The sequence below is a fragment of the Rhyacophila brunnea genome, unplaced genomic scaffold (assembly GCF_057557595.1).
Source record: "Rhyacophila brunnea isolate RB1 unplaced genomic scaffold, BYU_Rbru_1.0 scaffold_109, whole genome shotgun sequence".
NCBI lineage: Eukaryota > Metazoa > Arthropoda > Insecta > Trichoptera > Rhyacophilidae > Rhyacophila > Rhyacophila brunnea.
Genome location: NW_028232762.1, coordinates 61,194 through 1,214,626, shown reverse-complemented (window position 1 = coordinate 1,214,626; position 1,153,433 = coordinate 61,194). Strand labels below are relative to the sequence as shown.

Sequence of the window (1,153,433 nt, the reverse complement as noted above, 5' to 3'; positions counted from 1 at the left end):
TCCATAATAATTATATACTTGGCATTCATAGAATATATATTGTAAATAAAAAGCTTTATATGATATTTATTAATAGCTAGAAATCAAAATTCGCTAATTGATTATCAAATTAATTGTTTTTTATTTAACTATAAAAAAAAAATTCAAAATATTAATTTGCTTACTATATATTTAATTCGTATCGTAATCTATAAAAGATCTTAAACTTCTATAAGGCGTTTTATCTTATATTGTCAATATATATCTAGCTTTTATTTTGCATACAATAATCTTAGTTTTTGTTTTTTTTCTTTCTAATAAGAATGTATAATCATGTTTGAAATTGTTACTTTATATGAAATTGGATTTAATATTAGTTTTATCATCAAATAATACTAGAATAACTCGTAGATGTACTTCTTATTGCAAAGAATAGAATTATACAAAGCAAATACATTTAAAAAACTTAAAAGAAAAGAAAAATATACGAAAGTTTATTTTTATGGTTTTATAAACCTGTGTTATATTCTCAACATGTTTCTTTTGAATATACAGAAACACAACTGATTATAAATGATGATTGATCAAAATTACCCCTTTTTCTAGATAAGAAAATAAAATAATACGATTTCTATGATAAAATTATACACTATTTACCGAAATTATTTCTATATAACTGAAATTACATTCATTGAGTATATGATTATGCGTTTTTTCCTGAAAATAGGGCATATATTCGAAAAAAAAGCTAGCTCTGTAAATCAGTTATCATATTTTCTATTTTAGTTTATCTTCTAAATTCTTACTATGATAACATATAATCTGAAAGTTGGTATTTTTATCCTTAAATGCCAACAATAATATCCTTAAAGAATTTAAATTCAAAAAATATTACATATTGGTAACAGTGGCGTTATATTATTTGTTTTTTTTTTCAATTCTTACTTTTTTACGATATTTAATTATCTAAAGTCTTAAAAAGCTTTTATTTTTATTAATTTTTCTTGGTTTTTGTTTACATTTACAATGTCTTTTTTCTCTTCTCTTTAATGCCTAATACTTCGAAATTCTAGATTATGCATGTTTATTTCAATTTAATAGACCAATTTTTATATCTTTTTTACAATTTATATTACTATAGAATATATTATTTTTAGATTGAGAAATTCGAATATTATTTGATGCATAAAAAATGTACCTTTTCAAAAAATATATACACTAGAAAACTGCGTCGGTAATAATTTATTGTACTCGTCTTAATAAAAAGTAAGTAAAGTCAAATAATTTGATGTATTCTTTCAAATAAATTGACGAAAAAGAATTACAAAGAAGATTTAATTTCCGAGTATAAATAATATCTCAAAAAAACTCTACTTTATTTTATATACTATTTTGATCTTTATCTTTATATTGCAAGTAATTTTTTATAAGAAAATGTTCTTCTGATTTTATTTCCATCTCTATTAGATGATGCTCAATCGAAAAAATTATTTTTGTTTTGCATAATGATTAATTACAAATAAATATAGTCTATGTTATACATTTATTCATATTTTATAGTGTTTTTTCGTAGTTCATATTGTTTTTTTAATAAAATCTTTATAACGATAAATAATTATATTCATTTTATGGAATTCTTTGAAGATCATTATTATGAAAGGATTTATGCGTTTAATAGTGTAAATTTATGTATCTTATACTTCTTCCTTTAAGATTCTCTTCTTAAAAAATTTTTATTTTTTTAAGTTTTTTTAACTATCTTATATGTATATAATTATAGTATATAAGATTTTACCGTTTAGTTACTCTTCTAAAATAAAAATATAGTTGACTGTATGAATAATAGATTGAAAATACATATAAAACCATTATCTATTGTCATTACTAAATCTGTGGTTTTTTATGATATTAAAGAGTATTTAACATTGATATTATCATTCGAATATAAATTTCTATCTTTATTGTTATATGTTCTGTTATTTTGATATTTAAAAGACGTAGTTTTATTTATTTTTTGTTACTAAATTCTCATGTTTTTTAGAAATATTTTTATAATATATGAATAACAGGCTTTATCATAAATAATATACGCTAAAATATATAGCTTCTTATATATGTTTCATATTTAATGTTTCTATATACATTAATCTTCTGTTGAGAATTATAATATAAAAGCTAGCCAAACATGTATAAAACCATTTGAGTGTTACTTTCGTGAAAAAGAAAAGCAAACCAAAATCTTTTGTACGTTTTTTTTTACTTTTTGCTAGAGTTTGTTGCATAAATAGCCGAATACTATATATAAAATCTGTTTTTTTGTGGCAAAAAAATATTATTTAACAAACTTGAACACACCAAGAACTATTTTTAAAGGGATATTATACCATTTTCATGGATTTTCCTATTTCAAGTCAACAAATAATCATATTTATAGTTTTTTTTGCATAATAACGGATAATTATACCGCCATATTACAGTGTAAAATATAATATAAGTGGCTTTTGTGATATGTTTGTACATTGAATGTCGTATATAACGTGATAATGATGTATATGATGTTTTACTTATTGTGTTAATTCTTCTTTCACCAATAAAAACCAAAAAATACCACAATTAAATGAATTACCAGCCGTTATCCGTTTTTTATAACTATTTTAAACTCGAATTGTATCTTTTTTTATCACCTCTTACTCATTTACTTGCATTTTGGTTTACATATCAATGCTAAAAACCGCAAAAACAGTGATTTTTTTCTCTTAGAATACAAAAATAGATGCAAATTACTTGTTATATTATGTCAAAATACATAGTTTTATATGTTTTTGCCTTTTTTGTAAATTTGAAACTTTTATATGTTGATTTAGATCACTATTTTTTTTCATTATTTTAGCGGCTTTATTATATATAATTATGTTTTATATCGTAAAATGAGAAAACATATGTTTTGGCATTTTGTTATATACATTCTGAACTTATTATATTTCGATTTAAGAAATTAAAAAATACTTTAAGGGTCCTATTAGTGTTTTTCTTTTTTTTTTGATAAATCAATAATATATAATAAAGCATATAAGGTTTTATGTCAATTTATATTAGTCTAAATATGAAAAAAAGGACTTATTTTATTTTTATTTATTGAATCTTACAAGAAAAATTATTTTTGGAATGCTTCTTATATACGAAAAGATAGCTATACAATAGTTTGGCTATATATTTTTTGAGTGTTTATGTCGAGTATTATACGTTTTTTAACGTTATTTTTTCTTTTTTATGGGTATATTATCTTTTTTTTCTAATTCTATGCGTTTTTTTTTGTAATTTTTATTGTCTAAAATACAACTTAATAAACATCTTTTACAACCATGTTATCCATTTAACTTTTATTAAGTATTTTATGGCAAAATAAAACTCTTTTTGTTCATTAATTTCTGCGGAAAAAAATATAATAGTAGAGGTAAGTTTAAAACAAAGATCCAAGAAATCCAATATTTTTAGTAAATTGATTATAATACTTTTTAATAAAAGATAACATATAAAATTTGCATTTTGAGGCGCGTATAGTTGCATAAATAGCCGTATAGGTGGTAATTAATAAGTCCTTTAGTTAAAGAAAAAAGATTGATATGAAATATTGAATATTCAAAAACAACCTTTTGTCCTTTATTATACTTATATAAAGATTTTTTGCTGCATATAAATACTCAGATTGGCATAAAAATGATGTTCAATTTGTCTGATAGCTATAGAAAAAGGATCAATTTCAATTAACTGTATCTATGATTATTTCTTATTTATGTCTTTTTAAAGTATTTTATTTTTTAGGATAGATATAGTTACAGGAGTATATAAATTTACTGTTTTTTGCTTAATAACGTCTGTTCTGAAGACCTATACTATACCATTATATATATTAGCGATTTTTTGGATTATTTTAGTAGTTATTAGTGTATATATCAAGTTTGATAACAATTTCTAAATACATTTTTTTGTTTCTATTTGCCATTATATTTTTTTCTCCTTCAAAACTTTACCTACGTCCCGTTTAACAAACTCGTGCTTTTGAAAAAAAAATATATAAAATTGAGAATCTGTAAGAAATATTGCATAGTTTTATATTTTATATTTGCCTTTGTATTCTTTTATTCTGTAAATATGTATAAATATTCATAATAAGTTTAGTTTCTTTAAATTTATACATAGAAACAATAAGAGAACAGCTGATTGTTGTTTATAACTTAGCTGCTTTTTATTTTAACAAAAGTTATAGCTAATCCATACTTTATATTTAATTTAACGCCAAATTTTTATTTTATTTATGGATAAAGCTTTTTTAAAACAAAATAATACATATACCATAATAAATTTAAAAATCATACTGCTTTGAACATCCTATCTAAAGAATATATGATTTCGTTCATTTTTCTTACTTTTTTTAATTTGGTATATGTTTATTTAAATCCTGCCCAGACATGAATCTTCTCGGGATGTATGTATTTATCCCGAGAAGAAATCGGACAATCATTCCGCTGATTGTTATCGATGGGGTTAATACGCCCATAACAACTTTTCTGCTGCTTGGAGGATGGCATTGGCGGGAGATTTGTGTCCTCTCGCCAGGAAAATTTAAAAAATGAATGAGAAGCTTTGGTGGAGGGAATGAAGTTCGGCTGCGGCCAAGATGAGAAAAAGAATTTTGGTTTTTCTAAAGTTACGCCGAAGGCCTTGCATTTTTTTTTCTGAACTTTTTTTTGGAAATATTTAATAATAAATTGAAATTTAAACTATATATTTTTTTTCTCCTAATAATTTTATCATAATATATTCTATGTTTCTTGTAAATTTACTTCTTACTATATTTATTCTCTGATCATTCCATTGTCATATATATCTAAATCACTTCCTAATAACTTGATAAATATTTGTTGGTATATTTTTTTTTGTATTTTATTTGTTTCTAAATTATTATTAAATGCATATATAGCATTTCTAAACTATTTATTAAGAATTTTTGCTAAAATTCACAATTCCTAAAAGATTTAATTCATAGATAATAAATTTGGCTTCTAAAAAACAGTAATTGAATATTTTATTTTTGTTTGTTACAAATATTACTTTTAACTGATTGTTTTCTAATTGTAAATATTATATAAAGTTTGTAGATTTTAATAAAAGTTTTCTAATTGTAAATAGTATATAAAGTTTGTAGATTTTAATAAAAGTTTTCATACGAAATATCTTCATTTTAATAGATTCAGAAAACTGTTTATTTTTTTATAAAATATTAAATAAAAAATTGATTATAAGTTTTTCTGTAGGAATTAATAGATGTTAGTTTTATGAAATTAAAAAAAATATATTTATAAATTTAATTCGCCATTAATTGAATATATTTATCCATAATAACAGAAAATTAATAATATGTTAGATTTCCATCTATTATATCTTTTACGTATGTTTCGAAACACAAACATGTACATATTTAAATTTTTATTATTATGTGTATTAAGACATACATTTGTGACTAAAAATTAAAAAAAAAGATAATTCAAAAATATTTTGATTCCGTATTGAAGAAAGTGTCTAAGCATATGTATATAAACTAAAAATTATAGATTAAAGTGTTTTTGATGTTTATGAATATAATAAATAGGCAGAAAAAATAAGTAAATTAAATGCAAGATCTGTAATTTATTGGGATAAAATGATAAAAATAAAATAAAATCATTATATTTTATTAGATTTGAATTGATTCTAATGGAAATATTTAGAGGATAATTCACGCCAGTTTATATATTATATAATATTGCTGTGTCTTTTCTGGCTATAATTTTTATATTCAATGGGGAAATAGGTGAATTAAATGAATGTTTAAATATTTTAGTTATCAATTTCTATTAAAATATAAATTACAGATTTTAAATATTTATTATTGACCATAAAATAAATAGTATTTAGAATAGTAATCTTGAAAAACAATTTTTATATATGATAATCATAAACATTATATATTCGATGTATTTTTATTTTCTTGTATTTTATCGCATATTTTTCCACCTTTTATATATTAATCGTGTGAATTTATTTAAAGCTATTAAATTTTTAAAGATCTGAAATTTTAATAATGAGCTAGGTTCTTGTCTTGTTTATAATATAAATAAATGAATGTTTCTAGAGCAATTTTTTTATTCATATTTTTAGCTCTATAGTCTACTTATACATAAAAAAGCGATTTTTATTAAAAGCAAATGTTAGATTCTCATTATCACTCTTTAAGATAATTTTTTTCAACCAAATAAACTTAAATTCTAATCATTTTATCTATGTTAAATCGATATATATTTTTTTTTAATATACTAATTTCACTAGAGTCAAGAGAGGCATTAATTTTAAGATAGTCAAAAATAAAAAAAAAGTGTGATCGAGCACTAGAGTCAAAAGGTACAAAGTAGCATAATACATCAGAAATACAAAGTTAAGTAGTAAAAAGAAACTTTATAAGAATAGAGATAGCAAATTTATTTAGTCGAAAATAGAAAATATGTGTCATCGATTACTAGAGTCACAAGTTACGACGGTAACTAGTTTCTTATAAATTACAATAAAACTTGAGTGAAAGATCTATAAATTTGCTTCAGACGCTTATTTTACGATATTTAGAGAGTCACTAGAGTCACTTTTTATCTCCAAAAGTGATTTCAAAACTACGACTTACGGATGAAAACCTAACAAATACCTTTTTAGTCTAAAAGTCCCCCTTTTTTTATCGTATATTCAGGTATAGGATTAATTATAAGAATTGCTAATTTTTATGGTGATTATATTTCGCTGGCCAGTATGACTGTTCGTGCATGCGATAAAAAAAGCCCGTATGACAATTGCCAGTATGACTGTTCGTGCATGCGATAAAAAAAGCCTGTATGACATTTGCCAGTATGACTGTTCGTGCATGCGATAAAAAAAGCCCGTATGACAATTGCAGTATGACCGTTCGTGCATGCGATAAAAAAAGCCCGTATGACATTTGCCAGTATGACCGTTCGTGCATGCGATAAAAAAAGCCCGTATGACATTTGCCAGTATGACAATTGCCAGTATGACCGTTAGTGCATGCGATAAAAATTGCCATTATGAAAATTGCCATTATTACAATTGCCATTATGATCATTGCCATTATGACAAAAGTGCATGCGATAAAAATTGCCATTATGAGAATTGCCATTATGACAAAAGTGCATGCGAGAAAAATTGCCATTATGAGAATTGCCATTATGACAAAAGTGCATGCGAGAAAAATTGCCATTATGAAAATTGCCATTATGACAAAAGTGCATGCGAGAAAAATTGCCATTATGAGAATTGCCATTATGAGAATTGCCATTATGACAAAAGTGCATGCGAGAAAAATTGCCATTATGAGAATTGCCATTATGACAAAAGTGCATGCGAGAAAAATTGCCATTATGAAAATTGCCATTATGACAATTGCCATTATGACAATTGCCATTATGACAATTGCCATTATGACAAAAGTGCATGCGAGAAAAATTGCCATTATGAGAATTGCCATTATGAGAATTGCCATTATGACAAAAGTGCATGCGAGAAAAATTGCCATTATGAGAATTGCCATTATGACAAAAGTGCATGCGAGAAAAATTGCCATTATGAAAATTGCCATTATGACAATTGCCATTATGACAAAAGTGCATGCGAGAAAAATTGCCATTATGAGAATTGCCATTATGACATTTGCCATTATGAGAATTGCCATTATGACAATTGCCATTATGAGAATTGCCATTATGACAAAAGTGCATGCTAAAAAAATTGCCAGTATGAAAGTTGCCAGTATGAAAATTGCCATTATGACGAAAGTGCATGCGAGAAAAACTGCCATTATGACAATTGCCATTATGACAAAAGTGCATGCGAGAAAAATTGCCATTATGAAAATTGCCATTATGACATTTGCCATTATGACATTTGCCATTATGAGAATTGCCATTATGACAATTGTATTATGAGAATTGCCATTATGACAAAAGTGCATGCGATAAAAATTGCCATTATGAAAATTGCCATTATTACAATTGCCATTATGAGAATTGCCATTATGACAAAAGTGCATGCGAGAAAAATTGCCATTATGAAAATTGCCATTATTACAAAAGTGCATGCGATAAAAATTGCCATTATGACATTTGCCATTATGAAAATTGCCATTATGACTTTTACCCTAAACCCTAAACCCTAAGCCCTCACCCAACCCTAATTTGTCTTTTTTTGTCCCTTTATACCTGATATTAGTATAAAATATTTCTTATTATGGAAATACCAGGTAAAATCATAATGTCAATAGTGTATAATATTCTAGAAATATTCTAGAAGGGGTACAATTGTGCATGCGACTATTAGTGTCCCTTAGGAATGTCCATAATGAATCCTAAGCCCTAGGTCATATTTTTTTCCCTCCTTATTTTTTAAACCCTTACCCGTTCCCTTCCCTTACCCGTTCAGATTTTTTTTTCCCCCTTTATGTTAACTCCTGTAGAAAATATAGTACTAAAAAACAATTATCTTCATTTTTCCCTTTAAGGAATATAGAAATATAAAAAAATAAAAAATAAAAATAAAAAATGTATACTGGTACTCATAAAAAAATCTAGAAAAAATATATTTTGTATATAATTACTGGGAAATGAAAATATTTTAGTCTGATGGTAATATATACCTGATATTAGTATAAAATATTTCTTATTATGGAAATACCAGGTAAAATCATAATGTCAATAGTGTATAATATTCTAGAAATATTCTAGAAGGGGTACAATTGTGCATGCGACTATTAGTGTCCCTTAGGAATGTCCATAATGAATCCTAAGCCCTAGGTCATATTTTTTTCCCTCCTTATTTTTTAAACCCTTACCCGTTCCCTTCCCTTACCCGTTCAGATTTTTTTTTCCCCCTTTATCAGCTATATTTTTGAGTAAGATCACACATAAATACAAATAAAGCGTAAAAAAATCTTTTATCTAATCCAAAAATAAAAATTGGAGCTTATTTATTTAAATATAAACTATTTTTGACAATTCGCACATATTATTTAGGCAACTTATCTCACCTTAAAGTAGATTTATACAAGAATATATGTAAATTAAATGATCACATATTACTTTTCTATAATGTTATAATACAAAATTACGATTTATATACATTTTTAGGCATAAAAAATTATATTTTTTTTCTATAACAAGGTTCCTGCATAAATTTATATATAAATTCATAATATGCTAGTCAATAAAATCTAGAAAATGATCTCAAAAGGTGAGATTTGAAAGCTGTATTATATAAATACATGTGAAATACTGTTCATACATTTTTTTTATGTATAGATGTATTAATTCGCCTTATTAAATCTTTTGATCATTTTTTTTTTATGGATCATGCAAAAAATGTCTTTCTTTATGGAAAATCGTATTTGTAATTTGTAAAGTAGTACTCAATGAAAGCCACTTAAAAATATTCCGAGTCTAAATTAAAAGTTTTTATACAGTTCAAAATAATTATTATGTTGCAAACTATTCAAACCTTTTAATTATATTTACGATATATATTCAGCATCATACGCTGTGCGCATTTCGAATAACAAATTTTCAAAGACCATGAATTTATCGGATTATATTTTTTAATGAATAGAAATTTATATGATCAATACCCTAATTCAGCTATCGATCCTAGGAATTACAAAATCTACATTTGTTTACATACTTAAATTTATTACCCAAAAAATACCAATTAAATAATAAAAAAAAGTAAAAGGTGTAATTATTCTTTGCTAAACATTGCATATAAATTTGAATAAATTTTTATTAAAGTATAAAAAACTAATGAGATAGATATTTTAAAAAACTTGTTTTTTTGATAAATTATATTGTGATATTGATATACTTTACAATATTTTTTTTTCTTATTTTTATGATACTTTAATTTTATAATTACTCGATATTAAATAAATTCGTTATAAAAAAAATATTTAGCGCATAAACAAATATTTCACCAAATCAAAAATTATGTATATATCGTAGATTCAACCTAATATATTGTTTTAGTTAAAGGTATCCGTGTATTCTAAAAATTATTTTACAATAGTTATATATCATCTATGTATTTATTAAACGTATTTATGAATGCCTTTTTATTTAACAACGCTTATTTTGCATATTTTTGTAAAGACCCTCTACTTTTTTTTTGCATGTAGATTTATTTAATTTATGAACATAAAGTCTGTAATTCACATTTTAAATAACTGATTCTTCATAAAAACAAAATTTTTAAACAATAATTTTTGTGCAGAGAAATGATAATATTTTTATAAAGTCTCTGTAATAGTAGAATTTCTAGTTTTTTTAGTATTATACACATTTAAGTCTTTTCAGAGCTAAATAATATACTTTTGTATAATGAGATCTAATAAATTGTACAAAATTTTCGTCCTAATCTGGTTTATAAACTTATTATAGAAGAAAAATATATAACAAATTTGATACAAAATGTAAAACAGGTTTAAACTGCAAGAAACATAAAATAAAGCCATTTAATTAGTCTATAAAATCTTTTTGCTTATATTGTCGCTAGATGAATTTAATATTCACATTTAATATTATGAAGAATATATTTCTTATCAATTTTACTATACAAATATAACGAAAACAATAAAAATATTTATATCGAGTCACCTAAAAAAACTTAATTATTATGATAGAAGAAATACATATTATACAATAATTAAACTAATTCAAAGTTTTCTAGTTTTCATTGCGTGTAATTTATCGTATTCTGCATTTATAGTTTTTGAATTCTTTATGTAGATAGGATTATATATAACAGTAATGCAACACGTATATACCAACTTAGAAATCCGAAAATTTATATAGGATACAGAAAAAATATGTGAAATATGGTGGTTTTTCTTATATTCCATTAAAAAAAGTAAATACAAATTTTCTATAAATTCAATTATCTTCAAATATAAAACTGTAGTGAAACGATAAATAACTATTTTTTACATTCATTAATTCATGAGAAATCAATAAAAAGATTGTTACTTTGAGAATCGGGATTTTGCGATTGGAAATGGTTTTTTTCATATTATGAACCTTTATAATCTTATATTTTTCCGATATAATTTTTAGCTTGATTGCGATAAAAATCTTATATTTTAAAAGTCGTGATCTAAATTGACTTAGTCTATATGCAAACAATTTTTTGAATATAATTCATAGAGCAATGCATTATCTAGTATCTGAAACTACTTTTAAAATTATGTAAAAAAAATTCAAAGATGAGGATCTATGATTTTAAAAATAAGAGCCCTATAGTATTATAAAAAATCTTAGTATGGTGTAATAAGATATATAAGATCGAAATTACATCATGATATGCAGAACCTTTCAATTTTTTTACTATCTAGTTATTATCCACATATAAAATTATGCTATACACAAAAATTTGTTTTTATATAAAGTAATATCATTTCATGTTGATAACATATTATGAACGATGTTTTTATTCATAAATCATATTCATATGAAGATTTATGTTTGTAGTTATATCTTGTGATGCTACATTCGGACTAAAAACACTGCGCTTTCAGATAATCTAGATATTTCCAAAATCTGATGCGATCCTGTTAAAAGAAAAACTTTATATTAGGCAACGGTCTATTTTCACCTTTTTTAGTTACAAAGCATTCTTTATGTAAGTAAGTGTTTCAATGCAGTGATTCTGCTCACTTATTTTTAATAATCGTTTTAAAATTTAAGTAAAGGAACAGATAAATTGGCAAGAAAAATATCAACAACGATTTAGATACTGCCATATGTCTGTGATTATCACAAATTTTTTATGTTTCATATATTATTGTAAATTCAACGTTTTTAGATATCAAAGATCATTAATAATGCAAAGAATCTTTTTTTAACATGTAAGAATAATCGAAAACTCGAACCACATATAAGACTAATATTTTATAGGAAAATTTTATTTCTACAAAAATTATAATCGCACTTTGTGTAAATATATGGTATTTAAGGGAATCTACATATAATAGACGTGTAAAACAAAATACACGTTTAATTTGGATTGTAAAAAAGAATGATTACTAGATATAAAATGTATTCTTCTCAAAAAATGATATTTATAATATAAGATTTTATTTTATGTTTAAAATAATCTTTTGTGACTGTAATAAGGATAGGTTTGCGGGATAAATGCTTAAAATATAAATTAATTTTTTTTAAATACAAATAGATAAAAGAATATAATTTAAAAATTACAATCTAGAAAAATTGTAAATAACTTTTTGTCGATCTAAACATGTTCTAAATTCTCGAATAATATTAGCATGATAGTGAAAAACCGATTATTAGTTTGTTAAAGTTTAATAGATATTATTTTATCTTGTTCAAATATTATTTTAAAAAAACTTTATTCTAATTTAATTTAAATCATTCAAATGTTATTACATACAAGTTATAATCTTAGCTAAAAAAAATTATATATGACTAAAGAACTTATAAAACATCATGTTGTACCCTATATGTATTAAAATTCGTAAACAAAATCTAGGTGCAGACTCATACAAATATCTTTTATTGTTTTCTAATCAGGAAAATATTATAATGAATAAATTTATATTATAAAACAATTTTTTTATGCTTTAAAGCTCTATAATATCTGTATATCTTTTTTTGATAATGTTTTTATTATTAAACATAATAAAAATTTATCTGATAAAAAAATTAATTCTGTTTTGGTTTTTATCATAGTTAACTATACTTAGAATGATATTATGCAATTATTATATTGCGGGTTTATCAGACTTTAATATTGAATTGTGGAAATATTTGTTACGAATATGTATTTTTATTTTTTAAAAACATTATTTACCTACATAAAACAAATGTAAATATGATCATATTTAATTTTAACTATTATATATAAATGAAAACATCTGAATAAGATTTTGAGGATTTTCTACAATAGAATTTCATTACTATATTGCAAAATATCCTGAATACACATTTGATCATACACATTTTTAAAATTCTTTCAAATGAATATTGAAATGCGTAATATAGACATTATGTGTCTATCGAGTGGTATCTAGCTGAAAATTAAACGTATCGGTTTTTTTTTAATTTAATATATAGAATATCTATGGCAATAGGGCCAAAGAAAAGAGAAAATTTAAGATTTAATTAACAGAACATGTAAGAAATTTTCAAATACTAGATTTATCCAAAGATTATTGATTAGCATTGTGTTTACTTCGTCACTGAAAATTCCATAAAATTCTTAATAAAGATTAGAAACCAATCACCAGATTTGATATTTATTATATGTTACTATATACAATCGATGGGGCGAAGAAGGAATGTTAATAGATTCTATAACGATAGGTATTTCAATGTAAGCTTTCAAAAGATAATAAGCAATTTAAATAAAAATTAATAAGTTTTAACACTTTATCATGTTTATGTGTAAGTTTTTAAGATGTAAAATATGCCAACTTTTATCAAGAAATAAAAGCTTTGATTGAAAACTATTACTTTGCGATATAAATATAAGCACGCTTAATTGCGATAGATTCGGCAATTATAATTACTTGTAGTATCGCAAACACATTCTTTTATAGTGATAATCACTTTGTCTATGAATTTGAAAAGCATTAAAATGTTTGTATATTATAGTATAAAATATTGTTTCCGTTAGGGGTATTCAATAGTATTATCCACTTTAAATTTAAGTGTGCAAGTTGCGCATAAAAAATAAAAGTTTATGATTTAATATATTATATACAAATTTAATGCTTTAAACTGTATTAACGTGTAATTTTAGAATGAATATAATAGAAAACAACAAGTAAAGGAACATAGACAATCAAGAAGATTATATGGTTATATGTTGAATCTTTAAAGCATAATCAAACAAATATAAAGTAAAATGCAAAAAAATTCCAGCTGAAACTAATGCCAAATAAAAACAATAGGATTGAGAGAAAAACTAAATAATAATATCTTTCCTGGACATATAGATTGAAAAGGATACAAATATGATGTGTCTGATAGAATTGATCAAATCGTACGGTATAAATTAAATCTTAAGATTACATTGGGCGCTTTTTTAAATTAAAGTGAGAAATAAAAGAATACATATAATACATCTTATAGATATAATTTTAAAAATATACATTTTATCATTTTGGCTAATAAAACATTATTTTTGCTTAAACATGAAATTCTGAAATTTATAATATTTTTATCATAAATTTAAATTAATTTTTATTTAATATATTTCTATTGCAGTTCTGTAGCGCTCAAAGAGATAAAATATTAGATTAGCTTAGAGCTCTTGATATATTTGCAATTCAATATAAAGAGATTTTGAATGATATCTTAAAAGCAAAAGAAGAATAGTATATTATGATTTATCATTAAATAAAGTACATAATTGTTTCTTTTGTTAGTTATAATATTCAGAATTTTTATATAGTTGTAATCTTATATATTAACTAAATAAATATAAAGTACATAATTATCTGAAAGTATTTGGAATTTTCATTATAAGAATTACACGTGTTCTTTTACACTTTGTAATTTTATGCTTTATAGTTTATAATATTGTTTTTTTATAAAACAATTTCCGTTAATATAAAGGCAAATCTTAGATAATCAATACATGAATATTATATTGTAGAACCTGGTTTTTTATAGGCTCTGCTTAGGCCTAATGCTCAATTAATCAATAGAAAAACAATATTTGAAAATTTTTTCCAGTATTTATATGCATTCAATCAAAATAGTTGAAATTCAAAAATTACAGCGCCAAATATTATAAATAAAATGAATATTACACGAGAAAGTTTATAATTTATAAATTTGTCTAACCAAAATATGTTTATTATTTTAATTCTGAAAACAAACGCTTTAATGCCACATTATCATTTTGTTGCATTATTATTTCTAGCCCGAAATAAATCAACTTATTTTCAACCATAAAAATAAATTTATCCAATAAATAAAAAAATTCATAATTTTGTCTATTTATGAAACGCGAAATAAATTGAGGCACGGATTCAGTCTGAATGCTTTATTTATAATGCTAAGCAAATCTAAGGTTTAAATTAATAAAAAATATGATTTTATAGTGATTTATTTTGAATACATATTAATTGTATTTTAGCTTATGGTATATCTTATTTTTAAAATATCATCAGACAATCATACATTTATCTCTTTTATAAATAACCACGAAAGCTCCTAAATTTTGTGATTATAAATAGTATTCTAATTATATTAGATCTTCAAAAAACGTAATTTGTGGCTTTAAATTTATTTTTTGTTGATATGCGAGTAATACTATATAGTTGTTTACTATATTTGCCATATGTGAATCGCATTTTCAATCTACAATGAAGCATAGAATACTTTGGGTTCATATTTATTTCTTAAATGTTTTTACCTAATATTCCTTACTTTAATATAAATAATATAGTATTTATCTTTGAACAGATCGTTTTTTGTATTTTTATAAATAGTCGAACTTCTTTCGTAGAAAGATTTTTATATGGAATAAACATCATAGTTCAGGCACTAAAATAAATTAGATTATGTTATATTTTCTCGAGTTAAAAACATAGAAAAAAATCTAAAAATATTTACATGCTTTGGTTTCTTTTCAATATTTTTTAAATGCTAGCAAGGTAAGCAGCATATAATTATTTAATTATAAGGACGAAAAAATTGAAAATCATAGATCAGCTTTAATGCTTATCCTTCTTATATTCTTAGAAATTCATTAAATTATATTTATAAAAAACTATCAGGGTGGATAAAAAAAATATTCATAAAAAGGTGTCTAAATCCTGTTAAAAACTTAAAAAGCGTTTATATTATACTGATAAGGTTTTCTATATACAAACACCTATATTATCACATCAAAAACTTTATTGCATGCAAAAAAACGTTATATTTAATTACAATTTATATTAAATAAGCTTGATTTGCTTACGTTATATACATTTCGCACTAGTTTAATCGTTTTTAGTTAATAAATTTTATCCACTGGAATTTATAGTAGCCATTCTATGATTAAAAGAGGGTGCTTTTGCATTTAAATAGCAAATTTCAGTTTTTCATTATTTTTGATGTTTGTGATATCTATTTGGTATTATGAAATAAGATAAGATATATTTGAATCTGCAATGTCGGCCTGAAAATCGCATTTAAGTTGTAAATGATTTTATAATATTCTTTTACGTGATAAATCTCTTAGAAACATATCTGGAGATGGGTATTATTTATATGCCGCAAAACGTATTATTTTTGTTTTTTTTGTATTTTTTTATGTTTTTATAGAAAAAAGTCAGTTCATCAGTATTTAAAAATACTTGTACTCTTTATTTGTCATATTATGTTTATAAAAAAACGAGATATGTGTATTTTATTTGATTTTAAATTAAGTTTTGACATGTGCAAAAATACAAAGGCAGAATTGTTTCATAAATATTAAATTAATCACAAAAATATACATTTTTCAATTCATAAAAATTAATAAGTGCTATTTTTTGCTTTCTGTATTTAAAAAAAATAATTAAACTTATATAGTAAACGTTCTAAGCATTAATATATTTAAGTTGCTCATAACATAATTTATGCTAGAATATGAGAGAGTGAAATATTATAACTTTTTTATTTGAAAACGGAGAGAATATTATTTTAAGATTCTCATTATATTTCCGGTCAAAAAATTTAAATCGTAATGATTTATTGAACATGGTCTGAGCACGTTTCCTGCTATCTAATATTTTTTTCTCATTTTGTCTTTTACTAAAAATAATTGGCAAAACGTTGAAGAAACTTATTTGAAAAAATTTGGATTTTTTCTATTGTGCGCTTTTCACTTATTGAATTGATTTTATTTTATTTATATCTGATCATTCTTTTTATATAATATAAAACTTCTATTTTCATAACTATCTTAATTTAGACATTCATCTTTCGACTGAGACCTTAACTATATTGCAGATAACAAAATAACGCAATCATTTGATTCAGTTTATTCCCGATTATATTAATAAACCAGTTAAGCTGATTCTTATGCTATTAAAATAAAGAATTACAGTCAATATTTAAAAACAAAAAGCACAGTTAACTCTCATAAAAACAATTTTATACGTAAAAAAATATTTGAATCATAAAAGTAGAAGAATATATAATTATTATGCTTAAGTATATTTTATATGTTGCATATTTATATTTAAACCGGTTTTTTTTAGCAAACTCATTTTAAATAACCCATAACAGTAACAGGTCAAGGTTTTTTCTATTTTTTGTGCTTTCAATGACAGTTATGAGATGCTTTAAAATATTATTAATAACATGAAGAACATTATACAAGATATAAAATAAAATAAAAATTTTTTGCAATATATACCTAGAGTTTTTAATAAATATAGCTAAAAAAAGTGAACAGTTTAGGAAATCTTAAAATTAATTTATATAAAAATATATATTATTAGACACTTATTTTAACGGTCAAACTAAGTCTCTTATCTGCAGAAAACAGTATAAAATTTTATAGTTATACTGCAAAAATAACACTTTAAAACGTTATTCACAAATTTAATAAAAGATTTAGAAGTACTCGGCTACCTTGATGATAATAAAAATAAATTTATGCAAAATTTATGTGAGCACGAACCTATCTAATAGTACGAAATATTAGTAAGAACCCCTGGTATAAAATGTTGTACGAATTAACATCATTAAATGCTGTTTGTTGTATTTTCTAAGTGATAAAAAACAGAACTTTAAGGATAAATATAAGCTGCAAATTAAGAAAACCTTGTTTGGATGGAAAAGATACTGGTTTTATAAGGTTTTTGTTAAATTATCTCCAAAATGTAATATTAGATAAATTTTATATGTATAATATACAGCTAAAATACACTTCAAAAATGATAAACTATAGCATGGTGCAAATTTTGAATATAAGAAAGACAAGAGTTAAAAAACAACAATATGTCATAAAAATATGCAACAATTGTTTTTTAAGATTTATTAAAGCAATTCCGTAATGGATACTTATTTTTCATATAAATAGAGTTTTACTTGAATATTAGAATCTATATATCAAATTGCAAAAACGCTTTAAAATTGACATATCATAAAAATACAAAAATTTATATTGAAATACATGTTTTTACATATAAAAAACATTAGTATTCATAGAAAAAAATATACTATATTATGTTTTTTCTTGTATTTTATATGCCCATTCTATACAAATTGTGATTAGAATAAAATAACCTCATAAAAGTTACATGATATCATGGCACGTTTATGAGATTTACATATGAATAAAATCACTTTATTTTTATTTTTACAACATAGAAAGTATTTCGAGACAGGTGGAATATTTTTTTACACATTCAGAATTTCAAACTCTAGGACAAATATATATTTTTTTAGATGAACAAGCTTAGTATTACGTTTGATCTATAATTTTTGTATAATATAGCATATAAATTTTATGTAAAGTATATAAATGAATTAATCTTCTATGTTTAATTAAATTTTTTAAAATCTTGGTTATCCACTAAAATGATAACTCTCTATTGTGCTGCTCTTTGTATAATATTTAGTATCGATAAATACTTGGAAAATTTAAATTTTTGTGAATTTTTTTTTTGTTGTAGAAAAAATATAATATCAAATGTTTATTCTTTTTCTGTGTCTAAGCGATACTTTGTAAACTTTGATCAGTTAAATCCCTGAAATTATGATTCGTGCGTTAATAGTATAGGAAACTGCAATAAGGGCAAATTAAAAATAATTTGAGGGATTGAAATACAAAAAGTACATATGTTCCCATTTTAAGATCTAGAATAGACCAATACCATGCCCCGCAGGAACATATAGAATTAACATATTTGCGCTGTTCTTAGCACTTAAAACCCAATTAGCGATTCTCTCTACACAAAAAAGAGTAATATTTTTTTGGAAATAAATTTATGCAATTCTCGTATAGTTATCAGTTTTTATTTTTGGGCAATGTTAGATCAACTTGCAAAAAGAAATTACTTTCTCTTTTTATAATAAATTTTGCTTCACAAAATCCGATAAAAAAATTAGATATAAATTTCTATTGAAAGAACATAAGTTTCTGTTATTATAGTCATATGAAATTTCGTTCTAATGCAAATTTATGTGCATCAATATCCTAAAAGCGACTATGGTTCATTTAATTTCGTTAAGAATGAAGAAATTTATTGATAGAAAATAATGTACATATATATCGTAACTTTTTACAGCTGTAAAAAAATAATTTTTAGCATTTAAAAACTAAAATTACGTTCATGTTATTTTAATAAAATATTTTTCTTTTATTATGATAAATTGATTATTGAAAATAATTTTTTTTTCGAACTATTACATTCATCAGAGTCTTGTTTCCATAACCAGTACACTACATATATCTCATATTCTCTATTGTAAAAAAAAACTTGATAAAACAAAAAAAGGTATTTATTTTAGGTTAGTACAGCTTTTTTTTGGGTGTTTTGAAATCCTTCCTATTTATTAAAGTCTTATTAATCATGAAAATGTTGTTCAACATATTACAAAACATTAATTTTAATATTTGATTTGTTTCGAATTTAAAAATAATTATATATCAAAACCTTAATAAATTCCAATTAAAAATTTAATCATTCCAGAAACAAATTAAAAGATAACAGCAATCATTAAATAAATAAAAAAAAACATATTTCATTCATGTTGGCTTTTTTGAGGATCTGAATTTTTATAGAGAAAGATTAGATAAAACAAAAACAACGTAACTTATCTAATATTGCAATAACTTTTTTATAGCATTTTTTGTAATCAGACAGATTAAGTGTAATATTTGCAATAAAAACAATAATGAAATTTGCGATTTTAATTTAAAACGAAGAGCCTATGCAACTTAGACAAACATGATGTGATTGTAGTTGTATAAATATCTTTGACTACGTTAGTATCTTGGTATATTTTATTTTTCTATTTTTAAAACTCAGCGAACATGCTAGTTTTTTTAAATTATTGCTTCATATTTTACTATAATTGCGTCTGTTAACTTTGTAATTAAGTAGCCTTTTATAATAAAAAATATTTCTTTTTACTATTAATGCTTATGCGCTGGAAACAGTAAAATTTACATCATATCTTTACGATATGAATCTGAAAAAGATAGACACAGATGTTTTATATATATTCAACTTTTCATATCAATTTAGGGATTATTAATGGTTCTACAGTGCATTTTTTTGTTAGTGAATCCAATAAATATTTTACTTTTTCCTTCAATATGTAGAATATTTTCTTAAATTGGAACAATGATAATATCATCTCTTTTTTTTATACAAATTCATGATATCTCAGCCCACATCAATTAAAATTTGTTTTTTAATATAATTATAAATCATGCGATCATATTAATATGTTCCAGACATTTTTTCTGAATAAATTTATTCTAATAAAAGAATACATATTCTACTATAATTACTTTTCTTAAGTTAGTAAACAAATAGATTAGATTCAGTAAATTTTTTTTATATTTATATTTTAGATTTGAATTCGATTTTAGCGATATAATAAAACTTTATATGTCTAAAATCTGAAGAAAAGTATAAAATAAAATTTATGCAATTTGTAGTATTAACTTATTGGCTACGAAATTCCTGCTTTAATATATAAATATTATTGCATAAGTAATTTTGAATAAAGCGATTTGCTACAATTTAATCTTTATCTTGACGAAAATAAAAGTACAGTATATGTAATTAAAATTCGAAATGTTGTGGTTACAAATCTGATATGATTTCTCAATAAACATGTCATTTTTTTGTTGTTAGATCTAGCTGTTAATGATTTATGATTTTTCTATATAAATGCTTAATGAGTAAATTAAATATATAAAAAGACAAATATAATATAAAAAAACGCATATCTTATAAGGTATTTTGTGTATTTCTACGTTTTTTATATAAATAGACTGCTAGAACGAATCTTATTTATAAAATTTATTATTATCTTAAATGTATGCAAAAAAAGTTCTATGTATATTCAAATGTAAAACAAATGACATAATTTGGTCTCTATTTTAAAGAGTTTTTAGGTAATTTTTTTGTAAAAAACTATACATTCATACAGATAAAAGCTAAAAACGCCATATATTACGTTATGTATAGCAAGTGTTCATGATAGACATAATATGTAGCATTTTCAAATTGTATATAGCACAAAAGAAAACCAATTATAATTTTAAAAGATAAATTAAAAAACCGAATACATGTAATTCTATCTAAAACATAATTTTTTTCTCTAAACATATATGAAAATAAAATATTATCTAAGAAATATCTAGAAATTATGCGATTTTAATATATTAGTGTAAAATTAAATCAAAAGTTTCACACTGCATTCATCTTATAAAATCCGTCTTTTTATGATTTTGAATGGTTTTTAAACTTAATTTTATGATATATAGGTAGAACACTGTCAAATACACAAATTTTAATCCATAAAAATACTTCTAATAACCACATTTGACACAGATTTACTGCTTGTTTTGTATAAAATAATTGGCGGCATAATATCAGCAGTATATTTTCTAATACGTTTGCGCAAACAAATTTTGGAAAAAGGTTTTTATAAATAAGTTATAAACTGTTTTGTGCTTTATATTATTCTACACTGTTACAGAAGTGTAGTTTTTATCTATAACGAAAAAAATTATGCTAGACATGCAGTAAATTTTAATTTTTTAACAGGTTTTGCCTGTATTAATATTTTTTTTTTGCTTACTTGAGTTTCGAAAACCATTTAGATATCTTATATCATTATAATAAGACTTATGTATAAGATCTAATGAAACAGCCTAAATTACAATAGAAAACTATATTTACTATAAATGTATATAAAAAAGGGTAAATTTATTTACATCAAAATTAAAAATCCGGAATACTAGTTTATGTTTCATACATCCAAAAAATTGAATTATTCAGCAAATAAATATTTACTTGAAGCGTAATGCATTAATCGTATAGAATTTAGTTATTTCATGTATATTATTTTTTTATAACCATATTATGTGATATCTAGTTGATACCGAGCATATAATATTTTTGTTTTAGGAATTAATTCAATCCAAATAACTTTATCTGACGAATAAGAATTGATGGCATAAGGTAAAAATAAAAAGAATAGATTGCAGTTTACGTTTTACAAGGATAATTTATTTCTTCTGTGTTGCAGTTGTATTGCTTTAATGAAATATTAGGGTTTCGAGCTGTATATATCAAACCATATAATTCTTGTATGAAATGGACAAAAATATGCTACCACTGTTGTAAAAAAGTATGCAACCTATCATATTTGTAAAACTCTTGTGATAGAGTAATATTTTAGATACAAAATAAGCTAATTTGTTTTTTTTATTAATTTATAATTTATTGTTGATAGAGCATACAGATTAAAATGAAAAATTCGTATAAATCCTCAATTAATACTGTTTATATGCCAATGAAATGTCTATAATCAAATAATGAAATTATCTAGCATAAATTAATATGTTCATTGGTGGAAATAAATAAAGACTCCTGGCTGAAAGATCGTAATATTTCGTTATAAATTTACATTTATGACGAACAAAAATTGCGTCGAAATTTCGAAGATAAATAATATAAAATAAATTTCTATTTATTTGTTAGTTAGTCAGTGATTTTTTGTTTTAATAATGATGTTTCTGTTAAAATTTTAGATTACACCTAAGAATCGCTTGGCAGATACGTTCTAGATATGCAAAATCATCTTGTTTTTTTTTATGAGTCTTCTTATTTCATATTTAATATTTCGAGTGTCTTCCTAAATCTTATAGCTTGGCCATTTGCTACTACTTCAGTAGTATTCGTAATCCCTAAATATGAGAATTTTAAATTGCGATTCTAGAAAAATTGAATCCATTTAGATTTACTTCTATATATCTTCTTTTTAGGAAGTTCGCTATTTACTATATAGAACTTTTGATTATCTAGAGCACCTCCGCATGTGGTCATATTGTTATACTGTATCTATGCAATATTTGGTATATTTGGGTAATTTACTAGCCGATTTGCGTTGGGAAATTTTGGTTTTCTATATACTTTTCCTCGCTAGTTATTATGGTAAAATTACTACTTTACACTTACACGTATCTTACTAAACGTAGTAGATATCATCAATGTAATTGCTAGTTTCGGCGTCTTATACAGCATAATTCTAATTGTTATACAGCATATCAGTCATTTTAGGGGTATATTTTCTAGTTTTGACGGATCGCCCCCTTTGCGATCATAAATCGTTTTTAGTAAAATATTATGTATCCAAAGGGCTTTTCTACTGAAATCTGAGTAATTATATAAGCTTTTTTAAACCAACTGCACCATTGAATCTTGATGTTTGATATATAAATAAAAAAAATTATCATATCATATATTCATGCTGTTTGAATAGCGAAAGACTGCAACTTTTGGGGGGTCTCATATGTGACTTGGACAATAAAGGTTAAAGTCCGTGATGTTAATAAATTAATAAAGTATTTAAAATCCGACTATAGTGTTTTCCAATGCCATTAAGAATCTTTTTGTGAATTATAATATATAAAAATATATGGTAAATCTGCAAGAACAATATAATATCAGATTTAGATGAAAACGAACGATTTCACGGTTGATTTTATATAAACACTGGGTTTTTTTAGATCTTTTACAACTTGGAAGATTTGTATTACCAGATACTTACGCAAATAAATTGTATTAATAATATAGATACTTGTTCGAATAGGAATGAACTAAATAGATATGATATAGAAATTTAAAAATTTTAGATATTCTCAAATCTATATATATCACTGTGAGTAAATTATCTCAAATTTACTATGCTTTAAACAACAGAATATTTTTATGTTATCTTTAGGCTAAATATTAGCTCTTAAACATGCAATTGTAACGTAAGTTTGATATCACTTAGGATTGTTAAATAATTATCTAAACGGATTCATATAAATGTGGATGGTGATTATAAGATAAATTACTATTATTACATTTTGTTTTTTTATTGCTTTGTTTCAAGATTAAGATTAAATTTGTCATTATGAATGAATAGAAAATAAATTTATTTTAATTTGTATTTTGAACTAATATATAGCCCGATATTTATTTAATTAGAGTTTTTGATTTGGTTTTCATTTTTCTGTATTTTTAATGAATATAATTTTGTTACGAAAATTACTCATGTGTGTAGTTTATGGAATACAGTATAACTGTTTTTTAGAAAAATCCCAATTACTATGACAATCTAACGTAGATTTCTAAAGTCGTACCCGAGACTTGTTATATAGATTATGAATATGAAAACTTATTTTGAACGCCCATGAGTTAATGGATATAGAATATGAGTCAGATTCTAGCAATGATAATTTAAGTATAAATAAAAGTGAGAATTATGATCTTGAACTAGCTCTAGCAGTTTCTCGCTCTTTAACTAAAGATGATACCATACTTAGTCCATAGGAGGTTCACAAGTTAGTTATAGAGAAAATGAAGATATTTGTAGAGGAATGTAATAAAATGAAAGAACCGAAATAGCATTTTACATTTTAGAAAAAAATGACAAAAGTATTTCTAATGATACTTCCATGGATACAGGATCAAAATATACATTCTACTAAAAATTTAAACATAAACTAAAACTGGATTTGAGTTGTAAATCTAAGAACTTTTTTTGCAAGAAAATATCATCTCCTTGATTTTAGATAAATAAAATTAGCTTTAAAAAATATTTTTTAAATATATAATGCCAAATCCGTAACTTTATTATTTAAAAATTACATAAATAGATAAATATTCTTTCTTTCATATATTTTTATATTATTATAAGAAAAATTCATAATAAATATCTTTGTAAAATAGTTTACTATTTATATCATAGATTTACATTTTTTTAGCTCATTCTTTAACGCACTTTTATTTATTTTAAATTATACCTTCTACAGACCATTCGTCAAAGCTAAAATTTTATTTCATTGTGAAGAACTTGTTAATTTATTGTGAAAGGCTTCGTTGATAGTAAGTTTTCAACTTTTATGCCACCCAGGTAGCCTTAAGATATAAAGGGCAATTAGAAATAAAAAACAAATCACCATTTTTGGAATTTCAATAAAACCCTAAAATAATGAGAAATCATCCCATGATATTTGCAATTTTTTTTATTCTAAGAAAAAATAAATTATCTTGATTAAGGATAGATAATTTTTAGCATATAATTTAAAAACAGTGACATCATGTTAATATGGCCTAAATATTGGAATTCGATATATATCATTATCTTATATGGCTTAATTTACAAATATGATCATTCACATTTTATGCTAAATCTAATATTAAATAAGATATACTGTGCCTGTGTTTATGATGTTTATATTAAATTTTTGGTATTTTACTTTGTTTCGCAAAACTTTTGATTGATATATAATTACTGATATAACTGAATGATTCCCGATGGTTCATCATCGTTACAATCATCTCAATGGATTTTCTCTAAGACTAATTGTTTAAAGCCTTGCATTCAATGTTGATCTTATTGTCCACCTTTCATTCATTCCTAGATTCTTAATATACGACCTATATCATATCTCAACCAAAAAAATCTTATTTTATGGAGTCCCGTTAATTATATTGCTTCGAATTCGTGTATAAATATTTCAAATTATTTTAGTTGATGATGATATTTATAGTGAATATTTTATGATTCGTTTTAATCAGATTTTATTTTCTATTTGTTTATATCCTTCTAAGATACATATCAATAAAATATAATTTTGAAAACAAGCTTTTCCTATCCCAAGTTTTGGGATAGGGTATAAAAACATTTATATATTTTTCTACTCTATACTTATTTTTATATCCACCAGAAAAATTTCATAGATAGACTAATATAAATTTTATATACATTATAAATCTTCAAAAAAAAGTTAGAAACCAGTACAAATGTATAATATTAGATGGTACCTATATCGTTAAACTATTTTATTGCAGTGGAATTTATTTCCCCTCTCGAATTATAATTTTTTATAAATCAATATACATTTAGTGGTTTTAGATGTATGATACGTAAGGTTTTGAGTCCTTTTAAGACCTAGAAACGTTTTTAATATGTTTAACCCTTATTAAATATGATAAAGCATAAAATAGATAGATATACTATAAGAATTATATGTTAGGATAAATATTGACACACAATTAAAATATTTTTTTAGCATTGATTCTCCATTATGTCACGGCTTGGTGTCTAATCTAATATATTTTTTTTCTGTATTATAAATATGAATAAAATTGCATGTAAAAAGATAGCTCCTGCAATGCAAATCGAGTAATTCTCTTTTTTGATGTCAAAAACTGATAAGTATTTATCTAAAACTTCTAATAGCAGTAATTTTTTTTTATGTGATTTCAAAGCGTTTGGACTATTATAAATATGTACATGCAAACTATGTTCATTTTTAGTAGAAAATTGTTTAAGATTTTATTGATTTAAAGTAGCATATATTTTTAATACAAATTTTTTAAATTTCGATTATTTTAATGTGTTGATTGCGCTACATTCTATCCAAGTTAAGTAATTTAATAAAGAGAATACTTGTCCGTTATTGATTAGACGATTTATTTATGCTTAATAAACAAAAAGGCTATTTATTAAAAAATTTTCAGCACATAATTTTAATTATATTATATGATTTCAACTATACTTCATTGATTATAATGAATAGATTACTCATTCTAAACATCTTATAGGTGGAATAATAGTTTCTTTTGGGATTTTTAACATTGCTTTTTTTTAAATTATATATAATATTTCCATATTTATGAATACCTCAGTGTATTTTTAAATATATAAACATAAGAATAATGTCTTGAAGGTCAACATTACCTTTTTTCGAAGATTAATATATAATATCACCCGAGGTTTTATGATTTTTTTTAATGTTTAGTGATTCTTTAAGTATATATAAACAGAAGAATAATTTCCTGAAAGTTTTCTACAACTAATTTTATATAATATCACCCGAGGTTTTATGATTGTTTTTAATGTTTAGTGATTCTTTAAGTATTATATAAACAGAAGAATAATTTCCTGAAAGTTTTCTACAACTAATTTCTCATAATGTTGTCTTGGTTTTTTGTGATTAAATTAAATCAGTCTGTTTTATAATATATATTATTTGCCAACTCTTATTAATGTAACTTCTGATAGCAGCCAAAATTTAAATGTACGTTCCATGCTTGATATTTAAGCATGCGTTTCTTTGAAATTAAGTACACAACATTTGTATCTGGTCGTTCAATCTCTAAAATTTTAAATAATTTCTTTTAATATTCAAATCGAGCCTTTCGATTTTTTGTGCCCTTATCCAAATGTCAAATAATTTTTATAAATAAAATCGAGTATTTAGAAAACACAGTTACCGAGGAATCGATCTTGAAGAACTTCAAAAACTCACAATAATTAATTTGCTGATCTTCTTCCATCAAAAAGACGACGATGCATTAAGCGCTGTCTTTCACCAAGAAAAGTTATAGTAATAAAGAAATGCTTATTGAGTAAACAGAATGTGTGAATCCAGAAGGTAAACCAAGAATTGTTGAGGTTTGCACATTCTATGATCAGTTTACCTTATATGTTGCCAATCTTATTGGTGTCTATAATGGAAAGATATTTGTTCCTCTTGACATTAAGCCAGAGATTATTGGTTATGGTTTAGTGACTTTCTGACTACTAGAAATACTGTAGGAGATGGAAAGCCTGGTTATGGGACAACTAGAAGATCTGAATTTACTTCTTTAAAATAAACGTTTTTAAATATTATTATCATTTAAAAATCAATCAAATTGTGCTTCTAATAAAGCATAGTGCCCATATAATATAAATAAACAATTTCAGGTCAAACGTTTGATATACTAATATCAGTAAATGTTTCTTATTGAACATTAAATGGCGTAAATATTCCTATCATAAGTCTAAATATATTAAAATTTGATATCTAATCAGTATAAGTTGAATTTTATAATTTGTATTCTATATATTTACACTTCATTTTGGCATTTAATATTTAAAGAGAGCTAAATATTTTTATATTATAATCGTTATAATTAACTATTTATTGGCACATAAAACCAGAAGAATCATAAAATGTAAAAATATGAACAATTGAATGTATAAGTTTGATGAATGAAAAAAAGTGAAGATTTTATGTTCCTTTATTATATATAGCTTAACAAAATTAAACTAAAATTTCGTGTTAAGAAAAACAAGCCAATTATTTAAAATATTTTTTCAGTGCTCGAAGTAATACACTAAATATTTTTTATTGAATATATAAACTAATTTTAATATGTAATTCAAATAACTACGTAAATAAAGGACCATAAAGTCTTTAGTTTTTTTCATTATCGAACTTATATATTAAATTGTTCGTATTTGAAAATTTTAGGTTCATAAACATAATTATCTTATTCTAGCTTACAATCAATATAAAGTTTATAGATCCATTAGACATTAATCTTGGCAAAAATTTTACCAATATATTTACATTCGAATTGTAGTATTTAAAGTTTTTGCTATTTATAATAAATCTATCACATCATTATCATATAATATATAAAATTTTCTTGATTTTGGCAGTAAAAAATTAATTCAAAATATATTCATAATAGCAGTGACAATTCATATTTAAAAATATGTAGAGCTTTGGTTTGTACAATTTTAAGAATTTTAGGTTTGAAAAAACCGAAATAAAAATTAAATCTTTAGATATAGAAAATTTTTGTTAGTTTATAGATTATGCCTACAATAAATAGAATTGAATCATAGTTTGGAAATTCAAACAGTCTTTTAAAATTCGGACGGTCAATTCTTTTTTTATAAAAAGTGATTAATACGAGATATGTCATTTATCAAAAGATACTTTTAATCGTCAGCATTCGATTATAAACTATAATACACTCAAGTTTTATTTTACAGCACGCGTTTTGCATATTGTTCTAAATATAACTTGATCTGATTATCGTAAATTGGATTTATAATTCCATATCAAATATGTTTATACTTATTTTGTTGAATTGTTTTCGAAATCTTTCCCAAATACAGCTTATTAAATAATTTTCGTATTTTATTATTATTGACCTTGCCATCCATTCACTCAATTAGTGGTTTTCTTGTTAAAGCATAATATTTTTATATATATTTATTATGAAAAAAGCACAATCATATTCATTTTTCTTTTTGGAATATAATTTAATATTTCTGATAATGAAAATTATTAAAGATTAGACAAAGCATCGTTTTAGCAATAAAAAAACCACTGAAAAAATGAATATACATAGCTCTGTTAACCTAAAATAATATCAAAATCAATAATAGTTCGGGATTATTTAATATGAAAAATATAAACTTTTAAAGCATATAAAACCATGATATAAAATTTATTGTATTCTCTAATGTTGTAACCTTAGGGGACAAAATTGCTTATTATGATTATTTTTTATTTTGGTTTAACAAGGCGACTATCTATTATACGTTTTTAAAAAAAAAATTGCCCAAATATTTTTATCTTTAAATACTCTTGTTTATTTTTAAGTCATTATAGTTAAATGTTTATATTTAGGGTAAATTTCAATAAACTTACAAAAAAATTTACATACTGATTTATATATAAATTAAATTAGAATGCGAAATTGATGTCTATTTTGCGTCCCAGAATAAGCAAAAAAATCTTAAACAAAAAATCTAAAATATAATTTCTAATATTTAATATAACCAAAATATTGTATTTTCATTATATCAAATCTTTCTTATTGATAAAGGCCTGAAAATATATATTCATATAAACGTTTATAAGTTATACCAAATTTTTTAAAGCTTAGTAAAATAATTTGAAACACAGCTATTAAATAATAATTTATTTTCAAATCCTAACATTATAGAACAAGTTCAATATTCAGACAAAAAAATAGTTTAAGTGTCATAAAAATCAGTGCAAAATTATTAAGTTCTAAATCATAATAAATGCAATTAAATGTGAATAGAAAACGGCACTCTTCTAAGACTACGGATTATGATCATATAATCTCTCGATTTTGTAGATTTCATATAAATGCATCTCAAAATAATGGACGTGACTAACAATCGAGTACTAGAAAAAAATAGAAAATCGAACGATAAATACGCATAATTGCGTAAATCTAATATTTATAATAAATTATAAAAGGTTCATTTTCAAATACAATAAGATGGGTTTTGCACATAAGTACTACTGTAAAGTGAATATACTCACGATCCTATATGACACAAATACATCTTGGTAAATGATCATACAGGAATTAGAAAACAAACTATTTAATCGTTTAACATGAGATTTAGCTCGAGATCATAAGAAAAAAAGGTATAAGAATTCTTTAGAAGAAAAAATCCTTGATTGATTTGTTTTCATTTCAATAATCGTCATGACTACTTATCTACCATATCTAATTTTACTAAATAATGTACTTAATTAATTTTTAAAAGATATATCTGTAATTATTATTCATTAGAATGAAAATTCTCTTTTATAATTGTTTTTGGGAGAAAAGTTCTATAATCTGCAAGTATATATTTGACTTGATCCGACATTTCAAAATTAAATAAATAAGAATGCTAAAAATGGTATTTTTCTAACAATTAATGCAATAAAGCTAATCTACAAACACGCACATTTTTTTTATATAAAAAATATAAGAAAAATCATTAAATTACAATTATCTTTTAATTAATATATAGCTATACTTTAGATTACAAAAAATTTGTATTATTACAAAACTCGTTAAATAGTTAAGTATTACAGTGTATTTATATTTATAAAAAGCGTAAACAAGGTATTATTGTTTACTGAATATATTTTGCACTGCACTGCATTTCAGCTGATATTTGATAAATAAAAATTATATTACAAAGAAACACAAATTCTGACCGCAATAAAGGTGATTAGATGGTTTAAATTTATCAGAAATATTATGAAATAATTTATCCATAAAAATCAAGACTTTTATTGGGGCGTAAATATATTAAGAATTAAGTTTTACCCATTTTAATTTATTTTTCCAAACTATAACTCTGCATTGTTCCGAATGCAGAATAAGCAATAATATTATATTTTTAAATTACATTTTATGTTTTTAGTTGTTTTATGAATTTTAAGCTAGATTGTTTAATATAAGATAATTATAATCAGAATTATTCATAAATGCTTAGAAATTACTTATATTTGTATAAGTTATTCATTTGAACTATTCGATTACAACAAAGTTTTTTATTATAAACCATCACAATAAATAATCGGTCGAGTTTTCTATCTTGATTTTTTCTGTATTTTAAATGTAATTTATCAAATATAGGTATGTTCTATGATTAAACAAAAATTCATACAAATAATTGTTAGCTTAATAATTATTCAGGTCCCCCCCCTATTTCTATATTTACGTTCTAATATTCATTTATGATTAAAAATTACTTATGCGTATTTAGCAAAATTATTTTTATTTTCGACTAACACTGAAAATTTATTTTACATGTTTTTTCGGCGCTTTTAATATTTACATTGTGAAAAATATGATAGTTCGCATTGAAAGACTTAAAAAAACTATTAATTCATATAACTTTATGCCGAAACGTTTGGTCGTTTCAGATTTGGAAACAAAAACATGTTTTAAAGTCAATAGAATTTTCGGATGCTACACATAAAAAACTTTTGACATCATAAGCATATCTAGAAAAAAATTTGTTTATCATTGCATAATTATTTTAAATTCTCTACGGATTGTGATAGAAAATAAAATATACATAAAAAGTCATCTTGGGAAATACGACAACCCATATAATTATAAAATTATAAAATGTTTTATAAATAGCAGTTTGAATTTTATTATTATTAGTCTTCCAAATATTTTTAATAAAACTTAAGCCTACACAAAAATATAATTTTAAATTGATATGAAAGAAATATTGTTGTTTGTGAATATATACTATTGTATAAATACTTATAAAAATTAAATTATTTCCGTAAGAACTATTGTTCATTTTTTTTAGAGAAACGAAAGGAGGAGATTTCGAATGCAAATATCACGATGTTTATACAAATCATGATTCTTTGGTGTTTTAAACTATAGTTATATATATCTTACCTTGATATTCTACTTCAACACTAACCTTTTTTGAATTTTCTTTGCTATAATTTGATTTTTAAGACTTTAAGCACTTCAGCAAAAACCATATATTTTACTATCATTGATAATGTCAGAATAAAACTTTGAATTCAGTAAGAAAAATAAAGATGTTCACGGAATATATGAACTCATGATTTTATCGATATTAGAAAGATATAATGAAAAAAAGTGCATAAAGTACTTCTATATGCTTTTATATTGTCTTTTAGCAAGCATAAAAACCGATTAAATATAATATTCTTATTTTTTAACATTTGTATATATAAAAACAATCTTAATAAACTATTTTTTATCAATACACAAGCAATAATTTTATCATAATTCGTTATCATATATCATATATACTAAATACATATCATGCTGTTATAATTTGTAAAATAAAACTTTTGGTATCTTATCGGATTTTTACAAGTTGCTATAAAAAATGACACGTCAAACCAAAAAAAACTGATAATTTTTTTGTATTTTATGACCTAATAAAATACAAAAAAATGAGTCGGTATATACATAACATAATAAAATTTCTTCAAAATATTTCTTGATCTTAGTAATCATACCTATAAAATACTTGTTTATTTAAATGTCAAGTAGATTTTGAAAACATATAAAGTGTATATATGATACCTATGATGTATTTCAATCTGTGCTCAAAAAAACAATCTTTTGATAAAAAAAACCGACGAGAATCGTAAATATTGTAAGTAGAGATCATTTTTTGTGTTGGTGGATGCTGTAACGCTTCTCTTCAAAAATTATAAATTTTATTTTTGTGCGCTACAGTCTCATTATTTCTTGCATCTTAGATTATCAAAAAAAAATATTTTGCTTACATTTATAATTCGCATAAACAAATGTTCTTGGATCAGCAAGATATATATTCGACATGTTGGTATTTTTTAAATATTAAAGTTTTCAATTTAAGTTTAAAGGCAAGTTAAATTTATTTAATTCGTACACAAAACATATTCAATAAAATTTGTTTAAATTTTAAACTTAAACTATTGGTCATAATTTAACAATAGTAAACTTTAGTTTTCGTATATTATGCAATTATATCAAATATAGAATGATTATATGCAACCTATAACTCTTTTGTATATTAGAATTAGTGCTAAAAATTTAAGAGAAAATAATGTTCATTGTTAATTAGTTTTAAATTTTTGATTGTATAAATCACAATTTATCGTATTTTATAAAACTTATAAAAAACCGTTATAATTGTAAAACAATTTACATGCGTTCAAATATGAGACAGTGCGTATTTTATAAACCCATTTCTTTGGAATTTTATGTTTATGCTATGTGTCTCAATACAGCGAGCCTTAAAGTGAAAAATTTGAATTATTTTGTTCAACGCAATTATATTTCAACAATTTAATGGTTTATGCGTACAAATATTAAATTGAATTTATTTATTGATAAATAAGCGTAACTAATTTGGTTATAACTAAAAACGTCAAAAAAGCTTTTCTCTAATTTCCCGTTTAAAATTTTCATGATTCTATATTTTAAATATTTTTATCCTCTTAATAAAGCTCACAAAACTAGTATCCACACAAGTCAAAAATTGTAGAAAATCACATTACGATACCTCTCAAAAGAACAGACACACACATATGCCATCCATGCCTTAAAAGTCCTAAGAAATAAATACATGCCTAGATATTATGACATTTACACTATGTGACTCTGTTCGTGCATAACACGGGATCCAAGGAACGCTATAGAAAGGTGTCAAATGTTCCTGCAGAAATTATCCTGTTGGTTTATAAAATTGTGAAAAGCTTAAATATAATCAAAGAGTTGCAGATTCCATATATGGGATATCTTGGTATTAAGGCTTACAATGTGGAACTGGGATTTCGGGTTCAAGCTATTAACAAAAAAAAATGATGCACATTATAAACGAAAAGATGGATTTATTTCAAGAAACTACAAGGCTGAAAGTATTGAAGCATAATAAATAATTTTTAACAAGATTAATTTATTTGTATATAGAAATATAATAATCTATTCCTCTAAAATATTCTATTAATTACTGTATAGTTTATACGAATCTAAATTTATATAAATCGCATTTATAATATTTTATGATGCACAATAGAAACATCTGCATATACAAATTATTACGAAAAATACCGAACAGTTTAAGTTGAATAAAAAATATATTATCATTATACATTTAGTCAATTGTTTTAACGAGACCTTAAAATCATGAATTTGTTTAAATAAATTTAAATTGGAATCTTATCTTAATTTATACTAAAATCGACTATTTTTTGGGCATAGATCATAGGTGAATAAATTTCGTTGGGAAAATTGTGTTATGTCACTTACATAAAAAATAATATTGAGAAAGCCTTTGCTGCAAAATTTCTGTTAAAAAACTTTATTTAAGATTATAAAATGCAGAAAAATATGAAGTATAAATCTTATTTACTCAAGTAAAAAACACATAATAGCATCATTTATATCATAAAATTCAATGATATATATTATTTACGGCACAAAATATGCAACATGTATATTAATTCTAAAAAATATATAAAGTAAACAACAAATTAATATACTTTATCATTACATTTAATGATGCATCATGCCAAAGATATTTAAATTTAGGTAAATTTCGCCTAAAAACCATATGGTGATCTAAATTGGTAGTTTAACATAATATTTTGCTAAAAAATTTTATAGATGTAAATTTCACAATAATCTCATTTATTTTTGTCTTGTTATTTTTTTATTATTAAAGATCGAATCATTTCATTTCTCCTATTTTTGCGCTCAATATTGAAAAAAGATTTCTGAATCAGTCCTTCAAGTTTTTAGTTGAAGCATATATTTATCAAACAAGTCTTTGCATTTTACTTCTGAAAAGATTCGATTGTAAATTCTACAACTCACATTCTTTTTTCGCCACCTCTGCAAATTAGTCTTTTCAAGTTCCATTAATTTGAGTGTCTCTTTAATGAAATTTTTGTTGCTTATAATTAAAAGACGCTATTTTTACATAATTTATTAGATTTGTATTTCATTAAAATTATTGAACATAATTTTTTTTACAGATATCGAATTTCAATCTTTGCAAATACATATTTAATGTTCATTTTCATGATTGAGCTTCGTTTTAGTAAAATTCTATTAAAAAAGTAGAAATCTTGATTAAATGATACGAGAATGTTTGTGGGCACGGTTGTCTAGATTATATTTGTTCATGAACAATATTAAAAAATAAAATGTTGTTTTAGCAAAGTTTGAATATATAAATATGATATTATATTGTTTATTCGATATTTTTATGAGAAAATAAATAAATTTCATGAAATTTGATGAAAAAACAACAGTAACGAATATTTTAGGGACAAAAATTAATCTTTTTCTGGGTTTTCGGCGCGCTTCAATTACAATTTTCACCTTTTAATCGAACATGACACCATCTGATGAACTCTCAATATGCGCACAATCAGGTAATACTCTTGAGTAATTCTACTTTACATTTCTGAATATTCATTATGTGTGTTTTTATTTGCATCTTAGTTTCCACGTTTATTTAGCGACATACGTGAAAGATTAAAGACCATTCAACACAATCGAAATCAAAATTTGCTTCTTCTGCTTGTACCATAAATTTATCGTTTTTTCTATTATCATTTCTTTACTATACTCTACTCACAATAGATCACACAATTCAGGTAATCCATTTTAACAAATAAATGGCCGATAAATCCTGCGGAAATAGGGTATATTGGTTTTTTTGTGATAGTATACAGTGAATAAAAAAAAATTTAATCTGAATCAAAAAAAATTGTATTTTTTTACACTAGAAATTTAATAACTGGTCATAAGTAATATCCCTATAAGCTTTGAGTAATAAAAGATATTTTTTATTTTTCTGTATTTGTGAATTTATAACGACTGCAAAATGTGCACAACGCAATGATATTTATAACCTCAATAGAGTGTATATTTATATATTTTTTGTACTATATTTATTTTCATAGTTGCAATATTAAAATTAAGATCTTTGCTAAATAAAATTTCATGTATCAACTTATTTTGAAAGATCAAAACAAACCGAAATCTGTGTAAACAGCTACCCCTGCACAAAAATTTTGCACAATAATTAGCCCTGCTTTTAAATAAAAAATTTAAGACCATAATTCAATATAAATATTGTCTGGTAGTATCAGTATCTGTTCTTTTCCCTAAAAAGATCAAATTCTAAGAGAACAATAGTTCATTACAGATTTGCTGACTATAAAGGTTTTTTAAAGACTGTCTTCGATCTTTTTACTGACTTTACAATTAGAATAAATATAAAGTTCATCTGGTTTTAAGATAAAGCTATGAATTATTTCTTCGATTTACTGCAACTTGTTTTTTGAAACTTTTATTTCCTCGAATATACTATGCATAATATTTTCAGCAATTTTATGCGTGTGTATTGTTTTTTTCGCAAAAGAAACAAGAAATTACCTGAATCCACATGTTTCTGTATATTAAGGCTTATTGAAAATTTGATCTCAAAAAATCTATTGGTTTTGTACATATTTTTTATATAGACACATCATCATTCATCCACTACTTTCTAAAGAGTCCTGTTGCTTTTTGGCCTTTTTTCTCCTACCATATGCTCTTTTTGAATCATTAGATCGTGATACAACCATTTTTATCATAATAATAATGTCAAATCAACAATGATCGGAGTAATCGGTAATAACAAAATCACATAATTTTCTTTTACTTCTTGGTTTTTTGATGGGTATATTTAAATAATAAAATAAACCTTTAATTTTTTTGTGTAAAAAGATATTTCGTTCTGGCTAACAGAATCTACATTACTGATTAACTTGAATTTGTGGGTAAATATGATTAATATGCGATAGTTGATAATTTTATTTAGCTGGAAAGTTTTTACCATCGCATTTTTTTTAAATGTTTGACATTTGATTTCTATATTTTCATAATTGTAAGTCGTTATAATTACTTGTTCATATCATTATATTTGATTGATTGATCCTGTTGATAAAAATGTTATCGATAAATAATTTTTCTTGTTCCAATAAAAAATGTTTAAAGAATGAATATTTATTACAAGTAGATTCTGGAAAATGCCTAAAGTGGAATTCAATATCTTATGTTTATATATTAAAGAAATCGATACTGATGTATGGTTGCTAGTTTTATCTGTAATTTTGGAAATGAATTCTTATTTCAACAATGAAGTTTCTAAATTTTCATCGGATTATTTTTAGATAATAATTTTGCTTTAAATCCTTCATGTGCAATGATTGTTTTTACAGAAACTTTTGCCACGTTATGGTAAAATTACTTCTAAGTCTTCCCCCCTCTCTACATCAGAATTGCTCGTGACGAATATTTTTATTGTAGAGAAATACTCAAATTTGTTCGATGGAATAGTAGATTTGCCAATAAAATATTGATTTGTGGCTTAACATATAGGAGTTTGCATGTATAAAATATTGTTTATGAACAAGAAGTATATTATTTTAAATTCACGGAATTAAAAAAACAGTTATTGCATGCCAAACATGTTCAAGCTCAATCCATCTGTCCCGCGGGCAGTGAATTTCCAAATCAAATTCTTTTTTTAATGGGAATCTTAATAAAATATTCAGTTAACTTTTGCGAAATAAAAATGAATTTAGATTTAATCACAAATTTTGCGGAACATTATAAATTTTTCAACTAATGTATTACAATATTTTGCGCACAATTCGAATATTTTGGTCGTCAAAGTAACGTTTCGATTTACATACCAAGACAGACTTTGTTAAATTTTGTAAAACAAATTTTAACGTGTTATAGGATAAAAAAAAATGTAATTCGCGTATATTTTAGCACCAGATGATATATATCTTTACAAAAAAAAGCAGAATTACAATCTATAACTGCCTCATAAGTACTTTTAAGTGGTAAAATGTGATAAATCATCCTAGAAACGTTTAGGTGTATTAATTATTAATATAAGTTCAATTAAAAGTCTCTTAAATAATATTGCATAATGAACATTATAATTTGCATAAAATATATCCATTGAATACTGTAAGAATCCAAGATAAAACATCGTAAGTGATGAAAATCTAAAATATTTCTTATCACTAAATTTATGTTTTTTTGATTTGCTAAGTTTATTCATACAGTGCTACAGGCATCATCTTTTTACTAGAATATAAATATCCGCTGTATATTATAATAAATAAACACTAAAATCAGTAAGCAGCAAGCGAAAATATATAAAAGATTAAAATAAATGATGTCGTTTGTATATTAAAATTAAGTTAAAAAGTAAATTTAATATTGATACTTCGAATTTATAGACGTTTTTATTTTATGTATTTAGACGTAGTCAGCCCATTGGGAATATTGCACAACATCTTGAAGCTTCTTTTTGACACATTCACCTGATATATCTTCATTTCTCAATTGTGATGGGTTCAAGTGGATTTTTGTTTGTGAGAGCTTGCATGTATGCTTCTACTTCGTCCGGGATATTTGAATCCTTTACATTAATTTTTGTTTATATAAATAAAATCACAAATATTGATTTAAATGGATATCTATCAATAAAGAAAAGCATTAAAAAAAAATTTATTGTTAGGAGATGTTCTATGGGAAAAGCGTGGTGTCTGGAACTACAAATTTTATCTATAAGTAGAAGTAAAATTTTGATACATTGAACAATGAGTTCATAATTATTGAAATTAACCTTTTTTGCAACAAATACAAAACTTATATAATCAACAGTATTTCTATTTCTGCTAACTATCATGGTTTTTTTATGCATAATCAATCATTTTTTGATTTTACTTATAATAAAATACAATATACATTTAATATTTAAATATCATAAAAAATATGTTAAGGAGTTATACCGGACGAAGTAGAAGCATACATGCACGCTCTCACACTCCGCAAGACACTTGAACTCATCTCATTCAAATGAAGAAGAGCAGTTGATGAAGATAGATCAGAGGAAGGTGTTAAAAGATGCATCAAAGAGTTGTGCAATATTCTCAACACATTGAACACGTCTAAATAGATAAAATCGATAAAAAGAAAATTAACCATAAATAAATAAGAATTTTATTTACTATTTTAAAATTTAAATTTAAGTTGTATTGAGGAAATAATAATAGTTGTGAGAGCAAGAGCAACACGAGTATTAATAGTATTATCAATGAAAAAATTAAAAATACAGGGTAAATGGATAAATTTTCAAAAAATTATAGCGGTTATTTATAATTGGATTTTATAAGCACAAATATTATAAGTGAGCAAAATACAAACAAAGAAAGCTGCTATATATGAATAAAAAAATCAAAACTGTATTAATTATTACATGAGACAAAATTTTACAATAAAAATCTTTGCACAATTCTATTGAGAAATTTAGATGACCTAAGATTAACAAAAAATATGTATCTGTAACTAATGATACACAATTGAAATCATCCAAATTAAACATGCTCTTTCTAAAAAAAAGAATTCATATTTTTCTTTTTCCAGTGCTAATAAACCTAATTGCATTTGTGTATATGACAAATTCTAGAGTTTATACTGTATATATGTTTCTCTCTATAAACAAAATGTAAATTATCCCAGTTCACAATTCGTGTTTTGTAATTTTTATAAATTCCAATTGAAGTAATTAAATTTTTTTATGTTTTTATTTATATTACTTATAGGACATATACTTAATATATAAGAACCATTGCTTAACTGCTGCATCTCTCTGTGCGACTTCTCTAGACTTTCTTGTTACCCTTAATAACAGTGAATTGGGTTCTTTCTCATAGAAGGCAGTCATTATAAGGAGGGTGTGATTATTTATACTTTTAATAGCTTTTGTATACAAGTTACAACCACACTCTACACTTACCTATATTTTGGCTGATTGTTGTGAGTTTGTTTTCCAACTGGAGGCACAGTTTTACGGCTAACACAGCAACCTCTATATCTCAAAGCTATTCAAAGCTTCATGGTCGATCTTATATTTTTCACTTATCGCGATTCGAAATTTTTCTTCAGAGTAAGTTTGATAGAAATTAGTAGGGTGGGTGGAAGTGGAACCCGCGACTCCTCACAGGGGATCGACTTGTAAACCACTAAACTATACCACCCTTGTAATTATTATTTTTGCATAATATAAAAATTAGGTTCGGACGGTATGGTAACACAATATCATAAAATATACGGACAGAATTAGGATTAGCTAACCAGATAGAGTCATATTATTAGACCTTTGGATATATAAAATTTCTTTAAGTAATAGGTCTTGAACGGAGAAGAGTCATTGAAGAAGCTTCAGTGAGGAGAAAATAGCCAACGTAATAACTCGTAATACACACGAGAGATCAAGCAAGTCATCCTTGTGAAAAAAAAGCAATCTTAACAAAAAATAGCGCTTGCAGGTAAACAAATTAAAGCTGTTTTAAACAGTATGGATATTTTTATGTGCAAGTTATAGATAAAAAACCTTTCGCATTAATTTTTATATACATTGGATGTGATTTATTTTTTAATTCTAATTAAGAACTTTACAAAATAATATTAATCCGATATCTTGATCAATAGAATAAGTACACTAATCTCTTTTTGGTAAAAATCTTTATATTTGGATATAATAATAAAATCATTATCAATGATTGATTTAATGCATTTAAAAACATATTTGGGGCCTATATACATAAATTTAGTATAGTTTTTTATAGTTTTATGCATCGAACGATATAAATTATTGAATTTAAGATTTCAGGCTAAAAATAGTATATTTAATATTCAATAAAATTGTTTTAATATTATAAAAGAATAAGTTTTGCGTATCTCTTTAATTTCCTTATAAACTTTCTAATATATTTATTTTTATGTACCATAAAAATTTTTTTTTGCGATTTTTACACTTTTAGTCAATGTATCATATAGTGTTTTTGTGTTATATAATCTGTGACTGTTTTAACATCTATTTGTAGCTGATTTTCTTTAATATAGAATAATAGTTGTTGGTTTCATTTTTTTCAAAACATCTAAGACAAAGATATCTACAACGTCACAAATAATATGCTCTTTTAAATTTTTAATATATATGATGATATATAAAAATTTTATACTTCGTATACCGTCTTTTCATAGCATTTAATAATCTTAATTAAATCAATATCTCTGTTTTTGACTGATAATACATAAAAAAAACAATTTCATATCTTCTAATTCTAGTGTTATATAACAAGCCATTAAAAAGATAAAAGCATTTTTAAACACCAAAACATATATTACCTTGATAGAAAAATTATGTAAAAATCTTAATATTGCAAAAAAATATTTGAACTGCATTTTTTTCGATTTTTTTTATTAATTCTTATTTCACTCTCGCCTAACTATAATTTTATGTTTTTTATATCAAGTCATCAAATTCGTTATATAAATTACACTGATCAACATCACAATAACTTATTACACAATTTTTAATGTGTTTAGAAGAAATCAGTTATATATAGGTATGTCAATTAATACGAATAATACTTTATTTTATTTTATATTTGCTGTTACGGGTTATATATTTTTTTTTATATTATAAGACGAATCTTAATTTTAGAATAAGATTATATATACAATTAGAAATTTAAAAGCAAGTTAGGTTTTATTTTTAATTATATTTTTCCGCTTTTTAAAAATATTTTATATAACAATATGAAATTTTTTGTGATATGAAACGTAAAATTACAAATTATAAAGATTTATTGCTATCAAAATATTTACAATTTCTTATAAAAATTTCGCTTTCTTGCCTATCATAGCTAATATAAATTATAACGTTTTATAATATTTATCTACAAATTTATCAGTAAAATGCTAAATTCAACCGAGAATACAATAGCTTAATAAAAATTTCATATGCATATTTTATTAACTTATTTTCATGAAAGATGTATATTTAATGTAAAAATATATCATATAAAGATCATAAACTGCCACTAAAATTTTCTAAAATGAAAAGCCCAGACACTAATACCATAATTACTAATATATGCTAGCTGATTTTGTTATAGAAACAATTAAATTGAATTTCGGCACTAAATAGTATTTAAATGTTTATCAAGACTATAAATTATCTATATAGCAAATCCAAAACAATTTGAAATTCTAACACGCTAGATTAATGTATCGATACTAAATATTTTATTTAATTTTTAAAAAAGCAATTTTATATCATCTGATCAATGGAAACAATCAATTAATTTTTTACTATTCACTCAAATGAAAACTTTAGATTTAAGTACTATAGATGGTCTTTATAAGTAAAAATTTGATTTTTCGATTAATGTAAATGCTTACTTATTACTAAAGCATATCTGATACGTATTTATATTTTCTATAATATTTCAACTAATCGTAGAAAACGAATTATTGTTACCTACCCTAAGATTCTATTATTAAGTCAGAATATATTATTAAATTTATATATTCGCCGGGTATTTATTCCCTATTTTTGTATAAAATGAAATAAACTAGACGGCCAAGATATTTATTTTTCATATTTTCTGCCTATAAACTTATCATTTCTTGCTGCTCTGATTCTCGACCCATCTTTAGTATATCTATCGGCTATAATCAGCCAATATAACAATATTTTTAATTGAATAATACACAAATTTAACCTTAATATTTTTTTAAGAAAATACCATCTATACATCAGAAATATTTGTTAAAAAATCAAATGTAAATTCTAAATAAATATTATCGAATGGTTTGCATAAAATACAGCATATGTTACGGCATTCCGTATAATTTTAGGCGTTATTAATGTACAGTATGCAACTTTTTAAGGTATAAACTAAGTATAAAATTTTTAGATAAAACTTGTTGCACAGTCAGATCTTTTAAATATTCTTTACGATTTATTGGAATTTATGTTGTTTTGTGTTCAAAAAGAATATTTTTTTTATATCAGTAAAGTTTTTATTTTAAGAAACGTTATTTATGATTAGATAATGAAAACAGAATGCATTTGAAAGTACAAATTCTTTGGTATAAAAAAGCTAGATTTTAATATTATTATTTACTATTTTGTTATATAGGCATTTTTTCTAATGAGCACATTCAGTATCTCGGTATAAAAACTTCTATATAGATTCGATTTATTTTCCTTGATAAATTTTTTATCGTAAATGCTCTAAACTGTATAACTTTTTGTGATAGATATATAAATCCATAAGTTTCAACTTTTCTAATATTTTAATTGAATTTACATTAATTCGCTTCAATCAAATTTTAATCCTTTGTATTTAAATATTTACCCAGTTAAAAAGCATGCAAAGAAAGTATCTTTATACCTATAAAATATAAAAAAGTTCATCTTAAAAGAATAAACACATGTGGTTGTCATCTCAGCTAGCAGAAAATATACGTAAAGACATGTTTTCTTGTTTTCACTTCTATTAGAGTAAATCTGTATGTGTCATAACTGGAAAAATGAAGTCATAAAAGAAAGATGTTTAATATTTCACATATAAATTATGTTGCTTCTAAATAAGGCATTAAGAGCATATTAATATTAAATTTGTTGCTGATAATATCTTATCAAGTAATCATTGTACAATGGGTTTAAATTATAAAATTGAATGTCAGTTTTAATTTATTCTAATACATCAAAGCTCTTAAAAAACGAAATAAAGATGCTATAAAGTATCAAGGAGTTGAATTGCTAAATCTTAAATAACAAAAATAAATAAATTTAATATGGTGACAGATTAATATTGAATGTTAAATTTTTTTAAAAAGTATCATGTTCTATTCAATAGACTTTAGATGTTACAGATATCTACAAATTAAAACTATTTGCAGAATAAATAATGTAACCATAATTTTTGAGCATAAACAACAGATTCACGGTAACACTGGAACAGTTAAGGCCTAAAAAGAAAGTATAATTCATAATTTTACTAATATTTATCCAAAAGGCCTTAAAACTTCATGTGAATTTGTCTTAATGTATGAAGGAGGAATCATAATGCAAATTTTATTAGTAGTTATTTCTTTACTATAGATTCCAAATGAAAAAAAACCATGGTAGAAAAAATATTTGCAGCAATTGGTTAAAGAATAACATGAAAAAGCCTTTCTTATAATGTCGATTTAAAAATATCCTCTTATAACAGATATTTATATTCCGAAAGAGATCTGTTGATGAATATAGACCAGGTAAAGTTCACAAAAGTTGCATAAAGAGTTGTGCAATATTATTCATGTGCTGTCATCATATCAGTAAATGAAACTTAAATCATAATTAAAAATGATATTAGACTTTAAATAAAATAACATTCAGTTTTTATTATATTTAATTAATTATAAAAACTAAAAAACCGCATTAGAAATTATTAAAATATAATTTACAGCCTTTACTATTGAGATTAAAAAGATTGTAGAAACTCCAAATGTACGATCGAAATACAACAATATTTATAATTCATCACAATAAAAAAAGGTCTAAAATTTATTTTTATAGAACTAGCTAGTAAAAATTAAAAATATACACTCAAATCAACTTATTCTTGTATATAGGTTTAAAATTTATATTGAAAATTATATAATAAATATATTCCAACTTTTTGAGGTTTTCCTCATAATAAAATGTTACTGTTTTTTTTTTGTTACTTTCAACCATTAGTACTAAAATAGACTTTTTATGAACAATATTCTTATTTTATAGAGTATATTTTGCTTACCTTTTCATAATTATGAAAGTATTTTTTTTCCATCATAAATTATATTTGATGAACGGTTACAAAATCAGGAATTTTCAGTTTATTTTGTTGATTTTCCTTTTTTCAGGTCTTATTATATGTATTATTCTTCTAATTAATTTATTTTTTCGCAATATAATCAGTATTTTATATGCATTATATTTATATAAATATTTATCACAAAGATTGAATAATATAGACATATAATCAATAATAATTCCAAAAATATAAAATCTATAATTTTAAATAACATGAAGATTCTATGTTCATTTCACATTTAAATCTTTTATAAAATCCGATGAAATAAATGATAGATTTTGTTTATAAAGGCTATATTCTAATAAAATTCCTGCAAAAAAATATATTTTTAATATACATGGTTGATTTATTGGTAAACTTTTTTAAAAATAAATTCATAAAATTTATTGAATCGATGTCTTATATGTAATCCCCAAACATAAATTTCATAAAATAACGACCAAATTTTTTAGCGACTGAATTGAATTCTTTTTCTAGTTGTTTCTTTATTTTGATTATATTACCAGTGATGCAGATCGGTTTAATTTTTTGTAATTAAAATTAGTGATTTTTTATGTTAACCAATCTACATATACCCCTTTGAAACCTTGTGATCATGTTTCTGAGCTATATACACTATTTTGAAAATATATAGCAACTAATTTCGCATATTTTTTGTTACTTAATTTTTCATCTGCGTATTCTATCCCTTTCACTTACTTAAATAATCCTTCTAAATTGGTCATACTCATTAGGCATATTTTATTTATCTCATTAATGTTCGAGTTATCATACGCCACAATTTATGCTGGTTTTTCTTATAATAATTGAAGTGTATATGTAACCATGTATTCAGATGCATAATTTCGTTTTTTTGTATAAATACCCAAAAGCACATTCACGTTCTCCTTATTTAAATAGCATAATTGTCCTAGGTTATAGATCTTCTGCAGAAAGCTTCGATTTGAATTTTATTTTCAAGCTGTGAGCTACTTAATACCACAAAAAAATATAAAAAAATTTACTGCACAGATATTATATTATTTTGACTGTTTTTCAATATTTTAATAATAAGGAAATAATTTTTTACATATATTGTTAATTTAAAAAACTCGTGCTTGACCAAGAATATATGAAGATAACAGCCAATAAGAATAAATTAACTTTATATCCTATTATTTTTTTAACTAAAACTCGTCTCTGTATATTTTAAATATAGTTATGACAAGCAAAATCACTATTTGTATATTTTTTTATCACCTATATATTACTAGATATACATCGGTATGTGTCGACTTAAGTCATGTGCTAACATATGTCTTATCATAAGCTAGTTTATTGAGATGCAAATAGTGAGCAAATTATTTTTCTAATTTATGTGTGTTTTTTTGATTATAAAGTATATAATATTCTATTGATTAATGTAAAAAAAACCGCTTTCAACCTTGACTTTTTTTTTCACGCTGCACTATTTTTGCTTTTGTAACAATATATATATTTTTGCACATAAGAAAATTCATAAATTTTCGATAAAACGGTCTAATCTAAAAAACCAATATTTAATATTAAATAAAAACGATAGCATTCAACATGAAACATTTGCATGTAAAGGAAAAACTAGAATAATTTCTTTTACCGCATATATTTTGGTTTTTATGCCTATCACCAATTATAATTTTTGATTCTAATTTTACCTTTTGATTCTGATAAATTTAGCCAGCACATTATGATTCTTGCAAATGAAATTCATTTATTTCTACATATTTATCTGTTAATTTCGGAATGAATTTTTTAAGGCTTTAAATATTAAAACCACTTTAGTTTTTTTTTTATTTTAATGGTTTTAATTTACTGGTATCAGATTCTACACAAATAATTAGAATGAAAAAGATATAAAAAAACAGTACGCTTATATTTTTTTTAAATAAATCATCATTCAAAGGTTTCGAAATATCGCTGTTTATTTTTAGTAGAAATGAATCATTTAATCTAATATTATCATGAGAAATATATCATGATATTAACTTCAAACCATCATTTGACAATAAAATTGTGATAAAAATTATAGTTATATTGATATTCGTTTAAAAACTATTTTCAAAAAAGATATATTACACCTTTATAAATATGTAGATGTAGCGCTAATATATATCCAACTAAATTTATTTTTAAATGGTAGTATATAACAAAAATGGTCGTAATTATTGAATTAAGAATCAGGAATGAACCAGATATATATGCTCATACGAAAGTATTATGGGAGTTACCAAAATTCTTTATGCATGTATAAAAAATTTTAAAAACCTAGAATGATTAAAATTTTCTTATAAATCTATTAAGATAAAATTCTACTGTTCTACTGTGATGACATTAAAAAACATTAAATTCAGTAAACCTAAAAAAAATTTAGAATAAATAAAATAAAATGCCTATAAAACGAGAATTGTGTAATAATTCTCTAGTAATATATGCAAATAGACTTTTTACATACTTAAGTAATTAAAAATTAAATTTGTAATAGAATTGTAATAAACTAAATTTAAAGGTCCATTAATCTTTTGAAATATAAACATTAAGAGACATTAAACATATAATTAAACATAAAAAATCATTTGAAATTATAAAAAAAAATTAAAAAAATCGATATTGATACTTTCTTTTATATTAAATATTGTAAAAATCACATGTTTAATTTTGGAAATATCCAAATAATCCCGAACTATACGGAAATAAAAAGCCAATAAAATTAAAATAAGTTTCTAAACAATCAAACTTATATTTTTAGTTTATGATCATAAGACTTAAGACTCTGCTGTTTTGGGTTTTATATTAGTCATAAAATCGAATTTCACCGGTGTCTTTTTCCCTTTTTGATAAATTACATCAGCAAAGATAATGATATATGAGTACAAAACACATATATTGTTAACCAATTCCAATAATTTACTGATTAGGTGGATTTTAATTGCAAAATTTTTCTAAGTATCAATCGCAACACATCAGAAATATATTTGAACTTGCACAAGATGATAAATATGCATAAGAAGTTTATGCTGTCTAAAGAGAAAGTAAAAACCAATAAATACTTATTGTCTATGATTTATTAAAGAGGCACTTAATAAGACATCTAAAACGTGCCAGAACATCTTAAAACCGGCACCATTGAATATATGTGGTTGAGTATAGATTGATGAAGAGAGCATTTTTTACCAGGAGAATATTGCATAAAAAATCAAATTTCACGCCACATTGACTGGTATTCTAAAAAAACGGATCTTATTCACGGAAATCAAACTGGTTGCAGGAAAGTGAAGAACACAGGAAGGGGTGCATTATAAATTCGTTGTTCAACAATATTCATTGCTCGACATTCTAAAAAATGATGTATACGATATAACAAAAAAAAGATATTTAACTCAAATTTATATTATAAAGGCACATCGTTTATAAATATAGACGCGCGAAAGTAAATTATCCTAGGTTGTAAAAAGTTTGGTACCAGATCTGATTGTAGTAAGCAAAAATGTTGTATATAGTATTTTATTAAATCAATGCTCTTTTAACTTTGTTATTTAGACACAAAAGTGAACTTTGCTATATGATTATGTAACGATAATTTAACATATAAAACAATGCATATTTTAGAATTTAGTTTGTTTAATTATATTCGCTTATAGTTTTAGTTGGATTTCATCTCCATTAATATCACTATGTTATAAGGAACTCTTTTATACATTTTTATAAAAAACCAATAGATGTATGTTAATCAAGCTATAAAAGCCATTATTGCTATAGTTAAACGTATATTTCTCTGTTTTACTATAATATAATATTATATTAATATGCAAAATATATATAAAGTAATTCGTTTTAAAAATATTTTTTATATTTACAAAAAAATAGCTATTATGTATATTCTTTTGCATATGTTTAAATCTGTTTTTATCTGATTTATTATAATTTATAATTGCTAATCTATACTCAAACATATGATATATGCGGCATTTTAAACTTTGCAAATGCTATGTGCTATATTTTTTAAACTTCTAAATTCATTAGATAAAAAATTAGTGTCAATTTTTATATTTTTATACCCACACTATATATATTAAATATTTTTTTCGCCATGAAATTACAGGAAATAGAACTATTACTATCCTTGACTTTTTAATATTGCAAAATCTATATATTAGATACAATAACCGTATTAAATGAATATAAAATAATAATTCCCATGAAAAATTGAATTACAGAAACTTAAGTTTACTAACACAGATAGAAATAAATATAAAGTTATTATTTATAGAATACTTTAATATTAATGCTTAATTGTTATAGTAAAGCTCGAAAATATTGGTTTTTAATGCATTTTTTAATTATAAAACCACTTATCTATGTGCATTTAGTTATATGCATGTTCGCGAAGGCTTTATTGATTCGCAAAAAAATCAAAAATCCAATACAAAAAACTGAATAAAACTAGGATTACTCAAGGAAGTATTTGTTTCATTTTTTATGCTTTTTATATAAGAATAGCAAATTTTAGTTACTAAACAGTTCGAAGATTAAATAAATGAGTTATAGGATTTTAACTGCTTATAATAAGCAATTTATCAAAAATTTATTTTATTTATATAAAAGTTTCAAATTTTTTTTTTGATTCAAAATGGTATTTTAGAATAATAAATTCCATATCGACAAAGGATAATCTATATTGCATTTTTCTACATAATCAAATGAAATAATATTATCTATTTTCTCGAAAAGACATAAATACTTAAATATAAAAATAAGGCATATAATTTTATAAAAATATTTGTATCCCTATATTATAAATAAACAATTCGTGCAAATCATATGTTATTATGCAGAAGATAGACCCAGAAAGTCATAAATTGCTATTTAAATCTATTGGACTGTATTTTCTTTTTTTCAAGTTCTGCAATATATTTTCGTCTAAAATAAATCTATAGATTTGCTGTCACATGCCATTGTTTTTATAATAAAGAAAACATTTTAACATCATATAAAGACCTTGAAAATTAGAAACGTACTTATAAACGTTTAAATAATTCAATAGAATGTTTAAGCAAATTTTAAACATTTAAACTTACAAATTTAGATTTCCTAAAACTTATTTTTTATATTTTTCATAAAAACAAATGACATCTTTTAAATTTTTTTGTCTGCTAATTTTACATATTTTTGATAGTTTTTCGATAGTTTTGTAGTTCATAGAGTTTGAGAGGCTATACAGATACAAGTGATTTATGAATATGATTGTATAAAAAAATCGAATACATCTAATATAGATGCGTTTTTTACAATTTTTTTTGCACTTTACTTTACAAGAAACTCAAAGCGTAAAATTCAATTTAAAAAAGCCTGGTTTCCATCTGTAAACTAGTGATAAGTAGTAAAAGGGTGCTTCTATATAGTAAAAATATAATTTTTTTTACTTACTATTTGGAATGATGAATATTTAACTTCAAAAAATTATATAAAACATTGGAGTATTTTGCAGTAGGACCTTGTCTTTGAAAATTTTTATACCAAAATTGTGTATTCACATTAAAATAGATAAATTCATAAAATGTTTTAGGTTTTTTATACAAATATATTTGCCTTCTTATAGTAGAATATGATCTGTAGAAATGTGTCGATATGACATCTCTATTTACATCTATACTATAGAATCATAGTAAAGTATGCACAGCTACCTTTGATAATTCACATATACTTTTTTTTTATCTTGTTCTTCACTTGCGTGAAAAACATGACAAATACATATATTATTAACAATCTGAGCATTTAATTTATGATTAAAAAATGTTTAGTGCATGCAAATAGAAAAACTGCGTATGTAGTTGTCAAAATTTTATAAAACAGTTTGAGAAGCGATATTTTTTCTATATCTCTAGAAGAATTCGATTTAAGAACTGCATATTATGATTGAAATGATATGAAAATTCCTGCTCGAAAGAACATAACTATGATAAATAGTTAATATTTTGTTTGCTTAATTTTAAACATAAAATATGTTTATTATATGTTTATTATGACTGATATATAGAACCAATCAACTCAAATTATTTTGTATGTTTTTATGCGTAATATAATACATGAATTTGATGGTTAAAATATATATGTTTACACAATTTGATTGTAAACAACAATGAAAAGTATCTATATATTCTCATATAAAAAAGACAGCAAAATCTTCTTTTATTTTTGCACATATTACATCAGAGTTGTAATAACTTGTAATATACATCAAACTTTTGTGGCATTTACGAATCTGAATTTAGTGATTTATGTAGTTTATGTGTTTAATTTGTTTTTATAGAACTATATGGAAGATATATTCCTAGTTTTGGCCTTTTTTATATATATTTACGCATTATTATATATAATTGTTTTTAAGTTATTTTTTGAGGACATTTATATGCGAAATTATATATTTTATTCGTTATACAAATGCTTTTCACATAAAATTTTGTTCAATATGTTTATAAATTACTTTTTAATTTTTTTTATGTCCTTTCCTGATTTATCTTAAAAATTTTACGGTTGTTTATGCGCCCAATGGTATTTTTGCGAAAATTTAAAATATTTTAGGATATAAGTTTCTATTTTTTATTTGATTTTATATAATATATTGTAAAAATATGTCCATATAAAGGTATTAAAACTAATTACATTTTATGATTATTTATAAAATTTAACAAAGTTTCTCTATATGGTATGTATGATTTTATTATAAAATTTCTAATTGTTTTCTATATGTATACATTAAATAAATACATCTCAAATTTAATTTTGAGAAATCGCGAAACTTCTCAGCTTTTAAAAACAATTTTAAAATTTTATAGTCAGCAGGCGATCTTGTGATTTAAAAATGAAATTAAGCACAACTGAAAATCTTATAACCATTATTATAACGGAATTTATATTTTTAGACAACGATCCGGTTTATTAATATTCTATTTCTGGAGATATTTTATATGAAATATAAATAAATAGTCAAATTTATATTGCCTTTATAAGCTTGTAAATATCTGTTAATTAAGTTTTATTATTTGGAACAATGCAAAGTATGCGGTATTTAGTCAAATCGTGCATAATTTTAAATTAAAAAACATATTTTTACATCAATCAAAAAATTAGCTTCAAGAATATTTATGAACATCTTTTTTTTTATATTTTACCTTGTGCTCACCATCTAAAAAAATTCATTTTAATAAAAGATCTAAATAACTTTAATGTTTTATATTTTTTTTAAGCGACGATTTAGCATGAAAAAAATAACTAGCTAGACTGATAAATTGTCAATATTTTTTATTCTGCATAAACTAATACCTTTTTTATATAATTATAATATGTAAATATCGGCAATCGTGTCGAAAATCAGTTTTATAGATTCATTTTCTTTTTATCATGGGTTTGATTTAAGAAAAAATTTATCATCCGCTTTAAAGAATATTTAAATAAAATCTTTGATGTAATTTCAAATATTATAGATTTGTGAAATAATTAAATGAAAATTACGACTCTAAAACTAAAACGAAACAAGTTCAGTACATATCAATATATGTAGTTACTTTTTGCGTGTATATTCCTAAAATAAAATGCATAGAAAGTTCCTCTTGATTATTCCATAATATGCATTTCTAAATTTAGTTTGTTTCTTGTAAGGATGGGTTGTAAATGAAAAAAAGTAATAAAACTAACATATAGATTATAATTAGATGTGAATTAAATTATATTTAATGGCAAATGAATGCTAGATCTATTTATAAATGCTCGGTTAATTTGATAATAGAATTAATGAATTTTATATACTATGATGGACATAAAATACCAGTAAGAATATGTTACAAGTTTATTTCGGAAAATAACTGTGTGAGTGAAGCAATATGAATATAGGGCCGCATAAAATAAATATGTAAATTTTAAATAATAAGATACCAAATCATCAACTGAAATTTTATATATAATATATGAGGAATTCAATACTTCAGTTTTTATAAATTTCTTTTTTAATGCATTTAGAAGCGGAATGAACGTATACATAAGTTATTTTGCATTTTGTTATAATTTGAATAACAATTCAAACTATTTTCAAATTTTATAGAGTAAACTAAAAATGAATTCATCAAAAAGATAGAGTAAAATTATATCTCAGATTTTAAATATTTATTTAGACTGTTTAATCACAATTCGTTCTATATAGCCAGATGAATTTGCGGCTAAAGAAATAAATATAAAAAAATTACTGATTTCTTATTACATTCTATTTATCACGTTTAAAATTTGTTCATTAGGATTTTTTTTTCGTAAACTGTAATTTTTTGTACTCGTTGAGAATAAAAACAAATAAAAATTAACGATAAAACTCGTAATATATATATATACAATATATCTTGATATTCGATATAACAACTATAAAAATCCATAAAACAAAATAATTTTTCTATACACCATTAGTTGCCATAAACCCAAAACAAATAAAAAGTACGGATGATAAAATATGATATGATTGCCTTGCATGACATTTAAAAAAAAAATATCTAATAAGGGATCTTCATACATGTAGACACTTATTCTTACCATTTTTTAAAGTTTTAATAACTACATTGATACAAAATCATTGGTGATGCATCAAAAACTTTTAATTTTCATATAAAATTGTATATAAGCAGACATGGCGTTTAAGAAAAACAGAGTACCTTCTATGTCTAAAACTCTCAATGTGAATGAAGTTTATTATATATTAAAAATATGTGACAAAAATAAGGACACGTACAGTAAACCATAAATACCCAGAAATTACTTTTCGGTATTTTTTTCGGTTTGTGATGTAAATATATTTTTTTGTTTTAGTTTCTGTTAAATTAAAAGTCTATTTCCAATAAAATCTATTACCATAAAGTATGTTTTGCTAAAGTTATGAAGTACAAAATATTTTTTAATGGATATATGTATGGATTTCATTAGATATAAGTGTATTATTTAAACGTGTTTTCTGCGTCATGCATCATAGTCTTGGTTGCACATTCTATATATGCAAGACAATAATTTTTTTTTAATTTTTTATACGGATTCAATCTAAAAAAATATCCTAGTGTTTTAATTGGTTATAAAAGAACACGTTTTAATGATTTAGTGATGTATATAAATACTACACTTTGATTTTTGCTATCAACCATAATTTTAGATTTATATTGACGATTTTTTTGGCAAAAAAATGCACAGTCTGTTCAAGGAGAAAATGATAAAACTATATAACATATATATCGTATGCTTTAAAAAGCTCACTCATATGTAATTTACAAAATTATTTTTATAAAACCCTTTTTATGAGATCTTTTAACAATATGAAACAATCTAATAAATAAAAATTTGCTTCAACATATTTTTTTTTATCGCATAAAAATAAAATCATGGTTGTGGTACTTTCGTTAACATAAAATCTTTTTTTATCCATATTATTTTAAGAAGATCATCATTTGTTTAGTTTGTTAATCTTATAAATAATAATAATAACATTTTATAGCTATCTTAATAAAAATCTCATATCGAAAAAAGCTTCAAAAGGCTTTGTTTTGCTTTTTTTTTAGATATATCAAAATTCGATCTTTGCATCTAAACTGTATTATAAAATGATAATATTTACCCATCTTTTGGTAAAAGATTTAATGTATGAAGATTTAATATAAAAAGATGTTAAAATCACATTAATTTTCATTTAATACGTTTAGAACATATAAAAATTTGTTTTATGTAATCAAGATTAGAATTAGTGCTGTATTTTTGCAGTGAAATTGTTCTGTCTATTTATTTAATCTTGATTTATGAAAGAGGGGATTATATTAAACAATTTGAAGATGTTTATGAAATAAATCATTTGCTGAAAATTTATTTTTTATATATTGTGTCACATTAAGCATACAAAAGTTTATACAAAATACAAGCATCATTACATCTAAATTTTGTATTGACAAAATAAAGTTAGTTTTGTGGGTAATTAGTAGGAAAAAATTATTTCGATTTTTAATTTTTATAAATTCGGTTGAATAATTATATACATGATATTATATGTATTTTGTATGCACGAGTGTGTTTATTCTTGTTTAATAGCATCACTTCAAATTTCTTGCAAATTAAAAGTCATAATAAATGATAAAATATAATTATAGTTTTTGCGAAATCGATTTTCTTATATCGCAGAAATAAATTTAAAATGATCGATAAAAATATTTCAAAAGCTAATTTATATTGATTTTTCTCCGAAAATGATGAAAAAAATATATAGTCTATAGCAATAAAAAATTTATTATACATACTACTCATAGTAATTCGAACAATAATTTTGTACTAAAAATTGTATAAGATCAATATAATATTATTCTTTTTCTCTGTAGCTTTACAAATGTTATGGATATTCTCTATTTATTTTTTATCTTTACTTATGATATTCTATTCAGAAACTTATAATAAGACATAAATACAAAAAAAAAAATTTTGAGCTTAAATATTATTAAAACGTACATTGATAATGAATTTTATTCTTTATTTCACAATTATAAATATTATTTTCAACGCAAAAAAAGTGAATACGTCATTTTTAACGTATTTTTTATAATTATATCCTTAATGATGTACTTTAATATATAATTTAGCAACATAAAAAAACAAAATCAATGTTAACTTTGCCAAATAAAAAAAAATTGGATTTCGAACATAACAAATTTATCACGCTAATCATAATCTGAAAGCAAAAAAAAACATTATAATTATATTTAGCATTATGTTGCATGCTTTTTTTTATTATAAATTTTGCTTTTTAACTATACAAAGATTAGAATTTTCGTTAGATTATTATATGTTACCCTTGATATTTATACAAAAAGTTGTTTTAAAGTGAATATATTAAGGATAAGGATCAAATATAATTTGAATATTTAAAAAATATATGCGTATATATATCAATAGTAAGGTTTATATTTCATATAAAAGGACATTCATATAAACTTATATAAACAAAATCGAAAAAAGCTTGCGGAAAGCTAAAAAAAAAAATGTCTTCTGACAAATAATTTTGCAGACTAGAAATAAACAATTTTGTAAAATATGTATACTTAGAAACAGGGTGATATTGTCTGACTGAAAAAGCCATATTCAAATATCTGTATACAATATGGATGCAGTTTCTCATCTAATTTTATATTTTAAACATGCAATATTGTATCTCTTAGCTAAATATAGTCAAAAGATGCTTCAACTACTCTTCAAATTGCGTTATATACTTACATATTGTGTTTTTATCCATAAAAGTAGAAAAGGTTTTTTAGTGTTTTAAAAAATTAATTTTGCAAAAAAAATGTATACGCATGAATTTCTGTCTTTAAGACCTAAGCTTTGCTTGTTAAGCAATTCTTTTATATAATGTTTTTCAAGTTTTTTCTTTATGAATACTAATAATAAAAAGTATTCATCAATATATCAATGTTTAAACATATCTTTACTAAAATGAGCTTAGTTTAATAGAAATAAATAATAAAAACGAAGAAAATCCAATATAAATGGTATGTGATACGATAAAAATGTCGCTTTAAGCTAAGCTGACAGTATTTTATCTTGTAAAAACAATAAAAAAATAGCTTCTTATAAATATCTTTGATCTAAACACGCTAAACCATGTAAAAATTTGCGATCTAACATACATCTCTGTGAATACAAAGAATGCGTGCTGCTATTTTACTTGTAAAAGTAAAGTGTTTTAATTTATGTGTGATTTATAATATAGAAAATCTTTTGTTATGCTGTAATGAAGAAGCAGACAAAATGTCAATCGAGTACCTTATAATACACTGGATTTTATAAATATTCAAGTATGTTTTATTACTTTACGTGCTGTCAAGGCTACAAAGAAAAGACCTAAGCTTTTGCAAATAATATTTTATGATTATGGTTAAAGTTAATGATAATTTTATGACAGCTAGTAAATCATAAGTTTCTATAGTATGTGGAAAAATCTTTGGTTGAATAATTTAGCTTTTAAATATAATTTTGCATATATAAATGCCTTCCGAATCCAACAAAATTCATGAAAAATCAACGGTCATTGATACAGTATAAACACAGAGCTATATGCTTCTAAAATTTTTTTTCTTTCCGCTATAAATCAAAATCTTTTTCAATTTATATCTAGCCTTAATCTTTTTAGACGCATATAATGCAGCGATTCTAAAAATGATACATTTTTTAGTATTTTTGATTTTAAAATTTTGACTTGCACCTTATATCATATAAATGTAATCTATGTCTCATCAAAGGAGCAATGAGGGTTACGAACTACTAAATTTACACATTTATTAAGTTTTAGTTGCCACTTATGCAATAATTTCTGACATATTTCGGTAGTTTATACAGTGTTTTTAAAACTGTAATTATATATATATTTTAAATGATTTTTTAAAGATTGTAAAAAACGATTACAAGGTTTTGATTAAAATACAAAATCGTTTGACTAATAATTATGTGTGTATGTACTAAAAAAACACATGCGTCATGAATTCTTATATAACAGATTCAAACATATAATTGTATATCTGGAATCCTTTGATAGAGATAGCAACAAAAAAGAAGGCATGTAAACGTTTTTTTTGAAACTTTAATGCAAAAAATAAAGTATTTAAGCTAAGATCACTAGAAATAAATAGTCTTTTAGCATAAATATATTTCTTTTCAGATATATTTGATAGAATCTATTTTCTTTTTTTAATATTATTTTCGGCACTATTGTTTTAAAGGCTTTATTTTTCACCAAGTTTTTTTAATTCAATATTACAAATTTATTTCAAACGGGACCTGCCCCATAAATTACAATATTAACTGCGATTTACGTGCATAAAAAACAATATTGGATATTTTTTGTATTTTCATTTGCATATATTTTTTGCTCTTCTATCTATATACAAAGCTGTAATTCTTATCTTTGAGATAAATCTATCATTTTAAAATATAAAAAATATGATCCAATAAGTTGAAATAATTTACACAGATTCTAATTCTTTTTATTTTATTATGAACTTGATTGCTTGCAATAAACATATTTCTATGTCTTTAAATTTTGTTGTTGGGTAAAAAGGAAAGAAATTTTTCTATATGCAAAAATATTTTGGAAACCTTTTAAAAGATACTTCAAATGAATGATATAAAAACAAACGCCTTTTTAAAGATAATAAAATTGAAATTACAAGATTTATAAAAAGCATTAAGCATTAGAAGTTTATATTTTTCTTGGAAATATTTATTAATAGAACATCCAGTTTATTTTATTTTTTAATACAAAAATTGCAAATAAAACTGCTTGATTAAGTCTTAAGTTTTAAGTTTATTCTCTTTTTTATATCTTTTATAACTCACTTAATAATTATTTCATATTTAGCCATATAAATCTACCAAAAAGTATCTTAAAGGTATCAATAAATTCCTAAATAGACACGTTTGTAAAAGCATCTTAGAATGAGCAATGAGACACTTTAAAATTTGATTTTAATAGAATTCAAAATAATATATACATATTATTTTGTCTGTAACAATTTTTAATGAATCAAAATGCTTGAATATAATCACTAAGTATATAAATGGATTGTAATATAATAGCGGCAAATAACTATTATCAACATATAATTTTACTGACCTAGATAGATTTGTTTGTTTTATAGTCAGATAAACATAATAGTAAAATAAAAAATACAATTCTTACACTGCTTGATATTTATTTATTAAGTTAAACATGTAAATATTGATATATTGGATTTTATAAAAACAAAATGATATATTTTAATTTTCAACTTTGCAATTTTGCTAATTAAAATTTACATTTTTTTGTTTTAACATAAGTTCTCCATAACTATTTGATATAACAAAATCATAGAGTATAATATATATCGTTGCAATATATTTGAAAAAAATATAAAAATAAAATAATTCTAACAAAAAAATTGCACAGGCAATACTGATTTTATGTACTAAAAGCTATATCCAAATCTAGATCAATCAATAAATTTAATTTTTTTAAAGAAGTTTAGTTATAATTATAATACCAAGATGTGAAAATCTTAGTCAAAAATTCGTCGTTGGCACATAAATTGGAGAAAATTATATAAAAGCATATAAGATACGCTTAAATATTGCAAAGAAAATTTAAATTTATAAACAAGCAATTTGTTCTTAAAAGTATAATTTTTTAAAAAAAGAATCGACAAAGACTTTCAAAAGAACACAATAAAATTTACGTTAAATGCATAAAATATGATTATAAATGTAATATATGCTTGAAGATAAATGAAAAAATAAAACGATTTCTTTATAGTAATGTCATTATTCATTGCATTGTATCTGATAAAATTTCAGAGTTTTATATTATCTAACCATAATATAAGCTAAAATAAAATGGCTTTCATTTAATTATTTTAAGATTCAAGGCGAAACTTATTAAAAATCAAATGAAAACAAGAAAAAAAAAATTTTTTATGGAGTTTACTTAAAATTTTAGTAAAAAGGTTTGCAAAGCATATAATTATCAATCAAATATTATAAATAAAACATAAGTAAAGTTTCTATATAATCAAAAAATATTAGATCAAATAAATAAACTTGTTCGTATTGACCATCATTGACTGCTTTCTTACGTATAATGTATTTTTAATAGTTTTTAGAATTAGAAAATCAAAAACTAATGAATTATCTGCAATACGCGACATTTTTTGTTATCTGAGCTTGCAATATAAATTTCTTACGGTAAATAAACCTTTTAAGTGTAATTTATTTTTCATATGCAGTTTCGCATTTACACTCTCCTGAAATTGAGCATTTACCATTTAGAATTTTTTATGTGTTTTATAGACTCAAATCATTATATTTAATAATTATCATATCCAAATTATATATTTGTAATGTTATTTGGACAGAAAAAACAAAAAAATACATTTTTTATATGATCAATTGCAAAAAAATTCTATTATCGCTTTTTATCTGTTTTAAAATACCATTAAAATATAAAAAATTCGATTCTTAGCATCTGAATATATTTTGGATTTTTTTATAAATATATGATATCAAACTTTTCTGTATAAACTCTAAATATATGATTCATATATAAACTTAAAATAAAAAAGACATTTTATCATAATCTATAAATGCTTTTTTATTTTTTGGGGGCTTTTGCATATAAAAGCGTTTTTTATTTTTTAAATAATGTACGGGGTATTTTTCCCACATACAGAGTTCAATAGAACATTAAAGATTAATAACGGCGTATTTTATCCTTTTAATTTTAATCCATTTCTATTGGTTAAATGTTTATAACGGTTATTCCAATTCTATAGGTTATATTTGAATTTTTTTGGCGTTGATAGTCTAAAAAAACCAAAAAGTTTTTATCCAAAATAAGGCTTAACTTTTTTGTATCATATAATTATATTTTTTCCGCACATATACTATGTGGCGGGAAAAGAATCATTATCTATAGGTGACAAAACATAATAGAATATAAGTATATACTGCAATAATTTCGTTTATTAAATTTAATGCCTTTGAAATAGTATTTAAGGCAATTAAATTTGTATAAACATCTTAAAAACACTAAAATTTGCATAATACAGTTTAAATTAGATATACCATTGTTATGTGAAATGATTAAGCATGACTTCTATTCACATAGAATTCTCTATGAAATAAAGATCATCTAGCAAATATAAAGATACATATTTAATAGATAATCAAGTGCAGTGAATTCATTGTATATTTGTATTTTATTAAAAATATTTATACACAAAAGCATTATTTTACAATACAAATGAATTCATGTGATATACGATTAAATCTTAAAACTGTAAAAATATAAAACATTCTTTAAAATTTGCAAAATCACTAATGAGAAATTTTTTTGTAGCATTAAAAGTTTAAAAAAATAATTTTAACAACTGTTTGTATGTTTTAGAGCTGATCTATACAATATGTATTTTTTTCATAAAAAAACTAGGTGCTTATTGTATCAGTTCTATTTTTTATTAACCATTCTAGAATTGTTCGAAGTTTTTTGCATGATTTAAATGTATGAAGTTTTTTTTAGATAATCAAAAAAGCCTTTTGTAAAAATTTAAAAAGTCAGTTTGTTTTATAGATTGCAAATTTGTTATCTATTAACAAAAAAAAATAAATATACTTTGTAAAAGAATTTTTTTTAGAATTTCTATATGTTATCTAAATTTTAAGCGTTTTTATCAAAATGTCATATATATAAGAAGAATTATTATATTTTGAAATCATAAATTACAGTTCGCTGATTTAAATATGTCTGTATTGTTCGAAATGTAATTGTAATATATTCATATTTCGGATTTTATGGCATAATTCAATTTTTATGATAAAGAATACTAGTTTCATCTAAATTAGGATAATCGATGTATTTTGCTCACATATTTATTATTTCTACAGATTCCTCAAGGATACTAAAATACTAAGAAATGCGATATAACGGTCGTATGTTTCTAATTAGACAATAAACAAACCAAAATTAATACTTGAAACAAACTTAAAAAATAATAATTTTATGCTCTAAGGATAAATTTTACAATTTATATAGCATAAATGAGCAAGATAAAAGCTTTGTTCACTGTCTGTCGAATTCTTGAGAAGTAAACCACCAAAGTTATAACATTCATTGAACATATTATACTGCATAATTGTGCACCAAAATAACAAAAAATATATGTTATCATATAATTTTATATGTTTAAGGGAAAATAAATATACTATTTGTTATCTAAAGCATAATTTTATCCTAGCAAAAATTTAGGTATTAAGGGACCTTTTTAGATATCAACACCTGTGTATATGCTATAGATTTTGTTACTTATAATATTAAGAAAATATTTTTCAATAAAATATCAAATAAAATTTGTAATATCCCCGAATATTTTCTTGTACATATATTCTTCGATAATATAATACAAGATTGGAATAATCTAGCCTTACTAAGTAAGGTAATAACAGTATAAGCTTTCTTTTCGCTTGTACTTTTTAATCGATATACTAGAAAATATTATTTATTCTAATTAAGTCGTCGATATCACGTTTGTTTATATTGTGGTTCATTTATGGTGATAGATTGTGCAAGTTAAATTTATGTTTATGAAAAGTATGTAAAACTTTTTTCAATGAGAAAATAACAACAGTAGTTTTAAAAAAGTGAAACATGCTACTTTGATAATCTTGAAATCATAATCAAATTTTTTTAAATAGAGGAATCGACTATATACCATAAAGTTGCTCTTCATAATTTCTATATATTTTATGATCTATGTGCTCCAAAATACACTACTAAATCGTACTGTGGATGTTTGGGAAAGTCTTAATAGAACAAAAACAAAATTGAAATACATATAGAATGAAAATATATTCAATTTGCGCAATAAGAGTATTCAATATATACACACAACATTTTAAAGAAACTATAAAACTTTCTATTAATTCAAATAATCAAATCTAAAAGTTGCGTGCAAAATATGTATAAGTATATTAAATTACAAGCTTACATGATATTTGCAGTTTCTTTATCTATTTAAGTATAAGTAAAACAATTTCAAATCATTTATATGTTGATATGAAATTGTTTTTTGAAATTACAAGTTTTTGAGTTACATAGTAAATAATATTTTATAAAACTTTTTCATATTAGATAATAAAAAATATACAAATATATTCGGGCTATACAATAAAATAAAAAATAATAGTCGATATAAGAATGCTAGAAAGTGTGTTTGTAATGTATAATGCATAGATTATGCCATTCTATATGAGTGTCATCGATATCTAAAGATTGTATGTTACAGATAAACAAGTGTATCTATTGTTCATTTTTATCATGCTTATATGTCTTTTATTCCATAATCTTCATATATGATAACATATTGCATGGGAACAAAAATTATGAACCTTAGACATGATCATAATTAGCTAAATAAGAACTTCATAAAACAAATAACTTGCAAAGGATTTTTTATAATATGCTAGCGAATTTTTTCTTTCTGATTGTAAAAATAATATAATAAACATTACGTAAATACTTTATTTTACAGTCCAAAAACCTTATAAAAAAGTTTACAAGTTTTCGACGATTTATATTAGAACATATGTCATATAAAACATTAGGTATTAAAATAAATAGATTGCTTTTCGGATAAATATATTATTTCCTGTGAAAATATTCATTTCTATATAAATTTGTACGTCAATTTTTCTTAGAAAAAAATTATCTCAATTTCATCATTATAAAGTCACTGATATACCGGATATATCTTTATCTTATATCTTCTATGCAGATTAGCAGTATATTCAACTAACCTGTTAACCTACTCTATGAAACAATTGCATATAGGTGGCAGTTATAATATGGTAAGAATGTGATTTTTTTGTCGCTGAAAAACATTCTACAATTCACCTTAAAAATAAATTTGGTTTTTCTACATGTGTATTTATATTTCTAATAAAAGCTATTTTTGACAAAAAAAACAGAAACTTCGTATTGTCTGCATTGGTTGATAAAATAGTATATAGATTATCCTTTTATATTTAAAGGCTGCCACTGTGTGCATGTATATCTCTTTTCTGTATAACAAAATGATGAATGTGCAAGAGTGCAAACCATTATTGCATATCAAATCCACACTCCCTAAAGACCTTTTATTTTATAAAATTGGGATTTTCAACCATAAATATCACTATATTATATAAGAACTTATCCATTATGCAACTAATTTATTTTTTTAATATATTTAATCATTGTATATATTTCTAAGAACATATGCATAAAATCTTGTCTGATATTCATATAGGGTCCTTTTTGCTAAACTTGAAAACATAAAGATTTTTGCATTCTTATTTAGTAAATATACGATTTAATCATCGTTTATGAAAATTGTATGCCTTTCTTACAAATTCGGATAATTATAAATTATATTTTTAATCGGATAATTATGCTTTTTTTTTTAGCGATTGTTCACTTTACTAAATTTTATAAGAATATACTTTGCACTTTTTTCTATATATTTACACTTAAATTTATAAGCTATGATTGAAAAAAGCGATTGCAAATTATAATATAAATTTCTTCTTATGTTATTTATTCGTTGTCATATTACACTTGCAATAAACTCAAATCATATGTTTAATCTTTATCTAAACTTTTTAAATCATAATTCGTTCTTTCATTGCGTATTTTTCAAAATTCACAATTTTATTTTTATTTTATGTGGTTAAAAAAAGTACACATAATTTATAAATGAATATAAAATTGCAATATATATTTAAGTTCATTGTACTGTATTTAATATAGTGAAAGTGGGCTTTGATACGATTAGACACGATATGTTTATATTACTCGTTTATTTTTTAACGCGAACTTACTTTTAATATCACATTCACCAAACTAATAAACCTTAAAAAACGAAGGCTTAATAAAATGATTTTGATTTTTACTATCTGATTTTCCTACTTTCAAACCATCAATAATGAATATTCAATAATGATCTAAATATTAATGGGTTATCAAATATATATTATATATTATAGGTTTAGATTACCTTTTTGACAACAATCAAGATTTATAATCTAAATAAAATCTTAAATATCACGATTATTTTATATAAGGGCATCGTATGACAGATCAAGCAAGAATCTAGATTATATTTAATTTTACTGTGTTATGAACGGGAATATACATATATTATTGATCTAAAGATTTTATAACATTTGTCTTTTTTCTTATATTGTATTATATAGTTCGACGTTTAAATTTTCTGTGGTACTCGGGTTCTAATGTTCTTAATTATTTTAAATACGAAAAAACTTTACGATTGATAAAGCTTGAAATTTATTTTGTCAATATAATATATAATTATAAGATCCCTCTAGAAAGAAAAGCAATCTAAAAAAAGTAATAACATATACATAAAATAATAAATTTTGGCTTTTGTAAGTTTATTGATGTATATTTTTATAATTATCTCCCATGGTTAGGTAACTTTGAGCTTATATTTTTTCGAAAGCAAGTTTACAATCGTATATTACAATTAAAAAAATATTAGGCTTTAGGTTTTTTGATACCAAACAAAAATTATAAATATAGTTCTTTAGGTTTTAGAATTACTGCACATAAATTTCTCTAGTATCTAAAAAAAACTATATTTAGAGTAAAAAAATATTTTAACGATTACATCTTAAGAAGTATCACACATGCAATATCATTTTTTTCTATTTTTAGATCAAATAAATGCTTGGTTTAAAAATTTTCCTGTTTGTAGTTCAATGTATAGTAAGTCAAAATAATTGTATTTTTAAAAATTTAATGCCTAAAATGGATGAGGAGTTGTGTCACCCCATTCAAAGATCGCATATGAAGCTGCTCTAAATCTCGTATTACTTTCAGCATTTAAGGTAATTATTTATTACTACATATATTATATTTTATTATCATATTAGTTAAAATTATTTAATTCTTAATTAGGTCACTGGACGCTTAAAACAAAATACATCAACTTCGAACTATTGAACTATATTTTATCATGTAAATTTTATTAGAATTGGAGTAAAATTTATTTAAAAGTGATTTTATAAAATCTTTAATAGCCAAAGTAAGCTTAAATTTAACATAAATGCCGATGATGTACCAGAATGACTTTATACTATTTTCCTTATGAAATTGATACAATTTGAGAAGTTTTTAAAAAAATACTAGCATGTTTTCGAAGTCGTAAACTTACTACTTAAATTTTGATTTTTATCGATATTGACATACTTTATCTATTTTGGGATTTATTTTGTTGATTGTTTTGTGATAGGTGAAATATACATTCAAATTCACATATTATGTTCCAAGTACAATATAAACATCATTTATTGTTTCTTAATTATATTATCTGGTTTTGGTGAATCAATTATAATTTTTACCATACACGTTACTAGGAATCTAAAAATTTAAAAAACATGCTTAATACAATATAAAATAATATGAGATTATACTCTAAGGCCAATAAGAATCATTTTTAGCCATAAATTTACGAGTGAACATATGATATTTCATGTATGTGGCAATAATGAATGTGTGTGATGGTTATTTTTTATTTTAGATAATAATATACGTGTGATTTTTATTTTGAATAATTTCTATTCGTTCGTTTTCGTATTATTCATAAAAAAGGCAATTTAGAGGATTTTTTTATTGGATTATATAAAGAGGAGTGATAAAAAACAAGCTAAAAATCCGCATAATTTTACAAGTAAAGTTCTTACTGAAATTTTCATACATTTTATATAAACTAAATTTGTTTATTTTGTCCATTAATTATATTAAACTGGAACAAGTAGGCGGATTTTGTTATTAAATTAATATTTAATCTAGAAAGACATAAATAAAACAATCAAAAATTAATCTAAAAAGCTTGTTTGTACAAATTTTAACTTTTTAAGTATTTCTATCTAGACTCGTCTGTTCTCAACTTCGCATATAAATAAATTTTCATAATATTATTCAAAAAATAAATTAAGCATACGACATTTTATACATTAAGTTCAATAATAGTCGAATATGAGATGAATTTAAAAATGCATTTATAGTCTTTTAGATTCAATAGTACGTTATTTTGCCAAAATGCACTATCTAATCAATAAATTAATGTGTTTTTATTTATTTATATAAAAAATATCAAACAATCGTGTTATAAAATGATAATCTATGTATTTAGAAATATAATGGGTAAAACTTTACTGAATCGCCTTTTTTTTTGTTTTACTCCTATTGGTTTAGTAAGTTTGCTTTACATTAATAGGAATCACTGCTTAACTGCTGCGTTTCTATGTAGTTTTTTTTCACTTCTTGCCACCCGTAATCAGTGGATTGGGTTCTTTCATATAGACGTCAGTCATTATATGAAGAGAATGTGATTTTGTCAACTGTATACCTCTAAGTTATACAAGCAACAACCACACTCTATGCTTACCTATATTCTTGCTATATGGTGTGTAAAAATTTTCCATATCGGAGGCACAGTTCAACGGCCATCACAGCAATGTCTAGTTTATATGGTTTGTTATTGTTTTATTGTTTATCTTTTATATATCACTGGCTTCCTTTTTGGGTATTCATTTACAAGTAAATATATTTGGAATGTAGTGGGGTTGGTGGAAGTGCAACCCGCGATCTCTCACCGGGATTGACTTGTAAACCATTTAACAATATCACCCTTTCAATCAATTAAAACTAATATTTAATATCTGTTTTGTCTCCACTATTTTATAAAAAGATTTTTTGTGTACCTATATTTAAAATATCTAAATTTATTAATATAGTGACGAGGTTATTCTATTTAACTTTTTTGGCTAAGATTTTATAAAATTGTCATTTAATGATGGTTTAAACACCCATGTTAAAGTGAAATTAGATGTATTTGTACAAATTTATGTAAAAAATTATTGTATAGATGATGCATTTTTTTATTTTAAAAATCTAGATTTTTGATTTTTGTACTTCTCACGATTGTAAAATACAAAAATATGTTTTGTTATATCCAAATAAAGACCAGAATGAAAAACTTACTTATAAAATTTATATAAATTTATAACTAAAGCTCTTTATTTAGCATGTTATACTACTTTTTAAGACATTTTAGTATAGGTATTATATATTTTTATATAAGTTCGGATATTTAATAATAAATTATTTCTTATTTTTTATATTAATTAGAAACAAATGCTATGAGTTTAAACAAAATATCTGAATCAGTTCTATTACGACGGTTTTTTTCGGAAATCCAACAAAAAATATGATTGTAGGTATTATTATATAAATAAAATAAAAAATTGTTTGTGATTTGCTTGTAACGGCATATAAATATCTCAAGTGAGCTTATGGATTTTTTTCATAAACTACTAGGATAAAACATTTTATTTATTTTGATAATGGTATAAATATGCATTTTTACAGGTTAGTTCATTTGTAGTTTATTTCATGCTTATATAAAATATAAAATACCACAGTAAAGTGCTATTAAAAATGAATAAAAATCTACAAGGCATTTATTATTCCATCTTATTATAACTAACAACACAATATGTGCATGAAATAATTTAGCTTCTTGCAAAATAAAGAAAGATCAAGATGTTCTATTTGTTTACTGACAGTTGCAATCAGCACTTGTTTTGTAAGCTATTTATCTGTATATATAATCATCGATTATAGTATTCATTATATTTTGCAACGTGTTTTTATATCTTTTCTTACCAAATTTTTTCAAATATCTTTACAGCCTATCTGCTACATTTCACAATATGAAAAATTTTTCTTAATAGGTTGTTAATATAGTTTTATTTTTTTTGTATTTGCATGAAAAAAGCTTTAAATATGGGTATTTTGCATACAGAATTGTCCATGGGGCAATATTTGAATGCACTTGATCAGTACTAATACAAATAATATTGGAATATTTGCAAACGCAAGAATTCTAAATAATTTTGAAAGTAAAAATAGTAATTTTTACATATAACAACAGTATAAAACCTATTATCTCATATATATAATAGTAGATCATATATAATGTGCGTGATAAATATATGGTATTTTATAAATAGTTTATCTCTATTATATTTAATCACAGTCTAAAAAAATTTAAACATGCTAAAAATATGACTATATGTATGATTTATATACCAAATTATGAATTTTAATAGATTATTATAGAATATTTGAGTATTTGTTTTTCCATTAAGCAATAATATGCGAATTCTCAAAGTTAGATGCTATTAGAAAAAAATGCTTTGTAAAAATATATTTTTTATATATTTTTAAGAGTTAGGAGATTTAAACAGGTGTATTTATTTATTTACGGTTTCTATATTCGTTTTTTTCATATTTGGCTGCTATACCACTTTATGTTTACTAAATTTTTTTAAAAAAAATCGGCTATTGCAATAGTAACGATGTTATAAAAAAACAAAAAACAGCTTTAACGATTTTTTATTCTATAAATATTATTAATTACTATATTTGTATTTTTAAACGGTGATTTCAAAAGAAGCGCGTTCTATTTATAGATAATAAAAAAATTGAATGTAGAAAAAATTTGTCTATTAATTTTCTAGTATAGCATAAACTTTTTTGGCATGAATATCAAAAATGTAAGAAATAGCTCTTTAAACTATAAAAAACTTATTGATCACATTAAATTGTATATATCTTGATATAAAGATATAAAGTATATTTAAAAACACATTTGTATAACTATAACATGTTAAGATTTTTTATGAAACGAATTTTATTACAATTATAAGCTTAAATTGTGTTGATATTGGCTGAAAATAATAAATCATATTCTACAATATATACGCAAGGCTTATATTTACTTTTTCGGTTTTATGTCTCATGGATTACTGGTTATTACTCTTAAAATTTCTTATCATAACTTTTTAGATTGCGTTAAGTTTAGAAAATGTATATTTCAAAATGTATAGATAGAGTCTTTTTAGATTATTTTATATATTTTAAAGAAACCAAATCGATTTTTTTCAAATTATTTCGTTATATAGGCACATAAAATTGATGATTTTTATATATTCCAAAAAAAATATCAAAATATTATAATGTGTAACATTTAAAACTCAATTAAATAAGTTTAGCATGAATGTCTTGCGTAAAAAATGAATCATGTAATATTTCAGAGCATACAGCTAAAATTGCATCTTAAGTCTTTATAAACTGTAAATTTTTGTTTTATTTTGTTTTTTATCTAATATTCGATTATGCGCAACTTTTTCTGAAAGAAATTTATTTTATAATACTTTTTCTTATTTAAAATAATGCACATTAAAAGTTTAAAAATGTGCGGATTAATTTCATTATTTTAAAAATAAAAATTTTTTTATATAAAGGCATTCTAGGCGAAGATTACATTGAAATAATATTTGATATAAATTTAAAACATAATCTTGTTTGTGCAAACGTAAAAAGGAAAAAAAATATGCTTTTTTGAGTAAATTTTTTTATAAAAATTCATGAAACGACTGATTAAATTTATCAATGTGTGTATTCTTATTCTGTGTGAGCATGTAGGCTATGATTTTTCGTGTATTCTAGCCTTCGGAGTTAAGTGTATAGAAGGTTTACAAATAATAATAATAAAGAAATCAAAAGCATAATTTATGGGTTAGAAAACCAGTTTCAAGTAACTCAATATACCACCGGCATGTTTAGAGCTATGAATATAACATTTCAGGTGTAATAAAAAAAGCAGAATTAAGCATGCGTTTTTTTTTACTTTTTTTAGAATTTTTAAAGTTTGAATACCCATTTTATCTATCTCTTGTACGAATAACATGTCTATTAAACCTATATGCTAATGTTTTGAATTAAATCAGATGCGTTAAAAATTTAGCATTCAATATATATCACATTAAAAAATCATGTGTTTTTTTTCTAGGATTTTGCTAGATTTTTAGAAATGTTTACTTTCATTTTGCATCCGATTACCTTATAAAACTTACTCTAGCCTACCAACATGGAATAATTTACTTGAAAACGTCAATTATATAGTGCAACTATGCATGATACTATAAATATAATTCATCAACGAAAATAAGGTTTTTAAAGGTTTAAAGAAATCCATAGGAGAATGTGTAACAATCTTTGTTGTGCCCTACTATAGAACAGCGTAATCATTATTCATTATTATCACAAAAGCTGCAACACGTTCAAAATATTGTTATATATTTTATCTAAGTTATATATTATTATAAATATCTGTTTTTCTGTGTTTATATCTGCAAATACATTAAAAAATTCCAAAATTCGTATTTGAACTATAAATTTCTTAAATGTAGTAAATATACAAAGTTTGTCTATATCTTACAAAAAAAGTATTGTTTGTCAATTTATGCTCAAAGTTGACTTCGTATTTTTAATTTATCAAACCTAATAAATAGTTTATATACTTTAATTGTCAAGATCTTTAAAATGTTATGCGTGTATGCAAATTTCAAGGTTATTACGGTACTTGCATGAGTTTTTAATTGCTGGTTTTTTTATTTTTAATACAAATAAAATTACTTTTGTTGAATATTTTATTTTATTTTGCTTCTAATATTATTTTTACTCTCTTGTTTTTGGTATTATCTGCTTTTTTTGTTTATTATAGTGCGATATATTCTTATATTGAGTGTTACTTTGGTATTTAAGATTAAAATATGTAGAATTTTTTATTAAGCAATAAAAAATCAATATGAAGGCTAGGTATTATATAGTTTTCATAGAAATCGCTTGAAAGAAATCAATTTAATCATTTTGTGCTGCTCGAACATTTAATATTGATTCTGATATTTAAAAACAGATCTTCAATTCATGCTTATTGTATTAACCTGGCAGACGTTTATTATTCAAGAAAAATATTAATTTTAAATGCATCAAATTTTTATTTATTTTTTTCAATAACAAAATATATTGGAACCTAATCATTGTTTAATAGAATTTCTTCAGAATACAAATGCAAAAAACCTAGTGATTCAGAAAATTCTTTAATAAGGGTCTCGAATGTGGAGAGGTAATGGTCAAATTTTTAGAGAGAGAAATAAAACCAAAATTATCAATACACTGTACGCGGAAGGAGTCAAGGAAGTTGCTCTTCAAACAAAAACAAAAATGTCTAAAATAAATCAAGTCAATAATAGAAAAATTTTCTGAATTTTGTTTACTTTATAATTTTTATCTTAAAAGCTTTCCAAATTCTACTATATTTATATACTTGATTTAAATATCTTATATTTTCAACAATGAAGTAGTCTCGAATTTCTGCAGACTAACGGGTGGAAAAAGAAATGCGTTTTTTTATTCTGCTATATTATTTAAATATTTAAATATGTATTTTTTCTCTCTGCAATTTATATAAATATTTATAATATCGAGTTCTTAAAACTTTCGTTATAATATGACGACCTGCTTTTCTAAATTTGAAATGTTCAATTTTTGTATTTTTGAATATTTTCTTTTGATTTTTATAAATTTCTATTGTGTACTTTCTTCAAGATGTTAAAGTTGTATTTTTTTTCTTCAATCATGCACAAATCACCAGATAAAAGTATATGTCGAAAAATAACTATATATCAGAATTCTAATAATATATGACTTATATAATAAAAAAAGACAAATTAATTTTGTTGAACATAATTAATATGCTTTGATTTACTTTTAAAATAGTTAAAGGGAAAAAATGTTTTACTTTAAGCATTCAAATATATATTTTACTAACATATGCAAATATATGAAAGTATATTTTGTCATTTTTGGATACTTTTTTAAGGAACTTCTTGTTTTAATGGTGCCTTCACCTCTATATATCACCAAAAACCTTCTAATTATAATACATACACAGGAGAATATGATTTGATGTATATAAAAAAATTACGCCTTATTGATAAATGATATCAAGGAATGTTTTAATATTTCGATTTCTGTGCATAAATCAAATTATTAAATATCATATTCGCAATCAATAATTTAAACTTTTGAGTTGTAATTCTGACTCGAAACAACTAAAAAAGCATCATATCACCTTTTAGAGACGGAATTGTAATATAAAATTAAAACTAAGTAAAATAAATAAACACCCAAAAAACTGTAGCATTAGAAATATTCAAATCGTATCAATACTATAATTTATGCATAATTTTTATAAAAAGAAAAAAAAATATATAGATTCATATTAGTACATATTTTTTTCTCAACATATTTACAACTAATTATTTATTATAAATTTTAATCCTATATATACATTTCTAATGAACATTTTAGTCCTAAAAATATGAAAACAAATCTACCTTAAAATTTATAATTTTTTAATTCCTTCTTGCTGTATATTTTTTGCATTCATATTATTGATGAGTTTTAAGATATTTTTTTTATATATTAAATACCATTTTAGTGTTTTTTAGAATGTTCAAATTATTTTTTATGCCTCGAATGGTAATTTTATTTCTACATTATTTGTATAATAATTTTATAAAGAATGTGATTTGCTTAGATGTATTTTATTTTCCAAAATTTTACGTAATTATAAATAAGTAATTTAAATATAAAACTTCAGTAATCGAATGCTGCTATCACAAGAGACATTGAGTAATAAACGCAATTTTAGAGTAAAAATAAATTTAAAATAAAAAAATATAATTAAACAATAAAAGTTGCAAATTTTTGCCTGTATATATTTTACAAATTTAATTTATAAAAAAATAATTATTAAAATTTCATAATTACCCTATTTAATGATATTTTATCTCAAATATATTCTTACGAAATTTACTTTTAGATTTAAAACTTAAAGATGTATATAACATACAAAATTGGATTTACCAATCGTTTATTAATTTTTAATTACTACAATTTTGACTTTTATCTATATATACACATTTTCCTAGAATTGAATAGGTAATTAAAAAATTTTTATGATTTTAATGCTATTTTTTAATTTTTTTTGAGTTCAATTCAGCGAATAATAAAAATAGAAAATTTAGTTTTTATCATCCAAGAACCTAATCCTTTATAACCCGGCGTAAAATAAGAAATTTACATATAAAAACGTAAATAAATAATCAAAAATTTGTTATATTTTTTATGTGGTTTTCAAAAAAAAACATGTGCTGAAATATATATTAACTCAGCACGTAATTTTACCTATTTGTGATCACAAAACAAAAATTTGCCGATAAATATCCGGATTTACTTCTAATAATGAAAAATCATTATTATATAATGCTGGTTTTAAACAAAAAAAAATAACTAAGTAATAGAAACATAATTATAGAGATTATTAATTAAAAATTAGGCTAAAATTCAAAAGTCGAAGACCTACAAATAAGATAAATCTTTTTAAAACTAGTATTATGTGTTTATCGTTAACTTTAAAATTATTTAGGATTATGAATTATCCATAAATAAAATATATTTCGTATTTTAAAAATCTGAAAATATATATATGATACGTATCCGCTCACCTGGGTCAATATTGCGGTATAGCACGTAGATATAACTAAATTTTGCTAGCAAAGATTTAGCAAAACTATTTATATATTTTAGTTTATAATTATAATAAAAATTTCATTTGCTGCGTTTTAAGTGTTTTTCATACTAATTTAACTTAGTATCATGAAAAAGCGATCTATTAAAACTTGTTTTGCAATGCGAATGTGTGCACTAAAATTTTTTTTGCGCATTTGGTATACTTATACGCACACGATATGAGATATTTTATTTTCTGATATATGTTAAGATTAAAATTTTAAGGGTTAGTATAAAAAAACTATGTAAGGTTTTTAGCTTATATCTCAAAACATTTTCTCTTGAAAGTGGCAATTTATAAAGATGTTAGCATATTGATGGTTTTATTCCTACATAATAAAATCAGAAAAAATCAATTTATATAATTACATATGAGCAAATTTAAATGTATTTCATACGTATGTTTGAATTCCTATAAGTAAATTTTTCAGTATAGACAGCCCACCAAAACAAAACGGCTCTATTTTTTTTACAATTAGTTCTTATTACACATTCATAGAACAAATATTATTTGATATATTTTATTGAGAAATTTATAAACACTCTATTATGTTTATTTAAGTTACTGTTTTATTATTATATTTACAGTTTTAAGCATGTTAAGTGAAAATACCATTACAAAAATCCGAATGAATTTTTCAAATACTTGCGCCATCTATGTAGATAAAAAGCATCTATTTGCATCTGTATTATAGTATGGATATTCAAAACTATGGTAAAACATAAACGTCGCTAATTCCATTGTTAATAAGAAAAATAGTTGTGTATTTCAAATTTTATATTTTCAGAAGTGTTAGGCGCGAATGTGTTTCTATTCAAAATTATATTCTTACATTTATCTTTAATGTTGAATTAAACGAAAACTACTATCTCTTAAAAACTACCTTGAATAATTATTGCGTAGCATTAGAAATCATTTTTTTTGGGTTAGAAATTGCCTGTGTATATAAATATTAAGCGGAGTATCTTATTTTTTTTATTTATTTACATGTATATCAACAGTTTAAAAAAATAATTAAAATCAGATTTTTTTTCACCGAATGTAACACCACATTCAGGCTTATACGTATATTTGTTCATGGTTTTATTTCTATGGATATTACTTATTTCTCCTAATCTTTATCATATGAAGGGGGATCTTTTCTACGTCTAGTCGTTGGTATTTATGCTTCACCTGTAGCTAAAATTATCCAAATCTATACTAAACGAAAAATGGATTCATTATATGTTAGAAGCGCTTTTTTATCATACACTGCAACCTATAAATTTATTCTCGGCATGTCAGTTCTATTATGGTTTTACTTTCTAGTTTTGATAGACTGCTCCAAGTGAAAATTAATATTTTAAGTAAATGGATATAAATTCGGTTTACATTGTGGTTGGAAAGCAGCCTCTCTAATTAAAGCATTTTAAATCAAATGCACATCGCTCCCTATAAACATTATACTTGATGTGGGCTTATAGCATATATAGAAGAAATTTTTCATATAAATAAATTAATTCGACATATATTTAGACAATGAAAAAAAAATTTATTGTTTCTAAGACATTCTCTATGTGTTTGTCATATAAAATTTATACGAACCGTTCCGAGACAATTATATCTAAAATTTTATAGGTATTAAATGCCTTTAAAATTACATTTTAAAAATCACAGTTTGTAATAACAGAGAATGTTGCTTTTTTATAAATATGAAATTTTCAGGATTTTAATTTTCACTGTTTAAATTTATTATGCGCACATAGTTGTTAATTTTCAATGTAAAACATTATATTTTATTTCTTGTACACATAAATCAAAGCATATATATCCGATACAAAATTATACAAATTATTTATGAATTAAATTTCTTAGTATGTATTAAATCTATTTAGACGTAGTCAGCCCTTCGGGAATATGCCATAGTTCAAATATATCCATAGAAAATTTACCCTTTGAAATTTTAATTCTACAGTAAGCCATAAAAAATTGAGACATATTTCACACCAAAATATAGAACTAGAAAAATATCAATACATGCATTATAATGAACAAGTTTTTTGAATAAAGCACACATTCCCATAAACTTATAATGGTGTATATTTAGCCATTTTAAATATGTGAAGTGATGCTATTTTAACAATTAAAAATTTTAGTATTAAACACTGATTTGTTGCGAGCTATGCTTTGGCTAAAATATACAAATAACAAAAGCTACCAATTAATAATAATTCTTATTTATAATATACAAATGAAATGGTCTGTAAAGGTGGAGAAGTATTTTAGAAGGCATCAGAAGAAGAAGAAAGCCGAATTTAGTGCGTTAGGGACAGCAAGCAAGATGTGCTCGAAAACAAATACCAAATTATACATACCTTTAGCCTTATTAAAACAATAACGAATTTCAATAGTATTATATCAAATACAATCTGCATATTAACAATTTCAATTAAAAGTAAATAGATATTGATTGATGTTTAACAGCAAAATAAATCCAATAAGAGAAAAAATAAAACCAAGTATAAAATACTATATAATTGTAACAAAGAAGTCAAATAATCTAATCTGCAAAGAGAAACCCATTCATTGTTATATTAGCAACCAAATACCAGCTTTAAAGCCCATACACTCAAATTTTACCTATGTCGTAATACTACATCCGAAGTATCACCTAAATGAAATAAAAAAGTATATATTCTTGATCTAAGAAATATATTTATCGGTTACTTGTAATGGTACTGGAATTTGTGATTAATGGATTTACAAATAACCTTTCTTGTTTACATAGTCAATTATGTCTACATAAATGTTGTTATTTTGAATTTTTTTGTTTATAAAATTGAATTCTTAGATCATGCGTAGTATACATGTATAAATTGAAGAAATAGAAAGTTGACATTTCATAGATTATTCATTCATGTAAGCTGCTAAAAAAAATTATAAAAATGCTATGAATCTGAATATATATTTATATAGAAATAAAAAGAAGTAACTTTTTAGAAAAGAATCAATCAGCTTAGATGTATTTATCAAGGTTTTATGCTGTATGAATGTAGTATTTTGAATGTATTTCTTTAGAACGTCATTACAAAAATCACACAAAATTTTCATATGTAGAAATTTAGAGTGATTATATGCATTAAAATATAAAATCGGTGCATTTCATCGACTTTAAAAATATTCTTTCAATTATAATTTTTTTTTATGTTATTTTTTCGTTTTTTTTTAATTTTTATAAATGAATAACTATCATATCGTTTAGCCATTGTTCGATTTTTCTTAATCTTCAGTCCTAATATTTTTATGCTTATAATATACTGTAGAATCAGTTAATATTTAAAATATGAGTAATATGATATTATAATATCCAAATCGTATAAACAAAGATTATATATTATTTTTACATAAAAGATATCTGCTATACACCACCTTTTTATATAAAAAGACTTATATTTTACGAAAGTTTGTATTTCTGCCACCTAAAAAGTTATACGTAAGAATAAAAATAGCCAGATCTTAAATTTAAGTGCATAGGCTAAATTCAATTTGGAATTATATGCATGAATATGCACAGAAAATTTTTTTTTTATGATTTATGTCAATCAATATGAAAATAGGTGAATAAATTCAGAAATAAATGCCTACATAAGATTTTCTATGTTCTGTAATATAAATTATATCATATACAAATTACATTTTTCCTATTAAAAATACAAGATATATTCATACTGTCGCAATGATCTTTTAAAACCTTTAATTGAACGTTTATTACATATTTTCAAGCAAAATTATAACGATTTAGTTTGAAAAAGCTTTTGCAAACATAATTTTAAATTGTTTTTTGCATTTTAATTACAAAAATAAAAGAAAAAAAAATAATCCTCATAAATAGAACTAAGACTATGAGCTATACTTTAGTATTTTCTATATATACACACTAATAAATATTTATTCACGCGCTTTTTATTTGGATTTACAAGTAATGAATGTGTACTAGATCTCTCTAATTTATTGTATTTTCAATGTATTTAAAAGTGAAATTACATTTTATATGTAATTTTATACATTTTGTAAAATTATAGAAATATTTGAAAGTACAAAGGTATTCATTTATAATGATATAAGTTAAAAAAGAATAGAATACAAACAATATAATTATATACCAAGCCATTTTATGCCACTGCTATATTTATTAACTATGGGTTAATTAATAAATTTTTTCTATATAGTACATTTGTATCTGTGATGTCAATTTATCTTTTACAGCCATATAATCCAACCATCAAGTGATGTATTTGCATTATGTAAATCATATACATATCATATATAGTTCTTTCTACGAACTTTATTTTTTATTTTTTTCTAAAAAAACTGTTTAAAAAAGATGCAATGGAATATTAAAAACTACTTTCGGACTATTTTATATGCAAGATTGTTTTTTTTAATATGAAAAAAATCATTTTTAACAATAAGTATTATAATTTTCAGCCAAAAATTTTTTTTAACATGCATAACTTATAGAGACTCTAATGTAAAGCTTAAATGTATATATGAAATTCAAGATTTATAGGAAAATAAGATTTACATACATTAAAAGTTTTATATAATAATTTTGTTGATTTTTTGAATGCGCTATCTTTAGTCACATATATAGACATATTTCTTGTCTAGTGTTTGATGAACGCCTATATATAGCATAAAATTTTCGAATGGCATTTTATGATAAAATTTTGACCACTAAAAGGGTGATGTTTGTACAAAAAGCATTTTTTTGCGTTTGTTGTATAGTTCTGACCTTTAAACTGATTTTATTAATATAATTAAAACCAAATATAAAAATAGGTCAAAGAAGAGTTTATGAAAACATAAATGTGCAGAATTTCTTATAACCTTATTACTAATACTTCTTGATTTTTGATCTTTAACAATTTTAATATATTACATTATTGAGTTCTACCTTAACAATTATTTAGATATCAGTTAAAAAAATATCATATATTAAATTTTTTTTTTGCCATTCCTGTTGCAAAAAATCATTTTTACACATAAATAAAAATATGAATTAATGCACCGAGCATAAGCCTAACCCCCATAACAAATATCTAGAAAACTATGATCGTTTTAAATCAACTGACTATAATTTAAAGAAGCGGGCCGATCATAAAATTGACTTCTGGATGTAAGCGCCAATTTAAAAGCTAGTAAATTATTTCGGTTTTTTTTATGAAAAAATATCAAGCATCATAATAAAAAAATCATCTTGTTGAATAACATCTTTTTGTATATTATTAGCTTAGGAATAAGAGATTTTTGACACAAAAACAATGAAATGATAGAGTAGAAGTTATTATTCAAAATAAGCCGACTTTGTTACATAAAAGAATATGGCTGGTATGTTCTTTATATGTAATTAATTGAGTTTTTTATACGGCTTAAGGATAAAACTTCTATCTTGTAGAAAGTTATATTTGTTTTTTCAAAAAAAAAACATTACAAACTAAAATCAAAAACTTTAATACTTAGAAACTTTAATTTTTATCTAATATATTAAAATAAAATTATGATAGAACTAAATGGATTGTTCTAACGTAAAAACCAGACTATATATGTGCTTCGTAAATTAATTGCTTAGTAAATTTTCTTGTTTAGTACACATTAAAAATTATAATATACAAAGTTTTTTTTTAAAGAGAATTGAAAACAATTTTTTTGGGAAAAAAAATATGTTGCTCGTTGTGATACAAGCATCTTATTAATGCAAAATAACAAATATATTTGTATTCAGGTTAATAGCCAATAAAAAACATTCCCTTTCTCTTTAGGTAATTTTTTAGTGTTTTAGCAAATATCGACATGTAAAATAATTTTTTTGCTTTTACATTGATGATAAAAGCAAAAAAAAATAACAAATATACAATAATATGCACAAATATACGCCAGTAAAATATATACAAATCATTACATAATAGAAAATATAAAAGTTTCATTCTAAAATTTTAAAAGTATAATTACTGTGTTTTCTATAGCTGTTACTTCAATCTTTTATTAAGACATATTCGTGCATTTATAACACATCTGTTATGTTCAAAATGCAACTTTGAATGTTTGAGATAATAAAGCATTATATGTATGAACTATAATTCTTTACTTCTAGGCCAAAAATAAAAACTAGAAACTAGAAAAATGTATGCATAATAACAATATTTTATCTAACTCATATATCATATTCTTTTAGTATAATTTTCAGCAAGAAGTTATGTATCTTTACATTTTAAATATAGATATGATGCAAAGAGCATATTTAATTATATGACTATCATATTTAGAAATTTTATTTCTGATTAAAGAGTATATATAACTTTTTCGAAATTTAAAAAACACATTATATGTACATCTAAAATGCAAAAAAACTTATAAAAGAGGATTATGTTGTCATTAGACTAGACATATAAAATTTTTACTAGGTTTTTTATTGCATCCTACAGAAGTAAATGCGCAAACACAGAATTTTAACAGAGTAGAACAATTTATTTTGATTCAAATGCATAAAAAACCCATTTAAGGTCTTTATTCTTTTCTGTTAATTTTAAAAGCTCAGGATGCTGGTTACAAACTAAATTAAAATGCTGAACACCTAACCAAACATTTTTTTTGGACGTCTTGTAGCGAAGGTATGGTTTTTTGTTTTACTTATTTAGCGAGAAACACTATTTTTAAATGTTTGTCTAACTTTAAATGCAAATTATTCACATTTTTATGAGAGTTCTCTTTATATTGTGATTTCCAGACTATTTGGTAGTAAATTTTATTATAGAATAAATTTATTTGTGATAAAATATATGTTTTTAAACCTATATATTTATGAAAGTGTGTTAAAATAGTAAAACGTTCTAATATTTAGTAGTATAATTTGTCTTCAAAAATTTTGCAAAACAAACAGCTGCCAAAGATGGTTTGAGTGGGTCTATTATTCTCAAGTATATATTTATGTGCTTTTACATAGCAAGTGATTAGTATATAAGTAAAAATTTTAGTTACAAAACATTATTAAAATTACATAAAACGAGGGCAATTACGTTATTTTGTATAAGACAAGGTTGATTTTATATAGCATGAAACTGCAACAGATTTTGTAAAAATTAATACTGATAGAACATTGAATCTGTATTTAGTTCGCATTTTTACCTTTTGTATATGAAGTAATGGTTCCAAGACCACTCTATCCAAATTTTACTGTCTAACATTGGTTTTTGTATATATCCAGGTTTATGGTTAAAAGTTATGCGAGTATGACTTTCTTTAAGCTGTCTCGAAGATAACATTCACTTTAAAAATGTGTTATACGTGTTTTCACATTACAAATTTACCTAAAATGGGGCGGCTAACGATATTCTAAAAGATAAAAATTATAAATTTACAACTCATGAGATACATGAGGCTCCTGTGTAAGCAGTTGTAATATATCTGTTTGTTAGGAAAAGATCCTACACCTTCAGCAAGCTGCGATTGTAAGTGCAGATTGTTGTGGTTGTAGCTTGTTTTTCTTGAAGATAAATATTTAAGTGAATCTACATCCTGCATACATTAATTGTTTTATATGTAAAGGGTTTCTTCTAAAAAGAAAAATATTTGTAAAGAAATGCTAGAGAATTTCCACAGAATATGCTGCAGTTAAGCAATAGTTCTTTATTAGTAATAAAAACAGAATTAATAGATTTAACAAAATTCGTTTAGAAAAAAAATCATAGTTGTTCGTTTTGTGTAAGAGAATTAAGAGTCATTAAAAGTGATTAAGTTTTATTTTTTTAAAATAATAGACTTAAATCTAATTTAAGTAAAAAGACATTTTAATACATGGTGTTCTTTTTTGTGCAATCTGTATGTAAAAAACCAATATATTATATCAATACTCTGCAATAACTCAAAATAACTCGCAAATAGTGATTTATATTTATTTATGTTTACATTTCCTTTCAATCGGTTTTTTCTTTTTAGATGTGTTCAGTGTGTTGGGAAAAAAAACAACCTTGATGCATCTTTTGACACCGCCCTCTGATCCTTCTTAAGTAACTACTTTCTTCTTTAGATAAGATGAGTTCTGGTTTTTTTGCAGAGTGTGAGAGCTTGCATGTATGCTTCTACACATCTGGGATTTTTAAATTTTAACATATTTTTTATTGTCTATTTTGTGACCACCTCATCCAAAGATATCATATATAGTATTATTCTTATTTATCATTTGTGAATTAAACCAAGTTCATTTGCCAAGATGTCAAACTTCCAATATTTTTGATTCTCAACTTCTAACTCGCATATAAATTATCAATTATATATATTTTGTCTCCTAATCTTTTAAAAAAAATTCTATATTTATTAGTATAAAGCATAAATAATAATTTATTTTTATATTAAGATCTCAATAGTTTTTACAACAGTATTAAACTAGCAAATTTATACAATTTAAAAAAAATTGCACTTTAAACATATGAATATTTTCGTAAATATCATAATAAATAATAAAAAGAGCATCTTGTGCGATTTGTTTATTTTTAGCGTTCGAATTTTAATACTTTGGTTTTAAATTTTTTTCTTTCTTCTGAATAAATGTTTAAAACAAAACATCTTCATATACTATAAAGATATGTGAAATTATTTAAAATATGTGGAATGCTATTTTTTGTTCGATCATCCACGATTTTCGTAAGATGTTGATAAATATATTTATAAATACAAAATCGATATAATAATAGCCATTTCATTGCACAAAGTTTTAGTTTTTGAACACATAAATAAAAAATTTGTTTTTTTCCTACTACATTTTAGCATAAAATTTTAAAATTAGTAATCTTCGAAGCGGCATCTTTTTGAATGTATTCATATATAATACCTCTAAATTTTATGATAAGTTAGATTAAACTTAAGATTATGTTTTTTGAAATTTTCAAATGCTTTTTAAGCAGGATTCGTCTAAAAAATTGCCAATATTTTCTAAATATACTTTTTTTGACAAATCTAAATTCCTGTAATATCTTTACTTTTTTTTGCATTTTTTATTGCTGCAAAATATTTAAATTGTAAGGTTAGTATAATTATGATTGGTAAAAACTAGATTATTACAAATTCTAAATGCTGCTTATAAGCAAAATAAAAAATCAATTTTTATTGTTAGAGCTTTTTCATCTTCTGTTAGCAAAAGAAAAGATGTTTATTGTATATGCAGTGAAAAAAAATCTTAGCTGCAACTGGATCTGTTTTTTTACATGATATTAATGACCTCTTACTCCCAAATACATAATTAAAAACGCAAAGAATATATATTTTTTTAATTTATACACGTAAAAATGATATTACATAATTAAAATAAAATCTGCTTTTGAAGGTAACTAAAAAGTTTATAAAAACATTATTTTATATATATAAAATAATATTGTTTGTGATATATTATAATATAGTACTTTAAAATACATATGCTGTTTTTTTTTGCTATTTTAAAAAGTTATAGTTTATATTATAAAGATAAGTGTTTATATACAATTAAATATTTTATTACACAGAAAAATATATTTACTCATATTTTTGGCTTAAGATTATACTATACTATAATGTTTCAAAGATACCTTTTATGAATTTTCTGTATCTTAAAAACACCAAATCATATTTTTTAATGCATCTTATCTACAAAATTTTCTTTTGGATATTGTATCTATATAATACATGCTGAAAATTGCGTTTCTGAAAGATTCAATACCTTTTCAATAGAAAATATATAAAAGTTTAAGTTATTTGATTGCAGATATTAATCTCATATTAATCGCATAAAAAATTTCGTCAGATCCAAAATATGCTAGAAAAAACTTTATTTTTTTCTTATGATACTATATAATCTAATGCCATTTTGTATGGATTAGAATACACATTTTTTACCAAAATATCATGTTTTTTTATGTTTATAGATAGGCGATCAACGTATTTATTTATACATTTTAAAATATTAATACATGGAGAAAATGTCGAAAATATCAAAAAATGTTGATCTAAAGCATTTTAAAGTTGAATTACAAGTTATTTGACTAATAAATATATTAAAAAAAAGTCTTATATTACCTATTGTTTTTATAGTATATGTGATGTGTTTGATATCAACATTTATCGTATCTACACATAGAACAGGCTTAATTTTCTACATTTTTAATAAACGGCAATAGTGATTTATTTTGCCCTTTATTCGCTATAAATACCGGTTTTGTAAAATTGCGGATTGGAGGTTAATATTGTTATCTTGACCTTTAAATTACATCAACAACATAAAAAATAAATTTCGTTGATGGCTCAAAAATATTTTATTTATAAACCCAAAACACTATGCGCATTTAGGTTCTACATTCATGTACCTTATATATTGAAAATCATTGAATTTACTTGAATTTATGCTCTAAAATGTACATTAAAAATAAGAATTATCTTTATGATATATTTTTTAATAATTCAAGAATTTTACTGACCAACTTTTAATAGCGTATTTTTTTTTGTTTACATGGTTGTTTATTGTTATTAGATTCATATCATCTTTCAACCACATCAATATCTAAATGTCTAAAACTCTTTATAATATATTATCTTATATTGCTGCTTATTTTTCTGATAGCCTGTCACCGACTGAATTTCACGTTTTTCATAATTTATAGATTTTAGGCGATCCATCTTAAGTTTTAAATGATCATAGAATCAAATATAGAACAAATATAATATATAAATTTTATGTTTGTAGCATATATAACAGCATACAAAAAGCACAAACGATAGAATAGAGGAGTATGCATGAACCTATAAATATGATAAGAATCAGTTGCTTAGATGGGTTAAAAAAACTACGATTGCAAAAAAAGCATCGGTAATCTGACTTAGCTTTTATTTTGAAGTTATCTTAGACAATATATAATTACTAGAGTTAAAAATTAATCTATAACTTTGTAAAATTAATATGAACAGATGCCCAACGGAAAATTTATTAGACAAGGAATTTAGATAAAAAGCCAAAAAACAATTTGTTTTTTTTTATATAAAAATATAATATTTTTTTCATTAAAGAATTAAGAATATAAAATAAGCATTTAAGTATAACATAAAATAGAATAATTATGGGGATATATAAGTTTAATTATAATTTAATATATTTTAGAACCTTTTAAATTTATTTAAAAAATAACCAATAATTACTATTGTAATATTCTAGCTAAATGGAATAAATATTCGCATGAATTTCAGCAAATATAATGAGTACATACATTTTAAAAAAATATGCATATAAGCAAGAAGATTATAGTATTTAAGCGCAATGGTTTTTCTTTTTTTTTCTTTTAGAAGCATCCTGTTTATTTATATCGTGTGATTTACTAACCATCAGATATTAAACAAAAAAAGGTTATCAAATGTAAAATGTGCAAGAAAAACCAAATATATATATGTGTATACGCGTCCATATATATAACCTACAGTTTATATGATAGTATACATAAAGTAAGATCAATTTAAACACACTTTGGGTAACTTTTTATGAATACTTGTTAATAAATTAACGAGAAGCAGCACTAACTTAAATTTTAAAAATAATATTGAGTATTCTATAAAAATATTTTTGGCTAAATATTATTGAACAGTTGCTTCAAAAAATATTATGAGCCCATAAATTGCAAATATATCTAAATTTTTGTAACATAAACCGAGAAAAAATATGTTCTATACTATAAATCAAACAATAAAACAGTCTATTTTAATCCTTTATTCCCAGAGATTTAAATAAGATCTTATATCATTAATTTTGTACGATTTGCAAAAAAAATGAAGATAATGACAAGAGAAAGTTTTTAAGGACAACAAATAAATTAAAAAATAAATAAGTCGAATTTTCATATGAGAAGAAGATTGAATTTGTAGATGAGAGATATACCATACAAATAAGCTTAAAATAGAATATAAACATCTTAATTTCTGTTTTCATTCAGTTTAAATAAAACATATACACTTTATTAATACAGGTTTTATTTGAAATATTTTAGAAAGAAATCTAACAAAATTACCATCTTGAGAACAGTCAGAAAGAATGTTGCATAATATTTAGCTGATCGTCTAGGTACATTTCGTAAAATTAATAAAAAGCAGGTTAACTTAGACCATTATTTCCAAATAATAAATATTTTTTTGGTTTTTTATGAAAACTTTTACTCATTTAATATTTATATGATTTTGATTGTCTATGCAAACTGTAAAAGATTGCGTACCACTTATTAACCCAAAACTATAGATTAACTTTTAAGTGATTATATATATCGTGCTTTCGTTGTAATTTTCAGTTATTTTTTTGAAAACATTTAAATATATAAATACGATACATGTGATCAAATAGCGGAATCATTCATCTGTCGGATTAACAATAAATTTTTTTATTAGGGGTCGCTCAATTTGATACGGAAATTAATTTCTAGCGATGTAACTGTAAAATTGTATTTGATGCATAAAACGAAAGCTTTTATATTCATGAGCAGATTTAGATGGCAATTTCAAATTTTCATTCACGGATTAGGGATTAATTTTCCGTGAACAGACCATATCTATACTTTTGCTAAAACCACATATACTGCCTTTCTTCTTCTCTAAAATATTTATTTAGAGGGTTCCTTCAATTCTGTATATTGTATAAATGCCTAATTTCGTTTGAGACTATAAGTTATTGAATGTACCTTATGTGATTTTGTGTCACTTTACTACGACATATATCAAATTCTTTGTCTTGCATCAATAATAAATGATAATCAATGTTTTTGATAATATACATTCATAAATAAAAGAGTCTTCTCTTTTCTTCATGTAATTATTTTAGATAATAAGATGAAGCTTATTAAAAACAAAAAAATATATTTCATATGAGAAATAATATGATTCAGAACCTTAAAAATACATATCAATACAGGATAAAAAATTTATAATATTTAAAACAAACTATCACACATTTTAAAGATTTGCAGCGATTCATTACCTTTTACATATACCAATGATATAAGAATAACTAATTTAATATAGAAGTAGAGTCTGTCTATAAATTACTATGTGACATGTAAAAAGCGTCTGTTCGACGGAACAATAAAATTTATCAAAAATAGGTAAAATATATTATATAACCTTTGTTAAAATATTATTTTGTCAACTTTATAAAATTATTGTGAGGCTTATGGAAATATTAGATGATACAAGTTTGAATAAAATAATCAAGCTTAGTATTTTTAAAAATATTTTTGACGAATCATTATATCTAGGTTAAAAGCATGATTTTTATCGTAATTTCTTCTTATTACTATTTTTAGAACATAATTAATCACAATTTATTATTTCTATTTTTGAATGCTTTTGTCGACATCTTAATGTATATGTATTACTAGAAAGAAGATGAAAAAATCGAATTCTATAAATTTATAAGATTTCTGTGGTATTCTAATACAAAGGACCATCTCAAAATATTTGAATGCTCAAAAAGATTTTTTTGAAAAAATCTGCAATGCGTTGATTTAATCATGCGTGTATCAGGGATCACTAGAATAAATAAAATTCGCTTATGAATTTGTTTCCTTCCTTTTGTATTAAAGATTAAAATTGTTGAGAAATAGCAACGATTGATTTCATTTTACATGAATTTTTTTAAAAGAATAGTGACTTAGCTATTTATGAACATGAAACTTCTTAATAATTTTAAAGGTTGAAATTTTTATAAATAAGTATAATCCTTTTTAAAAGTTCCTAAATTATACTTAAGATTTTTTATACAGGAATGTAAAAATTTGTTGATACCGTTATTAATGCTTTTTTAGTATAATTATGCTGGAATGCTATATTTTTGAATTTTTTACTGCGATTAACCAGATGGTCTTGTCCTAATCAATCGATTTAAAGATTATTGTGGACACATATAATTATATCTGTTCATTAATCCGGAAATAAAATTGCAAACTAATATATTTTTACAGTTTTCATATTGCGTCGATTACATATAAACGTGATTTGGGCTGATAGTAACCATTGAATTTTTTAAGTATATTAAATTCAAACCAAATGTAGTTCGTATCGCCAGTGAAGTTAGTAGTTACTAAATTCTTAGAAATTATTCTAGATTACGATTATTATTGATTATACGTATCATTGTTTGTGCGGTCAATAAAATTTTATCTTGGGTCTTAGGTGGATATAAATATGCATAGAATTAGATCAGATATATCATAAAAAATAGCTATAGAATATCTGTTATATTCTCAGGCTTTTTTTTGAGAATAAGCAAAGTAATTGTAATATCGATGACTTACTATATTTATTGCTTGTAATACTTTTATATGGCATCGAAAGTTACTAATATATGTCTTTTATCATTATTTAATATTACGTTTTAGTTAAATATTTCTTGATTTTTATATATAAGCCAACAGTATTTGTGTTTTTTTTTCGATTTGAGGATTTTACAATAGTATATCGCATCCGAACTTTTTTTGGCAATCAAATTTTATTTTATGAATTTTTGTTCTTTTCTCTTAATACATTTTAGATTATTTTAAGTTAAACTATCTTTTATAAAAATCTTTGATTATAATTAAAGAAAGTTTGATTTTTTGTTTTTGAAAATTTACATTGTATTTTATACTAACATTTCTAAAGTCCACGCATTCTTATTTAAATTTAATTCATGATCACGTACTCAAATCGATTTTCTTGATTAATTAGATATACTTATAAGCTTACTATGATCTGCAAATATTGCTGTTATTATGTTTTAAATATATAGGTTGCAATTACTATCATCTTTCATTTGTTTTTAATAATCTCAGTGTCTGTTTTCTGTTAAGAAATCTTTATCATATATTTTTGTAAATATTAAATCCTTCCCAAAAGAATAAACGACGAGGGTGAGAAAGGCTTTCGTTCAGAATAAACAACTATAAATATAATCGAAATTAAAGAACGGTACAATCCTCAAAATATTTTGTTGTAGCTTCAAAGATTGCATTCGCCAGAGATTAAGGACCTTTCAGCAAAATAAAATTGATAAAATGGTCGAGAAGCTTTGAAAGAAAATGGCGAAGCGCAAAATGCTAAAATCAAAATAAAAATTTAGTTTTTGATGGAACTAAGGCAATACAAAACTTTTGTCAGAACATGTTGACCATTTGCTTGAATATTTAAAAAATTTGAAATTTTTTCAACGTTTTTTTTACTGCTTATTTGTATAAATTTAACTATAAATCTCTGCGTATTCTATTTCAAAACAAGGTCAACTATGATAATAAATGATTATATGCTGTTGGAAATTTGATTTATAATTTTATTTTGAAAAACACACAAAAAGTTGTTGAATAAATATAAATATATACTGTTTAAAAGCAGCAAATTACGATTAGTTTTTAATACTAAGTTCTATGCTAAAAAAAAAATTTGTTTTTTGCCACTGAAAGTATTTTTACGAAAATATGAAATATATTTATTGAAGAATTTATTTTTTAAATTCATATGACTAAATGGAAATCGGTTTAAATATAGTTTTCTTACGATTTGAATTTTTATAATATAAAACCTTTATCCGTACTTTATAAGATTCCAACATCCGTTATATTTTATAAAAAAATATCACAAAAAAAAATCGGTCAAATACAATTTTATTGTCTTAAGAATTATATAAAATCTTTTGCGTATATAAATTACATTAAATTATTAAATAAATAAGAATTCTCTTGAATATCATAACTTTGCTGAAATTCATTCAAAAAAAATCAAATTTATAGTATATAAATTAATTTTCTGTTTTAGTGATGAATTCTACTTGTAGGTGAAAAACCTGCTAAAAATCCAGATAAAATATATAATTCTTAATTCTTTTGACAATCACAAAAAAATTCATCACTAGAATAGAAAAATAAACTTTTATAATATTGAAATAAATATAAAATTCAAAAATACATTTTGTTTATGTTTAACAACGGCTGGAAAATTGTAAAGGTTTTATCATTATGGATATATAGTTCTTAGCATATAAAATAATTCAGGATATCTGGTTTCAATTTTAAGCTGATAAAAAGAAGTAAATAGAATGTTTGTTTTATTATTAGCTAATTTGAGTTTTATCTATAACTTTACAATGTAAGTACAGTATTTATTGTCATAATTGTAGTTTTTATTCGAAATATCAACTTTTGAAAAAGTCTCTAAGGCTACAATTAGAGTATAGTTGCTAGTTTTATTTTTTAACAGATCATGCTTTTATTCTAATTATTTTTTAGTAGATAATAAAAACTTGGTGTATAATTAAAATATATTCTGGCTATAAATAAATCTCATGTATAACTTTTATCAAAATTATCATAGAAAGAATTTATCAAAGAAAAACACCAAAAATAAACCAATTTTATATGCAAAGAAAAAAAATTTATCTATAACTTTCTGTGACTCGACATGATCATAAAAGAAAATAAAACTACTTGATAAATATAAAGTATATATGCAAAAAAATTGGTTTCAGTCAATCTATGGATATTAAAAACTGAATTTATCAGTTGTATATTTTTTAAAATAAACCAACTATCATTAATTTTCTATAATTCACTTTGATTTTAACACATTGTTAGTTTATATGATTGTTTTTCTTGTTTTAATTGCTTCATTAAATAAAAGCCAATAAATTTAATAAAAATTGTAAAAAATAAATTGAATTTGTCTGAATTCTTTTTTATAGAAAATTCAAATTTACAGTTTTACTCAACCATATTTTAGAATTTTTAATTGGTTTAGAAGATAAAAATATATCTGTAAATATTTTTAGTAAAAATAGGTGTCTTGAAAGTTATATATATATATGTAAAAACGACTAAAGAACATATTGTAGTTAATTAAGAAGTTTTAAAAATAGTTTTTGTTGAGTAAAAAAGACTAAATCTTTAGAATACCACTTATTTTGAAAGATAGATATTATTATCAATAATATAAGATTATTTTTTTGAATATTCATATTTTTATAAAACATAATTCGCATTTTTACAATATATGAATTAGTACATAAAAGATTCTACCATTATAAATATTTTGAAAAAAAGATAATTTTATGAAATTCGCGATAATTTATCTACCAATAGACCCTTTTTTATATGCGCTGGATTTTTTTTTATTTTTAATTATTTAAATTTTATCACAACAATCTTTGTGCGTGTTACAGATCAAATAAGGGGCATTATTAAATTTATAAATGATTTTTTTTAATATAATTTAAAATGGATTCTAAATCTTAATACGCGATTATTTGACAAAAAAGCATTAATATTTTATGATAGCGTTATAAAATAAGCTCAAAAACAACTTTTTAAATTTACAATTGAAAAATAATAAACCTAAAAAATAATAATATCTTGTATTATAATCATAACTAACAACCAGGCCTGTCAGATTTATAATTTTGTATATTTTTTTGATATTAATTTAAACATGGGTATTTTATATTTTTTAATACCGTAAAAATATAGAATACAATGACCCGTAGTTTTTTGTGTTCCTTGACACACAAATATGCAACAAAAAGATTACATATATCTTTGGAAGCAAAATTTTCAATATTTTTCTTCCGGATTCATTTTTTAATAGCTTAAATTGTATTATTGTCATTCAAATAATTTTTTCCTTAAATCTACTGATTATATGTACCATTCTTCCAAAACAAGTGGAACTATTAAATGATAAATACACATAAAATAATAAATTCTTCGGTATTTTCGGGTACTAAAAAACACCCATCTGCGCAATTAACTCATACAATTATCGAAATTGAATATCGTTTATCTATTATCCATTTATGTAAGATATTCTTTTGTTTTGCTATTTTCAAACTTTATAGATTCATTATCATCTATTTAAGTTATCGATGATGAGTTGCCTTAGCTATATAGGTACCAATCTTTGCGTGTATCTTCAGTTATTAGATATTTTTCTATTTTCTAGATATTTAGGTTCAAAATCGATATAAATCTCACTGTTTCTGTTCTTCGTCATGTTCAAATTATATGTATTCGTTTGGAGTAGCTTCAAATTACAGAGTAAAATCTCTTTGGTTTTAAGTATGTCATTGGGATCCAAAATATGAGTATCCGTGTTTTCTGTGGTCTTAAATAAGAGTGTCCCTATCTTCAATATTATATATTATGTTAGCGAATATAATTCATCATAATATGTGTTTCATTTCTGTTTTATCCATGGCCTTTGATATAAGTCTTCTAAAATCCTCATTGTATTTAAGTTATCCAAAAAACCAATATTTATTTTTTTCAGCACATATAATAATTCTTAATTTTTTTGGAGTTTTATTTGTTATCATTTTTCTTTGTTAATCTTGTTTTATATACTTAAAAGAGTAAGTTTTTGTTGCTTCATCAAATAATTTACATATTAAAATACTACAGCATCTGATCTGATTTTTTTATATTTTCACATTCTTTGTCTTTGTATTTTCTTTATTTGTGGAATAATTTTCTCTGTCGTATTCTGCCTTTGTATTAACTTGCAATTATAATTCTTGATTCGAAATTTCTTGGGGTTTCCTTAATAAACATCAATATTTTGAATAAAGAACAATACCATATGTAATGACTTGGCATGGAGTGGTTACAAAATTCCATAAAAAATATTAAGAGTTATAAATCCTGTACGAACTAGAAGCATGCATGTAAGACACTTGAAATCGTCTCATTTTAGAGAAGAAGAGCAGTTGATGAAGATAGATTAGGGTAAGGCGTCAAAAGATGCATTAAGAGTTTTGCAATATTTTCTTGGCTTGCTACGTCTAAATCAATAAAATTGATAAAAAGAAACTACAACCCTGAATAAATAAATTGATCAAAAAAGATTAATAATTTCTTAAAAAATGATGTGAAATAAATTTACTTATTATTTATACTATCCGTCGTGTTTCTTCTCTTCGAATCTGTAGCACATTAAATTCCTATATAGCCTTCGCATACATTGAGATTCTATCATAATTAAACAAAGTTATTGTGCTCAGGTTAGGTTCATGATTTACAATTAAATTATCTTTGGTAAAAATCTAGTTTTCGTGTATTATAAGATGTTTTCTCAGTAAATTGTTGTGACAAATTATCCTCATTTGATAAATCTATAACCAATGCCAGAAATCTAATTTCGATGCATAAAACACATTTATGACTTTTAATTATCACTAAAAGAATTTTATTAAGCGCAAAGAATAAATGTGTAAACCCTTGTGACCCGAAAAGTCTTATAAAACCATTAATATATGACATATTTACTATTGATGTTTTACCAAAACTGCGCAAGATAAACATCCTTTTTATAAAGTTTTTTAATATTGATAATAATTTTGATTCTTTATATTTAAAAAATTAGCCATAAAAAACTTAGATTATGTATATTCTGTCAAAAGAAGCGATATATATCCATTTCTTGAAATTTAATCTATTTTTAAATATATTATAAAAGAAATCTATATGGATTACAAGTATATTTTTGGATTATATATAGAAGCATCTGAGTACGCTAAAACTTATTATAAGATCTAATTCTTTTTGCATGGAAGAGAAACAATTTTTTTAATTTGGAAAACTTTAGAGATAAATAATAATTTTCAAATGTGCAAAAACAATCACAAACTTTCTCAGATTTGGATGAAAGTTATCTATATATTATAGTCAAGATAATGATACCAGACATTTTCTAGGGCATAAAAGATATAAAATTAAAACTGCAATTTGCATGTTTTTTTTCTTGATTAAGTATAAAAATTGATTTATAATGTTAACTTCATCCTTTGTAGCCTATATATGCTATTTTTAAAATTGTATAAACTATATTAATAAATAAAATTATTTTACTAAAGCTAGAAATAAGATTTCTTGGCTTTAAAAAGTAAAAAAATATTAATATTTTATGACCTATTAATATGAAAGAAATATAACGACGTACATACATCAATATCAATCGATTATTTTTTTTTCAATAACAATCTATATTTCTATACAATTGAATAAACAAAAAAGCATATAAGTTGATTGAAGACTTTAGATACGTAATTATTTTACATATAATATGCTTTAAGCTCTAGATATAGGCTTTTTACAAATCATAACACAAAGTACATGCAAAATCCTGATTGTTATCTTTAGCACTGGAATAGACAAAAAAACTATATAATATCGTTTTAAAATTTCATAAGATTCTTGATTTTTTTAAAATTTGTGGTTTCCGGAAGTATTCAATTTTTAATAATATTATGCCAGGATTCTTTTTATTTATGCAGCATCAGTATTGCGCTAAGCTTTTTTATTACAATTAGAGCTTTTTTTGTAATGTTTATAGTTTGAAAAATACGGAAAATGTAGTTTTCTCATTATATTTCAGGTCAATATTACACTTAACAAAAATAAAAAATCTATTTATTTATTAAATGGTTGTTAATCTCTGTATTTTGAAGTAATGGGTTTTATATTAAGTAATATTTTCCGGAAAATATAATAATATAATATAAGTGAATTACTACTGATATCTAAATAAGTAATAGCAGGATAAATTTTTTTTTGTATATTATTCGCTTCAACTAGAAATAATATATACGTTAGTCTGAAAATCTATAAATGCGTGTTAATACGCGAAGTTTAATATGATATTAGCAAAATTAATATCTTTATACAATTTTATTCATAAAATTGCTTTTTGATGGCAAACATGCAATTTTCTACTTTTTACATCCTTTAAAATTTCATTTTTGTAAAATAAAATAATTAAATCTGTCAATAATATTTATTTCATAAATAATTGTTTAAAAAAACGTAATTTAAAATATTATAAATTAGCAAAGCTTATCGTATTTCTTTTACAGTTTTTGCTTCTTTATATAAACTTCTAGTTCTCGATATATATTAATATAAAAACCCCACTGTATTGATCGCAATCAGGCTATAACAGTTGTCAAGCCAATTTTATAGCTTTGTTTGTATTATTTTAATTACTTTTCTCTATATAGGTACTTTATGAAAGATAAAAAAATGTAAGTAGCAAATAATAAAAGGCACAAAATTAGCTGTATAATATAAAAATTGATATGAAAAAAATTGCGATTTTTTTTAAATATATTCTATATAATTAAAAATTGCTTTTTTACAATATCTTGTCGTTTCTTCATTATATAGAAATAGAATTGTTTTAAATTTTACTTGGATTCTTTAAATTTAGCTTATGTTGATTATAAAGCAATATTTTTATTATTATTATTTTTACTATATAAAATATTTTGTGTCGTTAAATGTATATAAAAATATATGCTAATTTTTCTTAGGCAGTATAATTTATATTGTGTTACATAAATGAGTCGTGAAAATATAGCACAGACGTAAAATTAGAATATATTTTCACACAACCATCTATAAATATAATTCTTAAATAAGAAAAAATATTTCATAAACCTTCATGTACAATAGATTATATTCTCTTTAGTAATATATACGCGGCATGATTAATATTTTATATTATCGTCGTATTAGGCATTTAAAAGACATTTTTTAATTTTAAAACAAAAATAAGAAAAAAAATTTTCTTTATTTTTATGTAAATTTTGCTGTTAAGAAGCCTAAAAAAGCAGGATTTTTATCAACGCCGTAAATTACATGTCGACAAATAAAAATAAAAATTAATTTGATCAGACATTTGATGTATTTTTCATGCTAATTATGTTATGATAAAATAACATAAGTCATAAAAAATGAATTGAAACATGTACTGATAAAACGATGCCATAATATTATTATATTTTAAAAAACTAAAAATGTGATATGATTATATACTCGAGTTATTTTTAGCTATTTTTATGTAGGTAAGTGCATTTTTGGCATGTTTCTAGCACATTTTGTATGTAATATTTCGCTCTTTTTCGCCTATAGAAGTAGATGTGGTAAAAAACAATTATAGCATACGTACGGATGGCTTTTAATGCCCTAATATAAATAATTGAATTATTTTCTATAATTTTCACGTAAAGCTAAATTAGAAAGGTATATAATATTATAATATAATAAATAATTCATACAATTAAGGTTTCATTTAATAAACTTTTTTAAAACATTCATAAAAACATGAAATGAACAAAAGACGTTTTCTAATTTATAATTGAAAATGATAAAAATATTCGCGCAATGAAATATCATAATTACATACATTAAATATATTTAAGAATATAATTTTAATAAATCAAAAACCGAAATGAAATAATGGAAAATAGTTTACCATCTTGGAATAAAAAATATCAGTATAAATTTTATAATTCATATCATATGAAAATAAGAATTATATATAAATTTTAAAATATAGTAAAATTCACATATATTGGCTATATAGGTAAATCCCATATAATCTAAGACAAATGGGTGGGCCACATTGGTTCGATTAAAAAATAATTTATCCTGTTTTTTCGTGAATATAGGTGTATAAAAAATTTTTTTCTAATGTTTATCGTGATGGGAACCATAAAAAAATTTTAAATCTTGTTAATCAGCTGATTTTTCACAAAGACTTTAAAAAAATTTTCTTGAGGTGGTTTTTTATAAAGTGTCAATATGTAGAAAAATTATTAAATATGAGCCGTATTAAATACATAATGCATTTGTTGTTAAAAAAAAGACTATAGAAGAAATAATATGACTTCTATACGCTGAAACATTATAAAAGAACTAAATGTGAGACTATTGTTTCCATGCTTCATAATATTAAAAAATACGAAATTTGGATTATAAATAGCATTAAAATTACTAAAGAAGCCAAATATTACAAATTGTCCGCACAAAATATATTTTTTTTTGTAAAAATAAATATAATTGTATTATTATTTAAACACAAACTAAAAAAGTACATACAATATACAACGAAGTGTTTTATTTACGACAAAATACTAATAAAAACAAGAAAATATCAGATTTACATAGAAATAAGATCTAGACAGCCTTCTTAGCAGAATATCAAGCAAATTATATATGAAGATATTATATAATAGTAAATAATTTAAGGGATTTCAGTAAAAAAAAAATTAATTTCGTAAATCAAACGAAAATAGAAGGCTCAAAATAATAATACTGATTCTAACCTTTAATAAATCGAAAAAAAAAATTTGAATCGATGTGCCAATATATAAAGTTTTAATATATATTTATTTGCCTTCTTATGTTTTTAGTTATTATAACCTACATAATGAATTTTATACTTATATTTTATACACCAAGGGTTTAAGAGATATATGTCTTTTTCAAACCTTCAGCATAATATTTAGACAGCAAAAAAATAAATCATTCGATCTATATCATCGATGTATTTATAGTGATTTCTTGTGTAAAATCAAGCGGGATCGTTTAACTTAATATATCGCTGTTGCCAATCACAAAGGTCGGTAAAACATTTCTCAAAGCTTAAGTAACAGAAAAATCGCAAAGATGAAAAAATACAAACTTTTTAATGTTGCAAAAATATGTTTTCGTGCATGTTATTACTTAAAATATGGATTTTCAAAACAAAAAAATAGAACGGATTTAAAACAATCTAGCATATTATTTACGATATAAAAATTGAAAAATTCATTTTGAGGTAAAATAATACATAAAGATACAGAAAAATAACTTTGAATATAAATCAATTTAAAATATTTAAAAAAGATATAAAAAATGAATAAAGATAAATTATAAGAAGTAAACTACATAAGTTTCAAATTTACATATTATTATATAAAAAAACATAATTTTAACACAAAAATATATTTTTCTATATAAGTATATAGGAAAATATTTTTTCCTCCACCCATAGGGTTTGTAGTATTTCTATTCGACGGTTTTTTATGTTTTTAAATGTAAATTATGACTATATAAGATTTTTTCTTATGGACTAATTTATTAAGTATACATATAGGAACTGACCTATTAACATTTAATAACATTGACACGTAAATTTTTTTTCTGACCATGTATTGACAAAAAAAATTGGAATTTAGATAGATATCCTGGCATAAAAAAGGTATTTGCGCATACTTCAAAACATATTTTATTTTAAAATTTGAATATCATTTTCAGGTTCATTTACCTCTAAAAACTACGTAATATATTGCATCGGATTTTTAGTTTTAGACGGATCTTATAAAATTGTTTTAAACCTATTTATTATAATTATTACATATATCATATTAAATATGCATAAGTATATCTTTTAGTAAGTAATTTGTTCTACGATTATCATAAAAATTCCCGTTTAAAAATCATTTTATGCCATTTTTAATCTAGAACTAATGATATATCATTTATAAAGAAGGCAGCTATCGTAAAAAAATTCACTTAAACCCATTTTCTATTTTCTGTATTTTTTGTCATGATGAAATATCATTGTCTATAATTATATATTGGTTTACTCTTAAACGAATTATTAAAAAAACTTGCAGGTAATTTTATTTTGGACCATAAAATTATGACAGTAGAAATCCTAGTGATATCAGCATTTTTTTTATTTAATGATCAATAAAAATTTGCTCTGTGTGAACAACAAATCATTATATACTTAGAAAAAGTTCCACCGTATAATTATAAAATATTATTTTTACAAAAAAGTCATCCAGAAAGAAATTAATATATTATTATCCTATTTTTGCATTTTAATACTAGACAAATTAGCCTAATTTTCGGCTGTTCACTTACAACTTATATGATCTACTTATTTTTTATAATCTATTAGTAATTCCGACTAGAAATATTAATATACACTTTTTATGTTCTGATACTATAATTATGCGGACAGATGACAATTTTTTGCCGCTAATATAGTAAAAATTTACTATATAAGAAGAATTAGAGGCGTATTATAAGATTTAACTTGTTTTAAACCAATTTTCAATCTTTTACAACAAGAACTCAGTTTTTAGGCCCTGCATATACGTTATACTTTCTTGTAAAATTATTTATTTCCATTAAAACAATATTGGAAATAAAAAAAATTACATAGACAACCATTTTCAGTGTAATTAAGGTTTTAAAAAAATAAATATACATGTAATATTATCAAAATGTGAATAATATATGAAATATTAAAAGAAATGATTTCTTAGGCTTGTTATATCAATATATAATGGTCTAATATGTCTGCAATAGAATATCAAAAAATTTAACAGAAAATAAATCCATCGAAACATATGCGCAATAAAAAAATAATAGTTAGTACATATGCTATATAATTAAACTGATGATCTAATGAAAAATACTAGTATTTATTTTAAAGTACACAGGTGCATGTATAGAAGAATTTAACATACTCTAACATGAATATATATAAAATATATTGTATGAATGTTTTTTTTGAAAAGTCTATAAAATTATTTTTTTATCGAAGTTTTTGTTTTATAAAAGAGTTACTAACATCTGTTTCTTTATTTGAAAAGGAGTTTTCGAATAAAAAATATAAAGGATTACTAAGAATCTACTAAAAGGCATAAATTTTTTAAATATTTTCTAATATAAATTTTTACACATTTTAATATAATGGATACAAGATTATTCTTTTAGATTTAATAAAAAAAAAGTTAATAAAAGCATATTTTAATGCAATAATTTTGCGTTGAGAAATGTATTTTATGTGTGACTTTATATTTTATATGTGTATTTTATTTTTTGTGTATATTATAGTCAGTGTGGCGATTATTTTATATAATTTCACTTTCTAACTATTTTTATTTGACTATTGTAATTAGCTAGTTATTTTAAGAAAATATTATTAGATATTAACCATATGGTCATTCTATTTTAATTCAATAATAATCACTTAAAAAATTCAAACGTGATACATCCAAAAAATTAAATACATTTATGTATATACATGCTATATCATTAAAATTTATAATGCATGAGATACAAAGTAAGGACCTTCTATTACTAAAAAAGTAATGCTCCTTATTTGTTTAAATAGTCTAATCATCAAGAATGGTATATAATATGTTAGTAGATCAAGCTAGATTCCGCTTCATGTGCATTGTATTTTTTTGGGAATCGTAGTATCAACAGTGACTACAGGCTTACAGAGCTGTAGCTCACATTAAGATAATATGATGAACTTCTTTCAGACAATACACCTTGTATTTTCTAACAATTTAATACGAATACACTTCTTCACTCATGATAATTGTACTTAAATAGAAAGAAAATAGGAAGTAAAAATTCTAAGACTGTATATAAAACGAACCAGCCATAGTAAAAAAGGCAATAGACTCTCAAATGCAAACATATATTTTTAATTTTTTACAGTACATTTTTTTTTAGCCCAGTATGAAAATATAAACTTATTAAATATATAGAAAAAGAAATAAAAAACCGAAAAACAGACTTATATTATAAAAAAATTGATAAACTAATTGATAACATCAATTTTTTTAATTACAAAACCACGAGAAGCCACACTCAATAAATAGGATAGTTTATATACTAAATAAAATAAGTTAGATGTATAAAAAAATAATATTGTTAGCTTAAGCAAACAATATACTTTATTATTATAATGAAAAAACTAGAGAAAAAAAATTTTAAGAAGAAATTAATTATAGAGTTAAATAAAAATTAAATGATATCATGAAATAAAACAATTTTAATTTAAAATCTACTCTAGGGATTTGATTTAAGAACTTATATAGCGCAACCTTATATAACCCTATATATTGTATTTATAATTCATAGATTATTAATAAAGTTTGATAAAGTAATTTTTTCGAGTTTATAGAAAGAAATTTCTGTTTGCAATAGAATTTACAATTCTTTTCAACATATTATTTAACCCAATGATAAATTTAGAAACGTTTAGCCACTAATGCAAAAGTCATATAATCACGTTAAAAAATCCGAAATTAGCGCAAAATACGAGTAATGTAATAAGATAATTATATTCTATAGTTCACATCAATCTTTTACTACTATAATATCATAGAGACGTGTATTTGTGTAAATTTGATTTGTTATTTCTATAATTAGATATTATTTTGAGCCCTATATGTATAATACTGCATTGCAAAAATAAATATAGCATTTTAGTACCAATTTTTATAAAAATTGGTTTTTTATATATAATCAATATGATATATATGGACTGTAACTTCATATAAATTTATTCACGTTACGAAACTTATATTTTTATAGATAAAAAATTTATGTTATTTGATAAGCCTATTGATAACAGAATTTCTGTTATATATCTACATTTTTACAACAGTGAATCATATTTTATGAATTTTTTTTTATAAATGATATTTTATAAATTATAACATTACGTCTTGTACTATATCTAATTTAAAATGAAGTAAATGCCATTAATATATAATTTTGTTATGATTACGGGCAATAAATTGACTAAAAACAATAAACAAAAATAAATAAAAACAGGGCTATTTTGTTACAATTATATAAAGAAAATATGCAGGCATAAAAATCTGTATAGAAACGTCAGGCCTGATATATGAATACGCATGTTTAATTTGGTAAAAAATATATTTTGAGCAAAAATTCGGAGCAATAAAAATTGAATTACCAGTATTCTTATGCATTTATCATATGCATATAAGCGAATGCTGTTTATATGCACCAATTTATGTTTTTTTTTGTTTTATAGACTTTTTCTTCTATATTTTTAGGTATATAATGATAAAAAAATTAAGATTAGTTTTCACATAAAAAGCAGTAAAATTTATAAAAAATCTTTTTATATAGTAAAATTATTTTTTTTGTTTAAAAAACTTCTAGCGTAGTACATTTGTCGCTTATTTTGTAAATATAGCATTGCTTTTTTAAATTGTGCATTAAATACAAATATGACACTATAAAGAACTAATCTAGATAATGTGAAAAACATCAACTTGTTATTCATGAAATATACAAACAAATAAACACATCCGCTAGCGAATTTATAGTATCTAAATATGCCGTCAAGTGTAAAATTCAAACAAAGCGTATTATCATGTTTAAACCACATAAATGAAAAATAAAACGCTATAACTATCTAAAAATGTAAAAATAGTTTATTTAGAATTGCAATTATTACGCAATTATATGTTCATTCAGGACAAAAATCAGAATTTTTTTCCTTAAGTAAATTTAATATTTATTTAAAACTGCAGAAGATTTATTTTATACTGTATGAGCCTTCTATGTTATATGAAAACTAAAAAATTCTATTAGATGTATTTTGCCAAGTACTTCACGGGCGTAAGAATCTTAAAATTAAAAAATCCACATTTTAGGGGTTTTTTATAAGGCTAGCGCATTTTTATATATTTTTTCTTTATAAAAAAATCCTTCTATATATTAAAAGCCTTTTTAGAATTATTTAGAAATTACATTTTTACAAATCGCTAAACATAATAATGCGCAGTTAGCTCGTAATAAGTGCCACCCATAACGAAACATAGCGCTTTTTCTACTTTAAATTAAAATAATACCCCAGAACAAATATATAACGCTATTTTTACGTGCAATCTTACTTTTTTTTATATGACAACTTGTTTAACTTTTATTGCACAATAAACAGAAATTTACTCTGTATATCTAAGGTTGAACAGAAAGCAATTTTATTAGTTACTAGATTGGTTATATGCTTTATTGCATTAACACATAGCTATGATTTAACTGTGGTTATTTTAAATGCTTTGATGTTGATTTGGTTGTAACATAGTCGAAAAATAAGCTTGATTGTACCTAGCGGGCAAATTAATGTTGCATAACAAAGACTTTCAAATGAAAGGTTGGATCCATTACACACTAATAAACATCGTTAAATTTTATACGTTGTAAAAAAAGTAACCTAAAATTCTTAAATAGATTTTTTCAATAGTATTTAAACGACTGATCTTAATTTCAGAATTATTTGTTAGAATTAAAGGTCGAAGTGAAGACAAAACTATAATATTTTAACACAAAATACAGGCACATTGATGAATTATAAAATTAAAAAAATTTATGTTTTTATATGGGCAAAAAAAAACAGATATCAAAATATCTACTATATAACAAATTTTTGAACTATTACAATATGGCATTCAATTTGAAATCCATTCTTTATTTCAGCATTTTGAAAAAGTTACACTAAGCCAAAAAAAAATGTTATAAAGATTTTAGCTGTAGAAATCTATTCGAAGGCATTTTCTAGCTTATAATTATTATTTCTTCATAATTCAATTTTAAAATACTCATGTTCATGTTTTGTAAAATTCTATTGACATCCTTATCATAATAAAATGTACTTGAGTCAAATACGGAAAATTGACGATAAAAATTATGAACATCTTAAACTTTTTCGTCATGAATATCAATTTATTTTTTAAGATCGTCCTGGAGGTGTAATATTTCGTAATAAAGAATCGTGGTTATTTCTTCTAATCTTTCTTTTGGAATGTCACAAAAATTACCTTTATGTCGTATTTCTTTGTTTTTATAAGTTAATATAGATTTATTTTTTTTACCATTCATTTTATTTGCAATTTCCGTTTCTTTCTTCAACATTTCTATCGAAGCATGCATGGATGCATCGAGTTCTATAATATGATCCAGACAGTTTCTTAAAGACTGTATGTATTCCAAGATTTTGTTCTTAAGGATTTATGTGATAATCTATTAGACATTACGTGAAAGCAGATAGAAACGTTTCGTTCAAATATATGTATACAATTTATTACCGAATAACTAATCAGCATTTAAATTATGAATTCTTCGTGAAATTTAGGCGCCGAAAATTTAATTATGAGAGTATCTATTATTTTATTTATGCCAACAAAATGTGGTCCAATTTTTATAAATACTGTAACACAATTATTTTTTGGATTGTCGATTAAAATTCCATTGTCAGCTTGTTTGTCTTTTATTTTTTTTAAATTTTTGCTTTATTTAGGTTATATATATAGACTTGAACTTATCAGATTCTTTTCTTTGATTGAAATCTTTCTTTTTTTTTGCCTATATTTGTTTCAGATGCAAGTAAAGGAACTAAGTAAGTGGTTAACACGTCAATATCATTTCCTTGTTTTTCAATGGATAAAATTTCTTTATTGTTTTTTTTTTGCGTGCAGTTTGATCTTATGATTATGTTGGATCGATGAATTGAGTTTAATAGCCAAAAATTGAACAAAGCTTTCGAATTCGAGTTTATCTGTGTGTTTGTAGTTAATATGCGCAAATAATATTTTTCATGTATTTTTATGTCTTTCAGCTCTAGTTTGTCTATAAATGCATGATCAAACACAACGATTTATGTATAATAACTGTATAAAAGAGAGCTTTCATCACCCATACTATTAAGATATTCGTACATAACTGAGGATTTAATTGTGATTGCCTTAGCGTATCTATATATAAATAAGAGATTATCTGAAGGGTTTTCTTTACATATTAAAACCTTTAAAATAAAGAAATATAAATTTCAAAAATTTCATTGTATCCACATTTTGGGCAATGAAATTCAGTTCAATGCCAGATCTTGATATTTTTTTTATCTATATGATAACCTTGCGATACTAAAAGGCTATTATGAACATTTATCATAAGTTTTACCATCTTCAAATATACTTTGTATATGTAATATTCATTATTGGTGACTCGACTGTTCAAAAAATGAATACGCAAGTATATAGAAGCGATAACTGTAGGATTTATTATAATAATCGCGTAGTTTTCCAGATTATTATTTTGACGCCTTGTTATACCCTTAAAATCTTCGCTTACATCTAAAAATGATATTTTTCTTTAAATAGATTTTTTGATTTATATATTTCAGGCATATAAATATCCTTACCACTTTGTAACTGTAGATTTTAGGCATATTTTCATTGTAATTGTAATTTTCTGGGATTCCTTCATTCCATGACAGTTTATATTCTAATAAACGTTTCATTGTGTATTTTTAAAAATTTAAAATAAAATCATTAGAAATAATATATTCAAAGTCTATATATTGATGTTTTGCATTGGTATAATGCTCGCCATCTTCTTGATTTGCTGTTATGTACATAACATCCCAACATTTTCTTTGTTTTAAAATATCGATAAGCTTTCAGAAAGTCTTGGCAATCGAAATCATTTTTTATAAAATTATGGCAAAAGGTATTTTTGACTGAATAATAATGCATAAAGCCTCTAATGCTCTCTGATATACATTTTGTGCAATGGTATTGTCGATTTTTTCGTTATTAAAATCTTTAAATTATTTATGGAGTGTCGATAACTTTTTTTTTGTTTTCATCAACAATGCTTCCGATGAATAGAGAACATTCACCATAATACAAAAAATAATTTCTTTGTATTTGCAACCCCAAGGTGTACACTCTATTGAAATTAGAAAAAATGACCAATAAATGGTTTCATTGATATCTATATCTAAGTTTATAATTAGATTATTCATCTTAAGAATCCAAATCAAAGAATTTATAGCTTCGTAAGACGTCAAAAAATCAATAAAATGTATTGAATGTTTACTGTTTATACCTAAGGGCATTGGAATCTCGATTGATACAATTATTGTACTTATTTTATTTATGGGCTTAATTTTAATCCATTTATTTAGGTAATGTTCATCAATAATACCCAATAAAAATTCATTGTGGGAATGTATTTCGTGTAATTGCGAAATTTTAACATCATATTTTTCTTTGCAATCATAAATACGACCTTTTCCTCTGTTCCAGAAATATAAACCTCTTACACATTCGAATGTATGAAAGAATATCTTTTATTATAATAATCACATTTCTATTTTTACAATAAACAACAAGTTTTGTTTTTCTCAACATACAATTACTATCCAAAATTCACAGATAGTCTCTTTCAAATTGATAGCTGATAGTGTATTATTATTATCACATGTAAAGATCTTAGATCCATCCATTAAAAATCAAAGAATAACTATTCAGTGGCAAAGTAATCATATTTATTAAGTTTATTTTTTAATTGAAAATCTACGGTATCGATTTCTTTATCAAGAAAATCTTTTTCAATGTCAAGATTTTTAAAAATTTTGCAAAAATCACAAGTGATTATACAAATGCACTACCACATACACCTTTGCTTAGGTAGTTCATTCCACACTAGTTAATGCATTTTTTAGGCCATTTTTTAATGATAGAAATTTTTTTAATTCTTTACCACAAAGTCTACCTCCTCCATTTCTTATATGATGCTCAAGCAAATAGGTTCCCCTTTTATTTCGCTTTAAAAGATTCAACTGCAATAGACAATGAGCAGGACCTATAAGAGCATTGATCATAATATCCAATTAAAACATCAATTCCGTTTGCAAGACGAAAATTTTCATAAGTAAATTTATTGTCTTCTATTTTATTAATTCTGCTTGCTTCAAAGAGTAACGTTTAAGAGGTTATTATTTGTAAATATTTTGTTCTTCTAAACATTCTTTTCAACCACTTTTATTTTGTAAATTTGATGTCTTTAAAATTAATTTAGCTACAAAATCGATAGTTCAAGATGACTTGGAGATCTCCATTTTACACAACAACTTGCTATGTTCGATACAGGCTTGTAATTCTCCAGAAATATATTTACTAAGAAAAATTTACCATTCCTATCTATAGATGAAATATTGAAATTTACTTCACTCAACTAAGTATGAAAGTACCTATTTCAATTTCAATATCCATAAAAATTGACATTGATATATATTTAGATATGATTTTGTTTTTATAAGGTTTAATTTCTGTGTATTAATATTAAAATTATATACTTCGCTTTATACGCAGTATTTATTCATGAATATAATCTAATGGATTTATTTGTTTATAATTATATTTTTAAGTTGTATATCAGACTTTTTACCGATTTAAGGCTGCAAGTAAGATAAGATTATTTATTTTAAATTAGAAGTATAATATCAACTTTACCATAGGTAAATTCACATGTTCTAGATTTCATTTGACATCTGTAACAGTATTTTTAGTAGCCTAATATACGAAATGTATACATTGTACATAATAGTTCTAGACAGCTGTCTTGCAATTTTTAATTACTTTTATAAAAAAAATACAGGCAAAATATTTTTGTTACTTTCCTAGAATTCTTTCTAGGATAACAAAAGCTTGCTTTGCTTTTTTTTTATCTAAAAATAATTTTAGATCCGTGCAGTTGTGGCCTATAATAAAAAATCTTTATAAACGTAAAAGAAGTACATTTTGCAATATTCTATTCTATTTTATTTCATTAAGTGATGAAATATTTTATGCTGATTCGTCAACTGGATGTTTATTTTTAATATTGCGCGTCTTGAAATAAAAATACATCTTATTGGTAGAATAGTCTATAAAAGGACACAGTAAACCGAAATTTTTCTTTTAATTAATATATTTTTTTATAAAAAAAAACAGATCTCACAAATATCAAAAAATTACATTTATCATAAATATGTAGTTTGCACTTATGGATTTTTAATTAATAACAATTTAAACTTTCTACACTTCAATAAAAAAAAATACAGCAAAAAAAAGATAAAATTGGACAATAATACAATTAAAATCTTACACAATAAATTTAATTTTTTTGAAATATATTTATTTATAGCAAAAATAGATTCACGCTTGATTATACTTTAAATTTACCCTTATTTTTTTGAATTTGTTTCTATTTAATTGTTGCTAGAAAGTTTCTACCTTTAAATATAAAATTTATTTAAAATCACTATAGCACATAATAATATGCAAAATTGTTACAATTGTAGCATTATTACCAAAATTAATCTAGATAAAGTTATATTCTATATAGAGAAACATGAATTATTTTGTTTTGTATTATATATGCAGTGCTCCAAAAATTTATTTATTAGGTATATTAGTTAAGCTTTTTTTGGTCTTTTCAATAAAAAAAAAAGCATACAATTTGTAATATTTATAAAAAAAACTCATGCAATACATATGTGAATATGAAAAAATAATTGAATAAGGTGTAACATGGATTTATGAAAAGGTTTTAATTTTGGCAAAAAATAAAAACTGATGATTTTGAAAGCTGCCTTCTAATATATTTTACGCGATAGATACTTGTATTTTAGGTTTCAGCTATCTAAATAATACAAATTTATTGTATAAAATTCTTTATTTATCTAATTTCCGTATGAAGATAATAAAAGAAATACTTTCTTTATCACGGTAAATAATATCTATTAAAGCCTTTTTTATATATATATTGCGATACAATTATTTTTTTAGTACATTTTTTTGTAAAAAAAAGTTAAACACTATTTTGAGTATCTGTAACCTTCTAAATTTTTTTAATATTTCACATATATTTTATAAAATTGCAAAACAACAATTTTAAAGCAGACCATATGACATATAAATACAGTTGGTCATTTAATCTGAAATCGGCAAAAAAATTCAATTGTTCTTGTCTAGTTAGCAAAATTCCTTCATATTATATATAATATTCAATATCATAGTCAATTCAAACTGAATTCATAAAGATTACATTTATTTGCCTAAAGAAGCAATATGGGAGCATTCTAGATGCGCACAACACATAATAAAGCATCAAAAATCAACTTACATCGTTTTATAACATTAGTTTCATGATCATTTAAACATATTGGGATTATGTTTTAAAAAGTATAATAAAAATCGGACCAAAATATAATTAATATCATTTTGATTAAAAATATATATTTGGCTTGTAAATGTTTATAGATTTTGATTTTTTGATTTAATTTGTTTATGAATTTCTTAAAGAATCTATAACCCTTGATAAAAAAAAATATAAAACTCTATCTTCTTTGTATTTAAAGAATGCAGTCACGTGTACAAATTTTTTTAGAAAGTCATCCATTTTAAAAATTGGATTTTTCTCGCGTATAATTTCTTATGCGTTTTTTATAATCTAGAAAATGTATATTTTACTATAAATCCAAAATTATTCGATTGCTTTTGTAGATTACAGATTTACTATCTAAAAGCTAATACATCACCTAAGTATTTAAATATAAATTACATCTTATTCTGATGTACCCATAAGATATGACTTTCTGAACGTTTTATTGAGTTATTAGACTTTTAGTCAACTAATCCCTGCAACATATGATCATTTTCTAAAATAAAAGAAAGTAGTTTTAAAATAACACGATTGTTTAAAAGTTTGACTAATGTGCGTAAAACATCCTAAATAAACATACAAAAACATCTCAGGGGTAATATTATACTCGATAATCAGTTTGCAGCTTGCACTTACCCCATAAAGTAAAAAAGTGGTAATGGTACTATTAAAATAAACGGTCGCATTTTTTATTTAATAATTCTGTATATGCATATTCCCATAATAGGAACTTCTAAGACTGATAATTCACATTCTTTTGTATTTATCACTGGTTCTATTCTTTAAAATTTTTTATTGATCGAAATTTCATGAGTTTTAAAAATATATTTTCATTATGTTTTATTGTAGAAATATTCATTAATGCTAGTATCATATTAATTTTTGCATTTTACTGTATTGTTTTATAAGTTTAATAATTCATTTTTGGTTAATGTAATTTTTAGCTATTTTAAATATAAAGCCAAAAATATAGGAATTTCACAGAAAAAAAATTTGTTTAATGGTACATGAATTTATCTAATCTTTACAAAATTGTACAATTCGTTTTATTTCAGGGGGTAAATGTATGGCTGTCTGATTTTTTTCTGTTTAAAAAAACTCTACTAAGCATATTTGACCTAATTCAAACTTAAGAATTCTTTTAAATCTTGTATATTAAAATCCGGCTAATATAACATAGCATTTATTTCTGCTGTTAATAAATAACATTTTATACAAAATTATTTTATAATGGGCCCGCATTAAAACAATTTTATTCTTATAGTGAATGTTAAAAAAAAACTGATGATAATAAATGTATAGCTCACTTTTATGTATCTTATCTTATCACATAATTTTTCTAGTATCACGAATGATAAACAAAATACAAAATTTTACTTGCAAATTATATCTTTGAATAATTAAATTTGTTGTTTAAAGACCTCTAATATTTTATAAAATAAAACTTAGTCGCATAATTTCTTCTAAAATGATTACATAGAAAAAGCATGCAGAAAACATCACGAAATTATATTTTAAAATAAAAATAAACGATTTAAAATGTTAATAAATATCTAAAGACTCTACAAAATTAAATATTTAAAGAAAAATATATCCATATTGCGAGAGCATCGTAAATCAGATTTTCAAAAAAAAAAAAACAAAAATCGATTTTCGAAGATAGATATATATCAACTATATGATTCATTTATTTTTATAATAACAGACTTTTGCAAACTATAAAAAAATTAGTCTTTTTAGAAGAATAAAATGCAAAATTTTGAATAATATGAAAAAGCTCCCAAAAAAAAAGATTTTATACTCGGTAATGTCTAAATAATGCAAAAAAATAACCAACCTCGTATCAACTATGCTTGAATTTCTATTTCATTGTTTTTCCTGCATAAAACGAGCATGATAAAATCTCTATTCATCGGTATCTAATATGCAGTTTCTTATAAATTTATGCTTTATATGTGCGCAACATCGTCTAAAATCAAGAATAGTTGCCAATTTATTTTATGTTGTGATACAACTTTTTGCTTGAACGTTTTTGTGCACTACTAATAAAATTTCCTAATTAATAATGGTTGTAAATTTCATGCAAGATTAACATATCTAAAAACTACAAATTCATATGCAAGTTCTGTGCTTGCGTTTAATTAAGATTTACCTGTAATACCAATACCCCGGAAACGCTTATTTTCATATATTAATATTATATTTAATATGTTATCTCTAATATATTAAGAATTCAAGAAAAAATGATATAAAAAAATTATAAATCAATTAAATATAACAATGTTGCACTGATTATAATATATTTTTATCTTTAGAACTGACATTTTATTATGAACTCATTTTTAGAAAATTATGTGAGATCTACAGGCAATGATCCAGGTAAAACTATAGTTTTCTATGCTAGTTCTGCAGATATCCAATAAAGATTTTGATACAAATTCATATATATATATTCTACACTTGATCTTGAAATTTATTCTCATGCGTTTAATAAAAAGAAAGCGAATATAGCAATTTCTTTGATTTTTATAATAACTTTTATTACAGCTTCTAAACTATATAAAAATAAAATTTAAAAAAAATAATATAAAAAAGAAAAGTATTGTATTGTATTTGCGCCAATATTTTAATTTTGGAAGCCTAATTTCAAATAATTTACCCTATACCTTTAAAATAGTTTGTTTTTTTTAATATCATAGAAGATATAAGAAAACAATTATTAAAAATTCTAAGTCTTAAGAAAATTTGATTTCTTATCTTATCATTAAGATTAATTTTAATTTACATTTAAAAATAAAATGAAAGAGTAATTATAAGATTCATCATATAAAGAAAATAAATTATTGGTGCATGAGCATATGAATTTTAAAATAATCTTTTAAGCATTATCATTTTTTTTTCTCTGGTATGTAATTGAAATATAATGTATTATACAACACAATGCACAAATAAACAATTTACTTTTATTGGTGCAAACCCTTTCTTTTGATTTTGAAGTAAACATGCACAAAAGATCTAATGGTTTTTTTCATGATAGCATTTATACATTATATGATATTCAATAAATCAACATGCCTGGTATACAAATTCAAAGATATGATTGAATATTCAATATAAAATATTAAAGAACAAATCTTTGTATTTACAATATACATCCTTTCGTTTTCAATTTTTTGTTTTATAAGTTTTAAAGTACAGTTATAATATAAATAAACCTTCCTTTACCTTCAGAACAGCATTCTAGTTGTAGATATTGTAAATGAATAATAATATACGTGCGAAATCTTCCAAAACTTATAAAAACGTATTTAGTCTATATTTAACGGTATATTAGAATATTGAATAAAGAATAGCTTTAATCTAGTGCTAAAAAAGAATAATTTTGCATTTAATACATTTATATTCCTGCACATGTAAAAGCTTACTTTTTTGAAATGGATTATTTTTTCATGCACTATATGTTTGATATATTACCGTATGTATTTTTAAGCATAAATAAATAGTAATTAATATATAATAAAGGCAAAAATAATAACAAAAGATAAGAATCTTCGTGTCGTGATACAAAATTTGTTCGATAATTGATAAAGTTGGTCGAGACATAAAGGGTATTTTTTCGACTGGAAAACATATAATACTCAAACGACCAATAAAAAAACCATTATCATCTTAAATAAAACTTTTATAAAGAATTCACAAAAGTTGGGTTTATATGTTTATATAATCGTATAGAAAAAATATTTACACTAATGTCGGTTTTATATTGATGGTAATTATAGAAAAAAAAATCAAAACCATATTATTTGTATTTAAAGCTTTTAAAATCCATTTTATCTGTGTATAATTGCGATCTTTCACATAATATATATAATACTTTGGTTTAACATAAACAAAAATGCACAGATTAAACTTTAAATATTGTATGTAATGACATTTTTAATTTCTGTTAAATGATTATGATAAAAATTAATTTCAAAAGTAAATGTCCCTTCATATACATGTAAAAACATCACATGTTACATGGCACTACAAATATTCTCTATACAAGATCATCAAAAGAGAAAATGATTTGCATACATTGGTTTTTTTTTATTACCACAGGTCTGAATTAAAAAAAATCCACAATATCTTATCACTAAAAGTATTAAACACTGCAATTGCAGCAGACATATAGAACTACGAAATTGATATACAAATGCGTCTACAATAAAAACATTAAAAACACCATCCACTCTTTGAAAACTTTAAAGTGAAATAGATTTGATTTTAAAATTATCAAAAAATGAGGCGGAAATCGATTTAGAAGAATTATAGAAAATTACAAGCCAATCTAATTTCATCAAAGAAACTGATAAAAATCATATATTTTGTTCTTAAAGTCATGGAAAGATCCTAATCTAAATTACGCATTAATTTTTTTAAGATAGTTTGTCAAAATTGAAACTGTTATAATACTTATTTGCGTTCTGAAGAAGTGATCTGGATATCTTTCACAAAAAAAAAGTCGTAAAATAACGCAAAAGACACACTCGAAGTTATTATTTATGCCCGGGTAAATAAAAACATGCCAAAAAGATTGATAAAATATATTAAAGATTATTTTAAAGGGCAATACGTAATTATGTGAAGTGTGTTTTTATTAACAAACAAATTGTCGAAAATAGCAGTAAGGAATGAAAAGAAAATAATTTCTGGCTTATGTTGCTTTTAAAAATACTGAAAAAATAATAAACATAAACAGAGTTTTGCTTAAATTATCAATGTTACAGACGTAAAATAAATAGATTAGGAAATTTTCTCAGAAATAAGTCAACTTTTCAAAAAGAAACAAATTACTATAATAAAGTTTAAAAAAAATATGTTTTCTAGATAATATTGGACAAGTAAAGAACATGAAAATTTATAGAAAATCAAAAAAAATTCATATTATTGTACATGTAGCCTCTAAGAAACATGAATTAGAAATATAATTTATAGTCCTACTTTATTTGATATTGATGTGATAAAATCTTTCAATTGAAAAAAAAGCATTTCAGAAGACAATCTCTAAAGAAATACCAAATTAAAGAAGTAGAAAGCTAGGGAAAAAAAATAAAAAAATAATTTCTATTTTTAGCCGAGATCAATATGAAACGGATATGGTTAGAGCTCAACACATAGGATAAAAAAATGTGAAAAACACATTAAACAAAAATTGTATATAATTATATTCCCTAGGCAAAGAAATACAAAATTTGATACAAAGAATTAGATTAGTATCATATATTACCACAAAAAGGTCTATATAACAAAAATTATGCAATTTTTAAACCAACCGAAGCTTGAGCCTCTGCATCGACTTCTGAGTGATTAATAAATTGTCCACAAAAATTACAGTCCTAACTCAGGATAGACCAAGTAACAGACACTCTATCTAAAAATGTGTCTTATGGATTTTTAACTCCATATACAGCTATTATAAAATTGCAAAAAGCAAACTAAAAAACAGTTTCTATTTTTTTTAAATTATCTTTTTAAATTTTTGTGAATAAAATTATTTTGCCGAAAAACGCCTATATTTTTACAAGACATATATGTGAGATATTTAAAAATAAGTAAATAAGATCTTCAATGGATTTATTTGGGGAAAGAATTGTGTATATAGTCTGCAACGAACATTATTAAGCTACCTCGAAAACGTCTTCTCAACTTATAACCTAATATAGGATTTTTTCAAACATGAAAGTCGAATCTTTACGCAGACATACGAAGTTTGTAAATATTAATACAAGTGGCCTTCTTAAACCAGGTCATATAATATAACAGCAGACAAATAAATTATACCCATGTGAATATACCAGAAAGATCATTCATTAAGGTGCGTGCTATACACCAAAACTAATGCAAAATTTAAATATGACAACGAAACTTTTACCTAATATACAAGATAAAACCTACAAAGGTACGCATAGAATTTACTAAATATAGAAAAAGAGCCACAATTAAAATACTAATTATTTTTGTTCTAAAACATAAATAAACCTCCAAAAACCGATAAAATTTTTATACGACTACTGATGTCACGAAATACGCAATTTGTATGGTATTATCACAAATGAACAATGATGTATTATGAAAATCTTCTCTTGGTCTAAATAAACCTAAAAAAAACTTAGGTTTTACAGATAACTTATTGCGTAATATAGTAAAGATAGAACGTCTTTGCATATTCACAAATAAAATTCACTTTCTAGCTGACCAAAGCTCATGGAATACCTGGGTAAAATAAATATTCAGCCTCCAAAGTTTACCGTTGAGCTAGAGGATACAATTAGTAAATTATGCAGCCATAGAAATACGCGTTTAATCATCAATGCGACGGTTAGACCGCCAGTTTGAACAGAATCTATAAATTCAAAATTCAATATCAAATATAAAAGGAAACTCAAAGAATTGTATCAAAATAAATCAATACTGCAAAAAACTAGCTGAACTTTTATTTATAAAAGATTATAAATGATTTAATATAGTAAAATAAGTATTTGATTTTTATGACAGTATTAATATATGTACCGAAATAGGACATTATATTCATGAAAAAAAAGGTTTTTTTTATAAAAAGATATTTAAAGGCCATGCTATGTGATATCTAGCAATATCTAACTGCTAGGGATAGAACCAGTAAATTCTATTCTGTGGCTATAAATCAATACTTTAATTAATTAAAAAGTGTTTTATATCTAATATGGGCAATAAAAACTGCAAAATCCAAAAAACTGATTTATGAAAATATATTTACCTTTATCCCAAGCTATCTGATTGGAACTCTATGCCTTAAAAAAAATTGGCTGTGCTAAAATAATATAACATTACCCAATTTATAATACACTCGAAAAATAGAAATATAATCTAAATAGTTGAAACATTTTACTGATAAAGCACACAATACGAAGGAAAATTTCTTTCATACTCTATAAACATTGAAGAAAGGTGATAGAAGCAACATGTACGATTCTTTTTCATTCCAGTGAGTACCCGGATAAAATGTATTAAATCTGATAAACAATTTACCAAAATTTCTTCATCGAAAATTTATGATTTCTGTAAATACGTGAAAAAGACACCTGAAAAATATGATAAATTCTGTTAAAGAGGCTGCATAATATAAAAAATATATATGCAACTTAAAAATTGATTTTTTCTAAATTTAAAACAAAAAAAATAAAATGTCTATGGTAAAATTAAGTATTCAATATATGCATGTATTACAAATTAACGAAAAATACTCTAGAGTGACGCTTTTATGTATAAAACGGAAGAAAATATGCGAATAACCAGCAAAACATATTTCATAATTGGATGGAAGATTTTTTAAAAAGATGGAGTCTCGTAATAATACTTAGCAATATTATTTCATACCCTGGGACTATATAAATGTCAGACAATAAAGACACAACATATATTATCTTTAATAACATCTGATACTGCAAAGAAATAAAAGTTTTTGCAACCAAATGTTTAGAACCTAGTTAAATTAGTAACATGAATACCATTTTAAACCTTCGGTATTGTATAAAAAACAAAATGGCTTAAAAATCATTTAAAAAGTAAATTAACTTGACTAATATGGATTATATATTATATAAAACTCAATGTTCGTATGGTCAGACAATCCGCATGGATTTAACTAGAAAGCGATATAAAAAATATTAATCGACGATTTATTTTTATTATATCAGTAAAAATTACTTTATATGGATTATTACCTAAATTTTTTACTGTTTAATTATATTAGCTTTTGTAAATTTATATCAGATGTATCTTAGACACATAAATTATACTTTTGAAGTAAAAGCGAAAAATTACTTAAATTAATTTGTATGTTTTTTATCGAATTATCTAACAAAAAATAAGCAGGTCTTATGTAGCTTACTTTATTTTTCTAATTTAAAATAGAAAATATTTTTTTATTACATAGCAATTAATAATCATAAAATATACTTTTTACATAAATATTAATTGTCAGGTAAAATTATAACTCACATTTTATTTCTTTTTTAACTTGCATCACTTCTTATGCAGTTTTTCATTATTATCTTCTTTATTTTCTGAAACTATATAAAAGATATGTCTAATTTATATTTTGTGTGTTTTTCAATATAACATAAACTACCAGCCAGTTTTTTTCTTTTTATATTATTAAATACAGTTTGAATATATTGATTCAATATAGAAAGTGTATAAATTTTTTTTGTGATATCGTATCATTATGCATTCTTATAACGAACGTGTATTTAAATTCTAGCTCAATTTTATTGTATATAGAGGAAAAAACTTATTTCCTTTAAAAAAATAAGATGAATTTATGTGAAAGATATTTTCATACCAAAATATAATTTGCATGGTTAAGTAAAATTAAAGTAAGATGCCTGTAATATAGTAAATTTATCTTTTGCATTGCTATTAAGAAAGTTTAACTTTATTTAAAAATAAAAGCACGAATCCTAATCTATTTTAATATGAGCATTTAAATTCTTACAAATACAAGAATGAAGATTTATACTTTAAATTTGATCAATTGGCTAGGCTGTTTCTTAGGATAAACACACTCATTACAATAATGGCTTTGAGTGATAACACTTGAGTTCTAAAAACCAGGATAAGTATTTCCGTGATAATTATATGGTTTTATTTTCACTGTGTTTCAGTACATTATGTTTAGTGTATTGCTTGCAGCTGGGCAATATTAATTACCTGTTTGGTAATAGAGGAACGCATCTAGGTGAAGAGTATTCAAAACAAAACCATCAATTACGCGTTTATAAAATCACATCCTAAACGATTAGCATAAATTTCGTGTTTTTAGAAAGATTATCTAATATTGAGTGATAGAAGGACCGAAATATAATTTCCGAAAGTAATAAATGTATTCCTTTATTCAAATTCATTTTTAAACCATGAATTTAAAATTCGACGACAAAAAAGCTTATATTGATACATTGTTACGATTCTGTAAACAAATTTACAATTTCGGATGTGGCTGTAAAGTCATAGAAAAATTTGTGTTTGGTCTGTAGAACAATACAAATATTTAGGAACGAGCTTTCAACTATATAGTGGATCATAGTGTTAGTACCATTCTACCATTGAAATAACAAGGGTGAGAAAATATACAAATATGAAAGAACGTCGAGATTATATGTTTAATGGTTAAAATTATTATATGTATCCGAGCATACAACTTAAATACTATGAAACTCATGGGTTCCATATATTAATATTGCTTATATGATAATATAATTGCAAATATTATATATTATAAACTGAACAAGCGGAATTGCATATGTTTATTGGAAAAAAATGATTAAATGAAGCTCCTAAATTTAAATTGCGGTATGTAGGTTATGCTAATTTTATATACGCGTCGAAACTAATTAGCAATATATTAACATTAGGATCTTGTAACTATATGCATGGAAACATATTTTTATTATAAAAATATTGTTCGTGGTTAACATTCAACATTATGGGTTGTGATAAATTTAAAAGGGATTTAATGCGCACTATAAATAAATTTATGATGTTTTTCATATTTATTTGTCGTAACTATAATAATTGTATATTAACATGAAGGGATAGATGAAATTATTGTTAAAATAACCTATTCAATAAATAGGATTTATTAAAAGAAAATATGGATAAATAATATCCGACTTAAATATCATAATACAAACATCAAAATACATATGTTATCTTTTTTTTGTGCTACAGCAATAAACAAAGAAAAAATAAGATAACGTAATGCAATAAAAATAATTCGCAAATCAATATAAAAATATAATTGCTATATAAAAATCATGAAACATTCTTTATTCTTAACAGCTGATAATTATCGGCTTTAAAACATCTATAAACTTAAATATAATTTAAATTTAAACCAAAATAATAAATCACAAAATAACAATTTTGAAATTGCAAATTCACTGCAAATAGAATATAGAATATCATGATACTCTTTTGATATAAGTATATATAAATTTAATTCAATTACAAAAAAAAATATAATATTAGAAAATCTATATTTATAGTTCTATAGCATTCGAATTTTTATTGTACGCTAGATAAATATTCTTTCTGGTTATATAAAAGCAATAGCTATATAATTTTTTTATTCATGGGAAAAGTTTATACTTTTTACGAATTGCATATTCTAAAATGTAGACAGCACAGCAAGAACATTACACAAAACCTTACTAAAAGCTTTTGACACCTTAATTTTATCAATTTCAGTCAACTGATCTTTTTTATATAATTAATATATGTCAAATTATCTTGTTAATTGTGAGATTTTCAGTTAAGCTTCCAATCATCTGGTATTTTTATTTCCGTAACAAAGGTTTTTGTAAATTTTTAAATTTGCCGTTTCTAAGTCAAATTTATGATGGTATTTTTCTTTAAAATTGTATTATATTTGAAGTTCATTCGCAAAGATGTCATTTTTACATTATTTCTTCACTTAAGTTATCAAGGCAGTGATTCCTATTCTAATTAACGATATAAAAAAAATTTTTATATATTAAATAAAATACGAGGTCTCTTGTGTTTAATTAGAGAATCCAATTTAGACATGGTATCTGATTTTATTCGTTCATGTTCATTTTTGACAATTTATTGTACGTTTATCTCCTAGATTTTATGTTTCTTAAAGTTTTAGCGCCTTTGCAAGAGAAAATTTAGATATCTTACCATTTCATTCTGCCTTCGCATCTGATCAGGCACCAACATTACTATAATATCGTTGTTTTTATGGCTTTGTCACAATATAAACACTTGATTCTGTCGATGAAGAACATATTTCTGTCTTTTACAAATGTATCATTTATCATTTTCTTTTAGTTATATTTCCGTTTTTAACCATCTTATAAATCCAACTAAAATAAGCTACAAGATGATTCTTATTTTATTAAGTTTTTTGGATATAAATTCATTTTTTGTTGTACAAAAAAATCTTTCTTGTTTCTTATTTTAAAGTGCCACTTAGTCTATGATGACGATATAAAATTTATTTTTACAATAGTCTTATATTTGTAGTAATGCTTTGCGGAAACCGGTTTTTTATATATAAAAATACATCTTTGCAGACTGTTTTTTAGCAGACTGTATATTTTTGGTGATTTTAATTCCATATTGAAACGATAAATTCTAAATTATTTCGATTTAAAAATTATATTTTCTTAAAACCAGGGTAGTGTTAAATAGAAAAATACGTTTATAAAATTACTATCACTCAAATTGTGTTAGAGCTTTCTCCGGTAGAAATTTTTATATTGCTTATATGGTAGTTTATGTTGTTTCTATTGTACACAAATAGCTTCAACTAGATTTCTTGACCTTAGTTAAATCGTAATATATTTTTTTCTTTCTATAAGAATCTGTTTTTAATATGTAAATACTAATCTTGCTTTACACCCATTTGATATTCCCAAGTGCACCAACATATATACACGGTCGGGTCCACGACAAAAATTGCTAGATTTGCTATACTCATAGTTATTGGCTGACTTATTTTTGTAGAAGTGAGTCCTACTAAATACAAAGAAAGTTGTAAAATCCGTAAAAAGGCTTATGTGCTTTAGTAGGTTTCGATATCATTTTTCATAATTTACTGCGCAAACCAACGGTAATCTGTATTTAATTATCTACATAGTGTATCCATATATAAAGCGAATAATATATTCGAATGACATTTTAAATAGTATTACACTGTTGAAGATAAAATTTATGATTTCTTTACTTTAGATCTTAAAAAGCTTCAGTATTTACAATTTTATTTAGAATAAAAAACGATATTAATCTAGATATGTTCAAGTTGACCGTACTATTATGCTAGCAACTAAGTTCTTATTCGTCGAAGACGATTTTTATATATCTATGTTGAATACGAATTATATATTTTTTATATAAATTTTAATTTTTAAGTGAGTCTGCTATTTATTCCCTAGACTGATATTATTGTTCTGTTTTGATTTTTCCATAATAAATACTCATAATAAAAATATATATACAACGATTTTAGATAAGTTTTTGCAAAACAATATACACATTAAACATAGATGTAATTGATCTAAATTAATATCTTGTTATGTCAATTTCTTTCGGTATAAGATATTTTTACCTTAATTAAACTCTAAATTTTAGTTTAAATTATTCGAATATGTGTCTGATATCTTTTTTATAAGGTTTTTTGAAAACTAACCATTTTTTAATAAATAAATTAAGATTTAGTCCGGTTCAATATATTCCTATTTTGGCTATAGTCTTATTGTCCCATCAAACACGAAATCTGTTAACAAGCTTTTTTTTCTTTTATGGGTCGGTGTGAATTGACATGCATAATCGTATAAATATATTTTTTCACATTTCATATTCCTTTCATAAAATTATCTATATGTCATTTATTTGCTATTTAAGACGAAGATTGTATATTTATTGTTTTCAGTCGAATTTTATGAAAAAGCCTGTTATTAAGCTCAAAGCAATTATCTTCTGTCTAAAGTTACAATTTTTTTGTACTGATTAAACTTGCAATCATTTATTTTTTTCTTTTCATTTGCCTGTTAAAATATTTTTTAAATAATAATTATATAATACTGGTCAGAATAAACAATACAATTTCTGGGGGTTATAATTTTATACTTATACAGCCTAATTAGGCAAGAAGTTTGTATAAATATATCAAGTTACTCTTTATAAACCCTTGTATTGGGTTTTTATGTTGTACTATCATCAAATACGATATGATACATTTAAACAGCCAAGATTAAATTTAAAAATGGGTACATTTCTGTGAAATTTATATTTTGTCAAACATATTTTGTGCACAATCTTTAAGCAAACTTGATCAATACTTTAATTATTTATATCTCTGCTAAATCTTCATCAATACCCCTTCTTCATATAAAATTAATAAGTAAAAGGGTATATTTAAATCCTCGAGTTGCGAATATATGCTTCGACACTGCTAGGATTTAGATATTTATTGATTAATTTTCTTTACATCAATTTTATCTATTTAGACATGGTCTGCGTGTTTGGAATATCGCACATATCCTTGATGAATTTTTTGACACTTTGCCCTGATCCATCTTCATCAACTGTTCTTTCTCATCTTAAATGAGATAGTTTCAAGTGTATTGCGGTGTGTGTGAGCTTGCATGTATGCTATTACTTCGTCCGGGATTTTTAACTCCTTAACAGATACTGCTAGGATAATATACTTATATAAAAAAAACATGATAAAAACAATATTTTTATTTTGATATGTTAATAGAAATATAAATAAAAATAAAGGCAAATAGATTTCTATTCTTATGTGAGATAAAAAAATTATTGCTATTGAAGCTAATTCATACTTATTTATTTAAAAAAAATTTAATTTTTTCAAAGAATACTTGGATACAATTAAAACCTTCACCTACAATTCTTTAAGCAGCTAATAATTCTAAAAACATTTTTATTTTGCTTGTAAAATAAACAATTTTGATTTTTAATGGAGCATAAAGTGTCAGAATGCATATTAAAATGTAAAAAATTATAAGATTTTCTACTAGATTAAGCCTACACTGATTAAACATTCCGTATAAATTATAAGATTTTCAGTCCTCACTCTACCATAAAATTTTATCTTTCAATACAATCTATTGTATTGATCGTGAAATCTTTACGAGCTATTAAAATGCAGCCAATATATCGATCAATAATAAAAATGAAGACAACATATGAAACTAAGTAATCTATAAAAATAGAACTTAAATTTCATTCATATCATTATGTATAAATAAAAAAAATGATTTGATTGTAATTTTAAATAAAAAATCATAATTTCTTATGAAAATTACATATGCACATAGAAATAAATTGTCCTATACAATACTCCAAAATATTGTGAAAAAACAATTTTTTCTTTAGATTCAAAAAAAAAATGCCTGTAAGGTATTTAGCCCAAGTTGAGTTAAATTTATAATAAAGATATTTCTAACATGCGATAGATAGAATACTTCGCATCATGAAAAAATTAAAACGATAAAGAATCCAGTAAATAGAGAATTAAATGAAATACTAAATTTTTATAATATACAAAGAACTTTGTTACCTCAACGACTAGTGGGGATTATATTTATATGACATGCATAAATATAATATTTAAAATGTTATAATGGCATAATATTGTTTCAAATGTAATCACGAAATAAATAAAAACAGTTGATCTGGATTCCCACGAAAAAAGAATAATAATCGAATAATCTTCATATTGTTCCGCAAACTAAAGAAGTTTATTTTTCAACGAGGTTATATATATTTTGTAACAAAATAAGTATATTTGTATTTTATACAACATCTATTTTTTGTTCTATAAGAGGTAGATGTTGACACGTTCAATATAAATACGAGATTTCTTTATCATAAAACTAACTAAAACGATAAAACTAAAACTTACCATAGCCTTCCATACACAAATGGTATTAAGTTTATAGCAAAAAAAACCTTTTTTATTTATTAAATCAATATCAAATAGATAGAATAAAATACTTATATTATGTCAAATAATACATAATAAGCACACCATACAAAAAAAACTTGATTTGTTTAAATATAGAAAAAGTCAACTATTGACAAATTTAAACGCATGAGACGATCTAGAAATATCTTTAGAAAAGCCATAAACTTTGGAACTTAGTAAACAATACGTGCAAAAAAATTAATCGAATTTATAAAATACAGACACTGTATAATCGTTTCTATTGATTCTTACGTATATTTGTTAAGCATAATAAAACAGCTGGTAGAAATGCATAGAAAGCTGTTAGTGTTCGTTATAAATTACACTGAACTATATAAAATTATCTGCTGTTTTCTAACACCATAGAATTTACTTGTTTATTATTTCACATTTTTTACGGTTTTAAAAGGCTTTTCTAGGTACAATAAATTAGTCTGTTTGATATTTATAGTAACTTCACTTTAAATTTTGCAACATAGTATATGTAAATTTTTAAATGCGCGATAAATACTGATATTACAGTTTAATTTATTTGTGCTCTTTCTGTATTACATTTATTGCTTTTTTATTTTTGAAATGCAACATAAACCATTGTAGTTGTGTGTAAAATATATCATTTCTGTGCGTAGTATGAATGTATATAATCATTATTTACTCTGTAAATACATTATATTTCGAACGTGCCTTTTTAACAATCGATGTTTCCTTTAAATTATCAGAGAAATTCGATAAGACTATATGTCTTCGCAATATGATAGTTTTATATTTTCACTTATTTTCTATTACTTTTTATCTTGTTTTAAACTTTCCTTATTTGATATAATTCAATTTATTATATACAGAAGTGGTAATATTAATTAATAAAAACTTAATGTTTGAAATAAAAAATGGAAGCATGAATTTCTACCCAACATGAATAAATGATATTTTTCTACATAATTTTTGATATTTTCATAATTTGAAGAATTTTATTAATTGATGAAAATATTTATCTTTTATGGTGATTTATAATTATTAAAAAAATTTAATGGTTGTAAATTTTATCCAAAAACATAATCTAAATCTGCTAGATCTAATTTGATTGATCACCGTAAATTTTAATGTAAGTATACCAACTATTTTTGATTGGAATATACTTATTCATCATTGGTATCTTTATTGTTATATTATTATCTTTTTATAAGTTATTAATTAAATTTAAACGTATATAAATTATGAATCTTATTTGTAATTTATTTTTCTGCGGCTTTAAATAGTTTTAAATTTTCACTTGGAATTTATTTATGTCATTTTTTTCATTCATGAATTTATATTTTTAAATTAATGATGTACGTGATATATATATATTATTTAAGATATTTTCGAAGTCAAACAATCGCTTAATAGCATTTCATTTATTTACTTAGTAGATATTGGATATTTTCCTATTTTTTTAATTGAGGCAGAAGCATTTAATTTACATAAACCAGCTCTACAGGAAACATTTATCCACCTATTCATTTGTTTAACTCTATGATCCTGTTTATATAATTCACATGTCTTTATTCTCATATCATTAAAAAATGTATTTTTTTAGCTCTAAATATTTTAAAGAATCCAGCATTTCCTTAAACTCAAAAGTTCTAGATAACCCAAATTTAATTTTTAGCATTATATATTTCAAAATAGTAAACCTAATTCGTTACGAAAGTTAATCATTTACAAAAACATTCATCTTAACATTCTTTTTTCTGCTGTGGGAAGTAAATAAGGCTTCAGTTGGTTATAATCGTAAAGTATGATACAGTTGAAAAAATATTATATTCAAAACGATGTTTTAGCCACACTTAAATTTATCTAACGAAATCTTGAGGTTTGAACGTTTTTGTGAAATTCACACATTGAACGAAATATGATGCAAAAAATTATTAACTGACGACCATTCTGCTGGATTAAAGCAAGTTTAAATAAAATACAGATCGATTCTTGTTTATGACGTTGATGTTAATCGACCTTATCTGCCTTTGAACTGATATATATAACATGCAATTTACATAATTACTTTATAGTTTTAAAGTTACAAGCTTGTTTTTTAAAAATACCATCAATTTATCTAATACGATCTTAATCTAAATATGTTCAAGTTTTAACTGAAAAAATATCATTTTTATTGATACACAATTCATTCTAACAATTGAAATGCAATTTTTAGAAAACATATTTTTGTGATGATCTCTTTCATATGTTAACGAATTGAGCTTTGGGGATTGAAAATTGAACAGATTTTGTGGAATATTCAAATATTATAGCTGTTAAAAAAATGGAGCGAGTATATTCTATGAAGTGTTAAAATTATATAAATAATGGTAGATTATATCTAGTAATACACATAAACCTACAAAAATTTGTATATATAATTTGTAATATAAATGAATTGGTTTCGGGCCATATTTAAATGTATGCTGAGCTTAACAATAGCTAAATTTTACTAAAGAATAATACTACACATATAGCTTATAAGAACACCAATATGATCAATAATTAAGTGAATTTATATTTGAGGTGTTGGGCATGTCATTATAGGGACATAAAATTAATAAAATATAGTAATAACTACATTAATATTATGATTTTACTATATAAAAATCGATAAAGAGATTCTTTGACTCCAAGAGTTGAGTCTTAAATTTTCTTAAACCATTTTCACATGAATTATATGTCTCAATTACCATTATGAAGATATGGATGAACGCCTTTTTTTATGTATAAACAGCCAGTGGGTGTGTATTTAAATTAATATACATCTTTACATATTATTTTTGGGCTAATATGAACATAGGGCGACATATAAACTAAACTAAAATTAAAATTCGTTCTTCGTATGTCTTTTGTACACTAATACAACTATAAGATAAAGTTTATTTATAAGGAAACGTTTTTCATGTACCTTTTTTATATAATAAAAAAAAATATGAAAAGTTGAAAAACAACTTTTAGGAACAAAATCCAAATATAATATAATTTATCGAAATTGTAAAAAAAATCTGATTTTAGCTTTAATTTTTTTTGTGTATAGTAATTCGGATTGCTTTTGCGTTGTTCTTTCTAAAATAATTTAAATAATTTAATTTGTAAAAGTTATTTAAATTATTGATCATATTGTGTTGATTAATTATAAGAAAAAATATATGTATTAAATGGCAACAACACAATATATTAATATATACTCTGAACTTTAATTTTAATGCAGCTAATTTGTATATTTAAAATAAGAAAGATCACATGGTTCTTATCATAAAATTTGAAACATCTGTTAATTTATTTTGAAAAATATTATACGATAGAAATGAATTTAACAAGTTTGATAAATTTTTTACTTAGTTTACCTTGATGTTTAGTAATTATTAACTTTAACGATATTCGATGCAAAAAAATGTATTTTCTGTGTGAATTTGTATCAAAATACTAATTATAATTATTCTTTAGATCAAAATACTAGGTAAATACTACCGCCACTCTAATATTAGATTGCATATTAAACAGCAAAATAATATTGCTTAGTATACAAAAAATAACAGTTATATAGGTTATGCACTAATCTAGGTATTTGAAACTTTATTGTATTATATTGAATGCTTTAAATATAAAGAAAATTCAGCTGGATTTAGATAGATACACAACCTATTTGTTTTACGCTTAATTATATTCATTTATAGTGTTTTGTTTAATACAGTCTAAATACTCAAAGTATAGTAGTCTCGACATGCTATTAATTTTTGTTTTCAAAAACAAATTTTGCTTCAAAACAAGATTAACTGATTGCAAAAATGCTTTAAATTGTACTTAAAGGATATAAATATATAGAAATTTGTGCCATTTTTCATTTTCTTTTTGTAATTGAACTGATGCAAATTTTTTAAATTGAATTGTGGAAACTTTACTATATTAACTGATTTAAGAATAAAGCTTATTCGCAATGGGTTTGATCTGATTTTTTCTTGCTCATAAAACAATTTGGTATCCCATGCATGCGTGAATAAAATATATAAAAACCGAATATGTTATTTTTGTATTTTCTTGGTCTTAAAATTTTTTCTTGATAGGAAACTAGATGTTAAAATATCAAGACATGTGTGCTTTATTAATAGTGTTAGACTGTACTATTCAGAAAATAAAAAGTTCGTATAAAATGATATTATAATACAAATTCGAAATCTATAATTTATGATTTTGCTATGATTATTTATTAACAACTTATAATAAAATTGCAAACCAGCCGCAAAATTATATATTAAATGCTATTTTTGCGAATAATAAAAATTATATTTGAGCAAATTTAGAACTTTTCTGCGTTAAATTTAATACGACGAAAGCAATATCAATATTACCTTTCGAGAATATCTTGTTGGAATTTCAAATATTGATTAGACTGCTTCACCTTTTATTTACAAAAAAAAGACATAATAATTGTAATTGTGATTGAGAATACATAAACGTAAGATCATATTATGTACTATATAAAATAAAATTTCATCCCTACTGATTTATAAATAATGCATTTCGGTTCTATTTTACAAGCAGATAAACGTATGCTACAGAAATGTGTTAGCAGATGATATACTTTGTTAAAAACAACTTTCAAAAAAAAGTCAGTCATATAAATTTTAAATCATCTGCTGAGTTAAGACATTTTACAAAGACCTATATGCTTCTAAAATAATTATTTAGTTAGTAAAATAAATTTTTTAACTTATAAAAGGTGATATAGTATTCTTAATTGAAAAATATTTTTAGCAATCAGTTTATTCATAGTATCAAAATTAGTATTATTATCTGGCAGTTGAATCATAAAGAAGTGTTGCTTTCTACACAATTTTAACATTTTATATTCTAAATTACAACAGTTGCCAAATCGATTTTTACAATGTTTTGCTTATATTTTGCTTTTGTTTGAATTATATGCTACCATATCTCTATAAATAAATAATATACTTTTAAGTATTTTTCGGGGATTATAATAAAATTTACAGACATTCAATTTTTTCTTAAATGCATTTGAATTTCAAATGCTTACTATCAATTCATATAGATTGTAATGTTAAATAATTTTAAATCAAGACAGATATCTTTTAGAAAATATTAGTATTAATAAAACACAGTTGAATATTACTAGAACAATATAAATTGCAAGGAAGGGTATTTAAAAAGGTACTAAAAGATTCCTAGAGAGAATACTGTGAAGAATATTTGATATTCGCTACAAAAGTATTAAATATAATGAAATCGATAATATCATCAACAAGATTATTTCATTAATTGATGCTGTACTCATTCACATTTAATTTCCAATTGCACTATTTGGTCAGTCTACGATGCATATAAAAATTGGATCGACAAAATATATATTTTGTACAAATAATTACTGTATCTACTAGATTTTATATTCTGATTTACCAAACTGTTAGATTTATTTCCAAATTCATACTCTTTCCTTTTAAACCATTAAATTTTCAGCCAAGTAATATCATATAATGACTTTTTATTGCAATTTTTTTGTTTATAATGAGAGGAAAAAATTTTATTTAGTATTTTATGCAAATTTAAATAGCGTCTAGTAGTATATATAATCTAACATGCTATATTCTATATTTTTGCAATAGAGTCGTTTTATATTTCCTATAAAATTTGTTTTGTTTTGTTTTTGTTTCTCCTTACAATTAGAAATATTTTATCTCTAAAATATCAACGAATTATTTAATTTTCATAATTCAAATTTTATTTTGCAACAAATGGACAAAAATTCTTGATTATTTAGTTTACTTATTTCCTTTTTTTCTTCTGTAAAATATATTAATGCCTTCCACACAGTTATTTAACTTTAATTCAAGCTAATTTATCATTCAACGTAACTTTATATAGTTATGCAAAAAATATAGATGAACTCAATATTCTTAATCTAATGTATTCAAAGAAATTTCAAATCTAATAAATAAAGTTTCCCAGTGCAGTTTTAAACATAAGCTATCTAAATGTCCCTGCGCACCTCTTTATATATTTTTTGCGTAATATAGTTGAATTTGATCCGTTTCAAAATACATATAAAATCTCAAATATATGTTCGATATATTAAATGGATAATTTTTTTTATATTAAAATGAAAAATTTATTTGTCCAAAAATAACAAATTGTAGCTAATGAAAAGATTAAAATGTTTATTTAGTTTTTTAAACCTTTTTTTTAATCACGTGTTATTCTTCCCTATTAATATATGCATATTCGTGTCAGAAATACGCCTTTTTTGTGCCTATGCTCACTTTGGTATCTCAACTATGTTTGGCACAGACTGCCTTTATTATTTATGCACAAAGTATTTTTTTTGTAAGTACAAACTTTATTTAGCAAGATTTTTCATATTTGTCTACTATTATGAATTTTACACATTCATCTTTCACAGTTTTTCGTAAAATAAAAACTATTAATTAGAATGATCTAAAACGCTTTTCAGTTTATTTAATTGCTACTATATTTTTGATGTTCAAGATTATTAATTTTCTCGTATTTAGATGTAGAATATACGGCTAAAACATTGCAAATAAAGTGAAGTGCTAGGTTTATTTTATAAACCGCAACCAAATTTTCCAGATATTATAAAAGACAATATATTAAGCATTTTTGCATATGTAAATCGTTTATAAATTTTTTTATATTTTTATAGATATAAAGGTCGGTTTTTGCGTGTTAGATTCTAAATATTAAAGCCAAAGTAAAAATAAGAATTTTTATTAGTTTTAAAGATACTACTTTTCTTAAGTAATTTTTTAGCAATTTGCTTTTTTTAGTTTATGTATATTAAAGTATGAAAGACCGTAAGATTTTATTGAAATTGTTTATAAATCATTGCTTTTATGTTTAGTTGAGTAAATACTACACCTATAACAATCAAAATCAAAGCTATTGGTTTTTTTTCTAGGAAGTATGTTAGAAGCTAATTATATTTTACATAAAAATTTTGCTTATACAATTTATGGAAATCAAGTGAAACTAGAAGAAGCCGTAAAATAAAAGGAACAATGCAAAGCAATTATGAAATGTTAATAAGATTACGGATTGCATCGGTTACAGAAATTCGGATATATAATTTATTTATTGCATATATCGGTATCATTTTTTTTACAATGAACTAGCCATCGGGGTGTTTTTTTTTCAAAAGAAAAAAAATATATAAAGTGGGTATTTAAGATGGAATATGAAAAATGATTACACTGTAATTTTGTTAAAATATTTTATTTAAAAATCATATTATTAATATAAAAATTCAAAAGGAATAAATTTATCGATTTATAGATAAAATATGCTGTGAAAAACAGTCGATAAAAATCTTTACAGTTGTTTCTTATATGTGGAACGGTAAAATATATCTAAAGAAATTAAAAATGCTGGAATAGATATAGCGTATTAACATTAGTTATAAGTATTATTTATTTTTTTTTGTTTCTTAGTTTAACTAATATAATAAACAAATAAGCAAAATGATAATCGAAACGATTAACTGTACGAATTTATCTCTGTATCTCCACGAAATATTTTATTTGATATTGTTCCAATATAAATTTTTGATATGTTCATTATTCGCTAAAAAAAGTTGATGCCATTACCATTACAAGAAAAGAGATAGTTTAAGAAAAAATCGATATCTGAAGAATACATGAAAACTTGGGTATTCGATGATTTTTATTTTTGCGTATGTTATTGAGAAAAACCCTAGGGAACCCAAATATTTTTCTTTAAATCATTTTCGTCGTTTCAATTTATTTTTCTTTTCAATAAAAATTATTAATACGTTTGATATTTTCTGGTCAAATATATATTCTAAGTATTTACAAGGTGCATTTTACACTGTCAAAATTGTAAAAATATTTTTTTTAGATTATGTACATTGATTGTAAAAATTTTAGAGTGGATATCATTGATGCTATGGTAAACTAATATTTTTATAAAAATCAAGCTCTGTATAACCAAATTTTGGTAATGGGCAAATTTTTTATTAACAAATTTTTTAGCAAAAATATATTGTTGTTAAAAAACGATGTCAATTTGTTCTATAATATATTCTTTACTTGTTTCATTTTATTTCTTAAATTTACTTATTTTTTCTTTAATTGTTTAAAATTAGTACATATTATACATAATTCAAACACTTGATCTTATCATCTTCACAATGAATTATATAATCGGATAACTTCATGTGTTTTATTGGATTCACAATAAGAATTGTTTTCTTTCTCAATTTTTTTTTTGTGAATTATTTACCGAACTAATTGAATAACTCTAATACCTCTCGAATCTGTTGGTATTTAATATGCGTTTTTTCTTTAATTGATGGTTTTATAGATTTTGTGGATTTCATGATTTTTTAAAACTATATATAAATTTTGATTTGATATACGTCTTATTCACTGAAGATGTTCCTGTATCTTTTAGAATATTTTTTTATATAATATTATGATTAAATATATACTATGAATGTGTTTATAATTCCCACAAACATAGATATTTCATTCAATGCGTCACCGTATATTTTTAAAACAAACATTTTTTAATTACAATAAATTTTTTCTTTCATATATATAATATTGATAGTACATCTATGCTGTAAATATATCAAGCACACATCGAATCTTATTTGACATATTCTTGCATTAGTTATAACATAAAAACAATTATTTAGCCTATAAAAATGAATTGGGTCACAAGATAGTATATATAAATTGTATTTTGTATTTGCATTTTTTGTTCAACCAAATCAGATATCTTTTTACGTTAGATAAATATGCTATAGCTAATCGGATAATTTAGTAAAATTTAATTTACTGTCAGATGTATTATTAATGCAAGATTTCTTTTCTCTCATATTTTACAGGACAAAAAAATACACATGTAGTTCGTAAAGACAGCCCTAGAAACAATTCTTGTGTGATTCAGCGTGTAAATAGATTTTTACTTAGCCTAAATTAATAAATAAGTAAATCTAATTTATTTTTTTTATCATACGCGTTTAAGATTTAATTCAATTTAATAAAAATGACTATATATTTGTTAATACGTTCATTCATTTTGATGATTCTTTGAGAAAATTTACTTTTCTACGATTGAGCAAAATAAGTGAATTTTTTATGTACATTCGATTTAACGCTATCTAATATTTTCTACTTTTTTCTACTGAATTTATCTGGTTTTTTTGTTTTACAATTGTATATTTCGATGTGTCTAAATGCGAATTTAAATATTCGATATATATATAATTTGATACTTTATTTTATCAATTTCTAGTTCCCTGGGGTATTAGAAAAAATCATAAACGTTTTTTTAAAAAAACGGATGAAAGCCTGCAATAAATATATTGAAGAAAATTTTTTATACCGTTCATTAGAAAATGATATTTTAGATCCTTTTAGTAAGCAGAGATTAATAATTCATTTTTCTAAATCATAGAAGATGTTTATTGCCTTGATATGTTTATATAAAAACTATTAAACACACTTATGTTTTACTTCTTAAAACCAACATCTCATACTATGTGTTCTTAGATTATATCTTGTATATTTAAGTTTTATACTTAGAAAGATAATTTAGTGCAGTTGAGCGGTTTTATGCCTTATAGATACATATAAATTTCTCGTTATTAAGTATTGTAAATTATAAATATAAATCACATGTAATTTGTGAAATTATTTTATCTTTATGTTTTATATAAATATACATAATAGGCTATCATTTACAATCTAAAAACGAGAAGACTGTATTTTTATAAATTTTACATACCTAGAGTATGAACAGCATAAATTTATATTTTAAAGTAGTTTTAAAATAGATTGACAGTGTTTCCTTAAATATCGATGTAATTATGTAGCATAGTATTTTGTCGTATCATTATCGAATTATGTGTGTGCATAAATTTTTATTCAATGTTCGAATTATGTGTTATAAATAAGTTAATACTACTGTAAACTATAACGGCTAATGTTTTTATATTTGCTTAAACAAGTCCATTATCTTTTCTATAAATATTTTTTTCACAAAAATAAATCAAGTTAATCAAAGATTTTTGTGTATGTTATATGTATTTATAATTTTAAAGAAAGATGCCTTTGAAGTTTTATGAAATACATAATTTCATATTTTTTTACCACAAAGTATACATTTACAAGACTTTCATTTGTGATCCATAATTTAGTTTGTAATCTATATAGTCTGAATATGATAACAACAGCAAACACCCAAAAAATGGTTGATTTATACGAATATATACTATATATAACATTATATCATCTTGGGCACATAAATGTTGTTATACATATATTTTGCATTTGAATGATTATTTTTGATGGAAAAACCATTCACACATAATAGTATACCCACGCATTACATGATATATAATATTGAGAACTATTGCAACAAAAATACGCATTTTAAATCATACAAAGTCTTTATGACATGTGAATAGTGTGCGGGAAAAGATTTATAAATTAATTATATAAAAAGAAGGTTTTTAGATATGTTAAAAAGAATAATATAGCGTTAAATATTGTCTGTAAGTTAGAGAAATAGATAGATCATACTTTCATAAAGTTAGCAGAATTAACAAGTCAAATTTGGACACATAAATAAAAAAAGAGATCATTTTCATTAAAACCTTCATCATTGTATTTTATATAATAATTACAGTTCCACTTAAAAAATTGTTGAATTTAAAATAAAATCAATGTAGATTAGTTAGAAAAGATATCAGAAGATGTTAAGAGCAGACTTAAACGTTATAGTTTTCCCTTGATGCCTTTATAAAAATTAAATTACTAACTAGATAAATATAATATTTGGTGCTTATTACAGGTATAGTTCTAATGGATTGCATATATAGTTGAAGAAAATTACGGTAAGATTAAAATATAACGATGAGAACCACAGAGCTTGTACGGTACAATAGATATCATAGATCATTAGATGTAAAATATATTGTTTTACTCGAAATTATCATTTTTTTTGCAGATTAACACCATATATTATATTCGTTCTAAGTTCCTGATTCTGATAAAGATGTCTTTACTAAAGAGTATTACAGATTATTTTAACTGCGCAAAGGAAATTTCATATTATTTTTTTATTAATCCGGTTTTGTGTTTTTCTGAGATACGGATAAATTTATTTATATCAATGTTATCACAATAAATTATATTATATATTATCTTATAAGTAAATTTATATCTAAAAGGGTTTTCAAATATTATTTAAGTTCGTTATATCAAGTTCAGCACCGCTTTAGGAATTTTTATCGTTTTTATATGATTTACATGATATAAAAGGAATTTAATCATACGTGTACAAATTACTTTTTCTCCGGATTTGTATGTCTCATTCATAAAATCAACTTAAATTATACACCAATTCATTGATATCTATAGATTTCTGTCCGATAAACAAACAATTTCTGGATTTTCTCAAATTGTTTAAATCAAAAAGAATCATCTTTATTTTATTTCATTTGATCGGATCGAAATTATTTTTTTAATTAATTTTTCATTTTTTATATTATATTTTGTTATAAATAATAATCAAATTGAAAAAAATATTGAATCTTTTTTGAGAATTTCCTTATTTAATATAAGTTTAGATATATGATATAAAAGATATTGATATATGTTTTAAAGTGATATTTCTCAATATTAAACAGGGGCCATATTACAAAGTAATGTGTTTAAAAAAAATATATAAAACGATTTTCTTATCACTGTTATAAACCTTATTAATTTTTCTGTAAATTAATCAACATAATAGTATTTTATGTGTTCAAGAAAGAGATATTTTTAGCTCATATAAAAATCACCTTTCATACTAATAACACCTTTTGATTTTGGTTTCTTTTATAAATTTAACATAATCTATAATCTACATTAAAATATATTAAATCAATTATAAGTAGATTATTTTATTGGATTCCATGAGGTACTTATATTTTAATAGAGAATTTGAAAATTTTTCCACGAAAGTAAACCTTGTTACGTTTAAAACGTACAAATAGATGCATTTTCGACAAAAAAAACGAAATTACAGATGCATTTGCTTGACAATTTTTTAAGAAGGGTAGTAGCAATTATTTTGACCCTATGTATTTTAGTTAGACCAAAAATACAATTTAGACTGTCTTTATGGGTTTATTAAAATAAATTCAATGGGAAATGTTTAAAGCTTATTAACAAAGAACAAACCAAATTCGAATCTATAAATTGAAGATAAATAATAATAGGAATTTTAATGCATTTAAATACACAGTATGACTATAAATCGATAAGTAATTCTTATTTATTTGTTTATTGGAAAAATTTCGTGGTTCAATATGTCTTTATCCCGACATATCTTTTATAGCAAAATTTACATTTTTTACTAATAAAAACCATTAAAAATTTATATAAATAATTTTGCTAGATCTGCCGTTTTCTAGGTCAAAATTGTATTATAATATTGTAATTTATAATAAGAAAGTTAATTAAAATGTATAGCATATTGAAAATCAAGATAAAAAGTGGATATAGAGCTTATTTAAACCTCAAAGAAAACGGGGAAAAAATATTTTTTTTAAATATATATAAAAAATTTTAAACTATGAAATCATACATACATATTATCCATTAATGTGTTCTTTTTTTTCTAGGTATAATTATCTTTTTAGAATATTGCTATAGCAAAAACGGCTGATAATGAACGTAAAAATATTTTAGAAAATGAAAAAAGCAGAAAGAAATATTAAAAGTTATAATTTATCTACACATAAATTTCGAAAACGGTATGAATCTTTGTTTTAAGGGCGCTCTGTTGTTCGATTATAAACGTTTAAAATTACAAACATTGTAATAGTTTTTCAAATTCAATCAGGAGTCATATTGAAACTGAAGAAACGCACAGTGTCATATGATAATCGTAATTTTGCGGTGTAATATGGACATCGAATTACTATGATTTTTTTGCCAGTTGATGGTCATTTTCATAATTCGTATCAATAGGATGTTGCTAACTAAACGTAAAAAAAAGAAGGCTGATAATATATAATACTTGTAAAAACAATAGGATTCTTACCTACAATAGACCTAATGCCCGATTGCCACGAGCGGAATATTTTATAAGATAGCTTTCTATAATGGGATATTATATCACAAAATTACAATTTAAATCTATCTATACTAAAAAAAAGTAAAATTATTAATCGTAATAAATGAAGCTTTACTGCTCATAATGTAGAGAAACTACCGTATTACGAAAAATTATGTATTTTGCCTTGCAAATATGCTGCTTTATGTTTATTATATAAATAAATTGCAGGATTTGATGAAATATGTTTGAGCACAAAACTTATGTACGAATATAAATCCCATAGAGCCAATGATTTTGACTTCAATAACTACTAAAATGCGTGAGAGAAAAATTTAATTATATGTGTATAAAAAATAGAAAATAAAATTTCGATACAAAATTCGCACTTTTTATATTTGGTTCAAGATCAAAATTACATATCTTTTATTATATATTAATGAAAAAAGTAGGAAAATTCAATATATATTATATAATGTAATCTTATTGAAAATATTGACGTTTCTAACAATATTTTTACAAAGTACATCTATCAAATTCAACATTGTCTACAGTGATTATTAAAATCAAATAAAATATATATTTACAAAAATATAGTATATCATTTATGCAAAATCATGATAAAATATATAAAAAATAAACACACCACTATAAATATAATTAATGTAATGTGTTAAATATAATATTCAAGTTATATTTTATAGATACCAAACAAATAAGAAGGATATAAGATGTTATAATATTTGAATTTTTATTCGACAATTTACTTGATTTTAATAAAAAGAACCTATTAGAAGATGTATATAATGCTTATCTTTCAAAAAATATTAAATTTTTTGATTAATCTTTTAGTTATCTTGAATGCTATCAATGTTTTCTTTTTTAATTTTAATGTAAGCATCATAATTCGCCTTTTAATAATCTTATTTTATTTGTATGAAAATTATGAAATTAGCTATTTACAATAATTCCAAGGAAAAATTCGGTCAAAGGGCAAAAATTAAAAAATTATTTATCAATTATTTTTTATATAGACATATCTGTATAGAACTAAAAAAATATCACTCGATTGATCTTCCGATAAAATATTCTTTTCATAATAGAAACACATAACTTGTTTAATCTTAACATAAATTTATTCTATGAATCTTATAATTATTTATTTATAAGCTTTAACATATTTGAACTAATTTAATATTTTAAAAGCCGAAAATCTTAGCACAATCCTAAAATGGGTATTCTAAATTATTTTATAAGGATGTTATATATGTTCTAAAATACTTTTAAAAAGATTTCTGCAAAAAAAAATGCATAAATTCGGTTATTTTAATAAAAACTGGATTGATATTCTTGCCAAAGGACCAAGAATTTTTTGTATATTATAAAAACAATAGGTTTTCTCGTATTATTTCTATATATGATTGATAAAATAAAAATTTATATTTCTTATTTTATATAGTAGCTGTAAGATTATAAAATTTCCCTATATTAAATATTATATACTTATATATTATATCGCATTATTATATCGTGAATTCAAAATGTTTTCTTTTTAATGTGTAGGATATAAACTTTTATATATAATTTTATATCCGTTTTCTTTGTTTTTATATCAGTTTATAATTCAAAATATATGAACAATATTTTAGCAGAAATATTAAAGGGCTAGAAATCATCGCACGCAAAACATTATTAAATTTCGAACTCGTCTTATTGTCGTGACTACAAGTGAACAGAAAACAATATATAGTATATAATTAGTAAAAAGATTTTGGCATTATTAATTTTATTTATAATGGCTCTTAAACAACTTTACACATTGTCAGTAAGCAAGGAAAGGTATGCAAGCCAACATTATAATAATAACGATGTTTCCATAAAGCATATAACCAATTAAATCCTCACTAGCATCAGATACGTTTATAAATGAATAAAAAGAAAGAATTTCGTCAGACATTAAATATCTAAATTTTTTTTTAATCTGATAGCTTTATGTTCTATACGAAGAGTTACTTTGTATAATTGACACATAATAGATATTTATATACTTTTCCACGGCTCATTTTCAGTAGTGATCAACCGGAATAAAGTATCCAATAAATTAAGAAGATAAGTAGCATTTCAGTCTTCGCACTAGATTTGTTTATTTTATGGGTAAAATTTACTTGTAATGCGAGAAAATAAGACTTTGAACATTTTAGATATAATTTGCGCATTTTTAAGAGCTTTTTACAGTTTTTTTATTTGAAAATAGAAGCCTAGCTTTAAACGAAAATTTCGATTTTCTTCAAAACACAGTTTTTGTAGCGCCGTCAACCGAATATAATTCGCAAACAACTACGATTTTTTACAGAAACGTATTTCATTTTTAAACAAATAAAAATATTTTGTTAAACTTATTCTATCGAAGATTTTACCAGACTTTGCATTTAGTTTAAGAATCGAGAGCAAAAATTAACTATTCAAAATTGAAAATATATCACATGTTGTTTTTATACTAAAAAAATAATTGAAAAAAATCATTAAATACTTGTCTAAAACAAAATTTTTGACTTGAATTTTTCAGCAAGAAAAATATAGAATATTTAGAATTAAGGATGGTGAAATTTGCAAATGATAAATTTGGATTTCCTAGAATTTGAAATTGCAATCTATAAGATAAAAGAATTTTATGCCACTTTTTTGACAAGTATTTATTTAAATTATAATGTTGTTGAATTTTTACTATTTTCTATACCTTTTATTATAAAATATTCTTGAAAGCATATTATATCTTCGTTATAATATATAAATAATTATCTGCTATACTGATATTATTACAGAGTGATATATTTACATCAATGTTTAAAAAATATTCATATATACAAATATTCTCGCTGTATATTCTTAAAATTTTTTATTATAATAATATTTGAACATTTTCTTAATATTATATCATGTTGTTTTAAGACTAAATTTAAAAAAATACAGTTATCTAGGAGACAAACATCCACCAATTTGTATTATTTCAAATTATTCACGAAAAATGGAGGAATAAAAGAAAATGCAATTAAATAAACATAATTGAATAAAGTAATTGATTTGAATATTTATTGATGCACTTGTTTCAATCAAAGTATCATGTATCACAAGCAAAAAATCACGCCTCCAAACCTTTCAATATACGTCTTAAACGCATATGACAATAAATTCAAGAGTTTTTTTCTAGATAAAAAGTTTGAATGCGCTACTGCTTATGTTGAAACGATAAATTCCATTATATATAGCATATGATATATCGTAGCAGCAAAAAATATTTTATGCCATATGATTTTATATAACGTAGAAAATTTTAATTATCTTAGATGCATTAGATTCAAATTGATATATTATATTTAAATTCTTAAACACAATATAAAAAATTTTCCTGGTAGATTTTAAGTTAATGTAAAATATTTTTCCATTTATAATATTGAAAAAATCACAAAGTATATAATTTAGCACATTAAACATGCAAATTTTACATCTGTTACCTAAAAGGAATGATTAAAAGCTTCTAAATTGTAAAAATATAAAATATTGTTTTTTCGTTTAGATAATCAAATAATTTGTTTATTCTCCTTCGAAGTCAGTATATTTGAGATTTTTCAAATGAGAATAGGCTTTGTTCTGAGATTACAATATAAAAGATATAAATTTCATTTTTTGATAAAATGATGTCATATTTTTATATAAAACAAGCCTATAGAAACTTTTTTTTTATAATTTACATGTATTATATATCATAATAGAAAAATATTATACTAATAAGGTTCAATTTTAATTATAAAAAGCAGCAAAATCGCGATATATTTGACATTTGAGTCATAGTAATTATAATATTTTAAAGAAAACTTTGTTTTGAATTAAAATTTTTATGTTTGTACCATTAAGAGAGTGACAATCTATTTCTAAATAATATATACATCTAATTTATTCATTTTTAGCGTAGAGTCGCATTATTCATAGTGTATGCTGTCTATATTGTCACAAATTTTTGTAATATGATGGTAAAAAATTCATAATATCAGATTTTATATATAAAGAACGCAAAAAATTATATTTTATCGGATTTTATGTGGTCTTTCCTAAATATACTCTATGTTAAAAATGATTTTTAATGTATGCATTTCTATCATATTAAGTTTTTTGATGCAAAAAAATATCAATCATGCAATATATTGTTAGTTTGATCATAAAAATGCATTTTTTTCTTGGTGTTTTGCACTCTGTTCATGCAAAAACACATTCAAACAAGGTCTGAAGTTACTAGTATGGTAAATCTATATTACGGATGTTGTGATAATCTAGATATAAATATATCATGTTAAAAAATATAGGTAATTCAAATCACCCAAAAAAAATATCACATATAAAGACAACAATTCAGTTTTGCCCAAGAATGTGTAAATTTACGTTTGTTAAATTGTATAAATACCCAAGGTGTATGAGAAAAAATAACAAAAAGGTAAAAGAGGTAAATATGTAAAATATTCTGACAAAATGTCAAAAATAAATTTAAAGTTCTTAAAATATGATTAGATAAAAATATATTTTTTTGCATTATTAGTATAAACTATATGTGATATACATCTTAAATCAATACGTAAAAGCCTATTCTTGCATTGACTTTCTTACAGTCATATTTTTAGTACAAAAAATCGCAAACAAAACGAGCTTGAGAATTATCATATATTATAAACTTTTAAATTGATTATACATCAATCTAATTCTTTATTCAAGAACATAACTCGTTTTTTTTGACTGTAATGATTTTGCGAGGTTTTATATTTAAAAGGTAAGTAAAAGGCACTAAAACATATATAACTCCAATATATATATAATTTCTATATTTGATTTTTATACTTGCAATTATTATTAATACTGCACTAAAATTGCTCAAAAATAAAGAAATAAAACAATTGAGAAAACATATTTATACTGCATATTTACACTTGAATATACAGTTTCTTTGACAACTTTTTATATTTCTAATGAATTTTTTGCTATTTAAGTATGATGCAGAATATGTAATGTTTTGATGGATATAAGATCTGAATAATTCCGTAATACTGGTTTACAATAGTAAAGCTAATAAAAAATTTACGTTTTGCATACTATACTTTTATGAACTAGAAAATTTTCTTTACATATATTTTATAGCTAAAAACACTATTTTTGTCTTTAGAAACCTTTTGTTTGTCAGTTTCTCCACTTCTTGTAAATCTCGTACGTAAGATCTTCTAATATATAGATTTGGAGTTATGTATTGTACTAATCTATGTTTTTCTATTCTTGCCTCTTCTTAAGCTGGTATTTATACTTTAAAGTGGTTGATTTATATTATTTTACTATGTGAAAACCTTTTCATTTAGAATATTATGCTATTTATATCTTATATGAATTTTTTACCTCTATTCAAGACTATTATTATATTTCGTAATAATATTATCACAAAGATTGCAAACTTACGATAATCGGACATAAAACTACATCAAAATTTGTTTACTATATTTTAATCTACATTTTGATACATCATTGTTGTGTAACTACAAATATATATATAAAGTGTGACTATATAATCTTATATGAAAATCATACATTATTCTATGAAATTTATTCTTATCGAAAAGGAGTGTATTTTATGCACCTGAAATGCACATGTAGATTTATTTGTGCTTTTTGTTATCTCTGTAACAAAATTATATCCATAACACAAGCTTTATTTTGAGCTGACAAGCTTTTTAATATAAAAATTATAAATTTAATGCTTATTCAATTCATATATTTGTATTCTTAATTCAACATAGTTACTAAAAAATATTCAGGGTTTTTTTTATTTTGATTGTTCACTATTAGTACCGCCAATAGTTCTGACGTTAATTTTTATTATAGTCAATTGGAATGGTAAAATAAAGTTTGTGCATATTTTATAATCTGAAGATTTTGCCTTATTAATACAAAAAATAGAATGTTTAGATTCTCTGCAAACTTTTGTGCCATTTTTGTGTTGAAAAGGTATTATAAACCTATCTCTATAGATAGGATCTATACTTATAAACAAATTCAACGGGTAATTAAAATTTTAAAACACAAACTACAAAAAATTTCGATGAAAAAAGATCCACATAGTTCCTCGATCCTGCGTATTGTCTTAAGATCTTTCAAAATGTTCATTATGCTATTCTTTATAATAATTGATAATTTTATTGTTTAAATACACGGTTTAGGTTCAATTTTTACAATATGTTAGAGAAAAATATCGACTTATATGACAAAAAAATGTTCTGCAGTAAAATTTGTATAAATTTATTTCATATGCACTTCGTTATACAAACTTTTTACCCTTAGATGATACTTTCTTGCAATAAATATTATATATGTTAATAAAAAAATACCATTTAACTTGTAATAGGCTACATAAAACTATAAAGAAGCTTAAATACGTACACATATTAATAGCCGATCTATGGATATTATAACTATTTGTAAATTTTAAACTAGAACTTAATTTGGATTTTTTTATACCGATAATCGTAATTTTCATTTTATTTTTTCTCAAAATTTCGAATTTTTACTTTTAAATCCAAGCAAAATCTAATATATTCTGTGCCTACACGCACAAAAACATGTTTTACATATTTTTTCTCTATATTTTATTCCTAGCATATAGAAAATTACTAAAACAGTATTTTGTATAACTAAACATGTTTCATTATATTTAAAATACTTTAAAATTCGCAATATCATATAGAAATACATTTTGCTGTCAATCTATACACCAAGATTACAATATTCTTTATAAAAATATACTTATATTTTTTCATAAATTAGATTAGAAATATATGCTATTTATAAATTTTTTGATTATATTTTTAATCCTACTATTAAAAAAATAAGTAAAATTAATTTTTAGTTATAATTTACAGATTATGAAAATTCTATTTTTAACAAGATAAAGTTTTTTTTTCGTGATATTACGACGAATATTATATTATTGTAAATCATTAATTTTATTTTGCAATTTTATTCTTTTTATGTATATATGGATGGTACAAAAATCAATAAATTAACTACTACTGTATTGACTTCAGACTTCTTTAAAATAAAACATAGAATGTAGCACCCAATTATACCTATAAAAAATTATAAATTGTACATTATACTGCCCATGATACGCGCAAATCTATATTTTTTCAGTTATCCATGAAGTTTTTTTTATTTTTTTTATGCTGCAAAAACATTAATATTGCCACAAACAAATTATCTATACCATACAAAAAAATTCGATACATTTTATCTTTTAAGTTATTTGGCCCTTTTTACAATAGATTACAAGAAATATTAATTGAAAGGTTTTTTTTACGTTTTAAACTTACAATAAAGAAATTTTTCTAATGATAATTAACCATTGCCTTTATATATATCCCATTTGATTATTCACTCAATCATCTTTGTAATATCTCTCATATTTTCACAGAAAACAAAAAATAGTATTTATCATGTAGTTTAGAATACAACAATAATACACTGGATGCTTTTAGATGACACTATAATAACCAATATAAAAGATAGTTTATTTACATTCTGCATTTTATTGTAATCATAATATTTTTTGACTTACTTTTTTTACGTGATTTACTGTACCATCAAAATATATTTATATATCATTAGAAATTTTTATAAGGTATCTAATTTTTTAAAGTGCTTTTAGATTCTCATTTGTTTGGATTTCATGATAAATATAATGTCAGAAACTAATGTATTTGGCACTTTATAACTTTTTTTATAGCTCTATCATATTTAAAATTATTATTTATGTAGCATAAACACACAACATATGATTATTAAATCTGCTATTTGAAAAGATTGTTTGGAAATAAATTTTGCATATCTTACATATAAAAAATCATATAAATATACGTATTTCTGCTAATTTATGTTTCATATGCTTCACATTTTATTTTGAAATTACAAAAATAAAAAACTTAAGTCTTCATGCTTTTACCATTAAATCGTTTTTTTAAAAATAAGAACTCAAAATTAACATCTATTAATGATAGCTTAAGTCTTAATAGTCAAAATGATGTATAAACTTCTTAATACAATAACACTTAACTCAAATTTTCAATACTCTTATTCCTTTACATTTTTACAGTCATAGAATTTTTATGATTATTTTGTCCCAAGTCTTAGTTTTTTATAATTTAAAATCAAAAAATTATGTTTTATATGAAACCCTCAAATATTTTTATAAAAGTAAACTACAGAATATAATACCCTTGAACTCATTTTAAAAGATCGATCTATAATTATTTAGCAAAAAAGTGGCAACGGTAGTATTATAATATAGTTTATACACATAAAATCAAGATTTTTATCATGATTTCTGTAACTATGATATAATGCAATTTCTTAAAATTCAAACCTGAGATATTGTTTAGTTTTGAAGTTTTCACAACAAAAAATTTATATTTTGCTATTTTTATGCAATGAAACTTTGAAATTTATTTCTTTTTATTTTTCATATAATGCATTCCATTTTTTTCGCCTAAATTGATATATTAAAAGCGTCTTGAAAATAATAAGAGTATTTCATTTATATTATAGCATTTAAGAATTTAAAAACTGTATTGTGGAAAAAATTTAGTTATAAAATTTAAATATAATAATACACTGCAATTAACATACGGTTATATTGGAATTCTAATATCACAGAATTCGGTGTATGTTTTAATTTGTGCCGTTAATTTACACTTTGCATATATAAACAAAGATTAAAACGTTAATTTTTAGCAGCTTGTCGATAAAATGTTATCATGTTTATATACAGCCTTTCATTATAACTTGTAGCCGATAATATATGTAAGGTTATATGATATTTTTTTTTCATAGATAAACCAGAAATTTCTATACAGAATGTAAAAAAAAATCGAGTTTTTAAGATATCTTTGACAAATAAACTTTTAAATACATATTTTATACAATAAATACACATATTCTCGAAACTTATAACTAGAATAATATCTTCTGAATGTCGAATGCTATTTAATAACTCAATAGAATTTTTCATTGACAATTTTGCGTGCTTTATATAGTTTTATATTTCTTATAATCTATTACAATTTGTTCACATTTAATGAAACTTTATGGTCTAAATTTATTAAAATTATTCGAAGATTAGAAATCTTAAAAAATGATTGTTTTAAATATAGTTTTATCAATTTTATAACATATAAAAGTTTTATATTTTGTATATTATTTCAAATTTTTTATCTTTTCATTTATGTATCTACAATTATACAAAACACAATTTTATATATAGCCATCTTATAGAAAAATTTTGAATTTTTTAATTCATGCAAGTATGCCACATCCAGCAAATATAATGTTGTTCTAGAATTTAGAATATAAGAATTTCACAAGAAAAAACAAAAGAATGTAGAATTATCTTGCATCAAGAATATCACTAATATGTTTATATAGTTTGAATATATATTTTCTATATATATTAGCATTCAACCTAAAAATTTTATATTATTTATGTTTTTCCAGATATGAACAATTTATTTTAACCATAATTTGTAAAATCATTCTAATTTCTCGTATTTCACGCAAACTAATATAAAATAAAAGAAGAGTCTAAAATTTGTGTATAATAGTTGAAAATTTCATGAAAAAAATTTGGAATATATTATATGTCTCTGCATGACATCTAAACTTTGAAAATCTATAATATTTTCATTATGATTTTTATAACCGGCGTATGCGGAAAAGGCCTTGAAGCAAAGTATTGAAAACAGAAGAGTTGCCGAAAATTATGCATTATGACAGAATATAGTAAATAGTAAGATTTTCTTAGGAACGAAGCAATATTCAGTGAAAAATTTCCGAAAATAAATAAAATACAATTCCGAAATATTTTATTTTAACACATTTCAAATCATAAAATGTAGCGTTCGTATGCCCCTATCAACGTCATAATATACATTTTATTAATTTTAGATTTATATCATGGAGCATGTGATAAAGTTTGTATTTTATAACGCTTTAATTAAGGTCACAGCAAGATATTTTTGAAGGATATAAGATAAAATAAATCTACTGATGTTTCATTTATATAATAAAACAATAAATAGACATTAATATTATACATAAGCCGCAAATCTGTCAGCTCGGGTTGAATTTTAAAGAAGTATTATATTTTGAAATTAATTATCTGTAAAATATATGTAAACCTGTTCCAATCCGGTAGATGTATTTCGGATTTTCTAGGCAATCGAGCATATTTCCCACGATTTATGCATCTCTTTTGCCGCAACCAATGTACAATCTTCTCATAATCTTGAAGCTATAAGATTGAAGGTGGTTGTAGAAAAAGCCTTAGTCATAAAATCTTGTTTCTAAGAAAGATTCACTAATAAAAAGAATTCTTAACTATAAAAATTTCTCTTATTAAAATAAAAAATTGCTTAAGTTTACATTTAGCATATAAATTAACACGAAACATATTATGTAAAAAGAGAATAAATAACTAAAATGTTAATGAAAAATATGAATTTTATTCCATAGATCTAAATATAAGAAAACCACGGATAAATATACAAATATAATACTCAATGTGCAATATTTTCACATTTGTTGCATAATTATGACAGCGGCAAAATTTCAATATAAGAAATATTAAATCGATTCTTATAAAAAAACTTAAAAATAGAATAATAAAAAAATAGAATCAAATTTGAAAACATAAAAATATGTATACATGAATAGAAAAAAAATTTGGTGATAATAGGTCTGTTCAAGATTCTTATATAACACATATTCAATAGGAATAACGCTGTCAAAGCCCTTCGATTGCAAATGATAAATCAACTCTATCTTTTTTAGAGTCATTTGTTATATAGACATGATATATTATTATACTAAAAAAATAATCCTTTTATAAATTTATAAGCAAAATATGTTCATATTGATTATCTAAAATCTATTAAAACAATATAAATTCTTAAATTTAGCAAAAACTTCGTTTTTTTTTCTATTTTAAACAAGTTTTATCTTAACAACGATTTTAAGATGTAAAATAAATATTTTGGAAATTTAGTTTATATAACTTTTAATCTGAACGTAAAATATACACTATTTCATTGTTTATTTCTGGTTTAATTTGTGTTATTTAAAATAAAGCATTATTTTGGCACCCATATTATATTTTTCAGAACAATTCGAGCCTTCTATTATAATTTAATTTTTATACAAATGAGACTCATAATTATCTTATTTGCTAAAAATCTGAATTTAACACAGAAAGCAAAATGTTTATTTTATTGCATTTCTGACTGCACTTTTACCACCAAAAAATTTAATATAATTAATGATAACTCCAAATTATTGCTTATTAACTTTTAGAAAAGATCTATGAAGCCATTTATTAGCATCATTTTCTGCACCTTTTTTTGAAATAACAGTAAAAAATACAACTCTCATAATAAATTAAAGAGAATAATATAAAATAATGAAAAAAAATATATTATGACAAGATTTGCATTTTAAAATATATCTAAATGATTATGTTTCTGCATTGTATTATTGTGCAACGAATAACGTTATTGTCTGATTTGATTATGCTTTCCAAATTTATTTATGGCTATAAAGACTTTTCTAAATTGAATTTTTCAGTAATAGTCTAAATTTATGCCCATTTCATGTACACTTACTATTATGTTTATGCACGTTAAATACAATAAAAATTGCAGATTTGATTTATCAAAATTTTATTTAGATTAAAATTGAAATTTCAAACGATATTTATATTTTTAGGCCTGTAAAATTTATAAATTGATTTATTGGGTTTTAACAGTTTATTACGACATCAATTACCAGTTGTTAGTTTAGTTTCTCTCTTAAATTGTACTCTGATTCGCCAATAAACTAGCGAAATCGACTATGGTATGTATTATACATGACATCCCTTATGATAAAAAAAAGAAAAAAACGAATAATAGATAAGTCCGTCAAAAAAAATAAAATAACATTTGTACTAATATAAGAATTCTTGTTCACTGATTTTAGAACAATAAGATGTATTAGATATAATCTGTTTATCATAGTGGAATATTAATACTAAAAATATGTTGAATTATTAGGTATCAGAACAAAAAAATACAATTCTTACAGATAACATTTATAATGTTACAAAATAGTTATAGAAATACCACGCCGTGCTGTTTTAGCATAACAGTGACATATAAATTTTTTTTGTGCACAAATTATTCTATTTTTAGTGCATTAAGTTCGATCGAATATTCAATTTGAAAATATAACCATATATAATATCTAATATAAATGTTTATCAAAGATAAATCGACATCATTTAAAAATATACACAACGTTGTTCATTGTTTTTTTTAAAAGAAGCGCATAAACAAAATATACAATTCGAACTTTATAATATTGCAAATATTATATAGTTAAAACTTACTTCAATAAAAATAAGGTTTTTTAACGTATTATAAACTTTATTAGCCTTTTTTTGGTGTATTGAAGAATTCGTCTGAATGCAAATAAAAATTATTAATATTTAGTTTATTTGCCTAATTTCATATTTCAAAAATATGTTTTATATTTGTGCTTTTATACGAGATGTGTAAGTCAAACAAAAAAATGCATTTCCATCTCAAGACAATATTTATGCATCAAAAAATATATAAAGAGCTGAAGAATAGTAATATTTTTTTACTTTTTACAAAGAGTTTATAATCTTTTCTATTTATACAATGCATTTTTGTGGTTTGCATCTAAATAACTGAGATATAACAATAAATTTTTATATAAATTCCTATGTGAAATATGATCTTTATATTTTTTTCAAGGCCCTACAAAAGTCCTTTATACAAAAATTATTGTTTTATACTGACATAGTCATCGAAAAAAATAATTTGACTATTTTTAAATATTTATAAAAAATCTAGTATTGTTTCAACACATTTGATTCGAAGTAAAAAATAATAAAGAAATACTAATATTAATCTTTGACATTATTATAATAGATCATATTTTTGTCGAATTGAATCAATATATTTAACTTTTTCGTATTATTCTAGTAGTAAGTATAGCTGAATATAAAAAAAATACATTGACATTATTTGCGATATAATTATACAGTAACATCAAATTTGTCCAGTTATAAATTTCCTATTTTTATATCTAATTTGTACGCTTAAAACAATATTTAAATGTGACAAGAGCTTCGCGTGTATTTTTTTCTCATGGACAATCTCATATATGAATTTTATATCGGTAGTACTAAAATAAGCAAAATAAAACATATAAAAATTATTTATCCTAAAAACTTCACTAATTTATTTATTAGATGTATTTTGCGTATTGAAATACAGCAATGATGCAAAACAAGATTTTTATGATTTAAAGGCATAGAAAATGCTCAAAAATGAACTAGATAATTGTATACTATATTAATGTAATATTTGATAACAAAAAGAAAGTCATTATGTTCCTAATTTCAAACAAAATGTGTAAATAAAAATTGTTTATATTTTTACACAAAATAGAATACATATTTTAGATAAAAAAATAATAATATAATACAAATTTAATTTTTCCGATATATATAAATTATAACCTATACTCGAATGAAATTGGAAAGAATTTTATTGAAAATAACTAACATTCATTACTAATTTTTATAATCCATGTTTTTTTTCTTTTTATAAAAATACGGAGAAATTAAAAATCGAAGATATTAGAAAGACAAAAGAATGAAATATAAGTTTTTTTGCTTCTATATATATTGTTTCCATTGGATTTTTTCTAGTGTATTAGGTCGAAAATTATCGTAAGAAGGGGGCTTGCAAAAACATAAAAATTTTCTTTATTCGTTAAACTATTATTAGTTTAAAAATAAAAAATACAGTTATATTGTAAAATATTTGTAATATAATTATATTATTTAATGTGACTTTTAATTGATGCAGGTGTCTATACATAAATATTGTACTATTTTCTGCTTATTAGAACATCTTTCAAAAAGTTTAAATGTATAAGGATTTGCAAATTTAGATTTTTGTATCAAAAGCATGAAGTGTATTCATATTTTGACACATCTTCAAGCCGAATTTAATTTCATTTCGCAGTTTCTTATTATAGAAGACATTAAAATACCAAAAAAAAAATTGGCGTAGCATTAGATTAACTTTTTTAGTGTAAGGCATAAATTAAATCTATATATATAAACACACATATAATCTATGATATTACGCGATTCTTACATCAAAAATGCATCTTAGAGGAATAATATTTAAAGTTTTGTAAATATTGATCTAAAAATATAGATTAGGAATATATATCTATATATTTGTAGCTTCATTGAATATTACCAAATAACGGATACAACCTGTTCTCTATTTTAAAGATAACTTTGTGCTTTCTGATTATAACCGGGTTATCTTATTTTCTCTAGAAATGTATGCAATACTACATTATGACTGCTCTTTGAAGTATCGATGGCAAGAGAAATAAATTGAAGTATAAAATCAGTAAACAGCAACTGTGATGTGCTTATTTTAATATCAATAAAATATAGCCGTAGAATAAAATATATGTTGTTTTAATACAATAAATATATTTCGACCAAGATTATCAATCTATTATACCGTAGAAAGTATAGAAAGACAAAGAAAGCCCATATTATATATTTTATGATTTAAAGAAAGAATCTCTTACTAAAATCTAAAGACTAAATTTATACAAGTATCTTTACTAACTCAACTGAAAATATTGGAATCATGTGCATAGTTATAGCACAAAGCAATATGGTTACTTCTGACTAGAGTAAAAATATATCCAAATACAAATATCAAAATATAATACTATGGTTATTTGATTCGATTACAAGCTATAAAAACGAATTCGCTCATATTTTTAATGTGTATTAAGGAAATATATACATATCTAAATGATCATCTAAAAAACTAACTCTGTTGAAACGAAATCAAAGTGTGCATTTTGTGTTATTAAACTTACATGGGGTGATTTACGCATTATAAGTAGAAAAGTCGTTTTTGATATTTATTATAGAAATTATAACGAAAACTCAAAAGAAATAAATATTTTAGCATGATTTAACGTATGTAAGAAATCTTTCCAATATAAAAAGTCATAGAGGAAAGACGATGATTATATGTTATATGCAAATAATTATCTTCAAAATATCGAAAATAAATAAGGTAATATATTTTCATGGAACATGTCACAAACTACCTTCTAATATGTAAAAAACAATAAAAAAAGTTGAACATAAAATACCAAAATTAAATGTCTACTTAGTTTGAAAGAGATCTATAAATACATTTTTATTATGTAATGTGGCTGAAAGCTTGCTTTAAAGCACCATGAAATTTAGATCAGTCTATAATAATCGTCTAATATATCTATATATATACGAGATGATCTCTAAGCATTGCAAACCTTTTAAAAGAAATTAATGCTCATTGTTCTTATTTTTATCTTGTCCAAACAGATGATAATATAAGAATAAAGCGTATTTTATGGTTTATGTAGTCATGAATTTTTTCTATGTATTCACATAATTCTAGTAACAACATTAGATGTTCATTAAAATTAAATTATTCAAGCTATCTATAAGTATCAATGAATGTAAATAATATCAATTATATACTTAAAAAAGTTCATGGATTCTCTAATTTATAGGATTGAAAAAAAATACAATTTATAAAAGTGTTTAGAAAATATATAAACGAATTAACAAGTAATTCGTGCTAAATACTGCGATTAGCCGAACTTTTTGAAAAAACAGTTAATGTTTAAAAATAATTAGAGAAAATGTGTAAATTGCATTGACAAAATTTTTATGATAAATCAATATGTAAATTATGAATAAATTATTGAAAAAAAAGATTCAGAACGATTTATAGCAAGATAATTTCAGATTTTATAATTTTTTATGATGTGTTTATATTTGTTGGTTATAAGATTGTTATCTTTTTTGGTAAAAGTTTTACACTGTGTTTATCTAACACAACTTAAAGAAAACAAAAAAGTTCAGAACTCACTCGTACAAGAGATCAGCATAAACGAAAATAAAGAAATAAAAGTTGATACGTGAATAAAAACGGATATTTAAATCAAACAAAATAGAACTGACGTTTTTCTATACAATAAAAAAGCGAGCATATTTACGCTAATTGAAATAGGTATAACTAGCCTTGATAACTTGACTGAAGTTAGAAATGAAAAATATAGGAAATATGACATCTTGGCGAATGAACTTGGTTAAATTTACAAATGTAAAACAAGAATAGTACCATATGTGATGACTTGGGATGGAGTGGTCACGTAATTCCATAAAAAATATGTTAAGATTTTTTAAATCTTGGACGACGATATTAAGAACATGCAAACCAACATACTTCGAAAGAAACTTGAACTCATCACATTTGAGAGAAGAAGTGCAGTTGATAAAGATAGATCATAGAAAGGTTTCAAAATACATCAAAAGAGTTGTGCAATATTTCCAATGAGCTGACTTCGCTTAATTAGATGCAATTGATAAATATAAACTTAACCCATAAATAATAAATATTATATTTGGAGTTTTTAACATATTTTGCAGAACTATAATATAATATTTTTCCGATATCATAGTAAGAGTAAATATATAATTATGGGAATAGATTATAAAAACCTCGTAACGTTTATAAAAAAATTATAAATTTATTTTTTGTGATTTATTTAGAAGGATAAATATACTTTCCATGTTTTTATATTATAAAGACTATACTATTTTATAATCTGAAATTAGATAAAATATATGTTTTTGTACTTTAAATCATAAATTTAGTAAGTATATATACATTTATCTTTGTAACCAGCAAGATTAACGGAAAAATATAGCTGTTTCTAAATGCGGTGAAAAAAATAAAAAAAAATGTGATTATTACATGACTTGTATCACAGATAATTAGCGTACACATTAAACTTTTTCTGTTTAAAATAAAAGGAAAAAATCATTGGTGCCTTATGAATTACTATATGATTTTAATGATGAAAATAATCATGAGATTGTTTCTGAATGTTATTTTCTATTTAGGGAGTAAGCAGATTCCGATATATGAAAACATACTTGATAAATTGGCCAATTTATATCACATATTTTCATTCAAATTAAAATTCCGGCATCTAAATGTCTATTATCTTGTATATGTCATAATATGTAGGTATTTAATATTTTTTTTAGATCTACTGTACTACTTTTAGACTTTGTAAATACTGAATGTTTCGATGTGATATTGATTTTACTAATTGTGAAACCCCAAAAATAACAAGATAATATTATTAACAGACTTTAAGTTATTTAGAATTTTAAAAATTTCTCAATACATTTTTAAAACAAAAAATTTAATTTTGGTACCCACTAATATATAAAATATTTAGTAACATGGTGCTTTAAATATATACTCGTCTATTAAAGTGTATTTTTATGAAGAAGAAAATATCTTTAAAATATAAATTACAAGTTGCACTATCTTTTTATGATCATATAATTTTTTTTTAAATAAGAAAACCAAAAAGATCACATTTTTATTTAATATTTATGTTTTCAAGAAGATAGAAATGATTTATATATGAGCCTATATATCACAGTAGCTGACTTTACATATATTTTAAAATAAAAACCTTTCGAATGTCACTTAAAGCCAAAATATAAGCATATTTATCAGAAATACACTAAACCATTTTTTGTAATTTCATTTTATTTTATGTTTTATGATGATATAACAAAATACTAAATCTTCAGATGACTTAGAGTTTTACAAACTAAATCAATCATCTGAATGATAGCTTTTGAAAAACAAAACAAAATAAAAAAATTAGTTTAGAAAAAATGTGAAGCTATATAATAGCCTAAATTAAATATATACAAAAAATATTTTAAACTGGGAAAACTATTTATTCAAAGATATGCAAAAAACACATCATTCATGATTTAAGTTAGTATAAGAGTGTTTTAGAATCATATTTTTAATTATTAGACGTTTAAAATTTTTACCATAACTTTTTTTGCCCTAAAATAGTTTTTTAATAAAATTGCTTGTGTATTCATCCTGATCTGTATGTCTTCTTACAACTTTTTTTAAATATGTTTATTCTGTCATTTGTATTTTGTCTTAAATTATAACTATATTATTAAACATTATTTTGTTTTCTGCTAATTTAGTAATCGTTTTAATAATATAATAAATAATCCCAAATTTTGTAGTTAAATATTGCTTATACACATGATTTATTTCCCGTTTTATTCTTCTAAAACATTTTTTTAATGGAATTCCATTGCAAAAATTATCATGGCTATACGCGGGAAACTAATTGGGATCTTTTGTTTGAGCCTGAAACAATTATTGATGATTCTTAATATTTATACTCATTGAAGATAATAGATTTAGATGAATTTAGTGAAATTTTTATTTATAAATTTAAATTAATCCAACCTTTAAATTCTTATTGGTATATATGTTTAATAAAAAAATCCTACTATTTTTGTTCTGTACGAATAAATTTCGTAAATAAGAACATAAAAAAAAATTAGAACAGATGAAACATAAGAATATAGATCTAGAATTCTGCATAGGTTAATTTGCTTTGTAAGATAGTTCTTTAGCTGACTAAGGACTATTACCAAGCAACAGTATAAAACATGTTTAAAGAACTTAAAAATTATTATAGTAATATCATAAAGCCCATGTCTTATCCTACATATATTCTTATTGTTGGGTGGCTTTTGGTTCTTTTTTTGATCCAAAAACATATGCTATTTTGCTTTTTTGATACAGGCATATAAAAAATCCATTGTAGGATTAGATACGAGAAAATTTTAAAAGTTTGTGCAAATATAATTAAAATGATGTTAAATTGAACATATTTTGGGCAAAAAAACTTACAAAATGTAATTGTTCTTTATGTAACAAAGAAGATGAAATTAATGATGAGTTATTTATTTTAATTGCATATTTTAGAAAAATAAAATTGCATATGTATAAAAAATCTACAAGATATGCGTAAAACAACTAAATCGCACTGATTTGTATATTTGAATTTGCCCAAACCGCCACATTTGCAACCTACTCTCGCAAAGCTAAATAAATAGAAAATTCTTTATTTTTAGAATGTTCTAAAATACGTAATATTCTCGTAAAAATAGTACAAATACATATTAAAAAAAGAAGAAAAAGATTATACATGATTTCAGATGTCGATCACATTGCGATTGATATTTTTATCTGTATATGATATTTCTAAAGATTCACGTTTTACGTGTAAACGACAAATGCGATATAATAAACTGCTGAAATCCAATTTTTATATTTATTTTATCATCTTTTATACAAAACATAGCTAAAAAATGTGGAAAGATATCATTTGTATAATATAACATACTTTTGAATAATTAAAAATTGATTCGGATTCGCAAATAAATTACGTTGCATATGCATTCGTTAAATTTTTTTCTATACTTATATCATAATCTCTTGTTTTTTTTAAACTCAGCAGATTTTCATATAAGTAAGTCTTTAATCCAACCAAAAAAAATAGACTTTTTATTTAGATGCCTTCTAATAATTATTAATTCTCGTTTTATTTAGAATACGTTTTTCTATTATACTAAAAGTAAGAAAATAAATTTATATTTATACGATTTTAGAAACATAAAATTCAATATCAGTAAAATTTGAACGCACGAAAAAAATACGACTTAATTGTTATATTAATAAAGGGGTGATTATTAATTATATATAAAATTTTAAAGTACCTATATATCTCATTTAAATGCCAATTTAAAAGATTATTTACATTCTAGAATAATTTTATTACTTTTTTTTGTTTTCAGAAAGCGACAGTTTACTATTTGTTGCAAATCTCCAATCAAATTCGAGAATAAAATACAGACAAAGAGTAAATTATTTTGTGGATATCTAGTGTTAATAAAGGGCAATATGTTTATTGTCAGAAATAATGTAGCACAAAACTATACTCCTATCTAAAAAATACAAAATATATAAGAAAATTATGAGACTTTGTCATTATTGCTTGTATTTCGAAAACATTTTATTTTAGTAAGCGGTTTAAGAATATTTTATGTCTCAATTTAAAATATTTATTGTTTATCTCGCGTTCTCATGCAACTGATTTATTTTCTTATAAAAAATACATTTCTAGTATTCGGATATTTTATGCTTATAATTTGATTATATAACTTGGCTAAATATATTCATAATATACTAAATGTGAAAAGTTATGAAGAATATGAAGCATTTACTGTTCTCATTGTTTCATCTTAATAGAAAAAAATCGGATTTAATATATCATTATATCTTCATGTTAAAATATGAGCAAGAAATAATAATAGAAATTTCTTTATCATCGTAATCATTCTAAAAATAAAAGTTCGTTATATCAAAACCAAATTTATTTTTATGTATGATTGTAAAATATTTTCTATTTAAAAAAACTTATAAACTACGTTGAATTCAATAATTGATGATACGGATTCTTTTTAACTTTATACATGCAACAATAAATTTTATCGGAATTTTGTAATATTAAATATGTTTTTCGTATCTAATATAGAGAAAAAACTATATTTTGTTGATATTTTTAAGCGCAAAAGCGTTATAATACTTGTTTTGTATACATAAAATTGTTATTTCTTCCTAACCAATATATATTTTGTTTTGTATCATATTCCTATCATTTCTTCTTCAAAAAACCATAAGTGAAATTTTAAATAAATAAACATTAAAAAATAATGTGTCATGCTTTTTCAATATGGTGTAGATGGCATTCTTACCTTTAGCCTTTTAATTGACAATACAAACTATACCGGTAACATAAGAAAGAATCAACAAATTGCACTATCGATCTTTATAATTTAATTACAAAAATAAATATTTTTTAACTAAAATATTATAGAAGCAAACATCGTTTGAAATATATTGCATATATGCCATAAAAACGATAAAAAATTATATTACACTATATTATGAACGAATGTTTGCTCAAAAGAAGTTTAACTATGAATTCTTTGCATCTTTAAATTGTATATAGCTTTATTAACTGATACGTCATATGATTCATGGTCATTCTACGGGTGTCTAATATATTCTATTCTCTTTTATAGATATATAAGTTGAATTATATGCAGCATCTATATCTATTTATCTCCAATTCGGAGTATATTACATAATGGATAGCTTATATTTGCTTCGAAATGTATTATAATTAGCTGACTTATTAAAACAATAAAATGTTTGTTCAAAAATATTCATAAATGATTATTTACAAGTAAAGTTTAACTTTGGATCTATATAATACCATAAAATTTAAGAATATAAATTGATTCTTCTATATAATGAGAAGTAAATATCAAACAATAATAGTTAAAAAATTACGTCTTATGTTTAAACGTTAAATTGACTATATACTAGCCTATTTACCAACAGAATCAATGAAACAAAGCATTCAAGTAGAATCCATGATGGTTCGATGGTAACTTTTGCCTGTAAACAGAAAGCCAGTATTTAGATGTTAAAATTCAACACGCCTGGCTAGATTTAACTATATATCGTCTGTCATGTTTCGAAATATTGGCTAACGCAAATTTTAGTTATATTTGTATAATATTTCGTATTTATCTATATATCTTTACTTTCTAAATACAATTCAAAATATTATAATTATATAGTGCCATTAAACTTTGAAATCTTCTTTAAAATAGAATCCGGGCATCAACACAAAAAAACATCATAATTCATTGATACTGTGACGTATGGTATATTTTCACATCTTTTTAAAGTATATAGGGATGAATTATAGTATAAAAGGGCGACTTTTATTGGATTGATCAGTTCAAATATAGGGACTTCTCAATCTAGATAATACTAAGAAAAAAAAAGGTTTTTACTCAATATTTGAGCCAGTAGTAAAAAAACAACAGATAGTAATTTTGTCCGTAAAAAAATTAGTACGATCAATGCAGCATTTTATATGCAAAAATAGATTTAACATCTATTAGGTGTTAATATATATTTCCATATTTCTTTGAAATTAATTACTTGCCTAAAAATTATCCCACCCTAAAAATATCCCTACATATTTGAATAGAAACTACTGAAAAGCCTCTTATTATCATGTGATTTTGTTTAATGATCACAGTGTATCACGTAGATGAATAAATTAAAATAAAAGACTTTGATATAAGATAATTAAGAATAAGAATTTATTTGTCACTATTTCGTGATTTTTAAATTCAATAAGAGCATATAAAATTGATATTTTTATATTCATTTTACTAATTGGGTTTTGTAGTATGGCATGATGCAGATTTTTTAGAAATCAGTTCAACGCAAAATCTTTTTTTTTAAGTCTTGGGAAAAACACCTTAAACCTTCGTTGTTTTTCATACTCTTAATTTGCTTCTTTAATTTTCCAAAATAAATATCACTTAAAATTTATTGATCATAGCATCATAAATTTTTGTTGACTTTTTCACACCATTGCTTATAAATTACGTTAAAAAAGTACAATTATAATTTAATAATACATATATTCAAATTATAAAATAAATATGCACAGAATAGATGTAAAAATCACAAAATAATCAAAAATATCTTGCTTTTAATGAAAAATTAAATCCAAAAACATAAAATGTAGGGGTTATATAATTTAAATCATATCCTCACTTATGAGCAATTGAATTTCAGTAAACAATGTAAAAAAAATAGAGATCAATAAAATATCTATTAAAAACATATGTCAGCTTATACAATTGCAAGCCGCGCGAACTATTTCAGATGATTTAAAATTTAATTGCAAAATTTTTAAAAAATGATATGAGCACAATTTATATTTCTAAGTTATAAAAGGCATAGCATATTATTAAACTAATTAAAGGATTGTTTTTTTCACACCATGAACGATTATAGAAAATGAATGTTTAATTTGTACTTATCATGCTTGTTGTTAATTATTGTATATAATGTAATAGATTTTTTATGCTATCTAAGCATAAAAATTAAGATTTCGAATGCAAAATTATACAGTTGAAAATTTATAAAGAAAGAAACACAAATTATTTTGCAGTAAAAAAATAAAATTTTTATAAATTTTATTGGCCTTAAGCAGCATCAAAGAGAAACTTGTGATCCTAAATAGAGGCGAATTTTGCTATTAATATCACGCCAATAAAGTATTTGTATAAAAATGAATTAAATTCTGATGTATTTTATGAAGAAACGACAAGGATAAAATAAATAGAACTATATCTAAAAAAATTTATTTCGATTTTTTGTGTTTGAACAAGCTATGATTTATGTAAAGACAAAAATTTGCGTCATTATATGATTAAAATAATAGAATAACCTAATTTTTTATAATATGCTTTTCAATTAATTATGGATGTATTATAATTCAAATTCCAAGATTTTTAGCATACTTTGAAATCAATTCAATAACCAAAGATGCATAATTTAATCTCTAATCATTTCATGTTCAATAATTACAGGTTTAAAGTATTTTTATAATTATGTACACCAAATTTTTACCATTTAAATTATTTCAATCTAAAGAAGACTTAGCAGAAATTAAATAAAATAAATAAAAATTATTAATTAGAATACAAATTAATTTGGATGGCAAATTATATACAAATAATAATATTTTTCTGGCGATTTATATCTATGTTTTTAAATTGCTTGTTTTTAATGATATATATTGACCAACACGAGCTAAAAAAATAATGTAATAATAGTTGATTTGATAAAATATTAATTATATCATCTAATATTTAAATATCATATTTTTTTAAAGAAAAAATATTTAAACTATACTCTCTGGAGGTTTTAAATTAAGATATACACCATTATAATTTTATGTTAGATATTTTTGAAAATAATTTTTTATTTTTGAACAAATTGATTATTTTTTTTAAATTTGGATTTTAAAAATAAGTTTGAACTAATTCGAAGTGAATTTAGTTAAATAAAAAGTTTGTCTATTTATTAAAATACCCATAAAAATCAGTGTAAAAAATAAAGTTCAAATTTTAATTGTTAGTTTGTCAAATTACTATCATCCTGATCTTTTTATTTAATCTAATTATCTTATAATGTTTTATAAAACAAATTATAAACGCGTCAATTCTCATTATTTTTTTTGTGTTTTGCATTTTAAATTCGCTTTATTTATTAATATCCTCGGATATCCTTTGTACATCATTAACATGCATCGAACAAAGGCGCTACTTGGAAAGATATGAAGTTGACGAATATGTGTCTTTAGATTTCACTGTTTAAGATATGAGTATTAACGTGATTTACGATCTTACTTCCGTTATAATATATTTTACAGATTACCACTTGAATGTTTTTACATAGGCCTCAAGCTTATTCAAAGTAAAACAATTCTAAAATATGATGAATTTTTTTGTATCTAAGATGAATTATATAAGTTGTACGAAAGTTTTATAGTAGAAAATCGATTTTAAATCGCTTTGGCTCGAAAAGTGCATACTTTCATTTACTTTGATTTAATTTCATTTTAGCTGTTCTTTATACATTTACGACCAAATGAAACCAGTAACGTATAAATAAACTTCTTGGGATTTTATAAAAGAGCAAAAATTAATTATTTACGGATTTTATTATATAATGGCATAAAACAGTGGCCAAGCGTCCAGCGAAAATAATTATTTTAAAATGAGATCATTTATGCAACTACTGTAGAAAATGTATTTCACGATTATCTTTTTAATGTAATTCTAGGCCTAGTTTTATGTTTTAAAATCAATTAATGTACCATTTACTTACAAATAGCAAATCGGTCAGCTAGTTTTTACAATATTACAGTAGACCTGGTTTCGAATTGTGATGTGTTCATAAACTATACATAAATAAAACAGGATTATTGTTTTTAATTCAATCTATTCAATTAAATTATAAGAAATATAATACAGAAAATATAATTGTAAAGATGCGTTTATTATATTCAAAAAAATATTTTCGCAAATGTCAGTAAACCGAAACCCACGTGAATCTAAAAAAAGCACAAACTAGTGGCTCAAAATTTAAAAACCCATAAAAATGCCTATACGTTAACATATTCGGATAAAATATCATCATTTGATTCCAGATATATAATGTTGAATTTTGTCTTCACCCATGAATTAGACGTTATATAATTAAATCTGACCGTCATGTTTATACCAGAATTATGGGAAAGTGAATTATCAACATGCTACACCGTAAAAATGATCGCATTATATATTAACATGATTTATGGTTGCGGAAAAGTTATAATTATAGGTAGATTGATCTGATTTTACATCATAAATTAGTAATCCACCATATAACCTACTTGTTTATAAAAATTTGTGGTGTAAGCTGTAATTAGAAGCTTGTTAATAAGGCGATATGTCTTTTATTGCGGATAAATCATCTAATCTTGAAAATACACACCACATATAAATATAAGATTTTATATATGGATTCTGATAAATAAAACAAATGTCTAACATAATTGTATAATAAGAACTATCGAAATAATTAAAGATAATATAGAACATAAAAAATATTTGTTGGTTACGCGAAACCATTGTTTAAAAAATCTGCTCGCAAATCAATGTTTCTAAAAACCACATTTTTTTATTTCAATAACTTACATGATAGCTAAATTTGTGAATCATAATTTGGTATATATTTTTTAGTGGCCTTCTGAATTATACAATGTTGATTTTAGACTCCTATATCAAATCAATGATTTTTCAAATTATTGATCTAAACTTTAATTATATATTTCTTTTTTTAAATTAGTATCTATCGTTTCGTCAAGTGGTTATATACATACCAAAATATGTAAAAACTAGAAGTATTTTTTTTTGTGTGGCAATTATTTGGATTTTTGAAAATCATCACGACGTGAAAATAAACCTTGGAAAATACAGAATGATTTTGTTTTTTATAATGATTTAATGTTAAAACAAATGGTGTTTTATTGTGGATAAAAAAAGAATATCTTGTGAAAAATAAATATGATAATGGAAATATGTATAGATGCGGTTTATGACTCCGTTTTTAGAAAAATACACACACAATTACGTATGTAAAGGAAAAATTCCTTTGATATTTGCATCAAAACATATTTAGGCTATACCTAATAACAGTTAAATCTAACTTTCGTATTTTTTCATAATAGCACAAATATACTCATTCTATACATATAAATCGCACATATATATTTCTTTCGATACTGTAATATTTATGTGCATAAAATTTGTTATAAAAAACTGTATAAGTAATAAGCTTAACCATATCCATATATTTAATCAATATTGAAGACGTATATATATTTATCGATACCGTTATTTAGCTAAATATTCTAATATCCAGGAGCAATATAACAAACTGGATCATTTGTGATAGCGCATGTTTACAAAGCTTTATCTTAATTTTGAGCCGTAGCTTACTCTAGAAAATACATATTCTGTAAAAAGTGGATAGATTATTAACGTCTAAGGATCCCGCATTGCACATTGATCTCACTAATTTAAATATTTTTGTGCTACGGACCGGCATAATGCAGAAATTCATATTTAATGTGAAAATCTGGCGTTTACTATCTTCATAGTAAATTATATTTTTATTTTTATCTTTAATGCTTGTGTCAAATATTTTGAGAACGAAGAAATATAAAACTGCATAAGAAAACGAGCACACAATAATAAATTATAAACCATATCAAATAATTTTTTTAGAAGAAAAACTTGATAAATGATGCAAAAAAAGCTTTCTCGTATTTCACGCTTGTAAATAATAATAACTTATAGAGACCCGACGGATATAAAAGAAAAAATGATTTTATATTAAGGTTTGATATGGTTATTTAAAATTATAAAAAAATAAGATCATACCGAAAAGTGTAAATATTCGGATAAAAAACACGAGTATAATGTGATATATTTTTAATATGTAAAATATCATTAAGTATACTGTATTCCTTTCGTAAACGGTAGATAAAATTATTTTTTAATGAAATTTCTAGGGTTCTCTAAATGGTGTTTTCAATGTTCGCAAATTAAAGAACTTCAAATTAAAAAATTATGATTTTATAAATTAAAGATTTACAAACCGAAAAAAGGAAAATAAAAACGAAAGACCTAAAACAGATGAAAAATTTCTGATGTTTTAAAACATTGTTTTTTGGCAAAATTATTTTTATATGATCGTCAAACACTCTAATATCTTAGATACAATAGAAACGAAATATAACTAAAAAATATATATAATAATTTAAAAGATAATATAAATGCTTTTAGAGAATAAATATAACTTAATTTATTTAAATTAACACCATAAAATAAGGATTAACCATAAATCAATTTCTTTTGATTTTAATTTCCTTTTCAAAGAATTAATTGATGGTTTTGAAAACTTTCTCACATTTTGCCTTTCTATGAGAGTGTAAATATAACAATTGAATTTTATATTAGCTAAATTAATAGTTAATAAACGTGTTTGTGTGACTTTAAACTTGAAATTTCATAAATTCATATACTCTGAACATATTTTTTGTTATCATTTTTTGCTCACGTTAAACTTTGTTTATGGTGCCAAATATATTCAGTTTGTTATTTTTCAATTCTAAGAAAAAATCTTGCATTAACACTAAAAATTGTTTGCAGACATGCTTTTAATAATTTATACTCATGAATATATATAAGTAATGTATATCAAACTGTCATTAATATACAAATGCAAGACATAAATTATCCCATATATTATAGCATGGGACGGTGTGGTGACACGATATCATAATTGGTACCTAAAGAAACTAGATGTCACGAACAGGTTGAGGCATATATTCAAACTTGGGGATAGAGAAAACTTATTGAATTAATAGGTTTTAAAAGAAGGTGGGTATTGAAGAAGGCTTTGGAGAGGAGAAGATAGCCGGAAGTATAAATATGCTGTGCGTACGGAGAATCAAGCAAGCTGTGCCTGAGAATAAAAACTAAAATTACGACTATAAATAAGGCCCATAAAAAAAATATTAGTAATGTATATCATATTATATTTTTATAACTAAAAGTAAACAAAAAATTTAATCCTTTTCTTTATTGAATCTTCACAGAAAATTGTATAGTTTCTTGCTTTTCTATAGTAAGATATGCAAATTTTATAGAAATATAAATATTACTGTCGTTTTGCATATTTTTTTTTGATATATAATCATAAAACATTTTAAACTATGTTAAGGCGTTGTTTTATATTAATTTTTTTCTGTTTTTTTCTATAATGTGAATAACACCAAAATCAAACTTAATTGACATCAATTAAGCATACTAAAAACTGGAACAGAAAAGCAAAAACGTTAAATTTGTCAACCCAAAACCGCAAAAATTTTTCAATCGAATAAATGCTTTTAAGAGATTTTATTGTTTGAATATAAAACCTAGTTTTACAATATTAATACAATTTTTGCAATATCAGTTTATCTGTTTAATTATTGCATAGCAAAAAAAATTATGAAATTAATATTGAACCTACAATTTAAAATTAATATTCCTAGTTTTCATGTTCTCGTAATAATAGATCCATACTAATTTATAATTTTATCAAAAAAAACCGGGTGTGGGCAATCAGGGGTCTTTTGGGTACAAATGGCCCCAGAGGCAATTTTTGGTGTCTCATGAGCTTTTTATATTTACATTATTTCTTTTAAGTTATTTTCATAGACATTAAAAAAAATATATAATCATAACGTTATTTGGGAATTGTTTATTTTTCGTTGCTGCAAAATATAAGATGATCACTTGAACTCGGTACTATTTAACTATGTTATAGAAGCAAAATGCAAATATATTGTGCTTCTGCCAGAGAACAATAGTACTTTGCGTTGGTAAGAAAATCTCGTAAAAAGAAGCTGTTTAATAAAAAGGAAGACAAACAATAAAAATAATCAAGCTACTTATGTACTTTGTTTAATATATTTAAAGGTCTACAGAAGCAATTATCTGACTAGCTTGTCTATAACTAAGACTAATAATTCTATATAGCGATTTCGAGCTAATCTGGGAATGCTTAATTAAAAAGGTATATTGCAACGATCCCGATTGAGTTTCAAAACTAGTTTCAAAAATTATCAAGAAAAACCATCACCAAAAGACAAAATGAAATGTCAGTTAATCTATAAGAAGCTTTTGTTTTTATTATAATATGTTTATACCTTTTTTACATTACTGTCGATGATCTGGCAGATAAAACGATTAAACTCTGGTTCTTATTTTATTCGCATTGATTGATCAAGACTTACACTGTTATGAATATTTATCGGCATTAGAACCATTAGCATGTAGAAAAAGTTAATATATTTATTCAAAAGCTAGCAGAATAACGTAGAATATTGCATGTAAGCTTATAATATTTAGTATGTAATTGTACTGATGGAGCACGTGCAATATAAGGCAAACTAGGAGGATTTATGAATCGGTCAAAAAAAAGAATCCTAATCTATTGAATAACAATGGATATAGCATCTACAATATTTTGGTGCTAGGACTACGTATTTTAAGGATACTATATATAACGCTTATAAATTCGTAATTTTTTTTATAACAAGCGCGACTTGGCATCATCAAGTCAAAAATATGCTGGAATCAGAGTAATTTACCTGCTTTATTATTATATATTATCATTCCAAAGTTTTTGGCTCTCGGAAGAGCGTATTTTTACAAAGGTCTTTGTGCTTAAAGAACAAATTTTATCTTTTTAAAAGTAAAATGGATCAGCCCATTCGATCGAAAGTTTAATCATTCTGTCAAAACCTTGATTTTTTTATAATATTGCACAATAACAGAATGAGCACGAACTGTAGATACAAGGAAAGAATAAAAATGTGTTTTCCATAAAAAAAGAAATAGTCTTTAAAAAAAATGTGATTTATTTTTAAAATATAAAATTCATTACGCAAGATGGCATTCTTGGGCTGTGCTTGTAAACTAACTTTATAAATATGCTCATAAAATAGTCTCGATGGTAATTCTTTTGACATTTGTGGCGTTTTAATCACTGCTATTTTGATTTAAAAATTATGATAAGCTTTTTCATGTTATTATTCATAGAAATATCATGCCATTTATGTGATAATTACATATTATACTTTACGAAATAAACCATATACCTCCAGGTTTCTTCTATTATTTCATGTATAATGTTTTCTAATTATCTTTGAATTTTGACATTATATTCACCAGAGATCATATGTAAAATAGACTGGAACTTGAAAATTCTATAGTTTGTAATCATTTACCTATTTTAATATATCTTATAGATCATAATTCAAATTTGATATGGCTTATATAAATTAAATTTGCAATAAGTGCAATGCTATTCACAAACAAAAGAACAAATAATGCTCTTTTTATGCGTTTTTTTCTAAATTATATATTTTTTATGTGCTGACCTCGGTTTACACACATTGTTTCATGGTTTTATACGTAGGATTTTTACACTTTATTTATTATGATGTGTAAAGACTAAAAACGACTCAAAAAGTCTTCGATAAATTGCTAGATGATAGTAACCGCTTTGACTTTTTTTTCAAGTAGTTGGCACACATGAATAGACTAAATTTATAATTATATTAAAACAGAAAAAATATACCAGAATAGAACCGGTAAAATTCCACATCATCTTTATGTCAATAGATATAGCTACATGGGTATCATCATAGAGGTATACAATTGTCTATTTAAAATATTTATATATATCTTTTCAAAGGCGAATTAAAGCTTTATAAATTGTTTAAATATTTCGAAAGAATTTGTTTTGTGATGCAGCTATTTGTAAACATATTAATTGCAGAGCAATTTTGCCATGATATATTTTTTTGCCTAGTTTTTTGTTTTATTAGACAATTCAGGTCAAATTTCGACTTTATATTTACTTTTGCTTTTGCTCTAGTTGAGTTTCATCTGTGGAGTTATAGAATATTCAGATGTTAAGATGAAATTGATAAAAATATAAATGAATAAAGATAAAATGTTTAATTTACCTTTTGAGTATTCTCCTCTCTGCATTTTTAGCATGTATTCACTTTTTTTTTATCTTGGATATGGTAGTCAGCGTTATAATTTTTCTTTAAATTCATTCTTCATTTATTTTCTTAAAATCTTTACAAACGATATTTTTAATTTTGAATATATTTTCTTCATGCTTTTTTATCTTTAAATTGCAATATTTTTAATTTTTATCCGTATTTGCTAACCGAAAAAGTAGCTTGGCTGAAGAACTTGTGATACTCTAACAATAACACACAAGTATATAAAACTATAATTGAATACATAAATTTTATATAATTCATATAAGCTATTAGATTTTTTTATGGTTAAATATTTTCTCGGGATATTTTTTTATGGATTTCTTAGGATCACTAAATACGTTTGTCACATTTTTATATATATTTCGAGCTTATCTTGCTTCTATTTCTTATTTAAATATGTGACTATTCTCTATGTACCAATCATTGTCTTCAAAATTTGATGCTAATGATTTAAATGGATAATGCTTGTTTTGCACATCTAAATAACATTTTTACCTCCAAAGAAATTACGTCAGTAAATTTACGGCCTTTTTAGGAACATTTTTGGGATTTAGATGTGCATCACATGAATCTATTGATCACTCCTATCTTCTGTTAAACATGACGTAATACATTTCTCGTTTGATAATATGACCAAACGACGTATTGAGGTTTTATATCACACTTATAATGATAGTCGTATGAAACTCGGCTATTGTTTCATCTATACTCTCTCCTCTTCTGTCATCTTTATTCCTCCTTATTTGAAGTACGCTCGTAAAATATATCTATATGGTCAGTTTTTATTTAATTTAAAATAAGCATAGGATTCGATTTATGGTAGTTTAGTAGCAAATCAAACATAAATATCGGATCCAATAATAAAAAAAATAAAAGTGAGTAGTATTGAAAATAAACGGAACAAAATTATAATAGATACACATCTTAAAACAGATGCGACATAAAAATAAATCACATAAAATATATAATAGACTATCAATATTTTCATTATATTATAAGCCCTTGTATATTTAAACACGTAATTGTTCTTTTAAGCAAACTTTTGATGCGCGAAAATATTGATAATAAGTAGTGCGTAACATGAAAACGTATTTATATCTCTACACGAGTTGGATTTATAGAGCACACAAATTAAATACATAAATATATTTTATTATAGTAATAATATGAAACTATATAAAAAATAAATATACATTATAGTAATAATATGAAACTTCATATTAAATAAAAATACATTATAGTGAAGAAGACTATAAACAAAATATAAAAATTTATGATAAGAAAGGCAACAAAATGAATCTTTTGCGCTTATAATATAACAGTAAGGCATAGAAAACCTATTTTTATTCTGATATTCATATAATGAAATGGTCATAATGATTCGTTTGGTTGACTGCTTTATCTTAATAGTCGATACATAATGTAAATTACATTTAACTTGTTTCTATATGTTATAAATCATAATTAAATCCATCATATCTATAAAAATTCGCATTTTTCAAGACACTTGAATCCGTATATTTTGACAGAAGAAAAGAATTTTGTATAAAAAGATCAGGGGAAGGTATCATTTGATGCATTAAGGAGCTGTGCAATATTTTTAATGGGCTCCCTACGTCTCAGTAGATGGGATTCATAAAAAGAAGGAAATTTACCTTTAGATAAAAACTGCAAATATATAAAAATTTTACTGAAATGTACGCTTCAACAATATAAATCCAATTATTTTGTTATTCAAAAGATCAAGATATGTAATATTTTATGATATTTCTGGTCTATTCAACTTGTATTCTAATATTTTATTTTCCACTTTTAGAGGTATAAATCTATAATAAAAAAGCAAACATCATTCATATTTTTGGCATATATGCTATATTGCAGTCATATTATATACTAATACAAACAGATAAAAATTAAAATAAAAACTCCAAGTCGTAGAGAATTTTTACAGCGTTTCTTGTGAAATGATTTACATCGATATACTATATTTATGAAGCTTAGCACATCTTATTTTTTTACTTTATATTTTTTTTGTAATTTTTACGAGCATTTTTGCATTGAATTTTTTATATGTGTCATAATATCATTTTCTCTGTTCTATATAAGAACATAAAAAGTTATTTTTTGTTAATTCTTTTGCCGGGATTGACGATTCTAATAGTTTAATTTTCTTTGAGCTAATACACATAAATAATCAAACTATATAAAATTATTCTTATATGGATAAATATTTCGATCAATGACTAATAATAAGATCAATATAAATTTGTTGGTTTATTTTATCACGATTCGGGTATAAATATAGAGATTAGATGATTTTTTTACAGTTAAGTATTCAATTAAACATGAAAAATATATTTAAAACCAAAAAAAGATTACATGTCTATAAAATCAGAAAATTATGATCAAATTAAAATAGACCCGAATCCATTATATATCTTTTTAGGTAATTAGAATCAATCACAAAGAAAAAAAATCATTGAAACATATTATATATATTTTTTATAGTTTAGAAAGAAAATCCACAAAAATTATAAGTGTATCTCTATAATTCTTGGTTATTTTATTTATCTCTTAGCGTTTAGATAAAGATTTATAAAATTATTTCATTGATAATGATTTAAAATATAAAGAAAATTTGTTCAAAAGAAATTAAATATATTTAAATATTGATGTTTATGTTTAAATATTTAGATACAATTTTTTTTTCTTGAATGAAAAAATCTTTATTGCTTGGATAGCCATTTTTTGTTAATAAGACAAATATTTTATATCTCTGAGTTTATAGTCATTGAAAGATTCTATTATCTATGTTTTTGAATATTCTCATATAAATAATGTCAAACTTAATTAATATTAATGATGGAATTCGAATTTCAAAATTTTATTCACATAGAAAGTCTTTATCTTTAATTGACACACAATAAAGCAATATTATTATAGAAAAATGCGAATTATTACCATTTGATTTTATTTTAGTATCTTGATATTTATTCCCCAATTTTCGGAAATATTTTATTTATCATTTTGTTTATAAGCTTTTCTATGATTCATTATTTTTTGTCCTAGAAAATATTTTCCTTTTGCTGCATACTGTCTATATCAATTTCTAAGCATCATATTACTTATATTAATGTATATTGGCGACTGTTAATACTCTTAAAATATAATAAAACCTCTGATTTTTTTCTAAAAAAACAAACTAATGAAATTTATCGAATTTATTCATAAATAAACAGTCTATAATTGATTTTTATTATTTTAAATATTTATTCATTTTATTTATATCATATTTGTTTTTGTAGAAAAAAATACCTAGGCTTTTTGTTATTATTCTAGATTGATATATAATGGCAATATTATTCGTTCTTCTATGGTTAATATCTGTGTATATGGAACGTTTTTATTAATTCATATGTTTATTTCAGATTTAAACTTAAGTCATTGATAATACTTGGTTGGATATTAGAAAACCAACCAACGATCTAATAAGATTTCAATTTATTTTGTAATTATATATCTTCTATCCATAGTTTCTGGTTCAAATATGTAATAATCTATTTATAAAACCACTATAAAAAGCTATAGGCATCATAATATTCTGGTTTAATTGTTTTTGTAATACCTTTTTTTTACGTACAAAAGTTTGCGTGTAAGCATTTTTTTAATTCAAAATTTCTATGTAATAAAACATCTAACTATTATCAGTAAAACAACAATATTAAATTATATAATGATATTCTTTTATAAAATATCTTATATATTTATTTCTTATAAGCCAAAGAAGATTTCGAAATTAAATCCTGAACTTGCGGGTGAAATTTTTGTAAGAAGTTCAAACGTGCATTTTGGTATCCCTATGGTAAAGAGTTCAATCTCCACAACTTAAAAGCAGGAAAACCTTATAATCTTTTACAAAAAAAAGACCATCCAGATTTTTATGCAGAGCCATTAATTTTATAGAACATGAAATAATATATATATTTCTAATCTTTCTTCAATGAATCAATTAGATTCTTTCCTTTTATTTTTCTCTTATAAAAATCAAAATAACCAACACGGATCAGATTTAATTTAGGACCGATCAAATGGAATATTTCACATCACGAGATGCAATTTTTTGTGTTTTTGATCTTGTAAAATATAAAGAGTATTTATAATATCTCTAATATGCAACTATTTTATAAATAAGAAATGATTTTTTTTTATTTCTCAAATGTCACTTAAAATCTTCTGAATAATTTTAATACAAGAAAATTTAATTTTTAAAAAACGATTGAAATTTTATCTCAAAAACTACTTTTATTATTTTAAATCCTAAATTTATAAAAAATCCATCTTTTGAAATGACATTTTGTAAATAAATTTCATTGAAAAGTACTGTTTTTATAAGTTTTTTAAAAATATAATTTATTAGCTTTAATTTATATTAAATATGCAAAACAAAAATTTAGCGTTAAATTCTACTAAATATTAATATTTCTGAACTATTTATAGATTTATATGCAAAAAAATCAGTTTTATGGTTTTATCTATCTCATTCTGTATTTTTGGTGTAATTTATTAATAGTGTTTCATTTTATCTATTATGGTAATTTATATATTAAAATTATGCTAATTTGCGCATTATCCTGTGAAATTGGTATGTTTTCTTCTTTAAATACATTAGTCACATTATAAATATTTTATAACGCATTCATCGGTTGCCATGGGTGGATCTTTGGTTCTATGTTCATGAAGTGGTGGGAAATAAAAAAAGCATGAACATTTTCATATTATCAGTTAATTTAAAGAAACAAAGATCTTGATGAAGATAAACGGCCAGCATGGTTTCTATAATTTAATACTATATATGAAAAAATGCGCCAGAAAGCCAGTTTTCCTTTTGTTTGGTAAAAAAAAGAATAAATATTTATTTTTTATATACTGTGCATAACTTTAATAATATAGAGCTCTAATTCATATTATAATCAGGTAAAATGTTCACCTTTTTATAATAAATCACTTAGTATTTATTTGAAAATCGGTAATCTGTTTTTTTGTCATTGGTATATTGGCTAGGAAAGTGCAATAGATCAAATACCCTATAAAGTCCGATTTTAGTTGAATGAATTTACGCAAAGAAAATTACAAAAATGCATGTTATATATCATAAAACTTTGTAATTTTATGTACAAATTCAATTTGAATATAGATGTGAGTTAAAATTTGAGTTTATAGGGCCTTTTTTTAGATAAAGCGGAGTAAAACCTAAAAACCGAGTAATTTAATGCCATCTAAGCATATTTTAATGGTTATTATGCATAGGAAATCAGTAAAATTATAGCGTTTGTACTGAAGAGTATAATATATTGCATTGTGAAATAAAGATATATTTTAGAAATATATGATGCAAATCTTGAATATATAATTTATAAAAGAGTAATCTTTTAATAATATGTAGTTATATTCAAACTATAAAAATTTAAAATGAAGATGCGTGAAGCAAGTTAATTGTATCTAAAATGGCATAAAATAAGGGGTGTATTTTTTAGAGAAGCTATAATAAAAAAAGATTTAAACCTGTTGCATATTTTTCTTGTATTAAAAAGCTATACCAACTGTTAAAATCGTATTTTTGAAGTTATGTAAAACTAAAATGCATAAATTCACGATGTTTAAGATTTTTAATTATTAATAATATAATAAAAGCATGCCAATAGATTCTTACAATATATAGACATTTTAGAATGAACAGCGTGAATATAAAAATTAAACTATACGAATTTTTAAATTTTTTTTACCATTTAAAACCCATAGGATTATATAAATTAGATTGATGCATGAAATTAAATATCAAAACAGTAATATAAAAGAAATTTAAGTCATAAAATTTTGTGATAGTATATAAAATTCTATTAAAAAATATATTTTACCATATTTGTAGATCAATAATTCATTATAAAGTTTTATAAGCCAATTTGTTGAGTAAAATCACACATGTATTCAAATAAAGGGACAAAAAAATCTTTTTATTCAATGTATAAGAAAAATTGATGCTTTATAAATAGACAATTGACTATATGTGACAAGACGCAAAATAATTTATATTAACTATTATCGCCATTTCTTAGATTTATACAAGAAGATTGCTATTTTGATGATCCCATATTTTATTTGAAAAATATTTTAAAACTGGATTAAGGTTTATATACATAAAGCTTATACATTTTCATACATATAGAAAAACATGATTTTTACCTTTAATGAGGTTTCTGCATGAATTAATATATAAATTCTATAATTTATTGCTCAGATATAAGATTATCACAAAAATATGGATATTGGGCTATATATAAAAATACATAACAAATACTTTCTATAAGAGTTTTAAAAAGTATAGATAGATTAATTTATCTTACTTAACTTTTGACCATTTATATAAATTTTAATTATAGATCCATACAATTAAAAATAAATAAAAATATTTTGAATCATTTATAAATTTTATTTGCGTTTACATGGTTTCAATACAATTATTATGTTTAGTTTACAAACTATGCGAACCTTTTAATCATATTACGATATATATTCAGAATCATTGACTGTTTATTTTCTAATTATAGAATTTTTATATATCAAAAAATGATTAATTTTTTATTATTATAAAATATGAATTTATATGTTTAATAATCTATTTAGCTCATCGAATTCTTAGAATCAAAATTACACATTTAATCAAAAAAAATAACATATCTTCAAAAAATACCAATAGAAATAAAATGTAGAAAGTGTAAAAATATTCTTTACCTGATCTTACATATAAATTTATACAAATTTCCTAATCGTGCAAAGCAGAAAAAATCGTCGAAACATAGAAAAACTTTTAAGAATAATATTTTCCTTTAAACTATAAAAAAATTTTTATTGAATTCATCATGTTTTTATATTGATATACTTATAACTCTTTTTATCTTGTATTTTTTTGATTTAATGATTATCGAAATTATTCTTGGAAAAAAAATAATATAAATCGCAGAAAAATAGAGTTTCCGAAACCAAAAATTTAGCATTCAAAAATTATGTCTTTACTGATTAATTTAACTAATATATTATTTTCTTTAATGGTATGCTTGTTATACAAAAAAACATATTTCAATGGTTATATCTGTCTATCTATTTCTTTTAGAAAATATTTAAAAATATCTTTTTATTTAGAAACGCTTATTTTGCATTTTTTAAAGCTTTTTTATATTTTTTGTGTGTAGATTTGTCATAAAAATCAACTTTTTTAAAGAAGAATTTTATGCAGTGTAATATTATTTTTTTTTATAAAGCCGCTTTAATAGATGAATTTCTAGTTTTTTAGTATAATAAATTTTGTAAATCTTTTCAGTGGCAAATAATATACTTTTGTACAATCAGACTGAATAAATCAAGAAAAATTTTTCTTTATCGAGTGCATAAACTTATTATAGAAGAAAATAAAATAATACATTTGATACAACAAGTAAAACTGTTTTAAACAATAAGAAATATAAAATATTATGTGTTTAATTATTATTATGAACAATATATTTCTTATCCATTTTAAAATACACATATGACATGAAAAAATCATAATTTCTATTGAGTCACCTAAACAAATTTAATTTTAAAGGCTTAAAAATTAATACAATAAATAAATAAAGTATTATTTTAAATACGTACAATTTTTCTAATTCAGCATTTCTAGTTTTTGCAATCTAAACACAAGATAGGATTTTATATTACAGTAGTGCAACACAAATATACTAACTTTGAAAATCAGAAAATTTTCATATGATACAAAAAAAATATATGATATATGGCTATTTTTTTGTTATAAAATTATAATTAACTACAATTTTGTAATTGAACATAAAATAAATAAATTTTACATTCCATAATTCACAAGCAATCAATAAAAAAATGCTACTTTCAGAATTGGGATTTTGCGTTTGTAAATGTTTATTCTCGTTTTAAGAACCCTTATTTTTGTATATGTAGATTGTGTTTAAAACTTAGTTGTGATCTAAACCTTATATTTTATTTAATCGTGTCCTAAAATGACTTACTTAATATTAAAAACCATTTTTGTATAAAATTCATATAGCAATGTATTATCTGATATCCGAATCCTTATAAAATTTATGTAATTATAAATTCAAAGATTGACTAATATTATTTTGTAAAATGTAGTAAAATTAATAGGTCAAAAATCTTAGTATGATATAATAAGATTTATAGTTCAGAATTACCTGCATAATGTGCGAAATTTTCTCAATTTAGTTTCTTTCTATTTAGTATTTAGTCACATATCAATATATACTATGTCCAAAGATTTGCTTTTATACAAACTAATATCATTAAATGTTGATATATGTTTTGAACGATTTATTTATCCATAGATCATAATCATGAGTATGTATAATGATCTTTTAAAGGAATATCTTACGATACTACATTCAGACTAAAAACACTGTGATTGGCTGATAATTTGATGTAATCCTGCTTAAAACAAAACTTTATTATGGAAACGGTCCTTTGGAACTTTTTTTGGTTACAAAGCATTATTAGATAAGGCAAGTGTTTCTGTGCAGCGAATCTGCTCACTTATAACTATAATTGTTATTGATATCTATAAGAATTTATAGTAAAAGAACAGAAAAATTGACAAGAAAAATATCAACATCGATATTAATACTGTCATATTTTTGTAATTATCACAAATTTTTATTACTTTTAACAAATAACTGTAAAATCAATTGTTTTTAGATATCAAAGACCATTAAAAATGCGAAAGAATCTTGATTTTATATCTATGAAAAATTCAAAGCTCGAACAATAGTTAAGACAAATAATATAAAAAAACACATTTTTACAAAAATTAATATCTTATAATGTGTAAATATATAATATTCAAGGGAATTAACATATTAAAGACAGAGAAAAACAAAGATTCGCTTTTAATTTGGATTGTAAAAAATTATGATGGCTAAATATAAAATGTATCTTCAAAAACGAATGATATTAATATGATACAAATTATGTTTTATGACACAAAAAAATATATTGTGGCTGAAATAAGGATAGGTTTTGCAGAATAAATTTTTTTAAATGAAAATTGATACAAAGATTATAATATAAATATTAAATGCTAGAAAAACTATAAAATTCTTCCTTTAGTTTAAAATATTTTCTATATCCGAGCATAAAATATGGATGATATTGCAAAAACAAATATATGTTATGTCAAGTTTTAAAGATATTATTATATCCAGTTCAAGATTTTTTTGTTCTTTTTATTATAATTTATAAAAAAAATTAAATCTAACTTAATGTAGATCAATTAAATGTTATTCCATGTAAACTATGATTCTAACTAAAAAAATACATATATTACTAAATCACATCATAAAACATCATGTTGTTCTCTATCTGTATAAAAATTCTTAAACACAACCAAAGGTCCTTAACTCTGAAATATTTTATGTATTCATACCAAAAAAATGATATAATGAATAAAAATTGATGATAAAAAAAAACTATATGTTTAAGTTATATATTATAAGTATATCTTATTATAGTCAAGTTTTTATTGTTAAACATAACAAAAAGCTATCAGATAATTGAATTAGCTGTATTTTGGTTTTTTTAATGGTTAAGAATAATCAGAATCATATTATTCAAATATTTTATTTACGCGTTTATCAGACTTTAATATTTATTCGAGGAAAATTTAAACCGAATATGTATTTTCGTTTTTTTAAAACATTAGTTTTTTTAAAACATTAAATAACTAAATAAAATAAATCGATAAAATGTGTAAATTTAATTTCAATTATTATATAAAAAATAAAAATGAAAACATTAGAATAAGATTTTGTCCTTTTTTATCAAGAGAATTTAATTTTATATTGCAAAAGGTTGCTTGAAGACTGGTTTGATCATATCAATTATGAAAGAATTTAAAAATGAATATTGAAATATGTATTAAAGATATTATGTGGCTATCGTATGGTATCTGGTTGAAAATATTTTGGCTGCAAATTAAGCGTACCACTTATCCTAAATTTAACATGTAAAATATCTATGGCAATGGAGTGAAGAGAAATTCCAACATATAATAAACAGAACATGTACAGGCATTTTCAAATACTAGATTTAGCCTTAAATTATAGAATAGAATTGTGTTTACTACGTCACTATTATGCCATAAAAATTATTATATAAGATTAGAAACCAATCACCAACTTTTGATATTTATTATATGTTACTATGCACAATCAATGGGGCCAAGAAGGAATGTAAATAGAGACTATAACTATAATGATGGGTATTTCAATGTATGCACAACAGTAAATAATCAATTTAAAAGAAAATAAATATGTTATAAAGCTTTATCGTGCTTACGTGTAAGTTTTTTAAGATATGTGAAACATGTCAACGTTTATCAATTAAATAATTGTTTTCTGAAAACAATTTAATTAAGATATCCATATAAACAAAATAAAATTGCAATAGGATCTGAAATCTTAATTAATTGTTTAATTGCAAACATATTATTTTTTTAATAATTCACACTATGCCTATGAATTAGAAAAAAATGAAAATGTGTTTATAGAAAAAATATTGTTTATGATAAGGGTAATCAAAATTCATGAAATTTTTCAAATTTACATGTGCTGGTTGCGCATAATAGATAACAATTTCTGTTTTATATACAAATTAAAGGCTTAAAACTGTATGAAAGTTTGATTATAGCATGAATTAATAAGATAACAACAAGTAAGGGAATATAGTAAGACAAGAAGATTAGATTGTGGTATTTTGAATGTTTAAAGCATAATCAATACAAATATAAAGCATCAATGCAAAAAATCAAAATTGAAGCTAATGCCAAACTACAAACAATAGGATCGAGAAAAAAATTAAATGAAAATATCTTGACTGAACATATGGATTGAAAAGAACACAAATACAATGTGCCTGATAGAAATGATGAACTAGTATTGTAAAAATCTTTTCTTAGGATTACATTGGACGCTTTTGTATAACTAAGGGGCAAATAAAACAACAAATACAATCTAACCAATTGATATAATTTTTAAAATATAAATTTTATCATTTTGGCTAATGGAACCTTATTTTTGCTTAAACATAAAATTCAAAAATTTTATAAAATTTTTATCATAAAGTAGAATCATAACTAAATTTAATAAATTTTAATTTAAGTTTTGCGGAGCAAAAAAGAGATGTAATATTAGATTAGCTTAGAGCTCTTGATTATTTGCAATCCAATATTGAGAAATTTCGATTTTTATCTCATTGGTAATTGCATTATAATATATTAAACATTTATTATTAAATAAATTTTTAAAATTATTTCTTTTGTTAGTTTTATAATCCAGAATTTCAACTAGTTTCAATTTTACAGATCAACCAAAACAAATATAATATGATTAATTATCTGAAGGTGTTTGGGTGTTCCATTCTAAGAATTACACTATTTCTTGAGCATTTTTGAACTTTTGCTTGTATTTTCATTTATTGCTTTTCTATAAAGCAATCATCCATTACTTCAAAAGACTCTTTCCGACAATAAATATAATTTAGTAAGTGTCGAGTTTTTTTTTAATAGGCTCTGCTTAAGCCTAATGGATAATTATTCAATAAAAAAAAACAAATTTTAAAAATGCTTTCTGGTATATATATCAATGCAATCATGAAAGTTTCATATCAAAATTTCCTTGTTAAATATTATTTATTAAGTAGAATTTAAGACTTGAAAAACTTAAAATCGTGAAATTTGTATAACCAGAAAGTATTCAACTTTTTTAATAATAAAAAAAACACAGGTTTCTATGCCTCATTATTATTTCTAGCCCTACATATTAACTTATTTATGACAATAAAAATATTCATAAATTAATATATTCATAGCTTTTTCTATATTGATCAAATGAGAAATTCATTGGGGCTCGGTTTTCATCAGAATGCTTTATTTTTTTGCAAATCAATCCTATGGTTTAAATATATAATAAAAAATTTATACTTACTGTAATAATTTTTATTTTCATTTTAAAATTCATTTTTACTTCTAGAATTTCTTATTTTTTTATAATCATCAGACAGTCATAAGTTTTTTTCTTATCGAAATAAACACGAAAGTTCCTAAATGTAAAGAAAATAAATAGTAACTATATTTATTAGATCTTCTAGAAATCTTTCGAGGCTTTAAATTTATATTTTTTTATTAATATGTGAGTAGTACCTTTGAGTTGTTTATATTTTTTTTAATTTAAAAATCGCATACATCAAGATAAAAAGAAACATAAGATACTTTATATTCATATTATTTTTACCAAATATTCAACGCTGATATAGCAATTATAAAGTATTCATCTTTTAACTGATCATTTTTTGTATAGTTATATATAGTCGAACTTCTATCTTTAAAGAATTTCATATGAAATAAAAACCTAAGTTCAATTACCACTGTATGTTTATTATTTTTATATTTTCACATTTTGTAAATAATAAATTTTTTTTGAAAAGATTTTTATGCTCTGGTTTCACTTCAATAATGTTTTGTTGGAAAGATAAGCGCGGAATTCATTATATTGTGCTGAAAAAAAATATATAAACTATAAAACTATTCCTATGTTAAAGCCTTCTGATACTCTTAGAAACTAGTTAAATTATTTTTCGAAAAAAATTATATGAGTAAATAAAAAAGAATCTTTATAAATTATTCATAAATAGGTGTCTATATGCGATTAAAAACGCAAAAAGCTTTTATATAAAAATGATATGGTTTTCTATCAGCACAAATATCCAAAAATTCCGTCAAACACTTTCTTCCAAAAAAAAAAGTAAGTTACTGACAATAAAAATAAAAGAAGCTTTATCTGCTTAGATTTCATACATTTCACAGTGGTTCAATCTTTTTTAGTGTATATAGTTTACCCACTGAAATTTATTATATTCATTTTATCTACAAAGCTTACAAATTAGAAATAAAATTTTAGATGTTTATTAGTGACGCCAATGCCATTCTATCATTGTAAGAAGTAATTTCGAATTTGAAGATTTATTTCTTGTTTTTCCAGAATTTTTCTGGGTGAATAAATTTTTTTTTGCATTAAGATATTTCGAAATCATATATTTTATCTGTATTGTCGGGCTAAAAACCGCATTGAATTTAAATGATTTTCTATTAATATTTATTGATAAATCTCTTAGAAACCTATTTGGAGATTTTTAGACAATACAGCCCATATACGTATAAAATTTGTTAAATTTTTATTTTTAAGGTTTTAACAATAAAACAAATATATCTGTGTATTATAAAACTTTTAATCTTTTTGCGTCACATTTATATTTAAATTTATGTGTAACTCATGTATTTTGATTGGAATGTCGCGAACTTTTTGTCATGTGCAATAATACAACTTTTAAAATGTTTTATACATTTTATATTCGATAAATTATATGCATGCCAGACTAAAACATAAAATAGAAATTCTATTTTGGCACTTTTGCATGAAAAAAATATCGTTAAAATTTATATTTTAATTATTCATATATTATTATATTTATGTTGCAAATAAAATAATTCTGGCTAGATTACAGAGTAAGTGGAAAAATACTTATATAAAATTAAAATGGCATGAATAAATTATGTTTAGATTCTCATTACATCCCCGGTCTATTAAAATTCTAACGGAATTGTTTATTGAAGCTAAATCTGTATATTTTTTTATAATCTACTATGGGTTCACAATACTAAGCAAAAATTTAAATTAAAAAAATATATAGAAAAATATAATGTAATTATTTTGCAAATTCCGGGTTTTTGAATCTTGTATTCTTTGCACCTTAGGAATTACTTTTATTTGCATATTGCGTCTAAATCATTTATTTTCATAAATATTGTACTTTAAAGTTATGATCATCTTAATTTTAGATTCTTAATCTTTGACTATTTTTTTAAAACTATTTTGAAGATAATAAAATAACGTAATCTGATACATTCAGAGTGATTATGACTATGTTTTTAAATCAGTTATAATAAATTCAAGTGCGCATTTGCATTTACACATTTAAAATACTTTAAATTTTTTTAAAACACAAAAAGCACAATTAATTCTTATGGAATAATTTTATCGCTAACAAATATGTATCATAAATTAATAGAAGTAAGAAAAATCTTTTGATTAGTTTTGATATATGGAATTCATATGTATATTATATTGTCTTTTTTAAGCTAATGTACTAGAAAAAATTATATTCAATAACAGTAAAAGATAAAGATTTTTTATCTTTATTGTTGTTTCAATAATAATTATGTAATTCCCAAAAAATAGAATAGTACACATTTTAAATATTTTATAAGATAAAAAAAAATTTAGTATCTTTCTACATGTATTTATTTAATTCTGTTATAAAACATTTATCGGTTTATAAAATCTGGGTTTGGCAATCATATTAAAAATACGCATTTCATTTAGACCATCGTCTAGACAGACAATAAAGGTAAATATACATCTGGAAACAGTTTTAAAATTGGATTTTAAGGATGAAAAATAACACTTAAAACACAAATCACCAATTATATATATATATAAATGTAATTTTTTAGATGTAAATGGGGCACTTTAGATCCAAATAAAATTCAATTTGTCCAAAAATCGTGTAATAATTATTATATCTTGAAAATAGCAATACTAGAACAAAATAAAAAAAATAAAGGTTTATGAATGAATATAAATAATTTCAGGTTTTTTTTTGTATTTTTTGATCAAAATAATATTATAAACAGTGAAGATATAGCCTAGCTGAAAATAAAAAAAAGCAGTGATTTAGATGAAAATGTTTCGCCCTTTAAAGATTTTTTTGAAAAAATTTTATCTCTAATATATAATATAAGATTAATTCTTGCTATTTATATAGCTATAATGCACACAAAGTATATAAAATGTTACTATTGAGTCAAACTCATGCATATAAAAGTAAATTTACGCTTTAAAGATATATAAAAATATATAACATGATTTATTAAAGTATTTCTTAGAATTGCAACTTGTTTTATTATTTAAATATAGATAATACGTTAATATACCAATCGATATATTTTAAACTCGAAAATGACTTTTGAGATTGATTTATTTTTGATGAATCAAATATTAAAAGTGAGAAATACAATTTTCGAATATTACAAGAATATTTTTTAGACCACGAAAAAATCCATTTTATATGTTTATTAATGTATGCTTATATGCCTTTGCCAATTGTGATTATCATATAATAAATTTATTCAATTTACATTCTTTTATCTCACTCACATTGTATTTACATATAAATACAATTACTTTTAATTTTTGTTGCAAAAAAAGGGATCATTTCAGAACAGACGCATTATCCACTTTATGAATTGAACACCCTGTGACAAGAATGATACTTCGAAAATTCAATAAGCTTCTTTTACTTATGTTTTAAAATGTTTATACATCATAAATATGAAATTTTCTTTGAAATATATTTTTTAAATTTCATTTATATTAAAAATTATTTAAAATGATCTTTTTGATCCTCCAAATTTTCATTTCTTCACCGTGCCAACCTTAATATGATTTAAAGTACGTATAGAATAAGTGGATTGTATTAAAATTGATGTCTATGTATACTTTGGGAAATCTAATCCTAAAATCTAGATTCATGTGATTATAGTATCATGAGACTGCACTAAAGATACTTCAAAAAATATATTATGTGATAGAAATCTAAAATATAATTTTCTTGCCCATTTTTATTTGCGAATATAAAAATACGCCATCTTCAGAAAAATATTAAAACCGACCTTATTCGCTAGAATATACTCATAAACCTTTTTATCAATTACATATTAAAGAAAAGATAGGCAGTTTAGCAGATTTACATTTATGCAATTCACAAAGAAAAATCCGGGTTTGTTTTCTAGCAATGGTAAGATTGAAAAACAAGAAAAAAACTTAAGATTGTTAAGATTTTAATTTTTACACAAAATCAGATATATTAGTATGATTGAAATTTTCATAATAGAAATCCTTCGCTACCTTTTTTTAAAGATTTATTTTATTATTTAAAATGCAAATTTATATATATATATATTCAAAATCACTTTTGATCTATCAATTGTATAATATATTCAATTAATTAATTATCTTAATAATGAGTGTTCTTACTTTGGTGCAATTTACGCCTGAACAATAAATTTATTGTACCGCTATAAAAACAAAAATATTATTAATTGTCTTGTATATAATATTTATAAATGATGATATATAAAATTTTTAAGCTTTAAATTTAGCAATAACTATTTAATTTTAGAAAAATCTTCTTTGAACCATCACTTGACACAAATCTAAAATTCTCTATTTGCTAAAATACATAAAGAAACAAAAATAAGACGACAATATTAGTTTAGGTGTGATACCTTTATCTAATTTAGTCGTAGTAATGACGGTAAAGGTAATTTTACATACAAAAAAACATCAAATTTAGTATTTTGCTTTTCTAAGAATCTATAAAATTATTATTTTTTCTATAACCTTTCGTATTTTTTTTAACAACTTTAAAATAAAAGTAACTAAAAAACTTTGAACAAACTTAGTTCAATCATTTTGGCTTGTTTAAGGGGCTAATTTTGAAACAGAACATATTTAGCATAACCAAATAAAAAAAGACTTTATTAGTATTTTAATTACATAGTTTAATAGAATTTTGTAATTATGCAGCTTAATTTAAGATTTTAAATATAGAATATGATGATATATAGTTTGAAATAAAATCCAACTGTCAGTGACTCTTTTTTATTTTATTAGTCATGTTTTATTTATAGTTGAATCTAATATATTTGATTACTTTTCCTTCTTGGGACATTTTCGTTGGTTAATAAAAACAAATAACAGGCTAGTTTTGTGTTTTCAATAAAAATTTTTTTATTTTCACTAAGATTGCATAAAATGGTATCGTAATTAAGTTGAACATTTAAATAAAAAAAGCAAACTATTGCTATTTCTATTATTAAATGCGCCAACATAAAGAAAATATAAATTATGTCTTTACATCAAAAACTTGACGCTGATGATATAATAATTGCATTTTTTATGGACCGATTAACGGATTTAAATTTGGTTTTACGGTAAATATTTCTTCGTAGTAGATCCTGTAATTATATGAACGAATTCACTACAATCTTGGTGAATTTTTAAAAAAAATATAAGCGTTTTTCTTTAATTTTTTATTGTAAAGTCATATAGCTCCGAATTAGATTTATTTTAATTTCTTATGTATCATGGTTTTCCTTCATGTTGATTATTATAATGTAGTCCAGCATCTGTTTCGAGATAAAATCTATTCACGTAAATACATGAACTATCTAAATAATTGCTTTTCTTAATTCATAAAATGAAATGATTACATTCGAAAAAGTGTTTCTATACATATCTTACTGTAAATTTGATTTTAGCGATATTAGAAAGCTTTAGTGTCTGAAATTCGAATAAAATATGAAGTATTTTATGAAATTTGAACTATTATTTTTATCCATATATTACTTTATGCTTAAAAAGTCGATAATATTCTATGGTAAATTCCGAAAGAAGCGATTTGCTACAATTAAATCCTTGAATTAACGAAAATTAAAGAACAGGTTAAAAAAATAAATACAAAATAAAATTATGTAAATCTGCTCTATTTTCTTTATTTAATACATGTCATTTTTTATGCTGTTTAATTTTGCTGATATTTATTAATTATTTTTATTTAAAAAAGCAAATTTAGAATATAATGAATCAAATTAGATAAAAAAAACTTATATTTTGTAGGAAAATTTTTTGTTTTTCAGTGTTTCGCGAAATAAAATAGCTGAAATATATAATAGATTGTTATTAATTTAAATGTTTTTGTTCTAGAGAAACTGCATATGATCAAATGTAAAAAAAAATAATTTTATTTGCCTTAATTTTAAAAAAAATCACGAAATTTTTTTTTGTAAACGAATATGCACCAATAAAAATAAAAATTTTTGAATAGATAAACACCATATCAAGAAAATAAGTATTCACAAATGACATAATATTTCAGCATTTTCAAATTTTATAGAGCACAAGCAATTACTATATTAAATTTATGAAAGTGTTGTATATAATACAGAATCAATTAAATACTATCTAATTATAAATTCAATTTTTTTCTTAAAATATATAAAAATTTGCTATTATGGGAAAACTATAAGGAAGTTATATAATTTATATAAAATAGTGTATAATATAATCAATTGACTCAAACTACATTCATCTTTGTACTATCCTTATTTTAATGATTTAGAAATCGTTTTAAACTTGAATATATATTCTATAGGTCAAAACAATTTTCAAATACACTAATGTTGATTTTAAACAATACACTGAAAAAAATATACCACACATGAAGCAATAAGCCTTTTATTTTTTTCTTAAATGCATGGTTTCTTTATTATTTCTAAATCTTATTTTAGGGATTTAATTCGTTATATAAAGTGTTGGTCAGTTTTTTTGATACATTTTTATATACACTGCTATAGATAATTTAAAGTACTATCTATGATTACAGTAAATATTTTTTTTATATGTTGTATTTTTTGATGATTAAACATTTTTTATAGTTTTTTTCTGTTATATTTTGCTTATTTGACAATTTTATATATTATCATATAACTTACGTTAATTCTCTCCTTTAAAACATAAATCATAATTGAAAACTATAATTACCGATAATATGTGAAAAATAAAGGTTTTCTATTTGCATCAATATAAAAAAAAGAGGAATCAGATTATGTGTTTTGCATAACTAAAACATTTCTTTTAAGCGTGTCGCTTTAAGTTTTTGGATTAAGTTTTCCGATAAATATAATTATTTTAAAAAAATATTTATGTGATATCTGATGGTAACCATGTGTAAATATCCTTTTTATAGGATAGAATCGCTTCGCTTTACTTTTAATTTATGCATAAATAATTGATTTTAATAAGGTAAAACAGAAAGAAACAATTTAATCTGCTGTTCAGGTTTAAATATGGTAATTTATGGATGTTGTGATAAATAGTAAATTCTTAAATGAAATATACATTTTTTAAGTAGTTTATATCAGACCATGCAAATTTATAATTGATATAGACAAAAAATACAAACCTATTTTGTACTCAAGATTAATAAACCTATAATTTTTTATAATTTATGTGATCAGAATATTATTATAAATCCAAATAAAAGCGAATTTTATTTTTTAATTGATCTATAAATTGGGAAAGAATGAACATATAGATTCATAAAAAAAAACTTTATGCGTCCCAGCATTTAAGCTGTTTATATGCCAATGAAAAGAAAAAAAAAGTGGTATTTAAAAGCACAAATTAATATGTTACCAGGAGATAATAAATAAAGACACCCGACTGAAATATTTTGACATGTCGCTATAAAAATTTTATTTGTGAATCGGAGAAAAATCATGAAGTATTTCTGATATGGATGTTATAAAACAAATTATTATTTATTAGTTAATTTGATTTTAAGCTTTTTAAGCGTGCTCGTAGAAAACTTTAGAATGTCATTGGAATAGACTTGGCAGATAGTTAATTCTATTATATCATCTTCACCTTCTTTTTCAATTCATCTTCTTATCTCAATATTTATTATTTCAATTGGCTGACCAGATCTTATTGTTTGTGCGTAATCCATTACTTAGAAGTATTCCAAAATCATATATATATTTTATAATTTCAGGCGAATTGCTTTATTTAGTATTCACACGTACAAATATTATTTTCTAGAATTTCATTTATGATTTTTTATAAATTTTTGATTACCTAATTCCCCTCCACATGTAGTTCGTCACATTTCCAGTCACCATTTAATTTTCCGTATATTAGATCTATTTACATAGTGTTTTATTTTAAAAGGGAACGGGTGTTCTACTTACTTTCCGTTATAGTTTGAATAAATATTACTACCACTCTCCACTTATCCATGTTCTTTGCTGAAAGTAGTGGTTTTCATTTAAATAATTGCTAGTTTTCGGTGTCTTGCACAACAATCTTCAATTTATTATCGGTTATCAGTCTTTTTAAGGGTGTACTTTCTAGTTTTGATAGACCGGATTCTCGCGGCTGTTTCTCGTTTTGAGTAAATTTATATGAATCCATGATTCTTTGCCGTTAGATCACAAGTTTTGATATAAGCGTTTCTAAACCAACTGCGTCACTATATTGCATATATGAATATATATCTATCCAAACGTTACTAAAAGATTAATTCTTTCTGTTTAAAAATCAAAAGACTGCATATTTTTACCGGGTAATTTGTGTAGAAAAGGATGGAAAAGTCAAATTTTGTGATATTATATAAAAATCAGATTCCTATAATTCGACTATGGTGATTTGTAATAGCAATAAGCATTTTGAGGGATAGAAATAAAAAAATATATTTAAAAGGATAGAAATCAAATCCAATAAAAATATATTTGATTCTAAAGCAGATTTTCAATGTGCACACTTTTATTTTCCACTTTTTCATCTTAATAAATTTTTTATAATTTTAAAATATACAATCGAAGTGTTGTTAGCAATTAAATGATTTGTTTTAAAATAAGATAAGTTAATAGGCATCTTAAAACTTATTGAATTTTTTTCTGATATTCTTAAATCTTTTATCATCACTATTTAGAATATATACAAGTTCACTATGTTTTAAGCATTATTATTTTTTAGTTTATGTTTAAATACTATTTTATTTGTCTAGAAATATACAATTATAAGCAAGTTTCTTATCTCCAGGATTGTTTCAAAACATAAGTTAACACGAATTAGAGAATGTGATTGGCGATTTGAAGATAAATATATTATTTTATTGTTTTACTATTCTTGATGGTTTTTATGGATAATTTGTGAGTAAGAATGCATTTATGTTGCTACGAATAAATCGTATTTCAAAGTCTTTTTTGACATTTTTAAACCATAAATACGCCAAGAATCATTTAAGGTAAGTTTTCGACTTTATTTTTATTAATAAAGTAGTTTAGATACTAATATAATTTTCTTTAAAAGATTTTCTAAGCTTTTATTTTATTTTGTATTTTTTATTTATTTTATGAAGAAATTCGAAACTTCTATGATGATTTCTAAAATTGTGCTAGAAGCTTCAGATATAAATTATGGCAATAAAATAATATATATGGTTACCCATCTACTAATGGATGTTTATATATGTCGGATTTGAGTAATACTAATTTACCAATAAATATTTAATTTTAACTAGCCTAGAATTTTCTACACTTCAACAAAAGATATTGGCATACTTAGTCCACAAGAGGTTCACGGATGGTCTTACAAAATATTAAGATAAATGTAGAGGAGCATAGTGCACACAAAGAGTCATAATAGTTTTATGTCTTAATAAATTGACTGTTAAAGGTGTTTTAATTATACTTGGTTTGGTGGTTTGATTAAAACTTAAATTCTACTGAAATATTTAAAAAAACTAAATATCGTTTTAAGTGGTAAATTAAAACCTTTTTTGTGTGAAAAGAATATTTAAAACTTGATTATAGCTCTATTAATAGTGATTTTACGAATTTGGATAATGAATATTTTAAAAGCTAAAAGGTCAACTTTATGCTCAAATATCACTTCAGATATATGAAATATTCTTGTTCTTATGCCTTTATATAAAGTTAAAAAAAACATAAAAAATATTTTTGTTATATAAATTACTGTTTATACCATAGATTTACAAGTTTCAATTTTATAGTTAATTCTTTAACCCTCCTTTTTTTTGTAAATATAACTAATCTACAGCTCAGTTATAAAGGAAAACTTCATGACAGGTGCGGCACATCTTGGTACTAGATTAAGAAAGGCTTCCCTGATTGTAAGTTTTCAACTTTTCTGCCCTTCCTGGGAGCCTTAAGACGTAAAAACGCTCCTAAATTTCTATAAATCACTTTTTTATATAATTTTATTATAATTTTATGATATGGTAAATTTTCTCTAGATATTTATAAACTTAACTTTTTATGCTTTGAAAAAATAAATTATCTTTATTATGGCCAGATGATTTTTATGATATAATTCATATATTTAAAAACAGTGAAACAATGTTAATATTGGCTTAAAAATGAACATTCGTATATATATCATTATTTGATATGGCTTAATTTATGTGCATTAAATATCCACATTTTCTGCTAAATCTATTATTAAATATGGCATGCAATGCTAATTTTTATTCCTATGTCAATGTTATTTTGTGATATTTTATTTTGTTCTGCAAAACTATTGATTTATATATAATCACAGAAATAGCTTAATACTTCCCAATGTACATTATAGTTAAGATCACTCCAATGCATCTTCTTTCAATACTTATCGATTCAAGTCCTTTATTTGATTTTATTCTCACTGTGTACTTTTTATTGCTTCTTAGATTCCTAATATGCGACCTATAGCAAATCACGACAAAAAAATCACATTTTATAGTGTTTTGTCCATTATATGGCTTCGTGTATAAATATTTTGAATTATTTTTTATTGTGAATCTTGATTTCAGTGAATACTTTGTGATTCGTTTTACGGTGATTGTTTTTCTATTTGTTTAAATCGATAAAGATAAATATCTATAAAATATATATGTAAAAATATGAGATATTGTTATTCCAAATTTTAAAATAGGCTATAGAAATTGCTTTTTTTCTACTCTATAGCTAATTTTCAAAACTATGAGAAAACTTTTGTGGCTAGAAAAATACAAATTTAATATGGCTATAAATTTATAATGAAATTTAAGCACAAGTAAAAATGTATATGGTTAGGTGGAACCTGGAGAAACAAAATGAATAATAAATAGAGGATAAATTACAACACTTGAATAATCATTTTATATAAATCAAGATGCATGTAAATGTTTTGTGGATTTGAATGTATAGTAACAACAGTATAGGCCTCTTTTAATGTTATAAACGTTTTTAATATGTCTAGCCTTTGTTAAATATAACCTAGCTTAAAATCGATTTATATATTTTGCAAATTTATGATTATAATATATCTCGGCTATCAATTCAAATACTTCTAAAGTATAAATTCTCAATTATGTCACAACTTGGTGTCTAATATAATGTTTTCTCTTTTCTGGATTATAAATATGTCGAAAATTACATGTAAATAGATGGCTTCTTGCAAGTAAAATACGGTTATTCTCTTTTTTTGGTGTTATCACTTTCTGTCATAAACAGTTATATCTTCTGATGGCAGTAATATTTTTTTATGTGATTTTAAAGCATTCGGATTCTAATAATAATAGTACTTGCCAACCAATTTTATTTTTAGTAGAGCATTGTTTCGGATTTTATTATTTTAAGTAGCATATATTTGAAATACAACAATTTTTGATCTTTAGCTATTTTAATATGTAAATTGCGATAGATTATGAAATCTAATTCATGTAATTTCCACTAGGCAAATACTTGACTTATAATGGTTCGAAGAATATATTTATATCCAATAAATAGAAAACTTAGCATAAAATTTTTTTCCACTATATTTATCTTATATTATATGATTCTAACTATATTTCCTGTGGTTTTATTAGATAGATTTTGCATATAATACATCGTATAGGTACGAAAATAGTTTGTTTTGGGTTTTTTACTACGTTTTTTGTAAAAACTATATTTATATTTACATCATTATGTTCTAATACATCTCTTCTATCTTTATTTTATATGAATATAAGAATAATGCCTTGAATGTTTTCATTACTTTTTTTCGAAGAATAATATTTAATATAGCCCATGTTTCTATGATATATTTAATGTTTTGACGATTCATTGTGTATTATATAATCAGAAAAATAATTTTTTGAATGTTTTTTACAGCGAATTTTCAATGAGTATTAAACAACTTTTTATTGCTTTCTTGTGATTACATTAAATACCACAGTGTTCTAAATATAAATTATATCTAAACTCTTATTGATAATAATACTTCAGATAATACGAAAAATGAAAATCGGTTATCCCTGCTTAACAGTTAACCATTTATTCATATGGAAATGAGATGCATCGCCTGCAATATCTGCTCGTTAAATCTATAAAAAATTAAGTCAATTTCTTTTGATATTAAAATCTAGACTTTCTATTTTCATTGCCCTTACCAAAATGTCAAATAATTTGAATGAACAACGCCGAGTATTTAGAAATTACAGTTACCGAGTATTTGATCCCGAAAAGATTCAATTACTTACAATAATATAATTGGTAGATCATCTGCCATCAATATTGAGACAACATATTAAACGTTGTTTTCACCAATAGAAGTTACATTTATCAAGAAATGCCCATTGAGTAAACAAATATGTGTGAATCCACAAGACTACCCCAATAATTGTTATGATATATGCACGTTTTTGATCATTTTACCTTCTATAGTTGGCAATTGTATTATTGTTTATAATGGAAAAGTATTTGTTCCTCTTGTGATTAAGCCAGAACAAATTAGTTAAAGTTTACGTAATTTGTGTTTACTGTAAATACTGGTGGGCATGGAAAGCTTGTTATTGGGGCTAATATAGTTTTAAGTTTACTCCTTCTAAATAAACTCTATATAAATATAATATTACCATTTAAAATTCAATCAAATGTGCACCTAATTTTATCTAATTATTATTCATATATAAATAAAAAACATTTTCAGCCGAAGCGCTTGATATATTATATAAGCAAATATTTTTTATTAAATTTTTGAAGACATAAATATTCTTCATTAAAATAGAACATTTTTAAACATAAATGCACTTATCGAATATTTGGATTTAAAAAAGTAATCAAATTCGATGTTTTACAAGCAATTATATCAATTGGAGTTATCGGAAGTTCATGATGCTTGAATAAAAAATATCGAATTGAAACGAAATTCATTCTTAGGTTTTATAGACAATGCTTACGAGTTTATATATTCCGTAGTGGAATCCTGCAATTTCTTTATTATACCGTCATCAGTAAGTAAAATTTTCTGATATTTTTTTTGGTATCAACATTAAAAAAAGAAGCTTTATATTAGTCGATCATTCTTCAACTATGCAAATAAGTAATATACAATAAAATATTACTTTTAAATAAGTGACATTTTTTCAACCTTTTCAATCTAGAAAAAAACCTTGTACAATAATATATCATAAATATATTCGTGCGAGGGAAATATTGGCATAAAATAAGGAAATATTTATCTTCTTCACGTTTATAAAAGTACTGTTATATGAGAAATCGTATAACTATCTTTTTCCGCATGTTTTACTTTGTAAATAAGCAATTAATTTTCTACTTGCATAGTTTATATATACATTTAACCTATAACTATATTTATTTTTTGCACAATTTTTATTTTATTATATATATGGTGGTTAAAAAAGAATGGAACTAAATTAAAGAATTAAATAATGCAAAAAGAATGTATTTTCATTACTTTTGGTCTATATCTAGATAAAATTTTGTTTTTTAAATCTAATTATAAGATCTTTAAGCATTATATAAGCACTTGTATCAATATGGAATTAAAATGCATTCAAGAACATTAATTAAAAAAAAGGCAAAGTTGTACATAAATCTTATGAATAAATTTTAGATGTAAAAAAATGAAAGAATATTTTTTGAGTCTTTTTATTCATATTTTTATGCATTTTAACCTGTGTAATTAAAAAAATGTATTACATTAGGCAAAAAAAATTAATGACGTTACATTATATATTTTATAATTTTTGTTTAGACCTATCAAATCAAATAATCTTATTTATTAAATCGTTTCATATATATTTTTTAGTGCAATTTTGTATTTGTAGATCAAAAAATTTTAGAAATATAAAAATTCTGGACATTCTACGCATATTAAAATAAGATGAAACTACTAGAAGCCGAAAAAGTGTTTTTATGGTTAATATGTAAATCTATATTCTTTCCTGCATTTTGTAAAATTATTATACGGCTAAAATAACACTGAAATTATTCTAATACTATAGAAAGTTTGTAACTTATCAATCCGATGTTAAAAGAAATTATTTTTTATATTGCAAAACATGCTATCATTCAAGTTATGATTTATTTATAGTTCTATAGCAAATAAATGAACAAAATCTATATATAAGAACCCGAAGTCACAAACTAAACTGAAGCATATATAAGAATTAGCATCAAGATATAATCCTAAGTTAATTAGCCCTAATAGGTAAATGATTTTTGAATAATAATTAAAAAAGAAGACATCTTAGATAGTAACCATGTTATGTGCCCGCGGGACGTTAATCAAGTTAAACTTGGAGAAAAATTTTTAAATTTTCTTTTCAAAATGTAGCCATAATTAAACTTACAGAGCAGATATCTCCTATTAAAATGTATTTAGATTTATTTTATTATCATAAAAATAATATTTTACTAGTATAATATAAAAATCAGTTTATTTAATTCTAGCTTAAGTGAGGTATTCTTGGTGTTTATAAAAGTTTATATGTATTTGTATTTATGTACTATGTTTCTTCTTTATTTAAATATGTCTATCGTGATACAAACAGCCCGATAAATTTGCTAAAACTCTTTAATGCATCTTTTTACACCTTCCCCTGATATTATTCGTACACATCCCCCTTTCTCTAATATGTTTTGTGTATTGTTTCGTGTGAAGTGTGAGAGCTTAAATGTATTCTTCTGCAATATCTGAAATTAATTACTACTTTACATATTTTTTAACATTCTATAACTAGTCATTAGATATGGTATTGGTATTTTTTGAATAGTATATAGAACCATGTGTATTTTTTAAGATTTTATACTTCGAATATTCTTGGTTTTAAGTACATTAGAAGTTGTAAGGCTTATCTTAACTATTTTAAATGACATAATAATATTTTTTTTATCGTATTAAAAACTATCTTTTCGATATTGTTTAATTATGTTTCCTATAAAATTCTAGTAAAAAACTTCTTTTCCTCATGTTAATTTTAGCCAATGAAAGTAAAGTATTTATTTATTGATTTAAATTTATGTGTAAAGTTTTATCTATGATGTTTTTCTAAAAGATAAATAAACTGGTTAAAATTTTTTAAAAATACAATATCTATAAACGTCTGAATAAATAATATATTGTTATGGGTTATTTGGTGGTGATTTGAATTAAAAGATCCTTCTACTCGGTAAATAATATATATTTCATCTTACTCTAGATAATAATTATGCATGAACTTAGAGAATAAAATTTATTTTTGTGTCATCAAAATAAATCATATATTGGAAAAAAAAAGACAATATGAAGTACTGAATTTCAACCATAAAGTTTATAAATATTTTTTTTCAATATACGTTAGTAATAGAATAATCTAAAGAAGTTAATTGATGTAATTGCAGAAAGCATACATCCACCATATTTAAAAATCTGTAATGGTAAAAATTAGTTTGTAACATATCAAATAAAAAAAGCAGAAGCCACTCAAGTATTAGTTTTATTCATTAATGTTTTATACAAAAAAATGTTGATGTGCCGATTTCAATATTTTTCTATACGGTTTTGTTCAAACATCAAGAACTATTGTATATCATGAAAAAAAAAGAAAATAAACATTCTTCGCTGTTTATTATACGATGAAAAACATCACAAAACTTTTTTTAGGATTTTTTTTTTAAGAATGGTTTAGGTTCCAAAATATATAAAAATCTTTACATAATTACAAATTTCTTATTTTATACACAGAAAAATAAAATACGATTCTCATTTATCACTTATATTTTCTGGTCTGATTGTTAAATTAAGTAGTAATACATACATATCTTATACATGTAAACAAAAATAGACATTGGAATCTATCATTTTAAATGATTTATATGTTTCTTTTACATATAAGAATATCAGAAACCATCACACTTTGACTATCGCGCATCTACTTTTTAAGTTTTAAAAATATATATTGTATTCAATATATATATCGATAAAAGTAACATAGAAATCATATTGAGTTGATAATTTGAAAATATTTATCTTTGCGATATTCTCTTTTATGCTTGCATATAGGGATTTGACCAATGTTCGTAATAATATATTAAATATTGTCTGATAAATAATATTGGATACTGATTGCAATATTTTATAGATTTCAAACCAAAATAGCATATCTTTGTGTTCAAATTATAAACTATTTTGTTAATAAATATATAAAGATGAATTTGCGCTTCGCTTGTGCTTATAACTTTATTCATCACCCTTTTTACCAAGTACCATACAATGCGATCCCATGGATCATAATAAGTGTAATCTGTATACCGAAGTCATGAAATGAACAAATAAATTTAAACTTAGAACTTGCTATATACAAATCTATAGATTAAATTGGAGATTCATTCAATTGTAAATAAGTATTTAAAGAAAATAAATAAAAATTTTACATGTCATTTCATCATACAATATCTAGGTTTTAATATCTATGAATGATCATAAAATTATTTTTTCTGCCCGATTTTGAATATATGTTAAAAAATGGCAAATTAACTCTAAATCCATTTACAGATTTTATTTGCCTAAGCTCGTCTTATTTTTTTCAAAAAATATTGTATAACTAGAAACGAAATAAAACCACAAGCTTAATCTGAGATCTGGATATATTTATTACGGATCTACTATCTTTAAATATAAAGCTTATGAAAGTAAAATTTTTAAAAAATGGAAAGAATCCAGAAAATAGAAAAATTATACTTATGCTTATGTTATTCTGGGGATAATGATCATGGTAACATCGTAAATATGCTACTTTATTTTATTTAAAGATAAATTATACATTAATTGATCTTTTATAAGAAAAACTTAATAAAAAAATTATAGTAGAATATTATAGAAATTATTAGAGCGAAAATTAGTAAATAGATATCAAAATAATAATTGCCAAAATTTTATTGAATCCACTTATATTTTGTTCTTTTTATACATTTCCGATGTAGTCATATATTGCTATAATAACTTGTTTTTTTATTTTTCTGGATCATCTCATGATTTTTTTTTTACAATCTAATTTATAATATATAATATTTAATTTTCTTTAAACCCTTAAGTACATAAAATTCACTTGTTTAACAGTTCAAAAAATTATTGTATGAAAATAAAGATAGGTATATACACAGCTAGCATCAATATAAATATTAAAATATGTTATCTAAAGCTTTTATCTTATATTTAAACACTTGAATTTATTTTAAATACAGAATATTTTTTATGTTCAAAGAAAATAATGCATTCTTATATTTTCATTTACAGGTATCTATATATGTTCTATGTCTAAAATTTCGTAAAAAAATTTTTTGTGATATTATGTAATTTATTTGTACTAATATTATCTTTAACATTAATTCACCTGGCTTAAAATATGTGTCGAGTTTTTTTAATGCCCAGCCATGAATATTGGATGTAATTATACTCATAAAAACCAGCAAAATTTCCCATTGCAAAGAATTTTTATGCTCCTTATGATAAGAAGATGTTTGTATATCAGTGTAAAAATATTATTTTTTTTATTTGATTTCTACAGATTTATTTTTTTTATTGAAATTAATAACGTTTATATTAATACGCACATATTTTTTGGTGATATAAACTATATCAATCTAAATATAGAGTGTTATATTAATTGCTTTTTATTATTAATAATAAAACCCTTGATTTCTTACTTTGATTAGATTCGTTTTTCTTGCACGTAAATAAACTATATATAATCTTTTTCTTTAATGTATCTTCTTTAGGTTAATATCTTTTGGAATCAGAATGTAGTCGTTTATTAGTGTCAGTATTTACATTTTTATCCATTAATGGTTAGATTTAGCTCGTGATTTCCTAACATAGAAAACATTATTTTGGCAAATCCTAAAATTTTATGCATTTTTAAATGTAAAATTTATAAAAAATATCAAATTTCTAGATAATATAAGATTTTGGGGTTTTCTATCTGTTATTACAGATTCTAGTCTTTTTAAAAATGCTTACCATTACAATATGGGATGTTTCAGTCTTATAGTTTAGAATGCAAAAAGAAAATGTTTTTTTGTGTTAAAAATCTTGAATATATCAAGAATCTAGTCTATTTATAATATTCAACGTCTATTACAATTATAAAATTTAATTTCCAATACTATTTGTTTTCTCATATGCTTTTCCTCAAAATTTTAAGAAATAAACTATCCGTAATATTTTATATCGGCAATATGAAAAACAGCCAAAAATAAATACACCATAAAGTTTTTTTTCTTGATTTATTTAACGGGCTTAATGTACGGTCAAATAGTTTTACGGTAATTATTTAATGCATAGTTCGCGGATTAACTTCCATAAATACAGTCAAATTTCATGGGCAATATGCAACAACTAGAATAATTTTAACGAGATGGGTAATGTGCAGTAAATTATTTCTTTATACATAAATTTAAAGGTAAATTTATATAAGCAGTGGAAATTTATTCTTGAATTCGTCAATTGTATGCAAATTATTTCTGGGATTTTATCAAGGGTATTTTCAGATGTAAAGTAACATAAAACTTTATATATATATTGACGATATACTAATAATATGATTTTTTATATATATACAAACAAATTTGAGGAGTCCTTAAAGAATTGTTTGTACGTATATTAAGAAGTAATGATATGATGAAACAGCAGAGAATAAGTTATATTGTTAATATACGAATTTCTTGTGGAATAATATTCTCATATAAATATATTAAATTATACAGAGTTTCATAATAAAAATATAAAATATAAAATAAAGAAATAAAACAAATAAAAAGGTTTAAATGACAAGAAACCCACATTAGGCTAAATATATTAATTATATAAAATATATGAATATAGCTATTAAGATCATAAATTATAATTTAAAATCGGCAGTAATTAATTTATTCAAAAAAATTAATAATCTATAAAAATTATATGAATGAATAGAGTATTATTTGAATTCTTCCAATTTTAATTTTGGTATTAAAATTTACATTATACCACCAACAGGATATATTACAAATGAAACTTATTCGTATTTTATTTTTAAAAAATAATTATTAAAGGCCATATAATTTTTATAAACATATGAGTAATTGGATGTTTGCGTTTATCACATACAAATTGAAAAAAAATAAATCATCTCTATTATTTATGTAATCCTGGCGGAGCTAATTTTGTTTAGTAGCTATTTCGTTAAAACATAGTTGCAGCATTCGAAATATGAAAAATAAATAATAGTGTATTTTTTGGCTTTGATCATATTTAATATATTGCATTTTTATTCTTTAAGATTCATACCATCTATCTATGCTGTTTACTTCAAATATTTTTTTTTAAAAATCGTTGGCTTATGAGTTTGAACAAAATGAACCATATTTGCCTTTTTCATATGCAAATATTCAATAAATAGGAAATTATTTTTTATAATTGTTATGAATATCTGGCATTGAATAGCATTAGTATACAGTAAAAAAAACTTATATTTTTCGAGATGTAAAATATATTTCATCATATTGATATGTTGGGACATATTATTGAATACATTGCAAACATAATTATAAAAATGTAATACAATCTAAAAATCCAATCAAATTCGTATATCGAAAATTTTAATGTTTAAAAAGCATAAATACTCTTTTAAATAAGTAATTAGTACGTAAACTTTTTTTTAGGGTGGTTTATCATATGTCTTTATCGTTTCTATTCAACATAATTCTTTTATAAATTTTAATAGAACTTTCATAAAATGAATATTTGTATAATAGGATATTTTTTGAAAATGTCATTGAATTTTGACAAAAATCGAAGATATTCTATATTTAGAAATCATTCATTATCGGAATTTAAAAGATTATATTAATTTTTGTATATATGCTATTTATTATCGGAAAAATAGTTAGGTAAGCTTAAAAGTTGTTTTCGATACATTTAATCTTCCTGTCCATAGAATCCATTGATACAGAATAAAACGCGTATTTTACGATCTCGTGTGCTTAAATATTTTTGAAAATTTATTAGATTACCTAAGAGTAAATAATATCTGCTGCATAATGAATTTGTTGCAAAAAAAGTGTGATTTATTCGATTTTTTTTACGTATATTTTCTTATTCGAAATCATTCTGTGTTGTAAATTCATAATTTAAGATATTTATTACAATATTAATTTCATAAACATTGCGATGAAATCAATATAATACGCATTATTATTGTTTATTTCCAATTCATCGGCATTTTTATTGCCTAAAAAACGCATCTTTGTATTATTTGATCTGGTTGAGCTCGTAATGTATGCGCAATCAATTTATTCTGGTTTCATATACTGATTTGATATTCACAACATTAATCAGATAGATATATCTTTATTCAAAATCTGGATGGTTTATATTATTTTTAAACGGATAATTTATATCAGAGATATTTTTATTATATTAAGGTAAGCATTTATTAAAAAAATCCTTTATTCCGTAGAGCTAATGTAGTAGTTTTTTTTTAAATTCTATTTGATAAAAAAAGAATAAAAAAATGGAAGTCGCAACCATATAATTTTGATATATTGTAAACATATTGTTTTGGAAATAAGAAAAATCTATCTAAAAATGCTTTCGGTAATTATATTGACCATCGCAGCATATCCAAATCCATCACCTAATATACTTTTTGTATTAATTACGCACAATATGTAAGTGTATGGTATTTATGTAATTGATATTATTACACTTTTGTGGTTATTGCTTAATTTGCTATTTTGGATATTTATTTATAATTAATAGTTTGTAAAACACTCCAATTGAAAGAAAAAAAAACCAACTGTATACATAAAAGCTAATGATGATTTAAGTGAATTTTCATTTTCTAAATGTATGCAAAACACGCTTATTGGATTCTTTATAAAAAGAAATGAAATCTAAGCACGAATTTATAAACGAATATTTGTCAAACATAGATTTATTAAATAAAATTACAATTATATGGAGCTTTACTTTTTAACTTTGAAACTAGAGTTCGATCTATCATATATTTAACTATATTAAATTTATATCTTGGGATTGAGAAAAACCCTTGAATTAATAGGTCTCATAAGAAGGAGGGTATTGAAGAAGACTTTGGAGAGGAGAAGATAGCCGAAAGTATAAATATGTTGTGTGTACAGAGAATCAAGCAGGCTTTACCAGTGAAAAAAAACTAAAATTACGACTATAAATTTAGTCCATAAATAAAAAATACTGATAATCGTCACTAATTTATTTATTTAATCAAATATTCGGATCATGGATTGTTATATAATACGAGTAAAACCCCCAATAGTGACATATACTTCTGTCATATTTAAATGTGATTTATAATTATCACTGCGATAATAGCAAAGAAGATTTACGATATAAAATACAGTACTGATATAAATAATTTTCATTAAAGGAGATATATTCCATTTTAACTATTCGATACACGAAATTTTTAGAAAAAGGATAGTCAGGGATAATGTTTTTTCTTAAATATTTATAATGTGATATTTGGTGAAAATGTCTGATCGAATATTGATTTTATATTCATCAATTTAGGAAACTAAATTTTTTTATAATTTGTGATCAGAGTTTGAAACAGAACGGACCAATACACCATAAACATCTTGAATTTCTAATTGTTGTTTAATCAGATTCTTTAAATTATTGTTAAAGGTTTTATAAATTAAAGTATAAATATTTTTAAAATAATATTGTATTAATGTAACACAAATGCGTAAAAACAAGCTTGATTCTTAAAATTAAAAAAACAGACATGAACATATCTTCTTTGTCAGAAGAAAACCAAATAAAAATCTATTTATATTTTGAAGAAATTATCTAAATAAAAAGAGAAGCTGTCTTTGTGCAAATTTGGAGATTATAGCGTCGATTGATTATAATTTAATTAAAAGTTATTTTATGGTAAATGATAGACAAACAGGATTTACTCTATTTATGATTATAAGACAAATGTTAGTATTCATGATATGAATTAGTTCATGCTTTTAAAATTTAGTGAAAATATACTTCTTCATATAATTGGGCTACCTAAATCTTAATATTTATTCATGGGTAGGAAAGATCGCATATCAAAAAATAAGAATGATGAAAGAACACAAAAATAGACAAGAGACATCATAGACTGTAAAAAATATAAAAATATATATTCAATAAAATTTATACCCTTAACAGGACGTTATCTTATGAAATAGAGCACTATAGACTTGTGTTCTACACAAATAACCCCGTACATAATTGGTATAAACTATTAATATCACTAATAGTAGTAGCTAAATATAACAACCGGCGACATTAAATATCATTTATATGTATTTTTCATGATATTTAAAGATGAATTTTTTTATTTTTGCAGGAATTACAATACACTGGGTTTATAATTTTACGAGATGCATAAAAATAAAAGTTATAAACTATAGTTATCTACCTACGAGCAATATGTTTTCGTTCGAGCTTTATTTAATTGGCATTAATTTTTGACGTATTATCACAAAACATAAAATTAGACTTTAGAAATTATAATTTTAGTGATGTAGAATAAATAAATTGCATAATATTTTTCTAATTCCTTTTTTTTTTAATTCTTATACTTATTTTTTCTAAATTATGCGTAAATATTCTTGTTTTAATATTTATTGCTTTAAATGAATATATATGTTTCTTTTTTTTTAAAATACTTTAATTTTTTTGGTGTCAATGATGCATATTTTTTCTAATCCGTAAGTGCCTCAAATGCTTCCCTTGTATTTTAATTAATATTCCTTTTAAATAGTTTTTTTATGTGAAAAGACGTTGCGATATATCGTGGTGAAAATAACAGAATTAGAACTTCAATTTAAATAATTTTTGGTCCAAATTCACCTCATGCTCAAAAATTGTTAGATTACCAAGTAGAAAAAATCCCTTCCAGCAACAATAAATCCAACAAACACCGAAACTAGGCTCACCTATATTCATTGAATGTTTTTGGCTTGAACACTACATTACTGTGCGGTGAAACAACTTGACTAGATCCAAAGACACAAGTGCACGTATTCAAACACATTATGTGTACAATATATTGCATACCCTAAAACATGGAACGATTGGCATCTATAAATGTAAATTGTAAGCTTTTTTAAATATATACACGTGTTTTCTTGGATATTGTGTATTGATGCACATAATTCAAATAAAACAAATTATAAATTGAGATAATAACAAAGTCGCCACAATTTTACGGTATATTTTACAAGAATGAGTAACTGAATTCTATTCATCGCCGATATATAATAAAAGAATTTTTCGCAAGAGAATCTAATATATGAGATACATATATATAAAACAACTCCGATAATTTTATGATTGTAAATTTACATTTAAAATAATTATTCTGTTCATTTCTGAATAAAATTTTAAAAAACTTCGAGTGATAGCACTATAAGTTTTTTGACAGCACAATTTTATTGGAAGATTCTAGCCGTTAATTTTTTTATTTACACGCATTTGGATATCATTCGCAAGGTATAGTTAATCATTCCAAGTTCTTTTCTTCTGTATGATTTCTAGTGTCCCGATATAACAATTAGACATTTAATGGGCAAGAAAGTGTAATTTCATATATTTAAAAGAAAATTATAAAATTAATTACTATTTTTTCGAATGAAGTTAATATACATTAGCGCAATAATTTGAAAATATTTTTTTTGATAGAAAATATATACAACTGTTTAAAATAAAATGATATCTTATCATAAAAAATTCGGCAAACACCTCTTAATATTATATGGATTTATTTAGAAATAAAAAGAAACGTTTTTAATATTATATTATCAGTATCCTGTGCTGAAATAGGTTGCTGTTTTGAATATCATATCGATTTATTAGTAAAAGGCGAATAAACAGAAATTGCGCTATTATAATATAAGATTACATATGACTACTAAAAGATGTGCTTTAATAAAGCCTCTTTTTTATATATTCGAAATTATAAGTAAAGTAGTTTATTATAGTAAGTATAAAGCAAATTTAAGATTTGTAAAAGCATCCTTTGCTGACGCTATGATTATAACATATATAGTAGGCCTTTGCCGTTATATTTTAACAATTGAAATAATTCAAATATATAATATTTAAGAACAAATGTAGAAATTATATAAATAAGACAATCATCTGATCTAGTAGTCTCGAAAATAGCCGCAATTGTAAGCTTCATATGAAAAATATTTTAATAGTTTTATAATCACCATATATACCATACCAAATAAAGCAAAGAACATAACACGATAATCAGTCTATTATTTTATAATAATAATAAAATTTTATTTTAGCATAAATATGGTAATATACAGCTCACAACTTTTGTAGACTACCGAATCATCCTTATTATACAAAATTAACTGTAAATCCGCTATGTTGCACCATTTTTTAAACATAAAAATAAATACATAATGTTTTTAAATCTTTATGTTTGAGTCTATTATAAAAATTCATATCAAATCTAACACACCGACATATCATGTTACAATAAATTTAAAGGGTATTTTCTATAATTAGAGAAAATAAACAGAAAAACTAGCCTGCATGAAGTGAATCTAGATGCACAAAATATTAGTTTATGTGTGTTATCTTAACTTACGATCATTATTTTTTAAAGTTATGTTATAAACCTATATATTTCATTTTATGCTCAAGTTTTTAGCGATCGATTTTTATAGCACAATTGAATATCTAATTATCACATATAAGCAATTCAGATAAAACTTCATTATTTTTTCAAGGTTTTTATTTTAACAAAGTAACTCGCCTTTAATTTATTTTTTAAAATTTTCATGGTATAATATACTTTTTTGACTTTTGCTCATTATTTTACGAAATATATGTCCTTTGGGTTATCAAGGAATGATCACTCATCATTTTTAAGAAATGTGGTTTCCACCAATCTCTTTTGCAGTGTTTTTATTTCTTTGTACGGTTAATATATTTAAATTATATTTATGCAAGGCTTCATGTTCTATAATGATGTCTAAGCATCTTTCTAGACAATTTTTATGTTTCATTAGTCACTCTTTTTTTAATTAGAGATAAGATTTCATTACTTTTTTCTGGAAGCAAGTAAAAATGATCTTTTCAAAATTCTTTATGTGCTGATATTGGAATTAGAATCCATGAACCTTTTTTCTATAATTTTGTGAAATTGGAAAACTGTTATTCTAATATGATATGGCTTATTACTATGTTTTTATTGATATTGATAACCCTGTTTGTAAAAACTCACTAAAACAATTTTTTATATCTTATTAGCAAAATCCGAATTAAATTGTACAGCTCTGTTTATATCTTCATATGAATTCTTATCGTTTAAAGCATTGCATATCTGGCATTTTTTTATTCACATATATTAAGATTCAACTAATGTATTTTCAAAAATACTTATATATACCTTTTTTAATTATAATTATTTCTTGTGGAAGATTGGATGTCAAATAAGAAAAAAATATTTTGATTGAGCTTCTATGAATCTCGTTATATTATTATTAATAAATAATAATATTCGGGAATTCGTTATGTTTTAATTAATATAATATAGAGTCAAAGCATTATGATTTGTATTTGTATAATAAATATTTCAAGCAGAATTCAAGGATCACCCGCATTATACCATTTAACTCTTCAGCTATTAATTATCGGATCCTTGTTATTTATCATAATATAAACAAGGCTGTTTTGATATTTATTTTACTTTATCATAGTTCTTGATCAAACAAGACGTAAAAGTACTTAATTATAACATAAATTATATTTTTTTGAGAGTATTCAAAAGTTATGCGTATACAATATTATTAGTGCAGTATAAACACGCTGAAACACAAGAGATGAATTAAAATATGATTTAATGATATGTAGATAAATATAATAACTACACTATTTTAATTCAATATTTCCATTCCAAAATCAATAGACACCAGTAAATTGTATTTCGATGCTTTCCTTAAGTTTTCAGATAAACATGATTTTATAATTAAAATTATTGCTACTGATTTTGTTCACGTCTACAATATCGTTTTCTGTTGTATAAAAATATCTTAAAATATACAGGTTTAAATATATAGAGAACTTTATCGTAGGCTTTATAATATCTGTTATGATGATATAAATAATTTTTGGGCCTGTATTTTTCCTGGAAATTATTTTCACTTGTATTTTTATAGCACAAAAATATTGTGTTTTTTTCTGCACAACTGTGTATAATTAAAGATGATATGATGCCCTAAAGCTATTTTTATATTAAAAATCATTGAATTTTTTTTTAAAACCATATATTCCAATTGCGAAAATTAGCTTTCTTCTTATAATCCCCGTCCCGACAAATCACATTGCTTGATAAATACATAAAAATCCATCGTTCACGATTTATAATAATCCCAGAATCCTTATAATGCCATTGTGCCAAATTTGTTAAAATTGAGCACATAAATCTCCATATATTGCAATGGTGTAACATAAAATCTCAAAAGTCCTGCATCACGAGGGTTTTTTAATGGCCGAAGATAGTACAGCAGGATATTAGCGAAATTTACGAATTATATAACCATTTCGGATACGTTTGCTTTATTATTTACGATCTATATACATGGTATAAAATTTACGCATCAGAAAAACATTTTAAATTCTTTCTGACTTGATCCACATATTTTGAGCTTATAATGATGTGTAAAATAAAAATGCGCTGCAAAATAATGACAATAGTAAGCGATTCAGGTGTTATATATCTTTTACACTCCAAATTAGCTATTTCTTTGTTTTTTTCCTATATTAGATGTATTCTAATGATCCTATCATGTATATTGTATAGCAATTGAGTACTTCTATGCTTATGGTAATTTTCTTATGTCTTGGATAGATTACATGTACATCCATTTATGCATACATTTTTTTTATAGATATCAAATGTTTATTTCACATCCTATTTTATATATTCAGGATCCAATTTTTCTTTTGTTTTGGTTAATATAGTTTTTTTATAGAGATTTCTTGGTGTGATTATTATTTCTATAAATATTAAATTTTTCCTTTTTGCACATGATTTTATTAATTCGCCTGCTTTTGATGTATTTCTTACAATGTAGTACATCCATAAAAAAACGCATATCCTGATATTAAGATTAATTTAACGCATAAAAGATAAGACAAATTTTTCTTGATCAGTAATTCCTCTTCTAAATCATTAAAAAAGTCTTAATTGAAAATTCCAAGTTACCCACATTAATATCTAAATATTTCAAAGCCTTCAATTCATCTTGAAATAGAGTTTTCAAAAGTTTCTTTTATAAATTTATCTTTTTGTGGTGGAAACAAAGATGTTTTATGGTTGCTGCAAATGCTATGTTAATTGTTTTGTTATATAGACTTGATGGTAGCTGCATGACATATTTTGTGTGGTTCTATAAAAAAATTTACTTGATTACTGAAGTTTACATTCAGTAATTCTATTTTTAGTTGTACTGAGTGTAAAATGTTCGTTGTTTAGTTCTTAAATCCTTGCGAGACCTGTATTAGACCAGAAATCTTCTATTATATACAATATGCCATGATTCCTAGGATATATTCTCACACTTCAGAATTATTCATCGAATATCGATTTATAGATCTAGTATAGAGGCACAATAGCGCATGTTTTTCATATGTAATTATCATTTCATACGCTAAATATTACGTTATAAGCATAAAACTACCGGTTATGCTTGTATTAATAAGTAAATAGGCAAAAACAAATTGTATGGTTTCGACCGTGGTCTATTATTATCCTCTTGCGAATATTTTCAAGGATGCCGATGAAAAAGCCCTTTTTATTCTACACCATATAAAAAATTATTTATTTGATATCATTATAACCATTTAAATTATCTGTAAGATTTATTGCTTAATTATAACTAAGAACAATAAAATAAAAATTCCAAAATTTTTACATTTAAAAACCACAATTATCATTTTATAATTTCATCAATGATTTTTATAAAATTATTACATCACATTAATTCACCAATTATTACAATATAGCATTTTTATATTTTTTTGCCGTATATGTTATATTTTATAAATATAATAAAACAAAGTGATTTTAGATTCCTATCTAGTAACGACCTTTCCATAACAATCTGACAGAATGTCATTAGTTTTCGACAAAAAGACTTTGACACGATTTGATTGTTTTATAGAGTTTGTAGAAATAATCGGGATATTTACAGACATATCTATATTTTCATGATGAAATAGTTAAAAATGATTTGGTATTAGTATAGACTCTTTTGTATAATTTTCTATCTAGTTTTTCTTAATATAGATAAAATAGTCAAGGTAAAGTTTGGTTTGTTCTTGTTTTCAGATGGGATATAAATTGTTAATAATAAATTGATTTCTTTGAAAACTTAGTTAAAAAATCTTTCTAAAATATTATAAAGAAAGATTATGGAGGTCATCTAAAATATAAATTGTTTTCGATAATTATAATATCATCTACAAAACTCTACGTTTAAATAACCATCTTGAGCCTCTCATTATATAACTGCCGTTGAAACTTATTATTGCATAAAAATGATCTTTTTTATGTTAATTATAAGGTTGTGAATTATTTATATAAAATAATGTATTTGTTGTGCTATGGTTAAATAGTCATACTTAAAATTGAAATTTACGCATATTTAGAGAAAGAAAAGAATTTTTTAGATCACGAAATGGATCATCAAAAATACCGCGTTCATATTTTTCCTAAAAACATGTACATATAACGAATATAGATGCATACATCCATATTAAATGTATTAGGATTATTCAGCTTATTTTTTTATGTTTTTTATAGTTTAAAAATCACGATCAAATGATAATTATTCTTTATAACATTACGAAGTTTTCCTTTTACGAATTCTTCGTACATAAAAACGACAAATTATGGGTAAAATTTGCAATTTGAAATAGGTGTTCTTGTTTTTATAATGAAATATATATGATTAATTTTACCAAAAAATCTATGCGATATAATTATCTTAAAATTTAGCCTGTAAAAAATCATTTTATTTTGCTTCAACGAGATGAAGTTTACATTTTTCTTTATGAATTATTGAATTGTTATATTGTTTTATCTCAATGTTGTTCACTAAAAAATATTTTAGAAAAATTGTGCTATTATATCTAATTTACTTTTTTTTTATTCTGTAATTTAATATTTTTTATTCATTATGTCGTTCTTATATATATTTTGTAATGTATTTGTTTGATATGTATTTTGATTTATGGATCAAGTTTCTTCTTTAAGTAAAAAATATTATATAAATATTATGAGCTCCCTAGAAATTTTGCAACACTCTTTAGTGCAGCTTTTTATAATCAACCAGATATATATATTCGTCAAGAGCTTTTTACTGTGAAAAGAATTAAAGTTTTATTTTTTTGTGCAGTTAAGAGCTTGCACCTGTGGTTCTACTTCTATATTTTTTAAAACTTAACATAATTTTTATAGACTTCCAAAACCAACCCAAGTAATAAAATATGACATTGTTTTTGATTTACATTTGTAAATTAAACCAAATAGATTGATAAGATTTAATACGTCTTATATTTTACATTTCACATTTTCAATTTCTCAACTTCAGTTAAGTTATCAAAACTAATAATTACATTTTCCAATCATTTATAATATTTTCTTTATTTATATATGCAAACTCCGGCTTATTTGTTTATTTAATTTAATTCCAATTCTAGTGTTTACCTTTATTCCGCATGTTCATGCATGCCTTGTTATTATACTGAGCGCATAGAGTCTTTTTTTTTTGATTTATAAAGTTGTAAAATCTTAATAAATAAAAGTAAAGGCATTTTACGATTTATTGTTGCTTTATATATAATAGTGTGATCAAATTCTGTTGAATGTCTTTGCCTAATTATCGATTGTTTACATGGCTCCGTTAAAATCTAGATACTTTAAAATCTCCCCCAAAAAACGGATTGCTGATTCTATATGATAGAAATTACCACCTTCACTTGGTAAAATATTGTTGACTTTTAACCACCTTGTAAATCATTGACATCAAAAAAATGAAGATTCAAGCTTTTAAACGTTTTTGGCTAAAATACTGTTCATTTATTCTACCCAATAAACTTTATTTATTATTTATACACTTTCTACTTCTATCGATAGTATCGACATGTATTCTTTAGTGATAATCTAATTTATTAAGAGAAGTGTTGTAATTTTTTTCTACTTTTTTAATTGTGTCCATTAACAACAACCTGTTTTTACTATTCTAAGGCTAGTTTTCATGCTGTTGGATTATTTTCGCTTATAAATTCAAATATAAATGTAAAGTTAATATTCATATATTATTATGATTTCTTTGTAAATTACTAGGCTTATGGTTATAGAAATATGTTTAAAACATCACATATCATCACATGAATTTAAAAGTTACGGTTTTTATATCTACGCCTTTATTGTAATAAATGAAGATATTGTATAGCAATAAAAAGCTATAAATAGATTTAAAAAATTTAGTATACTCTTACATAGAGTTATTATTTCTTTTTAAATATTTGCGCGATCTAAAAGTGAGCTTTCAGCTTAAAATTGGATTTTCTATTTATAATTACTTCAAGATATTGTTGGACAGGTCGGCATCAGCAAATTTTTAACATCAGCGCATTTAGTATGGCTAGTGAATGACACATTTTATTATTATTATCGGGCCTACTGCATATGAAAAGTTTATCATTTCAAAATTCATTTACATAAATGTTCCTATAGTCTTTTATATTATTTTGAGATCATCTATGAATATAAGATTATTTTTTAAGCAAAAATTTAAATCATAACTATGCTGAACCTTGGGTGTGTGTATATTTAACTTTCTACGCCTAGAATCATATATAAAACGAAATAAAAATAAGTACAGGCCGTCTCGTAGAAGGAATCCCTAAGTTTACATAGATTTATGATTTCTAAATCTTTAAATCTTTACGAGAATCTTCTTCTATCTGTAATACATAGTAATAACGTGAGTAGTTCATCTTGGTAGGGGGAAATTTATATTACTTATATATAGTTAAATATATTCTTTAAAGTCATAATATTTTTTTACGTCAATAAATGCTTTATAAAGTTTATTTTTGTTCTTTTTTTTTATCGCAATATTACTAAGGGCCTGTTATTGTGCTCTTTGAGCCCGTCTTATTGTTCCTAATTCTTCCTCGTATAATTTTATCCGGTCCACACCTCATATTGAATTATTAGAGCAACATAATTTGCATATAACTTGTATAAATTAGAAATTCGCGTGATCGATCTAAATTCATTTCCTATTTTGGCCTTTTCTTTACGGGATGGGATATCTTGTACCAGAATATAGAACATTTGTATCATGTAATTTGATATATGGGTTCGTTCATTATCGTTATCTTTTAATAGAGAAAATAAGTATCTTATCTGATAAAGCGGCTTTTTAAATAAGCAAGAGGATTTATTATGTTTTGAAATTCGAACTCTATTATATTAGGCATTATTTCTACACTTAAAAATGTACAATCAGACATTGATAATAAAAAAAAAATTAACTAATTAATCTTATTCAAAAATTAATTTTTTATTATGTTTTTGTTTCAACTTTTTTTAGTGTATGACAACTAATCCCATATTTTATTTTTTAAAAAATAATACTAGAATTTTCTTTTTTCTCCGGATTAATATACATTGCAATATTCTAATATTACGTTTATACTTTTCGTGAAGATTGGACTCTATATTTTTCATAAGTTGATTTCAGATTAAAACTTAATCACCGATATAACTAGAATAAATATTTATAAACACACACAAGGTTTAATCAGATTTCAATTGATTCTTGTAATCTAATATCGTATATTTATAACATTTTCAGTACATAGATGTTATCTAGACTTTTAATAAGCACAATTTATATATTATAATCATCATCATATTCCTTTTAATTTATTTTTGTTAAACATTCTATATTTATATACAAAAGTTCACGGGCAAGCATATTGTTGAATTGAAACATTTATATCGAATAAAAAAATAAGAATTTTTTTACCAAACAATAATATAAAATTAGAAAATGACATTCCATCTATAATTTCCTTTGATAATTTGTCCTTTTACGTTAAGGAAGTATTTCGCATTTAATTACTGATTCTTCCAAGTTAGATGGTTGTAAAGAATATCAAATTGCGCATATTAGCACTTATATGGTCAAAGTAAAATCCCGTCAAATTTAAAACTGATGAATTCAATAATCTTTGATAAATAAAGCATTTACATTTTGATTTTTTTGTTCATAATATTTTTTACTGATTTAACAATCTAAAAACATGGAAGGTCAAATTATAATTTTTGAGTTTCATCTTCATCGAGTTGATTGGATTCTTTTGATTTCATATCTCACGTAAAAAATGATGCAGTCAAAGTATATCAGATAAAGTTTATTATTGTTCAAATACCACCATTCAATATCAATGATGCCAATATCTTTAAAGATTTTACTTGTATAGGGAGAGGGTTTATAATAACTTTTTATACAACGATTCGATAATTAAAAATTTTATTTCGAAAATTTCACTAAATTAAGAGTGTGAATACTTCTAGTAATGGATATCGTAATTTTACTAACAATCATATTTTTTAGTTCTAACACCATAACCAATTTTATTACACGTGGAATTTCTTGTTATTTTATCTTCTAAAGTGATATATTGGTCACTCTAAAAATCATAAATCATTTAAGAGCTCAATATAGCTAAAATGGGATTTCTAATGATATTTAAATATCATACGTATTTATCTTTAAGTTTTTTCGTAATACTTTTAATGAAATTCAGATAATTCAATGATGAAATATATAAAATATAAAAAAAAATGCTAATATTTCTACCTCGTTCTAAAACCTTTTAGATATTCATCACTTCATATGCTTTTGAAATCGGATTTATTTTCTATGACATTGTAAGAGAATTTCATGGAGTAAAAGAATGATGTTCTATGAATTTAACTATGCATTTATATAATTTTAAAGTTTGTCAAAAATATGTGCTGCATATAAAATCTCAATTGGTAATTCATGGCTTGGATTTTAGATTTTTTAACTATTTTCTATGATCGTTTGGCATGTTCTACATGTTTGATTGTTTTTTACGAATTTAAAAAAATTCAAATGCCCTTTTATAGAGATCTTGTAATTAATGGTCCCTAAGTTTTTGATAAAGGCAAGCGACCGCATGTTTTCCATATATAATATATCTTTTCATGTAAAAAAGATAGAATTCATGGTTTTTCTTTTTTATTATTTTACATCTATTAGATTTCGTTGTTCTTATATTTAATATATACGTGGGTTTAAAAAAATATCTTTTTCAGATGCTGTATGTTTTGTTATAATAAGTTTTATAATGCATTCAGATTATGTATAAACAGTATTTTTTTATAAAAACGGTCTTTATATCACTGGAAATTTTTTTTTAGTTTTTATCCACTTGTATATAAGCTAAATTCGACGTATAAGAATATAAAACTGGCTTTTAATTCATAAATTACGCAAATATTTTTCAAATAACGCATATTTAGATAATAATTAACCTCATAGGATAGATGTATATATTATACATTATATGATGATAATATGTTAAAATGTCACTTCTGAAAGTGCGTTATTTTTCATTTACTGTGCATTGAGCGTAGAAATGGCTGTTTTGAAAATGATGGGTTTTTTATATAGCACCATGATTTAAAAAAATTCAATTCTATTTTAGTATATCTATAAATTCTTATCTAGATATCTTAATAAAAACATGATTAAATTAAAAAATCATGGCTGATAATTTTATGAGAATCGAAAAGCATAAGGTTAATATAAAAATGGTTATCAAAGATAATACGGCTTATCTATTAAACTGTCAAAAAGATTATACGAAACATATATTATCATCTTGTTTAAAAAAATTAGAAAAATCTGTTTTTATATCCATTTGTGCTTATACATAAATACAACATTTTTTGTAATTTTAACCATAAGAAAATAGATCAAACCTAGGCCTAACAGTCTAAAAATAAAATTATATTTCAGTTCACTATATATAGCGAATTAAAGGCAAAAACAATACTATAACTACATCAAACTACGAATATCTATATGATAATCGCGTGTAAAAACAAAATCTCATTCAAAGATAATATGTGGTCATATTTTAAAATTAATGATTCATTATGTGTTTTACCAGCCAAATTATATTATTAACGTAAAAATCAAACTAAACATATCTAAAATACATGTTGATTATTAAAAGAATGTTTTTTACGCTATGACCGGCCTATATAAACAATAATTTTTAATTTACATAATATTTTGCAACCATACAATCTCACCATTTGATTTTATTATTCTAGAGATTGCTAAATTGTTATTATGATTTATATGTTATAAAAGAACAACAGATCGATTTAAAAAAAATTAAAGAATATATTTTCATATACATAAGTACTTTTTTGCCTTAATCAAAATTTTAAAGCACAAGATAATATTTTAATGAGCAATCAATACCAAAACATCATACGGATGATTAATTTTCAACTTTTTCGGTAAGTAAAATATAACAGATCTAAATGTATTTGTCAAAAATTACAGTATTTTAAATGTAAATATTCAAAAAGAGCCTTATTTCAAAAACAATTTTCTTAAAAGTATTATTTAATCAATTAATTGTAAATAAAATTCTACGCGTGGATATAAAATCTATTTTATTCGCAATATTTACGAATTTTATGCTTATCTTAGAGGCTATGAGATTATTAAATCATATTTACATCATCATTAGCTATATTTATTTTTACATTACAGAATAGATAAAGCCTATTCCAGCTTTCAGCAATAAAATCATTAGATATGCAAAAATTACATCGTATTACAATTATTTACACATTTTTAAAAAATTTTTATTCTAATATCCGACATCTAAGAAGAAATGAAATATTTTTTTTAAGATCCTATATGTAATTTTAAAATTAATTAACGTTAAAAGGCTCATTCATCTACATTGGTAGCAGAATTTGCCAAAAAAAACTATAATACAATTACAAAAATTATATAAATATAAAAAAAGCTAATCTGCAAAGAATTTATTTTAATTTACAATTAAATTTTGCAAAAAAGGTTTTTTTTTGATTTTAAATATAATTGATAGAGTTTAATATTTTATATTATATCGGTTTTAAAACCGAAAATCTAGTATTAAAAGACCTTTCTTGAATTTTTTTCGTATACTGATATATCGTTTATATTATTATGTGCATATATATTTATATCTCAAAATGTTTTATCTATAATTTATATAATTTTTTTATTCTTTTCAAACTAATCAAAAATAAATTTTTATTGGTCAACGGTCTATTTTGTAAGTTTTTTGCAAAGTCTTTGCATTATATGTTATTATATAGATCTGTGCCGATAAAAAACAAGTATTTCTAGATTTTATATTCAAATTCAAGATTTGCCCTATAAATGGATATTTTTACTTTTTATAAGCATTTTACATAGAAAAAATATTTTTTATATAGCTTCCGAAATCGAAATCTTATCTAGTTTTATATTTTTTTTATTTTCATAGATTTTTCTGTGTTATTTTTACATACTTAAACTTATAATAAAATTGTTAAATGATCAGAAATTTGCGTTTTTTCCTATTTTAAACTTCAAACCTAAAAATTCAAACTATAATAGAAAAATATTAGATATAACAAGCAAAACAGCATGTATTTGTGCAAGTTTCACAATTTAACCATATAGATGAATCATTCTGGCTGCTATCTGTATGATTGAGTAGTTTAGTGAGAAATCTTTTTATATATGAATTCAATGCAAAAAGGCTGTTATTTTATAGATTATATAAGATTTAAAGTAATAATTTTACCAAATTAATCTTTCAAGTCATTCCAGAAATTTTTCTTATTCTAATAATATAAAAATTAAATATAATTCAGCGATTAATATAGTATTTACTGTTTTTTAATATCATTAATTTTCATATCTTATTCTGCTTTTATAGTTTTTGAAATAAAACAGACAGAAAAGGGTTATTTTAAGCAGTACACATCAATTAAACCGTTTTTAAAAGCTGAAAATTTTCAATAGATTTGGAAAAAATGCAGAGATTATTTCTTGAACTTCGTTATTAAAACAATAGAAAATTTTTATCTTCTATGTTTAAAGGGTAAATATTTTGATTTTTTGTTTAATTCATGTTCACTGGTAAACTTGTCTATATTAGATAAAAATATAAAGTTTTTATACACTTTTTCACGGGCAAAGTTTTAAATACATATAATATGCGTGTATTTATTTTTCGTGTAAATTCTTTCTTATTAAATTTATTACTAGTATATTTTGTTATATCTTGATAGAATATGTTGCTTGTTATTTTCGAAAATGTTGAAAAAATTCTAAAAACCTGCATCTGCTTAAACCATATTTAATTTCAATTTTTAAGAAAATGAATTGTGCAGCAAAATATTTTACAGCAAAAAAATATTTAGAAAAATCGCATTTTTTTGTTGCTAATTATAGCAATTAAACTTACCAGTATGATAAAGAATATAAATCAAATGTAATTTTATCCAACTAGTGCTTGATTTAAGATCAATATATGTGCTTATATACTTCTTTTATATAGTGGCTTCATTTATATTGAAATGAATTTTTGTCGAAATTTATTTTAAATAGATCATAACATGGGTAAAAAAATCTTTTAGAACTTCAATACAATATTTCTACGATCGTACACCTATTTTTGAAAATTTTTTTTGTAATATTATTCTTGTTCTACTTTTTTCGAATATAAAACACCGTGGCGTTAATACGATATTGATGCTACCCGGTTTTTAGAATACTTTTATAAGAAAAAACATCTTGCTATATCACACATGTATCCTTCGTTAAAAGGTTTTTCTTCCGTAAATAGAAGTTTTTTTTTGCTGTTTCTTCTTTCAGTGATGTAAAATAATTGATATTAATATAGACATAAAATTTATGGCAAAAAAAATGACAATAAATATATTAGAGTGTATTTTAGAAACCGTCTTACATCAATAAAATTTTTATCATTAACATTTTATACGTATCTTTATCAAATTTACCGTTTTACGCATTTAAGACAATTAATAGATCCATAGAATCTTGATGCTTTATAGATGCACAATTTTATTCAAATTAATGTTATAGACTTATCATATATAATAGATTAGGTTTGAAGTAATTTTAGTTTTCATATCGTTTAAATATATAAGATTCAAGAAAAACTACATATAATTGACATGTAAATTAAAGATTAGTTCTCGATTTCGGGTTTATTGAACAAAATATTACAAGGCATAGAATGTACTATTGAACACGAAATCAATGTATCTCCACGCTATTCTTTTTATTACGGACAAAAATCATATGCGACTGAACTTTTAATACGTTATGAATGAATTAAATGAATAATGTAAATTAAAATTCTAATCGAATTTATTATATTTGTTTGTGTTTTACTTCTATTACTTTTGTAAGTTTGCTTTATATTAATAGGAACCGTTGCTTTACTTCTACATTTATCTGTGAGATCACCAGCACTTATTGTCACCCGTATTCACCGTAAATGGGATCCTTTAACATAGACGGTAATCAAAATATTGAGAGAATATGATTCTGTCTACTGTTCATGACTAAGGTATACGCTAAAACCACTGTTTACATAACCTATATCTATGCTGAATGTTATGTATCCTTTTTCCATGCTGGAAGTACAGTTCAACGGCTTACACAGCAACCCCTCATTTCTCATGGATTGTCAGTGCTTTTTGGTTTATCTTTTATTTATCACTGACCGCCTCCTGTGGTATTTTTTCTTAAAGTAAATTCGTCTGTAAATTAGTGATGTGGGTGGAAAGGGAACCCGCGGCCCTATTATATGGGTCCGACTTGTAAACCACACAACCAATCTACCCCATAAAATTATAATAATAGGTATTTAAATTCATATACATCCTGAGATTTCAGATGATTATATGTAAATATACGTTTCAATCCTTTATAACGCATATCAATATTTTGAATTTATATAATCAAACAAAATAAACATTTATGAAATATTGTACAAGTTTCTATTGAAAAATATGTCACTTGGATATCCAATTAAAAAAAAAATTGCAATATCATCGGAAATTCAAATATATTTCGTTTTAAGTATACAGATTATATAAAAAAAATCCACTCTATGTACATGAATAAAAAAAAGTATAGTGTTTTTTAAAACGATATTGTTGATTAGGGTAAACAATTGCCTTGCATAAGCTAAATTTTGATAGGTGATATACGCGCATAAATAAATAAATAAATAATTATATACTTTATATGCAAAAAATACAAGTTTTATACGGAAAACTGTATGTTATTTTGATTTTGGATGATACTTGTAAGATAGAAAAAAAAGAGCGAATATACACAATCAAGACATTTTTATAGTAATATGTATAATTTGTAAAATATTCTCAATGTTAATATAAAGAATCAATTAGGAAATATCAGCTATGGCTAAACCTTCATAAAAAGAATACAATTATATGAAAAATTAAATTGATATGTCTTGAAAGAACATGTGAGTCGGAAATAGAAATAAGAATGATGATGTTGAAAAAAAAAATACTAAGTCAAAAAAAAGCTTATAATAGATTTTTTAGGACGTTTTTGTATAGCTTATGAATCATAAACCGGTAAATAAATGTAAGTACAGTTTTTGATAGAATATATATGGTGCAAATATTATCATCGCATCTAATCATACATATTCTTTGCTTATATAAGAGATGTCGAAATTTTGCATGTTTTTATATATACATATTTTAAATTTTATAAGTAGAATCGCCTAGAAAAGTTACTATATTACTATTTTTAAATACAAATATATCACGTATCCCTAAATAAAAGATATAAAATATATATGGATTATAAAACCTATATCTTCAAAGGGCTTAAAAAGATACAAAACAAGAGTCTTTGTGTAAAATGAATTATACAACATAACGAAAAAACTCCACAGCGTGCTAAGACTCTATCGCTTAAATATGTAAATCCAATAAGTGGCATTATATACCCATTCAAGACTTTCAAAGATTCTAAGTTCTGTCTATTTAGTCTAAAACAAGTTATAGGGGGGAAATAAGATCTCGCGCTGTAAATACCACTTATAAATGCTGATAAATTTGGAAGAAAATGTATAAAAATGATATTTCACATTTATATAAGTCAAAATGTAAATACATATATAGGCAATAAAATACTTTAAAAAAAATAAGATACATGGAAACTCCGTACAAGAAATAACGTGAAAAGAATTCGTTGTGATAAAAGTAGATACAAAAACTAAAAACATACTGAAAATTAATAAATTTTTAATGAAATAACATATTTCATGAAAGGAAGTATTTGGTCACTCTGATCGAAAAAAATTTATAAAGATGCCCTTCTATCTTTTGATGGGGCATTAATATAAGAGTCAAGAAAAATTATCTCCATATGTTTGAAATAAGGACTTAATGTGACTATAAATCATATAAGGTATGTAAAAGAACAACAAGTCACGAAAAAGATATAGGCATATATAAAAAACTTGATTGAGAAACCCATGTAGATTACATGTTTATTATAATACATTAGATTACAAATAATAATGTAATTACGCGCAATTGTTGATAGTAAAAATTCTTTGTGCGCACATGAAATAAAGCAAGTTAAGCCTGAAAGGAAAAACTCAAGATACAACCAAAATTCGGCACACAAATCTAAATAAGGGTTTTAATAAAAGTTATACGTTTTAAAAAATGTAAAATATGCAGATTGGTTCAATTTCTTAATATTTAAAATCGAATAAAAACATAAATGGCTCGAGTTTTCACGCATATAAAATAGTTTGTTGATTTTGGAATCATAAATAAGGAATATATTTGCATTAAATTAATAGCTACGAAATCCAATATTAATTTCAATTGTATATATGACCAAACTAAGTAAAATAAAATACTCTAATGTAGGTAAATGAAAAACAGTGATTTGTAATCTATTATTTGCAAAATAAATTCACGAATATTTGACTTACTTGTATTATGCAAGATATTTAATTAGGTCTAAACAATCATTCTAGCATTTATATTCAGTTTCTCAAAAATAAATATGTCATTTTTTACGTATTTATTTTGCTGCATCTTGCTTATCCCAAACGATATTTCCTATATTTAAAAAACAATTTTTTACAATATTTTCTTTTTTTGTGTATAATTCTGTCATTATAGAGATAATTTTACAATCTATGAATAATATTTACCTATAAATAATAAAAGTTCGCGCTATAAAGTTTGAATCAATATAAATAATTCTTCCTAAAAATATTTTTTTACATTTTTTGAGTTTTAAACTTTGCTTTTTATACGAAATTTCTTTATAGTTGTATTATTTTTTATTGTCTCATATAAAGCAGATTTTTCATGAATAAAAATAAATTAATTCATAATATTTCCGCATTCGTAGTTTTTCTATAATATTTCCCTGATAAAAATTAGATGCTACTTTTCCATTATAATATTTAACATATAATTTAAGCAAATATATCGTTATAATTATAATTATATTTTTTCAATGGTAAAAAATTATCTAAACATTTGAGTAAGTAATCACTCTTTTGTCATGCTGCTTCTAGCGCCTCAAAAGGCCGTGCGTTTATAAACAGTCAATTTAATGCCAAAAGATGCTATGATTTAGAAATTTGATGACATTCTAATTTATGAAGTCTTCGAGCAGCATAAAATATGCTATAAAAATTTGTAATTTACAGTTTATATTTGTATTTTGCTTGTGATCCTTTTAGTACCATTTTTCAATAAATTAAAATGCACAGATCCTTCTAAAAGATTAAATATAGTTCTTAGGTTGAGTATTATCATTCATATATATTTTCTGCTAATATCCGACACAAAGATATAAATAAAAAGTATGTATTTTGAGTATTTTGTTATTGATATTTTATATAATCAATGTTTCCAATATGATTCTTATCCTATTTTAGTCAATTAAAAGCCAAGTTTTGTTTACCACCGTAAATTATATTTGATGACAGTATTATAACCAACCACGATATAAGTTCTTTTGAAAATAATTAATTGCTAAGGTTTTTCTCAATTTTTTTTCTTTTCGTGGAAGACATCTATCTTGCAAAAATGTATAATAATTCCTAAAAAAAGAATTAGCGGAAAATGTGGAAGAATAGAAATACAAAAACGATACCCTTGGAAATTTTTACTGGATTTAAGAAAAAAAAGATGATAAAAGAGTAAATACACAATCAAATGAAAATTATATGGTTTTTTTATAAAACCACTTAGAAGCAAAAATATTACATAAGTTCCCATATATGCAAGATTTTGTTTGCCGCTTATATAAATATATGTAAAATCACGTAAAACTCTTTAAACCAAAAAAATGCATTTACTTATACATAATACATTTTAATTCCCGAAGTACACACTTTGCACTTCTTCTAATGTTTAATCGTTGATTTTCGATATAATTTGTAATTTTATGAAGTTTTAAATCAATTTTTTCGGCAAAAGTTACAATAATTGTACAGAACTTATAGCATGTTTTAGTGTATCATGTTACTATGCCAAATGATTTATCTTTGTTGTATAAATATTGAAAAGTACATTTTCTGTTTTCTAAGGCGTTTCAGTCCGAAATAATTGATCTGATATGTGATAGATTAGATGTTTATCTTAAAATAATTGTTACTTACTTCAAAATTATATTTTTATATAGCTGTATATCTTATCATATTAATAAAACCAGCAGAATACTTTGTGTAAAACCATTATAACTAGTTCAAGTTAAAATGATCTAACTACCTTTTAAACATGATATTCGACAAAAAAAATCAACAAAAATTGCACAAAATACAGTCTTATTCTTTTTTTGCTTATTTTATTTTATAAATACTTAATCAATGCATCTACGATTTAAAGTTTACGATAACCACTTCTATGTCGAAAAACAGTTATGATAGTTTTAAAAAAAAATTGAAACACATTTGACATATATTTGAGATTATAAATTCAAAATTCATTGTTATGCGTAATAAACACGCATCCACGGAAGTTAAAATTATGCAACAGCATCTTATATTAATTAAAGTAACTCTTTTTCAAACAATAAATGTTCATACTACATTTATTAATTTAAACTATTATATGAAATATTACAAAAGATAGCAATGGATCATAAAATTTGTATATTCTCTCTTTATTTTTTCTCAAATGTAATTTTCGATTGAGGCTGATTTTTTTTTTATTTTGTGTATTTTTTTTTAAGATCTACTTAGATTCATAAAATTTATCAAATCTTGTACTAGTATAAATATATTGACCAGAAATACATTATAATTATGTGTAAAAACAATGGTTTTTTTACCCTAATTTTTTTACGCCAATATATTTAAATTTTTATATATCCAAATGAAAAAAAAATATTCTTGTATAAAAATATTCACTTTATGCTGAATAATATATAATTTCTATAGGTAATTTACTTGTTTTTTGTAAAGAGTATAAATATTTAAAAGACTTACGATAACAGAAAATACATCAGCTTTCCATATATTTTTATAAAAATTTGAATATTTTTTTCTTTGTCACATAGTAAGAAAAAAAGCATAAATTCGACTTTCAGAATAGCGTAAAATAGTTTAATAAATTAGATTTATTTGTTATTGAATATTTCACATGTGTAGTATATAAAACTGCAGAGTAATACGGGGTTTTCTTTATGATAAATTATTACTGGTAAAAACCACAAATATTGCATCAATTAAGGGTTTTTGGTTGTTAGTGCAGTTTCATTATGAACTGAGTGTACCCAAAAATATTTAAAATTAAGATATATATTGAACAACTTATAGAAAAATAAACATTTCATGTTATTAAAAGCTGTTTAAAACCATACATAGATAATTATTACATCGTTTGTCAAAAAAAAATACGAAGCACATTTAGACCATGCCTAAAGATATACACAAAAGTAAATAATCTTCCTATAACAGTAAAAAACATATAATTGTGATCATAAAAATATTTTAAGTTACTTCAATTGCCCTTCATATACATTAAATTTACGCTATACTGTAAGTAATTTTACTTTAATAGCTCAAAAATCAAAATATTTATAATTTAAGCAATGACAAAAAAACATTAAAATTATTAAACATATACATATCTTAAATAAAAAGTTTCCGGCAAATAGTAAGCACAGAATGCCTTTTTTATTATTAGAATAGAGAATAAGCATTGTATCACAATTAATAGTACCAACTTTATAATATAAATTATACGTTCAATGAATAACAAATTTTAGCATAAAATGTTCGTATCTTATACTATACTATATTATATATGTATGTATGTATCTGTGTATATTTAATAGATAATATATAGTTATGGTTGTTTAAACTATATTTCGGTGTCAAATATCAAAAATAGCAATTTTTTTATAATTCATGATCTATAAAAAATATGATTAAAAATAAAATTTATAATATCATCCACAAAAATAACAATTTTTTTATACTTTGATACATTAATCGATTTTAATTTAAAAATAGCTTTTTATTTTGACAATTATTAAAAATATAATATTAGCACTGAAACCATATAGTTTTTACGTATGTTAGATGAATTATTATTTTATTTAGCCCTGCTAATTGTTTTTACGACAATGTAAAAAGAACAGTATCTCTTAACATAAAGAAAGACAGCTATTTATGTTTTATTGCGATAAAAAAAAAGCATGAATCTGACATATAGTAGATTTGTAAAAGAATACATACACAATACAACTATTATATATAAGTCAGGAAGGTTTTATATTGCCCCGTATTTCGGATAAATCATTCAAAATACAAAATATTTTTTTAACCCATTTCCAAAATATTTATGAATCATATATTAGAATATAACAAGCTGAATAATTCTTTGTATTTCCTAATGCGTATGCTGTCCTTTTGTAATCTTGATATCGTAAATAATATTTATTTACTAGTGAACCCACATATTGTAAAAAGTGCAGATAAATTTAATTTTTAGCAGAAAATACCTAATAAAAATTTAAAAAATTTAAGACTGCATAATATCTATTTTGAATAATTCTTTGTGTATTTTAGTACTTTTATGAATCGAATCCATAAATTCGAGAACAGCAGAAGTTATACCAATATGAAAGCAAAAAAATAGATGCGCAAAATAAAAATATATGTTTGACTAATGTTAACAGTTTTTCTGGTTTCTTTACAACAAAGAAAATCTAAATGCGGTGCCATGCAACTATGCATTTATCAAACTTATATTTATAATTTGGTGTCTAATAAATCGAGACTATCATAACGTATAAAAAATGTAAAATTTATCTAAACAGCAAAGCTATTTGTGATCTTCAAAGATAAAAATAAATATCTTTTTCCACTAATGAAAATATTTATCACAAAAAAAATCACTTTTTTTCACTTTTTATTGTATTTAAAAGTCGGATAATTACAATGTTTTTGTTGAATGAATATAAACATCCGACATTCTTATTTTTCAATCTTTTAGAAATACAATATAAATGTAAGTTTATTTACGTTATTATATAACTTTATATTTTACCCTTTAACCTTCGAAGCAGATTTACATTGTTTCATTATATGGATCATGTTTTTTCTACATAAAAAAAAATCAATTATGTGCTTTAAAAGCATTTAAAACATGTGCATATGTTGGTTTAAATTTAATATTTAGATTAAGCTTTTAAAAAATGTCAAAACTTAATTATAACTGATTCGTTTTATCTATCGATCACAAATGTTTCTTTTAACATAAGACCCGTAATTATTTGCAAGAATTTCGAATCAAAAAATAAATAAAAAATTTTGCTTTGCTATCCATCTAACTGCAAGCTAAAAAAATTTTATATAGGCGATAAAGTTTTGGGGAAAAAAATAGTTTTATATTATAAAAGTGATGATATAACATTTTTTATTTTAAATTTATTTACTGATTTAATTAAAAAAATTCATGCTTATTTAAATTTTTTAAAGATAAAAACAAGGTTTAGGTAATAAAAACGAATGAAAACGCCAATCATTTTAGATTTATATCAATTTTTTATATGATATCGAAAATCTCACACAGAAAAAACGGATATTTTGAAACAAAATTATGAGAACCCGGAGAGCTATATTTTTATTATATATCCATGGTTTTTTTTTGCTTTAATTAAACTTAAAAATTGTTTAGTTTGTTATAAAATATAAAATAATTTATGCATACTGGCTGTTTATTGTTTATTCAGGTATGCAAATAAAGACAGATTTGGTTTTTTGTACCGATAAAAGAATGACTTCGTATGAACATAAATATCATATGTCCTTGTAACACACAACATTTTATACCTAAAAAAACCAATAACAATACTATTTTTATAATTTCGTCAGCAAAAGTAAAACTATAATTTTTTATTTGACAATGCCTAATATTTTATGTGACTTTGTAAAAATCACATTATAATGAATGAATAAAATATTAGAACTTTTTGACGCTTTTTAATGATCGACTACACTTTAACATTATGTCTCGCCTTTTTTATCCGCTTTTCATGATTCAAATCAGATTGATTTAATAATTGCACTTTTCAATTTGAAGATTTAAATGATACATACTTTTTCATGCTTCTCTACATTTAAAAGTAAAATAAAAACTCTGGTTTTGCTTATTCCAAAAATTATGTGTATTTATTGTAAAAAAAAGATTTATTAGGATAAAATCTCTTTCCTTATATAAAATACTATAAATTTGATTGTGGTATTCAGTAAAAAAAATTTTTATGTACATTAATTAAAGATAGTAAATCCGATAATTGTCGTATTTCAACTATATATTTATATTTTTAAATATTTTTTTTTGCTGGAAAAAGTTGATTTTATGCAAAATTAAAAACGATGTACGATTTAGTATAAAAAATCATTAACACACCGAGAACTCCAGAAATTTATTAAGATAAAGAATAAAAAAATATTAGTATGAGTATATGTTCTATTTTCTATTATATATATGCGACATTTTTTTAGATGTAGATTTTGCGTTATAGATTAATTATTTATATAAAAAAAATGTACAAAAAGCAAAATACAATAAAAAATGGCAATTATATATTTTGAGTCATATAACATAAGCTAGATATTGTTGTTTCACTAGTTTTTTCTAAAAAAATGGCTAATCAAATATGTATGAAATTAGTATATAATAAAATGTATTACAATGGAACCTGTATGCATTCAAATCTATAAAAAGTGATTTGTCTAAATATAAAAGATTTCATTGTATGTTTTTTTTTGCATACGATTATACATCAATAAATAAAAGAAATCTAAATATTCTTCATACTATGTCATGCAAAAGTATTATTTATGAGACACATAATTGTTCAGCATGTTGAAATTGCCTTGAGCAAAAGCTTTTGCTGACTATAATTTATAAAAGAGTTTATAAAAAATACAGAATAGATAAATGACTTTTAAAGCTAAATTTCAAGCAATCTTCTTAATCTTTAGGCATATTCTAGAATTTGAAATTATGTAAAAACTAAAAAAAAATATATAATAATAAACGGTGAAAACATAAAAAATCGACAGAAGCTAATTTAACTCATACTTATCGTTTTTAAAATGATATAGTAATTTTTTTTACTTCATTCATAATAATTAGTCATAATTTTTTATATGTTCAAATTTTCGTTTATGGCAATGCTCCTTAAAAAAATTTTCACATTTATAAAATAGAAAGTTTTTTATTTAAACACCAAAAAATAATTATCCAAGAAGTAATTATTATATAATTTTGAATCATATATTAAGGATAAAAGTCTATTAGATAGGTAATGGATTTTTTTTATTTATATTTATCTACACAGCTTTATAAAGTTTTGATTTATATGTATAAAGACACAAATTAACATATATGACATATTTTAAAACATGATTTTTAACTTATTATTTGTTTTTTGATTTTATTTGGCTTATTCGAGTTTCTAAAATTATTTTACAATATTATTTCATTATCAACTTGACAACTAACAATTCTCTTTTATGTAAAGCACAAATTATAAAGAAAACTAAGATCACCGCTAATATTAACCAAAGGAAAGCTTTGTATTTACATAAATTTTGAAAGAAACGAATTAATATTTTGCCACGAAATTAATAAATATGAATTCTTTATCAAAAAATTTTATTAGTTGGACCGTCGCTTTGTGTTTTCAACTAAATATTTATATTTTATATATTTTTGTGTTTAATCTAGTAGTAAGCGAAATAAAAAAACCATTTTAATGGCGAATCACTTTGTTTTCTGCGGATTGAAACATAAGAATTTATGGCAATAAGGAAAAAAAATAACTATTTTATATGATTTAAAGGTTTTACATCGATAATTTATAAGTATTGAGAAAACCTCGTAAAATTCTTTTATGCGATATGATGTTTTTGTGCAGTAAAAATATCAAACAGTTTCATTATTAATGATGTAAACAAAAAATACAACCTGTTTTGGAATCAAGTTTATAACTTTAATTGTAATACTTAAGAAATCTATCCGTTCGGAATATTTTTTTTATCAAGATATAGGCAGATTACATTTTTTATATATCTATAAATTTGGTATGAATATGATATACATTTATATAAAGTAATGTTTATGCTTTCAGCAATTTATTTTGTTAGTAGGTCAATTAAAATAAAACAATGAAAAAGTATGGATATTAAAATTGCAAATTAATGTGTCCATTGCAGACAAAAATTATAGGCACTCGATGATTTATTTTGATATTAGCATTAAAATTTTTATTTGTGTATTGAAGGAAAATTTTGGAAATATTTGTGATATGCTGAAATAAAAAAAATTATCGCTGAGTTAAGTTGTTTTATTTTAAATGTTGTCTAAGCAAAACTTAAGATTGATCTATAGAACAGACTATGCTTATGCGTCTTTGGACCACATCATCCTTACAAAATTCTTCATGCTTATTCTTCTCTTAATATCTTTTAGCTGAGTGTCTTCCTAAATGCTATTCTCTGTGCGTATGCTTATACTTCAGTTGGTATTTCTTACGCACAAATACTTGGTCGATTTTAAATATTTATTTATTAAAATAAAATGTCTTTCTGAACATAGGCATACAGACATTTTGAGAACACTTTCTAATTTAGAGGCAATTAATTGCGCATATTAAACTAAAAAAAGTAATTTCATAAATCAATATTCTATATAATTATTATGAAATTTATGAAGTTGTATTACTGTACAAATTAATGAAAATAATACTAAATACGTTAAATTAAAAACCCATGTGTATTTTAAGTTGTTAAATGAATAAGGGGATCGCGATATATCTAAAACAATTAAGATTTATAAATTAATGTTTCTTTCAAGTAATATCTTATAGAAAATGAAAATATGATCAAAATGCGTGTAATTCGAGCACAATATGCAAAATCCATCACAATGGCCATATAAATACATTGAGATATACTCTGTCATCAATCACTAGCCTAGATATGAGTGGAATTTCAAAAAAAACATAATTATTATCAATTTACAAACGAATTTCTAATATCAACGCTTTTAGTTAGAAAATGTTCCAATATGATGCTAATTCTGTGTAGGTCTATAACAAATAAGTCATATGAAAATAGCTGGTTTAAGATTTAAAAAGATTTGAGTCATTTCTTTAATCCATCATAATTTGGTTAATTTTGATGTTAATTACATTATTAAGGCTATTCAAAATTTTAAAAACATTGATGGAAATTTAAATAAAGAATTAGTTTTTATAATATTAAAATTACGAAAAACTTGAGAAAATAAAGATAGTTGAAGTTTTTATTAGTAATTTACAAATGATAATTTCCGGAATCGTGCTATGTTGTAGAATTGAATTGATTCCTTTTCAGAAATCGAATAAATCTATGGAAAAAGGTATGATGAACCTTTCATACTTTATCTACTAAAATTATTCACTGTTTTATTTGAATAAGTAGATAATATGAAGAAAGATTATAAAGAACAAATTTCTGCAAGAAGTCTATTGGATATTGATCTTCTGCCTATAACTAAATTTTCGATCTTCAAAAAATTTATATTGATCGTATACCTTATATATTTTTTTGCATTGTATTATATTTTTAATTAAATCCGTAGCAATTGATATTATTTTGTTCACGTAATCGTTATTCCCAGGTTTTTTGATTCTTTAATCTCCTTATTTATGTATTCAAATCAATCAATAATTTTGCTTTCAATCGAGACCTAATCCTCTTTTTACAATGAAAACAGAACCAAATCACATTTTTAAAAATTTTATATTATCTAAATGATATCACGTCAATCTAAGAAAATACACCGATTTACTATGGATTGATTATAAGACAAATATTAATATTTAAAAAAAAATATAACAATAATAGAAATTGTGATATAGATGAGTTGTTTACAAGGCCGCTCTTTATGAGAGGTCTCGTGTTACACTTCTACCCACCACTAATTTATCATACAAATTTCACAAAATAAATACCTAAAGAAGGCGGTCAGTGACAAACTAAAAGCATACCATAAAACATTATAAATCCATAAAAAATAAGAGGTTGTTGTGATAGCCGTTGAACGTACCTCAGGTATAGGAAAGACTTTAAATCGTTAACAAGGATATAGCCAAGTGTGGTTTTAGCTTGTATAATATAGAAATGTGCAGTAGACATAATTATTCCTCCTCATAATGACTGCCGCCTATGAGAAAAGGCCCAATCCACGGTGATTATGGGTGACAAGAAGTGCTGGGGGGGGGGTCCCGCTGGGTGATGCAGCAGTTAAACAAAAGTTCCTATTAATATATACCGAACTTCCTAAAAAGTAATAGAATCAAAACATAAATAAATGAAGTAGATTTGATTAGAATTTTTTTTTTATTTTAAAAGGGCTTTAAAAAATTACAATAGAGAGCATAAATTATCAAAATGTACGTAATGATTTTTGTGATAACAATTTACAATATATGTTGAACTTATCCTGTTGATTTAAGATATCTAAATCAATAATACTTGCAAAGTACAAAGTAGTCCCCGAAGGTGTAATATCTACTAAATATAATAGATTAAAGTGGTTAAAAGTCAATAATGACATAATTAAAAATAGCACTGGAATTGTTTTGAAATAATTCAATGCGAATTTTTAACATCTTAGCTTTAAAACATAGTGTAATGCATTAAAAATTTACCATGTGTCTTACAGGGAATGATCGTACACGAAAACAATTAGAAAGGTTCATAATGTATAAAAGGAAAAAAAATGAAAATTAAAGTAACGATAATAAAATATGTAAAACATCATTAAAACGTATATACTATAACTTATATCAATTTTTTGTATAAAAATGTGTATAAAAAATATAAGGAAGCTTAAAAATTAAAACAAATTGATTTTATACCATTTAGTTTTCGTATGACTAAAAATTTTGTCTTATTAAATTGGCTAGTACTATATATCCAATATCATAGCACATCATATGCTTTTTACCTAGTAAATTAGCAACTGCACAGAAAAGGTTAGATAAACCAATAAAACTACCAATAGCGAATAGAAAACATCAAATATTAAAATATTTTAGATAAAGGAGCATGTTTAATCATAGAGTAAAAATGTTTTAATATATTTAAAAGGTCAATAAAAATTAAGTTTGAACACAATTTGAGCTGTATGTCCTGCATTCAAAGAAAATTTTGCATAATATACAAAATATCTATAATTAAAAATTCAAAATTTTAAAGATTTGAATAGCTTGTGCACATATTATAAGATCTGTTAAAAAAATATATCTTGGAGATTTTTAGTAGATGTTCAGCTCAATATACTGTTATATTTATAGCACAAAAAAGCGAAATGTTGCAATGTTGCAATGAATCTTATAGAAGAAACATTGAAATTATTGGTTGAAAACGTGAACACCAAATATTACTAAAAACTGCTATTTATCTCTGAATAAAATATAGAAAAGCGTTGCTAAGCTGCACAGATGCACTTTTTTGTAAAGAAAAATCACTTTATTTAGAAATCTTTTGTTTTTTAAAGTATATAATAATCATTTATAAATGAAATAAACAAATTTCCGTAAATATTTTGAATGTCTAGTCACATATGCAATAAAATTTCTTATTGAAATGCAGCTTTTATATTCTATCATAAACAACTATTGCAAGAAAAAAGAAGAAATAGTGAATAATATTTTATGTTCATATCAACTAACTCTATTCTATTAAAATAAACAGCAGTGAAAGCAATGTTAATGGTTAATGATGTATTCTAATCAAGAACTTTATTGTGAAATTTTTTTAAACATGTAAATATCACATGAAACTAATTATATTATGATAAAGTTTAGGCAAACAGCAAGCAGAAAATATCTTGATACGTAACGAACTTTGATTAAAACCTACCTTTCTATTATACTTGAAATAAATTGATTTTTACAAATATATATACTGATGGATGAATGATTTACTCTATCCGAAACAAATAAATATTTTTTTGTTTATTGTTAGGATATTGTTATCGCAAACATTATAAAAAATTTATATATAATTTTTTATTGCGGTTTCTAATTTCATTTCATTTGGTTTTTATTTTTTTGAGGATCAACCAGGCGAAATACTTAATAATACATTTTATTACATATCTAGCTATAAAAGTTAATTTACTTTTAGTTTTGTTATAATATATTAGGATCTCGATATATTGCGAGTATTAGCAAGGTAAAACATCGCTATCTAAATACCTGCAAGTACTATATAAATATACATTTAGAAAAAATATTCAATTAACTTTCAATCTAATCCAATGTTTTGGCAAAATATATCATCATAAGGTACAAGATACAGTTGTCTGCTTAACGTTATTAAAAAAAAATGTAAACGTGATAAAAGCCGTAAAAAAATAACAATTTTAATATCTGATAGATATAGAGACTAATTTATGAATGCATAAACATAATCTAATGACTAAATAAAAATAATAAATGGCTTTTATCTATAATAAATATTTTTATATATTATTGTAAGGCTTGAACCCAAGGATTAAAAAATATAATACTGAATAAAGAAGTATCTTCTGATGAAGTGGCTTGCAATATAATTATCGAATACAAAGAAAATTCAACCAACGGATCAATAAACTGAATTTTATATAAATAAGTCTCTTAAATTTGTTTAAAAATAATATTTTAATATACAATTAGCGCAGAAGTAAAAATACCAATAATACATTAAATGAAAACACACTATTTCTCGGAAAATAAAATAGTAAAAATAATTCATCATTTTCCACATCGAAATTGTTTATTTCTGCAAATTATAATATAATATGCTAAAAGATGATTCTTAATTGTACCACTCTACATGTTTCGATATGGTTCAAAATTTATGTCTACCATAAGGCGATATACCAAAATATTATGTCTGGTAAAAAATATTCATGAATTATTTTTTCTTAAAATAAATCGCAACATGCATGTACACCAATCAAACATTTAGAATCTGGTTTTTATATAGAATATGTTTTATCTTTAAAAATGATGTTTCGTCTGTCTATTTTATACTATATAATGAACCCTTATACGCTCATAAATTAATTCATATATTCTTACATTGAATAGGCAATATATAGGCATTTTTAGCACTTTATATATCAAACAAAACTACAAAGGAACTCAACTGATTACATCAATCTATTTTCAGGTGTATTTTTAATAAACTTTCGTATGATCTAATGCATATTTTCTATTTTATGTAGAAATTAAGTTTTGGTGTTTGTCTGTTGTTTTTGATATCATACTCTGATTCAAAGATGATTCGACCAAGGTTTAGAGCTCTCTGCGAGATCAAGAGATAGAATCGGCTGAAACTATAATACAAACACTGAACGCTAAACATCGTTATTCGTTGATAATGTCGTGTATAGCATATTTTCTTATCTTTTAGAATGTGTATTGGGCTAAAATATGGGATAAAAACTAATTTTATTTCTGTGAAATAAATACAAACACATTATACTATGTTTGTCTATTAGATACTAAAAAAAGGCGATTAATAATTATAAACAATATTTATTTAATATTTGTGCAAAAAAATGGATGTGACTATTATCCGTATAACTTAATTCGATCACTAGAGCGATCAGGAAAAAAGCCTAACAATGTCTATTAAGTTATTATGGTAATCTTATTTTTTTTTGCTACATATCGCTCTACAAATCACACCTCTGTGTAAATAAGGCTATTTCGTTTAAAAAGTATCACTTGAGAAGAATTATATTAAATGATGCTGCTTTTGTTCATACATATCAATGTGGAACCGTAAATATAAATCAAAATAGAACATGTATCTTTAAGATGATTACAAAATTATAATTACTTGATATATATTTTGTAATTTATTTGCTCAGAATATGTGAATTTAATTTTATGTAGGCATTTACATATTTTTGGGTTTGTAAAGTTTTGCAATGCTTTTAGAAAAATATAAATTTATGATAATTATTTTTTTATTCGAAACGAAACTCTCATTTGTTTCTCGGATTTCACCATTTGTATTTCTGCTCTTTCTTCAATTCACCATCAAAGCATGTCAAATTTTTAATCATGCATGTTAATTAATTACTTTTATAACTCACCATATGAAATTATACTTATAGATTTAGACTACGCCGAAAAAGTGCAAAAAATAATATTATATATTTATAAAATCAACTCTACACCATGTTTACATCTATAAGAAACATAAATATATATAAAAATTACATTAATAATGTTTTTAATTAAATGTATTTACGTCCACAACGTAGATTCAACTCATATAAAGATTAAAAACAAAAATAGTACGATTTTTTTTTAAAATCCTATAGCTTTGTCACAAAATATCATTTGTCGTTTATTAAGGAAATAGGAATACCAACTCATCAGAAAGATACGCACAAATAATTTTATAAGGTAAATTTTTCATTTAAGTTGTTGTGGATCAGAGGCGTTAAACAATGTTTGGTTATATAATGAAACATGAGGAATTAAAAACAATAAACTCTATAGATAAATCTATATTGTCTTTAAACTACACATTGAAATCGCTTTAAATACAACCTATTTATATTTTTTGCATTTTAAAATTTTTTTTATATTATTATTATCTATTACACGCATAAATTTATGGGCTTTTATGTGCAGTGCTCTGATTGGTGGTCGTGGGTTCCACTCTAATGAATTCGAAATTTCTCAAATGGTGATTAATGTTGTTATATTATAATTGAATTCAGAAAAAGTTTTCAAAAAAGATTATATTTGAGGTTGCTATTTAGTCTACCATTCCTTTTTGGATTATGAAAAGAAAACAAACCTTCCAATAAGGATATATTAGCATATAATATGATAAAGGTATATTAATTGTGCGAATGCAAAGTATAAATGTATACATTCTTCTTCAAATATCGACAGTCTCTTTCGAGAAAAGGTCTAATCTACAATAATTATGGGCGACAAAAATTAAGGTTGGTTCCTAGAGGCGATACTACACATAAGTAATGGTTTGAAAGGTAATAAGCAAACGATCTCAAAACTTAGTTATGAAAATAGAAAAAAAATCACAAGTATTATAATATTCATTCAATTTAATTATATATAAAAATAGAAAGAATATATTTAAAAACCAGCATTATATCTATAATTATATGAAAAAAGTATATATTACTTCTATTGAATACCACATTCAATGTAAGTAATATATATTTTTTTGAATTTAATCTTGTAAATTTGTCTCTAATTCATAAGAAATTTACGAAATGGTTATGGTGAATAGATGTGAACAAATTAAATATGCAAAAGTTAACGATCTAGAAATAAAAACTAAAAATTCATGCGTACAGGCATTTAGAAATATTTTTAGGTTTTATAGCATCTGTAGAATTGAAACTAAAAAATAATATGATGGTAAATATATTAATTTTTATTCTAAACAGAGTTTAGAAAAAATATAATATTTATTATATCTTATATTTATGTATCCATATAATTAACCTTTGGGCATACACTGATTATATATTATGGCTATTGTGACATTACATGCAGTAATTAAACTTTTCTGTTGGTTATAGTTTTGTATTTAGCGGTATAACAAGATCAGATAATGCTTATAAAAACTGAAAAAGCTGGATTGTTTTTTAAAAAGATTATATTTGCAATTATTAATGCAGTTGACATGAATAATTGCAAAGGAAGTCAAAAGATGATAGATTTAAGCATTTTTGCGCAGATAGCTTCTGGTTTTTTGTGATAATACGTTCTTATGTGAATCTAAATCAAAAAGCGGGTTTTAATGGAAATCTATGTCTTCGTAAGTCATAAATATGTAAAAATATTTTTTATAAATTATTACTCTTTAGCATTACTAAAAGAAGCTTCAGTCAGACTAAAAGCATATTATAAATCATTTTATTAATAAAATTAAAAAAAAAATAAACTTGATCTAGGGATGGATATTTTATTTACCGGTGATGATTATTGATAAAAATTTTATGATAAATATTTATTAATTATTGTTAACTTTCTACGATATTGAGTACATAATTATGTTTTTCTTGGGATAAAAATCCTGTTATACCAATACTGGCTTTAATTAATTTCTTTGAAATTTTATAAACAACTAATGATATTGTAGCTGCTAAATCACTCTATTTAAAATCTGACAGCTTTTTTTTGCTTTAGTATTACAGATATTTTCTATTTAGCTTAGAAAAGGCGATAATATATATCCGATTTATAATAGGACTACATAACTTGCTTAAAGTGTATTCAACCATTAATAACAATTATATATCGAGTTTTTAAACATAATTTACATCTCTATGCCATTTTTTATAAGATATCAAGGATTTACCGTGTATAAGTATCATGTGAAAAAAAGAAAAATATTGTTTTATTTTCTATATATTTTTCATGAAAAGATGGCAAAAAGGTAAAAATAAAAATAGATTTATTGGTTCTACCATGGTAATAAATTTTTAATCATGGACATTGCTGTGATAAAGTCATGAAATAATTGATTTTTATCAGTAAAAATAATAAATTATTTATCCCGTATTTATATAGCTCCAATATTATGAGTACATACATATCATATTTTAGAAGCTAATATTTTAACTGATAAGTGGTCAGAATAATATTGAAAACCAAAATAAAAATCGAGATTATATTTTTAGTGGTCTAAAGAAGGATTATACAGCAGTTTTTATAAATTAGATATAACAAACATTCATGTGTTCAATATATTTACATCGTTTTTATACAATTAAAATAAATATTATCATGTAAACGATACAAACATCAAAGAATTTGATTATTGAAAAAAATCATTAAAAGACCCTCTAAATAAAAATTCTGATATATGGATGCTAAAAACATTATCTTATGCTTTAAGAAAAATCGGGCATAATCCAGATTATGATTATAAAACGATAGACGTAGAAATATAGAAACATTTAAAAAAATTGTCTGAAGTGAAACAGACAATCCCATTGTGTGTTCAAATTTATCAGTTATATGGGTTACGCATAATAAATACAAATTTGATGCTTTTATTTATAAATATAAATTTTATACTGCAAGCAAGATATTTGAACTCATCACATTTGAGAGAAGAAGAGCAATTAATTGAGAAAGATTAGGAGAAGATGTCAAAAGATGCATCTAGGTGTGGTGCAATATTACCAATATGTAGACTACATCTCAATAGATGGAATTGATACTTATAAACACAACCCATGAATAAAAATACTTATATTTTAAACTGTAATAAGTACAATCGAATAAGAAAAATAAAGATAATTTAAATTGTAGGGAATAAGAAATCATGAAAATTAAAAAAATTATAAAATTATGAAACAAGATTGAAATATGCTCTAAATGTTAAAAGTAGATAATTTAATATATTTTCGTTCAAAGCTTTAAAAAACGAGAATAAGAAGGAAATAGCATGTAATGACAATAAATAATATTAAAAGCAAAATATATCTAGTCTCACTCAGGAGTCTAAACACCGGTTCAAAACTAGTTTTAACAAGCTTAAACTCTAAAATACAGGCCCAATTTACATGAACAAAACTTTATATAGGAGTTTGACAAAATACATATATCATTTTACACGATATAAGTTTACTATTGTGTTGCTATTTTGTTATAGTTCTTATTAGATCAATGTATGTATCAAAAAGCGTATTTTCAGCTCAAAATTTTGAATTTATAGCCCTATATCATTTGAATTTAAATTTGCACTCTTTGAACTATATTTTAATTATCTATAAAGTACCAATATATGTTGTTGTGCTTGTAAAAAAATAAAATACGCAGTGAGAAATAATGGTAGCAACAAAAATTTTAAAATATATAGAAAATGTTATAGAACCTAATTTTTACTAGACTCTAGATTTTAATCAATATCTTTTTGCATATTTATATGATGTATATGATATATTTTCGTTAAATTAACATTCCAAGGCTGAAATTATATATAAATTTTTATAAAATGTTTATATGAAATTTAATGGCGAAAAAAGAAAAATATATAATTCACGACTAGATGCCGTTTTTTATTGGGTTAAGAATATATTAATATTGCTTGTAAAATTTCGATTTTATAATTTGATTTTACATTAAGAAAATATGCATAATATATATTTTTTTTCCCATCGATACACTTTAAAAATGCCTTTATTAACTACTTTCTCTTGATTTTTATTTTGTAAAATTTATTATAATTTTATCATATATCGAGGCCGAATCTTTTTTAAATAAATAACATAATTTTTAAATAATTTATTAAATTTAGATATAATGGTAAATTTCATTTTAAAAAAATCGTCAAAAATTATAAAAAATGATTTATATAAGTATAAAAAATTGAAACCTTTTAAACCATTCTATTTTTATATTAAGTTTAAATTGTTCTAATAACTTATCGATAACCTGAAAAGATAAACTTACCATATGGATCATATGCATAAATATATTGCTTATGTTAAGTTTATGCTTTTTGAAATATATATTTTTAAGGGGCTTACATAAAACTGTTGACAACAGATATAAGCATATATATCGGAATATAAATAAGAAAATATAATTTTTTTTATTTTAAAAAAAATACCATTTTCCATATATAATGATTCCTTTTGGCTTTCATTGACAAATATATATTCTTTTTATCATAAAAACATTTAATTAAATCTTCGTAATCACAACTATTTGTTGTAAATTTACTTATTCAATCTTATGATATAAAAAACGAAATTAAACTATAAACATTTGATCACTATTTATTTAAATTCATACTATTTTTAATGGTCCTTGAAAGTTAACTATAAAAATTTTTAATTAGTGCCCAAGATCTAACTTCTTTTTTATAGATTTATGTATACAATTTGTCGTATACCATAATTTTTTATTTACTTAACTCTTAAAATCTTATATTTATGCAAATATTTTCCATTAATACTGTGATTGTATTATAAAAAAAGTAATAAGAACGAATAAGAAATTTTTATTTCTTAGTTTTTTTAATAAAAATAGATTGCGATAATTTATAAGGTCAAAATGGTGAAAGATAAAATTCAAAAGTATCTACATATTTTTTACGGATTTTTATTTCTTTTAAGGCTCGATAGCTATCATATTTAGGCATGAAACTATTAGAGGCGATTGTAAGCGGTACAATAACAAAAAAAACTGTACTATTATAATAAGATTTGCTTTGTCTTATAACACCTAAAACTAAAATATATCATACAATGTTAAAATAAAATTATATTAAAAGAATTTTTGTCATAAATTTCAAAGACATCTATATTTTAATGAAAATTGAATTTTTACCCGTAAATTTAATTAAGGATTAGTTATAACAGCCAATAAAAAATTTTGATGATCTTTTCCTGCAAAAAAATCATATTACTATATTTAAACTAGTATTAGGACCACGAAAAAGCTTAAATATCCTTTTTATTGTTTTTATGTAAAAATTAAGATATTAAATATTAAGCTTATAAATTTTGTAAACCAATGTGCCTATGATATGATTAAAACTAAGATTTTGGATCAATTTGTTTTTCTAAACGCCCTAAATAAATCAAGAAACTATAAAATAAACAGGGAAAGTTCCATGAAGATCGAATAAAAACGAAATTACAGTAGAAAAATTTTTTGTAGTTTTATGTAATAGTAAATGGACATTTATAGTACACCTTGATTAGATGTATATCATAATCCCCAGAATCCATTTTAATTTAACACATGAAAAGCACCATATATTCAATATATAAACAACTTCTAGTCAAATAAACTTTATGATTTTTTGTTTTTCACCAATGAAATTTCTAAGATGAATATTGTATAGTGAGCAATAATTTTATTTACTAAAATACTAATAATATAGGGGTTATGGACGTAATAATTCAAATCTCAAATATTATAATGTATATTTATTTGTCATTAAGGGTGCGGTGGGCTTTTGGTCAAGAAACACAAGATTTTATACGCCTTATTTTCAACCGCAAAGCACCCCCAAATTCGAGTGATTTATTCAAAAGATAAATAATCCATAGTGGCGATTTGTCGAACTTAAAATTAAAACCATAAAAATATTTGATAACCGAGAATAAATTGGGTGTTTGGTGTAAGACGCCGAAAACGAGACCCTAACATTTAATGAAGCCTGTTCCGTGAGGGCAAGTAATAAGTTAATGTAGAGTGGTGGATGTATCATAATTTAACCGCGAAAAAGTAGATAGAATCACACCAATTTCCAGATCGACTACCACCTGGTAAAATAGTCTAATACATGGAGATAAACTGGTCACGAAAATGTGAAGGATAATAAGCACGGCATCAGACATGCCAAAGTTACTAGAATTCAAACGAACTTCCTTAAATCAATTATTTACGAATAACAAACCAAAAATAAGTAAATTAAATTTGAAATTAATTTGCTCTATATAAATGTTATATAAAGATTTATATATTTCATTCTATCGGTATAAAATATTTAATAAATTATGAAATATTGTATTATTTAATAAAGCAGATAACCTTAACGAAATTTTGTTGAAGTTTGTTATTTTTTAGTGAATATTTATGCTCTTTATTCATGACTAATTTCTAATCCCATTTACAATTATGGTATAAATTATTAATAATAAAAGAGTTTATATTTTTCTTAATTTTTATTGCACAAAGTCTGTCGTCTAATAAATACAAGACTAAAAATAGACCAATGATCCGTTTCTATTTATATTTTAAATCAAATTTTATAAAATCCCGGACGAAGTAGAAGCATAAATGCAAGCTCTCATACTCCGCAAGACACTTGAACTCATCTCATTCGAGAGAATAAGAGCAGTTGTTGAAGATAGATCGGGGTAAGTTGTCAAAAGATGCATCAATGAGTTGTGCAATATTCCCAACACGCTGACTACGTCTAAATAGACAAAATCGATAAAAATAAAATTAACCCATAAATATCTCAATTACGCTTTCCAGCAATTATATTGCTTACAGGTCTATATAAAGAAAATGATGGAAGAGTATAGATATTAAACAGTACTAATTAATATGTATATTGCAAATAATAATTATAGGCACCCGACAGAAATTATGTGATGTGTAGCAATACAAATTTTATTTGTAAAACGAAGGAAAATCATAGAAATACTTAAGATATGGATGATATCAAAAAAAATTATAGATGGATTGTTTTGATTTTTAGCTTTATAATACTGTCCAAGTAAAACTTTAGATAGATCTATAAGACGGACTTGGCCTATACTTCTTTAAACCACATCATCTTTGAAAAATTGTTCAATGCTTATATTTCTCTCAATATTTATTAGCTAAGTGTCTTCCTAAATCTTATTGTCTGAGCGTATACTTCTACTTCAGTTGGCATTCCTAACTCTTAGTATTTGTCAGTTTTAAATATTTATTTATTAGAATAAAACATCTGTCTGTTCATAGGGCATGTAGACACCCGAAATTTTAAACTATAAAATTTGAATTTTCGATTGTGCATAATAAATTAAAAATTGATATTTTATAAATCATAATTGAATATAATTACTACGAAATTTAAGAATTTATAATTTGAATAAAAATTAATATAAATACTTCTAAAAATGATAACTTAAGAAACCATGAGTATCTTAAGTTGTTAAATGAATAACGGGATCACGATATATCTATAACAATGAAAGTTTGTAAATTAATATATTATTTCACGTAATATCTGCGTGTAATTGAAAAAATAGGATTAAAATGTTTGAAATAAGTGCATAATATGTATAATACAATCACTATAACCATATAAATACATTGAGACACACCAAGTCATCAGTCACTAGCTTAGGAATCAGTGGAAACTTAAAAAGGCACAATAAGTATTAATTTAAAATATTTATAAAACATCAGCAACCTTTATTTAGATAGAGTTCCAATATGATGCTAATTCTGTGTAGATCTATATCAAATGTGTCAGATGAAAATAGCTGGTTTAAGATTTATAAAGCCTCGAGTAATTTCTCTAATCCATCAGAATTTAAATCAGTTTATTTTTAATTTGATTATTCAGGCTATTTTAAATTTGAAAAACATCGATGAATATTTAAATGGATTAATAAGTTTCAAAATATAAAAATTATAGAAACCTTGATAAAATAAAGAATGAAGATTTGTTTTTGAGACTTTACCAATATTTAATAAGCCAGACTCATGCTATTTAGTAGAATTTAATTGATTCCTTTTTATAAATCGAATAGATCTATGGAATAAGATTGTATCAAACTTTTATATTTTATCAGCTTCAATGATTCACTGTTTTATTAAAACATATACATATAATAAGGAAATTTAATAAAGAACATATTATGAAAGAAATATCTTGGATATTAAGCTTCTGCCCATAACTAATATTCCGATATTCAAAAAAATTATGTTGATTGTACTATATATTTGTTTTTGCTTTGTATTTTATTTTCAAATAAAATGCGTGTTAATTTCTAATATTTCCTGTTCCATTACCTAGATTCTAATATTCTTTTTGATTTTTTAATCATTTAATTTTATGTTTTAAAATCTGTGAATAATTTTACTTTCAATAGAGACCGAATCCTCTTTTTACATAGAAAACATGACCAAATCATATTTTTGGATATTTAATAGTATCTAAATGAAATCGCAATAATCTAAAAAGATTATACCCATATTATTTACGAAGTACATTATAAGACGAAATAAATTTTTAAATAAAAAAATTATAACAATAAAAGAAGCGGATTATATGGTCGAGTGGTTTACAAGGCTGCTTCTTATATATAGTCGCGGTTTTCACTTCCACCCACCCCCAATTCATCATATATTTTCACAAAATTGATACCTTAAGTCAGCGCCTCGTGATAAACATTAAGCAAACCATAGAGCATTGAAAATCCAAAAGAAATAGGTGGTTGCTGTGCTAGCCGTTGAACTGTTCCTCCTGTATAGGAAAAGATCCTACACCGTTCAGTAAGAATATAGGAAGTGATTAGTACGGTTGTCGCTTGTATACCAAAGCGATGAATATTAGCGTGGATCACTTTACTATCCATAATTGGACTGCCGCCTATAGGAAAGGGCATAATCTACGGTGATTACGGGTGACGGGAAGTGCTGGTGAAATTCCACAAGAGATGCAGCAGTTAAGAAAGGTTTTTATAGTATGAAGTGAACCTTATAAAAATTAAAAGAAGTTAACACTGATGAAATAATAAAAGAAAGAAAATTTGATTGGAATTTAACACCAATAAAAAAGGCATTGTTAACAATACATATTTCCATATTAAAATGCAATGCATTTCAATATTATATGTTTTTAGGTCTAAAAGATGAAATCTACCATAAAACTATAATTAGCTTTAAAGAAGCGGCAAGTTAAAGGTAAATATTTAAAATGTGTAAGTATAATAGCCTTTAGCAATATTCTGTTTTAATAATATATTTATTTTTAACAATATGTAACAACATTTAATGGTTCATAAAATTTAAAATAAATACGTAGACTAAATTTTATTGTTTAATATAGTAAAGCTTTTTTTTGTGAAATCACTGAATCTAGAAAAAAAATTGAATCCTATTATGTAGCATAATATATTCATATGATTTGTAAATATAGCTACTACGTATCAGATCTTATAATATCCTCTTTATAATTTAGATGTTTATTCAAAAATTAAGTAGAAAAAATTTATACATATATAAAGCTCGAACTTAATGTATTATTGTACTTATTTTTATTTTATGCTATAATTTTTGAATCATACAGGTAAAATAGTAAAAATTTGATAAATATTCTTAAATGATTTTTTTATATTCCGTGATTTGGTTTCTTATAATTTACATGTCAAAAATATCCAAATTTACTTTTTAAAAAAAACACCTATAGGTATATTTTATTTCATATGTTTGAATGTGCTTATGAAACTCACTATTTTATTGCAATATCATTTGCTTCACAAATTGTATTGAGCATACCAATTTTTAGATTGATTTACTAATTCAAATTATATCATATAGCGAATTAAAATTTTATTTAAAATGAGTCAACTGAAAGTGTTTTTTTGTATATTTTCAACTATACCATTATAAAATTTTTTGAAAATATAATTTCAATCATATAAAAAGAATATGGTAGATGTTTTTTTTTTGCTTAGACATTCTTTTTATTTGTCTATCACACAAAAAATGGCATAAAATAACGAAACTTTTATCAATACATTTACCATAACTAAATACTTCGTATGTGTTTTTCTTGTAATTTTCAAGATTAAAATGTGAACTAAAAACCGATGTCTGAATTTAAATTTTATGCGTTCGGTATTAACAAGGTCTATAAAACAATATGGAAATTTTGATTAAAGGGTGAATGATCACATACGGTATCGTAAGAATTGGAATGTTTTCTGATGTTTTATTTTTATATTTAAGAATTAATTTTCAATTCTTAAGAGAACTTCTTCATTGCATCGAGTCGATTTTTTCTTAGGTCAAGAACCAAACATACATATTTATTAGCAATTTATATAAATATATAATATTTTTTGAATATAATTTTGTCATTTTCGGATATGCACTTATCGAAATTTGTAGGTGAAGATTAATTATAATCACGATTTCTGGGCCCTTGAATATTTAATAATAGAAAGATTAATATTTTGGATTATAAGTAGAAAATACTCGTTTAAACAATTCAATCGAGAAATTCACATATCTTGACCTTAAATTATATGTTCAAGAATATTTTAGGTGTTATAATTGTTATAGGTCATAAGTATTCCATGGATTCTGATTTTATATGTAGATATTAGAATAAGAACATTCTATAACTTATATAGACAACTAGATTTTTATATGCATATCATTGAGAAATTACAATTATCGAAATCGAATGTTCTAGTTTCGATAATTTTTTAAATGTTGATAGCGAAAAACTTTAAGGCTATTCTTTACTTTGGATTTTATGTTTTAATAGTAGCAAAGCTAATACTACTAAATTATATCTTTTTAAAGTATTATTTATGAGCAAAAATCCGAAAACTTAAGTAGGAATAAGTAAAGTCGACTAAAATGGATGTAAATGCAGAAACAGAGGAATATGTAAAAATTACTCTATGTACCTTGCGAGAGAAAATAGATGTTAGAAAATTTAAAGTTAATGTTAATTAAAACAATAAATTACATTTATTAACAATAAAACTATCTTGTAGTTTTACTTTTCCAAAGGCTAAAAGTACAAAGAAGACTGAACTAAATTTTATAAAAATTGATTTTTAGTTTGAATATACACATATAGATTTTTTGAATAATTATATACCGAATTGAATTTTATTATTTTAAGCAACTTTGAGATAAAAACAAAAATTAAAATGAAGCAAAAAAATGGTATATCCGATTAGAACTTGGAAAACTTAATAGTAAAATTTCGTAAAAATTAAAATTCGCTTTTTAAATTTTTTTTATTATCTATAGTATGTTTTACGCAATTATTATTGTGATTTTTATTAGAAAAGATGATATGTAATTAAATTTCAAAATGTGCCTAAAATGTTACTAATAAGTGATTCTAGATATATCAGTTCTAATATACTATATTTTACATAAATCTGCTGTTGAAATAACCACATTCGAAATAATGCTAATATAAATAAAAAATAAGATATTTATTAATGGGAAAATTTTGTTTTTATCGATTATATCTGTTTGGACGTGGTCAGCGTGTTGGGAATATTGCACAACTCCTTGATGCATCTCTTGACACCTTTCCCTGATATATCTTCATCAACTGCTCTTCTTCTCTCAAATATAATGAATTCAAGTGTCTTGCGGACTGTAAGAGCTTGCATGTATGCTTCTACTTCGTCCTGGGATTTTTAACTTCTTAACATATTTTTTATGATATTTTGTGACAACCCCATCCAAAGTCATCACATATGGTATTATTCATGTTTTACATTTGTAAAATAAACTAAGTTCATTTGCCAAGATGTCATATTTCCTATATTTTTCATTCTCAACTTCAGTCAAGTTATCAAGGCTCGTTATACTTATTTCAGTCAGTGTAATCATATTTTCTTTTTTATCGTATAGAAAAATATCAGGTCTATTTTGTTTGATTAAAATATCTGTTTTAATTCGGGTATAAACTTTTAATTCTGCATTTTCGTTTTCGCTGATCTCTTGTACTGAGTGAGTTCTGATCTTTTTGGTTTCCTTGAAGTTGTATCTTCTTGATAGGAGGAAATAAAGACATCTTACAATTTGATTCTTTCTTCGCGTGTAATCATGCCCTAACATTTTCTTGCATCTTGTTGCATGGTTAAAAATTGTTTTCATAGCTTCATTACAGTGTGGGCATTTTATCCTCTCACCGAAAAACACATTTCTGTCTTGAATAAAACAGAATTTTCCTTCTTCACTTGGTTTGATTTTGCCATCTTTTATCCATCTTGATGATCCAACAATATCAACCATATCATTATTAATAGCTTCAAAATGTTTTTGGTGTAATGGTTTTCTTTTATTTTACATGATTGACTTTCTTGCTGCTTTTTTTCCAATGTCTCGAAGTCGGTGATATTAAGATGATATTCATTTTTAGGATATCTTAAATTAGTGATTTATGTGTCTTGTTATCTTTTTCTACTTTTAAAATTGCAGCCCTCTTTGGTGAACTACTTATACTGTTTTCAAGCAAATTTTTTAGCTGATAGATCATCTTATCTGCTTTAAATCTAACATCTTATAGCCCACGTCCTAGTTCATTTATCTTTATAAATAATTTTTGTTGATTACTAGGCTGAAGGTTATAAAATATTCGTTTAAAATATCTCTTATCTTATCATAAAGTTTAATCAATCCTTCGGGTTCTAATTTTAATACGCCTATTTGGTAATATATGTGTGATGCTCCATGTTCATCTATGGCTTTAAATAAATTCCCTGCATTAAGTTTAGTCTCACATAAATTTCTTATTCGATTTAGTATTTGTTCTGCAATTATATCAATAGTTTCTTACTTTAGCTCCGATTTGCTATTCTTAATCACTCCAAGATATTTATAGGCTGCCGGGCATTCTATAAATGTTGCTAATTCTGCGCATATTTCATGGTTAGTGGCAGACTTGTTTTTGTTTATTTCAGGCCTATAACATTAAAGAAGTTAAATGTATGTCCGTCATGAGTTAAAGTGTTTCTGGAGTTTTTGATAGTTAATTGAGGTCATCTATGAAGAGTAGATGATTTGTTGTACAGGAGTTTTCATCGTATTTTACACTTGACCCTATAAAGCGTTCATTTATTTCTGCTTAGGGATCGATACATAGAACGAATAAAAAAGGTGACAGACTGTCTACCAGTAGTATTCAGTTATGTATTCTTTTATACGTGATTTCTTCTCCATTTAACCATAAGGACATACTCCATTTACTTCTAATATTTTATTACTGTAGACGTTATCCATGCAGGTAGATTCAAATTTATAGTACATGTATGTATGTATTTAATATTAAAGCAAATTCATTTTTATGACAATCAATTTCAATAAAAATTGTTATCATATTCTTTATTTATCGCAAATATATAAATCTTGTTCTTTTGCTTCTTGAACGCACCTTATCGTCCTTAACAGATTTTCTGCAATCAATTCTCTTGTCTCCACTTCATACTGAATGATTTATGTAACCGCTTATGTCGTTTACTTAAATAAAATGGACATACAGGTGATTGGTTGAATATATTTCCTATATTGCAATCTTATTTTGGTATACCATGTCGTATTCGAGTAAAACCATTCTTCCTGATTTTTATTTTCCTAATATTCAGTTGATATAATCTGATATATGAAGACATTATTTTTTTAATGAGAAACTAAAGATTACAATTGGTCCAGCAGCTTTCAAGTGCTACCGTGATTTTTTTATGTCTTCAAATCAAACTTTTTTAAAGCTTATTTTTTCCAGTTTTATAACTGATAGAAATCGGCATCGGAAACTGTCTTAATTGTTCTTATTGTGATTTTTCTTACCCTTTTCTTTCATTTTCATCCAAAAATTTGTAATTTGCTTATATGATGCATTGGGTGTATAAACTTGTTTTCAGTCTATCCTCTATAAAAATTAGCTTTCTATGAAGCTTAAAGCAATTATTTTCTCTAATATGAACATCTTTTTTGTACTAATTTATCATTTTCTTTAATATTCTGATTTTTTCTATATACTATTCAATATTTTTTTGTATTGATCATCTATGTCTAGGATCATTTTTCTTAATTTTTTGACTTCTTTTTCTTAAACGTAATGCGTTAATTTAGATATAATACTATTCTATCTCTTATTCTTTCCAAAAGCTCAATTTCATCAATATATATATATGTTGTCTTTTTTCTGTTTTGTCGTAGGGCCTTTGTAGGTCTGTTTTGCGGCATGTAGCAAGACTGCAACATCGAACATTCTTGTGATTTTTTGTTATTGTATTTGTCCCTATTATCTTATTAATTATTGAAAATATAAGAAGAAACTTTATAATATTAAATTCTTTTGTCCTAGAGCATGCATCAATCTTTGGCTTTTTTAAGCTCATATAGATTTCATCAAATTTCCTTCTACATAAGCAAAACATCTATACTCTTTAATTTCAAAATGGGATGATATACTTGATTTTGTTCTTTAGACTTTTTTGAGGTTTTCGACATTGTATCATTTGAAAACAATATCCTTTCTTTTTAGTCGATAAATTTGTTGGTGTTTCTCCAAGACGAAGCGTATTAGTATGCCGCGTAGGATTCATGAACAAATTCTAAAGAATATTCTATTGACATATAGATTGATTTTTACGTCGTTCTTGTTGATTTTTATAAGGTTATTTGCACATATTCCATTGCCACCACATCTTTTTGCTCGGTTACAGCCGCAGTTTTTTGCGCTACTTATCTTTATAATGCTCTGCTATATATTTTCATCTTAAACCATTTTTTGTGATCATATAATTTTTTATAGATATTCTAAATTATAATATATTTTTAGAGAAGGAAATAAACATGATCTAAAATTCGCACATCGCTAAAAAATATATGATGTATACTTTTTTTATTCTTATAAGTTGTTCATTGAGTTCATCTGTTTTTTATTCATTATTTTTTTGCTTTTTATTGCGTATTTCTAAGACCCCGATAAATTTAATGCTTTTTGGTTTATAATTTCTATCCAGCACATAAAAAATTATATTTATTTCTGCTAAAATAGAATTCCAATAAGGGGGGGGGGGCATTTAAAAATTTTCTGTTCTAGTTCTTGTTTTAGGAATATTGTAAATTTTTAAATATATTAATTTTTCACATTTGTTCAATGGTAAGCGCTAAATTTTTAAAAAATTTAGCATAAGTTTAACTGTTATGATTTTTAAAAAACACGGATCATATGGAGAATGCGTTTCTTGAAATGACCAATGAAAGCTTGGATAGCTCTGTTGGTGGCGAAGCGACTCATGATGAAGTTACTGTAATCATGGACAAAGATGGGGAAAGTAAATCCACAATCGTATATGCGTTATATGGAAAAATACATTCGTCATTAAATAGCAAAGGAGCAATAAACTATGATGAAGAGAATAGGGATTCTAAAAATCTGGGTTACACAGCAGTATTTGTTATAATGCATCTTATCTGTTTGTGCTTTTAACTATCAAGAAAAATTTTTTTATGATGCTATTTTTCGGTTACAAATCGAGATATATGACAGTGCTTTTTATAAAAAAGATGATGATGAAACGCTAAAAAAAATTTGATCACAAAAGAACTCATTATAGAATCAATGATTGTAGAATATATGAATATCAATAATGTTTGCTTGAAGGTGTCTCGAAGGTGTTATAAATCCTTTAATGATTGCAATCGTGCTAATAATAAAACTAAAAATCCTGTTTCTTGATAAGCCTAAAAAACAGACGATGTTTCTTAAAACATTAAAATATTAAATTAAGAAACAATTGAAGGAGAAAAAAGCAGAATAGTAATATATACAGCTTGTAGAACAATTTCATAAATACTCAAAATTATTGAAAAAATCCAATGTTTTTAAGAATAGTTTTGTATTTTTTGATATATCTATCAGAAAAATACGAGAAACGTTATCACAACGGTAGATTTTGATGAATATGAAGGGTATTCTCAATTCCTTGCAACTTTTCACACAAACTAAATATGCTTAAGTGATTTAATATATACTGATCGTATCTGAAAATTTATCGAGAAATATCATCTGAAAATGAAGATGGTTTAGAAATGGACGTTCTTAATTCCGATTTAAGGGATAATTGAGCAGACAACCTGACCATGATTCAGCGCCAGAGAATTCAAATTCTTTGGATAAAAATACAGCGGATACACACAATAAAAATCAATTAAGTGTTCTGGAAATATATTAATTCTATATAATACAATGATTTAAATGCTAAGATATATAGAATCATTACATAGTGCAAAAATTTATATTTCCAATAAGCTTAGCCCAGCTAATCTATTACGTTTTTTTGTAATAAACCTTTTGTTTCTGTTTGTTAAAAATACCATTGATATATGAAATAAGAATATAATTTGATTTGGGATGTGCAAAACTAGCAAAAATTAGATACATAGATGCCTAAAATGTCATTTTAGGCTTTAAATATGATTGTGTGAGTATAAGTGTAGCATTTTTTTTTAGTTGTCACTTTATACACAGCGTATTCACGTTTGTGAACAAATATGGTTTCTATATATGAGAGTTGACGGTGGGATAGTATTCCTTTCTAGTTTAATTGTAACCCACTGGTCCTTTGATTTTTTTACCATGTCTGATTTACATTGGTATTTGTGGTACGTAGTTCAGTCAGTTAAAAAAGTTTTCAGCTTGCTTACTGACAGTTAAAAGGTTTTTTTCTGATATTGCATTCTTTTCTATGGGCTTCTTTTACGATAAAATAAGTTTAAGTGACTTACGCTTTATAGATCGGTCCTTTTGGCGGCATAGTAATGCCTCTGTTCATGGCCTTAATACTAATTGTTTTTTTCTTTGTATACCTCGTTGAATATCCGTTTTTAGAAGCTGCATTTTTTTATAGATTATATAGTGACAACATACGATATATAATGTATGAAATAATACTCCTTTTTCCGTCATATCATCTTAAAATAATATTAGATAATGAGTATTTACGGATTTTTTTTTACGATGATGAATTAGGAAAAAAGGTATGAATAGAAAAATTGGACAATCTTGGAATCAAGGTTGACCACTTAATTAACTATATAAGACGTTATTTCAAGGAAAGGGATAATGTGATGGATAAAATATGCATTGTTAGATTCTTTGACAATTTTTTTCGTTATTTATTTTATTATATTTTGTAAAAGAAGATTTAACCCGAAAATGTGGTTAAGCTAGAAAATTAAACTTCGATAATGCATTTATAATTTCATGGAATGTTTTTTTGTGTTTTTGAAATGAAATTTTAATCAAAAAACTAAAATCCAAAAAGTGTTATAATAACTCAAAGATTTATCTCAATAAAATTCGTTAGATTTAAAATTATCATTTAATTTTTTGTATCATAAACGGCCTTGTATATTGCTTTAAAAATATCCTTAGATAGAATAAATTAGCTTCGTAATACCCCTTTAATGTGATTCGTATTAATAAAAACATGATTTTTTTACAATCATATAATTTTCGGTTTTTTAAATTTCGAATATACCCACAAGCCTATAGATTTGAATGGTTTTCCAGCGATCATAAATTTTAAATATAGGAAACCACAAACCTACCCTCTAAATTGTACATGGAAATGAGATTTGAGACGAATTTACCAATTTTTTATTTGTTATCTAATAGATCTTCTTTATAAGAAGTTCGCTTATGACTAGCAGGAACTTTTGCTTATCTGCTACAGCGATACATATATTTTCCTTTACATTTTCTATAGCCAGCTTGGTTGCTTTGAATAAGACCTGTTTGACATTGTGTTAGATGATATGATGTGGATGTAATTCTATGTACCTTTGGTCGCTAGTTAAATATGTTATCACCGCCACTCTACATTTACTCATATTTTTGCTAAACAAAGCAGGCTTCATGTAATATTCGATGTATTTAGGCGTCTTACACTGCAATCTCCTAATTTAGTCTTGTTATACTTCTACTATCTAGCTTCTACAGACCGCTTCCTTTCGGGCATTTCTTTTTTTTTGCACAAAAACATATGAATTCTAGGGTAGAATTGCGTTGGAACTCTGAACACGTTTTAACAGTATTTTAAACCAACTGCGCTACCGAACCCCTATTTAAAGATAAATATCTTTTAAATTTACTAAACAATGTCCAGACACGTTTTTGAAGATCGGCTAGCATAAAATATTAAAATAATTTGATTTTTGTTCTTCAACACAATGATATAGGCATGTTTTATCCTTTCCTTGTTCCTTCGGCAAAATTTGTATATACTTAGGTTTCGGAATATTTTAAATGTTTAAATTTCCATGCGGGTTGATTTTCAATAATCTAACTTTTTTATATGATTTTTAAACACCAACGATCAATATGAAAAATTGTCCATTTATTCACATTTTCCCGTCAATCTTGTTTTAGTCAGGTAATAAACCACAGCTAACCTCACCTTTCTCTCATCAACACGTTCAATCATATCAGAAACTCATACATATACAATTGAATTTCATTTATAATATTTTCTCTTTCTATATTAAATCTCAACTAACCATATTATCGTGGAAGTAAGACCATCCAAGCAATTTTTTCTAATGAATTTTGATACCTAAATTATGCATAAGTTATTCTTACGTCTATTACAAACTCTTTCTACTATTTATAATATACAATTTATATAATTAAAGGACTATTTCCCATCAATAGCACCATATCTAAAGAATCCTTATTATATTATGTCTTAAATTAGAAAAAGGTATTTGTCCATACTGAACATTTAAGACCACATAATATTCGGAATACATTTTTCTCAATCCATAATTATTTATTATAATTTTTTTGTACATATTTTGCTATTCTTTTACTCTTTCTTTGTATAAACAATCAATAATCGATTTAAGTTTACTTTTCTAAGATTTTTTATGGTGGGTTTTTAATAGTAAGAAAAAATTATTTTTGACATAGTTGAATATATAACAGCAACACCCTATGACATAGTGTTGATGGCATTCTAATGTGGTGTGATATGACAAATATAATCAAAAATATTAATTATAATTACTAAAAATAGCAATGAAAATCAAATTACTGATTCATCTATTAAATGAATATAATGAAAACCATTCTTCACAAAAAAAATTAAATGCATCGAATGAAAATTCTCACCAGTAAACTTTTTTAAGCAAAAATTAGAAATAGAAGACGCAAACTTGCCATATTTATCATCTAAAAAATATAAGAATTTTCTGTTTCTTTTGCTATATTCAATCCGACGTTTTTTTGTAAAATATCGTTTTTAGGTGTAACTAAAATACATATATTTGCAATGTAAAAAGTTTATTAAACTGCTAAAATAACATATAAATGACTTATTTTACATATAATAGAAGTTTAAACATTTACAACAACCAAAAATATCTATTACGACTAAAAAAAAATCGGAAAAATCTTTTCAAATAAAAATTGTTGCGTTAGACATGCGAAAAAGCTTCTATAAATGAATTGCGCTATTTAAATTATAAAAAATTTGAGCGCTCGAAATTTAGCCTTTGAATAATTCTATCTTGGAAAGTTTATGATGCACAGAGCCTTGATTGCTCAATGAAACCAATGTATTTAAGTCTGTTATTATGTTAAATAGACATTTTAGGCTATTTATAAGGCTCTTAATATTCGTTTCAAATCATCGCGCAATCACATATACAAATCTTGACGATTTTTACATTGTGTATTAGAATTTTTATCATTTTTTAAATTTAGTTGTAAAATAAATATTTATTTATTTTTAAATCTAAGCAAGTTGGCTACACAATTTCTTTTTAGATACGCTTTTAATTATGTAGAAATATTATTCACATAGACATTGCTTATCTACACATTTTTTACGTTTAATTAGAAAAATTTATATAACATGTAGATTTATATGCGCAGTTTCGCAATTAGATAAAAAAATAAAAAAAGTTATGATTCTAAGAGATACATTTTCATAAGTCCTACTCTTGTCGATCATATTGACAAAAAAAGTTTTACTGTTATAAATCATATATACACAAATGTTTTATATCAGTTATACCGAAAAATACAAAAACTATTGGACTTTCGAGTTTTGGGAAAAATCATAAAACAAGATGTTTAATTTCAAATCGACTTTGATTACTTATTTAAAATGAATTTTACATTATCATAATGTTGTTTTCATACTTAATATAATTAAAAATTTTTATTTAAGCTGCTCAATTTTTTCTTGCATATCATAAAAGATTTTCGAAATATACCTAAAAAAATAAATTTATGTAAAAATTTACACAAAAAAAACAAATCAAAAACCTCAAAAAAGATCCAGCGAAAAGCGTAAAAAATTTATTTTATGCAGAAAAATCAATTATACATGTTAATAAAGGTTTTCCTTGTTTGGTTGTTATAAACCTATAAGATTCACAAAACTGTTGATATAACTGAAGTGAAGCGCTAACACCACCATTATGATCTATTCTATGCGACCGCCTAATTAAATTAGAATCATGAGCATAATGCAACGTTTGATTTTTTTATATACTGGCAGCTGAAATATTTTATACTAAAAAATTTTATCTTAATTTCTAATATTGTTTTATGATTAAAAGCTCTTTATACTATATATAAGATAATGATTTTTAAATTTTTTAAAACGATACAGCACATTTATTAAATGTATTTATGCTGTCTTTTTACTTTCTTTCAATAAAATAAACATAATGTTTATTGAAATATGTATGCATGCATTAAGTTTTTGTCAATATTTTTTTGATTTATTGCATTTCTATATGTATATATTTTTTTATATTGATATTTTACTTTTTTCCAGTAGGAAAGTTGAATTTCATAATTAGTTTCTCAAATCTTCGATCCAGAAGCTAATTATACAAAAATTAACTTAATCGATTATAATACTTTTTATTTTATGACTAAGTTATATCTTATAAATATTATTTCCATAAATTTTCTATAATTCTACAATTTATTCAATATAAAATGAACCTTGAACGTATTTTTCATAAATGCTGGATGATATACAAATATAAATACTATATTAATGCTTTTTTATATATATAATTGTGTTATGTCTCATATTAATAATTTTATTTTAAGTAAAACACATTATTTTTTAGAATCACCAATAATTTAAATGTTGGATAATCATAAGTAAGTATCAGCAAAAAAAATCCTAAGTGGCAATTATATGTTACACCATTGATATAATATTGTGCGCGATTTTCAATCGTTTTTTATAAAGAACCATGGCTGTGAATTGTTATATTTTTTCGTTTGCTTATAAAATTTACTTGTTAATTCCGACTAAAGCCTAGGTTTTACATAATGGATATTTAATTTGATATCTGGATTCAAATTTGCGCCTTATTGAATTTTAAAAAACTGCCTTGACATGGAAAAAATTTCAAAAAATAAGTTTAAATATTAGAAAAAGTTATAGTATCAAGGTATTCATACCGAATAAATATATGGTATATAGAAGTTTTTTATGGTAATTAGAACAGAAAAACGCGAATTTTGCGTAAAACTACAAAGTATGGTTTTAGGGGATTATATATATATAAACTTTAGATGGTCAAAAAAAGCCTATTAAAAAATTTAAAACACATTTTTTTGTGGAAGTTCTATTAAATCTTTTTTAGCATATATAGATCATAGTAGTTACAAGAGTTTCATACAAATATCTATATATAATATGATTGGTAAAATAGGAAATAATAAAACAAGCAAATTACGACAGTGATCTGCCATCACAAGGTTTACCCTAAAATAGATAATTTGTAGAAAGATACTTCCATTTGATTTTTCGTTTTTAAATCGACTAAAGATTTTTTTATCATATTTCACAATATTGAAATCTATTATATTTATATTAATCTACAAATGCATTAAAATTGAGATTTAAATAAAAGGAAGAACTTATTTTTTGACGTATCGCGCGCAAAATATAAAAATGTGTAAAAGTATTTGGAAACTGTTTTGTGTGTATATACTACAATCCGGTCTTGGTACAAGAATATCCACGACTTTTAATGTTTTATCATTTTTTTTAACGCGAAATATTACAGCAAAATTTAACAAGATTTAAATCTTTCTGCAAATACTTTAACTTCAAATTGACTAATGAGCTATCAATAAGTCACACGTCGATCTATATATCGAAATGAAAATTCTTATATGCTTAGACACCCCGTAAAAAATTATAGCATGTTTTTGCTTAGAATTTGTATATGCTAATAAAAATTCTCAAAATAAATGATTAATAAATTTTTAATATGTTTCAGTATTTTTGTTTTTTCTAATCTAATTCAATTGTCCTTATACTTACGTAAGCTTAGAAAATATATGCAATATTTTCATCGTTATATTTTCATATATATTTATTAGTTCAGAAAATAGAAACTTCAATTTTGTGCTGATGTTTTCACGTTTATGCTCCAAAGAATCACACACCAGTTGTTTTCTTGTATGCATCCATATCTGGTTTCAATTGCTAAAGATAAAAAATAAAATCCTCTGTATTATTCTTTATAATCAGCGCTTTTTTACGTTTATCACTGATAATCTATAAACAAATTTAAGTAAAAATAAAGTTTTAGAGGGTCTGTGGAATAGCAAAAAATATGATGCATAATAATTAACTCGTTTTAATCGATATAAAATCATAAAAAATATAATAAATCAAGAAAAACATCTGGTGCTTTTTTTAAGGTGAGCTGAACAAAAAATAATTTTAAAAAGGCTTATATTTACGTTCAAGAAGCACGAAAAACAAGAAAAAAATGACTTGATTAGAAAAAATATGTTTTCGTTTAAAACGCATTTAAATCTCTAATAATCTTGGTTTTTATTTTATTCCCAAACAACATGAAATAATGGGCTAGTTTTTATCTATGTTTTGAGGCAGGACTAATAAATGGTTTAAAATTACTTTAATGAATATTTAATCATACTTAATGGTTATGCAGTCAAAATTATCGCTTTTCTGTTGAATGTAAGTATGAAACTTAATGAATGACGTTTTTTTAATAAATAACGATGTTTAATCAAACTTGTACGAGAAAAGTAAAGTTACTCATAAAATAATAATGTATTTAGATAATTTTCGTTATAAAATTTGTTCTGTATGGATTTTTATAGCCTTAAATTGTAGTGTTAGATCTATATATTTTTATATGTGGGATCCATAAAGTTTTTTTTCAAATAAATGTTAATTTGAATTCTAAACAGATCAAAAATGCATTCATCCAATTTTGTTGCATTTAATTTTTTGAAGAATGCTAAGAAACGTTTAATTTATTAATTTCTAATATTTCCCGACATTTAAAGTATGATTATAATATTTCGTAAAGAAAGAAATTAGATATAAATCATTTTAATTGTTGATTATTTTTTCATGGATTGGTTGTCTGGAATAAGTCTACTGCTCTTTACATAAAAAAAAAATTGGCTAAATAATCAAACCGTAATAATGTTTATAATTTAATTGCATAATTTCATAATAATGTTAACGGTTATTCATAAATAAAACCTTTTTTTCGATAAAATTTATTATATTGCCTAAGTTTACAGTTTCTTTGTTATATTTTTTGAAAAAAATTTCTTTAACATCCCATGAGAGAAACTTTTACGAAAAAAATGATTATTTAAATCTCAGTGTAGCTTAATGTTTATACTTACTATTTTTGACCTTATAAACGTTTATCTTTCTACTTTTATGTACAATTGGCTAATATATTTAATAAAAATAATCATTCATTATATTATAATGGACTTATTTAAAATTTTCAAAAATATTTTTAATTTCATATATAGTATTGAATGGAAATCTGCTCAGAAGATGGAATTTATATTATTCAAACTGCTATTTATTGCTTACCGATGTAACAATCATAAAACACAATGAAAATTACTGTATTATTGTAATTTTGCGAGATTAAAGTGAGTACAAATAGCTATCTCTGAATCCCAGAAAGTATATCCGTAAATTTGTACACTTTTGAAAAATGTGGTACAATATATTAAAAGAAAAAATATACATAAGATATCAATATAACATTTCATTGTTTCTTAAGATTTTCTTTGGGCTAAACAAAACACACACAGATGTCGCAAACTATTTAAGCATATTTAAAAATTCAATTTACTTAAGTAAGATAATATAATATCTGTAAGGTTTTCATAATTAAATTTTTATAATTAAGGACCATCATCACATTGAGTTAAGATAATGAGCTACAATTTTACAAAAAAAAATTAGAAGATTCTAATTATAACTAATATTTTTGCATTTATAGAATTATTAATGTACTTATTACTATATTTTCTTTTTTATTGTAATATATCGACTTTATATGACAAGAGATCTTCCCCGTAATAAAATCTCTTAATATTAAAGTTGTATTTAGTACGAATATTATAAATATTACCATGTGATTAATTTTACTAAAGATCCTTCTTATTTTTTTTTAAACATACATAAACTGTATTAAAACTATTTTGAATAATAATTTCTGAAAAATTGATTTTATATTGTAATTTCTAGAAAAGTAGTGTAAAAATATAAATAAACAGTGCAATATAGAGAAATCAAATTTTATATAATTTACTATCGTTTTTTATTGACGTTTGTAAAATAAAAAAATTTAAACCCATAGAAGTATAAGCTTTAGTTATATTATAGTTTTAAAGAACCTTAAAAAGCCTTTTAAGCAATTAATTCACGTGTGTTTTTCTTTCAATAATAAACACACATTACAGTACTTTTTTTTCATAGTATTTACTATTATAGGCAAATCTATGTTCTTTACAATTATATATTTTATTTTATGTTATTTTAATGGACAAAAAATGATTAATGTCGCCTTTTAAATGGGTATTTATGGATATAGGCTGTTATTATAAAAATTTATTGCGGCATGAACCAGAAAAAATATATATATAATGGTTACTGTTGCGTATAATTTTTGAATCACAGATTTGTCTTGTATATTATTTTTTTTGGGAAAACGATAATTAAATTACAAAAAATAATAAAAGCTGGCTAAGTGATAAAAAACGCATTTTTGTACTTTTGAATTGATTCTATAACTTTTCCGAATTCCTTTATGAATTTGAAGTTCTTATCCTAAAAATAAAAAATTTCGGATTTTCAATTTTTTTACAGTTTTTAAATATACTGACATATGCCCATAAAAGCTTTTAAATAATATTATAACATTGTTTAAGAATCCTTTTTCTTAAACCTTTTCATATAAGAGTTTTTTTAGGCTGTTTTTTGATAATTTAAGATCTGATGTATAAGAATTGAATGTTATTTATATTTAACTAATGTATAAACTAATGCTTATAAATATTTTTTTAGCATACAAGAATCATTTATTGTTACTATTTGATTTTTTAAAAGGATTTATGCTGTTTTTTATTTTTATTGTAGATTAAATTTTTTACTTAATTTATATGAGATGCTCAAAAATGTCTCTTTTTCAGAAACTAATTTCATTATGTATTTTTAGCATGTTCTTTAAATTTTTTTGCATTTATTTTCAAATGGTGTTTATATTTTTTTAATAAATATAAAATACTTTAGAAAAACACCTTTCTTATATAACTTACAATTCTGATTTATTTGTTTTTTTAAAATATCTAAAAAAAATATGAAAATTATTAGAATTACAGAGTACTGGAATTTATTCTTCTTTTTAATCATTTAAAAGAAGAAAAAATTATCGAAAGAAGTCAATACCTTAAATACCTGATAATCCGATGTATCAGTTATTTTTTTAATGTTTTAAAATTAACAGGCAAATACTTTTTTTTTTATTTTTAAATGCATCAACTGTGTTTTTTTGTGTTTGATTAGTTGAGATCAAATATCTATTATTTGGACAGGGAAGGAATTATTTATTTTACACCCTGCATAGCAATATGTTGTTATTACTTGATTTTTATTAATAGGAGTATCTATTTACAACATCAGACATACTATGATATTCGCAGATATTTCGACTTAAAGGATTTTTTTTGTCGATTTTCGGGCAAAAATAAAGTAGATATTTGTCGTTAAGTTAACTTCTAACACTCTTATATTGATTCAAAAAAAGCCCGTAGTTTTTTACAGAAACAATTCCATCAATTAAGGTCAATAAATTACGATATAGATATGCGAAAAAAAGCTCTATATTGTATATATTAAAACTTAGAACAAAAATAAATCAATTTCAATATATAGAACTTGATAGAAATCCAAATTATTATGTTCATTTACATGATTGATCAGCTTTGTGCAGAAACATTCCGGAGAAATATAAAATATAGTTTAGATTTTATATATAATACCTTTTTATTTTTATTAGTTAGTAAAAACCGGGCTAAAAATCTTGAATATAATGTGCATCCAATAAAAAAATATTATTTTCCGCAAAATAATGGATTACATAAAGAATAAATGAACCATCATAACATCAATAAAAATAAAATACAATTAGTCAATATAAATCAGAAATTAACAAAGAAATGTATATCATATCGGAGAAAAAAAGAGGATTAAGGCATAATTAGATCGTTAAAAATCTTTAAATTGTTTGTATATTATTTTTATTGGCATGAAATATTTTATATTGACTTTTCTATATAATATAATATTGCCCATTCTTTTGTAAATAAACATAAAATATTTTCGAGAAAAAAGTCGGCCTACAAGCATATCGCCCAATAAAAAATAATCAAACAAAGCTACCAATTAGATGAAAAACTCTACTCTGTTAATGCAAAGATAAAAGCGAGAAATCCAACAGAGAAATCAAGCCTTGGTAAATGGTTTATACATAATTGCTGCAAAGGTAAGACTACATTTTCTTGACTTCTCATCATTCACAAATTCAAAATAATAAGAAACAATCAAAACTAGCCGAACATTTTGTACTATATATGATTATACTTTAATATAGCCAAAGAATATTAAAAATAAAATATAATATGTAAACTTTTGGGCATTCCAGAAGCCATATTTCTTTATAAAATTTTAGCCACAATATTTCATTTTTTTATAATCCCTAGAGGATCAATCAATCGTTATATCTGTAGAAAATAATTTAAAATATTTTTGCGGCTCGAATATAAATATTGTTGGCATGACCTTGAAATAAATAAAATGCAACAATATTTCAAAAGAAGGAGTTTTGTATGTAAAATTTTAATCCTTTAATTTTTAATATGTTTGGCCAAAAACTTTAAACTATAATATAATGGAAAAGAATGTCATTTTACCCCGGCGAAACAGTGGATGAATATTAAAATAAATTTCAAAGATTGGGCCTACCATTTTAAAAAACATATCACGTTTTCTCTCGAAATGTTTAATCGCAATATCACAATAAAACTTTTCTTCACCTTCTTTTTCGGTTGTAAATTTTTTTTGAACTTCTGGTGATAATTTACCACATGCAATGTCAGTTTCTAGACTATCTTTGTCTTCAAAGCATTGAACTTTAGGAGGTGTGTATAATATAACGGGTGTTTTTATAATAAAATTTTTAGATGGATCTAGCATAAATTCCGGCAAACAAATGTTTTGGGATCTTAGAATTTTATCAATTTGCGATTGTCTAGTACTACAACATACTAGTTCGAGTTTTTTTAATAATGATATCATAAATATGAATTCCTTATGTTCCTCATTTTTCATTTTTTCAGTAGTTATTTTCAACTTTTGAAATTCGGATTGAATTATGGTGTGATCAATGGTTGTGTCTCTGAAATCAAGTATTACAAAGTCCTCTTGGAGATCAAAATCCGTATAATAATCTTTCTTTCCCTTTACTAGATCCTTGAGCTTGGTTTTATCATCCTCACTCAATTCAACACAGCCATCAAGTGTGATCTCTTTGACTTTTTCAAATAATTTGAGAGATAATTTTTTTTTAATTATCTCTAAAGTTCCTGGATTGGCAATCATACCAATTATTTTTTCTGGGTTTACGAAATATTTGGTGCATAAATATATTTCAGCTTCTAAACTTTCTTTATCTTGAATAAATTCCTCTATGATTTTATTGACTTCTGATATCAACAGTTCTTCTTCATTTTGTTCTTTTAAAATATCTTCTGTGTTTCGAAACTCACCAGTAGGATTACTTTTCTTGAAATTCTGATAAGCGATAAATTTTAGAAGAATCGGTCTCCAAAAACTCTGTAAAACGGTAAGTAAAATCATTGTTGTCTTTTTGTCTCGACACAGCTCGTTGAATTCTATTTCTTTAGATTCTGTCGGCTTTTTTATTATTTTAAACAATATTTTCTCGAGTTCTATCGTCGAATCATCATAACCATATTTTTCTTGTATAGATAATTTCATGCTGTCTATTGAAGTTGATTTCGGTTTTTTGGCCTCTGTTTGTGCCTGTGGTTGGTTTTTGTAATATTTTAGTGCAAAATAAATGCATGGTAGTACAATTATAAGTCCGATTAAAGATCTAAAAATATAGATTGAATGCTTTTTCTCGCTCATTTAAAGGGGATTAATATTTTTTTAAAGTTTTGATTATCACAGATAAGGCAACTTAATAGAATTTATTTAAAAAAGGATTATTAGTTCAAAAAACAATATAAAAATCATTCTCAAATTTTATATATTGATTTTCTAAAAACAAAAAATTACTATAACATAAACAAACGTCCATAAATTAACATATTACAAAAAAATTAAGTTCTTTGAAATTTATATTATTAGAGCTGTATGCATGTAAAAGAGATTTTTAATACAGATTAAGCTTAGAAAATAAAATTTATTTTAATCGAAATCATATTGATTAATAGAATCAATTGAAAAAAAATACAAACTAGAGCCGTAAAATATCTTTTTTTTTATCGAGAATTATAAGTTACGTCTTCTAAAACACTGAAATAAGGTTTTTCCCAAAAAACACCATGATAAAAAAATCAAGAATATACTTTTATAAAATCTTATCTTATATGTTCAATAAATTAAAGGTGTTTTATCTTTTTTACAGGTTTATTTCTTTTAAAAACAAAAAAGGGATTCTATAAATTAATTCCGAAATAAAAGCATCGCCTCTATGCAAAAATACATTTAAGATAACTAAAATATATTTTAAGTTTATAATTTGTCTTATAAGTCTAAAATATACAGATAAAAATTAAAAAATGCCACAAATTATATATCAAATGTTTTTATGTACATCTAAACATTATAGTACATTGATGTTATGGAGTATAAGTTCGAAAACACAAAAAAGTGATTATTTTAAAATATCTTCGGGATATAAAATTATTTAGAAATAACCTATCAAAATAAGATGCATTTCTTAATTTTAAATTTTGTGTATAAGCGCACCGATTTTTTTTTTATGTGTAATATTCTTCGAAAGATGCGAATTTACACAAAAATGTGCTTATAGGTAATTTAATACGTAATAAAAAGTTTTATGTGTAATCAAATCTTGTAAATGCATACAAATTATCTGGATTTAAGCATTTATATCATAGAAAAATACAAATTTAGTAAATATTTTTTTTTCTAAAATATGTGAAATTTAATTTATACATCAGCGAATAATGACAAAAAAATATTTTTTAAATATAGATAAGGTAAAATTTTGAAATCATAAATATGAAAGACTCTTGAACTGATTTTTTTTGTGTGAATAAAAAGTATTTTTAAAGATTTAACATTACAAACGGCAGTAAAAAGTATTTATAACTCCGAAACAAAAATTTTTCATAATCTCCAATTCAAAATTTTAATAATAAAATTAAAAATTGCGCTATAAAGAAAATATTAAAACTATTTGTATATTAATTGTTTAATTGTCCATCAAAAAATGATATAAATAAAGATTATTATTGGTTTGAAAAGTTCATACCTGTTCACAGCGTTAACTTTGGCATCTAAGATTCTGCTTTATGCTTCTCGTGTTTTGTATTTAGGAAAGCAACTACCAACTAGACCGCTTTATGGATAAGCAACTAATGATAAAATTTGACACGATAATATTATTCTGATTTTATAAACTACTTTTTAGTTTTCAAATTATATGAATCCATAATCCAAATATTTCTTTAATAGCAAGGATCATTTTTTGAACTCATATAATGAATAATTCGCAAGATTTACACATTAAAGAACGCAAAAAAATTTCAAAAAATCTCAATGCTTTAAGAAGTACATTTTAAAACCAATAACATTTTTTTAAAAAAACAAATAATCCTATATAACCAACAACCAAAATCCTTCCGTTAAAAGATGGTTATTTTGAAGCAATATATCTATTTACCTTTGGTATTTTAGCTGTGCGAGACTATAAAAGGTAAAAAAAAATTTACAAGGAAGTATACATTACTAAAATTACTTAAAGAAATCTTAAATAAAAAATAAAACTCTAATTTTCACAATGATTATCTAATGAATAGCAATAAAACATTTTGTACTCGAATTTAGTTTAAGAAAGAGAACGCACCTTGAAATAACATTCATATGGGAATAACAGTATAAGAATTATATAAGGGTTAATGAAAAGTCTTATCTGTAATATATGATTTTTTTAGTCAGTTATAATTCTACACATGTATTAAACATCTTAAATAAGTAAATTATATTTGTGAAATCCCTTTATTTAACAACATGGTATAATGAGAGCAAATACTTATGTGTACTATAGTGTTAATATATATTTTTAAACTAGAAAATATAAATTTTCGCAATAGGAATAGGCATTTCTATGATTTCTTAGCGGTAACTATGATATATAATATGAGACCTTTGTTTTTATATAGGTTTGAAGCAATCGACAGGTCAATAAAGTTGTAAGTCGATTATCATAAAATTTAAAGACTATAGAAAAAATTTCTAGAATTCGCTTGCAGATTTAAATTTTCTAATGGTTTTTCTCATTATATATTTTTCCGGAAAATTCATTTGATTCAATGTAATTTTATGCTGCCAATATTGAATAATAACCTAAGATTGCTGAATTTACTACTTTTATACACATATATATATATCTACATCTAGCATGTAACTTATGGGAGCAACAAATATATTTTTTTCCTTTGAGATCAAAATTATAATGTAAGCAAAAATTGATTCAAGCCTTATATTATATTTTCTTTAAATTATTTATCTTGCGTCTTACTTTTACTTTATTTTAGTATCGGACAACTAAACCCATCGTTTTTTTTTAATAATATCATGCTTCAAAAGTCGTTCTTCAGAGCATACTATGCTTTTTTATAAACTCACGGAAAAGTAGTATCATTGAACCTCTAAACATATTTTTGTGTTACACGCAACTCTTTATTATAAATTTCAAAATATAATGTAATTCAAATATTTAACCATCTTCTTTGTCCAAAACGAAAAAAAAACATTTCCATCTGTTAAAAATAGATCTTTATAATTAAAAAATATAAATAAGTATCAAATAACTGCAAAAGATATTATATGGATTGAGCCATGGTAAAATAATACTTTAACGATCAAAAACACTTGATTAAAGGGCTTATATAACCAGACTCGACTATAGACATCTAGTCAAAATAGCACCAATTACATGTTTTTTAGAAGCAATATTCCATAATTAATATGATATATTTCCGTAAAAATAAATTTATATTTTTTTTCTGTATATCTGATTATAAAAATGATACGATCATTATATAACAAAAAAATACCATCTGTAAAATTTGTTTTCATAATGGTCTAAAATATAATTGTATAACATTAAAATTTACAATTAAAACAGTAAACTAGAATTTGTGTATTAAAAAATTATGTCTGTGTATTCTAAGTTGTATAGATTCTTGGTTCTTAATTTGCTTAACATAAATCTATTTACCTAGTTGCCTTAATTAATCTCGAACACGTTTATGGCTCCGATGATAGAATCATTTATACAGCATTAATCTTATCTTTTTATAAGTTTAATTTATAGCTCAACTGATTTAAAATAAAAATTAAATAACACATTTTTTTTATAAAAATGTTGTAAATCTTACCTATATTTTCCTTATCTATCGAACAATCCGAAATATGCGATTTATAGACTATTTATCATTTTTAAAAAAACTATAATGGGACATATAGAAAAAACAGGTGAGAAGAACTACAAAGACAAACATTCAAAAACCGATCCTACAACGATTATCTCATAAGAAAACTTGCCGAACCTCGTACGGCCTCACGCATTCATACCACGGCTCTCCTTACTCTCATAGTCATCTCCAAGAATACACCCGCTGAGATAGAGCACTGGATTTAAGAGGCTTTTAGCTTAATCCCAAAACGATTCGAAGAATGGCGAGATCTAGCTGGCAAGAATTCCATTAAAGTCACAATTTTATCTTAATTTGTGATATTTGCATGTCTGAAATAAAAACCAAATCATCGAACTTTCTAAAGATAATGATGGTAAAAAATAGACAAGTCCAGAAATTCAAGATATAGAAAAGAAAAGAAGAATACAAAGTAAATTTAGGTTATACTATTATACACTACGACACTTCATTAACCTCGATAGATGCAAAAACATTTTATAGAGTGCTGAAGATTACAGAAAATATGGGCATTAAAATCTACAAAAAACAATAAAAATACTATATACTGAAGTTAAAATTGAAATCAAAAAGGGTTTGAATAAAGCGTTTAATGTGCATATCATAAATATTCGCCCCTGAAAGCAATCTAGATAAAGCAAAGATCTCACAAGCTGACCGCTAAATTTACGAAGAAATAACCTCGAAACCTGCCCATGAAGAATTAAACTAACTATTTAAAAGGTGGAAAAAATAAAAATTACTATAAAAATAAACATAAAGCTCAAATCCTACGTAAAAAATGGAGAAAAACTTTCAGAAAGTGAGACAAGGTTTCTAAGAAAAGTCATGAGACAACAAAACAACATACTGAACACGAAAATGATGTCCTTGTAATGATTAGTAATTAATAAAGATTTTAAAAAAGTAAAAAACAATTAGATATACCAACTATAAAAAGGATGGAATTTACAAAAATAAACCGCCAGTTCAAAGTCCACAGAAGCCAATTTTATAAGGTTTTGACAGATATAGCAAAACAGAAATCAATGTAGGTGAGAAAATATTTTAAATTTCTGGTCAAAATTGTGGATTAAAAGGAGTGAAAATATAAACTTCGCGTTTTCTGCGCAAAAATGCAATAGAAAACACAACCGAAATGGTTTTTATCTCAGAAACAGAATTCCAACAATATATTATGAAAAGTTTAATCAGTATGCCCCGAAAACAAATGGATAAAAAGTTGGTTCTACTCTGGGATCTCATAGCCGAACAAAAAGTTTTGTATGGATCGGAATATAGAACTGTAACAAGCATGTCAAACACATACAAATTTACAACTAAAGCTGTCACAATGCTATCACAGAAAGACGTTGAATCCCGAAATCTATATCGGAAAACCAACTTGAAACAGACAGAAGATTACAGAAAGCTAAAGAGCAGGAAACGATTAACTTTTTTTACACAGTAGACACAAAAATGAATACACATAACATGATTCAATATGAAAAAGCGTTTGACGCAAAAATCACGAATATCTTCTGTCCTGCTTAAATAATCTCTACATACAAGAATGGAGTATTGCCTTCATATATTAACGAACAAAAAAACTGGAAATTATCTCTAAGATTTAACAAGAAAGAAATTCTTTAAAGGTTTAAAAGGGGGTTATACAAGGCTATAGTTTATCTCTTTGATATTTTTTTCTATGTATAGATCCGCTAAGACGCCAATTAAATAAACATTTCCCATCAATATATATTAACCCTGTTCTGAAAGAATTTACAAATAATAATTTATTTTTCATTGACGATTTAAGATTTTTCGAAAGAAGAAAGTAACTAAAAACTAATTTTTAATGAAGCAACACAATTCTTTAGATTTATCGGAATGGAAAAAGACGTGGTCAAATTAGCTAATCACAAAATAAATTTTAAAGATATTGCAACAGTATTAGAACGAAAGGATGGATATAAATATTTCGGGATACTGGAAGATTCCAAATCAAGTGCTAAACCCGAAACAATAGATAAAATTAAAAAAGAAATGCTGGAAAGAGTTGATTGCATATGCGTAACAAAATTAAATGGCCAAAATATATTATTAGCCTAGAATAAATACGCAATAACACTTATAAACTACTATGTGGGTTTATATTGAGCTAGAACCAGAATACTTTAGAAAGCGAACGATGGAATTGGGTGGATTTATATGGAAAAAGGAATCACTTACAACTATCTAAAAAAGATAGATTATATCACAAAAGAAATGAATTATGACTCGGATTATAAAATATTGTGTTTAAAAACACAAGAATACTCTGCCAACTTTATAAAACTCTGAGCCAAGAAAAGGGACAATCACCCAGAAAAGCTGCAATATTATAATGTGAAACGAAACTGCAACACTACTATTCCTAAAAAAAGAATTTAGAAACAAAAAAAAAACATCCTTGACATAGATCTTTCAGCATCTGAATTAAAACAAAATGAGAGTTTATTGTGTAAAATATACATATAAACGACATCAAAAACTCTTCCATATGCATATAAATTTTACGCTCGAAATATTAGGATCCTCAAAGTGTGTATTATATAGGAATATCAAAAAATCTGAAAAAACTAAATTATATTTTCATCTGAATAGAAACAAGTTCAATGGCAAATATCATGATATCCGCACTGTAACGACCCGTAAAAAACTGTCGACCACTTAGCAAGCAGATGTAAAAAAATGCTTGCCATGACTTTACAAGAAGACAAAACGAGATAGTAAGACATCTTAAATTTATTTTGGCGAGAAAATAAAATTTCTAAAAGCCAAGAAAATCTGCAGATACTCTGTACAAGAAATAATGAAAAACGAATTTGTGGAGATTCAAGTATATAGATATATTAAAACAGAAATCATGTTACGAATGACAGACCAAATATTTTCTTATATGATTAAAAGAAAACTGAAACACTCTGATCGTATAGGTGTGACAATTATTGTCCATATAAACAATGTTAAAACATGAAATTGTGAAAATTAGATCTGCTAGCATCTGATCTGTCAATATTATACAATTGCTGCACAATTTTTTTTCCTATATGTTATAACATGAGATGGTGTGGTATCACGATAATATAAAAGTTATAAGAGGGAAATAGATTTCGCGAACCATGATGAGACATATATAAAAACCTTGGGATTAAAGAAAATCCATGAATTATAGGTCTCGAAAGAAGGTGGGGTAATGAAGAAGACTTTGGAAATGAGAAGATAGACGAAAGTATAAATATCTGTGTGCACAGATTATCAAGCAAGTTATGTCGAGAACAAAAAACAATATACGATTTTACTTTTGCTCATAAATAAAAAATATTTCTATGATATAACATAATCGATTAGTATTATAATTCGAAGTTTCTTTTGAATTTTACTTCTTAAATCATGATAAAACAATAGATAATGTAACTGAATTGTTACTAAAAAAATATCCTTTAATAAGTTTGTGGTGTAAAACTAATCAATTTTTAATATTGTGATTTTAATCTGATACATATTGAAGATAAAAAAAACTTACTTTGCATTTTAAATCAATTAATTTGGTCTGATAATCAATATCAAAAATACTAATTGTATTTATGACAATTAAACATATTTAGATTAAATTATTTTATTTTAAATGGTATTTTTGATTTGTTCCCGAATAAATCTATGGAAAGCCAGATAGAGATAAAAAATAAAGCTTTGCTATAAACAATAGTAAATTCATTGTAGAATGTTTTATCGTGCGTAATGACTAGGAGAAAATAGATTTTCTATGTCCAGTGTAAATAAAATATTTAAACATGGTTTTAAAGCTCTAAGTATCGAAATCATGTAAATATTGTTTTTATCGTATTAACATTATCTTTAATATTGGTTTTTATGAAAAATTTCTTTAGTAAATATAATTGTAACTTAATATGCTAGTAATGTAATAATTGGCTACTCTAGACTCTTATTTATGCGTTCAATAGCATCAAAAGTGTATTTTTTTACTCGTTACAAATATCTTTTATGTTTTAAATCTGAACCAAGTGCGGGTAATTGCATTACATACAAAATATTAATAACAAATGGGTTTTTTACATTATTGGTGGATAAATGCTACGCAATCGCTATAGAACTAAAATATTTCTTTTATGGCAAATATATAAAATTTATTTATCTACCAATTTAGATTTATATAAATTCACTGCGTTGGAGAGGAAGACCAAATACTTTAATCGCATTTACGCAAAATAAGTATAAAATCATAAAAAGTATATAAATATACAACGAATTAGATTTTTTATTTTCCTAGTAAACAGGGAATACTTTTTGTTTATCAATTTAATTTTACTTGTGCACGATATTTTTGCAATCCACTATAGTACTTTTCTAAATTGTTAATATTATAGAATATTTTTTACTTTTATAACATAAATGAAATTAAGAAGAAAATCATAAACACACATCAATTTGTTATACTCTTTTCTGTTGATTTCGTGCTTTAAAAATTGGATCTATTTTTTTATTATGAGCTATATCTGAATTTTTACTTATCATATAATAATATAAAATAATGTATCTTTCATGTACTCTTATAATTATATAATCAACTGTCGATAATTCAAAAGATTTTGCTTATCTAACACAACACTTGTAACTTACTTTATATATTTGCAAGATAATATTGATTGAGCCACAGTTTTATTGATATTCTTCTTATGTGATTTTATAAACCATTTAAAAAATATATTGCTTGTGTTTATTAAGAAATATATAGAACTATATATAAAATTAAACCTTTTAAAATGTTTCAGAATATTTCTAGCCAAAATATGGCATAAACTTATAAAATATAGATGACAGAACATAGCTAAATCAATTCAAGGATTTCTTGATTGTATTGTTTTAAATAATTCCCTGTTTTCTAATTCTATTGTTCTGTTGTTATATTTATTTCTATTTTTATTGTATCTTTTCAAGAAATGTCTTCGATTTTTCATTAATGCTGATTTAAATAATAAATCATTAATTCTGTTATCTTTACAACCTTTCTCGAAAAATTCATCCCTTCAATGACTCGTTCTTTTCATGTCTTTTATTTTATGTTTTGAGTATATTAACCGATTCAGTTGGCATTCAAATTCCTACTTCTCTCTATATATATTTTTCTATAACAGAATGTATTGGTATTGATGCACAAAATAGAAAAAGAATACATACATTTTTTTAAATATTATACAAATAATAAACTTAAAAAATATAGTAAATTTATGAAAAACAAAATAAGCTATTTAGATCGCACAAATATAATTTCTTTAACAAATTCATAATCATTCGAACCAAAAATGGTGAAACAATATAGTTAAAATATATTATATTCATTCAGTTATAGCCAATCTAGGATTTAAGAAGATTAAAAATATATTTTAGGCATTAAGTTGTTATATATAATGTATTTTATGTATAATTTTTCACGTAAGCTTTATAATTCGATTCTATAATGAATTTCCTAAAATTAAGAACAATAAATACATATTACAAGCTGAAAAATATTTTTTCACGTTTTCTAACTATAATTTGTTAAATTACCACTATTTGGTACTATAGAGTTGTAAATTTATATGTTTAAAATTTGAAAAGCGTACGCAAAAGTCCATTTATTTTTTTAACGGGGGTTTTAACATTAATGATTGTTTATATATCTAATTTACGCAATAGTCTATATTTTCATAAATTTCATATGGTTTTTATATCTGTATGTTAAGAACTACAAGTGATTTTATGTTTTTTGAATAACTTTAAATGCGTATTAACATTATCGGCGCATTTTGTAATTATAATCATGTAATATATTTATTTAAAATTTTTTTTTTATAGACTGAACTATATGATTTGCTAATTCATTACATTTATCGATGATATCAAACATAATCAAATCACATCCGAAAGATTTAATAGTCGGAAGAAGAAAGATTGCAACAAAAAAAAAATGTATTTATGTTTGCTTATGCTATATAATTTTCGTTTTAGTTATATTTTCTATTCATATATTAAACTTTAACCATTTTAAATTCTGATTTATGGATAAGAAACAAATATTGAAGGTAATATTTATAATTTTAAATAGGTTCAATTTATAAATCTTATGTATATGCCTATATTTTTTTCCATTTTTACTTCATATACATTTGCCCTTGGTTCCTTTTTAACTTTATCTAAGATTTTTTTAAACAGATTCAATTTTGCAATGTTTTTGACTAACATAACTGAATTTTAAAATAAGAATAAATGCAATAATGCAAAGATATGGGGGTTTTTCATGTCTTCTTTTAGCATTTTATGCATAAAAAAAAAATATATTCATTTATAAAACCTTTTTAAAATGTAAATTTTTTACATTTTTATTATCTACATTCGTTGTTAATATTCTAGTTTGCAAAGAACAAAAATAGTATAAAAAAAATATTTCGATATAATAATACTTGGGAACAAACAAAAAGCTAGTATATAGTTATAATTCTTTAAGTTATCAGTAAACATCACTTTTTGTGTGTATCAAAGTATATTTATAAGGGTTTTTATTCATTAAACTATACAAAAACTTTTACGTATGGTTTATAAGATGGATGGATTTCTTTTTTTTTCAGAATTGTGATTTTCGTATATAAAAAAAAATATTTATAATCATCTTAAATGTACCTAGACTTTTATAGTTAGAAATATTGAATGTTCCGACAACAGATGTAAATATTTATTGTTTTTTCTATAATATTTAAAAACCGTCTTTACTGATTATCATCGTTTGTGTAAATTTTCCTGTCTAAATTTAGATTGAAAAGATAGCAGAGCTGTTGAAAAAATAAAATACATTGAAATTTTGAATGTTAGTTTATATAAAATTACTTACGATTCCTTTATATTTATCTTAGAAACACAGTTATGTTGCCTTAACGTTCTTAATTGTTCTAAATAACAGGTGCTAATTTTGTACTTGGCTTTTTATCAAACGTTTTGCAATAATTATATTATACTTTGAAAATAAATTTGCTTCATATATTGAAATTTTTTTTTTGTGATAAAGGAAAACCACTATTTTTAAATTCTAAAATGCATTTTTGTATTACAATGGTATAATTAAATATCGCTTTCATAAATAACATTACTATTTGCAAAATAAACATCGAACTTACATATTTGCGCATAAAAGGTCAATAAAAAATATCTGTGAACAATAAAATTAAAAGGAAAATGCATTAGGTAATTGCATTTTATATAATTTAATATTTTAACTGTTTTTTTAATAGATAAAATTATACTAACTTAATTTATTATTTCCATATGATGTAAAATGTTACAAGTGGTACAAAAAATAGTTGGTACAACTTATTCAACTGCCAATCGTGTTGTGTAATTTTAATTTAAATTTTAAAATCTTAATTCGCAATTATATGTATAATATATCCATCTTAAGGATATGATCGACATATATAATGTGAAGATGAACTTCGAAATTTTTCAAATCCTATTTATGTAAATTTTAAACTAGAGTATGAGAATAGAAATTAATAATTAATATAATATATCAAGTTGTGTATATATAAACATCTAATATATATGTCTGAATATCTCTTACACATTCTAAAAATAAACAAATATGTGTAAATATTCATCAATAGTTATTATTTCTATAAATTACGCTGTAATATGAATTTAAGAATGCTTGTGAAGAACGCTAGAAGTCACTATTTCAAAATTAACAATATTGTTTTATATCTGTAAAATTGTTGAGTAAAACTCGTAATCAGTTTTTAGATTAGTAAAATGTCACAATTCAAAATTTAAATTTTTTTTTATTTTTTCTCTCTTGTACAACTGCCTTTATTTCCCACCCACATCGCGTATTTTTACTTTGGGATATTATATCCGATGACGTATTATTTCAAGCTTATTATCCACTATGAAATTTACTAATTTATATGTTTTTTCTAATACCAACGATTTTATATATGTCATAATATATGTTTTATGTTTAAGTTCTTTAGGAACCAAAATTATACCGCGTATAAATACCTATTTTTATGTAATATTGTAAAGATGTTGAATTATATAGTAAATTAGTATATTATTTTTTCATTCGACCCCAGAAGTTTACTAAAATTGTTCTATCACGATAAGAGGGCTCAATTTTCATGAAAACCAATCTTTACTTTGTTATAGCGTTAAAAGACACTCTATAGTTTAATTTAAGAAATCTAATACATGTCACTGCTTCAATTAATCAAGTATCATCGTAAGATATATTTAAAATATATAGTGCCAGCTATTGTCACTTCTGTGTGAAATAATACATAAATTATGAATTTATTTATATTTTATCTCTCGGTATGAGATAAGTAGAACTGTTCATATAGATGCAATAAATAAGATGAATAAACGCTTGCAATTTTTCAATTTTGAATATTTCAGTTTAAAGATGCTTTCTTGTTTAAACGCAAAAAATTAAATTTAAATATTGATAGACATAGTTATCTATTCTTTTCTATGCAAGGTTGAATTTTACGATATTGGCCGAAAAAATGTATATTTCAAACAATTTCTACTGGCTATCTATTTATAGATGTATTATAGGCAAAGATACCCTTTTCTTATATTTTTTTATCATAAACAAGGATTTAAGATCTTTGATTAAGAATTCTAGAACATTAAATTTAAAAAATAGATACAGTTTGTTGTAGAATTTTAATAAAAGTATTATTTTGTTAATGATCTGTCTTTATCTAATCGCCAATTATATCAATATGTATGGGCTTTATGAAATTATCTATTAATAAGGTTCAAAAAATTATTACGAAAATGTTTGCGCTTACAATTAAATTGGAAATTTTTATTTTCTGCCCTAAAAAATAACAATATATTATTAGCATTCTCTCAACATTTTATTTTTTATATATATGAAGCTATATTAATTGAAGTTCATATTTTTTTAAAATGTAAAACGTAAAGTTTATACTTATCTTTTGACGATAAAAAATCATGAAAAAAATGGTGTGATTTTTTTATATGGTTATTTAATGATTTTTATACTATGCTGTGAAATATATTTATCAAAAAGGTTTTTTTTTAAACTATAAAGTCATAATGTGCATTGAAAATTTTTAGATAATAAAAGTTACATCAAATTATCTGAAAAGAAGTTTATTAATGCGAATTAAAAAAGAAATTTCTAATGTGGTAACAAGGTTTTTATTTTTCTGCAGAGTTTTACATTTTTAATATATATTTGTGCGGTCAAGATGTAATATCGGTATTTTTTCAGAACTATTATTCGTAATATTGCTATTATGAATTTTTATCAATATTTTTTTTCTCTGATGCTATTACAATGCACTGTGTTTCACAATCTAAAAAATTCCAGTTTAATTGCGAGCCAGTTTTTACACTTCCAATGAATTTCAAATAAATAATATTATACAATTTTTTACGCATATAAGCGTCATATATCAAGGTTATTCGAAGAAAAAAAACTAAACCACTATATCGAGCAAAAAATTGAAAAATTCTTAGATTTTGTGGTAATATAATTATAAATTTGGCTGATATGGGGTGGTTATATGTTTTTTTGTTACCATTTTGCTATAAATTATGTTAACATTGTTTTTATATTATATAATGCATCAATTTGAACTAAAAAACAGTTTATATATTCGATGTAGTATGGAATACTTTTAAATCAACATTTCTGGCGTATATGTGTATAGTTTATAGCAAATTTTACTGGATTTTTATTTTAATTTTTGTGTTTTTAGAATTTAATCGATATTAATTATCTAGAGCACAATAAAAATATTTATTTATATTTAAGCATTTTTTTAACCGTCATATTTAAGTATAAATCGAGATCATTTTAAATTTACATTGTAATCAACATAAAAATTTATCTTCTTATTTAATATTGTCACTTATTTCTAATAAAATTACCGTCTGCCTATCTGGTATCAATAAGGAATAATATAATATGTTCTAATACAGTGATATTTACTATCCTTAATTTATATCTTACGCACACACATTTTGTGTGTGAATAGATCTTGTAGGGTAAACGAAAAGCTTTGCGCTGCGAAATTTATTTCTTACGGGTGTTTGTTTTGTAATAAACAAAGATAAATAGATTTTTTTTAGTGCACAAGTTATCTATTTTTAAGTCTTTATATACTTCCGAATTCAATCTTATTCACTATGATTTGATATTTGAATTTTTTATATTTGCAATGACATGAAATAAAACATAGAAAAAATATTGGAAGTGTATTTAGAGTTTGTATATGCAATAAATCATTTTTTATACAGCAAGCAGCTAATCTATTATGTTTATTACGAACGCATAATTGTAATTTTTATGCTATACAAACTCTAGAAGTATCCTGATCTATACCATTGAAAATTTTAGAATATAACATAATTCACTATTTAATATTAATTAAATTGTTAATAAGACTTTTATCCGTAATCACATCAGTTCATAAATCCATAGCTTTCTTTAATTATACCCATGAACATATAGAAATAACTATAATATATAACAATTTTGTCACGAAAAAAAATATAAAACTAAGAATACAACTTTATAAGATCAGCTGTAACTATGTAATTTTTGTGATCGTTTAAAATTTTTTACGTGTCTAATATATTCAAAATATATTCTTTCTATGTGTTTATTAAATTATTTTTAATCCTGAAAATATACGGTCATTCTTACAATATCCCACATGTTATATGATTATTTGATTTTTATAATATAAATTATTAAACAAACTTGTTTGATAAAGTGATTGAACACTAAAAATTGAAATTAATAAAATTATATTTTGTATGATAGGAACATAAATATATTATATAAAATTCATGGGCTAGACTAGTAAAAAAAATTGGAACGTTTTATTTATATTGTATTCACGAAAAAAAAACGTAAAAACCTATTGTATCGTTGCAAAAATAATCCTCTTTAGTATCTAATCATAGCATTCGTAATTTTAGAATTTCAAAAATAAAAAGACAACATTGAGTGTATTCTCCGTTTAAATCTTATATATGTGCAACAAATTTCTTTGTTTATATTATATAAATTGTGTGCGAATTCATCTTAAACATTATAATCACTATTTTTTAGATTGTTATATTAAAATTTCAAACAAAAAATCCATATATTGAGATAAACGGAAAAATTATATATAAATATGCTGCAAATTCTATGATTTTTAGTTTTGTTTTAAAGTTAGGCTTAGTATGCAAAAAAATGTAAAATACGCACACCTTAACTTATTTACAATATTATCTTAGCATTTTATGGTTTTAGAGCTATATCTAGGCTTGATACTATATATGACCAACGAATACAGCGGTTTTCTGTGTACTTTATCTATGATTAACCTTAAAGTGAATTTTCGCTATGTGAATATTAATAAGTTTATTTAGATAGCGTTTCAAGATTATAGTTATAATTTATTAAATAATGAAAGTAAAAAATGAAATCTATTAAAAGATATCAAAAGAAAAATAGCCATAACGCTAAGTTTATTGAAATTGGAAATATTTAGGAAATGTTTATTAACTGAAAAGCATGATGTGTATACACACAACCACTTCTGTTAGAAGAAAAGATGGTTCTTTAGAAATACAAGAATTTTTGTGAAAATTTCTTTTGCATTTACAGCAATAAATACTTACAGAAAAATCGTATTTAAACTTTTCATAGTAACAGAAGCTTAATATATGAATTAACGATCTAAAATTCTACAGTTATGTATGTTCTTTTGGTTTTTTTGAATGTCTATAAAAACAATTTTTGCCGTATTTTCGTACAATGACAATTGAAGGTATGCAATATTATTAAAAATTTGAATAAAAACAATGTACAACCCGGAATTTTTTTATAAGGGCTTTTATATAATTTTAACTAAAAAATAGATAAATTGATCTTTAGAGTAATATCATAAATAAGAAAATAAAATATATTGACTATACATAAAGGACATAATTCAAACGTTTGAAATTATGAAATTTTTTTGCATTAGGTTCTAGACTCTTGTGATTATTTTTATATATGATTCTAGAAATATGTTTGGTTTATATAAAGAGATCGCCGAAAATACGTATCTTACAAATGCTTGATTCTAAGAAAAACTTCATAATTTATATTTTTGCAAAAATCGATTTTTAAGCGTAAACTTTATTATACTGGATAAAACTTGGATGTATTTGAAGAAATTAACCATTTCTGTATAAAAGTTTTCGTTAAAAATAGATTCTATCAATGTAAATGTAAATGTACATTACGTACAATGTAATATAAACCTAGTATATTTTTAGTAAAATATACGAAAGATGTAAATAAAGCGGTTTAAAAAATAATTTCTTAGCAATTAATATGAGTAATTTTAAGCAACAAATGTCCAAATATCATAAAAATAGACATGAAAAACGTAATTAAGAATGTTCTTTTTACATAGTGATTTATACAATAAATAAAAATTTGTGAATATTACCATAGAATTGCTTTTAAAGTAGTTTCTATTGATATTTAACTTGAAAATGTAATAAAAATCAAATCTTTATAATATAAAAACAATAAAATATATTTCTAATTGCGTTTTATCATTATGAATAAATATTTAGCATGTTAATATTGGTAAAATTTAAACAGTATAAAATAAAATTTCAACTGTGATTTAGATATTTAATATGTTTTTTTCTAGTTTATACTCATTTAGTTAAAGATTTTATAGCTTTGATTGCTAACTTTCTTTAATTTTCTTCTATTCATAGCGACATAAATTAGAATCATTTCATTCTGTATATCAAGAATCATGATTATAAAAATGAATTTATTATTTTCATAATTATAAGATTCTGTATGATTTTTATTATATGTTTACATCTGTTGTACACTTGTGCCAACTTTTTCAATGTTATAATTCGTATTTCATGTAAAAAATAAAAAAGAAACATATTTTATTGATGATTTCGTGATTATTTGATCAACATGAACTATAAATTTACGATTAATTATTTAAAGGAATTCAAATCTTAAAGAAACAAAAAAAATATTAAAAATATAATGGTTTGTTATATATGTATTAATCAATGCAAAAAATTTTAGAAATACCAGCCTCTTTATAGCACAAAAAAAGCGCAGTATACCAATGAAAACAGAAAAATATTTTTTAAATATTGGTAGTTGAATTTTTGTTTGTAGTAAAACAGAACAAATATTCTGACATAAACACAACTATAATATAAATAATAAAAAGACAAGAAAAACGATAAAATTAGTAAAAAATAAGATCAAGTCAATAAAATAAAGAAAAATTGTCGTTATATTAATGAACTAAATATTATTCAAGCTAAATAACGGTACTGTATTATGGTAAAACTATCTTTAATATATATTATGCTTATTGCGCATATTTATTGTAAGTTAATCAATTTTAGGACGATTTTTTGCTTATTGCCTTATATTAAGATCAATATACATATAAATCGCGCTTCCAGACCCAGATCGTAAACATATGCTATGATATTGTTAAATCGTTATTTTTGTCATACTGAATATTTGATAACAGATTAACTTCTTTTTATCAATAAAACTACAATCATAGTGCATCATAAACTCAAAAAAAAAATTGAGTGGTGTTTATTTGCACGATCTGCTTGGCTGCTTATGATCTAATGTTTGGTTATTCCATCCACTTATATTATGATTTTATAAATTTTCAATTTCCACAGGCTTATATTGCAAAACCCTTTTATGTTTTTTGTACTTCAAATTTTCAACAATTAATATTATATCGCGATCATTATTACCTACATATAAATTTAAAGTTTGTATAAAAAAATTTTCTTCGCGAAATTTACTCATCATATGTAAATGATATGAAACTTTGAAAATTCGCACAGATTCTAAAAAATATTATAAATTTATATTAGGCATCAATCTGTTTTATTTTGGTAGATTTAGCTAGTGTATTTCTATTTGATCTAAAATTACAAATAGGAAAATATATCTATTTTAAATATAAAAATTATTTTTATGCTCTTTAGTGAACATATAATTGGCATTTTTGTATAGATAAACTACGATTTGAATATTAAAATGTTATACTTATTGGCCTTATGCAAATATATTGATAATTGAATCAACATATAAAGGCGTCTCTCGTTTCTTCTGAAACATTATATTTATCTAGACTTCTAATTCTGAAATTTATATTTATAAATTTAATCTTTATAACTCTATTAAAAAAACTAGGCGAAGTTAATACAAATACAATCAATAGAATCCGATTCCGTTATCGAAAAGCAGATTAAACTCTTTGAAGAACCAAACAAGAATTCATCAACACTTAGACATATAGCTATCCTTAAAAAAACCACAGTATCTAAAAACATAAAGATTTTGAAGTTATTATGATTCTTTATTCGTTTCAAACTAATGCACTGATATATTTCCTTGAAAGTTCTTATAACATTAAAACGGGATTTGAGTTATAATGTTAGCCTCAAACATTTTAAAACAGCCTTTTCAAAAATTTTGCTAGTTATATACATAATAAAAAAAAAACCGAAATTTCGAATGAAAATAACGTTTTAATGCTGTATAAAATCACAAAAAATTAATAAAGGTGTATCTCGATGTTAGTATGTCTTGAAAAAGTTGAGAATTGGAATTCTAGAAAACGAAAAAGACACTTTTTCATGTAAAAATCATAGATTTAAATAGGATTGTTGTAAACTATGAAATAAAAAAACTGACTTAAAAAAAAGTGAACTAGCAAAACTTGTAAAAACATTTTCAGGCAAAATATAAAGCGTTAAATTTCAAGAAATAGCTAATACACGCAAAAATTCAATTATACATCAAAAAAATATGAAAATAATGATAACTAAATATTAAAAACAAATTTTGCTTATATAATCGCCCCTAAAGATTTAGCTAAACAGGATGTTTGTTTCTAAAACAATAATTGTGTCAAAATCAGTAAATATATGCAAAAATGATAATATAAAAGTAGTCAAGTCATCAAATAATAATAAAGGAAATGTAAGCATACAAAAAAAACATTTTATATACATCGTGTAGTATCATGGGACGTTGTGGTGACACGATATCAAAAAAAGAAACTAAAGGAACTAGGTGTCACGAAATAAGTTGAGGCATATATAAAAACCTTGGGATTGACAAAAACCATTGAATAAATAGGTCTCAAGTGCGGGAAAGTTATTGAAGAAGACTTAGGAAATGTGAAGAAAGCCAGAAGTATTAATACGTTGTGCGCACAGAGATCATGCAAGCTGTCCCTGGAAACTAAAACTAAAATAATAGCTATAAATTTAGCCCATGAATATAAAAAATGCATCGTGAATTTACAAAAATTCATATCCTACAAATTACAAAATGATTCTATCGAACTAAATCAAAGCATGAAAATTTAGTATAAAAAAAAATATAGAACAGATCATATAGTTTTGTCAAGAATCTAGATTATTATTTCAAAAACTTCTAATTGTAATATCTTTTTATTTGAAAAATACCGCAAAATCTGGGAAATAACTGTTTTACCCAGAAAAAAAACATAATATATTTTTTGTTTTTTTTACTAAATAAGCTACTGGACAGTTCAGAACTTATAACTAGTTCATGTAAAGTTATACGACACCACCATAGTCTATGCTGAATTATCAATGTCATTCCTTGGATAACAATGATAAATATTTATGATATAATAGCTGGGAAACATATCCTATTCCAAAGAAATACGTTAATGATGAGACGGAAAATCGTTTCATTCCATATTGTATGCCAAATTAAAATAAGAAAAATATGTAGAATGTTATGCTTTCGGGTAAAATGAGATAAAAACAAAAAATTAACGGAGATTACCTTACACAGATTAATAAAAAGACTAATATGTGCAAAAAACTAAGATATTGTAAATGTAGCTGGGAAAATGTCTCATAAACATTCATCCTACAATTTGGTTCGATTCTAAAAAGGCATTCGAAAATTTAAAACGGATATTAAATAATTAGCTACAAAACTTAATTTTCAAGGCTGAAAGATAAATTGTATTTATAAACTCATAAAAAACAAAAAAAAAATCCGAAAAAGATAAATAGCAAGGAGATCGCGAATAGGAAATTTATAAGGTATCGATACCGGTCTATAGTTTTCCCCCAATATCATTTGCAATATACATCGCCAAATTTGGTCAAACACCAATTTTAAATACCCGTCTATCAATTACAGTTTAAATGATCTAGCTTAGAAAAATCTTTTTTGATTCAATTGATGATTAAAAAATAAGAGCAAAAGACCACAAATACTATAAAAATGTGCCACAAGGAGCCTATAAATTTTTCCAAATTAAGATAAGTTAAATAACAAAATTCAATGCTAATAGTCACATAAATTGTAATCATTTAGCAATATTTGTATAAAAAAACGTTTTCTTTAATCTCGGATACTAGAAGAGTCAAAATTAATTTAGACCAGAAACCATGCATATGACAAGAAAATGAGCAGAATAAAAGGTAAAAGACTCAGTTGTAACAACATAAGACGTATAATAAAAATTCAAAATTTATTTTTTTCTTTCTTTTTTACTCACTGCAAAGATAAAAAAATAATAAAAATAAAATAGAAGACTAATAAAAACTAAATGATGGCATAAGATAAATTTTTGGCAAAAGCAAAATATATCTGTAAAAAGATATTAAAATTAGAGTTTTAATTTATAAGAGTGGACTCGACTGAGAGTTTCATAAAATTTATTTCAAATTGAAAATGATGTTTTTTCTAACCTACAAATCAGTTTTATTAGAAAGTCAACTACCCAATCAAAAATCAGCTATCTTTATGCTTGAAAGGAAATCTTAATCATACTTGGCGTCTTTAAAAACTAATTAAGATTCCAAATTATATCACAAGGTTTATTGTGAAATTGTATTCGCTCATTAGCATGTGAGTTTATTTTGTAAAAAAAATTACATATAAAAATATTTTACACAGGCTATATTTTTACGCTGTAAATTCATTTTGACTTAAAATTGTTTCAATATAATAATTTTAAACAGAGCAAGTGGCTAGATTCTGTTACAGTCAAGATATAAATATGTTTTTTTGGTAATGGATCAAAATGTTCGCTCTGCAACAAATTTTATTAACTTTATAAACATATAGCATGTAGATGTAAATGTAAAGCCGCGATTATACAAAAATACACAAACAAATAATCTGAATTCTTTATTTCATGCTTCAAAAAAATATGACTTTCAAAAACAAAGAAAATATATGAATATACGGTTTAAGTAAAAATTGAATATGAACTTGGTAATAAAAGTCAAATCGAGAAGTAAAATTAGATAAAGCTATAAATGATCGTGCTAAAATATTTGTTTATGACAAAAAAGAATTACATTTTAATTTTAGAAGTGGATGTTACTAGAATATCTAAGATAAACTAATCATAAAATGTGATTCTAGAAAAAAATTAATGCGATAAATTGAATTTGTTTATGTCCTTTAAATGCTAAGAAAATTATTCGACGTATTGTACATATAAGTGGGCAGTTACAAATTCGCAAAACTAAAATTTTATAGCACGAGATTTACAAAGAATATGGGCATATTTGTAAATGATAGTATTAAAAAGAATATTTAACTAATCTGTCTATTTAAAAAAAGGCGTATTGTTGAGAATTTAGTAGACATTGAATTCTAAAAGTGTTATTTGCGTTTGCTCAAAGGATTTCATAATACAATAAGTTTAACATAAAATAATTTGAAAAAAATTACAACTATGATGATTTTCGTCTGCAGGAAAAAATTTATTGTGTTAAATATTAATAAAAAATAAGTATTATTTTTATAATTTAATTCGTAAAATCAGTTTATATATCGATAAATAATTTTGATAAAGATTCAAAAGTGTAATAAGATTAAGTTTCATAATAATTCAGTTTTCTATCTATTTTGCTCTATATTGCATTGATTTTTCCATTCATGCAAATTTTGACTCTTTTCGCTAACCAGATTGTGTACGCTTATTCATTAAAAATAAAGAAATCATATTTGTATGTAATTTTTGTTTTCTTCACTATTATCTATTTTAAAAATTGTTTACTATTCGTATAGTTTATAAATTCAATGCGAACTACAATACATAGAAGGAAGCTGGTCGTTTAATATTGCGTGATTTCACTGTTTATAAGCTACTATTGAAAAATGGCAAGTTATTTTTTTATAAAAATCATTGCGTAAAATTGATCAAAATTTGAATTTATAACTTTAAATCGGAATTTTTTCTTTATAATTAGATTTAAAAGGCAAATTTTATGTAGTGACGTTTTGCAAAACCATATTTATTGTATTATAAAAAAAAAATTTATATGAATGGATTCTAAATATACAAGAAGATACCACCCGGATTTAACTAAAATCATCTAAAATATACATAAAAAAAAAATCCCGAAAATAAAGACTGATTTATCTTTTCCTTACATTTTGCATAATTTTTATATCTTACGAATTTAATATTATTTATGGTGTACGATAATTTGTTCAATTCGACTTACACCTTAAAATTTTATTTATGCAAAAAGGAAAATCTAGAGAATTTATGAAATTTAAGATTCATATAAAATAAAAGTAAAAATAATCGTAGATAATGCATAACCAATTTCTTTTTATTATTTTACAAATTTCAAACTTTTATGAATTATCTTTTGTGTTTAAAAAGTAAAAATGATTAAATATGCAATAAAAAATTGAAATTACATCAGTTAAGAGGAATTTATAAATTTTATTTAGTAAGTCATAAAGATTTACATGATTTGATAATTATATATTAAAAAAATGGAAAAAAGTTTAAATTAATCACACAATGTAATATTTTTTTGATAAGATCTAAATTGATAACTAAAACTACGAATTCATATAAAAAATATTTATTTTGTCGCTATTTTGTAAAATAATCAGGTCATGGAAACTCAATTTCTATATGATTTTTTATTTATAGATATGCATGCAAATCCTTCCTTTTATATGAAATTATGTGGTAATCTTTTGATTCGAATGTGCTTGAAATCTTGCAAAGAGATCTGAATTTGGTTTCATGCATATGAGTTCAGGCGAGACCAGACAAAGATATAAATTCAGTAAATTATTTTATTTAAGTTTATGAATAGTAGAATACATCTTTTCCTGTTCGTTTTTTTGCATACAGGTAGCCAAAAGGACATGCATATATATATTGTGATTATATCCTAGCCATATCAAAACGCCACCCACAGCAAAATAACAGCTTATTTTTAGATAATGCCCATTTACACTGCTTAATTCATTCAATAAATACAAAAATCATAAATAATGATATTTTATTACATTTTACAAATTTTTTAAAAAAATGTAATACGGCCATACATGTACTCATTTCTAATATTTATTGCAGGATCAGGTGTTTTAGCTTGAGCAGTATTTTAGCGTCAAAGATATCAGCTTTTAATCTAAATCTCGTAATTTACTGGATTTTAATTTTGTTCGTGGGCAATTTAAATTCGAATGTTCATTTAGTGTACATATAATGGCTTAAAAATATCAAAATGAAACAAAATTATTTAAAATTTATGGAAATGTACTTTTAATGCTTTAAAAAAAATAGAATACTGTTTTTTTTATCAACCCTAACTCCATTTTAAAAAGGCTCTTTACACTTTAGAAATGATAGATAGAGAACATAAATATGATTAGATCGTTTCGCGTGAAAAAAATGTTTATAATGTAGAAATTTTACGCCATAAATGCGTGTATTTTTCTGCTATGTTAAAAAATCAATAAATCCCTTTTTTTCTGTGTTCTAATGGATTTGATGTCCATGTAAAAGTTCTTACAGTATCTGATTTAAAAACGAACTAGATCGCTTTGACAAAAAAAATGGCAGAATAACCTAACATAAATATAAATTTTTTATTTACAGTATTGTATCAGGTGAAAAACAACATATCTATAAGGCACACATAAGAAATTTCCTGGTAATAATTTTTACTAATAGGATGAAGAATATGTGACGAATTCCAGTATTTAGATATAAAACAGATTTAAAGACTTAACCATGTTCATTCTTTGCATAAATCATCGCTTTCTGCGTAAATTGCAATATAAAATTTTTAAAATTCACCCATATTTACTTCTTCAAAACAACTTAATCAAATTTGTAGTTTTGATTGCGAAGAAAATATAATACAAACATTTAATCGTCAAATAAAAGTCTTCTGTTGCAAATAAAGGACTAATGGAAGTTTTTGATCGTTTTTATCGATAGAAAACAAAAGGGATTTAATAAAACCTGTATAATGTATAGTTTCTATAAATCTGTATTGTATACAAATAAAAATATAAGTCTGGATCTTTTTTAAGTAACTAGATAAAAATGTGATACCTTTGTTTATTTGTCAAATCTACGACAAAAAATTTATATATATGGGGCGGTAAAATATTTTTTGGGGGTTTTATTCATATATTTACAAATTTTATTTTTAGAATGCTCAATAAGTCTTATGTGAATTTTAACTTATTATATTTATCTGTAATTTATAAAATTTCTTGCTAAAACCTTAATAACAGTTGTTCATAGAGGGAAGAACCACACAATAATTTTTATAATCTGAACCTAGTGATTGAAAAGATGACATTTTAGGATTAGTAACTTTCGTTATAAATTTTATGTGTCTCTTTACATGATCTTTTAATTATTATTTATAAAAATACCATATGATACAAAAATATTTTATGTAATGTGATCAATTTTTTCTGTCATACTTTCCCAATATGCATTAAAAATACAAATAAATGCGTTTCAATTCTTTTTATTGTGTAAAAAACAAAAAAAAATTTTTTTATTAATAAATTAATAAAGAGAAATAAAATAAAAATACATAGACTGTGTAAGATTTATTGCAAAATGAAGGTTCTTCTTTTAGTAGTTTTTTATTAAAATATATAGAATATTTATTAACATAATTATAATAATATTTCTGATTTACAGCAAACAATTTTTTTGCGAGTATTGAAACACCTGCATATAATTTTTTGCTATTTTCTATTGTTTAATCTGTGATTGAATTCTTATATATATTCAAAAAAGTATGTTTTATAAATGCACATTTTTTGTGTAGTGTCTTATGATGATGTCCTTTATGCTTTTTATTGCCATAATATGCATTTCTTTTATATTATACGAAGAGTATGCACCTAGCAGCGCAAAAATGATAGTAAGAATTTAATTATAATGCATGGTGCTTTTAAATGCTTATATTAGTGCGCTTTCTGTATACTTAGATTTTTCCGCATAAAAAACACATAATAAAACATATCCGTGTTATCAATTATACTAAATGTTGCTTAGATCGATATTATGAGCATAAAAAAACACAATTTTAAATAATTGTCTTTATGAAATTTGTTTCGATTTTCTTTAATCTATTTTGTATGTTCTTAGATCTATTATTTATATACTAAGATTCTTTTTGTACAAAATTCACCAATTAAAGAACATTAAAAAATCCTATTGAAACATGTTTGTCGCAAAATTTCTATTTTAATTATTTAATATATGTCTTATAAAAAAAATTTTTAATTGCGTTTTTATGTTTTGAACGGTGTTCAACTTTTTACAAATGTATCTTCCTCTGGTTTTCTGAAACAGACTTACCACCTTGATCAAATTGTAAAATAGTTTATTGGTTTGTAAGTAATATTTTCTTTTGACTAAGTAGAATATTTCATTGTAAATCTATGCCTGTATTCATTGTGTGAATTTCACCTTGCAATTTTTAGATGATAAATATGCTTTACGGCAGGATTTCACGAAATCTACAATTATATTAATGCAAACCTTTTGCATAAGATTGTCTTATAATATTTTTTTCTACTTTTAAAATATACACAAAAGATATTCTATGTGCTAATACCTTAAAATAATTTGCTACGCAGCTTTCTGTCTTTGATGACTTTTTCTAAAAAAAAATGACCGCAGTAGCTTAATAAGATTTCGAGCTTTTTATATGCATTTTTCGTTAAGATGCCTTACAAAAAAATTCTGACGGCAAGCTAATAAAACACAAATTTTTTATTGAACAATATTTTATTAGAATCTTTGCAAAATAATTCAAAATTATAAAGATTTAAATATATATTAATGCATGAATATATACGATTTTGAAAATAAATAGGAATACAGTTTTTATATAAATGAGGAAACCAAACGAATACTATTCCACCCTCACGGAAAAAAAATATATTTGAGGATATATAATTACTAAAAATCAGATCTAAATTATATATTCATCCATAGGAAAGTTATAATTTAATAAAATATATAATTTATACATTCAATAATATTTTAAAAAAATAAAAAATTACCGCTTTATATGCAAATTTCAATATAATACATCTTATTTTCCGCTTTAAAAATTAGTTTTGGGTGAAACAAACTGCAAAGAATATAAAAAGCTAAAAATATTGTTAAATTTACTGAAAAATTTTATACATTTAATAAAATCACTGAGAGGACTCAATAATTTATAAATGATGCTTTTTTTATTAAAACAAATTAATGTATTATTTATGAAAAAATATTTTTTAAAATATAAAAACAACATTTAAATATCAAAATAATTGTCTTAAGTGGTCATGATGATTTTTTTTTATTTTATGGATTTTCTTTTTTTTTCTTCTTGATTAATTACATCCATTCTACATATAACTATGTTTAAAGTATATTTTGCCCCTATTGGTATTTAAATTTAGATGGATTATATAGATATTCTATTTCTAATTGTGTTTTTCTTTTTTATAATTAATATTTTTAACAATTTGCAGATAATATAAGATTTTTTATATAAATTTTTATATCATTTTTTTCTGTTTTCTATTTCACGTATTTGAGCATACATTTTTTTTTAACACAAAATTTCTCGGAATTAATTCCATATCGACATAAAATGGTCCCAATAGCCATCAATTGATCTTTTATAAAATTTAACTATATAAGGCTATAATAAAAGATGATTTCAACACAGTGTCTATATGAACTTTGCAAAAGAAATTGTATCTAAGAATTTTATGTCGATGACGGTCACATTATTTTGCAAAAACGTAATATTCGATACTGAAAATAATGATAATTTCAAACATAGATTTATTTAGAATAAGAAACTCATTTGATTCATGGTTATATGCTTATTTAAGCATAAAGATATAGTTTTATATTTTTTTCGACTGACAAATTTTAAATGTGGTCTCTTTTTTTAAATTTAATAAATCTAGTAATACCATTTTTACTTGTTTTGTGAAAAAGAAGTAGAATTTGATACTTCACCTGAAGCTATCGTACTCTTTTCGTAAAATACATCTGTGCATAATTTTTTCTAAAACTGCATTCTAATATATTCGAAATCAATTTGGAATTTTTGCAATATTTTAATTTTGATATCTTTTATTCATCCACTTATTTATGTTATTATGCCATATAAAAATGCTGTTTTAAAATCTATTACTTAATTATACGACTATAAAAAATTGAGAAATGTTTTTACCAGTGCTATGACCTATAGGAGACCATAAATAATTTTTTACTAGTGAATATAAAATCGCATATCAGAATCTATCCAGAAAATAAAAATATAATACATGGTAAATTTTCTATAACTAAATTTTTGAAACATAACATATCTTTGTAATGCAGATTACAAAAAGTTTATCTGCATATTTTGAAAGAAAATACTTGTATAAAAGCATTTTTTGCATTCATATTGATGAAATAAAGCAAAGCTATAATTTTTTGCTTTAATAGAAACTCTATTGAATTAAATTATTATATATTATGTTTTGTAATAATTGATGTTTTGAATATTTATTCTTTAGTACCGCAATAATCGATGAGAAAATTGTAAAAAGATAAAAAATTAATTTTGTTTTCGATGTTTTTATGCTAATTTCAGATATAAAAATGGGTAGTTTCTGTAGCTCAGACTCTTTTATTCGAAATAAATAGATTTTGCTTTTATACTTATCCACATTTGATTTTCTATCTTATATACTTTAAAAAAAATATTTGTTTATATGTATTTTATTGATGTTCTGATCTTTGTGGCGGGTTCTTAACCATGTAAACATTTCCAAAGGGATCTTTTTCATAATGATAGTTTTTATTTCTTTTTGCTACTAATAAGGCTATGATCAAAAATAAAACAATGAATAAAATAAAGAAAAAAGATTCCTGCACTTTTTCGTTTTCCATAAAATTCACCATCGAATCATAGAATTCAGATTCCATTTTTCTTTTTTGAATTCATATAAATTTGTTTTAAATACTCTACTTTAAAATACAAATATTATTTGTAGATGTGTAATGAATAGAACCAAGTATTAAAGTATATAAAGGGTAGATCAAATACAATAAATCAATTTTTCCCTTTTATATCATGATGATTCCTTTGCATAAATTTGCGGTCCTATAGTAAATTTGAATTAAGTAATTAGATAACGTATAAGTACGGAAATATCTACAAATAAAAAAAGGTAATAAATTTTATGAACGAATGGCGTTTTAATATAATCTAAAATATATAATTTCAAAAGATTTAAGACGATCTTAATAGTTAATGAACTTAATTTTCTGTGAATATCAATTTTAGTCATCTAAATTTTATTAAAGAAAATATATATTAGTCCACTTTTTATATGATATCATAGTTTCAAGACTTTTTTTATTTTTTGAAAGGCTACACATAAAAAATAAGAAATGTTTTTTTTTCTTATTTACTATAAATGAAAAAAGATTTTTATTTGTATTTATAGAGATTCTACATGATTTCTATTAATCATCTACATTTAAATTTCATATAATAATTACAATCATCATGAATCAAATAAAAAGAATATTTTTCATTTCAATCTTAGAAGGATATATTACATAAAAAAAATACATATTATGCATATACTATTATTTAATTTTCCAATAATTATCTTGAAGGATTTTTAAAACACCAATTTATCTTAAAAATTAACAAGATTATATGTTCAAGTAAAAAATGATTAATATTTTTCTAGAAAAGTATATTTATCATTAAACCATATCGTGCATTTTATTTTTGTTTAATTAAATAACTGATATTTTAATCAATTCCGAAATATATATGAATAAAGTGACTAAATGCAAAAAAAAATTAAAAATATGCTTCTTTTTTCATACACAAGTGGTTATCTGTTTTACGCTTTAAAATAAATCATACATTAAAAAATTTATTTTTGGCTTTTGAATATCGTTTTTATTCGTCTTGAAAGATTAATAAAATATCCTTTGAAATTTTTAGGCAATAAAAAAGCTTTTCTATTAAGAATCATAGGTAAGTATATTTATAGTATGCATATGATATTTAAAGGGCGCTTTTTTTTACGATCAAATTTTGGTATGAATTCTGTTATATACATCGAATTAGTTTATTAACATATATTTAAGATTATAATTCTTTTTGGTGTTATTTTGTATTTTCGATTGTAATTTATGTATAAGCCTAGTATCTATTCGATTTAAGTCGTATAAATATTATCATTGGTTGAGTTATTATATGATTCTGTCATTTTAGTTTTATAATAAAAAAAAATGTTTTTTTTTAAATTATAATCCAAAGAATTAAATGTCTAGGCATATCATAAATCAAAGAATCGCATTTATTTTGCAAAAAAGGTGTAATATGTGCGATATAAATGCTGAAACAATAGTATTTATAAAAGAAGATCATACTAAATATGCTTTTATGCAATATTATAATTTAAATTCTTTACTAGGTAAAATACTTGAGGAAATAAAATTTACAATTTTTTAAGTGCTTTTACTTTAATTCTGTTAATCATTTGTATCCACAAATATAGTATTAGATTATATCAGATAAATGTATAATTTTTTTTTAAAAGGAGTTAAATACTTTAAAGATCTGCTTCTGATATATTTTTTCAGACATACAATCTTAATGAAATTGCATGAATATAAGATGCTCAAAATTTTTATTATAGAAGAAGATAAATCTTTTTTGGAGGTTTCATAAAAGACTAAATATCGATTTTCTATTGGTTAGACATTCGATACATCGTATTGTATTTGATAGTATCTTTCGAAATTTTATTTTTAATTCTATTGGTGATCTGTATATTTTTTAGATGTATTCATACATAGATTGAAAAGATATAAAGAAATATCCATTAATAAACACAAATCTTGCTTTTGACGTAATGGTAAAATTATTTTTTTTATTCAAAGCATTAATAATAATTAACAAGATCTTTTTATAATCTAGGAAATATGGCAATAAAAGGTGAATCATTTGTAATAAATATTATTTTTAAGACAAGATACGAAACCGCATAAAATAAATAAGCCTATTTGTATGTTTAAATATAAATAACTTTATTTATTACCATTTTATTACAGTTGAAAGGAATGCCTTCTGTATGGTTTGTGTGGGGGAGTGAAAAAGAAAAAAAACGCTATCAAACAATGCAAGCAAATACATTGTTGCATATTTACAGATAAAATCATAGAAGCTACATAAGCAGAGCACATTAATTTAAAATAAACAAAACGTAGGAAAAACTAATACAATTTGTTCGTGACAGTAAAAAATTGTAAGTTCAAATAGACTCATTCTCTTCAATTATATCTTGTGCTAATTTTTATGTAAGAAAATGTAAAAATTTTATACTAAACTTAATGGAATCCTACTAATGAATATTTTGTAAGATATTTATTTAGAAGTATTAATGAAAAATGGAAACTCAATTGTAGGATAATAGAAATGTATCTAATCCTACTATTTTTTTGGTGAAAAAAAGGGCTATCTAGCATTAAAATCACATTATTAAACATTTATGTATTTTTTGGCCTTCGTTTACTACATAGAACATCTTTTCGCATAATGACCAAAAAACTCAAAAATTATACAAGGCTTACAATAATGAATATATTTTGTGATATCTGCATTATATATCCAATAATTGATAAAAAATATTTTTGTGTGCTTCGAGAAATATATAAAAGATAAATTCACAAGCAAATTGTGGGATTGGTCCAGCATAAAATGATAATTTATTTCAAAAATGCTTAATTAAATAGTTATCTGTTTTTTTTATATAATTATTATAAAATATTTTCTCTATTTTTAAATATTTTTACTACTATTACTCTTTTCGCCTCTTTTTGTTTTCTTATTATATTGTAAACCCTCGGTTTGCATTTAGTATCTCTAATTTATGTAAAATGTATGCAAAATGCAAAGAATATTCACAAATTGTTCTTGATAATGAATAGATACGAATTCAAAACTTATGGTCTTGTGTGGTTTTTCTACTATTTTGTATATTGGTTTTCGTGATTCGATCCTATAATTTTTCTTTTCACTATTTTCGATCTAAATTACCATTTTCTAATTGTGCATGTTCGTTCATTCAAAAAAAAATATATGAAACATGTGATTAAATTGTAATTTTTTTTATTTTCCATCAAATATTTTATTTTTGTGATTTATGAATCATGTTGTATTTTTATATCGGCATCTTCATAATGTTTTGAAATCTAAAAATCGATGCATTCATCGGATTTTGAGATCAATACTTACAATAATAGCGAAATTACTAGCAATTAGGGAGGAAAATTTTTTAGATATGTTTTCGTAGCATAATCTGACTCGAGAAAATATAAAGAACTAAAGCAGGAAATTTGTATTTTTAATATTTAAACTTGGCTTTTTATTTATCAATGTCTAGTTTTTTTATAAAAACTGTTTTAGTTGTATTTTAATGCGCATTTCTAACTCGACGGAATATAAGTGTAACTATATAATTTATACAATAAAAAAAATAGCAGAATAAAGTATTTGATAATGAACGATGCTTACTAGGAAGCTAGTGCAAATTTTTTTGTTTGATTTTTTGTTATTTTTGTAATAATTTACGAAAAGACTACGTTAAGCGTGGGCTCTAATAATGCACTTCTTTATGAGTAAAACAGTCAAATTTTTATTAATAATTTTTGAAAAAAGCAAAAAGGTTTTTTATACAATATTGTAGAAATCTTTTCTTGATTTTATTACATGTACATACGCATGTTGAAAAATATTATATCCTAAACAATTTTTTGATTTTGTAGCATAATAAATGAAGTTCTTGGTATTTTAACCTTAAGTTTTTTGATGCTGCCAAATTTAAAAAATAAATTTCTTTCACTTTTATTATGATTTTCGTTCGATTCAATTCGTCTTTATTTTCTGCTTTATTTTAATAATAAATATTCATAAAATGTATAAATAATTTGCGTGTTAAATGTCTTTAAAACCATGAAATATAGGCATTTAAAATAAATAAAGAATGTGTTCGTGGTTTTGAGTGAAACTTTAAATTTTAGATCAATATTAATTAAATAATATACAATCCTCAAAGTTCCTAAAAAAATGAGAAATTTATTTATCAATTAGTTACATATGAAAAACATGAAACATAATATCATATATATTATAATCAGAAGTCATGAAAGCTATAAGCGCAATACCATCATAATAAATTACGATATATAATTTTATCAGCGTCTCGGATTTTTTGATTTAAAATTATGTTTTTTTCAAATTTAGATTGTTTGTATTCTCTTGTACCTGTTTCTCTTTTACATCACCAAATTTCATATATTTTTTTTTTATCTAGAGGAAAAAAAATTGGATGCAAGAGGTATAATGGTAAAAAAATTAACAATTTTGCTAATTTTTTGCTTTTCTAAGCTCAAATGTTGAATTGAAATAGAAATATATCTAGAAATCAAGTTTAAAAATGCCGGATATGATTTACTTTACTCTGGGTGAGTTACAGAGACAGTGGTATTACCAATAAATCATGCTAAACATCATTAAAAGCATAAAAAAGCAAAAAACTAAAAATTTAGCATCGAAAATTGCATATTCGTACGATTATACTCTATAATTTTTTTTTAATTCATCAAATAGTGTATTTTGTGCAAAAATCATATAAGGCTAAATATTATTCATAGATATTTTTTTTTGAGAGTAAGTTTTATTGGAAATGGCGATTGCCTATCGAATTTTCTAAATATTTTTTTTCTTTTATATTAAAATTTATAAATATAAGGATCATAAAAACTCAAAAGTTTGAAATAAAGGTTTTTATTGTATTTCAAATTTAAATGGTATGCTACAATCATTGAAACTGGCTTTTTGTACGCCTATATTTAGGCTAATTTATATATTTAGTTTGTAATTAGTATAGAACAATAAAAAATAAATTAAAAACAGCGAAGCGATTATAATTCTAGGTGAAACTAGATTTACATGTGCAGTTTCAATGCTTTAGGGTTCAAAAACAAATGTGTGTAATCAAAAAAATGACGATTTCTAGATATTTTTAATATTTCAATGCTTTTTATGCTGCATTTTTTTACCTTAAATCTATAAAACTTTTAAATAATAAATTTTTAAATAGATTTTACTGTTGTAGATACGACTTTTTATTCATAAAAAGCATAGGGCTGGTAGTATAATGTGATTAAAAGATATTGTTATCCTGTTATAAGGCTATATCGTGATTTATAAGTATAATTTAATGCATCTAATTTATGTTACCGGCATTATCTTTCAGAGCACATCATATTGACGAATAATTTCTTTAACAGTTTTACGATAAATTTTGTTAGATATGATATCCAAAAAAAATTAATTTTTTATATTAAATTATTTTAAAAATGTTATAGTTTATATAAATAGAAGTAAATGAACAAGTTGCACTGTTACGCTTTCTATAATAGGCGCAAAATTCAAGAAAATAAATACACTTCATAGATTTTTTAATTTTAACTTACTTGAACTATACTAGTGAAACATTAAAATCCCTTTCAAAAAATACGACTTAAATATAATTTTCCCGCTTGAAATCTTTGTAAAAATGGTAAATTATACGGGGAATTGTAATTATTGGATTTTTATAGGATTTCTCACATATTTTTTTAAATTGGAAAAACTCTATTTGTGGGTTTTTCTATTTATTTTTATTTTGGCTAGATTATAATATTAAGCAGTTTATACTCGGTTTTTTGGGTTTTTCGAATCTATTTATTTTATTTGTTGCAATCTAATATCTCTAAAATATTATTTATTTAATATATTATGCAAAATTTTAATTGGTTTTATTTTATGAATTTCAAGATATCGATCCATTAATAAGTTGCATTTCTTCTTTTTCTTCAATCTCATCTTGTGTAAATAACTTTATTCTTTTGTTATTGTTTTATTAAGCAAGATGAATTTATTTTAAATATAAACACTATATAAAATGATATTTTATTTTTTCTGTTCTTCTTCTTTCTTTTTTTCTGTCTCGGGTTGTTTCTGGGGAGGGGGTGGCTGTGTTTGTGGCATATTGTTTACAACAACGACGTTTCCTGATGCATCCCTTTGATATTGCCGGTTATCATCATTATTTCCCATCATCTTGAGTAATGTCACAACAAACATAAGAAAAACAATAAATATAATAGCTGTAGCCCAAAAATACCATGCTGAAAAGAAACTATTTACCATATCATAAAATTCAGATGCCATAACGATTTACTCAGATTTCGTCTTTTCTTTCAAACGGCACAATTTGTTTCAGATTTATCTTATCTTCGAAACAAATCAGTATTTGAACAAATAATTATAGATCAAAGATAATTGAGCTGTTACATTTTTTTAATGGGTATTTTTATTGGTTTATTATTTTATTAATCATAAAGAACAGTTATTAATTGATTTAAACAATGATTTAATCTATGTGTTAATTTAATTTTCATAATTTTAATTTATGTCAATAAAAACATATGGAACTCTATATAAAAATTTTGGATTCTGCTTCTTTTCTCATCATCATATTTTCAATTTTATTCTCTTAAGAACTATTAGCTAAGGTGGAATCATCAGTATTGTTTTTTTGCGCATGCTTCTGCTTCTCCCGGAATTCAATTCCGTTTATATATCTATCTTTAATTTTATTTTATGTTTCTACAGGCAATGATATATTTTTATTTATGGGTTAGTTAAATTTCTTCTTTTTATGAATTCAATCTCGTGAGACAAAGATAATTCATTAGAAATTTCGCCAAACTACGATATACATTTTTGACACATTCCACTGTTCTATCTTCGTCAACTGCCCTTATAAAGTCAAATGGTATTTATAAAGTGCATTTTGAAGTGTGAGAGCTTGGATGAATGCTTCTACTTTATCTGGTATTTTTAACTCTTTAACATATTTTTTATGGAATTATGTAACCGCCCATCCCTGTTATTAGACATGGTACTACTCATGCTTTACATTTGTATGGTAAATCAAGTACATTCTACAAGATTTCATACTCATAGATCTATCATTCTCAACTTCAGATAAGTTTTCAAGGCTAGTTAGACCTGTTTCAATCAATGCAATAATATTTTCTTTTATATCTTATAAGAAAATATCAGGTCTATTATGTTTGATTGTTATATGCAGTCTAATTCTGGTGTCTGACTTTAGTTTCGGATATTCATTAAAGCTGATCTCGTGTACTTGTAGACAATAAGGGCATGTTTACATATAATAAAGTAATAGTATATATTAGCGAAAACGAAAATGCAGAAATAAAAGTTGATACCCGAATAAAAACAGATATTTTAATCAAACAAAATAGACCCGATATTTTTCTATACGATAAAAAAGAAAATATGATTACGCTGATCGAAATAGGTATAACGAGCATTGATAACTTGACTGAAGTTGAGAATTAAAAATATAGGAAATATGACATCTTGGCAAATGAACTTGGTTTAATTTACAAATTTAAAACAAGAATAATGCCATATGTGATGACTTGGGATGGGGTGGTCACAAAATATCATAAAAAATATGTTAAGGAGTTAAAAATACCGGACGAAGTAGAAGCATACATGCAAGCTCTCACACTCCGCAAGACACTTGAACTCATCTCATTTGAGAGAAGAAGAGCAGTTGATGAAGATAGATCAGAGGAAGGTGTCAAAAGATGCATCAAGGAGTTGTGCAATAGCAACACGCTGAACACGTCTAAATCGATAAAAAGAAAATTAACCCATAAATAAATAAGAATACGTATATATTAGAATAGAATATATTATCCAGCATTCTAATTTCAAAATGTTCACCATCATCTATTTTATATACTTAATAATTAAAACCCTATAAAATGGCCATATTCGGTTGTAAAATCAATCAAGTAAAGCTCAATATTTAACATATGCTAAAATACAACTGCTCAATTTAACTTTACAGGAGAAGCAGCATCATACCCCGAACAATTGATTGTGGATAAAATGAATTCATAAATCTTTAAAGAGAGGGATGCACTTATGAAGACTGTAAAAATGGTATAGCTATAATAAATATTGAGCAATCCTGAATATGTCAAAAAATGATTTTTTTAAGGAATTAAGATGTCAAAAACAAATTATCCAAATTTGTGTTATTTACTTAGATTGATCTGCATTCATTGATTAAAATAATAATATAATATCGACACCCAACAAATCTGCAATAATTTGTTAAAACTTAATAAATCATTCTCATGTTATTTAGATATTATCATATAATATTAAAACTTATAATAAACAAAAATTGTAGATATCTCGCTTTTAGTTTCAAAATTATATATCTGAAGTATAAAACATTTGTTATAGTATCACCATGAATTTTATTTTATTTTCTACGCATTTATTTGGTCTAAAAAAAGAAAAAATATATTAATTGCGTTTATCGCGAAAAAAAAATGTTCAAAATATAAATACACATCTTACATACTGCAATAATTGGATACGATCCGTTCACTATATTTTCTTACCCAACTATAAGAGGATATATATAAATCCATAAATATAAATGTTTTATGCCACAAAAGTTGGTGGAATTTGCTTGATTTATTTTTTTGTGTTTAGTATGAAGCACTAAATGAAAATTTAGAAGTTTTAAAAATATAAAATTTGATTTATTGTGCATTTTACAATAAAATCTACAATTATTTGTACTGTTGCAAATTTATCTATAATTTTAATTAGTTAATCTTTAAATTCTAGTGATTATGTTGGAATGTGAGTTATCGTATTTCTTAAACGTTATTTGTTTTATTAATTCTAATTTTATGATTCTTATCAATGACAATGTGATTTTAGGCATTTTTAAAAAACGTGTTCATGATAGCAATAGAAATTAAGTGTATTTTTGAAGAGTATAACCTTGACATTATTTACAAAATATTAGGGGATGATATGATAACTCTGTTAAAGAATATATATGTCAAACGAATATATGCCATATATATTTATTTAATATATAGGCTACCATTTGATATAATTTTTATGCACGTTTTATGGCTTTGTAAAAAAAATTAATGCTCAAAGTTTAAAATTTGTAAAGGGATTCATTATATCAATATTTTTTTTGAAGAACGATTTAAATAGTTTATTTATAAAAATTAATACATGACATCTAATAATAAACCGCTTAAAATCATTATTTTTAACCCTTCATGCTGCAATTTTTTAAAATAAAATTAAATAAAAAGTTTATGGGATTTATGTTAACACAAAATGAAGCATAAAGTTTTGTATGAAGCTTTTTTTGATCTTCACAGAATTAAAAAATTTAAAACTATATATCCCATTATTTTTCTGACATTATCAAACTTTTTGAAGTCGTAAAGTGCCATTTTAGAGAACTATGAATATTTTATCATATTTGCTACTTGCTATGAATAACTACGAAAATATTAATCATCAATAAATTTATCGTATTTCAAAACCATATTTTATCATATTCTTTTTATAATTATGTTATACTTCAAATCCTTGGGGAATATACCGCTGTAGTATAAATTATATATATTTTTTATTACTTTATGTTAATCTGTTCTTCAACACTTATATTTATATAGGAAAATTTTGTTTTTATAGTGCAAACATTTATTTTACGCTTCTTTAATTTATTATCTTTTTTTTCTGAAACTTATTTGTTTGAATATTTTTTGTGTCAATAATGTATTACATGATTATTTTTTTATTAACCTAGGATCTTTTTATGTTCATTTGCGATTAAAAATTTTGAAAAATGAATGTCTATACAGCATAAAGAATATTAACGTATCAATACTATGTTTTAGTACAATATATTGTACTCGAGGAATTTATAAATGGACAAATGTAACCTATCAGTCATGTCACTGCTTCAAAAAGAATACAAAATAACAATAACATCTGGTATAAATTGTACTCGCATAGGAAACAGGTCAAAGTACTGTGCTACAATCAAGTATATCTAAAAATTATTTTTTTTAATGTGGATCGACATGCGTGTTTTATATGCTGTTAGCAGCTTTATCGATCAGTTTTGTACTCTAAAATTTCTTATGTTTAAATTTAGAAACTTTAAATTGTTTAAATTAAAGATTATAGAGAAATTTAAACGCTATAATAATAGCTATTTTTTAGTTTTTAGAGTTAAATTGACCACTTTAATCTGGTTCTTGTGACTTTATAATTACACCATAAAAAAGTAACTTTGTGACTTAAATTGCGTTTTAGATGATTGTCATTAGGCAATGCGTAAAATACTAAGTTTTAAGGGTAAATAAATTTTTTTTCTTGTAGCTATTGGCGCCAATGTTTGCCGTATCACTTGTAAATAGCAGAATTAATCTAAACTTTGGTGTTAAACCATGCCCTAATTAGAAAAGTTTTAAAAACTAAAAAATTTTTTATTGAATATTATATGTCATATATGTACATTACTAAACAATCTTCACGGGAGTAATTATTCTATATATGAAAGTTCTTGTTTGAATACCACAAAAATTCGTATTTCGCGTATAACTTATACTTAGATTTCTTAAAATAATTATAATTTAAAAACTTTCTTCAAAACATGAAATTTTATTACATTGTATTTTTTTATAAAATATAAATTTCCACTTGTCCACGTATAGAATTATAGCAGGGTTCAGTTTCTACTTTCAATGTATTTCTAATTGAATTTATATTGAAAAAATTTGTGATTTATATTTTTTATTTTTGCAATTTAAGATTTTATCAAGTTTTCGCAAATGATCTCCTTTAAAAGATCAATTTATACTGAGCTCATGTGCCCTGATTAATTCCGAAGGAATAACAGTTACCGAGCATATATTTTTCATTTTTTATTTCATTCACCATCGCAATTACATAGCACAATATTTTTTTATGATAAATGATAGGGTTTGTATGCATAGCTACCGCAAAATAGCCGTTTTAAAGCATTATTTTAACAGTAATATCATAGAAAAATTTATAATTAAAGTTCTTTGTTTAGAAACATATGATTTCTATAACGATTCTAATTTGTTCGCTCATATGTTTATGGTGTTTATATGTCGTAATTTATTAAATTTTACATTTTTATATTTAATTTGTTACTATTGTGTAAACAAAATCTAGCTTATCTCACAAAATGCTTTTTTTATAACATAATATTATTTATATTTCTTTTATTGGCTCTAGAGTATATTCTTTTTTTATTTATAATTTATTATTATTTTTTAATGGATTTATTATTTTCTGAAGAAATCTTTTGCATGAAGAACATTAGGACACTTTATGTGTTCCTTATACGTTTTTATATGAAACTTTATAAAAATTTCTGTTCTTTTTTATGTTTTTGGAATAAAGTGCAATCTATATATATTCATAGAAAATATCAAAAAATTACTCCATTATTTATAAATGTAAGTATTAAAATTTTGAAAAAAAATAGTATGAGCTCATTGCAATATGCTCTTAAAATATTTTTATATAAATTTTAGTTTTTATTTTTAAAAAATTTATTTTTATAGCGGAATTTATGGCAAATAAATATCAATATAAAAATATATTCGGAAAACAATAGTGAAAAGGTTTTTTGAATATTATAGATATATAATCCAATTTATCGATGGCTTAGTACGTGGCTACACTATTTCTATACGAAGTTGTAATTTTGTATAGAACAGGATAGAAAGTCACAATCGAGAATAAAAAGTTGTATCGAAATTGCCTAATATATGGAGAGAACATTTTAACTGGTATTTAATTTTTTGAAATAATTTCTATTCATAAGAAGCATTGATTCGATAAGCTCTATTTCAAAGCAACTATACTGATTGTTTTAGGCCATATTTTATCTTTATATGAATCCTCGTTCTTTTTTCGATTAAATACATTTTTTCTATTTATAAGAATCTTTAAAGATATTTTTTGATCCTTGAAGAGACATTTTGCACTCTTAAATTAGCTCATTTATATAATAAAAGCAGTTCCGCTAAAATAATTTTGATTATATAGAAATAGATTATTTATTCATAAATGCATAAAGGGTATTAAATGTATAGATTGCTTTGCTAATAAATGGAATATTTTAGCATAATTATTTTTTTTTAAAATAAAATTTATCGGAAAGTTAAGTTTGTTTGATATGATGATCGCATATACCAAAACATTATTTAATGTCTTTATAAATGATTCGGCCACCGAAAACCAATAAAAACTATATAGATATAATATATTCTGTTATATTATAAGTTCCATATTTATATTTAATATTTAATGTGTATATTTAACGCCAAGGTGTAAAAAAATTCAATATTTATTTTTTGAAATTTTGATAATTTTTTGTGCGATTCGATGATCTATATTAGAAGATATAATATTAAGACTAATGAATATAAAAATGGTTAAGGTGCATTGTATTAATGCTATGAATTAAATGATGTCATTACTTTTTAATATTTATTTTCTTTATTTAATACATTATTACTTTATTTTAGTTTATTGACGTTACTATTTTAAGATCACGATGTGTATTTAATAATCAGCAGCTTACAAGACAAAATGAACAAATTATTTATTTTCCAGTTTCATTTGGATCTATTTATTACCTAATTATACTATTTTTAAGAAATCACTATTGTTTTTGATAACAACTACAATTTACAGGGTTTATTTTTGTTATATGTTTAATACCTCTCTACGAAAACGGTTTTTGAATTTCGTGATTTTATAATTTTTTGCATAATTAGCTTTTTAAATATAAAATATGAAAGTCAACAAAGAATTTAGTGCTTTACCATTTTTAAAAGAATTATATTTTTATTCTGTAGATATAGTAAGGCCGGACTTTGGTCAGTAAAATAAGTTCCGCAAAAAATCTGTAAAATTCCAAGATATTCTAAAATTAGTTTTCAATGGATAAAAAGTGTAATTTATATATAAAATTTGGTTTTTCAAAAAAAATTGAGATTTTGTCGTTTTTTTCAGTTTTATCCTAACGTGTCTTTATTGGGCGTGAAAGCGCAGATATGTATATACCTTCATATTTAAATAATGTGTAACTGTATTAATTCTAGATTTTGTATCGCATATTTTATATGCACATAGCTTATTTATTTTATATAGCGTGATATTCGCGAATGTATTAGAAATGATACTTACACTAAGAAAGACCCAAATCGGATAAAAGTGTCTAATGTAATAAATACTCATAATATAGAATAAAAATTTCGATCATTTAGACATTATTCTTAACATACGTAGCTGATAGTCTACTTTCAAAAGACAATTAAAAAAACTTATAATTTAAAGTATATCTCTTTGCAAATTAATAAAAATATGTGCGATGTAATCATTCACCTGATATTTTTATGGTTATTTGATTGATTTTATATTTTTTAAACGGGTATTGAAAAACTCTAATCACATATGTTTTTTTGGCTTAAAAGGTGAATTGGATCTTTAAATAAGAAAAAATATTTTATCTAAAACTTTAATACATCATACAAACATTTTTATAATCTAAAAGGCAAATTTTTCAAACAAAGACGTATATATTTAAATTCCCTCGTTTTATATTAGATATATTGGCAAAATCACAAGTTTATTCTTGCGCATTATATAATATTGGTTTTAAAACAATATCTGTATTTATATATTTTATCTTTTTCTATATATTACTGACTAAGGGTTCGGTATTAATCCTTTTTAAAAAGCTCTCGAATTAATTTTACTGTAAAATAACCCCCCAAAATTATCAAAACAATTATAAAAACAGATTGAAATGCTTTTTTTGTTCTGTGGAAGGTTTGAAAGGTAATCAAAATATTATATTTGGGCAAATGCCTAAAGTCGAATTAGGCTTTGTTTAATGAAAATTTTGCTAGATAATTTATCTATCGCGCAAAAATATACAAATCATTTTATATTTCATGTTTATAACTATATGATCAAATTTGTGATATATTTGCTTGAAAATACTGGTAGTTTTCTCCCTTATGGACATACTCTAGAAGAAGGAATGGTGCTAACGTTTTATGAATGGTGAAAATTACTATTTTATGATATAAAATTACTATATTTAGCAGTATAAAACAAAAATATTTAGTTTATCATGTGATTTTAAAGTATCTTAACTTATAATCATAATTCTAAGTTTATAAATTCAGTAAAGATGCAAAAATCCTTCGTTTTTACTATAATTTTTGCTTTACGCACGCCTATCGTGCTTTAATTCTTTTATTTTTGAGTGCAAATACTAACCCATACTTATAATACATTATCTTTAAAATCTATTTGTGTTTTTTTTGTGTCGAAAGCTGTTGTTATGTTTTTATGAAGTATCAATTTTAAGTTGCCCTACATTATATCTAACTTTATGCATTTTAGCATTTTTTATTAGAAGTAAAAACTTGAAGCAAATTTTTTGGGGTAAAAAATCACAATAGTCACTTTTAAATTCATGCAGTTCGTATCTTGCTTCATAATTTCAAACTATAAATTTTATAACAATAATTAACTGTAGATAAACTCAAAATAGATAAATATATATCTGACTTAAATTACTGTGTTTATAACAAATATACAGTTTTCAATTTTTATTTTTTTATATTTAAGATTGCATATGCTCTATAATTTTGTGCTAACGTATCGACAAACATCAAAAAAAATACACATATATGATAGAAATATATTTAAGCTCTGCCTTTACGCACGAAAGCGGCTCATTATTGTGTTTAACTACCGATTCTAATTATATTTAAGCAAATTAAGCTTTTATGATGGTTTTTTTTCATATTAATCATATTTACTATAGTAATGAGTTTTTTTTAATTTCGTGGTTTTTAACATATATGGATACGAAAATGGTTTGCAAAAATTTTATTGCACAAATACTTGTAAAATTTACAGATATATAACACTTTCTACGCGTATGTGATTTAGTTTATAGCCATTTAAAAACTTTTTGTTATGATTTTATTTCCGTCTATAATTTTATAACTTCGATTATATGGCTCTTTTTTGTTTTATGGACATATTTAATTAATACTGCTTATAGTAATTCACTTTCTATTTACATATTTCTAAAAGTTATTAAATAAATTTTATATTTTTTTACTTTGTTCTTAGAAGAAAAATGCTTTTTTATTCCTTGTTTTTGCTAATGTTATCAATTAGAAAGGAATTTTTATGAATACATAATTTTTGAGCAGTTTACAATTCTTTAACTTGCTAAAATATGTAAGAACATATATTTAGGCTAGTTTTATAATAAAAAAAGAAGAAAAACTGCTATTAGATTATATTGATATAATTAAATATCGAATGTAGATTATTTAGCTTGATTTAATTTGATATAATATAGATCACATAGTATATATTAAATATTATAACGAAATCATCTCAATATAGTTGTCTTCGACTGATATAAATTATAAAAACTGCATCTATCATGAAAGTTAATATTTTTGTAGATCTAATTTTATATATGTAAATACCTTTTTGTGCATATAATGATGTTAGTTATTTTTTTTTCTACCTCTTTTAACTTTCATTTCGGGGTCTAGGGTTGTTCTCGTTGATTTGCAACCTACCGAAAGCGCTATTGATATCACCATTATCGATTTCATTTGTTCTACGTTGCATCTCTTGCACTTGATTGGTATTTCTTGGTCTAGTTGGATTGATTGGATTGTTATTTTCAATGTTTGTATTATTGTTGTTATTTGGCCTCTGGTAAGGGGTTCGACTTCTTTGTTGTTTCAATGGTACACGATTTGATATTATACTAAAGTAAAACGCGAGAAGAATGTAGATCATTTGATTCATATTTAGTTTCTAATCGTATTTATATTTAATTTTCAACTTTTATTATAATAATTTATTTTTTTGATATATGATATCAACATCACCATATTTTTGATAATCACACATAAATTAATAATTTGCGGAGATTAATCAGAACTTATCATATATTAGCACTGTTATTTATGCCATCAATAACTATTATGTGTGAAATCACGAAAAAATATTTGATAATCTAAAAGTAGGTCAACATTATTGGGTTTTTTATTGGTAAATAAATGGGTTTTGATATATGTAAGGGGTAAATTTGCATTGAATATCTTTGAAATTTTTCTTACTATACTAATGAAAAATAGTAATTACAGAAAATCGTGGCGTTATTAAATTATTTCTATTTTAAATTGAACCTTTGAATTCCCAATATTTTACTTGTACATAAAATATGCCCTAAAAAAATACATATTTATAGTAGCATCTATATGTGTAGTATACAATTATACCCTCAGGTTTATTTCATTATATATTATTTGTAAAATTCTCATGATTTTTGATATTTATTAAATTAATAATAAAGTAAAATTACTAAGGATTTTATAATGAAATGCTTATGTAATATATCTTTTTCAGTTGTATTATATAATAATGAAAAGTAAAAAGCTTTATAAATCTTGAAGTCTAATGATGCTCTAAAAAGGCAAATATAATGAAAATAAAGCGGTTTATACAAAATAATGTAGTGTAACTTCGATATTATTATTGCTTTTTAGAAAATAAATTTTTTATTATTACTTTTATAATATCATTTGTGTACAGTTAATGATACTTTCTGTAAATCAATCAATATTTTATCTAAAAATTAGATGTGCACGCCCTCTAGAAAGGTTTTTCACATAAATATAAATTATATATATTGTTTGTGTGATCAAATATTTTGATTTTCTACATTTTTTTATTTGATTTTATGATTATATAACGTTTTAGTTTTTATTCATTATGCTGAATTTTTTTAAGATTCAAAAAGGTCTTATTGATACCTCTCAATTTGTGCAACATGTATGTGTTAAAAAATAAAAATTAAATTAAAAACTAGCACATACATGTAAATACCACAACTTAAATTTTATTTACAAATCATTCATACATTATGGTTTTTTATCTTTTATCGAATACAAATTACAAAAAAAACCTTCAGCGTAAACTTATGTTTTAGAATCTTTTGCTAATTTTATAAATGGAAACCTCTACATCTTTATACTATCAACAAGCTTAATTTAGCATAATAACAAATATTGACCAAAAATCTGCAGAGAAAAAATGATATATTGGAATTTAATAGAATAGAAAAAAATAAAGAATAACAAGAATTAAAATATATTTTTAAAACGTAAATCTAAAAATTTGATTTTATCATGAGCAGAAAAATGATTTAATAACAAATATTTTTTTTAAAATGTCTTTATTCTGAATATTACAATGGGGATTCTGTTTTGATTTGTTCTTATTATATTTGTCAAAATAATTGAATTTTAATTGGGTGATGTAAAAAAAAATTTAATCTTGTACATCGACTATTATAGTAATATGGTTTATTATATTGTATAAAAATAGCTTTATCATTTCTACACTGCTTTAGAATCTTAGATAATTTGGTTTTACATCTTATATACTGACAGATCGATTTTTTAAATTGCGTGATTGATATATAACTATAAGATGCACCAAATCTTTATCTGATTATGAATCAAGCATTGAACAAATTGTTTTTTCTCTGCTAATTATATATCATATAAACTTTAAATATAATCTTTTATACTGAATTTGGGCTAACAAAAACGCAAAAACGTTTTTACTTGAAATTTTTTATAATACAATATGAATCAATATCGGATTTATGACTTGAAATTTTATCACGGGTTGTGAGAAAATAAAATAAAAAATTAAGAATGAGATTTAAATATTTTTATGCATAATTTTAGCCTTGAAACTTCTTTATAGCTAGAGAATTTTATGTTGTTTTTAGATTTTTTTTTCTTATTATATCTATTTTCTGTGAAAAATATTTAATTTGACAAAATTAACTAAATATTCTTAAATTATTGTTTTTTCGAGCATAAAAAGTTCTGATTTTTTTAATATTTGTTTGATTTCATGATAGGTATTATTTAATACCTTTTTTCATGAAAATAATATTGGTGAAATAGATTTTCTTTCTTTGATAAATTTAGAAATTGTATTTCATAATGTGTATTAACGAATATTACATGCTATTTTTTATCATATATCTATTTTTATATGAAAAATTCTGCAGAAATAATATCTTTTTGAATTTTCTAAGATCAAAAAAAAATCCACGGGCGATCAAATCCCATATTAAATGATAGTATATTCCCGTATTTTTTCTGGGTTTTATGTAAGTATCTTAAAATATATGCCTAAGTGATACACAGCATAAAGTACATTTTGGCTATTAAGTTCTCGCGTTTATCATCAATATCATGCTGTAAAATACATATAAATGCAGGTATTATGCAAAAAGAAACTTTTTTGCAATAAAAAGGCCTTTTGATATTCTAAATTATTAAACTTAGTATTTTCATCTATTTTTGTCATCATCATTTTCCGAGACCTCAAAATAACCGTACTATTATAAATTAATACAGATATATAGATAATAAAATTGACAACATAAACATAGTTGAAAACGAAAAATTGAGAAAATATGACCTGCTAGCATCTGAACTATCATTAATATACAAATGCAAGACAAAAATTATTCCATATGTTATAACATGGGACGGTGTGGTTACACGATATCATAGAAGGTACCTGAAGGAACTAGATGTCACAAACCAGGTTGAGGCATATATTCAAACATTGGGATTGAGAAAAACCCTTGAATTAATAGGTCTCGAAAGAAGTAGGGGTATTGAAGAAGACTGTGGAGAGGAAAAGATAGCCGAAAGTATAAATACACTGTGTGTACAGAGTATCAAGCAAGCTGTGCCTGAGAACAAAAACTAAAATTACGACTATAAATATAGCCCATAAATAAAAATTAATTTATAGATAATAAAGCTAGATGATGAAATTAGGCGAATATTAATAGAAAATGGAATACACTTACAACCAGCGAATAAAGAAAGATTATATCTTAAAAGAAATGAACTAGGACGTGGATTGGAAAATATTGAGTTTAAATCCGAAAGAATACTTTACCAACTATATAAAACTCTAAACCAAGAAAAAGGACAATCACCCAGAAAAGCCGCGATATTTAAATTTGAAAATGAAAATGCAACCCACTTATCCGTAATAAATGAATTCCTCAAAACAAAATATGGCCTTGTTGACATAGATCTTTCTACGCTTGAATTTAAACAAAAAGAGAGTTTATGTGTAAAATAAAACAAAAAACACTACATCAAAAACTCTTCGATGTTCATAAAAATACAACGCTAGAAATATTAGGATCCTCAAAGTGGCTACAATATGGAAATATCAGACCATTAGAAGAAGCTAGATTCTGCTTTATTCAGGATAGGAACATATTCTATGGAGATAGATCAAGGTGCCCGCACTGTAACGACTCAATAAAAACTGTCGACCACTAAGCAAGCAGATGTAAAAAAATGCTTGGTCACGACTATACAAGAAGACACAATGAGATTGTAAGATGTCTTCACTTTATGCTGGCAAGAAAATACAACTTCAAAAAAACAAAAAAAATACGCAGACACTCTGTACAAGAAATAATGGAAAACGAATTCGCAGAGATCAAAGTAGATACAAGAATTAAAACAGACATCAAGTTATCGAACGACAGACCTGATATTTTTGTATATGACAAAAAGAAGAACTGCATCACACTGATCGAAATTGGCGTGACAAGTATTGACAGCATAAACATAGTTGAAAACGAAAAATTGAGAAAATATGACCTGCTAGCATCTGAACTATCATTAATATACAAGAGCAAGACAAAAATTATTCCATATGTTATAACATGGGACGGTGTGGTTACACGATATCATAGAAGGTACCTGAAGGAACTAGATGTCACAAACCAGGTTTAGGCATATATTCAAACATTGGGATTGAGAAAAACCCTTGAATTAATAGGTCTCGAAAGAAGGAGGGGTATTGAAGAAGACTGTGGAGAGGAAAAGATAGCCGAAAGTATAAATACACTGTGTGTACAGAGTATCAAGCAAGCTGTGTCTGAGAACAAAAACTAAAATTACGACATTAAATGTTGCCCATAAATAAAAATTAATTTATAGATAATAAAAAATATTAGCAACTATTTAGTATTAGTATTTTCTATTTTTTTCTATTATAAAAATGATTTCCTAAGTTGTATTTGTTATTTTATTTATGTGAATTTTTGCAAGATGATATATAGAATATATGGTGTTTTCCAAATTTTTGTTAAACTAAACTCTATAAAGCATTATGCATATTATTTTGTATTTTATAATTGTATGCTTTGTTAAATATACATTTTATGCCTGTGTTGCATATTTTATATCTATTCCCTATTTATGATATATTATTTTATGGAATTGCATACATTCTTAGTATGTATGAAAACAAATGCTACAAAAATCATATGCTACTCATATGGCTCTAATGGTATATAATGTTTTCTTTGGAAACATTTTTCATGCAGCAATTAATATAATAAAATATTATAATTTTGCTCTTTTTTATGCTGAAAGAGTGGTTTATATATCTACTAATTGTAGGCGTCGGAAAAACATTTTTTACCTAACATTACAAATTTTAAATCAGCTATATATTAGTTTTTGTATCTTTTATAAAATTTGTAAAGAAATTTTTATAATATTGCATGTGTATTATAGGCTTATAATATTGCATGTGCATTATAGGCTTATAATATCGCTTTTTTACGGCTGATACATTTAGGTACACTATGCATGTTTTGTTGATAACTTTTATAGAAATTTTTTGCAATTTCGTGTCACCTTCTTATAATTTGCTGTGTAAGTAGCATATTACATAGTTTACAAATATGACATTTTTTGATTTTTTGAAATTTATAATGTCTATTTTTGTATTATTGTTTTTACAATTTTGGCTTTCAAATCTTGTTTTTGCCTATTCTTACTAGGTTATGATGATCATTAAATAACAAATCAAAGGTATTTTGGTCATTGCATTTATTTTCGCTTCTGCTATTATCAAATATTCTTATAGATCCGTATTCACAAGATATAAAGGCAATGCCCAAGATATAAAATTATTCACATGAAAAAAATTGTTATTATACCGTAATTATTCTTAAACTTTGCTGATGTGGTTTAAAATTTCTCAGTTCTCAGAAATTTGGCGAGCAGTGTTAAATCTTTTTTTTGAAATTATGGTGGAAATCATTTTTTGTGTTTGTTACATCTGAAGTCAATATTTAAAATTATAGCTTTTTTTTGTATGTAAATAATTTTTAAAAATTATATTTACAAAGTTTCTGTCTGAGAATATTTACAGAATCTTCTTTAAATAAATATAACTTCATAAAAATGAAAATAATCGCGTATGTTAGATAAGCAACAAAATGGGTGTCTTTATTGGCTTTTGAATTGTAATTCGATATTTATTTTACAATTTTTACGAGAATTTTATATATTCATATAGACAAGATAAGCCTTTAAGGTCTTATTAAGACTGCTTCTAGGTGGAATATTTTTAGCACGACATACAAGGACTAAATTATTTGAATTGTAGAGTTTAAATTTATTATAAATCGTAAACGGCTATTACGAACTTCTAAAATATTTTTTTATGCACATAAAAATAGAAACTCTTAAATTTTGTTTATGCTCGTTTGTTATTTTAATATATGCGAACATATAGACACAATTATAAAACCTGACTCTTATATATAAGCAAAATTTACTTCGATTAAGATCTTTTTGATATCAGGGCGAGAAACTCTGTTATTGATAAAATATCTTGGATAATAAAAATCACAGTTGTCATTATAAATATATTTCTTATTGGTTGATTTTATATTAAATATGTAAAATATTGCTGTTTAAAAGTTGTATATAGGCAAATATTCAAAATTGAAAAAGGTTTTTATTACGAATTATGACAATTTGTTTTTGCACCTGCTCATATATCATATAAAAATTGTGTTATGTATAAAATCAGATGACCGCAAATAATTATTTGAATTTCCGAGACCCTGAATTTTTATTCAATTTTTTAAATGCCAGTTGTGTTTTTATATATTTTTATTTGCGCTTATTCATGTAAAAAACATTGATCTGTATCTACAATAAAAAAATATCAAGAGTTATTCTTCAATTGTATTTATTAGTTCTGCCTAAACTTATGTTTATTATTTTTACACTGTTTAGTAAACAATAAATTGCAAAAATATCACGAATTAAAATTAAAGTTTCGTATTTATTTTCATAGTGCTACTTGAAGTATAATAGTTGATTTGTTGCGTTATTTTTCGTATAATAATGCTAAAATTAAGGAATCAATTTACAAAACTTTATATATTAACTATAGTGTTTATAAATTAGGTTTTTCAAAAGCATTAAATTTAAAAAGATGCAATCTTTGCGTGGTTTTTCTTCCATTCGATTAAATTATAAGATTTTTTGATCTATACAATTAAAACTTAGAATGATAAAATTCATATTGAGAAATTCTTTGTACTGTTATAATAGAATTTTTTTTTTCCGACCGCTATAAATTTATAATAATATCAAATTTAAGGTTTTACAAGTGAGGATTTCTATGTTTATCTGATTGGTTATATATCTTATTATAAAACCTATTTCATATTCGAATGGTAAATTTTTTTACTTTTTCGGCCTAACTAAAAATAAAGTTCAATTTTTATTTTCTTTTTTATGTGCATAAATTTAAAAATAAATACATGGCTCAATATTTTGATTACTTACTAGGTAAAAATTTTAACTGTATCAATTATCAAACTGGTGAACTAAATATTGCAAATAATTATTGTAGAAAAGCATAATTAGCATCTAACTTTTCGATGTGGTTATTACATCAATCATATATTTTTTTAATTTTTATTAGTTGTAAACGGTCCAGAGTTAAAAATTAATATGAAGCCAATATATTAGTTCAAATTTTAAACGATTGCACAAAGTTTTATCCTGGATAAAAATATTCAAATTATATTTTTATATATTAAAACTTTTTATGTATGGTATAAATAAAACAATGGCTAAAATAATTATATCGTGATGTAAATTATTTCAAGCTAAGATCGCTGATCTGTGAATTTTTGCTAAGACTTGGGCAATAAAGATTATAAAAATTACATAATATAATTTAGAAAATATGGGCGATGATATAATTTTATACTTTAAGTATAAAACATAGAACATATTTCAAATTATATAATGGCAATTAGACACAAATGTGACCCGAACTTAAAAATTGTATCTAAATACAGTAAGAATATTCAAAAAAAAGCTAATATAATGACGCCATTAAGAAACCAAATTGGTTTTGTCTGTCCAGTTTGTGTTTGTATTTAGAGAGAGAATGACATCGTAATCCTATAAATAAGGGATCTTGAATATATATTTTCAAACCGTAATGGAAATTCAAATGTGATTTGTGTTTGTGAACAAAATACAGCTTTAAGTTTATTTCTAATCCTTTAGGAAAATACTTGTTTGAGTATCAATTTATTATAGGGAAATGAATAATATATTCGTATTTTAAAAAAAAAATTACAAATTATTTTACTGATGACAATGATTGTTGAGTTCCTACTCATATATTTTTTTGATTTGTTATTGATCTAATCCTGTTTACTATAAATTTTTGGCAACTAGAATTTAAATATGATATTAGTCGCCAATTAAAAAACTTCATATGGTTACTTGTTAACAATTATTAAATACATCTAATTTTTTATTGCTAAAATATATGTGCAATCTAATACTACTCCAAAAAGAAGAATAAGATATATTTTTATGCTACTTAAAATGAGTAAAACATGAAACTTTGAAATACCGAACATCTTTTTTTCTTTTGTTCTGACAATATATATTTTGAATATATTTGTCTTTGTAAAAATTCATGCATAATTTTTTCGTTACATCTACTATATTCTATATTCTGAATTTCTATTCATTGATCATATCTTTTCCATCATGTTAAAATATAGCAATTAGACAAAAATAGTAGATTTTGTTAAAAATATAATCCCAAAGGATATGATTTTATTTACTCGAATCTAAATGTGTTGCATTATCGATGGTATGTATTCAAAACTTATCAATGTTTTTTGGTTTTTATTCAATAAGTATACAGTCTATAAATAACGTTGAAGCGTATATAAATACAAAAAGAGCATATCGGCACCTAAATACTGAGGTTTACATTGCTTCGATTACAACAAAATTATTTTTGAACACTGTTCATGCTATTTTTATATGGTGGAATTGGTGTATCTTTTGCTTTATTTCATTATTTGATAGTTTAGCATATTTTTTGTGAAATATTTACCGCGCAAATTTTTTAATAAAAATCGGGAACTGATTTTGCAGTTTGGAGCTTGAAAAAATTAATTCGATGCCTTTTTGGGGTTTTTTTTTAATAACATACTATTTTCGGTTTATTATTTGCCTCTTGTTTTTTTATTCTCTGATGACTCATTATCTACTAATAAAGCTTGTTAATGGTGTAACTTTTCCTAAAAAGATAAATACGAAAAATAAAATTTAATTAAATATCTGAGAAATTACTTTCGCTGTATGGACTCTAAATTTTCTAAGTATAAATCTATGGGTAATTTGATTTTGAATAGTTAAAATTTTCATTATGAAACTATTAAATTTTGATGTTTTCATATAGGTTTATTTAATAAAATCTAAATATATACAGTCAATCGGTTAAATGAATTAATTCTTTTTTATATTAAGTTTTGCATTAAAATGCTTTCTTCTAAACGAACTAGATCTAGATAAGAAATTGTAAGTTTTTCAATATAAATTTGTGTTCTATTTGAGACTATCGTCAATAATGATTATTAAATCAGAGTGAAATTATATTTAATTACATTACAAATATATTGGCAAGAAATATTGAATTTTAAAAAAACGAAATATTTTTCAGATATTGTTTATTCGCTTACTCGTGCTGCACTTTGATCTTGTTCAGTGTCAACAGCCATCGGTGTTTCTTCGGTACCTGTTACACTTTCAGACCCCCCCGTATCATCCACATTTTGCTCCTCAATATTCCCAAATCCTGGTCTAGGTGCCCTTTCCATCCTATCAATCTCTTCTAAGAAATCTGCTATATAGGGCGTATTGTCAATATCTTCAGTTGCGTGTGTTACATTCTGCTCATCGGTGATTATTTGTGGTTGGTCTGTGGGGACGTTAGCTGGTAAATTAGTTCCTATTATCTCACCTGGATTTTTTTTCGGAACTCCTGATGCATCGTTTTGTGCAGGCCTTTTATTCGCAATAATGTTGAAAAATAAGAAAAAATTGGCTAAAATCATATTATTTCAATATATTTGCTATAAATACTTTTTTGATCATGAAAACTAAAGGAGTCCATTTATGGATCATCTGTAAATATATCAATTAATTAATCAATACATGACTTGTAGATGTTTTATGATAAAAGAAAAAACATCGATGTTTTTAATTGGTGTTTATTTTGTTTGTGATTTAGAGATATATGATTACAATATATTCATCACATTATTTTCGAACTCTCAGTGGTTTAAGAATCTGTTAAATCTTTATTGTATACAAACCATGAAATAATATCATACCAAAAAAACGGAATTTTACCCCAAAAATCAAACAGAATAAAAATTTTATTGAAATAAAGCACATTTCTAATATTTATAGACCTCAATAAAATCGTCTATTAAACCGATATTTATGAATTCTTTGTGACTTTTTAAATTTTTATTTTTAAAATCTCAATTCCTCGTTCTTTAATGTCGATCAAAGTCATACAATTAAGCCAATTTAAATATTAAATTTCTTTTCCTTTTTTTTAAAGGTGATAGATAAACACAAAAGGACAGCAACATGATATTTATCAGATAAGATCTGTTTAACACACACCCAGGCATCCAATTTGAGTCTGCACGTCATTTAAAAACATTAGATCATTTCATTCATTGAAATGATATTTTTCGATAAAATCAATAAAAAAAATTTTAGTATTTTTCTCGTAAATTTACATCTGAATATTCCTCGCTGTCTAATTATTCTACCAGGTAAATCCTATCAAAGAAATCTAGCGCTCAAGAAGAAATCAGATTGATTCGTGCGCTTAAAATCATTTAATCAAAAACTAAAGTCGAATCATGAAATAAAAGATTCATGAATATGGACCACAATTTAAATTTATTTAAAGAAAATTTAAATTCTGATAAATCAAATGATAAAAACATATGAATTGAAATGACACTTGAAATAAATTTTCGCATCTTTCTAAAAAATATTAAAATGAATCATGGAATGACTGAAAATAATAATGATGACTCTGGTCAGAATTTAACTGAGTAAGCTTAAACATACTTATATCTATTTAAATATTCAAAGCTGTGAACATTGAATTTAAAAATTGCATCAATCAATTGTTGAAATATTTTTAGTTTATAAATCATAATTTTGTTCTCGCGTCTGCTTATTTTATGCTTTAATTTAAAAAAGCATAGAACAAGCTGTTTATAAACAAAAAATAGTCTCATTATTCAAACACGTTTTGATCAATAAATATTTATTGAAATATTTCAGCCCTACAAATTTCTATTCGACTATTGTTTATAAATTATGAACACAATGTAGGATTTTCTCAATACGATTTATATGGTCAATAATGAGTTGTAATATATAAAAGTAAAAAAATATGCTTACAACATTTCTTAGGTGCTTACCAAAACTTTGAAAAATAATTTTAATGGTGTAATTATAGATGCGATATAAGCATGATGGAATATTTTAAACATAAAATAATCAAATAATCTTAGACAAAAAATAAATATGGCTTTTTACTTTTATCTGGATATATTTTTGAGTCATATTCATATATGTGTTGTATTCGATTAACTTCGGTGTTGTAATTTTGGATAATAAAAAAATAGTGTGATTTATTTCCCATGGGCACATCAATCTGTTCTCTTGGCCATATATTTTTTTCACATCAATTTGCTACCACACTTCTCATAAAAGTTTGTTATTTAAGGGTTTCTTCATTCTTATGGTTTTGATATATATCTCCATTTGTTTTGTGGCTTGGATTTCTTTCTGGTTCCTATTATGATTGAAAAGATATATCAAGATCCTACTTTTTTGGCATAGCTAATTATATGGGTATTACGCTCATGCATATGAATATTGGACTGTAATTTGACTTGCGTAATTATACAAAGTCGCATGTGGTCATAGAAACAAGCCTATTTATTACAATATTTGATCATAAAGGATTATTTCTTACACATGAATAAACCTAAAACTAGATTTAGAAATATGAGTTGTAAATCTCATGGAGATTATTAAATTATGTAAATATATGACAGGCTATAAAAATTATAAATAATTGTCTCGTAAATTTTCATAGAAAACATTTAAAATAATGGATCTAAAATTTAAAGGGAATTTAACAAACAAACAGACACACAGTATCATTTCGTTTTTCTCAACTACTAAAATATACAAAAATTGTATGCTAGTCGATCTTGGGGGTTTTCTATATGCAATTAAAATGTGTTGTTTTAGAAAGTTTTTTTCCTGAACTTTCCAAAATTTTCAACTAATAACATTAAAAACAAAAAGTTTTTTACTTATACAAGCCGTGTTTATATATTATTCAATTTATTTTACTTTTGCCAATATTTGTCGGGAAATTATTTGAAAAATCGCTTTTATGTTAAGTCGGGCTTTGCGTTATCACTTTTTTGTATGATTTTATGTACAATTTTTGATCATTGTCTGTGAAAAGACGGCCGAAACTAAGAAAGAAAAAATATAATTTCAAATAAATATATTTTGTTTGAATTTTCGAAATATTTAGCATAAAAAACACAAATATCCTGGAAATTGTAATTTTGTATTCTAGTATTAGGTTTCTACCAAACGGCTAAGTTTGTTTAGTTTGTTTGGTTTGTTACGTTTGTTTGTTTAGTTTACTAATTACATGTAAATTAAAACGTAGTTTAATTTATACCTATTTAAAAAAAAGCATATGCTATTCTTAGCTGGTGGTATTCTTTGTTGAAAAAAAAAACATTTTAAAACAAAAAAGACTTTCTATGCGTTAAAATTTTATATAAAAAATTGATGCCTTGTATTCGTATATAACGATCATTTAAATCTCTCCACGAACTTTTTATTTTTTTGTAAATTAAAATATAAAATTGAATGCATTTGTATCTATTCATAATTGATTTTTTAAGATTTATGCACTATATTTACTTTTTTTGTAACTTTATCTGAAATAACTCAGATTTATGCTCTTCATTCACATAATGTATAAATTAATTTTACGCAATCATTTATTGGGGTTCATTCGATAAACGAAATTTAGTAGTTTTGAATTGATACTTTATATTTTTAAAATATAAATATTCTTATAATTCGATTATTTAGAAAGTTGAAAAATATCGATTTGAAAATGCTTGGGATCTTTTTTATACTGTAAGAGGATAATTTATGCGCCTACAAAGAGTTATAAATATTAAATTAAACTCTAATAATTATACCTATTTTTTATGATTTGCATTCATATTGCATCTCTTACTTGATATTTTTTTATTTGTCGCTTCTGGGTATTTCACTTTTTCCTTATGTGTTTCGCTTTATGTAAGTTGGAATATAAAGAACTATCTTTTGTTATTTAAAATAACTCTAAATACGTATCTGATTTTCAATAAAATTTTGTGGATTCTATCTGTCAATTTTTTGCATTATTTTTCATTTTTTGATTAAAAAAATGAAGCTTTATCTTTTTTGTAAAATTTGACTTAAAATTATCAGCCAGTTCTACTGATTTTATCATGACTTCTTTATGAAATTTATAATTATAAATTGGGCGATATTTCATAAAGATTGTACATTAAGATTTCAAAAATTTTATTAAAATTGATTTTCGCTTTCGTATCTCGTATATCATTGAATCTATTTTTTGATTTATACTATAAAATAGTTTTTACTTTGCTTTTTAATTTTTGATAAAGACACATTTATTTATCATTGGAATCTATCTGTAAAAGAATAATTATAGCGTAGAAACAGTTTCATTGGATTTCAATTCATTTTATTAATTTTAATTAATGCATATAATGAAATTCACCATTGCATATTCATGCTTTAAACATTTTTTCTAATTAATACGACTTATAACTATAGCAGACCTAAAGATTTTTTTATTTTTATTTACTTTAGAAAAAAATAGTATGACATCTTTCGTGCCATTTATATAAAAAAAATTACCCATAAAAATAATAGTAAAAAAAACTATAGTAAATCCAATTATAATCATCATACACTTTATACTGTGAAATTGTCCTCTTTCTTATCAGTAATACAAATAATATCATATAATGTATCAAGGATCCAATGACACAATAAAAATAGACTAATACTTAACCCCTACTTCTATAAAAAAACAACCGTAACAGCCTCTTTATAATTATAGTTTCTATATTATTTATATAAGATAATTCGGAAGCGATGCTATACAACTTATGTGTTTTTTCTCATCCGCTCGTTTTCCAAGGTTTTTTCAAGCCCCTTTAGCCATGTAAAATTGCATACTTTTTTTTACTTCCTCAATTTTGATACAGAAGATAGTTATATATATTTTTTTATTATGTTAGAATGTTTTTACTTACTATTTTTAAAGCCTTATAATGAAAGGTCGAATATAAAATTTTGATTCCTATTTTCTTGAAGTTTGCGCAAATTTGTAACTTTACAATCACAGCAAATCAAGATAACTTTAGAAAAAACAATGATTTTTAATTTAAAATTCAGCTTATGAATTAATAATGCTTTCTTTTGTGCTAATTTTAATGATACTATTTTATTACTATTATGAATTATCTTTATACATAATATAAAAAAGTGAATTTATAAGCAATAAATCTAGATTTTTTTTGATTTAATCTTTACAATAAACGGTTGCATTTTTTGACGCCCGAATTCATCGGATTGATTTATCGATTTTTGACTTTCTAATTCGGTTGAAATAAAACTGCTTTGATAGAAGAAAACATAAAATTTACATTTTTATAATGACATTTAAGTATTATTATTTATAAATTCGACAATAACACTTTAAGTTTTATAATTTTTATTTGTTTGTTTTGAATTTATAAATTTTTACAAAATTTCGTGCAAAAAGACATGGATACAATTTCTATGCTTTTTCTGTTCACGAAATCAGGCAATCGCATACCACTGTGGTCTGGTTTTTACAGTGATTGTACCTGCATTAATAAATTGCATATTTAAAAATATATTATATTGTTTTTATCATCTTTGATTGTGTTCTTAATTTACTCTATGCCTCTTATATACTAGAACTTTATGGGTATTTAATACGAAACATTATATCATAGAATATTCAATATAAATTATTATTAATTTTTTTTAAAGACGAAAAATCATCAAAAATTTCATTTTCTTTAATCTAAACAAATTTTACAGTTTCTAACGTATATTTTCAATAAAAAGTAAATCTGAAAGTACCATGTAATTGACCTAAAAAATTTGGCCATCAATAAAATTAGAAAATGATTTGAATTTTATGAGGTTCAGAAGCTAAGTTTACTGCAAAAAAAAATGTTTATTTGGAAAAATGAAACACATATTTCGATAAAAATATAAAGCTTAGGTGATATTTAGTAGCGAAAAAACTGGTAAGCAGTATTTATATCCATACAAATGTTTAACGAATGTTGATAGACCTTTGATTTTTAATTGGAAAATAGATTTTATTTTATCTATTTTTTCAAAAAAAACTAGAACTCTTAGGTATTTTATCACCGGAATATTCATATTTCGGTATTGATATTGGATTCGTTTGCATTATATGGGAATCGCAAAAGTTCAATTTTTTCATGAATAAGTTTCACTTATGCATGTTTTTTATTTTTTTTTATTTAAATACAAAAAAAAAATTCGTTTTTATATTTAGAAATTAAAGATATCATAAATTTTCTTTCTGATTTTTATTGTTCATATTATTAAATAGATATGAATGAATTATAATATAAGAACATAAGATCTACAATATTGAGACTTATTTCATCAAGTTAAAGAAGATAGATAAAACCTTTTTTGCAAAGTAGCTCAAATTTATCTTTTATATTACAAATACACACTATATAAAAAATGCATTAAATATATGGTTTTATTGGTTTTTATATAATTTAAACTTTAAAAAACCATACTATTATATATTTTTGGTATTTAATTCTGATCCCTAGCTTATTTACACTGAAAAAGTGTCAAAAATTTTGACATTCAGAAAATAATTTTAAGAATTATTCAATATTTATACCTTCTCTTTTTTTGTTGACATATGCATTTTTATTATCAACACTATGCCAAGTATATTTTTATTTAATTCAATCTTGAGCTAAAAAAATTGTTTGTTTGATGTGAGATCTGAAGAAAAAAATCGATTTTTGTACCTCTATGTATAAAAATATTGTCTATATACAAGATTTTATAATCATTGATATTTAAATCGTTGACTTTAGGACTGAAAATTTGCGCGTAGTATAATTTTACAGCTAAATTATGTTAAATATTGACTGACGAAAAATCAAAAAGGGGTTTTTTGCGGCTGATGTATATGTATAAAAATTATATTTTATAGAGTTTTTTCTTATTATTTTACTACGTAAAAGGAATGCATTCAATTATTTGAATATTTTATCCATTTTTCTATTAGATTAATTCTGATTTTTGCAGGCATCAGATTTTAAAGTACAGGAATTTTTTTGAATAATTGTATATTTTAATACCTTAGAGCATCATGAAAATGCTAAAATAATATTACTATGAATTTTGGTATAAGTATGTAAGGTAAAGTAAAGTTACCTATCAAAAAAATTGTATTTTTATAATTTAAAAAAATCTTTTGGTGCAATAATTTTGTTTAGAGTTATTTATAATTTTACTTTATTTAGGTTGACGGTTTATACGATAAATTTATAAATCTTTAATGTCTATGAAACATACATCAATAAATTTTTTGGATAGGCGGATAGCATTATTATGATATATTATGATTTATGAAAAAAAGTGGCATTTTCTATTTACCCATAACATAAAAAATGCCTAACGCATATTAAAGCACTTAAATAAAACATAATTACAAAAAACACGTAAATCATAGATCAGCTGAAATTTTTAATTTACACTGGATAAATATGTTCAATTATTTTAGTTATATATAAAGATCAGCGAAACTTTCAGATTTTTTTTGTGAAAATTATATTATCGCTGCATGTTTATAGTTTTTGTTAATTTTTGCGCCGCTAGTTGTCTGAAAGTCTTTTAATAAACTGATAATTCAAATTTTGCAATTACAACACAATGATAAGAAAGAAAGTTGTGATACATTTGTGACTTTCGCACAAATATAATAAAACACTATTTTTTTCATAGCTAAAATTAATTTTTTTTCTGGTTTTCTATAGAATAACTAGAAATGACTTTAATTTTATTTTGTTTCTTATACTTTTTGTCTGATTTGCGTATGTTTTTAACTTTAAAATAGTAAAAAAAACAGCAAAAAATAGAAATTCTGCATAGAGTATAAAACAAAAAATTACCGAAAAAATTTAAAAATATTGCTTCGTGTGTAAATCAACGGAAAAAAACACATAATTAAGTTTTTACAAAATAAAAAAAAAATTACATTTTTTAAGCGTTTAATTGACCTAAAAAAAAAGTAATAGATGATAAAAAATTAAAAATGAAATGTAAATTGCTAATTACTACATCTAGGCTTATTTTTTTCTCATATAAATAAAAAATGTTATCTTAAAAAGACAAAACTTATTCCACAATAAATTTTAGAAATTATCATATATGTAAATGAATATAAAGATGACACATAAAAAAATTGATCTGATATGCGGTTTTATCAAAAAAAAATTCCCTCACGATTTTTTTTCAACATAGAAAACTGTATTGATATTTATTAAATTATATCTTTAAATTTTCATGTAATTTTTTTTTTTATGTTTTAATAAATGTTATCAGAAACATATATTAAATATTCTAAAAATAAACACAAATCTACTTAAACCTTCTAATATAAAATTCATGATTTCATATTTTAATATTTATTGTCATTTTATACACTTAAAGGTTACATAAGCTATTTTACTATTTAAATGCTGATTTTTTTTCAGATAGCCATCAAATCATCATATTATACATTTAATGGTATCTTATATCATGTATACTTATGTATTTTTATGCAAAATTTTAAAATATAAAAGCTTATGCAGATATTTTGTGACACTATTTTTAATGACTCGATCTTAGAATATGTGATTATTGCTATTTAATGTGCAACAATTCAAAATTAGAGATAACCCATACTCACTCTTAAATGCCAAAAAAAACCCCAATTTTGTAAAAGAGTACGGTTTAAAAACAAACTATTGTGTTGGTTTCTGAATATCGCGGTATTCTTGAACAAGTTAAAACTCTGCTTCAAGTATGACGCGTTGCTCATCTTGCTCATAAATTTTAAACTTGAAGACAGTAAAAATATATGAAAATTTATTGTTACTATATATGTGTTTTGCATATTGCATTTTTTATATATATTGTTTATATCATAAGATATCACTATATTATGTTGATTTTGTGTGATTATAATTTCAATAACTGGTTCTGAATCTTGAATAAAAAGATTACATAATTGTTATTTCATCTGCGAGTTTTGCAATAAAGAATTTAATATAAATAATCATCAAAATTTGATATCACTTGATATACAACGCATTCTTATATTATATAATCGAAATAAAAAATTACAATCAAGGTAAGATAAAATTTAGTAATGTTTAGGTCGTAAAAAAATTTGTCTTATTTCAAAAATTTTTATTTTTTAAAAGATATATGTTTATCATTACGGCAAAAAAAAAATCGGTATATACTTTCTATCAATTAATTTAGCTATAGAAAATAAAATTTCATAATTTCTAAAAATTTGTTTTTTTCCATTTATCTTAAATTTTATTAGAGCATAAAACATCAAATGGTTTTTTTGATAATATAAATATTATAAAAATGTAGTTAGAAAACTAAAAAATACCATCTTTATATTTTTTATGCATTTGGCTTTTTAACATCAAAACTATTTGTTTAATCAGCTATATTCCTTTTATACTGAATTTAATATGATTTATGCAACTGTTTAGATTTTGAATTTTATTTGGCATGTAGATTTCTTCATTTAAACTCGTTAATATTAATGTGTGAAATGATTATTTTTTCCCTCTTTAACCGACCTTTCTATTAGAATAATTTAGTTTAACAAGAAAAATACCTTTTTATTGATAATGTATTTTATCTTTAATCATAAAAACCGAATTAAATTTTTGCATATTAGTTTGTATACCATGCGATAAATTATGTTTGAAGCTTCCCTGTATAAAACCTTTACAAATTAAATGAAATTAAAAAAATATCTTGAAAAAACAACTAGAGTTTTCTAAATAATTCAAAGAAGTGTATCGATAAGAAAAAATTAATACAATGTTTGCGAATTGATACTGAAAACATCTTACTTAATAGATCTGTAACGTATTCTCTTCCTTTTAACCTTCGAACCTATTGCTCACATACCATACGGTATTATGAATTAAATTTTGTTCTAGGAGTCTTAAAATACATATATTGATTTAGAAAACAGAATTTTACATTTATGGTCTTAAAAAATGTGATTAATCACAAAAATTTTTTTTTGATTATCTTCAACATAATAGTTATAAAAACGCTTTTTGTGGTTTTTTATAATATATTTATATGAAGTTATCGTAAAACTCCCTCTTACTTTACTTTTTACGGGTTTAGCATACAACATTCGGCATAAAAATATTTGTAATTGTAGCTTATGTCTAGAAAATAAATTGAAAGAGTATATACAAGTATTTTTCGTGATTTATTTATGAATTCAAAATTTTTACAATTTAATTTTTAATGTCGCATAAGACTTTTATATATTTATCATTTGGTATTTATTTTATTGATTTTTTCTTTTAAATTTTTTCTATAATGAATTTGGAGCTGTATATTATTTATACAACAAATATTATATACACGCTGTTGCATTTGCCCGCTTTTGCCAAAAAAAATCTTATGGTTTTGGTTTTTTTAATAAAAATGATAATCTTTAAGATAAAAATAACGTGAACTAATAGCTTATAAGTTTTGAATCGCAAACTAAATTGATAAAACAAGTGACTAAAAATATTACTATTGATTAACTAGATGAGCTTTTTATGTTTGAAAGATCAGAAGCATGTGGTTTAAAAAAAAAATTACTCTTTTGTGCAGGAAATCAAATACATTCAAATTGCATGGGATCTGATTTAAAATATAATTTATTGAATTATTCTACATTATTCAGATAATAATTTGTATTTTTGCATTATGCCTATTTTTTTGATAAGAATCATTTTCTTTTGTTGTGCTTTTAGCATTCTTTTAGTTGGGATTTTTCATTTCTTCTGTTATTTTTTTTATAACGTATATAATATTTTTCATGACAAAGGATATCAAAGAATTCCTATGTAGCATGTGATTTTATAGTTATTACCTTAAGAAACTGATAGTGTAGTTTTAGTATTAATTTGTAAAATACATATGAGATGGATTTTTATTGTAAATTTCACTATAGGGCGGCGACTGGTGTTTATGGGAATAGTAAATTTTATTTTAGATTTTTATAATATCTGCGAACTGAATTTTGTCAGTTTATCTGGGTTACGTTTTGTTCCATATAAATTGATAAAAAAACTCTGATGTGTTTATATCATTTTATATTTCCCATGTTGAAAAACTTAAATTCCAACATGAATTGGTATTTTTGCATTCTATTTATATGGTTTGAGGAAATACTTATTTTGTCTTCCTGTTTTCATATGTGATGATAATAAAAATTTAGGAAAATGCGAAATAAACCTAGTAACAGGCATACATAATTTCTAAAATAAAAATAAATTTTTTAAGTCTATTGACTTTTTATTGATTTTTTGTAATTATTTATAGTGGTACAAGAATTTGATTTTTTTTTCTATTCGCACGTAGATCAAATACGAAAATAGTGAAGACAATATGAATAAATTTCGTCCAAGGAAACCAATAATTTAAAGAAAAAAATCATGATTTGACTAAAATCCAAAATAGAAACACAATAGTTTTATTTTTGTTAAACATACAAACAAAAAAAAAATGTCTGAAGCCTTAAATAAAAAAATAAAGTGATTTTAGTTTGTTTTAAGTCGAAAATATATAAGTTTTGAATAAAAAAATGCGTCTATAGTTTGCAAATACAAAAGATGGTATGGTATAAATATGAATTTCACAAAAAAAAAATCGCTGAATCATAAGTAAAAATACAATTCTAAAATTCTCTTAAACTCTTTCATCTAGTATTACACATATTATGAACCAATTCACTATTAAATTTTTCTATATATTATGCCAGTAGGAATCTATTAATATAAAAAAATCGTATTTTTTTTAGATGATAATTTTTATGGATAGACCAAAAATATAATAGTTTGTGCTCATTTTTTTTTATGGCTGCTTCAATACAATAAAAATATATCGCAAAGATGCTAGTGTAAAATTTATTGTTAAAATACGCTAATATGAACACTTGCGCAAAATTGTAACTTGCAGATATATTCTGTATGCTAAAAATAGTAATGAAGAAGGATATTTATACCAAAATGATGTATGAAAAAAAACTTGCTTTATAATGCATTTTTATTTTATAAATTAGATTAAAATTTAGAAAAACAGTATAATTTTAAGAATTGGATTTATAAAAAATGCAATAAAAGAAATTATAAAGTTAAAGTGCGAATTTTTTTAATAAAGACATCTAAAAATTTATGCATAAAAGCATTAATAACATGCAAGTAATTTTTTTTGTTTGCCGCAAAGTGCATAAATTCAATAATTAAGGCTATTTTGAGAAATACTAGCTACACAGATAACGGAACATCTGCTCTTACCATAATATAAAATGTATCATACAATATATAACAAAAAGAATGGCTTAATTATCGCCTGTTCTATAAATAGTATATTTATATTAAACATTTTTTATAGAATAAAATTGTTGTTAAGCTTTTAAAAATCTCAAAATAAGCAATGGCATATACGCAAGCTCATACACTTCGCAAGTCACTTGACATATGCCATCGATTAGAAGAGGCAATTGACGAAGATAGATCAGGGGAAGGTATCAAAAAGTACATTAAGAAGTTGTGAAAAATTCCTAATAGGCTGTCATCATCTCAGTAATGAAATTTATTATAAAAAAACACTTAAATACAAAATACTGAATGGATAAAACTGTAATAGATGAAAAGAAAAATATTTATATCTTTTGTTGCTAAAAAAGGCTCGATAAAAACCTTTATGTTATTTTTAACATAAAAAATAAAATTTTGCCAAAAATAGTATGTAAAAGGTTTTTTCAAATCTCAATTTATTTATGTGTAATTTTCATGTTTGCGCGCGCAAAACTTATGATTGCTCTATATTACAGATTTTCTGTTTACTCTTTTTAAGTACATTTTCCTTAAAATCTTCGTCAATGAGTCTTCTGCATTCAAGTATTTTTCTATATACCATTGCTTGTAAATATGCTTCTACTTCTGTTGACATCTTTGATAAAGATTCTTTTGATTAGTCATTTATATTTTGTTTTAGTTACGCTTTTAATATTAATAAATTATTGGAATATGTTGGCCTCTGTAATCAGACGAAATGATGTTTTTTTTTGTGTCATACATCAATTTATAACATTTTAATATATAATAAAGGTTGTTTGAAGAGAGCTTTATGTGATTTTATCATTTCTGATTTACCTGCGTATAATAAAAATAAAATATCGTATTGTGCGTTGCCTTAAGTTAGTTGAAACAATTTTTATAATTTAGTAAGAAAACCTAGACAGACATATTCTAGAGAGGCAAGGTTTTCAATATGTAATCATAATTAAAAAAATAATATACATATATAAAAAATAATAATATGCTTTGAAAGAAATAATTTGTGCATGGGGGGCTGTGAATAAAATGACATTTAAAGGGTCGTTAAACATGTTCTAAAAAAACAATATTTAGGGTTTCGATGAAAATATTAAAAAGATAAACAACAAATTATCGTGAAATTGCATACTGTATCGTATCTTAAAAAATTCCTTTTAAAGTCATAATGTTTCGAAATTATTTTTAATAGATCTGCATACTTTTATGATAAAACATATATTATATTTTATAAAAATATCAATTTTTATTTAAATTATCCAAAATACGTAAATTTTGATTCATAATGAATATTTTAATATTCTAGCTTCAAGCACGTAATATTAGGGTGTGACATTAGCAGTATTAGTATTATTGGAGAAAAAATGTTGGTTATACATTATGGTATTAAATGCACTTTTATTTCTCTATTCATAATTTATATGGCTCGTGTCATTCATTATGTCGATATTTGCCTCATGATACTGATTAGTGATGATTTTATTATTTTTCGGACTTTTGTAATTCATTTTGTCGATATATGCCTCATGATACTGATTGTTGATGATTTTATTATTTTTCGGACTTGTGTAATTCATTTTGTCGATATCTGCCTCATGATACTGATTGTTGATGATTTTATTATTTTTAGGACTTGTGTAATTCATTTTGTCGATATCTGCCTCATGATACTGATTGTTGATGATTTTATTATTTTTAGGACTTGTGTAATTCATTTTGTCGATATCTGCCTCATGATACTGATTGTTGATGATTTTATTATTTTTAGGACTTGTGTAATTCATTTTGTCGATATCTGCCTCATGATACTGATTGTTGATGATTTTATTATTTTTCGGACTTGTGTAATTCATTTTGTCGATATCTGCCTCATGATACTGATTGTTGATGATTTTATTATTTTTAGGACTTGTGTAATTCATTTTGTCGATATCTGCCTCATGATACTGATTGTTGATGATTTTATTATTTTTAGGACTTGTGTAATTCATTTTGTCGATATCTGCCTCATGATACTGATTGTTGATGATTTTATTATTTTTAGGACTTGTGTAATTCATTTTGTCGATATCTGCCTCATGATACTGATTGTTGATGATTTTATTATTTTTCGGACTTTTGTAATTCATTTTGTCGATATCTGCCTCATGATACTGATTGTTGATGATTTTATTATTTTTCGGACTTTTGTAATTCATTTTGTCGATATCTGCCTCATGATACTGATTTCTGATGATTCCTGAATTTATTAGGCTCGCGCCATTCATTGCATTGATGTCTGTATTTTCATTACGGTTGTTAATGATTTCTGGATTTATTAGGCTCGTGTCATTCATTATGTCGATATCTGCCTCATGATACTGATTGTTGATGATTTTATTATTTTTAGGACTTGTGTAATTCATTTTGTCGATATATGCCTCATGATACTGATTGTTGATGATTTTATTATTTTTCGGACTTTTGTAATTCATTTTGTCGATATCTGCCTCATGATACTGATTTCTGATGATTCCTGAATTTATTAGGCTCGCGCCATTCATTGCATTGATGTCTGTATTTTCATTACGGTTGTTAATGATTTCTGGATTTATTAGGCTCGTGTCATTCATTATGTCGATATCTGCCTCATGATATTGATTGTTGATGATTCCTGAATTTCTCAGACTCGTGTCATTCATTGTGTCGATATCAACCTCATAATGCTGATGGTTGGTCTGTTTCTTCTCCATATAATTCATTCGCTTCAACTGTAGTCCTGGGCTGAGCTAAATCCTGTCTAACCATATTAATAACCATTCTTCTGATATCTTCTCTGGTCATTCTGTTTTTTTCCGACTGAATTATTTCTTGTTTATTTTTGAAGTTTAAAGCTAATGATAAAAACAATAAAATACGATTACACTTCATTTTTTCTTTAATATGAATTTAATTTATATTTATAAATTCATTAATTGTTTTTGTGTAAATCCAAAATAAGAAAATTTACTTTCTATTTTATGATTAAGATTAATTTCTATTTTTATAATATTCTAGAAATGATGATGTATTTTAATATTTTTTATCATTAAGCATAACCGCTTTTTTAAATAAAACTATATGTTTAAAAAACATTTATTTACCAATTTTCTTAATAAAATACATTAGAAAACAGCAAAAATAGAAAATTAGTTTTACTTATTAAAAAGCTAATTAGAACTTCTTTATTAGAATATGTACAAACACACAATTTGCACTTCACTGATTCAACTTAAATATAGAAGAGTAAGCAAAATGATGCTATAAATTTTGCCTTAATAATTATTTGTGTAAATTATTGGGTTTTCAGATTTTTAATTTTAAATACTTTTTGCTTCCACTTACTATCTACGCGAATCACAAGTAAATAAGAATTTCTTATGCTTGTCATTTTTACAATCAGTAGTAAAATACATTATATCGAAATAAGACTAGTATTTTAGATGCTTCTTTCAATTCCAGAAAACAAAAATGCCTGTAAAATATAATCAATGTAAAATCTATCCTATTTTTTAGATTGATTTTTTCAAAATTTATTTTACAATAAAAATCTTTTATTAAAATATTGAATTATAAAAGTTTGATATTTCAGTCCATTGATTTTATATTCTTTGTAATGAAATAAAATTGCCTAGCATTCAATTTTTTACAAATAATTGCAATTTCTTTAATTTCATGGTAAAATATAAAAAGCGATTACTTTATTTTTTATTTATGGGCTAAATTTACAGTTGTAATTTTAGTTTTTGTTCTCGGACACAGGTTGCTTGATCCTCTGCTCGCACAGCGTATTTATACTTTGGGCTATCTTCTCCCTCCAAAGTCTTCTTCAATACCTCTCCTTCTTTCGAGACCTATTAAATTCAAGAGTTTTTCTCAATCCCAAGGTTTCATGGACCAAAAAATATAAAATGTTGCTGTGTTTTTTATTTATGGATGCTTAAAATACAATAAAAATATATCTCAAAGATGCATATGTTAAATTTATTGTTGAAAAACGCTAATATATACGATGGCCCAAATTTTTTATTCCAGAGATATTCTATGTTTTTAAAATGGTGATATAGAAGGTTTCTTATGCTGAAATAATATGGTTAAATATTACTTGCTTTATAATACGGCAATATATATATTTGAAAGAACAAATTACAGAAAAAAAATTATAATTTTAGGTATTGATTTATAAAAAAATGCAAAAAGTAATTAGAAAGAAAATTTCGAATATAATTGAATAACGACATCTAAAAAAATTTGCATAAAAGCATAAATGCGTATACACTATTTTTTGTCCGCATAATGCTTAAATTTAATAATAAAGGCTAGTCTGAAAAATACTAGCTACACAGAAAATAAACTTTTGTTCTTATATAATATGTAATGTATCACTATAATCTAAATTTTGTAAACTTGCTTAATCTATTAGGCTTATCTTTTGTTCTGCGTATTTATATTTAACATTTTTTATAGAAAAAATCGTTGTTTAGATGTCAAATGTAGAAGCATGCATGCAAGCTCATACACTTCGCAAGACACTTGAACATATTCCGTCTATAGAGAGGCTGTTGATACTGATATATCAGGGGAGGGTGTCAAAATATGCATTAAGAAGTTGTGCAATGTTCCTAATGAGATACTTACATTACCGTAATGGAATTTGCAAAAAGTAAAAACTTAACACATAAATAAAAAATACAGTGATGAATAAAATTAAGATTTATGAAAAGAAAATATATCATAATTTTTTATTTTAAGAAAAGCTAGATAAAAAAATTTATGTCCGTTTTTGACTTATAACAAATAAAATATCATTAAAAGAAGTATTTGAAAATAATTTTTGATTTGTTTCTAATTTTACATTATAAAATTAGAATATAGCGATTTTTACTTAATATTTTGATGTATTTATTTGATCAATATTTTTAATTTTCATGTTTTCGCGCACAAAACTTATATTTCCTCTTTTTGCTATTTTTCTGTTTACTCTTTGCAAGCATATCTACCTTAAAATCTTCATAAATTTATCTTCTGCGCTAAAGGCTTGTAAAATCGGTATTTTTCTACATACTATTGTTTGTGAATATGTTTCACCGCCCGTGAAATCTTTGCACAATGAAAAATTTCTTTTATAAAAAAAACTTTGATCATTTTTCGTAATTTTGTAATAATTAAAATTTTAATTATAAAAAATTGTGAAATTCCGACCTCATAACCACGAAAAAATGATATTTATGCGTAATTTAGCAATACGTAAAATTGGAATACATAATTAAGGCTTTATGTGATTTTTCTTTTCTAATTCGCCAGTGTATAATAGCAAAAAATATTTTGTGTTGTGCGTTTTTGCAAATAAATGAGAAGATTATTTATAATTTAGTAAGAAAGCCTGGACTGTAATATTTTAGAGAGGCAAGATTTTTACATTTTGTGATCAGAATTAAAACAATAATGTATAAAAATAAATAATATGCTTTGAAAGAACTTATTGGTATATAGGATGAGTTGTGAATAGAATGGCATTTATAATGGTCGTATACATGTTCTAATGAATATAAAATTTAGAGTTTTGTTTAGATGAAAATATTAAAAGGACAAAAAACGAATAATCTCGAAATTACATTCTGTTTTGTATCTCATAAACCATATATTATATTTTAAAAAAATATCAATTTTTATTCAGATTATCAAAATACTAAATTTTGATTCAATGCATAATGAATATTTTAGTATTATAGCTTCAAGCACGTAATATTAGGGTGTGATAATAGCTGTATTTGTATTTTTTGCGAAAAAATGTTGGTTATACATTATGTTATTAAAAGAATTTTTATTTATCTATTCAGAATTTTTTAGACTCATGTCATTCGTTGTTTCTATATCAGTCCCATAATACTGATTGTTGACACTTTCTGAATTTATTGGGCACGTGTCATTCATTACATCGATGCATGCTTCTTCATTGTAATTGTTGATAATTTCTGGATTTATTATGTTAGTAGTATCATTCATTACATCGATGCCTGCTTCTTCATTGTAATCGTTGATAATTTCAGGATTTATTTTGTTAGTAGTATCATTCATTACATTGATGCATGCTTCTTCATTGTAATTGTTGATAATTTCAGGATCTACTATGCTAATAGTATCATTCATTGTGTCGATATCTGTCTCATAATACCGATTGTTGACTATTATAGGATTTAATATGCTAGTATGATTTATTGTGTCGATATCTGTTCTAATATAGTAATGGTTCGTTCTTATATCTACTGTTTCTTCTCCATAGAATTCGTTCGTTTCAACTATAGTCCCGAACATTGTAAAACCGTCTTCAACTAAGAAAGAAATGAGTCTTTCGGCAATATCTCTGATCGATCCAATTTTTTCCACCTCATTTATTTCTGGTTGACTTTTGTAGTTGAAAGCTAATGATAAAAATAATAATATACGATTTAACTTCATTTTTTCTTTGGTATGAATTTAATTTATATTTATAGGTTCATTAATTGTTTTTGTGTAAATCCAAAATAAGAAAATTTACTTTGCATTTTCACGTCATTAATTCTTTTATGATCAAGATTAATTTCCATTTTTAATATAATCGCAAAATAAAAATGCATTTTATAATTTTCTATACTAATTTTTTTATGATTAAGCATAACCGCTTTTTTAAATAAACACTATATCTTTAAAAAAATTAGAAAACAGCAAAAATAGAAAATTAGCTTTACTTATAAACAATTTAATTATAACTTCTTTATCAGTACATGAGCAAAACACACAATTTTTCCCTTCACAATTCGACTTATTTACATATAGAAGAAAAAGCAAAATGATACTATAACTTTTTATTTGATAATTATATGTGTAAATTATTGGGTTTTCAGATTTTTAATTTTAAATACTTTTTGCTTCCACTTACTATCTACGCGAATCACAAGTAAATAAGAATTTCTTATGCTTGTCATTTTACAATCAGCAGTTAAATACATTATATCGAAATAAGACTAGTATTTTAGATACTTCTTTCAATTCCAGAAAACAAAAATGCCTGTAAAATATAATCAATGTAAAATCTATCCTATTTTTTAGATTTATTTTTTCTGAAATTTATTTTACAATAAAAATCTTTTATTTGAAATATTGGATTATAAAAGTTTGATATTTCAGTCCATTGATTTTATATTCTTTGTAATGAAATAAAATTGCCTAGCATTCAATTTTTTACAAATAATTACAATTTCTTTAATTTCATCGTAAAAATTAAAAAAGAACATTTTCTTGAAATAAATTGGAGGTAAATCTTCTATATATAGCTATCCAAAAAATTAAATTATTTATGGTTATATTTGATTTTTGACAGTTTAAATTCGTTTGGGCAAAAATATGTTTGCTTTATATTGTATACTTTGGTAATAATTACGGAACGCCACATATTTACAACTTCCTGTATTTATACTCCTCTGTGAATATCTATTCATTCAAGTAATTTATCAATCCTATTGTTTGTGAGTATGAGTTGGTTTTAGTCGACATTTCTAACCCTGTATGTATGACTTGTGGTATTTCCTGGCCACAAAAACCCATGTTATGTCGTATGGTAGTATTTTTATATGTGACACGATAGGTTTTTTGTTAAATTATATAGTGTATGTGCTTATATAATGTATATGTTTATATAATGTATATGTTTATATAGTTTATATAGTGTATATGTTTATATAGTGTATATGTTTATATAGTGTATATGTTTATATAGTGTATATGTTTATATAGTGTATATGTTTATATAGTGTATATGTTTATATAGTGTATATGTTTAAATAGTGTATATGTTTATATAGTTTATATAGTGTATATGCTTATATAGTGTATATGCTTATATAGTGTATATGTTTATATAGTGTATGTGCTTATATAGTGTATATGCTTATATAATGTATATGTTTATATAATGTATATGTTTATATAATGTATATGTTTATATAGTTTATATAGTTTATATAGTTTATATAGTGTATATGCTTATATAGTGTATATGTTTATATAGTTTATATAGTTTATATAGTTTATATAGTTTATATAGTTTACATAGTTTATATAGTGTATATGTTTATATAGTGTATATGTTTATATAGTGTATATGTTTATATAGTGTATATGTTTACATAGTTTATATAGTGTGTATAGTTTATATAGTGTATATGCTTATATAGTGTATATGTTTATATAGTTTATATAGTTTATATAGTTTATATAGTTTATATAGTTTATATAGTTTATATAGTGTATATGCTTATATAGTGTATATGCTTATATAGTGTATATGCTTATATAGTTTATATAGTGTATATGCTTATATAGTTTATATAGTTTATATAGTTTATATAGTTTATATAGTTTATATAGTGTATATGCTTATATAGTGTATATGTTTATATATTTTATATAGTTTATATAGTTTATATAGTTTATATAGTTTACATAGTTTATATAGTGTGTATAGTTTATATAGTGTATATGCTTATATAGTGTATATGTTTATATAGTTTATATAGTTTATATAGTTTATATAGTTTATATAGTTTATATAGTTTACATAGTTTATATAGTGTGTATAGTTTATATAGTGTGTATGCTTATATAGTGTATATGTTTATATAGTTTATATAGTTTATATAGTTTATATAGTTTATATAGTTTATATAGTTTATATAGTTTACATAGTTTATATAGTGTGTATAGTTTATATAGTGTGTATGCTTATATAGTGTATATGTTTATATAGTTTATATAGTTTATATAGTTTATATAGTTTATATAGTTTATATAGTTTACATAGTTTATATAGTGTGTATAGTTTATATAGTGTATATGCTTATATAGTGTATATGTTTATATAGTTTATATAGTTTATATAGTTTATATAGTTTATATAGTTTATATAGTTTATATAGTTTATATAGTTTATATAGTTTACATAGTTTATATAGTGTGTATGTTTATATAGTTTATATAGTTTATATAGTTTATATAGTTTATATAGTTTATATAGTTTATATAGTTTATATAGTTTATATAGTTTATATAGTTTATATAGTTTACATAGTTTATATAGTGTGTATAGTTTATATAGTGTATATGCTTATATAGTGTATATGTTTATATAGTTTATATAGTTTATATAGTTTATATAGTTTATATAGTTTATATAGTGTATATGCTTATATAGTGTATATGTTTATATAGTTTATATAGTTTATATAGTTTATATAGTTTATATAGTTTACATAGTTTATATAGTTTATATAGTGTGTATAGTTTATATAGTGTATATGCTTATATAGTGTATATGTTTATATAGTTTATATAGTTTATATAGTTTATATAGTTTATATAGTTTATATAGTGTATATGCTTATATAGTGTATATGTTTATATAGTTTATATAGTTTATATAGTTTATATAGTTTATATAGTTTACATAGTTTATATAGTGTGTATGTTTAAATAGTGTATATGTTTATATAGTGTATATGTTTATATAGTGTATATGTTTATATAGTGTATATGCTTATATAGTGTATATGTTTATATAGTTTATATAGTTTATATAGTTTATATAGTTTATATAGTTTACATAGTTTATATAGTGTGTATGTTTAAATAGTGTATATGTTTATATAGTGTATATGTTTATATAGTGTATATGTTTATATAGTGTATATGCTTATATAGTTTATATGTTTAAATAGTGTATATGTTTATATAGTTTATATAGTGTGTATGTTTATATATCTTTAGAAGTGTTGGCAAAGTATATACATATGTGCAACATGGGATGGGTGTTAACAAAATATGATGATGTTTACAAGAAAGAACTCGAAGTTTGAAACTAAATCGTCATAAATATTCAAGTATAGTATTGAGGAAACCCTTGAACTAATGAGTTTTGAAAAGAGGTGTGATATTAAAGGAGGGGGTATAGAGTTGAATGTATTCACAAGTATGATAAGGTGTGCTCACGGGAAATCAATTACTTTTTGCTTGAAGGTAATATATAAATTCCACATGTATAAAAAGCGTTTCACCTGATGGTCTATAAATAATTTACTGCTATTTATAATAATTTTTACTGCTGTTCATTATATTTTTCATGCTTTTATTAATAATAATGGTTAATTATAAAATAATATTGAGGATTCAATAATTTACGGCTGTTCGTAATATTTTTCATACCTTTATTAATATTAATGGTTCAATTATAAAATAATATCAAAATTTCAATAATTTACTGCTGTTCATTATATTTTTAATACCTTTATGAATAGTAATGGGGCAATTAAAAAATAATACCAAAAATTCAATAATTTATTGCTTTTCATTTTATTTGTTTCACAATTTTGTTCGTTTGTTAATACGAAGACAGGGCAATTATAAAATTCTAATCGCTATATTTTTAATGCATATTTTTAAGTACCCCAAAATGGTTCGTGAGTATATGTTTGAGAAAAAGACAAATGAGACTCGTAGAAAGGAGCGAGAAAGTGAGCAAGTTGAGTTAAGGCAGCAAAGACGTGACGAGCTAATAAATAAGCGACGGATGCAGAACGCTGTAGGGACATCAACCGATTTTGAATCGATTATTCCAAATTTCAAGCACAACCGAGAAATGTTAGTGTCATCGAATATTGATGATGTTTTCAAGGCAATATTCGAAGTACGCAAGCTTCTTTCGATGGAAAGCAATCCACCTATTCAGGAAATACTCGATAGTGGCCTTTTACCACGAATAGTTGAGCTTTTAAGTTCAAGTTGTTCGATATACCTTAATCAAAATACCACGACTGTTTATAGTACGAGAATAGAAGCAGCTTGGATAATAACGAATTTGGCTAGTGGTAATTCACAGCAAACAGAAAAGATTGTAGGTTTGGGTGCTACTAAATTATTATTGGATGTTTTGGATGGTGATTTTGAAAATAATTATGAATTGATTGATCAGAGTATCTGGGCTATAGGAAATATTTCTGGGGATAATGAACAGTATAGGGATATAGTTATTGATGGTCGTGGTGTTTCGAAGATTATTTCTTTAATTGATATTATTTTCGACAAGAATAATCTTTCATTGAGGGAAGGAATGGAAACCAATGTGAAGCTATTGAGAAATTGTGCATGGGTACTTTCTAATTTATGTAGGGGAAAAAATCCAATACCTGATCTTAATAATTTAATGTTTTGTTTCGATACTTTTAAGGTCCTTATATTTTTTGAAGATCATGAGGTTGTTAATGATTCTATGTGGGCTTTAAGTTATATAATCGACATAAATTCTAGAATCACCGACTTTATTATTAATTCTGAAGGTGTTCTTGAACGTGTCTTCTTTTTATTACATAGTCTAGTTATGAAGCTTGAAAGAGAAGATAATTACAATAAAAAAGGTGCTGAAATCGGAACATTCGCCGTAAGTCCACTTCTAAGAATAATTGGTAATATAGCAACAGGAACAGACGAACAAGTCAATACAATTTTGGAATTCGGAAATTATAATTTGTTGTCCATGCTCAGCTCAATATTTTATAACTTTACCGATACTAAAAAAATGGCAAGAGTACGAAAAGAAATTTGTTGGATACTAAGCAACATTTGTGCTGGATCTGTAAATCAAATAAGTAAAATAATAGAAATGGGCATAATTAAGTTGCTGGCTGATGCCCTAAAATATTCCGAAATATTCATTAAAATAGAAGCGTGTTGGGCAATTTCAAACGCGATGAGCTGTATCGATTCAAATCCAGATCATTTTAAATCTCTCGTTAACGAGGAAATCGTTCTTTTGTTGTGCGAATTCGTCGAACTTGTATCGAATATGCCAGAAATGTGTATACTTGTTCTAAAAACTTTCCAGAAAATGTTGTGCACTGCTGAAAATATAAGCAAAGAAACAGGCGAAGACAATATTGTTGTACAAATCATGGATAAAACTAACACAATAAAAACTGTTGAGGATATGCAAGAATCTGAAGATAACGCTGTTGGTGACCTGGCTTACCAAATCATTATTAAATATTTCGGAGGAGTAGAGGCTGAATGAACCTATATACTGCATTAAAATAAAATACCTTTTAAAACCCAAAAATTATCATATTGAATCTGTTTTTAACGACATTTCTTCAAAATCATGTTATTATCATTTGACTTCATTTAGGCGCGTAGGGTTAAATTATTACTCCCCATATGTATTTTATTATGAACCCTTGTGGAAAAACATTATAATTATTCTAGGCCGACAATTTTATTGTGGTCCCGTAAAGTTTTAATCTAAGATATTATCTTTATTGTAGTCTATAAGCTATAATACACCCTTCTTTTCTATTATAAGCCCGTAAATTATTATGTTAATTTATTTTTACGGCCCATAATAACATACATTTACCTATTTGTTTTATTATAGACCCGTAAAGTTGTAATATTATCAAATTAATTTGTACCGTATTCCATAAAGCTATAATACTCCCCTGTTTTTTATACTAAGCCCATGCAGTAATAATATTATCATATTACTTGTAAAACTATAGAATTGATAAACCCTTAAACTAATAGCAATTTAAAAGAGGATATTATAAAAGTGATAATGCCAGGAATATAGATATGATGTTCTAACAAGAAGTCAAGCGAGTTAATCTTAAAGAGAAAATATAAAAATTACGAACCTGAAAATAACCTTATATAATAGAAATTTACTATACACTGTTGTATTTTATGTTATAAATTTTTATTGCATAACATTATAATCTAACATAATTGTTTTTGCTCATGACACATAAATATATGATGTTATATGTTGATTTTTATCAGAAATCCGTGATTTTATGATATTAAATTATGATTTTTATTTTAACCATGATTTTATAATATTACATATAGATATTTATTATAGACACATAATCTTAGAATATTACACATGGATTTTTATTTAAACTCATAATCTTATAATATTACACATTAATTTTTATTATATTACCCTTTTATTTATAACATAAATTGACCCATATTTTTTTGAAATTTGATTGCTTATTAATAAATAAAATACTATTAAATTATATCATTTTCCTATTAATATCTGTCTATGCATCATAAAATTGTGATATTATATTATATTTCTATAATATTTAATAGATTTACCATCAAATGCAAATCGCTAAACCTGTATAAGATAAAAAATATATATATTAACATTAAAATACTATTTTTTATTTATGGGTTAAGTTTCTTCTTTTTATATATTGAGACGTAGCCAGCCCATTGGGAAGTTTGCACAATTCCTTGATGCATCTTTTGACACCTCACCCTGGTCTATACATATCAACTGCGCTTATTCTGGCAAATGGGATGAGTTCAAGTGTCTTGCGAAGTGTGAGAGCTTGCATATATGCTTCTACTCAATCTAAGTAACACCTTATTATATTTTTTATGGAATTTTGTAACCCTCCCCTATCCCAAGTCATTTCATATGGTGTTATTTTTGCTTGGCATTTGTATTTTAAACCAAGTTCATTGTCCAGGATATCATACTTTGCATATTTCACATTTCTAACTTCAGGTAAGTTTTCAAGGCTAGTCATACCTATTTATATCGGTGTAATAATATTTTATTTTTTATCGTTTAGAAAAATATCAGGTCTATTTTGTTTGATTAATATATCTGTTTTTATTCTGGTATCAACCTTAATTTCCGCATTTTCATTTTCGCTGATCTCTTGCACTGTGTGGATTCCGATCTTTTTAGTCATCTCGAAGTGTTGGGGTTTGATATAAGAAAATGAAGGCATATTAAGATTTTATTGTTGAAAAGATACTTTTGCATCTCATTGTGGAAAAATCTATTATTTTAATGGCTTCGTAAGAATGTGGACACATTATTTTCTAAAATATAATATTAAGTATGACTATTTAATTATTAGCTAGTTTATTTCTGGCTAATAGAGTTAATTTACATTTATCCTAAATCGACTTGATTTTTATTCTATATTTCTTTTTTTAATGTAAACAATCATATAATTGTTATTCATGGTTCGATCATCATAATTTCTTTTTCATAATACATTTTTGCATATATGCATAAAGGTTCCGATTGAGGTGAAACTCCCTTTAACGAAAAATAGGGGTTTATATTAAAAAAATCATGTATGAATTTATAAAGTGGTTGGCCATATAATTATCATCTATATGCTTTATAAAGATGATACTAAAAAATACTTCTTTATTTTTCTTAAAAAATCTTATATTAATCAAATTTCTCGCTTCAACTATTTAAAAATTTTTTCTAAACATGAAGTATTTGTGATAATTCACCTTACGCAAAATAAGGATGGGTTTTAAAGGCTAAATCATGCCGTAAAATCCTATAAATGGTAAACATATTATTTTTTTATGGAAATTATCTTTAAAAACACCATCTAGACCCTTTTATTTTATTATAAAATATTTATTAATAAATTTCTATACTCATATAAATTTTAAAATTAATCTTTAATTATATGTTTTTATGTTGTGTGGTGTGTTTTAAAGTAAAGAAATTTGAAGCATTTATGAGTATTTTGATCCATATTGTAAGTTTATATACATAAATCTTGCTTTATTTCTGGACATTAAATCGAAAACATACTATTATTTTCATATTTATTTTTATATGTCAGCACTCTTGACCCCAGAAATTCTAAGTATTTATATTATAATCTTCAAGTATATGTGTCAAAATTAAAAAAAAAGGCGATTTTGATTTATTATATATATGTTTTGATTTAAAAATAATTAGAGAGGGGGTTCAAGATCATCTTAAACTATTGAAATATGTTATAAATTGTATCATCCGATCAGGAAATTCGATAATGAATAAATATAAAGTTGTTATGCTATATTAAGAATGACATAACCAAATCTTAGCTTCTACATTAAAGTTATTTCGTTTAATTTGTTAGCATACCAAGGAAAAATGATATATGCTCTCTTTTCGAAATTTTTTACGCATATGACTCAATTCTCTATAATGCATATAAATTTATATAGAAAAAATGAACAATATCATCTGCCTAGTTATTTGTGTAGAAAGCATTATTTTCATCCGTTAAAAATTTATAAAGTCTTGGATTTAAATACATCGAATAAAATTTAGTATTTTTTTTGAAGCTAAAAATACTCGCATGATCAAAATATATTTTTTAAAACTGAATGTGAATTAATACTAAAAAATTTCAATTCCCTCATAGTAATGATTTGTACATAAAATAGCAAACTGCAAAATCACGAATTACTGAGTAAGGAGAATCATTTTTATAGAATATCTTCGTTATATGAGTATCTAATCCTCAATTATAAATAGTATTGTTTGCATACGGCTCGTTTTTTCAGATCAAAACTTAAAGAACCAATCTAATAATATAATTACTAAAAAAAAATTAACCGTTCAATCGAAGTTATCTGTCATAAATAATTTGAAGGAATTTTAGAATACGCTCTATTATAGATACAATGCTACTAGAAAATATGTGTTTTTATAACAGGAAATTCATTTATAATCTTAATTGCGCAAAAAAATCAAAATAATTTATTTAAAACAATTCATCGATGTCTCTAGGCCTCTATGCTCACCATGATTTGTTTGAATGCTAAAAAAGCTTGCCTGAAAATCTATTGTCATACTAGTACACTATTTATATATTCCAGCCATACATCGTCGCTAGATTACACAACATTGGTTTTGACAACGATCGTAGGAAATTGAAAATTGTCTCCAAAAGTATAGCATAAAAATTTCTCAGTAACTTTTTTACTTATAAAGGAATCATCTTCAAAATAGAACTACATATATATATTTCTCAATAAAAACATTGACTTTACTAACCCCATATATATTAATTAGAGTTCTATTTTCATGTATAGCAAAATATTAAACATGTTACTTCATACAACATTTTTTTTCTGGTTTTGATTATTTTTTTGTAAAATACATATAATTACTTGATTACTGTAATAAATACTCATTATATTACTAAAATCTAAAAGTTCATGCCTTTTAAAAATGTCTTGCACTTTATGTTCTCGTATTTAATTTGAGTTCCATATAGATGATAATTTCACCCGTATTTCTATTCATTTTTGGTATATAAATGTCAAATCAATTTAGATATGCCATAATCCCAAAATAGCACCACCCACAATAAAAAACAAGAAGATAAAGATGAATTTAACAAATTATATACTTTTGTGCTTTTCATTAATCATTACAGAAATACAAGCTCGTCGATTTATATATGAACCAGACATATTCAAAAAGAAAAAGGGATTTGATTTTGAAAATGAATTTTACGAATTTCCTTCCAGCATTTCTGAAAACAATACAGAGCTCTTGAGTCTGTTAAATGAATTCGGGGGAAACGAAACATCTAGCACAAATACATCAGCCAATCCGATTGTTTAAACTTTTCGTATAAATAAAATCAAATACTTTTTAATGTTAATTTTGCTGCCATAACACGACTTCTTATTTTTTTTATTGATTAGAACACATTAATTTGGTGATTAAACATAAATTAAGCAATTATATATTTTAACAATATTTCGTTTTGGGCAAAAATCTAAGAAAATAACAATTTAAAACTAATTTGAAATAATCTTTATCTAAAAACATAAATTAAAAAAAAAAGTCCTAAAATATTTCTTGTGCAATTACATCGTTTTTGTGTTTTTTTATATTCATATCTTATATTAGCTTAAAAAATTCTTTATACAGTCTATGAAATGGCGTCTTTCGAATCGATGCAGAGTATACGAGTGAATTTAAAATTATTCATAAAATATTATACAGAGATGATTCAAATAAAAAAAATTTAAATAGATTATTGAACGATTATTTGTACTATACTGATATATTTACTGAATGCTAGCAACAATTATTTAACCTGCGAATCGGTTTTTATATTTATAAATTACATCAAACAAAAAATTTAAGCAATATTAATACGTTCTCTTCAGTAATTTTAAAATCAATCATTTAAAGACATCGTTCTTATTACGTGTGTGTCTATAAAAAAAATACGGAATTTTTAGTATAATAAAGACGCTTTGTAATGTTTCCACTCGGCTTTATGGTTAAATAGAAATTAAATATGATGCATACGCAAAGAAAATATCTAAATTCATATAAAAAACATATCAGGTTACTCATATATTTTAAAACAACATCTTTCTAATAACAGGTTATTTTCTGAATTGTAATTTTATATTTTCTCCTTGATCATAACTCGATTGACTTCTCTTATAAATAGCATATACATGCTCTTCGATACATGCTCTTCTATTATATCCTCTTTGATACCTTTAATCTTTTCAAAGCCTATTAGTTTACGGTTTTACAAAATTCTATAATTTGATTACTTTATCCTATTTTTTGCGACTTCTACCTCTTTCACATCTTCTTATTATATTGTTGTGTTATTACGCTATCTCATATTACGATATATGATATAATATTGTCTTGTACTTGTAGATTAATGACAATAGTAATGCATATATTCTTGGTTTTCGTTATTGACTATTTTTTTTTATATCTATAATAGTTACAACGATTTCTATTGAATTTGTAATTTTTCCTTTATTATAAAGAATAAATATATCATTTTGTAAATATAAAATTAGATATATGTCTATAAATTATTTTACTTTAATTACTGTATATTTATTTTCCATAATCATCGTACTGAATTTCTCCAGATTTTCTTTTTTTTCTTAAAACTATATTTCCTATCTAGCATAGTTGATGGATTTTTAATTTCTCCTGCTATTCTTTGTGTGATTGTAACCTAGAATATATTTGTATATTTTTGTCTGGTTCAACCATTTCAAAAAATAAAATACGTTGAGCGCATAATTATTTACCCTTAAAACATGTTCATGTCTTAATCAAGTATATTCAGGTGTCTTCATGTGGTCTTATGTTTAAGTAATGTTGCTGCTTTCTCTAAAATTAAATTACAAGCGTTGAGTTCTCGTGAGAATTCAAGATTTTTTGATGCTGTGTTTTTGATTTTAGATTGCACAATCTACCTCTTTTTATTTTTGACACGTTCTTAAATGTTCACTTTTTAAAGATTTAGTTTTACCGAAAATATTCTTTGAAAAAAGTAAAGTATTTAGAGTTTATGTTATCTATTTAAAATATAGCAGCTTTTCTGGTTGATATTGTTTTCCCCATGGATTAATAATATTTTCAACTTCTAAATTTTCTTTCGTATTTTAATATGATATTTTTTCAGATCAACATTCTGGTTAATTTCTTTTGAAATATTATATGTCTATATAGAAGATTGTAGATGCATTTTTATTTTAAATAAAAGCTTCCTGTGTCATTTTCAATTTTTTAAATCCTTGGCGCGTATTAAAATATTTTACATGATAATTAATTAGCAATATTGCATAATCATAGATAAAAAAGATTTTTTTTACCGTTTGTTTGGTTTTACCTAAAAGTTTTTCTTATTCTAGTTTTTACTTTTTAAAAATTTTGGGTTTAATTCCCATTTAAACGTGAAATAATAATTTAGTTTATTTTTATATGTCCTTAACTAATGGTAACGTTGCCGTTTCTGTGCTATTTTTACTATTTGTTGTTGAATTTTCTATGTTTTTCACCATTCCTTTATTATCAGAAAACTGTGCGGCATCTTGCCATATTAATTGTAAATTTCGATTGTCTTTTGCTTCCGAAATAAACGAATAGTTCAAAGAAAGTAGTTAATTATTCAAATGTTTCCTTTCTCTTTTAGGTAGTGCTGTCAATTTTAGTTTAATATGTGAATTATCAGACTTATATGTAGCACAGAAAGTGCGGAGATAGATAATCGCCTTGTATCATTCTTCTCGAAAGCTTTTTCCTTCATATCTTTGCTGTTGTTTTGTTGTTTTTTTTTTAGGATCTCATCTGCTTATATAGATTTAATCTTTGCTTCTTGTATGTTGTGCTACAATAACGTGGTAAGTTTTTTTTTTTAGAATAATATTTTTTCATATCATCACATCATTTTAACCGTAACTGTCTTTATACAAATTTTTTTGTACATCAACGTTCAACATTACTTTTTCCTCTATGAATGTCTCACTCAACTGTATCGAGTTGTGTCGTAAATTATAAAATTTTATATGCAATGTATTTTTATTTTAAAATTTTAACTGTCTTAGTTGAGAGTTTGTAAAGGTTCGACTTCCATTTTATGATTCTGAAACGCGATTCATTTACAAATTATTTTTTTGGTATCTAATATGTAGTTCCCGAGTATATATATGTTTTTTTTTTAATTTTTAGACATTATTCATATTATCTCGTCTAATTTTGTGTGTAGATTGGATTATTTCATAATAAAAAATTATAGATTTCGACTCATCCAGCAGCCTTCGAGTTCGGTAGAAAATAATGCAAAGTTATAATTTGGTCTGTGTATTAAGCGTATCTCGGTCGTTTTATAAGGACGTCTATGCGCAGTTTTTCGTAAATGTTCCATATTTTTGGTTAAAATTATGTTATACTGTTTTTCATGATTTTATTGCCGATTGTGCTTTTTCTATGAGTAAGTGATGCTATAATCAGCAGTTAATTTTAAACTATATTTTCTTTGTGCATTATTTGATCTTGGCAAATTGTTACATTTAATTTTTTATTATTTCTATCTTAATTTATTGTATTTATATCATCAGGTGATTCTATTATTTTATCATGCAGCTTTCCAATATATTTTTCATATTTTTCTTCTACTTTTCTATTCTCTTTACGTATTTTTGTAGCTTTTTGTACATTAGTTGCTGTTACAACTTTTTTTTTCTTGACCTGAAATGTTATTTTATATGAAAATACAATGCTTTGCTGTAGGTTATTCATAGATTTTCCCTACTGGTTGCTGTATTTTTGGGGTGATGGCTGGTGGTCATTAGCACTGTCCACAGTTTTTGGTCATCTTTAATTTATTTTATAACCTTAGTGTAATGTGCTCTCCCATATTTTGATTATAATATCATTTTTATTTTTTATCACCATTATTGTTTTCGCAAAGGTTTTTTTACATTTATTTGGATTTATTCGCCCTTATGATGCATTACAACTTTGTCCCTCATAATTTTTCTTCGATCTCTTTGTAACTATTTCTTCGTATTTCGCACGTAATCGTTTTTTCAATCGTTTTCTTTTAGAACCCTCAATACTGTGATCTTTAGAAAGACATGCGCATATTACATTCATTTATATTCAAAGTAGCGTTTTATCAATTTTTATAACCCTTATCTGTTCATTTTTTTAAGGTTTTAGGCATATGGTTATAATCTTCAAAACCCGTTAATCGTTGTTCAAGGCAGAATTCTTGTAGATGGCTTCGAGTAAGTGGGGAGCTACGTTATATTTTTAATGGTTTTTTGAGTGTTTTAATGATGTAAGATGCTTGTATCTATCCATGAATTGATCAGTTTTTATTGGTATATATTTTTAGTTCTATTCTGAAGCTTTTTTGTTTATCCTTCATCAACGATCAATATTATATTTTTATTTTGTTGAAAATATTTGTGTTTCAACAATTTCTAAAATTTTAAATTTAATCAAAACTAATCTTAAGGGTACAATAAGATCAAGTCATTTCGAGAGCATGTTTTCCTACTATATAACTACTGTATAGGTGTTTGGGAACAGGAACCGAAAAAATTTGTCTGATAGATGATAGAATAGGGTTTTGTGTGTGGATAAACCAATGTTCTTACAACCAGCAAAACAGAAATACTAGTTTTAAGAGAGAAAAGCTAGGAAAAGACTATCTAATATTTTATTTAAGCTTAAAAAAAACCAGATTATAAAGATATTGTTTTCTGCATAAGAAATTTCGAAAGAATTACGGCAATATATGGAAAGAGAAATAGAAAATCTATCTATGATTTGATAAACGAGTATCAGAGGATAGTTAAAACCTATAAAACACATTAATAGAATCTATTGAGCCAGAAAAAAAAAATTGATATAAAAGGCAAAAAAGTACAACAAAAACCTTTAGAATCCATAGCAGCTCGAACTTAAGCAAAGATATCGTAAAAATAAATAGCAAAAGCAATATTTAAACAAATAAAGATGCTGATTTGAGGTCATGCAATATTAAAATATGTTTTTTGTGAAAAATTCAAATTTCCAACACTGTAGAGTGGGATATAATCCAGTAATACGCATTAAAAAAATGATGTTTAAAGACTTCTTGACCACGATCGCAGCCAAATAATTGTGGAAATGTGAATATATATACCTTGTGCAATCTATAAAATCAAATTTTGTAAAATAAAGGGAAACCGTCACAAAAAAATTTAAGAATAGATCAAACGAGCTAGAAAGAATGAACATGGACCCTATAATTTTAACATTCGCTAATTTTAGCATGACCTATCAGCTATTATTGGGCATTATAAAATAAAAAAATACATAACATTACAAGAATCAGGTAATATTATGATTCAAAACCAGAAAAATTTTATGTACGTAAAGTCTTGAAAAATATTTTTTCATAGTTATACTTGTAAAAATTTATAATTACAGAACAAGAACAGTCTCATATGAATAAAATAAAATGGAAAGAGAAGAAATAAATGAATTCTTATTTTATAAGGCTGAAAATTCTAACAGAAGCAAAAATTTACGCACTAAAATATGAATTGAGAGATACACTTGGATTAATAAGTCCAAAATGGAGAAAATAATTGTCGAAGATTTTAAAGATTTTTCGACTAAAAGAAGTATCAAGAATATTTTTTTCAACAAAAAATTTGAAGTTTTAAGTTAATAAATTTAAATAGCTAAATAAAATAAATTCAAACTTAAATTTTCATAGTTATGGCAGTAAAACCGTAATAAAAATGTTTATATTTATAATAAATTTACGATCTGTTATTGACAATTCATTGGTAAAGAATATATTGAATGCAATTTTAAACTTTATTATCAAGAAATAGTTATGTGTTTATTTGTTTTAAAGCATATATTTAAAGAACAGATAACTTTATAATATGCTAAAAAAATTGTTAATGACCAGATCTATGCTAAAAAATATTATTTATATCTTCTTAATATATTCTTCGAGCAAAAAGCATGCATACATATTATAATTTCTTATATAAATTTGTAAAGCCATATTTCGCTTATATAATATACATAATGAAAAAATAAATCTGTTAAATCATATAATAATTTTACCTCGACAAATTCTGCAATAAAATAAAAAAAATTAAGATATAGAATATTAAAAAATGCAAAACCATAAGAACTTTGAACAATTAAAAATGCAAAAAGGCAATATTCCCGTTTAGATTATTAGCAAAAACCATTTATAATTTTTAATTTAAAGACATTAAATTATGAATCATTATTAAGAACTGATTTTTTTCTGGTTGCAATGTGTCTAATGTCTTCATTTGTGGTTTTATTTGGCGTATTGGATCTACAACTTATGGAAATATGTAGAATAAATCTTTGTTTATTATATGTAAAAAAAATAGCAGGAATACACTTTAGAGCACAATCGCTTAAATTTTGATATATTTTTGTATAATATACAGATTAAAAACTAAATAATAAAAAAAGGTATTTTTGATGGGAATTTAATGAGAAATAATGTATATTTAAGGCATCAAATTTTAAACTAAAAATTCATTTAATGGTGCCCTTATATTTTCTCATTCGCAATTTTTTATATAATCCATTCTATTAGAAATACATGGGCTTTAGTGCATTTGAATCGGGATTCTTTGGGGTGAATATATTTTCAGAAATCAAGATGATAATTAAAATCGTTTGCATAAAAATTACATTTTTTCTAAATGGTATCAAGAGAATAGTTCTGAAATACGAAGTTATATTTTTTTTTAACACCCATTACTTGGCGCTGTTGCAGAAAAAAATTTAATAGGATTTCCATTTTTTTAATCCTCGGGGTATATTTTCCGTTATTAAGCCTTTCTTTATATTGTCTTGCGGCAGTAAACAGTTTTATAACAAGATCATATTTTTTGTCTTTATAACATATTCATTGTAAAAAGGATCTTTCGCATATTTCCATTGTTTATTTTAAGATAATTTTGCTTAGTTTTCTTGTGTTTTTGAGTATATTCGGAGAAATAACCATATTTATCATTTTCTTAATATTAAGTGAAATCAGTTTTATAATGAGACCTCTTTTTTATGTAAATGCTGTGTAAAAATAAAACCTTTCATTTTAATGGTGCTTATTCATAATGAGTCTAACAATCAGCTTTTATGTTATTTTATCCGTATATGCTGTGTAAAAAAACCCGCTTATTTTCCGATTCTAGGAGCTTAATTACCCTAATAAATAACCTACAAGTTCTTATTTGTTGTGCCAGTTCTGCATAAAACGCTTCGGTTGTGTAAGATTTTTCCACTATTTATAAATAATTACGCAAAAAAACAGAAATTTGCATATTGGAAATTTTTTGTTATATTTTGTGAAGCATGAAATAATATTCACTTAAACAATTTTTTTTTGAAAGGATTATACGTCTCTATTATTTTGTTGAAAAAACTTGATTTCTAACTTGTAAACTTATCTGACTGGATTCAATTTTTATATGATCTTGGGATATACTTTAAAAAATTTTCGTCTGTGATTCTAGCTTATTAAATCCGAAATACTATTAAATGACCTAATATACTTACAATTTTTTTTGTTGAATAAATAATCAGAAGAAATAAACACATTTATTTATCAAACTATTTATGTTATTACTTTGTAAAAAAAACATCGAATTCATTTAATTTCAGTTGGTATATGAGTTTTTGAATAGGTTATTGCTATACGTATGCCCTTTTATGATTCGTTCGTAAGGCATATTATTAGTTTACTATTTGATGGAATTTATTTTAATTTAAAAAGGGGTTATGATAAAATAAGAACCGGTATTGTTCTAAGTTTAAGATGTTCAATATTTTTTGTGTGAGTTTTCCCTTGGATCTAAAATTAAATAAAAAATGCTATTTAGGTGCTATTGTTGAAAATAATTTCGCATTAGAATTATTAAATTATAGTTATGTATGAAAATAGGTATGAAATTAAATTAAGAATACTCTTCTTAAGATAAAAATAATAGATTTTTTAGTATTTTTTTACTGATATTAATAACTTCTTCCAAAAAGAGCAATACACTTACCCTTTTCTCCACATTTGATACAATCGGTTATTTCTTCTTGATATTCGAATGGGATACAAAGGCTTTTAGCACCCATTGTCACAATATCGTTGTTTTCCTTGTATACAGCGCTTTCTTTCTTAATTTTTTCTTCGCATTCGACTGTATTACACCAGGAAACCAGAGCCATATTCTTATCATTGATTTCTTTAATGAATTCTTCCCATGATTTGACTTTCTTGGTACTGTTCTTAAATTGTGTCTCAGCTTTTTCATACATTTCTTGATGAATCTTTGCAAGAATAGCCTTAATTTGATTTGCGGTATCAATATTTTTTATGGAATCTTTTTTTAGTGTATTTCTTTGAACCACTACCATTTTATTTTCTTTAAAATCTTTGGGGCCGATTTCTATTCTCAAAGGCACGCCTCTCAGTTCCCAATAATTAAATTTATATCCAGCATTAACATGGTCTCTCGAATCTACAATAGCCCTTATACCCGAATCCAGAAGTGAGTCTTTAATACTTTTCATGTAATTTTCAACATCATCTGTTAATTTTCCACAGCCTACAATAACAACTTGAGTGATGGCAACTTTTGGAGGTAATACAAGTCCAATATCATCACTGTGAACCATAACACACACCCCGATAGTTCTGGTCGTTAAACCCCAACTCGATTGATAAACAAGATTATCTGCTTTGATATCGAACATTAAAGAAAAATTTGTGCCCAAAGAATGACTTGTTGCTGCTTGAACAGCTCTTCCACTTCCTTTAATAAAGGTTTCTATTGTGAGTGTATAATCAGCGCCTCCAAATTTTTCATTTTCACTTTTCTTTCCTTTAATTACAGGAACAGCTAATAAATCCGAATATATGTTTTCATAAAGATCTAGAACTTTTCGAACTTCTTCATCACACTCATTTTTAGTTGAATAAGCACAATGGCCTTCTTGCCATAGAAATTCACGACCTCTAATAAAAGGAACTGTTGATTTTGTCTCCCATCGAAGAATATTACACCATTGATTTACTTTTAAAGGTAAATCTCGATGACTACGAATCCACTTAGAAAAGTATGGATAAATTATTGTTTCACTCGTTGGTCGAATTGCGAGAGGAGCAATTTCTGTATCACCAGATTTTGTCACCCACGCTACTTCTGGATGGAAATTTTCAATATGGTTCTTTTCTGTTTCTAAATTTTCTTTGGTTATGAGCATAGGGAAATATACCTCGTTAACTCCCATTCTTGTTATTGATTGCGTGAGACTTTCTTGGATCTGCCGCCATATAAAACAAGAAGATGGCTTCATAATATAGCATCCGCGAATGTTGTACAAATCTATGAGATCTGATTTGGTGCATACTTGTGTGTACCAATCTGAAAAATCTTCGGTTCTTTTTGTGGTCAGTCCGAATTTTTGTTCGGGTAATTTACTATTCTGTTTCTTGTCACTCATATTATAAACTATTGGGTAATGTTAACATTTTTGGGGTCTGAAAAATATTAGACACTACTAAATAATTTGATTAAAATTACAAGTTCTGTAATAAAAATATTAATCAAATAAACTATTTGCAAGACGCTTGAACAAATATCATCTGAGAGAATAAGTGCAGTTGATGAATATATATCAGGGAAAGGTGTTAAAAGATGTATCAACGAGTTTTGCAATATATACAATGAACTAGCTACGTCTAAATTGATGGAATTGATAAAAAAAAACTTAACACATCAATAAAAAATTATAAAATTGAACTGTATCTATATTTTAATATCTAAGAATATTAATGTATTTCTATACTTAAAAATAGATCATATTTCTTTTTATACAAAATCAAATAATGTATTCATAACTTTAAAATAAAAATAATTTACTGAAATCATGGATCTATATAATATTAAAAATTAAGAAATAGGCATTTATATTTTATTTTGAATGTTTAAGGGTATTAATTTTAAATTTTAGAGTTTTCCAGCTTATTCTTTTCAAACCCTTCAAAAAATATTTGTTAACAAACATTATATTGATGTAAGATATGATTAAACTCTAGTTATCGGGTATTTAATTTGTAGGCATTTAACTTTTTCCTGCAGAATCTTTAGATTTTATAACTCTTTCTGTCATCATCTCTACAATCTTCCTCGATACATCACCTTCTATCAAGCCTTAATAGTTAAAGTGTTTTTTTTCATCTTATTGTTCTTTCCGTATACTTTAGTTGGCATTCTTAACTTCTATTATGGTATTTATAATCTATCTATGTTTAAAATTAATTTAATGTACGGAAGTTTAAGCAAAGTTTTTAGGTATAGTCTACATTATATTTAAAAAGCCCTTGTAAATACCCATAAATTATCAATCTTTACGCATGTTGGTTAAACTGTTTTTATATAGTTCTACTTTAAATTTCACATAAATAAAAAGGTATAACGGAGCGGGTGATTATAACAGAAGCATGTGGTAAAATAATAGTATTCGGGAAAACACTTGGATATATAAGCCTTATACATTGAAGTAATTGTAAACATGCTTAGATGGAAATAAGTGCTAGAAAATATATTTTTATAGTGCAATCTACCTTTCTGCTAGAAAAAATATAAATGCATAAAAATCGTATTTATCCATACATAAATATAAAATTTTCTTGTTTTAGATTGAAGTCTGCTGTATTAACTAAAAAATAAATGCTTTTTCCTAAAAATCTAAATTAAATAGATTCAATTAAAGAAAAATATTTTTTAAGATCGCATGTAAAATATCTCAAAAATAGGGTATTTTTGTTTATGGGTAATTTTATTTTTAGCTTTATTTAGTTGTATTAGCAAAACTTCAGATTGCTCTATAGAAATATTCGGCTGATACTCCTCTCCACCTCATCATATTTAAAATCTTCTTCTATTGTGACTATTAGTTCAAGTGTCTTCTTCAATTCTAATGTTTGTGCGCATGCTTTGGTTGGCATTACTAAGATCTCAAAAATATATAGATGTTTATCAATGTTTTGTTTTGTCCCCCTCTTTAACACAACCGTCTGTTCTTTCATGATAATTTTCTAGATAATAAGAATGATTGAATTATATAGAGCTGGTGTGGTTGCTTCTTTATTTTATAAATTATTATTTCATACATTTACTGAACTATCACATAAAAAAATAGATATTTTTTAACATTACTATCAAATCTACTTAAATTTTGACCCCGTTTCTATTTCGTGGGATTTTTATTGGATCTAAAAAATACAAAATAGATTTGAAACTTTTTTAAAATTATTTAAATCGACACTGACATACATTTTTAAAATCTAGTTATTTTCTGACAATCGGATCTCCACCTACAGAATTAATGATTAAATTTTGAGAATTCCGGCCATATGGTTTTATTAAGTTTTTCTTACCATTCTTTAAAATTTATTTTCATTTTTAGATTTTTTTTGAAACAGCTGAAAATATTAATAAGGCAGTAACAGTATTTGCCCATTTATCTTGAATAAAATAAACATGTTTCCTTTATTAATGTAATTTGTTGTGTTTTCTCGTAAGAATTTATAAAATTGGACTTAATCTATATGAGGTGCATGTAGTAGTATTTTTCAATAATTTGTCCCTTTGATTTTTTTCAATGATATAAGTTAACGAAAATTTCTGCGATTCTTTTTTTATCTTTATAGTTTGATATCTTATGGTTTTTTTCGACAAACATAAAAAGACATCCTCTTTGGTGTTTAAAATAAATTGTTATTGCTAGTTTAAATTATAAAGTTTGCATTTTTTTGATTTTTTCAGTATAAATTAAGCCTTTATACCATGTTCATATCGTCTAATATGAATTTTAATGTCATATTTATAAGAATTTTTAGATTTTTCATAGATTTAAATTCAATTTTTTGTAGATACCTGTTTTTAGTGCTATATATTTAGGCCTGAAACTCCAATCATATATTTTATTGGGGAATAAAAATAAAATGGTTTTTGAAAAATTGCAACTATAAAAATAAGAAAATTGATACTTGTTAAATAATTTATTTCAAAGTTTTCGTGAAAAAAGATCATGCTTAAAGATATTATTTCTGGATCTAAAGGATTAATTTTGTTAATTGAACATAATATAAATGTTAATATTGATCACAATAAGGAAAACACAATTAAATGAAAATTATGGGAAAATCAGATGTATAATGGCATTAAAAACGGATTTCAGTTTGATTAAAGGATGTGTGAAGAACAAGTAAGAAAATTTGTAAAAATTATAATGGACTAAAGTAAAATGGGAATTTTTTAATTTGATAGATAATATTATATTTATGGCTACATTATGTCACAAGTATAGCTCGATGATCAGTTTCTTGTGGCGAAAATAAAGCTAAAAATTATTGACTAAACCTTACAAATAAATAAAAAATAATAGAAGGTAATTACATATTCAAAGAAACAATCCATATATTTTTTTTATATATTAGAAGATAAAGTTAAAGCAAAATATATTTTCAAGTAAGAAATTATTAAAATAAAAGTAATATTTAATACTAGAAATCTGTAGATTTTATCTGGTTTTTTTATTATTGTTTATAAGTACCTTAAACGTAAATTTTACCATAAACTAGAAATTTATGGTTTAATTTAAATTGATTATAAATCATCATTTCGCAAAAGCATGTAAAGAAAATTGGAGAAAATTATGACGATATGCTTTTTTAATTGTTTACACAATAGATATTTAAACAAACGATATATCATAAAAAAGAAAAATGCACAATAAATTGGAATTTTAAATTAACACTTTATATACATTATGGTTATTTAATACTAATGTGGCTTATCGATTCCCATAGATCTATGTATTTAGTAACACTGGTTTGTGTTTTTATAACGATGTTTTAACCCTATTGTTTTTGATAATGTTGTTAGAAACCGATCATTTTTTGGCCAAGCTAAGTTCTTTATTTACAAAATGGTTTTTGAACAGCAATAGCTAAAATAGCCAAATTTTGTTCAATCCGAGCAAAAAAAAAGATATTACATAGTTTTGTAATATAGTATATGTATTTAAAAATATATTAAATTTTTTTGTGTGATATTTACATTTATAAGCGAAATATATAGATAAAACATCAATGTTAATTATAAATCCGAGAAATAGATATCATTTACACATATTACGATGATCATAATCGAAAAATACGTTTTATTTGTTTGATAGAAGAAAATATTTGAAATCCATTGATAATTTCTTCAGTTTATTAGACTTTTTAATTTTCTAATCTGTAATTCACAAATAGGTTAAATATAGGTTTTAGGGATGAAATACATATTTACCTGATCTAATACCTAACTTAGATAAAACTAAACAATGAAAAAGAGTAAAAAAAATAGAAGATACTTGAAGCATTTTGTGCGTAAATTTATTGTTTTTAAAAGACAATTTGCTGCATATGTCAGTAATTTTATGCTAGTTTAAAAAAGCCATCAAATATATAATTATAAATAAAAGTTGATGCATTTTTCACAACATAAAAAAATTTCATAAACACAAGTTTTATTAAACTATATAGTCAAATTCTAGTTCTCTTTTTCATTTTTTTTTCTTATAATAAAATTAAGGTTGTATGGACGATGTTTACGGCCTTAGAAAGATTTTTTTTCTTTTTATATTACAATCAAAAAATTAACAAAAAAATTTGATAATTTAAATTATACTAAAGAAAATGGATGCGCCTTTAATCGTATATTACAAACAATGTTTTTTTCGTTGTAATTACGATATAATACTTTTAAACATCCGTGACGGCTTCTACATTAATAATTAAACAATTTATGCGCTTTTTTTACAAAACATTTTAAATTGACTTACATTTCGCTCTTTTAATCCACATTTTATTGCCCTTTACTAGATTTTTAGTTTATGTGATCTGTTTTAAAAATATTTCTAGACAGATGATACTTATTCTTTCTTGACTGCAAATTTTTCTCTGATTTATTCTTAATTTTTAGTTTTACTTTTTTGTCACTCAAAATTGTAAACTTTTCTTAGATTAATTCTGTCTTTACACAATTAAACTAATTTTTAGCTGAATACAGCGCATTTTCACGTTACTTTATTTTAAGTGGTATTAATTTTTGCACTGTAAATAACTTGTATTATCCATATTCATATAATAGAATTGGCATTATTTATTTTTTTGTTATTATTCTAAAATACTTTGGGATAAAAATTTTGTAAGGACATATAATTTGAATGGGGTCAAGCACAATAATGATAAATAAGATTTTTTTAAGATCTAGAATATCGTATAGTTTATTTACATTTCTGCACCATTATGTTTCTTAAATTATAAAACAAATATGTTGCGAACATTTTACAGATCTTTTTTTTTTCACTTTCTCTCGTTTTCAATTGTTTGGTATTTATATATTGACAAAAGATTATGGTTAAAAACATGGAAGATTTTATTATATAAATATTGAATCGATAAGTTAAACTATATTCTTGTAACCGTGGGATATATATAATGCTTATAAATGCTTAAAAAATTATAAGATAATTATTTTAGCCTAAATCAGTCAATTGAATTTTTTTGAGGATATATATTTAGATTTTAGTAAATGAAGCATACTTTATGTATATGTTTGACGTTAAAAAAACGTTACGAATAATTAGAAGTGAAACTTTATAAAGCTTTCTAAATAAAAACATCATCATCCTATTTATCCTTATAACATCTTTGTATATCAGATCTACAAAAGCTATTTATCTTAAATTTGCTAATAATTTACAAACCATAAAAGTAAATTTGCTCAATTTTTTTTTGCATTTTATTTTGTTTGTTTTTTTGGCTCTTTAATAAATATTATATGATTTTTAAAATTTACATTGTTTAGCTCAATTATTTATGAAAGAGAAAAATTTAGACTACACATGGGGAAAGCCCTAAAGCTTCGCCTTCAAGCGAAAATATAACTTATTAATATGTGTAGAATATCTTCTATATTCTCGTTCATCTATAATTATATAAATGATTGAACACCCAAAAAAAATTATATCTTTTGACTATTCCAAAAAAAAACTTTAATGTGAAATTATGATCATTTATGAGTGTATTTGGTCTTTCTGATTAATACATTAGATTCTTATATTGTTTAAAAGACTTTAATTTCAGTTATAAATAATTTTGCTTTAAGGAAGTTTCTAATATTGTCCAATCCTTCTTTTTTTGTTGTTAGATAAATTGTATTGATTTAAAGTCGACAAATATACATTATAATTTTTAGATCTATGGATTGTGAAATCTATTCCTGTATTTTTATTGCGATATTAATAATCCAATCTTCGCGATATATAGTTCATATCAGACTAATAGATTAAAAATACATAGTTATAATATTTTTTATTTATGGGCTAAATTTATAGTTATAATTTTTTTTTTTGTTCTCGAGGACAACTTGCTTGATTCCCTGCGCGCACAGCGTATTTATACTTTCGGTTATCTTCTCCTCTCCAAAGTTTTCTTCAATACCTCTGCTTCTTTCGAAACCTATTAATTCAAGGGTTTTTCTCAATTGCAAGGGTATATTATTAGAATTATTAAAATATTTTGATTAAACCACATCAATAGATATACTATGATTCTGAGATGATCGAAAAATCACTTAAGTGTTTTTTATTTTATAATTATACAGTATTATTTATTTGTGGGCTAATTTTTCTTTTAACTTTTCATGCTACTACGAACAAAACTTTAGATTGCTCTATATTACAGATTGGCTATGAACGCTTTTCACACACATCATCCTTATACTACTAATCAATACATATTCTGCACTCAATACTTATACATTCATATCTTTTTCTCAATACCATTGTTTTTGCATATGCTTTCGTTTCCGTTCGCATTCCCAATTCCTTAATATACGACTTACGGTATTTTGTATCTAAACCATGACATAATTCAGCTGTATTAATTTATTTAGATTGATAGTATTAGCCTAAGCTGACATTTCTGAAAAGACAGTGCAAATTTTATTGTACAACTGTGGGTCAGTAGAGTTTTTCTATTCTCGTTATTTATGTTGTTTTCATTGGAATCTGAAATTTGGAAATAAAAAAATAACTTTAACATAGAAATTGAGGGTCCATTATTTATCTATGAAGTTTATTTTAATACCTGTTTAATTAATATTAAAAAAAGTAATGGTCTATTATAATAGCCGGAAAAAGTTTGTTATACAATCACTTAAAAGTATTGCGAATAATAACATGCTTTAAATGAAAATAAAAATGGACAGTTATCTGACGCTATTTCGACAGAAATATTTCTTTCTAGCGTATATGATTTTAAAATCAAGTGTCTCAAAGTTTATTTCTATATTTAATAGAGTTCTCATCTATTAATTCAACATCCTTCGAAAACATGTTTAATGAGTAGAGAGACTTAAAAATGTATAAATCTTTTGAATAATAAATATATTTAATTCACGTATATAAAATCGACATTTAGCATTAAATATTGTTGTTTATGAATTGATTATAATATTATTGAAATAAAAGAAAATTAGCTGGGTATTCTTTTGAAATATCATATATGATTGTTCTATATGTATTAAAATTGACATATTCTATTGCTGGTAGCGTTCGCGCGTTTATAACAAAATCTGTAATATTTATATGCGATTATGTAGTTATTTCTATAATCCTATTTCGTCGGACAAAAGGTGCTTTGCTTTCTATACTAATTTTTGATTCATTTTTCAGATGAAGTTTTTATTGTGATATCCAAAACATCTTAAAAGTACATGCCCAAGTTCGTTAAAAATTAGTTGACTATTACATTGAAATATCATTTGAAGATGCAATCTTTTGTCAATAAGTGTTTCTATACAAATAATTATAAAAAGATGTGGTGTGTCATATAGATCTCATTGCATCACTTTCAGAAGCAGGGCAGAGTAATTAATCATTCACACAAGGGTATAAAATTCAAGAATATTTATATTCATTTTTTTTCCGGAAAAATCACTAGTCTAAATTTCCAAATTAAAAAATATACTTCTATGCCTTTAAAATTTCAGATTAAATTTTTGATATTCGTCTGATATGGCTGAAATTTTTGGAAAAGGATTTCAAGCTTTAATATGTGAGCTTCTAAATGATTCAATCTAATGATTTAAAGGTTCTTGATATTGTATTATGCTTAAGGTTTTTTTTGTGGATCTTACTACTTCTATTGAATACAAAGAGCCGGGTAAACCTTCAGTGGAGATATAGTATGGGCGGAACAAATTTTTTCGATTTTCTATAAATAAGTAAACGAAACACAAAATAACGTTTTTGATGATTTCATTTGGTGTTGGGTTTATATTTAAAGTCATTATATAACTTTAATTATAAAATATAAATCAATAAATTGATAGTGAATAAAAAAATGTCAGAATAAATTTAAAAGCAATTACATTAATGTACATGGAAACCTATTTTTATATGATATCATAGCAAAGTGGGGGCAATCAGCACAATATGAAGTTTTCTAAATGAGAAAAGCATTCCATTATTTTGGAGTTTTAGTGCTTATGGAATGGTTAAATTCATCAAGAATATGTGGAATCTGATCGAAATATTTTATAAGAAAAATTAACAGTCAAAACTTTGCATATTTTTATGGTATTGAAAACGAAATTTTGTGTTCTATTATGTAAATTATCAATTTTGATATCTTTACTATATTTATTTTTTAAAAATTAAATTATAAGATCGGGAAGTACCACAAAATTCATAGAACAGTAAAAAACAGCTATTTTATTTTAAAAACAACATATAAATTTAAAATAACTGATTATAATTTTTGATTACATCTACGCTATGATTTCACTGAATAAATTTTAGATGTAAATGTGATTATATTTGAAATATCCGAAAGTATAGTTTAATTTTTATTTTCTTGGCGATAGTGCACAATATTATTCAATAACAGTAATAAAAAGATTATGTGATGGTTGAAAATTAAATACATTCGGCCCAACATTAATTTTACAAAAAATTTTTTTGTCCATTATCAGATTAAAACGATATGTGGAGTGAATTAATTCTTTCTTATATATTTTTTATGATATTAATACATCATGGCACAAATATACTTTATTAATTCACACGTGCATGCAGTTATAAAGTCTTTAAGCACATTTATATATCTTTAGAACAAGAAATAATTATAAAAAAACACAAGCAATGGTATCATGCGCCATAGCTTAGGCTATGTGGTTGCATAATAAATTAAGGATTGTATAAAGGTGTTTTAAATTCAAGTGAAGCATGCGCAAAAACAATAGGATGAGAAAGACATTTGAATTGATAAGGATGTATAAGGGGAGGAGCATCGGATAATATGGAAAGAGGTATGATCAGAATCGATTCTAAAGTGTATTTTGAAATTCTAATACTAAAAAATTTAATAGTTAAAAATCAAAGTGGCCCATAAATAATATAAATATGTGATAAATAATAGCTAAAATTAGCAAGATTACCTTTTACTATAAATTACAAAACATCAAATATCGTAAATTATGTATATACTTCAAATATAGTTCATCTTGCAGATCATAAAAAGTTCTTATATCTCAAATACTTATAAAATATGCTGTTGAGACTAATAAAATAATAATTAAAATTTAAAGTTAGCGCTGTTTCATTTTTCGATTGTATATAAACACCGAAATGAGCATTTAATTTCCTAGGATCGATATAATGGCAGCTTTTTTTTTAAATTTTCTAACACAAGAAATTGTAAATTCTTCTTGAAACATAAAAATAAGCTGATGTAGAACTTATTTGTGTTTTAAACTTAATTCTTTTGATCATTTTAAAGCACAGATAGTCTAAAATAGCCTCTAATATAATGTATATACAAAAATACAGCGTTTTTTTTGCTTAAAAATTTATCAAGCTATGATAAAGATCATGTGACGTAAAATAGCAATTTTACATGCCAAATTCGAAGATATCATACCCTGTTGTCTTTAAAAATAAATTTAATAAAACAAAAAACCACATTTAAAAATCTTGAACTCTAGATATATAAATAAATATTGTCTAGAATGTATTTTCAGGTGAGAAAGAATAATTTCTTGCTAGATATGTGGTGTTAAAATAATATATGAAAATGAATTTTGTTGAATATGAACACTAAGTTATATAGATAATCCGAAAAAGTGAATAAATTCGAAATTATGATAATATTATTTATCTTGTCTTAACCAAAAACTACTACTAGAATAAATCACATGATTAAAACATTTTTATAAATTAAATTTTTGTTGGAATGATATAGATAGAGGGAAAATATTATCTTTTATGATTTCGATTTGTTTATAGTGCATAATAGATTCCCCGAAGAATGTATTTCTAAAAAATAAGAGTCGGAATAAAATAATCACGATCTAATAAGACACAATTATCATTTCAGCATAGAAATATTAATTTAATGATACATTATCCACATTTAATGCAAAAAAGATCAAAAAACAGGTTATTTATCTAATCTATTCAAGTAAAAAATATATCATGCAATTAATTTAAAATAAAATCGGTATCCAGTGTAAAATTAACAGAAAATGTTATAATATCATCGTAAATTAAAAAAAAATCCCGTAAAATATCGGATTATAAATACAATTGCCGATATTAAAGGCCAATAAAAAATATTTCTAAAGTGTTGATCGAGATAAAATTTAATAATCCCACTAATATCCTCTTAACATGGCAATAATTAATTGAAAAAGCTATTTGAATTGAAGTATAGAGACTATACTTACAATATATGATCACAGAAATTACTACTTTTAATGTTAAATATCAAATATAAATATTTTATAGCATGGTTATAGAAGCCTGGCAAAGTTACACAGTTTAATATGATTTGATCTATACTTTATATATTTTATCTTATTATTCAAGCATCGCTTGAGTGATTCAATTTAAATGTCTCTCTTCTGGACTTACAGGATTCCTATATACCACCAAATATTTTTGTTTGACTATCCTTTTCTTTAGACCTTCAAGTTTTGCGATTTCTCAATAATTTAAAGTTTATTGGTTATCTTGATTCTGTTTTTTAGAGCTACTAGTATGCTTTTAAACAAATTAAAAGCTTACCCACAAAGAAATCTTTATTAATATTTCTAAAATGACCCAAAAAATATGACAAAAGGCGTTGATATTTTTTTATGACTAAAAATTTATCAATTAAATAACATTTATGGCAAATTCATTGATATTAAATAAAAGCACAATTTAACAAATATTTTGTGACTGTTTAATAAATATTTGTATTATGCATCATTTAAATTTTCTAAACAAAATATGTATCATGAATGAATTTTATTATATTATTTCTGCCAATATTAAATCTTCATTGCATCCTACATATTAAACACATGTCAATGTTTGTTTATAAAAAAGATCCAATATGAAATAGTTTTGTTCAGCGGTAAACTTGACTATAAAATATCTAAATTAGTTACTTTATTTGCAGCGTGATTTTATTGCATGGTCTTTTAGGATGTTTTCTGTATGGCTCTACACAATTTTGCGGATCGATGATCTATCTAATTTTGTGCTGAATTTATAAACATTTCAGTTTTTAGTGACCTTCAAAAAAAAAACAAAAATAAATTTATAATTGTTTATTAGTTCAGATAAGAATTTATAATTTTTTTTATATGTCTACAGCCATTTCAATTATTTATATGCTCACCTTTAATTTCCAGATTATATAATAAAATTTTGATGATAAAAAATCATTCATATTTTTCAACGAATCAACACAATGTAGTATTAATACATGCGCAAATTTTAAATATTCTTCTACGTTTTATTCTGATTTATAAGTTATTATTTTTCTGACGTTTTTTTACTTGATTCAAGAGAATATAAAATCAAGAAAAATCAGTATTTTTGAATAAAGGTCTTTTCCTAGATAATGCAACGATCTATTTTTTACCTTCCTTCCATTTATGTCAATAGTTTAACTCTCATATATATTTTTTATATATCCTAATCAAATGTATCTGATAAATGATAGTTTATTTTGAAATTTTACGATTAAAAATGATATATTTATGAACGAAATGTTCAGACAGCTTTAAAGGAATCTTATAAAATAAAACTTATTTTAATAATATGGTTATTCATATAATACGAAAAATTTTAAGTTGAAGCTGCCTTGTTTTGAATTATATATATATATCCATACTTTAAAAAAAGGTTTATACACTAAAAATATATCTATAAAGGCATTAAAAAAAATTTACATTGTGTGCGATTTACTTTCTATATACACATTTACAAATAGAATCATTTTTCTATATTGATGTGCAACAAAAAATTTGATTTTAAAATTGCAAATCTTCTTAACGTTTATTATAATTATGATGTGCTTTGCCATATATGATAATTATCTTTTTATTGAAGTACAAAAAATTTAATTTGAATCGAAAGTAGTCATTATAGATATTTGTGTCGCTTAAAGCATTTTTCTGTGTCGTTCGCTTACTAAAAAACCAATTAATTAGTGTGTACATCATTTTAGATGAAATATTTATTTAAATTTTCTCAAAAATGCAACTCGAAGATATAACCTTTATATTTAATACCATTTATGTATCTAAAAAAGGGTTAAATATGTCAAATAAACATGCTGAAAGTAATTATTACAATGAAAAATATATAGTCTGACGTTTTCTAAATTTTTAAGTCCTCAATTATATTTTTTACATCTATTAATCTTGATCTACATACATTTATAAATGTTTTCTATCTTTTTTTATACTTTAAAAACCCATATAGAATGTATAATTTTTAGTATAAATTTGGACAATAAAAAACTATCTTTTAAAAAGTAGAATTATATTTAAAATGCAGTCAAGCGATGATATATTGATATTTATTGCCTAAAACTATCTTTTAAAAAGTAGAATTATATTTAAAATGCAGTCAAGCGATGGTATATTGATATTTAATGCCCAAAACTACCTGGGTGATATTTTTTTACTTTTATATACCCAATATTATTGATCTCATCTTTAAGATAATCTTAACTTATCTTAAGAGATTAATCACGACCAATTAAATTCTTATTATATCTATAAAAATTTTCTTGAATTTCTATTTGTGTGATAAAGAAGGATAATCCATTATCGTGTATCATCAACTTTGCTTCCACGTGTTATTTTTCATGATATGATATTTTTTTTATCGGATATGATGATATAACCGCTTAAATAGAATGCGAAATAATACTTTATATGAGATTTTTAGTTGTTTTTAGTGTTTTATGCAGTCAATTAGCAGTTGTACTTGCCAAAAAAGCTAAGAAGGGAGCACAAGCACCTGCGGAAGGAGATGGGGGAGACGAAGCTCAATAAAAACATAGACAATTATTTATAAGTATGCCTTTTAAATAAAATTTAGTACTAATGTAATTATTGTGTAAAATTATTAAAAAAAAAATAAAATGTATAAATTAAAAGACAAAACTACTTAATTTTCTATATTTATAAAACAATATAATTTTATTAAATTTTGAATTTAGGAAGAAACTGCAAATTTTTATGCTTACTATAATTAAAAGTAAAATAATTTCCTGTATTTCAAAAGTTTTGTTTATCACATTATTAAAAAATTGGATTTAAGTTGTGATATTTTGTAAAATTATTTTTAAAAAAAATATAGACTCTAATAGTATTAATCCATCTCTTTTGCGTATTTCCGGGCATTTGTTTTTTACATATTAAATAGTCTGCCCATGACAAAAATTTAAATTCTAATAAATAAAAAAGAATTAACATTTAATTTGCTTGTTTCAATTTATGGCGCATGTCTTTTTATATGAATCTGATATATCTTAAACCATGCAAAAATATTTTTGCATTGACGGATATTTTTGCTTAAAAAAAATTATGTTTTCTGTGTATGATTAAAATATAAAAATGCTTTAGAGATAATTGGACTTACTAAATAAAAAAAGATGACTTTAATTCCCTATATTAAATCACAAAATGCTTATTTTTTATTAAATTTTAGAACAAACGCTAAATAATTTTGTAACGAAGCGTTTTCAATCAAGGCTTTTAACAATTATGAGGTTTTGTCTCACAATGTATAGAAATATCTTTCTTATATCGATATATTGATAAACGCGGATAAAAGTTGGAAAAATTTAATCTAATAAAAAAAATATGGATCTTTAAGAAATGTACCCGTAAAATTTTAACTGCCCACTTAGCATTATTTGTATTTATTTATAAAATTTTTGTCAAGATTGCTCATATAGAATGAAAATAAGAAAAGCCTAACTAGCCTTTTTGATTTGTTTAAATGATCTTTTGAATCTTTCTTAAGTTATTAATTTTGAAATTGTTCAATATATAATTACATAAAATAAGAACTCGTATTATAATTATCAAGTTCTAATAAGACAGAAAATTATTTATATTAATATCTGTGCTTTTTTTAGTTTTGAAAGAAAAGCTTAAATTTAACACCTCTTATTATTGATCAAGTTATGAATTATGTGCTGTAAAGGCTATAATTAAATCATGAAATGGCAAAAATATACAAAAAACCTTTATTTTACTTTCGTATAATTTAAAAAATTATCATGTATAATATTTGACTTCGATCATGTTATAGAGAAAACCTTTCTTAAATTATTGGATGTTAAAATTACTTTTAGCTAAAAATAATTTTGAATCAAAATATTTTTATTGGATTAATAGATCAAACTATTTATAAAAAATAAAGTGATTAAAAAAAAATAACGCTTGGTTAAACCAAAATAAACCTTATGTTTAAGACTTAAAACATAAATTCACTTATTAATATATAAAGGAAATTCGATATGCCTATTTTTTTATAGCAATGTTTTCTAAACCTTAAAAAAACATATTTTCCGTGCGAAACCAAAAAATTTAGATTTTACTTAATAGGAATATAATGAGAAGGGCTCAAAAATCTAAATAGCAAGGCAAAAATTGGTTTTCAATATTTTTCATAATATTAATGTTTGAATACCTTCGTGATGTTACTTATAAATTTCTGACTTACAAATTCCAAACTTAAAACATGGGTTTTGATTTTAAATAATCAACGAAAATATTAGATTATATCAGAGAATTTTACGGTAAATTTTAGCAGTAATTAATGGTTTAGCTTTGGATGAAAATTGCAACTTGTTTTCCAGCTCAAACTTACATCCAAAGATATTATGCCAGTTAGGTAAGAAATAATTAAATAATATAATATTGACTTTTTAGCAAGATTTTAAAAAACGTAATTTTTAGATGCAATTCAATGCTATGCGAGGCTTGAAAATATATTACAGATAGTACGCATCAAAAATTATACAAAATAAATATAAATTTAAATACTTTTTTATATATTTTATTATAATTATCTTAAATAGAAAAATAGGAAATACTTTTCTTACACCAAATTTACCAAATAATTGATTTCACATTAAAGAAAATAAAAAGATGAAAAACTCCGATACCTATGATATTCCATTTTTTTTATCGGAATATTTGATTCTATTTATATATGAGAAATAAAATTACATATTGAAAACTTGATACACCCATTACTTTATTATTTTAAATCGAAATAAAACAATGAAAAACTATTTTAAAATAAACATATAGAGGCATAGAACATAAATTTATACCATTAAAATTAAAATTATATATAAAATTATATTGATAAAAAAGATCCTGATTATTGGAACATTTACAAGCCGGAAAACTGGCGGTCTATATGGTATTTACGCAAACGATTTTCTTCTTATACAAAATATTAAAGCGTGATCAGATATTATAAGACGAATAAAGAGCAAACTATTAATAATGTTTGAAGTAAAAAGTCTAAATTAATTGACATACATTTTTTTTCCCAAGAGGGAAAGAACAGAGGTTGAAAGCGATGGCTTTGAATAAAGATACATTATTTTTTTATTTAATAATCTAGGTTTTTTTATGTAATTTTGCTTTAATTGCATTAAAAATCGAACATAATCTAGTATATTTGCAAGTAAATATATATAATCAAATGAAAAATATCTATAAACTAGATTTATCATACTTAATGATATTCCATCATAGAAATATTATGGGAATTTTTGGAAATATTCAAGAGATTCATCACCATTGTGAATCATTAGTTGTAGAATAATCTTATATCAATAACCATACTAAATTCTTAATGCAGATGATTTAGATATGATGCAGATATTAAAAGTAATTTATTGTACAAAAGAAGTTTTTTTGCAAATATCAACTTTAAGTTGGTTATAAGGCTCAAAGGCCTAAATTATATATACAGAAGAATCCACCAAGAATAAATATCAAAAATAATTTACATATAAGACATCTGGGCAAGATAATACAAAAAAACTTTTAATATTAATTATAAATTATTCGCGCTATTCAGCGTTATATAAAAATAAAAAATATTAAAAGAAATTCTAGGTAATCACGAAGTTAAAAATAAAGCGTTTTTGTATTTTTGGTAATAATATAACTAAATAAAAAAATTGTTATTGAAAGAGTGCGTTGAGTCAGTCGGTTTAGAAAGACTCTAATGGGTGGCCTGGGTTTCTACCGCAACGCACCCTGTGGATTTATTTGAATAAACTCAAAACGAGAAATACTCACAAGGGGCGGCGTGTCGAAACAGAAAGCATAGCAAGACTGACAAGTAGGAATAAATTATGAAAATTTGTAAGTATGACACCGAAAACAGCCTTAAACATTAAATATAGCCTACTCCGTTCAGAAAATATTAGGGTAAGTGTAGAGAGTGTGGTAGCATAATTAAAAAGCGACGGAAAGCAATTAATCCGATACATGTCTATATCGACTACCGCTTGGTAAAAAAGCACTAATCCACAGAGATCAAACAGGTTGCAGGAAATGTGATGATTTACGCGCAGGATGCATCAGTTAAGCAAAAAGTAAATAATAGCCATAAGTAAACTTTATAAAAAAAGATATATACAAATAAATAAATGAAATTCAAATTTTTCGGAATTTTATTTATTGAAAAACAAATTTTTTTACAAGTTCATTCAATATATTTGTTATAAGAGATTTTAAAATCTAATACCCTTGTAAACAAGACATAGAGGTATTGAATAAGACTATAGAAAGAGAAAATAGCTGAAAGAATTGGTATGCTGTGCGCACGAGAGATCAAGCAAGTTGTGCTTGTGAACAAAAACATAGATTATAACGAATAATTTAGCATTAAAATAAATAAATTTTAAACAAGACATTATGTTTTAAACCCGCTCAATAATATATATTTGAATTTTATAATACAAACCCTTAAAGTTTACCTATGAACAAATTGAATTAAACGACTATTAAGAAATTTAAAATCAAGATAAATAAATTTACAACACCGAGTGTTCTCACCCAATACCAAAGGTGATATATTGTTTAAGAAAATACTGATATTATAAACTGATTCTAGCTTTCTTATTTAAAACAAACCAGCAAAATTAAATCTGCCCATCCTAGTTATAATTTATGTTCACTTAGAAATCCTTGTCTTGTATTTCTTATTGAAAACAAACCTGCAAAATTGAAACTGCCCATCCTAGTTATAATTTATGTTTACTTAGAAATCCTTGTCTTGTATTTCTTATTTAAAACAAAACCTGCAAAATTAAAACTGCCCATCCTAGTTATAATTTATGTTTACTAAAAATCCTTGTCTTGTATTTCTTATTTAAAACAAAACCTGCAAAATTAAAACTGCCCATCCTAGTTATAATTTATGTTTACTTAGAAATCCTTGTCTTGTATTTCTTATTTAAAACAAAACCTGCAAAATTAAATCTGCCCATCCTAGTTATAATTTATGTTCACTTAGAAATCCTTGTCTTGTATTTCTTATTTAAAACAAACCTGCAAAATTAAATCTGCCCATCCTAGTTATAATTTATGTTTACTAAAAATCCTTGTCTTGTATTTCTTATTTAAAACAAAACGTGTAAATTTAATTTCTCCCCTCCTACTAATGATATATGCTGAGTTGAAAATCCTATGCTCACATTTCTTATTTTATAACAAAACCTGTAAAATTTAATTTCTCCCTTCATTATAATGATAGATGAGTTCCTTGAAAAACTTTTCCGCTGCCAGCTTCTTACAGAAAACGAATTATCAGAACTAATATCAAAATCCAAAGAAGTATTACTAAACGAACCAAATGTTTTGAACGTTCAATCACCAGTAACTGTATGTGGAGATATTCATGGTCAGTTCCAAGATCTACTCGAACTTTTCAAAGTAAGTGGTCTTCCACCAAAAACGCAATTCCTTTTTCTAGGTGACTATGTCGATCGAGGTCATCACAGTCTAGAAGTTATTAGTCTTCTACTAGCGCTAAAACTTAAGCATCCCCATTATGTCCATCTTCTTAGAGGCAATCATGAATCTCGTCAAATAACACAAGTGTACGGATTCTACGATGAGTGTAATCGAAAGTATAATGGTGGGAGTGTATGGAGAATGTTCACCGATCTCTTTGATTGTTTTCCCGTAGCTGCATTAGTTAATAATGAAATGTTTTGTTGTCATGGTGGTCTTAGTCCGAGCTTTGATAAAATTGATAGTGTAAGAGAAATGGATAGAAAGAAAGAAGTTCCGCATAATGGAATGATGTGTGATCTATTGTGGTCAGATCCTGATGAAAAGACTGGATGGGGGAATTCCCCACGAGGAGCAGGTTTTACTTTTGGACCTGATGTGACTAAAAAATTTAATGAAGTTAATTCTATTAAAACTGTAGCTAGAGCTCATCAATTAATGATGGGTGGGTATATGTGGCATCACGATAAAACTTGCGTCACTGTTTTTAGTGCTCCAAATTATTGTTATCGATGCGGAAATATGGGCACTGTTCTAGAAGTCGATGAAAATGGCACGAATGAATTTCTTGTCTTTGAACAGGCCCCAAAACCAGACGATGAAAAGAAAATTCCCGATTATTTTATATAAATACATATTAAAACCCATAAGTTGTTTACATTACCTGTAATATCAAAAAGTTTTTTCTTGAAATAAAGGATGCAGAATTCAAACTTTTTTCAATGTTATTAAATAAAAATAAAATTTACTTACTTTTTAATTTATCTTATTGTCTCTTATAAATCAAGCAAAGCTATAGATGACTCTATAGGTAATTAGGTAATAGTTATTACTGTACACTATCGTCAAAATCTTACTTTATGAATATATTTTGTTTAATACATATTGATTAATGTTTCTTTCTAAATCTATATTTGTACTCCCCACAGCCTTCTTCCATAAATATCCACCTTTCAAGGCTTATTATTCAAATTTATATACAAATACATACTTATAATTCTTCCAGCATCATCCTCATCGAAATATTCTACTTTCAAGACTTGTTATTTCAGGTTTCTTCCACAATAATGTTGAGCATGTATCACCGCTCCTGTTATTTTACACACCTCATTAACATAAGACTTATGGTATGTTATGACTTAATTGAAAATATACATACTTTTATTTAAGCGTTTAGGAGTAAATTTTAATATCGTAATTTTAGATTCTATCTATAAGCATAGCTTGATTAATTTCCCACATTTTCTTCTTATCTATAATTTTGACATATTTTTTTCGCTTACATCTTCTTCCTAACATCTCCTCTTTTCAAGAACATTTGATCAACGGTTTTCCTCAATCCTATATTTTTAATATATGCCTCAATTCAGTCTGGAACTTGGATTTATTTGATAACTTTAATATTATTGTGTTATCACCATATAATATACTACAAAATTTGGTATAATTAAAATATTTGATTTATTGGGGGTAAATATTTGATTTTGTTATGTTGTATCTGCTTGCCAAAACCTATTTAGACCTGAAAATAGTTTTTATTTAATATTCTTTCAATTCCTAGTGTGTGTAAAAATACATTTTTATTTATTTATGTGTAAATTTGATTTTTATATACTTAATTATTCAAAAAAAACCTCAGAATGTTCTTTGAAAAGATTTGACTGACATTTCTCCAAAATTATCATCTTTACAATATTCATCAATATTCATTTCCTTCGAGACTTATTTTTTCAATTGCTTTCATTAATTCTATATTTTGTTCGCGTGCTTCTGCTTCATTTGTCATTTCTAATTCTTTAATAAAAGACTTTTGCTGTTTTGTAACCATCCTCATACTAAGTTATAAATAATTTTTCTATTAGTGTTTTAAATCTGTAGATAAAAGATAGTTCATTTGCCAGTAGATATTAAAAATGTAAATACAACCGATTTAATTATTTGAGCTGCGAGATCTATTAAATACGAAAGCCCCCCTTAAAAACACAATTGACTAGTTATGTTATTTATATGGTCGCATTTTATACTTCAACTTTTTATGCAGAAATATCAGTATATTATTTCTTGATATATATGGTAAAGGCCTCATGTTTTTTTATTTGAATGAATATATGACGGAATTTTCGTTTATTAAATAATTTTTATTATTTTTTAGCTGCAAGAACATCTATATAAGACTAAGTTTATTAAGACACATAGTTAACATAGTAAATTATTTACATAGCCACTAATAAAATTGTTTTTTTAAATAAATATACGCCTTTTATATAAAAATCTGGGATCGCTTATGCATATAATATTCTATCTTTGTCATTAAATTTTTAAATCAAAGCTAAATTCAAAGAAATTGATTTTATTTTTAGGTTAATTTGATTTTTAGCTATTTAAAACTGTTCAATCAAAACCAATTATTGTTATATAGACATATTTGATTATTAATCATCAATTTACCCATCTTCTAAACACCTAATATGCACCTTCTTTTTCAAGTTTATTGAATTCCAGTGTTTTCTGATACTATTTTTATGAATGAGATTCTGCTTCAGTCAGTATTTCTAACACATTGATTCAATTGTATCTATTCTGTAACCACACAATTCCACTTTATTGTATGGTACTATTAATGTTCTATATTTGTCATTAAATAGAGTTCTTTAACCAGGTGATCATATTTTCACAGTTTCTTTTTTTACATTCTAAATTAATCATATTGAAAAATACATAAATGTCCCGCTTTCTATTATATTTCTTGTGTAAATATTATAGAAAAGCTATTGATGGAATTGACTTATCTTGTTTTGATTTGCAGATTTCAGTATCATTTTTCGTGCTAGTAGCTCCATTTTCATTTTTTTGTTTTATCAAGTAACTTCATATTCATTTAATATATTTTTTAATAAAACACTAAGTAACCATTTAAGACTTGGTTATTTTATTATTACATCATATCATAGTTGCCTATTTATTTTTAAACTATGTAATTGTAAATATTTTCTTTCTACTCATTATTTTCTATTTTATTATTATACCGTATTATTAGTTAGCCGTCCAATTTTAAATTATTAGATGGTAAATCTTATGTTATCTACACATCAATTTCATACACGTTTGTTATTGAAAAGAACAAGATTGAATACACATCATCTGTTTCGTTCATGGTTTCGATTTACCCTTTAAGTAATTTTTTATGATTCAAATATAAATACTTATGTCTTTACTATATTTAAAACTAGAATTTTTTTATAAATTAAATGTATTTTTAAAACTCTTACTTCAAGTATGTTTGACTTGATCGAATTTATTGTGTGTCTAAATTTAAATTTTTTTGGATCAAGTACAAATTTTCAAAAAAATCAAGAAAAATAATAAAATATAATATAACTAAAAAAACTGATATGTTGTTGAATATATCAAGTAAAAACTTTATTTTTATAATTATGAAATAAGCGCAAGGTGATAAATATGTCACAATAAATACGGTTTAGGTTAAACTTGATTTTTATAATTATGAAATAGGCGCAAGGTGATAAATATGTCTCAATAAATACGTTTTATATATATATTTTTATAAACATTGAAAAATGCATAAAAAAATTCTTTTGTAGTACAAATATTCTTTCCGTTAAAAATTTTTTGGTATTTTACTAAATCAAAAGTCGAGATACGTTAAAAACCACAGCGAGTAAACAAGCAAATAAAGTAGAAAATAATGCAAAAAAAAACGAAAAATAAATCCAAAAGACTAAGAATAGAAAAAATTTGTGAATTATAAAATGGTTTTGGAAATTTTAATTTTTTTATATGCATTATAAATGAACATAAACCCATATGAGAGTTCATTGTGATTAAAGAGCCCCTCTCATAATTGAAATAAATTTATAAGTTGAAAAATTATACAAAGATCAATTAATAAAGCTAAACATAAATAATACCCATAATTAAATATAAAAGCGTCAATAGCATATGAAACACAAATATCAACCCCCATCTGTGGTATAGCGTCATAGAGAGTCAGGAAATACCTCGTGAATATTCTCTTATAATAAAAATCACGGTAGTTTTCATTCTAATATCAAATAGATAAATTTAATTATCAAAACAATATAAAATTTATGTGCTTTCTTCTTTTATTTTTTTTCATTTTTATAGATTATAACTTTGGGCTTGTATTATAGTAATTATAAGTTTAGATTGTTTTTATTTATCAGCAATATATTAGATTACAGAACTATCCATATTGATTTATTTTTTATTTATGGGCCATATTATAGTCATAATTTTAGTTTTTGTTCTCAGGCACAGCTTGCTTGATTCTCTGTACGCACAGCGTATTTATACTTTCGGCTATCTTCTCTTTTACAAAATCTTCTTCAATACCCCACCTTCTTTCGAGACCTATTAATTCAAGGGTTTTTCTCAATTCCAAGGTTTGAATATATGCCTCAACCGGGTTCGTGACATCTAGTTCCTTCAGGTACCTTCTATAATATCGTGTCATCGCACCGTCCCATGTTATAACATATGGGATAATTTTTGTATCCATATGGATTATTATAAACCATAATATTTATATGTCGAACCTATATAATATGATTCATAAAAAGAACCTCAAAGAACTTAAAGTCAAAAATAAATTCGAACTAGATATTCAAGCTATAGGATTGTGTAAAACCTTTAAACTAATTGGCTTTAAAAAGGCGGGTATTTCAAAGAAGATGTAAGAGAAGAGGATATATCCAATAGAATATATAATATGTGCCACAGCAAACTTATCATCTTATGCTTTAAGAGAAAATCTAAAATTAATATACAAGATTAACCTACGTATAAAATATTAAAAAAATATAACAAAAACACTTTAACTCATCTCATTTGAGGGAAGACGAACATCCGATGAAGATTGATTGTGGGAAGGTGTCAGAAGGTGTATCAAGGCATCGTATTATATTACTAATGGGCTATCAACGTCTAAATATATATAAAAAACTTAACCCATATATAGAATAATGAAAATAGTACATGATATTGGCATATCTATATATTTATCGTAGTTTATTGATTTATGGTAAAGTTTAAAAAATTGCGATTCTTTTTTATGCATTGAATTTCTATTTGATAATTTACACGTTTCATTTATTTTTATTAATTGTTGTGTTTTAATTTCAATATTAATCTATTGGCGCTTTAATTTAATCGAAAATTCTATCAAATTTACAACGATGTTCGCTTTACTTATTTCCTGACATATTACTATTATATTATGCTAGTACATTTGAAAATTTCTAACTATTTTAAAGTAAATAATTTGTGTAAATATAATTCTAAAAATAAAATATACGTGCTATTTATATAGTAATAACGTGTCCAAAATAAATTTCAAGGAGCCCTTTTATATTAATAGCTTGATTATGTTACGTAATTTTTTTCTAGTTTCTATACAACAATAAAAGTTTACGTAAACTTTGAGAAAGGGAACCTTTTAGGAAAGTGTTATAAATCTATTTTAAAAGGGAAATTTAATTTATGATAAATACATACTTTCTTTCCATTACTTTGAATTTTTTAAAAATTAAGTATCAAATATTTTTTAGTTATAATTCATGTAATCATTTTTTCTAGAATTTATAGTACGGTTTATCATGTATGAAAAGTTTCACAACTATTTAAAATTAATTTATCGAATAAAATTCGTATTTTAGATTTTATTTGTACAATTTATATTGAAGTCCGATTATTGATCCGTATTATTTATATAAGGTAATTTTAAGAGATTTTATATATTGAAAAAATTTGTAAATTTCCTTGTTAAAATATACAATACGTATAAATTTTATATGAATCAGCATTAATTTCATGTAATCATCGCTTATAATCTTGAATATTCATATATCTTATCATTTTTATGGTATTAAATAGGACAGTATATTTTTTAAACTATAATTTCGACATAAGTTCCTAGATTTCATAAATTCACTTTTGTTACTTATATATCTTTTAAAAAAAACATTACTATGAATGTTTAAAATATCTGGTCAAATTAATGACTTTAAAACGTATTATTTTTTTTTATGTGGAACTAACTGAAATGATGATTACATTTATCTTTTTAGCAAAATTTAAAATCTACAGATTTTTTTTGAACCTAAACGCACTTTAATTGGTTTTTGAGTTCCGGAAAGAGATAAATTCTATTTTAATAAAAAACCTATCGCATAAATGAAATAATTTATATTTATGTTTCATGTGTTAGTCAAAGTTTTTAATCAATTCTCGTCGCTTCCAGCCGCTCTTCTCATGATTTCTGCTGCGTCAGCTAGCATATCAAGTCCACAAATGCGACTTATTTTCGAGTTTTTATAATATATAAACTCACCCTTATAATCACCAGTTTTTTTGAGTGTTTTTTTAACTTTTTGTCTTTCATTCTGAAACCAAATTTGAACATTTCTTGGTGAAATTTTTAAATTAGATGACATTTGCTCTAACAATGTTCTCTTTGGAAAGGGAAACTTTGCAAATATTCTTTTTAAATATTCCCTTTGAATCTTGGTTAATACTAATCTTTGTCTTTTATGTAGGCCACTAAATATATTATTACCAGATTCAGATTCTATAGTAAATTCAATTTCACTCTTTTTTTCAGCTTTTATAACAGAAATTTCTTTATATACATGTGATGAAAGTTTTTGGCGGACTTTTTCATGATTTTTATATATTCTGTTGTCTCTTTTTTTATTCAAGTTAGCATCCAAATCCACATCTTCCACGTGACTGTGTGATTTAATAATACCATTCTTGTTTGTTTTTGGTAATTCAAATATTCCAGCAAAAATATTTTCTATTTGCTGTGATTTATCATGTGTTTTTACTAAATTATCAGAGGGATTCATAAAATCGAAGTTTTTTTCTGTTACATATTTTAAATCTGGTAAGACATTTTTTCGAAGTAATTCACAATGTTCAATATTTGTTGGTTTAGCGTAAAAAATTTCGTTGGATGATTTTAAATTTGATTTTATATTATTCATTAGATGACTAGACCTAAAAACTTCATATAAATTATTACTTGTTGGAGGCTTAGTTTTATCACATTCAATTTCCATTTCATTGTATTTTACATTAGAATATATAGGATTTGAATCTGTTGAGCTTGTCGAATTACAGCTCTCTAAATAATCCATCCCAGTAATTTGTTTATCAAAAAGTTCATTTATCTTGTATTCCCATCCGTCCTTTATAGCAATGTTTGAATTCACATCAGAGTCTTTAGCATCAAAAGAGTCATTTTTATCGCCTTCAAATTTTTTAATGGAAGGCAATGATTTCTCATATCTTTTAAGACCATTTCCTTTTCCATACAAGCCCACAAATTTCGAATCTAAACACAAAAAAATATTGTATTCCTCTTTTTTTGAATTCATTTTTTTCGCGTCTAAAAATTACAAATACCTTATAAATATTTTTTTTTTGTATAATTTAGCTTTATTGCTATTTTTTACCTATCAAATTATTATTCTTTGATTATAATAGGTTTCTGAAATTTTTTTAAGGAGATAATTTGATTAGACAAGGTTAATTCATTAACAATCAAAAAGGAGTCAAGAAAATATGCATAACATATATTTTATATTCTATTATTTTAAAGCTAAATATTATTTGTTATATCAAAAATTTGTTTACCAATTACTACAAAATTTTTTTACGAATATATTTTGAATGCATAACAAGTAGAAATGAACCTATTAAATATAAAGAGGCCCACTTATTGCCAGTACTTTTTATAAAGCGAAGAAATTAAGTTCATTTTTAGAATTATCTTTCATTGATGCTAACAGGTTGAAAATATGAACATGGGTTTTCGTGATGTGTTATGTTTTTAAGATAATAAATAAGGCAAAAATATTCGAAGAATGCATGATTATAGTGCATATATTTTTAGAAACATGTTTTAATGCGCAGAGAATAACATTACTTACCTATGAACAGACGCTATATCTTTTTTAAAGGGATCATCAACAATTATTTTTTAAATAATCTTAATCCAAAACAAATCTTATTTAATCTATCAAGGTTTCATATATAGTTTATTTCATCTATTTTGTCTATTTAGACATAGTCAGCTCATTGGGAATATTGCAAAGCTCCTCGATGCATCTTTTGACCCTTTGTAGGTATAGTAAATCTCTTTTAAGCAAATATAGAAGTCGCTTTATGAATTCTGGTATATATAATAAAGATCGTTCTATAAATTTTATTTTTTCATAAAAAAATCATTTAAAAGTAAAATATCAAGATAAAAGAAGCCCTACCAAATTTTTTTCATCTATAAAAAATATATTGAAAATATTGAAAAGATAAAGATCTATATTGTAAGTTTTCATTACCATTTTTTTAAATGATCAAAAATATTTTGGGATTTTCAAAAAAAAAATAGGCGCTATCTATTAGTTTTATTTGAAAATCTTTGTTTTGATTTATAAATAAGAGGTAAACTTCAATATTTTGAGATGACACATATAAATAATCATAATGGATTTTTTGTAATTCAATACATTCATATCCTTGGTTCTTAGCTATAATGCCAGTTTTTTAGAAAAATTCAAAAACTAATCGGGAAATTATTCTTAGAGTGTATGCTCAAAATTAAGAAAAAATGTTTATCAATTTTTCTATATAACGTTACATTTTTTGTGAAGAAGTTACCCACCTATATATCGTTTTTATATTTAGGGGGTAATTTCAACTTTTAATTCGTATTTGGTTAACTAAAACTTAAACTAACCTGTAAAACAGATTTAAGGAATATTTATTTACATTTTTTTCACCGAAAACCTGCATATAAACTCCTCTTTTTCGTAACTTATTAATGCAAGTGTTTCTCTTAATTTTATTGTATTTCATATGCTTCTGCTTCAACAGATTTTCTAGTAAAATTTAAAATACGACTATTGGTTTTTTGTGATTACAGTTTCCATTTTATGAAGTATATCACTATTATTCTCTTGAATCAATTCAGATTTATATTTGTTGTTTAGAATTAAAAGAAAAAATTTATAATTTGATCATAAAACTCACCTTCATGAATTATAAGATAGAGTCGATGTTAGATGTAAATTAAACAATAAAAAAACATCGGCCAATAATATTTTTTTTTAAATCTTTGACATTTTCAATATTTATATTTGATTTTAAAAACTTGCAGTATATATATAAAATAATGTGAAAATTTGTTAGTATCTTGTATATTTTGAATTTATCAAGCAAAGTGATGGCGTAAAAGAGACAAAGGAGATTTATCAATTTAAATAAAAAAAATATTTTATAAGAATAAGTAGATAATATAAACCCAATACACCCAAAAACAAAAAAAATATAAGTTCAATTCATTATTAGACTATGATAAACCTTAAAATCATGGATTGTAGATCGGATTTAAATCAAACAAGTGAAAACCTTCTTTATTTTCCCACATTATTCTGAAACAGTTGAAAAATAAAATTTAGGTGAATGAAAAAAAATAGAAACAAATGAATCGTGTTTAAAAAGAAATCATATTTTCAGCAATGTCACATTAATAATCCTAAATTTTTCAATAAAATGCTAAAATGAAAATAGTGAAGCAAAAATCCAATAAAACACACAAATAAAAATAAAACAATAAACAGAATACAAAAAGATAAATAAAGAATATTTACCATAAATATAGCACAAAAATAGAAAGAATTAAATTAATAGAGCATCCACTTACATAAAGAGGCTATAATATTCTTATGTCACAACACCTATCAATAAAGCACAAGTATAATTTTAAAGTATTATTTTAAAAATAAATCATATGCTTACATGAAGTATTGACATGCAAACTGGAAATTGTCTTTATCTTAAATTTTTTAAATTGTAGTAAAAATCTTAAGAGCAAGAAGAATTATACCATAAATAGAATAAATGATCAAAATACTGAATAAACACCACCAACAATAAAGATGCAGCTAAAATAAAATTTTTAATGGATTTTGATTAGATTAGAAACATGACGCTGATATTTAACAAATAAATATTGGCTAAATAAATTTTATAATTACGCGAGTTATCGTAGCAAATATGGTTTGATTATACAACCAAATAAACATAAGTATTAACTTTATTAAATAATTATGTTTTACAGATGTGTGAAAACAGTTTATACGTGATGAAATATTTCAGGATAAATTTATATGGAGAGGATCAAGCTTGTCTAAATAGGTCCGCAATGTTAGAATCTTCCATCGACTATATTTATAAGTTTTTATAAATTTTTGATTTAAATTTCCAAAATTTTATATACAAATACCTAATTTTAGCAAACAGGGGGATAAATAAAAGCTACATTTGTATCCAAAAAATACTTGCAAATCTAGATAATTGTATTTAAAATGTATTTTTTTAATGCTATTTTACTATTTATTTAATTTAATGGGAATTAAAGAGAATCATCAACTATACTATTATATTTAATTTTAAGAAAATTGAAACTTTTGCTTGTTTAGAAACCTCAAACCGCTTCTTTTGAGGTAAATAAAATACTTTGGGATTTTTTTATGAGGATTATAATCTTTTGGATGCGTTATATCAGTGGGCTTATGTATTTTTAGATCGCAATAGAAACGATAATTTTTTTGTATAATGAAATTATCTGTGTAAGCTATAGTATAGATTATGCGTATATAAGACTAATATTCTGTGCACGTTTCGCAAATTTTTGACTTTTATATATTTATTAAAGGTGTATTAAGAATAAAATTTCTGCTTCAATAATTACAAGATCCTTTGTTCAATTATTTTTATTCTTTTGAGCAGTGATTTACAAACAGAACGACAGTTCAAATCTCACTTATTATTCCGTTTTGTGTTTACTGCTTTAAATACTAGCTGGCATGACAAAAATATCTTCAATTTTTTTTCGATAATATAAGTGATGTTCTTATCTCTAGAAATCTACTAGATCACAAATTTTAGAATAATTACAAAATTACATAATTAGTTTGCACAAGAGCATTAAAGGTTTTAAAAATACAGAAGTGCGGAGTAATGACAAAAAAAGTATTTATTTTTTTTTTAATTTTGCATCATTTGGAAAATCGCGACAAAATCCGAGTCTAATTATTCGAAACACAAAATATTTATTATACAAACATAAACATATCATTATTCACCGACCGAAAAATAAACTATATATTATAAGGTTAAGATAAAATGAAAAATAACCCGGTCATTAAATAAATTACAATAAAATAAATTCGTTAAAGCTAATAAAAGAAAAATCATTTAAATTTACATGAGAATGTAAATAATATTAAAATTAAAGACATAAAGATTTAATCTTGAACATTAGTTTTGTCATATACAGTTTTATAAAACTATAATATGATTTAATCAAAAAACGTAAAAACCCGTAGCCATGCGTTCAATAATTATTTTTTATATTTTATCTTTTATATTGTCGTATTTTAATTTTTTTTTGTGAAACCCAACATTTTAAGTTCAGACTCAAGCAAACTTATTAAAAAATTTATCATTATACATGGTCTTTTCTTGTGCGAATTTATTACATATTATATTATATAGCTTTTAATTTATCCGAATATATGTGAAACCTCTCTGACCACACTCTTAATGAAATTATCAATATTGCTTTGAATCTATAGCAAGAAATTCAAAAAAAGTGGCTAGAAGATTCTAACGTGTATTTATTGTTTAGTTCAAGGTCTGATCTATTTTAGTTTCCTTTCTCGATGTGTCTTGAACCTATATTCAAGGATTATTTCATCGTCTTTATAATGCAGAAAGTTCCATCTCTTTCTAACCGTATTATTGCCTAAATGTACCATTTTTAAGAACTTGACTACATATTAACCTTCTAGCGTATCTTTGATCCTTGCCATCAACTTCACACATAGTTCTTTAGTAATTTCTTTGGAATAGAAGAACACAAATTTCAACATTTTCCATATGTTCATTTCTAATTTATTGAACTACATCAATTTATATATAGTTGTCGTATTTTGGTATTTATCAAGGGCTAAATTTTTATGCCTATAGTTATAACCATCTTGACTATATTTTGCAGCTTTGGAAGCCATTGGTCATATTTGTTGCATACACAAACCATAAAACGTTTAAATATACAACATATTTATGTTTTTGCAATGATATATATGACTTATTTACTTTTTCCCTTGAAATTATAAAAAAATTGACATTTTTTAGGGCTTATTAAATTCATTATAACTTATAGACAAATCCTTCATGCGGATAGATTTATCTATTGATATTAGAATTTACAAAAGCATAAAAGTATGAAGTAAGTCTATATTTATTACAGAGTCTTTTATTGTAGATCTTTTTATTCCTATTATTTTCTTCTTCGTAACCATTTTTTTTGCCGAATTTATACATAGACATGCTTGTAAACCTATTTACTTTGTATATCATTTGCATTGTATATCTAATACCATTGATCTCCAAAATCTAGGTTTTCCCCTGTTGAATTAAAATATAATAAATCTTTTTTTACAAGCATAAAAAATCTTTTATAGGACAAGTTACGAAAATATGAAGTTTTTTAAACTACCTTCGAAATATAGGGGATAACATAAGCATACAACAATTTTTATTATAACCCTAATATAGAATGCTAGTGAGATAACATTAATTCACTTTAATTACTACACCAAAAACTAGTTTAAGCGCCATACAATCATTTTAAAAATCTATTGATATGGTTATGTGGTGTTTAAGATATATCTTTATGATAGGCCAATCAAAAGCCATAATTGAAATCGTTTTTTATACTTATACTGATCTACATATATTTCTAAAAATCCAGGTCTCATATGTTTGATAATATTTTTTCATTATATAAACTGTCCTATACCTACCTTTACCAATATAACAACAAATTTCGGATATCAAAACCAAATATTTCCCGTATAAGAAAATTGTATATAGATAGAACAAGCAAGATAAAAAGTTGCCGTCTAATCTTGTGGAATTATCGCTTATATTAGGTTTTTACGTGATTTAATTATTTTTTTTTGTATTTTTGCAGTGTATTTAATAATTTTGCATTTATGGTAAGTGTATTGTATATGCCTTTAAATACAGGATTATGATGAAGTAAATTTTGAGAAGCAAGTTTTCATTTGCGCCTTTTCGATTCTATTGAAAATAATCTTTATGAAATGTTATAAAATTTTATCGCGGATCCTAGATAATAATTTCTATCGAATACTAAAACTATTACAATCATTTAGTAAAAGGTAAAAAAATGAAATAAAATATAATTTGTTTATGAAATTTAAATTCAAATGGTACAGCTAAGTTTTATCTGTGCAATCATATTCCTTATTATGATCCTTTTTATTTAGGGTAGAAAACCTACTATTTCCCGTTCCTACTGAAATTAACGGTCAATGTTAAATATAAAAGCAAGAGAGACTTTTTTATGATGGTTGTGATAAATAAAATCGTGGTTAAATAGTTATTAGTTCATTATATATAAATTCAAATAAAGTAAAATTAATCGCTATAAATTATAAACCAACAATGTTCCAGCTTGTTGAATGCATAATTCGTTTATTTATTAAACAAATATTTATTTTTACTATTAAAATAGTTATACTGTCCAAATTAAAGACCCCATACCTTGTTTTTTTGTGTTAATTTGATTTTAGACTATTTAAATTTGCCATCAAAAACTATAGATTGTCTATAGTTTTTTTAATTTATGGGTTAAGTTTCTTTTTATAAATAATATCTCTTTAGACGTGTCCAGCCCATTGACAGAGTGCGCATCTCCTTGATACATCTTTTGACACTTTTCCCAGATCTATCTTTATCAACTGCTCTTCTTCTCACAAATGAGATGAGTTCAACTGTCTTGCGGAGTATGAGAGCTTGCATGTATGCTTCTGCTTCATCCGGGATTTTTAACTCAAATTTATTGCTCTAATTATTGGTTTTTCATATAACTAACACAAACTCGATATTTTTACGCAAAATTAATTCATAAAATTCTTTCAATACTTTTAAGGTTAAGTAATGATGGATCGGCTACAAAATATTATAAGTGGCCTATTAAGGGGTATAGAATGAAAACTGAATCATATGCACAAACAATGGAATTGAGTAAAATACTTGAACGATTAAGTCTTGAGAAAATAAGATGTGATGTAAAGAAGTATCTGTCAAATCTGTTCTATAGAGGGAATCCATAGTATTGCCTGAACAAATATAAATGAACAAAATAAAATATATCCCGAATCAAAATGAACATGTGTTAAAGCATTAATCACTTCTTAATTTTTCTTCGTATGTTTCTACTTATAGTTGGCATTCCTAGTTATTTAATGCAGACTTAATTAATTATTGCTTACGAATTATTGGAATTTAAATTATAATTAACATTTAGGATATTAAATCTTAATGCAACCTTTGCTCCAAGAATTATTTTGTCCAAAATTGTAGAAACAAATTTTTTGCATACTTTGTTTCTAAACGTACAAATCCATGTTTGAATATCCAAGACCTATTATACAACTCTATTACTATAGTTTGAAATAAAGTTACCACATTCTAAATGATTGAATATGATTTTATGTTTTATTATCACCTGTGGTTTCAAAAAAAATTCAATCTTTTTGATCGCACTAAAATATTGGAATTGTGAATACTTTATAAAATATGTAATCTAAAACAATATATCGGATAAGCAGCTGATATTGCGTCCGTATTATATTTCTTTTTCATATAGTATGTAGTTTCTGCAAATAAAATATATTTAAGGTTTTGTTGTGCTAAATATAAAATTTTTCAATCCCATTAAACTAATGATTTTCTTTTTTACTATCCTGGTCAAATCAACCAAAGAGAATCCAAAAATATTCACAAAACATGATGACGTTAACCAAGGTTCCGTGAATAATTTTTCATCATTGCAAAATTCAGATGTCGGATCTAGATATTCAGTTGAAGGTTTAGAAGATCGTAGACAAAATTTACAACCAATTTATGGGTATCATCATCTACAACAGATTCAAAACTCTTCATTTTTTCCACCAATTATCAATGAATCTCGCATGTATACACAATTTCATAATGTTTCTGACAATCAAATTCAAGCAGATCCAAACATGCAGGTAAAATCGTATTCTTCTAAAGATTCAAATGGCACAAATTCAGCAGAAAGTCAGCCTTTCATTCAAAGCCACCCTATTACTGCACCACAAGCTATTTTAACTAATTATGCGTATCAACCACCATTGCAGTTACCCCCCGTGTTCCGCTTCCCTGTAGCATCTAATCAATTTGGTAGTCAAAATCATAACAAAAACTATTATTCAACTGCTCAATATCAGCAATTTCCATATTATAATCCGATGAAAGCCGGTTCGCAATTTCACCCTGCTAGAAATCATGATCTAGAAGAACCTTATCTCATATTTGTGGGAACTATTGATGGTGTAAAATACTTCAAGTCGACTAATGACAAGCCATTTTTAATGGATTTAGGTTTATATTATTCTTTTGAACAAGACTTTTTGATTGGTCAACCGTTGAATATGCTAGTAAGTCAGGAAAAATACGAATCAAATCTTCTTTCTCAAATAAATATCCAAAACAAAAAGAATCGATGTAAAATAACAGGAAAAAACGGTCTTGAAATTTTGCTTTCACGCATCAGAAAGACGTATTTTCCATATAGTTGCCAATATCTTTATGGTCAAATTTCTTTATTGGATCTTTTAAAAAATAAAAGCTTTAATAAATTGATGTTTTACGATATCCTACACACAGCACATCTTATTCCATTGTTTTATGCACTCAATTTTCCAAAGCGTAGTTGGGTGAATTACAATGTATGGATTTCCATGAACCCCGATTCAAAAATCAAAACGAAACATCAGTTTTTAAATGAAAATGTTGAAATTCTCAATACATATGACGAAAAGTGCGATTTCAAAATTTACAGAGATAAATATACTTTTAAAAAAGTAGCAATACATAATACTGCTAAAATAGGCAAGAATTTTCAATGGGGCAATCAAGTAATAATTTTACACGATAGCGTGATAGAAGAAAACGTTAAAATCGGTGATGAAACAATAATATTGAGCTTTTGTACTATTTTTGAAAATTGCAATATAGGAAAAAACTGCCTTATAAGATACAAATCTACCATAACAAATTGGGTAACTATGATGAATAGAAATGTTATAAAGCAAAATTCTCACATTGGAGAAAATTTACAGATTAAACTGGATGAATATTTGACCAAGAATGCTTCTAACCTAAAATTATCGGCAGCAAAAATCAATATTTTGAGGGAAAATAATTGCAAAATATTTATTGGCAGTGATGTTCATATTGATATCAGAGCTAAAATTAATAATTTTACATTTATAGGTGACAATAAACATATAAAATAAAATATTTTGCTATAAATATTTAAATTGTTCATTTTATTGCTATTTTTATATCATAAATATATAAGTGTTCGGGATATTTAAATATTATTTTAATGGTGGGTAAAAAAAATAGAGAAAAATAATTTCTTGAACAAACTTTGCGATTTTAAAAATATGCATCATTGCAATATAAAGGCTCCAAATAATAGGTTGAATTTCTTGAACGAATATATTGTCTTTTTCAATATTTTTCTAGAAAATAAGCCTCAAACAACAAGTATATTTCTTAAAGAACCTTTAATCATTGATTAAAGTGTTTCTGATTTTTAAAATTATCAAAGTTTTAAAACGTGAAGTTATTTGCAACAAAATTTATTATTCATTATGTAGATAAGCTTTTATAAGATTTTTTTAAAATATAAAGTTACTAAAATTAGGTCTATATTTTTACAAAATTCTTGAAAGTATCAAATATTTATTCTGTTATAAAACGTTTTTCATAAATTAGCAACGCTTTAAATCATTTTCTTAAGCTAAATATCTTGCATTCCATATAAAAAGAAATGTAATTTACTGCAGTTTTGTGAGGATAAAGAAAATTATAAATTGGTATTTATTCTATATTATCTCTGCAAACCATTATTAATTGTGATTATTTTATATTTATGTGTTAAGTTTGTTTTGATTAAGTCCAACTATGTAGACGTATTCAGCCATTAGAACATTTCACAGCTCCTTGATCAATATTTTGATACTTATATCTGATATATCTTCATCAACAGCTCTTTTCTTCTAAATAAGATGAGTTCGATTGTCTTGTATTAATTGTAATAAACTAACTTTTATATAAAATAAGATTGAAAAAATGAATAAAAGATAATTATAATATATTATTCAATTTGAAAACACAATTTTAAACATACAAAAAGGTTAACGAGAATTTTCATTTGGTTTAATTATTAGTGTCGCTAATATTTTAACACAAAATTTATTTGTGAATAACATTAGAAATTAACTAACCCCCGAAGTTTATGATGAATTTTTAGAAAAATTAAATAGAGAATATCAAAAAAAAATTCATTAATTTAATAGCGTTGTTGCTTAATATATTTACTTGAAACTTTAAAATTTTGATCTAAGATAAGTCTAAAATTAAAATAAATAATGTAATTAACTATTTATGTGGGTGGGGAGAGTCAGTGATACTAAATTTTTGACATACAAATAACAATAATAGTATATAAACTTTTAAACTTATGAAACCAAGTTTTGAGGGATGTAATTATATAAAAAATACAAAACTTAATTTAAAGCAAGATAAATAATAAAAAAAAAACGATGTATGTGGATAAGTAAGATTTATTTATTTTAATTAAATATAGATCATAAAAAATCAAATATTTTTGATTGAAAATATTGGCTAAAGGTTATTTATTTAAAAAATCTAATTTTATCATAGAGAGATCATAATTAAAATGAAAACCTCTAGCATAAAATTTATGACAGAAGTAAAAAATTATATTATAAGATTCTAAATTGAAAATTTAAAATTTAATCAATTTTTTTCAACTATATAAAGATAAATGATATAAAAAATACTCAAGATAAACTCTAAAAAAACAGCAGGATTTTAGAACAAAAATAATAAATAGTAAGGTATAATGCATGTAACTGCAAAATTAATATATGTATATACAAAGAATGGGCAGTAAAATTCAGTACTTTCAAAAATCATATATATAAGCTTTGAAGTCTTCATAACATCTATCTGCATCAAAGATTTATCTCGTCTTTAATTAATTACGTTCAAGTGACCTTATTAAATTTTTAAATTCAATTAAAAACATTAAATTTCAAAGTAAGATTTTCATAAAATTAAAACCTTATTCTTCATATATATAATTGAAATTCACGGATTATAAAGTTTTAAATGTAATGAATCGTTTTTTAACCATTTTATCGGAAAAAGTACTCATTGGTATAATCTGCTTTTAATCTTTTTTTTTTCTGACAAATGCTATTTGTTTTTGATCACCTTATACAAAACTAGGATCTCTAGTTTTGATAATAAAATAATGCATATTTTCTGTGCTAAACACCCAAAAATTGATATAAAATTTATAAAGCATGACTGCATAACATAAACCTCTTTTTCAATTTATATTTATATAAATAATGAAAAAAGGGTAGTTAAGCACACCATCTATCTGATCTTTATTGGTGTATAACAATTGCAAGAGTTATTTTCATTAGTAGACAATTTTTTATTTTATATAACTTAAATTTATTTTTCTTAAAATCTATTGAAGCTCATATTGCCAATTCACACGTTTGAAAATTAACTTGGATCATATAAAAACTAAACTAATAACATTTTTTATCATATTTATTCCTAAATTTTCTATAAAATTTTTATAAAATCGTGTATAGTTACCCAGATTAACGGTGTTTATCAGGCCAGTTGGGTCATCAATACGGATGAAAATTCCCAAAATAAAATTAATAGCTTTTAACGCTTGGTTCTGGAATCATGCTAGTCTATTTATCGTCATAATCGAGTGTATTTTAAAGTGTGAAGTTATTTTTTTACAGTGGATCGACCGAAACATGTTGGTTATATTCCTTGCGTGTGGAGTTTCGAAACTTAAATCATTTAAAATGAATATTCTAGGTCGAATATCAAAGTACTAAATCATTGCTACTTTAAGTTTTCAAAAAATGTAAAAAAATTTCTCTATGCAATATTTACAAAATGATAGTGAAATATTAGAATAAATGTGGTGATATTATATTGTTGTAAACCTAAAATCTTCAATTTAAATGATTGAATCTTCGAATCCCTGCTATCACAAGAATATTGATGGTTTTCTAACTGGTAATCAATGCCGCAACGCTGCAAGGGATACAACAAACACACTTTAACCGAACCTGTATAATTAGAAAGCATCATTTTCGTCACACACACTTTATTGTGGTGCTGAAATTTTCTGAGTATTTTTGCGTAAGCAAAAGAAAGTAATCAAAGCCAGATTTAGTATGATGGTGATTTTTCCTCGTTGTGGTAATATAATTTATGTAATCAACCTAAATGATATTTTAGTATTAAAATAATCCCATTTTTTGGCTGTTTATGCTCTAAATCTGTAAAATATATTTAATATGTTGGCAGGGATATATAACACATTTCTTATGTTTTTAATAGGTATTATTTCGCACACTACGCCACCAGATTAGATTTTATAGCTTTCAGAAATAATTTAGGATAATGGTTTAAGCGATTAGAAGAAATTTATATATGTATATTCATATTTAAAAGCACACCTGTTCAACATAGAAACCTTTCTTAACGGCTACACGTCTCAGTGTGTTACTATTATACTCCTTGTGTCCCATACGAACTGCACATATAGCTTTTTCAAAATGCAAGATTTAATAACAGCAAGAAACTAGATTCATACTCAGCTTTTTCGAGGGCTAAAATCTATAAATATACACTTCTATTGCCTACCCACTCATCATATAGTATGTTAACTAAAAACCTCTAAAGACAGTTTGACGGCTTACACAGAAACCTAAATTTTCTCTTTATGTTTTTATTTTGTTACAGATCATATTGTTTGGCACACAAACCATACCCTCGCGTATACTTGTCATTTTAATGACTTGGATTCGAGCTGTAGGAGCGCAAATTCATGACCTCACCATTTCAGCGTCCACTATATACAATTAAATTATATCAACTTTATTATTATATATAATAATTTAGGGTTTTACTGTTATAATTCAGCAGCATAATCGGGTCATTACTTTTGGAAACCATTACATATTATACTAGAACTGGCCTTGTTACTTGCCTTTACATTTGGAAATGTGTTAGGAAGTTTAGCGATACAATAAGTTTGTGTGTAAAATATAAAGTTTCTCATACAATGGGACATAAAACAGTGGTTTCTGAAAAAAAAGCTGTTAAAAGGCATCAATTAGATACTTTGTAACTATATAAGGGCATTATTGAGATTATTACAAAATTTAAGATATTTAAATGTAAGATTTAGAGTCGGAAACTGTATAAACTTAGCTATGTTCACTGGATAATAAATGCCTTTAAATTATAACTAAAGCAAGAACTTTTAATTGGTTTTTAAAAATTGAATTTTTTTAATTTATAGGACAAAGATGAATATTCTATAATTTATAAATGTAATGATTCGGTTTATAATTATGCCCATGTCCATGATTTTTATTAGAGATTTAATAACTATTCACAAACTAAAAAAATATATTTTTATATTCGATAATTTTTAATGGACATAAAAACAATGAAATAGCAAATAAATCCATTTTAAATTATATATTTTTTTGGATTTCCGATTTCAGATGTCACTTTTAAAGAATTAAATTTTCATAAAATTTATAGTGTGATATACCTTTCTAACAAAATCTTAAATGTAGATATGGTGGATTCTATAACAAGATATTAATTATAAAGAATCCATTTGGATTTTTTTGATGAGATAATACATATTTCCAGCTTTATTATGTAATCTGTACTATCCAACAAATTGTATAATTTGTTAAATTTTGAATACAATGGCATTTTATATAATAATAATTTTAAATAAAATTGATTGATGTGTTAATTCGATCTATATGTATTAAAATTTGTGATAAAACTCTCGATTGCTCTATGTAATAGTTTGGCTTCATATCACCTCAATCACAAATTTTCATGGCCCACCACATAATCCATCTTATAGTTTAACACCTTTCAGTTTAAATATTAATCTCAATACTTTAGTTTTTATTTATACTTATGGTGGTCGTTCAAAGGTCCTTAATATAAAACTCTTGATTTCTGTAATGACAACGACCATGGCTGTGATGTATGATACTATATGCTCTGAATTCTTAAATTTGGATTTTTCATTTCCAGATTAGTCATATTTTCATCTATTCTCATCTTCAACTTTGATCTGGTTTCCAATACATATAATTTCAGCCTATATAGATGATATCAAGTTCTTTTTATTATTCAAAAAAATACTAGTCGGTCATGTGATAATTACATTATGTTTATTTCTCCGATATATATTCTGTTACGCAGCAAACCATACATTTTCTGGTTTTATTTAATATTTTGATACATACACTTTTAATTAAATTTTAATCACACGGAGAACTCTTTCTTAAAGTATATATTTACGGAAGTAGTTGCTTAGAATTTTCGAATACTTAGATCTCGCTCTACGGATATCTTTTAAGATATTAGTCATTAATCTTTATGGTTTCAATTTTTTTTAAACGAAGGTATTTTAAAATTCGGAATATCAGATATTAAACCATGCCCTTAATATGAATTTTTTTAGAAAGCGAAATAATTGGCGTTTATTTGCTCATATTAATTCATCAATCAAAAATACAATCTGAATGGTAATCTTTTGATTCGAATTTTGAGATTTTCTATAAAAGCTGATAAAATAAACATATTTAAAGCCCCGATAATAAGTAATTCATCAAGTGTTGCGTTTTAAGAACTAAAAAAACGAATAACTTGAAAGCTGTGTTTTCTTAACTAGCATAAATGACAATAATTTTTATAATTATATTATTTTTTTCACACAAAATTTGATTTTGATATTTTTTTGATAAAACAATGAAAAAATCAGCTGAAATTTAAAGGCTTCGTTTATTCACACCTTATAAAAATGATATTTCTCTTAAATTTCTATAACAACTTTATATTTTTATATTGGTTATTTGGTATGCCATTTAGTTAATTAAAACATAATTTATTACAATAATTCACAATAGTATGTTGAGTATCTACGTTTTTGATCGAACAAAATCTATTTTTTTGTTTAAAAAATTACATAGCGATTGAATTATATATTAATTCAAAACTTATTTCTAAGACAATAAAAACCCATTTCTTAATTCTACATATGACAATCGCACTTTTCTTGTCACAAAAGAAAGTTAGAGAGCTTCTGAACATTTAAATTAGTTATTATAAACACTATGTATGGATTTATTTGTGGTATAATTGTAGTAAATTTAATCAACCCACATCCTTCGAATTTTTATTCAATAATGTATCAATGAAAGTTGTGGTGTCAAATAACAACAGAAATTCCACGCCAAACCAATCTTAAACCCCTATTAAGCTATTAAAGTCGATTCAAATGGTGTATTTTATACTATAATTGTATCCATAAATGTTTTATATTTAAAATAAGATAAAAAAATACAAAATATTTAAAGTAAACGGGAATAAGTAGTATTTAAATTTGTTTTTTTTAAGATTATATGTGTTTTAAAAGTTTCTTTCATACGTTTCAATCGAAATTCAAATTTTAAAAACAACTATTTAATATTTTTTTCATTTAAGATTTTTATACAGATCGATTTATAATTTACTAACAATAAAAAAAACTATTTATTAGATTAAAAATTGCTAAACTTACATAAATTGCACATATTTTTTGCAAATATAAATAATCTAAAGTAATATTTAATTAAACCTTAATTATTTTTATAAAAATAATATTCTTTTTTTAAACAAATTCAGCAAGAATTAAGATAAAAGAAGTGCGTGAACATAATCATTTCAACAGTCTTGTTAAACAGAAAGAAATTATATTAGCATCAATTAAATATCATTTTTACAGGTACTTTAAATTTCTTGTTCTTATTTTCTCATTTATTAGACAATAAATTTGTAATATATTTATAGAAATTTTCATTTTCAAGATCAAATTTTTTTTTGATTTTAATGATCATGATTTCTTGTAATGGTGATCACTATAAATACATGCCCTGTTTAAGTCTAAGACCATTTACAAACACTATATGCGCAATTTAATATTTAAAAGACGTAAAAACTTCTATGATCATTCTATAATATTTTGATTGAAAAAATATTTTTTGTTTGTATTTAAATTTATGTATAGCAAAAATATAGCTTGTTTAATATAATAATTTTTAAACAATCTGCTCCTTAATATGTTCTTATGGCATATAAAAATTCTTCTTTGAGGATGGTAATTATAACTGCTTACTATTTTTTGCCGTAAATTTCCACTTTAGCAGCTCATATATCTACATATAGTTTTTTTTAAACTCAGAAACAATTAATCAATGTTATTCAACTATAGTTTGCACACGATAAAAAATGTGTGTTACACCAGAAATTTTTATTACTAAGCGCATTTCTGACTATGAGGGTTCATTAAATCAATAGATTGCCAATAATCGCACACTTACTTTCAGATATTTCTATAGTATTAATATGAATAGATTCAAGAAATCTTTCTCTATTTTTATTTTCGAGATAGAATAGACATGATCGATATGCGTTTAACATTAATATTTTAATATTATTAATTTGCTTAGTTGTTATCATAATTAACATGAAAATCCATTTTGTTCATTATTACCGCTTATTTTTACTTTTTATAAGCAAAATTCGATTTATTAATATCAAGATTTTCGCCCACGAATTCACGATCTTTCTGAAGTAGAAAAACTTTAATCTTTATTCTATATTCATTACTTTTAAGCGAAATATTTAAAAAATCACGTGTTAGCTTTCTTTATTATATAAGTAGAGGGACCACGGTTTATTTATCGTATATCATTGAATACAATGTCGAAAAAAAAAGAAGTTATAATACAAGAAATATGTACTTTAAAGGATTTCTTTAAATGCTATCCTATGCATAAAAAAAATAAGTTTGATCTTAAGTGGATAAATTCTTTAATGTGACATTTAAAAATTTGATATCTTTTCGCCTGCCGTTTTACATTCACTAATCTTCTACAAAATAATTTGAAATCCTAAAATTCATTCAATAAATACGATTAGTTGTATTAAACAGATTATAAGGGTTCAAATGTTCTATTAGTATTGCAAAAAAGCACAAATATAACATTTAATGCTTTCTATGCGATCACTTTTTTTATTTTTTTACCACAAATATTTCATATTAATTGAATTTCATAAATCATAAAAATAGTAAAGTATAGCGTATTTATTGAAAAATATGTTTATCAAGAAGGTAAATCCGGGAAACTTTTTACTTTATTTATAATCAATTAAAAATCGTCTTTAATTATTCTGTTTTATTTAAACGTTTATAGCCCTTTTTACTGTTTTTTAAAATTGAAACGAATTCAAATATCATTTACTATTGTTAAAGAAACCTTTTAAAATTCCCAGCGGGGTTATAAATATATAATTGAATTCCCAAAAAATTGATCAAACCATTAAAAGATTTTAAAAGATAAAATAAAAATATAAACCTTATTTTTAAAAAATTACGATAAAAAAAATAAAAAAAAATCATCAATAGATCGGAAAAATCACTATAAATTGATAGACAAAAGTTTAAAAATATATATTTATTGATAATTGTCTTTTTGCATTTAAAAAAATGTTTTCTTTTTATGTTACAATATTCTTGTCTAAAAATATTAGTTTAGAAAACAAAGTGATAGAGAATTTATGTTTCAGTAATAGAAATGTAGAATGCTGTGTCGAAAAAATTATGCATTTATGTAATTTTATAATGCGTATAAAAGTAAAGGAAAGCATTAGAATTTATGGAGAAAACAAGGGTATCTTTAAATAAATAAATTGTTAAAAATATAAACTATTTTCCATATGTATATAATATTTAGAACAGAAAAGCGAATCTAAAAATAATGATAACAAAAAATTGGATTTTTAATTGATAAAACCAAAGTGTTGTAAATGACGTAAAGTTCCGTGGCTGAAAGTATATTCATAAACTGTCCGGCTAAATATTTCATAAATTAATCTGTAAAATTTGTAGGTATTCATATAAATAATACTAGGATGACAATGTCAGCATAAAAGACATTCCTGCCAAGGGTAGGTATACACAATCTTGTTTTAAGCGATAAATTGTGATATTACTAGGATGAATAAAATTTATAAAGTTTATGTGGATTAACGTTTACATTTTTTTGCAAAGAAATATAATTATGGGGTTTTTAAACAATATAAACAGCCTAAAAGGGTGAAATAGAGGTCATCCATCAATATTTATATATTTATTTTCGAATTCACGATCAAATATTATAATTTAAAACTATATATGAGCACATTTTAAATGTTTTTTTAGCTTTAAATTGAAATATAATCTTTTATTCCATCATTAAGATTTTAATCGACGAAATTATAATAAGTACATCTTATGGCTTAAAAAGCAGTAAATTTAAAAGCATGGGGAGAAATAACATACGTCAAAAAAGCATGTCGTTATAATTACATATTAAAATAACAATACCAAAGATCAAAATATCAATCATGAATTGTATTATCATAAAAATTCTACAATAAAACCAATTTTATATGATATGTAATGAAAAAATATCATCCAGGCTATAAATATTTGCCATAAGTTGTTTTATATAGTTTCTCTTAAAATATATTTAGAAAAATAAAAGATATTCGTAAATTTATTTGAAGAATAAAAAAAATTTTTGGGAGCCTTTTTATCCTGAACATATTGCTAATAAGCTGTTCAATAAATTGTAAATGTACGTGTTCAAAAAAAATTCACCGACACTGTTCGATTTTAAAAATTTGAACAACTTCAACTTCTTTACTGAATCGCAAATTTTTTAATCATATAAAATAGATGACTATAAATAAAATTAATAATGGGTTTGTGTAATTAAAAGTTGTGAATTTTTTTAGTAAAAAGATACTATTACAAAAATTTAAATATTTCAAAAAAATCACATTTCTAAATTTACATTTTATGGGTCCGTTTATAAATATATATGGGTAAAAACCCCAATAGAATACAAAAAACAAAGTTTATTTCTAATTATCATAGATAAAAATCAGATAAATTTAAGATAAATATTATATTTTTAATGCTCCATACATGCTTTTTAAAAATAAAATATAATAACTTAGTCCATAGTAAATAAAATTTAAGATAAATATTATATTTTTTATGCTCCATACATGCTTTTTAAAAATAAAATATAATAACTTAGTCCATAGTAAATAAAATTTAAGATAAAGAAAATATATTTTGTCTAAATAAAGACATAAATGAATCACTTTTTCTTAAATAAAATTAATTTAATAGACTACACTTAAAATTTTGTTTCAGAGAAATAAATAATATCAATATATTTAAATCTTCCTAGAGACATACAAAAATTCCCGTACAAATATGATGTAATTGCAAAAAAATATTCATATAATTTTGTTGAAAATGAAATTTTATATATGTTTTGATATATATTTATGTGCGGAAATCAGAGTATATATTTTCGTGTTTTGAAAGACATAAAGTAAAAACTAAATTGATTAATTACATGATTTGGAACATTAAGTTTTTATTATGATAATATGGATATGAATTCTCCAAATTTAGATACTATATACGATGCCCAATATCTTATAACTGTAATTTATTAATCACAACTAGAACATATGGTTTAATTTCCGATGCATCTTTAAGAATGTATTTATTTTTTTTTCCACATTTTATTAAATTCATCCAGTTCTATTTATTTATAGTTGAAGGATTTTATAGTTTCTAATAATATTTATAGGGTCGTATCATGTTGACTTTTTTATTTTAAAATAATAATCACTAAAATCTTCATTTTCATTCAATAAATTATTATAAAGAGTATATTTTAATTACAAAATAATCGAATTCAGATCATTCGACTATGATTATATGGGTTTTATATTTATTGCAAAAAAAATTTATTTGAATTTTTATCAGCATATTTTCTATAATTAATATTGGCTAAACCGTGGGTGGGTTGTCTATATATTACAAAAGGCTACACTCAATTAATCGATCAAAACATTTAACCGCAAAAGAATATTAGAATCCCCTTAAGATACTAAATCAAAGCTGTATAACAATATAATTAGGAACATGTGAGTATGAAATTTAAAATAAATAAAATATATGCACAAAAAAAATTTAAAATCTATATGGCATATTTGGAGAAAATAACGTTTTTGAATGGCAACTTTGGCATTAATACAAGCAATAATAGACTGCAAGCTATTTAAACTTTAAGATCTCAATTGCATTTTTTTTGTAAGAAATAATTTTAATATTTGGTTCGAGCATAAGTTTCACAGTCCAAGTTGGCATTATATGTTTAGAGTTTCGTTCGGGTATATTTTTTGCCATTATTATGCAAAAATCCAAAATTGTCTGCTGTGGCAGTGCTTTTTGAAAATAAAAATTGCATTTTCTTGGGGTGATACCACGAACATAGGCATTCTAAGATAGTTTTTCTTATTTTAGTCGTTCGTCTTTTTATTAAATTGAATTTAAATCATGTAGGGTATATTTACAGGTTTTGAGTGAGTTTCTATTACGAGTGAACATAAATTTCACCTCTATCCGCAGCTTAAAGTTCATTCCAATTTAAGAAAAATTCACACAAAGGCGTAAACGAGCTAAAAAAAAACATATTTTACAAGATATTGATCTGTTAGTGTCGAACTGTTCACCAGAATAGGAAAAGGCATACATCATTCAGCAAGGATATATTAAGTTTAGACATGATTGTAGAATATTAAATATCGGCAGACAGTAAACATAAATCTCATTATCTTCACATATTTAGTATCATCTTCAAAAATGATCTAATCCACGGTGGACATGGGTGACAAGAAGTATATGGTGGTTCTAGCACAAGATACAGCAGTTAAATAAATGTTACTGCAAATTTAAGCGAACTATCTGAAGATGAAAGCATATCATAATCCACTTCAAATTTCTAAATCTCCTTATTATCCTCTTTTTATTTAGTTTCATCTATATAAATAAAATTTCTACTCGATATTTCTCATGAATTCTATTGGAGATACTGACAAGTTTTAAGATAAAGTATTTTGGAAATTATGATCAATAAAATGTAATTTTTTGATCAATAAATACAAACTTTATAATCAATAAATTAAAAAGAACTGCATCTGATATTTAATGTATCTACTTTAAGAAAATTACACACAAGTACTTTAAAACACATTTAATTTTAAAATTTCGGCTTATGCTTATTATTGAGCAATATTTTACCCTGAACACTATAATAAGCGGAATTCATATGAATTTAAAGAAAAGTAGTGCTAAGAGGGTATATAAATCGAGTTTATATAATTTAGGCTATTAAGTTATTTAATAATGTAAAATAATATTTTGATTCAGAGACAGAATTTTAAAAGTGGTTAATTAGAACTAAATCCAATCCTATATTTATAGTTTTTGAATGAATTATGTGATATTATCAACTGAAAATTAGAAATAAAGGCACAAAAGTTGATTTTCTGCGTCTCGATTCTAGAATTATCTTTTCTTATATATTTTTTAAATATCATATATATTTTCAATTTTTTATAGTAAAAAAACGTAAGACAACCATAAAGAGCAGGACATCTTCAAATTTCTTTACACTCTTCTTTTTCAATCATACGACGTACATATTACCTTTCAAGGCATAACAATTCAATAATAATATCCAATATAGCTGTTATTCGTATTCATTATATTTCGTTGGCATACCCAACATCTATGTATACGAATGTTGGATTTTTGTGGCCCAATCCTCACTTTATAGCATTTGATGCTATTTCTGTTCTGCTCCTGTAAATTAGTAAGAGTCAATTGGTTAGCTAACTATATTTTTCTGTTTCTTGTTTTCAAAATCCATCGAGTTATGGATACTAATAATTCGGATTTTGATAAGATTAATATTTTACTTTTTTCTTATGTAGAGGATTCATGTTGATCTTGCAAAATCTAGTTTTTATTTATATTATGGTATTGACTGCACTATAAATTATATTTATTTAAAAATGTTTTTTTGATTCTTGTGTAAAGAATGTATCTAGGAAACTAACAGATTTAAACGCACAAAATAAATATGGTTTTGTGTGTTCCTTAAAATTTACGTCTTGAAAGTAAAGTTTAATATTTAAATAACGTAGAGAGAAATGAAGTGGAGAAAGATAATATCAAAACTACAATGAAGAAAACTAAATTTACGCTTGAACATATATAAAAAACAGGAAGATTAAATTAAACTATAAATCGAATTTCTAAATTATTTATTCAAATCTACGCTATTTATTATAATAAGATGGTTGGGGCGATAACTCCCGAATTAATTTCTATATAAAATCTAATCTTATATCAAATTCAATTTGAAAATATCAAGTTGGTATAAGCGAAAATAACCAAGCCCACTGATATTTTAATATTCAACAACAGAATCCCAATGTCAAAAATCTTAAAGAAAAACTTCCACCTTTTATATGTTGAAGATATGACAAAGTACAAGAAGCAAAGCATGTAATACGGCATCAATATTGAAAAATAATGCTCAAAATATTTTTGAGCTTCGCCCAATTTCATCAAGACAAGCGTTGAAAAAATAAAATTAGAAACTACCAGGAATATATTTAAGAGCGTAAAGTTTTTCTTCCATACCTTCAAAGATTTATTTCGGCCTATCGATATGTCTTCTTCGATCTCGAGCAGTATAGTTTTTTCATCTTCGTTATGCATTGTAAATATGGGATCAGATGATCTAATTTTTTTTATTGATTTTTTAGCATCAAATTGATAAAGATTGATTGAGGTTTAGGACAACAAGAAGAAGAAACCAAAAAATTTATTTTGATTAATTTTAAGAATCTAATCAAACAAATTGTAAAATTTTAGACTGGAATATAACATATTAATTATGAATTAAAAGATCACATATAACCAGTTCTATAATAAAAAATTACATTGTGTATTGAATTTTGTTACACGAATTTCTTTCAATTTAAAATAAAAAACGAGCACATCAAACTTCAAATTGCCTATTTTTATAGAGTAAATATATGGTTTGTCAAAATTGTAGCTCTATGCGTTCAGAATAATATCCAATATAAATCTAATAGTTAAAAACAAGCTTAAACAATTGATAAAATATGATTCGACGGAAATTTAAGGCACTATTCCGCCATTTTTTTTATTTAGGATATATAAATGATGAGGATATATTTTGAAAAGTTGTCTACCGTTTTTTTTTTAATTTTAAATTCCAAAATTCTTAAAATTTTAGAATTAAAATAGTTTGTTCCACATTTTTTATTCGTTTGATAAAATGTAGATTACGCTCAAATTCGTTTTCGCTACATAACCTTATAATATTATATAAAAGCATGATTTTTCGGCACGTTGCCATGCCTCAATCAAATCCATCACACACATTTTAATTATAGCCTATAATTATTAGCGATGCCGTAATATATAAACTACTTGATTTATTCCCGTTTTTACTAGTTTTCTCATGGTTTAAACAATATAAACCCTTTTGTGCTTATCATATATACATACAATAAATTTTTTTTGTGATATTTGACCGGTGCTACAAGAACTCTATCAAAAAACTTTTTTCACTATAAAAACATATTCATTTCTAAATTATTGCACAGGTAAAACGGTTTTGAACTATTTATGGATCGATTTTACTTAAACTTATTTAATTTGTTGGCAAAACTTTATTGCTCTATGAAATATACTTGTTTATTTTTTTTTAAACCACATACTCCTAAAATATTCCTAAGTAACTTTTTTTTATAGATTTAATATTCAAAGGATTTAATCAATCCGCCTATTTGTATGTACCTTTCAGATTTACCCGTCATAGCTATATTCGTAATATATGGCTTTTGGTATTTTGTAAAACCCTATTCTACGTTATGACTTTAATAATTGTTGTATAATATTTTTTTTTAATTTATATCATTAAAAAATAAAAATCAAGGCAATATTTATGAAAATCAGTCTTATAAAAGGGATTTTACACAGAAAATACAAAAATTAGGTGCGAAAAACGTCTAGATCAAGATTAAAATAATTTTTCCATCATAGGGGGATGTGACAATTAAGTTTACAGAATAAATTATTTTTTTAAGTAAGATTAAAATAGCAATTTTCTTAATTAAACTGTTATTAGCATCAAAAGACGAAAGCTACCGATTTTATATTTATGTTCGTATTTTTGCTTTTTTATTTTAAACTATTTCAAAAAATGAGAACTATCATTTATAAATTAAAATTAGCATAATTAGCATAAAAACAACTCTGATAAACTAAGTCGATGAAAATAAAAATAAAATTTCTATTCAAAATCGATTTTCGACGTGAATATTAGATTTTTATCAGCAAAATTTGTTTGCTTTTTGTTGATATAAAAATGAAAAACCCTGAAAACTGAGTTTAGTAAATATACGAAATACATTCATTTTTATTGAAAATTGGTAGTTATAAAAAATTAATTCTGTTTAGATAGCAATAAATTACACCTTTTAGCCAACGTATTTAAATATCACATAACGTGGAAACAAAATACATTAAAATATATTTATAATCTATATGCAGATAAAGTTTGCTAGAAATAAAAATTATATATTTTAGAGAATAAAAAATATATATAGAGAAAACCGGCTAAAGACTATAAAAAAAGGTTATTGCCGATTTTTAGAGAATAAATTATATTTTATATTACACAGAATTCAACAAAAGTTCATTAAACGACTATTAACAGGCTTTCCTTTTTATAATGATTGGATATGTCCATTAAATCTACTACTTTATATATGAAAATCATGAGATCACTTTTAAAGTCTTATATTAAAATTCATCAATACCAATCGAATAAAAATAAAATATTGTTCAATATACTTAAAATGTTTTTTATTTTAGGTTTTGAAACGAGTAAACCGATGCGGAATGTATTAAATATAATCTGTTGTAGAATGTATTCGCCAAACCTGCTTTTTCAAAAAAAGGTTCTACACCTATAAATATAATATTATAGAAATAAATAAACAGAAAAAACTTCATTTTGGTAAAATTCTTTTATTTATAGCTTACATACGTTCAATTTTATTATTATATCTATAATTTTATTCCGCTCTAATGTTTAGAGACTCGTAAACACGTCTTAGTATACTCCTAGGATTCTCTCATTATTCATCTATATTATTTATTTATTTTTATTATTCACAAGTAGTCTAAATTTTATAGTATGAATCTCTGCCACAATTAAGTTTCTAATTAAGAGCTAGTTCATATAATTTTAAAGTTAAATTACGAAAGTATAAATGTTTAACTTTATTTAAACCAATCAAAATATAATGATTTGCATTCTAACATCTTAGAGGCCAGCTTTATTGATTGAACATTGTCTTTTAAGTTTATTATAGACTTAAAGGTAAAAAAAAAAATCATAAATTATTTGAAAATGTGTAGATACAATTATATTTATGTACTATTTTTTATTTGGTTTTTGCATTTTGTTACAGATTTTCGAATAAATCCTTGTGCAAACTTGATCAATCAATTTACCATATTTTTTTCTGCTAAATTCTCATCTATATCCCTTCTTTTCTCCAGGCTTAAAAATGAAAGAGCCTTTCTAAATTCTAGACTAGGTTTTGTACATTATTATATGTCGTCATATTATTTATTTTAAATGGTTTTCTTTTTATCACTTTTATCGATCAAATGGTTGCCAGCCCATTGGGAAATTGCACAACTCCTTGATGGATCTATCGACACCTCTCCTAGATCTATCTATACCAACTGCACTTCTTCTTTTGAATTTTACAAATTCAAGTGCTTTGCGAAGTGTGAGCGCCATTATGTCTTCTTATACTATGTCAGGATTTTAACTTCTTCGCATATTATTTATCGAATTTTGTAACAAACCATACCAATGCACTAAATTCAGTATCTTTCCTTTTTATAATTTCTAAATATAACCAAATTCATATGCCATACCTTGTTTATTTTTCATTCGCAACTTCAGTTTAGTTACTAGGTATGTTATACCTATTTCAATCAAAGTAATCATTTTTTTTTATCTTATGGGAAAATATCTGGTATATTTTGTTTGATTTTGTATCAGTTTTTATTCTGGCATCATCTATTATTTCCATATTTTTGTATTTGCATATCCAATATACAGAGTGAGCTATGATGTTTTTGATTTTCTTAAAGTTCTATCATCATCATAAGCGGAAATGATGAATTCTTAAAATTTTTTCGTGACTTCGCGTGTAATCATGCACGTGCATTTTTTCGCATCTTGTTGCAAAATAAAGATTTCTAACATGGCTTCATTAAAATGTGGGAATTTTATCCTCATACTGAAAAACACATTTCTGTCTTGAATAAAACATTTTTTTTCTAGATCATTTGGTTATATTTTACCGTCTTTGTGCATCTTGATATTATAGCATTAATAACCATGAATTTATTCTTTCTTGGCTTTAAACAGTTTTTGTTATGATGGTTTTTTTTATCTACACAATATACTTTCTTCGGACTTTTCTCCAGTGTATTAAAATTTTTTATATTGGCATGATATTTATTTTTAAGGTATTCTTCGATTAGTGAAAATGTGTCTTGTTATCTTTTTACACTTTTAAATGCAGCCCCCTCGATGCGGCTGTGTTTACTGTTTATATATTATTTTTTGGCTGGTAGATCCTGCTATCGGCACAAATTCAAGATTACATAGTTCAAATTCGAGTTCATTTCTATTTATATACGATCTTTATTATTACTAGGTAAAAGTGAATGAAAAATTCGTTTATAAATATCTTATATCTTGTAATCAAGCTTAGTTAATTCTTCCGGTATAATTTCATAAGGATATAGGGTGATTATTAAGTTATTTGAATTTTCATAAATAGCTTTAAATAAATTCCCAGCATTCGGTTTAGTCTTTCAAAATTTCTTTTTCGATTTAGTATTAGTTCTATAATATAATAATATATTTCTATCTTTATATCGTATTTTTATTTTGAATTACCGCAAGATATCGTTAAGATGCGCGACTCTAGATAATTACTGCTAAATATGCGCATATTTCATGGTTAGGTGCAGATTAATTTTTTTGATTTATAGGCTTACTGCATATAAAAAGGTAGCTTTGCATCCGTCATAGGTATAATTGTCACCTTGGTTTTTGACATATATTTTAGAGTATCTATAAACAGTAGATGATTTGTTGTATAAGAGCTTTCATACCTATTAACTTACCCTCGGAAAGCACTCATTGTATTTATGCGAGGTGGAACCATACATAGCACGAATAAAAAATTGAAAGACTGTCTCTTTATATTATTCCTATATTATAGCTTTATGCCCGATTTATCTCCATTTATCAGAAAAATATACTCGGTTTGCCTGTAATCTTATTAAAAAAACGTTTTTCATGTAGAAAGTTATGCTCTTTTGAGTAAATTGCTTTTTTTACATCAATCCATACTGTATAAATATTGTTTTATGTTCTTTTTTTATCCAGAAGTAAACTATCGCTCGTAATTTTGCTCTTTAAACGCGTCTTTTGTTTCTTAACTGATGTTCTGCAATAAGTTCTATTGTCTCTAACTAATATATGATGATTTTTGTAACCTCCATATGTCTTTAACGAGTATAAATTAGAACTAATGTGATTTTTCTATTTTCATGATATATTTTTCGGTATACATGTGTCGTAAAAGAGTAAAACCATGCTTTGTCATTTATTTTCCAAAAATTCATCTGATATAAAAAATTTCGAAGTCTCGGCATCTTTTTGATGTAAAAATTAAAGATTTCAACTAGTTAAGCAGCTTTTCTGTATGACTGTTGTTTTATATTGACATTGAATTTCACTTTTGTTATGAATCTTATTATTTTTTGTGTTTGAATTTGCAAGAATCGGCATAGGTAATCTTTATAGTTTATGTTTGCCGTGATTTTTCGTAAACTTTAAGCTCAGTTACACAGAAAATATTGATTTTTTCATTTGAAGCTCTGATTTTGCAGTTCTTGTTTTCAGTTAATATTTTCTAAAGAATTCTCTGATTAAGTTCAAACAGATACCTTTTCTTGCAAATTCGTGTTTTTATGTACTACTCTATTTTTTTATTTAATATTATCGTTTTTTTCTGCATAATTACTGAATATTGTGTTACATGATCATCTATGTCTCTGATTATATTTCTTAATTTTTTTACTTCTGTTTTCTGCACTCCACTGCTTTATTTTAATAAGATTGTAGACATCCCTTATTCTTTCCAGAAGCAAAATTTTTGAAATTTTTTCGCGATATATTAGCAGTCATTTTTCGGTTTTTTGTATGGCATTTGTAGTCTGTTGTGTTGTTTGTAACAAGACTACATCATCGGACATATTCTTACGATTCTGGGTGGATGAGGCTGTCCCTATTATTTTATTAATAGTTTGAAGAAAGCTAAAGTATACTTTGTAGCATGCAATAGATCCTTTACTTATAAATTCAGCGATGTTTGTTTTTTTTAAGCTGTCATATATTTCAGAAAATTCCTTTCTACATAAGTCGACTCTTCTATACATCTCAATTCTAAAATGAGATTGTTCACTTAATTTTGTTCTTTTAGAGTTTATGACGTTTTTGGCATCAAATACTTTGATGGCGACTTCCTTTCATTTTGTTATTAATATATCCTTATCGCTCTTCCTTTTTATTCCTCTTGGGACAACTTACATTATAAATTTCCCGATATAATATTTTTGCCTTTCTCCCATCCGAAGCGTGGCATATGATGAAAACTTATTAGTATTGACGTATGGGCAATTCAAACAAATTCATCCAAAGAAGATTCTGTTGACGTGAAGATCGATTATAACGTCAGATGTCTTGTTGATTTTTGCAAAATTACTTGCGCATATTCCAATGCCACCATATATTTTTGCTTGGTTATAACTGCAGTTTTGACTGATTTGTCTTTTATTGTTTAATGCTTCTGATTTTTCTGTTTTACCCGTTTTTCTAATATAATTCATAGATTAATTCATATTTAAAAATGTTGTTATAAAATTATAGAATTTCATCATAAGTTTGGATATTCAACACGAATTGATCATAACGTTTTAAATTTAAATGGTCGAATACGTATATGGTATGTAAATGAATTTTTTTTCAACTTGTCGAAAGCGTCTGAATTTTTTTTTGATAAAACTCTTAGCTTCTTTTTTTGTCGATAAAATTATATATTTTTATTCATTATAATACTTAGAATATTAAATAACCAAAAATATATTCTTATATTTATTATACTGAAAATATGTGTATTTTTCAATTATATAAAATAATATTGACCCTCTAATTGTATGTTTTTGAACGTATTTTATGTTTAAAAATAAATCTGCTATAAGCCGAATATAACCTTTTGAGTAGAAAAATCAGCGATGTAATATTTTATATTTTTTTCATATTCTAGAATTTTTACGCAGTAAAATTCCTCTCTCTTTTACAATTAACATTTAAAATCCGATAATCGCATATTACAAAAAAAAGGTCTACAACAATCAAAAAACTATAAATAAATAATAATAAGTTGCATTATAAATGTAAAATAAAATATTTTCTTAATGTTTTTAAGAGCTAAAGAAACGATTTTTAATCGATGTAGGTCGGAAAATGCCGAAATTATTGATATCAAAGATCAATTCGGTTTTTTACAGTATACTTGATGTCTATATTGCACTAATTATTATTTCAAGAATATTTCGTACAAGAAGATCATAAAAACTTACGTCAAAACCCATAAGATTATGCATAAAAAAGTCATTATATATACACACGCTTAGAATATCTACAGTATTATTTCCGCTGCAAAGACAATAATATTTTAATGAAACTGGTTATTCTTTTTTATATATTTCTTCTGATAAAAAAACAACAAAACTTTCTGTCTGATCTAAGTGTGTATAAAATAAGATAAATACAACATTAGAATTTGAAGATAAGAGAAAAGGTTTGTTGTATAATATATAAACTAAACTATACAAATACAATACTAGTTCAAAACTCGGCTTATAAAAAGAACATGTATTAAAATCAAATATAAGCAATATTGCCGCATATATATTTTATGAAATCATTCTAAAATTACTTATAATTTTATCGATATTGATTAATAGGCATAACTAAAAATTTGAATTTAAGACAACGAAGAGAATACTATACATAGTGTTTTATAGACACAAAAAACTCTTTTCACGTTTTTTATCTGCAAAAATTTGTGATTGTCATAGAAATTACTTTACGTGATATCAATAGAAATTAACTGAAATTTAGCATCTAATATAGATGCCATGAAAAATAGGTGATATATTTTTTTAAGATATTCAGGCTAAAATTATATATAAATCGTTCAATTTTTTATCAGTATAGAATTTGCAAAAAAAAAATTATTTACATCGTTTAATATATATTAATCCGATACATTCTCAAATTTTATGCTGATTATATACCTGCTTATTTTTTTTTTTGAAGAGTCAAAAAAATATAAATTATAAAACCATTTTAGTAGAATTTATTGATTGTGACACAAGCATATTATACTAAAATTGTTTTTTTTGTTTACTGTTATTTTATTACAAAGAGCCATTTTATAAATGAACACACAAAAATCAATATCAAAAAAAATTCAAATATTTATAAAACGATCTGAATTAATATTGTTTAGGGAATTTTGATATTAGATATGGCATTAATTTCTTACTAATTTCTATATAACTACTAAAAATCGAAGCCATAAGTTTTTAATTTCAGAAGTTCATGATTTTTGTCTTTTTGGTTGTTTATATAATAAATAACTTGGACAGTGAAAAGAAATTCCTAAATCTTCTTGAAAGAATTTATGTATTTCTATTATCTAATATAATACTTTTGTCTTGTGATTAAAGTGTATTTTTAGGATTAAATTTACCCGAAAAATAAGTTTTTAATAGTTGTTTGACGCAAATACCGGTGTTTTACATTTAATTTCATGACAATAAAAAAAAATTATATGTGGCACAAATAACAGCTAAGGGCTATAAGAAATACTGAAAATTTGAACGTAAATACTGAATCTATAAGATAATATATTAGAAAACAAAAAAAAAGCCTTATAGTATGAATATAAAACAACATAATAAAACTCGGTTGAACTAAATAGTGCTCAGATAATAATATAATATCGGATTATAATGTATGAAGCAAAAATAATATTAATAAAAACCAATTTCAATTACAATTAAGAGTGTTCCATTATGGGGTATATCGAATCATAAATATATATAATTTAAATTTAGAAGTAAATAAAATTTAACATTTGGTGATTCCGTAGCCAACATAAACCAAAAATTCTGGTAGCTTTAGTTGATAAAAGACATTTTAAAATATATATAAGAAGTAGAGTCATTTTTTGTGTTGATAAGAAGGCATCATAAAAAAAAGTGTCCTTTTAAAAGCATTTTGTGCATAATTTAATATCGAAATAGAAGCAAAAATCATTTTAATATACGAGAAAGGTTTAGTACTCCTTTTTTTATAAAATAAATTATAAAATTATATGCTTCTTCTATCATTATACATTTTATTGGACGAACAAAATATGACAAACATTTGAATGCGAAAAATTATGTAAAACTATTTATTGATGTTTAATTTGAAATTTTACTATGTTCTTTTGCCTCTAATATATACAGAGAAACATGATGCATATGAAAATTTGCTAGAATCTTTCAATAGCTTTAAGTTTTATTTTTATGCTATTTTTACTATCGTTTAATGTTTTACGAGATCTAATATTTATGATTAATACTTGAATTTTTTATTTCTAATGTTCATAATATTCCAAAAAATTCAAATAGCAGCATTTTTATAAATTGAGTAAGTTCAATAAAACTTATCGATATGTCGCAATATTATTTACATTTATACAAAAATGCTGAGATAAAATGTTCCGATGATAGAATTTATTCGATTTTAGTAGTTATTATAAAATTTAGTGCATTCTATTGGTACTTGATTTTAAGAATTTCAGTAATAACACACAAGAAATCTAAAATAAACGCGGTAGTTATGAAAAAAAAATTAGAGAGTATCTATTTGAACTCCAGAAGGTATAATCTTGTAAGTGAAGAAATCCGTATGACGAGAGTTGATAAAGAACTTGATTAAATTTACAATCAAAGTTGCGAGGTTGAAGCATGCCGCTATTAACGAAAGAAAATAAGAGAAAATGTATGAACAGATTGCCTTCACTAAAAAAATAAATGGTAATAACACATAAATAAAATAATCTGTAATTCTTTTAATTAGAATATTTATATATAATACTTAGTTTGTGCACTAAAGTTTATTTTAAATTTATCAAAAGTTGTAAAGTATTTTTGATAATTCTTTTATATATTATGTTTATTTTAAAAAGTATCGCGAGGCATAAAAAAGGATAAATATATTTGGTAAATATATTATACCAAACAAAATCGAAACAATTTGCACAAAATATGTTTATAATGTATATATATAAATTATATGTATAATTTACGATATTTATGCATCGAAAATAAAAAAAAAGGTTTATTTTCTTGATCAAAAGACATAAGGTTTTTTAATAATTTTCATGTGTGTTCATTTTGGAATTACAATTAGTATTTAATAAATCCGATCATATCAGTTTTGCATTTGAGTCATCTTTTCTTTGCTTCTTTGTCTAAAAGTAATTAATTTATAAGTAATTGAAATTATATAAGTTTGGTTTATTATACTCTATAAATAACAAAAAAAGAATAATTTGTAATATCAATAATTTTTATGACAATAATAAAGCACATGTACCCATTAAAAAAATTTTACACAAAAAAATCAAATAACGGATAATTAAAGGGATTTTAATTTCTTCTGTCAACAAAGATAGCGCAGCCCCAACTAAAAAAAATTGAATTTCAATGAAGTAAACATATTTCTTGTACAAATATAGCTTATTAATTTTTTTAATTTCATAATTGTCTTTAAGCCTATATTACCCTTTAAACAGTTAATGGGTATCCAAAAATATGCAAATAATATTCCTTTTTTACTTTGTTTAGAAATAAAATTATTTTTATTCGTTTTTCACTTATGAGAGAATTTTTTGAAAAACTATAAAATTAAGGATATATTTTAGTGTTTTTTATCTTATTCAGTTTTTTATTTATTTTCGTTTAGATATTAAAATGCACTTAATTCTTTTTATATATATCCAACTCTCTCTATTAGATTTTCATGAATAAAATTATAGTTTTTAATTTAATGTATATATTTTCCCGAGGATTTTTTTATGCCTTTAAATTTTATGGTTATACTTCCTTTTTTAATTATGCAAAATATTTCGTTTATCACGATGAAATCGAATTATTTTTGGGGCGTCAAAGCAAAATTACACTTATTAGTTAATTATGCATAATAAGTAAAAGTTATTTTACAATGAATATAAAAAGAAATTGGAACGTAATATTTTATAGGTTAATGTAGGATTTGAAAAAAAATTATACAAAAATACGATGAGAATTCGCTTAACATGCAAAAAATACTATTGATTTTTTTTTAAATTCATTACTTCAACGCATGTAATCGAATAATTGATGGCAATACAATAAGAAAATAATTTTTTTTAAGATTCGAAAATTATCTTAATATGCTCTACTTAATATAGCATATATACAGGTATTTATCTATAGACTTTAGTTAAGAATTATGCTATTATTGTCATACATTTTTAGAGTATAAACATTATAAGGTTTTTATATAAAAAAAATATATTTTCGAAAAGAAAAGAAAAAGTTGCATTTTAAACTTCCAATTAGGAGTTATCAGAATCATTTAAAGGTGTATTTAATTTTATTTTTACAGAGTAAGTGTCTTCTATTGGTATATTGCAAGAAAAAGTCTATTAACCATAATTGGTAAATTCAAGTTTGATATAATTAGCTGTATTCAATAAAAAAATTACAAGATTTATGATGAAAAATATATTTGTAATTTAATCGTTTCTGTGCGCATAAATCAAGATATTTTTTGTAATATTTAGGCATGTAAAACAAGAATAATACCATATGTAAAGAATCGGGATGGTGTGATTATAAAATTCCATAAAAAAAATGTTGAGGAGTTAAAAATCCCAGACTAAGTAGAAGCATACATGCAAGCTCACACAATCCGCAAGACACTTGAACTCATCTCATTTGTGAGATGAAGAGCAGTTGATGAAGATATATCAGGGGAAGGTGTCAAAAAATTTATCAAGAAGTTCTACAATATATCCAAAGATCTGACCACGTCTAAATAGCACAAATACTTAAAAGAAAACTTAATTTTTAAATAAAACAAATAAGTGTAATAATACATCTTTAAAATACATAAATATATGTTAAAGGATAAGAACTATAGTAAAAATAGCAAATATTACTTTTTGAATGTCAAATTGATTTTTATAAAAGTATATAAATTTCGTAAGAAAATCAAAATATTAGTAGCAAAAGAAAAAACAAATAAATTTATTTGAGAACAAAGAATTTTTGAGAAGCGATCTATAAGTGCAGATTTAAATTGTGGTTAAGTAATAAATTTTATAATCGATGTAGGTATTTGAGATTTGCAGCCTTCAGTAAATTAGCTTTTAAAATAAATTTTAACAAATCCATAAAGAAATTTATTGAATATTTTAAATAAAAATTTAAAGAAGAATCGAATTTAATTAAAGCCACCTTCAAATTGATAATTTATCAAGGTTCCTTTCATATTTTAACGAAAATTTTCTGTATAACTTAAAATTAACTATAACAGATGGTATCAGTGAGAATAAATGTTCGCATAAAACACATTTATATAGAGGTAAAACGTAATATTTTCATGTATGATTTTATTCATGCTATACTGAAAATTTAGTAAATAGTGGGTGACGAAAATAAATTTAAAATAAAGTATCTTTTACAAGTATTTTTATAAGGTTGAAGACTTCAATTATGATTCATATTTATATTTTGAGAATGCTTTTTATAAAGCGGATAATGGCCATTTGCATGATTTTATATAATACTCAGCGCAATTTACGTCACTTCAAGCATATATTTTTTTTTACTAGAAAACGTATTATGTAATTTAAAAACGGCGAGACGATTTATTTTGTAGATTTTTAATATAAAATTGGTTTATTTTAAAGATTTCCAGTTAAAATGACCATTAATTTTTGAGATTATCGCTAAATTAGATCGACATATTTTGAGTTGATTAAATCGATTGCTTTTGAATATTCAAAAAATTTATCAGGCATTTAATGATTTATATTATTATAAATTTGGTCATAATTTACAATTAAATTTGGCTACTACATTTTTATTTTTCATAAATATGTAAAGCCTGTAGTTTTAAAATTTTCAATGCATATAGTTATAGTCCCAATCTTCAATATTATAAATTTAAAAAGAAGCCCATAATAAATGAATTTTCTGGGAAAAGACACTCAAATAACACAAACAGGCCAAGCTATAAAAATAAACACTCTCGCCTCATCTGCGCTATCTCAACTATTTGCGCCAAACATTGGGCCAGATGGAGTCTTAAAAATGTTAATAACGCCATCTAACAGTATTTCATTAACAAAAGATGGTACAACAATTTGCAAAGAAGTTCAATTTACACATCCATTATCACGTTTAATTACAAGCTCAGCTTCTAATCTTTCACAAGTCATTGGAGATGGAACTTCTATGTTCACATGTTTATGTTGTGAAATTATTGGAAATAGTGTACTTTATTTCAATGATGGTACATCCATCCATAAAATCTGTGGAGGTATTCAAAAGGCAATGACCGATACATTACATTATCTTGATTCGGTAAAACTTCCTATTGATATCAATTGTTTTGAGACAGTAATAACAAAATTGGCATATGCATCTTTACGAACAAAAATTGATAAAGAAGGAGCTAAAAGGTTTTCAGAATTTATTGTGAGAGCACTTACTAATATAAAAGCAGATGAAAAATTCGATATAAATATGATTGAAGTTATAAAGATGGGCGAAGGAGATCCGGAAGATTCTTTATTTATTCAAGGACTCGTTCTCGATCATGGAAATCGTCATCCATTGATGCCTACTTCTCTAAAAGAATGTGCCATTATGATTGGGAATATTTCGCTTGAGTACGAGCAACCCGAAGTTAATTCTCAGTTTAATTATAGTTCCGCAGAACAAAGGGACGAATTAGTTGTAAGCGAAAGGAAATTTATTTTTAATAGGGCAACTGCCGTAGCAAATTTTGCAAAGGCGGTTAAAGAAAAAACAGGTAAAAGTTTGGTTCTCATTAATGAAAAAGGTATCGACCCTATTTCTCTTGAAGTACTTGCAAACGCAGGAGTTTTGGCATTGAGGCGAGCGAAAAGAAGAAATATGGAAAGACTTGTGAAAATGTGTGGAGGAAACGTAATCTCAAGAGAAGACCAGCTTGACTTCAGCAATCTTGGATACTGCGAAAAAGTAAATGTAGTTAGTTTTAACGATGACAAATACACGTTTATTGAAGGTGCTCCTTTTCAAGGAAGTTGTACAATTTTAGTGAAAGGAAATACGACTTACGAAGTCGATCGTATCGAAAGTGCTATAAGAAGGTGTATTAAAAGTGTTGGAAACGCTATCCGCGATAAATTTTATTTGAAAGGTGGAAAATTTCTTTTGAGCAGAATTAATAACTTTTTGGAAAAAAAAATCAAGGATGTTGATGAAAAGGACGTCATAGGGTATAAGGTAATGAAAAAAAGCATCTTAAATATGGGTAAAATATTGGTTAGAAACAGCGGAGTCAATATCGAAGAAAATATGATAAGAATTGAAAGAGGAGAAGTTGAAGAAGGCGATGTTATTGATAATTTTTGTGTTATTACGAAGGTTATTGCCAATGCTTGTGTTCTTGGGGTTAATTTATTGATGGTTGATGATATTATAAAAGCTGGTAAACCCTTGAAAGAAGAAAAAGAAGAGAAAAAATAAATAACCAAATTTATCTTTGAATCACAACTGTTTATTCTATTATTTTAAATGACAAACATTAGACAACCTTTTTTAAACTCTCTAACCTTAGAAATGAATAAACTTATAACTCGTTCTTAGACCCTATTTATAGATATTTATATTTAGAATCTAAAAACTTGATCAACACAATAGAAATAGGAATAACGAGTATTGATAATCAGAAGAATGTTGAAAATGAGAAGCTAAGAAAATACGATCAATTAGAAAATGAACATACCCTTATTTAAAAATGTATAATTTGAATATTCCCATGCATCATACTTGAGATGGATGGTTACAAAAAACCATAAGTCGTATTTTAAGCAGTTAGAAATTCTAGGCGAAGCAGAAGCATACAATTTAAAAATAGTTTTAGGAAAGATGCTCGATCTAATAAGTCTTGAGGGAAGAACGTACATCGAGGAAGATTATAAAGATGACGATATGAAAAAAAGAATCAGGTAAATCTTTTCTATTGGCTAATTTCAAGTTTTACTTTTAAACTATAAAAAGCATAAAATTAAATTAACCCATAAATAATTTTTTTTTTTGAATCTAAGTTAGGAATGCCATTAGAATCAGAAGCATGCGCACAAACAAGCAATGAGATTGGAAGAAACAATTGAACCATTAAATCTAGAAAGAAAGTTTTTATTTTTAACATTGTAACGATGACAAGATGAAACCAAGTATCGTCAAATCTGTTTTAGGGACATCTGAAGTTGTGGTTAAACAAATTTTAATGGCTAAAAATCAAAGTAGGCTAAAATAAATAAATCTTGGATCTACATACAATAAAATTATTTGCCCCATAGAATTAAATGGATCAAATTTTAAGGGAAAAAACGGACATTTCCCATTATTTTTAAAGAAAAAAGCATTTCATGTTAAGATAAACCTGCTAGCATCTAAGTTGTAATATATATACGAGTGCAAGACAAAAATTATCCCATATGTTATAACATGGGTTGGTGGAATGACATGATATCATAAAAGATACCAGAAGGGACTAGATTTACGAACCAGGTATAGACATATATACAAATCTTGGGATTGAGAAAAACCCTTGAATCATTAGGTCTCAAAAGAAGGAGGGGTATTGCAGAAGACTTTGGAGAGGAGAAGATAGCCGAAAGTATAAATACACTGTGCGTATAGAGAATCAAGCTGTGCCTGAGAACAAAAACTACAATTACAATTTAAATTTAGCCCTTAAATAAAAAATAGTATGTCAAGTTAAAGAATAAGAATAGTAGACTTCGTCATAGCATGGAAGGTTATGTCACAAAGTAAAGTAAATCGTATATTTAGAAGTTAGTAATGCCAACAGCAGGTGCACAAACAATGTAACTGAAGAGATACACGAATAAATAAGTCCTGAAAGATGTAAATGAATTAGGATTATTATAGAGAAGACAAGAACCTAAGAGGTATTAAGCGAATCGTTTCTCAATTATACAGTGTAATTAATAATTTTGCTTGATAAAATTCACATGAACCCCGAAAAATATATTAGTATGTCTACGTTACCTTGTTCTTATTTTTTAAAAATAAAAAGGAATAAATTTATACGATAACATATGCTTTTCAACATTTATAAACGACTATAGTAGCGGGCCTTCCTTATTATAACATTTAATTCTAATAAAAAAATAATAAAATTTAGTTTATCTTTTTTCACACTTTATAAGCAAAAACAATTTTTTTACTACGAGAATATTAAGAAATTAGTTTCTATTTAAAAAATTAAAAAAATTAATAAATATACTAATCTAAAATTTTCGATAAAATTATTGTATCTATAGAAAGAAGACTAAATAATGCCCATAAGTTGAATTATATAATAAAAAATATTCTTTTAAATAAATCCAAATACAATATACCATATTTCGTGTTTTTGTGCTTTCTTTTTTTTTAAAACATAAGCGTTTTTAAATTTTGGGAGCATTACAGAAGAAAATCAATCTAATAAGCTTTTACGAAACAGGTTATGAATTTTTTTAAGAAGTCTGATTTATGTGAGTTTTACTAGAAAATAAAAAAATCGGTTTTCCTCTAATCAAAGATTTTATCTAAATTTATAATCATCTTATTTTTTTGCTTTCAGTTTAAATACAGAAAAAAAAGTTTACAGGACATAATTTTCATTGCCTGTTTGTTTATAATCCTATAGATTATCATAAAAAAATTACAGAAAATGTAGACAATAAATATTATCTCGTTTTTTTGTGGTTTCTTATTTTTCAAGCATAGGCGATTTAATTTAGGGAGCATTTAAGAAGAAAATCAATCTAATAGACTTTTACGGAACAGGTTATGAATTTTTTTAAGAAGTCTGATTTATATGAGTTTTACTAGAAAATAAAAAAATCGGTTTTCGCGTATATCAAGGATTTTATCTAAATTTATAAGCTACTTATTTTTTTGCTTTCCGTTTAAATACAGAAAAAAACGTTTGCAAAACATAATTTTTTTTGTCCGTTTCTTTATAATCCTAAAGATTATTTTTTCAAAAATTGATGATTCTTTAAAATAAAATTATAGAAAGCTAGACATTGATATTAAAATACGATATTGAATCACGAAAATAAAAAAATCGACAGATTTAAACCACAGTAAATACCAAAAACAAATCACTATCGATATACTTAGAAATTCATGCATTTACAAGATTTGACGTTAGGTAATAACATTAAGGGCAAAAAAACTTTAAAATGGCTTATTAAAATTTTATATACATCGGCATTATTGCGCAGCACATTAAAAAAACCCTTTTCAATGTTAAAATCAATAAGATTCTTTATTTATAGCATAATCTATGTTTCAATAGTGTTTTTTTAGAAACTTATTTACATATTTTTTTTTTAAAGAAATCTTCTTCGTTGCGAAAATTGGTGCTATTTATGTTACCTTATACCTTTTAGAAGTTCTAAAAAATATCTCTATTGATCAGGATGGCAATTAAACAATATCAATAAAAAATAAACCCTATTATGTCATATTAAAAATATTTCTATAGGATATATACACCCAATGATTGTCCGTCTTATAATAATCAACAATTAGATTATTTATTGGAAATACCATATTAATTAATAGCCAGGAATTTATTAACAGAATAAAAATTGTATATTTATATCAAAAATATTTTTTTTTGGTTATATGTAGTTCAAATACAAAAACGTATATTTTACGATTCAGAGTTCATTAAAAAGGTATAAGATGTTCAATTTATGAAATTATCTTCACAAAAAAAGTTTCTATCTATAGGTTCCCATTTTTAACCTTTTCACTATAGCTTCTTGAGACCTCTTACAACTTACTGATAATTTACATGGTATATAAAGCAGTTAAGTTTATGTTTCATACACATTTTTTATCTATTTTTTCTAATTTTTCATCTTAATTAGCATTTATAGTCAGGAAAATCAATTATTATAAAATAGTAGTGGTAAAATAAATATTCATCATGCAGCCTTAACATGGGCAAACACATTTCAAATCTCAAATTTTTTATTTAGCTGATGTCTATAAAAACTTTTTGATCTATCACAACAAATAGGATCTTATTTAAAACTAAAATATGAATTTGTCATTGATTAATAATTGATATGAATTCGAATGAGGCTTTATTTATTAAACAGCAAATAAAATTAATTTTAACAAGCATAATTTTTTTCTACTATATTTAAGAAAATTATATCTGTTTTTATTACAAATCTATAAGATAAATCATGAAAAAGAATAAAAAATAAAATTTATATGTTAAAATGTGCACAAAACCCAGCACCGAGAGGTCTACAGCTGAAAATAGAGAATTCCATGATATAGTGCGTAATAATAAAGCTCGTAAAATTAAAATCATTTTTGTTTGTAGTCTTGTGTTATTATCTTTCTGAAAATCATTTTTAGGTTTTTTTTTCGTTAGAACTCTTTTAAGGAAAATATAGAATGCCATTAAAAGTATTCCGAATTTTTTTTTCTTCTATTAATAACGGTTCATCTGAATTATTATATGATATAAACAAGTTAGTTCTTTGAAAATTTCTATTATTTCTCAATATTTTGATTTTTGGCATGTATAAATACACAGTGATGAAATAAATTAAAACTATATTGATATAATCCATTTATTTCTGCAGAAGCATGTTCTTGAAATTTATAATGTTTGAAAAAAGACATAAACAAGCTTATACCACAAGAAATTCTTAGAACCCGAAATCTTACATAATTTATAAAGAATGATAAAAATTATGCTTTTTATACCTTTTTCTAGGTTATTTTATATGATCTAAAATCTTTTTTAGATACAAAAATACATTAATAAATATATAAAGTAATTTAGAAAGATAAATTAATAAATGACGCCTATTTTTATTTTTTATTCGCATATCCATGAAAGTATGCAAAATATTTTTTACGCCGTAACCTATTAGCAAATGTTCGAAAGACCGCAGATTTCTTTCTATTCAAACATGAATATGATATGATTGTGTTTTCATTGGGATTAAGTAAATGCAGTTATATATTCCATTATGGAATTATGTATGGGCAAACAATATTTGTTTTTTCGACGTTAATTTAGCTTCAGAAAAAATTAATTCAAGAGATATAAGGAAAATGTCGATTATAAATATAAATGAATAGATCGTGTGTATAGTAAAATTTGAATAATATTTGTAAAAAAAACGTAATTATAAATTTAAAACGCAAAATCTCAAACCAAATCAAGGCATAAATCAAAACTATGGTATTAAGAAAAATACTTGATCTTATAGGTCTTGAAAAGATGATAAGTATTGATGAAGATGTAATCGAAGTAGAAATACTTAGGTGTATGAATATAACGAATCCCCGGTAAAGCAATATAGCTATGCTCGCAGAGAAGATCCAATGTAACACATCCAAATTTTAACTACTAATAAAACGATTTTATCTTATAGATTTAAAAATTAAATTTTCACATTTTAAAAACAACATATTAATCATGTTAGCCTATTTTATGAAAAGTAAAAAAAAGGATTGGATTAAATTTCACAGAATTAGTATTTAAAATTATATCATGATATGATATATGCAATATTTTTACATTTTGATATATAAAGACAAGTCGATCTAATCTGTGGATATTTTATATAATATTAAGCAGCAGAATTATTTTTGATCATAAGTTTTATGCCAGAACATTCATTAAAAAAAATGTGAAAATCTAAGTCACAACACAATGAATTATAAGTAATTCATCAATAAACTGTAGTCTTTATTTCAAAAGATCAAGATTAATCGTAGATGACTAAAATTGTCATGGATAATGTTTATTTTTTTACTTAATCTTGAATATTGCTAATAATTATTTATTTTATGTGCAAGTAAACAATAAAATGCATAACCTTTTCTTCTCAAATAGTCTTGTTCTTTTTTATGAATACAGCTAGTTATATGAAACGTGAAAACAACCAATTCTGGTAAATGGCCCAATACGGTAACATGATATAAAAGACACTTACTTTATAAAATTAAAAAATAATGCGCCGTCAAATGATTCTGATAATCCTCATTAGAATATCTAAATTCAATTTTTTTCATTTCCTTTCGAAACTATAATTTTATTATAAAAAATGAGGCTAAATTTTTTTTTCAATGTTGTAAACTCTACAGATGTATTTAAAGTATATGCATAGGTTTTTTCTATCGTCTTTGAGTTCATACTCGTAAATATGTTATGTTAAGCAGCATCTTGGTATACTCTTACGAGGAATAAAAAAATATCTCTAAAAATTACATTTTTTGATTGTATTGCCATCAATCATTTGTTTGTATAATTTACAAGTAATGAATTCAATTAAAAAGGTGATATAGTTTTTTCATGTTAAGCTAATTATATTCTTGCATATGTTGGATTTTTAATCTTCAAATTTTGTATCTATTCCTTTCTATATGACTTTTAAATCTTGTTTTATATAAATTAAGATAAAATCATTACTTAGTATGCATAATTGGCATGCTATGTTACAACTAACTCCTGAAAAAATATCAAATGATGTCAATTTGAAATCGAAATATTTTTACATAATCAAAGAAGGAAAGTTCAAAAATAAAATGTACAGACACTAAAAATTCAAACGACAAATATACGCATAAATATATTTATTTAAAAGCCTTAGGTTATTAACCACGAATATCCAACAATTAGAATTGAAGACATGAAAAAAAGAAGTACGTGCATTTAAATATCCAAATAAAAACAAAAAGAAGAAAATATTATGATAAAAAACACCAAAATATATCTGCAAATTTTTATTTTTTCAAAAAATAAAATTATGCATAAGAAACGGAATAAAAATACTTTAATTTGATAACAATGTATAATATTTAAACATTTTTGGATACCCATTAAAAATTTAAAGGGTATTATAGGCCTAAAAACAATTATGAAACACAAAAAATGGTTAAGCTAGATTTATACAGAAAATATAGATTACTTCATGTAAATAAAATTTTTAATATTTGCAGTAAAATTTTTTTTGACAGAAGAAACAGAAAAACTCTTTAATTATCCATTATTTGATTTTTTGGGTAAAATTTTTTAAGTGGGGTTTATGATTATTATTGTCAAAATAATTGATAATATTGCAACGTAATCTTATTTTATTATTTATAAGGTAGAATAAATCATACTTATAAAATTTCAATTACGCATAAATTTATTACATTTAGACAAAGAAGCAAAGAAAAGAGACTCAAACACAAAAACGATATGAACAAATCTATTAAATACTAATTTTTATTCCAAAACGACACACATGCAAATTATATAAAACCCAGCTACTTTTCAATCAATAAAATAAACCCTTTTTTTTAATTTTTCGATTTATAAATATCGTAAATTATGCATCATATTTATATATATTATATACATGTTTTATACAAAGTTATTTTAATTGTGCTTGGTATAATATATTTACCACATATATTTACTTTTTTTTTACACCTCGCGATACTTTATAAAACAAAACATATTATATAAAAAAATCTAAACGTTTTATTTGCAATTTTTTAGTATTTAGTGCACAAACTAAGTAAAATTTATATATATTTTGATTGAACAAATCACATATTCGATTTTTTACTTGCTATTGCTATTGATGTATGAAGGTGACTTTTTCGCCATCTTATCGTATTTTTCTCTGTTAAATGCGACATATTCAGCATTTTTCACTTTCTTGGCAATTTTTTTTGGCTTCTCAAACGCTCGTCATGCAGCTTTCATCACTTGCAACATAAACTGTATAGAATCCAATGTGATGCTCTTCAATGTTTGCAATGAAACTATCGAGCTTATGTAAGATTCCGTGTATATTTTTACTAAAATTATGTAAATTATGGTACAAATTCAATGTACTTTGATCCATGGTAATTACCGAAAATCGAATAAACATATTGTCTTCAATATATGATCACAAAAATTTGTTCTATTGTAAATATATTGTGACTTTATCGGTAAATTTTATTATCTTTGCCCAAGATTATTAGAATGTATTTATTTGGATTTTTTTGATTATATTGACTGTTAGAATTCAAAAATTAATAAATCAATCATATAAATTGTGCCCATGAAACATTAAACACATAATTTAAAGCTTTTAAAAGATTTTCAGCAAATTTATCGATAAATCATGTTTCTCAGTATATATTTGAGACAAAAGAACGTTGTAATAAATAAAATCAAATATCATCAAATAGAGTTTAAAAATCATTTTATATTCTATATAATTTTTTTAGTTAATACGTTTGATGTTATACATCATGGCATGAAAATCATACAAGTTTAAATAAATTTTATGAAAAAAATGATGAGATTTAAGACTCAAATTGGTAATTATAAATGTTTTTGCATTTACACGGTAAGCATTTATGTAAAATATATATAATAGTCACTTTTCTAAGAACACATCGCATCAACACAAAAAAATGACACGGCTTCTTAGAATTATTTCGATATTTCTTATATAAATTAAACCTAGCAATATTTTTGGTTTATCTTATCTATGAATCACCAAATTTATAATTTTCTTTACTTCTGAATCTAAAATTTATATATATGTTTATTTCAAAATACCCTATAATAATTCTCTCTTGATTAGAATTTGAGATTGGTTTTTTTTCCATATATTTTTTGCTTCATGAATTACAATCAATAATATTTCTTTATACTTGTACTATTCAGTTCAACCGAGTTCTATGATATTAAACACAATCAATATTTTGAAGCCTTATTTTCGTTTTCTAATATATTATCGTATTAATTATGTACTTACGTGCTAATTTCTATTATTTCTTATATACCTTAGATTATATTTGTGCCAAATTTCAATTATTAATTTTTATTGTTTTAAAATATAACGTAAACACTGGTATTTCCGTCAAAAAATTTAAAAATTTTTTTTTCATGTAGATTTATTCCTAAAAATACACGTTAATTACAAGACACAAATATTTCATTAAATAATAAAAATAAATATATTCCTATAAAAAGATTAAAAATTTTTTTTTTCTATTCAAGTGATTTGTAAGGATCAACAACCTAAAAAAATAAAAATCATAAATCCCTAAGCTTAAAAACTATATGGCTTCAATTTTCTATTCTTTATAATAAAATTGGTACAAAATTGATGCAGAATCTTATATTAAAATTTCCTAAACCATAAGAAATCTATGAGTTCGATAAATATATAATTTTTTGGATGTTCATTTATAAAATGGCACTAAGGGATAAAACAACAGCAAACAAAAAAAATCAAGAAAAGTTTTAACAGCTAGTCTTAAAATAAAAAAAATGCTAATAAAATGGTTATTAAATTCATATTTTGTATTTTACCAAAACAAAAAACCAAAGCTGGCATATCTATAGTAGAAAAATTTATTGATGCGTTGAATTACTGTATATTAAACTTATATAAAATAAAATCTTTGTTTTTTCGATTTCTTATTGATAAAAAAATTGAGCATTAATATATATTTTTAGCCTCAAAATCGGAAATATATCGCCTATTTTTCACGCAATATAAGTTGCTGTGTTCAATTTCAGATTTATATTACATATATGTATTTTCCATGACAATCACAAATTTTTACAGAAAAAACATTTTTCACGTTTTTTTAGCCCATAAAACATTCATTACAATATGCACTTCGCTGTCTTATATTCAATTTTTAGTTATGTTATCAATCAATATCGAATAAATATTACTAACTTTAGAATGATAACACAAAGTATGAATGTGCCTTATGTGCAGCATATTTATTCTATCTGATGTATATACGTACCTCTTTTAATAAACCAATAATTGAACTGGCATTATATTTTTGTAGTATAGTTTGTATATTGCAGAACAAAACTTTTCGATTATCTAAAAAGTTCTAATGTTATTTTTATAATATTTTGCGCTTTAAAAATATTTGATAGACACTTAGATCAGCCAGAAAATATTTTAGAATTATTTTGTCAGGTAAAATACAAAAAAACAAAGCTAATTTTTCATGGAAAATGATGTTTTATAAGCGATAAAAATACATCATATCTATTAAACTTCGTATTATAGGCTATTTATTAATTAATTCATATATATGCTTATCGTTTTTGACGACTGTTTTTACGATATTCTAGTTGAAAATATACTTGAAATGGAAATATATGCAGCATAGACATAAAGCTAACTATATAAAACCCAATTGATCTTTGATATCATAAACTAACTGAGGAAAGAATACAGTGATTCAATATCGGATCTCATAGCTGTAATAAACTTAAAAAATTATTTATCCTTTTACATTTTAAATTATATTCAATTTTATATATTTTCAGCGTCATAATTGTTTTACCGCGTTTTATTGTGATATGTTAGGTTTCTAGAATATTCATATTAATCGAAATAGAGAGCGCAATTCTAACTACGAGAACAATATAGATTAGTAATCAAATGGAAAAAATATATCAAGAAGTTCTCAGAGTCAATAGGTTTCGTTAGGCAAAAAGCAGATTTTTTTTTAAGATTAAATACAACACAATTAAGCAAACAATTAGAGGAGCAAAATGATTTTATATATAAGTAAATTACACGGATTTTCTATTAATAAGCATAAAAAATATTTTGGCCTATTTAATATGCTGGATATTACTATATATAAAAAACTTATAACAATAGGCATCTCAAAATTGAATTTTTGCGTTTAGACAAAATAATTTACTATAGGCAAACAAAAATTCATTAAATATTTTTTGTTTACATATTATTTCGTGTGCGAGCTCTTAAATATAAAATGATAAGATTAAATCGATTTGTATATTCGTATACAAAATGGAACATTATAATATAAGAATACTTTTCTTATATAATAATCATTCTATGTCGTATACTTATACGTTTTATATTTAATATATAGAACGTAAATAAAAATATAGAAGATAAATGCAAAAATCGAAAATGAAAAATATATTGATTGGAAGTACCGATACTAAGCTCACATTATAATTTTTTTAAAACCTAATCCGCTTTGACAATCAAAAAAATTCATAAAAATTTCAAATTTCGTAAGAGTAACAAAAAATACAAAATATCCTTACGAGACTAGCAAAGTAAATTTTAGAAAAACAGTGAAAAGATTATATGGAAATATTATGGTAATTGAATTTAAACTTTCATTTCGGTTTTCATATTTTTTTTGACCGCAGTTTATACATAAAAATGCATATGTTATTTTTATTTATAAAACTAAACTGATATAAATTAGAATATACAACAAAGAATAAATTAACAACGATTCTATAATTATAAAAACGATGGATACTGGCATCATATATAAATTGACATTTGAAAATAAGACTTAACAAGAAAGTCACGCATTTATTTATATAGTACTATAAACAGTATGAGCATTATCCAAAAGTATTTCAGTATAAAAAATAATTCACGCTTATAATATTTTATGTCTTTTACACATGCAAAAATTTGAAAAAATAAAATAATGGCATTCTATAAATTTTAAGCTACAATAAACGAAGTTTTATGTAAAAGATGACGATATTTGTTTGTTCTAGGCATTCAACCTTAAAATAGGTTATCTAAATGGCTGAAAAAAATTCTTATCTGCACACGCCGATGTTCGTCGGTTATTTAATAGGGATTTAACTTTGCATAGTAATAAGCGAAACGCAAACATCGGCATAAACACCTAAAGTAAAACCATGCATCCAGATTTAAAAATACATCTTTTTGTATAACTAAACAACTTGACACAGTTGTTCTTATCAAATGTCTAAGTAATTTAAGAAATTCTAAGAATGATATAATTTATAACTATTTGGGGATCAGATCGACTCTTTAAATTATAATCATATATATTTTTCTTTACAATGCAAAAAAGTGTGAAAGAAAATGTTTTCATGCAGAATTCATCATAATAATTTGACATTGAAAAAAAAACACGATTATAAGTGATATTTTTATTGAATTTAAAAACACAAAATATTTTTTTTTCAATATAAAGTATATAGAAGAACTAAAAATATAGATAATTTTTGTTATATGATTGCACAAAGCAACACTAGATAAGGATTTTTTTAAATATAGATGGAATACTCTTATTTAATCGTATCAGACTTTCTCAAAGAATCAACATATATGAATATAAAAAAAATTTTTTATGTAAAAAATTATTATATTTTACACATAAACCCTAAAAGATCGGTTTAAAACAGAAGATGCAGAAAAAAAGATAATTAATTGTTTCTCTAAGTTAATTATAGAGTAGAATCAATTCAACCCAAATGACGTATGAGTTACAGAGACTCTAAATAGTGTATCAATCCATGCTTTTTAACAAATATAAATAAGAAATAATGAAACGATTAAAATAATAATTTGCCTAATATATTATTGTCAATAAATATATGGTTTTTGGTTTATAAATTGTGACATTGTGTTGTAAAAAACACATATAATAATCATTCATGATTTATAGATAAATAGTTTTAGCACCATTGATCTTATGTGGAATGGATACATTTGGATATATAATATACTCAAATAATTATAGAATGTAGTCGCATTTTTATGCATTTCAACAACTTTTATATTTTATGAATGCGATATGGTTAGGCGTATCATTGATTAAAATAATAATGCACATGAAAAACCAGTTTTTTTAAAATCTTATATTATTTCTAGGAAATTCTTGATTTTCTTCAAACCAATAAAAAAAATCAGCCTCAAGAGCTTATAACTATATTATAATATCATGAATACAAACTTCTTTTTGCATAAGATGATAGATTAGAAAAAAAATTTTTGCCTAAAATTCATAAGAAGCTAATTTTTAGCTAGTTATGCGTTCAAAATCATATTTTTTTTACCAACAAACATTTATCAAAAGACCTGATTATGTATATTAACAAACCCAGCAGAAAAATTTAAATATAGTTAAATGTTCTTTCGATTTTTCTTGCAAATTTTATGCGAATTAAAACGTTAGAATAATAGCATGTTTAGCTCAGTCTTATATGCTGCAGAAATAATACAGCGTATAAACAGCATACTATACTCCAAAATAGCGAATTAATATGTAGCACGCAAATTAAAGCAGCATGACTATTTATATATGTATATTTTATAATTATAAAAATATGATTTTCACACATAAAAAAAGATTGTAACATAATAAATTTTAAGTCCGTAGTTACATTATATAAATTCTATTTTTTTTATTTTTATGTGATAAAAATGTATTTACCAAGCCGTTTTCTTCTTGTTTTATAACCAAAAAGATAAATTACATAAATTTTTGATTGATGTTAAAAATGATGTGGAAACTATAAAGCTAAAAAATTAAACAACTGGAAAAGTATAAAAAAGATAAAAAACATGCCCTGTTTTTTAATACGTATAAAACTTCAATTCATATATTTCGTTTATATTTTTATATTTATATGCAAAACTCATAAATTTTAAAGTCCGTTGTAATTTTTATTTATTTATATTTTTTATATCATATTTGCGAGTGAAATAAAGTTATAAATCTTCGTATTTTTTTTTATGGGCTAAATTTATAATTTTAATTTTAGTTTATGTAATCAGACACATCTTACTTGATTCTCAGTACTCACAGTGTATTTATACTTTCGGCTATCTTCTCCTCACCAAAGTCTTCTGCAATATTTCTCTTTCTTTCGAGACCCATTAATTATAGGGGTCTTCTCAATCCCAAGGTTTGTATATATACCTCAACTTGATTCGTGACATCTAGTCCCTTCAGAATATTTTATGATATAATGTCACCACACCGTCCCATGGTATATTATATGAGAAAAATTATATAATTCACTCGTAATCATCACTTAAAAATCTTATATACTATTATATCTTATCATTTTTATAGTATTAAATAGGACATTATATTTATTAAACTGTAAATTCGAATATAACTACTAGACTTTTTTAAATCACTTATATTGCGTAAATATGTTTTTAAAAAAACATTACTCTAAACAATTAAAATATCAGGTCTAATTAATCAGTTTTATGTAATTTTTAGATTGGAATTTATTGAAATGATGATTAGATTTTACTTTTATGTGAAATTTAAAATCTAAAGATCTTCTTAGTCTATACAATTTAATTAAACGTAAATCATTTTAAAAGTCTTTTTATGAAAAATCTAGATATTTTTTTAACCTAAAAGCACTTTTATTGGTTTGTTAGTTCCAGAAAAAAATATATTATATTTTTAAAAAAATCCTATTGCATATGTAGATATATTTATATTTCGCATGTAATTTTTAGTTTCTCTTATATTCTCGTTGCTTCTAGTCGCTCTTCTTATAATTTAAGCTGCGTCAGCTAGCATATCAGGTTTACAAATGAGACATTTTTTACAGTTTTTTTATAATATAAACTACCCCTTATAATCCCCAGTTTTTTTAAGAGTCAATTTTTTACTTTTTGTCTTTCATTCTTAAACAAAGTTGAATTTTTCTTAAGAAATTTTTAAATTAGGTGACATTTACTCTAATAATAATATTTTTGGAAGAGAAACTTTGCAAATATTCTTTTTAAATATTCTCTTGGAATCTTACTTAAGACTAATCTTTATAGCTTTTGTAGGCCCCTAATTACATTATTACCCGATTCAGATTCTCTAATAAATATAATTTTCTTCATTTTGCAGCGTTTATAACAGAAATTCCTTATATTTATATGATGAAAGTTTTTGGCGTTTTTTTTTCTTGATTTACGTTTGAATATTTGCTACCGAATTCATTGCAAATATTATGATTTTTATGTATGCTGTTTTCTGTTTTTTTATTCCAGTTAGCATGCAAATCCACATCTTCCATGTGGCTGTGTAATTTAATAATACAATTATTGTATAATTTTGGAATTTCAAATATTTCAATAAAAATATTTTCCATTTGCTGTGATTCATCATAAGTTTGAACTGAATAGTCAGATGAATTCATAAAATCGAAGTTGTTTTCTGTTACATGTTTTTTATCTGGTAACACATTTTTCTATGTAATTTCAATGACATATTTGTTGGTTTAGCAAAATAAAGTTCGTTTGATGATTTAAAATTTGATTTTATATTATTCATTAAATGACCAGACCTAAAGACTTCGTATAAATTATTGCTTGTTGGAATCATAGTTTTATCACATTCGATTGTCATTTCATTGTATTTTACATTGGAATATATCAGATTAAAATCTGTGAGCTTGACGATTTACAGTTCTCTAAAAAATATTTCCCAATAATTTGTTTATCAAAAAATTCATTTATCTTATATTCCCATACCTCATTTATAGCAATTGTAATTACATCTTTGTCTTTAGCATCAGAAGATTCTTTTTTATCACCTTAACATTTTTTATAGAAGTTAATGCTTTCTCATATTTTTTAGATTCATTTTCATTAGCATACAAGTCCACAAATTTACAATTTAAACACAAAAGAATATTGTATTCCTCCTATTTGAAATTATTTTTTTGCCTATATGGATTACAAATACCTATAAATAATTTTTAAATGTAAAATTTAGCTTTATTGTTATTTTACCTATCAAATTATTATTCTTTGATTACAATGGGTTTCTGAAATTTTTTTAGAGTGAAAATTTGATTACACTAGCTTATTTCATTAACAATTTAAAAGGACTTAAGAAAAAATATATGCTATATTCTATTATTTTAAACGATAATATTATTTGTTATATCAAAAAATTTGTTTACCAATTACGGCAAATTTTTTTCAGAGTATATTTTGTATGTATAATAAGTAGAAATGAACCTATGAAATATTAAGTGGCCACCGTTTGCCAGTATTTCTTATAAAGCGAAATAATTAAGTTCATTTTTAGTATTATCTTTCATTGATGGTAACAGGTTGAAAATATGAACATGTGTTTTCGTGTTGTGTTATGTTTTCAAAATAATAAATATAGCCAAAAATAATCGAAGAGATGAATATATATAGAATTTATTTTTATAAACAGATTTTAATCCGTTTGAAATAATATTACTTACCTATGACAAACGTTATCTCTTTTAATAAGGGATCATAGACAATTATTTTTTATATAATCTTAATCCAAATAGAATCTGTTTAGTATCTACCGAATTTTCGCATATAGTTTATCTATAGGTTAAGTTTATTTTTTTCTATAATAGCTATTTAAATATGGTCATCCCATTGGCAATATTGCCCAGCTCCTTGATGCATTTTTTGAATCTTTTCAGTCATACTAAATCACTTTTAAGCAAATATAGAAGGTTTTTTTATTTGTTGTTTATTGTTTATAAAGATCCTTCTATTAAGTAAATTTTTCATAAAAATATCATTTAAAGGTAAAATATTAAGATAACAGAAGCCTCTACCAATTTTTTTCATCACTAAAAATATATGGAAAATATCGAAAAAATATTGACCAATACTGTAAATTTTCAGATCCTATTTTTTTCACAGATCAAAATTATTTTATGAATTTAAAAAAAAAACTGGGCGTATCTATTAATTTTATTTGCAAATCCTTGTTTTTATTTCCTCAATAATAGGTAAACTTTAATATTTTGTAATGACTCATACAATAAGTCTTAATGAATTTTTTAATATTTAAAATATTCATATCTTTGATCCTTGGATATAATAGAATTTTAAAAAAAAATTTAACAACTAATCAGGAAAGGATTCTTAGAGTGTATTCTATTAATAAAATAAAAATTTATTGTTTTTTCTTTTGAATGTTACATTTTTTGTTGAGAATTTACCCTCCTATATATCATTTTTATAATACAGGGGTTAATTTTAACTTTATTCTTCTAATTGTTCGACTAAAACTTAAAATGACCTGTATGACAGAAAGTATAAATATCTTTAACATTTTATTCACTGAACACCTGCATCTACCACCTATTCTATCGTGACTTATAAATGCAAGTGTTTTTTTAATTTTATTGTATTTATATATGCTTCTGCTTCAACTGGTTTTCTAGTAATTTTTATTATACGACTATTGATTTTTTGTATTTATAGGTCCCATATTATGAAGTATGTCGTAATTATTAAGTTGGATTAATTCAGATTTATATTTGTTATTTAAGTTAAAAGCCAAAATATGACTAATTTGGTAATAATACTCTACTATACGAGTAATTAAAAATTTTATATAAATGTAAATAAAACATATAAAAAAACGGGCAAAATATTTTTTTTTATTTAATATTGTCCTATTTCTATATTTGATGTAAATATTTGTAGTATTACATAGAATATTATGAAAATTTTGTTGTTATCGAGTATATTTTGAGTTTTACAAGCAAAGTCACGACATTAAAGAGACAAAAGAGATTTATGAATTAGAATGAATAAAATTATTTATAAAAATATATTCATATTAAATGGCTATAAACCCCCAACAACAAAAAAAAATTCAATTCATTCTTAAACTATTATAAACCGTAAGATCATAGATTGAGGATCGTGTAAGAATCAACATGTGAAAAACCTTCTTTTTTTCCCACATTATTCTGAAATAGTTGAAAATATATAATTGGGGAGCATGAAAAAAATGAATTTTGTTTAAAAAAGAAATTCTATTTTTAGGAATTTCATATTTAGCAAACAAAATTTTTCAATAAAAATAGAGAAGTAAAAATCCAATAAAACACACAAATAAAAATAAAACAATAAACAGAATACAAAAAGATGAATAAAGAATATTTACTAAAAATAATGCTTTAGGATAGAAAGAAATAAATTATTGGAGCATTCACTTAAATAAAGTAAACACAATGTTATTGTGTCACAACACTAATCAATAAATCTCAAGTATAATTTTTAAAGACATAATAATTTCTATATTGTAAGGATATACGACCTCGAAATTGCCTTGGTTTTAAGATTTTATAAATTGTAGTAAAAACTTAAGGGCAAGAAGAATTATACTATAAATAGAATAAATGATCAAAACATAGAATAAACACCACCAACAATATCAATGCCGCTAAAATAAAATTTTTAATGGATATTGGTTGGGTTAGAAACATCTCATTTATATTTAACAAACAAATATTAGCTATTAGATACATTGAATTCGCGAAGTTTTCGGAGCAACTATGGTTTGATTCTTTAAGCAAATGATCACAAGTATTAACCACATTCTATGATTATAGTAAACTGACGCGAAAAACACTTATATGCGATAAAATATTTCATGATAAATTTATATAGGAGGATCGACCCAGTCATAATATGTCCGAAATGTTGAAACTTCCATCTACTATATCGTTATCTATAATAGTTTAAGTTTATAAGTTTTATAAAATTTTTGATCTAATTTGCTAAAATTGCATATACAAATACCTAATTTTAGCAAAAAAGAGGAATAAACAAAATCTGCAATCGAATTTTACAAAAAGTTGCATATCTAGATAGTTGTATTTAAAATGTATTTTTTCATAGCTATTGTACTTTGTATTTAATTTAATGTGAATCAAAGAGAAGCATGAACTTTATTAAAATATTTAATTCTAAGAAAATAAAAACCTTTTCCCTGTTTAGAAAACTCAAACCGTTTTCTTTTTAGATAAATTTTATCATTTACGATTTTTTTATGGGTTGTGATAATGATGATCTTTTGAATGTGTTATATAAGTGGGCTTGTGTATTTTTAGATCGCATTTATAAGACTAATTTTTGTATGGTGAAATTGAAGTTGTGTGCTATAGTATAGTGTATGCGTATACAAGAACGATTTTAAATGTACATTCGCAAAATTTTGATTTTTATATAATTGTTAAAGGTGTAATAAAAATAAAATACTGTCTTCTTTAATAATTAAAAGATCCTTTTCCCAATTGTTTTTTGTTCTTTTGCGCAGTTACATATTAGCGGAAATATAATTCAAATATTAATTATTTTTAGGTTTTGTGATTCTTTAATTTAAATATCAGTAAGCATGCCAAATATATCATCACCTTTTCTTTTTCGGTAATTAAGTGATGGTTTCATCTCTGTAGGTCTGCATTATCTCAAATTTTAGAATAATTACAAAATAACATTATTAGATTGCACAAGTACATTAAAGGTTAAAAAAATAAATAAGTGCGAAGTAAAGGTAAAAAATCATCAAAAAAATAAAATTCCCTATTTTGTATTATTAATAATTATATTCTACAAAATCAGAGTCTAAATAATTCATTACTTAAAATATTTATTATACAAACATAAACACATCATTTTCCAACTACCGAAAGATAAACTATACATAAGCAAATAAGATAAAATGAAAGATCCCCTAGACATAAAATGAATTACAGTAAATAAAATTAATTAAGGCTAATATGCGAACAAATTATTTTACAAACTATGAGAATACACATAATAAATAAAATCAAAACATTTATATTTATCTTATATTTTAGTTGTGTCAAAAACAGTCCTATTAAACCCACATTAAATTATATCGAAAAACAAAAAAAGCGTGGACATGCGTATCATGTTAATTTCTTAGATTTTTTCATATAAATTGCCGCATTACAACTTTTTTTGCGCAACTCAACATTTTAACTTCTGACCAAGAAATATATATCAAAAAATTTAATTGTATGTGGTCCTTTCTTGTGCGAACTCATTACATATTATTATAGCTTGTAATTTATTCATATACATGTATGACAATCTCTGATAACAGTCTTAATACATTATGAATATTTCTTTTGTTTATTATTAAAAATATAATAAACCAGTTGCTAGATGATTCTTACTTGTATAGGAATGACTAGATCAAGGTCTGATATGCTTTATCTTTTTTTCTAGATGTGTCATGACTTTTTTTTTCAATAATTATTTCGTCGGCTTTGATAACGCAGTCATGCCAAATCTTTCTGATATCTATATAATTGCTTAAATATATATATGAAATTTACTTAATTACATATATACCAGCTAGCGTATCTGTGATACATGCCATCAACTATAAATATAGTTATTTTGGAATTTCTTTAAAATTGAAGAACAGGAAATTCAAAAACGTCAAGATAATCATTGTAAACATACTTAACTACATCAATGAATTTTTATGTCGTATTTTGTGTTACCAAAGCTAATATTTTATGTTTATAGTAAAAAACCCACTTGACTATATTTTGCAGCATTAGAGGCCATCAGTTATATTTGTTGCATACAAAAACCATATAACTTAAAAATACAAAACAGAAGTATACTTTTGCAATCATTTTTTGACTTATTTACGTTTCTCCTTCTAAATTATAAAAAAATTTAACATCTTTTAGGAATTGTTAAATTCATTATAACTCAATAGACAAATCCCTATGGCCGATAGATTTATCTGTTGATACAAAGATTACACCAAAGTATAAAACTTATAACTAAATCGATATTTTTTTAGTCTTTTAATATGAATCTTTTTATTCCTCACATTTTCTATTTTATAAACATTTTTTTTTGCGGAATTTGTATTAAAACACAGCAAAAACCTATTTTTGGTGTAATTATGTATTAAATTCTAATATTATTGATCTCCCAGCTATAGGTTTTCCTGTATCGAATTGCAATCTAAGATCTTCGCTTTTACATGTTGAAAAATCTTTAATAGAACATGTTACGAAAATATGAAGTTATTATGCAGTGTCGAATAAATCTAGCGAAATACAAGCATATAACAACTTTTTTTAAACCCTAATGAAGAATACTAGTGAACTAACATTAATTGGCGCAAGTTAAAATACAAAAACTAGTTTAAGCATCAAACAATCATTTTAAAAATCGCTAGATATGGTTTTCTGATTTTCAGATATATATAAATTGAATTAATATTGAGAGACATATATGAAATCGTTTTTAGATACATACAAGTCTACAAATAAGTCCAAAATCTATGTCTCATAGTTTATATATACTTTTTTTATTGCGAAAACCGAACTATGACCTAAAGTAACCAAAAAAACAACAAATTTAAAATATTTAAACGTCTTAATTTCTTTATAATAAAATTGTATACATATAGGAATAAGCACAGTAAAAAGTTGCCGTCTAAACTTGTAGAATTATCGCTTATATTGGGTTTATATGTGATTGAAATATTTTTTTTTGTACTTTTGCATTGATGGTAAGTGTATTGTATAGCCTTAAAATACGGCATTTTGATTAAGTTAATTTTTAGAAGCAAGTTTATGTTTACGCCTCTTTCGATTCTATTGAAAAAATCTTATTGAAATGCTATAAAATTATATCCCGGATCCTAGATTGTAATTTCTACCGAATTCTAAAACTATTTCAATCACTTTGTAAGAAGTAAACACATATATTGAAAAAATAAATTTATGAAATTAAAATTCAAATGGTACAGCTAAGGTTAATACTAGGGGAAAAATATTACTTACTGTAATATAATTTATTAGGGTATAAAACCCACTATTCCCCTTCCTAAAAAAATTAATGATATAAATTTCATACTGATCAAAAGAGACTTTTTTATTCGGTTTGTGATAAATAAAATCGTGGTTCAATAGTTATTAGTTCATTCTATAAAAATTCGAAAAATGTAACCATAATCGCTATAAATTTTATACCAACAATGTTTGAGCTTGTTGAATGCACTATTTGTTTATTTATAAAAAAAAGGTTTATTATTCTATTAAAATAGTTATAGTGTGTAAATTAGTGACCAAATGCCTTGTTTTTTGAGTTCATTTATTTTTAGACTATATAAATTTGCAATATAAAACTATAGTTGTTTATATTTTAATTTATTTATGGGTAAATTTTCTTTTTATCAATTTTATGTTGTCAGCCCATGGGCAATATTTCACAACTTCTTGATACATCTTTTGACACCTTTCCTGATGTATCTTCATAAACTGCTCTTCTTCTCTCGAATGAGATCATACAAGTGTCTTGCGGTGTGTGTGAGCTTTCATGTATGCTTCTGCTTCTTCCGTCATTTTAACTCAAAGTAATTGCTCTAAATATATTTTTTTTTTAAATATCTACTAAAAACTATATTTTTACGCGAAATTAATCCATCAACTTCTTTCAATACTTTTAAGTTTAAGTAATGATGGATTGGTTACAAAATAATATAAATCACCTATTAAGGAGTTAAGAATGATAACTGAAGCATACACACAAACAATAGAATTGAGTTAAACCCTTGAGAGATTAAGCATTGAGAAAATAGGATGTGATGGAAAGAAGTATCTGCCAAATCTGTTCTATAGAGGGGATCCGTAGTATTGCCCGAACATATATAAACTGCGCAAAATAAAATAAATACATAAAATAAAATAAACATGTGTTAACGCAATTATCAAAATCTTATTTTTTGTTCGTATTTTTCTACTTGTAGTTGGCATCCCTAGTTCATCAATAAAGATCTAATTTATTATTGCTTACGAATATTTGGAATTTACTAACTAGAATAAAACACAAATCTCTATTTAGAATATAGAATGTTTATTGTATCCTTTGTTCCAAGAATTATTTTGTCCGTAGGTGTTGAAACTAATTTTTTGCATACTTTCTGTCAAAACGTACAAAACCATGTTTGAATATTCCAAGATTTACTTGATAACCTAAATCCATAATTTTGCAGTAAAAGAACCACAATCCAAATGATTAAATTTTTTTATGTTTTATTATCACTTGTGGTTTCAACAAAAAATTTAATCTTTTTGATTGCACTAAAATATTGAAATTGAGAGGAGTTTAAAAAGATATGTAATCTAAAAATCTAAAACAATATATCGGCCACGTAGCTGATATTAGGTCGGTATTAAATATTTTTTTATCCGCTATGCAGTATTTCAGCCAATAAAATATATCCTGGTTTTATTGTGTTAAATATAAAATTTTTCAATCCTATTAAAATAATGATTTTCATTTTTACTGTCATGATCAAATCAACAGATGAGAATCCAAATAAATTCGAAAATCATGATGACAATAACCAAGGCACTATGAATTATTTTTCATCAATGCAAACTTCAGACGTCGGATCTAGATATTCAGTTGAAGATTTAGAGGATTTTAGACGAAATTTCCAACCTTTTTATGGTCTCTATCATAAGCAACAGATTCAAAACTCTTCATTTTTTCCACCAATTATCAATGAATCTCGCATGCATACACAATTTCATAATGTTTCTGTTAATAGAATTCAAGCATATCCAAACATACTGGTAAAATCGTATTCTTATAAAGATTTAAATGACACAAATACTGTAGAAATTCAGCCATATATTCAAAAACAGCCTATTACTGCACCACAAGCTATTTTACCTAATTATGCGTATCAACTACCATTGCAGTTACCCCGCATGATCCACTTTCCTGTAAAATCTAATCAATTTGGCGTTCAAAATCATAAAAAAAACGATATTATACCTGCACAATCTCAGGAATTCTCATCTTTTTACTCGATTAAAGCCGATTCGCAATTTCGCCCTGCTAGAAATGATGATCTAGAAGAACCTTATCTTTTATTTGTTGGAACTATTAATGGGGTAAAATACTTCAAGTCGACTAATGACAAGCCATTTTTAATGGATATTGATTTATTTTTTTTCGAACAAGATTTTTTGATTGGTCAACCGTTGAAAAAGCTAGTAAGCCAGGAGGAATACGAGTCGAATCTTCTTTCTCAAATAAATAACCATAATAAAAAGAATCGATGCATAATAATAGGGAAAAAAAGTCTTGAAATTTTGCTTGCACGCATCAAAAAGACATATTTTCCTCATGGTTGCCAATATCTTTGTGGTCAAATTTCTTTATTCGATCTGTTAAAAAATAGATGCTTTAATAGATTGATGTTTTACGATATCCTATACATAGCACATCTTGTTCCATTTTTTTATGAACTTAATAATTCAGGACGTAGTTGGGTGAATTTCAATTTATGGATTTCCGAGAACCCCGATTCAAAAATCAAAATGAATCATCAATTTTTAAATGAAAATGTTGAAATTCTCAATCCATGCAAAAAATGGTGCGATTTCAATATTTACAGAGATAAATATACTTTACAAAAAGTAGCAATACACAATACTGCTAAAATAGGCAAAAATTTTCAATGGGGCAATCAAGTAATAATTTTAAACAATAGCGTGATAGAAGAAAATGTTAAAATCGGCGATGAGACAATTATTATGAGCTTTTGTAGGATTTTTGATAATTGCAATATAGGAAAAAACTGCATTATAAAATTTAAATCTACCATAACAAATTGGGTAACTATGATGAATAGAAATGTTGTTAAGCAAAAGGTTCTTATTGGAGATAATCTACCAAGTACACTAAATGAATATTTGACCAATAATGCTTCTAACCCAAAAGTATCACCAGAAAAAATCGATATTTTGAAAGAAAAAAATTGCAAAATATTTATTGGCAGTGATGTTCATATTGATATCGATGTAAAAATTCAAAATTTTACATATATACGTGACAAACGACATAAAAAATAAAATATTTTGTCATAAATGATTATATATTGTGCATTTTGTTGCTATTTTTACTTTTTGAATATTTTGGATGCTTAAATATTATTCAAATCCAAAGGAAAAAAAACTAGAGAGAAAAAATTTCCAGAACCAAAATTTGGGATTGAAAAATATGCATCATTGCAACTTTTAAAGCTTTAAACTTTAGGGTTAATTTTTTTTCGAATATATTTTCTTTTTCAATATTTTTCTAAGATAATAAACCTCAAACAATAAGTTTATTTGTTAAAAGTACCTTTCATGCATTGAGCAAATATATTTTGAATTTTTAAAATCATTTAAGTTTTAAAACGATCTGTCATTCACCACAAAATTTATAAAATATTTATTCTGTTCTTAAACGTTTTTCATAAATTAGCAACGCATTAAAGCATTTAATCAAACTAGATATCTTGCAACAGATATAAAAAAATGCAATTTTACTGCAGCCTTGTGGAAGGAAATAAAAATTTCAAATTGACATTTATTATATATGATTTCTTCGAACTATTATTAATTGTGATGATTTTATATACATCTGTTAGTTTTCTTTTTTCAAATCATCTATTGTAACGTAGTCAGCTTTTGGGAATATTGCACAACTCCTTGATAAATCTTTTGACACCTTCACCTGATATATCTACATCAACTATTCTTTTTCACTAAATAAGATGAGTTCGATTGTCTTGCATATATTGTGATAAACTAACTTTTATATAAAATAAAATAAAAAAATGAATAAAAGATAATTATAATATATTCTATTGTTTGAAACCCCAATTTTAAACATACAAAAAGGTTAACAAGAAATTTTATATGGTTTAATTATTAGTGTAGCTAATATTTTAACTCTAAATCTACCGGTTATAAATATTTAGAAATTAATAAACCCCCGAAGTTGTATGATGAATTTTTAGGGAATGTAAATAGAGAAAATCAAAAAATATTTTATGCTGTAATTTACATAGCTTTGTTGCCTAATATATTTACTTGAAACATTTTAATTTAGATCTAAGGAAAGTTCTAAAATTTAACTAAATAATATAATTAACTATTTATGAGTGTGTGGAGAGTCATTAATATTAAATCTTTGACATATATTTAAAAATATAGAACAATAGAATCGATAAAATTTCATGAAACCAAGTTTCGAGGGATATACTTTATATAAAAAGGACAAAACTTAATTTAAAGCAAGATAAATTAACAAAAAAACGATGTATGCAATAAAAATATTTATTTTATATTTATTAAATATAGATCATAAAAAACGGGAGCTTTTTGATTTAAAATTTTAGCTAAAGCTTATTTATTTAAAAAATCAAATTTTATCATAGAAGTATCATAATTAAAATAAAAACATCTAGCATAAAATTTATGACTGAAGTAAAAAATTATATTATAAGATTTATTAATGATTATTTAAAATTCAATAAATTTTTTTTCAAGTATATAAAGATAAATAGTATAAAAAAATACTCAATATGAGCTCTAAAAAAAACTGCAGGATCTAAAAATAAAAAAAATCATAGTGTTTTATATTATAAATACTTTTAGATTTATTTTTTAATCTTTGCAGAGCGTATGCAGTAAAATTCAATATTTTTAAAATCTAATTATTAGAACTTTGAAGTCTTGTCAACATCAAATATTTTGCTTGTCTTTAATTAATTGAGTTTAGTAACCTTTATTTGCTTTGAAATTCAATTAAAAACATTCAACTTCGGATTTAAATTTTCAAGATAATATAATGTGATGTAATTCATCATCATAAATATATGAAATTCACGGATCATATTATTTTAAAAAAAAATAGTTCGTTTATTAACCATTTTATCTGAAAAATTTATTCATTGTTATATTCTGCTTTTCATCTTTTTCTTCACAAATGCTTTTTGATTTGTCATCACCTTATACAAAGCATTGTCCACTTGTTGCGGCTATATAATAATGCACAGTTTCCATGCACAAACACCCAAAAATTGCTATAAAATATAATGAAGAAGGTTTACGATGCATCAATCACTTTCTTAATATATATTTTAATTTATAAGTGAAGAGCATATAAACACACTACCTATCTACCTTTCTTGGTGTATTACTATGCTAAGAGTCATTTTCATTTTTATATCATTTTTCAATTTTATATAACTTATAATTATTTTTCTTAAAATTTATCGAAGCTTTTATTGTCAAGACACATAATTTAAAATCGATTTCGATCACATAAAAACTATAGTATAATTTTTTTTATTATATTTCTTTACAATTTTCTATAAAATCTTGTTAAAATAGTGTGTAGTTCCCCAGATTAACGGTGTTATCCACGCCAGTTTAGTCACCAATACGTGTAAATATTTCCGCAAAAATAATAATGGTTTTTAACACTTGGTTCTGGAATCATGCTAGTCTATTTGGAGTCATAATTGTGTGCTTTTTTTTGCCGTGGATCAGCCTAATAATGGCCTTGTATACTTTGCTATAAAGTATCGAAACTTTAATATTTTAAATGAAGACTCTAAGTCGAATATCAAAGTACTAAATCATCGCCACTTTATATTTTCTCCAAATAGTTGAAAAATAAAATCTGAGCAATATTTTATAAAATGATAGTAAATATTGAAATAATAGTGGTGATAGTTAATTGTTGTTAACATTAAATCTAAAATCTTCGATTATAATATTTATAGCTTCGAATCCCCACCATCACAAGAATATTGATATATTACCAAACTAGTAATCAATGCCGCTCCGCTGTAAGGGATGCAACAAACACTCTCAAACCGAACCAAGAGAAAAAGAAAGCATAATTAACGCAACATACACTTTATTGTGTTGCGGAATAAGTCGAGTTATTTCTCTTAACTATAAAAGTAATCAAAGCCAGAGTTGGAATGATGAAGATATTTCCTCAACGCGGTAGCATGATTGATATGGATAGAACTGCACCATTAATATTTTAGTATTATAATAATAATATTTTTTGGCTTTTTACACACTAAATATGTAAAATATATTATAGTGAGTAAGCGGGATTCGCATAAAACATATTTCTTATGTTTTTAATGGGTATTGCTACTCACATTAGGCCTTCGGATCTAATTACATACCAACCAATAATTTAGTATAATGGCTTAAGCGATTAAAGGGTAGTTTATATATGCATATATATTCTAAAGCCTACTTGTTTAAAATAGAAACCCTTTTTTAACTGCTACACGTCACAGTGTGTTATTTTTATACACCTTGTGTCCTATATGAACTGCCCATTGAGCTCTTAGATAATACAAAAGTAAATAACTGCAAGAAACTAGGTAAATATTCAGCTTTTGTCTATAGATCTACAATCTACAAATATACACTTCTATTACCTACCCACTCATCATATAGTGTGTTAACTAAAAAAATCTCTAAAGTCAGTTCGACGGCTTAGACAGAAACGTAAATTTTCTCTTTATATTTTTATTTTGTTACGGATCATATTTTTTGGCACATAAACCTGACTCTTGCGTATATTGTCAATTTAATGTTTAAATTTTAGCTGTAGGTGTGTAAATCCATGACCCTACCATTAATGCATCCGCTAAATATAATTAAATTATATTACTTTTATTATTGTCACGAACCAGGTTGAGGCATATATTCAAACCTTGGGATTGAGAAAAACCCTTGAATTAATAGGTCTCATAAGAAGGAGGGGTATTGAAGAAGAGTATGTAGGAGGTGATAGCCGAAAGTATTTAATACGCTGTGTGTACAGAGAATCAAGCAAGCTGTGCCTGAGAACGAAAACTAAAATTACGACTAAAAATATAACCCTTAAATAAAAAATAACTTACTTTTATTATTATTAATATTAATTTAGGGTTATACTGTTTTAATTCTACAGCATAAGTCGGGAACCCAGTTTTATTAAACATTACTCATTACACTAATACTAGCTTTGTTACTTGCCTTTACATTTGGAAATCTGTTAGGAATTTAAGCGTTACAATAAGCTTTTGTTAAAAGTATAAAGTTTCTTTTACAATGGGATCGAAAAACAGTGGTTTCTGTAAAAATCGCACTTAAAACGCATTAATTAGATACTTGGTAACTATATAAGGGCATAGTTGAGGTTAATACAAAATCCAAGATATTTAAATGTAAGATTTAGAGTCGGAAACTTCATATACTTAGACACGTTCACTCTATAATAAGTGTTATTAAATTATAATCAAATCAGTAACTTTAATTGTTTTTTAAAAATTATATTTTTTTAATTTATAAGACAAAGATACACTTTCTAGAATTGATAAATGTAAAGATTCAGTTTATTATTATGCCCATGCTCATGATTTTTATTTACATTAAAATACTATTTCACCAACTAAAAATATAAATTTTTTACATTCTAGAATTTTTAATGGTTATAAAAACAATGAAATAGCAAAAAAAAATACATTTTAAATTATAGTTTTTTTTGGATTTCCGATTTCGGATGTCCCTTTTGAAAAATTATATTTACCTAAAATTTATACTGTGATATATCATTCCAATTAAAATCTGAAATTTTGATATAGAAGATTCTATAACCAGAAGATAATTATAAAGAATCCATTTATATTTTTTTTGATGAAGTAATACGTTTTTCAAGCTTTATTATGTGACCTATACTACCCAACAAATTGTATAATTCGTTAAATATTGATTAAAATGGTATTTTATGCAATAATAATTTTAAATAAAATTGATTTATGTGTTAATTTAATCTACATGTATTTAAATTTGCAATGAAAAACTTTAGATTGCTCTATTTATAGGTTTGGCTATATATCTTCGCGAACTCAAATTTTTACGGCCAAATCAATTCATCTATTAATTTTAACAGTTTGATTTTTAAATATTAATCTCAAATGTTCAGTTTTTATGTGTGCTTCTCTAGTTGTTCAAAGGTCCTTAATATAAAAATCTCGATTTTTGTGATTAAAACGACGATGGTTGTGATGTATGATACTATATACGCAGGATTCTATAATTGAGATCTTTCATATGCAGTTTAGTCATATTTTAATGTATTCTCATCTTCAAAAAATTAAGGTTTCCAATACATATAATTCTAGCTTTTATAGATGATATCAAGTAGTTTTTATTATTAAAAAAAATACTCGTCGGTCATGTGATAATTACATTATGTATTATTTTATTACTTATTTTTTCTTTGATATATATTCTGTTACGCAGCAAACTAGCCATTCTCTTATTTTATTATATATTTTGATAAATTTACTTTTAATTGAATTTACTATACACACAGAACTCTTCATTAATGTTTTTATGTGCCGAAGTAGTTGCTAAGAATTTTGGAAGAATTTAATCCCGCACTATGGATATCTTTTAATATATTAATCATCAATCTTTTTGGCTTCTATTTTTTTAAACGAAGGTATTTTAAAATTGGGAATATCAGATATAAAACTATGCTCTTAATATGAATTATTTCTAAAAAGAGAAATAATCGGCGTTTATTTGCTCATATATATACCAATTATAAATACAATATGAATTGTAACCTTTTAATTCGAATTTATAAATTATCTATAAAAGCTGGATCTAATAAACATATTAAAAACTATGAAAGATAAGTAATTCATTAAGCATTGCATTTTAAGAACTAAAAAAACGAATAATTTAGAAGCTTTATTTTCTTAACTAGCATAAATGACGATATTTTTTAAAATTTCTACATTTATTTTCCACACAAAATATGATTTTAATATTTTTTACTAAAACAATATAAATCTGCTAAAATATATGGGATGCGTTTATTCACTTCCTATTAAACTATATGTTTCTTATATTTACATAACAACTTAACAATTTTATCTTGGTTATTTGATAAACATTTAGTTAGTTGAAACATAATTTATTGCAATAATTCACAATATTATGTTGAAATCTATGCTTTTGAACTAATTAAATCAATATTTTTGCTTAAAAAATTACATATCGAATAAATTATATAAAAATTAAAAACTATATCTAAAGACAAAAAAAATGATTACATGATTACTTAATATGCCAATAGCCTTTTTCTTGTTTAAATTAAAGTTGGAGAGCCTATGAGCATTCAAATTAGTTATTTAAAGCAGTATATATGGATTAATTTGTAGTATAATTGTAATAACGCAATCAACCTCAATATTTGAATTTTTATCCATTAAAGTATCAATGACAGCTTTGGTGTCAAGTAACAAAATAATTTCACATTAAAACCTATCTTAAAACTCTATTAAGCTTCTAAAGTCAATTTAAATAGTGTATTCTCTATTCTATAATACCATCCATAAATTTTTTTTTGTAAAATAAGATAAAAAAATTTAAAGTGAACGGGAAAAGTCATTGTATATTTTTTTTACTAAAATATTATGTGTATTATAAACGTCCTTCTCATTTATAAAGTATTATACAGATCAATTTATAATTTACTATAAATATAAAAACTATTTATTATATTTATTTTGCTAATATTACATAAATTGCACATATTTTTTTAAAATATAAACGATCTTGAGTTTTATAAAATTAAAGCTTAATTATTTTCTGTAAAAATAGTATTCTTTTTTTTAAACAAATTCACAAGAATTAAGATCAAAGAAGAATGTGAATAATTATCATTTCAACAGTCTCGATAAACATTTTGAAATTATAATAGCATCAATTTAATATCATTTTTTAAGCGTACTTTAAATTATGTAATCATAATTTTTCATTTTATTGATCATAAATAGTATGATTATGATTTCTTTAAATGGTGATCACTTTAAATACATGCTTTGTTTAAGTCTAAAACCATTTACACACATATATGCGAAAATAATTATTAAAATATAAAAACACTTCTATGATCATACAATAATATTCAAATTGAAAAAATATTTTTCCGTTTGTAACTAAATTTATGCAAAGCAAAAATATAGCTTGTTAATAGAAGATTTTATAAACAATGTACTCCACAAAATTTTCAAATAGTGTATAAAAATTCTTCTTTGAGGATGGTAATTAAAAATTGCTTACTATTTTTTTGCCGCAATTGCTCCATTTTAGCAGCTCATAATCGAGATGGATTTTTTTTTAATTCAGAAAAAATTAATATATGAGATTCAATTATCATTTGCATTCTCAGCAAAAATGTGTTTTACCCTTAAATTTTTATCACTAAACGTATTTCTATCTATGAGGGATCATTGGATTGCCAATAATAACACACTTAATTTTAAAAAATACTAACATATCAATACGAATGTATTAAGAAAACTTTATAACTTATTTATTTTCAAGATAGAATAGACATGATCGATATGCATCTAATATATATATTTAAATTTTAATATTATTCTTTTGCCTAGCTGTTATCAAGATAAAAATGAAAATCTATATTTTTCGTTAATTACCTATCATTTCACTTTTAGAAGACAAAATTTGATTCATTGAGATAAAGATTTTCGTCCGCGAAATCATAATCTTTCTGAAACGCGCAAAACACTGATCTTTATTTTTTCATCATTACTTTTGAGAAAATATAATGAAAATCTTGTGTTAGCTTTCTTTATTATATATAAGTAGAGAGTTCACAGTTTATTTATCACATATCATTGAAAACAATGTTTTAAAAGAAAAAAGAAGTCATAATATAAGAAATATATGCGTAGAAGGATTACGAAACATGCTATTTTGTGTATAAAAAATATTTAGTTCCATTTTAAGTTTATGTAATGCTTCAAGGCGACTTTTAAAAATTTGGCATCTTTTCTGCAGCTGTTTAACGTTCACCAATCAATGACAAAATACTTTGAAATTCCTATAATTCATGAAATAAATGTTAATTGATTGGCATAAACAGATTTTATTTCCGATGTTTTATATGTAATTCAAAAAAGCACAAATAAAACCTTTATTACATTCTTTCCGATCGTTTTGTTATTTTTTTCATCACAAATATTTCATGATAATTAAATTTATTATATCAATACAAATACAAAAGTACAGCATATTTATTGAAAGCATGTTTATCAGAATAGTAAATCCATGAAACTTTTACCTGCATTTATAATAAATTAAAAATTGTCTTTTACAATTCTATTTTATTTAAATATTTATAGCCCTTTTTACCGTGTTCAAAAATTAAAATTAATTCAAATATAATTTACTATTGTTAAAGAAAATTTTTCAAAGGCATATCAGGGGTAGAAATATTAAATCAAATTTTAGAAAATGGATCAAACAATTAAAAAGGTTTTAGATGATAAAATAAAAATCTATATTTGATTTTATCGAAATAACGATCAATTAAATAAAAATCAATCATTGAAATATCAGAAAAATCACTATAAGATGATATACTATAGTTTTTAAAAATATATTAATTGATATTTGTCTTTTCACATTTAAAAAAATTGTTTCTTTTTGTGTAACGTAATTTTTTAAGAAGATTAGTTTGAAAACAAAGTGATAGAGAATGTATGTAACAGTAATAAAAATGTATAATGCTTTATCCATTAAATTATGCATCTATGGAAATATATTATGTGTATAAAAGTAAAAGAAACATCTGAATGTATGGAGAAAACAAGGGATATATTTAGTGAAATAAATAGTTGAAAATATAGATTATTTTCTATATAAATACTATATTTAGAACATAATTGCGAATCTAAAAATCATGATAACAAAAAGGGGGCTTTTTTATCCATACAATACCAAAGTGCTGTAAATGGCGTTAAGATCCGGGGTATAAAAGAATATCCCTAAACTGTTCGGCTTATATTTCATAAATTAATCAGATAAATTAGTAGATATATATAGAAATAATAGGTGGATGAAATGTCTGGAACAAAGAACTGTCAGTCAAGGGTAGACATACACAATCTTATTTTAAGAGATATGTTGAAATATTATCAAGGATGATTAAGATTTATAAATTGATGTGAATCGACATTTACATTGTTTTAAAGGAATATAATTTGGTGGTTTGAAAAAATATAAACAGCCTCCGAAGAAATAAATCGAGACGACTATTAATATTTGAGAATTTTTTTCAGATTTCACAATCAAATAATAAAATTATAAAATTTAATATATAAGCAGTTTTAAACGTTTAGGAAATTTTATATGAAATAAAATCTTATATTTCATCATTGAGTGTTTTGAATCGACGAAAATATAAATCATCAATAAATCTTATGTCTTAAAAAGCAGTAAAATCCAAAAATATGGTTCGTTATACCCCTACGTTATAAATTTCTGCTGAATATTCTAGAATAAAATTTAAGGCACAATTAGTGTCCTAGTAATTGATATAAATATTTGTATCGAGTTTATATTTGTGGCGCAATCGATATTAAAGTCATTTTATTAAAAAAAATTTTTTTATGATTACCTATTAAAATAAGAATGCGAAAGATCAAAATACAAACTATGAATTGTATTATCATAAAAATTCTATAAGAAGACTAATTTTATATGATACGTAATGAAAAAATAACCATTAGGGCTATAAATGGTGGTTTTAAGTTGTTTTTTCTATGATTGATTTTTTTTAAAATATATTTAGTATTCGTAAATTTATCTGAATATGCGTAAAATTTTTAGAATCCTTTTTATCCGAAGATATTTCCTAAAAACTGTTCAGTAAATTGTAAATCTACGTGTTCAAAAAAATTCGACGTCACTGTTTGTTTTTTTTTTGATCCCAAAAATTCGGACATTTACAAACTTCTCTTACTGAATCGCAAACTTTTTTATCATATAAAATAGATGACTATAAATAAAATGAAATGATGGGCATATGTATATACACGTTGTAAATTTTCTATATAAAAAAGATTGTTGTTCAAAAATGTACTTATTTCAAAAAATGTACTTCTTTAAATTTACATTTTATGGGGTCCGCTTATAAATATTCATGAGTAAATAATCCAATAGAATACAAAAAACAAAGTTTATTTCATATTACTATTAACAAAAATCAGATACGATTTAAGATAAATAATTTTATTTTTAAGCTCCATTCATGTTTTGTAAAAATAAAATATTCAAAATTAGTCCATAGTAAATAATAATTCTGAGCAATAAAAATGTATTTTTAGACTAAATAGGCCATAGATATATGAAACTCTTAATCTTAAATAAGATTGAATATAATAAAATTAACTAAAAATTTTGCTTCAAAGAAATAAAAAAATATTAATATATTTAAATCTTCCTAGAGTCATACAAAAATTACCGCACAGATATAATATAATTGCATTTAAATATCAATTTTATTTTAAAAAAAATAAATATATCTTTTGATATATATTTATGTGCAGAAATCTGAGTATATATTTTCTTGTTTTAAAATACAATAATTTAAAACTAAATTGTTTATTTGCATGTTTTCGATATTTTATTTTTTTATTATGATATTATGGATACGAATTCTCAAAATTTAGATGCTAAATATTATACACAATATATTATAACAGTAGTTCATAAATTCTAACTAAATCAATGTTTAAAATTTCAGATGCATCTTTAAAAATATATTTATTTAATGCACTTTTGTATTAAATTCATCAAGTTCTATTCATTTATAGTTGAACAATTTTATAATTTCTAATAATATAGATAGTGTAGCATCATGTTGATTTTTTATGTTAAAATAATCATTACAATCATCTTCACTTTCATTAAATTAATTGTTATAAAGCGTAAATTTTGATTACAAAATAATTGAATTCAGATCATTTGACTATAATTATATGGGTTTAATATTTATTGCAATAAAAATTTGTTCATTTGAATTTTTATCAGCATATTTTCTATAATTAGTATTGGCTAAACCGTGGGTGCGTTGGCCTCATTATTTCAAAAGGCCACATTCAATTAATCGATTAAAAAATATAACCGCGTAAAAAATATTATAATCCCCTTAAGATACTAAATCAAAACTGTATAAAAATGGAATTAGGAACATGTGAATATAAATTTTGAAATAAATAATATATAATCGCAAAAAAAATTTGAATACATATGGCGTATTTATGAGAAAATAACGTTTTTCATGGTAACTACGGGTACTAGTACAAGCAACAAAATATTTCAAGTTATTTAAACTTTAATTCTTCATTTGCATTTTTTTTGTAAGAAATAATTTTAATATTTAGTTCGAGCATGATGTTCACATTCTAAGTCGGCATTATATGTGTAGAGTTGAATTTGAGTACATTATTTTGCTATTATTATGTTAAAATACAAAATTAACTGCAGAGGCAGTGCTTTTTGAAAAAAAAGAAGCACTTTTATTTGGTAATAACACGAACATAGGCATTCTAAGGTAGTTTTCTATGTTTTAGTCATGTGTTTTTTATTAAATAAAATTTCAATCATTTATGGTATATTTAATTATTTTAAGTGATTTTCTATTATGAGTGGACATGAATTTCACCTCTATCTGCAGCGTAAAGTTCGAATCGATAAAAGAAATATTCACAAAAAGACGTAAGCGAGCAAAAAAAACATAATATACAAGATATTGACACACAAAAAGCATGAGATTGATCTGTAATAAGTCGAAATGTGCACCAGAATAGGATAAAACATATTCCTATCAGTAAGGATATATTAACTTTTTAGACATGGTTGTAGAATATAATTATGGACAGATAGTAAACATAAATCTCATTACCTTCACATATTTAGTGCCATCTTCAAAAAATCTCTAATCCACGGAAAATATGGGCGGCAAGAAGTACATGGTGGTTCTAACGAAAGATACAGCATTTAAATAAATGTTAATGCAGCTGTTAGCGAACTTCCCGAAGATGAAGATAAAAAAATAAACACAATTGACTGTAAATTTCTAAATCACCTTATATTCCTTGTTTTATTTAGTTTCATCTGTATAAATAAAATCTCTACTCGAGATTTCTCATGAATTCTATTGGAGATACAGATAAGTTTTATGATAAAGCATTTTGGGAATTATGATCAATAAAATGTAATTTTTTGGTCAATAAATGCAAATATTATAATCAATAAGTTAGAAAAGAACTGCATCTGATGTTTAATGTATGTAAAGTAAGAAAATTAAACACAAGTACTTTAAAACACATTTAAATTTTAAAATTTCGGCTTTTTGGCTTATGCTTATTATTGAGCAAGATATTACCCTAAACACTTGTAACAAGCGAAATTCATATGAATTTAAAGAAATGTTGTTCTAAGTGATTATAGAAATTTAGTTTCTATAATTTAGGCTATAAATTAATTTTATAATGTAAAAAATATATTGATTAAAGACATAATTTTATAAGTGGTTAATTAGATCAAAATCCAATACTTTTCTTTAATTTTCGCGTGAATTATGTGATATTATCAACTGAAAATTGAAAATATAGTCTCAAAAGTTAATTTTCTGCATCTAAATTAGTAGAAATATCTTTTAATTTTATATCTTTTACATATCATATTACTTTTCAATCTTTTAATGTAAAAAAAAACATAAGACAACATTAGGAGCAGGACATGTTCAAATTTCTTTAAACTCATCTTTTACAGATCAAACGACATACACATTCCCTTTCAAGGCTTATCAATTCAAAAACAATCCCCAAAATAGTTTTTGTTCGTATTCATTCACTTTCGTTGGCATACCCAACATCAATGTATACGAATAATGATATTTTTGTGGCCCCATCACCCACTTTATGGCATATGATGTTATTTTTGTTCGCACCTGTAAATTTGTAAGAGTTAATTGCCAAGCTAATTACATTATTCTGTTTCTTTTTTATAAATCCATCGAGTTATGGATACTAATAATTCGAAGTTTCATAAGAATAATATTTTACCTTTTTCTTATGTAGAGGATTTGTGCTGGCCTTGCAAAATTTAGTTTTTATTTTTATTCTGGTATCGACCACTCTATAATTATATTTATTCAAAAATGTTTTTTTAATTCTTGTGTGAAGAATGCATCTAGGAAACTAACAGATTTAAATGCACAAAATAAGGTTTTGTGTATTTCTTGTAATGCAGGTCTTTGAAGTAAGTTTAAACATTTAAATAAAGTAGAGAAAATGAATTGGAGAAAGATAATATCAAAATTATAATATGTAGCGAACTAAAGCTTCGTTTTAACAAATATAAAAAACCGAAAGAATAAATTAAAGTGTAGATCGAATTACTAAATTATTTATTCAAATATACGTATTTCTTATTATAATATGATTTGGGCGATACCTCTCAAATGTATTTCTATATGAATCCGATCTTATATCATATTTAATTTGAAAATATCGAGTTAGTATAAACGAAAATCACTAAGCCCACTAAGATTTTAAAATTCACCAACAGAATACTTATATCTGCAATCTTAAAGCAAAATTTCCACCTTTTGTATGTTGAAGATATTATAAAGTACAAGAAGCAAATCATATAATACGGTATCAAGAAGTAAAAATAAATCCGAATAATATTTTTTTCTTCTTCACTCACTTTCATCAAGATAAGCGTTGAAAAAATAAAATTAGAAAATACCATGAATATATTTAGGAGCATAAAGTTTTTTTTGTATAAGTTTAAAGATTTATTTCGGCCTATCGATATGTCTTCTTTAATCTCAAGCAGTATAATTTTTTCATCTTCTTTATCTTCGTTATGCATTTTAAATATGGGATCAGATGGTCTGAATTTTTTTATTGATGCTTTTGTATCAAATTGGTAAAAAATGACTGAGATTTACGACAACAAGAAGAAGAAACCAATAAATTTATTTTGATTAATTTTAAGAATCTAATCAGACACATCATAAAATTTTTAGACCATAATATAACATATTACTTATGAATTAAAAGATCACATTTTCTCAGTTCTATTATAATTAATTATATTATGATTGAATTTTGCTACACGAGTTTCTTTAAATATAAAAAGACAAAATAAGCACATCAAACTTTAAATTGCCTATTTCTGTAGAGTAAATTATATTTATGTAAATAGTAGCTCTATAAATTCAGAATAATATTCAATATATCATCTAATAGCTCAAAACATAATTAAACAGACAAAATATGATTCAACGAAAAATTTTTGCATTATTTCGGCCTCGATTTTTATTTGGGATATGAAAATGATAAATATATATTATGCAATAATTTTCTACCGTTTTTTTAATCTTATATTCCGGTATCCTCAAATTTTTAGAATTAAAATAAATTTTGCACATTTATCACGTGTTTGATCTAAATTAGAGTACGCTATATTCGTTTTCGTTGCATATACTTTTAATATTTTATTAAAAGCGTGGTTTTTACTGAGCGTTGCCACGCCTTAATCAAATTCATCATAGAAAACTTAATTATAGCCTTAAATTCAGTTGATAGTGCAATATATAATTTACTTGATTTATTTTTATCTTTTAAAGTTTAATCTAAGGTATGAATTATTTAAAACCTTTACTTATTATATATACATAGCTTTTAAATTTTTTTGGGAAATTTGTCTGCGCTACAAGAAAACCTTAAAACAAACATTCTTTTACCATAAAAACATATTTACTATTAAATTATTGCACAAGTAAAACGGTTATGAACTATTTATGGGTCGATTTTATTTTAACCTATTTAATTTGTTAAACAAAACTTAAGATTGCTCTATGAAATAAACTTTTTATTTTTCTTTCAACTACATATTCTTACAATCTTCTTAAGCAACATATTTTGATAAATTAAATTTTCAAGTGATTACTCGATCAGCCTATTTGTATGTTCTTTACAGATTCACCTGTCAAAGCAAACTTATTAATATAAAACTTTTGCTATTTTGTGTAACGCTTTCCTATGTTATGACCTAACAAATTACTGTGAATTTTTTTTTTTTCTATAATTTAAAAATAAAAATCAAGGCAATATTTATCAAATTCAATCATATAAAAGGGATTATACGCAAAATATACAAAATTTTGCAGCGAAAAAGATATATCAAGATTACAAAAATTTAACATCATTGGGATGTGATAATTACGTTTACTCAATATGAACTTTTTAAAGTAAGATTAAAATAACATTTTTCTTAATAAAACCTTTATTAGCATAAAAAACTTATAAAAATACCGATATCTAATTTCTATTCGTATTTTGGCTTTTTTATATTTACATTTCTTCAAAAAATGTGAAAAATACCTTTATGAATTCTAATTTTTATAATTAGCATAAAAAAATATTAATAATTATGCCTATCACACATAAAAACAACCAATAAAAATTTAGTCATTGAAAAAAAAATTAATTTAAAAAAAAATATAACCGAAATAATTGATTTCAATCAGCAAATTTATCCCGTTTTATGTTGATGTAAAAATTAAAAAGCCCTTAAAATTGAGTTTAGTAAATGTTCGAAATAAATTCTTTTTAATTGGAAATTGTTAGTTATAAAAAATCAATTATGTTTCTATAGCAATATATTACACCTTCTAGCAAACGTATTTAAATATCACGTAACGTGGAAACAAAATACATATATATAAAATATATTTATAATCTGTATGTATATAAAATTTGCTAGAAGAAACAAATGCGATATTTGGAGAATAAAAAAAATAGATATTAAGATAATCGGGTTAAAATTTAAAAAAAAAAGAATATTTCGGATGTTTGGGGAATAAAGTATATTTTGAATTTCACAGAATTTAACAAAAGTTTTTTAAACTACTATTAACAGGCAATATTTTTTATAATGATTAGATATGTCCATAAATCTCATTACTTTATGAATGAATATCATAATATCACTTTTAAAGTCTTATATTTAAATCAATCAATACCAATCGAATAAAAATCAAATTGTAGGCAATGTGCTTATAGTGTTTATTTATTTTAGGTTTTAAAATGCGGAAATGGATCTGGAATGTAGTAAGTATAATTTTATTCTGTGGTTTATCGCTCCAATTGCTCCTAAGCAGAAAAAGGTTTTACACAAGTAAATAAGATGTTATAAAAATAAAATAAACAGAAAAAATAATAATTATGATCAAGTTATTATATTTATAGCAAAAATGCGTTCAATCTGTCAAATATATCTATAATTTTATTCTGTTCTAATTTTTAGAGACTCGTAAATACCTTTTAGTATAATCCTAGAATTCTCTTAATATTCTCGAATTCTATTTAATACCATCAATTTTCCTTTTGTTTATTATTCACGAGATTTTCTAATTTTTATGGTATGAATCTCTGCCATAATTCAGTTTAAAATTAAGAGTTAGTTTATATAATTATTGAATTTAATTGCTAAAGTAAAAATATTAAACTTTATCAAACCCAATAAATATATAATTATTTGCATTCGAATATCCTAGAGCCCTGCTTCTTTGGTTGAACATTGTCTTGTAAGTTTTTTCGAGACTTAAGTGCAAAAAAATAATCTTATCTTATTTAAAAATGTTTAGATGAATTTTATTTATGTCGTATTTTTTATTTGGTTTTTTCATTTTGTCAAAAGATTTGCGTTTAAATCCATGGTGCAAATATGATCAATTATTTGCTTATACTTTCTTCTGCTAAATTCTCATCAATATCCCTTCTTTTCTCAAGGCTTAAAAATTAAAGATCCTTTCTGAATGCTAGACATTGTTTAAAACATCATTATATGTCGTCATATGATTTATTTATAAATTAAGTTTCTTTTTATCAATTTATCGATTTAGAATGGGTCAGCCTATTGAAAAATCGCAAAACTTCTTGATGCATCTTTTGGCACCTTCCCCTGATCTGTCTATATCAAATGCTCTTCATTTCATAAATGTGATGAGTTCAAGTGCCTTTCGAAGTGTGAGCGCCATTATGTCTTCTTCTATTCGTCCAGGATTTTCAACTTCTTAGCATATTATATATAAAATTTTGTAATAAATCCATCAAAATGCTTTAAATCTGGCATTATTTAAGTTTTAGATTGTATAATTTAGCTTATTTCATCTGTCAATATGTCATACTACCTTTTTTTTATTCACAACTTAAATTAAGTTATCAAGGTAAGTTGGAACGATTGTAATCAACCGTATCTTATTTTCTTTTTTTCGTATAGAAGAATATCAGGTTTGTTTTGTTTGAAAATTGATTTGTTTTTTCTGATATCCACCCCTATTTCTGCATTTTAGCTTTCACAGACCTCTTGTACTGAGTGATTTCTGATCTTTTTGGTTCTTGAAATTGTATCGTCTTCATAGGAGGAAATGAAGACATCTTACGATTTCATTTTGCCTCATCGTGTATAAACCAATACATTTTCTTGCATTTCAATGCAAAATGATAATTTTTTTTATGGATTTGCTACAATGTGGGCATTTTATCCTCTCACCGTAAAAAAAGAACATTTCTGTCTTGTATAAAACAGAATTTTCATTTCACTTGGGCATATTTAATCGTCTTTTATACATCTCGATAATTTAACAACAATAACCATGGCATTATTCTTATCTTCAAAAGGTTTTTCTTCTATTTTACACAATAGACTTTCTTATTGCCTTTTCTCTAGTTTCTCGAAAAACGTGATATTGGCATGTAATTTTTTTAAGATATTCTTCAAGCAGTGAAAGATGCTTCTTCTTATTTTTTTTAACTTTTCATATTGCATCCCTCCTCTGTGAACTGTTTTTACTTTTTCCGGCAAATTTAGAGGCTGGTAGATCATCTTCTCGGGTTCGAATTCAATATTACATAGTCTACGTCAATTTCATTTAATTTTTTTTAATCTTTGTTTATTACTAGGTGGAAGTGAATAGAAAATTCTTTGTAAATATATCTTATCTTATGATCAAGTTTCTTGTATTCTAAAGGTTTTAATTGATATACGATAATTTTGTAATTCATGTATGATATCGCATGGTCATTAATGGCTATGATTAATTCATATCATTCAGTATAGTCTTACATAAATTTCCATTCGATTTAGTATTAGTTCTGAAATTATATAATATGTTTCAAGGTTTATATACGATTTACTATTCTCAATTACTCCAAGATATCTTTAAGCAACGAATCCACAACAGATGCTGCTATATCTGCGCATATTTCATGGTTAGTGGCAGATTTATTTTTGTTTATTCTAACGCCTACTGCATTAAAGAAGGTAGGGGTTTACTTCGTCACTAGGTTACTCCTCGATTAGTTTCTGACACTAATTATAGATCATCTATAAACAGTAGATTCTTTGTGGTATAAGAGCTTTCATCACTAGTTAACTTACTCCCAGAAAGCGTTTATTAAATTTACTACACGACGATTCATACATTGAAACTAATAAAAAATTTACAGACTGTCTCCTTGTAGTATTTCATAATTAATTCTTGATGCATGATTTCTTCTATATTTAACCTTAGCTGATATACTCCATTTGCTTGTACTCTTTTTTTAAAAGAAGTAATCCATGTAGATAGATTTAAGTTTTAGATAAGGGATATATGCAGATATTTTCTATCATATCAATTGCCTTTTTACATCAATTTATGTTGTGTATAGATAATTTCACGCTCTTTATTTATCTTGATATGAATAATATCTTGTTCTTTTGCTCTTATGACCCCCCTCAACATATCAGACTATGTTCTAAAATTGATTTTCTGTTCCCATACTCTTATTGAATGATTTTTGTAAACTATATCGTTGTTAACTTGTATAAATTAGGCATACATGTGATTGGTCTATATTAATTTCCTATTTTGACAAGTTCGAATGCGAATGTATGTCGTAACAGAGAAAAACCATTATTACTGAACAATTTTTTCGAACATTCACTTGATATATGAATATTACAGGCATGTCATTTTTTTAATGTAAAAATTATGTACTCCATCTGATCAAGCAGCTCTTTAGTTCGGAAGTAATTTTAAAACGTTATCGAATTCAACTTCTGTTATGAATCTAGTTTTTCTGTTTTGGAACGGTAAGAATCAGCATAGGTAACTTTTATATTTTTATCGCGTGATTTTTCGTAAACTTTAAAAACAGTATCATACACAAGTTATTGATTTAATTATTTGACGCCCTGATTATGTAGTTCTTTTTTTCAGTTAACCCACATAAAAAAATATCATATAAAGGGAAACATATATTTATTGGCAAATTCACATTTTTTTTGTACTGCTCTATCTTTTTCTATATTATTCCGTAATTTTTTCCGTATACACACTTAAAGTTGTGCTAAATGATAATCTATGTCTATGATCATATTTCTTGCTTCCTTTTTTTTTCTTATTTTTGGACTTCCCTGCTATTATGCATATTTCATTTAATCTAATATTTATTCTTTCTAAGAGCCAAATTTTATTAATTTTTTCGAGATATATTAGAGTATTTTTTTGTAGGGATTTTGTAAGTCTGTTGTGCGGTTTGAACAGAGAACGCAGTATCGGACATATTCTTGCGATTCCGGGTGGATGAAATTGTTTCTTTTATCTTATGTATATTTTGAATATTATTAGTGTCAACTTTGTAGCATGTAATTTTTCTTGTTCTTTAAAATTCAACGATGTTTGCCTTTATTAAGCAGTCGTATAATATATTAAATTCCCTTCTACATAAATGATAATCTTTACTTCTCAATTTCAAAATGAGATGTTTCCTAATCTATTTTTTGGGGGGTTTTTGACGGTTTCGGCATCGAATCGTTTGACTACCGACTTCCTTCCATTTTAGTCTATTAATATTTTCATCATTCTTCTTTTTAGTTACTGTTTGAACAAGTTACATTGTTTTTTTTTCAATATAATATTTTCGGAGTTTCTCCCATCCAAAACGTTGCATATGATGGAAGCGTATTAGTATTGACACATAGGCATCTTGAACAAATTCATATAAAGAAGATTCTGTTGACATGAAGATCGATTTTAACGTCAGATATCTTGTTGATTTTTCAATTATATTTGGGTATATTTGTATGCCACCACATCATATTTGCTATCTTACGGCAGCATTTTTGAATGATTTTTCATATTAGTGCTCTGCTTCTGACATTTCTGTTTTACCTGTTTTTTCTGTATAAGTCATAGATTTATTCATATATAAAAATGGTGTTGTAAAATTTTTTGATTTCATTTATGAGTTTGAATATTCAAATCGAAATGATCTTATTATTTATAATTTTAGTGGTCGAATACGTACATGGTACGTCAACACAAAAAAATTCGATCAATTAAAAGCATCAAAAAAATTTACTGTTAAAACTCATAAGTTCTTTTTGTGTCGATAAAGTGATATAAAACATTTATTTCATTATTTAGCGCATTAAATAACCCGAAAATATATCATTATATGGTTTTATCGGAGAACTTTGTGTATTTTACTTATATTTATATAGATATTTGGTCATCTAATTGTATGCTTTTGGATCTATTTTATTTTAAAAATATATCTGCTTTTTATTTATAAAACCTATTGGGTCGAAAAAATCTTTGATGTAATATTTTCATTTTTTTCATATTCTAAGATTTTTCCGCAGTAAAAATTCAGCACTATATTTCAATTAACATTCAAATTTAGAAAACCCTACATGCCGCACAAAAAAATTCGCTACAACAATTGTAAAGCTATAAATATATATTTATAACTCTAAATTGAATTTTAAATGTAAAATAAAATTCTTTTTAAGTTAATTAGAGGTATGGGACCAACTTTAATCTCAACGGTTAAAACTTTTACATTCTTAATATGAAAGATAAATTCGGTTTCATATAGTAATCTTGTCCTTATGCTGCATAAATTACCATTTCCACGCATATTATCAACTAGAAGATCAACAAAACCGTCGTCAAAAACCATAAGAATATGTATAAAAAAACCTGGATATTTATAAGACGCTTAAAATATCAGCAGTGTTATTCCCACTACAAAGACAGTATTTTTTTAATGTAACTAGTTATGTTTTTTTTATATTTTTTTCTGAAAAAATAACACACAAATTTTCTGTCGGATCTGAGCTTCATAATTTTTATTACAAAACACAAAACGGCACTAATAAAACTTTATAATTCGTTCAATAAAAAAAGTGGTTGTGTAATATATAAATATATTACAAAAATATAATGCTAATTCAAAACGTGGTCGAATAAAGAAACGTGTATAAACATCAGAAAGGGAGAATTTGACGCAAAAACGTTACGTACATGGTCTTTATAATCATTTAAAAGTTACTTATAATTTTATCAAGATTTATTAGAAGGATATCTAAAAAAATTAAATGTTATACAATATAATACATGATATATAGCATGTTTTATAGACTGGAAAGCCTTATTTTTACGGTTATTGTACAAATTTGTGTTGTCATAGAAAATAATTTAATGCAATAACATAAGAAATTTACTGAAATTCAGCTCCGCAATTAAAATTCCATGAAAAATAGTGATATATTTTAGATATTAAAGCGTAAAATAAATATAAATCGCTAAAAGCTTTTATCAATATTGAATTTGCAGTAAACAAAAATTTTATTTATATAAATTTAATGTATGTTAATTCCAAGGATCCACAAACTTTTCTGCTAATGACATACTATCTTTGATTTTTTTTCAGACAAAACAAATGGGAATAATATACATTTTATTTTAATTTTTTTGTCTAAATTACAGCAGAATCTATTTTGCTTGATTTTTTTTTGGTTTATTTATACTTTTTCGTATAGTACCATTACATAAATGAATAAAAAACAATTAATGTCAAAAAAACAATCAGTATATTTTTAAAACTATTATATTTCGTAAGGATTGAGAATTTAAATATAGAATACAACATTAGTACCTTACTAATTTCTATTAAACTGATAAAAATATAGCCACATAGTTATTAAGCTATGGGATTAATGAATTTTACATTTTTGGTTTTTGGTATCTGGTATTTATAAGCCGCTTGAACAGATAAATAATTTTCTGATCTCTAGATGGAATTTAACTATTTTCATTATCTAATTAAATACTTGTGTCTTGTAATTAACGTATATTCTTAGAAATAAATCTACTTGAAAAATAAATTTTTAATTAATTGTTTTAATTAGAATGGGTTTTTACGTTTAATTAAAAAAAAATAGATTTATGGCCAAAATAACAGCTAAGGTATATAAGAAATAATAGAAATTAGCACGTAAGTACAGATTGTATTTGAACAAAGTTTAGAAAACAATTATAAGGCTTCAAAATATTAATTATGTTCAATATAATAGAACTCGATTAAACTGAATAGAATACATATAATAATAAAATATCGGATTGTAATGCATTAAGCTAAAAAATAACTATAAAAACTAATATTAAATGCGAACCAAGAGATATGCATGATGGGGCATATAAAATAAAAAATATATGTATAATTTAGATTTAGAAGTAAAAAAAATATTACAATTGGTGATTCAGTAGCTTTGATAAACCAAAAATCCAGCAAGCTTTAGTTTATAAAAGAAATCAAAATAGATCTAAGAAGTAGAGTCATTTTTTTGTGTTAATAAAAATGCTTCATTATAAAGATGACTATTAATAAGCATTTTATGCACAAATTCATATCGAAGTAGAAGCAAAAACATTTCAAATTGATAAAAAAGTCTTATTGATTGTTCTTTATTTTATAAAATGAATTATAAACTTGTATGATTCTTCTGTCATGATAAATATTATTGGACGGGAAAATATAGAAAAAAGATCAATATAAGAAAAGTTTTTAAAAACTTTATTATGATATTTGATTTTATTTATTACTATGTTCTTTTTTCTCTAATATATATTTTGAAACATGATGCATGATTAAATGTGCTAAAATGCTTTAAATTTTGTGTTTAATATTATTTTTTTTAATTTTTAAAAGAAAATGCATATAAATTTTCTATATCGTTTAATGTTTCACGGAGCGTAATTTTCATAATTTTTTTTGATATCTTTCAATAAATATATCTAAAAAATCTAAATAGCAAAAAATAAATAATCTTAAGCAAGATGAATAAAAGCACCGATAAAGTCGCAATAATACTTTTATTCAAACAGAAGTTTTGTGATCTGAACTTCTAGAGAATAGATTTTATTCGATTTTAGACAATTATCATATAATCTAGTGCATTTAATAAGTACTATAAGTTGTAAAATTAAATGAATAACATACACGATAGTTTAAAAAAGCTCGATAGTTTAAAAACGAGCATTATAAGCATCTCATTGGATTTCAGATAGTATAATACTGCAAGTGACGAAAGCCGGATGGCGAGATTTGATATATCACAATAAAAAAATTTGCCAAGAAAATGATAAGGCTTAATATATCGCGTTTAACGAAGAAAAATATAATAAGAAGTAAAAAAAAATCACCTGCATACATAAAAAAAGACAACATATATAATATTTGAATATATGATTTGTTCAGATAAAATATTTATGAAGCGTCATTTTGTTTGTGCACTAAACTATATATAAAATTACGAATTTAATGTTAAAATTATTTTATATAACATGTTTTATTTTATAAAGTATCGCATGTTGTGGTAAAAGGATAAAAATAGTGCTAAATATATGATAAACGAACTTACTAAAAGAATTTTGCACATAAATAAATTTATAATATTATTATATAAATTCGTGTTTAATTTACAATATTAATGCATCCAAAAATGAAAAAAAAAGGTTTATTTTCTTGATCAAAAGGTAGAAAATTTTTAGAATAATTTTTATGTGTATTATTTTGAAATTAAAAACGTATGTATAAAATTTGACATTAAAATTTTTTCGAGATAGTCCCTTTTCTTGCTTCATTTTCTAAATGTAATTAATTTATTAGCAATTGAAATTTTATCATAATGATATTTTTGCTTTATAAATGACAAAAAAAAATTTATCTATCATATTATCGATTTGTATGACAATAAACAAAGGACATAAATATAGTTGCAATATTTTACTTAAATCAAATTAAGCAACGGATAATTTATAGGTTTTTCTATGTCTCAAGTTTTAAAAGGCTCGACAGAAATATTAAACATGAAAAATTGATTATATGATATAATCTATATTTATCTGTATACTGATAGTTTAACCATTTTTTAGTTTCAAAATAGATTATAGCCTATAATACAATACCCTCTAAATTTTTAGTGGATGTTATAAAATGTGCAAATAAAAACTTTATTTATTTTTTTTTTCAAGTCAATTTATTTTTTTCATTAATGTCAGGGTTTAAAAAAAAAATAGAAAATTACGAATATATTTTGATGTTTCTTATCATAATTATTTCCTTAAGTTCCAATTTGATATTAAAATCCCCGTGCTTCTTTTTTTGAGTATTACCAACTTTATTTTATGATATTTTGTGGTTTATATGACCTAAAGCTTGAAGTTCTATACATTTACGCTTGAATTTTTAGTTATTGTAAAATTTTGGTTGAATTTTCCTTTTTCATCCTGCAAAATTATTCGTTTCCATATTGTAATCGACTAATTTAATCACTGCCTTTCATGATTACAAATTATGTTAATTATGCATAATAAGTAAATTAATTATTCTAAAATAAATTTTAACGGAATTCAAAAGTCTTATGTTATTGAATAAATGTAGGATCAAGAAAAAAAAAATTAGCATTTATGATTAGAATCAGTAAAATATAAAAACAAAACACTTAATTTTTATATTAATCACTTTTAAATGTGTAAACAAAATAATTAATGGCCATGCAATCAGAAAGAAAAATTTTTACAATCATTTATTAATTATTCTGAAAAAATATCACAAAGGCTACTATACATAACATATTTACGAGTATGAACTTTAAGACATTGAAAAAGACCATTAAAAATAATTTCAATGCATTTTTAGAGTATACGGATTTGAAATATTTTTTTTAATAAAATTATAGTTTAGAAAGGAAAAGAAAAAATTATATTTGTTTATGAAGAGTGATCAGAATTATTTAACGGCGTTTTATAAATTTATTTTTATAACGTAAGTGTCATTTATTTGTAGCTTACCGTATAAGGCTTATTAACCAGAATTGTTAATTTAACTTTAATAATTAGCCATATTCATATAAAAATTACAAGATTAGTTACGAAGAATAGATTTTGCATTTTAATGTTTATGTGCACATAAATAAAATAATTATAAGCAATATTCAAGTTTATAAGTATTACGATTTTAGTCATATATTTCTAATCTCGATCTTTTGAAATTAAAGACTACAGTTTATTGATAACTATGCTAGAATTTATTGCATTTTAGATTTTATTTCTTGTCTAATTTTTTTAATAAATGTTCTAACATAAAACTTATGATGAAAATAATTATGCTGTTTATTATATCATAAAAATAGCCACTTTTCATATAGACTTATCTTAATATGCCAAAAAACAAAACACCAATGCATTTTGTCCTATAAGATATTATTTTATATACTCATTCAGTGTAGATTAATCCCTTTTCTTTTCATAAAATATCGGTGTAACTAGATTAATATGTTGATTTTAAAGTGCGAAAATTATTTTCTGAATCTATAAAATAAATTCCTATTTCAGTGGGTATATTTAGCTTTATGATTTAAGCTCTTCTCTTCGATCATAGCTTTTTTGATTTAGCGTAAACTCATTATATCCAAAAACCTAAGTATTTCTACTTCTATTACATCTTCATCAAAGCTTATCATCTTTTCAAGACCTATAAGATCTATTCCTTTTTAATACCATAGTTTTGATATATGCCTTGATTTTGTTTGTAACTTTAAGTTTTAAATTTATAATTACATTACATTTTATATGAATTATACAAAATATTATTTGCACTGATGTATTAATTTATATGAGAAATCGACATTTAGCCTATATCTCTTGCTTTAATATTTTCCATAGCTAAATAAACGCCGAAAAAACAATATTGTTCACCTATACAAAATTTAAAATTTCAATATACAATTATATCTATATTATCTGAATTTAAACAGGACTAACCATATAAATTTTGTTAATATAGAAAGTAATTTAACGTCTTTTGAGCATTTTCCAATAGGTTTACTGGGCATAAATGTTTTGAAAAGTTTTATGGATGCATAGATATAAAACTTAAAAAATGCGTCATTGAATATAATATCCTTATGTGATTTTTTTCTAAATTACTTTACATATTTCAGAATATATTTTTGCATCATAAAAATATTAATTAAATCATATAAAATAACCAAAAAAAAGTTACAGAAAGCTTAATTTCTATAATTCTAAAAGTTATCTTAGATTTATTGCACAGGAAATCTCTTGGTATCTATACAAGCATTATAAACTTCATGAACATGCTTCTGCAAAAATAAATCGATTATATCACTATCTTTTTATGTTTATTTTGTCATAGTGTGGTTATAAACTCCAAAAATCTAAGGATAAAGAATTTTTAGGAATTTTAATGAGTTCTTTCTTGTTTTAAATATTTAATTTTGAGATGGTATTATTAGAATAGATACAAAAAAATGTGGGATGCTTTAAATGACTTTCTTTTTTTTCCTTAAGCGCGTTTTAAAGAAAAAAAACTTAAAATGATTTTCAGATAGAAGATTACTAAATCTTCAAGTCAAAAATGATATTCTACGAGCCTTATTACTACGCCAATATTAAAAAATTCCATATTTTCAGCTGCAGGCCTCTTGGCGCAGTCTTTATGCTTATTTTCACATCTAAAATTACTTTTTTTTGCTTTTTCATGATTTGTTGTATTTATTTGAAAAAAAAAACAAATTCACAATGCTTAAATATAGTAGAAAAACATTTTGCTTAATAAAATATATTTTATTGGCTGTTTAATAAATAAAGTCACTTTCAAATGCAAATTAATTATAATATTTATGGAGAATCTATATTTTAATTTTAAATAAGATCCTATCCTATTTTTTCTTTTGATAAATTGGAAAAGCTATTATAGACATCATTTAATAAATACATAAATTTTAGATTTGAAATGTGTTTGCCCATGTAAAAGCTGCATGATCAAAATTCAAATCACCCCTAATATTCTATAATAATTAAGTTTCCTAACCATGATTGCTAATTAAGACGAACATTAAGCAAAAATAGATAAAAAATACGTATGAAATATAAACTTCGCTGCTTTATATACTATGTAAATTATCAGTAAGTTAAAAGAGGTCTCAAGAAGCTATAGTGAAAAAGTTTAAAATGGGAACCTATAGAAAGAAACTTTTTTGTGAAAATAATTTCATTCATTTTACATCCTTTACCTTTTTAATGAACGCTGAATCGTATAATATACGTTTTTGTATTTGAACTACATATAACCTAGAAAATCATTTTTGATGTTAACATGCAATTTATATGTTATTAATGAATTCCTGAATATTTATTAATATGGTATTTCCAATAAATAATCTGAAAGATTGATTATTATATGATGGGCAATAATTGGGTGTATATATCCTAAATAAAAGTTTTTAATATGACATACTAGGGTTTATGTTTTCTTGGTAGTTTTCAATTGACATCCTGATCAACATAGCTTAATTTTCGGAACTTATAAAAAGGAAAAGGCAACATAAATAGCACCAATTTTCACGAGAAAGAAGATTTCTTCGAAAAAATATGTAAATAAGTTTCTAAAATACAACTCTAGAAAAACATGAATTATGCTATAAACAAAAAATTTCATTGGCTTATGAATTAAAAGGATTTTTTAAATGTGCTGCACAAATACTCTGATGAATCTAAAATAATTGATGTTAAATTTATAACTATATTAACAAACCATTTTTAAGATTTTTTGACCTTAAAAAGTTCACCATATTTTCAATCTTAAAAATGCATAAATCTCTAATGTTCATCAATATACACTTGTTTTAGTATTCACTGCAGTTTAATACTGCCATATTTTTTTATTTTCGTTATTTAATTTAGTAGTTAAGTATTTATTATCCAGCTTGCTATAATTTTATTTTAAAGAATCATCAATTTTTGAAAAAATAATCTTTAGGATTATGAATAAACGCTCAAAAAAAATTATGTTTTGCAAACTTTTTTTTCTGTATTTAAACGAAAAGCAAAAAAACGAGTAGCTTATAAATTTAGATAGAATCTTTGATATACAGGAAAACATATTTTTTTATTTTCTAGTAAAACTCATAAGTATCAGACTTCTATAAAAATTCATAACCTGTTTTAGAAAAGTCTATTAGATTGATTTTCTTCTGTAATGCACCCTAAATTATAAAACGCTTATGTTTGAAAAAAAAAGAAAGCACAAAAACACGAGATATGATATATTGTATGTTTTTTATTTAAAAAAATATTTTTATTAAATAATTCAACTTATGGGCATTATTTCGTCTTCTTTCTAGGGATACAATAATTGTATCGAAAATTTTAAGCAAGTACACAAATTAATTTATTTACTTTTTTAAATAGAAATTAATTCTTAATTTGCTGGTCGTAAAAAAAATTGTTTTTGCTTACAAAGTGAGAAAAAAATTGAACTAAATTATATACCTTTTTTTTGAATTAAATGTTATAATTCGGAAGGCCCGCTACTATTGTTGTTTATAAATGTTAAAAAGTATATGTTAATTTATAAATTTATTCCTTTTTATTTTAAAAAAAAATTTAAGAATAAGATAGTGTAGACATACTACTATATTTTGGGGGTAAATTTGAATTTTATCAAGCAAAATTATTAATTACAATGTATAATTTAGAACCGATACGCTTAATACCTCTTAGAGTCTTGTCGTGTCTATAATAATCCCAATATATTTATATCCTTCTTGACTTATTAATTCGTGTATCTCTTCAATTACATTGTTTCTTCACCTGCTTCTATTATAATTTCTAACTTCTATCTATACGATTTACTTTACTTTGTGACACAAACTTCAATTTATTGACGAAGTCTACTATTCTTATTCTTTAACATGACATCCTATTTTTTATTTATGGGCTAAATTTATAGTTGTTATTGTAGTTTTTGTTCTCAGGCACGGCTTGATTCTCTGTACGCACAGTGTATTTATACTTTCGGCTATCTTCTCCTCTCCAAAGTCTTCTTCAATAACCCTTCTTCTTTCGTGACCTATATATTCAAGGGTTTTTCTCAATCCCAAGGTTCGTATATACGTCTCAACCTGGTTCGTGACATCTAGTTCCTGTAGATATCTTTTATGATATCGTGTCACCACACCTTCCCATGTTATAACATATGTGATAATTTTTGTCTTGCACTCGTATATATATTACAGCTCAGATGATAGCAGGTTTATCTTAACATGAAATGCATTTTTTTAAAAATAATAGGAAATGACCGTTTTTTTTTTCTTAAAATTTGATCCATTAGATTCTATGGTGCAAATAATTTTATTGTATGTAGATCCAAGATTTATTTATTTTGGCTTACTTTGATTTTTAGCCATTTAAATTTGTTAAAGCACAACTTCAGATGTCCCTAAAACAGATTTGACGATACTTGCTTCCATCTTGTCATCGTTACAATGTTAATCATAAAAACCTTCTTTCTAGATTTAATCGTTCAATTGTTTCACCTAATCTCATTGTTTGTTTGTGCGCATTCTTCTGCTTCTAAAGGCATTCCTGACTTAGATTCAAAAGAATGATTTTTATTTATGGATTAATTTGATTTTTAGCTCTTTATAGTTGTAAAGGTAAAACTTAAAATTATCCTATAGAAGAGATTTATCTGATTCTTTTTTTCATATCATCATGTTTACAATCTTCCTCGATGTACGTTCTTCCCTCAAGACTTATTAGTTCGAGTGTCTTCCCTTAATCTATTTTAAAATCGTATTCTTCTGCTTCGGCTAGTATTTCTAACTCTTTAATATACGACTTATGGTTTTTTTGTGGCCATCCATCCCAAGTTATGGCGCATAGGGAAATTCAAATTCTACGTTTGTAAATAAGGCTGTGTTCATTTTCTAATAGATCGTATTTTCTTAGCTTCTCATTTATACCATTCTTATGATTATCAATGCTCGTTATTCCTATTTCTATTGTGTTGATCAAGTTTTTAGATTCAAAATATAAATATCTATAAATAGGGGCTAAGAACGAATTATAAGTTTATTCATTTCTAAGGTTAGAGAGGTTAAAAAAAGTTGTCCAATGTTTGCCATTTAAAATTATAGAATAAAAAGTTGTGATTCAAAGATAAATTTGGTTATTTATTTTTCCTCTTCTTTTTCTTCTTTCAAAGGTTTACCAGCTTTTATAATATCATCAACCATCAATAAATTAACCCCAAGAACACAAGCATTGGCAATAACCTTCGTAATAACACAAAAATTATCAATAACATCGCCTTCTTCAACTTCACCTCTTTAAATTCTTATCATATTTTCTTCAATATTGACTCCGCTGTTTCTAACCAATATTTTACCCATATTTAAGATGCTTTTTTTCATTACCTTATACCCTATGACGTCCTTTTCATCAACATCCTTGATTTTTTTTTCCAAAAAGTTATTAATTCTGCTCAAAAGAAATTTTCCACCTTTCAAATAAAATTTATCGCGGATAGCGTTTCCAACACTTTTAATACACCTTCTTATAGCACTTTCGATACGATCGACTTCGTAAGTCGTATTTCCTTTCACTAAAATTGTACAACTTCCTTGAAAAGGAGCACCTTCAATAAACGTGTATTTGTCATCGTTAAAACTAACTACATTTACTTTTTCGCAGTATCCAAGATTGCTGAAGTCAAGCTGGTCTTCTCTTGAGATTACGTTTCCTCCACACATTTTCACAAGTCTTTCCATATTTCTTCTTTTCGCTCGCCTCAATGCCAAAACTCCTGCGTTTGCAAGTACTTCAAGAGAAATAGGGTCGATACCTTTTTCATTAATGAGAACCAAACTTTTACCTGTTTTTTCTTTAACCGCCTTTGCAAAATTTGCTACGGCAGTTGCCCTATTAAAAATAGATTTTCTTTCGCTGACAACTAATTCGTCCTTTTGTTCAGCGGAACTGTAATTAAACCGTGAATTAACTTCGGGTTGCTCGTACTCAAGCGAAATATTCCCAATCATAATGGCACATTCTTTTAGAGAAGTAGGCATCAATGGATGACGATTTCCATGATCGAGAACGAGTCCTTGAATAAATAAAGAATCTTCCGGATCTCCTTCGCCCATTTTTATAACTTCAATCATATTTATATCGAATTTTTCATCTGCTTTTATATTAGTAAGTGCTCTCACAATAAATTCGGAAACCTTTTAGCACCTTCTTTATCAAGTTTTGTTCGTAAAGAGGCATATGCCAATTTTGTTATTACTGTCTCAAAACAATTGATATCAATGGTAAGTTTTACTGAATCAAGATAATGTAATGTATCTGTCATTGCCTTTTGAATACCTCCACAGATCTTGTGGATGGATGTACCGTCATTGAAATAACTTACACTATTTCCAATAATTTCACAACATAAACACGCGAACATAGAAGTTCCATCACCAATGGCTTGTGAAAGATTAGATGCTGAGCTTGTAATTTAACGTGATAATGGATGTGTAAACTGAACTTCTTTGCAAATTGTTGTACCATCTTTTGTTAATGAAACACTATTAGATAGCGTTATTAGCATTTTCAAGACTCCATCTGGCCCAATGTTTGGCGCAAATAGTTGAGATAGAGCAGATGAGGCGAGAGTGCTTATTTTTATAGCTTGGCCTGTTTGTGTTATTTGAGTGTCTTTTCCCAGAAAATTCATTTATTATGGGCTTCTTTTTAAATATATAATATTGAAGATCGTGACTATGTCTATATGCATTGAAAATTTTAAAACTGAAGGCTATATATTTATAAAAAGGAAAAATGTAGTATCCCAATTTACTTGTAAATTATCGACTAAATTTATAATAATCTAAATCATACAGTCTATAAATTTATTGAATATTCAAAAGCAATCGATTTAATTAACTCAAAATATGTCGATCTAATTTAGCGATAATCTCGAAAATTAATGCTATTTTAACTGGAAATCTATAAAATAAATCAATTAGTGATCAATTTTTTTATTTAAAATCTGCAGAATAAATCGTCTCACCGTTTTTAAATTACATAATACGTTTTCTAGTAACAAATATTTATATGCTTGAAGTGACGTAAATTGCGCTGAGTATTGTAAGAAATTATTCAAATGGTCACTATCCGCTTTATAGAAAACATTCTTCAAAATAGAAATCTGAATCATAATTGAAGTCTTCAACCTTAAAAAAATACATGTAGCAGATACTTTATTAAAAATTTATTTTCGTTATCCTATTTACTAAATTTTCAGTTTAGCCCGAAAAAAATCAATCATGAAAATATGACACCTTATCTATATAGAATCGTGGTTTAGCGAACATTTATTCTCAATGATACCATCTGTTATAGTTAATTTAAGTTACGCAGAAAATTGTCGTATAAAATATGAAAGAAACCTTCTAAAATTATTACTTTGAATGGTGGCTTTAATTAAATTATGATTCTTCTTTAAATTTTTTTCTTACAATATTTAATAAATTTCTTTAAAAAAACAATCTACTAGAAGCAGCAATTAAATCCCTAATTGGATTACAAAATTAAATTACTTAAGCACGATTGAAATCTGAAATTATAGATCACTTCTCGAAAATTCTATGTTTTACAAGAGTTCAATTGTTTTTTCCATGGCTACTAAATATTGATTTTCTTATTAAATTTATTTACTTATATTAAAATCTATTCGACATTCAAAAGTTTATATTTTCTATAATTACTATAGTGTTTAACCTTTAACATATATTTATGTGCACTTATAGACGCGTATTTATTATACATGTTTGCTTTATTTATAAATTAAGTTTTGTTTTATCAATTTCATCTATTTAGACGTGGTCAGCCCATTGGGAATATTGCATATCTCTTTGATGCATCTTTTGACACCTCCCCTGATAAATCTTCATAACCAGCTCTTCTTCTCTCAAATGAGATGAGTTCAAGTGTCTTGCGGGGCGTGTAAGCATGGATGTATGCTTCTACTTCGTCTGGGATTTTTAACTACTTAACATTTTTTTCATGGAATTCTAACACCACACCATCCCGATTATTTACATATGGTATTATTCTTGTTTTACATTCTTGAATATTGCAAAAAATATTTTTATTTATGCGCATAGAAATGTTTAAATTCAAAATCTATTCTTTCACATTATTCTTGTAATTTTTTTTTATTAAGACAGCTAATTATATCAAACTTGTATTTGCCAATTATGGTTAATAGGCCATATCCGACATTATAATAATAGAAGACACTACTCAGTAAAAAAAAAATTAAATACGTCATCAAACGATTCTGATAACTCCAGATTGGAAATTAAAATGCATTTTTTTCTTTTCCTTTCGAACTATAATTTTATTATAAAAAATAAATCTATAAAAAACCATTATAATGTTGTATACTCTAAAAATGTATGACAATTATAGAATAGTTCTTAACTAAAGTATTTAAGTTCATACTCGTAAATATGTTATATTAAGTAGCCTGTTGTGATAATTTTTGAATTTTAAAAAATATTTCTAAAAATTTCATTTTCTGATTGTATTACCATCAATCAGTTGGTTACATAAGTTACAAGTGATGAATTCTAGAAAAAACCTTTGGCTTTTTTATGTTAAGCTAAATCTCATCATAATTGTGCATAATTTTCTTTTTTTTAAATCCTACATTTTTCAATAAAATATTACTTTTAAATTTCTTATTATAATAATTTTAAATTTAGAATTTCTTATAATAATCATTTTTTATTCTAATTTACTTATTATGCATAATTAGCATAATATGTTTTATAGGAATTCCAGTGAAATAAACAGATTTCAATATGAAATCGAAATATTTTGCAGAATCAAAAAAGGAAAGTTTCAACATAAAATTTATTGATACTAAAAATTCAAATGGACAAAAACGCATGAAATGTATTAAATTAAAATCTCTAGATTATACTCCCGATTATATAATAGAGATAGTTGAATATATGAAAAAAGAAGTACTTTATTTTAATATCTAAATCAAAACAAATAAAAAATGATTATGATAAAAAACACCAAAATATATCCATAATTTTATAGTTTTTCAGAAATGTGTTATTAATATGAAACGATAAAATAATTTAATATGAAAACAATGTGAAAAAGGTTTTTATTTGTACATTTTTAGATACATATTAAAAATATAAAAGGTATTATAGGCCTAAAATCAATTATATGCCACAAAAAATGGTTAAGCTAGATTTATACAGAAAATATGGATTACTTCATGTTAATCAATTTTTTTATTATTGGGGCGGTCTTATCTTTTTTAATAAAAGAAACAAAAACCCCTTTAATTATCCGTTATTCGATTTTTTGTCTAAAATTTTTTGAGAAGGGTTTACGTGCTTTATTATTGTCATAAGAATTGATTATTTTTCAACGAAATCTTTTTTTTGTCATTTATAAGGTGAAATAAATCATACTTATAAAAATTTTAATTGCTTATAAATTAATTACATTTAGACAAAGAAGCAAAGAAAAGGGACTAAAATGCAAAACTTATATAATCAAATGCTATAAATAAAAATTTTATATGAATAACACACATTAAAATTATTTTAAAAACCTATTATATTTTGATCAATAAAATAAACCTTTTTTGAAAAAATTTTCAATGCAAAATATCGTAAACGATACATCTAATTTATATATATACATTATAAACATATTTTTGACGTTTAATAGTAATTGTGTTCGGTTTAATATATTTACCACATATATTTATCCCTTTACTGCAACTTCGCGATACTTTATAAAATAAAGCATGTTATATCACAAAATTATAAACAATGCTTTACAAATTTTTATAAATTTAAAATAAACTTTAGTGCACAAACTAAGTATTATTTATTAATTTTAAAATTGATAAAATCACAGATTTGAATTACTTATATGTTATTACTATTTATTTATTGATATATGTGATTCATAATCGCATTTTCTCTTATTTTTCTTCGTTAATAGTGACATATCTAGCCTCTTTACTTTCTTTTAAAAATTTTTCAAGCTCTTCATCAATCTCGTCATCCGGATATCGTCACCTGCAATATTATACCTTCTAGAATCCAAATATTCTCCAATGTTTGTTTTTGAACTACCAAGCTTATTTTGGCTTTCTTGTATATTATTGCTAAAATTCTTAAAATCATAGTGCTAATTAATACACTATATTTTATAATAACTACCCAAAAACGAATAAAACCTATTATCTAGAAGATTCGATCACAAAAATTTGTTGTACTGTTAGTAATATTGTGAATATCAATAGGTTAGATTGAACTTACCTTATATTATAAAAATGCTAGTTTTTTTGATTTTTTAGAATATTATGAGCGTTAGAAATCAAAATTAAGGCATTAATCATACAAATTAGGTCTCATGAAATATTAAACGACTTTAGAGGTAAACTGATGCTTTTCACTTTGAATCCATAAAAATTAACATTAACCACAAAATTTAGTGCTTTTAAAAGATTTTCAGCAAATTTACATGTGCCTCAGTATATATTCGAGTTAAACCATAGTAAAAAATAAAATCAAAAAACATAAAATAGTTTAAATGATTTTTTGTATTCTAAAAAAAAATTTTTTAGATTTCGCGTCCAATAATAAAAATCATGTCTGAAAAATCATACGAGTTTTGATATCACTTTATAAAAAAAAATAAACGAATAATAGGGCTTCTGTGCGTATATTCCAAGGTTTTTGCTTTACATCGATAAGAATCTATGCACAAAATGCTTATTAGTAGTTTATTTTATAATGAAGAATTCTTATAAACACAAAAAATGACTCTATTAATTAGATTTATTTTGCATTTTTATTATCACTAAACCCAGCAGAAATTTTAGTTTATGATAGCTATGAATCACCAGATTTTAAATTTTATTTACTTTTAGTTCTAACTTTTATGTATTATTACATACAATTTGATATACCCCATAATGGATCCTTCATGATTTGCATATAATATTGGTTTTATTAATATTATTTTGCTAATTTCATTACAGTCCGTCATTTATAAATTATCTGTGTCCTACTCAGTTCAATCGAATTCTATTATATTGGGCATAATCAATATTGCGAGGCTTTATTTTTGTGTACTAATATATTATCTTATAAATTATATATTTACTTACTAATTTCAATATTTTCTTATATATCGTAGCTTTTATTAGGGCCATAAATCTATTTTTTTTTTTAATTAAACGTAAAAACCCGTTTCTGCCTCAAACATTTATCGAATAAATTCATATTTCAAGTAGATTTATTCCTAAGAATACACGTTAATACCATGTCACAAGTATAATATTAGATAATTTAAATATATCAATTCCATCTAGAGACAGAAAATTAAATATCTGTTCAAGTGGCTTATAAATACCAAAAACCTAAAAATATAAAATTCATTTATTATTAGCTTAATAACTATATGGCTTGGATTTTTATGGTTTTAATAAAAATTAGTAAGGCATTAATGTTGAATCCTATATTTAAATTGTCATACACTTAGAAATCTAATAGTTTTAAAAATATACTGATAGTTTTTATGATATTCATTTATGTAATGGTACTATAAAAAAAGGCAACAATAAGCCAAAAAATCAAGCAAAGTAAAATCTGCTGTAATAGAAACCAAAAAATTCAAAATAAATAGTATAAAGTTCCTATTTTTTATTTTATCTTTAGAAAATCAAAGCTGGTATGTCATTAGCTAGAGACTATGTGGATCCATGAACGTAACATACATTAAACTTAAATAATCTACCAACTTTTTATCTGCAAATTCAATATTGATAATAGATTAAAGCGAATTATATTTATTTTACGCTTCAATATCTAAAATATATCACTATTTTTCATGGAATTTTAATTGCGGAGCTATATTTCAGTAAATTTCTATTATTTTGCATTACATTTTTTCTATGACAACACAAATTTGTGTAATAACCGTAAAGCAGGGCTTTCCAGTCTATAAAACATGCAATACATCATGAATTTCGTTGTATAACAATCAAATTTTTTTGATATGCTACTAATAAATCTCGATAAAATATATGTAATTTCGGAATGATATATCAAACTATTTTTGTGACGTATATGCTTTAAAATCTTCCTATCTGATGTTTATACACGTTTCTTTATTCAACCAGTAATTGAACTAGAATTATATTTTTGTAATAAGTATATATATTACACAGCAAACTTTTTTTTTATTGAACGAGTTTCAATGGTTAATCTTTTACCATTTTGTTATATTAAAAATTTTATGGAAGCCCAGATCAGAAAGAAAAGTTTTGTGTGTTATTTTGTCAGAAGAAATTATACAAAAACATAGCAAGTTTTATTAAAAAACTAGTTATTTTAAAGCGATAATAATACAGCAGATTTTATATGCGTTGTGTATATATCCAGGGTTTTTTATACATATTCTTATGGTTTTTGGCGACAGTTTTTATGATCTTCAAGTTGAAAATATGCTTGAAATGGTAATTTATGCTGCATAGACATAAGTAGAATATATAAAGCTGAATTCAATTTTGATATCAAGAATATATAAGTTTTCACTACACTTATCTAAATCGATCCTATAGCTCTAAAAAATTTAAAAAAATTTTTTTTTTCAAAAATAAATCAGCTTTTTATCTAATAAAACCCATGAGTAAGATTTACTCTTTGATGTAATATTTTACATTTTTTTCATATTCTAAGATTTTTCCGCAGTAAAAATTCCGCTCTCTATTTTAATTTATATTTAAATTCTGAAAACCCAACATATCGCACAAAAAAATGCACTACAACAATTGTAAAGCTATAAACAATAAATTTTAATATAATTTAAAATATAAAATAAAATACATTTAAAAGCATATAATTAGATGACCAATATTATTTTATATATAAGTAAAATACACAAATTTCTGAGATGAATACATATAAGGATATATTTTCGGGTTATTATATGAGCTAAGTATTGAAATAAATAAAAATATATAACTTTATCGACAAAAAAAGAATTTAAGAGTTTTTTCAACGAAAATTTTTATGATGCTTTCAACAAGTTCGATTTCTTTTTGTTTACGTACCATGTAAGTATTCGCCTCTTAAATTATAAATGATAGGATCAATTAGATTTAAATATTCAAACACTAAAATGAAATCCAAAAATTTTACAACACCATTTTTATATATGAATCAATATATGACTTATGCAGAAAAAACAGGTAAAACAGAAATGTCAGAATCAGAGCACTGACATGAAAAATCACACAAAAATGCTGCCGTAAGATATCAAATATGATGTGGTGCCATATAAATATGCCCAAAAATAATTGAAAAATCAACAAGTCATCTGAAGTTATAATCGATCTTCATGTCAACAGAATCTTCTTTGGATGAATTTGTTCCAGATGCCTATGTGGCAATACTAATACGCTTCCATCATATGCAACGCTTTGGACGGGAGAAACTCCGAAAATATTATATCGAAAAAAACAATGTAGCTTGTTCAAACAGGAACTAAAAAGAAGAGCGATGAAAATATTAATGGACTAAAATGGAAGGAAGTCGGCTGTCAAACGATTTGTTGCCGAAAACGTCAAAAACCCCAAAAGAACGAAATTTAGTAAACCATCTCGTTTTCAAATTGAGGAGTAAAGAAGAGTCGACTTATGTAGAAGGGAATTAAATGTGTTATACGACTGTTTAAAAAAGGCAAAAATTGCTGAATTCGAAAGAACAAGAAAAATTGCATACTACAAAGTCGACACTGAAAATATTCAAACTATACATAAGGTAAAAGAAACAATAACATCCACCTATATCCTAAGAATATTTCCGATATTGCAGTATTGCTACAAGCCGCACACAAGACTTACAAAACCAAAAAATTACCACTAATAAATCTCGAAAATTTTAATAAAATTTGGCTTTTGGAAAGAATAAATGATAGACTACAATTAAATTAAAATAAAAGCAGTGAAGTGAAGAAATAACTAGTTAAAAAATTAAGAAAAAAAATGGGATCAAAAAACATGATCCTAGACATAGATTATCATTTAGCACAACATTAAGTGTGTATATGGTACAGATTACGGAATAATATAGAAAAAGATATAGCAGCACAAAAAAATGTGAATTTGCCAGAGAAAATATCTGTTTGATATTTATAGGATATTTTTTTGTGTGGGTTGACTAAAAAAAGAACTAAAAATTATGGCGTCAAATTACTAAAATAATAACTTGTATATATAACTGTTTTATAAGTTTACTTAAAATCACGCTAAAAAAAACTATAACGATTACCTTGCCTAATCTTGCGAATCCGAGCATCTAAAAAAATTGGCTATATAACAGAAGTTGAATTCGATAACATAATAAAATATCTGTCTTACTAAAAGGCTGTTTGACCAGATGAAATCCTTAATTTTTACATTAAAAAGATGAAGAGCCTGTTTAATTCATATATCAGATGAATGTTTAGAAAATAAAAAACAGTAAAAATAGTTTTACTCTGTTACGACATATATTCACATTAGAATATGCCAAAAACGGAAATTAATTTAGGCCAATCACATGTATGCCTAATTTATACAAGTTAACAACGATATAGTTTGCTAAAATCATTCGATAGTAGTATGGGAACAGGTAATCAATTTTAGAACATAGTGAGATACGTTAAGGGGCGTCATTAGAGCGTAAGAACAAGCTATTATTAATATCGAGATAAATAAAGAGTGTGAAACAATCTTTGTACAACATGGATGGATGTATTAAAGCATTTAACTCGATTGAACATATCTACACATATCCCTTAATTAAAACATGAATCTATCTACATGGAATACGTCTTTTAAAAAAGAGTACAAGCAAATGAAGTATATCAGCCAAGGCTAAATATAGAATAAATCATGCATCAAAGAATGAATTATAGAATAATACAAGGAGACAGTATGTAAATTTATTATTTGGTTCAATGTATGGATCCACGTGCGGAAAATATAATAAACGCTTTCTGGATGTAAGTTAAAAAGTGATGAAAGCTCTTACACCACAAATCATCTGCTGTATATAGATGACCGATAAAAAATGTCAAATACCAATCGAGCACTTAAATTTATGACGGAGCAAACCTCTACACTCTATTTAATGCTTACGTGTTGAAACAAACGTAAAAATCTGCCGCTAACCATGAAATATGCGAAGATTTAGCAGCATTTATTGTTGATCCGGAGCTTTAAGATATCTTGAAGTAATTTAGAAAGTATAAGCGGATATAAATCTTTAAATATATTGTATAATAAAGAACTTATACTAAATCGAATAGAAATTTATGTAAGAGTAACTGAATGCTGGGAATTTATTTAAAGCCATTAATGAGTATGCAATATCACACATGATTTACCGTATTGCCGTATAATAAAAAAAACCTGAAGAATACACGAAACTTGGTGGTAAGATAAAATATATTTTTAAAGAATTTGTTATTCACTTCCACCTAGTAATAAACAAAGATTATATAAAGAGAAAAGAACTAAGACGTAGACTATGTAAAATTGAATCTTAAGCCGATAGATATCGTAATTGCTAAAAATTTTCTTGAAAAAGTTGAAACAGTGCACTGAGGAGGGCTGCAATATTAAAAGTTAAAAAAGAATAACAAGACATATCTTTCACTAATTAAAGAATATCATAAAAATATACACACAATGTCAATATCAAGGATTCCAAGACACATAAGAAAAAGCGGCAGTAAAGTCTATTGTCTAAAATAGAAGCAAAACAATTGCACCAAAAACATTTTGAAGTCAATAATAGAGGAATATTTGATATTGTTGGATCATCAAAATGTGTAGAAAACGGTAAAATATGCCCAAGTGAAATAGGTAAATACCGTTTTATTTATGTAAGAAATGTTTTTTATTTAGGTAAGAGAATAAAATGCCCACATTGTAGCAAAGCCATATAAATAATTTATCATTTTGCAGCGAGATGCAGGAAAAAGTAAGGGTTGATTACACGCTAAGGCACAATGAAATCGTAAGATGTCTGGATTTCCTCTTATAATGACGATACAATTTCAAGGACCAAAAAGATCAGAAATTACTCAGTACAGGAGGTCTGTGAAAACTAAACTGCAATAATAAAGGTGGATATCAGAAAAAAAACAAAAAAATTTTCAAACAAAATAGACCTGAGATTCTTCTATACACAAATAAAATAAGATACAGTTGATTGAAATCGTTAAAACATACCTTGATCACTTACATAAAAGTTGTGAATAAAAAAATAGGTAGTATGACATATTGACAGATGAAATTGGTTATATTATACAATCATAAACTTAAATAATGCCAAATGAAAAGCATTGGGATGGATTTATTACAAAATTCGATAAATAATATGCTAAGAAGTTGAAAATCCTGGACGAATAGAAGAATACATAATGGCGCTTACACTTCGAAAGGCTCTTGAACTCATCATATTTGAGAGAAGAAGAGCGTTGGATATAGATAGATCTGGGGAAGGTGCCAAAAGATGCATCAAGAAGTTTTGCGATTAATACAATGGGCTAACTACTTCTAAATCGATAAAAATTATGAAAGAAACTCATTTTATAAATAAATAATATGACGAGATTATATGATGTTTAAAACCTAATCTAGCATTCAGAAAGGATCTTGCATTTTTGAGCCTTGAGAAAAGAAGGGATGGATATTGATGAGAATTTAGCAGAAGAAAGTATTTTAAAATAATTGATCATAATTGCACTCAGGATTTATTCTCAAATCTTTTGACAAAATGAAAAAACCAAATAAAAAATATGCATAAATAAAATTCATCTAAACATTTTAATAATAAGATATGATTATTTTTTTGCCCTTAAGTCTCGAATAAACAAACAAGACAATGTTCAACCAATAAAGCAGGCCTCTAAAATTTTAGAATGCAAATAAATATATATTGATTGGTTTTGATAAATTTCTATAATTATACTATAGTAATTTAACTCAAAAATTATATGAACTAACTCTTAATTTAAAACTGAATTATGGCAGAGATTCATACCATAAAATTTAGAAAATCTCGTGAATAATAATAAAAAGAGAACTTGATGGTATTGAATAGAATAGGAGAATATTAAGAGAATCCTAGGATTATACTAAAAGGTATTTACGAGTCTCTAAAAATTAGAACAGAATAAAATCTTAGATATATTTGACAGATTATACGCATGTTAGCTATAAATAGAATAACTTGATCTTAATTATTTTTTTTTCTGTTTATTTTATTTTTATAAAATTATATTTATTTGTGTAAAACCTTTTTCTGCTTAGGAGCAATTTGGCTAATAAATCTTAGAATAAAATTATATTTACTACATTCCAGATCCATTTCCGCATTTTAAAACCTAAAATAAATAAACACTATAAGCACATTGCCTACAATTTGATTTTTATTCGATTGGTATTGATTGATTTAAATATAAGACTTTAAAAGTGATATTATGATATTCATTCATAAAGTAATGAGATTTATGGACATATCTAATCATTATAAAAAATATTGCCTGTTAATAGTCGTTTAATGAGCTTTTGTTGAATTATGTGAAATTCAAAATATACTTTATTCCCCAAACATCCAAAATATCCTTTTTTTAAATTTTAACCCGATTATCTTAATATTTATTTTTTCCATTCTCTAAATATCGCATTTTTTTCTTCTAGCAAATTTTATATGCATATAGATTATAAATATATTTTTAATGTATTTTATTTCCACGTTATGTGATATTTAAATACGTTGGCTAGAATGTGTAATATATTGCTATTTAAACAGAATATATTTTGTATAACTACAAATGCCAAATAAAAATAAATATATTTTGAACATTTACTAAACTCAATTTTAAGGACTTTTAATTTTCATATCAACATACAACAGGCAAAATTTGCTGATGGAAATCTATTATGTAGGTATATAAGGAATTTTTGTAAAATTATATTTTTTGAAATTTAATTTATTATAGTTGTTTTTATACTAATTATATAAATTATAATTAATATATGTACGCTTCCAAGTTTTTATAATAATTTAACTATATAGCGAAAATACGAATACAAATTCTAAATCGGTATTTTTATGCGTTTTTTATGTTAATAACAATTTAATATAGAAAGTTGCTATTTTAATCTTACTTCTAAAAAAACATATTGAGTAAACGTAATGGTCCAATCTCTTATGATGGAAAATTTATGTAATCTTTATATATTTTTTTCGCAGCAATTTTTGTATTTATTGCGTAAAATCTTTTTTCTATGATTGAATTTATAAAATATTGCCTGGATTTTTATTTTTAATTATATAAGTTTTTTAAAAAATATTCACAGCAATTTGTTAGGTCATAACATAGGAAAGTGTTACACAAAAAGCAAAATTTTTATATTAATAAGTTATCTATGACAGGTGAATCTGTAAAAAACATACAAATAAGCTGATTGGGTAATCACTTGAAAATTTAATTTATCAAAGTATGTTGCTTAAGAAGATTGTAAGAATATGTGACTGAAAGAAAAATAAACAAGTTTATTTCATAGAGCAATCTAAGTTTTGTCTTACAAATTCAATAAGTCTAACTAAAATCGACCCATTAATAGTTCATAACTGTTTTGATTGTTCAATAATTTAATAGTAAATATGTTTTTATGGTAAAAGAATGATTGTTTTAAGGTTTTCTTGTAGCGCAGACAAATTTCACAAAAAAATTTAAAGGCTATGTACATATAATAAGCAAAGGTTTTAAATTGTTTAAACCCTTGAGTAAACTTTAAAAGCCAAAAATAAATCAATTGGTTTAATAATTACGGCATTAACTGAATTTAAGGCTATAATTATAGCTGTGTATGATGAATTGCAATGAGGCGTTGGCAACGCTCAGTAAAAACCACGCCTTTTATATAGTATTAAAAGGATATGTAACGAAAAAGAATTATAGCGTACTCTAATTTAGATCAAACACGTCATAAATGTGCAAAATTTATTTTAATTCTAAAAATTTGAGGATACTGGAATATTAGATTAAAAAAATGGTAGAAAATTATTGCAAAATATATACTTATCATTTTCATATCCCAAATAAAAATCAAGGTCGAAATAATGCAAAAAATTTTCGTTGAATCATATTTTGTCTGTTTATATATGTTTTGAGCTATTAGATGATATATTGAATATTATTAAGAATTTATAGAGCTACTATTTACATAAATATAATTTACTCTACAGAAATAGGCAATTTAAAGTTTGATGTGCTTATTTTGTCTTTTTATATTTAAAGAAACTCGTGTAGCAAAATTCAATCATAATAGTATTTTTTTATAATAGAACTGAAAAAATGTGATCTTTTAATTCATAAGTAATATGTTATATTTAGGTCTTAAAATTTTATGATGTGTCTGATTAGATTCGAAAATAAATCAAAATTAATTTATTGGTTTCTTCTTTTTGTTGTCGTAAACCTCAATCAATCTTTATCAATTTGATGTTAAAACATCAATAAAAAAATTCAGACCATCTGATCCCATATTTAAAATGCATAACGAAGATCATGAAGATGAAAAAATTATACTGCTTGAGATTAAAGAAGACATATCGATAGGCCGAAATAAATCTTTAAACTTATACAAGAAAAACTTTATGAATCTAAATATATTCATGGTATTTTCTAATTTTATTTTTTCATCGCTTGTCTTGATGAAATTAGGTGAAGCAGAAAATATTTTGAGTATTATTTTTCAATATTAATGCCGTATTGCGTGGTTTGCTTCTTGTAATTTATCATATTTTCAACATAAAAAAGTGGAATTTTTGCTATAAGATTGCCGATATAAGTATTCTGTTGTTGAATATTATAATATTAATTGGCTTAGTTATTTACGTTTATACCAAATCGATATTTTCAAACTGAATTTGATATAAGATCGGATTCATACAGAAATTAATTTGAGAGGTATCGCCCAAATCATATTATTATAAGAAAAAGCGTATATTTGAATAAATAATTTATAAATTCGATCTATACTTGAATTTAATCTTTCGGTTTTTTATATCTGTTCAAGCGAAACTTTAGTTTGCTTGATAATATAATTTTGATATTATCTTTCTCCAATTCATTTATCTCTACTTTATTTAAATGTTTAAAATTACTTTAAAGATCTGCATTACAAGAAATACACAAAACCTTATTTTGTGCATTTAAATCTGTTAGTTTCCTAGATGCATTCTTCACACAAGAATTAAAAAAACATTTTTGAATAAATATAATTATAGAGTAGTCGATGCCAGAATAAAAATAAAAACTAAATTTTGCAAGGCCAGCACAAATCCTCTACATAAGAAGAAGGTAAAATATTATTCTTATGAAACTTCGAATTATTAGTATCCATAACTCGATGGATTTATAAAAAAGAAACAGAATAATGTAATTAGCTTGGCAATTAACTCTTACAAATTTACAGGTGCGAACAAAAATAACATCATATGCCATAAAGTGGGTGATGGGGCCACAAAAATTCAACATTCGTATACATGGATGTTGGGTATGCCAAAGAAAGTGAATGAATGCGAATAATAACTATATTGGGGATTGTTTTTGAATTGATAAGCCTTGAAAGGGAATATGTATGTCGTTTGATTCGAAAAAGATGAGTTTAAACAAATACGAACATGTCCTGGTCTTTATGGTTGTCTTAAGTTTTTTTTACATTAAAAGATTGAAAAGTAATATGATATGTAAAAGATATATAAGTAAAAGACAATTCTACTAATTTAGATGCAGAAAATTAACTTTTGAGACTATATTTTCAATTTTCAGTTGATAATATCACATAATTCACGCGAAAATTTAAGAAAAGGATTGAATTTTGATCTAATATACCACTTTTAAAATTATGACTCTAAATAAATATATTTTTAAACATTATAAAACTAATTTATCCTAAATTATATAAACTAAATTTCTATAACCACTTAGCACAAAATTTCTTTAAATTCATATGAATTTCGCTTATTATAAGTGTTTAGGGTAATATCTTGCTCAATAATAAGCATAAGCCAAAAAGCCTTGATCTTAAAATTTAAATGTGTTTTAAAGTACTTGTGTTTAATTTTCTTACTTTACATACATTAAATATCAGATGTAGTTCTTTTCTAATATATTGATTATAATATTTGTATTTATTGACTAAAAAATTACATTTTATTGATCATAATTCCCAAAATGCTTTATCATAAAACTTATCTGTATCTCCAATAGAATTCATGAGAAATCTCGAGTAGAAATTTTATTTATACAGATGAAGCTAAATAAAACAAGAAATATAAAGTGATTTAGAAATTTGAAGTCAATTTTGTTTATGTTTTTATCTTCATCTTCGGGAAGTTCACTTAAAGCTGTAGTAACATTTATTTAAATGCTGTATCTTTCGTTCGAACCATCATATACTTCTTGCCGCCCGTATTTGCCGTGTATTAGAGAATTTTTTGAAGATGGCACTAAATATGTGAAGTAATGAGATTCATGTTTACTGTCAGTCGATGATTATATTACAACCATCTCTAAAATTCTTGTATCCTTACTGTTAGGTGTGTATCTTTTCCAATTCAGGCGCACATTTCGACTATTTGCGGATGTATCTCCTGTTTTTGTTTCTCAACATTTTGTATTTTATGTTTTTTTGCTCGCTTACGCCTTTTTGTGGATTTTTCTATTATTGATTTAAACCTTAAGCTGCGTATAGAGGTGAAATCAATGAACACTCATAATAGAAAATCACTTAAAGTTCTAAATATACCATAAATGATTGAAATTTTATTTAATAAAAAACACATGACTAAAACATAGAAAACTACCTTGGAATGCCTATGTTCGTGGTATCACGCCATGAAAACACTTCCTTTTTTAAAAAGCACCGCCTCTGCAGTTAATTTTGTATTTTAACGTAATAATAGCAAAATATACTCGCATTAAACTCTACACATATGATGCCGACTTAGAATGTTTACATCATACTTGAACCAAATATTAAAATTATTTGTTACAAAAAAACGCAAATGAAGAATTAAAGTTTAAATAACTTAAAATATATTGTTGCTTGTACTAGTACCCGTAGTTACCATGAAAACGTTATTTTCTCATAAATACGCCATATTTATTTAAAATTTTTTTTGTGCATATATATTATTTATTTCAAAATTTTAATTTACATGTTCCTAATTCTATTGTTGTACAGTTTTGATATAGTATCTCAAGGGGATTCCAATATTTTTTTACGCGGTTATATTTTTTAATCGGTTAATTAAATGTGGCCTTTTAAAATAATAAGGCGAACGCACCCCAGTTTAGCCAATATTAATTATAGAAAATATGCAGATAAAAATTCAAATGAACAAATTTTTATTGCAAAAAAATAAAACCCATATAATCATGGTCAAATGATCTGAATTCAATTATTTTTTAATCAAAATTTACGCTTTATAACAATTAATTTAATGAAAGTGAAGATGATTGTAATTATTATTTTAACATAAAAAAATCAACATGACGCTAAACTATCATATCATTAGAAATTATAAAATTGTTCAACTATAAATGAATATAATTACTTGGATTTAATAAAAATGTGCAAAAAGTAAATACATTCTTAAAGATGCATCTGAAATTATAAACATATGATTTAGTTGTGATTTAAGAACTACTGTTATAAGTTATTGTGCATAATATTTAGCATCTAAATTTAGAGAATTCATATCCATATATCATTATTTTATTTATTTACGGGTTAATTTTCTTTTTATCGATTTTATCTATTTAGACGTGTTGGGAAAATTACACAACTCCTTGATGCATCTTTTGACACCTTCCTCTGATCTATCTTCATCAACTGCTCTTCTTCTCTCAAATGAAATGAGTTCAAGTGTCTTGCGGAGTGTGAGAGCTTGCATGTATGCTTCTACTTCGTCCGGGATTTTTAACTCCTTAACTTATTTTTTATGATATTTTGTGACCACCCCATCCCAAGTCATCACATATGGTGTTATTCTTGTTTTGCATTTGTAAATTAAACCAAGTTCATTTGCCAAGATGTCATATTTCCTATATTTTTCATTCTCGAATTCAGTCAAGTTATCAAGGCTCGTTATACCTATTTCGATCAGCGTAATCATATTTTCTTTTTTATCGTATAGAAAACTATCAGGTCTATTTCGTTTGATTAAAATATATGTTTTTATTCGGGTATCAACTTTTAGTTCTGCATCTTTTTTTCGCAGATTTCTTGTACTGAGTGTGTTCTGATCTTTTTGGTTTTCTTGAAGTTGTATCGTCTTGATAACAGGAAATGAAGACGTCTTACTATTTCATTATGTTTTCGCGTGTAATCATGCCCTAACATTTTCTTGCATATTGTTGCAAGGTGGGTAATTGTTTTCATAGCTTCATTACAGTGTGGGCATTTTATCCTCTCACCGAAAAACACATTTCTGTCTTGAATAAAACAGAATTTCCCTTCTTCACTTGGTTTAATGTTGCCATCTTTTATCCATCTTGATGATCCAACAATATCAACCATATCATTATTCTTAGCTTCAAAAAGTTTTTGGTGTAATGGTTTTTCTTTTATTTTACACAATAAACTTTCTTGCTGCTTTTTCTCCAGTTTAAATGAGTCGGTGATATTTGCATGATATTTATTTTTAAGATATTCCTCAATTAATGAGAGATGTGTCTTGTTATCTTTTTCTATTTTTAGAATCGTGGCCCTCATCGGTGAGCTGTTTTTACTGTTTTCAAGCAGATTTTTTAGCTGGTAGATCATCTTCTCGGCTTTAAATTCGATATTTCATAGCCTACGTCCTAGTTCATTTTTCTTAATATATAATCTTTGTTTATTAATAGGCTGGAGGTGAATGGAAAATTCGTTTAAAATATCTCTTATCTTATCATCAAGTTTGATGTATTCTTCTGGTTCTAATTTTAATACGCCCATGTGGTAATTTATGAGTGACGTCGCATTTTCATTAATGGCTTAGAATAAATTTCCGGCATTAAGTTTAGTCTTACATAAATTTCTTACTCGTTTTTATATTTGTTCTGCAATTATATCTATAGTTTCTTGCTTTAGCTCTGATTTGCTATTCTCAATTACCCCAAGATATTTGTAGGGTGCCGGGTCTTCTATAAATGTTGCTACATCTGCACATATTATATGGTTAGTGGCTGATTTGCTATTGTTTATTTCAAGGCCTACTGCATTAAAGAAGGTTAGTGTTTCGTCTGTCATGAGTTTAAGTGTTTCAGGTGTTTTTGATATTATTTTGAGGTTATCTATAAAGAGTAGGTGATTTGATGTATATGAGTTTTCATCGATCAGTACACTCACCCCTGGAAAGCGTTCATTTAATTTTCTGCTTAAGTGGTCAATACATAGAACGAATAAAAAGGGTGACAGACTATCTCCCTGTACTATTCCTTTATTTATTTTTATATTCATGATTTCTAATCCATTTAACCTTAACGATATACTCCATTTACTTGTAATCTTTCAAAAGAAAGATGTTATCCATGCTGGTAGATTCAAATTTTCAATACATGCATGTAGGTATTCATGTTCTATTGAGTCAAACGCCTTTTTTACATCAATTTACATTGTATATAAATTATTTCCATGCTCTTTATTTATCGCAATATTGATAAGAGCTTGTTCTTTTGCTCCTTGAACGCGCCTTATTGTCCCTAACTGATTTTCTGCAATTAATTCTCTTGTCTCTACTTCATACTGAATTATTTTTGAAACCGCTTTTGTCGTTAATTTATATAAATTGAACATACATGTTATTGGTCTAAATTCATTTCCTATCTTGACATCTTCTTTTGGTATAAGGTATGTAGTGCCTGAGTAAAACCAAACTTCCTATTTTTTATTTTCTAAACATTCATCTGATATGATCTGGTATATATATTTATGAAGACTCGTCATTTTTTTAATGAAGAAGTTAAAGATTCCATCTGGTCCAGCAGCTTTCCAGTTTGGCAGTGATTTTATTATATTATCAAATTCAATTTCTGTATGAAGCAATTTTTTTCCTGTTTTTGGACAGGTAGAAATGGGCATAGGTAATCGTTATAATTTTTTTTGTTGTGATTTTTCGTACCTTTTTCCCACATTTATATCCAAAAATTTTTGATTTGTATATCTGAAGCTTCAATTGCATAATTTTTGTTTTGTGTCAATCCTCTATAAATAAGTCTTCTATTAAGCTCAAAGCAGTTATTTTCTCTGGTGAAGTCACATCTTTTTTTGTTCTGCTCTATTTTTTTCTGTAATATTCTAATATTTTCTGTATAGATATCTAAAACAGTTTTAAGATGATCATCAATGTCTAGGATCATGTTTCTTGATCGCATTATTTTTCTTAAATTTTTTTACTTCCTCTTCTTTAACTTCACTGCGTTTATTTTTATATAATTCTAGTCCATCTCTTATTCTTTCCATAAGCTCAATTTTTTTGATTTTTTCTAAAATATATTTGTTGTCTTATTTAAGTTTTGTTGTGTGGCGTTTGTAAGTCTGTTGTGCGGTTTTTAGAAATACTGCAACATCGGACATATTCTTGGGATTCTAGGTGGATGTAATTGTCCCTATTATCATATTAATAGTTTGGAGAGTACTAGTGTCAACTTCGTATTATGGGATTTTCCTTGTCCTTATAAATTCAACGATATTTGCCTTTTTTAAACTTTCGTATATTTTATTGAATTACCTTCTACATAAGTCGACTCTTCTATATTCTTCAATTCCAAAATTTGGAGGATCACTTAATTTTGCTTTTTTTGCGTTTTTGACGTTTTCGGCATCAAATCGTTTGACAACCGACTTCTTTCCATTTTGGTCTATTAATATTCTCATCGATCGTCTTTTGAGTTCCTGTTTGGACACATTACATTGGAATTTTCCGTTGTAATATTTTATATGTTTGTCCCATCCGAAGCGTGGCATACGATGGAAGCGTATTAGGATTGCCGCATAGGCATCTTGAATCCATTCATCCGACGAAGATTCTGTTGAAGTAAAGATCGATTCTAGTGTCAGATGTCTTGTTGATGTTTTTAAAGAGGTTTGTGTATGTTCCGTTGTCAACACATTTTTTTTCTCGGTTACAGCCGCAGTTTCGCATGATTTATCTTTGTAGTGCTCTGAAGATGATCGTAATTATTATTTTAACATAAAAAATCAACATGATGCTACACTATCTATATTATTAGAAATTATAAAATTGTTCAACTAAAAATGAATAGAACTTGATGAATTTAATACAAAAGTGCATTAAATAAATATATTTTTAAAGATGCATCTGAAATTTTTAACATTGATTTAGTTAGGATTTATGAACTACTGTTATAATATATTGGGCATAATATCTAGCATCTAAATTTAGAGAATTCACATCCATACTATCAAAATAAAAACTTAATGCATTAAAACAGGCAATTAATCAATTTAGCATAAATTTTGTCTTTTAAAACAAGAAAATATATACTCAGATTTCTGCACATAAATATATATCGAAAGATATATTTAAATTCAATTACATTATATTTGTATGGGAATTTTTGTATGACTCTAGGAACATTTAAATATATTAATATCATTTTATTTCTTTGAAAAAAAATCTTTAGTTAATTTTATTATATACAATCTTATTTAAGATTAAGAGTTTCAAATATCTATGGCCTATTTAGCCTAAAAATACATTTTTATTGCCCAGAAATTTTACTTACTATGGACTAATTTTGAATATTTTATTTTTTCAAAACATGAATGGAGCTTAAAAATATAATTATTTATCAGAAATCGTTTCTGATGTTTACTAATGTAATAAGAAATCGTCTTTGTTTTTTGTATTCTATTGGAGTATTTACTAATGAATATTTATAAACGGACACGATAAAATGTAAATTTAGAGAAGATATTTTACGAAATAATTACATTTTTGAACAACAATTATTTTTATAAAGAGAATTCACAACTTGTAATTACATATACCTAATATTGATTTTATTCATAGTCATCTATTTTATATGATAAAAAAGTTCGAGATACAGTAAGAGAAGTTTGTAAATGTCCGAATTTTTGGGATCAAAAAAAAACAAACAGTATCGTCGAATTTTTTTGAACACGTAGATTTACAATTTATTGAACATGTTTTAGGCAATATCTTCGGATAAAAAGGATTCCTATAATTTTACGCATATTCAGATAAATTTACGAATGCTAAATATATTCTATAAAAAAATCAATCATAGAAAAAAAAACTTAAAAATACCATTCAAAGCCTATATGGTTATTTTTTTTAGTATTACGTATCATATAAAAATAGTCTTCTTATAGAATTTTTATGATAATACAATTCATAGTTTGTATTTTTATATATCCCATTATTAATTTAATAGGTAATCATAAAAACATGATTTTTAATAAAATGACTTAAATATCGATTTCGGCACAAATATAAACTCGATACAAATTTTTATACCAATTACCAGGATACTAATTGTACCTTAAATTTTATTCTAGATGATTCAGCAGAAATTTATAACGTATGCGTATATCGACCTATATTTTTGGATTTTACTGCTTTTTAAGACATATTATGTATTTAAGATTTATTTTTTCGTCGATTGTATACACTCAATGATGAAATATAAGATTTTATTCTATTTAAAATTTAAAAAACGTTTAAAACTGCTTATATATTAAATTCTAGAATTAGATTACTTGATCGTAAAATCTACAAATAAATTCATCTATATTGATGGTAGATCTCGATTTTATCCTTTTTAGGCTTAGTATATTGTTTACGAACCCCATAATTATATTACTATAAAAAGAATGTAAATGTCGATTCACATCAATTTATAAATTTTAATCATCCTTGATAATATTTCAACATATCTCTTAAAATAAGATTGCGTATACCTACACTCAGCTGGAAGTTCTTTTATGCAGAAATTGTTATCCTAGTATTATTTCTATGAATATATACAAATTTATCATATTAATTTATCAAATTATAAGCCGAACCAGTTTAGGGATTAATTTTTAAACCCCAGAACTTACGCCATAAAAGCACTTTGGTATTGTATTGATAAAAAGCCTCTTTTTTGTTATCATATTTTTAAGATTTGCAATTATGTTCTAAATATTATATTTATATAGAAAATACTCTATATTTTTAACTATTTATTTCACTAAATATATCCCTTGTTTTCTTCATACATTCAGGTGCTTTCTTTTACTTTTATACACATAATATATTTCTATAGATGCATAATTTATCAGATAAAGCATTATACATTTTTATTACTGTTACATACATTCTCTAATACTTTGTTTTCAAACTAATCTTTTTAGACAAGAATATCGTAACATAAAAAGAAACAATTTTTTTTAATTAAAAAAAACAATTATCAATATATTTTTTTTAAACTATAGTATATCAATTAACACTGATTTTTCTGATATATATATGATTGATTTTTATTGAATTGATCTATATTTTATTTAAAATCAAATAGTTATTTTTATTTTATCTTTTAAAATCTTTCAAATGTTTTGAATAATTTTTTTGAAATTCGATTTTAGCTTAATTACCCTGATATGTCTTTCAAAAAGTTTTTTTAACAATAGTAAATGATATTTGAGTTAATTTCAATTTTTGAACAAAGTAAATAGGGCTATAATTATTCGGAAACAGAATTATAAAAGACAATTTTTAATTGTTTATAAATACAGGGCAAAGTTTCCTGGATTTACTATTCTTATAAACATGCTTTCAATAAGAATCTCTGTACTTTTATATTTTTATTGATGTAATAAATTTAATTATTATGAAATATTATTTGAGATAAAAATAAAAAAACGATCACAAAGAAAGCAATAAAAGTTTTGTTTGTGCTTTTATGAATTACATATAAAACACCGGAAATAAAATCTGTTTATACCAATTAAATAACATTTATTTCATAAATTATAAGAATTTCAAAGTATTTTGTCATTGATTGGTGAACGTTAAACAGCTGCAGAAAAGATGCCAAATTTTTAAAAGTCGCATTGAAGCAGCATATAAACTTAAAATCGAAATAAATTATTTTTTATGCATAAAATAGCATCTAAAGAGATCCTTCTACGCATATATTTCTTATATTATGACTTCTTCTTTCTTTTAAAACATTGTATTCAATGATATGTGATAAATAAACTGTGAACCCTCTACTTATATATAATAAAGAACGCTATCACAAGATTTTCATTATATTTCGCTCAAAAGTAATGATGAAAAAATAAAGATCAGAGTTTTGCGCATTTCAGAAAGATTATGATTTCGCGGACGAAAATCTTATTTTAATGAATCAAATTTTGTCTTTAAAAAGTTCAAATGATAGGTAATTAACGAAAAATATAGATTTTCATGATTATTATGATAACAGCTAGGCAAAAGAATAATATTAAAATTTAAATATATATTAGATGCATATCGATCATGTATATTCTATCTTGAAAATACTTAAAGAGAAAATTTTCTCAATAAATTCATATTGATATGACAGTATTTTCCAAAATTAAGTGTGTTATTATTGGCAATCCAATGATCCCTCATAGATAGAAATACGTTTAGTAATAAAAATTTAAGGGTAAAACACATTTTTGCTGTGAGTGCAAACGATAATTGAATCCCTTTGATTAATTTTTCTGAATTTAAAAAAAAAACCATCTCGATTTTTGAGCTGCTAAAACGGAACAATTACGGCAATTAATAGTAAGCAATTTTAAATTACCATCCTCAAAAATAATTTTTATATACCATGAGAAAATATTTAGGAGTACATTGTTTATAAAATATTCTATTAAACAAACTATATTTTTGCTATACTAAATTATAATACAAACAAAAAATATTTTTTCAATTTGAATACTATTCAATGATCGTAGAAGTGTTTTTATATTTTAAATATTTTTTCCACATTAATGTGTGTAAATGGTTTTAGACTTAAATAATGCATGTATTTAAAGTGATAACCATTTAATGAAATTATGATCATATAATCAAAAAATTTATGATCAAAAAAATGTAATTTTTCTATCAATATATTATGATTTTATTGTCCAATAAAATGAAAAATTATGAACACCAAATTTAGAATACGCTAAAAAGGGACATTAAATTGATGCTATTATAATTTCTTTATGTTTAACAAGACTGTTGAAATGATCATTATTCACATTCTTCTTTGATCTTAATTCTTGTGAATTTGTTCAAGAAAAAGAATATTATTTTTACAGAAAATAATTAAGCTTTAATTTTATAAAACTCAAGATCGTTTATATTTTAAAAAAATATATGCATTTTTTGTATGATTAGCAAAATAAAATATAATAAACAGTTTTTTTTATTTATAATAAATTATAAGTCGATCTGTATAAAACTCTTAAAATGAAAAATAAATTTTAAAGAATTCTAACTAAAATTTAAGATTTGATAAAAACACAGGAAAAGAACATTTATAACACAAAAAATATTTGAATAAAAAAAATATAAACAACTACTTTTCCCGTTCACTTTAAATATTTTATAATTTTTTATCTTATTTTAAAAAGAAAAAAATTTAGCGATGGCATTATATAATAAAATAAACCATTTAAATAGACTTTATAAGATTAATAGGGGTTTAAGATTGGCAATAATGTCAATTTTTTTTTTATTTGACATCACAGCTGTCATTGATACTTTATTGAATAAAAATTCAAAGGATAAGGGTTGATTTAATTTATTACAATTCTACAACAAATTAATCCATATTTACTGCTTATAATAACTAATTTGAAAGTTCATAGGCTTCTAACTTTAATTTAAAAAAGAAAAAGGCTATCGGCATATCTAGTAATTAATAAAAGAATTTAATTCCCTTAAAATATAGTTTTCTATTTTAATCTAATTCATTCGATATGTAATTTTTTAAACAAAAAAATTGATTTAATTAGTTCAAAAACATAGATTTCAACATACTATAATGAATTATTGCTTTAAATTTTGTTTAAACCAACTAAATGGTATATCAAATAACCAAGATATGTATATAGAGTTTTTATGGAAATATAAGAAACTTGTAAGCGCTATTTGGATTGTATAAATGCATCCTATATATTTTAGCAGATTTTTTATTTATTTAGTAAAAAATATTCAAATCATATTTTGTGCGGAAAATAATTGTAAAAATAGTAAAAAATATCGTCATTTATGCTAGTTAAGAAAATAAAGCTTTCAAGTTATTCGTTTTTTTTGTTTTTAAAATGCTGTGCTTAATAAATATCTTATTTTTCGTGTTTTTAAATACGTTTATTAGATCCAGATTTTATAGAAAATTTAAAAATTCGAATCTAAAAACTACCGTTCATGTTGTATTATCATTTGTGAATTAATATGAGCAAAAGAACGCCGATTATTTCTCTTTCTAAAAAAAATTCATGTTAAGAGCATGGTTCAATAACAGATATTCCGAATTTTAAAATATCTTGCTTTAAAAAAATAGAAACCAATAAAGATAAGTGACTAATATCTTATAGAAATATATAGTGTGAAGTCTAAGTCTTTAATAATTCTAAGCAACTACTTCGGCACATAAAAACTTACAGGAAGAGTCCTCTGCGTATTTAAAATTAAATAAAAAGTAAATTTATCAGAATATTAAATGCAACCAGAAGATGTATAGTATGCTATGTAACAGGATATATATATCAGAGAAAAAAATATGTATAGGAATGAAAAAAAAATTAATTATCACATGACCTACTAGTATTTTCTTGAATAAAAAAAGAACTTGAATTCATCTATACAAGCTGTAATTATATTTATTATAAACTTGAACAATTTTGAAAATGATAATACATGAAAATACGACTGACGTGTAATTGAAAGATCTAAAAAAAGAATCCAGAGCATATAGTATCATACTTCACAACCATCGTCGTTTTCATCACAAAAATAAGAGTATTATATTAGGACCTTTGAACGCCCACATGAACATGTATACAAACTAAAGTATCGAGATTAATGTTTAAACTAAAAAGTATTAAAATTAGAATATGGATTGAGTGTGGCCGTAGAATTTTGATTTTGAGAAGTTTTATAGCCAAACATATACATAGAGTAATCAAGAGTTTTATATCGCAAATTTAAATACATATTGATCAAATTAACATTTAAATTGAATTTATATGGTATTTTTTTTTAAGGGCTATATTTATAGTCGTAATTTTAGTTTTTGTTCTCAGGCACAGCTTGCTTGATTCTCTGTACACACCGCGTATTTATACTTTCGGCTATCTTCTCCCCTCCATAGTCTTCTTCAATACCCCTCCTTCTTTCGAGACCTATTAATTCAAGGGTTTATCTCAATCCCAAGGTTTGAATATATGCCTTAACCTGGTTCGTGTCATCTAGTTCCTTCAGGTACCTTCTATGATATCGTGTAACCACACCGTCCCATATTAAAACATATTTTATATTTTTGTCTTGCATTTGTATATTTATGATGTTGAAATTTATTTATAACTATAATTAGATAAAATGCCATTTTAATCAATATTTAAAAATTATTTATTTTGTTGGGTAGTATAGATTACATAATAAAGCTGGAAATATGTATTAATTTTTCAAAAAAAAATCAAAATGGATTTTGCATAATTATTTTCTGGTAGTATTATCTACCATATCTAAATTAATGGTTTTTATTTAAATGATATATCTCAGTATTAAATTTAAGAAAATTTAATTCTTTAAAAGTGACATCTGAATCCAAAAAAAACTATATTTAAAATGTATAGATTTGCTATTTCAAGGTTTTTATAATCATAAAACATTCTCAAATGTAAAAAATATATTTTTTAGTTGGTGAATAGTTATTTAATCTATAATGAAAATCATGAACATGGGCGCAGTATATAAAATTCACATTAAATTTATCAATTCTAGAAATTGTATCTTTGTCATTTAAATCCGAAAAACCAATTGAAATTCAATTGATTATAATATAATAACACTTATTAAGTAGTGAACATGGCTAAGTAATTGAAGTTTTCTATTTAAAATCTTACATTTAAATATCTTAAATTTTGTACATGCCCCAACAATGCCTTTAAATGGTTACAAAGTATCTCATTAATGTCTTTTAACCGCATTTTTATAGAAACCACTGTTTTCAGTCCCATTGTAAGCGAGTCTTATACTTTACACACAAACTTCTTGTAGCGCCAAACCTTCTAACACATTTCTGAATATAATGGCAAGTAACAAGGATAGTATTAGTGTATATGTAATGGTTACGATAAATAGTGACCCGACCTATATCGTTGAATTGAAACAGTTAAACGCGAAACCATTATATACAATAATAAAAGTGATATAATTTAATGGTTTAAGTAGACGCTAATATGATGATGTCCTAGATTTACGCTCCTACAGCTTAAATTTGCACGTTAAAATGACAAATATACGCAAGGGTGAGGCTTATGAGCGAAAAAATATGATCCGTAACAAAATATAAATATAAAGAGAAAATCTAGATTTCTGTGTAAGCAGTCGAATTGTCGCATTATATGCTATATTTAAAACACGAAATAATGAGAGGGTAGGCAATAAAAGGGTCTTTTTGTTGATTTTTAATCTATAAAAAAAAACCGATGAATCTAGTTTCTTGTGGTTATTTACTCTTCTATTCTTAAAGAGATTTATCGCTCAGTTCATATGGGACACAAGGTGTATAATAGTAACACAATGGGACGTGCAGCAGTTAAGCAAGGATTCCTATGCTAAACAAGTGAGCTATTTTACAAGAATATACATGAATAAATTGTCCTCTAATCGCTAAGCATTGTCCTAAATTATTGCTGTTAGGTATAAAGTTACATCTGGGTGCCTAGTGTGAGTAGCAATACCCATTCAAAACATAGAAATGTGTTATAAATATATATGCCTGCTTACTCATCAGAATATTTTTACATTTTTAGTGTGATAAAAGCCAAAAAATAGCGTTATTGTAATACTAAATTATTAATTGTATTGACCATATATATCATGTTACCGCAGCAAGGAAACATCTCCATCATACCAACTATGGCTTTGATTACTTTCTTTATCCTAGCGAAAAATTACTCAAATCATTCTAAACCACAATAAAGTTTATGCTGCAAAAATTATGCTTTCTAATTTTATTGGTTCGGTTTATGGGTATTTATTATATCCTTTGCAGGGGTGCGGCATTGATTAACAGTTGGTAATTTATCAATATTCTTGTGGAGGTGGATTTATAGCTATAAATATTGTATTATATGTTTTTAGGTTTAATTTTTACAAAATTTACTTTCACCACTATGTTTGTAATACTTCACTATCATTTTGGCAAATATTGTACAGAGAAATTTTTTTACATTTTTATGGAAACTTAAAGTATCGATCATTTATCACTTTGATTTCAATCTATAATGTTCATTTAAAATGATTAAAGTTTCTATACTCCACACGCAAGGGATACAACCAACATAGTTTGCCCTTTCCGGTAAAAAAAGCTTTCTGCTTCTAAAATACACTCGATTTCGTCGCCAAATATACAAGCATGATTCTAGAACCAAGTGTCTAAAGCCATTTTTTTTTTGTGGGATATTTTACCGCATTGGTGACTAAACTGAAGGAGGAAACGCCGCTAATCTAGGTAACTACGCAGTATTTTAACAAAACTCCGTAGAAAATTAAGAATAAAAAATATTAAAAAATATTTTTACTATAGTTTTTATGTGATTTAAATCTATTTGCAAATTATTTGCCATGATAATATAAGCTTCGATAGATTTTAAGAAAAATAATTGTTAGCTATATAAAATTATAAAATATTCTACTAAATAAAATGACTCTATGCATAGTTATACACCAAGAAAGATTAGAAGGGTAGTGTGTTGAATTACTCTTTCAGACAAATCCATTAAAATATAAATTAATAAAGTGATTGATGCATCATAAACATCCTTCTTAAAATTTTAAAGGAATTTTTGGGTGTTTGTGCACAGAAACTGTGCATTAAATTGTAACCGCAACTAAAGAACCTGGTTTTGTATTATGTGATGACAAAACAAAAAGCATTTGTGAGGATAAAAAAGAAAAGCAGGTTATACCGATGAATAAATTTATCGACTGAAATAATTAAAAAACGATCTAATTTCATTTAAAATAAAATAAAAAATGAATTATCTCTATTTATGATGATGAATTACATTGTATTATTATAAAAATTTTAATCCGAAATAAATGTTTTTAATGGAATTTATAATTTAATAAAGTCACAAAAACGCAATTTCTTATTGACGAGAACATTATTAAATGTAAATAGATGTTAAGAAGACTTAAAAGTTTATATATATTATTTTTGAAAAAGTGAATTTACATCTCATTCTCTATATAAAAATTTAATAACTTTTTTGTTACATAAATTAAACCATACTTTTTATTATAATTGTTCTAAAGTCCTGCTGTTTTTTTTAGAATTTACCTTGATTATTTTTTTATACTATTTATCTTTTTATAACTACAAAAACCACTTTAATTTAAAATAATCATGATTTAAAAACACAATCTAATTTTTTACTTCAGTCATAAATTTTATATCAGAAGGCATTTATTTTATTTATGATCCTTTTATGATAAAATATGATTTTTTAAATAAATAACCTTTAGACAATAGTTTAAATCATTTAATTTTAATTTTTATAATCTAATTTTAATAACTATTTATTTAAAATTTTTTTTTTTAAACATACATCGTTTTTTTTTGTTAATTTATCTTGCTTCAAACTAAGTTTTGTATCATTTTTATTAAGTATATCCCAGGAAACTTAGTTTCATGAAATTTAAACGATTTAAATGTTCTATATTTTTAAATGTGTGTCTTGGATTCAGTATCACTGACTCCCCACACTCTCATAAATAGTTAATTATTCTATTTATTTAAATTTTTAACCTTTTTTTAATTACAATTCAAATGTTTCAACTAATATATTAGACAATAAAGCTATATATATAAATGCTAATTTTTTTTTTGATTTTCTTCAATTTATTTTTAAAATTCATCATACAACTTCGGTGGTTAGTTAATTTTTAAATATTATTCACCGGTAGATTATGAGTTAAAATATTAGCGACTCCCATAATTAAACCATATGAAAATTCTCGTTAGCCTTTTTGTATGTTTAAAAATGGGTTTTGAAATAACAGAATACATTAGTTTCATTTTTAATTCATTTCCACTATCTAATTTTATATAAAAATATGTTCATCACAATTTATGCAAGACACTTGAACTAATATTTTTTATGAGAAGTGCAGCAGTTAATAAAAAGTATCAGGTTTAAGAGTCAAAAGACTTATCAAGGGGTTGTGTAATGTTCACAAAAGCTAACATCGTCTCAATAGATGAAATTGATGGTAGAAACCTAACCCATGAATAAAAAATGATCATAATTAATGATAGTTTTTAGAAATTATAAGTAATTAATTCCAACTTGAATTTTTTTATCTTCCACAAATCTGCAGCAAATTACATTCTTTTTATATCTAAATGCAAGATATTAAGCTTAAAAAAATGCTTTAAAGCGTTGTTAACTTACGAAAAAGTTTAAGAACAGAATAAATGTGATAAATTCAAGGACTTTGTAGTTATTTATATAATTAAAGTAACTATTATGTTTCAAAAAAAATTCAAAATAGATTATCTACATAATGAATAATAAATTATATAGTAAATAACAAAATCTTTTTGAAACTTTGATGATTTTTGAAATGCAAAAACAATTTATTCAATGCGTGTTAGTTTCTTTCAAAAAAAAATTGTTGTTTGAGGTTTATTATCACAGAAAAATATTGATAAAGAAAATATATTCCATAAATAAATTTAAGCTGTTGTTAAGAGCCTTTATAACTGTAATGATGCATATTTTATAATCGCAAGGATTTTTCTAGGAATTATTTTTACTCTGTTTGAATTATATTTAAGTATCAGGAATAATTTATATTTATAATGTAAAAATAGCAAAACAATACATAATATAATCATTTATAGCAAAATGTTTAATTTTATATGTTCATTGTCACATATATATGTAAAATTATGAACTTTTACTGCGATATTAATATGAAAACCACTACCAATAAATAGTTTGCAATTATTTACTCTCAAAATATTGATTTCTACTGCCGAATCTTTGCGGTTGGAAGCATTCTTAGTCAAATATTCATTTAGTGATGACGGCAAATTTTCTCCAATGTGAGTATTTTGCTATATAACATTTCTATTCATCATAGTACCCAATTTGTTATTTTAGATTTGTATCTTATAATGCAGTTTTTTCCTATATTGCAAATATCAAAAATCTTACATAAGCTCATAATAATTGTTTCATCCCCGATTTTAACATTTTCTTCTATCACGCTATTGTGTAAAATTATTACTTGATTGCCCCATTATAAATTTTTGCCTATTTTAGCAGTATTGTGTATTGCTACTTTTTTTAAGTATATTTATCTCTGTAAATATTAAACTTGCTCCTTTCGTTAAATGGATTGAGAATTTCAACATTTTCATTTAAAAATTGATGATTCTTTACACTTTCTGAATTGGGGTTTTTGGAAACCCAATAATTGAAATTCACCCAACTACGTCCCGAATTATTAAGTTCATAAAACAATGAAACAAGATGTGCTATGCATATGATATCGTAAAACATCAATCTATTATAGCATTTATTTTTTAACAGATCGAATAAAGAAATTTGACCGCAAAGATATTGGCAACCATAAGGAAAATATGTCTTTCTGATGCGTGCAAGCAAAATTTCAAGACCTTTTTCCCCTGTTATTCTACATCTATATTTTTTATTTTTAATATTTATTCGAGAAAGAAGATTCAATTCGTATTTTTCCTGACTTACTAGTATATTTAACGGTTGACCAATCAAAAAATCTTGTTTAAAAATGAATAAATCCAAATCCATTAAAAATGGCTTGTCATTAGTCGACTTGAAGTATTTTACCCCATTAATAGTTCCAACAAAAAAAAGATAAGGTTCTTATAGATCATCATTTCTAGCAGGGCGAAATTGCGAATCGGCTTTAATCTAGTAAAAAGATATGAATTCCTGCGATTTTGCAGGTCAATAATCGTTTTTGTTATGATTTTGACTGCCAAATTGATTTGATTTTACAAGAAAGCGGAACATGCGGGGTAACTGCAATGGTAGTTGATACGCATAATTAGGTAAAATAGCTTGTGGTGCAGTAATAGGCTGGCTTTTAATATATGGCTGAATTTCTACAGCATTTGTGCCATTAACATCTTTATAAAAATACAATTTTACAAGTTTATATAAATATGCTTGATCTTGATATCTAGCAAAATTTTGAAATTTTGTATGCATGCCAGATTCATTGATTATTGGTGGAAAAAATGAAGAGTTTTGAATCTGTTGCTTATGATAGAGCCCATAAATGGTTGATAATTTCGTCTACGATCTTCTTTTTCTTCAACTGAATATCTAGATCCGACGTCATAAGTTTGCATAAATGAAAAATAATTCATAGTGCCTTGGTTATTGTCATCATGTTTTATGAATATTTTTGGATTCTCATACGTTGATTTGATCATGACAGTAAAAATGAAAATCATTATTTTAATGGGATTGAAAAAATTCATATTTAGCACAATAAAACCTGGATTATATAAATTGGCAGAAATACTGCATACCAAATGAAAAAGATTTATAATACTGACATGATATCAGCTACGTACCCGATAGATTCTTTTATATTTTTTGATTACATATTTTTTTAAACTCCTCTCAATTTCAATATATTAGTGCAATCAAAAAGATTGAATTTTTTTTGAAACCACAAGTGATAATAAAACATAAAAAAAATTAATCATTGAATGTGGCAATTTTACTGCAAACTAAAAGGAATAGAGTTATCATGTAGATCTTGGAATATTTAAACATGGATTTGTACGTTTATACACAAAGTATGCAAAAAATTAGTTTCTACACTTTTTGACAAAAAAATCTCTGGTGCAAACGGTGCAATGAAGATTATATATCCTAAATGGAGATATTTATCTGGTTTTATACTTAAAATAATTCGCAAGTAATACTAAATTAGATATCTATTAAAGAGCTGGGGATGCCAAATATAAGTAGAAACATACGCAGAAAAAATAGATTCTTATTAATGCTTTAAATCATGTTAATTTTGTTTTATGGATTTATTTTAATTTGCGCAGTCTATATTTGTTTAGGCAATACTATCGATTGCTCTATAGAACAGATTTGGCAGATACTTCTTTTAGAAAACTTATTGGTTCATGTGTTTTACCCTTAATAAATGCCCTACGATATATTTTTTCATATATATTGTACAAGATCGATATTTTTACGCAAAATAAATCCATAATTACCTAAACTTAAAAGTATTAAAAGAAGTTGATAGATAAATTTTGTGTATAAACATTGAGTTTTTTTGGTATATATATGAAAAACTAATATATAGAGCAATTCCGTTAAGTTAAACTTTCGATACAGGCTGAAGCATACATGCAAGCTCTCACGCTACGCAAGACACTTTAACTGATCTCGTTTGAGAGGCAAAAAGCAGTTGATGATGATACATTAGGAGAAGGTGTCAAAAGATGTATCAAGGAGATATGTACTATTACAAAGGGCTGAACGCGTCCCAATAGATATAATTGATAAAACGAAACTTAACATAGTAATAAAAAAATATATAGACAATCTATAGATTTTGACAGCAAATTTATATAGTTTAAAATCAAATAAACACAAAAAACAATTTTTGGGGTCTTTAATTTGCACAGTATAACTATTTTAATAGTAACAATAAATAAATTGTTTAAATAAATAAACCAATTGCTCATTGAACAAGCTAAAAAATTATTGGTTTACAATTTATAGCGATTAATGTTTCTTTTTTTCGAGTTTTTATATAATAAACTAATAACTATTGAACCATGATACTATTAACACACTAAAATCATAAAGAAGTCTCTCTTTCTTTTTCACGAAATAATGACAGATGCATAACAGTAGTAAGGGGAAATGGTGGGCTTTTTACCCTAAATAAAATAATTATCATAAAGGTCATGGTTCCCCTTTTATAAAACTTAAAAGCACTATTTTAATTCAATTTCATAAATCAATTGATAAACTTAATTCATGTGTTTACTTCTACAAAACGATTAAAAAAATTTTAGTATTAATAAGAAATCTATATCGAGGTTTCAAAATTTAATTCTTTGATATTTCATAGATATTTTTCAAATATAACTAAAAGAGGCGCATAGTAAATTCGCCCTCGAAATTATCTTAATCATAATATAGTATTAGAAGGGGTATACAATGCACTTATCATCGATGCCAAATTATAAATACACTATTAAAATACAAAAAAAAAGATTCTTATCAAATTAAAACGCAATACAAGCGAGTAAAAACAAGATTAGATGGCAACTTTTTTTCGTAGTTGTATCTATCTGTATAATTTTTTTCAGTAAGATGCGGTTTTGACATGAGAAATTCATTTTTTTGGTCACTGTAGGCTAAAGTACAGTTTTCATCATGAAAAAATATTATATTAACTTATGAGATCTGGATTTTTGGAAATTTATACAAACTAGTATTTTTTATAAGACGATTTCAATTATGGATTTCGATTATAATATAATTAAGATATATCTGAAAGATCGCATAACCATAAAAATGGATTTTAAAAATGATTGTATGACGCTTAAACTACTTTTTACGAGATTCGATTTAGACGGATTAGTGTTATTTTACTAGGATTCTTCATTAGGGTTATAAAAAAATAGTTGTATGTTTTAGTTATACCCTCACTTCGAAGGCAGTGTAAATAACTTTATTTTTTTGTAAATAATCCTAGTATATATTTTTAGCTCGTAAAAAAAACTCTTATATTTTAATTCAACATGTGCAAACCTAGAGTTAAAAAATCGATAATATTAGATATATAATACAATAGATTTAACTTAGGAATATGTTTATAAACATGTCTTAATACAAATTCGGCAAAAAAATAAATGGTTATGAAGAAGAAAATATGAGGAATAAAAAATTCTTATAAAATACTTTCAACAAATATAGATTGGGTTGGTATTATATACTTTGGTGTAATCTTAGTATCAATAGATAAATGTATCAGCCTTAGGGATTTGTCCATTGAGTTATAATAAATTTACAAGCCCTAAAAAATGTCAATTTTTTATATAACTTAGAAGGAAATAAGTAAATAAGTCATATATAATGGCTGTAATAGGGCTTGCTGTTTTGTATATTTGCAAGTTTTATGAATTTTGTATGCAACTAATATAACCTATGGCTTCTAAAGCTGCAAAAAACAGTCAAGATGGTTAAACTAAAGTATAAAATCCAACCTTTGAAAAATAACAAAATACGACATCTACTCATAAATTGATGTGTTTGAGTATATTTGAAATGAATATCTTGACATTGATGAAATTTCTGTTCTTCTATGACAAATAAATTCCCAATGAACTATATGAAGTTGATGGCATGGATCAAAGATACGCATCCGGTTTTATATGTGATCAAGTTATTAAAAACGGTCCATAAAGTAATAATATGGTTAGATTGGGTGTTCTGGCTGCATTATTAAATCCGACGAAATAATCATTATAAATAGGTTCAAGGCACATCGAGAAAAGAAGATAGAATATATCAAGCCTTGATCTAGACTATGCAATACAAGTTATAAATATCTTCAACTTGTTTTCTTATTTTTTTCTATCTTGATTCAAAGAAATATTAATAATCTCATCAAGAATGTTGTCAGACTGGGTTGCTTATGTATACGGATAAATGTCAATTATAAATATCTGAGAAATAAATTCGCACAAGAAAGAACAGTATGAAATGACAATTTTTTTGATACATATTATTCAGTCTGAAGATAAATATTGAGTTGCGCAAAACAAGTTATAGTACGGCAATATAAGGTTAAAATTTTAGAAATAAACTTGGAAAAGTATGTATATGGATTTTTATGTTTTTTATTTGCATTCACTTTAAATTTTATGGAGCTGTATACGACAAAACTAAAATTCAAGAGTAAACTTTATGTCTTAGTCTAGTTATTGTCATATTAGATTATAAAAATTTTTTTTTATTAGCTTATATGAATTTATTTTATTGTAATTCATTTAATGGACGGGATATTCTTCCTTTTATCTTATTCTTTTACGTATAATTTATTTTATTAGGTTAAAAATGATTTGTTTATGTTTGTACAATAAATATTTTGTATTGTGAACTTATGCGGCTCTGATTTTATCGCAATTTTCTAAATGATACAATATTAAAAAAAAATTTACTGCTTTTTTGCCTTTACTTTGCACTTCTACTTTTAAACCTTTAATCCACTTTTACAAACTAATTATGTTATTTTGTAGTTATTCTAAAATTTAATATCTAGTATATTCCTAGAGATAAGACATCACTTATATTATCGAAAATAAAATTTTATTTTATGCTTGGCATGCTGACTGATATTTAAATCGATAAACACGAAACGAAAAAAAAGTGATATTTTAAAAATATTTACACTAATTAATCACTGCACAAAAGAAAAAAAACAATTAGGCAAAGGATCTTATAATTATTGAAACAGACACTATTTTATTCTAAAATACCATTAAGAATTATATAAAAGTCACAATATTGAAAACGTAAAAAATAAGATTGATCTAGCATACACTATATTATATCACACACCCATAATTATATCATACAAAAAATTACCGTTTTCAATTGCGCTCTAATAATACATAAGCTTACTTATATAACACATGCAAAAGATCATCATACTCACAACCCGTAAATAAATCTTTAAATATTTTATCTTACTCAAACGAAAACGGTTTGAGGTTACTAAACGCCAAAAAGTTTTTGATTTTATTAAAATTAAATATTATAATATAATGCATGCTTCTCTTATATTCCCATTAAATGGAGAAAATAGTACAATAATTATGTAGAAAAATGTATTTAAAAATCAATTATCTAGATATGCAGCTATTTTTTAAATATAATTAGAGCTGATATTCATTTCCCAATTTTGCTAAAAATTAGGTTTATGTATTCACAATTTCGGCAATTCAATGCAAAAATTTATAAAAAACTTTTAAACTTTGAACTAATATAAATTATATAGATATCAGATTCTAACGGCACGGAAATATTTAGAATGCCTTGATCCACCCCATATAAATTTATCGGGAAATATTTTATCGCATTTAAGTGTTTTTACACATCTTTTAACCCTAATTTTAGAACAGGGTCAATACTCGTGTTTAATTGCTTAAAGAATCAAACCATGTTTGCATCGATAACTCGCGTAATTCAAGAAATCTATTTATCTTGGACTTCTGAGTTAAATATAAACTTCATGTTTCAGATTAAGATAAAATGCAATAATGATTTTATTTTACAGCATTATTATTGTTGGTGGTGTTTAGCCTGTGTGGCGATCGTTTATTCTATTTATGATATAATTATTCTTGCCTTAAGATTTTTACTGTAATTTCATAAATCTTAAGAATAATACAAAGTCGAGTTTACATAAAAATACGTAATAAAAATATATCATTTATTTTAAAAATAATACTTAGAAAATTAAACTTGAGCTTTATTGATTTGTGTTGTGGCATACTAAAATTGTGGTTACATATAAGTAAGTGAATGCTCTATTTATTTGATTCTAAAAATTTTTGAGCTTCATTTTTAGCAATAATTTTTATTTACTTTTTGTATTCTGTTTATTGTTTTATTTTCATTTGTGTGTTTTAATGAATTTTTGATTCACAATTTTTATTTATGTATTTTTATTGGAAAATGATATATGCAAAATGTGAAATTGCTGAAAATATAATTTCTTTTTAGACACAATTCATTTGTTTTTAATTTTTTTTTCATTCTCCCCAATTATATATTTTCAACTATTTCAGAATTATGTGGGAAAATAAAGAATTGAACTGGGTTGATTATTTTACTATCCTAATCTACGATCTTGAAGTTATAATTAGTTTAAGCATAAATTGAATTTCTATTTTTTTGTGTTTGGGTGTTTTTAGTTATTTATTATGAACTTATTTTTATAAAAAATTTAGTTCAATTGAATCAAAAAACTCTTTTGTCTCCTTTAAGCCGTGACTTTTCTGAAAAACTCAAAATATACTCGATACTAACAAATTTTGGACCAATTTGTTTTTTGTACGTTTAATTTACATCCAAAATAATTTTTTTCTGCGCCTAAATAGAAAAGTAATAATACTAAATGCGAATTTTTTTAGGCTTTTAACACTAAATAACAAATATAATCTCGAATAAATGCAAGTAATAGTCGTGTAATAAAAATTACCAGAAAACCAGTTGGAGCAGAAGCATATGCAAATACAATAAAATTAAAAGAAAAACTTGACATAATATTCACGAAAGAAAGGGTGCTAGATGCATATTTATAACAAAATAAATGTAAATAAATACTTTTTAAATCAGTTATACACGTAAATTCAAGTTTTAGATAGACAAATAGAAAAATAAAGTTAAAATTAACCCCTAAAGTATAAAAATATAATGGTGTTGGGTAACTTCCACACAAAAAAATATTTAATTTTAGAGAAAAATTACTAAATTTACTTTTATAATTTTAAGCATTTACTGTAGGTTCATCTCCCGATTAGTTGTTAAATTTTTCTTTAAAACTGATATTATAGCCAAGGATCAGGATATAGATAATTTGAATAATAAAAAATATATCGAGACTAATTGTATGAGCAATCTCAAAATATTAAAGTTTTGCTCTTATTTAGGAATAAAAACTAAGATTTGCAAATAAAATTAATAGATACGCGCCAGTTTTTTTTTTCAATTGATAAAATATTTTTGATCTGTGAAACTAATGAATTTGAAAATTAAATAATTTTAATTTTTTTTAACGATATTTTAAATATATTTTAAAGATGTAAAAAATTTATCAAAGGCAACTTTTATCTTGAAATTTTACTTGTAAATGATATTTTTATGGAAAAATTTTATTAATAGAATGATCTTTAAAATTTATATACATCAATTAAAAAAGCGACGTTTTAAATTTACTTAAAAGATATTTACTATATTTGAAAGGGGTCAAAAGATGTATCAAGTAGCTTCGTAATATTCCCAATAGGCTGATCATGTCTAAATAGATAAAAAGAACTTAGCCCATAAATAAAATATCTATGAAAACTTGGTAGATAAAAAACAGATTATATTTTGATTAAGATTATTTAAAAATAATTGTCGATGATCCTTTATCAAAAGAGGTAACGTGTTTTAAAGGTTAAGTAATGTTATTTTATGCGCATTAAACCATTTTTTTAAAAATAATTGTTTTATATATATTCATTTCTTCGAATATTTTTTGCATTATTTATTATTTTGTTAACATAACACTGCACGAAAACCCATGTTCATATTTTCAACCTGTTACCATCAATGTAAGATAATTATAAAAATATTCTAAATTTCTATGCTTTATAAGAAATACTGAATATAAAGACTTCACAATATTTTATTGGTTCGTTTCTACTTTTTATACATTCAAAATATTTCGGTAAAAAAATTTTGCCGTAATTAGTAAACAAGTTTTTGATTTAAAAAAAAAATTTTACGTTTTAAATAATAGAATATCGAATATAGTTATACATATCTTTTTGACTCCTTTTATTTTTTTAATGAATTAAGCTTGTATAATCAAATTCTCCTTAAAAAAATTTCAGAAACCTATTATAATCATTACATAATACTTTGATAGGTAAAAAATAGCAATAAAGCTAAATTTTACATAAAAAAATATTTTATAAGGTATTTGTAATTTATAGAGGCAAAAAAAATGAATTCAAAAAAAGAGGAATAAAATATTTTTTTTGTGTTGAGATTTCAAATTTGTGGACTTGTATGGAAATAAAAATGGTCTAAAAAAATATGAGAAAGCATTACCTTCCATAAAAAAAATGCGAAAACAATAAAAATGACTCTTCGGATACTAAATACTCAAATTTGAAGTCAAACATTGCTATAAAGGAAGTATGGGAATACAAGCAAATGAACTTTTGATAAACAAATTACTGGGATGGATTATTTAGAGGGTTGTAATTCTACAGACTAAAAAGATTCAAATCCGATATATTATAATGTAAAATATAATGAAATGGAAATTGAAATGATAAAACTAAGCCTCCAACAAGCAATAATTTATATGAAGTTTGTAGGTCTAAGTCATTTAATGAATAATATAAAATCAAATTTTAAATCATCCAACGAAATTAGTTTTTCTAAACCAACAAATATTGAACATTGTGAATTACTTCGAAAAAATGTATTGCCAGATAAAAAATATGCAACAGAAAAAAACTTCGATTTTATGAAATCTTCTGATATATCAGTAAAAACACATGATGAATCAAAGAAAATGGAGAATATTTTGACTGAAATATTTGAATTGCCAAAAATAAACAATAATAGTATTATTAAATCACATAGCCACGTGGAAGATGCGGATTTGGATGCTAACTGGAATATAAAAAGAGACAATAGCATATGTTTAAATCATTTTTTTTGCAAAGAATTCGGTAGCAAATATTCAAACATAAATCAAGAAAAAGAACAATAAAAACTTTCAAGATAAAAATAATAGGAAATTATGTTAGAAACGCTGAAAAAAAGTGCAAAATTGAATTTATTACAGAATCTGAATTTGGTAATAATGTAATGAGTGACCATCATAAGGACAAATATATGTCTTAACCAAAATTCAAAGGGAATATTTTAAAAGAATATTTGCAAAGTTTCCCTTTCCAAAAAGATCATTGTTAGAGCAAATATCATCTAACTTAAAACTTTCAATAAGAAATGTTCAAATTTGGTTTCAGAATGAAAGACAAAAAGTTATTAAAACCCTTAAAAAACAAGAATACTGTGAGGGTGAACTTATAGATTATAAAAACACACAAATAGGTCGCATTTGTGGACTTGATATGCTAGCTGACGCACCTGAAATCATGAGAAGAGCGGCTAGAAGCGACGAGAATTGATTAAAAACTCATTTATAACATACGAAACTTAAATATAAATTATTATTTATATATGAAATAGGTATGATTAAAAAAAGGAATTATCACTTTCTGGAACTAACAAACCAATTAAATTTCGTTTAGGTTCATAAAAAATATGTAGATTTTCATAAATAGGCTTTTGAAATAATTTTTGCTATATTAAATTGTATATTATAAAAAGCATCTGTAGATTTTAAATTTTACTTAAAATTTAAATGTAATTGCTATTCCAATTAATTACACGGAAAAACATTACGTATAAAATCCGATAAATTAGACCTATATTTTAAAAACTCAAAGTAATATTTATTAAAAAATTCAATTCCGTAATCAAATACTTTTGTTTATTAATGGGTAAATTTAATTTACATCGATTTTATCTATTTAGACGTGTTCAACATGTTGGGAATATTGCACAACCTCTTGATGCATCTTTTGACACCTTATTCTGATCTATCATCATCAAATTCTCTTATTCTCATAAATGAGATCGTTCCAAGTGTCTTGCGGAGTGAAAGAGCTTGCATGTATTCTTCTACTTAGTCTGGAATTTTTAACTACTTATTAAATTTTTTATGATCTTTTGTGACCAGCCCATCCCAAGTCATCACATATGGTATTATTCTTGTTTTACATTTGTAAATTTAACCAAGTTCATTTTCCAAGATGTCATACTTCCTATATTTTTCATTCACAACTTCAGTTAAGTTATCAAGGCTAGTTATACCTATTTTATTCAGCGTAATGTTATTTTCTTTTTTATGTATAGAAAAACTTCAGATCTATTTTGTTTGATCAAAATATCTGTTTTTATTCGCGAATATATGTAATTTTACAAAACCTAGTAATTAATTTCGATTTACTGTTTAAAAATATAATGCCCTATTTAATACGATAAAGATGATTGATATATTAATTTATAAGAATATTAAGAGATGAGTACAAGTGGACCTCAAAATTTATCCCATATTGTAAAACATGGGACGGTGTGATGACACGATATCAAAAAATTGACCTGAAGGAACTAGATTCAACGAACTAGGTTGATCCATATATCTAGACCTGAGGCTTGGTAAAAACCCTTGAAATAATAATTCTCGAAGATGGGAGGGGGTATCTAAGAAGATTTTGGAGAGAAGAAGATAACAAAAAGTGTAAATACGCTGTGCGTACTTAGAATCAAGCAAGCTGTGCCTGAGAACAAAAACTAAATTTACAACGATAAATTTAGCCCATGAATGAAAAAAAAGATATAGTTTAAATACTCGAATTCACTCAGAATCTGATTAAAAAATATAAATAAAAAAAATACAACGAACCCAAATATATATGAGTTTTGCATATACATGTAACAATTTAAAAAAAAATGCATGAATTAATAAATTTTATATATATTTAAAAACTTTATGGTTTTTATCTTTTTTATACTTTTGCAGTTGTTTAATTTTTAAGCTTTATAGTTTCTACATCATTGTTAACATTAATCAAAAATTTATTACATTTTATTTTTTGTTATAAAAAAAGAAGAAAAACAGCTTGCAAATACGTTTGTTTTCACATAAAATTTCAAAACCATTATATTCATATGTTATATCTACGTCCTTGAAAATTTTTATGTTACAATCCTTTTTTATAATGGAAAGTCATATTTTTTGTTTTTCAAAAAATATATATATCGTCATGTTGCGTTAATTTGCGTGCTAATATAAAGCCGCTTATTTACAGATGTATGATGTTGTTTAAAGCTGTATTCATTTCTGATGCATGAAATACTGAGCTAAATATGATATATAATTACGCTAATGTTTCAATCCCCTGCTGAAATTTGCAAGTAAAATTTAAAGAACATAAAAATATATTTAAATTGGCTCTGGTGTGTCTGTACATATACAAGATCAGGTATTTTATCAATGTTTGTCGGTAAAAGAATGTAATCCCGCACGCATAACTCAAAAAAATTAGCTTTCTATGAATTTTAATTTTTGAAGCAGTTTTTAAAGCTATAGGTATAAGTAGTAAAGAATTTTTTTATTCATGATATTTTAATATTTTTATAAGCTCTTAACGTAAATTTTTTTTATTGGTTTAAAGAAAATCAAGAATTTCCGATAAATTTAATGTGATTATAAAAAAACTAGTTTTATATGCGTAAATTATTTGAGTTATGACAACAATCTACATATGTTCAATTTATATATGATCAATGATACTTAAAATTTATATCTACAAATCATGAATAAATATTCTATGTGTTTTATACAACCCATGTATCCCATTATAAACTCAAAACTATATATTTATCAGCAATTCTTTAAATTCTTAAATATTTATTATAATTATATGATTTTTCCTCTTATTGTTTTTGATAAGAAGCATGAATTTATATACTATTTAGTGTCTCTGTAGCACATAAGTCATTTGTGCTCTATTGAAACTACTCTACAATTTATTTAGACATACAATGTATCATCTTTTGTTCTACATCTTCTGTTTTAAACCGTATTTTTTTAGGGTTTATGTTATAATATAATGACTTTTTACATAAAAAAATTTGGATGTTTTGATTAAATTTATATTTATATTAAAGCTTTTTTAAGTCAAAAACATAAATTCTGGGATCAAAAAAACAAAACTTATAAAAAATGTTGTTTATATTGATGATTTTTGAATTCTTTGAAAAAAGTCTGATACGATAAATGAAAGTATTCGATATATATTTAAAAAAAATGCCTAACTGCGATTGCTTTGTGCAAACAATAAATTAAAAAAATCTATATTTATAGTTCTCCTAAATAATTTATTCTGAAAAAAGATGTATTTTGTTTTTTTAAATTCGAAAAAAAATATCGCTTATGTTTGTCTTATTTAATATCATGTATTTATGATATTTACTGCATGATCAAATTTATCTTTGCACTTTTTTTCATTGTACAGAAGAAAAATATATGATTAAAATTTAAAGATTCGATTTGATCGCCATCAAAGTCATAAATGATATCAATTTAAGAATTTTCTAAATACTTAGACATTTTATTAGAACAACCGTGTCACGTTGTAGTAGCTTCACAAAAGACGAAATTTTTAAATACGATTGCACAATTTTACTTTAGGTATTTTTGCCGATGTTTGCGTTCCGCTTATTACTATGCAACGTTTATAACTTGTTAAATAACCAACGAACATCGATGTGTACGGATTTTTAATTTTTTAACCATATAAAAGTCCTTCTTTTAAGTTATTTGTCTTTTCTAATCAAACCTCGCCACCTTCCACATCAAACTTCATTATTTGCGGTAGAAAATATACAACATACCAAAAAAATCTTTCTTCAGATTTTAGTATATGTAAAAAGCATAAAAAGATTTAAATGGGCAATAATTTTAAATTTAATACACTTTTGTAGATAACTCATACTGTTTATAGTACTATATTTATTTATTCATAGCTTTCTTGTCAAGTCTTATTTTCAAATGTCAATTTTCGCATGAAGCCTGCATCTATTGCTTAATTTTTATAAAATCGTTATAAATATGTTTTTTTCTGTATCTTTTAATTATTAACCAGCGTTGTTCAATAAATAGAAATAACAAATGCATTTTAAATGTTTAAACTCCGGTCTAATAAAATGTGAAAGATGAAAAAAAAAGAATTTCTCAATTAGCATACTATTAATACTTTGTTTTTATACAGTTCTTTATCAATTTACTTTGCTAGTTTCGCAAGTTAATTTTGTATTTACTGTTACTCTTAAGAAATTTGAAAGTTTTATATATATTTTTTGATTGTTAATGCAGGTGTAGGTTCTAAAAAAATTATAATGCGGTCTTAGTGTCGGTACTAACAATAAATATATCCTTTAACTATTTTTTTTGCATTTATCCATCTATATATTTATTTATGTTCTATATACTAAATAAAACGTATACAGTATACGTCATATAATGCTTATTATATAAGAAAAATTTTGGTAAATCATAGTGTTCTATTTGTGCACGAATATACAAAGCGATTTGATCTTATAATTTAATATTTAAGAGCTCGCACACGAAAAAATATGTAAACAGAAAAATATTTATCGAATTTTTGTTTGCCTATTTGTAATTATTTTTGGCGAAACGCAAAAATTCAATTTTGTGTTGCCTATTGTTATAAGTTTTTTATAAATAGTAATATTCTGCATATGTAATAGGCCAAAATATTTCCTATGCTTATTAATCAGAAAGATCCGTGTATTTTACTTATATATAAAATAATTTATGTCCTCTAATTGTTTGCTTAATTGTTTCGTATTTTATGTTAAAAAAAAATATGCTTTTTGCCTAACGAAACCTATTGACTCAAAAACTTCTTGATTTATTTCACATTTGTTTACTAATCTATATTGTTCTCGTAGGATAAATGGCGCTCTCTATTTCGATTAACATGAATATTCTAAAAACCTAACATATCACAATAAAACGGGGTAAAAAAATTAAAACGCTGAAAATATAGCGTATCGAATCTAATTAAAATGAAAAAAAGATAATAATTTTGCAACTTAATTACAGCCATGGGACCGATTTAGAATCACTGTATTAGGATACTCGTAGAAATTTATGATATCAAATATTAATTGGGTTTTATACAGTTAGCTTAATGCCTATACTGCATAAATTACCATTTCAAGTGTATTTTCAACTAGAAAATGATAAAAACAGTTGTCAAAAATGATAAGATATGAATAAAAAAATAGCCCATTTATACAAAGCTTAATAGATTGGTTGTATTTTTATCTCTTTAAAAACATAATTTCTGTATGAAACTAGCTTTGGTTTTTTAATAATTTTCCTGACAAAACAATTAACAAATCTTTTCTGACTGATCTAAGTGCCTATCAAATATTTTTAAAACGCATATTGGGACAATATAACATTAGAACTTTAATAGATAAAAGAAAAGGTTTTTGTGTAATATAAAAACTATACTACAATATTATAAAGCTAGTTCAGCACTTGGTTTATAAAAATTGGTACGTATATACATCAGATAGAATAAATCTGCTGCACATAAGACACATTCATACTTTGTGTTATCATTCTAAAGTTACTAATATTTTACTGATATTGATTAATAGACATAACTAAAAATTGAATGTAAGACAACGAAGAGAATACTATTTAGATTGTTTTATGAACTAAAAATGTTTTCACGTTTTTTCAGCAAAAATTTGTGATTGTCATAATAAATAAATCGGTAAAATATAAATAGAAATTTGTCACCGCAAATACTATTCCATGAAAAATAAGGGATTTATTTATTATATTGAGGATCAAAACATGCATAAATCGCACAAATTTTTTCATTATAGAATTTTTAAAACGTACATTAGTGTCAATATAAGTTTAATAAATATTAATTACATAAATCCTCGAATTTTTCTCCTAATGATATGCTAGCTTTAAATTTTTGTTCTGGGAAGATAGAAAATATTTAGTTTTAAGACCATTTTATTAGCATTTTTTTGTTTGTGATGCCAGCAGATTTTACTTTTATTGATTTTTTTAGTATATTGTAATTTTATCCCTTATTCCTATTTTATAAATGAGCATTTAAAAATCAATATGTATATAACTATTAGATTTCTTATTGTTTAAGGATTTATATATAAAATGCAGCACATTTTTGAACTAACTTTTATAAACCCATAAAAATCATGGTACTATAGTTATTTAGCTAAGGGATTTATGATTTTTATTTTTTTAGGTTGTTGATATTTATAAATCACTTGAACAGAGTAAAAATTTTCCTGATATTCTTAAAGGAATTGCTTTATTTTTATTATTATATGAAATGCCTGCGACTTGTACTAAACGTGTATTTTTAGGAATAAATATATATGAAAATCAATATTTTTAGATAATTTATTGGATTAGAAATGGGTTTTTTACGTTAAATTAAAAAAAATAAAAAATCATAGATTTATCGAACAAATAACAGCTAAGATATATAAGAAATAATAGAAAATAGCACATAAGTACATAATTTATCAGATAATATATAAGAAAACAATATTAAGTCGTCAATATACTAATTATTTCCAATATAATAGAACTCAGTTGAACTGAATAGTATACAGATAAAGATACATTATTGGATTGTAATTCATGAAGCAAAAAAATATTAATAAAAACCAATCTCAAATGCAAATCAAAAGTGATCTATTATTGGATATATCATATTGAAAATATAAATAATTATGATCAGAAGTAAACAAAAATTAACATTTAATCATTTCATAGCTATCATAAACAAAAATTTCTGCTACGTTTAGACATAAAAGAAGTATCAGACTAAAATATAATAAATCGTGTCATTTTTCGTGTTGATACGGTATGCTTTTGAAAAGGTGACTTTGTTTATTGTATTTTTTGCATATAAGCTTTAAAATTTAATGCTGAAATATTAGAAATTACGAACAGAGCCTTATAATCCATTTTTTGTAAAATAATTAAAACTATAATGATTTTTCTACCTGAATTATATTATTGAGCGGAAAATCTAAGAAAAATTTTATAGAATACGAAAAAATATTGAAAATCGTTTTATGATATTTTTTTATATTTTTTAGTATGTTATTTTGTCTGAAATATATATAGCGAAACATTTTGCATGAGTAAAATTGCTGAAAATATTTTAAAACATGAAAATTTTGTGTTTAATGTTATTGTTTTTACATTAAAAAATTTAAATGGAGAAATTATCTTATGTTGTTATTTTTTTCACGGGACCTAATTTGCATGATTAATGCCGCAAATTTGAAATTATAAAAATTCGATATTCTCAAATAAATCAAATAGCAGCATTTTTATAATATTGAGTAATTCAATAAAACTTATCGATAAGTAGCAATTTTACTTGCAGTCAAAGACATTTTTGATATTCAATATAACAATGTTATAATTTATTAAATTTTGTGAGTTATTATAAATCTAGTGCATATAATTAGCTTGTTGATTTAAGAATTTTAGTAATAACATACACAAAAGCAAACATAAGTTTGGTACTTTTAAATCAAACATCGGAGAGCTTCTAGTTCTATTTTGAGAAGTTATAATCTTGCAAGTGACGATACCTGAATAACTATAGATGATGAAGCGCAAATAAGGATTTACAAAGAAAGTGGAAAGAATGAAGATATCACTCTTAACGAACAAAAAAGGATTTGATGTGGTAACACATCTCGTTCATTAATAAATAAATGGTAATCATATATAAAAATTTTGAATTTCCGATTTTTTCAATTACAATATTATGAAAAATCTCTTAGTTTCTGACTATAATTGATTTCTAATTTATAAAAATTTGCAATTTTGTGTTTTAAATTTTTTTGTACTGCATGTTTTATTAAGTAAAGTACCGCGATGTCTAGTAAAAAGATAAATATATGTGGTAAGTATATTATATCAAACACATATAAAATAATTTGCATAAAATATGTTTATAATGTATAAATAAAAAAAGCCGAATTTTCTTGATCAAAAGGCATAAGGTTTTTCAGATAATTTTCATGTGTTTTATTTGAGAATGTAAACTTTTAATATAAAATTTTATAATATCTTTGTTTCCGGTTAGTTCTTTTAATCTAACTTCATTATCTAAATGTATTAATTTATTAGTAATTGATTTTGAAATAAGTATGATTTATTCTACTTTATAAATTACAAAAAAAAATCAGGTACAATATCATCAATTATTCTGACTATAATAAAACAAATAACCTAATTTGAAAAAATTTACTCGCTAGAAAATCTATTAGCGGTTAATTTAAGGGTTTTTTCTGTTTCTTCTGCCTTACTAGATTCTACAGTAATAATTAACAAATAAATTGATTTGTATGAAGTAATATATATTTCCTGCATAAATATAGCTTAACAATTTTTTTGTGTTTCATAATTAATTTTAGGCCTAATATACCCTTAAAATTTTATATGGGTATCCAAAAATCTGCAAATAATATACTTTTTTTTCATATTAAATTATTTTATAGTTTCTCATTAATAACACATTTCTGAAAAACTATAAAATTACAGATATATTTTGGTGTTTTTTATCATAATCATTTTTTATTTGTTTTAATTTAGATATTAAAATAAAAGTACTTCTTTTTTTATATTTTCAACTATCTCTATTATATAATCGTGAGTTAAATCTAGAGATTTTAATTTAATACATTTCATGCGTTTTCGTCTATTTGAATTTTTAATGTCTATAAATTTATATGGCAGAACTTTCCTTTTTTGATTCTGCAAAATTTATTGTTTTCAAATTGAAATCAGATTAAATTTAAAGGGCGTTACTTACCATGATAACTTTTCTGCCAATTATGCATAATAAGTAAGGAAATTTCAAAAATGAATATAATAATAAATTTGAAATAATATTTTAGAATAAATGTTGGATTTGAAGAAAAAAATTATACACAATTATGATGATAATTAGCTATAATATAAAATGGACTATTGGTTTTTTATTTAAACTCATCACTTGTAACTTATGTAACCAAATAATTGGTGAAAATACAATAAGAAAATGAAATTTTTTAAATATTTTTTTAAGAATCAAAAATTATCTTACCATGCTACTTTATTTAACATATTTACAAGTATGAACTTAAAGACTTATCTTAAAAACTCACTATAAATTTACATATATTTTTAGATTATACAACATTATAATGTTGTTTAATAGCATTCTTTATAAAAAATATATATTTTCGTAAGGAAAAGTAAAAAATGTATTTTAATATTCTAACCAGGAGTTACAGAATCATTTGATGGTGTATTTATTTTTATTTTTACAAAGTAACTGTCTTTTATTGGTATATTGCCGGTTAAGGCCTATATACCACAATTAGCCAATTTCATGTTTGTAATAATTAGCTGCGTTATTGAAAAAATTACAAGATATATGAGGAAGGATGGGTTTTACATTTTAATGTATATGTGCGCATATATAAAATGACATTTTGTAATATTTGAGAATGTAAAACAAAAATAATACCGTATTTAAATAATCGGGATGATGTGGTTACAAAATTCCTTAAAATAAATGTTATGAGTTAAAAATCCCAGGCGAAGTAGAAGCATGAAGGTAAGTACTGACATAATGCAAGACACTTGAACTCATCTCATTTGAGAGAACAAGTCAGTTGATGAAGATATATCAGGGGAAGGTGTCAAAAGATACATCAAGAAGTTTTCAGCTTATCCAAAGGGACTGACCACGTTTAAATAGATAAAATAATTAAAAAGAAACATAATTTATAAATAAAAAAAATATGTATAATAATACGTCTTTAAAATCCACATAAATATATGTTAAAGGATAAGAGCTATAGTAAAAATGTAAAATATAAACTTTTTACTGTCAAATTGATTTTGATATAAGTGAATATATTTTAAAGAAATTCAAAATACTTGTGGCAAAAGGCAAATTAATTTGTTAGAAAACAAAGAATTTTTAAAAGGTTAACAAAGAAAATGGATTTAAGCTATGCCTAACCAATTAAATTTTATATTCCATGTAGGAATTTGATATTTGCAGCTTTCAGAAAATTGTTTTTTTAAATAAATTTCAAAATAATACTTAAAGAAATTTATTGAAGTTGTTAAAAAAAATATAAAGAAGAATCATAATTTAATTATAGCAACCTTGTAAATTAATATTATAAAAGGTTCCTTTCATACTTTATACGATAATTTTCTAAATAAGTTAAAATTAACCCTGTCCCTTGGTATCAGCGAGAATAAATGTTCGCTTAAACACAATTATATATAGATAAGACATTATATTTTCATGTGTGATCTTGTTCGTACTAAACTGAAAATTTAGTAAATAGTGGTAAAGAAAATGAATTTAAAATAAAGTATCTGTCATAAGTATTTTTTCAAGGTTGAAGACTTCAATTATGATGTAGATTTTTATTTTTAAGAATGCTTTCTATAAAGTGGATAATGACCTTTTATATTTTAAAAAATCCTCAGCGAAATTTACGTCACTTCAAGCATATAAATATTTTTTTAATGGAAAACGTATTATGTAAGTTAAAAACGGCGAGAATATTTATTTTGTAGATTTTATATACAAATTGATTGCTAACTGATAAATTTTAAAGATTTCCAGCTAAAATACCATTAATTTTGAGATTATCGCGTTATTAGATCGACATATTTTGAGTTAACTAAATCGATTGCTTTTGAATATTCAACAAATTTATCAGACTGTATGATTTAGATTATTATAAATTTTGTCGATATTTTACAATTAAATAAGGCTGATGCATTTTTTCTTTTCATAAATATGTAGCCTATAGTTTTAAAAATTTTCAATACATATAGACATAGTCCCAATCTTCAATATTATAAATTTATAGAGGAGCCCATAATAATAAATTCATTTTCTGGGAAAAGGCACTCAAATAATTCAAACAGGCCAAGCTAAAAAAAAATGTACACATTCACCTCATCTGCGCTATCTTAACTATTTGCGCCAAACATTGGGTCTGATATAGCCATGAAAATACAAATAACGCCATCTAATAGTGTTTCATTAACAAAAGATGATACAACAATTTGCAAAGAAGTTCAATTTACACATTCATTATCACCTTTAATTACAAGCTCAGCTTCTAATCTTTCACAAGTCATTGGAGATGGAACTTCTATGTTCACATGTTTATGTTGTGAAATTTTTGGAAATAGTGTACGTTATTTCAATGATGGTACATCCATCCACCAGATCTGTGGAGGTATTAAAAAGGTAATGACAGATACATTATCTTGATTCAGTAAAACTTCCTATTGATATCAAGTGTTTTGAGACAGTAATAACAAGATTGGCATATGCCTCTTTACGAACAAAAATTGATAAAGAAGGTGCTAAAAGGTTTTCAGAATAAATTGTGAGAGCACTTACTAATATAAAAGCAGATGAAAAATTTGATATAAATATGATTGAAGCTATAAAAATGGGCGAAGGGGATCTGGAAGTTTCTTTATTTATTCAAGGACTCGTTCTCGATCATGGAAATCACATCCATTGATGCCTACTTCTGTAAAACAATGTGCTATCAAGATTGGGAATATTTCGCTTGAGTACGAGCAACCCGAAGTTAATTCACAGTTTAATTACAGTTCCGCTGGACAAAGGGACGAATTAGTTGTCAGCGAAAGAAAATTTATATTTAATAGGGCAATGCCGTAGCAAATTTTGCAAAGGCAGTTAAAGAAAAAACAGGTAAAGGTTCGGTTCTCATTAATGAAAAGAGTATCGACCCTATTTCTTTTGAAGTACTTGCAAACGCAGGAGTTTTGGCGTTGAGGCGAGCGAAAAGAAGAAATATGGAAAGACTTGTGAAAATGTGTGGAGGAAATGTAATCTCAAGAGAAGACCAGCTTGAATTCAGCAATCCTGGATACTGCGAAAAAGTAAATGTAGTTGGTTTTAACGATGACAAATACACGTTTATTGAAGGTGCTCCTTTTCAAGGAAGTTGTACAATTTTAGTGAAAAGAAATACTACTTACGAAGTTGATCGTATCGAAAATGCTATAAGAAGGTGCATTAAAAGTGTTGGAAATGCTATCCGCGATAAATTCTATTTGAAAGGAGGAAAATTTCTTTTGAGCAGAATTAATAACTTTTTGGAAAAAAAAATCAAGGATGTTGATGAAAAGGACGTCATAGGGTATAAGGTAATGAAAAAAAGCATCTTAAATATCGGTAAAATATTGGTTAGAAACAGCGGAGTCAATATCGAAGAAAATATGATAAGAATTGAAAGAGGAGAAGTTGAAGAAGGCGATGTTATTGATAATTTTTGTGTTATTACGAAGGTTATTGCCAATGCTTGTGTTCTTAGGGTTAATTTATTGATGGTTGATGATATTATAAAAGCTGGTAAACCTTTGAAAGAAGAAAAAGAAGAGAAAAAATAAATAACCAAATTTATCTTTGAAAAACAACTGTTTATTCTATTATTTTAAATGACAAACATTAGGCAACCTTTATTAACCTCTCTAACCTTAGAAATGAATAAACTTATAATTCGTTCTTAGCCCCTATTTATAGATATTTTTATTTTGAATCTAAAAACTTGATCAACACAATAGAAATAGGAATAACGAGTATTGATAATCAGAAGAATGTTGAAAATGAGAAGCAGAAAAAATACGATCTACAGTAAAATGAACACACCCTTATTAAAAATGTGTAATTTGAATATTCCCATGCATCATACTTGAGATAGATGGTTACAAAAAACCATAAGTCGTATTTTAAGCAGTTAGAAATAATAAGCGAAGCAGAAGCATACAATTTAAAAATAGTATTAGGAAAGACACTCGATCTAATAAGTCTTGAGGGAAGAACGTACATCGAGGAAGATTGTAAAGATGACGATATGAAAAAAAAAGTCTGCTAAATCTCTTCTATTGGCTAATTTCAAGTTTTACTTTTAAACTATAAAAAGCATAAATTAAATTAACTCATAAACAATTTTTTTTTGAATCTAAGTTAGGAATGCCATTAGAATCGGACGCATGCGCACAAACAAGCAATGAGATTGGAAGAAATAATTGAACCATTAAATCTAGAAAGAAAGTTTTTATTTTTAACATTGTAACGATGACAAGATGGGACCAAGTATCGTCAAATCTGTTTTAGGGACATCAGAAGTTGTGCTTAAACAAATTTTAATGGCTAAAAATCAAAGTAAGCCAAATTAATAAATCTTGGATCTACATACAATAAAATTATTTGCCCCATAGAATTAAATGGATCAAATTATAAAGTGAAAAACCGATCATTTCCCATTATTCTAAAATAAATAGATGTTTTGTCAAGTTAACCTGCTACCATCTGAGCTGTCATTAATATACAACTGCAAGATAAAAATATCCCATATGTTATAACATGGGTTTGTGGAATGACATAATATCCTAAAAGATACCTGAAGGGACTAGATGTTACGAACCAGGTTGAGGCGTATATTACAAACCTTGGGATTGAGAAAAACCCTGGAATAGATAAGTCTCGAAAGAAGGAGGGAGGGTACTGAAGAAGACTTTGGAGAGGAGAATATAGCCGAAAGTATAAATACAATGTGCGTACAGAGAATCAATCAAGCTGTGCCTGAGAACAAAAACTACAATTACAACTAAGAATTTAGCCTATAAATAAAAAATAGTATGTCAAGTTAAAGAATAAGAATAGTAGACTTCGTCAAAAAATGGAACGTTGTGTCACAAAGTAAATAAATCGTATATTTAGAAGTTAGAAATGCCAACAGAAGCAAGTGCAGAAATAATGTAATTGAAGAGATATACGAATTTATAAATCCTGAAAGATGGAAATAAATTAAGGCTAATATAGAGACTTCAAGACTCTAAGAGGTATTAAGCGAATCGTTTTAATTTATACAGTGAAATTAATAATTTTGCTTGATAAAATTCAAATTAATTCCATAAAATAAAGTAGTACGTCTACCTTACCTTGTTCTTAAATTTATTTTAAAGTAAAAAGGAATAAATTAATACGATAACATATGCTTTTCAACATTTATAAACGACTATAGTAGCGGGCCTTCCTTATTATAACATTTAATTCTAATATAAAAAAAGTTTAAATTTTGCTTTATCTTTTTTCTCACTTTATATTATAAGCAAAAACAATTTTTTTACGACCAGCATATTAAGAAATTAATTTCTATTTAAAAAAGTAAATAAATGAAAAAATATACTTGTCTAAAATTTTCGATAAAATTATTGTATCTATAGAAAAAAGACTAAATAATGCCCATAAGTCGAATTATTTAATAAAAATATTTTTTTAAATAAAACCCATACAATATACCATATCTCGTGTTTTTGTGCTTTCTTTTTTTTTCAAATATAAGCGTTATAGAATTTAGGGAGCATTACAGAATAAAATCAATCAAATATTCTTATATGCAAAAGGATATGCGTTTTTTTTATGAAATGTAATTCATATGAGTAAAACTAGAAAATAAAAAAATCGATTTTCTTCTATATCAAAGATTTTATCTAAACTTATAATCTACTTATTTTTTGCTTTCAGTTTAAATACAGAAAAAAAAGTTTACAGGACAAAATTTTCATTGCCCGTTTCTTTATATTCCTAAAGATTATTTTTTCAAAAATTGATGATTCTTTAAAATAAAATTATAGAAAGCTAGATAATAAATACTAAACTACTAAATTAAATAACGAAAATAAAAAAATATGGCAGATTTACACTGCAGTGAATACTAAAACAAGTGTATATTGATGATAATTAGAGATTTATGCATTTTTAAGATTAAACGTTAGGTATAAATTTTAAGGTCAAAAAACCTTTAAAATGGTTTGTTTATATAGTTATAAATTTAACATAAATTATTTTACATTCATCAGAATTATTATGCAGCTCATTTAAAAAATCCTTTTAAATTTATAAGCCAATAAAATCCTTTATTTATAGCATAATTCATGTTTCTCTTAGTTGTATTTTAGAAACTTATTTACATATTTTTTCGAAGAAATCTTCTTCCTCGTGAAAATTGGTGCTATTTATGTTACCTTATACCTTTTCATAAGTTACGAAAATTAAGCTATGTTGATCAGGATGACAATTGAAAACTACCAAGAAAACATAAACCCCTGTATGTCATATTAAAATCTTTTATAAAGGATATTATTGCCCATCTTATAATAATCAATCTTTCAGATTATCTATTAAGAAACATATTAATAAATATTCAGGAATTCATTAATAATATATAAATTGCATGTTAACATCAAAAACTATTTTTTAGGTTATGTCTAGTTCAAATACAAAAACGTATATTTTACGATTCAGCGTTCATTAAAAAGGTAAATGATGTTCAATGTATGAAATCTTTTCACAAAAAAGTTTTTGTCTATAGGTTCTCATTGTAAACCATTCACTATAGCTTCTTGTGACATATTTACGCATAATAATAATATACATAGTATATAAAGCGCGAAGTTTATATTTCATACGTATTTTTTATCTATTTTTTCTTATTGTTCGGATTAATTGCAATTATGGTTAGGAAACTTAATTATTACAGAATATTAGTGGTAAAGTGAATTTTTATCATGCAGCTTTTACATGGGCAAACACATTTCAAATCTAAAATTTATTTATTTATTAACTGATGTCTATAATAGCTTTTCCAATTTATCAAAAAAATAGGATAGGATCTTATTTAAAACTAAAATATAGATTCTCCATAGATATTATAATTAATTTGAATTCGAAAGTGACTTTATTTATAAACAGCCAATAAAATTAATTTTATTAAACATAATGTTTTTCTACTATATTTAAGCAAAGTGAATTTGTTTTTTTTCCAAATAAATACAACAAATCATGAAGAAGCAAAAAATAAGGAGATTTTTGATGTGAAAATAAGCATAAAGACTTGCGCCAAGAGGTCTACAGCTGAAAATAGAGAATTTTTTAATATTGTGCGTAGTAATAAGACCCGTAGAATATCATTTTTGACTAAAAGTTGAAGTAATATTATTTCTGAATATCATTAATAGGTTTTTTTCTTTAAAACGCGCTTAAGGAAAAAAAAGAAAGTCATTTAAAGCATCCCGAATTTTTTTATATCTATTCTAATACTACCATCTCAAAATTAAATGATTAAAACAAGAAAGAACATATTAAAATTCCTAAAATTCTTTATCCTTAGATTTTTGGAGTTTATAAATACACTATGACGAAATAAACATAAAAAGATAGTGATATAATCGATTTATTTTTGCAGGAGCATGTTCATGAAATTTATAATGCTTGTATAGATACCAAGAGATTTCCTGTGCAATAAATCTATATTAAACTTTTAAGAATTATAGAAATTAAGCTTTCTGTAACTTTTTTTTTATTTCATATGATTTAATTAATATTTTTATGATGCAAAAATATATTCTAAAATATGTAAATTAATTTAGAAAAAAATCACATAAGGATATTATATTCAATGACGCATTTTTAAAGTTTTATATCTATGCATTCATAAAACCTTTCAAAACATTTATGCCCAGTAAACCTATTGGAAAATGCTCAAAAAGACGTTAGATTATTTTCTATATTGACAAAATTTATATGGTTCGTCCTGTTTAAATTCGTATAAAATAGATATAATTGTATATTGAAATTTTAAATTTTGTATAGGTGAACAATATTGTTTTTTCGGCGTTAATTTAGCTATGGAAAATATTAAAGCAAGATATATAGGGTGAATGTCGATTTCACATATAAGTTAATGCATCAGGGCAAATAATATTTTGTATAAACTTTATAAAATAAAATGTAATTTTGTATTAAAATTTCAAAGTCATAAAACAAATCAGGGATATATCAAAACTATGGTATTAAAAAAAATTATAGATCTTATAGGACTTTAAAAGATGATAAGCTTTGATGAAGATGTAATAGAAGTAGAAATAATTAGGTTTTTGGATATAATGAGTTTACGCTAAATCAAAAAAGCTATGATCGAAGATAAAAGCTAAAATCATAAATCCAAATAAACCCACTGATATAGGAATTTATTTTTCAGATTCAAAATATAATTTGCGCACTTTAAAATCAACATATTAATCATGTTACACCGATATTTTATAAAAAGAAAAGGGATTAATCTACACTGAATGAGTGTATAAAATAATATCTTATAGGACAAAATGCAATGGTGTTTTGTTTTTTGACATATTAAGATAAGTCTATATGACCAGTGGCTATTTTCATGACATAATAAACAGCATAATTATTTTCATCATAAGTTTTATGTAAGAACACACGATAAAAAATTTGACAAAAAATAAAATCTACAATGCAATAAATTCTGGGGAAGTCATCAATAAACTGTAGTCTTTATTTTCGAAAGATCAAGATTCAAATGGATGGGTATAATTGTTATGGTAAATGTAAAATGTTATAATTAAACTATTATATTGCAAATGATAGTGAGACAAAGTTTCTAAGAAAAATCATGCGACAACATAATAAAATACTTGACAAAAAAAATGATGTCCTTGAAGTGATTACTAAAAAGAAAGATAAAATAAGGATAATAAATAAACAGATAGAGCAATATGGAAAAAGAAAAGAATTTACAAAAACAAACACCCAGTTCGAAGTCAACAGAAGACAATTTTATAGAGCATTGACAGATACGGTAAAATCGGAAATTAAGGCAGATAACGAAAATATTGTGAATTTCTGGTCAAATATGTGGACAAAAAGCACGGAAATAGTAAACTTCTATACTTACCTGCGCAAAAACGCGCTGGAAAACACGCCACAAATGGTTTTTATCTCTGAAACAGAATTTTTCCAGATCATCAACTACCTGCCTAACTGGAAAGCTGCTGGATGCGATGGTATATACAACTTCTTCATCAAAAAAATCACAAAACTACACCCAATATTATATGAAACAGTAAAATCAATATGCCTTGAAAACAAAGAGGTAAAAAGTTGGTTCTACTCTGGGATCACATACCTCATACCCAAACAAAAAGTTTTGAATGGATCGGAATTCAGACCTATAACATGTATGTCAAACTTATATAAATTGACAACTAAAGCTGTCATAATGATACTACAGAAAGACGTCGAATTCTGAAACCTACTATCAGAAAACCAACTTGGTACAGTCAGAAGAGTACAGGGAGCTAAAGAACAAGCCATGATAAACGTTGCAATAAACAGTCAACATAATGATGCATTACACGTAACATGGTTCGATATAAAAAAAGCATTTGACTCAATCGACCACGAGTACTTCCTGTCCTGCTTAAAAAATCTTAACATACAAGAATGAATGATTTCCTTTATATCCGTGTTAACAAAAAACTGGAAGTTATCTCTAAGATTAAACAATGAAGTAATTTTGAAGAAGAAAATTGAAAAGGGGATTATACAAGGGGATAGCTTATCTCCACTACTGTTTGTTCTTTGTATGGATCCGCTAAGCCGCCGATTAAATGAAAAGTTTCCCTCAATAGCCATTAACCTTGATAAGAAGGCATTTACAACCAATCACTATCTTTTCATTGACGATTTAAAGATTTTGTCGCAAGAAGAAAGTAACTTAAAAATAATGTCCAATGAAGCAACAAAATTCTTCGGATGTATAGGAATGGAAATTAATGTTACCAAATCAGCTACTAACAATATCAATTGCAAAGATATTGCCACAGTAATAGAAGGAAAAGATGGATATAAATACAACGGGATACTGGAAGATTCCAAATCGAGAACTAAACCCGAAACGATGGATAAAATTAGAAAAGAGATGCTTGATAGGTCTAAAAGCATATGCAAAACAAAACTAAATGGTAAAAACATAATAAAGGCGATTAATGAATATGCAATATCACTGATAAACTACTATGTGGGCTTATTAAAGCTAGAACCAGAAGATTTTAAAAGGCTAGATGATGAAATTAGGCGAATATTAATAGAAAATGGAAGACACTTACAACCAGCGAATAAAGAAAGATTATATCTTAAAAGAAATGAACTAGGACGTGGATTGGAAAATATTGAGTTTAAATCCGAAAGAATACTTTACCAACTATATAAAACTCTAAACCAAGAAAAAGGACAATCACCCAGAAAAGCCGCGATATTGAAATTTGAAAATGAAAATGCAACCCACTTATCCGTAATAAATGAATTCCTCAGAACAAAATATGGCCTTGTTGACATAGATCTTTCTACGCTTGAATTTAAACAAAAAGAGAGTTTATTGTGTAAAATAAAACAAAAAACACTACATCAAAAACTCTTCGATGTTCATAAAAATACAACGCTAGAAATATTAGGATCCTCAAAGTATCTACAATATGGAAATATCAGACCATTAGAAGAAGCTAGATTCTGCTTTATTCAGGATAGGAACATATTCTTTGGAGATAGATCAAGGTGCCCGCACTGTAACGACTCAATAAAAACTGTCGACCACTTAGCAAGCAGATGTAAAAAAATGCTTGGTCATGACTATACAAGAAGACACAATTTGATTGTAAGATGTCTTCACTTTATGCTGGCAAGAAAATACAACTTCAAAAAAACAAAAAAAATACGCAGACACACTGTACAAGAAATAATGGAAAACAAATTCGCAGAGATCAAAGTAGATACAAGAATTAAAACAGACATCAAGTTATCGAACGACAGACCTGATATTTTTGTATATGACAAAAAGAAGAACTGCATCACACTGATCGAAATTGGCGTGACAAGTATTGACAACATAAACATAGTTGAAAACGAAAAATTGAGAAAATATGACCTGCTAGCATCTGAACTATCATTAATATACAAATGCAAGACAAAAATTATTCCATATGTTATAACATGGGACGGTGTGGTGACACGATATCATAGAAGGTACCTGAAGGAACTAGATGTCACAAACCAGGTTGAGGCATATATTCAAACATTGGGATTGAGAAAAACCCTTGAATTAATAGGTCTCGAAAGAAGGAGGGATATTGAATAAGACTGTGGAGAAGAGAAGATAGCCGAAAGTATAAATACACTGTGTGTACAGAGTATCAAGCAAGCTGTGCCTGAAGACAAAAACTAAAATTACGACTATAAATATAGCCCATAAATAAAAATTACTATTTATATGTATAGTAAATTATAAATTGATCTGTATAATACTTTATAAATGAGAAGGACATTTATAATACACATAATATTTTAGTAAAAAAAAATAAACAATGACTTTTCCCGTTCACTTTAAATTTTTTTATCTTATTTTACAAAAAAAAAATTTATGGATGGTATTATAGAATAAGATACACTATTTAAATTGACTTTAGAAGCTTAATAGAGTTTTAAGATAGGTTTTAATGTTAAATTATTTTGTTACTTGACACCAAAGCTGTCATTGATACTTTAATGGATAAAAATTCAAATATTGAGGTTGATTGCGTTATTACAATTATACTGCAAATTAATCCATATATGCTGCTTTAAATAACTAATTTGAATGCTCATAGGCTCTCCAACTTTAATTTAAACAAGAAAAAGGCTATTGGCATTTTAAGTAATTATGTAATCATTTTTTTTTGTCTTTAGATATAGTTTTGAATTTTTATATAATTTATTCGATATGTAATTTTTTAAGCAAAAATATTGATTTAATTAGTTCAAAAGCATAGATTTCAACATAATATTGTGAATTATTGTAATAAATTATGTTTCAACTAACTAAATGTTTATCAAATAACCAAGATAAAATTGTTAAGTTGTTATGTAAATATAAGAAACATATAAGTTTAATAGGAAGTGAATAAACGCATCCCATATATTTTAGCAGATTTATATTGTTTTAGTAAAAAATATTAAAATCATATTTTGTGTGGAAAATAAATGTTAAAATTTTAAAAAATATCTTCATTTATGCTAGTTAAGAAAATACAGCTTCTAAGTTATTCGTTTTTTTAGTTCTTAAAATGCAATGCTTAATGAATTACTTATCTTTCATAGTTTTTAATATGTTTATTAGATTCAGCTTTTATAGATAATTTATTAATTCGAATTAAAAGGTTACAATTCATATTTTATTTTTTATTTGTGAATTAATATGAGCACATAAACGCCGATAATTCTCTTTCTACAAAAAAAATACATTAAGAGCATATTTTATATCTGATATTCCCAATTTTAAAATACCTTCGTTTAAAAAAATAGAAACCAAAAAGATTGATGATTAATATATTAAAAGATATCCATAGTGCGGGATTAAATTCTTCAAAAATTCTTAGCAACTACTTCGGCACATAAAAACATTAATGAAGAGTTCTGTGTGTATACTAAATTCAATTAAAAGTAAATTTATCAAAATATATAATAAAATAAGAGAATGGCTAGTTTGCTGCGTAACAGAATATATATCAAAGAAAAAATAAGTAATAAAATAATACATAATGTAATTATCACATGACCGACGAGTATTTTTTTTAATAATAAAAACTACTTGATATCATCTATAAAAGCTAGAATTATATGTATTGGAAACCTTAATTTTTTGAAGATGAGAATACATGAAAATATAACTAAACTGCATATGAAAGATCTCAATCATAGAATCCTGAGTATATAGTATCATACATCACAACCATCGTCGTTGTCATCACAAAAATCGAGATTTTTATATTAAGGACCTTTGAACAACTAGAGAAGCACACATAAAAACTGAACATTTGAGATTAATATTATAACATCAAACTGTTAAAATTAATAGATGAATTGATTTGGCCGTAAAAATTTGAGTTCGCGAAGATATATAGCCAAACCTATAAATAGAGCAATCTAAAGTTTTTCATTGCAAATTTAAATACATGTAGATTAAATTAACACATAAATCAATTTTATTTAAAATTATTATTGCATAAAATACCATTTTAATCAATATTTAACGAATTATACAATTTGTTGGGTAGTATAGGTCACATAATAAAGCTTGAAAAACGTATTACTTCATCAAAAAAAATATAAATGGATTCTTTATAATTATCTTCTGGTTATAGAATCTTCTATATCAAAATTTCAGATTTTAATTGGAATGATATATCACAGTATAAATTTTAGGTAAATATAATTTTTCAAAAGGGACATCCGAAATCGGAAATCCAAAAAAAACTATAATTTAAAATGTATTTTTTTTTGCTATTTCATTGTTTTTATAACCATTAAAAATTCTAGAATGTAAAAAATTTATATTTTTAGTTGGTGAAATAGTATTTTAATCTAAATAAAAATCATGAGCATGGGCATTATAAATAAACCGAATCTTTACATTTATCAATTCTAGAAAGTGTATCCTTGTCTTATAAATTAAAAAAATAACATTTTTAAAAAACAATTAAAGTTACTGATTTGTTTATAATTTAATAACACTTATTATAGAGTGAGCGTGTCTAAGTATATGAAGTTTCCGACTCTAAATCTTACATTTAAATATCTTGGATTTTGTATTAACCTCAACTATGCCCTTTTATAGTTACCAAGTATCTAATTAATGCGTTGTAAGTGCAATTTTTACAGAAACCACTATTTTTCGATCCCATTGTAAACGAAACTTTATACTTTTAACAAAAGCTTATTTTAACGCTTAAATTCCTAACAGATTTCCAAATGTAAAGGCAAGTAACAAAGCTAGTATTAGTGTAATGAGTAATGTTTAATAAAACTGGGTTCCCGACTTATGCTGTAGAATTAAAACAGTATAACCCTAAATTAATATTAATAATAATAAAAGTAAGTTATTTTTTATTTAAGGGTTATATTTTTAGTCGTAATTTTAGTTTTCGTTCTCAGGCACAGCTTGCTTGATTCTCTGTACACACAGCGTATTAAATACTTTCGGCTATCACCTCCTGTATAGTCTTCTTCAATACCCCTCCTTCTTATGAGACCTATTAATTCAAGGGTTTTTCTCAATCCCAAGGTTTGAATATATGCCTCAACCTGGTTCGTGACAATAATAAAAGTAATATAATTTAATTATATTTAGCGGATGCATTAATGGTGGGGTCATGGATTTACACACCTACAGCTAAAATTTAAACATTAAATTGACAATATACGCAAGAGTCAGGTTTATGTGCCAAAAAATATGATCCGTAACAAAATATAAAGAGAAAATTTACGTTTCTGTCTAAGCCGTCGAACTGACTTTAGAGATTTTTTTAGTTAACACAACATATGATGCGTGGGTAGGTAATAGAAGTGCATATTATAGATTTTATATCTATAAAAAAAAGCTGAATATGAATCTAGTTTCTTGCAGTTATTTACTTTTGTATTATCTAAGAGCATAATGCGCAGTTCAAATAGGACACAAGGTGTATAAAAATAACACACTGTGACGTGTAGCAGTTTAAAAAGGGTTTCTATTTTAAACAAGTGGGCTTTAGAATATATATATGCATATATAAATTACCCAATAATCGCTTAAGCCATTATCCTAAATTATTGGTGAGTAGTATGAAATTACATCCGAAGGCTTAATGTGAGTAGCAATACCCATTAAAAACATAAGAAATATGTTTTATATAAATCCCGCTTACTCACTATTATATATTTTACATATTTAGTGTGTAAAAAGCCAAAAAATATCATTATTATAATACTAAAATATTAATAACACAGTTCTAACCATTTTAATCATGCTACCGCAATGAGGAAACATCTTCATCATTCCAACTCTGGCTTTGATTACTTTTTTTAGTTACGAGAAATAACTCGACTTATTCCGAAACACAATAAAGTGTATTTTGCAAAAATTATGCTTTCTTTTTCTCTTGGTTCGGTTTAAAGATGTTTGTTGCATCCCTTACAGCGGAGTGGCATTGATTACTAGTTTGGTAATATATCAATATTCTTGTGATGGTGGGGATTCGAAGCAATAAATATTATAATCGAAGATTTTAGGTTTAATGTTAAAAACAATTAACTATCACCGCTATTATTTCAATATTTACTATCATTTTATAAAATATTTTGCAGGTTATATTTTTGAACTATTTCAATAAACTAAAAGTTGCGATGATTTAGTACTTTGATATTCGACTTAGAATCTTCATTTAAAATTATTTAAGATACTTCATGAGCAAAGGAAGCAAGAACATGGTTAGGCTGATCCACAATAAAAAAAGCTTTCAGATTTGAAAATACACTCGATTATGACGCCAAATAGACCAAAATGATTTCAGAACCAAGTGTTAAAAACCATTATTTTTTTTGCGGAAATATTTCCACGTATTGGTGAATATACTGGCGTGGATAACACCGTTAATATATGGAACTACACACTATTTTAACAAGATTTTATAGAAAATTGTGAAGAAATATAATAAAAAATATACTTCTGATGTTTTATGTGATCGAAATCGATTTTAAATTATGTGTCTTGACAGGTAAAGCTTCGATAGATTTTAAGAAAAATAATTATAAGTTATATAAAATTGAAAAATGTTTTAAAAATGAAAATGACTCTAAGCATAGTTATACACCAAGAAAGATAGATAGGTATTGTGCTTAAATACTCTTCACTCATAAAATAAAATATATTTTATGAAAGGGATTGATCCATCGTAAACCTTCTTCATTCAATTTTATAGCAATTTTTGGGTGTTTGTGCATTATTTTATAGCCGCAATTAATGGACCTGGCTTTGTATAAGGTGATGACAAATCAAAAAGCATTTGTGAAGAAAAGGATGAAAAACAGAATATAACAATGAAATTTTTCTTCTGATAAAATGGTTAATAAATGAACTAATTTTTTTTAAAATAAAATGATCCGTGAATTTCATATATTTATGATGATGAATTACATCACATTATATTATCTTTGAAAATTAAAATCTGAAGTTAAATGTTTTTAATTGAATTTCAAAGCAAGTAAAGGTTACTAAACTCAATTAATTAAAGACAAGCAAAATATTTGATGTTGACAAGACTTCAAAGTCATAATATATAGATTTTGAAAAAAAGAATTTTACTGCATACGCTCTGCAAAGATTAAAAAATAAATCTAAAAGAATTTAAAATATAAAACACTATGATTTTTTTTATTTTTAAATCCTGCAGTTTTTTTAGAGCTTATCTTGAGTATTTTTTTATACTATTTATCTTTATATACTTGAAAAAAATTTTATTGAAATTTAAATAAATATTAATTAATCTTATAATATAATTTTTTACTTCAGTCATAAATTTTATGCTAGATGTTTTCATTTTAATTATGATCCTTCTATGATAAAATTTGATTTTTTAAATAAATAAGCTTTAGCCAAAATTTTAATTCAAAAAATTCTTATTTTTTATGATCTATATGTAATAAATATAAAATAAATATTTTTATTACATACATCGTTTTTTTGTTAATTTATCTTGCTTTAAATTAAGTTTTGTCCTTTTTATATAAAGTATATCCCTCGAAACTTGGTTTCATGAAATTTTATTGATTCTATTGTTCTATATTTTTAAATGTATGTCAAATATTTAATATCAATGACTCTCCACACTCTCATAAATAGTTAATTATATTATTTAGTTAAATTTTTAACTTTCCTTAGATCTAAATTAAAATGTTTCAAGTAAATATATTAGGCAACAAAGCTATGTAAATTACAGCAAAAAATATTTTTTGATTTTCTCTATTTACATTTTCTAAAGATTCATCATACAACTTCGGGGGTTTATTAATTTCTAAATATTTTAAACCGGTAGATTTAGAGTTTTAATATTAGCTACACTAATAATTAAACCATATAAAAATTCTCGTTAACCTTGTTGTATGTTTAAAATTATGTTTTCAAACAATAGAATATATTATAATTATCTTTTATTCATTTTTTTATTTTATTTTATATAAAAGTTAGTTTATCACAATATATGCAAAACAATCGAACTCATCTTATTTAGTTAAAAAGAGTAGTTGATGTAGATATATCAGGTGAAGGTGTCAGTAGACTTATCAAAGAGTTGTGAAATGTTCCCAAAAGCTGACTACGTCACAATAGATGGAATTGATGAAAGAAAACTAACAGATGTATAAAAAATAATCGCAATTAATAGTAGTTCATATAAATCATATATAATAATTGTTAATTGCAAATTTTTATATCATTCCACAAGGCTGCAGTAAAATTGCATTTTTTTATGTCTGAAAGCAAAGAAATATAGTTTGATTAATGGCTTTAATGCGTTGCTAATTTATGAAAAACGTTTAAGAACAGAATAAATATTTTATAAATTTTGTGGTGAATGACAGATCGTTTTAAAACTTAAATGATTTTAAAAATTCAAAATATTTGTTCAATGCATGAAAGGTACTTTTAACAAATAAACTTATTGTTTGAGGTTTATTATCTTAGAAAAATATTGAAAAAGAAAATATATTCGAAAAAAAATTAATCCTAAAGTTTAAAGCTTTAAAAATTGCAATGATGCATATTTTTTAATCGCAAAGTTTGGTTATGGAAATTAGTTCTCTCTAGTTTTTCTACTTTATATTTGAATTATATTTAAGTATCTAAAATATTAGTATATTTATTAAGTAAAAATAGCAACAAAATGCACAATATATAATCATTTATGGCAAAATATTTTATTTTTTATGTTCATTGTCACATATATATGTAAATTTTAAATTTTTACATCGATATCAATATGAACATCACTGCCAATAAATATTTTGGAATTTTTTTCTTTCAAAATATCGATTTTTTCTGGGGATACTTTTGGGTTAGAAGCATTCTTGGTCAAAAATTCATTTAGTGTACTTGGTAGATTATCCCCAATAAGAGAAAATTGCTTAACAACATTTCTATTCATCATAGTTACCCAATTTGTTATGGTAGATTTAAATTTTATAATGCAGTTTTTTCCTATATTGCAATTATCAAAAATCCTACAAAAGCTCATAATAATTGTTTCATCGCCGATTTTAACATTTTCTTCTATCACGCTATTGTGTAAAATTATTACTTGATTGCCCCATTGAAAATTTTTGCCTATTTTAGCAGTATTGTGTATTGCTACTTTTTGTAAAGTATATTTATCTCTGTAAATATTGAAATCGCACCATTTTTTTTGCATGGATTGAGAATTTCAATATTTTCATTTAAAAATTGATGATTCATTTTGATTTTTGAATCGGGGTTCTCGGAAATCCATAAATTGAAATTCACCCAACTACGTCCTGAATTATTAAGTTCATAAAAAAATGGAACAAGATGTGCTATGTATAGGATATCGTACAAATCAATCTATTAAAGCATCTATTTTTTAACAGATCGAATAAAGAAATTTGACCACAAAGATATTGGCAACCATGAGGAAAATATGTCTTTTTGATGCGTGCAAGCAAAATTTCAAGACTTTTTTTCCCTATCATTTTGCATCGATTCTTTTTATTTCGGTTATTTATTTGAGAAAGAAGATTCGACTCGTATTCCTCCTGACTTACTAGCTTTTTCAACGGTTGATCAATCACAAAATCTTGTTCGAAAAAAAATAAATCAAAATCCATTAAAAATGGCTTGTCATCAGTCGACTTGAAGTATTTTACCCCATCAATAGTTCCCACAAATATGAGAAAAGGTTCTTCTAGATCATCATTTCTAGCAGGGCGAAATTTCGAATCGGCTTTAATCGAGTAAAAAGATGAGAATTCCTGAAATTTTGCAGGTGAAATATCGTTTTTGTTATGATTTTGAACGCCAAATGGATAGATTTTACAGGAAAGTGGAACATGCGGGGTAACTGCAATGGTAGTTGATACGCATAATTAGGTAAAATAGCTTGTGGTGCAGTAATAGGCTGTTTTTTAATATATGGATATTTCTATAGTATTTTTGCCATATAAATCTTTATAAGAATACAATTTTACCAGTATGTTTGGATATGCTTGAATTCTATTAATAGAAACATTGTGAAATTGTGTATGCATGCGAAATTCATTGATAATTGGTGGAAAAAATGAAGAGTTTTGAATCTGTTGCTTATGATAGAGCCCATAAATTGGTTGGGAATGACGTGTACGATCTTCTAAATCTTCAACTGAATATCTAGATCCGAAATCTGAATTTTGCATTGATAAAAAAAGATGCATGGAACCTTGGTTTACGTCATCATGTTTTATGAATATTTTTGGATTCTCGTTCGTTGATTTGACCATGATGGTAAAAACGAAAATCATTATTTTAATAGGATTGAAAAATTTTATATTTAACACAATAAAACCGGGATATATTTTATTGGCTGAAATACTGCATAGCAGATAAAAAATTATTTAATACCGACCTAAATTCAGCTAAGTGGCCGAATTATTGTTTTAGATTTATAGATTACATATCTTTTTAAATTCCTCTCAATTTCAATATTTTAGTGCAATCAAAAAGATTAAATTTTTTTTGAAACCACAAGTGATAATAAAACATAAAAAAATTTAATCATTTGGATTGTGGTTCTTTTACTACTAAATTCCGGGTTTAATTTATCAAGTAAATCTTGGAATATTCAAACATGGTTTTGTACGTTTTGACAGAAAGTATGCAAAAAATTAGTTTCAACACCTACACACAAAAATTTCTCGGAACAAAGGATTCAAAATCCATTCTCCATTCTAAACAGAGATTAATGTTTTATTCTAGTTAGTAAATTCCAATAATTCGTAAGCAATAATAAATTAGATCTTTATTGATGAACTAGGGATGCCAACTACAAGTAGAAAAATACGAACAAAAATAAGATTTTGATAATTGCGTGAACACATTTTTATTTTATTTTATGTATTTATTTTATTTTATTTTGCGCAGTTTATATATATTCGGGCAATACTACGGATCCCCTCTATAGAACAGATTTAGCAGATACTTCTTTCCATCACATCTTATTTTCTCTAGACTTATTCTTTCAAGGGTTTCACTCAATTCTATTGTTTGTGCGTATGCTTCAGTTAATATTCTTAACTCCTTAATAGGCGATTTATATTATTTTGTAACCAATCCATCATTACTTAAACTTAAAAGTATTGAAAGAAGTTGATAGATTAAATTCGCGTAAAAATATAGTTTTTAGTAGATATTTAAAAATTATCATTTAGAGCAATTACTTTGAGTTAAAATGACGGAAGAAGCAGAAGCATACATGAAAGCACACACACACCGCAAGACACTTGAACTGATCTCATTTGAGAGAAGAAGAACAGTTTTTGAAGATACATCAGTAAAGGTGTCAAAAGTTGTATTAAGAAGTTGTGAAATATTGCCCATGGGCTGACAACATAAAATTGATAAAAAGAAAATTAACCCATAAATAAATAAAAATATGAACATCTATAGTTTTATATGGCAAATTTATATAGTCTAAAAATAAATGAACACAAAAAACAAGGCATTTGGTCACTAATTTACACACTATAACTATTTTAATAGAACAATAAACCTTTTTTTTATAAATAAACAAATTTTGCATTCAACAAGCTCAAACATCGTTGGTATAAAATTTAAAGCGATTATGGTTACATTTTTCGAATTTTTATAGAATGAACTAATAACTATTGAAACACGATTTTATTTATCACAAACCAAATAAAAAGGTCTCTCTTGTTTTTTATGAAATATAAATCATTAATTTTTTTAGGAAGTGGAATAGTGGGTTTTTTACCCTAATAAAAATAATAACAGTAAGTAATATTTTTCCCCTAGTATTAAACTTAGCTGTACCATTTGAATTTGAATTCCATAAATTTATTTTTTCAATATATTTGTTTACTTCTTACAAAGTGATTGAAATAGTTTTAGTATTCGGTAGAAATATGAATCTAGGATCCGGGATATAATTTTATAACATTTCATTAGGATTGTTTTCAATGGAATCAAAAGAGGCGTAAATATAAACTTGCTTCTATAAATTAACTTAATCATAATGCCGTATTTTACGGCTATACAATACACTTACCATCAATGCAAAATTATTATATACATTGCAAAAATACAATAAAAAATATTTCAATCACATAAAAACCCAATATAAGCGATAATTCTACAAGTTTAGACGGCAACTTTTTATCGTGCTTATTCCTATTTGTATACAATTTTATTATATAGGAAATATGACGTTTTAATATCTATAATTTGTTGATTTTTGGTTACTTTAGGTCATAGTTCGGTTTTCCCAATAAAAAAGTATATATAAACTATGAGACATAGATTTTGGACTTTTTTGTAGACTTGTATGTATTAAAAAACGATTTCATATATGTCTCTCAATTATAATTCAATTTATATATATCTGAAAATCAGAAAACCATATCTAGCGATTTTTAAAATGATTGTATGATGCTTAAACTAGTTTTTGTAATATAATTTGCGCTAATTAATGTTAGTTCACTAGTATTCTATATTAGGGTTCAAAAAAAGTTGTTATATGCTTGTGTTATTCGCTAGAATTAAAAATACTGCACAATAACACTATATTTTCGTAACATGTTCTATTAAAGATTTTTTAACATGTAAAAACGAAGTTCTTAGATTTTAATTTGACATGGGGAAACCTATAGCTGGGAGATCAATAATATTAGAATTAAATACATCATTACACCAAAAATAGGTTTTTGCTGTGTTTTAATACAAATTCCGCAAAAAAAAAAAATGTTTATAAAAAAGAAAATGTGAGGAATAAAAAGATTCACAATAAAAGACTAAAAAAATATCAATTAGGTTATAAGTTTTATACTTTGGTAAAATCTTTGTATCAACAGATAAATCTATTCGCCACGGGGATTTGTCTATCGAGTTATAATGAATTTAACGATTCCTAAAAGATGTTAAATTTTTTTATAATTTAGAAGGTCAACGTAAATAAGTCAAAAAATGATTGCAAAAGTATACTTCTGTTTTGTATTTTTAAGTTATATGGTTTTTGTATGCAACAAATATAACCAATGGCCTCTAATGCTGCAAAATATAGTCAAGTGGGTTTTTTACTATAAACATAAAATTTTAGCTTTGATAACACAAAATACGACATAAAAATAAATTGATTTAGTTAAGTATGTTTACAATGATTATCTTGACATTTTTGAAGTTCCTGTTCTTCAATTTTAAAGAAATTCCAAAATAACTATGATTATAGTTGATGGAATATATCACAGATACGCTAGCTGGTATATATGTAATTAAGTATATTTCAAAGATATATTTAAGCAATAATATAGATATTAGAAAGATTTGGCACGACTGCGTTATCAAAGCCAACGAAATAATTATTGAAAAAAAAGTCATGACACATCTAGAAGGGTTTCCTAGATAAAACAGGCTTTGACCAAGACGATAGTTTGCACGTTTGAAGTATTTTATAAGCGTATTTTCCAAATTTTTTCAATATAGAACCTAAGAAATATTAATAATGACATTAAGAGAGTGATCAGAGAGGTTTCATATGTATTTGGATATTATGAAAACTATAATAATGTGACAAGTAATTAATTCGACTGAGAAAAGATCATATAATGATACATTTTTTTATATGTTTCTTGTGTCTGAACTTAAAATGTTGAGTTGCGCAGAATAAGTAAAACGCGATAACAAAAAAGAGAAAATCCAAAAAAAAACATGGATACGCATGTCTACGCTTTTTTATGTTTTTCGATATAATTTAATGCGGATTTAATGTGGCTGTTTTTGACATAACTAAAATTAAAGAATAGATATTTATGTATTTAATTTTTAGAATATGTATATTCTCATAGTATGTTTATATTATTGGTTCGCATATTAGCCTTAATGAATTTTATATACTGTAATTCATTTTATGTCTAGGGGATTTTTCATTTTATCTTATTTGCTAATCTATAGATTATTTTTCGGCAGGTGGAAAATGATATGTTTATGTTTGTATAATAAATATTTTGGGTAACGAATTAATAGGACTCTGATTTTGTCGAAATGTTATAATTGATGCAAAATTTAAAAATTTATTTTCTAATAATTTTTTACCTTTACTTCGGACTAATTTATTTTTTTTAACCTTTAATGCACTTGTGCAAACAAATAATGTCATTTTGTAATTATAGTAAAATTTGAGATCATGTAGACCTACAGAGATGAAACCATGTCTTATACACCGAAAAAGAAAAATTGATGATATATTTGGCATGCTTACTGATATTTCTATCAAAGAATCACAAAACCAATAAATAATTAATATTTTAAATATATTTCCGCTAATATATAACTGCACAAAAGAACAAAAAAAATTGGGGAAAAGACATTTTAATTATTAAGGAAGACACCATTTTATTCCTAATACACATTTAACAATTGTATAAAAGTCCAAATATTATGAAACGTACATCTAAAATCGTTCTTGTATACGCATACACAATACTTAAGCACACAATTTCAATTTCAACATACAAAAATTAGTCTTTTTAATTGCGATCTAAAAATACAGAAGCCCACTTAAATAACACATTCAAAAGATCATCATTCTCACAACGCAATAAAAAATTTGTAAATTATTTTATTTACTTAAATATAAAACGGTTTGAGTTTTCTAAACAAGGAAAAGGTTTTCATTTCTTTAAACGATTATATTTTAATATAATTCATGCTTCTATTTAATTCCCATTAAATTAAATACATAGTACAATAGCTATAAAAAAAATTCATTATGAATACAATTATCTAGATATGCAACTTTTTTTTAAATACGATTGGAGATTTTATTTATTCCTCTTTTTTGCTAAAATTAAGTATTTGTATATGCAATTTTGGCAATTTAGATCAAAAAATTTATAAAACTTATAAACTAAAACTATTATAGATATAGTAGATGGAATTTCAACATTGCGGGCATATTATGACTGGGTCGAACCCTCTATATAAATTTATCATGAAATATATTATCGCATATAAGTTTTTTCTCACGTCAGTCTACTATAATCATAGAATGAGGTTAATACATGTGATCATTTGCTTAAAGAATCAAACCATAGTTTCACCGAAAACTTCGCGATATTCAATGTATCTATTAGCTAATATTTGTTTGTTAAATATAAACGTAATGTTTCTAACCCAACCAATATCCATTAAAGATTTTATTTTAGCGGCATTATAATTTTTGGTGGTGTTTATTCTGAGTTTTGAACATTTATTCTATTTATAGTATAATTCTTCTTGCCCTTAAGTTTTTACTACAATTTATAAAATCTTAAAACCAAGGCAATTTCGAGGTCGTATATCCTTACAATATAGAAATGTATAATTTGTCTTCAAAATAACACTTTAAAAATTATACTTGAGATTTATTGATCAGTGTTGTGACACAATAATATTGTGGTTACTTTATAGTAAGTGAATGCTCCAATAATTTATTTCCTTCTATCCTAAAGCATTATTTTTAGTAAATATTCTTTATTCATCTTTTTGTATTCTGTTTATTGTTTTATTTTTATTTGTGTGTTTTATTGGATTTTTACTTCACTATTTTTATTGAAAGATTTTGTTTGCTAAATATGTTTTTCATAAAAATAGAATTTCTTTTTTAAACAAAATTCATTTTTTTCTAATTTTTTTCATGCTCCTCAATTATATATTTTCAACTATTTCAGAATAATGTGGGAAAAAAAGAAGGTTTTTCACATGTTGATTCATACACGATCCTCAATCTATGATCTTACGGTTTATAATAGTTTAAGAATGAATTGAATTATTTTTTTGTTGTTGGGGGTTTATAGCTATTTAATATGAATATATTTTTATAAATAATTTATTCATTCTAATTCATAAATCTCTTTTGTCTCTTTAATGTCGTGACTTTGCTTGTAAAACTCAAAATATACTCGATAACAACAAAATTTTTATAATATTCTATGTAATACCACAAATATTTACATCAAATATAGAAATAAGACAATATTAAATAAAAAAAAATATTTTGCCCTTTTTTCTACATGTTTTATTTACATTTATATAAAATTTTTAATTTCTCGTATAGTAGAGTATTATTACCGAATTAGAAATTTTTTGGCTTTCAACTCTAAATAACAAATATAAATCTGAATTAATCCAACATAATAATGACGACATACTTCATAATATTGGACCTATAATCAAAAAAAATCAATAGTCGTATAATAAAAATTACTAGAAAACCAGTTGAAGCAGAAGCATATACAAATACAATAAAATTGAAAAAAAACTTGCATTTATAAGTCACGATAGAATAGGTGTAAGATGCAGGTTTTCAGGGAATAAAATGTTAAAGATATTTATACTTTCTGTCATACAGGTCAGTTTAAGTTTTAGTCGAACAATTAGAAGAATAAAGTTAAATCAACCCCTGTATTATAAAAATGATAGATAGGAGGGTAACTTCTGAACAAAAAATGTAACATTCTATAGAAAAAACAATAAATTTTCATTTTATTATAAGAATACACTCTAAAATCATTTCCTGATTAGTTGTTAAATTTTTCTTTAAAATTCTATTATATCCAAGGATCAAAGATATGAATAATTTAAATATTAAAAAATTCATTAAGATCCATTGTATGAGCCATCACAAAATATTGAAGTTTACCTCTTATTAAGACAATAAAAACAAGGATTTGCAAATAAAATTAATAGATACGCCTAGTTTTTTTTTAAATTCATAAAATAATTTTGATCTGTGAAAAAAATAGGATCTGAAAATAAACAGTATTGTCAATATCTTTTCGATATTTTATATATATTTTTAGTAATGAAAAGAATTGGAAGAGGCTTCTGTTATCTCAATATTTTACCTTTAAATGATATTTTTATGAAAAATTTACTTAATAGAAGGATCTTTATAAACTATAAACACAAGGAAAAAACACTTCTATATTTGCTTAAAAGTGATTTAGTATAACTGAAAAGTGTCAAAAGATGCATCAAGGAGCTGGGCAATATTGCCAATGGGCTGACCATGTCTAAATAGCTATTATAGAAAAAAATAAACTTAACCTATAAATAAACTATATGTGAAAATTCGGAGAATACTAAACGGATTTTTTTTGGATTAAGATCCTTTAAAAAATGATTGTCGATGATCCCTTATCAAAAGAGATAACGTTTGCTATAGGTAATTAATGTTATTTCAAACGCATTAAACCATTTTTATAAAAATAAATTCTCTATATAGATATCAATCTCTTCGATTATTTTTGGCTATATTTATTATAATGAAAACATAACACAACACGAAAACACATGTTCATATTTTCAACCTGTTACCATCAATGAAAGATAATACTAAAAATGAACTTAATTTCTTCGCTTTATAAGAAATACTGGCAAACGGTGGCCACTTTATATTTCATAGGTTCATTTCTACTTATTATACATACAAAATATACTCTGAAAAAAATTTGCCGTAATTGGTAAACAAATTTTTTGATGTAACAAATAATATTATCGTTTAAAATAATAGAATAAATTATATATTTGATATATTTTTACTTAAGTCCTTTTAAATTTTGAATGAAATAAGCTTGTGTAATCAAATTATCACCTTAAAAAAATTTCAGAAACCCATTGTAATCAAAGAATAATAATTTGATAGGTAAAATAACAATAAAGCTAAATTTTACATTTAAAAATTATTTATAAGGTATTTTTAATCTATATAAGCAAAAAAAATGGATTCAATTCGGAGGAATATAATATTTTTTTGTGTTTAGATTAAAAATTTGTGGACTTTTATGGAAATAAAAATGGATCTAAAAAATATGAGAAAGCATTAACATTTATAAAAAAATGTTAAGGTGGTAAAAAAGAATCTTTTGATGCTAAATACAAAGATGTTAATTACAAATTGCTATAAAGGAGGTATGGGAATACAAGATAAATGAACTTTTTGATAAACAAATTACTGGGATAGATATTTAAAGAACTGTAAATCATCAAGCTCACAGATTTGAAATCGATATAATACAATGTAAAATACAATGAAATGACAATCGAATGTGATAAAACTATGATTCCAACAAGCAATAATTTATATGAAGTCTTTAGGTCTGGTTATCTAATGAATAATATAAAATCAAATTTAAAATCATCCAACGAACTTTTTTTTGCTAAACCAACAAATATGTCATTAAAATTACTTAGAAAAATGTGCTGCCAGATAAAAAACATCTAACAGAAAACAACTTCGATTTTATGAATTCAGCTGACTATTCAGTTCATACTTATGATGAATCACAGCAAATGGAAAATATTTTTATTGAAATATTTGAATTTCCAAAAATAAACAAGAATTGTATTATTAAATCACACAACCACATGGAAAATGTGGATTTAGATGCTAACTGGAATAAAAAAAACAGAAAACAGCATATATATAAATCAATTATTTGCAATAAATTCGGTAGCAAATATTCAAACGTAAATCAAGAAAAAGAATGGCAAAAATTTTCATCATATAAATATAAGGAAATTTCTGTTTTAAACGCTAAAAAAAAGAAAATTTACTTTATTAGAGAATCTGAAAATGGTAATAATGTAATTAGTGGCCTACGAAAGCTACAAAGATTAGTCTAAAGTGAGATTTAAAGAGAATGCTATAAAATAATATTTGAAAAGTTTCTCTTCCAAAAGTATCATTATTAGAGTAAATGTCATCTAATTTAAAAATTTCTTAAGAAAAATTCTAATTTGTTTAAGAATGAAAGACAAAAAGTAAAAAAAAAGCAGATTAAAAAAACTGGTGATAGTAAGGTTGATTTTATATAATAAAAAAACTCTAATAAAAGTTGCATTTGTGGACCTGATATGCTAGCTGACGCAGCTTAAATTATAAGAAGAGCGGCTAGAAGCAAAGAAAATTATTAAGAAACTATTAATTACATGAGAAATATATATTCATCTAAATATGCAATAGATTTTTTTTTCGGAACTAACGCACCAATAAAGTGCTTTTAGGTTCAAAAAAAAATATGTAGATTTTTCATAAAAAGACTTTTTAAATGATTTATGTTAAATTAAATTTTATAGACTAAGAAGTTCTATAGATTTTAAATTTTACTAAAAGTTAAAAATGATCATCATTTCAATTAATTCCACAGAAAAAAATACGCACAAAATTTGATTAATTGGACCTGATATTTTAAATATTCAAAGTAATGTTTTCTTTAAAAACATATTTACGCATTATAAGTGATATTAGTAAAATCTATAGTTACTTATGAATTTACAGTTAAATAAATATGATGTCCTATTTAATACCATAAAAATTGAAAGAAATATTAATATATAAGCTTATTAAGCGATGATAGCAGTAAATTATATAATTTATCACATCATATACCATGGAACGGTGTGGTGACATTATATCATAAAAGGCATTTGAAGAAACTAGATTTCACGATTAGGTTGAGGCATATATACAAACCTTGAAGTTATTTAAACCCCTTGAATAATAGGTCTCGAAAGAAAGAGGGATATTGCAGAAGACTTAAGTGTGGAGAAGATAGCCGAAAGTATAAATACACTGTTAGTACAGAGAATCAAGTAAGCTGTGCCTGATTACATAAATTAAAATTACAATTATAAATTTAGCCCATAAAAAAATACGAAGATTTAAAACTTGATTTCACTCGCAAATATGATATAAAAAATATAAATAAAAATAATTACAGCGGACTCTAAAATCTATTCGTTTTAAATATAATCATAACAATATAAATAAAATATATGAATTAAAAAAATTTATAGATATCTAAAACAGTACATGGTTTTTATCTTTTTAAAACTTTGTCAGTTGTATAATTTTATAGCTTTATAGTTTCCACATCATTTTTAATATCAATCAAAAATTTATTTAATTTTTCTTTTTTGTTAAAAAAAAAGAAGAAAACGGCTTGGTAAATACATTTTTATCACATAAAAATAAGAAAAAACCAAATTTATATATTTTAACTACGGAATAAACGATTTTTTATGCTACAATCTTCTTTTATGCGTGAAAATCATATTTTTATATCTGCAAAATATATATATATATCGTTATGCTGCGTATATTTGCGTGCTAAATATAAAGTCGCCGATTTATGGTGTGGTCGATTCTATTAATACTACACTGTATTCTTTCTGGAGCATGAAAGACTAAACTAAATATAATATTACGCTAATGTTTTAATCGCATAAAATTTGCAAGAAAAATTTAAACAACATATAACTATATTTTAATTTACGTTGCTGAGCTTGTTAATTTACATAATAAGGTCTTTTATTATATGTTTGTTGATAAAAGAATATGATTTTGCACCATAAGTAGCTAAAAATTAGCTTCCTATGAATTTTCGGTTTCTAAGTTTTTTCTGTGCTATCATCTTATGTAGTATAGAAGTTTGTATTCATGATGTGTTGTTATGATTATACGCTCTAACGCCCATTTTTTTTTATTGGTTTAAAAAAAATCGAGAATTTCCTAGAAATTTAATGTGATTTTTAAAAAGCTGGTTTTTAATATGCATTATTATTTTTAACAATGATATGCTTAACCATATCGCATTCATAAAATATAAAAGGTGTTGTTCTGCATAAAAATGCGACTACATCCTATAATTGTTTGAGTTAATATATATCTAAATACATCCAATATATAAGATCAATGATGCTAAAACTATTTATCTATAAATCATGAATGAGTATTATATGTGTTTTTTACAGCACAATGTCACACATTATAAACCAAAAACCATATATTTATTGACAATTATATATTAGGCAAATTATTATTGTAATCGTTATATTATTTCTTATGTGTATGCGATAAAAAAAACAAGGATTGATACACTATTTAGAGTCTCTGTAGCTCATACGTCATTTGTGTTGAATTGATTCTACTCTTCAATTAACTTAGACAAACATTATAATAATCTTTTGTTCTGCATCTTCTGTTTTAAACCGATCCTTTAGGGTTTATGTGTAAAAAAAAATGATTGTTGAATTCCTTGAGAAAGTCTGATACAAGTCAATAAAATTTTTCCATCTATATTCAAAAAATGTTTAACTAGCCTTGCTATGTGTAATCATATAACAAAAAATTTCTATATTATTAGTTCTTCTATATGCTTTATATTAAAAAAAAATATTTTGTGTTTTTAAATTCGATAAAAATATCGCTTATAATCGTCTTTTTTTTCAATGTCGCATTACTATGATGAATTCTGCATAGATCATTAAGTTTTACACTTTTCTGCATTGTAAAGAAAAATATATATGATTTTAATTTAAAGAGTCGATCTGATACCCAAATAGTTATAAATTATATCATTCTAAGAATTTCTTAAATTACTTAGACATTTAATAAGAACAACTGTGTCAAGTTGTTAAGTAATACAAAAAGATGTATTTTTAAATATGGATGCATGGTTTTACTTTAGGTGTTTACGCCGATGTTTGCGTTCAGCTTATTACTATGCAACTTTGATTCCCTGTTGAATAACTGACGAACATCGATGTGTGTAGAGTTAAAATTTTTTCAGCCATTTATATAACCTATTTTAAGGTTGAATGCCTAGAACAAACAAATATTGCCACCTTTTACATAAAACCTCGTTTTTTGTAGCTTAAAATTTATAGAATGCCATAAAATTATTTTTTCGGATTTTTGTATGTGTAAAAGGCATAAAATATTATAAGCGTGCAATATTTTAGATACTGAATATACTTTTGGATATAGCTCATACTGTTTATAGTACTATGTAAATAATTGCGTGACTTTCTTGGTAAGTCTTTTTTTTAAAATGACAATTTTCATATGATGTCAGTATTCATCTATTTTATTATTGTATAATCGTTTATAATTTATTCTTTTCTGTATCTTTTAATTTTAATCAGTTTAGTTTTATAAATAAAAATAACATATGCATTTTTATGTTTAAACTGCGGTCATATAATATATGAAAACCGAAATTCAAGTTTAAATTCAATTACCATAATATTTCTATATAATCTTTTCACTGTTTTTCTAAAATTGACTTAGCTAGTTTCGCAAGGTAATTTTGTATTTTTTGTTACTCTTAAGAAATATGAAACTTTTATGAATATTTTTTGATTGTTAATGCAGAATAGGTTTTAAAAAAATTTTATTGTGAGTTTAGTATCGGTTCTACCAATCAATACATTTTTCACTTTCGATTTTTGCATTTATCTTCTATATTTTTATTTACGTTCTATATATAAATTAAAAACGTATACAGTATACGAAATAGAATGATTATGATATAAGAAAAGTATTCTTAAACTATAGTGTTCCTTTTTGTTTACGGATATACAAATCGATTTAATCTTATCATTTTATATTTAAGAGCTCGGACACGAAATAATATGTAAACAAAAAATATTTATCGATTTTTTGTTTGCCTATGGGTAATTATTTTTGGCAAACGCAAAAATTCAATTTTGTGTTGCCTATTAATATAAGTTTTTATATATTGTAATATTCAGCATATTAAATAGGCCAAAATATTTTCTTGTGCTTATTAATCGGAAAAATCCGTATAATTTACTTACATATAAAATAATTTTGGTCTTCTTAATTTTTTCTTAATTGTCTTGTATGTATTTTAAAAAATAGATCTGCTTTTTGCCTAACATAACTATTGACTCTGGGAACTTCTTGATATGTTTTTTCCATTTTATTACTAATCTATATTGTTATCGTAGTATAAATTGCGCTCTCTATTTCGATTAATATGAATATTCTAGAAACCTAACATATCGCAATAAAACGCGGTAAAACAATTAAAACGCTGAAAAGTATAAAATTGAATAATATTTAAAATGTAAAATGCTCAATAATTTTTTAAGTTTATTACAGCTAGGGGATCCGATTTTGAATCACTGTATTTTAATACCCATATAAATTTATACTATCAAAGATAAATTGGGATTTATACAGTTAGCTTTATGCTTTTGCTGCATAAATTACCATTTTAAGTATGTTATCAACTAGAAGATCATAAAAACAGTCGTCAAAAAAAGCGTATGAATAAGCAAATAGCCTATAATACGAAGTTTAATAGATGCCTGTATTTTTATCGCTCAAAAAACATCATTTTCTATCGAAAAAACAAGTTTTTTTCTTGTATTATCCCTGACAAAATAATTCTAAAATCTTCTCTGGCTGATCTAAGTGTCTATCAAATATTTTATAATCGCAAAATAGTACAAATAAAACATTATAACTTATTAGACAATCGAAAAGTTTGTTCTGTAATATACAAACTATACTACAAAAATATAATGCCAGTTCAATGCCTGGATTATAAAAAGAGGTACGTATATACATCAGAAAGAATAAATATGCTGCTCATAAGGCACATTCATACTTTGTGAGATCATCCTATGGTTACTAATATTTTATCTATATTGATATATAGACATAATTAAAAATTGAACATAAGACAGCGAAGTGCATACTGTAATGAATCTTTTATGGGCCTAAAAAACCTTTTTCACGTTTTTTTCAGCAAAAATTGTAATTGTCATAGAAAATACATCAATGTAATATAAATCTGAAATTGAACTCCGCAACTTATATTGCGTGAAAAATAGGCGATATATTAACAATATTGAGGCTAAAATATATATTAATGCTCAATTTTTTTAACAATAAGAATTTGTAAAAACAAAGATTTTATTTTATATAAGTTTAATATACAGTAATTCAATGCATCCATAAATTTTTCAACTATAGATATGCCAGTTTTGGTTTTATGTTTCGGTAAAATACAAAATATGAATTTTTAAAACATTTTATTAGCATTTTTTTGTTTTAAGACCAGCTTATTTTACTTTTCTTGATTTTTTTGATTTGCTTTTATTTTATCCCTTTGTGCCATTTTATAAATGATTTCAAAAAATTATATATTTATAGAACACATGGATTTCTTATGCTGTAGGAAATTTTAATATAAGATTCAGCCAGAACTCTAAACCAATTTTAATATAAAGCAACGAAAATCGAAGCCATATAGTTATTAAGCCAAGGGATTTATGATCTTATTTTTTTGGGTTGTTGATATTTATAAATCTCTTGAACATTGAAAAAAATTTCTTAATCTTCTTATAGGAATATATTTATTTTTATTATTTAATGAAATACTTGTGTCTTGTAATTAACGTTTATTTTTAGGAGTAAGTCTACTTGAAAAATAGATTTTTAATAATTTTTTGACGCAAATACCGGTGTTTACGTTATTTTTTGAAACAATAAAAATTAATAATTGAAATATGGCATAAAATATAATCTAAGAATTTAAGAAATAATAGAAATTAGCTCGTAAGTACATAATTAATTAGATAATATATTAGAAAACGAAAATTAGGCTTCAAAATATTAGTTGTGTTTACTATCATAGAACTCGGTTGAACTAAAAAGTACACAGATATGAAAATATAATTGATTGTAATTCATGAAGCAAAAAATATATGGAAAAAAAACCAAAATCAAAATCAAATCAAGAGAGAGAAAAATTATATGGTATTACCAAATAAATATATATATAAATTCTAGATTCGGAAGTAAAGAAAATTTAACATTTGGTTATTTATAGATAAGATAAACCAAAATTCGGCTAGTTTTTATTTATATAAGAAATACCGAAATAAATCTAAGAAACTGTGTCATTTTTTTGTGTTGATGCGAATGTGTTCTTAGAAAAGTGACTATACTATATTTTGCAAAAATGCTTACCATGTAGATGCAAAAAAATTCTTAATTACCAATTTGAGTCTTAAATCTCATGTTTTTTTTATAAAATTTATTAAAACTTATATGATTTACATGCCATGATGTATATCATCAAACGTGAAATCCAAAAAAATTCTATAGAATATAAAATGATTTTTAAACTCTATTTGATGATATTTGATTTTATTTAATACAACGTTTATTTGTCTCGAATATATACTGAGAAACATGATTTATCGATAAATTTGCTGAAAATCTTTTAAAAGCTTTAAATTATGTGTTTAATGTTTCATGGGCACAATTTATATGATTGATGCATTAATTTTTAGATTCTAACAGTCAATATAATCTAAAAAAAAATCAATATATTTTCATAATCTTGGGCAAAGAAAATAAAATTTACAGATAAAGATACAATATATTACAATAGAACAAATTTTACACGATCATATATTGAAGACAAGTGTTTATTCGATTTTTAGTAATTACCATGGATCAAAGTACATTGAATTTGTACCATAATTTTTAGAATTTTAGTAAAAATATACATGCAAGCTTACATAAGCTCGATAGTTTCATTACAAACATTAAAGAGCATCACATTAGATTTGTAACAGTATAATATTTCAAGTGACGATAGCCGGATAACGAGAGCTGATGTAGCACATATTTATTTGTCAAGAAAGTGAAAAATGCTATATTTGTCATGTTTAACAGAGAAAAATACGATAAGATGGCGAAAAAAGTCACCTTCATACATCAATAGCAATAGCAAGTAAAAAATTGAATATGTAATTTGTTCAATGCAAATATATATAAATTCTACTTAGTTTGTGCACTAAATAAATAGAAAATTGAAAATTAACGTTTTAATTTTTTTATATAATATGTTTTGTTTTATAAATATCGCGAGGCATAAAAAAAAGGTTTATATATGTTGTAAATATATTATACCAAACACAATCTAAAAAATTTTTGTATAAAACATGTTTATAATATATATAAATATGATGCATAATTTACGATATTTATAAATCGAAAAATTTTACAAAAAGGATATATTTTATTGATCAAAAGGTAGAAGGTTTTGATATAATTTGCATGTGTGTCGTTTTGGAATAAAAATTAGTATTTAATAAATTTGTTCATATCGTTTTTGTGTTTGAGTCCCTTTTCTTTGCTTCTTTGTCTAAGTGTAATTAATTTATAAGTAATTAAAATTTTATAAGTATGATTTATTCTACCTTATAAATAATAAAATAAGATTACGTTGCAATACTATCAATTATTTTGACAATAATAATCATAAACCCCGCTTAAAAAATTTTACCCAAAAATCAAATAACGGATAATTAAAGGGTTTTTCTGTTTCTTCTGTTAAAAAAAAATTATACAGCAATAATTATAAAATTATTTACATGAAGTAATCTTTATTTTCTCTATAAATCTAGCTTAAATATTTTTTGTGTTTCATAATTGATTTTAGGCCTATAATAACCGTTAAATTTTTAATGGGTATCCAAAAATGTATATATATTATACTTTTTTTTCAAATTAAAGTATTAGTTTTCCGTTTCTCATTGATAAAATAATTTTTTGAAAAAATAAAAAATTACAGATATATTTTGGTGTTTTTTATCATAATAATTTCTTCTTTTTGTTTTTATTTAGATATTTAAATGCACGTACTTCTTTTTTTCATGTCTTCAATTCTAATTGTTGGATATTCGTGGTTAATAACCTAAGGCTTGCAAATAAATATATTTATGCGTATATTTGTCCTTTGAATTTTTAGTGTCTGTACATTTTATTTTTGAACTTTCCTTCTTTGATTATGTAAAAATATTTCGATTTCAAATTGACATCATTTGATATTTTTTCAGGAGTTAGTTGTAACATAACATGCCAATTATGCATAATAAGTAATGATTTTATCTTAATTTATATAAAACAAAATTTAAAGGTCATATAGAAAGGAATAGATACAAAATTTGAAGATTAAAAATCCAACATATGCAAGAATAGAATTAGCTTAACATGAAAAAATACTATCACCTTTTCAATTGAATTCATTACTTGTAATCTATACAAACAAATGATTGATGGCAATACAATCAAAAAATGTAATTTTTAGAGATATTTTTTTATTCTTCGTAAAAGTATACCAAGATGCTGCTTAACATAACATATTTACGAGTATGAACTCAAAGACGATAGAAAAGACCTATGCATATACTTTAAATACATCTGTAGAGTTTATAACATTGAAAAAAAAATTTAGCCTCATTTTTTATAATAAAATTATAGTTTCGAAAGGAAATGAAAAAAATTGAATTTTAATATTCTAATGAGGATTATCAGAATCATTTGACGGCGCATTATAATTTTTTTTTTATAAAGTAAGTGTTTTTTTATCATGTTACCGTATTAGGCCATTTACCCGAATTGGTTGATTTCACGTCTGATATAATTAGCTGTATTCATAAAAAAGAGCAAGACACTTAGGAAGAATAGATTTTGAATGTTAATGTTTATGTGCACATAAATAAAATAATTATTAGCAATATTCAAGTTAAAGTAAAACACTTTAAATTATCCATAACGATTTTAGTCATTCATAATGAATCTTGATCTTTTGAAAATAAAGACTAAAGTTTATTGATGATTTCCTTAAAATTCATCTCGTTGTAGCTTCTATTTTTACATTTTTTTTAATGAATGTTCTGGCATAAAACTTATGATCAAAAAGCAATTCTGTTGTTTAATATTATATAAAAATATCCACAGTTTAGATCGACTTGTCTTTATATGTCAAAACAAAAAAAAATATTGTATTTTGCTTTATCAGATATTCTTTACAAAGTCATTCAGTGTAGATTAATCCCTTTTCTTTTTTCTTTTCATAAAATAAAGAGGTAACATGATTAATATGTTGGTTTTGAAAGTTTGAAATTTTATTTTTAAATCTATAAAATATAATCATTTTTCTCGTAGTTAAAATTTGGCATTGTGACAGTTGATCTTCTCTGCGAGCATAGCATATCCGCTTTACCGGGGACTCATTATATATATACACTCGACTCTATCCATCACTATTATATTTTATTCGATACGAATCCTCTTATCAAGGTCTATACGATCAAGTTTTTTTCTTAATGCCATAGTTTTGATACATGCCTTGATTTGGTTTGTGACTTTGAGTTTTGTATTTATAATTACATTTTATTTTCCAAATATTATTTAAATTTTACTTTACACATAAATTATTAATTAATATTAATAATCAACATTTTCACTATATCTCTTGAATTAATTTTTTCTGAAGCTAAATTAACGCCGAAAAACAAATATTGTTTGCCCATACATAATTCCATAATAAAATATATAACTGCATTTACTTAATCTCAATGAAAGCACAATCATATCATTTTCTTATTTGAATAAAATGAAATTCATGTTCTTTTGAACAGTTGCTAATAGGTTAGGGCGTATAAATATTTCGGAAACTTTCATGGATACGCGGATATAAAATATGAAAAAGGCGACAATGAATAAAATATCTTTCTGGAATTTTTTTCTAAATTACTTTATAAATTTATGATTGTATTTTTGCATCTAAAAAAAATATTATAGATTTTATAAAATAACCAAGAAAAGGTTTTAAAAAGCATAATTTTAGTTATTCTTTATAATTATGTATGAATTTGGTTTCTAAGAATTTCTTGCACATATAAGCTGTTGGTATCTATTAAAACATTATAAATTTCAAGAACATGCACCTGCAGAAAAAAATGGATTATATCAATATCGTTTTATTTTTATTTCGTCTTTGTGTATTAGCACACGCCAAAAATTAAAATATAAAGAAGTTTTTGTAATTTTAATGATGCTAACATCATATTTTTTTAATAATTATATGATCTTCAAAAAAAATAATTCGGAATACTTTTAATGGCATTTTATATTTTCCTTTATTGAGTTCTAAAGAAAAATACCTAAAAATGATTTTCAGATAGAATTTCCTAACGAATTTTATTCTATAATCATATTCTACGACTTTATTATTACGCACTATATCATGGAATTCTCTATTTTTAGCTGTAGGCCTCTCAGTGCCGGGTTTTGTGCACATTTTAAAATCAACATTTTATTTTTTATGTTTCTTCATGATTTGTTATATTAATTTGTAAAAAAAACAGATATAATTTGCTTAAATATAGTAGAAAAACATTATGCTTAATAAAATTAATTTTATTTGCTGTTAAATAAATAAAGCCTCATTCGAAATTGAATCAATTATAATATCTATGGCGAAATCATATTTTAGTTTTATATAAGATCCTATCCTATTTGTTTGATAGAGCAAAAAGTTATTATAGACACCAGTTAAATAAATAAATTAATTTTAGATTTGAAAACGTTTGCCCATGTAAAAGCTGCATGATGAAAATTCACTTTACCACTAATATTCTGTAATAATTGACTTTACTAACTGTAAATGCTGATAGAGATGACAAATAAAGAAAAATAGACAAAAAATGTGTATGTAATATAAACTTCGCTGCTTTATATCCTATGTATATTATCATTAAGCCAAAATAAGTTACAAGAAGCTATAGTGAATAGTTTACAATGAGAACCTATATAGACAGAAACTTTTTTGAGAAAATGATTATATAAATTGATCGTCTTAATACTTTTTAATGAACACTATATCGTAAAATATACGTTTTGTATTTGAACTACATATAACCGAAGAAAGATATTTTTGATATAAATATACAATTTTTATTCTATTAATAAATTCCTGGCTATTAATTAATATGATATTTCCAATAAATAATCTGATAGGTTGATTATTATAAGACGGACAATAATTGGGTGTATATATACTTTATAAAAAGTTTTAATATGACATACATGGGTTTATGTTTTATTATTATTTTTCAATTGTACCTCTGATCAACAATGCATAAATACCAGAACTTCTGAAAAGGTAAAAGGTAACATAAATAGCACCAATTTTCACACGGAAGAAGTTTTTTTTAAGAAGATATGTAAATAAATATCTAAAAAAACACTATTGAGACATGAATTATGCTAATAATAAATGACTATATTGATTTTAACATTGAAAAGGGTTTTTTAATGTGCTGCACGATAATGCCGATGAATATAAAATTTATATTCAATTTATATCTAGATTTAAAAGCCATTTTTAAGGTTTTTTGACCTTAAAATTTTCAACTAACGTTTAATCTTAAAAATGCATAAATTTTAATTATCACTAATGACTTGTTTTAGTATTCACTGCATTGTAAATCTGCCATATTTTTTTATTTTCGTTATTTAATTTAGTAGTTTAGTATTTATTATCTAGCTATTCTAAATTTTATTTTAAAGAATCATCAATTTTTGAAAAATAATCTTTAGGATTATGAAGAAACGGTCAAAAAAAATTATGTTTTGCAAACGTTTTTTTCTGTATTTAAACTGAAAGCAAAAAAATAAGATGATTATAAATTTAGATAAAATCTTTGATTAGAGGTTAACCGATTTTCTTATTTTCTAGTAAAACTCATATAAATCAGACTTCTTAAAAAAATTCATAATCTGTTTCGGAAAAGTCTATTAGATTGATTTCTTCTGTAATGCTCCCTAAATTCATAATCGCCTATGCTTGAAAAATAAGAAACCACAAAAACGCGAGATAAGTATATTGTATTGTTTACAATAAAAAAAATATTTTTTATTAAATAATTCAACCTAGGTGCATTATTTAGTCTTCTTTCTAGGGATACAATAATTTTATCGAAAATTTTAGGCAAGTACATTTTTTTATTAATTAATAAATTTTTTTAAATAGAAATTAATTTCTTAATATGCTGGTCGTAAAAAAATTGTTTTTGCTTATAAAGTGAGAAAAAAGATAAACTAAATTTTATTATTTTTTTATTAGAATTAAATGTTATAATAAGGAAGGCCCGCTACTATTGTTGTTTTAAAATGTGAAAACATATAATAATTTATAAATTTATTCCTTTTTATTAAAATAGAATTAAGAATGAGGTAAGATAGACGTACTACTATATTTTTTGGGGGTTAATTTGAATTTTATCAGCAGAAATTTTTAATTTCACTGTATAAATTAAAACGATTCGCTTAATACCTCTTAGAGTCTTGTAGTCTCTATATTAGCCTTAATTTATTTCCATCTTTCAGGATTTATAAATTCGTATATCTCTTCAATTACATTATTTCTGCACTTGCTTCTGTTGGCATTTCTAACTTCTAAATATACGATTTATTTACTTTGTGACACAACCTCCATGCTATGACGAAGTCTATTATTCTTATTCTTTAACTTGACATACTATTTTTTATTTATGGGCTAAATTTATAGTTGTAATTGTAGTTTTTGTTCTCAGGCACAGCTTGATTGATTCTCTGTACGCACATTGTATTTATACTTTCGGCTATCTTTCTCATCTCCAAAGTCTTCTTCAATTACCCTCCTTCTTTCGTGACCTATATATTCAAGGGTTTTTCTTAATCCCAAGGTTCGTATATACGCCTCAACCTGGTTCGTAACATCTAGTCCCTTCAGGTATCTTTTATGATATCATGTCATTCCACAAACCCATGTTATAACATATGGGATATTTTTATCTTGCAGTTGTATAATAATGACAGCTCAGATGGTAGCAGGTTTAACTTGACAAAACATCTATTTATTTTAGAATAATAGGAAATGATCGGTTTTTCACTTTATAATTTGATTTATTTTATTCCTTAGGGTAAATAATTTTATTGTATGTAGATCTAAGATTTATTTATTTGTGGCTTACTTTGATTTTTAGATATTTAAATTTGTTTATGCAAAACTTCAGATGACCCTAAAACAAATTTGAAGATACTTGGTTCCATCTTGTCATCGTTACAATGTTAATCATAAAAACTTTCTTTCTTGTTTTATTGGTTCAATTGTTTTACCCAATCTCATTGTTTGTTTGTGCGCATGCTTCTGATTCTAATGGCATTCCTAACTTAGATTCAAAAAAAAAATTATTTATTTATGGATTAATTTAATTTTTAGCTTTTTATAGTTGTAAAAGTAAAACTTTAGATTAGCCTATAGAAGAGATTTATCAAATTATTTTTTAGCATCATCTTTACAATCTTTATCGATGTATATTTTTCCTTCAGACTTATTAGTAAGAGTGTCTTCCCTTAATCTATTTTTAAAAGTATGCTTCTGCTTCGGTTAGCATTTATAACTCTTTAATATACGACTTATGGTTTTTTTGTAGCCATCGATCCCAAGTTATGACGCATGGGAATATTCAAATTCTACATTTGTAAATGAGGATATGTTCATTTTCTAATAGATCGTATTTTCTTAGCTTCTCATTTATAACATTCTTATGATTATTAATACTAGTGTTTCCTATTTCTATTATGGTGATCAAGTTTTTAGATTCAAAATAAAATTATCTATAAATAAATAGTGGTTAAGAACGATTAATAAGTTTAGTAATATCCAAAGTTGCAGGGGTTAAAAAAAGTTGTCCAATGTTTGCCATTTAAAATTATAGAATAAAAAGTTGTGATTCAAAGATAAATTTGGTTATTTATTTTTCCTCTTCTTTTTCTTCTTTCAAAGGTTTACCAGCTTTTATAATATCATCAACCATCAATAAATTAACCCCAAGAACACAAGCATTGGCAATAACCTTCGTAATAACACAAAAATTATCAATAACATCGCCTTCTTCAACTTCACCTCTTTAAATTCTTATCATATTTTCTTCAATATTGACTCCGCTGTTTCTAACCAATATTTTACCGATATTTAAGATGCTTTTTTTCATTACCTTATACCCTATGACGTCCTTTTCATCAACATCCTTGATTTTTTTTCCAAAAAGTTATTAATTCTGCACAACAATAATTTTCCACCTTTCAAATAAAATTTATCGCGAATAGCATTTCCAACACTTTTAATGCACCTTCTTATAGCACTTTCGATACGATCAACTTCGTAAGTCGTATTTCCTTTCACTAAAATTGTTCAACTTCCTTGAAAAGGAGCACCTTCAATAAACGTGTATTTGTCATCGTTAAAACTAACTAAATTTACTTTTTTGCAGTATCCAAGATTGCTGGAGTCAAACAGATCTTCTCTTGAAATTACGTTTCCTCCACACATTTTCACAAGTCTTTCCATATTTCTTCTTTTTGCTCGCCTCAATGCCAAAACTCCTGCGTTTGCAAGAACTTCAAGAGAAATAGGGACGATGCCCTTTTCATTAATGAGAACCAAACCTTTACCTGTTTTTCTTTAACTGCCTTTGCAAAATTTGCTACGGCGGTTGCCCTATTGAAAATCCATTTTCTTTCGGAGACTACTAATTCGTCCTTTTGTTCAGCGGAACTGTAATTAAACCGTGAATTAACTTCGGGTTGCTCGTACTCAAGCGAAATATAACCAATCTTGACAGCACATTGTTTTACAGAAGTAGGCATCAATGGATGACGATTTCCATGATTGAGAACGAGTCCTTAATAAATAAAGAATCTTCCGGATCCCTTTCGCCTATTTTTATAGCTTCAATCATATTTATATCAAATTTTTCATCTGCTTTTATATTAGTAAGTGCTTTCACAATAAATAAAGAATCTTCCGGATCCCTTTCGCCTATTTTTATAGCTTCAATCATATTTATATCAAATTTTTAATCTGCTTTTATATTAGTAAGTGCTTTCACAATAAATAAAGAATCTTCCGGATCCCTTTCGCCTATTTTTATAACTTCAATCATATTTATATCAAATTTTATATCTGCTTTTATATTAGTAAGTGCTTTCACAATAAATAAAGAATCTTCCGGATCCCTTTCGCCTATTTTTATAGCTTCAATCATATTTATATCAAATTTTTCATCTGCTTTTATATTAGTAAGTGCTCTCACAATAAATTCGGAAACCTTTTAGCACCTTCTTTATCAAGTTTTGTAAGTAAAGAGGCATATGCCAATTTTGTTATTACTGTCTCAAAACAATTGATATCAATAGTAAGTTTTACTGAATCAAGATAATGTAATGTATCTGTCATTGCCTTTTGAATGCCTCCACAGATCTTGTGGACGGATGTACTGTCTTTGAAATAACTTACACTATTTCCAATAATTTTACAACATAAACATGTGAACATAGAAGTTCCATCTCCAATGACTTGTGAAAGATTAGATGCTGAGCTTGTAATTAAACGTGATAATGGATGTGTAAATTGAACTTCTTTGCAAATTGTTGTATTATCTTTTGTTAATGAAACTATATTAGATGGCGTTATTTGAATTTTTAAGACCCCATCTGGACCAATGTTTGGCGCAAACAGTTGAGATAGAGCAGATGAGGCGAGAGTGTTTATTTTTATAGCTTGGCCTGTTTGTGTTATTTGAGTGTCTTTTACCAGAAAATTCATTTATTATGTGCTTCTTTTTAAATTTATAATATTGAAGATTGGGACTATTGCTATATGCATTCAAAATTTTGAAACTGAAGGCTATATATTTATTAAAAGGGAAAATGTAGTAGCCCAATTTTATTGTAAATTATCGACCAAATTTATAATAATCTAAATCATTAAATGCCAGATAAATTTATTGAATATTCAAAAGCAATCGATTTAATTAACTCAAAATATGTCGATCTAATTTAGCGATAATCTCGAAAATTAATGGTATTTTAACTGGAAATATTTGAAATAAATCAATTAGTAATCAATTTTTTATTTAAAATCTACAGAATAAATCTTCTCGCCGTTTTATAATTACATAATACGTTTTCTAGTAAAAAAAATATATGCTTGAAGTGACGTAAATTGCGCTGAGTATTGTATAAAATCATTCAAATAGCCATTATCCGCTTTATAGAAAGCATTCTCAAAATATAAATCTGAATCATAATTGAAGTCTATAACCTTTTAAAAATACTTGTAACAGATACTTTATTTTAAATTTATTTTCGTTACCCACTATTTACTAAATTTTCAGTGTAGCATGAATAAAATCATAAATGAAAATATCATGTTTTACCTCTATATAAATGTGGTTTATGCGAACATTTATTCTCACTGATACCATCTGTTATAGTTAATTTTAAGTTATACAGAAAATTTTCGTTTAAATATGAAAGGAACCTTTATAAATTATTAATTTGAATGGTGGCTTTAATAAAATTCGATTCTTCTTTAAATTTTCATTTTAAATATTCGATAAATTTCTTATAAAAACCAATCTACTAAAAGCTACAAATATAAATCCATACATAGATTACAAAATTTAATTGCTTAAACACAATTTAAATCTACAATTATAGATCACTTCTTGAAAATTCTTTGTTTTCCAAGAGTTCAATTCTTTTTTCTATGACTACTAAACTTCGATTTTCTTATTAAATTCCTTTACTTTTATAATAATCTATTCGAAATTCAAAAGTTTATATTTTCTATTATTACTCTAGTTTTTGTCCTTTAACATATATTTATGAACATTTTAAAGACGCATTATTATACATGTTTGTTTTATTTATAAACTAAGTTTCTTTTTATTCATTTTAATTATTTAGACGTGGTCAGAGCATTAGGAATATTGTAAAACTTTTTGATGCATCTTTTGACATCTCCCCTGATATATCTTCATAAACTGCTCTTCTTCTCTCAAATGAGATGAGTTCAAGTGTCTTGCGGAGCGTGAAAGGATGCATGTATGCTTTTACTTCGTCGGATTTTTAACTTCTTAACATTTTTTTCATGGAATTTTATAACCACACCATCCCGATTATTTACATATGGCATTATTCTTGTTTACATTCTTGAATATTGCAAAAAATATTTTTATTTATGCGCATAGAAACGTTTAAATTCAAAATCTATTCTTTCACATTATTCTTGTAATTTTTTTTTTATAAAGACAGCTAATTATATCAAACGTGAATTTGCCAATTATGGTTAATAGGACATAATAGGCAATATAATAATAGAAGACACTTACTCAGTTAAAAAAAATTAAATACGTCATCAAACGATTCTGATAACTCCTGATTGGAAATTAAAATGCATTTTTTTCTTTCTTTTCGAACTATAATTTTATTATAAAAAATAAATCTATAAAAAACCATTATAATGTTTTAGCTCTAAAAATGTATGACTATGATTGCATAGTTCTTAACTAAAGTCTTTAAGTTAATATACGTAAATATGTTTTATTAAGTAGCATATTGTGATAATTTTTGGATTTTAAAAAATATTTCTATAAATATCATTTTCTGATTGTATTACCATCAATCATTTGGTTAAATAAGTTACATGTGATGAATTGTAGAAAAAACCTTGGTTTTTTTATGTTAAGCTAATTTACAATTTAATTGTTTATATAATTTTCTTTTTTTTAATCCTACATTTTTCTATAAAATATTACATTTAAATTTCTTATTAAATATTCATTTTAAAATAATTTACTTTTTATGCATAATAGCATGATATGTAACCATCAAAATACCAATATATTTGAACTGATTTCAATTTGAAATAAGAAATATTTTGCAGAATCAAAAAAGGAAAGTTCCGCCATAAAATTTATAGACATTAAGAATTCAAACGGACAAAAAGGTATAAAATGCATTAAATTAAAATCTCCTGATTTAACTCACGATTATATAATAGAGAGAGGGTTAAATAACATATGAAAAAAGAGGTACATTTATTTTAATATCTAAATTAAAACAAATAAAAAATGATTATGATAAAAAACACCTAATTATATCCGTAGGTTTATAGTTTTTTAGTTATTGTTTTATTAATAAGAAACGATAAAAAAATTTAATATGAAATCAAAGTAAAAAAAGTATATTATTTGCATATTTTTGGATACACATTTAAAATATAAAGGGTATTATAGTCCTAAATGAATAATGAAACTATAAAAATGTTTTGCTATCTTTAATTAGGAGAACATAGAATATATTATGAAATCAATTCATTTGTTATTTGTTGCTGTCGAATCTATTAAGACTGAAGAAACCGAAAAACCTTTAAATTATCTGTTATTTGATGTTTTTGAGTAAATTTTTTTTGTCATCATAAGATAGAATAAATCGTACTTATAACGTTCCAATTACTTATAGATTAATTACATTTAGACAAAGAAGCAAAGAAAAGTGACTCCAACGCAAAAATGATATTATCAAATGTTATAAATACTAAGTTCCATTCCAAAAGAACAAACATGTAATTTTTTTTGAAGCCTTCTCTTTTTGATCAAGAAGATATTTTTTTGTTTTTTTTCAATATTTAAATATCATTAATTGAACAATGAAATCTGGCGTAATTATTATAAACGCATCTTTGCAAAATTATTTTAGTTGTGTTCTGTATGATGTGTTTATCACATATTTTTATCCTTTTACTGAAACTTCGCGATACTATTAAAAAAACGTATTATATTATAGATTTAAGACATTAATTTGCAAATTTTTATACTTTATAATAAATTTTAGTGTATAAACTAAGCATTATTTATAAATATTATAATTGAAAAATCACAGATCCGAATTTTATATCTGTTATTATTATTTATTTATTAATGAAGATGATTCGTAATTACATTTTCTCTTATTGTTCTTCGTTAATAGTGACATATTCAGCCTCTTTAGTTTCTTTTAAAATTTTTAAGCTCTTCATCAATCTCGTCATCCGGATATCGTCACCTGCAATATTATACCTTCCAGAATCCAAATCGATACTTTCCAATAGTTATAAAAAAAATACCGAGCTTATAGTAGCTTTCTTGTATATTATTGCTGAAATTCTTAAAATCATAGTGTAAAATGAGTGCACTAAATTTTATAATAACTACCCAAAAATGAATAGAACCTATTCACTGAAAGATTAGATCACAAAAATTAGTTCGACTGTAAGTAATATTGCGAATATCGATAGGTTTTTTTGAACTTATCTTACATTATAAAAATGCTAGCTATTAGAATTTCTTATAATATTATGAGCGTTAGAAATCAAAAGTTTCGGTTTTAGCAAAACAGAATAGGTCTCGTAAAACATGAAGCGACTGGTGAAAAAATTTACTGCATTTAACTCTTCGAAAAAAAAATATCATTATACACAAAATTTAGAGCTTTTAAAAGATTTCAGGAGATTTACATGTGCCTCAGTATATACTCGAGACAAAAGAACATAGTAAAAAATAAAATCAAAACCCATAAAATAGTATAAATGATTTTTCGCTTTCTAAGAAATTTTTTCTATATTTTCGTGTCCAGTAATATAAATCATGGCTGAAAAATCATACGAGTTTTGATATCATTAAAAAAAAATAAACAAGCATCAAGAGTCTTATGCAATTAAAAATGTTTTTGCTTATACTTCGTTAAGTATTTATGCGCAAAATGTTCATTAATGACTGCTCTTTTAATAAAGCATTATTATCAACACATAAAATGACTCCACTTATTTGATTTATTTTACAATTTCTTTTATCAACTAAAGCTAGCAGAATTTCAGTTTATGAAATCAATAAAAATACAAGATTTTAAAAATACGTTGTCTTCTAAATCTAAATTATATGTATTTAATCGATAAATCTCATAATGGATCTTCCATAATTTGCATTTGAAATGCGTTTTTATAAATTTTATCCATGCTATATGCATCAAGATCAGCTAATTTATTATTATCTGCGCTCTTTCTAGCTCAACTGAGCTTTATTATATTATAAATGAATAATATTTATAGCTATATTTACGTTTCAAATTTTTAATCTTGCAAATTCTATACATAAGTTAAATTTTATGGATTTCTTATATGGCTTAGCTGTTATTCGGGCAATATATCACTATTTTTTCTAAATAAAACGTAAAACATCAGTATTTGCATAAAAAACAATAAAAATTTGTGTTTCAAGTAGATTAATTCCTAAAAGCACTCATTAATTATAAGCCACAAGTATTTCATTATATAATAGAAATAAATCAATTGCTTCAAGAAGATTGAAAAATAAATTATCAGATAAAGTTGCTTATAAATGCCATAATATAAAATTCCAAATATCATGGATGCCTTAGCTTAATAACTCTTGGCTTATATTTTTATGGATTGAATAGGAATTGGCATGAAATCAGCGTTTTATCCCATTATAAATTCCCCACATCCTTTGAAATCTAATGATTTATATATATATTTTTGATATTTATATTCGGATGTACATTTATATAATGGCACATAGGAATCTAAAAAATCATAAACTAAAAAAATCAAACAAAGATTAATCAGCTGTAATCAAAACAAAAACAAAAAATCGTATAAAATGGTAAAATAATTCATTCTTTATATTTTACCAGAAAGAAAATCAATGTTGCATATCATTAGCAGAAAAATTCGAGGATACATCGATTACTATATATATATAATGCATATAAATAAACTAAAATGTTTTTATAATTCCATTTTGAAAAAAGAATTAGCGATTAGGATATATTTTTAGTCATAATAAAAAAAAAATCGCATACTTATAAAGAAATCTGTTTGGCAAATGAATTTTAGTGAGTTTCTATATATATTGCACTGAAGTATTGCTTATGTCAATCACAAATTTTGCAGAGAAAAGTGAAACACGTGCTATAGGATATTTAAAATTTCATAAAGTATTTTCTTCGTTGTATTGCATTCAATTTTTTAGATATGCCTACTAATCAATATAAATAAAATTATATATGATTTTAGAATGATAAGAAAACTATGGATGTGCTTTATATTCCTAATTCTTCCTCTCTGATGTTTTTACACGGTTCACCATTAAAGACCATAAAATTGGCATCATATTTTTGTACATGATTCGTATATTACACAGCAACGCTTTCTTTTATTAACAAGTTCTAATGTTACATTTGTTACATTTTGCATTTTAAAAATATTTTATATGCACTCAGATATAAAAGAAAGATTTTCTGTGTTATTTTTCAGAAGCAATATCACAAAAAAATCACTAGTTATATTAAACAAACTAATTTAAAAGCGGTAAAAATACTGTGGATATTTAGAGCTTTGTAAATAAATCTAGGATATGTTTATAGTATTTGAAGATATTTTTTATATACTTTTAGCTAAAAAAAACTATGCTTGAAACGATATTTAAAGCTGCATAAGCAGCGAGTAGACTATATAAAACTACATTGATCATTGATATCCTTAATTATGACAAATTTAACTGTATTCATATTAAAAAAAATATCCTAATGGCGTAATGAAAATTAAAAAATAGTATATTTTACATTATTAATTATATTTTAAGTTAAATATTTATATTTTTTTTTATGTTGTAGCACATTTTTTTTGCGATATTTTGGGTCTCTAAATTTAAATATAAATTCAAATAGAGAGCGGAATTTTACAGCGAAAAAATTTAGAATGCAAATAAATAAATTTTGAATATAAAAATTTTTTTTGTCGCATGCATTTTATTAGATAAGAAGCAGATTTATTTATAAACATAAAATAAATTTTAAAGCATACAACAAGATGGTCAATCTTATTTTATGTATTTCAAACTTACAGAAATTTTTAATGTAAAATAATACAACAATATACTTTCATTATGTTTATTATGCTAACTATCTTAAAAAATAAAATATATAATAAAAGGTAAAAAAGAATAAGAGAGTTTTATGGATAAAACATCTAAAACGCTTATAAGAAGTAATAGAATTTCTTTTTTTACGTACCTATACGCATGCAACCTCTAAAATTATAAATAATAATATCAATTCGATTTAAATATTGAAACTCTAAGATAAAATCCTATAACATACAAACACCGTTTTGCTTTATGAAATTATTTATGACTTATACTATAAAAATGATCGTAATAGAAATATCTTTAGCAGAACACTACAGAATATCACTCGAAAATATGGCTGTAAGCGTGAAAAAATGGTGCTTTAGCATTGGAACTTGCGCGAATCATAGTACAAAAATCATCAAAACATCTGACGTTAGAATCGATCTGCAGCTATTAGATTCTTCATTGAATATATGATATTATCGATACCTATTGGCATAACCAAGATGTTTCCGTTGTATGCTACGCTTCAGACTAAAGAAACTCCGAAACTAAACAAAACTGAAAATACCAATAATTTCTATCCCAACAGGAAGATAAAAAAAGAGGAAAGAAAATATCCATATACCGTATACGAAGAAAATCGGTTGTAGACGTTTCGATCCCTAAAATGTCACAAACTCCATAAGAGCAATAACAAGTAAACCATTCCCTTTGGAAATGAAGAGTATAGGAGAGTCTATTTATGTTATTGGTAATTTTATAGACTTTAAAAAAGCTTAAAAAGGCAAACATCGCTGAATTTGTAATGACAATAAAAATCACATACTACAGATACGACTAAATTATTCATCAAACTATATATAAAATTTGAGGGGAAACTAAATCCACCTAAAATCCCAAGAATATGCAGGATATTGCAGTCTTGCTACAAACAGCATAACAGGCCTACAAATATCTCACAACAAAACAGAAAAAAGGCAACATATATATCACGAAAAAAACAAAACAAATTGCTTTTTAAAAATAGATAAGATCGACTAGAATTATATAAAAAAACAGTGAATTTAAATAAGGAAAATATTAATTCAAAAAAGATGCTGCGTTGAAGAAAAATGATCATAGAAATAGATGATGATCTAAAAACAATGCAAGTGAGTATATGAAAAAATCGGAATAATAGAAAAAAAGATGAAACAGAATATTAAAAAAAGTGAAATATTAGAGAAAATATCTGTTTGAACTTTATGGATTACTTTTTTAAAATGAGGTTTAACTGAAAACAAGAACTACACAATCAGAGCGTCAAATGAAAAATCAATAACTTGAAAGTGTAACTGTGTTTGACGTTTACGAAAAATCACGACAAAAAAACTACAACAATTACCTATGCCGATTCTTACAGATCCAAACACAAAAAAAGAAGCTTCATAACAGAGGTTGAATTGTATAACATTTTAGTACCGATACCGAACTGAAAAGCTGCTTGACTAAATGGAATCTTTTAAATTACATATAAAAGATGACGAGACTTCATAATATATATTTTAGATTATATCAGATGAATATTTGTAAAAATAAAATCTGTAAGTATGGTTTCACTCTGTTACAACATATTTTCACATTAGAATATGCCAAAATAGAGAATAAATATAGACCAATCACATGTATGTCTAATTTATACAAGTTAACGACAAAAGAAGCAATGAAATTATTGAATATAAGATACAGAAAAGATTATCAATAACAGGAACTATAGTGAGGAACGTAATGGGTTCCATGGAGCAAAAGAATATGCATTTTTAATTTCGAGATAAAAAAAGAGCGTGAAATAATCTATATACACCATGGATAAATGTTTAAATGGCATTTTTCTTTCGACATCTAATTACATACATCCAGGTTTATAAACTTGAATTCATCTACATGAAAAACGTCTTTTATACAAAAGGATTACAAAAAAATGAGGTATATCAGCTAAGGTTGAACATAGAAGAAATCATACAGATATGAATAAATGCGGGAATACTACATTGAAACAGTCTGTCAATTTTTTTAATGGCTCCATGTATATATCAACTGTGCAGAAAATAATAAAACGCTACCGGGTGTAATTTAATAAATGATGAAAGATCTTATACCACAGATCATCTACTGTTCATATATGACTTAAAATTAATATATAAAACTATTCGATCACTTAAAAATATCACGGAGCTCATGCTTCTCTTCTTCCATGCAGTAGGCCTTCAAATAAACAAAAATAAACTTGCCCCAACAATAGAATATACATGGATTTAGCAGCATCTATTGGTATCCTGCAGTTTAAAATATCGTGGAGACATTAAAAATAGCAAATCGGATATAAAGCTTGAAACTTATTATAAGATATTAGAACAAATAGTAAATCGAATAATAAATTTATGTAAGACTAAACGCTATGCTATGAATTTATTTAAAGACAATAAATGACATGCAATATCACTCATATATTACCGAATAGCCACATCTTTATTTTAACCCGAAGAATCCATGAAACTTGATGGTAAGATAAGATATATTATAAAAGAATTTTTGATTCACTTCCACTTAGTAATAAATAAAGTTTATATATAAAGAAAAGTGAACTACCACATGGTTGCATAATACTAATCTATAGACGAGAAGATTATCTACCAGCTTATGAATTTTTTCTTAGAATTGAAAACAGTTCACCGAAGAAGGCTGCAATGTATAGAGTAGAAAAAGATAATAAGACGCATCTCTAGCTAAATGAACAAAAATAAAAAAAATATATAAACATGTAAATATCAAGGATTCCAAGATGATACAGATAAGCGGCAAGAAAGTCTATTGTGTAAAATAAATAAAAAAACCATTGCACTAAAAACTTTTTCAAGCCAAAAATAATGACATGGTTGATATTGTTGGATCATAAAGATGTTAAATGAACGGTAAAATCTTACCAAGTCAAGAAAAAAAAAACTCTTTTTTCATGATGGAAATGTTTTTATTGGTGAGAGGATAAAATGCCCTCATTGATACGAACCCATAAAAAACAATTGTTCATCATGCACCAAGATGCAAGAAGATGTTAGCCCCATGAATACACGCGAAAAAACCATGAAATCGTATGATGTCTTTATTTCTTCTTATCAAGACGATACAACTTCAAAAAAACCAAAAAGATCAAAACTCACTCAGTACAAGAAATCCGCGAAAACTTAATGCTAAAAAAAGGCGCAAATATTAAAAAAAGGGTTTATTTATCAAAAAAATATACTATATATTTTTCTATACAACCAAAAATTTAATATGATTACATTGATTGAGTTCATTATAACATACCTAATAACTATACTCAAGTTGAGAATGAAAAATGCTGGAATTATGACATCTTGACAGATGTAATTGGTTATATTGCACAATCTAAAACTTGAATTATGTTAAATGATAAGCATTCGGATGGATTGTTTACAAAATTCAATTTATTATGCTAAGAAGTTGAAAATCCATGACGAATAGAAGAAGATATAATGGCACTCACACTTCGCAAGGCACTTGAACCCATCACATTTAGGAGAAGAGGAGTAATTGATATAGATAGATCAGGGGAAGGGCCAAAAGATTCATCAAGAAGTTTTGCGATTTTCAGAATGGGCTGACTACGTCTAAATCAAAAAAATTGATAGAAGAAACTCAATTTATTAATAAATAATATGACGGCATATATGATGTTTAAAACCTAGTCTAGCATTCAGAAAGGCTCTTGCCATAATAAGCCTTAAGAAAAGAAGGGGTATTGATGAGGATTTAGCACAAGAAAGTATATTAAAATCATTTTTCAAGTTTGCACCTTGGATGTATTTGCAAATATGTTGATAAAATGCAAAAACCAAAAGAAAAAATATTACATAAATAAAATTCATCTAAACATTTTTAAATAAATTCTGTTTATTTCTTTTGCCCTTAAGTCTCGAATAAACTTACAAGACAATGTATAACCAATAAAGCAAGGCTCTAGAATTTTAGAATGCAAATAAAGATATATTTATTGGTTTTGATAAAGTTTAATTTTTATACTTTAGCAATTAAATTCAATAATTATATTTACTAACTCTTAATTTAAAACTGATTTGTGCAGAGATTCATACTATAAAATTTAGAAAATCCTTGAATATTATAAAATTTAGAAAAGCTCGTGAATAATAATAAAAAAGAAAAAATATGAAATTAAATAAGATAGGTGTATACTAAGACGTGTTTAGGAGTCTTTAAACATTAGAGCAGAATAAAATTATGGATATAATTGTAACATTGAACGCATATAAGCCATAAAAAAAATAATTTGACCCTAATGATTTTTTTTCTGTTTATTTTATTTTTATAATATTATATTTATTCGCGTATAACCTTTATTTGTGTAATAGTGCAGATTTGGTGAATCCGTCCTACAATAATTTATATTTACTACTTTCCTCATCAATTTTCTCATTTTAAAACCAGAATAAATAGAACTTTTAGGATCAATGTTTACAATTTGATTTGTATTCGATTGGTATTGAAGATTTTCAATATATGACTTTTCTAGTGATCAACTTATATTCATTCATATATTAGTAGGTTTTATGGTCATATATAATTATTATAAAAAGTATTGCTTGTTATCAGTCGTTTAGTGAACTTTTGTTTAATTCTGTAAATCCAAAATACCCTTTATTCCCTAAACATCGGCAACAACTTTGTTATATAGTCTTTAACATATTTTTTTTTGACATTTTTATTATTTTTTAAAAATACATAATTTTTTTTCTTCTAGCAGATTTTATCTGCGTATAGATTATTTATATTTGAATATATTTTTTTCACGTTACGTGATATTTAAATACGTTGGCTAGAAGGTGTAATATATTGCTATTCAAACAGAATTGATTTTTGATAACCAACAATTTTCAATAAAAAAGAATGTATTTCGTATATTTACTAAACTCATCTTTAAGGGCCTTTTCATTTTTATATCAACAAAAAGCAGTCAAAATTTGCTATTAAAATCTAATATTTAAGTCGAAGATGACTTATTATGATTAAATTGATTAATAATAGTTGTTTTTATATTATACAAATTTAGCGCTATAAATGATAGTTCATATTTTTTTAAAAAAGCTTTAATATAACAAAGCAAAAATACGAATATAATTCAGGCATTTTTGGCGTTTTTTTATGCTAATAACAGTTTAATCTATAAATTTGGTAGTTTAATCTTCTTTAAAAAGTTCATATTGAGTAAACGTAAATGTCACTTCCTCTATAATGGAAAATTTTCGTAATCTTGATCTAGTTTTTTTCGCTGCTAATTTTTGTATTTATTGCGTAAAATCTTTTTTATATGATTGACGTTTATATATATTGCTTTGATTTTTATTTTAAATAATAATAATTTTAAAAAAAAATTCACAACGATTAGTTAAGTCATAACGTAGGAAAGTGTTTTACAAAATACCATAAGTCATATATTAAGAAGTTAGCTATGACAGGTAAATCTGAAAAGTACATACAAATAGGCCGATCGAGTAATCACTTGTCAATTTAATTTATTTAAGTATGTTGCTTAAGAAGATTGTAATAATATGTGGCTAAAAGAAAAATCAACAAGTTTATTTTATAGAGCAATCTAAGTTTTGTCTAACAAATTTATTAGCTGAAAATAAAATTGACTTATAAATAGTTCATTTCTGTTTTGATTGTCCATTAATTTATAAGTAAATATGTTTTTATGGTGAAAAAATGTTTATTCTAAGGTTTTCTTGTAGCGCACACAAATTTACCAAAAAAATTGAAAAGCTATGTATATATAATAAGCAAAGGTTTGAAAAGTTTAAACCCTTGAGTAAACTTAAAAGGCAAAAATAAATCAATTAATTTAATAATTACGGTATTAACTGACTTTAAGGCTATAATTGTAGTTGTGTATGATGAATTGCATTGAGGCGTGGCAACGTTCAGAAAAATCATGCTTTTAATAAAATATTAGAAGGACTTGTAACGAATACGAATTATAGTGTACTATAATTTATATATACGCATAAAAAATGTGCAAAAATTTATTTTAATTCTAAAAATTTGTGGATATTGGAATTTTAGATGTAAAAAACGGTATACAATATTTGCAAAATATATCCTCATCATTTATATATCCTAAATAAAAAACAAGGCCGAAAAAATGCAGCAAATTTCCGTTGAATCATATTTTGTCTGTTTATATATGTTTTGAGCCATGATTTAATATATTGGATATTATTCTGAATGTGTAGAGCTACTATTTAGATAAAATATAACTTACTCTATGAAAATAGGCAATTAAAAGTTTGATGTGCTTATTGTGTCTTTTTATATTTAAAGTCATTTGTGTAGCAAAATTTAATCATAATAGTATTTTTTTATAATAGAACTGAGAATATTTGATCTTTTAATTAATAAGGAATATGTTATATTTAGGTCTAAAAATTTGCTGATGCGTCCGATTAGATTATTAAAATTAATCAAAATAAATCTATTGATTTCTTCTTCTTGTTGTCGTAAACCTCCGTCATTTTTTACCAATTTGATACAAAAGCATCAATAAAAAAATTCAGACCATCTGATCCCATATTTACAATGCATCTCGAAGATCAGGATGCAAAAATTATACTGCTTGAGATTGAAGAAGACATATCGATAGGCCGAAATAAATCGTTGAACTTATACAAGAAAAACTTTATGCACCTAAATATATTCATGGTCTTTTCTAATTTTATTTTTTCAACGCTTATCTTGATGAAAGTGAGTGAAGAAGAAAAAAATATTATTCGGATTTATTTTTTAATCTTAATACCGTATTATATGATTTGCTTCTAGTACTTTACAATATCTTCAACATACAAAAGGTGGAAATTTTGTCTTTAAGATTGCTGATAGTAGTATTCTGTTGGTGAATTTTAAAATCTTAGTGGGCTTGGTGATTTTCGTTTATACTAACTCGATATTTTCAAATTGAATATGATATAAGATCGGATTCATATAGAAATTAATTTGAGAGGTATCGCCCAAATCATATTATAATAAGAAATACGTATATTTGAATAAATAATTTAATAATTCGATCTACACTTTAATTTATTCTTTCGGTTTTTTATATTTGTTAAAACGAAGCTTTAGTTCGCTTCATATTATAATTTTAATATTATCTTTCTTCAATTCATTTATCTCTACTTTATTTAAATTTTTAAACTTACTTTCAAGATCTGCATTACAAAAAACACACAAAATCTTATTTTGTGTATTTAAATCTGTTAGTTTCCTAGATGCATTTTCACACAAAAATTAAAAAAACATTTTTGAATAAATATAATTATATAGTAGTCGATACCAGAATAAAAATAAAAACTAAATTTTGCAAGGCCAACACAAATACTCTACATAAGAAAAAGGTAATATATTATTCTTATGAAACTTCGAATTATTAGTATCCATAACTCGATGGATTTATAAAAAAGAAACAGAATAATGCAATAGCTTAGCAATTGACTCATACTAATTTACAGGTGCGAAACAAAAATAACATCATATGCCATAAAGTGGGTGATGGGCCACAAAAATATCGTTATTCGTATACATGAATGCTAGGTTTGCCAACATAAGTGAATGAATACTAATAATAGCTATATTGGGGATTGTTTTTGAATTGATAAGCCTTGAAAGGGAATATGTATGTCGTTTATTTCGAAAAAGATATCTTTAAAGAAATTTGAACATGTCCAGCTCCTTAAGTTTGTCTTGCGTTTTTTTACTATCGAAGATTGAAAAATAATATGAATTGTAGAAAATATATAAGTAAAAGAAAATCTTAGTAATTTAGATGCAGAAAAGCGAATCGTGGACTATATTTTAGATCTTCAGTTGATATTATGTCATAATTCACGCGAAAATTTCAGAAAAGGATTGTATTTTGATCTAATTAACCACTTATAAAATTATGTCTCTAATAAATATATTCTTAAACCTTATAAAATTAATTCATAACCTTAATTATAAAATCTTATTTATATACCCTCTTAGCATAACATTTATTTAAATTCATATGAATTTCGCTTATTATAACTGTTTAAGGTAAAATATTGCTCAATAATAAGCATAAGCTAAAAAGCCAAAATTTTTAAATTTAAAGGTGTTTTGAAGTACTTGTGTTAATTTTCTTACTTTAGATTCATTAAATATCAGATACAGCTCTTTTCTAATTTATTGATTATAATATTTACTTTTATTGATCAAAAAATTACATTTTATTGATCATAATTCCCAAAATGCTTTATCATAAAACTTATCTGTATCTCCAATAGAATTCATGAGAAATCTCGAGTAGAAATTTTATTAATACAGATGAAACTAAATAAAACAAGGAATATAAGGTGATTTAGAAATTCGAAGTGAATTTTGTTTATATTTTTATCTTCATCTTCGGAAAGTTCGGTTAAAGCGGCAGTAACATTTATTTAAAAGCTGTATCTTTCGTTAGAACCACCATGTACTTCTTGCCGCCCGTATTTGCCGTGAATTAGAGAATTTCTGAAGATGGCACTAAATATGTATGGGTAATGAGATTCATGATTACCATCTGTCCATAATTATATTCTACAGCCATGTCTAAAAAGTTAATATATCCTTACTGATAGGAATATGTCTTTTACAATTCAGGTGCTCATTTCGACTATTTACAGATCAATTTCATACTTTTTGTGTGTCAATATCTTATATATTATGTTTTTTTTTGCTCGCTTACGCCTTTTTGTGGATTTTTCTATTATTTATTCGAAATTAAGCTGCGGATAGAGGTGAAATTTATGTCCACTCATAATAGAAAATCACTTAAAATTCTTAAATATACCATAAATGATTGAAATTTTATTTAATAAAAAAACACATGACTAAAATATAGTGAACTATCTTAGAATGCCTATGTTCGTGGTATCACCACAAGAAAATTATTTCTTTTTTTTCAAAAAGCACTGCCACTATAGATAACTTTATATTTTAACGTAATAATAGCAAAATATACTCACATTAAACTCTACACATATAATGCAGACTTAGAATGTGTACATCATACTTGAACCAAATATTAAAATTATTTCTTGGAAAAAAATGCAAATGAAAAATTAAAGTTTAAATAACTAAAATATATAATTGCTTGTACTAATACCCATATTTCTTATGAAAAACGTTCTTTTTTCATATATACGTCATATGTATTTAAAATTGTTTTTGTACTAATTATTATTTCAAATAAATTTATATTACATGTTACTAATTCTATTTTTATACAGTTTTGATATAGTATCTTAAGGGGATTCTAATATTTTTTTTACGCGGTTATATTTTTTAATCGATTAATTGAATGTGACCTTTTGTAATAAGGCAAACGCACCCACAGTTTAGCCAATATTAATTATAGAAAATATACTAATAAAAATTCAAATGAACAAATTTTTATTGCAAAAAATATAAAACCAAATAATCATCGTAAAATGATCATAATTTATCTATTTTGCAATCAAAATTTACGCTTTATAACAATATATTTAATGAAAGTAAAGATGATCGTATTTTGCATATATGGGCTACATTCAAATTTCTATTTTAGCTTTTGTTCTCAGACTCAGCTTGCTTGATTCTCTGTACACAGTGTATTTACAGTTTCGGCTATCTGTTACCCCTCCAAAGCCTTCTTCAATACCCCACTTTCTTTCGAGATATATAAATTCAATGTTTTCTAAGTCCAAGGTTTGTATAAATGTCAAAATCTGATCAGTCATATCTAGTTTCTAGAGGTACTTTTTATGATTTCGTGCCACTAAACCGTCCCATGCTAAAAAAATGAGAAATTTTTTGTCTTGCACTTGTATATTAATGACAGCTCAGATGCATGCAGTTTATTTTTTCTATATTTATAACTATGTATATATTATAATACTTTTAACGCAAATTCCGATCAGAGAGATACAGTTATTCTTTCTATCATATACAAAATTTCAGGTCTGTTATAAAATATGCTGATGTCAGTTATAATTCTTGTATCTACTTTTATCTCCGCGAATTCGTTTTCCATTATTTCTTTTACAGGGTGTCGGCGGATTTTCTTGGTTTTATCTAAATTCTAATTTCTCACAAGAGAGATAATACATCTTACAATCTGATTATGTCTTCTTGTATAGTCATGACCAAGTATTTTTTTACATCTGCTTGCTAATTGGAACACAGTTGCATAAGAGTCGTTACAGTGCGGATGTCTTGATCTTAAACCAAAGAATTTGTTTCTATCCAGAATAAAACCTTCTTTTTTTTTCTTTTTATCTAATCTTGCCACACTTTCACACATTCTGTTAAAATTATTGTGTTTTATGTGAGCATTTTATTTGCTTGATTTTTAATCCAATATATAAAAGGAATTACATATCGTTTATTTTACAATCACTATATTTTCTATGTGCAATCAAATATTAAAGAAAATACTTTCTATTTCATTCAGTAATAAATAGAATTTTTCACTCCATTACAGCCCTTAAAACCTTTTAAAAAATTATGTAATTATTATTTCCTAGAGTCGCTACTTTTTCTTAATATTGATTGTTATATATATAAATCGTTTCTAATACATAATGCATAAAGCTGAAAGAACTATAAATGAAAATTTACCACATTGCATAGTTTATATGTACTCATAATATATTTTTAAAATTTTTTTTGATATTTTGTGTTTTAAAAAAGGGTAATTACACATCTTGATCATTGAATTTTTACCAATAAAAATTCATTTATTTTGAGGATTCTGTAGTTTTTTGCAAATTTTTGGATTTTAAGCAATTCACATATTTTTAATAAATCCTGGGGCCACTATGCTATCTGATAATCGACATTTTTAATAAGATAATCAAATCAAGGTGAATTTGAATTGGTAAAGACCCCGAAAAACAATAATTCATATCACATTAAGTATAGATAGCCGAAAGATTCAAATAAATATTATGAATAAAAAATACTAGGTTTTTCTGTTATATAAATAAATATAAATGTTTATTGGATAAAAATTAAAAAAAATTTATAATATTGGTTTATAACTAGCTTAATCTGCTTATTATAGAATGAAAAAAAATAAATTTGATTTTTTCATTTTTGGTGTCGAATTTCATAATTTACCTTTCATACTATTCTGTAAAAATATCCTTTGCTGCAGCTTTTCAAACACACACAATTGTATACTAAAATAAAAAAATCATTAAGTCATATAAATATACTTTTTACAAGTCTAAAAAGAATTTTCAAACCTTTAATAAAATTAAAAATAACAGAATTTGAATTTTTGAATTCTTTATATTGCAAAATAATATTGAAAAGGCATGATAGACCTTACCAATCGCAGCATCTAATATTAAATATACAGTAAAATAAACAGGTTACGAATAAAAAGACTGTATTTAGCTTATAAGTTCTATTACAAGATAAATTTTATCCATATATCTCAGATTTAATATGTAATTCAAATGGTAAAAGATAACTTCAAAACACACACTATCTAATAATTTCTAGGAGATCATATAAACCTATATGATTGATTTGATTGCCCTAAGTATATTGAAATTTAAAGTAAAATAAAAACCACATAGTCGTTTCTATGTATTCCTAAAATGAGAAATACATTAATTCATAACAAATATAAACAATTTGACTTAAAGAATGTATGATATTATATAAAGAATATAGAAAAGACTTTATGTTATTGTGCTATTTAATCTGTAAATATATCTTATAAGGATTTTTAGAAAAATTAAATCGTTTTTTTATGAATGACTTTCTAAATCGTTTCAAAAAATAGAGTTATAGATTCAGAAAATACCACTTCGAATATATTATTCATTGATGGAACAAAACACATACAGTCAAATATTTTAATTTGTTTTTGCAGTTAGAAATCTCTTATATATCAATATTTTTAAAAAAATAACATATTATTTTCTCGAGAAACCGAACTTATCACTTTGCAATTTAAATGCTAGACATAATCGACATATCAACAGTGTTTCGATTATATGGCACAAAGTATATTAAAAATTTAGACATTTCAATTTTTTTCCAATAAATGAGCATTAAAACCATTAATCGGTAGATAAAAAGACACAAAAATAAGAATTCAAATAAACTTTGAATTTTTATGAATGTTTTACCTTTGGTAATATAAAAACCAGCTTATATTTATTTTATGCATATTTCATTTTGATTTTCTTTTCTCAATCATCATCAAAATTAACATGTTTTTTGGGAACAAATATTTTTACAAATGTAGCCATAAAAGTTGTGGTTGAATTATTTACAAACGTTATCTAAAATATATATTACATTTGCTGAAGTTTGAAAATTATTTGAGAAAATTGATTAATAAAATACGTTTTTAAAATTGTACACACTCCTACCATTTATCATTTCAATGTCTATGTGTCTTAAGTGCTAAAAACATTTCAAAAATCATTGAGCTCCTCACCAGATAGACTTATTACAAGATCAGATATTTTTAGAAAAGATACACGAAATGATCATACTATTAAAAGTTAAATGAATAAAGCATAAAATTATGTTTTTATTCTAACTATGGTAGATCACGGGTGCCATAAAGCACAGTTTCATGTCATTTAAAAACAAAAGCATTCTATATACAATAAATCAGACAATATAACCATCAATAATGGTTATTTTATAGATGGCATTGCCCTCTACAATTTTTAAATTGCAAACCGTGATCGAGCGGACTTTAAAATCCACCGACACATTTATAGTCTTTATCTATTGTATATTAGGCTCTTCTTATAGAAAAAACCCATCAATAACTTGTAATTCTCTAATCTAAAATTCTTTGACACTACATTTTTTTAAAGTTCCTAGTCTGTTGTAAGCTATGAAATTTTATCGTACATATATAAGCGCAACATGTGTTTGGACATTAAATTCTATGCTTTCTGCTTCATATAGTATATTTATTATACATTTTGCTTCATATGGTCATAAAATAAAATATTAAATTCTTAATATTATGTTTACGCTTGTAAGAATTTTGCGTTCGCAAAAAGTTTATTCTTTCGCAAATATGATAAAAGCAACAAAATGATTTATCTTTTGAATCTATCATTATCATGATAATTTTTTTTGTTAAATTTATTAAAGCTACAATTATCTTTATTTGAATATATATGTTTACAAAGCCAAATAAAATTTTAAATTGCAGCCAAGGTACTAACAACGAGATTATTTGTGAATTTTTATTAATTATCAAACTCCAATACGAAAAAACGGTAAATCTATAATTGAGCGAAATATTCGTTATTTTTATGTATCATAAGCTTTTTTTTGGGATTTTATTATCAAGCTTATCTGCTGCGAAGTTCAAAGAAATGATTGTTTTGTATTCGTGGTATATAACAGCCATAACAAAGCAAGGATATATTATACATGATTTTATTAAATTACAAGAATACATATAAAACCAGACTTAAATATTTATGGAAAGAAAAATAAAATAAAGCAACATATACACACAACCATCTATAAAAACATATATCAGAATTTAAAAATGATCAAATCAGAAAATATACATTGCTAACAACGAATAACCATATTATTTCAATGTCTTTTTTGTGATCATAGGCTGCGACACTATAATAACCCCGAAGAATTCTTAAAATCTCAAATATCAATGTTTTATACTATTTATCTTGATCTGCTACTTTTAGTTTCTTCATTGTTTTTTTGTGTAAAAAATTTTCATGAAATAGATTTCACAATATATTATATTCATGATTTGCATTGATAATTTGGTTTTTTATGAGTAGAGAAAAAAATATTTTAAATGAAATATAAATAAATAATGACTTTTTTATTAGTGTGATAGATCATACAGATCTTCTTTCATAAGATTAAACAGGGCCTCGATGCTGTTTTTATAGATATACTCTAAACCTAAATATCTATAGATAGTACTTCCTGCTTTTCGACTTATTTTGCCGTCCAATATCCTTCTAAGTATATTCTTATCATATCTATATGAATTATTAATACTAGACCAAATATTTTTGCGACTTTGATATAGATTTTCAAGAAAATCTGTATATGTATTTTCATCTATATACTTTTTAAAGCATTCATCAAGAATGAAAAATAAATTCATCATAAACTGTACTGAGCGCTGTATTCTATAAATACTTGTGGTCTTGTTGCGAGAGAGTGCGATTCTTTTAAAAAAGAACAAAAATATTTTTTCATTTTGCTTAAGTTTATACTTTGTAAAGCCTAGAACTAACTCTTGTGAATTAGTTCCTTTCTGAGATTCGTAGAATATAAGCCTAGAAAACGTCAATATATAAAATGATATCCTGTTAATTGGTAAACCCTTTATAAATATTTTAAAAACCAACTTTTCATATCTTTTGAAGATCTGCATTTCACTCATCAATAAAAACATGTAATTTTCTTTGAAATCTGTGCTCCAAAGGAATCGCGTAGAATTTAGCATAAAAATTTTCATTTCATATCGATATGAAAAAAATAGAAGCAAATCATATGATTCTTTTAAGTTTATAGCATATAAAAAATCTTTAAAATTCATTATTTTAACTATTTCAATCCAATATAAATACAATATATATTCATAAGAACTATAATATAGGGACAATTTTCATGTAAGAAATATTGATTTGACACTTTATGACTTTGGAAGATTAAAAATTCGGGAAATATTCTGCTTAGCTTTTTGTTTTTTTTTATATTGTTAAATATTTTAAGTGAACTGTTTCTCATTTCCGCCGTTACACGTATCTCTAAGTAATTTTTTCTGGTCTTATCCAGTTTAAATTTTTTTAATATCTCAATAATGTAAAATATTCCTTGTAAATCGATCAATGAAGTCCTATCTCATTTTTTAATATATAAATCCATTATTTTAAATTGAATTTTTTTTATATCTGCATATAGTTTTTTGTATTCATCTTTACACAACTCTAAAGTGGCAAATTTTATATCTAAATTGGCTGCTACATAAGAATTTAGGTCTTCAACCTTGCTACAATAGTCCTTCATTGTTTTTAAAACATTTTTGGCACAAAAAATGCCATGCGTAGCCGTAAACGCAGCTTTTCCATTCAAACCCAACAAGTTGCTTTTTGATATTCCATTGATTTTTCGCGGTCTTAGGGTATGTTTAATATGCTTATCAATTATTAGAGCTCTTTTTTGAATACAAACCATCGATGTTTTGTTTATGCCGTTTTCAAATTCTCCCATATTGTTACATTTATGAGTCATTTGTATATTTATATCATCGAAACGGCAATTATTTTTAGAAACAATGCCCGGTTTTCTTCTGTCACCACGCATAGATTTTTCACTTGAAACGGTACTTTCAACCATGATATATTCGCCTTCAGAAGCAGGAATTTCATGATCTAGAACCTCTGAAATAGCTGGGTGCTCATTATTTTCGAAATCGATCAATAAATTTTGATTTTAAGAGATAAATGTGTCGATTTTATCTGTTAATGTTATTCTTGCAGCATCTTGCCCATCTATGATATTTTTTTGGTGAATGTATTTTTTTATCACATCTTCAAAATCGTCAGGAAGATCAATTTCATCGTCTATTAAGTTGGTGTTTTTATTTTTTTGAAATATCGGATTGTTTGAATTTAAAATATCATTTAAATCATTATCTACAATATTATGACTTTCTATTTCGCTGATTATATGTTCAGAAGAAGCTTGGGCAATGTAAGGATCGTTTAAAGTTTCTTTCATATTTAGATTTAGCGAAATAATTTTTTTTTCTTCGCTTGATGCATGTATCATTGAAAAAAAGCACTGAAACACAAGTTTTTTCATTTTTTAATCGGTAGGAAAATAATAAATAGCATTCTTAAAAATCAATCAATAAAAAGAATCAAAATCAAAGAAAAAATATATTAAGATCAAAAAATAATTTAAGATCAAAAAAAAGAATATTCAATAAATAATTGAAAAAAAAACTTAGAAATTCAAGTTTTTTTCATTTGTATATTCGATAGTACCATAATACCTTCTATTCTTAAAAACCAATCAAAAAAATATATTAAGATCAAAAAAATAGATCAAAATCAAAAAAATATAGATTTATTTAGAAAGTTATTGTATTAAAAATAATGCAAGGTCGAGTGATGTCATTTCAATCATCGCTAAAAAATATTAAAGAATATTCTTTAAAATCAATCAATATAATATATTTATAATCGAAAAATAAAAGACATTCAACAAAAATTAATAAAAAGCGTAGTATATTTATAAAATTGCAGTTTGTATATTACTTGCAAGACTTGCTCGATTCATCGTGCACATAGATATAAATACATCCGGCTTCCTTCCTCTTCGTTATCTTGACCCTCACTCCGTTACCTATTATCTCAGGGGATCTCTTAATTCTAAGTGTAAAATATAATATTAAATCTGGATTCTGACTTCTTTTCCCTTCAGGTACCTTTTATGCCGCCTTTTCTCTGCCTGATATAAATTTTTATCAAATGGATTAATTTTTGTCTTCTACTTGTATAATAAGGAAAGCTGTGTTTCAGCAGATCAATATTTTCTATGCTCTTCGAGAGATATAATAATTCGGCTATTATTTTATATTAAATATTTAAATTTAAACCCATAGAATAGTATAGGTGTTACAGATTGATTGAGAGATTGAAAATGAAAAGCCGATTAATATTATAAACAAAAAATGAAAACTCTATAACGAATGAATTCAAATACCAAGAGGCGAATACGCCAAAAGATATGATAGCATTGAGTCAAAATACCAAGACTAGAATATTATGAAATTAAGAAATTCCAGTTTGAGTGAAAGCGTATGTGTATAACATTTTTGTTTTTGAAACAGAATCACCATAAGTCTCTATTTTAATGCTCAATAGAGGCAAATTTCAAAAAAAATAAAGACTTGGAAATAAATATAAAAAAAGTCTGTTTTAATAAGCAACTAAGGGTTTTTTTTAATCAATAGAAATTATTGCTCGCTTACTCTGAATTTTATTCTTTTGTGTAAATTTTTCATAAACTCGTCTTTTTTAATATTAATTAAAGTTTCTTCTGTTCATTTTTTTTATTTATATACCAGATTGGGATTTTTTTTGATGACAAAAAATGGCACATCCATCTAAATCCCAGTACGTTCATCAACATAATATATATTAAAATTATTTGGAGTTTGTATAGCTTAATGCTCTCCTCTACATTATGACGCAAAATTTGGGAGGTTTATAACTATTTTTGTCTTTATTCGAATTTTATGATCTAAACATCTTTTTTAATGTATAGACTTAATATAAGCATAAGATTTCTTTTAAAATGTGAAATTTACCTAGAGAAGACTTTTTATAATTGTTTGAGAATACTATTTATGGTTTTTTACATCATTCGATTTAAAAAAATATATTTCTAAATTCTTCAGGTGCTTTTAAGCAAAAACGCGCACTCATTAAATTTTAAATAATTTATCATGTGCATTTAATTCTTAAATACCTCATTTAACCTATGTTGTAAAATTTACAATTTATAATACTAAAATTTGTTTTTGTTGGAGTTATTATAAGCATGTACACGATAAAACCAAAACGCAACATAAATTAAATCGAATCTAACTAAAATAGCTTTGTTTATTGTACACATCTACCTCTCAATTTGTCACGCTATGTTTTAATTCGTTTTTTTGCGCGAAAACACAAATAAAATCAGATATATAATCGAAAATTCTTTAAAATTTATAAATTTTTTGCTTTTTCTGGTTTCCTGGTATTTTATTGGTGTTTCATTATGTCTTTAAATTTATTTCAAGATTTTATGAATTGATCGTTTAAACCTGTTTTTTTCTACAATCTTGCAAAATATAGTGATTTTAGTGGACTATCAAATAAAATACATTTTAATTCTATAATTAAAATATCAAAAACATCAATAAAAATCTATTATTTTTGTTATTAGCACCTTCCCCTAAATCAGACTATAATACAGTCCGATGTGAAAAAATAAAATGGCGTTTATGCTAAAATATTGATTTTCATGTTATTTTAGGAATGAGTGATGCAGAAAAAACGGGAAATAAGAACTTAAAAAACATTCAAAACCGATCTTTCAACTTAAAATCAATCAACAACTCGGTTAAAAATCACATATGAAAGTTCAAATAACAACGGCTCTCATCACTTCGAATCTCTCTGGAACAATTTACAAACTCTAAAAAAATTAAAATCAAGAGGATCACACCTTGATTCTAACGCATTCAGAATATATAAGAGATCTGGCAGACAAGTGTTTCTAAGAAAAAAAATGGTATCTTAACATGTGATAAAACTATGAAGCAGAATATCACAAAGTATCAAATGTTCTACCCGAATTAAAACAGAAACTGAAGACAAGTCTGCGAGTTTAGAGAAAAGTAAATAAAAAGAAAGAAAATTTTTACCGATGAGATATGATTTAAAACCGCAAGAAATTTATAAAAACTTAGAAAAATGTTAAAAAAAATATTTTTAGTGTTCGTGCAGACTTGTTTTTCAAAAATAGAGTTCACATTAGCTAAAAAAGTCTTTCTACAATGATTCAATTTGATCTTAATTAGACTATGATATGCGTTCAATATACAAGTCACAACCCATCGACCACAAAACATGTGTAAGAAAGGCCGAATTTTACAAGCTATTTAGAAAGGTTACGAACAATTAACATCACAAGAAGCCAAAGAAGAATAGATTATGCTGCGCAAAGGATAAAAATACATAATTTAAATAAAACTCACACATTACTGGGATTTTTAAACGATGATACCTGAAAACTACAAGATAAATAAATTAATTTTTTATGAAAGATCATGCGACAGTACAACAAAATATCTGACAAATGTATTAGTGTTTTATAAATGGTCATGGATGCTAAAGATAATGAAATAATATTTTAAACTTATAAAATGGCATTTTGCAGAATAAAAGTGTTTTTAAATCAAACTACTAGATCATATGAAAGAGAAAATGTCTAAATGGTCTTTAGAGCACAATAAAACCCATATCAAAAAGCTGGAATTAATATTCATAAGATTGTTGTCTAAAATATAAGCAAAAAGCAAAATATGACTATTTTATATATTTACTTAGTAAGAAATATTATAAAACCAATTTGAGGCAATAATTACTGAAAATGTATCTTTGTAACATCGAGAATCCACAGTACTATTAGCTGCAGTAGATTGTATTTATACATTCTCTTTATGTCATAAAAATTTTAAAAATACCCAGTATCTTATATGACATGGAAAAAATATATATTTCTTAAAAATGTGATAAAAAATAGGTATATTTCTGTTACAACATACATCTTTCAAAAATAAACTGTCTTTAATAAATCGGAATTTTTGGCCTATGACTGATTATCAAGCATTTATAAATTAACAACAAACACACTCACGATTATTTTCCAGAACTATATCGAATCTAGCAACTTATTATCTAGAAACAAACTTAAAAACGCCAGAAAATTACTGGGTGCTGTTGAACTGGCAATTTATAACACGAAAGTAGATGTCTTATATGGCCGCTTATTTTAAATAAAATAGGTGGATACTAAAAAGCATTAAAGTCGATAGATCAAAATATTCAGAAAACTGCTTAGAATCCTTCATATAAAAGAAATCTTTATTTTGTCTTTATCTAAATTAATATAAAACTGGCTTCTATATGAAAAATTAAGAAGAAGAAAATTAGAAAAGAGATAATGGAAGAAGACAGCTATTTATACAACCGTTTTTTTTATATGGATACACACAGCCGTATATATAAAAATACCAAAATCAGTAGCGAAGAACCCGGGCGAAAAAGAATCACAATATGTCATTTTCTTTGTATTGATGACTTAATGATTGTACAAAAGGAGGAAAAAGACTACAAAATATTATCTAATATAGCCATGTTTTTTAAGACATTGGGATGTAGATAAAATTGAAAGATACAGCGACTGACAAAAAAAGCAGCGCTGATTTTGCGGCATTCAAATAATTTTAGAAAAAGTTCCAAGAACATTGGGTAATTATAGAACTATAAATCAAGAAAGAAACTTGAAACAATAAAGAAAACAAAAGATAAATTATATAAATGTCATAATATTATTCAGAGCCTTATTTCTGGTTTTGGTTTGATTAAGAAGAGTAATAAAAGATATGGTTTTTTATAAATATCATTTAAGGTTAGAAAGCTCATAACATAGAATTGATAAAGCTGGATGATGGCATTAGCTAAACATTGTCTATTAATAAAATGCATATATATTATAGCAAAGAAAAACTTTGCTGTGAAAGAAATAACTAAAGCGCTCTTTAAACTAGAATCAAAACCATAAAAACTAACTATACATTACCTAAATCACTAGATCGAGAAAAGTACGATCACATAGGGAATGAGCAAATATATAATTATTTAAAGACAACGGATCACATTTGGCTTTGATATAGGGAAATTTATAATCTTTATGCGGAATACTAAACCTGATCATTTAGAGCTTCATTAAAGCAAAAAGATACTTTATTATGTAAAAAAAACTGTTGAAACACCTCATTAAAAACTCTTCAACGTGCTTATAGATGCATTGCTAAATAAAATAAAGATTAATGAAGTTGTTATGGTACGGAAAGAAAAGTATACGTAAGTAGCTATATTTTATTTAACCTTTCATTTAAATTTTTTCTTAGGTAAAAGAGAATTACGTCAGCGCTATAACGGCACTTCTAAAAACTCGGTTCTACGTGAAAAGATTATAAAAAACGCTTAATCATGACAATATAAAATGTAATACAAAATATTTTGTCGTCTTCATATTATATATGCAAGGAAAAATAAATTCAATAAACAAAAAAAAACCAGTAAAAAATCTGTACAAGTTTTGATAGAGTATAGAAATAAAGAATACTAGATATAGAAATAAAACAGACATAAAATTATTATACGAAAGACCAAATAATTTTATATGTGATAAAAAGAGGACGTGTATATCTCTTATAGAAATTGGTGTGATATGTATCGATAACATAATCATATTAGAAAATGAACAAATGTAAAAGATAAATCAGCTAGAATCTGGCTGTCAAAAATGTATAAATGCAAAAAAAATTACATATTATAACGATAGTATGTGTCGTAACACAATTGTAAAAATTGTCCTAAGAACTTGGTGTAAAAAACTGGATTGTGACATATAATTAAACCTAAGAATTGAGATAAAGTATTATATTAATGAGTCTTTAATGGAGTATAGGATTGAAGAAGACCTCTGGGAGGACCAAATAGCCTAAATAATATATAGGTTGAACGCATGAAAATTTAATCAATTTATTGGGGAAAACAAAATCTGTATTTGTAATAAAGAATTTAGCCTCAAACAAATAATAATATCGATTATATTGGTAATCAAATATTTTATAAAATCAGATGGAGGAGGAGATAGAAATTCCAAAGAAAAGTTTTTGATTTCATGACATATTTAACGAAATCGAGACATATATATACAAACAATAGGATTGAAAAGCAGACTTATATGATGATTCTTAAGAGAAAAGGTTTTTGCAATAAATTCAGCATAGTAAGAGATACTAAAAAGCAACTGATAATATTTCACAAGGAGTGGTAATGCCAATCTGTTTATTATAATACTAAAATAAAATATAAAATTGAATTCATAAATAAAATGTTTTTATTTATATATATTTTTTCAATTATATGTTATTTTAGATTTCATATAAAATAAATTCGACAATTATGCTTTTTATCTATGAAAATTTAATGAAATACATGTTCATTTTGCTTTTTATTAAAGCCTGAAAAAAAGAAAGAAGCACTGCATAATTGAAAAATGTATATTTGGTGGTTATTGATATTTATATATTTTATCTTTTAAAAATGTGCACGTGATATATAAATAGTCATTTCACGCTTTATTTCTTTTTTGCATTTTTTTACTCATCTGAAAGCAATATAAGAAAGTTTTTAATGGAATTTTAAATTAAGATATTCATTGATTATTTAAAAACCAAAATAAGCTAAATGCAATAATTAAATATACATAAGAATAATATTTTTGGGGACTCTAGGCAAAGGATGTATTAATTATTTGTCGCGAACCCAAATTTTGTACAATGCATTCATATATTGCCAACATTTATATAGCCATAATCAATGTATCAATAATATTGAAAAATAAGATTTGCTGGTTTTGAAGGTACCTAGGTACATTTTTAACTAAAAATACTTAAACAAAATGATCGTAAACATATGATGTGGCTACAATCTCCTTATACAGAGTCAAGAAGTATTTATTTTCATTATAGAAGACTCTATAGATGTAAATTCAGCAGAATTATGAATAATTTGATGTCAAAGATATACTAAAAATCTACATGTAGAAGAAATAGCTTCTATAAACACTTTAACGGCCGAATGAAATGTTTTTAATGCAGAAAATAGCAAAACACAGATTAAATAGGTAAAGAAAAAAACACAAAGGCGTGAATATTAAATAACAAACATGCGATTTAAATAGAAAAAAAATTTGAAAGTAAGATGGGAAGCCTAAATTTTATCACAATAATTTGAAATATCAGATATAATAGAAATAAAAGTAAAATTCTTAAATAAATTGGAAATTAAAACAGCCTACTTAGTCAGAACAAAAAGATGCACAGCTTTTACCGATGTAAATTGTACTGGCAAATAGAATATATAAGAATCGAATATGCAGAGGTTAAAACAGAAATTCAATGCGCATAAAACCGTTGGTTTTTACCACTATAAAAATAAAAATGGTGAATTTAATGAACAGTTGAAAAATTGAAAGCAGAAACGAGTAATAAAGCAGAAATTACATACAAACTCATTAAATATGAGCAAAAAGACATGAAAATGACATTAAGAAAATTATAAAAATTAAAAAAGAAAAAATTTACTAAGTTTACAAAGCTATTTAGTGAATATTCATTTTTTAATTAAATTTTGAACTTCATGTGTTTTTTTGATTAAATAAGCATATAGAATAACTCAATCCATCAAACTTTAAGAATAAAGAGAAACAAGAACTCTTCTGAATTCATATTTTTACTATCACTACATAAGATAATTTTGATCAAAAGCATTTACTATGTCGGCTTTGAGTTATAGAAAACTAGTGTGTAAAATTTTGTGAAGCGAATTAACATAATAATGTAGTATTTAAAACAATTTATTATACGTTAACACATAAAAACTACAGACTTAGACACACAAAAACACAAATAGAATCGGTACTTGATATTATTTTAGCATATGAGAATCATCTGTTTTCTTCGTCATTATTGAAATTCTTCATTACAAGATACTATTCCATATCTTATATAAAAATTAACCAAATATGAATTTATTATCTTCTACGATATATTAGATAAAATCGAAAAATATATAATATTTTCTCGATTAAAATATTAATTGTGTTTAGATTTTCATTTTTTGCAACGAATCGTGTCGATAAATAATGCACTTCTATATCATAAATAATCATAGCATGTCTTTTAAATATTTTTAAGGTCAATACTAGATTGCAGATATAAATAACTTGATAGAAAATTTTTTTAAAAATGTTTTTACGTATAATTTAATATAAAGTGCAAGTTTTTTGCGTGTTAATTTACCATTTACTAAATTATTATCATATTGGCATACGAAAGGCTCTCATTGTATCTTATAGAAATGTTATAGTTATCTTTTACAGATTTTAGTTTGAATGCAGCTTGTACGATTTGATGAACTTGAGGAATTTAATCTTTAATCTAGTGCTAATTTTAACGATCGAATGCACAAAATTTGCTTTGAAATGTAAGGAAAAGGCAAAACTATACATATTCGTGAATTTAGTTACGTTGAAAAACCTCGAACATTTATAAAATATAATTGCGATAACTTGATTGAAGTGCATGAAAACTTAAATTGATCTCTGAATATAAAAGAAATTTACTTAAAGGCGGATTTTATCTCAATATGATCTTTATTTTATCGCGATGTGGCCTCTTAAAATTTTACGACACATATGTTTATTAATTTAATGTCTGTATGACAAAATCTATGTGTATTCGAGAATATTTATCAATTTACTTATATTTATACACTAATTCTGACCATATGTGGCTTATATTAACTTATTTTATTAAGTATGTTACAGATAATAGCTAAACGCAAAGATTACACACTTGCAGTGTTATGCAACTAGTAAAATCGCATAAAAAAATTATTCGAATATATCAAATTATTGACTAAAATTGAACACTAAGCATACAAATATTTTTAAGGATGTATACAAACCTATATATTTGGTGTGTTCTAAAAAGAATATTTTCAAGTAGTATATTTGATTATACCTAAAAACTAGAAATTTAAAGTTAACAGCAAATAATATTGTAAATATCATACCTTTTTTATTTAAAAGCATCTATCATATGGTATGTAACAAACAAAATAGCTGTGTATCTGGTGTTAATTTAGCATTGATTTTTGTTTTTCGTAGATATAGTACAGAAATTGAATTTTAAATTTGTTTTACGGTATCTTTTAAGCCCATCGGGTCATCACTGCGGTTTATTAACCCCATAACACCTTACGGCATATATTAATTGTAACTGTAATCGAGAATATAGTTGATTTTTCGCAACGCTATAAATATTTTATTTTTATTTTAGATGTTCATTTATTGGGGTCAGTCCGAAAATATTTGCTGTATCCCTTACAGCTTATGATGAGTATTTATAGACTGTTTTATTTTATCATTTCGCCTGCCGAAGAAATTTCTAACCTTCAATAATTTAAATTTAAGATATACGGTTAAGTATATACTTACTCGAACATGTATGCATTATATAACAATTAACAAATGAATTATTAGTTGTACTATAGAGTTACAGTGATAATATAGTAATAATTTGTTCTGCTGCCAAACTCTTTCTTATTTATAATTCAAAATCATTTTTTTTTAAAACGTATGTATCATACGTAAATAAATTAAATGGAAACTAGTACAATAAATTCGCTAATATTATTTGTTTTATATACAGGAATTCATATAAAAATAATTATTGTGAGATTATAAAGGAACCGTAGATCTTATAAAACAGGGGGTATGAAAAACGCAGTAAAAAGAATTTTATGCTAAGAGTGCCATGGGTTTTGCTTTTATTGCTTTGGTTGTTTTTTACGTATATGAATCGATTGACAATTGCATAAATATATGTACCCTATAAAGGTTTTAATTTTATCAAAATCATAATAACATAAATAGAAGGTAATGGTTTTGTGAACCTTTAATAGCGTAAAATAATATAGAATACATAATTGAAATGCTTCATTCCATTATTTATGGCATGAAAGTTTTACAGATTTACTTAAATGCATTTAAAGAGATGCTAAATCTATTTATGCGAATATAGCCTTTTTCATGAACTTTTTTTGAATCTATTAAAATCATAAAACTCGAAAGTATGGTATTCGAAATTGGAAATCTTACCCTATACAAATAAGTGACATCTAACGATATTCATATGAGAAACATGATAAATATATATTTATAGCATAGGGGTAAAGTCAAAAAGGTCCAAAAAATGAAGTTTGCGACATTTTATGTAAACTATTTGCCTTTAAGAATATTTTGACGTCAAAAAGAAAAAAATATGATATTCAAAAATAATTATACTTAATGTTCTAGGCATAGGAAGTATTTGAAAATACTCTTTAATCATTGAAGCATAATTAAAAACGATACAAAAGTATCACAGCACATATGAAATTAGAAAAACACTTGCCAGAAATAAGAAACTGATAATTGAGTTGATGGCAGGATTTTATAAAAAAAAACACATTTTAATGGTTCAATTTACATTTAGAATCGTAAGCATATTTCAATGTGTTTAGAATTAAAATCATAAGAACAAATATTTTCGTATAAAAATAATAATATCGCTGTAATATAGTTTCTTAAAAAACTTACATGTTTTCAGATTGTAGTGAATTTCAATTTCTAAAATGTAGACTATAAAATCTAAAATATATTAGATGTAAAACAGAGATCATATTATATTGATATTATGAATTAAATTTACATTACATCAAATTGTGAATAACAAGCATTATAGGTATTTTGAAAAATAGTTTAAATGATATTAGCTGATTTAAATTTCTAAGCATATTTATTGTATTAATATAAGCTATGCATAAAAATATATCAATAAAGCTTTCTAATTTTTGTGATCATAAATTATTTATTTAATGTTCAATTTGAGCTAAAAGCGCAGTATCTGGTCTAATAAGTTATAATTGACCTTTAATTATCATCAGTTGTCAATTTACCACACAACGTGGAAATTAGAACAAAATTTTTACATATTACATTCTTAAACATGACATACGAGAATTTAATGGGCTAATTCATACAATATTTAAATAAAATTATCACCCTTGATTTTATTTTCTATAAATGTTCGGAAATTTATGTATTTATCGCATATTTGATACTAATAATCATTGGTAAGTGTTTTTATGAAATATAATGTAACTTCGCCATTATGAATTATAAATATTGCTTAAGATCAAGTTTATACGATTATTTTAAGTATAAGAAAATGAGGACATGCGATTATATATTATATGTTCTTGCATTTTACACTTAAAATTGCTTTTTGTCCATATGCATTCAATTCTCAGATTTTAAACACACTAAAAAAAAGCAACATACTATATTTAAAATTTAGTCTCATGTGCATATATAACAAATTCAAGTCCTATTGTATTTGAGTTTACGAACTTTTTATGATTTTTTTCACCTGTAATTTTTCATTAAAAAGAATAATCCGTTTGATTGTTACTAGAGATTTATAAATAATTGTTATTGCTGACACTGCTCTTATATAAAAAATCTAGGCATATAATTTAATCTGTAAAAAATTAACTATTCGATAAATTTTGTAAATTTATTACAAATTTGCAGACTTGCGGAATTTATTTAATCTCTGATTTTGTTCTTGTAGAAATACTGAAGGATTAAACTTAAAAATAACAAATATTGTAATTTGTATTATGTAGTTTGTAATCTTAGAGCTTTTGATCTGGCTTCGATTAAAAATTATAAGATATATTCCTTGCACGTTTATATTTTATATAAACTGCATAGTATCATGTTTTATTTTTTCTTTTATCTTTTATCGTGATAGAGTCAGATATGATACGATTCCAAATGTCAAATATTAGCACACCTACAACTTTTTTTAATGCCAATAAACGGCAAACTTATTTAGCACTACTATAATTTTTCTTTAATTCAGTACTAAGAGAATTAAAACACCCTTCCGTTATTTTTAACTCTGATATGTTTTTCATGCTTAACTAGTCTGTTAACTTGACAATTAATAATTTCATTGTATATTTATCTGTGATACTATCAAGAATACTCTTGTATGGTATTTTAAGATGATTTATATTGTGTTTTTGCTTTTTTTATATTATATGATTTTCAGAATAGCTATATAGCGTAAATTACAAATAATTCCAGTGAAGGAATGTCCTGTAATAAATTAACTGGTGACTCTATCTTGATCTGTTGCAAAGAATTACCGATAAAATAAAAAAAAAGTAATATAGAATACAAATGTTATCTATACTACAAATTATATAAATAACAAGCCTTTTGTGATTGTTAACGAATTTTCAAACTTCATCCTGTTGATTCGCACATATAATTTTCCTACTATAAATATATTGTAAAAATAGTCATAAATGTATTGTATTTGTTTATCCACAGAATTTTTTTGCTGTGTGGTGCGAGTTCGTGCTAAATCTTATTAACTGGATTTCATTCTATGGATTCTTAGTATAAAAAGCATATGAAAAACCTTTTTTATTCAAACTATATTGTAAAATACAACCCACTGGAAATAATGCGCGACTCCTATATACATCTTTTGGTAAGTTCCACCAATCCAATTTCTTCAACAGACCTCTTCTGTTAAATAAGATGGATTCAATCGTGTTGCGAGTTGTGCGAGCTTGCCCGTATGCTTCTACTTTGTCCGCGATTTTCAAATATTTATACATTTTTGGTATTCAATGTTTTAAAACCCTTTTCCTTATTATCTAAGAGACTTTTCCGTGCATCAATCCATCATGAATTTTCTTTATATGTTCTGTAAATTTTTCTAGAGCTTTTAATTATACAAAAAAGTAAACCTAAAAAGATTATTTTACGGCTACATATAAAATTGACTAGACAAAGGCTCTGAAAATTAAAAAATTGTAAATAGACGTGATTTTTGTTTTTTTTAATATTAATATCGATTAAAAACCTTTCCAACGACTTTTGTTATAACTTTTTGTTCTAAAAAATTAAATATAACTCGCTATTATAATAGAAAATGGTATATTAATGGTGCAAGCTTATATTAAATTCTCTTAACTAATATTATATGTTGTATTCACCGACTCTGAAATTATGCGAAAATAAAACAATAGGCAAAGTGTTAATTTTTTAAAATATATTCTTTAAATGTAATAGACGGACAAAAAAGAAAAAAAACTAAAGCAGATTTCTATAAAGACAAATCATGAAAAACAGCGGCTGTAACCGAGCAAATATTTTGCTTTAGAATTTTAATATACAAAACTCCATAAATGAATCAAAAATAAAGCTGATGCAAGAATCGTCTTTCACGTCAATATATTCTTCTTTAGATGAATAGCTTCACGATGTCTATGCGTCAATGCTAATAAGCTTCCATTATATTCCACGCTTCAGATAAGAAAAAACAAGCTATTTTAAAACGGGAAATTCCATTGTAATTTGTTCCAACAGGAACTAAAATTAAAGGCGATAAAAAAATTAAACAAAATGTAAAGAAGTTTGTTATTAAACGATTTTATGCCTGTTATGCCAAAAACACCAATAGAAAAAAATAAATGAACCTTACATTATAAAATTGATTAGTATGAAGCGTCAACTTGTGTAGAGATTGATCCATGTGATATTAAAAAAATTAACAAAAGCCATCATCGTTGAATTTATAAGGGAAATATCAGAATCATTCTACAAAGTTGGCTCGAATATTCTATAAACTATTCATAAGAAAATGAGAACAAATACATCAACCCAAAATTATAAGATTATTTCGATATTGCTGTCTTGCTACAAACTGCACAACAGGTCTTGGAACGCCTCATAATAAAACCGACAAAAGACATACAATATATTATGGAATAAATTGAGCAATGTGGAAAGAATATGAGATGATCTAGGATTATAAAAAAAAGCAGATAAGTCAACTAAAGTAGTTAAAAAACTAAGAAAACATAAACAATCGAGGAACATGATCATAACATAGAGGTTCATCTAAAAAAGATGTTAAATTTGTATAAAGAAAACCTCCTAATTATAAAGAAAAAAATGTGGCTTTACTATGGAAAGAACAGACTTTAACTTAATAGGATTTTTTTAATGTGGGTTGCCAGAAAAAACAAAATATACAATCGAATCTTCAAATAAAAAAATTGTAAAATTTTGTATAAAATTACGGAAAGGTAAGAAAATCACGACAAAAATAATTATAACGATTGCCTTTGACCATTCTTACTAATCCAAAAACATAAAAAGGTACGCTTATAACGTAGGTTGAATTGATTTCATATTAAAATCACCTTTAATCTGGAAAGTTGTTGAAACAGATGGAATCTTTAATTTCTTCGTCTAAAAATTGACGAGCCTTATAAATTTATATATTAGATTACATTGATCGAATGTTTAGAAAATAAAAATAAGGCAGAATGGTTAAACTCTTGTACGACTTATTGTTACCAAAAGAAGATGTCAAGATAGACTATGAATTGAGACTCATCACGTGTATGATCAATTATTATAAGTGGACGACAAAGACGGTATTTAAATCATTCAATATAAGGTGGAGACAAACTTATAAATGACGAAGAATCATTTATGAACGATAAGACGCATTCAAGGAGCAGGAAAACGAGCTCCGATTTTTTTTTGAACAATAAAGGACATGAAAACAATCTATATACAGCATGGATTGATGTAAAAAATGCATTCGAATCGACAGCAAATATCTACCTGCATGTATGTGATAAAATTTTATACATACCTAATGGTAAAACCATTTATTATAAAAAAGATTGCAATCAAATGGTGTATATCAAGGAGGTTAAAAGGCAATTTAATCGTGCATAAAATGAAAAATAAGGGAATAATATAAGAAGACTGTCCGTCACCTTTTTTATTTGCTAGATGTATAGGTACCTTGAGCAGAAATTCAATTGAACGAAATCCGGGGTTAAGTGTAATGAAGAATATGGACTCCTAAATAGAAAATATCTACTGTTTATAGATTACGTCAAATTCATATATAAAACTCCAGAAACACTAAAACTTGCAACGGATGAAACATTAACCTTCTTCTATGCAGTAGGCCTTGAAACAAACATAAAAAAGTCAGAAACTATTCATAAAAAATGCGCAGATTTAGCAACATTTAGAAAGCCCGGCGGCCTATAAATATCTTGGAGTAAATGAGAATATATAATAGGAGCTGAAGGTTGTAAACTATTGATATGATTGCAGAATAAATGGTTAATCTGTGTGAAATTTATGTAAGACTTTACTGAATACTGGATATATTAAAAGCCATCTATAAATATGCAACCTCACACATAAATTACAATACAGGCGTATATAAGATTAGAACTCGAAGAACACAATATACATGATAATAAGGTAAAAGATATTTTAAACGAATTTTCTATTCGCTTTCAGCCTAGTAATAAACAAAAATTACATGAAAAGGAAAATTCTATTTGCATGGGTCATGTGATATTTTATGAAAAGCGAGAAGATGATCTATTGCTAAAATATTTGCTTGAAGACAGTAAAATCAGCTTACCGAAGAGGGCTACAATATATAAAGTAGATAAAGATAATAGGACACATCTTTACTTATATAATATCTCAAAACTATAAAATATGTCAATATCATCATTTCCGAGACATAGGTGAAAACGCAGGAAGAACTTTTTTTGTGTAAAAAAAGAAAAAACATTACACCAAAAACATTTTGAACAAAAGTAAAGAAATGATTATTATTTTAGGCTCGCCACATATGTATATCAAACGTATAAATATATCCAAGTGAAGAAGAGAATTCATGTTTTATTCAAAAAAGAAATGTTTTTTTTTCGGTGAGAGGATGAATGCCCATATTTAAACAAATCCATGAAAGAAATTAATCACCTTACAATGAGATGCAAGAAGATGTAAGTCCATGATTATACGCGAAGGCACAATGAAATTGTGCGGTGTCTTCATTTCCTTCTAATAAGACATACAACTTTAAGAAAACCAAAAAGATTAGAACTCAATAATTACAAGCAACAAGCGTTTACGAAAAGGAAGAAATGCAGTTTTACTTCATATAATAACATCTAAAAATCAAATAAAATAAACTTGAAACTTTTCAATAAAATATGTTTACGTTGATTGAAAAAGGTATAACTAGCCTTGTCAACTTAACTGAAGTTGAGAATGAAAAATACTTGAAGTATATAATCTTGGCTAATTACACTGGTTTTATTTTACAATATTAAAAAAAGAATAATACAAAATGTAATGACTTGGGATTGCCTGGTTACAAAATACAATAAAAATATGGTAAAAGAGCTATAAATTCAGATGGAGTAGAGGCAAGCATGCAGTCTTCCAAAATCCGCATGACACTTGAACCCATCTCATATGAGAGAAGAAAATCAGTTGATGGTGAAAGATTCAGTGAAGGTGTCATTTGATGCATCAAGAAGTTGTGCAATATTTATAATGAGCTAGACATGTTTATAGTCTAAATTGATAAAAAGAAACTTAACCCATAAATAAATAAAACCTAAGCCATTTGATTAGCCTCAGTATTTAAAAAGTTGGCTAGATAAAATAGATATGGAATACATAAAAATATTATAAAAAATAAACACAAAATAATATATAATTTCATCATATAACAGATTCAGACAAAAAACAGAGTTTTTAAATGATATGTTGTTTAGAAAACTATTTGTTTTTTTTGTGTGCTTTTTATACCTCTAGCATATTTTTCATATGTTTACTTTGATTACAACCAGCGAAACATTTTCAAGTTATATATTTTATTCATTCAAAATAATATTTCTAGTTCCTTTTATTCTTGCACTTTTTACATGCAAAAGTCTTATTGACATTCTTATATCTCACAGTAAATTAATTTACAAATGGTGTAATTCAATGGCCTAAATACCTATTATCAATATTTTATGTCTAAGAATATATAACTTGTTGTCTTTGAAAGAACCATATGCGTTTACGTGCTTACAACATCATCTCAATATTTTTTTAAATAAATATATGTGCATTTTTTTTTATATTTTAATTTACTAGAACATAGCTTATAATTTATAAATACATTACTCCTACGAAAAAATACACATGTTTTGTATTTCCCATAAATAGTTAAACTTTTGTTGTTTAAATCAAATCATCTTTGTTTTTTTTATATTATGTTTTATCTTTTTTTTGTACGTGTTAAATTCTTGAATCTTGATGGAATTTGACATTATTTTATACCCGTTGTATTATATTTTTTAAATAATTTCTATGTTTGGTGTTTTAGAAAGTTTAGATGAAACAAATTTTACATAACCACAGAACGTACGATATTATCATATCTTAGATTTTGTGTGTATCTTTGTTATATACTGACCCAAGAAAACAATTTCTTATTTAATTTTAATAACAAAATAACCATATAATAAACGGAATAGTTTCGTTTTTTTACACTTATTTCAAGCAGTGATTTTTTTTTTGAAAAATTTACATAACTTAATTTTAATTTCATTATAAAAGAATAAATTAGTTCTAGATAAAAAAAGAAGGCTTTTAACAATTATATTTTATAAGTTTTTACATGATGATATGGTAAAATAATCTTTAATTACACATTCCTTTTGAACACAATATTTTAGAATGCTATTTTGAACAAAATTTTTTTTTGTGATAGTGCGATAGAAAATCTATATTACAATGTTCTTTTTAAGTAAAATTTTCAAGTATATTATGTTTTTCATATTGACATACTTTTCTTGGTATTTATAAAATTTAGTTCACGATAAATATCTCAAGATTAATTAATATAAGATATCAAAGAGCACAAAATTTTGTTACGAAACATTTTGATGAGCTATGCTCTATTTTTTGAGGTCTTCATTGCAATGAAAGTTACGTTTTTAGAGTTTAATACACATATTAAGTGGGTAGAAACTAGAATTTTATATTTCTTTTCAATTTAAATTTATAAATCTTTAATGGAAAATCTTGGTTCGATAATATATGTTATAGTTTCCAGTTATTTATATTCTTAATGCCAAATATAGTCTTATAAATTTATTCTGTACTAAATTTTTATAATAACTAGAATAAGGATAATATAAATGTTGATTTAAATCAGATATATATTAATATTCCACAAATTATTTTTAAATCTTTTTATATTGATAAATTCTTTAGCAATAGAAAAACAATTTTCAAAAAAATTACTAAAATCAAATATTAAAAAATGTGTATCAGTGAGTTATAGATAATTCGAATAGGCTGCTTTTTTCCAAGAAAAAATTACGCAAGTAAAATGCTTTAAATATAAAATTAATTTGGTTTCCTTGAACATTTAACTGTTTCTGAAATTTCTGGATAAATAGCTGGTATGTAAAACCTTTTAAACACAAACACTTATAAAAAAATGAATATTTTGTTTTTATTCTGAAATAACGACATAATACACACAAAAAATAATATTTATAATAGAAATATTTAATCAATTGAAATTTTAAAAACGTTTTGAAAATAAAAATGCCTAACAAAACAATAAAAAAAATTTTGTCATTTTTAATGTAAATAGAAAATAAAAAGGTTTTATTTTTATATTTTATTTATATCAATAAATTTTGCTAGCATGTATTATTCAAGCGCAAAATTCTTTTTTGAAAACAATACGGGAATGTAAAGAATCTATCTTGGTTTGTTGCTTATTTGTAGATAAAAAATCCTAAAATCGATGTAAAAATATATAACATCTTTGACAACATAATATTCTGCAAAAAAAAATATGAATAGCATCCCGGTTTAAGCACTATTTTTTAGTTTCTTTTGTCTAGATATATTTATGGAATACAAATACTAGCCACTATAAACAATTACTTGATTTAATTTAGATACCTTTAAATAAAAATACTAGGAAGAAAATGGTTATTCTTATTTCGATAATACTTGTTTTCTATCTATTTTTTATAAATTTTTTTATTATAATAAATTGCGATAGTGGAGTAGTGTAAACATTTTACCTTTAATTTTCAGTTTAAGTGATTTATGGTTTGAATACTTCTTCGAAAAGCATTTGAGAGTTACCAAACAGAGAATAGGTGTTACCTAGATTTTTGACATGCAGCGATCCTTATAAACATAACAAAATAATAGTAGGTATATATATTTTTACATACGGTTTATCATAGTGCTACAATAACTGGACTAATTTGAAATAAAAGATAAAGTATTAAAAAAACGCTGTAATATTAGATTTTAAATCGATTTGATAATCAACTTGACGTTCTTAGGTTGCAAGCCTTAGTTATTTTTATTTTATGAAAAATTATTAGATATAATAAATTATTAAGAAAAACTTATTGCTTTATAAATTTAATAAAAATAATACTATTTAATTAGCTAACTTTTGTACAAAATAGGCCTAAAATACATAAAGATTCCTAGTTTTCTCCGTAAACCATTGAATATTTGTTATAATATGGCATGCTAACAAATGGTAATTATAAGTTTTGTTTTTCTGTGATTGCCGTATATGGTATAGTAAACTTTATCTCAAAAACTTGTTTTATTCGGATATTTTTAGAATTTGCATTTAATCAACATATACAGATAAAATTCAATAGACCCAAAATGTAAATAATAAGGAAAGGAAGCCAAAAATGCATATAAATAATAAGAAAATACAAAAGAACTCTATTCATAAAGAAATCTCCATAAAATCCATCTTAAATAAAATGCTCTTTTAACTGGTACCTTTATTTTCAAATAATGAAAAAGGTGCTTGTTAGAAAATAAATAATGACGCTAAAGGTTTTTTATTGCGCTAAAACCAGTCTTAAGAAATCTCTGTATAAAATTGCAAGATTCACTATGTTCAAGGCGATCTTAATCATTAAAATGCACTTTTTATTCCTTCTAAATAAAATTTTGCTCGATTTATGATATGACTCAAATAAAAAGAAAATATATATTTGATATCCTATATGAAACATAAAAAACATGTTATGATATTCATTATATTTAAAAAATCACATAATTTCAACCCTTTCTTACATTGTGAAGAACCAAGTATTTCTATATTAAAACATAAATCATTTATTTTAAAATATTAGTCTGATTCATGTGTTATTTCAAACTTTTTAATTAACCAAACGATTAAAACTCCTAAATACTCGATTTATGGTTATTTGTGATCAAACCATTCCAAGCTATGGGATATTTTATAATTATTTATAAATTGAAAACCCTGCTATTGCAAGATTTTCTCTATTTTATCTTATACATATTAAAGATATTACGATTTCGATGGGTGTAATTTGATTTTTTTTATTTTTATCATGTATAAAATATCATGTCAGTCATACGCAGGGTTTATATTCGTTGTTTTAAATAACCAACGTCTCTGAATCTAAGTTTGCATGGATATTTTTTTATAAATTAGCCTAAATTTTTTCTTTTTTTTTGCTTATGTTTTCTAGTTCGATTGAAGTGGATTTTAACCACCTTAATCGCATCTATGTGTAGTCATATATATTTTTTTATTTATGGGTTAAGTTTATTATAATCATATTTATCTATTTAGACGTAGACAACTCGTTTAGGATAATGCACAGCACCTTGGTACATCTTTTTGACACCTTCCACCGTTATACCTTCATTAACGTTCTTCTACCAAATGAGATGAGTTCAAGTCAATTTCTTTTATGAATAGGTATTTTTTAGTTATGGGTTAAGTTTCTTTATATTATTTTTATCTATTTAGATGTGGTCAACCTATTGGGAATATTGCACAACTACTCGATGCATATTTTGACACCGTACCCTGATCTATCTTCATCAACTTCTCTTCTTTTTCACATTAGATGTGTTCAAGTGTCTTGCTATTATTAGAAATATAATTGTTTTATATAAAAAGGTGACAGATTTTATGAAATAGTTTGATTAGTTTTGAAAGAATTATAAATTTTAATTTATCGACATTATTTTTATCTTCGAGTTATTTTTCTTCTTTTATGTGTTACTTCAGACTCGGGTTTTTTAGTTAATGATACTGTATCATTTGTCAAATTGCATCCGATAACTTTAAGAAACATACATACCTTTTCTTTATCATATAAAAAAAGTGGAATCCGAGAAAAACTGACTTTATATTTGTTTACCTTCAGAAACAAGATATAATATAGAACAACCAATTTATCCTTTCCTATTTCAGTTAAAAAACAACCATTAAGATACGAAGAGTCAAGATAGTTCACCCAACTATCTATTAGTTCCTCTGGAATACCGATTTTCGATGGATTCGAAAAATTAATTTTACGTAGTCCAATCAATTTATTCAAACAATTCAAAATGATTATTTCAGAATTATTTTCTTGACTAATATACGGTTTCAAATCCTCAGAAATCGTTGAGCTATTAATATCTACTTTAGACACCTTTTTCATAAATTTTGTAGGAAAGATAAAATTTAAATCGTATATCTTTGTTATATCATCTGTTTCTTTGTTATAATTTGGAAGAATCTGTTCAACGAAAGTATAATCTTTTAATTTTAATGATCTTTGTTGGTCATCTTTTTGTTTTAAGAAAGCATCCATTCTTTTCGTCTGTCCAAAAGCTAAAAATAAATCTTCCCTTGTTTCAAATTTTCGTTCTGTATTTTCTATTTCACTTTTATCTGGTAATTTTGTGGTAAAAAAGTGGTATTCGGCTTTTTGTAGTGCATATCCTATTTCATTTATTTTTATATCTGGATTTGGTGCAGAATCATCAAGAATAAAGAAGTTAACCGGTGTGTTATACTTTTCAGATATTTTTGTTATATTTCCGCGTTTTATATACATATTTCTACTTTCTGTAGATTCTTTAATAAATTCTACATTTTCTTTGCATTTGAGTTTTGGGAATATATACATTGGGCATAAATTAAAATAATTTCATAAAATCGGGCTGTACAAGAAGAAATAGTTTGCACTAGAATATTAACATAAATCCAAGTAAATTTAAAGTTTACCCTATTGAATCGAGAAAATTTAAAAATGCTTAAGTGTAAGTAAGTATAAACCGAATCCGTTCTAAAGAGCATTCATAAATTTTGCTTTGATAAGATTTCATAACTGAAAATTAAATTAACCCATAAATAAATGAATTTTTAGATTAGCATACTAAAATACTCTTGTGATCAAAATATACCTATTTATAGAGGCAATCAGTGTATTTATTTCACCATAAATTTTTTATTTTATGGTTTAAGTTTCTTTAATTATTCAATTTCATTTGCAAATAAGTATTTATTTATTAGATATTTTTAACTTCCTGCATATCTTTCGAAATTTTTTTTAGATATATTCTATTATTTATGATCTATAGATGTTTTTAAATAAGTTTAAAAAATGATTTAATAAAATTAAACGACATCTACATATCCCATAAACTTGCAATTATTTGCAAATGTCAATAATGATAATGCATCTAATAATTCTTTTTAATTTTTATATTTTAGATTCTCTCTTCAGGCATAACGGGATTGATTTTTCGTGTGCACACCATATCTATACTGTTCGCTATATCCTCATTTATTATATGCTTTTTAACAACTCTCCTATTTAAAAGATCTTACTGTGGGCCCTCAATCACATAGTTTGGATTTATGCCTCTATATTGTCAGTGAAATCTTTTTATTTTTGGTATATTTTTTTTAATGTTATCACTGCATTCCATGTTAAGACCTATGGTATAATCAAAAAAATAAAAGATTTGTATTCTAAATTTAATGGTTTAAGTAAGGTTCTTTTATATAGCGAATCTGATATTATTTTGCATAAAGGTTCTGAATATAGTATTCGATAGCAGCCATTTTTTTAAAAAAACATCTGATCATGATAAATTAACTTCTTAATTTATATAAATATATGGGAAATTATAAATGTAGAATGCATTAAGCCAGTGACTATATTTTATTGTTGAAATACTTACAAATATATATAAATAATATATAGCTATCATATTTATATACGAATTTACAATAGCACTAATAAAGATACTATAATCCTACAGTATTTTACAGAATATGACTTTCAAGTAAATGTAAAAAAGCTTAAATTAAAAAATAAGATGATATCAAAGAATGTGAAAACATAATCATGAATAGACTCTATATTCATAGACTAAAAGTGTATATAGCATAATTAAACAATATATAAGGGGCGAGAAAAAAACTCTAAATTTGTGTGTCTAGAAAGTCAAGCAAATAAAAAGTTATTAAAAAATATTATAAGTACTTTATATATGTGTGGAATAATTTACTTTAATCCCACTATGTCGGATTTTTTATCCGCAAAAGGTATTCTGATCACAAATACATGTGCTTTATATATCCGATGAATTTTCATTTGGTGTTTTATAACACAGTAATAAAAATTGCGAATTATTGAGCGTCCAATATTTCTTAAGAATCCTTTTTATTTATTTGAAGGTGTTTCAAGTAAAAAAAAGTGCATCGTTAAAATTTTTAAAAAATAATTGCTTTAAAAAAACCTTAACAATATCATATATGAAGAAAAACTCCGTGCAGATAGCTTGCTGCATTCATTGCTCACCTAAAGAATTAAGCATTCAAAAGATAACAAAATTATAAGACGCGATTTATATAGATTTCAACAAAAGCCTTAGAAAAACAGAATCAATATCAGAATGTATGCAGACAAAAAATAAATGTAAGGCCTTATTTTCTAAATTCTTATCTGATACTATTATTTTTGCGATTTGGACAAATAATTAAAATAAAAAAAATAGAATTACAAAAAATATACACTAAAAGATAAGCAAGGTGAATATCTTAACAAAAATTGTTTTAGATATGGAATAGACCTGATATCGTATTATGAATTTGTGCAAAAGAATAGATTTACGGTATCATCATTATATTAATTAGAAACCATGGTTTTAGTTTTAAAAAAACAAATGCCATATTTGGAATTAATTTTTCGTATTTAATTCGAATTATGTATATTCAATATAAACCAGATCATTCATTTCTATCAAATACATTAATGTGCTAGTGAAAATTATTGACCTGCCATGTTCTTAATATAAAAGAACGATTTTATTGCTATTGTAAGCATTTATTTTGTAATATAATTTATTTGAACAGAAAAGTCATGTTTTTATTTTCTATAATCATTTTAACTAAAATAATAGTGTTTAGAACATATGTAAACAAAAATAAAATTTCAAACCCTATAAAATACATTACTTATGTATTTCATTATAAAAAGACGTTCTTCTATTCATTTGCTCAAAATAAATTGCTTAAGTATTTTTTATAATTTATGTCTATAAAAAAATTTTTTTTATATATTTAGAGACAGCATTTTATAATTATTTTCTTTTAATTTATCTTATAAAGCAATAAAATAATTTTTTCCTAAAAAAAAATATATGTACATGCTAAAACCAAATAATACCGTATCATCATCCATAACACTTGTTTTAAAGGGAAATAAATAATAGTAAACATTGTTTTTAACATTAAATTAATAGTAAAATATAATTTGTATTAATGGTTATATACATTCTTTATGATTTTCTCTTTTTATTAGGGGTTTGAAGATAAAAACAAAATGAATAGTCTCTTAAAACTAGAAATATAAAATTTTAGCAAAATAGTTTTTCCCTGTATTATAACGGTATTTTTTGCACCTTGAATGACTTTTGTAATTTATTGAAATATGTAATATAATATATAATTAAAAATAGTTAAAATAATTGCCCTATCTTTTTTAATTATTTGTATTCTCAAGCTTATGGGGTGGTGTGGTTGAGTGTTTTACAAGTCTGACCCCTAGGTCAGGGGTCGCGGGTTCCATTTCCACCCACCCCACTAATTTCCGAAACGAATTTACTCTAAAGAAAAATACCCAAGGGGGCGGTCAGTGGACCATAAAAGATAAACCATAAAGCACTGACAAGCCATGAAAAAAGGAGGTTGCTGTGTAAGCCGTTGAACTCTGTGCCTTCAGCATTGAAAAAGATCCCACACCGTTCAGCAAGGATATAGGTAAGTGTAGAGTGTGGTTGTAGCTTGTAACTTGTAGCGATGAACAGTAGACAGAATCTCATTCCCTCCACATAATGACTGCCGCCTATGAGAAAGGGCCCAATCCACGGTGATTACGGGTGACAAGAAGTGCTGGAGGAGTCCCACAGAGAGACGCAGCAGTTAAGCAATAGTTCCTATGTATATAAAGCGAACTTCCTAAAAAGTAATAGAAGTAAAACATAAATAAATAAAGTAAATTCGATTAGAATTTTTTTTTCTCAAGCTTATAAATTTTGCGTAATTTTCACACAAATACATTTTAAACCGCTGTACATACTTGAAAATCCTTATATAAATAATAAATTTAATATTACAAATTTTTATTGTCTTGATGGAAAAACCCAATAAAAAAATACCTAAAGCTAGTGTATTAGATATTTTAAATATAAACACTTGAAATCTATTTTAATAAACCTTATTACTTTCTAAAGCTTCATATATCAATTTTTAACTTTGCAAAAAAAAGGGCTATAAAAAAATAAGTTAAGTTCTATGCTTGTTATGTTTTAAGCAGCCTGGCAAAATTTAACGGTAAAATACTAAAATTTAAAAAAATTATGAGAGCAAATATGATAAAAAATAAAAATTTTATATATGAATATATTTTTATAAACAATTTACATTATGTTTTTATTAAGATAACTTATTGGCAATATTAATATCTTTAAATTAAAAAAAAAGTAAAAGTGGGTAATGAACGGAAAACATTTTTTATATATTTTTCACACCATTCGATGTATTTTTTTTTTGAAAAACAAGCATCCACTGTCAATATTCTATAGAGTTGTATATTTATTTTAATCGAAGAATGAATTATAGTATTATGCAAAATATTGTTTACTTTTTAAGTTAGTACGTTTGTCAAAATGCTAAATTTCTATTTATTATTTCTTAGAAAGAATTTTCTCGATGTTCTTTTTATATTAAAATAGTACTTATTTATTTGAGAACTTTAAAACAATGAAGTTTTTATAATTTTATTTTTCACAAAAAAATATATTAGACATAATAAATATTTAGAATAAAAAATAAAGCAAAACGTGGACATTCTAGAAAAAATCCACTATTTCAATATAAATACAGAATTTTCAATAACTGTTATTTTTTTATGGTAAGTTCATATACAAAGCGTTATGTTTCATAACAGACTATAAAAATGTAGAAACAAACTAAATAAGTGGTTCTTTGATAAATAATCAAAATATAGCATATTTTTTATGTTCGATAGAGAAAAAAAAGAAGATAATATATCATTTTAATTATACAACTGTAACTATGTGTTTTTTGTAATTAAAGACAAATTATGGATAAGATAAAACGATTCGAACATAAAATCTAATATAATACGAAAGAAAATAATTTTTTTGATGGTTCTTATACAAATAAAACAATTCTTTCTCTTAAATATAGGATATTTATGGACGCCTTATCTGAACTATACTTTATCCATTAAAAATAGTATTTTTTATTTATGGCTAAATTTATAGTCGTAATTTTAGTTTTTGTTCTCAGGCACAGCTTGCTTGATACTCTGTACGCACAGCGTATTTATACTTAAGGCCATCTTCTCTTCCTCAAAGTATCCTTCAATATCCCACCTTATTTTGAGATCTATTAATTCAAGAGTTTTTCTAATCCCAAGGTTTGAATATATGCCTCAACCTGGTTCGTGACATCTAGTTCCTTCAGGTGCATTTTATGATATTGTGTCATCACACCGTCCCATGTTATAACATATGGGGTAATTTTTGTCTTGTAATTGTATATTCCATTAAAAATACTAATATATTTATGCAATATATAACAAGCATTAAACAATAAAAAAATAATGATTCAAACAAAAGAAGAAATATATCCATGTTATATTTGTTTAAGATATATTTAAACTTTCTTGTTAATGTAAAAGGCTGAATTTTTTTTTAACTTTGGATTGACATGTGTCTTTTTATAATTTAAGATAAAAAAAATATTTTTATTTCTAATACTATATGAATCGCGTAAGTCTATGTATTATATAGGTAATTAGTTAAAATTATACAAAAAAAAATATTTTCATAAAGTTTATATATTTATTATTTATATTTAATACTTTAATATATTCAGATGAAGACATTGAACTCATATAATTTGAGAGAAGAAGAGCAGTTGATAAATTTAGATCAGGGAAAGTTTCAAAAATGTATCAAGATGTTTTGCACTTTTCCCCATGGGCAAACTACGTCGAAATAGGTGGGATTTTTAGAAAGAAACTTAACCCATAAATAAAAATTTTTTATTCTAATGAATAAATTGGCATATTATTTGTGATGATTGCGAACAGACATTCAAGGTCTTCTGTTCTTTATAATTGAAATTTATTATATTTTATTGTTATATTTATTGAACACAGCAAAATAAAGTAAAATAAAATAAAAATATTAAATTGAAAATATTCAAATTAATAATACATGCACAAAATTTATTTTATCGTTTTGTATAATTCATATTAGGCCAACAATAAAAGAAAAATAGACAATACTTAAGCATCATAGTGTAGCTGTGCAATATTTGTAAACATAGATGGTTTTTGTTCAATCTATTATTTATGAACATAACTAAGACAATAAAAACTTGCATTAATTATATAAAAAAAGATTTATTTAACTTTATAAACATAATTTGGCATCATTATCAGCCTTAATTTCTGGAATTCGGTCATTAATTGCTTGATTCGGTATCGGAGGTCTTATTTTAGCGCCTAAGGTACAATCAACGCCAGATATGATTTTTCTATCTTTAATATCATTAAGAAGAGAGATATAGTCATTTAAACAATGTATACTTTCAATTGAACACCTATCCTCATTATTTAATACTTTATGTAATATTTTATATATATGGGATTTTATTTCGGCATTATGTGTTTTGAATGTTTGACATAAATCCAAATATTCGATTAATATATCAAAACAGTTATTTTTTGAATCTTTTATAGATTCAAAACCCTTTTTTCTGAAAGAGTAGGGGTTTTGAAATATAAGAGGATTATGTAAATGTGTTTCAGCAACCATAACACCATCGCATTTAGTATATTCGATTACATCTATAATATCTCTATGGCACAAAATGTTTCCATTAGCCAATACAGGCACATTCACGGTTTCCTTGATGCTTTTTATTATATCCCAGTTAGCCAATCCAGTATTTACCCCACGTTGTTCTCTAGTTCTTCCATGCACAGCAAGTAACGAGCATCCCGAATTCTCAATCATTTTAACATAATATAATGTCTCATTTACTTCTTTAAGCACTCTAATTTTGCAAAATACTGGTACATCGAGATTTGCACTAAGATTTTTAACGATGTTCGAAGTTAGTTGTAGATTATTCTGGAGGTAAGATCCATAAAATCCTTTTTTGGCTATATTTTGCGGGCATCCGAAGTTTATATCAATAGCGTTACAATAGTTTTGCATTATTTTAGATGCTTCTAGCATTATTTCTGGATCGTTTCCACAAATTTGTACAACCAATGGATCATCTTTTGGATATTCATTTAGTTCTGGTATTTGTTTCTCATTAACAATTTTTTGATCCTTTCTTATGTTTGAGACGTACCATTTATTGTTGTACCCATTTGATTTAGATTGCAGAAATTGTCTGCAATGGACCATTTCAGTATAGCAAAGATCGGCACCATATTTTCTCGCTAGTAATCTGTATGCTTGTCCGCTATTTCCGACCATGGGAGCTAAAACGTTTATTGGTTTTTTCAAATTATTAAAAAAATCCATTTTCTTTAAACGTAGGGGGGAAATTAAATAACATAATAATTTGTTAATAAGCCAAAATAACATAAAAATTTGTTTATAACCCAAAACAACTTGTCGTGATTATAATCTGACACAGAAGGAAGTGAAATTATTTAAGAGGGGAATCTGATTTATTGGTCACCATGTAATAGGAAGATAAAATAGCATAATATTTCTTGTAATAGTTTAAATATCATTCTAATCGTATCAATACAAATATTTTTTATATAATTTTTATATTTCAAATTTATTCGTTTCTATTAAATCGATAAATATTACTTTTACAATATTATTTTCTTAAAAGTGTATTTCTCTAAAAGACTGCTTATAATATAATTTTATTCTATCTATGCGAGGAATAAATACATGGAATATTTATATGTATATATTCAAATATCCATTATTCAATTCTATTGGCATTTACATGTTTTTTGATATATTTCAATTCCATCAATTATATGTACATAATATATATATAATTCAAATTCTCTGTATATATTTAGTATTTTGTATTCAAACACCAAGCTATTTTTTTAAATTATCTTCTACATCCATGTATTTTATCCTAACCTTTATTAATAGGTAGCAGGCTTGAAAAGAGGTGAGCTAACGAAAAAGATGTAAGAGAAAGGGATATATATACGATTTGTTTGCATGAATTCATATAAGTTTGCTTGCTGATAAAATCTAAAATTACAATACCAAAAGGAACCCATAAATAAAATATATTTAAAGCTTAAATATTTCATAATCTATTTATTGATCGCTCAAATATTTATGATTTAATTTATTGCATATTTATTCCTTTTAAATTTTGTTTTTATTACTTAAACATTATATATTTTTTCAAATTCTATATTTATATATTGCTCAGATATTTCAGATTTAATTTATTATAAAATGCCTTTCGAATTATATTTTTATTACTTTAACATTAGATTTTTTTTCAAATTCTATATTTATTAATTGGTCAAATATATCCGATTTAATTTATTTTATATATTTGCCATTCAAATTCTATATTTATTAATTGGTCAAATATTTTGTATTTAATTTATTTTATATATTTGCCATTCAAATTTTATGCTTATTAATCGGTCAAATATTTTGGATTTAATTTTTAATTTGAATTCTATGTATACATTTGTGTTTCCAATTCAAAAATTAATTTCTAGCTCAATACCATTATATGTAAGCACCATCAGCATAGATGTATAAATAATATCGTATGGATCAATACTTCCATGTTCCTGGTAAAAAATACTAAATATATCATCGTATAAAAAAATATCTTGTGTACGAAATCATGGTATTTCCAAGCCCAAAAAAATGAACGAGGATGAGAAAAGACAACTAATATATGATCTTAAAACATACCAATACAAAGATGTACACGTAAAATTTATTGGCGGTAAAGAGATAGTCGGAACATTAATGTTTTTCGACAGTATTTTAAATCTAGTTTTAATGCCACCAAAAAAGTTTGTACATTTTCGAAATAAACTTGAATGGGTGTATGGAAGCCATGTTGTTTGTCTTGGGGGATCTATTATTTCAATTTCGCTTGGATGTCCTCAGCCCGTCCATGATAGGCAATAAATGTAAATAGATGTGTGAAAAACCTTATTGTAGAAGTTGTAGATTTTATTAAATGAATTCCTTTTAATTTTTAAATGTGTTTCAATTTAATGGTGTTTTTTTAACGTAAAATTTAATGATATTTATTTAGGGATAATTTTCTTTTTATCGATTTTATCTATTTAGACTTAGTCAGCGTGTTTGGAATATAGGACAACTCCTTGATGCATCTTTTGACACCTTCCCCTGATTTATCTCCATCAACTGCTCTTCTTCTATCAAATGAGATGATTTCAGGTGTCTTGCGGAGTATGAGAGCTTGCATGTATGCTTCTACTTCGTCTGGTATTTTTAACTCCTTAACATATTTATATGATATTTTGTGGCCACCCCATCCTAAGTCATCACATATGGTACTATTCTTGTCTTGCATTTATTTAATTTAATTAATTCCTTATATTTAATATAGATGTAAAACAATATTATACCATATTTAATGACGTGGGATCGGGTTGACAATATTCCATAAAAAATATAATAATGTGTTGAAATCATAGATGAATAGAGGCATATAAGCTCTCTCAATTCGCAATAAACGCATACACGTATTATTTGAGAGAAGAAGTGCATTAGATCAGGTAAAGATTACAAAGGATGCTTTAGGTGTTTTACGATATTACGAATAAACCAATGCGTCTCTATAAATTAAATCCATGAATCGAAAACATTAACATTGATAGAAATTAGTTAACATAAAAATAGTATCATATGTCACAACATGCATGATGTGGTCACAAAATACCACATTTGTATATGAAGGGGTTGGATTTTCCAACTGAAGGTGAATAATTTGAACAAACAATATAGTGAGGAAAGAAACATGTCTTAATATAACACATGATAATATTTTAGATACATTGATGGTGCTTAAAATTTATAAGATTCTAATAAGCATCCAGAATCAACTTTATAAAACAAAAAAAAAATCATTATTCAATTTATACTTAAGATTTTTGATACATTGAGGGTGCTTATAAAATTGATAAGATTCTAATAAGCATCCAGAATCAACTTTATAAAACAAAAAAATTCATTATGTAATTTTTACCATGATTTTTAACATTGATTAATTTGATTTATAGCTTTTTATAGTCGGTAAGCAAAACTTTAGATTACCCAATAGAACAGATTTGGCTGATGCTTCTTTCAATCTCATCATCTTTACGTTCTTGCTTAGTGCATTTTTTTTCAAGAATTACTAGTTCAAGTGTCTTCCATAATCCTATTGTTTGTGGGCGTATTTCCGCTTCAGTTTGAATTACTTACTCCTTAATATACGACTTATGGTATTTTGTAACATTCAATATATATTATGTGTTTGACATCTTGAACCCCTTTACCAATTTTCTACCAATAAAAATCTTAAATTAGGCTAATTGAAAACGCCAGGTTCTACTTATTTCTATCACATCTCCTGCACAACCATCATCAAAACAAATTCTGACATTAAGATATATTTCGGAGTTCTATGATTTTTGCGTGTGTTTTGAAATTCTAAGCTCCTTATTAAGCGAATTATGTGTTATGTTTATATTCTTAAATCAAACAATTAATGTGAACGTAGAAGCCCCTATAAACATACCATTATTTTATTTCTTTATATATCAAATCCTCTTCATCGCCTTCTTCTATACATATCCTTCTTCAAGACTTTTAAATCCATGCGACCATTGATGAATTTGAAAGTGATATTATTATGCGAAAATATTTCAAAAAAGTTCATTTGCGTTATTACTTTCTTATTCAATATTTTATTTTGACACCCCCAAAAATGACCACACTCGACCATCTTTTAGAAGGATTGATGATTAAAACACAATTGACAACAGCCCATGACTCACACAAGAAACCATACGGAAAAGGTTCCAGAAGTTGCAGAGCTTGCTTCACACATACCGGTATTATAAGAAAGTATGATTTGATGATATGTAGGCGCTGTTTTAGAGAATATGCCAATGATATCGGGTTTAAGCAATATGATTAAATATAATTAATTGGAATTTCTTTATTATACATTTATATTCTTTGTTATAAGTTTTTAATTTTAATTTATCGATGATAGAAATTATCCTTTGTTTTATTTCTACAACAATTATATTTCTTGATTAAATTTTAGGATTATTCATAATAATAAATACCAAAAATTTATCTCTTTATGTTTTTGAATAACCAATAGTATATAAATAAATCCATATTACACTAAAATTTCATATACATATAGGAAATGACATGCGATTGATTATGTAAAATAAATCCATTTTTTTGAAATTTCATATACTTATAAGAATTGAAATACATTTATTATCTAAAATAAATCCATTTATATTTGAAATTTCATATACATATAAGAATTGAAATACATATATTATGCAAAATAAATGATGATATAAAAGTAGATACGTGCATTATATTTATAGTGACTGAATTGATATATTTGTGCATGACAAAGAGAAAAAAAGAGTATCACCTTGATAGAAAATAGTATACCAGTATAGGTAATTAAATATGGTCGAAAACGAGAAACTAATAAAATATGACTTACGAGCATGTGTATTTCCATTAATATACAAGTTTGAGGCCAAAATCATGTTATATGTGGTAACATGGATGGTATAGTAACACAATTTCATAAAATACCCCCGAAAGAAACTCGAAGTTACAAATAAAATCTAGGGATATATAACTATTGGATTGGGGGAAACCCTAGAACTAATAGGTCTTGACTAGAGGAGAAATATCGAAGAAGATGTAAGAGATAAGTATATAGATACAATGTTCTCGGGAAATCAATCAAGTTATGTTTGAAGAGAAAATCTAAAATAATAATTCCAAAATTAACATTTAAAAAAATTACCGCTAAAAATTTCAATAAATATAATTCTAAGCATAGATATAAAAAGGAATTTTGGCCCAGAAAAAATAATAAATTCTTTATGAACGATTATTCATTCTAGAATAACCTAATTAGCTCATTAAATACACATATAATATCTGCAAAAAACCCAAACTAAATATTTTATTTCCAACTGCCCAGTATTTTTATTTGAAATTTCAAAATAAAACACAAAAGATAAATATACAATTTCTTGTTTAATGTGATTTGCTTTAGAAATGCATATTTTTTATAAATGTATCATTTATTTTTTAAGATCGATCGCGTTTTATTTGTAACACATTATTAATGGCTTCAAACAACTTATTAAATGTTTTTTTGACGTTCTGGCTCAGATATCGAGATCAAAAATTGTTTTTTTTTATTTCATATATTTAAAATTTTTATATCTTTTATAAAAATTGTGGTATAATGTGAACACATAAAATGATTCGACTGTATTTTATACACAGAAGTGTATATACTATAATACGTAAACAAATTAGAAACAGAAATCATATATTTAATCTCGATACATCTATAAACCGTATGTAATTATAGACTTTATACGTTCATTTAATCATACTAATAAATTTAAAAAGAAGTATTTATTTTCTAAAAATTTTAATAGTGTAAAATGATATTATACTATTGATAACATGGCAATTATAAGCTAACCAGAAACCCCGAAAAGGTTTAAGGTGCAATAAACCAACATCAAAACAAAATTGCCTTCATACAGTTGTTTAATTCCAAAGATAGCATAAGAACTAAAATATCGCTTATTTTTTTTGAACTTGTGCATATCACAACTAAAATATATATGTCACGGATTATATAACCAATTGATTTTAAGATGTTAGAAAAAGGTAAGAATTATATTTTTGACGTCATTGCACAAAAAGTAAATTTGATTGAAGGTATATGGTTATTAAGCGAACACAACAAGCGCAACTAAGCTGAAGAAATTTCGTCATAGGTGCTACTACAAGAAAATTATCAATGATATTAAAGCCATAAATCAATTTAGAAACGATATTTAAAACAAAAACCGTGTATATTAAAAATAAAATAAAATTTGGCTCCATCATTAGTTCTGCAAGCGAAATAGCACTATAAAAGCAAGTCTGTTTTATGCATATACATGTATATTAACGATGATTAAAAATTTCTTTGTAAGGTCTGAGGGTTCGCAAAAATTACACGCGATTCTATAATATAAATCTACAGATGAAAGATATCATCAAAAATAGGCTCAATACGATTTTGGATTATTTATTATTATTTATAATGTCAGAAAGGTTGCCAGATATACATCATAATCATTTTACAGGGAAATGACATAATATAAAACGCTTACCATTTTAACTGCATTTAAAAATAACAGAAAAAAGACATATTTGATATAAAAATCTTCTAGAAAACAAATTTTCAGTTATTTAATATGTGAAAAAACATTTATCACAAATAAATAAACGTAAATTTATAATTTTTTTTTTTGGCACAAATACATTTTTATTCTCACGATAATGTGTTTTGAATTAAAAAAATATATTTCAAAAATGTACTGCAAAATATTTTTTTTTAATTTTATTTGCCAGAATCATCGTGTTTAAGAAAAAAACCCAGATAAAATTATAGTATAATACACACCAACTTGTTTTAATTTCATTTATAAATCTAATAATTGGAATAATAATTAAGAAAAAGAATTAATCAATAACCATTGAAAATCATGAAAAAAAACCTACTGGTATATTTTTCAATTTTATGGTTCATTAAAAAAGGTATTTAACATCATGCGCGTCTTTACACATTTAAAATCAAAAATATCCATGAAACTGCTGTAAATTTACAAAGTATTATGAATAATAACTATATCGTATTTTAAAACTGTGAAAGGAAAGATGTGTATTTCGACTTTATCTTATTTCTTTTTACTTCGTGTTCTTTTTATTTTTTTGATTATAAAATACAGATGTAAACACCTTAGAATTTATAAGACAAAGACGAATCTTTGCATATTTACATTATAAAAAAGCAAATAATAATTTTGTATTGATTCGAAGTCTCGGTATACGAATTAGCATGAAAAAATTTGATCAAGATATTATTAATATCGAATATTCCAAAAATCTTTTGAATCCCATATATATCAAATATTAATATTTAAGGATTTGAAAATTAAGTTATGATTAAATATTTTATTTAAAAGAACCTGGTAGTTTAAGTAAAAAAATATTGATGAAAAAATCTTATAAGATTCATTTAAGAATAACATTCACATAAAGGCAATATAAGATCGGCAATTGTATGAAATTTGAAGACAAAAAAACCAGAGCACTACAAAAATTACAAATCACAGAGTATTTTGCATGGGGTTTTTTTGTGATGGTCGATATGCTTTTTGTTGTAAGTATCCAAAACATCAATATCCTTTTATGTAAATAAAATAAGAGTTCATCAAAATAAAAAATAAACATTGATTCGTCAGTTCGAGTTTTGTAGAGACATTTGGTTGATATATTAAACATTATTCCAGAAATTTCCGTATTTTAACCATGCGGTTCTATATAACATACAATATAGAACAGAAATAGTTTGTCGAAATCATTAATATTAAAAAGTTATTGGAAACGCAAAAAAATTGAATTGCTTTGTTAATAATATAAATATTCCCAAAAATGCATAGAAAAATAAATTTAACATTTGAACAAAAAATAAAAACTAATTTGCTATTTTGTATAAAAATACCTTAAGCTTGCATTTGTGTTTCTAGTTACTATTCACATTTAATCACAGATAAAATAAAATGATGCAAAAAACTAGCAATGGATCAAAATAGGACAAGTCGAACTGCCGAATTTCGACAAAAGAGTATTTTCATAACTTTTCGATGTGATAGTTAGTCATTTTTTAATATTGAAAAAATAGATACCACCGGCGCCTTTTAAAAATAATATATACAAAGTATGTGTAAATCTTTAACAGAATACAGTGGTATAAAAATATACACAGTATAATTACTGCTGTAAAACATGATACAAACGTTTTATACGCTATATATTTACTATTTATATCGAAAAAATATGTGATAAATATGTAAATTAAGGATGTATTCTTTAAGCAAAAAATTGTAAAAAACTTCGGTTATATAACATAAGAGAATTTAAAAACATATTGATTCATTGATTCTTTAATAAAACCGTTAATGCATAAAACAGTTTGTTATATGGTTCTGTAAATTATGTTTTTAATCCATGATCACCCATAAAAAGTTAACAGTTAAGATCTGATCATATATCATATCTATTTTGACAATCAATATCCAAAATAAAATTTCTATGTTTATTATTTCCAGGTTTAAATGCGTTTGAAAAATATGAACATGAATTAGGTATATTTCATATTAAATTTATACTATAAATCCCTATTACCAGTGTTTAACGAAAAACAATATTATACATAGATAAAACTTATCTTCGTAAAAAATAGTCTATATTTCTCTTTTTAGGTGAATTTTAAATTAAAATTGGCGGTAGATATTTATTAAGTAAAATTATTCAATTCTGCAAAATTTTCGTTAAATTCATAATTTTAAATTTTTAATGCTGTTGTGGCTAATAAATTATAAAACCGAAAAATTAAAAGACAACTTTTAAATTTAAAAGCATGAAATATATGATATATCATGTTTTAAGATAACATAGAATATTCATAAACATAAAATCAATATTGAATTTAATCCTGGGTGTTGTCGGCTTCTTTGTTATATTCTAGTTAAAATGTAACATATTTTAATAGAATTAAGAGTTATGATACTTTTAAAATAAATCACATAACAAATAATCAAACTAGTTTACTACAATATGCTAAATAATTATACATAAATATATTTCTTTTTCGATTGAAATCACCGAAATTAAATGTGTCTGCGCTTACAGACAGCTTTTGCGGTTTATGTGTACATGAAAGAACCCTAAAACGAGTCAATAAAAATTTAAATGAGAAACATAGCCATGAATAGGATTTATAAATGCAATCCAAGCTATAATTATATTATCTTAAAACATATACACGCAGAAATAATTCATGAAAACTGAAAAAATATAAAAATTGCTGCAAATAAAATGTTTTCTACATAATTAAATTTATTTTTTTATCTAAAATTTAGTATTGATATACTTTATTTACGATTTGAGTATTGAAGAAATAACCATTAGGATATATGTTAAATTAAATGTTCTTGGGGGTCTCCTCTGCACTTTAATGTATATGGTCGTTAGTATCATTGATACTTTTTTAATTTTTTATTAAATAACAATTCATTGATTTTATTTTTTGATAGAAAGCCCTTTAAAACCAAGAAACACGGGTAAAAATTTACTTTATAAATATCGAATATTCAACATTATTATATACATATAATAATTAGAGTAAAATTTGCTGTCATTTATACACTTTTTTTTCATCTTGAAGTATTGATATACAAAAGAGAGTTCGATATTAAGAGAAAACCATTAAATTTTATGTAATATTTACGAAATTTTAAATAAATTTGTAATATTTAGTAAAATAAGAAACAAAAATATGAATTTCAAGTGTTTTTCTTGTAAAATACACATGACGTAGAGAATATTTTTTTTTAGAACGTATAAAGAAAGTTTGATGTATATTCCTTGGCTTATTATTTTATACAAGATATAAAGAATCGTAAAAAAATTTATTATGCCAGTTATTGAACTTATTTGTTTTAAAACGATAAAATAAGGTTGAAATCACATGAAATAAAAATATTTTTTTCTTCGGAAATATGATGGGGGTTTATATTAAATTGGTTAAAAATCTAAGAAGTGTTTTGACAAAATACAAAGCATACCATAAACGCCTCTAATTATCCAGAAAAAATATTTTAACTTATATTTGCAATAAATAATTGTAATGGCTCATATATCATAGAAGGTACCTGAAGGAACTAGATGTCACGAACCAGGTTGAGGCATATATTCAAACATTGGGATTGAGAAAAACCCTTGAATTAATAGGTCTCGAAAGAAGGAGGGGTATTGAAGAAGACTATGGAGAGGAGAAGATAGCCGAAAGTATAAATACACTGTGTGTACAGAGTATCAAGCAAGCTGTGCCTGAGAACAAAAACTAAAATTACGACTATAAATATAGCCCATAAATAAAAATTATATGGCTCATATAAAGTCTGCTTATACTTCATAAAATTAATATTTATTTTTATGCGCGGTTAAACAACGAATGAATCAAACCATTTTTCTACTTTAACGTTTTATTACTCAAATACTATTCCCTTTTGCATTTGTTCAATGGTAATTTATCATTATATAGCCCATTTAAAAATTAACTTTATTATACAGGATTTTTCGTTTTACAATAAAAATTTTTATGTTGATCCATGTGATCTATTAAACATTCTTATCTAAAAGATTACATATTTAAATTTCAGAAGGAGAAAAAGATCATAAAAAACGTTCTTACTATGCGATAATACAGTAAAAAGAGAGAACATATTGTGATTAGCGCATTAAATAAACTTATTTTCTATTCAGTGCATCATGTTATTATATATAGATCATGCACCTATCTTTCGTGAGAATTGTTCATAGATTTACAAATTTTTATGGTAAAATATAATTTGCATGTTGTTTTTCTTAAAATAATGCAAGACTTAAATAGATAAGTTGGTGGTATTACAGTTAAATAAAAATGTTTTCAATACATAAAAGTTCTATAATTATTTTAAATTATAAAATGTGTTAATTTATAAATATTATTACCATTGTGTGAGATATTCCGACTTAGAAAAATTATACTAAAAACAATAAAATAATTTTGAATATACATAACCACATATGTTGCAGTAGAGGAATCTATCATGTCCCCTCTTGGCACAGTCCTAAAATTATATTTTTATCCGTCATAATAAACTGAAGCGGTACCTAAAAGCACGGAAAAAAAAAGAATATTTGAACATAATTACTGGTTATTGAAATTTATAATAAAAAAATTGTTAGTTTCCTTTATCTTATTTCTGAAAATAGTTGCTAAAATTAAATAGAATTCAATATTTTACGTGCCGGATATCTTTTTGAAATTAATGATTTCAGATATCAGTTACCTTCAAAAATGTTAGCGTGCACTCTAGTTACACTGTTAAAACTACAAAACAATAATTGACTTTTTCATGAGAAAAACCAGATGAACAAATAATTTTATTCCCTACATATCCGTATATACTGTTAAACCAAGTAAGATTTCGTTTTCTAATCAGATTTTTTAGTTGGCTTATTTTATATCACATCTTTGTGAAAGAAGCTTTTCTCCTTGTAATTATTCAACTAGACCCATTACGCACATTCCATCTACTCAGTGTCATCGATTATATTTAAAATTTCATAATTTACTTAGATAAATTTTTAAGACCACATGCAAGATATTAAAATATTATTTTTAATCCATAAAATCTTTCTTCTTTCTCTTCTATAATTATTTTTAATATACAAATAGTTTTTATAGAAGTACCTGCATGTTTGATTATCTTTTATTTTTTTCATAGATGATATCATTTATAATGAATCTGAGTTTATTGAAAGCTAAAAATGTTATTCACTTTAAGTACTTGATTTATAAATTGGTCGGATATTAATGGTGTTTTCCACGTCAATCGGATAACCGCGTAGCCGTTAAATTCCATAATATTTCCAATACTTCCAGTGATTACTTGCAATTTACTTCGAGAATTTGTTCAATTTGTTCATACGCCACATCCAATAGTATGCTTGTAACCGAATTGTTTATTTTTAGTCAGTCGGTTCAACAATGTTTACTGTATCCATTACGTTTAGGCGGCATTAATTGCCAATTTGATCATTTATCATTCGGATTGCATGAGGTAGTGTTTAGACTTTAAACATGCAAATTGCAGATTCCGCGAGAATTAACAATCAATTAATCATCTCCATTATATAAAATGGTTAAATCTTCCGACATTTCCTCCACATATTGCTTAATTTTCTCTTGCATGGCAGATATCCCCAATTTACTAAAAAATTATGATATAACCTAATTTTTAGGTTCTTTTCTAGATTTATCGCAAATTAGTTTTTTTTTAAATAGTTTTTTGTATTTAGTCTTGTCAATTTCTAAAAGGATAATACAAATTTCTCGATAAGCAAAATAAATATTTCAGAGTCCCATTTACCACTAAAATATTGTCTATAAAAATAAAAAAGTTCAAAATGCCGTCAATTAGTTCAAAAATGTAGACAGAATATTATTTTAAAAGTCATTTGAAATATTTTATTTAATCGGTTACGAAAATCACATGCGAACACGCATCTTATGGTTTGTAACATTATCCAAAGTATTTTTTTTGTATAGATCATTCTTTTTGCAACAAGTCTAAATTTTCTGAGTATATTATAGCAAAAGAATAATTATATCTAAGAATCGAAATAATAAATAAATGAGAACTTCCGTATCTGTATAAAAATATCAGTAGTCTGAAGGGCAAATCTGATTTGATTAGGATATATTTAGTACTTTATAATATTCATATGTATAAAATTGTATCGATTTAAACTAGACTTTTATAAAATAATTTACAGTATATTAAATATAATTATCTGACGAATTTTGAAAATCATAAGCCGAAAGATAATTTATCAAATGAACTCTCCCTTGTTTACGAATATGGATCTCGAAATATTGCCATACGTCATAACCTGGGATGGGGTGGTTACAAAACCATAAGTCGTATATTAAGGAGTTAGGAATGCCGACTGAAGCGTAAGCATGCCATAAAAAAATAGGATTGAGCAAGACACTCAAACTCAAAACTCTTGCGAAAAAAAGATGTATTGATGAATATTGTAAATATGATGAGAGGGAAACATGATCAGCCAAATCTGTTCTATAGATATATCTAAAAATAAACATGAAAACTATAAAAAGCATAAAATCAACTTATACCGCAAATAGAATAATAGTTTATATTGAATTCAATTTAAAAAACGTTTACTATACAATAAAAGCTTTACAAGGTATACGCTTTTTCCAAAAAAAGAATATTATAGAAAAAATATGCAATTATTGTTTCAATGGAGAACAGCAATATAAAACACGAAATTGAAACATTAACATATTCAAGTCCCTAAAAACAAGTAGTAAATTACTAAAATAAAAATGGCGTTCTAAAATTTAAGATTCATACTATAATACACTTTTGTAGCCTTTATCGTTTTTATAGATTACGGTGTACCTCACTCCCTCTAAGTGGCTAGTATCTTTAAACAACTTTTTCATTTTCGAGCCATTTTATCAATGAAATCATATTCCACTAAATAAACAATCTTCCCTAAAATCTTTACATATCACTTTTAAAAAATTGTTATTTTGTTTCTATTTTTTGTTTTTAGGCTGTTTCACTCAAACTGGTTGATTCACTACATATTTATCGTTCAAATGATTAAATTTTTTTGCACCGATTTAGGTTTTCATTTTACACCTTGATTTTATATATTACATTTAAACGTGTTAAATGCATCATTCGCATATAATCCTTTATTTATGTATTGTTAAAGCCTCTCTAAGAAACATGTTGACGGATATTGAAACTACCGAATATGCTCCCTTGACTAAAGTATTTCCCTAGAATAAGATATTTTAAGAGCTCTTATTACTATTTGAAGCCTCTCGTTTGATATGTGATCTTTAAAACATATATTTTTATGTTCAATTTCTATTGACTTGATATATCCCGTATTTTTTTAATTTGAAAACCGATTTTCTAAAAACATAAATGTTTTTAACAATGCATCTGTTGATAGTGATACTTAAAAGGACCGTTTATATAGAATTATAAATATATTTAGCATCAATATTATCTTTTATGGTTTGCTCACAGCAAAATTTTCAAACTAAATCCTGTATACTGGTATTTGGACTTAGTTAAACTTATAATGTTATGCACGGAAACATATAACCGTATTTTTTTGTATTCCTTATTGTAGCCTTTATTCTTGGATAAGAAATATTTTACTCCTTTCAATAACAAATGTTCCTTTGATCAGTGCAAACTATCTCATGCAGCTCTAAACAAAGTAAATTTCAATTTATATTTAAGATACTATTCTTCCCCATTTTTATATCCAATAATGCTTCTTTTCCTTAAACATTTTTTACACACCTGTAGCATTTTATTTGCCTGATTTGAAGAAAAAATAAATCTTTGGCCCAATAATAATATATGTTCTATTTTTCTATCCTTCATAAATTGTGTTGTCTTAATTTTGGTCTTCTTCTCAAATCTTCTAGCTCTTATTGACGGTTTCTAGTCTAAAATTTCTATTTTTAATCGATTAAAAGTATTTTTTAAGCTGAAAAATAACCTAACATCTAAAATTAAAGATATGGGTAATTAATTACTATTACATTGAATAGTTTTATAAAAATTTAGGTCTTGTTGGTACAACACAGTACCGATAACTATGCTTGATGTATCTGTTTATATATCATATATTTTTTTCAAATCGGGGATCTTTGAATGTTGAAATTTCTTATTTTCACCCTTATTTTATATGCCAAGTTTGTATTTTCTTTGTTCCACACCAATATCTATCGTCCTTACATTATGACTATTCGTGAATTTTTATGTGTAATCTGCTAGGTTTATGAAAAATTACTAAAACAATTTATAATTCGAAATATTTTCAGACATCTATAAAGCACCTAGGATTATCTGCATTACGTAGTTCTCTATTTTATTTTCGAAAAGGTTTTATTTTAACCCATTTTATCTTAAATCCTAATGTAAAATTTCACTAAGGCCCGCTTGAGCTTTTTCTAAAAATCTAGTATTTTTATTTTCAATTGATACCTTGCAGCATTTATAATAAAATTAGTGTAAAAGTTTCTTTTAAGCATCACATTTAATATTGCGACATGCACTTCGACTTTGTTCCATTTAAACTTATCTACTGCTTTTTTCATGACGGCAGCAATTTATAGGCGCTTTATTCATATCCTACACATTTCCCTCTTCGTCACTTTCCTTCGAACTTAAATGCAGTTTTGCACATATCACTTTTCTCTATTTTTAATCAGCAAAAATCCATCTTCTAGTTCTACATTTAAAACCAATAATCAACGTATTTCCCTTGCATAATACCTCATATAGTTTTGAGATTATATGGATCTTTTATGACCTGATAATTTACCTTCATATTGTTAATCATGAGTCAAAGTCTTTTTTATAGATCTTAAATAAGGCTTTCATGTTTATCTAACTGCTTTCAGATGATCTTTTATACACCTTATTCTCAAATATCTATTGTACTTCATGAAGTTTTTTTATGTGCCTAAGGCATAGTATGAGGCTTCTCGACGATAATCAGATCTAAATGTATTTTTTTATCATTTCAGTCTTAAAAATACAATTTTATCTTTTTGGATATCTACAATCGCTTCTAAATATTGTTATTAATTTTTCTACTTTAGATCGAGCTATATTATGATTTAATCTTACCCTCAAACATAGATGTGTCATTTTTTTTAAATATTCTCTTATTAATATAAAGCAACGTGACCTTCTTTATTTGAAATTATGACATAATATCTTCTTCATCTGATGATTTACGAATACTTTTAAAGATATCCTCTTTTATACACAATATATCATTTTGCAGCAGTCTCACATTTTTATTTGATTCTTTGGATTTCACTTTCAAATTTTTTTTATTAATTCCACTATTCTTCTATTACCATTAAAAATCAATCTTCCCATTTATAGATTTCCATTTTTTAAAGCAAATCTTCCAATGTAACAACTGTGTTTGAATTTTATTGGTTATTACAAATTATTCTAAATCTATTCTTTCTAAAAATTCACCTTACCTTAATTTTTTCCAGATTGATTACCTTCTTCTCACAACTTGAAACTGGTTATCAATCATACTACTCTTTGTAGCCTTGAAACCAAATATTTTGTATCTTGGATAGCTTTTTCGATATCTATATCTGTTTGGGCATTTTTTACTCCAGATATCACAATATAATCTTATTTCTCTGCATTAATAAAGGTGTATACAATTAGCTATAGATGCGTAATCATGCGAATAACAGGAAGCACTGGGCTTAAAATGCAATATTTACTCGTAATATAAATTTTTTTTTGATTAGCTGTACCAATATACATATTATAAGATAATGTATTTTATTAAAAAATTCGCTAGTTTTTTGTTTTTCTTCGGAATAGAACATGCGTATTTATATAAACAAAATGTTTCCATAAAAATTTTAATACTACCTTTCTTGGGATTTTAAAACGCATATGAATAGTTTACAGTCTTTTTTTAAGATATATACATATTGGTTGCATCAAATCTTATATATTATTCGGTATAAATTATCGTGTTATTCTTTATACAACTGAAAATCCCTTCTTTAAGCCAACATTATTTTTCCCTATGTAAAGACATATAACAGATGAATTTAGTTGTATTGTTCCCAACATTCAAAGAAATCTAAAATCCTTTAGAATATCCCTTAAGGCAACTTACATACGCCAATATTAAAATCAATTCTTTTCAATCACATTAACTTCACACCCTTTACTGATCTAATGTATAATTATATTATTAGACCAGTATATTTAGTAGTTCTATCATGTACTCCTTGTTGTTTTCACATAATTTCAATACCAGAGGCGTTGAGTTTTTTTGAAGCTAATTGCTTACGCATACTCAGTATATTTAGATATTGTTGCATTTTATTACGCAGTTCTTACCGAAATATTGTATGTCTTCTGACTGGAAAATCAAGAATGAACTACTCTATTCCCGTCACAGCCCCTATTTTTTCATAACCACAGTATTTACATGTTTTTTGCGTGCTTACTTTATACCGATAAAATTATTTTCTTCACTAGTTATTTTTCTATGTTTTACCGAAAATATTCAATAAACAACAAAAAATGTATATCACAAACGAGTAGATAAATCCCGAACAGCCTAAGAATAAATATGATTAAATCGATTAAGCTTTTTATATATAAATGAAATACCTGTACCTGCAAAAAAAGTATTTAATACATTAAATAATATATGAAATATACACACTATTCGTATTAATATCTAATATTTGTTTTTTAAGAGAATGTGTTCTAATTTTTTACTAAATTGAAACAGAAAAAAATTCAAGTCATATGAAACAATTGTTTTACTACCAAAAAATCGCATCTGAAAAATTTGATACGTCATTTTTTCAAAGATTAATTCTAGATTGTAATAACGAGACGGCCGAATATATAGAAAAAAATTAAAAAAACAATATATAACTAATGTTAACGATAAATTCAGAATATTTATTCTTCATGTTAGCACCTTCAAATGCGAGATATTTTTATATAATTTAACAAGTTAAACAATCTATAAAAAGACACTAAATCATTATCTAAAATTTACAGTATATAAAATTTTTTTATATTCGGGTTCTATATATTTAGTAGAGTTTTCCCAATTTCTTATAGCATCGTTTTTATAGATTTAGATTATTAGAATGTTTTTGGAATAAAATTTTCTGAATAAATGAAAAAAGAACAAACAGAAGGGATATAGATATTATATTAGATTTGCAAAGAAATTAATTTTTCTGAAATTTAGTTATTGCTATACATCGAAAAAGATTGAACTAACTTGCATTATATCATAGAATTTCAGTTCACTCTTGATAGATAATATTTGCTTGTCACTTTTAAAGTTAGATTAAAACAAAAGCGATAAATTATTATGAACCATAGAATCTAATTTATTTAGTATTTATTTGTATATTTAATTTTAATTCCATTAAGTTCTTATTTTCCAAAAAATAAATTATTATATTATGGAAGATATATTTTACGTTTAGACTTTTTTATATATTATTTTAAACTTGTTATGAAAAATATTGAGTCACTGTTTAATATAGTACAAATAGGGATTATATTCAACAATGAAATTTTTATTTTCATTCATTGTTATAAGAATGCGTGTTCTTTGTCGCCTAGATTCAGAATTTTTGTACTTTAATTACTCTGTTTCCAGAAAAAGAAAATAATATAGGCAATCTAGGGATGATTGATCAAAAAAACAACAAAATTTGGCTCTTTATACCAAAAATAAATATTGAAATACAAAAAAACCAACTATTACAAATGTATATTAACATAATTCTTATACATAATATGAGCTTCCTAATTTTATTTATACTGAAATAATGGTTTAAATTTTAATATAAGTAAATGATTAAATACATAATATTCAGTTTTTTTATAAGGTGCCGTATAGATTGCATAAAACGCTAGAGAATGCTAAATTCTAAAAATAATTGTATAATAAATCTGTTCGTTTGTTATACAGTATATACTAGAAAATTTGATTGTGTGATCTTTTGTCAAAAACTAAAACAAGATGAATTGTTTTTTATATCCATTTGATGATATGAAAATTTATTTAAGTATAATGTATTCTTTGGGTTATAGTGATCCAAGTCAGACAAAAAACTTTTGTGATTCTTTTGTCAAGAAGGTCAATTATTTATTCATTTTTAAAAGAAGACATATAAGCTTAAGCCTTTTGAATCTACTGTTGTGTTTCTTAGACCTTGAATTTGTCTTTTCTGTTCTATACTGTCAATTTGATTAAAAGCCAACATAAAAAACGTCTTCAATCAGAATTAGTGTGAAAAAGATTTTAGTCCAACTTTAAAAAAAAATATAAACCACCCGTAGAAAACAATCGAGGTTGGTTTTACTAGCGTAAATAACACTACAAAATATGCTCTGAAAATATTTAAATAATAGAAAAGAAAACAATTATGATTTATTCATTCTGTTGAATTTGAAGGCTTGCAAAAATGTTAAGATAGTTATTTTATATCGGGCACATATGTATTTAGTAAATCCGACTTTTTTTACTGCTTTTTTATAAACAAAAAATACAAGAATTTGTTAAGTAGTTAATCTATAGTTTATTTTATTTTGAAAGTATCCGATAAATAATAAAATTTGGAACAGCATTTTTGACATAAACTTATCATCATGTGATTTTTTTGATAGACTATCTATATGCTTTAAACGTTTAAATTATTTTAATACCGATAATACATCTTCTTAAAATATTTTGATTGCCTTATTTTACGTATTTTAGGAATAATATGAAATGTAAAGCAATTTTAAAATAAAATTTTATAGTATATTCTATATGATGTCTTTCACTCATAAATATGGACAACCATATACTTATAAAAATAAAATTTATATTAGTATTTTGACATTTTTAACTGATATTTTTAAATAAAAGCAATAAATCGCAATTTTATATAGAATTTATATCGCAGCTGACTACTCTAAGTAAAGATTTTTTAAATAAAAGATTGATACATCATAAAATCCAAGATTATTTTATTTACGTAAATTCGACTATTATAACCTTTTGAATCAATTTTATATATTGGGAATATATTCAAGATGAAAATCAATAAAATAGATCATGATATTATATGTAAACATTAAAGCTTCAATCTGCTATCTTATCTTTAAAATCACAAAAAAATAGACATAAATATTATAAAAAATGTTTCAAGATTCCAAAAATAAAATTAATTACACAAAAGAAATTTATTCTATGTTCATATCCATTTAAATATATTTGATTTATTAAATAAACAAAGTTTTTACAACCTTTTTATAAAAAATTTATGAATTTAATAACTTTTTCACCCAAAAACTTCTATATACATAACTGGCTAGTATTTATGTTTTTTAAAGATAAAAAAAATTAATACTAAATTTATGTTTGTTAAACTTTAATTTGAGCATTTGTAACACCCAATAGAAATGCAAATAAAACTAGTAACACTGACGTAAAACCAGTATATATATAGCTTCGTTATGATTGTAAGTCCGTTTTTTATTATGATTCTAACTTACCATATTCGTAAATTATAATTAATCCATAAAATATAACATGATCATCATGAAAATGCTAAAAACTTTATATTTAATAGTTCCGTTCATATTTATAATGATTTATTATTCAATCTAAGTAGAATTTTTTTATAATCTTCGGGCAGATGTCTAAATAAATTATTATTTACATATCAATTAGCAGCTATTTTATAACTTTATTAACAAAGTATAGCACAAAATATATATATAAAGTTTTTTTGATCACAAATAACTTTCGTAACTTTTTATATAAGAAAATGTCATGATATACGATCGAAGGATTTTTTTTTATCTAAATTTAAATATGAGTCATAAAAAAATAATGGCACAAAAAGATATCTAATTTATAGTTAGCATAGAAATAAGTACAAAACACTATACAAATAACAAAAAAAACAATCTAAGCTAATAAAAAGCTTACAACAGTTAAAATAACTGTAATTAATTTTTTTACATATATTTTTAACGCATATAAAGCTTTGTATGATTTATTGGATTAAAAATTAAAAAATACTTGCTATGTACACAAGAATATGAATTAATTGATGATTAATAAGAAAAAAAGCTAAATAAGTTATTAAAAGTTGCGATTAGAATATTAATTTAAGATTTAAATAAAAAATCGGATTTAAGTAACCTATTACACAAAATTTTATTTTTGGTATACTTTTGATTAACTTTTATAGTTTTAAAACAAATTTTGTATTACAATTAAGGGAACAAACTTTATCAACTTAATAAAATATTTATATATTTGCTAAATCCTTATCAATGCCCACCCCTTCTTATACCAAAACTTATCAGTTTATGCGCCTATATAATTATAAGAGTTAAAATAGCCGAACGAAGTCGAATTAATCCATATTGTACGCATGTTTTTAATAAATTTCAGCATCTGATATAATTTATAGTTGTAATTACTAAAATTATTTTGAAATAATCACAATACAATTATCAAGGAGAAAGATCTAAATTATTTTTCTTTTTCAAGAAGTGAAAAACCTTTTTTTTTCTTTCTATCTATTCAATAGCAAAACTATAACATATTTCCAATTAAAAATAGATTTAGCCTTTACTTTATAAGATATCATGAAAAAAAAATAGAAAAAATAAACAGATTTATGTTAAATGTTTTAACTGTAAAAATGAGTAATAACTTGTAGAAATAACCAAGCTCTTTTAACCAAACTTTAGTAGATTTGCAGGCCAAGACTAACACAGTAAAATGTTTGATCGACAGAATTCAGTGAATAAAAATAAATATATAATAATATAAATCTGTTCATATGTCAAATTTATATTCAGAAACACGTGATATATAGACAATAAAAGATTATAATATTAGATTCTGTTTTTAGTTTTGCTTTTTTTAATTCTTTAGAAGGCATGTAAAAATTCATACTTTCACGGATGCGGTTACGTATTTAATTTATGTACATATATATACTAAACATATATCATTAGTTTAATTTATAATTTTGTTGTAATATATTTAAAAATGAGCTGCAATATTCAAAAATTCTAATTTTGTTGGGAACATACGCTATAAAATTATCTAATGTGTCTCTATTGCGTATGTAATCTTAACTTACATGTTTAAATAAACATTTTTTTTATTTTTTCTTAATTTTTACTTTACCACAACTTTTGTGTATCATATCACATTTGAAACCATGTGAGTAAAAAACTAGCTGCGTTTAATATGCATAGAGAATACATGTAAATATAATTTTAGATGAAAAAACATATTGCACCAAAAGAATGATCTGTTTCTTTACTCTAGGAGAAAAATAAGTATATAGTAAAGGATATGAAATACGAACCATAAGCGCTAAATTAATTATGACACCGGTCAAAATATCTTGTAGTTTCTACGAAAAACTCGAAACAAGTCTATACATATAAAAGAAATGACTGTTTGGCAATTTTATGTTTCTATAACTGCATTATTGATGTTGCAAAAGCCAAAAAATTTCGCTTTTAATGTCCCGCAAATTTTAAGAGAAATGAAATTCAGGGATTCTAGATATACCACACCGTGAATAGTATTTTCTTCCTGTATATATGAAAAGCTATTATTAAAGGAAAAAAACAAAATTAATTTACAAAAAATAACAAAATAATAAAATCATGCTGTAAGTCAAACATTTTTAAGTTCTATAATTTATATAAATTATATTTGTAGTAAGCTCTACAAGTAGCACAACAGAATTTCTAGTCGAAAATATATACAATTCTAAAATGAAAGTATAAAAGATGAATAAGAAACGCAAAAAAAATATCATGCCAAATTAACATAACAATAAAAACAAAAAACGTGGCTAAAAGCAGATGAAATACATCAGATGTAGTTCAATGTGGTAAAATTTTAATAATATGAAAACGGGTTTTACATATATTCTATAGCAAAACCATAAACATTGAACAATTTTGATTTGTTTTAACGAGATAAAAATTACACACCCCGTTTAAAAAATATTTCATATATTAGCTACATCCATGATTGCCTTTACACGTTGAAACTCACACAAACATAATATATACCGCTAGACGCGCAAAATTCAAAAATAATCATAACAAAATAGAATGGCGTGTGTTATAAATTATTGTTTAGAAACTGAGAAATTTTGGATTTGTATTGGCTTCATATTGTAACTTGAAACTAAATATGAAATAAGTAATTGATAAAATCACGAATATACCTGGAATTCATAGCATGAGAGCAAAAACTTATGTTTTTTTTTCGTGGAAATGCTAGAGTGTTTTTAAATCAAGATAATCGAGTATTCACAATTTAATAGATCTTTATCATTTTTTTTTATAGAAATGTATAATCCTTATGAAATTCTATTATTAATGACTATATTTTCTATGCTTTCACATTATATATCGAAAAAGATCAAAACCTATATATTATATCGCCAATATTTACTCATGTATTTATAATTGTTAAATATTTAAAAAATAAAATACAAATTAATGGTAATTATATTGAAAACATTTACTGATTAATTATTTGTAATTTTCTTTTTTTGATTATAAGTTCTTAAATTTTTTACATACGCAAGTTTTAACCAAATGATTTAATTAATTTAAATTTAAATTTTCATCTGCTGTAAAATTCATCCAGAGCGTGACTAATGGCCGAGTTCGTGATTCGATTGAAGTCTAGTGCCTTTGCGAAAAATATAAAATTCAATTACTTACTCCAGGCAGGAAAATAGAAATAAAAAATTGAAATTGTATATATTTAAATATATGATATTTTTATTGGCCCTAATTTTTTTTCCCTATAAAATTGAAACGATTATGAGAAACACATATTCTCGATTAAGTTTTATTATCTTACTATAATAAAAACTACAATTATTCATTATTTTGATAAGATTTAAACTTTGAAAATATCAAGCTGTAAATATTCAATAAAAAATGCGATTTGATTTATAAATAATATATGATGATAGATGCATCATAACTTATATCTTGTTTAGAAAACATGAGTATTCGCCGAATTAATTTTAACTTTTAAAATACAGATGCTTTTGTAATTTTTCTATACATTCAAATTTATAATATCGTTATTTTGATTTGTTGGAATTTCCTTTCTTATCACGATGCGATGAGTCACATCATATTTTTTGCTTTTACCATTTAGGTCACAAATATTATCATCATAAAGATCAATAAATAAATACCATAAATAAATCAGACAAGAACAAATAAAAACAAGATTTTAATTTTTTGGGAATGGCAGATTCTATTTTGATGAGAGTACAAACAGATGAAAATGATGACATAAACAATGAAATTTATGCTGGAATAACAATATTTGCATGTTTTTGTATAAATTTATGGTTTACTTTTTCCGAAATCGAGATCTTTAACACCTGGATGTCGGTTTTCTTTGCTGTATTTGTGCTAATAATTTCCTATGTCTTGTTTTTTATTCCACGTTTGTGGTTTAAAATATCAAAAGAACGCAGGAAATTAAACGACATATCAATAATGCTATTTAATATTAGCATGACTCTATTTTTCTGGCATATCAGCATCAGCCCGCCGAAAAGTACCCAAAATTCGGAATAAAAACAAAGCTGCTCTTTAATAATTAAAAGATACAAAAGTAAAGAAATGTATACAAATTATGTTTAAATATGTAGTTTGTCCGCATAACAATATTTTTTTTCCTTTTTACTATATTTTTACAATATTCTAGATTTTCTCTAGGTATTATATAAAGCTTTTTTTATAAATTATTATATAAGTACAAAATTAATATTTTTTATTTATGGGGCATATTTATAGTCGTAATTTTAGTTTTTGTTTTCAGGCACAGCTTGCTTGATTCTCTGTACGCACAGCGTATTAACACTTTGGCTATCTTCTCCTCTCCAAAGTCTTCTTCAATACCCCTCCTTCTTTAGAGACTGCTCAATTCTATAAGTACAAAATTAATTTATATTTATATAAAAATTGTTTGATTTGGCGAAAATCACTCTATTGTGAATATTGGGTGCTTGATGTAATTTATATATATATTATATTAATTTAAATGTATAAAGATTAATTGCCGTTTAAATTTATTCGGATAAAATTTAGGGTCAATAAATATATTTTAAACTTTATTACTAAGATGTTATCTAAAATTTTTAGCAAAAATTTTCAATGTTAAATAAATCTGTGAGGTAATTAATAGACGATCGATATATTTAAAATTAAAACTAATCCCAATATCCTTAAAAACCGCTTTAATATCTCACAGCATATAAAATGGCCATAATTAATTGATCAATCTTAAAAATATAGATCTTAAAAAAAAGCTTTCTATTCTTATAAATAATAAATCAATAAAATGAAAATTTAATCCCTGATATGTTATATTAGACATCCACGATAAAATAAATTTAATTCGATCTAAAAAACGACTTAGATTAGAATAGATGATAAATATAAAAAAATATTTTAAGAGGATTGATAACTATTATTTAATAAAGGACCATACTATTTTAATTATTGCATGAAGTCGGCTTTTTAAAATCAAAATATCTTTGCATGGCTAATATAAGACGGCCCTTGGCACTTTTATTCTAATATATAAATCGATTATATTTGAATTTTTATCAATTCCCATGATAAATTTTTTTTTATGTGCTAATTTTAAAATATATGAATTTAAACTGCTTGAGACACGTATGTCCATACTTATTTGCAATATTTATAAGAATATTATGTTAAACTCACAGATATAAATATTTGGAAACCTACTGTTGTATTATTTTTAAAAATCGATTATATTATCGTGGTATTTTACATATTTTTTTTGAATCATATGATTTGAACATTCTTATTTACTATTTTATATTAAGAAATTTGCAATTTTTTATTTAATTTTAGCTCGTATTTATTGACTTACATATATACATTTTTCAATTCTTAAATCTAAGCTAGAATAAAAACATTTACTAAACTGATAGGATAAAATTGCATTTTTTTATTATAAAAGGTTAAAGATTTTTACTAATTCTTAATATTTTTTGTTTAGAATAAGCCGCTTTATATAAGGTCTAAATTTATTGGTGTTCCTTATATAAAACTAAGAAATTATAACTGCAAAATTTCTCTCTAGAAAATAAATATAAATGATATCTAGTTAAGCATTAGAATATATTACTAATAATAAATATTTTTGATCAATTTATACTCTTAAATACATTTATAATAACTATTTATATCATGTGTTTATTGAAATGGAAACATCACATGGAAAAAATAGAAATGCTTTAAATAAATAAGTGAAACCAGATCAATATATTGTAATTAGAAAAGGAAACAAATTTACGTGAAATAAAATGATGACGAAGTTATAAATTTATCTGATTTACGGTTTGTGATTATCTGCATAAATGAAAGATAATATAAAATGATTGAAAAATCAGATCTATAAATGTCCATAAAAGAATTAATATTAAGATAGATAAAAGAATAATTTTATTTATCGAGTTTTTTACATAATGGATTGTTTTTCTATTGGTTTAAAAACATAGATATATCTCTTTCGATTTCTTGATTCTATACTATATACATATATTTTTGAAACCATACTCTATTTATTGTTTATGGATTTTTTAGTTGAACTTTGCTTTATTAATCTATTTATCACAATTTATGGTTTTTAATAATGAAATTTATAATTCCACTTCTTAATATACTTTAAGAAGAAGAGCCAGTTATTATCTATAAAATTAAAAAAAATCACAGCTAAAAAAACAAAGACGATTTCAACATCGAATATTAAATATTCAAAAAAATATCAAACGAAATAATTTTTTTTCAAATAAAATTTTTTTAAAATGTAACTATTTATTCTTTAAATGATGTCAAAGCTTTGTAATAAATTGAAAAGGCATATAAACCACAAGGTGTATTTTTTGTTTGTTATAACAGTGGAATAGGTTATATAGGTTATTAGACCAAGATAACAAAAAATGGAATTATAAATTTTAAGAGTAAACCATTCTCGAAAGCAGCATAGAAAATATCATGCAAAACGTGCAGAGGATAGGCAAAGAGAAGTTTATTCTAATAAATTCAGTAATAAAGAGCATTAAAACATTTAAAATATATAATAATATTCAGATAAATTTGAAATTTAGCGCAAAGAGCGGTGTGAAAGGTGCTAGTATTTTGACTTGAAAATAAATACAACCCGCTAAAGCTGTAGTTATTAACCAAAACCATGGTGTTTTCAATAGCGATCATAGCACATGCTGGGAATAAAATGATCAGTAACTGCATATAGAAACAGCCATTTGAAATCATGTAAAGACAAATAGCTTCTATATAATATTCGATTTACTATGTCGACCATAGCAACAAAAAAGAGCGACACATCATTAGCACGACCAATTCATTTTTAGGACTTTCTTGACACTTTAAATGCTATTTTTTTAGAATTTATACGATAAGTATTTTCCAAACTCCATCTAAGCCAGAAAAATCATACAGTACATGTGGTGAAAATATATGTTCTTCAGTTTAAGTTATAAAAGCAAACCAAGACTTATAATAATAATATCAAGCTTCGATTGTAAACTCACTTTAATAGAAATTTATTAAAAAATATATTTTACATATCTATTGTAATTACCAATTCTATTAGTTATTTTACGCATTATCATTAAGATTTTTAATAGTTTTAAGCATAATTGGAAATCTGGTATTTTTAAACATTGTATAAATACTTTATAGATAAAAAATATTTGAAATTCTTTGAAAAATATGTGTTTTATTTCGGTTATTGTGAGAAAAACTAAAATTATAAATTTGGATTTTTATAATTTCGAAGTATTAAATTAGATTTTGCAGGTATTTGGTTTCAATACAAAGTATGGTTTGTGATAAATAATTTTTTGATCCCTTAAGATTGCTCTGTTTATACAAACAGTGTTATTTTAGAACACCACAAATTAAAATGTATAAGTTTATTGCACTGCAATTAAATTTAAATAAAATAAACAGTTTCAATACTCTACTCTATATGAAAATCTAGTAAAAATGTGTATTCAGATATTCGTATAACAACAAAAAAATATAGAAAATATCCGAAAATTCTGCACAATATAAATGCAGTTATTAACATTTTAAGTGTATTTATAAAATACATTTACTAATATTGAGCTCATGGGTTGGTACGAATATAGTGGAAAACATTGCTTCTTTATAGCATTATTACTAGTACGATTATATAGGAAAATATTATCTTACAAATTTTGATTATCATAAAATATAAAGCAAAACCTTGTGCCGTATTTTGCATACAGCGGTTATAAAATCCCCCCTAAGATATAATTTTACAAGAATATAAAGAAATTCAATATGCTTTTGAATTTATGTTCTGCGGATGAGGTATATTTTTGCAATAAAATATATACATAAGTTAAATAATTCAGTACCTAAATTATCGCAATCTTTTATTTATGTGGATTTTAAGTATAAAATATATTATAACAATGTATATTACCTGGTTTATATACCAATAACTATGCTATTATTATGGATTTATATACTTAGGCGATAAATAAAAATATTATTTCTTAAATGAATGTAATGTTAAAAAGAATTAGAAGTCTTACTTTTTCTGCTTTGATGTGTTTTATTGTTGTTTTTTCCATTTATTTAACAGTGAATTTAATTTTTTTACGAAGAAATTCACTTTTAGATCATGACTTTGTTCCTCAATAAAATATGTGAGAAAATACAAATAAATATATTTCAACAAATGCGAAATTTCAATTGTGACATATTTTAATTTTTTCGAGAAATCGATTGTGTTTTTTGTGAAGGATATATTTGGCACTAATGTAAAAATTCCTCCGAATAATAGAAGATATATGCAATCCCATATGATACTTATATATAATTATAAATAAAACAAAAATATTGTCAAATTATAATATAAAAAAGCGTATACATCTCTATTTCTTGTCATTTATTTCATATATTGAATCCACAATAAATATTTTTATATGCTTTTATGACAAAAACATTTTTTTTTATCCATAAATATTTAAAAATTATATTGTAGTCATGAAAATGCATAAAGAACTTAAATAACATTTAGAATTCTTACTATATATTGTTAGTTAATCTAAATTATATTCATATTTTTTTATTATACACGATCATTCTAATTCCCAAAACACACATTTGTGCCTTTTAACAAGGCTTCTGATATACTCTTACGCTGAAATAAAGAAGTATTTTTTTGTTTTTTTATCACATACTTTCGTTTTTTTTTTAAAAAAAACTCGATTCAAATCTTATCGAATAAAAAAACCGAACACTAATCTAAGATATTCAAAAAATAAAAAATTTGAAATAATATTTCTGTAATGTATGCCAAAAATTTTTTAAATAAAAATAAAAATTAGTATGGAACTTATCGTATTAGATTTCCATAAAAGAAAAAAAATATTTGTTTATAGTAGAAGCAAGCGAATTTCTCAGCTGTATAGGTGCATATTCTTTTGAAATGAGTTTCACATAACTTTAGAGGATTTTTTTTATAAAATAATTTTCTTCTACTTGCATATTCCAGATTTTTATTGATTACATTACAACATGAATTCATAAAACATTGTAGTTATTTGTTTGATATATATATTTTACAATAAAAACCACATAATTATTTATAATGATCTCAGATAGTTAGTATAAAATTATGAAGATGTTGTGAACATATTTGATGCATATTTTATCATTCATATTGACATCTTAGGTGTCTCTTTTCAAATAGAGCATAAATTTTTTTATATTTTAATCAGAGTGTAGGTCATTCTTCTTTTTAATTAGATTTTCTGATTGATCGATAGAACCTTCTTACATTCGAAGATTGATAGACCCAAAAATTTGGAATTCAAAAATTCCTGTAATCTGAGCTTTTTGCGATTTCTAATCATAATAAACATGTTTTGTTCATAAATAACAATGAATATAAAAGCGCGTCCTTTTCACAATTTTTATATGCATGAAAGATTGATTATTGTGATGACATATAAAAAAGTTTCTGTGTTCATATTCACCAATTCAACATTTTTTTGTTCTTTTCATGTCTCAAAGAGATATTTTTAAAGTGATATCAATAGATACAACACTTAAAAAATAGTAATACATATTATCCAGATTATTTTAGGTTCTTTATGCATTACTATGGTCATACTTACGATTTTCTAGCGAATATAAAATATAATAAATTAAACCGATTAAAATAAACTGCAAATGATTGCAAGAATATGTAGTTTAAATATGCCAGAGTCTGCTTTTTCTATATTTTTGTGTTCTAAATTAGAATAATAGCTTGTGAATTGATTTGTGTGGTTGACTTTAATTTCTTTTTAAAAATAATATTTCCTAGTTCTATCTTGCATAGAAAAATGTACTACTTTTTTAACAAAAATCACATTGGATTGTATTTAACTAGTTAAATCCACATAAACTGACATTTTTTGTGCATTTTTGCTGAAATAAAAAAGTAAATCATAAGAAATTGTTTATGCTTTAAATGAAATATTATCGAAACAAAATTTATAAATAGCAAATAGATTATCTAATCATTTTTATATTGCGCTTATTAGTGTCTCAAGTATAGAAAAGTTAAATGAAGTTAATAATTTAAAAAAAAAATCGTAAAGGTTTGTTTTTAAGCTTACGACCTAATCTTTGTATTTTCTATATATAATAAATAGAAAGAAGTTGCTGTATTTTAATGAAAATATAACTTATAATAATAAAAATTGTATGAAAGGTATTAATTTCACTGAGAATATAAAACTGAATGATATATTTATGATATTTAGTTAAACAGACTTATTTTGGTCTTATTTTTTTTATATAATAGTTTTTGATTTTTATAATACAAAATTTTATTTTTAAATAACCTTATTTCACGAGAAAATTCTTCTAAGAAAAATTGATATTAAAAACTACAAATTACTGAATATAAATGTTCTTATACATAAAAATAATTATAATGATCATAAAATAAATTTAAAAGTAATTTTGTTTTACTAATATCAAGTACCATGTATAAATAATATATATGAAAATTTTTTGGTAAATTTGTGTAAATTAAACTAAAATAGAATTTTGTATTTATAAAATGTGATTTTGCACATAGATGCAATGTTTTAAATTGTGTGCTTATACATTAAAAATGTATTTTGAAATCCTATAAAATGTGATTATAAAAGACGCTATACGCAAAATACAAATGTTTCTATATTTGTTTGGTAGTATATATCTTTGATCTTCTATGGTTTTTTTCTTTGTGTGTGCTTTGTTCTATTTTAAAATAAAAATTCGGATATTTATAATTCTCGTGGGATTTTTTTATACGGAAAAAACTTTAATTTTTATTTTAAAACAAAAATTTCATGACAAATATCTTTTTTTTCATTATGTGATTGATTCACAAATGATCTTCTTAGCGATATATAAGATATTTGCGTTGAGTTTTTATAATCATTCAAAAATAATAATCATCTATTTTTATTTTTTATTTATGGGCTAAATTTATCGTTACAATTTTAGTTTTTATCCACAAAGACTACTGCTTATTTTCTGCATGCACAGTTTATTTATAATTTCCGTTCGTTTCTCCTCTAAAGTCTTCTTCAATATATAGTCTCCTTTCGAGACCTGCTAATTCAAGGGTCACCACAATTCCAAGGTTTGCACATATGCCTCGATCTAATTACTGACATCAGCGTCTTCTGATACCTTTTATGATATCGTTTCTACCATACATCCCATGTTATAATAATTTTTTTTATAATGAATTTGATTTATTTACTGGTTGATTATGGGATTTACTTTATCTTTTCTCAAAGATTCCCTCGGTCAATCTTCAGTGTGAAAAAATTATCTGTGCTCTGTACGATATTCCTTTCTTCATCTTCGAAATCTCACCTTAATCAATATCCATGCGTTCGTGTACTTTTTACAATCATATTCTATGAATTTATCCCTCGATAAAAGCCGTGTCTTCGGGTTCTTTTAGGCGTCTAGTATCTTTTTTAAATATATATTTATCAAAAGTAATATCAGGCGTTTGTAAAAGCATAAGGATTAATCATACAATATTTCATATAGTTGCAATTTACAAAACTATGGCAACTATTATTCTATCTGTAATCTTTAAGTGTATTTTTTTATTTTCATTTATATAATATAACATCACTAATGCATCTGGGGGATTATTTTATTATACAATTTTTTTATTGTGAAACTTATTACCGACTGACATGTACTTTTAAAATATTCCCGCATAAAATATATTTATGCGATATATTTATCATATAAGATACCTTTTTTATATATATTTATTTCTTTTTACGATTGAATTTTATCGATGCAAATGCTTATTCCCACTATATGCAGGTTTATTCTATCCGTATATATTTCGATAAGCTCTTTATTCAGTCATAAATTTAAATTTGCTCATGTAAGTATTTTGAAAAAGGAATTATAGCATAATTTCGTGACTATTTTTCTCTTAAAACGAAATTTTTTATTATTATGAGTTTAGCTGACCAAGAATTCGCATCACCTCATTGTAGCAGAATATTTTATAAAAATAGAGTAATGATTAATTAAAAAAACTTTTGATTTCATTAAAACTGGAAAATTATACCGACTAAAGTTCAAATAAAAAATTTCCTTCAATAAATCCATAGACAAAAACTATGCAATTTTGTGAAATGATCAGTTATAATATTCTTAAAAATTTCGATACAAGATAAACTAAATAAATTTTCCACACTTATTATTGGAAAAATATTAGAACCATCTTTTCTTGTTTTTGATTTAAAAGAATAAAAATTTTAATATTGATGTGCGACAGGGTAGAATCAAGTAAAGGAATATATAGTCATATGTATATTTTTAATTAATCTTAGAATTTAAAATAAAATTATTCGTATATATTATCGGGTAATCTTGGAACCCAATAAAACATAAAAGAATTCTTTTTTAAATTAGCGTAAGTTAAAAACAAAAAATAAAAAAATTTGAATATAAGATATCGGTCTTCGTTGAATATTAAAATATTGTCTTTAGAGATATTTTTTGAATATATTTTTTTACATAAAAAAATTTCATATTAGGTGTTAAAGTCTTTAATTATTTCATTTGGTATCTAAAAAAAGAAAATATCAATTTCTGTAGCTTTTGTAAAAATTGGTAAAGTTCTTTATCTTGATTTTCCACAACATGAGAATATCAATTTTGTCCACTGAATTTTCATATAAGGTCTTGATAAAAGAAGAAAGAATATCAAGTAAAAATTATATCATTATTTGTTTTAACTTAGTTTTTTGTTAAATTCGTAACTTTATCATTTTAAAGAACATCAATTATTGTTGGCTTACTAATATGTAAAATGAAATACGTTTTTTTTTTCATACTAAATACTTGACAGAACTTAAAATATTTCTCGTTAGAAAAATTTCATTGATTACGTTCTTTTAATTAAAAGGCCAAGATATAGATAATGTAATGATGATTCATATTCACGATATGCGTAATAAAACAAATGATATGCTTGTATGTTCTATCTGCGATTCCGTGGTTTTTATGTTAAATGCAGCATATTGAAAAATAAGAAAATCCCCTTAAATATAATATTAAATTGATTATTACATAATTGACAAAAACTAGTGGATAAAATGTAAATATTCAACGCGTTTAGTACTGTTTCTACAATATCAGAATTTGAACTCTATTACTTTTTATAAATTTTAGACCAGTCTTTTTTTTTAGACTCTCATTATATATTATATATGACGTTATCGTGCATAAATAATCGCAGAGTTTCTGCTGCATGTATTTTCTCCGCATATATTGGAGCTTATAAATTATAATTGAATTATAAACCCCCTTTAAGAACAACGTTTAAGACACCTACTATAACTTTGAATCCAATCGGTTGCAACAAAAGAAACAGATGAAAAATTAAAATCTACGTCAACATAATTTATACGTACATCTACAAAAATTCTATAAATATACTTGACTATCCCGCTGAAAGATAAAGCATACAATTTTATGTATAGTACGCAAATAAATGACAGATAGAATACGTAAAATTATGTTTAAAACATAAAGTTGCTTAGAGCATAAGTGATCACTTATATACCTACTTAAGAATAAAAAAGAAGAAAATGAATTTGAAGCCTAATATATAACAAATTCTGCGATCGAGCTCGGTTAAAAGTAAATTGGAATAAAAATTGGAACATCAAAATATTATTCAGAGCTTATATATATATTAATAACAGTAAGAAATATATAATAAATGAAGCAAAATTATTCGCGTTTTTAGAAGAAATATTTTTTTTTAATAATCATAAAAATTATAAATTAGATTTTAAAACCTTTTTGCGTATTCATGTGTTTACTTGATTTTAATATAAATACTTATAATTTTCACCATACAAATTATTTCATATGTTATAACATGGGACGGTGTGGTGACATGATATCATAGAAGGTACCTGAAGGAACTAGATGTCACGAACCAGGTTGAGGCATATATTCAAACCTTGGGATTGAGAAAAACCCTTGAATTAATAGGTCTCGAAAGAAGGAGGGGTATTGAAGAAGACTATGGAGAGGAGAAGATAGCCGAAAGTATAAATACGCTGTGTGTACAGAGAATCAAGCAAGCTGTGCCTTTGAACGAAAACTAAAATTACGACTATAAATATAGCCCTTAAATAAAAAATACTAATTTTTACCATACACTATTAAGTCTATTGAGTAAAATAAAAGAAAAATCATTACACCAAAAACTTTTTGAAGCTAAGAATAATGATATGGTCGATATTGTTGGATCATCAAGATGGATAAAAGATGGCAATATTAAACCAAGTGAAGAAGGAAAATTCTGTTTTAATCAAGACAAAAATGTGTTTTTCGGTGAGAGGATAAAATGCCCACATTGTAACGAAGCTATGAAAACAATTGATCACCTTGCAACAAGATGCAAGAAAATGTTAAGGCATGATTACACGCGAAGACATAATTAAATCGTATGATGTCTTCATTTCTTCCTATCAAGACGATACAACTTCAAGAAAACCAAAAAGATCAGAACTCACTCAGTACAAGAGATCTGCGGAAACGAAAATGCAGAATTAAAAGTTGATACCCGAATAAAAACGGATTTATAAATCAAACAAAATAGACCTGATATTTTTCTATACGAACAAAAAGAAAATATGATTACGCTGATTGAAATAGGTATAACTAGCCTTGATAACTTGACTGAAGTTGAGAATGAAAAATATAGGAAGTATGACATCTTGGCGAATGAACTTGGTTTAATTTACAAATTTAAACAAGAATAATACCATATGTGATGACTTGGGATGGGGTGGTCGCAAAATATCATAAAAAATATGTTAAGGTGTTAAAAACATCGCACGAATTAGATCATACATGCAAGCTCTCACACTCCGCAAGAAACTTGAACTCATCTCATTTGAGAGGAGATGAGCAGTTGATGAAGATAGATCAGAGGAAGGTGTCAAAAGATGCATAAAGGAGTTGTGCAATATTCCCAACACGCTGAACACGTCTAAATAGATAAAATCGATAAAAAGAAAATTAACCCATAAATAAATAAAATTTATTTTTACCATACAAAAAAGGAAAATATATCAAATTATTTACACAAATAATTTTTACTTATATCGAATATTTTATACTAATGACGAGTACATATGAAGAAATAAACTGAAAGTCCAGTATATATTCAATAAAAAATGCGATATAAAATTTTTGCAATTTTCTTGACTACTAAAATACTTATATGTATATTTTATTCGTTATGGCTCACTTTACCGACAAAAATGATATAAAACTTTAAAAATAATAATTGGAATCGTATTTACATACTTAATACTATTTTAATACATTGTATGCATTTTAATAGGAAATGAAAATATTGGTTTGTTGTGTATTTAAACTTAGAATTTATTAAACGTTTGTTTATATTTATAATCAAGTAAATACGTAACTATAAATATATACATTTTTTAGTCGTTAATTTAAATTTAATTTATTTTTTTGCAAAAGGCTCACATTACAATAAATATATAAAAAATAATAAAAGTGCTTGAATTTTAGGATTATGCCTATATTTGTGCATTAGATTTATAAAAAAAAACAGAATTTTTATGTATAATTTACAACTAGTTATGAGTATCTCCAAAGAGAATTTGCCACTACATATTACATAGCCCTTCTTATTGTGAAATTATGAAAATATTTGATTTTTTGTTTATATCATAATATATATTTTTGTGAATGCATAAATACGGGTGAATTATCTTTCGAAAAAATTAAATTCCTATATGATCGATAAGGCTCTAAATTTCGAAGCATTTAAAAAACAGCTTTTTTAAAAATTAATAGATAGTTTAAATTATTCATCGATCATTTTAGTATTAAAACGAACATAAAAACATGCAATACATAAAACTTTTTATAGATCAAAATATAATAAGAATATGAGATGATCTAACAAAAAAGTATATTATTATGAAATATATTTTTTTATGTAAAATATTGATCTATAAAATAAAATAAAATCCCTTTGGTATAATTCAAAGCAACTAATCTAGAAAAGAAATTTTCCGCGCTATAATAAACAATGGGAAAAATTCCTCTGCAAACCTATAGATTTTTTTCGTGGAAACATGTGATTTTAATATAACATATGTGTATACTTTAACTAAATAAGCGTCTCTGATCATATATGCTCATATAGTAGGAGACAATATTCGACGTTTTTAAAACACTACACGGATTTTTTTTTATTTTAAGTTTCTATTATATTTAATAAAATAAAGTTTAAAAGATTACAGAAAACGCAATACAACCTGGACTAGTATCTAGTCATGAGAAAAAGAATATTTCTGGCAGTATTATTCTTTAAGCTACAAATATATATATTTTTTTATATTATATTAGAAATATTCTAAAATTACCTTCTATTTATAATCAAGGGTTTTTTTAAAAATTCAGCGCCACTAATATATATATAAAAATAAGTTTTTGGTAGTAATTGAGAAAATACAAATAAATTCATAATGATTTTACCATAACATATAGGTTCAAAAAAATACTTATTTATTTTTATATAAGTAAAAATTTGTGTTTACGCAGCGTTGAGCAGTATTATAACCAAGTTTTTAATTTTCGAATTATGATTTTTGTAGTTTAAAACTAATTTTAGCCTTAAGAAAATATTCGATATATAGTTTTTATGATGTTTAACAATTTTCATTTGTTAAAGAAATTTAAATATTTCTAAGTTTGCCAATTTATTAATGTATAGTTTCAGTATCAATATATTACAAATTTCTTCGAAGTACCTTCTTGTATCTAGACTATTTAATTATAGTATTCTACTTAATACTATAGATTGTGTGTATGAATCTGCTAAATATTCTCTTCCAATTATATTTTTTTTTATCAGTTATAGTACACTATGATCGTCATATACAAAAAATCTATCCTATGACTTTTTGTATTTTAAAGATAAAAATATTACAAAATATAAGTAGAATTTTGATGTTTGTTTTATTACATTTATAAACAATCGGCATAATATTTTAACATGCAAAATTCTATAAATACGACATAAAGTCGAAACATGCTAAAGAATATGCCTAATAAAAACCATTATTTATAAAATACGACATTAAAATTGTAAAATAAATTTTCTTTTATAATACATTTTAAAGAATCTTGTAATGCAGTTTTCTTAGCTATAATCAGTAAAATTTATGTTTAAGGCAATTTTGTAACAGTGTATAAAGTGCAGTACTCCTCTTAATATTTTTTTATATCATTCGTTACTGATTATAATGGTTTTAAACTATAACTTACGGTTTAGATAATGGAAAAAAAACATATTAAAAATGAGATTTTATCTCAATACAAAATTTTTATATAGTTTCGATCAAGTTCACCACCAAAAATACATAAAAAAAATTTCGCGTCAAAATAATTACCAATTAAAACTATTGATCATATAATAACATTAAGCTTCTGATGAGCAGATTTGGATTGTATGTAGTTTTTTGAATTTTATATTTGTATTAATTATATGTAAATACAAGTTCTGCGTTTTGGACAATTATTAAAGTTATTGCATTGTTATAATAAATATAATTATTCATAAAAAGGTTTTACATGATTTGATTTAGTTATATTTATATTATTTTGTACAGAACTTGTACTTTTGCCAAATATAATAATTAAAAAACCAAAATATAATTTTATGAAATAAAAAAAACATAATTTGAAATTGCAATAAAATATTTTATTTAAAAATCCTTAAAAAGAATCAGAATAAAAGTTATTATGATTTTTTAGTCAAAAAGTTCGATTCATAAGTTTATATCTAATATTTACCTAAGGTACTTAGAAATAATTTAAATTAAATAAATGTGAGTAAAAAATTTAGAAAGAAAAATTCAAAAAGCAAAAAATATAAAATTTCGTCTTAATTAAATTTCAAATGATTTTTATTTATTTAATTGGATATCCATAAAATAAAAATAATGTCGATATAATCATGTGTATTTTTTCGCATTCTATTATTATCAAAATTATATGAAAAACTCGCAAATAAGGATATAATATTAAAATTCAATATAATTTCTGCCTCAAATAACTAAAATATGGTTTTAATAAATTATAAATACCTTTTATTTGGAATACTATAAGAGAAAAAATCATAACAATAATGTACCTGTTTATTCTATACTATATATAAAAGATTCACAAAAAAAAGTATAATCTATATATATAAATTTTTAAATCATATGTTTTATAGTTATTCTACTCAAAGTATAATTTCACAAACGAAATTTTTTTCTATAAGAATACCATTAAATATTAAAAAGGCATAAAAACCATATGGATAAACTTAGATGTATATTGAATTCCGAAGTCTAATAGAAATACACATTATTCTCAGTTATACTACGTCTAATGGAATTAGAAGTATGATTGTGATTATATTATAACGTAATTTAGGACTTTATAAGAATATTTTGTGCAACAAAAGAAGTGCAAAAGCGTGATTAATAGTACAAAAAATTTTTTAAAGCTAAAAATATCGTTATTTGCAAAATAGTGTGTTTTATTAGATTTGTTAGTGACAATATTATTAGAATTACCCATACTTTCGATAAAATATTATAATGACAAACTACTGTGAACTATTCATGAAATAAAAATACATGCATAAAAGTGTTCCAATAATTATAAGTTTGACTTTTCTTCTAAATCATTTAAGTTTATACGGCGCCTGTATCGAACTTTAATATCTATATTCCCTTGTGTAATTTATTGTTCCGATGGGAATAAAATTTTGATCATTATGAAAATAATATTATTAAGTTCATACTAAACTATATAAACGATAAAATTAAATGATTTTTTGATATGGTAAAGAAAAAAAAGTCAGTAGAATCGATATTTACAAGCATAGTTTGATTTACTTTTAACTATAGGTCAAATAGAAATTAATCAAATGTTATAATGTTATCTTTAATATACTAAACAAGTCAATAAATTCGTAATAATGCATGAAAACAGTTTCATATTATTTTATTTACTGTAAGTGTTAATTTTGTTTTTTCTTTTAATTTTATGATGAAAATATTAAAGGTTTTAAAGATCAGGTGTGTTATATTGTTTTTATACATTTTAAATTTTATTTTCAATTTTTTTTTATTTAATAGAAATTATCATTCTGTATTATTTTCGAGGTGTTATTGCAATATTTTATGGTAAAAAACACAATGCAAGATAACTCAGATGTGATTATTACAACAAGTATTCGTTTCCATATTAATACGATGTTTTTCGAACATAAACATATTAATATAACTGCATTAGTTGAGTATAAGCCAGATAAAATAACATGAGAACATAATTCGGATATAGAAAAAATCGGTTGCATTAAATCAAATTTAAAATAACAACACATAACAGCTAATTTGTAAAAGATAAAAACCACTCCATATTGGTAAAAATATATTGATTCATTTTCTTCTACTTGTGGTATAGACAAACTTTCCTTTTTTATTTTATTTCTCATCATCTTATTTATAGTTTTCTATCGATGGGATTTAAAATTTTTATTTTAATGGAAATTTATTGAAGATTGATAAAAGTAAAGCTATATTAGGAAATAAATATATCTCAAGTCGCAACTTAAAAAACAAAATTGTAAGAATCTTATAAATTGAATAGGAATAACATATCATCATTTTTGAAAATAGAAAATATTACTTTTATAATTATATATGTAATTTGTTTCTCTATATTTTTTAAAATGTCAATATTTATACCGTTCTTATTGATTTTTAAAAAGTTTCGATTAAAAAAAAATAGATGCTGGAAATTAAAATGGTAAAATTATTCATCAACCAATAAATTTGGTGTAAATGAACTAAAATTGGCATAAATAAAAAAATAGATAGATATAAAATAAAAGTTATATCTATAAGTAACGACTATCGGAATCGATTATTCTAATGATTAAAATTCTGACATTTCTAAGAATATGATATATGCTAGAACACAAATTCTTTGCAAATTTTCGCATTTTAAAATTGTACACTTGAGTTTAATATTAGTATACTCGAATATATGTCACAATATATCATCAGAAGTTATATAATTAGAAATATAAAAAATCTACAAATACAACGAAAAAAATATTTTAAAAAATAAAGAACATATCTGTGCAAGTCGTATATAACATTTAAGCTAAAAATATTTAGATTAAGAATCTGTATTTACTCACCAAAATACTTTCTAAATATGTTTTAAAAATGCCCACATCTTTCAAACATATATTCGATAGCCCTTTAATGACAATATCTTAAATAAAAAACAATCTTTTCAAAATGTTTTTTTAATCTGTTCAGAACAAATTGGTTATAAATCATTTATCAACATATAGTTATAAAAACCTACATATTTTCATATGTTTATAAAGATATATTATGTTAAAAAGAGTAAATATATGCTTTAGTTCATCCAGTATATTTAAAAGTCTGTTTTATGCTAGCAGGTGCAATATATGTGTTATACTTATTATCTCTTGCCAAAATTACATTAAAACTGATGAATAATTTAATCTAAGCATTTACTTATTTATGTAAAGATGAAGATCTTGAATTAATAATTATAAATTAAATGTTCTTTTCATTTAAATCTTGAATTAATGAATCCAATTCATGTTAGTTATGTCTTAAATTGTCCTATAAAAGTGTTTTAAAATGTAATATCCAGAGCTACATTTTACAGAATATATTTCTAAAATAAATCCAAAAGTTTCCCATCTATCTTTATAACCTAATGCAAAAAAAAAATATTTTCGCAGTAAATGGAAACCAAAATAAGCCTTAGCATACTTCGACCATAGTAAATACTATTTATAGAGTTTTCAAATTAGAAGATATGCTATATGCCATAAAACAAAATATATAAAAAATATTTTTATGATACTTTATAAAGACACTTAAACTCATCTCATATGAGAAAGAAGAGCAGCTGAAGATATAGATCCGAGGAAAGTGTAAAAAGATGCATAAACAAGTTATGGAATATACCCAATGGATGAAATTGATAAAAACAAACCCAGCCTATAAAAAAAATTATTTGAGCACATTTTTAGCTTCAAAGCGCTTAAAATAAACAAATTTTGCATTATTTATAAATTTTTATGCCCAACTTTAAAGCTAATAATTTTTAACGAAAAAAGAGAAGCATTATACTTCTTATTCTGCTAAATCCAGCAATAAATCATTTTACGATATTTTTGAATGAATTTTTTTTAAATATGTGATGCTCAAATTCAAAACAATCACAAAAATTGTAATATGATTAATGATTCGCTAATGTACAACACAATGAAAATTTAATTTTTGATATAAAGAATATATATCTGTTTATCTATAATAAACTGAACAGAGCACATGATATTTAATATTTGCAAATTAAAGGATCGTTAAGCGTTATAGATGAAACGTAAACTGAAACTAAACGTAATCATATTCTACAATGTCTTAAATCATAAAAATGTGAGGAGAATAAACTAAGTTTTTTGTATTCTTTTAGAGGATTTAATATAGTTCAAAATAAGATTTTGTACGTTGATCGCTGTTCAGGGATATACAGGATCTCTTTTTTTTTTAGATATTTATTTATGGGTTAATTTTCTATTTATCGATTTTATCTATTTAGACGTAGTCAGCGTGTTAGAATATTGCGCAACTCCTTAATGCATCTTATTACACCTTCTTCTGATCTATCTTCATTAATACAGGATCTCAAATAAATATCAATATTTATTTGAGTTATGGTAAATGTATATATAATTAAATCTAAATTTTAAGTATATGAAAAAGTTGTAAACTATTATTTATTTAATATATCAAAATGTATATAACCACGTGTTGGTACTGTTTATGCAATAATAACAGTGACATTGTTGGGAATTTACTTATATATTTTATAGATTATTGGCAGAATCATTAGTAAAACTAAATGAAATATAGAAATAGATGGATTTTAATTTATTAATAATAATTTTAAATGCAAGAGATGTACAGAAAAAGTGTCTATCGAATTATATATTATTCTTTATATTATTTTTCAAGATAAAATTATATTTGAATATGTGTAAGCTCATGCCTAAGAATATAAATTTGAAACCTCTTAGTAATATATAGTAAGATATATTTTCTAAATATTTTTTTTTATTTTATCATACAATTATAAATTTATCATAAAGTTAGCATATTATCCTTAAAGGAGTTGATAAATCTGAGGTCTGTTTTGAAGCCTGCAGCGAAAAATTTTTCAATTTATTTTCACAATAAAATGTATTTGTGATAAAGTAAATAAAAAAATACAAATGAATTATACTGGTTTGATTAAAGAAACGACATTTTTTGAAATGTGAATAAAAAAAGACTTGTGAAGAATCGAGCCATTATATGAATCTAAGCAGTAAATTTTGCAAGAATTTTTAGAATTAAATTATTTCTGCATAATATATTTTAGATTGTCGATTTTTTATTGCCCTATTCATCATACACTGCTATTTTTATAAAAACGTTCAAGGACAAATTACATTATTACTAATTCAAATTTATATATAAAAAATAATTTCCTAAAATATTGTTATGTATGGACATATATTGATCATGTATCTTATAATGCTCCTTACAAGTAGTTTATTTGTTATGCTCTCTATGGCATTATCTATAAAAATTATTTTATTTTAATTTTCTGGCATAAATTATGATGCTTATAAATGTTGCTGTACAAACTTATTTATTATGATTTGAATCATCATAGTATTTTTCGGTGTTTATTCAAGAATAATTTTTTTTTAATTATTAATAAACATATGGAAAATTTTAAAAGGAAATTATTCATATTCAAGAGATATTTCTGTAAAATGTAGCTCTGGATTTTAGATCTTAATTATTTTTCATATGGCATTTCAAACAATACTTAAAATAATTATATTTGTCTATTCGTCTATTTATTGATTATAATAAATTATAGAAACTTTTTATGGAATAATGATTACAAAGTTTTATTTTTATGTAAACATATCTATAGAGATCCAATAGGAATAATATAAAAATTATTCATGAATTCTAATAAATTATGGATAAATATTTCATATTAACATAATTATTGTATCTTCATACATTAAATAGAACAACTGTTCAACTGAATTCTTCCTCCATCCATAAATTTATTTATATATTTTTTAAAATCAAATCAAAATAAAAAATTTAAAAAACGCTGGTTTTAATAAATTGAAATTAGAAAAATGATTTTTGCCATTTTGTGCTTGACTTAATAAATAAAACGTTACAAAAGAAGCTTTTTTATTCGTTTTATATAAAAGCTATCTAAAAACGCTTAAAAACCATGCTTTTCCAAAAATACTATGGCAAGATTTATTAATATAAAACAAAATTGTATTTCGGATTTGGTTGTAATATGTGATTTTGAGTGGCATAGTTATTATAAATCAACCAAATGTATTTTGTATTGTTTAAGTTTTATTAATATTCATAAATGAAGCTTTAAAATAAGAATTGTGAGCATATTGGAGTATAAAAACATATTAACCGCTGGTGCTTATTTTTTAGTGTCACAAATTTTTTAATTGAAACAAATAAAATCAATAATAAACATTATCTACATTTTTTTATTTATTTATGGGCTAATTTTCTTTATATCAATTTACTCTATTTAGACGTGATCAGCCCATTAGGACATATTGCAAAACTTCTTGATGCATCTTTTGACATCTTCACCTGATTATTTTTATTGACTGCTTTCTTCCCATAAATGAGATGATTTCAAGTGTATTGCGCAGTGTGATAGCTTGCATGTATGCTTCTACTTCGTCCGGGATTTTTAACTCCTTAACATATTTTTTTTGGCATCTGCATATATTTTTATTAATCAAAATCACAATTAGAATTCTAAAAATATTAAAATTACATAAACAATACTGATATGTGGGTATATTTTCTAAATTTATATTTATTTTTATCACACCAATTAAATTTATTTTTCTATTATTTTGATTGGTTGATTTATAATCCATCGCTTTCTATTTTAATTATCAATAAGTTTTATATAAAACATTTTCAACTAAAAACTGCAGAATAATATGCAACATTACGCCGAGAAAAATTAGTTAATCCATATGTTTAGCGTTATGTATAACATAATATTTTATTTTTTTAAAATAAACCAAAGTTATTTTAAAATCTAAATTTTATGACCTGTAAATAAAATGGACTTTTCATATTAAGAAAGTTCCTTTGCCTTTTATTTAGAAAGGGTTTGATTTTTATCAATCTCTTAAGATTTTCCAAAAAAAAAACTTAGCATTTAGTATCATACTGATAAGAAATCTATAAAAAAAGAACTTAAATTGTTGTAAAGAATGAAAAAAAATCTCGAAGAAATTAATATGGTAAATGAAAGCACACCTTATAGACCAGAAAGATTCAAAGTGTTGTTTAATGGTCCTTTTTTAATATATTTAGTTGTCAAATGCGTAATTATTTATGGCTGTTTATGTTATCAATCATCTCCGCCTTATTTTACTTTACTGCAACTATCCAGCTTTTCTTTTTTGGCTTTACTTTTGACGTCATTCGGCTTATTCTTATCAGATTTTAGAAAAAAACAAATGGAAAATACCAATAGTTGGTTTACAGTGGCTTTTGTTGCATTTGATTTATGGTTTTTACCTTTGATTACTATCAATTGCAATCAGCGAGCATCACCCGATAGACCTCTTTTGAGTAAAACTTATTAAAAATAAATAATATCTAAAATTTATCAATTTCTATTTATCAATAATAAACACATATAATCTCGTTGAAGAAATAAAATATATTTTTCTTGTAAAAAAATAAGTATTGTGGTTAGGACCCGAAAAGAATTTCTAATGGTTTAAAAAATTAGAATATAAACAAGCGGCAGTAATTATGACATAACACAGTGTTATATTCACATTGAAAAATATATAAATATACTTTTGGTTTATCTAAAATAAAAGAACGAATCTAACAGATTATAATTAGCATTACATGATCTTTCTTAGGGTAAATTTTTTTATTACCATATTTTTATATTTAAAAAAAAACTATATACAAAAAAATCTGATGAATATATTTCTGGCATTTTAAATTTGTAAATCTTGTAAAATAAAAATTATACGGAATAATTGGATAACAATAATATCACCAAAATTATTATATTTAAATAATACACACATATTAAAATAATAATTCAATTTTTTGTTTTACAATCGATTTTACATGTAGATTTACTTTTTTCTGAATGGTCATCTTATTTTATTCTAAAAACTTTGTAAGGTTATGCAATCTAAGCTAACTGCTAAACGTAAAATTAAAAAGCATAAATAACCACTAAATTTGACATAGGATGCTGCAAAAACTTGTAATTTAAAAATTTGTGATTAGAACGCGCTTGTTATGCAAATCATATAATATAATCAGTTTTTTTTATTTATCTATAACATCACGTGTTTATATAAAGACTTATCATAAGTTCTTTACTAGGTTGTTACTTTCCATTATATTATAAAAAATCTGTAATGAGATCTCAATCAAAAATGAAGTTTGAGAGTGATCTTAAAACTTCTTTATGCATACATGATAAAAATTATATAAATTGTAATATTACTTAGTTTTAGAATCATATATACACAAGAGTATTAAATTTTCTTTCGGTAGATGCACGCACAATAAGAACTCAACTTCTTTTGTAAACAAATATGTTAAGCCTTTTTGCATGGTTTTCTCTATACTTGCATTTTTCTGTCATCTGTAGTTCATAAGTAGTTCTCAAGCAGAATATTTGTAATAGTTTATGAGTTGATCGGAAATAGCAATATCTAACGGATAAAAAAAAATACTTTATGTTGCTGATAACGATATTTATGCAAAAATCTTTCTTTTATATACTCAAAAAACTCAAATAATCCTTCTAATGTATAAAATATTTGTTTCAAAACTTATTTTCTGGTTTTTTTGCGTTTATACTATATTATATAATTTTATAAGCTTTAGTGTGTCTGTTAAACACGATCCGTATATTTAGAGATAATAATTACAATTTATAAACTTAAATCCATCATTTTTTTATGTTTCAGTTTTAGAAAATCATAGATATTCTTGTGGGTAAAACTAATTGTTTGTGAGTCTATTATGGTTTAAGTGTATTAAACTTGAACTTATAAGATTAAATATACAAATTTAAGTGTATTAGATTTCTTTCTTTATAAAAATATACTCCTAGCATTTTATAAAAATTAAAATACATATTTTCTATAATTTTACCCCATTAGTATGCCACAGTAAAGTTATGCATAATTTATTATAACTTTATTTTTCTATTGTGACGGAAGGACACTTTATGCTATTGAATTACAACCGTAATTGGAAAGATTTTTATATTTTTATAATATAATAATAGAATTAAGAAAAAAATCATACGAATAGAGCGATATTCTTTTATTAACATAGTAATATGAAGAAAAATTATAAAACAATAACCAAAAGATTAACAGTTTAGCAATAAAAAATATTTTTTACGTATTTTTCTTTTATTTCTATATTTTTGTATATATTTCTTTTATGTAAATTATTCCAGGCGGTAGTTTTGACTATTTTTTATACATCGCATAAAAATCCTACCGTCAAATAAACATTTCCAAAAATTTTGTTATTGTTATATTATATTAAAGCTTCTTTTACAAATGGTTGTTTCTATTAAATGAAATACTATTTCACCTTTTAATGTTCTATGAAAAATTAAAAAGGCAAGTTGGTATGAAAATATCAAAATAATATGGATTGAACGAGTTTTGGATTTAAATGTTAGACTCAATAAATAAGATTTTTTAGAATATTAAAGCGCTAAATTTATTTTGGATTTTGCTGTTTAATATTAAAAGTAATTCAGCGAATATATAAATATATTTACTATAAAAAAATTTATATTCTGGGCTAATATTAAATAGAAAAATCTAAAAAAAAGTTATTTTTAAAGTCTTGATTGACTAGATACTTAAGATTAATTTTCAAATATTTATATGGAGGGGTGCAAATACAAATGAAAAATCTGTTCATAAGATTATTGATATTTTGTGACCTAAATAAACTAAACTTGATGATAAGATAAGAAATATTATAAACGAAATTATTATTCACAACCAGCCTAGTAATAAACATAGTTTCTATATAGAGAAATGAAATAGGACGTGCGCTATGTAATAATTAATTTAAAGCCGAGAAGAAGATCTACCAGCTGGTAAATTTGCTTGAAAACAGTAAAAACAGTTAATCGAGAAGGGCTGCAATATTAAAAGTAGAAAAGACAATATCTCACCAATTGAAAAATATCTTAAAAATATATATCGTGCCAATATCAACGATTCCGATACACTGGAGAAACTGCAAAAAGAAAGTCCTTTGTGTCTAATAGAAAACAAATTTCAATCCAAAGACCTTTTGAAGTCAATAATAATGATATGTTTGATATTGTGAGATCATCAAGATGGATAAAAGACGGTAACATTAAACCAATAGAAATAGGAATTCTGTTTTATGCGAAACATAAATGTGTTTTTCGGTGTGAGAATAGAATTCTAAATTTTAACGAAGCTATGAAAACATTTGATCACCTTATAACAAGATGCAAGAAAATTTTAGGGCATGATTACAAACGAAGGCACAATGAAATCGTAAAATGTCTTCATTTCCTCCTATCAAGACGATACAGCATCAAGAAAACCAAAAAGATCAGAACTCACTCAGTACAAGAGATCTGCGAAAACGAAAAGGCGGAAAAAAAGTCGTTCTTAATTAAAACAGGTATTCTAATTAAATAAAATGGACCATATATTTTTACATACGATAAAAATAATGTTATTATAAAGTTGATAAAAAGTAAATATAACTAGCCTTAAATACTTTACAGAAGTTATGAAAAAAGAATTATGAAGTATGACATTTTGGGGCATGAACTTGGTTTAATTTACAAATTTAAAACAAAGACATAACATATGTGAAGCCTTGAAAATGAGTAGTTACAAAATTACACGAAAATATGCTAAGTAGTTTAAAATCCCGGACGAAGTAGAAGCATACATGCAAGCTCTCACACTCCGCAAGACACTTACATTCATCTCATTTGAGAGAAGAAGAGCAGTTGATGAATATAGATCAGTTAAAGCTGTCAAAATATGCATCAAGGAGATTTGCATTATTCTTAATGTGCTGAATACGTCTAAATACATCAAATTAATAAAAATAAACATAACCCATAAGCAAATAAAATTAATGTAAAAAGTAATATTTAAATTTAAAAACCTGATCAATTAACTTAAAAAAACAACAAAATCTTTAAAAATTGTTAATGTACCAATAAAACCGTTTATACAATTAAATTATACAAAAATATTTTTGATTTTTTTATCAAAAGAGTTTCTTTTCTATTTAGTAAATTGATATTAAAACCGAAAGTTATTTCCAATTTAGAAATATACACGTTCATCTTTTTTTCACGTGGATATTATATTCATTTAAAAAAAATATTTTATATCAATTCTATTTTTTTTTAATATTTTTTTACAAAATACAACTTCTAGTATAATATATTTTTTCAACTTCTAGAAATTTATAAAATATATTCGGTCTATTTTTTTTTAATCTACTTAATTTTTGACAGTGAAAATAAAAACAACAATTTATCAGTATATTTGTATGTAAAAACTTTTTTTTATACTTACAGAAACATTTAATGGTGATTGTATTTTTTCATTTAGTGCTAGAATAATATGGCTCATTAATATACCCAATTCAAAAATGCTTTCTAATATAATTCATGATTAAAAATTGATATATATGTTATATTCCATGCTGAATTAACATTTAAAATATTTCTTTAATTGTATTTTTATTTCATCGTTTATTTAAAAAGGTTTGTAGATTTATTAGGTGAATTTGTTCCTGACATCATTGCATGATAATCATTATATAGAGACTATATTACTCTATTCTAATTACAAAAAATGTTTTTTTATAATATAAATATGATTTTGTATATTTACTACTTTGTTCTTGATAAATAAATAAAAACTTCATAATGTACAAAACCGCAAAAAGAATTTCTACATGTTATATCAATATTAGATGTCTGAACGGTGCCTTAGAACTGTTTTTGCTTGTTTTTTCTCGTTTGAGCGTATGCTTCTGAAACTATTAAATCTACCACAGAAAACTTTTATCATGTAATTCTGATGTAAATTACATATTTTTCGAATTTAAAGAAACACTGTACTAAATTGTCAAATGAAACATACCGAATTTTATAAATACATCTATATTCGCTAAAATCTTCGGATTAATTTTAAAATAAAAAACTGGCAATTTCATAATAAACCATTCTTTAAAGAGTTTTCTTTCTCCAATTTACATTAAATTTTATAATATAGATCTTACATAGTATATATATTATAGGTATACATTAAATATCCCATTTAGTTGTTATTTTATATGGAACAAACTTTATATTCAGGTGCTTATGCATTATAGTGATTTAATTTTTTTCAATTAAATATAAATAATCATGATGAAATTCAATTTTATTAGTTTAATATCATATAGAAAAACTAACGGGTGCCTTTGAACCTAATATTTTAAATAATAGCATGATCTTAAAAAAGTTCGTTGAGTTATACAAAGAAGTTTGTTTGTTTTAATTTTACATGTGTTTTATAGACTGCAAACATATATTTTATTACATATATGGTTTATTTTAACCTTGGAAATATATAAATTTAAGGGTTGTAAATAAAATGCGCAATTTAAATCCTTAGTTATCTAAAAAATGAAACCCTGTTAAAATAAATCATAATCGATATTATTATAACATATAATTACAATCAATTTATAATTTTTTTTATACAAAAAAATCACATTTATATAAAATAAATATTTTTAGTCGATCTAAATGATTATTTTGACACAAATAATAAAAAAAAAAGAAAAAGACTCTATTATATTTTTTAGCTATTATAAAGCAAATTCTTAATATTATGCAAGGAAAAAGCAAATTTATTCTATAATTTTTCTTGCTAAAATATATTTTTCTTTGTACATTATAATGTGTCATGTATTTTTTGATATTCTTGAGAACATTAAGAAGACAAGTTGCTGTTCATTATAGTTAAATTATGCATAGTGATATTTTTTTACATTTTTGAGTCGCACATACGCAAATTATTCTTGCGGTAAAACGCAAAAAAATTTAAAATAGTATTCTATTTAAATAATTTAGACGTATATATCTTTTTTAATTATGTCAAAATTTAACGATAAATTTTTTCTACCATTCTCAAATCATATAAAATACATTAACTATTTTTTATACAGTTTTGCAGCCTACTATTACTTGTCGTTATATTCTGAAGCGCACTAAAACAATAAATTTTTTTTTTCAAATATTTTCTATTACCTTATAAAAATTGATTTCACACAAAATTAATTTTTTTTATTCTTATATGCATAATATAATGCAAAAATATGAAATGCTTGAAAAAAAAATCATTTGAGAAATTATCTAAAATTACCTTTATAAAAACCAAAACCATAAATTAAGTCATAAATATACGACTTTAATATAGCTGAATCGAAAAATTAACTATAATTGTACGAAATTCATTCGCTCAAACTATGAAAATGCCAATCTAGACAATTGAAATTGTTCTAATTATTTTATTCTTTCAAAATTCAATGATCACACAGTAATACTATACATAATAGATTTAAAACTTTATCCCTACATGATCTGTACTAAATTGTTTTATTTTAAGTATTACTTAAATCATGAACCTTAGAAAATATTGTTTTTTCTATTATTTTTGTTTTGCACAACTACATACAAGAAGCAAGAATATATTCTAGTTCCCAAAATTCAATTGCAATCCTATAAAAAACGTTTTTTTCTAAACATTTAGATGTTTCGGAAAAAAAAGCATTATTTATTTTTGAAACATACGATTTACTCGCATTTATTTATCTTCAAAGGTTTTTTAGTATTGACTGGTGCTCTAAGTATTACTGATTTTAGCTATTAAAAAGTAAAATAAAGTGTAATTTTCATTCGATGTCCCAACTAAATATTAAAACCTATATGTTAGTTATAACTAATATTCTAAATGATAAAAAATATTAAATCACAAAATATACGATATTTCTTTTCCTGTAAAATTACATAATACAGACTACTCAGTAAGATTTATTTATAGCTGCTACATAAAAACACGGGTTTTCAATATCTCTTATAGAAATATAAATTCTGTAATATTTGATTCCAATACATTAGCAAAATTAAATTTCGATAATGATATCAAGCAAATCCACAAATATTTCTATCTGTTCTAAAGGTTTTAAAGTATTTTATTATGTATTATATATGACTTATACAACAAATTAGGTTAACTTAACATATTTTTGAGTAAAAAACTGCTATTATTGTCATCGGGAGCTGATTAATTACAGTAAACGCAAGATATAAATATTTTTTCTATATAAATTGAGTATGAAAATATTATTTAGCTTTTTTTTATTTTTTTACTTTGTAAACTTATATTTTTAAGCGATCTTTTTTTTGTATAGTATATATTTTTATGCTGAAAAATATATAAGATCATAGAACGAGGGTATAAATACACAGATCTTAATTTGCGGGGGTATTTATATATATAAAGGTGTAGTTTATACTTAATCTTAGAAGTTCGTTTTCTGGCTTATATAACTAGACGTAAAAAAAAGAGGTATTGATTTTTTTCGTATTGTTCCGAGCTTGTAATAATAACATGGTATATGAATTATGTCATTTTTACAGAAAAAAATAAAAGAAAATTTATTTATACGTCTTCTACTGTAAAAAACAAAATTTTTATAAAATGGGGTAAATTTAATTATTTACGTAAAAAAAACAAAGCTAGATGAATGCTTAAAAACTATTTTGCATTGTAAAGTTATGTAATTTATAAGTCAAAAGATGTTTTTTTATACCGACCGTAGGTTTACATTAGCTCGTTTATAGTTATTATACAGTGTCTAATAGTTTTTTGATTGCTTGAGAAGAATTTATATAATAAATGACTTTAAATGTTACACAAATAGCAAGAATATGATATAAAAAAAATATAGAGGTTTAATATTAGAAATTCAATTAGTTTAAACAAGAATACCTATCGCAAAAAGTATCTGAACATTATATATAATTAATTTTTTATTTTATGCCAGGCTCTATAAATAGTTACAATTACACTTGAAATTTATTTTTTTTGATATTTGCACAGTGTATAAAAAGATATAAATAAATTATACACGGTATATGCCTGTATGTTAGCATTTAAAAAATATTGAATAACAGTCTATCTAATAAATATTTATTGATGTGACCATGGTTTTTGCGTTTATAATTTTTTAAATATTTTTTTGTAGCTTTATTTATATTCCATTTTATTTTTGCATAAATTTTCAAAATGTCATGGTACCATATATTAGCACATATTTAACGATATATTTTTAAAATATATGAATATAAACTCATTATTCCAATTGTGCTTCATATTCTGAAATTTATAGCAATTATTATACAATTATGTAAATTATTAGTACAAACATATCACAGATATGCTCCTTTTTAGTTAAATGTATATGGAAAAAGTACCTGTAAAAAATATTTAATGTGTGACAGAATGGTTTTAAGTTGTAAAAGCACTGATCCATCTCCATATTTTAGTTTTCTGTTTTTATAAAGTGTAAACATATAATTACAAATAACTAAAAGCTTTGTTTGAAAAGAATTTTTTTCTATATAAAAAAGAAAAAGGCTTAAATTTTAGCATGTTTAAATATTTAAAATAACGCTTTTGCTCTGATAAAAAATATATTTACCTATTTCTTTGATATAAAGGTAGATTAATGAAGAAAAATAGAATTTAAAAATAAGAATTATGTATAATAGTTTGATTGTAGGCGATTCTTTATAGATTTTCAACAACTTCAATAAGTTTAAAGCTTATAAAATATTGCACAAACCAATATAAATTGTAATCTCTTGGTAAACGTATAGTATTAATAGGCAAATATTTTCATTTTTGAATTTTTGTCAGAAAAAAAAATCCGATCCTAAAATATTATGGTATGATTTAACTTTTACTATATTTCTGAAAGGAAACCAATGCAGAACCTTTTTTTATTTGTATTTAACATTCCAAGAATATCTTTCTATCAAATAACAATCTAAAATGACACACTAAATAATTTGTTTATTTTTTACTCTTTGGGTAGAAGAATCAAAATTTAGAATGAATCGTAGCTGAAAAACTCTTTAATATAACAAAGAAAATGTTTTTATAACATATCAAAGTATTTTGAAGAAATTATACTTATGAATATAATATAAGATTTACTTCAGATTATAGAAAGATAGTTCATTTGGTTTTTATAGATCGAAATACCTTTCTAGGTTATTACGCATCAAAATTCATCTTCAAACATTCATTTGTGCTTTTTTTTTAGTTGCTGCTTGGAATTCATAAAATTTCTGGCTTTGACAAATAAAATAAAACTTTGTGTATATTTATGCCGTAAATTTACATTTTAAATGTAGTAAAGAAACTATTATTTTTTCTTTTTGCGTCCACGGCTGATGATTTTTGGCATAGAATGGCATGGGTATTTTTTATTCATATATAGATAACTGTGGTAATGCGTTACTGTATGGTAAGGCATGATACTATGAAGAATATCCACTTCATATCACAAATGTATTCAATGCCCATAAAATTTTTTAATCAACTTGTAGTTTTTATGTTTTTCTATATTAGAATCACCAGAACACTTTTTTTTATCAATTCCTAATTCCATGAATCTTTTTTTGAAATTTAAAAGTTTTCTTTTTAATTGTTATATATGCTTAAATAAAATGCGATTCAATTATAGAATTTTAGACTTTTCTTTAGTAGTATGTTACACTAAATTGGATTTTTTCTGTATTTCGCGCATCTTTATTATATTTTTATATATTGATCGAAGTTCACACTTGTTTGATATATGTAAAAGTTCATATTACATATATATCACACATTTTTCTTTCATTCTAATTGCAATCATTCGTTTTAGGCAATGTTTCGCTTAATAATTAAATGAATTTTTTTGCCTTTTAAATATGTTGGTGGGATTCCACCCTAGTTCGATGATGATAATTTTTTATATCAAAAAATTTAATGATTATGATACTCATACTTTACAATAATCTGTTATAATTTTTCTAAACTATATAATTAAAACAATTCCCGTGATCTCCGTATTAAAACCTGTGATATTAAACTGACTACAACCTCACAAATGCTAGTAAAATGATTTAGCTGATTCCATCGACTTTTTTTTGATCTTTAAATAGTAAATAATTTTTATAAAGAATATAATTTTCTATATTTTATAACACACTGTGCATTCACCCAAATTTTCTATATATATTACTCCACACATTGATATCATCAATATATTTATATTTTATACTTTAAAATCGTTAGCAGGCGAATCACATATAATATAAATGCCATAAATCTAACCTGTAACAACAATTTCGTTTAGATCTGAATAAATTTTTCGACTAAATCTAATCATATATATATTTTTTACGAATATGACTTTCTGTGCCAGATTTTATGATCTTTTAAGCGTATATGATTGTTCTTATAATCTCATTGCAATGGTTCTATCTATTTTCTCTTTGAAATTGACAAAAAATTCACATTTTTGTATTTTTCTTTGTTCATTATTTTCAATACGACCACTCTTGCAATCATAAATGCTGATTATATCTATCTAACATATATCATTGTTTAATATTTTTATATTTACCTCTCTATTCTATTTTTATTCAAATTTGGTGTTGCTTTTTATATGCTCTTATGCCTCATGATCTGTTATTAATTCTGATATTCTTATCTTATAAAATGCCTATTGTGAATTTATTTACTATAAGACAGCAAATTTAGTTGGCTCTCCATTTTCATCGAGTCTCAGCAGGACTCAACTTTTAACTTAACTATTTGTTAGGTCTTACTTTTTTTGATAAAGTTGTTACGATGGAAACGATTTCATGGGTAAGATGCGCTGTTTACGAATCAAAGTTATCCTAATAATCCTATAGATACACTCCCTTTCTTATTTTATCTAATATATTTAAGAACCTTTATATACCCGAATTTAAATTTCCATGTTTCTTTTTTTTATAAAATTATTGTATAATGCAGTATAATTTGTAAAATTCCACAACCAAATATCTAAACGAATTCTAAGATCAAGCACAATCTTTACTACTTTATAATTTTTTCGTTGCTCATTTTACAATCCTTTCTTCTTTCTTTCTTACTTTTATTTATTTATTTATCATATACCTTTCTTTCTATATTTACCTATAGAAGCTATTTTACGGCTTACTTTGCTAAAAATATCTTTTCGTATACTTTATATGTTTTTTTGTAATAATTTGACAGCTTCATATATTAAACTTTCCTTTTCTTACAGAGTTTCTGTATACAAAATATTAAAATCAAAATTTTGTGTCTTTTATACTCTAATTATGTTAGAACAGCAAAGATTTACTTTTTATTAAAGATGGTATATTTTATTCCATTACCATAGAATTCCTATTATATATCTTCTCGCATGTTTAAATGATGTTTTATAATTATCCCCACTTCTATTTCTATATAAAAAAAGCTTCTTACATATAGATAACAGCAAATATTTATGATTTTTTTGTTCTCCCGAACCTGTTTTATAGTTCGCATTTTATATTCATATGCAAGAACATCATTAGCAATAAATTACTTACATGTAAAACTTCACCGTCTTGTTTTTTAAATACTCGTATTGATTTTCTAACTACACACACTTATTCGCATATTCCTTGCTTCTCAAGCTTTCGCTATACTCTTCTGTTACTTCTCTTGACGCTTGATAACATTTTGACTTTTTTTATTTATATTAGAGCCTTTTTTTCCGTTTAATATAATTTTGTAAACATTATAAAACCGTACTTTTATATCCACATTAAATTTTTTTGCGTCTATTACTTTCAAACATAATGCCTATGACTTTAATTCGCTTATATGATTATAGTTTTCTGCCTTAAAATATATATTTTTCAGATAATTCAATTGCCTTTTACTTTTTTTCATCTGCGCATTACCTGATATTATAATTCGAATTTTTTAATCTGTAGCTTACAACCAGGTTTTTCACTTTTTTTGTTCCAGACAGTAACGTTTTTAAATTTAAAATTTCGTTTTAGATAAATTTATGAAACTTTCTCTTTTTGGAATCTTTTTCTAATGAAAACATGTTTATTTACAAACTCCTTGTGTGAGTTTATACTGGAATATCTTATATGATCAATTTCTTGAACATATTCGCCGCCTTTGTTCAACATTCCGTCAAAAAAACCCCCTTTAATCTTATCCGGTTATACTTTTCTGGTGGTATTGCTGTCTTCATACTATGTTACATGACAATTGAGATCGAAATATATATTAAAAATAACAATCTCCGATTTTTAAAGTCCGCAATATATATGGTTTTTTGTAATAATGTAATAAAAACAATATAATGGGTAAATAAAACTATTATGCAGATAATTTATTACAAAATAACATTATTAAGTAATCTGTATATTTATAACTACTTAAAATCAAAGTTATAATAGAATGACATGCATTCATACACCAAAAGATCGGCAATTTCAAAAATAAAATATGATTATATAAATACATATATCGGATCTGATTTATTTATATGATATAGTTTCCGTTGTTTTCTTTGTTTCTTTTCTGCATATGACTATATTTTCAGTATTTGAAAATATCTATTTATCAATATATAAATGTATAATATGTTTATATTAGCATAAATTTACTCAAAACCTATAATTTTTTTTAAAGCGCAAAATTTGTTTAGATGCCTAGTTTTTCTAGTATTTTATCTACATATATTATCCTTACAATCTTTTCCACATCGCGTGAAAAAACTTAGTGAACTTGGGTCTAGAATCAAAATTTTTGGCACATTGTATTTTTTTAGCCAGAACTCAACCTTTTAAAGAAGTAAAAACTAAAAAACATTGTGTCTGATACATATAATTTTTTTTAAGTTAAAGAAAATGTAAACATAAAATTTTTATGGTTTGATATGAAGTAAAATTCTCGATAAAATTATGCTCCTCTATTTATGGTTCAAAAACCATATAGTATGTGACATTATTATAATAAAAGAACCAAATGAATTAACTACGACTCAGTTATCTTATGTTTTCACCAATATCATTTCTTAAGTGCGGTAAAAGAAAGTGCCATAAATCGTATATTAAATTTTTTTTGATTATATATAGCAGTAGCTTATTCATAAAAAATGGGATTGAATTGAATCCGAAATTGGGCATCTGATGAAGATGTATTATATAAAATTAAAGGTTTAAAAGATGGAAAGAAGTAATAACATAACATGCTTTTCATATCACATTTATGTTTTCTTAAAGAAGACAGTGTATCTTTAGATTTAATCAGCCTAATAACAAATGTACATATTTTTATAAAAATAGAAGTGGATTTGTATTCTTTTGACTTTATATTATAGTATAGTATAAGAGCTATTGAAAAAAAAATTCCGGGGTAGATTTTTGGCTTTATGCACACATAGTTATATCCCTTTTTTTACTTATTTCATTTTAAGAGAGTTCTTTTGATATTTAATAAACTGACCATCTAATTTCTTATGCTTTTTCCCGCGTAAATTTTCGAAAACAAGCCTCTTCTGCATTTATAACCCAATATGGCATATTGTCTTATAGAATATAAATATTTTGAAACATTCTGAGGACATACTAAAAAGCTCGAAAATACATTTAAATTGTTGGCCAAGAAACATAAAACTGCTTAAACAGAAAGCTTCAAAAATAAGGAATAACTAAATAAAATATAATAACCTTTGAGAATTTCTGATTGGCTTCTGCAGCCGTACTTTTCGATTTATTTTCAATTTTCCCTCAGAATCATATTTAATACTGGTTTTGATACAATATTTACTTTATTCACTGATATCTGAACAAATGTGCTCTTTTTTTTCTAATATTATATAAAGATTGTAACGAAGTTTTTCGCTAAAAACCTACTCATTTTTTTTTATTTAAAATTTTTTTATCTATTTTGCACCCAGATTTCAAATTGACTGCTAGACATATTCATACGATGTTTATTACATATCATGTAATAGAAACATACATTTGGGCCCACAATATTTATTTGTTGCCCTTAAATTTTATGGAACATCAAAGTACCATTACCAATATATGTATTGTCAACAATGATCAAAATTTATATTTGGGATTTATGTGTTTCATGCCACTTATGAACCAACACATATTAAATTTTTATATAAATATTATCATTTTCAGCTGGCAGAAATATATTTTCTGCGCACTGTGGGTTTTATTCATGATAAAATAAGATGTAGCTCTTTATAAGTGATAAAATATTACTAAGACGTCGCTATCTACCATCTATAATATATTAAATTTCCTGTTTATTGTTGTAAGACTAAAAAAATAAATTCATAATTAATTTTTTATATAAAATTATACATTTTTAACATGAATTGGCTCTAATGAAAATAATATGAATCAGTAACAACTATTGGTATGGATTTTAGAATATTATCATACAAAGCAAAGGATATAAGTATTGCTTCTCTGTTGTTTCACACATATTTTGCTCGTTCTAGAGTATATTACATTTTTAATACATATGAAAGAGCCCATATTTAGTTTTCTACTATATTGCAGAAGCTCCTACATTTATATAGGTATACACGACATATATATTAAAAAATTTACTTTATTTGTTATTTGCTTTAATTATCTATAAATTATGATAGTTTTTGTGAATAAAAACTTTGAATCATTCGTATAAATAGATGATTAAAAGCGTTTTCTTGACCTATAATATTTTTTAATTTTATTAATAAATCTTTTATGGTATATTATGTAAAATTTATTAATATTCCTTGCGAAGATTAATCAAATTTGGCATAAGATAGATAAACAACATAAACCATCAATGCTCTTATGCATTTTAAGTAATAATATATATTTTCATTGATAAGACATTTAATACACACAAAAAAATTTCTCTTATACATCGAAATTATAAATAAATTGCCTTCGAATTACAATCTATACTATAACCGTTAGTTAAAAAGTAAGAGCGAAACTTTCTAAATGGTGTCTATATATCGCATTATAATACATTTATTATTTATAAAGTTTTGGTCATTTTTGTTTATTTGGTAATTTTTAAATGCAATAAATGCATTAAAAAAATACTGGCGAATATATAGAAAATCTAAATATACATATTTTAAAGTTTTCTGAGTAAAATAATCATATATACAAAAAAATTTACACTAGAGCATCTTATTATAGTAATTAAAGATCTATCTGTAACTCTGTGCTAAAATGTTGTATAAATGCGACAAATTGAAAACCTAATTTCTTTAACCGAAGGTTTGGATATATTTAGCTCTTAAAATGTATAACTTGCGTTTTTTGTTTATTTTAGAATTTTCTTGTTGCTATCTTTGGATTTTTATGGTTACGAAATTCACTTCAATCCATTTTTTTGACTTTATGTCTTTGTTGTTTTATATTTTGTCGCTTTAAAAATTCATATAAAAAACCAATGAAATTTATATTTAAATTTTAGTTTCTTGATATTTTTGATTTTGTTCTGATATAATCGATCAAATACATTTTACGTTATTTTAAATATAAAAAAAAAACCATAACTTTTGATGTTAAAGCATAACTTTACATTATAAAGATGTCATTTTAAGCCCTATATAACAAATAATATATTTCTCATAAATTAATTTACATATTTGCTATGAAAAAAATATATTTGGAAGTTATTTTTATAAGCAATAAAACAGTTACCTAGATATTTCTAGCAAATTTAACAATAAAAAACAAAAATATATAAAATAATACTATTTATTCCAAGTGAATATCAATAAAAATGTATCTGAACTGTGCAAAAAAATCATGTAATGCCGAATCTTGTTTTGAATTTAAATTTTTACATAGAGCGAGCCATTTATGTATATTGCGCCATTGTATATACATGATTATATAATTGAGTCACCTGCACAAATATATACATGATTGGATTAAAAAAAATTGTAATTTATAGAAGAACTGTTTGAATAAATATCGTTTTTACATCTTTCTATATGTTTTATCTATTATATACATAACATTTTTATTTTTTTCGCATTTTATTTTTACTAAATACACACAAAAAAAAATCATGAAAAGTAAATCCAGTCATTGTTAAAATATAAATATATTTTGTTGATTTTTGGTTTAAATCACTGAAAGATTCACTATTCTAAAATCATTTTGTTCATAAATTGTTTATTTTTAAAAATAGCACCACTAATTACAATGTAACATGCGTGTAGAAAAAAACAAATACTTTTTTTTTCATTTATTAAAAGCTTCTAACGCGATTTATTATATTTAAGCAAAATTTATTATAAAATTCAGAATATAAAACGTAGTTAGATACATATGTACTTTAACACTATATGTTTAGAATACAATATAAGGGGTATTGATATTTTAGGTTTGACATGAGGTGCAAAATAGCAATTTTTTTGCTAAATTCGAATACTTTAATAATATAAAAAACAAGTTCTCAAAATTGAAGACCATTGTTATATTAATAAAAGGTTGCATTTTACTTGCAATCTTATCTATGTATTTTAAAAATTATTTTTTCATTGGATTTAAATACAAGTTTTGCTTTCTATTAATTTTTGAAGGTTGCTTATAAACTTAGTTTTATATTTCTTCCTTTGTTGATTTTTTTATATAAAATATACCTGAAAATTTGGGCATATTCAGAATTTAAGAATTTTAAACAAAACATAAATTGTATGCACAAAGAATTAAACAATTTAAAACACATGAAAGTAAATTTTTCTATCAGACAAGAAAAATTAAAGTTTCTTGCACTTTGATTGGATATAAAAACGTATTTATAGAAAATTTCTTGTTTTTATAATGATAAATTATACCGTAAAACTCTATAACCATAAAAAGTATATATAACAATTCAATTGAAGCTTTAATATTGAAAAAAAAGTTAATAATTTATATTACTTTTATATTAATATGAAAAGCAAATTATTTATTTTTATTCATTTTTTTGAAAAAACCTCTAGTTACACAAAAATCCAAAATGAAAAATATGCAGAGAAATTAGATGGTTTGCTAATATTTTGTTATTCTTAAAAATGTTCAGCACAGAAAATATTCTTATGAATACTTATGATATTATATATGTTCTATACAATATGTGCACTTGTTCGCAACAATTTTATGGCCTAAGACGTTGAAATAAATATTACATTTAGTGTAAGCACAAAATTTCAATCTTTCGTTATTATGTATTTTAGAAATCAAAAAACTTGATTTTTAAGCTAATCTATATAAATTGAAATTATAACATAAATTTGTGTTTTTCCAATTTGCTTACATCGCATAAAATGATTTATTGAATTTAGTGTATGAAAAAATATTTTTCTACAGAATAGATTAAAAATCCCGCAATATGTTTCTATATTTTTTACTTATGAGATGAAATTCGATATCTTGTTTAGTTTTTAGTCTCGATGTTGTATTTTATACAGATCGGATTTAAGAAACCATTCTATTCGCGTGGTAATAGCATTTTGCAATTATTTTAGTTTAAAGTTTGAATTTCCAGAAAAACCTTGCGTCGTTCATCGTGATGTAAGATATTTCGCTTCATTTTTTCCGAAACCTTCGTCCTTAGTCTATCTATTATGTTTATTAATTTTATATTTTTTCTAAATGGGATTGAAAATATATTTTCAATGTAAAGAATAAGATATAATTTCCTCTCTGCCATAAATTTAACTATACTTTACATTCATAATAACTTCAACTACTATTTATACAAATTTATGATACGGACATAAAATATCAATTTACATGATATTTAACGTTTTATTTTATTGCAACAATCTTATGTCTATAAATATTTGACAAAAAAAAATTTTTTTGTCGATAAATACCAAAATGCATACATAATCCGTAGTCTTATCTTTTAGCATGAAAATTTGTACGCAAGTACCAATATAATGAAAATTTTACAGTATGTATGTTTCCATATACTTTTTTTGAAATTTTTTTTTGCTACAAATGCAATATTTTACACCAATACTTCAACTTGTAAAAAATTTTTTGATAAATATAATTCGATTTAATGTACTAAAGATGCTGATATGCGACTGCTAAGACTTATTTTATGTATGACTATAATTGTATATAATAAATTCTTACAATAAGTATGTTTATGTGTTTCTCTAGGCAATATCACAAATATTTTTTTGTTTTTTATGTGAAAGATATACTTTTGATAAATAAAATATAACGAAATTTTTTATTAATATTCGCAGTTATATTGTAAACTCAAATATGTCTTGTGGTTCCTGTAATTTTATATTCCTCTATATTTTACTTTTAGATATTTCTACACTTTATATAAATTAAATTATTTTTATATGTTTTTTTTTGTGATAGACTATAGTGAATAAATGCGTGTATCTGCATGTAATAATTTTTTATGGCTTATTGTGACTATTTATATAATAATTTATATTTTCATATCAAATATTGCGTTAATTTAACTGTAAACATATGTTTTTATATTTTCGATTTCGGTTTATATTCCTGCATAAAAAAATATAATTAAAACCAAATAATAATTAAAGTGTTAGATTTTTGATTGAAATTTTTCATCAAATTCAACCAATCGTTTTTATAACAGCCATATAGAAATTTAATATGATCCTCTGCATAAAAGTGTAAATATAATTTACCGAAAATTCTTTTTCATATTATATGTTATTACCTAAATATAGCAGTGATAAAAGGTAATATCTATATTTTAAAAAATATTTTGACTTATAAAAATGCAAAATCCTTTTATGAAACATTTTTTTGCTGCAAATAATAAGTAGACCTACAATACTATTTAAATATATATTAACTAAGCGAAATAAAGTCTTTAAAAGTATTAAGTTTTTATGTTTGCAAAAATATTTCTAAAAATAAAAAAGCAATTAAATAGAGATTTATGTCTATTTAATAAGGTTTTCTAGTTCATGGTTATTTAGAAGTTGTATTTTATTTGCGGAAAATATAAAAATAATGGAGTTCTTACACATATGTATAATCTGTATTTTAAAGATAAAAAAGTATAAATAAATTTCGAAGAACAAGAAGTTTAGACAGCCAGCTAACATACACTTTGTACACATTAAAACATCAATTTTATGCATTTTACGAAAGGTTTGTTTTTCATTGACAAATTTCGGTTTCAATATAGAAAATTATGTGTTCTTAAGGTATATAATTATTATTAATAGAAATATCAATAAAGATGAACTGCTCTATGTGTTTTTTCTAAATATTTATCTATATGAAATTCTAGCGGCAGTCTTAAAATCAATAAGACAAAGATTATTTTTACTAATGTATTTTTAATATATGATAAATTTGATTGATGCATAAAAGAGGTGTTTTCGTCTTTTGCGTTCTCATATAAACTGTATCAAAAAAATATTATCTATGCAGGAAAGCTTACGGGTATATTTAGAATCTATTTGTATACTTTTATCGTTTTTATGAAATTTGTTATTCTCACTTTTTGCAATGTACGAATTCTTTTTTCTTGAGATCCAAAGAAATAATCCGTATCTTGTTCTCAATTTTTTTATATGTAAATAGTGTGATAATTGTACAAAACGCGTTAATATTTTTAAAAAGATAGGATCAAGTCATGTGTATTATTTACTATGAAAGAAAGGTAAGATGCAAAAATATTGTTTAAAATTTAAGATCCAATTGAATTCATTGCTAATTTTACTACCAATCTTTTTACACGAAACAACGAATATAATTACTTTTCTTTCTATTTTTATATGTATCATATTTTTTTTATGTAAATTATAAAGTATTTTTTATTTAATGCATAGTCTATTCATTTGTATTTAAGACAAATACAAATTTTCGGCTTAATATATTTTTATCACGCTATGTTATTTTGGCTTTTGACGTTATTTTTCGATTTCTTTTCTTTTGTGCTAGTATGTATAAACCCTTTTTTGTAATTTTTATATGTTTCTACTGTATTTAATTTATAGAAAATATCGATCAGTAGTTTTGATCAGACAATACTAGCACATCATATCTCTTAATGTTTATATTTTACGATACAGATTATAAGTAAATATTTTTGAACATAAAGAGTGAAACTAAATTTTCGCATCGTATCTAAAAATATTTAAGACATTAAGTTTAATAATAAAAATGCTGGTTTTTTACAATTTACTTCATTCTAGATCACAATATTCATAATATATTGTATACTTACAAATTTATTTGCTAAAAATATACAATCTTCAATTAACATAAAATAAAAACATGTTATTTTTGTAAAATAATAAAGAGTAAGTTTTCAAGCTTTTAATTCTAAAGTTTTACGTATATTTTAATATCGCATAATCATATTTTATGTTTTGTCTAACTAATTTCTTTGGTATGTAAAATAACTTTATTTACCCATAAAATTACTTTTGGCTCAAATTATTATCGTCACATGTGTTTTGATATTGATTTTATATAGTTTTATCCTGTTTTTTTATTAAATCTTTTTGCCTTTTAAGTGATATCTTTGGTATATGTTATAAACTTAATACTTTATAAATAAATAAGGCAATATAACAAAAATAAAGAATTATTATAAAATATTTGTTTACATATAAATTGAAAATGTTGACCTCACATTTATAAAATTGAAAATTAAAGTAACAAAAAGTATCAAATTTTTTATTGCAAACAAACACATTTAAATTTTCGAATGTTGTATTTTCCTAGCCGAAAAAAAGTAAATATGGTGCCGTAAACGTTAAACAAATCAAGTAAATAAACTTTTATTTTATATATCGTTGCGATCGTCAAGGGCATATTAGGGCGTAAAATATTGCTTTATTTGGGGGAAATGTGAATCTTTTATACTGGTTAAGATTATTGTTAAGCATTACAAATATCCTATATTCTATAATTTTGAGCTTAAATCTTACAAAATCATATAATATTCTGCGATACTCTTATTCTTTATAACAGATTGTGCATTGATAAGCTGAGTAAAAGTCATTTGATAAACCTCTTGACGAAATAATATGCAAAATTATTTAATACTACAATGAAAATTTGATTAAACAATTACATATATATGTCAATATTGAAGTGTGGGAAAAATAAGTGCACTCAAAAATATAATTCGTTTTGGGTCCATATGTACTTTATTTGTTATTTTATTGAGCAGTGCAAATTAAATAAGAATATAAATATCAGAATATTATGTTAAAAATGTATTTATATTATAAATTTATTCGCAAAAAAATTGATTTTAATAAATTTAAATGCTTTTTTTTTAAACATTAACAAGCAAAAAAGTTTGACTTTGGCTATTTTTTATTAAATTATAAGGTTTTACCCTATTTGTAAGCTTTTTATGCCGATTGATATAATTTCTTCTACATTTTTGACGTTAGCTAAAAATATAAATGTAATTAAAATACAAAACCAGTTCGGATAGAATATTCAATATTTTTATTAATATAAATCTGCATATAAAGAGTATAAAAAGTTCTTTATGCCATCTGTTCATTAACTGATCTTCAAACATTATAAATACATAGATATTAAATATTAAGTTCTTATATTCATATTTGACTTATACCAATAACATTGATTGAAATAAAATTTTGTGCTTCTATTTATACATTTTTTTTATAAAATTTATATACCAAAAAAATATGTTTAAATAAAAATAAGAAATATAAGCCGATAGTATATACAGATACACACAAAAAAAAATATTTTGCTCCGCAATAAATAGTGATTAAAAAAACAACAGAAAAACAAAGATTTATGCATAAAATATTTTCAAATATGGTGGAATAACAATTTAGTGTGCATTATTACATAAGATTTTGTTTATAAGTTATAATATATGTATATTACCTATAAAAACCCCAGCATGGTAATTTAGCGCTCATATATTACCATAATATAACAATAAAGAAAAGATATGACATCGCATATTCGAATAGATAGTAAATGCATAAAAAAAGATTTGTAGAGAAATTTTTGTTGTTGTGGAAACTGGAATTTTTATAGACAGATTTATTTCTTCTCGTACTATTATTGCTTGGGGAGTTCATTATATTTTGAAGTCAATAAAATTGATTATTCGATAAATTTCATATTTGTATGGTATAAAAATATATGTGATTTTTATTTACTATAGAATAAACGTAAAAAAAAATGTGATCATGATTTATTTTTTGTATTTCGTAAGAGTGTCCTTGACGGCGAGCAAAAACTTGGAATTTTGCTTAATAATGATCTATTTATCTCGATACAAAAAATAAAACATCTATGAATTTGAATAATAAAAATCATTTTAGAAATTCTCTAACATTGAAATTTGAACATTATTAATATTTTACCGGATTTAATTTTATGATTTGAAATATGTTATAAAAAAGAAATTTATGGACACGAATTTTTATCTTATATTATTTTATTATAATATGATTTATTTTTATAGTAAACGTTTTTCTAGTTGATAATTGCAAAAAAAGCACACGGATATAAATATTAGCTAAAATCAATTCGAATATCTACTTTGAGGTTTTGTTTTTCTGGTGTATCTCTTTATAAATGCATTTCATTTGTGACTCTTAAAAATTATTTTATTTTATAGCCTATTAATAAGCTATATTTTAGAAAAATGGGAACAAGGTTTGTAAAAATATAACTTAAATCTATGCGTATAATGTATAAATTAAAGGGTTTAAAGATGCAAAAATACTTCTAAATTGATTTAAAAATGCATCAGTGTATTTTAAAGGTAATCTAAAAAGTAGTTAGAACAAAAAACATGAAAATTTCAATAAAATAAGATAACAAATTAAAAATCTACACAAGGTTTTTATATCTTACTTGATTTTATGCGATAGTATTCGTTATAAATATAAATGCGAATTCTATTGGTGATATAACGGTTTATCTTATTTTAATATACGATTATGAAATCTAAAATCTTAAATATTGAATTATAATTTATTATGGCATACAAATTACCTTGAATTTTTTATTTATTAAACCTAATATAGACACCTAATATCATCATATATTTTGAATCAATTTTAGTGACATCTTTTTGCAATTAATGCAAGTAATTATCAAAACAAAGTTATAAATTTAATATTTTTTTGTGTATTATAGCTAGCAGAAGACGTTTTAATTATGATGATAAAGTGTTAATTTATTTTTTTTCTTAAACTTGAATCCTTTTTAATTAAAACTATATATTTAAATAAAACCTTTTTTAGTCCTTTTCCTTCTCTTTTGTTATATAAATAACAAGGTAAAGACTTTGTAAATGTTGTATATGTATATGGCAATAATAGTTACTAAAACATATAACAAACCTTCTACAGATAACACAAGCAACTAATAATTTGTAGTTTTATAAATCTAAAGTTATAAAAAAAATTAGCCTGCAATAATAAGAAAAATATCTTGTTAATCAAAATATCTTCATTTAGTTAAGATCTTAGCTTTTAAAATTTAATATATGAAAGGTAAATAAAAGCCCTAAAGATCCTTATATTATTTATGAGTATCTAAAGATGAACAAATAATCTTCAACTTTTTTTGGCAACATATTCTTTATTTTAGATATTTATTTATGGGTTAATTTTCTTCTTATCGATTTTATCTATTTAGGCGTGGTCAGCATGTTAGGAACATTGCACAACTCCTTGATGCATCTTTTGACACCTTCCCCTGATCTATTCTCATCAAACGATCTTCTTCTCTCAAATGAGATGAGTTCAAGTGTCTTGCAGTGTGTGAGGGCTTGCATGTATGCTTCTACTAAGTCCGGGATTTTTAAATCCTTAGCATATTTTTAATGATTTTTTGTTACCACCTCTCCCCATCCCAAGTCATCACATTCTATATTTTATAAATGAATCTTTTTCTATAAGAATATAAAATTACGAATATATTTTGTTATTTTTGATCATTAATATTTCTTATGTTTGTTATAATTTAGTTTTTAGAATGCACATACTTATTTTCAATGTCATCCACCCACCATGTTATCAGTTAATTTGTGGTTTTTATTTGCAAATGCGCATTGGTTTGATTAGTCTATGTGATTATGAATTTTGAATTTTTTGATCATCTAAAATTTTACGGCAAAATTTTCCTTTTGTTATCACGGTAAAATTAATTATATTCTAGTTGAAATAGAATCAATTTGTTTTGTACTTGAATGGAAATACATATTATTGCGTATTCTGCATAATAAGTAAAATATTTTAAATAAAGTAAATATAAAAAATAATTCAGAAGTCTTATTTTATTAGAATAATGTATGTTTTGTGAAAAAAAAGATACACATGTATGATGATAATCTGCAATTTTATAAAAAAGAATATTATTATATTTATTCCTTTTAATATTTTAAAATATACAACCAAAATAATTGATGGCAATACAATCTTAAGCTTTATTTTTCGAATTATTATATGAAAAGATATCACGACATGCCACTTAACATATGCTATTTAAGCGTTTGAGTTCAAGGCCATGGAAAACACTTTTGTTATAAATTATTTATATTTACAAAGCATTCAACATTTAATACCTTTTTGTAGCTTCATTTTTTATAATAAAATTTTAATTTTGGGAATATAAGAAAAAAGAGAATTTTTATACTTAAATCTGGAGTTTCCGCTTATTTTAAAGGTACATCGAATTTATTGTCTTCTTGTATTTATATATACCATAATAAGCCAATGCACTATAATTGGCTAGTTCAACTTTTATATAATTAGCCATATTGATGAAAAAGATACAACACTAATAAAAAAGATTATATTATAAATTATAGTATTTGTATCTGTATAAATACAAAAACATTTTGCACATATGCTAAACAGATATTAACCTTTACTATATAAATTCTTAGTAGTCTATTCTAAAATTTACCTTTTAAATAAAGAAAAAGCTAAATATAGACAACTTCTATAAAAGTTTTTGCAAATAAGTTTTTGTTAATATCTAATTTAATATTAGATACAATTACACGAAACTCTATGATAAAAAAACAATTCAGCCAATTTATTTAGTCATAAAATATATGCTGGCCAAATCAATTTTTCTGTATATATCGATAGAAAAAAATAATTACTTTCTTTTATAAAAATATAGTTATTTTAGGGCAAAAATTCCCATTAAAATTGAGTTTTTGTTTTTAAGCACGTTTTGTTTGATCCCTCGTCCACATAGTCTATTAATATTTCGACTATATTTTATTTCCGTAGCCTTCTTGAATACCTCTTCTCTGTTCAAGACCGATTAATTCAAGTGTTTTTTTTGCAATCCCAAGGTTTTGGTATTATTATATATTATTTCACATACTCAATAGTGTAAGTTAACTCCTCATTATCAGAATTTAAATAAACAAGGAATATATAAAAAAAATATTTTTATCTCGTATAAAGCTTATATTTTTATCTATAAAATGGAATTGTTCTATTTGTGGGTTAAATTTTGCACTGCAATTGAATGACTTCTCTTTGAGCATATATTTATTGCTGTACCGTGGACTCATAATATTCATACTCTTGACCCTACTCCAATCTTCTACATTTTTAATACACCCCTTTTCTTTCAAGACATATTAGTATAAGCGATTTTGTCAATACTATAGTTTTGGATGTATGCCTCGCTTCGGTTTGTGACTTTGAGTTCTGAATCTTTAATTTATATATATTTTTTCATAGATAATACAAATAAATTATCCTTGTGATTTATCTTTATATACGATTACATTTCGCTATATCTCTTGCATTATTTTTTCAGAAACTAAATTAATGCCAAAAACACAATTATTTTTAAATATGTGTTTATAAAGAATCGAAGGTTTTTTATTATCTTCTTAATCTAAAAATAAATACTATCGTATTGATTATCTTGTTTTAAGACAATAAAATATATGTCATTTTCAACATTTGATAATAGTTGTCGTGGTAAAAATAATTTAGAAAACCTTTTGATATTAGATGAAGAAAACAAAAATGGCGTCACTGTAAAAAATTTTATAACTAATAATTATTTTCTTATATTTATAAATAACTTTTATGTTGGAGTTTTGCTATAAAAAAATGTTTTTTAGATGATGCAAAATATACAAAAATAAGTAGATGAAAACTAATTGGATATTTCCTATAAAAATTTTTGAAATTGCTTGTTCTTTCACATATTTTTGCACATGAAAGCTGTTTTTGTCTAGTTTCAAAGCTTTAAATTTTATTAAAATGATCCGACTGAAAAAAAAGTCATAAATTATCGTAATATTAAAATTATACAACTCTGTATAAATCACTTATAAAATTTGGAGATAAAGATTTCTGTAATTTTAATGTTAACTACGTGTTTATATTGTCCAATAATTTGACGGTCACATTAAAATATAATATAAATAAAATGCTTGCGAGTGCTTTAAATGACTTTTAATATCCCTTTATACATGTATTAAAAAAAGGATACGTAAGAATTAATTATAAGAAAGATCTAAACCTAAGCTTTATGCCTCTAAAAGATTCTTGTATCTAAATATTTTTATTGCACGCTATAAACTAGATTCTCTTTTTCTAGCTGAGGGTCTCTCGATTCGGGGTTTTTGAATATTTTTAATAGATTTATATATATTTCATCATGTTAAACTCTATTTATCTGCAAAAAAAAAGATTTGTTTGGTTAAATATAGTTAGAAAATCCATTGCTTTATAAAAATGTTTGTTTAACTGTTTATGAATAGTGACTTAATAAAATATAAATCAATTTTAGTTATTAAAGCTTATAATTCGTAAGTTCTTATTAGCTCAAATTTAAAATTTTATAAAGAATCTAAAAAATGTTTTAGACATCATTTAAAAATTATCAATTGCAGCAATAAGTTAAGAAATTTGCTATCTCAAAACAAAGGCAAAGGGAAAATGATTATCTTTAGTATAATTTTGTGAATAAATCCAATCAAATAATACTTTAAATATAAACTATCTATTTAAAGGGTTGCCACTAAAGGAGACTTTGCAAAATAATATTTTTTGTAGATTATAATGATGTAAAGGAATTCCAAAGAAAATTAAAAATGAATATTCTTATAATGACAACCTAAAAACTCGGAACTTATTATAGAAAGAATATCTAATTTATAACGTCGTCCGTAAAACTGATTTTTTTATTTTCCATATAATAAAATCCTTCTATTTCTGATTAATGATACACTCGAATAAAGAAATATAATAAGTATTATAGCTATACGTTGTAAAAAAACGCGATAACATTATAAACGATTTTAATTCATATTTATTGTAAAATTCTTGATTTTATCTTGAGTTGTATTGCCACAATTTAATCTTAAAACTTTGATCATTAAAAGACGGAAAATTTATGGTTTCATGCCACCTTTACAAATTTTTTCATCATTGGAAACAGAAAAAACATTCTTATTTTATTTTGTGTTTTAAATACCATTTTTATGAACAAAATATTTTTGGGATTTTGAGTAATTTTCTAGGTAGGCGGATAACACTAGAAATTACATTGATAAGTCCAACTTTACAAGAATATTGGGATGTTTTTTCTTACATTGGTTTTGTATGTTTATATTATATTACAAGGCAGAGTGTTTATTTTTTTTCACGTGAATATTTTTTTTTTGATCCGCACATTATTACCGCTAAGAATAATTGAATACAAATCAAGATTTATTTAGATAAATAAGTCTTTTTTTTTACATAGAATAACAGCCTATGGCGAATCCAATGATTACTTGTTTTTTCAATTAATGTCAATAATGAAGTATATTTGCCTTAGTTGTGGTCTATATCTTGCAATATTGTTTATATTTTTGTGATTTATATAGTAATATGCTTACTTATTGTTATGATTTTTAAAATTTTGTATCAAATTATTACTAATTATTTTTTCTGATAATCTTTTCGGATGTACAGAAATAGTGAACGCTATGTCTTATCAACATTTTTTCAGTATTATAACTACAAAACGAAAATAATGAGCTTATAAATTTATATAAAATCTTCGACGGCAGAAAAACCACATTTTTATTTATAGCAAAACTCATATTTTATATGGTTATTCAAAAAATTTAAGGCGGTTGCTTAAAATTCATTTGGAGTGATTTTTTCAGAGATGCTCTTTAGATTCTAAAATTCCCATACTTGGAAAATAAGATAAAATAAAAACACGAAATAGTGTATTCTACGGTTTTTTAAAATAGAAGCAATTTATTATTAAATAATCTAACTTAGACACTTCATCTAGTCCTCTTTTATATATATAATAATTTTATCGCTAATTTAAGGTAAAAATTATTGCTATTATATTAACACTTGTTCACTAAAATTTATTCTATGATATGGTAGCCAATAAAAATATTTTTAATATTTAGTAGAAAAAAGATTAACTATTTATTTTACTTTTTTTATATAAATAATTTTTTAATAGGATAGACTCTTCGAATATATTCATTTATAAAATGAACAGCATTTTTTATTTGCTAATTTTTTCTTTTTTATGGTATAAATAATTGCCGTATTATTTCTATGTTTATTTATGGGTGAATTTGATTTTTAGCGTATAATTTGTACAAATACAACTTTAGGATTCCTATAGACATATTTAGCCAATACTTCCTTCAATCTCGTCATCTTTACAATCTTACACAATACATTTTCTTCTTAACAGATTTATTCATTCGAGAGTCTTCCTAAATCTTATTGTTTGTGACCATGCTTCTGATTCTATTGTTATTTCCAACCTAGATTCAAAACTAGTTATTAATAAATAGTAGCTAAAGATTGTAGTAATAGTTTTTTTATGCGGTTAGAGTGGTTATAATTATGTAGTCTAATGTTGGTCATTTAAAATAATAGAAAAACGGTTGATGATTACAAGATAAATCTGGCTATTAATATTTTCTGCATTTTCATTTCTTCAAAGATGTACTGGCTTTTATGATATTATCAATAATCGCTTGTTTAACCCCAAGAGTATAAGCATTGAATATTTACATCGTAATAACAGGGTGTTTATGATAGCATCACTTTCTTCGACTTACCTATTTCATTGCATCAAATCTTTTTCGCACTGAAACAGCATTTTTTAACCAATATTTTCTCCATGTTAAAGATCCTATTTTTCATGACCTCATACTCTTGACGTATTTTCCTCATCATCCTTGATTTTTTTTCAAAAAGTTATTAATTTTGCTCAAACAAAATAAACGCTCTTTCTAAAAAAATTTATGATGCATATAATTTTTTACACTTATAATGTGATCAACTTTGTGGTTCGTATTTTCTTTGACTAAGATTGTACAACTTCTCTGAAAGATGATACTTTAATAAAAGTGGATTTGCATCATATAAATAACTACATTAAAATTTTTACTGTATCCGCAGTACTTTAGTCAAACCGTTATAATCTCGAAGTGATGTTTTCTCAAAAAATTTTCACAAGTCTTTCCATATTCCATCTAATCACTCGCCTCAATACGAAAACTCAAGAATTTACAAGTACTCTAAGAGTAATAGGTCCGATACCTTTTATATTAATGAGAACCTAAATTTTAACAGTTTAGTCTTTTACAGCTTTTCCAGAATTTGCACGGCAGTTGCCTTTTTAAAAATAAATTTCTTTCGCAGACAACTAATCTGCCCCTTTGCTCAGCGGAGCTGTAGTTAAAATATATATTAACTTCGTTTTCTCGTACTACGCAAAAAAATATTTCTAAACATAATTGCATTCTTTTAAAGGATTAGGAATCAATGGATAACGACATCTTTGAATAAATAAGTAATCTTCTGGATCACTTTCGCCCCTTTTTTACAACTTCAATCATATTTTTGATAAATTTTTATCTGCTTTAATTTTAATGTGTGTTTTCAAATATATTCTTAAAACCTTTTAGGACCGTCTATATCGATTTTTGTTCGTAAAGAAAATATGCCGATTTCGTCATTACAGTCTCAAAACAATTGATATAAACGGGACATTTCACAGAATAAAGATAATTTGGTGTATTGGTCATAGGCTTTTGAATGCCTCCACATATCTTGAGAATAAATGTAATGTCATTGAAATAACGTACACTATTTCCAAAAAATTTAAATATAGTGGTTCAGTATTCAATGAATTATGAAAGTTTAAAGGTTGGGCTTGTAATTAAGCGTGATATTCTTATGTAAATTAATCTTCTTTGCAAATCGATATACCATCTTTAGTTGATGGATAATGTTTATATTATAAACATTTTTAAAACATCATCTGGCCTGGTGTTTGGCTTAAAGAGCTTGGTTAGCGCAGTTAATGCGGGAATTTTCATTTTTTAAAGCTTTGCCTGTTTCTATTATTTTGTGTCTTTTCCTATAAAATTTATTTATTGGGCTTCTCTTTTAAATCTTCTAATATTGAAGATTAGCACTATAGCGATATTTATTGGAAACCTATAAAACTTGAACAATATACATTTAATTAAAAGAAAATGCAATAGGTCAAAACAATTCAATTTAAATCTGCCTAATTTATCGAAAATCCTTATGATAACTCCAATATATTTTTATAAAATCACAAATGCAATGCCTTAAATTATTCAAGATTTTTCAGTATAATTGATGTATAAGTTTAAAGAGTAATACGTATATATTTACAGAAAAAAATGTAGAAATTGAATCAAAAAATGTCAGCCTAATTTGTAATACATATTAAAAATAAATTTACAGATACATTCATGAATAACAAAAATTAAAAACCAAATTGAATAAAAATATTATTTATTTGCCAATCTATCGATTATATAGAAAAAAAAGGGTTAGTAGTCAATAAAATTCCACAAATATCTACTAATTCAATTATTAAGATTAGAAGCGCATCTAATATTTATAAAAATCTAGAAAAAAATTAATTACGGCTAAAAAAAATTAAGCATATTTCAATTTTAGTTTAGAATTGTAGAAATTATAGCTCTTCGTTTATAAATTATATAATGCGCATTGCAGTAAAAATTCAAAATTTCTTGATTTTATTGTAATTTCACTGTCATGCTGGCTGTATAAAATAATATCAATGAAAATACCCGTTTTTTAAGAAAGCATAATTAACAATAACAATCCTAATCTAATCAATATTACATATAATATTCACTTCATTGCATATTTTATAAGATTTTTTTAATATTTTTATTGCCAAATTTTTTGTAAAAACCACGACTTTACATTATATCAAGAAATCTTGAATATATAAGTGGAAAATAAATATTAAAAAAAAACAAAAATACTTTATATTGAAAGCTTGAGCCAATAAACGGCAAATAGATGTGGCAAATACACAAAATTACTAAATATAAAGAAAGCCAGAATAATCAGTGGGAAATCCATGTGCTCAAAATAATAATAAACACATAAGAAATATATGTGTATTTATTATGTATTTAATAATATAATTAAAGTTTCCGAGAGCAGATATTTCTTAACGAAAAGAAAATGTTTTATTTTTAATTATGCATAAAATACTACTTAAAACAATAAAATGAAATTCAAATAGCGGCCTAAATCGCATTTTGTTTCGTGTTTATATTTTTATTGTAAATATTCAATAAAATTCCATATATAATGTTTTAAAATGAAATATTTTATGTTATATCGATTTCCGGCAAAACTGTAACAAAAAAAGGCCTGAATGGAATATTTTATTCAATTGCATAAGCATAATTGAAATGTATAGCTATCGATTAATCCTCAAAATTAAATCACAAGTGATCATATATCTTTCCAATTTTCACTGTTCGGTTATATTTTTCAAAATATATTATATGTTTTTACCAATCATTATTGTTCTTACTTTTATTGTATGAAAATATTTAGGACATATAAATGCAAAATTGTTATTTATTTGATGATTCAATGGTAATTTAAAATACAAAAAAGGAAAAAATCATTTTTTTTATATCACTAAGTTAACACAAAAAATCCGCTCTAGAATTTTAAAACGCATAGAACCTACCTAAGAATAATAATGCGGATAATTAAGTTTCAGTTGTTGTATCAAAAAATCGAATCGAGATGACTATAATTTAATAATTCTACGCGTAAAATAATCCTTGAAATGTCTTAAAATAAAAAAAATAGTGTGTGTCTCTAAATAAGAGAATTTGAAAAAAATTAGACCAACGAATTGTGTTATAAAAAGCGGATAAATCGGAAAACAAATTGAAAGACATATTCCAAAAAGTGCAGATAAGATATGCACCCAAAAAACAAATAAATTGCATTAAAAAATAAAATTTGTATTTACGATAGTATAATAACATATAAATGTACTCAAAATGCAGGTATGTGAGATATTTTAAAATGATTTTTTTTTGTGTATGTTTTATTTATACCATTTTTATCTGTTTATTGAAGATTTTAAAGTCTTCTTATGTGCAAAAAGTTTGTATGCTTTTTTCTATCACATCAAATTTACAAACTTGCCCATTCCTTTTTCTAATATACAAAATTTAAAATCTGTGTATATTTAAAATGTTTTTTGTTACATATGATTCTATTTCTGTGCGATTTCTAATTACCTTTCTTTAAATTTTAAAGGAAACTTCTTGATAATTATTTTACAGAAAATTTAAATTTTTTTTGTTGATTAAAATAACTATCTGCAAAATTTTTGTAAAAAAATTTCTTTAAATTTAGATAATTATAAAAACGTATTTTAATAACGCCAACAAATTCTTTATTCTGGAAACTTAAGATTATTTTGCTTATGTATTGATTTAGGAGGTCTAAAAATGACGTGCTTAGAATTTTTTTTAAAATATATAATATTATACTATTTCTGGATTATTATACTTCGATAAATGTTTATTTTGTAAATATATCTATAGACGAACTTACCGATTATTTTATTACACATTTTTTTGATAATCTATTCAATAAGAAATTTGTAATTATCAATACAGCATATATTTACTCAATATTAATTTATGAAAGGTTTTTCGTTATCTCAATGTATAGCAGGTGGAATTCCGCAGATTGTTATCTCTAGTGAGGGTTGTGAATAATTTTTATTTGTTAAGAACATCTCATTTTAAACAAACTTAAGTTTTTATATCTATCATATTTGAATATACCCAATATTTAGACAATTACATATACACTAATTGTTTCAATATTAAATTGTTTTCCTTTTTCTAGATAACATTTATATCGTATAGCAATACTAAGAAGAAATTCTATTGTTCGGTATTTTTACTGATATGTTTAGATAAAAAAACTGTATTTTTAAGAAAGATTAAGCATTAAATTACATCAAAAAAACATATTTTGCAAATATAATTATACCATGACATATGTGATTACATATTATATTGTATCTATTATTTTTTTGTTAGTTTTTATTTTATAAATTTTTTTCTATAAAATTGATTTTAGTAATTATTCACTTTTAATAGAGAACAAAACAGCCATTACATATAAAAACTCGACCAAAAAATTTGCTTTTTTAGCATGAAATAGTGTTGGATAAAATACCATAAAGCGTAGATCCTAGAGTATGTTATTTTAGGTTGGGCTAGAGCGCACACACAAAAACCGCGAATTAGGGAACGCACTTGAATGAATAAATCTTAAAAAAATTATTATACATTAAGAAATCAAAGATAATGAAGCCGAATAAAGTAACTAGCAAGTTAGATCTTTAGAGAAATTGGAAGTTTTTATAAACAAATTTAGTTAGCTTAAAAATAAATAAACACATAAACAGTTTGTCACGTATAAGAATTTATAAAACCATAAAGTTTTGTCAAATAAATTTTTAATTTTCTGTGGTTTTACTGTCATAATGACATTTTCACAAGAAAAATTATCATATATTTTTAATAGGCTTCAAAAAGGTTTTAAAAGGTGTCAAAACCCATAACAACCGTTTAAATATATCCATTAAACAAGTTATTTAATTATTATGGCATAAACCTAAATTAAAAGTCAAAAATATAAACTTTTTGAGGGATTGCATATAAATGGCAAAACTCAAAAAACATCGCTTGTTTGACAATGTCTTACTTATTAGGAGTATATTTTCGGGAAAGAATCAAGCTCACAATAATTTTAAGTTAAAAAATTAATTTTAAATTTAATTCAATGCAAAAAATAAAAATAATACCGAAAGTTTTAATGAAAAAAGACAAAAAAATGGATACAAACATCAAACATAATTTGATAATCGACCAGAAAAAAAATAGTTTTTATATTTATCCGTGAACTATGAATATTACATTTTTTATATGTTTTTTGTCTGCATTATATCCATATTAGATAAGATTCTGAATATTTTAAGTCAATATTTTAAATGTTTTTTTATTTTTAGTTCTGTTTTATTTCTATGTATTCTATCTATTAAGTCATCGTCAGATCATTAAATATTATACAACTCCTTAATCGTTTTTTAACGCCTTACCCTAATCTATTTACATCAACTTCTCTTCTTCTCTCAAATGAGATGAGTTAAGTGTCTTGAAATTAAAATTTACAAAGAATAAATTGGTATTTTGACTAACTGTAAAAGAAGATTTCTTTGAATATTTATTTTTTTTTCTTTTTTTATTTTAATCATTTATTTGGCATAATTTAGAGCTTAGTAATCTAAAAAATGAACCGTGTGAAAATAGAAAATCTTGGATAATACGAGGTTATATTATATACGAAATAAATTATTCAAATGTATCTATATGAATTTAAATTTATAAGTGTAATTTTGTTTATGTTGTCAAGTACAGCTTGCTTGATTATCTGTGTGTACAGCGTATTAATACTATCGGCTATCTTCTCCATTCCAAACTCTTCTTCATTAGCGCTCCTTCTATTGAGACATATTAATTAGAGGGCGCTTTTCAATCCTAAGAGAAATGTATCTATATATTTTTATAATAATCAAGAAATTTTAAATTTAATTTTTGTTAGGTTGTGGTTTTATAAATCACATTCGATCTATTTTAATAAAAAAAATATTAAAACATCTAGAACTATTTATCCCTTAATTATATGCATAGCAAAAAACATGAATACGAAAAAAAACAGCTGCTTGATGTAGATGAAGGCAAACCTACATGCCACTGTCAACCTACAGACATATTGCGACAAGATTTTATAGGTCTAATATTTCTTTTATGGTGCCTAAATTTTGTAACTGCTCTTTTTTATTACCTGTTTAAAGCGAATGAAAAAAAATTAGTTAAGAATTTAGTTATCCAATTCACACCATATTACTTTTTTATACATCTTGTAATGATATATTTCCATTTCAAAAATACTTGGAGTTTTTTTAAAATCATTGAAATATGTTTTCTTTTGGTTAATATTGGTATGTCCGTGCATCTAGCGATTTTTATTTTTTCAACATGGAAAATTCACAGTGAATAAGATATAAAATATGATTCATAATGGTGTTTTAATTAAAAAATTTTATTCCAAACATCTCAATAAATAAAAAGCTTCTATTATTATATATCACGTAGAAATTTGTTTTAAGACTTGATTAAATATTTTTCCTTTCTACCTGTTCAAGTAAATCTCCGTTTGGCACATATTTTTATTTCGGATATAATTTTTTTCAGCTCCTATTTTTCTGCTCTATTATAAATTTACTTGGAGAAACCAGAATTCCAAGAGACTTACAAAATTATATTTTGAATATTTAAAATAACTAGTATTCTACACACATTGTTCACAAAATATTAATTTATTTTATTGCTTAAAATGTCATTCATTATGTAATTGATGCCAGAGTATCAATATATTAAATTTTCTTATGATCAATTGAATCTCATCTTTAAAATAAAAATCAAGTCAAATACTTTTAATAAAATCTGAATTATCTGCGCCTAAACCAATCATATTTGCACATAAGAAACAAACAATATAATTGGCTGTATAACCAACTCTTCCTAAAGCACAAGTTCATAATAATAAAACAATGCGTTATAAAATAATGCAAGCCCGTAAATTATCATTATATGTATTTAACGATGTTTAAAAGCACAATGGAAGCGGAAATTTACGCATATTTATTATACCATTGATTACACTGCCTTTTTTCGTTTAAAAGTGAATATGATGCTTGATAATTTAAAAGAGAATGTGATGTTTATTTTATTAATATAACCCGCGCTATTAAGTGGGATGGATTTTTTATGATCGAAAGAAAATATGAAGTAATAAAATAAATCATAACAAAATTTAAAAGGGCGTTGAAATCGAATGTGATCATAAAACGACGGGTGTGACTGAATGTTTCATGTTCAGTCCTTAATTTTATATAGTAAATTCGAAAACAAATATTTTCGTATTTAATTCGTTTCAAAGCACCATTTATGAATATCTATTGTTAATCAATAAATCTTTCAATCAAAATGGATGATTTAAAATCTATATTAGGAAATCAAAAATCATTTATTTATATTATAATGACATTTATATTCATTTACATAAGATATTTCGATTATATCATCCTTTTAAATCGAAATCCTGCACCTCCAATCAAAATTAAATAACTAAAATAAAAACTTATTCAAGGACATTCAATGTTTTTTGTTGCATTTTTAACTGAACATATACTGAGCATCAATAAAAAGTATTTTCCCAATTTATTGATCAAAAAATACATATACTGCGTAAAAAATGGCCCTATTATTGATCGTAAATTTCCAATATGTTTTATGTTTCTAGAATTATTGTATTTCTAGAGAATTTGTTGATATTATGTAAAAATAATGGCAGCGGATATATAACTTTACAGAAAAAAGATGCAAAATGAAACTTAAGAAAAAAAAATTATATATTAATTAGAATCGTTTATTGCATATATACTCTATTTCGCTAGAACTTATGGTGTTTTTCATCTTATTTTTTTTAACAGTTTTCAATACGGAAAATTAATCGCACAAGAATTAAAATAAGCGTCTTATTAAAAACGAAGTCAAAAAAGAAGACAAAATAGATAAATCAATTTAAGTTGGTCTATTTAAAAGCGTAAAAATGAATGCTAGAACAAAAGCACCTTGGGTCAGCAGAGTCCAACTTATAATACTTAAGGCTAATTATTGCAAACAAATACTTTTAAAACATTATATGTTTACAACCATATGCATAAAATGCAAAATAAAGCGGGGAAAGGCGAATTATATCACCGCTGACTTAATTTGTTTCTTTATATAGTTTTTTAAAAAATATTAAATCTTCTAAACATAAAATACAAGCAGATAAATTATATTCATTTCTTCTCTGGTATATAAATAATAGATTCTTAATGTTAGACTCATTTAGTGCATTGAAACATTAAGAAAATATATTTAATAGTTTATATACCAGAAAATAACCGTTATTAAAAGCTAAAATTCATATTATTTGGATGAATCAAAATTTATTTCTAAAAACAAAAATATTATATTTACATATCTATAAAAACACGTGATATATATTTTTCCTGTATTTTAAATAAGCGACACAGGCGTAGTAGTCCACCAAACTAATTTTAAAAAGATAAAGCAGAAGAATTGAATAATTCGTAGAAAAAAACCCCATATACCTTAAGAAGGAATTTATTCTGTAAAGTTTCTCCTTCAACAAATCAATTAGAAATACATTTAAATATACAAAATCTTTATTTTAACTCTTTTCTAATTCATAATCCCACTTTGTAAGTTCCAAGACATTATATTTACATTGAATGCCATAACGAGATCTTTAAAATTCTTTAGATCTAGTATAAAAATTTTTTTAAATATTCATATGTATTTAATTAGAACATCTTATAAAAACATTAAATTCTATTTTCAGAATTTATCAGAGCATGTATTAGATCGCAAAAATTTTTTTAATATAATAAATAGGTATTCCATACATTTAAAATTATAATATTGATAGTATACTGGAAGAACTTTCGATTACATATAAAAATTACAATCACATGAAAATAAAATCAACTTTATGTTTAAGTAACAGATAGTCGTATAATTTCCTACGCAAACCAAAATACCGATAAAATTAACATATTTCTGGAACTATAGATATGATATGAAAATTTATGATGGATAAAAATACTTTATTGAGAATAATATCATAAAACTTCGTAAATATAAAGATTAAAGATAAAAAATCCGTTTAAAAAAGCTTTAATTAGTATTTTTTTACTTTAAAAATCGTTTTATATTAAATTTTTAAAATTGGTTAAGCACGATATTTTCTTTCTATTTAATGCATCAAATGAATTATAAATGGCTTTTTTATGCGATTTATTTGATTTTTTAGATATATCAATAGCCAAGACTACGACTAAAACACTTATCATATTAGTACGTTATTTTCCATATTAATCATGAAAACGCAATAAAGATAAAAATATATTATATTTATTTGTTATTTTTTATGGCATTTATTCTTATTTTTTCAACAAGACAAATCCATAATTTTTTTGCTTATTATACAAAATCTTATATAAATAAGAATATAGGTGTAAGTATGATTGAATTTTTTGGATATTGCAGTAAAAACTTAAGGAATTGCATCTCTTGTTGATGTTATATTTATTTACACGAGGTGTTTATTCATTCCTTTGAGCATCATAATTTAAAATGATTTAATTAATGCCTGATTTTCATAGCAATTCTGTACAAATCATGCTATAAATATATAGTTTGATTGTATGAAACTGTCTTACTAATTTTGAATATGTAAATAAGTATAAACTTCACAAAAATAATATGAAAATTTGTGCATTTATAAAAAATAATGCTTAATGTATTATGTGAAGTGTTTAAGTAATATTAAAGCTAAAATTTTGCGTTTCAAATACAGGTATGAATGTTTCCAAAAACATACTTTTTATTTTTTTCTACAAAGCTATTTTAAAAAAAGATATAAAACCTTAAATTAACAGTTGAAATATTTTTTTATATTCAAAGACCATTGTGTATTTATGATTTATAAATTTATCTAAGTCCTGCAACATAGTTATTATAACAGTTCCCTATTTAACGATCCAGATATCGTGAGATAATCATAAATAAAAATTTCTAAATATGTATGATTCTCTATGATTAGTATTATCCACTGATTTTTAAAGCCTGTTTTCTAAAAAATTTCATAACGTATGATTTTCTTGTACTGTATTTAATGCTTCAAATAAATCCTAATTCCTTGAAAATGGCACAAGATCTTCATAAATAATTTTAACATTTTTTATCTGAAATTATACTAGAAAATCATTATATAGTAATCAAATTTATTTACCGCAATGAATTGGATCAATCTGCGTATTTTGCGGTATACTTTTTACATATATCTTGCATATAAATGTCTTTTTTTCCTTTTTAGAAAATAACTTTCACTTAGTCCTAATGAATTGATATCTGAATAGTTTTATAATTTTGTTTATGCCATATATGTTCATGTTATAATTCTATTCTAAATACTATGTAAATTTCTCAAATCGTGTATTAAAGTGTTTTATAATTGTAATAATGATATAACTGAGTAGCTCTATGTGTGATTTCTTTTTTTCATATGCAAATTCGGTATTAAAAAATCCTAAAAAAAATGAACTTTTTTTTTGTACTTAAAGAATAGTGTCATATGTAAGATAAAATTTTTGATTTTTTATCCATATTAAAAGGCTTCAACTCGTTTTTTCAATGTTATGACTCTGAATTTCATATTCATCCCAATTATATGCAAATAGGAAACTTTTATTACTATCTTTAAAATCTAAAATTAAAAGATTTAACATATATCTGAAAATTTTTTATGGGACACTAAATAACTTTTTGAGGACTACTTGATTTTGTTTGTTCTCCAATCATCAATTTCGAGATTTTTTTAGAAAAATCTAACATTTATATTATTACTATTTGTATTCCCTATTATTAAAAGCCGAAAGTATTGACGCTATTATCTTTCATCTATTATATCAATTTTATTACTGTTAGTATAGTATTTCCTCTACCAAAAATCTTTATTTCTACATACCTAAAGATTGTCTTTGATGAGAGAGAGAATTTTATAAGGATGCTTGTTCGAAAACGATGGCAGAATTTATAAAATATAGAATCATTGGCAAAATCCCTATAAAAATTGCATCATAAAATATCTATCCAAGAAAATTAGCGTACAATAATATAAAATTCTCGGTATAATGTCAATTTTTTTTTAATGATTTTGTATTTATATATACAAAGTTTGTTGTATACTATCTCTTAAGTTCTGCCTTCAGATATGGAAATTTGCATTTACTTTTTGTCGCCCATATATACCATACTAATACTATTACGAAAATAAGACGTTTGATTTATTAAGGAGACTAAATTTTTGAAGCTTATAGAATGACAATATATTTTTTGACCATATAATATATTAACCTTTATACTTGAAAAACGCTTTGGGTCTATCCCCATACGTGGGGACAGATCTACGACTTGCACAGAAACCTCATGTTTTCTCTTGAAGTGTTTTGCATTTTAATACTTTTTTATGCGTTAGCCGCCCGACATTGTTATTTGTTTTATATGTAAGGTAAATTAGCTCGGCTAGGTGAGGTTGGAATTACGATCACCTATAATAGCGCGACAATAGCAATCATAATCATATTACTGCACAATAATATAATAGAAAGCAATTTTACAACCAAGTTCACGAGACATGATACTTTGCCAATTCTTAATAATAAACGTAGTAATTAAATCATAATCTGCAATTATTCTGTAATACTGTATTTTTATGCAGTATTTATCTTAATATTCATTTTCTCATATTTTTCTTTCTATATAAAAAAGCATTAATACAACAAGAGTAATGCTTTATATCGAAGTCATATTATTTTTTCTAATAAAAAAAAGAAGAATTTTATAATATAAGAACCTCTAGACTTATGGTATATATTAGCTAGCTTATACCGCACACGATGGACATAAATTCGTGCTTTCCATTTTAAAAGTGTAAAGTTTAATTGGAAATGATGCGAATTAAAACTGAATGAAAGGTGGATTTAGCCATATTAAAATGTTTGAAAACACTTAATTTATATTATATATTATAAAATAACAAAGTAATAGATTTTTAGATAAAAAAACAAATATATTCGCTAAGATATATAATCCTGAAATAGCAAAGGAAGTAAAACTTTATAACGTGCAATCAGTAAAAGTCATAAAATATATAATTCTTATGAAAATACTTTAAAAAATATTAAAGAGCATATTTTCCCGTGTTTAAATCATTGAATTAGCATAAGCTATGAATTTAAATAATAATAAAAGATTTCTATATCGTTTTATATTTAAAAATGTTTAATATTTTATTCTTTCATAATTCTTTTACTACGTGCTTAGTGATACAAATTTTTTATTTCTTTTAAAAAACAAATTTTATGCCTTAATGCATCAATATCTAGGTTTATACATTTAAATATATATTTTTACGGTGAATTGATTACTGCAAAAACATACTAGATGATTTTTCTTGTATAATATCACTTTTAAATTATGTTTTACTGATTTGATGCTATATTTTAACTATAAAATTTCAATGGAATCATCATAATATTAAAGTTTTCTACTATGAAATTCTTTATTTTTGAAAAAATTGTAAATTTACAGTAAAATGAAATTTATGTAGAATTTTTTTTTATTCGCTTTGAAAATACTGCGGCTAGTTAAATCTCTAATCAGAAAATGCGCGTCTAAATTTTTTTTATCTTATTTTATGTTTGATTTTAGTTTTACATTTGAGTATAATAGAAATAGTTCAGTAAGATATTTTTTATATATATTTACAGGCCTGACTTTAAAAAGGTATATAACAATAGAAGTTATTGAATAAAAAAATATCTAACTTGCATACTATATAAAAATCTTTAAGTTTGGCATACCTATTATTATAATACTGTCAAATAAATGCTGCTTTAGATATTTTATTTTCACTTTTTTATGGCATAATTGAATGTGTGGATTCATACTTTTTATCGCCACTAAAACCTTTTTATGGTTTTTTTGCTTCTTTAAGGCATTGAGTTAATAATTTTTAAAACATGAAAGGTTTTTTTTTGTTTAGCTGTTAGAATAAATTTATAAAACGGGCTTTGCTGCATTTTATTGATTTTATTTATATTTCGTGAGATAAAAAATCATTATTTCTATAGCTTCTGATCAAACATTTTTGTGGGTCACTATTATTTTGAACATTATAATTCAATCACATTTTAGATTTATAGCGCTGAAAGCGTAATATTGTAAAAACATGATCCTTTTTATATGATTTTTATGCAAAATAACATTTCCCATACGCCTATCTTTTCCTATGCTTAAATGACTTATTATATTTACTTTAGCTTTATGATATCTTTTGTTGTGTATCTTTGATTTTAAACTGTGTAGGAAGCTATTTTAATTCATGAACAACATAAAAAATTCTATTTTTAAACAGAAAACTTTTTAACTTTATACTATTCAATGCCTTCGTTTATTATATTTAGAATTTAAACACCACTTGATAATATTTGATATTTTAATTTAAAGCTAGAAAATATTATTATGTTATGCAACACCAAAAAAATAAGTAGCAGAAAAAAAATATGCTTAATTTTTTATATCTGCTATATCTTTCTCTTTTTGCCCCAATGAATTAGTCATAAATTTTATTTATTTTCTTTATAGTTTACGATCCGTGAAGAAGCACCAATCAGCTTTTAAAAGATTGAAATGTGTATATTCTCCGATAACACACATACTTAACATTTATGTGATCACTATTCACATGCAAAATTTATTTCTGTCGTATCCAAACATAAGAGATGGATATGATAATGCAGTTTTGTGTTTTTTATCGTAACTTTTAATTTTTCTAATTATATGTTAATAGTGTTTAATTAAAAGTCAGAAGTAGTTCTAGAAAGTTTTAAAATATGTATATTCCTACGATCTCGCGTAATCAACCGTTTAATTTCATCCTGGACATAAAATATTCTTTTGAAATTGATTTTAAACTGAAAATTGGCTATTTTTTATTTTTGCAAAATACAAGTTTCAACATTAGCGTAATTATATACAAAATATATTTTTTCGAATAATATTGAGATCACGATTCTTAAATACATCTGCATTTCATATTTTACGTTATATGTAAATGTTAATTAGCTACACTTAAAAGGCACTTTCTAATTAACAAAAAATCTGGATTTTTTAGTGATATATTATAAAATATTAATTCTTTTGATTTAAATATACAAACTGCTATTTTACATGGGTAAAAACGATAAATAATTATAAAATATTTGTGCTGTATTTGCAAAAAAATAAAAATTAAATATTATATAGTAAGATTTAATTTTATATCAATAAAAATTTGTGTTTATTTTCTCTATGACACACATAAGTCTAATATAAAATATTTTTCATATAAGTTCTTCAAAATAGTTACGCTTACTTTTGAATATAATTTTATGCAATAATTAATAGTTTGTACTTTCATGTTATATTTAGGATGGTTTCACCCATATGAAATATTTAAATGTTGTGAAATGATCAACTTCTTGCACTAATTGCTTTTGTTCTGTTTTTTTTATTGGATAAATTTGTATGTTAATTTTTTCTTTTGTTCTCAAGCATAACTTAATTGACACCATCTGCACAAAGCGTATTTTACTTCTTGGTTATCTTCTCCTCTAAATTCTTCTTTAATTCCTCTTCTTTAAGACCTATTAATTCGAGTTTTTGTCTTAATTCTAATGTCTGTATATATGCTTCAATCTTATTAGTGACATCTAATTCCTTCTGGTGCCTCTATGATATCGTATACTGCAATCTTTCATATTAAAAATCTTGTTGTTTAAATAATTTAGACAATTATATTCAAATCATTAAAAACATATCATGGTTACTTTTTTTTATTTTTTTTTCGCTCGAACAAAATTATTGTATTTTGACACATTTATATATTTTAGCCACAAGATATCCTCTTATTACATGTAATAAGATGTATACTGAGCAGATTATCTATGTTTTTGATATTAAAATATGAAGGAAGTAAAATTAACACGATATCTAATAATTCAACACGATAAAAATAAATTCTAGTTGGAATATTATATTCTGTCACTGTTTTTTAAACTAAATATAAGCTCAAAATATTATTTTGCTTATAAACATATACTGTTGATTATAAAAGAGGGCCTGAAAATCCTTAACTATATTTGAAGAAAAATGATTCAGACTATTTAAAGTTATAAAAAATATATTTCACATTTTATAGCCACTTGTTCCTGATTTAGTTATATGGCCATTGTTTTGTCTGCCAATATATAAGAACTATTATTATAGGCCATAAAGCCGAAAAATATGAAAACATATAAAAGAATAGTTTTTAGATACTTTTCATAACTATTATTGATATTTATTTTTAAGAATAAACAATTACAGTAATATTACTCACACCCTCAACGACTATGGTTCTTGACAATATAAAGTTATAAACTCTAAATATTATAAACCACTTTGAATATCTTACGTGATTAATATTTACAATAATATATTCAACTTAAAAAAATATAATTGAAATCTATAAGGAGTATTTTGATAATTTACGTCCTTTACTCATAAACTTTAATATGATTTTTGTGAAAGTTTTTAGACTATAAAGAGCGAAAATAACGTTTTTCTAAACTTTTTGCGGATTTACAATCGTAATACACAGGATATACAGTTAAATATCAACATATAAAGTTGAATAGCAAGGAAAAATATGTTATCTTGGGGCAGTATCAAAAGGAATTCATGCTTGATTCATTGATATATGAAAAAATAAAATTTTATTAGGACTATAAAATGCTAGTCTATTTTTCATTAGTGAAGCGTTATAAAAACATATTATAAAATAAATAAGGAATAGAAGATTTCTATAAATACAATCATATATTTGTGATATAAGAACAAATTGTGCGTACATCTTATATAAATATTATAAGAATCATTATAAAAAATTATTGTGCTGATGCGATTTCTATTAATTTGAAACGGAAAAACGAACTAAAACGTATTTTTTTATCTGATGTCATTAGTATTTGGAAAATATCGAATATTTTGACAAGTTTTTAATATATTGTCCTTTTATTGTAGTGTTTCTTGCATAGAATATGAACAAATCTTTTTTATATAAAAATAATTTAAAATCAGAAATATTATAGATTATTATATTTCAAATTTCAATAATTGAATTATTGAATTATTGTAGGATATTAATTTACTATATTTATTTATGTAAAAACAAAAGATAAATTAAATTCTATTTGTATGATATAAGTTATATTTTCACAAAAATTAATCTTTTTAATCTACATTAAATTTGCCCAGCATTTAAAACAATTTTTTTCATTTTGTAATGCTAAAAATTATGCTAACAATACAGCGAAATGTATTTTTTTAGATCTAAAAGATTTATTTCTTTTAATGTTTGAGTTTATAGTTGCTTAGATATAGATTAGTATTACTTAGTTTTTTTGTTTAATTTATTTTTACAATTTTTTTTAAAGATTATTAATATAATCACCATTTGAAGCAATAATTGGTATGAATTTTCATTCAACTTTAGCTTTCAGCAAAGAAAATGAATTAATAATGAATCCGAATGTTTATTTGTTTATAAAATAAGATTTTATATGCTAATGAAAAAATCATCATAAGAAAATATTGCGGTCAAATCCACGTCGTTCGCAAATTTATTATTATTTTTTTACAATAGATTCACATAATATGTAAATAATTTTTTTCAATTAAATTTAGTTCGTGATATTATATATCATTGTAACTATTTTTCTGTCTACTATTTTATCTTAGTGTTGCTGCATATGCATAGTTATATGGTTGAATTGCATATCTCCTTAATGTTTAAAACTCACATCTGACGATAAAAACATTAGAATGGTTTGATTCTGATAATTTTTATTTAAATCAACATATATGTTAAATTAGCCAATTCACCACAAAAGGTATATTAGGAGTTATATATAATATCGCTTTTAAAATAATAATAAAATCAACTGCTTATGTACCATAAAATCCAGCAAAATGAAGAATCACAATTTATTGACAGCGATCAAACAAAAATGGACGCAAATCCAAGCATTGATGAAAAGGAAAATTATCTAAGAAGAGCATGGAGGAGATCATTTTTGGGACTGAATTTATGTTTTGTTTTAGCCATTGCTTGGGCATTAAGTTTTATTTATTTTAAGAAGATTAATGATAGTGATGTTACGTTTAGATATGGGTCTATTTATGTTTTTTTGTGCATTATAGTATGTATTATAACTTTTATTTTCAATATATATAAAAAAACAAAAGGTTGTGGAATGATAGTTTTAAGTGGTATAGTATTTGTTTTTAATTTATTGGCGTTGTTATATTTACTAATAGTTATTTTCGCACGAAGTAATTTTATTTACGATCTCGTGGAACATCTTCTTTAATTTAGAACGAAATTTAAAAATTAAAAGAAAGTTTAAAACATTATATATAAATTATTGTTTATGAACTCAAAGTATTTATTTATGAAATTAATTGTTTTGTAGCTATTTGAATTTGTTACGGTTAAATTTTAGATCGCTCTAGAATGGATATATTCACATAATTCTTCAAATCACATCATCTTTACAATTTTACTCAACACATCTTCTTCTTTGAAGACTTTATAAGATGATCAAATATTTGCAATCCAAGTATCTCTAAACGTACATTCTGATATTATTTCAGTACCAGTTAAATCATAAACTTAAATCTGTTTATCCGGTCTAAATATTGTTTTTAATATATTGAATTATCTCTTATTACTTATTTTTTCATGTACTATTAAATTTCGTAGTCTTTCCATATTTAATGGTTACAATTCTATTTTTTTGTCATAAAGATCATAAATCATAATTTTATTGTAAAAATATTCTGAAGAATAATAAATTTATTATAAAGAAAGAGGGTGAATATTTTAGAACATGTATTTAATTCTACCAAAAGGCTATAGTAATCACAATTTGCAGATACAGCAAAATATAAAATCTCAAAACCTAATCAAATTTGATTATATATCAAGAAACCTAGGCTTCGGCAAAACATATTATACTTACACGTCTTTTACAGTAAATTGTGGTTGTTTCTATAAAAAAACAGTGATTTTACTATTAATTGTGCAAAAAATCTTACCTTTTTTCTTATTCTCGGGTTAGAATCGATTTAACATAATAAATTCAAATAAGATACAAAAAAACAAGAGAAAATTCGAGTATATATTTTGTTGAGGAGTCTATTAATAGAGAGTGGCTAATTTAAAATTTTTTGTCAAATGAAAAATATCCCTCTTAGATGGATTTCAAATTTGCAAAATAAAAAGTCTAAATACATCTCCTAATCCTTTTTTTAAGAATTTAATTAATATGAGAAGCGCAAATTCAATATTATTCGAAACTTAAAGCTAAACCTAAAATTATTTATATATATTAAGCTTTAATAGTAAAATTTGAAATAAAACCTTTTATGCTTCTACATGATTTTCTTTGGTTTAACTTTTGAAAGTATCGAGAGTAAACGAAATTTGCTTGCAATCCAATCTATTTCTTTTTTTTTTGTTCTATATACAAAAATTTTTATAAATATAGCAAAACCTTAAATTTATGAATTAGGAATCAATAAAAAAAATATAAGTCGGATTTTTATCTATAAAATATATACCAAATGAATTAGAAAAGCCATGTTCTAGGATAGTTAGATATGTTTATACATAACAACGACGGAATAAAAAAATATTTAGCAATCAGAATTTTGTTAATTCAAATTTTAAAGTTTATTGTTGCATCAATAAATTTAAGCTCTGATAGAAAATATATACAAAAACCATAATGCATTAATTATTTATTATATAAATTTATCCTAATATTAGGCTTTGATGAAAAAAATAATATATAATCAGATTAAAATAAAATTTTGAACAGGTGATATTTTCTATAAGTGCGCGCGAAGATGAACATTAAATTTGCAAAGAAAACTTTGAAAAATTACCAAGAAAAAATTTGATATCATTACTATATTTGGTGATAGAGCTGTTTTAAATCGCAATAAATATAAAGAATTAAATTAATCGTTTGATAAAGAAGCAATATAGAAATATATGTGAGTGTGAATAAAAAACAAAAATTCGTATCTGATAAAATAATAATAGTAAACTCAAATAATATCATATTTTTTTGTAAAAATGTATTTTCTAAACCCAGCATGTTTATAAAATTTTATCTGCAGAATAATGTTTTCAGGTGCAAATTATATCATTATAATGTTGGTTTATTGCTGTGATAGCGCATTTTTATAGATATTTGGTGTTTTTTTTAACGTAAATACCCAAAAATATATTCCCAATAAAAAAAATTCAAAATCTATTATGAATGAGTTTTTATATGTCATGATAATTTAAATTGTTAAATATAATTTCATTTCAGTAATATAACTTTTTATATCAAATGAAAAATACAAATTGTCTCTTACTTTGGTTATTCTTGTCATCCAACATAATGCGCCAAAATTATGGTTCTTAGGTTTGACACATTCAAAATCATCGTATAGTTATTTTTAAACTTTGATGCATATTTATAAATCAAGATTTAGAAAAAGCTTATTATGAAAAAAACCCATAATATTAAAATTTTAGATACAATTTTTATTGTCTAGATCTTTTATGCATCTGTATCATAGATTCTTTTTTCTTCTTATTTATTTATATAAATATATGTGAAAAAGACTTCTATTTTAAGAATTAAGTAGTTTGTATGTCATTTTTTTGTCTTTTTTTTTTGATTTTATTTATTATTTATTTTATTAAAATAAATGTTCGTACAAGCTGTTAACAGGATAATCCTTTTTTTAAGAAGGGAAATAAACACTTTTTTTATCTAATTATATAAAAAATTTTACTAAGCACAAAATACGATTGTTTTAACTAAATTTCAAGAAAGTCTCATTTATCAGACGACGTATTCAGGTGATATGGTGGTGAAACAGATGCTCGTAAATCCTTTATATATTATAATTAACGTAAAAAAAGCAGACTTCCCTTAAAAATTTGTTCTTAAATTATGGAATCTTAAATTTAATTATGTATTAGGACTTGGCTTTTAAAATCTGTTCTGTATATCTATATTTTACAAAACCTTTCAAAAAAAAATATATTAAACTTTATTTATATGAAAATTATTTTAATCATGCATGAACTGTTTTAAAACAATAAATACATTACATTTAATTCATCTTAATTTTCTAGTAATATTTTTTAGCTACTTTAACGAACATATTTCCCGAAGATGATTTACTTTCTGCGGCATATTTTATTATGAACGACTCTATCGCTTGATATATACTTTATGATTTTTATGTCTCGTTCATAACGCATTTTATAAAAAGAAAAAATTTAACGACCATGATGTATAAAAAAAAATTTTGGTCATATAAGATTGGCAAAAAAATAAAAATTCCGTTGAAATTTTTTTGGTCCACACTTTAATTACACCATATTAAAATAAAATAAAAGAGTGTTTTATTGTGAATTCTTATATTATCAAAGCTAAATATACGACATCAAACATTTTAAAATAAAACTGAGGGATATATTGATCTCAAAGCCTCTTTAAATTTGACCATCATTGAATAAATTCAAATTAGAAATAGAAAAGGATAAAACCTTATAGAGAAATTTTTTAGAAAATTACATTTCACCAATAAAATATTTACAATAGTTGTTTAATGGACTTATAAAGAGTCTATTTTCTTTATAATTATATCTTTTTTGGAAGATACTATAGTTTTATTGATTTTACATACTTATGGAAAAATATTTATGCAATTATAGATAATCCTATAAATTTTTGTTACATTCTGTCTATTCTTTGGTTTTTTTTATATTACGCGTACCTGTTCATTGAATATGTAGATTTATTAGTTTATATAAGATTTATATTTGTGTTTTTTTCAGATTAATTTATCATTATACAATTATAAATAATCAGAATTCGGCCGATAAAAGATAAATTATGTTAAATTTATGTCTAGAATTACATTTATTGAAGTATTTAAATATAGCGTATGCTTCCATAAATTTGCTCTTAAAGTCGAAATAAACCAGTATAGTATCTTAGGTGTATTTTACGTCGTTAAAATAATAAATGCTTTAATATTATATATTATATAAGCCATCTATTATTGAAGTTACCAAAAACCTTCGAAAAATAGAAAATACCTTTATGATTTATATTTGATTGTAGAAAAAATATTTTAGGTGCGTTTTTACGATATATAAATATGATATAGAATTTTATTTATGGTTTTATAACCCAATTATATATAAATTTAAAATTTTCTATAAAAACACAAATATTCACATCACAATATGGTATCTAAAAAAAATAGAGTCTTTGACATAACTCCTAGAAAAATACGGATATTAGTTTTTAATAGTAATAGTGTATAAAAATATTTACATCCGCCATTTATTTTCTTGTAAAAATTTAAGACATTGTACGAATTTTTTATATATATGATTTAAGCTTCTGTCTTGTATAAATTTGCTTTGAATTTCTTTAATTAAAAAACATTTTTTTTTAAAAAAATTATTGTTTGATATATGTGCATTAATTAATTTTATTAAATAGTAATTTGACCATAAAAATGTATTTTTCGACTATAATATAGTGTGTCGTTCATTATATTTTTGTCAGATACAACACTTTATTCACTTGTATATTTTATTTTCGAGGATTATACATAACATTCTAAAAATCTTTCTGGTTTATTATATATGTCTAGACTAATATAAATAGACATTCTGCAATGAATAATAGCTTTCATGATTGTTTTTTTAATCAGAATTATATAAATGTCAAACTTCGTATTTGTTTTTTGTGCTGGCATTAAAAATCCAATAAATGTATAGATTCCTAACTAATTTACAGCAATAAAAAGTTCAAATACATGAGTTTACGCATTCTTAAAAATTAAATCCTATTTTTTTCTTATAAATATAATTAAATTTGATCTTTAATGTTAAAAATTTACCATAACGGTAATGTATTATGCATTTTTTTGATTTTTTTGTAAATTACAATTAAAAAACAATCTGAACTTAATTTGCTTTTATTAGTGCTAACTAGTCATGCATATGTCTTTATGAACGCAAAAATCTATTATAAGTATCAATCAAATTGATGATCATTAACTTTATTAAAAAAAGCAAAGTTAAATTTGACAAACTTTCTACTGTTTGCAATAGAGATTTAAATATACCTTTATATTCTAAATGATGTGATATAAAAAGATGAGTAAAATTTAACATCTGATTATCAAACATGAGAATGCTTAAATAGACATATTTGATTTTTTTGTGTTGTACATACATATTTATGATATATTTCGATAAAGGTAAATCTCGATTATAGAAATATAGATTAAAACACATATAAATTCTTAGAGGAAATCTCTCTAACTGATGTTTTTTTTTGTAAAGCTGTAAATATGTATTGTTTCCAGATATGATATAATGTAATGTTTAAAGGCATTTATCTCTATACCAATTCGGAATAGCATAAAAAATTGCAGTCTAAGAAATCAATAATAACATGTAATTCATTATTTTTTTATACTTTTATATTTTCTATCTGTGTTGATCACACACCAACTTATAGAAGATAGATAATGCATTTCTATCTATAACTAGTGGATTATTTATAGAAAGGGATTTTATAAACCGAGGTAAAAAATATGCTACTCTTTTTCATATAGTGTTATGTAAAAAAGAAAAATGGATTCATCTACGCACAGTTATTCACCTAGATTTTTTAAAAATCAGTAATTAAAATATAAATCTAATTTTATTAAAAGAAGAACGTTTTTATTTTACTAGATCAAATCATCATAATAAAGTGATATTTATATTCATTTTTCATTTTTATCGAGTTTACCTCTATTAAACGAAAAAATCGACCTAAAAAATTATTCAAACCCATGAAAAAGTATAGCTATTACAAAATAAATCTTAAAGCCTGTAAAAAGATACTTCGTGCCATCGATTTGTATATAGAAATTTGCATTATTGCAAGAGTTTAAAGGATACTGGGAAATGCGATTGATCAATTCTTTTTATATTTTCTAGTTGCCTAGACATATGAATCGAATTTAGGTTATTGGGTTCGAAAGATATTTCAATTTAAGATTTAAGGAATATGCAAATTTTCTAAAATATTTTTTTGGTATTTTGAATGTTACTCCAAAATTATATCGAATTTAAAGATAAACGTATCATTTAAAACCGAATATTTATGAGGCAAAGGATTCTTGTCGGATTATAAACAAAGGAAGTCAAAAAGTTCACGTTTATATCTAAATTGTGCATAGATAAATTTTCGTGTTTTTATTCAATATAAATTTTAAAGAACGAGGTTTTGTTGTTATTTTTTAGTTTTGGGCCTCATTCGGTAAAAAAAATGCTTACAGGAATTGCTATAATTTTATAATTTTTTTTATTATTTTAAGTAAGGGTATTTAGATGTTTTTACTGTTATCTTTTTTTCAACGATTTGTGATAATCGATGTTTCGAGGAAATACAATAATATTTTATGCCTTTTTTAATGATGTGCTTTAAAAAAACCTTTTTTTCGTAAGAAATATTAGTTAAAGAGTTATTCTAAACCAAAGATTATATGAAATACATTGAATAGAGTATGTATCTATCTTGCCAAAAAACGCAAAAAACTACATATTGGGGTGCCCGATGCAACAAGAGTACAAAAATAAATGATAATTATCTAAAAATTTTCCCTTAAAATAGAGTATAAATAAATAAAATCGCCTGTTCTTTTTATTCATTTCACGTGGATTTCTTAAATAAATTATAAAACATCTGAATATTACAAGAAGAATAAAAAGCAAATATAAATGTATGAAATATTTTTTTGTTAAGTATTTAAAGAAATTAACAAAATTTGGATATGAATTGTTAGGTTTCATTATAAATAAAATTATGCAGCGTTATATAAACTTATGTTATAATATTTATTCAAAAAAAATTTGTGCATGCATATAATCAGTGGATTAGAGGAACTTGCGAAAACAATTATTATCTACTCCCGAGGTTTGACACAATATCTAATGACTGGCTTTATTTTTTGGGATTTAAAAAATTTTTTTGATATATAAACTCACAAACACCAGGGTAAAAAATATCATTTAGAGTCTATATCAGATAAACTGAACAGTTTCAACGCTCATTTAAAAGACATATAAAAAATTAAAATTATAAAGCGAATGCTACTAATCTATATATAAATAATTAAACCAGATTTCTATATTAAAAAACTTAAACCAGATTTATATGCTAAAATTTTGTAAAAAAAGACAAATTTATTGTACTTCAAACGTAATTATTAAAACGAAATAAGTGTAAAAACAAATAAAGTACAACAAAATAAATTTAATTATAATCCTAAATAACCAATTTATTTACCTTGTATGTAATAAGCAGATCATATACATTTCTTACAAATATAATTAGATCATAATGGCCGTTTAGGAATACATATTAAAACTCTGGTAATAAAAAATAAATTATTGCGATTTTAATATTTTCAAGAATATCATTAAATCGAAATTTAATAAAAGAACAGTATATTTATATTACTATACTTGTTCAGATAACTAAAAAAATAATTTTTCGAAGCTATATATATCTTATATATTAGCAAGTTTTTATATTTAATATTATATGAATTGCGCATAAAACGAAAAAAAATCATATCATAAATCGACACTTTTAATTATATAATAAAATAATTTTGCAAAGGTAGTTTTTTGATGCATTACTTAAACTTTGCGATCATCAGAAAAATTAAAAAATCATATATTATTCCTTATAAAAATAATTTTATGTCGCTTTTCTGTTTTCATATAGTATCTTTGTAAAAGTAATAAACTAGTACAAATTGATTTTTTTAATCTTGTTTTGAACAAGTAAAAGAGCTTCTTAGTACCAGATATTTGCTGAAAGCAACAAAAAGAAATGTAATAAAAACTGATATTAATTAAAAAAACATAATTTTACAAAATACATTTACAATAAAATTAACCAAAACAGATAACGCATTTTTTCATATCACTTATATGCAAATATGTTTAAATTATTTATCCCATAAGATACCATTTTTGTATACATTTTTATTTAATAATATTGAATCGGTGAAAAAATATAATTAAATAAGACAATAGACAGAATATTAGCTTATGAGTAAAGATATTTTTATTCTGGGTCGATTTAGATAAATAAAAAATACATGTGTGTATCTGATCTAGATTTTAATTTTTACAAAAAAAAAATTATACAATTAACTAGATTTCTTTAGTCTAGGCATTTTAAAGCTCGCTGCTAAAAATATCAATTCATTTTATATTAAGTATTATTCATGCGAGGAAGCATACGATTTTTATCTTAACATCAAAAATGGGCTTATATGATATCTAAAAGTCATGGATGCATGTATAAATAAAATAAGTATTTCAATAGCCACTTATTAGGTCAATAAGAAATTCATAATGAAGATGTAATTTTGTTTTATCCATCGCATGTTCTAGATTTATGGTAGTTATAATACGCGAATTCATCAATTTTTTTTATATGAAATTTCATTTAGTTGCATTTTTTGCAATAATTTTATTTTTTTATATAATTGCTAAAAATAAAATAATGCTAAAATTAATATTTTAATATAATTTTTAACAGCCACACAATTATAAAAAAATACCTGTAATCATAATAAGAAGCTGATTCTTATCAAAAAATTATTTGCGTTCTGAAGAGCTTTTATTTTAGATAATTTAGGAAATGCAAAAAAAATCGAGAATATACAAACGTCTATTATGTATATTTTCTGATTTCTTTTCATTCAATTATTTTTTTTAAGAATAATATAGATCGTTTTATTAAAAATTGGTTTTTGTGTTTCAATACTCTATATAAAAATAAAGTGATGTTCGTTCAAACAAAAATTTTTAAACGATTTAAATATTGCATGATAAATGAGATATATAAGAATACAATCTTATGGCTAGTTTGAAGCAACTTTTAAGCGTCATTTTTGAAGTTAGAAAACAACACTTACTTCGTGCATATAAAATTACTGCACCTATGAGAAAAAAAAAATCACATTGTTTTTCAAAATCTAAGACTTAAAATAATGTTCAAAAGTTTCCTTATGGTTCTAAAATAAATTGTGTATACGATATTCTATTTTTATAATGCCGTGAATAAATATTCTTGCAAAAAAATATCATACAATGCATTTTTTATTTTCTACAGATATCTCTAGTACTATAATTTATAGAAATTTTTTCTAAATTTATTCGGCGATGGTATTAAAGCTTTATTAAAGGCCCTGATATACTTCAACTTTCTACATTCAAAATGCAAATATAGCCATTATATGTCTTTAAACTTAATTTTTAAGGATATATAATTATGTTGACCATTGAGTATTCGCCGACATCTCAAACGGCAATTATGTTACAATTTTTAGCTCTACTCATAAATCATAACAAATACAAATACTTTTGCATAGTCGAATTTATGCTTTAGAAATCTTTAGATGTAAAGGAATTGCATTTTTCTACTTGTATGACCATTGTATATTTTTTCCGCTTTAAATTAGGTTGACTAGTTTGCTGACAGTTCGGTTGATTATAAGCATCCCAATTTTTGTGATCTCAAGTGTTTATTCTTGAAAATTTATTTTGATTATAAGCAATTTAAGCATTCGGAAGATTTTAAATCTGCACTATTAATTTAATCATCCATGTATATTTTATATTGTGTAAAAAGGCACTATAATCCAAGTAAATTGATCCCTGTCTACATTTTATATATAAATTTGCAAAATATACGCAGAAATATATAGAAATGACTGAAAACTAAATATAATATCATGATTTTTATAGGCTGATTAATGTAAGAATATTAGAGAAATTTTGGCGATAAAATAAAAATTTATGGCTGTATTAAATATACTTTTGTTAATTCTAAATTATGCAAGAAAGACATTCAAAAAAAATGACTCATTTATTCGTTTTCTTTATTAAGCGTTTTTATTAGATAAGATGCCCTTTTAGCAAAAAAAATCGTATTTTAGCAAGAATATACATAAAATTTCTTATTTTTAATCTATACGAATAATATATTTTCGAATGTGTTCTAACAAGTAATTTGATGACCGTAAGTTAGTTGAAAATTTTAAATTAGATAAAATTTTAAAAAAATATTTGTAGTTTAAAGCCGAGAATAATAATAAAAAATATAGATGTGACAATAATTAAAGTATTAGTATGCCAGATGTAAACCCGGATGCAATGTAATAAGCGGATCAATTGATTTAAAGTAATTCTAAAATAGATACAAGAGAAATTTCATCTTCTTATCCTGTTCATTTTTCTCCCATAAATAATAATATGATTAAATGAGCAGGTAAAAAAATACATTATAGTGCATTTCGTTGATTGCAAAGAAAAATAACAGCTATATATTGATTAATATGTAAAAATTATAAATATTTATATAATCTCGATTTTATTTAAGTATTGTCGAAATGAAATGTCAATTATAATATATAAATATTATGTTTGATAGTAAAATAAAAAATTTTGATGAAATCTCGAGTATTTTCAAACGAAAATTTATAGTTAGTTTCATTTTTAGAGAATTGAATATAATAAAATTTTTATATAGATTATACACATTATTGACCTGGAAACTGAACATGTCGACTCTTTAATTCATGGATACATCCAATGTTGCAATAAGTTCAATGATTAAACTACAATTTCAAAAGGTTTTTTATAAATATCATTTGAATAGGCGAACTATTTTTTTAGATAATATTATAACTATAACATATAAACAAAAGCACCAGTTTTATTAATTTAAAATTTTAACTGCAAAATTATCTATTAAATTGAAATTTTCTACCTTAAAAATTTATAATTAACTCAGATTTATTTTTAGATTTAATTATAAGTGCAAAATAACAATCATCTTATAGCAGTTATGAACAAAATATATAAACAGAAATCATGTGCATAAAAAAGAATAGTATGCAATCATATTTATTACTATATTTTAACCCACAAAGGGTGATTTTTAGGCTTTTACAGTAAAAATGATGCGATAAACTTTTGTACGAAAAATGGTATCTAGAAATATAAAATTCATATCGTTTTGTCTTGTGCAATTTATGTCTCTAAATATATTTTCATGCTCCTTTTATTTTTGACTACAATAATTTATGTCTTTTGTGTGTCTTATTTAACAACATTTACGATCTTTTTTTTATCATTTAAATTATGCTTAAAGAAATTTGAACGTTTATTTGTGATATCAAGTATCTAATAAGTCCAATTTTCTCTTTATTTAACTGTTGCTTGTTTACTTGTTAAATATTTTTTATTATTCAATTATTTCTGAATTAAGTATTTGATGATTCTATTGAATATCAACCACATCATAATCTCTAAATATTATTCGGTGTCATAACTTGGGATAAGATGTTTGCAAAATACCACATTCAGTATATTAAGGAGTTAGGAATATCATTCGAAGCAGAAGCATACGCACAAACAATAGGATTTAGAAAAAAAAAACTTGAAAATAATAGTCTTTAGAGTATAAGATTTATCGAGGAAGATTTTAAAGATGATGAGTTTGAAAGAATTATCAGCCAAATCTGCCCTATAAGGCAATCTAAAAATTAGCTTGAACAAATATATAAAGTTAAAAATAATATTTAACCATATATAAACATAATCTCTTAATTTATAAATTTTGAACATTGATTATTTTACTATTTGATGATAAAATATTAGCAGATCCTATTTAGTTCATACTCTATATTAAAAAGATCAAAATCACAATTTCTAATCATATTCTTATCAACTAAAGAATGATCAATATTGTAATCATCAAATCTTCAATTTTTATTTGTGTTATATTTATAATATTATTCTTTGAATCTGTTTATTTTAAATATTCTGTTGTATAAATATAAAATTTTTAAACAACTATTTATGTTGTTTGTTTCATTTAGCTTATACCATTAAAAGCGGTGGCATACACAAAAAAATACGGTTGCCTACAACACTAAAGAATAAGAAAAAAAAATTGTATTAGGAGAGTATAAAATAAGCAATTTTTTCATTTAACTTACAAATTTCATCATGTAAAGTGATCATTATCATTTTTATGTTGGATTATTTTTTATGAATTTATTGGTTTTTTCCACTTTTCAAATCATAATCGTACAGCTGTTAAATTTTTTATTTTTTAAAATTAAATTAGCGAAGGCACAATAAAAAATTATTTTTTCCTTTGTGCATTAGAATTCATATTATTTTAATTTTATAAAGGTTTGCTGTTTAGAAATATCAATGAATTAATATCTTTTAGTGGAATATTACCCAATCAAATTATTGGTTTCTAAAACATAAATTTTAATTTTAATTTCATCATTCTTTTATATTTTTAAATTGGCATCGGAAACTTTTTATATCAAAGTGTCTCATATAAAGAACTTTCTGGTGTATTTACTTCTTTACATATGATTCTTTCTTTATATTTTTCTTGCCGGCTTCTTATATTCGATTATATACCGTTCTTATATCCTATAGGCTCATTACTGTGTATTCAGAACATAATTTTATATTATATGGCTCTTTTGTAAGTATTTAATACTCATTGGCCACACACACAATTTTCCTGTTATTTTTAGGTTAAAATCTGAATTCTTGCTATATTTTTTCACACCGTGCGTTATTATTTAGAGTTTTTACATCTTTTCTGATTTTATTGATTTTAATCTATAATATTTAACTTTATTTGAGATGAAAAGCTTTCTGGTATCCACCCTTAAAAAATTGCTTGATTATGACTTATTTTATTCTAGGATATCAATTCTATCTGGCAATTCCTGCACAATACAGTAAATTTTATAACTTTTAATATTTTAAATTATCACATCATATGACATTCAAATGATAATCTAAAATATCAAAGCATAGAACTTCGATATATCAAAATTAATAGTAGTTGTTGGCTTTTATGGCCATATTAGATACATAAAAGTTATTTGAATGGCTTTTTGCATATATATAAGTTTTTTTTATAACTTTTCATGTAAATTTTTATTGCAATTCAGTATAAGTATGATAAACCCATGAAAAAACTACTTGTAAACTATTTGCATTTTTTCTACTCTCTTATGCTTTTTTTTTTATTCTCTAAGTTGATTTTTTCCTTATAATTTATTATTCTGCATGCCGCCGGCCTTAACTTGATATTTACTGCCATATTTTATGATTTTCATGTAAACTTTATCGCTTTCACCGTTTCATAAAGAAATAGTAATGAGTATTTTGATATTAAATGCCTAATCTATATGACGCCTTATTTTTTTGGCTAAAATTTTCTTGTTATAAAAATTTCTAAATTGTTAGAAGAACTTGATTGCTTTTATTAGTACCTAGTTTTAAACAAAAATCTGCGGTAATATAAATCCTCGATAACACTATGTATTAATTTTACAAATAAACCGTTTATTTACTGTTCAAAATAAAAACATTTTATATTTTACAGCTAGAATTTCCTTTTATTCTTTCATATGGCTTATGTTATCTTACAATTTATTATTTAATATGATCACGTATAGTTTAAAAATTCTTATCTCCTTTTTTTGCGCCGCTCTAAATATCTTATTTATGCATCTTATATTCATACAAATATTGGACAATTAAAATATATTTTCACTGCCCTCTTCACTGTTTTATTTATATTTTCTTACGATGCTTTCGCTTAGTAATTAAAATGAAATGCTATTTTTAGCTGAAAAATGTTGAATTGCTCGAGATTTCATGATAAAGACGTGCTATTTTGTATCTATAATTCTTCTATGTTGCAAAATCATTTATAATTATTCGTATGGTGAACAGGAAAGGTTTCTGACACAATTTCTTCCAATATTATAAAAGAAACCTGCTTCTACAAAAAAACTAACACTATGATTTTTTTATTCATGATTAAATTAGATTTATTTAATATTTATATTATGTACAAGTTTTATAATCTTGCATGGCGAATATACTAGTTTATATCCCAATTTTTCGATGCACTGCAGACAAAATATACATCAAATACTTTAGCTAAAGTTTACAAAATCATTATATGTAGTGCCATAAAAGCCTTATAATATATAAGAGCCGCATATGCCAAGACTATTAAATTCCACTGGTATATTTTACTGCATGTCTAAATGATTTTTGATAGGCTTTAAGGCCCTCTACATCTGAATATCCTTTTCTTTGATTTTAATTCGACTTATTTGTCCAAATATCTGTTTATATACTGTTTATGGATATAAAAAGCCTTTTATTTTATTTCGATACGTATATTATTTTACTGTATATTTTATAATTATTAAGTTTTCATATTAATAATAAAGGTATATCTAATAATTATTATATTGCTTCAAATCACACATTAAAGCATTCGTCTTATGTATTTTATATGCTTAGATAACAAATACGCTACTTTAGAATAAGTTGTACCACAAGTTATTTTATCGTACTATTAATGAAATTTATCACAGTTTTGTATCTCAGATGCTGCCATTTCGTTTTTAACATCCTTCAAAAGATTTACAACTTAATAAGTATTCATTTGTTTAATAAACTACTGACGCAGATGTTTTTAAGAAATTCGTCTTTTTAATTATGCTCTATTTGGTTGTACCAAAGTTAATACGCCTTGATTTATTACATGCACAGTGTCGACACATATATGAAATATAAAAACAAAATTTTATCTATTGTAGACATTTATAAAAGCTTCTAAGCAAGAATAAAAAATAATATAGCTGACTATAAATTCTACATGGTTACCTGCATTTTTATAATCATCTAAATTTGGAGCTTTCGTTTTTTAGCGATATTCTTTATGTATACATTTTTATCTTTTTTTCACTGGCTTTACATTCGTTATACAACTTCAATCATATTCTTTTTTTGTTGACTATCAATTGTATTTATATCATTAAAATAATTAAGTTTTTCTCCTTCTCAAATGCAAATCTTTAGCTGATCACTGATCAAGTTTGTTATTCTGCTAAAATTTTGGTTTATAATTCTGTTTTTTAGTATATTGGAATCTATAAACTTTATCCTTCTTTTTATGTCTACTTTTAACATATTAATCATATATTCGAAATTTTTAGTTACTAATCCGTTCGTTTTCTTTGACTGTATTTACATGGTTTTTTATTATAAAATTTTTAACTACTTCATATTATTTAAAAAATGTTTATGGTATAAGGATATATTTATAAAAAACTAATATTTCCATCTTTCTATTTTCAGTTTTATAATTATCAATAAATTCATATAAAAAAATATATTTCTATTAAAAATATATTTCTGTTAAAAATGGCTTAGCACACAAGCTTTAATATTTTTTTGTATCACATATCATACCTAGATTTTAATGTACGAAGGAAAGCTTTGGGTATCAATTTTACATAAACCTGATTATTAAAATCGCCATATATTTTGATAAAAAAAAATCATCATAACCATTTTTTAATCTTTTGCATAATGTAGCTTAACCATCTACTATAAATATAATGATAAATTAAGTTTTATGTATTTACGTTCAAAAAAGCATTAGGTTTAAATAATTTGTTTTTCTAAATAAATATTTGCTATTTTTTGCATATAAAAGATTATTTTTCGTTTTTTAAGTTGAGCCCTGCTATATCATTAAATATTTGACGTTTTTGATTTTTTTCTTTTCATGCCTTTTAATAAGACTGCAAAAATGATAAATGAAACAAATACAAATGTTACGTCGATTTTTTTCCTTTCTAGGATCATTCGTAGCGATAATATACCTGAGGGTTTTTTAATTTCATCATCGATTTCTTAATTTATAAGCGTCGAGTATAAGTGAAAAAAGCAAGTTTTGTCGAAACATTTTAACTTATTCATAATATATGTTTCGAGGTTAATAAGGATTTCATGTCTGAATTTCATGGAATTTTCATAAGAATAGACTGTATAATTGCTATCTTCAATTGTATTATATAATCATGAATCTTTTACGCAAATATCACACATATGAACATACTTTAATGTCATAACGGAACATGATAATAGAATATTTTATATTTAGAGTTTTCTATTTTGTTTGATCTAAATACCTTTTTCTCTGTTTAATTATTTAAGATTTAAATCTAAAACTTTCTGATATTTACATAAAATGAACTTTTTTGTTGTACTTTGACTGTTTTTTACTTTGTTCAAGTATTTAAAGTTTAGATAATCCTTTTAGCGACCGAAGTTATGTTTTATAGCCTATTGCACTGTACAGATCTCCTATCCAAATCTGCTTATATTAGCCACGTAAATTCAAGACTTTTCATAAAATTGTTGTCTTTATATTTTTTGAAATTTCACTTGGCTAGTCATCTCCTAAATTTACGGCGACAATATTTTGTGACCACATTATGACATAATTTAAATAAAATTTCATGGTAAAATTGCATTATTTAGTGTATAAAACCAACAGTAAGTCACTTATTTATCTGGCCTAAAAAATTCATCGACTTTAATCATATTTAACACTACTTAATTTAGCATATGTCGAGACTTAAATTTCATTATGAAAATTGTAAAATATATATATACAATTATAAATAAAGAAGAAAAATAAGAAAGCAAGATTTGATTTTTTAGACTTTGATCTATTTAACTTAGGATAGATTACTAGATATCAAATAAAAATGTGTGTGTTAAAATACACAGATTATCAAATTGGTATTATAATTTTTTGGTAGTTTGCTATTTGATTAAAGAGCTATTCCGAAGCGTATATGATCTAACCAATACCTCTAAAAATATTATTGGTACAATTGTTTCTATATATACTTTTATTTGTTTCGATTCACTGGTGCTATTATGTATTAGAAAATTAAGAAACTAGAATTCTATTGGCTTTCTATGTTCTTATTTTATGTGCGACTGTGTTTTTCTATGTTGATGCTTAAAACAAAATTTATCGATAATAAAAATACTGGATATTAAAAAATACGAAATTTCTAAATTTCTATAAAACACCTAATATTATTTACTGCAATATATTCTAAGATTTGGGCTTAAAAACCTTTTAAATTGTTTTCACTTTTTTAAAAAATATTTCGGGGCATTCTTTTTGTGATTTGTACTTTTTTATAAAAATTCAAAATTGAAATACACGTCATAAATACTTCAAAACAATTTCGTAAGTTTTATAGAATATAAAAAGGATAAATTCATATAAATACTCTAATTATTCTATTGAAAAATCATCTCTGAATTTTTGCATAGATACTTGAAAATTGCCAAAATTAATCAATGATATATTTTAGATATAAGAACTTTCTGATACTACCTAGAAAAAATGCGATAAATATCAAGTTTTGTGTGCTAGGCTGAAAGATTCAGTAAAACCAGAAGAAACATATTCTAAGAAAAATAGGGTGAAATAACAGAGAAAAAGGATCTTTTTTTATAGATAATTCCGATATTTATTTGTGTTTAAATAATATTATTCACTTAAAATAACTATCTTGACACAAAAAAGTATTAGAAAACTTACTTTGTTTGGAAAATCGAAGCCCAAAAATATGATTTACTAGCGACATAATATTTTTAAACTACAAATATATAACGCGGAGCATTAAATACGTCGAAAAATGTACTTCTATGGCATAAAAATACTGTTTGTCGCATATTAATATTTGGGAATCCCCATCAAAGCAAAATATTTTCTAAAAAATGGATGCAATGCAAACTAGAATGCATTGTTCTTAAAGAGGATTAAAATTGAGTAAAATTGTAAATATGATCAGATTGAAAGAAAGTTTTAGGCAAATATAGCAAATATATTGCATAGAAAAGTCAAAAATTAACCTTAAATAAAATAAAAATATAGAAATGTAGGTAACCCATAAAATTGTTTTAATTTAGTATGTACTTAGTTGGCTCTAAAATAAATTAATTTGAGATAACTTCGAAATTAAAGGAGATTATTCATATTTATGTAAAAAAGAGAAAGTATTTTTTAGTTTCACGAAATCCCGCGATAAATATCGAATATAGAATTTTAAAAATCTTGGTAAATTGCAATGTTTATAGTTATTATGGGAGAATAAAAATATTGAATTAAAAAAAACATCGTTTATTATTTAGTTTCAAAGATACAACCTATCTAGGATTTTCTTTTGGCTTTAAATGGATGATCAGCAAAAAATAGTCAATTAAATCTATATAATGTATTTTTATCATTCATCTTCGGCTCGTAATCCATGAAAAAATCATATAGATATGATCTTCCATCAATATTTTACGCGAATATCAGCACGAATATACTCATATGAAAGTTTTAACGGATTTTTTTATTTTTGCGTTGTAATAAATAATCACAGTACAGAGAAGAATTTAATCTGATAAATTTATTATTAAAATATTATAAACCACAGATAAATTCATAAAAATTTTTTCTGGTGGAAATAATTTGATAAAAACTTTTCTTTTATCTATAGTTTTCTGTTTTGAACAATTTCTGGCTTATGAATGGTTTTTTTGGTTCTTTAGGGTGATAATCCTGTTTATTTGATTTCTGAATTTTGCGTTCATTGATACGAAATAAAAATATATTAAGATACGGTTTATATCAGAAGATATAACCAATCTTCATAAAAAAACACGTTTCTTACAAATAGGCAGATACAGAAACAAAAAAAAATATTTGCCGAAGTATTTTAAACCCCTACAATTCGAAATATCAAAAAGGGTGTATTTAATTTAATATGCATTAAGTTATTGATTTCATAATGATCTCACAAACCTATTTTTTTGAAAACAGATGGCTCTTGGTCATACATATTTTATTTTAAAATCCAAAAATTAAAAAAATCATACAGAGATCTTTAAAATAATAATATATCAAATATTATGCTGCTTTTTTGGTGATTTCGGCAACACTATATTTTAATAGTACTAAAACATATGGAAAGTCGAATGCTGTAATTAAAATAAATTATTAACACAATTTGAGCCATAAGAATTAACGGTTTTGACCGCGTAAATTGGATCAACTTTATAGGATCAAACCCAAATAATGCCGAGGCGGCTTGGATTACTTGTACTTGCGTTCCAAAAATAAGTCAAGCTGTTTTAGCGCTACAATTAAATATATTATTAGAGCCGTAAGCTTATAGGTATTATGGGGCCTAATCGTGTTTGATATATAAATTGCAGCTATGCGTCAGAATTTAAGGTCTAATTTATCAATATCATTGTATGTAAATTTTCCAACCTACAAAAAATTTAATCTAGGTTTTTAGTCAATACATACTTTACACAACCATGGTCATTTAAATATAACAGTCCTAAAAATGAAAATGGTTGAATTGGAAATATTTCTATTTATTTATTTATTCATGGCTTAAGTTTATTTTTTCAATTATATCTTTTAGAACGTGGTCAGCCCATTGGGAATATTGCACAACTCCTTGATGCATCTTTTGGCACCATCCCCTGATCTATCTTCATCAACGGCTTTTCTTCTCTCGAATGAGATGAGTATAAGTGTCTTGCGGAGTGTGAGAGCTTGCATATATGCATTTACTACGTCTGGTATTTATAACTCCTTAATATATTTTTGAGGGCTGAATTAGAAATACATTCTATTTATTAGCAATTTTTCATATCGCTAATATTTAGATTTTCTTTATAAATGGCTTCTATTAAATGAGCAGAGATTAAATATCATTTTATACGCCTTTTTTAATGTTCAAGCGTTGGGTATTTTTATCTTAAGATCTTTTAAATTAAAAGCAGCTGTGTATCTGTGCCATGAAATTTATAATCACGGGTGAAAAACTTCAAATTCAGAAGGAATTGGATTTATTTAAAATCTAAGTCTGAGAATGTTCAATTAAAATTGGTGTGTATATTTGTGCTTTTTTTTATCTGTACACTAATTTTCAGTGTTCTATATTTAAAAATTTTTTTGATATTTTTTTGGACACATTCTTACCTTCTAATTGCCTTAAATAACCAAATTATACATTAAGTAGAATATTTAATGCCCAATATTAAAGCTATCTGATCTTAATGAAAAAATATAATTATTTAACTTCATATTCTGGCAAATTCTGCAATAAATTATTTTAAGATATTTTTGAATAATTTTTGTTCAAATAGAGTGTAGTGCAAATTAAAAACTATCACAGAAAGGATATGGGTTTTTGACCCGCTAATACTAATTCAATTTAAATTGTATATTTTCGATCAAGAATATACAATATACTTAATCTAATAGTATATCGAATAGAACACAAAATATCTAATATATGTTTATAAAAGGTTAAAAAGACGTTTTAGATGACACTTAAACTAAGACCAATAGGCATATTATTCTACAATGTGTTAGGTCTAAAAAGGTGGGGATAATAAGCTATATTTTTTGTATTCTTCTAGAGAATTATATATGATTCGATATAAGATTTTAACGTTGATTACTGAAATAGGATCTACAGAATCTAATATAAAGTCTTGATAATTATTAGGGTTATGGTAAATGTATAGGTAATTGTATCTAAATCTTGTTTATATGAAAAATATGTAAACAATTCTTTTATATAATGAATCAAATCTAAACCTTTTGCTGGTAATTTTTATGCATAAATACCACTGGCATTGTTGAATAGTTTACTTATCTGTTATATAGATTATTGGCTGAATAATATTTTAAAACTAAATGAAGTATAGAAATTAATAGATTTTAATTTACTAAAATGAATTATAAATACAAGATGTAAAAAAAGCTTATATCGAATAATATATTTATCTTTATATTATTTTTCAATCTAAAATTATATTAGATTATGTGTATGCTCATACCAAAGAAGATGAATGTGTATAACGTGGTAGTATTTCATAGTTAAGATAAATTTTTTTATAATTTTTTTATTCTATCATGAAATTATATATTTATAAATCGGTTAGCACATTATCCTTAATGGAGTTGATATATCTTAGTTTCTTTTTTGAACCAGCAGTGTATATTTTATATATTTATTTTTAAAACAAAATTAATTTGTGAAAAAGACAATCAATAGATAAAAAATATGGGAATGAATTATTCTGGGTCTATTAAATATACGACATTTTTTGAAATGTGGAACTAAATAGGAACTCGTCAAGAATCTAGCCATTATATGAATCTAAGCAGTAAATTTTAAAAGAATTTTTAAATTAAATGATTTCTGCATAATATATTATAGATTATTGATCTTCTTTTGCCTCATTCATCATACACTGCTATTTTTATAAAAAAGGCCAAGGATAAATTAAATTATTTCTAATCCAAATTTATATGTAAAAATATACATTGCTAAAATATTGTCATTATATGGTGATATATTAATCTATTTTCTTATAATTTTCGCAAAAAGACTTAATTTTTTATGCTCTATATGGCACTATCTATAGATATTATTATTTTTTTACACACACCTGGATGCTATAAATGAAGCATGTAAAACGTATTTATCATGGTTCAAGGTATCTTAAGAATTTTCGGTGTTTAAATTCAAGATTAAAATATTTTTTTTGCATTTATTAATAAATATAGGTGAATTTTAAAGGATTTTATTCATATTTAGAGTATATTTTCAGTATTATGTAGCTCTAGATTATAGGTCGTTATTTTTTTATATAGGAAATTTCAAAAAATACTTAAATATATTATGTTTGAATATTTCTCGATTATAATAAATTATTAAAACTTTATATGTAATTATGATTACAATATTTTTTTTATATAAATATATATTTTTCTATAGAGATCCAATAGAAATAATAGAGAAATTATTTATGAATTTAAATTTATTTTTAAAATAATCATTCATTATAACATATTTTTTTATCTTCTAACATTAATCAAGAACACATGTTCAACTGAGTTCATCCTTTATGCATAAATTTATTTATACACTTTAAAAACATCAAATAAAAATAAAAATTCATAAAATCGCTTGTTATTTTTTGTTAAATCTAGAAAAATGATTTTTTGCTGTTTTATGTTTGACTTGATAATAAAAACTATTTTAACGAAAGCTTTACTATACGCGATATCAAAAAGTTTCCAATAAACGCTTATAAAACCAGGCTTTTGATAAAAATATTATGGCAAGCATTATTGATATAAAACAAAATCATATTTCGGATTTGGTTGTAATATGTGATTTTGAGGGGCATTTCTTTTTTTATAAATCAACCAAATGTATTTTGTATTATTTAGAGTTTTATTGATACTCATGAATGACGCTTTGAAATAAAAATTGAGGGTATATTGGAGTATAAAACATATTAAACGCTGAGTTCTTATTTCTCTGTGTAATAAATTTTTAGATCCAAACAAAAAAATCAAGAATAAACAATATCTGCATTTTTTTATTTATAAATTGATTAATTTTCTTATTATCAATTTACTCTATTTAGACGTGATCAGCCCGTTAGGGAATATTTCACAACTCCTTGATGCATCTTTTGACACCTTCCCCTGATCTATTTTCATTGGCTGTTTTCTTCTCTCAAATGAGATGAGTTCAGTGTCTTGCGCAGTGTGATATCTTGCATGTGTGCTTCTACTTTGTCCGGGATTTTTAACTCCTTAACATATTTTTTCGGTATCTGCATATATTTTTATCTATCAAAATCACAATTAGAATTGTGAAAATATGAAAATTACATAAACAATACTTATTTGTGGGTATATTATTCTAAATTTCGATTTATTTCTATTACACCAATTAAAGTCATTTCTCTATTATTTTTATTAATTAATAATCTCTTACTTCTAATTTTTATCATCATTAGTTTAGTATCGGAGATTTTTAAACTAGAAATATAAGAACGATAATAAGTATTGCACCGCAAAAATTAGAAATTCTTAAAACCATCTTGTCGATAAAAGTATGTGCTATATATTTGAAATTTAAAAACTTTATAGAAAAAATTCAAAATTCTGGAATTAGGTCATACTTAAAATAGCTAAGATGCTTCTTTTACGTTTTATTTCGATAATATTTTATTTTTGTCCATCTTTTAATATTTTCCAAAAAAAAACTATTATCTAGTATCATACTGATAAGAAAGCAATAAATAAAATCGTAAATTGTTGTATAAGAATGGAATTAGAACTCAAAGAAATAATTTTAGTTCGTGAAAGCTCGTCTTTACAGGTTGAAAGCTCTGAAAAATATACATTGTGGAATGATATCATTTATTTATTATTTTTTATTTTCAAATTTGCAGTTTTTTTATGGTTTTGTTGGTATCAATCATCTTCGCCTTATTTTACGTTACTGCAACTATTCGGCGTTTCTTTTTTTTCTTCAATTATGTCAGCAATCTGCTTGTATAAATCTGATTTTAGAAATAAAAAAATGAAAAATGCCATGTGGTTGTCTATAGTGGCTGTTATTTTATTTGATTTGTGCTTCTTACCGTTTATTACTATTTTTTTCCATGTAACTCATCAAATAACGCCAGATACACCTCTTTAAGAATTAAAATTATGAAAAATAAAAATATCTAAACATAATCATTTTTTATTTATTATTAAAAGATACTTAATATTCCTGATGCAAAATAAAATTGCATTCTTCTTGTAAAAAATTCAGTATTATGGTTGGGACCACCGATAAATTATTTCGAATGATAAAAATAAATCTAAATCTAAACAAGCGGCAGTCATTATGACATATATAGTGTTAGACGTACTTTGAAAATTCATAAATCAACTTTTGGTTTATCTAAAATAAAAGAACGAATCCAACAGATTTAAATTAGCATATATGACTTTTCTTGTGTTAAATTTTTTATTAAAATATTTTTAATAATAAAAAAACACTATATACAAAATAAACTGATAAACACATACCTGGCATTTAAAATTTGTAAATCTTGTAAAATAAAAATTAAACTGAATAATTGGATGTCAATAATATTAGCAAGATTATGATACTTAAAAAATACACATATCTTAAAATAATAATTCAATATATAGGATTTATTCTGGTATAAAATTGATTTTACATGAGCTTTACTTTTTTCTGACCTAGCGTCTAATATTTTTTTAAAAAAGGTTCATAGATAAGTAATCTAGGCTCACGGCTAAATGATAAATAAAAAGCATACATAACCACTAAATTTGACATAGGTCTCTAGAAACACTTGAAATAGAAATTTTGTATTTAGGATACGTTTGTATGCTGAATAATAAATTATAATATTTCTTTTTATATTAGTCCATAGAATCATGTGTTTATAAAAAGACTGATCATAAGTTCTTTCTAGGTTATTTACTTTTCCATTATATTATAAAAAATCTGGCATGTAACCCTTACATTAATGAAGCTTGAAAGTGATCTAAAAATTTCTGTCCCTATATTAACAAAATTATATTATCTAAAATTAAGTAGTTTTACGATTATATATTACACAAAGGTATTAAAATTTCTTACGTTCGATACGTGCAGAATAAGAGCTCAACTATTATTTCTAACAATTTTGTGGTGCTTTTTTTTTATGGTTTTGTATATATTTGCATTTTTCTGCCATTATTAGTTCAAAAGTAGACTTTAGGTTATATATTTGTAATAGTTTGTAGGTTGATCGTAAAAATAATAGTGTCTAACAGATAAATTAAAATACTTATGTTGCTGATAACGATATTTTATACATAAATCATTAGTTTATATGCTTAAAAACCCAAATATTTCTTCTGATGCGTAAAATATTTGTTTCAAACATTATTTGCTAGTTTTTTTGTGTTCATATTTAATTATATAATTTTATATGCTTTTTTGTGTCTGTTAAACACGTGCCATATTTTAGGAATGTAAATTACAATTGATAAACTTTAATTATATTTATATTATATGCCAGATTTAATAAATCATGGATATTCTTATGTGTAAAAACTAATTACGTGTATGTCTATTATGATTTACGTGTATTTAACCTTAACTTTATTGATTAAATAGACAAATTAAGGTGTATTCGATTTTTTTCTTCATAAAAAAAAAGCCCCTAGCATTTTATAAAAATATAAATTTGTATTATAAATAATTTTTCTTATTTGTATGCCATAGTAAAGTTATGTATAATGTATTATAACTTATTTTTGCTATTATGTGAAATAGAAACTTTATATTAGATAACTCTTAAACCGTTTTTTGCAAGATTTTTTATTTTTATTATAATAATGATAGAATTTCGAAAAAAGTCATTCGATCATATTGATATTTTTTTAGCACTGTAATATGATAAATAATTCGAAAATACAATGCAAAAATTACTATTTTTGCGGTTATTTATATATATTACGCATTTTTTTTTATTTCGATAATTTTGTATATTTTTCTTTTACGTAAAGTATTTCAGGCGGCAGTTCTGAATTTTCTTATTGCATCGCACATAAATCCTACCTTCGAATGAACCACATGAAATATTTTGTTTATTTTTATACAATTTATTTGATTTTATAATATTAAAGATTCCTTTACAATTATGTTTTTTAAATAAAATATAATTATATTTCACTTTTTTAATTGTTATGTGAAAAATTAAATAGAAAAGTTGATAGGTGAATATCAAAATGATATATTTTAAATTTTTTTTGGATGGAACTTTCTTTTCAAAGTATAATATTTATCAGCTTATTAAAACGCCAATTTATTTTGGATTTATGCTATTTAGTATTTCAAATAATTCTGTGAATATATAAATATATTTACCATAAAAAAATTTATATTCTGGGCTAATATTAAATAGATAAAGATATAAATAAAGTTATGTTTAAGTTCTTTATTGATCTGATACTAAAGATGAATTTTCAAATATTTATACGGTGGGGTACAGTTACAGCTGAAAAAAGCTTTCATAAGATAATTTATAGTTTGTGACTATAATACATCATACTTGATGATAAAATAAGAGATATTAAAAACGAATTTTTTATTTACCTCCAGCCAAGTATAAACATTGTTTTTATATTAAGAGAAATTAACTAGGACGTAGGCTATGTAATATTGAATTTAAAGTCGAGAAGAGGATCTACCTGCTAAAAAAAAATTGCTTAAAAATAGTAAAAACAGCTACCGAGGGGGGTTGTGATATAAAAAATACAAAAATATCACAAGAAACATTTCTCACCAATTGAAAAATATCTTGAAAATATATATCATGGCATAATCACAGATTCCGAGACACTTGGTAAAAAAGCAGCAAAAAGATCACTTGTGTCTAATAGAAGCCCAATCATCACACCAAAAACCTTTTGAAGTCAATAATAATGACATGGTTGATATTGTTAGATCATCAAGATGAATGAAAGTCGGTAACATCAAAAAGACGTGAAGAAAGGAAATTCTGGTTTATTCAAGACAGATTGTGTTTTTCAATGCGAAGACAAAAGACCTATATTGTAACGAAACCATGAAAACAATTGATCACCTTTTAACAAAATGCAAGAAAAATTAGGGCATGATTACACCCGAAGACACAATGAAATTGTAAGATTTCTTCATTTCATCCTATCAAGACGATACAACTTCAAGAAAACCAAAAAGATCAGAACTCACTCAGTACAAGAGATCAGCGAAAACAAAAATGCAGAAAACAAGGTTTTAAAACCAAAAAACATATAGATAAATCAAACAAAAATGACCTGATATTCTTCTATACAATAAAAAAATAAAAAATGAATGTTGATCGATTTAGGTATAACTAGCCTCGATAACTTAACTAAAGTTGAGAATGAAAATTAAGTTGAGAATGAAAAATATAGGAAGTATGACGTATTAGCGGATTAACTTGGTCAAATTTACAAATTTAAAAATATAATAATACCATCTTTTCAGACTTGATGTGGTGGTTACAAAATTCCATAAAAAATCTGTTGGGACTTAAAAATCCCAGACGTAATACAAGCATGCAGTCAAGCTCTCACCCTTAGAAAGACACCTAAACCCATATTTTTATAAAAAAACAGTTGATGAAGATATATCAGGTGAAGGTGCTAAAAGCTGCATCAAGGAGTTGTGTGATATGTTCAATAAGCTTAAAACGTCTAAAATAATAAGATTAATAAAAAGAAAATTAACCCTTAATAAAAAAAATATATACTTTTATTGTTTTAATAATTTATTTACTGTTTTTTACTGGAGATTTATCATTATTAGATAAAATGTGTTCAAAAAAAACTGTAAAAACCACATAATAACGCGACAAATATAATTTAAGAGGTTTTACAACGTTTAAGAAAATCTTTATATCATATTATATACACTTTCTTAAAATTATCTCGTGTTAAGAACAATTTTTTTGTATTGACAGATTTTTAGTGTTATTGGTGATAAGTTGTTTTTAATTATTTTAAATATATATTATAGGTTTTGTTAATTTTATTTTTAGGGTTACGTGTTTGTGCTTTATTTATATTTTCTTCTAAACGGGTTCTAATGCTGCATTCTTGTGTAAATCTACGTTACCAAAACTTAGTCAAATACCATTTATATCAAATACAAGTGTCGACGTGATATATTTTCAATTATATAATTCTTTATTAGTGAAGTAACAGTTAAATATATCGAAAAAGTCTCTTTATTTTGATTCTCTATAATTAAGATGATTATATTATTGAATTATGACGTTAATTACTTTAAAAAAATACATTTTTGATACATAAAATTGTATAAAATATACAAAATACAAGCAGCCCTTTAGTTTTTGCTGTCTTTTAAAATTTTGGCGGTGCTAAATTTTATATTTTCTTATCTTTTAATACACGATCTTTATATTTTGAACCTATTCGCATTTTCTGTCATATATTTCGTCTTAATTCTTCTGCAGAGAATGTTGCTATCAATTTTTTTATGCCATAATAAAAAAAAATCTATTCGAATTTTTTATGGGCATAAGTTTTTTTCATATTATTGTTTTCGCACTTTGTATTTTTTTATTCCATATTTATATAAATTATGGCTTACGAATCTTACCATTCTATTATTTTTTGTAAATTTTGCTATTTTGTTTTACTTTTGTCTTTGATATATTCACACATGAGTTTTGCTGTGTTTGTATTGATAATGTTGTGTTATAGATTAAATTAATACATAAATCATAATTAATTTGAAAATACGCTCTACAGAACTATCAATTTATTCATGAAGAACTTTTGAATTGTTTTGACAATTCCGGATCCTAATCAAAAACTGATGGCGTTTAAAAAGTTATTTTATTAACCCTATGAAAGCACATATTGGATCATTTCAAAATACAATGTAAATGAATAATCTGCTCTTCATTATGTGATTGGTAACAAAATATCGATGATACAAAATAGGGAATAGTAATCGTGGATATTTTTGTTGCAGCGTTTATTACGTTTTATAGATATTGCCATAATATATAAAGCATTTCGCTTATTTTTATTTTGATACAAGAATGTATGCACTGTTTGCACATTTTTCTGTAATAGTATTAAAATTTGGCTATTTTTTTGCCAGCAATCAACGGCTTTGGTTCTTGCTTATCCAATTCCTATGTTATAATCATAAATTGTAAAATTTTAAATTCTTTTATATTTTTTGTAGATGACGAAGTCAAAAAAAACATATTCTATTATACGCATAATTTTCCACTATCGCGCAATGTTTTTACAAAGTAAAAAATGTGTAAAATTTTTTATGCCATAATTTTTTTTATTATGACATCATCATTCTTTTTCTATTTATTGAAAATCTATGAGAATAGCGTTTTTTTGTAAAAAATAAAATATATTACGGTTACCCCTTAAATGATATTTCAATTTTAAATTAGATAAAACCGTTTTATTAAATATTATTAAAAAATTTTGATAAGCAGAAACCGCTGTAAACTTATGATCGAAGGATTAATTGCATTAGTTTACATCAAAAAAAATTATAATGAAAAAGGTTCTGCAGACTTATTAGCAATTAGTCTAATATATCCATTAGGATTTTAGATGCAATTGAGTTTATGCTTTCCTATGTTACTTTTATGCTTTTCAAGATTATGAAAAAAGCAATAGATCAAAATACGTTAGATATATTTAAAAAATTATAATGCATGCACAATTAATCTACAAAAAACCAAGAAATGGAATGCAATAAAACTCATACCGCACAAGCAGTTTATTCATATCATGATTTTATGTGTTTTCTGTGTGTATTTTAATAAAAGACAAATAACCTCGCAAAATTAATAGACACCTAAATATAAAAATAATTGATATTTAACTTTTATTTTCTGTTTATTTCTGTATTTTATTTCAAAAATATTCTGCCTCTAATGCATCAAGTTTTCTTTTTTTACTTCTTTTTTTGCTTAATACAAAAATAGCCGCTTTAATTGTGCTACTAATATTTGCATATTTTATCCTTATATATAAGTTATATTAATAAGATAATCTAAACTTACAATTTTCGTTCTCGAGCACCATTTGCTTCATTTCCCGTGCGCACAGCATATTTCTCCTCTTCGAAATCTACTTCAACTTTCTCCACCTTTTACGGTATAGACTCAAGAATCCATCTATATCCCAATAATTGTATATTTTCCTTGATATAGTTCGTGACTTCGTGTTACTTCAGTTAACTTTAGTCTTACGGTGCCACCGTCCCGTCATCATTATTATAATATCTCATAACTTATATATTTGGATATATTCTTAATCATTATAAAATAATATTCAAAACGATAAACGCATAAAATAGATAAATTACATATTAGAAATTGTTTTTTTTTCTAAACATAGTAAGTGAAATTGATGGAATATTACACAAAAAATATTTTCTAAACATCTTATATAGTTTTTTGTATGAAAAAAACTAATTTATACTGTATAATATAGATATATGCCAAAAATTCAAATAATTGACCTATATTTACCACATATAAAAAAGCCTGTATTAAAACTCAACCATCACACTCCGTAAGATACATTCTCATATGATTCGAGAAATATACGGTTCATATAAATAGAAAGGGAAGGACGTAAAGGATGCATCGTTTGGTTTTACAAAAATTTAAATGTCGAAACTGTATCTTGTAATAAATTGTAAAATTTAAGCAACTTGCTGGGCAAAAAAAGTCGTGTTCATACCGTTATCTTACAATGTAGTAATTATACGATTAGTTTTGAAATATATTATATTTGCTAGATAAAGGTGTATATTTCTAAGATACTGCTTTAATATACTCTTCGATCCTTATAATCTTATAATTATCCTATTTTGCGCATCTTCGTTCAATACTTATAGGATTAAGTGTTATGCCATATAATTGGGCTTGATATATGCTGCTGCCTTGGCTAGAATATCAAAAATTAAAATATGCTACACTTGTATTTATTATCCATACCATCATATGTTATGGCGAATTTGACTATTGTTCTTTTACATTTATATGTTTAAAAGTGAATTTTTCTCGTAAATCATATTTTATAGCCTCATATTTTCAAATTTTTCATTTTATCAACAGAATTATTTGATTATATTTATGTATGTGATTATAATTTTTTACAATAAAAAGAAATCACGCATATGATCCTATATTTCGATTTGATTAATACTTTTAATTTTATCATTTTATAAATTGATATGGGGGAAAAGAAAAAACAAAAGAGGAGAACTACAAAGACAAACATTCAAAAAAAGATCCTGTAACGATAATCTCAACCGACGACTTGCCTGAACTTAACACGGTCACACGTATTTATACAACGGCTTTTCTTACTCACATGGTCATCTGCAAGAATACAACCGCCAAGAAAAAGCACTGGATTCAAGAAGATTTAACCTCGATCCTAAAACGATTCGAAAGAATGCAAAGATCAGCCTGGCAAGAGTTTCTAAAGAGTCACAATCATATTTTTTACTGTGATATGAGCATGACTGAAATTATAACCAAATCGCCATACGTTCATAAAAATAATATGAGGAAAATAATCAAGTCCGGAAGTTCAAAATAATAAAAACGAAAAGAAGAAAACAAAGCGATCAAGATATACGACTATAAAACACTAAGCCTTTGCATTCACCTTGATAGATGCATAAAAAACATTTCTTAGAGTACTGATGGACTTAGAAAATATGAACATCACAAACCTCCCTAGAAAAAAAAATACCCTATACTAAAGTAAAAAGCGATATAGTTATGGTTTGAATGAAGCGGTTAATGCTCATATCACAAACAACCGCCCCAAAGCATGTGCGATAAGTCAATAATCTTGCAAGCGGTCCAAAAGAATTACGAAGTTAACATTGTAACCTGCCCAGGAAGGATATAACTACGTGTTAATAAAGGACGAAAAAATAAAAGGTAAGATCAAAATAACACAACGCTCAAATCCTACGTAAGAGACTCGGAAAAACAAACAGAAAGTGAGACAAGGTTTCTAAGAAAAGTCATGAGACAACAAAACAAGATACTTGATAAAAAAATGATGCCTCTGAAGTGATTAGTGAAAATAAAGATAGAAAAGGGATAATAAATAAACAGATAGAGCATAATATAAAATAAAAGAATTTACAAAAACAAACTTCCAGTTATAAGTCAACAGAAGACAATTTATTATGACATTTACAGATACAGTAAAATCAAAAATTAAGGCAGAAATTGTGAATATTGTATATTTCTGGTCAAATTATGTGGACCAAAAGCACAGAAATTAAGATTTTCAATACTTACCTGCGCAACAAAGCGCTAGAAAACACCCCTCAAATGGTTTATATCTCTGAAACAGAATTCTTTAAGATCATCAACTTCCTACCTAACCGGAAAACTTCAGGATGCGATGGTATATACAGATTCTTCATCAAAAATATTGCAAATATGCACCCGATATTATATGAAACATTTAAATCAGTATGCCTTGAAAACATTGAGTAAAAAAGTTAGCTCTACTCTGGGATCACATACCTCATGCCAAAATAAGAAGTTTTAATTGGATCGAAATTCAGACCTATAACATGCATGTCAAACTTATATAAATTGACAACTCTTGCTGTCACAATGATATTACAGAAAGACGTCGAATCCCGAAATCTACTATCAGAAAACCCACTTGGGACGGTCAGAAGAGTACAGGGAGCTAAAGAACAGGCAATGAAAAACGTTGCAATAAACAGTGAACACAATAATGAATTACACGTAACATGGTTCGACATAAAAAAAGCATTTGACTCAATCGACCACGAGTATCTTCAGTCCTGCTTAAAAAATCTTAACATACAAGAATGGATGATTGCCTTTATATCTAAACTAACAAAGAACTGGAAGCTATCTCTAAGATTTAACAATAAAGATAATTTGAAGAAACAAATTGAAAAAGGGTTTATACAAGGGGATGTTCTATTTCCACTAGTGTTTGTTCTTTGTGTGGATCCGCTAAGCCGCCGATTAAATGAAAATTTTCCATCAATATTCATTAACTCTGATAAGAAGGCATTTAAAACTAATCATTTCATTTTCATTGACGATTTAAAGATTTTGTCAAAAGAAGAAAGTAACTTAAAACTAATGTCCAATGAAGCCACAAAATTCTTCAGATGTATCGGAATGGAAATTAACGTGACCAAATCAGCTACTAAAAACTTAAATTGCAAAGATAGTGCCACAGTAATAGATGGAAAAGATCGATACGAAAATCTCGGGATACTGGAAGATTCCAAATCTAGATTTAAACCCGAAACGAAGGAAAAAAATTAGAAAAGAAATGCTAGAAAGAGTCGATAGCATATGAAAAACAAAACTAAATGGTAAAAACATAATTAAACAAAATGAATATGCAATATCACCGATAAACTACTACGTGGGTTTATTAAAGCTAGAACCAGAAAACTTTAGAAAGCTAGACGATGAAATTAATCGGATACTAATAGAAAATAAAATACACATGCAACCATCTAAAAAAGAAAGATTAAATGTCAAAAGAAATTCACTAGAATGTGGATAAGAAAATGTTGTGTTTAAATCTGAAAGAATAATCTACCAACTATATAAATCTCTAAACCAAGCAAAAGGACAATCACCCAGAAAAGCTGCAATATTTAAATTTTAAAATGAAAATGCGACCCACCTGACTGTAATAAATGAATTACTAATAACAAAATATCAACTCGTTGATATAGATATTTCAGCGCTTAAATTAAAACAAAAAGAGAGTTTATTGGGTAAAATACAACAGAAAAAATTTAAACCAAAAACTCCTTAATGTTCATAAAAATTCAACGCTTAAAATATTGGGATCCTAAAAGGGGCTACAATAAGGATATATCAGACCATTAGAAGAGGCAAATTTCTGTTTTATTTAGGATAGAAACATATTTTCGGAGAAAGATCAAGATGTCTGCACTGTAACGACTCAATCTAACTGTCGACCACTTAGCAAGCATATCAAAAAAAATGCTTGTTCATGACTATACAAGAAGAAACAATGAGATTGTAAGATGTCTTCACTTTATGTTGGCAAGAAAATACAATTTCAATAAAACCAAGAAAATCCGCAGAACACTCTGTACAAGAAATAATGGAAAACGAATTCGCGGAGATCAAAGTAGATACAAGAATATAAACAGATATCAATTTATCGAATGACAGACCTGTTATTTTTTTATATGACAAAAAGAATAACTGCATCACTCTGATCGAAATTGGCGTGACAAGTATTGACAATATAAACATAATTTATAACATAAAATTAAAAAATATGACCTGCTAGCATCTGAACTGTCATTAATATACAAATGAAACACAAAAATTATCCCATATGTTATAATATGGTACGGTGTGGTGACACGATATCATAGAAGGTAACTGAAGGAACTAGATGTCACGAATTAGATCGAGGAATGTATACAAACCTTGGGATTGAGAAAACCTTTGAATTAATAGGTCTCAAAAACGGGGGGTATTGAAGAAGACTTTGAAAAGGAAAAATAGCAAATCATAAATATGCTGTGTGTACAGAGAATCAAGTAAGCTGTGCCTGAGAACAAAAACTAAAATTACAACTGAAAAATTAGCCTATAAATAAAAAATACTCATATTTACTAGATTTATGGTATATGTATAGATAATTAAATCTTAATTTTATTATATGAAAAATTTATGAAAATATCTTTAATTAATGAATTGAAATGTTTAAAATCTTTTGCTGGTATTGTTTATGCATAAATACTAGTGACATTATTGAGAATTTAAATATCTATTTTACACGTTATTGGCTGATCATATTATAAAACCAAACGTAGTATAGAAATTAATGGATTTTAAATGCAAGAAGTAAATAAAAAAAGCGTTTATGGAATTATAAATTTATCTTTACATATATTTTTTAAGATAAAATAATGTTTGATTATGTTTATGCTCATATTAAAGAAGAAGAATGTATATAACGTGTTAGTATTTTACACACATTAAGATACATTTTTTAAATAATTTTTTTATTTTATCATGAAATTATATATTTAAGAAAAAGATAGCATCTTATACTTGAAGAAGTTGATAAATCTTAGTTTCTTTTTTAAAGCCAGCAGTGAAAGTTTTTTCAATTTATTTTTAAAATAAAATGTATTTGTGATAAAGAAAATTTAAAAATAAAAATATAAGAATAGATTATACTGGGTCGATTAAAGGTACGACATTTTTTGAAATGTGGAATAAAATAAGATCGTGAAGAATCGAGCCATTATATGGATCTAAGCAGTAAATTTTGCAAGAATTTTTAGAATTCAATTATTTCTGCATAATATATTTTAGATTGTCGATTTTTTATTGCTCCATTCATCATACACTGCTATTTTTATAAAAACGGTCAAGGTCAAATTACATTATTACTAATTCAAATTTATATATAAAAACTCCTTCGTCTAAAATATTGTAATGTATGGTGATATATCGATCCTGTATCTTATAATGTTCCTTAAAGGTAGTTTATTTGTTATGCTCTCTATGGCATTATCTATAAATATTATTATTTAAATTTTCTGTCATAAATCATGATGCCTATTTATGGAGCTGTGCAAACTTATTTATTATGGTTTATATCATCATAGTATTTTTCGGTGTTTATTCAAGAATAATTTTTTTTTAATTATTAATAAACATATGGGAAATTTTAAAAGGAAATTATTCATATTTAAGAGATATTTCTGTAAAATGTAGCTCTAGATTTTAGATCGTAATTATTTTTCATAGGACATTTCAAACAATACTTAAATTAATTCTATTTGTCTATTTCTTGATTATAATAAATTATAGAAACTTTATATGGAATAATGATTACAAAGTTTTATTTTTATATGAAAATATCTGTAGTGATCCAATAGGAATAATATAAAAATTATTCATGAGTTTCAATTTATTTTTGGATGATTATTTCATGATACCATATTTTGTATCTTCATACATTAAACAGAACAACTGTTCAACTGAATTCATCCTCCACGCATAAATTTATTTATACGTTTTAAAAAAATCAAATCAAAATAAAAATTTACAAAAACGCTGGTTTTAATAAATTAAAATTTGAAAAATGATGTTTGCTCTTTTGTGTTTGACTTGATAATTAAAATTATTGCTACGAAAGGTTTTTTATACGCGAATGTATAAAATATATCTAAAAACGCTTAAAAACCATACTTTTCCAGAAATACATTGGCAAGCATTTATTATTATTAAAAAAATCATATTTTGAATTTGGTTGTAATATGTGACTTTGTGTGTCATTTTATTTTTTTTAAATCAACTAAATGTCTTCTTTATTGTTTAGAGTTTTCTTAATATTAACGAAAGAAGTTTTAAAATAAGAATTGTCAGTATATTGGTGCATTAAAACATATCTAACACGGATTTCTAATCTCTCAGTGTCATTAATTTTTTAATTTAAAAAAATAAAAACAAGATTGTTCGGTATTTGCATATTTCTTTAATTTTATATAAATCACAATTAGAATTGATAATATATATAAATTGCACAAACAAAACTGATTTGTGGGAATATTATTCTAATTTTCTAATCATTGTTTATCACACCGATTAAAGACATTTTTCTATTTTTTTAATCGATTAATTTTAAATCTATACTTCGAGTTCCATCAATAAATAGTTTTGTATTATACATTTTCCACTATGAACTTCAGAGGAATCCAAAACATTGTGCCGAAAAAAAATTAGTTAATCCATTAATTCATCTTAACTATAACAGAATATTATATATTTTTGCAATTAACTAACGTTTTTTTGAAATTAAAATGCGATGTCTTAAAATAAATCGTATTTTTCATATTAAGAAACTTCTTTTGCTTTTTATTTCGAAAATATTTAATTTTTATCAATCTTTTAAGATTTTCAAAAAAAACAATTATTTATTATCATACTGATAAGAAAGCTATAAATAAGATCTCAAATTGTTGGAAAAGAATGAAAAATGCACACACATATGAAATCGTAGAAATTGAAATCCCAGCTTTAATGCCCAAAAAAATTGAACCGCAGTTTTATTACTTTTTTTTTTCAGCATATTTAGTTGTCGTTGGCGTAATCTCTTATATGTGTTTTTTGTATCAATCATCTCCGCCTTATTTTACTTTACTGCAACTATTTGGCTTTTCTTGTTTTCCTTTATTGATGACTATAATCTGGTTATACTTATCTTTTTTTAAGTTCAAACCTAATATATATATCTTTGATGCATCTACAGTAGCTTTTATTATATTGAATTTATGCTTTTTACCTTCTTTGACTATTTTTTTCGATGGAAAACATCGAATATCACCAGATACAATCTTTTGAATTAAAATTATGAAAAATAAAAATATCATAAATCTATCAATCTTACGTTTTCAATAATAAACGCAACATTTTCGTTGTAGTAATAAATTACATTCTTGTGTGAAAAAATAAGTATAATGGTTAAAACCCAAATTAAATTAAAATATAAACAAAATACACTCATTATGAAATAATATGGTGTTATAACTACTTTTTAAATATATAAATATATTTTTGGTTTATCTATAAAAAAGACAGAATCCATCAGATTACTATTACCGTTATATGACCGTTTCTTTGTGGTAAATTTTATTATTTAAAAAAACTCTAAATATTAAAAAAACTATTAAATATATTTCTCTTATTTAAATTTGTAAATCTTGTAAAATAAAAATTAAACTGTGCATTAGGATAACGATAATATCACAAAAATTGTGGCACTTAAACAAGGATATGTATATTAAATTACTTATTTTTAATGTTTAGGCTATCTTTCATTTTAAAAATAGATTGTAAGAAATCTAAAGTTTTTCTAGATTTTTTAGACTTTTTCTTTTAAAAACGGAATATAGAATCGATCTAGACACATTACTAAAAAAAGAAATTAAAAAACTCATATAACTATACAATTTGACATGGAATCCTAAAAACACTTAAAATAAAAAATTTTGTATATAGAACGCGTTTGGTATGCAGAATAGAATTGAAAAATGATTCTTTTTTATATTAAATTACAGAATTATGTGTTTATAAAAAGAATTATGTTAACTTCTATCCTATTTTATATATTTTTCACCTATCTTAACAAAAATGTAAGATCAGACCTCGTACATTAGCGAATTTGAGAATTATCTAAAAATTTATGTACACATACATCATCAAAATTCCATTATTTTATTCTTTTTTATTTTAGGATCATATATAACACAAGAGACATTAAAATTTTGTTCTTTCGATACGCGCACAATAAGAGATCACTATTTTTTTAAAATATTATGCAGCACTTTTTTTCTACTGATTTATGTCGATACTTGCATTTTCCCATCATCTATAGTTTATCAAGTTCTTAGGTAGAATATTTATAATAGTGCTTGAATTTTTCGGAAATTATAATGTCTAACGGATGTGATAAAATACTTGGTATTGTGATACGATCTTTTATAAATTTATAATTAGTTTATATATTTTGAAAGGCTAGATAATAAATTTAATTTATTAAATATTTGTTTCAAACTGTAAAGGCTGGTTTTTATGTGTTCACATTTATAGTATAATGTTATAAGCTTTATTGTGTCTGTTAAACACGTGCCTATTTTTTTATGATTGTATATTACGATTGATAAACTAAATTTTATCAAGTATAAGATATTAGTTACCAAAGAAATCATAGATATTCTTAAGTATTTTAAACAATTTATGCGTGATATTATAATTTGACTGGATTAATCTTGAACTTATATACTTAAAAACAAATTAAGGTACATTTTATTGTTTTCTTCATGTTGAAGAGACCCCTGGTGTTTTAGAAAGATCCAAATCCATATTTTCATATATCTTGTTCATTATAGTGTGCCATAGTAAAGTTATCTATAATTTATTATAACTTTATTTTTCTATTTGTGGGATAGACGCTTTATAGTATATAAATCTTTATACTTAATTTCGAGATTTTTATATTTATATATTAATAATAATAGAATAAGATTTGAATTTATACAATCATATCAATATTCTTTTTTTAACCTAGTAATATTAAGAAAAATTAGAAAATACTCTGCAAAAAAAATGTAGTAATGGATTACATTTATTTCGCATATTTTTCTAATTTCTATATTTCTTTATTATTTCTTTTATGTAAATTATTTCATTCAGCAGTTCGAATATTTTTTACAAATTGCATAAAAACCCCACCATTCAATGAATGATTTGATTTTTTTGTTTATCGTTCTGTTTATTTTTTTCATTAAGATTTTTTCACAATATTATAGCAGCTTTTATATTTATTCATTTTTATCCAATAATTTTTTTTTACTTTTTTAATTGTTCTATGAAAAATTAAAAAGACAAGTTGGTAAAAAAATATTGAATTGATATCTTTTGAAATTTTTTTCGGATTAAATTAATATTTTCATAAAATATAATTTTATCCGCTTATTAAAGCGCTATATTTATTTTGATTTTTTGCTGTTTATTATTTCAAATACATCATTCAAATATTTAAATATGATTTTCATAAAATATTAATATTCTGGGCTGGAATTAAATAGCCAAATATATAAATAGAAAATTGTAAACGGTATTTTTTGGCTTGATACTCTAAGATCAATTTTCAAATATTTATAAGAAGGAGTGAGTACTGTTGCCAATTTAAAAAGCTGTTCATTAGATTTTAATATTTTTAGATTAAAATTGATCTGTTTTTTTCACTCACTTCAATATTTGGATAAATTAAATTTTTTCAAGCAATTTTGTGAAGCATAGAGCACTGATACAGATTTTAAACTTATAAAATAAAAATTTTCGATTGGAAATGGAAATAATTATATGTAGCATATTGATCAAAAATCTAGCAAATAAATTGTGTTGAATTTTATTTTATTGATAATAGCGAACAAAGTTTATCAAAATAATTATATGTGTATGCATTATCCAATAAATTTTTGTTATGTTTTGATCTTAAATTCTGATTTTTTCAGATAATAAATTGTTTTACGTGATTTTTTGATTGGCTAGTGTTCGCTTTATTTGAATTAAATAATTTAGTTTTCGTGCATGATTCTTTTTTTTCGATTTAATATATACTAAATGTAGAAATTCGATGAATATTTTACTTTATTGCCATAAAATGACAATATTCATTTATAATTTGCATATATTTTCTTTATATTAGCTCGAAGTTCATGTGAATAGCTTAGTTGTAATTAAAATATTTATAACTCAATACAAGGCACTTGAACACATTTCATTCGAGATATGAAGAGCTGATTATGACGATAGATCAGGGGAAGGCGTCAAAATATGCATCAAAGAGTTGTGCAATATCCCCGATATGCAGACCACGTCTAGAAAGTTACAATTGATAAAAGAAAATTTATCTATGAATAAATAAAAATAACTCAATATATTATAATATAGATTAAAAAATGCCTTTTAAAGTGTATTAGCTGCCAATTTAATATTTCAAATAATATTTAATTAACAATATACATTTTTTTTCGTTTTACTGTAAATAGATGATTCTTTATAGAAAATAATCCCATGTGAATCTTGAGCTTTTAAAATATATCTAAAACGGCATTAACTCTTGTAAGAGCGAGTAAAGCGTAAATAAGAATGTTTTTGTTTTGAATGACATTTAGGTGCCGAAAGCAAAATTTACTTTAATTTAAAATATCTTACGATTTCGTATATTGCCATTTATTCTTAAAGCAATAATTAAATTAAAAAAGAAGATCAGTTAAAAAAACATTTGAAAACATTAATACGGACTATTTTTTTAGGAAAATACACGCATAAACTATTTTTTAACAGAAAGTACTTTGCATAATGAAATGGGATGGTGCAATCACAAAATACGATAAGTCGTATATTAAGAAGTTAGTATTACCGATTGGTGCAGAAGCACATGCACAAACGATAAGATTGTGAATAATATTTGAATATATAAATCGCGAAGAAAGAAAGTGGATGGTGAAGTTTTAAAAATAATAAGGCTAGAGGAGCATAAGATTTTTGTTCTTCTGAAAACTCTTTTAATTTCTTAAACAAATTAAAAAAGCAATAAATCCTCTCAACCGATAAATTTATTTCGATAACTTTAGATCGAACATAAAATAATTAGTCTAAATATAGAAAATTTTAAATTTTTCTTTTTATTTTTGGTATTAAAATTATGGCAATATAATTTAATCAATTAAAATTATAAGAATTAAGGAAAGTAATTAAAAATTTTCCATAAAAAAAACATAGTTTTTATGGAAGATTGATAAAATATAATATTTAAAAAAATTTAGTGAATAAAAAACTTATATAAACTATGGATATAGAACAAACAGAAGAGAATATGCAGCAAACACCAGTTGCACCTAGAAAAAAGACTAAAAATATCTGTTACAACAATTCTTGGCTAGCGATTCATTGTTTATTATTCGTTTTTTGTGTTTCACTACAGTTTTGTTTAATTTTTTTAGACTCTGACAAGAAAGAAAAATCACTTAAAGGCATAATATTTTGTTTTGCGTTATATTTTTTTGGATATTTAAACTTTATACTGTCTAGATCTAAAATAATTGGGAAGGATAATATTCTTGTGTTTAATGATACGATTGGTTTTTTTTCAAATCTTGGTTTTTTGGTTTTTTTTGCCTATACGATTATTCAAGAGAGCAATTATGTTCAAGGGCTACTAAAATCTACGCCGAATATTAAGAATTCCGATTAATAAAAAACAATTTTAATATCAACTTCTGTTATTTAAAATATTGAATTTTTGAAATTTGAAACTTTAATTACTTTCAACGCCAATAAACGTAGTTGTAAGAAAAACCAGCTATAAAATATCTCAATGTAAACTTAATGATTATACGCAATGTATTCTTTTATTTTTATGGTTTTTTATAGGTGCGCTTGATTACGCAAATATAAACTTATTTTATTTATAAATAAAATATTGTTTTTCTATTTCGGACGGGCTTAAAAAATTACTGAATACATATATAAGTAGGAAGTTGAAACGCGCAAAAATAATTTTTTTGTCACAATAAAAGTGTGGGTAAGCAGAAATTTTTTTTTGCGAACTGATGATTAGTTTTTAATATTGAAGAAGGTTTGTAATATTTTCGTTTCCGATATTTTGACCGAAAATTATATCTTATTTTACAAATTCTATAAAAGCAATCTAAATCATTTCATCTATTATAGAAAACTATGTATATAATTTTCAGTTTTGTCACATAAGATCATAGTGGGTATATTTTACTAAAAATTCGAGTTTTAATGATCATTTTAAAGATTTTAATTCTTCTGGATATTTTAGCTAGTTAAAAAATTTAAATTCATCAATAAGTTTATCGATGAATTTCATATATTATGCATTAATATAATACATCAATATGAATGTTTGCTTTATATCACAAATTTAATTAAGCATATTCATGCTACAGAATCTAATTTTAAGTGGTTCAATTATTATTAAGTTATATTAAAAGCTTTTATATCTAGAATTTCATAATAATCTTTAAATAAAACTACAAATATATGAATCAAATATAATATGCAGATTGAAAAGATTTTTTTATCACAAACACTCACTTTTGATTTTTAAAAAAAGAAATATATTAGAAAATTAATTGAAATTAATTAATCATTTCTGCATTTCGCTTTTTTGTGTGTTTTGATCTTAGAGTCATAGATTTATGTATTTTTCATTGTAAAAAGAAACAAATTCACATGTACGTCAACGATAAAGTTGTGAAATGATTAGAATTATATATTTTTTACCAAAAAAATAAAAATGTCTTATGGGTCTTTAGCCGTTCCTAATGTTTTCTTACACGCAAATAAAATAGCAGGTAAGTCTTATACATGCTAGTTATCAAAAATCTGTATATGAAATGGTTAAAAAATATGTAAATACTTTTATTGATCAAGCCGGTGGCACACAAATATATTTCCACCAACGAGAAAAATTAATCTACATTAAAAAAAAATTATATTATTAATTTTAACAATCTAAATTGCTTTTTTTAAATAAAAAAATTATTATAAGTAAAAATAAGATATTTTTAATATTTAGATACAACAATCTAAAAAATTTATATTTATTTCTAATCATATTTTACATTGTGCCCCAAAAAAATCCTAGAGATAAATAAGACTTTTATCTATAAATTTTCATAATTTGCACAACGAAAGTTTTATATTATGGTCTAGTTTTTTGGTATTGTAGGCCCTAAATATATTGTTAATATCTTTAAATAGACTCAAATATATTAAAAACGGATCATATTTAATTAAAGAGAAAAATCGCAGTAATATGTCTTATTAAAAACTTTTGAGCGTTATTTGCTGAAAACCATGTTTTTTATGAAGTTGAAATTGTTTTCTACATCTTTTTTATCTAAAAAATCAACAAATCACACAAGACACCGTGTTTGTGTGTTTATAGCCTTTTGCTTGCATATAAATTACTTTAATATAAGTATACATTATAGTGAATTTTCATGACTAAAATTGTTAGGCGAGAATACAAATTGTAAAAACCTTAGTAATTTTAGAATGCGGTGATTTTTTATGCATTTAAACATAATAATTCATTAAGTTGCAAGACCGGTAAAACATAAATATAGTGACAAATTTACAATTTTTTATCAAGTTAGAATCTAAAAATTTAGAATCTCGATTCTGATATTTTTATTTATGGTTATTCTAAAATATTGGGTTACAACAAGAAAATGATTTCCTCTTTAAGTAACTCTTGGTAAAAACATATTGCATACTTCCTGCATTAGTAATATAATTTCTTGTGTAAATGTATTGAAGTATATTAAGAACTCTATTTGAATTATAAAAAAATAAAGGACTCGTGTATTAGACCTTAAAATCAGTGTTTAGTTGTATTTTTTTCTATATTGATTCTTATTCAAAGCATTAATAAGCGTTGAAACTAATAAAACCAAGTTTAACTGTGAACATCTAAGAAATCAAGGAATAATTTTTTTTTTGAAAGTTTTTAATCATTTATAATTCAACAGATAATTATATTCAAAATTTTCACCCGCTAAATTATAAATGCTCGCTATATCTTTATATATAAACCACTGGGGAAAGTCAAAACTAATATCAGAAAAAAACACAGTTAAAGATTTTAGCAACAAAAACCTTATATTGATTAATTTAAAGGCTCTGTAAAATTTATTTATGTGTTTATCATTTCTGTTTAATTTTTTTCGGCATCGAAAAACTTGTTATTTTTGGATTAAATGCATAATAAAATCTAAATGGATAAAAATTGGAAAATATGAATCCTCTCGTCCGAAAGTAAATAATTATATTGTTTCTTTTATAAAATTCAGATTTAATACAAAGTTCAAAAAAATCATGCCAAGAATTAAAGCAGAACCATATATTAGAAAAAAATAAAATGACAAATATTTGTTTTTACTCGTATTTTTTCCTGGATTTTTCCTCATATGTTCATATAATATCTTCTTCATATTTATATAACGTGAAAAACAGAATATGAGAGGCTTGTAAGCTGATTAAAATCAACTTCGAATATTTTGGGTTGATCATTTGTGATAAAATAAAATATCAGTGCAGCGTATGCTATCTTTAAAGCCCAAAAAGTATAGAATTAGTGCTTATATGCTCATGGGTTTATTTTACTGAGCATATAATATTTATTATCTAACAAAGGAATTGATATTTTTTTATTGCCTCATCTAATAAATATGTATGAATAAAGTGTAATAAAGTGATTTGTAGAGAGTATTAAATAATTTTTATTTCTCTTTAGGATATATTTATCAACCCACAGTCAGTAGGTGGTTTTTATACACATAATTTCGATCTATTTATCTATCATTTTACGAAAAATTTGATGACAAACAATATTTTCCCGGCTAATACATGTTTTTCGTATAGATATAATACTTGTAATCTTATTATCGTAAATATATATGGCTTGGAAATCGACTTATATATTTGTTTTGAATGAATCTAAATTATGATCCTTGTAATGTATTAGGCAACTTTCAAAGTTTTATAGCGCTTTTTTGCTCTTATGGTTTTTTATTTCATAATGGAACAATAGCTTCAAATGCTTTACTGTTTTGTTTCTTTTTATAAAATTTATAAATCTTTCGAATCTAAATAAAAGAAAAAAAGCCATGTATTTTTTAGTATAGCCACACTGAGAAATTCTTATGAAATAAAAAATGGCTTATATTTTTAATAAAAAAATCAACTTATTAAATTAGGATATCTAAGAATATCTGTTAGAAAAATGGTATATCGAAAATGTTTTTTTTATAAATAATTTGAATTAGTTTTCGATGTTTTTTGATAATCTTTTGAAATGTGTATCATGATTTTGCCGATGTGAAAATATTGAAACGAGATGAAGAGGAAAAAAAAATATAATTACTTTAAAACACAGAATCGTCTAAATGATGCAAAAAAAATTCATAATTTATTTTCCGTACCTATATTCATCTATGCAAAAGATTGATAATGCCGGGGTATAATTATACATTCGGCTGACCTCTGCTTTCGAATCTGCGGTATAATATGAACGATCTTGTGTGAACAAGATATTAAATCAAACAAAAATTATGATATAAATTCAATCTTTTCTAATCAATCTATAATAAAATTTATATTTATTGTGCAAAAACAAATGAAACCCTATTTTTTTTATTAATTCTGATTTGTTAAAGGGTACATTGGTCATTTCAACGAAGTGAGTATGATCATTATCTCAAAAATAATTCTATATTTTGCTACAATAATTGCAAATGTATGTCATATTTTGCTGTTGAGCTTCTTGCTTACGCTTTTATAGCACACATTTCATAATTTTATAAGGCGAGGTTTGGTTTTTGTAATCAATCCAATCAAAACACTATAACACGCGCTATAAAATAGTATTTCTGCTCTATAGATAATGTAATATCTTTCCATGAAAATTTTAGCGAATACATATAGTGCTTTTTTAAGACCTTTAAGTCCTCTTATATGTATTAGTATAAAATATGTTAATATTTTTGGTCCATGCATACTAAAAGGGATTCTTGTTTGTTTATTTTGTATTTCTTAGACTAAACAGAATAATTCACGTTATTTGCGCCTCTTTTGGTTAAATAAAAAATATAAGAAGATCATAAAATCAAGTATATCTGTTTTTATGGTTGTTTGGTTTTGGAAGTAAAAGAACAGTTTATATATCATAAAAATTTTCCCTTTTATACTTATTTGATAAATATTACAAATTCTTGCTATATTTTGATATAAAAATAACTTTTTATAATGCATTAAACTATCAATTTTCTTGTTTGTGACTCCGTTTTTCAATTTTCTAGATAAATATATTATTAAAATTATACATTATAGTGTAGCTCATATTGATAAAAACACTTGAATGTATAAGTTTTGATCGTAGAAGATGTTTTAAAGAATAATGTAAGGATGATGTACTTGAAAAGAGTGTAAATGAAATTTATAATATAGAGCAAGCCAAAATGAAAAACCAAAGCGTAAATATTTTTTTTAAAATAATATATAATTGATGGTATATACAAAATTAATTTAGTTGCCCACATTTCCTGACTTGATTATTTATGCGTTTTATTAGTTCGGTTATTTATAGTTCACTTATAAAATGATTATTATTTAATAAATCAACTATGTGAGTATCTATTGTAAATTATTTATAAATCCACTAAATGCACCCCATAAATAATCCACCATTTCATGAATTATTTCATTTAGCATAAACAACATTCAAAGTTCTCTGTAGAAAAAAAGCATAGTTCAATGGATTAAATTTTTAAAAAATACTGCAAAAAACGGAGAAAATTTGTTTTTATTATAAATCGATCCATTATAGCCTAATATTAATATTCGATTTCCGCAGAAGAAAACTATATTTGATGCAATAAACAATAGATATTAAATTTACTAAATTAATTTATCATTATTATATGATTTATCATATGTTGAATTTTATATATTGTGAAGTAAAAAATAAAAATATAATTCTAAATATAAAGTAAAAGAGGTAACATAAAAAAAACTATAAAATTGATCGATATATCCAGACTATTGATATTTCATGATCACATTAATATTTCACAGCGGTATTCTTATTTTGATTATTAGCCGTTTTTGGTTAACTATAGGAAAGAAATAACAATCATTAAATTGTTAATGATATAATAAATATGAAAAACGCAATTATACGATTTGTCTATTAATGCTTTTTCTGAGTTTAGAATGAAAAATTGGAGATGAATCTTTGAGTAACATTATATAACACATTCATTTTTTTACTGTTTATTACATACTATTTATAAAATTAAACACCTTAATAAATTAAATATGGTAACTTTTTTATTTATTAAAATGAAACACATGATTTAATATATATGATAATTGTTTAAACTATATATTATTTTCTCTTATGAACCCTTTTTACCCATAAATTTATCTACTTAAGGTCGTTATATGACAATTATTTACTTATCTATATTTGAAAATAAAAAATATCAATCCCCTGGTGGATTCCAAATTGAGATATTAATATGTATAATATTTTCTTTTCTTTTTATAACAATAAAATATTTAAATTCAATTATATTAATATTTTTTTTATTGTATTCACATAGCTTTTTTATTCTTTGATATATAAGACTATCAAATATTTTTGAGCAGAATTTACATTTTATATATTAATTAAAACCATAAGTTATATCAGTTGGCGTGCATCATATGATGAAATATATAGATTTTTTATATTTTAAAGGGTATTGAGATTACTTAAGGCTATACATGATGGAAAATCGGCCGCAAAAGCCTATATTCGATTAAAAAGATATAATTGTACGCAAATAATTGAAAAAATTAAGCCTGATACACATCTTTAAATCAGATACCAATATTGTTTTTCGTGTTTAGATACACAGTGGTGTGAATTTTTGAGATTGTAATAAATAAATAAACTTATAGTAACCTTTGCCTTTAAAACGCTAACCAAGCTGATTTTAGAAATAAAATTAAAAAAATTTTATTATCTATTTTTGATATATAGTTAACCACTCTGGAATCTTTTATAAATTTTAAAAATAATTTCGTGATTGTAAATTTTTTTTGGCTCACTTAAAGAAAAAAGTGATTATTTTTTTGCATCTAATTATATTTTAAAGTTACGCATTCTACTTCAATTGTTGCATGATTTTTAAAAAATCATTTTTTGAAAATTATTCAATTGCATTTCTGAAACCATAGAACACATTTTTATCGACAATTTAAACGATAAAGTGTTTTTTTAATCTCTTTGTGTACTATAATTATTTTACGAAATTATAATGATCTGAATATTATATAAACTTAATATACTGTTCATAAATTTATATGAAGAAATTTTCATTACAATCGTGCTTTAATTTTTTATATCATTATTTTTAATTGTGGATAATTGATAGCATATAATAATTAACCTCTGTTTTAATATGCAGGCACTTAAAAATATTATTCAAAATAAAATTAAAACATGGCACTTCAATTTATTGACAGAAAATCAATTTAATGGCATCTAATATCTTGAAACCGAATATTTCGCTAAAATGATTGTTTAAAAAATAAAATTATCGATATTTTTGCTTTCGCTTGTTCGATACAACTTAGACACAATAATATATGTTTTTCTGAATACAACCCTTTGTTTAATTTCTTTCGGATAAGTATATCATATTTTTAAATCTACTATACCCCAGAATTTTTAAATTTTATAAACATCAAATCCTATGACGGCATTAAATGACATTTAAATGTACGTCTGCTCTTTTTCTTCACAATTTAACGTTATAAATAAGGTTAATTCATTGTGTCTCTTTTTCACATTTACCTTAAAAGCCACCGTATATTTTAGTTTGCAATTTTAAAAAAAATATATTCGTGCAAATTTTTTTAGAATATAATAAGAATTATTAATTTTGTGATGAAAGATCAAAAACAAATAAAAAGCAATGATTACTATTTTAAAGAATGCATAATGGAAAATCTTAATGAACCAGAGATAAGATCCCAATGCTTTACGAATACCTGGGTAATTATTCATCGTATTTTTTACTGTGCAAATCTTTTCCTAATATTTTTGTCTATTCTACCATATTTAAATCCTGAAATATACGATATTATTGTCATAAAACCTAAAGTCTTATTATTATTAATATATCTTACAGGCCTACTCTCTTATCAACTATCAAGATCAAGAATTTACATTGTGAAATATATTTTAGTTTCTTGTGATTCATTTGTTCTTTTAGGAAATCTTGGGATTTTCATATATTTAACTTACTACATTTATACTATGCGAGAAAAATTTGAAAATATGTTTTAAGAGATAATAAATATTATTTAGATACCATTTAAACCATAATTTTTTAGATCTTGCACTTTAAAGGCAACTTCTTGATTGTTCTTCTCTTTTTTTTTACCTCCATTTTTCGATTGACCGTTGATCTAATTTTTTTGGCTAGATTTTAAGAATTTATGTCCATATATTTAATTTTAAATATGTAAAGAAACACTGTGAATACTATTTATAAAATGGATTTTTAGAATGTGATTATTTTTAATTCTTTTTTTTAGCTCAAGATCATTATTGCAGACTAATTATTTCGTGATAGCCTGTATTTTCATATATTAAAATTACCTTACCATATTGGTTATGTGGTCGTATATTAAATTTTGACCACAAATACATAAATTTTCTAAAAAAATCAAAGAACCCACAGAACAAGAAGTTCTAATTTTGTCATATAAATAGTCACGAAATAAGAAAATTAACAATAAATAAGACCTATAAAATTGATTTGTATACTCTTTAAATTTTGTTTATTCATAGAATATTATATAACTAATGGTTTATTTGCTTATTAAAATAAATAATCATTGCATAGAAACATAAAAATTTAAATAAATATGGTTCTATACAATGATTTTTTATTTAAAATGATCATTTGTCTGTTATAGTCATCCATAATTTAAATCCGGACATATGATTGGTATTCAAGCTATTAATTTATTAAATATTCGTTGTATCTAAGTCTTTATTTGCCTGATCAGACAACTTAATTAAATATATACAATTCAATATGTGATTTTACAAATAAAACCACGAATTTCAATTTTAAATATTCTAACAAATTTAGGTTCTCAACGATCTTATTCAATGATGTACTTTTTGGCTATTATATTATATAAAAGTCATCTTACTGCATAGATTTTAAACATTTAATTCAAAGTATTGCTGAATATTTTAAAAATACCATAAAAGATTGATGAATTTTACTAAGTTTAAAATTCACTTGGATTGCGTTTTTTTCTTGTGTCTTTTTTATAATTCGATTGTAATAACAGTACCAACCTATCGATAAAATGTATTGTTTAAAGTTCGAGATCCCATTTTATTGGAATTTATAGTCAAATCTACAATCCGAAATTCATTAGTTCATTAAATATGTTTATATAATAGTTTCGTGATAAATATTATGATCTGTTTACCACCCGCTGTACCACGATTTTCATCAAACATAGACCAAATTGAAATTTTTCGTAGCTATACGTTTTGCACATAATAAATGGTTTTTAACTCGTTACATTACATGTTGAGATATTTATTTTAAATTGCTTTCCTACACTTAAAAAAACTTATTCATCAATTTACATATATAGATATACATATTTAACTGTAATTCAGATAGAAAATAATATTAGGTTCGAATCGCTAAAGTTTAATATAATGTGCACGTAATACTTTTCAAAAACAAAAAAAAAATGCGTGTACAACAGATCTTATGCAAATTGCAAAAGGCTATTAGAACTCAAAAATTTGTATATGATATAATTTTGCAAACTTTGTTTAGAACGCCGCTTCGAATTTCGTTATATATTCATTTAAAATAAGATCTTTTTTATAAAGACCAATTTATAATTTATTTTTAATGTAGCTTATATAATTGTTAACGTAATTTTATAAATAAATAGATATTTTCAGATTATAATGGTGGTTAAAGACTCTGAAGGAATAAAACGCCTTATTGTGTAGTTTTGTGTCTTTGGAAGAATAAAACCCTTATTACATTATTGTAAACATTTAAAGGTATTTGTAGTGTTTTGTAGTCATATGATTTAATTTTTATTAATAATTATAAAAACTAGAGCATTAAAATATAATTTAAAAAAAAGTAAATCTTTCAAATATTAGATATTTATGTGATATTTATGCTTATCTTTCTGATATTCTACTGCGATTTTATAATATGCAAAATAAGCATTTTAAAATCTTCTATATTTATTACTGCGCTAAATTTAGAACTCAATATACTTTGTGTTCTAAATCACTGCAAAATAAGATATACGCTATTTTTGAAAAAAATATTTTTACAAATAATATTAAAATATTTAAAAAATTATTGCTCATTTATTCTATATTTTTATTTTGTTTTTGGTTAATATTTCTGATATGTGCATTATTGAACGTAAGAAAGAGCTTGAAAAAATCATAATTGGCTTTATATTGCTTCTAAATATATATTTACTATCTAATTCTAAAAGTCTCTGTCAGTTCATTTCTAAAAAACACTTCGCAAATGACCTCATATTTTCTTCTTCTAACAATAAATCAGGAACTTTTTTTATATTTTTTTGTCTTATTTCTAATATATATTCCTTGTTAAATGTCATGATTTTAGCTTTCTGTCGTGTTATTATATAAAACAGTGCTTGAATATTTGATCTTTTTCCTATGATCCACAAAAAAATTATTATGGGTTGCATCAATCTGTATGTTTGATGGTTTCTTGCATAATAATCGATGCTTTTTTCTATTTGTGACATTTCTCTCAACTCGATTCAAGCAGAAAAAGACTTTTTTTTTCACTTCACAATAAACCAATGCCTTACTACTCTATACCGACAAGTGTATCGAATTATACCATGTTTTTTGACTTCAACTTTCAAAATAATACTTGATGTTCTTGTTTAATTTTCTCCCATATGTTTTCTCATGAACTTATTCTTCAAAGAACTCTACGCTATTTGCTGGTAATTCTCTTCTAAACACTGAACTTTAGACCTCAATTTTCCAGGATTGTATTTTAATTGAATATCAAACACGGACATTGGCTTTTTAATTGGAATAGATGCGGTAGAAAGAAATTTCATTATTAAGACTACCCTGAATTTAATATTTCTACATCTATATACCTTCTTTTTCATATTATTTTGTAATTTTAGAATATACTAGATTATATTTATGTATTTTGATATTATTTTAGATTACCAAATGTTTTATTTTGTTCTTTACCTCCGTTAAACATTAAGTAATTCAGTTAAGTATTTAATTTCTTCGTCTGAAAAATCATAAAACACCCGATTGAAGATCTAATATCGAGAAAGTCTCGTATAAAATACCAATTGTATATATAAAAGGTTTTAAGTGATCTAAATTTATTTGTCTTTGGCCGCTGTAATTTGAGCACTATAATGAACTTTAACCCATATTTCATCAATGTATTTTTTCACATTCAATATATTATATTGATAATATGAAAATTGGAACTAAATCAGAACACTTTAATACATCTATCATTGTAAAAAGGGGGATTTTGAATGGAAGTCATAGTTATTTTTTCAAACATGATGGATTTTTATAAAATAACGCATAGAAGCTTGTGTATAATTTTTAAATCTGCTTTAATTACCACAAAAATTGTAGATTTCATGAAAATTTCTAATACTTAGCTTAACTTCCAAGAAACATCTAAAATCAGAATCATTAATTTATTGAATTTGTTATTATTAACTCTAAAAATTAAATGTAATGAATATAAAAATAATTTTTTTCTTTAAAATTAACATGTTTATCAATAAAAAATTTACCCATAAAAAATATGTAATTCAAATTTCTTTAACGATGTAAATTGTCATTGTGTTTTTACACATTGTTAAATATTACTTTTGATAATAAATCACTATTTTTAAACCAAAGTTTGGCCATAATATACAGTAAAACTTAGTCTTTGCCGAAAAAATATTATTTTTTTACAATAAAACACAAGTATAAACATATAATTATTCGTAATTTCTGTAATTAAGAAGTAAATACTCATTCGAATAATCATTTTTATATATAATTAATGCAAATGTAGTTTATTATTTCATCGAAAAACATTCTATCACATCAATAATTATTTTTTAAGTTCTGAAATAATATTATTGTGTAATTTAATGTTCAAACTTAAGTTTAAAAAAAATTTGACCATATAAACCCTCGAATATATAATAACCCACGTATTGGTCCTTAATTCTGATGATCTATAATTAAAAAATCTTATTTTTTGATTAATTAAATTTTTACCCTTTTGAATTTCTTTTATAAAACTTTTTATAGCTATTTGAAATGGGATTCTCATGTATTTATTTCTCTGTTTATCGCTTTGAAATCTTTCGTAATATATATCTACTTTCAAGACTTATTATCCCTGTGCACTACTTAATGCTTTTGTCTATGCATATTTACATGATTCGGCTGTATCCTAAACGATTATACAACTCTTACTAACGTATTTTTTATATTAGTTTTTTTAAATAATTTTTTTATATAAAAATATTCTATGTAAAGTCATTTATATATCTAAGAATGGATTATTAACATTATTTTTTTTAATGATTATCAAAGTGACTTTCTAATGCCAAAAAATTATTGTCAATCCTTTCTTATTATATATCCATGCTTTATGTTTAATAAAATATCAATATTCTCTCAATTGAAACATCTTATATATTTTACCTTTTTTATATTGCATAATTAATCATAAAAAGCACAAAAATATTGGATTTTCTTTATTTTTAGTTGTATAATTTATAAGAGCACATAAATAGTTCTCGGTACGATATACTGCAGTGAAATATTATTTGGAAATGTAAAAAAAAAGCTTTTCTGAATTTTATAAATAATATGCTTTGGATTTTCACAACCGATTTTAATATTTACTTGGTAATATTATCCATTTTTTATGTGGGTTCTTGAACTAATCAAAGCTTTGAATTTTCTTCATAGACCTAGCTTTATATATAATTTAATTTAACATTAAGGCTTAAAACATTCAAATAAATTTGATTCTTCTTAAATACATTATTTGTACAATATTATGTTGATTTCTTGGTGATAATAAATAATTATCGATAATATAAATATTTAAAAAAAATAAAATTTCTAAGACATGATACTCAAAGTATCCTACCAGATTGTATCACAAACCTAGGGATTGTGATTAATTCTTTGATTTTAGAGTCTTGAACGGTGGAGGGTATTCAAGAAGACTTCAGAGAGGATAAAATGGCCGAAAGTGTTAATACGCTGTGCGCACTAAATATCAAGTAAGCTGTGCTTTATGAAAAATACTAAAATTATAACAAATAATAATGCCCAAAAAAAATATTTTAAACAATTATTTTTCGTGTGTCTAAAAATTTAAGAAATATTTTTTTCGTTTTTTTTTCTACTGCGTAATGGATAGTTTTCTAGATTGCTAAATTAAATTCTCGTAGATAAAAAACAGATTCTAAAAACTCGAGAATTATACCCTAGCGAATCATCTTAGGCAAAAATTTTAGATCGAATATCTAAATTTTATTAGAAGGCTATAAAAAAAATTTATTACAATTTCAAAAGATAGTTAAATATATTCATAGAATGAAGTATTGAATAATGATATTTTTGACTTCCTGAAAACGAAGATATAGAAATATGTTTTCTAGGTTTTAAAGCTTTCACAATCATTAAAAATATTGCCAATATAAATTTTTCTCGGTTAAGTTTTTTCATTACAACTTTAATTTTATCAGTGGTATCACTTATTTTATTCTTGTTTATTTATTTTTGGATGGATCACGCATAAGTTATGTTGTAATTCTAATGCAAAAAAGACTTGTAAGTATATTTAAAAATTTTATATCAATTTTTGATCATTCGGCCTCTAAAAAAAATATGATTTCATAGTTTTAAAGTAAAACTTGTATAAAAATAGAGGACGATCCATAATCAAATGCGAATTATTATTATAAAAAGATAGAATCGGGTTGCTTAAATGATTGCAAAATGATGTGGCATAAGAAGCATTTGTGTAATACCATAATTACAATCTACAGAATAATATAATGAGCATCATTACCCATATAAAGTTATTTCCAGGATATAAATCGTTAGCATGAGCCTGTGCAAAAATAACATTTTATCATCGATTAATAGATTTAGAAGATCTTTAAAATCTATAGATTATTTAAATAAAATGTAAATCTTTTTTTTATAGTGCACAAGAGTGGATTTGTGGGCGAAAAAAAATTATATAAGAAAATAATTTCTAAAGTGAATGTCTTCACTCAATAATAATAAAAAGCTGTATAGAGGTGCTAGGAATTCATTTTCTAAAATATAATTATATAAATATGTGAGGCTGAAATCTTATTATGATTTTTATGTTTTGAATCATAAAAATATTTAAAAATAGATACTATTTACGATTACAAAATTTTTGTGTCCGTCTAAAAACACTGCAAGGATCTTTTATCGCGTAGAATTTAATAAATTTATTATATTAATTTGAAGAGGCCATAATTTTGCATACTTATAAAATTTGGATCTATTAGACAGCATACATCGTTTTATGCCGTGATACGGTCAAAAAACTCTATTTTTATTGAACTTTATAAAAAAATAAAATTTTCTCATGTCTTATGATTTTTTTTCGAGTTTTATAATCTACGAGATAATGGTTTTTTATTTAGTGTTCGACGCAAAAAGAATGCATACATCTCGTATGTTATTTTTTTCATATTGAATTTTTATATTTAGTAAAAAATACATAAATCAAGATTTTGCAAATGTTTTCATTTTGTATTAAATTATATATAAATAAAGTATTTCCCCATTCTTTTGTATTATATAAGTTGAAAGTTTGCACATTGCTTACAAATACTGATACTTATGTAAATATATCACAATTTCTGCATATTAAAATAGCATTAAAGCCGTTATTGAATATTTTTATTGTGATAAAATTCAATATCTTATATAGAAACTATACATAAAAGCAACAAAGTATAAATTTAAGAGCATTTGATGTGATCATAGATGTGTGAAGTACAAATAAAATAGGCAATTAAATGCAATTTAACAGGAGGTTTCCATCAGAGACTGCTTAGTCAAATCTGAATGTGTAATAAGATTTGAAAAACATACAGATATATTTTAATTGAATATAGATTAGCTTTAACATTTATAATTCTTTTTATTATTTATGTAGAAAAATGTAGATAGTATATTATTAAAATATCAAATAAAAGTATGTTTGCATGTTCTTCATTATATCTAGTTATTCTGCATATTGATTTTTATTTTTTATTAATATATTCTACCTCTCGTATATTTTTTTGTCATTAAATATGAATTCGAAGATTATATACTTTTGTACAAAATTTATCTTACCTGTCAAATCCATCTCCCTATTGGCAAATAGTAGTTAAAGGTAATGTAATATAAAAGCCGTAAAAAAAAATGTTACTTTAATTACTATCATTTGTGTTTAGTTAGCTTAAATTATATTTATCTTTGAATAATTAATTGTATTGTCAAGAAAAGTATGAAATCATCAGCACAAATATGATATAAAATTGTTAGGGTTTTTTTTGAATAATTTATTGCGCAAAAATAAATAAAACGCAGATAATTTTATTTTTATTTATCATTTGAAAAATTGACTTAGAAGTAAAATTTCTACATTGAACTTACTGATATTCTCATACTAAGATATCGATACGAACAACGGAAATATTTACATAAACAATGCGTTTGAATCTACTGTATCTAGTTCAGAGTCACGAATTTGTCTTTTTTTTTGATTTAAAATTATCATTATGCTTTAATGCTATGATTAAAACATTATAATCGTATAAAAATGTAAATTTTTTCTAACTTTTTCTTTTTTTCTTTTAGCATTATCCATATACATAAAGCATCTTTTAAAGCAATAAGCGGCCATAAAAAAGTTCATTCTTACACTAGCAATCAATTAGATAAAAATAAATCAATAATTTGAAGACTAACTATAAATTCAAGACACACAAAGGATGGAAGAACGAATTCAAATAAAAGGATATTTAAACTAATTTTGTATTTATTTATGTATTTTTCTCAATTCTAAGGTGAAACTTTTTTTTTGCTACTAAATATCTTTATAGTTATATTTCGACTATAGTTTTCTTCAAAACTCGATAAAAATTTGTCTATTAATAATGTCAATATCAAACAAATTCACATTCATATTTTAAAATCAGATTGGCTGATTAATTTTATATAGATGATACATGGTTAATATTTAGAGGCAATTAAATACAAAAAAATAATCTTAGTTTATAACTTCAAAGTAATTAATAAAAAGCTGAAAAAATTCAATTAAAAAAATATAAATTGCAGTTTCTCGGTTGAAATAGAAGAGGTTTCGAATGTAGATTTCACTTTATGGTTTGTATATCTACATAGAAAAATAAATCTAATATATTGAAAAAAATACATAAAATTGGTAATATCAAACATATTTACATGATGGCGTTCAAAATACACTTTAAAACTTTGATTTTTTTCCTTCATGATTTTCGATAAGTGTTTAAATTATTAATAAGGCCTATATTCTATCTAATTAATATATTTATTATGGGTAGAATAACCCGGGAGGTAACCCTATAACAAAATTAAATATAATATGAATGTGCCAAATAATCCCATGTCCAAATCAAAATAACAAATAAAGTATTCCTTTTTTGTATTCTAATAATTTCAACTTATATCCTAAGAATGGATAATTGGATTGTTTTTTCGTTCCATTGAATTTAGAACAGAAGATCAAATTTTTTGAAAACATATATTCATTATGTAAAAAAAACTGGTTAACAAAAAGATTTACCGAATTTGCTATAAATTTTAAAATTCCGAAAATTGTTTAATTTACCTTTTTTGACTAGGAATGCAACAGTAATTTTCCAAAAATATGAAATCTTGATAATATGCAAATCGAGAACTCACAAAATTTTCTAAAAAAGATATTGTGTCAATTTAAAATCATGTGTAAAAATATAACTTTTAAGCTTATTAAATTAAACAATATATCAATGGAACAATTTCCGGATTATTAATGGAAGTGAAAGATGAAGAAAATGCTTTTATCGAAAAAACTGAAGTAGAGACAATTAAAATACCAATATATCCTCTTTATTCCAAAGTATGGATGTCTATTCATGTTATTTTCTTTGTGATGAATCTTATATTGTTATTAGTGTCTATTTTACTGGATCTTAGAAGTGAAAAAACTGTAAATGAGATTCTGATGCCACAAAAAGCGATTATAATGATATATCTTGGAGGGATCCTTACATATATACTTCTGCGGTGCAAAGCTATAAGGGTTAATGCTTTTTTATTCTTCTGTGATTTGTTTTATCTTTTTTTAAATCTAATTATTTCTGGATATCTATCTTATCTTATTTATACGAGTGTTTATCCATCCGAACACGAAAATTTATTTGGATAAAATGAATTTTAGGCCGATTAATAAAATAGTGAGCGATTTATTTTTCTATTGAGGATTTTTTACAAATTATATTTATTATTGAATTTAATGTGAATTTATTGTAAATTTATATATTTATATCTCTTTTTTTGTATAGTTTACTGATTTTTAGATGAATATAAGAAAAATAGGCAAAAAATCTTAAAAAACTTTATTATATTTATAAAAAGACGCATTGGATATTTTTTTACAAAGAAACATTGATGATGTAATATCGCATGATATATATTTTTTTATTTGCATTATTTAGAATTCCCGAAAATATATTTTTCTACATGTATTATTTCTTTAAAAACCTTTAGATGGATATGATTTCGAATTTATGTTACATTTTTTCTATATTCACGGTACATACTTTCAGTTTTGTCACTAAAACTGCTTTTAGCAATGTTTTTCTATATAATCTCTATCTCTTTAAATTATATTAGTCCACATTAGTTGTTCATATATTCAAAGTAGATTTTGGTGTATAAGGATTCATATGACCAATTGATTGTTCTATATTTATTTTCTGTCTATAATAATTGGAAATAATATATGAGTGATTTAAAAACTTTAAACATGCATAGCATATTCATCCATAAAAAATTTGTTTGCTCTTACAGATACACAATCAAGAAAAATAGCGGAAATCACAAATTTTCATCATGCAGGAATTTATCTTTAGCACAAAATATTACGATTTCTGTTATTTATCAAAATAAAATCCTTTTAATTTTTACATCTATAAAAAAAAATTTATGTTAAGATAATTAATTTAGTTGGAAAATATTTATAGTGCAAATGTTTGTTTTATATAAACAAGATAAAGCGGTATAATGATTTATGTATTTAAAAAATCCCTATAATTTATTCATCTATAAAAAAAAATTATGCGAAGCTAATTAATTGGGGTGAAAATATTACTAGCCCAAAAATTTTGTTTTTTATAGGCATCAATAAAGAAGTATAATGATTTATGTATTTTAAAAAATTTATTTAGTAAATATATGAAAACCTAATATTTATAATTATAAAGAATAGCTTTGCGATAAATTTTCACGTGGCTGGTATTTGATTATAAAAAAAAACAATAAAATGCAATATCACTTGTACTCTTTATCAAGTTTATACCGATTTCTTATATAATTTATAGCTTAAAAATTCTAAAAAATATGCCAGATTAAATTAAAATTATCGTGACATAGTTAGTTTCACTGCATGGGTTTGTATATCACAATTGCAAGAAAAGATTTTATGCATCATTAGAAAGAAAAAATAGCCTATATCTATTTAAATTTTCAAAAAAAATAAACAAATTTAGTTTTACAGCGCGATGATTATTAAAGTTAACGATTTACTTGAAAATTAATGATTTTAGTTTTTTAATGCCAGATTGATCCCATATAAATTTTGATTTTTTACAAAATACAAAAACATTGTTATTCTCTACACCAATTCAGCTTCTCAATCATAGATAAAATTGGTGTATTTTGATGTAGTTTTATATCAGTTTTAAACATTGTATAATTTAAATCACTGTATATCATTACTAGTTGCTATTTTCGTGGTAAATATTTAGAATAAAAACGTAATTAAAGTTGTTTAATGATGATATGATCGTATAAAAACAACGAAAGTTGTCAAAAATCTCTATCTTTTCTATTTATTTATATTATCTTTATATTCTTACAAACTTGGAATAAAAGTAACTATTTATCCTTTTCATATTAGAAATGTAAATTGTCAAACAAATTTAGGCAAAGAATAAAAATAATTCAGTTTTAGCTAAAATGAAAAGTTCGGATTTTTGTATATAGGAAGTGATATTAAAATCTTCGTATTACGAGATTAAATGGTAATAAATTCATTAAATAATGTAGTTTAGCTATAAGTTTATCATTTCTGAATACTGTAACGAAGAAATAAAAATAATTTTTTACATGGATACTGTATTACAATATTAAGCATTTTCCACAATCCAGTTCGTGTTATATACAACAGTTGGAGATCAAAATAAGTATTTTTTATATATTTGAAAAATAAATGTCCTAAAAAGGAAAATTTGTATATTAAATGAAATTATTACATAATATTCTTAATTATCGTTTAATTAATTTGAATATTCCAAATACAATCAGTTTTGCGCTCTTATTTGCTAATAGTTCACTAATCATTGTTTTAGGCAGTAGTATTTATCTCAAAGGTGTTTTTGGAAAACTTAGAGAATATATTTACTTTAAACTACTATTGGATAGATTTTTTGTTCCACTTTACGTCTATTATTAGATTATGAAGAATATGCATTTTGTGAACGCAATAAAATACATGAAAATATTATTTTATTGATATACCAAATCCATAAATAAACTGAAATATATAAAAAAACAGAAAATATATGTTACGATTTATTGAAAAGAAATTTTAAAATCATTTTACAATTTTAATTACTGCATTCTTATATTTTAAAGCCAAAAAACAGGTTTATAACCAAAAATATTTTTTATGAAAAAAAGTGATGTTTTAAACATTTTGAACTTATAACAGCTTAAATATTTATGTAAATTGTATTTTATAATAAAATTGTATTATTCCTTTAGTAAGAATTAGATAATATAAATTAACGATTTAAAACAAATTATATTTGCAAATAAATTATGGATTTATAGTATTTCGTTAAAATATAATTTTACTAATCTAAATGTTTATTTTATTGTTTTTGATGAAAAGAAAATGTAATTTCTATTATTTCTATTATTTCTATTTTAAAGGGTAAATTAGGTAGTTCATGGATCAGTGATAGAATTCTATATTTATTATATTTAATTAAAAGTAATTTAACCAATATCATGGTTTATTTTATTATTTTCATTGAAAAAAAAGCATGGAAATCACATTATTATTAAGTAAAAGGTAGGTTAGTTAATTCATGGTAAATAAATTTTTTAAAATGAAGTACATTTTTTATTATTAGTATCAAACAGGATTTATCTTTAACCATATTTTTTCAACTAAAGATTAAATTTTTAAATAAACATGGATTGATTTAAGATTTTTTATTAATCATCACTTAAACTTTTTCTTCTTTTTGTGGCAGCAGCACGTCTTCTTGGTGTTTCAGTTACGACAGAATCGTCAATCTCATTCTTTTTTGGCCTGCCTCTTCCCCTTCCTCTAGTCGTTTTAACACCAATTTCACCTTCTTCATCAGCTTCAGACGTAGATAGCCCCATATCTTTACTTGCCTCTTCCTTTATTTTTTCAACAACATTTCTTCTTCTCCTTCTTTTATCTGTTTTTATTTCTTGAGAAGCACTTGAATCTGGTATTTTAGTATTATTGCTTATCATTAAAGGCTTGAGTTGCATCGAAGCTAAAGAGAATACCAAAACCAGAATAGTCACATAAATGTCATTCAACATAAAATATTTAGCCATGCAAAGAATAATCATACTAATAAACAGATCCTTAGCCTCTTCCTCTTTCAAAGTCAAAAAATTATGATCTTTAGCAATAATTCTATGTACAATGCATCCTATAAAGTAATTTATAACAAACCAAAATAAAAGATACTGAATCTCCAAACTACTATTATTCTTCATATCACAAATTAAAAGGATTTTTCCGAGATGTGGTGCCATCGATGAAATCCTACGCACAAGATTACTTCTTTTTGCTAAGAAGAAACAAGAAGCACCCAAAAGAAACCCAACCAAAAGTGTTTTTGATGGCTTGAAATAACTAACTACCATGTTTGCAATAAACGGACCAGAAAATGATTGGAAGAAAAGTGGTACAAGAAGCTCTGAAAATGAATCAATGTTCATGGCCGTGTTAATCGAGTATGCTGCATTTAAAACGTTCAGAATTGCGATCGGAAGTGTGTATTCGTGGTTTATCGCTGAAAAACGAAAATTTTCTACCTTCTCCATCTTTTTGATTATAGGGTCGATTTTATTAACAAAATGTAATTTAATTGAGAGGTAAGAAATTGTGATATGGGTGATAAATTATGATTCTCCATTACTTCAATTTAAAACAAACAATTTAAGTATTATAAAATAAAAAACTAATTCTGCACAAATAAAATAATTATATGGCTATAAATAAATATAAACATACGATAGTCCATAAAATAGGACGAAGCAGTTATAAAATGCCATAAGTCGTATATAAACAAATTAAGAATCCATACTTAAGCATAAGCATAAATACAAACAAAATAATTGAGAAAGACACTTGAACGTATAAGTCTTATTGTAGAAGATTCTTAAAGAAAGATTGTAAATGTGATGTTTTGAAAGACCTATTGATCAAATATGTTCTGCTAATCAATATAAAGTTTTGCCTGGGTATAAAAAACAGATGGGTATTTTATTAAGTAAGGGTTAAATTTTCATATTTACTTGAATAGATAGCTCTAAAAGGCATATTTTATTTATACTTTTTATGATTTCATTATCTTTACAATCTTCCTCAATGCTTCTTCTATATACAAGAATTATACATTTAAGATAGCTCTAAAAGAGATATTTTTATTACACTTTTTTCTATTATAATATCTTTACAATCTTCCTCAATACTTCTTCTATGCACAAGAATATTAAATTTAAGATAGCTCTAAAAAACCTATTTTATTTATACTTTTTATGATTTCATTATCTTTACAATCTTCCTCAATACTTCTTCAATGCACAAGAATTATACATTTAAGATAGCTCTAAAAAAACCTATTTTATTTATACTTTTTATGATATCATTATCTTTACAATCTTCCTCAATACTTCTTCAATGCACAAGAATTATACATTTAAGATAGCTCTAAAAAAACCTATTTTATTTATACTTTTTATGATATCATTATCATTAGAATCTTCCTCAATGCTTCTTCTGTACACAAGAATTATACATTTAAGATAGCTCTAAAAAAACATATTTTATTTATACTTTTTATGATTTCATTATCTTTACAATCTTCCTCAATACTTCTTCAATGCACAAGAATTATACATTTAAGATAGCTCTAAAAAAACCTATTTTATTTATACTTTTTATGATATCATTATCTTTACAATCTTCCTCAATACTTCTTCAATGCACAAGAATTATACATTTAAGATAGCTCTAAAAAAACCTATTTTATTTATACTTTTTATGATATCATTATCATTAGAATCTTCCTCAATGCTTCTTCTGTACACAAGAATTATACATTTAAGATAGCTCTAAAAAAACATATTTTATTTATACTTTTTATGATATCATTATCATTAGAATCTTCCTCAATGCTTCTTCAATGCACAAGAATTATACATTTAAGATAGCTCTAAAAAAACCTATTTTATTTATACTTTTTATGATATCATTATCATTAGAATCTTCCTCAATGCTTCTTCTGTACACAAGAATTATACATTTAAGATAGCTCTAAAAAACCTATTTTATTTATACTTTTTATGATTTCATTATCTTTACAATCTTCCTCAATACTTCTTCAATGCACAAGAATTATACATTTAAGATAGCTCTAAAAAAACCTATTTTATTTATACTTTTTATGATATCATTATCATTAGAATCTTCCTCAATACTTCTTCAATGCACAAGAATTATACATTTAAGATAGCCCTAAAAGACATATTTTATTTATACCTTTTATACTTTCATTATCTTTACAATATTCCTCAATGCTTCTTCTATACACAAGAATTATACCTTTAAGATAGCTCTAAAAGGCATATTAGATTTATACTTATTTCTATTATAATATCTTTACAATCTTCCTCGATGCTTCTTCTATGCACAAGAATTATACATTTAAGATAGCTCTAAAAGGCATATTTTATTTATACTTCTTTCTATCCAATCCCATTATAGATTTTTATGTTCGTGCTCCTTTATTTATTGATGATTATATTTCTTCATTAATCCCATTGTTCATGTCAATGCTTCTAAATAAATTGGCATCTCTATATTTAGTAAATATAACTTGTATAATTTTGTGACTGATTGATCTAATTATATGCTTTTGATGGTATTTTTTTTCTGTAATGTAAACTATGGATGCACATTCGAAATATATCATATTTCCTCTTTTTCTTGCTTTCTTCATTCGTCAAGTTATAAAAAAAAAGTGAAAGACCAAATAAATTTATTAATGGCTTGGTTTTACCTTATTGTTTTTTTAAAAGCTATAAGCGGCGAAACTTTGATAGTTCTAATGAGCAGTCACTTTTAATGTCTTTATAAATCACGTCTCTTATATAAACTTCATCTATGTTTTTTTTTATTTTTAAAACTTATTAATACAAGTTTTTTTTGTGAAAATGCTTCTACAAAAGTGAACATTTAAAAAATAAATACATAAAAATTAATGCATATATTCGCTTTATAAAAACTATTATAATCTATTATAACAAAGAATTGTGTCAAAGGAGTTTTATTTACAAGACTTTAAATGTAAAAATGCATATAGAAAATTTTTAAATATTACATGAGTTATGATATCTATAAAAAACAATGCACATATATCGTGCAAAATATAGATCTAGCTGTAGTTTAAATTTCAACCACTATTATTAAAAAATAAAGCTGGGTAAAAAAATTTCCAGGAAAAAACATTGTTTATAAATAATCCTGTAAAACATGATTTTATTCAACTTGTACATGTAAATAAAGATATTCTATTATTCAATTACTATATTTACATAAAGTAAGAATAAAACTATACGATAAATAATCTAAATTGTGAAACATTTGATTTAAATAGATAATAATTTAAATAAAATCCAGAGCTTTTAAAAAAAAAAGGAATTTTTCGTATATAAAATACGAATGTTCTATATGATTCATTAAATTTTAATTATACCTTTTTGATCAGTTATACTCTAACTAACCCCGTGCTAATATCGTGAAAATGCGCAATTGTATAGATTTTTAATTTATTTCATTCTTATAGGTCCCAACATTTAAATTAAAATGTTTTTTATGTTATTTTATTTTATTTTAGAATAAAACCTATGTACAAATTACAATTGTATTTTAGCAATAAGGGCTCGATAACGTTTCGAGAGTCTCAAAATAAAACTTAAAAAATAAGTTTACACTCTCGGTGCAATTTTTTTGTAAAATATGAACTTCTTCCCAGTTAAAAAAATTTCAATTATATATTGAAATATGTATTTTTTTCGTATTTGTTGTAAATAAAACTTCTATAATTACTTATATAAACTAAATGAAAAATAATTGATGAAAAACTATTATAAAGGGATAAAAATTACCAATATAAATTATTCCATGTACTGAATGATATTTAGCTTTTATATAAAAAAGGTTTCTTATAATTATACTTAAAAATGCATATTAATTGGTGACCGGTGTTACTTATATAGTCAGAAGAAAAATTATATGAAGGATGGGAGAAAAAATGCAAATTTTTTTATACTTATAACATGATCGATCAAATAGAATATTAATGAAAGAAAGCTTGTAGCTATCCATAAATTTTGGTGACAGTGCACACATATAGTTTTTATGACTATAAAATAAGTAAAAGTATAAATCTTGCATGTTACAAAAAATAAAATATCAATGCAGACCTTTAAGAATCTAGATGTAATAGATCGGATAGAAAAAGAACAATTATAAATGTGTCCTTCATGCAAGGCTCTGGAATTTCTGTTTAAGAGGCTTTGTTGATAATAAAATTGTATTTTGGAAATGTATAAATTTAACCGAGCTTTAAATTTTGGAAATTTATCTTGCTATCATTACCGATTGGTATGAAAACGATGAAAAAAGAGAATAAAATGTGGTATTTTATGCCACAATTTAAAAGTTGGAATAATAGTAGAAATAGATGAAACAACAGTCCCTTAAATATAATATAATATAATGAATGGGTAATAGAGCATCCTTGATTCGCTAAAGATATATTGAAAATATCAGTAATAACTTCATATATAAGAATTTCAAATGTGAAACAAGAGATAAGATTTTAAAAGTAATACAATAAACTGTATTACACAATTAGATTTCCAATACATATAGATTATTCATATATGACAATATTTTGATCAAAGGAAGTATAAACTATCATTTTTAAATAATGTTAAAAGCTTTAGCAATCCTATAAATGATGCTCATGACAGAAATTTCCACTCATTTTGGACTACAGAACATGATGCTCTATAAAAAAATTTTAAAAAATGATGATTAGGATTATAACTGATATTTTTGATTCAAGCTAAATTTAAATATTGATATTCAAGTGTCTTTATTGATCTTGTAAAAAAAAAATTATAGTAATTTTTGGGATACCCATAATATAGATGATACTTTTATAAATAAATTTCTTAGTTTCTTTATTAATTAAATTTATATATGGTTATTATTCTTTTTCTTAAAAACTAAAAACTATACTTTGAATACATTAGTTACTCTAAAATAATATTTTAATGTAATAGTTAAAGCCTTGAAAATTGGATGAATTTGTTTAAAATATCCCACACTTAACTTTTTTCTCCCAAATAACTTATAATAACTTTTAATTGGCAATAAATCAAATTGAAGGAGAAATTTTATTTTATATAAAAATATTGGTTGTTTAGAAAATTTTAAATATGTATAAAGTAATTAAATTCCCAATTTTATAATTTGCCATGGATATGTACATCAAGCGATCTTAATGAAACATATTTTATGATATAATTTATGCGATTTGAATCCGATGCGCATATACTGATTTTTTTTGCTCTAATTGTTGGATAGTTAAGTTATTCATACAGGATGCGTAGTTTTAATTATTTTAGGAGTGAAAAATAAATTAAGGCTGTATAATTTTTTAAATATTATTTTGGCTAGATTTTTCCCCGCGTTCAATATATTTTTATATTTAAAATTCTTGTGTATGTGAGTTTGTTACTATTTTTTTTATTTAAAGTCACTTTAAGCATATATTAAATTATAATTTATCAACTTATATACAATAAAAAGATGTTAAAATGTGTAAATTTCTTTATATAACTTTTTTGCAATTGTTTTAGCTCAAAATATATCAGATGTATAAATTTGATTCTGTTCTAAACTAAAAGTCATTATTTTGCAATATTAGAAATTCAATTCGCCTTTAATAATTTATAACTCAATTTTAATTAACCCATTGTGATACTTTAGATTCCTAGATTTATCAATTACACGATTTTATTATTCACAAATACACGAAAAATGCCACTTTTAGCTCGTTTTATATTGCATTATAAAATGGTTAATCTTTATTATAAACATCTTTTTTTAATTTTAAAGCTTCTAAATTTTAATGCAATATTCATACTATGATAGTATATATCGTGAGTGTAAGCTCATGATAAATAAAATTTATTTGAAATTTTATCTTCATTGTGTAGATTAAAAAGATTATAAGGTTCTATGACTATTAAGCAAATCTCTTATATATGGCAATCTAATTTTTCTCGAATAAATTGTCTTAATACTTTCATAAGCCTCATCCTTTTTACAATCTCCACAATTAAAATAAAATGCATGGTTCTATAAATTTAAACACAATATTTTTTGTGTCTAATTATAATTCAAAAGCCCATCTCTAGTATTATAAAGCTTTCTAAACTCTAAATCAGCATTTATATAACTAAAAAGTTTTCCCTTATATTCTTCAAATTCTTTTGGTTTTAAGCTATAATTTTTCAAATATTAATTTGTAATTTAACTTATTTAATCTACAATCAATTATTAATTATCATAGATATGACCAAGTTTGCTTTGATATTCATTAAAATATATTTCAAATAATATAATATTGTTATTATATTTAATAGAAGATTTTTAATACTTTGCTGCTTTTGGCTTAAAATCTGTATTTAGCATTTTGTAGGATTCTTAAATCTATTTATATCAGTGTAAATGTTAATTCAAATATTTTATAAGGTTTTTTATGAAAGAATTGGTGAAGGTACTCTTTTTCGTATATATTATTTAGGATAGTTTTGGTTGTGAAAATAGCGCTTTTTACTGCTATAAAACAGGAATAAATATCAATATCAGTTATATATTATATTATTTTTTATATTTAACATTTTAAAATTAGATGATTGGTCTTAATTCTGTCTTCACAAGCATAATTTAAGTAACTATTACGTAAAATATTATGAAACCTGCCTTTTTACAAAAAAAACTTGATATTGCATATGTAATAATCATAAAAAGTTATCGTTATACTGCGATCATGCTTTGTTGAATATTATTAATATTGTGGGTATTCGACACTGATATGTCCAGCTAAAATATAAATTCCTAAATTTTGCAATAAAATGATAAAAAAATTTATTTTTAATGGTTTTAAAGCATTAAACTTAGATAATTTGTCTAGAGAAGCTGATTTAATGGTTGTTTTAAATATATTTACTAGTTATAAATCGGTAAAAAAAACCACCATTATATTGTTTAGAAAAGACAAATATTAATATGACCAAAAATTATAATAATTTCTAACAAAAAACATAAGATGCCAGAAAATATAAATTATATAGTTCAAAAAATATTTTATTAATTTCGTTCTTTTTTTTCGCCCTATTTTTGATATATTTTTTTAAGATAAGATATTCGATATCTTTGGCTTATAAAATTCTTCTTAGAATATTTAGTAACCTTGTTAACCTTTTTAAATTCTTAGATTGTCGTTCAATTTCTTTATTTCGTGATCTTCTAGGTGAATTAGAATAATCAATGTCTGAAAAGAGTATTTTGGGTTTGATTGGATTTGTGATTTGATTGCTGTGATATCTACCAACATGGTTCATTTCATTATTTGTTGTATTTATTTGTGAAGATATAAGCCTAGATAAATGTCCAATTTGAATATTAGGATTGGAATTATAGATATTTGAAATTTGATGCGAGCATAATCGATTTGACGTATTATTTTTTGGCATAATATCATTTGAATCAAATGTATTTTTGTCCATTTTTTCTAATATAGAAGAAGAATAAATATCATCTGCACAAAAATCAAATGAAAGCATTTTATCTTTGTTATTTTCTCCTTCGCATGATTCTTTTGAATGTAAATTTGGTTTTTTTCTAATAGCAACTTGGTTAGATAAGTTTTCGGGAAATTTATCTTCAATGCCTTCGGAATTTCGAAATGGTCTATTAGAACTATCAAATTTTGGTTTTGGATGCAATTCACTTATATTTTCTGGTAATTTACCAAAAATCTGTTGCGTTTCAACCAACTTCAATCCTTCAGTTGACTGTTTAGTACGCATTTTGTTCGGATGTGGTAAATGTATTTGAATATCAAGCACATTTAAATCTTGTATACTTTTAGATACTATCTTGCTTTCTTCCCCAGTGCTATATGAGCAGTCATATTCTATTTTCGAAAGACTGTTTGGATTAATGTTACATTTTGAATTATCGTTTTCATCCTCCTGATATTCGATACTAAGTGCTGAAAAAATATAGACAAATTTTTCATACTGCATATTAATATACTTTGACATAATTTTTACAAGTAAAAGCCATTTTTCTGCTGTTGCTTTAGAATTTAAAAGTTCTAGAAAATTAATTGTATTTGATATAGGTGTATCAACTACTATTGCTCGTGATACAGATCTTTTTTTTTTAAAATTGCATAGTAATATGTTGCAGTCTTCCTTAAATGCCGTATAATCATAAGGGTATGTCCCTTGAATCAAGGTTTTTACGACTGTATTATCAGCTTTAAAAAGATTTTCCAAGAACTCTATGCCAAAATCGAAACCTTCAAGTTTTTTGATCTCCTGATTCCATTCCTCAAAACAATTTTTTATATCCGTGTTAATCATCTCCTTGATGAGATTTGATTCTATAGAAAACCCTTCCATGCTAAAATTTATATTGTTTCTGATATATATAAAGTCTATTCGATTAAATTTTTTTATCTCATAATACAAATTATCCATTCTGAACACTTCAGGACAAAATTCGAGGATAAAATCATAATTTTCGTATTTAAACGTAAAATCGTTTGTCCTATTTTGCGTATTGGAAGAACAACATACCGATGCTTTATCTATAATCTCTACATTTCCCCCATTATCATTCGTCTTCTCTACTTTTTCGCTGGAAAAAATTGAAGCGTTGTTTTTATTATATGAATTGCCTGACTGACCGTTATTTTTTTCAAGCTTTCCTATATATATTTCTGTTATTCCATTTGTTTTTTTGTTTTGAATTACCTTGTATCCCAAGTCTCTGCACTTATCTGAAATTTCATCTTTAGACACCTTGTAGCTATTTAAATCCGAATTTTTCGACCAAGCCGTCATTTTGTTTTTGTTCATTCCTTCTTTAAACATTTTTTCCAGTTTTAGCTTTCTGTCTTTGTCTATGATTTCGATATTTCCCATCCTGCCTGTAAAATAAAAAATTGGTAATAATATAAACATAAAAGATTTAGTAAAGATTTTATGTGGGTATTTAAACTTTATTCTAATCATTGACTCATTAATGAATAAATTAATCAATCATATTCACATATTTTATTGTAAACAAAGCCGTTTCATCCAATGGTTTTGATGTGAATGTATACCATCCCATCAAATTACATTTATAACAAAGCATCCCGTATCAACCAATTATTTATTTGAACACGTAATTTTTCATCCAATTATGTTACTGTATAGACATGTTTATCATCCGATTATTAATTTTGTTTAAGACAAGACAATATATTCTAGTATTTATTGATAAATATTCGTAAATACTTTAACTAATTTAACTAAATGTTTACCAGCACGTCCAATTATTTTATTAAAGATCTATTTATTTTATTATATCTATTTAGTTCAACGTAATTATGTGATTCACCCAAGAAAGATACTTGATACAAGGAATCTTAATGGAAATTTAAAAAATCTGATCCATAATAGATAATATATCCTTATGCTTCTTTGTTACAAAAATGTTGATGAATATGTATCATAGCGCCTAAGTTAGCAAAACAAAGAAAGATAAATATTTCAAATTTTAAAAATACACAAATCCGTAAATCTACAAACTTATGTATCTTTTAATCATGTTTGTATTTAGTTACATATTTTTTTAGACAAATCTTTCTTCTATTGTAAAACAATAATTTTGTCTTCAGGATACTATATTCTCTATATATTATTGTGTTTATGAATAAATTTTTATATTTTTATTAAAATTTAGATTTGATTACGTGTTTATCACAAATAAGACATATAAAATGGTATAATTAATCGAACAATAATTGATCAAACAAATATAAAGATTGGTATGCAGCTTTAATCACAGATCTTGAAAATAAAAACCAAGAAAATATGATTTAATTACAAATTAAGACTCTATACACGAAAACTGGACAGAAATAGTATCACAGCAAAAAATGGTCTGGTGAGCCTCAAAATACTATAATTCGTAATGTAGGTGTAGAATCCAATTGAAGCAGAACCGCACGCTAGAACAATATAATTATGAAAACACTTATATAAATAAATTCTGAAAGTAGAAGATACAAAGAGGGGAAATAAGAATAGGGAAGGCACAAATATGTAAAAGTTTTATCAGCTTTATATACAACGCGATTTTTCTCAAAAAAAGTGAGGCTTGGAAATCAAAAATAGCCATATAAAAAACACAAAATGAAAATAGGACGACGATAACAATTTATTTTGAAAAGATACATCGTAAAAAATAATAAAACAACCAAAAGAAAAAAAAGAAAAGGAAAATAAAATAAAATAAACAAATTACTTATAGAAGAAAACCATTTAAATGACAATACAAACAAAATTTGAATGCTATATATGCAATAATTAAAGCTTGATGGCTCAGAATCGATAATATATATTATGAAATGTAACAAATACAATAAAAAAAATAAAATGTAGTCTGTGGTAAATATAAACATTTAACAAAATTCAAAATTACTAAACATAATTGATAAATATTCTTAAAAATTGAGGAAGCAAGCCGACTGAATTTAGTTCTCTTTGATATAAATAAATAATAAAATCAGAGATTATATATTTGTATTGATGGCTAGGTTATTGAAATTATTTCGTTTGATAGATCATACTTTTTTTTGTGACTGAAGCCCATTTTAATATATTGATTTATGATTGCTTTAATAGCTTGAACTATTATCGAAAGGTAACATAAAGTATATGGTTTTAAACACAATTTTATGTGGATATTATACCTTCGATAATAAATGAACAAATAGTTTCAGAAAGCGTAATATTTTATAAAAGTCAGATTTATAAGACATATCTCCCACATAAAAGGCAAATATGATAAAAGTCGAAATACGTACGAATTTGTTTTTTTTTCGTGGATTATTAGAAATCAAATGTATATTTCTAGTCGAGTATTTTATGATAAATAGGATGCAATACGCTTATGTTTATAGTAATATATATCGCTCGTTTGAGCTGTATCGTACGATTTTTTTATATTTAAAATTCTTCAAATTGTTGTTTAGAATCGAACCGGAATGAAAATTTCTTAAATTTATTCCATTTGCTTAAATCTTCAATTGTCTACCATTTGATCAACTATTATAAAAATTTTGAACGTAAATTAATAATGTACATCTAGTCGAATTAATACTGTTTATTATTAAAAACTGTAATATATTCAGTCATCCATAACCTTTCTATATTTATTTTTGTATTTATTTAATTTTTAAGAACATATTTTTCCTCGTGTATAACTTATATGTTTTCTTCCGGATATATTCAACCTTACTCATGAACACAATCACTTTATACGATTATAAGCTTAACTGATGTTTTGTCTTATCATTTTACATATATCTGTATGATTTGTTATTGTTTTACACACTAAAAATAGGTTAAATAATATTTTTCGTATCATTTATAAAAATTTTCATTATTAACATCTTTTTTTAAATCTTTTCTTGATTTTTTTAAAACTATTTAGTTTATTATGCGTAATTGAAATTAACTTTTATATATTCAAAATAGATTAAATATATAAAAAATTATTTACTATTATCTTATCGTTTAACGCGACAAATAACGGAATTGATAAGATAGCATATATATGTATACTTTTTTAGATAAAGAAACCACTAAACCATCTATTTCCCTATACAGCACTAAAATTCGCCATACAATGATTTTTTTTTCTTCAAAAATATTTATATACAGAAGCTGTATTCTGTTAATTTTGTATTTTTTGCATTAGATAGTATATATGTGATACTAAGTCCTTTAAAAATAAACAAGGGAATGCAATGAATCTTTTTATTGCTTAATATAAACCGGTGATTCATCTCTCTATAAAGATTTTTTTATAATATTATGGGATGCAAATTTATTTTCTGTGTGTCGTAAAATAAAAAACGCATTCTCTTACTATTTCATATTTACTGAAATATATTTATTTGTATAAAAAGGCTGATTTATTGTGGTTAAACTTAGTTTATTCTTAGTTTTGAACTCATTAATAGTATAATTTTCGTAAAAAATACATGTCGTGTAAATCAATCGAAAAATCGCACCAGTATACTTAATTAGTATTTTTATCATAGATAAATAGTAATATATATTAATACTCTAATTGAATTTTTTTTAAATAGAAGCTTTTTTAGACAAATTATGCAATGTTTTTATAATTTCTAGTTAAAAGATAAGATTGAAAATCTATTGCCCCCTTAATTGATTTTAATTTTCAAATTACCTTTATAGTGCGAATTTTTAACGTTTAGAGTCTGTATTTTAACAATCAACGCTTTCTTATTCTAAAAAATCCGAGAAACCAAAAATAACAAAGTTATGATGCACTTTTGCACCTGATATATATTATGTAAAAACACAAATATTATTAAAAAAAAATGTCTATAAGCTCGGCTGGTTTCAAAATTATAACCCATATGTTCTCCTCATCAAATTCTCTTCTGTATTATCTAATAAAATATATTTAAATGATCAAAAACAATTCGTAGATGGTCCGCATATTTTATTATCACCTTTACTGGGTTTATTGAATATAATTGGATATTTATGCATTAAAATTATAATCTAGTGCGTGTTGATAAATTTACACACTGTTTTAGATCCTATAGCTTTTTTAAGATCAGATTTAGTCATATATGATAATTTAATCACTATTTCTTATGCCTGAGGTTTTTCAGTCGCGATTTTAAAGAATAATAACACCATGTAGCATAAAAAAATCATAAGTAAAAACCTCTTTGATAATCTTTTCGTGATATTAAAGCACAGTTTAAACAACATTATACATCTTATTCTATAAGTTGTAATTAAAATTATTGTTTGTGTCATAAAAAAAAGAAGCTACAGACCGATCAACCTGGTGCAATCTGACAATATTGAAATTCGAAATATTAGATGCAAAAAAAATTGGTATGAATCGATAATACTAAAGAGCTATAGAAATCTGATTTATATCTTATAGTCGTTTTTGAATATAAAGCAATAATTTCAATGTAATATCGCATCATGAATGACTTGACATTTGAAAAATATATGAATGCTTACAGTTCCTGATCTCTGATAACAAAATTCATATTACTTTGTAAACTGTCGAATGGGCTTTAATTATTTTATGGGTTTAGAAATAACCTTCCATAACTGTGATTATGACTTAAAATATAGAACCTATAATACATCATTCAAAATTCTGTGTTTTATTTACGAAATATCTAAGTCATTCACGATAAAATGCATTTTTTAATTATAAATCTTTATACTATATTCAACTAAAGAACATTTTTGTGTCATATATCAATTTTTCAATAGAAAGGAATTAACAATGTAATTTTTGTAATATTAAAATATAAATTATCTAATTGTCAACATATAAAATCTAATTATTATTTGGATTATATGTCATGATCGATTGGCGTAAGAAATCTGCACTTGTTACGTTAATTTCTTCAAATATATTTTAAAAATATAAATAAACATTAGGGAAACAAGTAAATTTTAGATTTTCAGTCATGTGTAAGATTGAATATTAGTTATAATTCTATTTTGTTATTTATTATTGTTTGATTATCTATAGAAATATTTTAAGTCGTTGCAGAACAGAGAATAATATACAAGTCTAAATACACAGACTATCTTTTCAAGACTTTCTTTGTTTACTGTGCGTGTAACATTGAAGTCAAGGATGATTGGGTCTTGAACACAAAATACAAGATTGTATTTTTCCGAATATGCTTTAAATTTAAATGTACTTTTATGTTTTGTTGTTCCTGAAACAACACTAACAACATTATCATTGTAGTTGAAAACCCAGCCATAATAAAAGAAAAAACCCCTTAGATCGTCTATAATTTCATTTTTCATGGGAATCTTTGATTCTTTGCGGCAAAATATAGGCTTCATTTTCCCTATGCTTTGAAAATAAAAAATGACCATGAGAGTTATAGAATAACTGCTTAAACTACATTGATAGGAGCTGTTTATGTTAAAATCCTGGCAAATGGATTTGACAAGAACGATTATTGGACCTAAGAACGAATATTGTTCGATTTTAGTTCGAATAAGCTGTGTGTTATGTATTGCGGATTTTTGATTGATGCTCATATCTATTAAAATATCCGACTTCATGCTTTTAAATTTTATTATCGGAACAGAAGCACTGTAAAGTAATTTTTCAACGATGAAATCATGCTCTCTGAGTGAAAACGCAATTTCATTGAGCGTTTCTTTACATATTTCTTCGTTCAATTGGCACTGAAAATTTTTTCTCGAATCAAATATGTTTTTTTCGTGTGGTATAATTGTTTGCAAATTTCCGTCTGTATCTTTTTTGTTTTGTAGATAAGGATTCGAATACAAAGTTTTGTTATTTATAGTATGATTATTGTACGTGCTATGTTCGATTTCTTGTGTTCTTCTATATTCTTCGACTATGCGTTTATGTGCTATTTTGTAAACGCAATCTTGTTTGTAATTGTTAATTTTATGTTCTTTTCCTTTGAGTGCATTATCATTTGAAATTTCCCCCACAATAATATTTTTAATGATCTTTTTATCTTCTGCTTCTAAAAATATTTGGTTAGACTTTGTGTTATCTTTATGATTTCCTAAAAAATTTAAATCAACTTCTTTGATATTATGTCTTTCCATAACTTCTTCTTCGACTATTTTTTTTGAACAAAAGGCGCTGTCGCTCAAAAAATCTAGTTTTTGAATCTCAATGATTGCCTCAATTCTGTTTATTTTTGATTTCAAATTATTAGAAACTTTATTTTTTCTATTCTCTTTATTTTTTGATAATGCCGTAAACATATATTTTTCTTTAAAACAAATATCATTTTTATCCATTTCTTCGCCATAAGTATCACTCCCAGAGAAATTATGATCATATTTTATGTTCTCGATATTTTGAGAGCCACTTTCTAGAAATAGATCTGCATTTATTTCACTAAAGTTATAGTAATTATCATTTAGAACAAAGACAACATCCAAATCTCCATTTTTCATGCACAAATCATATACATTACTTCCAACAAGCATAACACTTCCATCTTTGTAGCCACGAAGTGCTCGTTGAATATCTATTAAAATATTTTTACGTACGTATTTGTCTGCTTTTGAGATAAGTTTAGATTCATAAATTCCTTTCAATTCATCGTTAATATTCTTATACTGCATTTTAAAGTGTTTTTGGGTTTCTTTAAATTTTTTATGGATTATATTTTATTATTTGAATTAATAAGCTGAATATTGTTCTGAAATAATTTTTTTTATGCAGAAATCTTATATTTATGGAATTTACTAGTGATTCTTTTTTTGATATCAGAATATTTGTGCCCATCTATAAATTTTAATTGTAATTATAGTAGCCCAGTGGGCATACGCTTTATATCAACTCAATGACTAGTTTAAGTTATTCATGCCAATAAATAGATAATTGAAATTGCGTTAATTTAACCTATAGCCCACATTCTATTTATAAGGATATAAATTATTTTAGAGCGTATATGTTTTAATTAAAGAAGAATCATCCACACCCTAATTTTCTCTTATATGTTCTGTGTTACAAAATTCTAATAAACATGTCTTATGAAATGCATACCATTGGAGACTTTCTAATTTTAATATTAATTTTTTAAATATGATCTAACCAAATTGTAAAAGGTAATTTAGGTATGATATTTTCCTTTATTTATCTAATAGTTGTGGATACAAACCAAAAATAATATAGCAACAAGAAATTATACATTTAAGTTTATATGTGATGATTCTGTGAAATAATAAAATCCTCGCTGTTGAACTGACAGTATAAATATATAATAAAAAAATATTTCTTGTATCAATGCAACATTATGTCTTCTGCTTAAGATGCTTGGGTTTTTGTATGCATTTGTAGCTCCTTTTAAATAATCTTTTATATTTATACAAAAACTTAAGATTTCTGAGTTAATATATATTTTTTAAATAAAGCATTCATATTTATTATTTTCAAATTACAATCGTTCTTTGTGCAATAGTTAGTTGGCTGTCATCCCAGAATTAGCGGCTTACCGATCCCACAACAAATTATTGTGAATGGATCTAATCAATTTGTTATTACGCCAGATTGTGACTATCTTATAGATAAATCATGTTTATATTTATCTATTTAATTTTCAAATTACAATGTATAATAATATCATGAAAAACTGTGCATAATAAAAGTGTATGATTATAAAAAAAGTTTTAGCATTTTATCTTGTTTTCATCAAATATGTAGCCTTTTCAAATTTAATTTTTTATAAAAATATTTAATACGCCTACTAAAGTTAATTATTTTTCTCTATATATGGTATACAATCGGGAAGTTCAAATTTATGCATTTTTTCTATAAAACGCGCATGTTTTTTATTGAAAAGTTACAAAAAAGATTATTAGGCATAAAATTAAATTCCATACAATCATTCATATTTTAAGTTATTGAAATTTCAAAAGTAAAATAGATATTTATCCACCTGAAAAATGAATAAACCTAAATTTTCATATGGTTTCAAAAAAAATGATTTAAAATTTTATTGAGTTTTCATGAAGCAAATACACACCTTAATTAGTTTTAGAAATTTTATCTGGGTTACTTCGCCGATCTTTTCTTTATTGGAACGCTTAGTTGCGCTTTTATGGTTGAAATGCCCATTAGTGTCCAACCTTTCACTTTTTATCTAAAAAAGTATTACAAAGTATGAATTCTATAAAAATAGTACATATAATTATTACATTACCATCTTTCTTGATTCATACAGCAAATAATTACATAAATAAAAAGTCGAAAGTGTCTGAATCCTGAAATAAACTTAAATATCATAATTTTACCTGTGGCAAGGTAAGCTTTCAGTCACTTAATATAAAAAATCAAAAGGTATTGTTCTTATAAAGATATGTATTTTGATTGATTTCAGCCTATTTAAATTATCTTTCTATTCAGAAAAGCGAAAAATTTAAATAAATTTCAGAATAATGACAAATAATTTCTAAATACATCAGAAAAATTAAAATTAAGTTAAAATATTTTAAAGTTTCAGGTTATCTCTATGAATTTAGATTTCATAAAGAAAATTTTAGATTAATTAATGGCGAAAATATCATTTTAAAAGTGTCCGATATATCTATAAATAACCCCTAACCCTTATTCATTAATATAATTTTATTCTCTATTATTCAAGTATATTAATAAAATAATATGAAGAAATTCTTACGTTATTCAACATATTGACTAAAATTAATTTATGGATAACTGTTAAACGAATATTAAAAGAGTTTTATCATAGAAGATTGGAAAATTATAATAAATTAGTTTTTATATTATATATAAGAAGATTAAAAAATTCTTTCCAATTTATGATAGTATTCAAATTATATAAAATTCCATAATATTTGATTTATTTTGTAAATTAGGGAAGATTTTCTTTTTATTAGTTGCTGATTTATATACAACTTCATATAATACCAATACAAATATTAATTCTAAGTTATACACAAAAAAAAACAATTTTTACATATACTATATAGAAATCAAGTCTCTAAATATTAGAGAATATATAAGTCAAGTTAGAAACATCATGTATTTATATTGTATTCGTTAGATTAAAAACGATTTTGTGTGTAGTTTTCTGATTTTAAAATAACATATTAGCATTATATTTAAAAGTGACTTAAAAAAGAAACTACGAAATAACAATATTTTTTTGAATCATTTTAAGGCTATTTTTTTATTTTAATATATAGTAGAAATATGCAGAAGTGTAAAAATTTATGTATTATCTATTTAATTGTGTAAAATTTAAATTAATCTTGTTTTATCTTCTATCTATTGCTTCATTATTTTTTTATAATTTTTACAGATATTATAATTCCATGCTCTTTTATACCCTTCATTTCATATTAATATATAAAGAAACAAGCAAATGCATTGTATTATATAATAATTTTGTATCTTTCTTTAAATAATAAAAGAATGGTTTTAGAATTAGTTAACCTTTAATCATTTAACCTGTTAAGGTTAAGTTATTTGATACCTGGCCTGTATTATTCTATCATTTTCCGACTTATTTTTTTTATATTTATTTAAATACTAGGGAATAATGGATCTTTAGACCCGAGTACTATATTAAGAAAAGCCAAATAAGGATTAGAATTTTATTTTTTATCAATCCCAAAGACATTAAAACGATGTAAAATTTTAAAAATAAGGGAACATTATAGCTTTTTGATTTTACAAGAGTCAAATTACATTTAATGACTTGAAATTAAAACTTATAGAATTAAACAAAATAAAAAGAAAGTGGTCAGTTATAAAAAAAATCGGCCACGTATGTATATATATATAACTGAATAAAATCTTTGAACTCATATTTCTAGGAAATTTGAAAATAAAAATAAAATATGAATACAATTTGTGATTGTAAATGTTTAGATACGACTTGATTTTTAAAATAAGGTATAGCTTGGAAGACAGACTAAAATCTAAACAAACTTTATTGTTATTTATTAAAATTTAATTTTATCATTTATTATTCATTATTAGGGTCTTATTTTACTATTTATTGTGAAACTGTATAATTTCTATGCTGATAATTAATACATATCAACAATATTATATAAAAATAATATTGAGGGAATTTTCATCGATAAACATAGGTAAACAAATGATTTATATTTGAAGTTTTATGGCTGAATGATTTTAATAGATTACCGTTGTTTAATGATGAATACCACGCACCGTCTTCTATTCTTTTTTTTATTAAAAACAAAAAAATGGCTTTTAACCGTTTTTAAACGATAAATAAACTTTAAAGCCTTCTACAGATACCTTGTATAATAATTTAGTAATATAACCGAATAGCATATCCATTTGAGGAATGAAAAATCGAACAAAGTTATCATTTCTTCTAATTTTATATTCTGTACATAAATCGAAAAGGTTAAAAGATAAAATAATAAAAAACACGAATATTTCGTAATGTTTGGATATAAAATTAAAAACTTACTGCTTATATTATGACCAGCATTAGATCGTAAAAATATCAATTATTCAAACTAGAATATTTTTCAGCATGCCCCAGGTATGCATAGAAATTTATAAATTTATATAAAAATGCATATAATATTTTTTCTGGTTTATTTTACAATAAAAACCATTAAATCATCGAATTTTAGAATATTAATACGGTGTAAAAAAGCATATGTAATATTTGGTTATGGGCTTTTTTTTGATAAATTAGTAATTATATCATTAATTTTTGCTTTTTATCTTTAAAAGCTACAGTCCTAAAATTACTAATATATTTTATGAATTCTTTTATTATTTGATGTATTCTAGTGAACCGGGGGATTTATTTCATCGTATATTCTGCTTATTATTCAACCTAAAATCTATATATCCTATATACACATTATATTTATATTTATATTATATTAAATGTGTCAATGGTGATATATAAGCAAATTATAACAACCTATTATATTTTTTCTTTGGCATAGAATCTCAGATTTAAAAATACAAAAATCATACACGGGTTTTTGAGGAATATGATTTTTAAATTTTGTACATATGCATGTTGGCCTTGTTAAAATTTTAGAAATGATCTTTGTTTATTACAGCCAAAAAATATATTATTTTTCGGTAAAAATTCAATTTAACTTATGTTGCACCACTTATTTTCTAATGAATTAGATTTCAAGTTAAGGTTTTAGATAAATAAATACAATATGGATTTAATAACATGTGGATTTTACCATTTTACATGGTTAAATCTCTTTAAAATATCATTTTGCCTTTTATTTTGCGGTTAGAAGTTCGCTAGAATTTTATGGTGTAAAATAAATGAAAAAAAATCAATAAGCTCTGCATTTTCGTTTTCTTTCTAAATTTTTTGGTAGTTATTTTGATTTGGATTTTGTAGTGGGCTATAAATTATACGATAAAGGTATATATTTACGATGGCTATGTATGAAAACATATAATTGAATAATTTTTTTTACATAGGTATAAGTTTTTATGAAAATTCAAAATTCTAATACCTAAGTTTCTATATTTTAGAAATAAAGACTGGGTTTTACCTATATTTATCTTATAAATTTCTTAATAAAATCATCAATCGGTTGGTACGCTATATTTAAAGATTTATTTTATGGATTTAATTGCATAAACATTCAAATTCTGTTTTCTATGATTTTCTAGAGTTTATTTTGATTAGAGGGTACATATGACAAAAGTCATTAGCTATATTAGCGAAAAATAAATGCTATAAAAAGAAGTATCTAATGATATATATTGACCATCGAAAATTCGATGCTAAAGCTACTATTTTTTTCGGGATTTTAAATGTGGGATAGCGAACTTCGAGTCGGATAAAAAAATATTTATCATCGAATGGTTTAACAAACGAAACTTTGTATCAATCAAAAATATATTTGCTTTCATTGTAAAAAACCGTATAATATTTATAAAATCCGCTTTATCGGAAACATAAAAAAATAAGAGTTAGTTGCAGTATCCAAACTATATAAAATCGAAATACAGAAAGTTTAATGATGAATATAATATAAATGACATAAAAGAAAAATAACAAGTACTACGGAAATTAATGGATTTATTAGGCTAATAAAAAATATAAATATTCCTTATTAAGGATTATTTAGTGAACAGCGGCAAATAGCCCATAGACAAAATACCATAAAAAAGTGAAAAAGACACAGAATAAATATAAAATCATCCAAGATTATTTTTTTGGATTTTTTTAAAAATATAAGAATTCATTTTTTAAATAAAACAAGACTGTTATATTTCTAAATACTTTCATTTTTGTTTGAATCTATCATATAAGTAAAATTAAGATAAGCTGTTTGAATGAAAAGGTTTTTATATGTATATCTATAGTTTAATCTTAAGAAGGATTATAATAGTAAGTGTAATAGATCAGAAAGACAACCATTAAATTTATTTTGGTGTCGCAATCCATAAATGAAACTATAATTTAATAAATTTCAAATGAATTGATTTCTTGTGAGTCAGGTTATAAAACTAAAAAGCTCTTAAAATCATTTATAAATTGTATTTGTTGCATGATGGTAAAACTTTTTTAAATACAGCGTTTTTAAAGCACAGTAATTTTTTTTTAAATTAGCGAAAAAAATCAGATATTTCTTCAAGTGTAATTTTATGGCATATTGAATGTTTTCATATAAAAGATTTACATAATATTTATCCCGTGTTCGTTTGAATCTTTAAAATTACGATTAAAGTAAAATATATAGCATTTTTATCTAATTTATACGGTAATAGGTGTTTTTATACTATAACTATGAAGCTCAATCATTTTATTTTTAACAAATCTCAAGTTAAAAAAAGAAAACTAATTAAAAATATCTATAAAATTTTTGGCATTTTATCATTCGATATTTTTTGGTTGTGCATGTTTGGTATTTATTTACGATATTTTTAATTTGTGGTTAAGTTTCTTTTTATGAATTTTATCTATTCGGATGTAGTCAGCCCATTATGAATGTTGCACAACTCCTTGTAACATCTTTCGACGCCTTCCTCTAATATATCTTCATCAACTGCTCTTCTTCTCTCAAATGAGATGTTTAAGTGTCTTGCTTATTAATTTATAACTAAAATTATATTTGATTTAATAAAAGGAATATATGATTTAATATAGTCAGCAGATTGAGAATTAGAAAAGGTTAAAATTAATTTAATTACCTATTTGACTTAGCAACTCTTTCTGTTTCATCCTTCTTTTTAATAGCATAAGAGTTTGGACTTGCCTTAGCAGCATTCATAAATTCTTCAGCAAGTAATTCTGGAAGAGTCTTAAGACATCTCTGAGCCCCAGTTCTTACACCTTTAGTAATATTATAAATGGCCAAGTTAAGTCTTCTCATTGGCGATAAATCAACACTGGTACGTTTCATGTTTCCTCCCTTTCCTACTCTTGCACTATCTTCTCGTGGACCAGAATTAATTAATGCATTAACAACAATCTGGATAGGATTCTGTCCCGTAACCAAATGAATAATGGCAAAGGCACTTTCAATTGCTTTACACGCAAGACGCTTCTTTCCATTATTTCTACCCCGCCTCATAAATTGACAAGCAATTCTTTCGGTGATTGGTGTCTTTGCCTTACCAAATTTTTTAATATTGTTTCTGTTTGCTGTATGGGGAAGAATGCTGTGGGTGGTCAGATTAATGTAAGGTGCAAGAGAAATGTCGTTACATTTGACTTCGCTGTAGCTGTATTTATCGAAAAGCTTTATTTCACTTACTTCGGTTGGTGTTTGAATTGCTACTTCTTCTTCGGTGGACCATGTCATTTTGTGGGGGATGAATAATTGATCTTCAAGCAATAAAAAAAATTGAAATTAGAAAATCGTTCTACGAATGATTAAAGATAAATTAAAGAAGAATCCATCACAGTATAAAATAAAATATCGTAGGTCATCTATATTTTCATTAAAAAATCATTCTTTTTATTGCCCAACTTTTATGTAGAGATTGTAATTGAAATATTAGAATAGATGGTTAGTACTATGATTGATTTATTGAAATTCTTCTCACACAATATCTTATCGATTTTTGACCTAATTCTCGAATCGTGTGGAATAAACTTCATTAAAAAAAGACACATTTAATATACGAAGTTCCTAAAGAAAAAGCATTTACATACAATCGCAGTATTTAATAATCGATGAACTCAATTATTTACTATGATAAGATGGAAGTGCTTAATATAAAGACACAGTATCCTCATTCACAACTGAAAACGTCTATAAAATATTATAACATAATAATTATAAATTATACTTTCCTTCAAATTTCTCAATATTGCCATGCGTTATAACTTTGGATGGTGTGGTTACAAAATACCATAAGTCATATAAAAGGAGTTAGGAATGCATACTGAAGTGGAAGCATAGGCACAAACAATAGGATTTGGAATACAGTTAAACTAATTATTTTTGAGAGAAGAAGATGCAATGAGGAAGGCTGTAAAGATGATGGAGTGGAAAGAATATCAGCCGAATCTCTTATAATGTGATTTAAAGTTTTGCTTGAAAAACAAAAAAAAAGCTTAATATAATCAGATAGCGCACAAATTTCCTTATTTAAGTTTTAGAAAAATTGTTTTTTTATTCAAAATACCTCAATAATATTCTTAATCCCTGCGGTTTTGATTATGGTTGGGGGTGATAAAGCCTCAGATCGTTTTAATCAAAAAAAACCTTTTTATAGCCTAAAATGAGCAGAACTGATTTGAAACAGAAATATTAGGAATGAAAGATTGAAGTATTTAATAAATTTTTAATTTTAGAATATATCTATAATGGCCAGCCATGAATGAAATTTGAAAAGGAATCTAATATCTGAAGGTATATAATAGTTAGGATAAAATTTTTTGCTTTCTATTAATGTGGCTAATAAAATATAAAAGTATTTGTCAGGATGGATTTTTTGATGATTTAAGATTACCTATAGAATGAATTTTGCCGTCTTCTGTACGGATAGTCGGTTAAATTATCCCAAAATTCTGTTATGTCTAGTTTATATAATATTAGAAGAACTTAGAAAAAATTATCCATAGATCTCTAAAAAAAAATATAGGAAAATTCAAAAACATTGATAAAAAATAGAGGATCCTGTAAAATTGTACAGACTGATATAAAGCCCTTCAACCTGGGTTAAGTCAAACAGGAGCATAGCTCTAATAACAAAGTTATTTTTATTTATCCTTGAATATGATGCCAAGATGACTAGAAAATATTTATGTGTCATCACGAAGAAGAAAAAAACGAAACTATTGACAATAATATCAGACAAAGTATTGCCAAAATCACCGTTTTTACAGGTGATCAAAATAATACTATACACTAAAACTAATGTATATATTCATAAGACGGTACGCATCATATATTGTGCAATTTCTACTGTGGGTGTAAATACATAGACAGTTGAATCGTTCAAGAATGAATCAGTAGAAATAAAAAAAATAAAGTTATCATTGACTCTGAAAGACCGGGATTTTTATAAAAAATATTGGCTAGTTATTTCATAAGCAATATATATATTATTTTAATATGAGAAAGTGAAATATTATTAAGTTTTGTAATAAAAATGCTATCAAAATTTTTGATACATTTTTAAATTTCATTCTAACTTTCATATAAATTTATTTTTGTTGTATTTCTATTTTTTATTGTTACATGTAAAATTTTCCAATATAATTTTTTCTAATTTTCATTTGATATTATAATTTTTTAATTCGTTCTATTCTTTGTTAAAATTTCTATTGTTATTTTTTCTTATCTTTTCTTTCCGGGATGGAATAAAGGGCCTGATCATAATTGGTGGGTTAGAGCCTCTGATAATCTTTGTGAATACAAAACGAATCAACACAATTGATATATTATATTGTTTTTTTTGAACACATCCTTTTCAACCAAAATAAAAAAAACACTAGGGTTTGAAAACAACAATTCTATTAATACCACATTCCACTTTAAAAATGCAATAAGATTGTATAAAGTATTTTATAACTGGCGGAACGTCTATGAGTAACCAACAAAGCGTGTTATATTTATTAGATTATAATTATGCGGCATTACAATTTTTATTTAGGTTTGTGTTTCTGATATTTTCTTTTTTTATAGGACATACAGACATTTCTTTTATAAATCCAACAGAATAAAATCAAAAAAAATTCAAAATTTTATCATGCATAAGTTTTTTTGCATCAAATATATTTTAAAGTAGATATATTTGTCGTCAAATAACACTATAAATATGTCTATGATGGTACATATTTTCATATTGTTGATTAATCAAATAATTTAAACATATTTTTCGACAAAGAAATAACAATAGTCGATAATATAGTATTTATTTTTTATATTACGTATTTCTTATTAACTATGCCATAAAAAAATTTATACTACGTATAAAATCATAGAAAACAGTACGATTGAGTTTTAAGCAAAAAACGGATACCATGATCTGTGATTAAAATAATTACTATCAATATTAAAAAATAAAAATGTCGTAGTTTTTAATATTGCCACAGTTATATAAGATCTCAGATTACATTTTGAAATATTGAAAAATTAAAAGGGCGAGAAAATCATGTAAAAATATATAACGAAAAACAAAAAACAAAAAATTAAAATATTAGTAATAAAAATATTATCGTTTTTTGATCCCGTTTTTATATCATACAATTTATTTTTTTTAAACCTTGTTCTATTGAATTTGATGTAAAGACAGAATATGATGATTGATTATAAAGAAAATTAAGGCGACTTTAAAATCGTGTATATGGAAAAAAAACCTTTTTTACTGTGTTTGACTTAATTTTGATTTTCGATTGCCAGGAGAAATGCAAGCTGCATTTTTTTCTGTAGGATAACAATTTCAAACGTTCTATAAAGTACGGAAAAGAAAAGTACATATGAATAAATACTCTTCTTTATGGTCGATTATTTTTATAGAACCATTTTCTAAACACATGATAACATTGGGATGTATCAGTAGTTCCATTTATACCCCTGTCTGATAAACTAGTGATTTTTTCTAGAATTAAAACCCAAAAATATTCATGCAAAGTAAGAAATATATTAAAATAAAATTATTCATGATCTAAAATGTATAGACTTAATTGTATCTAAATCTAATGAATTTTAAAACATAAAGATCAAAAAAATACATTACACAAAGCTCAATGGAGTTTATAATTCTCTCTAACTACTTTTATAAGCCCCTAAAGTTTGATAAATAAGATAAAAACACAGATTTAAATGACAAAAGTCAAATAAAAATTACATTTGATTTAAATTTATTCGCGCATTGCATTTTACGATATAAAAAATTCAAGTGAACTTTAATTAATGTAATACGAATAATTAACAATATTGAAAGAGTTTTGAGGTATTTTCTGTAAATTTTAAAGAAAGTAACAAATTACACAATAAAAGTCAATTAAGTATAAAAATCCACCATAATCTTTAATTTTCATGAATGATCCCACAAATATGACCTTTCTATTTGATATTAGAATTATTTTGATTATATATTATTCACATGACATTCTCTAGTTTGTACATTTTTAAAATACACAGAGTAATACCCTTTTTTAATACCGAGCGATGACTATAATTGGTTTTCTAGGGCTTTTTTTCTTTCTACTAGTGTATGCCGAAATATACTACATCAAAATAAGAATTGTTCTTAAGTAATTCACTCTATTTTTTAATTAATATATCGGATAAGTTATGCCATTCATACGTCTTTATAATATACAGGTGTGTTTTTGTGATTATTTAGATGGGCATTGATTATTAAAAAAAGCTTATTTATAGAATGGTATAAAAATATCCATAAAAATTTTAGATCAAATTCAAATGTTCCAACTTATGAAAAATTCTGGGCAATATTGAAAATAGAAAAAAATTGTAAGTGTCTAACACCAGTGAATGGAAATAAAGCGGCGGTATAAAAATAGATTTAAAGCGAAAATATTATAATCTAATAATATTATGGATGATAAATTTCACAAAAGATTGGTTCAATAATTTGAACGTTGGAAGATAATAATATCACTCGAAAGATAAGCGTGGAGCTGAAAAACGATAACTTGAACTGAATTAAAAAAAATATTGAAATATATAATTTTTCAAAAGATCTAGTCAAATATAAAAATATTATATTTTTTCATCTTATATGTAGGTTGGAAGCCTCGTTTCTATTCGTGCACCTATTTCAAACTGTCAGGATACAATTTTTAAATTAATCAATTATTTCATTGGTAATCCTTTGATAAAAACTATTCACACTTATGAACATAGATTACTAAAAAGATTAACATCAAAAAATAGGCTCAATTGTGTGTTTACTGTATTACAATTAGGCGATTAATTGTGTATTTTATTTACTATTTTTTTTTATAAAAAAACACAAACTATAGTCACAGTACTAAGATCATAAGCTATGGTAGACTGTATATATATAAAAAGCTTCTAACTTGACATAATTTGTAGCTTTTTATTTTATTAGCGGCATTGTATCCAACAAATGATGTTCATAAATTACCCACCAGAAATATATACACTGAATATTTTAGATCTTTAAAACACACATAAAGCAGTGATTAAAAGAATAAAAAATAATATAGCATATACAAGGATCTGATTCTTTAAGCGCTTCAATGATAATCTTTATAATTACATCAGTCATTTTAATGTAATAAAAATCTAACTTCCTTTAAATATTCTATAATATATTATCGATTGAATCTTTATTTATTAACCAGTATATTTGATTTTTTCCATCTAAATTTATTCAAGGAAAACTCTATATTACTCTACAGACATGCTTTTTGCTTTCCCATTTATGCACCATTATTTTTTAATTGATTATAAATGTATGTTCTTCTTTCAAGAATCATTTAAAAAAATTTAAAACACAATTCTATAGTTTGTTTGCGCGTACGCTATTATTAAACTTTCTAAATACTAAATATGCGACATTTTATCGGTTTATAATATATTCAACTGTTTATTGTTTGAAGTACAAACAATAGTATTGAATTAAAAACACTTGAATTTATAAGTTTAAATTTAAGAAAATATAATGAGGAGAATAATAAAGTGATTAGAATGGGGGAGTTATAAGAAACTATTCTAAAAAGCGATCAAAAGTTTTTATTGCAAATTTAATAGCTAAAATCGAAAGAAACCTCATATACAATATTTAGTGATTATATTTTATTCAATTTGATTTTGTTTTTTGTTGACATGTATAATATTTGACCTCAAAAACTTAGAGTAAATTTAGATATATTTTAAATCAAACAAACGAATTCCATCCAAATTTAATTGTAGTTATTTGTACTAAAATTGCCTAATTGTTTCATCATAATAAAAATATTTATTTTTAGCGTTAAAATAATTCAGTTTTACAGGCATTCATGTCTTTTTGTGTTTATCTAAAATACGCTCGGCCATTTCCAGGCAAAAAAAATAAAGACAATATATTCGTTTTGGATGATGTTTATCCACTTTTTTGCATTTATTACGAAACCTTTGACATCAAGCATATATAAATCTTTTTTCTTTGATAGAATCGAATAATATTGGCTAAACTTGATTATTTATTTTAGAAACGTTTTAAAACTTTAAGAGGCATTATATTTAATTCTCAAATATATAATTTGTAAAATTTTATGTTATATATGTCTTTTTAGATATATCTTTAGGTGTCATCATGAATTAAATTGATATTATGTATGTAACGGGTTATTTTATAAAGTAAAAAAAAACAAAAAAAAGCATAAAATGCTTATATATTTTTAATATAAACAAAAATGCCACCGATCAATTAACTTTTCTTCCACATAAATTTGATTATAACAAAGAAACATTGCTTATTGGTATTTGTGCAGATACTTTAGCATCAATAGTAGTAATTTTCGTTACTTACCTTGATACATGATATTAAAAGGTTGTGAATTTAAATATGCCGCTAGACCCGGCAAGAAACTTTAAAGAAACCGTCATAAATATGAGAATTGTGATAAAAAAGTCAATATTTATCTTTTGTGTTCAAATATTAAAAATTGATCTGTGAAAAAAAAAATTAATAAATTTTAAAAAAAAACATTTAATTTTTTATTGTGTTAATTTTAGTAATGTAACTTTCATTTTTTCTTCAAGCATAATGTAATTGATTCCCTCTAGACACACTATATCTAATATAGGGGCTATATTATCTTATCTTACATCTTCTTCCATACCAATATTCTTTTTAAGGTCTCTTAATTCAAGAATTTTTCCCAATATTATAGTTATAATATGCTCCTCGATTTTATATGTGGCTTAAAGTTTTCTGGTGCCTTTTATTATATTTTGCTGCCAAGCCATAGCATGTTATGAATTATAAATATTATTGATTATTTAAAATAGATAAAACTAGAATAAAATGCATAAAGAAATAATGTGTCATTTGAATATATATCAATATTATTTGTTTTTCATTGTTTTATTCTGTATTGAACCAGATAATAAAATTTTAAAAATAAATAAAATTCTGTCCGCACTATGAAGATGATTTTTACAGAAATTAGAAATCTAAAATAAAATTTTCATATCACTCATTGTAATAAATTTCCAGTACAAAATTTTAAAAACAGCGAAGTGGCACATCGCCTAAATTTTTAAATATGTATAATGATAAAAATGTAAAAATTATATATTAGATATTTTTAAGGTATCACAAGGTTTATTTATTTTTTTAATTACAATGAATACCTCTACTTTCCATTATTAAACAATAAATTTTATTCTTATTAAATTACATATAGAAAATATATCAACATTATTTATTCATTGATTAATTTTTCTCCAAATCCTTTAACCAGCTTCTTATTCCCGCAATTAATAATGGATCATTTTCATTAATAGATGCTGAATAGACATCAATTGATATATGTTCGGCATTAAATTCACCGATCATTCTTCTCTGCAAAATTTTCAGTGTAGAGGGATTATATCCGCCCCTTTGTTTCGCAAATTCTTTTACATTAATGTCAAAGAATATAAAGCTTCCAGGTATGCCTTTATTGTTCTGAGGTTGACGCAAGAAATGACAATAATTAAGAAAAATACCATCAATTATATGATCCCTTTTTTCTACATAGGTCTCTTGACTTATTCCATTTTTAGGAAATTCAGCCTTAGATTTATAATTGCAACTATCTCGCAAATTATCTAAATAATCCAAAAAAGGATCAGTTACTTTTCTTTTTGCATTACCAAAACTTTTGGCTGTTGAATACACCCCACAGCACCGTGATGCATGCTCTTTATAAATTAATTCAATTATGTAGTTATAAAGTTTATCTTTATTATCATAGGGGTGAAAGAAGATTTTCAATATAAAATTGTTGATCTTACCCGTGATGTTATTGGATAAATTAAAGTATAAATCCACACCAGCCGTAATAATTTTTAATTCCTTTTTGGTATCATAATGCATATATTGTTCTACTTCTTTTAAAAATTTATGTTTGAAAGAAAAAAGATTCGCTTTATCTATACTAGCTTTAGAAAGATTAAACTCTTCAAATACTTGGTATTTATTTGAAAAATAAATTGAATTACTTGCCTTATAATTTAATATTTGGAGGGATTCTAACTTATATAATAATTTTTTGAAGCATGGTATTTTTTTGTTTCTTGAAATGTCGAGGCAAAGGCATTTTCCACTGATTATTTTATTATATGCCATACAATCCATGTTGTCTTTAAATTTATCATACAAATTACTTTCCAATATTTTCAATAATATGTATCTTTCTGTGATGAATATATGTAGTTGACTCTTTATCCACTTCCAATGATTGGTATTTTCATATTTTATTTCTATTGGTTTAATAACATTTATTTCTGTGTTTTCGCTATTTTCATTATCACACAAAACCGCCAGTTCAAATTCATATAATTCATCGTTTTGTGTATTTGTCAATTTAAAGTTCATCTTTAGTGCATATTTTTTTAATAGAAACTTAGATTTTATTTCTACACAAGATCCTTTCACGACAATATTACAATAGTTTCTGGTGATATTCACAATTTCAAATTCCTTATTTAAAGGAATATACTCATTGTTACTTTTCTTACAATCCGTATCCATAAAATAATTTGCATATTTGATCTGCAAACAACCAAATATTATTTCATTTTTGACGATTCGATAAACAAAAAATCCAGTTTTTTCCTCTAATTTATTTTTGCACAAGAAATCTTTTATGAAATCCGATCTCCCATTTGTTTGTAGGATAAGCAATGCCTTTACCGTTGATTTCGATTTTCTTTTTGGATCCTTATTGCAGTAAAATAATATTTTATCCTTTGTTGCTGAAATGCCATCACTTTTAAAAAATTTATGGCTCATTAATATTTCAAGTCCATTATTTTCAGCGAGCTCATTTTTTTCATCTTTAATCATACAAGTGCATTTGGAATTACTTTCTTCATCAATTATATATAATTTTTCATGTTCTATAGTCATTCTATTCAGCAATCCGTTTACATCTTGATAGATACATTCGCAGATATAATATATCTGATCTTCTTTACCGAGTAAGGCGTCAATTTCGCCTAAAATGTCATGGATATCTTCACCAGGCGCTATAATAGCATATGCATATTGTTCCTCTTTCAATTCTTTTATTTTTGAGTTTTCAGTTCTTTCTATGTCTTTTAAAATATCAATCACTTTCGTTCTTATTTTATGTATTACAGGCATAGATTTGATTCCAATTAGTTCTTCCATATTTCTTACCTCCGTTAGTATCACGAGAAAACCAATACAAAAAAAACCTGAAATATTTCCTTTTCGAATCAATGGCATTATGAACTTAAATTCCTGACTATTTATCTTTTTTTTGTAATAATTTTTTCTTTTTTGATTGATCGTAAAATTTTAATTATTGATGGTAGCTGATTAAACTTGAAGATCGTCAAAAGTGGAAGATTTCGCAATGTCATGAATTTCTTTTGTCTGTGAAACAAAAACCAGATAAGTTCATTTGAAATCTGCCATACTACCATACAGCATCATTATTTTTCGTTAAATTCTATGTTATCAATCACAAATCAACATTCTCGTACGACAAGTAAAAAAAATTATTTAAAATTCATCATGGTTTAAAATCATGAGCATGATAAATTGACACGTGTATATAAAAGATCAATTAAGCCTTGTGATTTTTTTCACAATACTTGTGAATTAATCTATATAGAAGCACATGCATAAATAATAGGATTGAAGAAAACACTTGAACCAACAATTCTTGTGAGAAGAAGATGAATCGAGGTGATTTAAAGATTTTTAGGAGAAAGGAAGTATCAGCCAAATTTGTTCTATAGAGCAATCCAAAGGTTTGCTTAAACAACTATAAAAAGCTAAAAATCCAAATTAACCATAAATAAAATATAATACAAATAACTTAGAAATCTAAAATGTCACTATGATACAATATAATTGACTTAAATACCATAATATATTATACAAAAAATTAAACAGTATTTTTTAAAAGTTCTCTAATCTCAATATGTTAAATTCGACTAAATTAGTGGCTATAAAATATATTTTGAAATTAAACAAATTTTTTTTAGCATAATAAAATAATCTAACCAATATTTGATGGGTTATAGGCTATCTAACTTAGCTAAATCTAAGTAAATTCAATAGAAATTACCGTCTCTATATCACTATTGGATTAAGGATTCAATTCATGTACATATTAATTTAGAACAGTATAAGTGAAAAGATAAAATTAATTTCCATTTGAACAAGTTATTTTGCAGACAACAAATACAAAAACACAAAAAAATATACGTTTATCTATTTTTATTTTTTAAAGTTGGTAATATATAATCTTACCGATATTTTCAATCTGTAATAGCAATATATTTTCAAGCATTAGGTTCTGGATCCTTCTGTTTTTCCAAATTACCAGTAATTCATATTTGTGCAAATAGTTTTTTCCGTAATTCTGACTATGAAGTTTTATTATGAATTAATTATTTAAAGCACATGGATCTATAAAATTCGCATAATGTTTTATTTGCGCCTTAAATATAATTTTGGAGATTTGCACATATATTTCTCTAAATAAAGGCATAAAAAAGTAAGTGTCTATTGACTATCGAGCAATTAAGCATCTTAGTATATTATTTTAAGAGCTCAAACTAATTATTTACAGAGATTGGTGACGATCATCTAATTAAATCAACAAATATATAAAGAATTGCATGATCTAATTATGTGGTGAATATCGAGAATTTAAATTACTTTGACGTTATTTAGAAAATAAAAGTACATTTTCATAAGATCTCTTTGAAATACACAATAATTATCTTTTAATTTTTTTTGATAAAAGAATACTTCATCCGAGTCAATATAACTATTGTTGGTTTTTATTTAACCATCTTCCATATATGATACTGATAAATAATAATTGAAGTGATTTTCTCTGAAAAATAGAAGCTTAGATCCAAATTTAAAATTTTATAGTATATAATTTCTCCGCGTCATATTATGCCCGTGATAGCTATTTCTACTAACATTGACCGATTAATTAAAGAACTTATTTCTCCAGATACTTTCTAAGTTCGTTTTTTATTGAAATTATATATGTTTTATGAATAGGATTTTACAAGAAATTTAATCTTTGACTGTTTTTTTTTACATAGGAATCCTTTCTAACATCTTTTAAAATTATCAAAATAATACTAGCGATGGATTGGTTTGCATTTACGATAAAAAACTAAATATGATATCATTCCCGCTTATTAGTTGAATCCGATCTGTTTTTTGTCGATTCTTCCATCAAAAGATATCAACTTAAATTAAAAGATGTTGGAATCTTTTTCCTTGTATTTTTTATAAATTTTCTGTTTCTATAATTTTGTTGATTTTTTGAAAATACTTCAACAGTTTAATAAAATCAAAAAAATTTGTGTGCGTAATATATTTTAATAAATTTATCTATTGAGAATTTTTGAAAATTATTGCTTTTTTTATTATTTATTTATAGGTTAACTTTTTTTATATCTATCTAAACGTCGGTTTTGCCCATTAGAAATACTGAACAACTCCTCGATACATCTTTTGAAACATTCCCCTGATCTGTCTTCATTAACTTCTTATTTCCCCTCGAATGGAATGAGTTCAAGTGTCTTGTAAAGTTCAGCTATATAACACTTATTTATGTATAATCACCATATAAATCTTCCTCTATGTATCCTTCCAATTCGAAACAAATTTAAACAAGAGTTGCACTCAATGCATTTTTAATCGCATTCCTTTATTTTAATTGGAATTACAGCTTCGTAATATACGACTTATTGTATTTTATGATCACACGACTAAATTTTATGCGTATTAAACTAATCGTGTTACTTTTGATATATCAATTTATTTATGGGTAGGTTTGATTTATTGCTATTTATAGTTGTTGAAGCCAAATTTTATATTGACTATATAACAGATTTTCATATATTTCTTCCCACCTCATCGTGTTTATAATCTTATTCAATGCATAGCTTCGCTCAAGACATATGTGTTTAACGACCTTTCTCAATCCCATTTTTTTGGCGTATGATTATACTTCTGTTGGCATTTCTAACTCCTTAATGTCTTTGAAATATACGTTATTCATCCGATGTAATTTATGATTAAAAAATTATCTAGAGCCAAATTTTTCAATCATATGTAACTTTACTTTTTCTCATTATTCGATCTATTTATTCCACATACAGTATGAGCAACGCAATTCATATGCTACAAAATTTTGATCATAGCTTTTCCATTTATGTATTTATAAAGCCCTAATTGAAATGATTTGTATTGGATCGGACGGAACGACTTTGGTGTTTGAAACAAGACCACAGATTACAAAAATAAAAATAGCATGCTCGATATCAGAAACATTCAACATCCATATTTTCAGCGATAATACAGCAATAATAGATAATAAATGCGAAAAAGTTGTTTTTATTGTACCAGTTCATATGCCATCATTTATTGCACAATTTATTAAGACTACAGATTACAAATCTTGCATTGATAAAATATTTGTTTTCAATAATACAGAAGATAGAAGGAAAGTCTGTAAATTTTTATGTGAAATTAGAGAAAAAGCAATTCATAAAATTCCAATTTTAGCAAAAATGAAACTCTGATCAATACTTTTGATTGATTTCCTGTTCAATATGTTACAATTTTACGATTAAATATATTCATCTCTGTTCTAAACAAATCACAATTAAATATTAAAAAAAAATATCAAAGTTAAGTAATTTTTATACTTATTTTGAATATGTAAAATTGTGTCACATTTCTGATTTTGAATACAAAAACCTTTCTATGCTATTGTGTGATGAACCTTTTAAGAATGTTTATTTTGTGAAACAACTATGATTATAGATATTTGGTGTGCAGCTGGAATTTAGCTTGGTGTCTTTTTGTGAATTTGTGATTTCATGCCTCACTTTTGCCAGATGTCTAGTATAAAATCATAATTCATCCATAAATGAATTTCTGAATCGAAAAATTACATATTTTCCATATTTTTATACGTAAAAATATAATTTATATGTTTTTGTATTCAATCGGATGGTAGCAGAATATTTATAATTAATGACTGATTATATTTTTTTTAGTAAATGTATGAGCTCTCATAATTTTTTTGTTCAATTATGAATCATAAAATTTTCCACTTCATGGCTTAAATATTGTAAAAATATTCTCGATATAATTTTTCAAAAAAAGACCTGAAGAAATTTTATGTTATTGCAATAGTAAATTTTACTGGTTTGTAAGATATAAGCACTTAGTGCCCTGCAATTTGATTTACTATATAAACTAATTGGATTAAGATATTGTATTAATGTCTGATTATTAATGGAAGAAACTTATGAATTTTTGTCGAATCTAATTGATAGTTTGTTTTATATTATTCAAAGTGTATAATTGATCAATTAACGAAGATAAAGGCCAAATATAGCCAATTTATTATCAAAGAATTATGGATTCTATATTTAAAATTTAAATATTTCTCAAAAAAAGCAAAATATATGCAAAAACTGAAATTTAAAAGATAATTTTGGGAAATAAAACAAAGACACACCATTATATACTTCATATTTTTAAAAATGTTCTAAATAATTTACAAAAAATATTACCGCATTTTTATTCCGTCAAAAAGATCATATGTTTTATCTTTTGTGGCATGTAAAATAAGCTAAATTCTAGGCATTTGAATTTATTAATAATTAAATTATACATTTAAATTACTAGTGGAAGTTTCTTATAAATGTAATTTGAAAACCTATAACAAGAAATACGTATTCGAAATATTTAAAGTTCAATCTTGAAATGTCACCTATTTTATCATAAGAAAAATAATTTATCTGAGCTGAGCTAGAATAGAATCACCAAATGATTATTATCATATTTCTTTTCTTTTAATGTTTTTATTACAGCAATTGTTAGTAGAGAAGATCCACTTGGTTGGCAAATTAAACTGTGTAAAAAATTGAATACACCATCAGAAATATTTATAATTTACGAGCGAAATATGTTTTATTATGTTTTAATATGTCTAATTTAATAAAATATTCTATTTAAAATGGGTTATTACGGTAAACATAATACAATCTATTAAAATATGCTACTTTTTATGCCTTTGAATACAGAATAGACCATTTTTTCAATGCGTTTGATTGCCAATCATATTAAATTTGCAGGAATTCATTTACACTATTTATAATCGTGTTTTAAATCTAATTTTTATTTTTGTGGTAGCTAAATCACACAGCAACATCTCTTATTAGAGAACTTAACAATACCAAATACAATTAAAAAAATCTTTTTTAAGAACTAAAATACTTAAATTTTTTTTTAATTAAGATAATACCAAAAAAAAATATACATGAAACTCCCACATATTATTGATTGATTTTCTGTGTTTTTATGATATAAACGGCGATTCTGTGTGCTCATATGATACAAGTAAATCTTCGCGTATGATTAATTAGTTTAACATTTGCCGTTTTGATCAAATTATTATCTATTTCTGTTGAGTAAATATGCTAAACTAACGAAAGATACCCTAACATACAATCAATATTAGGATAAAAACAACAAAAGGCCACTTCATACAAAAAAGAAATAACCCCTATAGCTCAATAAATATTTCCATTGTAATTTTACTAAAATTACCGATTTTATTGGCGTTTTGCTGAAATTCGGAGCAAAGTGGCTTAATTGACGATAACAACATAAAGTCAAACGCCAAAAATTGTATACATCAAGTCTTTTTTTCGTTTAGTGGTAAGCTTATTTTTGTTTTATTTTCAGAACAAATTTATTTCATGAAACGACATATCTGATAATAAACTCAAATCCCAAGATAAACCCATATTTTATTTATATATACTTCTGTTATCGTTTAAATATATATAAAAAAATAATTTTTTCATTCAACTACACCTTGTTATCGATCTTATATATTATTAAATTTATCATAATAAAATCTTTTTCAGTGAAATTAATTGTTGAATAAGTGGTTTAAGGTAAAATTTATGTATTTGCATACCTTTTTTTGTACATTTTAAAGAAAAGTAAAGTTTTAAATATCTTCGAATTTGATTCTAACCCAACTTTTTAATATTCATCAATGCATTTTTACAGTGATTTGTTAAAAATACCCATCACATCAAATCTTAGGACCATAAAAATTAAAATATACATCTTAGTCGATTTTGCTTATAAATTAAAAATATGCTTTTTTCGGTAACATTGCTGCTTATTTTCGACATATATTTATTTTAATAACCATATATTAGAATAATTATTGTTTTGAAAAAGAGAAAGCACAGACTAAATAAAATTATTTTGAATATTAAGTTTGGATTTACACACCCCTAAGCAACTTTTAATTATATATTTTTAGGCATTATAATGGCTTTATCATCGTATTTTATGGTATTCACACCAAGGTTAAGAAAATTAGTTTTCTGCGACATTTTTATCTTTTACAAGTAATCAAAATTTATAAAATTTGGCAAACCTTTTCAGATTTAATTTTCTAATTTAAATAAAAAAGTTGGTATATTTTATATATTTAATTGGCGCATCGGGCTGTATTATTATGTAACTGGGTGAAAGACGGTGATCAGATCAATCATACAAGTAAACAAAATATATTTGTAACTTGTGGAATATATAATATAGAAAAGCACAAGTGATCTAAGATATATAATTTGAAGTTTCATATTTTCATTAAAAATAGATGATTGTATTTTTAAAATGTTTAAACTCTATCAAACATATGAAAATCGAATACGAGCGCTCATTCCAATATAAATTTATTTTACGGCGAAAAAAATACACTCAGAACCACCATATAGTTTTTTAAATTCCTTTTAAACAGTATATAATACTATAACCTTCCTTTAAAAGTTATATTACCTGTACATACTATTTGTTAGGCATGTAATTACCCTTGTTTTCTCACTAAAATGGTTTGTAAAATTTGAATTTTTTTGTGGCTTGGAAACTGTTTTTTATCATATGTATTCAATGTCAATCAAATCCATTCAGCAGAATTATCTAAATATTAGAGACTATACCTAGCCATAATACATTCTATAGATAATTTTTGAAGAGTCATCTAATACAATGTCACAAAATTTATTGTATTTTTTCGTCGAATGTATGCAATCGATTGTTAATTTATATATATAGAACCTTTTTCATGTTATGCTGATTGGTTTTGCCCAATATTGACTAAAATCAACTTTTGGGTGCATCTAAGATTATTTCTTACAGATCTTTATATGTATTTAAAATAGACTGCATATCAAAGCATTATTGATTTGCTTACGATAATAAAAATTATTATAATATGAAATAAAACACATAAAAATGTATAATCTCTGATTAAAATGAATGCTTATAATTTTTATTTTTTTCCTATTTCTACCCATAATAACTGATAATTACCATAGTGTTTACAAAGGCTTTTAAGTTGTAAGATAAGCAGTATTCTGACTTACATTAGCCTTGTATCTAAGCAATCATACACATAAATGAATATATATGGTAAGAATAGGATCAAAACCTTTATCTAAGAACATTAAAACGAACATTTTCATATATAAATAGCATTACATTGTATCGTATATATTGTTTGAAAATCAAACGGAACATTTATAAAAAACATGGGATATATGATATTATTTGTTATTTTTGAAAAATAATTTTTTATAATTATATTCCAAGGAGTATAAGGATTAAAGGCAATATGACAAGAGTTTTTGAATAACATTAGGTTTCGAAAAAAAAATAGAAATTATAGGTTTCAAAATACAATCACGAAAATAAATATTTTAATGATTATATATAAATATAAACAAAACCAATCATTCAAAAGATAGTAAAAATCGTTGATAAAAACATGATACAGCTAGAAAATATTTTATGTTTTTTAAATAAAGCGACTTATTTAAATACTTCAAATGTTAATTTATAAATTTAGGTAAATCAAAATAATAATAGCTGATCAAACATCAATCTAAACATGACAGATTATATTCATAAAGTTAAAGATTAATAAATAACCAATCGATTAATAGGCAACTCTATTTTTTGCCCTAGTCCTGAGTATTTTTTGCCCATCATCAAGTACTATTGCATTAAATGCTAAGATTAAAATATCAAAAGGCAATGTCATAAAAATATAAATTCAATCGAGGTTTACAAAAAATGCACAAATAGTTACATTTTTTCGTTTCAGTAATTGATTGCATAATTAGACAGTTAAAGTATTTTTTAAGACAATTATCTCCTCGCATAAATGCTTTCAAACCAATATAGTTGCTTTATAATATTATAAGTATATTTAAAATGCATAGTTTACAAATTATGCGCTATGATTAACTTTTTCATAATTTACCTATTTTCATTTAAATCATTCAAACTTCAAGATTTCCCAATTTTTATTATGGAACGGAAAAAACATCTTTTTTATAATTAAGTAATTTTTTCTTATATTAATTTTCAATCTCATAAAAATACATTTTCCTATTTCGCATTATTCTCAAAACCTGCACATCATCTACTCTCTTCTATTTGAATATTTGCGACAAAGAATTAGGTACTACCTGATTCGACGATCATTTAATGATAGTATTTTTTTCCCTGCACATTTTCCTTCTTTTTTTTCAGATGTTTCTCTATTAAAGATAAGTTTATATTGGAAATAAAATTATTATATATTGTCTCCGCATAATATAATATCAAATATACCATTTTTATTTTAGTGTTATAAAAAGATTCATTTATTCTTTGCGTATAAAATCAATTGAACTTTAAGACAATTTTCTATTAAATTAAATTTTACTATACGAACACAAGAAGAATTTTGCAAAAAAATATATCATATCCTTACTTCGGTACTTTAAAAGTTATTTGTGCTAACTTCATGATATATAAATTATTTTCGCATAGTCTCATCATTTTTTTTCCATGTGTAATTTAAAAAATCAAGAACTAAAAAGGGGCCACACTAAAGCTAAAGTCATTTGTGCAAAAAGATAACCAGGAAAATATAAAATGAATTATTTTACCAAGAACTAAAAATTAAAAATACAATAAAAATTTAATGTTATATTGCAAAAGAACAGGTCATCTATTATTTATTAAAATTTGATCGGGCTGCTCTAGATAAATAATAAATCTGAATAGTAACTATTGCAAGAATCGCTGTATTTTTAGTAGTTAATAATAAATTTGGCCGATATAAGGGAGAAAAGAAACTATAGTCTCATAATTAACTCTAAATAAAGCCTTTTGTGTGAAAGTATGGGATCATTTATAATATGCTAACAGTTGAGTTTAGATCGGGAATTACACATAAAATTAATAATTATAGAGATATATTACCCACCACTGAATTTCTTGGATTTAACTTTGCCAATTGTTTTTTTAAAAAAGACTATTTATATTGTACTCTTATATATGAAATGTTTTTCATAATTCAGATAATGAAGTATATAATCCACTTATTTAAAACACTAAAAGAAGAAACGAAAATCATTTTTTTTTGCTAAAAGTACAAATAAGACTCTGTAATGTTGGCTTTTATAGTTTAATATAAATGCAGTGTGTATGAATCTTTATTGATTGCATTTTAACTCAAGGCACCTGGCTTATTATTTGTTTTATAATTTAAGTAAGAATTACAGCGTAATGAAAGCAAAAAAAAAACCATAAAAACAAAATTTAAAGTTTTTGCGTAAAATTTATTGCACTGTGCATCGAAATTATTTATTTAGAGGTATTACTCCATGAATAATGGTTCTATGCACACATAAAATACTTATAATTATAGTGTAAATTTTATGGATTCTTCTGTTTCTATTCATGTTTTAAGCCATAAATGACACTCTCGACGCATTTAATGACGCCACAAATTGAATTATTAAACTTTCTTTTAATTGATTCTCAAGAGAGATATATATTATAGTGTATATTTACTTTTAGTAAGAAAAATTAAATATTATTGTAGCTTTTTTAAAGTTATATTTTTCTATCTGTTGGATATATTTCATTTAGAATAATTCTTGCTGCGTATAAAAGCTCAATAAACAGATATTAAAAGAATCTATCCATACTATTGTGAATTTCAGGGCAATATATACTTACAATATAAAATATATAATATAATTGTTAACTAAATTTTATAATTTGATGTATATATAACAAGTTATTTAACTGTTTTCATAATCACCATGCAATTTGTTCAATCGTTTATGCAATTAATGTAAAAAATGATTTTTTGTATTCTTAAACTATATTTGCGTTTTAGATGTTTTTTAAAGAAGATTAATAAAATTATTTGACAAAGTTAATCTTTTTAAATACTGTTAAACAGATCTTATTTTTTCTAAGGCAGCATAATATGTTACTATTTTATAGATTTTGTAAATTAAATACATATAACATGATAAAACTTGTTGCGAAAAATACATTATTTCAAGAAAAAAACCCAAATGTTTTTTTTTTAATTTCTGTAAATAAATTTTATCGATGAAAAACCAAATACCATATTAAAACGCTTAGATATAGCAAAAATTAACATGAAATATTACATTTCTTTAACTCATCATTATAAACATAAAAATATTAAATTATAATTAAAATACAAATATCAACGAAGAACTTGAGCCAAGCACAAATCTGTGTGTGATATATTAATTTTATATTTTTAATTTTATTTAGGATGAAATCATAAGTAGTTTTTAATTTACAATATATTACTCTTAGGCAAAAATAACGAAAATTCATCGTAAAACGTTGACCTCAAGTGAAGGCTTTGATTTTTATACATTTTGTGTGTATTTTTAGGCATTAGGAGAAAAAAATACAGTCGTACGTGGAAGCAACTATGTCAGATTTGATTTGCTTTTCTGGTTTTTATTTACGCGTTCAATTCCATCTACATAATAAATGCTTCTAAATGATCTGATGATTCAATGAAATCAGCACACTTTTGACATAATTCCTTAAATTGTTCGCTAAATCTTGTAGATAAAATTGCTTCCGAAAAAATTTTGCGTTAAAAACTGAAAATTTGATCTACCATGTAGAGCTTTTTTAATGTTTTTTTATTAATTAGGAATACATTAATGGGCTGAAAAGAGGTTATAGATGAATAGGAAAAAGTGACATTGCATAAGAATAATTGCTTTATTCATTTTTTTGTTATTATAACTCGGCATTGAATAATTTAGATGTATTAAAAAATATATTTAGGAATTTCAAATTATATTTGATTTGCATCGAAACTGTATAAAATAATGCATATCGTGCAAAAATATCTTTACTTTACCCAAGGATCAACTTTGACGACATTAAAAATTTCAAAAAAGATTTTTTGGAATTCGAATAGATCTCAGAGATATTTAAATTGTTTTTTCTTATTATTAGCAATCTTTTTTTTATTAAGAGCTTAATATTATTTTAATAAAATAAAAAAATATACCCGCGCATAAAATTTTCTTAAAAATATCCGATTACCGCTTATTTTTTTGCCCATCTTATATTTCCACGGAGAACATATCCTATTTATAGAATTAAAATGTCTGTTCACGAGTATACTGAACAGAAATAAGGGCTTTTGCAGAGAAAGTGTGCTTTTAGTATTAGAAAAATTGTTTATATATCTTTATTTATTATAAAAAAAAAACTATAGATTTTTTTGTGGCAATGCTGGTATTTCACATTTTCAAAATGCTTATGTTTTTTTTTAAATTAAATTTTGGTCGCGGGATTAACTATCACAATGTGAATAAAAAAATAATTATCAAATAATGTTGTTAATTTATCTTTTTATATTGTAAGCCAGGGCTATGTTCATTATTAATATTCTAAAAAAGAAAAAATAAGTATAATTGTGCGAATGATTGCATATAAAATGTAAGGAAAAATTAGAACAATATTGTTCGTATTTTATTATATGTCAAAAACTCGAGAAATTTACAATTTTTTGATTATTTTTATAATTACGATGATTTAAAAGTTTTGCAATTATAAAGAATATCAGCATACCAATTTATATAGAGGCTAATTGCACACGCCTAGAAAATTTGTTCTTTCACTTTTTGCTTCCAGTCATTCGTAAAAAACCTTTTAGTCATAATTCTATTAACACATTCAAAAAGTATTATATAGCATATTAATATATTTTTTTAAATTTCATTGAATTAATAATATAATTTAAATCTGTGAAACACCTAAATAAATATTATATCCTTGTATAATATGTTTGTGTCAATTAGTTCTCCAAAAAGACCATAAAATCAATTGTTTTTTTCTTAAGTTACCTTTTTATAATATCCATTCTTCAAATATTTTTTTTCTTTATTTTACATGTAATAGATTCCACTTATCATTTTCATATTAATAAATCCTCTAATATCTGTAAATTTTAAGATTTATTTGATAATTTTAGCATAATTAATCCGTGATTTTTTTAATATGCATATTTTTCTATTGTACTTAGCCATATTTTTTTTGTTTAAATTTTTTTAACTGCAACATAACGTATACACAACAAAAAACATAACACATAAATTTTATAATAACTTATGTTGACAACTTATGCACTTTTGAATATAAAAATCTTTTTACAAGAAAGAAACTGTTACTAATGCATATTCCTTTTCATGACTTTAATTATATTTATCTTTTTTCTAAATATATGATGTTTAATTAAGTGACTGTTTGATTTATAACAAATTTTGTAAGGAATCTAAAACCACCAAATTTTCATTGTACCTTAATGAGTGTCAATTATAATTACCTTTAAGTTATATAAAATACAAGAAATTTTGGTGCAAACATTCTCAAACAATCATTATTCTTACAAAAAATATGCCAAGTAGGCTTTCTGATAACACTAATTGTTTAAATATGATACTCGCCCAAGAACATTTTGCTCGAATAAATCGAGGTTGTGAATGTGTGAAACGATTAAAATAACAAATAAAAAGCGTGGCGTGTTTTTTCTGCGAATTTAAGTTCTATTATCTCTAAACATAACTCAAGAGCGAGTAGTTAAATGAATTTATAAAAATATGTTTTAGATTCAGTGTGATTATAAATAATGTTCTATATGAGTGTTTTAATTTGTTTCTTTCATGATTATGATTTTTAAGTTTTTAAGAGCACATTTTATTTTGTGCATGATTCTTCTTTTTCTGCATATCGCAATGGGACGTTCTATTTTACGTGTATAGAATAGTTAAAACATAATTTAATTTTGTATGGTTCATTAAGACATCTTGCTTATTAGAAATCGTTCATATAGGTTTTAAAATATCCTTATTAAACCTTTTTTTACAAAAAAAAATAATGAATGCTCGGTAAATCTTTTATATTATACTTCAATTTTATGTGAACAGTTTTTGAAAAGAAATTTCGGAATGAATTTATTTATTAGTTTTATATTCATTGTTAAAAGTTTTTTTTAATATATGCACAACATATTTACTCTGTATCAAAATTAAATATTTTAGGCATATAAAACCGTCATTATATATTAACACATAAATATGTAATTCCTATGAGCTTACTAAACACGTATTTAAATTTATTTATCAAAAATTTGACATCAACCTATATTATGCCATTATGACATGCATGTCAGACATAAATGAAAATTAATTTATGAATTAGCTCGAATTTTGTCAATTAAATTCAGAATATTAATTTTTAATACAAGACAAGTTTGATAAATATCTTTAATTTTAAATTATATTTAAATTGGTTCCAGTGAATTTATTTTTGACACTCAAAATATAAACAAGTTTGATGTTATAGATCTACTTCAAAAGTCTTACTTAATGCATCGTAAATTTTATCGTTCTTAGTTAAAGTCGTAGCACATGTTACGTTCATTTCCCATTCTATATTTTCATCTAGTTGCTGTTTGAAATCCTCGTATTTTATTTTCTCTAGAATTAAACCCTTTATATACAACAAAACATTGAATTTGAGGTTTTCAGCACGAGATTCTTTTGTGAAGTTATTTATGGTATATTCAAAAGCTCTTAGGAATAATAAAAAAATCGTTTCCTCTATAAAATCACACATTTTCGGGCCAGAATCTTGATATGTATGCATACTTTGTAGTATTTTAATAGCATCGTCACATCTTAAAATGCTCTGATTATATATTTCCAGAGCAGAAAATATCCTTTCGTAATTTTCATAAGATTTTTCTAGTTTTTTAATATCTTTCCAAGCATTAGCTACACGGCTCACGAGATAATTTATAATTTTTATTTCTTTAAAATCCAATGTGGTTTCTATGGTGTAAACAACCCCAAAGTTTTCATCTGATTCGGAATAAAAATGTAAATAGCACATAAAACTATCTGTTATAAAGAAATCTTTACTGATCATTTCTTCATGTGTTAAATTTTCTACGGATGTTGTTTCTGGCTCGCAACGATAGCTAATAAAATTACTTGGGTTTATAGATGAAAGTAAATAATCGTTTAACTGATATTCAACCAGTGATGAATTTTCCATTTTTATTAATAATCTTATGGGATGAATATTAAGCTCCATGCAATTTCTATAGAGTAAAATTATGGATCTAGCATACAATTTTCTTTTTAGTTCAAAAGAAGACATCATATTATTTTTTATTGTTACTAGATGCTTCTTTGCATCCATTTCTCTTGTGTTGAAAGGTTTTGATTTTCTTAAAGACAGTTTATTTTTTTCTATTAAACTAGAAATGTTCAATATATTATAGCTTAAAATATTTTGAATATACTTGTCTGGCTCTATTAATGTAAAAGGATCTTTCTTTGATTCAATGCAATAATATAATCTCCATAAATAATCATCAGTTTTATTGGGACAAAAGAATCTTTTGCATTTAATAGAATCAACTTTTTTGAAGCAGTTTGATCCCACACATGGATAGTGATCATTTTTTCTGCCATAAAAACATTTTTGTTGCAAATATTTTGCTCTTTTATCTGAATAGATTTCCCATTCATGCGTTTTTTTGACTATATTATCGAATAGTTCGTATTTTATGCGATTATCATTTTTTTTTGGATTATTGACAGCATCACAAGTATGAATTCTTAAAGTATAAATTCTATGAAAGTATTCGAGCGTCCTATATTTTTTACTTAGCTTTTTAAGCCTTTTCAAATGAGCTGTATTGATATTTCTATGTTTTTCGATAAAATAGAAGATGAAAATGTTCCCATCTCTTTTCCCATGATACTTGATACTTCTGAATAAATTAAGATGACTATGGATTTTTACATTTATTACATTGTTAATTTCTTTAAAAAAATTATTCATTCTTTTTTTGATAAAAATACTATAAATGCCAAAAATGTATGTTTTATCATTAATCTTGTTAAATTTTTTCTCGAATTTTATATATGTAGAAATTTCTTTGTTTGTAAGCTGAAATTCATTTAACTTGGAAACATCTTGATAATTTCCGAATATTTTAGCCTTAGTTTGATGAAATTTTGCATTTAATATCTTGGCAATATGATTTGATGTAAATGCATACTTTATTGAGGTTTTATTAATTTCGGGGGGTGGTAATTTGACTAGCAATCGAGCAAGATTTCCGAGATCAGATTCTATTTCCTTAGTATCGGACATTTTCTGTATTTTATTAATAATGGATGGGAATTTAGTGTAGATTTCATCTAAAAGGCGATTTATAGAATTTAATTTGATTATATTTTCCTTTTCCACCCATGCTTTAAAGGTTTCACATATGAGAATTTTATTATAAAATGTAGGAACACTACCAAATATCATAAATGCGCTCGGATAATTTTGATCGGGCCATTCGATTGAACTACCATTTCGATTCTTTTTTATTAGTTCTATAAATTTACACAAAGGATTTTTCATGAACTCTGAGTAGTTAGGATTCGGTGGATAGAATTGAATCGCGGGAGAAAATCCATTTGTCACGTTAATATCATTTTGCTGTTGATGCGTTAAAGATGAGTAGATGAAATTACCAATTTCTAAAATTACATCTCTTGAGGTTCCATCAAGTTTATCAATTGAGCGACAGTAGAAATGTTGTTCAAGGAGCTCATATTCTTCATATATTAAAATAATTTTTTTCAAAAAATTACTCAGATTTGAATGCGAAACTTTTGCGCAAAAAAAGAAATTATCTGCTGTTTTCTGATCGAATTTCTTGAAAACACGATCGTATTCATATTCCTGTTCGACCTGTAATATCTTCGTAAGGTCAGATGCACTTGTTAATGTGTAAATACAGAAAAGAAATATAATCATTTGCATTTGTTTTCGGTCTTTTTGCTGTGATATTTTTGATTTTCTATATAAACAGATTAATCTATTTTGGCAAATTGACACATATTTTTCAAGAAAAGGTGAACATATAATATTTAAAAATGCTAGTTATATGCGTTAAATTCATTTTCATTAAATACATAATAATAATATTATAAAAATGTATTCATATTATAAATTTAGAGATTATGTAACTCAACGTATCAAAAAAAAATTATATCTGATATTCATAAATCTATGCATGAATATAAAGGTTATGTTTATTTATCTTGACCAAACACGAATTTTAAGCTATTTTGAATATATATGATGCTATATCATTTAAATTGAAGGAATTTATCATACAAAGAAGAATTATATTTATTGAAACTATTAATTGGTCAATTAATCATTAAAATTAATACCAAATTAAACTTTTTTGGAGTTAAAGACGCGAAAACGATTTCCGTATTTGGATGCAATTTTGCGCACAAAATAAGTAAATCTAGAGTTTCAATACATTTCCAATTAAGGCGTTCTATTTTGAGCACAAAATCTTTTCTATATTATTAATGAACTCAATGTTTTGGTTTTTTCCCGAAAATCGATAACGAAATTTTATTATTATAAAAATCTGTTTATATAATAATTAATTTTTTTAAAAATTATGGATAATTGCAAAACATACATTTATAGATATACATGTAACTTAAAAAAGAAATCTTTTTTATCTGAAATTGAATTACGAGCATTTTAAAATTTTCATCCATGAGTCGAGCTAAATCAAGTAAATGGATTAATTAAATTTTTTAATATTTATTGCGTTTTAATAGTTTAATCCGATTTTATATAAAAAAATATGATTTCTGGTGCTGATAATCTTTTGATGTTCATTGATATAAAAAAAATATTATATGAAATTCTGAAATAAAATGTTTTGAAAAGCTTTGATATTTGAATTTTTTTGGAAAGAAATAGATTTCTGGTCATCAAGTGTTCGAACTATGGGGCGATAATAATTTAGATTTTGAATTAACTAAAATTATTCAACATCGGTCTAGATTGTATATCGAAATAACATTAAAATACATTATCTTAGCGATGACAGACTAATTTTTTAAAATTGTAATTTATACGATACAAATTAATATTATCTTTTTTTTTCAAAGCAATGAAATACACATCTTAATTCCTGGCTAAGTTCCTTCTATAAAGTTGTATTATATCGAAGTAAATATTAAATTAAATTTACTTAAAGATGACCAGACAAATTTTACAAGCTAAAAATTAATCTTATCATTTTTTTAGGAGAAATGAAACACGCATCTTAGCCCCATGCCATGTTCTATCGATTAAGTTGTGATGTATTTGACTTCGGAATCTTTGAAAATATTTAAGTAATTAGCTGCCTAATTACTTGTAAAATGTTTTATAACATATCTATTAACTCTTAAAAATCAGCATAAATGATGCATTCATTTAATTTATTTTCCGTTTAATTAATCCGTCAATGTTGTTTATTTCGATCATCATCAACAACAACCAACCTCAACTTCCTCTATACAAAAATTTCAATGTACCAAGACTTACATTATAAAAACTGAATATCTTTTATGATATTTTTACTTTGTAAATTTGCTATTTCTATTATTTCGGATACAAATCCATCTATGATTTCTTTAATATACTAGTATTAAAGCTTGCAATACTTTATGTATAAACTCTTTCTGCTCACATTACAATCATATAAAATTAAAAGATGTCTTCTGCATTATAGCACCTCTTTTGAAGAATATTTTTTCCTATGCTGAACTTGGAAAATACTCAATTTGACCATACTCAATATCATACATATTTTATTTATCCAGATATTTTTAGTCACTGTTATTTATTATTAAAATATTTTTTTTTGTTTTCGCGGTTTTTACTCCTTCTTTGCTAACTCATCAATAATATATATAAGTTAAGACTCTATAGTTATTTTCAGTGCATTTTTAAGGTAAAGAAATAATTATTTTTTGGATACACGAAAATATAACAGATTCACCTAATGCAACGAATATTCATTACAGAATGCCACAATAAATTATATGTAAAATCACAGTTTAGAACTTCAGCAAATCCATAAAAAAGTTTTCAGAATTATCACACATAAAATTTTAAGTTAATTTTGAATTCGATATTCCAAATAAACATATTATTTACATTCAATAAAAAAATAAAATCACATCCAAAATATATTTTTACAATAAAATTTTAAAGAATTAATAGAAAACTAAAGTAAAATTGGATACCAAAATATTAAAATGTAATCAGAACTTTTTTATGTTGTTTCTAATGGGCTTTTATATAATAAAATAAGTGTTCGAATATATTTTTTATTGTGATCGAAATTTTATTATTTATAATTTGAAGCATGTACATAACGAGAAATCGAGATAAAAGGATTGACTTGTCTCGAATCACTATAAATTAAGGAATAAATAACAATAGTATAAGAAATTTTGGATTTTATGGTCACAAAAGACTACAATTCTCATATCAAGGAGTACAGTATGTCAAAAAGAAACTGAGGCGTACTTAAAATGCATGTGGGAATAAAATACTAGAGCCAAAAGTTCTGAAAAGAGGAAGATCCTTGCAGGAAAGTAGGCAAAGAGGGTTAATGCAAACAACATATCCAACACCTTCATTCAGGGTCATAAGTATTTAAGCTCTATTTAGAACGTGATCAGATAAAGTAAACTAATAAATGAAACTTTTTATGATATTACAAAAAATGGGCTGGTGTGGTCACAAAATACCATGATTTATGTCATACGGAGCTTTAAATCTTAATATAATAGGAAGTATATGATTTAATAATAGAATCTATAAAAATATTTGAATTATTAGTTTTGAAAGAAGAAGATCTAATAAGAAAGATTGAAAATATAGGATCTGAAAAAAATATTTATAAAATCCATTCAAAATAGTAATCTTAATTTTTCTAGGACTAATATTATTAGCTAGAAACTAAATAACTAAGACCAAACAAACTAGATATTGTTATATTATTAAGGTGATGGGTAATTTAACTGAAACAGAAGTATGTACATAGCTAATAGTATTGGGGAAATACAAGAGTTAATAAGTCTTTAAAGAAGAACATGCACGGAGGAAAATTACAAGAATGCGTATCATAAAGAGTATAAATCTAAAACTTTCAGTTGGGCAATATAAAGTTTTATATCTATTTCATTAAGTATTAGAAGGCCGAAATAATCTATTAAAAATGAACTGGATATTGTGTTTTATAAATTTCGGCTTTAATATTTGCTGTTAGTATGACTTAATAACACAAAAATAATAATAAAATTTATTCTGTTGTTAAAATCACAAATTATGATTTATACGGACTAAATCATTTATGATATATGTATTTAAAATAGAGTTATGAAAATTTAGATAAAATTATGGTGGTAGTTCTAAAGAAATGAAATTACTAAACAGAGTTTTGGGTTATTAGTACCCGTTTTCTGCCGATAAATCTTCTAAAACTCAAAATATGTAAATAGGATCGTAGACCCTAAATTCTGTATTTCCATACAGATTTTTGGCATATTAGTGTCCGTTTTCTGCCGATAAATCTTCTAAAACTCATTATATGCAAATAGGATTGTAGAGAGTAAATTTTGTGTTTCTATACAGAGTTTTTTGGTTTTATAAGTTTTAGCTTAGATTAACTATGTCGATTACGTTATATGTTAAGATTTTCAAATTCCCAGACAAAGTAGAAGCATTCATGCTTCGGCAAGATTTCGAAACACACTTGAACTCATATCATTTGACAGATAAAGAGCAGTTGAAGAAGATATACCAGGGGAAAGTGTCAAACGTTGCATCAAGGAGTTGTACTTTATTCCTAATGGGATGTCTACATCTCAGTGATGAAATTTATAAAAGGAATAAACTTAACCTATAAACAAAAAATATTGTTTGATACTCTCTATATGGTGCTAATAATCTGTGATCTGGGTAAATCAAATTTAAACTCAATTGCCATTCTGAAAAGTTCAAAATTGGTATTTATTAAATTTTTATCGATTTTAATGTAAATATAAAGTTTAAGCCATTTAATTTAAAGAGTTAAAAATCCTAGACCAAATGGAAGCATGCATGCAAGCTCTCACACTTTGAAAGACACTAACCCATCATGTTTGAGAGAAGAAGTGCAGTTAACGAAGATATATCAAGGGATGGTGTCAAAAGATACATCAAGAAGTTGTGCAATATTTTCAATGGGCTGACTCTGACCATGTCTAAATTGATAAAAAGAAACTTAACCAATAAATAATTAAAAAAATTAACCATTTCTTAAAATTATTAGAAGTGTTATGACTTAAAAAACATTAAATTATGTTTTGAACTTATTAATTTATAAAAACAGTATCGATTTCTATACTAATAGTGTTAAATTAAATAGGATGTTGTATTTCAACACGGATTATAAAATTACTTTTATCTAAAACCAATAGATATATATTTACGAACGTATCTATTATTTAATAAATCTAAAGATTTTTTAAATTTTATAAATGCAATCATGAAACACCCCTCATTTGGTTTTCTTTTTAAACGCTCCCTTGGTTAATTTAATTTTTTCTCTACCCTTCAAATGGATATTTTAGCAGCGACTTGCAAAGCAATAAATAATTCTAACAAGATGGGAAAACGTCGAGTACTCCTACGAAAGAGTTCCAAATGTGTTCTCGACTTTCTAGAATTTATGATGCACCACGGATATCTTTCTAAGATAACACACATCGATGATCACAAGCAAGGAAAAATCATTGTTGATCTAAATGGACGTCTTGTTAAATGTGGTGCCATTTGTCCAAGATACAATGTTAAACTTAAAGAGATTGAAAATTGGAGAGATCGTGTTTTGCCTGCCAGACAATTCGGTCATTTAGTTGTTACCACATCTCAAGGTATTTTGGATCATAATGATTGTCTTACCAAAAGTTTGGGTGGAAATGTTCTTGGATTTTTTTATTAAAAATATTTAAACTGGTCATTCTTTATTGATAAATACTTTGTTAATCCTTTTGGCGGATCATTATACATTAATATATTTAAAGATTTTGTTTTATTTAATTATCTTTTTTAGCTGATCATTTCTTATATATTTTAATGCTACTTGTTTTATTTAATCCTTCTTTTATAGCTGATCATTTCTTATACATTTTAGGCTAATTGTTTATATTTAATTCTTCTTTTAAGCCGGTAATTCCTGTATATATTTATGCTATCTTATTTTTTTAAAATGACTATATTTATTAACATAGTCTAATTATATTTGCTTCTTTGATTATTATTTTAATTGAAACGATTATTTACTTTTGGCGTCTGAAAAATACTAAATATAATTTTATTTATTTTGATATAAATTTCATTCAAATTAGAAATATCCAAATAACATATAAAGCTGCGTTTTATACGAATTTAAACAGAAAGATTAATTTCAAAGGGAATCGTTTGAAATAAACATCGAAACTTTTCGTAAAATATTTTTTATTTTTCAGATTTATTGTGATTATATTTTACCATAAGTGGACTTACAATAGAAATGAAATCATACGTTTTTCTTAACAAAAAAATAAAATATTTAAAGGCGTTACTGCAAATAAATACTTTTAATCAAATCTTACTTAGATAGCCATCTACTCAAAAAATAAAACAAGAAAGACCGTTTTCTGATTCTTGGAAGCTTAATGTCTTCATTACAATGCAATTAAATATAAAAATACATCAGTTTTCGTACGGTTATAATCTGGAAAATGAAACTCGCTCATCAAAATTTTTTCTTACATTCTTCTAATAAATATAATTTAACTTAAAATAGTTTTACCGAAAAGCCATATGAAATTTCCATTAACAGGTATATAAATTCCCAATTTTTGGCAACAGGTTTTTAATGTTAATATTGAAATAATAAACCGTACACGAAAATATTTAAATTAATTGACTAAATTAAGCTATTTAGTATCATATAAATTATTGTATAGGCGGATTATGCGGACATATAGGCTTTTCTAAACATAAAACTCCCCAGAATATTAATTATCTGATCATCTTGAAATATGCTTAAACAAGATTCTCATATCTCTAATATTTTCTTATCTGAATGAAAAGAATCTAACCAATTCGTTTTCCATAATAATAACAAATGTAAATGTAAGGGAATCGAGCTATTCTTGTAAAAAAATCCTTCGAAATATGAAAAAATCTTTGTATCACTGTATTATTAAGAAAAAAAATCCAAGCTTTTAATTTGGAAAGTAAAAAAAAGTACTTTTCATGATTAATATAAAAAACAAAATACTTCAAAATTATATCAAACAAAATAGACCTGATATTTTTCTATACGATAAAAAAGAAAATATGATTACGCTGATTGAAATAGGTATAACTAGCCTTGATAACTTGACTGAAGTCGAGAATGAAAAATATAGGAAGTATGACATCTTGGCGAATGAACTTGGTTTAATTTACAAATGCAAAACAAGAATAATCCCATATGTGATGACTTGGGATGGGCTGGTCATAAAAAATATGTTAAAGAGTTAAAAATCCATCACGAAGTAGAAGCATATATGCAAGCTCTTACACTCCGCAAGACACTTGAACTCATCTCATTTGAGAGAAGAAGAGCAGTTATTTGAAGATAGATCAGAGGAAGGTGTCAAAAGATGCATCAAGGAGTTGTGCAATATTCCCAACACGCTGAACACGTCTAAATAGATAAAATCGATAAAAAGAAAATTAACCCATAAATAAAAAGCTTCAAGATTATTATAAGAAACATAATTAATAATATACTGATAATTTATGTTTCAAATATGTATATATAAAAAAGGTATTTAAAGAATATTGAAAAATGCAATCACCAAAAATATCACTATAAAAATATTTTGTCTCACGCTATTGCATTGGAAAAAACTGTATCTTCAAAGGTTTAGAAAAAACAATTCTTATAATATTAATAAGAGAAATCCATACGCTATAAGTTATCAAGAAAAATAAGTATCCCTTTAAATATCTTATATTCTTTAGAACAAAATTATTATCATGCACCATATAATATTTAAAAAAATTTACTACTAAATATTTTAAGCTGTAATATCAATTTGAGCTTTATCATTATTGTTTGAGTTTATAAAGCAAAGTATGATCTTACTTCCAAAAATCAAAACTATATTTTATTGAATAAAATAAACACCATTGTCAGAAAATTCTTCTTATTTGAAGTCTAAAAAAGTAAACAATACGCCTTTAAAATTCCAACTACCATGTAAAAATATAATGATGTGTCAACATGAACATATGATCAGGCTTATAAAATTATAAATACTATTTATTGCTTTATTTTTTATTTTTTTATAATCAAATGACTAAACTTATTCGACTTCTGGTTTTAAAGCACATATGCTCTTGCAATGTTTATCTTGACCCATTAATTCATTTAAATGATCTGCAACTAACAATAGACGAGACATTTTTCATTCGGGATAAATAATTTACATAAAATAACAGTACTTTTAATAAACTCTTCAACCTTCTAGGCACCCAAGGGTCTGGTGGAAAATATAAAAAACCACCACCTGCAAGGCCTTCTTTTTAAACGTACTCGAGTAAAAAACACCCATCATAACTTGCGGCTTTGATTACTGTGAGTTAATTACTTTTATCATTGCGTGCGAGTTATATGATCGGTTAAAATATATAAATGATTGGTTATTTTTTTACCAACTCTATGATCATGCCATAATTCACAATATAATTTTTGAAAAAGTTTATAATCGACAATATAGGTGGTAAAGAATATATTTTGTTTCTTTTGTAATCTATAAAGTTTTATAAGGCTTCTTTTCTCTAGGTTATACTTTATAATATGCTTTATGTTATATTTATTCTTTAGATTCACGATAATTTAAGGCTTATGCTATAAATCAAGACGAATATTCATTTTGTTCATCACTGTTCGGGTAAGTTATGTAGCATCGAAATTTGGCGAAATTAGGAGTTTTATAATTTTTCACGCCAATATGTTCCTCGCTACGGGTAATCATCCGATTAAACACATAATTGTTTTGATTCCCCCCTGGCATTCGGAAATCAAATTTTTTTTATAGTCTAACAGTATACGTTATGCTTAAAGCCAATTGGTTTTCTTTTACTGTAGGTCGGCGCAAAAGTTTTTGTATAACCCCTTGCTCATAAGCTGTATCAATAACTGGCTTGGTGATATAAAATTGCTCTTGAATGGGTTAGTTCGAACCTTTAAATCATCAAACTTTAAGATTCACGATCGAATATTAATACCATCAACCATCCTTAAATTTTCCCATATATTTCATAAAAAAACATTCAAAAAAGTATAGAAAAAAATTTGCTCTTCAAAATATTACGCAAAACTGTAATGATATAGATATAATATGTTTTTTGGTGCAAAATTCATATAAATTATATTTTTTTATCTTGATTATATCATTTGGTACAATATTCGCTTGTCACGAATATATATAATTTTTTAAAAAAAACGATTTTTACTGTTCATATATATAAAGAAGTGATATGCATTAGTCTTTTTTGAATCAAGAGTATGGGATAAATATTAATATGGACATAATATATTTTTCAAATCCTTTTCGAAGACACAGATAAACCAATAACGGCTTCTTAAAATGACTTCATAAATAAATGGCTTAAAAAATTCTAGTGAAATGCATTTAATTTCTCTAATACACCCTGCATACTTACAATAATTTTTTTCCCTTGATTTCAAAGAATGTATTTAGATCACAAACCAGTCTTTCTGTGACTAAAAATATTTTTGTGTTTGAGTCAGTGCAGCGCATAACTTTTCTTGCTTAATATATTTTTGATTCTATTATAGTTAAGATAACTTTTTTTCTTGTTTATAAATCATGTTGGTAACTTTATCTAATTCACATCTAAAATTTCTGGTTCACAAAAGATAAACTATTCACATGAAAAAGTAACATTTTTGCCTGCTAAAAATACCTGCAATTGTATTGAAAAAGAAATATTTATCTTGTGATAGTATATTTAGTTACATTGTCACTTAATTTTAATACATAGAAGTTTTACTTTAAGAATTACATTTATTATTGCTAGACATGCAAAAAAATAGGTCTATATCTATTAAAAAGAAAATTTCAAAGAATAAATTATCCAGCATGATAGTTAAAATAAAATAAAATTCATTTTATAGATATACTTTTTTTATTCTACAAGATTGCATGCAAAGTTTCACCGTTTTTAGGCAGCACATGCTAAAATTACGTTTTAATTCTCATGATAAACGCGTGTTTCTTTTCATTGGTCGTCCTGAAAGAAAATTAGACAGAAAGCTAGAAAACCCGCGTCAATTTTGTTACTGATAAATATTATATATATGAGACATGATTATACGATTTAAACGTCATCTTAAACTTAAAAAAAAACTTTAAAAAAATTACACGAATAAGGTGATAGAGAAAGTATACTACCAAAAAAAAAGAAAATTCTGTAGCAGATGCTATAGTTCGAAATCGCAAAAAAAAATCTTATATAGAGATGCATTATTTTTTATTTTATAATTTTTCCCCAAAATATTTCTTTTTATATTTATTAAATATTGTATGGGCTTTGGTTGAGCATAGTAAATATTTATCAAGAATCTTCAAATTAAATGATCGTAAGTTCAAATCCTTCACGCGCGATAATATTTATAAACTACCAAAGGGGTAAAAAAATGCCGCCTAGCTGTAAGCCATGCAGAAAACGTGGTTATATCAACCAAATTTAAAGCAGTGCTTCTTTGTTAAGAATAAAATTGATCATTAGGTTGAAACAACTCGAATCTATTCCTGAAAGCAAAATGAAAGATATCAAAACTACTATTCGTATAATGCGGATAATTTCTCGTAAGATTGCCTCGGCGGCGTTCAAACACTGTTGATCCCAATTAAAGATATTCATTGAGCCACTTATTCATTTAAAGATAAAAAATTTCAAATGGGTCTTTATCGAATCCAAAAATATTTTATACAATAATTTTTCTGCATGTTTTTTTTTATCGAATAAACAGCTTTGGACTGTTTTTTGCTTAATTTAGAGTGAATATTGGTTTTTTGAAAATAATAAAATTCTGTTAAATTTATTTTATTCCTGATATTAAATTTTATTTCTGAACCTATTTAATAAGAATATGAAGTTATAGGATTATACTAAATATTTATTTTTTTCTATAATTGTATATTTCATCGGTTTTTGTGTTTTTACTTGTTTTATGTCAAATAAATTAAATAATTTAAACGAAGAGATTGTATTGATATGATTTTTTTTACGTAACTAAAATTGCTTCTTTTTTAAGCTATCTGAGAATTAATATAAGCTTATATTTTGTTTAAGTTAAGAAACCATTTTCCTCGTTACTGGGGGCCATAAAGAACATCTATAAAAACGATCATTCACCTCATCAAACACGATCCCTCCCAAATCATCGTGTGATCCCTCCTTAATCATCGTATGCACTCTCCATAATGATTTTAGAATTACATCCACTTAAGTCATAAATAGTGTAATATCAAGTTCAAGAATGGAGTAAACAGTAAAATAAGTTGTTTTAATATAAAAATTATCCAATAAGTTCTTATATTTATATACTGTATCAAACACCACTGCTGAAAGTAGTTAAGTCGCTAGTATATCTGTTTATTAATTATTCTATATGAAGACTCATAGGCTGAATATTGTAGTGGGTCCTATAGTGGTAATGTATGCTGAAAGTGTTTATAAGATCGAATTTTTTATGATTTCTTAGATTCTGAGTAGCTAAAATATCCAATATTACGGTATAAATTATAATTTAAGAACTTATTTTGTTTTGTAATTTACATTTGAAGATTCTCAAATTTAAAAACATAAACTATAACGCGCTTTGGGACGCCTATTTATTAAAAATTTTATTCTAAATTAAGAAATTTCTATACCCCATAAAAATTTTTCTATAGAATCCCGATGCTAAAACAAAGTATGAAACTAACGTCAAAGATACTGATTTACATAGTTTCTATGTATTTGGCATCTAAAAATGTCGATAAGATAGAGGAATTCATTGAAAAATACAATTCTAAGAAAAAAAACTTCCAGAGTTGCGAAGAAATGATACTTGTTTTGATGAAAATGAATAATGAAGGTGTTACTACTGATTACTTGCATTGGAAAGACTACGATGCATGTATTAGCATTGTTAAAGCTAACAAAGAGGAAATGCTATGTGAAACCCAAACAATGGTAACTTGCATACCAGACAAAGATGGTTATTTTCTTAAACTTGAAAGAGATAAAATCAATCGGTTTATTGCGGAAGAGCAGAAAAATAATTCAAATTTTGGTGGAAAGGTCACTGAATATGGTGATGTTCCAGATAGCCACAGTCCATGGTTTGTTTTAAGTGATGATGAATCAAATCGTCTTTTTAAAATCTTATTGAATAATCAGGATAGGAACCTGCTTTATATGTTTTGGATGCTTTTAAAAAAAATTTGGAATCGTTTTTTACAAATATAAAATAATATCCGACTTATTTACATCAAAATGTATAATATGACTTTTAAATAAGACATTAATAAAGTTGATTTATCGTAAAATCATAATTAATTCCTGTTATTTATTTCTAATTGTGACAGATACAGCATGTTTTACTCTTTTTATAAAAATTAAAATCAATTATAAAAAACACATAGCGAAAAATATATCTTTATCGCAATTATTTGTATTTCTTTTTACATCATTTATATTTATAATAAAAAAAAATATACACACATTATTTTTGTTTTATTTGATTCTAAAACCTCAAGATACGAGCAAGGAATAATAAAATCAGGCACATGTAGTTGAATTATCTATCCATTAGCTCTCATTAAATATGAATCACAGTTTATTTTTCGATAAAAACTAATATTTGAAATAATTATAGATTGATTCGATTTATCTTTTGGCCCCGCTAATAAAACCTTTCTAGATGATATATTGTGCCTTTTTTAGTTTTTCGATTCATAAGAGCCTGTTAAAACATAAAAATAAATTCATGATGATTTTCTCTTTTTTTAAAGTTTCAAAATCACAGAAAAAATCACTAAAGATAGAATAAGAATATATAAAAAGAAAGGATTTGCATTTTTTTGCTTTGATGTTTTTTACACTATTCATTTTATAAAAAATAGTTTTCTATACATATAGGTCGCCATGTTTAGACTATTTTAAGATTGATCCAAACTATTATAAAACTTCTTTAAACTCTAAAAAACACAACAAATCGGGAAATTATAAAATATAATAGCTTGCACGGTAACAAACTACTTTTAAAATCAAGGCTTGTAAAAGGTACATAGAATATAGATTTAAGATGATAAAAAAGATATATTTTCCAGTAAAAAAAATTAAAATAATAAAAATAGAAAAAAAACAAAAAAATTATTAGAATAGGATTAAAAATATAGAAATAGGAAAATATTTTTAAGAGTGAATCAACCTAATTATTTTTTTTTGCTTTGGGATATACATATCATAACATTACCCACAAATAATTTTTTAATCTGTCATTGACATTTAATACCGATAAACTATTCACACAAACATAGTAAACTGGAAAACAATCGTGTTAATATACATTTAAAATAAAAAATCATCAAGATAGTTTGTAAATATGAAAATACTATACGAATTAATAGCTATGTCTGCGTACTAAAGCCAACTTAATCTAAGCTGGAATATTTAAGTGGTTCAAACTAATCATATTCCCAAACTGATTACAGCACTCTTTAATTGTAATTTAACACTATAATCACATTAAGAATGGTTTAAAATTTACATTTGAATGTTAAATCATAACAAACTTTTATTTTCAATTATTAGCGAACATAATATTTTCAAACTGGCAAAGGGCAACAAAAATGCAGTTAAAAACATTTTTAATTATTTAAATAATGTAATAATTGTTAAAAAAAACAAAAGAAATATTGTTTCAAGCATAAATTTGCATTTAATATATAAAAGTCTTTATATTAATACGAAACTGATATCACCCTTTAAAATATTTGTTTATTAATTTAAATATCTATTCTTTGCATAAAACAGATGCTTAATATAAATATAGAATAAATTCATTCTAATTACATACTAAAATTCAATAAATTTTTTTAAGTATTTTTATTTGCAATTAAATCGCACGATATATGATAAAAACATGGATAACTGCACAAATAAATAAAAATAAGAGTAGAAAACCACAAAATAGGAAATACATATAAATGATTTGTTTTTATCAACTGTATTTCTATTTTTTTAGAGTCTATTACAACGATGAATATAAATACTAATTTATATTAGAGGGTGCATATAGTTTTTTTATTTCGAAAATATTCTGATTCTTTGAAAAAAACTTTTTCTATTTTCTAATTTCTAAATAATTATATTTATTAGATGTACTTTAATTCTTATCTATTATTTTCCTATCATTGTATTTATGGGGCGTTTTAATCAAAATTTGCTTGGTAGTGTTTGATCTAAAGCTAATAAATCTTAAATATTTTTTTAATATTTGGTTCAATCCAAATTTTAGAAACTAAATAGTTCTGCAACTAGTTTTTCAAATTCATTTTTATTTTCATGCATCAAAAAAATATTTTATTTTAATTTATTTTTTCGTTTCTTTTTGAATTCTATCGTATGTTTAAAATTGCTCGTAGCACTTTTTTCTATTTTAAAATTGATTTTGTAAATTATTCCTTGTTTAATAACCTATTGCACATACGTTGGGGTATTGGAATATACAAAAGGTATCTTAAAGAACTCTAAGTTTCAAACGAAATAGAGACATACACGCAAACTATAGGACTGATAGAAATTATTGATCTAATAGAACTTCAAAAGAGGAAGGTAGGTAGAATATTTTAGAAAAGAGGATGTGATCATCAGTATAATAATATTTGCCTACTTTGACATAAATCGATATATGCTCAAAGATGTAATCTAAAATTACAATATCAGAATATCCTTGATAAAAAGTATGCATTCGTTTGATTGTTTAATTTTTATACGGTTTAAATAAATTTTATTGTATTTATACATGGTTTTGATCTGGGTGAATATAGTCTTAAATTGTTTATATCAAGTTGCAAACACTATAAAAAATGTGTACATAGCATGCTATCTCAATTAAAAAAAAACACAAATAAAAGAAACAATAATAGAGGAATTTTTTGTGTTGTTCGTTCAATTTTATAAAAATCCTATTTTAAAACAACATAAACATTTCATTTATCCAAAGTTAATGATGTAATAGCTGTTTTGATTAAAAGGGTGAAAATTTGCCTATAACCATATGCGTGTACATACTTAGTACGTTTGAACCAACGATTATACTTTAGGGTTTAGTTATACACCAGTAGTTAAAGAGTGGAAAAATTGCACGGAATAGATATTCAATACAGTATTGCACTATTAACCTTGAATTTGAACTCACTAACTTGTTTTGCGAATGCTTGGAATTTTTTAGATTTTCAGCAAAATAACATAATATTAATCGATATGAATTGACGATTTACTTTAATTTACAGAAAAATATATATTATTTGCATTCTATATATGCATCAAGGCAACTTAAAAGCTACTTTTATAAATATAAAATATTCGAAGTTATTTAATTTAAGATAAGATAAGTAATAATTATATAAACTGGTAAACATATTGATGCTAGAGATAGAATTTTATATTTTTTCTAAATATAATATAAACAAAAAAATTTTGTGAAATTATGACATTGCTTTAATTCATTTATGCTGCTATTTTTAGTAAATTAGAGCAATTTTTATGTCAGATACATATGGTTTAAAAATGTAAATTACTAAATTCACTAAACTTCACATAGTATTATACCAGCGAGAGAAATATTTTTAATGCTTCTAAACATTTTTTTTCAACATTAAATAGCTCTTGAACGGTATTATATATGATTAGATCCATCAAACTAATACAAAGAGTTGATTTAAGAGTATAAAAGAAAACGTCTTTCATTAGAAAAATAAAAATTTAGTTATATTAAACACGTCATAATTGGTTTTAATGTTTTTTATGAAAATAATATTTAAATCAAACACCTATGCATTAATTTCATCCTAAAATATGTAATCAATGTAATAATTAAATTAATTTCTATTGGCTTTAATATAAGTTTTTTGTTCTTTTAAATAAATATTTTGCATATAATTGAATTTGAGTATTATATTTCTGGACTTCCGAAATTCAGTCTTATTATTTTCAACTCTAAGGGTATCGATACATCAATCTATTAAGCAGTGAAAAATCCGTATCAATGCATCCAATAATATATGCCGAAAATTGAAGTATTTTTCGTGTGTAAAGTGGACTTAAAATTTCTTGCAAACATAAATCGTTAATCAATACGGACTCTGATTTTTTACTACCCTCATCAACGTTATTATCATAAAAATATCAGAAACAAATATGGTTTGTTTTTTAGGCAAAATTTAAAAAATTTATTTTTACATTTCCCTTCGGTCTTAGTAATATTTGGAGATGGGGATCTTGGCATGTCGTATTTTCGGCCCGTCTTAAATATTTTTAAACCCTTATCTTTGACAGTAATTAAGTTCTGTAGCCATAACTACAGACCCAAAAAATATATCAAAACAGAATTTCATTAAATGGTTTTTTTATATAAGATTCATACGTTTTGAATTTTTCATGCGTTGAAATACTTGCAAAAAGTAAATAGAATTTAATATTTTTGCCTGTTCGATATATTTTTTATCAATAATTTTAAATAAAAGAATTGCTATTAAAGGTGTATTTTTGCAATAAATTTATAATTTTCACAGACTTAACAGTATTATTGACCGCCTATCGATTGACACCAGATGTAGGCGAATTAGTATAGACTTTATATATATCTGTGTATGTTTTTGCACCTGGATAATTTTTTTTTATTATATTTGTTAATTTTTTGTTTTTTTTCTAACCGTATTGATTCGAATTCACCTTCTTTTGCTTCTGACCATCATCCTAAAACCTACACGCGATATACTCGTGAACTCTATTATATTAACGATGTCCAAATATACTTTCTCGTACCTAGAAATTTTTTATATTTTTTCCCATGAAAAATTGTATTTCTTAAAATACCCAAATCAGTTATTATTTTGTAATTTTTTTATATCAGACAATGCTTTTCAAATAAATACATTCTTAGTTTTAATTTTTAATGAGAACCATTTAGACCTTTTGTTTATGGTATTGATTCCCTTTTTTCTGCATTAAATCTACTCACACTTAATTCTTTCTTTCAAGGCAGTATTCGAAGATCTTCTTAAAAATTGAAATAAATTATTGTTTTTTCCATCGTATTGTCTCTCTATTGTAGTTTACAGTTGTTCGCGCCTTTTCCCTTTATAAAAGAAGTAATTTAAATTGTCACAAAAAACCGTAAAACTAAAGACCGATTAGTCATAAGATTGTATTATCCTTATCCTTAAACATAAATCATGAAATATCGGAAAAAATTTTCTTAAGAACGGACAATCTTATAATTTCAATTTTACTAGTAATTGCATTGTATCATTTCATTAATACAGAATTCAATAAGTATTCAGGACAGTAAAATATCGTGTTCAATGACAAATTTCTTTTGCATTCCCATTTAAACATCACAAGTAAATCACTTGCAATTTAATCCAGAAACACTATCAATATATGTATATATTGGTATACATGTATCTGATAATATTTCCATTGTTTTACTAATTGGTGTACGCATTATTTCCATAATAATATAAAGATATTTAATCTATGGTTGTCTGTAGGAAATATTTAAATATGCTGTCGAGTTTAGTATTGTTTTTGTTTAGATAATTTATCTTAATCTAAAAAATATTGATATTTGCTGATATGAGAATTCTGAATCTTATTGCATAAAATGTATTTTTTTTTTGGCTATTTATGGTGCATGTTTGAATCTAAAGTATCCTAGCTACAATATTCTATGATTCAAATATCTATTGTTTTTTTATTCTAAATTTAAACATACTCATTATAAATATTAAAGAGCATTCTTTTATGTACTACAACTGCCTATTGTATTAAAATTATTATCTGTTTTTTATACGCACATTTTATCCCATATCTAACTCTAAATCCTTCACATCCGAAAAATCAATCTGTATTGATTCAAAAGTTCCAAAGTAATATTTATATATTTTCATTAAAAATGTAAATAATTTACAAAAACGCATGTTTACAGTACTTGAATTCCTAATATACAAATCTACCCAAAATAGATAATTACAATCAATTTTTATGCTAATTATAAATGCTTGTATCTAATACGCCAAAAGATACGAATGGATAATATTATTCTAAAATTTTTTTTGGAAATCTAAGGTGTGTATTATTTTACAAATAATTCACTTTTTTAATCAAAACAGGGTCATAATATAAAAGTTGCAAGTGATCATATGATGGGCAAAAGACAAATTTTATCATAAATAAAATAATTAAAAGACTCAATTTCAATGCTTTATAAGCTTAGAATGTAAATTTATTGATGCACAAAAGATAAACTCTTCTATCAGCATAATTATATGTAGACTGAAAAATATAGCACCAATATTTAAAAATACCTATCGATGTATGAATAATCTATAAACTTGAGGATGTAAATGGTAAGTATACTAGTAATTGTAGTAAAGTATATGGGACAAAGTATGTTATTTTGGCTAATATGGGGCTTCGTGCGGATAGTCTTTGCCCTTATATATAGTTGAAAGATTTTAGCGCATATAATATTTGTAATTGCTGCGCATAATAATAATTTTAATGCTTTAATTTTGATTTATGAAAATGTAGCATAATTCACAATAATTTATATAACGTTTCGATAATGATTACTAGTGAGTAATACTTTTGCCAAATTCATGTCAGTAATCACAAGTTTATTTTTTTATTTAAACAGAATTGCATATTTGCTGGTAATTTGGACTGTAATAAAGCAAGGATTGTTAATTCAAAACTGTAAAAAGATATTTGGCCTACTGTGTCATGATAAATTTTGGAGCGATGTGATTTTTGGGGTGTTTTGAAAAATTATTATTTTCTTAACTTTAGTTTATTTTTGCTCACAACAAGATATCCAGCAAAAAATAACGTTTCTATTGCAACTTTTCAGTAAATTTTAGTCAATTATTCACAACACATTTATTATCTGATTTATAATATTTTTAGCTTTATATCATATTATTATAAATTGAAATTGATTTTCAACATTTTAAATCTATAATAGATTTATATTAAAATGAAAAAGCCGTATAAATGTCTAAACGTGGCTATCGCCGATTTGGGAAAAACACTTTAATAAAATAAATTTTTACTCAAATAATATAAACAAATATAAATAAGTTATTGCTTGCTGCAAAAAAACCATTCGTGAAATATATTATCATTTTTTCAGCACATATTGTTGCGTTTGTGCACAAAACTATCCAGTCTTGACACTCCATCTAAGAAAAACCAAATAATTTTGACTTTAATATGGACATAATTCTAATGTACATACAACGGTCTTATTATATTCAAAGTATTTGTAATTTGATGCATAAAATCGAAAGATGGGCTAAAAGAGTGTATTTAAGTAGAAAAATCATTAATAAGTCATAGAAATAAATTTTACAAAAATGATATCGTTATCGCAAAAAAAATCAAAATACGTCTTTTCATATTTTTTTGTCTAAATCTCAAAAATATAATATCTTAATGTGAGTTATTTATTCTAATGAGTGGTCAAGTTAAGTGTAAGACAATAAGAGGTCTAATAATTTACGGAGTTTGTTCTTAAATATATTATATACGTTTTATTACAAATTTTAACAATTAAAATGTTGATTTTTTCACAACATCATATGATTTTTTCGTATTTTTTTTACAAATAAAAAAGTAAATACAGATTCAATATACATGTAATATAAATAATAATATATTATACAAAAAAAGGTTTTTCCTTATATACGGGGGCTTATTATCTCGAACTAACAGCATTGTATTGCAAAAAATAAGATTAAAAAAATATATTTGTATTACTGTGGTTTACTTTTGTAAAAAATTTATATATCAAACATTGAATTTTAAATCATTTTTAACGCATAATTTATCCACTAAAAAGCAATACTAGCTGTAAAATTAAGAATACACAAATAATTTTTTACATCACTATGACATAAAAATCATAATAAAAAATCGTGAAGCATTTTTTATATGTGTATTTTATTTTTAAATTTAATTTCCTAAAGCTCGTTTATTTGTTCAAGGATTTAATTGCTGAATACTTCTTCAATAAAAAATATTTACATTTTTTTCTAGTCATTTAAATATAAATGTTTTTTGTTTAAAAAAATTAGATTATTATGAGTAATTGTGGTATATAATTATATTTATTATTAAACAATTTTATTTGTAAAAATTTATAGAATACAATAAATGAATGTTTTTTATAATTTTTTTTCCTATTAATTATATATGCATAAAACACGCATTATTTTTTGTTTTTCACACTTAATTTGTAATTCTAAATTATATACGATGTGTTTCAAGAATTCATAAAGTGTACTAAAAATTTTTGCTCTTTTTTCTAATATATTTTCGCAAATGTAAAATTTATTAGTTATATTTGGCATTCTATGTATTATTTCTTGATATTTGTTGTCAAAATTTATATTTTCTTCTGCTTTTTATGTATTTTACCGTAATATATAAGTAATTCAAATCTAAATAAAAAAAAAGATTATTTATAAAGAATTCAGAAGAATTTTCGATGAATTTTAAGTCTGTGTTTTTATTTTTACGAAGTGTATAAATTCAAATTGTAGTTGAAACACGATGAATAGTTTAAAAGAGATTCTCAGGTGGTATATGATAATAATAAAGTTCAGATAAATATGGTCAAAAAATATACACTTGCAGCATACTTTCTTTTTAATAAATAAAATTCCGGTAATATTTTATAATCCATCTTATAGGTGAATTATTACTAAAACCAATAAGTTTTATATGCGCTAGACACAATAAAATATATTTAATATGCAAAGTACGAGGATCTTTCTATAAAATAATAATGTTCAATGTATAAAAATACGCCTTTTTAACATCTTTTAAACCTTAGTGTTTTACTGTTTTTAAACCAAATGAAAAAATCTGGCCTCTAAAATTAGAAAATTCAAAAAAATATTGATAGTTATTTCCTTTTTTTGCTTTTCCAAAAAATATGAATAAAATAATGTTTAAAATATTTTAAATTACCGAATATTAATAAATTTAATAATTTTGGAATATTTAAAGATAAAAAAATGGTTTTTTGTTACATTAATATAGTTATGCTATGTCATCATTTTTTAATCAGCTATTGCATTTTGATGCTTTTTAGAAATAATAATGATATGATAAAAAGTGTTGTACACAATAGATTCATCATATTTTTGAATTATTCTACTTAGACATGATTCTGGTATCTAATATAGATATAAAAACTTTTTACTTAAAAAAACCTGTTATATACTTTAAGTGATAGAAAATTGATATAAAAATTCTGTTATCACATGTGAAATCGTTATGACAAAAATTTAAATCGTATAATTTAATAAGAAATTGAGCGCGGCAAATAACTTATTTTCTTACCACAAGCCTGCTATATATTCTAATCGTTATTTTTAAGCAAAACTATTGAACTTTTTGAATTTTATAAATTAAACCTGGCACTACGCAGAGTACATATAAAATATTTTTTATTGTAATTTGAGAAAAAAGCTATACATAGAAATTTAGTTAATATACAAAAAGACATGTTTTTTAATTCTTAGTTTTTGTTTAAAATTTCGTAGAAAAAGACTGAAATTTAAAAAAAATTAGAAAAAGTTAATTTTTCTTGTTTTATTTTGTGGTCATTTTCTGTGTAAATGTTTATATCAAAAGGATGCTTAATAAATATAAGAATTTATAAATTAATTAAACATGACTTCAGAACGAAAAAAATACATATTCGCCTGACCGAAAACTTCAATTCTATAAAAATAAATTATCCCAATTTGATCCAACATTTTTTATGTCATTTACCCATTTAGAATAAATCGTTAATTTATTTTTTTTAGAACAAATTTTACATTTTTGGTGTTTTTTACATGAATTTTATGTTATTTTTTTATTATTATATTTACTTCTTTTTGACATTCAAAAAGTATATAATGTGTGTGGTCTAAATTTTAATATGCAAAAATATATAGGACTATTTTTTTCTGTGCAGTTAGTATATTTAACATCTTATAATGAGAAAGGAGAAGAAAAGAATGCAATTAATGAATTCATTAAATATTACATAGAATGTAAAGATAAATGTAAGATTGAGAGTGGTGGAATGGCATTCGTATTAATGCAAATGGATAATAATGGTGTGGAAAGTGATTTTAAAAGTTGGAAAAACTACGATGCTCAAATAAGCATTGTTAATGGAAGTGTAGAAGACATGATGATATTTGATAAACCCAGCTTTGTGAATTGCTCCCCTTATTTTGATTCAGAAGAATTACTACTTGATAAAGAAGCTAGCAATCGGTTCATTGCAGAAGAACAGCAAATAAATAAAAATTTTGGCTGTAAAACGACCGAATTTGGCACTGTCATTGATTATCATAGTCCATGGTTTGTTTTAAATGATGAAGAATCGACTCGTCTTTTCAATATTTTAAAGAATATTAAATGCTAATAATTCTTCGATTATAATTTTTCATTTTTAAATAGATAAAAAAATCCACTGAAAAGGTATTCAAAAAAACAATAAAAACGATTATAATTTACAAAAATTTTACTTTTTCACATTTACTACAACTATTCTATAAATTTATTGTCTTAGGTATTAGAAACTATTAAATACTTTATACGAATTTCAACAACTTTTGTGGGTAGATAAAAAAACTGAAAATCACCAAGATTAAACCACGCAAGTATATTTTTATGCCCACAGACCAACTAGAAATCTTTTTTGTTGGTTTTTTTACAAAAATACATAAATTTAAAGATTCTATATATTATATCGCTCTAGATTTTCAAAAAAATTCAATACGACATTAATTGATAAAATTTTAAATAGCGAAACAAAATTTATATATGTTATTAACATTCGATTTACTTTAAGCGACAACATTTTTAATATATTAATAGCGAATCAATACGTTTTTAATTTTAAAAAATATGATAAATCATTATATAGCTACATTGCTGACTTTTATGTGATAATTTGTGAAAATTATACTGACAAATATTGTATTTATTATAAAATATTAATGTAAACACAAGCTTGAATGATATTGTGCTATTGCGTTTCGATTCAAATCTAAACGGTTTTAACTAAGTGTGATCATATTGATTGAAACATAATATTTAAAATTTCGCATGAAGCAAAAAAAGCGACATAATAATGTTGATTACAGAGATTCCTTAATCTTCATGACGATAACATTCCAAATTAAAATTTTTTCTTTTACTAAATCTTAGCAAAACCAAAAAATCAATTTAAAAAACAATGGACTTAAGGTCGTTCTTAAATTTATTATTTATGTATATTTTAATGATAGAAAGTAATTTTATTCATCTGTAAATGGAGCTCAAAATAAAGGCAAAATTATTAACAATAATATAAGAAAAAAACGCATATAAATCCCTTTACATCTTTTTAGAGTGAATATATAATATTCGTCATTAAATTCTTCTTTTTAAATTTCCAATCATATGATAAATTGAAATCTACCACTCCGTATAGTTTTTATGCCCTTTCTAAATTTAAAAACCTTCTAAAAGTGTTGTTAAAGGACTCATTGTAGAATTAATTGAACCTGCATTTCTTGAAAAAAAAATATGGATAATTCCCTCTTTTTCATATTCATACCGTTAATCAAAGTGATAAGTAAATATTGAGCTTAGACGTAGGATAACTGTAGCTTTTTTGATCACCTTGCTTCATTACTGGCATTAAATTATTCTTTCATTAATTTTAGATTACGTGAGTAGAAAAATAAGTTTTCCAAGCTGCAATACCATTTATAAATAGAACATGTTTTAGGAAATCCTTTCCTGTGTAGTTTTCCCTTTTGGGGGGCATAACCATATATATCTGCGCAATAAACTTTAGATTAAAAATTTATATCTGTGATCGTACGAAACCATCATCTCTTTTATCATTTGTTTCGCATTTAACGCTAATTAAGCTTTCTTTATACAGAACCTTTACCATTTTTTTTCGATCTTTCTTTTTTTAACCATAAAAGTATAAATATTTTCAAAAAATATCTTTAAGGATTAAATCATATATAAAAAACATGAATTTATTTACTGAATTTCTTTTGGTGAATTTTTCTGTGCATTGTTAAAAAGGCAAAAATAAAATTATAAATACACTGAAAGGTTATTTTACACATACATAAAAAAATATTGCTGATATATAACGAATAATATTAGTTCAAAAGTCATAAAATTGAATAATATATAAAATCATGATTTAATAAGTTATTTTATATGTTTTATTAAAAAATTTCAGCAAATGTAAAAAAAAAGAATTTAAACGATGCGTACAGAAAAAATCTCTTTTTGGCTAGAGTTATCTAAATAATTGTATAAACAAAAAAAACAATTATCTTAAGATTTTATAGGATTTGGGTATAGATCGATTTTAAAAGGCCTCTTACTTGTTTAAAGCGATTTGTACGAATAGAAGAAATGCTGAAAACCTTAAAGATATATTTCTAAAATAGATATAGTTCGTTTAAAAGTATTCACTAATAGATGAAATAATGTTAAAAGGGTTTAGAGCACTCATCTATAAAACGAAATTGTAAAATATTAATGATGTAGCAAGGATTAAGAAAAGATTAAATATACAAAACTGGTTGAAAGTCTTTATTGGAAAAATAGGATTGCATAGTAGCAATTTATTTACAAGGAAACAATAAAAATTTATTCTTTTTTTTAAAAAAAAGCGGATTAAAACTTTAAGACATAATTTATATCATATAATACAGCATTTTATTTGTAAGCTTTTCACACAAAAAATATATTAAATTCTTAATTAGAATGGGGTATGACATATTACCGCAAAAAAACATCGTATCCATACCTTAAACCCTTTAAAAGTCACTTAATTCGTTTAGACCAAAAAAATTTAGACCTTTTCCAATATATAATAATCCCCGGAGCCCTTTTATTTTATTACACCCTTATCGAAAATCTTTTTTCTAATATTTACTATTTTTTACGTGGTTTTTTTGATTATTATATCTTTTCTTCCATTTTAAAATTTTAATCCTTCTCTTTAAATGATTTTTTCATACTATATTAGATATTTTCGTATATCAGCGCATCGTTATTCTCTTTTTTTCATGCTTTTCATAATATATGTCAAATGATATGTGTAAAGTATCATTATACTTATTGATCACATATGTGCCTCATTCTAAATTGAATTCGGTTATTTTTAGCAGTTTTTCACTGTATATTTTTAATAATTCTTATCAAATTAAACATTATTCTGGTAGGATTCCACCACAGTTCGATAATTATAAATCCCTTTTTTTATGCAAAAAAATTAAAAATTATGATTATCTAATATTTATACATATTCTGTTATTTTTTTTCTAACTAGTATTACAAACTATTCGCTTAGTTTCTGTATTATTTCTTCGGATTTTTTTACCATAAAAGACCTCGGTAAATGGATATATTACAAAAAAGTCTATTCTAATAAGTATAAGTCTTTTAATATCGTTTAAAACTAATACTATAATTGCAAACTTTGTAATTTTTTATAGGACCAAAAATACTTCGCTTATTTCCTTATTTTTCTAGTAACTATACTACGCATCTTGGATCGTTTTATATCATTTTCTATCTTCTTTTTTATCCCATGAAATAAAATGACTTTTTAGAACCATATAAATAGGCTGTAACAGCCATGTGATTCGGTTTTATATAGATCCATTCTTTAATTTATTTCTGGTAATTTTCTATTCGCCAGATTTTAACTCAAAATGCCTTTTAGAATCTACATTTTCATTCTTTACGAATTTTTTTTTGTATAATTTTGTTTGTAAGAGCGTCAAATAATTATCCTTGTATTCTTCTATATGCATTCAACTTTTTGCTCATGCCGCTTATAATTCTTCTGGATTTTCGTTTATTGTTTATAACCATATTCATGAATCTTTTCAATCCGTCTTGTTTATTATATTGATCATGGATTTTTAATAGTTCTTTGATGCAACTAAGTCTTAAAATCTATTATTATCATAAACTTATATCCTCTTAATCATGCAAAATATTATTATTTTACCAAAAAAACTATCCGCGTTTTCCCTGTGATTTCTATATGTGTCTCAGCGGGTGTGAGCTTTTATTTGCTCAATCGACAGGATCCACAGCCTTTCTGACAATTTTTGTATGAACTACACCGTTCCAGCGTTGGATCCTATCCTTTAAGAGCAAAACTTTCCTTATAATTTGGTAAATACAGCCTATAGATATATTATATTTATGCTTAAAATTGAGGAACTCTATGCTCATTTACTCAGTTTAATTTCAGTTTAGTTTTTCTTCCATAAATTTCCATCAAATGCTACAATAAATAGATTGAAATCCGCAATAAATGTTCTATATAAAATAGCATGCCACAGAAATGGACTTAAATTGTTTACATTACTTGAAGTTACATATTTAAATGTTCTTTTTTTATACTTTTAATTTTTTTTTACCAATAATCGCAAAGATCCATTTTTTAAATTCCGTTTTAATTAAGTTTTTTTGAAATAAAAATATTATCATCTAGATATATCTCGGCCTCTTTCCGCTTAATTGTATTTAGAGCTATATGCATTGCTCTTTGCGAGATCTTTGATAATCAAATAACCCAATATCCATATAATTAGACAAAATACCTTTATGTTTAATTTAAATGCGTTTATTTTATCTTTTTCATGGATTTCTATTTAATGAAATACTTCATAGAAATCTAAAACAGTGAATATTTTTGATTCTTGTGTTTTCAATAAAATCTCTTTTATAGTTTTAATTCATATGCATCTTTACGACAGTATCACTGATTTCAATTAAATTACTTACAAGTCTAATACGCCCATATGGTTTTGCAATCGCTTTAATTGAATTTCTCTAACTGCGCTTAGTTCTCTTTATAATTCATCGCTTCTCAAGTTATGTGATATAATCTTCTTTAAGTTCTCATAGCTTTTGTGAGATATTCTTTCCCATTTTAAGTATATTAATGCCTCTCTCTGTTTTTGTTTTGCATTTTTCGATCATACAAAACCTCAACTTTTCATTCTTGTTGTATAATTTTGCATAAATTGCTTTATATATTTTCAATTATGATACCTAAGACTTTAATTCGCTTATATAGTGTTATTATCTATTTTTTAAATTAATATTTGTACAATAAATAGAATGGTGTTTACTTTCTTCTTCTTTGTAAAACTTTGAAATACGTCCCTAATTAAGCATATATATCAATCTTACAAACTACCTTTAAAACTCCTTGTTTTGTTCTTGGTTTGGTCCTCTGATGACTCTTTTAACTTTAAAATATTGTTATCAATACTGCTTGATTTTTCTCGACTCTTTCTCTCTCACCACGAGGTATATATGTTTCTCCTTAACCGATGGGCTTTGCCAATAACATTCGTGAAACTATCTTAAAAAATTCAACGCATTTGTTCAATACACCCGTTAAAATCACTTGCTTATATTTAGCAAGTTTTATAATATATTTGACAATATTTACTTCTTCTATCTGTTTTACATTGCTTCAGTGCTAAGATTTTCTTTTTCTCTGCTATTTCTTCTGTTTCCATCCGATATTTAATTTGAATGGGATTCGTCATATTACCTTAAATAAAATATAATTGTTTGAATAAATCATACAAGGGTATATTTCATTCTTAGACTTTTTAAACGATATAATTAAGCCACTATAGATACCAGTATTCTATTTAGATTTTAATTCTTTTTACGTATAACATTAGTGTTGTGTTTATTTGTGCAATAAAATTTTAAACATGATAAATTTATGTTATTTTTAGCCCAAAAACTTATAAAATGGCTAAAACGCTTAATAAATTCTAAATAGTATATTTAAAAAATAAAATTGGCGTGTATACATATAATATCAAAATATTGTTCTCTAAAAACGATATATGATTCATTACTTTCTTCCTTTATATATAAAACATCCTTTTTATTAAAAAAATATTTACCGTATTCACGAGCTTTTTAAAATATTGCAGATTTTATTCTCATATTGCTTTCATTTATTCATACAACATGTTATTAAATGGGCTAATTACAGCAATAACATATACTTCACGATAAAAACTTTTATTAGGCAATTAATAATCATTTAAACATATTTAAGTCGTATAAAATATAATAAATTCCCCCGTAATTCCAATTTCCTAAATGTAACGATGTATAATCACAAATTTTTATGCTGATTCAATATATTAAAAGCCAAAAACCGCCGTACCTTTTTTTGTTATGCTCATAATCTCCGTATTTTTTTGAATCGTAATACATATAAATAATTAAATTTGCTTTGACTCATAACTTTTTTATACATAAAAAAAATGTCTAAATTATTGCTGAAAATCTCTTTTGCATTTAAATCTACGGGTTTAACAGATATGATAATCTAATAATATGGTTAATCAAAATTATTCTCTCAAGCTAACGCCGCTTCTTCAAAAATAAAATTTGCATATAATATTGATAATAAGGCCGTTATTTTTGATATCGATAGATTATTTGTAATTCTTCGATACTACATTGTTATTATAGTGTTTGGAATATATCAAACCTTATAAATAGTGCCGTTAAATTCTTTGGTTTTATTCATCTACAAAAATAGGTATAATTTAAATTTTCATAGAGCTATCTCCTATTATTATTAGATAATTGTTTCTAGCTGATAATTACTTTTAATTTCAGGAACATTATGGTTCAAACTTATGACCAAAAAAAACAGAAAGAAAAAAGTAAAAATAAACTTTGCCGATGCAATTTGAGTTTTCTCAAGAAGTCTTATTTTCAAAGATATTATTCAATCATGCTTTTAAAGTTTTTAATAACTATGACATAGTCATCTTATAAAAAAAAATTCGGATTTATACATACTAATTAAGGCCAGCATAGTAATTAAAAACAAAAATATTGGGTGTCGTATCGTTTTATAGCCTAAAAATTCGTATTTTATGAGGTTTACTCTCATTTTTACTTCTTATAAAATTTTTATGAAATAGTGTTAAAAGCATATAAATTTACATTGACATAATAAAAATAGTAGCATATAATAAATATCGTTATAAGTATATGGAGAAAGCTTTACAAATACCAGTATATTTCCAAAAAGTCAATACATTGTAAAATACCCATGATTATATGATTGCATCAGTTAAATGCATGCAAAGATCCATTGTAAGTTAAAATCATTATTATTCTAATTACCAGAAAGTAGTAATTTTTTTTTTAGTTTTACATATATGATTTTACCTAATTTTTATAGCGCAATAAATAAATTATGATGCGTGGTTCAAGCATATAACAGCACCTTGGATTTTTTTAAAACTTCTAATCATGCAATACTATTTTTTATTTTTGAGTTTTGCATTGTATATTTTGCAGTAAATAAAATTCACCTTTTTATTGGCATTTTTAACTTCATCAAAATCTTAATATATGAAAATTATTGCGTCCTCTTGAACAAAAAAGTGCTTTTTGTAATTTATAAATATAGATGCACGCTTGCTTTTGGCTTAAAAATACAATTGAATCTTTTATGTAAGAATACATGCGTAAATTTCATTAAAAATTATAAAAAAAAAACTTTAAAAATTATATTTAAGAAGTATTTGTCAAAAATAATGTAAGTATATATTTGCATCATGAAACTATATATTATGATATAATTGTAAAAACATATTTTCGAACTAAGTTATGAAGGGTGCAAATAGCTGAAAAATAATAATAAAAAAAATTTAGGAATACATAATATAAACTGGCTGATATATATATTTTACAATAAATTAAATATATATGACTTATTTTCTTATAAAAGGAAGCTAGATTAAAACAAGACTATTTAAAAGAAGGATTTTAATATTAAAAACAAGATTATTTCATTTGAAAACTTATTTATATAAGATAAAACGTATAATTAGCGTTTGTAAAGGAACTCTATATAGTTTATAAATTTAATAACGATTAGTATATCACAGAAAATAACAGTAAAAATGGGATATAAAGCATATAATATAATAAAAAAACATTAATACTACAAAATTTATGTGAATGAGATCTATACAAATTACATATGTATGCATATGTTAATCTAAAATATGTACGGAAATACCATGGTCTATTTTATCTTGATCTTTACCACGTTAAATTTTATCGATCATATCATTTTTTTAAATTAGAAAAAAAAACCCCATTTTAGCTTTCATTTACAGATGTATTGTTGTTTTATGCCCAATTATTACCGAGAATATTAAAATAAGTATAACATGGTGTATATTAAAAAATTCAGATCTCTGTACTCATAATTAAGTCTCGTCTTTGCACTACCATATAAAGTTCTTATATTTAAAAAATTTGCTGGATTTTTGTACTAGTCTCACTAATATTAATATTAATTCAATCTCCGTTTAGATATCATATTTTTGATAATCAAAACATTTAGGAATATAAAGGCATAAGTTTTTGTCGAGATAAAAAAAAATATAAGTCAATTCATACTTTTTTGGAACTTGATAAATTTGACATTAAAGTGTAGTTATAATCACGATAAAAAGTGAACTAGCGACTTGTAAAAATTATAATCTTAATTCTAAAAATAAAATGTTTTAGCAACAATGGGTTGTTTTTCCAAATTTCTTACAAACTAATAAATTATTTAAACCTTTTTAAAATTCATAGGTCTTTTTATAGAAATATAATGCTTCTTTTAACCATATAAATCACAAGATTAAAAGTTCTCTCTTAATAATTCTATCATGTAGCGTAACTCCAAAATTTACTAGATCATAAAATTTTTGGTCTGGTTTAAAATGAGACATATGTTTTTTACCACAGGTAGTATTTTGAATTCACCAAAAAATTATTACGTTATTAAGAAATACAATACGCATATTGCTATATATCCATAATCATGTTAAAAAGAGATCTGATCATTTCGAAGGTAGAGCCTTCCATAATATATTATATCAAACCTTTCTTTTAAATCAATTTCATGTCGGAACATAATACAAATAATTCGAATAAAAATTTTACTTGATTATTAAGTTACCCCATCATTTGATGATTTTAAATCTTGATTGTGTGTATGTGTCAATAATTTTTTTTATTTAATTTGATTTTTGCTATCCAATTCGCTCAAGCAAAACCAGGAATTTCTTGTAGAGCATATTTGGCAGATAAAATAGTCACCATATCATGTTTAAGATTCTATTCAATGTATCATCTTATTTCAAGACTTATCATTTCGATTTTTGTTCAATCTAATTGTTTCTAGTATGCTCCAGCCATAGAAAGTTATTCATCAAACAATCAATTGTAATCGCTGATTGTGATATAAATAATATCGATAAGAATTTTTATGATTGTGTTTCTTATCTTTGGTCGAAATATAATGTTAAGATTTCTAGTTCTATAAAAAATGATTGTAAAAAATTTAAAAGGGGTGGAGCCGCTGTTATTCGGTTAATTATGAATATTACATCTTTTAAATATTTGTACGGTTTGGTGAATTAAGCTAGTTTACTTAGATTATCTATTAAATACGCGCCGAACACTAGTATAAGTTCAGAATTTAATTATTTATAGAATATTTTGTTTAAGAAAACTTACTTATTTATATAAAATAAATTTATGATTTTTACGAAAAGAACATCTTTCTATTCGCATTTATATTAGTGATTATTACCATTAGGCCGTTTTTTCTTTGTCGCAGAATTGTTTTAGGAACGATAAAATGATAAAAGCAATTCTTCTTCAAGTAAACTTATGGTTTTCACATTTAAAAAATGATAGGACTATAGTTCACAAAGCTTTAAACATCTATTCTTGATAAGAGCTAAAATACTTTCTATTTGATTCTTTCCTATATAAATACCAAAAAATATTAAGACATGTGAATAGATCTTATAAAAATTTATAAAAACCAAATACACATAGAAAATTTCATGTAGATATACAAGAATTTATTTTAAATTTATCGAAAATGAAAAACTCAAAAGCCATAACATTAATATTTAAATCGTCAAAGTAGTAAGTATTAAGAATACAAAATAATGCATATTATCATCGAAGATAATACTAGTCTTGATAAATTTTGGTTATCATTTCTTATCTGTCTATATCAATGGTCGTGGCCTATAATAAATTCGTATAAATTTTACCCCATAGATTATGGCACCAATTATTCAATATTTATGCATGGCTGCATCATCTGCGCCATTGAATGTGTTTTACGATGGTGAAATTGAGAGATACAATCTAGAAAAAAACAAAATATGTAATAATGAAACTAAGTGGGACATATTAGATGATATTGCCCACTTAAAAGATAAATACATAAATATTATAACTACTGAACCATATTATAATGCTACAATCTTAGTCATCAACAAGATAATATCTATTAATTCTGGAAATAATGATAAAAAAATAATACCTCTATTGAAAAGCAACCCAGCATTCCGTTTCTGCTATTTGTCATCCTTTGAACCTAATGATGAACAGCGCAAAATAAGAGAAAGTTGTGTATCAGATTTTATCAAGGAATTAGATAGATTGAAAAGTTATTCCTGCTCACGAATTTTTAAAAATTTTGATCAAAAGCTTAAAGAAATGGAAAATATGTTTAAAATTTTTTTGTCTGATTCTAATTCTTTTTGGAAAAAAAAATTCGAAGATTTAATGAATGAAATTATAAATAATAGAAACGATGGAAATTTCATTTTCAATAAAGAATATGAACATCTAATATTCGAAAGGTATTTATCTATATTTCATGATAATGTCGAATCGATAATTGATGCGATATATAGTTATACATCCAGGCGAAAAAATGATGGAAATAATGTCCTCAAATCGAAAATAGAAAAATACTATGAATTGTGTAACATGGAAGTCTATTCGGGTGGGATAAATTTGCTGCAACCTAACGACCATCTTAGAAAAATACGGAGTATATTGGTCAGAATCAGTCACACTATTTATATTTATAAAGTCAAGGAAAAGGGATATTCAAATCTATTGAATTTTTTAGACAATATAGAGTCTAATCATTTGGCAGGTGAAAATGCTGCAATCAGAAATAAAAAATGTTTGTATGCATATTGTGGGTTAGTTCATCTTCAATTGATGTATTTAGATAAATATTTGATTTCTTATAAGTGTATACAGGAATTGTTTAATATGTTTAAAAAAAAAGAACCTAATACAGAGCTGGCTTTATTTGGAGAAACAGTAAATAGCATTATAGAAAAAATACATTGTATTCAAAAAATGTTGAATGAAAAAGAGCATTTTTTTAAAAAAAGGATAAACTCACTTGAAAAAAACCTTCTCATAAAATCCTTTTTACATCTCAACATCGAATTCAAATATCAAATCAACGATATTCAGGAATTGAATAGAAGTTATCATGAATTATTGCAAATTTTCTATTAGGAGAACGCTTTATTGGAAGAAAAAATTAAAAAAGGATTTATAAATACGCCCGACAGGACAATATACCAAATAATTCGATATTTAATTGTTAAATTAATATCTTGGATATAGAAGTAAAATTATCAATAAATATAAAACAAGAAAATAAATTGTCTGGGTTCGTTGAAAATAATTATGAACCAGAAAATTTCATGAAGAGAAAATAATTCACAGAAGGATATACGATAAGTAAAGTAATTAAATAAAATAAAATCTAGTTTTAAGAAGTTTTAAAGGAAACCTTGAATATATTTTCAACCATTAGGAATTCAAGTTTGTATTAAGCAAATATTTCTCATAAAAATATGTATTGCTTATTTTTAGTTAAATATTTCTGCGGGTTGTAGCAGCGTGGTGTTAGGTAATAGGATTAAATTTTTTTATGCCTACTAAGTGGCGATATTATACTATTTACTAGTGTTTAGATGAAATATATAAGCAAATATAAAAATATCTATCTCTTTAAGAGCGGTTTTAAATAATTTCATGTTTATTTTGTCGTATAAGCAATTTAAAATTTATTTAAAAATTCATTAAATCGGATAAAATATAGTTTTTAATTTTTGTCTGAAATTATTAGGATTATGTAAGTTATATGATCTGCAAGGTTGTAATATAAAACCAGGTTTTTATCTATTATTTTGAGTTTTTGATCAAAATTTACTGAATAAAAGAGTTTAATGGTAAAAAATATTGATATTGTTGGAACTGTATTGCTTGAAACTTCAAATATATACATGCATAACTAAAATATTCGTGTGTCTGCGAAAAAAATGTATTTAAAAAATATAAAAATATGTATTTTATCCCAAAATAAAATATCTAGAATATCTAAAGTAAGACCAAAATTACATCTTTATAATAAATTTAGTTTTTAGGATACATTTATAAATTATTTGGTTGTGATGATAATAGTCATATATTAATTTACTATCTCCAAAGTATGATTATATATATTTATTTTATAAATATATTCTCTAAACACTGGTTTTATGATAGCATTCATCAATATTTCCTGTGAAAAATTGATAATGTTTTTTAATAATTCAAGATATTCATGAAATCTTTAAAATTCGTATATGTCTACAAACGATAGTAAACCAAGCCCAAAAAAATGTCATATAGCTAAAAAACCAGAAATAATATACTAAAGGACGTTAAAAGCCACACACGATCAATCGAATCATAAAAACGCAATACCTGATGTGCCTTTTGAGCCAAGGTGTAGCTAACGGAATTAAAAGAAAAAATACTTACAGATAATCAATAAAGTGTTTAATAATATGAGAAATATAAATATATTTTTGAAAGGGCGTAAAAATGATAGAGTCAGATTAATGTTTTTTTAAATTTAAAGGCTCCAAGTGAACATGATAATGGCTAACAGTATACCATTCCAATTTCATATTCTTGTGATGAAAAAAAAATCTTATTAAGAGCCCTGATTCATCGAATATTTTAAATGTAAAGCAAATTAATTTTGATTTTTCTGAAGCAAGTTATATACGAAGCTATATATGAAGTATTAAGACAAAATCAAAATTAATTTGCTTTAAAATGAAGTTTTATTTGCTCCATAAATAAATCGCACTGTTTTTATTTAAGAAAATAGTAGATCCGCTCAATGAAAATTCAAATGATATTCAATGTTATTTGATCAAATCATATCCATCGATAAAAAAAAATATTTGTAGTTTTTATGAAAAAAAAGAAAACATAAAATATTTGTAGCTACGCTAAATTGTAATTCTAGAAGAACAAAAATACGTGTAAATAAAAATTCATGATTAAATGTTTAGAATAACAAAAAATCTTTAATGAACTCTGTTTAATAAGAATCAATAAAGTATTTTTGAGAGAATTCTTAATTAACGTGAAGCGTTCAAGAACAAGAAGATTATTTTAAAATTATGTGGCAAGCCTGTTTTGGTTAAAGAGAAACCCACAATTATAAATGAACTTAAAACGCAATGTATTTTAAGCGAATATTTCACGTGATTATTGAATTTTGTTGATATTTCGGTCGTAATTAAAAAAAATTAATATTTATACATTTAAACTTGGAATCGAAAAAATCCCTTTAATGAACAGATCTCGAAAGGAGAAGAGGTATTGAATAAGACTTCAAAGATAACCGAAAGTATAAATACGCTGTGCGCTCAGCGAAACAATTAAGGTGCTCGAGAACAAAAACTAAAATTATTTATATAAATTTAGCCCATAAATAAAAAATATTGATTTAAATATATAATTTTGGGGACTTTGAAACAAGAAATCAATAAAAAATATAATTTGATTGTTAATGAATCTAGCAAATTCAATAAGTCCGAACAAAGATGCTTCTTACTCATGATGTGGGATTTGGGAGCACATTATAGACAAATCATGAATTAAGTAAGCAGGAAGCCCAGACATACAGACAAAAAATAGAGTTGAAGAAAACACTCGAATTTGTGGATATTAAACGGTCATAAAATCAAGATGTAAACGAGGTTAATCAAGAAATATACTTTAATTAGCTAGTTATAAGGCAGAATATGCATAGAGAAAAGTGTAAAGAAGATTTGATTGAAAGAAGTATAAATATGGTCTGTTGAAAAATCCTATAAAAGTTTTTATTGGTTACAAGGACTAAAGGCAATATGATATATATTTATTTCAGGATAAATTTTTATTTTGGCTTTTTATGGTTGCTTCCGCAAAACTTTAGATTGATCTAAAGAGCAGATTCGATGTATAATTCTTATGATTTCATCATATTCAATGTATCTTCTGCGCTCAAGACTTATAAATTCGGGTGATTTTGAAGATTTTATTGTTTTTGTATATGATTTCTGTTTCCGTTGGTATTCCAAGCCTATTAATATACGACTTGTACGAAGTAATAAGATAATATTAATTTTTATATAAAAGTTAAGTTCTTTAGATTATAAATTTTCTATAAATGTTATTTCGTTCATTGGTGCATTTCAAAGTTACAGAATGCGTCTTTTGATATATCCTCCTGGTACATGCACACTAACTGCCCTTCTACTCTCAATGATATGAGTTCAACTGTCTTAAATAATAATATAATACCATATAAAAATAAATTTCATCTTAGATTTAATTATCCCTGACGAAGTAGAAGCATACAGGCAAGCTCTCTCACTCCGCAAGACACTTGAACTCATCACATTTGTAAGCAGTAGGCAGTTGATGAGATAGATCAGGGGAAAGTGTCAAAATATGCATCAAGGAGTTGTGCAATGTTCCCGATATGCCGACCACGTCTAAATAGATAAAATTGATGAAAAGAAAATTAACCCATAAATAATCAAGGATTTATATCTTAGTTTTATCATGGAGAATTAGATTTAAGAAAATATTATATATTTTTTGTGCTATTTGAGTAACTTTAAATTTAAATTTTATATACCATAAGATAGAAAGACCATGAAATTTCCCTTGATGTTTAAATTATAAAAATTAAATCACCAATTCGATCTTGGTATAAGTAATTTAAATTTTTACTGACTAAAATACAATTTAGATAATTTAAAATATCAGAAAAAATGATAAATTAAAAAAAGAATGTTTTTTATAAAATAAAGAAGGTCAATCACTATGAATTAATATTTCGGAAAGGTTTTAATGGTATTTATTAAAGAAAACAAAATGTAAGGATTTTTTTCCTGAAATAATATTAAAAAGAATTTAATGAAAAAAAGAAGTATTTTCGGGCATTAAATTATTTTATCTTGATAATACAGCATAAAAATATATTTTACGTTACAATTTATATTTATGTTAGTGCAATGCCAACAAAAATAAAATATTCTTTATTAAAGTTAAATCTTATGGTTCCTAAGGGGCAACTAAAATTATTAATAAATAATAAAACAAAAATAGATTTTAATATATGGAATGGCACAGTTAAAAAAATTAAAATTTATATGATGTAAGCTACAAAAATAAACACGTGAAATAACTGGATTGTGAATGAAACTTGAATTTGTAAATTAGCAAACAAAAGAGAAATGGTAAACCAAATAAATCATCTATGTGAGACTCTTTATAGAATATCAAGCGTATATCTTTTATATGGATATAACTTTAACTTGTAAAATGCTGAACAAAGGAATGAGGACCCAAAAAACTGTATATACCCACTATAAATACAAAAAATGCTCGATTTTTATCTTGGGATATAAGATCGATCTATAGTATTAAATATACGCTAATTAAATTAAAAAAGCCAGTTGTTTGTGAATTTTATATTAATAACCCCTCTCTCATTATAGCTAAAAAGCTTTAAAAATTCATAAATAAATAATTTATCAGGAAATGAGTATTTTATTCAAAGTAAAACTTGAAAACCATAGCTTTAATATTATTAAAAAAAAGAAAGAATTTTTATATTGAAGGTATAGAAGATTTATTATATTGAGGGCATTTTAGAAATTGCCTCTGCTATAATAGTATGTTCTTTGACCGCCGCCGCCAGAAAATCCATGGCTGCCGCCTCCCATATTAAAAAATGCATTAAAAATATCCGAAAAATCGGCGCCGCCACCATGATGAAATCCACCGTTATTTTCCATGCCATAAATACCAGCATCATATTGTGATCTTGTTTCTTCATCCAACAAAACGGTTTTAGCTTCGTTTATCTTCATCATTTCATCACTCAGTTTCTTATATTTTTTATCGTCTTTTCCTTTAAATTTATCAGGGTCATTTTTTCGAGCTAATTTTCGATAACTTTTTAGAATCTCTTTTTTTGTAGCTTTACTATTCACACCCAAGACCTTATAATATTCTTTGTAATCTTTTCCTTTTTGTGCACTATTGCTTCTTTGCCCATATTGTCGTTGTTGCTCTTGTTGCTGCCTTTTTTGTTGTTCTCTTCTTTGGCTTTCTTGTTCTTCTTTTTCCTTTCTTCTTTTTCCTGCTTCTTCTTCAGCCAATCTTTTTCTATCTTTAATTATTTTCATGTTAATTTCAATATTACTTTTCAGTTTAGTGTTTTTGAAAGTAAAATTGCTTAGCTCACTTTCCAATAAATCGATATTTTCATCTATTAACAAACAATGAAAGTAATTATACTTTTCTGTATCGGTGTTTTTATATTTTAAGACCTCTTTGGCTTTTAAATGAAGCCTGTTTTTCTTAAGTTTTATGCCCAAGACTACTATTTCGTTTAAAATCAAGAATTTAAGGTGGTAGAATATCGAAGGTTGATAATTATCATTAATTATAAAATTATTCAAATCCAACAAAAGGGTATGAAGTTTTTTATACAATCTTTCTAGTGAATTGCTGGTATCTTCTCTCCGCTCCTTTTCTTGTTTATAAAGCTGTTTTAACTCTTCAGTTAAACGTTTATAAGATTTAAAATACTTTCCAAGATTTTCCACCATTAAACTATCATCAAACTTCCTTAACCCTCTTATACCCTCCTCGAAATCCCCGCAACAAACCATCAGATGATATTTTGTCCTCTCAAACTCATTATTTTGTGGGAAATAAACTTTTGCTTGATCCAAACATTCTGCACAATCGTCAAACTTCTTAGCCCGCAATAACTTTTCACACTTTGCCTTAGCGATCATCTGTGAATACGGAGATTCATTATATAAAGCATCAACATTGCCCACCAAATTTTTTAAAAGGTTTTTACCATTAACACATTTTTTCACAAGCTGATGCAGTTCTTCATCAACCAAGTTTCCATTTTTATCTTTCAAAATTTTGGTATTATGCTGAATATTTTCTATTACACGATTATATTGTCCTTTCTGATACAAAAAATTTAAATACGATTTCTGGGCAATAGCTTTATCGGGATATTCATTGTAAATTTTTTGTAGCTGGTCATATGCTTTTTTCAAATCTCCACTTTCTATATCAAAATTAACTTCATCAATGTCTTCAAAAATATCTTGCCTCGATAATAGTACAATCAATAAAATTTGTAGCTTATTGTAAAACATTTTATTATTATACAATATTTTCTGTTTATATTTTGATTGTTTAGGGGCACTTTGAATTAAATCTTATTTATCATTTACAAATGGTAGAATATGATTGGTCGATTCCCATTCATTTCTACTTGCTTTTCTAATTAAGAAAGAATGCTTATTAAATTCAAAATATAGAAACCATCGGCAAATATGTTTTCAAACCAAAAAAATATAGAATTTTGATCATCATGATTACATGGATTTATCTGTCTTAAAAGGAGTAAACTTGAGATTTATAATATGGTGTGATAAAAAACATTCATTTATTTATTGGCAATCATTTCTAATGGAATTTAAGGCTGAACATGGCATAATATGCATATTTTTTTTATGTCTACGAAAATGATCCTAAGTTTACAAAAGACTTGGATAAGTTTAAAAGAGTGGTGAAACTTTGGATAAATTATACAATGAAACATGATATTATAAATTTAGGTGGGTCGAAAGAAATCAATCAACCCACTTTATTTTCTTATGGAAATGTTAAAACTCGGTTTATAGGATTTTATTTTTATTTTTTTTAGTTTACCTACTTATGGGTTAATTTACTTTTCGACCACTTAAATTTGCTCGGAAAAATTTTAATTTGATTTATAGAGTATATTTAGCGAATATTTCCTTCATTCTTTAAAAATCTCAACTATAAATTTTCGTTTTCATGACCTGATAATTGTAGAATTTTCTTCAATCCCACAAGATCGTCTGTATGCTTCCAATTCGATTAGTATTCCCAACTCCATAATATTAACGGGTGTTACTATTTGTGTTTCTACATTAGTTTTAATTGTTTATTTTAAATCCATCGTACAAAAATTATTTCATATGTTATAACATGGGACGGTGTGGTTACACGATATCATAGAAGGTACCTGAAGGAACTAGATGTCACGAACCAGGTTGAGGCATATATTCAAACATTGGGATTGAGAAAAACCCTTGAATTAATAGGTCTCGAAGGAAGGAGGGGTATTGAAGAAGACTGTGGAGAGGAGAAGATAGCCGAAAGTATAAATAAACTGTGTGTACAGAGTATCAAGCAAGCTGTGCCTGAGAACAAAAACTAAAATTACGACTATAAATATACCCATAAATAAAAATTATTTTAAATCCATCGTGAAAAGAGGAAAGAAGTAAAGAGTATGTATTAGAAAAAACTATTTACAAAGATATATAAGATATGCCGATATAAAATTAAAAGATTAAGCTGAAGAAGAAGAGACCAAAAATTAAGTCTCTTATATATAATCCTTCTAACTAATTGCTCACATTTTAAAATAAATATATCATAGCTTATAATTTTACCAATCGGATTGAACATAAGTATAATAAATCTCGAACTAAATTGCTTATTTTTGCTTATAATAATTTATATAGAGCAGATGAATGTTTTGCCTTAGTAACGAATTATAACTATCCCATAATATACGCAGTTAATAATAGTGTTTGTACCATATGTCGTCAAATGGGATGCGTGGTAAATAACATCAAAAAATAAACTAAAGAAGCTTGGTTTTTTGAACCAAATAGAGAGATTAATTCAATCTATATGACAGAGGAAAATCTTTAATCAATAATATCTGAAAATATATGTAAATTTAATAAGAAGTGGAATTAAATAGTTAAGACAAGATTTAATTATAGGAAGGAAGCCAATTAAATTAACTTTGTAAAATGAAAACTCCAATCTTAGCTGATCAAAATTAACCAATATATAAATCGATATTAATAATTATTTTTAGATACATCATTTATTTATAAAATCACAAATAGATAAATTTAGATTTTATTGTTTGAAATCTAAAAAGTTAAAAATAAAATTTATATATCCTTTAAGACAACTTAATTGAAATTGGAATGTGAAATACATAATGTATGCCATCTTGGAAAATAAACTTGATTTAATATACAAATGTAATCAAAAATAATACCATATGTAATGACTTGGGATTGTTAGGTGGTAACAAAATCCCATAAAAAAATATGTTAAGGAGTTAAAAATTCCAAATGAAGTAGAATAAAAATAGACGCTCTTACACTTCGCAAGACACTTGAACTCATCTCATTTGAGATAAAGAAGAGCAGTTGATGAATATATATCAGGGGGGGTGTCAAAAGATGCATCAAAGAGTTGTGCAATATTCCCAATGGGCTCTGACCACGTCTAAATAGATAAAATTGATAAAAAGAAACTTAACCCATAAATAAATAAAAAATATCAAAAATGCGAACTCCAGGATTAAGAAAGACATTTTAATGATAAGTCTTGAGAGAAGAAGGAAGGGATATCGATGAGGATATAGCAGAGGAAGGCATGCTAGAAATTAATGATGAAGTTTGCGTAAGGATTGTATCACACAACCTGTTTGAGAAAATATAAGGGTCGAATCAAAAATTAACCACAAATAAAATAATCATAATCACAAAAATATAAATACAAATTTTATACATAGAATCTCAACAAGATAAAGTAAAATTTAAATGTTTAATCTCTAAATAAATTTATATTTTGTAATAAACAAATTTAATTAAAACGTAAAAAATCAATGATCATCTAAAAAAAGAAATTAATTTGATAATTTTGGTGTCATGCACATTAAATTATAAATGGAATCTAATTATGTTAAACACACTTTGATTTAGATATGATGCTAATAACCATGTAACTAGAGATAAAGGGGGAATTAAAATGTTGTTTCGTGTTTCTGGTAAGATTATTTATACATAATTATGTTTAATAAGGGTGAGACCTTCCATAACACTTGAGTGTAAATTATTTGAAAAAGGAAAAATATTGATGAAATAGATTAGGCAAAGATCATATACATTATGGATTGAAGTGGCATTAAATCCACCAATAGACTATTTTTGGAAGCTAATCGTTGAATAAGTGGATTATAAATAAATAAACTTTATCTGGGTATTGCTTATAACATTTTTTTAAAATTGCCAAAAAAAATCTTCATTTAGTGTATAATATATATAATATGTCGTATTATTACCAAAGACCACAAAGTTATAATTCGTATCGATGAAAATAAGCAAAATATTAGACAGTATGGAAATCTGGAACTAATAAGTCTTATAAAAGGAACGCATATTAAATCGTAAAAATAAGATATGCTTAAGGGTAAAAAATAATATTAAGTTTTGAAAAGAAAAAACCGTAGCTAAAATACTAAAGTAACCCATATATAAACCTTGTTATGGTATAAAAATCATCAACTTAACCTTCATTTATAATCCCATTCCTAATAATTGATATTGGATCGTATTATTTATGTGCTATATTATATTATGTATCATAATATATTTAAAATTTTTTATTTCTGTTTGATGTTTCCTTTAGTATTCTTTTTATTTATAGTTTAGCATTGGGAATAAAATTTTAGATTTTATATTCTAAAATACCGTTATAAATTTTACTGAGCACATCATATCTATACCCTTGACTATATTCTCTTCTCTTACATCTTATTCGATACCTCTTCTCTTCAACAGATCTATTAGTTCTTGGGTTGGCCTCAATACTCTAGTTATAATATATACCTCAATTTATTTGTGACTTCAAATTATTTCGAGAATATTGCTATTAAAATATCTAAATTTATTGTATAATTATTTGCACAACTCAAATATGTTTTTTATATGGTTTTTTATTTCTATTAAATAAGAATATAATCTCATCGTTTTTTGATTTTTAAGTAAAAGAAAACTATTTATTACTGTGCATCAAGATTATTTTTCAAATTATAGCGCCAGGAAGTTATATTATGACGATGCATTATATAAAAACATTTGATTTAGTTGAAATTATATTAACTTGTAGAGAAAAAAATGCCTTAATTGCTTCCTTTTTTTATATGATAATTAAATATAAATAATTTTATAGAAAAATAAATGGATGATCGATCCATATGTTATAGAAATTTAATTATATTTTTTTGCAATAATTTCACTTTAGCTCATTAATTTGTAGTATAATATTAAAAGATAAAATTTATATAGAAAATATATAATTATTTTTTTATTCCTTTACTGAATATATTACATATTTCTAAAAAAGTGCTTAATTTACCATCATTTTAGAAAGAATAGCGGGATGATTCCTTACAATTGAAATGATAGTGTAATATTATGAACATAGAAGCACTAATTAATGGAATTTATTTTGATATAATATATTTTTTCTCTATTTCTATTATAAAAAATAGTTTGAGGGCGATAGAATAAGTAGTAATCTTAAGACCTTATAAGTTACATAGAATACCATTTATAAATGATTTTTTGTAAAATATAGATATATTTTATGCATTCTCAAAAATAAAAGCTATAATTTATCAATTAGGTCACACAAGTGCCATTGTAAATTTGTTTTCTTCTTAAATTTCTAAATATAATTCTCAAAAATAAATCTTGATCTTAATTATATCTATTTTTTAGACAGATAAATTATTGCAAACTAAAATTTTTTATACTTATTTATATAATAAGTTGCATATTAATTTTAGGATTGCCAACACAAGCAGAAACGTATACACAAACAATAGAGTATATAAAATAGAGAATTTATGAAACTTGAAAACTTAACGCTTAGAGTAAGACTGAAAATATCGGATTTTTTAAATGTATAGAAGCCTATTCTGCTCTAAAAAGCAAACGAAAAATTTGCCTGAATAAATTTAAATGGCTAAAATTTCAATTAACCTAAGATAAATAAACCAAACTTAAACTACATACGATATACCGGGCTACGGAAATAAATTTTTTATATAATAATGCTTCTTTTGATAGAAGTTGATAAAATATTGCTTGAAAGAATTTTGAAAAGAATCGAAAAATAGTTATAAAATATGTATACAGAAAAAACCCAGCAAACAAATATCCTGATTATTAAAGACTTTAGTAATCCTATTGCAGGGGGTTTTTAAAGCCACTATGATGAATTTGGTTTTTTTGTGATATTTTCTCCCATATTTAAATTAATTAATATGCACTTACGAATAAAATAATGAACACATGATTTTTTTACTATTTAAACAGCAAGATTATAGTATTAGTATAGTTTAAAAAAATAATAAAATGACTTTTTATATTAATATCCTGAAATTCGTAAAAAATATTTATTTTCATGCTTTTTTTAATTTTAATATTATAATTTTTTATTTAAAAAATATAGCCTTCATAATTTAATTTTTGTTTTTTATATGAACATATATAAAATATGCCTAAATAAGCAAACCAGATAATTTTCTAATTATGAAAATCCTTGCTATTGGTTTGTTCGTATTTTTTATAAACATCAACATTTATATATTATATATAGTTTTTATATAAAAAAATAACGTTGTTTTTGTTTCACGACCTTTGTTTACCCAACCTATATTGTTTTTTCTCACCAATTATTACAACATATTCAAAATTATATATGGCTAATATTACAAAAATTATGATAACTATATTTATGAAAAATATACATTTTTTATTTGTGGTTAAGTTTCTTCAATTCATAAATTTACTTATATAAGACGCAGTTGGTAAATTGGCAGGTTAAAAATATTCAATGTTTCTTTCGACATCTTCGGCTGATAAATTTTTATAACTTGTCATCTTCTCACAAATGATATGACTCCAAATGCTTGTGAAATGTATGAGCTTGTATGTATGCCTCTAATTCATCTGGGACTCTAAATATTCAAAAAATTTTAATTATAAACTTATACTAAGACTCTTCTAAATTAATAAATACGAACTTAAAAACTGGATGAGGAAAATTTTTTAGATTTATAATTATATCTAATATATTGATCAAATTGACAGCTTAACTCTTAAAAGGAAAAACCCATGATCTAACATATATTTTATATTTTTGTTAACTAGTATAGGTGTTTTAAAGAATTAAAGAACTTATAATATATAAGATGTAGAAAGCAATGTATACTTCTGTATAAGTTTATTTTGCTTATAGGTTAACCTTAAGATATCAGTGTTCATGAATTAAATAACTTAAGATACCTTAATAAGATGCAGAAAGTAAATATTATTATTATATATGTTCTTTTACAAATGATCAACCATAAATTAAAGAACCCACGATATAAATAAAAGATGTAGAAAGTAAGTTTTGACGCTATTTTTGTTTTTTTTTACAAATACTTAAATTAAAAAAATAAAATTCATAAGATTTTTTTTCTTAAAATGGGAAATTTCTGTACAATCAAATGAATTATTTTCAAGACAATTAGATATTTTTAGATTGTGGAATATATATGATTTCCGCATGATTTTTTCTTATATTGATATTCTTCGCTGTAGGTTTAGATCAAAGAAAAGCACCAATAAAAAAATAAGGTTTGAAAGATTAAAATCGATTAGACTGTAGGTGAAACATAATGATAAATATAAAGTGATTTTTTATACCATAAGGGCAATAATTTGGTGTTCTTAAAAATAAAAAATACTTTAACCAGTACTTTTAAGTATTTCTATTGTTTTTATTCCACTAATCAGGCAGTTATTGATCTTTTGAAAATGTAATATAGGGGGGCATGTATATTTTTGATTTTTTGGCAAAAATTAGCTAAAATCAATATAAAATGCTTCCAATTATATCAATAGATAATTCTAAATCATATAGCGATATTTTGCTAAAATATATTCTTCAAAAGTAAGATTATTTTTTTTAAATCTACAAAAAGATATATTTAAAGGTATGTACAGTAATTTCTTTTTTATATTATATAATGGTTTATAATTTAACATAGATTCATGTTTTTACATAAATGAATACAATTATGAACAATCTTCAATAACTTTTTATTTTAAATAAAGAAAAAAAATTAAAAACCCCCATTCTATGCTCTTTTAAAAAGCATTGATTTTCATTGGTATATATTTCAAGTCAAGGATTCACTCTATTAGTAGAAAAATTAAAAGGTGTGCTATTTTTATTATAGGAATTGATTTATGCCATTAAAAAAATATATTAATCTTAACAAGCATGTGAATTTTTTTTTATTTAAATAGCTGCACATGCATCAATTAAAATATAAAATTTATTTTTGTATAAATGTAATAGGAAATAAATAAAAATTGACAAATATATATGCAAAGAGCTGCAAAGACATCAATTAAAATCTAAATTGTATTGATGCATAAATACGATAGGAATCTACTAAAATTATATTCTCAAATAGTACCTTTTTATGCAATATTTTGGGCAGAGAGAACGAATAGTTCAAAGGTTTTGAATAAATATCTTGGATCATTATGCTTATCGCGCAATATAATTATTTATTTTTTATTTAATTAAAACAAAAATAGATATGTTAAAATATTAGTTCGATCATTACCAAAACATTGGGATAAAGTATGATTTAATGACCAATATATTTCATCATTAGAATTTTGGTGTATATTTAGATACTTTTTATTTATATTTGAAGATGATCTTTTCTTTCATTAGAAACAGGACTCTTCCCGTCCCCTATATCCTTTTCTTTCCTTTTACTCCATATTCTAACCTTTCTCTTAATCCATCCGTATATAAACATAAAAAGTACAAATATACTTAAAATAAAAAACCATTTTCCTATATCGACAATGGATACATTATCTTCTGGTTCTGGAAACAGGGTCATGTCTTTTTAATCACAGTTATATTTATTATTGTCTTATTGATTTGTTTCAGTATTGTTTTAAAAATATTATATAGGCCAATTATATATTTCCCTTGTTTTATGTTGCCAGAGCTACGACAATAATAAATGAAAGATAAATATTGCAAAATAATTATTTATTTATGATTTTTAATTCGTTTTGTTTTTATTAATGCATGAAATAAATAATTCAAATTCAAAGTTCCGCACTTTCAATCTTTAAGTCTGACATGAAATTAAAAAAAAGTATTTTTTATTTAAAAGTTGAGTTTTTTCTTTTTATAAATTTCATCTACTATGACGTATAAAACCCATTAGAAATATTTCACAACTTCTTAATGGATTTTTTGACATCTTTCCCATATATATCTTAGTTAAATGCACTTCTTCTGTCAAATGATACGATTTCAAGTGTCTTGTGAAGGGTAAGAGCGTGCATGTATGCTTCTACTATATCAAGATTTTTATTCCTTCAACCGAATTGAAATAAAATGTATCAAAAAATGTGATTTGAAAAAAATTATAATTTATTTTTCCTTTTAGTATAAATCTATACATCACATTTAACCATAATGTTTCAAAGTATTAAAATAATATTGCAAAATTTACAATTGTTTATACTCGGCAAATATAAATCAAACGCGCTTAAATTTTCTAAAACTTCAATATTTATTATATTTGTTCAAATTTACTCGTGATATCCTATAATTATATTATAAAAATTGCTTAATGTGCTAACGGTTTTAATTTAGATCATAGTATTTCTCTTAATACAGCAAATTAAGAACTATACTTATAAACATATATTTATAGCTTTCTTTAAAAAAGAAGAGCATTCCTTTTTATTTATAATTTTATATTTCATATCCGAATATAAGAATCATACTCAAAATGATAAGTTTTTAAACATATAAAAACTTTGAAAAAGATAAAAATAGTTTTTTTGCTCTATATATTTTATTTTTCAAACTTACATCAAACACGAAAAAAAACATGTTAGTTTTGCGGTTTTATTACCGCTGTTTTGGAATTAGAGAGATTATTAAGCAAAAGCAAAATAATGTCATTATTATAAATTTTTAAATATAAAATTATTCTCCCAAACAATGATTTACATTTGAAATATCTTTATTTAGTTCAAATTTTAAATTTTTTTTTATAAATAAATATATATTATATTGTTTTGTTTGACCGTATCTGACAATTATTTACAGTTTGGTATTAAATTCGTGGGTTCATTATTTATTGACCTTAAAATTATTTGCTAAAAAACCCCCATATAATTAAAGGTCTAATATCGACCGATTTTTATTAAAAATAAAAAGACAGAAAAAACATTAATATTAGATTCTTGTGAATATAATATTTTAGAATCGTTTTTCGATTATAAAATTTTATTATATGTTTTAAATTTTAAAACCAAGTTCAAAGATCCCAAGAATCGCAAAAAAAATATTATAAAATTATCAAAATAGATATGCAATTCAAAGATTAGTTGGCTCTAGATGCCTGTTTTTTAAGGAATTTGTTTATTAAAAGGTTGTATTTTTACGATGCGTCGAAACTTTAAACGCATGTCTTAATTATATTTAACACTAGATATCTTTATGAAAATTTCAATCTTAAATTCTATATCTCAACATCATAATTCATAATTTTTGTGATAAGATTACTTTACATATTAATAAAACTTAAAAATAAAATTAACATTAATTTTTTATTATTGGGCTATATGTTTAGTAATAATTTTATTTTTTGTTCTCAGCACAGCTTGCTTGATTCTCTGTACGCACAGCGTATTTATACTTTCAGCTATCTTCTCTTCTCCAAAGTCTTCTTTGATACCCTCCAAGCTTTTGAGACCTATTAATTCAAGGGTTTTTCTTAATCCCAAGGTTTGAATATATGCCTCAACCTGGTTCGTGACATCTAGTTCCTTCATGTATCTTCTTGATATCGTTTCACCACACCGTCCCATGTTATAACATATGGAATAATTTTTGTCTTGCAATTGTATACTATTGCAAGCTCAGATGATAGCAGGTCATATTTTCTCAATTTCTGTTTTTAACTATGTTAATATTGTCAATACTTTTCACGCCATTTTCGATCAGAGTGATGCAGTTCTTCCTTTTGTCATATACAAAAATAGCAGCACTTTCATCTGATAACTTGATGTCTGTTTAAATTCTTGTATCCTATTTGATATTTGCGAATTCGTTTTCCATTATTTCTTATACAGAGTGTCTAAGGATTTTATTGGTTTTTTATAAAATTTTATTTTGTCATCAACATAAAGTGAAGAAATCTTACAAACTTGTCGTGTCCTCTTGTATAGATATGACCATGCATTTTTTTACATCCGCTTGCTAAGGGCTCGAAAATTTTAACAGAGTCGTTGTATTGCGGGCATCTTAATCTTTCTCCAAAGAATATGTTTCTATCCTGAATAAAACAGAATTTCGCTTTTTCTAATGGTCTGATATTTCCATATTGTAGATACTTTGAGGATCCTAATATTTCAAGCGTTGAATTTTTATGAACATCGATGAGTTTTTGATATAGTGTTGTTTGTTGTATTTTACACAATAACTCTCTGTTTGTTTTAATTCAAGCGCTGAAAAATCGATGTCTCAAGTTCATTTTTTGTTCTAAGGAATTCATTTCTTGCGGATTGGTGGGTTGCACTTTTAAATTTTAACATTCCAGCTTTTCTGGGTGATTGTCCTTTTTCTTGGTTTAGAGTTTTATATAGTTGGTAGAGTATTCTTTCGGATTTAAACTCAATATTTTCCAATCCACGTCCTAGTTCATTTCTTTTAAGATATAATCTCTCTTTATTGGCTGGTTGTAAGTCTATTCCATTTTCTATTAGTATTCGCCTGATTTCATCATCTAGCTTTCTAAAATCTTCTGGTTCTAGCTTTAATAAACCCACATAGTAGTTTATCAGTGATATTTCATATTCATTAATCGCCTTTATTTTGTTTTTACCATTTAGTTTTGTTTTGCATATGATTTTAACTCGTTCTAGCATTTCTTTTCTAATTTTATCCATCGTTTCGGGTTTAGTTCTCGATTTGGAATCTTCCAATATCCTGAGGCATTTATATCCATCTTTTCCTTCTATTACTGTGGCAATATCTTTGCAATTGATATTGTTAGTAGCTGATTTGGTAACGTTAATTTCCATTCCGATACATCCGAAGAATTTTGTTGCTTCATTGGACATTAGTTTTAAGTTACTCTCTTCTTTTGACAAAATCTTTAAATCGTCAATGAAAAGGAAGTGATTGGTTGTAAATGCTTTCTTAACAAGGTTAATGGATATTGATGGAAACTTTTCATTTAATCGGCGGCTTAGCGGATCCATACAAAGAACAAAGAGAAGTGGCGATAGACTATCTCTTTGTATAATCCCCTTTTCAATTTTTTTCTTCTTTATTTCTTCATTACTGAATTTTAGAGATAACTTCCAGTTTTTTGGTTTGGATATGCGGCAATCATCTATTCTTGTATGTTAAGATTTTTTAAGCAGGACAGAAGATACTCGTGGTCAATTGAGTCAAATGCTTTTTTTTATGCCGAACTATGTTACGTGCAATTCATTATTGTGCATTTATATATTATTTTTATTAAATTTTAAAGAATATAAATAACACAAAAACATGATGAAAGGGCGATAATAGAAAAAACAGAACAAGTTTTTTATGTAAATAAAGAACGTGATAAAACAAAAAAAAATGATGTGAAAGATAGATATACTTAAAACTTACACATAATAAAAATCATGATCTATTTTGCTAAATAAACGTGTTCCCACGTATTAAAAATCGATATTTCTATATTTAAATTGTATGCGCGCCTTGGTGGGCTAAGCCAATTACTTCTTTTATCGCCAGGCCTAAAAAATATGCTTTTAAATCATATAAAGAAGAGAGCATTAAGAATTATAGTATGAAAGGTGGTTTTATAATTTAGTTTGGAAATTAGATTATATAGGAAGAAAAAAACAAAAAAGCGATAAAATTTTGTGCCACAAATAAAATTAAGAAGAAAAGAAAAATATGAAAAATTAAAATCAATTTATCACAAAATTTACGTAGAAGTAGAACTTAAATTGAAGTTTATATGCAGACAAAATAAAATAAACTTTTAAAAAAGCAAAATATTTCCCAAAAAGAAATGATTAATATTAGAAATAATGTAGTAAACACGTAAAAAATAGAATATAAATTTCGAAATTCCTCCAAGAGATCAATTAATAGAAAGAGCTACGAAGAAAGAAACGAACTTTAAATAATAATGTCATTAAAATGACAGATAGAAAACTCTCAAAAATGTTAATAAGCACAGATTTTATTCTATATTGGATCTTAAGTAGCAAGTTCATAAAGAAATATTTAAAAATTGGATTTTTAGCAAATCAATACAATAAATTCCAGGAGAAAAATTAAATGTACTCAGAGTGTATAATGTTAATATTAAAATAGAAATAATAAGATTAGACAATATTCTATAATCAAACTTTTGTATGTACGAATAATATATATAATAACATAAAATAGTACATTCTTTAGATAAAAAACTGGAAATTTCAATAAAATACCGATAGACTCCAAAATTTTGACTATAGATAAAATACTAAAAAAATGGTAAAACCTTCAGTTCAGAAATTACATATACGTTTTGTACAATAGATGCTTAAAATGTGTCTTAACTTTCTTTTCTTAAATTCATTACAATAATATCTATTCGGCATAGCTAGAAAGCTACTTAATCAGATATAATTTATAACCTCGTTATAAGAAAATGCCCAGATCACATCAGTTGACTTGGATATATTACCGTTTTTTACATTTTAATTTAGTCTGCAAAAAAAAGACCAATGAACGGGCTACATATGTTATTTTAAGAAACGATGCTATAAAACGAATTAATTTTAGACTATAACCCGTATAAATAATATAATTAAATTCACCACTAATGCAATGGCAGAAATAGAATGACGCAAATTCTTATCAATAATATTCTCGGGACCATAAGTCGGCACAAAGAGCCAGCTTTAATAAACATGTTAAAAACGTGCACTGCATGGATTTATAGATTACAAGGATGCTCTTGAGTAATATTACAATAAAATGGCGCTTATAGGATAACTTAATCGTCCATTTTGGGGTATATAAATCGTAAAACGTGTAAAAAGACACTTAGATAATTATTAATGATTAAAATCTACTTAATTTATAATAAGCGTATAAACATGAGTTTCAAATGATGTGAATTAATATACATTCGAAATATTGTGTGTGGGAATCCATTGGGCAACTTTCATAATATAATTTTCATGGGAAGATATAAAATTTGATATTTTCTTTTTAAAAGAATACTTTGTATTTTGTAATAATTTTTAGCATGAATCGAAAGACAACGAAATCTTGAAATTATGATACATTTAAATTATTTATTTATGGGTTAATTTTTTTTATCATTTTAAATATTTAGACGTGGTCAGCATATTGGGAATATTGCACCACTCCTTGATGCATCATTTGACACCTTACCCTGATCTATCTTCATCAACTGCTCTTCTTCTCTAAATGAGATGAGTTCAAGTGTCAAATTATGATATATAATAGAATAATTTCTTATAATGCATAAGAGAATTAATCAGTAAATCGATAAATGGAACAATCGTTGTCCGAAAAAAACAAAATAAGAACTTCTAAAAATCTTAAGACACAGAAAAATAAAAACACAAAAAATATATGAATTATAATAATGAGAACACTTGAATAAATTTATGATAAAATATTTCAAAAATTTATGGTCTTGCCAATATAAATTTAAGACAATATAATTAATTTAAATACTTAAAAAAATTATTCCCTTTTAAAATATTTGGGGTAAACTTATCCAACCATAACAAAAAGATTTTGCTTAAATAAATTTTAGATTAAGAAATTTTGATAGAATGTATCATTCAAAGTTTCTTGAAAAAATAGAAAAATTATATTTGAAAACAGTGAATTTAATATAAGTCGAATTGCTAATAAGGCTATTATTTAAAAAATGCTTTTTTAGACAAATAAGATGCTTTTCAAGAATAATAAAAATCACAAAAAAGACGAAAATAAATAAACGTGTAAAAAAAAATCAAGATTATAATAACGAGTTAAAAAAAACGGTTTAGGTTATAGAACTAGTGCTTCAATTAATTATGCAAAAAAATGATATTAACCCTTTTAAAAGGCAAAATGCTTCATAGTAACAATGGTTTTTGGCATATACGTCAACTCAATCATTGTAATGAAAGAGAATGCGATATTTATACATGCTCATACTACCAAAGAGCGTACTAATTTGCATAAAAAGAGTTAATTAACCTATTTCTGGGCAAAGTATGGCGCTTTAATTATATAGAAACGGTTTTAAACTGTTCATACAGCAAGAATATAGTCGATAATTTATTTTATTGCCTCTAATGAATATATGACAGGTAAAAATAAGTACATACTATAGTTATATAGAAAATCGAGCTTTTAAAGATAAAAAAAACAGTTAGCAAATTTTGTATATTTAACTAGAAAAGATAAATCTTTAAACATCAAAAAAGCATATATTCTATTATTTTGTGGCAAAACTTATATTTTTGTGCATTAAAAAAAAAACTTGATACAATAGTAGAAATAAGAATAATGTGAATTCACAACCAGAAAATCTTTAGAAATGAGTCGCTATATAAAAGAAAAAGTGGCAAATAATTTATTCAAGAACAAGTATCAAATTCGCCAAAAAAACACATAAATATACACGATATAAGATAAGTTGTATAGTAAGACGTTATGTCGTATGAACAAGTTGCATTAGGACTAAAATGTGATAGTGTGTAAAAATAAACAATTTAATCAATATAGAGGCAATGCATTATGAAATTTTTTTAAAAGAAGGGCTTATGGAGCGATGGTAAAAGGTTTTCTCTATTAAAACTACGGGGTTTTCAGGCGTATAATCGTATTTATAAATTTTTAATTTACTCAAAATAACTTTTTTGGATCTAAAAATGAAAACAAATTTGTTTTTTGGGCCCAATATAACATACCAACACTTTGAAAATAACTTCTAAACTGTAAATCACCTGCTAGGTGTAAAACATTGCAGATTCAATATTATACATAAATAATATCTGTGACAAGTGATATATTTTCTTTTTATTCATAAAAAACATAAGTTCAAATTAAATAAAAAAATATAATAGCGGTCAATAAATCGAAAAAAAGGTTGTATATGGAGAAAGAGCTACATAAATATGAAAAAGAAGTATATCTTGGAGATTGTGACCCGATATATGTATACTCGATAAGAAAATATCTATAATCACATATTTAATTAGAATTACTGTAATATTTTAATATGTTTTGAACATGGAAAATTGGCTATAATTAATAGCGTAGATTCTAGAAAACGGTTAAAATTTAGGTATGTATTTGTATAATTGTACAGATTCAAAAGGTATTATTGTATTATCAAGTCGATAACAAATGCTATTTATATGCAAAGAATACAGAGAAGGTTAGATGACCGATATAAATTAAAAGATAGCTATAATTTCTAGTTTTACATGAATTTGGTATTTTAGAATCCTAATAGTTTCACGAATACAAGGCGTATTAATAATGCAAAGGCTATAATGATGATTTACTCTGTTATTATGACACAATTGATTTTATTTCTAGAAACAATTTCATTCTTATTTAACTTTGGTGGTTTGTTCTAAAGGGTGTTTTAATAAATAAAGTATATTTTTTTGCATCCAAAAGTTTGCATCGTTTGTGAAGAATTTTTTTTGCGTGTTTTTTATGGGGTTTATAAGTTTTGATTTTAATTTCATTTAATAGGTGAAAATTTCTAGAACCAATATAGCTAAATACATATTAACAGAGAAAATTTTTTTTATATTCATTCTCTGAAATGGGCTGTAATTTAGTGTTTTTAGATAATAAACAATTTACTAGCAGAAATCACAGTAAAATAGTCACTTACCAATAGAATTTATATAAAATTGTGTGTTTTAATCAGTTTAAAGATAAAAGAAAAAAAACAGGGTAATCTTGCTCTGAAATTCATCGAAAAAATAATTTTAAGAAATTTTACTTCTCTAAATTATGAATAGCATTGGGAAAACGAACTAGTGGTTATAAGATCATGTCGTTTATCTGCACGAAGAATATAAAAAAATACATTTTTTTGTCATTTCTGGCATTCTCTATCATTTTTAAAAATGCATTATGATATTTGAAATTAAATATTTATGCGCCTTTTTAATTTTGATATGCAACAAAATGGGTCGATTATAAAAATATTTATTCTATAAATTTCGAGCAAATATTTTCAAATGCATATTATACACACACAATTAAATTTATAATTTTTATTCCCTTATCTTTTCATTTTATAACAGCAAATTTTTCATTTTTAGGCCTTCAAAATAAAAAAACAATTATATTAATAAGCCCAAGAAGCCATATAAAATGAATTAAATGCTTCATATAAATTTTTGAAATAAAATATTTGAAATTTTTGTTGAAATTATTTATTCACATTTCCATATCGAATTGTGGATTAACTAAAAAAATATATAAAATACCCTAAATTTATGCTGTTCGTTATTTATTAATTTTTGACTTCTCTTTTGTGACTCAGCTAAATAAATAAAAAATAGTATTATAAACATAATGTAGAAAATGAGATTTAAAATTTAATAAAATTACAATACAAGTTTTAAAATGAAAACGGTCATGTAAAAGTGGAATTTATGATAAAAATTAATTTGTTTCTTATTATTTTTTAGTTGGCTAAAAAAAAGTTATCTTAATGTCACTTATATATTTTTCTTTCATTAAATTATATTTTCATTGTTCTAAGTGCATAAATATTTTCAACACTATCTTCTCTTTTAAGAACAAAAAAATAATAATATTACTTTGACACCTAAATTTTTTAGCCCGATCTAATAAACCATTAATTAAATCATATATTTTTCTACATAAACACCATTATGATATTAATAAAAATGGAGCTCGCTATTTTTGGTTCTAGAACATTTAAAATATAAAAAGATGAAAATTATTGTAAATATAAATAGTAAAAAGTCACTTTTTACTTTTCTTGATGATAATTACTCTTATTTGTCAGTTACTTTCGTATTATAAATCCTTCATACAAGCTAAGATAAGAAAACAAGATTTTACCGGAGACGATGCATTTATAAAATCCCTTTATGAGGAAATTAATATTAAAAATAGATGTTATCTAATAATATTTCATTCTTTTAATATGTCTGTGATTCTTAAAGAAATGTGAAAAATTAATTTATGCAAATAAAAAAATAAGCCTTGAGAATTTCATATTTGTTTGTATTTAAGCACATTAATTTTACGAATTTCACATATTTCTTTCATAATTTATTGTTTGAAACCATTTAATAACCGAGCTATTTTTATATTTTTGCATATTATTTAATTATACACGTAATTTTTATATATGCTTATGTTTGAATCAAAAATAAATATATAGGTTAGGTAAATAAAATGTGGGTTTTATCAAAGGATCTTTCGTGACATATGCGGCTTCTAAGATTCAAGATTTTGATTGCATAATGCAACATAACTATTATAAATGAAAGCGTCTATAAAAAATAAAATTATGTCAAGATTAGCCATAGTGATTCTTGTTTTATTTTAAAGCGAACAGGAGTAAGTATATATTATACTTTATGATCAATTTAAAGTAACTCCTAACGTAATCTTATGCATCTCAAGTAATCAATACAATGATGTTTCTTATTTTTTGCACTAATAAAAAAATATAAAATAATTCTCATGGTTTATATAGGGATGTTATATTCTTTCATATATTTATTTCACAAATATCCATTGAAAATTTTCAAAAATCATTTAAACTTATTTTTAAATGAGCAAGTTCTTATGAAATTATGGGCTAATTTATAGGCAATATAAAATTTCGTAGAAAAGTGTTCCCAAAGATTAATAATATAAACCTTTAACATTTTTTTTGTTATTTTCCTGATTTGTCTATATATATACTATTTGTTATAACCATGTCAAAAATATTGAAATTTGTAATATGCGATATTATTCACGTTTTAAACGACTAATTTACATTTTTAGGTATAAAATCTATTTAAATACCCGTTATTTAAACATAAAATTATATGGTATGTATATTTCTTTCTAGGTCTATATTGTAATGTTTCGTCTAAAATGAATCAAATTACTCACTATATTGACAATGTAGAGATGGGCCTTTGTATTTCATCCATAACTATACGAAAATTCCATTACTTTTATTTATAAGTTAGGTTTATTTTTTCGATTTCATCTACTGAGACGTAGCCGGACTGTTTAGAATATTTCACAACTCCTAGATACATCTTGTGATACCTTCCAATGTTCTATATTCATCGACTGCTCTTTGCTGTATAATGAGAACAGTTCAAGTGTCTTGCGATGCAAAAAGCAATATATATTTTTGTCTATTACATTCCTTGTAGCATATATTTCTTTTTAAGCGTACTTTTCATTTTATATAAATCCTTTTAGGAATTATTGCAAAAAAAATAACCCCAAAACTTGATTTAAATAGGGGGTTACAAATAAAAATATCCAGAAGTACTTTTTCTTAGCTTAAAAGATATATATTGCAGCAATTTTTTTTCAACCATAACAAATTAGAATCCATCCTAAAACTTATTATAGGGCTTCGATTTAATCTTTTTAAATTGGTTCAATATAATACACACAAATTATATTAAAAGATAGGCGATATAACAGCGAACTGCATTATTATGTTAAATAATAACAGTACGAATTTTAAATTCATCCAAATTAAAAAATATAACAAAATACCATTTGCGTCTTTATAAAAAAATCATTGCATCTCCTGGTGATGTATAAGAATATCTGAAGGTATTTATATTTATTCTATAGAAGTATAATTTGTTTTCAGATGTGACTTGACATCCATTTAAGTAGTTTATTCGGATTTTTAAATATATATTTTATGATCCAATAAGATTTCGGTAGCTGAATAAAATATAATTAATATTGCAATTGTTTTCACCATAATTTTAATCAGCATGATAAAAATATTTTTAAAATCATGATGAAATTTTGTGCAAGTTTTATATCTTTTATAGACGAGAAATCTGAAACAGTCAGTGTTATACAAACTGGTATTATGAAATAGAAAAAAATACAAAATGAGTTCATAATAACTAAATTTTTCTATCTTTTTATTTATGATCTTTGTTTTTTTAAGCTTTGTTGGTTTGTAATCATATTTTAAATAAATGCTTTATCATATCCTTAATCATATGCTTATCTCGATGTCTAAAAACGTATTTATAGACCCTTTTAGAATATATTTAACATATGAATTTATATTAATACATGTCTATATTACAAGGTTTGATATGAGAAAGATAATCTATTTATATTATTTACAAACACTTATATAATTTTTTAATCCAATATAATGATTAAGCTCAATAAATACTATTTTATGCCTATCGATAACATAAAAAGATAAAATGCTTAATCACGCTTTTTTTTATATTTAAAAAAGTGCAATACAAGCTACGTGAATAAATTATTCAAAAATAATATTAAAGATAAATAAATATAAAAACTTAAAAAAAATATTTCTATAGCTATATATAATTATTCGTGTTTTTTAAGGAATATGCAAATTTTCGAAAATAAGGCGTAAAAAATATTAATAATGAAAAATTGAAGTAAAATTAGCAAGAAATATATATACACTAGAATCATGGCCAGATCTATCTATTTATATATAAGATAACTTTTTCTACTTCGTAGATACGTCAAAATTGACTTTTCTGATCACGATACTGTCTTTATTTATATATAAAGATGAAAAATTTATAAATATTCTGCAATAACTGCAAGAAATACAAAAAAATTACTTTTCACATTTTTTTACAGCCTATTTCGCTTATAGAGTGCTTATTAAACGAAATTTTATTCAAAATAAAGCGAAAAATGAAAAAGAATATCACTATGATTTTTTTGGTATATAATGTCTTAAACGAACAGGTTCGAATGCAAATTTTATAATATTCTTGTAAATAAAATCTTAAATGGAATAAAAAGGCATGATATAAGCGCTAAATATAGTAAAAAATTGAAATATATCAATCTCATAGCAAAATGAATCTTAAAAAATTAACACATTGCGAGATGCGCAGCAAATATTAATAACTTTTTCTAAGAAAATATAAGAGAATTGCTAGATAAAGAGAAGGAATTAGTATGTAGAAGTTTTATATATAGAGAAAATGTCAATATAATAGTATTATAACAATAGAAGTTATAAATATTTTTTCTGTTTCGAAATTATACTGATTTTTTTCACGCCACTTGAACCTAGTTATTATATGAAAGTATACTTGTTTGAAAAATAATTGGATATATACTGTGGATTTTTATGCAGCAAAAGTTTACATAGAGGTAAATAACAGTTTGTAGAATTTTTATAATAAAGCTTGCTATCATAAATAACAAGTGCGACTGTTATGAGATATAGAAATAAATTTAATAATTAAATTTTTTTATAGAAAAGTGAAAAAGCATGAATATCATTATGTAAAAACAAAAAAAAACTATTTATAGTAAAATAATCTTCACAAATATTTTTTTTTGTTTTTAGAAATTAATGCGCTGATATAAAACTTTTTTTTGATGATACAAAATAGCTTATAAATTCCCATGAACGATATCCAGTATTGAAATGAAAAGGGTATTATATTATATAGAATAATTAAAATAAATTCCAACTAAAGCTAAACCAGAGAAATTTAACTTTTTCTAAATCAAAGAATTGGGATTTTACTGGTTTTATATTCCGCGCTCCCAACATGTACTTTCATAATATAAAGAAACCATTGTGAATTACATGAATATCCTGAAAAATGAATTCTATCTGCTGTTCTAATTGAGATTACTTGCCAAAAATAAGAGAAAATACTTCGTTTTAAGTTTTGTGTACTTTTAGTTTTTGAACTTTATCAATTAGATCATAACTTTCATTTCTAAAAAAATATCAAAAGAGGAAGTATATTTGTTGAGCATTAAATTTTTAAATTTCCCGAATAAATATGTATCCTCATAATTTTAATGTATAGATAGAATTGAGAGCATTGATGTTGATATAAATATATAAAATAAAGAGGCTCTTGATAAATTTCTTATGTAACTATTCTATTTTTTATTGCAAGTGATTATATGACGCACTGTAATCTCATATTTTTTTGCGATGATAAAAATGACCATGATAATAAAGCTGTGTAATAAAGATTAAAAAAGATATCGTCTAACTCTATTTGAATAAGCGATTATCAAATTAAATTTTGTTAAAAATTAAAAAACTCAATACAGTGTTGAGTAAAGCTAAAATGAAATTTTTCAATAATTGTGATTTATTTGGGGAATCAGATTTATAAAAAAAAGAAGGACAAAAATTAGGTTTGAAAATCAAATTAAAATGCCTATAGTATATATCTTATTGTGTTACCTTAAGAGGCGACAAAAATATTTGTGGACTATTGAATTTGAAAATACCATTTAAGTTATGTTAGGGCTAAAATTTAGGTGGACAATAATGATAAAAATGAAAAAATTTAATATGTGGGAATATCTAGATGAAAGAAAAACTAGCATTGTTAAAATTTGTTTTTGAAGGACTGCAAAGCATTAAATTCTTTTTAGTGCATATTATAATTAATAAAAAAATCTAAAATTCCCATAAATACATGCGGAAGAATATGATCGCCCAAATTATTCTTTAGCATCTCAAATGAAAACAAAAAAAAAGTAACTTTTGCCAAAATAAACACCTTAAATCAAGTGATCTAAATAGATTTGGCCATGAAAGTGTATTTTGTGCAAATGTGAGTAAAAAATAAATTATATCTGGAAAAAGTGTAAAAAGTATATAAAAATTGAGTTTATAGATAATACCAAATGTTGAAATGTAAAAGAACAACAAGCAATACATTTTACAAGACCCTAAGTTTCCGAAAAATTTTATAAACAGACACACCACACTTAAAAAAAATTGCTCACATGGTTGTACATAATGCTATTTAACTATGCTTAGAATTGTAGAGATTCGTTGATAATATCTAAAAATCACAACCTGTTTTCTAATTACCTTAATTTGTATTCGATGTATATCCCTTTCAAAAATTGAATTTTGTTCAAGTTATTGATATAAAAATGTCTGCAGCATGAAAATGTCTATAATTTCATATTCTTTTTTTCATTTTGTATAAATATTGTATGATATGAAATTTTATTATAGATGGAATAATGAAATTGGTGATTTTTATATAATATCTATTTCTTGGGATTCGCTTATTATTTCACATGATCTATAGAAAAAAATTTATTAACCTTATGCTTTTCTTATCATTCAAATTGCATAGTCTGTTTGATTTTTTCTATCTTTTTTAGGACATGCCTTCAGGATTTCATAAAAATAGTCGAAGAATTATAATTTTATAGCCAAATATTAGTATTAAAAAATGAATTTTTTTACATTTTGAAGTTTCTAAAAATATTCTGATTTTACACTATATATACTTTTATCTAACATATATGGATTGTACAGTCATGATTAAAATTAAAGATTTTAATATTCAGGTTGAAATTTAATGTGTGTAAATACAAAAAAAATACAACAACAGCATCTAATATATAGGTTTTTGGTAGTTTTATTTTTCCTATTAAAGATAAAATTTATAACTGTTTTTTTTCATAGGTTCCTAAAATTTTTTTCTTCGAATTTTATTTTACTACCAAACGGCAGTACTATACATACATACAAAAAATAATGGTTATAATAATTTATTTTTTTTTGGAAAAATAGAATAAGAATTATAAATAAATTCATGGCCAACTTATATTGTGGATTGAGGCAATATTTATCTGCGCGTCTAAGATGAACAAAAATTCTATAATTTGCATCAAGAATATTATAAATCAGCTAAAATATGTTCTTTATTAATAAAAAACCTTTTTTTTGTGTATTTATGGTAATAAATTTATATTTATAAAGCCAAAAAGATATATCAGTCGATGAAACTATAAAAGTTTGCACAATTTCTATAAATTTAAATACTTTATAAAAATTAAATGCCACATTTGATAGAGAAATAGAAATACGCTGCACAACATAAATAGAACATAATTAATTTAAGCTTATTGACCCAATCTTTATCCCACTATGTTAATAAATGATACTTAAATTCTTTTACTCGAATATAAAAGGAAACTTAGTCTTTCTATTTGCATATTTTCTTTTATCTATAACGTAAGCAAGAATTTTTTCATATTTAACGATAATTGTGCCTAATATAGTGAAAACTGTATCAAACGATCGCCAAAACTATTAAAAATATATTCATACTCAATCTAGTTCGCCTTTAATACACAATTTGTTTTAGTATGGGTGTTGAGTGAGTAAAACAAAATACTTTAGGTTTTTCGACGGAATGAAAAAAATTATATGTTATTATTATATCTTCTTTACATAGAGCAAAATTTCATCACCACTCATTTACAAATCAATTTAGTTATAAAGAGAATTTTTAGGCCTATGCAATGCATAGCATTTCATTTAAAATGTTTGTTGCTCTCATTTCTCCGATTTTCTATTTTTTGCACTATTTTTTAATTTAGAATAATAATATTTAAATAAAACCAAACACATTATTAAAGTATTCTTTATGAATGATTTCCTACTGTGTTTATTTAATCTGAATTCTTTGGATACTAGTAGACTAAGTAATGCATGAAATATGATTAAACAGGGGTGTTGCGGCATTTTGATATCTATAAACATATAGTAGGAATAAATAAATTTATTTTTAGTGATTCTGTATTTTATTATTTTATAATGTTCATGTTCTGAAAAAAAAATTTAACCATAATACCTGAGAGGATATGTATTCATTTAAATATATTGTCAATGTTACATTATGCCCACATCAAATAAAATCTAATTGATTAAAAACCACAAAAATCAGGCGCATTTTCTATCACATCTTTTCTAGATACCAAAATAAATTCTAATATATATTTATACAAAACTACATTGAATTTAATAAAAATTATCTGATTTACCTCGGTAAACAAAATTTATCATGATATTAATTTCAAAACATCTTGCTCCACGCATCAAATAATCAATGAATTCATCTTAAGCTATTTTGTATTAAATATAAACTTCAAAATGAAAATATCTATAATTTATTTATATATATTTAGCTTCAGAATTACAAATTTACACATTGATAACTAAAATCAAATAACAATTCGTCGGTTTTTTCGAAAAAAAATATGGCACGTGTAATTATATTTTCTAAATATTTTTTTATTTGAATATAGTAAAGATATACGTGTAGAACCCTATAATAATTCTGAACATTTCATTACGGTTAATCGAACAAATAAGATCGATTTAATTCGATATTATTGATTATGTGGGTATTTAACAAAATAAATTTAAGAGCCTGTGTCTTAAAACAGTGCATAATTTATAATAGTAAAAGATGTATGCAAAAAATATTTTTTGAATTGAACGAGATTATGATTTTTTTTAATTTATATGACTGGAGGCTTATAACTTTTAAAAGTAAAGTATGCGCATAAAAATTTATTTTTTATGTATTCCTAAACCGAATTGTACGATAATATATGGGAAAACATTAATCAATTTTATTAAAGTATGTTCAAACAATAAATACAAAGTAATATGTAAAATTGGTAGGGAAAAGAAAAATATATTCCTATTGAAACAATCTAAATTGCAGATATATCCTCTATTATATTACAAGCATTTCTACAGTATTTTTGATTGAATAAAATCATATTTTTTGATAATGATATTAAAACCCGTTTTCAAAATTTATGTATTCAAGTGGAATATGATATTTTACTTTAGAACCAGTAATTAAATAAAACATAAGTAACCAACATATATTTTTTGTTTATTATAGAATGATTACTCCTTTAAGGCCATGATTTTTTTTTAATTAAATTAAATTCATAAGATCAATCAAATTTACGATTTGTAAAAAAAATAAATTTGAAACTGAATTATAAACGTTGATCTAGATCATGAAACACCAGAAAATAGCATAAAGAAGATAACAATAAAAAGGAACGAAATTATATTCTGAAAATTTTTTTAAAGTAATCAATAATATGGAAATAGTATCACAATCGGAATATGATAAATTAGAGTATTTGATTTTTTTTAGGTTTTGATATTTACGATTTATTGTGCTGTTTTCTTCTGAAAATTTCAACTATTAAGTTTTTAAATTATCTAAAAACAAGGTAATATATTCTGTTTTAACTTAATTTATGCTTTGGCCATTTTATAGGTATATTAAAATCAATAAAAACCATTTATAATACAAATTCAGTTCAAAATTTCGTTTTTGATTCAGCATGTAGATATCACATCACATTCTATTTTGCAACCAAATTTTTTAAAAAAACTATCGATATCAACACCAGTTTGATTTCTTACGAGAGCAGAAATTTTAGAAAATATGCATTCCATCAACACATTTTTGTCGATTAATAAAATTAAAATTACAAATTGACATGTTATTCATACTAAGATAGATCATGGCAATATATTTAGGGGTTTTTTATCTTATCAAAAATATCAACATACCTATTCATATTTTCAAAATTAATTACTCTAATATTAAATTATATCCTAAGACATATATTTTGTATAGTTTTTTAGTTACCTTTTTATCAGGCAGCTAAAAATATATAAAATTAGGCAACTATATCTTTATATGAATTTAGTTCGTGTTATAAAGTAGATAGCCAATCCTTTGAAATTATAAAATTTGCTGTGCATAGAGTAAAAATCGTTTTTTTTCAAAGTTAAAAGCCAATAACGTGCCAGATATTTTCCTCTACTATTTTCACCAATATATGTTTTGACAAAATTAAGAAAAGCCATTAAAGTTTCTTCTTATTTTCAATTGTAATATCATATTCGTATTTATAATTGTTTTCCTTGAATATAAAATTTATCACCTGCATGTATAGAATGCCGGAAATGCATTGTTTAGATAAAAGAACAAACAATAAAAAATCTTATTTTACCTCTGTTGATTTGGATGAACCATATTAATAATATATCCATTTTGCTTCAAAATTTTTCCATAAAAAAAAGATATATGATTTTTTTATGTCTGTTATGGAAAATTTATTGGATCTAAATTTATGTCACGATGAATTAAATATACTGTTAAATTATAAAAAAATATTTATCATAAGAATTTGGTATATTTTTATATTAATTATGTACTATCAGAATCAAATTTGCTTATTTAAGCTGTTAATTTACAATATACCTAACTTTTTCGTATCAAAAAATTTTACTTTACCAATTTAATGTTAAAACACAAATTTAGATTTCTATATATAATGTGTAGTTTAGGTGTTTTTTTACAAGTTTTTTCATATAAAAGAATGAATAAATTATATTTATGACCATGCATCATTCCAAAGAGTCCAAGATAAAACAGGATTCTTGAAAATATTTAAAAGAAATAAAGAAGTAAATCATTAAATCAATTAAATTATATATTTAATATGCATATCTCTGATCAAAAACATATAAAAAAATCGAATATTGTCATTGCTTTTAACGATTAAGTGTACTCTTAGCATTTTTGATTTAAAGCATAAAATCAGCAAGCATTTTGTATATGATAATAACCATTCCTTACTCTTACCTTATTTTATTCTTTTATATGTTCGGTTGACTTATTTATGTTAATTGTTTTTTTTAAAAATAAATTTTTTACAAAAATCGATCATTGATGCAAAATTTACATATGTAGTTGATTAAAATAAAATACAACTGAAAAATAAACGAATTTATATTTTTGGCTATAAAAATACACATTTTTATCCATCAATTTTAATAAATGTTGATTTTCGTGTTAATTTGATAGATTGAAGAGATCTTCCCTCATAAAGGCAAACATAGCCTCTATGCTGCAATTATAGCTATTCATAAGACCTAAATCTCTAAAAAAAGTCTTTCTTATTTTGTGATTTCTATTTCTATTAAATATCAACCCCATTTTTTTTAAATCATATCTATTTAGAGTTTGAATGCTAGACTTAATATTTTCGTGACTTTGAACCAGATATTCATAGGAACCACTGTATGCATTTCTATCTCTATATTTTTGAAAGCAAATATCAAAAACACACAGATGGTTCATCATTAAATCAACAGAAATTGTTGTTCTATAAATACAGCTTCTTTTACCACGGGAGGAAATAATTCTATTGAAAAAAAACATAAATTCTCGATTATTCTCTTTGTAAATATGTGATTCGTGTGCGGAGTTTACCTCTCTTAAAATATTCTCTCTCTGTGATTCGTAAAAAATAAGCCTTGAAAAAGTCAGTATCTTAAAATATAGCTTTTGATATGAAAAATGCTTAATAAAGAGATTGTAAATTTTCCTCTTGTTTTTTTTAAATATTTCTATTTCACTTTTTAATAAAAACACATAATTTTCTTTGAAATCTTTACTCCATAGGAATCGCGTGCAATTAATTGTAAAAATCTTCATTTTATATCTATATATAAAAAATTTTAGCAAAAAATCTGGATTTTGTAAGTCGATTTTGTACACAAAATTCTTAGAATTCATTATTTTCATGATTTCCACCCAATATAAATACCGAATATATTGATGAGATCTATAATAAAAGGGAAGATTTTCATCTAAAAAATAACTTTTTGACAAACTATAGAAATCAAAGAGCAGAAATTCCGGAAATATAGAGCTTAGATATTTGTTGTTTTTTATATTGTTAAATATTTCTATTGCATTTTCGCGCATATTTCTCGCTACGTGTATCTGTAAAGTATTTTTACCAACTTTTTGTTTTGAAATATCTGCATTAATTATGTCGATTATGTAAAAAATTCCTTTTATATTGATCAGTGCAGCCGTCTTATTTTTCTTAACGAAAGTATTATTGATTTTAAATTTCATTTTTTCTAAATCAGCGTGTAAAACTGATAATTCTTTTTTACTTAAATGTAAAGAGGCATCTACTGATTTCAAATTAGTAATTACATTGAAATTTATGTCATAAATTGCATACAAACTATTTTCATGTTCTTGCTGGTGATTATTCGCGCAATTTATATGACGCGTAGTTCCGACCACTGATTTTGTATTTAAAACCAACTTGCTGGATTTCAATATGTCATTACTTCTTTGTAGCCCTTTTACTTCATTCTCAAGTGGGACAATATTAAAAGGCCTCGTTTGAATCTCAGAAGTCGAATTTGATCTTATATCATGTTCAATTTCTTGACATTTATTGTATCTATAGAAAAAATCAATTTCAAAATCTGAACCCGTGCAATCTCTGTCAAAAAATGAACGCAGCTTTCTTTTGAATTCTATATTTTTTTCTTTAGATTGAAAGGCACTATTATTTTTAATATTGTCGCATCCTGCTGGATGAAATTTCCCATTTCCAAACACTGAGATGGTGGGCTGTGTATTTCTAACGAAGTCTACTGATTGATTTCGTTTTAAAGGAATATTATCGGATATTTCTTCGATTAATTTAGAATCACGTGCATTCCTGATATTTTTCTGATCATTGTACTCTTTTATCACATCTTCAAAATCATCAGGAAGGTCGATTTCATCGTCTATAGACTCAGTATTCCCATTTTTTGCATATATAAGATCGTTAGAAAAGCAAAAATTGTTTGAATTATCAAATTGAATATTATGTGCTTCTATTACGCTGGCTAAAAGTTCAGAAGATAATTGTGGAATGAACGAATCGCTCAAAGTTTTGTCCATATTTATATCTTGGTCTGCAATCTCTTTTTCTTCGCTTGATGAATGTATTGTTAAAAAAAAGCTCACGATGATGAATTTTTTCATTACAAACATCGGTAAAAAATATTTTATAAAAATTCTCAAATATAAGATCATTTTCATAAAATTAATTTATAAAATGATAAATTAAAAGTATTGATCAAATCAAAAATATAAGATCATTAATTAATTGTGATTTCTTTTTATTGTAATGTAAAAAATTTTAATCACATTAGTGGAATGAAATTTCTAGTGTTGATAAATGACAAATGTTGAAAATATGAAGCTATTAAATATGATTTACAAAAAAATTCACTTTTAAATATAAAAAAAAATTGTTAAATTCGCCATAACCTATGATAGTATGAATATTCTTTGCAAGTGTAGCATATTTTAGGTTTTAATGTTCTAGCTAAAACAGTAGCACATATCAAACACAATTATAGGGCATAACACTTAATTCTATAAGTATTGAACGAAGCTGCGCAAAACTGGATAATTATAAGATTATAAGGCATAAAGAAGCATTATGAAAGCTCAATTTTTTACAATATACACTTTTATCCAACAAATATTTTATATTTCAAGAACTTATCCTATAATTACTACACTGTAAGAGAACAGTATGAACACAAGTTTTTTTGCGCTACAAGTTGCTTAAATTCGACAATTCATTACAAGATGCAGTTTTGGCATTTAAATTTTTGCTAAACCACACAATGAATCCTTTAAGTCTTTCCCTTTCTATTTATATGAACTCTATCTTTCTCGAATCATATTACCAATTATCTTACGGAGTGTGATGGTTTAAGTTTAAATACAGGCTTCTTCTAAATGTGGTGAATATAGATTAATTATTTAGTTTTTTGGAATATATTTGTATTATACAATTTAAACGATCTTTTTATTTATTCAAAAGGCTATATATGTTTTTTAAAATTCATTTTTTTGCTGTAATATTCCATCTATCTTCTCCTGCTATTTTTGGTAAAAAAACCAATTACTAATATGTTATTTATTTATTTTACGCGTTTATCTCCATGAATATTATTTTATAATGATTTAGAATATATCCAAATATATGTGTAAAAGAGATATTATAATAATGATGATGAGGTGGGGGTGGCACCGTATCACTAAAGGTGCCTGAAGTAACACGAAGTCACGAACCATATCAAGGAATATATACAATTATTGGGATCAAGATAGATTCTTGAGTTAATACCCCAAACGGAGGGGAAATATGAAGTAGACTGGACTTCGAAGAGGAGAAGATATCAGATCGTAGAAATATGCTGTGCGCAAGCAAAATGAAGCAAATAGTGCTCGAAAACAAAAATTATACCTATAAATTATCTAATTAATATAACTAATATATAAGGATAAAATATGCAAATATTAGTAAAACAATTAAAGCGGCTATTTTTATATTAAGAAAAAAGAAAGTAAAAAAAGAAAACTTATTGTATTAGAGGCAGAATATTTTGCAATATAAATGATTAAATAAACATAAAATAAAAGATATAGAACATTTAGATTTGATATTTACCTGTTTATAATTTTTGCGAGGTTATTTGATTTTTATTAAAATACACACAACAAACGCAAAAATTATGTATTTAAAAAAACTAATTGCGAGGTATGAGTTTTATTGTATTTAATTTCTTGGTTTTTTGTAGATTAATTGTGCATGTCATGATAATTTTTATAATTTTTATAATTATTTCTCGTATTTTGATCTATTTTGATTTATTGATTTTTCCATAATCTTGAAAAGCATATAAGTATCATAATGAATCTTAAACTCTATTGCATTCCAAATCCTAATGGATATATCAGACTCATAAATAATAAGTCAGCAAAACCTTTTTCATTCTAATTTTTTTTATGTAAACCAAATCAATTAATCCTTCGATATAAGATTTACAGCAGTTTGTGCTTGTCAAAAATATTTAATTATATTTTATAAACGGTATTATTTAATTTAATATTCAAATATAATTTAAAGGGCAACCGTAATATATTTTATATTTAACAAAAAACGCTATTAGCATAAATTTTAAAAGAATAAAAAAAGAATTATGACGCCACAATAAACAGAAAATTGTATCGGCATAAAATATTCCTAATTTTTTACTTTGTATAAACATATCTTGATGATATAAAATTACGTGTATAATATAATATGTTTTTTTTTGACTTCGTCATCTACAAAAAATGAAAGAGAAATTAAAATTTTTATATCTAGAATTATAACATATCAATTTGATGTTGATAACTAAAGCCGTTGATTGCAAGCAAAAAAATTTCTAAATTTTAATACTATTACTGAAAAATGTACAAACAGTGCATGCATTCTTGCATCGAAAAAAAATAAGCGAAGTGCTTTTATATTATGGCAATATCTATAAAACTTAATAAACGCTGCATCTAAAATAACCACAATACTATTCCCTGTTTTACAGCATCAATATTATGTTATCCAATCACATAACGATAGAGCAAATTATTCATTAACGTTGTATTTTGAAATGATCCACTATGAGCGTTCAGAAGGGTATATAAAATATCTTTTTCGACGAAGATTCTGTTTTTGAATAGGATCCGACAACGTTGGAATAATTAAAAGTTCTTCAAGAATACATTAATAGCTTTATAGAGTGTATTTTCAAATTAATAGAAAGGTATTCATTTATAAAATTTATAACTGAACACTATCAATACAAAAATAACAAAATTCATGTGTGAAGATATTAAAGGTAAAAGTAAAAACAACTAGCGAAATTTAACATAAAAATAATAAAACTGTAAGATCCGTAAGCCATAATTTAAAAGAATAAGGAATAAAAAAATACGAAGTGCAAAAACAATAATATGAAAAAGCTTATGCCCAATATAATTTGATATAAAAAATTTTGTATTATTATGGCATAAAACAAATTGATAGACAAATTATCTGTGGAAGAATTTAGACTAACCATATTACAGAAAATGCGAAATGGTTCTCAATATGAAGATCATGGAATAAAAGGCATAAAATATAAAATTTAGCACCGCAAGAATTTAAAAGACAACAAAAACTATATGGTAAATTTTATTTTCAATTTTATGTATGTTTTATAGAAAAAAAGATATTTTATGCTACAAAACGACATAATTCAATGCTGATATGATATAAATTATGGAGAAACAAAATAAAGATATTTGGTTCTATTTATTTAATTTTTACTTCACAGCATAAAAAAATATCCTTTAAATAATATATCACGTCGATCACTTTATTGGATATAAATGGTAGTTGACGAAGTTTTAGTATTGTGGATTTACATAAGAATGCAGCATTAAGAATCATTTAAAAGGGAATAAAAAAACCAAGCACCCAGCTCACATGTAAATTTGGACTACTAAAACCTATAGTATGAGTTCGATAGTTATTAGATAAATTTTTTTGAGAAATGTATTTAGTTAGATAACTTAATCCGAAAGTGTAAAAAATATGATTAATAGGTTTCTTTAAAACGCTGTTAAACCCTTTAAATAATATTTTCGCATTATTATGTTATTTTTACATTTTTTTTAAAGCAAATTTTATCCAAAAATGAATAAACTCATATAAAAAACTGTGAGTAAATCATTTAAACAATATGAAAATATGCTTTATTATACTATTAAAAACCCACTTAGAATAATTAATTATTTGTAAAGATTGATTTTTCATACTTGGATGCAAAAAAAACTTTAATCCGCTTAAGTTTCTATGATCAACCTATGCTGCAAACCATCCACAATATGATTTATTTAGAAGTTGATGCCCTTCTAATAAAATCCTTGTATAGAAGGTTTATTTTAATCTTACTTTTTGCCGTTAAGAGTTAAATATTTGGCATAGAACTGATTAAGGTGATTAAAAACGGGATGGCCCAGGTTTTTTTTATAAAGTATACAAAAATTGCAAATTATATGTAAATTTCGTAAAAATATAAGCAGGAAAAAATCCCTGTATTATAAGAAAGGTTTTTAAAACAAATTTGAATTGATCTCAGGATGCAATTTGTTCTCGAAGAAAAAGCAACTTGATATGAATTTGTCTTATTTATATAAGGCATTATAGACGCTTAGTTCAAAGGATTCAGAGTAGATGCTGTAATCTTAAGTCTTATATGCAATAATTTAAGCAAAACCTTAGCATAATTTTAAAGAATAAATGCTTATCAAAAATATTTTATAAACACTAAAAAATGTAATGACTTGGGATTAACTGGTCGCAAACTCTATAAAAAATATGTGAAGGAGTTAAAAATACCGGAAAAGTAAAAGTGCACATGTAAGCTCTTACATTTCGCAATGCGCTAAACTCCACACATTTTAGAGAATAAGAGCAGTTGATGAATCTGTTTCAGAGAAAGGTGTCGAAAGATGCATAAAATAGTTTTAAAATGTTCCAATGGGCTGAGTGCATTATTATGGATGAAATTGATAAAAAACTTAACCATTTAATAAAAAATAAATTTAATGCTAAAAATATTTGACGAATGTTATAATTTTATTCAATATTGTAATGTTTGCATTTGACCTAAATTAAACTATTTATAATAAGATATTACAAAAATTTGTATGTAAATTAATTTTTTTGTAACTATCAACTAAACCATAAACGCATTTAGATCTGTATAATTTAGCTCAGGCAAATATAATTTTATCCTGGTTAGAATATGATATAAAAGATGTTCTAAAGAATATAACTTACCCTTAAGATCTTACTTTTTCACTTTAATTCTAGAATTCATAACATAGCAAAGAAAAGAAGAAAATTGTATCGGGCGTTGTTTATGTGTTATTGTATAGAATTAAAAATAAATTAATTGTTAGTTATTTCTTATAGAAATAACGTATTGCTTTATTAAGCCTAATTGGTGATCTAGTAATCTTTCATTTTTTTACTAAGCCCAATCTATTGTATTTCTAGATGATTTTTTTGTTCAGCTTATGCATCTAAATATAAAAAACATAAAATTAGAATTATCGTGTCTGACTACCCTATTTTAATCTTTTTATACATAGATTTATAAGTATATATAATGAATTCGAAAGGAAAAGAACAATGAAAAAATATAATTTCAGCTAACGAAAACACACACAAATAATTGAGAAGCAAATATAGCCATTGATTACTTGAATTTCTTTTATTGTTTTGCTTACTATTTTTTAAATCGCAACGGCTTAATTTAAACTTCGGTAACAAAGGCATAAATATATATTTAAATATCAATAAAAATAATAATTTCGTTATAAAAATTACATGACTTCAAAAACGCAAAGAACGATAAAAATAAATCATTTTTATCAAAAAAGGAATAAATTGAAAAACTGAAATATATATGATTACATAATAATCTTAAGAGCATAAAATATTGCTTATTTTATTTAGATATGAGGCTTTAAAAAAAATTAAAAAACCGAAACCAAGTTATTTTTCGGCTAGTATATTTTACCAATATAAAAAGATAGCATGTTACCTTTGGTTTTCGCAGTAAATAGAATATAATTTCAAAATAAAAAAGTTGAAATCTGCAGATAAAAACAGTCAGCTCATTTTCTGTCAATAACATGAAAATTGTAATTTTTCTGCGATATTGATTAAGAAAAAAACTATATATCTACAAGAAGTTTTATTATAATTTTTATTTTTGAATTAATGGCAAAATAATATAAATGATTGAAGAAAAATAAAAAAAGAAATATTATAATCGTAAAATACAGATAAAACAGGATTACACAATTCTAAAAGGTTGCTAATATATATTAGTATCTATTTATGAAATGTTTTGTAAAATCTAATTCAAGTCTATTTAGATTTGTAAATGTATTAAGGTGCTAAAATTATAATTTTGTATTTTTTATAGATTTACTATGCTACTATATAAGTATATTAGCTGTTTTGCACAATACATGATTTTTTCAAATTAATAAAATCGGAAACTTTTTATTGTTCATATATTTGTATTTAAATAATTTTACCGTATTAAAATTTCATATTAACTAATTTTCGTTTTTTTTTACTTAAAAGGTTACTATCTTTAAAAAAATACCTTAAATCTGGTTTAATACACTTTATAATACATTAAAACATGGCGAAATAAAGAAATTGGAAAACATTCTATCAGACATTTATTTATATGATTGTACAATAAAATGTGTATAGATACTAGTCAAGATATAAATAAACATTTAGACATTGTATTAAACATATCTACAGGATGTTTATATGCCTATATCCAGCATATTTTCTTAAGAATAAGACAGAACGCCATTTTTGAGCAAAGGAATCATGTCATTATAAATAAATATGACCGTTCTACCATTAAAAAAATCAAATTTCGGATATAATCTTCTACAAAGTAATCATTCAAAATATCTATATAGCGTTTTTATAATTTTCTTATCATGAACTAAATTTTTTTCAAATATATAAAAAGTATGTATAGCTAATAGTTGTATATAAACTTTTATCTGATGAAATTGTTGATATAGAAAATATAATGTTAAATTAATTTTTTAGCATTAAAATTAATTTATATGAGGCAATTTATCATATTTAATATATAACTGTCTGTTTTATTCTTACAGCGTTAAATAAATTGGTCGAATTTAATGTAAGAAACTTACTACTACTTTATCCCAAAAAAATACAAAAAAGTTATACTTTCTAAATAAAAATAGATATTCAAAAGATGGCCTCTGAATAATATAATGTTGGTAAGGGGTGCGCTGCCCCTGTTATTTTAGAAGAGCTTTAATAAGTTACTGAGTTCGAACCAAAAGGCAAGCCCGGATTAATATATATTTACATAAAACTAGATATAATCTTAAAAAAAATCTGTCAAACTACAAAGTAATTGCATTTTCAGACCAATATTTCTCAAGAAATTAAGAGATTCAGAGTAAATTGCCGAAAACATACCCTGAACATGATTAAATCCTGCTCCGAGCAGAAAAGGTATTATAAATTCAGATTAAAAGTCCTGTTATATTAAACCGCAATTTAGATTGGATGAAAACTCATTTCAACCACATTGACTACGACCTGGTAAAACAGGTCATATTCGCGGATAACAAATTGACTGCTGATGATACGAATAGGCTCATCCTGAGAAAATCTGATAATCAAAGGTTCTAAATGGTCATAAGCGAGATTTCTATGAAGAATCGATACGAATATAATCAAAAAAATAAGTAAATTGATCCTAATCTTTAATGAAAAGTAAAACGAAAAAAATATTACAGCATGAAATTATCTCCGTAATTATTTAAAGGCTGCAGTAAGTCTTTAAACTCAAGAAAAACCAATGTGATAAAATCCAATGTTGAAACTTATCCTTTTGGAATCGATCATTCTACGCTTCAAGTGTATTTCGCACCTATAATAGTACGAATACTAATTTTCTTAATCAAAAAGATCAAAAAAATCATCTTTTATAGTAATTATTGCACCAGAAATAAAATTATCTATGCGAAAAAATAGATGTAAATTTGTAGATATATCAAAAAAATGCGTAGAAAAGGTAAGTAATAATAGATAGAAGTGTTTAAATAAAAGAAAGTCAGTAAAATAATGCAAAGTAAATGGGAAAAAACGCGAAATTCTGAACGTAGTTTTATAGAAAAATAACAGAATATGCAACAAATTTAAATGCAACAAATTTAATTTAAAAGAGGTACAAAAAAGATACTACATTTAAAAAAATAAAATAAAAAGTAGGCATTAAAAATGCAAAAACCAGCAAGAAAAATACATGAACTATGATCTATATAAGATCTTGAGTAGCAAAGCCTCTCATAAAAAACGTAAAAAACTGGAAAATACACAATAATTCATATAAAATTCTAGATAATGTAAATAAAACTTTTAATTATTTTTGTTGTGAAAATGATAAAATTTTAAATTAAGATTTGAAAGTTATAATTTTACGTTAGAACGTAGGCATAACATAAAATAATATAGTGCGATGAAATTGTGAACCCTCTTCACTATTTTAAATAATTAAAATATAAAATTTTCTAAATATAAAAGTAAAAAAAGAAACGGAATCAAAGTATTACATATCTAATACAGGTCTGTTATAGAACAAGAATACAATATTTTTTTTTATCATTAAGGTAGTTTCATAGAATCCTAGCAAGATTGACAGCTAAGTGATCAGATGTAATTCACGATTGCTTTCAGATTCGATTTTTTGGTTTATCGTTCACCACGATAGTATCAACGCTTGAGGCTATAGAGCTAAGATAGAAAAAAAGTAGAACAAATGAACCACCATCAAGTTCCAAAATATGATGAGAAAACAAAGTTATTTTTTATATATACATGTAGACATTATATTTGTCTATTTACTATTGAAGTTGTAACATAAATACTCCAATTTGATGAGGAAAATAGCAAGCTTGTTAGAAAATATAAAGCTATAGGCCATTGATGCGGAGTCATAACTAGTAAAAACTGAAAAAAATGAAGGTTAAGTATTAAATTTTTCACTAGATAAATTGAATTCATGAAAGCGCAAATTTAAATTTATATTACAGCATCAATGAAATTCATGTTTAACCTTTGGGTGGTATTTAAGCATATATATAATATGTGAAGAAGTATAAAAATGTGCAATTTAAATGTGTTAAAAATGATACCACAATGGAAAAGGTTTTCGGACATAAATTATATATGCGAATAGATCCTAAAAGCTAATTTTAAAGTTTAAATGCATTATTTCGTAAAGTAGTCTTATGTATCGAATTTTCTTGTAATTAAAGATACACCAAATTTTTTTAAAATATCTGTATGTTTAGAATGAAGAAACATGCGATCGGATAATTTTTAATTTCATTTAGCCTAGAATTAATAAAGCTATGTACTAAAAAAGTTATATTATATAACAGAAATTCGAATCATATCTTTTTGTAAGATCGATTGTTCTAAAAATCACGGTAGAATTGGTTATGTAGAAATAAGAACGAAAATATTGGATTGATGTCACTGTATGCTTTCATGATTTTTTTATCATACGTAAACAAATAAAAAAAAAAGTAATTTATTATAATGATTTAAAGGCGCCAATCTTATTGTAAATTGCTAATTAAACATTCTCATTAACAAAACAAAGGAATTCTATTATATATAGATTATTTGGGGCTATTTCTTGTCTCATCGAAATATTGACAGTTAGCAATGTTAATGTGATAATATTTTTAAAAAATAAATTAAAAATGATGCTTACAAACGTTAATGAGCAAAAACCATGAAGCAAGTACTTGTAATAATAGAATAGGCCATCTTGAAAAAGCTGTCACTAATACGGGTTAAATAGTACCAAGAAAAACACAAGTAAGCTATGAATAAATAGACTAAATCTTAACTACAATGCAAAATGACGAATAAAAAATATATATCGAAAATAATTTTTATACGCTTCAACAAAAAAGCTTGGGATGACTAGATTATTGATATAAGTTTAAAAATAAATATTTGGCTATGATAAGGAGTAGATTATACTCATACAGGATAGAAAAATATTTTTCAAAAAATAGATTCTACAACCAATTTATATCGGAGATAGAAAAAAGGTTTATAATGCCAAAAAAAATAAAAGCTTAAATATACCTTAATATGGTATCATTTGCATCGCATATATTTATTCGCTTGATATGATCACGCTTAAATTGATTTAAAAAATACAATACAATTATATAAGACACTTTAAGTAATTTTATATGTTACTTTAGCATAAAAAATGAAGACAATATATTCAAAATCCAATAATTTCTTAGTGCAAGTCCGACCTTTAAATTTTGTTACAGAATAAAAAAAAATACAATAAACTAAAATAGACATTAATAATTTTTATTGATACTTTACAAGCTTAAAAATTTTTTAAAAGGAAAATATGAATATATATAACGAACTAGTCGTGATTTGCAAATTTCGAACATTTATATCGGAATACATAATAACGCATGATGATTTTATTACAAAATGCTAAAAGTTGCTAATATAAAAATCAGATTATAAATTAAAATGATAAACTTACGAACTAAGCTACAATTTTATGGAAAAAATAACAATTTCTCAAGACTAAGATAGTTTAGTTCTGGTAGAGTAACAATCATATAATTTATATAAAGAAGCATAAAATTGTATTATATTAATCTAAACCACTATAAAACAGAAACATTTATATAAAGGCTATTACCTCAACAAATATAAATCTCTTTCGCGATGAAGAGGAATAATATCTCATCATTGTAACTGTTTTTAATCTTCCTATAGATTTTAAAATGATGGCATTATTACATACGTATAACAATACATCTTTTGTTTAATTCTCTTTTATTATCAAGAAATAAAAGTAATTAAATAATAAAAAGCCAGATTGAACTTAATTTTAAAATAAAATAAGACAAAGATGAATAGTTTTACGCTATATAGACTTCGAAATTTTTTATTTTGATCTATTCTATTACTCTTGAACAAGAGGAAAAACTTGGATAATAATTCAATAAAAATTGCCAATGCCGATAATTCATCGAATGTTTGAATCAAAATATAAAATATAGCTAAGAGGTGGGCTCTTTTTGAAATTTTCTGCAATTATAGTTATTTATGATTGGTCATCTTCATGCACAAAGGGGATTAATAAATTTGAAAGTTCATTCAGCCCGGATGCAATTTATACCGTAAATAACATGAATTTTAAATACTTTAATGGATATTCATCGGCACAAACAAACACCTAAGTGTGAAACTAGTTAAACTTATTTTAATTCGCATAACCATATCATGTGAGAGAGCCATTTTTGGCATAATTGCTATGTTTCCTTGTAGTGTTGACCTAAAAAAATTAAAAGTTGTATACTTATAATTTTTTTGATTGCTAGAATTCAGAAATGACGCTTTTTAAAAATATATACTCTATTATGGTTTGTAAGGGTTTGTACTGATCTTTTTTCTATGATTTGTAAGTTTTGCGTGTGCTTTATTTTTTTAAGTTGCTTTTTCTTTTACAAATGTAAGAAAAAATTCATTTATAAAATGAAGAGCTGTTTCTACTAATGATAATACACTCAATTGCAGTGCTTTAAAATCCCTTAACTTTATACAATCATATAATTTTATTATTTAAAATACTATAATATGGTCGATATTTAAGTATATAGATCAATACTTATGAATGCAAGAATAAACAAATAATTAATCGATGATTTTAGATTGTTCATGTAGTTTATCTAAAAAAACGTTTAAAAATTTATTCTATAGCAAATATATATAGCTTTTGTATAAGAAAGCTGTTGTTTGAATAAATTCGCGTCGTTTGACATTAAAAAATATTTTTTGAATTCTATGTTTTTTCTTAGATGTTTTTCCTTTTTTTTAAATGTACAAGCAAATTTGAATATCAGAATAGAAATTAAAAAATAGGCTATTTATGCAAAAACATTATACAATATTTCCATTCGATAAGGCTTTATATAAAATAAAATTTTAAGTTGACTTATTAAGTTCTCTTTTATAAATTTGAAATAAAATTATAATCTAATAATTACATTTTGCCACATAAAAATAAATAATTGCTTTCTATATCTTTTTAAAATTTATGTTATGAGAAATTATAAATATAACCTCTATAAATTTTAAAACGAATTATACTCATTATTTTAATAGAACTTTTTAGCATATTAAATCTAGTTTTTATGCCTCAAAATAATAGAGTTTCTTCATTTACATTTTTATTCCTATTAAATGTCATAAAGCTTAATTATTACATTTTAACTGAAAATTATAGTTTACTTTCAATAATTCAGCTCACAAAAATTTAAGTTTATCTTAATTTGAATATACTGTATTTTTTCAGAGGTGTTTATTCTCCTTGTTATAAATAGTAATGCTACTAGATTTACGCTTCTTCTTTCGAGAAAAGTAACGATATGATAATTAATTCTTCTCTTATATAGTTCTATTAAAACTATAATATAATAAGAAAAAAAGAGCTCTGCTTTTTGTTTTTTCAAAGTATTTAAAATATAAAGATGAAAGCTTTTTTCAGCGATCATGGATATTATAAATTATGTTTTTACGCTTGTGGATACATTTTGCTCTAATATTTATACAAGAAATTGTATTATAAATATTTATAAAAAAAATAAGATGGTAAAACAAGATTTCTCTCGTAAAAATGTATACATAGCCACTCTTAATAATATAACTTTTTTTTTAATATTTTATTCTCAATTAAAACCACTACTATCTTCCTTTTAATTTTGTTTTATGAATTATTAAATATTAAAACAGTAAGTTCTTGCAGATAAATCTCTAAATTGAGATTTTCGTATTTTAAATATTTTTATCAACTTTAAATTTATTTAAAATTTTTCTTATTATTTTATATTTATTATATAAAAGAAAGCTCTTTTTGCATCTTAAATTTCATTTTTCACAAACCTAGAATATATAGGTTTTTAATAAAGTATCTTTTATATATTATGCGGATTCTATAATACAAGATTTTTATTGCATATAAAACTGAATTCTTAGAAATGAAATCAAGAAAAAACGTAAAATTAGGCCTAAATACTATAGCAAAATTTTTAAATGATGAAAAAAAGAACAGAAATTAGAATGCGTATTGATGATGTTTTAAGGTCAGTTTAAAGTAGCTTCTAAGATAATATTATAAATATATAGTACTGGATATAATGAATATTTTTATAAGTTTCAATATAACTTTTTTTATAAAATTTATGAGGTTTAAATTTCGAATTTTTTTAGCCTTTCGTCATTATTGACAGATGTTCATTAAGCGCTTTAGAAGGCTATTTATATATATATAATATATAAATTAGGTAATAAAAGATATACACTCGGTAAAAATATACATCTTTAGCACTTATTGCGACATTTTTCGGATTTTATATTGAAACGACTTTTTTTGACATGATTAAACCATATTAAAAAAATATTTTAATTTTTATCATGCTATTTTTGTGAAATGGCTAGAAAATATAAAGCATAATCGATTTAAACAATTATATATACAGATAAATTTTCTTACAATCACAAACAATACCATATAAGAATCTTTAGAGAAATTGTGTTGTATTTTTTCATAATGATATTATAAACTGTTTTAAAAATGCAGTTTTTAATGTTTGAGATACCTCTTTGACTTTAAAATTATTTGATGAAACAAAAATCATACAACTAAATCTTCTTATTTCTTTATTATAGAAAGAATTCTTCTATAAATCAATATTTTTAGAAAAATACAATTAAATTTGTAAGAATAATTAAATTGATAGTTTAATAGATAAATATATTTACATTTGATTTATTATGGTTTTTCGATCACATGGCACAAAGTACAGTCAAAAAAAGTAAAAATAAAAGGATTGGAATTTATTTCCAAATAAATAATCATAAATATCGAAAAAAAAATTATATTCTTAACTGTGTTAAAAATCTTCTTTCATTTTGAAAATATACAAAAATAGTTTATTTTTATTTTATGCATATTTCTTTTGAATTCCTTTGCTCACTTATTATGAAAATTATCATTATTTATGCATATAACTGTTACAAAGTCTAGCTATCAAATTTTTTAGTTGTATTTAATCACAAAGATCCGTAAAATATATATGACATTTACAGAAGTTTTAAAACAATTTGAACAATGATTTATAATATTCAGTAAACTATTTGTTTTAATTTCTAATTTTTTATCATTTAGTATGTCTTATTGTTTTTTAAATTGTTCAAAACATTTAAAAAATTATCAATATTCTCACCTGTTTGACTTCTTACGAGAACAGAATTTTTTAGAAAGTATTATCGACATAATCATACTTTTGTATATCAAAGTAATAAAACCCCAAATTTTATGTTTATTCTGACTGTTGTAAATCATGGTTGGTGTAACGCAGATTTTCATACCATTGAAAATCATAAACATTATATATTCATATATCCAGATGAAATTACTATTGATTATAATAAATTTTTTATAGAGGCATATGTTTTCTACGATTTTTTTTTAACTTTAATCCATCAGCCTGAAAAACCATAGGCACATTTATGTACTTTATTTATTATATTCTCGTTCTTCTATAACTAAAAATGCAAAAATCACTTGTTATTTTTGAATTGTTGATATATTTACTTAAGAATTTTATAAAATTCTTAGCCTGTTATAATCCATAAATCCTCCTCGTACATATATGAGCGCAATATATTTTTTAATGATTGATTCTAGGCATTAATTTTCTTAAAGTTGTAGCGTTTAACATTGTGTCACCTACGGTTATAAAAGATAATGTATTTGTGTTATAAATTATATTTATCGCATGTCTAAATTTTCATCAACGTTTTTTGGATGCCTGTATACGAAAAACAAAAAAAAATCAAATCAAACAAAGCGTTCAAAAAATGGTTTTTTTATCGGCTTTTATTGATTTAAATAGCAAAATAATATCTTTTTTTTATTCAATAAAATCATTATAATGTTGTTTTCGTATCTATTATGGAAAAAAGTATAAGTTTTAAGATGTATGTTGAGTAAGTTAAAAATATCATTTAATTTCAGACAAAGGCATTTTCGACATGAATTTTGTACATTTGTAGTAGTAATTTAGCGTTGACGAAAATCTGCAGCTCTATATTGTGAATTAATGTATATTTTATTTTTATCTATCATTAGATTACAAATTATTAGATTTCATTTACAAGCTAATCTGCTGTGAATTTTAGAAATACGTTGTTTTGTAGCCGTGGTATATGTGTTTCTTAGTAAAACTTAGATTTATTGTATATGATTGTATTAATTCACAATAAGACATAGATAAAACCGAATTTATAATATATTTATGAGGAAAAAAATAATTCATATATACACCACAACTATATATAAATATTACGAAAATAAATTTATCAAAAATCAAAGATTTCAAATTGCTCACAACGATTAACCATATTCTTTAGATCACTTTTTTGTGTTGGAATCCGAAATTGTAAGAACCTCGAAGAATCTTAAAATCTTAAACACAGATGTTTTTATGCTACTTTGAATTTCTTCTATTGTTTGTTGTGCAATAATTTTTCACAAAAAAAGATTTAAACGAAACCAATTTTATTCATTCTTTACATTGACGATTTATTTTTTTCAAAGGCCAAATATACCACTGAAAGATTCATTTCGGTATTGTGGAATAGAGAAAAAAAAATTCTTATTGAAAATTGTACAACCGTATATTTTTTATTAGTGTGATAGATCATACAGGTCTTCTTTCATAAGATTGAACAGTGTCTTGATGGTGTTATTATAAATATCCTTCAAACATAAATCTGTATAAATAGTACTTCTTGCTTTTTGACTTATTTTTCCGCCTAATATCGTTGTAAGTTTATTCTTATCATATAAAGTTAAAGTAATAATGCCAGACTTGATATTTTCGCGACTTTGAACCAGATATTCATTAAAATTTGTATATGTTTTCGCCTTTATATATTTTTCAAAGCATTTATCAATAATATAATAAAAATTCCTACTAATCATTACTGAGCGCTGTATTCCATAAAGACTGGTGGCCTTGTTTTTTGAGAGCGCAATTCTTTTAAAAAAGAATAAAAAACGTCTTTTTTTTTGTCTGGTTTTACAATGTGCAATTTCCAAATCCAACTCCATTGAAAAATTTTCTCGGTGTGATTCGTAGAATATAAGCCTAGAAAAAATCAATATTTGATAAAATAGCCGGTTAATTGTATCACCCCTAATAAATATCTTATGAATTTTCTTTGGATATCTTTTGAAAATTTGCATTTCACTTTCTAATAAAAACATATAATTATCTCTAAAATCTAAGCTCCAAAGAAATCGCGTAGAATGTAGCGTAAAAACTTTCAATTTATATCGATTAGCATAAAAATTAAGCAAGTCATTTGGCTTTTTTAAGTTTATTTTATACAAAAAATTCTTAAAATGCATTATTTTCATTATTTCAGCCCAATATAAATACCATATATATTCTAAAGAACTATAATATGCAGGACAATTTTCATCTAAGAAATAGTGATCCGACAAATTATGTCTATCAAAGATTAGATATTCTGGTAATATTCTGCTTAGCATTTTGTTGTTTTTTATATTGTTAAATATTTCGAATGCATTATTTCTCATTTCCTCCGTTACACGTATCTTTAAGTAATTTTCACTAACTTCTTTTATTCTAATTTCATCTATAATCTCAATCATGCAAAAAATCCCTTGTATTTTGTTCAATGTAATTTTCTTATATTTTTTAACGCATAAATTCATAATTTCTAATTGAATTTTTTTTAAATCAGCATATAGAATTGTGTATTTATCTTTACTCAACTCTAAACTTAAATGTTTTCTATACAAATTAGCTTCTACATGGTAATTTAAGTCTTCAACAAAGCTACAATGGTCCTTTATTGTATTTGGGTCATTATTTGAACAAAAAATATCTTGCTTAGCTACAACAGCTGATTGTCCATTCAAAGCCAACATTCTGCATTTTGATATTTCATTAATATTTCGCTGTCTTAGTGCATGATTCGTATGAGTTTCAATCAATAAATCTCTTTTTTGAATACATAAAGGCGTTATTTTGTTTGTATCGTTTTCAAGTTCTTGCCTATTTTTCCATTTATGATCAATTTGGGTATTGGAATCATTGCCTGTGCAATTATTTTCAAAAACTATACATTTTTTTCTTTTGCCGCCTATAATAGAATTTACACTTGTGAGGGTACTTTCAGTTATGTTATTTTCGCTTTCTGCAATGGGAATATCACGATTTACAACCTCTCGAATAGTTGGGTTTATATTATTTTCGAGTTCGATCAATAAATTTTGTTTGAAAAGAGCAAATGTGTCAATTTTATCTGTTGATGCTATTGTTGAAGCATCTCGCCTATCCATGATATTTTTATCGTGAAAGTAACTTTTTAACACATCTTCAAAATCGTCAGGAAGATCAATTTCATCGCCAATGAAATTCTTAATTCTATTTTTTTTACATATTGGATTGTTTAAATTCATATTTTTATTTAAATCACTATCTACAACATATTGATTTTCAATTATGCTGGTCAGATGTTCAGAAGAATCTTGGCGAATAAAAGGATCGTAAAAGGTTTCTTCTATGTGTAAATTTTGCGAAGCAAAATTGTTTTGTTCGTTTGACGTACGAATTATTGAAAAAAATCTCACTAACATAAATTTTATCATTTCAGAGATCGATAGAAAATGAATAAATGCCATTCTTAAAAATTAATTAAATTAAATAAAATCAAAAATCAATATAGATAATCATTTTAATCAAAAATCCAAGAATCATTCGTAAAATTTTTTTTTTAAAAAGGTACACAAATTTAAGTTAATCAAATTTCAATCTTCGATAGAAAAATATGAAATACCAATCTTAGAAATGAGCCAATATAATATATTATGATCAAAAAATAAAGAATTATTGATAAAAAAAATTTTTTAGGACTGAAAATATGGTTATCATTTTGGTACGTTTTCAAGCACAAAGATATTCGATTTATAATGCGCACAGCTTATTTATGCTTTCGGCCATCTTTTACTCTCGATTTCGTCTTACACCTTCGCCTCATTCATTGCCTATTAGCTCAAGGGCTTATCTCAACCTAAGGTTAGTATATATCGCACGATCTGGTTCTCGACTTCGAGTTTATTCAGGTACCTTTTATGTCACTATTTCTCAACTTGATCCAATTTTCTAAGATATGAACAATTTTTGTCATGTACTTGTATATTAATGGCAGTTCAGATGCATTAGATCATAATTTCTGTGCTTCTCGCAAGAATCATTAATTCTATTTATTTTATATTAAATATGAGATTTAAATCCAATAAAATGAAATGCGAATTACTGGATTGGTGTATACTAGTGTTAAGAATTCGAAAATACGAAGAGGTAGATACGCCACAACATATGATAGCATTGAGTCGAAATACCAAGATTAGCATATTATGAAATTAAGAAAAGCCTGTTTGATTAGAAGCGTATGGATATAACATTATGGTTGTAAAATTAATTTCTAAAATTCGTATATGTGAAGCGTAATGGAAGCTGATCACTAAAAATGAAAAGTCAGAAATAAATATGGAGGAAGCCTGTTCCAAAAATCAACCAAATTTTTTTTATAAGTATAAATTTTGCATAATATAATCTTTATTTTTACTCGATTATGTAAATGTGTCATATTGTAGTCTTTTTTATATGTAGGTTTATTTTCTTCAATTCGGTTTTTCTGATGTAGATACCCAATTGGAAATGTTTAAAATGGCGAAAAATGACTAATGACATCATCATCTCTTCTTTTTCTCTATCATGAAATTTGTTCAAGTTTCTTGCGGGGTGTTATGGCAAAATACATTCCTCTATATCATGTGGTAAATTTGAGTCGATTAGAATAATTTTCGTAATATATTCAAATTATATAACTAAACATCTTTTTTATAATTATCGAATTTATTGGGACATTATATTTTCTAAAAATTGTGTAGTTTACATATAAAGCTTTTTTTTATTGATTATGAATACTATATATATGTTTTTTGAATTCATTCGATTTTCGACTATCTATTTATATCTTCTCCTGTATGTTTATGCAAAAAACACAATATCTAATGTATTATTATTTATTATGTGCATTTGATTCTTAAATACTATCTTTAAGAAATGTTAGAAAATTTACTGGTTATTATAATAAGGACTGATTTTAATGAAGATTACATAGCATGGACACTATAATTATAGAAGCGCATAATAATAAAAATTTAATGGAAAAAAACCAAACTTGCTTTGTATAGAAAATTAGTCTGCAAACTTTTCTCGCTGTGTTTATCTGTTTATTTTGGATAAAATGCAGAAATAAAATCAGATATCGAGTTCAAAAGTTCCTTAGAAGCTTTTAAATTCAATTATTCTATATTTCGTAGGATATTTAATAATAATTTAATTTGTCATTTGATTTTTAAAATACATTTTTGTAATTTAAGAAATTTGACCTATTCTTTTTTCTATAATTGAACAAAACATATATATTTTGAACAGACCATCAAATCAAATAAATTTAAATTCTATAATGAACACATCAAAAACATCGAGCATAAATATAAAATACATTTAATTCTATAATAAACATAACGAAAACATCGATCATAAATTCAAAATTCTTTTTTTATATTCTGCTAAATGGGACAAAAATTAGTCCGATATAAAAATTCCTTGACGTTTTATATATTAAAATGATGATTTCAATTTAAATTTTGGAATTAGGGATATTTAAAAAAAAGTAGAGTGAAACACGACGATAATAATTTAAAAATACGACCCTCTACTTTAAAATAAAACCAAAAACTTGCCTGAAACACATTACTACACGTGCGAAAATACCACGTAAATTTTTACTATTGATGCGATCTGCAAGAATAAACCGCCATAAAAGACTATTGGATTATAGAGGCTTATACCTCGGTCTATAAATATATGAATGGATGCCAAGATCTGGCTATTAAGTGTCTCTTAAAAACACAATGATATCTTTAACAGGGATATGAGAATTGCCCACGTTAAAACTGAATCATCAAGAAATTTAGGCAAAAATAAGTCGGTTAGTTCAAAGAAATAGAAACAAAAAAAATAAAAATAAGAATCGTAAAGAAAACTTCATAACATTAAGCTATTTTAATAACCTAAATACATTCATATGAGCATTCCTTATAATACAGACGGAATTGAAAACTATAGGCACAATAAATCACAAGAGCAATATAAATACCATTTAATTGGCTAAAAAAAATTAATAAATGGTCTATATCAAGCTTCAATTTGCATATCGGAACTAAAAGATTATGTGCGGGTTTGCAATAATTGCACAAGGTTTTTAAGAACATTACACGGAATTAAAATTATAATCTGCTCACGAACAACTAAGCTATGCCGTAATAAAGCAAGAAAAATATAATGAAATTACAGATTTCTTAAATCATACGTTCATAAATACAAAATATTTACATAATTCATAAGAAAATACAAAAAAGTATTCAAAATAGTTATGACTTTCTTGAAGTGATCATTAAAAACAACGAGAAATGAGTAAAAAAGAGAAATATGGCAAAAAAATATAGTAAATATAAATTTCAAGTTCGGATTCAACAGAAGTTAACTTCATGGATCATTTACAGATACAGGAAAACTAGTGTACAATGCTTAAAAAAATTATAATAAATGGTCAAATATAAGTTTGAAAAGCTAAAATATATCAAACTTGTATTTTTACTACGTTGAAACCCCATTTTAGTGTTCTTTATTCAGAAACGAAATTTATTAGATCATAAATTATCTACCTACTGGAAAGATTTAGGCTGCCATAGTATCTACATCTAAGTTTAAAAAATGACAAAAATTGCACCAAAATGCTATTAAACAATCAAATTACAGTGTCTGGAAAACAAAGAGGAAATAATTAGTTCTACTCCGATATTAGATACCCTATACCCGTAAAAGAAGTGTTAAATGGATACAAATCCAGGCCTGAAACATGCATGAGTAACTTTTAGAAAATAAAAACTCGTGTGGTCACGTTCATTTTACTGAAATATGTCAAATATCGATTCCTACTATCATGTAACTAACTTAAGACTGTTTTAAGGGTACAGGGATTTAAAAAATAGGCAATATAAAACCACAAAATCAGATGTAAACACGAAAATTAATGGCACGATACTTGGCTTGATATAAGAAGAGCTTTTTAGTCAATCGATAACTTGTATATTCTGAAGTCCTCTCTAAACCTAAACATACAAGAATGGTTTTTTTTTATTTCGAAATTGATAAAAATTGGAATATATCCTTAGAAAATATAATGAAGAAATAATTGATAAAAAAATTTATACGGAATCATCTAAGACGAACAACTAATGCTCACCAGTGTTTTTTCTATGTATGGACATGCCAAGCAGCAGATTAAACAAAATTCCTTTCAAAAGCTATATATCTTGACAAGAAGGCATTTAAAACCTTTTTTTTCCTTTTATTGACGATTTAAATATTTTTTAAACAATAAATCCCAACTTATAACTGATTTCTAATAAAGAAACGTGATTCTACAAATACATCGTTAAGGAAACAAATATAGATTCAATCGCAGCCAGCCATATAAGAATCAGAGAAATTGCGCCTTCAACTATGCAACGGATTTATATAAATACTATAAGTAGAAGGCTGCAAATAGAGAATTATTTGATAAAATGGGGGAAATAAGAAATGAAAAGTTGAAACGGGTAAGTAGTCTATTTCTCAAATTTCTGAATGATATGAAAAGCATTAAACAAGCGTGTAATATCAGAATGAACTACTACTTGGGATTATTTATGCTTGAAAAAAACTTTAGAAAGCTATAAATTAGCATTGAGTAAATATTAATATAAAATGGAATATATCTGCAACCATTATAAGGAAATACTATGCTTTCGTATAAATTTTATACAACGCGGAATAGAAAATATATAATTTCAATCGGAAAAAAGACTCTTCTAGCTACAAAAATCACTGAGCTAAGAAAGAGGAAAATTACCTAGAAAAACAGCAATGCTAAAATTCAAAAAATAAACCTTTCCACAATAAAAAAATTCTTATAAAAAGGTACTCTTAAACCTATATCTTTCAGAGCTCGAACTCAAACAAAAAGCGAGTTTATTTTAAAAAATTTTATATAAAACACTATATCAAATTTTTTTCAACTTGCGTTAGAATTAAACGCTTGAAATGCGAGGATTCTTAAAGTGGCTACAATATGCAAATATTGGATCGTCAGAAGTATCCTTTTTTTTATTCTGGATATAAACATTTTATTGGTGAAAATTTAAATGCTTGCTTTTTATCGACTCTTTTAAAACTGAAAAAAGCTTAGAAGTCAGATGTAATTGAATTCCCTGTCATGAATAACAAGAAGATAAAAAGATGTAAAGATTTCTTCGCCCAATGCTAATGTATAAATATATTTTAAAAAAACCAAGAAGATCCGTAAAAGAACCATACAGGAAATAATCTAAAATGAATTTTTGGTGAATAAAGTAGATACAATGATAAGAACGGATATCAAATTTTTGAATGAAAGATCTAATATTTTGTATATGATAAAAAGAAAACCCGTATAACTCTTATTATAATTCGCTTAATTGACTTGACATTATAAATGTGGTTAAATACTAAAAATTGAGAAAGTATGACCTGCTAGCATCTTGCTGTCATTAATATACGAGTGCAAGACAAAAATTATCCGATATTTACTAACTCGAAGCGAAATAGTGATAAATTATCATAAAAGCTACCCAAGGAAGCAGCAAGTCACGAATCGGATTCAGGCATATTTAGAAAATTTGCGTAGAAAAATCCTTGAATTATTAGGTTTAGAAAGAAGGAGAGGTATTAAAAATACTTCGAGTGGAAAATATAGTTTAAAGTATAAATAAACTGTGCGCGTGGTAAAATAAGAAAGTTATCTCGAGAACAAAAGCTAAAATTATAACCTTAAATTTACCCCTAAAAAATAAATAGATATAAATTATAGCTCTATTTTTCAAATAAAAATCATTTTCTTACATTTATAGAATTATAACGATGATTGGTAATTTTATAAAAATTCAGCTCTTATACAATGCAGCTATAAGGATATTATTATATAAATAGCTCTGAAAATGATCAGTAGATCACATTAAAAAAATTGAAAAGATTTAAAAAAGATACAAAAAAAAATGAATTTATATGTGCTTTCAAGTTTTAGTAGATATTATAGTGATATGTAATAAAAAGCTAATAAAATTGCTCTATCTCGGCAATTTATCAGTCGAATAAATCACTTGGATGGTCTTGAATTCTGATGCAAGAAAAGCCTAAAAAGCTATACATAGGTTAAAAAAATATTTTTTGAAACTTTATATTTTTTTATAATAGAGCACATGACCATTGTATATATAAAGAAATTTCATTCCTAATATATATTTTACCCCCGACACTAAATGAATCAAAACAAGGCAACAATGTTTGATGCCTCATATATACTTCTTTATAATGAATTTATGCAATTAATACTGATAAAACATAAAAAACGATATAGAATTTGTTTGAAATTATGATTGACACTTTTTTGTTTCATCAATGTCTCAAACGATTTCGAAACAAATTTGAATAAAGATGTAAGTAAATAGATCGCAATAAATCAACTGAAAACAAAATGAAAGATAGCAAAAAAATGAATCTGTCTAAAAATAAAGTGACAAAACAAAAAATTGATGATAGTCTTGATGTTGAACCCACAATCGATCATTTGGAGTCGATAACGAATGTAGATTCCTGTGTGAAAAATACAATGAATATATCAGTGCTAGACCATGAAACTATGCATAAGGATTTAGGAATGAACAAATTATCTATATCTACATCCAAGGATAAAGATTTTTTAAAAGGACAAAGAAAGAAAAGACAATCAAAATCGATAAAAATGTCTGGGCTAAAAAAAAAATTAGACGTCAATGACTTTAGAAATGATTTGAAAACAGAAGGATCTTCAATTCCAATTTATAACATGTTTACAGATAAAAATGAACAGGATAAAAATGATTGGGCATCAATTGAAGCTTCTTTGGATTTCTATAATGATATTTGTAACCAATGTCACACCAATCAAATATCTTCAAACAGCCGCTGCCTTTCTTGCAATGATAATTTTTGTGATTTCGAAGAACTAAAGATATACGACACATCAGGCACGAATGTTAATAAAATAGAAGAAATTGATTCTGCATTATTTTCTAACGACTCAAAAAAAACGGATCGAACAATTTATAGCCTCAAAAAATGTAATGTTTCAAAAGATACCGCTATTAGTGAAAGTATTCTTGATTCAAAGGTATCTGTAGATGTTTTAGATATAACAGCTGCAAATATGGGTGAAAATCTGGGATTGCTAGACGCTCTTTCATTAGAAGAAACACAACATTCTTATGGCATCGATCGAAACGAAGAACTAAATCCAGCAATCGGAAATCATGATGAATGTTGCTATTTTAATGGTAATTTAATGAAAAATGATCCGGAACAAGAAGTATCTGTACTGAAAAATATTGATAAAATAGATATCTTTGAATTGAAATTAGAAGGAAGTAAGCTTGATTATGATTCTAGCGCAATGTCTCTATCAGAAAAATCTTCCAAATTAAACTTTAATATATCTAGTGTCGAAGATGTTACTATGTATAATGATAAATCTTCACCAACTATTTTCCTTAAATATGAAGAAGCTGATTTAATTTCGCCCACATCTGACGACATATCTATTCATCATGATAATGAAGTAAACAAACATGAAAAATCGTGTATTTTGGAAAATTCTTCTTCTTTTACCCAGACATTAGAAAAATCAACTTATGGAAAGTCTGATATAATAGCATCAAATCAAAGTTCTCCCCTTTTTTCTTCAAAGAAAGATACACAATGTTTTGATACGTTTATGGTCCCATCCGTTTATTTCCATAATGAAAATTCTATAAATTTATTGACCGATACTCCTTATGAATTAAATTCGGAATTTAAAGATTTTGAAAGTTTAGAGTCGACTGAAATAACTGATGAAATGGTTGAATTCGATATAATACATACACGTAGGCCCGATAATTATGATCATGAAGAAGACGAGAGCGGATGTATTATAATGAAAGAGCCCAAACATCTTGGCAGGGATGACAGTGATTATGATTTTACGCTTTTAGATACTTATAAAGGATTGGGAACTTCTTTACCACATGAAATGATCAATAATATTGCACTTATAAATCAAAAAACGGGCGAATTAGAAGAAGAAAGTGCTGAGCACCAAAACCCACATCATCCAATTACAATTGAAATTAAATCACCGTTGAAAAAAAATACAAAAGATGAAAGCTCTGAAGATTCTAAATTGGAAAATTCCTTCACAGAAGAAGAATTGAAAACCGATGAAAAAATATCCATAGAGAATACACCTAGTTTAAATAATATGAAGCAAAATTATTCGAAAAATAATGGAATCAAAATAGGCAAAGTTTCTAAGCTTGTAAGATTTTTTGAAAGTAGAAAAGAATCATAATTTTTTTCAAAATAAACTTACTGCTTCTGATTGTTATATTAATAGCGTCCATGTATATTAGTATTTAAATTTATTGATTTTGTTTATCAAAATAGAGGTTTCTATAAGTAAATATATTTAATCATGCAATATATCAAATTTTTTTGTATTTCTATTTTTAGGATAATTTGTGTATTAATTCAGTATCTGAAAATGTATATCTGGATAAATTTTAGTTCCATACACATGTTTTTTTCGATATAGCAAAAAATTTAAGGGGTCTTATTTGAAAAAATATATAAATCCTATGATAAACCAATTTCCTATTGATATGGTTATAAAAACAGTACATGATATTAATCGAATAAATTTCTGTGACTTTTTGGTAATGTAAGATGTAACTTTTTTCTATTTGATTCTAAATTAAGACTTAGTGAAACATGTATTTGAATAAAGTCCAATTAAAACAATTAAAATGCATAGATTGCTTGTATAATTTTCAAGAAATTTTTAAGGTTGCCTTAATTGAACCCATAGAGTAAAATCTCACTTTTGTGTTTATCACCCCCAACTAAGTATTTATACACGCAGTATTTTCAAAATATAGTGCGAAACAGTAATAAAATATTAAGTTTGGCCCATGAAAATTCTTTCAACTATATGAAACGAATATTAATATATTTTTTCCTTCTATATATTTCTTTATCTAAATTGTGAATTTTTGAATTCGACTCTATAATTCATCTTTTAAAAAAATGGGTAAAATAATTTTATTTTTATATTTTAATTTATTTGAATAATAAATGCATTTATATTTTTACATTTTATTAAATATAATAATTTATATTATTTTATGCATCAATATTGTATATAAATGCATTATGTTAAAACCTTTTTATTTCTAATATAAGTTATAACATATAAGACGGAATATTTTACCCATAAATATGATGTTCTGTGATCACCTTTGGATGCTTTTTGGTGTATCATGCCACATTTTTTAAATTACGAAAACTAATTATTTGAAATATCACAATAAAATGAAATTTTCTAGCTATAAAATATTTTAAATATCATGTTTATAAATATTAAAAATAACTCGGTCATAAAATCATATAAGCTACACATAAGTTTTTTGCTCTAAAAAAAAAGGATTCTTTTTAAAGAACTCTATGCATGATTAGCAATTAAAATGCAATAGATTCTAGTGTTTGCATATTAATTTCATTTACGAGTTATTTTTTTGCTTTAATCTGTTCTTCGTTGATTATTCTAATTGTGTTTGATCATACATCCCCTAATCAACAACTTATGCATCAAAAATACCTATAATTCATTATAACATAATTATAAACGGTTTAAAAAACAATATGCTAGATTAATATGCACATTGGAACAATTTTATTTATAATAATCGCGTTAATTGTTGAATATTCAAACCTTAAACTTTAATTTATTTATTTTTGTGCTTTTCTACATAAGATTTTGAGTTTTGTATATCACATAGTCATGAGTATTGATAGACAGAAGCATTGAGACATGAAATGAATTATTTTTATCAGGAATTAAAAACTCTAAAATAAGTTGCATGTATGTACTTTGTTCGAGAAAAAATAACCAATCACATACATGCTGAAAAGAAAATAATATAATTTCGTCGGTCGTAGATTATTTTGTGTTTTATTAGATTAAAAGTAAAATAACATTTTTCACCTGCACAAATTTTCATTTAAGTTTAATTCGACGTGCATGGTCAAAAAAGAAATGAATTCAGATGTTTTTAAGGATTTATATATGCTTGAGAAAAAGTAATAGACTTGGATTGAATCTTTTTTTATGATGATCATCATATATAAAAATAAAGTGAATATAAAAAATTTCATACTTTTACGAATTTTCTAATTTTGAAAGGTATTTTTATACTTATAGTATCTAAAGTTTAAGAATCTAATCATAATTTTTATTTATTTGCATAAAAATATCCATCATGAGTTTGTATTACTATTTACTTTTAATCCGATGCGTATTTTCCCCAAGAAGTATATAAAAAATTATTTATCATAAAATATTTGATAATATGTCATTAACAATTAAACATTTTGATGAATTATAGGAACCAAAAATGCATAAAAAATATATTTATTAGTTTATGTTGTGTTTTTAAGATTATACATTGTGGCTAAAACGTGGAAAATAATATCAATCATTGTCTGTATTTTTTAAAAAAAAGAAATTGCTGTATGAGTAAAAATAAGTCTATGTCTAAATGTTTTTAGAAATAAACAGCCATAATAACCTGTAACTTCCCATAAAATCTTTTGTTTATTAATTGTGTAATTAAATAAATCTGTTGTGTTTAAATTAATAATATAATTATTTATTTTTGTATATAAATAACATCCTAGATAGAAGAAAATTATGAGGAGCTGCATTTGTTTATATGCTGTCAAAAAATCGTGAATAATACCTTTTAAAATGGGTAAAGACTTTTAGTCAACTGATGTATCGTTTAGTAATAGTTCTAAACGATGCGCGAATTTCTAATTTAGCTGAAAATTAATAATTATTATAGCCATAGTAAACTTAATTTATTTCTTATATTTGAACCGGAACTCTCTCTTGCTTAATTTTTTTTTAGCCTTATAATTTAAATAAACAGGGGTGTTTTTTTAGTGAAGAAGTGAGCCTTTTGAAATAAATATAAATGTGAATGTAATGGAAATGTAAATTTTTCACGAATGACTAAACTAAATGTAGTTAATAATGGTATGGGATAGATACAAGAATTATAAATATAGATTCAAGACGGCTTAAATTTATGCCAACCTTTTTGGGGGTAAAACAAAAATACAAATGATTGACTTTTATAGATTACAAATTCTGTGTACTTATATGACAAGTTTCCTCTAATGTGCTGATTCTTGAAAGAAACTCGTGAAATTTGTGTAAATAATATTTTTTGAGCATTCAGATTAAAAATAAAAAAGGAAGTGAATGGGAATGGACAGGGTTTTTGATAAAATAAATTGGGTGAAAAATAAAAAGAAGACATATAGTTAAAGTACAATTTTTTGTGTGGTTATAGATAAAATCAATCAATTCGAACTTTTCTGTATGTGATATACAAAAAAGATACATGATGCGAATATTATGAAGTCTTGAATCAAATAAATCTTCATAGAAATCTATTGCCCTTATATATTGATGAAAATTGTATTATAAAGGTTTTGAAGATTCGAACATGCAATAAAGGTATATAAATTCATGAAAAAGCTTTAAATTCTTTATACTATAGTCAAAAAAACTAGTGGAAGAGCAAGATACTAGTTATTATTTAAAAAAACATATAATAAAAATAGTAAAATTATCAAACGAACCATTGATTGGATTATTTAAAAAAGCATAAATAAATGTATCTATCTATCTTTATTTTTCTTGTGTTCATATGTGATTTTTAAAAAATTCATAATAATCTATAAAATTATTTGAGGAAATTCTCAGTGAAAAAGCGTTCAAAAAACATTTGTAGATAAATTTATGAATTTTGTTTATAAGCACATCTCATGATTTCTATCTGGAATAGATATGCAATATAGAATACCAGATTCCTGATCTTAAGTTGGTTGGAACAAAAAATTCTTAAACATATACGATTTTTGGAATTTGTGACTTGAAGTATAAGAATTCTATCTTAAATATGGTATTCTTTTGTAGAAATCCTGGGCTTTTTATAAAGCAGCGAAAATCCCAATCTAGCTATAAACACTCGAAAATCCATGGTTTTATATATTTTAGTTATTCAAGTAATTATGAGAGTTCAAATATTCATCATGATTATATACATATGTAGAAAGAAGGCAATCGTAGGCTTCCCGTAAATAATCAATACAATCCGGTTTATAATAAGTTTCCACAATGCAATTTCTGTGTAAATTTTTTGGTTGTCACATAATTAGTTCTGAATTTTTTTTAATATTCCCAGTCTTCAGATATTGACACTTAAACGCCCTTGATTAATGTTATTTTACAACAATTTTTTTTAGTAAAATTAATTGAGTAAAGTACTAAAAAAATTTTCACCCTCGATTATTACCTGGTGATTCATAGTATGAAGGGGAACAGTTTCGTTATACATTCGATATAGTATAAAGCTTCAAGGCTTGAAACATCAATATAAACTTTAAAAAAAAACAACTGTACTTTTAATTACAAACATAACCTAACAGGCTCTAGGCTCCCTAGAGATCGGCGGAAAGCGTAAAAAACCACCACCTGCACGATCTTTCTTATTAAAGTACTAGGGTGTTACACTCCCATCATACCTTGCGGCTTCGATTACTAAGGGTTCTCCTAGCAGATACTAGGTGAGAGTGAGCCCCTTATGTTCTGCAACAAGTGCATTTCGACGGGGTATTGTTAGAGAGAGATACTTGATTGTACCAAGTACCTCCTCAGGAAGCTTCATGTTGGAAGCTACTGACTCCCCCTCAAGGAGTATTTCAGTCCCATTTATTCTAATCCCATTTATTTTAAACCCTTCTGCGCAACCTTGCTCAAAAGGGTATTTCATTACTTGATGCTTTTTCCTTGCATCTTCAAAACATTGGCACTGACACAAAAAATGCCAAATTTCTTCTTTCACTAGCTTGTTGCAGCAGACACATCTATTGTATATCTCTGGTGGCAGCGCTTGTGTAATTACTAATTCGTTCGTGAACTTGAACGTTCCTGTCCTTAGCTTTAACAGTGCATTTACAGCTAATGGATCTAGTGCAAATAGTATTTTGCTTTTTTGTAGCTTTTTACCGCATGTAATGTTGTACAAGTCAGCATTTCTACCGGCTATGGATGTGTCTTGTCGGGATATCTCACGCATCCTTTCTAACTTAACTTGGTCTAGAATTAAGTCACTGGTCATATTTGTGTCAATATGCCTGGATCTTGGCCATCGTTTTGTTTCTTTTGTCCAGGTTGATTTTCTAGACTTGAAGTTATTGGCTGAATCAATCAGTTCTGCCATTTTTCCGCTTGATGTTTTTCATTTCAGGAAACCTCTTGCTCTTGCCACTGCACTTGTCACATACAGTGGTAAAGTATCCATTTCTTGATAGACTCGCAGTCTGCTAAAGTTTGATTTTTTTACGATGCACTTGAGGGCATTGTCAAGTACTCGTTTCATTGGTCGAGTTCTTTCTAGACTCATCCCAAATATTTCTGTACCAAATGTTAGTCTCGGTATAAGCACATTTTTAATAAGCATGCTTTTATACGCTAACGGTACTCTGATGTTGGATAGAGTGCTCCGGATAGTTTCCAGAGTCCCTTTTCCTCTGTCAACTCGGAAACTTGTCATCTCTTGCAGGTTGAGTTTATTGTTAATTTCAATTCCTAGGTTGATATATTTGTCTACTGTAGGAATGATTTCATTCACATATTAAATTGGTTCCATCATTGGCCAATTTTCATCGGAGTTTATTTCCAATGTTCCACATTTACTTGGATTTAATTCCATGTGGTTTTCACTGCACCAGAGTTTTATCTGTTGCAATTTTTTTGTATGTTCGTCTCTTGTCGAGGCAACTATTACTGTGTCATCGGCGAACATAAGCCCGCTTAGACCACCTTGTATACCTTCTACAGGTATTTTCCCTTGCTCCTCTAATATACTGTTGTAGTATTTATTGAAGATTAGAGGAATATAAACTTTTAAATGTTTATAAAACCATATCTAGTATTTAGTATATTCTCTCTGATTTTCCAATCATCATCTGGACTTACATCTCGACATCCCGAAAAGTACATAATACAATTATTAATTTAATAAAAAGTCTTATAAATTTTTTAAAATATTATTTTTAGGTGAAGCGATATTATATATTATTTCTCTTTTTTTATTTTCTTTATTGTTAGGTCATACGTAGCTTTCACAGCAAATAAAAACAAAAATAAATCTTAAACCAAATTTTTAATTTTAAAAATAGTATTTATGCTATTTGTCCATAACTTTAATAATATGTTTTAATAATATTTTACTTTTTTATTATATAATCCTTTTTTTAACCATAATAATATATTCATATACTATACCATGTTTCTAAAAAATTAGGTTGCTACTTTTTCTTTTTCCTCTTTTAATCGAGCAAATTTTTTATGATTATTATCGTCATCATCAAACTTTCTTAAATATTTTTTTAAATATTTTTTTTGATTCAACATAGTTGATGCCGAATCACAATGTTTTTTCAGCTTTCTATTTAAATCTGCTTCGAATTCAGCATAATATCTTGGAACTTCCATACTTGATTCCGGGTTACTTTCATGAGTTTTTGTATAAATTTCTAGAGTCGAAATATTTATAAGAAACTTTAAAAAGCGTAAAAAAAATACTATTATAATAAAGTATGTGAATATCGATGAGTAAGATATGGTGATCGTCATATTTTTTACGATGATTTAGCTAGAAGATCTTTTTATTTATGGGTTAATTTTGGTATTGTGGTTTTGATTTTTTCTTCAAGCTATACGTGATTATTTCAATGAGCATATCATATAAATACGCTGTCTATATTTTTATCTCTTGAATATTCTTTGATGCCTCTATCAACCATAATATCTATTAGTTCCAGTGTTTTACTCATCCATAGTTTGAATATAAGCCTATAATTGTTTTGTGACCACAGTTTATGTTGAAGATTTTATGATAATCTATTATAAATTTAAGACATTTTACAACATATGTTAATAACCTATGGTTTGACTAATTTATTTTTTGTAAATGTTAATTCAAAATAGCTAACAAATTTTTATTTTAAACATATTCATTCATTTTGTTGAAATAAATTAATATTCTGATAGCACAATATTAGTGCATTTCAATCAATGGCTGAGTCCAAATTTGTATGAAAAATTTATTTATATTATTGTATGTTATCTTCCAAAATATTTTATATCATTTGAGAAGTAATACAAATTATAAATGGTGTGGGGATTTGATTCTCAGATCAAACTCCATTTAAATCGTCTATAAATAAAAATAAACAATTAAATATGATTGATATAAAAATATTTTATAAATTTTTTTCCTGTTTGATTTTGATGCCAAAAAAATCAATTTAATCACAATCAATTAAAAATATTTTATGTGCCCAGATCCATTAAAAAATATTTTAATAAGATGTGTTTCTAATTATTTGATTAAATAATATAAACATCTCTTATAGTCAAAAAAAAATGACAGCAAAAGAAAACTTGCTTTTTCAATGGAGAAAAAATATTACGAAATGCTTAAAATTGCACATTCTAAATTCTGGAACTGTTGGCAAACATTTTAAGGTTAGGATTTTTATTCGATTTTTCATGGCTTTAATCGGTTTATATCTATGATTATACACCATTTATATTCAAAACAATAATTTATACTGTTTTTTTAACACAATCATTAAAATGAATCTTTTTAGAAATAAATTATAAATTAGTCTTTATATTTCTGCTTTGAACAGTTCTTTGAAGTTTTCCTTATCAATGCTTTTTTAAAGGATAACTTTTTTATTTTTTCTATCTCTTTTGGCCTTATATATTCCTTTTGGTTTTCATATGATCTTATTTGAAGACATATTTACTTTTTCCATTTCTTCCAATGCGACTACATGCATATTTTTTAAATTTTGCAAATATAACAAACACCTTTTTAATATCAAGAAAAATTACGATGTTTTGTATTGATCAAAATAATTTAGATTATTGGATTTTTAATCTAAATTACCGAGTTTATATGCATTATATAACAAAAAAACTATTATTGTTGGATGTGATATAAACTAGAGCCAAAAACTCTGCTATTTTTATGGATAAAAAAATTAGAAAAAACAAAAGGCTAATTATCATGAAAAAATGGTAAACTATTTATTATATGTTATTAATCCACTAATAAACCGTATATCTTAAATACAACATGAGAATTAAATATCTTATGCATATATAATATAAAAAAATTTCAAATTTTCTAAAAAAATGTCGGTTGTAGTCAAGAAATATGATCGAAAGCATATTAATCAAAATAACATAAAATAAAATAGGCTTGTTTGTTTTATAAATTTGTTAAAATTTCATGCGGCATAGAATCGAAAAAAATGATAGTTTATTGCATGAATATCAAATCAAATAGGCTTGTCTGTCTAATGAGCATATGATAATTTCATGCGACATTCAATCGAAAAAAATGATAATGCATTAAAAAATAAAATATACTTCACATTTTATCAAACTGAACATATTTCTGAATCATAATGTAATCTTTTTATTTATTTATGTAGTTAACGGAAATTGAGATAAAAAGTTTTGCGAAAATATTAAGTTCATATGTATAAAATACGTTTTTTTAAGCATGAAGACGATCTGTGATTTATTTTAATAGAATATAAACTTTTAGTCGAGATAAATAAAATTTTGGGGCATATAAATATTTTAGTTTTACTTTATAAATGAATTTCTGAATTATAAAATATGAAGTGCTCTGTGCTTATATTATGGGATATCATTAAAAAGAGATTCTTAATTTGTTTTGTTTTTTAGGTCATTCCTGGTTTAAAAATTTATGACAGTAAAAATATTTTTTATATTTCACTTTTCTTTATCCAATTACCTGTTTTTAGGTAACTTACTTTTTTTAGGGTTATAATTAGTATAAATATACGTTGATCATATAAAATTTAAACATGGTTAATTTAATTTTTAGCTATTATTGTTTGTAGATGCAAAACTTGGGATTGAACATTATGATATAATCTTAATTATCCTTCTGTCTAATTCTCATTACTATCTTGAGGATCAAGACTTAAAAATTCAAGTTTTTTCTTTAATTATATTGTTTGCCGTTTGCGTCTGTTATATTCTTAACACCTTCTTATGCTATTTATGGTATTTTTTAGTCAAACCATTTCATGGTATTACGTATTGTAGTTTTGTTTTTCTGTACAAATACTGATGTTTTCATTTTATTTAAATTTCTCAGTATCTCTGATTTTATGCTCCTAAACCAAAAAAAAACGTTCGATTATCTTTTTTTTGTGTAAAATATTTTCTGGAATATTAAATTCTGGGTAATTATCTAATATACGATATGATTACAGATATAAATAACTTGTTACTATTTTAAAATCTCCCACAAACACCAAATAAAAATGATTACTTTTTAGAATTTAAGGATTTTACATTTATTTATATGCTCTTTTAAAATACAAAAAAAAAACTTTAACTATTTTTTTTCTTTTTTGTACCGTAATTGTATTTTACGTGCGTCCAAAATTATTTCAGATAATTAACTTTGCTAAATGCTTAATATTCACTCATTTAGATATTATAATATAAAAGAGACCAAAACAACCTAAAATAATTATATTCTGATATATTTATAGACATTTTGGTTATTATAAAAGAAAAAATTTGATTCTGTATTTTGTTCAATTCACAAAAAAATGTTATTTAATTTATTTAGATAAAATACCAGTGATTATATTTTTTTGGTTTATATAATTAATACTGACTAGTAACTGCTAATGCGATCACGTTATTAATTGAACAATTTCACTAGTAACAATAAAATTGTGTTAATTATCATCTAGCCATTGGATAAATTATAAATTAAAAACTGAAATTTATAGCTTATAACAATTGCAAAATAAATTCTAAAAATAAAATTAATGCATCGGGTGTGTTAGAAAAGAAAAACTGTGAATTTTAAATATTTTAAAAATAATTTAGACAAAATATGAATGATAAGGAAAAAAATGAAAAATATGTATATATTATAACGATTACTGATAAATTCTTAAAGTAAAATTGGAACGAAATATGTGTCATAAAGTAAAATTTGAACGAAAATGGGTGATGAAGTAAAAACCGAAAAATTTATATTTTTTATAGTAAATAAAAAAGCCTAGGGATGATTAAAAATATTAAAATATTAATCTAAAAAATAAAATGATCAAGGCGATGTTTATATAAATATAAATTTTAATAAGAATTTTCTATAAATAGAATGTTTAATATAAAAAAGCATATATTGGCATGTAAAAATTGTATTTTGCATGAAGTTTGGATCAGTATTTTTTATCACATTTTTTTCAGCAATAGATATTTTCATTTCTTTATGGTTTAATTGTCAATTTGTTGGCATAGTGATAGTGTGCATCGTGTATTTACGTTTTATTGTGCCAGTTAATATATTTTATCTACATTCACATGCAAGTTTATGATATTCAATATTTTCGGGTTGTTTTGTAGATGTATTTAAAATAAATCGGCTATATTCAACATTATAGTTATAAATAATATGGCTAATATCATTTTTTACTATTACTTTAGTTCTTTTCAAATTAATATTAATAATTATTTTAGGTGTAGTTTGATTTACTGCCTGTGTCTTTGTATTTTTGCTGATAAATATTTTTTATTTTTTTACCCAACATTTATTATTGGTTCGGAAATTTTTTTTATGTCTTAAAGAAATCTTTAGCATATAATTATTACAAAATTATTATTTTTTATTCTGATTTGTTCATTTTTATAATATTCAATTTTAACTTATAAACATGTGGATCTTTAGCTTCATAAAAAATCATAACACATAAAATAATAGGATTTTATTATTTATAATTTCATTAAATATTGTTCCTCCTTATAAAAGACACATAAAATATACCACAGAAATACAAAATATTTTTTTCCTATCATATACTACTATTTAAAAGGTATTTATAATACGCGGAAATCCAAATATTTCTTTAATATGTTAAATTTTTTTTATTAAATACCACTATTTTTAAATATGTTAATAATATAACTCAGAAATTCACAAATATTTGTTTGTTCATTATTAAAATAAATTTTATTTTGTTTATGAAAAACCACCGTTTGTAAAGTATTAATAAATAATTAAGAAATACAAAATATTTTTTAATTATGTACCAAAATTTATACAGTGTTGATAATATAACTCGGAAAAGCACAATTTACTTATTCATTGATTTAATTTTCTTTAATTAGATCTGGGTATTTATAAGATAATTTTTTTTATTTATGTATTAATTTTAAGTTTTCTCTTCAACCATAATGTGATTGATTTCCCCAGGTGCATCTTATTTATACTCTTGGCTATATCCTCTTCTCTTGAATCTTCTTCTGTACACCTATTTTGAAGTGCTATTATTTTATCGGGCTTTTCTCAATATTATAATTTGAATATGTACCTCGATTTAGTTGTGATTTCAATTTATTTAGGTAACTCTCATGATATTGTGTTACTACACCATCCAATGCTACGTTGATTGTATAACATTTTCTTTACTTATATTTAAAAATTTGATTTCTTATTCTTATCATCATTAAGTTTCTTCTATTCAATTCTTCCTTTGATAAAATATATTTGGTTAATTCTGAATTATAAAAACATGAATCATTAATTTATCTATGTTCTATACATTCCAATTAAAATAATTTATGCGATCCCATAACAACCCCTATAATGGCAGTTCTAGATTTCGGACCTATTTATACAGAAACAGGAAACATTGTCCAGCTTGAGTACGCACAAAAATGCACATCAAATGGAAGTACAATACTAGGTATTATGTTCAAAAACGGTGTGTTGATAGCTACAGAAAATCCAATAGAATCCATATTGCATAAAGAAGATGCAATTGGAAGAATCCAAGAAATGACACCAAGTGTTATGATGGCTTGGACAGGTTTAATGACAGACGGAAAATGTATTTACGAATACATAAAAAATTATATATTCAACGAGACCCAATTTTTTGATTCAGATGTAAGTCCTGGTTTTTATAAGAAAATACTTTCAGAATATTTGAGTATTCATACAACTTATATGGGATGTAGACCCGTTGGATGTGATTTTATATCGGCTATTAAATGCAATGATAAGTATTTTTTGATAGGAACTGATTCAAGTTCAAAAGCCACATTTTGTAAGGCAACAGCTTATGGAAAAGGGGCTCAAAGAGCGAGGACTGAGTTGGAAAAATTGGACTTTGAAGGATTCGATTTAAATCTGGCAATCGATAATGCTGTTAGGATTTTGTATAAAAGTTATGATCCATTGAGGGACAAAGACTTTAACATCCAGATTTCTTATATGTGCTCGGATGATAATTTCGAAATTAAGTGTGTTTCCAAAGATGCTATTGCTCGTTGCGTCGATCTTTATAAAGATCTCTCTGTTGATGAATAAATATATATTCTTGCCTATTTTATCTTTTTTTATCGTATTTCTAAAATTTTATAATTGAAAGTCCTATTTTATTATTGGTGATTTCAAAGTGAATATTTCAAGAGGGCCTAAACTCAATATTATTTATTGAAATAGTTCAAAATATATTTCGGATTTTATTTAAATGTGAATATTCATAGAGACAATTGGAAGTATATTATTTCCACTGCATTATAATTTTTTTTCTACAGAGTGTTAAATGTAAATATTTCCAATGCATTTTATACTCAAATGAATCATAGTTTTTTTCTAAAGATTTTAAATGTGAATTTTTTAAGAGAATTTTAAACTTATGCGAATCATATTTGCTTTTTTCTAAAGAGGTTTTAATGTGAATATTTCCAGTGTATTTTATAATCAAATGAATCATATTTGTTTTTTTCTAAAGATTTTAAATGTGAATTTTTTTAGAGTATTTTTAACTTATACAATCATATTTGCTTTTTTCTAAAGATTATAAATGTGAATATTTCCAGAGTATTTTATACTCAAATAAATCATAGTTTTTACCTAAAGATTTTAAATGTGAATTTTTAAAAGCATTTTAAACTCCAGCGAATCATAGTTTTTTTTCTAAAGATTTTGTATGTGATATTTTCATAGAATTTTAGACCAGGTTTTTATATTTTTTCTAGAAAAAAAAACACTCTATGTTCAATATTAGGCATTAAGTAATCTAGCTGATATTTCCATAAATTTAAAGTGAAAATTTTCGCTGATTTTTGCTAAGAGATATTTATATTGGCTTATGAAAGATATATTTTATATTTCCACCAAAAAAATAGTATTGTCTTGTAAATAAATTCAATAACTGCATAAAATTAATATAAATATATTACTATACACCTATAAAGTGAGTAATAGGTATCAGTCGGTACCATTAGATGGTTCTGAAGAATAAATTTAGTATCTTGCACTTTTAAACATACATTCATTGAACTATAAATATATCATTTTTATGGGGTAACCCATAAATAGCCTCTGTATCTTTCAAGTTTTAAATATAAAAGGCTTTTATATATTTTTTCACAATTTCGAGAGTTCTCGTATCTTCTTACATATTTCTTCAATAAATTTTTTTTTAGTTCTAAATCATTTTTATTTTTGGCTTACACGTTAAGGATTCTAAAGTCTTCATAAAATCGTAGAACCAAAAAGCAAAATATTTTGAAAATTAACAGAATATTTATTTAAAATTATTCAATTTAATGCATATATTCTTTAAATATTTATAACTCTAACTTCGTTCAACTTTTTACGATAAAATAAAAAAATAATAATTCATTTTAGAAGCCATTATGATTTAGATTATGAAAAGCAAAATATCATTCAAGTTCTTATTGCTAGAATTTTAATGCGGTTTTATATTTTATAAATTTCACATGGTTTATGAGATTTATATAACTAAAGTACCGAATAAGTTGGTTAGCTTGTGATATATCTATAAAATTAGAAAAAAAAAATATGTTTTTTTCACTCTTGATCTTAAAAGGCACTTTTATGCACCGGATTAATCATCAATAAATAATAAAAATCAATATGATATATTTTATTGCTTATTTCTACCACTGACAAGTTATTTTATAATCCATTAAGATACATATTCCTAAATCTTTGGCAATAATATCAAGTTGTATGTTTTATATTTATCCTCTACAAACTTGTGTGTTGTTAAAAATAAAATGTAAAATTCCGGTTTATTTTTGCTGTAATTACATCTAATATAATAAATATATCAAAATTGGTTTCTTTATTCTATTTAAAATCAATTTAGGAATTTTTATTCTTTTCTGGTTCTAGAAAATATCAAAATGGCATCAGTTTCTCTTTTATATAACTTAGTTGGCTATATTTTTTTTAATAAATACGAATACTTGTATTATAGAAAATTACACAATAAAAAGAATGATTCGTAGCAACTTGATCTTTTTTATACTTTTTTGTAATATTCATATCATATATATTATATTTAAAGATTTAAAACAATTATATATGTGCATTTTAATCAAAAAATTGTGTTACTATCTTTGATGTTTTCATGGAATAAATAAATGAGCTAAAAAAAAGTAATTGTAAAATGTTTTTACCATCATTTAAAAATTATTATTTTTATTTGATATTAGAAATCGTAAATTTTCATAAAATACCATACTCCATCTAAATATTTAAAATATATTGCCAAACGTATTCTGTGTCTTATTTTTTTGGTTAGAATTTGAATCGATATATCAAGAAAAAAATCGTAATTCTGTCAAAATTTTTTAAATATATTGCGGATTCGTTTTCCTTGTCTTATTTTTTTAGTTAGTATTTGAATCGATGTATCAGAAAAAAATAACGAAATTCGATATATCATATAATTTAAGTTTTATCTATCAGAATAGAGTTCTTTCGAATTTTGATGTGTTTATTAGGTCAAAAATAAGATAATTATGTAAAAATTTTAAAATTAATTGGCATTTTTTTATCTATCCTAGATTTCTGGAATTTAAATGAGTTTATACGGTCAAAAATAATCTTTAATGATATTTTATTTTATTTCAAGCCAATTATAATTGAACTGAAAAAATCCACTTATTTTAAAAATAAACCAAATTTTTTCTTATATTTTTGTAATTTCCCAGTTTTATGTGCATAATTCATTTTATATTAACCACTATGATTTTATTTCATACAAATAATTTTAAAAAAGTAAATTAAAAACCTAATTACACAAAAAATAGTAATATTATAGATTTTTAGAGTGGGATTTTAAACCAACTCGTCAGGATCTTTTTCTATAGCATAAAATGTTCAATTCACCACTAAAATATTAAATATACAGGCAAATCTTCTCGGTTATATTTTTATAAATTAAACTAAAATTAATATGCAGAATCTATCAAATATATATTCACATAATTTCTTTTTATAAATCACTAGTATATATCATAAATACGTGCAATAATGACTGGTCACATATGATCTCAAGCCCATTGTATTTTAAATATTACTTTGATCTTAGTATTTTAATTGAAAAATGAAAGTTACATAATTATACTAATATATTACATTGTCATTTTCTTTATTATAAAAACAGCTTTACTAGACCTTTTTTTTTTAAAAATCTTACATACTACATAAAATTTTTGAAATATGATTGAAATAATTTATGAAACAACCAAATTTAACTTCTTATTATTGTAAAAAACAGGTATCTGCACATAATCGCCCGAAATTTTTTAGATATATAATATAAATTGTATTTTAAAACTATATTATACAAATCTAAGCGATTTTTCCCCTTTAAAAAAAATTATTAATTATCCAGGAGCTACTCTGTTCCTTTTTTTAATGTGTTAATGCCTTGTTGTTTATCTTTGAATGGGTTTGTTGAACTTCTATTTTTTGAGGTTAAAGTATCATTTAAATAACGCCAAAATATAATAGTTTTTCTAAAATGGCTTTCGACATCCTTTTTATGCACTTTGCAGACTATAAGAAATAATTATAATCACATCATTCAAATATTTTTATCTATACAGTCGATGTTTATGTTTTTCATGTTATTTAATATATTATTTGCCTTTTATTAACCCAGTAAATTATAAAATGTAAACATTGAATAAATATATTTGTTAATTTGATTTTTAGCAATTCAATCAGTTCAAGAAAGACTTCAGAATGCTCCTAAAAAAAGATCTAGCTGATACTTGAAGAAAAAATAACAATTTTCTATATTAACTGCATATTCCTAAATAAAAACCTTGGTATCATGAAAAAAATTTTTAACTAATTGTATTTCAGGGTTTAGAAGTATTCAAGATATTTTTGAGAAAATTGGATTGATATAAGTGCAGATACATTTGGCTGAGGAATTAAATCAAGTCATGATTGAAGAAAAAATACAAAACATTAAACCTAATAATAACCCATGATCAAACTAATTATCATAAATTTTCCGAATTGCATTGCTCTGTAAGGTAAATTTATTCCATAAAAGCACAATTTGTAGTTTTGTGTTTAATATCAATTTTGGTTTATAAATTCAAGGCTTTTATTTCGCTCTTACTTGTTAATTAATATGATATAAAATATTTAATTTTCATATACGGGGGAATCGTATTATAGTTTCTTGATTTCCAAATATCTTTCTTCAAGATAAAATTTTGGAATTAAGAAGTGTTGAATATCCAGATATGGGTTTAGATTTTTTAATGCTCACACATTAAAAATCAAACAATATATTGAATATTAGATACAATGCATATTTTAATGTATATTTTTTTACAAATAGTGCGATTAATCAGAACTTAAATTTAAACACGATGATAAAAATATAGGGCTATAAAATAACATTCTTTTTATTAGTAAAAATAAAATCCGTAGGCATAATTGTTTTTGTAAAATCGTACATGAATCGACAAAAAGTTTCATTTTATTTAAAAAAGAGCATATTCAAATAAAAATTTTATAAATACGATTTACAGAAATTAAGCTGAGATCAGGAGTAATTAAAAAATGTGAATCAAAAAAACACATGCAAATGCAATTCTATTGTTACAAAATATCTGATCGCATTTATATTTCAAGGTTGCTCCAATTTCAAAACTGTTTCAAACTTAAAACTACAACATATATTAAAAACAAATGGTAAGATGCTAATGATCAGCCAATCTATATTAAAATGCACGATATATATTTTATTGCTGTACACAATAAAAATAAAAACCCAATTTGAACTTTACATCGACGAAAGCCATCATTTAAGTGAGCTTCGTAGCACTCTAAAAGAAAAGGATATTATGCAAGATCCCGAACAGAAATTATGTGCATATAAAAGAAAGAAACCAGAAAAAGCAGAAATTATAGAAATGATACTTTATGAGAGTGTGCTCCCAATATCGAGCTTTATATTTTTAACGGAAATTAATAATATGTCAGAACCGGATGTTATCTCAATATGTAGAGATATAATATTCGAATCAATGAAAGTTATTTATGTTACTAAAAATATAGGAAACAATTGTAAAAATGAAATGGATGGCAAGGACGTTGATCTTTCGAGAAGCTATTTAGTTTCTAAAAAAGATGGCGTCTTTGAAGATAGCACACTAACAAGTCATGATTCCCTGGATAATGACCTAGAAAGCGAAATTAAAGATGAAGATAATCAGTATAAAGATACCATCGGCGACTCTAAAATTGAAAAACAAATGGATGATGCATTAGAGGAGAATGAAAATGGTTCATCTATTGTAAAAAGTGGAATCAATGGAATTATTGATAATTCAAAAGAACCCATAAAAGAAAACCCTTTGACAAGAAAACAAGATGAAAAGCTTTTAATAAGCACTAAAAAGGAAATCATTGAAATTCTTAATACGTTTTCTAACTTTTCTCTTAAACTAGATGTAAAGATTCCTAAATTAAAAAAAGCACTAGAAAAACGTAATATGCTATTGGAAGAAGATAAATCACAAATTGCTAAAATTCTGTATTTCGAAAAACTCAAGGAAATTAAACATAGCGTAGATAAACTTTCAAATGAAGAGCTTAAAAGCATGATTGATGTCAAGAACATGCATGTTAAAAATGAAAAATATATAAGAATGATCAAAGCATTACGACATGCTGTAATAGAAACCGAGAATCTTTCTAAAGCCTTAGACAGAGAAAAAAGAGAATTTATCAGAGAATTCTCAACAAGAAAGCATATACCTGAAAATAAAGAAATGTTTGAACTTAAAGTTGCATTTAATTTGGGTGGATCAATATTTGCACCTGGTGTATTTTTACAAGTCGCCCAAAACATCATTATGATCAAAAAAGACCCCACTATAGAAAAAACTGTCCTAAGCCTTCTAAAACCAATAGAATCATTAGAGCTATATATCCGACACAAATCAAATACCGAAAAGAAAGAGGAAATTATTAAGTTTCTATTGGCGTGTATGGAAAAGAGAAACAATATTTTCTTTGAAGAAATTGATGAAGCCTTTAAAGCAAGAAGTACGATCCTCGATTTATACTTAAAAAACCAAATAAGTTGCACAATAAACAGTAAAACAAATACGTGTGACCTCAGAAATTCGCGAGAGCGAATGATAGACAGATACCAAGAAAAATTTATAAAAAATATGCTTAAAAAAATAAAAGAAGTAAATGAAGACACATTGGAAAACTTCATTGTGATTAATAATGACATTGTCTCGGCATATAAAAAATTGCTGCGGACTCGATCAAAAAACTCTAAAAAGGAGTTACTTGAATTGTTTCAAAAAAGAATATGATTTTGTACTATTTATTGTGCATGTAAGAGGATCATAAAATGTAAATACTACATATCCTCTGGCTTATATATAAGCAATATATATCGAAGATACTTTTTAATAATTACTTATAATAAATATCGTTTTGCATCAAAATTAATTTGAAAGCTATGATGTATTGCTAGAATAGAAAAATAAAGAATAAAATTTAAAATCCTTTAATTTTATATACTATAAATTTCAATAATATTTTTAATATCTGGGATTTAAGAAATCATTCTTTGTGTTTTTTTATCATCCAAAAATTTTGTAAAATTCGCTGAATATTATAAAAACGTGTAGCTACATGCAATGATTTTCGATTTTAGGCTTAATAAATAGGATTGAAATTAATCATCAAGATATGTGGTCAACAGAATATATTAACAACATATTATTTAATCTATTAATGATATAGTTTGCAAAATTATTTTGTTTTTTATAGAATAAAAATATCATGGCATCCAGTTTATATATTTTCAAACATCATAAGGAGTGTAATCTATTATGATTACAATGAAATTTAGAAAGAATGAATTACTTGAAACGCTTATCACGAAGTTTCAATAAAAGTTTAAATTTATATAAATTACTATATGATAGGGGTGATTTAATTGTTCTTTTGCCCAAACAAAATAAGAATTTCGTCAATTTATGAATTAAACCTTAATAGTAGAATCGCGCATTTTTCGTTCCTAAAATTTGTATTCATATCATAGATTTAAATTTAATGCATTTATTTTTATGATAATTTAATATGAAAAATTTTATTATTCCACCTATTTTATAAATATTTTTTTCGCAAGTAAATTTCTAAAGTCTAAAAAAATATCCAGAGAAAATGAATTCTTTTCTTTAATTTATAATTTTTAAATATTTTATTTTTAAAATGCTCATTCAGCTTAGAAAAGAGAATGATAGCATAAATACGTAGTGTGTTTTGATTTTAATTAAAAATTTTATTGGTTTTAATTTAACCACGTCAATCAGTTCATGCTTTGTAAAACACCCCATTGCACTAATAATGGTTATTAGACGTGCACTTACATTCATTAAAAGGATGAGGTTGTAAAGTACCATATTCAAGTCTATATTTATTGTTGAAAGCTTTATTTTGTCGAGGATCAGTCTATTCATGTTTGCTGTATCTCTTGCTCTAGGTTTCATTGATTTACTTTTTTAAAAATAGCGTAATTTTGAAATCTTTTTATTTTTAATACAAGCTTTGGAGTTTTTAAAATTAACTTAGTATAATAATTACCCTAGCCTTTATGTATACGTTAATTTGTGTATCCTGGCTTACATAAAAATAGCTAGACCATTTGCATTAAAGATAAAACAGTCGATGACGCAATTTAAATTATTCTTAAAAGTAAATATAGATTGTCAATCTATAATTATTAGCATCATATTTAATATTCTGTGTGTATGATCAGTTCAATGAAATCGAAAATCACTATTATCGTTTATTTTAAAAAATTTATCAATATATGATATTATCCATGGAATATTTGTAATATTTCAAATATTTTTTATATTATTAAACAAAATCGTTGTTGTGTATATATCATACTTGAAATTGAAAAATATACAATTTACATACTAGGAGAAGACTTTTTAATTTAACCACGTATTATAACTTTTTGCAAAATATATTGTTAATAGAAATCCTTAGAAAATAAACAACTCAAAATTATTTGTCAAAATTGTATTAAAATGATGACTAATGTCTTATTTATCAATATAATATGATATGCTTCTTATTTTTTTATTTATGAATATAATAATTATATAAAAAAAGCCCTATTTTAATATGATTTCTGCGAAAACGAAAACGCTGAAATAAAGGTTGATACCCGAATAAAAACATATATTTTAATCAAACAAAATATTCCAGATATTTTTCTATACGATAAAAAAGAAAATATCATTACGTTGATTGAAATAGGTATAACTAGCCTTGACAACTTAACTGAATTTAGAATGAAAAATATAGGAAGTATGGTATCTTGGCGAATGAAATTGGTTTAATTTACAAATGTAAAACAAGAATAATACCATATGTGATAACTTGGGATGGGGTAGTTATAAAATTCCATAAAAAATATGTTAATGTGCTAAAACTCTTTGATGAAGTAGAAGTTACATCCAAGCTTCACAGGTCGCAAGACAATTTATATCATAATATTGATCATAGGAAGAGCTGATGAAAAAGATGAATCTGGTAAGGATTTAAAAATATGCATCAAAAAACTGTACAATATTTCTGATGGCTGTTTATGCCGCAGTAGATGAAATGCAGAAGAAGGTACTTAATCCATAAATAAAAAATCTTACGGTTTTTGTAACATTTTTATCAACCAAAGAACTCTAAGCAACAGTTATGTGGTAAAATACAATTTTTATCGACGCCCACTCTCACAGCTTGGATACTATTTTAAATTATAACTAAATATCTCTACTTGCTATGATTTCAATAGGTATATTTGAAAAAATTTATTTTTTGCTGCCATTTATTTATTAGCGATTTGAACTTATATATGATTTGAAATATAATCCCCTGACTTATTAGAAATTAAAAAATAAAAATGCGAGCGAAGGTATTATTTATCATTAAACATATTCAAAACGACTTAAAAAATAAAAAAGCATATATTTACCATGATCAGTCAATTAATATTGTTTATATTTTAAATTTATATAAAAAGTCGGTTTTTTACTATATGGTTTTCCCCCCTATTATTTATTGAAGGCGAAATTATCGTTCATTTGTATGATCTTCAATAGATGTATATTTGTAAGATTGATTTCCGACCAACCATATGGATTTGGATGCACAATTTTTTATATGTTCTCTTTCGAGCTTACGATAACTGATGTATTGATCAGTGTGTATATAGAAACCCTTTTTTACTCATATAAAATACAAATGTTTTTTCTTAATATCTGATTATTTAAAATGATAAAGGTTGAGAAAAAAACATCCATTTTAAAATCACAGTTTTAAATAGGAATTTTATTTTACTGACATTTTATTAAAGGTCATTATTTTTTTCTTATAAGGAAAAGATTGAGCTATTTATCATAAGAATTATAATCCACCATATAGATAGCAACAAAAAATACAAATAACATTTTATTTTCAATAAAACTCGTAATTATATTTAAAGTCTTATTAAACTTTATTTCTCATATCCATCCTCTTCATCGTCTATATTGCTGTGATTCTATTATCATGGCTTAAACATCTCAATCATAACGAGTATTTGGTATCTTAAACCCACGCATAAGAAGTAAAGCCGTTTGAGAGACTTGAAATGATTAATTAAAATAAATTAATTGATCACGAAAAAAATTCCATTGATTGAAAATGATTATTTATTGATAAAATATGTGTTATGACTTGAATGGTTGATTCTTATAAATATAAAGGTAATATTACGATTGTTCTATATAATATATATAATTTAAATAAGAGGGAAAAAGACCAAATAAGCCCGCTACACCTGGAGCTGATACTATAATATTCTTTTATTTCTTGATTACTCAGGTTGTAATCGACAAAGACTACATTTATGACACGTTATTTTTACCTTAGTTAATGTTATTTTTATATATAAAGCGACCATGATTTATATTTTATTTTCGGATTCTATAGATGTTATGAACCTACTAATACGGTTTTAAACGCTGATATTTCAGTCAGAAGCATTTTATACATTTAAATTATCTATTATATGGTTTCATGATGCATTATGAACTAATAAAAAAAAATAATTTCCGTGCTTATTAAGCACACATGATTGTATTCTTTTTTTTTGTGTCTTAGCATATTAAAAATGGAAATTGCATATGTGAAATATTATACCGCCTATCTATTTATATTATTTACCCTATAAAATCATAACCTGCATGTTGAGGGGTTATGGATATCAACTGAAGCTGAGCATGCACAAAAAAATGTAATTTAGGGAAAAATTATATAAAAAGTATTTAAAGGATATAGTAGCAAGATAAAAGTATAAATATATGTATTAGATATAATTTTTTGTTTTCTTGCCCTAAAAGATTAAAGGTTATATTTGTGAGGTATAAATTTTCGAATTATAAAATAGAATTTAAAAGGTTATAGTTTTGATTTCAGTCACGCCTGAAAATTGCACAAAAGAAACATAATGATGGCTTGCTGTTAACGTACACAGAAAATATTGGCAGGCTGAATCACGATAAATGAGATTTAATGGCTTTAAGCATACATTTGAGTTAATTCACGAACGAAAGTGCGAGTAATCACAACAAATATTGCAATGATTATGATATTTTTGGATCTAAGTGGTAAAATTAATGCTATATTATTTTTTGTCGCTTAAAAGTTACCTAAAGTTTTGTTCGAGCCAATCTAAGTTTCAAAAATCTTATTTTGCGATAAATTAACCATAGAAAATTTACCTCTTCATAATAATAAAAGGAACATAAATTATATATTATTAAAATACCCGTGACAAAGAATTGAATGACTGCCTAGATTTTTTTACATTTTTAAAGTGATTTTAGCTTCGGTCAGATTTCGTAGCTTTTCTAAAGACAATTTTAAAAGTAAAAAAGATTGACTTATTTAACTATTAAAGCTTCAGATAAAAATATTATATATTTGTAATTTTTTGTTCCTTAAGATTGAGAAAAACCCTTGAATTAATAGGTCTCGAAAGAAGGTGGGGTATTGAAGAAAACTTTGGAAAGCGAAGATAGCCGAAAATGTAAATACGCTGTGCGCACAGAGAAATAAGCAAGCTGTGCCTGATAACAAACTAAAATTACAACAAATAATTTAGCCCACAAAAAAAAATACAATTTTTGATTTATTATATAATTTTTTAAGGGTGATTTCATGGCAATTATATTTATATTTGCAATATTTTATATAAAAAGAAAATATAGTCCTCAAACAAAATTAAAAGAAAAATTTGAATTAAAAATTCATCATTATTCGATCTATGACTTTATTTAATAAAATAATTAAAGGCAAATAAACAATATATAAAATATAAATCTAACAAAGTGCACGAATGTATTTCATTGGGCGAAAACACTAAAATTTTATCTGATATCAAGTAAACGATTCGTATTTTATTTTTATTCTCCTCGTAAATAAATAACATCGAATACATAAAATTGGAGTTATTAAAGTACAGCCTCTGGATTATACGTATGAAATTATAATACTGTTAATTATAAATTTATTACTTTATCAATATTCCCAACACGCTGAACACGTCTAAATAGATAAAAAGAAAATTAACCCATAAATAAATAATAATTTAATATTACTTTATTATCTTATAATCAAAGTTGAACATAAATATGATTAAAAACCTAATAAAATGTTTATTCATATAATTTTATATATATAATCGAGAATTCTATTTATTTGTGCGTTTTATTTGTGAATATAACTTTAGTATTTAAAGAATCCTATTTATAGAATGATACAACGTTAACTCATAGACACGAACTATCATTTTCATTTTTGTTCTATAAAAATAAATTTTATGAATAAAGTATAAATTGAAAATATCATTCTTTGCGTTTACGCTATGCAATGATAACATGGTAATTTTGTGGTAAATAATTTGAGTAAGCACAGATTGAAATTATTTTTATTTATAGGCTAAGTTTATTTGTATCGATTCCATCTATTGAGATATAGTCTGCCCAATGGGAACATTGTACAACACCTTGATACATATTTTAAAGGCTTCCCCTGATCTATTTTCATCAACTGCTTTTTTCTCTCAAATGAGATGAATTCAAGTGTTTTCCGAAGTGTGAGAGCTTGAATGTATGCTTCTACTTCGTCTGGTATTTTTAACTCCTCAACGTATTCATTATGTAATTTTGTAACCACTCTATCCCAAGTCCATTATATACGGTATTATTAGTAAACACGGATTAATTGCTAATTATATACATTAGTTTCAAATGTGACATTTTAAATTGTTTTAAAGTATTTACTGAGCTTATGGAATGAAATTACCACAAATTTAATGTATTTTGTATGGAAAGATGATTTCTACGGTTATGAATAAGCATTATTTCTCTTTATCGAAGATTAAATGTCCAAATGAACTAGTTGTTAATTTTATATGAAGAAATAGAAATTTAAGTATCATTTACATGACTTTTATTTTGATGGTTTACTACAGCCACTTTAACATCTAGAGAGTATGATTATTAGTTTTTGATGATAATCAGATAATTTCTGGTTTATTTTGATGTTTTAGTGTTTTCTCTTTGATTTTTGGGTAAGAACAGAAATTAGATTTGAAATATTTTTATAGTTTAGATAAAACAGTCAAAATGAAATAATATTTTGATTTTAAAAATATCCCAAAAATGACTCTTCCAGAAATAAAATTTTTGAATTTTGAAATGTCACTTATACAGATAAGCCAACGAAACAGTACAATTACCGAGATTGCTAACGGAAAGAATGTAGTTTTTAAAGGTGTATGTGTAATTTCACTTTCCAAAAATGAAGAGAGTATGTATTTTAAACGATGTCTAACAGATTTTATGAATCCAAATCAAATCGTGAAATCTTTTGAAAATATCACACATGTCAGTGCCACTGTATATGCGCGTGACATTTGTATAGAAAGCAATTTATTTCCTGCAATGTTGTTTGTTGGATATAAATATGATCCAATGAATACTTTTCTATCTGAAATTATATATTCATACCATTTCAGATGTTCTGTCAGTAGCAAAAATTATAAAGATGAATTTCAAGATGTCAAAGATTTTTTAGAGGTACATTTTGGAAATTTAGGATGCTTAAAATATTACGATGTGCGTATTTGTGATTTAAATAGCGATTGGCTGAAAATATTTAAAATTTTATTTGAATTAGCCAGTTTACCAAGAATAATATTCGTAGATAATTTTGATTTGAATAATAAAAGACTTGAAAGTGAGTTTATGGTCAATTGCCATCAAGCATCATCTGATTTGGATGTTATATTTATTTTTTTAAAAGAATTTGAAAACTTTAATATACATTTTAACTGTACAACTTTAGTACGATTTTCAAACGGTGTGATTGAATCGAAGTTATATAGAAATATTAGTTTTATAAAAGAAAATCGCGATATAATTAAACGAATAGTAAGAAGAGAAAAATACAATTCATTACCACTTGAAAATTCATCTAATTTTATGATTGATTTAAAAATTGATGTTGATGGTTTTAGGAAGGAAGATAATGAATCAAATAATACAATTGGAAGCTTTTATCTGTATGGTGAAAGGGTAGAAAATAAAAATTCGAATAACTATAGAGAAAGTTCAAACCATTATCCTGGCAACTACAACAACACAAAATCAGAATTCGATTATACACAAAGAGAAAAACTACTGGGTATATCACATAACAAAAAAAAAATCATTGGGTTAGAACACAAGCGTAAAGATAAAAATGTCTATAAGCGTTTTACTGACATGGAAAATTACAAAATTAATTATAACGATATCTTATTCCTTAAAAATAGAATATTACCGAAATTCTATTCAAGAAAAGTGGCATTTTACCAAACAATGGCACTATATATAATTTTCATCGTATTCAACTTGATCTTTATCGAGGAAAATATTCCGAAAAACATAGCCAGATCCTTTACACAGATTTTAATAGATATAAGGACGCTTTCATACTCGTTAAACGACAGGGAAATCTTATTCGCAAATTTAATGGTATTTTTCACAAGAATATTTGAAATATTGATAAAACCACTTTTCAGTGACTATTTTATAAGAAAAGCACTTAAAGACAATTATGAAAACATATATTTACATAAGTCTATAAGAAAGTATAAAATTAATTCCCTATTAATATACTCACTTTCATTTCGTGTAATGTTGAATTTTGGATCATCTGAACCAGAAGTTATCAGAAGAAATGTACATATTCTATTTTCACCAGGAACATATCTTGTAACTATACTCTTCTGCATGTTTATAACCGTTTGGTCTCCAATTTTGGTGTTATCAATCATATTTGGAATCCGAATGCCTCTTTCAATACTAATGACTTCTACTTTTTCGGGAATGATGATTGTTGTTCTTAGATACTATAGTTACAAGTTTTTAAGGCATGATACACTTTTATATGCATTTATATTTATAATTCTGGTTTTCAATTTCGCATATCCAATGTACTTCGAAAATAATGATATTCTTATTCTTCATTTTACCAGAAAACTAAATCCGGTTTTAATTGCAAGAGATGTGGATTTCATGAAAGGCAAAATTAAGTGGAGCTTCTGTGGATATTGCGTTCGAACATGTATATTTATGTTTCTTTTCTGTGTGTATCAGCTTTCAAAAATGAAAGGTGATTAACATATATTCAATTAATCCTTTAGATTTAGTACTGAAAATTATCATTTTAATTTAAGAAGCAAAAACCAATCTCTTTATAATTTCTTTTTAAAGAGGGCTAGATTAAAATTTCCTTGAACGTATAAATGCATTGATTTTATCGATTATGATGCTATTTTTATTTATTTTACAGGCATAAATTTTCTAAATATCACATGCTCACCAATTTATAAGTGTGTTCATAAAATTACATGGATCGAGGAATAAATATCCAACAATATTTGATTTTTGCTTAAAAACTTACTTAAATAGCTATCAAAATGGTCTTTACCATTTCAGGACGATGTTAAATGTAAGAAATATCGCATTCGACCCATTTTATACCTAAATATTGAAAAAAGTATGATGAATACATATAAATGCTCTTATATCATTTTTCATATGGTCTGCTCAAAGATGATTCTTATGAATAAAACATCATCAGGCACAACATGATGTATGTAATCATACACAGATGATTATGGAACTAAGAAAAAGTTGATTTTTTCTATGCTAGCAGTATTTTTAAATTGATTTAGTTGAGTAAAAATATCAAATTTTATGGTCATATTTTTTTTATCATATGCTGGACTTCAAAAATTTACACAAATGAGGAAGATGAAGATTGTACCTTCGAAATTTAAATTATAATTTAAATCAAGTGCTAAAGCACAATATCAAAAAAAATATTTTAATGAGGTCAAAAAATACTTTCTAACTATGATAAAACAATTTTTATATAATATAATATTAAAGTATTTAAATTCCGTTATTACAATAAATGATAATAATGGGCTTATTTGAATAGAAGTATGCAAAATATCCTATAAAATTTATGATTTTTTTACGAAAGTAATATATGTGTAAAATCTCGTCTTTATACGGGCAGATTTCTAAACAGCGAGATTTCATCTGCATTGCATTTACTAGAAATACTCAGTAACATAAAAACCATCAAAGAACTGAATAAAAAGATAGTGTTTCATATATCTAAAAAATTGATCAGGCTATGTTTAAGAATACCTACATGATTATTAAATTCAAAAGATAACAAACCTTTAAAACCATCTCTAGAGATAACCACATGGAAATAAAACCCATTTAATATAAAAAACACTTTTCAAATTACCCACATGGAAATTGAACTTATATGATATAAAAAACTATAAAAACCATGGTTAGATATAATTATATAGAAATTAAACCCCAACGATATAAAGAAACAAACATTAAATCTTTTGGCATAATCTTACGAAAATTGATTATGGAATTTAAATACATACAATAAATCTTTTGACATAATATTATTAAAATTTATCATGGGATGTAAAAAATTATCCGAAAAATCGTTCAAAATACCCATATGAAAGGTATAATAATATTTAAAAACGACCGCTTTAGATCTAGCCAAGATTAATTTTTTAATGATAAAAATATTTCTCGTAATCTTAATTCCTTGAGAAGGCTAGCTTTTTGTAAAAAAATTATGGTTAAAGATTGAAATTATGATTTTTAGAAGTTCATCAGATATATAAACGTAATGTTTTATTGATTCTGAAAATAAAAATAACTATATTTATGATACAGCTGTATTTTTAAATGAAGCGAAAAAATCTCTAATTATAGAAATCTTGATTCGCCGTAGTTGTGGCAGTATCTTTATTTTCGTGTTTCTGTTTATCAGAGGTGATTACTGGATTTTGGCAACATTTTTAACAATGTTTTATTTTCATATTTCATCAGATTATACCTTTTTCATCAGACTCTGTATTTACCAGACATTTCATAGACATTTTTATCAATTTTAGCATGTTATAATGGTCACTGTAGCATTTTATAAATAATTGATTGGTTTAAATGGCATCAACGAGTCTTTATGATATAATTATATTCCAGTAATTATTAAAAAGTTTACAAAATGTATATATTCTAGATATTTATATACAAATCTGTGTGCTGGCTCCAAAAAAATTATTAATAATGCTCACATTTTTATTTAAATACCATAATAATTATTTTGTGAAGTTCAAATTCTTAATAAGTTCGGTATTTTTTGTTAACTTTCTTAATTATAATTTAATTTTGATTTTGTATTGTTTTTTCTTGCAGTATACATCTTTAATTGCTATTTAATTTTTCGTATCTCGTTTTTTAATCCTTTACCAAACTTTCATACTGTTTTTTCCTATTTTTATGGGATATGTGTATACAATTAGCTTATATACAGTGGAGTTAAAAATGAAATAAAAACTTTAAATAAAATGCATATATTGCGAGTCCGTTAGTGTCATAATTTCATATTTTTTAAGTATTTGAAAAATTTTAGGAAAATAATTCATGAAAATTCTAATTAGAAAAAATTAATTGTGATTGAATGCAATTAAAATGGCGCATTCTTTAAATATTTTAAATGAATCAAGGATTTTTTTAGAAAAAAAATCAGAACACATATTAATCACCTTACAAATCACACAATCAATTTAGGAATTAAAAAGACGTTACTGATATTTTTGATAAATTATGCATGTTAATTTTTTTTAAATAATCAAATCAGCACAAAAATAGGAGCAATACATTTATCTTATGAAAATTATTACATTTTCATCTTATATTTTCTTGATATTATACATAATATATGCCATTATAAGTTTTCGAATCTTATAGAAATTACCCTTCACGGAAAAAAAATGTATACTGAATAAAATATAAAAAAAGGTTTTACTATAGAAATGAGCAGAAATGAAATAAATTCATTTTGTTTTTAAGATGTTTGTAAATAATTTCTTTCTAACTAAATATAATCAATGAAAAATTCACGTATGTTTACAAATAAACATAGAAATATTCTCATAGGAAACAATAAAAACAATATTTTTTATAAAATGCAATAGTTTTCTTTATAAAATAAGTTCTTTTCTGATATAATTAATATTTGAATTTAATAGAATATGAAATCTGTTTCCTTATTAAAAACAAAAATATAAAATGCTTTAGTTTAAACTGAAAAAATTTCAAACAATATTTTAAAAGAGCTAAACCTAAATGGATTGACACAAACTGTTCAGTTGGGTGTTTTATATTTAATTTTATAATCCAGCCTAATTCTTAGGAATCTTTGAGCCATAAGAAAGACTATATTCGTTTATTTCAATGAATATAAAGGCCTCTTATTTATATTGAAGAAACTAAATGCCTAAAACAGCACATATAATTTTTTGAATTATATCAAATTTATTTTTGTGATATTCTTCCTGTCAAATAAATTTTCTGGGATTCGTTTGTCTTACTTCTATTATAATTGCAAATACTAACTATTGAAAGTTTTTTGTCACTTGCTTATTGTTATCTTTGCAAAAGTTTGATATAAATTAAGTTTTTCTAATATTTTTGTTTTTGGGTTTTTTTATTATGATCAATACCATCATTATAATAAATGAAATTGCTTGGTTATTTAATTTAATAATTTTTGCAAAATTATTATAATTGAGAATTCTTCGCTATTAAAAAAGGGTCAAAAATATCTATTACAAGTTTTGTAATTTTTGTTTAATTATATATTTCCTAATTTTTCTAATCATTATCGTTATCTGCTGTTTTGTACATCACTATAAATCTTTTTTAATACGTTTATAATTTTTTTATAAATATCTAACATTTCAATAACAAAATTATCATCATTTATAGGATTCGATTAGACTGACTTCTATATAATTTTTGTTGTATTTAAAAAGTTGGTTCTATATATTGTTTAACCACTCAAAAAAAATATTATACCATTTGAATTTAATCTTTTTATATAATTTATTATCAACATATTATTTCATCTTTTTTTTAGCAATAATAATATCTTTAAAAAAATCATTATTACATTATTAAAATGGCTTAAAAACAACAGCAAGTAATTTGTAGACAAATGTATCTTCTCACATCATTATATAATATTTTTCGGAATTGAAATATACCTGTATATATTTTTTTAAATAAACCTAGTGGAGTTAAATAATACGCACCCGATCGATTTTTTTTTGCATCAAAAACATCATATCATTTTCTATTTTGTGAATAAATATTTTTTATCAAATTATCCATAAAGGTCGTATATTAAGAAGTTAGTAATGCCAACTGAAGCGGAATAATACGCACAAACAATGGAATAGTGTAAAACACTCGAACTAATAAGTCTTGAGAAAATAAGATGCATGGATGAGTATTTTAAAGATGGAAAGAAGTATCTGCCAAATCTGTTCTTAGAGCAATTTAATGTTTTACCTGAACAACTATAAAAAGCTAAAAATCAAACAAGCCCATAATAAAAATCAATAATATTTTAATCCCATTATTCACACAAGGCACCCGAAGGAACTGGATAACACGAATCAGATCGAAGCATATATACAAACCTTTGGGTTGAGAAAAAACCTTGAATTAATAGATCTTAAAAGGAGGAGGGGTATTGAAGAAGACTTTGGAGAGGAGAAGATAACCGAAATTATAAATATGCTGTGCGCGCAGGGAATCAAGCAAGTTGTGCTCGAGAACAAAAACTAAAATTATAACTATAAATTTAGCCCATAAATGAAAAATACATTCTCCCATTATAATTATATAGTCAATTTCATTTCTAGCACAATAAAATAAATATTTGATCAGATAAAATCTTAGAATATTTGAATGAAATCGATAACAATAGGACTAACAAAAAATGAGAACAATATCTATATTCCATAAATCATTATTTGAAACAATAAACTCAATTAAAGGTGGTGTAAAAATGCCTTCAAAACCTTTCTAACCACAAATATTATTCGTAAAATTTTCTTCTCAATTCAAAAGTTTTGTATATATTAAAAATTTAAACTTCGGTTTACTGAGTATATGTATGTTAGACGAAGATTTACGAGACCATATCTTGGTTAAATAAAAAAAAACTGTTATTTGTTAGATTTTTAGTATTTAAATATCATATAGACACAATTTAGAATTTGAAATTAATACTAATAAAAAAATTCAAGTTTTTAATTTTCTTTATATAATAAAGTTCAGGATTATTATTATTTTTACCGAAAGTCGCAGCTTTATACAAAAGATCCAATAAAATTTAAAATTACAGAAAAATCATCTCTATTTAAAATATCTAGTTTTATTCGATATCATGGCGTTTTAAGACATCACATAAGAAGTCGTATCATGATGAGACTGATATATTGCATTGTAGAATGTAAGTTCATGTGATATTCTAGTTTTCTTTTTTCAAATGAAAATAAACTTAACTTAAGTGATCATTATATTATTTTGTAAGTATCTCTGCAACAACGCAATATCATTTGAACAATTATTTCATAACTTATCACGTGAACAATAAAGATTTATAATGAAATTATTTTTAAGTTAAATTGTTATAAAATATAAAGAAGGCTTGTATTTAATATTTTTATGATTAAGATTTTATTCCTTGCAAGTCAATTATCAAGGCATGCAATCAGTAAATTTCTCTAATATGTAAATTCTTATGATAAATGCAGACTTTATAGCAAAAATATTTAAAACTTTCGTATATTCTAGTATTCTTCGTGTGAATGCTATATTTTAATATTATAATTCTATACTTATTGATGTTTTTTTTACAACATATTTTAATAAAATTGGTGAATTTTGAAGTTCCTAGACAATGTTTTAATTTATTAAAAAAAGATTATATCACACAACATAATTCTATAATTTTATTTATACTGTTGCATAATATTTGAGGATTATATGATGATTTTAGGGCTCTGAAACAGCACATGGAGATATAATTAAATTCAATGATGCTATGTTGCACTTTGTAAACGAGTATTTGCATAAATTTTGATATATTGTTTGATTTTGAGCTTTTATATTCATTCATATCAGAATCGTTTTGTTTAAAATTATTTAAAAATATGCCAATTTTTTTTTTATTTTGGTGAAAAAATATATTGAAAATATATTTTCTACTATTTAAGTTTATTACGTATTAAATTCAAATAGCATTATTTTCTTCACCTACGAAATTAGCAATAAAATTGATGTTATTTAAATGTAAATTTATGCAATCGAAGGGTATAATTTTGCCTAAGTGCCTAACACACCATTATCTTTAAAGCAAAAAAACAGCTTAATGAAAACATTGTATTTATTTTTAAGATTAAATATTTAAAAAATGTATATAAATACTTTGTTGCAACTATATCAAATGAAACAATATTCAGATAGCAGGGCTTATATACGAAGATATTTTATTTTATATCTATATAATTATACTTGTATTTGTATTTTTTGTACTGATTAGGCGTTTTATTGGAAATATTTGAAAATTATAGATCGAATTACTTATCATTAAAATTTATATTCTACTCTATCTAAATTTATAAATTTTATTTTGCCTCATGAATATAGATACCAATTAGGGTACTAAGCATATTTTTAATTTTATTTTTGGAATTAATTTTTTTGTTATAATTCTTACCTACAAACCCTTAAAAAAGGTTTTATAACACGTGTGGTTTTACCGTAACTCAAGATTACCAGAATATGTTGTTAACAAAAAATATTATAGCAAAAGTAGCCTTATACCCAAAGAAAGACACTAAACACAAGTCCTATCAAACTCGTGTGTATTAATAGGGGTATAATTAATCTTAAAGCAATGATTATGATATAAATATGATCGGAGAATATGAAATGGCGCTTGAAAGATTTATGGTCAATTTTTTTTACCAAGATAGATTCAAACAAGTTTTATTTTAATGTTAAAAAACGCCTCTTTCTTCGAATTTTTAAAAACGGATAAACTTGAACCTTTGTTTAATATTTGATATAAATTTAATCATAGCACACATATAAAAGTATATGACGAGCAGATGAACGATGGGGAAATAAAGTTTATACATATTACAAATAAAACTACATGACGAATATAAATGAAAATAGATGGAAATAGTGAATGCAAGTTTACACATAGTAAGAATAAAACTTTATGACAAATAGACGAAAAACTGAAATTAAAAAGATTAAGAACAAAAAACATAATTACACTATTCAAAAAAAGCTTTTATTACAGATACGAAAATTCCATGAAATTTTTTAATGAAATCTATCTACCCAAGTAAATACAGCGAGATATTTGAATTAGGACAGGCTTCTAATTTGTTAATAAAAAAGGAATAATAATAAAAAAATAGAGTCAATCCAACAAAAGTTAGATAGATGTTATAACCAAGGCTATGCTTTCTTTTCTTTTTCTGCAGTTTAAATGAATAGTATATATCCTTATATAAGCTTAAAAACATAATACAAATAGCAACCAAGTAAAGGGAAATCGATAATGAGATTATAAAAAGAAGCAAAGTAGATATCCAAGAAATTGCGAATAAAACATAACAAAACATTTTGTATTTTGAATGGAGGTAGTTTGCATACTCTAATTCATCATTTTTTATGATAAATTTCTTTTCTTTCTGAAACGGCAATAAAATAATCGATCTTAACTTAATCGATCTTACGACGCCCAAAATGGCATATGAGAGTGGCATAAGTAATACAATAATCACGGGAAATGCTAATGAAGCCAACGGATGAAATTTTTCTGTGAATATTCTTAAACTATTTAAAACAAATATGAGTGTAAAGATAAAAAATGTATAGAAGGAAAATGTGGTTATGATTGCTTTTGAAATCTTTGATCTTTCTCTCATAGATTCTTTTAAAAGTCTTAGATCTTCATAAATTGTGCAAATATCGTAAGCTTCGAAAATTCCAATGTATATTAGTATAATAAATGGTAAAATAATCTTTGCGGGTCTACAGTCCGTTTCAGAAAAGATGTAAAGTAGCTTGACAATTAGGAGATACTTATATGCTATTAATAAAATATTGAACTTCATTATGTTTCCAATTATTTCTGTGTCACGTGATTTTATTTTACTTCCATTACATTTCTCTCTATATTTCTGTACTTTATTTTCTATTTCCTCATCTCCATGAGCAATTGAATTAATTTTTACTGCTTCATTATCTAAAGACATTTTTTTGGTTGGGGTTTGAAAAATCAATATAGGCCTTTAGAGAAAAGAGTACACGGCAAATCTCTAATATAGAGCAATCTAAAGTATTGCACGTGCAAAAATGAAGTTAAAAGAAATATAAACCCACGAATTTATAAAAATCTTTTAATTTACGTTTATATTTGCATCAAAAAAATTAGAAAAAAAGCCGGGTAAGAAGTATTCAAGCAATACTTTTAAAATGTAAATCACAAGTTATTTATGAACAAATTTAACTTTACCATGTAAAAAAAATAAATAAAAACATTAATGCATAGTCTCTAATCATCATAACAGGATTTGAAATGCAATGAAGCATCTAAAAAAAATATGGGGGAAATAAAGGGGTTTTGTCTATAATATTGTAATGTTATTATTTTTCAATTTATAATGAGAGAAATTGATTGATTAGCTCATATAATAGGGGATCATGATTAAAAATATTTTAAAAATTGATTATTCCATGTTTGTATCAAAATCCTAGTCTATAAATTTTAATCCAACATTGCAAAATTCATCGATAACATCCATTTCTGATTTTCAACTTAATTTCCAAATATTCAAGAAAATTCAATATAATTTTTCTGTGTATTTATTTATATTGGATTTAAAGTTATCCGAATTAATTTGAAAATTTATTTTCAACAATAAAATTAGAAATAATTGAATATGTTCCATTTCGGTTGATTAAGTATTTCTATGAGTAATTATAATTTTTATAGTTTATAAGCACATTTAAAAAATTATTTGGATTGAAAAATCTTTTATTGTCGTTTTCAAAATAAGCTAACGCCGTAATTTTTAGATATTTGGAGTAAAGTAGATGCCATCTTTTTCATTTACAACTACGAAAAAGGATTTTTTCAATTAATTTTAAATTATACAATCTAGATAAATAAATTTTGAGTCTATTCTGTTTAATGAAAATAATGTAACAGGATATAAATACATTGAATCTAGCACATACATATCATTTTGAATCAAATATGCAAGCTCATAATATAGTTAATGTTTACGATGATCGCAAGTTTCGGAATTTAACCCATAAATTAGATATGAGAATATTAAAAATTCCAATAACTAGAGATTTTATAATGAAATACGGAATCTAATTATTAAGAGATTGAAAAAAATTGCGCGGAAGTTAAAAATAAAATAATATTTTATTCGAATAATCACATTATGAATCACCATAAACTAGCATAATAAATGCACAATTTGTATATGTTTTCAATACAACGATGCTTTACTTGTGCGCGTATTATATTTCACTGAATCAAATGCACACATTCGTTTTGTTTTATGAAGAGTTACAAAGACGCTTTAAATCAATTATAAAAAATACATTATTGTATAAATAAAATAGCATTTTTACATAAAATATCTGAACTATACGCATATAACTTTTTAAAGCTTAATTTAAAAAAAAATAATTTTTCAATTATTATGATACTATTTATGGTGGGAAAATAATAACTTTTTAAAACTTATATTTTAAATCACTTATCAACAAAAAAACAACAAGTACAAAAGCAGAGAGTCTAGATCCATTTAAAACAAATTATAAATTTAGTTTATAATAAAATCATCTAATATGTCAGCTGCTTGTCTAGATAATTTATATATAAAAATTTAATTTAGTTTATACAAAAAAAACAACATTATACCCAATCGGAGAGTCTGTAATCTCAAAAAGAAACAAACTATATTAATTTCGCTTAAAAAACAACTAAGATCACAACAGATAGTCTAAATGCTTTATAACAAAAATTTTTTCATGAATTTTACATAGAAAACCAAAAACCCCACGGATATTTAACAATTATTAATAAAAGAATTATATTTAGAATGCAATCATTGAATTTAATTTTAAATATGAAAACGTTATTTAACATAAAAAACCCATCGTTTTTTTCAATACATTAAATATAGGAATTTTTAGTTTTTAAATTCAGGATAGTACTAATTTAAAGCATCAGAGTAATAAAAAAAACATATTAATAGAGTTATATACCTCGAAACATAATTTAAATTTTTTTTAAAACGACAACATTTATGTAATATTACAGAGTATGAATCATGAAAAACGTAGAAAAAAAGGGGTCAAAAGAAATGATCCATTAGTCAGTAATATCAAATAAATCATCTTTTATCATCAATAAATAATAAAGTAAATGCAAATAAATCTTAAAACAATTATAAAATACGCCTTTTAAAAGTTTATTGGATCCTAAGATACAATTTTTAACAAATTTATTTATCACAAGTTGATATTTCCCATTTAATAAAATTAAAACAAACATAATTTAATCATAATTTTTATTTTTAACAATTATTGGGCTTATAATTTTATTTAATATATTTTCTTGTTAAGACTATAGAAATTATATAATTTTAATTAAATAATCTAGTCATATGTTGATTCATATTTAAATAAAATTTACAGTTACCCTAAATATAAATATACTTTAAGTCTGTTGGAGCCTTTCCAATAGCATTTATATCATATATTTTTATTATCTATAAAGACGAGTTTTTTTGATCCAATCATTATTTATAATTGCAAACGTTATAAAACAAAGTTTAAATGGTCTTCATAGTCATTTTCATTCACCTTTTTTCTTTCTACAACTTATATTTAATCTTAAAGCACACTTATTTTATCTATGGATTAATTTATGACTTGAAACTTATATTTTCGAGCAGATTGTTATACAATCCTCGAAGCAAACTTTGTCAGTACTTTACACCGTCTCTTCCTCTGCTATATCTTCCCCGATACCCCTTTTTCGCACAAGACTTATTAGTTCAAGTGTCTTTCTCGATTCTATAATTTGCACATATGCCTCAACTTCGTTGGATATTCCAAGTTCTTCTAATAATTACTTGTGAAATTTTGATAACACTCCATCCCACATTATTAAATATGTAATTATTTTCGCTTTACATTTATAGACCAAAGATAGTTATCTTAAAGAATATATGTATTTGGTAGTAAAATATTTTTTAAGCCATTATAATTCTACAAATGATATTCTTGAACGACGATATATTCAATAATATTTATATAGGAATCCTTAGTCTTTATTTATTTAAAGGCTAATTTTTCTTTTAACTCTTCATTTTTGCTCGCGCAAAACTTTAGATCGCTCTATATTACAGATTTCCTTTATACTATTTTCGTGTACATCATCCATCAATCACCTTAAATGCATCTAATACGCATAAGACTTATTGATTTCATTTTTTTTTATCAATGCTATTGTTTTTGAATCGATTTCGTTTCATTAAAATCCTTTTTTGAATTAATCTTATAATTTTATATTTATTTATGGGTTATAATACCTCAATGCCTTTAAAACATTTTTATACAGTAAACCTTATTGGGTCTATATAATGCGCAAAAAAATAAATTTCTATATCTAATTCTATATATTTGTACTTATTAATGGGTATTTTACGTCAATATTCTAAATACCTTTCATTTAGGTAAAAACGTGGATATTTCTATTTATAACAAGCTAAAGTTTTTATTTATTTATGGTTTGATTTTCTTTTTATCAATTTTATCTATTTATTCGTGGCCAGCATATCAGGAATATTGCAAAACTCCTTGTTGCATCTTTTGACACCTTCCCTGATCTATCTTCATCAACTGCTCTTCTTCTCTCAAATGAGATGAGTTCAAGTGTCTTGCGTAGTGTAAGTGCTTACATGTATGCTTCTACTTCTTTCGGGATTTTTAACTCCTTAACATATTTTATATGGAATTTTGTAACAAGCCTAGAACATATTATTATATATAATGCAAAGATTTCAATGTATTATATGGTTATATAATAGCAAGTTTACTCCTTTTCAACCTCGGAAAAACCTTAGATTTATCTATGGAACGTACCAAAAATAAATTTTAGTATTAGACTCATAATTTGCTATTTCAAGCTTTTCATAACCAAGTGAAACTTAAGATAGACTTATAAAGCATACAATACGTATATTTCTGTTGATATTATTCATCCACAACCCCCTTCATACACAATTTCCTTTTAAAACTTATTAATTAAAAATTTTCATATATTATTCTTGTGTATATGGCTTCGCTTTGTTTGCTAAGTCGACTTCTTAATATACGAATATATTAAGCGTATTTTGTATTTTTTAATTGCATTGATATTTATTGTATTGTGGTTAAAAATTAGTGAAACTTCATATTAGTACTTATATTAGAGGATATGAACACCACATATTTGTTTATAGGTTGTTTCTATTTTGACCTCTTAAATGTGGTTGTGAAAAACTTTGATTTACTCTATATAGCACAGGTTTTTATATTCCTTTCAATGTAATCATCTGTTTACCTTATTATAGAGAATCACTATCTCAAAACTTAATAGTACTTTTATTTTATCAATACTTCATTTTTTGGTTCATTTAGTATTACCTGCCCCTTAATATGTTTTTTATCATGTTTTTTTGTCATTTGGCTTTCATTTTATGTCACATGGCATCATTAATTTAAGTATTTTAAATTGGGATAGTTATTAATTAATGAAAATATTATTTCAGTATACATTTTCATAATATTTCAATACTCATTATTCCTATTTCTATTAATATATAGGTTTTTCTTTTAATCAACCAAAAAATCACATCAAAAATAAAGATATTCTATATCGTTATTTACTAGTTTATACCTATATCTCTGTATATTAATTATCTTAATTATGTGTCATCGATTTTATTAGATCTTTTAAGGGCACCTTCAATATATATTTTTATAATTTGTCTATTTATTTCGTGTACCCATAAAAAAATGACACGAGAATACGATATTGTCGTTTACGGCGCATCTGGTCTAGCTTCAAAACACATATTAAAGAAATTACTGCTGCACAATGTCAGTATACTTTTAGCTGGCCGAAACAGAAAGAAGATTGAAGATAACATCAGTGATATGCCAGAAGCTCGTGAACTTGACATCCTTGAGGGAAACGTAAATGATCATAAACAAATTGATTTAATAACATCCAAAGGATCAATACTTATAAACTGTGCAGGGCCATATATTTATAGTGGTGAGCAAGTTGTCGCAAGTTGTTTAAGGAGTAAGACTCATTATATTGATATTTCAGGTGAAACATATTTTATTGAGCGGTGTATTTCAAATTTCGGGAAGTTGGCAGAAGAAGAGAATATATATGTTATAAATTGTGCAGGATTTGATAGCGTTCCTGCAGATATTGGTGTGGAATACTTAAAAGATTTACTGCTGAAAGAAAAAATTGATATTGATGAAAAAGGTGAAGATGTTGATCATATACAAATTGAAAGTACTTTATTTTTAAAGAATTGTTTTATAAATAAAACAACGTATGATTCTGCTATCCAAGGATTTGGATTAAAAAATGAAACTATAAAACTTCGAAAAATTCATAAGCATAAAAGCAATGTTAAAAAGACAAAGATTAAGAAACTTTTTTATAGTGAAGAACACGAAAATTATTGTGGCATATTTCCAGGAACAGATGCTTCTGTTGTCAAAAGATCACAAGAAACGTTAGCTAAAAACGGCGTTTCTCATCCTTGTAGCTATTTTGCATATGTGAAACTTGGTTCTTTATTTAGAACTTCGATGGTGGTTGGTTCTGGAATGATATTTTATTTAATGGCATTGTCGAGATTCGGAAGATGGTGTCTATTAAACTTTCCAAGATTATTCACCCTAAATTTTATTAAAGGTAGAAGACCAACGGAGGAAGAAATTAATAATGGTTCGTTTGAATTTAAATTTAGCGGAAGGCTTGGTGATATTAAAAAGAAAATGGTTTTATCTGGTCCAGATCCTGGATATATAACAACTGCAATTTGTATTGCTGAATGTAGTATTATTTTGCTTGAGATGATTGGTGAAAAAGAGGAAAATCCTAAAATAGTTAGAAAAAATTTTAACGGGGGCGTTCTAACACCAGGTGTAGCTTTTCATGGAACCGACCTTGTTGAGAGACTTAAATTAAATGGAATAAAGTTTGATGTTGTTGAATAAAATCATGAAAATAAGTTAAAAATTATTTGATATTCTTCTGACCTCGATGGCTCACATTCATATTTAAAAAAATACTCGATATTTTGCAAGGTTTTTTGTTTTAATAAGTTGTTTTGCAAACTAAATTCAAAAGACTTGAAGAAATATCATTTGAAGGGTTATTGGCTTTTATTGAATAGATTAGTAAAAATGTCAAAATATGCATTAAGGTGTATTGCAACACACCCACTCCTTAAATATGTTTGTAGAAGGTAATAGGAGAGTGATCTAATTTAAAAATCACAAAAAAATCTTTTGAAAGCATATATTTGCGATACAATTTTTTTTATCGTGATGGAAATTCGTATTTATATATTTATGATCCGCCCCCATATTTTTAATGGTAATAACATGTCTATATGTGCTTATTTTTAGAATGTATTGGTAGATAGACCTCTTTAAGACAGAAAAGTCGCACTATATAAAGTTTTTATCCCCAACTATCTCTTAGACAAAATAAAATTGTTTTGACACATTCTTTTTGACACGGATTTGTTGATAGAACATTAATTACTTTAAAAATTGTATCTAGGTAAAGTTATTCACACTTCACATAATATAATAATATACCTTTTGTATTTTTATCTTTGATACGGATTGGTTGATAGAACATTAATTACTGTAAAAATCGTATCTAGATAAAGTTATTCACACTTCACATAATATAATAATATACCTTTTGTATTTTTATTTTTGATACGGATTGGTTGATAGGTCATTAATTACTGTAAAAATCGTATCTAGATAATGTTTTTCACACTTCACATATTTATAATAATAATAGAACATCTTTTTTATTTTTGATACGGGTTGATTGATAAAAGATTATAATGGCAGAAAAATCGTATTTATATAAGTTTATGGTCCCTCGCATATTTTTGAATAGAAAAATTCCGAAAAAAATATTCATTTATTGGTATGAAATATTTATGATGAATTTTTGGGATAAAAAGGTCAAGCGCATATAATTAATTTTTATTTGTAATGAAATTTTCGCTATAATCGAAGGATACAACATTAATAACGATAATTATATTGAAAAGTCAAAAAATGTAAATTTGTTTTGTTATTAACCCCTATTAATGCATCGAAAATATCTAGAATTGTTTATAAAGTCATGGTAAAGCTAGCAGATAAACATACGCCACAATAAAAAATATTGGTTTTGGTTTCAATATACGGTGAATCGGTCAAAAGAATCTTCGTCAGAAACATTATAGCATCTTCTTCCTTGGAAAACGACCGATTATATCAAATCTATTTAGCTGTAATTTTTAATGTTCGTTAAGATATTTGAGTTTAAAACGGTGATAAAATACCTTTTATAAACAATTTTTTAATAAGTTATCGTCCCAACATTCATTATAAGCCTCTTGAAGCTATTCGATAAGAATTATCTTCCATGAAAAATAGCTTGAACCTTGCAAGTGAATTAAATTTTTTAATTTTAATCTAAAATAAAAGCACAATATTTTAACAATTAAGCTATTTTCACTTTTTATATCTGATGTGCAACTTGAAAGTTACGTTTTATTTAAAAAAATATTTAATACAATGATTTTACATACAGATAAGAGTTATAAGAAAAAGTAGCAATATTATTTATCACAATCACACAAGAATTGGGAAATATGAGACAATATATAAATAGATCACGATCTAATTTCTGAATCCAAACCCTTTAAGCAGTGAAGATCATGATGTAGTATATGTAAACCACTGCTATAATTTATATGTATGTGTTTTTGAGTAATTAAGCTTTAAAATTATTATATAAATATGCTCTATTTTAACTTGAGGAGTGCAATAGTCACGCATGCTATAAACAAAAACCAGATAATATCAAAATATGATCTTTCACAATGACATAACAAATACCAATCAAATTTATGAAATTCAAAAATTAGAAATAAGTGAAAATTTCAAACCGATTTTTTTGTTCAAAAACTGATGTAAAGAAAAAATACCTAAAAATTCTTTTATTCGCGAAAATGTTAATAAAAGAGAAAGATATATATGTTAATAATTTTAAAAAGAAATACGATAAAATATTGATTTCTTTATATATTAGTAAAGAATCAAGAAATACATGTAAAAATGTAAGATCAGCAATTCTATATAAAAACCGGTAAAGTACACTAAAATTTATTATAGAAATAATAATTAGTAATATCTACTTGAGGGCCAATACGTTTTTCTATTTTTATTTTGGTATGGTTTGATAACTAAACAGCTTGATATCTAATGCAATCAGAGCACAAAAAATTAACCAATTTTTATAGTTGTTATAAAATATAGATCGAAATTTTTTTATCATGAAAGCATACTTTAGTAACTTTTATATGGAAAAAGACGATTTAAAAAAAATATGAATCAAGCACAAAATACATCACAAAAAATAGAAATGATTCCAAATATTAAATAAATTAAAAATCGCATTTAAATTTTATATGTAAAGATGTTTTCTTTTCTATTTAAGCAAAATAAAGATCCATGTGTGTTCTTATACTCTGATTTGACTTCGTATGCCATACAATTTTTTAGAAAAATTAATTTGGAAGTAAGCCTTCTCTGATACAAAAAACAATCATACAAAAATCACTGTAGCATCAATTATGTGATTTCTTGAAGTTTTAAATGCCTAAATAATAAATCCAAAAAATTTAATTAATTTCGAATATAACGTAAGAAAAACTTTGAGTCGTTGGTTTGTTAAGATTATCTGAAAAATTCGGTCAATCCTAAAGACTCGCTTCTTTAAAAATTTATTTTATTTTTATGCATAGAAAATACCATATCTTCATATTTGTAAATTGAAATATTATAATTTTCATACATAGCTATCCATAATCATGCTGAATATTCGGCATATTTAGACCAGCATTATATATTGGGCACATACTATACCACATAAAAAACATTGCTTCACGATGACTAAATATATAAATTACGTTCAAAAAATTTGTATTTATTATTTAGCTTCTTTTGGAAACTTCCTTTTAAATATTGTATTGTTTTTATTCCATAGTTCATGATCGATTTAGAACTTAAATTGAAATTATTTCATCAAATTAACGAAGTGAATTATTTTTTTAATTTTATAATGCTGTGTATTTGCTTTACTTTTTTTTTTTGGCTTTATACTATTAGAATAAATTATCGCTTTCTGGCCAGCTTTACAAATTATTTGTACGCTTTAGTAATTTTGATCGCTTTTTTAATTAGTAATTTGGTTATAAATATGCTTATAAAAAATTGGTTTAATATTAATATTATTTAATTTGTTCATAAGTTCATGGGTAATCTTTATCCGTTTTTTGTAATTTTATCTTCTGTTTATTATAATAATTATTTTTCAGTTCAATCGGTAAAAATAACATTGAACTATGTAAGTTATTGCGTAAAATCTTTGAATTTTATTATACAAGCTTAAATTGAATAGTTTACAGTGAGGAAATTCTATAAATACTTTCGGCTATCCCGCCTTCTCTTACAACATCTTGATTACGCCTCCCCTTTTAAGGACTGATATGTTCAAAAGTTATCCCAAGTTTCATAGTGTGGGATTGCATCAAATTTTATGCGTACGTCAACTTTGGTATTTCAATTTTATATTATTTCTATAAGCTACACTTGATGGATTTGTGTAAAATTGCTTCAAATTGGTTGATTCGCTTAACATCGCAAAAAAATTATTTATGGGTAAACTTTGATATTAAGATTTTATATTATATTCTTCAAGCTTAATTTGATTAATTCGCGTAACATTGCAAAAAAAAATATTTATGGGTAAACTTTGGTATTGAGATTCTAATTTTTTCTTCGAACTTAACTTGATTTATTTGTGTAAAATCGCACGGGCATTTTATTTATGGATAAACTCTAGTTTTGAGATTTTACATTTTTTGCTTCAAGCAAAATTTGATTAATTCGCGTAACATTGGATATTTAGATTTTATGCTAAGTGAACAATACACTCTTTAAAGAATCCTAAAATACAATTATGATATTATTGGTAATAAAATACAACCATTGTATCACAATTTTTACGAACATTTATTTATCGTATTATTTTAAATATTCATTTTTTACTATCAATGTAGTGTAATGGTAATAGGCCTCTAGTCTGCCCGCATAAAAATCTATTATTATTATATTTCAAAATATAAAGCTCACATTGGCTATTAATGAAGGCATAAAACATCAATATATATAAAGAAATAAAAAAAATAATGAGCTTCAACGTTCAATTTTTTTTTTATCATTTTGCCATTGATATAATTTGGTAAATTATGTATATGAGCTAATTTTTATATGAAGAAATAGCCAGATATAGAAAAGAAAGGCATTGAAATCTAAATTGACTTTTTTCTGTAACCATAACATTTTGTGTTTCATTTTTTTTGGAATTAAATATATGGTAAATGGTCTATAGTAAAAATGTGTTGATATAGGCAAGTCAAGGACATCTAAAGACAGAATTTTTGCAATAAATATATGATTTAAATGCAGTGTATATTCATTGTACGTGAATTTTATTTGCAAAACGTAATCATATTCCATTTTACGAAGTTATAAATTGGACTGATAATTAGTGAATTTTATTTATATGAAGAAAAAAACCACCGTATGCAAATAAACCTTGGCAAAAATCTTAAAAGGGATTTATTTAAATTAATAATACTGTATTTTCATATCAAACTTAGAATCTCATCAAAAAAACCTTAAAACACAAAAAAATTTATGGTGAAAGATTAACGATATTTATCACGCTTGTTGGGTTCCCACTAGGTGGAAACATTCAAATCGTGTCAATATGCATTTTATTTTCCGCACATGCGTTTGTTAATTGAGTCAAGTTGTTTCAGCATCTTAATCAAGAGTTAATTTAAAAAAAAAGCTTAATTTTATTGTGGCCTGGCCCAATAGTGTTTGATGTTTCTTCCCAGTTAGGCGATATTTACTATAGGTTTAGTAATTTATCTTTGTACTTATGTGAGGAGGATTAAACCTTTAATAATTTAAATGGAAGATTCTAAGTCGAATATTTACATCCTCGACCATCAAAACTTCTAATTTTATACATTTTGTTGCATATCTACCCTCAGAAGCTAATAAAACCTATTTAGACGATATTGTAACCAAACACAATCAGTTTATTTACAATTACTAAAATTAAAAACTTCATCAAAAGGCTGGTGATCATACTGCGAATACATAGGCAAAAAAATCAATGGATAATATTATGCCGTGAAAAATGATAATATCAAACATAAAGGACCTAAATATTATTAAACGGAAAACAAATAAAAAGGGCTATTCTAGTTTTTTTTATATTAATTCGATTTTTATTTATTTATACTTACTCAAATAAAACCCTAAATAAACCTATAGCGCAATTTTGGCTAGCTTTTTTATAAATACCAGTATCTCCATGGCCTAAGTCTATACAACTTCTCCTTTCTAACTATTTACCATTTGTTTATCTTAATATAATTGTTTGTGTGCAAGATTCGGCTTCAGTTTCGAACTCAACACTTTAATATACAAATTAAGATATTTCGGCAGACGATTCAATTTAATGGAATTTGTAACTATTCTTGTTTTGCATTTGGAAATAAGGAGAATTTAATTTTTCAATAAATTTAATAAAAATAGAATTAAACATTTTTATAATTACAATCCGACAAATTTCAATTTTTTTACTAATATAAAGGGTTTACCCGTAAATTGGCTGAAATCAGAAAGGATTCCAAATTCACCACATTTTTCAAATGTACCAATTTGCAGAGGAATAATGTAATAAAGGTATTTTTGAGTCTGGGTCATAATAATTGAAACAATATCATAAAAACTTTCACAATGAAATTTCAATCAATCACAGGAAGATATTAAAAAATATTATGAAATAACTATGGCATAGATTCTTATAATATTCAAAAATGCTTTTATCGATACATCTTTTTTATGTTTTCATTAAACTTACAATATAAAAAACCAATATTTGATCTTATTTATTTTTTGATAAGAAAATAAAATGTGGTGAATATCATGGCCCCTTCATGGAAATAATTTTAAGCTCATTCAAGTTAAATCATGGCCTAAAAGAGCTTCTATCCCCAGATAACGACAGTTACTGGCATACAGACGACAATCTACCACACTATATAGCCATATCATTTCAAACACGCACATACATTTCATCAGTTCAACTCTATCTATCACATAATTTAGATGATAGCTATACACCAGAGAAGTTAGAATTATATACGGGATTAACAAGAGAAACAATGGAATTGAAAATAATTTTAGAGACATCTGATCCAGAAGGCTGGATCCCACTTGAAATCGAGGACTCTGTTTTCTATATATATATAGTTTTGAGAAATAATCACCAGGAAGGGCGAGATTCACATGTACGATGTCTTAAAATACTAGATGGAGATAAAAAAGAGATGTTTTATTCACTTTAATTATTTATATTAATATTGATTAAATCTGAATTGCATAGATGTAAAATTATTCGTGGTTAATGTTATATTATTTGTGATATTTATTATTTTGTATTCTACTGATTAATCTCTTTTTATCATTTATTTTACAGGTGATTTAAGAATTTTTTATTATTTTGATCATCGAATTTTCATAGAAAATCGGATTAAAAGGTTAATTTTATACCCTGAACAAATAACAGTGACCGTTTTTCTTTGGGCTAAAATCTATTTCGAGAATCATGAATAGAAATTAAACCCTATAACATATGATATATATTCATAAAATTTATTTTTTATATACACAAAGACACTATTATCACTAATTATTACCCTAGAAAAATTAAATGCCATTCAAAGAGCTGACTGTATCTTAATAAGTGGTTGTAAATATAACTTTCAGGCCCCCGAAGACAATTCTTCATATAATTCATAAACTCGCAAACAAACACCTTAAAAAAATACATAGAAATAAAACTATCCTAAGATTGAATAGAAGTCACATAATAATCGAATAGTACTATGCGATATTATGTTAGTGTTTAGTATTATTTTTTTATGTTTGATTTTTGATTTGACTTTAATATTTTCTCAATCAGATTGTGTGGCCCAATTCGCGGAGCAAACTTCATCAATACCTTTTACTATCTCCTCCTAATGTTTAGAAAGATAAATTATGCATAAGATGAGAAAAAAGCGAAATGAAAATCCATATAATTAAAATAAATATCGGAAGAAATAAATCATTGCATATCAAATAATGTTATTTGATTACATTCATCGTAAAAGTCTGGTCACGTCTCAATAGATGGAATTAGAAAAAGAAATTTAATTCATAAATATAAAAAACGATTCATAGTAAAAAAGATACATATCTTGTTGACATAATCGCAGAAACGCACGAAAAATATTTAAGAATGGGTCTTATTACCACAATAACACTTAAAGAACATATAACTGTATTATATACAAGATCAATGTGTTTCAGCTATTAAAGATAATAAGGGGTTTCAAGGCACTGAAACTAAAAATATATAAAAGCTTACACTTTTAAAATTCCTTTAATAATGATATTTGAATAAAAGTAGTCAAGAAATGAATCTTAATGCTTTAATTACCATAGACAAAAATCATAGTTTTATGCGCTATTCGTGAATGTATAAGATCAATGTATGTAATATGGTATCTATAAACCATCATAAAACTTTATATAACACTGTATTACGAGCATTTGATTTATACTAGACTCTGTTAACTCTATTAGGCAAAAACACACGATATATTTACCTATTTTCACAATTAATTGTAATAAAGTCGAAAAAAAGCCACATCTTATCACCAAAAAAAAATTAGCGGACATGATTTAAAACTTTTAGTCTAAAGTATAAAAATATGTTTCCATATATAGTATGTTTAATTTTCCGTCTTTTTTATTCCTTGACTTTTTAGTGATTTATTATAATATATTTTAATTAAATTGCCATCAACAGTAAAATTGTTCAGAGTAGATTTTTCTATGATGCTAATATTGTAATCCTAAGCCATTCATCAGAAAAATAATTCATTTCTTGAATTTAATTTTATTTTTTCAAGGAAATTAAAAAATCGAAATATTTAAAATAATGAAGATGAAGGCGGTGAAAAAAAAATAAAAAAAAGGACATTTACCTTTGCAAAAAATAGATTAAATGCCTTTAATATGTAATTGAATACATATAATCTACAATTAATTTCCATAAATTACAATATAATACATATAATCTACATTAAATACATAAATCTACATTAAATACATAAATCTACACCAAATGCCTATAATCTATAATAAAATGCCTATAGTCTACAATTAAAAATGTCTACTATATAACGACATAATTATATAATAGACTAGACCAAGCGAAAAATTGAAAATACGTAAAAAATCAGCAAAAATATAAAAATCGATTAGACACAATGTTTATTAGTCCAAGTCCGAATAAAACGGAAAAAAACATTGTTTTAAGGTATTTTTCTTTTATTTTAAAACGACCTATACGATCTTTTTTTTCAGTCCAGGTTTTATAGCAATGCATCATTTCCTTTTTTATATTTCGGAAAGAAATGTACAATTTTGTGCACAAAAATATTATGAATGCATTTTATATTATATGTAAAAACAATCAAAGACTCTTTTCCCTTTTTCTGTTTGTTCAATATTATTAATTCCCAAGCCTTTATATCCTTCACACTTCGATAACGTTTCATTTAAACATTTTCACCCCATTATTTTAGCCTTTAAAAGTTTTGCATGAAATCAGAAAACTGGATTCTCAAAACCTCCAATATCTAACTAATTTAATTTCAAACCTTAATTTTTTGCATAATTTCTTATAAGCTCTTCAGCCATTGTTTTTATAATTAAACCCGGATTTTACAGCACAAAATAAATAATTTAATACTTAAAATCACTTCGTAATAGAAATTTCAGATATTTTCATAATATGTTTTTTTTCTACAATTACCTTTAGACCTTCAACTCAATGTCCCCGTTTATATTTAATTTTTATTAACTTCGACTGCATATTAGTTTGCATCAAACTTCTATCGTATTTATATTGCATTAATCCTATTTTTCAGAATTTATTGATTATTTTACAAACACTATTGGACTAATTGACGGACCTCATAATTTCCATGACAGTGTTTTAAAAATATTTAGTTAAATCATAAAAAAAACTATGCATTTTTAGTGCATATTTTAACAATTTTAAAGCTTGCTATCTACTTAACTGACCATAAGTTCACTTTCTTACACCTATATTGTCTATTATTAGAATCCAACATGACTTACACCAGAATTAAACACATAAATAGATCCTGAAATATCTTAATTACATTATATATATATTTATACGACTATATAACTTGTTCATGCTTTATTTAACGTTCTACGCTTCATTTTATAAGGGCTTGATTCAATAGTTTTATCTAATTTATAAGGCATATTAAAAGGTGCCAGTATAATTTAAGAGGGGATTAATAATCATTTTATAAAATTTACGTCTACTTATCATGTATATTCTATATTTTAGATTAAAATATAGTTATAACAATAAAATATATCATCAAGCCATAAAAGTTACAATGATTATTAAGATCTTAGATAAAACGTACTACAGTAAAAATATCTAAAATCATACACTATTTAATAATTTGAAAAATATTTATATAATTATATGTTAATTTATTAACACAATAATTCTAATGTGAAGGCTTACTTTGATCAAAGATAATCAAAAACAAATATCGTTAAATGTTAAATAAAATTCGACATAGGAAAAAAATTTGTGCTATTTAGTTATAACAATGAAAATTTTCTGATTGAATGAGCTATATTAGACTATAATATATATATGAATTCAAGTTTTTTTTATGAAATAACATATATTGAATTGTAACAAAACTTAGAAAATACATCCAATGAAATGTTAATTTAAGCCTGAATACTGAAATTTATGCAAACTATCAAAACAAGAAAAAATAATAATTATAAATATGAGAAGGAGGGGTCTAGATGAGAATATAATATAAGGAAAAATATCCGTAAGTACCCAAAGGATTTTTTTTACCGAAAAACTATTCATTTAAACTTAAACACAGAAAATAAAAGTTGATTTTACAAAAATTAGCCGGTAAATAAAATTTATTTGCCTATTATGAATATATCTCGGTTAATATTTGCCAAATCGACCAAATTTCATTCTTTATTTACATTTTTTTCCATGATTTTACAGTTTGACACGTTCTAAATCACCCTAGTCACATTTTAATCATTTTGGTTTTATTCAAATACGCGGAGCCTAATTTTAATTAAATTCGAAGACATACCAGAGTTTAATAAGTTTGGTAGATCAGGTTAAAAAATTCCTGCATGATGAAATCCAAAAATCCATTTATTTGATTTGTGGTAGATATGTATTCAAATAATTCCTCACTTAATGATAAAAATGTGACAAGAACTTAGAACTTAGAAGTTAAGGACAAAGAAATATAATACAAAAATTTGTACATTTTAGAAAAAATTAAGCCCCATTGATATTATTTTTGCAAGTGTTGTTCTAGAAGGAGTTATGAATGTTAAATTTCTATTAAAAAAATTGATTTTGTATATAATCTATTATAGAAACATTTTAGGTTGCTCTTTGAAAGAGAGTTGATGGATTCATATATCAGCCAATCATCTATACAATATTTCTCAAAACATCTTCTTTTTCAAGACGATAAGTTCAACTATTTTACTCCACCGAATTATTCGTGTGCATGCGATTCCGCTAAAGTTAGTATTATAGCATTTACTATACGACTGTTGTTACTTTGTGATCATACTTATTTTTTAGGTCGTACTGCGGTACTATAGATGCTTAAACTATGATAAAATAACTTTTATTGAAAAAAATATGGGTTAGTTTCTTTTATTAAATTCCATCCATTGAGACGTAATCTGCCCACCGGGAATATTGCACAGCTCCTTGATACATCGCTTAACACCTTCCCCTGATCTATCTTCTATTTGTACAAAAATATATTTTTTATCAAATAACATGAAAAGAGAAATAAAACACATTAAAATAAATAGACATTTAATTTATTAAGCTAAATTTACAAAAATAACGAATCAAACGATAGTGAAATCTTTACATATATTAAATTTATTCATTTTGAACCATTAAATATGATATGGAGTTATAATTATAGTGAAATAGACGCCGAATTGCAAGCTTTCATACTTTGTAAGACACTTGAACTCATATAATTTGACATGAGAAGAGCAGTTGAGGAAGATATATCAGGAGAAAGTGACAAAAGATATAACATGGTGTTGTGCAATATTCCCAACGAGCAGTCTGCATTTAAGTAAAATAAATTTATAAAAAAGAGAAATTTAGAACATAAAAAAATGTTATTTAAAACCAATATATTTAATAAAAAAATCCAAAAGAATTGTGAGTAAACTAATAAATTTTAATTTTAATACGTAAAAATCTATAAAAATTATCGATAATAGGGCTACCTATATAACAACATAGATATACAAATGAATTTAGGATTTATAATTATTATTAAAATGGGTTATATTGATCTCATATATATAATGAAATTTTTTTTTATTTTCTCTATTCCGAGTTATTTTGCCATAATTAATTTAATTTTCATTAAATTTTCATATTTAAAAAATTACACCGATTACTGTCTATTCATCCAGAAAATAATGGTTTTGGTATTTGCAGTTATCTGATTGTTAAAATTAAATCATATATGATTTATATATCTTTATATGTATAGTCTGTATATGAAACAAGTATTTGACACTTTAGTCATCAAGATTATTTTTAAGGTGTCCCTGGCTCAGTAAATTCTATTTTACGACTGCTTCATGATAATTTTTAGCCAGTATTTTTTTAAATTTTCCTTATACTTTGAGGTGATATTTCTGAAGAAAGAGAATGGGTGCTTGTAATTTTTGGATCGGATCATTTGCTTGTTGATGACGAGTTCTTCACTTATATAAAAAATTTTGGTTTCTCTTTATAGTCATATATTTTTTTATTTGAGAAATTGTTATTTACATTCATTTTGAAGAATCATGGTGGCCCGGTCGAAGCTAAAAAGTAGAGCTTCAATTAATTAGCTACCTCAAAAATTGTTTTAGTATAGAGTGAAAGGACACAAAAAAACTTATATAATACCTTAGACTTACTAACCATTAAGTATATTCATTTTTCTATTTTATGTACTTTAATATCAATCACATCGATCATAATATCGCCATGGATCCTCTAGTAGATCTATAGATTGGCTATTTTTCAAAATTTTAAGTTGTGGTTCGAATAAACTTTGCAATCAGTACTGACTTTACATACTATTTTTAATGAAATTTTGTAATTTATTTTTTCCATTTATTCTTGAGTATATTCGTATCGTAACGATTGGTTCTGTATTATTTCGTAATTTTTATCAGAGCCGGATCGGTATTTTAATTACTGAATACAATCTCCTAGTGACTTCAATCGTCATCAAATACAAATACATCACTAAAAAGTGTATTCTTTTAAACTACTTTCTTTGAATAAGTTTCGAGATAACATGTTACACTCGATTAGTTATAAATGATAGCAAATGTTTGTATCTAGAATCATTTTATGCAAATAATACAACATTTTTATAACTGCGTTTTTAATTTATATTAATAATTAATGTGATATATAATTTTTCTTTAAAATTAAAATAAATTATAAAGTATACATTATTAATAGTCATGATTGATAATTTACAAAGCCAGATTCACATCCATCCGGTTTCGAATTAATAAACGCATTAATAAAACTAAAGAGCAAACAGATAATAGAATCAACCCCATGCAGAAGCCTCACGATTATTAGTTCGTGTGGCTGAAATATACACAGGGTTTTCAAAATATTAAAAAATAGGCTTCATCCGCAATAAAAAAATGCTAGACTGAGAATAGGCTGTACATCATGCTAGACTTCTAGTAATAAAAATCTATGTCATATTTAAGATCGAATTTATGGACAGATCTCCATGAGGTTAATATTTTTTGTTATGTTTTTGCAGAAAAAAAGTTAGAAACATATTTTATTGTTTTAAATGTTAAAAAAAATTAGATCTTCGTAAATTTATAGACGAATTACATTCAGGATATTTCTTGACGCCTTAAAAATTTTATTAAAAAACTTAATCGACTCAAAAGTTTAAATCATAAGTAAGAAAGACTAGAGTTACTCATATAAATGGTCGAAGGATGAATTTTAATTTTAAAGCAAAGTGTACGAACCGAGAAAAAATTAAGCTAAAAAAGAAACGTTCGACTCAATTATTTAAAGTGGAAAGTATATTTTAAGCATGTCAAAGATAATTACTTAATTAATTTTTTAAAAAATTTAAAAAACACATTTTGAAACATTGTACAAATAGATTAAAAAGAAGTAATTTTATATAAGCATCCAGATGAACATTATTTTTCTGATACTTATCTACAAGCATTTATTAGCCTTAACATTTTGGCGTTTAACATTTCTATAATCTGTTAATTTTTTTAAACAAATCATAAATAATGATTGAATATTTCATTCAAGGAAGATATTAATAAAGATAGAGAACAAATATAGGATTTTATCTGTTTAATGTTTTATACAGTTTTTTGAATTGCATTAAATATCTCTCTAATAATTTACCATCTATTTTTGAAATAAATGGTTATTTGTGATCCTTTAAATGTATTTAAAAGTCATCTAGCATGCTTATTTCTTCATTAATTAATTTTTTACAGCAAATACTGTTTCGTACATTTCTATCACCATGTTGAGCAAAAAAAAGTATCAGAATCAGATTAAAACCATATAACGCTTGTAAGTTTCTTATAGCAACTTGCGAAACAATAAAGACTTTTCACTGCATATTGATGGCATTTTTAATTTTCTTTATTTTTAACAATGACACATATTGATAACAAAGCTAAATAACTGAGAATGTAGCTTTATTGAATAGAAATATCATAATAATATTTTTTTTTCACACTTAAGACTTTTAACAAATGTGAATCGGTTAAACATATTTTGTTAAATATTCACACCCAAGCCTTACATCTATCACAGATTTATTCTGTTTTTAAAAACCTACTTAGAAACAATCACTTATATTTACAAAAATTTAGTCTTTTATAGACATATTCTTTCATATTATTTAGGCTTGAAGATAAATAACTTTTTTTCCCACAGAATATAAAGATAAATCTAGCATTTCAAGCCTGGGATGTGTGCATTCAAGATCCAATACTGCGGTTTCTAAAAGGGAATTAAAAAAAGAGCACAGATAATTCTATCGATCAAAACGTCTTTTGATAAATAAATATTATGTTAATAATGTTTTATGGGTTTTTTAAATCAAATCACATGTGGCATGGTAAAACAAGGATTAAATTCTTTCGGATGATAATAATTTTTTTTCTCGAGATTATAGAAAACAATGTCAAATACCAGATATAAACAAAGCTTCTTAGGATTTCTATATATGTATATTCATTGAAATTTCGTATTTACGTGTAATATTTTTATTTTCAGCATATGGCGTAAAAAAATTGCAAGAAAGTTAACACTAAATGTTTTTTTTTAATGCAATTAATGTTTTATATTCGCGAAGAATCATCCCTAACACGAGATTATTTCTATTACAATGCTAAAAAATCGCATATGGATTTTCATTCACCTATTTAAAGTTTTAAAGGCTAGATTTGTGCATTTTAGTGAACTGATCAATAAATTTATATATTAATAAATGTATTCATGCAATTTTCGCTTTTGCAAATATTAAAATTGTAAGAAAGAGAGCAAAAATAAACAAATTTGCATAAAGATATATTCGTTTTAGAAATTAAGCCTAGAAATTCAGAATTCAATCTGGCTATATAACAATGATATAAGTTATCATAAATATATTTCAACTAAAAAAGATAAGATATATGTTCGGATGATAATCTACAAACTGGTATCTTTTTTTTCGTAATAGTTCAGTCAATATACTTCTATATATATTTCATTAAACTTTTCATAATTAATTTGATTAATGTCTTTTTACACATAAAAAGCGTATATTTTAGGAGCAGTCATGCTCTTTAAAAACTTTGATTTGTTCTTTGTAGCTGTTTATAGGATTCTCTGCTCGACTTTGCATAAAAGACTATGTTTTACAATTCCTTAGGCAATGCATCTCTGTAAAAACTGACTCAAATATTCAAAATATCTAACTAGATTTTCCCATTAATCTACCAAAAATAACATTTTCCCTGAATTTTGTCGAAAAAAAAAGGTTTTTAATTTGAATATTTTATTATACATTGCCAAAATGTATTATTTGAATGTATTTTTATTACAACCGAAATTAAAGTTTAACTAATTTTTGACAAAAATATTTAAATATCGGAAACATAAGAATCTAAAAATTTTACCAAATTTAAATAATACATACATTTATAAAATTTTAATGTTGCCTTAATTAAGATTTCTCATAATCCAAACGCGTGATCATTATCCAAACACATGTCGGTACAAAAAGATGCTGTATATAAGTTTTAAGCATAAAAATGAACGTGATTACTATTTCTTTTATAAAACGTTATATGTTGAAGAAAACGAGTTTTTCTTTCGAATTTTAATTTTAAGAGATTAATATAAGCAGATTAAGGTATCAACCACCAGATTTTTGTAAATATTTTATAACTTTAGACAAAATATCGCTTTTTAAGGGTTTTCATTGTTTTCTCAATAGATTTTAGACATATAATATACATTTTTTATAATTTATATTTTTAATATCAAATAAAACAAATAGATTGATATTTACTATACTAAGTACCAATTTTATATCAAAAGAGCAAGAAGAAGAGCATAATATTGCCATTATTCACTCCATTTACGCTGTCAGAATAAATATAAGCATATACCTGTTTTCATAGTTTTAAAGAGTTTCTTGTATATGAACTATCAAAATCTACATTTTTTTAGTCAAATAACAGAGATTCTACCAAATGCTTTCTTTAGAAGAAGTTCTTATTTTTTTTTGTGAATCTTGGATAATTAGATATATTAAACGTTAAAATCATAATTATAGTTTGAAAAGGACATAAAACCAATTTTATTTGCTCATAAATCACTTATATTTATAAGTTATAGTAAATATCAAGTTTTTTTTTAACTTAACTAACAGAAGAAACATTATAAAAACCACCAAAAGAGATAAAAATATATTGAAATAAGTTTTTAGGAGATATAAATGCATCAAAAAATAAAATATGAAATTAAAAAATCAATCCTTTACTTTTCTAAAATTTAATTAAAAAATATCAAAGGCAGAATATATACAATATTATGTGATAACAAACAATGTAAACCTTAAAAGAATCAAATTTAATGCATAAATTATAAAAAAATCACAAGCATATTTGTCTATAATAATTCTCTTCCAAAAACCATGATATTATAATTAAATATAATAATACGGTAAATGTGAACGATTACATCAATGGAAGCATTATTAGTTTAAATTATAGTAGAAAAATAAGTTATAAATCAACTTGTAACTTATAAATAACAATAAAATACAAATATTCATTAGTATCAAGTATTTTTTTCTCATCACTACGCGTTTTAATCTTGAAATATTTGTTTTGTTTTATACTTTACGTTCAATAACTTTGGTTTTTCGCTTATACTATAAATATTATTGCATCAAATTATAAATTCTAAAAATTTTTGTGCACATAATCCTTCGATTAATGCAGAAAAAATATTTTCATTATCATCTTTATAATATCACAAATAAAATTCGATAACATATCAGGCGGTTTCGTCAAAAAATATAATGAAAATAAACATTTGATAAAAGCTAAATAACATAGCAAACATAATATATTAAATCTTAACAAAACTAATTTTAAAATTATGGGTATTTTAAATATTAGATTATTCAAAAACTGACAACACTCTTAGCACAGAATTATGAATATGCTGTTTTAAATTTAAATACCACATAAGATTTAAAGCAACACATGATTTATGCATATAGAAAACTATTATCATTGAAATTACCAATATCTTAAGCAGGTAAGTAACCAAATATGCTTTAAAAATGTAGTAGAGCACTAAGATGATAAACCGCAAGTTATATTGGTAGATTTTTTTTATGGAAAAATGTTACATATTATGCCATTGATAGTATTACCTAATGCTTATTCTTCAATGTATAAATACCCTTATTTAATTTCTTTCCTTCAATAGAATCTTTGAAATCATATGCATAATTTTTATTTAATATATAAACTATTATCATTAAGTCTTTTACGCTAATATATGTTACGCTAAGTTTTTTAGTTGCTGTAGATATATGATTTTAATAATCGGCAGAAATGTTGGGTATGAACGTAAAATGTAATAAAAAAGCAAACTGGCGTTCTTATTTTGTTGTTTAATCATTTGATTTTGCAAATATATATAATATGTCAAAATTTCGTGTTCGATTATGTAAATAAAATTTTAATTTCGGTAATGAACACATTTGTCCTCTGTTTTTCTACTTATCTTTAAAGAGTTTAAGAAAAAACAAGCGGAAAAATATTACTCAAATTACGCATGATGGATAATAAAAAATGCTTAAACATAAAAAAATCGTAGGAAACGGCATGTAGATGCATCGAATAACTCAAATAATGGAATGAACTTTTCTAAAGGGCTAACTTAATATATATTAGGAGTATTCAACCAATAAAAACACCAGAAGGCTCTATTGGTAGGCAGGATTTGTAATTTCCCCCCTACTACACAAAAAAATTATCCCAAATATTTCCTACGGATGTTTATAATCATATTTAGCTGTCTAGTCTCCACCATTGTGTTTTTATTCTTGACATTCAATTGTTTTTGCAATTAATGATCTTAAGATTTCAAGATATTTCACATTATAATATTTTTGTTATACACGGTAAACGGCGAGACACCATAAAAAATTGATTATGTTATAACTGTTGCTTTTTTTCCTATGACGATAATTTAATAATACAGGTAATTCTGATTTTTAGTAAAATAAAACACATTTCTTTTTTTCAGATATGAAAAGCTTTGGCATAAGTGATATAGTTAAGGCCTATATTTATTTAGATAATCATTCTAACATTTGAAATATTCGTATAAATATATTTTAGAAAGATTTTGTATATTTTATATGAATTAGAGAAGTAATATTCTATATAACTAGAAATAGGCACATGAACAGTAAACCTTTTATAAAATTTTAGATATATTGCATAATATTGTGAATTAAAAAAAAATTCCTATGTTTTTTTTCATATTATTTAATCAAGATTAAATTAATTTCATCCTAGATAAATCAGAATTTATCGTATTGTCAGAATTAATATTTTATATGTATTTTAGCCACTTTATGTAAAAATAAAGAATGATCTCTGAATACTTGCAACACTGAAAGTTTATATATAAAAAATTAAAATTTAATAATATCTCTATTACATGATCTTTATTTTTTTAATCGTTTTTGGTCATCAGCTATCCAAGTTGTGTCATAGTTTCAACGCCTTTTCCCAAGTCTTTTACAAACTGTAGTACCTATCGATATTTTCTTTACCAGATTGACAGTATATTTTTTATTTCAAAGTTGATTTAATGAAGGCGAATTCAATTTTTCTTTGCAATAAAACACCATATGACATAATTTATCTATGTTAGATAGTTGTAGAGGCATTCTTCTCACCATAAAACTGTGATATATGGTTAAGGATCTATCAAGACCTATACGATTTCTAGATATTAAATAAACACAATATGTAATTTAATAATATTGGGTAGATTTATTAAAATCAGTTTTACCCCAAAGGAAATTTTTCGCATAAATCGTTATTCTTTTTATATTTTTTGATCAAATATTTTCGAAGGTTTATAAATTTATAGTTTTTGGTATTCCTTGGCATTTATAACTATACTTAGTTTTAAATAAGTTAAAAAAGGCATATCTAGTGTAATTTGTTGTCAATATCAATTCATTTATTTCCAATCACATGAATGTAAAGATTTAATTTGAAGCCTTTGCGATCAAGCTTCAAATTTTCGGTTTGTCAAGAAAAGTACTTGAAATATTTAATATAAGGTTGTTCATTATCGATAAAGGTGTATTCTAGGAAAAACCATAGCAATATGAATTATAAATATAAAGATGTGTCGATTAAAGCTTAAATTTTGACATTGACATGCCACTACGCATAAATATTGATACTGTAAACAATTTAAATTTCGATATGATCTTTATATTGACTTATCCTTATTTAAAATTAGCTTGCAGTGAGACCAATGAACTTTGTCATCAATTTCCTAAAGATCTACTTTTTCAATATTTATTCAGTTACTGACATATTAGCAGTAGATTTGCGTTTTATTTAATTTTTAATGTGGTCTTTTTTTTGTTTACATGCTTAATTGTGCTATTTTATAGGTATTGAACCAATTTACGCCAATAAAATTGATTTCATGCAACAAACTTTAATATTTGTTCTTAATTTTTGTGAAACAATTTATTATTTATAGTGAGTTAGCAATAGATTTTTCTAGAAGTCATTGTGGGATATTTTCTTGGATTTTTATAATTAAAATGCTGTACCACACAGAATAAATTTTCCTTAATCATCCTTTAAACATTTAATAATATATTATGCGAAAAAAAAGTGAATTGCCTCTTTGACTAATAAAATGTCCATTATATTTGCAAATAGCTTTTTCATGTAATAAGTAAATATTGTAGTAGTAATTTTTGCTTGGTTGAAAGTATGTTTCTGATTATTTTTTCATAAAAAAAATAACATGTGACCAAACAAAACTATTTTCAAATTTGTTTTTTTCCAGCAAAACTATACATAATCCAGCAATTTTATTTTCAATATGGGCTTATGATAATTTGTTTATATGTAAAATAGTTCTTTATAGATACCTTCAGACTAATTTATATCTAGTTTAGTTTTTTGATCTTCAAATATCTATTTTGATCGAATAGTCTCAATTTCAATCATATTTTTGATTTATCGTAATAAAATTTTTATAATTTGTTTTTAGTGTAGAATGTGTTTCCTCAGAATAATATTTAAAGTTTCCTGATTTTTCTGCAGATACCAGTTGCAAGGTATAAATTTATGAATAAGTTCGTGTTTACAAACTTTAATTGCTATAAAATTTACAGACTTGATTTGATTCTCATTATTGGTATATTTTATTACACAATTGAAATATTTTTTGCACTAGGCAAATCTGTAATATTTCAGATGTGATCTATGATAAGTTTCGACTCAAAAACATATTATCAGGCTAAAATTCTTCTAGTTACCAATATATAATAACACTGTAGCTATAATTTATCCTCAATTTTTACACTTGCTGATACTGTTTTCAAAACACATTTAGTTTCTGTAATTTTTTTTTATTTAAATTCCTGTTGTAGTTTAAATTTTTGACCAAATTTTTAAAAAAGATTGTATTATAACTTACTTACTTAATATACATTTTCCACGGTTTTAGAATTATGTATTGCGATTCTTCTTTTTCCAATTATTATAAATTAAATAAATCATTACTTTAGCTAACAAAATTTTCAGAATTGTCAGTAAAAACAAGTATTACCACAATATTACGTGTTTTTATGAAAATAATAGTGAAATACATAAAATTCCTGTATCCATTTCCATTAAAACGGGTAATATAGTAAATTTTAAAGAAAAAATATCAGTCATCTATCTATATTTTTTGATACTTTACCATATCTTAGTTTCGATAATTCATTATTTGTTTTGTAATAATAATATCTTCACATAAAGTTATCTTTTATAAAACAAAATTTCATATCCAATTGAGGCATGTATAGACCATCAAAATGAAGAAAATCGTTGAATCAATAGATCATATCTTGAAAAAGAGAATTGGTATAGAGTAAGATTTAAGTGAATAGGATATATTTGAAATTATATATAAAATGTGCAAGCAAAATCAATAAAGCTATACTTAAAGATAAAATCTAAAATTGCAATATCAAAATTACCCCATAAATATAAACTTACAATTCATTATTTTTTCTTTGTTACAAGAATGAAATTTAGAAATTAGACCAATATGTAAATTATTTTTTATTTATAGGCCATATTTATAGTCGTAATTTTAATTTGTTCTCAGGTTTAGCTTGCTTAATTCCCTATACGCACAGCGTATTTATACTTTCGGCTATCTTCTCCTCTCCAAAGTCTTCTTCAATACTCCTCCTTCTTTCGAGACCTATTAATTCAAGGGTTTTTTTCAATACCAATGTTTTAATATATGCCTCAACCTGGTTCGTGACATCTAGTTCCTTCAGGGTCCTTCTATGATATCGTGTCACCACACTGTCCCATGTTATAACATATGGTATAATTTTTATCTTGCATTTGTATATTCATATATGTAAATAATCAGTAAGAATAATTATTCTGCATAATATTTATTTATATTTTACGTTTCTTTTTATCAATTTTATGTATTTAGATGTAGTCAGCCCATTGGGATTTTGTACAACTCCTTGATGCATCTTTTGACACCTTTTGCCGATCTATCTTTTTCAACTGCTCTTCTTCTCTCAAATGAGATGAGTTAAAATGTCTTGCGAAGTGTGAGAGCTTGCATCTATGCTTCTACTTCGTCCGGATTTTAACTCCATGACATATTTTTAATGGTAATCATTTTATAATAATTCTTATGTCAACGAATGTATTTTTTACACAATTGTAAATAAATTTACAAATATATTCCATTTTTAATATTACGTTTGAAACATTGCATAATTCTTTAAAGATTTTATTATTTTTGAAATAAATAAAATGTAACTTCAAGCAAAAACGGCTATAATAATGTCAGAATGACTTGAAACAAAACCATAATTTTCTATAAATTACAATTGGCTATAGTTTTTTTAAATTAATTTAATGATTTTTTTAAAATGATTTCCATTTTGGTACATATTTAGTAATTTATCTTTTCAAGATATTTTTTTTTAATTTACTATTTCCATCTTTACTATTTTATTTGTATTAAATCACATTACAATAACCCAAGATTATCCAAATGAGATTTTATGACTCTGCAATTTTTCACTTTATTTACATAGGAATTCGTTTAGCATCGACAGCAGAAAATAACCACCCAGTACCAACACAAGAGGATGCATATAACAACCTAAGAAATGATGTTTTTAATTTAGTTGAGGAATTTTCGTCAAAGCAGATGGAGGATGCAAATAAAACAAAAATGTTAGTAACAATAAGATATCCAAAAGTAATCCTCAAAAATAAAACACGTGATGAATTAAATGAAATGTTCTCATCACTTCATAATGAAAAAATTTATGGCTCATCTTATTCATCATCAACATCAAATGAGACAATGAACTATTCTATTATAAAGGAAACACTAAATTCTTTTTTGTCATTCATTGGTTTCATGGAGGAAGAACCGACAAATTTCTGCCAAGAAAAGATTAAAATTTGCTTGTATGAGGATGATGATGTGAATATGGAGAATGAAGAAAATGTGGAAAATGAGAAAGGTGAGATAGATAAAAGGACTAGGAAGAAAGAGAAAACAGAGAAAAATTTATTAGACTGGTGGGATGTTATCGCCACCACCTTATTTAAAAAACTTTTTTGTGAAGAGGATCATAAAAAACATACTCCGCTAATCTTTGGAAAAGACTATTCCCCAAAAAATATGACTGAATCCATCAAAGATGTCATATTTTTAAGATGTTGTCCCCTTGATCATTTTTCTTTAGATTTTATTCATAATATCATCATCTACAACATAATTGAAAAAGATATAGTTGAGACAAAAAAATATTTAAAACAATCCTTAGAAGACTCTATTCACGATATTAAGAACTCTACATATAAATTCCCCATGTTTCAAGGGGAATCAATTGACACCACAATCCAAGAACTAAAAAACATGGTAGAATTTAATGATATCAGCGAGATTGGTTGTTTGTTTGAAGAGAAATTAAGAGCAGCAAATGATTTATTTTCACAAAATGCTATAGAAAGAATTGAAATAAGAAATAAAATTGAAGGAAAACAAGAGAAAGAGTATGAAAAAGCCATTTACAAATGTTCAAATTGGTCGGAGGACGAAATAATTAGCCTTAGCAAAAACATATCTGAAAAGGCATTTAATTTTGATCAGGGCTACTTATTCTTCTATTTAGATGCTAGTGATATACAAAAACTGGATTCTTTAATAGAGTCATTTTTCAAAGAAGAACAAAAAATTACCACACTAGAAAACAATAATTTTGTTTCTGTGAATAAATTTTTTATTAATAAATCTATAAAACCAAAAACCATTGCACATAATCGAATTTTGTATTACGTTCATGAGATACACTCTAAAAATAAACATGTTTTCGAGAATAAGAATACATATAGCAAGAAAACTAGAGAAAAAGACACAATCAAGTATTCGAATCCTTTTTGGAACTTATTCTTAAAAGTGAATTCTACTAGGAAGAGAGATCATGATGGAGAAATTATTAATACATTCAGCATACGGTTTAATTTAGAAAATAAAAATTTTAATACAAAAATGACACATTTAATCACTTTTCACAAATCCGAATATAAATATACGCTTGAATATTTTTCCAATTCAGAAATAGAATCAACTCATACGGATGTCAAAATGTATTCAAATTATAATGGTAGTTCAGCATATATAAAAAACTTGAAAGTTATTCTAAAAAACGCAAATTCCCAATTTTCTTACCAAGAAAACAACCATGATATCTATAATAAATTGATTCTATACAGAATTTTCGGTGATTTTGTCGTATATCGGAATTATAAATTTTTGAGCGCAAGAAAACAAGAATTCTATAAAAGAATAGTAAATCTATTGCAAAATTTCTATTTATTTTGCTGTAATAAATGTATTAATTGTCGGTTTAAGGTTTTTTTGTTTGATATAGATAAGGGTATGATTCCATGTGAAAACGAGAGAAACTGCAACGTAGTAGAAGCGAATAGCATATTGAGTTTCGATTATAACGAAATTTTTCAAAAGGAAATGAAATTACAAATAGAAAAAATTTATAAAGTAAATTCAATGGATGAAACTGAAACTGAAGTACAGTTTTCTGTAGCATATTATAACGAAGAAAACCGAAAAATAACTTACAATTTTAATTTAGAGCATAAATATGTCAAAGATACAGATATTTTTATATCGAATATTGACGATTTCATGAGCGATGCTGTTAAATATCACGTAATAGCTGTTGAAACGGCACACGAGGTTTTGTTTAAAATTTTTTTGTCGGTTTATAATATTATAGACAAAGATTGTCTCAAGAAATTATGCGTCAAATATAATGCATATGATTTGAAAGCTTTTTTTTCTATTCTTTTAGTCAATCTTGTAAATTCGTTTACAGCAATTATTAATGAAATTTTTTTTGACAATGGAATGGATACAACGACCATAGATTCGAAGTTTCCTGATATTTTTAAGGATATTCGTTCTAGAAATGATGTATTCGATGAGTATATGATTGATCAGATTCGCAAAATATATTATACATTTATCAATAATGATGTTAATAATATAGAAGATAATTATAATATTCATAAGTTTTTAGAAGTAGGAAAAAAAGTTCAAGGACTTAAAGAGACAGAAGAATTTTTTATTTGCCTATTCAAATACATCGGGTATTGGACAAAAGAAAAAAGCGAAAGTCTAAACAAGAAGCTAAACTTAAACATAATCAATTCGCTTAAATACAAAAATAAAAAGGTGAAGCCTATAGCCAGTAAAAAAGAAGACATATTGATAAATATTTTTACTAAAATATTACGTGGTGCATCAAAAGGTTGTTTTAATATGTTGGTTGAAGAAAGTACGAATTTTTTGGATAATTTAGAAAAAAAAATAGAAATCGTCACTACCATGTGCGAAATAAGATCAACCAAAAATATTGTCGGAAAAGAGTTGGGTAATCTAAATAATTTTCTCGCGAATACTAATAAATTTGAACCACCACCTTTACCACAAGATAGACTAAAGCTTATTGATAGTTAGTTGCTTTCTGACATAAAATCATATAATTTGGTGGGTAAAAAGTGAAAATAAAGGAAATAAAATATTTAGACTCAACTTTACTTACCCCGAAGTACTAAATTATTTATTTTTTATTCATGGGTTAATTTTTTTACAATCAATTTAGACGTGGTCAACCCATTATGGATAATGCACAACTCTTTGATGCATCTTTTATGACCTTTCTCTGATCTATCTTTATCAACGGCCCTTATATTCTTTTAAATGAGATGAGTTCAAGTGTCTTAGGAAGTGAGCACCGAAGTACTATTACTTATTTAATCATAAAACTATTATTTTCTGAAATTTTAAAAAAAAATTTATTCTATTGCCTTTCATTATTTCAATATCTGCGATGGGATGAATTCTCAAGTATTTTATGTAACCTAATAATTTTCTTTCATCAAATACCGATCTACATGCACAGGTATATAATGCTTCATTGGGAAAAAGCATTCTTAAAATTTTTAAGAATATTTATTTGATTAAAACTATGTTTTTCTTATTTCGCCCTAAAAAATTATTACCAATGCCAAAATAAAGATAATGTATGCAGTTCATATTTTTTAAGGATTTTTTCATTTTTAAAGTAGTTATTTTCTAAAAAGAAAATAATGACAGATAAAGATGGAAGTAAATTCATTAAAAACGATTTGTAATTGAATAAAAATAACATTAAAAGCACACAGAAGTTAAATGAAATAAGTATACAAAATCAAAAAACCTTTATGACACAACGAATAAAAAAATACTAAGATGAAAGTTAGGGTTTATTGTGTGAAATATTTTGATCGACAACAATGCACATCACATCTATGAATGAGATATATCAATTCGCCATTTATTAAAATACAATAAAAAGCCTATATATTTATATCAATGTGAACATTCTAAATTAGTAGGAATTCATCAATATACTTACCAAGTCGAAGTAAAATGTTTTTATAATCACCAAGTTATAAGAAATTCGATAAATACATGCCTAAAATACCGTAGTTTTGTTTTACTATTGTAATGAAATTCAGAATTTATGAAAAACAAGCGTAAATCTTCAAAAAGTATTTAAAATTGATTTTAAAAAGCATATAAAATAGAAGAACATCTTAATTTTTATGATTTTGGCAAACCATATAGCAGAGTAGAGGATTAAAAAAACCTTTCACAATTAAAATTTGATTTAATTTATTAATTAAAATCGAACACAAAGTGATGATAGTATTCAAAATAAAATATTTAATCGCAATTTTGATAACAGCAGATCACCTAGAAAGCTGATGTAAAAATGCTTGGCCGTAACTATAGACGAAGTTATAAGATATATAAACTTTATGCTCTCAAGAAAATACAACTTTAAAAAATCGGAGCAAATCAGAAAACTCTCGGTTTAAGAATTAATTGAAAACGATCAAGCAAAAATAAAGGTGGACGCAAGAATAAAAACGGATATAGAATTATTACATGATCGACCAGACATTTTCTTGTACGATAATTATAAAAACTTACACCCTTGAATAGAAATAAGAATAACGAATATTAATAATCAGACAGATGTTGCGAACGAGAAGCCCAGAAAATACGATCTGCTATCAATAAAGCATCCCTCATTTATGAATGTATTGCTAATATTTTCATACATCATAGCAAGGGGTGGGATGGTTAAAAAATAACATAAGTCGTAGATTAAGGAGTTAAGAATGCCAGCTGAAGCATGCGCACAAAAAACAGACTTGAAGAAGAAACTTGCAATAATAATTCTGATTAGAAGAAAATTCATCGAGAAAGACTAGAAAGATGATAATGGCGAAAGAAATATCAACCCAATCTGTTATATAGAGAAATCTAAAGTTTTGCTATAACAACATTTAAAAAAGCTAAAAATTCAATCAGCCCATAAATAAAATTCGAATAATTTTTTTCTACAGTGAAATTTTCTTCTTATAATATAATAAAAACGTATATTTATATTCCCGAAGTCAATATTTTATTTTCATTTCTATAATGCAATATTTACCTTTAATTTCATTAAGTTACAGATTTTAATATGTTTATTTTTAATAATTGGCATTTATCATTTTAATTAAAATGCAAAAATACCATTTTTTCATTGTTTTATCTTATAATATGATTGGCATTGTCCCCTTTATATATTAATTATTGATACAAATTAAATTTTTTTTTATCCTTTCTAAGCTTAAATTATTATATAGAAATTCATACGAATTCTCGAAATAAAATAGTTTTTTTTAAAAATAATTAAAAAATTATTATTATTTGCATTTTCTAAAATTAACTGATACTATATTTATCGTTGATAAACGTAAAATAATTTAAAATTTATATATTATGTATCTAATTTTATTTTCATCGAGCTACCTTAGAAGAATTTTTTATCTATGGTTCATTTGTAATAGCCGTTTTTGATTTTAGAGATTTAAGGTTTCTTGTATAGGTTAAACTCAAAAAGACATATGTGTATATTTAAAAATTCAAACCATTTATTTTATAATATTTTTATATTTTAATAAGTACGATAAGTTTAACATTATAAATATGGGCCTTAAATCACATTATTTACAAGCTTTAAAGACTTAAAATATCTAAAATTATTTTTGAAGCAGTTCTTTTAGTTTTAAAATCAAGATAGAAATAAAACCACAATAAATCTATGTTTTCATGCTATCAAATACTTATAAATGAAGTCTTATATCATTCGAATCATATAAATATTTCTTTGGTTAGATTATACACGCTATCAATAAGTTTGAAAATTTCGATTATAGGTATATACTATTCAATCTAACTCCATATAACTATGTATAATAACACCCGCTAAATGAATTATTTTTTTATAGAAATTATACTTTTTGAAAGATTCTGTCGATGGATTATATGATAAAATGATAATAATAAATTTTTTTAGTAAATAAAATTGAATCTTATGCATTTTACCTCAAATAATTTATCAATTCTAAATTAAATTTCTGTTCTTCCACAATAGTTATTTCGAATGAAAAACACACTATAAAAATATAATTTAAACGTATTAAATGCAAAAAAACTATCAATTAAACTAATAAGTGACTATGTATGTTTTCCGGATATCTATGAAAAATCAAACGTAGTACGTAAAATAGGAGCATAATTCATGCGGGAATATATTAAAAAAAACACATTCATATATCACATTAATAGAAAAAAAGAGTTATGAATATTAAATATAAATAGAAAATAATAGCACCCTCTATCTAGAATGAATAAACCTAAATAGCCAAAATGTATATTGATGACCAACATACATCGGAAAAACCTTTTGAATTATTAATTACGTTTGTGCATCAAGATACGGGTAAAAATAACAAGCAATACCAAACAAGCCAGAAGTTTATATAAATAAGCATTAAAAGTATATAAATCTACGTAAAAGGGATGCTTTAATTATATACAACAAGGAACACAAAAAGAATATAAAAAATGATAACAGTTTTTATGTAATTACTTCTTATTTTATATTTTTTACATTTAAACCTGCATTCATTGTTTTTATATTGTATAATTTCTTAATATGATTTTTTAAATATTTTTTTTACTGTAATCAAGGAGTAAGTTGACATTATGCTTTTGTTATATTGTTATTAGACATAAATAAATGGTATTATATTATGTATTTTACACCCCTACCAAATAAACCATCTATATAAAAACTATTCGAGGCAGTAATTCAAGGTTTGGGATATCTGGGGTAAAGAATCTTACATTATCGACAATTTTTCTTTTAGAGGATTACAAAAAAATTTAAGCCATATAAAAAAAAATATAAAAATGAGCACATAATCTCATATAAAAGCCACCATAGTTTTTATAACTACTTTTTAACGAATATTTTATTTCAAAATTTATAAAGAAAGAAAAATTGTAGCAAATAATTTATAATTAAGTACTTTTTTTGAAACTATATTCATAATACCACAACCTTTTTAGATATAGATGAAAAATGGAAAAGGGTTATATAATATTAAAAATGGTAAAATTGCTATTTTAATGCATAGTAATATATAAAATATATGACTATTTTTATTTTTTTCGTTGTAGATAATGTAACTAAATGCTTTTGCAGAAAACGGGTTCGAAAACAAAAAATTTAATATTTTAAACATTAAATATATTTAATGCACTTGTAGAAAAAACATCAGTAAAAAAATATTTTCATATCATTTCTTACAACATTATTTTCTTTTTCAATCATAATCACTGATTTTAGAAATCCTTAAAGTACTAGAATATTATGAAAAAACATTTAAAGTATTTATATATTGCATTTCATTGAGAATAGGATTTATAAAATCGTTTTATATTTAATTATCACAATAAAAAAAACCAAGTTCTATATCTATAAACTAAAAGAATGTAAAAATAATCATATAAAATGCCAAAATTTTGCATATAAGATGCATTTTTTTGTGAATTAGATGAATAAAAAACAAAAGTAAAAGGCAAGAAAAAAAATATAATTTATACTCAACAAAGTAAAAATCATATATTTATAGATTATGATTTTGTAAATAGTAGAATTTAGATAAAAATCATAGTCTTCATTGTATTTTAGATTCATAAATCCACTTAATTATTTTATATTGAAGCCATAAATATGAAATTTTATTTTAAATAACAAGAGTTAATACATAGAATTCAAATGAATACTTAAATCTTGTTAAATAATTGCCTTTTTCGCTTTTATTTCTGTCAAAAATTTGAAAAAATATGGACTATAGGATTAGAAATTATAATCTATCGTAAATTAAGCAAGAATATATTCGATTTGATTTTTTTAAGGAATTCTATATCTTGTTGTACAACAATATAAAATCAAAAAAAAAACATAAACGCCTTAGCATAAATTGATGTTATTTTAATTATAACTAAAATCAGTAGTTTAATTAGAAGAAGAATATTTTTATTATTATTATCTTTATATGTCACAAAAAAACATAAATTTTAAAGTTTCTAATATTTGTGATTTTTAAAAATTTTTACTAATTTTCTAATATATTTCGGATCTAGTAGGTTAAATAAAAAGAAATCACAATACATGAAAAAAGGTGCAAATTGTATAATAAAATTTATTTTATGATTATTTTCTAGATTTTGAGCAGCAAAAGACATTGTAATAGTAGATTCTAAATTTGTTTTCATGATTTCAAAACAGTATATAAATTTTTACTTAAGTTTTATGATTTAACCATACAGTTGATTTATATTATATACGTAGAGAGTTTTTCGACAGAAAGATCATATGAATCAGTTATAATTGAATTTATGAACTCAAAAATTCGTCAAGCGTTACTCAAAGCAAATTAAATGAATTTCAAATAAAATAGATATATATGGATTGAAAATTGTAACAGTATATTATTTTGCTTCCTAAATAAGTATCACATCGCATAATCGTACAATACATAGAAATCGTTGCTAAATAATTTTTCTAATTAAAGATCATGTAATGAATTACAAAACTTATTTTCTACATATAAGTAACTTATAATAAATTACATTAAATTTGGTTTTATGGAAAGAGAATGTATAAATTATAGCTATGTAAAGTCAAATCAGAAATTTCTCATTTACATATCTTATTTAAAAGCCAAAAAAAAAATTCGGAGATAGGTAGCAAAAACCTAAAAATAAACTATTTATGTACATATACCAGAGTTTAATAAATAAAAAATTGATTTTTAAATATTTGAGGCGGATAGATTTTCTCGATAAAATATCCTATTTTCCACGCCAATATATTATCTTATTAGTATAGATATAGTTAGAACTTTATTTTTTTACAGCAAAAATATATAGTAAATACCAAATAACATACGAAAATATGGAAAATTCTGGCTTTTGAATTGTATTCTAATTTTGACTCAAATTTAATGAAATTCAAACTTTTGCCTTTATATTCTATGATTAACAGAATATGTTCGTAATAAGCGGCATAATAACTTTTTGAAGTAGATAAATAATGAAAAATCATAAATTTTAATTTATATTAAATAAAAAACGTACATGAGTATAAATTCATTATTATAAAGGTTTTTTTATAGAATGAGATATTCAGTGACAAAAAAATATATTAAAACCAAATATAGATCTTATAGATAGCATCAATCAGAATTGGCTGATTATGCTTATAATTAAATGTAATTATTTAAAAATTTCATATTTAAAAACGCAATTTACAAAAGACTACATGCTCACATGCAATTCAAAGAAATTTAAAAAGAAATTTACTACTACATGTATAAAGACTACTAATATATGTTTCTATCTAATTTTAACTGATAGCGCATATTCACATATTTATTTAAAGCAAAATTTACTGAGCGAATAAAGAAATGCAAAAAAGTTTATGTCTAAAAAGTATATGCTTCAAATAATAAATGACAATAGAATATTCAAGCTGAAGGTAATCATATGTATAAAATTAACGTGATATATTGAAAAAAAAGAAGAAATTTTCAGATAATCAATTCACTAAAATCATAAAGAGAGTATGCTTAAAACGACAACATACAATGTAGAGACGCTCATATTTTATTTAAATAATAAATCATAACAGTATCCATGTCACTATTATTTTTGAATCAAAAATAGGTAAAAATATTTTTTTTTTGGTTTATATAATATTGTAAACAGATAATTTACTAATTAATCAAAAAAAGAATATTTGGACTAATAAGTTCCAATTTCTATGTTTAATCCTTTATTTTATAACCATCTGTACCTTTTTACTCGTTTTCCAGCATTTTCGTGTATTTATATGCTTGGAAATTTTTTTGTGAACCATCAAACCTGCAAATGAATATATATACACGCAAATAATTTTTTGTCTTACATATATTTTCCTTAATTCAAAGTTTATATGGAAAATTTTTTATAGCACAACATATGCACAAAATTTTTTTGTTCATTAGAGCTTTCTAAGTATAATGAGCCCAATTTTTAGCTTAAAAAGTGTAATATGATCTGACATTTTTTACTAACTGCAATTTTGAAATTCAAACGTTATTTTCATATTTATTTTTCAATTTTCTTGCCTATAAATCAGCGTAATCCAGCGCTTGTATTTCTCGGTGTTTTTTGACGCCTAAGAGTCACACAATCCTGTAAATTTTAGCTTCTAAAAAGTGAATACAAACAGCTTGATTTTTTATAAGCAAATTTATTTCTGCTAAAGAAAAATACAGCATATGAAGCCATCTTAAATACATACATACATTTAAATTGTTAAATAGATAAATTCAAATGATTTTTTTTTACCATTTATTTAGACATCATATATAGTCTAATGTAACTGCACATTCTTTAAAAAATGGGAAGTTTCTTTAGCTTGGGGAATCTAAGTTCTAAAAAAATATATTATAAATGTTCTGACAAAGGCTATTTTATAAGCTAAGCAACATGAAATATTATATTTAATACTGTAAATAATAATTTAAGAAGCTTTTACACACACCTTTTGAATATTTACTATAAAAAAACACACGCAAAAATAATATTTATATAAAAGAATAAATAAAAAATACTAAATTGTTCTTTATATTTTATTTATTCACAATATCACGGTTTTTTTTATTAGATTAAAAAATCGAAAAGCATCTGTATATGTTACTACGGTATCCAAACAGTGATATCAGTATTAAAATCATTTTTTTTCTGTATTAGTGATTGATTTTAGGCTGTTTACATTTAGATGTTCATTTTAGATGTCCATTATTTAAATTGAAAGACGGATATACTATATTATGTGGAAATAAAATTTAAGATCTCATCTCATCTGATATGTCAATATTTATCAATAAATTAGCGGATAACTATATATGCTTGTATGCCTATTGAGCTATTATTTCAATTCTTCTTCATGAAGATTTTGGAATGATCATTATTTTTTATTGAAGTTGACTGTCATTTTATTGCACGAGCTTCTGCAATGAAGTAATTTTATTGCCATAAATATCTCCATATCACAAATTGATTATTCTAATATGAATATTTTTTTATCAATCCGGTGCATTTCGATGTAGAGTTCAAAGATATTTCTGGTATTGATGTACATTTTACACATAATAAATCAAAGTTTCAGCGCACTCTTTGTAGATAGGCAAATAAGTATATGCCGTAGTAGAATCAAATATTTATGACCAACGTAAAGTTTATTGAAAGGCATCACAAAAAAGAATAGATTAATGTATTACTTCATTCTATAAAAATATAAACATTTTGTATCGCTTCCTTAAAACCTTTTTCTTGCCTTTTATGGCTTTTATAACTATATTTTTAATATATTTACTTATTTAACTCCCTTACTATTTTTAGTGCTTTATTATGTATTTTTGTGCTCCCAATTCTTATAAAAAACGAATATAACACGAACACATTCTTTTCTAGATCTTTAATATTATATTTTAAACAAAACGATTTCAAAAATTTTCTTATATTTAATATTTTTACACTCTCTACCAAACGGGATTTCTCTATAGTATCCTATTTTGCCTAAATAAACACTAGAATTAATAGAAGATCAGAAAAAAACCATTTTGAAAATATAACTATAAATATGGTACAAATATTGAAAATTTGTTATTTAAAATATAAAGTTGCAAATCAAATTTTTTTGTCTCGATCAAAAAATAGGCTTATCATATAATTTTTGCATTATTGCTTGAATATAAGCGATGAGATGTGTATAAAAAAAATTAAAACCAAAAATTTTAGATTTAATGCATAATTTGCATATTTTATACTTGAAAATTCAATTAAGGTTTTTTTAAAATTCAGCATTTATATTCAAAGATTCAGATACATAAGAAAGGCTTGTTTTGTTGGTAAAGATGCCAATAATTATGAAATGAGTTCACTTGAATAGAAGTTTGTAAATATAATCGTGGCCAGAGAAAAAAAATTAAACAATACATATTTATTTAAAAGCATTTTATTAATTTTGATAACCGTTTATCAACATATAGTATGCTATAAAAAAATATGTATTTGCTTATTAAAATTTATAAATATAATATTTTCCGTTTTTGATATATATTCGCCTCTATTGTAGTTCGAGCATTTGATAGAAGAGGAGGATTGCTTTCTATGGATGCGAAATATATGTACACAAAATTATGCAAATGAATTTTGAACATGAAAGTATTACTGGGCATATAATTTTAGCAAATAAATAAAAAAAATCATACAGTGCTGCGGAGGACAAAAAATAAACCTTCATTATGTATATAAATATAATTAAAAAACATTAAACGATTTTATCAACTAATTAATAATTTAATTTCTCTAGTTCTCTATTTTACATATATAATTTATACATGTGATGAAATATAAGAAAATTTAAAAGTATTTTCTTAATTTTTAACATACATTTACGCTTAGTAGTAGGGTCAGTTTGTAAAAAATTAACTTTATATCTCATTTTCATTATAAATAATACACAATTATCTATTTTACATATAGAGAAAATAAGAAGAGGTCCTAAGTTTATTGTTTTAGTATAATATAATCTAGTATTTTTTATAGGGAATATAAAATGAAATTATAATTTCTTAAGAATCCAGGTGATGAAGTATTTTATGTTCTAAAAATATATATATATATTAAAACCCAATTCAACGGGGTTATCTTTTATAGATCTGATTGAAGTAAATTTATACGGCAAAAATACATCATGGATAGGCTTAAGCTATATATAAAGTCCGTAGATAGTATCTAGTGGGACTTTACTTAATATACCTAAAGAAAAAAATAATGTATAGAGACATGATTTTAATTATACATGAAAAGATGAAACAAACCGCATTTAATTAAACGAAGCAATAATAAAATTTGCGTAATCAAATGAGATTGAAAATGTAATATTTTGGGATAAAATACAATATATATTTCAAAAATAGCAAAATTTCATAATACGTGTACGGTATATTATATATAGGCTAGAAACGCAATTAGAAGTACAACAAATTCTTCTATATATTTGACTGTATCATTATCCTACTTCATGACTTATATTTTTTATTCTTATTAGACTATATATTTTATTCTATTGTACGATTTTAAAATATTAAAAAGCCGTGTATTCTTTAGTCATATGTTATTTCATTAAAATCATAAAGTTATAATTGAAAATAATGCCTATATAATAATTATAATTACAAAAATACCTAATTACATAAAAGTTTTTTTTTCATGACTTATATAAAAATGCTTTTTTTGTATATACCAACAAAAATAAAGATATATGTAATGACTTGGAATAAAGTTGTTCAAAATTACATAGAAAAAGTGTCAAAGAATTTAAAATTCCGGACGAAGTAGAAGCATACATGCAAGCTCTCACACTCCGCAAGACACCTGAACATATCGCATTTGAGAGAAGAAGAGCAGTTGATATAGATAGATCAGGGGAAGGTGTCAAAAGATGCATCAAGGAATTTTGCAATATTTCTAACACGCTGACTACGTCTAAATAGATAAAATCAATAAAAGAAAATTAACCCATAAATAAATATTTTAATTTCCACGTAAATATATATCTTAATAAAAAAAAGTAAAGTATACTAATAATTTTAGAGTACAGTATAAAATTTAATATATTATAAAAAACTTAACTATAAGACGTTACAATCATATGCTTAAATAAAAATTAGAAAACTGGTATTCTTTCTAAAATTCCAAAAAAATTTACAAATCCATTAAAAAGATAAAATGATAAAATTATATATGCTATTATATTAATGGTGTGAAATACAGTTCTGATTCTTTATATGGTGTTATCTTGCCATTACAAACGACGAAAACTGTATTAGAAACTAAATATAGTAATTGTATGACTTGAGTAAAGTTAAAATTAAAATTTTGAGCGAATATAATTGCAAAAATAGTATTAATAAAGAATATTAAAATAGGCTCTGAATATCTAAACAATTTTAATGGTTTAACCATCTTCAATACATACATATAATATCAAGATAAGGCCCCTGTATGTAAAAAAATTTTCACCCCAAATTATAATTATATGCGAACCCTAATACTTTGCACTTTTATATGTAATCGAGCAAATTTTCATTATTTTTGTTTTTAAGGATAAAAAATATGCTGCGTAGAATTTTATTTTCATTTTTTTGTGGAAGAAGTGAAAATAAAAAATATCCAAATTCATAAAAGAATAAATCTATATTCAGCTAAAAATAGAAAATAATATTCTTATACGGCAGATGTATAACATAATTATAAATATATGCCCCATTGGTATTCAAGTTCAGTTAATAATAAAAAAAAGGTAAATTTTTATGATAAGTGAGGCAATGTAGAATATGCGACAATTTTTAGGCGGTATCTAAAAACCGAAAAAATAGCCATTAAATTTTAAACTCTTTTTTTAGAAAATCAAAACATTATAGAATAGAATAACATAAGAAGAATTAATATCACAAAAAAAGAGTAAGGATTTTACGTAATTAAAGGTATTTTTTCAAATAAATCATAGATAGATAAAAAAATTCTTGTTTTCATATTCTAAATTTCTTTTATTAAATTTAAATCATATTGAAATGCGTTTTTAAATATTGTTAAAATATCAATGATGCTCTTTTTACTCAATTCCACTTTGATATTCTCTAAAATACATAACAATGGATCAGTTATGATATTTTTCGGCTTGTGTTCTGTTCCAGATCCCAATGTTTCTAGAAAAATCATGTCTTAAAAGCTCATTAGATTAGGAATATATTTTTCTTCGGTCCATGAAATTATAGATCCTAAAATTTTTAATTTTTTATTTATATCATCTTCGCGATTGGATGTATCTGGGGAATTTAACTCATTTATACATGCATCAACACGTTCACAGATCTCAGAAAAACTAACATAAAATTCTTTCCGAATTATAGAAATATATTGCATACACATTATATTTTCCAAAATTAGTTTTAAAAAAATTGAAATCTGATACCTTCTTTTTGTATAAGTATTTAACATATCTAGCGCAAGTTCCAAATGATTAGATGCAAATGAAGGCAATTCATTTTTCAAGTCTGTAAAAACAACAGATAATTTATACTCAAAGACCTCCTTTGCATCCTCATTTATTAAATCTTGACTTAAAATTTTAGTGCACTTCAGAAAATTTATTAAAAAGATTATCATAATATTTTTAAATATATTCTTTATATTTTGATGGGTATTAATATGAAATTTACATGAAAATTTAAAAATAACACCCCCCTCCAAAAAAAAATATACTGTATAAAAACACATTAATTTTAAATAAAAATATGAACATTTAGAATGTAATACATTTTATTTTATTAAGATTTCTTACATGAATGGTTTTAATATTGTAACTTTTAAATTATTGTAAGCTTTATTATTTCCTGGCAAATAAATTTAGCACATTACCCAATCACGGAGCTTTTTATTTAGAATAAATAATCAATCACAATGATATCATCAAGAAAAATGAAAAAGCAAGTTTGTATTTCGTGTGATAATACGTCATTTTGCATTATAGGGAAAATTTTAGATAAGGCTATTTCAAATTTTCCAAAGAATACAAAATATAGGACTTAAGAGTTTTACTTTTGTAGAAATCCACTTAAGTCTAACTTATTAAATTCTTAAGTGCGTAAAATAATTTATAGCAAAATAAACACACATCACACACGTATTCTAAGTTCTAATTTTGATATACTTTATCTTTATTTGAGATAAAAGAAAAACCAATCAAAAGACCAAAAATAATAAAAACAAGAGAGTATAACTATGAACACAGGAGAAGAAAAAAATCGAAATAAAATCTAAATTTAAAGTTTAAAATAATTTAGAAGCAAAAACGCATACCAATTCTTATCGCCTTTTGCTAAAAATGAAACTGTTTATGAGAATAAATTTTGTGATTTTTGTAACAACCAAGTTTCTCAATTGCCGCAAAATCTACACAATATAGATGTGACATTTATAACTACAGGTTTATGAATTATATCTGTAATAAATATCTAACATCTTATCTATTAGAAAAGACACGAGATTGAGTAAACTTAAATTAGAAGTCATGTTTTTTCTATAATCTATGAGCTTATATTTTAAAAAGATAATCGCAAAGAACATTATACGAAGTATTTTGCATGAACAAAAGATTTGCTAAAACGCTAAAAATCTAATTTGAGACACCAAAAACAGAACATATAGCAAAAATATAGTGAAAATAAGTGGATTTAGATCGACCAACCAGCCGATTAAGCTTTTATATATCTTAAATAACTGTTATATTCATAAAATTTTATTACGGGTCGAATAAAAAAATGCGATTTTGCAGATATAAGCGATTCATTTGTCTCATTATTATTGTTGTTCCGAATAGAAATTGAGCAACAGATATAGATGCCAAAAATATTGTGATCAGAGATGGTCTATTATTATATACGCATGAATATAAAGGCTATTATGGTGCTGAATCTAATGATAAGGAACACCATAAGATCATACATAGGTAAGATTTTTCTAAATCAGTTTATTTAGTTCATTCTCAAATGCTTAGTGTACAAAAAAAAAGCTGTAATACGAAAAAAAAGTAGAAGCAAGCATAACATAGAGACTGATACTTGATGTTCTTGATATTTGTTAGTAGTGATACAAGCAGCTGTATGAAGCCATTCCTGACAGAATAAAATATAAAAATGGATTCATATGTGTTTATCTCTAAAATTTAACGATTTCATACTATTTTTTAATAATTTATCGTACCATGTTTTTTTTTTAATTATACTTTTAATAAATTAGGAGGATTGTAAATAGTCAATAAATGCAAAGAATCTATCTATTGCTTAGCATTACGAAGGGGTTGCCTGTTTATTCGATATATATTTTATTATTTGAAGACATTGTACAAACATTGATTTTATATTATTATGTGTCGAAAAGTAAACGATGAAGTCATGATTCTGAATTATTTATGCGGAATATATACATAAAAATTTTTCTTAGATAGAAAGGTTCTGGATGGAATCTAAAAAATTATATCAAAAAAAAATCGATACTTGTAAAATAAACAGAAATCAGCATGAAAGAACACAATTATATGGTAATATTATAAATATAAGTATTATTCTAACCTCCATAATCCCATATTTACATATTATATTAAGATAATATTTGAAAAATATCATAAAAGGACATTAAAAGCCATGTTTGTTAATAAAAATGGTCTTTCTAATTTAAAAAAGATATATTTTACACAACGACAAATATATTTCGAAAGTTTAATTTTATTAACAGCATAAACCTGCTTTGTAAGATAATGAAACTTTTGATTTTTAATAATCATAAACGTTATGAATATAAAAAAGAACATACTCGTACCATAAAATTCGCGTTTTAACCTAAAAATATATAAGAAAAAGAATAATTTCCCATTTTTTTGGCCTTAATTTATGAAAGAAAATTTGTTTTTTATATATTATTATAATATTTTCATAAGAAAAGAACAATTTAACATAAATTTTTATGAATTCTAATGAAGAAACTTTTAAACATAATTTTTGATATCCATAGCTACCATGTGTTTTGTTTTTATAAGGAAATGCGTTTAGCAAAAATAAAAATAGTATGTATATGTTTAAAGTATCTTCAATAAAGTATAAAAAAAATTCAATGTTTCTCTTTTTACACCAAGATACATACTAATGTCTTTTATTTTATTTTTTTTCTGTTGTAATATAAATTTTTATATTTAAATATTTTGCTTTTCTACAGAATCAAAACGAACTTTAAATTTGAAAATGAAAACAAGAAGCTAAATGTATAAAAAAGAAATTTTTCTTAAATTTATTAGAGCAGCATAAATTATAATTATAATAATTGTCAGCTGAACGTGTTGCTAATATATTTTATTTACCAAGATATATTTAGCAACTAAAAAAACATATTACAACATATCTTCACTTATTACTGCAGGATATCTGTTTTAGGTTAGCTAAATACAATAACAAGACATTGAGGAAGTTTAAAATATAAAATGATTTTCAAAGTACAGTCCAAGTCATTTATGTCAATATAATATGTTTTTTTTAAACTGAAAATTCTTAAAACAAATTACTTGTCAAATAAAAATATCCTTTCGGGATTTGAAATTTAAGATTTTTTTTGAATTGGCAAATTTTTTAAAAACAGATAAATTTATATGAATAGCAGATAATTGTCTTATGTTCTAATTAATTGGGTTTTATAATATGACTTAGATTTTTTTAAATAATCAGATCTAACCTATAGCTTAAATTAAAAAAAAACAATAATTTATTTACGCATACATAAGAAAAGATCAGGTTCAAAGTAAAAAAGATTTGAAAGACATCATAGAGAAACATAGAAAAAACATCGAAGTTAAAAAAAATTGCATTATATGTGATTAAATATAAAAAATAAAATATGATATGGACACTTTGCGATAAAGATTCAATTTATAAAGGAAAAATTTTTGAAATTCAGAATTATTCAATCTAATATAATTAGAATATAGATACTGTAAACAATATATCAAGTTCTTAACATAAAAATCTGGTTCGGAAATTGAATTTTTTCCGAACTAAGCTGCAAAATATTTCAATTTGTATGCGAAAAACGACAAAAATGCAAAAATTCTTATGAATATCCATAGATCCTATCTTATAATGTCACAAGAATTTTTTAGCATACAGTTAATGGGTGTTTTCTCGAATTATTATATTGAATTTATTTATAGTTAAATTCTTAAAATCTATAAAATCTTGTTGTAAAATAAGGTTCATAAGTCATATATTAAGAACTAGTATGGTAGACAGATAAAATATATTTTTGATACAAGTCACGTACAAACTAAAAGACAAGATGGGACTTTTAATATTTGATTGGGTAATATAATATTATATGTTGTAAATTACGTTCTTATTTTCAGCCTTATTTTTTTTTATTTTACGCTATTTTTTCCAATTCCAAATTTTACTGGATAGTATAGCACAATTTAAGATCTTATAGCACTGAATTGTATTCAACACGCTTCGGTTGAACACATAAATTGACAATAAATATTTATGTTATAAATTTATTTACTTAAGATTTAATTTTACATTTATAAATATTTAATAATCTAAAGGCTATAAAAATCAAAAATATCAATATATTATCAATAGTTGAAAAAATATATATTAAAATACATTTAAGCATTTCAAGTTGATTGTTTTTATAAATAAAAACCAATCCACCTATATGCAACTAATGCATGTATGGTAACAGCTCTGCAAACTTTTACAAATTTCAAGTTTTTAATTAGGTATAATATCTATAATAATTTACTTTCAGACTTTTATATTGTTAAATGTTAAGATTTACTCCACTCCCCACTATTATTTCATGCCTAATAGACGAGCGAATTATCTTGTTTAGCTTAATTATTTTTCTAGTTTTGATCTTTGCTTGTAGATGAAGCCTATTAATCTTTTTAAATGTCTAATTAAGCATTTCTATAGTTAATAATGGTTTTAATTGCATTTTTCACGTATATTATTATTATCAATCATTTATATTTTCTATATCAATTTCATTTTATACAAGCCCAGTACGATATAATCTCTTTATATTCGACACTGAAACTTTATATCTTGTTTCTTGTGTCAAACGTACAAAAAACCGAAAGAATATATTTTTAAATATTATACATTAAAATTGAATTCATGTTCCCCTCCAATGTTCCAGAAGAAGCCAAAGTCACGAATAAATTGAGGCACGTATACAAACCGCTGGGTTGAGAAAAACACTTGGATATAATAGGTCTCGAAAGGAGGATAGGTAATGAAGAGAATATAACCCAAAGCAATTATACGTTGTTCGCACGGTAAATTAAGCAAAGTTTTTAGGAACAAAAAATAATTCTAATAAGCTATTTCAGCATTGAAAAATTATAAATTTTGAATATATTATTTTAGATAAAATGCAAGAAAACTTAATCTAAAAATGTACAAGGAGCAATAAAAATGAAAGTAAAACTAAAATAAAGTCATTAAATTTTGATATTGTGATTATCATCTAAAAATGAAAAATGAAGGTTCAAACTTTCAAATCAAGCAACCTAAAAACCACAGAAACTGAAATAAATAACTTTAAATGTAAGTTAGAGATTTACGCATACTATAAATAATATAAAATTAAGAGTGTATAAACTGTAAAATTAAATTTCTGCCACATATTAGAGACAAATCTAATAATACGGGACAAAAAAATTGAATTCAGATGAAATCAATTTTATTTTTTCTCTTAAATATCGGTAATTGTATTTATGTTCAAATATATTGTATTTTGTGAAGATATAGTTTAATTTAAATTCAAAACTTTTTTAATAGACTGATACTAGTAAATATGGGCGATGCATTTTCTTAGTTGAGCATTTCGGAGGGCTAGAAAATATAAAATATTTTTAATTTTTAGAAATACACATGTTGTTTAGTATAATTAGATGTATGATGAAGAAAAATAAATCTTTAAATTATCTTATAATTATAATTTACATTATTTCATCCTTAAGAATATTTTGATCACTTATAAAAAACACAAATATTTAAATATTTGCTTAATCCCTTTTGATATTCTAGCATCTGCTATTATGTTTATCTCCCCAAACTAAAATATGTAAGTTCTATATCAATATAAGTTTTAAAAATACAAATTAACGATTATAAAAATTTAATATTCCGAACATTTGAATAAATTTTTTCCATTCTATAAGCTCAGTGTATAAAGCTGAATACTCGGGGTAACTTGGCTTAGAACACGTGCATTTTCATTTAGAGCTATGAGAAAATATTATTTGCAGGCTTAAATATTTTCTAATGCATTTTTTTAAGTATCTAGAACATTTTCTTATATGATATTTTGGCTAATTATATTTTTTTTGACATATATATTCATCAAACAATAATCTTTTTATTTGTGGGTTAATTTTAGTTTTTTTGTTTAAAATTTTTTCTTCACGATATATTTGATTGATTTCACGTGTATATATCATATCATACACTTGTACATATCGTCTTCTATTAAATTTTCTTTGATACCTTACCTCTTTTCAAGGTCTATTGGTTTAATAGTCTTTCCAATTCTTTGTTTGGGTGAAGGACTCGTTTTGAAGAATGAACTCTAATTCTTCCAAATACAATCGGCTAAAATAAAATTTCTAGTAAATTTTGATTTTTAGCCATGATTTTTTTATCTTAAAAATATTATCTGTAATCTACGTCATTTTAATAAAAATACTAATTTATTCGGGTCTATTGTACATAAAAACATAAAAAATATTTTTAAATGCACATAAAATTCTATAGGAATTATCAACTAATTTATATTATTTTATTTTCTGGCATCATTATGTGATAAAACTGCATAAATATATGTAATTTATCCAATATTATATGCCACTTTTAAAAATTCATCGCAATGATTTTTTGAAATAAAATATTCTAATAATAGACATAAAAATCGATAATAAGTGTATTCGTGTTACAGTTTCTATGTAATCGTATATATTATCCATGAACAGTTTGTATATAGCTGAATCTTCGAGAAGGTTGAAAATTGGGAACATAAAACCTATAGAAAAAACAATTTTTTTTCTTGATTCTAATTAGAAATATGTCCTTTGGAAAAAGTCAAAACGTTAACTCTGTGGAGAAACATATAAATCAGTATTCACCTAGAAAATAGGTGTAAAAGAATGCTTTATCATGATTTCACATGGATTGTTTCAAAGTAAAAAGATGCATCTACTTTATGCTGCTGTTAAAATCAAATTTTAAATAATAAAATAAGGTCGGAAATGATTTCGATTGAGAAAAAATGAGGAAAAAACTTGCCGCGATGGAATTGAATATAAAATTTTAACATAGGCAACTAAAAATTTTGTGCATTATAAGAAGAAAAACTTGATCATATTGATAGAAATGGGTGTGCAACTATGAATACACCTAATGTTAAAATGTGAAGCCAAATAAATATGACCTAATAGAAAATGATAAATCTCTTATATACAAGTGCATACATGAACAGATGCATATTTCATAACTTGGGATGTTGTGGTTAACAAATACTATAAGGCCTATTTACTTAGCCAGAAATGCTCACTAAACATAAGAAAAGCGCAATCAATAAGATAGAAAATGGAAAATCTAGTAAAAAAACTTTTAAAAAAGAAGCTTAATTAAATAGTATCAAAAATATGCCAAGGTTGGAAAATAATACCAAATCTGTTATAAAGGCTTCTGAAGTTTTATCGAACAATATAAATATCTAAAAATCAAATTAACTAAATAATATCCAAATAAGTATAAACTATTAAAATACTCAACATACATCCATTTTTATTCTTAGAATTATTCTATAGACTACAATGAATTCCACTAAAGATTCTACTGAATATAATTGAAGTAACAAGTATTATTTTATCCAATCTTAGTAAAAATTCTCCCGTGCTAGTATGTATATATTATATATAATTTTTCATTTATCAAGTAATTTTTAGTTGTATATTTAGTTTTTGTTCTCAGGCATAGCGTATTTATACTTTCGGCTATCTTCTCCTCTCCAAAGTCTTCTTCAATCTACCACCTTTTGAGACCTATTAATTTGAGGGTTTTTACCAATCCAATGGTTTTTATATTTGCCATAACCGGGTAGGTGACATCTAGTTTCTTCTGGTACCTTTTATGATATCGTGTCACCAAACCGTCCCATGTTATAACATATGTGATGATTTTTGTCTTGCACTTGTATATTACATAATAGCTTGACGCTAGCAGGTCATATTTCTTCAATTAATCGTTCTTAACTATGTTTATTTATAATATTTGTCACGCTAATTTTGGTCAGAGTGATGCTGTTCTTTTTTTGTCATATAACTGAATATCAGGTGTGTATTTCGAAGACTTATTTTCTATTTTAATCCATGAGTCTACTTTGATCACCGAGAATCAGTTTTGCATTTTTTCTTGTACGTAGTGTCTGCGTATTTTCTTGTTTTTTTCGAATTTTCATTTTCTCGCCAACATATAACAAAGACAATTTAGTATCTCGTTGTGTCTTCTTGCATAGTCATGACCAAGCATTTTTTTACATTCTGTTTCTAAGTGGTCGATAGTTTTAATTGGGTCGTTACAATTTAAGCACCTTGATCTTTATCTAATGAATACGTTTCTATCCGAATAAAGCAGAATCTCGCTTCTTCTAATGGTCTGATATTTCCATATTGCAGCCACTTTAAGGATCCATATATTATAAGCGTTGAATATTTATGCACATTGAAGAGTTTTTGATGTATTGTTTTATGTTTTATTTGACACAATAAACACTATTTTTGTTTTAATTCAAGCGCTGTAAGATATATGTCAAAGAGGTAGTATTTTAATGTTGGAAATCTTTATTACAGAAAGGTAGATCGCATTTTCGTCTCCAAATTTTAAAATTGCAGCTTTTCTGAGTGATTGTCAGATTTCTTGGCTCACAGCTTAATATAGTTGGTAGAGTATTCTTTCGGATTTAAACTCAATATTCTCCAATCCACGTCCTATTTAATTTTTTTGAGATATAATCTGTCCTCATTAGATGGTTGCAAGTGTTATACATTTTATATCAGTTTTTACCTAATTTCATCGTCTAACTTTCTTAAGTCTTTTGGCTCTAGCTTCAATAAACCCACGTAGTAGTTTTTCAGTAATTTTGCATATTCGTTTAACGCTTATTTTATATTTTTACAATTTGATTTATTTTTGCATATGTCTATACCGCTTCTAGTGGTTCTTTTTTTAATTATGTTTCGTTTCGGGCTTGGTTTTCGATTTGGAATCTTCCAGTATCGTGAGATATTTATATCCATATTTATCTCTTTTTCCTGGGGCATTATTTTTGTAATTTATATTGTTAGTAGCTGATTTGGCCACGTTTATTTCTATTCCGATACATCTGAAAAATTGTGTTGCTTCATTGTACATTAGTTTTAAGTTAGTTTCTTCTGTCGCCAAAATCATATAATCGTCAATGAAACCGATATACTTAGTTTGTAATGCCTTCTTATCGAGATAAATGGATCTTAATGGGAACTTTACATTTAATCGGCGGCTTAGTGGATCCATACAAAAAACATACAGCAGTGCAGATAGACTATCCCCTTGTATAATTCCTTTTAATTTTTTTATTCACTATTTCTTCGTTGTTGAATCTTAGATTTAACTTAAGGTTTTCTGTTAGTTTAGATATAAAGGCAATCATCTATTCTTGTATGTTAAGATTTTATAAGCAGGACAGAAGATACTCGTGGTCGATTAAGTCAATTATTTTTAAATACGAACAATGCTACGTGTATTTCATTATTGTGTTTACTGTTTGTTGCGACGTTTATAATTTCCTGCTCTTTAGCTCCCTGTACTCTTCTGACCGTCCCAAGTTAGTTTTTTGATAGTAGGTTTCGGGATTCGAGCTCTATCTGAAATATCATTCTGACAGCTTTAGTTTTCAATTTGTAAAAGTTTGACATGCATGTTATAGATCTGAATTTTGATCACTTTAAAACTTCTCTTTTAAGTATAAGGTATGTGATCATAGAGTAGAAGCAACTTTTTACCTATTTGTTTTCCAGGCATACTGATTTACTTGTTTCATATGATATTGGGTGGTATTTTGTAATTTATTTTATGAAGAAGTTGTATATATCATCATATCCTGCAGCTTATCAGTTAGGTAGGTAATTGATGATCTAAAAGAATTCTGTTTCGGAAATAAGAACACATTTGAAGTGTGTTTTCTGGCGCGTTTTTGTAAGAGCCGTATCGAAGTTTATCATTTCTAGGCTTTATGTATACATATTTGACCAGAGATTTACAAAGTTTTTATTTTCTGGATTGATTATCGGTTTTACTGTATCTGTCATGTCCTATTAAATTTTCTTCTGTTGAATTCGAACTGGCAGTTTGTTTTTGTGGAATTTTTTATTCTTTAATATTACTCTATCTGTTTATTTATTTTCCTTATCCTGTCTTTATTTTTACTAATCACTTCAAGGGCATCTTTTTTATTGTCGAGTTTCTTTTTTGTTGTCATATGACTTTTCTTAGAAACCTTGTCTCACTTTCTGAAGGCTATCCTCCGTTGTTTGCATAGGATTTGAGCATTGTGTTTATTTGATCGTACCTTTTTATTTTTTCGTCCTTTATTAATACGAAGTCATCTCCTTCCTGGGCAGGTTTTGATATTAATTCTTTGTAACTCCATATGACAGCTTGCAAAATCTTCGCTATATTTCACATGCTTTGAGGGCGGTAGTTTGTGATATGTACATTAACTGCTTCATACAAACCTTCAATCGCTTCTCTTTTAACTTTTGTATTAAGTATTTTTATTATTCTCGGGAGGTTTATGATGTCCATATTTTCCAAGTCCGTCAGATTTTAAGAAATGTTTTTTTGCACCTATCGAGGTAAATGAAATGGCTTTATGTTTTTTAGTCGATCTCTTGAAGGCTTCGTTTTCTTCTTTTCGTTTCTATTTCTTTGAACTTCCGGACTTATATTCTTTTCCCATCATTATTTCAATGAGCGTTTAATGATTCGGTTTTTATTTCAGTCATGCTCATATCACAGTTAGAAATATCATTGTGACTCTACAGGAACTCTTGCCGGCAGATCTCGGCATTCTTCCGAATCGTCTTAGGATCGAGGTAAAAGCCTCTTGAATCCAGTGCTCTTTCTCGGTGAGTGTATTCCTGTATATGACTATGAGAGTTAGAAGAGCCGTGGTATGAATGCTTGTGGCCGTGTGAGGTTCTGGCAAGTTGTTGGTTATTTTTATCATCACATAATCAGTTTTTAATGTTTGTATTTGTGAGTATCCTCTCTTTTTTTTATTCCTCATCAATAGTATGATTTATTTTATTTTTATAACTATTTCGAGAAAACTATATAAAAAAATGAAAATAATTACGAATATTAACACTGAATTGTAATCATACAGTAATTTTATAATATAAACATCAATAAACCTTTGAAGTATGGATTTTATATTGCATTTTATAATAAATCTTTAATTTTGGTTGTGTTTTTAGGTTTCCGATATATTCAGGAACGTTTCTATTTGAGCAATTGATTATGTTTAATCTATACTATTTTTGGATAAAAAGCCATATTCGAAACGTTGAATCTTGTTTTATAAAATTGATTTTCTTCTTCAATATATTTTTCTGCGTATGTCATTGCATCATTTTGCAGTTCTAACTCTTCAATATACGACTAATGTTATTTTTTTAACAGCCCCATCTAGAAATGTTTTATATGAGTAATTATGAAAATTTTAAATAAAAAAATATGTTTCTTTAGAACTATAGTCTTAATTGCAGACTAATAATCGAGGCAGTATTAATAATATAGCTTCAATCTATTGGTTCTATTAGGTAGTGCACTGTTAGTCAGATAAGTTCCCTTTCGTGTTTCAATATTTAATTTTAATATGAAGCTTATTGCGATATCTTACATCAAAATACTTCATTAATATTATATGAATGTAATTTATATGATTTTAAAAAAAAATTCAATAAAATAAACTATACTTTTTTTGATATAATATTTACTTCTAATATTTTTGAATGAGGCAATATAGCTTTGATAGATAAAAGGTATATTTGATGATTAGAATACAAAAAACATGAAAATTAAACTATAATTTTTAAAGATCGATAAAAAAACAAGCGTTCTTCGATTAGATTAAGGTATAACGTAATATAATATTATTAGCTTTATGTTGTTTTCAACACACCAAGAAAACATATCATGCATATAAATATCTTTGCTGCTGTATTAGACAACGCTACATACATTCATTATGATAAAATTTTCACATTGTTCTCAATTCTAGGATCAAGACTGGATAAAGAAGCCGAAATCGTAATAAAAATCGTCAAGTAATAGAAAATTTTGTATAAAAATTTATTTACTGCGTATTTCTTAACTATTGCATCATAATCTAGTAATGAGCTTCACATATAGTTTATTTATAGAAAACCAATATACAAAAACATATTATTTACATTCTTAGATTGAAAGCTATCTTGACGCAATAAAAAAATATATATCCGATAATATTCATAGTAAATGACGAGTTGTTTACGGTAAAAAAACTGTTAACACTTTATAATAGGTAATAAGTATATGGTCTCAATAGTAGGGTAATTATACCAAGAGTTTGTAACATTTTTACATCTATAAGAAATGTTTCTGTTTTTGAAACTAAATTTTATGAATTTAATTTCTTATAAAATCTCTTGTAGTAATTACCATATATGATATACTAATATGTGATTTTTTCTATAGATACCAATTTTCAATAAAGAATTATTTATTTATGTGTTTATTTTCTTTTTATCAATTTTATCTATTTAGACGTGGTAAGCATATTAGGAATATTACACGATACCTAGATGCATAGTTGGTTAGTTTCCCTTGATCTTTCTTCTTATGCGCTCTTCTTCTCTCAAATGAGATGAGTTCAAGTGTCTTTCTAAGTGTGAGATCTTGCAGGTACGCTTCTACTTCATCCAGGATTACCCCTTACACATATTTTTTATAGAATTATGTAGCGAACCCATCCCAAGTCATCATATATGGTTTTATTCCTGTTTTACATTTGTAAATTTAACGTAGTTCATTCGTCAAGATGTCATACTTATACTTCCTATATTTTTCATTCCCAACTTCATTTAAGTTGTCAGGGCTAGTTATATCTATTTATTTCAACAATATTATATTTTCTTTTTTATCCTAAAGAAACATACCTAATCTATTTTTTATTTTTATACATCTGCTTTTATTCTGAAATCATCCTTTATTTCTGCATTTTTGTTTTCGCAGTCTCTTATACTGAGTGAGTTCTGATTTTTTTAGATTTCTTATAGTTATATCGTCCTGATAGGTGGGATTGATGACGTCTTACGATTTAATTGTGCCTTCCCCTTTATTATACCCTAATATTTTCTTGCCACATTATGCAAGGGGATAAATTATTTTCATGGCTTCGTTACAATGTAAACATTTTATCCTCTGACCTAATTTTAAAATTAATATATATACATTTAGCTTTTCATCCAAAGTAAAAATGCTTAAGCCCATAAAACACTAATTAAGTAATAGAAAACGACTAAAAATAATATTTGTGGATTTTTTGAGCAAAAAAAATAGATTTCAAAATAATCTTATTTATTTTTTATTTTTAAAAAAAAATGTGACAGTAGAAATTTTAATATTTATGAACCTTAAAAATATATTGTTTTAACTTTTTTCACTAATAAATCAATTTAATTAAAATTTCCCGGCTGATTCTGTCTAATATAATTTATTACGTGATTTATATTGAAAACGAAAACAAATCGTCGGTGTTTGTCTAATTTGAATGTCTAATAAAAAATAAATATGAACTATTCTATGTATATAAAAAGAAAGGTTGTATCTTTATTTGTGAAAGTATATTTTAAATGCATAAAATATCGAATAAAGGTGCAAAAAAAGCTAAAATAGAAGCATATGAAATATTAATTTTATTTTGGCATGATGTATACGTATAAATAAGAGATTTATACAAAGTTTTTATGACAAAGATAACAAGAAATCGTGATTTGTTAAACTAGGAATCTTTATCGGTTTTAAAAAAGTTTACACCGCTAATAATAGATAGGCGGGATAAAAACAAAAATTAGTTAGAATTTAAAATATACAAAAAAATTGCGCATATTCGTGCACAATAATATAAAGTATAGATTTGAATTTTTATAGATAGATAAGAATAGCATATAATTTTTATAGATAGATAAAGAATATAAACACGAAATAAATTGTCAAAAGAGTGATATAACATGGCTTAAATATCCCTTTATTATATAAATTTTTTATATTATCATTATATTTTAACATATAATTTATTAATAATTTGTGGTATTAAAACTAATGTGTAATAGCACAGATTTAAAAAAAATAATAGGCTATTTTATTTACGTTTTATGCTAATTTATTGATTAATATATTAAAATATTTTTTCTTGTATTTTTTTTAGCGAAGGTGATACTTTAAATTTGCAGGAAAAAATGTAAATTTCACGTGCATTTTTATAAAATTATATTAATATCTGTTTTTATATAAACGCACGGTTTTTCAACACTAAAATCTTCAAGTCATAACTGAAACCAATTAATTTTATACTTTTTGTGATTCTAGTCCTATTCTATATTAAATTGACAAAAATTGTATTTTTGATTTTTTAAGTTTTTCATACCAAAATACACAAATACTGTATTCTTAAATAATGAAGACGTTAAGTTCGTAGATTGTAAATGTGTAAATAAAGATCATAAATCTCATTTTGTCTCAATGTATCTAATCCAAGCTCAAATATTATAATTCTATGTTCTGTATCTTTTGCTGAAATTTTATAATTCCTTATTACATATTAAATGCATTTCTTTATGTCCCATATATATACTTTAAGCATTTTATAAATTTTTAATTAGAATATAAAGAGAGCATATCTATATGTTTATTTCTTTGCAAAATATTAACAGCGTCTAAGATTTACTATTACTACCTGAATTTTTAGCATAATTTTAGACATATTTAAAATATAACCACATTTCAATAAAAAAAAGTCATAGTTATCTAATTTCGTAAAGATCAAAGAATCCTAATATTTCGTACGCAAAAATTTTATATTTTAAATGAATTTTTAAACATATTTTCTTGCATTTATTTGTGATATAATTTAAATTAAGTTTACTAAAGTTCTTTCGTATTCTAATTTTACCAGAAATACATTTCTTATGGTGGTTTAATCTATTTTCTACAGTCTTCGTCCCCTCTAGTTCATTTTTTTAATGATGAAAAGCTAGCATGAATGTTTTGAATCGTTTAAAAAAATTTAAAAATATTAAGTCCAAAAATCATCAATGTATATCTGATTTGATATATTTGCTTTTAACTAGGTTTCCGATTATATATAGCTTTTTATATTTTCCCCCTGATTTCTAAAGCTAAGCACATAGGCATAAAAAAAATCTTATGACCTAATTTTAAACCTTTCAAAGCAATCCTTTTTATTTGAAAGTGAGTTTAATATAAATAAGATCCCAGTAAAATGTAAAACTGATACTTGAGTATTTTTAATTATTAAAATGACGGATTATATTTTAAAAAAAATGCGACCATATTTTATACTTTATGAATATGATTTTTTCTGATTGTATAAAAAAGGCAAGAGAATTATTCAAACAACTTTTATAAAAAATTATTTACTTTTTTCTCTAAAAGCCAAGAGTTTTATTTTGAGGTATATATTTTGCTGTTGTTTAATATTATGTTTATGACCATAATTTTATAGGACAAGGTGGGAAGTTGTTGAATATCTTAAATGCAAGAATATTTTGCTTATGATTAGAGTACAGATATTCCAATCGGGATGATATTTGTTCGTGTTTTATCGGAGATTTGTTGTTTTTAAATATATAGCGGCTGCATGTAGTTTAAAAATATTGTGTTTTATTAAAATTTATTTACAAAATATTTCGAAGATAATTTATCAACATTCAATAACTAGACATTATTTTCTTGTACATAAGAACTTGTATATCTAAAAAATCAAACATCGAGTTGCTAATGTATGTTTGAACCTTATTGAAGAAAAAACGATTGTCACTTTTAAGTAACCAAGGTAATGCAACTTGATTAATGAAATTTTTTTTTCGATTATCAAATTCTATTTAAGATGTAATAAAATATTATTTTGTCGGGCTGTATTAATCAGTTTGATATTATTTTTTATTTATTTATGGGTTGAGTTTCTTTTTATCAAAATCGTCTATTGAGACGTAGCCAACCCAATGGCAAGATTTTACAACTCCTTTTTACATCTTATGACACCTTCCTTGATCTATCTTCATCAACTTCTCTTCTTCTCTCAAATGGGATGAGTTCAAGTGTCTTGTTTTAACCGGTTTATTTAAGATTCATACATATGTTTACACAGGATATTTTTCAAATGATTTTGCGGTATATAACAGATCATATATTAAATTTATAATTTAAAACTTTTAATGTTTTGTATAGTTATGATTTCATGAAGGTTGAAGATTCAGCTTGGTTATAATATTATACAAGTTGATAGAACAGAATTTGTTTAAAAAGAACGCATATTGCATAAAATTGTGATTTATCTACTTAGATTTCGATAAGTTATTTATATTTACTGATTTAAATTTAAAAAAATTGTATTCTCTAAACTTGAGCCTCATTCCAAATAAGAAGAAACTGGATTTGTGGTTGTATTTCTTTTATTATTGTATTTTTTTTACATTTAAAATGCAATGAAAATGATATATTGAATATAATAAATTTTTACATTAATATTTAAGCAACATGATAAGTAATTCTCACTATAGTTGTAACTTTTCAAATTTGAAATTTAAATAAGACCACAAAAAAATGCAATGCAAATAGCAAATAAATGGTGTGTATTGTATCAATTCGTAAATTTTGATGCAAAATTTATTTTATATTTACCTAAACGAAATCTAAAACTTCATTGCATATGATCCTCATGTTAAATGTCTTTAGTATGTCGCATTATTCATTAATTAGTACAGATACTAATTTTGAATCACAGGTAAGAGTTGAATGTATACTTGAACTTAAAATTACGCAGAACGTCAGATAGACATTTACACGAGTGAAAAAAAGAATATAAAAGGCAGCGATCACCGATTAATCGGTGATTGTCTATATAAATTTTAATGTGGTTTTGGAATTTGATCACTGTCGAATTCATAATCTAATAAGCATTATTTTTTTATGAAACTTTAACTTTATTAAATTAGAAAAAAAATTGTTTGTTTTATATGAAATAAAATTAGGAATGTATTATACCAAGTTATGGGAACTTTACTAGATGAATTAGAAAAACTACTTTGTGAGTCTCTATTGATTTTCTGCGATTTTAAAATATATTTTTTAGTGAAGAGTGTTTATAGTAATCACCGAGAAATCGTATTTAACTGTTTAAATGAAATTGTATCACGATTTTCTTCAAATCATGGTTTTATGGTGTTATTATAGCTTTTTTAATGTACTATACAATGTCATCCCTTTTTGTGGTCTAAAGCGAAATTTTGGGTATTCCGGTAATTTACATTGATTTCTATTTTATATACTATAAAAATATAATTATATTTTTATCAAATAACTAGATTTTTTTTAAATCATATGAAAACAAAAGGTTTAATTTGTAAAATTGTATTACCCAAAAATATAGTTATATCCAATCGCATGGGCATTTAAAAACAGTATTTCATGTTGATATAATCCGAAAATTTACATGAAGAAAATTTTCTTAACCTTTCTGGCCTCATTAATAACTTTTTTTCGGATATATCAAATATTTATCAGTCAATTAAATAGCATGATGTGATGTTTTAACTTAATTATTTTTATTAGAATTTTCTTTAATAAGCCGCTATTTAAGAAGTTTTTATGAATTATAATGGTATTGTCGAATATTGTTGAGCGTTATAGATTTTTTTACATATGCGTTTCATAACGGCAACATTTTTTGGAGACGATTTTAATTATAAGCGGATATTATATTAACTACAATTTTATTGATGATTCTATTAAAATTTATTACAATTATGGTTAAAACAATGATACTGAACAATGGTTCTCTCTTTTATGGATTTTAATATAATAATTTTTTTGTGTGATATGATTTACAAGAAAAAGATTTAAATAAATTTCATGTGATAAATTATGCATATCCCGCTCATAATAACATTTTATATGAACCAAATATCATAATACTAAAAAAAACCATTTATTTCAATATTGATTGCAGAATAGACCTTCAAAATTATATTATTTTGTATTGAAAGGGTAGCATATATATGCTCACAAATAAATCTACAAGTAATCTACAAAAATAATGTTTATTTATAGAAAAATTTGAGTATATCATATTATAAACATAGGATCGAAGTTTTTATCATTATTAAAATTTTAGTTAATAGGGTAAAAAAATTTGTGAACTTAATATTTTCGATTAAAAAGCTCGCAGAGCAATACGAATATAAAATACAAATTCGTTTTTTAATACTTAACGATCAATTTTTGTTATTACTCTTTTAAGTATATAAATATTGGATATAAATCATGTCTTTTTTGCCTTGGTTCAATTTATAATTTATATCACAACATAACAGATTTTTCGATCACATAGATTCATTAATTTTTTCACATACTACTAACTTCGTATATTCAAAGACCTATGTTTTGAAATACACAATTGCGCGAAGTGTATGGATTAAGAAATAAATTTTCATTTTAATTTGTCAAAAAAAACAATTAAATTTGTTTTATGTATGATTTTACATTCTAAGACCATGAATTGGGTGTAGTACGATTATGAATCAATTTATGTCTTACAATTATTTTACATGAAATATATGAAATGTCAATGATACCTATAATACATGCATAACTGTCTAAAATCCCAGATGAATAAGGTAATGAATTTTTATTGCCTTAGCAATTTTTTATAATTAATTATTTAGCTTATTAGTTTTAATTATTTTTCAAAAAAAAATGAAAATTTAATATTTAGAAACGGAGGAGAGGTATTGAAGAAGACTTCGAGAGAGAAGAAAACAGCCGAAAGTATTAATACGCTGTGCGCTCGAAGGATCAAGCAACTTGTGCTTGAGAGCAAGAACTAAAATTATAACGAATCATTTAGCTCTAAAATAAATATAATATTTAGAGATGTGTATATTTTTATTTTAATATATATTTTGGTTATCTTGAACATTATTTCTCGATATAAGATATTATATGACTTTCTATTTTGTTTTTATTCCATTCAAGCACAATTCTATATGATATAATTTTCTCCCAAAATTTTCCGATTCTAGGTATAGATATAGATCTAGAATGCTTTCGTTGCATTTTAAAATGGTTTATAATTATAATGGTTGTTTCTGTGGTATAAATCAAATCCCACATTGTATTAAATATAATTTTCATTCTAACATGATCGTATTCTTGACATATGTCCAAAATATACGTTAAACTATCAATCACCAATATATAATTTTCCTCGTGTTTTATATTTTCTAGAGATTCTATAAATTCTTCTAGATTAAATATATTTATTACATTGACATGTTCATATCTTCCTTGCCCAACTGCTAAATTCATGTTCCCTTTGGTATCAAAAGCAATTATTCTGGCTTCATAGGCTAGATTCAATTTTTCTAATAAATAATTATGCACTTTCATATTTGGAAATGCACATATTTCTATTATTGTATTTGATTCGAAAATATAACCATCAATTTCTATCATTAGAATAATATGTAAAATAATATTATAAATTCTTTATTCTGTCTTTAGAACAGGGTGTTTATATTCCAATAAAATGACTAATCAATTGATTGACATCTATAAATTTTCTAACATTATTTTAATCTATGATAATGGTTATTGTCAATATTATAGGACATGAGAAAACACTTGAAATGAATATTCTTGGAAATATTGATGATAGAATAGATCTTAGAAAAAAAGACATGTAAGGTATAGATAATGTGTGCTTAAATTAAAATATAAAGTTACAAAATTAAGAGGTTACAAAAAGAGACTATCAAATTCAAATTAATCGAATATAAATTTAGTTTATCTAAATTAAGTGATGATGACTGATTTTAGCCCACAGTAGATATCTTGAGTTGAGTTGGTTTTCTAGTCCAATCTATTTAAAAAATATATGTTTAAAAGCAAGTAAAAATAGCAATATAGTTATCGGCAGCTCTGAAATTTATTATAGGTTTTATGTAGTTTTTCAAATATCTTCGATGCTAAGGAAAGTTCAACGAAATTTTTTTATTTAATTCGAAATAATACAGCATATTTTAATCTAAATAAAATACGCATACAGTTCTGTTTTATCTACATTAGATAGTTACTAGAAATTCAAAAAATTATGAATATAAGATAAAATACATAACTAATAGAAATAAAATAATTATATTTCAAGATGTCTTTGAGTTTATTATATTAAAACAAGTTCTGATTTACTTACTCTTAATTAATAATTGATTTATAAAATATTTTTATCCTGTTAATAAAAAATAACGTCCTAAAGTCATGTGTATTTCTATGGATTTACTTTTTTTTAGATTAATGTATTAAAATTAAAATACATAATTTATTAAATATATGTTTTCAGTAACCCCACAGTGAAAGAATCCCTGAAATTTTCATTTTTAAATAAGTTTACCTATAGAACCAAAAAAATTCGTTACAATATATATCTATTCAATTTGTTCACTTGATTTAAGATGGTTATTTTATGCTTGTAGACATTTATTTAAAATTTTGCTACTAATCAGTGATGCTTTTCACATAAGAAAATTTAATAAAATTTAATTTTTTCTTGAACAAAAGTATAATATTGCTCTTCTGCTTTTGTATAAGTATTTATACATAGAATCGATATTTTGAATGGTTTATGGAATAATAAATACATATAATAATCGCTTATGCATCTAAAATACAATATAAAAACTATGAAGCTATAAAATATTTTGGTATAAAGATTGCTGTGTAACTTAATATATATTCAACTATAAAAAGGAAATTTCACAGAAGAAATATTTTTTGGCCCGCCTGTTCCCGGCATTATGATATAAAATCATATTAAATCAAATAGTATAGATATTTTGCATGTAAAGAAGTAATATTTTTTGCGTCACATATTTCGCAACTATTTATACGAGAAACTACAGATTTACTTTGCTCTAGTGGACCCTTCAAACCCTATAAAGCCATTGCTAGGATAAGAATGGAGCACCAAAATTCTTTTGTTTTTTAAACATTGAAAAAAAATTACTTTTTAAATTTTTGATATTAAAATCTGTTAGAATCTTTTTAGCGACATTACTAGTTAAAAAATTATGTTTTTTAAACTAGTTTTTAATCGTTTTACTCGGAAAATTAATGCTTTTTTTCATTGTTTATTATTGAAAATATTGACACCAAAAATGAATTCTATGCGGGAATAGAATATCTCGTTACAAGCAGGTCAGATCCTTGACATTTTTTTTTAATTATATATAACACCCTTAAAAATATATTTTGATATTCAAATTGAAATTGTAAAGAAAAACTTATGATTCTTATCTTTTTAAATCTAAGTAATTTCATTTTATTATTATCTTGACTTATATTTATAAATTTACAAATACCATGACAAATTTTATAATTTAATTTATCACTTTTTTTATTAGATGAAATCAAACACTGAGTAAAACATATTTAATGTTTTTTTAATAAAATTATAATGATTTTTTGAAAGCATAAAAGCCAAAAATCTTTAGTAAAATTATAAGTAGCATAATTTTTATTTTATATTTCATTTTTTTTGCTCATATTCACGAATTATATATTTTATAAAGCATAAGAATATAACTTTAAGTTGATAACCATAGCTAATTTGTAGATTTTTTTTATATTCGTACAAAAAGAACATAATAATATTTTTTTAAAAGTGTTCGCAATATTATAGCATTCTAATAATAATAAAATTATAATTTATACATTTCAGATGTTAAAAATGTAAATAAAAAGCAAAATGGTGATTTTTATTCTTTCGCATCGGAAACGTGCCGAAAAAAACCATTTTTATAGACCCATTAATATAATTGCTCAAATTCGGGTGAATTTTTAATATTTTTTTTCTTATATCTACGCACTTGATTTTTGAATACAAATTACTATTAAGTGATTTTATATTTAGATATAAGAAATATTTGTGTCTTTTTTTATAATATTTCTCATGGTTAATTATAAATAAAAATTCTGTGTGAATGTATTGATTTTAAAGTTAAGTTTTAATGTTTGAATCGTGTTTCAATGACTTCTTCCTTTATTTCTACTTATATATTACTTGTGTTTTTCTAAAAAAATTTCAAAGTATCCTTCTGCTAATTAATATATATATGTTTTATTTATTTCATATTAAAAGCAAACACATGTATTTCATTAAGATGAAGAATTCGGGTTTATTGTGATACATGATTCAACTTATATTTATGTGTTATATATAAGGATTCATGATATTTTATTTGTGATACTAGATTTAAAAAACATTTTTCTCTATAAAAAAGGCTTTGAATTAAGTAACGATTGATTAATTGTATAAAAAATATGTTTTTACCATGTGTGTAGCATAAAATTCATCACAAAAATCTCATGTATTTGGTATCGTAAAGGATATATGAAATTTTATCCAAACAAATTTTAGTTATTATTTCATAATAATAGAAGGGCGTGTTTTTATTTAGTCTTATATTTAATTATTATATACTTTTATTTCTGTATTTTCATTTATATTTCAATTGATACTAATTATATTATATCAATAAAGCCTAACTTCTGAATATTTTTTTAACAGATTTGGATCGTATTTCATTCTAAATGTCATCTTGATTATATCGCAGTAAAAATTTATCTCCCCCGATTTTATATTTCATGTTTCTCATACATTGCTCTTGTTTTTACATGAATTCTGCTTCATTTGGCGATTCAAACTCTTTAATATGCGACTAATGTAATTTTATAACCACACTTTCACGAGAATACAAGTTAAAAGCTTTTAATTATATTTTATGTGCAACAAATCTTGTTTTTTATAAGCACAAATATCCTTTTTTTAAAAAATTACTTGCAGCAAATTAAATCAAAAGAAAATATTTCTTTTATTGGAATCTTTAACTCAAAGAATTTGTATTTTTAAGAAGTGCGTCATAATTAGAAAAGATTCAAATCACACTAATTGTCAAAATATGTAGAAAATATTCAAAAATATGGTGGAAATAGATAAACTTTTATTCATCAAATTTAAAATCCTGTAAACATAATAAATTAAGAGGAATTTATTTAATAATTGCATATTTCGGATAAAATTTGCAATCAGACATTCTTTTTTTGTGAGGCTCATGTTAAAATATCAATTTAAAAAAAATATTGATGAATGGCATTGTTAGATGAATTTGTATTTATTTATTGAATAGATTAATTCCGTTCAAATAAAAAAATTGTGAAAATATATATGTGAGATGTCAGATCGTCGTTTTTAACTATTTGAAATACGATTAATGACAACTTAATTTTATAATTTTGGTTTACCAGCAGAATGTATCCTTTCAATTTGTGATTTTTTATGTTTAAAACGATGCCTAAATTGATTTATATATATTTTAGCCCTTATTTTGTGTCTAAAATTTTCGATATATATGCGTTAAAGGTGTTATTTGAAATAAATTTGTACAAAAATATATTGGAATCTTTTAGTTTTAATTTGAATTTTTTACCTGATAACTTATTAAAAATCATAAATAATACTCAAAACTTGTACTAAAAAAAATTATGTTTTTAGACGAAGTTCTTCCACCTCAAGAAAAGATTAAATGCTAAATAAATTTATCTTTGAATGCATAAACGGCTTAAAGTCGTATTTACTTAATTATGACATTTTTTCATCAAAATTAAGATTCCAATTTTCATTTTTCTCGATAGATGCTTTTGGACTCTATTATTTATCTGAAATTGTGTAATGACAATTTTATAGATTTAATAATCCACTTCATTTTTTTTTACATAATCTTATAAATTAAAAATCATGAGTGATATATTACAGGCAAAAAAGGGCCTATTATTACAAATATTTTTGTTTAATAATAGTAATAGGCATCAAAAATAATCATTGCATCATTCCAAACCAAAGGTTTATGATTTTGTATACATCATGTTAATATATAATACTAGGTATTCAGTATTTTATAGTATGTCCCTGTCAATCAATATAAGTGTGGAAAATTGATTAAAAGTCTTTTAAAAAAATAAATATTATTATAGTTTTTTTATGTGGACGCCTCTTAATATTAATTAAATTAAATATCTGACTGTAAATTCAATTATAATAGTTAGATTAGTATTATTTATCTTTTAAAGGACTAAAATTGTATTAACGCTAATTTTATAATTTTGACATCTTTAATTGTTTTATGAATATGGGTTTTTGAGAATGTGAATAAAATTATTTATCTTTTATACGATTTTATATGTATTAAAGACAATTTAGCTGATTAAATCGGCTTTTCAGCTATTTAAATTAATTTTATTCTTACAAAGAGAAAATGTTTCTTACCCGTTAAAACCGTTTTGTAATAGCGTTTTTTGAATGAAATCAAAAAAACTAAAAAGATGTGTTGTTATAACTCAAAAAAAATAAAAAAGTCAAGAAACGATGATTATCTGTATTTACTAAATTATTCATTTTACTTACTCAGAATATATTTTTTAAAAATGCACATGTACACACTCTGACTATAATTGCATCATCAGGCATGATTATTTTTTTTTTATTTCGGGTTAAGTTTCTTTTTATAAATTACATATATTGAGACGTAGTTATCCGATTGGTAAAATTACACAACTCCTTAATGCATCTTTTGACACTTTCACCTGGCAAACTTCCTCATCTGTTCTTCTTCTCACAAAAAAGATGATTTCAAGTTCTTTTTTTGGTATGACTGACAGTAACTTTAAAGATAACTATTTTTTGAGGTAAACTTTGCACCCAATATCCGTTTTAACAAAAAAAAGAAAAACTCAAATAAATAGATTATATCTTGTTTTTAGAAATTACATTTATATATTGAATATATTTGTTATTTCGAAGTCAAATTACTGTTTTTTTATGTGTGTTTGTTTTGAATTACAAAATAAAATCTGTTATATATTGCTTAATTTCAGACCTTTTTGACAGGTTGTGACCTCCCAAAAAAGGACATAATAACAAATTGTTATGATTTTATTATTCGGTTTATGGTTTCAAATAAAGGTATAATAAAATTACAAAGAGTATTTATAGGATAATAATTTCATTTTATATAATGATAGACGTCAATGTCAATTATTTTATTTATCCTAAATATATTACTTCTTAGCTATATAAAGGTGTAATTTTTCGTAATACACATGACAATAATATGTTTTTATATTTTTTTTATATTTAAATTAGTTGTTGCTTCTGATGGTACAGCAGATGATCTTATACTTCCTGGTTTGTCTTCTGAATCTTGTGAGTTTACTGGTGTGATACCTACGATATGTCAAGAGGTTTCAAAGGCGGATGCATCTTTTGAGCATCAAGAGTTGGATAAGTGTGATTCGGACCGTGAAAACTATAAATCAGTAGCCGAAATTCTAAAGGTGCAAGAAAATAAAACACAAACAGTTACCTTTATCAATAAAGATGAGCCTGAATTGGTCAGTCAAGAAGAGTCACCTTCAATACATAATTTCCATGCGGTGATTGAATCAAAAACACATGAAGAAGACAAAACAGATGGAAATATAAACCATGAAAAAGGAAATGACTCCAAAATAAAGGATGGCAGTAGAAGATGCAATACACCAATCAGTACAAACACAAATATAAATGAATATATTTTATTTGATGTTGATTTGAAAGATAAATTGGCGGAAGTGCCCATACAACAAGAAGCTATAACTAGTAAAATTGAAATTCTCAATAGATCGATTAATAGAGAGATCTCGGAAATAAAGAAGGATATAGGTAAAAAAACTGAAAATGTGGAATACATTAAACTTATTGAACCCACATCGAATAAAAAAGATAAAAACTGTGAATTTAACCAAGATAAAAAATCAATACAGAATAGTTCAGAGCATATAATAAATATAGAAGTTGATGAAGAATGCGATTTGAAAACATCAGATTCTCAATCATGTAAGCTGTTGAATCCTCAATCTAAAACCTCACCATTTAAGCATACTATATCTACAAATAAAATAAATCCGGAAGGGATTGTAACCAGATCAACAATGAAGCATAAGAAAGATTTATCATCTGAAATTAGTGAAATCAAGAATTTTTATGAATCACTTTCGACCTCGAGCCAATCAAGTGATAGAAGCGAAATTAAATCATCTGAAAGACAAGAATTTAAGAAATTTTGTATATTGAAATCAAATAAACCCAGTTACAATGAAGACTTTTTAAAATCAGAAAGGGAGGATTCGTGTAAAATATATCAGAGAGTCACTAAAGACCGTTTTTTTGAAGATTCTGAATTGGAAGCAAAAAAAAGACAAGATGCTGAAACGGATAGTGATAGTGTGGATAAAGCGAGTCCTTCACTGTCAAAAAAAGCAAAAGAAGATCCACCCAAGATGATTGAAAATATTTACCATAAATCTGGTGGTGTTTTTTATATTGGTAGTAGCAGCAGTGAAAAGGAGGAGATGGATCAAAAAAACACAAAAAAAGAAAAATTCATGAAAAATACTAAATCAGATGATGATAACAAAGAGACGAACGTATTATCAATAAAAGATGATTCTAAAAATAGTGGTTCTATCGAAGATAAGAAAGAAGAATCCATAGAAAATACTAAAACAGATGATGATAACAAAGAGACGAACGTATTATCAATAAAAGATGATTCTAAAAATAGTGGTTCTATCGAAGATAAGAAAGAAGAATCCATAGAAAATACTAAAACAGATGATGATAACAAAGAGACTAACGTATTATCAATAAAGGATGATTCTAAAAATAGTGGTTCTGTCGAAGATAAGAAAGAAGAATCCATAGAAAATACTAAAACAGATGATGATAACAAAGAGACGAACGTATTATCAATAAAAGATGATTCTAAAAATAGTGGTTCTATCGAAGATAAGAAAGAAGAATCCATAGAAAATACTAAAACAGATGATGATAACAAAGAGACTAACGTATTATCAATAAAGGATGATTCTAAAAATAGTGGTTCTGTCGAAGATAAGAAAGAAGTTTTCGAAATAAAAAATGAAGATGATAGTTCATATATAAGTACAGCAGATGAATTAAAAAATAAGAATGTCAAAACCCATTCAAACGAAGAACTTAAATTAAACTCAAAGGATATTTTAGAGTCTGATGAATCAATGAATTCAAATTCTAAAATCCCTAAGAGCGTAGTTCAGCACGATATAGATGATAAATCTTTCAATGCAGAAGGATATACGACAACTAAATTTTTTTTTCGTCACAATAATAATGGAAAACCCAAAAATAAAGCCCAAAATCACAATCAACAAAAGGATTATAACAAGCTTAAAACTAATGGCAAGGACGATAGAGGAAAAATTAACAATTCTGAATCTATTCATAATCTTATACAAAATCTCAATGACATCAAAACTAAAATTTATTCAATCATGAATGAAGAAAAAGAACAGTATTTGCAACGAAAAGAACACGGTAAATTTATCCAGCAAATAAATGAGTATTTGAATCAAATACTGAAACATTATTCTTGTAGAAGCAAGGAAAATGAATTAATAGTTGGGAAAAGCCCTGAAGTTGAGTTTCTATCGCCTAGATCCTTAGCTAAAAAGGCCAGTGAATGCTGTTGTGCGTGTAAAAATAAGAAAAGTTGCATGGATTTTATCATGCGTGAACTGGTTGGAATTTTTTCAAAGTACCCAGATTGGCAAACTAAAAAAATGGGTAAATCTTTTTAGGCGAGCCTATTAATCGAGAATTAAGAAATACTTTGATTGAAATTGTCCGAAAAAAATCTTATGATTGTCCTACATATATTGAATGTAAATGGGCACAAAATATTATGATCAAAAATCTTATGGATCGAACTTTTATTGAATCAATACAATTTGATAATATTAAACAGTATAGTTTAGACGATACTAACCCTAAACTCTCCACGCCTGTCATAGAAAATAGTAGGTCTAAAATCACGCAAGTCGCTGATGTTGATTTAAAAAAAAAAGATAGCCAAAATGATTCTGGGTTAACCCCATCTATACAGCAGTTACATTTAATGAGAGATCAATGCTATAGAAGGCTATTTATATTTCAATCATTATTAAAATGTTTTGATGTTTATGAATCTAATTGCCCTTATAAGCTAAAGACAATAAAGACATCGCCAGGAATTTCTTATAAAAGCACAAATAGTAGTCTCCCCCTTTTATTTGATGCGTGTAAAACGGATGAAGATATTGGTAATAAAGAAACTACACTTAGAAAGTACAAAATTTCTAAAGTCCAAGATTCTTCAATGAATTTTAAAACGTATGTGAATCGTCTTTTTCCAAGCGATCCCAATTTTATTCCGCTGCCTTCTAATCCTACCAGCAAGCAAAATTTTAAGAAATAAAACATGGTAGTATTTAAGTATATGGTGTTGAAAGAAAATAAATAAGAACCCCGGTATTATGATTCTATTTTTATTGTAATTAAATATGGTTAAAAAACCTAATATTTTATGAAAAAACGGTTTTCTTAAGGTTATCTGCGAAAAAATCGCTGTATGTAATAGACAAAATTTGTTGTATATTTGTGAGCCTTATAACAAAATAAAAATTAAAGCTCAGGCAAGGATTTTAATATAGATATAAAAAACTGATTTAAATATAAATTGAGACAAAAATCGGTGGTTTCGTTGTTTATAAGTAAAGTTAAACAAAACTGTGTTGGTAAATCCTTCACTTTTTTATTTTATAGTTAAAATTTTAATTCAGTTGACCTAAAAAACCTATTTCTTTGTATTTTATATGAACTTCTATCTGCTCAAATCTATTTTTTTATTTTACAAACAAGTCAACATATTATATAGACTTTTTCTCTCGACATAAAAATAATAATACAATTGACAATAAATCTATTGATAATATTTTTTAATGATATTAATGCTATTTTTTTATTCACAAGCTAAAGTGCTCACTTGTTTGCAAATTAAAAGATAAATTTTCAAAAAAGTGCGCCAACGAATTCAAACCCCACCTAATAAATTTTGACTTAATGGACCAATATAATAAAAGAATAATGCTGACTTTCATGTTAGTATAATGAACTTATATAAAATGATTTTTTTTGCATTTTTTAGTGTCGTTTTTCTGATTTTAGGTGATTGCTTTTATATTTTTCAACTTGATTTTCATTTTTAAGGGTGCATTTATATTTATTCGGTTTTTCTTATTTGTTTTTGTTTCTGCTCTTATTATTTTTGTTTCGCTTTTATATATGTGTTCTCTTTTATTTTTAAAATACTTTGCTTCAATATTTTTTTTGTATTATCCTCGAAACTTTGATTTTAAGCGTTTGTTTTTTATAGAGTGCGTCGGATATATATTCCAATTTCTATAAAAAACACTACCTCATGAATTTCAATTAGTTGACCATAAATAAAAGTTCATTCAAATTTCTACAAAGTATATGAAATTTTATACTTTTTTTATTATATATGAAAATGCACTTTGATTACCATTTTTTTAGGGTCAGAATACAGAAAATATATGCTGAAAAATAATATAATTGAAGCTATGATATATTAGGCAAAGTATTTTACTATATTTAAATGGCAATTTATTAAAAAAAATTTTTATCATTTTACACTGTTTATATATTAATTTACATAAAAAACTTAGGTTATATTTTTTTTTTAGTATTTAAACGATTAAGATTTCCGCTTTTTTTATCTAATTCTCATATATACATTTTGATTCGACATTTTTCCCCCATATTCTTCCATCTCTATTATTAATAAGGCAAAAAATTTTTTATAGCCGCATAGTAAATGCTCGTTTAACTATTTTTATGTATTATTCTCAATTTTTCTTCTTTGAAATCCAATCAAACAATATTAAAATTCTATTTTTTATGGAATTCTTCTGATGCCATCTACAACTCTTTAATATACACTAGTAATTTTGAAACAGCACCTGATTTTTTTCTAAATTACCATTTCGATGTTTATTATGCGACTAAAATATGGATAATTGACTACAAAATCTGGTTAGAATGTTTTTCTAAATTAAATTAGAAAATTCATATTTGCACTTCTGTTTTATTGCAGCAAAAAATATTTTTATTGGATCAAAAATTTAATTTTCAGCGTAATAATTTTAAGATGAAATTTTTTATACACGAAAGTGACCATGAAAAATACTGGATTTCATACTCTATGTTGGTTTTTTTTAGTCGGCTTTTAATTTATACATTTTATAATTTCAAACCTTTTTTACCCCAAAAAGAAATACCACGTTATATATGTCAATTCTCTTTCTAATGAGCGAACCTAAAAAGGATTTTCAAAATCTAAATATGTTTTTCTATATTTCCAAGGAAAAAATCTTAATTTCAATTTTTTACTAGAATTTGATGATCATGATAAATTGAATAGAACTATTTATCATCGGTTTTTCTTTTAAAAAGTCTTTTTTAGATGTTACTAGAATTTTTAAATTTTTATTACTGTTATAGTAAAGCATTTATTGTTAATTCTCTGCATTCTAACATTTTGATAGACAGAAGATTAAATTTTATAAAATTAAATGAATGAATACAAACTCTTATACAGAGCAATTGTTTAAATAACGCAAATAACAAACTTAGGTAAAAATATAATTTTTTTTAAACTGGTTTCTTTACCAAAACTAGGCTATATGTTTTAGTTTTCAATAAAAAGGACGTAAATCATGACAGCTTATTATTTAAAATTGTTTTTGTTGGTGGAATAACTATTTTTTATGCAATATACCACATAAATATGCACTCTTAAGTGCTTGATATTTTTAGGATACACAGACACTAGTTATTCGCATACCATTTTTATAGAAAAAAAAATGAAGCGCTTTGCTTTGTCAAGGATTTTATTTAAAGCAAAAGATATAGTAAATTGTTTTAAATAATCTTCTAATTCTTAGAAAAAAAAATTATTTGTAAACTATCATCAAAAGTACCCCTTTTCCAAATTTGAGATCTAATACATATTCTAAAATGGAAAAGATTAATGTAAAAACATTACTTTAGACACATTTTCGCAAACATGCTATCAATAAACCTTAATTTTTATACTTTTTTATATTGTAAATTACAATTCAAAACTCATTGTCTATGTATGCCGCATTTTTCGCTGTAAAAAAAAAGACTGTTATTAAAAAAAAGTCGATAATGCCAACCAAGAAAATTAATATTTCGCATTTTATTATTTTAGTATAATTTTAATATTTCTAATTTCATATATTTTATCTAGTCGTTTGTAAAGTAAAATAAAATGACTTTGTTATTGCTTATAAAGTAAATAAAAAAACTTAATTTGCATCCAACGTTTTTATAATAAAGAAAAAAGAAAGTTAGATTATATTTCTAATTATAAACAACTTTTTCTGTTACCATAGATCTACCATGTCGTTTTAAATATATAATGAACTTTACTAGTTTTTATTTATCATATACTGACAAGTTTTAGAAATAACAACAATATTTCTGTTTTTATTGTATACTTTATAATCATATTTAGTGTGTTTTTGTGTTTTATATGATATAGTAGAAATATAAGATCATATTCTAAGTTTTCTCAGTAAGAAATATATAAGCTTGAAACTTGTGTTCAAAAAAAAAATTTTATTTAAAATTTATGTTTCTAAAAACGATATACTCTGCAGTATATCTTAAAATCAACAAGAAAAATTTAACGGTACTAAACTGTTTATAATTTATGCTTGAAAAAATTTATATCAAAAGATACACATGAAACATAATAAAAATATCATGAATAGCAGAAAATATGTTATTAAAAGAAGCTTAAGATCATAAAATCAAAAAATAATGTTTACTGAAAAATTTAGAATGAAGAAAATGTGATGTATTTCGAGGTTTACAAATATAAATAAAATTTTGTTGATGCTTTGATACAACTAATAAAATTGTTCAATCATTAATTATGTTGGATAATCATTTTCAAGCAATAACTATTTTTTTATTAAGGTGACAATTATATATGTTTCTTTCAAAATATAGGTCAAAAACATTCTAAATATTATATAGCAAGCTCTTTTTCATAAAATTGGTAAAATATATTGATTTTTGATCGTTTAATAAAAAAAAATGATGTTTTTATAAAAATAAATAATAATATTTTATTAAATGGCCTATGAATCGTGTATTTTTTGTGTTCATTAAATTATGATTATATACATGAAAATTATATCTTAGTACTAGGTATTCCTATAATTAACTCATCTTTTTAGACTATGTTAAAATTTATATGATTTTAACTCAACTGATTATAAACTGTTCAACATTGATCACTTATAAAATAAAAAAAAATTCCAATATATTGCAATAATTTTAATATTGGTATTAAAAAACTCTTCAATCATAGCAAAATTAATTATCAAAGTAATCAACGAAGTGTGATACCACTATATTTCAACACTTACAGTTTCTACTATGATATCAAAAAATTAATTTGATCAATAATAAACAAAAAATTCGAAGATATTATCTTTAATATTGTAAATACTCATAAAAAGGTGTTTTTGCTTATTTTATTGTGAAAAGGCTTTGAAAAAATTTATATTAGTGTGTTTATTTGCGCATTGAATTTTAGATTTACTCTTCGAGCATAATGTGATTTATTTATTAGAGGAAATCATGAGTATACATTCTGCTTTAAACTTTTCTCGTATAGTATCTTCGATCTCTCTACTCCTTTTGAAACCTTTGGCATCAAAATTTTTCTCGATCTTATAATTTAAATATATGCCACAATTTGGTTTGTGACTTCGAGTTTTTTTTGAATGCCTTTTATGATATTTTGCTGTCACTATCTCCCCTTTTACGCCATAGAAGTGGGTTAAAATAATTTGAAATGTGCTCTTAGATTATTATATGAGCAAGATAAACTAGATTACTTAACTTAAAAAATTGAGAATTAAATTTTATTATGTATGCAATATTATATTATGCTATAATTGATTGGGCTTAATATATGACTTCTCAATGAAAAAATATCAGTTAAAAAACTTATTGTGATTTCTTGTTTTTGAATGCTGTTTTCAGTCGGAATAGAAATACAGATTAGGATACAAAAATAATTATTATTTATTTATGGGTTAATTTTCTTTTTATCGATTTTATCTATTTAGACGTGTTCAGCGTGTTAGGAATATTGCACAACTCCTTGATGCATCTTTTGACACCTTCCTCTGATCTATCCTCATCAACTGCTCTTCTTCTCTCAAATGAGATGAGTTAAAGTGTCTTGCGGAGTGTGAGAGCTTGCATGTATGCTTCTACTTCGTCCGGTATTTTTACTTCCTTAACATATTTTTTATGATTTTTTGTAACCACCCCATCCCAAGTCATCACATATGGTATTATTCTTGTTTTGCATTTGTAAATTAAACCAAGTTTATTTGCCAAGATGTCATATTTCCTATATTTTTCATTCTCAACTTCAGTCAAGTTATCAAGGCTCGTTATACCTATTTCGATCAGCGTAGTCATATTTTTTTTTTATCGTATAGAAAAATATCAGGTCTATTTTGTTTGATTAAAATATCTGTTTTAATTCGAGTATCAACTTTTATTTCTGCATTTTCGTTTTCGCAGATCTCTTGTACTGAGTGAATTCTGATATTTTTGGTTTTCTTGAAGTTGTATCGTCTTGATAGAAGTAAATGAAGACATCTTACTATTTCATTATGTCTTCGCGTGTAATCATGCTCTAAAATTTTCTTGCATCTTGTTGCAAGGTGATCAATTGTTTTCATAGCTTCATTACAGTATGGGCATTTAATCCTCTCACCGAAAAACACATTTATGTCTTGAATAAAACAGAATTTCTTTTCTTCACTTGGTTAGATGTTGCCGTCTTTTATCCATATTGATGACTCAACAATATAAACCATATCATTATTCTTAGCTTCAAAAAGTTTTTGGTGCAATGGTTTTTCTTTTATTTTAGACAATAAACTTTCTTGCTGCCTTTTCTCCAGTGTCTCGATATCGGTAATATTAGCATGATATTTATTTTATAAGATATTCTTCAATTAGTGAGAGATGTGTCTTGTTATCTTTTAGAATCGCGGAACTCCTCGGTGAGCTGTTTTTACTGTTTTCAAGCAGATTTTTTAGCTGGTAGATCATCTTCTCAGCTTTAAATTCAATATTACATAGGCCACGTTCTATTTCATTTCTCTTTATATATAATCTTTGTTTATTACTAGGCTGGAGGTGAATGGAAAATTCGTTTAAAATATCTCTTATCTTATCATCAAGTTTGATGTATTCTTCTGGTTCTAATTTTAATACGCCTATGTGGTAATTTATAAGTGACTTTGCATGTTCATTAATGGCTTTAAATTAATTCCCGGCATTAAGTTATGTCTTACATAAATTTCTTATTCGATTTAATATTTGTTCTGCTATTATATCTATAGTTTCTTGCTTTAGCTCTGATTTGCTATTCTCAATTACCCCAAGATATTTGTAGGCTGCCGGGCCTTCTATAAATGTTGCTACATTCGCATATATTTCATGGTTAGTGGCAGACTTGTTTTTGTTTATTTCAAGGCCTACTGCATTAAAGAAGGATAGTGTTTCGTCCGTCATGAGTTTTATTGTTTCTGAAGTTTTTGATATTATTTTGAGGTCATCTATGAAGAGTAGGTGATTTGTTGTTTAGGTGTTTGCATCATTCATTACACTTACCCCGGAAAGCGTTCATTTAATTTTCTGCTTAAGGGGCCAATGCATAGAACGAAAATAAAGGTGAAAGACTATCTCCCTGTAGTTTTCCTTTATTATTTCTTTTGTTCATGATTTATTCTCCATTTAACTTTAACGATATACTCCATTTGCTTGTAATCTTTCTTATGAAAGATGTTATCCATGATGGTAGATCTTAATTTTCAATACATGCATGTAGGTAGTTAATATATATTGTGTCAAATGCCTTTTTTTACATCAATCCACGTTGTATATAAAGTATTTCCATGTTCTTTATTTATCGCAATATAAATAAGAGCTTGTTCTTTTGCTCCTTAAACGTGCCTTATTGTCCCTAACTGATTTCTGAAATTAATTCTCTTGTCTCTACTTCATATTGAATTATTTTTGAGACCGCTTTTGTCGTTAATTTATATAAATAGGACATACATGTTATTGGTCTAAATTCATTTCCTATCTTGACATCTTCTTTTGGTATAAGATATTTCGTACCTGAGTAAAATTATTCTTCCTGATTTTTATTTTCCAAACATACATCCGATATAATCTATTATATGAATTTATGCAGGCTCGTCATTTTTTTAATGAAGAAATTAAAGATTCCATCTGGTCCAGCAGCTTTCCAGTTTGGCAGTGATTTTATTAGATTATCAAATTCAATCTCTGTTATGAAGCAAATTTTTTCCTGTTTTTGGACAGGTAGAAATGGGCATAGGTAATCGTTATAATTATTTTTGTTCTGATTTTCCGTTCCTTTTTCCCACATTTTCATCCAAAAAATTTTTGATTTGTTCATATGAAGCTTCGATTGAATAATTTTTGTTTTGTGTCTTATAAAAAAAGTCTTCTATTAAGCTCAAAGCAGTTATTTTCTCTGGTGAAGTCACATCTTTTTTTGTACTGCTCTATTTTTTTCTGCAATATTCTAATATTTTCTGTATAAATATTTAACACAGTTTTAAGATGATCATCTATGTCTAGCATCATGTTCCTTGACTGCATTATTTTTCTTAATTTTTTTACTTCTTCTTCTTTTACTTCACTGCGTTTATTTTTATATAATTCTAGTCCATCTCTTATTCTTTCTATTATCTCAATTTTTCTGATTTTTTCTAAAATATATTTGTTGTCTTTTCTCGGTTGTGTTGTGAGGCGTTTGTAAGTCTGTTGTGCGGTTTGTAGCAACACTGCAACATCGGACATATTCTTAGGATTCTGGGTGGATGTAATTGTCCCTATTATCATATTAATAGTTTGGAGAGTACTAGTGTCAACTTTGTAGTATGGGATTTTCCTTGTCCTTTCAAATTCAACGATATTTGCCTTTTTTAAGCTTTCGTATATTTCATTGAATTCCTTTCTACACATGTCGACTCTTCTATACTCTTCAATTCCAAAATGGGATGGATCACTTAATTTTGCTCTTTTTGACGTTTTCGGCATCAAATCGTTTGACAACCGACTTCTTTCCATTTTGGTATATTAATATTCTCATCGCTCGTCTTTTGAGTTCCTGTTGGGACAAATTACATTGGAATTTTCCGTTGTAATATTTTTGGAGTTTATCCCATCCGAAGCGTGGCATACGATGGGAGCGTATTAGGATTGCCGCATATGCATCTCGAATCCATTCATCCGACGAAGATTCTGTCGATGTAAACATCGATTCTAGCGTCAGATGTCTTGTTGATGTTTTTAAGGAGGTTTGTGCATTTTCCGTTGGTAACACATCTTTTTCTCGGTTACAGCCGCAGTTTCGCATGATTTATCTTTGTAGTGCTCTGCTTCTGATTTTTCTGTTTCACCCATTATCCAAAATGTCAGAAAAAAATATTTTATTATATCCTTTTTTTTAAATTAATTGATGACCATATGTAACTTATTACAATATTTTTATGCAATTTTCAAATATAGAATAAATTTAGAGCGTGGATTTTCTTATTCCTAATTACTTTTATTAAATCAAGCCAAACATGGATTTCAGGAATAACACATTATCATAAAAGATACATGAAAGAGCTCGAATTCACAAACAAAATTGAGGCATACATTCAAATTATAGGATTGTGGGAAACACTTGAACTAATAAGTATAGAAAGGTTGGTAGGTATCGAAGAATATGTAACAGAAAAGGATATATTCAAGTGTATAAATACCATGTGTGCACAGGAAATCAAGCAAGCTGTACTTGAAGAAAAAATATAAAATTACAATTTCAAAACAACCCATAAATAAAAATCATTTACCAAGCCATGTACAAGTGCACGACAAAAATTATCCTATATGTTATAACCTATGGTGGGGTGGTGATACAGTATCATAAAATTTACCAGAAGGAACTCAAAGTCACGAACCAGACGATGCATAAACACAAATATTTGGATTGAGAAAAAACTCTTATATTAATAGGTCTCAGAGCAGAACATAGCCGAAAGTATCAAAACCTTTCTCATGAGAAAGAAGACAAGTTGTGCTCGAGAACAAAATTTAAATTTTAACCACAAAGGTATACCTATAAATAAATACAATTTTAGCCAGACAGAAACCAAATAGTACCATGCACCATAGCTTGGGATCGCGTGGCCACAAAATATCATAAGTTATATCTTTTGAAATTAGGAATGCAGACACGAGCAGAAACATTCACACAAACAATAAAATAGAGAAATACACTTTGACTAATAAGTCTAGAAAGAAGATGATGATTGAAAAATATTGTAAAGATTATGAGGCGGAAATAAATAGAGTCAAATATGTTCTCAAGATCATTCTGAAGTTTGGCTTGAATAAAATATAAATGCTTGGAACAAAATTAACCCATAAATAAATTAAAATACTGAACTTTCTAAAGTTTAGTTAGTCTTTTGAAATAGGCCATTTTTGAACTCTTTAAATCACATACTCTCCGCAAAATTCTTGTTTACATCTTCTTTTCCTCAACTATCAGTTGAAAATTTTCGCGAAATTGTTAAATAAATCATTTCTTTAAAAATCTACTGTTCCAAGGAATCCTACTTCCTTATTATTTTCTCTTTGGCATCTTCTTCTTTTAAGACTTATTAAATCACGATTTTCCTTAACCCTAATACAATTCTTCCCTTCACCTAATTTCAACAAAATGCACTATGCATCACCCACCTTTAATAAAAATTCAACCCTGTTATACTATTATCCATCCAATAATTTTTACAAAATTCCTCTATGCTTCTCTTCTTTCTGGGTTTTTCAATTCAAGTCTCTACTCAAACTTACTGTTTTCGAGTATGCTTCTGCATCAGTTAGCCTTCTCAAGTCTTTAATATACGACTTGTGTTATTATTTTGACTCGTAAATACATAATTTTTATTTATAGTTCCTTAGCATTAACTTCAGCCTTTATCTCATTATGTGCACTACAATGAAATGCTTCTTACGAACAGCATTTCTTACTTACAATTTATTTTTTACATATACAATAAAATATGTTTTCTGTGTATAATACTTTTAATTTCACACCAGTTTTTTATGATTTATATTTATTTGTTGCCTCTAATTTTAGATTTCCTTTTTTTAATTTTTCATTTAAATTATATAAAAAATACCCCATTGTGTTTCATGATGAATAATTCTTAGACGCTCCAATGAGCAATCTAGTCATAGTTACTCTGAAAACGCAATAAATAATTATTGTTTGGTTCTTTTTAAATTAAAACGAAATTTAAATAAATCAATTCATTACTTCATATATTTCTCCGGTTGGTGTAGAGAAAAGATGGTATGATTTATTGAATCCTAAAAATACACAGTAGAATTATATAAGTAATGAGTCAACTTATTTAAATTTCGTTTTAGTTAAAAAAACTATAACAAAATATAAATTGATTTTTAATAATTTATCTTCATTTTGAAAGCATCGAATTAAAAAAAACAAGATTTTATATTATTAAAATAGAAGAAATCAGACATAATTGCTGTATTGATATATTTCATTATAATTTTTTATTTATAGTAAAGTTTCCTTTTATCAATTCTATCTGTTGAGACGTAGTCAGCCCATTGGAGGTATTGCACAACTCTTTGATATATCTTTTTACATCTTCCCCTGATATATCTTCATCAACTGCTCATCTTATTTCAAATAAGATGATGTCAAGTGTCTTGTTACAATCTTTTGTTAAAATTTTTTATGTAAAACAATATAAATTCACGAAGATGATTAATTAAATGAATAAAGAATTAACATTTCAATTTTATTCGGTGTATTTAAATCGCCCATACTAAAAAAAAATGGAGCCCGAAATAGAAGAATTCAATGATGATTTAATAAAAGACGCATTTCTAGAAGAAAGCGTATTCACAGTATTATTTCCAGTCTACCGAAAGGTGTACATCAAAGAAACAGAGAAATACATCAGCAAAGCACTTGATCAAAAAAAGCTTACACTAGAAATAAACTACGATGAGAACAAGATTAGCGTAAAGACGAATTCTAAAACTCGCGACCCATTTATTATAATTAAAGGCCGTGACATGATAGCTTTAATTTCTCGCGGTGTTCCTTTAGCAGAAGCTGTAAAAGTTTTAGAAGATAAATATACGAGCGAGATAATTAAGATAAGTGCGTTATGTAAGAGCCAAGAAGTATTTATTAATAGAAGAAGTAGATTAGAAGGTAGTGATGGAAAGACGTTGAAAGCTATTATGTTGATCACTAAAACTTATATATTGGTTCAAGGAAAAACTGTTTGTGTTGTTGGAGGATATTCAGGAGTAAAGGAAGTTATGGATATTGTTGAAGGATGTTTTAGAAATCTTCATCCTGTTCATCAAATTAAAAGATTGATGGTTAAGAGGGAACTTGAGAAGGACACTAAGATTCAAAATGAGGATTGGGAAAGGTTTTTGCCAGAGGTAAAAAGTAAATTGAAAAATAATAGAGGTAAAAAGAGAAAAAATGGTGATAAAAATAGAGGGGATATTAAGGAGAACATTTTATCGAAAGATGAAGATGATAAAAATAATAAAAACAGCGAATCAAGTCCGAATGAATTTTGTCATGAACAAAGCAAGAATAAAAAAGTAAAAAAAGACATAAATGAAAAAACAGACACTGATAAAGATGAAATTAACAATTCAACAGAAGAAAAGAACAAGAAAAAAAAGAAAAAAATCAATATTTGTAAAGATCAAATAAACAACGAAGAAAAGAAAGATAAAAAATTGATTAAAGACATAAATAAAAAAACAGATTCTATTAAAGATCAAATTAATAGTGAAAAGGAGAAAGAAATAGGAAATAAAAAAATATCAAAAGAAGAAAAGATTAAAAAGAAAAAAGAAAAATTTCAACCCCCAAAAGAGTAAAAATAAAATTTTAAATTATTACATATAGAGGATGCATTTTATTATTTCAATATAATAATTTACAACCTATAATATTATTTTACTCTTTTTTTATTTTCTTCTTATTCAATTATATTTTTAATTTAGGTTTCAAAAATAATCTAATTGGTTTTCCCATGCTAAAATCATTGCATATATATTAAAATAAAATAATTATATGATTTATTTATCGTCCTTGGGATTGAGAAAAACCCTTGAATTAATAGGTCTCGAAAGAAGAAGGGATATTTAAGAAGACTTTGGACAGGAGAAGATAGCCGAAAGTATAAATACGCTGTGCGTACAGAGAATCAAGCAAGCTGTGCCTGAGAACAAAAACTAAAACTACAATTTAAATTTAGCCAATAAATAAAAAATATATTTATTTATCGTAATAATTTTGTATGTATTGGTTACAAAATGCCATAAGTCGTATATTAAGGAGTTGGAAATGCCAAATGACACAAAGTCATGATCATAAGCACGAACATTTAAATGAAGAAGACACTTATAAATAAGTCTTCTCGGTAAGAATACCGGAAGGAACTGGATGCCACGAATCAGATCGAGGCATATATTCGGACCTCGGAAATGTAAAATCTCATTGAATTGATGGGTTTAGAAAGGAGGAGAGGTATTTAAGAAAATTTTGGAGATGAGAAGTAACCGAAAGTATAAATACGCCGTGCACGTAGAGCTTTAAGCATGTTGTGCCTGAAAATAAAAACTAAAAATATAACTATAAATTTAGACCATAAATTGAAAAATATTTATTTGAGGCAAGAAGATGCATTGAATAAGATTTCAAAAATGACGAGGTGGAAATAAGTATCAGCCGAATCTGTTCCAAAAGCAATCGAAATCTTTGTCTAAAAAATTATAAAAGCTAAAAATCAAATTAGCCCATAAATAAAAATCAATAATAATTCATTCATTCATTTTGTATAAAAAATTTATAGCCCAATTAATGTATTGATAAAATTATACTAGAAATCCGTGATTATATATGTATATCTATATAGTTTCATTTATGGTTATGTTTGTTTTAAGAGTTAAAAATTGAACAATAAAAACTTTAGATTGGTCTATAGAACAGATTTGCTTGATACTTCCTTCTGTCTCATTATATTTGAAAAAAATATTATTTTATATTTTGTTTTTAGCAATTTGTGCATGTTCAAACTCAAAGAATTCTCGATAGAATGGGCTTGTTTATATTTTTCCGCCTCAATGTATTTTAAAATATTTTCTATGTGATTATTTGAATCATTGGGATTTAATTGTGTCAACATGTCAGACATTTTTATTTATAATGGGTTAATTTATTTTTAGTAATTAAATTTGTTCATTAAAAATTTTAGATCTGTCTATAGGACAATATTATTGAATCTTTTGCCAGCCTCATTATCTTTACAATATTCCTCGATGCATCTTCTTCATTCAAGACTTATTAAATTTATTCCATAGCAAAAAATAAATATTTTATATCCAAAATATTTCAATAAAGTTAAACTATAATTAAGTCCCCATTATCAATGTATCAAGACTACGTCTCAATAGATGGAATTTATAGAAGGAACTTAACCCATAAATAAGAAAATTAATTAATATATCAAGAAACGGTCAATATAGTCACCAAATTAGAAACCAATACATTCAAACCATATTATAAAAAATGAAGCTCGTTTATTTGAAATTAGAATTGAAGAAAATCGAAGATAGACTGGATATGTTAAATAACACCAACTGTGATTACTTTTACGAAAAATTAATGGACGATACGATAGTCAAAAATTCTAAGCTTAAACTTATTGAGAAAGCGAAAAAGGAAGTGGTTAATATAAGGAAATGCATATTTGATATTGAATCTGAAATTTTTTGTAAATAAAGAACATATTTCTTTCCTAATAAATATATCCAAGGGGTTTTAGAGAGTGTAATTTAACCTAAGAATTATAGGAATTTATTTTGTTAATTATCATAAATCAAATAATTTTGAAGCGTTTTTTATTTGAATTAAAGTAAACAAATGAGATTTCTTTTAATCTGTGTCTCTAAATAAAAGAAATTGCATTAAATTAATCCTGTGTAAATTTGGTTATATTAATGATTGAATTAAATCTGTAGATTTTCTGCTTATTATTTAATAAAAGCCTTTATGCGTATTTAATAAATAGATAACATGAATAAGTAGGTGCTGTACTCTTTTGAAATTCGGACTCATATTATTAGAGAAAGGAAGTGGGGTTGATGGAAGGAAGGTTTTTAACATATTTTATAATAATTTCATCTTGCATACTAAGTCTTAGCAAAACATAATGGTTGAATTAAAAAAATTAATGCACAAATGAAATTTATGTACCCACCTTTAAGACAAATATCATACCATATTTCGTACCATGAAATGGTGTGTAACATAATATAATAAAAGTTCTCTGAAAGTATCATTAATTACAAACCAAATCGAGATATACATACAAATTATAGGATTGAGTAAAACCCTTGAATTATTAGGTCTTGGAAATAGGAGAGATGTAGAATAAGTTATGTGTAAGATGATTTCGCGATTAATCATTCACATTTTACTTGAAGATAAAAACAAATATCAAAATTAATCCATAATTTAATGTATTTTATTTAAATAGAAATGAATGCATTTTCAAAATTATAACTATAATTTTCATTAATAATCTAAAAATATCTTGAAAATATTATAATTTCTACCCTTTGCCTGACCATTGATTTTTTAAAATAAATCCTATATTTAGGTATACTCTATTCTTTAGGTCTACTATAAATGCTTGAATTAGGTGCATAGTGGGAACCTATTCTTTATTTTGAATCTCATTCCTTAATATATCGATTGCTCCGAGCTAAAAAATTATACAGTACTGGTAAATCTACTAATCAAATAATTTTGTATTTAATATCTTTCATTTATTTAATAGAGCGATAAAGGATTTCTATACCATCATTTTAGGTTTTTGAAATTTTCGAAATTATTATTTCTTGATTCATAAGAAAATTCATAACATATTTCTGGCTTCAATTTGCGTTTTGTGAGCTTTACAATATTTCTTAATGGTTTTTTATAGTTTACCTTAATTTTCCAATTTTTTAGATTATTCAAGGAATAATTTTACAACAAAAAATAAGTAGTTTCTATACTTTATTAAGACGAATTAGATATATCATGATTAATATTTGGGAATGATGCGATGCAAACCATAGGATTGATAAAGTAATTTCTATGCTTTATACAGACGAATTAGATATATCATGATTAATATTTGGGAATGATGCGATGCAAACCATAGGATTGATAAAGTAATTTCTATGCTTTATTAAAACGAATTAGATATATCATGATTAATATTTGGGAATGATGCGATGCAAACCATAGGATTGATATAGTAAATTTTATGCTTTATTAAAACGAATTAGATATATCATAAATAATATTTGGGAATTTTAAGTCTTGAGGAAGGTGAGGAGTATCGATGAAGAATAGCATAGAAAGAGATAGTGAAAAGTATTGATAAAGTTTGCTTCAAGGATCATATCACACAATCTGCTTGATAAATATAAATGGCAAATCAATAAAAATAAATGGCAATGATGCAAAATGAAATATATTGAAGGATTTGTCAGATTTATTTGTAATTGGGAAAAATGATTGGAAATGAATCAAATTTCCATTTTTTATTTTTTGAATATATAAGTCGTTTTTTAAATGGTGTTAGCTATTAAATGACGAAGTATTGCGGATTTTTTGATGGAATGGAAATGTATGAACAAAAGTTCTATAATGAAGTAATTACTTATTGGTTAAATTTTATCAAGATTTTTAAATACACTAAATTTATTACAAAAAAAAATGAATTTTATTAAAAGAATATAATTTATTCAAGCAACTTTTTCAAATGTTTCGCGACAAATAAATTATATAAAGCAAGCAATCTAAATTTCTAAACTGAATAATATCTATAATACAAAAATTGGTGTATTATACTTGATTTAGTAAGAATAAACTACGATTTATTCAATAATTAATTTTATATAATATTCTAGTTTTTTAATATAATCATCGAATAAAATTTATTCTATTATATTATAGATTTCTAAAATGTATTTAATGTCTAAATGCAACAAAAATTATTTGTGTTTGTATATTTTAATAACAAAGCCATTATTTGCCCCTACCAGTGTATGAGATAAGCTTTACTTGCACCATCTAGTTTAATTTAATATAAAAAATTTACAAAAGAACTAAAAACATATTTTCTGGGCCATTTTGTGTATTTTTAATGTCATCATCAGCAGTAATTTTTTGATAGTATGAATTAACAATTTTATATCTATAGTATATTTTAAATTTTGCAAGTTTAAATATTTATATTGTGAACCATCTAGTTAACAAAATATGAGCAAATACTAACTATGTTTTTTTGCCTTAAATCATTTAAAAAAATAATTGAATATGTTTATATACCATACTCAGCTGTGAGATGCAGAAGGTTGGGTAAATATCGTTTCATAAAATTATACTATCCCCACATGTAAAAGAATTCTATGTTTTAATTTTTGTTTTTTCCATCCCTGGATTCAAAGATTTACCTTTGCTTTACCGAAATCATATCAAGTTTTTGTATAAAACGCATGGTTTTAGTTTTATCATGGTTGTATTGTTTTAATTGCTGTATTCCACACAACTTGATGCCATTACTAATATAATTGTGATCATGTTGAGGCTTTAAGTAAATATTATTAAAACTTACATTTATGGGTTAATTTTTGTATTATAAATTTAGATTTATTCATCTGCGAGCTTAAAATAGAGTTGATTATGTTTACAAATCTCATATATACTTTGCGCTATATCTTCTTTTTTTATATTTGTTCGTTTTCTTTTTATTTACAATTCTAATTAGTGGAAACGCTTTCTGGAACCTTTCGTTTATATATGTGCCACGATTAGTGTTATAACTATATTTTATTGCGATAAATTTTGTAACATTGAGTTAAATAGCCATAAATACTAAAAAAAAAGGTATATTTTTGCCTTTCATGCGTAGAAATTATACTTATGGTCGTTTTAATATAACGAAAGGGTTTAAAATTAGCTAAAACCCCCAAAATAATTATCTATGAATATAAAATCACCCTATCTTGTCTACAAGAAAAAATATTGTGGGTAAAGTGGTATAGTAAAAATATACATTTAAGATATTATTTGACAATTCTTAGTTTTTTTTCAGAGCTTGGGATATTTAGAAAGGTAATGAGGTTATTTAAGTATGAAAATCATAAATAAATTGTGTTTTTATCAAATTAAAAGACTTTCATACATAATTATTTATATATATCGTGATTTTTTTAAAACATCACAACATGCAAAAATATTCTTAAATTAGAAAACAAACGTATTTGTGTTATAAAATACAGCGAATTTTTTCTCAATAAATGATAAATAAAAAGACCATTAACTCTCATCAAGAAGGCAAAATCAGAATAATAAAGAGGCACGGTTTTATTAAAATTTATGCGAGGCATTATATTTTATTATTATTAAACCAAATAAATTAGAAAATTGTCGGAAGATGTTACGATCTTATCCATTGGCAAAATTAATTGAACGAAAAATGTACCACTCTATATTCTAATATACAAACCTGCAAAAAATATAATATTAAGAAATTTGTTGTCGAAAAAAAGTTAAAAATACGAATTTTTACCCTCATTTAACATTTTAGCGAAATTAAAACTTATATTATATTTATATCAGCTAATTTTATCAAACGAAATCGATAGAATTAAGTTCGTGTTCAATTACGTCTAAAAAAAATGTAAATAAAGCGAAGTAAATGAAATATTCTATGGGTGAAATATATAATTAAACGTCGGTTTTATTTTTTTTAATTTTATTCTTTAATATTTTTTTATTCAAACTTTGCCTTTTTGTTATATTTTAGTGAATTAAAAATGGATTTATTTTTTTTTGTTTTTCATTTAATCATTTCAAATATGTTCTTCAAGCAAAAGCTTATGCATAAAATTATATTCGAAAATAATTTATTAATTCATTTTTTTAATGGGGCAGCAGATATATATTTTATTATTCTTCGAAATCACATTTTATTTACCATTATTAATTCATATTTCTTAATCAAAAAAAAAGAATTCGGAAATCTTTTTCGATTTTTAAGGCTAAATTTCACAATCTAAATATGTTGAGTCTAAAATATGGTTACTTTTATGCCTCACTATTTATGAATCTTATTCAATTTTATTAATAAAGTTGAATCGCACATTTTTATACATACATTAATGTATAATATGAAGTTTTTTTGAATTAAGCACGTCATCATACCAAAATTTATTTATTTTTCTTTTAAATAAAAATCACTTCTGGCGGAGGCAGATTTATACAAGCGACGGATCATCATGTATAAAACTTTTTAGTCAAAATAGCATTTAAACAAAAAAATTAATAATGAATCATCTGATAAATTATTTAACAGATCCTTGTAAATATGAGAGTATTTTTATGCATTGGCATTAAAATATCATTAAAAGAAATTAATAGGTCTAAATTTTGATTTTATGCCTCGTGAAAAAAAAAGATTGCCCAAAATGACATTTTTATATAATAAAACCTCTTTTTTTTACAAAACTGAAGATTCATAATGCATGGTATCGAAGATCAAATTAAAATTTAAACTAAATACATATTTTCAAATTTTTTTTTGAAAAAAAAAATATATGTCTTTAGAGGCATACAATTCCCCCATAAGCAAAAAATTTCATGCAATAGACTCATATGTATACTAAGCCTTTATGACTAATATCTTATTAAAATATACCTCCTGGCATATAATACTTCATAAAAATAATAAAAATATTTATAAGAGGATTAGTACTTTATCTGTATATTGTAATAGATTACAGTATTCAATTAACAATTATATTTTATTGTGATCAGTATATTCAATCAAATAAAGCCAATTAAGAATAATTCAACAGAATGTAACTTATAAATTTATTTCTCGACCTTTGGATTCATGATTTTATACATTTGACGTAAGTTTAGTTTTGCGCATTTTTTTAGTTTCTGCACTGACAAATGCATTCATTTCAAACTTAGGAAAAGGTTTTTTGAAAATATATTATCTTTTCTTGTTAAATTACAAAAAAAAAATTCAATCATTGTTAATAGTTTTCAAAGAAATTGTATCAAAAAAATCATATCGTTAATATATGGATAACCAGGATTTTTATAAAATAAAATAATATATGTTAAAATAATTCTAATACCAATTTTTTTATGTCATATATTTAATACGAAATATAACTTGAAATATACTTTGAGAAATAAATTTTAATTTGGGAATCATATAAAATTATTTCTGAAAAAATATGGAATGTTCATGTCATTAATCTTCGCATTATCAATGTTGAATAAAATACATCTACAATTTTCTATCTCATTATGGGAAACTTCTTCAATAAAATAATAAAAATCATCAAGACACTTTGTAATAAAATCATACATTCCCTCAATTTTGTTAAATTTTTGAAACTTATCGTCGCTGATATCCGAATATTTAGACGCAAAGGAAACAAAATCCGCCTTTTTGAGGATTTTCTTGCGTCTAGGAATTAATATATATCCACCTTTTAGTCTGAATAACGCATCTATTTGCTTTAAATTACAACATATTGAGCATGCCATGCAAGCGAGAATATCATATATATGCCCTTTATATTTACACTTTTTTAAATTCTCTTTGTCCGAAGATTCAGTAACAGATGATTCACATTTGAAAGATCTTGATCTTTTTACTCTATATTTTGTTTTTGCTGATTTTTTTCCTGTTTTAGAAAAACAATTAGAAGGGAAAATAATCTTTATTCTTTCCACCATTTTACTAATATCAAATGTCGCAATCTTGTTCGATAGATATTCTTGATTAAATGCAAAGGATTTGAAATTAGTAGATATATTCAAAATTAATGTGTTTTCAATGAAGAGATCCAAGAATACTAAAGAACCAGTTATTGAACTTTCTGATTTCATGATTACTTCATTAAGAAATGAAAATTGAAGATCTAGTTTTTGTGGTGTGATATGATATGTCCTCAAATCATTTCCTTCTGTATTTTTTATGTGAAGACTATATTTCGATTTTTTATTTGAAAAAAGCTTCGAATGAACAAGATGGGTCGATTCAACAATGTGCCCATGAAAATAATTATATATTCCATCATCGGGATCAGCAATAAATATTTCATTTTCAAAAATTTGATAAAATTCAAGATCTCTCTCTTTTATCTCAAATTTTCTGATGAATCTTGCTGCATTTAATATTTCTAGTTCTTCTTTACTCACAAAGTTGGATTTTAGTGACCTTATTGCATTCAAGCGGCTCCTTTTTTTTATTTTTCTTATATTTTCCGAATCTAAACTACTGTTATATCCTGATGATTCTAGCTTTTCTTGTAATTTTAACGCATAATCGCTTGCTCTTCTAGCCAATTTTAGAGATGAGCTTTTAGATGGGGAAACAGCCGCTCTTTTTACTGCTGTATTCGTGGATTCATTTGAATTAACTAAATTCTGTTCCCTATATACAGATTTAAGTGAGTTAGCAAGGTTCTGATCAAATCTAGAATAGAAATCGCAAAACATTTCTACCTTATCTGTGTTAGTCGAAACTTTGGATATATTTTCACCATCAAATCTCAATATTCTTTCTGCGTTTACATGTGACAGAAACTTTATGTATAGTTCAAAATTTTTTAAAGTCTTGTTCTCATGAATGAAAAGCGATTTTATTTTTTTACATGAATCAAAGCCTTTACAATCTGTAGTTTTTCCTATTATTTCGTCGATTTTATTTTTTTGAATCAGTGATATTAGAGAATCTTCTTTTGATCCAGTTATTACATTTTTGTGATTTTTACATTCACATTTCATGTTTTTTAAAGATATGTTGTCTTTCATTGTTTCTATAATAAATTTGATATCCCCGAATGAACTTATATATATGTAATCTAATATTACTTCAGTGCATATTTGAATCATCTTTTTCTCGTATTTTTTTAGTCCTGTACAGATAATACTGTCTTTAATATTTATTTTGGATTTGATTTCTTTCCAAAAGGACCTTTCATCTTTCCTTTGAATAGTCTCAATGACAAAATTATATTCCTCTAATTTAAAAAAACTTCTATATCGCTCACAGTGTAAAAACAAAAGAGCGTTAAGAGTTGTATTTTGAAAATTTGATTCCAAATTTTGAGGTTGATCATAGACGGTGCGATATGGGTGTTTGGAAATGAAAAAATGTGCACCCCTATGACAAACTGTTGATCCTGTCTTGAAAAAATCTGTTTTCAAAATTTCAAAAACGCTTTGTTCTCTATTTTGTTGAAATGTAGATGTTTTTTCACATATAACAGACTTGTATATCACTTTTATTCTTTTTTTAATTTCGGATTTTATATCAAGAAAAACAGAGAAGTTCATATTTCCGTTTTTACATGTGTTAGTGGGATTGTTTCCCATGAAAAATACATATCCAATAGATTCGATTGGTATGCTCATATTTTTATGCGTTTCATCATTTGATATCTTTTTCTCTTTCTGTGAACATAATGCAATTATGAAATAAAAATAAAACGGCATCTTATGAATTTTCAAAAATTATCTGGTATTTAAACATTTTAATACATTAATAATTTCTTTAAAAGAATATTTTAAAAAACACAATTTTTTGACCAAACTTAACATTGATATTTTCGATATATTGGTGATCAGATATATATATGTACACAAATTTTAAAATAGGATCAAAAATAGAAATAGAGAAATTAGATACAAATATTACTTGATCAAAATTAATATTGAAATAAATGCATTGTTTTATCCGGTTTAATTAACCTAAATGTATTTTCGGCAAATTAATTGGATTTATATTCCTATTCTGGATTCTAAACTTAAAACCAGTGTGATAGAGATATTTCAAAAACATATCATGGGAAAACAGTCGGGCTTTTGGACCAGAATATTATCTTTACTTTAATTATTTATATGTAAAATAAACTTGGGATGGGGTGGTCACAAAATATCATAAAAACTATATTAAGAAGTTAAAAATCCCGGACGAAGTAGAAGCATACATGCAAGCTCTCATACTCCGCAAGACACTTGAAAACATCTCATTTGAGAGAAGAAGAGCTGTTGATGAAGATAGATCGGAGGAAGGTGTCAAAAGATGCATCAAGGAGTTGTGCAATATTCCCAACACGCTGACTACGTCTAAATAGATAAAAAGAAAATTAACCCATAAATATTTAATATCTGTAAAATTAAATATAAATTGATATAGTTTCTATGAAGACTGCACTAAAATATCATTTAAAAATTTATTGATTTATTAGTGCGATATAAACTTAATTTATTATACTCGTTCTTTTGCTTTTAAGCTATCAAATATTTGTATTTTAAACTTTATCACATTTTTAAATATATATTTGAACATAAGCGATTGAAACAATATATAAATCTAGAAGAAACATAGTGCTTGGGATAAAATGTCGTTAAATATAAATCTTTAAAATTTAACAGAATAAATTTATGTTTAGTTAATTAAGTTAAGGGGACAGATAATTTTTTATAAAATGAACTACATGGGAAATAATAAAAAATAAATAAAGGTAAATAATGATGTAAAAATTTTTTTTTACCTTTTTTCTTTCAAATATAACCCTTTTTAATAATATGCATTTATTGTATTCTACTTAAATTCAATGAAAATAAAATTACAATTAAATTTAATTAAAAATTACTGCATGCAATATCGCTGTAATTTTAGAAATTGGTGTTTTAGGAATTTATTTTCGAGGTTGATGGTAATGAAAAAAAATTCAATGAAATAATTAAAGTGTTGTTTTATATTTGAAAAAATTTATAAGTAAAGAGGGGCATATATACAAAATAAAAAAAAATTAATATGGCAAAATAAATATGATATCCCTGTGATGTACTTGTCTTGGTGACTTAAAGTTGAAAGTGTAAGATATTGAGGGAGTAATCTTGGTTATTTTTAAAAAAAAATATTTGCGAAATGTTAGACATATTTATTTTGAAAGAAAAACGGAGTTTAACGGAATTTACTAATTTGTTTTGATAACATAACCAATATTTTGGTCGAAAAGGTACTTTATTCTAAGAAATATTAGAGAAACAAACAAAAAAAAGTAAAAATTATCAATATATGATATCGAGTTCAAGGTATTCTTTTTATTTATAATATGTTCAAAAATGAATTTCATTATATTATGCGACAAGAATTTTATCGTAGTGTGCCACTATGATTGATCAGCATGTTTTTATTGAAAGTCTAAAAATAGCGTGATGTGTGCACATATGTTTTAATGAAAAATGATATTGGCTATTTTTTCCCAATGGTATATCAATATGTCCCGAGCTTGTGTTTTCAATAGTATATCTTGATGCCAATATACAATCAATTGAGTCATAGCATGATTAAATTTAATTGAATATAAAAAACGCAAAAAAACAATAAAGTAAATATGTTTAAAAAACCGTTTTACCTTTAATTACATCAAAATATTTACTGAATAGGTTTTTTTGATTTTATAGAACTGAATAGGATAATGAAGTTGAATCTATTTTTTGTGATTTATTTATTCTATATGTTTCTGCATTCTTTGAATTGTAATATTGTTGAAATCAAATCATCTATGCGATCTATCTATGAACACAATCACTTCTGTTTTTTCTAATCAACATCTAAAACATAGAATTTAATTCATTCTTTAATTTGTAAGAATTTCTTGTATTATTATTTTTTTTTGGATGAACCAAGGTTTTTAAAATTCTTGGAAAATAGATAAACTTTATTTTATATCTGAAGTATCAGATTGGGCCAATATTATTTTATTTTTTATAAAAAAGACACCATTAAAAAAATCATAAAAATATTTAAAAAAAAAGCTTAAATATAAGACTATTGGCCCCTCTTCCTTTCAATTATTATTTATAGATGTTGATTCTAATAAATGTTTAGTTAATCCATAAATTTTTTAGTTCATTTTAGCTAGACAGTGGATGTGCTAATAATTTTTAAAGGCGAAAATTACAGATTAACGCATATCTAACATTTTCTTTAAAAAATGGGCTTTTATCTTTAGATTCAATAAAATGGCAGGATAAATACTGTAATATGCAAATAAATTAACAATCCTTGATTATTTATGATCGAGACCACTATATATTCAATATATGTTAATATTTTTTCCGATATAACTGTTATAGCATATTAGTAGTAATTTTTCATCAATGATTATATTTAAAGAAGATGTAAATGATATTTAATGTAATTTCAGATAATTTGGTAATTTATATGGTCCTATTCGTTTTAGAAAAAATGATCCCAATATAAATTCATATATTTTTTATATATTTAATTGAAAGTTACTTTTATTATAGTATTTTTCGAGTATTATACTTGAAAAATAGATTTAAGTAATCTACATATAAGAAATCGTAAACGATCGCTTTGTTTCATTTGTTTATTATTGCGTGGATGTAAAGGTTTGTGTAGGATTCAAATATAGTTATTAAATTCATATCTTTGAAATCTTGTTTATAACATTAAAATCGTCTCTTGATTTTCGTAAATTATTGTTTTTTTGTTTTTTTAGTTAAAATATCTTTTAAAGGTGTATTTTTCATCTCTAAAAATATCAAACGTTTTTTAGCAAATAATATTTTTAGGTAATGTATTTTAACATATTATAGCAGTTTTTAGATCGAATAACAAACATGCTCGTTTTTATAAACCTTAAAAAGCAAAACTTTAAGATAATTTCAAAAATTTACATGGGCACCACAAGCTCATATTTGTTATTACGATTGATTGAAATAGCGCTTTTTTTTTTATAGCGTTTCTAAAAAAATTTTTGACAACTAAAAAATAGGAATGAAGATAATCTATTGCAAGAATATTATCTTTTTATTATCACAGGTGTGTTATTGTTCGCATTTTAATCAATTCAACTATAACTAAAGTCGTAAAAAATCTATAAAACAACATATATTCCAATAATTTTAATATATAAACAATTTAGAGCCTTTATCATAATGATTTTTATGTGTTATTTACTTCTATATACATTTTCAAGCAGTTATTTTTGGGAAACGAAATATAAACTTCAAGAATATAAAATATGGTAAATTCGTGTGATTATTTAAAATAAAGTACATACCTAATTTATTTGATTCTATTAGGATTATATATAACATCATTTTATCAAATTTTGTATATTTATTGCAGGTTTATGCATATTTTTCTTTTTACTGGATATTTTAGATGATATTTATCATTTTTTGACTGCATCTTAGCGAAATAAATGTTTATCTAGCAAACAATAGCAAATTATTATGTTTCACGGAAAATAATGAGGGTTTATTTACATTTTGTTTCGATGTTTATACATATTTTTTTTGCAAATTTTAATTTTTAAATCGTCTAATTCATGGTTATTCATGTTATGAAATCTACAAAATTTCATTTTCAAAATATAAAGGTATTATATAATTGGACTCCATGAATAATCTTATAGAAAATTTTAATGTAATATTTTGCATCTTAAAATAGTATATAGCCCCAAAAAGTATATAAAGAAAGTTTTATGGTTTTTTTGTATATTTAAAGTATAGCAATAAGTTTCAACGCTAAAAGAAAAAATATTTCTGGTATAAATTGAATTTCTAAAATTTTACAATGCAAAAATAATTACTATTAATATGAAGAATATTTTTTTCGCTGTGACGAGCCTACGGAAGTTTCGGTGGAAAATTCAATTTCCATCTTTTTATCATATATTTTCATATCTTTATTTATATAAAACCAAAAGTTTGATTAGATTACAAGGAAGCAGATTTGCATTTAAAATATCAGTCACATGAGCTATTAAAATGTGTTTATAAAAATTTCTAAATATCCATATAAATTGTATCTATTTAATACTCGAATCCAAATATTTTATGTTTATCAATCGAAATATTCATAAAGCTTAGTAATTAAAATACTCATTTCCCGTTGTTTTTTCGCAGAGTCCCCATCATTTTCCTCGTGCCTTAATCCTACATCAGAAAAGGTCGAAACCAAAGGATCGAAGTTAAATGATACTGGCATCACTTCGCTTATAGATTGCATTTCATCTATTATTTGATCAATCATGGCACTTTCTGCCCTAGTAAGAGGGAATTCAAGTAAGCCAGAGTTTTTCTTTTCATTTCCAAATTTAACGGACTTGGTGTATTTGTCAGAGATGTTCTTTGTTAAGACAGTTGTTATTAAATTTCTCTTGTCGCTCGTCATTCCAGTAGGTTGATAATCTCTTCTTGAATAAGTAATTCTTGTTTCACCTATTCCATCCCTTACTTTTTTTATGACGGAAAATATATTTCCTGAATCGTCGAGCATACTAAATCTATAATTTGGATTTCTTCTCGATATTTCATTTTCTCTGCCTTCAGATTTGAAAAGTGATGCCACGGGATTTGGAAAAATATCTAAATTATCATCGTTGGAGTTTTTATACAGACTTTTCGAAAAATATACATCAGGGCTTGATCCTCTGAATTGCCCGGTACTTCTTAAATTTAATCTCATCTCGTGCACCACTAAAAAAATAAGCACTAATATAAATGAACACATCATACCTATGTATTTTTAGAATAATTTTATTTAAATGTAATACATGTGTTTCATAGTATTTGGATAGTCGATAGAGCTCGCTCTAGGTGTTCCTATCTAATTTAAAACCACACTTAAATATGTTTCATGGATCTAGATTTAAATATTTTAAACAAAGATAATATTCTCTTTGATCTTAAAATTTCAAAATGTATAATAAAGAAAAAAAATCAATTTATTGAGCAATATTTTCAATTGAAACTTCTATTTTAATTTTATAGTTATTTTTGAAACAAATTCATTTGACAATGGTGATTTTTCAAGGTTATTTGGAATTTTGATCATTAATTTTTGCTATTTCCAACACTATTTATAAAGATATCCAATCAAAATATGTTTTTAATGTCTTTAAGATGTTTAAATAGGACTGCAAAACATATGATATTAAATAAAGCAGAATATATGCGTTAAATAACGAACTTATGTAAAACCGATAAAATCATAAGTAGATAAGATGAATTATCCTATAGATTTATTTCTGGAATGTAGATTTCTTCTTAAAAATAAAACACTTGGTCATCTTTATTCTTGAGGGCAAATTAGCCATTTAATCTTATTCAAAAAAATCCTCAGAACTCTCTTCAGAACTAATTTAACCGATAATTAATTACACCTCATCATCTTGATAATTTTATTCATTTACCCCTATTGCTTTCTATTATTTTTGTTGTATATCTTCTCAATTCTATTTTCGTGCCTATGCTTCAGCTAGCATTTCCAACTCCTTAATTTACGACTTATATTATTCTGTATCCTCATTATCCAACCCATCGCCTACGGCACTATAGAAATATACAATATTTTTTATTACATAGGCTAAATTTATAGTTGTAATTTTAGTTTTTATTCTCGGGCACAGCTTGCTTGATTCTCTGTACGCACAGCGTATTTATACTTTCGGCTATCTTTCCCTCTCCAAAGGCTTCTTCAATACCCCTTCTTCTGACGAGACCTATTAATTCAAGGGCTTTTCATAATCCCAAGGTAGAAATATACAAAAAAATTATTTAATTTAAATGCCAAAGTTACATGCATTTTCTTTAATAATAAATGTAAAAAATAGGAAACTGAAATGATAAATTTTTATTAGAAAAAGATACGTTGCTGTATAATATCATAAACTATGTTAAATCCACATGCTAAATACTTAAAACTTGAATTTATAAAATAATTTTTAAAACTTTATATTTTTACCCGTGTCTAAATATTCATATCACTTATGATAATAACATAAAATTTATTGAAAAATATTTACCAAATAAAAAATTATTTTCTGCCTTTTTATTTTGTTGCATTATAGTATGAATTGACTTTTGGAATCTCTTGTAAAATATGGCTCAAATAGGAAGTAAAAATAGAGTTTTCATATATATTATTTCTGGGTTAAAAATTTTTATTTTTTCTCTGGATTACGGTTTATTAAGTTTTAAAAAAGATATTTTAATCGAAAATTTTTATTGGACATAAATTTTATCTTAAAGCATCAAGAGAAGCCATTCCGAAATCTTATTTGTTTTGATTTATCATGTTAAATATTCAAGATGCCCACTTCTATCATTTTTTGTTCTGTTCTATGTGCAATGGCAAGCATGAAACCATTATTTTTACCCTCAATTGTGTAAGTATAGGCATATATAATAGAGTCTTTATATTCTGAAGCGGAAACAACGATCTTATGTGTGAGTCGTGGTTCTTAACAAACCATGGGATATATCTTTCCGCCATCAGTATATATTATATTATACTATACAGTTCAATATACTTTTGAATTATCACCTTGATTGTATCAGAGTCTTTTTTTATAGAACAGCAAAGAAAGTACTTTCTATAGTTCTTCTATTACGAAAAAAACACTAAACCGCACCCCCGACTCGGTTTCCAGTGTTATTCTTGTGTTTTCCCATTTTTCTTTCATCGATTTCTACTAATTTACTAGTTCCTCTATTTTGCAATCTATTTCCTTGATAATAAAGTCTTTGAAGATTTTCCTTTAACAACTTACCTATTTTACAACTGTTTTTGATGGGAATACTTGTACGGCAATTCTATAAATTAAATACCAGAGTATTTCCAGAACTCTATTATATGAATTTTTCTGTTTTCAAAGTCCAATCATCCAGAATTCTACTTCTCTATTTCATGTATTAAACCTATACCTATAAATTACATTGTTATTCGAAGGATATTTCATTCTTTAAATTTTGAAGATATATTAATCTCTTATTTATTATTTTTTTTTATATTAAATTTTTAGCATTTTTTCTTGATGTTCATGGCACTTGATATAGTTTTTATTTTATTTTAATAGGTGATTTTAATAATTTTATTAAATAAAAAGTGAAAAAAATACAGTTTCAGCCTAATATTAATAAAAAACTTTAATTGCGTGATTTGTATTATGATAGTTTTTAATTTTCTTTTCTATTATATTCGGGCCGCTTTGTATACTTTAGCCAGACTTTTGATCAGAAAGCAGCCATAAAAAAAATTTATTTTGTCATAAATAAGTTGTATTTAAGACATAATTACAACAATTTAAATCTAGTAATACGATCCTATCGAATACAGGGTGTCTTAGAAATACGTTTGTAATTTTAATTTATTTTAAATATTGTTACTATTTAATATTCGGTGCGCCTAAAAATATGTCTATTTGTACGTACTACTAACATGCATGAAAATTCTTGTATTACTTTACAACATATAATACTTCATCTTTAAATTTTGAAATATATCATAAATGATTTATTTATGTGAAATTTATCATATTTTTAGGTTTCTTATTGATAACAGTTTTTTCAAAATCTTGTAACTAGCTTCAATTATTACATTAGATGTATAACGGTGCATAATGTATAAAAAAAATATGTCTGTCCGGGTTATTTCATAGTATAATCTAAAAATTAATATGTTATTTTTTAAAATTCACTTATAGCAACAAACAAGCCAAATAAAATTTATCTATATAATTAAAATAAGTGAAGTTATAAATTTTATAAATGTGTTTTGCATTAAATATATCTTTGCCTAAAACATCTCTAATTCTTATTTTTTAATGAATTAAAACCAACGGACTATTCAAACCTCTGATAATGTTTATATGATCTTCTTTTTGTGTAAAATTTCTAAAAATACATTTAAAATTCTTATAGAATATATTTTTAATTAATTTTTTAATGGTGAGTTATCCATATAATACCGATTATATGAGCGCCGATTAAATACGTCAAAGAATCCACAAGTATGGTATAAATTTTTTTAAAATATATGAATACAATATTAATCAAAAAATAGATACTAAAATTGATATGTTTATACAGAAATCATGTCATTAAAATAACTAGTGTGACTTTTCTAAGCACTAAATAATTTTCTAAAATTTTAATATATATTTTCGAAGTTTCAAAAATTCAATAAAGTACACAAAAATAGATGTTAACATTTTATTACAATTCATTATCTTTACTGGCGTTTTTGTTTTAGTTTTCAAGCATAAAATGCCACTAAAACCCTAATTTATAGCCTACTATCTAACCTCTATTCGAGGTATTTTAATTTTTAGATTTTATTTGTCTGCTCAATAGATTTAATTTACGTAAATTTTATAGGTTTATCTAAATCAACATAATATCTCTAATTACGATAGTTGCTATATAATACAAAGGGTTTGTGAATATTTTTTATATCATTTCGGACCATATTTATGCACAAAATTGGTCTATTTCAAATATCAACAACTTAAATTTTGTTAAACTTGTCTATATCATAAATAGAGTTAGAAATTGTTTTTTGGCTTTTTTCTATCCCTCAGTAAGTCACGAAAAATTTATTTATTAATTAAGAGCGATTTTAGTCATTGAATGTTTAATTTAATCATTTTTTAAATTGTAATTTAAGCTACAAAAATATCGAATTTCTATTTTTATAAAAAAATTTACCTGAACATTTTGCCGATTATAATACAATTGTGTAATTAAAGGGTTGATAAATAATAATCCTCGTTTTTTAATTCGTGAGGTTTTCGATTTAAAAACAAAATATTTTAAAAAAAAACTTTCACACACAATAGGAAAAAATATAGCATATTTTAAATTTAAGAAATCACGTGTAAAAAAAAGTTTAAAATATACTTGAGAAATCTAATTTACAGTATAAAGACTATTTGTAAATATAGAGAGTTTCAGAATTTCAGTGCAAAAATATAGTAATACAAACAAATATCATTAATAATTACACTATATAAATATTTTTACAGATAAACATATTTTGTAGTACAGTACATAATTTTTCTTATATATCTAAATCTAAGATACTTACGCCAAATTAGTTTTTAAAAATATAATAGAGTTTATATAGTTTTACATGATGCTCTAATAATTTTACACATAAATTTAAAACCTCTTTGGTATAAATTTGATCTCCCAACATAATCCTTTTTAGCAATAATAATATTTTTAAATCTAGTTTATAATTAAATTTCGAATATTTTCAAGTCGTTTAATTATAGTTTGCATAAGATGTTACAAATAAAATTGTAAAAATTACTTCTAAAGTATGAAAAGGCTAGTAATTTATCAATTTAACGTGTTATTTTCGGTATCTAAACAACAGATGTATTTCATTATCATACATTGATTTTATTATGAATTAAATTGCTGAATATCATTTCGAAAACAAATCGATTATTTATAATCTACTTAAAAGAAAATTTATCCTGCTGTTTATAGGTTGCCTACTTAGAAAAAAAAGATCCATGAAAAATTGATCAGATGATACCTGTGTATAACATCAAAAGAAATTTTATAGGCCAACATCAATTTTCATTGCAGTGTATTTACGTGTTTCATTACTTTGATCCATGTAATTGACATATTTTTAGACCAAAATACTATGCTACAGAATATATCTCTCAGATTAATTTTTAAAATTTTTATAATCATTCCTAAAGTACAAGAAATTCATTCAAAATAAAAAATAATCATAGAAAATCTTATTTAAATTATTTTTACTTTAGTATGGATTCTGTGCATTTTATCGCAGTATTTTTACTATTGTAGGACATGACTTACGCCAAAAAAAAGGCAGATGGTAATACTAGTCATGAAAGTTTGTTTTTTCGGACGAAAAAAAGAGCAATATATGGTGCTTAAAATATCTTTCAGGATTTATCATTATAGTAGCGGGAAATTTATCATTAAGTAGCGGGATATTTATCATGCACGCATCATATTTTTTGTCTTCATGATCTAAATGGCCAGAAAAATGCAAGTGCTAATATAGATAAGATAAATAAATTTTCGAATCACAGGCATTATTAAAATTATGAATACCTATAAATAAATAAAAACTATAATAAAAACTATAATAAAAATCCGTTAAAAAATCAAATTGCATAAATTTATATAAAAGCATAAGAACGCGGGACCCGAAATGATTGTCAATCTTAGAAAGAAAATAAAACTGCATAAAATACGTCACTGTATGGTGTAAAAAGCTTGGAAAATGCAAGTTAGTTTGAAGACATAAAAACCAAGTGATTTTTTAAACAATGTAAAATATTAAATAATGGAACTTAACATCCACTCAAGCATTGAAATATGCCCAATTATTTTATCATAGAATCTTAATTTCAGGATAAAAATAATATTCTAAACATATATAGTTGTATTCATAAAATATTAAATTCTAGTATTTACGATAAAAAAATAGTTAAAATATATTGCTTTTAGATTTTACATATTTTGGCATGATTTTATTTTTTTAGTGTCTAGAAACTTCTTAAACATAACAAATAAATTCTATTTTAATTGTGGCTTTTTTTAATTCTTATAATTTTTTTTGTTTATCTTTTGTTTCTAAGAATCGTTTGAAAAATCATATAATCTTCAAATAATACTATAGATTATTATTTTAATATTTATTATAGCTCATGGTTTGTATGAATTTCTCATTTATGTATCTTTACAAGTTACTGAATTCGATTGATTTTCAATTATAAGAACCTTGTCTTTTAATCACCAATGTCACATTCAAAATTATGACATTTATAACAAATTAATAAATTTATTATTTCACAAAGGGATGAATGTCATTTTAGAGGCTTTTATTTCTTTTAGAAACGTACTAAATTAAAAAAAGATTTTTTCATTTTTACAAATCTGATTCAACACAAAAACAGTATTTCTGCAAATTATTTTTATATATACTCCTAGACCATGCTATTGTTATTATTAGTATCTTCTAGGCGAGGTGTCGCAAAAAACATTGCTAATTCTTTTCATGTTTATATCTTGTTATTTTATTGATAATTAAACGGGTTGTGTCAGATCAAAATTCTATTATATAAAAAAATTAAAGAGTAATTATTTTTTATTTATGGTTTGATAATTTATTGTAATTTCGGATTTTCTCATCAAGCATAACGTCATTGATCTCTTGTGAAACATTATATCTATACACTTGTCTATGTCCTTTTCATTACCTTTCTTATTTTATAGGCCTAATATTTCATATTTTTTACTTTGATCCAAAGTTTGTACTTATGCTTCGATCTGGTTTGTGACTTTGAGTTCCTTCCTGTACTTTTTATGATATTGCGTCCCAAGTTATAATACATGCAATAATTTTTGCCTTATAGATGAATTAAAATCTTTAAATAGTGATAATATTGCTTTAGAACTTAAATAACTTTCGATATATTTGAAAAGTCCTGAAAAATTAGTGCAGTTTTATTGTATTTCAACAAAGGAACGTAAAATTGTGTCTAAACAGCCCAATACTCTTGATAAAATTGATTTTATACCTATATTTAATGAAAGAGTAAAAATGTATTCATTTATTAGAAGTATATGCTTAAAGTGACACTACAACAGTGAATTTATTTAAAAACTGCGTTTTTATCGATAAAACTAAAGAAAATTACAAACATTGATCAATCAGAATATTCCAATACTGAAAATTCTATTTTCTAAAAATTTATCTTTTTCACGGCATTTCTTTAGATATATTAAAATTGATCAATATAAAAATTTTGTTTTAATTATGCAAAAAGGAAATACATTAAATAAAACCAATTATGATTTTGTGATCAATTTTTTTTGCTGCATGATCTTTAAAATCAGATGAAATTTTTTAGAGAAATATAGTTTTTCTAAATGCAACAAGACTTATATATTTTGGTCGAAATAAAAAAACTTTAGTTGTGTTGGAAAATGGCATTGGAAATACATCAGTTAAGTTTTAAACTAAAACTAATTTATTCTTTGTATGAATTTATCTATTTTTATCTAAGGATTTCAACAAAATTTATGAATAATAAAATTTAATAGTACCTTTCTTTAAACTAATTATGCTTAAAATATTTATACAGCAATAAACAGAATAAGGAATGCATTTATTTTAATATAAAAAATGTGCTGAATATTTTTCTCTTTTAATCTAGCGAAACGTAAAGTATAATTTTCAAGTTTGACTTTTTACGGTTATGAAGTTGGCCTAAGTAGAATAAAATTTATAGCTTCATGATATATATACATTAGAAAGAATCTATTATTATATTTTTTAATCTGTTGCATAAAATATATAAGATTTTACTGTGATTTTAATACACTAAAATGCAAATAATTTATTTTAGAGGTATTTAATGTTACAATACAATCGTTTACTCAAAAACCATTCTTTTTACAAAAGATTTATTTTACTTTTTTTTCTTGAATCGTATTTAGACAGCACAAAATAATTTGATTTAAAAATTATATATATAATTACTGATATAGGAAACGGTTTTTATCTTTTTTTCTCTTTGATACCCTTTTATAGATAATAAAACAATTTTATTACCTAAACTTACTAATAATTGCTGTTATTTGAAACTATCTTTATCTTGAATCATATTTTATACATTACAAAATAATTTTATTTACCAAATATACTAAATAATTACTGTTACTTACAACTATTTTATCTTTTTTCCTCTTGTATCGCCTTTTAGACAGTACAAAATAATTTCATTTGAAAATCTACTAAATAATTACTGCTATTGGAAACTAATTATTCTACTTTTTTCTCTTGGATCAACTTTTATAGAGTGAATAGGAATTTTACTTAGAAGTCTACTATATAATTACTGATATTGGAAACTATTTATTTTACTTTTTTCTCTTAGATCACCTTTTATAGAGTGAAAAGGGATTTCATTTGAAAATCTACTATATAATTACTGCTATTGAAAACTAATTATTCTACTTTTTTCTCTTGGATCAACTTTTATAGAGTGAAAAATGATTTTATTTAAAAATCAACTATTTAATTGCTGATATTGGAAACTATTTTTTTAACTTTTTTCTGTTAGATCGCCTTTTATAGAGTGAATAGGAATTTAATTAAAAGTCTACCATATAATTACTGATATTGGAAACTGTTTATTTAACTTTTTTCTCTTAGATCACCTTTTATAGAGTGAAAAGAATTTTTTTTTGAAAATTTAATATATAATAAATTATATGTTTTGGTGATTAATATTCCATAATAAAATAAAAGGGAAAGGCGAAATTATAAGATTAAATAAGAAGTATTGTACCCTTTTCAAAAATCAAAAAAAGTGCGTTACTAAACTTATTTTTTAAAAAAAAGGAATTTAATAACCTATAATTAAACATATTTTAAATTTTAATGCGAAACGATTAAGGTTAATACTACGTGAAATTTTCCTACTCGTATATTTTATTTCAATTTGACGGTTTATAACTTTTTTTCTGTATCATACCCAAATAATATTGATTTAAAAATAATATTTTAATATTCAAAACCCAAATGTTTTTACAGTTCCCATATATTTTCTATACTTTTCGTCTTCTTTAACTACCATTAACTCCTCTCTTTCAATGATGAACTTAAGCTTATTTTTATAGTTTGAATAGATAAATCCCAAAGTAGCGAACGTTCCCATATATATTGAAGCACCAAGAATAGAAAGTATTAGTCCAGCATAATAAGGCATTCGCATATACTTATACGGACCATTAACTGCAAACGATGTTTTAGAGCTTTGCAAATAAACAAGAGCAGCGGCACTATAAAAATATCCAATAATCATTATAATTGCACCCAATCGCATGAGACAATTCATTCGAAGAAAAGGAAGCAATTTCTTAACTGCATGATTTTCTAAAATATTAATTGTTGCTAAAACACAGACACCATGTAAATCTATTATTTCAGAAAGAAATTCGACTCGCTTACTTTTATTCATTTTGGAACGTGTATAATAAAAAAAAGATATAAAAGATATCACTTGCATTAATGGTGATTTTCTTTCGTACGAAACTCCTAGTGTAAATAATGATCCGAGTATATAGCAATCTGTATTGTTCATCTACTGTAATATCAGGGGGTTTTAAAATTCCACAGTGGTAGTTTTGATTTTACAATAATTTGTTCCCTTAGAAAATTTTATATTTTTAAAGGATAAATACACAGAAAATATTTTATTTTATTTACTTGTTTAATGATGCAAATTAAACCTTTATTGTCAAAATTTATTAGAAGTGAAATATACTAGCAAAGTAATTATTATTTTTCTTCGGGATTATAATAATAAAATAAAAACATTAATCGGAACCTATATTTTTATAGGTAAATATACAAGCCAATAATAAAATTATTATTACTTGATTGAAATAATTGAATTTAAACTTTTTATTAAAATAATTAAATTTTTAGTACTTGATTAAAAAAATTAATTTTCTATTACTTGATTAAAATAATAAAATTTCTATTACTTTCGAAATAATTAAATTTCTATAACTTGATCGAAATAATAAAATTTATATTACATAATTAAAATAATAAATTTGTACTTTTTATTATATAATGGATGGTGGGGTATCACGATACCATAAAAGGTACCAGAAGGAACTAGATATCACAAATCAGGTTGGGGTATATATAAAAACCTTTGGATTGAGAAAAAATCTTGAATTAATAGGTCTCGAAAGAAGGAAGGGGTATTAAAGAAGACTTTGGAGAGGAGAAGATAGCCGAAAGTATAAATACGCTGTGCGTACAGAGAATCAAGCAAGCTGTGCCTGTGAACAAAAACAATTACAAAAATAAATTAGCCCATAAATAAAAATAAAGTAATTTATTATACAATAAGAAGATTTAGGAGAAAAGAATATGGCCAAGAGTAAAAATATGATGTGTGGACAGGAAATCAATCAAATTAAGCTCGAAGAATGAATCTAAAATTACACTAACAAAATTAACACATAAATAAAAACAACTTTTAGTGTATGGTTAAAAAATAAAACAAATATAGTTTCTAACACTATTTTATCAAAAAATTCAACACCTAGTTCATTTTTATAAAGCTGAGGTATGCACAAATATTTGTTCTAAAATTTATTTTTTAAATTATTAAAGATTATATGCTTATTCTATGCAAGGATCATGTTAAATTACTAAACACTAATTATTTTCGCCAAGATGTAAGCGATACAGCACATACCATTAAACTGGCTTCTGCAAAAGAATATTTTTAGATTTGTACATACACTTTTTTATGGTAGTTAAACAACTTTAATCGATTTTATAACGCATGTACAAGGAATAAAAGCTATTATTAGGGAAATGAGGAATTTTTTCGAGAAGCGGCGATACAACTAACTATAATAAATTAAAAACACTAAAGCACCCAAGTATGAACTAATTGAATTTTATAAAATCTAGTATATATAAACATCACTATCTCTTGCCTCAAGGTGATACAATAGATCCGTTTTTTTGAATATCAGAAAATAAAAATTATTTTTATATTATATTGATTAAAAAAAAAGCAGGATTATATTTTTTTTATTTTTTTTAATCTTTAAATTAATTTTCTAGTATGATTAAATAAAATATGTGAATAGTAACACCAAATTAAACTGATGCATAGTGTAATTTTTTATTTTTAGATTGATTTTTGCGCATAAGGAATAAAAAAACTTAGATAAACGTAAAAATGAAATATTATGGTAATTTGAATTCATCTTTTTAGACAATCAAACATTCAAATCCATTTATTTTTTTAAACTCGGTCAAAATAATTATATGAAACACTCGTAAATTACAAACCATTCATTAGAATATATATAAAAATGATAAACACATATGAGATTTCTTAAAAATTATTTAAGAAACTACCAAGCCAATGAAAGTTTTAATAATAAAAATAAGTAGCTATGATTATGTGATGCAAAAATTTGAACTATAATCTTCAATCGAAATGGTTGAATATTCTCTCTTAGGGGGCAAGAGAATTTTTATATTGCCAAATGAATATGTTTGTCGGCTAGCTGCAAGAGATATAGAAAACACCTGTAAAACATTATTTAGCAAAAGTTTACTTTCAGCCATGTGCGGGAAATTTATTGTGGCACTGGAACAACTCTCGAACTCAAACACATATAAATAAAGCCATTATTTATATGAATTAAATATATTTCGAAGTGGTGACTCGATTGCTGTATCAAAATAAAACCTTAAACTTTTTTTTAATCATAAAAAGGTAAAAAAATACAAATAAAAAATTAAATTATTGAGAATAAAAATCAAATACAAAAAAAAGTTCATTAATTGCATAAAAAACAGATATTTAATTTATTTTTTTATGTGTATCGTTACTTTCTTAAATACTCATATAAATTTACTTAATTTTGGAGGGAAAATTACACCCGAAACTGTTTACTTTTATATATTATAATCTAAAATTCTCTTTATGTCGAATAAGACAATGTCAATTTTTACGCGCAAACAAATGAAATATTCAAATATAGCTTTGTGGTTAGAAATTACCTTATTTAGTTTTTATATTTTTTTGTCTATTTTATAATTTAAAGTTTACCATTACATATAATTATAGATCCTTTTTTTTAATTTTTGTACAAAACTGTTATAATAAAATAGATTGAAATATAGAACTTTTATTTATTTTTATACCAAAAAAAAATGCATAAAAAATGACAACCAGCATAATAAAAATGCTAAAATCTAAAATAAAATCACAAAATCACAAACTTTTAAATAAAATAAAAGAAGAGATATCATGCATATATGATTCTAAAGACAAGGAGTTATATGAGGCCTTTAAAAGCAGACAAAACAAAATTAAAACGTTTTACACATCTGCACGAAAACAAATGTCTTCTTACATTCACAAATTGAAGAGTGAAGAAACTGAATTACAAGATCTAATTAAGAAAATTAATAAAGTTTATGCTATAAATGAGTCGAAAAGAGCAGTAATAACTGAAAAGACCATAAAAATACAAAAGTATATTCAAGAAAATATGGGTAAAGAAATTGAAAATTTCCTGGTGAAAAAAAATCAAATTGATGAAGAAATACACGATATGAAAATCAAAGTTGAAGAAGATCTTAAAAAGTTAGATGATGAAAATACAATTAATAATTTTAGAAATATACTCAAACAGTTAGACTAAAATTAAAATATGAATAATATATTTTCTTTATGTTCTAGTCTAGATTTCAAAAAAATTTCGTCAAATTACGCTTGAAGATTTAAAGCATCTAGAAAGTTAACAGTAATAAAAATATAAACACTTAAATCATGAAATAGTTACAAATATTATATTGTTAAATCATATATGTTAAAAAATTATACATTAAAAGGAAATCATATTAAGTACTATTGATATTGCATATGATTGCTTTGGAATTCTAACAATTATGGATAGATTTTACAGAAAAAAAACTATAAATCTTATTAAATGATATAAAAAGATGTAATTTTGTGTTGATTTTCGCAAATATCTTTAAATACTTGAAATATTTTATTTTTTCTATATACTTATTCTATTTATAGTATAATCATATCAAAAATACAAATCAAACTATAAATTCTTAATCAGCTTATGTAACTCTATTTCCATCAAAAAAAGGCATAATACAACAAAAAATTCAGAAAAATCTTTTTATAATCAATATAATAAAAAAATAACAATGCGCCAATATATAATTTAAAAAATAACAATTCAATCTTGAGGCAATAAAACAGAAAAGTAGTCGGGTAAAGTTCCCAATTCCTTCGAAATTTACCATTTTATTGAATTTGACTTGAAATAACAATTCTATCAAATTTTTTAGCGCCTAAATTCATGTTGTTCACAGAGTCTCTAATTTTTTTTGTATGTAATAATTGCAATAAATAAGTGTAATTAAAGAATTTTTTATCCTTTTAAATGCTAAAAATGGCACAGAACAGAATTCTTTTCCTATTAAAAAAATTATATAAGACACGCACAGAATATGAATTTCAGACAGCCGTTAAGAATTAGAATGCTATGATATGACAAGATTGCAAAATAGGTAGCTTATTTGAATTTAGAAAATACAATTCTAAATAGTTTCGAAACTAAAAGATTAAAAAAATTAAAGCCAAAAAAATCATTTAAAAATTTTTGAAAAAAAATTTAGATGATATAAAACAGAAATAATCAGCTGTAATTAAACGATTTAAGGCTTGAAGCAAAAAGAGAAAATATAAGGCACTTCCTCAACGATCTATTGTTAATGAGATTATGTTAGGAAAAGCAAAAAGCGCTTTATATCGGGTGATCAACCACAGGTTTACAATTTTTACGATTTTGCTAGAAAATTTAAAAGTAAAAAATCAACACTATAAATAAATAAAAAGGTTTTAAAAAGGGTTTTAAGAAATCAAGACAGTTTATAGATGCTTAAATTAGCAAGAAAAACCTTAAATATTACATGTATTACTTTCAAGAACAGTATAAAGTGAAGAAATAATATATTATTGATACAGCCAATAGGAAATATAAACAAAAAAATAATTGTAAAATAGCATAATAATTTTTATACACAAACTTATTATTGTGATTTTCGGCATTTGTTCCATGCTTTTTTATTAGATCATTCTATAAAGGTTAAAACCCGATAATGATATCTTTTAAGCATGTTTTACTATATAAAATGCATTTTTCTCTAGTTTCTAACCCGTTTTTTCGTTCATAATGGTCTTATATAGCTTTTTTTTACTTATAGACCAATCTATATCTTTTTAAGCATAGAAAATCATTTTTTAGCATAAGACTCTGGCGATTTTTGATTTCATGAACATATAATATAAAAGTGAAAACGAAACGTAGCCGTTTTTTACGTTTTTAACCCGGGTATTTATGTGTGTTATAGGTTTACTCTGATTGTTAAATATTTAAAGATGATTAATAATATTTTTGCAAAATATTTACATTCTAAATGATTATCTCCGAAGTCTATGTTCTATAATTATTCCATAAAGATATTACTACTATAAACGTTTTTCGATTGATGTCGAGACATAAACACAAAAAATAGATAAAAATATACTTTATGTACCACTTAATTGTGTAATTTTTTTGGTTACTTAAAAGAGTTTACATTGAAAACTATTCCTATAGAATAGATTAATTTGAAAAAGAATATTATTTATTAATTGAACATATATATATAATTCAAATCTCCCTACAAAGCACCAAATAATTATTCTATGACGCTAAAAATATCAAAATTATAAAATACCAATTATGCATATATATTCAAAGAAAAAATTATTCTCTTCTAAGACTTTGTGTTTAAGCCATGTAGTAAAAGAGGTTGAAAGTGAATTATACAGCGGAATTTTTTATGACAATATGTCTACTGTAAAAAAACGTCAAGAGGCATTTCTAAAAAGTATAACAGAATATAAAATTTTAGATTTCAGGATTTGCATAATTACAGATTTTGTAGATATATATGTGTAAGTTATTATGAAACAAATCAAACTTAAAATAAAATTTGGTGAAATAAAACGTAATATAATGTTTGATACCATAATACGGTCCATATACTGTGTAATATAAGTATTTTTTGGTTTAGTCTCAACTAGCAAGTGATAACCAAGCTAAAAGAATTAAATATACAAAAAATCTGCTTATTTTTATACAAAATTTATTTAAACGGGGTAATTCATGAACAAATGATGGAAATTTATGCACGAAATATATCATTTGGTGCATTTTCGGTTATTACAGATATGTAATTATAAACTTTATCATGTATATATAATTATAATAATATTAGAACATGGTTTTTTTTGTTTTATAAAAATATTATCTGCAGACATTATTGTACACTAATGCAAAAAGAATATTCGAAACAGTCACAAACCCCATTAAATTAGATAAAAAAATAATTTTAAGGTTTAATTTATAATTATTTATTTGTATTGGCATTTCTATTTATTAGAGCCAAAATTTTGTATAATTAGGATATTTTATAAATGAATTAAATCTTATAAACACATATATTTCCCTTATGTATTAAAAAGCCAATTAATTTGATTATTTTCAAGCTTATTTTCCAGTTTCAGTTTATTTTAATGCTTTTTGTGGATTTGAAATATTTCGTAGAATGTTTTATTGGTCAAAATAATTTTTTAAATATAACATCACAAACGTAGTATTAAACTTATATTATGTTTTGTATTGCTTTCGTATATTTTTAATGGTATTGTTGTCTATGTATTTTCTTTTAGTAAATATTAAATAATTAATAGAAAAAAAAATTATTAATAGTTTTTAGTTTTAAAATGAGAAAATCAAATATTTTTTTCTGATATCCTGTTCAAAACGATAATTATAGTTCCAACGCTAGCATAATTTTTCAAAAGTCTAGAATCTATGTTAAATTGTGATAATTTTAACTGAGTTATGTTTTTTAGAATTTTGTTAAAAAAACACAATATAAAAGAATTGAGCACTCGCAATGTTTTAAAATTTTTTTATATGTTATCGCTCTTAAATGATCATATAATCAAATGAACATGCTACTTAAACACCTAAAATTATGTTTTATATTTCGATAATGTCCGTGTGGGAGAAAATATCGATTGAGATTATTATAAACTTCATTTTTCACTCATAATGTGCTAACTTTATCAAATACAAAAATTTAATCTAGCGCAGATATACGGATAGTGCATTTTAAAAAAATTCATGCTGAATTATATCCTTTTGAAATAAGAAATAAATTGATTTTATATTGTATTTTAAACATTTATACCTCTATAATAGAATTTATATGTTCTTCTTTGGTTATTATGGTTTCAGACAATTTATAATCAGAAAATTATCACGTGTAATATATTTTTTTTGCAATAATAATGCAAAATATAAAAACTATAAAATTTGTTCATTATAAATTTTTTTCATTCAATTATGAATTGTTGTACTCTTAGAATTCCACTATCCTTTATGTTTTAATTAAACGTAAAAACAATAAATACTAGTGTTTCAAATTATCAAATTCCGATGCCTAAAATATTAAGAGATTGAGCACTTAAAAAACCATAGATTCATTTTAAATTTTTATTTATATTTCTTTGATCTTATTGAATAAAAATACCATGAATATCAAAAAGATACCCCATAATGGTATGATTCCTTTTACAGATATTTAAATCAAAAAAATATGCATAATATATTTTCCCAAATTTATCTTTCTACAAAGAACCTGATAATTGCATATTTTTACATTGCTTTGTTTTGATTTTAGCTTTAATATATTAACAAGATCATAATACAACCAAAAACATTTTTTATATATAAGAAAAACTAAATTTTAGATCAAAAATTATATTCATAGCTTATTTTAAAGATGGGTAGACTCGGTTTGAATAAATTCAAAGAGTAGCACAGAAATTACATTTTTATACATATATTTTGCAATGAACCATACATTAGGAGTCATTTTAAAATACTGTAATCAACACAAAATTTATTAAAAAAAGCATGTAAATATCATTTATAAAATTATAAACACCCACAAAATAATTCCCAAATTCAAAACCGACGATTGTATTAAGTAGCAGGTATTATAAATCTGGTATTTAAGATATAATTGTAAAGACATGCCTTTTTTTAGAGTATTTTTGGCAATATTTAATCTAAAAAATATATACTCATGCATTAATTGTCACAAATAACTCTAAAAATGCCTGATAAATTAAAAAATGTAAAATAAACTTATTTCTGCTAAAACCAATACTAGGCTCTTAATTTATAAAACATCAATTTTAAAATTCTCAAGCTACAACATATAAACTTATAATCGGGTATGATCTATAATCAATTCGATTTTTTTAGATCCACACAAATAATTTCATGCTTGTATTTTTTTTAAGTTTATCACAAAAAATTGTACTATACTTTTCAAGTGAACAGTCTATAAACATAGATTAAAAAAATAACTGCTAAGAATTATATTTTAACTGGGTTGAATCAAATATATTTACATTTAATAATTTTTGCAACTTTATTATAAAAAGTTACATTTATCCCCTAAAAACCCTTTAGTTTGTAAGCTAGAATAAAATATTATCCATAATTTATTAAAATAATATCACGCATTTTCTCAAAAAAGTGCTATTTGTCTCTTTTTCGCAGTTTTATCTCAAAGAATTACATTTTCTACTTAAAAACCTTTTATCTGTTAATATAGAATCGAATATTATCTATAACAAACAAAATATACAAAAATTACATCAAATACATTTATATTCGAGAATTTTTTTAATTTCATTATAAAAAATTTGATATTATACCTAATAATGCTTTATGAGTAAACTAAAATCGAATACTGTTTTTGAAAAAATAATATTCTATAAAAATTTGCTCTAATAAAAAATATTTCGAAGTTAACCTTCAAAAACAATAATTATCCAATTTTACTTATGATGTATCACATTTCGATCACAAATATTTTTCAAGGACCCTAAACTCAAATGATAATAGAGAATTTAAAGAGTGGTGATTTAATATCATATGAAATACACAATCTTCCAAAACATGGAGAAATGTCAGCAATAGAGGATTTAGTATTATCGGAAAGTATAAGAATGGATGATCTGTATGAATTAGCGAATATGTATCGTGTGAAAACGTTATCCGAATATGTTGAAAGTAATGGACGAATTTACAACACATATTTTAAAGAAAGGGAAGAGATACTTAATATTATTGAAGGTGTAGATATGTTTGTCAAGGAGGATCTAGAAGTAGTTAGTGTTTATCGGATATCTTTATACATGCAACGTTTGATCGAATTAAGAACTATGGAGACGCCAAGTTCTCTTAAAGCTCTTTTTAAGCATTGTAAATCAAATTTAACTTTGCCGAGTGAAATAGTAAATTTTAATAATCTTGTTCACGAGTTTTGCAGAAGTAATTCATTTTTATTTAATGACATCGAATCCCGTTTATATTCCGAGAAAATAACTTCTTTGTTAAGTAAATCACAGCATCCAATAGCGAAATATTTACGGGGTATTTTTCTTTTATACGAAGGCAATTTTGATAAAGCAGCAAATATTTTTAATTCAGAAAGAAAAATACAGAAAAAGGATAATTGGGAAGATGATTGTGATGAAACAGCTTTTCAAAATTCGTGGTTTGATGATAATAGTAAGTTGTATAAACTTGGAATCGAAATTTGCAACGTAAATAAAAATAATAGATCTCCTTATAGGTTTGAAAATGAGTCAATCCTTCGTTTTTCTAAGTTAAAGAGCCTTTACGAAGATCATAATGCAGTAAATTATATAAGAAACAATTCTGATGCGCTTAATGAATCATGTAAAAAGCTTATTCATGGGAAAGAAGAGAATAAAGATTCTCCTGATTTGTCTAATGACTTTTCGAGAATTTCGAAACAAGATTTCGTCGAAATAATTCGCGTTATTTCTGATTATTTACTGGGTATATATAATAAAAAGAAGGAATACGATCATTTACTTTTAAAAGAAATGGGCATAACAGTTCAATCGTTGGTAAAAAAATTAAAGGGAAATATAAGTACATTAAGTGGAAGCCACTTTATGAATTCGATGAACTATTATCTTGGAAAAATAAGCCATTTAGTAGGTGACTTTGTCGCAGCTAAACTATTTTACCAAGATTCTGATTTGTACGAATCTAAAGTAAATTTAATGAGCATCGATATCAATTTTAAAATCGATATTGATATCAGCAAAATGAAAAAATCTATTGATACCGATAATTTAAGAAATTATATGTATCTTATTGAAAACAATAAAGAAAATATTATTTTAAGGGCTGAAATAGATCATTACGATATATATAAGACCAAAAAAGAAGAGGGATGGTCAGGAAATTGTATTATTAACTACTTTAATCTCATCGGAAATTCATGTGTTGATCAGAATTTAGTTTATAACAATCTTGCATTTTATTTTTTTATGGCTTTGAGAGAAGGGGAATTCGAAATAATTGAAAATTTATATGAAAAAATCATACTGAAGTTTCCAGAAGTTGATAAACTCGAATTTTTATGTGTAAAAGAAAATATTTTGGATGATAATGAGTCCGAAAAAGGAAATATAACCCTGGAAACTAACAAAATATACATAATAAGCGTTTTTATCGCATCAAATTTGAATAAACTAAAAAACGATACCAGATCAATGTATAACCTCTCTTTCTACGTTAAGAAAGAAAAGGCTCTAGAAATACTCGATAATATAGCACAAAAAAATATTTACGTATATCTACGAAAAGGTATTTTAAGCAATTGTCTTGAAACATTCAAAGAACTGATCAATTTGGATGAAACAACCTTTCTAACATTCACTGCAGTTTATCACTACTCAATGAAAAACACTAACTTAGCAAAAGAAAACTTTAAAAAAATTGTGACAAAATATGAAAACGGAAATATCAAGGAAAAAACCAAAAAAATATACTTTTTATACTCGTGCCTAATTCTTGGAACTTTACATCTATCAAATTTTAGAGGAAATAAAAATATTGATTCATTAAATGCAAGCATGAAATATTTCGAAAAGGTTTTAAAATACGAACCTAAATGTGTTTACGCCGCTGCATACATTTCTGTAATTCACTATGAAAGAAAATTTTATGATTCGGCAATAAAAATAGCCAAAGAAATATTCTGCGATATTTCGAGAAAAAAATCCTTTAAAAAATTGAGATCTTTTATACATCAAATATTAGGCGCCTGTTATTTGAAGCTTGATGTGACAAAAGATGCCCTCAAACATTTTTACTTATGTGGCGATACTGAATTAATAAATAAAGTCAATAATATTGTTTATAGCCCAGAAAACGATTCACATGGAGTTAAAAGAGGATCTAATGCTGATTATGAAAATTCTAAGCGAAAATAATTTAAATAAAAATTCTTTTAAATATATCATAGTAAAATTTGAAAGCACAATAAAAATAAAAATCAATAGTTTAAAAAAAATTTTGCGGTGCTTTTTCGATTTTAATTTTTAAAAAATATATATCTTATTGGTTGGTATTTGGGGCGTTAGGTTTGTTTCACGAGGTAAAATTCAGTCTTTTTGATAATTTAAAACTTTCTTCTCAATTTTACTGTGTGTTTTCGTCATTTATTGCTGATTAAACAATATAAACCGCTTTTTATAGGAAATCATATCACTTTATTATTAATTATGACCAAAATTTTTTCTAAAACTGCTTAGTTTATGAACAGTATATGGCTAATGTATCAACCCTATTTCTCAAATTACATACGAACCACGTTTTATAGATTATTTATTTTAAGATCGAATGCCATAAGTCATACTAAGATTAACAATTAAATTTTAGTATTACCTTAATTAAATCCCTACAAACTTAATAAGACATATAATAATAATGAAAAATATAAATATTTTGTAACTTTGTTAATCTTGCCTCATAATATTTCAGAGCCTTATTTTCTTGTTTTTATGGTGTTAAGCTTGTGCAAGAATGACCTGAAACAGATAAATTCCACAAAAAACGCCGTATTACTTTTAGCTTATCAATGTTAGAATTTTATTCTATTTTCGCGTTTGAATCGGTTTAATGAGATTATAATTATTTTTATACGACTATATTTATCCATGTAAATTTCCAAAAATATTAAGATCTAATTGAAAACATATGTTATAATGCTTAAAATTCATTTATGTGCCAATTTTATTTTTAGCTGATACAATTTACACAAGCGTATCTTTACTATACCCTGTAGAAAAGATTACGAATTACCTTTTTACCATTAATATCTTTATAATATTATTCTTTAAGACTTAATAATTATAGTGATGCCTTAAATCCTATTCTTTTGTGCATTTTTTGATTACTTCGCGATTCCCAACTCCTTAATATATGACTTTAATTATAAATATAAAACTATTTTTCATTCATGGTCAGTTTTTGCATCATATGCTAAGTAATAATATTAATTTTAATAGTTTAATTGCTAAATACACTTGTGTTTTTGTTAATTTTTATTTGTAAAATGAATATTCACAAAATATAACTAACTATGTAGTAAAAATATGATTTTTCATGATCAATATTATTTTAAATTTTCTTATCACACCTTTTAAAATAATGCAACATACAATGAAAACTACGATTTATCGTTTATTTTTACATTCGAGCTGTCAATTAATATACCTTGTGGTTTTATGTGGAATAAAAATTTTTTTGTGCTGTGATATAATTTAATGCTGATGACGTTTGAACACAACCCCAGATATAATTATTTTATGTTTAAATTACTGTATATTTTATTTGATAAATTTGATCATGTTATATATTTTTTAATTTTATTTTAGAAAAAAATTTAGAATTATCAAAGAATGCGTAAAAAATATTTCATAAAAGTAAACTTTATATTCAACTATAGTTTATATATCTCTAACATGAAATACATAAAGCCGTCTCATATTATTTTAAATTATAAAAGAATAGAGTAGTACCTTTTAGATTTCCCTGTTTTTCATGAAAATTTATCGATTGAAAAATTTAACTTAGATTATGTATAGACAGCTTATTCACACGGATAAATTAATAAAACTACCTAACATATATTTATCACTTAAATTGATAACATATTCATAAATTTTATTTCAAGTTGTTTTTGATTTAATGTGGTTTGTAATTCGTTCGATTGTTAAGCTAGGGGGCTTTTTATTAAACAAATTGAATATTTCTTGTAGCGGGTATCTGTATTAATATAAGTTTAAAGATCACTACATATATGATTTCTTGTGTTATCCATGATTATATTCATTTATAATTTTTTTTTTGTATATAAAAGATTAACAATTTTTTCTCTTATATATTTCGAAATAATATTTTATTTACTAAAATATAAATACATGTTGAATTTCTAATTTTTCTTGATAATAATATGTATTTGTAACTATTTAAACACATATAAATAATGGAAGACTTTTGCGAATGTACATGAAATTTAAATTAAATATAATGCTTGCAATATTTGTGATTTCAATGACACAAAAGGATTTATTTTTATTTGCACGGATAAAAAATCTAAATAAAAAATAAAAGTGGTTTAAGCGAAAAGAGGGTCGTAAAGGTATTATTAAATATTTAGGATGTATTCTTAGTTTAAAAGGGGTAGTATTAATAGTTAACATGATTTAATGTATTTTTCTAAAGAGAAAGAAAACCCAAAATATCCGTTTTCCAGAGCTTAAAAATACAAATATAGAGACTTTCAATAAAAATTATATTATTTCTTGTATATAATCAATTTATAGATTTAAATTTTAAATTCTTTGTTCTGCTAAATTATAAATAAAACGAGTTTGATACGATGAAAGTGAATATAAAACGAAAGCAAAAATATCTGCAGATGATTTATGTAAATTTCGCTCTCCAAAATACAAAAATTACTCATTCTAAATTTCGTAATCGCGTAAAAGTTATTATTATTTAACTTACATACATATTTATATTTGAAAAATATATTTCGCCTAAGTTTCTAGCAAGAATATTGCCCTAAACATATAAATATATTTCAGCAAAAGAACATATGGAGATTTTTCAGTTTATTTGTATAGAAAACAGACTAATTTTTGCCCTTTACTAAAGTCTGATTTCTTAAATATTTTTTGACTCTTTTAAAATCTGTAACATTCTAGATTAAAAATCATCATACCCATATAATAAATGGAAATTGTTCCGAATCGACATATAAAAAACGTGTTTAGTAGAACTCTAATTACAAAAAATACAGTATTTATCAAGTTGTTGCACTTTGATAGTTTTCACAATATTTACATGTATAAGACACAATTTTTACACATCATGTGCTTTCTTGGTCGATTTGCACTTTTTTTAGATAATTTCGGATTCTTTTTTTAAAAATTTTACGCTAATTTCGAATTTATTGAAAAAAAAATTGTATTCAAACTTTTAACGAATAAAGTTGATCAAAAGACCTCATAAATCTATAAAATTTACATGCAATTTAAAAGATGAAAAAAAATTTCGGATAAAAGACTTTATTTATTCTACGGCATTTTAAGATTAAAATGGGCATATCTAAAAAAACCATCACTTGATAAAAATACCACCGTCTACAATAAATTAAAGAATTTGCACAATTAAGCTGTATATAAACTACATATCGAATTAAAAGCGAATTAATGTTTATTCGAATTTAAATTATTTTATATAAACACCAAAGCGTGTGTTCGAATCATCTTAACGAGTAAGTACCATATTTATAAGCCACGTATTGATCTATTTCATATTAAAAATAAAAAGGCGTTTACATGATCTTTGTCTCATAAAAAATGCAGAATACAACGTTACAAGTTGGTTTTTTGCCAATGAAATACAATTAAACAAATAAAAAACTCTATTTTTATGTTAGTTAAGAATGAGAATAAAATCTATATTAATAATGTCATGTAAAAAACAACAAATACATAATAGGTATAATTACACATAATTTTGGATTGAAGATGCCTAATTTAGATATAATTAGTCGTTGAAAAAACCTTAGAAGATACTAATATACTATCAGCGGAAATAAAATTGTCAAATATACGTATCTAAATCATTTATGATATAATTTTGTAATGTATAATATTTATGTAAAATTACAGCATATAATAATTTCATGCAACGTATACTAAATAATTTTACTGCGTCGTAAAAAAACGTAGTTGATCATTTAAATTGTATTATTTTTAAATAGGATCCCGGAATTTTTTCTAAAAATGATAATTTAATAATATTCTGCATTATGTACCTTATATCCTTACTTCATTGATTTTTCACTTAAAAATATTCGATTTTTAATTCTTTTCATATATTCAAACTATAGAATTTAAATAAAACCTTTGAAATAATAGGTTTTGAAAATAAGAGTGTTATCAAGGAACATGTAAGAGAAGAGTATATGGCCATGATTTATAAATCACGTTATGATTGAAGAAAAAATTTAAATTTATAATGCCAAAATTAGCACATGTATAATTTTTACTTTAAACATTCATAGAAATCATGAAAATTAAAAAAGACATACAAAAACTAGTATGAATAGAATTTACGTAAAAAAATATAAAAAGAACAATTTAATATCAATGCAAAAAGACCTTTTTTTTTGTGAGCTGATGTACTTGATAATTTTGAATCTAAAATGCCATAAGTGATAACGCTTCTGTAAGAATATACAACTATCACAGCATAAAGATAGCACAAATTTTATTTGCGATAAATTTTCTAATAATATATGGGTTTGATCATTAAAAAACTTTAAATGTATATCTTATTTCAAAAAAATAGTAGAAATCATTTTATACTACTAATTTTTGAAATATTGAAAAATTTAAATCATAGCAAATAAATATTGCTCTTTCTAAGCAACTTTGAACAAAAAAAATATATGTCGTTTTTATGCTTATAAAAGAAATTTGTCTTATTAGATCTATAAATTTTAAAAACCGTAGAATTACGGATGAAATCTAGAATTAAGATAACTATAAAATAATTACGTGGTATAGGCATTATCCTATCAATATAGATAATTTCATAAATTGAAAATGTTTGATATTTAAATATAATATACCCGGTATAAATCTGAAATATAATTCATATATAAATTTTAATGATGAATAAAGCGAAAAAAGATATAACTATATTCGTATAAGCCTACGATTGCAAAATTTTGAGCAATTTCTTATTCGACATATCTGATAATTAATATGAAAAAAATTTATTATCAACAATAATATTCCATAATTTCAATAGAATATTTTGGAACTTAAAAATTTTTTGCAGGCAACAGTAAACTAAAATTGGCCTGGCATAATCCAAAAAAAATATTGAAAATTAATGTATAAACTGCTATGAATAGATGCTTGCAAGATCAGTTTCCAGCTTCAATTGCTATATATAAATAGATTTTAACAGCAATAATATTATAAGATAGAAAGGGGTTTCCCATGAAAATAAAAAAAGGAAGAAAATTTATTTAAAAGTAATAAATAAATCAGAGCATATTTTGTATATTTTTTCTGCTCCTTTTTTATCCTTGAATAAATTAAAATTTTTAAGATTATACTTATTAGTTCTACTAAATTAAATAAATTATCTAATTATGAGCTTAAATGTTTGATATTGGATTTCTTCTGTTTTTTATGCTATTTTAGTTTTTTTGTTTAACTTAGTACTTTTTTTTATGTCATGTATTCTACCACGCTAATTATAATAAAATTCAAAAAATAATTTTTCTTCTAATGACTCTTTACATCAAAAAATATTTATGTGTTATCTAATTTAAGTTTTTACGTTATTCCTTGAATTGCATATAGACTTTCTGTGCTTATACAAAAAGTCTCAAAATGAAAATCTGAAGAGATAGATATAATTTTAATGAATAGATACAATCATGCAAATTCATACCGATTACGCTAAATTCAAAAAGTATTGGTCATTTTAGTAAGAAAAAATATGTGGATTATGTTTATCGTGCCCTAGTTTATCAAATTTAAAGGCTTTGTTTTTTATAGTCCTATAATGCTCATTTCGACATATCAAATATTTTATAAAGTTGATTTTATTCTTGATATAAATTTTATTTATTTATGGGTTAATTTTCTTTTTATCGATTTTATCTATTTAGACGTTTTCAGCGTGTTATGAATATTGCACATATCCTTGATGCATCTTTTGACACCTTCCTCTGATCTATCTTCATCAACTGCTCTTCTTCTTATTCTTGATATTATATCTATTTTATTTATATCAAATTGATAAAAATTAAATTTAGCCAAAAAAATATCAAGATCAACTTGAATACTAATATTTATGTGATTTTTTCTTGTCATGATTAATTATAATTATGATTCCTTCACATAAAATTAAAATATACTGAAATTCTAGAGTCTTTAAAATCAGAATAGATTATATTGGTTGGATTTTATTTACATTTTAATGTTTATATTCAAATAACACAATGAATAATAATAGATATTTTAAAAAATAATTGATTAAATATTTTATTCCCTGAAAACTTTGCTTTTTTTCATCCATGTTTGCAGACACACATTGACATCACTGTCATTTTGATTAAAGGAATATAATGCTGAGGTTTGTTTAAGTGTTTTAGAGTAACTTAGAAAGACTTGTTCCGTCGAAAAGCGCAAAATTCTTTCGGCATCTTTAATGAAAGCACTAAACTGGATCATTTTTTGAGAAACTTTATCGTTTTTGATTTCCAATTTATAGATCTTTTCTTTTTTTTTAAGTGCACAAATAAAAAAAGATTTCAATATATATGAGAGTAATATTTCTATTTTTTCGGCTGTCTCAACAGAGCTAAACAATATTTTCATCATTTCTAGTTTCATAGCTTCATCGATTGACTCGTTACTAAACCCTTTAAAAAGTTGGCTATATCCCAATTCTGTTAGAATTTTCTCTGAATCCAAACTTCTTAAAAATGAAAGTATGTTATCAAAAACATTGCACAAAAATTCATCATCTACTAAAGATCCATGAAAAAAACAAATAAAAACAAACCTGTTGGGTTTTTTATCCGATTGTAGTATTTCAAAATAGATTCTATTCCAGAAATAAATATCTTCAACAATATTTTTATCGTTCATAAAACCCTTTTTTATTGAAAATACTTCAATTCTAAATCCAAGATTATTATTATATTCAGAAAAGCCATAATAATTTAATTTATCTTCATCAACATTTATAGATTTTATTATCCCATCATCTTGTTCATGCACTAATTTATTCACAATCCAATTATTATCTTTAAATAAATTTAACAACTCTCTTACTATATCAGGGAAAAAGGATGGTTTTTTACTCGGTAAAACTGAAATTGTTCTATGAATGGAAGGGAACCTATAAAGAATAGAATTTTCTATATTCTTCTGCGACAAATATATAAAATGACGTATATTCCGACTAGAGAGATCCGTAGTAAAAATACCTATGTTCTCAATAAATGATTCATACCAGTTTTTATCGTTTATTTGAGCAGAAACAATTATTTTTTTTCGATCCAAAAATACTATATTATGAAAAAGATCATCATCGATATATAAAAAAGCTACATCAAAAATGTATTCTTTTTTAGAATTGACGCTATAAAATCGAAGCCTAATAAAATTCTTAATTTTTTCATTAGTTAAAGAATGCCGTTTAAAATATATGCGCAAAAATAGTTCTTCGGCATATAGTTCATTTGTTTTTCTAGATATTCTTTCTTTTGATTTTTTTTCTATTTCAATATTGTAAATAAAAGGTTCAATTTTTGAATAAATTTTACAACCAAACTTAACTTTCTGTTTCGGTATATTTCTAAATATAGTTTCTTGTATTTCTATGGTGAAAAGTGGAAACGTTTCAATTAAATGCCCATATTTAGGGCTTGCCGTTATCATATCTATAATTGCGTTATTTGAAATCTTTCTACTTTTGGATTCTCTTGTTATTGTCATAACATAGTGCGATTCTTGTAAATTATCTAGCTCTTGATAAAACTTGCAAAATTTAATCCAACCCTTTTCAGTTAAGCATCTAATAATTTCAGAAAAAAACTTATATACTTCCAATTTCTTTAAATCACAATTTTTTGATAATAAAGTTCCATTATAATAATAGCTATCACTTTTTTCATATTTAAACTTAACTCTAAATTCAAGTTCATCTTTATTTTCTTTGATACTCCTAACAGCTTCTTCGATAACTAAGATATTAGTCATCTGTTTCCAGATGTTAAATGTGTTTTCCTCCGTTAAAGACAAAGTTTTCCATCCAGAAATTTTCAATAGTTGTGGAAACTCTTCGATAAGCAAACTTTCAATTTTTACAAGTGAGCTAAAACGGTATCGGCTGAAGTTGTGAGATACCTGGAATGTCTTCTCAGCAATTTTATATTTCATTATAGGATTCGGTACACTATTCGTTATGATAATCATTTTTTCCCGCGGTAAATCCGACTTCGGGTATCCAGTTGGCGGTATAATGGATTTATCGTGTTCATTTTCAATATTTTTTTCATCTTCAACTTCTTTTTTATATATATGCTCAATCTTCGGCATATAGATAGTTTTAGAAGAAGTATAATACACTCTGTTTAGATCCCTCAATCGTCTTTTGTATTTAATAAGATCATCTTCTGCCTCAGTGAAAAATCTACCTAACTCAGTATATAATTCGCCAACAGAAGATGCAAAATTAATTGATCCTAAAAATTGCCACTTTGTATTTGTAGTTTCGAGATCTTTACATTGTCTAATACACTTCTCAAAAATGTCTATTAATACAGGCAATGTAATTTTTTTGGAAATCCTTATAGCCTTTATGGTCCATTTATCTTCAGGACGATTAAATTCATTCATTATATATCTCATCTTTTCATGTGCTTCTTTTACAGATAAATTATACCTATGTTCATGTTGAAAATTATTCGTGCATATATTTGGCATAAACATTAAAAAATTTATTATCAAGATCATTTATGGGTAAATAAAAAGCAAAACCATTTCATTATTAAAAGTTAAGGGCCAGTGTTATTTTTATCTCGACTAATCAGAAGTTCGTCCTCTTCTTTCTCAAAAAAAAAGGTGATAGATTAAGATCAATCTTATCAAAATTTATTATAAAATAAGGATTATATAGAAAAAAAGCTCATATCTCTCGAAAATATTCTTCAACAAGTAACTTATTTATGATAGGCTTTAATTTATACACCGCGTGGAAATAAATAATAATAAAAAGATCGATTTAATTCAAAAATAACATAATTGATTCTATGAACAAAAAATAAAGATTTTAATATCCTTTTGTGCTTGCAGCTTTCAAAACCAGCTTTAATTTGAAAAAAGCCAATTGCAAACTTGATGATTATATACAATCGTTATATATATTATTAAATTGTAGTGTCTTTTGTATATATGTGTTATTCGAGCGCTGCACTTATAGAATTTACAAATAATTACATTTTTATTGATTCATATTTAAAAATCTTTGGTCTGCGGTTCAAAAAATTTATTTTAGCAAAATATTATGGTCTTTAAAATTCGATATGTTATATATATTTAAAATACAAGCCAAATTCATAAAACAAAATCCAATCTTGTTCAAAACAATAATCAGTAGCTCATATTTAAAATGATGGATCTTTAAAAAAAATTTCATGATCGCTTCATAAGTTTCTAAAACAATAGAGGTTATTATAAATTCCTCGTATTTTAAAAATCTAGAAAGTTATCATACAGGAAAACAATAATCTAAATGATCAGCAAAATGAAATTTTTTTCATTAAGAACCAATTAAATTTGATATACCATTATAAAGCTAATAATGGAAATTTTATGTCAATAATATCAAAAAATAAAACATAGTGATAATTTTGTCTAAAAATTATAATCGAATAATAAAATTACAGTGTTTTTCTTGTTCAACCAACACAAAAAATATCTAAAGGTTCAGACATTTTAACATATGCTATCAACAATAACTTGTCTGAGTAGTTAAAATTATTATATTATTTGTGCCACAAGAGAGAATCTATGAACTTTAAAAATTTAAAATAGAAAAACATCTATTGACGGGTGTAAATTGTATTTTGATTCTATTGAAAATTGGCTTTTTATTACGTAAAACTGGTTACTTAATCGAATTCTTGTGGATAAATAGATAACTAATAGAAAAATATTTTTAATGTAAATGTGAGAAGCGATTATAAATAAACATTCTTAAAAATAAAACTATAAACGAACAAAGTGAAAGATCCAAATTAATTTTTAGAGTTATTTTGCACGAAAAAAATTTCTATTCAAACACAAAATATAATGACATTTTTTTTGGGTATGAGAATATACATTCCCTATAAATAATCCTTTTGGGCAAGTATAGTTATATGTTGACACATATGTCTTTTTTTGTAAGATTGTTATTAAAAAAACTTGGAAAATAGATTTAATACATATAAAAAGATTCCACTAATGAAACTACAGAATTTAATTATTGAAGAAGCGGATTATAACGAACAGTAAATCATAGCGTGTAAAAAAATTCAAAGAATATATTATACTTTCACCTTAAATTTTATGTGGAAACGTTTATTCGGTTGAATATTGAAATTATTATATTAATAGATATACAATAGTCCCAATTCGAATTTTATTTTCTTAAATGGTTTTATAAATTGTGCTTTTATTTTATTCATCCAAATATTTTTTTAAATTCTAATCGAATTTGTTTTTATTTATTTATGCTTACTTCTATTACTTTTTAGGAAATCGCTTTATACTTATAGGAACCATTGCTTAACTGCGGAATCTCTCTTTGGGACTCTTCACACCTCTTGTCACCCTAATCACTGTGGATTGGTCCCTTTCACATGGGTGGAAGTCATTATGTGAAGGATACGATTCTGTCCACTGTTTATCGATAAGGTATTTTAGCCAATACCACACTTACCTACATCTTTTCTGAAAGTTTTAGGATACTTTCCCATATTGGATGCACGAATCATTGACTGCGAGAGCAACCTCCAGTTTCTCATGGTTTGAAATGCTTTAAATGGTTTATTTTTGTTTAACACTGACCGCCCCTTTAAGTATTTTTCTTTAGGATATATTTGTGTTACGAAGTAGTTTGGTGTGGAACCGCGACTATACTTAAAAGCGCCGACCTGTTAACCACACATCAATACCACCCCATCCAAATTTATTGATTTGATTTATAAAAAAGTGAATTGATACCAAAATTGCATATAAAATATAACGAACAAACATCTTTCTATTTATTATATCGATATAAATATTTGGGTAACAGTTGTAATAAATTTATATTTTATGTTTTTTTGTGCTAAAAGTGTATTAAAAACCATAAAACAGAATGAAATTAGTTAAAAAGGCATATTTTTATTGGTTATAAATTTGAAAATATGAACAAGATACGACATAGGCAGTCTAAATTAAATAATTAATACCATATGTCTATGAGACAATTTGGCAGCTATAAAATATAATTAAAATTGATTCCAAATCTGGAAACATAAAAATTATAAGGAATGTATATTTATTTATATTACCATAAGCCCCAACCATGTCTTTTTATAAGTTTAAACATAAATGAATGAATATATAATCATCTGAACTATTTTATTGTTAATAATATTTTTATAAATGTTCAGCCTTTTATATATTGAATTTTCGATAAAATAAACAAGCTGATGACAATTTCCTTTTTATTCGGAAAGATGGGATCGTAACCATTTTAGAACTTAAATCTTAAGACGCACTCTTAAATTTTTTTATGTTAAAAACGTTGTTATTATTCTTATTTTAAAACCTTGATAGCCTGTATATATTTCATAACTAAAATACCTTTATCAGATTAAAAGTTTTATTTTATTTTGTTTTATAACAACAGAGTATTATTAGACCTAATGCCCACATATTACACATTTGCAAAAAAATATATATATTCTACTAATTTGAGTTATAGAAATGACAAGTATCTAACATTTTTACTCTTTAAAATTGTTTATAGTATTTTTATGCAAAAATAAAATTGTGGAACTTCAGAAACTACTTGAATTTGTTTGAATTCATAAAAAAAAGGCTTCTTTTTCTTCTAAATGATCAAAATGATCTTTTATCTATCCAAATTTGGTTCTTAAAATATTTTTATATATTCTAATTTAGTTATGCGTCTTTCTTCCCTTTAGAATCATTATGATTGAATTTTTGGTATTTTCTACCACTAATAAGCTGACATAGTTATTTTTTATTATTTAAATAGATATTGGGTGTGAGCATTTGACAAAAAGTGTTATTTGTAAGTTTTATATTTTAAACTTTATTTTAATAAATAGGCACTATGTATATTTTTTTATATCTTCTATGCTTGCATATAATTTAAGTTTCCTTACAGATAAAATTTTACAAATTTTAGCGCTTTGGTCTTTTATTGGAATTTTTGCTTAAATAAACACATTGTATTTTTTGTGTTCAATCAATATCAGTTTCAGATATGATTGTCGAGAAAAAAAGCTAAAAATGATGTTTTAATTCTTAACTTTTATATACATTTTTTTTAGTTGAGGCATTCCTTGAATATGAAAAAAATTGAATATTTGCTGTAAGCTTAAACAGAAATCGGACATTTTGAAATTAAAATGTCATAAATTAGAAAAAAAATAAGGAAAAATTCAATTATACTTTTCATAATTTCTTACTGGTGATGTGTTTTTATGGAAATAAATATAATAATAAATTCATATAAAATAAGCATTATATTCTTCCTGGTAAATTAATTACGTAGGGAGTATTAGAACCAAAAATAAACATTTTTACTAGTTTATGATTAAACTTGTGATTAAACATATTATTTATAATTTTTTCGAGTAAAAAACTTGCAATATATAATATTTAGAATCCAAAATCTTGTATTCTGCATCACAATGACATGAAACAGACAAAAAAAAGCACATGGTAAAGCTCTAGGTGGTAGAAAATGTAAATATCTAATAATTTTTTTTATAAATACGTTTTACGGAGATATTCAATTCAAGATTTGATGTTCATATCGTTAAAAGATAAATCTTTCTTATGGTTTTCATTCATGAAATAGTTAAATTCGAAGATAATTTACATTCAAAGTACGGAAATTGATTTTCAAAATAAATAAATACTAGATGTGAAGAATGTAAGACAAACTATCGATACAATAATATTTGATTTGAATAACATTGATATAAAACTATAAATGTGAAAATTAAAACCCATTTCGAACTTTTTATAAACTGATAATTCTAGGTTTAATTTAGCATTTATAAAAACATCAATTCCGCTTGTTTGTATTTGTGGGATGGTTTTTTTTTAACTTTTTTTGCTTTGCTTCGTTTTAAAAACCACCCTTCTTTTTATAATTTCCCTTGCCTCTATTGCATATATTTTTTTTGTATCCCTGAAAATCTGAAAGAAGATTCGGCTGGTTTTTAAGCTCATAATTTATTTCATTGAAAAAATTTTACATTAAAACAATAGCACGACATAAGAAATATTTTAACAATATTCCAAATCAAACATCTGAATTTTCTACGATGATTTTTTATATGATTCATGTCTTTTTTAGTAATATGATGCAAATAACATTAAAATTATAATAAGAAATTCTCTTATTTTTGTCTTTTAGCCATATAAAGGCCAATTTATAATAAATATATAAAATAACACTTTTGTGCACAAAAAAATGACTTGATTATTCCAAATAAATCCATTTAATCGCAAGCATTTGTATATATAGAAAAAATTACATTCTAGCTGATTTTTTAACAAGAGACAAATAAAATACATGAAAATCACATGATTGATATGTGTCTTTTTTATTTTGTTTTTTTTATCTGAAATATATATTTTTATGTTGTATACTTTAAAAACCTTTAACTCTGATCAAATGTCTTTGTGATTGACATTTGGCTATAGAAGACAAAAAATACATGCTTCCTTGTAGAGATTGAACAGTTATTCGTCAAAAAATGCGGAATTTGCATACAAGACTGAATTTTTAATACAAAATAAAATAAAGCATCAGAGTGTGGTATGAGGCTTAAATAAAAAACCGATTGAAAACGCACACTCTGAAATTTAGCCCGTTTTAGCTAAAATAGATTGATGATAATATATTGAAGTTTTATAAAAGCATTTGAATATAAATAATATATTGAAACATGTTTAATGATTGTTTTTATTTTGTTATAAGATATAGTATAGATATGCAAGCTTAGCTAAAAAAATATTATGTATAATATTAAATAATTTTATTTGTGGGTTAATATCTCGGAAGAATACACCAAAAACTTTAATAAATGTATTTTATTTCCTTTTAAAAAAGAGGGGCTAAAAAAGGTTTAAAAATGCTTTCACAAAGTAAATTCGCGTTTTAAAACTGATATGACTTTTTAAAAGCCAATTATTGGGTAAATATATGACATAGTAAGTATGAAGAGTTATATGTGCAAAATTTAGAACAAAATAAAACAAATAAACAAATTTTGTTTTATGTATTCATGTAAAAATAAAAATTGTCAATAATATCAGAAAAACATATTTAAATGCACTATAGGGTCTAAAAAGTCTAAATTACGAAGAAAAAAATATTTTCAAGTTGTGCTAAAAACTAGATTATACAAATTTGTAACCGTTAACCATTAAATTTCTAAGTTTTGCTGTTATTATAAAATCCATATTTTTTCGAAAAATATTTTTATTATAATGTAACTTTTAATATTCTGGTGTTATAGTGTCTTTATCATGCGAATAGATAGACTTTATATATGATAATTTACTTATAGTCATATATTTGGTAAATTAAATACAAAAATACGTCCTATATTATTTGATAAATAAGGGCTAGTAGTCTTAGAATAAAAAAACCATTCCTGGTGAATAAAGATAGGGAGGTTCAACATGCAATTTTTTTAGATCAAACATATCAATAGATGTGATTAAAACATGAAATTTATATGATGAAAATTTTATAGACATCTTTATAACTATAATATGCTTGCCTTACCATATTTTTCGTAATCTTACTATAATAAAAATATATAAATTAAATGATTTCTCTCGCAGGATAATTATTTTTTAGATTTAAATCACATATAAACAATATTTAATTTATTGATTTTTTTTTGGTGATATATGATCATTAGTGCATAAAGCATAATATAAATAAATAAAAACCCAAAGCCTAATCTTTTCTTTTTTTATCATAAATTTGAAGATGCGAAATTTATTAAAATATTCGATTAAAAAATATCAAGATTTCCATGATATTTACTAGAAGATTTATAAATATCCATAAAGATGGATAAATCTTTTTTTTAAACTATTTTACATCTAAGCTGTAAATTAAATTAGAAAGCAAGAAAGAGTCGCAGTAAATTACTAAAATATAACAAAAATTAGATTTTATGAAGAATTTAGTTTGAAAGTTTCCATAAATTAATTTTGATATATTTTGTATGTCAAATTTTTTTTAGAAACAAACGATAAAGCAATGTAATCTCTGCTTAAAGGCGGTGTTTACAATTTTTTTTTGTGGGAATATAAAATGATTAAAAATGAAAAATATTACATTGTCTGAGACTTTTATGAGCAGACAAGCAAGAAATATTTTTGGGATTGCATAAATGCGCCAAATTTTATGCTATGAACTCTGATTCTATGACGAAATCTAGTTTAAATTGAATAAAACCAAAAACCCGCATATTATATAGTCTTATGAACAGAGAACTGAATAGAAGAATTAAAATAAAAGCCCCGGATTCTAATGATATAAACCGCCCCACTTTTACCAACGAAAATATTTTATTTGATCCTGCTAAATTTTATTAGCCATTATATGAAGACCTTTAAATATTCTAAGGATTAATATATATTTCAAGAATAATATCCCAGAAATTGATTTAAATCTAGTACCACAATCTATAAAAAATTTAAAATATTTGTTTAATTAGAAATTAGATTATAAAAATCGAATAATAGACATACGAAAAATATATATCAAAAATAAATCCATTAAAACCCATTATATTCCCAAAAAAACATATAAAATGATATTTAATTTTTTAAACACTGAATTTCAATTTCTAAAATATAAATATAATTAAAAATAAACCAGTCTTAATCGCTGCCGGGGGCTTAGTTACTCAAAAAAAAATTGTGATTTTATTATAAATTCCATGGTAAACACAAAATAAGTTTTCATTATAGTTTTAGCCGATAAAAAAAGGTTTGCAAAATTTTTGTTCGTATCCCAGAAAAATAAATGATTGATTCCTGCTCCATTTGGGTACGATTATTGTATTTTTTTCATTTATTTGGCTTTAATAAAAATCAGATGTTATATAATTTTTTTTCTTGAATATATATCAATTTATTGAAACAGTAATATAACTTGGCCATCCTTATTTATATGTGTGGCTTACTTAAATATTAAGTTTTACTACGCCCTATTAAATATATTGTTTGGTAGATTGATAGATGTTAGTAGCATAAGATTCCTATTGTTTAATTTATTTTTAGGCTGTTTAAACGGAAATAAAAATATTTTGATGATTTACTACAAAATTTTTTCACAATATTTCGTATAGTCCCATCGTATGAATTATCTTACTTCATGTTATTCTTCTCGAAAAAATTTATTGTGCAAGAGCTTAGTTAAACCTATAATTTGTGCATTGATTTTGTTTTTTTGTAATTATTAGTTCTCTAATATACGACTTAAGTTATTCATGACAACATCATCAATATTGTGACCCGTATTTTAATTCTTATTGTGAATTAATAAACCAGGGTGAGTTTATTGACAGTAAATCATAATTTTAAAGCTTGATATGTCAAAGATAATTCTTATTATTAATAAAGTTTTTCTTATTTCTATTATTGTGATCAAGTTTTTCTTTTTATCATATAAAAAAAAAATTAGGAATATCAATTGATTATTATTATAATCTCCTCTTTATCTGAGCTATTTAGCTTTATACATTTTCTCATATGTGTGCTTATGTATTCAATTATTCCTTTGTAGTTGAATTTTTTATTGTAAATTAAGTTTATAAATCTTACACTTGATTATACCTCAGGAATTAAACATGCCCGAGAATTATGTTACATCTATTTGCTTGTCTATACAATGTCTTATGCTTCTTTCCGTGGTTTTAGATTTTTTACCCATAAAAACATATTCCATAGTTCAGATATCGAATCTTGCCTCTTTTTTAGGTTCTATGCCCTCATTTTGATAATATTGACATTCTGGGCATGTAAATCATTGAGTTTATTGGGACACTTATTTTTTTTGATGCTGTTCTCTTTCTTCTATTCTAAATTGGACTTTCTTTCGTTCTATATCAATTGTTTCGAAACAACTATTCGCAATTATACTAAGTATAACTTACAGTTTTGGGAGACTTTTATGTTTTGTTCAGCTATTTATCTATCTCAGCTCACAATTATAGAATACTGTATATATGGGCAGGTTCTAACTATATTTAAACGCATTTTCCGATAGAAATTCAATTTTATATGTTTCTTCAGATGGTGGGGAATCTCACAATGTCTCTTTTGTTCCCAGTCCCAAAATATTTTTTATCCATCACCATGTATTAGAGCGGTGCATACTAGCAGAAAATGAACAACAAAGAGCATTTAAACATAATTCAAAGTTAATATAGATACCAAACAAAGAAATTTAATACACATATTTTTATTTCATGAAATCGTCGCAAAAATTAAATAAATCCAATATTTTCCGTGTCCAATATCTTTTTGGTATATATGATTTAATATTACATCATAAACTTTTAATGTGTCAGTGTGTACTCGTTTTACATGGTTCACGAACCAAAAAACCATGATTGACCGTTTTATGACGATAACTCGCTGCACTTAACATGTAAAATCCTCTTCAGATGTCGGTGTATACTTTTTAGTAAAGAAGCACATTTTTATTTAAATATAAAATTTCATGTTTGCTTATTTGATATTAGACCATATAAAAAGCATTTTTATCTTTCACTTCGTTTCTCTAGACCTGAAGCCCACACTCCATCTACCCAGTGACCTCGATTATATTTCGACGACTAAATTTACTTTTATCAGCTCTAAAAATATGTTTCAATCGCACATCTTACATTTCTCAACCTAAAAATCTTTCTTATTTCTCCATTAATATTTATTTTAACTCGAAGAATTGTTTTTCTTAAATATATCGATGTTTGATTATTCTTTTATTTCCCCCAGATATAATTTCAAATAAATCTAAAGTTTCTTCAATGTTTAAATGTGATTCATTAGAAGCTTTTATATAATATAAGTGCCAGTTTTCAAAATTTCTTCCTCGCACATCTCGATTTATTCTTGCATGGCAGTAATCTAAGATTTTGTTGCACGATTATAGCATAAAATTCTATTTATTTTATTTTCTACAGTTATATTATACCGTTAATAGTCTTAGTTTCCATTTCTTTATGTTTTGTCGTCTTTTTTTAAATTGGAAATGCAAAAAAAAATTGCAAGAAAAAAAGTGATATTCCTGATTTCTATTGGCCAGTTATCTATATAATTCTTCTCTTTTGAGAAATTATATTTATTTATTTGTACTTTTTTGCTTCAAACACATAGATTCTTTAAACAGAATTCCCTTCTACGGATATTTATTTCAGCGAAATCTTTTAGCTCTAGTTTAAGAGAGCCTATATGGGGTTTTGGAATCGAAATACTTTATTTAGTGGGAATCCTTAAAAAAATATATAAGTGCGTACAAATGCAACAAAAATAATCATACCGTACGAATTATACAAGACAGAATATATATTTCTTTCGTTCCATCGAGGTCGTGTATGAATTAAAAAAATAATCGGCTAGGTTATTCTGATAATCAGAAATTACGATTTTATCTCATCTATTCTATTCACATATAAGGATATATTTTATAGGAACATGAATAGCGCTACAAAAATATTTTTAGGCTGTAAATAGTAATTTTTTTATTATAAGCGTCTTTTAATATAAAAATATTCAAGGTAAAGGGGGTATCATACTACTTTTTTTGAATTGATACACGTAATTTTATTTTTATTTCATTTAAAAAAAATTGAATTGTAAACATCTTTAGAAGGGTTTAAATATGTTTATTTTTTACTTTATGGATTTCTTTATATTATCATAATAGCTCGGTATCGTTTAGCAGTTTTTTGATCTAGAATAATTTAAAATTGATGTTTTTTTCGCCTAGGATGTATTCGTTTCAATGATAATTTTTCTTACAAATATATGTAATTGTCTGGGTCTATAGACTATTTTTTATAATATTATTTAATGTCTAAGGTAATTCTGGAAATTTTCTTCACTTTTTATAAATATCAAAATAAAATTGTACGCGAAAAATATTCAAATATAGCATCAATAAAATTTGTATAAATTCAAAGGTTTACGAGCGGCAAAAAATTATAAATAGATCTATCTAATTACGTTCTAATTAAATTTTCATAAATTATAATCCACGTTTATTTCAATTTGTAGGTTAGAACTTATGTGTAGCTTTTTCTATATACATATATATAATTTATGGTTATATATGTGTCTAAAATTATATAAAAATCTAATAAAAGATTGTTTTTTTTATCATAATTTAAATTAAATTGAATAATTAATTTTAATAAATACCTTTGTGCATTTGATCAGAAAAATACACATTTAACTCAAAATATTTTCTGAAACCTTTATTTAAATGCACCCATAATTTGATTGAATGTATTTTAATTGTGCATATTCTCAAAAATTTCGTAATAGCAAATATTCAAAGTGTGGAAATAAATTTTTTATGAAAAAATAATCATAATTTTATCTTTCAATATATTCCAAATATTTAAAATAATATAAAAAACATAATAATTCAGGTTCTATGATTATTGATACACTTTCACATTTAATTTTAATTTAAAATTACTTTTCTAACCAATGATTTGGTTTTTACTACGAATTTATTGAAAAACTTCATTTTTAAAACACTTGTTATGAATTTTATACACAATAAAGGTTGTAATCTACGCTAGTTAGTGTGTATAATTTTAATTTTCGATCATTCCATTATTAGTATTTAGATTTTATTTAGAATTATAGGTTGTTCATCTATACGTATTTAAATTATAACAATGTTAGTTGAAAAATAAAAATAAAAAAATATTGGTGTTGCATCATACTATACTATTAATCACCTTTTATCTCAATTAGAGCTAAATTTTTAGAATAAATCTTTTGAACAAAACATAAATAATGAATTTAATTATAATTATGATCTGATTATCTAGAAAAAAAATGTTTTACCTTGATAGAAATCGGTGTAGCGAGTATAGATAACATAAACATGGTTCGAAGCGAGAAACCACGAAAATATATGTTACTAGTATCTGAATTGCCAAAATATTCAAGTTTAAGAAAAATATTTACCATGTGTCTTAACATGTGATATACTAGTAACATAATTGCATAAAAGAAGCTGAAACACCTCGAAGTTACCAAATAAAATTAAGACATATGTCCAAAACACAGGATTAAGGAAACCTCATTGACTAATTGGTCTTAAAAAGAGGGGGGGGGACATTGAAGAAGATGTAAGAGAAGACGATATAGCCAAGAGTATATATGATGTATCCACCGAAAATAATCAGGCTAAGCTGAAGATAAATGCAAAATAGAGCATATATAAAATTATTGATAAATCTTTAAAATCACTCCGCAAGATACTTGAACTCATCTAGTTTGAGAGAAGAAGAGCAGTTGATGAATATAGATCAGGGGAAGATCTCAAAATATGCATCAAAAAGTTGTGAAATATTCTAAATATGCTGACCACGTCTAAACAGATAAAATTGATAAAAAGTAAATTAGCCCATAAATAAATATTATAAATCTTTAAAATTATAAATAGCCTGCAGGAATAGTAATATCATGGTAAAAGAAGTATTTATACATCAATAATCTTGTTTTATTATTAATTATATGAATTAACAAAAAAAATATTTTATTGGTGTTTATATTTTTTTATGAATAAATACATTGCTAGAATAAAAAACCGTATTAGATGACTATATTATTTCAGAGTGTTAATCACAAATAAATCCCAAAATCAATTCAATTTTAAATTACATGTGAATTGTAAATAAAAGTACACAATGTTTTATTGATAAGGTGAGGTTTTTTAAAAAAACAGCAGCCTCTTCTGGTTCTTTCTAGCCATAATTCCAATGTTTCTATTCATTTGTTTTATGCATATATCAATCACGGATTCCCATTTTAGTAAACGTATTTTGTCGTATAATTTTTTTACATTATATTTAAATTGAAAGTTATAGCTGTATACAACTTCCGGATCGCGCGTTTATATATAAAAAATAAATTGTACCCAAATTCTTATACGTCTTTATATCTTTAAACTGTCAGGATCGATGGATATATAATTAAACAAAGGTACCGCCTTTTAATTGTACACACTTGAGCTTAATATACGTATACACGAGTCCCAATCATCGGGGACCAAATCCAAGAGTATATCAAATTTTTTAACCTGAAATGTATTATTCAATTTTAAACCTTACTTCTTGATAAAAATGCTGTGTCTGAACAAAGATAGAGTGTGCTTTTATAGGCTTTGAGGTGACATAAATATGGACTTTTGCATTCAAATTTTTTACATTATGAAATAAAGACTCTTAAGTATTTATTTGTCATATAAATATTGATTTGAGAAAATATTCTATGTATATGATTGAAAGAATATCTCTAAACTTTGATTTTCTTATTTCTATATATTATTTAAAAAAATCTAGGAGATCCTGTTCTAGATTTTGAAATAAGAGAAAAGTATAGAAACATAAGTTTAAGTTCTATATCGATGAAAAGGCAATTATATGAAAAAAAATAAAGTTCTTAGTGCAATTTTAGGAATTTTTTTAATCTTGCATTTAACAAACCTTTATGTTTTCAATATGGTATACTTTAAGATGTACAATCTCTTTTTTTTGATTATAAACACAATAATAATAAATAGATGCATTTTTTTTTACATTGATTCTTAAAAATCATGACTTAACAATTATTCATGCAATATTTTTCATAATTAACATAGCAAATGATCTATTGAAGTATATAGCAGTATTAAAATTTTTAAAAAAAATACAATGTAAATTACCGAAATATTTTGTTAGACTAGTTTCAGAAGTACGGGGACTAATTTTTATATACATATAAAAATACACAATAAATCTTATCACATGAAAACTTCATCAAATATTCAGAAAAGATTTCATCTTTAAGGTTTATTTTAGATAAATAAGAAATTTATGAAATTATTTATATATACTATTACCTAAAGTTAAAGCTACACAAATAATTTTTTTGTTCTATTAATGTTGCATACCCGCATCATCAGACATCATTTGTTGCATATTTAGATATATTAATTATAAGTTCTATGAAATTAAGAAAATTAATTGTTTATTCCGCCATCATTTTTCAATTTTATGAATCTTTAGATACAAACCTTAGAATAAATATCAATAGAAAGAGGGTCTTTTCATAAGAAAACTCAAAAAGGGGTATATTAACCCAGAGTGGTTTTTCTTTGTGTATTTTCTCAATGAACACATACAGAAATTAAATAAACTTGGTGAAAATTATGCTCGGTATTTCTACTCTGTAATAAGATTTTTTTTTGTTATATTACACCTAAATTATCGTTTACTATTTTGACATCTATAAATTGCGTATCCATACAGGAAAATTTCGTTTTCATATACCGTTACATTAATATTGATATTACTCAAATCATATACATTTTTATAATCAGCCTATTATACAGGAAATTATTGCAATATTTTTTTCTGTATGTTTTAGAAGTTGTTCTTTCGCATCTTGTACCCAAAATATAGTATCGAGTTGGTTTTCCGAAAAAAAATTGAATGTTCTACTTGCTTATTCAAGAGTTTATGTGCAACCAATTTATAGATTTATAAATTATATTCGTATAGTTTATATGATAATTTTAAATTAGATTTATCATAATCAGATGAAAATATCTGTCTATAATTTTTCGTATATCAATACATTCCCAAATTTCCCCCTCTAGCATATTAGTATGATAATATTGTATATATTGATTCAGATACAGAATTTTAATAGGAAGACATTACATTCTATCTGACTCTTTAGTTTCCAAATGGACTCATAGTTGATTATTTTATCTAAATTCATATTGTTAAAAAAAATAGATTTATTTATAAATTACCAGATAAACTTGTAAAGTTACTTTATATAATGCATTTTCTTTTTTTCTTGAAAAACCCTAAAATTTGATTCTCTCAACACATATGCCAATTTTTCGATGCTTGTTATCTGCAATAAAATGGCCTTTGTTATATTCAAATCGATTTTTGAAATGCAAAAGCTTATATTTTCTTTAATGTTGCTTTATATCCCTTTTTCGTTGTTACTTTATTTTCTTATTAATTAAAACTTCAATATATCTGTTTTTATGTGTATAATTATATTGTGAGTTCTTATAATTTTGCGCTATTTCTTGATTTTTCTTTCAGCTGTTGTTTCATATATCCCAAAAAAAAGTCTATATAAGTTTATTTCATAAAATTGTTGACATTTAGATTCTTTCAGTATAATTTGATTTTTTTTGGATTTTGACTCTTGTTTTTAATAGGCTGTTTAAATTGATTAGAAGATTTGTATAATTTTTACAATTTCAGTCATGTTTAAGGGTGATTACCACAATATTTTCTTTAGAATATTATTTATTTTTTCTAAGATCCTCATATTTGCTTTTACTTATGAAAGATTCCTGTCTTTAACAATACTTTATCTATTTATTTCTAACTTCTCCCTGTATTTTATATAAATAGATCCACGTCTATATTTATTTTTCACAAAATCTAAATTTTTGATGTAGATCAAAATAAATACGCCCTTTATATCTTTTTTTTTCATTCAAAATTATATTTTTGAGCTGGCTTGTTTCCCACTCTATTAACTACAAATTACGTTTTATATATTCTTTAATTCATTTAAAGTAATATTTTCTATATTTTCGTTTAAAGAACTCATTTTTTGTGTCAAAAAAAGTTAAACATACGCTTGAAGCAATGATTCATGTCATTTTTGGATATATAATCCTTTTGGAAATGTGCATTTTTATGAAAATATATGCTTTTTATGTGTTGTAACCATATTTTACATAGTTAAATAGAAATATTTCCCCACAATTTACAATGTCTGTTATACGGGATTGATTATGATTTTATGTTTTTTGTCTTTTATCCTATCCTGGTTTAACTGTTATCTAAATCAAGGAAAATGGTATAAAATTCAAACTTAGCATACGTATATTTTATGTGTGTTTCTTTGTTTGATATTACTATATAGATGGGAATAGAATATAATAAATTAGACAAATATGGTTTTTACTAAGATAAAACTCTTGACTGCTTAATTTTTGATAATTCAGAAAATCTAAAATTAATTTATCCAAGTATTTTTTTTATAATGTCAAATTTACTTATGATGCTATAGTATCGCGAAATATTTCTTATGTCCTTCTCTAGAATGATGTCATTCTGATTGATTATCTAAATCAAATCAAAAAACTTTGTGATTTGAATATTCATTTAATTTAATCACTAGATGACATCATAAAGCATTTAAAAAAGATGACTTAGTTATAAAAAATGTTATAAGTAAGACAAATTTTAATTAATTTACAGGAAACATGATATATTTAATTTTTAATGTTAACTACGTTTAGATAAAATTAATGTCTTTATATTCCATCTATTTTCGGGGGGGTGTTTTATTTATATTTTTAAAAAAATTTATATTTCGACCCATAAAAATTCTAAGAATAGATTTAAAAAAATGATGATAATGTTTCTAGTAAATTTTTTGAAGTGTTCTGAAATTTTAGTTCAAGATTTATTTAATGATAATGAGAAGGGAATATTTGAGTATAAAATTGGTCAAGTTTCTATGGATTTTTTAAAGGAATTGACTTCAACCAAATCTAACTATGAAGAATTCGCTAAAGATATAATAATAAATTATACGAAAAGTAGGTATCAAGTTTCGTGTTTTTTAAAACATATTATTGATATTTCGAAACGTGGTAAACTTGAGACTGTAGTATTAAATCATCTTAGAAAAGGTATTTTGGAATATTTAGAGGTCATAAACAAGTTTAATCATGACATAAATCCTTCTGATACCCCTAATCTTGCAAAAAGAATTGATGAATTCATGGAGATTTTGACATTGATAATTTCATGGACCGAATATACATATTTTTCTAATCTAAAAGAATTTTATTGTATGCTTTCCTTGGAAAATATACAAGCTCCAGAAAGATTAAGCCCGAAAAATATTAAAAATGATCCATTGTTAGAGTTTTTAACATTAACCAAGGCTAAATTAAGCTATAAAGGTGTTATTTCTATTCTAAAAATTATTAAAAGTGCATTAGAATACGATTTAGGACATTTAATGACCCCTTAGATATAAAAAGTATAACATTTTGCATTAATTGATCCGAAAAAATAAAAAAAATACTTATCCATAAATATTTAACTTATTCGTATAATATTATCATATCATTGTTGCATTCATTTTTTTATATATGGTTTGGTTCTTCTATCAATTTATTCCACTGTGATGTGGAAAACCCATATTTAAAATAGCACCAATCCTTAATTGGGTTTTTTTAAACCTTCCCCTGATCTATTTTCTTCAATTACTCTCTTCTGTCAAATGATATGACTTTATGCGTCTATCAAAGAAAGAAAACTTACACGTATGCTCATACTTCATCAGCGATTTTTAAATCCTCAACATGTTTTTTATGTAAGCGTATAAACAACGCATCCAAATTCGTTACAAAAGGTATAGTTTTTGTTTTAGATGAGTAAATTAAACCAATTATATTGCAAAGGTTTCTTACCTTCTAGTTTTTTTTTCTCAATTTCAGTTAAGTTATCAAGACTAGTTAATCTATTTCAATCAGCATAATAGTACCATATTTTTATAGTTTAAAAGAATATCTGACCTATTTGTTTTTTAAGTATTTCCGTTTATATTCTAAAATCTACCTATAATTCCGTATGTTCATCTTCACTAATATTTTGTACTGAGTGGGTTCTAGCCTTTATGATTTTCTTTCAGTTGTAGCACCTTAATAAGAAAATGTGAAGATATATGCGATTGATGTGTGATTTCTCATATTTTTATGCCCTAAAATTACTTGCATCACATCTCCAGATCATCGATTGTTTTCATGGCTTCGTTACAACTTGTACACCTTTTCCTTTACTGAAGAATACATTAATATCATGACAAAAACCCAATTTACTTACTGAACTTGGTTGGATTTAACGTTCTTGTAAGAACCTTGTACATTATAAAGACATCAACCATATCATAATTCTTTGCTTCGAAAAGTTTGTGGTGTAATGATTTTTCTTTTATTTTACACAACTAACTTAATTTTTGTTTTTACTCCAGTGTCTCGTAGTAGATGATATCGGTAAGATATAAATTTTTGTGAAGTTTTTCAATTATTATGATTATTTTTTGTAATTTTTTTCTACTTTATATTTTGCAACGGTCTCGGCGAACTATTTTCACCATTTGCAAACCAATTTAAAAATGATACATAATCCTATCGGCTTATAAATCTATATAATATTGCTCTCATTCCTATTTATTTCTCCTTTATATAATATTTGTTTATTTATGGGCTGAAGGTAGATAGAAAATTCTTTTAAAACATCCCTTATCCCATTTTCAGGTATAATATATTATCCCGAGTCTGATTTAAATACACCCTATGTTGTTTTTCAGCGGTAATGTATTTAAATTAATACCTTTGAGCGTATTTAATGATTTTAGTATAGTATTACATAAATTTCTTATAGTTTTTTGAATTTGTTCAGAGGTAAAATAATAAGTTCTATTTTAACTCTTGATTTGCTAATCTTTAACATTTCAAGATATTTAAAAACAGTCACATCTTCAATAAACATTGCTATATTTGCGCATTTTTCATGGATAGTGGCTGATATGTTTTTTTTTCGTTCTATCTGGAATTTATTGAGAGTTTCTTAATTTTTTATATTAGTTTGAGATCAAATATGACCAAAAGATGATTTGTTGCATAAGAGTTTCCATCATTCACTACGCTAATCCCAGGAATCGTTCATTTAATCAAAAGCCTATTGCATACATACATAAAAGAATATGAAAAAAAGAGACAAGCTGTCTCCATGTAGTATTCCTCATGTTATTCTTTTTTTAGTATGATTTCTCTACCATTGAATCTCAAATAGGTACACCATTTATCCGTTATTCTTTTATATAAAAGCGTGGGTCATGAGAAAGGTTCAAATTTATAATGAAACACTGCTGGTAATTATGTTCTATTAAGTAGAAATATTTTTTACATCAATCCATGCTGTATCATATTATTTTTATAATTTTATTATTTATCGAAATATTTATGAGGGCTTGAACTCGTCCTATTGTTTCTAACTGGTTTTCTGTAATATATTATATTGTCTACACTTCAGAATGAATGATTTTTATAGCATATTTTGTAGTTAAGTTGTGTAAATTGGACATACACGCATTTATTCTATACTCTATTGGCATTTGTACATTTTCTATTGTGTAAATATGTTTTACCGGAATAAAAAAATTATGTCTGATTTTAATTTTGCAGGCATTTGTCCGATATTATTTATATTGTGTATATATGAAGACCCATATTTTTTTAATTAAGAAATATATAAATTCTTTCTAGTGCAGCGGTTTTCCGATTCGGCAATGATCTTATTATTTGATTAAATTCGAACTCTGTTGTAAAGCATGTTTTTCTTGTTATTGGGTCTGCAGAAATAGACATAAAAAAATCCTTAAAATTCGTTTTATCGCAATTTTCTCTACCTCTGACCACATCCTTATCTAAAAATTATTGAAAATGGATTCATTTGAGGCGTCGAATGTATAATTATCATATGATCAAACCTTTATAGAAAATTCATCTATTAATCACAATACTATTTTTTTCTTTTGTAAAGTCACATATTTTTTTATACTGCTCTATATTTTTCTCATTTTTTCTGGTTTTTCCCGTGTACACGTTTAACAAGGTTTTATGATGATCGTCACTATCTAGAATCATCTTCTTGATCGCATCATTATACTTAATATCTTTGCTTTCTATTTTTCAGCTTTAATAAGGTTATTTCTATCCAACTCTAGCATATCACTTGGTTTTTCTGAGTGCTTTATTAGATAAAATTTTTTCAAAATACATACTTTTGCTTTCTTAGGTTTTTTTGTAAGTATTTTAATGGATTTTGCAAAATCTGTAGAAACACTGCAACATCCGTCATATTCTTAGAATTTTGAGTGGATGTAATTGTCTTAATTATCTTGTACATAGCTTTAAGGATATTTGAATCCACTTTGAGGCATTAAATTTTCTGTTCCTTGCAAATTGTGCGATTTTTCTCTTTTTTAAGCTTTTATGCATTTCATTAAATTAACTTCTACATAGATCATATCTTCTATAATATTCGATTAAAAAACGAGTAAAACTCGCTTAATTTGGTTCTTCTGTCGTTTTTTGCGTCAAATCGTTTGACAACTACTTTAATCCTATTTTTTTCGATCAAAAGCTTCATGCACTTTTTTTCATTTCCACTTGTGACAAATTTAATTGGAATTCATGATTCTAGTATTATGGAGTTTATTCTTTCTAAATTTCGGGCTACGTTTAAAGCGTTTTAAAATTGATACATAGGCATTTTGAAATCATTCATCCGAAGATGTCTCTGTTTATGATAAGATCAATACTAATTTTAAATATTATGTGATTTTCTTAAGGTCTTTTGTGTATTTTACGTCATTTCAGCATCTTTTTGCTTTTTAACAGCCGCAGTACGTCTCGATTTTCTTTATCTTATCATAATATATATTTATATGATTGGATGGTCATTTATGCCATGTGTATTTTGCGCGAGGTCTGTCAAAAAAAATATTATATACTCTTTATCATGATTTTCTTAAAAATAAGCATAGTATAATGATTTTCTGAATTTATATACAAATGGGGTTGATCTTAGTACTGTTGTTATCGTGCTGATATAATGATCAGAATTAACTATTTTGGTTCTCAAATGAATTTATTCATTTATTAAGTTAGTTTAAATTCCTTTCTCTATAACAAAAAAAAAATATTTTTCTCCCAAGGATATTTCTTTTTTTAAAACAAATTATCGGAACTTTGTCGCCATTCTAATAATTTTTTAAATATAAGAATAAACATATATCATAAGTAATCAGCAGTATAAATACCACCTCTAGATATATTGGGGTTATATCTTGTTATCTGTATGCATCTATTTGGTATAGGGAACTTGTTTGAATTTTGATTATAAAAAGCCTACTTTAACTACCCATTAATGCTTGTCATTTTATTGAAATTTTATTTAACGAAAATTTAAATAAACTTAATCCTTGAAACATCATGGGATTTCAGCTTAAGCTATATGGTTTCTTCGTTTTCGTTTTGAAGACACTCAGGAAATATTTTCATTTTTATTTCAACATTTATGCTAATATTATATTTTTATGTGTTTTTTTTTATAAAAACTTCGTACTATTTTTTCCGATTAAGGTTTGATTTCGGTCTCTTGATTGTTATTTATGCATTTATTTCTTTATATTTTTATTAAGATATAATATATTTTGAAAACTTGCATAAAATGCCCCTACGTAAGATAATACGTACAAATTGATTTAATTTGAGCCATATATTGCTATTTATGTGTATTTAATTTATAATTTCATTTTTGATATTAATTATTTTATATTGGAAAATGGAATTTAAGATCTTTTTCTTTGTAATGGATTTTTTTGAGGAATTTTTAACGATTAAATGCGATAATATAAATGGAAATTTATTATTTGGCAGGCTCAAGCGTTTAGACATGAATTCAAAAAAGTTTCTCCCCTAAGACTAAATCTTATTCATCATAGTATTATAAATTTTTTAGACTGTGATTCTTATTTGCTGCCTATATTGTGATTAAAATAAAATATCGCATGTTTTATGAATTTTGATTTTTATAAATAAAAATCAAATGTCAATAGAAAATACCTAATTATAAAAATTACTTTGTTATCAAAATCATTTTTGTATATCTTTTAAATTACTTAGGTATATTTATCTAATTTCATAAATATTTAACAAGAAAGTGTATAGAAATGATAAACGCTTAATTTTTGTGTTTTTATAATTTTTGATATGCTACCATTTATATTTTTTTTTAGCCAATTTATTTATTTGAAAAAGTAGTTTGTTTGTTTTATCGGATCCAGCATGTTCCTATGATTATAATTTGTTGGCATCATCCGCAATTCATTAATATTAATGAATTTTCACTCCTTGGTCTCGCAAGATAATGTTATATAACTTTTGAGTTTATTCATATACTGAGTATTTTTCTTGTGCATTTTACATTCTTTACATGGATTTCTATTTCTCTTTTACAACCTTTTGATACATATTTAACTGCATGAACATATATCATAGCATAATATGGCTGATATAAAATTGTTTGGATTATGTTTTGAAAGGTTTTATGTTTGTTAAAACCGTTTTTAAGTGTTTTTCAATATATACCTTAAAATTTCAATAAGTAAACATATATTATATGTTATTCAATTTATAAAAAACATAAGCAAAAAATATATATAAAATTCTCAGACCAAAAGAAAGAAAAATATATATAAAAATGTTTATTTTTATATTTAGAGTAAACCTTTATTAAAAACACATCAAATGAAAAACTAAGATTTCTGAAGTATAAATCCAAGAAAATTATATTTTAAAAACTGAGCTTAAGAGTTATTATTTTATACTATTCATAAAAATTATTTTTGTTTAAATTTTAAATGCCTGTATGCATAAAAGAATAATTATTATTTAATAAATCGAACTAGAAGATTATTTTACACTTTAAAAGGAGATAAAAACCTTAAAAGCATCCATTTGTATGATTTTTTTGTATTTTATTGTAAACAGTAGAATTGATATATTTTTTTTTATGTAATTTTCGAATCAAAAAGTAAATTATAAAAGGTTTCGAAATTATTTTCATTATTGGTTATTAATATGATTGCAAAAAGACCAGAATTCTTATAATGAGATTGTTTTTTTAACGTCATTTCCACTTGAAATTAGTGGGATAAATTTTTATCGTTATTTTCATCGATATTATTTTATAGCATGCTAACACCATAAATTTGGTGCAAAATTCCCTGTCTAATCGTCTTTCTAACATGCACATAAGACCTTTTCGCATTTTTGTTTTTTAGAAAAATAAATTGGGTGTAATATCGCGATAATCCACCTAGAACCCGCTTAATGAGAAAAGTGACAAAATTTTTGCTGCGTATTCTCAGGGATCACAAAAACTGCGATCATTCTTTGAAATTACACAAATATAATCTAAAAAATCAACAAAATTTACAGCTCTAGATACTTTCACTACTACTAGCTTTAGTGTTCTACGAAAAAGTAAATCAAATACGTTGATTATGTAATAAAGGTCATGAAGATCTCTAAAAAAACCTTGTCGCGTTTTCAGCTTAATAATCTTGAAATTTATGTATTTTCTAAATAAAATCTAAGAATTCTTTGAAATCCAAAAATTGTTTCTATCTACTTTACTTATGCCTGCTATAAATTTTTTTGTTTTCAGAGGTTTTTTTTGTTATACCAGACTTTTTTCATAAAACTTCTATCGATTAGTAACATACTTTACACTTTTTTGAAATTTCCCGGTGAAATTTGTATGAAACTTTTAGCATTATCTATGCATTTTAGTGTTCTTAATCATATTTGTACGTATTAAAGGGTTTTTTTGTACCAACACAAAGTTTCACATATTTGAAAGCGAAACATTGAAATTACAGAATGCTTTATTCACAAACTTAAATTTTTAGGATATCATATTTTTTGTGTTTTTTAAGTGTTTCGCCCTTCTTAATAGTCAAAATATTAGCATCTAAATTAGTATTTCTATATTATAAATTCATTTTTGCACAATACCTATAGCAAGATAAAACCATGATGTTGTTTATGCGATATTTTATTTTGAAGATTTAAAATTAAATCGTGTTAAACAATGTTTTGAAACCTTTTTTTTATAAATCTAAAGCGAAAAAAAGTATAAAACAAATGCTTGTCCGAAAAAGCGCAATATTTTACTCAAAGAGTTCGAATCGGTTTTATTGTACGAAACATTTATAATGGGGGCATTTTTAAACTAAAGTTAAATAAAAATATTTGGAGTGAATTTTTTTCTTCTAAGTAAAATTATATGCAGAAATTCAATACAAAACAAAAAGGCGGCAAAATAAATACCTTTATATATTTTAGAAATCAGAACATAATTATACCTTTATAAAGCAAAACTTGGCAGTTGTATAAGAAATGGCAGCAAAAAGATACAATTTGTTTAAAGTTTATATTTTCAAGTTGAAAAAATAAATTTTATTTTTATTTTTATTTTTATATTTATAATTTATAGTGCTTAGTATCATGCAATCAATATAAATATTTTATTTTTATAGAAGTAACGATTTTTGGGCAATTAGTTTTCCTATATTTTTGTTTCTAGTAAATTTAGTTCTCCTCTAATTTACATATGCTGAGTTGATTTGTATATGCCGACTTGTTTATTTATTTAAAAAATGTGCTTATTTAAACCACAATCTCATTCTTTTTGATTAAAGATGCGTTTGGATGTTTAATTCGTCCTTTCTTCACGTCCAAATTGGTTTTGTGCATGTGGATTCAGTATATTTATATTTTTCTGATTAGTATGATACATTCTGATCTAAAAATTTTGGGTAGTTGCTATATACATAGCAGCAAAAACGAAAGAATTACATAAGTTATATAAATATCATGAAAATCGGCATTTCTATTCTAATTTTTAAATATTAATCTCAAGATTGGCATAAATACTTATAGTTCTATTTTCCAATATTTTCCTGTGGATATTAATATAATTTATATAAATATGTGGATAATTTTTTGTTTTACATATATATTTATAAATTGACTGCCCGTAATAAACTTCTTTTTTATTCAAAATCCGATATTTTCTTTGTGCATAGACTTGAACCCCTTATACTGGATTAATTGATCAAAATTTTTTTGTGTTATACAATTTTTTGATGTTTTTTTTTAAATTGCAATAATATTGATAAAATTTAACGATTTGTATTCATAAAGTTAAACTGTGTTTTTTGTTAACAACTCCGTTTTTTTTGTACGCCGTAAGTATTTTTCAATATATCAATTATTCGGATTTTAGATAGCCAGTTTATAAATAGATGTAAAAACCTATTCTTTAGTGATATTTCAAGTTACAGATTATGCATATAATTGGATTTCAAAATATGTAAGGCTACTTTACAATAAGAAGAAAAGTGATGAATATATCCTTTATACGATTATACACTTGTAAAAATAGTCAAATAATATAGACTTAGATAAGAAAAAAGTCGTTTGTAGTAGTTCTGAATTGTTTTCAATTAATTTTGAAAATCTATATAGAGTGAAACTTTTATTTGAAAAAATTACACTGAAGAAAATTGAATAATTCTGCATTTTTAATGTTTCTATGACCTGATCTAATTGATTTAATAGTTTTCATGATCCAGACAAAAATTAATTTATATTTATAGTTTGGAATGGTGTGGTTACACAAAATCGCAATAGGTACCTGAAGTAATACGAAGTAACTAATCAGATTTAGGCATATATACAAGCTTTGGAATTGAGAAAAATCTTTGAGTAATAGATCTTGAGCAGAGATTGGTATTGAAGAAGACTTAAGAGAGAAGAAAATAGCAAAAGTATAAATACGCTGTCCAGCACGAAAGATCAAGCAAGTTGTGATTATGAACAAAAACTTAAACTATAACGTAAAATTTAGCCCAAAAAATAATAAATTTTCAAATATTTTGGGGCTAAAAATTTATTTGATATCAAGAAGTACATTTTATTTTATGCGCACTCACTTAGATTAAATTTCTCAAATATTTGACATTACGTGATTAGAGTTTTAAGGTAAAAAAAAGTCATTTTAAAGATGAAACTTTATGTTAATCAGTATAGTAAATGATACCCTTTGTGTGAATTCAACATGTGGGACATAATTATAAAATTTCATCTTTAAATATATTAATAAGCAATTTTTTTCTGAAAAAATAATTTACAGTTCCTAAGTTTGGTTCTTTATTATTCTTTTTTATAATAACAATATCGTGAACTCTAAAAACCTTTATACTATCATAATAAAAATCCAGATATTTAACCCATTTAAATGAAAAATAATTTAAAATGAATAAAAAGATAATTTATTGATTCAAAATTATTTTGTTATGATGTTGAGCGTTTAATATGATTAATATTTACATTTATTTTTGAAATTTCGCATAGGTAATTTCAATTTTTATAATAAGAAATTTTGTTCTGATAAAATTTTGGATTTTCAAAGAATTGAATCATGTGTTTAACTTTTGAATAAGTTTTTATAGCGTCAAGGCATAATATATAAGAATTGGATATTGTTTTTGTATAAAATCGAACTAAAAAATATCAAATTGTCGAAAAAAATGAAATTAATCCTACGTATAGTACGTATGAATGAAAATATAGGGCTCGCGTTTATTTATAATTATGTTTAAGGTGGCAAACCCAATAATCGCAAGACGATGAATTTGCTGATCAAAGTTTTTGAAGATAAGTGTGCAGCTTTCAGAACGTATTGTGATGTTTTTAATGCTCATTGTATGAACAAAACTTTATAATACTTTGAAAAAAACTTTTTTTCTAAATGCTGGGTTTTATTAATTTGTGAGCTAAAAAATAATATTATATCTATTTTATGAGACCTATATCCACGTTTAAGAAAGAATGCTGTCTGTTAGCCCTGATTTAATGAATTAAGATAATTAATTGGAAAAGAAGTGTATACATCAAAAATGATTTATGTGTTGATAAATTAAGTACAGTGATCTCAATTATTAAGTCTTTAAACAAAATTAAAATTACCCTTGGTTCTATTCATAATGTTATTAATAAGATGCGAACATGTGGCAAAAGCTTGGTACACTCTCGAACTTATTTAAAGTATGTATGCAATTTTAGCCATCGACTACAATAGACGAATCAATAAATTTAAATAAACCACCTAAATGACTCTTGATTAAAATTTTGGGGGCTTAAAAGAAAATTTGAACTATATGGGAGTGATTAATATTTGAGAATTTTTTAGAACAATATTAGAAAATAATATGTAATTATTTAGAACTTAATAAAATTTACGACACTGATGAGTTTTAGAAGTTTTTTTCAGATAAAAAAAGTGTCTTAATTTTGTTTGTTAATAATTTAATGATGGAATTTGGTGGGAAAATAATTAAATTTTCGTGATTTTTATCGGTTATAATTACACTAAAAGATACTTCATGATGTTTTTAAAGCTATATTATATATTCAACAACATAATACTAATTGGGCAGGAGAATGGTGTATTTAATTATCTATAAATGGTAGATAAATTATTCGATATGATTCGTTTCAATCAAAATCATCATATAATTTTCAAATACCATTTATGATTTTTTTAATAACTAGATGTGTTAACTCAACTATATCGATTTATTGTGGGATCTCTTTATATTATCTGACCGTTAGTTATTTAAAGGTTTTATTACTTTTAAAATAGACAAAACATGACTTGCTATTGTTTTTATTATAGTTTTATGTAATTATTATTCCTAATTATGATGAATATAATATATCATTAAAATAGTCTTTGGTATTATGCCAATATTATTAACAATATATCAAATATACTTTTGATTTAATTAATTTTCTTTTTGTTGAGGTTGCAATCATAACTTTTATACATTTGGAATGCTTAATTACAAATATTTAGATTTATCAAACCATAAGATAAGCAATAATTTAAATATTTTTAGGTTTTAATATAAATCTATAATTATAATTTATTCACGTAAAAAATACATACAAGAGTCCAAACTAAATTATTTTACCCTTACATATTATTACAAATCCAACCCCAAATTTTATACATAATTCAATTATTTAGATTTAAACTATATTACCAACAAAAAATTCATTATTATCAGAAATTTTTATTATCTAAATTTGTATGATTGATTTAGACTATCTATTTTGCCACCAAAACATTATTTAGGGTAGAAAGCCTTTAAATTAAAATTTGTGATTCCAAATCTACAATTATTATCAAATTATCCTTTTCTCTTTATCCCGTTATATATGCATTTTAATAATAATATGTTTATTATTCATATTATCTTTTCGAAAACAGCAAATTAAGAGACAAAAAATCTTTCTTGTTATTTTTACCCAAGAATTTAAGTCGAATAACAACGAGAATATTAATAATAATATCTAGATATTTTATCAAAAAACGATATTTATGTAAAATATTTTATATTTAGAATTTATTTACACATCATTGATTTTTCATGATGATAAATAATAAATGCCATTTCTGCTGTATTAAGTTTACAATTAAATTAATGAAATAACCAATAATATTCACAAGTAAAAACATTTTTAAAATTAAAAGTGCTATAATTTTCTTTTCCGGATCATATAAATTTATCTACTAAATTAGAAAGTAGATTTATTGCGCCTTTTCAACAATAGCTTTGTTGTTGATGTGTTTTCCTAGAATTTTTTCCATTTTATTTACAATATTATTATGAAGTTTGAAATTATATTAGAAAAAATTATGCCTTTAAGTTTTTCTTTTCAAGGATTTTTTGTTATTTTGATATAACTAATAAGGTGGTATGATTTCATATCTAATTTGAGAAAATTACAAGTAATATATTATTTAAGCTAACATTCGTTATTCTCCCAAAATATTTATTATGCTGGTATACTATATTAATATAAATGGAATTTGGTGATGATAATGGCTTCAAATGTGTTTTTAACCCCGAATTCATTAAGTATTTCGAGAATTAACTCTTAATATGGATGAATATCGCAGTTTGCTTCTCCGTTATAATATAAAATACATACTTTAAATTTTTTTCAAAAATCCAACTAAAGTCTCTGTGTGTAACCCGCGAAATTCGTCTACTCGACTATTCTAACTAAACAAGGGTGGCAAATGATGGAAAATTGACTTCTTATACGATAGCTTATTATTTTTGAATTTATTTATGCCCAAATATAAAGTCTAAATTATATGGTTTTTAATTCAATCGTATCTTTTATCGGGGATAAAATTATTTTATGTAATTTTCTCAAGATATTTTATATTTTTGAAATTTCAGATCATGATTTACAGAAAAATAAAAGCTGAAATGTGTGTATTTAATATTCTGAACAGATAGAATTTTTAATATCATATTATTTGGGCTCAAATTTTCAAATATTTTATATAAAAATAAATTGATCCTCTTAATTTCTTAATCACTGCAAACAATTTTATTTTAAAGCCTATTATCGACCAATAAATTATTTTTAAGATCCAAAATCTTCTTTGTTTGTACATTTATCTGTTAAAATACCAATTTTCTATCTCTAAAAAGCTTTTAACATTCGTTTTTTTTATGTGTTTCTAGGTTTATAAGTAAATTTTTATTTCGAAGTAGGCAAATAAAGTAATAAAAATACCATAAACTATTTTACTTACAAGATAGTTGCAGGCTAGAAACAATGTGATTGGTTGTAATAATATTGTACAGGAAAGTTTATATCTGGCTATAAAATTCGATAAAAAATTTTGCTGATGGATATTGTGAAAAAATATATTAATATCTTTAAGAAAAAGTAAAACGATAAGAATTGAAATTCAAATAAAAGATTAAGTTTTTATGTTGATAAAATATTAAACTTGATCGAAGTATATGGATAAATAGGCCCTGAATCATGTAGCGTTATTCTTTATATAATTATTTGTTCTATATAAATACACCATTATAGTATTAAAGAGCACTGATATAAAAGAGAATTAAGCAACTTAATATAGCTTAAAAAAATTTAACACCAAACAGATGTAGGTTAAATATCTCAAGATAAACAAGGTTCACTGATTTACAAAAATCTGCCGTAAAAGATGTCTGAATTCAAAGCACCATCGTACATAAATTCTGGAAGATTTTCATTTAATAATGATTGCATCATTAATTACATTATATTAAGGTTTCATTTGTCCCATATTTAAACAAATATGGAAACTTATTGTGTCAATAATTTATTCTCAAGCATCAAATATAGGTTAGTAGGTATGTATTTAGAGAATAATGTTTAATGTGATGCGTAAATGCTAAATTTTATTATTATTATGGATTTTTAATTAATAATGAATATTTCTTAAACAAATGCTTGGTTAACGCTATTTCATTACTAATATTCTAAAATTATTCGTGCTTATGTATCTTCACATTTAAATTTTATAATAAATTATTACTTTTGGCATGCAAACTAGCACAATTAATGGAATTATTATTGATGTACGTTATTCTTAACATATAATTAGTATGCTTAAGTGTCATATTATCAGTAGAAAGGTTGATTTTCGTGAAACCAATAAAATACCTAAAATAAAACAATAAAAAAATCCGAAAAAATATGTTGAAAATGTAAAAAGAACAAAAAAATATTTTTTAAAAATTTACTAACAGAATGTTAATTAAGTAATAGATTATCATAATTTAAAAATGCAGTGTAAAAAAACACTGTTTTGTAGCGCAACTATAAAGTTTTTTTCGATGCTAATTTTACTTATTTTAAGATAGGAAATGCGTACCTTTAAAAAATAGCGTGCATTTTTTCCGCAATGGTTTTAAGATCTTTTTCAAATATTGTGATAAAAATCATGATCATGAAACAATCACAAGTCGCAAAGAAATTAATGAAAAACAATTTAATAATATAAATTTCAAAAAAAGTTAAAAAGGTATAAACGCTTTAGATTTAAAAAAAAATTGGTAAAACAATTTTCTCTAGGTTAAAAATCGAATATATGGGTCTTTTGTGATTTAATCGCTCAATAAATACATAATCTTTTCAAGATACCAGTGAAAAGAAATAGCCATAAAAAATCCTTGCTGTGCATCAAAACGTTAATAATTTTATATCGATTAAACTCGGTTAACGATATAAAAACAATCATGAAAATATGATTTTTTCTGCCGATAAAAGTAATTCTTCGCTAAAAACAGTTCTAAAGATAATATATAAATATTTTTAGCGTTTGATTTTAGTTAAAGACGAACCTTATGACCTGTTTTTTAATAAATTCATTATAGATGGTTATTTATAAGCATCAATTGTAATTTAATTTAAATCCAAGTCTTATTTAAAACTAAAAGGCTATGAAAAATCCCAATAAAATCATGCTAAATAAACAGCTTGTTGACTCCTTTTAGACTTGATTTTTATGATAACTAACTATAGAATGCATAAACTTTCATTAAAAAAATATACAAGCTATAAATGAATTAAATTTTCATGGGTAAATATCCAACTTAATTTAATATATTACAGATATTTAAGTGATATCTGTAACCTGTCAATAATGTCTTTATCAATCATTTTTATATGTAAAATTTTTCAATAATAAAAATAAATAAATAAATTTTACATAACTTACGCATAATCTTATAATTAAAAAAAATGCAATGCCTTCAAATTTATTTTTTTTTGTGTCGCTTTATTCGTTCTACACAGAAAATACAATAAATACTTAAAATATATTATTTTTATATGCACTCTTTTACATTTGATCAAAACTTAAATATATAAATTTTTATAATTTCCTATAGTCTAAAAGTAGAATCAGATTTGTTGATAAGCATTGAAATTTGTTTTTTTAAGGAAATTAGAGATATCTATATTTAAAATTATATCTGTGTAGAACATAATATTATTATTCTTCACTTTTTTTATGCTTATATTAAATCTAATAGATACTTCTGAATGCTAGAGGTTTTATTATTATACAAATCCACATTAGTTCGAAATAATTAATATATAGAGAAGTAAATGCTTTAATATAGAAAATGACCTATAGACTAATTATACACATAAACGAGGTAGTTTTGGTTAGAAAGCATAATATATGGCTATTTAAAAAATCACACCGTTAACTTTAATTATTATTATTATTTTCCAACTTTTTATGGTGTTGAGTTATCTGAATATTTCTTTCTGATTTTAATCCTTTTATAGATGTGATTCTTTTATATATTATGATAATCTAAAAAATTACTATAAAATTGAGATTTAAATTATATGGAATGAAACTTCTTTTTTTGATTTATGTATGCAATGTAACAAGCCTTACGATCAAAAACATGTTTTTTGATGATGATAAAATAGCCTCTAAATATAAAATAAGTAAATTGTACGATATTTTGAGCAAAGAATTAAATTCCAGCGAATTGGCCTTGTTAGATATTCGAGTTAATAATGCAATCAAAAACTGTATGAAAGAAAAATATCAGGCTTCTTATTCTTTAGAACTTATAGCGAGAGCAAGAAAAAAAAGGAATTATAATACTTTGAAAGATATTGTGATACGCATTTTAATAAAAATTGAAGAATTTACAAAAAGTATCGAAAGGTTTATCTCGGGTATCATTGTAAGTGAATCTTTAAATAGAATGCCAAGAACAATGTTTTATCTAGAAATTTTGGATTCTATAAATTTATGGAATACAGAAGAATATTTTCCCAATTTAAGACTTATGTATGTGACTGTTTATGCGAATAACCTAGAAGAAGGGGCTCTATTAATTCTGAAAAATTCTGAAAATGATTCTTTTATTAGATTATTAGGGGATATAAATGAAAATCTAAATTATAAGTGTGTTATCACCATTTTAGAAATTTTTAAATATGCATTAGAATATGATTCTAGAAAAATGCGTTATTTTTTAATAGGTGGTACCTGATTCACATCTTTCATGTATTTTCAATTTAATAAAAAAAATACATTAAAATACAATCGTGATTAAAATTTGATTTTTAATCAATGTTTAATTTAGCATAAAACTATCCGATTAATTTAGGGTTCAAATGCATATTTTGTGGTGTAGTTATCTTAAAACGCAATTTTCTTATGTTTTCACTCCAAATATTTATCCTAAACTTTGGAGTAAGCGTATAAATTAATAATTTGACAAAATATAAATGCATGAATATAGAATAACAAAAATAAAATAGCCCAATCTTATCATAAATAATTGTAAATATTAATCGGTGCATTTTAGTATATTATTTATTCATAAAACCAAGATTAACATCCTTTGAGACATTGTATTCTCGTAAAAATTTATTAAGCATTAAAAATTTAGCCTCATTTTTTTTTTATAAATCAAAATATTTATTTTCCATAGAATCTGGTATAAAATGATCTAGAACCAGACTTATGTAAAACTTAGAAGTTAAAATAATATTATTTACTGGTGATTAAACTCTCTCTCTGATTTACAAATAAAGAAAACAAATAGTATAATATTTTAAAAGATGGGATAATGTGACAGCAAAATACCATAACGGCATATTGATGTGTTGGGAATCCCAACTAATACTAAAACACAACACAAATAATAGTATTCAGGAAAAACCTTGAATTTATAAGTCTTGAAAGTAAGAAGATTGATTGGGCAAGATTGTATGAAATGATGATGAGGCTGAAATAGTATAGATAAAATCTCTTCTATAATGCAATCTAAATATTTGATTAATAAATTTTAAATGGCTAAAAATCAAATTATTTCATAAATAATAGTAAAAAAATTTGTATGTGACGAGTGTATATCATTTTATTTTTTGTTTTGATATTTTTTTATTTAAAATAATTTTAAATTAAAGTCGACGCAAATATCGCGATCATAAACCGGCTCTGTGCATATTTTTAGCATTCTTTCAGAGTTTAAAAATATTTTGTACGTTTATTCTTAATGTAAAAGTGATAAGAAATAAAACAACACATCAAAATAACTATTTCACCCCAAAAATATAAATATAAATATAAAGAAAATCAAATAAAATTATTTGGTACTATATTTTGGAATAATAATATGATTCTTGAAGTAATTAATATTAAAAAGCGCATCAAACTGGACATAATATTATATTGTAAATCCAACTTCGCTTAGAATAAAGGATCAAATTAGTAAATTTATTTAATGCGCAAGAAAAAAACATTCAAAGAAGACTAAACTTGGTTTTGTTACGCCCTTATATTATTCTTAATAAAATACTGCTTATTTTAAATTAAGAAGATTCATTAGAATTTTCAGTTTCGGTATTGCTTGTTATAGACTTTATAAATTTTAATAATAAGTTTAAAGCATTTTTTGGGCAATCTTTGCTTAATTAGTGAATTATATGTTTTTTTTGCATATTCATTTTATAAAGGTTTTTAATAGCTTTGGGCTTCTATTTTTTATTTATTTATTTAGTAGATTAAAATAATAGCATTGTTTCTAGATCCGGGATGATAGCTTATAAATAATGATCATGATTTTCTTTCTTGCTTGGTAATAAAACTTAAATATACTCGCTAACTTATAAACAAGAATGCTATCAATAAAAATAAGAAAAATACGCCAAATTCTTTGTTTCGGGTATTAAATACGATATAATATAATACCAAATTTCTTTTTTTTATATGTACCAGGCATTGCATTTATTGACACATGTAAATTAATCTATATTTGTTAATGTACAGATAATAATAATAAAAAATTTTGGTCATTAATTGTTTAAAAAATAGATTAAAAATATAATATGTGTACGTAGTTTTATAATTTTTCATTTTTTTTGTGGAACTCAAAATGTTCATGGAACTAAGTTTTATAAAAATCTTACTTATTTTTATTGTTTTTCAATCTTTTCATATTATGTTTTTTCATTCTTTTTATAGCGTATAATCATTATAACATAAAAAACGGACTTTTTTATCACGAAAATCATGAGAAAGAGCATTTCAATTATAGGCTATGATTGATTTATACATATTTAGCGCGTGTTTAAATCTTAGGAAAAATTGATAGATATAATATCGTAGAAATGTTCGAAATAGCACCACTGTCGAAAACTATAATTTTATTTTTTATTAAATTCATTTTGATATATCTTTTTTTCACCTCCAAACGATCTGTTGATTAATAAAATTTACTTGATTTTATTAAAAAAGCCCAATTTAAATAAATAAAAATGTTTGTTGGTTATGTGTTTTTTTTTTGGTGTAAATCACATATTGTTTTAAATTTTTTATCAATTAAAAGATTTTTACGATGTTTGTTTTTATTCTAGGCTGATAATTTTAGTGGTAGCGTTTGTTATAAAAATTCCAAATAAATACGCGCAAAAACAATATGATAAATTTTATGAATATCAGTGAAATTGTCATGATTGGATTTATCAAGCTTTTTTTTTGTAAAACTATGAATTTTGGTAATCTGTAAAGAGCTGATAATAGGTGTTACAAATTTTTATCGCACTTTTACCAAAATATAAAAATTATAGTGAGTCATCAAAAAGTACATATTTATGGAGCTAATATGTAAAAAAAGCAATCAATTATATTATACAGATCAATCATATAATTCAATATCACTATCAAATATTAATTTAAAATTAATCACAACCAATAAAAAATAATATTACAATTAGAGATAAATATGGGGTGGTAACACAGTATCATAAAAGGCACCAGAAAGAACTTGGTGTTATTGATTTGATTAAAGCACATATATAAACCTTGAAATCCAGAAAAACCCTTGAATTAATAAGTCTCGAATGGAGGAGAAGATGGCCGAAAGTATAAATACGCTGTGCGCACAGAAAATCAAGCAAATTTTAGGTGTGAAAAAAATCGAAATTATAACCATGAATTTAGCCCCATAAATAAATCCATTAATTAGAAATAAAAAATTCAATTGTAAAATACAAAAAAAAAGTTGATAAAATAGGGATCTAAAAGAATTGTATTATTTGATAAAGTTGGATTCTAAAACTCGAGATGAATATCAAAATTTTAATCTTAATTATGATCATTCAAAAATATTTTTGTAATTAGAAAAAGAAATTCAATTGTAAAAAGCAAAAAAAAAGTTAAGAAAATAGAATCCAAAAGAAATTATTGTGAATATAGGTCTGAATTATCAAGCTTAGTTTTGTTAACAGGAACATATTATTAATGATGGTGTTGGCTAATTTAATGTAAATTTTAAAGGAAAAAAAAAATTATTAAGTAATAAAAAAATTACAAGTATTAAAAAAAAGTTAATACAGATAATACGATATTTAAGTTAAAAGAATTTAATTAAAAGGCATATAGCCGTAAGAATATTTAAGTCAAGTTGAATTTTATTTGAATGATATAGAAACACGGATTTACTTCTTATCTTCAGACTGTTGCAATAAATCAAAAACACTTTGCTGAATTTTAGGGTCAGAAAAGAAAGCATCTTCCTTGCCAATATTTTCAAAATAAAATTTTTCAAAGAAATTGACTGGATCATTTATAAATAGATCGAGCATATTGATTCGATTATTTATCATAGCAATATTATCAAGTATATGATCAATTTTACTATCCAACAAATTAATATTTTTCTGATTATTTTTATAAGTTCGTGGTGGGTCTGTAAAATCATCTTTTTCTATTTTCACATCAAAAATTCTTTCATAATCGTTGGGAGGAACACTAAATGAAAGAAAATCTGGATCCAAAAAACAGTATCGGTTCATAAGCCACGTTATTTTATCAAGAGTAATAGATGATTTTGTTGTTGTTTTATTGTTTTCGTGGTCAAAGGGTATTGCTTTGCACATTTCAGATGTCATTATTAGGCGACCTTCGCTATTTATTAATTTTTTTAGTCTGATATACTTCCAGAATTCAATAAGGGCTTTTGTTCTTGTTGTAGTGTGTATTTTTAGTATTTCTTGCATTGGCGCACAAAGTTTTACCATATCCTTAGAATTTTCAAATTCCATAATAATTTTAATACTTTTTGGGATTTCGTTTATACGTAATTCAAATGAATCAAAAGGTTCTTCTTTAGAATTATTTAAAGTATGCCACTCAAATATTTTAGAATTCTCGAATGTTGGAATTTCATTTAAATCTACACAGTGTGATTTTTCTTTGGATGCTTTACAATCTTTAAAATCATTTTCTAATACATTGTCGAGTGTGTTTGTTTCTTTAAAATCAAAAACGACTCGGTTTTTTTCTTTATATTCATTTGAAATTGTATCTTCATTTAAAATAATTATTACACGTTTTAATAGTTGGGATGGCCTTATTTCCGTGTTATTTCGTAAATCGTTTAATACTTTTCCGTCTAGTCTTAGATTATATGCATTTTCTTTTAATCTTTGAGTGAGGAATACACGTAATGTCTTTATACATTTGAGGCGCGTGTTGTGTTCTTCTTCAATCAATAGTGCTTTTTTTTCTATGGCCTCGTCAAGCTTTAATTCTGAATCTTTCAATTTTTTATAATATTCCAACATTTATACAGTTATGGGGCAAGAATAAATCAATACTCTTCAAAAAGGAGGAGAGTCTAAAAATATATTGATCTATGATTACAATTAATAAATTTTTTTTTTTAATTTATATAATGCATTCAAAAAAGAGTGCTAAGTTTAATGATCATGTTTATAATGGATGAAAATTAAATTTAAAACATATAAGCAGACTTCAAAAGGGTGTATAAATTAAGATGATCTATGATTACAATTAATAGAAATGAAGTAAGTTGGGAATTCGAATTGAAGCGGAAGCATCCACACAAACAATAGGATTGAGGAAGACACTTGATCTAATAATTTTTGTCTGAAGAAGATGCATCAAGGAAGATTCCAAAGATGATGAGATGGAAAGAAATAACAGCCGAATATGTTCATTGGAGCAATCTGAAGTTTTGCTTGTGCAACTATTAAAAGTTAAAAATCAAATCTACCAATAAATAAAAATCAAATTTTTTAAAATATTATAAGCACGCTTTAAAAGGGTGTGTAAATTATAGTGATCTAGCATTATAATTTATAAAAATTTGAATTTTTTTGATGGATATAAAAACTATTCAGAAAAGTGTTTAAAGTAATATGTTCTATGATTGCAATAAAAAAATGATTATTTTCAACATATATAACACTCTTCAAGAGAAGTCCATTTATAATGATTTATGTTTATAATATATGAAAATTTAAATTTTTTTAATGTATATAGCACACTTCAAAAATGTGTGTAGAGTACATTGATCTATGAACACGATTAATAAAAAAGAAAAATTTTTGATGCATAAAACGCTAAACGTAATGAAGAAAGTTGTAAAAATATATTAATACGAATTAAAAATAATAAGATGAAAAATTAAAATATTATTGAGCTGAAATATTTTATAAGGAAAGTAATGTGAAATTATTTTTAAAGTTTTATTTTTATTGCATATAAGATAAATTTTTTGGCTAGCTGAAACCAAAATTACAAAAATTTTAGATCAAGAGTATCGAATGATAGCCAATAACAGTATTTTAAATTTTTAACATTTAATATTTTCTGCCAAAAAAACTTTACCTCAAAGTCTTTATTACTTGCTTAAAAACAATGGTCAAAACCAAAATGAGGATGTCTGCCAACTACCGAATCACTTAAAGGAAATTAAATATAAAAAATTTATATTTGTTCCTTCAAACCCAGCCATTATACTCTCATACTTTCATATTAAAAGTATAATATTAAATGATGAAGTTGTTCACACTTTAGACACCGGAATTAAGTTTGGATTGATATATCACCAAACTAAATGAATTGTTCATAAATAGATACTAATTTTGTTGTGTGGATGAACCAATTAGATTTAAATCTGTCATTCTTTTATTTAGTAAATTGATTTGTTGCATAAATATTCTTTATATGTGATGTCAAAATATATGGAATATCTTTAAACATACATCTTAATTGAATCTTGGAGCCAAAATTATTACAAGATCTTTCTAGATCGTACGCACCTATTTTAAGACTACAAGGATTTTTTTTAAAAAAAGATTCTAATATTTATAGATACAAAGATAAAAACATTTTAATTTGATCACGCCAATCGGTTCAATATATTGAACACATCCACATCGTACTAATAATGGCTTTTGTTGCTTTCACTTGGGTTCGGGAATCGATCAACAGTATTTCGGCCCCAATTCAGTATATGTTTAAATGCGAAAGCTTTCTTGCACTGTTAGTTGGCCCAATAGCGTTTACTATATCATTTACATCATGACTAGGCGGCTTTAATTACCAGTTTGATAATTTAACAATGTCCTTGCGTGAGGATGATTCGAACGTTCACGATTGTAGTAGAAATTCTTAGTCAAATATTGCACCAGTTAACCAGGTCACTCAATACTGAAATACAATACATATTTGATAATAATTACTTGTTCACCGACAAAAAACGGGGATGGAATGCATGGCCATAGTATTGAACCCATAAAAATAACGTTAATTTAGTGTTATATTTCTCTTTTGTTATTCCAATTCCTGTTTATAATAAGTATTTAGGGAATTTGTAATGTTTTTAAACTCATCGGTCATTTTTTAAATCATCCTCTGCTCAATTTCATCAACTACCCTTCTTCTCACAAATTATATGGCATCAACTGTCTCTCAATGTATAAGAAATAAACTTTTTTATTTATTTATGGGTTAATTTTCTTTTTATCAATTTTATCAATTTAGACGTGGTCAGCCCATTGGGAATATTGCACAACTCCTTGATGCATCTTTTGACACCTTTCCCCGATCTATCTTCATCAACTGCTCTTCTTCTCTCAAATGAAATGAGATGAGTTCAAGTGTCTTGCGTAAGAAATAAACAATAAACAATTTTATTTATGTGTTAATTTTGGGCTTGTAAACTTTTATTTTCTCTTTGGCCACAGCAGGATGATTTTTCGTGGAAAAATCATATGTATATTCTTTGCTATACCCTCTTCTCCTACATTTCCTCTCCTTTTTTCAATACATATCAGTTCTGGTGTTTACTCAATCCTATAGTAAGCAATATATAATAAATTATATATTTATTTAAGTGATAATTTTTCTTTATACTTTTCATGCTGGCTCGCACGAAACTTTAGATTGCTCATTATTACAGATTTGCCTTATACTCTTTTCAACCATATCATCTTTGCAGTCTTTCTCAATACGTCTTCTAAGCTAAAGACTCATATATTCAAATCTTTTTCTCGATACCATTGTTGGTAAATATACTCCCGCTTCTTATGGCATCCCCAATTCCTTAATATACCACTGAAATAAAATATAATCTATTTTTTATTTATGGTATAAGCCCCATCTTATTATTTGGCCACCTACTGATATTATGACGGCCTATTAGGAATATTGCACAAACTCAATGCCTCTTTTGTCATCTTAACCGATCTATTTTTGTCAACTGCTCTTCTTCTGTCAAATGATATGGGTTCAAGTGTCTTTCGAACTGTGAGGGCTTGCTTATGTTTGCTTCTACCTCATTGGGATTTTTAGCACCTCCTGATATTTTTTATAGAATTTTATAAACACCTCATCATCCCAAGTCATTACATATGGTATTATTTTTGTATTAAATTTGTATATTAAACCAAGTTCATTCGCCAAGATGCCATACTTCATATATTTCACACTCTAAACTTCAGTAATAAATAATATGATATAAATTATATCTAAAATTGTTTTTAGAATAAAAATACATTCAAGAATTGCAAATCGAGCGGTTTTTATTCACTAATAGAATGCAATGTTTTTTTGATCTTAGGGTTGGATATTTTGAACAATGTTTGAAAGGGTATATTTATATATAAATGGCTAATTCATAATTTAATTAATGTATTAAATAAAAAATTATTTATAATGCAACACAAATTTATTTCACAAATAACATCTTATTTCAAGCATTACCATTTAAGTAAGCTAATTTACGGATCTATAAGTTTTTTTATCGATTTTAATCTAAGGCTGTCATAGAATCATATATCTAATTCCGAGTTTGCATAAATTTGTCGGAATTTTATAACTAGGTACGATAAATGTACTTTCCAAAAATTTTGTAAAATATTTCACCATGAAGTATAAAATTTTAAAGTATATTTCGCATCTAAAGATCTAATTCTGTACAAATAGCTTCTAAAACAATTATATTTTTTTAAACAACAATGCATAGTAACCAAATTCCAGTGGAATATTTTGTGATATCGCAAAAATTTAAAAATCTAATGTAAACAAATAGTTTTATTTAAAGATTCTAATATAAGTCAATTCCATTATGAGGTGTAATTTTTTAATTAAGATAAATTATTTTTTAATACACGTAACTAAAGTCAAAATCTTTATATTAACAGAACTTATTAAGGCAAAAATTAGAATTTAAGTTAATGATACTATATTTTGCTTCATAAATGCATTTAAATTTATTTAGAACAAATAAAAATTATTTATTAGAAAACCCTTTCTTATCAATAATGCCCACTATTATATCTTTAACTTCCTTTTTTTCATCATTCTTAGCACGCAAATTTTCAGAAATCATCTCAAGAGCTTCAGTTTTTCTTTTAGAATTTAAAATTGAATTCATTCTTAAATGAAGGTCTTTTATTTCAGTAACTAATATTGTCGCATCCTCGTTTTTAACAATCTTTTCTAGTGTTTTTTCGAAAAGTGTAAGTGATTTTTTAAGTGTGGACATCGATTCAGATACAATATCTATATTTTCGAAATTCGTGGAATTATCTGTATTTTCTTGTTTGACATATGGAATGTTTTTCTTTACAAATACACTTATTCCAAAAATATTGAATTCCTGTGGTATTTCTGGTTTTACTAATTCTTGTGGGATCGGTGGTTTCGGCCATGAAGAAATTTTTGTCATTTAATGAAATTTAAGATTTCTAGGGATCTGTGTTGTTAAAAATATTCCCTGTCCGAGATTCGAACTCGGGCCGTCAGCGTGAGAGGCTGAAATCCTAAACCGCTGGACCAACAGGGATAATTTACGTAGGTTGTGGGCTTTTAAATAGTTAATGTTCCTGTTATAAAAAATGTAAAATTAAATTCAACATATAATTAAAAAATAAACCGAACGTGAATTCTAGAAACACAAACTTTAAACTTTATATATAGAATTTAAAAAAATTAATATATTGAATAAAACATACCTTTTATATTCTGTAAATAATCTTATACTAAAATAAATTAACATATTGAATTTTTTTATATAAAGGCAAATCAAAATTCCAAATTATTTTCTTAATTTAAAATATTTATATTGGGTCATTATAAACCCACATAAAGCTTTCAAAAAAAGAGATGCGTTTAATACTTTAAAAGCAAGGGATATGTATATTTTGATATATGAAACACCTTTTTACGAATTTAATGTGATAAATAAATAATTTTATGGTTTTTAATTTGTAATATTAAACTTATGTTTTTTGTTTCTGATTTTTCTGTTCGTTTTTTTAATAAATATTAGAAATGTATATTTTTTTCATATATAGTCATAGATATTCATAAAGGTTTTTATTCGTCAAATGCAAATCTCTAATTTTCAATATTTCTTAGGTCAAATTAAGATTCTGGGCTCAAAGCTGCCATCATTAAATATTTCACAATTGTAAATTGTTGATTAATATTTTAGTCCGAAAACATTTTTTGCAAATTTATATATATTTATAGAGCAAAGAAAATGAAAATTCCAAGAAAAAATATTACATTTGGGACTACTGTGTGCAGAGTTTCCACTGCCGTATCTATTATTTATACAACAATATATCTACTCATAAAAAAATCAAACATATTCTGATGATTTTTTTATAATAATTGGTATATTTTGAGTTTAATTCTGTTAGAATAAGACAATCAATCTAAATCCAGGAAATTTAGGCATATTTTGTAAAGTATTTGCATATAATTAGTACAATAGCACCAAATACAACGAGTGAAATTCTACATTATCATGATTCACGCTAAAAATGAACTAAAAACCCATGGCATATAATTAGTCATTCTTATTTTAACTACATTTTTTGTCAAAAAACCTTAATTTAATAGATTGTATATTTATTATCTATATGTTCTTTACTAACTGTGGGTAACTCATGCACTATCTAATTAAAAAAAAATATTGTGTTGAAAGAATCTCCTACTTTTAATGCTCAATTTGCAAAAAAAAACTCCTAATTCAGAACCTAATTTCTTTTTTTAATGTTAACACGACGGTAAATCAAAAAAAAGTGAAATTTATATTGATATATACAGAGTAAATTGTTTTTTTATTGAAGTTGCTATTGTTATTTAAGTTTAAATGGTTTTTATTTAAACTTCAAAGTTAGAAAAGATCAATTTGATAATAATATAATCTAATCTTTCCTTGTGTATGCAAAATATTGAATATTAAACATCATATATCAAGCGTAACTAGTTTATAAAGCAAGTTCGCCTTAAATATATGAGCTAGATTTTGCTATATATTTTATAATTTGTATATCAAGGAAAGTGATAAAGTTGTTGATATCTATTACCTTTAAGGTGATTTATGAAGTGAGTTGCAGAATTTTCTGTTTTAGTCGATTTGTAGAATAAAATATCTTATTCTAATTTTTAGGGCATGATCTTTATTTTAATAATCTTATTTATAATATTTTTTAAGAATTTTGAGTATTTTTTCAAAGATAATATTGGCCCATAATATGAATATAATAAATGAATATATATCAAATAAATTGGGCTTTCATATATATAAAATTTTCAAAGGACATTTAGGGTCTTTCAGAATAAAAAAACAACACTAGGCGCATAATTATGAAAAATATATTATTGTTATAAAAATATAACCCTGTATTTTCTTTCTAATATCTACGTAAAAAAATAAACTTTTTATAGTATACATTTAACCAGTAATACTATTAATAAACCCAAACTTTATTTTTTTTGGGGATTTACAGCAACTTATAAATGAAGAATAATTTTATTTATAACTGGTCATTTTATTAATATACCAGTCTTTATACTGTTCTCAATAGTTTTCTGAAACTTAAAATGACACGTGATATATTATATATGAAATCTGTCATATTTTTTATGATCTATCTTTATACTTTTTAAAGATATTTTATCTGACAAAAATGTCACTTGATATATTATTCAGAGATAATTGTATTGTTATAAGACCCCTGCATTATATTTTGTATTCGGACATTTTTCAGATATAAGGTTTTTTACGCCTTCCTTACCCTACCGTAGTTTCAATAGAATGCATGGTGTAATTCATTCAACCTTGTTAAAATTTTTTATATCCTTACTTTTAAATGAATTCTATGCCACATAATAAAAGCTGATATTATATATATGCTATGATTGGGAAATTTTTTGTGAGAACCTTTATCATCGATTGTTTTGACCTTTTTCAAGTTTGATAATGGTTTATCTGTATAATGAAAAACTATAAGCAAGATAATTTATTATGAGATCATAGTAAAAATATATTTTATCTATTCCTTATTATCAGTACCTATAAAATGAAGTACGATGTAAAATAACTATATAAGTGAAAAAAATATCGAGAATACAGACAAAAACTTATAATTAAATCCATCATTCTGACTTTATTATTATCTTTATTTATAAAGATGCGACTCTAAGAACGAAAATCGAACAGTAACTCATGATAAAAAATAATAATGATAAATGCATGTTTATAGATATGTTAAAAGCTAAAATCCATATTTTAATGCTCATAAAAATAAGAAATAATAAGTATATTATTATTATAGACTTATAAATCGGACAAAAAAACTTTATTTGCTCAAAATTATAATTCAAAAAATAAAAAAAAAACTTGTATATATGCAAAATACATCTTTCCAATATTCTTAAATTGAATAGATCAAAATATAGAGGTGATTTTTTCCAAGTATAAGTAAATCTTTTTTTCAACATATTTGTCTTTCTTAAAAGTAGCATCTTCCCTTTAAAATTTTGTTATTTATGGGGTTGCCTTTGCTTTTTAGTTACGATGCATAATATAATCCACCTACTCATGTTTTAGGCACAATATATCCATAAATAATTTAGAAATAAAATTTTAAAACAAAATTTGTTTATATATAATATATTCAAGACTTTTAAGCATTTTATTCTACTATACGAGCTGCTTTTAGATATAAAATTTCCTTTAGACAATATATGGTTTACCTTGTTACCGTTTATCATGTTATAGGACCATATATAATGTGATATTCAATGGTTTGACTATATTTATATATTTTTTTACTATTCCATGAATATAACTGATATTTCATAAAACATGGTGCTCATCTTCTAAAATCAAGCATGTTTATTCGCATAGTATTTGATACAATAATATGTTCAGGTTTGTTCTTACAAAATTTCATAAACATTTTCTTGTATAGACTTCAATAGGATCAATATAGACAAATTATCATATTTTATACATATAACCTGATTATCGAGAAAGAGTCCCTCAGGATAACTATGTACACTAAAAATTAAGAGGATTTTTTTATTTTAGAATCCACAAATGCCCTAGATTATATTTTATAAATTCGAAATCGATGTAATTACACTATAATAATCTATTATATTCCCATTTTTTCAAATTGTATCCTTGCAAATAAATTTTATTGCCCGACAATTCTTTAAACTTTTTACAAAAATTAAAATAGTCTAATTTATTTTTATTCATATTAAAAAATGCTGTGTGGTTGAATATATAAACATGATTTCATATCCAGGATCGTATTTTAAATACTATGGTTACAAAAATTAAAATTTGCTTTTCTGATTCAAAAAATATTCTTAAATTTAAATTTATTTTTTTCATTTAAATTACTTACATTAAATTATTACCGTATTTATTTTTAGTATCTATTTTTTTGTTGCTAAAATCCCCATTAAATTATATACCATGATATAAAAACTTAAGAGTGATAAAATCAAATAAATAAATAAAATAACGTATTCCATATTAGAATTTCTCTTCTTGCGCACCTTAGAAAGTAGTATTTTTTAAAAAATCCTCTCATCCTCGTCTTTATTGATCCCATCGAAAATATTTTTTTGTATTTATGGAGTAAGTTACTTTTTATAAATTTTACATATTTAGACGTGGTCGGCCCATTTGAAATGTTGCACAGTTCCTTGATCGATCATTTGACACCTTCTCTTAATCTATCTTCGTCAACTGATCTTCTTCTCTCAAATGTGATGAGTTTAAGTGTCTTACGAAGTGCGAGAGCTTGCATGTATGCTTCTACTTCGTCCGGCATTTTTAACTCTTTAACATATTTTTTATGTAATTTTGTAACCACCCCATCCCAAGTCATCACATATGGTATTATTCTTTTTTTACATTTGTAAATTAAGCCAAGTTCATTCGCCAAGATGTCATACTTTCTATATTTTTCATTATCAACTTCTGTATAAGTTGTCAAGGCTAGTTATACCTATTTCAATAAACGTATTAATATTTTTACTTAAATATTCTTATTTATTTATGGGTTATTTTTCTTTTTATCGATTTTATCTATTTAGACGTGTTCAGCGTGTTGGGAATATTGCACAGTTCCTTAATAGATCATTTGACACTTTCAAGTAATCTATCTTCGTCAGCTGCTCTTCTTCTCTCAAATGAGATGAGTTCAAGTGTCTTGCGGAGTGTGAGAGCTTGCATGTATGCTTCTACTTCGTCCGGTATTTTTAACTCCTTAACATATTTTTTATATTATTTTGTGACCACCCCATCCCAAGTCATCACATATGGTATTATTCTTGTTTTACATTTTTTTACTTAAAAAAGATTATTTATGCATAAATAAACCCCATAAACCAAATGAAATATTTTTTTTGGAGGAAACACCAAACAGTTAATACTTTGAGAAAATTTGATCTATGTGTTTTAAATAGCTTTATTTTAAATAAAAATTAGCGTTTTTGAAAAGTAATATCGATCCAAAGAAAGCATTTATCAAGATGTTAAGAAAATTCACACTGTGCAATAAATAAAATTTAGCTTTGAAATTGAAGAGTTCAAAAATTCATTTACTCATTACAACTTATAATCATCCAAAACCCATTATCAATATTTGCCTATAGTTTTCAAAAATATCATAAATTATGTAGAAAGTAAATTTATATATGTAAAATTCGCATGATAAATTTCAATTTAAACCAAGAAAATGTATGATTATAGCTGTATATATCATATATGCATTTATGTTTTTATTAAGAAACTCTAAATGGTTTGCCGTAGTGTTCCTTATATTATTTTAAGAGCTGTTCTTTTTTTATTACACAAGGAAAATATTTTTAAGCTTACCTATGCAAAAAAATTTGACCGCGATGCTATAAGTTATCCATGGTTATTATATTATATAAATATGTATTAAAATAGTCCTATGCATTTTACTTTGTACATGACGTTGAATAACCTTCACAAAGCACCCTAAATCGCATACAAACGTAAATACATTGAATATGATAGAATAAAGATGCGTGAAATAGTAATTAAAAAGCGAAAAATAAATTTATATTAGGATATAAGAAAATTTTTAAATAAGAATATCTTTTGATAATTTTAAATTTTCAAAAAGTTAAAAAGTAATGCAAAATTGATTCCGTGATATTTATATTAATATACGTCTTGTGTATCCAATTAAGAATGAAAAATTTATTCTTTATAAATTAAACAAAAAAGTAATCCAAATGCAAAGAAAATGAAATATAACCATTCATATCTAGAATTCTAGATGACTTTAGAATCCTCAACCAAGATATTTAGTCATACAATCCCAAGATAAATGACTTTATTTGTGGTTACATTCAAATTAAATCATGTAATATGATAAAATAAGGGCTTATCAACTTTGTAGATGCTTATAATACTATAAAACAAAATTAAAACATAGCATCAATAAGTATTATTACAATCAATTTAATGAATGAAAAGGTATGTTTCAATTATATAACTACAAACTAGTAAAAAATAATCAATATTCAAGTAAATCATATGTATTAGTTTTTAAAGACGGAAAAGGTACAAAAATATATGAAAGCAATATATTGCATCGCACAAACTATATTTTAATTACATTACTAATAAGCTGATAGAAATTATTTGATACTTTAATTAAGTTTTTTTGTATATCTGAACTTCACTATTGCCTTAATTGTTAAATTAAAAAATAAAAAGAATTTATGAATGCGGTTTAAATCGCAACTTTTACAATATGGTAAATTGTAAACTTCAAAACATAAATTGTGTATAATCTTGTCGGAAATGTGAATCTAAGGTATTTATCATGAATTTTATTGTTTTTCTAACATCTAGGTGTGCAGGTTTGAAGGGGTTAGCTATTTGAAAGGTATTATTTTATGTGTTAATTGTGCAATTTTATGAACTAGTGTTATCAAAAACTTTCATCAACATGATTTCTTATTTAATAACAATTATTTCAATATTTTTAAGTCATAATAATACTGTTTTTACAAAAATTCAGGTTTTTGTTTAATTTTAAGTATGTTATTCTTTTTTTTAATTCTGTATAACTTTGATTATCATTAAAAATATAAATATATATATGAAATAGACATAATGATGAGGAAAAACAGATAAATCTGAAGCTGAGAGTTGGCTACATAATCTATGCAAAACTGTGATTTTTACGAATTAAAAAGATACAGACCAAAGATAATATGCAAAAAAACACTTGAACAACTTCTTCAAAATATTTAACCTTAGAATCGTACTTTAAATCAACAGACGCATCTTCGGATGAATGGTTTCAAGATGCCTATGCATTAATCCTAAAACGCTTCAAATAAGATAAACTTCAAAAATATTTAGCGGTAAATTTCAAAGAAATTCATCACCAGTGGAAATTAAAAAATGCGTTGAATTTTTTGATCGACAAAAATGGAAAGAGAGCGGCTGTCAAATATTTTGTTGCTGAAAACGTCAGAATAACCAGATTAAGTAGGTCATCTCATCTTGGAATCGAAGGCTATATTTGATTTAACCTATGTAGAAGGCAATTTAATGTTCAAATTAAGCGATTATCCTCATTTTGGAATCAAAAATTGTAGAAGATTTGACCTATGTAGAATGATTTAATGATATAAATAAAAGCATAAAAAAGAGAAAAATTGCACAATTTGCAAGGTCCGAAAAAATTTCATGCTTCAAAGTTTCCAAATATTTTACAAAGTGTGTACCAGATAATTTGGAAAATTAAATCCACCCAATCCCAAGAATATACCGATGTTGCAGTGTTGTTACAGAAGGCTCGAAAATCTATCTAAATCTTAAAAAAAAAGCAAAAAGATATATTCATAAAAAAATTTACAAAATAAAACACTTAGAAAAACCAAGTTATATACTAGATTTAAATAAAAAAACCTTATCTAAGCGGAAAAGTGAAAATTAATATTTTAAGGATAATTAGTCGAACATCTGAAAACCTTGTTAAACGTTTAAACGGCAAAAAACCAGAAAAATGAAAAAAAGATAGAGCTGTATATAAAAATATGTGACTTAACAAAGAAAAAAATTGTATTTAGCTCAATAGGTGAATATTATATAGAGGTTTGACCATCTAATAATTAAACATTCAATGCCTCGAATGAATCAATTAATAATTGCAAGATAAAGATGTGATCAGAGGTAGAGAAATTACGATTAAAAAAAATTTAAGAATTGTCTATGTCGATTTCTGCAGAAACAAAAACAGATAAATATGCTTTATAGCAGATTTCGAATTTAATCAGATAATAAGATCATTTCTGAATAAGAAAGCCACTACGCCAGAAACAAAATCTATATTTCTTTATTTAAACGATATGAGCCTTTCTTCATGTACAAATATTTTAAAAAATATAGGACAAATGCTTGAAAAATTGAAATCTCGGCGAATTTTTTTATTCTGGTACAACATATTTGCACCGATATAAAATGTAAAGATGGCAATAGAGTTCAGAATAAATTCGTTTAGGTTCAATTTACATAAGTTAACCACAAAATATGCTATAAAAACCATTCATTATGAAGTGAAGACAAGATAATATATTACAGAAAATAGTTAAAAAATATAATACGTGTTCAAGCTGCAAAGATCAAGCTCATATTAATATTTCGATAAAAAAGGTAATTATAAAAATAAAATGTATACAACATGGATTGATGTAAAAAAGCATTCTACCAGATAAAATGTATTTACCAGCATAAATTAATTATAAATTTGAACCTATTTTTATGGATCTCGCTTTTATATAAAAGAATATCGGATAAATGGTGTATTTATTTAAGATTAAACGGAATAGAAATGATAAAAAAATAAATAAATGAAGGAATATTGCATGTTAATAGCCGAGTTCCTTTTTTTTATTTTATATGTGAATACACTGGGCATAAAATTGAATGAATGCTTCCCGGGATTAGCTTAGTGAATGATGGAAACTCTTATGCAACAAATCATCTTTGTTTCATAGACGATCTTAAAATAACAATAAAAAATGCGAAAACACTTAATCATATGGCGGATGCAACGCAAAAATATGTGAGGCCTCGAAATTTAAAAAAAATATGACAGCCTATAACCATAAAATATGCGCAAACGTAGGAACATTTATTGAAGGTGTAACTGCTCATAAATATCTTGTAATATTTAAGAATACAAATCGGATGTAAAAATGGAGCTTATTATTTTATTTCTAACAAAATCTATAAACTATAAGAAATTTATGTAATACTAAACTAAATCCAAGGAATCTAGATTAATCAAATCATAAGATGCAGTATCACGGATAAATTACCAGAGAGTGCATCAAAAGCAGAGTCGGAAGAATACATTTTATTTGAAATTGGGATAAGGAATGTTGAAACAAATTTTCTATCTACCTATAGCCCATAAATAAACAAATATCATATGAAAGATAAATAAATAGGAACGAGGGCAATATTATATTGAATTTACAGCAGATAAGATTATTAATCAAACAAAAAAGTTTGTTTGCAAATTGTGAAAACAATTCGCCGAGACCGTTGCAAAATATAAAGTAGAAAAAGATTACAAAACACATCCATAGTAATTAAAAACATTCTCAAAAATATATATCAAATCGATATCATCAACTACGAGACACTGGAGAAAAACCAACAAGAAATAAATTGTGTTGAATAAGAGAAAAAAACGTTACACCACAAACTTCTGAAGCAAAGAATTATGATATTGTATAAGTCTTTAATATGTAAATGTGTTTGAAAGAACGTAAAATCCAACCAAGTTCAGAAAGAAAATTGGGTTTTTGTCAGGTTATTAATGTATTCTTTAGTAAAGTAAAAAGTGCCTATATTATAATGAAGCCATGAAAACAATCGATGATCTTTCAATGGAATGCAAGAGGATTTTAGGGCATAATTACACGAGAAGGCACACTCAAATTGTATATATCCTCACCTTTTCTTATCAAGGTGCTACATCTTAAAGAACCATAAAGGCCAGAATCCACTCAGCACAAAATATTAGTGAAAATAAACATACAGAGTTAAACGTGGATTTCAGGATAATTACGGAAATACTTAAAGAAAAAATAATCAGATATTCTTTCAAACTATAAAATATGGTATTATTATATTGATTGAAATAGGTATAACTAGTCTTGATAACTTAAATGAAGTTGAAAAAAAGAAAATAGAAGTTAGGAAATCTTTGTAATATAATTGGTTTAATTTACTAATCTAAAACGAAACTATACTATATGTAACGAATTTGGATGAGGTTCTTACACGCCTTCATAAAAAATATGTTAAAGAGTAAAAAATCGCAGATCTAGTAGAAGCATACATGCAAGCTTTCTTACTTTGAAAGACGCATAAACTCATATAATTTGGCAGAAGAACAGCACTTGAAGAAAATAGATCAGGGGAAGGTGTCAAAAGATGCATTAAAGGGTTTTGCTATATTTCTAATAGGCTGCTCACGTGTCAGTAGATAAAATTGATTAAAAGAGGGAACTTAAACATAAATAAAAAAAATTGAAAATAGACATGCAAATAAACTTACAGGCGATTATTTTCCATGTTTGCATGATAATTATTATAATGGCATCTGTATGATATATCCAATATATAAATCATATTTAATGAATTTAAAGTGATGTAGGGCCTAAAAAATACAAAAAAAAACTTGGTAATTTTTTCAATTTGTATCTGAAAACAGGGATAACGCTTTTATTTGGATCTAAAGATAGAAGCTAGAAATATTAAATTTCTAAAAAATCTTGTTATTATCTAGGTCTTGAGTTATAAAGAATTTTAAGCTAATCTCTTTAAATAATAAAAAATAATTTAATATATAATTATTCATACGGTGATTATGTCTTTACCTATTATATTTACGATTTTTTAGTTCTCTTACCGTTTTTAACAATGCACACTTTATATTTAATGTAATGTATAATTCAAAGCACTCTATTAAAATAAAAAAGGGCTAAATTAGTCTAAAATTTGCCATTATTTGTTTATTTTAACCTTAGCAGAATGTATCATGTTTATGAAATACGCACTATGTTGTATTGTGTCTTATAATGAAAATTAAATAACTATAGCTTTGTATAGGTGAACTTGGATCAATTTGCACTTTTTGGACAATTTTTGAGCGTACTTAGATGCCGCCAGATAATAGAGCGAAAGTTCGTCGATAAGTGATAGAAATAGTATCTTCTTGCACAAAGAGATTTTTCATGACTACTGCCAGACAATAAAGCTAGAAATTTGCCATATATTTGACAGAAAATAGATTTTCTTGATCAAATAAATCTTTTTTTAAATATCGCCTGATTAGGGTGCCAAAATCGTTTGTTCTTTATTTTAAAAAGCATGTTATTATGCAAAGAAATATTTAATGCCATCATATGTAATAATATTTAATGAAAGACGGTTTCGGTTATTATTAAAACTTAATGGTAAATATTAATATTTGTTTATTTTTGAATTGTAGGAATTTTAAATAAATCCATATATACCATCACAATATCACAGTTTATCGTATCATTACCCAGTCCTATATTTAATTTGCATAAATATGATTTTATTCTGCACATATATCTGCTATTCAAAAGGATGATACAAGTTCCGAAATAAATGAAAAAATAAACATGGCTAAAAGCCATTATATCATAGGAATATAATTATATATTGTATACTTGAATCTTAGAATAATATTTAACTATTTTTAAGAATTGATAGGTGAAATTTACACGAAATTTCTGTTCTTATAATGTAGATAAATCAATTAACCATCTTAGAGTTTTAAAGGTTTCCATTTTTATCATATTATTAAACTATTTTGCATTTAAAATAAAAACATATAACAGATAGTAAAAAGATCAAATTTTTAGTTTTCTTAGTAATCAACTATAGTTGTTTCTATGAACTTGTCTTTGTTACCACTTGTTTTATATATGATGACGCTTTAATTTTATAAGTATTGGATGTTGTATTTAGATATTATGATTACTGTTTTATATTTTATATTTTTTGCAAGCTAAATTCATATAAATAGTATTTTTGAGATATTTATCACATTTTTAATTTTAAATACATGTTTCTAGATCCCAATTATCTCTACAAGCGAAATTTTTCTATTCAAATACATATTTTATGATTGTAAAGCCTTGTAATGGTTTTATAAAAATATAAAAGCTCAATTATTAAGATTTTATTAAGTGCACATAGGTGTGATTAAAAAATTAAAGCTTTTTAAAGGTATCAATGTTAGAGTAATTTATCCGAATAAGTTTATGTTAATTCATCAAATTAATATATTTTAAATAACACGTAATCATGAAATCATCCCCTTAATAAATATTTTGGGTTTCAAAAAAATAAGATGTAAATAAAGAACTACAAAAAATCTTTACTGTTAAATAAAATCAAATATTTCACATTAGCTTTATATGTGTGTACATCTATATATTTTATAATCTTATTTTTGTACAATTTTTCAAAAGTTTTAGGGTATTTCTTATTTTTCATTAATTTTACTGAACATTCGTTACTTTTTATAAAAATTTCACCCTCTTGTATATTACTATTAACGTTATAAGGATTTATTTCTTTTTAGGTGTGTTTTATTTCTATTTATAGAGATAAAACTATTATTTCTATCTACACTTAAAAAAATTAGGCATACAATATAGTTGATTTAGTGGGCTTCTGAAATTTTGAATCAATTTGTATTGTTATTTTCAATAAATATAATTAAGATTATAAAAATATTTGCTATATTTAGCCTGATCTTGAAATTTTCATTTACCAACTACACGGTAAAGTACAAAAAAAGATAAATGTTAACCCACTTAAAATTACTAAATCATTTGGTAATGAGTGGAATTAAAAGAACCTTATATTTGTGTTTATTATTTTTATCAATCTATTGAAAAACCAAACCAATTTCCGAATTTCCCTGATTTCTCTTTAAATCGATTTTTCAGCTTCTTATAGTCCTTTTCTTTTTCTAATATGATATCGCGATTTTTTCTTTCTTCATCCACACTAAAATATGGATTTATTGGTTTTTTTGGATTCGAATACATTTCGGTGTATCTTTTGTCTTTAATTTTACCTATATCAATATATCGATCATGTCCAACCAAAAAATAAGGTTTAACTAAAATCATTTCAAATGTGTATGCGTCTTCAAAAATATTTGGATAAATAAGTCCGTGATCTTCCAAAAAATCTTCAATTTCTAGGGTTTCTTTGTTTTTTTCATAAGTTAATTCAGATAAAAACTTCTTGGCGGTATCCGTAAAATAGTCATACTCTTTTTCATAGTAAAGCATATCTTTCAAACAAAGATCTACCCGCTTATTTTTAATGGCAAAAAAACCAGGATATATAGATTCCTCTGTGACGAAATCTTTATAATATAATGTTATATCTTCTTGAATAAACTTAAAAATGTCTGTGTATTTCGAGTCGTACTGGGATACCGAAATCTCTGTGATTTCCAATTGTTTCCAGATATTTCCGAACGATTTATACTTACAATTATCGATCAATCTATTATATGTAGATCTATTTATCATTATATGTTCCATTGATATATTTTCATTAAAAATAATTCCTTCGAATTTTCTATTGCCAGTTTCAATACTTGATTTAAATTTTGCTGGGATATTAATGTTGTTAATTCTTTGTAAAGTTATTTCTTCATCCTTTTTTGAAATATACACATCGCTTTCTTTAATTTTGGATTCTTCATCTATGATGCATTGGGCGAAATAATATTTTATTTTTTCTTCAGTAGAAAATTTTTTAAATAATGGTGAAGATTCATGTTTTTGCTTATTTATTTCTTCTGGAGTCTCTAGTTTCTCTTCTTTTTTTCTTTTGATATCAATTTTATTACTAACGCCATCTTGTTTGTTGAAAAACTTCTTGCCGAAAATCAAAACTGGAAGAATTAACATAAATATAGTGAAGAATATCTTTAAACCCATGTTTTTTTTCTCTGGTTCCTCTTTTTTGTTTATTTCAATCATCTTGTCAATCTCTTGGGGCTTTTTTTATCGACTACTCTTATTGATCAGATTATCTAAACTTAAATTGTTATGTATAAAGTAATATTCCTTTTAAGATCAGAAATAGATATTCCATAAAAAAAGTTATAAACTCAAGAGCAATTCGATAGAATTCAGAATTTATAAAACTTGAACTTGAGATTATATGTTCATGATAGAATTATATGAAATGAGACTTGAATCCATAAATAAATGAATTGTGCCAGAATCGACTTTGTTTCAAACTATATTCAATCTAAAAATTATCTGATTATACAATGTGGTGATTTAAAGTTTAATAGTTTTTGTGTTCATCTTTTAAAATTATAATTTTTTATGCCAGATTTCATTATTTTTATGCCCCTATACTCTCATAACATGCAATAATCATAAATACATATAGAAAATGATTTTGATTGAACAAAAATTGATTATAATCATTCCTTTTAAGAAATATAATCATTTGAATACGCAAATATTTTGAAAATATTAAAATTACTTCATTTCAAAAAATCTCGTGAAAATACAATATATAAATAACCAGTCGGAAATATATTTGCTTGGTATAAGGAAGATTGATCGTAAAGATGAATATTGCATTAAAAGAATTTCTTTTATTCATTTAAATTTTAAATCTGCTTTGAATACCAGAATATCTTTTTTAAATAATATCTTTATTAATTTATATCGCAGAGAATCGTTTATTTCCGATTTAAATGGTAGAGGGTGCATAAATTATTGCTTAAATATTTTAATATGAATTCCGATTGGACGCGTATATATGCCTTCCAATAGTTTAATCTGCATTATTTATTCTAGTCAAATATTTGTTACTTTTTTTATAAGATACGCTAAGAAAGACGATGTATGCAGAAGCTGTATTTTCCTCCTATAATATTTTCTTAAAATAAACAATATATTATCTTTTAATTTACTAAAAAGGAGTACGATGATGTTCTCTGTCTAATTTGAAATTGATATTAATAGGGTGTTTTGGATGGCAATATTGGTAGTTGAATCGGCAATTGATTCTAACTTTATTGCACAAATTAAAAATTGTGCTTAATAATAAAACAAAACGTTAGTGTCAGACATTGAAAAATTGTGTTTTTCAATTAACTCGGTATTTATATTTATAAATTAACTTTCAATAATCTAGGGGATAAATCAAATCTAAATGAAAACTAAAGTCGGAAAGGACCATAATTTATTTAATCATCTAAAGACAGACAAAGTCATCATGGTCAATAAGAGCTAATGCGTAAATTAATCTAATTTACACAGATAAAGGTGTCAAAAGATGCATCAAGGAGTTGTGCGATATTCCCAGTGGGCTGACCACGTCTAAATAGATAAAAATAAAATTAACCCATAAATAATTCAATCTAATTTATGCTGATAAAGATTTTATAAACCAAGCAAAATAACTTAAGAAGTTTATTACACGACTTTTAGCTATAAGATTCTACTAATAGCGTATTGCCTTAGGCGGCATTTATATAAAATCTGAATTTAATTTGTTCTAATCCATCTTTTGACCATCAGCTTCCGTTTCTTCTACAATAATTATTTAATTGAGGGTTTATAAACTCCCAATTATTTCTCTTATGTTCTATTCTTATTCTCTATTAAGTTGAATCTTTGAGCTTGAAAGTTTATTCACAATATATATACTTATTACATAAAAGCAATCTGTTTTGAATTACCGATTTTAATAATCTTATTGTTTATAGGTCAATTTTAGTATTATAATTTAGATTTTCTTCTCTGACATAAAGTGATTTATTTACCTCGTAGCAATCGAATTTATACTCTTTTCTATATCCTCTTCTCTTTATTCTTCTTCAATACTTCTTCTGTTCATAATATCTACTAGTTCAAAGGTTTTCTTCAATCCTTAAGCTTTTATTAATCTTGAAATCATTTTTTAGAATAATTTTTTAATCGAATAGACACTTGTCGTTGAACACAAATTTTATAGATTTACTACTAATTACTATGTCTAAAAATAATGCCTTTTCAAATTTATTCATAACAAATTTTGAAAGATAACCTTTTCATAATCCAAAAAACTAATTCTAAATGTTACAAATTGCTAATTAATTTGCACTTAATAGCTATAGAGAACAAGCCCTATGTTTTATTCAATAAAAATTCTTTCTTTCAATAACAATATTATAAAATTCGAAAACAAATTTATTATATTTTTATGTATTACTTACATATATCTTCTTTTTAGGAAGTTCGCTTATCATTATTAGGAATTTTTGCTTTTTGATGTACTACCACGTTTGGTTCTTCATATTTCCTATATTCAGATCGATCTCTGTGGATTGAACCTGTTTTAAAAATTAAATTTATTATGGAGGGTAAAGATATTACATCTACCTTCCGTATGGTTATTAATATACCAGATAAACTCTAAATTAACCCATATCTTTGCTGAACGGTGCAGAATTCTTTTTATTTTTCGGGGTAAAGTTTCAACGTCTTGTTTACAAACCGACCTCACAATTTATTCTTGACTTGTCAGTCTTATAATGGGTTAACTTTCTAGTTTCGACAATCCGTCTCCCTTGCAAGGATTTGACAATTGAGTAATTCATATGAATCAACGGTGTCAAAGTTGGAACTAAGCCATAAATAATACTCTTCTAAATTAGAATCGGTACCGTTCCGAATATTGGGTTGTAATTAGTAAAACCATCAAATTTGCTGAAGATTATTGTTTGTATGAAGAATAAAAACTTAGCCTTTAAATAAAATATGAACAAAAATTAGTATGGAATCTAGTAATAAATAGAACCAAACACTAAGTCTCTTGTAGATTTAAAAGTCTCTTAATTAATTGCTTATTAATCGACTCAAAATATGCACAAAATTTATAAAAGCCCGAAAATTAGCAATTAAAATTTTATAATAAGTTCAGTAGCATGAAATAATAAAAAAATATCACTGAATGATGTATACCAGAATTATACAGAATAAGAATATAAATATGAATCACTTTTGAGTAACTCAAAAATAAATTACAAAATCGCACTAACAATCAAATTCAAAAATAAATAGAGAGTTTTTATTTCTAGAGGCATAAACGATTGTTTCATACCTCTAACATTAGAAAATAGTATGTGTTTTATTATTTCTGGTTTATGAATCTAGACTTTTCCTATTATCTCTTTGACATGTAAATAATATTTTGCTGCGATGAGAAGATCCTTTTTTAATAATCTAGACGCCATAATAATCATTAAATTTAAAATAGTAGATGATAAAGCTATTTAATTTCAAGATTTTTTCTAGACGTTGGGTAGTTTTAACAGGGAATTTCCCACCTTTACAATAGCGTAGAATAAGACCACAAAATCTTATCATAAACCAATTATTTTCTAAGTTAAATGTCGGATTTGAATGGTAGATGAATTTTTTCATATGTTCCAACAATCATCTGTGATCCTTTTAAGTAGATGATCGTAATTCAAAATAAAATTTAGCACAACTTTTATTTCCGATCACAATAAACATTTTTGTCACATATTTTTTGCCTTAATACTGCTCATCTTTCTAGGTGATACGTTTCTTGTCGCCTATTTTTATCCAATATCATTGTTGATCAGATTAATAGAAATTATATTCAAAATACATTTATTCTATTTGTTTTAGATCGAGAAAAAAAATAACAGCTTGTCGCTAGCTATTTACTAAGATAAAATTTAAGAATATTTGAAATCTTAACTGAAAAGTAAATTATCTACCTAAAAAAAACCGATCCTTTCTATTGTCACATCAATTTTTGCTCGTTTGTCTATTTAAAAACGTCTATCACTAATCATGGGCACCATAAGCTTTAAAATAAATTCCAAAATCATTGATGAAAGCTTAATCCCTGATACTTTTATTCCAATTTCTTAAAATACACAACTATTTAGCGCATTAATGTTTTAATATAAATTGTTATCACATATGCAAAAATCGAATTAGCATGCAGATTTATTCGATGTCCGCCGAACACGGATCATAGAATGTCACTTGTTTCATTTAAGATTGTTCAAAATTATAATAATTTGTACCACCATATTTAAAAATTCAAAGCATGGTAATTTAAAAAATAATTAAACTTCTTGTGATGGTTTTCGTCATGCAAAAGATGACTATTTTTTAAAGTTCAAGGTAATTCTCTGTGTATTTTTGAATCAATGTTTGATTTGAAACAATTCACAAAAATATTTCCGAATTCTATACATAATCTAGATTAGCACATGTATGTGCTAATTGTGATCTATCTTTTTTATAAATATAATATGTTTTATGCATTAATAGATCTACCTAAGCATTAGAAAAATAAAAAATGTTCAATTGTGCAAAAACTAATATTGTAGTGTAAACAGATGTGTAGAAATTGTAAAAGATATGTCATCTTTAAAATTTCTTCCCAAGATATAAAAATAAAAATAATATGAATTGCTTTTTACGGGCTAGGAAATATGAGTGTTTCCGCTAAGAAAAACATATCTAATTCGATAGCCTTTGGATTGATTTTTATGTCGGCTCTATATATCGACGATATGTTAAAGTAAAGTTGGTAAAATGAATATTTGCCAGTATTTATGATCTGAAACATCCGTATTTACTTATATAGTTACTTTCTTCAACTATTTCTAGATTTAATGCACACATAAATAATGATGCTAAATATTTATATCATCTTGTTGATATATGAAAGAATTTTTGTTATAATTTTTTTTATTACGATTTTATCACATCCATCATAGTATTGAAGCAAATTACAATATAATCAGCCAAATTGGAATCTATGATAACAGTATATCCATCGATATCAATATAGTCGGTTTTTCATCTAAATTTTATATATTTAGATATAACAAAGTCTACTATTTATCGTCGCTATGTGCGTCAAAGGAGGTTAAAAATTAATAATGCGTTTTGAAATTTTTATATTTTTATGCGGAGAAATTATTATAAATTCTGATGTTATCTACGTTGTATTGAAAAGTTTGTTAAAAATACATTGAAAAACATAACCATAAACATCTCAACATCTTTGAGAGTTGTAATGATGCGTGTTTAGTTTATTACCAGATGCTAAAATTTTTTGATATTTTTGAACGGATTTCCAATGACTATTAAGATTTCTGTTTTCTGGAAATATAAAAAAATGTCTCTTTATTTACATGTGATTTAAACGGCCATGACTCTTTTCTGGTGAGCTTAGATCGCAGGAGAATAAATATAGTTTAAATTTTGTGTTAAAATAACAATTTTTTTATTCATAGTTGAACTATAACTTCGTGCAATGTAGATACATGATTTATATAAAATCAAATTCTCTTCTTTTATAGATTAAAATGTAGCCCTTATCAGCCGATAGCGATGTTTTGCAAATTTTTTTTTGTATTTTTGTAATAGTTGTGGCTTTATATTGCACAAAGAAAGTAGAATTCGTTTTATTAAAATTGTGATGCCTTTTAGAAAGAAACCTTTAAATATTAATAATTTGAACGATTGATGCTTAGAATTTTTTAAAATACTTATGTTGTTTAAAAAAAGATATTTATGTTTTGAAATAGGTAGGCTCAAAAATGTGTTTTGACCCCATTTTATTATGATAAAAAAATTCTTATGCGTATTGTTAAATGCAATTTGTATTTGTAGCTCATATACGAACGGCATTGGTCCAAATGATATGGAATCAATAAAAGAGAAAATAATTTGTACTGGAGCTATACCAAAAGTACAAGCTACTATAGCCTCGGAGAGATTTATTGATCATAACAACAAATCAGAAAGTAGAGAAGAGATAGAATATAAACAGTATGATGAATTTCTGTTAGAAAGAACAGAAAGTATGTTGGAAGATTTATGTATATCTAGCGATCCTTCTGGGGAATCTTGCGGGAATGAATCGTTAGAAAATAAAAGTTATGGTTACTTTAGTTTTTCAGCCTATATAAATAGTAGAAATAAAAATAGAAATTATTTTACATCAGAAAAAAAATGTAAAGAAATGGCTTTGAACGAAGAAAACATTTATGAAGAAATTGGTGCCCCAAAAGACAACCTTCAAAACATAAAGCAAGGTAAAAACTCTTTAAATATACACCTTACATCTAAAAATCAAACTAATACTTGGCCGTTTAAAAATATATTCATGAGAATTAGTTCTCAAGATAAAACCCCAAAAAGATCACAACTATCGGGCAAAAGTTGGACCTTTGAAGAGCAGAGATCCTTATGCATTGACAAAACTACTGAAAGCTTTCTAAACTCAAACGCCCGTAGAACTTATTCTGATGGCATTAAAGATGATTTATTAGTTCACAAAAATATCACAGATGTCTCGAATCATATTAAAGTTCCGAGCAGGCGTTTTCATCGAAAAACGATAAAATCCAAGAAAATAGAAACAATAAATGGTCCTATATATGAGAATACAAGACATGTGCATAGTTCTTTGAAATATAATTTACCCGTCAATATCTACACATCAATCGATATAAGGGACGAACATTTAAGAAAACACAAGTTTCCTGCTCATCATTTGTTTCCGGAAAAACCTTGCCTTAGACATAATAAAAGTTCGGTGAAACCGAAAACCTCTGAATTGAGACTCGGTTTCTGTCTACCAAAATTGACAAAAAAAGAAATTTTTCCCTTGGATAAAAATACGATGTTTACAAAAAAAATAAAGACACTAAGAGCCAAATCAACTCAAATGTGGAATACGCTTCAGAAATTTTTACTAAATTTGATCAAAACCAGCCATTTAAAAATATAGACGACGAGACACAAGAATCTAGTGATCATAGTCATAAATATATAGATTTAAACGGGAAATCTCGTGATATTTCTATCAATAAACAAATATCTTTAGGGAATAAAACATGCGAAATCGCTGATAATAACGATCCACTTAATTTTATCGATGCAACCGATAAATTATCACGAAAAAGATCTTTTTGTAAAACTGAGCCGAGAAACGAAAAAAGCTTTCATAAGCATTCAAATGGCAGTCATTATGGGTTTATATGTGCGGAAACTTTTAATGAAAAGGCGCATAATGCGCCAAATGATATCTTAAAACCAAAAGATGTGCGATTATTTGATAGTATCACGGAGAACAATGAATTTTCACAAAGAAAAAATATAGTAAATAATGGAATTACAACTGCATTAAAGCTAGAAGATCGGAAAAATTATTTTCAAAGAAATGCAAAGGATGAAGATTTGATCGAATCCAACCAATATTCAAGTGAAAAGGATCGAGCCCAGGAGCTATTGATTATCAAAAGTGATAAATGCCCTCTTTATCAAAATATGATGGAAACAAATGAAGTTCATGAGCGTTTCAATATATTTTCTAAGAATCCTGATAAGATTGCATGCAATAGTGGCTCCAAGGAGTTAAAGGGGTGTTTGTCTAAGCTGGCCCCTTTCATGGCTCCAATTGAATACGAAAATTAAATTACTTTATTTATTTTTTAACAAAACATCACTCTTTCTTACTGATACTATATAATGTTTATTTTAAGATTAAAATTTTTCTTATTTATTTTAAGAATTAGAAGACTGTAATACAATTAATTTAAACAAAAATTCAATTTATTGGAGAAGAAATAAATTTATTATGGGCTATACTTTCGCTAATGTTATTTGAATTTTTTTATGTTTAACAAATTTCTCGTTCTATTAACTATATTGTTATATTTGGATTTATTTATGGGATGATTTGAGTTTTTAACACTAAAATGATTCTTTAAAAAACCTTATTTCTTTTTAAATAACAGATGCGGTGCATATTATAATTAGCTGAGTCAGATTGGAAATCACCCTTAATGCTTATTCTTCTTAAAAAAAAATTCATTCATGTTCTTACTTCAAATCCCAATTTTTAATGTTTATGCCTCAATAAATAAAACATATTATATCAAATATATATTTATACTCAAATTTTTTTAAATAATAAAAACAAAATAAGAATTCGAAATGGTAATTTTCGCTTCCATGGGTTTTTTATGCGCGGTTTCAGGACGGTATTAGTTGATATAAATTTCATGAACCCCTAAATGTTTCCAAGTATTTTAGTCATGTTTGCGTGTTAATTGCAGAGCCTGGCTATTTCTTATGGTTAATAGATGATCATTTGACTAAATAAACTAGAACGAGGAATAACTAATAGTTCGAAAATAGATAAGGTATAAATTGTACTTTGAATGAATAAAAATCCAGGGCAGCATATTTTAATGGAAAATATATTTCTTATTCTAAAAGTTAAAGATAAATAATTATATTTCCAAAGGCAATATAAAGAACTTTCAGGACAATATACTTAAATGTGAATATGTGATTTGTCTGTATATAGTTATTATGAGAAAACAGAAAAAAAAGGCATCTTTAAGTAAAATACATGAGTGACGAAAAATATATTAGAATTTGAACACATGATGCCAGAATATACGATCAAATTTTATATAATAGATATTATTTAATTATTTGTTTCTTAGCAAAGGGTCTTAATCTATGTATTCTGTACTTTTGTAGACATCGCTATAGGTAGGTGAAAATAAATTGGTTTTATGTTTAGTTCCCAGCGCAAGACTTAGCAAATCTTTCTTTTACAAGACAGACTATCTAAAGAGTAAGAATAAAACATGAAATGTCATGAACATGTTACTTTTTTTGCTTGATTAGAAGTTTAATGAGACCGATCCTGCTGTGTTAGAAATTTTATGTTTCTTTCTATAATCATTTTGATTTAATTTTAACCCTTGAAAGATGGATAATTTATATCATGTCATACACCTATAATTATAATTAATAGGACACAATATTTCATAAAAAATATTTAGAATTCGAAATTATATTGATTTTTTAATTCGATTTCCTTCAATTTGTCTTAAAATAAATAAAAACATACTTTCTTTAGACGTCAATTTATGTATAATATCCTGAGTTATGTTAACTCATATAGATAGTATCAACAGGGTATTTTATAGTTCGATTGAATATTACTTTCTTCGTATTTTTAAGAGCAGCGGGCTTATAATAGTATCATTTTACCCAAAAAGAAAAAATATAAAAATTATAAAATATATTTTATTAATAATTTTACCTTTTTTTGTTCTTCATCGGAATAAAATTTTTATTTTTATATCTGCGCTATATTATTAAATCGAATCCATATGAACACTCGTCTTGATATCTTTAAAACTTACTAACTGGTTCACATTCCTTTGTTAAGTGAAATACTCATTGGTTATATTATATCATTTCCAGCAGTCAGCAAAAAATTTTATGTTCTTCTTTATACAGTCAACTTTGTCTTTTAAAAGCTTCTTCTTTTTATTTTCAACCACAATCAAGTTTATTCTTTTGTTATCATTGTTTTCCAACTTTCTAAGAACCCGAACCCCCTCAACTGAATGTTCCATATGGTACTTGCGCATACCAAACTTAGACACAACTATTTCAATTACACTTACTCACTCGCTATCTTTTCTGATGTTTCATATATTTTAGAAATGCTAAGTTTTGTATTTCTATCATATTCTGAATGTTAGATTCTCATTAATTTTAAGCTCGTTTTCTATGATTTATATATATTTTTTTAAATCCGTATTTCCACTATTCTAAGCAAGGTATATTATAAAAGACAGTTACAAACCAAATATTGCATGCCTTTTTACGGGCACTGGGGAGACAAACTACTCTGTTCACGTCACTAATACACATTTTTACTCCATAAGCACAGTATTTGTATATCTTAAACGGTAGCAAAATTTGTATCGATGTGTTTTTTTACTTCATAAAAACTACAAATATTGTCAGTAAAGTCAAAGTGATTTTAAAAATGTATATTTTAGATAATATAAATGGCTATTTATGTAAACATATAATTTCATCGAAATTTTCTCAATCGTCATACACGTTAAGTTTATATTCATATAAGACAATAAAAAATTTAATTTTTCTAAATAATATCTATATAACAAAACACAACAAAATATTTCTTCTTTTTTTTACAAGTTAATTTAATGTCAATATTCTTGGATAAATAATTACAAAAATATTTTTGAATTTCTTGGAATTTATATCTATGCATTTATTTGTCTAAAACATCACAAATAGAAATAAACACACGTCTGCAAAAATTGGATATAATAAATATCCTATTGGGATTTATTGGCTTAGTTATATTGTACCATAAAAATCTAGATTATAATATACCATATTTAACCTGTTATTTTCTCTTTCAATCGTCTATAAATAGATTAATGGTCTTGTTGTGTTTATATGAAGAATGGCAAAAAACATATTTTTCCATAGTTTTTATTTAATTTTTGACCATATATAATGCAGGCAAAAATTATGATATTTAAGAATATGCTTTAAAACATTAAAATCGTTTTTGCGGCAACTATAAATTAATGATTTAAAAAGGTTTTGAGAAAAAACAGTCAAAATATGACCCATAGATTAAATAAATAAAAACTTTATGATCAGCTGATTTCTTTAATTTTATTTTACTATAAAACTCGTCTATAAATATATATAGTGTTAATAACGTGTTTAATTCCCAAATATATAGTTAATTAATAAAAAAACAAATTCACTGCTTTATTGTTGAATCAAATTATATCTTTTTCTTCAGCTTGAAAAGAAGACAAAAAGATTACATTTTTTTACTTGATTTAAAATTCATACTTTCGCGTTCTTCCTGTAACTGTATCTTATAACCTTCACTTCGTGAAAATAATCCATGATTAATCAATCAAGATATATGGTAACAAGGGTATCATCAAGATTAACTACAGATTAAGAAATTTTACGCCAAGTTTTTTTTGATTCAAAAAAGAAAATCGTTAAGCTTTTTTAGTTTTTTTGTTGGTTCTGTTGGTATTTAAAAACTATATTTCCTGTTTTAATGATAAATGCTTGAGCGTGAAACCAATCTTAGTACTTTAAAGCAAAATATCTTAGTTGAATTGAAGTTTATGTCAATAAAAATGATTTTTACCAGCCCAAATAATTTAAAAATTTCAACTAATTTTATGAATTAAAAGTTTTCTAATATATTCAAAATATGTTAAACATTTTCCATTTATTTTATTTAGAATTATATCTTTCTAAAACATAAATTTTAAAAATGGGATTTTATTATGGAACTGTTGTATTTTATGCATGGCAGCTCATATAATTTCGGGATTATATAAATATGTCTTTAAATTTTAAAATGAAGAATACCAGAAAGTTGAATTTGCAGGTGCAAATTTTGGAACATTTACTGCTTAAAACCTTCTACTTTACAAACAACTTATTTTGCAATGTATGCAGATAGAAATAAGGAGTCAAAAAAATTCTCAAATATATTTAGGCGATCAATTTTTCGCGTATTTTTAACGCAAAGGTTGCTTTCGTTCCACATAAAATGCTTGAAAGTATCACCTATAAGATACGTCCAGATGATGGTTTTCCTGAGTGAAACAATTTTATAGATTAAAAATTAGGTAATTAGACCCTTCATTGATCCAATATTTTATATATATTAGCATATTTACATTTCTTTGTCAACAAGTAGGCACGGTATGTATATATACCAGATAAATTGCAGTTTATTGAGTTATTTGATTTTTATGAATATATTTTAATGACAAAAAAATGCACCTAGATATAATCTTGATACTTCCCTCGTGTTCAATTTCAGAAATAAATCTTTAATGTTTATTTTTACTCGTTAAAAGTTGAAGAAATACGATTATTGTCATGATAAATTAAAAATAATCACAGGCTTGTGTACTTCTGCAGAAATTTTCAAATTTTTTTCTGGTTCTTGATCACAGGCGGGTAAATTTTTTTAAACAAACAATATAGTTACGGAGCTGTTCAATCCGAAACCAAGTAATTTCGGGACCTTGATTTTTAATACAACAGTTTATACTTCCATAAGAAATCAGAGCATGGCTTCACTGTGCATCGATTTTAAAAAGACATATAATCCAATAATAATGTTTATTAAGAATACAAAAGAATCACAAAGACAATCCACATATGTTCAAAATATAAAATAGAGACCGATCAATTTTATTTCTCTGTATTGCATAGGAACATCATATTTCTAATGCTGAGAGATAATCAATATAGAATGATTGTTCATACACGTAACTGGATTGGTATAATTGTCGGAAAGTTTAACTGTATCATGTACATAACCAATCCTTTTTATTCCATTATATCCTTTTATTTGTCACTATACATAATTGAGCCAATCAATAAATGTCTTTTTAATATTGCATTGATCGTGCGCATATTCCCCCTATAAAACATAATATTTTTCTTACTTGATCTTTCAAAAACAACAAGAATCGATACATCTTCAACTGCGTGTCCGATGTTAGGTTTCCTTTTTTCCAAATTGGGATTATTATTCGACAAATATCATTGATTAACTTCTTATTTTTGGGATTACATCTCAAAACATTTTCCTTATTTCAGTTTTAAAGTTTTTCTTATGCAACCAGAAGCTGATTTAGATATATGTTCTGCTTTTTTAATATTATAGCTCAATATTTATAAAATATTCAAATTTATATCTATCTTCATAATCTATTTATTATGTGTTTTACTTTTGAACAATGTCTGTGTCGATCTGCAGTTATATTTGGTAAGGGATTTGCTATTTGTTCTTTGCAATCCAACTTTTCCGCCAAAATTTAAGCAAAACGTACTATTTACAGTTTTTTTTGACTTTGTTATCGTATATTTTCATTATTTTATAAGGTGTGCGATGTCTTCTAACGATGATTTATAGGGGGTGTATAAATTAGTCGCACCAAAATTACGTCATTTCAGAGAGGTTTCAACCATTGGTTATTATCAAGAAACCTCTCTCTGATTTTAAAATATTTAGAATATGTTTTATGCCTTTTTAATTTTAACTCCGCTATATCGCTTCTTATGACATAGTTGCTGCAACCATCATATAAAATGTAGATTGAAGTCTGGTATTTTCTCAAAAGATTCTTCAATTAAAGGTTTTCTACTGACGCGTATTGCTTAAAGCGTTATCGAGAACAGATAGAACGATCTCTGTGATCAAGATATACCAAGAAAATAGAAACTAGATGTAAAATATAAAGGCAGTGGATATAAAGATTATTTTCGATAAATTTTTCTACCTTTCTTGAATCAGAAATGAATTTTATGTGCAATCTTTTTTAATTGACGAAGGCTATCTAATGAAATACTTTTTAGCTTTATTTAAATAGGTTACCATATGTCTGTTAAAATTCAGCTAAATACCCTTTCATCTTGCTTTCTCTGGTGTATTTTTTGCAAAATATTTTGTTATTAATCTAATCGTAATTTGAGGTGCTTTATTTAAATAGGTTACCATATATCTGCTAAAATTCAGCTAAATACCCTTTCATCTTGCTTTCTCAGATGTATTTTTTGCAAAATATTTTTTTATTAATCTAATCATAATTTGAGGCAGTATTTTAGATCTAATTTTTGCTTTCAGTGTTATGAGATATCAGCATCGTTTTATAATATTACTATTAATACGAATGCCCATTTGTTATATGTGAATACAGCTTTCACTATATTTTAGGTGTTTATGTTATTAAAACTATTATGGAAAAGGGTAACATACCAGAAACACATAGTCGAACACAATTTATAGCATCTACAAGGACTGTTAAATTTAATCCTGTTATTGTAATAAAAAACAATTCGCGAAATATGCTTTTATTAAGATAAAAAAATACAAATAGTTTACAGGAAAAAATGAATCTAGCAATACCATTATTCTGTTGGTTTACACTTATTTATGTGTATTAAAAGATAAAAAGTTTACTATCTCCAAGGTTTATTAATAACATTAATCTAGGTAACCAATTTCACAGCATCCACAAATATTTCCGTTTTGACTCAAAACATAGCAGAACCTACATTTTTTAGGGTTAGTAGAAATATCACATGTATCAAAACAAAACAAGCCATCATCAAAAACGTACTTATCACCAATTTTCGAGCTTTTACCGATTTTCTTAATCAATTTAAGCAGACTTCCTTCTGCCCCATCTTCCAGTTCATTAGCCATTTTTTTAGCCATATCATAATTTTCATTTTTGAATGATAGCATCATCAAATTACTTTTAGCGAGCTTTTTATGATTTTCTTCGAGGTTAAGAGAAGCAAAATATTTTGACATAAGGATAATTTTATGTGTATCCGAAATTTTTTTCTTTTTCTTTTCGGAAACTAGTCCAGAAATATACATACCTAGTTTTAATCTTAACTCGGGGTTGTTACTTTTTTCAATATTTTTGGCAGTGGTGTATAGTATTTGGCGTAAAAGCTGTAACGCAGTGCTAAATTTTCCTTCTGTTACGTTATTCATTGCTTCGTTGTATTTTGTTGTAGTGTCTTGTTGTGTTGTTATGAATTCTGTTTTTGTTTGCAGAAGATTTTTGTCGAATAGTTGGATATTATTTTGATCGCTTTTCGTGGCGTTTAAATCAGAATTTTCATCGTTTTTAGAAGAAATATCAGATCTTTGGTTTTTTACATTTTGGTCATTATCAGAATAAATAATAGAATCTTGTTCTTGGTCTTTTTTCGAATCGGATAAGTCGATATCTTCAGTGCTGTCATTAAAATCTAAATCTTCATTATTATTCTCAAATGACATGTTTTCATATGATGTATCTGTGGTATCACTTTTTTCGTAGTCAACAATGGGTATGTATTCTTTATCTGTATCAAGTTTGTGATTATCTTCTTCACCCCCTGAATATTTACTGCTGGTTTTCTTCTGTTGATCTTCTGTATAACTGTGTTCTACTCCGCTTTGAATTTTTTGAGTAAAATCTTTATTTTCCTCTTCAGAATTTTCATTACTTGTTTTTTCTTCTTCCTGCTCTGTTGAATAGGCAATAAAATCTTTATTTTCCTCTTCAGAATTTTCATTACTTGTTTTTTCTTCTTCCTGCTCTGTTGAATAGGCAATAAAATCTTTATTTTCCTCTTCTGAATTTTCATTGCTAGTTTTCTCTTCTTCATCTTCTATCGACTTTTGAGCATAGTCTGTATTTTCTTCTTGATCGCTTGCATTCTCTTCTGAAGCATGGGTAATAGCATTATTATCGTCTAATTCACTTACATCCTCTTCGAAATCATCATCGATTTTATATTTACCACCGGGGCATTTTTTTATAACCCTATTCTTGTATAAAACATTTTCCAAAAGCTTATTATCATTACAAAACACCGCAATACATATTTTCAAAGAGTCATCAGCTACGTTTTCAATTTTTTTAATTTTTTCGATTTGTTTAGTACTGATGTAAAACATAAACAAAGCCTGGTATCTTTTTAGTTTCCACAGACACTTCTCCGCAATGTCGATTTCCTCTCTAGAAATTGCTCTATCTAAAATAAGTTGGTATCCTTTGACTTTATCTTCTTTGTAATTTTCAAGTTCTGCTAGGGCTTCTTTTAATTTTCCCATTCCACACAAAATTTCTATTCTTTTTTCCTTTATGAAGGGTAGTATAGTTTCGCAACTTCCCATTTGTATTAGGTAATTTAAGAAGCCTTGGCCTGGTAACTTTTTTTGTTGAATTATCTGCTGTATCACCTTTAAATTGTTATTGTTTGCAGCTTTTTTGAATTCATATTCCGTAAAATCTATGTTTACTTTTTCTAGACCTTCTTTTGCTAAATAATAAATTTCATTTTGGGTTGAGAATAATATGCTTATTTGTTTTTCCATGCTTCTTAATATTCCCGTGTTTATTTCCTTTGTTTTTTCAATGAACATGTATTTTATTTGTTTCATTGTTGAATAGACAAAACAGAAATGCTCATTTTTATCGTCATATTTGTTTGTATTGTTATCTTCCTCTTCGTGGCTGCTTTTTTTGAGGAAAAAACCACTCGTAATGTCAACCATTTCAATGGTACTTCCTTTGACATTCAATTTTCTATCAATAATGGTGATAACTTTTTTAGAAATGAGAGCTAGAAAATTCATATCAACAACAACTTTTTTTATATCTTGAATTTTCAATGTATGAATAATTCTTTCTTCTTTCAACGAAAGTATTTCAACAGCAGAGTTACGCACGATTAAAATAGAATTTTTATCCAGACTGTACATTTGAAAATCACCATCAATAGGAATTTTAAAATCTGGCAGATCTTTACTGTTGATTTTTCCTATTTGATACATCTTTCTCAACACCCCCTTTTCATGTGAAAGTATATATTTCCCGAGTATCAAACCCTTTCCGCTCGATTTATATACCAATACCTTATCATTTACAACATCAAATCCTTTTTGGTACTGAACTAACACAACATTACCCCTATCTTTAATATCATTATTGTCATTATATAGTTTTTTACTGCACTGAATATCAATTACATCTCTTCTTGCCTTATAAAAAACAAACTCCGAATCCAGATTATTAACCATTACCTTTCCCGATGACAAATAATACAATGCGACACCATTCCAATCCCACATAAATTTAAACTGACTAACCAAATAAACTTTCAGCCCAGAATCATGCCCTGCTGCAAAAATACTCATTTCCTTATTAGTAGCCACACACCAAAACCTAGTATCAAATAAAACCTTATCAATACCCTTCTTCGAACTAATATTAATCATTCCATCTTCACCCACACTCAAAACCGAAAAAGAATCACCATCCTTCACAAAACAACATCCAGTTACATTATTTTGATGCCCATAAATAACATCCTTCTCATAAACTGTATCACTATAACTCCATAACTTTATTTGTCGGTCATCAGCACACGACAAGAAATTCTCAGTGATTGGATGTCTTTCTATCCAGTTTACACCTTTATCATGAGCATCAACAATCTGTCTTACTGTAACTTTCGGAACACCAAGAATTCCATGCATCGTATCGCTTTTAAACTCGATTAGCTTAGAATAGTCCCATACGCGTATTGTCTGATCAAGAGAGCACGATATTAAAAAGTCTCCAATAAATCTGGAACACATGACATAATGGGAATGTCCCGTTATTGTGGCTAAAAGCTTAAAACTTTGAATATTCCATATCTTTATTGTTTGATCGTCAGAACAAGATACTATCCATGGATGTGTTGGATGAAAATCAAGAGACCGGATATAATCTGTGTGTCCTTTAAATACATGGATAAGCGATTTTCGGGTAAATGACCATAAACAAATATCGGTATCGTCACCTCCTGTGGTAAAAAAGTCGTGCGATTTGTGGATCGATAGTGCTCGTACTGGTCCTTCATGATGCGGAAATGTATGGATTTGACGGTGGAGAAGAAGGTCCCATGCGTGGATGTGACCAGTGTGGTGGGTTGTTATTAAGACAGGTTTTGTGGGATGAAAGGCAAGTGCTTTGATTCGTGTCGTTTCGTATTCAAAAAGAAGTTCTCTCATTGTTTTTAAGGGTGCTTAAAATAATATAACTCGGTATTATTTATAGTAAAAAGGAAATATATTGGTCAATAAATGAATTAAACATAGAGTAAAATATTTGGATATTACATAATAGACAAAGTTTATAAACAAGGAAATTTTTTTCGGATTTTAATAATATTTTTACTTAAAATTAAATCGTGTAGAAATATTGTGTATTTATAGTTAAAAGAAACATTAGGTGTTATATGATATATACAAATGAAATCGTTTCGTATTATAGAATGTTAAATATTAAGATATAATGGTTGATCATATTAATACTTGCGAATGAATAGCGTACGTATTATTTATGCTTATTGGAAATATATTTGTTTGAACTTTTACGTATTATGGAATATTAATTCTTAAAATATAATGATTGTTTATTATTAATACTTAAAATGAAGTGTATATGACTATTATAGCTAAATGGAAATATATTGGGCGTTATATGATATATACAGATGAAATTGTTTCGTATTATAGAATATTTATACTTAAAATATAATGGTTGATCATATTAATACTTGCGAATAAATAGCGTACGTAGTATTTATGCTTAAAGGAAATATATTTGATTGAACTTTTACGTATTATAGAATGTTAATTCTTAAAATATAATGATTGTTTATTATTAATACTTAAAATGAAGTTTAAACGACTATTAGAGTCAAATTAAATATATTGGGCGTTATATGATATATACAGATGAAATTGTTTAGTATTATAGAATATTTATACTGAAAATATAATGGTTGATCATATTAATACTTGCGAATAAATAGCGTACGTATTATTTATGCTTAAAGGAAATATATTTGATTGAACTTTTACGTACTATAGAATATTTACGCTTAAAATATAATGATTGATCATATTAATACTAGCGAATGAACAGTGTACTTATTATTTATAGTGCAAAGAAATGTATTCGGCGTTATATAATACATATAAATGAAATTATTTGTATTCATATTTTTATTTATGGGTTTTTTATGTATTGCAATTTTAGATTTTATGTTAAGAATAACGCGAGTGATTTCTCGTAGACGAATTATACCTATACTCTTAGATAGATCCTCTTCTCTAAAATTTACTTCGATACCTCTCCACTTTTTAAGACCAACAGGTTCAAGATTTTACTCAATCCAATACTTTGAATATAACTTTGATTTGGTTTTTGACTTTTGATTTAAAGGAAATTCATTTTGTATTATTTATTTTAAAAGTTTATATGTCGAGAATTATTTATGTTTAAAAAAATATAATCGGCAATGTGTAATATTTATAGTTGAATGTGATTATTGCGTATTAAAAGTATATTTATATTTATATTTTTTCAACCATTTATTTTATATAAAACAGTAGAAAAATTGCAAAAATCTTAATGCATCTTAAAACACCTTCCTTGATTAGTTTTTTTCTTGCCTTTCTGCATAAAATATTGCAGTTGAAGTGTCTTTTCAAGTGTGATAATTTATATACAGCTTCTATTCTTTTGTGTTTTTTAACTAAATTATGCATTATGATATGTTTATAGTTAAATGAAACATATACGGCGTATGTATATTTTTTTAATAGCCCAAAATGCATTTATAGACAATATTTATAATTTCTAAAATTTATTGACATTCATCGGTAGATTTTTTTATTCCTTAGTAAAATTTTCTTTTAAATTTATATCGTTTACAAAAAAAAATATTTTTCAAATTTATTATTATTTTCTTTGGAACTTATTTATAAAACTATTTATAAAATTTGTTTTTATTATTGGATTAATTTGTTTTTGACTGCTTAAACAGTTCTAACAAAACAATATTTTCTTAATATAGAGAAGTTTAGGGTAATGATTCGTTTAAACCTCCATAGATTTACAAAATTTAACTATGAATAGAGTTTTTCGTGACTTATAAAACAACTGCTTTCCTTTATTCCATTGTTTGTGTGGATTTACAAAATTATTATTCTATTATTTTTCGTGTTTTTTTATGTCCAAATAAAAATTTTGTGCAATAGTGTTAATAGAAAAAAAAATAGTTAAAAACAGAAGATTTCCGTACCAATATAAAAGTCGCAATAAAAAACGCATTTGAAGGGTAAAATTTCATTGTTTCTGTATCAAAATATGATGACAGAAAACAATCCTAAAAGAGACCATACTATTTAAAAAAATGTATTTATTCTTATCGCGGCTTTTTGTTGCCTTTCTATAATCGAAATTCCAGGCCATCTAAGTGATATTGTTAATTGATGTGAAGATTTGAACGGTGATTATTTTTCAAAATATTCATATAAATATACGATAATATTATTAAAATACAATTAAATATTCTTTTAATTCTTTCATAAATATTTTTTGTTGGTCTGTCTGTATTATGGGTTACTATTGTTATTATTTTTTTCCTTTGATATGATATTTGGTTGGCACTAAGCATAAATAAATTTATTTTTTTATATCCTGAAAAATCTTAAATAAACAAAAAACCTTTATTCTATTCTTAATCATATTTTTTTAAATATAACTATGTTTTTATTCCGATATCTCACTATTTAACGCCTGCTAAAAGTAAAATTCACATATAAATTATAAAACTTAAACACTGATTTATTAATTTTAAATTCATCATCCTGTATCATGTAACAGAAATACACAACTATTTAAAATCGAGCATCTTATAAATTATTGATACAATATAATATACAATTGAAAATATAGACAGAACAGTTTTATACGCTTGAAATTTAATAATAAGTTGTTTGTGATATAGATAGCAAGTGAAAGATACATATCTGTGATCTCAAAATAAAATTTAATCGGTTTGTAAACCCAGAGTATGAATTTAAAACCAGAAATTTGTTTTTAAAATACTTTCATTATTTAGATTTATTCTCTAAATATATAGACCTTTAATAAATCTTGAATATGTTTATTTCAACTGTAAATTTATGCACAGATTATATTTTAGAATATTTTGATATTTTGTAAGTCTAAAATAGATTTATTAAACTATAAATTGATAAAAAAATATGAAGCAATTCATAATCAATTTTAATTTGGGATAAACTAACTTATAGACAGCAGGTATATTTCTGGACAAGGTTAGTTAAGTAATTCAAAAAAATTACCCAGTAAAACATTTTGTAAAAATTATGATGGCAAATAGATAAAAATATATAGTTATCGAAACAACTTTAGATATAAGCCTATTTTAATGTTCAAAAAGATAGTAAACAAGAATTTTTGAATATTCTCTGCAGTGAAAGGTTTCTGGTCTATAATTTTTTCATTATAAATAATACCAAAATAATTAAATATTTCTTCTTGTTCAGTTATACCAAACTTCTACATTTAAAGAAAGATTTACGGCATTTACACGCTATTCAGATCACCGTTACTGTAAAACAACCCATAATACCAATATGACTATCTTTACTTGCACTATAATTCAATGACATGTCAAATTGATTCTGTGACAAAATTTTGTGTATATAATCAGCCGAAATCTTTATTTTCCTTGGGTCTGTTTGACAGTGTTCGCTGTAACTTTTACAGTTAGGCGGAATTAATTGCCAGTATAGTATATTTTTATGTATTTGCTTATGAATGATTCAAACCTTCAAATTCCAGATTCTAATTTCAAGTATTTAAATCCCTCAACCATTACCACTATAGCTATTTAGTCTGTATAATTAAAAAATTAACAAATAAATTTGAGAATTAATATATAAAAATGACAAAAAACGGTAAATTTTTTTAACTTGCAAATTTTGGGTATCAATTGATATCTACGAAAAAGAATTAAATATTGATCAGACTAGAATTTTATTTATCGCTGTATAAAAAATTTATCGATCATTAGATACATTTTTTTAGTAAAAATATTCATCAATATCAATTTAATTGATACACATTTTATTTTTTAATGTAAATATAAACATAGATCATGAGCCCAACGCAAAAAATTCAAATCTGAATTCAAGAAAAAAAGGTTTTCGCAATACAATTTTGTTATTTACGATCATTATTTACATAAATATCATGTTACATATTCGAATTATTTTTTTATCAGAAGAAAATATATGTAACATAGTTTATCTTTGTTTCTACCTCTTTTTATATGTAGAAACAACGATATCACAATTTTTTGTCAATTAAAACCTTTTTATCTCAACTTATTTCAGTTGCTTATTAAGCAGTCAGCATTTTTTTATATTTCTCCAATGCTTGATTATCTATAAATTACGCCCTAAAACTATGTGATTTTCAGACATAAGGTGCCTCGTCTTTCGCTAATTGATATAATACATCAATATATTAATTTATCCGGAAGCTGGTTTTTAAATTCGCATATTTTGTTTGGACTGATATTGTACGATTTTAATTTCATTTGAAATATTAGCTTAGAGAAATAGTGGCGAAATTCCGCACATGAAACCCATCTTTATTATATAAATTAAAATAGTTTTAAAGCTCGATAATTTGTTGTGTTTTATAGAGCAGGGAAGTTGTTTATATTTTTTTACTTCTTAAAATGGCCTGAATAAGAAAAGACACGTGTTATTATCATTTCCTCCTAGAAACCCTGGATTTCGGTGTAATTTTTGGTTGGTGATATATGTTTTGCGTGTGCGTAAAAATTTATAGTTTTTTTAGCACATAGTATACTTCTTCTGAGCTCATACAAATTTTCGGCTTTATATATTTTATTATTTATTATATTCAATAACTCAAAAGAAGTTTCAAAACATCAAACTGAAATAATCATCTTGCACTTTAAATAGTTTATATGTCTCTAAAAGTTTATTACAATAATATGTGTGTTCTATTACTTTGGAGTGAGCCATATTATATAATAAAAATTTTTAAATCATATTTGACCTACAAATACCGAAAATTCAAATAACAAAAACTCTGCACTTTAAAAAAAGTTTCCTCATTTCGTACAAAGACTGTCATAGAATCAGATTGTTTATATCCGTATCCGCAAAAAAAATAAGTTAAAATGACTAGATATCTCATAATTTATTTTAGTGGCTAAAGTAAATTTTAAGAAAGTTTCATTGATAATTGCAGTGATATACTTAATTAGGTAAATTATATATCGAAGCAAGCTTGGCTTAGCAGTGTGCATCAATAAATTTTTTTAAATTGAACAAATACTAGATATATAAAGGAAATGCATTTCTTGTTATTATAATGTTGTGCCTAAAAATTATTCAAAAAGGTTACTCAAATTACGTCATATTGTATTTAGGTTCTTAAAAATATTTTTGGTACGCTTCTAGCTAAAACTAATTCAAAAATAATTTATTAAAGATGGATTAATATTTTGTTTGATTTGCCAGAGAATTTATTGGATTTTATGCAAAACACTATGTTTATAGAAAATAAATATATAATCACTTGATATAATACAGCAGTTACATGTTAAACGCTTCTGTATTCATTAAATACAGTAAAATTAAGTCGAATTTTAACAAAGTGATATTTAAAGGTGAACCCAAAATAGACCAAGAGATAATAGTGTAGATATTTCATGGGAAATGTAATTTTGTGATATGATAATATTGTGCATGATATTGTTTACGAAGTTCATTATGGCCAAAATCTAAAAATATACGACCATGTACAGTTTTCTAGGTATAAATCCGCAACAGGTGTATTTATTTATAATAATAGAAGACATTTTAGTATCAAAATATGCATAATATTATTTTTTTTAATTTAATCATAATATTCAGTCTTTCTTTGATTTTTAGTTAACTTCGATTATATAATTGTGAAAAATAATAAAGTGGAATTTCATAAACGTTTTTAAATTTATACAATCAATTACTTGTAGACTTTTATATAAAAAAGCATAAAATTCAACTAAATTATGAACAAAAAGTTTTTAGAGTATATATGCGAAAAACTAATAGCAATAGAAAGAAGCTAAAATAGAATAAGCTTTAATAATAAATGCATTTTTTTTTGTATTTTAGAAATATAATCAGATACAAAAAAATCCGTCTATATTTTTATCATAAATCTCACTGAAAAAAAGTGCGCAATATGAATGAAAATTTCTTTTTTTACGGTACATATATCAATCGAAATAAACCCAACAACGCACATCTATAGGAAATTAACTCATGCAAAGTTAGTATAGCCTATTTCAAATAAATTTATGGGCAGAATTTGAAAACGTTATAAATTTTTTATATTTCGCTGTTGGTATCCTATTGACAAGCCAATTTTTAGAATAATAAAAGACACCTTCGTCTAGAAATACGTTATACATTTAAACTATAGCTATGAATTTGTTATTTTTATATTAGACGTTAATTGAACAGAATTTCAACTCACTTTGTAAAATAACGGTCGGAATTATAAACGAAATTTCGATGGTGTTTTTACTGATCCATTATTTACTTCCATGAATTTCTTTCAAGATGCATTATCGTTCTTTATATCACCTTTTTTTTTGAAAGTGCTATTTATCTTATTTCTGTCCTTGAATTATAGCTCTTAAATCAATGAAAAATTACTTTTATATTATAATATGTTTTATACAAGCAAAAAAAATGTAAGAAGGCCATTTTTTTCGGAAAAGATATCCTATAAATTTAGCAATTATAAAATGACATAGAGAAAATTCTATTGATTAAAAAGTTACAAGTTTTATATAGATTCGATAATTTGTGTTAATATTTATACCAATTATATTCGGATATTCGACATCATAATTCATTAAATTAAAGGGAGAAAAATCAGTATGTAATCGATACTTCCAACTATTGATGTTATTCCTGGATTTGATGTTAGGTTTATCTTTTATTTCGACTAAGTACCAAACAAAAGAGTCTAAACCCTTTGTGTAATACAACCTTCACGCATTTATTTTATTTAAGGATGCCAGTCAGTTCATCTAGTCATAGTTAAGCATAATATTATGGATGTTATATTAAGATTTTTAGATTTCGCATGTGGACACATATTTCAATCTTCAAACTTTTAATATTTAGTTCGCCATAAAAATTTAGATTTTTACCGCGAATAAAAAAACTAGTTCGTTATGTTTTCTTGGCATAAAAAAATAAATTGGTTTGATACATAAAAAGAAAACATATATGTAGAAACTCTAAATTTTGAAGGATTTATATATTGTAAAAACGCAGTGTAAAGAGTTTTATTATTATTATTCTTCCAAATAAATTCATTAAAAATTATTCTGGCATAAAAGTTCATATTTCTTGTTTTACACATGGGATGATTCAACATTGTGCATGTTTTTTTTAGGCATAAAATTTAATTTTTACAGACGAAAAAATGTCAAAAATCTAATTTGAATACTTCTGCATGTTTTATGTTAACCCATATGCATTTCGCTTCCACTTATTATATATTTTTGAATTACGCAAATAAAGGTGATTATATTTTTGTCTTCGATAAATTTCACAACGATCATTGTAATTCCACAAATTTCATAAGAAGATAATGCTTCGAATGTATTTAAAGGTAATCTTCTAACATTGCTCTTTAATTCGTGGTTTATCATAGTTTCATATATTCAAACTATTGTTTCAATGTCCCTAGATTAATTTTTTCTATTTAAATAGCCTTTAGATATTAACACATCATTCTATTTCTAATTTTAGACTTCACAATGTTTATCGTGTCTAAAATTATGCATCTATTTTGCCTTGAAGCTAGGCGTAGCCTAAATTTAGTATCTTTTTATGTTAATCTATAAAATTTTCGAATATTTATTTAGTTATTAAGATTCTCGTCTTTAAAAATTTACACATAACTTTTTATAAATCTCATTCTACATATTCGAAAAATTTACAATATTTTATAGCCCTATCGATAAATAAATTCACTCCAAAGTCTTATTATTTGAGAAGCTTATTTCTCATACGTCAGAATACAATTTTCTCGTTTTATTTTTATGAATGATCTGTCAAATGTTTCTAGATCACCAGGGTTATAAAATTAAGTAAGTCAAATATGTGTTATTTTTTTGAACATCCCAGTTATGTAAAAATCATTGTATCTTAAAAAATTTTAATTTTAAGATTTTTTAAGATAAAATTTATGCTGAATTCTATTGATAAAACTATTGTTATCTGTTTAATTTTACATTCAAAATGCGATAAAATTGGCTTTTCACGCTATAGAATATATTAAGAGCACAAATTTGGCGCATAAGTTTGCACATTGATGGATTATTTTGCATTGAGGAGTAACAGCTATAACTTTTTGTCAGAAAAAGAAGAATTTTTACGATTTTTCTATCCTCATTCAAGCTGAAAATACGGAAAAGTAAATTATGTCGAAATTTTTAGTTTACATTTTTATTGGTTTGAAATAATTATAAATTATCATCATCAATTTTATTGATCTATGTTTTAATTTTTAGAGTTTAAAAGCCCTTTTCTACGCATTTTTGAGTAAATATATTGAATGAATCGTTGTGATTTCTTAATTTGAGCACCTTAATCACCTTTTTTTGATTATAAATTATACTTTATACTTTATACATTATAAATGTTTAATTTACATCTATTTTGGTATGCTATTTCTTTTATAAAAATTTTAAATTTATTTTTTTATTCATTTAATAAATAAATAACATATACATGTTGAGAATAATTAATATCCTATCTTTAGCACTGGAAATTTTACTTCTTTCTAGTTAGATTGTTTTTATAAATAATTTTACTCAAGGTAATCACAAAATTTGGTTTTTATCATTAATTCGCCAGTATATTTTAAATTATAAAATAGTCCGAGTGATTGGTATATTTGATTATCTGTTAATTTGATTTTAACCTTTTTAAATTTCTTCGCTCAAAACTTTAGATTGCTTCATGGAACTGATGCTCTTAATGCCTTTATTGTCCCATCATATTTAATGCCTATTCTTCTTTTATGAGTTATTAATTCAAGTATTTTCCTTACTATTGAAGTGTGTGTATGCTTTAGTTAGCATTAACATATCCTTAATATGCAACTTATATTATTTTGTTATCCCACCATTGGATTTTTGGTTTATGGTACTATCTTTATATTTTGCAAATTATTTTGAGTTCATTTACCACGAAAATCATATTTTCATAGGCTCCGATTCCAACATTATTTGAGTTTTTTTACTCTTATCCCTATTTTTACCAATTTAGTCAAGTTTTTATTTTTGGAATGCACAGAAATATCCGGTCGGTCGTTCAATAAATTAATGCCTGCTTTATTTCTCCCTGTTCATCATATATTATTCCTGAACAGGGTAAATAATGTAAGTGAAAACTGATTTTTATTTATAGTTTATTTAATTTTTAGCTTTTTATAGTTGTTCAAGCAAAAATTATGATTTCTCTATAGAATGATTCGGCTGATACTTCTTTTCACCATATCATAAGTACGTTCCCCCTGATGCATCTTCTTCTTTCATGACTTATTAGTTCAAGTGTATTCCTCAACCCTTTGTTTGTGCGTATGCTTGCATTCGGTTGGCATTCTTAACTCCTTAATATGCGACTTATGGTATTTTATAGCGTGTAAGTCAAATAATTTTGGAATTGTATAATTTTAGATTTTATCCACAAGCTTAACTTGATTGATTTCCTGTGGGTATATCATATATATACTTTGGCTATATCCACCTCTCTTACATCTTCTTCGATGCCTATCATTTTATCGAAGCCTATAGAATCAAGGGTATATCTCTATCCTATATTTTGTATATATGCCTCGACTTGGTTTGTGACTTCGAGTTCTTTAAAATTCTTTTTATATATAATTTAGCTTGAAAAAACAAACATGTCATAAATAAAAAATTTTATCTAATATTTTTTAAATAAATGAAATTCTATCACAATAAATTTGAAGACTTAAATACTGCTTTGCTTAAAAGAAGAAAACAGTCATGTCTACATAAATAAAATTATCCACACAATCAGAAATTTATTAATAATATGCAAAGCCTTTTTGCTTCTATAGATCAGATAAATTTAATTTTACTTACAAATTTCCTTGTTTGTAATAAATCCATCGGTTTATGAATCTATTTTCTTCTTCGAGTTTCTCATTATATTTTTCATACGCTCTTCTATGATCATTGATTGCTGCAAGATCATCTTTCATCGATATCCGGACTTCTTTTAATTGTTTGTTCATTTTTTCAGCATCTTCCAGTTCCATTTCTTTGAATTAAAGGGGTATTCAAAATATGTAATCTTGTATTTATGAAAATTGGTATATCAAAATATTGTTAAGAATTATTGAATTTGTTTTAGATGTAGGGCCCAATAACGATATAAATATAAAATAAATTCGTGAAGAGAAATATGGCAAACTTAGCTTGAAAGAGTGATTAATATAATGCATAGAATTACTATTTAATGATTGATGATTTAAATATAATACATAGAATTATTATTTTAATGATTGATGTCTCATGCATGTGAAATATTAAAATCACCAAAAAATTAATTGATGTGGTTAAATTGAAAGGAATGCTGCAACACTTTAAGAGAACTTAAATAGCTGAGGGCAATTTGCATACAATTGATTGTGTTCTGATAAAATCGAATCGATTCTATAAGTTAAGTGGAAACTTTTCATGGCATCAAATTCTATGATTGTGAAACTTCCTAGCTACAGTAACGGAATTGAAGCAGTCAACCTATTAAAAATCCAATTTTTTTGGAATAGAAAAAAAATCGTGGCCTGTTTTAAAAAATTGCTCTATATTAGGAAATATACAATCTAATGAATAATCATTGAAGATTTTAAAATAATTTATTGCCCTTTTTTTCAAAAATTATACTTTATAGAATCTATGGGTGGTATGGTTGAGTGGTTTAAAGTCAGACCCCTAGGTCAGGGGTCGCGGGTTCCATTTCCATCTACCCCACTAATTTCCGAAACGAATTTACTCTAAAGAAAAATACCCAAGGGGGCGGCCAGTGAACCATAAAAGATAAACCATAAAGCACTGACAAGCCATGAGAAAAAGGTGGTTGCTGTGTAAGGCGTTGAACTGTGCCTTCAGTATTGAAAAAAATCCCACACCGTTCAGCAAGGATATAGGTAAGTGTAGAGTGTGGTTGTAGCTTGTAACTCTTAGCGATGAACAGTAGACGGAATCTAATTCCCTCCCATAATGACTGCCGCCTATGAGAAAGGGCCCAATCCACGGTGATTACGGGTGACAAGAAGTGCTGGAAGAGTCCCACAGAGAGATGCAGCAGTTAAGCAATAGTTCCTATGTATATAAAGCGAACTTTCTAAAAAGTAATAGAAGTAAAACATAAATAAATAAAATAAATTCGATTAGAATTTTTTTTTTATAAGAATCTATCACAAGGCACTTTAATTCATCTCATTTGAGAGAAGAGCTGTTAATGAAGATAGATCAGGGGATGGTGTCAAAGGATGTATCAAGTAGTTGTGCAATATTGCAATGTGCTGACTACGTCCAAATAGATAAAAAAACTAAATAGAAAATTAACCCATAAATAAATATAACGTATATTATATGTATAAATAAAGCGAGATATCTTTATATACTTAGAATCTCGAAATAATTAGCGGTATATATGCTAGAATTTCACATTAAAAATCTTTAACTTGTATAGTTTTATTATGTGCAGTCTGTTAAATAGAATAAATCTAGCAAAGAGACTTAAAAACATACTTTGTTTCAGCAATAGTCATATTTTTCTAAATACGTCCCTGCAAAATGAAATAGTGAGTGAAGAAACTTTTCTGTGAAATTAACTGCCCTCATATTAATTTAAATTTGATTATTTTGATGTAAATAATTTTTTTATTTACTTATATACTAGTTTTTTTCATCTACTTTAGAAGATCCAAATTTTATCAATAGGAACTTTTTTCTTAACCACAACATCTTTAAGTGTAGCGCCCACAGCACTTCTCGTCAGACTTACTCGTTTTTTAGGGTACCATTCAAATGTGACAATCAATATATGAAGCTAATTAAAATTTTCGTCCACTGATAGTCGGAGAGAAAATGCCTCAAGTATACTTTTAAAGCTGTTCATGATTTGCTGAATAGTAGTGGCGTAGTTGAAAATTTTAAATTAG

The 1,153,433-nt window shown here is 24.5% G+C and overlaps 1 non-coding gene and 2 pseudogenes across 1 annotated transcript; 2 read left to right on the top strand and 1 right to left on the bottom strand.

Moving 5' to 3' along the window:
• Positions 1 to 371,033: 371,033 nt before the first annotated feature.
• On the top strand, positions 371,034 to 371,930 carry LOC147078758 (uncharacterized; annotated as a pseudogene).
• A 150,922-nt stretch (positions 371,931 to 522,852) lies between these two features.
• LOC147078757 (T-complex protein 1 subunit zeta-like) lies at positions 522,853 to 524,137 on the top strand (annotated as a pseudogene).
• Positions 524,138 to 1,110,177: 586,040 nt separating this feature from the next.
• On the bottom strand, positions 1,110,178 to 1,110,250 carry TRNAE-CUC (transfer RNA glutamic acid (anticodon CUC)). Its single transcript has one exon. It is a non-coding gene; the product is annotated as a tRNA-Glu (tRNA).
• Positions 1,110,251 to 1,153,433: the final 43,183 nt, after the last annotated feature.